We start from the raw sequence: 999,088 nt of genomic DNA, 5'->3' as shown, positions 1-999,088 counted from the left end.
TTGGTGTCTTGGTAGGGAGGATTATCATCATACTTCAATTTCTAGAGTAGCACAAACCAACTCCTACTTCCTTGAGGAATCCACACATACAACCTCATCGTCATAAGTGATCAAATAACGCCGATCACCGTTTTCTCTGCTCTTTGCTTCATCAAATCGCACAGCACTTTCAACGCACTTTCAACGCACGTACATACAGCACGCACACGATCGTGCTGCATTGGTGCATACAATACAAAACGAAACAAAACAGCAAGAGCAACAGGCTGACAGCAAAAACCTCTATGGAGAAGTAAACGCCAATACTGATACGGTTTCTATTCCTAAACTTTCGCTACGAGAATTGTTTCTCTTTCTCGAATTGGGCCTTGATAACAATGCGACTCCCGTATCATAGAATCCCATCATGAGACGTTCCAATGGTTCCTATCAGAGTCTCATACGCCTCAAAGTCCGTGGACCTTCAGCATTTCCTTTGCATCTAATCTGTGCACCCCTATCGTTCAGATATCGCCATATGTACGTTTTGATGCTTGAGCGAACCTCAAAACCACGCTGACAGCTTTCTTTCCAACGCTTACAAAAAGAAAAGAAGAAATAGGTTAAGGATCTGACCGTATGGAGCCACGGGACCCTACATAGATAGTACACTTCGTGGCACTAGATTAATTTTGTTACAAGGCTAACTCTAGTAGTGCTTGACCCCTGGATCATAGCATAGACCTTGGGGGGGGCGGGCTAAGCTGTATCCATGATAATCCATCTATTCACTCTCCTCCATCTTCCTCATTCTCACTCACACTCACTGGCTCCTTGACAAACAAATACGAACTCACGACTCACGAGTCACGGGATTCAGGAGAACAGACTCGACAGGCTTGATGGTTTGTCATGAGATCGTGAGAAATCAATTCGAATTGTCTGTGTGCTAATAAATGATGCCAATGGATATCTATTCTCCACAATCGCTATTAAATGGTGATCGTCTTTTATAATTGCGATAATCGATTTGCTCCTCACTAGTTCTCGACTAGACACCTTTACAGAGTTTTGTATTCCATACTAAAGGCAATAGAGTCAATTTTATCATTTTTCTTCCTTAATGCTGCGCAAACCGACTTCTCACACTCTACCCACGAATATCTACTTCGCACCACAGCAAAAGTCCACCGTGTTGTGTCCACGTTGGAGACTTGGAGCACCCACTTTGAAAATACATCCCGATACCATATCGGTACTCTACGCATTTACGACTTATCGCCTTGGCTTCGGCAATGTACTGTACTCAGGGCCTGCCTCAATACACTCACCAATCACATTATGGAGCGTTGGGACGTGGAAGCAGAGTTTAACCCTAACATAATCCATGCAAGATGACGGGCGAGTGCTTGATTGCTTGACTTTGAACCTGAACCTGAATTTGTTTCTGTATGTATCATTGGACATCAGCACCTGTGGATTTCATGGATACAACGTTTGCATTTCCTGAATATTTTTTTTTCACCTGCGGTATTACATATTTATCACCATAATCAGCCCACCTTGATGGGGAGGTACAAATTTACGAACAACAGGCTGAAAATCGGGGGATTTATGTAACTATACATAGATCTCGCATCCGAGACTTTCCAACAGTTTGAGGAAAATATGAAAGACATTGACGTGAAAAGCTCCGGTCTGACGTCAACGTGTCTGAGAATACATATGGGGGGGGCCTCGGAGGGGGTATTTTGGGCCCAACGCTCATCACAATTCAACAGAGACATTGTTAGTTCGTTTGTCACTCGTCGTTGTCATTATCTCCATAGACTCCAATTATTCTTATCAGTGTTATGAATATTTTGCGAGGGGAACAGTTTGTTTCCTTTCTGATCGTCGTATCTCCATGCATATCACTGCCTCCATGTCTTTCCTTACCAACACGAACCCCGTCCTTGTCGTCCAACGTAACATAATATAACATCTAATTTCACATGACGATCTTTCTATCTTTGACATCACCAACCTAACAACTCAAGTTCTCTTCCCTTCCTTCGGACCTCTCTCCATGTATCCTTACCCCATGCCACCGAGCTGAGGTGCACATGCAAAATCCTCTCTCAAAAACTACCCCTCCACACTCGATATGTTGTACATGAGACTACCTAGAACCAGACACTAAAATAAGATCTGGATAGCATCAGTCATCAGCGTCATTATTCCTATTCTTACCGTGTGTAAGCACACCTCGCCTATACGGCCGTCATCTCTCAGCCATAAGCGGAGTTTAAAAAAGACTCGAGACTCAAGAGTAAGAGGGCAAAATGATCTCCGTGAATGTAAAACATAAGCAGCCATTTCACGGGCATAAGTTTACATACATGTACCTGAACCACGGTACTGGGATGGTGGACTTGGGTCTTGATGTAAGATGCGCTTACTCGAATGAGGCACTGCGTAAGAAGTTGTTGGTAGCTTGAGTGAGATTTTGTAGGTTATACTTCTTTGGGATATATATCTTGTACGAAGGACACGGCGTCGAAGATGTCTGTGTAGAGTTTGCTGTGTATGTGTGTATGGTTTACAAGGAATGTTTAATGTTTCATTCAGCATAGAACATTATATGTTGTCACTAAACCCCAAGCCTCGAATCCCCAATCCCAAATCCTGGATCCCAACCCCAACCCCAACCCCAACTCTTCCCCTTCCCGCTTTCGCATTCCCCATACTATACACCCACATATCCGTACATCATCAAATCAGCCGCTCAACCACTGCAAATCATAACAAAAACAACGACAACAACAACAACAACAACAACCAATACCGCGTAAAGCGCTCTGTCCACGACCTCTCTATCCTCAAACTATCCATCCTCTACAATGCAAATTCCCACCCACCCCAATCTAGAAAATGTCCCCAATCGTTAATTTATTTCCCTCCAAAAATACATCTGTAGATACTCCCCTCAATCCCCTCCCACAACCACTTCCGAATACTTGCCCAGCCCAAAAGCAGCCTCTCTCCAAAGCAGTGTGCCTGGAGCATCATTTCGTGTTCTCTATTCTCTATTCTCTAGTCTCCATATACCTACCCACCCACCTATCCATATCAACATCCCCTCTACCTCTAGCACACGAGAATTTCCTAACAGACTAGAAACAGTTGCAACATCTGATCACGATATACCATATCTATGAAAGAATGCATACCTAGTATTTGAAGAATTGGATTTCCTCACATGTCTTAAATTTTGCATTTTGGTATTCGACTCTTCCCAATCATAATAAGATCATCAACTCATCAACGTACCAATCCATCCATCAGAACATCCAAATACATCTGATCTTCTCCCCCTCTCACATTCAAAATCCCACAATACTACTCATCCCCGTTCCCAACAACCCCCCCTTCCCAATCCGTATACATTATACAATTCCTATACAGCGTCCACTAGCCAGGACAAACTTCACTCAAGCTATGCATATGCATACCTCCTCGCTCACTCCCATCCATGATCCATCACCGTCTATATCTCAAGTGAAGACACACATCAGAAACACTGAGAAAACTCAAGCTGAACAAACACGTATCACATCATACCTAGAAAATAGGTGTTAAAACCTACAGCTAGCTCTGCAACCTCTCCACACCACGTACACACCATATGCTAACCTCCTCCAAGCCAAGTCAACTAACTACCTCGAGGCTGGAATCTCATGCCCTCCCCTCACTCTCACTGTGTTCCAATATTCACCACCTTCAATGACCATCAACAAATTCAAAATCACAAACTGCAAATGATAAGCACACCCATACACAAGTAAATGGTTCATGAAATTTTCGTCTGTCTATTATGCTATCGTTCACTTCATTTTCCCATATCACCACACCCACACGCCAATATCTTAACTCATTGAATGACAAACAACAACCATATTGCCCTACAACGTACAAGAAACGAATATTAAGAAGGAAGTACTAAGTTTTAAAATAGGGTTGTTGAAATCTCAATTGTTCTTTTTCTAGGTCCGCCCAAGCCACCCATCATTTCATTTGCTTGGCAATGGCATTCGTTACTTATGTGTATTTCTGTCCATAACACAGATAAAAAGTTGTAGAAGCGACGCCGCGTCTCACTCTGTGTCGTGCCACCCCTAAAAAAAACCAATATACAAGGAGAAATTTTTGTTTCTCAAAGAAGTTTGTGCACTCGCTTCGAAAGAGGCTGCGAGTTGACTATCCATTATCATTTATCGCATAATCGGATCGACTGCCGCGGTCGTACCGATTGTGTAGAGTCGTATCCCGAAGTGCAGATTTATGCCTTGCGGGAGCGGGTCGCTGGACGAGCTGGGCTTACGCCTGTTGCACGAGCATTTACAGGGCTTGCATTGATCTTTCCGTGTGTAAGTGTGGCGACATCAGGAACTTTGGCATCGACCAAGGAACGAGCAGCCTTGCGACCCGTGGGGCGCTTTCCATCTTTCTTGTAGGTTGCGAAGTAGAAGGAGATGAAGAGCAAAAGGTAAGAGCTGAGAATACCCATACCAGCGAAAGCTGCAAATTCTTCACCGGCACAGTGACCTGCGCTTGGCATGTTGGGGAAGTAGGTGGATGTGAAGTAGGTGTAGGATGCAAAGTAAACGAAGCCTGTAAAGTGAAGAGTCTGTTAGCAAGCTGAAAATTGTAATCTGTGGCTGATTGGGGATTTGTGCAGCCTTACCAAGATCGATGACAAACTGAATGATCTGGAGTCTGGTGATCCATTCCTTCCACCAAATGCGAATTCCACGCGCGCTTTGGAAATAGTACCAGTACATAACAACGTGAACCATGAGGTTGAGGGTAATTGGGACCCATGACACAGAAGTCAATCCAATAAGTTGAGTGTAACACAAGAGAGCGGTGGCACCATGGTGATAGCAATGGAGGAAAGCTTTGCACAAAATATTAGCATTTATACTAGCAATGGATCGCAAAGCTGCGGCTACGTACTCAATGGCTTTTTCTTCAAGACGAGGAAGACGGTGTCAATCAATTCGAGGTATTTTGTGAGGTAATTGAGCTAATCCGTGTTAGCCGCACAATAATTAATCCGATCTCGTCCCTGATAGAACTTACATAGTAGAGAATAACCAAGGGAGAAGTCCAACCACCTCTGACGTCGCAGATGGCATAGAAAAGACCGTGGTTGTAAACTGTGGGTACCAATTGCTCAACAAAGAGTGCCAAAAGGATGGCGCTGATAGCTGTAAGGTAAAAGTTGTGAATCATGAAAGGACCATTCAGTTTGAAGGCTGGTCGATTTCGCATTAACTCCCTTCCACCGAATATTATGACATAGTATGCCAGAATTGTGAAGCCACTCTCCTTCAATGTTGACATAGGTGTAACTCGTGGTTGGAAATCGAAGTCTTGAGGATGGTAGCCTTTCACCGCGGTGAATACTTTATCGAAGATTGGCCATAATTCCACACCGAATGGCTTGTCAATTGTTGGGAAGGGGAAAGCCTTCATATCTAATCCACTTGACGACATAACGACAAAACTGCGATTGTGATGGATGTATTGTTGACCTTGGTTGAATGTGCGACAATGCTCTTGAGATGTCGCGTGTTCTTTTCGAAGAAGTGGAAATTCGCTAGAGCGAGAAGTTATTTACAACGCGAAAAGGCAACTTATAAACAACAATCTTTCTTCAATTAAGATGATGACACTGAAAGATTGATCTCTCTGGATGAATTCAAGACATAAAAGTATTAAAAACCCCAATGAATGAATGAATGACGAATGAAGGGAATGAAGTGAATAAATTAATATCCTTTAGGAGAATCCCCGGTAGTCTAATGGGAAGAATAACGATGCACAAGAATTTGGGGGGGGGAAGGGTCAAAAGGATCTTGAGAAAACAATTCTAGAAAAAGAGCTTCTTGACGAGAAATGGGAACTTTCGTGAGATTGAAGTAAAGGGAAGTGAAGGGAAAGAAAAAGTTTCCTTTTTGATGTGTTCCTGCCAAAAAAGATGAAGAACTGTCAACTAGTTCACTTTTTTTCTTAAAGGGGTCGGGAACGGGGAGACATTACCGAGATTGGATTTGGAAGAATTTCACATGCTACATGCTTCTTCCTACGTATCATTTCATCACCGACTTTTCCAAGCATTTGGCTGTAACCAATGGTTCTTCTAGAATTGTCAAAAGCTATACGGGTGGGAATATATAATCACTTGTTACTGGCCGAGGAATTCCAATTCATGTTAACAACAACGTTTTGGTAATTTCATGCTTGGATATTCATCCGCGTATAAGAGCCGTTGAAACTTTGACAGTTGACCTGAGGATTCAAGGAACAAGGGTGGACACTTGATTGACTCCGTGGAAGCTTCCATCTGTCATATGGCATTTTGATGATATTGCGTGCCCGAGTGAGGATACATGGTTGCAGCTACAGATTAGACCAACAGACAGTAACATGTGGTGATATTAGTTGGCCGGCTAGAGAGTAGACGTATACATAGCGAGTAGCTAGAACAACAATTTATAGTAGACAGTTTAAAAATAGTACCATAACATGAATGCAATCACCTAGGTTACCCTGTGTTTAAAATCACCAAAAAAAGGGAATCTAATTGATTCTTCATTGTCTATTTATCTGTAATCTCGTCAACATCGCACATATGTGGCAGTTGATGCGGCTCAAGCAAACCTTGATATCCCCAACCCTTTCTCTAGCGAGTTAACACGCTCCTAGAAACCCTGAGAGGAGTTGAGCTAATAACATACAGCATTAGAAATTGAGATTAGTAGAAAGCCATCACGACTCACGAGTGTTTTGCTCTGAACCTGTTAGTCTCTATTACCTGGGAAGGACGAGGGCCGAGAAACTTTGTAGAAGCTGCTTCAGATAGTCCAAGAGCTCGAGAATCACCGATTACGAGTCACTACCTAGGTATTCAACACACACTTCAATTATTCACCGATACAGACTCCATGCTAATCGGTCTCGTCGGTCAAGCCGTCTTGTGTTCCGTTGTGTGGAGATGCTCGGAGTGCTATGGAGCTTGAGCTCGTAAACGATATTCGCACCCTTGGCACCAAAAAAACTATAGAGAGTATGTTGCTGTATGTTGACGGTGACCTCGGTCCGTCATGAAGCTAACTACTGTAGTTTATTTACTGTTCATCATAGTAGCCGGTTAAAGGTTTCAACATCTTGTCAATGGAGGAGACGAAGTAGTTTGTATTGAAAGATCACGTATTTATTTTATCCTAGATGGGAGACGCACCGGGATATTCGGGAATAGCCTCGATACTTGAGAATATGTTCCAAAAATACCATTGAAGTGAACACCGCGTACTGGTTGGAGAAAGCAAAAAAGCCGTACTGTCTCATGACAAAAACGAAGACGACGACCTTCATGCCGGCAATCCAGCCATAAACCCCAGGATATTGTCTGTCAAATCTGTCAAGACAGATAGTCATGAGTTGGTCGAATCTGTCACTCATGCGGTGAATTCCCGAGAAGTGCCATTAACTTGTATATTAAGCCTATGATGGTTCCTATGAATCCGAATCAATCACTTTGAAAACCGAATATCATGTAAGATGGGATATTAGAAAGAGCAACAATATACCATAAACAAACAGGTAAGCAGAGGTGGGATACTCGAAAGATGAAATGACCTGACATCAACATTATTCAAGGCCTCGGGTGCTGAGACTATGACTAAGCAACATTCATAACCAATCACAGCACATGGATTGACTTGGTCTGGAAATTGTCGAAACTGTGCAATTTTGACTTCAAACCCGTCGAAAGTCCACGAATTACCGAATAACTTCACCACAACAGCTTTTCCTAATGTCGTCAACTAGAATTCTGCGTATTGCTACGCGCGCGCAGCCATCGGCTATTTTCAGATCCAATGGACTCCGAAGCTTCACTCCCCGTGCTGCCCCAACAATGAGCGCAACTTCTGCCAGCTCTTTCAGCACCACCAGCCGTAGTTTGTCTGCCGATAAGGACGGGCAAGAAGCTGGTCACCACGAGGAGAGCTTCGAGGAATTCACAGCTAGGTATGTCGGGCTTCAATTGGAGGGGCATGTTGCTCGCGTTTGAGCATGTTTCCCACACAACCGAAACCAGCCGAAGGGAGATCAACATGCAGTACCAAGGTTGGCTAATGACCGGATAGATATGAGAAGGAATTCGAGCAAGTTCAAGATGTTTTCGAGCTCCAGGTATGTGCAGTCCTCATTACTTTCTTTCTTCCCCACGTTCTCTACACGTATATCTACAGAGTGCTAATTATCGTATGATCTTTGTTGTATAGAGAAACCTCAACAACGCTTTTGCCTACGATCTCGTACCTTCCCCATCCGTCGTCGTTGCCGCATTGAAAGCCGCAAGAAGAGTTAACGATTACCCTACAGCCGTACGAATCTTCGAGGGTATGTACTGTTTGTTTTGCATTTCGCAAGTGGGGTGGATACTAGGCATAGTTGAGGAGGGGTATAGGGCTGACATCATCATACATAGGTATCAAGGCAAAGGTCGAGAACCGTGGCCAATACGACCAATATTTGGAGGAACTTAAGCCTCTCCGTGAGGAATTAGGTGTGAGCTTGAAGGAGGACCTCTACCCAGAGTCTAAATAGATGATGATAATGGTGAACGAGGGAAGAGCTTTTGTAGATGGAGGGGAAATGATACTGAGGATAGATGGACAGAGTGCTTCATGACTCTGGATTGCGACTTTTCTTATCTGTACAGCTGTATTAAGAATCAAAATCCACCACCCACCAGTTTGGAGAAAACCTGTCAATTGCCATCGTATTCAGTGACAAGGAGGATTTTGATATTTCTTACTAACACCAGCCTACAGCCCTATGGAAATAACTCTGGATTAGACGGCGACTGAGGATTGGGGGTGGGGATTAGGGAGCTTCAACGTCAGGGCTGTCGAAAAATTTCAATTCACGCCATTGTGCAGATACCGTTTCGGCTCGGGTCATAAGTCTTAAGGTTAAGGCAGCCCTAAACTTATGGAAGGTTGGACTATAAGTTCAAGATGGTCTTGAACTCCTCGAAGATTGAAATATGCTAAGGTGACTTTCTTATTTGAAATAGTCAGACTTCAAAGATTCCTACGGATGTCCATGGGGGATTTGATTCAGGGTTGGTGTAGATACATTGTTAGCCAGGTCAAGTAAAACAATATCAAAGGCTCGATGCATAAATATTCTGATATATCATGACGTATTTTAGAATTCTCATTTTCAAGTTGGAGGATTCGATCTAAATGTGCTCTTGTTGGTTAGTAGTTATGTGTTAAGATCAACTAGTCTCTGCTGGCTAACTTGTATGCTTTCGATACACATTTCGTGAACTTGCATTGACCTATGGTGCGTTGTCTTTATATCTCTTCCCTTACGCGCAATGTGCATATGATACAAGAAGTGCAATTAGCCTCAGTTACAGTACTGCAAAACTCTTTAGTAGATTGTGCAGCTGGGTGATTTCTATTGATTACCAGGAACTGCGTTTGGTTGCGCTACGGTAGATTCTGTGTAAATACCTAGACAAAGCATCTTTTTTAAAGTGAATATCAGATTGAAGATAAGAAGTGCTCGATTCTGTTCCCATCTGGACTGTTTACTCAAAAGACGGTCGGTGGTTGGTCGAGTGACAGCAAGTATTCACTGTCAATATTCCATTACGCGAAGGGTTTGCTGCCATTCTCAATTGCTTGATCTCCAAATCTTCAAATTCACAATCCTCAGAAATATCGTAGTTTGCGACGAGTCAACATTTCCAGCCATTTTGCTTCTCGAGTACCTTTTGACGGTTCCAGAGAACTACGCATTCGCAAGCTATTCGGCTTCTAGAATAGAAGATCTTTTCAAGAAATTGCCTGTAAGATCTTCATTTCAACTTTCTGTCTATCTCGGGAAGTCGGTCCTTTGCGACAGCGTGTGTTGTTCTCACCTTCCTTTACCTTACAACCTTCCACTTCAAAGGTTTGCGAGAACGAAAACTGCACTTTTCCTCCCAAAGTCCCCAGAGAGACAACAAGCCATTAGAGAGAATATCATTGTCAGGTCAATACCTTGAGTGACGACCAATTTTATTTTTGCAATATATGCAGAAGGATAAGGTGCATCTCCTTCCAACTCCAAAGAGCATGGGCTCATCGCTAACAAATTTCCTTTAAGGAGAACAACTTGTCCAAGGAATCCAAGAGAAAATCAACAAATAGGAAGTGAACGACGGCTTTTGAGCAGCATGGATTCCATTCTCAGGCCGCTGATATGGAGGAAATTTCAGGATGGTAACAGATCAAGAAGTTCTGAAGAATCAAACAACAGCACCATCTTACCTCCAAACCCAGATGCGGATGAAATAGATGGTATTCTTGAACATTACGAAGCACCACCCTCGAAGAACAAGGCGTTAAATCTTGTGGTCATGGATGGTTCGGAATCTGATGACGCCGAAGTAACTTCAAAAACAAAACCAACCACTCAGAAGCGAGCCTTGATTATTACCAGAACCTCGATAAATCATGAGGATATTCAACCTCTCGAAACAAACGCAAAAGTCTTCACTACCAACAACACCCACCGGGCACGTCAGCAACATTGTATCTTTGAAAAGCGCAACAGTGAAGGAGCGCAAATATCACTTGCGAGACCATCATTCATCGATGCTATTGAATCTATCAGCTCGAAATCAACGGTTTCAAAAATCCATCACCCCCGAATGAATCTTCAACATATTTCCGAGACAGATGGACACTATGAAGTTAGGATAGACAAAGGGTTTCAGCAAAAAAGCTTGGAGTCAAAATTGGTATCAAATACTTCCATCTCCCATATAGATGACTTGGAAGAGCCAGAGACAATTGTACGTTTTTTTTTTCTTATGTCGTCTTCTTTTTGCCATGATCTTATCGCATTTCGGCCACAAGGCTGTGTGCTATCTATGTGCTCCAGCTATCTGACTATCATTGAAATCTCTCGGCTAGCCCCGCTGCTTTTAGCTAACATTTGATGCGCGCCCGCCTGCAGAACATCCACTTCCAAAAAGTTTCCAATCTTGCGAACATCGAAATATGTAATGTTAATAACGAGAAGCCGGTATTTCAACACATCAATGATTTTGATGGCCTAGACGATCACAGGTATGCTTACTTTGAAAATTTCATAAGTCACACACTTTTTTATTTTAGCGCATAACTAATCCTTGAAGTCCAATAACTTTGGTTGATGATGCGCCAAAGGAAGGAGATACGGACTCAAGCAAGATTGTGCAGCCGGTCAAGTGGTATGATGACTTTGGCAGACGAATGCACTTCAAATTGAGTATGTGCTAACCAAATATGTAGGGGGTTTGCAAATCGCTACTGGAAAAATACCAGCACCCGAATGTATAATACTTCCTCTGCAGTGCGTCTAGTGTTCGTCCTTTTACTAACGGGGGAAATCTGCAGTTCTCCAACGGCCCAATCTTCCAAAGCATTCAAAGAGACCGGTGCAAAGATGGTATGTTCTGGCACACTGCCAATACAATGCCCTCTAGCTGATATTCAAAAGGCCAGACCTGCTTTACATGGAGGCAAAAGACCTGTGAACAGGCTGGGAAATGCACAAAATACTCCTTCATATTCACACACCCGGCCGATCGAGCCCTTCAATCTTCAATCTGAACGACCAAACAAGAAGCAAAAAACAGAGCAAGCACTTCTAAGCAATGGGACAGGCGGCGGGCTAAATCAGTTTGAGCATGAAGCAAATCAGGGTCAGGGACCTGTGAGCCAGATACCTATACAGAGTCAGTACAATAGCTCGCCTCACCAAGAAAATGTCATTCGCTCAAAAGTGTCTTTTGAACCGTACACCGTAGCTGAATACCAAGCGGTCAATGACTTAGTGAAGCCGCGAAAGGAGAAGCGCAAGAGGCATAAAGTTAACTCTGACCACCATTCAGAAAGCCAGGGTCATAATCACGGAAATGCTGCTTTCAAAGCACAACAGACCACCAACGCTCAGAGACTTACAAACAATTCACATCTGGAGGACATCAGCGACCCTATATCGAATGAAGAAGATGAGCTGCAGGCTCCACACTCTGCCTCGAAATCCGTTCCTCGTGTTGTAATTCCGTCTAGTGGCAATTCACACCTCGCAACCGCACACCAAGCTCCACGTTCGAGAGCAAGCGAGCTCCAGAAATCGTCGTACGTCTCAAATTCGCAACTCGAAAGGCGCATTCCATCCAATTCTGTACAAAAGAGACGTGTATTGGGAGAGATGCAACTAGAGGACGGCAGTGAGGATGAGCTCTCGCAAGGAAACCCACCCGAGGTACCGCATGTAAAGCGGACCAATAAATCACGGCAGAACCCGGAAGTCAATTACAACGATGGTGAGGATGATATCGACATGGAATCGAGCCGTGATAGAAGGGGCGACATGACGAAATGGGGCAGTGATATATCTGACGATCAAAAGTTACAACAACGGGACCGCATGGAATCTTTCAGGGTGGAAAGCCTCTTCTCACCAACTTTTTATTGGCTTCGGCCAGGTAAAATACAGAAGCGGTGCTTGGTTCTGAATAAATCTGGAGTGATTGGACTTGTGAACGATAAGGAGATCATTTCAGATTTCTCTATCAAAGCAAGTACTATCAAATACCTAACGATTGGACGCGAGTCTTGTAAATTGGTCATCCGAAAACCTCAAGGATCTGGTCTCATGAAAGACGCCGATATGCACGTAGAATTTTCCGGAATTTCGGAGATTCGAAATTTCCTCGAGGCGATGAAGCTATTCCTAAAAGATGATGAATTTAAATGGTTGGAAAAGTTTGTAACCCTGATACTCATTGTTGATTTCCCAAGCTAATAAATTATTTAGCTCTGAAATCGATCAATGGTTTCATCGTGCCCGCGAGACCCTCGAAAAGAGGAATGACCAAGCAGCCAACAAACGAAGCAGAGCCGAAAGCCTGCCCGAAGACGTTCAACTTTTGTTGTCAAATCAAGACAGACGAACAGCACAGCGAACCCAATTGCTTGGGCATGACGATCAGCAAGTACAACATTACAATCTCTCAAGAGCAAAGAGGCAAAAAATTCATGAAAAGATGCAGATGCCGCCCTCGCAACAAAATAAGAATGATAGTTCCGATCCAATTGAACCCGCCGAGTTTTACGCATCATCGAGCAAAACCAATGGAACGCGTGCTTCATTACGAAGCGCTGAGAGACCCAAGTCATACAAACCGACCTCTGAGGCAAGAAGTCCCAGCCCAGAACGTTGGTCAGAGGTCAATAGGGACTGGGAAAAGAATTGGGAGAAATCTGTGGTGTATCCTAAGAGCGGTAAGAAGACCGCAACCGTTGATAAGCAAGATATCTACAGGCTTGACAATGGAGAGTTTTTGAACGATAATCTCATTATGTTCTATCTCCTCTGGCTCGAGCAGCAACATCCCGAGCTGGCTACTCGTGTTTATGTCCATAACACGTTTTTTTACGCAAGTTTAACCAAGGCTGCAAAGGGCAAGAAGGGGATCAATTATGAGGCTGTTGAGAGATGGACAGCGAAAGTGGATCTTCTGTCTTATGATTATATTATTGTTCCAGTCAACGAGAATACTCATTGGTATGTGGCGATCATATGCAATGCACCCAGACTTCTCAATATGGAGATCAAGCAGTCGCCTCAACCTATCGAGGATGGTGTGCAATCTGAACAGGATAGAGAAATAGAGTCTCGCAGCGCAAGCAAGCTTACTACACCCTCTAAATCACCACAGTCTACCCCCATGAGATCTGTGAGTGATAAGGATGAGACTGGTGTCGACAATAGCTTTGGAGAGTTGTCATTGGCACATGGTAAGGAAACCGAAACTCCGATCGATCTCGAAACTGCAAAAGAAACCCTACTAAGTAACTACGGATTGCCATCTGCTTCATTGGAAAAGGATCCGGACGATACCGCCGTAGACAAGTCTGCCACAAATGTGATTGATCTAGCACATTCGAGCTCGCCACCGGCAAAGTCAAACTCTGTGGCAAAGGGCAAAAGAATTCCTCCAATTCGCACATATGACCCAAAGCAGCCTAGAATTATCACTTTTGATTCACTCGCTTTGAAACACTCCAATACTTGTAGCAATCTAAAAGATTACATGGTCGCCGAAATTAAAGCGAAGAAAAGCATGTCAATCACACCCCCTAAACCCATTGGTATGGTGGCAAAAACACAGGACAAAGACAGTGCTACAGGAAGATATTTAGGCAAAGGTCTTCCTGTTCAAGGCAATTTTTGTGATTGTGGCGTGTACCTGCTAAGCTACATTGAGGAATTCTTCGAACGCCCTGATAGTTTCATAGAAGATATCATGGAGAACAAGTACGAAGTCGATGGCGATCGGAATGATGCACCTGCATTTCGTACTAAGATCCGCGACATTCTCCTTGAACTTCAGAAGGAGCAAGTTCAAGAAGCATATGCAGCCAAAATGATCAGAACGGCGAAAAAGGCTAAAAAGGGGAAAGATGTTCCATTCATGACTGCTAAGAAGACTGATCTGTCAAAGCCGCAAACAGCGTCTAGCTCTGAGTCAATCGTTGCTCAACAAAACTCCATTGCTAACACCTCTGCTCTCAATGAACGTCATGATTATGAAGATACCTCGACAGAGGCGAAGGATTCTCTAAAATCGTTGCCAAAAGCCAAGGAGGTTATCAATATCAGTGATAGCCAGGACACTCTTCAGGAAAACTCTCAAGAGGGCCCTGAATCAATTTATGCTAAAGTTATCGATAATAAGCCAATTGAAGAGCGTTCTAGATCGAGAGTTCGTGACAGAGAACCTCGCCAAACTGCTCATACTGTGGCCAATACTTCCAAGCCTCCTATACACCTTGAGATTCGCGATTCCCAAGAAGATGAAGAAACCACACAAGAAGGTGCGGGTCAACAGTTTTTAGCCCAATACCCACGAAGGAAGCCCTCTGTAATTGATCTCGAGAAAGACGAGTCTCATAAGGGCGAGGAACCGACTGAGCAAGAAGCTCGAAGTGGTACTAGTTTGATCGGAAATGCTGTTAATGCTGTTGGCAATTTTTGCAATTTGTTCAGCAAATCGACGGGCCAGGCAGCCTTACAAGGCGAAGTTTCAGGACCTTTACCAGCGCACGAATCCCGGGAGGATGACTGTGTGCAAGGTTTAGAAAGCCCATCGCGTTCTGGTATTAATTCACCTCGACAATTGGAAAGTGATATAAAACCGAGACGAAATGGAACAGTATTACGTTCTTCATCGCCAGAGCAGCGTGGCTCAAATTTGGCAAAATGGACAGGGTCAAAATTCAATGGGGACGTTATGGATCTGACTGGCGATGACCCAATGCTTTTGGATGAGACTGATGTTAGTTTCTCAAGGCTTCAACAATTTCCGCCTTCCCCGCCAGTAGCTAGTTCGCGAAAACATGATCGTTCAAAAATCAAAACACCTGACATGACACAATTCGGACGACGAAAGACTAGCTCTGGAACAAAGGAGCCCTCAGAGCGCTTTCAGGATTCTGTCATGGAAGGATTTGTAAACAATAAATCGTTGCTTAGGCGAGATCCTATGGAGGCGAAGATGATTTCTCAGAATAAGCACTGAAATATCATTGATTCCGCTGACACTAATAAAACGTTTCTTTTTTCTGGAGCCAACGGCGTTCAAGATTCTTTTTTTATGGCATACCCAATGAGTCTTTTTTGCATGTTAACTTTCGGCTCATCTCATACTACAATTGCTTAGGGTTGTATTGCTCCATCACTTTCGAATGTGATGGGTAGGCGTTTTCTGATGGCGATGTGAGTCAAGGATAGCATTAAGCTGGTCGGAGTTGGCACGGCGGATACATAGGGAAGGAAAAGAGCATTTTCAAAAGAAAATTAATAGGGATTGGGATAATTGGCTGGAGGGTTGGGTCTTCAGCACAGGATCAGAGGAAGAAAAAAATATCTCTGCAGCTTGCTGGGGCGAAACGAGCGTGGCTAGATAGACATTCGCGGCAAATAATAAAAATTTGCGATGGTAGATAGAAAGAATAAATAATGTATACGGAGTTTGTTTTAGTCTCAAAGCGTGCCATGTAGCTAATTGGGTTGGGAGCTCGCACATGCTGAAATTTCCCACGACAGCGCAGAATATTCCAAAGCCCTAGCAGATACTTCTCTCCTTTTCGAAAGATCAACTTGGGTATGTAAGTAATAGTATTGTGATTATGAAAGATGCTCATTATATCCAGTCCTCCCAACTATCTTATTGACCGACTAACCTAAAGATGTATTGACATACGTCTCTAGCTACCGATACATGCATCGCAAACGCATATGCGAAAACAATATTTACTCCCGCTCCATCATATCGCAAGCAAATAGAAGAAACAAAATAAAATGGAATCAAGTATCCCGAAAATGCAGAAGACGCCACGTATAAATATCTTTCAAACCTCCTCCCTACAGCCCATTTGTGTGTTCGGCTCGAAATTCAGAGTTCATCGCCGCGCTGCAAATCATCAACCCAACCTAGTATCCTCCATGTACAAAGCTTCGATTGAACAAATACCTAATATGCCCTTCTTATCAACAGTAGACCTCGTGCTTGAAATCTAAAATCGGACTTGAAGACCTATTCTCGAGCAGATCATCCATCCACATTACTGCAAATGAGCGCCAAATCTTCTTCCCGCATCACCGCCCTGAAAAAGATCACCAGCAAAAATACCGGGCGCTGGGCTATTTCCCCTGCTCGCTGTATTGCTCCCGGGTGCCATGCTGCCTATCACTCTCGGTCTCGGACTCATGTTATTCATTCTTGGACTTCTTGGAACACTTGTGCCGCGTGTTGTTCTGCGTCCGTTCTGGTATGATTCCAATTGCCTACTGACGCTTTCTAGCATTCGTTCTCGTTCGGCAAGTTCTCTCTTGAGCTCATTGATAGAATCAAGTTGTTGCTGTATGATTCCGTCGTGATTGACCTTTTGGATCTCGACACGGGCGGCAGAGGCCTCGCTTTGAAGGTCCTTGCGTTCGGATTGGAGGGCTTCAAGCTTGTTGCGCATTTCGTGGGTTTGTTGGGAGTGCTCTTGATAGAGAGACGCTGCATAATCCGCTCGTTTTTCTGCACTCGCGTGACTTTTCTTAAGACGTTCGATTTCAGCCTGTGCATCACGAAGTTCGTCTTTCGTTTTCTGAAGTTCAGCTACGGAGGGAACAGCAGAGGTAGCAAGAGAGGTTTGAGCAACGGCAAGCTCAATTTTCAACGATGCGTTTTCTTCACGAAGTTTTGCGGCTGCACTACCTTGTATTTCCAATTTCCTCTCGTACTCGGATAGACGTTTCACGGCTTGGGCGTTTTCGTGCTCGAATCGGGCTCTCTCGTCAAGGGCTCGCTGGAATTTTGGTTGAATTCGTTTGATACTTCCCTCATAATCTTCGCATCGACTACGCAATATTTTCAGTTCTTTGTTGAGCTCCACCAAGTTCCCGTTCGTAGTATTCAAATCAAGCTCTCTACCCTGTCTTGTGGGTGTAAGTCGCTGGCGCTTGAACGCAGTATCTTCGTCTATAACATCGAAATCCTGAAATAGTTAGTATCATGCTATGACATGAAATAAAACAAGAATGTACTTACAGACGGTCGCTTGAAACCGGATTGTATTCTTGGTTCAGTAGGCGAAAACAAAGATTGTGTCAATGAATCCGATCGACAGTTGAAAGCTCCATAGCCAGGCAAGGGAATGTCGATATCTGGCATGGGCACTATTGGCCAGGAAACTTCCATCGGATCCTCAAGAATGTACTCCGCAGCTGCTCTGGCGGACTGTTGTGGCTCAGGATAGACAGTTGTATCTAAACGACCGACAACCTTTCGAGTTTGGGTGATGTATTGGACTAACTTATCTTTACGTTTTGATGATCCTCTAGTGGGAATGCATAATTCGATGTGTTCAACAGAGTTTGTGGTGACGAGCCATAGTAAAGGTACGCGCTTTTCTGGATTTTTGGGGTCGAGAGGCAGAATCTGGTGATATTCATCTCTCACTTCGAAGGTCGGGAACGACGAATCAAATGCCAAGACCACGGAAGCAGGAGCGACAAGGCAATCACGAACATCGATCCACGTAGGAAGTAGAGTGATCTGCATCGAATCCTTTGTAGACTTTTCCGGTGCCCCAGATATATCGGGGCGACTGTAATTATACCCCCTATATCTGAAGAGTGCTTCAAGAATAGGTAGAATCATCTCTCGTGCTAATACCACCACATGAACCTTGGTTGATCGAAGTGAGTCCAGAAACTGTTGGACAAACAAGAACTTAGTGCTGATAGTTACAGCGTATCTAGCTTGGGTACTGTCATCTAGACTCTGAGTCGAAGACTCCTCCACTATCAAATCTTGATGATCACATATCAATTTCAGTTCCTCGATCATCAAATCCATGCTTTCTGAATCTGCTACTGTTGGCGACCCCCCTAAGAAAGATAGAATATCGTTTTTCCTATCCTTGATGGTAGTATCGTATACTTCACGAACTTGGTTCATCATTGGCAGCGGGATAATGAATTCATTTCGTCCCAGTTTGCGCACAGTCAAAACGTTGGGACTCGTGCTTGGAGATTCAATTGAAGCTCTTGGCATGGAAGTTGCCCTATTGCGCGGCTTCGATACATCAGCAATGTTATCCCGCATGGGCAATGGAAGATTGGATGAGGATGTTGGCGGTGCAGTTGCTACTCGTGGAGGCAAGGTCGATGGAGATCTGGACTTTGTTGACCTCGCTCTCCTCTCGCCAACGGCAAGATGAGAAGCAGCTGACATCTTAGTGAGAGACGACGCTATTGCCGGTAAGTCACCACTGCTAGGCCAAGCTAAGTCTGCCGGATCTTGAGAGAATAGCGGTTCTTGAGACTGTAATTGGGCGTTGTGGAGACCTGCTTCAAACTCGATACTCTCTATTACTTGCGCTCCTGCGGAAGGCTCGGAGCCGGAGGGCTGCGTTTCAGGATATTCAATGCGAGCAACGCGGTTAATATTATCACGCTGATCCTCTGGTACAGAGTTCAACTTTGCAAGATCGTGATGGTCAAGCTCCAGACTTGTGGGTGCAAGATTCGAGACTTGGGAATTTTCAACCTGCACGTGGTCTTTAGAGCCTTGTGACTGTGAATTTTCCCCAAAAGGATCTTGCGATAAAGTTCTAGGAACTTGAGTGACGATTTGTGCAGCTTGCCAAGTTTCTACTGAGCTTGAGTTATTGTTTGTGGCTGAGGGAAGTGATTGAGAACGTTGAGAATCGGAAAGCACAATTTCGGGTTGAGATTGACCAGTAGGCAAAGATGAAGCACGGTCTTGACTACTAATGTGCGCTTCCACGCCTTGGGTTTGAGAACTAAAAATGATGTTGTAAGTTTTGATCGCATGAAAGTGTCTTGAAGAATGATGCGAAACACCATTCCATAGAACAAGGAATTATAATCTAACCTTTTGGCAGGTGTATCGCTCACAAGATACGAATCAGGTATCTCCAATGACAATTGTGATTGTAATTGTAATTGGTTCTGAGTCTCAGATGGATCTGTCTCCCGATCTTCTTCTTCTTCTTCTTCCTCTTCCTCTTCTTCTAATGATTGATCAAGTATATTTTGAGAATTAGGAATCGAAGAATGTAACGCTGGAGAGAGATCCGTGACGGGGGGTTGTTGAGATGGTTCCTCACTGGCTGCAGGATCTAAGGGGGGTTGCAGTCTTAGATGCTGATGTGGTGTCAAGGATACCGGTGGGGCGGAAATCTGATCAATTGATGAGGATGAATTGTCAATTAGAAAACTGTCCGGAATTGAAGATTTTAAAGACGACTCGTTTGGATTTACTTTATTACTAGAACCCTTTTGTTGCTCCTTAACGTTATGTTGTGTGATTCCAAGAATACTACGGCTAATACCTTTCCGGGTTCGGTCCGAAGTCTCGGGTCGTACCGATTGAAGGTCTTCACTGTCACTTGCGCTCCTCGGAATGGACGGATGGTATGGAGTAGAACCAGATAGATATCGAGAATTTGGTTCAATATCCTCGTCCCAAATAAACGCCGGAGCTGATCTTCTACGTGGCAATACTTTGGGAGAACCTGGTGAATCTTGGGTTTGCAAAGGAGAGGACGCTTGTAGATGTTCCGGAGAGTTGGAGTAATCTGATAGTTGAGATGACCTGATGACAGTATATTCGTTGGGGTTTATATCTTTATTGAGAGTTATCACAATTGAAAGACCACTACCATTTCCAGGGCCCGAATCTTGATCCTCGTAACTATCCTTGATCTCCTGGATCTTGTTCTTCGTTCCGACTTTCTCTCCAGCGGCTCTATTGGAAATATGTCCCCGTCTCTTCTTTGATACGACGGAAGCTTCAGTATTGCTCGTTTTTCTTCGTTTCGCCGGCCGTATAGGTTCGCTATCTTGTGATTGAGAATTGTGATTTTGTATGGCTGATCGATTTTCCCATTCATAAATTGCAGCTTCGGTAACATTGGCATAGGGTTCCTAAGAGCATATTCACTGGTCAGTTGGGAGCGCTTTGATATGTGTTGGTATAAGTTTCATCAATCGTACCCAGGTCGGTTCGTAAGATTCCCCCGTTTCTGGATTGTCTTTCCAATCTATCAGAAATTTCGTAATTTTGCCAGATTTTCGCTCATCTAATATGCCATTTATTTCATATAAGGGAGGAGTATTCTCTTTCTTCTTTGACCGTTTATGAGGAGGCTTCGATGATCGTACTGGAGATTCTGCGAGGTTCTTACGCTTTAAGCGTCTTTGTCGTGGTATCTTTGGAGTTTCCGATTCACCTGCACGATCAGTGTTTGATAGATCCATTAGTACGCAGAGAAGCTCTTGAAATTTGCAGTTCCATTGTCAAGTAGAAGTGAAAGCATGCAAATTGAGGCTTGTCTCATGCGAAGGATAACAAGAAAAGACAGGAACGAATGACTTTATTTGCTCTGCTGTAGAACATAAGTCATCTTGTGTCTACAATGTGAATCTTGGAAAAGTCAGCCTTGCATGTGGATAATTTGTTACTTGTTATCCATTGGTTGACATGCGTTTGCTCAATTCCCATATGGATCGGCCAATCTAAGCTCCGAGGTATGATAAGAAGGATGGCACGTGGATGGTGCAGCCTCGCGTATTAGTAAGATCTCACGAGCAAGCAAAGGAGGACCCTCTCCTCTCTTCAGCCTCTATCAATTCAACCTCCTTGTAAGGATTTACTACATTCTTTGAACCTAGTTTAAATCCTCAATATCACACAATGGCATGTAAACATATATCTCCTCGAGCAAGATCAATTCCTACGGCACATTTATCTATCTTAAGGATTCCGGACTTTGCTTCCACATTTCCTCTTTACACACAAGAATCAAAGAATAGATAAGATTGACCCATGAGGCACTGAGCCGAATATAATGAAAATGCAGACTTCAATATAAAGTTGGTGAAGGAACTCAAATTTCGATACATCTTATGTCAAGCATTACCATTCCCACGCTTACAGCTATCTGTGTGTGATTACTCCTACGTCAAAGATATCAGGAATATCAGTATCCATGGCTTTAATCACGAGCAATGCGGTCTCTCCTTCTCCTATCTTCATCTTTCATCAAATGAACCTTTCCTCTTCCATAAAAGAAACCTAACACTTTTCTATTTCCGAGTCAATCTCGAATATTGAGACTAGGCAATATAGCAGAAAAGCGCTCTTACAATCTTGAATCTGGGGGGAAACACGTGGGATTGTCCATTCGGAGGTTTCCTCGACTCGACGGCGCTCTTTTGTATTGAGTGATGATTGGACTGTGTGTAGTGAGTGTGAGAATTGCTAGGTCGATTCAAAGCTGTTTCTTTTCGTTTATCTCCTTATACCTGTGAGAGTTCAACGAGTATGATAAGATTGAAGATGAAGAAGTGAAGTAAAATTGAAGTGAAGGTGCTCCGATATTGAAGAATGCTATTTCTGAGAAAGTCTTCAGTACATTTTTGTTCATTCCCCTCATCTATTGCACAGAGATACAGAACCACATGTTTATTGATAAGAAAACATTTACTTCATTATGAGAGAGTATTTGAAGGATTTCTTTGGTGATCCTGCATTTATAGATGTGCAACACAGCTCGCTGAAGGATAATGGGCTGTCGACAGAAGAAATGATATTGCTAGTGAATAAAGCGAAATTTAGTGAAGCGAACTTACCGAAGTGAAGTTCGGCATAATTCCAAAACAGTTACTTCTATATGCTTCAAAAAAGGGAAGAAGAAAGACAAAGATTTTGATTCTTGTTCTCCTCATCAAGTTCAAATTCAAATCCAAAATATGAAGCTTTTCATTTTGGTGCGAGAGGCCATTTTCAAGAGGTATCGTGAGATCTATATTTTGTAGATATGCAACAAAAGTTTTGATATCTGAGAGACGCGATTTGATTGGAAGACTAGTGAGTATAAGAGGAAGCGAGTTTGCAGTGAATTTGAAGTGAAGTTGACTTAGAGTGAAGTGAATTTAGAGTGAAGTCGCTAAAGTGAAACTTTGTACAGAAAAAAATATCAGTTTCATCATTCAGTTGAATGCACGTGTGGGTTCAATGCTCTCTATCTTTGTACCCTGTGGTAGTTCAAGGTGTGAATTATGAGAGAGGGGAAGAGTAGGAGATGGGACGGGATATGATGGGATGGGATGGGATAGTGAATATATGAGATTGGTATCAGATTTGGTTTGGTGGAATAAGATCGAAGATTCTCGGCTGAATATGTAGATGAAGTTGAATAGCTGCCTATGAGACTCTTCAAATGTGAAAGGATGTTGATTAGGGAAGCTTGTACAAGATATTTGAATTAGATGGGTCTAATCAGGTGAAGGCTTCCTAACATTGATGTTGGCAGGCAACTTCCCACCTGGATAATCCAGTAGGAAGGCATGATCACGCTCAGAGTGATGAGCCTCCCTCCTTCCATTTCAGCCATGGTAGTCATGTATCCTCCTCGTTCACAAATCTCTCGAAACATCTCCCATTCTCTGTACTCCTCAACCACCACTGAAATCTCTTTCTCGATTGCAAAACATAATTTCACACTACTATATAAAACTACACCCATCGTTAGATGAATCTGATCACTTCAACGTGATACTCATCACTAGGCAATTTCCGGTCACCCAGATTCCACACTGGTAATACGTACACCCACTAGGTTAAGTACAAAGCCATTATTTCGGGAGTTCAGCTTGACTCAAGGAAATGGGTATTGGAAGTTTTCATAATCCTGAGGAGGAGGGAAACATCGGGGCGCCTTCACAAGCTAGTCAAGAGTCAACTACTCCAATGAACTCGGTCCCTGATCAAAGCAATCAATGGCTCGACAACACGAACTCAGTTGTACTCAAGTCTGCTGGCGATTCTGATGCATTTTTGGAAAGTGTTGGATCCGTAAATAAACTGATTGCTCAATCTTCATTGAATATGGACAAAGTTATGCTCAATAGCTCTAGAGATGAGTCTCAGAATAAAACTTATAATGATGAGATACTACCCTCGTATTGAATCAGGTTTGGATATCTATTACAAGATGGATAAGATGAAAGACATCAGGAAGATCACAAGACTTTGGATTAAAGAGGTCCCTGGTACGCGTCTCTACTCAATTAGATCAGGATTCTAGAAAAAGAAATGTGACTCATGGTGGTTCTTCCTCTCTGAGCATAGCACCGAAAAGTTCAAGCTTGAGACATGGATAGAAGCTAGAATTCAAAGCGTGTTTATAATTCTGGAAAAGGACAGGGATCTAATTAGGTAGCTAAAAGACAAATGGCTGTATGGAAGAGAGACGTGCTCTCATTCAAGAAAATGGTTCTGATTACTTTATTACACTCAAAGTCTCCACAGTCCACAGTAAGTCGATAATGGAATTGTTGGGGATTTGATCTTGGATGCTTTTTGTATATCGAAAACGCTAAAATGTTGGATGGGCTTGTTACTAGTTCACTTGGCTGTTGATAATTCCACGTTATTCGATTCACCTCCACCTCTCTTCTCGTCCCAGTGCACTCAAAAAGATGTATTTTCCTTCAACTTTTGCGTCAGCGTCTCCTTATCGACCACTTACCCCCATGACCAATCGCTCTAGGTGATTGATAATATTAACTCTGACTTGTAACAACCCTAATGTAATTCATTCGAATTCAATAATTAATATTAGATCGAAGTTATCAAATAGTCCGGACTGCAGTTCAACAACCAAGAGATTTGAAACCTTCAACCCCTTTCAGATATTGATACTTTTCTGATAACTTGATAGCTGGAATGGGATGGAAAGAGGGAAAACAGGTCTACTTCGTGGCAATAACAACACTGGCCACGAAGTTTAGTTGTGCTCTTCCCCCGACCAGCTGCTTGAAGTCGTCTGTTTTCCTCAAGACCTCCTCGACGATTTCGATCGCCTCGTTCCAATTATCCTCATCTGACTTGATCCAGCAACCTTCTGTTGTGCCTCCAATAAAGCGCCAAAGCACTGTATCAGGCAGAGCCTACAAGTTCAGTAGTTGTGCACATGGTATCTTTTGGCTAAAGTATTCTTTTCCTTCTCTTTTCCCACCACATTGCATGCAAAAGTCTGCTCTTGGCCTTGCCATTTGCAGCGAATAACTAGCATCTTATTTGGTCAATGTCTTCAGTAGATCTGTATATAACCATGCATCCCTGTGGTCACCTTGATATCTAGCACGTTTTCGATATTATTCGGTTGAGTGAGCCCACGCGCTTAACTGTCCGACGGAGAGAGTCCATGTATGGCGATTGTTATGGGTAGCCCTGCTGCTGTCAGTCTAAGACGCCCAAGTACCATATCGAAACTATGATGTCGAGCTACTGGCCAAGAGCCATCGATGTCTTGGGCTTAGAATCCTGTTTTAGGTGATGAAGACGAGAGAAACTTGCTCAAGTCAATATCAGTATCTATAGAGGCAAGAACGGGGTCTGATCAAACAAAAGCCATGATGGTAATCTCTCATCGGAAAATCCCATGTGCAGTTCTAGATTCTAGGATCCCGCTTTGTCTGAACTATATAGATCGTATTTCATTTACAAAATATCGCAAAGAGCACCTAGGCCCAATTGTAAAGGACAACTATACTCGGAACGAGAATAATGACCGAACACTCTTATGATATATAACACTTCTGTAAAGATCAACGAAGCCTTAAGCGCATTAAGTTTCAGGCATCAAGAGAAATAGCCAATCCAATCACTGGACCATTTTGAAAATCAATAGTGTTCGTTAATTCACCTATTATTATAGATAAACTTGGTTATACCGGACTGAAATTTTCGACCAATCAAATCCGATATATCCATGATTCCGGTATAAAAAATAATGGTCCAAACTTCCTAACCAAAATTTATATCCAATTTCAACTCTAAACCCTAATATTTTCGAAAAAATATTATATAATAATAGTCAATTAAGTTTACTCATTCAAAATACAACTTATTCAGCTAAATCTATTACTAAAATTTATATCAGATTCGTGAAAAAAGTGTCCGGTATATTAGTTTTAATCGGAATTCCGGTATTCATATACAAATTTCAGAAAAATTACTAAAAAAGTCTAGTATATCCAAGATTCCGGTATATCCCAGTCCGGTATAGCCAAGTTTATCTGTAACCTTAGCCGGAAAATGGTATTTCCGATCCGATGGCGGGTTCCAGTAGCGTTGTTGAATCCCTCCATTTCATCATCACCTCTGTTTTCCTCCATCTCTTCATTTCCATCACACGATAATACCATCTTTCTGTCGCCATCCTTTTGTCGCTTTATCTCCATCGCAAAACATTTATTACGAATACACGACCACTATCGTCGTATCATTACTCACATCGCTTTTACTCTCCATCGCAAAACATTTATTACGAATACACGACCACTATCATCGTATCATTACCCTCAAATCGCTTTACCTCTATCATATAACATCTATTACAACTATACAAGCACAACTTCCAGTCAAATTGCTCCTATATTGTGTTGTGTACAAGAGTCTTACAGCCTCTGCTGCTTAGAACAACCCTGGTGGCGGTTACGTCCTTATAGCACCTACTGCTAGAACAACTCTGGCGGCGGTTACGTCCTTGCAGCATCTGCTGTTTAGAACAACCCTGGCGGCGGTTACGTCCTTATAGCACCTACTGTTAGAACAACTCTGGCGGCGGTTACGTCCTTGCAGCATCTGCTGTTTAGAACAACCCTGGCGGCGGTTACGTCCTTACAGCATCTGCTATCTAGAACAACCCTGGCGGCAGTTACGTCCTTACAGCATCTGCTATCTAGAACAACCCTGGCGGCGGTTACGTCCTTACAGCATCTGCTATCTAGAACAACCCTGGCGGCGGTTATGTCCTTACAGCACCTACTGTTTAGAAGAACTTCAACACAATTCATATAGTAGCTTTTCTTGATCACTTCTACGTCTCATTTTATTCGAAGAGTCAAGGCTGCTCTATAGCCTGGGTGGGTGGGAAGCACACAGAGTGTGGGCTAGCATTTTTTCAAATGCAAGTATTCTTTAACTACGTTTTATTGCTAATTATAATCATAGGACTCAATATGTCGATATCGGTTCCGATCGAAAAACTCCAGCTAGAAAAACTTCTTGATGAGAGGGTATTCGTGAAATGGGTTAATGAATCAGGAACAACATTGACACTAGGTTCTTGCTTGCATGACAACAAGCAGACACCTGGTTTCTTTATGACTGTATATCGTGGTATAGAAGGACGGATTCATATTCATTTCAAGCTTCAGGTGTTTATTAAGCTTGCTGGCAAGAAACAACAGATAGATTTATTATTAGTTGTTCCTCCAGATGCCGATTTTGCGAATGCCTCGACACCTTATCCAATATCGAGTATTGATTTATCTCACGACGTTTCTGCTATTCACGAAGCCGGTTTAAGCAATGCACAGCATGTTTTCCTTCTACAATTCAATCTCACCACGAAGGGATTTGTCGTTACAAAGAAGAAAACTACTACAATCAGACCTCACACCACGACTACAAACATGTTGATTCGTAGCCTTGAGTCTCTGTCTAATACTACAATTTTCAGTGTATATATCAGGCCAAGTACGTATGCGAAAGTGCACCTGGAACAACTTCGTATGCATGTTAGTGAAACTGCAACCAATACCTACAAAACTAACTTGAAGGAAATGTATTTTCAACAAGGGGCTATTTTACTAGAATGGGATAAATTCGTATATAAGGAGCAACAACGTCCAATACCACCACCATACGCTCAGCCATCTCCGGCACAGAGTCCTCGGTCACCGTCACCATACGCTCAGCCATGTCCAGAAGTACAAGTTCCTCGGTCACCACCACCATACGCTCAACCATCTCCGGCACAGAGTCCTCGGTCACCGTCACCATACGCTCAGCCATGTCCAGAAGTACAAGTTCCTCGGTCACCGCCACCATACGCTCAGCTATCTCCAGATGCGCAGGTTTCTCAGTCATCACTCGTCATTCTTAAAGAAATGATTGAAGAGACACCGCCTCGATTCCCAGCTAGTCCCAACTCTACATCGGTACATGGCATTTTTTCTGGCTGTGAAGAGTCATCAGATAGCGAAGTGAACTTGGACGATATCGAAAAGCCTATCAGTATAGACTTCGATGTGGATTCGGATGAAGAAGAGCTTGCCAAAGAACAGTTTGCCAACTTGAATCCCCGAGAACCAAATCATCAAGTCGATTATGATTTAGAAACGTCACAGATGCTTAAATCGAAGTTGGAGAACTGGATAGAAACAGTACTACCGATAAACTTCAATATTCACCATCACACACGTTTAAGTACTAAGTTATCAATTCTTGGTAATTGTATTCGTATATCAAATACTAATGTATTTGATGTTACTTTACTTTGGTGTTCTGCATTGTTTTTCTACGATCCATATGACTCTGATTCTGATAATGCTTTTGGATTATGGGGAAGGAGAAATTCATGGCTCATCCGAGATATAGTGGAACAGATTCAATGGACTAATAAAATGTGTAATAGTACTGAATTAAGCTCGGAATTATTAGAGCAGTTCATAAAGCTGGGTCAAGCTGCTCGTACTCTTGCTCTAGACATTTTGTACAATAAAGGCGTTTATTTCAAGCAGAAAAGTGTTTTTATCGCTTATGTATTAGCGGAGTTTAGCAAGCCGAGTAGGAAGCCTGTTTCTCGAAAAAGATTGGAGATTGATGGTAGTGCATCTAAGCGGGTGAAGATGTAATTAGCAATAAGTACTCGAGACAATGTTCTATATCAAGAGAATAAGCACTTGCAGGAAAATAGATCTATGTGAAAAAATGGCTTACCGTAATGGAGGCCCTCTCTATGGCGTTGCTCTTCGGTCAAGTTAGGGTAGTAGTAGTCCAGATACCTATGACGTCGAACACGTTTCTGGTCACCAAACAAGTCAGTAATGCCATCCACGTTATAGCTTGGAGGAATGGTGCGTATGTAACAATGAAGTTCATGATAAACTGAAGGCTCTGCAAGGTAACTCGAACCCTCTGCGAGTGCGATTGAGTCTTCGTCAACAAGTTCTAGTTCTTTCTTTGATATTTTGATGCTGATTGGAGTTATTAGTACCTATCATGTCTTGAATCATTGATGGGACGAGTTAATTGAACGGCCACTTACGCCATGGGAGGCGAGCCCAAGCAGCATCGTGTGCTAGATGGGGAGCTCCAGTGTAAGCATTGGCATCAGTCTCGCTCACCAGTCATTGTGTCTTGTAGTGATAGGCTCCGGCGGTTTTGGCGGGAGCTTTGATAGTATATCCTCGAATGAAGATGGGAACGGGAAAAGAAAATTGGTCTCACGGCATGCCGGGAGAGGACGAACGCAGTCAGTAAATGTCGGCTTTTTCTTTCACCATAGTGCTATGACTCCCAAGTTCGAAGTTAAAGGCAGAATTGAAAGTAGATATATGAGGGGGGACGCTTTGCTTCCAAACAAACGCTTCTCCTCTGGAATGGAAGCTATGTCCTCAAAAAAACTGCTAGTCTGCTACAGGAACATTGGTGATCGCCATCCTCTGAAGCTCCAAGGGTCGACTCTGAATTTTGTGGTAAAAGATTGGAATATTCTTTGGTATCCTTGCAAACGGATACTATATCGGAAGTTGAAGAAATGAATCTGACCGATTTGAACTGCTCCGGAGCTTACTCAACCTCAATTATTCGTGCACGTGAAAATAATCATTGAATTCTAGACCACTAGGTAAGCTCGGAGGACACCTGTTTGTTGCCCCGAGATCAACCCTGGAAGGATTACGAAGGCAATTGTTCGACAAGAGCGCTTAGGGTGTTTATCTTATTTGGGCTACAGGTGAGGGGGGTAATACCATGTCTAGTACCTCGCCTCGAGCTCGCATGAGGATAAAGCAGGGATCTATAGTGCATTTTCTCACCTAATCCGAGGAAACCAACACAGTCTCGTAATCGCAGCCGGTTCTGTGATATCAATGGTGTATAAACCTATTCTGAACGCAGTATGTTGTGAATTCTGAAAAACTGAGAATCAAGAACCAACCTCAAAATGGCCTCATCCCACCAAGAGCTCATTATTCCCCTTTTAATTGATGGAAAAGAAGATGTGGGCAGCGAGTTATTTGACGTTGTGAGTCCAAAAACTGGAAAAGTATGCTGGAGAGCAGTATCCTCGAGCTCTGAAGATGCAACTCGCGCGGTCGAAGCAGCACAGAGATCCTTCCCCTCCTGGTCGAAGACAAAGCCGCAACAGAAGCAAAAGATTCTTTTCAAAGCCGCGGATATTCTGGAGAGTCGGATCACAGAATATGGTGGTATTATGGAGACTGAAATGGGAGGAGATGTGGGTCCGGTACACTTTTGGGTGCTTCCAACTGCAGTGCGATTCCTCAGAGATATCGCCAGTCACATACCGTTGATAACAGGAGGTATACCCACCGTTGAAGACCAAGGGACCAGTGCTATGATTTGGAAAGAGCCCTATGGAGTTATCTTGGGAATATCGCCTTGGTAAGTTTCACATTGACTAAAGACAAGCATCTCAACTAAGTTAATACAGGAACGCTCCATTTGCACTAGGAATGCGAGCAGCAGCCACAGCCATTGCCACGGGAAACACAACAGTGATCAAAGGATCGGAATTAACACCTCGATGTTACTGGGCACTAGGACAAGTTTTCCAAGACGCAGGTCTGCCAGCAGGTGTCTTGAATATCATTTACTGCAAAACTTCCGACGGAGCAACAGTTACCAATACCATAATCAGACATCCAGCAGTGAAGAAAATTAATTTTACGGGAAGCACAGATGTTGGCCGAAAGATCGCTCGTACCTGTGGAGAAAACCTCAAGCCTTGTTTGATGGAGCTCGGAGGTAAGAACAATGCGATTGTATGCGCGGATGCCGACCTGCAGAAAGCGGCCAAGGAGTGCATAGTTGGAGCCGTATTGCATGTAAGGATCGATCCGTCTGAATCTTGACAAGCCTGCTAATATTTGCACTCATCACAGTCCGGGCAAATATGCATGTCAACAGACCGCATTATAATACACGCGGACATTGCCGAACAATTTTTAGAGATCTTAAAGGCTACTATTATCAACCTCGCATCATCAGTATCTGCTCCGCCATATCTTGTTAACGCCGCTGCAAAATCTCGGCTACAGGGGGTAGTCTCAAAAGCCCTATCTGAAGGAGCTTCCAGTTTTGTTGGAGACATTGAGCAACTCCATCCAAGAGAAGGCGACGGAGCTACTCCTGTCATTTTTGCACCCATGATAATTGGAGATATTCAGGATGAGATGGCGTTGTGGCAAGATGAAAATTTCGGACCTGTTGCCGCATACAGAATTGCCAAATCCGATGAAGAAGCTATAGCTATTGCAAACAATACTGAGTTTGGACTAGTTGCAGCTGTGTTTACTAAAGACCTTCGCAAGGGTTTTGCCATTGCAAAGCAGCTGGAGGCCGGGTGAGTTAGATCCGAGAAAACCTGCTTCTAGAAGGTGCACTAACGACCTTCTCTTTTTAGAGCTATTCACATCAATAGCATGAGCGTCCGCGATGAACCTGCATTACCAATGGGTGGGGTGAAGAATAGTGGCTGGGGTAGATTCAACACCATGCTCGGGATGGAGGAGTTCTTGGTCGCGAAATCAGTAACATGGGATGATTGAGCAAGAGGGTAGCAAACTGGAATGGGCGGATATTCGCCAACACTAGTTCGTAAGAAATCGAGAGCTCTATCTTCGACTTCAGATTTTCAATCTTACAATCGATAGTATCAGCTGCACTGTGCCTCTTACGTAGACAAACTGTTGCCCCTTTGCATGCATAATGCACATAGGGTTGTGCCTTATCATATACTATACCTGGATCTGCAGAAGAGTGTTAATTCAAATACATCCTCCGATATTAGGTAGAAGTAGGACGCACTGTCACGTTACGTCACGTCACCGCCCCTCCACCCGCAACTGTAGACTCAAACCAACTGTTTTCAATAGAAAATCGCGAATTGTAATTCATCAGGCTGGAATTCTGGATACCCTCGTTCAAAGTGCAACAATCGGTCAAACAAAGTCCCCACTGTACGTGGAGTGTGGAACTACCAACTGCTATCAGATAACACAAACCTCGCAAGCAACCCCAAAATTCAAAATCTGTGATCTAGAACATGGATGGCGGTATTGTACACTGTACCATTTCGGCTGCTCACTCGTACTGGAACAGCATAGTAAGTGTAGCCCCTGCCAATATGTAAACTTGCCAACCCCCACTACTGAGCGGGAAACGTTAGACGGACCGTGCCATATTCGTGCATAATAGCTAAGAGGGGGCACCTAGCTAGCTTCCTACCCCTGCTTGTTACCAACCATTTCCATGATACGAGGCTACGAATGTTCAAAATTGCAAGACATCGGACGCATTTCTGTATCTATTCAGGACGTAGAATCTATTTGTGTGGCACAGGAATTGGTCAGCAAGTTAGATTTTGCAGCAGTAATGTATTGGTAGTATTGATTGGATTGCGGTGCGTCAAAAGACTCCGAGAAAAATTCACATCGGTGTGAACGTGTCTCCATGTATGTAGAGCTAACATTTCAATCTTACATAAAATGTGTTGGAAATCTTGCAGATATCAATGTATGATGCAGAGATGCCTTCCAACAGTAGCACCGCGCAGTCTGTTATGTGACTGTTTTTAGACTTCAATTTTTTGATATTGTCCGCGAAACATATATCAGACGATTGCCCATAACTACCATTCTATCTAACCAGGAATTTTTCGGGAATACACTTCTCTCGCATCATCTATTTCACAACAATAAGGTGTACCATACATTATCTCGTATTTCAAAGATGCAAATTTCCAAGTAGCAATCGTTTATGGGGCTCGTCGCCTTGAGTTTAGGAGCAGCTCTATCATTTCTTGAAAGTGAGTAGCCAGCAAGTGGCAAAAAATTCGGCTAATCCACCGACCCTATCATACAGAGCGAGCAGACCCCGATGACTTGATCGGTAACAGCTGGAGTCAGATCTCCGAGGTGGAAATTTTGCCATCATCTGGTATCATTGAACCCTCCGACTAGACGGTCTTGCCCTCCATTTTCGGGATTTCATCTCGCTGCTACCAGCGCGACATGCATGATGGAGGCCGTTGTGAGTCATGGAAGCAGATCCAAATCTTGATGGAAGATTTGGTTCCAGGCGAAGAGGTAGACATTTGACTTTTGAGTTCGTCTTACATTGTCATTACCGGTATTTATTTCTGTGATCAGAACTTCAAAGATATGTGACTTTGAGGCTCAGTATCTATCTGTCAATTTTACCGAGATAGGGCTTTATTGTGTGGTAGCTTTGAAGATAGGCTATTACACGATAACCCCTCCGTATTGACCTTTCGGGAGCGATTGAAATGGCAACACGATGATTGTACTCCAAGCCTAATGGGGAACCACGGAAAATTCAAAAACTGTTGAAAACACTTAATTGAAAGCTATGGTTTATATCCAACGCAACACGTAGCAAGTAAATACTATAATAACTTTCTTTTCAATTAAATCAGTTATCTAGACTAATATAAGGGTTTCAAAATTTCTTATAACTTAATAATTAAAGGTCTTTAACTAGGCTCTATTCTAATATGCATAATTTAAAATATATTTTAAAACTAGAAGCCAATTAATCTAAAAAGTATACTAGTCGGAGAAAAAGAGTTTTCAGACTGCGGGTTCGTAGAATTTATTTTTTTCTTATTATTATGATAATTTTGAAATCCTACATAGTCTTGAGATTATTTTTTCCCTAACGACTAGTATTAACGTGAAAATCTAAGATGTGAAATGCAAAATTCCAATTCTAATTCTACTTCTAAGCCTGATTTAAAATTTAATAATATTAAATATACATGGGGGCCAACTCCTAATCCCCCGATCCTCGCTACGCTCGAGTTGAAACTACTACACTCAATTTTATAACTAGCTTCCAAAACGTAATTTTATGGTCTCACAATCTTTTTGATGAAAACAATTAATAATAAAATCCCAACTTTATTAATATAATTTCAAAATCAAAAATCTCTATACTAAATAAAAGCAATCAATTGATTCAATTATTATTCAAAATTTGAAGCGATTCAGATTTATATTGATTGATTGATAGGTGGTTTAAAATAATGTGATATTTCGAAGGTTTTAATAAACAAAATAGATTAATTATAACTAGCTTCCATTCAGTTTTTAGATTTTCGTTCTGAAATTTCAATTTCAATCAATATGATTTAGAATCAAACGAAATTTAGATAAATAATAGAGTCAATCATTCTCTATTATATGATACTATACTTATTCAAATCGAAGCCAGATTGATAAAGTTGTTGTGGATTGAAATATCGAAATGTAATATTGAGGTGTTTTTAACGAAGCACAGAAAAGTCACGTTTTGGAAGCTAGTTATGAAATTGGGTGTAACCGATGTGTAACAAAAACTATTAGGAATTATGAGGCTCTTTTCAAGAGTATCGCGAAAGAATTATTGAGGTGGCAATGAAGGAATTAGATGACTGGGATGATTGTTTCGAGCAGGAGAACTGAAATCTTAACTGTGGCGAGGCAAACAACTTTTGGAATTTGTCCTCTTGTTTCAACCTGTCTTAGCAATTGTCGTATTGTGCTTACGTATGTCTCAACAGTGGTAAGTCACAGACCAAAGATTGTTTGACTATCTTGAATCTTATATGAAATCTATTCCTCTTTTGATACTTAAAGGTTGCAAATAGTTTTGCCTAAATGCACGATCATTCCCTCATTCCATTGTTGTTGCATAATCGGGCGCAAGTTCACAGGGGTTAAATCGAATCGTGAGGATTGTCAAGGGCTGGCATAATGTGACCAGAACTTGCAGATTCAGCCTTCTCGTGCATAGAAAAGTTTAGAATTTATTCTTATAGTGAGACACATATCCCGTAATCTTCTTTGAACTATCTTTCTTCATAAATCGTTACCATGGCAAGTTTTTCACGAGCTTCTACTCTGATTGGCGAAGATAATTTAGCTAGCAAAAAGGGAGAAAATGAACTTGTAGGCGAAAATGTGTGTTTTTTAATATAATGCTGTGCAATCGGAAGCCAGGTGATTTTTTTATAGCTACTGATGATATTGCCTGCAGGACTCTGTACCAAATCTCTGGCATCAGGCATATGAACGACTGGGCGAAAACGAAAAAGAGGGACTCAAATTTACACAACACAATGGTCAATTGAACTTTACAGAGCAGTCCTCCACATTGGTGCAAATGGTTATAGAGAGGAAGGAAGAGTGTGAAAAACGACAATGGAAGCTTTATACCAAAAAGAATGGAGATAGAATCATGGTCCGAGATCTATTTGTGAAGATTAGCGAGTGGATCAATAAGTTTAAGGAGGTGGGAGACGCTGCTGTCCAGTACGATCCCGGACACGCAGCCTTACCTTGGGCGGCCGTTCGTTTCTTCCTCCAGGTGAGACTGAATATGCGCCATTGCAAATTGTACACTGACGAGTACTTGAGGTCGCGATAAACGATTCTCAGATATACTGCGGGATGATATCTAGTATAGAGGAAGTCTCGAGGATCATCGCATTATATACAGAGCTTGAGATGAGGGTTCTTGTCAGACAATCTGTCCAAACAAGATTGCTATCCGATGCCGTTGTTAGGCTGTACACTGCTATCCTGCGATTCCTCATCCAGGCATATAACTACTACGGAAAACGCACACTGAGTAAGTTTCAAACAGATCTAGTACTCTGGCGATTTGAAATTTATTGTTATACTAAATAAATTCATATAGCAAGGGTTTTGGAAAGCTCCCTTAAAGGCGCCAAGTCGGTTTTAGTTGAGCCGAATCTAGCCATAGAGGACCTCGAACACAAGGCTTATGAACTAGTCAGACTTGTTCAACACGAATGCTTAACTGCATCTCTCGATGGCATCATAGCAAACCTAGCGCAGAACAATAAAGGGCCCAAGCTATCAAACGAAGACAGACGCAGACGTATATCTGCCTGGATCAACGGTATCGAGACGTAGAATACTTATAAGATAGCGCTCCAGAATCGCCATGAGGGAACTTGCGAGTGGGTTCTAAAGTTGGAAGACTTCGAGGCTTGGGCAACCCCGCAAATACCTCAAGGAAAGCTTCTTTGGTTGCATGGACCCCCAGGTTTTGGCAAAACCTTCATGTCGGCAAGGATTATTGAACATCTAGTAGAAAGAGATCAAGGGCCGGTGGCATACTTCTTCTGTGTAGCTGAGAACCAACAAACTCGAGATCCTTATTATATCCTTAAGTCATGGTTGTCTCAGCTGCTGGAGCAGGACGAAACGATGATCTCGCTAATGGAGGCTGTTTTGGCGAACAGAACCGGCAAGGATTAATCATTGACACGAAATGAACTATGGCAACTTTTTGTTGCGGTTGGGGAAACCATAACTGGATGTAACTTTGTGGTGGATGGGTTTGACGAATGCACTGACATCAATTCTGGGGTTGGCTATCACACTAAAGATCCACGAAACGAGTTTCTGCGTGACCTAGTCGAAAATTTATCTGCAACAAATCTCGGGCTCTTGTAGTCAGCAGAGATGTTGCAGACATTAGAGAATTCGTAGGCAAAATTTCAGACTCCCCTGGCATCGAAAGATATGAATATCAGATCACTGCGCAAAATACATCAAGTGATGTAGAAGCATTCTCTTCAAGTGTAGTGAAGAAAAAATTTCCACGGAAACCTGAAAAGGATAGAGATGAGATTGCAAAAAAAAGCGGCAAAGCGTAGTGAGGGAATGTTTTTGTGGATAAAGCTATTAGAAAACGAAATCTCGAGAACAAAGAGTCAACAGCGACTCAGAGAGATCGTAGAAAAAATGCCACTTGGAATAGGCGATGCGTATGAAAGAGAAGTGGAGAAAATTATAAAAAACCCTAGAATTGAAGAAAGGAACGAGGCAATCATGATTTTGAGATGGGTCCTTTTTGCCGTGAGACCTCTTCAGGTCAAACAGCTGGCTGAAGCTCTGATCGTTTCCGATGATAAGGTGTCGGAGAGATACCCAGAGGAATATCTACCAGATAATTGGAAAGAATCTTTTGTTGATGTAGATTATGTGCAAGAGATAATTCTCAGACCGTGCGGATCTCTATTACAACTACGCTCCGGCAAAGAAGATGAAATACTAGCGAATAAAACAGTTCATTTTGTGCACTTTTCAGTCAAAGAGTATCTTTCTAGCCTAACGAACGAAAGTGTTATAGGTAGAGCTCTTGGATTACTTGATACTCGTACAGAGGAACTTCGATTGCCTAGAATATGCTTGCGCTATCTCACACTGAACGTGTTTGAAGAGATGTCTGCAAGTAGTGATAACACTACGTACCCATTCCTGGAATATGCGGCATGGGCTTGGTTCTTTCACGGGTTTGACCGAAACTTTGCACCTCCGAACAAATTTGGCCATTTAACCAAAAGGGTATTCAAGCCATCATCATCAAGCTGGAGGATATGTGGTACCTTTCTAGAAAATGAATTTGATGACTCGGCCGAATCGAAATCTGCACAGGAAAACCTTCATTTTGAAGACCACCCTGGAGAGTCTGGTGCGGGGTCAACAGAGGATAGCTGGATAGATGATGAGACAATAGACGATGGAAGCACTGGTGATTTATCAGTATCACAATCTAGCTTTCACGAAGTGCAAAACCCTGCGTACTACGCTTCACTTTTGGGCCTTCAAGATGTCATCACATGGCTCGAAGAACAAGGAATTGACTGCAGTTGTGAGGGAGGTCGTTTTGGTTACCCACTACAGGCAGCAGTTGTGAGAAAACAAAAAGAATTAATCATCCACTTTCTCAGCCGGGGAATCGATCCGTCCCAGAAAGGTGGGCTTTATGCATGTGCCATCATTGCAGCGGCTGCTGTGTCAACCTCAGAAATTCTGAATATCCTTCTTGATAAAGGCGCGAACGTAATGGCTAAAGATGCTCAAGGTTGGACGGCACTACACCATGCTGCACGCCGAGGCAATGTCGACATTGTACACATTTTGATCAATCATCCTGAGTGTGATAAAGATGCTGTAACGACGGGCAACACACCTAAGACCGCTCTGAGCTTGGCTTGTGAATATGGAAACGAAGACGTCGCGTCCGCTCTCCTGAATCAAGGCGCAACAGGCTTGCAAACCGCACTACCACAGAATGGTGATATGCCTCTTCACTATGCCATCACATACGGCCATCATAAGTTGGCTTGCAGATTACTAGACGCCGGAGCTCTATTTGAGACTAAAACAAGGACAGGAATGACTCCTCTGTTAATCGCAATCATTGAAAATGCTCCCAAGGTTGTCAAAAAGCTTCTCGAGAAAAATGCAAGAGTCGATTTGATTTACGAGGATTGGACAATGCTCCAATATGCGTCATCCGGGGCAGATCCTGAAATTGTAAAACTACTAATTGCCTCAGGTGCGGATGTTAATCAGTGTGGAGGCAATATCCAGTCCGAAGCTTCATCGCTGCTTATAGCAACCTCTCGTAATCGAACAGATGTTATTTCGATTTTACTTGAGCATGGTGCAGCAACAGAGCGAGCGGCATACTTCGCAGTTCTATATGGACACGAGTCGGCGATGAGCTTGCTGTTAGACCACGGCGCATCAATTACGTGCATTGAAGAAACATCGCAGGAAACACTGTTTGATTTATCCCTAAGGATGAAACGGGATAATATTTCACAAGACTTAGTGAGGCGCGGAAGCTTCCACCCTGTGGTAGCAAAGTTAATACCTATATACGAAAAAAATATCAGTATAAATCCCCATACTAATATTTAATACATACATTACAGAATTCAAACTTTTTTCGTCCTTGACGAAATATATATTTCATCAGCCACGAATCTTTCCTATTCAAAATGAGCACCGTTTATTATTGAATTTTAATAAATATGAAGAAAATAAAGGCCCTTCAGCTAAAGAACCTTAGAAAAGGTAAACAGAAGGGGAGCAAACATAAAAGCTAGAAAGAAGAGAGGAATGAGCAGGGGAACTAAAGGGTAGGAAGGGAAGCGAGCGGGGAGCTAAAGAAAAAGGGGAGCAAGCGGGAGAACTAAAGGATGGGAACTGGTATTAACCGAAAATCTAAAAAAGGGTCTATTCACAGATCACTCACTTCACTTTCGATTTATTCTTCAATCAAAAGCTTTACCACTATACTATACAATACAGAATGTACTGTTTAAACAAGAATGCTATTCAACTCTAATCTATATAGTTATAATTTAATAATTGATTATTAATCAATTATTAATCGAATTCAATACAAATAAACTTTTTTACTTGTAAATAGCTTCAAGCTAAAACTTTCGAAAATCAAGAAATTTTGAAAAATCGAAAAATTTCGAAAATTTCTCTAAGTCCCCTTAAAGTAAAATTTTCTAATCATATACATATATAAAAATCAATCACATTAATACTATATAACCTATTTTTTCAATATAATATTGATTATTGAAATTTTTGATACAATTGACGAAATGATTTATTCGTTAACCACGGATTCTGCCACCACAGGGCCGAAAGAGCTTGAGAACCACAGAAGAATACTTGAAGAGCATTGAAAAAGGCTGTGATCATGACCTAGCGATTTTGACTTTCCTTGGTGATGCCAGAAAAGTTGAAAGTCTCTTCAAAGAACCTGTCTTCATTAGTCAAGATGATCTAAACGAAGCATTTCATATTGCGGCCGCGCGTGGTTTTCTGGACATATTAAAGATGTGTATACAAAAAGGGGCCTCTGTCAATAGTAGGGAGCTTACAAGGAGAACCGCGCTCCACGCTGCCGCATTCCACAACTATGAGGAAATAACGGAAGCCCTTGTCGTCAATGGTGCGAGTTGGTTCCTAGAAGACAGCATTGGCTCTACACCAATAGACTTGGCTGTAAGACATGGGCTAAAGGCGCTGAACTTAGTACAACGATACATTTCCGACTACAGTTTCGTTATTCGAAAAAGACCATCACTCCTCGAGGACACAAGCAGGAATAAAAGTGCAGCTACCGCGCAGAAGATTAGAAAGGCTCTTTCTGGACGGTGGGAAGGTTCATATGAGTACTTGAGCTGGTTCAAGGGGAGAATTGATGAGTTCGCGATTGAGATCTCTGAACCGGAGCTGGTCTTGGCCTCATCAACTACGTTCGAAGAGGAAAACTATGATATCGCGGGAGCCTTTAAGATCATGGGGTTTGTCGATGAAAAAGGTATCGTTTGGTTTGTAAAGCTATACGAAAGACACGGATGGCTGTACCGCGGCCAATTGGATGAAAGCCTGAAAACTTTCAAAGGTACTTGGGGCAAGAATCGAAAGCTTTGGCAAGGAACTTTCGTCCTGCATCTTGTTTCATGATTTGAAGAATTGATAAGAATGAGTAATTATCAACAATAGAACCCTTATATATGAGAGAGAAAGTGGTCCCTTAATAATCTCTTTCCTCTGTAGCTTTCTAACTCTAGTTATTTCACCTCTGTTAATATACTCTAGTATATGATCGTGACAAAAATCTTGTACAACTTACGCTGCCCCTTTTAATCTTCAACCCGTCCCCAGCAATCATCTCATCCACTGTTCTGCCAATTGCCTGATATCTTTATGCTAACCTTCTGGCCTGTTATTCTTATTCTCGGTGCAGTAATGGTTACCTCGAGCATCATGTCAGCCTCCAATCTGTTTCCTTGCTCTAAGCACTTCGGTCTGCTGATTCGCAAGTCAATCTAGGACAAACCTACGAGTACAAAGGATGCTGGTCTTCTCGATAAATCAGGATCGGAATGGCTTGGAATCTTTGCAGGGCATGAACTGACGCTGGGATCAACCATCCTAACCTCAGGTATCTTAGCGAGGTTAAGGAACTCAGCATTCTGATCTCGGCGTTGGATCTCAATGAAGAGGGCGATGTTTTTGGCAATTTCGTATACGGGAAGTCGGAAACTTACAAGCCACAAATGTATATGAACATCTTCTCATTGTGTGTGGGATCAGCAGCTTTTCTATGATCATAAGAAAACCTTCATAAGAGAGACATGTACACAAATAAACCATTTTCTTGGTCTAGTTTTGTGTCACGTAAGGAGTACAAAATTTAAACTTTCCTCCGCATCCGATTGTGCCGACTTGATTTGAATTCAATAGCAGATAGGCTCTTAGTGGTGAATTTCAGATGCCCTTGAGTTCTCACTACTTCAAGGTAATGTTGCTGATTTCTTCGATGCCCTTCCAGTTCATTGTTCAAACATTTCCTTCGGTAGAACGGTCTGCGCAACAAAAGTTTAAAAATGAAGGCCCAATATTTAGCGAAAGATTTGCCCTACAGTTTGGATTCTTTGGGACGTGATGGCACAGGAGTGGGGATATCACCGATAGATCCGATGTACATATATTGGTGAAGGCAGGCTGTCAGCATTCTGCAGATGCTTCTCCACAGTTCTGCAGCTTGCAGACATCATAACGTTTTTCGGCCGAAGGATATCTTCCAAGTACTCTTGGAGCCAGTATCAAGATATTGATAAATGGTGCTAAGTTCTGGCAATTTTCTCAATTCTTTCCAAACAACAATTTACTTTTCTAAAAATGTAAGTGGAAGGCTTTTGGCATCTCATCTACATCTATCCCCTAGAGTGCCAGAGATGGGCTCCGTCGCTTAACAGGGATCTTATCAACCAATTAAACCATTAGGATTTCCTGAATTTGATTCAATATTCATATTTATTCTTTAATATAAAATTCAATTAATATTATTTCTATATCAAAATTTTGAATGTTATTATATATGATAACTCTCAATCTTTATTCTTTTTTCAAATTATAAAAAATCGAAATTTGAAATCAAGATTCTATATTATAAATAACGTGACTGAAAAACCATTAAAATATCCATTCTATCCAATCAGGCTTTATCATTCAAGGTATATCGCACAGACCACTTTCGGAGCCCATCTCTGGCACTCTAGGGGATAGAAATTGACTAATTTGTTGATAGCCAAACCAAACACAAAGATTTCCCTGCAAATTCCAAAATGTCTGCGCCAAAATCTATCATCATCTCAGGTGGCTCGAAAGAAGATGGAAGCACTGTCAAAGTCGGCGCTACTTTCACCGGAGACGTCTGGCTCGACTTGATCCACGCCGACGTCGATCTCGCTCTTGCCAATGTAACTTTCACGCCTTGCGCACGGACTCATTGGCACACGCACGAGAAAGGCCAGATGATTTCTGTCACTCAAGGAAATGGGTGGTTGTGTGACAAGGGAGATATAGCTAGACCTATTAAGAAGGGAGATGTAATCTGGGCGCCAGCTGGAACTACCCACTGGCACGGTGCTGACGACGGAACTCTGATGTCCCATTTTGTTGTTGGCTTGGGAGAGACAAGATGGCATGAGGCTGTTACTGATACAGAGTACAAGAATAGAGTGGCCTAGATTCTATATTTTTTCTGTCTTAGTAGTGGCCGAACGAGTACCAGTATATAATGAAGCACTGGTTCAATTTTTTGATAACAATTCATGATTGTGAAATTGTTCTGTTAGATTTCAACCATATTGCCCGAAATCACATTATATAACAGTTGCTTCGCCCCACTACACCCAATTTAATAACGTGTTTCCAGAAAAAAAAGCACTTTTTCGAATATCATCTAATCGAATTCCGAAAATCAAAAACTTCAACTTTATCAATATAACTTTAAATTGAAAAAACTTTGTATAGAAATATAAATCTCAATTGATAGAATTAAGAAATAAAATGTGAATAATATTGATTGAAAATTCATTGAATTAAAGGTGGTTAAATGAAATTATAATTTTTGGAGTAGTTTTTAGATTTTTGAATTTTCGAAATTCAATTTTCATTCAATCATTTTCAATTCAATGAATTTTTGATCAATTCAATTCAAATTTTTTTTATAGATTTTATTAATTGAAATATATATTATGATATAGAGTTTTTTCAATTTGAAATTGTATTGATTGAATTAAAAGTAATTGAATTATTTTAATATAGAATTTAACAAAAAGTTGATTAGATCAAAAAAGTCACATTTTGGAAATATGTTATTAAATCGAGTGTATAAGTTAGTTCTTGATGTATAATGCAAATTATTTCGTTTATCATGTTGGTACGATAGATGCTTCGCCGCACGATTCGAATCATGTCAGACCAACAGATAGCCAGCCAATCGAATTTATCGTATGAATCGTCTTCGCTCGCAATTTTGCAGGCAGAATTGCTGTGGAAACGGCAAATGGAGAGCGATGAGGCAAAGCAATAGACCCCGGGGACATTTTGAAAAGCGAAATGAACGTCGAAGAACCCCCTGAACTGTATCTTATCGAGTTAAATACATTATCAGATACTGCTTCCCTTCCCATTAAGGAAGGTTGCAATGACACATGTTACTCTATATACTTCTTATGGTACTAGTACTCTATGTTCCTGATCATGCTTCAATCTTTTCTATTATCCGCTAGTTTGACTTTTTTTTTAAGATTTCAAGTCGAAATGAGTAGCTCCAAAATGGCCAGCTCTTCAGAGGAAGATATCGGTATCACTGACCTGGGAACTGGCTCTGTTCATGAAACTGCATTGAAGATAGGATCTTTAAACGTAGAAAACTCTACCGAGCACAAACCAACCGCGCCGAGACAAGAGATCACGTATATCCAAGGATGGAGGTTCCATCTTCTAAGTTTTGCGTGAGTGAAGAGAACTATCTCCAAAGGAGAGAATGTTCTAATGAATGTGATACAACATAGGATTGGGTTGTGTGTATTTCTGGTAAATATGGAAGTCTCCATTGTGAGCACTTCACTCGTATCCATGACAAACGAGTTTCACGGTTTCGATGAATCCACTTGGGTTATAACGGCATATCTCGCCACTTACACAGGTGAGTCAACTTTCTTAGCACTTATTTAAGAGGATACAGCCTGGCATTCGTCATCGAACGGGTTCTAAAAAACAAGACAAGGAACATTCCCCTCCGTATACCATGAATAATAACATTTTGGATTCTAGGATTTCTGATCATATGGGGAAGACTCAGTGATGTGTTTGGTCGAAAATGGACCTATGTTGCAACAAACTTCATATTCCTTGCCTTTTCAGCTGGCTGTGGAGCGGCCCAATCTATGTTACAATTGTAGGCCTTCACTATCCCTTACCAGCAGTATCTGCGTACATCCATTTATACCAACTATCTCTGATTTAGGATTATCTGTCGTGCATTCCAAGGCTTGGGTGCCTCTGGTGCATTTTCTGTCTCCTTGACAATCTTCTACGAATTTATCCCACCACCAAAGTACCCATTGTACGGGAGCTTTATATCCTTGCTAAGTACTGTTGGTGCTCTTGTTGGTCCCTTAGTAGGTGGTGCAATTGATACCACTTCTACGTGGAGATGGGTATTCTTTTTGAAGTACGCATTTTATGACCACTTCATTTCACTTCACTAATATTAAGAACAGTGTCTTTGGAACAACGATCATACTTGGATTGGTTATCTTTTTGCTACCTGGAAAATTCCCATATCACGGATCATCTGCATCGTCAGCGAATGTCCCCTGGCAATCTTTGCTGAAAAGGGTTGATTTCGTAGGCGCTTTCTTACTTTTAAGTGCTTCAGTCCTTGTCATTACAGCATTACTCGAGGTCTCCACGGTCTTCACATGGTCTTCGGCTGCCACTGTATGTCTCTTGACAATATCCGGTTTGATTTGGGTAGGATTTATCGTGTGGGAGTGGTTTGTTGGAAGCAGCAAGGACATTCAAGAACCAATGTTCCCTCGAGTTTTACTTGAGAATCGAACGTGGATGGGAATAGCTTTGTAAGTCAAACAGATGATCACATGGTGACTTAAACTGGATTGGCATGTAAGATCCAGTGGCTGACAATTATCTGATCGTCAAGGACATCCTTCCTCGTCGGTATTCCATCTCAAATCATTACCATTGAAATTCCCCAGAAAGCACAAGCCGTGTACGGAGACTCCCCTTGGCAAGCCGGATATCGACTAATAGCTTACACCCTTGCTGTTCCTGTTGGCAGCATTGTTGCAAATACGATCATTGGCAAAACCAAAATACCTCCTATCTATCTCCTCTTCTGCGGTACTGCCATCCAAGTGCTTGGCGTTGGATTGTTACTGACAGCCCCGGCCTCTGGAATTGTTCCCGGGCAAATTCATTTTTTCGAGGCGCTTATTGCTTTTGGAGTTGGCAGCTCTTTCGCCATACTTCTGATATTAAATCCGCATTGCATTGAGAGACAATATATCGGTACGTTTGATCTTAACTCACTCATAATTTCTTCTCAAAAGAGATAAACCCATAACATATGCTGCATTATAGCCACTGCCTCTGGCGCAGTCGTCCAATTCCGTATGACAGGAAGTACACTCGGTCTAGCGTCCGTTACCACAGCCCTCAACAATCATCTATCAGGCCATCTCCCAAAGATCCTCAATGATACTCAACTCAAAAGTGTTCTATCATCTACTTCTGCAATATCTTCTCTGGAAGAACCTTTGAAAGCTCAGGTACAAGAGGTGTTTGGACAGGGGTACGATTTGCAATTAAAGATTCTGATTGGATTTACGGCGGCACAATTCTTGACTTTGTTATTGATTTGGAATTGGAAAAGGCCACAGATGAGTATACATAAGACTGAGGGGCATTAGGAAGTGAGTGAGGATTAGCTGGGCTAGTGATAAGTCGCCATATTCATGCTTCTCATGGTATGTGAGAAGGTATATCTTGTAAACATCAATGAGCAGCCTGGGAGGCACCTGGGGAATGAGGAATGAAGTTCATCTGAATTCCCGATGTATAAAATATGGGGCGTGATAAGGCTTATGAGAGAGTTATGTACTCCGTAAATAGCTGATATATTCAATAATAAGTGTCGAAGGAACGATGATCATGTCTCATGTGCCAGAAAGAGTCTTCTTACATGTTTGCCCAAAACCGTTCAAGTCGACCTGCAACGGATCACATACATATTAGCCATACTAGACTCTGGAGATCCTTATAAATTCATTTGAGTTCCTACCTACTAGATATATCTCTGCTCTCGATAAGTCTTTTCAAAGTCTATGCCGCATATTAGTATCGGTATGGATAAGATACAACTACTTACTTTGTATGTTTCCAAGTACTGCGTGCAGAGCCGGATCACCGCGTGAATAGAAACAGCTTGACCTCTTATTCGTCAACTTCAGGCTTCTCTCTCTACTTTGTACAGAGGTTGGAAGGGTAATTAATGTAAACCCCACTTTTACTAAAATCTTGCTGTTTTTATAGATTTTGCTGCTGCTTTAAGCAATTCGAATAGATATTGAACTATTTTCTTCAAAATTCAATCTTTGAAGCTTTTATTTGCTTTTTATCAATTCTAATAGTTTTTTAATATTTAAAGTATTTGAAGGTTTTTATAGATTCTAAATAGATTTAGGATAAGAATTCGAATTTGAAATTCAATCAAAATTATTGATTTCAATAAAAAATAAATAATTTTGAATAAAATATGACTTTTATAATACTTTTATTACCTAAAGTTTACTATATAAATTTTCAATTAATATAATATTATAATTAGCTAAAGTTTCTAAATATAGAGAAAAGCACAATCGGTTTTTGATGGGTTTTACATTACTTACCCATCCAACCTCTGTATAATATTATCATAAGAGTCTTTTCTTCTATTGTAGTCAACATCGATCAATAATGAATCCGTGCTCTCTCATTCAAATTCGTGGCCCCCCTTTCTTGATTTAAAATAGCCCTGTGTATTACCCCAATCGCATCATCAGTAACATTATCCACTTTTGTTAAAAGTGAGGATATATTATATTCTAGAGATGATGTATACAACAATACCAGGGCTTGTGGTTTAGTGGTATAATGTTCCCTTAGCATGGGAGAGGTCCGGCGTTCGATTCGCCGCTAGTCCAAGATCAACAATGATTTCGATCGTTTTCTTTTGCCATTTTTGAGGTTTGAGGTCGAAGACGGTGAGGTGTTGTGAGTTTTGGCGTTGGAGCACAGTTTTTTGTTTGAAGAGATGTGGAGTGGAGCGAGTGCTTACCTACAAGAAGAAAGACTCTTCGGCATGCAAGATTTTTCGCCGGATAGAGAGTTGTACAAATGTCCATGGGTACGGATGGTAAGTGGATAAAGAGAAGAGGGAGAGCGGGGTATTAGAAGAGACGAAGAATTTTACCCGAACTTGTTTGCACGTGATCTTTGAATCGGCTCTCCAAATTGACACTCAGGATGCAATTGTTTTCCTAGAAGAGATTACTAGAATTAGATATGGTAAATGTATATGAAATTGTACAGAATGGTTCTCAATCTCTTGAAATTGAAAATTCCCTTTTGCTCATTACATATGGATACTCATTACATATGGATACTCATTACATATGGATACTCATTACATATGGATAGGAGAAGAGAATAATGATGATCCATTCAAAACTGATACCTGGTCATATTGACCCCGCTTCCTCATTTGAGTGCCCCACTTTCTCACTCCCTTTTTCATTCTCTTGCTCCACCCATACACAGCAAAAGAGATTCTCCAAAGACGCAATGTAAAATATTTTCCTCTCTCTTTAACAAACGTAAACAAATGTAGAAAAAAAAATGCAAAAAGAAAGTCTCTCAGGCGTGAGTCGAACACGCGACATCCAGATCACGTGAGCAATTACAGTCTGACGTCATAAACCAACTAGACGACCGAGAGTTGTTCGAGTAGACTCGAATGGTCACATTTTGTTGTGTTTGTTGGGAGGGATGTCAAATTTAAATTATATATTGTCAACAAAATATAATGTGGGGGTGTGGCTAATTCGTTTGTGGCTTCTAGGCGGGGACTCCCGAGGTCACGCTACTTGTCAAATCCATCTACTCAAGGACCCATAACAACTCCCTCAAGCAAAGCAAAATTCCACAATCATAGGTACTTCTATGAGATGCGATAGACAGCAGAGTTAGAATGTTTCACCCTCAGTCATTCTCTCTGAGACTCGGGTAAAGTTCGGTATTTGGAAACCTATTGCCTTCTACCACAGACAAAGAACAGATCAAAACTCCATGGGATCGGAGTTCCGATATTGTAGTGGTAGTAAAAGGCTTGTCCCTTAGTTCACGGAATGATACATTATTGCTGATACATTATTGCTAAACTCAGGGTGGTCATAATTGGATATTGTAGTCAATACAAGTTATGAAGCAGGAAGCAGGTTGTTCAAATTATTGGGGTCAGGGTATTCAATATTCCGGACTGTAGTTCAATAATATAAGGATTTAAATATCTAAAAGCAATTGGAAATCCGAAAATAAATTAATACTCTAATCAATTTCAATATCTCAAATGATTTGAATATTCTGATTGATTTGGGAATTTGAATAATCTTTATCGTTGGACTGCAGTCTGGACTATTGAATATCCTGGTTGGGGCTGAAGAAAGAAGTTACATGGGATGGGCTATATTTCGAAATAATTGTCGAAGAGATTTCTCTCTCCCAAAATCAATGGAATCGGCTTCAAATCTGATCAAGAGTTTTTCTTTAAGAAGAAATGCGTGTCGGAAAAATAGCTATATTTGTTACTTTTCCGAAACTGACCCCAATACAACTGCTAGCAGTCTTTCTACAAACCAAAAACCTAACCGGAAGGAGGAACCAAGAAAACAAGAACAAAATCCAAAAGTCAAACTACCAAGCACTAAACATTCCTCCTCCTCAACATCCACGACCTCACACCTGCCATGATTGACATTCAATCATCATCACCTCTCCCAAGCAACTCATTTAATGCTGAACATCAATCGCAAAGAAGTGCACCTCAGACTTGCTATTTCCTTGGTTATAGTTACCAGCCTTGAAGTAGCTCTTTGGGCTATCCAATTGATAAGTGTCCAATGTCTTTGCTGCACCCCCATTAATAGCCACACTCAACTTGCCTCCCTCATAAGCAATTTCATAAGAAAACTTAGATCCAACAGCCACACTACCAACTTGGGTAACAATTTCATTACCACCATCTCTGGTTTGTTCAACACCCATCGAAATAACTCCCTTGGAGTTATAAAACAATTCACAAACAGGCTTGGAAGAAACACTATCATCGATATGGATTTGACCAATAACCGTTCCATGTGAAGAATCATCAGCGGCAATTACTTGAAGAGTAGCACTGAGTTTATTGCTTGCAGAACTTGGACTCCAGGAACTAGGACTAGCTTCGCGAAGCTCAGTGCGGCAATGCTTGGAGTTGGCGGTGGTGACACAACCGGTTGATACGCCGCCCGGTACCTTCATGACAATTGATCCGTCGGTGTTGGTGTAGAAATAATCTTTCGATGCGTATCCGCTGCACCCGGCGAGCTTGGAGCCGGTAACGGAATCAGGATGTCCTTGGGTACCGCTGGGGAGTTGGAGAGTCCATTTTGAGAGATCGATGTTCCCGCCCGGAGCGCAGGTCGGCTTCAAATTGCCGGAGGAGAGACCGGTGCCAAGAGCTGCAGAGGTAGAAGTGGCTGTTGCAGATGTTGCTTTGGTAGTAGACTTTTGAGCTGGGGCAGCAATGGCGAGGCCGAGGAAGGGGAGGAGAACGAGGAGTTGGGGAATGGTGAATTTGGAAGACATTTTGATGATAGGTTTTAGATGGTTTTTGATATAGAGAATGGTAAGATTAATCAAGAAATAGATACTAGATTTAATAAGAGTATGAAGGAAATAATGAAGTTAAAAGAGAGCGAATTGTTATTGAATGACGATATAGAAATTCTCCCTCAAAACTCATATATATAATCTCCAAAACATCAACTACACACATATATTTTCTGCACCCCAATAACTTCATACTTCCATAATCCACCAAAACCTACCACAAAATCCACCAAACCCCAACTATAGAAATCTTCTTAGTTAACTCCATCATGAAAAACAAGGGTTGAAAATCATCAGTACGAGAAGCAATTTATTCCACATAACCATACATGAAAAATTGCCCGTTAATACGAATACTCAAATCCCATAAGGATTTAAGGTTCTATCTCACCCCAGCAGATTTGCTGACATCACAACCACGCTCGCCTAATTTTTTAGTCACCGTTGTACGAAGGATCAGGAGCCGGGGATTATTTTGTTAGTAAGTGGGTGTGGGTAAGCGCTTTGTTTGGGGAGGGATGTTGGGAGATTGTGATTGGATGAGAGGATGGAGGAATGGAGTGTGGATGCGAGGAATGATTTCTTTGGGATTGAGGGAGGTTGAAATAGGGGAGATGAGAGATGTGGAATTGGATGGTCTATCTTTGGGTGGGTAAGCGATGCGGGAGGAACCGTGGATGGGGAGATGATGTATATGGGTGCGTTTGGTGCGAGGGCTACGAATTGCTACGAGTTGCTAGGTGAGTTCTTGATTGGGTTAGAGTTGAGTTGTGTTGAGTTGTACATGATTGATTGGGTAATCGGGGTAGGTTTTGTGTTGCTTTTATTGAGATCAGAAGTGGTGGGAGGTGGCGGAAGATGATCGATTGAACTTACTCATCTCAAGTACCTAGGTCTGCCAATTTGTTGAATGCAGAGTGTCTTTGAAGACATGAAGGACTGATCATACATGGTCGGATGTCCAAGTTTAATGTCATGATTCCAGAAAGTTTTGGAGAACTTATATCGCCGTCAATTAAGAATTTGGAAACCGGCATTGTTGTTGTGTAAATATAAATGGAATGGCGCTTTTTTGGATAAAAATCAGAGAATGTACTCCACATATAAGTGATGACATGAATTCATCCATGAATATATTAAATGAGAGCGAGGAAGCCTCACAACTTTCAGTCTCGCAATATAGATCAAACTGTGATGTTAGTCTAGATCAGGTAAGCAGCGCCCATTCCAAGGCGAACTCACTTAACTTTGGAATGGCCAAATCGCTGAATCCGGAGAGTTGAATTCCCAATAGAATTGGAAAGTAACAGAAGTATGCCATCATACCAGGGCAAGTTACAGTTACATGCGCTTTACCGTTTATCTGCCTACAAACAGGGTCTTTGGATGATGAGCTCAAATATCCAACTCTTACTCCGTAGGCAGTTGTTATACGTATTAACCAATCTACAATCGACCTCGAACTTCTCATTCGGCTTTGTGAAGTTTGAACGCGCTTATCTGAAAAACCAACTCGGTGACAATAGGTTGAAATTCAGCCGCGGCGTTTGATTTTTTTCTCATATGGCCCATTGGGTAGTCTAGACAAAGGTCATATGATTTCGCATACATATCGCGATACTGCGCCCCCGGTTGCCTGATATTCCAACACCAACGCGTCTCCCGATATCCGTTTTCTAGGTAGTATGCTGCAATCGCGAGTTTGTCATAGATATATAAGTTTGATGAAATTTCTCTATGGTTGGATCTTTTCATAGATATATAAGTTTGATGAAACTCCTCTATGGTTGGATCTTTTCATAGATAAAGGACATAAATCGACTTACTCGACATACCAACTTAATAATACTCCAAACACACTTCATCAATATGGGGTAAGTCATAATGTATCTTCCCTCACGGCTGCTCTCTCTCTATCGACTCTGCCCTGAATGTATCACTAACACATTGCACGGCTCAGCTACACACACTACTAGGAGATCAAAGAGCAAACCACATGGTCCAAAATCTGGCCTCACTAATTTCCGACGCCAACCTCATCATCAAGACCCTCAAAAAAAGCGCCCCTCTCCTCGACGAAACAGATGGCTACCACCTCCCCACCATCGAACACGGCATTTTCATAACGGACAAGACGAGCATGAAGATTTCAAATTGACCCAATACAAAAGCGTTGGCTTCAATTTTTGTAAAACCGCAAGGAAGGAATATGATGCTGTTGTCGCGACTATTCTTATGCGTGCGAAAGTGTTGGCAGGGGATGGGTTTAGTCTATTGTGCGTTTATTTTTCAGTGAGGGCTGTGTTGTGAAGAATGCTAACGTTTAGATAGCTCTGACGGTGATTGGGATGACGAGTGGCAACGCACTTTGAAGGATTATGTCAAATTATGGCCAATTGAGGAGAAGCCTACTGGAAATATTTTTGACCCCGAATAGGAGTATTGATGAGGAAATTTACGAAGAGAAAACTGAATGATCTTAATGAAATTTCTATTACATGCTGAGATTTTAATAACAAGAGAATAATGTTAATCTTACCACGAAACAATTTTCAGGTCAACCTCGATTGACACTGTCCCGCAAGTTGAAGAAAAATTCAGGGTATGCTAGAAAAGTGTCGTCCACGATAGCAAATTCATGCAGTGACATTACGTTTACTTAGAGATTTGAGGTGAATTAGGTTATGTTTATCGGTATGGCGGAATAGATCATATCTCACCAATCAACCTAAATCCTAGGTGAAAATGGAAATTTTGGAAAGCCGCCTAGAGCCGAGAAATTGCTATTTACCGATGCAGGCAAGAATGATCATTAATTTTAATCAAATCGATACATCTCTTACGAGCGCTCAAATTTGAGACTCAAATTTTCCCACGCTGGCTAAGTACAGATCATGTTACACTGGTTCAAATTGACTCGCTAAAAGACCATCGACTCAGTTCCATGAACACGATTTCCAAAAGAGTTGCATAAAGTTTATATATTGTACTATTCAAGCGACAATGGAAAGGAAGTCCAATGATTATTATTGAACAGCCGCAACGGAATCCACCGCCATACGTATTTGATCTTCGAGGTGACTCTGGTCAGTGGTTTTCTGTCATTTTATCGCAACTAGTAGACTTGCCTCGCATTCCCTTCAAAGCTTCATTAGCTGTAGAGTAATTCTCCAAGGCATCCAGAATCATTCTGATGCCCTCGTGTAATTGAAACAACAATTTATCGGTTCTCCTTCTGAGTCCATCTTCGAAAGAACTAGCTTGCTTAATTGCAAGAGTCTTGTGGCAAAGCATAATCATTGAGTAACTTGCTTGCATACTGCAGCAGGCAAATATTGGCATCATGCGGGGTAGTTTCGTTTTTCTAGTGCTGTTCCAATAGGAAGCATTTCTCGGATCGAAAGGCCGTGGCAATGGCAAAGCACGAAAAGATTGGGCGATGTTGAATGCGGATTGCATGCATACCTTTGAGGAAAATCGTACACTGAATGGTAGGATCGGAGAGTCGAAAACAGAAATATCATCAGGTATTGGGGAGTTTAGAATACCGGGGCTGAGCGTCAAAGTGGCTGTGGCCTGCTGTAGGTTATTGCTACAACCGCAGGCGGTACCTGGATTTTGCCCAACAGAAGGGGTGGAAGACAAATCACAATGCTTCTTCGTGAAGACTGGCATATCGGAGAATGCACAATATCGATGAATCTTAATCCTCGCGCTTCATGGATGATTAGCTATTACCTCACTGAAAAGAAAACACCCAAGGACGTACCTATTCAGCTTGATACGTGTCATCATCCGCAGACTTTTTGCAACGACGCTCTCTGATGGTTCCATATCATCCACGTTTCCATAGGTCCACTTTTCTGCATTCTGAACCAGCGGCTCAATGGTTCTTTCTAACCCTGCCATTGTCTCCCAGAGTTTCAGATCATGAGATTCTGATTTCAAAGATGATTCGAGATCAATCACGAATTGTGTTGCTGTGGCAATCACTCTTTGTGCCTCAAGAAAAACATCCCAAGCCTGGATTCTATGCGCTTAGTCTGCTGTAGTTTTGGAAATCAAAATGGGCATTTGCACTTACATCCGAATCAGATCCAAAGGTTGGAAGTGGCGTCGTGAATCTCGGATCGGTGAGGAGAATAGAGGGCGCCTATATAGCCTTGGTCAAAACATGAAGGAACAAGCGCTTGAAGAGTAATAAATACCATGCAACTAAGTATAGAACCTTGACAAACGCAGACGTACTTTCCAGAAGTTAGCGTTGGAGCTGAAGGTAGATGTAAACCGCAGCTTGTAATCATACCGTCATCCACCATACTCGTCTATCTGATTCAGCATATACATAATCCTCTTTATCCTTTGAATGCAATCCCAAGTCCATGGCAGATACCAAAGCCTGTCCACACCTCTTGCGCATCTTCGAGATATTCCCTCGTTGGGAATATTCATAAGTACATAGTAGCAGCAATGCGATTGTACTCTCCGCCTCCAACCTTACTCGCGGGTGGATTTGTGTGCGATATATCTGCATCTCTTGGGCGCTTAGAGCCTCCCCAGGGTCCACTATAGACTCTATCATCTCATTCTCAATCTCAACGCTATCAATCGCCAACTGAGCGAAGACTTGCGCTTGATTTCGACGTAGTAGAACAGATTCTGTAGATGTGGGGCTTGGATCATCAGGATGTGGAATTAGTGCAAGAAGTGCGGAGATCGCAAGGCTCATCGGGGAAGCAGATTGAAATTGTGGATTGCTTCTGCTATGAAAGAGGATATCGTTTGGTCCTTGTACCCCGGTTTCCAATTTATCAACTGCTTGGTTGATCGAAGGGGGTGGAAGAACAGGGAAATACGGATGGATGTAAACATAATATGCGCTCAAACTACAGTGTCAAAATTTGGTCAGTCATGTTACTCAATGTTTCTACCTAGTGACAGAACTTACATGTCCTCATCGTTAGCATATGTTCTTACTACAGGTATACCTGTCTCCATTTGAAAGGGACCTTCTAGCACATTTTGTGGTAAGAATTCGTCGTTTAATATTGAAGGTTCTTGATTCCCTTGTATGTTTGGGTCAAATGCGAAGTCCATATCAAAGTCCAGTTGTTCGTCTCTTTGGAGAAGACCGGCACCAGGGGTGGCCAATGAAACCACCGGGGCTGGACCAGTAACTAATGACAGGTCAGAACAATGTTTGGCAAATATTCGAATACTTACGGAGCTCATTTGGTGGCGATTGTTCTATACGACCTTCGCTATTGGTGTTCTTCTTGCGTCTTCTTGCACCACCTCTCTTGCTCGGTGTATAGACGCAATCACAACCTCGATTGGCACACTGATGACATTAAAACTAGTGTATTTTCAACATTATAAAGAATCACTTACATTTGCACATGGGGTTTTACCATTGCATCGAGTGCGTGCAGCACGACTGGCATTACGTTGGTAAACATCTTCCAAAGATACCAGTGAAAAATAACGTTACCATTCTAGACATGCCACTTTTACAGGAGGTGCCAAAAATTTCCTGGTGGCGGGTTTCCTGTGCTGTGGTGGGTTTGTGGTGGTGGGTATCATATTACATGTTAGTTTCCGCAAATGCTCGCTCAAACTGCAGGGGTCTTCGGGTACGGGAAAGAGTCTGAATACTGATGAATGAGATGGATGGTGTAGAAGTCCCGGCGTGGTGGTAGTCTTGTCGTACTCCCGTCCGTATAAATTGTTCAGATGGAGAAGAAGATCTTCAAACTTTGGATGAACACAATTTGTCGACGATGATAGTGATGAAGGGGGTTTCATAAAAATTGTATCATACGATACAAATCATGGTGGATCCGTGCGCGCGTGCTTACTCATCAACAAAAATATGGGATCTTGACTCGAGCTTGACTCGAGCTTGAGTATAATTTTGAGAAAGTGACAACCTTCCTTGCCTGCGTAATCTTACTCAAAACCTTATTTCGAACCAAACCACCACCCACTTCAATGATATAGATAACTACGATACATCCGTTGGAGTATCCTTATCATCCATGGCAACGACAAAATCTTCAATATCTCCAGAACAGGGCGACCCCAAGTATGAAAAGTTCAGTGTTACTTGATGGCTCGCTATCTATATGCTCCGTATACCGCCATGCTCACTGTGTTAACGTTACATTATTCACCGACAGATACCTTCAATGATTGATCCACAATTCCGGAATTCATGACCTGAACGGAATCTTGACTGCGCATCAATGATGTGAATTTCCCGGCCCCTTGGTTTACCCCGCGCCCACCGGGCATGATACCCCCATCTATGTGTCTTAATAATGATAAGATATCCAACGTATAAATATATGCAATGGATTCTCATCAAGAAGTACCACTGTTCATGATTGTCTTCAAAATGCGTCTTTCAAAAGTTGCTACATTGCTTTTCCTCGCCCGTTCGACTGCTCAGGCTCGATCGTATGTTAGTACCCTGCCACAAAATGCTCAAGGACTCTTCAATGAATCTATGGACTATCTGGATCGGGCATACGACGACAATGCTGGCTATCTTTATGAAATGAGTGGATCTGCTGCTTTGAGACACGATACTAGAAGCTCAGCATGGTACGCCATTGGACTTTTGGCAAGGAACCAAGGTTCGGATGTATCCGAAGCCGAGAAGATAATCTCCAATGTTATTGATGGTCAGTTCAAGGACCCTGAAGCGCAGTGGTGAGTTTAGTTGTATCCAGTGGTGTGAGGCAGCGACTGAAAACTCTAGGTATGGGGACTATCAGATAGAACCAGAGGAACCAGAAGTGGGAAGCTCGTATTATGAGCCAAATATATACAATTCATGGGATCCAAACTGGCGTGGCTTCATAGGAACAGCCTTTATTGTTGGTCTTGAGGAGTTTGGTTCCCTAATCTCGCCAAATGTGACTAGTCTGATGCTGGAATCATTGTACAATTCGACCATAGGTGACAGTTATCGTGTCGGTGGAGTAGATGGCGATAATTTGTATCCTGCTTATACCAATCCTGTAAGTGCATCGCCCAGCCTATGATGCATACTCTTTATTAATCAACTACTAGTCGATAATGAGAGCTTTTGTTTCCGGATGGACCGGTCGTCGGTTGAACGACAGTAATATGACAACCGCCGGCGAGAATTATGCCCAACAAATCGTTGACTTGTTTGATCGAGCCAACACACTTTCGGAATTCAACAGTGGCACTTACACTGGCGTATCTTTGTTCGCTATGAGTTTGTGGGCTAAGTACTTGCCTGAAGATTCTGTGATGAAACAAAGAGGTGCTTCGATGATTCAGTATACTTGGGAAGCAGTATCTAATCTGTGGCATCCTCAACTTCTGAATGTTGCTGGCCCTTGGGATCGTTCATACGGTTTTGATATGACGAGATATTTGAGCCTTCTGGCACTCCACATCTGGAACGCTGTAGGGAAGTCCAAGTCTTCAATCATCGACAAGCCTTATATTATGTCACATAATGCCGATTTTGCTTACGGTCCATTATTCGCAATATTGTCCGAGTTCCACAATAGCTTAATACCAGCAAATGTGACGGATGCCCTTGTAAATTTCAAAGGGGAGCACACATTTACTTCTTCAACCTATTCACCGCCGTTCGACTACTATCCTCGCAATATTACAGCTTGGCTTGCAAACAACATTAGCATTGGCGCTGAAACATTCAACGAAAATGTTGTTGGTGGACCTGCTAAGAATCAAGGCACCTTCAACCCCGCTCTTATGCAATGGAATACTGGCAATGGAATTGGCTGGCTCACGCTCTATGCAACAGAAATGCATGTGATTGCCGAAGCTGGTAGTGGTTCGTTGAATTTGACTTATCCGGAAGGAAATGAAACCTCGATATTTACCTTTTTGGTTTCACCATTTGCCGCGAAGAGGACTATTTCAAGCATCGAAGATATACAAGGACTGGGTTTGAACGTGTCTGGTACAATTGACATGAATTATACCTTGTCTTACGCAGGAGAGTATGGCGGCACAGATGCCACTATTAATGATTTTGAGTATTGGAATGTAACCTTCTCAATGCCAACTGGCTCGACCGAAGTACCCCACATTCTTCTCGAGGTTGATCTTTGGTAAGAGAAGCATTCGAGGTGTGTATATATGTATATAGTCAGACTCAATACTTCAAGATGCGCCATCTGATCCTATTCACGAACTTTGCTCATTATTGAACATCAAAGCATGAATAATGGGTTTAAATTAAGCACGTTGGCACTTGAAAGCATAAACGAGAGAATTATGATAAATAGGAAGTCGCATGGAATATCATCATACATTGTCATCGGTTCATTGTTATTATTGCTAATCACATAGCATAGATACACTGATTCGATGTCCTATGACGAACTTCCCAGCTCCATCAGCTGAAAAGAGATACCAGGATTGTTGATATTTCAGACCCCACGATCGGAACAATGGGAAAGTGAGTACGTTCCAAAAGTCGGCATATCACCATGCATTTTACTTCCAATTATTGAATAACATGTCAGCTTTTATGCATGTTTTGTTTCATTTTACTTAGCCGTGGTTGAAACTATTGGGTCAAGATTGCGCGAGTGCTTGTAGCGCTTACCTCCAGTGATTCTCTGATAGCGTATCATCATGTGCCAGGTGGATAGCATGCAACTATCGTTGCGCGCTCAGCTTTTATATACATTGGCAGACATGGTCTCTGTAAATAGAGCACAATATCCTTTCAATAATAACAAGACATTCAAAGAGAAAGACCATTGCTGCATCATTTCAACCTCATGGAAGCTATCGGTGGCATCGCAAGTGTTACAGGGGTGGTAGGATTCATCGGACAAATCGCAGGCGGCTGTAAAGTCGTCAAAGAAATCATCGGCGACATCAAAAACGCACCTAAAGACATCATAAGGCTTGCGGGGTGTATTAAAAGCATCGAAGAGAGCTCGAATGAAGTTCTACGCCAGCATAAACAACTAAAGACTCATTATGGAATACAAGATATACCTGCGGCTGGAGCACATTTGCTTGAAGCCATTAAATCTGTCGAAAACAAGCTCTCGTCATCCGCGAAAATCTTTGGCAATTCAACGACGGGCTCCAAGAATAAGCGGAAGCAGTTCTGGCATCGACTCAAATATGCTGCGAACAAAGAAGAGATTAAAGAATTGATGCAGTGGGTGGATAGCACCACACAACAAGTTACGCTGGTTCAACAAAATTTGTCAAGGTATGTAAAGAAATCCGCACTACCTAGTAGTTATATTTACTGACCTCTTAAGAATTATTCAACTCGAACAAAGTGACTTATTGAAGGAGATAGGTACCAACATTACAACGGTTCCGCATGTCATTCATGATTCGAGAGATGCAATCATAACAGCGCAGCAAAAGCAAACAGAAACACTTCGCTCGGAGATGCAGAAAAGTCAGAGTCACTTAGTACAGATGATGTCAACGACTATAGCTACCAAAGCATTGGAGGATGTTCGTGAGGATTTGTTACTGAGTTTAAAAGGAGCCATGGAGGAATGCATCCAAGCACAACGTTTAGATGTTGGACCCCAAGTCCAGTTTCTTGTTGGCAAGTGTTTGCAGCGCGATTTGCCAGTACATTCAGCCAAACTTGCAGAACAACGAGGGAGTGATGTGTCTCTGTCTCTTTCAAGTCCATCTCCACGCAGTGTCACGCCGACATCTTACCATGCTTCATCAACACCCGATAAGATGAAGCGGAGGAAGAAAGGAAAGAACCTCATTTTGTCAACATTCTACAATTACAGGTTCCTCGGAATTGATGTCTCCATCTCGGTCTCATCATATTCCAATGATCAATATCAATTCTCAAGGTCATCTTCGGGCTCACGCGATCTATCTTCGACTTCAGTATCTATTTTCCTCAAGATACCCTGGGCCAGAAGGGGTCTCGATCTGCGATATGAGATGCCTAGCGTACCTTATTCTCGCGAAAGTTTCATTTCCCTTAGACCGTATTACATACACGCAAAGGGTAGTGAATTTCATAAAGCAGCCATAGAATTTGACGTCGAGACAGCGCGAAGCTTGATTGAACAAGGAAGAGCTTCTCCGCTGGATGAAATTGAGGGACGACGCAATTTACTAAAATTAACTGGCATACCTATAATTTATTATCGCAGAACATCTTTTTTTCAATGGATAAAATTTATTCTTGGATACCAGGTTGATAGATATATCGATACTAGGGATCTCAAATGGTTCTTTTATCTAGCTTCTCGATATAAAATAAGTCGAATGTATGAGATATTGCCTCTAATTTTGGAATGTTCGCAGGATTGCTTTCTGCAGGATCCGGACATAACGTTTTCGCTATGGCATATAGATCGTCCGTCGCCAGAATATAGCAGGTTAATGATGCCTTTCAGGAATTATGACCAATTAATTGACTGGGATTGTCACGAGTTCCCAAGCCATCCCGGTCTCTATCTTGAAAACAGTCGTCAACTTTTTGAGAATCCTCAAGGAGATGGATTAGATGATGCACTAGATAGAGGATGTCGATACCGCTTAATATCTGACCGGGAACGTAGGGAAACAATTTTTGGAGGATTTCAAAATAAGTCATCTGTGGTATCGATTCTGGAATTCATAAACCATTACAGTGGGTCAAGAACCAGGGAAGAAGTTATCTTCTGCTGCAGCAATCGGCTTGAGATACTGATTAATAAAGGTCTTAACTTAAATAGAGACGAAACTTTTCAAACGCAGCCGAGTGCCCTAAATCTCAATGTGGTTCCATATCATTACTCTACAGTTGATTATGCAATTCAAACTGGAGCTTGGAGGCATCTATTCGAAATGCTCGTCCAGACAGGGTGGAATGAAAGAAAGATTCAAGAGCTTTATGATGAAGAGATATTCTTAGGGATTCCCGCCTTGATGGAAGGTTTACAATACCACACGATAGAGAACGCACGGGAAGAATTCCTGCAGCGGCTGCTTCACGGTTGTGCTTGCTCTTGCTTTGATATCGAAAGACTGTCGATAGAACTAGCTACAGATCGATACGGTATTTCTGAGGCTATCGCAAATGCCCGTCTCCAATATTCAGAGAAAATGAACATACCGGGGTCGTGGGCAGAAGAAGAGGTTGCCAGCGAATCGATTTCCGAGAAAGACCTTATTATGCCATGGTGCTTAAGTATCCTTTCTTTCACAGAAACGCATTCGCGTTATCACACGTGCATTCACTATGGCCAATACCACACAAAATGCCACGTTCCTCGAAAGGAATGGTTATCAAATTATGATGATATGCAGCTCGTCGATATGGTGGAAGATATGGAAAGCGACGAGGATATGGAAAGCAACGAGGATATGGAAAGCAACGAGGATATGGAAAACAACGAGGATGGTGACCAGCGCTAGTTGAGAGTAATAAGAGCCTTTTCCTTTAGCTTAGAATTGCACGAAGGCCCTGTTCACACTTTCGTTTATTTGACTTCGTCAATCAATTTAAAGTAGCATCACTAGGAGCGACCGCCAATACCTCGAGTATCATTTACAAACCATAGGTTGGAGGATAGTAGGAGTGTAAAATAGATTTTTGATTCTTTTCATAGTACTAAGATGTTAGAGAGTTGTTTGAGACCATACTCTCACGAGGTTCTAATAACATTGGCATCTAACCAATCTTATACCTGTAGCTGTTTTGATCCTACGCCTGCTGCTGCTCTCATGCAATCAGCAAACAAACTGTTTTAAAGCCTGAGCTGCAGTTTGATATTTATGGATTGAAATCATACTGAGTGGATTCACTTCCAAAAATAATTGCCATGCACATTCCAACACATCCTGTGGCAGTGTAAGGATCACGTGATTGTAATTCGGTGAATGCAGCAAGCCAAATCTCACTGCGTATGGTACCTACTTAGCGTAGGATTGCGGTGATAATAATAAATAGGTGGTCTCTTCTTACCAAGTCCTCTTCTCCTTCTTCTCGTTTTACAAGCCTTTGGTACCTTTTCGTTTTTTTACTCGAGATACACTCAACCTCGGTAGTGATCAACTCCATTTTCCTAAACTGCAACACTTCGCCATGCATCGCGCACTTCTCCTCCCCGAAATTGTGGCAACAATTCTGGAGACAAATAGGTCAATCCCTGGCTTCCTTCATACTTGCCTCTTTGTCTCCAAAATCTTCTCAGAAGAAGCATCTAGAATCCTGTGGTACTCATGCGGAGCTTACTGCTTTGCTGAACAGGGGACGCCAAATATTAAACATCTCGCTCAAATAGCTATTCAAAATACCGAGAGAGCGCAATACTACGCCGATTTTGTACACGTGCTTGAATTTTCGGAAGAAGAAAGTGATGAAGAAGATGGGAAGGATGAGGGTCGTAATGAGGCGTATCTCGATGAAGCAAGATGGCATAAGGAACTCACTTCCTTGCAATTTCCTCAATTGAAAGACTTCAGCCTTCACGAATCCAGTAACGCAACTGAATTGAATACGGGAGAGTTTATCAGTCACTACGCGCAACCAAACATAGAGAGTTTCACGGTGTACCAAGGAAGCCGCATTTCCGACGCTTTGTTTGACAAACTAACACAATCTTGCCCAAGACTAAAATCTCTCCATCTCAGCAAAATAAGCTCAAGTAATCTATCCAAAGATGGACTCGTTCGATTTTTGAACAGAGCGGATAAACTTACTGCCCTCGTCATCCAAACTGGGGTCTACGATAGTTGGTCCTACGAGGCATTTGAAGCCATAGCCAAGCTTCCAAATCTGACCTACATTGAGATTCCTGATATTCAGAACAATTGGATGGACTCCGTCAGTCGCGCCAGCCCTTCTACTCCTTTGTTTCCAAAATTGGACGTCCACTTGAGTACCGGCATTTCCGAGCGTGATTTAGAATGCTTGGCTCAACATGTCCCCAAATTAGAGGATCTATCTATAACTTTACAAAATCTGCCTCCGTCACTGAGTATCCTCGCATCTGCATCGAATTTCTCATATCTTACGAATCTGAAAGTCGAATTTGGACCACGGAATCGAATCAGCGGCAGCGATCTTCTAATTCTTGCAAGAAACTGCCCTTTACTCTCTTCTCTTTCGCTTGGAGTAGTTGACGATGACGTGTTCTCTCCACCAGGTCCTGCATACCGTCCTTCCACTACCGGTATTACTGATGATGTTATTGACGAGGTCGCTCAAGCATTAGGAGACAGTATCATCTCTTTGAGTATCATTTTTGACCGCTCCGATTTGCTTACGTGGAGCTCCATTCTTTCTCTCGCTCGATATTGTTACAATCTAGGAGATTTGACAATATCCTGCAACTTTGATTGGCAAGAGGCTATGAGTGGCACGGTCGAACACACTTTTCCTGCTCTCGAACATCTGGATTTTATTTTCGATTCCTATCTAAGGGCATCGCAGGTTCAATATTTCGACCAGGCAGCGGTCCAAAGCTGCGCACAGAAAATGTTTAAATTGGCGCCAAAACTATCGTTGTTCTGGATTGATGGTGCAAATGAAGTCGACAATAGCTGGGAGACTGCTGTTCAGAAGATTTATTACGATTTAAGTACATGGCAGTGATGTAAAAAGGATTCTTTGCACAGTACATTCCTGTGGATTGCAAAGAACCCTTGCGCCGCGCTCATGTCTACAGAGATATCCGGCTAGTCATTTGAAAGACTGGCAGCCAATAGTTGCGGCTGAGTAGTGGAACCAATTTGAACAGTCGATGAGGTGACTACTCAAGTGTTGTAATGCTTGATAGCAGAAATGTTAGATCGATCATGTCCGGAGAAGAAGAAATCGCGACAACTTATGTATATGTGGTCAGATCAGATGCCAACGTAGATTTTTCAGAGCTTAGCTAGTAATACTATGAACAAAGAGGCTGATATATTTCCATCTCTTACACTTTTCTACAGGAGTTTTTATGTCAGACATGCAACAGTGAGGGTGTAAATTCGTGAGATGATGAGAGGCTTGAATTTGAGTATAGCTTTTCAACCATCGTTTCAAACTCCTTGAGACTTTGCAAATATTCATTCTATACTAAGTATTCGATTGTATATTTTATCGAACATCAATCGTCGTTCGGATTAATCATGGTCTTCTGCACTTTGAAGATTCACGGCCGTTAGATTATTTTTTCAAATAGATATCTGTGAGAACCCAGCCCCAATGGATCCCCTTAGTTCCTGTTTATCAACAAATCTCTCCATACTCGCCGTTTATAGATAGTTAGCGCTTCAAAATTACATCGAAATACCGTTGATTAAACTGCTCGAAAACAGAAGACATAAATATGAGCTTTACCAGACCCGTGGCGTAATCCCACAAGAATTTTTCAAATCCGACCAAAAGCTTCCCACAGGCGTTGAACACTTGTGGAATAGATTTATAGCAACACTTCTACTTCATACTCAGCATGACAAGGATATTAAGGGTGCAAATGAGCTCCTTTAAGTATTGATGCTATCTGTAAAAACAATTTTCTAGTAAAACCAACCCTAGCCAACCAGTATGCAATTTCTCTCCATTTAAACGAAACAACCCTCCAATGCCAAAATTCTTCCGAAGAAGACACAACAGAAACGAAATCGAATAAGACACTCCGCGAACTTCATCCCCAGCTTTGAAAGACAATCTAACTGTCAAATATGACAAATTGAACCGTTATCTAAGGATTCTTTGCCTTCCAGGTGTCAAGCGATGATTGGCAAACAGTGACGGCAGTCAAGTGACCTTGGTCAACAGTTCCTCCAAGTTGAGTGCATGCGGTATTAGCTGCCTTGCGGTTCTTGACGCATCTATTCTCACTCGTTAGTCACAAAACTTATAACATCCCTCCTAGAACCCTCGAGAAGAAAACTCGGAAATACATACGCTTGATACCCGTTAACACACTTAGTCTTGATCTGGGTTCTCTTCGTCTTATCCTTCGATTTAGTGAAATCGGTAAGCGAAGTCGAGGGACAAGCAGTTTGTCCCTTGTGGGCGGCAGTAGTGGCGTCTGCCATCTTTTTCTTGAGATCATTGTATTTCTTTGTGGCGGCATCGTCTTTGGTCTTGTCGCCTGTCATGACGGGTCTTGGCTCGTTACATGTTTGGCCATCGCGACCGAAGAGTTGGGTAGGGTCTGATTCTATGGTAGAGATCTCAGCGGGAGATGAGGTAGGGGCCGCGGAGACGATGGCGGGGAGGAAAAGGAGAAGCGCGGAGGCGACGATTGGAGAGAGCTTCATTTTGATTGTAGTTTAAGGAACGAAAGATAAACTTGATGATAGTGTTTTGAATTGAGAGTAAAGACTGAAGCGAAGAGAATGCTGTGTATGAAAGTTATGTTATAGCAAAGATATTTGAGGGTATTTATATTATCTGTGTCATAAGGAGAGCCATGGAGATCTACAGCTTAGCACTTACAAACCTCACTTAGTTGTCAGTAGGAACTTCCTTCACGAATGTGCCTCAAAGCCAAGAATGAAGGACGTATGTATGTCAATAAGCATAAAATTCGAGTGTTACATTGTTCTCCCAAAGAAATGAATCTGACTGATCCTCCGAGGAATGCCCCGCATAGCCACCAAGCCGAGATAATCACTTACGGCACTTAATGGGAGTTTCAGACTTTAAGATACGAGGTATCTGCAGGACTTCCTTGCTTTATAGTGATGAATAGATGCACGTAGATTCTCAACGACCGTGAATATTAGCAAGGGAGAACTCAGTGAGCAGGATATCCAGAGCTTCCTCCCACCCGGATCTTAACACAACCTGATAGAACTACATCAATGACATTCAAATATTGGTACAGAGGCTCAAATTTAGAATAGATGGAATAGCTTCGACTTCAAGTTTAAATCTTACTGTCGGATTAGAGACAGACTATTCGATAATATTCCTATGGCAACTTGCGCAACAATTCCGTCTCCAGTTGACAGCGGGTCTCTTTGGCTGAGTAGACGGCGAGGTAGGAGATGATCCCAATTCTATTTAAAGGTTTGTTGTAAAGATCAAGATCAAATTGAGTCATTAATGCGTTGCGATGCTGTCAGTATCGATTGGAATATGTATGTCATCGAATGAATGCAGATCTCTGCACACGTGAGCTCAATGAACATCCGATCTTCCTTCCCCTTGCAGAAGAGACTTCAAAATTTCTGCCGAGTTCCGAAATCATACTGAGATTATAAATCCTGTGTGAGAAATTAAATTTCAGAAAGCTACAACTTCACTTATGACCGTCATACCATCTGTTTTCGTTAGGTGTACAATAACAGGCTTACCGGTGATGTAACGTTCGTGTGAGAGGACCCCATAAATACGATAAGCTTATATAAATAGCCCTACAGTACAGTCAGCCCGAGCCTCAACCCTGAATTAATAAGGATCCGAAGGATTTTCATAGAATGAAAGGAGGAATGAACAAAAAAGAAAGTTTATTTAAAGGTTAAAGGTTTAAAACAATTTACCGGTCGGAGTTAGGACGTGAATGAGGGTTTCGGTTGTGTATTGAGAACGTGAGGGGCACTTTTTTTCAATGATGAAAACCAACAGAAAGATTTCGAATTGAAAGTTTCATAGAAAATCCTAAAAATCATTGTTCTATTGCTGGAATTCCTCGAAGAAGTGCTTGAAGTTTATTCGGGCCTAAATTCTAGTGTGTGTATGACCTTTTCAAACGTGTCAAAAATTCTCAACTGCGTTCGTCATTCTTCAATTTACATTTCCCCAATTTTGAATCTCGGTGCCCAAAATTCGACATCTCGTCGGAGGAAATATTAGAGTTGTTAAAGAGTATACCTGAGAAAGTCGTGCAGATATTCAATGCATGGAAAAAACCAGGGCATAGGCTCGGAGACCTTTAATGCGTCAGTGAAGATCTCATAATATATGTAGATTAGCCATTGGGATACCTAGTACCAAGACGTGTGAGCGTATTCAAATTCTTACTAATCTTGAGCCTGCCTTATATAAATCTCTTTCAGGTGTCCCTTGAGCTCAAGTATCAGATGTAATCTCAGAAGTACCAATAAGGTAGACACAGTGAGAATCATAGTGAATGATCTTGTATCAGATTCTCTGCAGTGTATTCTAGCGAGGTCGCTAAGTTAGTAGCTTTCTTTGATTTGAGAATTTCTGAACATGATTTTACCTGTGTAGATTAGATACATATGATAACAAGAACCTTTGAACACAGAGGGTATAAAGTAAGTCCCTTCTATTTCTACTCTCGACTCAAGTAAATAAAGAATTTTCCGTTTCTCTTCTCAAACACCTCACAACGTTGGATTTTATCGCTCTCAGCTATCGCTGTTTATATTTGCGTGTTTTGGATAACAGAATTTGTACTGGTTTAAGTACAAATAGTAGAAATGAAATAGATCTTCACTTTTTACCCGATAATGAGTGAATGCGCATAGAAAACTGGAAGGAATGATCAGGCTCACAGGTTCTTTGGAGACTTGTCTGTCATATAGTAACCCTGCCAGATTTTCTTGTCTAGGTCGATGTTTCCCGAGCAGAACTTACATTAAATTACTATTGGCGTATCAATATGACAAGAATTCATGCAGTCGGCGATTGGCAAATAAATTGATGGTAATAAGCTTAGCTATTTGTATCTGTAAATTACCAAATTGTAAACATGACGCGTTCTTCTTTGAACACTTCTAGACTGTTGTAACATCAGCAATATATGAAATAGACATAGTGTCACATACAGATAGTACCGTTTAGATATTTGATATCCATACCTGACGAATGCTCAGCTTATAATATGCCTTGCATCATTGTCATATTTTTGCACGATTATCAGAACCCAGGTCGACATCCACCAGATAGTCATTATAGTTCTATTTTCAAGACCGAACACACTCTCAGTTTTAGCCTGTCGCCTGCGCCACTCCTCTGATTCATCAACGCTTGTGTTACTGGCATCCGGAACTTGAAACTGTGGGCGTCGGTTCTCGCTGTTCATCCTTTCTGTTCTAAAACTTGGACTCGGAGGATTAAATCTTTGATGACAGATTGGTGAGTATTATTTACTTGTTGTTGTGTGCGCAGTTTATCTTGTAACACAGAAATCGTACGTTCATGAGCGTTGTTTTCAAGTTCCAAGCCCTCGACACGCGACTCTAATTGTTTTATTCTGTGATAAGGTGACTCATATCGATTAGAGTCTTCGAAGACGAGTCGGGGAGTAGGTGGTGTGGTGCTGGGACTGTCTGATTCGAGTCTTTGCTGATTACTGAGTCGAACTTGGCCTGGCGTAGAAGACGGTTGATATTGGATTTTGGTTCGAGGTTGCTGTGAAATTTCTTGATTCAAGGATACATTCCAAGTAGAGCCTGGATGTTGTTGTGCCGAGTGTAGCTGGGTAACAGAAGGTCTAGGAACTACGGGTCTAGGTTGTGGTTTTCGGAATCTTTGTGGGGCAGTTCTTTTTGCAGCTTCGAGGGCTTCTCGTCTGTATTTGACGCCATCTGTGAGCCTTGCTTCAACTCCTGCTTCAGCCAACCTTTCTTCCACTCTATTGGCATGTATAGTCGACTTCGCATGCCACTCAATGTTCGAAACATCACAATTTTGATAATGCACCTTGTACAGTCGTCCTTTACAGTCGTGACATCTGACCTGGAGTAGATCGTTCTCGTAAACAAGCTCGTATTGATCATCGGGATATTTTCCCCTCAATTCTTGCAGACCTTGAGTAAGCCAAGGGAGATTGGCAACCTGAAAATGTTAGTAGTTGAATCAATGGCTCTATAAGTACATACCTCCTGTGCAATCTTTTCAGCATTTGACTGAGTCTCGTTCGAAACAACAGTCTGAAGGCTTCGCGAACCTGATTCTACTCGATGGCTAATAGATGATGGAACAGCAGCCAACAATCTTGAGCTGGCCTGGTTCTCTTCACCAACATCTGATCGCTCTATGCCACGAGAACTGTCCTTGTTATTGGATGTACGCCGCCGTTTGTTACTTTGTATTGCCGTGGAAGATTCAAGAATTTTGGTATTCGTTGGGAAGAAAAAGCGCGTGGCATCTGGTTCAACTTCACTCATGGAGACAAATTCACGACTTGTTATACTGTTTGGTGCCGCGACGCTCGTTTCAAACACTACTTGATTTGCCCCGGATATACCTGAGCTCAGTAGGTCATCACATGACTCGCCCGATCTACAGCTTTCCGTCTCATAGTCCGGGATCAAAATATAACTTTGCTCTACCGTTGCCGGCAAATTTCTTCCAGAAGGCGTATTCTTTGGAGGTATCTTCACCAGAATGTTGGCCTATTTTTTTCAGAAAATGTTCAGTAAGGATCACAAGATGTGATTTTGCTAACCTCAATCATATGATTCAAAATCCTTTTGACAAGTTCTTCCTTTTGTAATTGGGCAGATGATAGTGCTTTGGGAGACCATCGGTGTCGAAGACGATAACATGAAATGATGACTTGTGGACACAAACCTTCTTTAGAAGCATTGGCTCGATGAAAGCGTATCATACTTGCAATGCATCTTGATACTCTCTTGTATAATGGAGAGTCAGTGTCCAAAGGACTAGCCATGGCTTCGGCTCTCAAAAGAAATTTTCAATGCACAGCTTTTGCACTCTTTCTGAAGAAATTGAACAGTCAGAACTTAAGAAGTATGTTCACTCGCGTAAGTCTGACTGATAGGAGAGAGCGACGATATCCGGCATTGGCATCTATGCAGTTGTTCAGGTCGCAACACGTCTAATCAGGAACGTGTCGGAGTGCGGATATGTGGAGACCTCCAGGGCTTGTCTTGTTAGTGGAAAATGAGCCACATCACGAGATTATGTAATCAAGCCACGGGAGTGGCGCGTGCTTCGAGTGCAATTTCAGCACTTTCAACTGTCGACGTTGGTTAAAAGTTGGAATTTTGGAGCCATGTCAATGAAACTATGCGTATTCAAAGCTACAATGACGAGACGATATACTATTTGAATCTTACTCATTGCTACACTGATATGTTGCATAAGTCCATCGAGGCAAAAAAGATCATTTTTGTCCATCGACACGACAAGCAGATCTAAGGGTCTTTGAGATAGTGGTGGCTACTTCGCGTCCATTCATTGACTTTATTCAAATACGGCATAACTTCATTCCTCTTTCTATTTCATCACACTCTCCATCCATGGATATACTGCTGAATTGGCCATCGGGTAACCCATGTGTAAGGCACCAGGAAAGAAACTAACAGTGTTAACGAACAACCACCGGTCTTGCAGATGAATTTATAACTTACCGAGCTTCTTTTGGTGTTCCATGTTCAAACAGCAGTTGCGAATCCTCGATCGGCATCAGTCCGTCCAAAGTACCCTATCAGATGAGCTGTCAGTCACGACGTATATAACATATATACAATCAGAAGCCTACATTTATAAGCAACAGTCTTGTCGAAGGCTTATCAATTACTCCGCTTTCAAGTAGTGAGAATTTCTTTTGGACGTTTTTCCTGAATTCTTCTATAGAGTTATACCCGTGCTTTAATGCCATAGCTGGACCAAGTCTAGGAGATGTCAGACTGCACTTCTCCAAACTCCTGGAAATAGAAAACTTACTGGAAAGGATACTCATGTCCTTCGGCTTTTTCAAGCCAATCTTTACCGAAGAAGTAATGAACAGCAGCGCCTTGTGCAACAACTCCTCTCAATTGATCTTTATGCGTATGGGCCAGTCTGACGGCATAATACCCTCCAGCACTTAGACCCCATACCATCACTTGGCTCATATCAAATCTGTCTCCTGATTTCATCCACTCCAAAATACTTGTCCACAATCTATCGGGAGCTGAAGGATCACTTGGATCAGAGGGGCAGTCAGCTGTCCCTGGAATCTCAGCAATTACACATGCCCAACCGCGACTGATAAACTCATCGCTTCGAACTGTGTTGTCCGGTCGATATCCATCGAGTCCAGTCAAGAGAAGAACCACGGGCACTCTCGAATTTTCAGTAGCTGGCGGGTATCTCACATAAATTGGTATCGAGAGTTCATCTTGCTCTTCCGCATGCTTATGTTCAACTGAAACCTCTTCTACTGGGCAGTCCCATTTCGTGGCAGCTTTCATATACACCTCTTTTTGGGCTTCCCACGCTTTCCACTTGACTTGGGAACTTATCTTCGGAAATTTGCCGATGTATGGAAATCGTGCGATTCGATATACACAAGCGGCTCGCAAATAGAGCTCTGATGCTGAAGCTTGATCGCCAGAAGCCATTAACTTATCTCCTTGAGCAGTAAGCTTTTCAGCGATTGGAAAGAAAGCTTCAGTGAACGCATCACCATATCCATCATTTATATTGTTCTGAGAATTGTCAATCATCGAAAAGTGGAAACGAGTGGGGAAAGCTCACAGTAATTAGATGCTCAAAGATGGGTTCGAAATCTTCGAATTTTCCGTCATGGAAAGGATACACACTTTTTGTGCACTATGAAATGTAAGCATTCATGCCGCAACCATACCAATCTTAGGAAGTATCTACGGGGAATTTCCATTTTGTCTCCCACAATGCCTTGACACCCTCATGATGAGGGAGCTTCGCCTCAAATTTGTCACCCAACGTCCACGTTCTTCCATTGCCAAGTTCCGTTGCTTGAGGTGGCATCTTTATCGTTTTCGAGTTTGATGTTACTTGAGTTCAAGAGCTATCAAGATTTCAGTCTGTCTACCTTTTATGTTTCAAGCAACATCAAGCCCGAATCAGTAAAGTAGTCGGCCAATAATAGGGGGAACAGTGTTCGGACCCTGTGGGGAAGTCCGTGCTCTTGTTGGCCATTCAAAATCTCCCTTGATCTGCACAAGGTTTCAGCTGAGCTAGCTGAGCCAATACATCATAAAATCCGAGATGATTTGCATGAAGAGTGGAGATGGGCTCGAGATCTCTTGCAGTTCGACATTTGCCAGATCATGGTGAGGCTGAACAACACAACAATGATAGCCATAGATATGGTTCACCGAGTTTACTTTACAACACATTGTATGCCACAACGAAATGTTTCCATTTATCGAGCTCCCTGTCCTTGCATTTTGAACCTATCTTTGTTCGTATTTAGGGACATTAGAAGTTGAAGTGTTTAGAAAAGAAGCAAAAACTTTCCAAGAAGTTGGATTGAAAGACAAGATATTAGTTTAAACACGTGACCACGAGGACGTCATATCTCCCGCATCTATACCACATCGGTGAATTGAATCATGCAAATGTTTCCACCTCTGATTCTGATGCTAATAAACCGGTGGCCAACTGTGGGAGATTACCCTAACACTGGCTTCCACGCTTTTGTGCACCCCAAGCCCCATTCAGAGCGCCCCATTCAGAGCCAGTGACTTCACAGGAGAACCAACGTGAAGTAACAATGCCCTTAATATACGCCCGGATATTCGCCTTAGAAATTCTCTATTTGGCGATTTATCAGCAAAAGTCGAAAATTGGATCATTAAGATTCGCAATTTGAGATGGACGTAACCTAATGATGCGCTGGAGATTGTGACGGGATGGTGTAACCGTCATGTTGAGAGACTCCAGATTCATTGCTACGACTGCGATTGGCTTTTAAGGTTTGATATTGCATCAAAATCAAGTACAATACGGCATCTCGATAGCAATATTCATGCTCAAAATGTTGCAGACAGGGGAATGTCTCTTGCAGAGATGATGAGTCGCGATTCGCAGCGATATATTGTCTATTTCTAGAATTTGGGAGGACTCGCAAAGTCTTGGATGGCTAGAAGCTCAATAATTTTTAGTGAAATTTTCTCATTCGCACAGGTGAATGCTCAGGTTGAGACTCCTTTTCTATTGTCATGTTTGTGCATAAACTATTGCCCAGGTAATTCTCCAAGTACTAAACGACGAAAGGCGAGGCGTCGAGGCCAATATGTTCGCCCTGCAAATCCTTGCGTACATCTGTTAAATTCATCAAAATAGCCACGAATGTGGTCTCGACTTCTTACATTGACTCCTGCCATCTGTTATCATGCATATCTCTCAAGCCATCGCATCAAATGGCCCTTTCAGCATCTCAGCATAAGCCTTATAAAAGATATCAGGATTCTTCCACATCTGTCTCATGTACTCATTTCTCTCCTCCATCGTCTCCGGTGTCACAACTCTTCGTTCTCCTTGTGCTCGAGCACCCGCTACTAACAAGGCTGTTTTGGGTTGTCGAATTCCTGTGAATTCGGCGAAAATCTTCGTTAAGGCTTCTGTGGAGAGATCGCTGCCGGCGTCGGGGATGAGCCGTTGGAGATGGTAGCAATCCTCCCTATAAAATATTAGAAAGTCACCAAAAAGCTGGGGAGGTAGTATCAACATACATAGCTTGATTAGCACCTTGACCTAAATGGGGACTTGTGGGATGTGCAGCATCACCAATGAGAACACATCTTCCATCATACCATTGTTCGGCCTTCAAGCCTGGTCGATCGAAGATTCCATATTTAAGTAATCTTCCCGCAGTTTTGATCAGTTCTGGAATTGGCTCAGCCCAATCTTCGAATTGACTCAAGAGCTCTGCTCTTCGATTCTCAAGCTCTTCGGGTGTTGAAAGACGCCATGTTTCTTTTTCTTCTTCACTTTGTCGCTGCGTAAATGCCCATGATGAGTGAGTCGGAGAGATGGGGTAATGGATCAAATGAGCGGAGGGACCGAAGATATTCAGGAGAGTGTTTTGAAGAGATGGTGGCGTGGGAGAAAATCCATTGGTCTGGGCAATGTTAGTATCAACACTATTAAAGCACGGTGTAACAAACCTGTATTAATCCCGTATATGTAGCTTCGGGCTCATTATATCCTTTACGTTTAAGCAATATCTCTCTCGAGGCAGCTTTAATACCATCACACCCAATGAGAAACGACCCTTCAATCCTCTCACCAGCTTCTGAAATCGCTGCCACGCTGGTCTCACTCTCTTCAATCTTGGCCAGTTTCCATCCCGAGTGAAACTCGATACCCGCATCCACGACGGCCTTTTCAAGAGCTAGATTGAACGTGCTTCTTTTAGTTCCACAAGCCGGCTGACCATATATTTCCTTCAGCGATCTGAGCAAATCGCCGCCCCCAAGAACTTCACCGGTATGAGTCTTATCCCATGAGTATTCTCCCCATGGCGCATTATCAGTTACTGTCGTAGCAAGACCGACCAAGTTGAGTACTTTGAGACTATGATGTGATTAGCCCTCATTCGATATAGATTGTGTATGAAAAACATACCCGTTGGGCTGTAGAAACAGAGATCCCCCCGCATCTCCCAATACTTTAACTTTTTCCACGACAATCGGAGTATATCCTTTCTTCTGAAGTAGAATTGCGATCACTGGACCTGCAATGCCACAGCCAACGATGATGACTTTTTTCGAATTTTCTTGAGACATGTTGATGTATTAATGAACACTGGGAGTATGGTACAGAATGTGAACGAACGTCTACTTCAAATTGAATGCCAATAGTCATTTATATAAACATCTTTCATTTCGAAGCCCCCTCTTCCGTTCTAGGAAATTCCAGAAGATGGAGACCGGAATGTCCACGGACCAAGGAGCACAATTGCCTGATGACTGGACCGGTCGCAACCATGATACCTATAGCCGACCAGCCAAGTCTAATTGGTCAGTCTTCGAGGCATAAAGCTGTACCTCGCATTCGAAGGAATAGTATGTTTCTTGTTATGGTATGTAATACGTTGTGCCCGCAACACTATGTTATTCACAACACGTCATTGGAGCCACAAACGCAGTCTGACATGCGAAGACTCATATTTCCATTGGTTGTTGAAAGATTTCACGTGAATGCTTTGCAAGAGATTTTTAAGGGTCCAATAGACTATTGCATACAGCTGACGTGCAATACACGGGTTTTGGGTGGTCTTCAGATGGCAAAAGTTTCGTAGTCCGAACGAAAGCGAATGCAAAGATACTCCGGTCCGGATAATAGATAATCAAAGCTTACTTTTCTCCTTTATTTAATGGAGTAGATCCACTCATGCAACTCCACATACAAACAAAAGTTCGGACGAGAATATGAAGGAACAAAAATCCAGAAAGACAGTCTAAAGTATCAAAAGTATTCTAGATGATTGCCCAGGTGACTCTTGATCGCTTCCATTGCAGTAATGGATCAGGATGCAAAAGAACAAAAGATATCGACGTCGGCATGATTCGAACATGCGCCCCCGAAAGGAATTGATTTCTAGTCAATCACGTTAACCACTCCGTCACGACGCCTTATTGATATATCATTGAGGTCCACATTCTAAACTATATTCACATTGCAAAACACAAACGAAACCACATACTCCCAGCCCCTACAATTCTCACCCACATAACAACTAGGTATTTCAACTCATAAAATCATAAAATGAACGAACTTCACAAATAAATCATCACAGAGATCCAATATCTAAACAACATTGCTTCCAATTAATCGATCCTTATCACACACTCCGTATTCGGAATCTGTAGCATACCATTCCCCAACCCCTTCATCTCATCGCCTAATAACCATTCTATAAATGCCTAATCTGATTTAACCCAATGTACACTATCTAGATACCCTTCCCCTTGTTTTCGCGAGCATAATCTCCAGAACGTCATTCCGCGATTTGTTTATCGTGTACTCGGTGTCGTTTTGAATGAATGCCGACCTCAATTTAGCGAGTGTACATTATACCAAAAACCATTAAAAATCACTTATTTCAAAATTCTATATCAATTTAAATAGAAAGAATGAAAATATAAGATTTTACAATTAGCTAGATATTTAATCAAATTCTATATTCATTTTTTCAAAAATTAAATAATCTTATTTCAATTTTGAATTATTCAAGAAATAAAAGAATCAATAGTATAGAAATAAAACTTACTAATTTTCAGGCTTTAATTCCTTAAAATTAAAACCTAAAATATCGATTTTTGAATTTGATTTTTTTGGATTATTATTTCTTCAATATTATATTTGAAGATCTGAAATCTTGATATATAATATATTCATAGATTCTGATTTTATTAAAAAAGAAATGAAAAAAAAATTATATTTATTCTTTTGATATTGAATTTTGAAAATGCTGAATAACTACGAATTTGGTAGAAAAATTCGTTTAAATTTGAGGTCGGCATTCATTCAAAACAATACCGAGTATGTTGAGCTTCTATGTAATCTTCAATTATTTATTAAACATTCAGGATTTATTCGGAAATCGAGGTTTTCCGGGCTATTTGGAAATTTACTTGGTGGTGTAGTGTAGTGTAGTGTCAATCGGTATAGATGAAGTTGGTTGACCCAGATACTCGTGCACAATGAAGCGTTGTGTCTTGTTCGAGAGAGAAATCGAGATCGTAGAAAAGGATCTTTCAATGTAAGGCACTATCTTTATTATGAATGTAATGGAGATTACGCAATATTTCACATTCCTAATTGCGTCCCGGGACATTCATTAATAGTTTTACAAATTGGCATTCAGAAGTCAGACATCCTTTAGACCAGAAAACAAGCATCACAAAGCTAGGAATTATAATCTTTCTCCGAGGAAAATCGTGGAAGATTAATTAATTGAGGATTTACTTTCGATCGCCAAAATCATTTGTTAGGTATCTATATCCGAACACAAAAATTCCAATCCGGGGGTATCAATACATGTGCTCGCAGTCCAACGCCAAAACAAACCTCTCAAAATCTCTCCTGCTTCGGCGCTATAGTCAAAACGACCCATCCAACTCTACCCATCTCATCTTTACAAGGCGTAAAATGACAGATGTATTTTTCCTCGGCCTTCTTCCACCCTTTCTCTCTGTTTGCCGCTGTGCCGCCAAAAATGCCCTGTGACTTCTTGATTTCTTCAATTCCGGTCAAGAGTGCCGTTTCGACTGATACTGCTCGCCCGACTTTGATGCCTTCTTTGACTGCGGTTTTGAAAGTGCGGGGGACAGATGACGGGGAGTGTTCTGTGAGGACTTTGAAGATGTCTTTGTCGACGATAGGAGCCACGTGCCCGTTGGGAAAGTTTAGATTAAGCATATCTACTATACCCGGAGAGAAGTATTTGACAATCAAATTTTGTGATTGTGGCTGGTAAGATAGGACGAGATACTTATTTTGATGTCAGTGAATTCAAGCAATTTTTAGATCTCGAAACACACCTTTGAATAAGCCGTATAGAATTCCTCAACTTGTGTTTTGAATTGTAGCTTTCCGATTCGATCAATCAATTCGCCTTCCATCCCAGCTTCATCCCGGATTTCTACAGCGTTTGCCTTGTATTTTTTGAAGCTCTTGAAGAACGAAGTCTTTCCACAATTACTGGGGCTGTTGGACTCCTTGCTTCGAACACTTGGGGCCTTACTACTTCCCTCTATAAAACTCCCAGTATCCTCATCGTTTAGGCTCAAAATTCGAAGAACATCGGTACGACTGTGAATCGTCGTACTGCAATTTATTTGTCCGCCGAGAAAGAATCTGACGTCCCCATTACCGTCAAGTAAGGGAGATACGTAAAGGAGATTCCAAAATGGATCACCATTTTTGCGATAATTCAGAAGCAGTTCAACTGTTTCTTCACAGTTTTCTATGGAAGTTCGTAGACGCTTTGTTGCTTGACGATCAGTGAATGATCCTTGTAGGAATCGACAGTTTCGAGGTATGATATCTGATCGGGAATATCCCGTGACAGAGACGAACCCGTCTGAAGCAAACACAATTGGGTTATCGGCTCGCCTTGATTTGGTCAGTCTGGCATCTAGATGGACAGTATTCCTTGGGAAGAACATACCTTGGATCAGTCAAACAAAAGCAGTCGCCTAGTCCTGGGTATCTTTCCTTGTCGTTTGCCAAAGCCATAGTAGCGGAAGCAGTAACCTGATGTTTTACAAATCGCGGGTACAAATCGCTAGCTAGCAATTTCTCAATTTGCTCCTGTGACGCATTGAAAATGTCTTCCAGGCCGGGAAGAATATTGTTCGTCGCGCTCTTGATATCATGTGATAATCGTCGAGCATGAGAATCAGAGATATTGATTTGCTTTGGTGCCTCTGACGAAACAAAGGTCGAGTAAATCGTGGAAAGAAGACGTGTCGCTTCATCTATCAATCGATTATACTCATCAATCTAGTTTGGCACCTTTAGTACTCGACGCCATGCAAAAGGGCATTATTAGCATACCTTTTGCAAGAATTCAAGATTTTCCGCACAAGCACGACTTTGACAAAACTTCAAGAATCGATGCGCGGTCGTTGGATTATGAAGCACGATATAAAATACTTCCGAGCTAAAGAAATCTGCAAAGTTTCCCGCGCTACTCAGTCCCATACCATTCCCACTGCTACCATTCCTGCTGCTTACACTTCCTTTGTTACTAGGACTTGTTCCCGTCGAGCCTTTGGTGCTACTTCCGGCATCTCTAGAAAAGGTGATGCGACGTGGGCTCTCGGATGTAGATTTGGCGGAATTGGGAGGTATCGGGGCATTTTTTGAACTTGGAGTTCGGGCTCTTTCAGGAAATGTTGATAGTGGAGGCAAAGGAGCGGTTTTGTTGTATGAATCGGACTCATTACTGAAAGATCTCGATGGCGGTCCATCCCTGTTCTGATAGTAGTGGTCAATTGCGTCTGTCATTTTTACGCTAAGTCTAAGGTTAACTGAAGCACTTAGACCTATAGTCAAAAAACCCGTGGGAAAGAACGCATAGAAAATGCCAAAGCCATAACGAACCACAAAGTGGCGCTTCCTTAAGGTAAAGTAGTAAATACTGAAGGGGTGGGCCAATTTCCAGCGTAGCTCTGGAATCTCGACAGCTACTGGATTTGGCAGTGTGGAGCGACCCGTGCTCAGAGATTTCCTTCTTGGCCTGTACACAATAGATCGATACTCGTGCTGCCAGAAAGTATGCAATTCCGACGCTAGATGCACATACCACAAGATGGTAAACTACAAGACGACTAACCTGGTTTTCATAGCGCCGGAGTTGCATACTTTCTGGCCGCACGAGTATACAGGCTCTACGTAAGCAAAAAAACAGGCGGGAATTGACTACCATTCGAAAAACCTTCAACAACTAGGATCTCTTTTCGATATAATATTAAATAATAACAACACTTGATCTCAATACAAAGAAGACTCAAATTTTCTTTTTCTTTTTTCAAATTTCAATATTTAGTTTGAAATGAATTTATAATCTATTAAAAAGACTTTTGAAAGAGTACTCAATTTCCGCCTGTTTTTTCGCTTACGCAGAGACAGGATACGGAAAATCATGAGCGGCAGACCCGCCTATTTAGGAGGTGGACTCCGATCTCATCTAGATATGATTGGTAAAGCCATCTCATCCACTTTGGTAGAATACAGAGGGTAAAGGAAGGTGTTCACCATGTCTCAAATGAATATGACAATGTGTATACAGTAAAACCTCTTCATAAGGATACTGGTTTTTGTAGTCTTTTTTAAGGATATATAGAGGTATCCTTGTAGAGAGGTTCCGTTTAATTCCGATATAGTAGTAATTTTTTTCCGATTAGTTCTGATCGGGTTATATTCTGTGACCATTTCAGAACTTTTTCTATTTTAATAAAATGTGACTAAATTCTTTATATAATATTATATTATAGCTTAAATCCTAATAATTTTATTAGCTCAATAAGGATACACGTGATTCTGGGACCGGAAATTATAAGGATATTCTTATAAAAAGGTTTTAAGAATATAGGTCATTTTTAGCCCTAAAAATTCTTGGGATTGAAAAATATATCCTTATAGAGAGGTTATCCTTATAGGGGGGATTCTTATGGAGAGGTTTTACTGTACTACAAAAAACGGCACAGGCTTGCTTTCACAGAAGCCAACCGCGTAATTATCAGACGAACAGCAGGTCCATGTAGCAAGGAACCTCATTCTAAACCATAACCAACCAGAACCAAAATTTGCGTCGTGCCGTTCAAAATACGAATAAACTGTGCGGCACTAAAGGTGATTGATAATCCTTGATATGCAATTTCGATTTTCATATGTGGATCCGTTATCAAATTTCTGAGTCTTTTTCCAGTTCTTATCCGCCTTCGAGTGGCCGAGGATGAAATGCAAGAAGGGGTGCTGTGCCGCAATATATTATACACCATGTAGATGAGTACGGGCAGGGAATAGGCATCGGACATCGTATACCTGGTACTTGGGAAATCTTGATTGCATCCTTGATTCGATTCGTTAAATCTCAATATATATTGAGGGAGGTCCATACATACAGTACCTACTAGGTAGTGGAGTTAGACCTCGGGCTAAGATAGTTTCCGAACAAGCGAAAAATGAAGGAGGAGTGAACCTCAAAAACAAAGAAGCTTGATTATTAAATGTCAGTGATAGATCTTGAAAAGAGAAGGGCCAAAGAAAAAAGACGCTTGGGACAAAAAATTCATTAAGGTTCACCAGTTCCGAAAGACGAATCTACAAACTCAATTTTCATCTCATCGGCGCCGCAGGTGCTGGGGAAGCCATGTCGCTAGACCCTGGAATTGCATTTAACTTCCGCAAGGACAGCTCCCACCCGAGCCACCCCACTAATGATATACCTATCTCTCACTTATCCGTTCAAAACCCTCCACAGTATCGTTCATAGAAATCTCATTTCGTGATTTTTCCCTTAAGAGGAACAGACGCCAAGAGTTGATGATAATGAATTATTTCATTTGTGTATCTGGTCGAGATTGTTGCAATCACACGAGATCCAGAATTTGCATTCGGGCAATGTAAGGGAGAACGGATGTATATATCATTTGTCTCATAATTCGTATTTATTTGCCATTTCAAATGTCATCGCAAGTGCGCTCCTTGAAAAGGTCTAATCTATTTACGGGAAGTGTAAGTTGGTTTTATTTCCTCCATGCGTCACATCTATATCGATATTCAACATCAACATCGTTATGATTTCGCTTCTTGTCTAAACACCCAAACTCCTCATAACCCTACTGCTCTTCTTACTATGCGATTGAGCAGAAACACTTTTTGCTACACTAGAGGCAGCGCATCCATTTGCACCACACTTCTGATAGAGGGTAATTGCAGCATTACCACCACATTTCTCGACACTGTTTCCTGCGCATGGCATGATACAATCACCTAGCATACCAGCCACAGGTGCCCGGTCTGCAGAAAGAAAATTGCCGCAGTAACATTGACTTTCGAATTCCATTCCTGCATATGTATGTCCTTTGGAGGTACAGAAATTCACACAAGTCTCGATAGTCATTGTATTATTTCCTTCCCAATCGGCATTCAAGGTTCTGTTTGCAGCGTCGTCGGTTCCACATCCGAGATAGGTCCAGCCTTTGGAGACACTCAAATCGACGATGCCGATTGGGAGCGAGGGAGCCTTGGAGGCGGCGGGGTTGAAGCGGGAAGGGGCAGTCTGGAGTGACTTTGCTAAAGCTATATCTTGAGGACAAGCTGGTGGGTTGTATTCCGCCGGACCTGAAGAAGGTGCATTGCAACCGGGAAGTGCCGAGAGCGTACCGCTCACAGGTTCGTTAATCAGAGGAGCAAGTTTGCATTCTTGAGTGTCGGATTGTTCGTAAAAGGTAAAGGTCTCGCTTGGACAGTCGGGTTCACCGTCAAGGCAGTTGTTAATGCCTTTTGTGAGTGTTGGGATATCCCAGCCATTGACCTTGGCCTAGTTAGCTTCACGAAATATCATAGAAAGCAATCGGTAAATACTTACAAAGTCACCGTGAAATCCATAACCAGTGGTATCACCATTAGCAAGGATAAAAGGTTGAGAATTGCCGTACCACTCATTGGCGAAAAGATCAGTACGATACGTAACTTCGAAGAACAGAGTCATCATATGATGAGGATGCGAAGCTGGGCAGCGACCGCCGTCAAAATCACCATCCGCAGGATACGACATGTGAGATTTGTAATCGGAAGAGGTTACATTAACACCATCCCAACAACTCGGCATTGTGACCTGAAGTCGAAGACCATCTGGACAGTTTACGTTTGGGAATCCGTTCGTTTGAAGATCAGTTCCTGTGCATCGAAAACTAACAGCACGGTCTGCGAAGGAAGAGTCATTGTAGCTTCGTCGATTTGTATCTCCTGCTAGCATACGAAAATTCTCAGGAAATGGAACAAGTGGATCATTATCTGGACCTGGACGTTGGCTTGGGAAAGATTAGCAAACGTATGACATGACGGCGCGTCAAGACTTCAGCGTGTCCAAGACTCACAGATAATAAATAGCCATTCCCCCAAGATTTCCATATCCGTCGTCTCCATTAATGGGTACAGAAATGAAACTACCATTCTGAGCCTTGTAGTAAAGCTTCGGGGTCCAATAATTTGACAAATCCTCCTTCACATTGCAAGTCCCACATTTGGCAGCACGAGCATCAGCGTATGTCATATTGGCGCTGAAACCACTACCGCCAGCAATCGCATGCACATGAGATGCAGGGAGAATTCCAGGACTGACGACTGGATCAACACGCTCATCGACGAGACGACTGTAGCATTGAATGACGAATGTGGTGCTTGCGGGCGAGAAGAGCGATCCTAGGAAAGCGAGACCAATTGCTTTGGCTGATTTGAACAGCATCTTGACTTCTGTTCGTCGCGGTGGCTTTTGGAGTCAAAGATGGCAGTGATCAAGTCGACTTCACGCGATAGTTGGTGGCTTTCAAAGCCAAAAGAGTGTAGGTATTGTTTATTTAAGGAGCGTGGTTTCTATTGAAGGAACGTACGATCAGGTATCCAACCCGATCAATGTAAAGGTGAGATAAAACGAATGTGTGTGAAGAAAAAAAGTAGCAGCAACTTGCCTCTGTCCAGAAGATAGAAATGAAAAGGAAAAAAGGAAGCTAATCAAGAGAGGGGAGATGTGAGAAAATTATAACAATTCCCTACGAAAATAATTTTTAAAAATCTGATATCTCATTTGCCAAGATAATCCTATTTCTGTGATACAAACGGTGAACAAACATTACATCCACTTCCAGTGAATCATGTACACGGTGTTGATTCTACATTACCGTGAATGTCACCCTCTGATAGGAGAATTTGGACGATGAGCGACGAAATTCATATGACAGGATCGCAATTATTCTCCGAAACTTCTCGCATCTGCACAATTTAGGAGATGAGATAGAGAATTGGGAAGATGGGACGGCTTGATACTACTTGGATAGTGTGCTGAGCCGTAAGGCTGTACCCCTGATGCTCTTTTTAGCTACACTACCGCCCGTACAACTTCTTGGCGATGATCCGAAACATGGTGGCGGAAGCGATAGGTGGGGAGTTGAGGAGTGTTTGGGGGGTTTTCTAGACGGCGCGAAATATTGTATATCTATCTGCATGTCCAATCTCAGAACTTGAAGCTTTAGAAGTTCAAAAGGTATGAGAATATGTAGATTAATAGGGGTCATGGGCTATAAACGGTCTTGATGGATGCGCAAACAATCATTGTTCCAATTCATGAAGTGCAATTATGAACGTGAGCTCAATGCGAGTTCAAGCGACCTTTTACTCTGATGTCTGTCGGAATGAGTTATGAGGCATTTAGAGGGGTTCACGAGAATGAAAGTGGTGCGCTATTTAATAGCTCAGTAGATAATAAGATTGAAGAAAATGCGAATCATTTCCTCATCATTGATTTTACCCGTCTTCTTAATTAAACATTATCACAAGATAAATTTGTTCCGAAGGTCCCCAGTATATATCTTAATGACTCCCCCCCCTTTTATATCAATGGTTTCCCGTGATAGGCGATATTTTCGTCGGAGCTATGACAATGGCCAGCAAAGCAACTGTCACCACTACTAACCACAGAGGAATTCCCGATTTAAGGTATCTCCAGACTACCTTGATATGATTGCTTTCTTTCTTATCAACACAAACATTTCTCCCTAGTACCAGGCATCCTCTCCCTCCTGGCTTACTATCACATTCCTGATGTTCTCTTCTCCTCTTCATCAACAAGCTGTGGATATTGTTAGTCTTCACATCTTTAGACCACAAAAGTTGTGTTAAGACTCACGCAACACTCCCTCGACAAAATCTAACATCACTCCCCAATTCACATTTACTGTCACTTGGACAATCCAAATGTAGCCGCCGTCTCTGAATCAGCCACTCTATCTTCAAATGTAAACCGGTATATACAAAAGAGTAGAAATATCGATTGGTGTGCTTTAGGGAGAGCGCATCTGGATATATCAGATGAGAAGTTATCAACAATTGAATTTCTTGTGGTAAATCTAGAAGATTGAGTTTGGGAGTAGCATATTCCGTCTGAGCATGGTGCTTCTCCATGATGTGGTGGGCAGGCAAGATAGATAGATCCTGTAATCGCGAAAAACTTACAAACTGATCACTGCAAGAAGGACGAAAGATACTGATATATATTTCGTGCTGCCTATACCAGGTACAGGTTCAATTGAATGAGTGGATCATCGAGTCACTCTCATGTTGAATACGATTATTTGAAACGTGGTATCTTTGACCAGGCTGCCACTTTTGCGCTTTTGGAAAGATGTGATTCGTTCCAGAGTCATAACTAATGACGGGAATATATTGAAGTGACGAATACTTAAGACTTTCCCTGGGCGGAAGGCTGTGTTTCTGTGGTATGGGAGATCTTGAAGGGAAATGCTGATTCACTAAAGTCAGAACTTAAAAGGCTGGTAATACCTAGTAGGCTTCACAAGAAAGGCGACACAGTTGCTATGGCTGAAACATATGTGTGGAATTTGAATAATGACATTTGTCTGAATATCTATTCAAAATCCTTGAGACTGTAACGATATTCAAGAATCCCTCAGTCGATACAGTCTTCCAGAAATTGGCATTCTTGAGTGTAGCCAATCGTAAGAGATTGATTGCGAACTATCCCATAAAGAGGCTGCACGTGATCACGCCTCAATCGCGTCGATTGAGTGGCAACGACCGTGAACGTGTCATGGATTGTCCCCAAACTACCAGAACACACTGATGTATCGCACTAAGTACATATATCGGCATGGCTGGTTCTGCCGTAGAAGGGACAGGACTGCCTCCCAATTTCGCAGATAGTGAAAGTGATTATGGTTCCGATTTCTCACCCGAAGAAGTTGAGATAGTAGAGAAATTATTATCGCCGATCCACCAATTCAAGGAACCAACGGAGATCGAAGACAATCCCATTGTCACCGAAATCGAGCATCATGAGCCAGAACGTGCTCTTCGCCTCCCTCGAGTCGTTGGGAAGCAACAGATCTCACCTCTGCTCCAGGCTATTCGTGATGCAGAGAGGGTTGCTGATCAAATCAATGCTTCAGTCTCGAAACGCGAGTACTATCCAGACTGTGAGTAGACTTTTTAATCGCTCAAATCATGTCTCTGACTTACACGGCAGGACTTAGTGAAAGATCAGATACCTGAAGTTGTGCCAGCGGCGACTCCTGCCATACAAGTAAATGAAGTCTTTTCAGAGCCCAGAGAGTCTGCAACCTCCACCCTCCCAGACACACGATCGCCCCTCGAACGATTTCGTACCGCGCCGAAGAAACCTCTCTCAGTGACAGACCTTGTGTCTCCTGCATGGTGTGAGCTGCAATACTGGTACACATTGACGAAACTTGGGAGGAGGACGCGAACAACCGCCATGAAGCAGGGTAGTGCTGTACACAAAGTCTTGGAAGATCAGGTACATAGGTCTGTTCAGATTGAAATCCGAACGAAAGAAGACGCATGGGGCCTACGAATATGGAATGTGATACAAGGGTTACGAACATTACGAGAAACGGGACAAACGAGGGAACTGGAGATATGGGGTACTATTGATGGATTGGTTGTTAATGGGGTCATTGATGAGTTGAGCTACATATGTCCAGATGTTGAAATGGAGGTATCGCTTCTGGGAAAGACGGAGGAAAAGGGCCAGAAGAAGAGCAAGAAGAAGAAGAAGAAATCGCCAACCACGGACCAAGTTTCTATATCTAATTTTTTCAAAGGAATGGAAGGTTCGTCCATTTCAGAGGCGACACGGATAAAAATAAGGAAGCAGTCGAACAAAGTATATATTTGCGATGTCAAGACCAGGGGTGTTCGCACGCTACCAAACGATGCAGCGTTTCGTCCTACTCGAGTACAACTTATGTTATACCATCACTTACTTGGCAATCTTGCCACAAACTCAGTCGATTTTAGCGTTTTGGCAGTCCATTATGGGTTAGATACAAGGAAGGCATTTTCAGATACATTCATCGCTCAGGTCGGTAGCATGAATGAAGATGACGACGGGATATACCAAGATGCACTTGAGGAGCAGGATGATTTAGCGCCAAGTTCTAGTCAAGATTCTATGAGTGTTCTCCTTGCTCACAACAATCTTAATGCACTGTGGTCCGTGATGATATCTGAATTTCAAATCACTTTCCCCGATGGTGCCGGGTCATTAGGCAGGGTGTTAAAAACAGAATATCGATCGCGAGATGATGGAGAGATAGTTGGAATCAAGACCATCCCCATGGATAATGAAGGACTGAGTTCATACTTGGAGGAAGAACTGCGTTGGTGGAAAGGAGAAAGAGAGGCAAAGGGTGTTCAATTGGATGAGGCATTCAAATGCAGGAGTTGTGATTTTGCCGAAGAATGTGAATGGAGGTTACAGAAGGTTGTAGAAGCAACCGAAAAGGCTCGGATGAAGAAGAAGAAGGGGAAGAAAAGTGTTGTATAGTTATTTTTGGCGTCTTTAAGGCGTTGCGTTGCGACCATTTAGATCACATCCAACATCATATATGATATAGATCCATTCTTGATACCAGATAATGTTTATCGTTTTTTCGATTCGAAGCTTGCGCGAAATGACTTTCTTTGCTGTCAATTGGGGAATAAATCTTCATTTGATGATGGACTAAAGCTAGATCTATCGTTCTACTCTTCCCGGTCTACCATCGACGGCTAGGCTGTATCTCTGGAACCATGTTTGTGTATCTAGCAATCCGTTCATCTATCTGACTCATTGACATCGCTCAACAACATGAATTTGTACAACATTGATTACCAGCATGATGAGTCTGCAAAAACGGGCTCTTCCAGCGCATCACAGATATCGGCATCCAGCAGATCATTATTCACTGAATGGAATGTGAATGATGGGAGACATATAAACACCGAAGTTTTCCACAACCTTCCTTTAATCATTTCTTCACCTTTCCAAGGTCCTTCTTTTCTTCCACCCCATAATCCCATCAACAGCCTACTACACACCACCCACAATGTCCTCCCTACAACTGCAAGAGCCCACCCCAACAATAACCAGCTTTGCGCTGCACACCATGGGCCCCTCTCTACAAGGCTACCTCGACATAAAAGTGCACCACCTCGTGCCTTCCCAACCTTGGACCGAAATAGAAGTTGTAGGCCACCATACCCGTTCCGCGCCAGCCATCATCTACAACCTCGAAAAGACCGACAAATCTTTCAACTTTCAACGACCCACCGCCACGATCCTGGGAGAGGGAAAACTACGCATCAATTGTTTTCCAGGGAGAGACTATGTAAAACACTATGCCAATATCGTAGCGACGCATTTAGCAATCGAGGGGAAAGACCCGGGCATCGTAAAGATTACACTACCCCAAGAAAACGCAGGGTATGAAGAATTCATGAACTCGAATCTGAGGGGTTTAGCAGGGGACAAAACAAATCTGGTAATTGTAGGATCGATTCCGAGAGATACATTGAGATCAACAGAACCGTGGAAAGATGAAGAAGATGAGAATGAGTTATTTTCATGGCAGACGGTTACGAAGAAGAATGGATTCAAAGTCACGATATTGAAATGTCGAACGAGTTTCTGGGGGGATTTGGCGGGGAATCTCGTGAGATGTGTGAAGGAAATCTGTGGGGATTCTTTGCAATGCGTGATCTATGTTGGGAAACTAGGCGCGTTGGCGCAGGAATATACGCCTAATAGGACGTTGGCGACGGGCTCGAAGAGTTTCGTTAATGGGGAGTTGGTCGAGTGGGAAAATCCGATGAGTGGGGAGATTCTGGGGAAGGTGGCCAGAGGTGTGCATTATACGTCGGCTTCGGTGCTGGATGAAGATCATGCGTGGTTGGAAAAGGTGAGGAAGGAGTTTTGTTGGGTGGATCCGGAGATTGGTCATATGGCTGTGGCGGCGAGGGAAAAGGGGGTAGGGTTTGGGTTTTTGCATGTGGTGTCGAATAATTTGGCCGGGGGGTTTGAGTTTGATTTGGCGAATGAAAGGGAGAGGGTGGTGGTTGATGATAGGGTGGTAATGAATAAGTGGATTGAGAGAATTTTGAATGGCTTTGTGGAAGAGTTGGATGAGAAAGTAGGGGGAAAAGCCTAAGACTTGTGGTTATTGATGGTTCATGGAAGTTAGAGTATAATGTAATTCGAGCATCGGTCGTAACAGACTTGGGAAATGCAGTGCAGTGCCAAAAAGTCACCATGATACACCAGAGGTAGCTCATCTTCTCTAAACTGGAACCATGGCTTCATCTATGCATGTGATATTTATTGGTCTAAGAGATCATACGGTCCATGCTGATTGCTCGACTCCAAGTTCCAGCCCATAAAACCCATACACCCTATCTAAATTATCCCACGATTCATCTTGGTATAATATAATCAACGCCCACCCCACAATAACAAATACAGCCCATCCAGTACATCTCTCCAATTCCCACAAACAATCGCCAGAAGCAGTTCACCAAGGATGTCTCAACCCATTCCAAGTCCATAACGTCGCTGCTTCCAGATCTTCCATCACACCCATCGCCCAAGCAGACGCTTTCCCACCCTCATCAATTCCATATTTTCCCTTTTCCCTTATAACTTTCAAACATCCTCTCACGCTTATTTGCGTCTCCGTCAACTCCGCGGGATTAGGTCCCAGATCAGCGCCTATTTCAGCTGTATGAAGAGCCAATATAACCGGAGCTTCGGAGTCTAAATGTCTGTGTATTTCGACGGCTAGAAGCTATGTGAAAGAATGTGAGAAGAATGTGACAAGAATAGACATGACAATGAATTGCCAGGTGATGAGAAGTAGAAAAGTAACATACACGCAAACCCATATTAAGCGCGGCTTTAGAAGCAGAATATGCGGCTAGACCCCATATGCATGATTGAATGCCAGAGGACCCACAACTGTCGGAAATGAATGCAATGTTGGAGATTTGAACACTAGGTATACGAAGAAGGTATTTGGCGGCAAGAAGTGGTCCAAACGTATTGTTTTGGAAGTGGTGATAGTAAGACTGAGAGGTTCTATTGGAAAGAAAGGATTGATCGTTAGTATTACATGCTCGTCAGCGCAATGCAGAAGTGAAAAACAAATCATAATTTTTTGTCCAAAGTGTATCTGCCAAGCCATGAGCTCGCTATACAATCTTGTAGAGAATATCAAACTGGTACTGTGAAGCAGACCCAGCGAAAGCCTTCTCGATCCCGCTTACTAACAAGTGGCGGCACCCAGAAGCTCCTAAATAAAAAACACTATTCATCACGGCGACGACTCACCCTTCAATCACTGTACCTCAATCCATGCCCCCATCATTAATAACTACAGTTTCGATAGTCTGTCCCATCAACTGAGGTATATTACAGAGATCCTTGATAGTCTGCTCATTCGTAAAATCACACTTTAATATCCGCAACTTCGACGGATCCTTAAGTGCCTTGGCGAGATTGCACAAGGCCTGTGGCGTTTCACAAGATCTATAAGTTGCGAAAACGATAATCTGAGGATGAGCCAAGACTTAAATGCCGTGTGAATTCGTATCCAATCCCTGGACTGGCACCTATGACTACATAGTACTGTGGAAAACTAATCATGTTGAATTTATACTGTAGAGACTATAAAATGCGTGGAAAGTGGGAGTTTGAGAATATTCTTAGCTGTAATGAAGAGGGTTGGATCATAACCAGAGCCATAATATCAAAATTATACAGAATCATCGTCGCACTTGCTTCATTCGACGTTAGCGATTGTGCCTGATAAATGTGGGATGTGAATATAATTTGAGATGCTGCTTTAATGCGCAAGCGAACATCCTGTATTGCTGATTTCAAGTATAAGAAATATGAATAGTGTACCTCAGAATGCTCAATTTCTGTGGAATGATTTTTTTGTTCTTTTACCTTGTCAATATGCGTTTCAAATTTATAGCTCCCTAGAGGTCACAAGTCATGAGACCAAGAATTCAATTTATATATCTTACATTCTGCCTCTACGGGTTTGTCGGTCCGAGCAAGATATTACTATAAAATTGCTGAATATAAGAATCCGTTTTTCTATCGCTTTTTCTGCATGCATTACATGAAATTGAGATTGAAAATTTTCTTTTTATCAATATGTATTTAAATAGTCAGTTTCAAGCAACTCTGCTCATAATTGCAGGAATTCAAAATGTGTATGCACAGCAAGCTGCATGGGGCCAGTGTAAGTAAGAGTTTTGAAAGGAGAGATCTCCTAAACATCGCTAATAAATTCCGAATGGTAGGTGGAGGAACAGGCTGGACCGGCGCAACGACTTGTGCATCGGGCTATGTGTGTACTTATTCTAAGTAAGATTATACCCACTCTTCACTTTTCATACCCGCTATAGAGTTTTCAATCAAACCATTTCGCTTCTTGGCATTCACTAACTATGCAATCAGTCCATGTAATCCATCACCTTCCCGCCTAAGGTATAGCTACTGACCACCGTATTGAAAAGACTATTCCCAATGCCTTCCCGGCAGCGCATCATCATCAACAACGATTGCGACAACGCCGGCTACAACCACTTCCGGCACACCAACTACCACGTTCTCCACAGCTACCACACCTTCCACAACGACTACACCTTCCAAAACCACTACCACCGGTGTAGCCTCATACCCAGGAGCGACTCTCCAAAGTGGCTACTATTGGATTCGTGCCGTTGAAACCCCAAACTTTCAGTCAGTATTCTCGCTCTTACAACTTAGAGATAGGCTTGAAAGCGTTGGTCCCAGAAATCATCTCAACTCAGGAGATGGATAGAGAAATCAAAAATACCATCTGTGGGCAAGTTCTAATTCATCATCAACTTGTAGTTCCTACCTCCAAGCCTCACCAACTGCCAAGCCCGGCGCTGCTCTCCTAGCCGATAGATCCACCGCCGGCCAGTACCAAATCGTATCTGGTCAGCTAGTTGAGTTAATCGCACCCAACACGTTCCTCTACGCAAATGTCCAACCGCCCTCGAATTCATCTGCTGTTAGATTATCCGTGACATTCAACACCACCCAAAATACGTTTGGTACGTTTGCATTCAGTGGAGATGCGGTAACATGGAGTGTAGCTAGCATTAGTAGGCCAAATTTAAGTGCGTGGTTGGTTTGTGGCGCTCAGGAGTTGTGGATCAATCTGGGAAATTATGCGTATTTGACGCCAACGGGATGTGTAGATGAGACGATTCATTATTTCAATGGAGCAACTGTTGATTAGGAGATTGATGACGCACAAGCAAGAAACTAGGAAGGAGATGTCTATGAAACCTAGGCTCTTATTGTGATTGTACATACCTTGATAGGATATTGTAAATACAGACACCAAATTGAAATCCAAAACATAAACTTTTGATATATAAGAAATTTTATACAGAGCTGGCAACTGCCTTCTTTGGTGCTCGTTTTAATAAGCAGTGACTTCCCCAGTTCCTGCGAAATCTCTCTGGAATAAATGGTAAATCTGGTAACCATATGGTTCGTGCCAGAATGTGAGTTCTAGATGCATCGAGGAATGGTTCACATTTTACGGACTCCCAGTTCTCGGAATCCATGATGTAGTGAGGCTCAAGCTCGGAGGCCACAGAGCCAGGATAGTAGGTATCAACCAGAAAGTTACAGGTCTTGAGGTCAACCTGATTGAAATGTTAGATTCTTTTACAAAGTATGAGAAAGAATATTTGCGAAGAGAATTCCTTACATATTTGCTCATGTCTTCGATGTTTCGGTCATTCATACCCGACGGGATGAGCCATGTTGACCAGATTCCGAATCCCGTACTAGCTTCGGAAAACTCACCGGGAAGGAGACCATCGAATTCGCTCTTTACAAATTTTGCTTTCATGCCGTTCGGCAAATGATAAGAGCTGGGAAATCTGTACCACTCTTTGGAAAAGCAGACGGAATCCCCTCGTGTCCCAAGGGTACCATTTTGGAGAGGACTATAGATTTTCAAAGGCGCCGAGTACGCTGTATAGATCCCATAAATTCTTGCTACGCCAATATCCACGGATCCGATAATGAAGAAGCTTACAAACAATAGCTTCAATTTGGCTGGAATCTTACCTACTAAGGTCCTGGGATCCGAATGGCCGAAAGCTGCCAAGAGGATGTGAAGTGACATGGCCGCATTAAGTGCAAGGCATGGGTAGGCTGGATACATAAATCGTTCTTCCTTATGTGGCTGGAAGCTGAATATTGCAAGCCAGATGTAAAATGGTGCCATAAAAACAACGCTACGAAGAGCTGTTGTGGTACCGCCTTCTCGCGACCCAAAAAGCTTCTGGAGTATGAAAAGCGGGAGAGCTAAAATTGCAAGCACAAACCAGATGTTGAAGTTGAGAATCAAATTGCGAATGTAAAAATGCCATGGCTCAGTACCATAGATCTCAGGACCTCTTCCCTCGCCACTGAAGATGTTATAAAGAACAATGTTCAGAGGAACAATCACTAATTTTCTATAGAAAAAGCCAGAAACGACAAATTCAAAGAACTTGTCACGATGTTAGCGATTGTAGGAAGGCGAACCTGGGGAAAGCTTACCAAAACAATCAATCCTCCAACAATCCCCCTAACGAATCGCATTACGGTATCGACGACGGCATCTCTATCGCTTAAGCTAGCGAAAATTACCTCCTCGATTAAGAAAGGGGCAGACAAAGCCATAGAGAATGGCCAGCCGAGAATTCCACCGACAGCGAACCAAAAGATACCCTGCGCAGTCTTCAAGCCCCCTCTCCAGTTCATGAAAGCGGCCATTCCAAGCATAGTTGTGTACATAGCGAAGCTCGATGGTAAAAAGGAGGCCGAGGCATGAAAGAATCCAGGGCTGAAGATATTGGCCATCATGAAGAACATGGCGACTCGTGGGTTCAAGGTTCCGTTGATGACTCGAAACATTTGCGTCTGACACAGAGCGCATATGAATGCGAGACAATATCGAATGAAATAGAATTCGCCAACCTGTACCTCGATTAGAATATTACCCGTCTATAACTATTTGATTTGTCTTTACCTTCGTGGGGAATGGGAGTAGCCTTCTGAAATTCCCCATCAGGGCATGGACAGTAACATAGAGCCAACTCCGAATCGCAAATTCCGGAGAATATTCCCAAGTTTGTAATCCATAGCTATGACTGAGATAATGTGTAGGTTCCCAGTAATTAAAGGTCTCGTCACAATCCTGTATAGGAGCATACAAAGCTGCCAATATATTTGCTCCTAGAAAGACATAGAACGCGCTGATCGGTTGAACTGCGAAAGGAGTGGCAGGTCTATTGAAGCTTGGTTAGAATATCCTATACACAACTTTTCTGAAATACTGACTTTTTCTTTTTTGGATGTGAAGCTGTAGACGCATCTACTCCTTTAGGTGAGCCCAGATTTATTGGCTGCGGAGGGGCCATTGTTGCAATTGACTTGCTTTTTTGATCGATTTCCCAAATTCAAATCAATGCACGCAGACTTTAACGATGACATCGTGTTCTAGTGCACTTTAGCTCGAGCCGGCGTGGGTAGGTATTTACATAAAGCTTACATAAAATCGAGAGCTTGAATTGTGCATACTGATAAGAATCCATAAAAGCTTATCGCCATACGCTAAGATTACGAAGATTAGATGACCCCGGTCAATTTGGACCTTTAGCGTCGGGGAATATTTGGAAATTTTGAAGTTCAAAAACTTTCTGGTCAATAATTCGTAAAACATTGAAGTATTGCATTGCATCAAATTTTTGTTAGATTTTCTTTGGAATACCCATATTCATATTGTACTCTTATAATATTCTATTGGCACTGGTATCACGTATTTAAATTCGAGTCAATTGATAAAGTCTACCACGGAAATCACTCGGGCGCAATATACCGTCACCAAGTCCTTTCACAGATTGTTTTCGATTTCAACTGGAAGCATGAGTAATTCTGACTCCATTCCGTCAATTCCTCCGCAAGAGGAGAAGTTCCATCTCAAAGGGGAGAGTGAAGAATCTGCCTCATCTCCATCCACTCTCTCCAATATACCTGGGCTGGGACGACTTGGAAATGCGCCAAAGTCTGAGAATCCAACTCCAACAGCGGAGACCGACCTCGCAGAGATTCACTTAAAAGCATCGGTCACATCACAAGATAAATTGCCGGAGAGCAGTCATGATCAACCCCTGGAAGATTTCAAGATGGCGGATGCTGAACCTCTACTTCAAGAATCTGCGACTTCTGTGACCACTGATGCGACTTCAGAAAACCTTCCAGAAATCAAGAGTGAAATTTCACAGAAGACGGGGGTTATCATCGAGCAAAAAGAAGGTCAAAATAGTTTGGAGATTGAACAAGCGCCTCTAGAACAAGCCAAAATGAACACGCAAGACGCCAACAACGACGCGATGGACATTGCGCCGTCACAACCTACCGCAGACCTTCATGTTGAACAAGGGAAAGAGATGCCGCTGAAAGATTCATTAGGACAATCTAGCACTATTGATATTCAAGTACCGGAGACCCATGCCAATCAACCAGATTTGACCCATGCTTTGGAGGCGATGCTAGGAGGCCTGCTACAACCTGCGACTGTGACTGCAGATGTTGCAACGAACAATGCATCCGCAGCACTAGCGACAGAAGAGGAACACCCAGAATGGGAGGTTGACTCATCTCCATATGAGTCTTCGTCCGATTCCTCAAGTGATAGTTCATCCGAGGATGATAGCGAGGAGGAGGATGGAGAAAATGCCTACAAATTATTAAGTCCCGAAGAACAAGCAAGAATCTTAATGACGGAGAATGATGGGGGTTCAGATGATGAGGGAGTGGCACGTGGGGAAAAGCGCACCGGAGGCCACCTACGTACGAAGAACGAAGTTCCGGAAGAGGTGATACCCAAACCAGATGTCACGATAACGCCTGAGATGCCTATCACAAAATTGGGAGATGTGGAAGGAGTGGTGGACAATATCATTCTCATCAAAGCTTTCACAAGTGGAGAATATCAAGTACTGAGAGAAGAATCTGTGCTATGTTTACAGGATCGCAGCGTTATAGGTGTAGTGTCGGAAACGTTGGGCAGAGTGGAACAACCATTGTATTGTGTAAGATTCACGAATGCAGCTGCAATTGCCGAAGCAGGACTGTCTGTTGGAACTACGGTGTATTATTCTGAACAGCATTCAACGTACGTCTTTACACAAGCTTTGAAAGCATACAAAGGTACAGATGCTTCAAACTTGTTTGACGAAGAAGTTGGCGACGAGGAAATGGAATTCTCTGACGATGAAAAAGAGGCTGAGCATAAGCGAATGATAAGGCAAAAGAGGGCAGAGAAAAGAGGTATTAAGACTCAGCAGAATGGCAGTAATACACGTGGTGGGCATGCTTCGCAAAATACATATACCCCTGTTAACAACAACGCCGTGTTGAACTACGACGAAGCCGAGGATGGCCCTTACAAAACCCTTACTAGACCAGTTGGATTTACTGGGGGGGCAAGTGGTAGTGAAGCTCCTCAAGAGGGTTCGCATTACAACAGATCAAGTCAACGTGGCGATCATGGAGGTAGGGGCAGAGGAAGAGGTCGTGGAGACAGAGGCAGAGGAGATTGGGGAAGAGGCCGAGGAAGAGGGGGCGGACGTAATGATCGAAACACCAGTTCTCATGATAATTCATTGCAAGCAAGCCATGCATTGCCCCCTTCTATTCCAAGTCCGGGGGCATTCAACTCTCAATCAGCTTCATTACCCCCAAAGCCTAACTTTCCACCTCCGCCACCTTCGAATATTTACAGCAATCAAAATCAGCCACAGCAATATCAACCCCAGCCATCACCACAATACCCATCTCAACAACCTCCAGTATGGCCAATGTACCCGCAAGGTTATCAACAACCGTATCAGCAACCATACCAACAGCCTCAACAACCCCAACAACCTTTTGCTCAAGCACCGAACCCTTGGGCGGGTATGCCTCCTCCTCCTCCCTTGCCAGCAGGTGCATTCATAAATCCGGCATTCTTCGCTCAGCAGAATGGGGCAAACCAAAACGGAGCAAATCAATGGACTCATCCTGGCCAGCAAAATGGGAACGGAGGTGGTAGATAATTCATGAGGGGACTATGTATGATCATTGTAGCAAAGAATAAAATCATGACCAATAAACTTTTGGTCTTTCTCGACCTTGAACAAAACTCACATTGATGATACTTCAATTGACGACGCTCGTGGTTACAAAACTGGGTGTTCTCTCTCCTTCATTTCCAGATTCATTGGTTGAATGGTACGTAGCAAATGATTTTAGCAGGTTTGCATTGTTCTAATACCTCCAATACGACCAAGTGGTTCTGTACTGCGGGTATCATAAAGATTGTACCTAAATTCCCCCCCAGTTCGTGATCAAAGTCGTATCATTTCAATCAATTATCATCAAGTGATTCAAGATCAAAAATATTTTCTATGCCTGATGAGGTGTTCATACGCCGTCGTGATGTTTGACAGTGATAACCCATACCCGAAACGGAAAAAAAGTCCCTGGCGATAAGAACGAATTTGGCGGGGTTCTGCCGCGCGATAGATCTTATCATTCATCCCAATTCATGATACATACATAAATATATGATTGTATTGAAAGATCAATATGTTTGATTCCGAGTCAGTTCAAAAATTCACATCTAGATTCCCTTCGCTTTCATTTTCAAGACTGAATTATCGCGAAAATGGGTGAGACGAATTGGGATGGCTTCAAGCTATGGACCAAATCTACCTGCGAGCGACTCAGCACCTCAGAAGCCGCTCGAGTTGTCAACGACAAGTCTAAGATTTTGTTTTATGGTGCGGGATTAGTCTGCCTTGCAGTATGGTTATTGATACGAGCTGCAACGATGTTCAAGAAACCGAGATATGCCAGGCCGAGAACACCTGATCTGGAGAAGCCGACTTTCAAGAACGGTAAAGCACAGAGACCTTTAGGAGGTTAGTATGATGAAGTGGTTGATGAATAGCAGCTGATTTTTTGATAGTGTGGGAGCCTATGCAGTTCAAACGCCCAACAGCAGTTCCTTTTCCTGATTGGGATGTGCAGCAAACGAAGCCAAATCCATACCGTCCATTTCGCTATGGAGCATATCACATTACTATGGGTTTACGCAACATGGACTGGAATGAATGGATAGGTACATAAATCATACCTCAAATGATAGGCTGACTGGCTAATGTTTCAAAGAATTGGATAACCAATATATGAAATTCCATGACGACAAAGCTAAACGTATTATTGAACGTGGCGCTAGATCTTGCTATACCGATCCCTCAGCGTTTGATGGTGCTGTTGAGCTGCTTGAAGAGCTTTGCGCGTATCTTCCAGAACGTTACCCCACACTTTACAAACGCACTCCAGTTGGCATGGACAATCTTCTCACTAACGAATCATTCAATATTGTTGAAAGGCCACTTGCAGAGGATCCAATGCAGATGGCAGCCCGCTTCACGCAAGATGATTTGGCAATCATGTTTGAGAAGGAAGATGGACAGTACTATCTTCTTGCTGGCGCGATTTTACTCGCCGGATTTTGGCGTTTGGAGGATAAATTAGGCATGCCGTTGAGCGAAATACACACTTCTGGTGACGTTCCAGGGTACCAAGCGAAGTTAGAGAAGGGAATGATGAACTTTTTCCGCAGAGTTCAGCCCAATGGACCCGTGCAGCGTGTAAGCCTCTACTTGCGCGATTGTGCCTGCCCACATGTACTAACCGGTGTTTCAGAACAACTATTTCATTCAAGTAGATGATCAACTTGCATGGTCATCAAGCATTGGTCCGGAAACTGGAGCGCCCGGTACTGTAAGTTGGGACACTGCGGAGAAAAATAAAGCCGTTGAGCATCATTGGTTTCGTTCCGAACGGCAGTCATTAAGGAGACTACCGAGATCTGGCGGTGTGGTGTTTACTATCAGAACATACTTCCATCCAATTACGGAGATATGCGAAGAGCCGTATGTACCGGGCAGATTGGCAAGTGCTGTGAGGAGCTGGGGTGAAGATGTTAGTAAGTACAAGGGAAAGGAGAAGTATGGTGAGGTACTATTGGAGTATTTGGATAAGAAACATAAGGAGCAAGTCGAAGCGGGCCTTGATTTGGAGAAAGAGGAAGAAGTCAGAGCGTATCCTTATTAACGTACGTTTTTGGACACTAGATGCTTGAAATTATGCACGGTTTTGGAGGCTGCGTGTTGAGCCTTGCTTTCTCATTCTGTTGAGTCAGAGTCAGCCTAGTAGCGTTTGATATAATATTACGATTTTACGAATTTCACAAGAGAAAAGTTGTCACTACACCCGAAAACATGGCTGCTAGTACAAACGAATATACTTCACCACTGGATCATGCATATCTCACATATTCTCGCGCATATTCTTTTGCGACCTTCTTGTATGTCGAAACATGCAAGTAAAATTTGTCTCGGAAAGTAACGCACCGCTCATTGCTCAAGGCTGCACTGGTCATCAGTATCAACATCATGTGAATGTAGTAGAATGAGTCGGCAGAGAATTTGATATTCTGATATAGACTTTCCAACATTCTTCAAATATTCTTCTGTCTTTACTTCTTCACGCTGGTCGTGATTTCTCTTCTTATTTTGGTGCTGGTCGCCCTTTTCAACACTACATTTCGATGCCAACGTTGGTATAATTACATAGTTTTCGTTTTATCTTCCTTTCTCGTCATTATCTCGCATATTCTTTTTACACTGCTACCGGTCACATATCAAATTTGGGCTTCAATTGCATCGAGACCATCGCTATATGGTTCAACCTTACCACCCGAACTCCTTTCAAGATATAAGGAATGGTGCTTATCCCAGGTCTCTTCTAGTTTTACAGTCCGTGGTAAGGTGTCCTGTGTTTCTGGCATGTTCAATATCACGGCTCGTTGCGAAAGTCTTAAGATATAGTTGTTACAGCCTCTGCGAACTGTCAAGCCGCGCAATACGCCTAGCAGACCCAACTTCAACGCCGGCGCCATCAATCCCAACTTCAACACCGGCGCCATTAATTCCAACATCCGCTACAGCTCTTGCTGGAGAAATTTTAACGCCCTTGATATTTTCACACAAGAAGTGACATTGATGTAAGTCACTAGTCACATGTGTGTTTTGGGACTTGTCACTAACATTGACGCAGTTGGGGCGAAGAAAGAAAGGCGAGCAGCTCAAAGATGCATACTCTAGTGGGTTAAGTCATCAAGCTGGCGGAAGTTGATTGTTGATCTTCTCGAGTTGAATACGGTAGACTAAAAGCAACCTAAACCATGTTATATACTCCAGAAATCTTTAAACCTTCGACTGGTACCCCGCACATCTCCACACCATTCGTCAAAAGTTACTCTGCCCCATCAAACACAATTCTAAGTGCTATCTCGGTAACAGCGATCAAAGAAATGAACCAACCAAACGCTTTTCGGTCACACTTGCAGAGTCACAAGTCAAAAATAATATGTTCGGGATTGACTACAAATATTCTGTTTTCTATCTGAATGGACGGCGCGTTCTAAACAGACCACCGACTTCCTCCATGAGCTTATTAGTCACTACCTAGTCGCTACTACCCTCTCAACTTGACTATGTCTTCTAAATCTTATCAAAATGGTCAAGAAGTTTAAATCCCTGTGGAATTTATTCGCCAGCACAGAGGTCCAATCTTATACTAAGCGCCGACACGGTACAGAAAGGAGCAAAAGCAATGTTAAAAATCATGACCTGGTGGACATTCGAAATGAAAGAGTCTCAGCCCTTGATACCTGCTATTAAACAGGGTGTCGGTGGCTCAATGCGCAAAATCAAAGCATCCTAGAGGAAAGCAATGAGAGAAAAATGGGAAGAGAATGCCAAACATCGCTCAAATGCGTTCCAGAAGCAGCAGCCATGTCATCTGGATGGGCATTACCAACATACAACTGGCTGAGTCTTCCTGGAACGAAAACGAACGCCAAAAAGACCACGACAACGTTTGAAAAAATCCTAGGAGTGAAGTGTCATCCACTGTCACGTATCAATCAGGAACCACGAAGATTACAATACACTTTGCTGGCCTTGCTTGTCGACGGACATCCAGATTTCGAAGACCCTGACTAATCCAACTGAATTGTGGCGACACGCTTTAGATAGATGATAGGCAGGCCATCAATTGGTTCCAGACTAAGTTGCGACTTTATGCTGCGACCACTGGATTCAAGTTCTTCTCTTCAATGAATATCTACAGGGAGTCCTTAAATATCCAAATAATGGTAATACACATCTACAGATGGAGATGCCATTCATCTGCATAGGACAGTGGGTATCAAAGAAAATTATTCTTGATGTGCAAAACCATGGGTGTGGTCCTCAGTCTTCATCTTTCGCAGTATTGTCGCGAGAGTTTGTCGACTGATCATGCCACACCAGAGGAAAACAAACCAAACAATAGGTACTGTAATAGTTCCGCAGAATGTGGTCATCGACCAACCGATTCACGAGATCATGCAGAAATTGATTAACGAGGTCGCTAGAGAGCTCTACCATTCTGATACTCGGGCCAGCTTTCTCGGTCCCGTACAACGCCAGGAGATGTCAGAAAACAGGTTCCAAGAGCCTACATGCTTGTTGCTGCACTGGATTAACTGATTCTATTCGCAAATTCATGCAGGCAAACACTCTTCAGTTCCAGAAATTAGAAGAATGCCAGGACTGAAAGTTTGAATGTCGTTCCTGCTCTTCACGGAGGCTAGTGTATCATTGAAACAGGGCTTGAACACCGTCTATGCCGTTTTATCTAAGCTATCGATGCAATTTACACTAGAAACAGAGGTTTCAGGTGACATATCTCGGGAGATATCTCGCATCTGGGAGTACGACACCAGCGGATCTTCAACCAAGCAGAAGACCTGTGGTATTTGTGGCTGGTGGTAGCGTTGGTGCCAGGTGTGGAGGCATGCCAGGCTGTGAGCGAATGAATGTTAAATGTGATATATTCGAGAGTGAGAGGGGCATCTGGTCTGAAATGTTCACTTGAAGATGATGAATCGGTAGAGAAGGAATGGCATGGTTTCAATCGCCACTTTTTGGGTGAGAAGATAGTTGCCCGGTATGGGAAAATAGGTTGATTGCTTTGGAATTCCCAGCAACAGACTGACCTTCCACCCGAAATATAGCATCACATTGGTTAGTATCTACACGGAACATCATGCGGGGAACACGTGTTGCGCAGGCTATGTTGGAGTATAATAGGTCGATTGATGCAGGAATACCAGCCGGCATAATCCGCCATGTCCTCCTCATCCCCGAGGGCGTGGAAATAGAGAGAACAAGAATATCGCAACAATGCGAATCATCATCTCGCCGCAAGTTATCAATTCATGGATTTGCTGCGTGTTCATTATACGATCAATAGGTTTCTCAGTGAGAATTTTGCGTTCACACAATGACATTAACGTATAGAGATGTCTGGCTGGCAGAGTTTCCAAGTGATTGATAATCTCAGATTACCAAGGCTAGTAATCATTGCAAAGATTCCCGTCATCTCATTTATGAAACGGGTTCAACGGTGGTTATAGGTACGAGGTGCTCATTCGATATCTCCAACAATATCTCCAGTGATGGATTGTGTGTGTTAAATGTACCAGAATTATCACATGGGAAAGAGAGTAAAGGCGATTTCGCTTGTCGGGTGATCTGAGAGCAGGGATATGCCGAAAGAATGAGAATACATTCGAGCTGTCCAACAAGCGACGAACAACACTGGATATCTCGCCGTTCGGTCCTAAGAGCAGAATTGCAGCAAAGAAATGTCAAAGATTACCCTGCACATGCAAATTCGAAGAAAAAGAATTGGAAACGAATCATGTGCGATTATATGACTGTTTTACAACCCACCAGCCCGTCATACGAGCCTGGCTCTCTTACTGAGTCGACTATCCTATGAGGCTATCAGTCCGAGGAGTTTCTGGTTTGATCTTGGAAAGGATGATGGCTATAATCTTCGGTTGGCCATCTATCTAATCCCACTCGATATAGATAGAGACATTTGTCTCCAGTCATAAATTGACAGGTGATGCCTGTGGTTTGGAGCGGTATTTTGAAGATGAAAGAAACTCAATAATGAGTAAATCGGGGTGATGTGATGAAGCATGGAATTGCCTCAATCCACGGTTCTTTCCGCAAACTCGTCGTCTCGAAAGTACCTGATCAGACATTGAGATGACCGATGTATGGTCGATAATCATAACTATTTCAAACCGGAACATCCAGACCGATAGCCTACCCGGCACCCCATCCAGCAGCAGAGTAAAGACTTATGAACCGGACGATCAACGGTTCGGCGAGGCCATGGATCATCCTCGATTTACAATAACTAAACTAATAATCTCGGCTTCTGAATGAAAGAAAGCCGGATGCGACAAGCAGAAGCGTCTATAAAGATCCAACTCGAATCTTTCGCCATCCTTTTATCAGGCCAAGGTCTTGGAGAGCTAGTGCCGCTTAAAGCCTAGCAACATGTTTCTCGATAGGTTCGAGAGTTTCATCGCGCAGAATTATTGCAATCATCCAACATTCACTCAAAATGACGACATCTCGTTTGGGAGAAAGTGACTCGGGAACGTTCGATTGCGCTACCACCTCGGCAATGCAACATACAGGTTGCATAGTCTCAGCTTTTGATCCCTTAACAAATATCACAGCAGTATGAACCATAGTACTATATTGACTTCACCATCCTCATCGTGATAACAATACTACACCTAGCTAGAACAATCATGGATATAGGTGGAAGGTAGTGAGAAATGGATTCGTTGGAGGAAGACAAAGCACTGACGATTGCTTAAATCTGACCCCGAAAACCAAGACAAATCAACCCAATTTCTCACCCAAGATTGATACTAGACTGAAACTAGCACCCTCGATCAATCCGATGCGAAAAGTCTCACAGCAGATATAAGTGGCTCAAGCGACTCAGTAGCATCCATTGTGATGAATGGATGGCAGTGCGACTCATCTGGTTCATGAGCATAAAAGCCGACAATGAGTACTTGTGAGAAGACTGTTACCACAATTCTATGGAACAGATGCAGGGAAGGCAAAGATGTTGGAGCAATAGCTCACAAGATGTCAATATCCACTATGACGGACCGAGCAACTGCATCGTCTATCGATTCAAAGAACCAGGAGTTAATGTTCTCTCCGCGGCTTGGAAATATCCAGCTTGAAGATAGATCGGTGGAAAGCTATTAGGGTATCATACTGGGAAGCGAACTGCGCCAGCTATGAGAAGATCGAGAGACTCTTAAGTCCACGGCAAATGCTGGAACGAAAGTCAAGAAAATTCGGATCGAAGACCGAGACCCGGTTGGGAATGTAGCAGATGCTGAGCTACGAGCCCACGAGAAACCCAGTTATCCATGTGGATGGGAATGAAGTCAATGATGCTCACAAACTTGCATTGTCATTTATAAACGATGTTTAGAGGCATGTAAAGCATGAACAAAATATGTTCGACCCGAGCAATGATTGTTCGGGACAAGGTTAGGGGAAAGGATTCATTCGAATGAACCAGTCACTTTGTTTCGCCCGATACCTCCACAAGCATGAACGCACATGCTGGGTAGCTAGAGGTATCTTTCGAACTATCTTTCGAACTATCTTTCGAACTATCTTTCGAACTATCTTTCGAACTATCTTTCGAACTATCATCCACGAGCAAGCACACCATCAGAAAGCATCTCTAATTATCGGTCTCTATCTTCATCTTGTGCTGCATCCGGTGAATACCCCTCTCGCCGACGCAGAAATCGGATTCTGAAGTCAATAGCTTCTGAAACAATTTCGAAAATAAGATGAACTCATTCCCATACCATCCCACATTCCGCAAACTTTCTCAAATCATTGACAAACATCGTCTGAAGGATTCTGAAATTGAATAGTTCATTGTATGCTTTCAAAAGTTTAGAAATCTCGGAGAGTCGAGATATACCTACGTATCTGAGTATGTTTCAACAGATCTTTTCGAGTTCGAAAATACCAAGCACTTGATCATGTAAAAGAGACAAAATTAGCAATCAACACAATTTTCAAGAAGTGGTAATACAAATAAATGAAACTATTAATTCCCATGTAAATAATAATCCCAAATCTAGAATCTCTCGCTAAGGGGACATGCTCCCCAAGTCAAGTCTATAAGAACGCCGTGCCTTCTATTTTTATCCCTTTACCCAATGCCCATTGCGCCGGTGGCCCGCTGACCCAAAAATCTGGTATAATGTCTATACCATGCCCATATATGTCAATAAAATACACCGCGAATAAATAACAACACATTCTGATCAAGCCTCGGCCTTCTGCTCCTGGGCCTCTTTGGTGGACTCCTTTCTAATTGCGATATCCTTTGATAATTTCGACGTAGGAGCCTTGACAACTTCTTTCTGTGTATTTTCGATACCTCCGGCCATCTCACCCTCTACTCGTCTGTTCAAAAAACTTAAATAAGTTTGCCATCCAATCGCAATTACCCCAGCGAATATGCTTCTATGTTCTTGTGGAATCCATGCGAAACTGATTGCTGTGACCGCGGGCCATAGTTTAATACTGTTCATCATACTGGTTGGAACAGTCCTCTTCACACGCTCGACGACATCCGGTAAACTGTCTCCAGACAAAAGTGATTGCATGCCGAAGAAATACGTATTAAATATAGGAGTAAAGAACATTTGATTGACACCGACTTTCGTAGCGAGGGAAATGGCTTTCGAGGAGTAGTTAAAGTTGTTGGAGAGAAACATAAACCTTTGAATAGTTAGATACTTTCCTCACGCCTTCTCCATTGCAGAGGGATTGAACAAGGAGACAAACCATTTGTAAGACGGAATACTGCTTCCCATGCTGATAAACAATGCCCTCAACGTACGCTTCCAATCATAATCATCTCCGCAGATGCTTTGCGCCGACAGGTCCCCAAGGAAATATATTACCAACGAACTGCAGAATTGTGTAGTATAAGGACGCTTCCGTTGCGATCGACCGTATGCCTGAAATGATCGAGTCAAAGGACCAAGTCGTTGCCATATTGGCACATTCGCGATAGTCGCAGGAATAGGAATCGCAGTGCCATTCGGAGAGCTCTCTGGGGAGGGATTCGAATGAGGTACAGGGGTAGAGTTGTTGGAGTTGTGTCTCTTCGAAGTGAAGTTTATTTGTTTCCGATGACTTGGAAAATATGGACGTCGCAGCACAGCGCGACCAGTTGTTTGAATAGCAAAGAGTGTCATGATTAATATTAGTTTTTATCGCGTTAACATGTTTCGAATAAAATATGTTGTGCAAAGCAAGATTTTGGAGATTAGATGAATTGTTTTGTATCGTGAACGTCGGGAAATGACAACGGTAATAAAACGGAAACGGGTAAGGCTAGATTTTTTGTGCACGCGACGAATCATATCAATGAATGTTGCAGATCTCAGAGCACGCAATGACCAGGGGTCATTTCTATTTTAGGAAATGATCATTCTTGGCATTTTAAGGGAGACGAGACGAGACGACATCCATTTGATTTGATAAAGCAAGCAATTCACAATTTCACCTATAAACTCCATACAAATTCGTTTAGAAAGGGTCTTTGATAACTTAAGCGACTCTCTTTTAATCCGGTTTTGCTTCGTTAGATAAGACTTGAAATAGTCAAGTATTCGAAACAGTATAATGTGGTTATGTCCTCCTGATAAGGTCAGCTGGAAAGATTTTCGCTCATGATGATGGAATGATTCCTCAGTGTAAGCTCAATGCTCTAGCCAATGGCACTACTGGGCCTTGGCCACTTAGCACATGCCGATCTTGATGCAAGTCATTGGTCTCACAGAAGAATACATGTCTGTATTTCATGTCAAGCTGAATGGTCATTCTTTTCGATTGGCGAAAGACTGAACAAAATGCTACGCAGCTTTGGATTGTTCTTCATGTGAGTGATCTTGTGTATCCATTTTGGGTCTATACAGATTCTGGTAATGACGTATCCAACTATTCATTTATTGAGATATCTCCACAGATAGTGAACTAGGATATAAAGATAACATACTCCATGCTCATACTTCTCTAGACTCCAACCGAGATCGCTTACTACATAACGCTACTAGATGTAAGCGATTTATTAACGACTGTGCTCTTTATGGGGAGAATTCGTTCTACGATAGACGAACCCCGCAAATTAGTCTCAAAATTCTGAAAAGACTTTAAGCTATTTGTTTGAACAAACCCTAAGCCGGTTAGTCGTCGCATGTATTAATGTTCTTCATCATAAACTACTCTCAATCCTTCTTAGATCATGAAAGAAAAACTATCTGAATTATTAAAGTCCATCTGTTATCAAGCAATTTCTTCTTGCAGGTGAATTCGTCAGTCATGGAATCATTTCCTAAAAAAAAAAAAAAAAAAAAAAAAAAAGTGGCCGTGACACATACAAATGGAATAAGCATGTAGATTGGGGAAATCCTGATGGTTTGGTATTAACTAGGAAGGATTTCTTCAGTAATCTACGGGTTAAATCTTCTCCCCACAAAATTTGACGGTTAAAATGCATGATTGGAATTTGGAAAAATGTCGAAAGAAAATGTGCACACGGAGAAAGGAATTTACAGCCTGAAAAAATAATATTCAGTTAGCAAGATCACCCGTCGATATATGAATGTAAATGTACACATAACAATAATAAGAAAAGCTTCAAGTTAGATTATCGTTGTCGTATTGTTGCAATTGAAGGAAGGACTAATGCTATTGAGATGAGTCTTTGGGGTGACGAAGTTTGTCGAGTGAATGAGTAGTTATTGTATAAATCTATTGAGGGGAGGAATGGATCTTGCAAAGCTTATCATACTCAGGTTCATTTCTGGGTTCACTTGCATGTGAGGAGTCCCATGAATATGAACACAGATATCAATTAAGTCCATTTTAAATACCAGGATTACGAATTTGAATGTTGGGCGATAGACGTTTTGGTTCTATCATTTGAAGAGCTGAAAGCTCATTAATACACACTGTAATGCTAGAGATTGAGCTGAAGTAAGCGATATTCATACATCTGGAAAATATTTTACAGGTTCAGAAGAGATAAGACGTGAGAAATTTCGAGGAGGTGAAGAATCAACTAGTGGGATCACTCGCTCTTGCAAAAGGCTAACTTCATTTCAATCATTAAAAGAGGTTTCGCGAAGACTATTGGTCAATCGTTAACGAGACTAAGGGGGGATTTCCAGATCACCAAGCTAGCACTAGCGCATGCCAAAGTCTATAAGTATCTCCATTCCCCCCCCCTTTCAAAATTTTCTCAAGGTCCAAGGATAGAGGAGGAGAAGGAGATGGGAATGAAGATGAAGGACGACAATACCAACGATCGATCGGATATCTAGGTTGCAGGGCACAGCAGGTAGTCGTATCTGTGCAGGTCAAATGCAACTTGGTGGAGGGCGATACTACGAGCGACGAATGACGAACGACCGAAGAATAACGAACGATCGAAGAATAACGAACGACCGAAGAACGAGCGAACGATCGAGCATCTAGGTTGCAAGGCAGCAGGTAGTCGTACTTGTGCAGGTCAAATGCAATTTGGTGTAGGACGATACGAAGAATAGCGAGCGAACGAACGAACGAACGAACGGGCAAACGAACGAACGAAAGAACGAACAAACGAACGAGAAAACGAGCGAACAATCGAACGAACCGGATGTGGGGATCGTAGGCTATCGCCAGGGGGTTGACCTCCCCCGGCAAGTTTTATGAATGCCGAGCGTTTTAATTAACATCGGATGATGAAACTTGGAACCCCTCAGTATTACACTGTCTCTGAGGTGGGTCTCATTGTACTCCTGGGCTTGACCTGGGATATGAAGAGGCTATATTTAAACTTCTTGATCTAAAAAAAATTGTCTCGAGTTGTGATTTTGGTGATGCGATGTGTCTAAAGTGTGATTCGTTTCAATTCGAATAATTTCTAATCGCTTAGATCTCGCCTAGAAGATGATCATCATGTACTAGATATATCTAGGTATCAATAGTACAAACTTAAAATCGACCACTGAATTTGTCCTATCGCTTCTTATTCTCTCTTTAATGTTAAGCCATGTCATTTCACTAATCATTGACGTTGGAATTTTTAGTACCAGCTCTGCATCTCCACTAAACACTTGATCATTTTGACTTTCCAGTGAATCGATGGAATCGAAAATTCATAGATTCGAGATTTAGATCAGTCATGAAACTCTTCACAACGCAATTCTTGATGTGGAAACCCATAAAAGAAGGCCATCAGTTCTCTTCGCGCAATGATACTTTATGTGATCATTAATACATAATATTACTTGTTTAGTGATGGAGAGAAGAAGATATTTTTCCCGAATCACATCTGTCTTTTCATCTGGTCCCGAAAAGTCAATTTCCAAGTCTATCGCCACTTGCGTGTTCCGATTACCATGAGTATAACGCCGCTTTCTCCGCGATTTCCAATAGCTGTTCTTATCGAGAATGCTGTCTGCCAAGTATTAGCTCAAACTAAAAAAGCTTGTATGGGTGACGTGGATCGGCAATGCCACGCTAAATTAGGGATTCTCGCGTAAATCTTGTGGACTAGATTGGAACATCAGATTTGGGAAAGCGTAATCGAAAGAGCCTGTTGAATTATTTCATTAGTTCTGTCTGGGAATCAGGGTTTCTTTACTGAATGCTTCTCTGATATCTGTTCATGCTCTAAAATCAGCGATTGGACCAACAATAATGTTGGGGGTGAGGGGAAAAACTACAAACTAAGTTATCAAAACTGGCATCCCTCACTAACAGTTGGGTGACTTCTTTTAAACTTTCAAGACGGATCTCATCTTCCCTATTCGGATGAGGACACAAAGTTAGTTATTGGATAGAAAACCACACAGCGTCCGGAAAGCAAAGAACGACCTGTCCGTTTGCCCCGCGTCTTGAAAATACAATTGAACTGGGGCGCATAACATTGGTTACATCTTTCGTTGAAAGTCGACAGTCCAGATGCAATCTCCACTGAGATGAAGGCACTAGTCCAGATGCTTTTAGTGCACCACTGAAGCGATAAGTTCACCTGGAGATTCCATCATTTCCACGAACTGAAGTGGCAATAACTTCACACTACTATACTTGTATAATTAAAATCGGGCGCCTGCTTCTTCTTCGCAATCAATGAAGTTGGTCAGCTCAGGATAAAATGCCGATTTTTCAAGATCGGAGCTCTAGCTTAATTCTGTAATACACTGAAGTTCTTACATCCCACGCCATCGCAAGTTCGTCAAAGTTCTTCCGAGTCATGGAGTAACTTTTGTTTGTCATGTATCCATCTTTTTCCCAATTGCTCTTCTTAAACTGGAACTTTACGAAGATTTGTAAACAAGGATAATTATAAGGGCAGAGACTCTTGAAATATTTATCCAATATCGGGAGCATAGCTGAAGCAACAAAAAGGATGAAAGAGACAACTATAGCAGCAGACAGAGAAGTACGATGAGAGAGACTTTAATTCACGGAAGCTGTTTTAAAGTACTCCGGCGATTGCAATGTCTATCATTCTCATGAAATATGATCTTCAAGAATTCCAAAATAGGATCAGGGTGAAGATGCCACCTTTATTCTACACAGAGGTACGGCAAGATCTGTACTAGATTCACTAGACATAGTACCTCAAGATTCGAGGAACGGAGGGAGATTCTCAGAACACTAATGGGTAGAAAATACACAACGGATATAGTGATATGTAGTATGATATTTGACAAAATAGCCGGAGATGGAAGCCGTATGCGTCGGTAAGGTTAATGATTTTTATTGGCATAGAATTCAGGCTTGGAGTGAGCACGGGTACGACACAGGGGTGTGTGAACGCCTAAGCTCGTTTTAGCGCTGCTTACACAATTGATTTCACATCATTACCAATCTATCTCCACCCCGCATTGCGTTCCCAGTAATCAGATCGGGTCATTCACCAGATCCAAAAAAGACCCTGAACACATTATATATAATTTTTGCTGTATACCCTTTTGCTACCTACTAACATCTGCTGAGTCTAACTTTAAGAATTCTGTTGATCTGCTACTTTCTGGGTATTTCTTTCTGCACCTTATGCGCGTTCTTTATCGAGCTACAACTCTACTAAAAGTCTGCCACCAATATAGCAACATATTTCAACCTACCTGTCCAGCTTCAATCTCTTCAACCTCAAGTATGTCGACTTCAAGCTCCACTCTTGCACCGGTGATATCCGTTTGCCATGGTGGTGGTCCTATGCCCGTTATGAACGACCCTGGCCATGCCGAACTCATAAAGTCCATGAGCACTCGCGTTCCAGAAATACTTGGCATTTCACCCAACTCCTCTACTTCGAATCCTCCAAAGGCTATTGTATTAGTTACTGCGCATTGGACCGAGACACGTCCTCATATAAGCAGCGCTCAGCATCATGATTTATATTATGATTACTCTGGATTTCCATCGGAAACATATAAATTAAAGTACCCTGCACCCGGAAGTCCAGAAGTAGCGAAGGGGGTTTTTGAGCTATTGGATGGGGCAGGACTAAAACCAGTATTGGATGAGAAAAGAGGTTTGATTACTGAATGCCATCATTTTGATTCATGTTACTGACCACCAATCTCCAAAAAGGCTGGGACCACGGCGTATTCATTCCCCTCCTCCTGATTGCTCCCAAAGCGCAGATCCCCATCGTGCAAGTCTCCGTTCTACGATCGAATTCTCCTGCACAACACTATGCTATGGGCCAGGCTTTGGCACCTTTGCGCTCTCGCGGAATCGCCATTCTTGGTAGTGGCATGCCGACATTTCACAACCTTCGTCTCATGTTCTCTGGTGTCATGAATACTCCTGCATACAAAGCACGTAATGAAGAATGGTCATATCGGTTGACAGAAACACTGAAAATAGCCGATGCTGAAGAACGCGGTAAAAAGCTAGAAGATTGGAGGCAATGGACCGGTGCTGAGGATGCGCATCCTGAAAGAGGACAAGAACATTTTCTGCCATTGATTGTATGCGCGGGCGCTGGAGGCAATGAACCGGGAAAGGGATGGGCAGATCAAGCTATGGGTTCTCCGCAGTGGACATATTATTGGGATTGAGGATATCTGTCATGTAGCGTTCTTGTGAACATGACCGGGTAATTGAGGCGTGAGGCGATATTTTATACCATGTGGATAATTTAGGAGATTAATAGGATGAATGGCGCATGACATCCGCATATCATAACTTTCAAGACGATTCTGTCAACCCAAACTTTTAAGAACATATATTGTTTATGATGAACATCACAAAACTGGTATACCACACAAGTAACAGTCCCATCAGACTATTATCTCTTCAAGTTTATAACTCGCTTACCCTAAACGTTATCAAGCAGGCTTCAAAAAGGAATCACAGCACATGAGCTCCAGGAACCTTATGCTTGAAAAATGCTTTAATTCTAGCACTAAGAAAATAAAAAATTAAAGTGAGCAGAATGAGATAAGTTGGAAGTCGCACGGTACATGAGGCCAAGATCTGAAAGCAAGAAAGCAAGAACAGCGCTGCCGGAAATCAAGAGCATAAATATGGAATTGACGACAGTTCAAACGAGACTAAGACAGCTATGCAATCAGATCAAGGGATCATTCAAGCTCAATCCATCATCGGGTACTACTACACGACCCCGCAGGTGCGCCAGCAGAGACAATCGCATATTCAATACAGCCCTTTTGCCAAATTATCGTTTGTCGCGAAGCATGCCATTCATACGGATTACTCGCGTCCACTGTCATATTTTCAAACTTCCATTTGGAAATAGTCCCACATCCGCCAAGTTGGTTCAAGAGTCCGTTGGCGTGAAGATAATCACAGCCATTGTCAAGCTTGCTTGCATCCCATTATAGTCCCGGATGTTGAATTCGTCTAAGATTAACCTTGTATTGTGTGTAACAGGCGAAAGTCTCTGCCATTTCATCGCCAAAATAGAGATAGAAGTCCTAAAGCTAGGGAGAATAAAGTTCACTCTGAGTACGAGCGTATTGTTCAGCTAAAGAGTGTGAATAATTGATAGAATTGGAGAATTGTTTCAATTCGATAATGAAAGGCAAATCAATCAAGTTGAATACACGTACCTGATATCTAAACTATTCTGACACCGTGTCTATTCTCCATTTCAACTACGACGGCCAATACACAGTACTCATAGCTTTTGTCTCAGTACACGAGTGAGTATCATAGCTCTACCAATACGCTAGATTTCTCATCCTCATTCCTTGGCTGTTGAAGTATTGAAACAGACGACAACATATTAACATAACAATATGGAGAGATTTGGCAATGAGACATAATAGGCATTCATCGTCGACTCGAGAGCTCACAATAGCACTGGTACAGTGAATCTTCAGGTAGAATTTGTGTGAGCAGGAAGAAGTTCTGTTCGAGGAATGCCATTCCCGTAACAGTGAAAATGGGCGTACCCCGACAGTGGCGATGTAGAGCGTGTGAGATGAGTGAGATAAATGAAGAAAGGGATTTGAAGGAACGCAGACAGCATCATTATGGTATGATATTGAATTGTGTTATAAGTCACCTTTTATACTGCAAAAGTTTCCCTTCCCCTTGCTTTCAGTTTTGCTGTCACGATTTTTGAGAATCAAATGGCATGAAAATCAACGAATCTAACATTGGCAGGCTGGCTCAGTAGTTCGCCCCGGAGTTGCAATTTTTCACATCATCGTTTCGATCTAGTTGACTCAAATGCCTTACCGAAACGTGTGTATGCTATGCGTATGTAGTATCCTTACCATACGCCCCCCAAAACAACCATACAAGCTATATCAATACTAGCTTTTCATGTGATCGAGAAACTAACCCATATTTTCTCTTTTGCTTACGGCTCTGCATCACTCGAATCCCTCATAAGGAAAAGCCGAGACAAAAATTTCCTTTTCCCTCACCCCATAATAGTCGGCTCTCTGAGCGGCCGACTATTACTCCAATTCGATGCTAATCATCTTCATGGTCACATCCCACAGTAGCAGTCGCACCATCTCGAACGCAGGTCAAGCAAAGTCCAAATTTTTCACACAAAAATTTCAATTGCCGAACCGGCCCTGCTTTGTATGGCCATGAAGGTGTATGAAAGTTCGAATGACAACATCTACCGCTTGCCGTCTCATGGATTGGATCAGGCATACTCTCCACCAAATTTATCGCTTTGGAGAGGGAGACATCATGTAGCTTTTTTGGCCAAATTTTATATTTCTCCAGTGATTTCAGGTATGGATATGTATATCGGTAAGTGAAATCACAGCCGTGATCACATTTCCCTGAATCCATTTCTTCTAAGAGCACTTGACAAAATTCCGACCTTGCGTAGCTCCTCTGTGCTTCGAGTAGACCTTTACATTAAAGAATCAGTCAAGGACCCAAAATCATCGGTGAGATACTTACAAAATACCCTCCAGCTCATTGCAGATTCAACTTCATCGCACGCAAGATCGAGGTAAGAACCGTGATAGTTGAGTACCAAAGCTTTTGTAATTTCCTTGAACGCTCGTGTATCTCGAAAAAGATACGCCGCCGCAACAAGACGCATTTGATCACTCGGATCTTTGGCACCAATCCGGAGCAAAACCTCGCTGGCAAATTTCACGGCACCGAGAAAATCGTATTTGTCCGCTACAATAGCAACCTCCAGAACTTGACTCGCAGTAATGCTTCTAGCAATCTCATTATGTTGGTGATGAATAATGGCAAGTATGGTTTCCAAAGCAGCTGCATTATCTGCAGGAAGTTCTATCTCTTTGGGACCATCCCGATGGAGCAAATCTTGGCCTTCCTGCCATTCCCATTTGAACATGGCGTAGAAAGGCTTCGAAGCTACCTTGAGAAATAATGAATGAACGCGAAATCTCTTCATCTCTGGCCCAACAACTAAAATTATGTCGTCATCGGGAGCAAAGTTGACAATCGCGCTTGTAGTTCCGTCTCCTTGGTGCTCCATGATTGTTTCAATTCAGCTGTATCAATTTTGATTAAATCACAACCAGTTTTCTGCTTCGTCTTTGGTTGTTTCCGCACGATAACATGTGAAGAAGTTCAAGCTTGAAGTAAGGTTACTGTGTGAACAAGGATATTCACTTCAAAGGAATGACTTCACTTCAATGGCTGCTGTATTAAAGGGATTAAGCGAATGCAAAAGAGACTAGCTCTTTCAGTAGTGCCTATATAAGGCCTATTACTTTTCTACATAGCTAGTTCTTTAGATAGAATACAATTAGATGTTTAGGACCTACGAATACGTGGGTCGTCTTCCGTATCCTTCTCGAACCAACAGTTACAATGGATGTTATCTTTTGAATGTTTGATTAGATAGTATAATACATAATAGTCATTTATAGTAACAAATGAAAACCCGAGAAACAAATCTCCATGACTGTCTCTACTTGGGAGAAAAAAGAGGCCAAAACTAATCACCTTAATAAATTCTATAATAAATCTATTGATAATAAAAGTATACAAGTTATTGAGATTGAAAAAATTCTTGAATAATCTTCATTCTATGAAATTATTTAAAAGGCTTTGCTAGTGGTCAATTGTGGCCTGTTCTTTCTCCTACAAAGAGGCTGTCAGTCAGCATATTGGATTTTCAGATGTCTGGTATCACAGAATCACCTCCGCTAATTAACAAAAATAAGAGCAACATACTTTTACCTTCTCCTTTGGAAAAATCATAGTATCCCCAGTGCTCCCAATGGGTACATTTCATACTTTTCTTTTTTCAAGACTCATCCCAACTCGCTATTCCGGAAAGGTCATTAGATTCTCCATCATCTAGTCCATCAATAGACTGCAAAGTACCAATCAACACCAACGAAGCTTTGAAATTTAAAACCAATCCAAACTATCCCATCACAAATCTTTATTTTATATCACCCAATCTAATCAATCTACATTCTACTCAATCATATCTATATCACTCCACCCACCCATTAGAAGCACTGCCGAGATCACAGACCCATAACATATTTGCGATATCTAGCGAACTCAATGATATCTTCCTGAAAGCTAACCCTCGATATTCCACTGCAAAATGCATAGGCGGGTCCTCGAGCGCTCAAATGCGAATCACGCTGTGTCTTTTACAAATCGATACATGAATTCCTGATAGATTCGCTTCTGCGTATCCAGAGTACTCCTCGCACTGTTAAGTATTTCGCTTACCTACATATAACATCACTAGGACTTTCTCTTATTCTACTCAACCTAATCTAGTTTAACAATTTAAACATCACCATATCCTAGTCGAGCTCCGGTCATTGTGATTCTCCCAATCTCGCAGCATCTTCCTACCCCTTTTCACAATGCCACAATTTACACTACCGACAATCTTCGAATCTATCCACAAGCATCTTCATGTCTCCTAACCTTCTCCATCATCATCACAGCAAAAAGCGAATGTCAAGTTAATAACTCTTCTCTAGATACCTACTCGAGAATTATTATTCACTCACCACACCTTCTCCCCTCTCAATTCATACACCACCATCACACCATTCAAGTAAACAATATCAAAAACCCTCAAACATAAATGACCCCCAACCCCCAACAAACACCACGACACACATATCAACATCTAAAAGCATACCTTCCCCAACCCAACCCAACCCCAAACCCAAACCCAAACCCAAACCCAAACAACTCGTGAACCTAACAAATACCAGAAAAGCACAATATACAACCTATCCACACAAACGATAATCAAATCACACCTCATCTCATCTCATCTCATCTCATATCAACAAACCCTCTACATCCCATCCTAAAAACAATTATCAATACCTACCCAGTAATCTAGTAACCTAGATATATAAACAATCAACCCCAACAATCACAAACTATCAACCCCAACACTCACAAACAACCCCCTACAAACCCCTACAAACATCCGTGAAAATAACTCAACTCAGATATATACACCAATTCCATTTTTCACCAAGCTATAATACAATACAATACATTACAATACAAATAGCTAGATAGATAGGTAGGTAATGATGAATATTTTAGCACTACCCACCCTACTCAGCTTGAGCACTAAGCATCTTGTGCGGCTTGAGGAAATACGGTTGGTTTACTTTAGTTCAGTTTGCCATGCCATGCCATGCTATGCCATGCCATGCTGCTATGTAACCCATCTATCTCAAAGATGAAAATTTATGTCAAATCATTTGTTGATATTTCGCTTTTTTACCCCTCATTCTTTCGGGTAGTATCGTAGCATCGTATGAGCGGTTGAAGAAGAATACAAATATCAGTATCGACATATATCTTAGACCTCCGCACAACGCACTTGCGTTGATCAAATGACCTATCTCTTCTATTCACATCCCTCTAGTAGAAGCAAAATTAGCACATGAATATAATTTCATATCATATCGTATCATTCATCTAATCTGATCTAATCTAAACCATCCTATTTTTGTATCAGTAATGGTATGACCAGTTTGTCAGTATCCTCCCTATCTACCGTTCCTCCACCACAACTTGCAATATCATAGCACTTCTCTCCATCCTAAGCCCTCTCCCTCCACAACTATTAGTACATCCTCAAACACCCATCTAAGCACCGTAAACCTTGAATCTGTCCTCGATAGGCTTGAAGGTCTTCTCTCCAGCTTCGGCAACAGGAGTACCGAAAACAAGTTGGGCGTTGAGTTCCCAGTCAGCTGGAATGTTCCATCTAGAAGATTCAATGTTAGTCATGTATTCATTTCAATCCCTCTTTATAGCGTCTTCATCTTCATCTTCATCTCCATGTTACTCTTCCTCCACCCCCACACCCGAATTACCCCAGAGAGAAATAAAAGAAAAAACTTACTCAGAAGCAACCTTGGAATCAATCAATGGAGAATAATGTTGCAAGTTTGCGCCCAATCCCTCGGCTTCCAAAGCAACCCAGATGGCATATTGAGTCATAGCATCACTTTGACTAGCCCAAATGGGGAATTTGTCTGCGTAGGTAGCGAATGCGGATTGCATTTCAGAGACCACCTTTCTATCATCGAAGAAAAGGACCTATTGATTCTCGTATTAGTTTGTGTTTTCTTTCCTATACCAAGATGACAGATCAAAGATTCAAAGATGAAATTCTCCAATAATGGAATGACAGAATGACAAAAAAAAAACAAAAAAAAAAAAACATACAGTTCCATAACCAGCTCTAAATCCATCAATTCTCTTGGCCGTTCCCTCAAACTGATCCGCAGGAACAACACCCTTCAAAACCTCCTTGGTAATATCCCAAAGCTTCTCATGCTCAGCCTTGAGCAACAAAACAGCTCTCGTGCTTTGCGAGTTGAACGAGGAAGGAACGTGCAGGATTGATTGCTCGACGATCTCTTGGATCTTGCTATCTGGGATGGTAGATTTGTTGCTGAGAGCGTAGATGGTACGACGAGCCTTGAGGAGATTGAGGAATTGGGTTGATGGAGACATGGTTGGTGATTTGTGTGGTGTGGTGTAGGTAGTAGATACGTGTATGTGTATGTGTATGTGTATGTGTATAAAAATCGAGAACTGGTTGCGAGATACAAGTTGTCAAGTGCGAATAGAGAAAGTGAAAAACAAAAAGCCTCCAGAACGGAGAAATCAAGCCTCTTATACCTCCAACATTCGACCCAAACCGACGTTGCGAAAGTTAAAACCCGGCCCGCTCTGGGCCCCGCTCACTGAAAAGAGACACACTGACAGAACACCATTCACGCCCGCTCCACTCTTTCCCATCCCATCAAGAATCGCGATCCCCAATCTCATGTCGCCATTGCAAATCCCACATCCAGATCCAAAATCCCACCAATAAAACCCCCCCCAAAGGGAGATGTCTAATAACCATGTTTTATTTTCCAATGCTTATCTTAGCCAGTATCAATCAATCGATCAATCCCGTGATTCACCTATCTACCTAGTAGTTATTGCTTCTTCCACTGACACACACAGTAAACACGTACCTACCTAGCATCCCACCTAATAAACTCAATCCACATACCTGCTTCCCCCCTTCCTCTCGGCTCCCTTCCCCATCAAATTCGCATGATATCTAATCTCTCACCAAGCTTCGACCCTCCCGGCTCCACAAAATAGTCAAGATTTCTAAGGATTCCATAATTGATGAACCGCTGACATATCCATTATAAACTTTGTAGTGGGGCGGATCTGAGTGCGGCGCGCTTCTTTCTGCTATTGATGGAATTGCTGCGGATAAGCGGGGTACGGTACTGATTGCGGATGCTCGTACGTACAGGCGCATGGTGTCGATGAATGCACGAAAAATATTGAGACAATTGTTACATTCACGATTCATCACACTCGAAGAATATGATTATGATTATGATTTTTATATCTTTTCATTTATAAGCTATCTGTATGGCATAGTATCCCATACACTTCTTTTCACAGAAGTATCTACTTGCTGTCTTGCATTCACTATCCCATCATGTAGCTCCCAACAAGGTAATCCCAATTGCTTGGATTGTTCCTTTGCTGTTGTTCTCATTTCCCATTTCGCCATTCTGAACGCCGCTCAACACCCTATTGACAACCAAAATTTACCCAGTCAATATCCTATATGCAAAATGTGTAGCCAAAGAATCCCCCCATTCATTGCATAAAAGCAAGACAGCTCTCCACCCATTGAACATGCGTATAATACAGTCCAAATATGGCAAACGATATCGAAAGTCCACTGCGTATTTACAATCCTTGTTTCATTCGCATCGTAATCCCATCTTTGGTAATTGAAGACCCCAGACTCAAGGAAGAAAGGAAGGAACAATAAAGTGAAATCAATCACCAAGTCTCGGCAATATATTGCCCAGCTTCATTCTTCAACTTCCAGAAATTCTTTGCTTCTTCCCTATCCAAATTGCCCTTCTCCATGGCAACATCTACAAGAGCTTCTTCAACACCTTCACCCATTCCTTTACTGCTACCACAAACGAAAACTCGACCATCTAAAGCATTGATGATGAACCAGACCAAATCTCCTTGATGTCTAACTTCGTCTTGAACATATTTGCCCTTTTGCTTACTACCTGGTCTTCGACTCTGAACAACTTTCTTGACTTCTGATTCATGAACACCCCATTCACCCGAATACAGTTCATCCAGAAGAGAATCTCTGACTCCTTGAAGAACCCAAACTTTGTTGGCGCAATTAGCATTCTTGAGACGGCGTTGGACAAATCCTCGGAAAGGTGCAACTCCTACACCTGCACCAATCAAAAGCATAGGTCCGTCTGAAACGAATTCTCTAGCCAAAGGATTTGCCATTAATCCTTTGAACATTGGGATTCGGATGTTAACCTTTTCTCCTCTCTTTTCAGCTTCAATGAATTTTCTTGCTTGTCGCTCAAAGAATCCTGATCCCAGACCAATTCGATTTCCATCTTTCCAGTGATTAGTTTCGTGGACAGTGACTGCAATTTCGATGAGTCGGCTACATCCTTCAACTGGTACACAATTCTCTTGGGGATCATTGGACATTGAATAGAATCGAGGTCTCAATGTTTCGAGTTCCGAGAGAAGATGATCGAGAGGTGGTTTACTGGAAGGGAAAGCGTGAAGAAGTTGAGGGATGGTGATGTGTGGACCAGTTCTAAAATCGCAGAATGCACCTTGTCCTTCTCCAGAACACAAATATAACAAAACCTTCTTCTCTTCTGGATCGGTAGCATATTCGGCAAGGATTCGTAAGATCTTTTTGTTTGGAGGATATGATTGAATGTCAGAACACCAGGTCAATAAATCGCGTCTGGTTGTGATTAATTCTCTTGGCTTATCGTCTCCCCAAATTGTAGGCCATCTGCCAGAATGTGTCTTCAATAGAATCTTTCGGTCGCGAAGATGTCTTGGAATAGATAACAAATCCATCATTTCTTCCACCATTGATTCTTCATTTGGTGCCATGACACCAATTGCACCACCAACCTTGAAATCAACGCCACCTTCCTCAGGATAATCGGTAACATCCAAATCGAAGTGATATGTTCTCTTTTCAGCACCAGGCTTAGTCAATTCTCTAGCGTTGAAAATTCTCGCGGAATAGACCTCGTAAGGTGGATGTGGTTGAACGAACGAGGGTGGTTGAACTTTGGTGTCGACATCTAACTTGGCATGATGTGGTGTGAAGTCAATTGAATCATTTTCCATACCAATTCCTGAATTCTTGTGGGAGATAGCATTTTGGATGTATGCCGCATCTGCGACGTCCATAGAAGGCTCGACGGTAATTGCTCCTCTGTTCTCATTGACATCCAAGGATTGCATACCCTTGACAATATCCAAGGCCTTTTCCTTGTCCAAAGGGAGAATCTCCATGTTTTTCTTTGGCAGATCTGGCAGACTTGTCAATCGTGTAGGAATGGTTTCGATCTTCAATGCCAAACTCCTGTAGGCATCGTTGTCTGGTAATCTTGGTCTTTCGTAGGTAAGGCCATCAGTTTTGGTAATGGCCATACAGCAGCCTCCACCACAACATTTTTCCACCAATTTCGTACCCGCATTTCCGATAATTCTTTGCATATCGGTAGCATTTTGTGAAATAAGTACCGTCGAAGCCCGACGACGGCGGGGTTCAATTTCTTCGGGTTCGAGGTCTGAAGAGGAAGAGGACGAGTAGGTGAGAGCTGGAACCTGGGATACCTGGGAGCGGGGTGATTCAGGCTGTGGCTCTTGTGGTATACAATGAGATGTAGTGGCCATTCTGACAACTTGAGGACGCGACATTATTCGAAGTAGAATCGATGAACGACGGATCATATACTAATTGTACGAGTATGAGTGCCGAAAAATCGTTGAAAATCCGGAGGGGGAAGGCAAAGCCAAACTTGTTGATTGTGTGTCAATCCAACTTTTGAGTTTGATAAGTGATTCCACAATGGAATGGTATGATGTAAGAAGTGATCTAATAGATTGTTGATGTTCTTTAAATAATAAGTATTGGCGTAATGCTTGTGTGCTGAGAACTTGAGTGATTATATTATTGCTGCAGTAGATTTCCTGTTTATTCGACTTGATCAAATATTATGGTGAATATATCAAATGAAAGAATTATGGTGAATTCTGGGTGATGTGGATAGAATTCCCTTTTTAATAAAGTTTTTCTCCGAAGAGACAAATGGAATCTTTGGTGGCGGAATGACTTGGAACTTTATTTTGTATTCTTGACTTGAAGCCTCGGCCGACACCGGGATTGAGATGGAGATGGAGATTGATCAACCGTAACAAGCGTAATATAAACTATATAAATTATATAAATACGGAGTATTGAGATCAAGCTTTTGGATATATACCTAGTAGACTGTAGTATATAAATGTGGAGGAACAATATTTAACAGACAAGCACACCAGCACAAGGAATTTGATTGTGTAAGATTCGAAATGATGACGGATCTGATATCAAATGATTACTACAGTACTGACTAGGAGGTATGTATCATCATCATCATCATCATCATCATCATCAAGCATCAAGCATCAAGCATCAAAGCAATATATTACTATCCACGAGTAGGTCACGAGTAGGTCACGAGTAGGTCACGAGTAGCTACAACTCAATCTGGTTTGAATCTCCTTTTTATTGATTCTATCGTGTGCTCTGTACAATACATACATCATCATTGAACATGTCTGTCTCGCCAAGAAAACACACAAGCAATGGCCTCAGGATGATCAAACATTGAGCTCATCTTCCTTCCCTGGCCACATCTGTACGTCGATTTTCTGTTGTACTTTATCATCTTATATCCATATATAGTCAATATCTCCCTCACCCACTCCTACTCCCACTCTTCACATCAATACCTGCCTAGGTAGGTACTTGCATCAGATGTACTAGGTCTTTCCCTTCACAACGATACTCACTTGCTTTAGCATCACGAGAAACCCAACATCGTCAATCAATCATTCAGAGAAGAAGAAATAAACCATCTCTCAGCTGGCACATGCTTTGCCTACCTACATAACCGTTCTTCAATCCCGACAAACATCGTAAAGATCGACTCTCTTGTTACTAAAAACTATGATTCGGGTCCTGTTCAAACTCAATTGAAGTCAGGAACCAACCGTTTTAGGAACTGCTAGGATAAGAGAATACCCGCTTTTCGTAATCTACTTGCCATTCGAAGTTAGGATATCCAGACAAGGGAAATCGTCCCTGTCATAGACCTTGTCATAGACTTGTCATGGACCCCAGTCGATTCACTTATCTGATCCGAAAGGTCGAGGGCTACGAGGGCTAGAATGGTGAGACTCGGTAAATGCTCTGGGTAGATGGAAGAATGACCTGACGGTAAGGTGATACGGCAAGAAAGGAGGTAAAGAACAGTATTCAGCGCGGGTATAGAAGGGCTTGGACTACAGAGACTAGGAATTTAACGGTACTGATACTGATAATAGGGAAGTTATGAGACTGCCAACAAGCACGATGGCATCTCGATCCGAATAGCCTTTCGCCCTTCGTTTTCGCATTCGGGTTAGCCGGTTCCAAAGCCGGACTATTTCCACGGAGAAATACACTATCCCTTGACATTGTTTCCTGATTAACCCATGGTCTTCTTGTACAATCCACTTATCACATTCAGAATTTCACAAAATCACAAGCAAATCATTTTGAGGAGTCTGGTCTACTTCGATCTATCCCAAAGCCAAAAATGAAGTCGGCTTCACGTAACCCTACCTACAACTTGCAACGATTTCAACCCAACCATTCGGAACCCTAATACCCAGATCCGAGACATGCTCATCTAAATTTACACATATTTACTTTTAAGATACGGGGGACTTTCGATCTGATAACTTTAAATCATTTCGTTTAATTTATATGTACAACAAAAAGTAGAATAAATTACAAATGATTAATGAATCAAGGAATCAAGGAAATACGTGGAGACTCACGTATGGGTGACATTCCGGTGACATACCAATTCTCAACATTCCAGGATTCCTCCACCAGGTTCGACGGGGCATCAAAAGCAACAAGGAATAAAATCTGATTAGATGAATCTGATTAGATTATGTGAACCCCAGTTCGCCGAATCCGACATGATCCCTTTGTTGAGAAATTATCCCAAGACATGGAAGCGAATCTTTTTCCTGGTTCAAGCTTTGTACCATTGGGATTTACCTTTTTATCAGATCGTGTGGATCTCACGCCATCTGATAAGTGGACAACATTTTCCTCTGCATATCCACAGGCTTTCTACTCCGTACACGTATAAGGTGTGTACTAAGAGTTTCTTGCATTAGCTTTTTGCTTGTATTCTTCTATGGATCATGTACTGCATAGAGAAGGTAGTCAAAATGGCAAAAGGAAAGGCGACACGGAATATTCTTGTTTTCGTGTCCAGCTGCTTATACCCATTATCGCATGTGGATTTCATGATGCGCCCAAGCATTTGCATACCAGGATATGGCAATCGCGAACCAGAGTTTGAAAATTGCGACTTTGATGTACAGATGATGAATGTCAATACATAAATGGGGAATTGTGGGAAAGGATTCGGTAAGCTTATCAGATCGAATGATGGAAAGGGGTTGCGAGAACGGAGATTAGATTAATCTGATAAATTGTGGTGAGATGCGTGGATCTGATCTGATTAGACAAGAAGACAGCTAAGACAAAGAAATGTGGTTGATGGGATGAACAATGTGAGTGGACAACAAAAGAAGACACGTGATTTGTAAAGGGGTGGTTTTGGAGTTTTCATTCCATCCACGTTACTCTTTCCGTCGCACCGGAAATTGCGACATCTTGAATGCAAGGAGATGAACATTTTCAGAAAATCATTGGAAATAGTTTTACAAAGTGAATTCAATTCACCCTCGCTCTTCTTGCAGTCCAAAAGGACTCGACTCAAGGCGTTTGAAATCGGGACAGATCCTATTCTTCCAGACGTGTTCTATTCTTTTTGACAGCAGCAGCTAGTCTCTCCTCAACACCTTCACGGAAGTTACGGCTCAAATCTAGACGTGGATACCGCTATTTACCGAAGAATTGGCACGAAAATCTTCTTCGGAACTGCTGACATGGCTAGAGATACTCCACTGCCATTGTGCTCTGTAGATCTCCTGCAATATCCATATCCCCGGTGGTTTGGGAACCCTTTGTTTTACCTATTTTCTTCTCTGTTTTCCATCTCTATTCTCTTTCTTCTTTCATATTCTCCTCGATTCTTCTAGAAAAATTCGCGGATCTTTATGTTGATCGTGCTTGATATATCCATTTTCATGTGATCAACCCTGCTTAAGTGCAAAGTCCAAAGTGCTTGGTGTGGGAACTCTCCAGGCTCACAAACATTGGGGCTTGAATGGCATGAAAAGAAAGGTCTTTGAGTCTATGTTCTTCACACCGGAATGCTCAATTCATCCTACGAGTTCATTGATCTCAGTTCCTGTTGTGGGTGCGCTCTAATTTTCGAGATGTGATTTTTTGATTTACGTTCAGAATTATGGATTTGACACAACGAGGAATTGTGTTAATACCTAGATAACCTACAATCACCGCATCTTCAATTTATTTACAAACCTAGCGATATCCGACTTCTCTCAGAGTCTCCTGTTTTACATAATTGTATCATCTTTTCTTCGCTTCTCCTCTCATCGGTGCAGTCAAACACATAGTTATCACACAAACCCAGGGATGATAGGCAAGTGCCAAGTTCTACTTACAATATGAAATGAAGTACATTACGTTTTGAAATATGTAGAGTTTGGAATCCCACTTTAATATATCAACTCCTCGACCAAATCTGCTTTCTCTCTTGCTGTTGAGAATGCCTTTGGAGGAAAGTTCCTTCTGCGGAGATGTTCTATGGTATTAGATCCAAGTCTCTGTGGAGTGGCTTCTTGATGATAGTTCATAGCATTGTTTTTAGATGTCATGTTTGATGTTCAATGTGGAGTCTAGGCTATTTCCTCGAAGTGTTGAATGATTGTTTATTGTTATAAGACGAGATCTTCCGGAGACGGCGCAGAGATGGTGTATACCCATGGGATATTCGCGAGTGATCTTATATTCAGGTTATCCATCAGGACTAATACCCGCTGCCCAGCCTTTCTCTTGGGATTCTAAAAAGTTGGGATGGGTTGGTAATTGATACTGAAACTACCAGCGAGTGAGTATTTTTGCTGTCATTGATATCGTCATTACATATTGTCATAGATATCTTGACGCCGCCGAAATAGTGATAATGGCTTTTTTGGTACCTCATCTCGTGGAAAGTCACAGGGTGGATGGCTGAGGTTCATGAGTACCGATCGAAGAGTACCGCGGTTTGATCAACGATTAGGCAATCACGGGCTTGGCTTGAGATTTGCCTTTCTCATGCTTGAACATTTTGTGCAAGGAGGAAGTGGCTTTATGCGCTCGAAAATCGGGATTGAGAGATTAGATGAGGGGGAATGTGTGGAGATGGTATTTGAGAGATGGGGGTTGGTTCATGAGGGAATTTTACTGGTGGATAGTGGATGCGGGGAAGTGTCTACCCGGTGGATCTTTCCTGATAGAAAGCTGAGAAGAGAGATTGGGAAAGGAAAGGGGAAGGGGGTAGGAATTCTCCCAAGGCGAGGAGTATAAAAGTCAGGCGGGTGCATCTTGTTTAGTCCCTGGAGCAAAAGCAACCAGCTCATTATTTCTGCCATATGAATAACGTGATTGGCTAGTTTGGGGTTCAAGAGAGACTGCAGTTTCTACGAATAGAAGCAGATGGAATGAGACGAATTATACATCAAGTGGTAACCATTGTCTTTAGGAATCATCGCTGTCGAGAAATGGCGGATGATATACACTGTCAGTACTTATATTCACATCTCATTTTATCCCACTCCCATCTCATCTCCTAAGACAAATCTACCACCTATATCATTCTTCTGTGCCTGGGTATATCACACATTATATCACCTCCAATCCATCTTTCTCGCCAGAATCGCAAACAACAAGTTGCATCGCCCATTCTCGTACCCCGTCCTTACTTCTTCAAGTTTGTCATAGCTTCTCATATTAAATCAACTGAGATGGATGTCAAGGACACGGGACATCTATATAGGTACCTATTGAAACTTAAAAGTAAAGGGTCGTGAGAAAGCGGGGAAAGAGTTTGTGGGAATCTGAAATGATTCACCATGGGTGGTCAAGCGGTCAATTACTTGCATCTGAAAGTCTTGAAGAAATTAAATGCTGGTAGGGGATTAATAGGTATTTTGTGTTGTAGATGGATTGCGCGGTATATCTAGGTAAGCAAAGCATCTGAGTGTGTTTGGGAATGGGTGAGGAGAACTAGCGATGGATCTATTTAAGAAACTGGCGGAGTGATTCTATCCTGGGAGTAAATATGTGAAAGCCTGCTCAAAAGCTTGTGAAAGGAACTGCCTGTCCCTGGAGCAATTCTGGTTTGCCACCAGCTAGAAGTTCGAGATCACGCGTTTTTACAAAGAATTTCATCCTTAACTTCCATTCATGGATTTTAGTTGTCTTTCTAGCAAAATAAAAGTATCGTTGTTTTGGAAAATTTTCATCTCATCTCTTGATAAAAAGGTCGTCGGTTCTTTCACGGTGGGATTTCATCAAATCGATTGCGCAGAATGGAATTCGTCTGTGTGAGTACACCCGTATCCACGCTGTTACTTCACAATTGCACGATACTAATGTCTTTGTGGATTTTAGTGAATCGTGCTAGCATGGTCTCAAGAAACTTTCCTGTGACTATGAGAGGCCTTTTATTCTGTCCCTCAAGGAAAATTCCGGATGTTAGAGGGATGAAGCGGGTTGATCTGCGGGGAGTATGGAAGAAGCAAGAAGGCGCAAAGTGTGGATCTTGTGCTCCCGAGGTCTGCTTAATTCTCCTGGTGACGTAGGAGGACTTGGTTAGTCATGACCGCCTATTAAATTTTTCTCGCAGAATAGTGAATATTAGGTATTCAGAAAATTCGGTAGAGCAATATGTAAACCAGATAAATTCTGCGGGAGCTGACGATCATCACGTCTATACAAACGACATTTACGAAGTCATGAGGAGAACTTCGCGCCCGCTCGAACTATTCTCAGATTCACACATATGTGGATTACTGTAGTAGGACTTGGAAATATTTACTTCTGTCTTGTTGTATTACATACGTATGTCAGTTGTGAATGATTGATACACGGATCGGAATACGATGGGATTGTTATCTTTTACCTACTCTTACTGTCGCTTTCACTTTTGAATCTGAAGAATTGTACCGTATTTTTCTTCACACTGTCGTTTATATGAGATGCTGATTTATATTCCTTGAAAGCTGCTTTGCTGGAGATTTTTTTGGTGAATCGCATCTGGAATTACTTCTTATGTTGCCTGAGTTTAGTATAGATGCTTGTTTGCTTTTCATTCGCGAGGCGAAAGTTCCAAGAAATCTCATGTTGTTTCGGATTCTGGTTCAGGATGTGTTGTTGTGACTTGGGGTGCTTGGATGCTTATATATATCATTGTTGGAGAAATAGTGGGCGGGAGATCGCGCCAGTATTTTGAATTCTGGGGGTGAATTGGTATCATAGGATGAGGGGTGATTTAAATTCGATGGGTGATTTAGCATAGCTCCTCAAGAAAATTACCTAGTATTCACTTTGTCTACGGTTGTGGAAGAAGCAGGTGCCTCGGTAGTGGAGACGCTCCGCTTAGGAAAGATGATAGAGTCTAGGTATATAAAGATTACGGCTCAGCTCTCTATACCTCTCCATGGCCAACAACAAACGGTATATGAGCCGTTCATGTTTTGGAAGCGTGTAGCATTTATAAAACTATACTGCATTAAGCACCACTTATGAAAGATAGGAGCGCTTCCCTATGCAGAGAGATAGTCGTCATTCTCAGTTAAGACAAAAGTGCTTACGTGAATACTTCATTATCACTGTCGTTTTGAATCAATGACTTGTCATTGATTTCTCTGCTGTCATTATATCACATAACATACACGAAATGTTATTACAGAAGACTTAAAAATTTCATCATTGGAACACCTCGTCACTAATTTCACAAAATTATGCTTCCGCTCATCGCGGCCCATAGAATCCTGAAGTCCTTAGACTCACAACTTAAATCCAGATTAGGCCTTTACTTAACTAAACCTTGGAAGATTCAAGTCATCAGGCTTGTGCGGATAGAAGTGGATGTTGGTATTAAGCGAGGGGTAGCAAAGCGGAGGAAACGCACGGAATGTCAGAGTATTATTTAAAGAGCGCGATTCTTGCGTTCTTGTGGATCGATCAATAATAGATAACGCCACGAAGTAATTAAACTAGAAAAAGGGGTGTTGTAGATGATATCTGTATTTGGCAAGGAATCTGATGGAGTTGGGGGGCAAGATGGGGTTTCGATGTCTGTAAATTATGGTTTTATTCTTGTGTTTGGGAATAACAGATACTGTGTTGTTGTCATTGTCATTGTTGTTTTTGAACTTAATTGTTGTGATGTGATACTCGTTGTCGTCGCGGTCGATGAGAGACTATCGATTAGTGTGCCCAAAGGAAACTGCGAACGACAAAAATGAACTTGTTTATCATGAAAATCCTGAGACGGGAAGATTGTGACTAGGATAATGGCTCCCGCGGCATTGAGCCGCAATACAGTCGATTTTTCAATAATAAATAAAGACTTACCCACCGTTAACGCTAACAGTCTTTATATATTGTGGTTCAAGTCTGCTAAAAGGGTACTCCGCTTTGATTCAACTGTCTGCTGAGAAATGAAACAAGACCAGTTTTCAAAATCAGTGTCCATTTAGATCTTGAAGTGACTCCTTCACGGTAAGTCTTATCAATATTTTACCTTGTCTTATATACCTTGACATACCCGTCTCGACACTTCTGAGAACATAAAGTCAAGTAACAAGGACAACGATTGCCACAGCATACATCTTGCCCAGCTCCGCCTCAACACCATTTTGGTTTGATTTTGTCGGCGAGTTGGCTCACCTCGGGCGTAAAATGAGCCATTTCCGGCAGGTAAAATTAAGGGTTTGTGATATCACTCTATCAGCGTTTGATGCCGGCACCATCAGAGAATACTAGCAAAAACCGTACGAAAGGGCCAGCGGAAAATGGCATATTTGTTTCAAAGTCATCTTTTGCGCAGTACATCATCCATAATTCACTTTCAAACTACACCATTCAATCTTCCCCATCTCTGGCACTAAGGTTTCTCATGAAAAGCAAGATATAGAGAATAAAGAATTACAACACGTTGATTTTGCAAAATGGGAAACGTTTGAATGGATTGTTGAGTTGCGGTCGGTTTCCTCTGAGAACACGTGATGATGATCTACCTCTTTGTCATCGGTAAGCTCGGCTGATTAGGTCCATTGCAATGTGTGTTCACTGAGTTACGGGGCAGATTGCAATACTCACACCTCAAAAAAACCCAATAAATCACGAAGCGTCAAGAATATGTCTGAAGAAGTGCAGAGTGGTTAGGCTCACTTGACTTGAACCTTTTCATGACATCCTTCAATATGACCACGAGAGTTAATTACCGCGTCTATGTCATGCAACAGGATTTCGAAGGTTTCGCGGAATTGATTCGTCGCTCCCAATCACTTGCCAGGAAGACTAACCTTGCCATGAACTGTATTGATTAAGAAGTAACACGATGACGAGAGTGAACCTTCACCGTCAACTCGCCAGATTTGTATTTATCTAGCTGCCTTTTAATGCAGTTCTCCGAGCAAACGTATCGGAGTACGCAAATTCAACTCAATCGCACGCAGGCGTTGACTATTCCTCTCCATAAGCTATTAGCTTGACTAGCCGGGTATTGAAAGTAATGCTTGAACTGATCTTGAACATCCACGTCAAATTTCTGTGGAGGAACAAAAGTACATTGCAAAACCCGACCCCATGACGTCTTCTGCATGCTTCCTGTAAAGCTTTATCAATTGGTAGGTCTAGCTAAGAGCCCTGACTATAATGCAGTATCGTGTAGTCTGCCAGAGTTGAGTTTGTATGTCCTAGTCCACAACGAAGCTGGATCTCATCTTTACTGCTTCATCATGGATTTCGGGAAGGGTTTCTGCCTGCTCCAGCCATTTCAAAGCCTCCTCAGTTTGACCCTGAGATTTACATATTGAAGCCATGTTCAACATGCTTAAACCAAATCCGCTTTCAGCTGCGACTTGAAGCCACTCTTTGGCATAACCATAATCTCGCTCTGACGGCTTCTTGTCCGCTTGGTCACCGTTCTTAGATAATTCAATAGCACCAAGATTGTGGCATGCTTCAGGCATACCCGCACCAGCCGCTTTGAGTAAATAAACCATCCTATTATCCTCTTCCTCAGGACCTACATGTTTAGAAAGATAAAAGAACGCTGCTGGATGATCTAAGTCTAATGCTGCTGTGCTGAACAATTTCTTTGCAGTCGCTCTATCAGTCTTTTCTAAAATCAAGCCAAGCACGACGAGTGCCTCTGCAGCCCCTGGAAAATTTGGTGAATTTTCTCCACCAACAGCCTTTTGCAGCCAATCTCGAGCTTCCTTTTCTTTTCCTTGACTGTATAGAATTTGACCAAGAAGTCCCATTGCTTGAACATTGCCCTCTTTCTTGGCTAAAATACCTAAACGTTCAAGAAAAACTGTAAACCTTGCTGTGTAGAGCTTATTACTATGAAAAGCTTCTGACACAACCTCTAACGTGGCTGCTGAGTCTCCCATAGCTGAAGCTGAATCTAGCAACACTCTTGCTAGACGTTTTTGTGCTTGTTCCCGGCATCTCCCCATAGAAATAGATAATTGAGTCACGTCAGATGCCGTGATACCATGCTCTATAAAACATCAGTAAGCTATGTAAGCTGCGAAGAAGAAGAAAACACCTTACTATTGCAAATACCAGTCTCCCAACCTTGGTTCGGATTTCCATGTAAACTCTGGTAGTTCTTTAAGAATTCCATAGCTTTATTAGGTTCGACAGTTAGAACTCCAGCCTTATGGTCCGTTTCAAGAATAAACATCGGTGGAAGAGCTTCAGGAGCGTTGATTGGCACCCTCTTCCGTATAATCACTGGTTCGGTAGCATTTCTCTTTGCTAATATCTGCTTTCTTGAAGGTTTGATATTGACAGCGAATAACCTTGGAGTGGTATGAAGTGACCTTTGAGTTAATAGTCTGAGACTATATTTAAAAGGGAGCATTGCTCGAGGATTCGACATGTTAACGTTCATGTATAAAATGTCCAATATCAATCAATGAAAAGCCTGATATCAACATAAATCACAAGCTTGATAAAGCAAGAATGACCAACCGTCTGCGTTTCTCGATTATCGGAAAGGCGGTGAATCTGATAAAATATCAATGTCATAGCGCTCCCCGGCACTAAAGAGATCTCAAAGATTTTTTTACAGGTTTGTCCTACACCCAAGGCCCACTCACACCTTTAACCATTATTTAAAGTTCAATCCAATACAGGTTTTCTGTATGTTCGCCAGAATCTTTAAAACGTCTTCGAAAGAGGATCTTCAGGCGGACGATCCATTGACTCCTAGTCAGCAATTGCGCGACGAAAGTAGAAGAACTAGAAGTATGGTTACTACGCGGGGTAGAGCTCGAGAATTGGCAGATAGTCCCTCGGTGAACGGAGATGGAGATTCTATAATCATCGATGAGGGCACTCCAGTTCCAAAAAGGAGAGGGCGACCGCGCAAATCGCTTCCTCTTGAAGATGATGAGGTTGCTGCCACTCCACGACCTACGAGGAACTCGAAAAAGGTGTCGGCACAGGCAAGCGAAGAAGAAGCAACACCAATACAGTCACCGCAAGTAATTGAAGAAATACCCAATTCCGCAGAAGAATCAGAGGATGCGCAAATTATCGAGGCAGATGAGGAGGTAGTTAAGACATCAAAAGCGAATGGAGATGTCTCGACCCTTTCGAAAATCACTACCACTGTTACAACGCCAGTTGCGAAGAAGCATAAGCGATTCGATAGCGCAGAGCCTGAGCCTGAGCCTGAGCCGGTGAAAGAAGAAAAATCCGAAAGAATTGAAGCTGAAGAGGAGGAGGACGAGAGTAGCGATGACGATGCCCCAGAGGAAGTAACAACAAATGAGGCTGCGAAATCCGCCAAAGAAAAGGAAAGAGAAGCAACAAAAGCGGTTGAGGAGTATGTTGATTGTGATTTCTGCCTAAATGGCTTGCTAACGTGATTCCAGGCAAGAAGCTGTCTCGAAGAAGAAGCGCCAGGAGAAAGCCGCAAATCTCAAACGTCAAGCAGAGATCTCTAGTAAGAAGCGCAAGTTAGATGTTGCATCCGCAAAAGACGAAATGTTACCTCCCGCTCAGAAATCGAAGATTGAGGTCACTCCAACCACCGAAAAGGCGGATGTCGATATGGACGAGGAATCAAATACTTTAGAGGGAGAAGGAACGGCAGATGGACGACTGGACTCCGAGGACGACATTGAAGAAATTAACAGAACTTTCGCAATCCCCGGACAAGTTCCACTTCCAGATCTTCTGCCGGCCGAATTTCTAGAAGATGATGATGTTGATAGCCCAGAACCTGGCCGTCTCCATTCAAGCCTACCCACAAGATCTGTCAAGCCAGATAAATTACGTCGCCTTCTGGAGAAGAAGCCGAAGGATAAACGGGTTGGTTCAACTACATTCAGAGTTGCGGAAACCCGAAATCCACTTTTACCTCCTAAAGCATCAAATCAAGCACGCTCGCTAAAGGAATCGTGGTTACAAGGTCGGGCAGGAACCAAGATCAAGCCAAATCGTAAGCCCTTCAGCCAAGGTTTTATCAAGACCAAGAAATAGAGTGGAAACTATGCTGGCGATTGCGGCGGCAATATCAAGGGGACTGGCTTATGTGCGGCGTCATTTACTTTGTTCACTGTCGAGGTTTGAGTTTGAGAGGCTCTCAAAATGTCTATATGACAACCACCAAAATAGCAGAATATGAGAAAAAATAGAGGACGAGAACAATACGGAGGAAAGAGTGATGAGGAGATCATGCGGCGGAGGAGACACTACAAAAGAGAATGATCACTCCGAAGAGGTCAGGGTCTGAAGATACAATATTGGTGTTTGGCTAGGGTTGGCGCATCTGAACAAAGGATTATTGAATGATTCCCAACTTTGTTGAAGAAAAAATTAGTAGCATGGAAGTCTGGAGAAATAATTGAATTCGAAATGATCTTCCACAACCTATTGAATCTCACGATGCTACCTGCTTCTGAATTCATATGTCTTTGAAATTGTGATTATAGTTCCCGCAACGCTTCATGAAACTTGAGTGTTCTCTCAAGCCTCTTATTGTTCACGCCAATGCAAATTTGTTGAATGTCCCGAATGCAGAATTAACGCAGTGATTTAGTATTATTCATATCAGACTGGCAGCTAGTGGAAGAATGGTAAGTGGTGTGAGAAGGAGGATGGGAGGAGGAAGGGCAAGGAATGGAGGGAGGGAGGGAACAGGAAGGGAGGGAAGGAGGACATCGTCTTACTCACACTGAAGCCGTATAAGCCCGCGAGTTTTCGTGCGTGGCGATCGCATCGTCATTGAAAAGTCCCTATTTCTATCGAAGTCAGGTTGCTGAGAGATGAAATGATGCAAATTGTTTGAAGATGGTGGATTGATAGGTATTGAGATGGAAAAAGACCGGGAGAGGATGGGAACAGAGAGAACTAAATCGGTCTTCTTTCTTGAACTCGAGCGGGTCTCCTTTTGAGATTGGTTCATTGAGACATGCGTGCAGGATGAGATCATAAATCTTATATAAATTCGCGCATATAACGTTAACAAACGAAGTCAACTCATGAATGCTTTCCGCTGTGTAATGTAGGATAATGTAAGATTAGATCCATTTTCTCACTCTCAACAAATTCTCCTAGCTTTTTCATCTCAAAAGTAGACATCTTTCACCCACTGTTCATACTGAAGTTATTGTGGTTATAGTAATCAGTGCAAAGCACCCTTTTTTTGTTGTAAAAGAATGGATAGGGAAGGAAAAGTCAAGGGTTAGGGTTAGGGTTGATCATTCTACAATATTGTGTTTCTAAACATAGTAGTTTTGGTTCGTAATGCCTTCTCTCCCGACTGTTTCTATTTTCCAATTCTCTCCTACCTTCTCCCATTGTCACGAATAAGGTCAATCGGCAGTCATTCAGCTCCCGCTCGGGCACCGCACGCTTCCGCGGGTGGGCCGAACACATTCACCGAGTCCGAAGTGCTTCGGCGTAACTATAACTTCAATACACTCAAGCTCGCTTCCATATATTACAAGAACAAAAATTCATCCCTCTGGTAGAAGTATGTTCGGTCTTTGTTTTGGGTTCAGAAACAAATAAAACATTAGGCGCACTGTCTCGTGCGAGCGAATTCGTCACTTACCGGTTTTTGCATCATACAGGGGCTCGCCTATAACCAGCTAAACCTTAACTGTGTTAGCATTTCTATGATGTTGAGTCGTTACTATATCTGGCATTTGCTGCTATGGAAGAAAGAAACATAATTTCAAGTAAAATCGAGGAGAGTTCTTCCGGGAGGCTGACTTTTCAAAGTTTCATCCCGTATGCACGCGGGCCGAAGATTCCTTTCATGGATAGTCATCCTTTGGGTTTATATGGCTTGGTGGGGTGATCAGGTACAGCAGGCCGGGGAAATTTGAACTGCGGATGGCAGAGATTCAATATTTTTTTGATGAAGCAGACGTAGTTGAGAGACTATCATCGGACTGTTCACTAGGCATCAATATTTAATCTATAGTAATAACCTCACATAGTAACATTCCGTTTATTGATACTCGAATCAGCTATTTCGATCTAAACTACTAGTAATTTTTTGGACATTTTAGTCTCTAATTTTTTATAACTGTATTATTCTCGTCTTTTTGTAGATAGAAAATGATTTAAATCAAAGTTTCAATTTCTTTTAGAAAATCTAAAAAAGAATTAGAAATTTAAGAAAAATTCGAGGATTTGAAAATCTGAAAATTTCATAAACGTAAAAAACTGTTATTAATACTAAGACTAGAAGATCAGCATTTCATCTCTTTTAAAAAAGAAATGGCCTAAACTAACAAATACTAGACCCCAAATACCTAGCTTTTGCATCAGTTGTGGTGTCAATACATGGAATGTTCTATATGAGGTATTGTGCACAGGTTATCATCGTTAAATCTATTACGACTACTCAAATTGCATTACATTCACAATCATTGAGTTTCACATATCTTTCAATCATTCGTATTGCTCTCTAAGCGTGCTGTATAAACGTTCAACAATCTTCAAGTACAAAAGACTAATGCTTTCCCGATTGGTTGCGCTATCCAACAAATATTCGCAGTGGCTTGAGAAACTGGAAATCTTATAGGTCATCGAGGCGTTTCAACAAACGTTGACTCGCAATCTTGTAAAATGCTAACCTCATTTATGTAGCTTCTCACAAGCGGTATGTACAAACGGAAGAAAACGTAACGGCGATGCATCTTGGATGCATACAAATCACAAACACCCATTCGCAACCATGAGAATTCTCCACTGATTAGGTGTCTTATATTTGATTGGCCACGAGGTTACTCGGTCTATTCCCAGAAGAAACGTGCTGTTACTTACCACAGGGCTATTCATGAATACAACCAAACATCAAATTTATTTTTTCGTGGAATTTGTTGATATGGCTTATGATTTGGAAAAGGGGGCATCAATAGTAGAAAGCTGAGATAGTTCATTGTTGATGTTGGAGATGATGGGATAAGTTGCGAAGATATTTGTGATCTTGAGATGATGATCAAATTGAACAAAATGTAGATTATTGTGTACTTTTGTGAACAATGATGAAATTGGTAAAAGAAAATGTATTCATAATCTCACCAGAGTGAAATCACTATGAGACATCGTATTCGCCTGCATGGAGGGATTGGATAGGATCAATATATCAGCCATGGGTGTAACTCAAACTTACCATCAGCCAATTTGTTGAGCTTTTTTTGCTTGCTCGACAACTGACGTCAATCGAAAGATCAAATTTGCTACAGTATGATCCAGCGAATTCGTGATTATCGATCTTCAAACTTGTGATTGACATATCATCAACCTCGACAATAGTCAACAGTCAAAAGGAATGTCAATACTTGAAATGACTCTCAAAAGACTATTTCCTGCACGTGGCTCGGGGGCCGACTGTTGAAAGCTCCTGTGCGTTTTCCCTAGCAACAAGCAACATGGTTTTTACCATAAAGTCTGATTCTTGGCCTCGAAGCTTCCCGGAACAATACATGCACATGCTCTTTGGCATCGAACCGAATGCATTACGACAATGAATAGTCTCCTCTGATCACTGGAACCGCTTGGCAGCTACCGCACTGAGTGTTTCGGGGCGCGTTAGTCTTTGGAAAGAAAAAATGAGACGGAGGTGGCTATTAAGCTTCATCTTTATCTCTTCCCATTTTTCAGCTAATGAAGTGAGTATGTTCTCCCGTTGTTTTCTAGCAAGTTAATACTTTAAAGATTAACACTCGTTAACTTCATTAATATCTCTATAAACTTCACTTCCCTCCGGCCTCTGGGATCGACAAACGCCTGCCAGAAAACTCGGCACCTCATCTTTATTTGCTCAGCCCTAGCTTCAGCTCTATGGAATACGAGTTCAATATTACACGAAAGGTGTGAGAGCGCATAACAAATAGCATGGAGGAAAAGTAACTTAAGCTAAAGACTTCTCGCAGCTAGACCCGTCAGACAGATTCTTCTTCGATACTGAATCGAGTCGGATTCTGCCATAACCTCTAGCTAAGCTAGCTCCATCAGACAATGAAAGTTTGAGGCGCAGATGACAAGGTGACTTGTCATCTTCAACCTTCCATCTCAAATACATCTAGTTTATTTTGAGCTGCATGAGGAATGGGCTCACGTCTGCTAGATATGGATATGTTTGTGTTTACAACGTTGTTTCGAAACTATGAGGAGAGAAGTCACTCGATTGGCCTCGGGTAAGTTACAAAGAGTTCAGCAAGGAATGATACTTCATGATAAGTTTCCAATATCATTGAAAACACAATTATATCTCAAAGGTCAAGTCTTGCGATAAGATTTATCCTGCAACACGAAAGCGACTATCCACAGCTAGCGTACGCTTGAGCACGCTCCGAGACTCTAACGTAGGATAAACAGACGTGCGAGATTAATCAATCCATTGTTATTAGTTACCGAACTGCGGAAAATTGAAATGCTTGCTGAGCACTCGTACAAATATTCTCGAGAAGAAACGATACAAAGCCGGAAAACTTGAGGAGATATCAATGAATTTGATAATTGCCGGTAGCAAACAATAGTTACGTGAGATATGAACTACACAACTTCATCTCACGAATTATTTTGTTGAAAGGCAAGTCCGGAGAAAATCCAGGCCATCAGTTCTTCGCAATGAAAGTGAAGTCGGGATGAGATCTTCGCTAATGGACGACTTCAATACAGTAGACCGTGCATATGCATCTATCTACCTTTCGCAAGACAATCCTCGTCTCAAACAAAACTAGCATTTTATACCATGATGTTAAACTTTCCTAATTCTGGACATCCAAATTTTGGAGAAAATGATGGACTCGATCCTCGATAGAAGGCCACAGAAGGAAGGGAAATCACGGAAGATCATTCGTAATTGAGCACGTCAGACGTCACTGATTATATACGCATTCAGCAGGAAGAAAAGTTGGTCGATAAATAATCCCCTACAGTCCTGGCTACAAAATAATGTGCCTATTTTGAGCAACTTGAAACGCTATATTTGAGATGAATTGGGGGTGATCTATCAGTTCCAAGCTCGGTGTCGTGGTGCAATGTCTTGGCACTATGCCACGTTTCCCAAATTATAATGCAATGGACTCATGCCAGGTAAGATTATCAAATCTTTAAGTTTGATCTCCAGATTGATACTGAATAAAGCTAGAGCAAGGCGAGGAAACCGGATTCCGGTAGTAGTCTTAAATCTACAACCACGATTTATGGAAAGACTCCAGACTATTTCCTAGTAACATCACTGAATGATGGAGTTACACCTGTTCATCCAAGCTATATGTGCATCCATTCCTGCATCTTGCCTCGATTTATCAGATATCCTTTGCATTGGTTACACAAGATCCTTGCTTGATCACCTGTCTACGCGCATAATTCGCGTTCTTCCTACTAGGCAGCCACGCCACAAGTCTCTACAGACCCTATTTCTCACTTAGTGGTAACCGAATACAAGAATTTCGCCTTCTGAATCCTCCAATAACTTGAGAGCAATACATAAAATCATACTTGGAGACACAGGGCTGTGAAAGAAAGATTGACCCTGTTCGAGGATGCCGACATCCTCGCAAGGATGATGAATGTCGGAATACTTTATTTTAGACAACGTAGCATATTCATTGTAAGAGTAAATTTTGATAAAACCTTTATTGAATGACCGCAAGTGCGAAAGCATGTATGGTATTCATCGTTACATACATAAGGATTGGTTGAATGGTGCTTAGATACTAGGCTGTCTTGTTACACCGTATAACATCGTCCGGACATCGTAAAATACATAATATATCAGGATATACATGATACTCCATCTGGTTGTATTTCTAAACAATACTTAGATGATCAGTAATGGCCAATCAGGAAGGCAAGTGCTTCCGCATTACTTAACGGAGTTAGCAGGCCGGTAGTCCAAGCCTAGTAAGTGAGTGTCCAGTAAATTTCAAACACAGAGGCACTGGCCATCTGTTAAATGTTCATCTATATTCCATAAGCACTTGCATTCTTTGCACAAACGGCACTTATTATTTCTTCAACCATTCCAGAATACCTTTTCGCGGGTGAAGCTAGCTTGAAGTTTTTCATATTATACAAGAGATAAGAGCCTTTTGTCTATGGAATTGTTGAATGAAATACACATTTCCTTTTCCGCAGCATCATGTCGGTAAATCGTCGCTACTGCTAGTACTTAGAAGACCGACATGACTTTGATCAATTGACCAACTCGATGCACGAGGGCTTGTGCTTACTTTCTATATGGCAAATAATTTTGCCATGTTGAAGATAGAACACGGCGATAAGTTCTGCTACATCCTTTTGACTCAGCTATTTTCATCACTCATACTCAATACTCACCGAATCTGATTCTATCTCACGTCTACACCAGCTGTCCAAGTCGCAGATGATCTATCAACATCAAGCACAACGTGCTTCAATCCACACGGAACCATGGTCACTCTCCTCAATCACTCGCTACATTCCCATTCGAGGGAGTTTCCTTGATGCTTGGTTGCCAGATACGTCGGAAGACAAGTCGCCAGCTCGTGCTGGGCCCAATCACATTGCGGTTCCTTTCGAGGCTGAGGTGGAACTTGGAAGATATACACAATATAAGCTCCCGCAGAGGGAAAATAATAACCGATGAGACTTTCTCAATTGACGAAGTCGATGCTTTCAGTATCCTATCATCCAATGGAAGTAGTGATGACTTACGACAGAGAAAATGTCTCGGATTCGTCACCGTACAATGGCAATTCCCTCAAGTTATACAATCAACTAAGTTGGAGCCATGTCGATGATAGATACCATCTCAAAGGGATATCGAAAAAAATCTCGTTGTTATTCATCAAAAGCTTGATTAAATTTGGCATTAATCGGTGTCGGGATATCGATCATGTGGTCTAAAAGAGGGCACTGTATTGCACTAGCGTATGCACTAGCGCTAGCACTTCTACTATATTAAATACTAGCTTCCCATAGTTAATAATGATCAAGAACGAATACAACCATAATAGACTAAAGTACTTTACACTTTATCAACCAAGTTGATACCAACAATCGGACAGGGGATCCGTGACCCGTTTGCTACCTCTAATGCCTCCCCCTATCTTCACATATGTGTCCTATCTGTGTGACCGTCCACAATCACCACCCAACAGCCACTTAAACTCATTTCCAAATAGGGACCAACAGATTTTCAAGGAAACAAGGTTGATAGACAGCACCTGTGGTAACCTACCTAGTTAGTTTCGGGACTGAGTAAGCAGAGCATTGAGAAGTAGCATAACATCGCCACTACAAGATCATTTACTACTTGACAATTCAACTCGACTCAGAGACAGTAGAGTTAATGTAACCATGGGATTCAACTTCATTTTTCTGTAGAATTGACTGTTCCATCAAAGGGGTTGAATGAATATGATAATTTACTTTTTGGTATCGGTGTGTGGATCTATGCCCCACATTTTTCTGACAGACGAGTAACTACCGATATTTCTTCCTTCGAAGACAAACAATAATAATAAGCTTTGGAAGACTCCATCTAAATCTGTACTTTCTTCATCGAGTTGTAAGATGAAATCCATCTCATTTCATTACAGGAATTGACGAAGATACTTGTCCATTATCTCAACCATCATTCACGATCTCAATTGGTATGTTGCTGCACTCCTCTCGTTTCAGTTCTCCGATTTATCTTATCAGGCTTTTCTACGCCCTGAAACCCCTTGGAATTTGGCTCGAGGTATCTAATCTTGAATAAAACTTCACTACACAATCCATTCGACACCATTAAACACTCTTTCTATCTTTGTTTTTGCATCTACCAACGGAAAGAATCCAAGGTAGCAACGCTCCTTCAATCTTATTATGCGAAGCAAAAGAGCCAAACATTCTTATTTCATGATTGGTTTTACACGAGGCACTAGCTCGACGTTATGAGTGCTGACAACGAGCAAACTTGCGATAATGTTACCTCGAGGTAACATCATCGCAAGTTTGGTGCTTTTTGTCATACCACAGACCTAATGTGCTCTTCGGCTTGCTCTATGGTAGTTCTACACCTAAGCTTATGAATTCAATCAGTACTATTAATTCATTGGTCTGCAATAGCCCGTTTCTGTCTTACCCATCTGAAAAAATAATGTGATGATCGAAAGGCGCAGTTACTGGCATGGTAGGGCGCAGAGCAATTCATGCTAATTATGTAGATTTGACACAATCCGTCTAGAGCTACAGGCCAACATGCAAACAACGAGTATGACGAGTAAATAATTGACTATTACCTCATACCCAGGGCTGTCACATTTTATTCAAACCATTTCGTCGAGCTGGTCACGTATCATTCGGGCCAGGAACACGGGAGGGGTTTTCGGTATGGATTAGCTTTGGCAGAATTCCTCCGAACTTCCCACGATCCATCCGGACATGCTGAGCTTAGCAAATGCGTAAGTCCACAGTATTAATTTCAATGATAGGGTTCTCTGGATATGTCACAGCCATGACACACATGAATCCTGAGACAAGTAGCGAACTTGATGAAGAGTCAGAAATATTACTTGCCAGAAGCCTCTCATTTCATTGGCTTGATTACTGATCAGCCAAGCTGGAACTTCTTCCGTCCCGAATATGCAATCCAAAAGAATGGACTTGCAGCCACAAAATACTTAATCTCCGCCCACTCGTGCTTGCTACCGTTGTATGGACGCCTTTATCCAGTGCAAACCTCGCCGGGGGTCTTGGGGGGAAAAGCAAACGAATTTTCATCACAGCTTCCATCATATGCTTTGAGAATGGAAAGTAAATGGTTTGCATGTGTCTATATGCACTGGTCCTGGTGGCTACAAACAAACTCTACGTCGAATCCAATTGCTTATTACTGCTTCTGTGCTTCTGTACCTTTTACCCAACCCACCGTCGTTACAAAAGTGCCGGCTAGTGAGGTGATCTTTTCCCTGTCGCATAACAATTCTCTCTGAAAACGGCTATGTAGGCATGCATACCAAGCATACTAGTCTCCAATCCCTCACTGAGCGTGACCGCTTTGATTTCATTGACAACTTCTTGATGCTACATATCCATGATTTTGCTGGCTACCACCATCATCAAGTCACCAAGCTTCTCATGATCTTACGGGCGAACCCTGTTCTCAAGCCCGCAGTATTTTGATGAATTTAAATGCCGGTAATGCTGTGCTTCTTTCTTTCTAGATTTCAATCCTGATTTCGCGTTTACATAAATTGCCCCACTGGGTTTTCCCAGTCCTCCTTGAGAGAGTGCGGCACATAACTGCAGCATTCCTTCGGCAAGCCATGGTTCAAAATCTTAAATGGATATACAAACTTATCTTCTTGACATGGAAAACGGATGCTATTCTCTCTGCCAGTTAAATTGCTTGTGTTCGCATTTCAAATGTGAATTGGGACCTGAAGCAGCCATTGGCTCGACTGTTGCCAAGACTTTTGAAGGATAACGTCTTTGCCATGGAATCGATCCACGGACCGGGCACTTGCCGATTTGAGAATGCTTGGCACTATCATGCAGCAATGATAAAGGTATTGTTAGCTGGGGCCTGCGGAGAAAGAATGCACACATCCTTATGTCTAGGATGTTTAGTATCATGAGGCTGCAACCACAACTTACCAGAACTCTCGGAATGCTTATTCGATCACATTTTGAAGCAGTATTGAAGACACGCTAAGGCCAGAATTGATCGGTTTGTTCATTTTGCATCCGCTCAAGCGATGAGATCTTTCTGTCATGTCCCTCTGTCGTGATAGTAATCTTTGAGCAAACAAGCAAGTAAACAGTTTCATTTCCACTGTCTTCTCTATCATGCTCGTTTCCGTCGGGCTGGTCAGGACTCGTATCATTGAAGCTAGATTTGGATTCTCCGGGATCCCAGAAGTTAAGACAGCGAGATGGATACGTGCAGTAGATGGGCTAGAATCCACGAGCAATGGATAGGTTTCGGCTGTCGAGCAATGTCTGCTGGCTTAGACCTCGCTGTCTAATGGGATATCGGATGTTCGCAAATCATATAAGTGGTGATGAGTGCTCATTTCAGATCATAATGTTCAGATCAGCTACTCCACCGAGACTTCTGCTACACTACACTAAGATATCTCAACACTTTTACAACCTGTTTCACTTGCAACATTTCTGATTAAAAATCGTTATGGCGAGCCCCATTCAAAAAACCCCCCTACTTAACTGCAATAAATGTTTCAAGACATTTACAGCCAAGCACAACCTCAACACTCATACGCACATGGTACACAAGGAATTAGAAATGTGCTCTATTTGTGGCCGCGTGGTGAAGAATCTGGTGCAGCATGATACCAGATACCATGCATATGTCAGCAAAGGAAGACGCCAGTGCCAATACTGTTTGAGATGGTACATACGGATTTGCAGGCATAAATGCTCTCGGCAAAGCCGCCGGAGTTCATACGTACCAATAGCTTGTGCGCCGCTCCGTACCACGGAAGATCTTGAGCCATTGCAAGTTTTTTCATCAACGGTTCCCCAAAGTATGTATATACAAGCAAGCTTTAGCAACATTTCTCTTTGTCTAACATGGAATAGACCGTCTTCCGAGCACTTCCATCCTATCTCCACAGCATTCAACGAGCAGATCACTATCCCTGCTGCCTTTGAACAACACCGATTCCACAAATCAGACTTCCAATCCCGAATCATCTTGGAATGACGCCTCGTCACCATCTAAACGGGCACGCCTAGACTTTTTGATGGATATGATGATGCCATTGGACCCAACAATAGGTTCGCCTGAGCTGTTGTCGACGTATCCAGACGGTATTAATGATACCATCTCGATATCTTTAAGCTCGTTACTACACAACAGGGGGATCACGTCAACCTCTTCGACTCAAGAAACGTTAAGTGTTGATTTGCCAGATCATGACGTTCCAATTCCCAGTATAGAATCTTGCGATGCAGATCACCCATCTGCTGAAGAGACACCAATTGCTGAAGAGACAGCAATTGTTGAAGAGACACCAATTGTTGAAGAGACACCAATTGCTGAAGAGACACCAATTGCTGGGTATGGATTTGATTGGATGACGTGGGAGGAGTATACCAGTTGCGATTTTAATACGCTAGAGAAGTGGTTATGATTTGGGCATAGATGGAGTTAATTTGATTGTAGATATGTATCATCAATATATGAGGAGCAGATCGCGGGATCAGGTACTGGTCGTGTATCGCTAGCAAATCAATTGCTTCTAAGTTTACATCTGGCTAATTCCACCGCCAAATACTATCTTTGATTTTGATGTGACCCAAACATGTCAGTATTCAATCAAGCTTATCATTCCTCCACATTCACTCTTATCTTAACCACCATTCGAGTTTCAAACCTGAACATGCATCCACATCCACATTATTGCTTCTTTTCGGCGTGTGAGATCTAAAGCTCAAATGAACCAAGGAGACAAACACCTTGCCGCCCTCGGCTAATATGTGGGAGAGATAATTTTGCAAATGTCGGATTCTTTGCAAGACCCGGTGTGACACTCCTGGTCGCTACCTAAGTGCCGGTATGGTTAGCTTCTCGATTCAGCGTGTTTGTAGACCAGGGACAAGGAGTATTGTGAGACGGTAAGAAAACAACTTTATTTCAAGTCAAAATAAATGGTGGGAGGTTCCAGTATTGGGTTCAAAATTTATGCTGGCATTAATAAATATTGACAGCTTCATCAAACACGCGACAGATATGAGGAATTGATATATATATTTTAACGAGACAGATGGTTATATATGTACAAAAGAGACACAAGGATTAACAATGAAGTGAATGATTTTGTAATCGACCCTTTAAACATTCTGGAAATATCAATTTCCCAGCTTCAAGCCACACAACAGCCTCCTCGTAACCTTCCAGCCTTCCAAGGTTGTCCCCAATATTAACCTCCCATATACAGATTTTCCAGCAGATTTGCTGGCCAAGAGTCCAATTCTATCAGTATTCGGTCATAGAAGTAAAGGTTAGCAGAAGTGCGGCTTCGAAATTGAGAACAGTAGTCAGAGTAAAGACGTTGGATTAAGGTTGATGTCCGTGGAGCGCGGCTCATCCGCCATCAAACCACGGCATTGACTCGTTTAGGTCGCCTCGTGGAACTGAAAGACAGAGTTGGTTTCATCTGATCTCTCCTGTGTGCCATAATCGAGTGCCGAATGCAATCTTGTGGCCCTCCGGAATGTTGTGTCTGTACTTGTGTCTTGGATTCCGCATTCGCTTCGCGTCTGTGGCTTAGTCATGGCTTCGTCAGCATTGTGATCGAAGCAGCACGTGCGTGATCGTGTTTTACATTAATCTTGACCACACCACACCAAAGGCTCTCAACATGAAACATTGATTGTGCTTGAGATCTGCATGTGTGCAATTCTTCCCTATGTAACTGTTTCTTTTAAGCTTTCCATAGCCTAGCATGCATTTCTACACAGTGTGTAATCCCCCTCCACTTCCAAGGATCACTGTTTCGTGGAAGCCACCCTACATTCCCATATGTACCGACGTTGTCCCAAAATGACACGGGACCGATCAATCACTGTTCAAAAACCATTCTTCAGCTGGTCTTAGCGAAATATCCTTTGATTATCCTATCATGCACAAATAACACGATATATATCACCAAGTCACGCAGAATCATAGAGATTTGATCTTCAGTTGCAGCAGTCTGCGCAATTCGTGTTGTTTTCATCAATATGTATCCAGCGATATATCTTGGTTTCAATCTTGGATTCTTGTAATAGCGAAATCGCTAGAAATTATGACAGTTCACCTGTTTCTCCGGTGATTCCGCAAGTTCCGAACAGCGTTTACAAGGTTGACTGTCGATAAGATTTAAGCTTTTGCAGATCACTAAACGAGGCAGGTGCAAGCTGCGGGGTTTTGAATCACTTTAATCTACTCTACCCTGATTGGCTTTTGCGATATTGGTACATTACTTGAGCTCTATAACTTTCGTCCGTGAATTAGCTGGCAGGGAAGTTCATTTTTCAAATCTAGGTCATTGAATTTCATCTATCGAATCCTCTTCAACAACTATACAGCAAAACCTCTCCATAAGGATCCCCTTTATAAGGATAACCTCTCTATAAGGATATATTTTTCAATCCCAAAAATTTTCAGGGTTGAAAATGATCTATATCCTTAAAACCTTTTTATTAGGATATCCTTATATTTCTCAATTCTAGGATTATGTGTATCCTTATTGGATTAATAGAATTATCAGGATTAGTTATCACATAATAAATATATTGAAATTTTAGTTATATTTTTATAAAAGTGAAATTGTTACGGAAATGTAGCTTGATTGGGATTAATCGGAAGCGGATTACTACTATATCGGGATTAGTTGGATACCTCTATACAAGGATATTTTTATATATTCTTAAAAAAGTCTATAAAAATCGGTATCCTTATGGAGAGGTTTTACTGTATTAAATAGAACTGCCAGTGCCATTTTAAATTAGGATCCACTTTTCTGAATGTCCATTCGTATGTACACAGGCTAAATTCCCCTGCTCAACATTCTATTTGCGCTCCAACTACAGTGTTAGGATCAACATGCTTAATTAGTCTCGGAGAAGCAATGTAATGATACCTTAAATCTCGTAAAACTCCTTATAAGTTCAGATAAAGGCCTTTTGTTATTGGTATTGCCATAGGCTTCATTCCTACAAAGTTCATGCTGACGGTCTCAACTCATCGTTCAAGACATTGGCACAACTCAAATCATGTTTGTTCTACACAAGGTCATTGGATTGTCTAGTATTCTATTCACGACAGTCTCTAGCCAATATATTTCCCTCGACTCTGGTGATTTAAACGCCAGACTGAATTCATCGAGCCAGACACTTGCATCTTTGATCCCAAAGTCCTTGACAACATTCGATTTCTCCCCTTTTGATCTTCTCTCACAAAGAAACGAAAATGGCAATTATCATGTTGGCGATATTACACTCAGGTATCGACCTGTTGGATCTACTTCATGGATCAGTGTCAATTCCGCTGCAGCTAGAAATGCGGTGACTTCCACTGGTGCCACTTCCGCAAACCTCGCACCAACCCTACCATCAGGAATTCCTTTGAACATCACGAGAGTTTGGTCCGCTAGCGGGGCAGATATTGATCTCAACTTCACTATAACCAATAAGGGTAACACCAGTATTGAAATCGGAGCACTTGGATTCCCTATTGAGTTTAATAGCATCTTCACAGATAGAACAGCAGTAGATACTCAGCAAATGTGCTCCCTCGTGGATCCAAACATTGGCCTTGACGGTGGCTATCTACGCGTGACCCCATTATCTGGAACGGGTCCAGCGCTTGTAGTGACACCATTGGGACAAACACCCCTCGAAGGATGGCGATTTTTGGAAGAAGATCCCGACACCGCACTTTCCTATCAAAGCCAAACATTTGAAGGGTTCTATTCTTGGGAAACGTACACTCTAGCATATACTCAGAATGAATGGAATGGTACGAGCCCTTGGAATCCCGGTACATCTGTAGTGCTCGCGAAAGGCCAATCGATTACCAAGGGATTGAGATTTTCTAGTTCAAGTAGTATCAGCAATATCGAAACCACTGTAGCAAACACCGGAACTCCTGTTGCTATTGGTATACCGGGATATATCATTCCCCAGGTAAGTGATATGATTTCCACCTTCAACCTCCCATTCCCATGACCCAATCATTTTGCATCCCTCATCTTATGTGTATATTTAACAAATCCCTGATGAAATTCTGTTCCCTTCTTTTATATGCATTGATTTGTGGCCAGATATGTTTTGACACTTAACAGGATCTCACAGCTCAATTATTCTTGCAACACAATTCACCTGTCGCTTCCATTACATCAACTCCTGCTGGAGCCTTCACATTTACCGCTACAGCAACTAATAAGTACAATCTTACTCCCAGCTCCTCTGCATTTGGGAGAGTGCGAGTAACAATTACATATTCTGATGGTCTTGTACAAACGGTGAACTATGCCATCACCCTTTCTGCACCCTCTGCCATATCTACGCTGGGCACATTTCTAACAACAAAGCAATGGCTTTCCAATACCAGTGATCCCTTTGGTCGAGCACCATCCGTCATATCATATGACCGTTCAGTTGATGCTCAAGTCCTTCAGGACCCAAGGGTCTGGATAGCTGGATTGAGTGATGAAGCCGGAGCCGGATCTTGGCTCGCTGCAACAATGAAACAAGCAGTTTCACCCAATGCAGCTGAGGTGACTAAATTGGAACAATTCATCACAAAAACACTATGGGGTGTTCTTCAGAACTCTGACTATAGCGTCAAAAAAAGTGTCTTTTACTATCAACCTGGTGCTATTTCCTACAATTATCTATCCTCGATTGATTGGAGCAATTGGTGGAGTTGGGACAAACCAACTGCGTATGGTACCGAGAGAACCTACGATTATGTTCATGTTACTGCTGCTTATTGGGCTCTCTATCGCGTTGCTAGATCTTATCCAACGCTTGTCACTCAGCAGACATGGCAATGGTACTTGAATCAGGCTTATGAAACTATTATCTATGCTACCGGTCCAAATACGGATTATGTAGATGTAGGATTGATGGGCGAGACTGTTTGGGGATATGTTTTGCAGGATTTACAAAATGAAGGGAATACTACTGCGGCGAATGCGGTTGTAGCTGCGATGAAGACAAGAGCAGATTTGTGGGAAAGTGAGACTGTTCCTTTTGGAAGTGAGATGGCTTGGGATTCTACTGGGCAGGAGGGGGTTTACTATTGGTCCAAGTAAGTAATGTGACATCCACGCCTGATTTTCGCTAATCCATTTGGACTTCCAGCTATTTCGGCTTGACAGCTACAGTCGCGAAGACGATTAATACGATCTTGGGATACATGCCCACCGTAAGCCATTGGGCCTGGAATGGCAATGCAAGAAGGTATTGGGATTTCATGTAAGTCTAACCAGACCCTCCACAATCCCATTCCAAACTCTCAACACCACAGATGAGCTTGGCTAACAAACAAAAGCTACGGAGGTAAAATGATGCAATTCGAAAGAATGGGTCATCATTATGGATCCGGTCTAAATGCCCTCCCACTACTATCACACTTTGAACAAAATCCCTCTCAAACATATTTGCTTCGAGTTGGATACGGCGGAACAAACGGTCCATTATCTAATATCGACCATGAGGGCTTCGCCTCAGCTGCTTTTCACACATGGCCAGATACCATGGCTTGGGACGGATACAGCGGGGACTACGGACCGAATTTCGTGGGTTTGTCATTAGGATCTGGTGTCTATGTTGTGGATGATGCGGTATTGGGCCTTGTTGCTTTTGGGGGTACCCTCTCTGGCTCGAACACTTCATGGACTGTAGAGCCAAGAGATGCGGTGAGGAGGAAAGTGTATATTGCACAGCTGGGGTTTAAATTTGAGGTTGATGCGGCGGCTATTGAAAGTGTGAAATATGAGGATGGAAAGGTGCAGATTAGTATCGTGTCGAGTGTGGAGACCGTGAGTGGGATGGCAAAGGCGAGTGAGACGATTCTGAGAGTTACGAAGATGGCGCAGGTGGGAGGGACGGGGAAGGCGGTTGTGGATGGGTTGAGTGCGTTGAGGGGGGGTTGGAAGGTGGATCTTAGAGAGGGGAGGGTGGATGTTGCGGTGGGGTTTGAGTAGGGGGCCAGTGGGAGGTGGAATGGGAGGATGGAGGGTTGGTTAATCACTCTTCAATGTATGTTGACTGCATGGAAGAAAGTAAATGAGCATGGAGTTAGTGCCATTATGTAAAATCCTGAATAGAAGAGGAGATTCCATTATCATGGATCTATTCACAAATCGATTAGGCGAGAATTAATTGAGTGAGAGCGTAATATCTTCGGTGCTGAGTAATGGACTTGCTACTACCCAGGTGCTGAGAAATAATTTCAACCCCTATTTGCGCTTGGGAAACCATTCGCATGATACGCTGATGCATAGTTCGGGAGACGTCACTGACCTATATATATTCGACACACTGCTTTTATCGCATGCTTAACGTTATGATATTCTCTGATCAAACGCCCAATCAGATTCCTAGTCCTATATCTCCATATGTATTAACTGTTCTAATCTCCTCCACTCCATTCATTACATTCTCTAAGAAAACCAACGTGAGAAGATTTTAATAACCAACCCCCCCTCCCCCCAAACACATACCCAAGTACACAGTAAACCATCTAGACCCCCCTCTACTCTACAATAAATCACTTATCTCACCACATCACATTACAAATTCCATTTTCTACTCCCCATCTTTCACTGGTTACATACATCCACATCCACCAAACCTCTCTCACAATCCCACCACATATCCTCATCCTTCAAAAATACAACAACACAGACACGATTACTCATTCCCGCCCCAACATCTCAAGCTAATCTTCTCACTTGACTCCACTCCACTTCATCCCATCCCAATCAAATACATTCCATTCTTCTCTTCCAACCCAACCCAACCCAATCAATCTCTCCATTCTCAAAATACTTCCCCTCCTTCCTCCCTCCCATTTCCATTCCCATTTGCTCTCATGAATCTGTATATAAATAAAACACGCGAAACCAATCCTCACTCCAATTATACCTAGGTACCTACCTATCATCTACCACCACGCGATCTTCCCCCTCTCCTAATATCTGAATATATTATAAACTCCATCGTCACACTGCTAACTAATTCATTTCCTAGAAAATCGAGTGAGTGAGTGAGTCATCATCATCATTATGCAGCACAGCATACAACTATATAGACTATGTAGACTATATAGACTACACCCCTCTAATTCCCTTCCCTTTCTTTCATACTAGGAAAATTATCCCACCATGTAACCAACCTTATGCATCTCGCGCACATCCGATTCACGTTGTGAGTTATGTTATGTGTATGATGTACAATGCATAATGTACAATGTATAACAGATATATATATACTTATAAATCTCAAAATAATAAACAGTATTAAAGAAGCATACGAAGAAATATCGAGGAGGATTTCGGGAGTGTAATGCTCTACTTTATATTTCGTTTTCAGATTGCAGGGACATGTGTTGGGAAGGGATAGATGTGGATGAATAGGTATTGGTAAGAGTTGAGGCCCCGGCTTATCGCACACTACCCTTTTTCGTGACAAAATCCCTGCAAAAAAGTCGTTTTCCCATACAAATTTATTTCTTTTATAATTTATTTAATAATTGAAGAATTAATTTGAAAATCTCTTATATAAAAAATTACTATATTTGAAATCTTAAAAAATGAATGAATTATTTTTAGTATTTTTTTTGATATAATTATAGGTTTTCAAAGTTGAAATTTTTCGAAATTTATTACATGTAACGCTTTTTCCATATAAAAAAATCGATTTTTTTGGATTTTTTGGAAATTCTAACTTTGAAAACCTACAACTATATCAAAAAAAATACTAAAAATAATCCATTCATTTTTTTGAATAATTTTAATAATTAATTATAATATATATCAATTTCGATAATTTCATTTCTATATTTATTGAAATAATATATAATTCAAAAGTTGAAGAAATGAAGGTTTTTGGTGTGTTTTCGGCTAGTGTGCGATAAGCCGGGGCCTCAACTCTTACATATTTTCTGCACGTGCTGAATGCTAGTTATTTGTTCTTTTTTTGTTAATTATTAATTTATCTTGTGATTTGAATCCTGATGACGATGAATTCTCGAAAACGTAATATGATATGCGTTGAGTCTTTTAATATCCGGACAACATAGCACTCTCATCTCTCAGCCAAAACCTCCATCTCATCTCAACCCATCCCATGCCATCACACAACCCGCACATCTCCCCTCACAAAACTCACCCCCACAACCCTTTCCCACAGCCAATACTCGCTCTCAACTTATCCAAACTCGCCGTCGTCAACCTCAACCACTCGATATCCTTTCCTTGCCCCGTCCCCCTCCCCCTCGCATAGAACCCCAGCGTGCCAATCTGCACCCGCCACGACTCACGACAATTCACAAAACTGTATTTCCCCTTCATCCCCTTCCCCTCTTTGAATGTGATATCGACTTTTGCGCTTGGGAGCTGCGCGGTGCGTACGCGGAAGAGGAGGGATCGGTGGCCGAGCTTTTTCGTTTCGTGGAGAGTGCGCGAGCCGAGGGAGGTCATCTGTGGGAGGGGTGTTAGTATATCAATCTTCCAGAAAGAAGAGAAAAATTCAGCAATCGAGTACTAGAAATGCAAACACAAACGTAAACTCAAACTTACAATCGCAATCTCCACCACCGAAAACCCATTTGCCGGATTCGGCATACTCACAATCACCGCCGGGTGATCAAACGCATTCACATGCAGCTTCGGATCCACGTACGCATGATGCACAATATCTTCTTTCGACGGGAGCCACACGACGGTGCCCGGTGTGATATCGTTGATATGATGCGATTGGATGTAATATTCTGGAGGCTGGGTAGTGGTATTCTTCCGAGTTGAGATGTTGAATACATTTTCGGGAATAAGTGGTTTTGCGAGGGAGAGAGAGAGGGAACGGGTTATGGGAGAGTGGATACCGGGAGATCGTTCGCTTGTTGATAGGGAGGAGAGAGCGAGTTTGTGTTTTTGGTTTTGGTTTTGTTTCTGTGGTGTTGCGATGATTTTTGGGGGAGGTGGTGGAGGGACTTTCTTGATGAGGGGAGGAGGAGGTGAAGAAGATGTTAAATCTATAACGATTGGTTTTTTCGCGGCTCTATTCTTGATATTCGTAGGGACTGGAACTTTGACCCCGCGATGTACATCACCCTGCCGCGATACATTCGCTCGAACTTTGCTCTTCTCCTTAGCGGACTTTGGTTTAGCTTTTGCTTTCCCCTTTCCCTTTACTCCCGGTTTGAGTTTCGCCATCCCGATGTATAGAAATGTAATCAGCCCACCGAAATCGAATCTATATAGCGGCTAGAAAAACCGTTCCCAAACTTATCAGGACTTCTCTAGACGCGGTCCACGATGCAAATTCCTCAGCCAGAAATATCAAACTATGATACGGTGCCGTCGAACAATACAATGATACAAACACTCTCCCCAAAAAATGCTTTCCTCAAATTAGATGGAAATTATAATCCAAATGAACTCTTTTTTTTAAAAAAAAAAGAAAAACCCCCCTAAATAATCCACACAACGTACAAACTCAACCAGCAAACAAAGAGAAAGCAAAAAATAGATATCTTTCCTCCTAGAATGTTTCCGGTATTCTTTGTTCAGATACTTATCGAACAGAAGAATTACTTAGTCTAGCAAAGCAAATGTGCATTTATAGATTCAATTGAAATAGAATCAACAGATCAAGCGTGTGTGGTAGTTTTGATACGGGTATATTCAATTGGGTACGAGTCCAACCTTGGAACGGTATCAACACCACAAGTATGATATTGATTAGTCAGCATATTCTTATGTAGAGAAATCCCAAATATTATTCACGTCACAGGACAATCACAGAATGCATAAAATCACCATTCACAATTTTCAGGAGAAATTCTCCAATGGGTACGAATGGTAGAACATCAAGATCATATCTGCAAATTACTTCTCATTAACCTATTACACTACCTCGCCATCAATGCCCGGTCTCCTTATATATCCGAATAATGCAACATGAATACCGTATCTATCTTTATCCAACCTACCATCCAAGCCATGCAATTCATACAATTCTCAAACCCAGTAATATCCTGAAATTGGTATATACACATCCTCCTTCCTCGTATCTTCTATATCATACAATTCCATATGTATAATGAGATCCTCCCCAGATTCCCCAATTCCCATGATCCATTCTTAAACAATCTTATAAGCAATCTTCGCGATGTAGAAGCAAGCTAGTCCGAAAAATAGTAAACCGGCTGTGATGCACCAAAACCAAGTCAAATCTCCTTCATAGTCCTGACCAGGTACCCATACGTTCATACCCCAAAGACCAGTAATGATATTCATGGGTAAAACAATGGTACCAAGGACTGTAAGTTTACCAAGAACATCCGCGGTTTGTTCTTGACGTTCATTCATACGGATGTTGATTTGAGCAAGGTAATTACCATGAGAGCGAGCTAGGATTCTGTAAATGTGTTAGTAATGACTTTGATCATGCTTCAACCCGAGGAATCACATACTTTTCGTAATGGGATAAATTTCCAGTCATAGTAACGATATGATCTTGAATATCTCCCAGATATAATCCAATCTCACTTCGTGGAGCAATCTCCCATTGCTCATTGCATCTTTTAGCGAATCCCTTGATGACATCTGCTTTGTTGCCTAGCAGTCTGTAAAGACCCATAACTTTCTTTCGACAATCACCAACTCTTCGAAGCATATCTCCTCCACTTTCTCCCGAGGTACCATCTCCTGCTTCAGATTTCTTCTCGTTATCTCGGGTAGACTTTTCGTTCTCCGCTGGAGAGTGAAGTTTCAAAATCGCATCATCAATATCATCAACTTCATCTTCGATGGTTTGAATTAAAGGAGCAAAAACATCGGTAATATCATCAATGATAGCATATGATATCCAATCAGCTGTGAGTCTCAAGTAGTCTTTCAGTTGTCGAATTCGTCGTCGAACATTGGCCGGATGAGGTGTTTGAGAAAAGTGAAAACTGATAACCCCATCGCGGAAGACTACCACATACATATTGAGAGGCTCTAAGAAATTGTCGTTATTCATATCTTGCTCGAATGATCGATAATTCACAAAGTAATAATGTCGAAACAATTCAACCTTTTCTCGAGCTTCCTGCATTAAGATATCCTCAGCTGTCAAAGGATGTATACCAAAGGTCTTGGAAATGATCTTCATCTCCGCATCCGTTGGAGAAAGAACATCAAGCCACCAGGTAGGACGATCGCCATATCTTTTAGGCTTCTCTTCGAGCGGTGGAGTAGACTTTGGTGGCGACGACTTATTTGGGGACGCGTCATGGGAGGTTTGTCTAGAATGCGATTCTGAAGGGCGCCCTGCACGAGGAGATTCTGTACGTTTTGATTCTTGATTTGCCATATCAATTATGGACGATTGACGAGTTGCTGATTTCGAATCTTCGTTATTATGTCCCAGGGCATGATTGATGTATGCATTTTCTCGACGAATATCCGTATCATCACCCCCATCCTCGGTTTCAGAATCAGAACTATCATCAATTATGGGACGATCAGGAATAAATAGTTCTCTAAAACTTCCACCTGGTTGAACAAGTTCTGAAATTGTTTGACTGTGAATGGTGCTTGGAAATTCTTCGTTGAAATAGGTAAATCGATATGGTGCATCATCCTCTGCTCGATGCCAACCTTTGTGGATTGGTCGAAGCCGTCCATTAATCAATTGAGGTTCGGTGATTTTCTTAGCCCGTCTCTCTTCACTCCTGCCTTCTTTTTCAAATCTGCTCCAATCATCGAGGACAGATAAATTTGGAAATTTCCTTTTATGGCGTCGTGATCTGTATGCTTCATCTTCTTGTTGAGGAGCATCTTCTTCCGCCATTTCAGACATATCAACTGGAAAGCACACGTCTTCTTCAGCTTGTAATGCGATAGTGTGTCTACGTTCTCCGTAAGATGATCCTTTGCGCGGGGTGCCTGGAATTGAATCATCCTCACATGCATCTTCTGGGAGAGACCTGAAAGATCTCATAGATCCTGCCTGAATAGAATCTTGCTCTGGTGAATGATCGCGAACCATTACATCTCCAAAGCTCATATTCGGATTTGTGGCTCCGAGCACAGGAGACCCTGGAACCGAGGGTGGATAGTTGACATTGTATTCATCATTCTGCCTAGCCAAACCAGAGGTCGTCTTTTCGAAAATGGTCTTCTTTTTGCTATGATTTGATGACCTGCTAGAGCTTCGGCGACTACGTTTTCCTTGTTGAAGAAAATTATTAGAGCTTTTCGATTTCGAAGCGCTGGAAATAAGTGGAGTCCTCTCATCGGTTTCTTCCATTAGAGCTTCATCATCAGAATTGCTCTTCGATTTACTAGTGACAGGTCTTCGGGAAACGGTTTCCGACGATTTGAATGGATTATTGTACGAAGGTCGACTGAAAGAAGGACTATCATACATCTGACCGAAAGCGTTTTGACCCATTGTCGAAGGTCTTCGAGGTCGCATACTTTGATGATCTCTGTCGCAAGACGATGTTAGGAAATGCTATGTATTGTATGCCATTAAAAGACTCACCTGTGATCCAAAAGTTCTCCGCTCTCAATGCTAGTATTACTCAAGTTTCTTCCTCTATAGAAGCTTGACCTTGTTACACTTTGCGGAGCATTTCGTTGTGCCATTGGCGTTTCAACCATACCATTCCCATCCTCAGTTGATGCGGCGAAAGATTGTCTTCTTGGTCTCTTTCTCTTTCCACCACGATGATTATTTCTCTTCTTCTTAGAGTTGTTCTTCTCTTTCCCGGTATTGGGCGTTGAGGTCGCATTGGAATCATTGAAATGATCTTGTGGTGGCTGTAGAGCAGTAGGTTCCGGTCTTTGAGGTGGTGTGCCACGAGTATTTGAGCTTGTAGGCTCCGTCGCACGAGGTAGAGGTGGTGCAGACATTATGAGGGAAATCGTGTATTTCAGTCGAGAGACACCAAATGTTTCTTCGACCGGCTGATACTCGATGTGAGGTAAGATAAGTTAAGAGTCTGGGAACGGGACCAATTGAATGATGATCCAATCAAGGTAAGCTGCTTTAACCTGCAAGGAGATAGATAATAGCGATGGAATCGTTTATCGCAATACGATACATTTGTGATAGGTAAAACGAGGCGAAGTGCAGAATCTGATCTTCTTTTTGTTTTTCACCAGAGAAGAAGATGGAGATGAGAAATGAGAAATGAAATGTCGTGATGTTGTGTGAGTTTATGGAAGAAAAAGTTGGTTTTTGATTTTGGGTCGAGCAAAAGCGCTATCTAGGTAAGCAGCTAAAAGCCCGAGTAGGCTAGTTCTACGGTCATTTATCAATTATGACGCCTTGGAACTTGCGATATTCCGAACCAAGGAAGAATTCGACAGTAGACAGTCTTGGTTGGAAGCTTAACCTCACTCGGTCCTTGGCTTTACCGTGGACGATCAAAACAGTGAGAGATGGGAAAAGAAATATAATTACGAGAGAGTCAAGAGAGTCAAGAGAGTCGAGCGTCAAGAGTCGAGAGTCAAGTCACATCTATCAAATACATGGTCAGAACATCAAAAATTCAATTGATACCTCCCTCTCTACATTCCAATAGACAACACCACCTAGATTCCCGACTCTAGATACTAGATACACCGTGATACTTCCTTTGCGGGGTCGAGAACCGTTTCTATGCACATTCTATCTAGGTACATATCATTCTCAGCCATTTCGGTATAAAAGTATTTATATATGAATTCGTAAGGAACCAGGGACAATGTACGATCTAGCTCGTATAGAGTAATCATTACCATCATCTAATAAGTCACTGATGATTGGTTGAGAAAACATCATCGGATGTACCTACCTACCTAGGTATCTAGGACACTATTGATGTCGTGTGCTCAATTGCTTGTTTGGATTAAGATTCTGAAGCTTTTTACTCGCTCATTTATTTATCTGTATATTTACTATAAGTAAATGTTGCTTTTATATATATAGTACGTATATATAAGATAGATACTAGATATATACAAAGTATATGCAGAAACAAAATCGATAGAGACATCTCAAGAATTTATCCAATTAATATCCTAACAAGACCTTCCCTTCAAATCTGACGATCAAAGATTCAAAATGCTATTCGATACTATTATTAATAATATTGATAACGTTTAGCAACCAGCTAACATTACTCCACTCCTCAAGCTTCCTCACTGATTAATAAAACTCCACAACACTTGAAAGCTTCACGAAATATCATAATGGAACATACATTGCAGAGTATTGAACTCTGAAAAAAAAACTATCATTGAGAAACATCTCAGTTTGAAAACCCAATCAATCAATCATTCGATTAACCATCAAATCCACCAAGACCACATGCATCGTCGTTGTATCTACGATGATGAAATAAGAGATAGGAGGTAGGAATCGAGTACCCTTTCAAAGACCTTCTTTAATTAAATCATAAATTGATTTCAAGTGGAATACTAAAATCTGAGAAGAGTAAATGAAAATTTGAGTTTTCTTTCAATTTACAAATAGGATGGTATGTGTTTAATATAATATGGAAGAGAGATTTGAATAATTGAAGTCCTTTTAAATGGTACTCAATTTCCGCTTCTTAATTCGCTTATAAGGTTAGAGGTCGTCTACTTGATATCATCCACGCATCTCTTCCAACCATTAGACGATTCTGATGGAAAGAAAGAAAGAAAGAAAGATAAACCTCCTGCACGGTAGAGAAACTTATAACAATTGAACACCAGTACACAAACCCCAGAACATCCACCAAAGAATCCCACAACCAAAAGCCACATCCCCTCCCCACACCGTCAACCCCAACAACCTCACATCACAATTCCCAACACACTCACATCACAATCCCCAACACACTCACCAACCTCAGCGCAAGCACCTTCCGATTTCCCCTTACCAAAGAATCAAAGAATTCGCGATTCCACAATACGCCCATGACCACATGGAGGTATCGACCGCGTGCAGATTTCCCTGGATGTAGAAATGAGAGTCAGGAGTCCGAGGATACTGGTGCGCATGGTGTGACCGTAGTAGACGGTTTGCGTAGAGGAGAGGAGGCGATGGAGGGGGCATACCCAGGTGAGCAGCGCGGAGCGCGGCCGAGAGAGTCCGTGGAAGAACCCGTCGAGGAATATGGGAGGGAGGTGAGGAGGTAGGGGATGTGGAGGGGGAGATGTGGTTGAGCATTGTGGTAGGGAGGGGGTTGAGGGGTTGGGGTGGTGATGGTGATGGTGAGGAATGGTTTTAAGAGTGAGGGTTGAGGTTTGTAGGGCTTTAATAAATCAAGAACAGGAATTCGACTTCTCTTTATGACTAGGAAATGAGTAATCCCAACTGCTATACCCCGGTATCTCCTGAATGGATACGAGTGAATAGATATGTATATTACGCGAGAAACCAATCAAATATTGAGTTGGCTAGTCCTTACACATAGCCGAAAGATAATTATATAGAAACCGAATCGAGCATCATTAATATCACTTCTTCCCGTTCAAATCATGAATTCATTCCATACGAATAAGATAACAGCATCTAACCTAATCTTACAATCAAATAAGCGAATAAACACCTACCAATACTCACATTCTCTCCCTTGATAAAATTCCTACCTACTGTAACAACACACACACAAATATAATCCCAACATCCCTCATCCAAAATTCCCAGCTATCTACTCCCGAAACTCTATGCCTCTTCGCTTGATCCATACAAAGCCATGAGTAATCTCCAACTAAGCTAATTGTTCTCGAACAGATAGTGATACAATGTTGATACATGAGCATATCTCAAAATTTAGATTGAGAAAAATTAAAAAACAGGTCTACCGTGACCATGCAATCAACTGGTGGATAATATAACTTCGATAAAGCAATAAACTTTATACTCACAATTCGATTTCTCTTCTCATTAAAACCTCTGAAATTTCCTACCATAAATCTACATTCCCTTCATATACCTCACCAATCCTCATCAAACCCCCTTCTCCCTCAAACCATCCCTCACTCCACAAAACAGCACCCACAAATATGTCTCCCACCATCCCAATCGACAATCTCCCCCTCCAAATTTCCCACACCCCAGATCCATAGCCCCTAACCTCCAGCAACAAACAATGCAATGAACCCAGAAACAGAAAACATACCCCCACAAACACACATGGGACATGCTCTCCGTATTCCTCACCCCCCTCCTCCTACCCCTCCTATCCTCCATCAACACGCCCATCATCACAACCGCACACCCTACAACATCCCAAAAATTTGTTAACGGACAAGATTACATCTACAAGTTTCTTTCTCATCTTCACCTATCCATCATTCCCCTCTCCCAACCCAATCTTTCAAACCAACCCCCAAACCCCAGGAGTAATCACCACCTTCCTCTTCGCCTCCACAGCCCCCAATACCTCTTCACACAAACCTCCAACAACCTAGTCGACGCACCTCATCCTCATCTCTCTCTCTCCTCCTCCTCAGCAGCAATATCGTAGACGCTGCCACAATCCCATCCCTCATCGCAGCCCGCACAATCCAAGATCTAGATACAAGCGCCTCTGCATCCTCGCCAACATCATTCTCTGCGATATCATCCCCGTTCCATCGCGACCCCTATCTAAACGGCATTCTATCCATAGCAGCATTAGCTCGACCATCACACCAATAATCAGAGGGATCCTCGCACAGAGCAATTGAAGATGAGTATTTTAGATTAATCTCCCTATATGCACCACAGAAATTCTAATTCTTCCATCCCATCTCCGAGTTAGTTCGGGATCCTCAAAATCCAGAATGCAGAAACACGTTATCGTAAACGCGGTAGATTTTCTCAGGAATGCGATATTCATCCGAGTTTCATTTCTATACTTCTAGACTTCGTAATGAGCGTACGCGATATCCCTAGAAATCATGACAGATAATCGTTCGTTCGTTCCTCTCACTCTCAATTTCCTCGACTGATGCATCTCCCACCTCTGAATCTTCCACCCGGTGATGCACAAACCCCATACCCCTCGCCTCTCCAGCACCGCACATCCGCAAGTTTCCTCCTCATCTTCCTCGAATCATCATCATCACTCCTGCGAACTATTCCCCCCCCTGTCTACTTCCAAGCTCTGAAAAAAGTATCCCGCTCGATTCCGGTATCGACTGTACATATCTACCATCTCCCACTCGCACTAGCTATCATCCCCCTTAACAGACTCGACACAGCCTTTCTATCGAAACCAAATCTCTCCATCCCTCTCCACAGTATCAGATCCGCACTCTACGCATCAAAGCCGAACCTCCAACACTACCCGCAACCTCCAACCTCCAACCGCGGTGTCTGGATCAGATACCAAATCCTCACATCCAGCGCAAGTGTTTAATTTTCCACCTCAACTCTCATCTACACACTTGCGTCATCGCGAGAAGATGTAGCGATTGCCACCGATGCATATTCATCTATGCATTCTTTTGATTTTGTGGGGTTTGAAGAGACGAGTGCGTCGATGGTGGTTAATCCGATTGATGGATGATATTTGTAAATTGTGGATGCTGCGGGCTGCGGAGGCGTGGTTTGGATAATGGATAGACGTATGCATGCGTATTTGAATATAGGGGAATATAGGGACGATTAATGCATTGTCTGCTACAACTTAATCATGAGTAATAGCCGTCTACATAAAAGCTCTCCAGGTAATCTGGCTAATACTCGCCGCCATCTCTTGCTTTGGATTCTTTTGCGTATTTATTTTTAGAAAAGCATGTAGAATTAAGGAAAGAGAAAGGAAATGAATTCGGATTGGTGGAGAAGGGATCTAGAGACATCCGCTAGATCTCATGTATGATATTGATAATGCTCAAACTCCTCTAGCTTAGACATAAAATTTATCACAAAGGTAAAATACCAATCAAACCAAACACAACATGAATCAAAAAATTAGTAATCAAACTCCAAAACAAAACACACTATCCATCCTCCCACCCCCCTCAAAATGACCCAAACCTCAAGGCCACAACCCCCTCTCCCACTCTTGCCCCCTCAACGGATCCCCAAAAACTACACTCAACCCATACCCCCCCCTCCCCGGATTCCCCAACCCATCCTTCCCCGTCCCCGCCGCTCCATCTCTAAAACTCTGGAACCCACCCCCTCCATACCCCCCTACTGGTCCCCCTATCGCACCTGCATCCTTTTCATTTTGATTCTTGACCGCTTCCCCACGATCAAACACAAAATTTTCAGCTTGTGGTATCCATGTTCCGTTTCCCCATACTATATGTCTGCGAAGTGCTATATTCCAGGAATATGATGATTCGAGGGTACCGCCAAAGATGGAAGATTTGAGAAGGACCTCAAAGTCGATTAGAGAGCGTTGGGGTGAAGAGAGAGAGGTATAGATTGCTAGATCTTTGGGATGAAGAGTAAGCAGGTTGGCAGCCGTAGCGACGTGGATATGATATGTAGTGTAACTATGAGCGAGAGAGGTAAAGTGTTTGATATCGGTTTCAGAGGTGCAAGCGAGAAATATTACCCGAAACTTATTGTGCTTGCATGCTTGAAGATAATTTTGAGTTTGCTTCTCTACACTGGTCCAATTGGCTGCTTTTGCGTCTTCGCCTGTTCGAAGATGTGCGCCATAGTACATTTTATCTTGTATTCCTTCACTGGCATTGAATCGAAGATTGTACTTTTGAGACAGTGCGTAAAGGACTGTTGAGGCGAGAGTACGGATTTCTTGATTGGGACGAATTAGTCGTCCAAATTGAGAGACAAAGTCGGGATTATCATACTTCAATGGCCAATGTAGCAATGACTCCTTGATTGTCACACGCATTGGCAGCTTTTCCGAGAACTCAAAATTTATTTCATTGAGCCAGGTCGTAAAATCATTAGCCCATGTGCTAGGTTTGGCAAGGAGAGATTCGAATGGTTCTTCTAATTTCTCTGGGGATAACGAACCCGGATCAAGAGGATGTGGATTTTGAGTGCTAGGAGCCGTATATAAATCATTGATATGTGGAATAAACTTGATTCGAGGGCATGCTCCAGTCAAAGATTCTTTAAAGAAATCAAGGTCGAAAAGGTATGAGAATGGAACGTGCGCAGTATTATCCTTTTCTTTCCTACTTTGTAGGCCGGTATTCAGTTCTGGATCCGGTGTGTTTGGGCTATCATTATGAGGTATCCAAAGTTTAAGTTCTGGGATGACAATTGATGTTGCTTCACAGTTAGCAGACGAACGATTAAGGATGGGAGATCATACCTCCAGCTTCAATGGCATATCGAACACAGTTCAATAGTATATTTCGAATGTTCGCAACTCCTCCAGATGGTGCTTCACATTGGAAAATCAACCCTTCTCTCCATTCCGTGTTGTCGCAGACTTCAACTAAAGTCGAATCATCAAAAGGTCCATCAATATCTGCTCGAAGAGCCTTTTGGACGAAGATTCCTTTCTTCCCCGAGACAGCGATTTGAAGTGTCTCATGATAATCGTGATCTGAAAAGAGATAGAACCCGAATCCGATAGTAACAATGAATATTAAACCAAACTTGAAAAATTGAAATGATTGCTGCGACAGGACCATTTTTGATCATTCGTGATACTTGAAGATGAAATTATAGTAAAGAAAGTACAGAATGAAGTGGACAGAGTAATCGTTAATACGTTGCAATGATATTACCCCTTACGGTATGATAAGACTGAAAAGGAATTTGATGTCTCAAATCAGGTGGACGGTAGCCATGTAAGTGTGGCGCGTATATGAAGCTCGCTCAGCAAACTGATATGGCAATGATTGTCGTATCATTCTGTGATTCTCATAGAATACGACTTGATTCAGAAGAAAAGATATAACATTGAGGCAAAAAGTAAGGTGATGTGGAAGTATATCACGTGTATAATAAAGTCAGGAATTCTTCTCATTTTTTACAAGCTTGACAAGATGTATTGAGGTACTTTGCCAAGGTTTGAGAATGTGGGATAGACGCGATTGTGTGTACACATCACATCGTATACCAAAGTTATTGACCAAGCCCAATGGATCCGAGTCACTCGATTCAGAGAGAAATATGCAAACATGATAGGAAAAGAAGTGTCGACGATATCAGTATCGAGTGTCGCAAAATACCGCATTTTCATGATGCCATTCTCTTCCTCTTCACTCCACCTCGTAAGACTCTACCAGACACTTCTTGGCCCCAAATTCTGACAGGGATGGTATCAAAACCTGGAGCTCTGGAGTTTTGGCATTCCTTCCATCGTAAATCTCTATCTCATCCCGTGTTCTTATTCTTCTTCGAGATGCTTGTTTATTCTTCATGCATGAACCATGAAAACGAGCACACACCGTACAATCCAAAGGGCCGAGACGAATAGGTTTATTCTAGAATGTGATATCGCAATGTCGGTGTAGCTAGCTTCAGCCTTTTCGTTGTATTATTGTCATATCGTGAGAATATGAGGGTTGAAAAATGAAAATGGATGGATGAAATGAAGAGTTGGAGAGCAGAGCTAGAGTTCTCAACCAGAAAAGGAAGTTGGGCCGTAATTTCTCAAAGTAGAAGGAAAAGAAATATCGTAGGTATGCATAAAATTACCTAGCACTTATGCATGTTTGATGTAGTACAGCATATAAGAACAAGGAATGACTTTTCTGTCCAATCGAATTGTTTAAAAGATCCCCAAGAATCGAGAGAACGCGAAATATACGCGTGTGAATATCTGATGAGTAAGCGACGCGTCTTTTTGCACCACGAAAATAGAGAGAAATGAAAGAAAGTGGAATGAGAGGAAAGAAATGAAAAGACAAGGAAAAGAGAGTAAAGTGAAGTGAAATGAAGTGAAATGAAGTGAAGAAAGGAAAAGAAAAGAGTGGAAGAGAGGAAAGAAGTAAAAGAAGAATCATTCGATAGAGTATCTTTAATACTTGAACTCGACCTTGAAATAATCTTACCTAATTCTTACATCATCTCTTGTTAAATACTGGTGTACTCTGATTTCCATTTCTCTTTATATCTTTGATTTAATCCATTCCATTTGATTTCATCTCATCCCATCCCATCTCTACATTTGCGTCTAATCAAGTTGTCTTTAAAGTTCAAACTCAAAAGATTCTCCCGTCTTGTCGTTTTCCTGACATTTGACATTTGGCATTTGACATTTGACATTTGACATTTAACCACTCCATTTCCTTTTATCCCTCTTTATGTGGAGTTACTACCATCTTAGGTACAGTAGGATCATTCACAAATCACAATGTTGGTACGAGCCAAGTCGATAAAGTCCTACTCCGTACCGATCTAGGCAATTCAGATAGGACGATAAGTCACAACCCTTGAAACAAAGCGTTTCTCTTACCTAGATAGTACAAGTAGGTAGAGAAGACGGAAAACATCATATCCATCATATTCATCATATTCATCACATCACATCACATCAACAGTCTCGGAGCATTGGCCAACGCTGTCCCACTCCTTTTTTCAAGACCTGCAGGTCCAAGAACTCCACACGAGCTTTCACCAATTCCTACTGCATACCATACATGGCATCCATATTACATACAGCAAGTACCAGAACATGGTGTTCTTCCTGCGACTCGCTGGATCTCATGCAATGTAACTGCGTGCAGCGTGTCCTGTCCTGTACCTGCTGTAAGTCCTAACTGTCAAAATACCCACTCTTGATGGAGATGAACAACAGATGATGCTGCACCACGCACCATGCCATGAATCCTGGTCAGTGCAGACGAATGTGCTTTGCAGATGGAAGTGTGTGCACCGTGCCAGTATCCAATTCTAGTGATTCTCATCAATCTAGCCATGTCGCTACTGCAACATTGTGGACATTAGCTGCCAACTTCTAAGGACTTCCCCAAAAGAATACGAAAACCAGGGACTTTGCGTAACCTCCCTGGGTATTTCTTGTCGATTCATCTGGATTGGATGTTGGCTGAAGCTATCAAATACCAGAGATGTAGGGAATTGTCGACCGATGAGAGATCTACTTAGCGGTAACTACGAGTCTACGAACCGACGAGGAGAGAATACCTAGTATCTGGTAATAAGTACCGTTACCGTTACCGTGACCGTTACCGCATTCAAAATACATTACTTCTTTACTTATTTTCTATTGCGATACTTCATCACCCTTCACTGATCGCAACTAACACTTGGAGCTTATTTCTTTTCCAAGTATCCGAAAGTGCATTGATGAATTGATTTGTTTTGATCGTCAACTTTGGACCAATGAAAACTCAATATGGGACAAGATTCATTGAGAACCAATCATATTCCCCCATTCGTTGAAATTCTGACGCGCCAAACCTCATTTTGTTTGATCCACTCTCGAGCCACTATCGCCCAATATGGACGCCTGACCCACTTTCTCTCTCTTCGCTTCACTTTCACTTCCACATCGAACCTACACACCCTCACACCCTCACACCCACCATACCATACCATTCATCCATCCATCCATCCATCCATCCATCACCCACCCACCTTTAACTCCTTCCCGCCGCACTTGCCTGGCCTTGCATACCTAATCTTTCCTTACTATCCTATTCTATCCATCTTCACGACACGATCCGACCTCTGAATAGCTTCCTCATTCCTCTACCTTCCTCCCGCACGCCTATCGCCACTTCAATTCTAGTTGATCCGATCAGCAAGACTCTCGAGGAACAATCAACCTCCTTTCTTCGTCTTCGTCTTCGTCTTCGTCCTCATTAAATTCGCCCCTTCACCGAAGCAAGTATCATCGAAATCCCGAATCGCATCGCATTCTATCGCATCACCTCGCACCGTAGGAAATTGAAGAGGAATTAGACACCCGAATCAAGATACTCCCTTGTCTCGGTCTCGGTCTCAACCATCGATTTCGCTCAATTGTCTCTCTTGCGCCTTGAGTACGGTGATCACCATTTCCTATCCGGCAGACGTGCGCCATTTCACAAATACAACATTCATACAACAACACCACATTTGTCCTCCCTCGCGATCTGCGAATTTCACTACAGCACACATTCTTTTATTCCACTACTTCGCTTCTCGCTCGAATTTCTTTTCCTCGTTCTGCTGGTAGAGCAATCGATTATCTGGTACTAATATTTTCACAACGGAATTTCAATCGTGCGACCGCGATAAAATAATCATAATATTTGAAGGGTGAATATACCAGAAAGTCAGTCGCGACGATACGCGCGCAAAAGTCAACAGTCATCTATCGAAGCACGGCCGCAATCAATCAATCTCCACAAAGAATTAATCTCACGATACGCCGGGACCCTCTACAAATTGTCAATCAACTGGTTGAAAGAATCGCCCTACCCACGAATACCGAGTCATAGCTGGGGATTCAGTTCCTGATTCGTTCAAGCCTATCAATTAAATCACACCCTAATCATTGATTCGGTTCTTCAAGATCGTCAACATCAAATTGTTTATGCAGGGCCTCCTTCGCACCAGTCTGCATTCAGAACGAATTTTCCAAAACATCTATTGACAGGATCTGTTGAAGTTGGGAGGTAAATTCAAGCTTCACATTGGCTTGAATATATTCACTTCGCTCGTCCCGAATAAACGAACGATTTTCTTCATTTACCTTTGATCACCCACCAAAACGTTCGTTTCTGGATTCTTTTACAATCCGCCCTCTTTCTCGATCTATTCGACTTTTCCAGCCTTCTCATTACACTGCACATCTCCTGTAATTTGAAAAAGTGCATTGCAACGAGTGAGATTTGCTTCTGGCGTTCTGTACAAGATCGAATTCCCACTTTTTCCATTCTACAATTCAGTCAAATCTGAAAACGTTTCAACTAATTCATCAACACGATGTCACATCACCATGAAAATGGGTCAAATACCCTTCCTCGGGGTTTCCGCTTTCATCATCTTGAAGGAGATCAGCCAACTACACCCGAACCCTTCAATCTTGTTGGATCGGAGGGTCCACCTTCTCCACCCCGTCCAAATCGTTTAAAGGTCAGACGACGAAATGTGTCGAACTTGCAAGCACCAACTGAACATTTTCTCGCTTCTGTTGCAGCTGCAGATATCCCTATCCCTACAATCGAGGAGCCACAAATAGCTCCCCACGTATCGTCAGATTGCGATATGCCAGACCGAGACCCACTTTCCATCAGTACATCTTTCTTGGCCCCGCACACATACAATACAAGATTCTCATCTCCTCCGAAAACTCCAATACCTACTTTAGCCATGGAAGAAACAAACCTTCAACGTCCCGATTGGAGAATGGGACTCTCGTCGCCAAGTGAGCTTGATATTGAACGACCAACATCTGCCGCATCGTTACGCTCTGAAGATTCATTTTACAGCGAAGGCCATCTCTCAAGGTACTCGGAAGATGGTAGTTGTACAAGTCCCGAGTCCGATTGCGCCGATCCATTCTCATTTCCATCATATTCAAAAGCCAAGGGCAAGAAGCTACACAACGAAGCCACCAAACCCAATGATACCGTTCTCAACGCAAACCTCCGTCACAAAACTCGAAAGGATGCACCGTGGACTTCAGCAATGAGTTCTCATTTGTGGTCGGTCTATCTCCTCTATCTCCAAGATCCAGTCGTGACACCTTTTCGAATTGGAGCTTGCGCTGTGCCCCCGGAAGGTGTATGCCATCGTGTTGCTCGACAAGCAAAAAAGAGTTGGAAGGGACCTAGAGGAATTCACAGTGCCAAAACTTCCAATCATCCATCACGTGCGGCGCCTTCTGAACGCGACCAGCTTGCAACCCCAATTGGGGATCGACAACGAACATACACACAGTGGCCCCACACAAGCTCAGCTACTCGCGCACATCTTCGCGAACTTTGCAAGACAAAAGATACCAGCGCAGTTCAACGACATATGCACCTTCAATCTAGAAATTCTACTCCTTTTACACAACATAACCCTCGTTCACGATTCAGAACTCCCGAGCCGCAAGTTTCTGTTCCAAAGACTTTCAATACTAAAGATATCTCAATATCGTTAACGACAAGTACATCCGAAACCATGCAACCAAATGGACCTTTAGCTCAACTAGCCACTTCCCAAGAATCTTCCATTGCTAGACCGCGCAGATCAATGTGTCAACCTAGAGGCTGGGTTAGATCTCGTACCACAAATCTGAGCTTGGACGACTCGAGAACTCGAAGTCTCGGGTCACCATTCATGGCTCGGACGTATGGACCTAGCTCGACCATGGATGGGGCATTTGATGAACCTCGGCCTTCAGCTTTTCGCGTTCATTCTGATACGATCTCAGGTCCAGGACCTGCACCTCGTCTTAGGTCACCTCTTCACTTTGATCCTCCTCGTCCTTCAAACAACAAGGAGCACAAAAGGCGGGTTCAAAATCATTTTGAAAATTTAAATTCAGGTGGAGCTATTTTGAAGCCAAATAGCATGAATGAGCAGATATATGGTATGCCTCTCTCGGGAAACCAACAGCGACGAGTACGGACTCGAGCATTCACCATCGGTGATGATCTTTTCAGAACCCGCATGCCAGGATTGTTTCAACCTCTTCCAATAGGATCAGAAAAGACGGGTCTTGTTCCCGATATTAGTCCGTCGCCAAGATCCCAGCCAAGGTTACTTCCATCGGCCACATTCGATGCTCCACGTTTACGATCGCCTTTTATGGAGAAACCAAGTAATACATTTCCTAGAAGAGCTGCTCATCACCAAAAGACACCTGTTCGCCACTCTGGAATAGTGACCATGCATAAACCACGTCACTCGATAGATTCTTCTGATTTTGATGAAAGGCCTTCACTGCAATCAAGACTTACTCGACTTGATACCAGGCTTGCTGAAATTAGAGAAAAGGAAAATGGCAGTCGAAATTGAGATAGTCCATGTATTGCTGTATAATAGACGATCGATCATTGTTCCATCGCCATCTGGGATACATTTATTTCTTTGTCTTGCATATTTGCGCTTCTCTGGCCATGATATCCATGAATTATGCGCTGCTGCATAAGGCGCAATTTGGAGTTTCTTCAATTCAAATTCTCAGCTTTCGCTCATCGAGCCCCGCCTTGATGATGGCAATTATACTCTTCGTTGAGGCTATATAGCTTCTTGTTTTAATCGGCATTATTTCCTTGTATTATAACTTGCTCTACTTTCCGGGATTGAGATGAACGGCACGTTGGGAAATGATTGTAACGATTTTACGAAATATGGTTGGAAGGGGAATATGATATTTTATTTGCCTTTTATAATATTGAGCAAATGGTTTTTCTTTTTCTTTTTACAATCCTACTTATGGTGGATGTGTGGTACTTACTGGATATGGATATTGTATTCGGGAATCGATGCTGTGCATATGAGGAAAGGGAAATGGTATGGTTTTAAGGGGGTTTATGTAGATACGGGATGGGAACGGATGGATAGGATGGGAAAAAAAATCAATATCATACAATTACTTCTTTAAATTGGTCGTTTGAGTTGGTGTGACGTGATACTTATAGTGATTTCGATAGTAAGCAGAGCGGAGTAAAGTGTTGGGGACTTTGTGTGTATGGGAAGTGGCTGTTCAGATGGGTGATTTGGAGCTAAGCTGTTGGCGAGGGGGGAAGAGGGGGGGCTTTGTTATCGATTATTTCAAGGATTTGTTTATTCATTGTTCAAATTTCTTATATAAGCATTACTATTGATTTTCAAATTGGCGTCTCAATTGTTTTTTGTTTATGTAAAGAACGTTTTTCTTTTTCATCGTTTGAATTATCATGTGAATTATCATGTGAATAATCGTCCAAAATCGCAAGACATGAATCAATTAATCAGAGCATTAACTCCAGCGTCCATACCACTCTCCTTCTCATTCACATCCACATCCACATCCACATCCACATCTCAAAAACGCATCCCCTCAAAAAACTCCTCTCCTCTCCTCTCTACACCATCCTCCACAACCCCCACAACCCCATCCACACCCCCATCCACACCCCCATCCCCAAAACCACCAAAACAAAAATCTCTCGCACTCCTCTCCCCCATCTGCCAATCCTCGCCTGTTCTTCCCGCAGCGCGATAATCTCGCGTTGTTGTTCTGCGCTTGTGAATTCGAGATCTCGGAGTTGTGAAGAGAGGTGGGAGATTTGTTGATGTTGGATTTGGGTACGGAGGGTTTGTTGATGGGTTTGGTGCTGGATTTGTTGCTGGAGTGTGTCGATGCGAGGGGCGGCGATGAGGATCCAGGTTGTGAGGAGGGCGAGGATGGCGAGGGGGTGGTAGGTTGGTGGGGGGAGTTGGGGGGGAAGTTGGGGGGGAAGTTGAGGTTGTAGTTGGGGGGAGGGGGGTGGGGTGGGAGGGAGGTCGGACATCTTTGGGGTGTGAGTGTGTGTGGGGACTTACTTGATACTTGTATGGTTGAGGTAGTTACTCTCTTTTGTGTGTTGTTGTAGAGAATATCTTTGCAGCCAGGCAGGTAGGTAGGTAAGAAAGTAAAGCTCAATCTATGTCTATGTGTCCGTGGATATACTGAGAGAAGGAAGAAGAAAAATATTAAGAGAGCGGGGATGTATGGTATGGGTTATATATCTCCAGATTGGGATTGTTTACTGTATGTTTGGGGGTTTGATGATGGTACAAAAATATACTGTTGGGGAATTGGAATTGGAAGTGCGGCGGAATAGGGAGAGAATAGGGGGGTTGGATTGTAGTATTGTTTTTTTACAGTGTTGGATTCGGTTGTTTTGGATTTGGGGGTAAGTTATTACCTGGTACTTGGGCGTCATGCCAGAAGTGCTTAACTACAGTGGAATAGTATACAATCCAATCATGAAGTTACAGCTCGTTTGGGAAAAACATTAAGATCGTAAGAACCATTACCCTTCTGCAATCCTCGCTTCCAAGCAGGCCTATCATAAACTCTCTTCAACCACTCATCCAGTCTAGGAAATTCCCTTTCTAGATCGACCCAGTTCCTATGCTTTACGAAGCTCATTGGAAACTCCATCATAATATCAGCCCTACCAGGATTCTTCCCCATGAAATACCCACCTTCCGGTGCATTTTTTAGTTCTTCGTCCAAGATAGTTAGAATCTCCCTCAACTCGGGACCATCAAACCAATCTACAACTCCATTCCTAATGAAATCTAGATCAATAAAAAGGACGAAAGAAACCGATCGCACGAAAGTCGTAAGATTGAAACAAGTAAGAATCTCATCTCTAACCCAATCACCGCTAATTAAGCCAAACTTATCCTCGGTGTCAAACTTGCGAAGAAGATATGTGCATATAGCATCGCTTTCGGGAATATATCGGTTGCCATCCGCGGCACCAGTTGTCAGAACTGGGGCCTTTCCATATGGGCCGAGGGCTTTGAGGGATTCGGGAGCGCGGAAAGGGGCAATAGGATCATCGGCAGGTTTGCGGAAGTGGTAGATGACATTGTATTCAATACCCAGCTCTTCAAGAAGCCAGAGGATACGTTGAGATTGGGAGTGCTAGTTTCGTTGGTTATTTATCATCAGATTTGGAGGGGCGAACTTACATCTAAGTGATGGAGAGTTGGCTTATTGTCTGCCATCTTGTTTGACTGAGGGGGTAGGTAAATTAAGCTGAGGTTAATCGAAGATGCTGTTCACTAAGTATTGAAGAGATGAGGGATTCGACGAATATATCAGAAATCTACAGATTACTTTCTGCAACTTCTACGCCATCGAAGTATAGAAATGGAATGATTAACGCAATAAGAACGCCACGAGATGCTTTGCGCAAGCATATCCCGCTCGCGCCTCTTCAATAACAAGAACTTCTTACATTTCTTTTAGCTATGTGTCCACACGAATGCGTCCTGAAATTGTGTGAGAACTCAAGGAACTCGAATTCCAGAGTCACAACATAATCTTCATGTAACGTGAGCATTTATCGCATTCTTGTTCACTAATATGATTGTTGATTTATGGGGGCATGATTGTCGTGTACGGATGAAGGGGGAAGTCATGGATTTTGAAAATAGGCGGTGGTGGCCCAGGCTGAAGCACGTGGAACTTCACGGGCCTTCTCACCATCACATCCGGATTCTTGTTTCAAAATTTGTACTCTAACACACACAACATTCGTGGTCTATAAAACAGCGACACTCTTCATCTACCTACACAAGTTCGAAAAAGAGTATCGTTGATCAAAGCTCTAGAACACTTATTAGAACACCAGTACTACACTTGAGATTCCAGCTACACTGACGCCTTCCACAACACTTGGGTAGCTTGCGAACTTGCTTCGACATCCAACTCCAAAGACTTGCTTCTTCTCTGATGTCTGAAAAGATCGGAATTCTTATCACTTAAGGAAGCTTCATTACTCTTCGCCAGTATGCTAATTGGGTCAAACTCTGGGGCTATACCTGTCCTGCTGAAATTTTTCCCCGTCAGGCTTGATTAAGCTCTGATGAAATATCACCATCAAGTTTCTTCTTTCACGAGGCAAAGGATGGGGTATGTTAGTTGGCTGATACTTATTAGTCGTATCAAATTTAATGTCAGATGTCTCTAAAATCAATCGTGGTGTTTGTATCGGCGACGATATTCTTACCGGGTACTCAGATCTGCACGGCTTGTATCTTGGATGAAAATGATTTTAGCATTGATAGTATACTTCCGTCGGCACTCGACCAGATATTGTTTTGATCAGACCAGCTATATTCCTTGGCAATACCATCATTTCGCTACCTACCTAGTTCTGGCGGTCTAGCTAAGTCACGTATTGACCTGTATCCATTCTTGATTGACCTTTCAATATTCCGACAAGCACGATTTTACCTTGCTCGAGCGAGAATTAACACACACACACGCACAGTTCGTACAGAGACACGAATAGATCATTTCCGACTTTGCTTACAGCACAATAGACCAAGTCGTTTGTGCATATCGCCTGTCTCTCCAGTCCCCCACAGCTTTCGAACCTATCAACCGGCAGAATGCTCAATTTCGATCGGCACTCAATGAATCTTTCAAGGACGTCTTATACCTACTTCCCGGTCTTTCAAATGCTTTTGGTGGCAGATTCTTCCATCAAGGTGGTCATGAAAGTTGCATGGTGAGAAGCCCCATACGGGCGTTAAGGCTACTACTCCATCATGTAATGCTCTCCTGAGAGCAACAGAGTCGTCCTCCAAGCCATCGATGCGTTTTTTCATGTCCCAGTACCGTGGCCAAAGCTCTGGAGGACAACGATCTAGTTCATAATTGAAGCTATAGCATGCCAGCTTTCTCAAGCCACAATTCTTTGGGGTATGCTTATAGATGCCAGCGATGTCTTCCTTCGTCAATAAGGCTCGATTTAACTCCAGAGCTCTCACTACATAGTCTGCTATGAGATTCATCAAATCTTCCACACACAATCTGCTCGCCAGCAAATAGAGCCCTCCCCAATTGAACCCCGTTTCGATCCGAACGACTGGACGATCATGCTGCGTGCGTTCACCCATTTTTTTGCCATCAGGATAAATTGACCATGGAGGCAAGTGCCCATTAGACGCCCACCACATCAAATCGTGGAAAGCCTCGAAGTCACCACTGGGAAAAGTAACGGAATTCGATGCTGCTTCTTGGGATGTTCCATTAAAGAAGTTTTCGAAGTATTGAATTTTCTCGCAGAGAATCTTTCTGTAAACTCGGATCACTAATCTTTCCGGGCCGATATAGATCTTGACAATTTCTTTTTCTGGGCTCCCATCTTCCTCATCGTCACATGGGCAGTGAAGGGGTTTGAAATTGTCCCGCCGCTCGTCTTCCTTATGTTCAACAGGGCAGTGGAGAACTAAGCCAGCTTTTTCTGATGGCGTCTCGAAGTCGCAGATAACTGCAGCCATTTGCTTACTCTCCTTCGAGCGCTTTTGGTATTTCCAAGGTTCAGCACGTTCGTCCCATACAACACCCATCGAACCTTCATCTTGCAGATCGTCTCTCCATCGCTCAAGTTGAGACCGCCAATGTTCTAATCCTATGGTTACTGACTGCTTCTTGTAATTGAAAGTTACAAATTTTTTCAATATCGGCTCCTTTCGTGTCCGGTTTTTGTTGCTGCTTGTTGATTCCTTGTATGAATTTTTGACTTCCTCTTCTGTGATCACGTATTTAATTTGATGACTGGCTCCTGTACTTCTGTTTGTCGGTGTCTGCGTTTCTTCGACATCTTCATCTGTCTCTTCGCAATCTTCATTATACTTGAAGTGACTCCAATGCTGGCACATTGGATCTTTTTGGGTCCTGGGGATCTTCTCGGTTGCAGCGAGCTTATCATCTCCATGCGCTTCGATTGCAGATTCTTTCTCCGGATCTTTCGTCACAAAGCTGTCTGGACTATGACTGTTTGGCGCAACTCCTTCCTCATTTTTCTTCGATGGCGCCATTGTCAATATCTGATTGCGTCAGAATTTTTGAAAACCAGAGCATGACCTTGTCTCCAGAGAGGCGCATCCTCTCTAAGGCATAGAGAAACTTTGAAGTTCTTGGGGATTTGCTTTTGTATGATGATTAAAAAACGGTTGCCACATACCTGTTTAATGTCTCCTGACTATCTTGACAGCGCAGAAATCACGATAGACCTTAAGAAGTAGTTCTTTGCTGCAAAGACTAGTAGCTGCAGGTTTATTTTTTGGTAGAAAAGTTCAATTTGATATTGAAGATGAGTGCCAAATACTGTAGCTCTAGATTCTCTTCTTGAAAAGATTGATTCAAACTTGATCATGAGAGTTGAATGCCAAAGTTGCAATTTGTTTTTGATTCAAGTATTCAAATTGGTATCTGAAGTCGCATCGACTCTTTAATAAGGTTGGTAATGGATGGAAACAAAGTTCCTTGATCTTCGATAGTGAGTTGTGTAACAGGTTGAGTTGTGGGTCGGGCCTCGGACAGTAAAGGGACAGGCCACATTTGGCTAGTGTGATATATTGTTAGATTGTTAATGAGTCTTTTATCATGATTGATAAAGGTTCTTGAATGTATATTACAGCGTACCTAGACTTACACCCAGGGTCATTCACTGTCGACCGAATATGGTATAGTGATTATATAGTAATGATTAAAGTTCAGGCTCTACAGTAGGTAGGGCTCTCGCTTTATATAAACATTCAAGAGATTGTTAAATTAGCAAGTGGGATACGACCAATACAAATAGGTATGCATCATTGACCTTGTCTCTCTACACAGATAGCTTTCTAGCAACAGAGACAAACAGGGGTGATTTACCAGTGGACTACAACGTCTTGGATCGATCAAGTGTCAATATGCTTGTCTATCATTATTGTCATCTTGCTTTGCTTTGGTAATTGACAACTTGCCACAAACCAATGCAGAATTGACTGTTCTTTATTGTTTGTTGGCTTGCTAGAAAGAGATTGTAAAAACATTCATCAGACAACGATTGTATGTTCAAGTTTTTTGAACTTGGAAAAATGCTTATATTGACTAAAATCTAATGATGACTAGTAATTGATTGAGTGGCCTTGCAGGTATGGCTAATGACAACCTTTCGACTTGTCTTGACTACAACAAACATACTTTGAAACTTTCCAAGTTCTATTTTTTTTTTCTTTCTATTTTTGACTTCCCTTGCTTCTCTTCCTAAACCACCCAACACCTAAGTCTTAACACAAAGCGCCTGTCCCACACTCAAATTCGCACAACCAGCATCAATCTCGGTATTTAAACTCCTCAAGGTTTCCAACGTGATCCCATTCTTCGCATCAACAATATCGCATGTATCTCCCATTGAGACAATGAAGAATGTAGTGCAATTTGCAGCGGTTCCAGGGAACACGGTACCCGTGGTGTTGGTGGTTGGATCGGTCACAGTAGCGGTTATGGTGGTGGTGTTGGCAGAACTGGTGGTGTTTGCTTGGGGGGTATCCGTGATGGAAAAGGAGGTTAGATCGCGGGCCTCGGCAGCGGGCGCGGTGGTGTTTGTTGCGCTACCAGGGGCTGGAGGAGCTGGACCGCCAGCTGGGGGAGCGGGGGGAGCTGGCTTTGTGGTGTTGGCTGCATCAGCGGGCGGGGCTGGACCACCGGCAGGAGGAGTAGGCGGGGCTGGCATTGTGCCGTTGCCTTTTGCAGCTGGAGCTGGTGGAGCTGGACCACCGGCGGGAGGGGCTGGCGGGGCTGGCATTGTGCCGTTGCCTTTTGCAGCTGGAGCTGGTGGAGCTGGACCACCTGCTGGAGGAGCAGGGGGTGCAGGCATCGTAACATTGGCTGCATCAGCGGGTGCGAGGGGAGCAGGAGCACCGGATGGAGGCGCCGGAGGAGCAGCCATTGTAGTATTGGCAGCGTTAGGATCAGCGATTGCTATTATACTATTTACGATATTAATTCCATCGTCGATAAATACGAATTCAAGGTAAAGCTAGGTAATGAATGCTTACTCTCTCGTCTCCAACTGAATAGGAGAGGCGTGGATAGCCGTTGCCAAGACGGCGAGTGTAAGAGCGGTAAATGAATATTGCATTTTGAAGTTTTGGTTTGGATATCGTTGGGTATATGAGACGAACTAATCTTGTTTGATAATATGAAGAGAAGAAATACCAGTAAATCTAAGGAATGAGGATGAAATATCAAATTTCAATTTTAATATATTAAGGAGAGTAATTCAGCAGGACTAGCCGCGAAAAAGGGAGTAATTAGTAAAGAGTGTATTAGAAAGTTTGGTTCGAGTTTATATAAATATCGGATGTGGTTTGCGAGAAGCTTATATACATATGTAGGAGAGATGCTGTTTAAGTGTAGATTCTCAAACAGTGCCAGAGATAGAGATGTTTGAAGGTTTGAAGGTTTTATATAGGCTTCACGATCAGTGCTCAGCCACGCTAAATCATGCCGTGATTGTGTGAGATGGGATTTTTACCGGAGAATTAACAGAGTGGTATACTTCAGACGGTTCTGAAATCGGCCAAGGGATTTGCGCACAAGTCATGGTAGGGCGAATGAGGTAAATTGAGGTGAGGTGAGGTAGAGATAGTTTGGAGCAGTAGTCGCACTGCCTTCATTCTGAAATTGAGAGCTTTTATCTGGAAAGCTTGTTTTGGAAAGGGGGGTTAGCGGGTTCTTTGATGGATGCACAGACTGGAGGGGAAGCTACAGCTATGAAATAAATGTATCGAGGGAGATGTAGACGATTCGAAGGGAGAGCTGTGTATGGCACATAAGAGGAATTCTAAATTGGATATGAAAGACGCCCCTCTTGAATGATCATCAAAGTAAGTAAATGTTAGCACAATCTATCAGCATACCCAAGGATCCCGTTCGTGAACTTTCTTGTTGTCAGACCCTCTTTCTCTTCCTCCTCTGTTTCAACCCATCTTTCCAATTCGGAACATCGGCAAAAATACAAATATAATTCCATCAGAACATCAGGTCTACAATGTCCGAAGATCTGATGGCACATGATGGCATGTATCAAATCATGCTTAAATTGAGCACTGCTTCAAATCTCTCGCCAAGGCTCACCCAGAGTGTGGTTTCATCTTCTGGATAGAGATTATGCTATGTGAAACATGTGATAAGACTCATTCTCGCTGTGATTGTTTGAGATGGGAAAAGTTTGATAGGTTGGTATGATTCATTGATGAATCGAATAGCTTAGAGGAGATTGGAGGGGGACATTGTATGCTGATTGCTGTGTCTCAACTTCGTCGTCAGATTGAGGTGATGTTGTTGTGGTTGTTGGATCGTGATAGGTTGATTGGGTCATGTGATGAGATCTAGATTTTCGAGGTCTCAGAGCTATCCATGTACGGCGTGGCAACGAAAAAGAAATAAAACGATGTGTGGGGGATCTTCAAATGAATGCATCTAGAATGAATGCAAGAGAATCCGTTCCGGATTTCCCGTACAGAGTTTATACCAACGCCATGCAAACCAAAACCAATAATTAAATGTCACCATTCTCATCCCTCGTGCTGCCGAGTCTTCGCCGTTCAAAAATCGGCTGGAGGGTCTGATAGAAAGCTTAAAAATGCGCATGGTCGGATTCGTCTGGCTGCATCCGACAGTTGTTCAGATAATTTCTTGGAATGACATTCTTTTGATGATTGTTACGTGATAGGATACTATCTACATATGAATATGAGACAATTGATGCTCAGCGCCCTCGAACCATCAGCACCCTCAAGCCACCGGTTCGAAGTATAGGTTGAAACGTAGCATTCAGCGAGAAGTAACCGTTTCTTTTCATAAAGGGAAGCTTCCGAGCTTTACGAGGGTTCATGGCATGGGTAGACATGGATCAAAGAGGTACGCCCCCAAACAATCTATATCGTTGTCAATATACCAAAACATGTAGTGTAACCACCAGGCATGATTTCCCATTGCAGTTTCCTCCAGGCTTCGTGACGGTTTTGGTGTACTTGTACGTTCGGACGGCCAGTCCAGTGTCCTGACGGGCAATCGTACCATAGGTATGAATCAATAGGAAGCTCGAGATGTTGTGTTTCCAACAGAACCAAACTCGCGGGTCTAAACAGCCTTATTGACTCCTATCAGGGTTCAGGATGCTAGCACGGTAATTGTCCCTTGTAGAACGGGGCCTATAGAAAATGAGTTCTTCGGTAAGATAATATCTCCACCCTGAAAGAACCTTAAAGGGGCAGATCGATGGATACGGGATGAAACTTCGGGGAAACATTGAAAGAGGGGGTCCGTAAAAGGGAGCTTCACCGCCACTAACTTGATAATAAGTCGGTTACCCTACTTTCGGGCCAACAGGGTTTTGGGCCACCCTTTCACACCAAAAATCACTTTTTAGGCCTATTAATATCTCTATCAATATATAATATAATTCAATGAAAATTTGTATATATATAATTTAGATCGATTTAAGCTTATTCTGAAATTTTTAGATTTTTAGGATTTTTCTATATTGAAAGCTAAAGCTTCAAAATATCGATTTTCAAATTTGTATAGAAATCATATACAAATTTAGAATTTTTATAAAACCTTTAATAACTTTTTAACAATAATTATTAAAAGAAAACTATATATATTTCTGAGATATTTGAGCTTGAATCTATATAAAAATTCAAAAAAAAAATTCAAAAAATTAACAGATATAGAGATATAGTATATAGTAAGTTTAGAATAATATAAATAATCCCTATCATTTTGAGGGTATCCCTTTAAATATTTATTTATAAGAATTTTTTTATTTTTTCTGAATCTATTATATGAAATATATTATAAAGTGATAGTGAAATTTTACAATATATTTTTAGCAATTTTTATTCGAAAGTTATTAAAGATTTTATAAAAGTTTCAAATTTATATGTGATTCCCATACAAATTTAAAAATCGATATTTTGAAGCTTTAGATCTCAATACAGAAAAATCCTAAAAATCTGAAAATTTCAGAATAAGCTTAAATCGATCTAAATTATATATATATAAATTTTCATAAAATTCTATCCATAAATGAGAGAGTTAAAATTTCCATTTTTGGTGTAAAAAGTGGCCCAAAAGGGGGGTGGCCAGAAAGTGGGGTATCCGACTTATAGAACAGAGCTTTTCGAGGGTGGATAAACATCGCATTTGCGTTGCGTTCGAAGTTCGAATAATCTCATCACATTTTCGAGCGTATATCAAAATGTAAAGAAAGGCAATACGTCGTCTAAAATTATCTACAGATGCTAGTACAGATGAACCTGGATATATGGACCTAAAAATTTCGAGGCCTAAATGCCTGTATATAGGGATTTCCTGTATAGTAAGGTCAGGCAATAAGATATCAATTTTGAATAACTTCAATTTTTTTCATTAAAATATTCTAATAATAAATTCTATTACTGATCTATAATCGTTTTTAATATTAAATTCTATTCTCTTTGCTTTAATGATTTTTTGAGATATAGATTTTTAATATCTTGTTATTCCTAAAATGAAATTAAAACTCTAATAGTTTTAAGAGCTTTAATATCATTAATAACCTCTTTTTGAACAATTTTGTTTGTATCCTTTTCATCCTATTCTATTATCTTTCTTTTTGCTATAATTGTATTAATAAGTGAATCTAGATCGTTTTTCTATCAATTATATACTTTGAATATAGTAATATATATTTTTTGATATTAGGTATATTAGTAATAATACTTAGTATATATAATTATATTAAAATCGATTATAATACTTTCAATTCTTTCTTTGATTTTTTATATATATTATATAATGTTTTAGGATATAAGTCTAGATCGATATATTCTGATTTATTTTAGTAATTTGATATAGTGTTAGTTTTCATATTATTCTAAGCTTATATTCCCTATTGAATAAATTTCAGTATATCAAGTTTTCAGGAATAGTTAAAATCTTAATCAAAGTATTTAATTATATAGTGTATTAAACAATATTGTAAATAAAGTTTTCAATTGGTTATAATACTTTAATTAAAAGGTTGATATTTTGTTATAATATTAAGTAATAGAAATTCGATTTTAATATTAATAAGGTATTGAATAAAATTAGTCTTTTTTAATGTTAGTATATAAATTGAGAAATTATTTATTAATAAAAATGCTTTTTTTTTCAAGTTCTCATTAGATTGTCAAATTATATAAGATATTCAAAAAAGATTTCATTCCTTATTCAAATCTTTTTATTAAATCGATATTTAACTTTTAGATTATTAAAATTTGTAAATCTAATTATTCTAAATATATTAAACACTTTAATTATATCTATTATCTAAAAAAGGAATTTATTGATTCTGAAAATATTTGTAATAAGATTAAATATAATTCTAACTTTATCTTGCTTTTTATTTAATATATCGAAAATAATAAGGGTATATTCTGATCTGGATTTCCAAAAAGCAGTTATTTCGTTACAATTATAGATATTGTTTATATAATATTATATATATATATATTGAATTTTTTTTATTCTAATTTCTGATTTTATATTTATTTAAACTAATAAAACATTTTTAAATTAATATCTTTTCTATATATTTATATATATTTTGAAGCTATATAGAAATCCATTTGATTATATCTTATTTTTTTCAAAAGATAGAGATAATTCTTTATATTCAGAAAGCTTTTACTAAAACTCTATAGCTTTTATTTGTAATATATTACTTGTAATAGATTCTGTATTAAAGTAATAATTATATTATATTTGTTATTCAAATAGGGCTTTTTTGAGAATAGAATAAAAAGGTTTTCGATTCTTTAAAAAGATTAATTAATATTTCAAAAGATTTTGTAAATTAAATTATATATTTAGAGCTTAATATATAATTTAAGATTTGTTTTAAAAAATTATTATTATATATATTACGGTCAATCCGTATAAGGGCTGGCGAGGGTATATAAATAGCCCCTGCAGGACTACTTCAAACCAACACCAACCTATATACAATTATAAATTATAGAATTTTTATAATTTAAAAGAATTAATAAAAAATCTTTATACTATATTACACCTAATTGATTTATTATTATTATTTATTTTAACGATTCTTTTTATTCTATATATAAAGCAATCTATTAATTATTTCCTAATCGAGTAGATATTAGTATTATTATAGTTTTAATAAAAAGAATATTTGTTTTTGAGAAAAAACAGAATATTTATAATACAATTTAAAATCAATTTAATAAAACTATTAATTAACTTTTGTAGAGTATTAATAGTAATATCTATTTAATTCAATTATATTTCTATCACAGTTAATCCGTGTAAAGACTAGCAAAGGCACGTGAGTAGCCCCTGCAGGGCTACTTCGGGCCAACGCCAACCCGTGTATAATTATAAATTGTAGAATTTTTATAATTTAAAAGAATTAATGAAAAGTCTTTGTGCTATATTATACCTAATTAATTTATTACTATTATTTACTTTAACAATTCTTTTCATTCCCCTATATAAAGTAATCCATCAACTATTTCTTAATTAAGTAATTATTGATATTACTATAGTTTTAACAAAAAGAATATTTATTTCAAAAGGAAAATAGAATATTTATAATACAATTCAAGATTAATCTAATAAAACTATTAATTAATTTCTGTAAAATATCAATAATAATACTTATTCGGCCCAATTACACTCCTCTAATAACAACGAGAATGTATTGTTGGCCTAATAATTTAAAAAAATAAAAAAAGAAATAATAGCTATAAGAGAGGCTTATAGAATAACTATAGATTATATTTTATATACAATCACTCTAATTGAATATAATCAATCTATAACTATATCGAATACAATCTATTAAGATACTAATCTTGATTAAAGAAAATCATTAAAGTTGTAAAGATTAAAACAATACAAAAAAAAGAATATCGAAAAAACTAAAAACTTTTTTTTTTAAACAAAAATTATATTTCGAAGCAATAGTAGATACCATTTTTCTATTGATATTAAAAAAATAGAATATATTATTTAATACTTTGAATAGTAGCCTTTAGCAATTTAGTGTTGGTATATAAGCAAATCAAGTTATGAAAAGATAAATTGGAAAAACTTTAGAAAATATATGTATAATGTTATTATAAATAAAAGAATTAAATAGTAACAAGCAATTTAAAAGATTATGTATACAAAACAAAAAAAAGGAGAAATTATAAATATATTTATAATTTATTTAGAAGGCTTTAAGAAGGATATCAAATAAAAGGCAAAGAATATTCAGATCAAAAAGCTCTTAATAGATTTATTACTTAATATAACTAAAAAAATATCAAAATCTTTATAATAATCTAAATCATATAATAAGCTTATAAGATAAATCTATAAACTAAAAAATATAAAAAAATTATTTCAAGAAAGAGATGTAAAAGATTTATATTGATTCTATAAATATAATCAATTATTTTTTCAATATCGAAATCCATCTAAATATCTTTATTTGGAAAACAATCCAATTTTAATTATTAAAACAAAAATTCAAAAATCAAATCAATTCTTTTGAAAGGAATCTTTTAAGATATCAAAACATTTTGTTAATATATTATATATAAAGTATATATAAACCACTATATATTATAAATACTAATAAAAAAGGTATATCACTTTGAATTATCGGAATAACTTTATATATAAACATTATAGGGGAAGGTATAAAAAAAATGAGTGTCAAAATAACTCCCCTAAAGCTATCTATATAAAAAACACCTAAACCTAGTAATTATAATAAGTATCCCATTGATGCTGGGTTTATATAAAGAAGAGTAGATAATCTTTACAGTTATAGTAATCTTTAATAATAACAGTAAGCCAATAGCATTTCGATATCTTATTAATTCGAGAATGTAAACTAATATTATATAGCAAAGTAAGTATATCGAATAAAACTAAACTTCTATTAAGAAAAGCATTCTTTTTGTATCAGCAAATAATATTATAATTGTATTATACGGGGATTATAAATTCCCTATCAAAATGAAAAATGAAAAAAAGGAAAAGAGAATCTATACTCATAACTTCACATCAATAATACTAGATCTATTATAAATAAACGTTATTCTAGATTTTCTATAGTTATAAATAGTCAACCCCAATATTGATTGGAAATCAATATTACTTCAATACCACTCCATCTTAAGCAATCTCAAAATTATTTTTATAAAAGAATTTTATTAGGAAATAAAGAAAGGCAAAGCAATTTTTGTAATCTTTTTAAATAAAATAGCCTTACAATCAAAAATAAAAAGGGATTGTTTGGTATTTGTATTGACTTTATATAAAATATTAGAAAAATTCCAGAAATATAAAAAGACTTTTTTGAAAAACGAAAATAGCCTTCTGCTTGAATATTATTTAATAGAACATCATATTGACCTTAAATCTGGTTTGACCCCCCCTTAAAGCCCAATTTATTTTTTATTAAAGGAAAAATCAGTAATACTACAAGAATATTTAAATAAATACCAAAGAAAAAAATAAATAAGAAGATCTATTAGTTTAACAAAAGTATCTATCATATTCATTCCAAAAAAGGGAGGAGGTTATCAACTATATATCGATTATCAAAAACTTAACCGAATTACTAAAAAGAATTGAATTCCTTTATTTTTTATCAATAAATCTCTAAACCAACTCCAATAAAATATTATATTCACCAAGCTAAACTTACAGAACACTTATTATCGAATCCACATAAAAGCAAAAAATAAATGAAAAACTGCATTTCGTATACAATATAACCAATACAAATATAGAATAATGCCTTTCAGCCTCACCAATACCCCTACAATATTTTAGATATATATTAATTAAACCTTGTTTGGCTTAACAAATAACATCTATATAATATATCTTGATAATATTTTAATCTACTCAAGAAATAGAGTTATGTATATAACAAATATCTAAAAGATTTTTGTGTAACTCATCAAATACAAATTCTACACAAAGCTAAAGAAATGCGTTTTTTATATTAATAAAATAGAATTTTTGGGATATATCATTTTGCCCACAGACATTACTATAAAATCAGACCGCATTCAGATCATAATGAAATAACTAATACTTAATAATCTTAGAGATATACAAGTGTTTCTTAGTTTCACAAACTTTTACCAATAATTTATCAAAATCTACTCAACAATAGCTCACAATATAACCACATTATTAAAAAAAACAAAGAAAAAAGAAATAATAATCAAATTCAAATAAACTAACAAAACACAAAAAGCATTCGAAACATTAAAGAAAGTTTTTATATCGATATTTATTCTTCAGTATTTCAACTTCTTACTCTATATAATAATCAAAACCAATATATCAATCTTTATTTTGAATTACATATTATTACAACTCTTCTCAAAAAAAACCAAAGAGATATTGATTTAATAATAACACCTCATTATATTTTATTCAAAAAAGCTAAATCCAGCAAAATAATAATATTTCATTTATAATTAAGAATTATTAATAATATATATTGTTTTTATATAATAATATTACTATACAATAGGAAATCAATATACTATCATGATTAAATCAAACCATAATAATCTCCAGTATTTTATAACAAAGAAAAGTCTAAATAGCTAGTAAGCAAAATGAACGGAGGTTTTGATTACATATGATTTCGAGATAATATATAAAACCAAAAGATTAAATCCTATAAATAGGTCATCATACTACCCTGATTATACTATCAATACAAACAATATAAATAATATACTTCCAACCCTTTAGAATAAATTAAAGAATAGATCAATAATTATAAATTTATTTCAAAATTCCCCCATCAAAAAGATAAAGCCTCTACATAACATTATAAATCTTTTATAAAGAAAAGAATATAACCTACCATTTTGTAAACTCAAATATTTATTAATTAAAACTAATTATAAATAATTAATATTATATTGAATAATTTGTATTTTAATAGAAAACAAAATAGTATTCGAATTAATATCAAAAACAATAAGAAATACTTTATTATATCTTCAAGTAAATAATGATTTTATAAAAAATAAAAAATATCTAAATTAAAGATTATACTCTACTAAAGTTACTTTATCTTAATAAATAAGCACCAACAAACTTTTTAGATATAATAGAAATATTTATATACCACCAAATTCTACTTTAAGAGTAGAGATTTTAAAAACCTATTATAATAATCCTATAAATAAATATTAGAATATCTCTAAAACTTTAGAAATCTTAAAATCTAAATACTTTTAGTCTTTAATGAAAAAGGATATAAAAATGCATATTAAAATATATGTAATATATTAGCATACCATTATCAAAAGGTATAAGCCCTACAGCAAGTTATAGATTTTTCTTATTTCTTATAAACCTTGAAAAAAGATAATTATAGATTTTATTATAGATTTATTCTTATCGAAATTGAATAAGTATATATATAATACAGTTTTAATAATTATTGATAAATTCATAAAGCTTACCCAATACATATCCATTAATAAAACAATTACCTTATCGAAATTTATTTAAATACTGATGTAGAATGTATTTAAGAACTTCAGGATATTAGAAGATATTATATTAGATAGGGGATCACAGTTCGTAAGCAAATTTTGAAATAGTTTTCTTTTTTATCTGCAAATATAATATAAATTATTTATTGTATTCTACTCTCAAACCAATGGGCAAATGGAGTAATAAAACCAAAACCTGATTCACTATATCAGTTATTACTCTAATTACTAATAAAATAATTAGTTTTTATTATTATTATTCGCAGAGTTTACTTATAATACTATGTGGTATAGTATAATAAATACAAGCCTATTTCAAGTGATGTATGGATTCCTATTAATATTTTATTACATTAACGAGGATGTTGATACTATAGGGAGGGTATTAGTAATATACGAGTGAATTGTTTTTTTCAATAAAAAAAGGGAAAAATTAAAAGAATTGTGGTAAGTAGCTATAGACTGAAAATTAAAGGATATAGATGGCATAATAATCCAGTGATATAATATTGGAGATAAAATAATATTAAGCATTCAAAATATCAAACAATTTTGATTCAAAAAGAAGTTTTCGGATAGATTTATAGGTCCTTTTCAAGTAATAGGTATAAAAATTAGTGGTTAAGTATATGAACTCAAATTATTATCTACCTATAAAATTCATAATATTTTTTATATTTCCCTACTGGAATTATGGTATAAACAATAGGGTACCGCTAATCTATTGTTATCAAAGGAAATAGATAATTACTTGGAATATAAAGTGAAAAAGATTATAGTATATAAAAAGAGAGATAGAGGTATTCAATATCTAATCTAATAAAAAGGCTACCAACTAATAGAAGATATGTAGGAAGCCTTTTGCAATCTTGATAATGTGAAAGAAATATTGAAAGAATATAATAAAAAAAGAGAATTATTAATATATAGTTCAAAAAAAAAAAGGAAAAAAGTTATAAAATAATAGGGTTTTATTATATATCTATAAGCGAATCATTAGTAATATAAAATTGTTTGTGATGTTTTTTTCTTTATTTTTTTTTATTTTAATAAAAATAAGAATATAATTTTTTATTCACCGATATATTGTATACTATTACCAAATATATCAATTTATTCTGATATTTCTAAAATACTTTAGGCTTCAATTTATAAATATCAGGGTTGATATTATCTAAATCTTTATTAATATTTAACTAATAAGATTATTGTTATTTCTTTTATAAAGTCTTATTTTTAATAAAAATATACCTTTAATTAATACAAAAATATTATTATAAAGGTATTGTTATATTAATATATTGAAAAGGTTCTATAACAAGAATTAATTCTTTTATTCTATATATCAAAAAGATTTGGTGTAAAGAGAAGAATTTTAAAGATAGTATTACCTATATTACTATTACTTCGCTTATTTTTATTCGCTAAAAGTATATTCATTTTATTCTTATTTATATTTTCTTTCTTCTTTATTTTTATAAAAACTTTGCTGGACTTTCAAATCTCTATTGATAAATTATTGATAACCTATGGGTATTTATGGGATCAAACACTTTTAGGAGAATTTGCAACGGTATTAAATTTTTTAATATAAATAGAATGATTTATACAAAAAGCCTTAATCTTTAGCGGAATATTAATATCCCGATATTGAGAATTAGAGAGGGAATTAGTAGTAATCGATGCTGTCTTTTATTTCAAAACTGTACAAAAAGCTTTACAAAAAGGAAGGATAGCTTGGGTAGCCGAGTTTTTGGTAGTGGATTGATAAATAGAAGCTATTGAATCTCTGATAGTATATTTCTTCATCTGAAGAATAATAATACTAATATTATCTTTAGAAATATAGGGAATATTAAAATGTTGAGGGGCATTGATAACCTAATGAAGAAAAGAGTTATCCTTTTTATTGTTATTAAAATTAGAAAGGGATTTATTAGAATATTTAAAGCAATCCTTCTTGGATATAAAGAAATGAATACGGAAATAGGAACAAGATAATAATTGAATATTGATATAAAAAAAAATACAATTCTTTGAATTAGTTAATATATTCACAGCACCCGGAGCTTTATTTTCTAAAGAAATAGGGAGTAGGATAGGGGTATTGATAATGTGGGGGTGAATAATTGGAGCTATAAAATCGCTTTTATTATTTAAATTTATTACAGTTATTAGTTTTATAATAAAGTTTGGAATAATGGTATTTAGTGTAGATAAATTATTCTAGAATCTAAAGAAATTAGCTAAACATCACTATAAAGAGATAAAGAATGATTGATAATAGTTCGATAAAAATCTATAAGGTATTTTATGAGATTATCTATTCAATTCAATTTTTTTATAATAAATAAAAATAATACCTTGAATAATTTTAGCTTTTTAATATTATTCTACTTATTCTCTTTTTGCAAAAAGGTTTTTATATTTTTGATATAATATTTATTTCGATATACCATTACAATCTCGGCGTTTTTTTTCTCTTAACTATCAACAAAAGTAGCCTACCAAAAAGCTTAAATTTGATATAGTAAATTGATATTGGGAATGTATTAAGAAGATATCAACTAACAAACCTTTTTCTAAACACAATAGTAACTACACTTAGTATAAGGATTTTTATTATAATAATAGAAATCTTTAAGAATAGAGGATATAATACACTTAAAGTAATGAAAATATATAGGAATAATTAAATTAATAGAATTTATTACAAACCGAACCACAATCGCCTAAAAGCCGATAAATTGAAGAATAATTATAATAAAATAAGGATTAATAAAAAGATAATAAAAAATGATTTATTAAAAAAAAAACGAATTCAGAAAATTAAAGAAAACTTATAAAGCCTTTAATGATTTGTTAATAAAAATAATAAATATATTGGAATATTGTTTATTAATTATTTGTGACTTTATAATATTCTTATTTCTTTTTGGTATATAGTATGAACGTAATTATTCGGCGTTCTATTTTCTTATATTATACAAATCAAGTTTGGAAGATAAATATACATATTTTAAGACACAATATACAATATAAGAGGCTTTATTACAATCAATTTGTATAAAAACTGGTGAAGGTATATAAATAGCCCTTATGGGGTTACTTTGGGCTAACGCCAATCTGCATACAATTATAAATTGTAGAATTTTCATAGTTTAGAAGGATTAATGAAAAGTCTTTGTACTACATTACATCTAGTTGATTTATTGCTATTATCTACTCTAATAATTTCTTTAGTAATAACAAAAATATATTATTAAACCAATAATTTCGAAAAATAAAAGAAAAAATAATAGTTATAAAAGAAGCTTATAAAATAATTATAGATTATATTTTATATATAACTATTTTAATCAAATATAACCAATCTATAGTTATATTGAATATAATCTATTAAAATACTAATCTTGATTAAGGAAAATTATCAAAATTATAGAGATTGAAATAATACAAAAAAAAGAATATTAGAAAAACTAAAAACTTCTTTTTCAAGTAGAAATTGTATTTCGAAATAATAATAAATACTATTCCCTATTGATATAAAGAAAATAGAATATATTATTTAATATTTTTAAAAAATAGTTTTTAACAATTTAGTATTATTATAAATAAATCAAGTTATTAAAAAATAAATTAAAAAAAACTTTAAAAGTATATATGTAATATTATTATAAATAAAAAAAACTAGATAATAATAAGTAAGCTAGAAGTTTATGTAGGTAAAGTAAAAAAAAGAAAATATATAAATATATTTATATCACGAAGGTAATAGCTATATCTAATGGTTACTTTGATTAGGGAATAGGTATGTAGAGTGATAATAAATTAGATTAATTGAGGTATAATCCTAATAATCATATCTGTTTTATATATTCTGATTGGGTGAGGTATTTGTTTAATTAGGTATATAAGGTATATAAATGAAATAAATAAAATAGTATTAATAATTATAAAAATAAATATTCTAAAGAAATACTGAGATTAGTGCTTATAAGGTTATACTATATAGTAAATTCTGTGATATACCCCCCAGATCGTTAAATACTTTAATAATTATATTAAAAGATTTGTATAATAAACAAAAGAAAAATTTTAGGTAATGAGTAGTATAAATATTAATAAGTATTTTATTCGGATAATTATTACAAATTTATCTATTAGATAGATTTATTCATCAAACAAAAGAATGTGAGGTATATAAATATACAGAGTTTTTTATAAAAGAAAAGAGTAAATTATATTATTAATCCAGGTAATCTATAAAAAAATAATAATATTAGAATGAGGGAATTAATCTTTTGAATTGATATATATTAGAAGGCTTGAATTATGTTAATTATTATTAACTGAGTATTTTATATTAATTGATTTAATCGATTTGTATATATAATGCTTTTGTGGTAACAATAGAATTGAATAGAAATTGATGGATTTTGAGGGATATAGTAAATCGAGATAATTATAAGAAGGAGACAGTCCTTCTTTTTTAATCTTTATATTTGATAATTCAATATATTCTTTAAATATACTTTTTTCTATTAAAAAATTCTTTAATTCTATTGATATTTCTAATTAATATACAATCATCTTTTTGTATAATATATTGAAAGATAATATTCAATTTGGTGGATTTAATGTTTAGTATATTTTTATTTAGTTATTATTTTTAGCTAAGGTTAGATTGTTTTTTAATAAAAAGACTTTACAAATAAAATCTTTTTTTAATAAATTTTAATAAAATCCTAATAATAATTTTTTGAAAAAGATTAAAATTATTTGTAATTGTTGGGTTAAAATAAATAAATATTATATAATAATTGTTTCACAAAATGTAATAATTTCTTTATTGATAATATAAATAAATATTATCTTTCCGATCTTTCTCTCAATAATGAGAATTTCTTATCAAAAACCTTTCCTCCTTAAATGAATTTATCCCTATATTTAAATCAAATAAGCTCTGGGTATTTACTTACAAAGTTATAATAGACAAATAAAAGAGTAAATTAAGCGGAAAAATAAGGATAACAAAAACTCGATTATAAAAGATTTTATCTCTTTTCCAACATTATAAGAAGAATAAGTATGAAAAATGCTTTTTTGTTCAAAGGAAAATATACACAAATACTGTATATACCTTAAGATTGAAATCTCACCAAGTATTAGAACTGATAATCAAAGCAAAGACTGGGGAAAGATATCTGAATGCTATCATATAACATAATAGGTCTTAAAAACTATTCTAAAGAAAAAATCAATTATATTATATAACAATTGATTAACTATAATTAAAAAAAATAACAAATTCATTAATCTTAACTCTTCTTATTTTAATATAAATTATATCTCCCTCTCTTTACTCGATTATCACAATTATTCATTGATTCTTTTTTTTTTTTGAAATTATTATTTTTCCTCTCCAACTAAAAAACGAAATCCTTTTTTACCTTTAAATCTTTTATAATTAAATATATAAAAATCGAAATATATATTTCTATAATAAATCCAAAAATTTGATTACAATCTATTTATTCTATTTTAAAAGATAAAAATAAAATAATATTTGATATTAATAATAATAGTAATCTTAATAACAAATATAATATTATTAATAAAAATGATATAATTAATTTTAATAATGAACTAATTAACAAAAGAAAATAAATTGATTTAATAAATCTCGATTTTGAATATATTGAAAGGAAATATAAACTAGAGGGAAAAGTTTCTATTTGATTTTATTAATCCTAATATTTACATTTTATAGATTCAAAAAGAATATAAAATAATTAAACTTTTATTATAATAAATTCTTAATTAATCCATTTACTGTTATTTTTATTATAAGCAAATATATAAAATGAAAATTCCTCTTTAAATATTTTTGATATAGCCATATATTCTATATATCAATATATTTTAGTTTAATAGTAATCCTTTTGTTTTCTTCTATTATTAATCTAATTATTTATTAGTTATTACAAAAGATTATAATTGAATTACTTAATATAAAATTAATTTTTTTAAGAAATTATAATATAATTAGTATTTCTTTTGATATACACTTAATATTAATAATTTGGTTTAATAATAATATAATACTATATTTTGCTTTAAAGCTTTTATATTATTAATTTATTAAATCATAAAAGTACAAATCTTAAAATGATTTTTATAATTCCTTATTATTAATAAATAAATATTTAAAAAAAATAAAAACTATAGAATCTACTTCATTGTATCCAATTAATTATATTTTATATTCTCGAGATATTATATATAATAATCAATTATTTTTATATAATCCAAAACAGATTAATTAAAAAATAACTAAATTATAAAATTATAAATACAATATCTATTTTAACTATAATTACAATATATAGTATTAATCCTACCTTCTTTTGATAAATTTATATAAATATAATAATTACAATTTTATTATATTTTACAAATTTTATTATTAATAAAAATATATATATATTATTATTATTAAAATTAAACTTTTTTATAATCTTCTCAATATAAGTATTACATACTAATCAGAGTTTTCCTATTTTCCAATTACAAATAATCCGGATACCCAAAAACCATTTTATATTATTTAGATTTTTTAATTTATAGATAATCTTAATATTAAAAATAATATTATCAGTTATTAATATATTCTTATAATAATATATAATCTATATATCATCTATAAAGAATAATATTAAAATAATTTAATTTGGATTTATAAAAAGATAGAATTCCTTTTTATATTAATTTAAATCTAGATTTTTAAATATTTTATTAAAATCTTTAAATTATAATATAAGAAAATCTCAAAAATCATATAATATACAATCAAGAATTATATATTTATTTAGTTTCTTGAATTTATTTGATAAGTAGTAAACTATAAATATATTTAATAAATCCCTATAAATATTAATAAATATATTAATAATATCAAATTATTTTATTTCCAGGTTATATTTTACTATCAATATTATTATGATTTTGAATAATCTTCTGGTGAGTGTTATAGTATAAATTAATTTGATTATATTTTTTACTTGAAAATCATTATAAATAATTAATTTAATTCAATATTATATTAAGAATCCCTATTTATTATATTTGTATATAAATATTTATTATAATAATATCAAAATAATTAATATATTTTATATATTGATTTTATATTATATTTTATAATCTTTTAGATTATTGATTTTAATCTTATATTTATATTTAAATCATTTTTCCAAAAAGTAATTTTTGAATTGGTGGTAGTACTAAAATGGTTTGGATAACCCTGATGTCAAGGTACGGGTAAAGACTTATATTATATCATAAAGGTAGAAGAGCTATAGAAGAGTAAAACCCTCTTATAGAAAATAGGGTATGCTAATAATATATGCCTGAGGCATGAAGGCAATGTAATTAGTGTTATAATAATATTCCCCCCTCTTAAAGCTTATTTATCTTAAGCAAGCTAAAATACAATCTGGTTAATTTTATCAATTTTCAACGAAATTATAATAAAAAACTAATTTATAAAATCAATTTATTATTATATTTAAATTAAATAAACAACAAATTTAATCAAATAAAAATCTAAAATCTTTTAGAATAATACTAGAAAACTTTGATTTCTATTATAAAATTAAAGTAAACTTTTCTAAGATTTATAATCAGTTGGTTATTCTTTCTCAATTTGCCCCATTCTCGTTTTGAAATTACATTTAATATAGGACTATTTGAAATAATAGATCTTTTGAATTCTATTTATATAAATGGATTCAATTTATTTGAATTTGTTAGGTGAAATATAATAATTGTTAGAGTAGATAATAGTAATGAATCAACTAGGTGTAATGTAGTACAAAGACTTTTTATTAATTCTTCTAAACTATGAAAATTCTATAATTTATAATTGTATATGGGTTAGCATTGGCCTGAAGTAGTCTTACAGAGACTACTCATATATTCTTACTAATCCTTATACAGATTGATCATAACAGAGTCTCTTATATTGTATATTGTGTTCCAAGATATATATGTTTACCTTTTGAACTTGGTTTGTATAATATAAGAAAATGGGATACCAAATGATTGTATCTGTATTGCATATTAAAAGAAAATAAAAATATTATAAAGCTATAAATAATCAATAAACAATATTCTAATATGTTTATTATTCTTATTAATAAATTACCAAAAGCTTTATAAGTTCCTTTCAATTTTCTAAATTTGTTTTCCCTTTTAGTAGATTATTCTTTATTACCTTTTCACTAATCCTTATTTTATTATAACTACCCCTCAACCTATCAGCCCTTAGGCGATTATAGCTCGGTTTGCAATAAGTTCTGCTGGTTTGATTATCCCTATATATCTTTATTGCTCCAAATATATTGTATCCTCTATTCTCGAAGATTTCTGTTATTATAATAAGGGTTTTTATATTAAGTATAGCTATTATTGTATTTAAAAAAAGATCTGTTAATCAATGTTTTTTTGATATATTCCTAATATCAACTTATTATATCAAATCCAAGCTTTTTGGTAAGCTATTTTTGTTAATAATCAAAAAAAAGAAAACGCTGAAACTGTAATGATATATCGAAATGAATACTATATTAGGAATATAGAAGTCTTTTTATAAAAAGAGAATAAATAGAGTAATATTAAAAAGCTAAAGTTATTCAAGATATTATTTCTACTTATTATAAAAAAATTGGATTGAATAAACGATTTTATAAAATACTTTGTAGACTCTTATCGAATTATCATTAGTTATTCTTTGTTTTTTTATAATAATATTCAACTAACTTCTTTGGATTTTAGAATAATTTGTTTATACTAAATATTATTATTCCAGACTCCATTATGAGATTAATAGTTATAATAGATTTGGATAATAAAAGCAATTTTATAACTCCAATTGTTTACCCCCATATTATCAACACTCTCACCCTGCCCCCTACTCCCCTAGAAAGTAAGGCTTTAGATACTATAAACATACTAACTGATTTGAAGGGTTGTATCCCCTTTTATACCAACACTCAATTATCATCTCACCCCCATTCCTATACTTATTCCTTTATACCCAAAAAGAATTACCTTAGATATTCTGATAAATCTTTTTCTGATTTTAATAGTAATAAAAAAAATAACCCTTTTTTTTTACCAGATTATTAATATTTCTTAATATTCTAATATTCCCTATATTTCTAAAGATAATATTAATATTACTATCTTTTAAATAAAAAAGCATACTACCGGAAATTCAATAGTTTCTACCCATCAATCTATTACCAAAAGCTTAATCACTCAAACTATCCTTCCTTCTTATAAAGTTTCCTATATAATTTCAAAACAAAAAGCAGCATCGATTACTACTAATTCTCTTTCTAATTTTTAATATCAGAATACTAATATTCCACCAAAAGCTAAGACTTCTTATATAAATTGTCCTATCTATATTAGAAAATCTAATATTATTGCAAATTCTTTTAAAAATATTTAATTCTATAAATACCTACAGATTGTTGATAATCTATTAATAAAGATTCGAAAATCCAACAAAATCCTTATAAAAATAAAGGAAAAGAAAAATATAAATAAAAATAAAATAGATATACCTTTGGCAAATAAAGATAAATAAAATAATAATAATATAAATAATATTATCTTTAAAATTCTTTTCTTTATACCAAATCTTCTTAATATATAAAATAAAAGGATTAATTCTTATTATAGAATCTTTTTAATATATTAATATAGTAATGCTTTTATAATAATATCCTTATATTAATTAAAGATATACTCTTACTAGGAACGAGGCTTTATAAAAGGAATAATGATAATCTTATTAACCAAATATTAATAAAGATTCAGATAATATCGATTTTAATACTTATAAATTGAAGCCTAAAGTATTCTAGAAATATTAGAATAAATTGGTACGCTTAGTAATAGTATACAGTATACTAGCAAGTAAAGGGTTGTATCCTTGTTCTTATCAAAATAAAAAGAAATAGAAAAAAGAATATTACAAATAATTTTGTATTGCTAATAATTCGCTTGTGGGTATATAACGAAACCCTATTGTCTTATAGCTTTTTTCCTTTTTTTTTTTAAACTATATATTAATAATTCTCTTCTTTTATTATATTCTTCCAATACTTCTTTCGCATTATCAAGATTGTGAAAGGCTTTTTATATATCTTCCATTGATTAGTAGTTTTTTTATTAGATTAGATATTGAATACCTCTACCTTTCTTTTTATATACTATAATCTTCTCCATTTCGTATTCCAAGTAATCATCTATCTTCTCTAATAACAATGGGTTAGCAATACCCTGTTATTCATATTATAGTTTTAATAGAAAAATATGAAAAACATTATGAATTTTATAAATAAATGATAGTTTGAATTTATATACTTGATCATTGGTTTTTATATCTATTATTTGAAAAAAGCTTATAAATCTATTCAAAAACTTCTTTTTAGATTGAAATTATTTGATATTTCGAGTATTTAGTATTACTTTGTCTTCAATATTATATTGCTGGGTTATTGTACCATCTGTATCCTTTGACTTTTGGTTTATAGCTACTTATTATAATTCTTTTAATTTTTCCCTTTTTTTATTAAGAAAGGCGATTCGCTTATATACTGCTGATGCTCTCCCTATAGCATCAGTGTTCTTGCTGATATAATGGAATGTTAATAGGAATCTGTATATTACTTAGAATAGGCTTGTATTTATTGTATTATGCTATATAATATTATAAATAAACTCTATAAATGGTAATAGTAAAGATTAATCGTTTTATTAATAATTAGAATAATAATTGATATAATAAATCAGATTCTGGTTCTATTGTTTTGTTTATTTATTGATCTAAGAGTGAAATGTAATAGATAATTTATATCATATTCATAGATAAAAAAGAAAACTATTCCAAAACTTATTTATGAACTATGATTCTCTATCTAATACGATATTTTTTAATATCCCGAAATCCTTAAACATACTTTATATTAATATTTAAACGAATTTCGGTGAGGTAATTGTTTTATTAACGAATATATATCAAACAAGCTTCATAAATCTATCAATAACCATTAAAACTATATTATACATATACTTACTTAATTTCGATAAGGGTAGATTTGTAATAAAATCCATAATTATCTCTTTCCAAGGTTTATAGGAAATAGGAAGAGTTTATAATTTATTATAGGGCTTATACTTTTTGATAGCGGTATATTGGCATATCGTGTATGTTTTAATATGCATTTTTATATTCTTCCTTATTAAAGACTAGAAATATTTAGATCTCAAGATTTCTAAAGTTTTAGAAACACCCCAATATCCACCTATAGGGTTATTATAATAGGCTTCCAAAATCTCTGCTTTCAAAGTAGAGTTTAGCAATACATAGGTATTTCTATTATATCTAAAAAGCCCATCAACACCCACCTACCAAAGTGAGATAATTCCAATAGAGCATAGTCTTTGATTTAGGTACTCTTTATTCTTTATAAAATCGTTATTTATTTAAAGATATAATAAAGCATTTTTTATTATCTCTGATATTAGCTTGAATACTATTTCGTCTTTTGTTAAAATACAAGCTATCCGACATAATATCGACTATTTACAACCAATTTCAATTAATAAACACTTGAATTTATAAAATAATAGGCTATATCCTTCTCTTTGTAAGAGGCCTATAATATTATATAGAGACTCCATTTTCTTAACAGAAAAACTTTGAAACAGATTCATAATTATTAATCTATTTTTTAGTTTATTCTAAAGAATTAGAAGTATATCATTTATACTATCCATATTGATAGTATAATCAGGGCAGCGCAACAACCCATCTGTGGGATTCAATCTTTTGATTCTATATACTATTTCGAAATTATATATAACCAAAACCTCTATTCACTTTGTTTACCAGCCATTCAAGCTTTTTTTTGTTATAAAATATTGAAAGCTATTGTGATCTGATTTAACCATAACAATATATCAATTTCCTATTATATAGTAGTATTACTATATAAAAGCAATATATATTACTAATAATTCTTGATTATAAGTGAAATATTATTGCTCCACTAAATTCAGCTTCTTCAAATAGAATATAATAAAATGCCATCATTAAATCAATATCTTTTTGATTTTTTCTGAAAAAAGCTATAACAATATATAACTCAAAGCAAAAATCGATATATCAGTTTTGATTATTATATAAAATAAAGAATTGAAATATCAAAAAATAGATATTAATATAAAGGTTTTCTTTAATACTTCAAACGCCTTTTATATTTTATTAATTTACTTAAATTCGACCACCATTTCTCCTTTCTTTATTCCCTTCAATAATACGATTATATCATAAATCACCATCAAATAGATTCTAATAAACCATCAATAAAAGTTTGCGAAACTAAAAAACATTTATATATCTTTAAGACTATTAAATATTAATTATTCCATTATAGTCTAAATATAGCCTGGTTCCATAATAATGCCTGTAAACAAAACGACATATCCCAGGAATTCCACCTTATTAATATAAAAGACACACTTCTTTAGCTTTATATAAAACTTATATTCGATAAATTGCACAAGAACCTTTTGAATATTCATTATATATATAACTCTATTTCTTAAATAAATCAGAATATTATCAAGATATATCACACAAATACTATCCATTAAGTCGAATAAAGCTTAATTGATATATATCTGAAATATCACAAGAATATTGATAAGATTAAAAGGTATTACTCTATACTCGTATTAGTTATATTATATACGAAATATAGTTTTCCATTCATTTCCTACTCTTATACAGATTTAATAATAAATATCCTATAAGTCTAGCTTAATGAATATAATATCTTATCAAAATCGATCTAAAGATTTATTAATAAAAAATAAAGGAATTCGATTTTTTCTAATAATCCAATTAAACCCTCGATAGTCGATATATAATCAATGACTTCCTTTCTTCTTTAAAATAAATATAATAAACACTCCTATCAAACTGATAAACTTTTTTATTCATTTTTTTCTTTAATATTTATCTAAGTATTCTCATAATATTACTAACTCTTTTTCTAATAAAGAATAAATCGGACTCCAAGGGAGGATTAAATTGGATTCGAGATTAATACAATACTCTATCAAATAATATTCGAGCAAAAGGTTACTTTCGTTTTTCGAAAAAGCCTTTTTATACTCCTGAAATTCTTCTAATATCTTATATAAAATCAATACAAATACCAAATAGCCCCCTTTTATTTTTGATTATAAGATCATTTTATTTAAAAAGATTATAAAAACTACTTTGCCTTCCTTCATTTCCCAATAAAATTCTTTTACAGAAATAATCTCAAAATTGCTTAAAATAAAGCGATATCAGAATAATATCGATTTTCAATTGATATTAGGATTAACTATTTGTAACTATAAAAGACCTAGGATAATGTTTATCTATAATAAGTCTAGCATTGTTGATATAAAGTTATAAGTATAGATTCTTTTTTTCCCTTTTTTATCTTTTATTTCGATAAGGAATTTATAGTTCCTATACAATACAATTGTAATATTATTTACTGATATAAAGAGAATGCTTTTCTTGATAAAGGTCTAGTTTTATTTAATATACTTATTTTGCTATATAATATTAACTTGCGCTTCTAAATTGATAAGGTATTGGAGTGCTATCGGCTTGCTATTGTTATTAAAGATTGTTGTGATTATAAAGATTATCCACTCTTTTTTGTATGAATCTAGTATTAATGGAATACTTATTATAATTGCTGGGTTTAGGTGTTTCCTATATGGATAGCTTTAGGGGGGTTATTTTGGTATTTGTTTTCTTTATACCTTTCTTTACAATATTTATATACAAAGTCGTTCCGATAGTTCGAAGCGATGTGCTTTTTCTGTTGGTATTTATAGTATATAGCGATCTGTATATACTCTACATACAATACATTGATAGAATATCTTGATATCTTGAAGGATTTCTTTTGAAAAAGTTGATTTGATTTTTGGATCTTTATTTTAATAGTTAGGATTGAATTGTTTTCTAGATAGAAATGTTTAGATGGATTTCGATATCAAAAAGGTGATTGGTTATGCTTACAGAATTGATATAAGTTTTCTATATTTCTTTCTCGAAATAATTTCTTTATATTTTCCAGTTTACAGATTTGTCTTATAAACTTATTATACGATTTAGATTGTTGTAGGGATTTTAATATTTTCCTGATTATATTAGGTAATAGATTTGCTAAAAGCCTTTCGATCCAAACACTCTCTGTTTTCTGTTCGATATTCTCTTTAAAGCTTTTTAAATAGATTATAAATACATTTATAATTTTTTTTTTTTTTTGTTTTGTATATACGATCTTTTGGATTGCTCGTTGCTATCTAATCTTTTTGTTTATAATAACATTATATATATACTCCTTGAAGTTTTCCTAATTTATCTCTTTGTAATTTGATTTGTTTATATATTGATATTAAATTGCTAAAGACTGTTATTCAAAGTATTAAATAATATATTCTATTTTTTTAGTATCGGTAGGAAAATGGTATCCATTATTATTTCGAAATATGATTTTTGTTTAGAAAAAAAAGTTTTTAGTTTTCTTGATATTCTTTCTTTTATATTGTTTCAATCTTTACAATTTTGGTAGTTTTTTTTAATCAAGGTTAGTATTTTGATAGGTTATATTTGGTATAGTTGCGGATTGGTTATACTCGATTGAGGTAGTTGTATATAAAATACAATCCATAATTATCTTGTAAATCTTTCTTATAACTACTATTTCTTTTTTTATTTTTTTAAATTATTAAGCCAATAATATATTCTCATTATCATTAAAGGGGTATAATTGAGCTAAATAAGTATTGTTATTGATATTCTATAGGAATTGATTAATAATTTTATTGGATTGGTTTTGAGTTGTATTACAGATATTCTGCTTTCCCCTTAGAATAGGTATTCTTTTTGTTGAAATTATAATGATATCGATAATTGTTTGATTAAGAAATAGTTGATAGATTGTTTTATATAAGAAAATGAAAAGAATTATTAGAGTAAATAATAATAATAAATCAACTAGATATAATATAATATAAAGATTTTTTATTAATCCTTCTAAACTATGAAAATTCTATAATTTATAATTATGTGCGGGTTGGTATCGGCCTGAAGTAGTCCTGCAGGGGCTACTCACGTGCCCTCGCTAGCTCTTACACGGATTGACCGTGACAATAATTATTTCCTTCTAATTTTAAGATTTTTAATTAATTATTATAATAATAAATAATATTTTCATTTAATTTAATAATAAAATTCATTTTTATTATAATAATTAAATAATTTATTAAATTTTTATTATTTGGTTTTTTTATTTATATTATTATCCCTTTCTAGAATTCAATCTTAATTATAATAAAACTCTATTTTATTAATTATAGTTTAACCAATTAATCTAATTAAACTATAAAATAATTTAAATAATAAATTATGAAATATTAAAAAGATTTTGAAAATAATAGATAATTAGAGTAAATAGATATATTTATAAATTTTTAGAATTTTATAAAATCTGATTTATTTATTTTTTTTTTTTTATAAATCAATTAATCTTATATTCTTAATATTAATCTATACTATATTTCCTATTTTATATAGAAAGGTATTAATAAATATCTTATTTGTATAATCTTTATATTTCTAAATAACTTGAATAATTAAAATTTTCAATTTTATTAAAATAATATTAAACTAATCTATAATTTTATTAGTTTTTAGAAATTCATATTTCTATTAATATAAAAGATTCAATAGAATAAATAAAAAAAATTCAATTTCAAATAATAAATAAAAATTATAATTAATAAAAAATAAGGATATACTAATAATTTCTGAAATAATATTATTAAATGCAAACTTTATTAATAATAATTAGTTATATTAATTATTCTAATGGAAGTTTATAAAAACTTATAAATATTATTTTATTATAATATTAAATCTTTTTATTTAATTATTTGATTTGAAATGAAATAAGGAAGATTGTTTTAAAATAATTGATAAGTATTTAGAGAGATGTGTTTAAAATATTAATATAAATTACGAGTCTTTATTAGATATAATATTATTGGGTATACTGTATAAGTAATAGATTTTTTTAATAAAGCGATTAATGAGTTTTTTTGTAGATGATCTAATTATTAATATGAAATAACATATTTTTGTTAAGCAGTAAATAATAATAATTATATAATTATATTTATAATTATAATATTTATAGATTAGTAATAGTATAATATAATTAATAGAAATATTAAATTAAAATTGGAATAAAACTAATAAAAATTTGAGGAATCCAGAAACTATAAAATGAGAAGACTTTATATAAAAATATAATTAATAGATTTGTATATAAATTTCAATCTCTCTTATCATATTAAATCACCAATATATATAAAAAACAAAATTAATAATCTTGATATAATCCGAATACCCAACAGGTTTAATTAAGTATATTTAATAAATAATTTGTATATAAAGTTCGATAAATGGGGAAATGAATAGTTGATTTTGGTAGAATATTTATCTATTAATTAATTTATAATCTTAAAAAGTTATTTAAAGATTTTTTTTAATCATTAATAGTCAATAATAAGTAATAGGATTCTAAAATATTTTATATATACTAATAATTAATATGGATAAATTATATACTTTATTAATAAGATTATTAATTAGCTTTTTGATATTAGGGATGATAGTATTCATAGGGACTATAATGAGGTCTGTAGTATTATTTATTTATCTAATAAGATCTCTATATATAGTTATATCGAATATTTATTTTGGAAATATCATTTATAGATAATTCTTAATTCGATTATTATTAGAATTAATATATACAAAACAATCTTTTGCTTTTTAACTAAAAATATTAGAACAAATTGTCTTATAATTTAATCGATATATAATATAAAAATTAAATCTTAAAAGAAACTTTGCTTATCTTATTTATTTTTAATTTAATATTTTTATTGATATAAAGTATTCTAAGTTTTTATAATCAATAATAATCTCGAATAATTCCTGAGTTTTATGTAATTTGGATTTTTATTTTTTTAAAGATTTAATAATTACTAACAACTTTTTATTATAAATTTCATAATCATATTTAATTATATTATATTTTAATGAAAAATAAATGATTAATTGTAATTAGTTCTTATTATTATATTAAAAAATAACTTTTTCTATAGTTTAATTGGAAGTATCTATTTCAATAACTATATAATAATAATAATTGAATATAATAAGAATTAAAGTAAAGATAAATACCTATTTCAAATTATTAAAAACAATTTTATAATTAGTCATCTATTGTTATATAGACTCCTTTTTCAATAAACAATTAAATAGTTTTATAATTTTAGAAAAATTGTAAATAAAATATTAATAGAAATTAATAAATTTAAAAAAATATTAAAGATCTTTTAATTTTATCAATAACTTTTAATTAAGGATTGTTTTAATTTTATCTAAATTCATTTCAATCCTATCAGATATAATAATTAATCTGAAATACTTAATTTGTATAATTTCGAATTTGTATTTTTTAATATCAATTTATAAATCAATATTAATTAATTTCTATATGATCTTATAAATCTACTTTCGATAATCTATAGTATTAATAGAGTAAATCAAAATATCATTTAGGTATGCAGTATAGTTTTTATTCAAAAGATTGAAAAGGATATAATTAATATAATTTTGAAATAAAACAAAAGTATTATAAAAATCAAAAGGTATTATTAGGAATTCAAAAAGGTTAAAGTAAATTATAAAAACTATCTTCTATTTATATCTTTCCATAATCCTTAATTTATTAAATATAATAATAATATCTAATTTAATATAAACTTTTATATGATATAAAATATTAAAAGTCTCTTTGATTAATGGTAGGGAATATCAATTTTTAATAATAATATTATTCAATTTATGGTAGTTTTGGTAGATATAAATACTTTCATTAGATTTTATAATTAATAAAAATAAAGTAATTAATCTAAAATAAGATTTATGAATGAATTCTTTATTCAAATTATTATCAAGTTATTTATATATAATCTGGAGTTCAGTTAGGGATATCGGATATCCTTTATTATATAGCAATTTCTTATTTAATATGAATTTAATCTTATAATTCTAGAAGTATTTAGAAGAAAGCTTATTAGTAAGTAAGGGTAGAAATTCTATATATAAATTATACAGCCAAAATAATAATCTGCTTTGAATATCAGTTATAGATAATATTGGGTAATCAATCTTTTTTATAAATTTCTTAATATTATTTTCCATAATATTATAATATAGTTGGATAGAATTATTTATTAGTATTTGATATAACTTGTAAATAATATCCAGCTCGTTTCAGGTTAGTTTTATAATATATATATCCTAACCTTTATAAAACTAAATAAAACTAAATAAAACTAATAGTAATAAAGTATTTAATATTATCCAACTTTTATTAAATACTATACTTTTCATTAAACTTTTTTGGAGATATTAAAGCTAGTGAAATATTTCTCGAAATGAATTTGGGTATGTCTGATTTAAATGTTTCTGAGATTTCGATAATAAATTTAAAAATTATAAATTAATTTCGAAATAATAATAAAATGATTTTAAAGCTTTTATTAATAATTCCTTTTATAAAGACTGATTTTAGAATAAGTTTCTATAAAAAAAATTCAAAGATATCAAATATAACTTTACTATTTTTTAGCAAAATTACCTTTTGATTATTTATTATATCAAAAATAAAGGTTATCTTTGGAATAAGCTTTTATAAAGAAGGTTTAAGGGTATTCGATATAACTTTACTACTTTTTAGTAAAATTATTTTTTGATTATTTTCTATATTAGAAATAATAATTATTATAATATTAACAAAACAATAATACCTTAAGTAATATGTAGATGTAAATTTAAATATTATTATTAATCAATTGATAGTGGAATTGTAATATTAAAGCTATAAGAAACTAAGGATTATAGAGTCTGTAATTAATAAAATAATAATATAAAATAAACCTATTTTTCTATAATTATTAATTTATATATTCAGGAGTATATATTAAAAAAGGATATTGAAAAACTTACCATCAATTAAAAATAGATAATGAGTATAGAAAAAAGAATATATAGATATTCGGAATTTGAAAATGACTTTTCTATTAATAAAACTATAATCTATAATTTTATTATCTATAAGATTAACAAATAAAATAATTATATTAAATACAAAAAAGATTTCTATTAAGATTTTAAAAGATTTACTATTTATTGATTTAAAATACAAAGAATCCCTAAATATAATAGATTTTTTAATCCATAAAGATAAATTTTCTATAAAAAACCTTGATTTACGATTATAAGCTGAGATCAATCTTTTAATATATCTAATTGAAAAATCAAATTACTACTTTTCTTTGAATAAATAGAATTCTTAATATAATCTTTTAGATTAAATATTCAAATAAAACTAAAGAGAATCGGGAAGGTATAATATAATGGTATGACTAAGGAATAATTAATAGATAAAAACGAATTTTGGTATAAAGGGATAATAGTATTATAATAAGATCCCGGGTTCTTATATTAATTAATTATAGAGAAATAATTAGTATAAAGAATATATCTTGTATTAGTATTAATATTATATTTTGTATTATTAACTTATTTCTTCTTATAATTACTTTTAATATAATCTAACTTCTTGTAATAAAAACAAAAACCGAATTCGATATATTACTTTTAAATATAACAAATTGAAAAATATTAATCTGATTAAATAGTATTTAATTATATAAAATTACTAAAGAAATTAAATATAGAAAAAGATATAGTAATAGTTAGCTTTTTATTGTAAAATTTCGATTAATTATAATTAAAATTAATATCTTGATTTTTTTGTTGATTATTAAAATAATTATAATTGAAATTAATATTTTAATTCTTTTATTAATTATCAAAGTAAGCTTTTTCCTTTAAATTATTATAAATATCTTACTACCAAATTATTTATATTTCAATATTAGTAATAAAGAGTTTATTTAAGTAATTAATAAACACATTAATCAATTCTTATAAGATCTTAAGCTTAAGATCTGTAATCTATTATTCAATAATCTTCCTACATCTAATAGCAAACTATTTAAACTCAATAATGAAATTACTAAATAAAGTCTTCTTTATCCTATATTTATTATAATCTATAAAAATCTTACAAAAAAGATTAAGAGTTTAATATTGTTTATTCAATTTGTTTTAAATGCTTATAATAATATATTATCTAAAAAACCAAAGATCGGAATTATGCAGATTATTAGTAATTACATCAAAATATATTTAATTATTTATATAAATAAAACCAAAAAGCAGATTAGCAAGAAATATAATTTTCTAAAATTTCAATTCATTTTTATAATCTATAGTTAAATAATAATTAATAGTATTACAAAATATAATATATTGATTTTAATACTTTATAATATCCTATTTATCACCACTAAACTTTTTAGAAATAGCAAGGTATTTGTAGTGGTGTGGAGTCTGTGGGTTGTTTTGAATAGCGATTTTCAATATATTAATTATATCATTTAATTCATTGATTTTAATCTGGGTATTAATGATTTAGATTTGGAATATATTTATGTATAACTCAATCGATTCAAATATAGTTTAAATAATTACAAAATATATAGTATTTAAATTATTAAACAAATCTGTAAATAAAAAAATATCGATTTTAATAGAGTTGAGGATATGATTTAAGAATAGGAATTAAGAGAATAAACTAGGTACAAATGCTTAATCAGCTATAATTACAACTAAGGTTTAGAATAGCAATAACTAAAATATATAGCAAAATAGCAATAGATCTAATTGATTCAATTAAATCGAAACTTTAATAGATTTGAAATAAATATAAAGCTAAAATAGTTTTTAAAAAAATAATATAAATTGTTAAGATATAGGTAAAGACTTATATTGTACCATAAAGATAAAAAAGCTATAAAAAGGTAAGGCCTTTTTATAGGAAGTAGGGCATGCTAATGGTGTATGCCTGAGGCATAAAGGCAATGTAGTTGGCGCTGTAACACCTGATAGATATAAATTAAATAGCTTCTTTAGAATTTCTTTTTTAGATATATTAGGAGAATTTGGTTTTATTTATATAATAAAGGTAATTATATTATATATGATGATAAATGAATGGACTTTCTTTTGTATATCTATATTTAAATAACTAAACCAAAATATTAAATAGAAATCTTCAATATGAAAATTACTTTCCAATAACAAATTTATAATAAAAATATCTATAAATATATAATTATTTATAAACAAATTATTTTATGGTTTTTTTTTTTATTGAATTTAATGGTAATAATTTATAAATATATTAATATCAGAAGTTATATTATCAAAATCAAAGGATTGATATTTAAATAAATTGAAAATTAAATAAGAGATTTCAATCTTTATAATTCTTTATTTTTTAGATTTTTAATTAAAAAGAAATAGAATTTTATTTTTCTTGAATTGATTAATTATATATATTAAAGAAAATAATCTTTCTAATAATATTATTTTCTTTATAATATAGACATTCATAATATTAATAGGATGAGTATTTGAATTACTTTTATATTCTTTGTATATAACTTAAATAATATTATCAATATACTTATATTCTATATTTTCAGATTAATTATTATAATTACTTAATATCGGAATAGAACTTATAGATTTTTATAACTAATTAATAGTAGTTATTTGTTTTTGAATTCAGTTTTTTATTTTTAAAGCTTTTTTAGAGTATAGAACCTTATATATATTATTACTTTTAATATTCCTGTATAAGCTTCTATCCTTTAGAAATACTTTCAAGTTTTGCTTATATTGAAATATATTTAAAGTATATATAATAATATTAGTAAAACTAATAGTAATATATGAAGAAATTATTATATTATTCTTTTAATCAATAATTATATCATTAATATCGATTTTCTATTAAATATCAAGAGTTAATATAAATTACTATAGCTCTTAATCTATATATATATTAATAGTTTTATTTAATTGATTTATTTTGTATATTCTTTTCTTGAAGAAAGTAATATTTCGAGTAATAATAATCTGCTTAAACTTAGATATTCAGATATAATAGATTAGGAAATCTGATATATATTTAATAAGATATTCAATATTTGTTTTAAAATTAGTTTTATAAATTCTTTTGTTTATATCTAATTCTCTTTTCTTATTTAAAAGATATGCTCTATACCTATATCGATATATTCTATTCTAGTTTGAATGGAGATCAATAATTAAATAATCTGTAATTATTGAAGCAAATAATTATAAGTATTTCTAGAATCAAGTATTCAGTATTTCATTTAGGGATTTGAATAATTGAGCTTTAAGAAAACTGATATTATATAGATAGATAACAGTTTGCATTATTTCAATTTATAAAAGATTAGATATATTTGCAGAAATCTATATTTTAATTTGTTTAGTAATTATCTCTTATTCTATTTATTCTGATTTATTATTTGATTTGTATATATTTGATAAAGATAATTTAAGTTTTATATCTTTAGTTTTGATTCAATTTTTGAATATAATATTTTCTATAATATCAATAATTAAGGTATTATTATTCTATTTAATATAGATTATTAAAAGATTATACTTTCTAAGTATTCAAACAAGAAAGTTCTGGATTATATTAAACATTTCAAAATAAATCTTTTAATATAATGGAAAGCTAAAAATCTTTTTATTAAATATATTTTTAATAATTAGGAATTAGGATGTTTCTATATATATATATAGGAAGTTAAACAAATCTCATTATATTTTGTAAAAGGAATATAGTGATTAGGATTTACTAGGAGCTTATAATATTATTTGCTTTATATATATACATAAGTAATCAATATATTCAATTCTAGAGAGTTCTTTGATTTTTATTTTCTTTATTAAAAAAATAAGATGTTTAAGAGTTTTTTTACTTAAATATTCTGATTATTTATATTAAAATTATATAGAATCCTTTCGAGATTTAGGTAAATCTTTTAATTAGTAAAATAATCTTTTGATATTGGAATTGAGTATAAAATATATCAAAAGATTTGAATTTATAGATATTACATTTAGATTAATCAAATAAAAGAAAAATGATTTGTATTCTAGGAATAAAAGATTATCTTTATAAGTATAATAAGTAATAATATAATTGTTCTCAAGATTACCCTTTTATAATATAAAATCTATTTCTAAAAACTATATTCTAATATCTAAAAGCTTTATTTTTGAAATAATATTAATATGAAATTCAGGAATATATACAATATTAGAAAAAACTAGATTACCTTTTGAATCTTAAAGTTTTTAAAGAATATTCTTGATTATATAAATATTTTATTTAATAACCTGTATTTTTGATATTCCTACCTTAATATAATTTGATACTAATAAAGATATATATTTGTATTTATCAAGAAAATTGATGTTATTGATAAGGTATATTATATTCCCATTATCAAATATAATATTGTTAAAAAATTGATAGAGTGAATTAGAAATAATAATATAAATTTTATGGTTTATAGAATTTTGAATAAAACAAATAACTATTCTTGATTTAGGGTTTTATAAATTATAAGATTGAAAATCATTATTTTTTGAATTGATTTATTCTTTTTATTTCTAAACTTTATACATATTCAATTATTAATTATCCTTAATTCTTTTTTATATATCATTATATTCCTTTTTTATTAATAAGATTAGATTCTGGGAATTATATTTTTCAATAAATGTGAATTTTATTGATTAACATATCTTGAAATAGCAATTCCTATCTATTTTTCTATTTTTTTAATTAAATTCTAATCTATAAGAATATTTGTATTAATTATTTATTCTTTTAAAATCTCTTTTTCAAGTATTACTTTATTTTTCTTATAGATTATTAGGATTCTGTTTAGATTCAGAATTGATAATTAAGAATATGTTCTTGCTTTTAAAAGCTAAAAAGTTCTGATAGATTAAATTATTAAAGATATCCCTGAATTATTTCAAAAAGTAATTAAAAATTCTAAATTGATTATTGATTTCGATTTAAATAAATATAATATTTATTTAAGTAAAAAGTATATATATTCCTACAGTTTATAGAAAGTTGATAATTATTAAGTCATCTTCCACTTTGATATAATACAATTTTACAATTATATAAACTCTAATTCATTCATTATACCACTTGATTAGATTAATTCAATTTATAATTATTTATTAAAAACATTTTGATATTCTTAAATAATAATAGATTTTATAGTTGTTATAATAAATATAAGCTTATTCTGTAACTTTTGAATGATCGTCTTAAGTAATAAGGTTTTAATATTATTGTTTTTAAAAATAAATTCATAAGGTAGAATATATCTACTATTTTCATAATCCATTTATAAACATCCTGATATAATTATATATAATATTATATTTATTTTTCTAATATCAATATTCTCCTTAAAATATAAAATACTCAATTAAAATATTTTAGAAAATGATGTTTTAAATCTTATAGATTTAAGTATTGGCTTTTTAGAAAATAATAATAAAGTTATTTTAATATTTTTTTTTAAGTTTTTTTATTAAAATTATTATAAATATCAAAATCAAAAAATATTTTGTTTGATTATTTAAATTGTATTTTCTCATAAAATTAATAATTATAATAAATTTAGATAGATCCTTAATAAGCTAATCTTTATTATAAATAGAAATCAATTAGTAAAGAGTTTTCTATTTTCTAAGGATTTTTTGGAATTAATTGGAGTAATTAAAATAGATTTGGAATTAGATGATTTAATATCCTTTTAAATACCTTTCGATATATAAAGATATTATAAATTTAAAAACTATTTTAATTAGTATTTACGGGTAATAAGTTAAGTAATTTCTGAAGAATTGGATTTCGATATAATGAGATTGTAAAGAGATATAGGAAAGAATATATATAAATCAAAGTAATTAAAAGATATATATATATAATAAGAGTACAATATAAATGCTAATCAGATTTATAATTATTACAAAAATAATAACTATATCTAATAATCACTTTGATTAGAAAATAGATATATAAAATAATAATAAATTAAATTGATTTAAAATATAATTTTAATAATTATATCTGTTTTATATACTCTAATTGAATAAGGTACTCATTTAATTAGATATATAGAGCATACAAATAAAATGAATAAAATAGTATTAATAATTATAGGAATAAGTACTCTAAAGGAGTACCGGGATTAGTGCTTGTAAGATTACACTATACGGTGAATTCCGTGACAATTTATAATTTATCTAAAAGACTTTAAAAAGAATATTAAATAGGAGATAAAGAATATTTAAATTGAAAAATTCTTAATAAATCTATTATTCAATATAATCAAAAAAATATCAAAATCTTTATAATAATTTGAATTATATAATAAGTTTATAAAACAAATCTGTAAACTAAAAAGTGTAGAGAAATTATTTTAAAAAAAAGATATAAAGGAATTATATATTATTTTTATAAATATAATCAATCATTTCTTCAATATTAAAATCTATTTAAATATCTTTATTTAGAAAATAATTCTATTTAAATTATAAAACCAACAGCCTAAAAATTCAATTAATCTTTTTAAAAGAAATCTTTTAAGAATTTAAGATATCCTATTAAAATATTATATATAAATTATATTTGTAATATTATATACTAAAAATACTAATAGAGGGGGTATTATATTACAATCTATCAAAATAGTATTGTATATAGATATTATAAAGAAAAGTATAAAAAATACAATTATCTAAATAATCTATTTAAATCTATTTATATAAAAAACATTTAGATCTAATTATTATAATAAATATTCTATTAATATTAAATCTATACAAAAAAAGGGCGGACAATTTTTATAGTTATAGTAATCTTTAATAACAATAATAAGCTAATAATACTTTAATATTTTATTAATTTAGAAATGCAAGTCAATATTATATAATAAAGTAAATATATTAAATAAAATTGGATTTTTATTAAAAAAAGTATTCCTTTTATATTAGTAAATAATATTGTAATTGTGTTGTATGGGGATTATAAATTTTTTGTTAAAATAAAAAATAAAAAAGGGGAAAAGAGAATTTATATTTATAATTTTATATCAGTAATATTGAATTTATTATGGATAAATATTATTCTAGATTTTCTATAATTATAAATAATCAATCCCAATATCAATTAAAAATTGATATTATTCTAATATTATTTTATCTTAAATGATTTCGAGATTATTTTTATAAAAGAATTTTATTAAGAAATAAAAGAAGGCAAATTAGTTTTTGTAATCTTTTTAAATAAATTAGCTTTATAATTAAAAATAAAAGAGAATCGCTTGATATTTATATTAATTTTATTTAAGATATCAAAATAATTCTAAAAATATAAAAAAGTTTTTTTTAAAAGAAAAATAACCTTTTATCTAAATATTATTTAATAAAGTATTATATTAATCTCGAATCCAATTTGATTTTTTTTTAAAATCTAATTCATTTCTTATTAAAAAAAGAGTTAATAATATTATAAAAACATTTAAATAAAAAAATCTATTAATTCAATAAAAATCTTTGTTATATTTATTCTAAAGAAGAGAGGAGGTTATTAGTTATATATTGATTATTGAAGATTTAATCAGATTACAAAAAAAAATTAAACCTTTTTACTATTTATTAGTAAATCCTTAGATTAATTTTGATAAAATACTATATTTATTAAATTAGATTTTAGAGATATATACTATTATATTCACATAAAAGTAAATAACAAATAAAAAATAATGTTTTGAATATAATATGGCTAATATAAGTATAAAATAATGCCTTTTGGTTTTATTAATATTCCTGTAACATTTTAGATATATATTAATTAAATACTAATAGAGCTAATTAATAATATATATATAATATATCTAGACAATATTCTAATCTATTTTAAGAATAGAGTTATATATATAACAGATATTCGATAAATATTTATATATTTTATTAAATATAAACTCTTTATGAAATTAAAAAAATGTGTTTTTTATATTAAGAAAATTAAATTTTTAGAATTTATTATTTCAATTAAAAGAATTATAATGAAATCTGGGTATATTCAAATTATTATAAAATAATTAATATTTAGTAATCTAAGAAATATGCAAATATTTCTTGATTTTACAAACTTTTATTAATAATTTATTAGGGTTTATTTGGTAGTGATTTATGATATAATTGTATTAATAAAAGGAATATAAAAGGGAAAAATAGTAATCGAGTTTAAACAAATTAATAAAATATAAAAAGTATTCAAAATATTAAAGAAAGTTTTTATATTAATATCTATTCTCTAATATTTTGATTTTTTATTCTATATAATAATTAAAATCAATACTTCAATTTTTATATTAGATTATATATTATTATAGCTTTTCTTAAAAGGAATTAAAGATATATTAGTTTAATAATAATACCCTATTATATTCTATTTGAGAAAACTAAATTTAGTGAAACAATAATATTTTATTTATAATTAAGAATTATTAGTGATATATGTAGTTTTTATATAATAGTGTTATTATATAATAGAGAGTTGATATATTATTATAATTAAATCGAATTATAATAATTTTTAGTATTTTATAATAAAGAAAAGTCTAAATGGTTAATAAATAAAATAAATAGAGATTTTAGTTATATATAATTTCGAAATAATATATAAAATAGAAAAATTGAATTCTGTAAATAAACTATTATATTATTCTAACTATACTATTAATATAAAGGGTATTAATAATATATTTTTAATCTTTTAGAACAAATTAAGAAATAGATTAATAATTATAAAATTGTTTTAAAATTCTTTTATTAAGAAAATAGGATTTCTGTATAATATTATAAATCTTTTATAAAAAGAAGAATATGATTTATTATTTTGTGAATAATTAAATTTACTGATTGAAATTGATTATAAATAATTAATATTATATTAAATAACTTGTATTTTAATAAAAATAAAATAATATTTAAATTAGTATTAAAGATAATGAAAAATACTTTATTATAATTTCAAATAAATAACAATTTTATAAAGAATAAAAAATATTTGAATTAAAGATTATATTTTATTAAAATTATTTTATTTTGGTAAGTAGGTGTTAATAGATTTTTTAGATATAATGAGAATACCTATATATTACTAAATTCTGTTTTAAGAATAAAGATTTTAAAAACTTATTATAATGATTCTATAAATGGATATTAGAATATTTCTAAAATTCTAGAAATCTTGAGATCTAAATATTTCTAGTTTTTAATGAGAAAAGATATAAAAATGTATATTAAAATATATATAATATATTAATAAACTATTATCAAAAGGTATAAACCCTATAATGAGTTATAATCTCTTTTTATTCTTTGTGGATCTTAAAAAGAAATAATTATAGATTTTATTATAAATCTATTTTTATTGAAATTGGGTAAATATATATATAATATGATTTTAATAGTTATTGATAGATTTATAAAGCTTGCCTGATATGTATTTATTAATAAAACAATTATCTTATCAGAATTTATTTAAATATTGATATAAAGTATATTTAAGGATTTCGGGATATCAAAAATATTATTTTAAATAGAGGATTATAGTTTATAAATAAATTCTGGAATAGCTTTCTTTTTTATCTGTAAATATAATATAAATTATTTATTATATTTTATTTTTAAACTAATGGGTAAATAAAGTAATAAAACTAAAATCTAATTTATTATATTAATTATTACTTTAATTACTGATAAAATAATTAATCTTTACTATTACTATTTATAGAATTCATTTATAATATTATATAGTATAATATAATAAATACAAATCTATTTCAAATAATATACAGATTTCTATTAATATTTTATTATATCAATAAGGATATTAATATTATAGGGAGAATACTAGTAGTATATAAATAAATCGCTTTTCTTAATAAAGAAAAGAAAAAATTAAGAGAATTGTAGTAAGTAGTTATAGATTGAAAGTCAAAGGATATAGATAGTATAATAATCTAGTAATACAATATTAGAGATAAAGTAATATTAAATATTCAAAATATTAAGTAATTTTAATCTAAAAAAAAAATTTCGGATAGATTTATAAATCTTTTTTAAGTAATAGGTATAAAAACTAATAATTAAATATATAAACTTAAACTATTATTTATCTATAAGATTTATAATATCTTTTATATTTCCTTATTAAAACTATAGTATAAATAATAGAGTACTACTAATCTATTTCTATTAAAAAAGATAGATAATTATTTAGAATATAAAGTAAAGAAGATTATAGTATATAAAAAAAGAGATAAAGATATTCAATATTTAGTTTAATAAAAAGACTATCAATTAATAAAAAATATATAAAAAGCCTTTTATAATCTCAACAATATAAAAAAAGTATTAAAAGAATATAATAAAAAAGAAACTATCAATATACAATTCAAAAAAAAAAGAAAAAAAGCTATAAGATAATAGGATTTCACTGTATACTTATAAGCAAATTACTAGCAATATAAAACTATTTATAATATTCCTTTTTCTACTTCTTTTTACTTTAATAAAAACAAGAATATAATTCTTCATTTATTAGTATACTGTATATTATTATTAAATATATCAACTTATTTTAATATCTTTGAAATACTTTAGGCTTCAATTTATAAATATCAGAATTAATATTATTTAAATCTTTATTAATATTCAATTAATGAGATTATTATTATTCCTTTTATAAAATCTTATTCTTAATAAGAATATGCTTTTAATTAATATAAGAATGTTATTATAAAGGTATTACTATATTAGTATATTAAAAAAGTTTTATAATAAAAATTAATTCTTTTATTTTATATATCGAAAAGATTTGATGTAAAAAAAAGAATTTTAAAAATAATATTATTTATATCGCTATCACTTTACTCACCCTTATCCACCAAAAATATATCCACTTTATTTTTATTTATATTTTCCTTCTTCTCTATTTTCATAAAAACCTTATTAGATATTTAAACCTTTATTAACTAATTATCAACAATTTATAGGTATTTATAGAATTGAATACTTTCAAGAAAACTTATAATAATATTAGATTTTCTGATATAAATAGAACAATTTATACAAAAACCTTAACCTTTAGTGAAATACTAATATCCTAATATCGAAAATCAAAGAGGAAATTAGTAGTAATCAATACTACTTTTTATTTCAGAACTGTATAAAAAGTTTTATAAAAAGAAAAAATAATTTGGATAATTAAGATTCTAATAATAGATCGATAGGTAGAAGCTATTGAATCTCCAATAACATACTTTTTCGTCTAAGAGATAATAATACTAATATCATTTTTAGAAATATAGAAAATATTAGAATGTTAAGGAGTATCAATAATTTAATAAAAAAAAGAATTATTCTTTTTATTATTATTAAAATCAGAAAAGAATTTATTGGAATATTTAAAATAATCCTTTTTGGATATAAAGAAATAAATGTGGGAATAAAAGTAAAACAATAATTAAGTATCAATATAAGGGAATCTGTAACTCTTTAAATTAACTAATATATTTATAATATCCAGAGTTTTACCTTCTAAAAGAATAAAGAGTGGAATAGGGATATTAACAATACGGGGGTGAACAACCAAAGCTATAAAGTCGCTCTTATTATTCAAATCTATTACAACTACTAGTTTTATAATAAAATCTAGAATAATAATATCTAATATAAGCAAATTACTCTAAAATTCAAGAAATTAGTTAAATACTATTATAAGAAAATAAAGGGTAATTAATAATAATTTAATAAAAGTCTATAAAATGCTTTATAAGATTACCTATTCAATTCAATTTTTTTTATAATAAATAGAGATAATATTTTAAATAATTTTAGCTTTTTAGTATTATTCTATTTATCTTTTTTCTATAAAAAGACCTTTACACTCTTAACATAATACTCATTTTAATATATTATTACAATCTCAGCGTTTTCTTTCTTTTAATTATTAATAAAAATAATCTATCAAAAAACTTGAGTTTGATATAACAAATTAATATCAGAAATGTATTAGAGAAGTATTAACTAATAGATCTTTTTCTGAATACAATAATAGCTATATTTAATATAAGAACTCTTATTATAATAATAGAAATCTTTGGAAATAAAAGATATAATATATTTGAAGTAATAAAAGTATATAAGGATAATTAATTTAGTAGAATTTATTGTAAATCGAATTATAATTATCTAAAGACTGATAGATTAAGAAGCGATTATAATAAAATAAAAATAAATAAAGGAATAATAAGAAATAATTTATTAAAAGAAAAAAGAATTTGGGAAAGTAAAAGGAACTTATAGGACCTTTAGTAATTTGTTAATAAAAATAATAAATATATTAGAATATTGTTTATTAATTATTTATAGTTTTATAATATTTTTATTTTCTTTTAAAATATAATTTGAATATAATCACTCAATATCTTATTCTCTTATATTATACAAACCGAGTTTAGAAGATAAATATATATATTTCGGAATATAATATATAATATAAAAAGCTTTGTTACAATCAATCCGTATAAGAATTAATAAGAATATGTGAATAGTTTCTATAGAATTACTTCGGGTTAATGTCAACCCGCGTATAATTATAAATTATAGAATTTTTATAGTTTAAAAGAATTAATAAAAAGTCTTTATACTACATTACACTTAGTTGATTTATTGCTATTATCTACTCTAACAATATATAATTCTCTATTATATAATAGTATCTCTATAAGTCTTTTTATTATGTTTAGGGTTTTATTATCAAGCTTTTAAAGTTTTGTATTATTAATTTGTATAAGAGATTCGAGGAATAGTATAGTTGTAGTGCTTTATAGGCTTTTTAGATAATAATAATAATATTATAAAGATATTTTCAATACTCTTAGAAGGTTTTATTTTAGGTTAATAAAATTTTATGTAAGGGTATTACTATAAATAGGACTGTATAGATCGATTTTATTATATAAATTTTTTTGAGATTGAAAAATATGCCTGTATAAAGAGGATTCCTGTATAGCCTGTGCCCGTATATCCAGGTTCATCTGTAAATCCTCAACGGTCCACGGAAGTTGGCTTCCAGTCCCGGGCCGGGGCCGAAATATAATCCGAAAAAATGACTGGTCGCTCGGTACTACCTAGGTAATCATGTACATATCATATCAATATTTGGGTCTATAAAGCATCTACCTAGCTAGGTATTCCAATAATGTTATCTATCATAAGCACACAGCAAAACCTTGATATTATCGTCAATCAACACTCGACAGTCCAAGTTAGAACCCAGTAGTACTGGATCAGGACCGGATCAGGACTGCGGAATATCCCCATAGGACTAATAACGATACTACCAACCAAATAACTTGGTTTCAAAGCGGCACAGAACTATCATATCAGACCAAAATCTACTACTATCGGAGACCCCGCATTCGATTCGATAACTTCTCTTCTTCAACTCACACAATGGAAATGTTATCGATTCAGCGTGAGACAGCCATACCTGAAAAAGATTGGCCATTGCGATTGCGATTGCCGCACCCCACTTCTCACTGAATCCCTGTATGTATGTGTATATTTTTTCAGTCAGTCACTTAGCCTTCGTACACGTTGTTCCAATTTGCACGACATTATCTACATCATCTGAATTCTGACCCCATCTCATTTGCGTGTTCGTTCAGAAAGTTCCCACTATTGGGCTGAAACTAGCGACAATTGATAAACATACTTACGAACGATTTTGTTGGCATAAAGTTCATGCCCTAATGCAGGCCCAGGACGCATGAATTGGAAATAGAAGCAGGTCCTAGGTTTCCTGACCAGGCTTGTTGAAAGGCTTGTTGGTGGTGGCGGCACATTCTTTCGTTTACTTGCTCTCTCTGGAGGGTATATTTGACAGGGGAACAGGTAAGGTTATCCGGGGTCGAGTTTGGGGTGGGAAGACCCAACGTGCTTGTGGCCTTACCGCTTCTGTTGTGCGTCATATTTAGTCTTTGCGGCAAGAGATATTGCATTCTGTTTTCGTTCGGACTTAAAAGTAAGTTCGTTCCTTGCATCCTTTGCATCCGTTAGCCCATGCGCATGTGTATATATTCCATTGCGAACCCACATGAGTATGTGACTTTGCATAAGCTATTCAAATATCTGCATTCAACATTATACCTGAAATCTGTCCAGTATGGATCAGAAAAATGATCTTGGGGTCATTGAGACTTCCGTGACTGACACATCACAGAGTCTGAAAAAGAGTAGCAATATGGCTACCATCGAGAACGATGATGAGAGATTGCTGAACAGAATTGGTTATACTCAAGTCAGCCTTCTTCACTGCCCCCGCAATCAATGTGATGCCCACTAACAATAGCGAAGGACCTGCGTCGACATTTCTCCAAATGGTCTACATTGTCCTACGCGGTCTCCGTTCTTGGTGTCCTAGGATCCGTTCCTGCTACTTTTGGAAGCCCATTGAGTCTGGGTGGACCAGCTGCATCAGTATGGGCATGGTTTTTTGGTTCTGTAATGGCACAAATCATATCAAGTTCAGGTTAGAAATCTTCACTTTTGCATTGTAACTTGTACTGATATACTCAAAGTATCTGAATTGGTCTCTGCATATCCGACGGCAGGTGGCATGTACTTCGTTACGAAGAACGTTGTCCCACCTGAACATGCGGCGATATGGAGCTGGATTATTGGATGGTGTAATTTACTTGGTCAAACTGCAGGTGTTGCCAGTGTGGGGTATACCGTTTCTCAGCTTGTTCTAGCAGCTGCGAGTATGAACTCTGATTTTGATGAGGTCACCGGGACATATGCCTATTCACCGTAAGTTGTTGAACAATGTCTGAAGTTTTGTGTACTCATGTTCCGATAGAACTGCACTGCAAACCGCTCTACTCTCATGGTTGATCCTTATAATACTGGGAGTAATCTGTTCCTTAACAACAAGACGTCTTCATCAAATCGTAACTTGGTTCATGCCAATCAATGTCCTAGCTTCAATCGCTATATGCATCACTCTACTCATTCTAACTCCCAACAAACAATCTGCAACATGGGTCTTCACACATTTCACCAATGGATCTGGCTGGGGAACTCCATTTTCATTCTTTCTCTCATTCTTATCAGTAGCATGGACCATGACTGATTACGACGGCACGACCCACATGTCGGAAGAAACTCACGATGCAGCAGCTCGTGGGCCAATGGCTATTCGATGGGCCGTTACCATTTCTGGAGTCGTAGGCTGGATGCTCACCGTTACTTTGTGTTTTTGTGCAACAGATCTTGAGGCTATCATTCATTCGCCCACAGGAATGCCAGCCGCGCAAATCTTCTTAAATGCGGCGGGCAACAATGGTGCAACTGCAATGTGGTTTTTTGTCATTCTCGTTCAATTTTTTACAGGATGTTCGGCTATGCTTGCTGATACTAGAATGGCTTATGCTTTTGCGAGGGATGGAGCTCTTCCTTTTTCAAAGTAAGTTCCCAAGTCTCTGGATTTCCAAACATGCTATTTTTATCATTGCGCCATTCCTCTTCATACCGAAAAGTACTAACAACTTCATAGGTTCTGGTCCAAAGTAAATCCCTACACCCACACCCCTCTCCACTCTGTCTGGCTCATCGTCCTCCTAACTTGCTCGCTCAACACCATTGCCATCGGCAGCACCGCTACCATCGTCGCAATCTTCAACATCACAGCTCCTGCTCTTGACATGTCATATGCGGCAGTTATCCTAGCACGCAACATATACGCCTCGCGCGTGAAATTTATTCCCGGACCATACACACTTGGAATATGGCAAAAGCCACTCAATGCGATAGCATGTACCTGGGTTTTATTTATAAGTATAGTTCTTATGTTCCCAACGGTGCGACCGGTTACGATGGAGAATATGAATTATGCGGTGGCAGTAGGCGCGGCTATTGCGGTGTTTAGTTTGGGTTGGTGGTGGGCTGGAGCGAGAAGGTATGTTGTTCTTTCTCCTTCTTTTATCTGCACAGGATTTGAGATGATACTAATATGAACTCTAGGACATACACGGGACCGAAAACAAAAGATCTCATACAGTCCATCGCGTCGGAAGAAGGAAATTATGAATCGGATGAGAGACCTAACTATGGGAGTATTACCGATCGTTGAAATGGCATTGAGGATGAGATTTTGATACAGGCGTTTTTTGATTTCGGGTCAAGGAGTTGGTGGTTTACAAAAGCGTTTCTTTACTGGATTGAATTGAATGTAGAAGACATTTCCATCTTTACGCATTGAGAAAGAAGGTATATAGATCTAGATAGATAAATACATAGATATATATTTGCATCTTTTAGCCTTCATGGACACGGGATAACATGTTTGTATTGATTAGATAGACCAAGGCCGTAAAAATAAATAGCTCGTTCAATATATAATTATAATTAACACAATCGAAAGATTGATAAAAGCAGAACGAAAAGCTCACCGGCAAGTTACATTACATTACCAACAGAACATTTTCCGCGCGGTCAAATTCCGGCCTTTCTTTCACTAGGTACTCCAGGTACTCCCAAGTTCCAACTCTCAGACCTGACCCCCACGCAAGCTCCAACACAGAACAACCAATCACACGCTTCCTCTAACTGCATTACCATATCGTCTTTCAAGTCGCCCCACATACTATTTGTCATTCCAATATATGTTATAGTAAGTGACTCCACAATAACCAAATCATCACACAGCTCTTGTAACTCAGTGGTAGAGTGGGCGATTGCAGTAACACTCTGATAGAAGTCGTTATTACACGTTATCGCCAAGTCGCTTGTTCGAACCAGGCCGGGAGCTTCATTTTTTGGATTTTTGGATTTTTTTTGCTGGTGTGGATGGGAGGGAGGAGTGATGGATGTGCGGGGTGGATTTCTTTTTTGAAGTGTGTGTTTGTGGTTGAGAAACGTGGAGTATGTATGAATTACTACTTCTTACTTGCCACATATTCGCAGTGTAATTGATTCTTTTGAACGAGTAGTAAGTACCTAGTAATTTCTTGCTTTCCACCTGCGCCATGGAATTGCGATTGTTAACCGAAATCCGGATCACCATTGAGGTATACATTCTGCTATTATATTTCCTTGAAATCTATAGATAGCAATTAGAGACATACGTATATATATGTATATCTATCTATTACAACAAATTAGCTTTCCCACTCTCAATATTCAGCGTACATGTAGATGTTCTTCTTTCATCTATCTACTCATCTCTCTCTCTCTCTCTCTCTCTCTCTCTCTCTCTCTCTCTCTCTCTCTCTCTAACCTCAAAACTCAGCTATACCAACTACGTTTGCGATCTTTCCATTTTTTAATTTCTTAAAAAAAAACCTCTTCCTCTTTTGAATAGTATAGAAACAATAAGTATTCTTAATAAACTCTCTTCATAACAATTCTCTACACCTACTAATTATATATACTACAAATTCCTCCCATCGTCTTCGTCTTCCCTCGCATCCCTTCAACCCATTTCGCAGCGTCGAATTTAAATTTCCCATCGTAAACTCTATATCATATCGTACCCTTCCTAGATTTCTCATTCACTCATGATGTGGTGAAAATGTATTTCCCCCCGTCCCTTGTTTCGCTTTATCACTTTTATATTCCGGATCGATAATTTCTTTTCCTTGATTTTTCCCGCGTCCATCTGTACTTGTCTCCTTCGCTTCTTCGCTGGGACCGTGGGTTTCTTGATAAAGAGTACATGTAATCAGTAGAATCACATCTCAACAACCAAACCAATCATTTCTTCTCATCTTTCTATATATGTACCTAGTTGCACATCTCGCTATATAAACGGAACGGATTATTTACTTTTCTCGTCTGCGTCTTCGAACGTATCGAAAGTCATGGTAATGAAATCTTTTATGTGGGTGCTCGAATGCTTTCTCTGTTCATTGTAGATAGTTCGCGCTGGCGGGCTGAGTTATGGAGATGGTGTTTTGAAGGGTTGTGTGGGTGGGGATGTGAGTTGATGATTGCTTATTGGACCTTGGGAAGGTATGGTGAGAGAGAGATTCGTTGGACATCGGAGTAGGTAGGTAGGTAGCGTTGATCGTGATGACTTCGCTTGAAAGTTAGATTTACTTGGTGAGAAAATTTGAAGGTAGTTGCAATTGAAAGGCAGAAGCTTAATAGAAAGCTCTCTTGACTTGTCAAATCATGTCAATAGGTATGTATGTAATCAATCTATTCTGCCAAACCTAAGCATATTCTACGAGGGTGAGCAATCACATATCGGTATTTTGGTAATCTTTCATGTAGAATGAAGAAAAAGCGGAAACGTCAATTAAAATCAGGAAAATCAAAGGGATCATAAGATAGATTTTGCATTCCGGATTGAATCGATATATTTTGGGTTTCTACGTGAAGTCTACTGAACTTCCGAGCCGAGCATCGAAAACAGGAAACCCTTCTTCCATTTGCTGGCTTTCCATTTTGTCATATCTAGCCCGATAATATATGTGACAATCTCAGAAATCGAGCACGTTTGAAATCACTTGTCTAAGATCCCGAGTTCTGGGTCTGGCCACTAAAACGCGAATCTACATCCCCTCCTTTCTCCCCAGCAATTCTCAGAAAGTGAACCCAAACACCTCCAGAACCTAACGCACATGAGCATTCTGACGACAAAGACCCATAGCACAACTATTATCCGACCATCCCAAACGAAGATCATCCATCCACCAAAGTTTCGGTTCGCCCGCCACCGTCGCATTCATGAGAAAATGCGTTAAATCCCTAAAACTCGGTTCCAAGTCCACGGTTGTCAAAACGCAATTCGCAAGTTCGGGACACGCGGGAACATGGATGATTTGTTGGGTGACTTGAGAGGTCTTTTGAGAAGCCTCGTCGTACTTGTATCCCGTAAATGTGAAATCGCATGAAGGACCCGTGGAATCGCAACCGAGTGATGCTCCGTAGAGATTGAAATTGAAACATCCGGTGAGTCCTTCGTCGCCACTTCTTATTTGCCCTGAGAAGATATGGTCTGCGGTATTAGCGCCTGTTTTTCTATCTGAGGAGTTGGCTTGGAAGTTGGGTATGAATTCGAGGAGGAGTGGTTTTGAAGATGGGAAGAAGGGGAGACGTTTTGGTGGTGGAATGACTGTGAAACCATCGGAGAAGAGAAATTGGTGGTAGGGATTGAATAATGGTTCCGGCTGGACGTCAGTATCGCTTGCGTTAAAGACGGACGATGTTGGGACGTCATCGAACTGTTTGGATGTTTGATTAGTTGCTGGATATTACATTTAGTGAAGATAGACTTACAGTCAATACGAAGTCTCCACGCTCTCCGCAGTTTGTGGGTGTGGCTGAGGAAATGATGCTTGTGGATGTAGAGGATGTTGAGTTGGGGAAAGTGACGGAACTTGATCCTTCAATCACTGGAATGAAAGTGGATGTTGACGCGGTTGTAGACAATGAACTTGATTGGAATGTTGAAGTGGCATTGATTACCGGAATCAAGATTGAGCTTGAAGTAGACTTCGATAAGGAGGAGGCGTAAGATGTTACATTAAAGCCGGAGGTTAAGGTAAAGCTAGGCGTTGAATCTGAGCTAGAGGTTGGAGTATATGTAGAAAGTGAAGTATCCTTAGACAACGAATTCGAGCTGGAGATTGAAGTCGGCAACGAAAATGACGAGGTGTAAAATGTTGCATTGAAGCTGGGAATTGAGGTAAAGCCAGATGTTGAAGTCGAGCTAGAGGTTGGAGTATATGTAGAAGATACAGTATCCCTAGACAACGAAATCGAGCTGGAGATTGATGTCGGCATCGAAAATGAAGAGTCCGAAGTTGTCGAAGTGGCAAAAACAGAATTGAAAGTTTGAGTAGCGGCTTGTGATTCCCTAACTCCAGTCAAAGTAGTCAGAGACCCAGTTGTAACCAACGTAGATGTATTGAAGGTCGATTCCAATGCTGTTTGCGACGTTGAATTCCACCCCCCGGAGTTGGAGGCAATACCGGTAAATATTCTACCTGAAGCTGATTGAGAAACCACAGATATTGGAGAAAAGACGGTATGAGTGGCCAACGACGAAACTGAGTTGAAACTAGAGCTAGCAGTCAATGATGGCGAGGGCTCAATAAAAATTGGTAAAATGGTCGATGGAGCTGAGGCGACTGTCCAAATCCCCGTCGAATTGCCCCCACTACTCAAAACCTCCGAAGGGGAGCCCGAAGGCAAAGGTGTGGTTGTCCAACTCGCCGGTACGGGAGTTGTATATGGTAAAGGAGTGACTAGCTTAATACTGCTCTCAGAGACATCAGGTCTAGATATGGTTAGGCTTGGGACAGAAGACAAACTCGAAAGTGGGTTTGCAGTAGTAGAAAGATTGCTGGCCATAGACGAGAGATTGAAAGAAAGTGTCGAGGTAGAAATTACTGCAGTTGGAAGAGTTACCGATGCGAATGTGGAAGTACTGGAAATGATTGTTCCGTTGGGAGATGCGTAATTTGTACTGGACTGGGAAGAAATAATTGCGCTGGCTGATGTAAATGTAGATTTACTACTAGCGGTTGTGGTTGAAAGTAGAGTTGAGAGAGGAACAATGGTTATTTCTGTGGTGGTTAATGTAATTACCACATTACTGCTGGGTGCTGGCTGAATTGTAATCGGTGAAGATGATTGGGAAGTAGTTGGTAGAGGTGTAGACGCTTTTGTTGACAAAATGACAGGCTCATCGGTAGATGTTGATTTGGTTTCGGTTGTCATTGACGACGATGGAGTTAATGGTAGAGTTGACAGTGGAATCACCGTTTCTGTTGATATGATCACAGACTCACTGCTGGAGGATTTTGTCAAAGAGTACGAAGAGGAGGAAGCCGGAGATGAAGTAGTCGGAAGAGGTATAACAGTTTCTGTGGATATAACCACAACTTCACTGCTAGACGCGGATGTCGATGCAGGTGGAGGTGGAATCGATACAGGAACCACTGTTATAGCACTCGTAATGACGACGAAAGATTGACTTGGAGCGCTAGTTGGCGTTTGTCCATTCAACCAGCTAGTTGTACCTTCGACGACTATGAAGGAAAAGACGTCACTGGATGACTGAGGGATTTGTCTTACTCCAGCGGCGGTCTCAATTGATCCAGTAAATCTTGATGGTTGGGAAGCTTCGATAGTTCGAGTTGATTCCGAAAATCCAACTGACGAATAGGTGGAAAAGGTGGTTGCGAAAAAGGGAGGGAGAGATGTATCTGCGATGATTTGTGCCATGCGGTTGCTTGCTACGGCAGTTGGAAATGGAGCAGGAGTTTCAGAGCAGGGAGCGTAAACAGTGACGGTAGATTCGATGTGACCATACTGAGGAGCTGCAACAGCAGTTCCACATATGGCCCATATTGCGATGAGGAAGTTCAAAATCATGTTGTAACATTTATTGATTACACTGCGATTCTGATCGTCTGAGACTGAATGAGCGACGAAAAGAAGATTGTTGTTTTCGAAGAAAGGCTGAGGGGGTAGAAATTGAAACTAATTTGTTGATTTGTTGGCTCGTTGCCGCAGTGAATTTCAACCACGACGGTATATCCCGCTCGATAAATTTCTTTGGGCGAGCCAATGAGTCCTTTTGGACTCATCATTTTCATATCAATGTTCCTCAGCTTCTTGAATAATGAAAAGCTGAAATCGGCATCAATCCAACGAGACTGCAATGGTGATAACCCTAAGTACATACATAGCATCTTCGTCCTTTACTCCCCATTCATCACTTTAATGACCTCTCAAGATGCCTAATCACTTACAGACATCATTTTATTCTCAGCTCACAATATACAGTAAGCAGAAATAGACCCTCCAGATCCGACGCCAGCTTTCAGTCTCAGTCAGCCAGATATTTGACATTCAAAGCCCAAGATTCAAAACTCTGAATATTGCCTCATCGAATATTTACACACCATTAGACATGTATCGAAGTCAACACTCAAGCTTATCAAAAATCATAAGTCAGATATACAGCAGAGTGGTAAGACCAGTACCTGATGTGTATATCTTAGCACGCAGCACTGATGACTTTCAGTGAACAATGTCAGTAAGATGAGAACATATACTTTCCGTATGTAGCTTCTTCTGCTAGAATTTGAAGTTCTTAATAGATGAATGCGTATGAGAATTCATGGTTCCACTAGGTACTCAAACAACTTGTCCATAAGAGGAGCAGAAAGCAGCAGCTCTGAGAATATAGCCCGGTGGTTATGTTCAAAGGCAGGCCCTCCAACAACTTGAGGGGATCAAGCATTGCACATTGCAATCCAAGACTCCACACGACAAGAAGTCAAGAAGTCAAAAAGTCAAGAAGTCAAGACCAGAAGACTTTTCTTCATGTCGATGAACCCTCTCAAGCGAGACCAAGAGTACGTACGAGTACCTCGAACAACAGATCAACTTATCGAAAACTATCGAGAACGAAGTTCTACTCTAATAAGCATTCCATATCACATCAACACTCGAATCCAAGTTCCTACCTCAAGGAAATCTCATCAATGAATAATCCCCAAAAACCAAAAGATCACATCCTCAAACTCTCACCTTGAATATGCCCCACGGACTACATCCTCTCGCTGTCATGTATCGAATTAGCCCTAAACATTTACCTTACATACCTAGGTAGTATCTTCCTATAATTCCAAAGAGCCGCATCCTCCAATCTATAGTTTCCACAAACATGTGTTAGTACATCATCCACTACCAGATGTAAATGCTGCCTTGATTACTTTCCTACAAGATCACTAACTCAAACCCCAACCTCACAGAAATCAATTACCTATCCCATTACATCTCATTCCACTTACACATCCATCATCACTCATCACTCATCCCTCGTCCCTCAACCTCCCCTTCTCGACATTGCCCTCTTCCCTCCATACATCCCAATCCCCCCACGTCGTCCCAACCCACAACCCAGCCACACCGCCACACCGCCACACCTCTCCTCCCACCTGCACCTGCAACTCCAAACTCCAAACCCACACCAAACACCACCCGTTTCAGCTCATCCTATAAAAACCCCTCCCTCACCTCCCCCCTCCTTTTTAATATATACACATACCTATGCACAACATATGCAACGCAGCTAAGCGCCACCCGTCTGATCTACCGTCTGAGGTATGTGATACCGAAGCGTAGGATGTTTTATCTTACCCGGGTAGTAGTGTGTATTGTGAGATAGGATGACAGGTCGTTGATTTTGTGTGGAAGTTCAGATCATTTGTTCATTCGAAATATTCAGATGGGATGGAGGTGTGGGAAGTGATCGACAGTTGCTTGTGAATTTTCTTTTTAATATTACATTCGTGACATCCAGCGTCCAACTACTCTACACTACAATACAATATAATAAACAAATAGGATATCTATTATGTGTGACATTCGTAAACAATTCCTCAACTCATCGTATCGCATCAAATACATGATGCATATTTCCCATCAAGGTATAATAAGTCATTCATCCGCGCACTCATCCATCGCAGAGTACTAACACCCAATGCATCTGCCCCCATGAAGAAAATAATGTAAGAAAAGAGAAGAAGGAAATAAAACACCTTTCCTTTCCTTTCTACCCAATCCCCAAGCCCTTGCTTTGCCTTACCTATATTAATGATTTTGACTCGTACTCGAGTATCTTCAACCTCTTTTTCTCTGTCCATAAGACACCAAATATCTTGTACCTCCCGGATTCAACAAGAAATCTATGCAATAAATTCAAGTCTCGAGCGGCGTCTCTTTCCATTATTTCCTCCTTTACCTCCTTGTGCATTGGCACCGCTATTCTTTCCACCCTGTCCCTTATTCCCACCCTGTGCATTCGCCGTATTAGCTGCTTTTGCCGAAGTGCTCGCCGTACTAGTTGCTTTTGTAGCTTTGCTCGTAGCACTAGCTGCATTAGCATTTCCCTTGGCAGCTGAACCCTTCGAACTTGCAGCTGCAGCTGAGCTTGCCACCGAGTTGTTAGGCCCAGCAGCCACTGCACTTGCCGCTAAAGCAGCAGCAGCTTGACCACCAGATCCATCATTTGAAGCTGCATTTTCAGTGGTACCTGAACCGGTAACTACGAATTTAGTGCAGTCGTCCGCGGTACCGCGCTGGGCGACAGGCATGATGACTGGTTGATGATTGGATGAAGAAGCCATTGTGCATACACGGTAGTTTCCAGCCGGGAGACCACCGGTCACGACAGCGGAAAGAAGACCATTACCATTTCCTGCGTCGTTGATACCTTTAAAGAAGGCAAACTGGGTGGCGTCGAGAGCTTTCGTGGGGTTCAAAGAACTGCCGAGATCTTGGACAGTGACGTGGGTGTGGCCAATTACTTTACCGCCGGAGAGATCTTGGGGTGCAGCGAAGTAGGTAGAATCCGCGTTGGTGAAGGATCCGGCCACGAGATTTGACATTTGAACTGTGATGTTGAAGGTGGTGTCTGATGGGATGCCTTTTCCACCTGTTGGGGGATTAATGATGGTCGAAGAGACCATGGCGGTCTTGGCAGGAAGTTTTCCCATTGCTATTTGTGATTAGATGCGTGTCTACTAGATCTAGTCCACAGATAACTTACGAATACCGTTACATGATCCTGTAGTAACTTGTAGACCATTTGTCAAAGTTGAACCAGAGCAAAAGTTGATAAAGTTGTTCTTCGAGGTTGCTGATTTCGCTTGTCCAACCTCTGCTGCACCAATTTCTCCTGAACCATCCGCGAATGAACCGCTCTGAATAGCATTTGATGCTAATGTAAGGGATGCATCGTTTCCACTGGCAGCTGTAGCAGCGTCTTTTGTCCCCTTTTGCGGTGATGGAATTGCCGCTACAACACTTATCAATGCAGCTACACTTGCGATTTTGCTGATATGCATTGTTTTGATCTAAAGCTTGGAGTTATAAGTGGAAATAATATTGTGGTATAAATGAATGAAGACCGTCGAGGTGTGAGAGATCGTGAAAATTAGATGCACGGTCAACGTGATCTACTTGACTGGCAAGATAGAATAGAGGTAAATTAAAAGAGAGAAACAGTAAAAGAGAGGAACCCGCCAAAGAACTTTGAACAGAGAGAGAAGAAGAGATTGCTTGGGACGAGGTTGAAGGAAAAGAAGAAGACGAAGCGTCTATACTTATTCTTATTTCTTGGCATTGCGGCATCTGTGAATGTAGTGTAACTTCAAGTGGATCAAGAAAAGGATAGACGGAAGTGATCATAATTCTGCTGCGTATATTGGCAATGGAGATCCCGCTGTTGCATAAGAAGCTTTGAAACCAGACATGAGGTCGAAGTTGTCGCAGCGCGTGGAGTACCTGTCATCTGAAAAAAGAGAAGGAAGTATGTAGAAATATCAGACGAGGATTCTAATCTGGGTCTATACTGATCTCAACTAAGTCGTGAACATGGACTAGCTTGCTTGAAATGGGATGAAATGGGGGAAATGTCGATACGAAGGTTGGCTGTGTTTGGGTTGATTGGAAACCGTTGATGTCTGAAGTGCAAGGGTGGTAAAACTCGCCAACCTTCCGATAAGCATGAAAATAGTTGACGTCTAATCGGATGATCGAAATCATTAGGAATAACAGGAATTCACGATGTATTCAATTGATCAAGGGCAGGAGTATGTATGAGATATCAAATATGAACATCAAGACGTTTGGAATTATGGTGGTGATGATGTGATGATAGCAATGGTAGCAACGGTAGCAATGATTTGTCATCTGATGTCGTTGAAAGAAGAGTTGAAGAGTTGAAGAGTGAATACCTAGTAGTGAAGAGTGAAGAGTGAAGAGTGAAGATGGAGAGTGAGTGAAGAATGATTTTGGATTTTGGGGTCACGATAAGCTTGAAGTGAAGAGTGGATTTTTAATGTGAATACTGCCAAGGTAAGGTCACCGGTGGGTTCAATTGACCCTGAAATTGGTCCTTGCTTCACTACTACCACCACTAGGTACTATAATTAGAGTAATTAAAGTTTGGCTCACCAGCTCAAACAACAAATGCAAGTACACTTGAACACAACATCTACAGCATTTCTTTGGATATAACCTCTCAATCAACTGTACTCACACTCTCGAAGATTGTTCTGTATCTCTGGATGATAATCTAATCATCATGACCTTCACATCAATCACCAAAAGAAAACCTTCTCCATCTTGAACTAAGACTCCGCAAACTACGATATCAGATGAAGCTGCCAACCGAGCTATGCTGAGGGACTGAGTCTCCTTAGCAGCTTACCTACATCCGAGCATCTTGGGGTTTGAAGTTTCAGACACCGAGGATCATAATGATAAGATATCAGATTATTGATCGGAATTAGGGTTAAAGCTGTACTCTATGGCCGCTACGTTGTGTCAACAAGCCGAAATATTGCTTGCAAGACCTTGGATCTTAGCATCAGGATCTGACAGCATGGGGATCAGTCAAGTCATGTCAATCAATCACACACCATGCACCAAGTCAGAAAATATATCCCGCAGTCAAAGTCAATTCCGTGCAGGACATTATTATGAGATACTATATCGATCCAGATTTTAATGCTATTCGGAGCAAAGGCAACGTCGATTTTGCTACGAGCTTTTGTTGTTCATTACAAGCGTCACCCTCATGCTCATCTATACACCTTTTCCACTCTTCGAAAACCTACATTTGGCATCACCAGAGAACATTTTCAATGACATTTTGACGTCATGAAATGTTCCACTCTTCAATCATCATATCTATTGCATTGACTGTTACCGTTTTGAACGGTAGAATATTGGCAGCTGTCATCCGAGTTAGCAAATTTTCATTAGGTCCTCGTCTCAGGTCGTGTTACAGAGATCCGATAAGGCTCATTGATTCCAGGATGCTTATACACTGACCCCGAGCCAAGCATTTTCACCGTTGTTCCCCGTCGGGTTTCAAGCATTTTATGACAACCTAATCCTTAGCATCAGTTTGTCTTGGATCGATTCTTATCATATGTTCTGTGAGCGCAGATATGGTAGAATGATTTCGGATTAGGGAACCGTGTGCTTGAAATATCTTCAGACAAAAATTTATACTCGATGGCTAATCATGATTACCATCTGCTGAATATTGATTTTCAATCAGACCGATTTAAAGCTCCATCTCTCCACCCCTTACCCTCCTTTCAAACATCATCAGTGACAGTTGCACTTTTATCTTCAACGTTGGAAGCATTGACCGAATGCAATCATCAAGTTCACAAATCGTATTCTCAACATTCTCACAATGTTCTTCACAAAACAAAACGAACGATAGGCCAATAACTATAAATCTCTTGAAACTTTAACTTACAGTTCACTGCTCTTGGCATGGTTCTATCGAAAGTTGCAGAATTCAGGTTATTCAGTAGGTTGATGTCGATACAACAAGGATTGAAGCTTGGCTATATAAAACTCAGTTACTCCCATATTATGTATTGAACGAAGGGATGCTGTCAAAAGCAAGCCGTCATTCATTATATGTTTTTGATACAAAGCAGAGTCGAAAATGTACCACGGTGTACTCGATTGACCTGCGTGTCTTTAAACTTCCGCTGAGGCGTGGTTCCGCACAACAATTGCACAGCATACAGTTGCTATCGATTCAAAGAAGCAACATCAAATTGCGGTGAAGACCTAGGGAATAGCCTCAATCCTATGTTTCTTTATCGACGAACAAGACATGGGATGGCTGTTATGGTGGGGTCGGGCGGAAGTTCTACGGCAAATACTGAGGCCGATAACGCGCATTTGAACAATACTCCAAAAATAGATTTCTGCCTATCCAAAAAGTGTATTTAGTATATAATGGTGTATGAATAAAGATTTAAATTATCTATCATCGTATCGTTTATGTAATATAATGCTTTTCTCCTTTAGACTTTATGAAACTCACTATTCTATATCTTTATAAATTTTGGATTCTTCTCAATCCTTTCCTAATTATTATATTCATTTTTATTTATATAATCATTATAAATAAACTCTATACTCTATTAGAACTTTATAAAGAATCAATTCGAAAATGATTCTCCGATAGTTATAATATTGATACTATTCAATAGTTACTTTCTATTGAATTTAATATCAACATTATACTCACAATTATTAAAAGATATTATAGAAATTAAGACCTCAATCGAAAACCTAAAATTGATTATAATACTTTTATAATAAAAAGTAAAATTACAATATATTTCACTTTACTATTTAATAATCAAAAAATAAAAATAGTTTTCAAAGCAAATAGATATAATATATCTATATATTATATTATGAAGATATACAAATCACTTAATCTTTTTCAAAAACTTTTATTTGAAAAGTAATACAAATAGAATTAACAACTCTTCAATATTCTAAAAAATAATATCAAGTTGGGGTATATTCGAGGATATAATAAAAGATTATTATATACTTATTTTTGAAAAAAAGAAAAACTTATTTCAAAATATAATATTTTTTTTTTTTATTCAAAATTCAATTTATATTAATATTCTATATTTGTTTTAAAAACATATTGATTTATATACTTTGAATTATAAATTCTAAAAATATTCATAAATATACTAAAAAACTTCAATCCGTTTGTAAGAAATATCGAATCTCTAGTCCGAACTTTTTCTAATTTATCAATAAATATAATAAATTTATTATTATTAGAATCGAGATTTATATATATATTAATGTGTATTTACAATTTATTATATAGATATATATGAAAATAGCTAATAAATATTCTGGATTAGTTATATATTAATATTTGATATAATACTCTAAGAGTAATATCATATCAAGATTTTCTAGAGCAAATAAAGGAATAAAGCTTTTCCTTATAACTGAAGTTTATTTTACATTTTTTTATAAAGTTGATAAAAGTATAAAAAAAATTAAGGATTATTTTTAATTCAAAAAGAGTATTAAAAATCAATATATTGAAAATTGGTGGTAAGAATTTTAAATATTATTATTATATTAATAGCGAGTATATATCCTTATCCCTTATCTTTTTTATGGGGATAGTTGAAAATTTTTCTTGATCCATTATAACTAATCTAATTTTTTTAAACTTTTTTGTTTTTTTATTTATTATATAATCAATTATTAATATTATTTAAAATTATTTTAAAAAATTAATAAATCAAAAACAATTTTATAAAGATTAGTATAGAGATTGGATTGCAATTCTTATAATTCATATTAAATGAATAAGAGAAGAAGTAGATGGATATATAGATATTTAGAATAGTTATAATATTTGAAAGAATAAAAATCAACTTTATTATGTTACGGGTAAACCTTTTATATTATATTAATATCTTTAAGAAAAATACATAAATAAAGAAAAAGCAATATTATCTAAACTTTACAAAAAGCTTTTAAAAGATTGTAAAGTTTAGGATATATTGTTTATTATATTATGAATTATATATTTAATTAATTTTAAAGATATTAATGAATACCTTTTCTTAGCTACTATTAAGTTCTGTAAGGATTTTATTTAGAGTTTTGAATATAATTTGAATATTATAAAACCAAGCAATAAAATAAAGTAAGGAAAGCTTATATATATATTAGTGTATTATTTTTTATACAAATATCTTTAAAGATATATTGATTCGAATTAAGAATTATTTTTATACGAATTTTTAGTATCTGATAATGGCTATAATGAAATAATAGAGAAAGGAGGAGCTGTAAGTAAGATAATATATAATAATCTAGTTTTTATATAAACTCGAAAACGATATGAAAAAGAGATTGTTTTAAATAAGAATATAGATTATTTAATTAGAAATAAATCTAAAATTAAGATTGAGAATAATGGAATATCAGATTGAGGTTGAGTTAATCTGGGCTTAGAGATTTGATTTATTTATATATTTTATATTTCTCTTTTTATTATTACTTATATAATCGATTATTTTATTTATTTTTTATATATTTATAATAAATTAATTCTCGAATCAAGGTTTTGAATAAATACCTTTTTGTTTTATTAATAAAAAAAAATATTATATATCTATTAGTTTCTGTATTTATTATAGTATAAGCAATTCGAATATCGATATCGAGATTATATTAATCTCTTCTAATATTTTTTCTATATTGAATTCAATTTTTACTTTTCCTAAATTTTATATAAAAAGTGAAAACGATTAATAAAAAGCTACTTTATTATTGGAATATATAATAAATATATTTCGAAATAGTATATAGTTAGATAAATAAATAATTAAATATATGAATTAATGAAAAAGGGAGAAAGTAATAAAAGAGAAAGGGCTATATACTGAAAATATTATTATATACTTTAAAAATATAAGTTTAACGAAAAAATCAGATTTAAGATTTAAAAACAAAAAAAATATTCTTCAATTCACTAATACCAAATTCACTATTAATATATTCTAAACTAAGATTATATATCTTTATTCTAATCTTAATACTATAAAAAATAATTTCAAAATATTCCCAAAATATATATTAATAGATTAATTATACCTTTTTATTCTTTTTATAGTTTTCTTTCTTATTTGAATTAATTAAAAGAATTGAATTATACAAAAACTAATAAATATATAAGTAAATTCGTATCAATTTTCAATAATTGTTCGTTCAACAATTTATATATCTAATTACAAAACGAAATACTTTCTTTACTTATTAAAAATACTCACTAAACATAATCACAAAAATCTAATAAATATTAGTATTTTATTAATAATTCTGAAAAAATCCAATTCGATAATTTATCGATAATTCTAGCTGAGTATAAAATACTCGCAAATCATACTTTCCAAAATATTAATATACTATATAGATTCTTAGAAAATAGAAAGATTTTTAAAAAGAAAAGGAATTCTTATTCTATATTTCTTTTAATAAAACAAAATATTACTAATTATAACTTTTAAAAGATAGATAAAAGCTCTTATACAATTAAGCAATTTTCTAATCCAGATCCCCCAATCAAATTCAAATTAGATAATTTAAAAAGACTAATATCAAAATCCGAACACCTTTTCACCCCTCCAATCAAAAGAAAGCCTATTGATAATATCAAAATTAAGATTGAATTAATAGAAAAATATTTAAAGAAAAGAATTAAAACAATCTCTTTAAAGGGGAATATATCTGAAGTGGATAATGCTTAAATGATTTAGGATGTATCTGAAAATATATCTGGGTCTATACTTGATAATGATACCTCAAAAAGTACATTTTCAATTATATTATTCTTATTAATAAATTATATACTATTAATTGATTAATTAAATATATTAATTAATATAAAGAATATATAAATCATTAATACTTTACCTACTAATAACGAAAACCTTCCCTTTAATAAATTTGAACTTTCTTAATCTCTCTTTCAAAATAATCTAATTGATATTATAGATAACATCCCAATATCTCAAATATCACAATATATTAGATCTAAAAATAATTTATTTAGATGTAGTTTTTATAAAGATTTAATTAATAGGAAAACTAATAAAAAAAAACAGATATGAATAGAATAAAATTTAAATACTCTTTTTCTTTATTGATTCAAAGTTATTTGTTATAATTATCTGATTTCTTATTTTGTATAATCAATATTCTATATATTTAAATAATAATTGTAATCAAATTTTATTATTTCTTGAATAAATATAAGAAAAAAGGTTTATATTCCTTATGCTTTTGTTTGAACTGGTTTCAGTCTTTTCTTAAAAAATAAAATTTTAATTCCCATATCTGATATATATAATATATATATTAATAAGGTATTAGTAATAAATAATTCAAAACAAAAGATATTAATATTATCAATAAAAGCTTCTCTGTAAGTATATATTGATTATTTTTATTCTCAATATATTATATTATTTCTTATTATCGATCTCAATTACTTATTTTTTATAGCTATTAATAAATCGATATGATTTAGAGCAAGTTATATATCTTCTAGAATATATTATTATATTTACTTTAGGTATCTCTAGTGGTACTATAAATTCGTTGGGATTTGTATTACATATAGTATATACTCTGTTTTTGTTTTGTCTCTTGCAATTTGTATATACATTTCGAAATTATTCTTTTAGCTTTATACAATTCACAAAAATACCTTCTTGCTTAGTATACTTTTAATAAGGATATTGTTTTATAGTACTCTTAAAAAAGAGATTAATAAATAATAAATAAATACTATAGAATTATATACATATCAAGATTGGATAATTAATGCTTCAATAATACGAATATTATATAAAAACTTATTTAAGCTATCCTTATTCCAAAACTATACCTTATATTAAATCTTCTTCTCAAAAAGCTTTAAATAATTTATATATATAGAATAATACTTTAATTAAAAAATGATTAATAAATAGTATATCAAAGGTAAATAGAGGATATTGTATAAACTTAAGAGAGCAATCAATACATCGATTTCTATTAACAGGGATTGGTTTGAAGAATATAGGTTCTATTAAGTTATCTCTATTTCCCGAATCTGGGAATAAAGAAATAGATTAGTAGGGAGGAGGATTATTGACAAGAACAAAACCAGAGGCTATTTTATTAAATCGATCGTATAATTTAATACTAGTATTTCGGAATTGATTCGAAGATTTTTTATAAAATAATTGATAGATTTAATTGTTTATTTACATTAAGTATATTTATTTATTCTAAGATTATATATACTAAAAGGATTATATAAGCTCTATAGAAATAATAAAAAGAAAGATCTATTTTTATATTAAAGTCTAAAATATAATAATATTATTATTATTATTGTTATATTCAAAAAATAAAGATATACTATTGTTGATTGCTATGGTAATATACAAGAAAAACGCGATCTATACGATACAATTATTTTTTCCAAGATTTCTATAGATACACCATACAAATTTTAGAAAATAAAATTGTATTAGGCAGAAATCTATTTTTGGAGTATTGTTCAAATGCGCGTTATCGGCCTCAGTACAAAGGCAGGTAACACAGTAGGATATGGGAATTGAGAAAGATGCCATTGCCAAGTCCAAACCCACCATCTTATCGCGGATTCCACAGCGTAAGCACACGAGCTATACCTCTGACACCCGAAGGAGTTCCGGTGGTTGTACAACTGGCTGAGGATGACCCGAGACATTGGAATGATGAGTGAGCACTGACAAAGTCCCCGAAGTCGATTTTTTCGAGATCATCGTGGGGCGGAAGTGATGCAATTAGGGTTGGTGCCTTGCATATTAACGTGTGGTGCACTGGTGCGTGCTGTATTCGGTCTGTGCTAATACTGCTTTCACCATGGTAGTAATGGAAATCTACTCATAGAATCCAGAGTTAATAAGGCACCTTGAGTTCGGACAATCACGACTCCGGACATGGTGGAACTTGGTGAAAGACATCTATGATAAGAAAGTATCACTACGACTACGCCTTCGCCGAAATTTGCCCACAGTACAATCTCATCTCATCTTGCTGAGGCTCAACATGAGGGGCATGCCTGTCGTGTGCTACCGATTTTTCTATGGCGTTGCTCTACCAAGACTTGGCTCGTGCAACGATGACCCCTTCTTACCGGTCACCGCATGCAAGTCATGATAAAATGTAACATGAAAGAGTCTGAATGGAGTCTTGAGAACAATGTTAAGGGAATGTGAAGACTGTACAAAGGAGAGAACATTGTCCGATGTTCATGGTATTACATTGTTCGAAATTTTCTTTGGTTTAACAGGCTCAATAGGTGCATATGATATCAGCGCTAGGTCCCCCCATAACTTAGCTAGTAGCTACTCAGTGAACTTGTGGCACAGCACTGACTGATGTTTTCGAGATGATGGATGACTTTTTTCCATTCGTAACTTTTCCCTTCTATCCTTCGACCTTTTCCCTCAAAACTCACACTCATCCATCCATACGCACATCCACCCACACACACACACACATTCATCCCACTTTTGCAGTCAAAATATAAATTTATTTCTTAGGATTGATTCACGAACGAGCCAACCACCCTTCTGTATCACAACAACTGTACAATAAATTCGATTCTCGACTTCTCTTCTTAAGATTTTGTTGGCATATACATTTATTTCCTGTTACAACAAGCAATACATACATACATTGACAGCGTTCTTTCCATCCACCCGTTGTGAAGGATTCTCGACATCAAACCAATCGACTTTGAGACCACCAAATCAAAAGCACCCAATATTCGTATGCGAGCACCTCACAATTCCGTTACACCTGCATCGAAACCTTTATTAATGGAACCGCAAATAGGTACAATGTCTTCTCCAGAACCAAGAGTCGTAAAGCGACCAAGTAAGATTCTTTTTTGTTCCTTGAATTTTGTTCTCTTATCGTCAATCGCGTCCTCTTGAAATTTTACATGGGCAATTTCCTTCCCGCACCAATTCAGCGGGTCGCGCCGCTCTATAAAAGCAAAGGGAAAAAAATATTTTCAATCAATTGTTGAACTTTACCAACCACACTTATATTATTCCTGTCAACTCGCACAATTATTTGAATCATTCACCAATCCATCGGTACTGCGATAAAAGAATACATCTTTTTCTTTCAATCCAAACACTCTTTTGGAAGCATTCAACATTACTTCTGCCATCCCATCCACTGACATTTATTCGCAATGGCAGGAACTCAATCAGAACCCCCTCCAAGTCTTCCTCAAGTCATCGCAGAACAGCATGTTCCTATACCTTCAACCGATAAAGATTCGCAAAGATTGATTGTCGTTCTCTCCAATGCCAGTCTCGAAACTTATAAACAATCTTCGGGTGGTGGAAGACCTGGCGCCCGTCCCGCAGAGGAAAAATACTCTCTTCTCAACAGTGATGAGCACATTGGTATTATGCGCAAGATGAATCGAGACATCAGTGATGCCCGACCTGATATTACACATCAGGTTCGTATATAATCAAGAAAATGATCAGTCATTTCAATACTGACCTATCGCAGTGTCTTCTCACCCTCCTCGACTCGCCGATCAACAAAGCCGGCCGACTTCAAATCTACATTCATACCGCCAAGGGAGTTCTCATTGAGGTCAGCCCAACGGTCCGAATTCCACGTACCTTTAAGCGTTTTGCCGGTCTGATGGTTCAACTCTTACATCGCCTCTCTATCCGATCTGTCAACTCTCAAGAAAAACTCCTCAAGGTTATTACGAACCCGATCACCGACCACCTACCTCCCAATTGCCGAAAAGTTACATTGAGTTTCGAATCACAATTGGTCCGTGTTCGGGATTATGTGGAGACATTGGAGCCGAAGGAGAGCATTTGTGTATTTGTTGGTGCCATGGCAAAGGGAACAGATAACTTTGCAGATGATCTAGTGGATGAGAAGATCTCCATTAGTAATTACAGTCTTTCTGCAAGTGTGGCATGCAGCAAATTCTGCCACGCTGCGGAGGATGCATGGGATATTATTTAGACTATTCCGCTGTTTTTCTCATCCCACAAAAATTACCGACGAACACACTCGACAGTATACGAATGGAGGAACGGAGCACAAAAGACCGCAGGGTTGTGAATGGTATGAGATGATGGGCATTGGAGGTTTGGTCGATATGAAAAGGTGAAAGCGGGACCATTGAGCAGATTCAACGATAACAACATCGTTCGATATGCTTGTGGTCGCCGGGCTTGGGTATCTGTGTGCTCTGTCTCTGTTTTTACAACCAAAACATAAGGCGTTCAACATTAGATCCAAGACGCTTTAGTCGTCTTCGTGGAATACTTCAACTTGATCCACATCTCTTTTGTCTTTTCTAATATCAATTTGCATCCACTTTAGAGCTTAGTAGCTACTGCACGCCGGATGACGATAAGTATTTCCCTTTTTCAGCATACATACCTTTGGCGTATAATTTTGCATTCAGTTTCCTCCCTCGAGCTAGCTGAACTGCAAGCAGTCAAATTAGCATGGGAAATTGGTTCATGCTGCTAGGTGGCAGACACTACCGCGAGTCATTCGGTGACAGCGGATAGCTTCATGTACAAAAATACTATACTGGTCAATGAAAGGGAAATTCTCCAAAATTTGAACAAACCACAATGCGTGAAGTTAATCCATCTGTCGCATGCCCCATTCTTCTTGCTCATTAGCTTGCAACTTAACAAGAACGGTTTTCGCGTGATCAAGAATGGGATAACGGTTAACCCGCCTCGGGTTTTAAAGTACAACAAAAAAATTATACTTTTTCCATGCAGGTTCTAGATTCAGGTCTGCGCAATCGAGATGGAAATGGAAACGGAACTGAAAACTTATAGATCTTGAATCAATCTGCGTGTACTTCACTGGGTATTTTCCTGTCGCCTTGAATTGACATATCAGAAAATCGTAATAGCAAATCGAGTCTTTCAACCTCGGAAGTGAAGCAGCTGCTCGTTTCCAACAAATTATGGGGATGAAAGACTCGAGTGTGGTTCAGATTGTCCTATTTGCTAATCATTGCAGCATGGCATGATCTCGACACCAATCGCTTTTTTTTGAGGCGATGCAATACCGGTAATCCTGGTCTAGAGCGGTCGCATAAATTGGTAGGATGTTGGTAATACTTGGTACGAGACGAACAAGATTTCGTATGGATGGACGGGAGATCTTCGTAGGAGGCCGGAGACGTGGCATGCGGAGAGGGGAGAGGGGAGATGGATGATGCAGCGTGCAAGTCTTCTTTATGGTTACGATGCGGGTTATGAACGGTAGGAACGGAAGGCATGGTGTAGGTACAGGTACAGGCACAGGATCCTGCATCGGGATGATGATTACTTTTTAGTTAGTCTGGTAGATTATAGACTTGTAGAAGATGATGCAGTAGAAGAAGTGATATATGATGGAGACGGATTTTGACACCAGTCAATTGGGCAACTTTATAGTTCAATCAAATCACAGCCCTCTTTTTGAAATTCTATATCAATTCAATTGATTGAGATTTCGGAATTGAAAATTATATGAATCGTTTTTAACCTGCTCCTACATTTACTGATAGTTCAGATTCTCGACTACAACACTACACTACACCACACTACTTTTGATTGATGCTGTTTATCGCTTCGTGGTACCGAGAGACATGACATTGGGATATGTATGATATGTATGATATGGACGCTTTTCAATCGGGTTTGCCATTGGGTGTGTTTTGTCTTTTGTGTGCAGTTTTATCCGTCTACCCTAACATTACCAGCCAGGTATGATCTCTGGTTGGGCTCATTTCCTTGCCAGGCCAGGCACAAAGAATCGGCCACGATGACCCATAAGAATTTAGGTGAGTGAGTGGCTCAAAACTCGAGACTCGAGAGTGGTCAAGAGTGGTCAAGAGTGGTCAAGAGTGGTCAAGAGTGGTCAAGAGTGGTCAAGAGTGGTCAAGAGTGGTCAAGAGTGGTCAAGAGTGGTCAAGAGTGGTCAAGAGTGGTCAAGAGTGGTCAAGAGTGGTCAAGAGTGGTCAAAAATGCTTGGACCGTATTGATTGAATCGATGGAGTTCAAAGTTCTCGACATGATCAAATCACAGAAAAACTTGTTCGCTACGCCTGGCTCGCTGGCTGAAAAAGGAAAAAGTTGTGGGGATGTGCTGTAGTGTCGAACGAGTATACATGGGTTTGATTTGATTGATTTGTATCGGTCTCTTGATCCATTCAATCGAGGGATTAGTATGAGGCGACAACTGTCAAAACTAGATAATGTTCTCCATTCTCTTGCAGTATGCATATATACTATTTACTCCGGACTCGAAAGTTCAACACCACATACCGATGCATAAACTTAATGCTTCGACAAGACTTCTCTTTTGATTCCTCTTTTCTTCTTCCTCTTAATGTCTATTCATCAATTCAAAGTTTAAGATCCAGTTACAAACAATACTTATATACGTTCATATATATCAATTAAATTTTTGGTTTTCTGTGGAAAAGTTGGGGAGATCCTTTTATTAACGAGGAATTCGGTGCACAGTACGAATTTTGATATCTCGTTAAACAAGTCAGTTCACCCATTATATACATATCCATATACATGTGCATTTATTTACATTTACATATCTATCTCCATTTGCAGAATTCCTTATTAAATTCGTTTCATAATTCCAAGGACCCATTTTTTCATCTCATAATCCAATTCCTATCGCGGCAGATTTTCGTTTGGTACAGAGAAATACCTAGTACCTACCTACAGATATTACTTGTCAAGTGTTCCTACCTCCTGCCTGCTTCTTTACCGCATTTTCCCAACCTCCGAAACTTATCAAACGCCAACACTGCCTTCTTGCGAATCTTGCATCACCACGCAACCCATCTTCAGCTATTTTCATCAACAATCAACCCTTTTGTCTCACTCTCTAACCTCCGGAGAGCTTGTTTGTGCTTCCCGGCGTGGATCTTTTCTGCATCATCAGCGTAATACGACTTAATTCAACGATCGACCTTAATCTATCGATCTAACGACAAAAACGATTGACAAGTTAAATCGTTAACAATCATTACCTGTGTGTTTCATATTCTGGGACCTGCTGAATGAAGTAAATGTGCATGCACACACGACGAGTTCACCTCATCTCATCTGACCGCTGACCGCCTTTATATCCACAATCCACAGCTACATAGGTAGTTAGCAGATCAAGCGGAGCAACTAGGAACAACCAAGACCAAACCGGAGTCACATTTTTTTTTAGAACTTATCAGGGTCGTCATTCCATTTTCATCGGATGTTCCTTTTTCTCGGCATAATTTTGGGCATTATTTGAAATACATACATTCACCGTTCCCCTCTCACCGTCAACACGTTACACCGTTCACGCCACCTCGATTCGAGTCATTCATCTTTACTTCAGTTGGGGAATATACATACACACACACATACACAAGCATTCGTTCGCCTTTTCACAAGTATAAGAAAATACATTGCATATTAGATTTCGAAATAAGCACAATTATCCTGAACAACAAACAACACAAAGAACGGAACACAAATTCAAATTATTCACTAGACGCCATAACCGAACATGGCTTCCCGCGGTCGAGAATCCTCCCGTCCCCCAACTATAGTCACAGCTGCGACTGAAAAAGAAGCTCGTCGTGTTCTTCAATGGCAAGAAGAAGTTGCCAGAAGTACAGCTGGTAGTTCCACTTCCCCTACTTCAGACGAAGCATACCGTGCTGTAGCTCCAAGTCACGTTTCCAGAGCACCTGCCCGAACACAAGTTTCCCATGCTCCTCAATCTCAAGCTCCAGAACACCCACCTTTTCGAAGAGCAGAAACTTTCCCCAGAGTTATGAGGAGAGAAACTTATGCAGGTCATGGACATCCGGGTACACAAGTTAGTATCCGCCGAGACATGAGTCATGACGAGGAGCAAACCGTCTACGTAGACGAGGTAGAACGCGCCGAGCAAGAAAAAGAAAAAGAGAAGAATGGTGGGCTCTTCGGCATGACCAACAAAGCTCTCGTGGGTACTTTTCTTGGCGCGGCTGCAGGCGCTGCATTCGCATATGCAATGGTCAAAAGCGAAGATCCCGAATACGAATTAGAACCAGAGCGTAAACCGATGCCGGGTCTAAGAAGAAGCTACACCACCGGTCATGCGGAAACCATCGCAAGCAGCACGAAAGGTTCTTCGGTCGGAGGCCCAGCACACAGATATAGAGTTATTGAGGCGCCACATGCTCCTATGCCTCCCCCTGCCTCTAGCTACTCGCGCATTCAACGTGATCGCGAACGTGAGAGAGAGGGCGTGTTAAGCCCCATTGAAGAACGTAGTTACTACAGCTCCGTCGCGCCTTCAAACACAGGCACGAAAATCCGTCGTAACGCAGCGGATCAGGGCGAAGGTTCGAATGCCGGAACGGCAAGACCACCCACCGCAATCAACATCCGAGACAAAGCCCAGAGCATCGCACCCACCAAAGTCAGCGAGCGAACCAGCACCGTCAAAGCAGTCAGTCGTGCCCCCACCCAAGTCTCGCGCGCCCCCAAAAGTCAAGTCAGCGTGCGCGAATCCGAATACGAGTACGGACCTGCTCCAACGCAAGTTTCTGCAGCTCCAACCCGATATTCACAGGCGCCGAGAGGCGATGATGCAAAAAGTAAGATCAGTCATACACATACTACGATTAAATTCTCACCGTCAAAAGTAGGCGCGAGCTCGCGAGAACGCATTCCCCGATCCGAAGCGACGTGGGAGCGAGACGATGTGTCGGTTAGTGCGGTGAGCGAACGTAGTCGCGCGAGGGATGTCCCGCTTCCGGCGTCGACGGTGGTGAGTGCGAGGTATGGCGGTGGGTACAGGGAACAGGGAAGTGGGTATACGCATGCGGGCGATCGGGAGAGGGATGCGGAGAGGAGGGGCGAGAGGGATGGGAATGATAGGAAAAGTTGTCTTGATAGGGGGGTGGATGAGGATGGGAAGAGCTATTTTAATCCGCGGGGTGCGATGAGCGTCGCGCCTTCGGATAGTGTGAGTAGTGTGGGGAGTAAGAGGGAGAGGATTGAGAGGTTGAGAGGGAGATTGGAGAGGGATTTGAGGGTTTAGTTTGGGGGATGGTGCTGATGTCCTTCTCGTCTTTGAGACTCATCTATCTCTCTCTCTATCTCTCTATATCTATCTATCTCTCTACATGAAGATATACTCGGGTCCGGCTGTTTCAACACTTTTACCTTTTTACTTTTTACATTTCTTCACCTTGTTTATCTTGTCTATCTGTTTTTCTACACAAGTTGGTTCTTGGTCCTGTTCTGATATTTTGATCGCCGTGTCGTTGTTTTTCGCGTCGTCTTCGTTCGCTTGCTTTTGTTATGGTTGGATGGTATGTTTGGAGTGGGGATTTAATTGTTTGTGAATGAAAAAATTGGATGGTTGAATGGATGGATGGTGGATGGGATGAATGGTGGGATGATGGAATGGTGCGATGAATATATGCATATATGAATATATAAATGAATGAATGAAAAATTGATTACGGGATGTTTTTACTTTTTTATGTTTGGTTGGGTTTGTTTGTGATGATTTTCTGTGCGGCTCTGTGTGTGATGGATGGGTGTGGGTTTGGTGTGGTGTATTGATGGAGTAGCAGGTGGATGTGAAGACTCTTGGGGTTTGATGGGGTTTCTTGTGGGGGAGGTAGTTTGTCTCGGGATTGATCTGAGAAGGGAATATGTATGGTATGCTTGGGTATACATGGATACCATGGAAATGTTGGTAGGAGTGTGGTTATTTTTAGTCATGCGATTCTGATGTGTGGGAAGTGAAATGTGGAGGTATGTAATGATATATATATGTATATATAATCTGCGTGGTTTTATTTGTCTCTCGCTACCTAGGTACTGTACCTGTTCCTTGCACGTAGGATCTTTGTGGTGCTGGGGGAAGAAGGGGCGCGTGGGTGTGGTGCGAGAATGTGTATCTCACCTAACGACGACTTCTCAGGTGCCAGTCATGATGTGCTCTTTATTTGATGGACTGTCTACGATACATCGCTACCCTTTGGAGAATCGCACATCGTGATGTTGGGATTCAAATGCTTTGTGGATGTTCAATGGTATCGGGTTTGATTGACTGGAGATGCAGATTAGTCGTGCTAGTTCTGTATTCGATGTTCGCGTGAAGTGGTATTCAATAATCTTTGCGTGAACTTTCAAGGTCGGTGATTGTGGTCTTGGGGCAGTCAGATCCTCTTGTCCTTCAGAGCTACATCGTAAACGGGAGGTGAGCGAGCTCGAGGTTCAGAACGAAGCTGGTCTTGAGAGGATTTCTTTGATGGTATCGGTAAGGTAGTGGTGTTTTTCTTGTTTCTTATTGAATACTGTCTGCTTAAGAATGCTTGTGAAGAAAGTGGTACACATGTTTTATGGTGGTCAATGAATTGTTCAATTTCGAAGCTACTCAGACGTTGTAGTTGAATCTCCCTTAAGCTTCTGTCATTTTTGTATCGAGCTATTCGCTATTGAATGTAGTTTACCCCAGATACTATTCCATTTCAGGATTAGTGTACCCTACATCAGTCTGTCGAGTTTTGATGGTAGCTTGTCTTGTGTCCGACACAACTTTTCATCAGGAGCATACAGCTACATGATTCGTATACATCAATTCTTCATGTTCTCATCTCAATCTATCTTTACCTTTTCAGTTCCGAGTCTTATGTTCCAACGATTGACTCTATCCTTTGGGTATCCATTCCAAATCTTGATGCTATTGCCTGTATCTTTCGTAAAATGGAGACGTCGTTAATATTACCCCGCAGAGCTTACCCCCGTCTCGATTTTCATTGGACCTTGACATGCTTGCTTATCTTGTAAACATGAACGACTTTTCAAACCATCATCTGTCAAGAATAGATACATTACTTCACAACATTCCATCAGAAACCCCCAACCATCCTCGAAACGCTCAACATGCTCTGCACAGTGTGTGATCGCTTGAATGTAACCGACCTGCTCAAGCAGGCAAAGGCCAATAGTGGTAAGAGTCGGGATTCATATGACTACCTAGTTTTTGAGCATCACAAAAGATACGATGATCTCGTGACTGCAGCCTCGTCTGGGTGTGAGCTTTGTCTGCTTCTTCAACGGCAATGCGAGGAAGAAGAGGTTGAAATAGACTATGATGGTACATTATCTACACGGGAGCAAAGCTTTCGAAACATTGAGGCCGGGAATAAGCCCCTAGACTTGCGAGTAGAAATTGAGGCTTCGCATCTATATTCTCAAGAGTTCCAAAGAGCAAAGGTTTTTGATCATTTGACTTTCAAACAGCGGCACGATGATGGGTATTATAATAGCTACACTGTTATGATTTGCATTCTGCAGACGCCGAAAGGTATTGTGGATTTGAATATGCAGCCCTGTTGAGAAAGGTGCCTTGCCCTGTTACTGGCTACTGATTTTGAATAGACCAACCTAAATTTATCGACGATACTCGAATAGGTCAATTTATCATTGACGAGGATTTGGCATCAGACGCAAACTTCGATATTGCACGAGGCTGGATGAACACTTGCATTGCTGAACACTCTGAATCGAAATGTCCTTCGGTTGAAGACGAAGTATTACCTTCTAGGGTGATCGATGTTGGTTCGGAAGATGCGAATCCATCTCTTTTTGTGGCCAACGGTCTGAGGGGAAAATATACCGCACTGAGCCATTGTTGGGGAGGGGAAATTGAGACCATTTTAACAAAATCGAATCTGCAATCGCTCCAGAAAGAGATCAAAATGACAAGCTTACCAGCTAATTTCAGAGACGCAATTTTGATCACTCGCGGGCTCGGCTTTCAATATTTGTGGATCGATTCCTTATGTATCATTCAAGACTCCATACACGATTGGTCAACTGAATCAACAAAGATGGGAGACATATATCGAAACTCTGTCCTAACTATCGGAGCAGCAGCAGCACACAAAGCTGCCGATGGTATACTTCACACTCGATCACCAAAATCTCGCGACTTGAAGCCTAAACTTAAATTGTCAAAAGATAGTGGATCTGATGACATTGTGGAAATTGCTAGCTCCATCTTGCGGCGTGAAGATCTCGCCGGATTGATGCGATATGGACCTCTACAATCTCGAGCTTGGGCATTGCAAGAGAGAATACTCTCACCTCGAATATTGTGGTATGGTCGCAGACAAATCTATTGGCAATGCCAATGTGGATTTCAATCTGCGGACGGCACGCCATCAAGTGGTAGGGGTTTCCCCTCGAGTGAGAGCTACATTTATCCGATAATTACACAAAGTCTTATTTTTAACCAAAATTACAATGATAAGTTCACGATAATCTCCGAGGAAGAACTGCTAGAAATGAATCGCGAGTATCATTTTATGGTTGAGGATTACTGTAACCGAAATCTGAGTGACCCAAATGATAAACTCCCAGCCTTTGCCGGCATTGCAGCACTACTCCACAAAGGAGTTGGAGGACATTACTTAGCTGGAATATGGAGTAAATATTTCCGGGAAAACTTGCTATGGAAAACTCTGACGAGGAAATCACGTCGTACAATGCAGTACCGAGCACCCTCATGGTCCTGGGCTGTTATGAATGAAGGAGATATACATTACGACAAGCCACTTCGCTTAGCATCTACCCTTTATGATCCTATTCTCTCGTCACATCACATCGAACTTTCTAGCGCGAATCCTTATGGTGCTGTCAGATACGCCCATATCATTGTCGACGCGCTGACGCTGAAGTTGATTCACCTAGGTCAATATAGAAATCCTGCCAACGAAATCGAATTCTGTTTAAGAGTAGAGTCGTCTGGGGATGACGACTTCAGCTTCTACGTCCCTCGAACTATTCTCGAAGAGGGGGTCGAAATTAAAATACCAGGTGTGGGAGTTAAAGCATCTATAGATGCCAAACCCATTCATAAACATCCCAGGCTCGAGATCTTTCGTCATTACTACTGGGATGAGAAAGCCCCCGATTGGTCGGCTGTTTCTCCGCTCAAGTACAAAGTTATGCTCGTAGGGTTAAGGCCGTTGCCGAGTAATTCCAGAGGTCGCATTTCCATGCTGGGATCAATAACGACGTTAAAATGTCTGATCTTGCAAGAGGATCCCGAAGATGCAAAATTATGTAGACGTGTGGGACAAATGGCCCTATTTGACTTCTACACAGATACAACAAAGCCGGATTGGGATGCATGGCTGGCTTCAGATTGGTGGGAGAGAGAAACCCTAAAGTTAATTTGACCTGGAATCTGGCAGAGGAAGATATGTGGTGTTCTAGCAGTAGTCCTGAATTTTCATGCAAAGGTTTGTCTACCTATAGTAAAAGACCAGGCTTTCCTCAGCGAGTGCTAATATATCGTAGTACGACTTCGTTAATTTATGAGCTATGGGTGATCAGAGTGGAGGGAGGGTTGGGTTAGGATGGTCAGTCCACGGGAGTTTCAAACCTGGTGCAATATAACTGCATTGAAATTGCGAGATACTAGTTTTTGAGATCTTAAGAGCATTTGGATTTTCTATGAAATGTTCAAACACTAAATATTATTCAACAGAAACAAAAGCAACTTGCAGGAAACTATTGCCATCCACATGTCCAGCACACAACCTCCAAATTTAGATTACACCCCCACCGACAATCCCTCAGGAAACCCTAGATCTAAGCAGAATCTCAAAATCCACATCTTAGATGTGAATGGCAGCACTTCAACCAAACTTTCCATCAAGTCTACGCGTCCGCAAGCTCGAAATCCGAAGCAAGTAAGAAAGTAAATGCACCACCCCCAAACAAGCCCACCCATCTACCACTTCCCAAACAAGATACCCACAAGCAAACCACCCACACCCTCCAAAACACCCCCAATCAAAGCTCCCGCAAGCATAAGTACATCCCCCACAATCGCATCCAACGTACCCAACACCAAACCAAGAGCACCAACCAACCCACCGATCAGTCCACCGGTATATACTCCTCCAAACGTGTTTTGCACAAGACCCATGGTTCCAGCAATCGAAGTGATGGCGTTAGCGCAAGTACCGCTGATGATTTGTTGATCTTGAGTCGAGTACGTTCGAGCTTCGAGATCGCGTTTTTGGGTTTTGAGAGCGGTGTTCGTGGTGGTGGCGGCGGTGATGATGTTTGTTACTGCTTTGGAGATGGCGGCTTGGGCGGTGCTGTTTTGGGCGGAGCTGGAAGAGGAGGTGATGGTGTTGAGGGTTGAGTCTGGGGGGTGTTAGAGGGGATGTAAGGGGAGTGAATTGGAGAAGAGAGCTTACTGATGGTTCCGGTGTGGGTTTGCACTTGGGTGTAGAAGTTGTTCATGATATCGGTTGCGTTTGCGGGGGCACGAGACTCGACTCCAACGAGTGTTGGGGCGGCGAGAGAGGTTCCGAAAAGACCGGTGATGGCGAGGAGGGAGATGAATGAGGTTCTCATTGTGGATATTGGGAGGGTGGATGATACGAGATGATCAGCGAATGAATGGAAAATAAGTAAAAGAGGAAATCTTTGATGAAAATTTAACGAATGTTGTTGAAAGAAAGTTAAGTTAATCGAATGTATTATGATGAAGTAGAGAAAGAATGAATGAGCTGGATCAGTGAAGATTGATGTAGTTGTGGAGAGAATTCAACATCTTCATATACCCATCCTGTCGCCCTGAACACTCGTCCAGACTTCTCACGCAAGATAATTCTACACATAGGTATGCACACAGATTTTCCCTTGTGATTGATCCATCGTGAGTTAACTAAAACTACCGCGATATCTTTCCTGGCTAAAGCATCAGAATCAATGCGCATACGGGTGCATTGACCGACGAAACAATTTTCTTCAAATATCATCTTGCAGTTGATATCTGACAGCTGATTTCGATATCGTGCTAATATCATCCAACGAAACAAAGCACGGACAATAAACCATCGCAAGAATTCGGTACAAAGACAGCTTTGACATCCCACGTGGAAAGTGCCGATCAAATATAAGCTATCTCGGACGCTAAAGTGATGAGCTACATGGATATGTATATCTGTCTCGTACAATACGAGAGAATGGTACTATGAATAACTTCATTTTTTGGGGGCTTGGCCTGAGGTCCACGGTAGTGGGATTTTGGAGATTTGTTAAATTTTCAGGGGAGGAGGTGAAGCCTATACTTTCCGGATGGAAAGGATGATGCTGCGTAGGAGGAAGGAATACCCTGTCGAGCCTGTCTATCAGGACTAGATAACCTTTTAGTAGGTTCTGAGCAAACGGCAGTGAGAGCTTCATGTTCGCTTCGAGGAATTCAATGGGTCTCGTATAGGAGTGGTGAAACACGAACTCCGCTCTCTTCAATCTATTACCATTGTCGAGAAGGAAAAGAGATGGCCTTGTGCCGTGATAAGAGAGAATCACGCATGGCGATGGGGAGAAATGAACATTAGGATTCCGATTGGATGAGACTGTCAAAGGAGAATTTTCACATCTCGTAACGATGCGATGGGATAAACGATGAAGCAGAGTCTGAGGAGTTCAGTATTCTTCTGGTCAGCGGGAAATTAATGAATACGATGGAAAGATTGCAGGATGTCAAACCGCGACTCGCTATATGTTGATTTACTACAAATTACCTGGTGATGAGATGCAATTATTTTTGGAGGGAGTGGTGCTTCAGAATCCTTGCAGTATCGAAAGGCTAGGCAAAGCACTTGCGGTGCGTCTCAGTCTCTTAGAATTATTCCGAGTTATTGATATTTTGGCCATCCAGTGAAATGGTGCTAGCAGTGTACCATTTTCAAGCTCCTCACACATCAATCAAGAATGTCCTAAGCTTCTGGTTGATTGTCCAAACATATCTTGAAGGTATCGTTTGATCACCTGAATGGCTTCCGGGTAATTATTCGTCGAACAGGCTCAAGAAACTGATTGAGCCATATCTACTTCCCACTTTCAACCCAACTGAGAGAAAGTTCAGATCATATCCTGAAACCTCAAGAGAATGCAATACAATATCAAGGGGCTGGAATATCGATCCGAGATCGAGGGGCATCAAAAGAGACTAAGAGATAAAGCTATGATGAATGGTTTGAAAACAGGTAAGGATATCATCAACTTCTAACCCACTTCAGTCTTCAGGTTGTACTACAACCAATTATATTTCAAAGTATCACGTAACATCACATGTCAGAAATTTAGTAAGAGACCGCTATTTCATTGTAAGAACACTAGGGTTCCAGCCTAGGTATTTTCCTATCTGAAATTGGATCATCGCAAAACGCCAAGAGTAGCCGCTCTTTTCCCTGTCGTTCATTCATTTATTCATTCATGTATTCATCCATTCAATTCCTCTGCTCAGTACTAATCCCATTTCGCCTATCTCCTATTCCAGTCTGTGCTCGCTCAGAGACAACCAATCGCATACTTCGCACCCTCGAAAACACCCTTAAAATACTTCTCCGCAAACTGACCACCAACAGAAGTAGGATGACTAATAGCCATTTGGTTCTTCTCGACAATCAAACCCGGGATGAACTTCTCTCTTGCTTGGTTAGCAAGAGATGTAGCGATGCCCTTTCGGCGGTAATCGGAGTGGACCCAGAGTCGATCAATGCACATGTATGCTTCTTGTGAGACGGAATTGACAGAGGTGGCGAGAGTTGGGGATGCATTGGAGAGGGAGATCGAGAGCGAGGCATTCTCAGCAGTTTCGGCGGTGTTCATAATAGGGGTTGCTTTGCCGACTCGCTCGGCGAGGAGAATACCAATTGGACGGGCGCCGATAACGTAAAGGAAGACCTTGTAGCGGGGAACAGGAATAAGATCTTTAGAGTCGTTGGGGCTGGTGATCATGGACCAGAGTTGCGCGGGAGTTGGTAAGATGCCATCCATATCCATCAAAGTAGCCTCAAGGATACTCTCTACAAGACTCTTGACGGGACCGGATTCCTTGCAGCTAATGCACTGGACGGTGTGAAGTTCGCCATCAATTATCTTTTGCCATGCTTGAGTATTCACGTACTTTGGCTTGAAAACAGGTCCGCCCAATTTGAAGATCTTGTGGAATTGATCATGCATGCGCTGGTCCGAGGGGTCGTTAATCGCATACTGCATGCCGCAATTAGGGCATTTATTGGAGAACGATTGCCCTAGATCTAGAATTTGTTGATGAAGAGCAAACCCCATAGGGCGGGCGATCTCGGCTCTGAGCCTTGCACGTTCTGGAGCTTCAAGGGCCTGGTCAGCAAGAGGGATGAGAGTGCCACGATCGATGATGGCTTGGTCTCTCATGTCTTGAGCATCTTGATAACGTTCCATCAATTCAACTCGTGAATCATCGGTAAAATCTCCACATAGTTCTTGCAAATCGTCTTCATAAATTTCAGACATGGTGTCGATCTTTGGGAGGTTTGGTTTGGTGCTGATGCGACGTCGAACCGATTTCGTTCTTTTCAATATGGGATAACCCTGGGGTATTGGGGGAGGCGATGAAGGAGGAGATGATACTGGATGCTGAGATGAATCCGAAAGAGTAGAGGATTGTGATTTTGGTGGACTCGAAGATCGTTGTGGTTGTGGCTGTGGTAATGGTTTGAAGTAGCTTCGAATAGAAGATTTGTTAGCTTTCTCCACTGGATGGAACTTCGAAGTAATAGTGGTATCTTGTCTGGTTAATATCTCTGACGAGGGGGAAATTAGTCTTTTTTTCGAAGCCGAAGTAATATTTTTCCGTGGATTTTGCCTTGAGGGTTCTGAATCAATTCTAGTATGATTCGATGCAAGACTTTCTTTTGAAAAAATTGATTCTGAGACAGGAGAGGGAGATTTCGTCGTATTAGTGCCTGTCTTATGCTGCAGCCTTGAACTAGATCTCGAGACTGTCGTAGAATTCGAAGCCTCCGGGGTAGAAGTGAGTTTGGCGCCTTGAACCTTCGTTGAAGATTTGCGTTTCAAAGAGTCAGGGGAATAGGAAGAATTGATCTCATTATCGCGTCGATTTTGCTGATTTGATTTGAGTTCCGTGAGAGGAGAGATAGATCTGACGGATCCAGGAGATAAAACTCGAGAGTTTATGGTAGAGAAATTCTCGATCTCTCCCCGCGGCTGCTTCGAAGGAGAACGAATCAGAGGAGAACGTGGTTTCTCTTCAAATCTATCCCTAGGATAGTTTTTTGGAGAAGAAACCGATCCAGAAAGAACTGGAGAAGAAATTGGCACGAATTCCGAAGCATCAACGCGTTGTCTCTTGTTGGAGAGATTTTGATTGCTTCCTCTTGTGCGTTTAGAATAAGTTCTCATGGTAGCATTACTTTTGCTTAGGGTACATAATTAGCGGCTGTGCTTTTGCAAGTGAATATGTATGTGAGTTGATACCTTTTTGAATGATTCTCCATTGTTACTTCGGGTTGTGGTGTTGAATCTTTGTGACAATCTTTCTTGTGGTCATGATATATTGAAGATTTGGGGAGACGCGTTTCGGGTCATTTTGATAGAAGTTGTGAAAACACGCTAGTTAAAGTGGTGGTCCGTGCTCGAACTGATTAAGAAATATACTCCATCAAGTCATCCAACATACATCTCATGAACATTTCGACATCCGATGAACCAATGCATGAACCCTTCATTTTTGTACACCGAAAGGTGAAATAAAGAGTGAAACTGAAATATGAGTCTTATCATTTTTGATTGTTCTCTCAACTTTCAAAAGCCTTGTTCTCAGCCTTGCCTTATTAAATCAATAAGAATTCTGAAGGTCATTGCACGTGCATAGATATCATAAAGTTATCTCACTCCCCCAGAATCAGCTTTCTTCATGTCACAGAGTTCTTTTCCTCGTGTGAAGAAGGGTTGTCTAGGGCTGGTATCTAGGTATGAAGGTAATATGACTGAGTATACATCGATTGTAACATGAATACTCACAACACTATGATATCGCTATAGAGGTTCTCAAGTATTACCTCATTAAATCAAGAGTCGGCAAGGTACGGCAAGCTCGCAAGATCTTCTGCTCAGATACTAGAATGCCATGCGAGTGATGGCTGAGCTGCATCATTGGATTCCGGGAAAGTGCTATCCGTGAGAATGTTGGAATATTGACGGGTAAATACCCGTACCCGTCGGGTTCAAGCTGGATGGTTACTTTGAGATGGCATCCACCCACGGATAAGTTGCCCAGTACCAAATACTGTCACAGTGAGATTATGAACGCTTTCTGTCCGGAATGCAGAGATTTTTCACCGAATAGGCCTCGAGCATTTCGATGGTCTCATGTGAGGAACCTTGAAGTGATGATTAGAACGTCATTCTGTCCGTGCCAGTATGCCAGGGTTTCCAATAATTCCTATTGTATCATGTGATTCATTGGAGGGATACCGGTATAAGAAGTCGGGCAGAATGTGGTCAGCGCAGGGTACTGTTGTGCAAAGGACAGATGTGGTCGTGGTGCGTGTTGAGGTTGACATAGAAGCGAATGGTTTGGGTGCATTTGCTTCCATTGTGTAGGCGCCGCTCGAACAACAACACTTTCCATACGTTCTTAAAAGCTCACATCCAACCTAGGTAGCTATAGTTGGACTCCTAAGGGTATACATATACATTTGAAATAGGTTGTTGGGTTAATTCAAGATTGCTATGGAAGGTTATGTGACTACAGGCCGAAGAGATATACAAACTATCAGATAGTCAGAAACATGAAACGGGATTACAGAATCAAAGAGCTATTTGTGCAAACAAGCTTAATATTAATACCCAAATTGACCTATGATTCCTGGAGGTATTAAACGTCTATTTTGATTCTTGAGATCCTGTCTATATAATTCCCGCCAAGTTGAAAGCTTTTTGTATAATACAATAGTTTTGCATCCGATACAGAAGGCGTGATATCATTGGTACAAACCAAAAACTTCTGTTTGGTACATTTCATTCATTTCCTTCGTTTCAAGGTCTTATCCGCCATTTCTATCAGGCCATCCTTGGCCTCGCTGTCGGGGAATGCACTGATGGCAGAAATTGCCCGGCTCGCATATTCTTCAGCCAAGGCACGAGTTTGCTCTAAGCCATCGCTTTGTAGCACTAATTCCCTTGCCTGCAATTCTGTTAGTGCGAAGTCTTATATACTCATTGTAACATAACCTACCCGCAAAACATCTCCTTCCTGAGAGAACTTCCTTCCCACTAGGGAGCCCAACTCTTTGTTATTCTTCCATGCAAATATCAATGGGGCAGTCGCAAGACCCAATTCCAAGTCGGCTCCTGCAGGCTTTCCCAGTTCTTTCTCGCTGATTGTATAATCCAACATATCATCAACAAGCTGGAAAGCCAATCCCAGATTCTTACCATAATCATACGCTGCATCAACAGTAACACCATCTGATCCCCCGAGTAAAGCCGCGGCCCGGCATGACTTTGAGATCAAGCTTGCGCTTTTCAAGTATGTCTTTTGTAGGTAGTAAGAGATCGTCTCTTCTGTCCAAACAGGATTCTTTTCGTCTTGCGCGGTGTTCTTCAGTTGCATGAATTCTCCCTCGACGAGGTTCGCAATGACTGTCGCCAATAATTCGGTAACTTCCGCATCACGCAGACGTGCAAGAGCTACTGAAGCTCGGCTCAACAAAAAGTCTCCAGCCAATACTGCCATTTTGTTCCCAAATTCGAGATTGGCAGATGGGTTGCCTCGCCGCGAGACGGAATGATCGATGACATCATCATGTAAAAGGGACGCAGTATGAATAAGCTCCGTAATCTCAGCCAAACGTCTTTGAGAGGGGAGTATGTCACTTTCGGCTGCCGAATATGTTCTGGGCACATGTGCCAAAGGGTTTAATGTAGGTGCGGTAGGATTTACATCCGAAAGAATGGTAGTCGGCGATATTGGGTTGTCTATATCTGCAATTTCTTGATTGGGATTATATCGAGGAGATTTGGGCGCTAAGGCTGTAGCTCTAGACATTAGTAGTACAATCATAGGTCGTACATGTTTGCCTTCAGCTTGTGTATAGTATTTCGCAACAGTGTCGAGAGAGGGATGTCCAGATCCAAGGAGTTGCCGTATGTTGCCAGTCAGAAACTTCATCTCTTTCGCAACCATTCGTAAAGGGTCTATCGAATCGGTCCCTCCTGTCGCCCGGGTGGTAGCATTTGAAAATACATTGGACGCCACAGATACCGCCTGCGCCCAGGTTGATTGCTTCCGCCTTGTAGAGTTATAATGGTATGAAGGAGTAAGTATAGGACGTAGTGATGCCGTGCAAGCTAATTGACACCGAAAACACGCGCCATTGACCTGCGTTCTGGCTATGGAGGAGCTGGGGAAGAGCTTCGAAGCCCTCATTGAATAATTCCTCATGGCCTGTGAAACCCCCACTATGTCGAAATACCAATTTTTCTTTGTGGAAAGGACAGTTTTAATACTCAATTCCACGTATTAGTACCTCGAAGTCAAAAGCGGCCGTAGTAGTCCTTGTAAACCTAGTATTTATGGAAGAATGTAAGGAATATAAAAATTATTCCCCGCAAGATTCCGAGCATGAATATTTCGGTTGGACTAGACCACTGTCGGACAAGTTAATGCCGATAAGCAAGTTTTACCGATAAGCTTTGAAAGCGGGAAATGATACTTGGAGCTATCACAAACATCTGAGACTGTGGTGAACTACTTGATACATTCATAGAACGTGAAAATGGTTCTCCTTACCATGACTCCGACTATAGTCGAAGCATTAAAAATCCTCCATGAATTCGAAAATACCCATTCTCATGACGAGCCAACACAGCTGCCTAGTGAACAGCAACTGGAGAGAGAAATTGGAGAAGACAATCCGAAAACCTTCTCGGAAAACAAAGTCCAACTGAACACAGAAGACAACGAGACAGATGCAGATATAACTGAAGAGCATACACAGACTGGATTGCTGGTCCAGCAGGATGTGTCCACGGCGAGTTTGGAAGACGCAAACCTGGCAGAAAATGCAAAGGTGTCACAGGAACCGCTGTTAGAAAATCCTAAAATCGGTAATCCCATATCTCATGGTCAAGCCATTGATCTATCTCGAAATTTAAAGAAACATAACCTTTCACCGCTCACTTTGGAGCTCTTGCTTCGAGGCTCTCGTGTCTATGTTTCACCTCCTGTACCAAAGGCGGAGCCTGTAAGTTATGATTCAAATCTGCCGACGCCAATACAATTTGGTATATCTGAAATAAGCTCGATTAAGATATTCACTACATGTTTCAAATGGCACATGCTCGGAGTTGGGAGATAGGCATCTAAGCTAACGTTATATCATCTGCAGACGTCGGAATACAAAGCTCTAATGGCAAGACTTCGACGCGAAGAAGAAGCTCGAGCATATGATCGAATGACAAATCCTCCGCCTCCCATGGAAACATTTGCACAAAGATTCCCGTCTACATCTGCCGCTCATGCTTTCACTGCCAACTTTCCAGATGTAGGAAACACCGAGGATGACGACGTTACATATGCGGACATCGATCGACAAATTGCTGTTATATTTAATGTCATTGTATCTATTATTGCTTGTGCATTTGGGTTATGGATGGCTGCAAGATGGTGGAGCACACCTGCCCGATTAGCTTTGAGTATGAGTGGTAGTCTCCTGGTTGGCATTGCCGAGGTGGTAGTTTACATGGGCTACATCAGACGAGTTGGAGAAGCCAAAGGGCAAGCGAAGAAGCTGCAGGAGGTCAAGGAGGTAATGAAGACATGGGTAGTTGGTGGCGATGCAATGGATGAACGAACTGAGCCTGTCATAATTGGCGAAAAAGATGTCATCGAAGATGCAAAGCCACGCAGGAGAAAGAACGTTTGATACAAGCTCAGGAAGCTCCGTTTTGAAATTCTTGGAGGTGTGTCCTATTATGGCCTTTGAATTATTAACATCAGACGATGTTAACGGCTCTGTAACAATTATGGGAGTTTCGCGGCTTACGGCAGGTCGAAATCTGTTACGAGTTTTAAATTAGATATACAACAGTCTACCGTGTTTACTCAAATCATTTTAGGTACGCGTTGGTTCCGAAAAGTAGAATTATATGCGGCAAAGATTTTGAGACAGGCGGCTAATCGACGAAACAGAGGAGTGAGAGGATTGCTTCATCGCATCCCACGATAAATTGGCGCTAACATTACAGGAGATCTGCGAGACATGAACTTTGACCATCATGAGGATATATATTTAGTTGATAATATCCCTAGAAAGTTCTTAGAACATTCAGTCACATTCCTTCGAGTCAAGAACAATACACTTTTGCTTCCATCGCGAATCAGAAGACTTCGTTTCGAATCCATCCAACATCTATTTTTAGATACGGGATAATCCCATTCCAACAAATATATCAAGCACATTGCATGACCTTCAACATCCTCCTCCATTCAACTCTCCATCCATACCGAGCTCATAATTCATCCCAGCAATTAATTCAGAATTGTCAACTACCAAATTCCTACATTATACTTGATCTCACCGCAGCTTCTGAGAAGTACAAGATCAGGTCCTTCCAGCCACAATCAGTCACGCCCACAATTGCTTTCCGAAAGGATCACGAATTCTAATTTAATCTCCATTGTCAATATTATGGATTCTCTTACTGAATATCAACAACAATTGCAATCCTTGGAGCATGAAAACAAGCAGCGACAAGCTCGCGCACGAAAGGCCAAGACATCTCAAGATGGCTCCTACATGTGTGATTCTGCGGAATCCCCGTGTCTTCTGGACGTACAGTTAGAAATGCTACGTAGGAGCATGACTTCTGAATCGCATGGGGGAAAGACAGACTCGACGACATCGAGGTGACGCTTTTGCGCTTTTGCACGCAGTTGTTTCTTTGCCGGGCTGAATACTTATGGGGGTTATGGCAGGAATAGATTTGGGATAGGTTAACAAGGATTAGACGGAACTTGGTACGGCGGGATTGGATTCGAAAACAGAGGATACAGGCAAAATTCTCACTTCTGATATGTGCTGGCACATACAACGCTCAATGTTTAATAGAAGGATAGGGCATAGACTCGGGATAATTTAATACGCCCGATGTTGTTAGCCGTGTGGGTTCGTATGTTCAAGAGATTTCAAGGCGTTTTTGCGCCTTGCTGTGCAAAGGTTGGAGAAAAGTACACACGATTAATAGACATCATAATGCATTGGCTTTCACATCACGATACTAATGCCTTGTATTTATGTCGACGGGTGATGCATCTTTCCTCGATCCGGCTTGGCTAGATTACTGTGCCGCCGCCACAGTCAGGCACAGCCACTAGCCTTTCCCCAAACCACCTATCACATTGTCCCTCTTCTCACAATTCGCCTCTTCCAAATTCGAGGCTTCCATCATGATCTTCACACCCCCTTTTCCCTATTATCAAATGGCACTCGCCCGCCAGCCTCATCTTCTCCCGTCCCCACCCTGTATTCGTTGTTCTCACTTCTTGGTATCTCCCCTGCATCCTTCAGCCTCATGTATCAATTGGACCTTAGCAATGTTCTCTTACCAGCATCTTCGGTTTCATCTGAATTTCAGGTTTATTTAAACCCTTTTGTCTGCCTCTCTTATTCTGACTATTTACATGAGGGTTTATTTGTATGAGGGATTAAACTATCCAATCTCTGGTCAGAAGTTGCCGCTATACTACCATATACATGCAGTGGGTTTCGGATTTATATTGGGCTTGAATATGAGGTAAGTTGGGATGCGAAAGGGTGAGATGCACGAGGTTGAGATGGGAAAGATGAATCCCGAGATTGGGTTCTGAGTTTGAGTGCAGTAAGATTGGGTTCTGAGCTTACCCTACTACACTATTTCATGCAGTATACGATGACGTTGTGGTGAGGCACATTATCTTGGGTATATTTTGGGGTTGGGATGTTATTGATGTTGTACAGGGCATATTGAAGAATAGGCAGGAGAGCCTAAGAACACATGAGCCAGAGGTGTTAGTACTCTCTCTTTCACATCTCGTGGTTCAGAATGGAGTGTCAGTCGCAGCCTTGGGACTCTTGGACATGGTTGTATCTTGGGTACCTTGCATCCTTGCCCGGAAGGATTCCTTCTTTTTGTCTTCTAGAAGAAGGCTTGCCTCTTGGCTTATAACAAATCATCACGGCAGAACACATATTCACATGTGGATACTCGGTCATGGATCAATATAGATACAATATGTGTATAATTTCCCTTTCCGTCACCGAGTGCATCGTACGCCTCGCAGAAGAAATATCTTGTAGATACAAAACCACAAAAATCTATGAACTCATGCTCTCCTGGTAATTTTCCTCTTGACTTTCCCTCGCCCGATGCCCATGTCCCAAAACCTCCTTCTATAAAGTTCACTGCGTATCCCGTCTCACACTTTAATCGTTGCATTGTAAAACGCTCATTCTTCAACCCATATCCATGAATTATCAACAGATCAACTCCGTTTTCAGATAATGATACCCACTCAACTCATCTCCATGCTATAATGCCCTCAGGCAAACCCAATTCCTCTCCCAACACCAACAACCACAACCCATCAAGAACTTCCTCTAAAAACCACAACACCCCCTATCAAAACGACTGGGTAACAATGACCGAAACAACAATATCTGAAGAGGAAGATATCAAATGTACCCCCGTATCAAAAGAAACAAGAACGACTTCTTCACCAGCAAGAAATGTCTCGGCAGATAATGTGTACGTACCTATGAATCCATCCAACCTTACAAATTCAAGACACCACTACTGGGTTCTAACAGATCCCAGTAGCTCTTCGCTCAAAACGCCCAAGAGCGAAGCCTCACATGAAGCCTCGCGCCATATTGGGCCAGAGACAGAGACAGGGACAGGGCTCCCTCGCTACTCACCGGGCGCTGTAGAAAAGCCATCTCGTTTCTCTCCAAGAAATGAATATGGATATGAGATCGATATCGATAGCGACTTCGCTATAAACATGGATATGGAAAACAATCCAGAAGAAGAAGAAGATGATGATGATGCATATCATTACACATACAAACCCAACGCATCCCTACCTCATCCACCTCATCTACCTCACTCCCCTCCACCCTCCTTATCCTCCCACATACCCCGCACCCCGCACTCCCTCCCCACCCCCGACCTCGTTTCTTTTTTTCCGGCCCTAGAAAACCGCAATGAGCACTTCAACAACTATTTCCAAAGCATCAGGTTCTTCGAAAACGATATTACCATACCCGGAGATCCAGAACTCAACCCCTTATCTCGTGATACTTCAGATTCAGACGTTTCCAGACGCGACGAACAATCAGAAGAAGATGGCGATGATAGAAAACAGAACTCCACCCCTGAAAATGGAGGAAGCAAAACGACGGGTTCTTGCATACGCACTCACGTGGATGAGTCTTCCCAGCAGACTTGTTCTATTCTTCAAATTCCTGATTTAGATGAGGAGTACGAACAAGATCCCCACCTTGACCTGTATCCTGAGAGTGAATTTGATTCTTCTTCTGTATTGTCATCAGCGTCATCAGAAGAAAAAGTGGATTGATGTTAGATGATCTTGAGGATTTGATGAAATGGGGAACACCAGGGATTGGCTGGGAGGGGTTTATTATGATTTGGTATGATATATAACGACATGATGCACATCCCAAAAACCACACACAAGGAATATAAGTGCATATTTTAGCGATCAGACCACAATCTTCCTTCCAAAAGGATAGGAAGGTCAGGCGGGGGAGGACAAATTGCAAAAAGCCATGGTGTATCAGACACTCTATGATAAGGACCAACAGGACAGAGTCGGCTCGGTGTTATACATTTTGATACTTTACTTATACTACTACTTTAGTAAATTTCATCACCTTAAGAAATTAGAAATGGAAAATAATCACCACAGCGGCACTACCAGAGAGTTCTGGACTTTACCATCTGTATTCATGCTATCTATGGTTCGTATGTTCATTACTATGACTTGGTGATTAGTCTCCTAAGATTTCTACATCTGAGATGTGTATGCTCGCTTGCAGTCATTTGAATGGTGCTCACAAACTACCTAGGTTTTATGTTCCTTGAAACGCACTGACTTGTACAGATGAAAAACGTACAATACCATATCCCTTACACACCCTTAACTCCCACCAACTGCAAATTTCTTTTCCCCGGGTATCCTCCGCTCATAAGCTAACAAGCAACCAACCAATCCACTGTGATAGTGTGTGTACCTTTCTTCTCGCGTCTCTTATTTATTGATCGAGGTCAACGCTTGACTCTCTGCCAAAATATACGCCCCCCTCACCATTAATACCAGGTGCCCTCTTCTTGATGACTTTGGCTGGAATATCTGACATATCGTCCATGATACTATCTGCATCACTCTCGGCATCGCCTTGACCATTTGGATAAACTTGACCAGACTCATCGAGGTCTGCACTTTCTTCTCTCAGCTCGCTATATCCCTCTTGCAATTCATGTTCTGGTGTAGCAGGAACTTGTAATTCATCTGGGTCTTGCATTTCAGAATCTTCATCGGAGTCGACGGGAGAGTAGTTGTGAACGGAGTCATCGAGAGGTATATCTGGCTTACGGCTGATGGAATGCTTGTTCTTCTTGTTACCATTGGAGCCACTGCTGCCGAGGTGAAATTGAGTAGATTGAGAAGTTTCATTACTGGGATATTTATCGTTCAGGTCGTACTGTGCATCAGCCATTTCAACATCCTCAGAATCTGAGTTGGAATCAGATTCTGGCTGGCGCTCTGGCTCATCTTCACTGCTCTCTTCGACAATTTTTGTTCTGGTCGCCAGTTGACTCTTCTTATGGCTAGCCTTCTTTGTCTTCGATCGTGGTTTCTGAACATCTTCATCATCGTCTTCGTCTTCAGATCGAGGCTTCTGCGCACTGGTTGGTACTCCATCATCGTTGTCATTTTCGACGTCGCTATCTGCTACCCTTTCAGTGCTCAGTGCAAATGATTTAATTGGTTTCTTGACAAGAGCTGCACGTTTGGACTTCTTTGCCGAATCAGGAACTTGAACAGAATTATTGAATTGCTCGCTCTCCTGGCTGCCGGCAGAATTGCGATCTCCTTGTGATTCATCTGTCTTAAGCATGCGATGTCTCATCTTGGCCTTGGAGCCACTACCACCGACGTCGTAAAGCTCGGGATTGTCCTCAAATAGAGCACTGGTTTTCGACTTCCTGGTTCTCTTCTTGAGACCGGTCGATTCAAAAGGCAAGTCAACATAACCTTCGGGTTCATGAGGTGCTGATTGCTCATATGCTTCGATGAGTAGCTGAACATTCTCTTGAAGAGTCTTATTAGCATGGGTTGTAATATTATGTACCAAGCCGCGGAGACAGATTCTCATTTCCATTGCATCGTGGTTTCGATCGAGCTTTTCATCAATCGCTCTCCAATCAATCTTACTCTCTGCTCCTGCTTTACTATCGCGAATAGCTTTTAAAAACTGTAACTTCTCTCCAGCCAGAGTCTTGGTTGCTTCCTGATAACTTTTGAGGTTCTTCCAGCTGTTGCTGATTACAATACGTTCCGCGACAAGGTCATCTGTACTAGCTCGTTCTCGATTTTTGATCGACTTCCACTTTCGATAGCACTGAAGATGACTCCTGGAAAGATCCATGAGCTCACTGACTTTCATCCAGCTTATATCGTGTTCGTGATAAGTATCGTCCTTCTCCTCCTCAGGTGTGAGTAGTCCCTCTCGACGTCTATCTTCGCGAACGAGGTCGATACACCTTTTGACAGCATCCTTGAGCTGATTTTCCTCCTCAAGTTTCCAGGGACCAAGTTCTAAATTTGTGACAGATAAGTAATTTCTCCAACGATCACGACAATCATCAGGCAAACGATTGAGCTGAGCACCGATGAGAGACCACTTTTTGGGCATTGTCTTGAAGAGTTCCATCAATTCTTCATCTTGCTCGGGAGTCCAGATACCTCGTGCTGCATAGTTGTGAAAGTTTCTCCTACACCAACTTTGGAGGTTTCGCTTGGCAACATCAGGTACTTCCTCTGTCATGAAATCCCAAAATTTCTTTCCATCGATGAGAGCATTGTTCTGAATGATGGTATTGAGAGCATGCTGTTCCAGGCCATTGTCGACACGATACAACTCCACGGCGTCTGCGATCCTCCTTGTCTCGTCTTCGTTGAGTCTTCCATTCCCGTTCCTTGGTCTCGTAACAGATTGACTTTTGCTGCGTTTTGGCTTAGCTCCGCCCGAAGGATCTTTTTTGGCTTTGGCGGATTTTTTGTTGGTCGACTTTTCGGATGGTGCTTGTTTTTGCTTTGGTTTTTTGCCCGATTTTGGTGTTTCCATCGCCACTAGAGAAGGCTCATCGACAGGCAAATACCGCTTTCGACGAGTGGTTGATGTGTCCACTGACTGTTCCTCATACTCTGAACTATCATCCGAGGTGTCTTGAGCTTTCCCAGCAGATGATGATCTTTTATCAGAAGCAGTCCAGCCTGCCATCTCTTCATTCCCAGAACGGCTTGTTCTTACAGCAGGTGATGAAATAACCACCTCAAGATTCGATGCAGGTTGTCTTTTCTTTTGCTTGGTTTTTGATGCAGTCACCGTGGAACCTCCGTGTTGAGCATCGTCAGAAAACATGGAGCGAATGTCACCATTCCTGGGATCTGGATCAATTTGTTTTCTTTTCTTCGATTGGTGCTCAACTTGTTCATCAATAGCTGGTCTCTTCCCAAGAGCCTTTGCAGACGGAACAACTGGTTCTGATTCCAAGCGACGATTCTTGCCGGCAGAAATGAATTGATTCAGTAGGGCAGCCGAGTTTGCATCGCCAGCTTCCGTTCGGTTGACTTTCGGAGTCTTTGGTTTAGCGACAGATTTTTTGGCCTTTGACTTTGAGGGTATAGATTTGTCAGAAGTATGACTATTATTGCCCAGCACCTGAGTACCATTTTCCTCAATGTTTTCTTGTGATTGATCTCTCTTGCTCGACTTCAAAAGGTAAGATTCGTCTCCGAAATGCTTATTCAAAGCATCTTCTAGAGGGACATCGTCGATTAAAATTGGAAACCGGTTTCGATCGCGAGCTTCCTCATTCCCTTGAGCAACTTCTGATGCAACTGTCTTTTCCAACTTTGACTTTTTCTTTTTCTTCGATCTTTCGCTTGCATGGGTCAAGTCCTCTTCGGCCTTAGTTTCTACTTGTCGGAGAACTTCCTCTTCACCTAGTGGTGCCGAATGTGATGTACTGGATCTGTGGTTCTTGCGGCGGTTTTTCTTTTTCGACGCCGAATCGGTGGTTGTCATTTCGACTTCAGGTTCTTGATGTTCTGTATCTTCCAATTGTGCTGCGTCAACTGGCTCATTTGAGACATAGTCTTCGTAGCTATTCTGCGATTCTTCTTGGTGAGACTTTCGATGCTTGCGCTTTTGTTGCGATTTTAATTGTTTAGTGTTGCCCAACTCAGTCAATTCTTCTGTATCAAGCTCTGGCTGGTCAACTTGCCCAGATGGGTAAGCCTCTGAACTTGCCTCTTGTCTATCTGCATCCCCAGTATAAGCGTTCTGATTTGACTTTTGTCGTCTTCGCTTTTCCTTTTTCGCGCTCAATTCCGAGGGTGGTGTAGGTGAAGTAGTTGGATTTCGTTCCGACGCGCCGACATCTTCTGGGCTTTCTTGAATACCAGCAATCTGATATTCTCTCTGTAGAACACTTGCTGATCCACCCATACTCTTATTCTTCTTCTTCTTCTTCTTCTTATCTTTCTTGTGCTTTTTCGTACTGCTACCAATGTGGTCATCTATGCTACCAAATTGGTCACTTGCAGGTTCTCGAGAATTCTCCATGATTGGATCTCTATTCAGGAGAGATCGAGTTGTTTTGGATTCTAGATTAGGAAGTGACCGTCAGTTTCCTACCCAAAACAATTATGTCAAGTACGATTGGGAAGATGTGCAACAATCTCAGGTTTCTCAAAAGCAAATAATAAAAAAGTTTGATCTACCTTGAATTATCTTATCAGTTTGATCACTTATCGGATCCTCTTCCAGATTCTCGGGTTCCAGCTGTGAGGAGAATAATCCTTTGGCCCAACTTAACATGCTTTGCGATTCATGTTACTTTGAATCGTTTCTGTGAACTTTGTTGAGGGAATTGTCACTGACAGTTGGTAGAAAGGAGGGGTTGTGTCTGAAGAATTGACTTGAATCAACTTTGGCGCGTAGAGTTATTGATTTATTGATTCGATGATTTTAATTTTTGGGAACTCAGATCTAGCGGCCGCTAGAAGAGTAAGGATCTGGTATCTAAAGCTTCAGCTCGGACCCATTTGTATGTTTTTGTGTTTGTGCAGGTTTATTAGTCAGTCAGATCGGTTAAACCTCGGATCTCCTGGTATTGATCCCGAGACTGGACTGTATTACTGTACAGGACAGAATGAGACACTCAAGATTTCTCATATAAATATGTCATACAATATGTTGGTACTTTGAGAAGCATTATAGCTCTTGCCCATACCATTCATATGCAATCAAGAGATCAAATTCAAGATTTTGGTGCATTGAGCAGATAACAAGAGCAAACATATGTATCCATCCTATGTTCACTCAACTACACGCCAACTCCCAAGACAAACAAGATATCTTGATCAAAGAACCAAGACAAGAACACATTCCGCATGCTATTCGTGAGTTATGTGGAAGGTCAACAAAACACCAATCTTAAAGAATACCAGTTGGTAAAGCAATGTCCACTAGCACATGGAATGACTTTCTCAGAAACCACTTCTTATGTGCCTCTGTTGCTCATCAATTCCCTAGCTCAAATGCACACTCCATATTGTTTGGCTGGAGACGTATTTTGTTTTTATTGCCAAGTTGTGCAAGTATATTGATGTCATGTTCTTGCTGCGGGGTAGGTGACACTCTCACCAATATGTTTTGTTCATGCAGATTAGGCCAAATATAACACCTTTTCATCAAACATCGTCCCGTTTCTTTACACATCCACTTTCTTTCAGTTCACTCTCTTCATTCATTCATGCAATAAAGGATCTTTCAGGATGTCTTCCTCTTCTCGCTGGACAGATCTCTCAGATCAACTTCATTCAACTCTTCCAGCCTTTGACGAACTGATTAACAAAGATCCTCAGTATAATGCTTTTGTAAAGACTCCAGCCATTCTTCCCCAGATTACCTTTGGAATTGGTACATCGACCTCAAACAACATTATAGTTATTGCCATAGATAATGGTAAATGTCACGCGAGAGTTGGTACGGCCCAGGAGGCTTCATTCACACTGTTAGCATCACTTAGACATTGGGAGCAATTCTTTCAGCCAATTCCAGTTGCTCCCTTTCAAAGCTACTGGGGTATGTTTGGAATGAACATCAAGCAACAAGGTATCGAAATTCAAGGAGATCAAAGATCTTTCACTCAGCATACTCATATCTGGAGACGAGTTCTTGAAGTGCTCCATGACGCATATTGCGGGCCGATGAAATTAGATGAAGAGTCTGAAGTGGATGAGGATTATATCATTGGTCGTTATGTATATTTGAGCATCCCAACATGGGGAAAGTGCAAGGTTTTCTACGAACAAAGCGGATCTGGGAAGCAAGACATAGTTTTCCTCCATACCGCCGGAGCAGACGGTCGACAATATCATGGGGTTATGAATCATGTCGCCATGCGTGAGAAGTGCAATATGATAGCTTTCGATCTACCGGGTCATGGGAAGAGTTACCCTCCTCCAAATCACTGGTAAGTAAACATGGGAATTTGAAATATACTTTCGGTTGTTGGGAAGACTAGAGGTCCTAGTATAGATTCTTGACCTTCACACAGCGCCACAAGTTTGACGTTGCTCTACAGTCGAATGAGATGGAAAAAGTACTGACATAAAATTCTCTAGTCCCGGTGATTATACAAATACTGAAGACAGTTATGTCGGTGCTATCACCGCAATAGTCAAGAAACTGCAATTGAACAAACCCATAATATGCGGAGCATCCATGGCCGGTCAAGTGTGTTTAGCTGTAGCAATCAGAGCTGACGAAGTTGGTGCCGGCGGAACAATTCCACTACAAGGGTGAGTATGTATTCCATCCACACAATGACGTTATTGACAACTACAGCTGCGAGTATCTTAACATGGATCGTCAATTCAACGACCAGTCACCCTACGTCAATCAATCGCTCTTCAACCCAGAATGGGTATACGGCGTAATGACTCGCCTCGCAGCCCCCCAAGTCTAAAGCTAACGCCCACCACAGATGATGTCACCCACCACTCCTCTCGCCAACAAAAATCTCATATGGCACATGTACAGCGCATGCGCCTACGGAATCTTCCACGGCGACCTCGACTTCTACTTCGGCGGTTTCGACGGCCGCACCCGAGTCTCGAGCATCGACACCAAAAAATGTCCAGTATTCATGCTGACAGGCGAGTACGATTGGAGCAATACACCTGCCGTGTCTCAAGCAACGTGTGACAAGATCCCTGGCGCGAGACACAAGGCTATGCCCGACATTGGACATTTTCCGGTGACGGAAAAGCCGCAGAAATTCGTACCGCATCTGCTGGAAGCGATCGATTGGATTCGTCATGTAAGGATGCAGGATGGGGTGGGCAGTGTGGAGCGAAATGTGAGAGTGGGGAGTGCAGCGGAACGGGGGTGTTGAAATAGGAAGATTTTTATGCGCGGCTTCGAGTTGCTCATTCAACACGCGGAGAAAGTATTTGCTTATTTCAAAGTTCACTCTATTGAATTGGATCCACAACTTTCTAGCAATAGTGTTTGAGGTTTCATGTTTCTTTTCAACAACGTGCAGTACCTATCTACACCAAGAAAATCTGGATATGAAAAGGAAGCTCTTGCGCACCTCATCCGTAGATCCTATTAAGACCTATCTATGCAGATAATACTCTATACTGTCTCTCTTTTCTCCAAAGTCTCACACAGAATACAAATAGCCCTCTGAGAACTCTTGCGCCAACTCTTCCGCCAAATTATCCCACTCGATTCATTGAGTCTCAAAACCCCATTTCTATTCTACCACTCTATGTCCCATCAAAAGGCGAGGGCAGGTAAAGAACGTACCACGTTTTCAGTTGTACAAAAGAATATCATGGTCCATGCGTGAAGTTCAAAGTTCAAAACTAATAGTCCTCGCGGGAACTATTCAAATCGGATGTGAAAGAGAATAAAATTAGATCTATGCTATCCAGATACCTTCAATTAATATCAAAAGCCTATCCATTCCAATCCAACCCCACTCCCTCCCTCCCTGCTAAATATACACAAATCTCACAATCATACATAAATACACCCACCCACTAGCCCATCCCCCATCCCCACAATCTACTTATCCTCCCCATCAGCATCCTCCTCCTCCGGCTTCTCCTCCAACACCACCTCCGTAACCTTCGTACCCTTCTTCTCCCCATCACTCATCGTAATCTTATACTTCCCACCCAGCACCAAATCCTTCGCCACAATCTCTCTCGTTCTGCCCAAACTCTCAATATCATTAATCCTCTGCAACGTCGCTTCGAGATGTTTTTCGAAACCTTCTTCGGCGCAGATACTACGGAAAGCTTGTTGCATGGGCACGGAATCCGCGCGCACCATCGCTTTCGAGGTAATGGTAAAGAGATTCACGTGATCGTATTGCTGGATGAAATCTGCGCGCGTCATAATCTGGCGGGCTTTGTGGAGAGGGATTTCAGGGATATTGTGCGAGCCATCGTCGATGTAGGTGGGTGTATCTTTTTCGGCGGCGACGAGCGCTTGTGCTAGGACCATGGCTGCGGACTGGGGGATGTGAGTGTGAGTGTGAGTGTGAGAGATAGGAGGAGGGGGATAATACTTACGGCGTATTTTTGTTGGTCCATTACGTCGTCGTCCATTTCCATACCCAGGATCCAACATTGGTTTAGGAACCAGCGGCGTTCGGTGTCGATGATGTTGTTGCATGTTTCGAGCATATCCGAGGATTTGGCAACTCGGTTCAAGAATGTAAGACGGCCGCCTACGCGGTTGTAGACCTCATTTAGGATTTCAGTAGAAGGTGTTTCGGCATAGTATTTTTGACGATATCTTTGGAGAGCAGACACAGCCAGGCTACGTGGAAGATCGGGAATCGTGGTAACTTCCATACGGGTTGCTAGTAACTTTAGTCTTTCATAAACCCAATAGTCATCACTATTGAAAACCATAGTGACTAAGTTGGAAGCGGCCCATTGTTCGGCACGTTGTTGTAACAGTTCGAGTAGGTCCTTGCCGTTCTCGTCGTCTCGGAGAAGGTGTATCGCATTTATAATGACAATCTGAGATCGTAAGTATTGAGTCATCATTCAGAGCATATCTCAGCCGGCATTGTCAGATCAAAAAAGACGTAAAAGCTCACCAAAGGTCCACGACCAGTACTTCGTCTCTTCAATGCAACTTTCTCCAACTTGTTCATCGCTCTTTCAATATCCAACAAAGCTGTGCTATCTCTTGGTCCTCGTTCAGAGAAGTACGATCCGATGTAATCCTCATTAAATTCAAAATTGAGTGCCTTTCCTAAACGTACTCTGAAAATCTCAGGGTCCGCATGTGCTTCAAACATACTGACTCCTTCACCATCAATTTTCTGCATGGCCTCGAGCAACATACTGGATTTGCCTACGCCCTTTTCTCCGATCAATAGATGATAGTGTCCACGATCTTCTCCGTGCACTATTTTGTCAATTTTCTCTTGCTCTGCACGGTGAATCCTATGTTTAATGGGAGTCAGTGACGTCGACCAATTCGAACACAAATTTTGGAAGAAAAAGAAGAACAAAAGTTGAATTAAGGAGAAGATAAGAATTCTGAGAAAAGGAAAATTGGTGTTCCACCTAAGGAACAGGAGTGAGTGTTAAAAGCAGCAAAACTTGTGTACGAACCAATGTTCATCATCGTCAGCTTCATACCTCTTTGGCATCTGTTTCGTAGTTGCGGCAAGGTCTAGAACTGGATCACCCGGCTTGAAGGCAATTTCCATCTTGTGAATAACCATCCATTTGTAGAACCTATGATAGAGATAACCACCTAGGGCAAATCCTGTTCCAAGTACAATGATAGATGCAAAGGCTGTCAAGGCAGCGTCGAGCATTTTAGTCTTAGCATTGAAAGGTTCATCATGTGACGAGTAATCTTTTCGATCCTTCCAATATTGATTATGGGATGATTCATTCTCGGAATTACCTGTATATATTGTCAGATTAATATTCTTCGAGCATAATTGAAAATAAAAGCAAGAAGTAAACGTTGTTGGGAGCACGTGAAATTCACGTGTGAAGGGATGGTAATATGCAGTATAAGTGCTAGGTAGCTTTTAGATGTGCATGTCTGCCATCTATCTAGATCGGTATCATCCGATTAATCTATTTGAAGCATTCAACGTAGCTTATGCAATGTTGACAGCCATAGGTTGTAGATAAACTGAGACATCCCCATTGAAAACCCAGCTTCCGATGAAAAGGAGCGAGTCAGACAAGTAAGTGAATGCCAAGCAATACAGGGCAAGGACGGAGAATTGAAAAAAGGGACAAACTCACGCTTTCCTGAATTGAAACCATTTGAATTATGTTCTGAAGCGGCATCTTTCGAGAGACATCGTAGTTGTGATTGTGTGATGATGGGCTTTCGTGTTTGTAACCAATAGCGCGTTGTAGAGGCGCGAATGGTTCTCTGGACCACGGCTCTTTGAATGACTGAAGGTTGCATCGCTAACCTTTCCCTTTCCCCTTTTCTTTCTCTAGCTTAGGGCGGATGTATGTATGAGAGACCTGGAGTGGAAAAGAAGTGTCAAGGAAATTGTGTCGATTGGATATAATCATCCGAAATCATTTCCGTGTACTTTTGTTTTTGGTGGTTGTGTTTGTTGTTTAGTAGGGGTTTTGGGTTTTGGTGAATTCTGGTCAAAGTTTGATGTTCGTTCGTAATCTGCTTGGCGGCGTGAGAGCTTAAGCTATGGTAAATTACTCGTAAAGATTCCGACCAAAGTTGTGATTGAATTCTGAAACAAGTGATATTATGGCACGATAGATATTCACGGAAGCTCTAGGTAGGCAAGCACTTGGGATTCATCTCAACCCGAGATCTCTCAGGTTCATACCGAGACAATGGAACTGAACTTTGCTTGGGTTCTCCTGAATTCCTATAATTAGATCACCACAGTAAAAAGGTAACCTTCCCATGTGGTGGTGAGCGGATGATTACTACCTGTTAGCAGGCATAGCGAATTACCATCCAGCAACCATCTCCAGATTTGCTTCTTCTCACGGGACACCGTCGGATCACCGCAGCTGTCAATACAAGTTCGGATTCAATTGTGAGATACTGTTCGCTGCAAACATTCTAGTGTGACTTTACTGCCACCTACGCAGCATCCTCAAGACTTGTAACGTTCATCTGCTCCCAGGTCCTCGAGAGGTTTAACTCTGCAGAGTCTAAAAAGAGCTCAGAGTGCAGAAACACAATCAAATGGAGCTGGATGACGGCCGAGATCTAATAATACATGAACAATGATCTGACAATGAAATCCATGGGGATGCTGATCCTAGCCTGGTAATAGACACAACCAAGGTTAGGCCCAATTTTTCCTGTACGGTGACCCTTCATTACCGTCCTTACCACGACACACAATTGACCACTTACAACACCATGGTAAAATCTTCAGATCTTCAACCATATAACCATCGTTTCACATATACCTGTAAACATCAAGAGCACTTCACACTGCTTCCTTCTACATGCTTCTAGAGAAGGAACTTCGCATTACTAGTGACGGCAATTAACATTCTAGACATCATCTTTCCTGCACGTACCCTAAGGTCCTTTCCCCTTTCGTCTAAGATGATTTTTTGAGCTGCATCTACCTAGGTAGCTTTCCATTGTCGACTATTCAAAGCCATGTGGTATATTTATGGGTGAAGAAATTACGACATGAAAGCTAACATTTCCGATGCAAGATATGCGGGATACCCGTCATACTCGACCACTTCAATAACCAATATATTGCCTGCTTCTACCTTCAAACCATGCATGAACAATGTTGGGGAGTAAATAGTCTTCGTTGGGATACTTTTGGACGACTTGAAGCTGCACGTCAGAATGCATGATCATGTCAAATATGCAGCCAATGCCACATATGGATACGCTCTCGCTTTGTACAACCCAAAGTCCCTTGGAATGGATCGTTGTTCAGTTGCCGGAATACATAAAGCGATACTGTAAGAATTTCGAGCAGGAAATATTATTGAGCATGGATCTCTCAAAGCAGCGGATCATGGGCACATATATGATCCATTGCTTTTCGATCTAGTCAGACGAATGATGGGTAGGATGATATATCTCTCCCAGCCCTACCTATCAGTCAGAACTTTCCATCATATGTCAAATTCTCCGTCTCTGGATCATCTACTAGCTAGGATACCTTGCTGTTCCCCGTTTGCCATGCGGATGCCAACATCAAATGTGGATACCGAGTCAACGACGAGTGTCAATTTGAGGTATCAAGAAAAGCACACGATAGCTAGGTATCTAGTACAAGTCCTCTTCCATATAGTATCGTTAAGAGACTTCCCTCAAACATTTGCTACTTGCATCAATTCTTCCCAGGCTATAGTTGGTACACAATTGGAAGGATTCCAACAATACTGCTGTATCGTCTGATGTATAGTTGCTGGGTGACAATTTGGAGAGTTTATACAAATTACCCATGTATCAAGACCTCGGGAGTTGAAGAGAAGAAGAAAAGAAGAAAAGAAGATCTGTAACTCTCCTTCCAAAGTATATTCAGTAGAGCTTTTCAAATCTTCGTCTTGTCATTGGCGTTATCATTCCCGAAAATATTCAATGAGAAAATTCATTCATATTCAGTTGTACTGTTCATTGATTGGAGGAAACTTAAAGGCTTTTATCTCAATGATATGGCGAGAAAGTCTTTCTCGAGTGGTTCCTGGCAGGATGGGATCTCTTCCACTAGGTCTTCCTTATCTTCAACTTCAAGCGACCCGACCGATAACTTTCCCACAACCATCATTGATAAACACACAGATCGAGTTCCTTGGATCATCAACCATGTATTAGAGTGCCATCTATCCTCTGAACTTCCATTGAAAATAATGTTCTCCTTTAATGCAGGTATGTGAACGCTTATTCAAGCTTCTTCTCTCTTCCCATTGTTGGCCAAAGTCGGGTCGCATTCCGACCTGGTTTCTCAAAACAAAAGCTGACTTGATTAAATAATTAGGGCATCGGGTGCCAACATTAAAGGAAGCACACAAATGGTGGCAGTACGAACCAAAGGGAACAGCTATCATACACTTTTTAATCTCATTGGAAAAATCAACGCCAGAGAATAAGGAAGACTCAACCAGCAAACCTGGAAATGTTAAAGAGAATGAAATCAGTGAAGCTGAAGTTACTAAAGAGGACAAATCCAGAAAACCTGATGATGTTAAGGATGAAAACATTAAATCAACAATTCGAAACCATGCTGCTTATGACCCTTTCATGGATGCTTCAAACGAAGCCCTTCTTGATATCGACTTTGAATCAGAGCTTCCAGATGGCAGACGAGCAAATAGAGGGCTGCCACCTGATTTCATTAGGAAGTGGTGCTTGGATAGAGTATTTACAAAGGATGAAGATCAGGCGGATTTTGATCAAGCTCTCACTGGCATTGACTATCTCCAAGATCTTGAATGCCGAAGACGAGAAGCTCTTAGAGAAGTTGCTTTGCGTTTGAAAATTGACAAACACAATTGGAGAAGAGTTTTGAGTGCTGATCCTGATGCCAAAAAATGGGTAGAAGATATTCAAGCTCAAGAGACGATCATCGAAGGCTTCTATGCTACTTGCTTTGTTGATCTACGAATCTGGGTATGCGAATATGCCTCTTCAAGATCATTGGTCATGCTGACCCTTCATTTGATAGACAATGCTCCATGAACTTAAAGCTCATCCATTTTATAAGCCGAATGCTCTCGCCATGCTCAATACATTATATCCACCATGTATTCGAGATCTCCCAAATGATCGCATTGATCGCGACAAATTACGAAAGCATCGAGCCAAGTTCTATAATCTCATCATCCAGGTGACGCACGAAGGTATCGAAGCTTTGAAAGAGTTTGAAACCCTCTTAAAGAACCCTGCATGCAAGCATAATTGGGTTGATACTCGAGAGAACTTGAGAGATTACATTGAGCTAGCCAGTAAGATGATCGAGCAATCTAACGCTATACACGACATTATGTTCTTCAAGAGAAGCGCTGCAATAGCATACAGTATACGATCTGCACACTCTAGAAACACAACCGCATCCTCATCCACATCAGCTCGTACTGAACTCCAAAGCGATCAAAAAGAAAAATCAGTCACGGTAAAGAATACCGCTTTCGATTCAGAAAAGCCAGCTCCTCGGCATCATTCACAGAGCACAACGGGGAGCAGAAACAGCAAGGAAGATACATCACACCCGGCCACCTCAAACTCAATGAATGAGCCTCAAAAATCTGACAGGGCTGAGGCAAAAGTACACAGCCGAAAAAGGTTGGCATCTCCAAAACGTCAACACGAATATCGTGAAGAATATCACACCATACCAATGAATGCGCCAAGAACGCCCTGTTCAGTGGTGACAACCCCTAAAATTCCCGATGCTCAAAGCTTCTCAAGCTCAAGGTCATCAAATGGAGATGGGAGAGGATCGGTGCACAGCCAGCAAAGGATACTTCAATTAAACACACCGTTCATGGAACAATTCTCCGAAGCGGCACATCATAGCAGTTTCCAAACTTGGGTTCCATTGAAAGATCAACAGAAGATGTCGCCGTTCCGTCTAAAATCATTTCCTGATCCGTGGTCGAGAGGTCCTCCTAAACCAAAGTATCAGCTTCGTCCACAAAAGTTATCTGAAGATGAGAAACTTCTGAGAGTTCTGTGCCGGCCAGAAGCCCCAGTGGAAAGAAGGGCGTCTTTCCCGAATGGAGTTCCAAGTTCATCCTCACGAGCAAGGACTTCCAGTTTTGCTTCCAAAAAAGTAAAGTCTCGCAGAATGTACAAAGACGGCGGTGCGACTTCAGTTGATACTTTGCGGGCTGGCTCTTCAACACACGTTTCGCAACACGGCTCTTCGACTGGACTCGGTCCAATGAAGCAAGTTGAGCATGTCTTGAAAGATAATTCAGATGCAATCAAAGCTTACCAAGCCTTGGATTTACGAGAGTTGCCTGGGTATCCTTCGACCCCGAAGGCTATTATTCCAGAAAACACCCATAGACCTCCACTCCATACACAGAAATCGTGCGGCACTTTCGGTGGCCTTAGGAGCCGGGCTTTGAGTGGCGCATCTTCAATGGCTGTTTCTCCACTGATCTCGCAGCAGGTTACCCCAGTCATTGGCGCTTCTCGAAAACTTCAACTACGTAAAACACCATTGCGGGATTTTACTACAGATTTGGAGTCAGAATCGCACCCTGCCAGCCGCGAGCATACATTTCCTCTACCTCAAGCTACTTCAGCAATCTCGACTCCCAGAATCAAGCTTCGTAAAACGCCGCTACATGATGCTGCCGATGCGGAGATGCAAACCCCAAGTCCACTCCCATCAATCTCACAGTCGCCTCTATCAATGAGACAAGGAAGTCCTATCACACCAACTCCTGGAACTCAACTTCATAGAACTGCTTTGCACAATTCTTCTATTGAAGACCAAACACCAAAGACATCGCTGTCTACTTCAAAAGCACCTATACCCTCACCATTGAATCTTGATACACTATCTCCGCGTACGGAAACTCGACAAAAACCAAAGAAACTCATGAAGTCGAGGCCTTATAATGATCTTCAATGCGAGGCCATGGCAGATCGTGCGACCAAGAACATAACTTCCGTTGCGAGGGAAAATCCGATAGATGCGGTTGCTGGAGACACCTTTCTACCACAAATTTCTCCAAGTGCCAATCTTTCATTCTTGGCTAGTCCATATGAGCCTTCTGCAGTGTTTCAACCCAGATTAAGGAAGAAGAGTAGTATGGCGACCGTAGTCTGTAGGAAATCTATTGAGAGTTTAAAGTCTGTCAGATTTGAGGACACCGAAACATGCCAAGAGAACACAACTCCGAAAACTCCTAGACAATCATCCGAACGTTCAAAGACCCCAAGGAAATCTTCTGAAAGTTCCAAGTCCACTGGTATCAAGAGTGGTGATAATGCACTTGGCATTTCGATACCGAACGCAAATTCAACCACTACTTTTTCTCGTTTATCCCCTATTACTCCGACAGATTCTTGCGTGAATTTTCCACCACCGCCATTGCCTAAGCAGATACTGAAGAAGCAGAAGAGTCTGGGCTTATTTCCTCGTAGAGGAAGCGAACCAGCAAATGATACTGTGGATCTTCCCGAACGAGCAATTTTGAAGAAGCAAAAGAGCTTGGGTCTATTTCCTCGCAGAGATTGTGGAAAAGAGAAAGATAAATCTACACAATCGGCTCTGACATCTAAATCTCAAGATATGGGAGGCATATTTGATGGTTCACAGCAAAACTGCACGGCATATTCGGCCCATACAGCCACTGCTTGTAGAGAGCCATACAGATTTCCAGTCCCGTCTAATAGAATTCCAATCAACCAGGATGACGCCTCTCAATCATTCTACTCTCCTGCCGAAGCTGCCAAAACCCCAATTATAAAAGAGTCTTCTATAATATCGAAACCGGTGATCCGAGTCAACACAGCTAGAAAATCTTCAGCAATATCAAACCCAAGTCCTATATCTCCCGCAAACAAAGTATACGGATTTATCCCTCCACCCCTCAAAAAGCAAATAAGTTTTGGCGGCTGGGAAACTGATCTCGATATTGCATTAGAACATGAACATCGTCTCAAGCTCGAACATGCAAAGGCTCAAATCCCATCTCAACAATTAATGAAACACAGAGTTTCTATCGACAAGATTTCTTCTAAAGAGTCTAATGAGTCAAATCCTTTGCAACTCAAGAAAACGGCATCAAAGCTTTCAAAGACAGCATCGTTTGCGGATGATGAGGAACAGATGTTACAAGCTCCAACGACACCGAGCTCTGGGAAATTCGGAAAGCTTTTTATGAATGCGGGAGCAAATATTAGTGCGATATTTGTAGGGAAGAGTGCCACGACTCCTAATTTGCTCGATCTGCAGGGAAAATCGCAGAAAGTACCTGTTTCTATACTTTCTAAGAAAGAGGGAAAGGAGAAATCTGTATCTGAAAAGGACGGGACAGTTGGGAGGCAACATAAAACTGGTAGTAAGTATTTTCATTTTTTTATTCATTGATTATGAAGTATATGTACTGACAATTCTCCTCTTAAAATAGCTTTAGCCACCCTCCTCAACAGTTTTAATCCTTCCCGCATCTTTAGCAAACGCTCCCACCACAACAAATCTTCTCTATCTCATAAACACAAATTAGTTAGCTATCGTCGTCGCGAACAAATTCTTCGAAAACACTTTAGGCTTCAAGCGCACACATTGCAGCGATACAAAAAGCAAATGGTACTAGAAGATGGTCAGGGAATACTGTACGCGGAGGGAATTAAATGGTTAGATAGATATAAACCATTTGTGCGAGAAAGCCCAGAGGTTTATAGGAGGAAAGAATGGATGAGGTCTTGGTTACTGGAAGGTGCGAGGGCGGAGAAAGAGGGATTGAGGAAGGTGTCCGGAGCGCCATTTTTGAAGGATGCGAGTGTGAGGGTGGGGGTTAAGAAGGGAGGGAGAGATACGAGGAGAAGAGTCTTTGAGGGGTTTGTGGCGAGGGATGTGAGAGGTGTGAGGGGGAGAAGGGATCGGGAGAGCGGGGTGGAGAGGATATTGGAGAAGATTGATTGGAGGAAGGAAGGGTGGTTTGAGGAACCGAGGGCTAAGAGAGCGAGGGCTGGGAAGAAGGGGGAGAATGGAGAGGGGGGGAAGAAAGGGGAGAGAAAAAAGCATATCATGATTAGTACGGAGAAATACGATCGGTATTAATGGGATGGGTTGGAATGGGATGGGAATTAGGATAAGGAATGGAATTGGAGATTAGAATTCTCTATGAGATATTTCTAGATATCAGGGATTGGGAATAGTGTTCATTGGTTTGTATGTACTAGATTCTAGCATTGGGGTTTACATTAATCAGATGATAGTCATGATTGTTACAGGAAGGGAGGGATTATGAGGGATTGGAGGATGGTCAGGCATGAGATATGAGAGGAGGATGATGTGTTGATTAGTGTATCTTAAGGTGTAATTTTAATGGAATTGAATGAATACCAGATGATAGTATATCGTAGTGAAAGATGAGAGGGTTTCAGAGTAGGGGATATTAGAGATCTGAGACGGAGTTCCATATTGGTGAGCTCACATTTAACTGCAGAGGAATTAGGGAGAGCAGGATAGTGATAAGTTGATGAACACGCATGGTTCAGAAGGCCGAGAAAGATGAAACGGTATGGAATATACGTGTAAAATTACGATTATAATGTATATACTTGGTATGTATACTCAGAAGAGGTGTAGTTGTTCTGATAACTTTGACTAGGTATTCACATTGAATGGAAGCTCATTCAATATCTGATAGCGACTCCCACACTCCTACTGCTCTTCTCACGGTATTTACGACTACACATTCTGCTAATGCCATAAAATTGTTGCTCAATAGAATTGTGGAGATGCTGAAGATATCATTTCGAAGAAAACGGGATCTCCCTTCTAACTTTACATCTATGAGACCTGATATCTAATGCGAAAGAAAATAATTCTGATTACACAATACCCCTCCGAGAACCACGGAATCTGTAATCAAGATTCCCTCATCTAGATACAAGGGTCTATACAAAATATTACAACCCGTATGTATCATCCAATTCCTGCATTCCAGCCCCATCATCCCTTTCCTTATAGTAAATCTCAAGAACCTCATCCAACCCCTCCTCCACCTTCTTCGCCCTCGGTACCCATCCCAATACCTCCTTCGCCCTCGTACATCTCACTTGCATATTTATCCCGAACAAATACGCTGTCAGGGTCCCCACCACTTTTACCGCTTCCGAGAATGGGAGTTCCTTGATCTGTGTCTCGTGCACCAACTTATATGGTGGGTTTGACAGCTTTGAGATAAGAAATGTCATGTATTCTCCGAAAGAAAGGTCTTCTGATGCGGCGAAATAGAAAGCTTCAGGACCCCATTTTTGAGGATCGGGAAATGGGTCGTTGAGCGCGGAGGAGAGGAGAGATAGGTAGATTTGAGCGAGATCGAGAACGTGGATGTGGGATTGGAGATTTGTGGTGGGGGAGATGGTGAAACCGGAGTGGGTGGTTGTGATGGCGGAGAGGAGGGGAGGGAGAGAAATGGGGGTGGGGTGGAGGGGAGAGGGGGAGAGACCGTGGACGACGGTGGGGGAGATGATGGCTATGTTTGTAGAAGGGCATGCGGCGAATACGAGCTGGGGGTTTGTTAGTATTGTGGGGAAAGGAGGGGAAAGTAAGGGGAGCATACGGCGTTGGAAGTAGCGTGGAGCGCGGTGGGTGGGAAAGATTTCAACGCTTGGATATCGAGTACGTCGTCAAAGATCTTTGGTTCGATTTGAGAGGTGCCGGGTGATTCCCAGATGAGCGATGTGCCGGCAGTATGGATGTAATATGCTTTTGGGGAGTGGTTGGCCGATCCTTCAAGGATAGCTGAGATAGCTACATCTTGTTTGACGTCGGGTCCTGTATCTATAATGAAGTTTAGTGAACTATTTTGGGTAATTTTGGATGGGAGATGTAGATATGGATGAAGCTTTGGAAGTGTATCCATATTAAACAGTCAGAGATTGACCCAGTCCAAAGACTAACTTTGATCTTAGCTCTCACTACAAGAGACAAGGTTTATCATTTTCAACATCACTGGATATCATGGTACTCTTTTCCCGATGTAAATCAGAGGGGGGTTGGATCCAGGTACCCGTTCATCTTCTCGCCATAAGCGACAATAGGAGGGGGAGTCTCACTCCAACAAATCCGGTAGACCAAGTACACGGTCACTCACTGATAACAATATCCGCTTCTTTCGCCTCTCTAGTCAAGAGATCCAAAGATGTCAAATCTCCAACAACAAAAGTTACTCGCGGGTACTTGCCCACAAGCATTTTGCCTTTCTCCTCTTCTCGTACCAATGCTTTGATATGGACATCTGTATACTTCGGATAGACGAGATCCAACACAGCACCACCAATATGACCTGTTGCACCGATACTACAGTGAATGAATTAGCAAACTGACTCGACAAAACCAAGTTCCATTCGTACAACACATTCCGGATAAACTATGAGAGAGAACCAAGAATCAATAGAACGTACATGAATATCTTCGACATGTTTAATTTTTTCGGTAATGGTATAACCCCGGGTTATTTTCTCAACGGGTGATACAAAGGACAAATAGTATCCGATTTCAATATATTTTCCGATCAAAAGATGCTGTGGAATCAAAAGTGGTATACAGAATATTATTAACACGTCTCTATAAGGCAGTTGGAAGTAATTTTGCCCCTCAATTGACGATAACAAATTGGTAATCGTGGTACGCAAACATGTGAATAGAGCGGGGTGCTTAGTCGTGCATGCATTTGAAGAGGCGTGACTTTGTATGAGAATGAATGAATGGAGTCTTGATTTGCAATCAAGGTATCATATTTGAAGACTGAGGTGACAGAACATCATCAGCGTCAGCGTCAACCATTGATTACTTTGTTTGGGTATAGGAAACTTCCTTCACCAAGGTCTCGGCGTGGTAAGATTGGACGCATGATGAGAGAGCAATTGCGAAATCATACATGAATACGGATGGTTGTTGCCATCGATTAGATGAGAAATAGAAAGTAACTGAACATAAGCATGTTTTGACAGTCATCAAGATATTTGATGATAGTGAGCTCACTCAAAGTTGCGATTATACTTGCGCAATGGACTTTTAGAACCTCATAGACTTGATAGACTTGATAGACTTCAAGTTAGATGGCTAAATTGCGAAATGTATTGATGATGATCATTTTCTTCAATCACTAGGTAAGCGTTAGGAATTAGGCTATCGGCCGCTAAAACTTTAGTGTCTACTCACGCACTAAAGCCACTACTCACGCCACCTCAACTTCTATCCATCCATGATCTATTATCCCAACAAGATTTTATTCAGCCTCCATCATCATCCTCCATCATCATCCTCCCTCGCGACCTCGAGGAAAAGCCGTTCACCAAAATTCTACATCTTAATTAAAATTCAATATCAAAATAACAGATTTAATTTTTTGATTGAAATTATATATATTAATAATTTATTAAAGAAAAATTTTAAAGCTTCAGTTTTCAGAATATTATAAAATATAGAGAAATTTATATTAAATTTTGAAAAAGATTATTTCTAGATTTTCTTTTATTTTTGCAGGGTTGGTGTCCGGCTTTTTCTCGAGGTCGCGAGCCTCCTTCACCATCCTCCTTCACCATCCTCAACAATGCAATATATATCCTCAAGATACACAACATATCTCATTAATACAAAGCTTACAAACGTTATCATGACACACTTTCGTACATAACGGAATACTTCCGCTTACAGTTAATCATTAGATAGCTGGCATATTATCGGATATTTGTAGCCTCGTATCATCACCGTACTCTGTACAAAACGAGAATCCATGCTCCTTCTTTCGATAAACACCCATGGAACAATGGTAGGTTCAGCTGACGATCGGCTTTCCGAAATCGATATGGTGCTACCGATACAATGGTCCAAAGGAATGAAAGCCTGGTAAATCATCCTTCACCAGGGAGCAAACGGTGAGATGCGGGTTATGCAAGTGGTTTTTATGGATTGGCACCCTTGGCTAGTCGAATGCAAGCCCTAGTTACAATCATGGAAATAGTATCCGAATGCAGAAGGGCCAAGAAGAAGTTTAAGCGGAATTACACAAGTACTGTAACATGCTTTCTCGTGCCTCAGTTGTACACCGGCTAAAGCATCCCGAAGTAGATCAGCCTGGAAGTCTGACAGGTACAATTTTATTTCAGAGTTGACTTCCAGGTGGGTATCGTTGGAGACGAGTATACTCCGGAGATTCATTACGATCCGAGAAACACGTCAATGAATTCAGGGACTTGATGAGTCCCTGTCAGTGCAAATCTCTCGCCTTTACTTTAGGCAATTCCCGAAGTGCATCCAGCCGAATTCTAACACTCATTTCTCGATTGGGTATTGTTGAAGTCATACAAGACTATTCGGAATGGCACCGTCGTGACCCACAAGGTGGATCTCATAAGGATGAGCATGTTCATGGCTCAAATTTGGGCTCAACCGCAGAGAAGCCGTTAGAGAAGAGTGGATTGATCTTGACAACACCAATAGGAAATTTTAGTATTTCCTGAAACATCAATTAGAGTTTGAGATATCATCATTGTCATTCAAACATGACCTCATTTGTCTCTGAATAGCTTCAGCGTTCCACTGTTCTCGAAAGCTTGTGTGCTGCTGAACTCAAATGTCGCCTAATTACGCAATACGGTCGTTAAAAACGATGCAACAAATCGTTTTTGTCAAGATCTCTTGCTATTATATTTCCAATGTTCGTAGAAATGTTCGTAGAAATTTACATTGAGTTTTTCAATCTTCTAAAAAATCTAACTGTAATTTCGGCTCAAGAACCTCCGCTGCAGATAAGATTTATGCACGTGGGCGTTTTAACATCTAATACTACATTTACCAATCAACCTATTAAAGATTATTCATTATATTCACATTTCGGGAGTTCTCACTAAACAAGTAATTTCTCCATACGCAATGTGATTGATTCTGCACCTGTTGAAGTAACACTGCATCATGCAAGACTAATCTAAGCCCCTGTTGACCCTGTTCGCTAGCAATCTTCAATGCCACAACTTACAAAAGTCACTCGATACTCCACATCTCGTACGACCTCAGATGATATGGTGAATCTATAGAGAAAAAATCATTCGTTCCTCATTATCTCGAACCAAGTTTCGGCAGTTCAGTTACGGAGTGACACGATGTGATCGTGCTTACCGAAAGGAGATTCTTGATCATCGAAACGCGATTACTGAACGGGCCGATCCTTCATACAGGCTGCTGGCTATCATTACCTAGGTAACTTTTGTTGCATTACATACTCTGTACGTACTCGAGCACTTCTCCATTAAAATCACTTTGGGTGAACCATGTGAGGTTCCCTGAATTGGTCGCATCTGGAATCAACTGCAGATACCTTCGCCTCTGGCTTGCATTTGTTTCGAACATGTGTAATTTCAGAGAAATTCAAGCATGCATTTGTTGTTTTCGCAGTGCTTCAAACCGGGATACCAGAAACTGCAGCTCACCTTGTACGAATACAAACTGTGACCAAATACCTCAACACTCTCTTATCTCTCAATAGAATTCAATCCGCCACTCAGCAAAGATGAAGCTCAACGCGGACAGATAGCCTCGCGCATGGGAATAATTGATGTAGGCTAGCGGCGAACGTATATCTTCCCGCGCGCGAACGAACTTCCGATTCGCGATCGATCCTACATTCCCATGCTCTCCGACTCCCCGAACTCTTCTTTTCCGGCTCCTTCTCGACCGGGGGAAGGTACACTTACGAGAACTGTCATATTTACCATTGAGCGATGTACCGTTACTTCACATGTGTACCATGGAAACATCGACTCGGAACGTTCATGTATTTCCCCGTCGCAGCTAACAAAGTTAATTTAAAAAGTAGCTTGGTTATGCACAACATTGTGTGGAAGAACCATCTCCTACATCCGGATTCGTGGCATGGATGGAGAGGAACTCGATTTGAGAGGCTGTGAGTACATAGGTAGGTAGGTGAACTTTAGATTTAGGTTACTCCCGCGGTGGGGCGGTGAGATCTTAACCAGTGTTTTTGTTTCAATTCTACAGAATACACCAAACGCACCTGAATAATTGAGTTGAGACAAGTTACAAGACATTACACTGGCGTAGGATAACAAAGGGAGTATATAAGTCGGGTACCCTACTTTCGGGCTACCCCCCTTTTGGGCTACTTTTTATATCTAAAATATATTAAAAATGGAATTTATAACTTTTTTATTTATGAATAGAATTTAATGAAAATTTGTGTATATATAATTTAGATCGATTGAAGTTTAATTTGAAATTTTCAGATTTTTAGGATTTTTTTGTATTGAGATATAGAGCTTCAAAATATCGATTTTCAAATTTGTATGGGAATCATATACAAATTTGAAAATTTTATAAAATCTTTAATAACTTTTTGACAAAAATTGTTAAAAATAAACTATAAAATTTTATTATAAATTTATAATATACTTTATCTAAGAGATTCGGAAAAAATAAAAAATCTTTTATAAATAAATATTTATAGGGGTACCCTCAAAATGATAAGGATTATTTATACTACTCTAAATTTACTGTATATTATATCTTTATATCTGTTAATTTTTTCGAATTTTTTTTGAATCTCTATATAGATTCAAGTTTAAATATCTCAAAAATATATATGGTTTTCTTTTAATAATTGTTGTTAAAAAGTTATTAAAGATTTTATAAAATTTCTAAATTTGTATATAATTCCTATACAAATTAAAAAATCGATATTTTGAAGCTCTAGATCTCGATACAGAAAAATCCTAAAAATCTGAAAGTTTCAGAATAGGCTTAAATCGATCTAAATTATATATATATGAATTTTCAATAAATTACATTGTATATTAATAGAGATATTAATAGGCCTAAAAAGTGATTTTTGGTGTAAAAGGGTGGCCCAAAACAGGGGTGGCCCGAAAGTAGGGTACCCGACTTATCCGTTTTCTCCATCGGTTAGATATCAACTCTGTACCGAATGCTCCAAGTATGTCTCTCTAGTACTGCACGTGCGGATCGTGAAGTCTTGTCTGCAGATCTTTGATTCACTCGACGACATCTCTTCCTCTTCCGTGTATTGATATGTCGAATGTGTATCGTACTTCTTTCGTACTTACTTACTTGCTTAGCCACCCACTTGCTACTTGCACACATTACATCATCCAATCAAATCATAAGTGCGGTCCGCTCCGGGAAATTTTCCTACCGTTTCTCCTTCCGCCAGGGCCAACCAGCTAGCCAGCCCTCAAACGGGTGTCACACTACTTTCATCCAGTCAGATGGAGATATGCCACACGAAATAAATACGGATATAATCGGTTATGAGCGCTCGATATGATAGATAATTTTTTCGGGTGGGGAAGGGGTTATTATTACTTGATCCTTCGGCTGTGCTTGCTGTGCTTGATATTTGTGTGAGGGGTGTGAAAGGAAGGAGGCTTGGAGAGATCACCTTCTTCGTGATGCTATGTATACGAGTATACGAGTTTTTATTCCTATGCATATCGTATAAATGCATGTGATGTTTCTAGAGAAGTTTATGTGTGTGTATGTGTGTTTCGTGACTCTAATATCTAATATCTATATTGCTTAACTACTACTAATATCTATTTCATTTCTTGCATATCGCTGCTAATACTCTACACCAATCCAATCCACCATTTCCTCCCGTCTACTCTGTATCCATCCCATTCCATTTAAATTTACATTTATTCACATGTCCACCTCCAAATCCCTCCATCTCCCCTCCCCATAAAAACCGCCTCAGATTCCCACCCCCCCGTTCCATCCAACAACCCTCCCCCATCGTACCAGAGAAACCCAAATCCAAATTCCAAGCCTCCTCAAACCAGAACCTCTCAACCGTCCATCCATCCATCATCCACTGTTCATCCGTCCATCCCTTCTTCATCTCCTAGAATCGATACCCATTTCCCCTCTACATATCAACTACCACCTAGATAGATACCTACACTTCCTTCACACAAACCTCTAACCCACCCTTAACACAAACCTTCCTACGTAGTACCCTCCCTCCTCCCCCGCAAAATCCACCAATGAAGTGGAGAATTCTCCACTCGTGATTGTGAATTCATTCATTCGCTCGCTCGCATCCTCGCTTGGCTTACATTCCCTTTTTCTTTTTCTCTTGTATTTCCATTTGCATTTCCATTTCTTGATATCTACATACCTACCCACTAACTACCTATCTATCTTTATCTCTATCTTTATACCCAACCATCCAACCATCCAACCAACCAACCAACTCCATCAATTTACCTCGAGTCATATCTAAATATAGACTTCGCTACCTAGGTATTTAACATTCCATATATCGTAAAGTCTAAATAATCATTACCTGAGAGTTTACGACGTATAACTTTATATCGTAGAATAATAAAATAAACACACATATATCAATATCTCACGAGTACATTATATTGTATAGTTCCTCTCATCTCGACCTACCTATCTATCTAATACTTGCATGTAAATATTTCTCTTTCTCTATACATCCTATCCTATCCCATCCCATTCATCCCATCACAACACATTTCCATCTCCATCTCCATTTTTACTAGAGTCATACCTATTCACATAAAAATCATCTCCCCTCCTATTTCCACCTTTTCCCTTTCCAGTTCTACCTTTTCCCTTCATATATCCCTCTCTAAACTTTAAATTTCAATTTTAATCTTCATTTATCTATCTAGCTAGATATCTATCAATTTATTCCTCTACTACAACATAATTTACATCATTCTGTTCTATCTATTCTATTTAAATTCGATACGATTCTTATAAATTATTTTAATTTTAAAACATAGATATAATATATAGAAATAAAAAATAATAAATAATAAAGAATAAAAATAAAATAAATAAAAAATAATAATAAAATAAAATAAAATAATAAAATAAAATAACTAAAAATAATAAATAATAAATAATAAATAATAATAATAAATAATAATATAAATAATAATAATAAATAACAAAATAATACTCAATACTCCAATACTCCATACTCCAAACGCTTCAATACTCAATACGCAACATACTCAAATACTCAAATACTCAATACTCAAATACTCAATACTCAAATACTCAAATACTCAAATACTCAAATACTCAAATACTCAAATACTAAATACTCCAATATTCCAATAGTCCAATATTCAATACTCCATACTCCAATACTCATATATAGTATATATATATATATATCAACATATAACCCCAACCCCAGCCCCTGATTTATTCATTCATTTTTCACCTAATCACTTACGATTAATAATCACTCATTATTACTCCCCTCCCCTCTCCTCTCCTCTCCTCTCCCCTCTCCTCTCCTCTCCTCTCCCTCTCCTCTCCTCTCCTCTCCCCTCTCCTCTCCCCTCTCTCATTTCTCATCTCTTATCTAATCCCATCATCCCTCATCTCTCACCCCCTCATCCCCTCCCTCCCCATCAACCTCTCACACGCCACTTAAATCCAAATACTCATTTGATTAAATCCCATCTAACCCCCCATCTCTCATCTAACCCCCCCATCTAACCCCCTCCCCCCATCTCTCATCTAACCCCCCCATCTAACCCCCCCCCCCCATCTAACCCCCCCCCCATCCAATCCTCCCCATCCAATCCCATCCCCTCCCCATTTCCATCCCCTCAACCTGGCTACCATTCTTCTACCTTTCTTCTATTTTTCTTCTACCTTTCTTCTACCTTTCTACACAACATCATATACATCACATACATCACACAGCACAACACACAGCACAACATACAGCACAACATACAGCACACAGCACAACATATATACAACATCCATACCGCACAACATACCGCACAACATACACACAGCACACAGCACAACATCCATACCGCACAACATACACACAGCACACAGCACACAGCACAACATAACCTACCTACCCAGTACACAGCATACACCCACCCAATCCCCAAGGGAACTAACACTACCTAGACACTAGCTAACTATAGACCATATAAATAAAACACACACACACATACAGACAGACATCACATGATACTATAAATACCTGCCCTTGTTGATCAGTATCATTCATATACTTACTTCGTATATTCATGCTTTACATCTGTGATTGTATTTGTTTGTACGTATTTGTATTTGTATCCATAGCTAGTCAATCCAATCCAATCCAATCCGATCCAATCACATCACATGAAATCCATTGCAATCAAACTACCTCCCGGACTGCCGTGTCTCCATATCTCCACTCGACTCCATTTCATGTCCACCTACACACACCCATTCCCCACCACCTCTATACAACATCATGACATCAAGACACTAAAGACCAAAGACCAAAGATCAAATATCAAATACTCAAACATCAAATTCCAAGAAGTCCATAAAATAATCACTCGCCAACCAATTCCAATATCCATTCCATAATCCAATCCGATCCAATCCAATCCATAGATCCAAATGCATCCATCCGCATTATCCCATCCATGGAAGTTTCTTCCACCCATCCACCCACCCACCAGAATCGGTCCAATTCCATTCCATCCTATCCCATCCCAACCATTCCATACCATTCCTTCCATATCCTTCATCCCACCAGGCCGGAGAATGTTTTTTTTCCCACTTAGAGACGACAGAGAAAAAAAATAAGATAAAAGCCACCCAAAATTTTAACCAGTTCGAGTGAAGATGGTTTTCTTCGACTCTGCATCCCTAAACCTAAAAATGCCAAAATGATGAACCGCCCACAAGATCGACATAACAGTATCGATTGAAAAAGGATAAAACTATAATACCATGCGATGCGACAAAAAACTCCAAAAGACATAATGTGCCAATATCAAACATATGTATGATAGGCCAATAAGAAACAAGGACCTGAGAAATATGTTCGCGAATAAAAAGTGTTGAGATCACCGACGTGGTATCCCAAATTGTGAGTAGCAGATGTAGATCAGGGTGTGTGTGTGTGGATACCTAGTCACAAAGGTGACATATGTAATCACACAGGATTGTATAACGCAATCCAATCCCATTCCGAAGTTATGCCTCGTGTGGATAAACTCGCAGAAACTCATGACGCGCGTCATAAAATAACTGGATGAACACTGACGATATGATGATCGACAAAGCAAGCCTTGACGTCAGGTACGAAAATCATGGGACATGAGGCGGTAAGTCATTATCGATCCGAATAATTTCGGTCCGCATCTGCAGGTTTTTTGTCCATGCCGAGTTTCCTTTGTGGAATATAGGCTGTTGGATAATCCTAGATGTGATGTGAGATCCATGTCTTTATCGGTGCTACCGTCGCACAACATATAGGTTCTAGACTTCATAGAACCTTGGCCGGAGGTATCTCCGTAGCCATGTTGCGGTGAACCAATTTGGATTCGGTTTGATGAAGATGAGTAATTGATCATATTCTTGTGATTAGGGCGTTGTGAGTATGATGACGAAAATTCAAGTAGCCAAAAAATCCATGCCCATTTCATGTGCCAAACTTTGCCAATCCCAACTTCTCTCATCTTGAGCATCCATTAATCTCCAAACTTCTTCGAGTACCTTTAAGGCAGCATCTGAATTTCGGAATTCCATATAGGCTTTCACTACACTAATGGCTTTTCTGATAGGTTCTCGCTGTCTTTCCTCAAAAGCAGCGCAACCAATGATGAAAGCTGGGGCCAGAACGAGAGTTTGAGCTGGATCACGAGGTGGTACTTGCTCAAGTAAAGCAATTCCATCGTCAACAGCTTGTGTAATTCTAGGATCAGGCTTCCAAAATGTAGTCTTGGGAGGGTAAATAGTTCTCCATAAATAAACCCACATCATTTGTTTGTAGAGTAAACCCGCAAGATCTCTCGAGTCTCCAGCTGGCCACGCGGGAGTCCAATCCCGAATTCCTGCATCGATTTCGGCGGCTCTATAAAGGGCATTGTAGTTTACCACAGGATCAATGTGATTCTGCATATTTTCACGAATAGTGTTGCGGATATTCGTTATTTTAGACATGTAGAGAAAAAGACCATCATTGACACCTAAGAGGCGGACGGCATCAGGTTCAATGATATTGGAAGGAAGATTCCAATCATCAGATACAGTGCCCAAACGGCTACGTTCTGGCATTGTGTTCGGTAGAGAGATTATCTCGTCGAGAATGATGTGGAATTGGAAGAATTCCTCAATGAAATTCGAGAAAGGCCCCTCCTTGAGTGGAGCTGATTTGATCATGTTTTGGTAGGTGTTGAGATGAAGGCGGTGTTGCCCACTTGGATTTGGGTCTGCGAGGGTTTGAAGAACGAGACACAACATTTGACCAAGGCATGCAGAGACGACTGTGGTGTCGTGTTCATCTCTGATCTGGGTATTTACATCAATACTCAAAATCTCCTTTATGGCTTCCGAGTGATGATATTGAGATCTTTCCTCTAAAGATTCTTTATTGATATCGGGGTGTTGTTGAAGCAATTTTTGTCCATATTCCGAGTCGTAATCAATATGTTTACTCGAAAGTGCAAGAATCGAATGCATGAGACCAGCATGTTGTACAGCCATGGGTAGTAATTGATCCTTGAAAGCATTTTTGTCTGCACCCTCGACGGTGAAAATGTGACTCAATCTGTAGATGTAATGTTCGAAAAAGACTTTGTCGCCAGATGTTTCCACTCCATGAATGACAGGCTGAAGTGTGATATTGGGCAAGCTAATTCTTCGCAGACGGGCTGTCGATTTAATCAGTACTTCCGTTTTTGATTGCTGGCATTTCCACAAGGTCGTACCTTCTTCAGCCTTTTCCTTTCCGCTCTTCCAGACCTGTCTTTCTGGGTACCCTTCACAGACGACGGCATTCTTTTCGCAATTGAGACCTGTGGAATGAAAAATGATTAGTATTATTTTCGAAGAAGAAACGACAGCACCATGCGAGTGATTTAGGACGTACACCTAGGTTTCGCTTCGTCACACTTCTTCTTTCTTCTCCTGCAGGTTACACAACCAGTCTTTGATCTTCCTTTTGTAACCTTGTGCGACGGTTCGATAGTTTGTACAGGATTTTTACGCGGGCGGCCTCTAGGTCGTTTCGGCTGTGTAGGCGAGGGTAACGATGAAGATGTGCGGGGAGCGACCGATTCAAGGATCGAATCTTCCTCTAACGGTTCCAATTTCGGTTCCAACAACATATCGACGTCTTGATCTTGATCATGTTCATGTTCATGTGTATGTTCACCATCCCAACTACCTTCAACCGATCCATCATGTTCGTGCCCATCCTCGATTTCTTCCTCGACAAATCCTCCTGAGCTCCACGGATCACCACATGATGAACCTGCCGAAGTAATGACGGTAATTGCGGAGGAATTCGAGCCATCTGAGCCATCCATACTTCCGGCTCTCATTTCAATTCTCCCAAATTTATAATGTTGAAAATTAATGGAATAGTCGGCACACGATTCGTCAATTCGAACTCGTCGACGGGTTGGTGCACGTATAACTCTTGGTTGCCTGGGACTGTATCGCACGCCTTGGGTTTGTCGTATAATTTCTTCGACGTCGTCTCGATCTGGGCTAGTTGAATTATCTGACCATTCGAAGATCGCCTCCTCTGATGACACAGGTGTAAGTTGCATGTCCATATCCACCTTTCCTACCGATGAAGCTCCGACCAAAGAAAGTGATGAATGTCAATTTATTTTTGGCATTCATCAAAATATCCAAGGAAACGACTCGTATATTAGAGACAAATTTAAAATCAAAGTATCATTCGACGATGCTTGACGGGAAGAAAATAAAAGGATAATAAATAAGTCAAGAAGAGTCAATGTGGTAACAAATAGGTGTGATAAATATAGGTTTCTTCTTTTTCTTTTTCTTCTGCTGGGGGGGACGATGTGGGTAGAAGTATGAAGTATGAAAGTGTAATAAAGTACTCTTTTGATGAAAAAAATGTACGTATGGATGGGTCGGTAGGTATAAAGATGGATGAGTGAGGTGAGTGAGGATGTTTGTTGGTCGTAGTCGTGAGGGCTGTCGTGGTGATGATGAAGGTAAGGCAAGGCGAGGCAAGGCAAGGTAAGGTAAGGTATAAGAGAAGCTTTGACTTTGGATGGGAAATCAAAAGTATAATCGAGTATTCGAGAGAGCGAGGAGGTTCACGATAGTATATTACTGGCAACGCCAATGCACCCAACGTCCGTCCACTCTCTTCTTTTGCCGATTGAATGGGAAGAATAATATAATGTTCGAGTTTCGGGGTAAAGAGTAAAGATTCGATTTAGCGGGTCTAGTATCCAGGATAATTAATAATGAGCGACGGGGGGTATTTTGAATTGCGAGCGAATAAACTCGGATGATTATGAAGGGGAGGTGGAAGACTTGAGTGTGCTGATTGGTGAAGGGGGGTGTGGGAAGGGGAAGGGAAGGGAAGGGAAGGGAAGGGAAGGGAAGGATGTGAGAGGGAGAGGGAGAGGAGGGCAGGGAAGGGAAGGGAAGGGTAGGGAGGAAGGGGAGAAGAGAGGATAAAGGGCATAAAGCATAAAGGGTAAAGGGTAAATAGCAACAAGAGGAGGGATGTTGATATCAGGATGTTAATAAGATGGTGAAGGGGTAGTGGGTATGGGTGTGGGTGTGGATGTGGATGCAGATGTGGATATGGATGGATGTGGGTATGGATGGATATGGATATGGATAGGTATGGCTATGGCTATGGATCTGGATGTGGGTGTGGGTGTGTAGGTACGGGAGATGGACGTGCACAAATGGAAATCTGAACAAGGGGCCCTTACTTGTATAATCTTCGAATGAATGGAGATTCAATTCCGTTTCGTTCCAAATTTCCAATTAACCCAAAGCTAAAGTGAGTGGAGTCTTGGTATGGTGTGAGAGGAGGACTCAGAGGAGAGATTTCCGTATGGGTGGATGGAGACCTGATACCTGTGTACTTCCGTATGCGTGTATGTATGTATGTATGTAGGTAGGACGTAGGTATGTATGTAATAGGTATATATGTATGGTGGTTGCTATCTGGTTAATGTTGATATCCCCTCAAGTAGCTTGTCCGCGTTCGATCCCTCAAAGGACTCAAGTCGTCTTCCACAGACGATGCTGAGAGAGAGTATCTATCGTCTGGAGAAATAAAAGTAAAACGGGTTGAAATTATCCCATCGATGCATATATAAACCGGGAACTTTTTCTTCCCCTCTTTATGGTATAACGTAGGACCGTCACACAATTCTCCCACAAAGTTGGGGAAAGATAAATAAAAAGATGTTTCGTTTGTTGTACAATGTGCAAATGAAATTGTACATGTACGAGTGTGTGTCCCGGTATGTATGTATATGTATATGTAGATGTATCGATGTATCGCTCGGTATGTATGTATGTAGCTGTGTACAAGAGGAGTGAACTGACACAAAGACAAGAGAAGATCGATAGATGTATACGAATATGTATTTATTCACGAATCAGCCAAGGGAGAAGAGTCCAAGATCCGGAAAAGAAGGACCACCACCCCCAGAATTGGGATTTGCAGTTTAAAACGGGTAACAAACTGCAATTAGTCAAGTTGGCCTCTGCTATGAATTGTTTATTCGATCTCTTGGACCTATTTGTGCAAGGTTGAGAAAAGGAAGCGTGCTTGCTTGCTTGCTTTGCGTTGCTCTGCTTCCAGTCGTCTTCGTCCTGCGTGCAGATGGCTAGGTCGAACTACTGTACGAAGTAATAATGGATGGGTAATAGATGAACGGGCCTAGGCGAGAACCACTTTAGAGGACAGGGTCGCAATTTGTTCCGTGATGCAGAAATAAAAGCTTAGGTATAGGGTACGGCACGTAGCTTGCTTGCTTGCTTGAATTTGAGAAGGTAAGACAGGTATGCGAATCATGCGATACTCTTCTGGGTCGAGAATCCTCCTTCGTTTCCCTTCCACCTCGACTTCTCCAGACGATGACAAGTCAAGCCAATGTGAGACCCGTTTGATTGTTTTGTTAAGATGGCGTGGTCCGTGATGCGTGGTCCAGGAGGATGTGGTATTGCGGCTTGGTAAGGGATTCGGGATGGACGGGGAAGGATAATAAACGAGACAGAGGTAATGTGAAGGGAAGGGGGAAAGTTTCGTGATATCTACTGATCTGTTGAGAGGGAAGAGAGAGAATGGTCTGTTGTGATGTTTTATCTCTGGTTGATACGAATACGTATAGATGTACAGATATGTGTATAATTTTATATATGTATATATGTATATACTACGTAGGTATCTACAAATAATGGTATGGCCACCATGAAGTAATATATAGAACTATTACTTAAAACAGATAGCTCTCAGCATCCAGGGAAACATAAATTAGTTCACCAAGTATGATACGAGTAACAAAAAAAAGATCATTTTGATTCCAGAACCATGCTACTCCATTCAGAAGAATTCTCTGGGCAAAAACCAGTGACATTCAATGTGTCCCTGAATCGTGCATCACAGATCGAAAAAGCTCTAAAAATCATTAGACTTGTAAAATCCAGTTAGATCATTTGGTTACCATCACATATCATGCTCGCTCGCCATGCTCCTCACGGGATGGCTACTCTCCGGTTCATTAGAGAAAACCCGTAGTTGGTAGGCTCAGCTCAGAAGCGTCACATCCCGAAGAATGCAACCGGCAGGATATGGCCTGGAGAGTTGTGACGAAACCCTCATATATTGTTTATCATTCATGGGTTTCAATGGAGATATTGACATATCTCATGCTCAATAGGTTTGGTGGTTGTCTTGAAGATATCATTGCTGGGACGAATGATCGGTTCTCAAGCTGAAGTTTTGAAGCGGTAGAAAAGGGTTTCAGCTCAGGGATATTTTAACTTTTCCATGGGCGATCCTCGATTCTCCGGGGTGAGGGAGAAATTCGGGGGACAGACTTTGATTTGGATATGTTTTGCCCTGGTTATGGAATAGGCATACCGAGAAACCTGTTGAAGTTGGAAGTTTGAAGTTTGGATCGATCGTTGAGCAAGTGTCATGAAGTTTCCACATTCCACATTCCATGGTCAAGGGATTGAGGAATTGGAGAGAGAGTGAGGCGTGAGGCGAGTGAGGGAATGAGGCTAGGGAGTTGTGGGAAGAAAGGTTCCCACTTTTTCATCTCACAGGGTTGTAGGAAGTTTTCTTCCGTTAGACATCCATAGAATGAGGGTTTTACGGGATATTCTGGATATTCTGGAAATAATGATCAAAAGATGTCGTCGAGATCTAAAGAGGGAATGATATGAAGGCAGTGCCGCAGTAGGGAAGCTATCTTCTACCGAATCGCCATGTAAATAATGTGATGAATATGTGATACCATGAATTTCGGATTGATGTATCGTATTCGTCTTTTTATTAATGTTACTATTGTCTCTTCTCACTATCTATTCTTAAAATTCTTATTGAAATCACATTTCTTTTGAATTCTCAAACGAAAGGTTCCAACTTCCAACCCCGCCTTAACCTTACAGAGAAATGTCACACAAGTCAAAAAGTCACCAAGCTTTCTCTAATAATGGTTTACCCGTGCTCGTGCTCACTCACATTCACACCACCCATACCTGCTGCTGAATAAAATCCAGGCTAGAACTTCCTTTATACTAATGTAGGTCTAACGTAGGTTTAATGATCTAACGAGGATCGCAACTAGGAATATCCTTGATGAATTCTTGCATATCTATCTGCAGTATCTGTGGTGTCTACCAAGGTATCTGGGTATGGGTCAGTTCCTAGTTACCTGGGTATGTTAGACTATTTCATAACTCGGAAGATTTTCTGAAGATTCTTTCATAAAAATACTCTGTTACTCATGTTACACCAAGTCATCCGTACGGATTAGGGGGGGAACAGTGAACATCTAAATGAATATCTAAATGAACATCTAACGGAACATCCAACTGAGCATCTAATTGGACATCTAATTGATCATGTTAAAAACAAGGACCCCTTACAGAACAATCTTTTTTTTCCCTTGGATTAATTATAATCTATAAAAACTACATCAAAAACAATATCCGTCAATCTCTCCCATCTCTCGCTAAATCTCACCTCTTTTCGCCATGAATCAACCCCTGTGTAACTCTTTCACATCAGGCGTACATGCATTCACTCTTGTATAATCCTAACAAATCTACTAACCTACTCACTAACAACTTGGCCTTTCTTGTCTCCTCATCCACACAACACCAACATCATCGGCATCAAAGACATTTCATCATCGTGACCTTTTTTGGATCCTCGGACGGACAGAATAAAAAAAAGCACACTTAACTAGATACATATCCATTGCGCATACATACATACATAGTACATACGCTACTGGGAATACTTGCAGAAGTGGAAATATTGATCGTCGTCGGCCCTTTCGCTATCAAAATTGGGGGATAGCACTTTTTTTTTTTTTTTTTTCATTACCCGTCCATACGTGTGTACATCTCTCTCTTCCCCTTCCCCTTCCCCTCCCCCGTTATGGTCTGTACTCAACTTGGAGATTGAGATTCAACGTGTGAATCATGTTGGGGGAGAAATCAAACGTTTGAATCATGTTGAAGGGGAATGGCACATTTGATTCATGTTGGGGGATACAGAGAGAGGTAAGGATATGGTGTAGATGTCACTAGATGACGATTCGATTTCGATGTCCTAGATACAGTATGGTAGATGGTATGTACATATGGACACTTTATAAATAAATTGGGATCAAATTGACGAATTAGACTCTCAAGTTGACAATGTCAGTAAATCATTCGAGTACTAGGCAGGCAACTCAATACCAATGAAGTAAATCATCTCTAATAACCCCTCTTTCGACCCTTCGACCCTTTCTCACAACTAATCCACAGCACAGTGAACCAACCATCTAGGGGCACGGAAGATGTCCAAAAACTACTTTGTACAGAAAAGTCCGGTAAGAATTGAACTGATCCCAGCCGAAATTCTTCAATAACCCTTACCCCATATGTCGTAGCGCCAGACTGACAGGTTCCTGTTCAGGGTGCTGTTGCGAATGTTGATGCTTTTTAATATGGAGAGGGAGATCAACAAACCAGTCAAGTTAATATAAATCTGTCTAGTCTACGACATGGACATTTCGGCATCTTCCATTCTCGAGACGATCTTAGACATTCTTTCATGTAGGTACTGTAGATATTTCGGTACATACTTATCTACAACCGGACGAGGACGATTATCATGATACCGATTCCTTAGAAGAGCAACCTCTTCAATTTCTCTGGAGATGAGACGGGTACACGGAGTATAGGAGTCGTAGACTCGATGAATGAGGGATCCAGAAATTGAATGATAAAGTACCGAGGTTATGACCCAAGCTCCCCCTCTCTCCGACCCAGGTCCTCCCTAGGTACTTTAGCTCATGAAGGCATTGTCTGAGCGAGAACTTCGCATCGGACCGTCTCCATCTAGGCTGATTCTAGATGTATCTGCTACCAAGTACCAGTTTCGAGCCAGTCTACCACGGACACCACGGAGCGGCCCTCAATCCTTAATGAGGCCTTTCCGCGCGCGCACCAACATCAACGTCCACATCTTGATTCTGGAGATCGAAAATAGACAGCGGAAACTAGATCGGATATAATATTAATCTCATGGTGGATGGATCAAATGGGACTCAAATCAAAGCTCACCCTGTCCATCCGTTTAAATGACCAATCCTTTTGAGTCGCACTTTAGTCGTACAATGATGACTACACGGTGCAGAATGATTGATGTCAAATTGTCAAATTGTCAAATTGTTAACTTTCGAGTCATTAGTTTTGTGTAACCCTTCATTTTTGTGTAACCTTTCACGCCTTCGTGTAACAGTTATCGTCTACACTTTATCATGTGATATGAATTGCTTCTTCGAGGAAATAACACCAGTCAGTAATTCTTTCGTCTACAGATATTCTTGACTCAGACCATTTAATTACTACCAACCCAATTTAGTAATTCACAATGCTTACTTTTCCAATACAATACAATAATACAACACTTCTTGAATCCTTCGCCCTATGATTCTAATTCCACGATAAAATTATATAAATATAAAAATATCCAAATACAAAAACAAAAATAAACTCAATAAACAACGAAAAATAACCATCAGGCTCACAATACCTACCTACCTACCATCAAAACCCAAAGTCTAATCCTCATCCCCTTCTCTACCCCACACCAAAGAACAGATCATCTATTCCTCCAGCCATGATCCCTCCCACGAACAAACATTCCCTACGGAGTAGACAAACCCCATCCACCCCGTCACAACCCTCCCATCACTGAAAATCAGACACCGAATAGACCGAGCCCCCAAGCTCCAATCCTGACCCGCTCCGCAGCCATGAAAGCCAAGCAATGCCACTCCGTCACTCCGTGCTCCTACTCTGCCCTGCGTACCTCGTACCTACCATAACCTTACGTCGTACTATTCGTAGATATCGAACCCAAATATTTTAACTTTCGCCTCCAGAATCCTGCGTATCTGATCCCCATCATGTCATTTGCCCCAGGGCCATGGCCCATATACTCCGTAGAAGATAAAGAAGGCATGGAATGGAATTCTTGGCATAGCATAGAACATCGTGATTGCACGTGTGTCCTTGAAGTTAAATTCATGAAGAGGGTATCTACCGCAAAGTTGATCGCGGCCGGTACTTCCGAACGAACATGTTCGTCTCGGTTAGAAGGTTTGAGTGCCGTGTTTGGGGGAGGGATGAGTCTAGGTCTAGCCTTGCTTGTGTTTTTGATATACTAATTTACTGGATATATGGGATGGATAGGTAGGTATGAACCGTATGATGATGTCCTTCACTGTGAATGATTTCACGCTGGTCTGTATGAATGCATCTCTCTATCTCTCTGTAGATCCATCAATATAATAAATAGTATTCAAAGTGCGAATTCCCAATTCCCAATACCCTATACATCAGCATCCGTTCCATCCCTCTCTGCCAACCCATCTCTTCCTCCCCCTTCCCTTCCTCAATCTTCCCCTTCTCACCTAACCCATCTAAAATATAAAATCTAGACCCCAAGACGTCAACTACGCAACCTCCATCCGTTCCTCCCCTCCCCAACCCAACTCTAAATCCATCAATCTCCACCTCCATCTCCATCTCATCCTCCTCCTTACCGTAAACATCCAATCACACCCACTTCCCCGTATCCCATAAACTTTATCCATCAACCATCAATCATCTCCCCAGAAACTCATTTCAATACACATACATACCCATACCCCGTCAAGCAGAGCAACGAGAAGGAACGAGACGAAACGAGACAAGACAAGACAAGAAGCCAGAAGGCCAAGCAGTTTTTAACTCACATTCGTACGTACCAACTATCAACTATCAATTTTAACCTCCGACCTGTAAGTTCCGAAATATTAACTTTGAGCCCCCAACCCATCCCAAACCCAACCAGTCCAGTAAATCAGCAAACTAGTACATCAGCAAACCAGCAGACCAGTAAACTTTATTCCATCACTACCGAACCCCCTAGAAAACACATCAACATCAACACCAACACCCTTCCCAAACAAACATACAAGCCACCTCTCTACCTCCCTAAATAGTAATCATCACCCTCGCTCCCAGCATCCAAACAACCCGCTGCAAATCTCAGCCACGGAGCCACGGAACCACAGGACAAGAATAGAGAAGAACAGAACTTTAAATGGGTAAATCGTTGAAAGGGGTCTTGTGATTTGCGTTCTCGGGGCTGGTTACGTAGTTAGGTATGCATTATATATGTATGTATCTATCTATGTATATATATATGCACTAAAGAAGGAGGCATACAAGGAGAGAAAGTTAGATTTAAGTTTGGAGAGAGGCGAATGCAATTTTAGCTTGGGTTAGGTGACTATAGGATCGGTGACTGGGATCGGTAGATGTGCTGAGTTTGTTTTGTGTAACATGTGGTTGTTTTTTTAAGGTTTGATGGGTGTTGGGGAGGTAGGTACCTGAACACCTGAATGAAAGGGTTACTTGTTCATCTGATCTGGATTCGGGGAGGATGATGAGGTTTGATTTGTTGATGAATGGGGCTGGAGATGGAGATGTGTGTTATATTCGTATATTGTATTTTAAATAGCTGGATATGAATTAACCGTTATATCATGAATGATTATGAAATACAAGACCTATTCCTGTCATCACATTTTATACAATACATTAGTTAATATCTCTTGCATTCTCTTATTCATCTCGTCGCTTCATCTATTCCTTTGTACAGTCCAAAATACCTAACTCCCCTGGGGCCTGTACCCAATCCCTGCAAACCCATCACTCCAAACTTCAAACTCCAAACTCAAAAAGTAAAACATTCCATTCTCTCAGCAGCACCCCAAACTCAAAACCCCCAAGATTTCAGCTCTCGAATCCCATCGAACTTTCACATCCGCAAATACAACATTCCCATCTCCTATCGCATGGACCTCTTCCGGATGAACGGAGATTACGTCAAATTCCCGACACGGAGTTTGGGGAAACTTAATGTCAGTCTGTCTTGGAGAATATCATGCCACTGCGAGACCTGGATGAACGGACTTCAGCTACGAAGGATGTCAGGGTTATGGACATGCATTATGATAGCGTATAGTGTGCGAAGAAAGTACATTTTTATTCTCAAGGCTCCGTTTCGTAGAGCCCTGGGTTCTATGAGTTCCCCTGGGTTTCTTTGAAGACAGGGACTTCCTCGTACGAGACAGTCTATTGTGCATTTTTCCTTATGTCAAGATGACCGTTAAGGCCCATCTCATTATGTCAAGATAGAAGTCACCATGCAGCGTTTGTTTCAATGTGACACAACCTACCGCCGCTGGTTTGGCGCCCAGATGTAATCTTACCCAGTCTGTAAACCTCCCCAATCCATGTTTACACGAGGGACACCGGGGCTGCTTCAGGGCTGGGTTCGCTCTCCGACGGAGTTATACACCGGATATAGTAACATATCATATCATGGTGCCCGATCATCTCGCGACTCGGACACTTCAACGTTTCCTTGGCGGAGAGTTGTCATCATCGTCAACATCACGGTGAACGGAGATAGCTCCGTCTATCAAACACGTTACGGGTACAATAGGTACTCACAAAACAAATGCTGACAAATTGTCAGCATCAGCCGCTCCACTGTAAGCAGTGAACCAAACTTTGGGGATGGAATGCGCATGGGTTTTTGCATTCTTGGGTCCAGTGGGAAATTGTCTAGTGAGGTAAGCTTACGCCTCGGTGTTCCCAAGAAATAATGTTTATTGAAGATATAATTGTTGGGTTTCTGGATATGGTATGATATGAGATGTGACGATATGTCACTCACTTGCTGAGTTAGGTTCCAATGTTTCGCACAGACCTTCCGCAGCATTGATGCCAATCCTCGCATTCTGTAAGTGGAATGATGTATGGGGCTGGGTCCCTTGACGGGATTCATCATTTGATGAACACAAGAAACAAACGGCTGGCTCTAGCTTTTGGGACTAACTAGGCTCTGGATAGCTTGTGAGCGGGTAGAAAGGGAAGGGATAGATACGATGGATCCAATGATCTCTTCCAATTGGGATTTGGATGGAGAACGATGATGATGCGTTGCGGAATCATTCCCCCATTCTTCAACATGCTGGATGCTTCGCAAGTTAAGTTACGAGCATCCGGATATAAAGTCCCCAATGTAGAAATTCTGGTCTGGTACTTGGGCAGCCGGGGAGATAACAAGCAGGTACGTACGTGTACTTCCGTGACATTCGTCTCGATAGTTCAATATAGAACCAATGAGATGAAACAAGGGGAACTCTAATCTCGAATGATTGGTGGATATCCACTATCGGTGCGAAATTGAGAAAAGGAGGTGGAGTAGCGAGACTGTGACTTTTTGTGTAACCATTGGCTTTTTCATGGAGATAATGGCTGATAAGGAAAGAATGGGGATGATCACGGGAAGAGAGATAGGAATTGACTAGTTGCAATTGATGAACCACAGGTTCATGGACGGCTGGTTGGTTGGATGAAATGATTCCTGATCGAGTGAAGAAAATAGAATGGCAAAAGTTCGGGTAATGCTTTGGACGGGTTAGATGAATGGATATCAATGGATATTCATGCTTACTGACGCTTATTGATTTTCAGCTTATTCTAGAACAAGGCAGAGAGATGGATCAGAAAATGGAAATGGTATGTAGTGATAGTTGAAAGGGTGCGAATACACGGGAGAGTAAGGGGGTCATTGAAAATCATCAATATCAATATCATCATTATCATTATCATAATTTCATATTGATTATCCTCATTAATTACATCCTCCTCTCACACACCCATGTCCTCCTGTCTATAAGCCCACCGTTAGAATCCCCAATCCTACCCTCCACAACATCCTACCTACCCTTCATCCCTATCCAAATGTCAGCACCTCATTCCCAATCCTTCCCTCAGCACCCTCCAGCCCGAAGCTAACACCCCCAATCCGGACCGACCAATATCAATATCGGCCCGTGCAGCTGAGAAATAATCTTACAGAAGTTCGTTCGTCAGCTTCTATCCCGTTGCCATGCATTTATTTACCTTCGGTTCCATGGGATCGGGTTCAGCTCCAGGGTGATATTACTGGTGGTACGAAAAGCTTGGGATGGATGGATAGGATGAAAGGATGGATAAAGTGAACGGGAGACGGTAGGGCCGTAGGCCGTGTATGTGTGATTTCGGGTTGTTTTCTACATGCTGATGCTTTATGCAGGAGTAGTGGTTGCATCGTGCTTGTGAATGGTTGATGATCTCTTAGAGGCATGGCATTCATTTACTGGGCGAGAGAAATGCAGGACTCACCCTTTTGGTTCACAGATTGCATACAGCCGATCTTTCTCACTAACTCCTTTTCTCCCACGCAGACTGTAACAAATGCATCCGCGTCGACATTCACATTGACATCTGCATGGCGCCCTTCACTAGGGAGGAGATCTCGTGTTGTACGAGACTTGTTCGTCGGTTTCCTGTTTATCCTGTTTCCTGGTGATTCCAATTACTTTTGCCCTGTCATTTCCATTTGCTTCCATGGTTCGTTTGTATACAAGTGCTGACTGTATTTTGTACCAGTACTTTGTTTCGTATGATGAAATACAGTAAATGTACGTAGTATGGGGATGAGACCAGCAGGAATGGGGGATCGCCTTCGCTAATTCGGTCTTAAGTTCCGACGCCGATGAGAGGTGGTCGGTTTCGAGACGAGGAGAGTGGGATTTGGGGAGGGGGCATGTTCGATGGAGGAGCTAGTGGTGAGCTGGAAATTGCCTTATGCTGCTGCGTTGTCACTGTAAGTCTTTGAGCTTTGCAACGCTCATTGGTACATGCAATGAAATTGTAATATGGACGCAGAAAATGAGGAGCTGGGTAATGGAGTAAAGTGGAGGGCTGGAATGTGTCTACCCGTGTCCACGCCACAACCCCGCATTGTATTGGTGTATATCTCAGGAGAGGTTGAATCTATGAGGCAAGGATGTCGCATTATTCTTACCAAACAGTTGAGAATACTGAGAAGTTGGTGACAGGGCAGAGAGGATGTAACGGATGAAATATCACATGAAGAATAGATTCTAATACCTGGGTAATCTGAATTGAAGCTCTAGGTTAGAATATCAATCCATCTACGATAACCTCTTGAAGACTCATGAAAAGTAGTACCCCTTAAATCAATGCAATCAATGCAATAAATGTACATATAATATAGAACAACAAGCTACGAGGGCGTGTCTTTGATGAATACCGGGCTGAAATTTAAGCGAATTTCCTTATCAAAATCATACTTTATTCTATATCTTTATAAATAAATAATAATTCAAATATTTATTATAAAATTTTAAAATTTGAATTATGAAAAAAAAATTTAATTAATAATTAATTTAATATCAAAATTACTAATTTTTGAACCAAATTAATAATAAAATTCTATATAGAAATTTGATTCTTAAAATAAACATTATTTCTTATAAAAATTTTAAATATAAAAATTTAATATAAATTTTAACTTAATTGAAAACTTCAATAAAAAAACTAAAATTATATTATTAAATTTTTAATGAAAATTATTACTTTTATAAAATTTCAAATATATAATAATATTGATTGATTTAATATTGAATTTTAAAATGAATAAATTTGAATGAGTTTTGGTATGAAAAAGTACTTGTGCACAAACCCGGCATTTATCAAAAACACGCCCTCGTAAGCAACAAACTAATCAGTGACATCTTTCCCATCCCTTGATCAAGAATCTTCAAGTGAACCCCGAAATCATCGCTTACTTACTCACTCACTCATCCATCCATCAATCAACACCAACCAACCACCTCCCACCCGAACATCTTGGCAAGCTATATCACCCCAATGACTAAGACCAAGAACTGCATCCCTATCACCGTAACACATGGCCACGGGATCACTACACATACCATCTGCACGCTATCCACGAGTCACTAGCATGGCAATTCTCAACCCTCTCCTAAGGCTAATCATTGGCGAAACCGTATTCATGAGATGAAACTAAAACATGACCATTTGGATGATCGAAGGCAGGTGTCAATGCACAAAAAGTTTATCGGATGAGAAAAGTAGGTTGGAGGAAAGGAATTCCCCGAATTTACGATAGGATCGGTGGAATGTAGAGAAATGTGATGCGTCAACTTTCTGATTCAGTATTCCAGCTAACGATGCTATATCCCGATGATTAATATACCTCTTTGAGAAATACATCAAAGAGATAATAATACATTATTATTCCATCATCCCATCCCATCAAATCATCCATCATCATCATCATCATCATCATCATCACCACCATTCCCTCCCCTCCACCCTAGCAGAAACTCTAAAACCAAGCCACAAAATCGTGACGAACAACCCAGTCCAGCACTCCATAGTAAATAGGTAACATCGTTAGCCCCGCGCGCATGTCTCAGCATCCCGAATCCAATATAGCAGGTAAGTGCGAGCAATCAATGACACCCCCAACTCCAGATCGCTCACTCCTCGTATCTCCAACGAATCCGGCCCCCAATTCTTCACCCCAGAATCTCACCCCTTCGGTCGCGGCATGCGTGGCGGCGCACCCGTGCATCCCGATGTAGCACCAGCGCGATTTCGCGTACATGTACCACGACCGTTTTGGTGAAACGGCATACGGGTGCTGGAGTGTGAGACTTGATGGGCGTTGTGTATGGGGAGGTATGTGAGGGGTTCGGGGATTTTGAGAGGTCGTTCGGGATTTAAATTCGGAGGTTCAGCTGGGGTGTGGGAATGCTATCTTTCAATATCCTATTCGGGAGGGATGGGTGGATGGATGGTTCAGGAATCAATAATGCAATGGTATGGGTGCAATTGTCCGGTGCATTGCATGGACTGTAGACTGGAGAATTTTATTGCATCATATGCTACGATCAGCATACACCCAAAGTCTTTTGTTTCCGATACTGGCTCCACCAGCTCTAGAACCTTTCGTGTTCGTTTCACACACACACACACACACATATTTCATTTTGTATCACGGCATAGTAAAGCCTCGTAATCATCCTTACACAAGGAAAGACAGCGGCGGAGGCGAAGAGATATCTCGTCTCGATTCACACTCCCTACATAATGAATATCGGATACGAAAACATCGTATACAGACGGGATGTGAGGAATTCAAGTATACGGATAAATTTATCTATTGATCGAGGCATCATCATATTCCAACTAATCTCGGCTTACTTCCCCCCCCCCATCCATTTCTTCCCTCCTCTCACCCATCAGCTTACTCACCACCCAATCCAACATCCTCGCCGTTTCTCTCCCCCTTGCCGATCGACTCACCATTCGCTTCGGACTCGGCATCTCTCATGCAAATCGATCGGAAGGTAAATTACTCACATGCTGTATACGCCTACCAATACTACCTTTACCCTACGTTAATTCTTTATTCTAATATTTCCTTTCTCATGTCATCTCTTCCCGTTTCGTCCACCCAATATTTTACAATGCACCAGCCAAGTAGATATCCGAGACATCACACTTAGAAATCCAACCTATCTAGATTACCACACCACCACCACACCACCTCATCACTTCACCACAATACCTCCCCTATAACAAACCAATCCAACCCTAAGTCTTACCCACATCTCACAGAGGCTCAAATCCACACAACACGCCTCTTGAATAGCAAAAAACATCCAAAATCAACATCAGCCAACCAACCAACTTTCTCACGTCACACAGAATATGAGAGATCAAAAACCAGACATCACAGACCCATCTAGTTCTTTCCCAACTCATCACTCTATCTAATTCCCATCCCTCTCATCCACACTTTCACACCCAGATATAAACTAAAAAAAAGCCCTCAGCCCTAAACACACATCTCCCACATTTTCCCAAAAACACCATCCAATAATGATCCAGAAACCCGAACGAAATCTCACACATTTGGCTATGCATTATCGTGCATGAATGCGTATGCCATTAGTCCACGCCCGGAGCTTTAGGTTTCAGATCGGTTCAAGGAGGCGAGGACTTTCCGGTTTTAGTGAGTGTAGAGAATCTCGTGATGTTTCCCCTATCGTATCGAGCATGAGTATTCCAAATACTCCAAAGCGCACACGTAAACAGGTTATGAGGGTATCCACCATCATGAATATTGTCTCACTATGACTCTCCAACTTATCATCCGTGACCAACTCTCCCTCCAACAAACCATGAAGAATACGACCTTGCAATGCCGAACAGTCCGGAAAATAACACGATCAAGAAATCTAAACCCCATCCTTCCATACTCCCATCTCAAACTCCCAATCAAGCTCCAGACAAACCTCAAAGTGAAAAAAAAAACCCACACCCGCTAACCTAATTCCAACACTCAGCTGCGCACCCAGATCGACAAACCCTGCCGCCAAACCCGCTATGGTAATCCGGTACTCGAAACTCCACATTCTACATCTCTATACGCCTTAGAGGCTTCTCGATCGGATAGATGTACCCATGTAGATATCGATTCAATATAACTTTATATTAGCGATCAATAAAATGAACAGGACCACGAATCATAGAAACAAAATTAGTCCAACACATCATCAAGTTCAGGCCACTAGCAAATCTATTTTCCGTCTTAGTCACTTACTGACAGAGACACCAAACCCTACACCATAAAATCCGCTCAGGCTCCCGTCTCAAAAACCCTCAGACTCCCGCTCCCGCCCATAATTAATTAATTGCTCGTGCACTAACCTCCCCTTCCCTCTCGCTCATCCTCCCACTAAAACAAACAAGATTCCATCATCTCCCAAGAACGCGGATACCATCGGGAAAATCACATATCGACGCACGCATCTAACTCCATTATGATTACTCAAAGAAAACCTGAATCCCAGATGTAGAACTAGAAATAAAGCTGAAGCTAAAATGTAAACCCAAATCCCAAGTGACAGAAGTCAAGACACTAGCCTCAACCCTGATCCCCAGACAAACCCACCTCTTCACATCAACTTCCCCCACTTTTCCCACTAGAACATCATGCGTGTGAGCGCCAATGTCCTTTCTTATGAGAACAAAACTCAATTCCCGCCTCTTACACAATACGTGTTTTTCTGGAGATGTGAACTTGTTCTTTGAAAGATAGATAGATACTAGCTCCATCATGTCAAATAGAAAAAATGAATAGAAGGAAAGAAAAGACCAAGAAGCAAGACACACTGCCACTACCACGAATCACTAACCACTAGCCCATTCCCAATTTTCATCTCGCATCTTCCTACATGCAACGCATTACATTCCAAGCTTTTCCTCCCAAGGAACTACACTATGTTCTCGAGCTCAACCTAGCTCTCCCAATAAAAACAACCACCAGAACTCACCGGCCTCCCAGCTCCCAATCTCTCAGGCTACTCAGCCCAACCTACCTATGCAGCATTCTCCCCTTCGATATCCAAGTCTCAAGTCTCCAATCTCAAGCTCCCAGATACTCACCGCACTAGAATTCGCCAAGTGCAAAATTCCATTCATTCTATTCTCCACTTGTACTAAGCAAATGCAAGTCAGTACAAATGCAAATGTAAATGCAATGCACATGACTATTCTCCTCTCTCCTCCCTAAAACTTACGGCCTTGTAAACCCATTCTATCACAACCCCTCCCTCCATGCACCGAAGAATTCCGAAGCTTCCGCCTACATCTGAACGAAAAACAGAGCTCCAAAAATGAGACAAAATGACGCTACGTAATAACAATACCTACCTATCCACCTATCTTCCTAGTCAACAAAGGTGAGCTGAGAAATCTGAATCTAAATCTAAATCTGAATCTAAACCCACCTCTAATACCATCTCCATCTGCATCTCCATCCAACTCAGCCCACCAAAAACCCGTACGAACTGCAAACATACGTATTCGTAAAGCTCCCCCCTCAAAAATCGAGGCTGAGTATCCCCCATCTCAACCAATAACACCCAGAAAATCCATGATGAACTGTCCTTTTCCTTTTCCCACCCATTCCCCGATTCTCGAACGAGACTCCTTACCCAACCAAAATCACAATGCTGCAAAAATCAGCACACTTCATTCAAAGCTTCCCAGTTTCCACCTTCAAAATCTGCTGATCACTGAATCCCTCCCCTCCAACCCCTCTCTCCCAAAGTCCCAAACCAGAGAATGATCTGTGACCAACTTCCGAGATCAGCAGTACCCGAAGTCTTAGAAACCCACTCTAGAAAGATCCGCACTAGAAAGATGGTAAAAATTTCTTGAAATATTCAATATTAAACCATGATATACTTAGCGCACTACAATATACAATGTTTTTTCTTATTATCCAGTTTCCCTATGTGCAAAGTGGAGTATGCAACTTCTCTTTTTTCCATTTATTCAAGGTGCACTTTGTCCAGCATGATCCTTCTAATCAACGCATCTTGAATACCCCCCAAAGTCCCAACAAAGATCACCATTGCACAAAGTAGGTAGGTGTACATATGCATGTACTTTTAGTTCCAGTATCTTCACAACTCCACCCAACTTTTCTCAGCCTGGAAAGTCTTCAAGCACTATCCCAGGACTCTCAATCCTTCAACCAGCCTTCAAAACAATACCCGAAGAAACTCCGTACCCCTCACTCACCGCCCCTCTCCCGCCCCATTAGACACTCCGTAGCTCCAAACCTACGATATCTCATCAATGCACTTCGCACGATCCAGTCCCAGTCCACTTTACCAACCTCCACTCAACTCCACCGCCTGCACGAAACAATAAATTCCCGCCCGTCACACGGTCGATCCGATCGATCAAGAAACCTACTCAGCTTTTTTCAGGGTTATTCGAGGTTCTGTGCTTCTTGCGCGCTTCACCCTCTCGAAGCTTTAGATAGCTTCGTGGAAGGATAATTAGAACATGGACTATCCTTCGAGCAATCCCTTTCACTCCAACAATAAATCTCCAATAGCCATCAATAATTCACTCTGCATTTCCCAACTACTGCAAGTAGTAACTGTGTCCACAACCTAGATCCTTTGAGTTCTCGCCCCTCGTATCGTACCCATCGCCTTATTGTTTTGTTTCGATAGCTCCAAGAATGGAGAAATCAAATGCCATATTCCTGAAAGGTCGAGTCCAGACTTGGAAACCCAACCTCGAGTCAAGAGGTCCGAGTGTAAAGTATTTATCCATCATGCCTAACTTCAAATCCCCCATACCGCTCTGAAACTAGACGTGAAAAACATGGAATTGTTGTTGCAAGTTCCAAGGAATCCCAAGTTTCTGAACCGGCTTTCTCTTGTTTCAACATGTAACCATTCAAATTCCAAATATTTGCCCAAAAGCGCTACAACCGCACTCGCAATTAAAGGGCACTGATGCTCCTTCCATGTGCCAATGTAGACTATAATGTGTAATTACTACAAGATTAAACAACAGATATTGCTGGCCCAAGGTTGGCTGCCTAAACTTCAGGATAATCATTTTACCCAAGACATATCTTTCAAGTGACACTTCGCTGCCGTTGCTGTGACTGATTTCTTAGCGCATCAATTTCTTCTTGTAATGCACTGAGATCTGCTAGGATATTGGTATGACCACTAGTGGAATTGACGGTATTATTTTCTTCGTATCGTGAAGTTTGCGACATGGAAGAAGAGTTAGAGCTTCGCCGATATTCGCCACTGACACGAGTTGAAGAAGAAGCTGTGATTTGAGATACATCAAGACTGTTCCGTGCTTGACGAGGACGTGGCGGTGGTGGTGGTCCTTGTAAAGAGGTGCGTTTGGAAATATGTGGACTTGGAGATTCAATGCTGTGTACAGACGGTGCTCTACCGTGTTTTGAGGAGCCTCGTGTTGGTGGCGGTACAGGCAAGGACGTCGCAGATGGCGAGGAAGATGCGTGCTGCGATTGGGATCGAGATATACCATGTTTTCGTGTGGGAGGTGGAGGTGGAACTTTCCCACTGTTAGATCGAGGTCGTCCAGACTCAATTGAGTATACAGATGTATTGTCTTCTTCCAATCTTGGCGAAAGTCTTGCGGAACTACTTCGACTCAGTTTTGAATCGCTAAGGAGCTGGCTGTGTCTTCGGGTAACGGGTGGCGGAGGAGCTGCCTTTCTTCTTATTGATGAAGACGGAGATGGTGGTTCTGGTGTTTTCCCCGCAGACTCTCTATCAAATGGAGATTCTCGTTCGGATTCACCGCTTTCACGAGGTGGTGCTGGAGGTAAGGGTTTGTTGAGATCTGTCAAGGAGCGATTCGGCGTTGAAGTCATAATAGGAAAGTATTGAGGGGTTGCAGATATTGACTGTGGTGGAGATAAGGGAGAAACGGCTGTAGTCTCATCCTTCAATTCCATCTTAATCAATCTACCATGATGTCTCGAACTCGGTGGAGGTGGTCTCTTCTTCACATGTAATGATGAAGAGTCAGACACTGCCATTCGTACTTCATCCGGCTCTGATATTTCATGTGATGATCTAGGTGATTCTGGATGCGGATCTTGTATTGGTTCGAATATCGATTGCCGTGATAGAGAAGATGTTTCTGTACTACTACTTCCCTCGTCGCGTAATGCATGAACAGGAGGGGGTTGCAGCGGGGTAGAAGATCCCAACCCCGCATTTCCGGTCATCAATAGCCTTTTGAATGCATCTACATCCATAGAAGCTCTTCCGGGATTTGTGAGTTTTGTAGGTGCTATGCTTGATGCATCTCGGCCTGAATTCTCCAATGTCTCCAAGGTCTTTGAAAAGGGATTCAGGATGCGAGTCTTCGAAGTTTTATTCTCTTCCTCGTCCTCTGAAACATCAGATGTAATAGTGTCAAAAGGGTCTTGCTCGTCCTCCTGAGATATTTGTAGTGGGTTCTCGAAAGGTACCGAGTCGTCCCCTATAGTAGATGTAGAGTCGGGGATCGAGGGAGATGGAGGTGGTGGAGACTGGACCCGAACTCTTTTGGGTATTTTCTTTGGCGCATCTTGTCGTTCTGGATATGAATATTCGGGAATCGAATTCGCAGATGGATCCAATTGCGTGAAATGATTGACGGCAGGTATTGAAGAGGATGATGTAGTCGCAGGTGCGAAGGGTCCTTTTCTTCTGAAAGGATTAGAAGATGAGAACTCGGCGGACATTTTGTTGTGATCTACTATGAGACATTCAGTATCACACTGAAGTGGAGCTTGCAGGTCATACAAGTCGTCTTTCCATTCTATTTTGAGGTTCTCGTGAAGTTTGTATTACTCCTACGACCGGATTTCTCGGTCGTGTGTTGTTTGATTCTAGATGATGCTTAAGGCTCTTATCGTTTTATTGGTCCGTGCTAACCCTGTCGGATTGAAAGCAGCAGTTCAAGTTCAAAGGACGAAGCTGCGTTGGATTAATGATTATATTGAGACAATGTTAAGAAGACATACCATCAATTGCATCAATGAAATAGTTGAATGTCGTCAGCTATGTGATGATTGTGGAGATGGCTCAAGTTCAGACGAACTACTAATTGCGGAGGGCGGAATTGTCCATAGTCCGAGGGTTCGGGTTCATGACTGTAACCTGCCAAGCTTCCTTTGTTCTTCTTTTGACTATCAGAACGCACAAAGGAACAGCTACTGAAAACAATCCATTGTATTGCATGGTTGAAGCAGAGGATGCAACAAGGAAGGCAGGCTTTCATTGACGTGTGAGGCGAGAAACAGCCCCTGAGTATTTCAATCTGCTGGGAAGAAGTCTTCGCTAACCTTACGAGAGAGGAAGACATAATTTCATCTTGATATCACAGACCTTTCATTTGCCTATCCGACGGATCGTAACAATGTGCAGACCTAAATTCTTTGTGTATAATCAGTTAAAGCGTATTCTGTCTTTGTATTCTGTTTGCGGACCAATTCCTAAGCCGTCTCACATCAATTTTGAAGTTGATGATACCTAAAGAGGTAATCTTATGAGTATTGTGAATACGTGACTACTTAACAAGCTAGTCACCATAATTGGTCATGCGATCTATGAATTGCAGAGACAATGGTATTAGTATATCAAGTCGGACTTGCCAGGCTAATCCATTCAGAATACGAGGAGTCTCGAGTGCGTGGATGAAAAGTGTTTCTGTCAGTATTATTAATAGCTGAAACTCGCAACTAAAGGGAGTTTGACCTACAGATAGTCTCGAATAAGTTATGCAACTGCAACGTTTTCTCCAACTAAGCGACTTTCACTATCCGCTGCCAGCTAATTCTTATGAAAGTATACCCACACAATTGCGAGGGGGGGGAGGGCGTCACTTGAGTAGTCACTTGAGTGAGGTTCCGGTGAAGGAACGTCTTTTGCATTATTAAGAACAAAATAGAAATGGGCTAGGAAACATTAAGAGAGAATTCGTCAAGGGCTCAAAGATAGATTCATATGCCTAGAGAATGTAGTGCCTTAATGGGTGGACTGTCGATGAGACAGGAACTACACCAAGCAATTTACCTTTCTAATGAGAGGGGCGTGTGGATTCGATACTTAAAGTAGAAGGCTATGCTAGTCTTGCAGTTTCTTATAAAGTTGCGCTTGATCAGATAAAATATAAGGGCCGCCTGTGATTGTTGCTTGAAAGCTCTTCTAGCAATCTTGCTGATTTTGGGCTTGAAAAACATTGTTTCACAAAAACAATAGGATTTAGAAATGGTTTTTGACTTTGACAAATGGGGATCATTACTAATGATTTCAACACTTCCACATCTCGAAGTCTCATTTAAGCGTACTATAAACTTTGTTTATACACTAGCTATGATCGCTCAAAAGAAAATGCACAAATCGAAAAAAAAGACAGCCCATAACAGCGTTGGAGAGCATATACCCAACTCCCCGACCCATTTTCTGACTATCCATTATGGAACCAATAGCACCGCTACCTAAATCAAAACTGCTATCGCAAGTCAAAGCCCTCCCTGTGTACCCAACAAACCATGTCCCAAAATATTCTACAAAATTATATCACCCACTCCAGAAGTACAATGGCCTCAAGTGACACCAGCAGAGGGGTGGAGGGAGCTCAGTACTTAGAGGACCTAGCCAACTTCCCAACCAAGACTTACAATTCAACTCGAGATGGAAAAGCGTTCAATGTGGCGAACCGCCATGTTGGATATATTCCCAAAACTCGCAAACAACCGATATCACAGCCAACATCAGATCTTTCCAGACTGGCACCGAATCCGATATTGACGCTCAAAACTCAAGATGCCAGCTCAAAACCCAATCCATAACCAGAAACAAGATTATGGCAATCACAACTCCCTTTTAACAAACACCACCTCAGAAGGAAGCACAATAGATATATATGCTCAACTGGAAGTGGAACGCCCTCCCTCCTCCCATAAGAAAATTTCATTCTTCGGCGAAATAATCATCCAAAGTTGGAAGGCGAGGTCCGGTTTGCCCGAGTGTCCTTGTTACTACTTGCGGACCTCTTACTGGAGCTCTCGATTGCAATTGAAGAGCAGCTTCCCGATTGGCCACACTCGAATTGTGTGGGAATGGAGCGAGAAACATCTGGTTCGGACCTCCTGCAATTGAATATTGTTGGTCTCGATGTTGATGATCTTCGTCTTGGTCTTCATCGTCTTCTTGCCCTTGATCTTGCAGTTTAGGTCTCTTAGATTGGACTTGTTGGTTATTGTTGTCCATATCAGCAGCGCCATCATCCCTTGCTCTCTTCTTGCTCTTTGAAGTTGGAGCTGTCTGTGGTGAGCCATGTTGAGCAGGCAAGCGTGGTCCATTGGGAAGGAGGTGACGCTGTGGTGCGTCAATGTTGAGTGGACGCCGAGGTTTGGAGCGATGACGAATACCTTGTTCATCTACGAGTGGATGTCGAACAGTGGGAAGTGGATGACGAGCCTGTGAATACACAGACGGAAAGTGAGCCTCTCTAGGAAGGCGTTGATTCACATTGGCCTTTTTTGACCGTGATGTGCCTTCATCGTCACTATCATCATCATAGTTCTCCTCAATTTCCCTCGAGCCCTGCCTACTTCTAGATAGAGAGGTAGACTGAGCGATGATGGGTTGGTTGTTGACGCCATGTACTGTTCTGCCTTGACCCAAGACACGTTGAGCATTGGAAAAGGCTCGTGCAGTTTGAGAGGGGGAGCTTTGTCGAAAGGGAGAATCGGAACGTAACTCACGACCCTGGTAGTGAGTTGGTGGTGCAGCATCCTCGCTGTAATCGAAGTTCGACTCGTAGCCTTCCCAGATGTCACCGCTGCCCCCACGGAGATGAGAAGGCGCACTCATCTTTGTCTTCTTGTTCGGTGGCCACATCTCTTCATCTGCACGGTCTTCAGTGTTCGCTCTCTTCTTGTCTTCGAGAGTCACCTTGCTGCCGTTCCCAAGCTTAAAGATTAGCTTTTTGAGCGTTCCATTGGAACTGGGGGAAGATCTTTCACTGGGCGAGACTGAGGGAATATTCTCAGCCTCTGCCTGTGATTCATCCCACGGTCTTGCACCTCTCGAGTTTTTGACAAGGTCGACTGCTCGTCGGTCTCTGAAATGATAGATCTGATTCTTCAAGGCAATCTCAGATCTAAACGGGGCATCACGGTCATCCTTCATTGGTTGACCGGCGGCAGATGTCTTTCTGCCATCATCGCCCGTGTAGGAGGCGCTGGCATATAATTCGCCAGCGCGTTGCCTCTTTCCTTGGAAAAAGTTGTTGTAGTTGGTTGTGACCCATGTCCAATCAACATTGATCATCAAGCCATCGACTCCAGGTGCAGCAAGCTGGATATCCAGGAAGTGGCACAACGTGTTCATCTCACTGAGTGTGTACTTCCATCTTCGTACATGCTTTGCCTTGAAGGCTCGAACTAGAATCTGGCTTCGCCACTTGTTGAGACTCTTCACGTCTCTTGCGTCGGACCAGTCTATTCCTCTTGTATATTTATGGGTAACTAAAGCTCGAGCAGTTACCACATCGTGTTCATCGCGCTTTTCGGTTCGAATCTTTATTGTCAAAGCGTCTGGCTGTGGAGCTCCAACCAGGATTTGGTCTCGGCTGTGAGTTACTTCGCCGATGGCAACGTGACCGGGAGGCATCTTCTTGGATTCTCTTTCGATGGGCCCATGGCTGCTCGAAGCCATAGTAGACTGACCATTGGTGGGGCTCGAATCCTGATAATGATCTGCGATATCATGATCATCATCGCTGGTAGGATCCTCAGCTGGCTCTTCGGAAGACTCATCTTCATCCATAGCCACAGCCTGTAAGAAATAACAATTAGCATGCCAGGCCTTCATGATAAATATATTAGTAGATGATAGACTTACTTTTCCTTTACCATTCCCTAAGCTTCCCGCTGCTGGGAGTGAATGGGGCCTTGGTGATGTGACCGACTCGGCAGCAGCACTCATGACTGAGTCATCGGAGTCGACTGGTGCATCACCATGTTCCGATGGAGGCTTGGAAGTCAAACGGGGATGTGCGGGGGAATGTGCAGCCTCAACAGGCCTAGAAGCAGGGGCCACAGTAGGCTCACTGGTTTGGACGAGAGAATCACCAGACATGGTTGATTCAGAATCAGTTTCAGACTGTGACGAAAAGACTGGGCTACTGGTGGGGGTTACAGCATCCTTTTCAGAACGTCCGCCACGAAGACCTACTTCTTGGTAGTCTTCAATGTTCCAACCTCCACCACTGTGTTCCTTTATGTATTTGAGCTTGGCCGCCAATTCTTCTTCCTTGAATTTGGCCTTTTCAGCAGCCAAAGAAGCCATAACAGCCGCAGATAGTGGTTGTGGACCGGTAATATTTGGTCTCGGTTGCCTAGAAGCGTGCGCCCTGTCTTGTCTTTTTTCTTGAATGATGCTGGGAGTACCTTCGACTGGCTCTGGGTGAGGATGAGTAGCGATCCGACGCCGACTATTTTCTTCCTCCCTCAGTGTTTTGGCACGATAGGCTTTGGAAGCTTTGTGTTGTCGTTGCTCTGTGGGTGTCAAGTCGCGTCCACCGTTGAGGTCCCGCTCTCTCATGCGAAGATGTTGAGCTAGTGGTGAATATTCGGTGGATCTGGTCAGCTGAGAAGATTTAATGTAATCCTCTTCGTTTGAGTGGACGGGGGGTGGGATTGGCTGTCGCGCGGCAGTGCGTGGAATTGAGGTTTGCGTAGAAGACTCATCTTCGACGCTATCGTCTTGTGATATCTCAGACGAAGGACATTTGGAAAGTCTCGAAGACTTGGCACGTGGGGCAGGAGTTGTGTTCGACTTCGAGTTTCTTGGTCCAGATGCCTAGAAGTGACGGTTAGCTTCTGTACATTGTACTTTTACTTCATTTATTTCTTTTGGGAAAGCATACCATTCGACCTGATGCTCTTATATTTCGTGTCGAGGGCTTGGTTACCCTGTCAGCATCCTTGTTTCTAATGCTAGCGCCCTTTATATTTGACGACTTATCCTGGTCATCCACGGTTTCTGAAGCATGAGGAGGAGCCATTGTGATAGATTATTTATAAATTTTTGAAATGACGAATGTAAATGTAGATGCGACGTAAAGGTGATGTGGGGATTCTACTCAAGAGAAGGTAATTTTATTACAAGATGGTGTACTGGTTTTGCCTTTTTAAAAGTTCGATATTTCTCAGGAAAAATTGTTGTGAGAATTAAGAACCTCTCTGTAATGAAGGAGAAGAAGAAGAAGAAGAGGAAGTTCTCGTAGAAAGATCAAGTTCTTAAGAACTAATTTAAAATATCAAGTACCGTAAGTATTAAGCCTCGCTTGTTGTATTGTATATGGGTTTGAAGATTGATATCAATCTAACTGGGTAACGCCTTGATGAATTCCATTTCGTGGAACGTGCAAAATAACCTTAACTCGATAGAGGTCCCGTAGCATCGCCGATCGAGCCTATAGCGTCGCAGTTTATATGCAATAGAAACCCTTACGATGAAACCCGGTCGCCTAGTACCTGCCCCCCGCATTACTGATGGAGTGTTTCGGAGCATAGTGAAGGTGTATTGATAGTAGCCTGGAGCTCTTTATACCCACATTTTTATAATCCACTAGCCACTCGTAGGTGATCGTTCCATTGCAATATCAAGCCTCATACGGTCTTGAGCAATAAAATGACAGCTTTGTAATCTTCGTTAGACATAGATATCAATTACTTGCCTTCAATGGCAGATTCTGGAACAAACAATTTTTAAGATTCATTAAAATGTTTTGATACAGATGCGACTTCTTTCACGTGTCAAATATCTGGCATGGACAACCTTCGAGAACATGACTAACTTCTAAACTATTCGGGAAAGTCTTTGACTGTCAGAAATCCATGAAATTTTTCCTGTTCTTCAAAATCTTGAAATGAAGAAACTGAGCAAAATGATTCTATTCTGCCATAGCGTAGTACACCAATACCCCTTCCGTATGCTGTTTGAGATTAGAATATAACTGCAGGCCTGGAACTCATGATTTAACGGCATTTTCAAATTATCCATCTCTCCAGATCTATCTCCCGGTCCATACTAAAGATGTTCGTTGATCGAATTAGCAGCTTGTCGTTGAGCAGCGATATCTAGAAGTATTACCGACTAACTTCTCTTCTTACCCTACCGCAGATCATTGCATGAAGCATGTTAACTTTTGAACTTTAGAATAGGCATTTGACCTCGACTTATTACTCAACCCCTTTTGTCTCGAAATTAACTCGACTGTTTCGGGTCCCCCCTAAAACGCAAAGCGAGATCCGAACTGCTTCAATAAATACGAGACAAGGGGAGGAGTCATGCAAAGAACAATGGCTGGTATACATTAATTAGGACGGGAAAGAATCTAGATCTGCAAGGGAGGAAGAACAATGACTTTCTAGACATGGCAAAAAGGAGACGAATCTCCTATATTAGTACCTGGATTTCCTCACATAGATGAGACCAGGGAACCAAAATAGCCGGTTATGCGACAGGACTAGGTGTGCCACCAAATATTGAAGAATGAAGGGAAGTGCAAGTTAACATCACCTGCAACATTTCGGGAAGATTCGTGTGGGAGTAGTATCTGCGCTTGGTAGTTAGTTAGAGAGTGATTAGTTTACTTTCAATTGAAGGATTGGGATGTCGTCTAATAAGTTTTGAAGCAAGTGTGTAGAAGATGGCATGAAGGCTTGTTTGACAGTTAGCAAGAGGGAAGACGACACTACTTGATCAAAGTGAAGTTGATACACTTCTCAATATCTGAAAAAGATCGCCCCCGAGAGTTTGCAATGAGATAACGGGCGAGGAACATTGAATTGGCCGCAGGAAGAGAATAGATGTGACATTAAATACTCAAGCTCATCATATAATCATGAGCAATATGTTAGACTGTTTTGACGAACAGCATAAAATGATTCAAGAATAATGGTCATGCAAACATACCGCGAGTTTAGGTGACAATTAAAGAACAGGACATATACAAGCGTAAATAATTGAGCAAGCTAGACTTGGGATCTAATTAACATCTAATTAACGTATAATTTCCTTCTCATCCTTTATCTTATTTGTGTGAATGTATAGTATAAAATTAAAATGCTAAAGAGTTTTTTTCGCCATGAGTTATTCGACTTGGTTTCACTACTATCTTATGCTAAGGGTAAAGTCTTGACTCAAATAAGTCTCTCAACCTCTTGTAATTCTGCCACTTCTGGCAATTTAAGGCAACTTGAAGGACTCTTTTCTTCTTTGCAGAATGAAAATAATGTTATACTGAACGATGCCACGGGAACGACGACGTCTTAAGAACCCAGAGTCAGAAGCTAGGTATATCTTTTTATCATTTGCAACCCTGCTTAAGTTAAAAAATTCATGGTTTACTTAACCCGAAGATACCCTTCAGAATGAGATAGTCCAGGTAGGATTAGAATCTGCTTGTAATGAGTATTCATTATTCTTTATCTAAAACTATTCTTTAATAGATCAAGTATTAATTTTACAATGTAACCAGTGGGCAATGAATGATTACATTCAATAGCCTTTTGTCCTACACTCAAAATTCTTCTGGGCTCTAAGGAATAGTACAAATCTTGGCTCGCCAAGTTCTTGACCTGTATATTCATTGAAAGAAGGTGATTTTGAATAAAGTGGATAGCGTTTCCAGACGTGTTGCATTGCAGTTTTCAGATGGTTCATCACATAAACAGATATGTCACTGACGGTCTCCTCATCAGCTTGACTTCTGTTACCAACTACTCAATGGATGGTAGATTGAGCATTGATGATTGAAGTCAGGCTAATAATGTTTATGTAAGGTCATATTGAAGAGTCATGAAATCAGCTGAAGTCTTGTGAAACTTTAGTTTTTGAGAACAGGAGATGAACTAGAAGTTTGGAATTTTGAAACTTAAATCATATTAATAAAAGCTATAAACTTATTATTGCTTCTTTTACCCAGAGATATCCGCAAGGCTTTGAATTTGATACCTATCAAGTGAAAAGTATGGTCCCGTCATATAGCCTTGTTTAAGTACAAGGCTACTGCCTCTCAGCTTAATTATTCTCGTCTCAAACATGTATAACTATATATTAGATGAGATCAAATGAACTTACTACTATTCTAGCAATAATTAAAGAAATCTAATTAGCCGAAGTATGCCCAGTTTGTTATAAAACAACACGAACAATAGCAAACTCGGACTTATCATAATATAATATTGCAGCCTCAACAACAACAACGGCATCAACAATAAAAACTGCTCTCATGAATCAACAAGAACATATAGCTTGAAGTTTGTTTCAATTCTGAGTGCTTCTCATATAATCACAACTATTTGCTAGGGAAGAAAATCAATATCAAGACTTGTGCGAAAGTGATCTAAGATAAGTATGTTGAGATTCCTTTCTTCCTTTGCTGACTCGCAGTGTTTTCTATGACATACGTCAATTTTATTGTCCACAAATACTATGTTTTTTAATTTTCCCATCAACATGTTAGACACAAAGCTGAGGAGTCATCTGATGAAGCATCCTCCTGCCAGTAGCAGCGACAGAAGCAGACGATAGCACGTATCCATCACAACACACCTCAACACGCAAGACTTGACCATTGACTGGTCCACATTAGATTCAGTTTCTGAAGCGTTTCACTTCTTCAATCTTATCGATCTTTTCAAAACACTCTTCTCTAAAACTCTACAAAAAGTTGATCCCACAAAGAAAGTCTGCCTACAAGAATGCTGACACCCCTCTTTATCACTTGCACTCGATCGCACATTTGATTCCATCAATTCAAGCCAATTTCCTTCTTTTCATGATAGAAAAATTATCTAACAGAACCTGACTGCTTAGTTCTATGAGAAGCATCCTCAAGCATAAGTCGATCTTCATAAGGATTACAGATGTTTGATCCTTTGGAAAAGTGCAATTAGTGTTTTCCTCTCCTATACTAGTGAGTCTTTCAATCCACTCTCATATTGCTTCTTTCATCTTCTTTCATCCCATTATCTACTTTTAGTCAAAGAAATCATTTGATTGGCGTTTTGGATTCTCTCAGTTCAATTCTCAAAAAAACGATGGTGGAAATCTATGGAAACATTGCAGGAAAAAGCATGCTAACAAGTAAAAGCCAACAGGAATCTTCGTGATGTCTCTTCACAAAAATACCCCGAAGCCTCATAAGTCCGACAAGCTTACAGAGCATCTCCAAGAAACACCTAATTCACTGCGAGTAAGCGCTACCAAGAGGCCCAGACTCGCCCCCCAGCCTTCTGGAAATGTCGACGAACCTCTCATCATCACTACAACTCTTGAATATACTGATACAGAAACATCATTCAGCCCTGGTCATGCGCCAGGCTATTTGCAATGGAGAAGAGCTCTTGTCCCCGATCTAGCTAGTGAAACCGAGGAGGAGAAAAAACACCGAGTAAGTTTATATTCTTCACTTCTTTTTTCTTATCTCAAACTAAGGCATAATAGCTAAACAAAAGACACGCCCCGAAGGGTAAAAGAGGCACACGCTGTATTGACGATGGAACCATTGACCGAAGCCCTGCGATTCTTGGCAAACCAGACCCCTCTAAGCTTGTACTTAGGTTCAGGACCGAAGAAATAGACGAGTGTTCAAATATGCTGATTCAAGGCGATGTCGAATTCCAATACGAGGATGATTCAAATGGCGTTCGAGTGGATTGGAATGATATCAAATCTTTACATGCACTTAATAATTGGCGAAATCAAGTTATTCGACGAAACATTGGTAAAGCCTATGATAACAAGGATTTTTGGACTGTACAAGAACAAAAGATTCTCACTGAATTGGTTCAGGATTATCTTAATGCCAAAAAAGATATCGATTGGACGGAGATTGCTAAAGATTACAACTCCTCAATTGAAAACATTGAACAGGATAAAGGAATACCTGGTGCTCCCCGGCGCTATCGTTGCAAAAATAGCGAGCAGAATCCCCGAGAAGCTGTCTGTATCTCTGTACCACTTCGCGAGAATCGTCAGATACCCAAAAGAGATGACTGGGTCTTACGCCAAGAGATGGGTTTCTTTCTCGCTCCCGATGCTATCTCAGTGATGGAGATGCTGAGAAACAGTGCCCTTCCCCAGAAAAATGGTCATCCGCCAGCGAGGACTTGCCGCGAGCAAAGCCAATTGGGAAAGCGAAGCAAGGATAAGGTAACTACTCAAGATTCTTTGGATGAGCAAGAATGCTCTTTTGCTTCTTCTACATATGAGACCGATCGCTCTATGGTCGAAGCAGCTCCAGAATTGGCTCCAACTCCTCCACTTCGTCCTCTTACCCAACCTCGACCACTTCAACCTCGCCAGAAGACCATCGTTCAATATAAAGAAGAGCCACCTCGTAGTCGATACAAGAAGCGCAATGTTTACAACGAAGAGATTGTTTATGACAAGCCATCAACTGATTTTCACCGTTACTCAACCAATTTTAACACGAGTCAAGGATTTGGTGATAGACGACATGCTCTTGATCTTTTGGCTGAACAGGCTGCAATCTTGCATGATCACTTGCCTGAAGAGTCGAAGTGGTCTGCCCCCAGACCTGTTTTACCCACTACCAAACCTGCTCCTAATGCACCTACTCCTACTGCACCTGCACCTGCGCCAATCAGATTTAGACCTGTGACTTTTGGTACTATCGCGTCTACTCGCAATGGGACTGTTCCAATGCCGACTGCTCGCATGGTACCTGTTTCCAAATCGATTATTCCCATGAAACCTGCTACAATGGCATCTAATCCTTCTGCAACGAGAGAAAAGTTCGCAAAACCCGTCTTGAACCAAATGACTTTTACGCAGACACCAGATCCTTCAGAAACGCCTCTTAATCGAAGTTTCAATCCGCCACGACCATTTGTTCCTCGCATGCCTGATTGGAAAACCAATCGTCGAATGAGAGAAACGGTTGGGGAAGAAATTACTGAAGCCAAGGCCAAGAAGCGCAGCACTTCGGAGCCAGCTCCTGAGATTTGAACTAGTCATGCATCTGGTTTTACTCCGCTTCAATTCTTCTGTTCTCAAGGTTTGCTGCATTAGGATTCTTTCTAATCAATTCAAGCCTTCATCTGACTCAGTCTTTTGCAATTTTGACTAAGTCTCTGATTGGTTGGTTGTTCATTCACTTCTGATTTTCTGTTTCGGAAGCATTACAGATACTTTCTTGCTTTAATTATAGGGTGCTTCTTAGATCTCTGGTGTATGGAAGTGATGATTGTTACACATTACTTAAATTAAGAGAAATTTTATGAAGGACTCAATGGCATTTTGTATGATCACAAATCGGTGGTTTAATTTTAACGTAGAGAACAATTGAAATTGTATAACATACATGGACCCACCTGGACTTGTGATCTAATATTCTCCTGTCAAGTGCATCATGAAATTCATAGCAGAGTCGAGACTTTGACTGATTTCTATACAATTATGGACAGTTTATAAAAGTTTCCCGTGCAATGCGTAGCTCCTGCTACCAAAAACACCACGGCCAATAGTTGTGGAAAGGGCAGTGGCGAACAATTACTTCCTTCCTCATTCTCTTACACGACTACCTTTGATATATCGCAATCTTTCTAACAACTCACAGTATAGTTCATACAAAACTTGTTGCAAGTCATACATTAATATCGGGTAAGTCGCTCATCTAGCTGTCTGAACATGATATATGTAGCTGTGGATGGATCACTGATTTTGATAGATCAGTATGAACTTTTTTCGAGTACAAATTGTATATTACTCTACAGTTTCTTAGTTTGTAGTCCGTTGTCCATTAAATCGTCTTACCACAGTGAGCTAGCCTTTACATCGTAAAGGTACGGATATCTATCCAACGGCGTTCATTAGCCTTCTGCATGAAGTGTCCCTACCTATGAGACTATTACCACATCACATATCTGGAAGTTGTCCAATTTCCACCATCAAAAGGAATCTGTTTTACTCTTAGGAAATAAGTAAGCTTTCTTCTCCTCTGCCATATCTGGACAGTCCACGGCAGACACAACGCTCGAGGATAGAGAGTCATTGCAAATAGCTATCGTCCTTCGCACTACTTAAATTAAGTTCATAGGACCAAATGAATAGCTGGCAAGATGTCAAAGATATACGATACTCATAGTTAATTCTCTTTAGATTGAACACTGGTGTCAAGTCTCACATAAAGTTCGCACGTAGCCAGCAAGATGAGAGGCATTGTGATGATCCGAGGCCATACATACGTACAACTTCTGGATGAGATCAATATCAAAGATCCAGAAGCGATCCGCCGTGTTATCAGGCAAGCTGTTACGCTTCCACCAATTGATGAAGTTACGAGACAAGGAATTAAGGGATGCGTATCTGGGCCTATATCGAGCTTACTTGGTACTTCGACTCTGAGCCTCACTTGGGTTGAGCAACAAGCCGCGAACGACATTCAGAAGCTATGGAAACGTGGAGAAAGATATCAAGTTCATATTAAACGCTTAATCCAGGATTGCGATGTGACAAAGGCAGATTTCTTGGTTGTGAAAGGGGTAGAAAGTGCACGGAAGCTTTGTTTACAAGCTCAGGATGAAGAAAGGCAAAACGAGGAACATCGGAAGCGTGTGCGGCCTGAATCCAACGAGTACCAAGATCTTCCTGACGAGGAGTATGATCAAAACTTACCTCAAACACCAAACGATGCATTTGAAGGAGAGAAAAGAAATGTCACTGGTCATCTCAGAGAAAGAACTACTCCGAACAAAAAGCAAAAGAGAAAACAAAGTGTTATTGAGCATTCTCCTACAAGAAGTACTTCAAGTGAATCGCAAGACTTTGAGAATCAGGAGAACCAAAATGAATTCACGCATATCAACAAACCGGGCAGTGATGGAATAAGCTACAGTAAAAAGCAGGCTGGTCAGTACAAATTGATTGTTCAACCCAACGGAACTTATCTAATTGACTTACTCATTGAATCAGGCAAGCCTAATAATACCCCTGGAACTCGAATGGTGAATAGTCTGAGAGATCACAACGCACCTGCAGTTGATGTCACCAAATCACCAGATAAATCGCCAGTTCGCCGAACAAGAAATTCAACTCAGATGAGAGGAGAGAACAGCTGGGATGGCTCAAATGAAATCGTTCCGTCCCCTCAAGTTGATTCCCCACGAATTAATATTCGTGGGAGTCAGAATCCAAGTAACGCTTCATTAAGAGAATTAGCTGATTACAATGAACGTGGGGCAAAAGAAAAGAAAAGGCGTGGTAGACCGAGAAGACATCAACCTGTTGAGCAGCAGCCTGAACTGATCAATGATGGCGAAAATGATATTTATACTCCTGAACCACAGATCCCACCTGCCCCGTATAAAAAGAAGGTAGGGCGTGGAGGCGCAAGACGCGGGCCAGCCTGGGAGAAAAGAAAGGCCGAGAGAGAGAACGACGCGCGTTCTTCCAATCACAAGAGTCAGGATGATCAGCCGGGCAGTGAGAGCAACCCGATCGGAATAGAAGACGGCTCAGATAATGAAACTGTGGTGTATGGGCAATTAGACAACCAGGAAGAAGATGTTAAGATGGAAGATGTGCAATAAATTACTTGCGATACGCAATGGAGAACCGAGTAATAGATCATTTGTTCGATGATGAGATGATTCATACCTCATTCCCTTTCATCCCAATGAAACTTTGTGGATGGTTTCTGAGTTTTAAGTTTCCTCAGCTAGAATTATAGAATGGATGGTTGGTTGGTGATGGTAGGATGTTAAAGCCAGATGTCGGCTCTCTGTAGGTATTGAGACTGAAGTATGAATTGAAGCATGAATATATTATTTTCTAACATTGAGTGAAATAGGATATGAATCAATCTTCTACGCTCGTGTCCGAAATTGAGTTTATAACACCTTAGAATGACACGCTGTGAAATACCCTGCACACGGTGCTCAAAGAACACTTATTTATCAATGTATTTCAGACAGTGTAGGCAATAGTATACTACAACAAAACAGTGGTATATATAAAGCTTTTAATATGGTAATTAGTATATATTAGATAATTGAAAACTTATTATTATAGATATTATTCAAAACTAATATCTACGAAAATATATAGGAAAACTGAAATATAAAAACCTAAAAATATATAAAAGATAATTCTAAAAATCAAAACTAATCCCAAAAAAGTTTGAATAATAAAAAAATATTATTCAAAAGAATAAATCCTATCTTTTATTTATTCAAATTCTCGAATTCTATATTATCTTTTATTCATAAATCCAAATTTAATTATAATTTTAAATATTCTATTTTTTTAATAATTACAATTTGAAGCTTATTTCATTTTGTTGTAATAATAATTTTTATTGAAAAAAATAAGTATTTAATAGAAGCAAATATGTTAGGAATATTAAGTAAATCAAATACTATTTTGTTTAAATTAGGATATACTTGTTGTTATATAAAATCAAATTATTATTTATAAGAATCTTGAATATATTCAAAAGAGGGAATAATAAGATATTTTGTATATTTGTCTATTATATAACAAAATATCTTTTTAATTTGTAGATATATAATCAGTATATTAAAAAAGGTTTTTTCAAATATTAATTAAAATAAATCTTCGAAATCTGATTTATATTAATTTTTCCAAAATCTTTCAATATTATTCTTTTATTTTTCAATTTATAATAAATAAGATTCCTTTTAAGATTTTTCGAAATATAATCATTTTTATATAGAATTTAATATAATAATAGCAATATAATATAATAATCTATTAATAAAAAAGTAATATTTTTCGAGTTTTATTTACTCATTATTAATATAGAAACCTAAAAATAGATTGTTTATATAAATAATGTAAATAAAATTAAATATAAATAGAATAAGCAAATAAAAAGATATAGAATAAAGAATATATAAACAAAAAATATATAAATAAAGAATATAGATTATACCTTTTTATTTTCAAAATATTATAACAAAAACTTTATTGTAAAAAGAACTTTTTTAAAAATAATATTATTATCCTTTATAAATTTTATTATATTTTTTAAAATATCTGAAAAGTAATAAATATTTTATAATTAATCAAAATTATTATTTGTTAGTTCAAACTTTATAAAAAGCTTATTTGGATATTAAATTCATTATTTTTTATATATATGATATATTTGAGGTATAAAAAATATTAAAAAAAGATTATTAATAAAATTCTATCAAATTGAATTATCTTTTATAAATTGTTTTTTTATTAATTTATCCCATTATTATAATAAATAAGGGAAATTGCTGATTTTAAAGGTAAAATTATAACATTTATTTATTATACCTTTCTTTTTTCAATATTTATAATTGAATTTTGAAATCAAATCAGTTTTATATATAAAAACTTCAAGATTATAATCTGAATCAAAAGCTTAATCTTTAAATATAAAATCTTTGAATAAAAATACTTTTACAAAAAGATTGATATTATATACATTATATCGAATTCGATTCTATACAGTATTCTATTCAATATTGTTTTTATTAATAAGATTTAAGGAATATTCAAAAATATTAATAAAATCAAAAAAAGAATAAAAAAGGAAAAAAGAAAAATTTACAATTTGAAAGATAAATATATAAAATATTATTATTCGATATATTATCTATTACTAAATATTCTAATTTGCTTATAATCCCCTATTTATTAATTTTATTATATAAAAGTTTTACAAAGTTTTCATTAATATAATGATTTTCAATTTCTTTTAACATAAAAATAATAATTTGCAATTTGCTTATCTCATTAATAAATTGAATTTTAATATCAAAAATATTATATTTATTAAAAAAAATCCAGATATTATAAATAATATGAATTTTGCTATAAAAAGAATATATTTCTTGTTTCATTTTGAGCTTGTTTTTATTAAAATTATGAATAATCCATCCTGAAATAATATAATAAAAACTAGAAATCTAGATATTTGATTATTTATTAAAATAAATAAGGAGAATTCAAAATTTATTATATTCAAAAAGATTCAGTAATAAAAAATATCAAATAAAGAATCGAACCATAAGGATTTCGAGAGTTTGAGAATTAATAATATAAGATTCAGGCAAATAACTGAAATCCTTTTTCTCATTAATCATTCTTTTATATTTAAAAGCAATAGTTTTATATATATTAATAAAAATTTGCTTAATAGTAATCTATATATACTAAAAATACTCTTTTCGAATTGAAATATCAGTTATTTAATATATATTTCGAAAATACATTAATATAATCCGAATACTATTAGTTTCAAGATATCTAATTTTGTAATAATTGTATCTCCATTCTACTTTATCCTTTTTAATAAAATATATTATTTAGAAATCCTTATCTGATATATATTTCCAAATCTATACCTATCAATAACAAGCTATTAATATTATAAAATTCATAGATATATTAGAACCCTCGATATTGAATAAGAATATAAATATTGATATAAATAATAAAGGAATTAAAGAATTAAAATCAAAAAAATCATTTTACAAAAATTCAGTAGATTCGATTAAAATAAAAGAATTACAAGAAAATAGAAATTAATTAGATTGAAAGTTATCTTTATAAAAAATAAAATCAATAAAACTTAGAATATTAGATATGTAAATAAAAAACATTTTGAAAAATTAAAAATAAAATAAAATAGAATAATAAAAAGAATAATTATTTAGAGATTTTATCTTATTAAATAATAAAAGATTCAACAAAATCACCATTCTATTAATTATCTCTAGATCTCTCAAAATAATCAAATTTATAAAAATAATATTCTGATATTGATATTCACATTCAAAAATATCAAAAAGATTAAAATATTTAATAATATTAATAATTTATTATTAATTAATAATAATTCAATTGAATATATAATTTGATATTATTGAAATCTAAAAATAACCTTAAATTCGTATATATCAATTTATTCCGTACCAATCAGAGATTCGTATTCCCATATCTTATTAATAATATTCAATATTAGAATGATATTGAATATCTTTAATGATATTGAATTCTATACTATGTATGTATATATTTCGAAGAAAAATCGATACATATCATTATCTAGCCCGTATACGGATTACGGGAAATACTATTGCCTACACTGATTTCAGATTCATAAAAGACTTTTAGCCAAGTAGTAGTCAAGTAAAGAATCAATATACCTGATACCCTTTCACATTCTGTGGGCAATTTCACGCTGCTAATTATCATGTATTCGGAAAGCCGAAGGAGACAGGGGAAATTCAGCTGCAACATCACTCTCTATATGACAGCCTATTATACCATATCGTAGTATAGCTCTCAGGAGCTGCAACTTGCAAATTTCCATCCACAGAAAGTCTCCATAGCTCTGACGAGTAGAAAAGATCGAAAAGCTGCCCTGTTTTGATCCGCATATAGGTTCTTGGCAAGTACGCATCTAAATGTGAAAAATACCAACATGTCAACTCATATGAAATGTAAGACCATGCTGCTAGCGGATGTGACTTGCTATAATAGGCTAACCCCTCGCTTCTCTCTAGAGGTCGGCGACAATTTGCAATAGAAATAGAGACACTAACTTTTAGAGATAGTGGAAGGTAAATAGTTGATAATTCAAAAGTGAGAAGTTACAGCTGAAGTTGCTTTATTTGTTGAATTGAGGAAGGAAAAACTCCACATCTCTGCTCTAAGGAGAGACAAAGATGATAAAAAGCCGATTGGATAGCAATATACAATTCTTGTGTAGAAGTGCAATTCGAGCTTGTAGTCAACTAGTACATGCCAGATGGAAGTTGAGATAATAAATCTCTAAGGATTCAATTGCATAGATGTGTTTCACTGTTCATCTAACATAGAACAGGTGAAATCTAGAGCTGGTACGATCAGGGGATATAGACACGGCAAATCCATCTAGCCTGAGGAATAGGGTATCCATGTAAATAGTCACAAGCTCCTTCACACAGTTCAATAAGGCATTTATCTCCATGAAAATTGCATAAAAGATCGTTGAGTTTAAATTGTCCTGGTACGGCACGTTCTACTGTACATCCACGTGACATGACACTGCTCACCAGATCAATACTGTGACCTTTATGGCCCGGGTTCTATTCTAAATTTACTTCCTGACAACACTTTTGATTTCTTATAGATTATAAGCCACGGCTTTTCCTTTCAACATCAAAACGACAAACAACACTTCGGTCACTGATAATTAAAAACTATTGGAAGTTTCGTTTGATTTCGCTTCTTGCAAATCTAAGCAATCTTGGACCAGGCTACCAAAAAATCGAACTTTGGATACTTTGTTTTTTGCATTTGTTTTGAACTTCTGGATTTGAAGTTAAAAGAGGAGAAGGTTCGTACTTTAAAAAACTATTCACCTCACTCCTACCTCATCATCTCAAGCCCCATCCTTGCGGTTCCAGTTATATGTCATGATACATACACTAATTTATTGAAGAAGTAATTCGGATCTTCCATAATCTGAGACGCTTGTATAACATGGCACCACCTTCTCTTGACCTAGATTATCCTCGCTGGAACAATTCAGTACTAGACCAGAAATACTTTCGTTGGAACAAACTGTTCGATACGATGAACTTTGATGACGACGAATCTCTGGGCAAGATACTCCAAGCTGCTGGTGCAGCAGAAAGATTTCATCCTTTCAACCTCAAGTTGATTGAAGGTACCAACTTGAACGAATTTGAAATGGTTGCAGTTCGCGACCTTTCGTATGCGTTCAATCGCAATTTTTTCTGCCGTGATATAGTGCGCCACCTCATATTGTTCTCCAGATACGAGGATAAGGTCTTCACTCTCGGGAAAGCAACAAAGCTTTGCACGGATATACTCAAAATCACCAAATTAAGTCCTGTACGTCAGCCAGATATGTATCTCAAGATTCGAAGAGAATTCTGTCGATTAGCGCCAGACCTGGAAAATCTTGATGAAGATGAAGCGGAGGCAGAATTAGATCGATGGGCAAGATGGAGGCATCATGAAACACGGGTCGTCACGGGACTTGGGATAAGACAATCTGCTCAGGGACAGGACGATGATCCAGCATCTCCTGGAAGCATGAACGCCAATGTTGAGAATAGCCGGGAAGTAACATCTGTGAGAAACACAACAGAAGCCGAGTTACTTGAGGTATTTTTTCTTATTCCAATCGATTGACATCATGCTAATTCAATTTTCAAAGGCGGCTAAGGTTCTCGTTTCGATGAGCTCACAGGGAATTGCAGATGGCCTGGTTGTGACTCCTGTTCCAACTCCACAGACTCAAATTTCCAATAAAAGAAAGCGCAAAGAGACATCTAGTGGCCCAGATAATGAATAAACTCCATCTCGGAACGAAAAAAGTCTTCAACAAGTTATCACTACAGAAGACGAAGCTTATCACAGATTCATCCCATTTTGATAAGATCATTATTTTTATCACGGAGTAAAGATCCAAATCGTTTCAGATGTCCAAACAAGCGGGCGAGCTACCAATTTCTCGAGGGCTTTCTGGCGGAATCGAACCACAACAGATAAAAGACATGCCAGAGAAGTCAAAGCAGAAATAGATACGTTATACGAAATCTTGAAGAGCCTCACAAGAGAATCTCGCACAGGGAGAGGTGCGAATTCAATTGTTTGGAAGTCAGTTACTGATGAGTTCAATCGTCGCTTTCAGGGTCGCTTACAAAAAAAAGGCGCTCTTGAGAAAGACGGGAAAGATTTACTAACAGAAGATCGTTATACACCAAAAAGAAATATCGGTAGTATCCAAAAGATTTGTCAGGCTGATTTCCGCTTGAAGAGTATCCAAGAAGCGTGCAAGAATGTGAAGAAGGAACTGGACATTGTGATGGATAAGAAATTAATTCAAGTGAAAGTTTCTGCGGAAGATCAATTATGGTTCCAAAGATCTACTTCAATAGTCGCAAATATTCTCATCACCTATAGAGTCCCCCACAAATGTTCAAATGGAAAGGAATCAGATACGTTGACAACAACGACCGTACAGAGGCAAAACTCCACACACCGGACAGGAGCAAGACTATCATTGAGTACATAAGTTTACTCAACGAGCCGAAACAAGATAACCCTGAACACTTTAAATTGGGCCGAGTTCTATTTGAATACAGACTGAAAATGAGCTGGAGCTCACGAAGTGCTGTTGTGATGCTTAATCAATGGCGTCAAATACTGTTGCATAGGACATCAGGGGTTTCTTTAAAAGGAAAGAAAACGGGGGTCGATCTTACGTGCCCTTGGTTTTTGGATGAAAAATACAGACTTGGGAACACAGTGATCTAACAAATGGATGAAATTAGTCTTCGCGATAGAAATGTGTCAGGGGTGGATTCTTCGTCGGTCACTATAGAGTTTAACGACAGTCTCGGAGTGTATCGGACCGAAACCCAAATCAAAAAATTGGTTTCCGGTAAAGACTACAGGGAATTGAAAGATAACTACATGATAGAACAGAAAGAGAGAAAGAGAGAGATAGAGGATGCGAATGCGGCGGCTGCATTTGCGTTTTTGGCGAAGAAGTCAAGAATTTCCTCTTTCGGCGATGATCAATAACACCCATTACAACTCTGCGAGTTCCATTCTTAAGATATCTGGAGTCGCGTCTGCTTGTCACGCGAATTTATCATCGAGAGGTCATCTTTCAGTCAATAATATAGTTGGGGCTCGATTGTTTTGGATTTCTTATGAGGCGGCAAGAGTCTGTAACGTTAACGTGAGGCTAGTAGTGGATTCTTTGGGACAAGAATTGACGGTCTTGTATTCTCGTCGATGGGTTCCGGGAAAGTTGAGTTGAGATTGAAGAGTAATCAGAATTATTCAGTCCTCCTTCAGCGTTAATAATAAAGCTTCTACATCATGTGCCATGATTTCATCATCCAATCTTGACTAGATAGAGTCGTGATGCACTGTCAGTGACTTCATCGTATTATGAAAACATCATTGAGAATTGAAACCACAAATTCTCATTGCCATGAAGTAGAACCTGATTTATTTTGAATCTGAGAGGTTCCGAGAGGTCCCGTTAATTATGAATCACTTTTCACCATCTTTGATTTCAGTTTACCGGTCACAAATATTTCGATCATCTCTCTGCCCCCCCTCACGAGCTCTAAGCTCCAAGCTCATACCAATTATGGATTTTTTCTGCTACTACTCAACCATAGCATTATCCAGTATAGGCAATAGTATACTATAATAAAATGGTGGTGTGTATAAAGTTTTTGATATGGTAAATAATATATATTGGATAATTGAATACCTATTACTATAAATATCATTTAAAACAAATATTTATAAAGATATATAGAAAAACTGGAATATAAAGATTTAATTTTAATAAAGTTTAGATAATTAGAAAATATAATATATATAATAATTAATTAAATATATAATAATTTATTAGAGCTTTCTTTTTTATTTCAATTAATTAATTAATTCAATAAACTCTTTTTTTTAGTAATTCAATAATTTTATATTAAATAATATTAAAAAGATTAAAATATTTAATAATATTAATAAAATCTGGGGATAATCTCAAATTTGTATATTTTGATTTATTCTGTAATTAATCAAAAATCTATATTTCTGTATCTTATTAATGGTATTTAATATTAGAATAATATTGAATATTTTTAGTGGTATTGAAGTCTATATTATGTATATATATATTTTGAAGAAAAATCAATATATATTACTATCTAACCTATATACAGATTATGGGAAATACTATTACCTATACTGACATTATCATTCTCCACTCCTATACATGTAATCACTTCAATGCCAGAAGAAAGTCCTGTAGGCCATGACAAATGGCCATCTTTCACCTATTCTTGGTTGACCATCCGTTAAAATCTGGACCCAGCGATCCCTAAGCTGGCGTTTTTCTTGAGCTACAGATTCAAACTCCGAGATCTAAATTTCTCTGAATGTAAACCTGTATTTGTATCTACCCGTCTCCAAAAACTGTCAAGCGCATCGTGATAACTCCCCAAACCTCGAGTTAACGCATGTGAAGTAGAGTTTTGTCAGATTGAAGAAATCTAGGCGTAATATTGAATGGGGGTATAGATTGAATAGTTGATCGCAAGACACAGATCAACATTTCTCAGGTCTTCTGGGGATGAGGCATAGTTACTTGGATCTGCAATAAGAGTGCAGATCTGAATCCGCAGCTCAGAAGGTGCATATAATAAACTTCCTGAGATACTTAGAGACCGAGAGCTAGAGTCACATCTATGTTACCTATGGTTGATGAATTACAAAAGTTCCAATGAAGTTTTGCTCACATGAGCTAGAGTTCTACATATTTTAGAAGGTTGAGACTTTGGGCTTGGGTATGGGGCAAGAGTCAAGAGTCAAAAGTCTGGAGACGGGAGATGTCTGTGAAAAAGTCACACGAAGGAAGGAACTCCAAAAACTGACTGTTATGATTTTTTGTATTGCAAATTGAGCCCCTTAAAGTAAATCCTGTTGATACAACTGGAGTGCCAAAAACGCAAACCACGGTGAGAAATATGTAATATTTTACGATCATCTTCCTCATAGTCCCTACTTTTCTGCAAATTTGTAGACTGGTTTCCTGATATGGGGATACTATCGATTCAATTCCAGTAGCTTAGAAAATGCGTGGCAAATTTTCTGTTGAAACCAATTCGATACCTTACAGAAATTGCCAAAAACGCCAGAGATTATCATCAAGAGATGTACCTCAAACGTCAGACCAAGCTGAGAAACTCAAAAATTATACTCGACTCCAATCTCGCGGCTCGGCAAGTCGAAAGATTTCTCAATCATCTCGAAAATAACAAACCAGTTCTTGACGTGCGTGTTCTGATCGCGTCGCTGTTGCTTTGGTGTCAAGTTTCTGAGTCTATCAAGATCGACTGGAAGAAATTCTATGGGTCCTTGGCGACTGGATGGATGCTGGCGACGGCCATTTGCAAGTCTTGGTGTTACGTGACGTGCAGCTCTGCGTTTCTGAGCACGGAACTTCTCCATCTCTTTGCTGCTGGCGACCATTGTGATGAATTCATCATCAATATTTCTGTTGGAGTCTACAGGCTCTCGGATTCTCGTCGAAGTTTCTTTTTGAGCGATTTGTGGCTTTTGTGGCTGCTCTACCGTCATCTTGGGAGCACTTGGCTTCTTGACAATTTTATTCTCGATACCCTGATTTCTGACATCCATTGTGCGCTCTATTTGTCCCAAGTCTCTAGGTGTGTACTTGCGAATCTTCTCTCGTCTCCAGTCGTTCAGGAGAAAAATGTCGCTCTCGTCGTTCCAGTCGAATGGCTCACCATTGCCATAACCCCGATCGTAATAGACCTCTCGACCCAAGCCAGCTTCTGTCACACTGAGCAGTGCAATTCGCATTTTGTTGGGTTCTTGTGATCCAATCACTGCTGGTGTGAGGTCTTGTCTGGGTTTGAGTGTCCAGTCGCGCTTGCCGCCAAGCTTGCTTCGAAGAGGAGGTGGGAGTGATGTATTCATCTTGTAAGGGAGTCTTGGGGAGTACGTCTTCTCCTGTTGCTGGATTGTCCAGACAAGTTTTTGAGGGGTATGCTGGTGGAAGGCTAGTTTGAGTGTAATTGTTAGTCTATGATGCAGAAGAGAACATAGATAATCTTATGCTAAAAGGGAATTTACCTTGATTATATGCGGATAGTGATTTCTACCTTTGACAATCTTTGAAGTAGTAAAAACAAAAAAAGATCTCGGAGCTCTCTAGAATTAAGTAGAGAGGCTGTACAAACTAGTTCGACTTCGAATCGATTGATTAGTTAGTGAATATGAGGCTAATATCGTGTATCACGTGCACGTGTGGCATGATTCGGCTCTCATTAGACGAGTACCCCTGATTGACCAAAGCGGCATCATTGATATTGACAATTTAGAATATGCATCATCAGACTTTAGTAGTAGTAAAGACTGTGCCTCGGTGATAGATGAGATCAGACAAAAGTTTGAACTCCAAATATGGTATAATGTACATTTACTGAACTTTTAGTACTCGCTTAAATTGTGGTGAAAATTTATACAAGTTCACGAAATCGATCACATTTTAGGAAAGAAAAAGGTTTCCCTTTGAAAGTAAGCTTTCAAGAATAACTGCCATGAGGTTGTAGAGAATTCTGGATTTTGAGAAGATCATGAGTAACTCACATCAAACCTCACTGATGATAAATCGATAGAACTCTTTGATTTTGCGCGGCTTGTGATGATTTTGTGAGGTCAAATCAAGAATTCAACGGGAAAAAACTTGAGGAAATAATTTCACAAAGACTTCCAGAGGATTTTAGTGTCCTATAGCTTGCTTTCTGACTGGTACGATTGTTCGAGTGTTGCCAACCACAAGGCTTATTATAATCAACATCTTCTACTTCAATATCACTCTTGACTCTATAAAGTATATGCATTCTTCAGGCGAAAATTTGAATGGCATTTAAGGCTGTGGGGCTCACGATGAGCTCACGTTGTGCTCGTTTGACGAGTGGGATATATAAAGTTGATTCAAGGCTTGTGGATGTCATGATATAGATGCCGCTCTGAGCAATACGAATTAATTGGGTTGCTAGATGAATGGAGCTGTTGATTTGCAATGCCAAACTTCTCGTGCTTACGTGACACAATGCTGTGCTTTGAAAAGCATAATAATAGCCCTAGTTACCAAGAAGAAGCATCATATATTCTTCAACGAGAACTTGTAGCTAGAATCAACCGAACACGGCGATGTCTCAAAAGAAAAGTAGCATCTCGACAAAAGATGTTCATCTTATTAAGCCCCACCCATTGTTCAATGAGAGAACTTTTCCACATTCTTCAAAACGCTGCAGACTCTTTCCATGCTTGGGTGAAATCTACAAGTAGTCAAGAACATTAAATCTTCCAGAATTACTCTTCCAAGTTCCTATTTTCGTGAAACCACTAGTCGTGCAGCTTTAAATTCTATAGTAAATTTTGCTCACATCGACTGTTTTGTGAAACGGCGTTAAAAGATATGTATGCCTGTAAGCACAACCACGAATTGCATGAATGGATCTTAAGGTTAGTAAATTGCGATCAATTTGTCGTTCAGTAATTAAAAGATTGGCATCCATGCATCCGTGACTCGGTATTTGGGCATAGGACTCAGACATTCAATTCGCAAGGACCATAAGCAGAGTGCATTAGCTCGGACTTGGCATATCCCTAATGGTGCTAAGTGCAGCGCTAAGCAATGGCCCTGGGAAGAGAACCCGCTGGATATCGAGCAGTCTGCTTAATAAGAAAAAAGGTATTAGCTAAGAAGATTTTGAGTGTGCATGGAAACCGCCAGTAAATGGAAATGCAGTGATACATATGCGTGTGTTACTAGTATGATATCATGGAGCAGATGTCTTGGCATTTTCTATTTCGTTGGGGAAATTTTCTAGATCACGTGGATTGCATCATCGTAAGCAAGCTGCAGAGTCGGAAGTAGTATATTAATCGCGGATGTAAGTAAACTAGTGGTCGGTATGGTAGGGATGCACACTTCATAAGTGGTATATATGCATCGACATCTGCCCCGATCTTTCGCTGACTTTTACAAAAATCTCAAGTCTGAGTTCTCCTTCTTCGACGTCACAGTTTTTTGAAAATAAGTCCACTTCAACGTGTCTCCACGCTGCCCGCTTTCATCAGACATGGAAGGCTACAAACTTTCTGCCCCGGTAGATTGCACGAGAACACTTGACACAGGAAGTTTGAAAGGAAAGACTGCTGTCATTACTGGAGGTGAGAGGGAATATCGTTTATAAGTAGAATGTGCTGACTAAGTGCAGGTGCAAATGGAATCGGAGAAGCATATACAAGGGCACTCTCTGCTGCAGGGTAGGTGGCTATTCGTAAAGTGACATAAAGTTTTTAACATGATCAAAATAGCGTCAACGTATGCATCGGGGACATGGACTCCAAAGGTGGTTCGAAGTTGACATCGGAGCTTGAGAAGTAAGATTGTGTACCCTATCTTTTATTTTGGATCTTATGCTAATTTCACTAAAGCGCCAAATTTGTGAAGTGTGATGTGACCATTTGGGAAGATCAGCGCCGTCTTTTCACTGAAGCTGCATCTTTCACGGGAAAGGTGGATTATGTTATCGCCAACGCAGGCATCTGTGCTCCTGATGAAGTCTTTACTTTCGCAGGTAATCAATGGATTATCTTCGCCGCCAACACTCAGCTAACTAAAATGTGAAGGCAAAGGCCAGGAACCCACAGAACCAAATCTGAAAACAATCGATGTCAACTTGAAAGGGACATTGTACACCACAAAACTGGCTCTTCACTACTTTATAGAACAAAATGGAGAGAAGCCATCGCCTCAGCAAGAGGATAAATGCTTAGTGCTGATCGGATCTGGGGCAGCATTTCTGGACTGTCTTAGAGGACCTGTATATCCGAGCACAAAATGGCCTGCGCGAGGTATTATGCATTCTCTGCGAAGAACAGCATTCTACCATGGCAGCAGAGTTAATGTCATCTCTCCCTGGTACTCAAATCTCCAATGAACTCGGACTTCCTGTTGCTAATCTGATGATAGGTACGTCAAGACATCGATATTATCTGCAGAAGCTTTCGCGCACGTGGAGAAGTGCGGGGTACAATTCGCGGAAGCAGAAGATGCAGCAAATGCTCTTTTGCGAATCCTCTCTGATCGAACAATTAATGGCAAATCACTGTTCGTCTCGGCGAGAAAGTGGGCACCAGCAGGGTATCTAGACTTGGACGTTGATGATTACCCTGGGAATGAGCTGATCCAGGAAATTCAGGTGGATCAGATGAAAGCAGCTCCTGTGGACAAAGGCTTGTTTCTGCCGTAGGGTAGATTGTGAATCTCGAGATTGCCGGCGTACTGTAACTTTAAATTTCTCTGATTTGATGACTGGCCTTGGAGCGGTACAAATGATGTAAATATTCCCCACCCATATTTTGTACTAAAGGGGCTTCTGGTAGGTCTGTATTCAATGCTTGAAGTGCGTTGATGGAGGGAGAATTGCAATTGAACCGTCGCGTTTTGCCTTTTCCCAAATTTGAGGGAGACATAGCCCACAATTAATGCTCTACGCCAAAGTTAAGAATGCACTCTTTCAGAAACCGTGATATCAAAATACAGCTCCTCTTCGCCGCGTTGACCCCTCCAGAAATTTGTTGAGTATAAGAGCTCTCGGCAACCTCTCAACATCCAAGGCCACTTTTCAGCAAACTCTGTGGTCACCTCCCAACTGGATGGATCCCAAGGACTGCCCCAAACGATAAGACCACTCCTCTCAGACGGAGCATGACACACTTCAACCAGATCATGGCAAAGATCGTCGTCATCAAAATCTTCACCTTTGCTTAACATGTTATCACGTAATTCCGGAAAAGGAAACAGATCCAAATAAGGATGATGGGAGACTTGACGTTGAAGTGCGGTTGGGCAAAGACTGGTTGGGTGACTCGTGTCCCAAACGAGTGGGGTGTTTTGGTAAAATGGTGAAATTGCATCTGCCGTCAACCAGTCAAGATTGAACCCCAGAGAAATCATGTTGCTAAACAAAGCACGAAAGACGTTGAACTGAACCAGAGTAAGGAGGAGGTCAGCGCGGGGAGAGCTGGTCATGCGCTGACGAGAAATGAAATGCTCAACTTGTCTAATAATACATTGAACCTGTGGGGGCGTCAGGTCTGATGAAAGTAAATTTTGTTTGTAATTGTATTCAGTAAATGGCCCCGGGGAAGTGGCGTCTGCAGGATCCTCGGGTTGCTTCCGTTGTTTGATGGCTTCGAGGAGAGCACTCAAGTGTGGGTCAATTTCCGGTTCCAATGGTTCCTTCTCTTCCATAACCAGGCTTGCAGGGGCTGATTGCATGCTCAATAATTTTTGTCGTCTCCCTAAGAAACATAAGAATATAAACATGATTTAGAGCCACTCATTCGATGTTATTCGGCCGAGGTCAGGATGTTAATGCACAAGGAAATCTGTTTGGCTATCGAGCTTACTATAAAGTCTTTGATGCAGCCGATTCTGACGTTTCCTTCGCTCAGCAGCATTTGTACTGCCTGTCCAGTCATCTTCCGCGAAACGGACTTCTGCTTGCTGTGGCATCCGTCCCAACAGCACGCTTCCGACCAGTTCTCCACCTTCTTCTGGACGACTCGCATTGTTTTCCATGTTGAGCAGGCAAAATACTTGATAGTCAGCGAGATTGAGATTGTTGAAATTAAGCAATATAGATTTTGTTGAGGAGTTTTATTGAACTTAATGGAAAACTTGCATGAGCGAACAACTCGTTTTTAATTTTGGTAACTGCAATCGATGGTTTTGTGATTGGGATCATGAATCACTACTGCTCCCATTCCCCGCTCTTTAGCTCCTTGACAGCCGAAAGTTAAAAAGGTGCTAGTCGCTGCGACACGTGCCCGGTAATATCACGGTTGATTACTAATCAGTTCAACTTCAATCGGAATGATAGTTTTAAGAGCTACCTACTCGAGCCACTGTCATCATTATTATCATCATTACTGCCGTCATTCTAATAATTTGCTTATAATAACTCAATCCTGGTGTTTTATCTCCCAATTCTTGATTGGTTATTTGATTGAATAACAGCCTTTACAGAGGCTCGTGTTGTTGAAGTCAAGGTAAGGTTTTGTTTGCCTATCTATCATGCCGAGCGTGCCAAGTATAATTTAGCAGCACTAATGCAGACTGCTTACGCCCCACCGGAGAGTCTACCGACAGAGGTTCTATATATGGTAAGCGAGCCGGCAAGTGAGCTTCCAGATGTACGACGCAATCATCAAGTACCTCCAGCAGTACCGAAATCTCGATTTGTCATATTGCATGCCGTGGGTAGCACAGCCTTAGACTCGGCGTGACTGTTAATATCCCCTCTCAGGGGATGTGTGATCGGGGCTTCTACGGAATAAATTAGTTAGGGGGGGATAATACTAGTTTTTTACCCTCGGGTACGCTGAGATTTGGGATAATATCATCTGCTATTGAACGAACCCGGTTTCAGTACGGTAAAACAGCTGAGATCTATTGCCTCTCCGCCCGATCGGTGTGAACAATGTTTGAATTATGCACAGTATGAGGTCGTCGCTAGTCCAGGTGAGTTCGTCCTGATCTTCAGATGAGCATACACATGTTTCAGAAGCTTTAGCTACAGCAGCTACTAGGAAAATGTTTATACTATTCCCTAAGTAGCTCATGGATCGATCGAGATCATTAGTTTTGGGGTGAACTGACAGGTGTACTAGATATGATTATTCTCGAAGCTCGTCATAATTTAAACGTTTCTTGGCAAGCAAGCAATACCAGCGGATCTAGGGACTATTAACCCACAAATAAAGGCTTGCAACCAATTGCAGTTGTTTCTTAGATGGCTGAAGGTCAATAGGAACACGCGTCCTGCAGCACCTTGAAGAGGCAGTGTATCTTTAATTCCTTGAAGAAAACTTATAGCATTGCATGAAATTACTCATGACGTAGCATACGTCAAGCAAGTTATGGCAATGAAAGGATTTGTTACTGGGCTCATCAACTATAAGAACAGCGACATGTCGCTTCGTCACAGTCTATCTTGTCACTCACATCCACAGGAAGCTTCATTTTCAGACATAATTCGAAGAAAACAGTGTCATCATGAAGACAGGCGTCAGTATTGCCTCACTCAGCGTCACTGTTGCGAATATTTCGCTCACAATGGCACAGAACATGTCTTACGGGGCCGACAACTGGTACCGCAGCGATCAGGTGACTGTTCAGCCGATCAACTTCCTGACCCAATTTCGAACTTCCGTCGCGGGGAACATCTTCATTCGCAACGATCTTGCTCGCAACAACCAGACCGCCAGTACGCCTGCAATTGTCGTCGGTCACCCAATGGGTGCGGTAAAGGAACAGAGTTCCAACCTCTATGCCACGAAGATGGCTGAGCAGGGCTTTGTGACCATCTCTCTCGATCTCCCATTCTGGGGCTCTAGCGAGGGCGAGCCAATGAACACCGTGTCGCCAGACTTCTACGCCGAGGCTTTCAGCGCGGCAGTGGACTATCTAGGCACACAGGCATTTGTTGATCGCGAGCGGATCGGCGCGATTGGTGTTTGTGGCAGCGGTTCATTTGTTATCAGCGCCGCCAAAATCGATTCCCGCATCAAGGCCATCGCCACATCGAGTATGTACGACATGGGATCAGTATCCCGCAACGGACTTCGTCATGCCCAGACTGTTGAGCAGCGCAAAGAAATGATTTCACGTGCATCAGAGCAGCGTTGGGCCGAGGTTGACGGGGCAGAGGTCGCAGTCACTGGCGGCACACCTAACGTGCTCACCAATGAGTCAACCCCCATTGACCGCGAGTTTTATGACTACTATCGCACCTCGCGTGGTGAGTTCACGCCACCCACAACAACGCCAAACCTCACCACCCATCCTACCGTCGCAAGTCAAACTAAGTTCTTGAATTTCTATCCCTTCAACGATATCGAAACCATCTCCCCACGCGCGATGCTCTTCATCTCGGGTGACCAGGCACACTCTCGCGAGTTCAGCGAGGATGCCTATGCGCGTGCTGGCTTGCCAAAGGAGTTAGTCTGGATTCCAGGCGCAGGACACGTCGATCTTTACGACCGCGTCGAGCTAATTCCCTTCCCCAAGCTCACCGAATTTTTCCAGCAAAATCTTGCCGCGAACTAAGCGGTCAGGGAGTGATTCTTTTGTTCTCTTCTCCCATGAGATAAAAAAACGCATCAGGATAGATTATACGGGGAGTTCGAGTATCGTCATGGAAGCAGAAGTGAGTCAATCGGAGGTGTATTGCTGGGATGCGTATTGGGGCTGGGTTGTGGTATAGTGGAGATTTCTAGATTTAAAATATTCATTTCTTTTTTGACGGCAAAAATGAGCCCTTACATAATCTTAGTTGCTTTAAAATAGACAGATATAGTCTCAAGAATTGCGCTTTTGTGACATGCCGTGATAATCTTCTCTATCCACAGGTTTCTCCTCTTCTCTTGTCACGGAGTTTTGATCATGACCCCATACGATGTCATTAATATCTGCGCTTTCGGCAACAACAGAGCCTCAGCATTTTAAATGAATTCTTGGCATGATAGGTGCGGATAAAGCTCAAATAGGACTAAAAGAATCCCGTAGGACCAAAACTTCAGAACTTGTGGAAATTTCTTCTTAGGCCATTTCAAGGTCAACTCACGCTCACACAGATTTAACCAGAACTTACAATAAAATCTCGATTTTCCCACCAACTTACGTTCAGTCATTCACTCGATCAATACAAACACATTTCCAATAATCGAATTCTCTTATATTAATCAGATATCATAATCAGTATTCTGGTGATACTAGAATTCGTTGGTGACTAAAAATGTGAAAAATATTATTTTTCGGGTAATTGAGCATCATCGTATTCAAGCCCAGGGAAGTTCAAAAAACAACACGAAGCGAGTTTGAATAGAGGTAAGCAAACTAGAATACGTTAGTTCATCTTACTCTGCTACATTTCCCACCACAGGCGCTGTTGTAGACGCTCATAAGTCAAGCAAATCCAATGCATAAATCATGTATCGAAAACATTCACTCCATTCAAACAAGAATTTTTTGTGTAGATAGGTATATATGAACTACCCATCGCGTTCATGGCTGCTTGTGTGTCTATCGAAGTAAAATGGAGACAAGATTCCTATTTGCGAGAGCGAGTGTCTTTGGACAAAGGGAAGATTAAGCAGTGGATAGTACGGGGTCTGTAAGAGTTCTTGGTCATTTAATTTTAGGGCAAAAAAATTGAGTCGACAAGTTTAAAGTTGGGTATGTCGTTGCCGTTGCTGTTGCTGTTTGTGGGATGAAAAATGGAGGATAAGATGGTGGTTTGGTGGATCGCTGAATGGATTTTGATAAATCATCTTTTGATCAATTGTGGACTGGGTAATGAGTTACCCAATGGCTCTTTTAGAACCAGTGGGTTTTATTGCGTTCCGAAAAAGAAAGTTTGAAAACCACTCATTGTGAGCACTGGCTGTAGAAGCGAGGAGCTTGTAATACTTTGCCGTAGAAGGACTGAGTTAACGGAGTACAGATCATTCTCATAACCTTTAATTGAAGGGTGAGCTCAGCTGTTATAGAGTGCATGTAGAAACTAACAGACATGCATGCGCATACGAGAGTTCGCACCGTGATTGATGTGTCTGATCCGTGACAGGGCCAAAATTATCACGTGATTCATTAAGCGACAAATAACACAATCATAGATAGTTCAACTCTCTATTATTTACAAGAATATGGCGTGGTCAATGCATACAGGACTTGAGACTCAAAGAGGGCTGACTCAGGGGTGACAGAACGCACTGTGTGCTCCTTCTCTTCCATCCAGTGCTCGCAACCGGTGGGTTTCGTACCTTCCTTCACTATACTCAGCTTAAACCATTAGTCCAAAACAAGCGGTTGGTTCATTTGTAATCCAAACTATTGATTAATTACAATCACATTCTAGATCTTATTGATAGAGGTCAAATAAATTACAATGAGAAAGCTAAGAACAAATCAGAGCCTTATAGATGTCTCCATCTCTTTCACAATAAAAGGTCGCTTACCTAGTTCAAGCTAGTCTTAGACCAAGGTTAGCATGATGAGTAATCACATATGTATTTGATGTATGTTACAACTAATGATATGGTGACCCATTCCACTAACGAAGCTTTCAGCCAAAAATCGACCCAAACAATCAGTCATGGGTCACCATTCTCTACCGCTCGACTCAAACCAACTCAAGATTCACCCAATCTAACCTCATCACTCTACCCACCCATTACGAGCACTACTCACATCCTCACTTTCGATCATTTGAATCTCGATTACACGATTCAGATTTACATGATTGATAATCATATAATTAGATATATAGCCAATCAGAATCATTGTAATGCATAATCAGCTTGCTGAAGCTTGAGTCGTTTCATGTGATTTTAGAGTTTGCTGTAGATGTATGAAGGCTCGCATTATAATGACTACTGTTTTCAGACTATTGAATCAAGAAAGGTATGTCTCTTGATGACTAATGCTAAGCCAGCGTACATGGAGACAGTGAATCCATTCAACCGATCTCAATCAAGTTATTGGAAATATAGAATGGTTATATATCATGCTGTGAAACTATTCCTAGTCTAATCATCGCTTTTCGACAAGCATAGCAACTTTTACAGCAGACTCCATAAAGATATATACAGGATACGTTTGAATGAACATGATAATCATATGTCAATAATCAATCTTAACGAAAATGTAATAAAATAAATGTATCAAAATCTCAAATTTGTGTGTCAGGGTTGCATTTGACCAGAGGCTAAGGAGGAGGGTGTGATTACAGTCTCTCTTTGTAGATTAGCTCTTCTTTCTTCATAGTTTACAAAAATCAATGAACTTGTTCGATCCCTACGATTTTTCGATACCTCACCTTGTGACAGAGTAAAACTATCACACATTGTATTGTCACTCGTCGAATAGGTTTCTCGAAAAGCCTGTGTTTACAGCATAGTCCTTGCTTCTTCCCAACAAAAGTGATTTCAATTCCGACCCCGTTTTTTCTTGGCGAAGGTGATTCTGATTCACGAGGATACGAAGTCAAAAAGAGGGAAGAGTATCAAGGGGTCATGTGACCAAAAACTAAGAAGGAGAATATATAGTTTCTCTTCGCAGATTAGCTCTTCTAATCTTATAGTTTACAGCAATCAATGAAACTGTTTGAACCATATGGTTCTTTAATACCTCACTCCATGACATTGTACATGCGTATGTACTCCAAACCCAACTCATTTCAACCTAAACTTGATTCAAGTTTTTTCTATTCTTCCTGATACATATCTTCAAGCTTTTCATATCATATATTGATTATCAACGATGGACACATGGATAGTTTAGTACAAACACTTTTACGGACTTTCATAGGAATCTGCAGTTCAAGTCTCTAAAGAGACGAAGAAACCTCAGAGTACCCGGAAAAGTTTTTACTACTACTAATACCAGGGATGAGCACCCGGTCAGACTTACCCGAATAGATCCGAGTATGCTTTTTGGGTATTTTTATGGATATCTATTTTGCTACATATTATAGGGTGGGGTGAAACCTCTATGAACTGCTTTTGAATGTGAGTATACCTCCGAGTATAATTGTATGATATTCATGTGATCTTTTGAGCTTGACTCAATCAATTATTGGATTACAGAATCATATGATTTGCTTGTATGACATTTTCTGGATTGTTGATATGATTGAGAATGATTTAATCCTAGACATTAATGAGACGAATATATGGTAAATCAAATGATATATGTTCTAAATAGTCTAGACAATCAGTTTTTCTTCTTCTTTCGTATTCTCCGGGTTCTCGTCCAGCTAGCTATATGCCTTTCTTTAGGGTAGAATGAATAGAACTTCGTACTAATTTTATTGCTTTAAGATGAGCATAGATGACGTATTACCTATGAACCTGGGTCCTAATTGTCAATATTATTGTCAATATTGTACTCTGTGCCAAGAGCTAGATGTGCACGGAAAGAACCAATCTTTATATTTGAGTCTAGCCCTCTCCCTAAGTATACTACAGTAGTCTACTGACTTAAGGTGTCAAGGTGTGCGGGGAACTAGGGCAAGTAATGAAATATAGAATTCTGTGAGGACTAAAAGAAATCCTTCGGATTCCTGAACTGATATAGCTACACTCAATTTCATAACTAGCTTTCAAAGAAAAAAGCACTTTTTCAATATCATTTAATTGAACTTTTGAAATTGAAAATTCAATTCGATCAATACAATTCCAAATTGAAAAAACTTTGTATTATAATATAGATCTTAATTGATGAAATTTATAAATAAAATTTGAATAAAATTGATCAAAAATTTATTGAATTAAAAATAATTGAATGAAATAATGATTTTTGTATAGTTTTTAGACTTTTGAACTTTCGAAAATTGAATTTTCATTCAACTACTTTCAATTCAATAAATTTTGAATCGAAATTATTTATATTTTATTTATCAATTCTATTAATTAAGATCTATATTATAATATAAAGTTTTTTTTAATTTAGAATTGTATTAATCGAATTGAAAACAATTAAATTATTTTCATATAGGATTTAGTATAAAATTAATTAGATTAAAAAAAGTTATATTTTGAAAGCTAGTTATAAAATTAAACATAGTAGTTAGCTAGTATTATATAATCTAAAGAGCGTTGCTCCTTTACATAAGGTTATTTATCTACTTTAATTTAAATATAGTTATTTCAGATATATCTTAAAAAATATAATTCTTATAATTAATAAAGGAAGCTAGCTTAATGAGTATTAGTAAGAGCTTTATTTAGCGTTAGAATTCTTATTATTATCGTTATCTAACTAGAATATATAATTCTATTAATATTTAAATAAGTAGTAAAATAAAAAAAATATATCTAAAAAAATAAAAAAAATAAAATGAAAAAATGAAAAAATGAAAAAATGAAAAAATGAAAAAATCAAAAAATCAAAAAATCAAAAAATCAAAAAATCAAAAAATCAAAAAATCAAAAAATCAAATTAAAAACATTAGATAATATATCAGACTGATTCTAAAATGAGATAATAAGATATTAAATAAAAGAAATCGTTTTAAGTAAAATTATTCATATGATATACTATACTATACTTTATACTATACTACTCTATAGAGTATTATATTAAAAATAGAATACTCTAATTCTCTATTTAAAGTATAATAAATGAAGTATATAATTTGAATTGAACTTTACTCTCTAACAATATACTTATATTTAAAATCAAATTATTATAGAAATCAAATAATATAAACTAATATTTTCTAGATGATTACTATTAGTAATTTATAATATATTAATCTTAATATAAGTTAACGTCTAGAGTACTAGAATAGGTACTAGAATAGATATCAATATTATATCGAATTATCAATTTAGATGTAATTATATTTTCGACTATTATTTATAGATGAGAACTATAATTCAGATGTATGTTATCAACTATATATCTATATTATATTATTTTCTTTAAGAGAAATTGAGCTATATATAATATGTAAGACTTATAACAATTATATACTATAAGCTAGTAAACCTTAAAGAATAAAATATATATTAAATGATACTTTTTTAATCATAGACTATAGTCTAAGAAGTTAATAAAAATATTTTTATATATCGATCTTAATACAATATCTTAGTTATAGTTAGATGAGAGTAATCTAATTGTACAATTTAAGTATATATAATAAACAAAGAAGAATAGATTAATTTTAGCTTAAAGTAAAGGAAGAGATTGTAAATCTAAAGCGATTATAAGAATTAAATACTATAGACTAATTTCATTAAGACAATAGCTATTGTTTTAGAGTCTGATCTGATTAATATTGGTTCTCAGCTTTAGAAATAAGATGAGTAACGATCAAAACATCTCGAAATGAATGTGAATTTTGATTTTTTATAAGACGAGATCAATGTCATTATACAACTGGAGTATATACAATGATGTTCATCCTCTAATTAGGAATTACGAATAACTCTTCTCGGAGAGAAAGAACAGGAAAACCCCGGAAAAGACAGGACTAGTTCCGGAAAAGTACCGGAAAAAATGATTCACCTTAATGTACTTTATAGATAATTGTAGTTTCGGAGAGTGTCTAATGAAGAATAGAACTATTCTATAAGTGCTTTACATCTGTATCTTCATTGAAATCTCTCATTCTAGCTAATTAATTACATCAGTAAGTCAACAATAAAATCAGTATTTAGTCTATATTAGTTGTTTTTCCCACCTTAAAGTGTGAATATTTAGGGTTATATCGATACTAAAGAGAAGCTACGAGACATCTTAACGATCATTTGATAGTTTTCTTAAGCATCGCATGTTATTTTTTAGTACTAATGTGCATATTCTCCATTCTAATCCTCTAAAAATCATAAATGACCCCCGAGAATGCTAAAATTATTGATAAAAATGGCTATCAACCCTCAGAAATAGGCTTTGAAGCACCAATCTCAGCTGCATCTGCTTCCTTATCTCCATTCTCATCATCCGACGTACGCTCCGAGTCACTGATATCGGTGTCACAATCGACATAAATCGGAATCTTTCCACGGTATCTCCTAATTAACTGCTTAATTTCCTCATGAATATCAGGCCAATGGTAAAGAATGTTCTGAATCTCGGAGCTTGAGCGCTCTGGAAAATGTCCCTCGGTCTTAGTATAGCCTCCACCTCTAATGACCGGAACATCATCAATGGTGAGACTACGCGAGGTTAATAGTGCCATAGGCAATCCAGGAAGTCTCTTATGGCCAGAAAACTCCTCATTCTGAGCGTCTGCGATAAGCTGCCAATCTTCTTCATCTAGATTGGCCTTCTTTGCCTTCACTGCATCCAGAATATGTGCCTCTAGGAATGCTCTTTCCCACTCTGTCCACTTATCATTCTTTGGCTTAGGTGGAGGAGGAGCAGAATAGACTCTTTTCTTCGCAGCAGGAGGAAAACTTCCAGGGAGTCTGCGACGTAAGATAGCGTTTGCCCATTCGTTGAGCTTTGCGACAGTGACCTTTCCCCCTTGGCCTTTCTTCCAGTTTCGTCTAGTCCCCGCGTATTTGTACTCCCATACTTGATTGTTATCCGCTACTAGCTTGACGGTAGCTGGAACTATCTTGGTGAAGGGGTCAAGCATCGCAGCCGCGTTCTTGACTAGGCTGAACGTGGCTTCAAGATTTGAGCGTGTTGTAGCGATTTGTTCATTGAGAGCGACCGGGATCTAAAGAGAAAGAAGTTAGATATTGAGAGGTAAGAGAATTGACCAACCGATACTTACGGCAAATGGCGGAACAGGACTTCTAACTGGAGGGCTAAAAGCAATTGAGCGCGGGGGTGGGGGTTGCATAGTTCCAGCGTCTGTATTCTTGCTCTTCGAGCCTATTGTACGTCCTCTCTTTCTCGCGGGCTGCTTCTACAAGTTAGCATATGGTTAATTGAAGAGTAAACTTAATACATACAGGAATTAAAACACCCCAAGGGCCTTGGGTAGCATTTCTTGATCCAACAGCTACGCTTCCCAATGCTTGCAAGTCTACTGATGGTTCCATGCCTCCCATATATGAATCTCGTTGAGAGGACCATTGATTCGCGGGGGCAGATTGCTGAGCAGAGGAGTGATGAGCAGCGTTAGATTGCATTTGACGACGTTTTCTTGGGTTGGGGGACATCGGTGTTGGGTAGAATGGAGCGTTTTGGGGATTCAGTGCCTCGGTGAGTGGATTGTAGCTTATGGGGCCTGAATAGTGGAAGTTTCCAGAACGAGGTTGAACACGGTCTGTCATAGCCTGATCAGCTACTTGACCAGAAGATACATCCTGTCTTGGTTGCAATTGTGCCCTTTTCGGGTGATCAGCGCCTGGTGCGTTATCATTGCGAGCCCGAGACAATGACTGCGTGTTTTCAGTGTTGTTTGTTCGCAAGTAAGACTCTGGTATCTGGACTCGATTCGGCAACATGGCAGGTACAGGATTGTTAGACAGTCTTTGATGTCCTCGAGGATTAATAGGGCCAAGGTAAGGAGCGAGAGCTGCCGCATACGCGGGACTGGTGCCTCTTCTTGCTCTCAGAAGGTGTGGTGGAACTTGGGAAGAACTTGGGACTCTTTGAAGACGCTGACTTCCGATTGACCCACCTCTTTGCGGTCTTCTTTCTCTAGCACGAAAAATTGGAGCTGGAATATCCTGTTTGGAGCTTGCATCATTGCTTTCGATGGATGGGAGTGGATCGTCTGGGTTTAGACCCAATATTGGGGCCATCGAGTCGTCATTTTTTTGATTTGTGCCCTCCATTACGCCAACAGTTATATTATTTGTAGTCGCAAGAGATGGTGACGAGGTAGAGGTGATCTTAATGGGCAGTCTTCAGGTCAAAAACTATGTATTATAGCAAAACAAATGTGTCTGATAGAAAATCGTTGTTAAATGCTGTTAATATAGAGGTGGAAAGAATTCATTAAGAACAAATTCGGCGAACGTTCGATTATTCGACGCAAAATAAACACTTAAAAGTATTAATCACAAATTTTCAAGACTACGGCAGAGATTTCTACCACTTTTTTACATTTTGTGGCGTGATTCATTCCATTTACCAATCATACAAGGCTGCTTGGTAAGGCTAATCAGTCATATAATACAGTACAAGGCTTTGCCGCTTTGAGAAGCGGTCGAAGAGGGGGCATCTAGCGTTCTGTTGTATTCTTATATAAGTATGGTGTCATATAGAAGCCTCTGTTTTGCCCTATTTGAACGTCTTGCTTTGGCGTATTCTTTTGCTTGCCTGCTGTATTGCATCTAATCCTACTCCAACACTTTTAACCAGGACTAGAGATCAGTGTGGCTCATCAGAAGCTTCTCTACGGTTATGAAGCTCTGTGAATCAGGCCATACTCCCTGCGGTTTATGTTCAGCTCAGAGCTGTGCCAGTTAGAAGCTAAACTTCCTCTTCTACATTGAATTGATTCATTACTTTGACTCTCATTATGCTTCTTACCTCTCCTATTTGCTCTCATTCTGTGTATCTGAGTCCTCTCTTGCTCCTCATGCTCCTCTGGCAACATACTTTCTCTGAATGATTGTTGATCTTGTATATCCTAGCTAAAGTATGTTCTAACCTCTCCTGCGTCTCCCCCTCAGTATGCTCTCCTCATCTGCTAATTTTCCCTAATTTCCCGAGCCCAATTCTCCTTCCTCTCGCTAGAAGCCTAGACACTAGATCACACAATCTTAAGTATGTCAGTCTAGCATCCAAATCTCTAATGTAATAAGAAGGTCCTTCAAGAGCTAAGTTTGCTAATCGTGGCTACACTACCCAACAGTTTCTGTCGCAGATCAAGCATCAGACACACCTGTTGGCTCTAAATTATGGTTCTTTTGCTGGAACTATTTCCTACTACCATTTCCCTATCGACCTTTCAGCACCTAGACGTGATCCTTAAGCACTCCACGTTCTTTTGATTCCACGCGCCCATATATAAAAAACTGTCTGTTGTAGTTGTTCGTACTGCGAAGCTTCTAATATGCTATGTTAGCTTTTAATTCTGCCGCATGTGCAACCAGCAGCTTGATGTGTAAAACATTCGAAACACTGTGATCGATTTGCTGCTTACTTTTGATATCTCGAATTTGTGTGCTGCTTCATCCTGTCGGCTGCCTGCTTTTGTAACGCTGTGCAATTCCTTTCTCACAGCGAGTTACTTCGTTTGCTCTTTTAAGACTATATGTTGGTAGTAACACGATGTTTGATCAATTTCTGCACGCGAGGCTCTGATGATTGTAAATCAGGAACATAGCGCTTTAGTTTGTCTGCAAATTTCAATATTAGCTTAAAATGCTGTAGCGACGACTTGTCTTGTCGAGTCTCTAATCAAAACATCATACTTAGCCTTCTGTCTTGAGAAATATCTTTCGCACTAATAATTGATCTCTATCTTGACTGTAGTTGTGAATATTTCATTGATGATTTTACTTCGTCTAATACTATTTTTGCATGAACCGAAAAATCTCATCTCGTTCTCTTATCTAGCGAAGAGCATTTTCTCCTCTGGCTCTAATTTGCTTCTTCTTACTCCGACTCAATATAAACCATGACTCTCTGCAAGAGCTACTATCTAGGTCACTTCTCTCCTCTTCCTATACAACTTTTACTCGCATCCCCACAATCTTACTGTCTAGATGGCTCTTCAAATCGAAAATCTATCACTTACTTAGCACTATCACCTTGAGCCTCCTCTTCTACTTGAAACTTTATACTACTACTCGCTGTACCTCTCTCGTTGAAACTGTAAGTAAACTAGCCCGCATTCTTCATTTTGTATTCTCTGCGCTCTCTAGTATTGCCTCTGTTTGCTCTAGCTCTTTGTCTTCTCTGCTAACCTACCCCATCTAGATCGCTCTTTCTACTTACAGAATCTACTTCGACTAGAACTCCCACCACTTTCGTACTCTTGCCCAACACATTCGCCATATTCACCAATCTTTCAGAAAAGAAGCTGCACCAAGTTCGTCTCGGGCGCTTGAATTCTACGTTCTCGGAAAAGGCGACCATAAAAAATGAATAGCGCGTTGTTTTCCTGGCTGAAATACAAGCTCTCCGATCTGTGTGATTACTCCTATGGAAACAGCGGTCAATGATGATTGGGAAGTTGTTCGATAAACGGATACAATGTACTGTCATGCTGTTTTTTGTCTGGAGCAGAAGCACTCGATTAATTATAAACATCTAGATGTTGAGATTTGCAGCTGTCTTGAGCTGAAACCGGCAAGCACTTTCGAATAGATCTATTTGGATGCAGGAATAGTGGGATACAGATCTATTCTATTGTTCTTTTGGTTCCTTCATATATCTTTCTGCTATTAAATGATGCTCTGCACTATTCACGAACTATCAAGCTGATTTGAGAGTCACCGTGATATTCAGTAGGCACGTCCTCTTATGAACCACCTCGAACGATGTCGAACCAAGATAGAAGATTCAAAGCGACATATAACACTAGAGACCTCAGTAATGGCATATCAATATCCAGAGAGACCATATATTCAATTCTGTCTATAACTAGAGTGGGATCTGAAGGAAAGCCCTAACGAGGAGATGGTCGGGGTGAGCTGGAATAAAGTTGCGTTCTTGAATTCGACATACAGATTCATATCAAGTAGAACCGGATCACATAGCGCAGCCTAACTGAATCTTTATTCATTGAAGATTCCCAATATAGAAAGGCGTAACAGTCAATTCGACGTCCACGAATTCCTCACTGCTTACTTCCCCTGCGTAAGAACACCTTGACCCACAACCACAACTCGTATATAACACTGGAATACACTGATTTCTATATGGACATAAACCATCTAACTTTGTATCTCTGGAGTCTTAAGGCCATTCCCAGGGTTGTTGGGGTCTTTCTGAGGTTTGGCCAACTCAGTAATTCTTGCAATGTAAGTTCATTTTCCCGGGGCCTACAGGGTAGGTGCGGGGTCAAATGCCCCTCATCAAGCCTGAGAGACGCTATAATACAGCAGGACACACTGAAGCAATAAGCAATTTTGAAATCGCCTTGGACTTGAAAACCATCACTACTGGGCACTGCATAATCTCGATTTGGCATATTAATATACAAATTTATACTTCTATCTTCAATAGTGCAGTTCTCTAGATCTAATGTACCTATTCTCCAAGACGTATTCTGCTCGATTATATGTAAATTATTAAGAGCATAATTTTTAGCTATCTTTTCTGATGACATGTCACCAGTAAGACTTTCTTGAATGAAATCCACATCCTGCTCAAGAATCTTGAACACCGCAGAGACTTTCCCTGCATTCTCAATTCGCAACGGACTTTTCAGTCTCACCTACCCCCTAACTATCTCATTTGCCTGCATTCCCGAGTCTGATATGGTTGTAGCTTTCAAAATCCGCAAATTGCGTTACGAGGGCAGAAGATAATGTTCAACTACATCGTGCCTTCCTTTTCCTGCCGTCTCGCTTGTATTTGCTCAATTGGCTTCCCCCTTTCTTGCCTAGTCGCTATGAGATATGAGACACTTTTATTGGTTCGGTCTTCCAGATAGAGCCGTCTATTGCAGTTATAATGTTCAAGTTGGGTATGCTTCCTCCCAGATTCCTCCTAGTGTATATCATTATAGAGCTACTGCTTCAGTTTGCTTCTCCCCCTTATCTAGCGACGCTCGATGTGCAACTATCCCCAAGGGAAATACATGTATGTATCAGATTCCATCGCTCCTACCGTTTCCCGATCTAATCCTCTCCTCTCGCCTCTTGCCTGACCTACTTGAACATGTGTTGTGAATTTCAGTCGTCATTCATCAAGGTCTCCCTCTCCTTGTACATTCTTTTCTGTCTAATAGAAGGTTATAGTCGTGTAAAATGTGAAGATTCACAGATGGAGGATTTATTATGTGGAATGTAGATATCTTCGGATAAAGGAGCTATCGTGTGAAGGAGTTCGACTAGTCAGGGGGTTTCGGGTCCGGGGCAGTTGAGTGTGTGGTTTGAATTGGTTCCTGTTCAAGAATCAAGACGCCGATTAGTATTAAACACCATGCAGATAGCTCAAATGTTCAAGGACTTATAAAGAGATGGAGAACAAAGAGTGATACTGACAGAATATGACAAACCATAAGATCACCTGCAAGTTTCCCATCAAGATAGCAGCTTGTGTTAGACTTTGTTTGCATAAACAAACATTACATGCATATTGAACATGTCTGCAGAGGAGTCTTTTCAACAATTATATTCTGCCAAGCATTTTATCAAGAAAGAAAGAACATCCATGCTTCGTCAATGTACCTATCTTAAAGTCTTTCTAATTTTAGGAGCTGAAGACGGCATAAGAATTTCGGTCAATAAACAATGATGAAGAAGATAAAGATGGAAATGGAGAGATAGATTGAATACCATAGATGGATGAGAAACAAATGGCTGGTAGATTGCGGTCAAAGAGATGACCAGATTGATGGATGTAAGATCTTCCTATAAAATAATCTAAAAACAGCACAACGGAGAAATGAAAACAACTATCTACTAGATATCAACATCTTGTTAAACCATCTCCGCCTTGTAGACAAGGCTATCTATCTAAAAATCTATGCAAAAATCTTCTATTCAATAGTAAGCAGAAACCTGCTTGAAGTTCAACAATTCAAATTGAATAAAATGAGATTTGGCCCTAACCTCGGCTAAACCCGAGCTGTACCAAAGTTTGAGATTGATCTTAATATTCACAAGACAATAGTGAAGCCTTTCGATGAAGGACCATATGTATTCTATCTTTTGAGAGAGCTTCTTGTACAGAAACTGGCAACTTGGGTGATATTTCTGTCATTCCGCCAACGCCAAATTCGACCAAAAAATATTCACATGCTGAATTCTTCGTCTCTGGGACAACAACAATCACTTTCTGTTACGGCAATCTTCACTTTCTTGATTCACACCTCAGATACACAGGAGCCTTTGTTATTTCTTTTCTGTATCTTGATTATCAGTTTTACTCTATACCTTTTGCCTCTTGCTGCCAAAAAATCTCAACTTTTGGAGCGAGATACAGGAATCATATGAGACCTCGCAGGTTGCTTCTATTAATTGATCACTACAACTTGTTTTGTCGCTCTCGCTCCTGAAAAAGCCTGCTGTCCTATCATTCAGCACTCTAAAAGAAGAAATTGTGGTCTTTTCCTAGCTTGTTTGTCCGACTCATTTGCATTCAGCAGCTTCAAAGATTCCTTCCAATCCCACAAACATACACCCCTCCGTAAGTTGCACACTTTGTTTGGTTCTTTCAGCATATTAACCGCGATTGTTTGATCTAGAAAACCGCAAAAGACTGCAAAGAGTATATTATCTTGCCACTCTCTTCCTCTTTTCTTGGCGAAAGATTCATTGTGCCCGGCTGCACTTTTGGTCGCTTCCTTGTCACATCGATACACCTTTATGGTTTCTCAGGAAACTAACCAAACAACAGAATGGTATGTTTATCTTTCATATTCATATACAGTGTGATCTTTGAGTCTATAAATTTCTACTGTCTTCCATGTGCATGTCCATTTATAGCGGACTCATCAATTGGGGTGCTTCCGCCCTCGGATTTAGCCACGCCCTGTGCCTTATTTCCTCGTGACATGAGCTATCACAGCCATACCTCAGCATCACCTCTGCACTGGTACTGGATCCTCAATCGTCGAACTATCAGCCAACAACACTCTCATCATTCCAACTAGAACCATAAATAGCCCGCCCCTTTCCACACAATCAATGTCTACTGGGTGTTTCGGTTATTACCTCAATTTTCGAAAAGCCATATATCTCGGCGTATTCATAGCCTAGTTAGCGGATGCGTTGAGACTGATATTGCCACAATCACTGCTTCCAACTGAAGGGCTCTCCCCCAAGCTATCATTGAGTTCAGAAATTGGTCTTTTCTATGATAGGAATGATTTACAACAGCATTTCCACTTACCCTATCACCATATCCTCATATTCTCACTAATAGATGCTGACCAATAAATACAGGCAGGAAATCAGCCGAGACAGCTCACGACGCAATATCCAGAAGTTGGCCCACCATGCATCTCTGGAGACATAACAAGCCACGCGATTGGACAGTATTGCACTATCTGCAAAGGAATGAAGATGCCCTGGGGCAGTTTTATGCCAATTTCCCGATATAATAAAATGCCAGTTTCCGTGGGGCGAAAAGGCACAATCTTACAAGCCGTTCAAGTCGATAGTGCTCATGAGATGAGTTTGGTCGCCATGGCCACATGGGCAGTTTTGGAAAACAAGTGGAAGGAGGCTGTCGAAATTAATCCTACGATAGAAAAAGGACGAATAAAGGCTGCTGCCCATGCTATTGCAGATATCTCTTTTGCAGCCATGGCGTCACCCGACTCTCTAGATAGAGGCTTAGTAAGATGGTGGAACATATTGCACGAAGCTCTATTGAATCCTGATTGGACATTAGCCAGATTCAAAGCACGATATCGCAGACCTAAAGTAGTGCCAGCAGCATCTAAAAATGATTCGAGAGGCAATGAACTAGTTACCTTACCCATTGCAGATGACGATCCGGAGCAGGAAGATGATGACCTTGGTTACGATAACATTGAGAACATACCTAAAGGTAAAAAGCTTTTGTTCCTTAGTCGCGATGGAGCCGATGGAGACGATGTAGACGACGATAATGATGATGAATACGAGGATGAAGTTGGGAGTTCCAAAACCAAACGCCAAATGTCTCCTTGGCAGTTTGTCCCAGGACAGGACTTGAGGCCTGCTTGTTTGGCTACACCGGACACGTCAAAGTTTTTCATGGTTCGTCAGCTTCGCAAGGACCCAGGCGTCATAAACGTCAGAGAGTATCCAAATATCGCTGGTTTTGATTGGAGTGATAAGCAAGCTATCCATGCCTTGAACAGAGGAAGGAATCAAATCATCCTGCGAACCAATGGGCCAAAGACCGCGCCTCGATTAGCTTGGTCGCAAGTTGAGAAGGATCTCTTGAGACATCAAGTAATCAAGGGTCTCATAAACGGAGTGAGTGTTCTCACTCATACTAAGTAGTATGTAGCATTGCTATGTTGCACAAATTTGCTAACATTGACCTTCAGTACACAAAGCATAATATGCCATGGGAGCAAGTTGCTCACAACATCAACGTCGACCTGGAAAAAGTCACACAAAAACAAGGCTCCGCACTTGCCATACCAAGTAAATGGAACGCCGGGACTCAACGAATAGATTATAAAACCAAAAGATGCTGCGAGATGAGAAAAGATCGAACCGGTTCCGATCGGAATGCATCTGGCTGTATGAACCAGGCTGCCAAGTTTGGTGATATTGACTTATTACTTCGAAACAGCATAGAACACCCCAGCAAACGCAAGTCTGTAGACGAGGTGCTTAAGATAATCCACGGTGCCCATCAAGATCCTCCTTCAAACATCAGGGCCGGCACGACTGCTTGCGCCGCGCCCGATACTGAAATGCAAATGGTGGATAAGGGAGAGCATTCAGGTGTTGAATCTTCTTCCACACGAACCGATAAGATGCAGGTGGATGGTTCTGATGACTCTTCGGATAATGAGCCTCTCATGAAGCGAAGAAAATCAGGCCAAGCTGATGGCAAGAAACCCTCGGGTAATGTCCATCCTATGACACGTAGGAACTCGGAGAAGAGTCAATGAGTATTTCAAATCAGTACGATACATAAAGTTTCTCATTCGATGGCCATTGACGTTTGTATTGAAACTTTCACTACTCTTTCTCTTCTAAATATACTCCTGGACATCTTCAATAATGGGACTGCCACACTAAGGATCTTAAGCAAGTTTAACACAAGAGCTTCCGTTGCACCATTCAAGGCTTAATTCTTAGGGTCTATGGGGTTTTGCTACTTTGAAGGACTCAATTCGGTATGGCGAGATTGGTCTGACGATAAGAGGGTGCAGATATGTACAAAGATGGGTTTAGATAATGGTAGTTGAGCGCGATTGGGTTCTTTATTGGTATATGGTTGAATTTTCTCGTTAGAACTTGCATATTTATGACGCAGCATTTGAGCAGCTGAATCACTAGTATTCATCGCGAAGGATTAATTTAGTAGTTTGCACTCGGAAACGAAAACGTGGTCCAGTCGGTCTCGAAATCAAAAGACAAAGTTCATTCATTGTCCGGATTGAAGTGAGCTAGAATGAAAGCCCATGCACCTCGTTCCGAATCTCAGCCGAAACGTGACATCTTCAGATTCTCCTGCCTGAAGCTCGTTCCTTGACAAACTAGCGTCTTTACTCAGTTATCTTTATTTCCATTCGGAGCTTTCTTCCTTCATTAAGCTTAAAAATAAAATTTTCAACACGACCCATACATTTACATCGAGGGGATGTAGTCACATGATCATTAAATGTGGGAGTATCACCTCTTACAACAAGCCAATCAAAGCCTCAAGATACAAAGATCGACGAATCACGGCGATCCCAGCGCTTTGATCACCCAACGAATCGTGGAGAGGAGATTCAGGGGAAAACAAACGAAAAATCTAGACGCGGGACAAAAGTATTGCAATTTTAAAAATTTCTCCTACTCCCACCAAAACGGACTAAGGAGCAATGAATGAGCAAGCCACAATCAGCCCCAGATCCACAGATATCCCATTCCGGTGAACATTCACGAATTAACCCACTTCTCCTATGGTATTCTTTCTTCGGATCATTGAGAATGGATAGAAGCTAGCGACGGATTGGGAAATAATGAAGGTTTTGACATTGTAAGCGATTATGTCGGCGCTTCAAATGGGATTGTTCATCCGTTGTTTGGAGGCTAAGAAAATAGAGAAGAGCTTCAAAGCGGGATACAGGTAACTAGTCAGGGGTCGCGTTGTCTGTTGGGTCCGCCATATGTTCCCTACATGCTCTAGTAACTTCTAGGAGGCAGTGAAAGAATCGAAAACGCAACGAATTGATGTCCAGAGAAGGTATCCTCTCGAGTGTTATCCTGGCCAGAACAACAAATAACTCACGATATCGCAGGAGACTTTATGTGGTGTGTACAAACATACAAATGCTATGCTTACCTCGTGGCAAGAAAACACGGCTCGCCCCGCAAACAATCTTACCCTGCTCTCCAAGGGACCAGAACGTGCTCGCATACTAGTAGTATCGCACTATCTTTACTTAGCGCAAATCTTATTGTTTCCCTTGGGACTATAGAGCTGAACTTGGTTCCCCACAATCATTTTTATACAAAGATGTAGATCATCTCTCTTTAGATATCTCATATCCATTTCTCTCTCTGAATTCAACCACTCATTTATCTTTGTTTATATCTGTCTTTCCTTAAACTGTTCTTAGCCATTCAATATGAGAGTTTTAATCGTTCTTTCTGCCTTAACCGGCTTGAGTCAAGCTCTTGTCGTCGCCCCACGACAAGCTGTCAGTCCTTCGGAATTTGCTGTCACATCGACCACCCTCAGTACATTCACAAACACCATTACCACTGCCTATCCGGTTATCACTACAGCGACGACCTGTAATGTAGATAGTGTAATCCCAAAAGGCACTTGCTCGGCCGGCGCAGTTTGGTCCTTGACCGGAGGCAATTATTATTCTCAGCAATGCGGCGCATCACTCGTTGGTGGAAGCGTTATTCGTGCCTATGTCGAACCTGTTGGGGCTGCGGCCACTTCAATCTGTGTATCCTTCTGCAATGCTCTCAACAATCTGAAAACATCTGCCAGTTCATGTAACGGAATTGTGTTCACCACTATTGGTGCCATCAATGAATGTTTCTTGAAAAATGGACCAGTTACTCAAGCACCAGCTGCTTCAAGCGTTTTCAACATTGTGCAATATACATCCAATCCTTGTGTTGTCACGAGCACTGCGTTACAAACAGACATTTCTTACGAGACAATTACGTCTACGATTGAAGTCGTTTATACTTCGACTGTAACTCCATCTGCCAGTACTTCAGTCGTCACCATTCCTTCAACACAAACAACCACCAGTACGAGTACTTCAGAAATCCCTTCAGTCGCGGCAACCACCAGTACTTCAGAGATTCCTTCAGCCGCTGCCAGTAGTTCCGTCGTCATCATTTCCTCGACCGACGCGACCGTCAGTACTTCCGAAATCCCCTCCGCGGTATCCACAACTTTAATCCCCATCCTCAATACAACCATAATTACTTCCCAAACCTCCGCACCAACCACAACCCTAATCCCCACCATCTCCTCAACCAATACAACCAATATAACCACCAGTACTTCCGAAATCCTCTCCACACCAACCACAACCACAACCTTAACCCCCACCCTCTCTCCAACCAACACAACCATAATAACTTCCCAAACCCTCTCCTCCGCAGCCCCAACCATAGTCTACACCAACTCCTCCATATCTATCTCCACAATTACTTCCCAACCCCTCTCCTCCGCAGTCCCAACCTTAATATTCACCAACTCCTCCATCCCCATCTCCACAACCACTACTTCCGCCGCCGCCGCATCTTCTAGTACTGCTGGCGATGACGATAATGACGATGATGACGATGATGATGTCTGTTATTACGACGACGAGGAAGATGAGGAAGAGGATGATTATTAGGAGATTATGATGGTGTTTGTATGTTTAGATGTGAGTATATATGTGAAGGAAGAGATGGAAGCATAAACTCACATAAACTCCAAGAAGAAAGAGAAAGAGAAATAGGAATGGGAATAGGAATGGGAATAGGAATGGGAATAGGAATAGGAATAGGAATAGACTTTACCGCGCAGAGCCCACCTCACGCATAATCATTACATTCTTGTATATAGATTCTGAAAATATAATACAAATTTCCAAATCCCCCTATTACAACTCACCGTGAACGAACTGCAAATTATCGATCTCGCTATCATCCATTTAGGGGTAGTATGAGAATTGCATGCATATATCTCCCCAATGAGTAATCACGGTATGTATACCATACTTCCTCCCCCTCTTTCCCAAGTCCTCTTCCCTCAATCTTATATTCTTGCGATGAAATTCAACATCCCTCACACCTCACACCTCCCATCCAGCCTCCCAATCTCCACTAACAATTTCTCTCCCCTCTAGAATCCGATACTTTTAACCCCAAATTCTCCTAACAGGTGGTACTTTATCTCCCGCTGCTATTTCCACAACCGCCTCTTCCAAGTTTCAGCTGCCGTCGCAATATCTCGTAACCCCAAGTAAATATGTAATAAATCATCTACATAACATTCCATGCTCTGGAAACTTTTCTCAAATTCTCAGCCTGCATATTGAAATGTAATTACATATCTTTACCACTCTACTTTTTATTACGGGTCTCGATCATTATCGTTCTTTCCTCGTGGATATATAGAGTGGGGTCTATAGGATTTTCCCAATTTGATAGAAACGCACACCTCTTATTACAAAAGATGGAAGTGACAAGTAACTGCGTGGAAGGAATTCCAGCAAAGTGGAAGGACTGAATAGGTACTTGACGTTACACAAAAGCGGGGTGCATAAGCGGACGAAAAGGGGTGGTGTTTATAAAATGTATATACATCATCACTTCTCTAGAACGTTACAGGTAAAAACACATCGAACATATCTCACATCACGCACATCACAAATTTGGATCAAAAGATTTCTCTTATCGATTTGATTATCCTACGCTATCAAAAGATAAAGCACAACCTAAACCTAAACCTAAACCTAAATAAACAAAAGAAAATTACATCATGTTCGTAAAAGCGCTCTATAATCTCTTGGTATCATACATATCCCAACCCTATTGCATCAAAAGAGATCATAAGAGCTGTATGTACACCATCGAAATTATCGGTTTGTGTAATGCTTACCATATCCATATCACTATGTACCATACCGTATCGCTATGCCCTTAAAGAAAAGAAATTTTGTGCCGTGTAGAGCTGCCGAGTGCCGAATGTGTGGGTTTGGTGTCATCATTTTTCATGAGAAGTGTCCCCCGTTAGGCGGAAATAGCTGGCGGAAGTGTTCGCGCGTGTTTTTCGTAAACTGAATCGCTGAGAAAATTGTGCTGAATTCATATCATCGAGGTAAAGTAGTCGTACATATTGAAAGTCTGCAGTGGAAGTCTTGTATTTCTCAATATCTCAATTGGAAACTGGAAATTATTGAAACGCAAGACAAAATATCGAGAACATTGTTTGGTGCCCCTATGCTTGAAGAAGGAGCGCGAGAAAGCATGTCCGACACCAAGACGGAGTAGAAGGTCCACTGGTATGAATTTGGAAACAGACTATTTCCTGCTTAAAGTGGTGTCAAACTGCTTTGCACTACTCTTGGGAAGCCTTGACCCAAACGCACCGTTCAATGCAGATGGTCGGGATGGCGAAGGTGGTGGTCCGTTACCCTCGTCATCATCGTAGTGCTTCTTCAGCATACGTGGGGGCGGGCTGCTTGAATAGCGACGGTGGATAGTCTTTGGCTTCTTCCATGGACGATCGTTTCTATCATCGAATACGTCATCAAACATGGGCAAGAAGCTTTGGCTGGGAATGTTAAGAGCTCGCTTTGCCAGCGGATTGGGTTGTTTGGTCTGCGCATTATACATAATTCCAGAAGCCATACCACTCTTTTGTTTCTTTGCTGTTGGATCGCCATCCTCATCTTGTTCGTCATCGATAGCCTGTGAAAAGCTGCGATGGGGGCTGTCCGTAGCTTGCTTTGTTGGTCGACTGTTTGATTCTTTCTTCTCGTCATCAGTAGCCTGCGAGAGTCGACGAGGACCTCTAAGCACGCCACGTCCTCCCTTTCCACCAAGTCCAGTGGCATCGTTAATTAACTTGAGAATGTCGGGGTATTTTAAGGCTTGTGTTTCGGTTGCAGAGCCTGTGCGGTTGTAACCTACGCGGTCGCTGCGACTGGTCTTGAGAGCTGTAAAATAGGTGATCAGCTATCTTCTTTCAAGAATAAAGTGAATCCATAATGGTTGCCCGGAACTTCCGAGTCTAGATTCTTTAATCATACAACAACATCAGAGAAATTTTGACTTACTTCTGTCTTTCTTGCCATTCTTTGGTTCTCTCTCGACTCCTGGTGCCAACTTGGATCCCTTCTTCTGCACAAAACCATCGAATCTCTGTCTGAGACGATCTGCAATCTCATCCCAGTCAATCGTATGTCTGGTTTCCCCTACCCTAATCGCATCTTGTACCTCCTCTTGGAGCTTATCTTTCTCTAACTGTGTCCATGGAATTCGTGTTTCGGCGATATTACCATGGGTACGCTTACGATTCTGAGCCCTAGCCTTATTGAGCTTCTTGATATCGGCAGGATTATTCCAATCAAATCCGGCAATTTGTGCATATTGGCGGAGATCAACCTCTTCGGGATCATTGACATTTTGACGAGTCAAGTAGAACTTGCTAGGATCAGGGTTGCCGAGCTGTGCATTTGTGATGTCTGTTCCTTCGACAAATCGCCACGTAACATTGGCACGACCTGGCGTATTCTTCTTGACTTCTGGAAGCTTACGGAAGTAAGCTCCTTCAAGCTCTTCTTCGTCATCATTGCTATCGTAAAGCTCAACTTCAGAGGCTTCTTCGCTACAACGTGGTGTTTTGGGCGTCGGGTTACGACGACTCGAGAAATCCAATCGACTACGCGATCGTGCGCCATTGTTTTTGGTTCTGGGAGTCATTGCAGGAGCGGGATACACATGCATGTAGTATTCTTGAGCATAACGAGGACTCCATTGTGGCGCGCATTTACCAGTGCTATGCGCTCCTTCCCTTAACCAACTTACGAAGTCGAACGTGAATTGAACATATCCTGGACCTCTGCTCTCGTTCCTATTGAGATAATCCATAAGTTCACGAGCCTCAGCTTCGCTACGCCCGTCGCGATTGTTATCATAGTTGATCGCATCTTCTCTGGTGAGCATTACTGGAATACCGGTGAATACTCGTGATGAGGTTCGAGCTTCTCGGATGAGTGGTGCTGAATTCTTTGCTTGGAAGTTCCAGTCTCCAGTTATCTGTGCGAAGTATTGGTCGTGGGTTAAATTGGGATTTCTCAATAACTCATGGAGTGTATCGAACCATTGTGGTACTCGTTCACTCTCGCTTTCATCGGCCAATGTTCGAAGTTCTTTGACCATATTTGCAATTCTATGAGCAACATCATGCAAATGTGGAAAAAATTTGAAAGTTGCGACAAGGCCAGGAACTGTAGCAAGCTCTTGTTCTATGATGCGAAATTCGACAAGCAAAGCAAGCTGGGCAATCTCATAGGGTTCGGTCAAGTCTCTTACACCCTCTAGCAATGCACCTTGTGGGGGAACTTGGATTTTGTTGCCGTTCGTATCGAGAGCCACTGGAAGTCTGTCTCCCCATGGCATTTCCATACATCGACAATTAAAACAGAATCTACCGATCAAGTGATTATGCTGGAAAGGACAAGTCTGGTTGAGCTGCTCCTTGGTAATCCGCGGTACATGTGGAGAATGCAAGGGACTGAGTGTTGTATCGAGAGACATTTCTGATCCGTCTCTATGGTCGCTCGGCAGGGGAGTCTTGTGTGCAATTTTCATACCGGCCGCGAGAGCGTCTTTGGACTTACTACCACTAGTGCTCTCAGCATCACGGCCCGAGCTCTGCTCTAGGCGTTCCAAAAGAGTCGCAGATCTTTGCTGTTCATCTTCGACTTTTTTGAGGTGAATTATAGAAGCTCGATCTTCTTCCTGGGAAGCAGCAGCGGCACTGAGGACATCCAAGCCTCTGTAAAGAGGTAAATTCGGACGATCCGACATGCTTTCTCCTCCGTTTTGTTCCATCTCTCGTATACTCTGCATTGTGTGTTCTCGTCTGCGTTCGGATTTCGATTTTCGCTAATTGTTCAAATGAATTAGTATGAATACTTGAGATCTTCAATCAATTAATTCAGGTGAATGCCTATTTCTTGGAACTGATGCAAATAATAAACGAGACCTCTAGAAGACTGTTCACTGATGTGAACCAGATAATCTTGAGTTGGGAAAGTGCGAAGAGTGATGTCACTGACAGGAAAATGTCAAGTGCGCTCGTACAAAATTGAGTCAAGGATGAAAATTGAAAGTGTTTGTGCAAATTTGCTATGCCAGAGGAGCAGGGTAGCAGATCTCAATGAAGAAATGCAGATATGCAACGAAGGGTATTGGAGATTGAATGCACAAGCGCAGGAAGAATTCGAAATGATGATATGCCAGAATTATTGGGAAGAAGATAGTCCAGAAAGAGTGCACTGAACGACGAGACGAGGCTCTACGTGCAAAAGTGAAGAGTGATTGAGCTAAGTGCAATGCAGGAGAGTGATCTATCTGCGCAAGCGCGAGGGTAGAGAGAGTGGAGGAAGTGTATTCTGCAGGAAGAGAAGTGCTTTTATGAGAAGTGCTTCAATTTACATGAGTAAAGAATGAGGATAGGCAAAGGACACAGGAAAGAGATAGCATATAAAGAGCTGGAAAGTAATCGATGCGCTTACTGAAGGATAAATTTACTTTGGAAACTTCGAGGATATTCTCAATCGTGTGAAAGAGGTTGCTGCTGACGAAAGAAATTTGAAATCCAATATCAGGAAAAGATTGAATTGTTGTTGAGAAAGAGTTGAAAAGAGGTCGAAGTGTTGGTGTTGTGAGGGTGGAAGAAGTTATTCTGAGGAAGGAACAATTTGAAAAAGATGAATATTTTGGATTCTTTTGTATCAATGTTGAACTTGATAGAAGATCTTTTTCTTCGGTAGAATCAGTCATCACCCTTTACCCCGCCATTGGTACGGTGGTTGCTATGTGAATATTATATGTAGAAACAATTGTATTCTTAGAGAAAGTGAAGAGTGAATATTGTAGATTGTTGGGATGGTAGAGTTGTTTCTGTTTTGAGTGAATTTGAAAGAAGTATTCAGTTTGCTTTTGTTATTCTCACTAATTATACATGATCCAGCCAACATAATTGGTTGAATACCTTGATATCTCTATTCTCGTTCCACCTCAATGTATGGATATTGTCAGCACGAGGATGAATTCAGATTTTATCTTTTTCATTCACCATTTTCGAGTGTATGTGGGATGTACACAGACACTCATGTTGGGTCTTCAGGTTCTTTAAGATGTTGAGATCAATGAAATGATCTATGTGAGCCTCGCCTTGTCTCATGTCAAAATCTTGACTAATCAGTGCAATGTATCTTTTGGAGCTCAAAGCATTTCAGACAGAATTGGTTCTAGATTTTGGCATATCCTAGATCCTAACTCACAGAGATGGAGCTGGGTACATCACTATTCCAAAGTACAAGATGCGTTTCAAGAGGAGGCTACGACCTACTCGTATTTTATGTATGGAGGCAATGAGAAGGAAGGGGGCCACAATTCCAAGCCAGTATCAATAACCGCCAGCTTATTTGATTCTGGGCTCATATCACTCATGTTTACGCATGCTTGAATGTTCATACCTCCGGGCTGGTAGAGACAAAAGGAGGTACAGGAGGAGAAGCACATATTCTGCCAAGCTTCTATGCTAAAGAAAACCCCCCTATAAACCAGATCCACCGTTAAAGGGGGCTTGATTGTCTAAAATTATGTTAGAAGGAGAAGCTTCACGGAGATTTGGCTCAAGTTCTCGCAGTGTATCTATTGCATTTGTCTTATTCTGAAATCTAGTATTCAGTGTTGCCCACTTCTTCTATCTCCCCATCTTTATATACACCTCTTCATTCTTTCTCTGATTCATCTCTGTTTATATACCCAGCCGTCCTTTGTAAAGTTCTTCACAGCCACCTCATCGCGAATTCTCTCTTTTATCGTCCCATTTTTTACACTCCTACTGCGTGTCCCGCCAATTTGTATGGACAACAGATTTATGTCGAGTCGAACTCAGACTCAGAAAGCAATATCTAGCACCTAGCGAGAGATCATTCTCGTTTCTGAAATCATTATTGGGGTGGAAAATAGGAAGCTTTCTTGGCATGAGCAGCTTGTCTATACACTGAGATTTCGCATCTGGCAGTCCTTCATCTCACCATCAAGCTAACTTTGATCGTTTTGAGCTTTATCTGTCGGCAATGTATGCGAGGTTCTAAGAGATTTATTAAGGCACATCATTACTAGCAGTCATATCACAGAATAAGTCACATGTCAATTTAGACACAAATGGCATGCACTGAAGCTCAATTTCTATCTGTATAAAACCCGCTCTGTAAACAGTCCAAACGCCGTAAAATGCCGTGGTATCAAATGAGTCAAACATGTCCTGTAGCCCCATGACCCTGTGCTTATAATATTAGAATAGACTGTCCTGTTCATGTCTTCCATCATAATTCGACGCGTCTAACACTCAACCACAGCCCGCAACCCATCTCCCACGAAATCCTGGCATTCTAAAGGTCAATCAAGTCTCCATCCCCCTCCTCGTCGCCAGGCGACCAGCTTCCGACGGAAGTGTCGACCGGAGATCGTCTGCCATCAACGGTGACGCTGTAAGTGGTTATCGTCAGTAATTTGAAATTTCTCATTACTCAGGTTATGCGAAGCTTACCGAGACTTTCCACTGGTCTGTGGGTTGGACTCCAGGGTATTGATCTCCCAGTGACGACGAGCCTTGTTCAGTCTGTCGACATGCTCCTTGTTATTCCAGTCAAATTCATCGATATTCAAGTCGATGCGCTTCTTCTCGATCTTGGTTGGATCCCGAATATCGTATCGGCGAAGAACGAACTTGGAATTGTCGGGCTGACCAAGCACGGCAGGAGTCAGATCGGTATCACCCGTGATAGCCCAGGCAACAAATGCATCCTGGATCGATCTCGCATTGAGCTTAGCCTCGCTAAAACCTGGACTCATCGGTGGAGACTTGCTCATGCTAGGACTGCGACGACGCTCTTCAGAATTCACATCACGAGGTGTAATTTGCAGAGGACCAGATTTGACAGTCTTATCTATCAAGTTAACCCAGTCATCCTCCTCATCATGAGCCTCTACATCGGCCTTCTTGAAGTCCCCCGCCCTATATGCGCTATCTCGGCGATGTCTCTTATGATCACTGAAAAGACCAGTAGGAACTATCGCATCTGCAAGGTTGCAGAGAAAGTTCTCGCGAAGGAGAGCGGATTTTCCTTGGTGCCCTGGTTGACCGAATGGGGGCAGGGGTGCCTTGGTTGGTGGAAGCTCTTGGTTCTTTTTCTGGGACATGCTGATCTAGATTAACTCTTTATTACCGTTAGTGAATATAAAAAGTATGGAGCAGTTGAGAGCAGTGCCTCGATACTGAACTCTGGGTAGATCCTCAAGTCTTTGTTTGATAGTAGGATATGCTTACAAGTTGATGTCCCGAATTAACTTATTGATGATAGATGAATTAACTTATTGATGATAGATGTCTTGAAAGACAGTATGTTGCAAGTACAAAAATACGACAGGATTGTATGAACTAGGCAGTGTGGTGCAAAGATTCGTTCTCGGAAGCCTTTTTTGAAAGTAATATTTCTCAGGTACTTGATGTAAAAGTTTCTGATGAAATAAAGAAGTTCTCAGGATGTAAGGTCTTTTGTTTATATAGATAAATAAAGGTACGGCCATTTTATTCTGAAACGGCATACAGCTGGTCGGCAGGTCGACGACAGTATGCTCAGGGATTCATTATTCACAGCTGCTGTAGGAAACTAACTCGAGCTAAATGTTATCAAATACAAACGTTTTCTTCTTAAAATGAGTCAGGAAAGGAATTAGATAGAGTTATTTGTGGTGATTGTGGTTTCTAACATTATTAAATATTAAATGTAGGTAGGAGGAGGTTGTTCTGGTTGATTGAGATGACATCAGATAAAATTGATTTGTCCAATAGTTAACAAAGCTGGCCAGCTTCTACAAACAGCACTCTGGGTGAATATCAAAAAGATTTCTATAAGAATACCTAGGCAATCATCATTTATATTCATTTATTTCACTTGTAGATTCATAATCTGCCTTTCATAGCATCCAAAGTAAATAATTTGCAGAGCTATGTCAAATCTATCTTATTTCATCTTTGTTATGTATTTGCCGAATTACGATCAGGAATCCCCCTTTCAAGTACAAAGCTGCAATGCAATAAAACCCAACGAGTAGGTATTGAATTCTGAGTCCATGACTTCACTTTTCAAATCTTTGGGTACAAGACGGATATATATTATTATTGAATCCCGGAGTTTGCACACGAACCATGATTGAATACACCGAAAGGATCGAAATAAAGAAAGTACGGAGAAAACAAGACAGGAACCACAGCCTTCACAAGAAAGATCTTTATCAAATAGCGTTATCCTCCAAATACTTCCTCTTATCTCTGGAGAACCGGAGATGGTGACACAAGATATAAATGAGCTACTTTGCTCTTCACAATCAACGATTTCTTATTTATCTCCTTGAAAATCAGGATGCTAAAGACTGTTTCGTCTGACTACCCAGATTCTTTACATTCTTAGCATTGTCCACTTCGAACAGCAGATCCCTCAACTCAGTATCCACCGAATTTAATTCGTGAGCTTCACGTGTTCGGCAGCCAGTACCGAACAGCAATTCCACTATTCTCGATCCTGAGATCCAGGTACCTGTGATCGAATGGCCTCTCGTCAATTCCTTTTTATGGGCAATATCCGAGAATTCTGATCTTTGGAAATCTAAGCAATCAGGGGATTGAGGAAGGGGGTTGCTTAGGCAATCTTGGGCCACTAGAAGCTTGAATCAGGTGCTCCATTATATGAGAAAACAAGATGTTGAGGCTTAGTTAAACCAAAACTGCGAAAATGTTTCTCTGCTTCCGGGAGTGGTTCCCAATCACGGAGTATTAACACTTTGCACGTCTATGACATAACGATATAATTGACATGAAATGTTGGGAAAAGAGCAGATATTGAGTGCCATGAAAAAGGGGTCGCAGCTAATAATTAGCTCTATTAGTCTACAGCATCCACTTGGCGCAGCCTATGCCCTCTTTGAGCTTCGTAGAAATTCCAAGTAAGCAAACCTTATCTTACTCAGAAGATAACCTCCGAAACATATGACAGTTCTTTCAAAAAACACGCGGGTTCACTTAATATATACAATATCGCAGAAAGTTTGCCAATCCCTTGGGACCAAAAATTTTCTCTCCAATTTATCTATCAAGGTGTTTGGAGATCCACCCCAAGTAAACCGCTTCGTCCACCTGATTAATTTGAGCGTATTCCACAATATCATGCGCCAAGTGGCCGTGGAGGGTTCGCCGGCGCCTCTAAATAAATTGTGGAATACGCCAAGCGAGTGCCAAGTTCCGAATATCATCATCACCAACCTTAAATCGGAATGCCGAAGTTTTTCAGTGCCGCAGTATTGCCATAACTGTAGGCGCAGCCATATCCAAATATTCAAATAAATACATACATCCCGTCTAATCACGTTGAATTCGGATCTTAGACCGTGTGTTTTCTTGTGCTTCTTTGTCCTTCTTTTTTTTGCTCATACGCGACCATTCTAGAACCGTGAGCATGTTACTCCTTCTAGCTGCCTTTGCAGCAACAGCAGCCGCTCAAACCATCAATGGCACCTGTCCAATTCCATTATCACAACAGCGTACCGATCTCACCACCATTGGAGCATGTTCCGCCGATTTGGATGTCATCGGGCCAGGATTGGAAGCCGTTCATGAATACGTACGAGCTCCCACGGGATTAGGTTTGGATCCAGATGGCAATATCTTCTTCACCTATGCACGCAATATGGAGCCACAAAACTGGACTCTTACAAAAGCTACCGGCTTCAATAGTGAAGCTCCTTGGCCATCAGCTGAATGGCAAAATTGTGCTGCGGGCCAAAATGCTTCAGAGTGCTTTGTCAACGTGCAGAATGTAGTTTTGGATGCGGAAGGCACGTTTTGGGTTATTGATAGTGGAGTTCCTAATGGAGCGTATGTTCATGTTTATATTTCTTCGTCTATGAATTCAAGGGGTTTCAATGCTTTTTTTGGAGTTTGAAACATCAGCTGACTTTCACTCAGTTCCCACCCCACAACCTATGGAGCTAAGATTATGGCATTCAACTACACCACCGGAGAGCTAATCCGTAACTACATCTATCCACCTGAGCTTTACTATGCCAAGATCCAATTGAACGATATCAAAGTCAACAATACTCTCGGTACCGCCGGATATGCATTCGTTACCGAGGATTCGGCATACGGTTCTATCACAACGATAGACCTCGATACTGGAGCTACCGTTAGACATCTCTTCAACAGTACCTTCACCACTCCTGACCCACATTTCATCTCCATGTACAATGGAGAAGTCATCAGAAACTGGGCCGGCACTACCTCTTCAAATCTCAACTCTGGAACTAACGGTATTGCATTGACCGGGGGTAATGTCTATTGGGGTGTTAAGGCTTCTAACCACTGGTACTTTGCGTCTCAAGAAGCTTTCATCTCTAACTTGACAGACGCAGAGATCGAAGCTGTGGTCCAAAATCCTGGAAACTTCCCATCTGAGCAAGCTGGATTTACGGCTGATGACCGTGGAAGAGTATACATTTGTGCTTCTGCTGTAAGTTCCTCACACTCTATGATTCCGCACCATTACTAATTCAACCCGCAGCAAAACGCTATTCTCTACGCCGACACTCTTCAATCCGAGGTCACCGATGAGGTGAACGGGGTTCCAGCCGGTGGCGAAGGCATGGTAGCAGCTGCGAACTATAACCTCAAGACCCTCGTCCGTGGTGGTCAAGTACAGGCTGCTGATACAATGGCCATCTTGGATGGATGGCTATACTTTACTACTAACCAACAAGGACTCGCTCCTGGTAGACAGTATAAGAATATTGATAAACGAAGAGGTCCTTTCAGAAGTTATCGTACCTGGATTGGAAGAGGACCTGCTGTTTAAATTCTTAGCCCTCGCTACACACCTCAGAGTTTAATGATAATAATTACTTACTTATGTAAATATATATTAGAATAGAATTACTGTTTATATCTTGGTTTAGTATGCTGAAAAACAAGCCCCGATTTGAGGTGCTCCGTTCTGGAGCTCACAGGACAGAAAAGATGGCTGCTCATCAATCCTACCTAGAGGTGATCAGTCTTAGAGTCAGTTATTCTTTTCTTGGTATACAGCTTTTATCACTTCTAGCAGAATCACATAAAATTCATGTCATGTGTTATCAGCGAGTGAGCTGAAAACCCGTGCAAGCCTGTTTGATTCAAGAAGTTTTTTATTCCATAAACTACCTAGCTAAGATGACTTCCCGGAAGGATTACGAACAAGTGCAATCTAGTCAAGGGCGTGTTGATCCAGCATCGTCACGAGGACGCAATATTGACACAGGAGCAGCACCTTTGATAGAAGGTCTGAACGAAGCCATGTCTGTGTCCAATAGTTTTTCCGGAACGAAATCCACCAAATCTATTATTATCAAGGAAATTAAAGAAACCGACAAAAAAGGAAAACAACATTCAAAAGCCAACCCGGAGTGAACTCGCTGTGCCAACACTAGTGTTTTCTCTGACTTTGCCATGGACTGTTATCAAGAAAAGGTGCTATCCTAGACATCATATTGCCAAAAACAAATGTCGTAGGAACGAGGGCTTATGGAACGGAGGCTGTTGTAGGAAAGCTTTTTGAGGAGGGAATTTGCTGAAACTGGACGGATATCGCTGTTGAGTTCGCAGAATATTTGAGGCTGATCCGTGTAAATGTTACGGCCGATGGTGAGACCTTGGTAGTTGAGCAACACGTAGGTTTGGTTGAGAGGATTGAATCGCACAAAGACCGAGGATGTTTCTCGAACTTTGTTGGAGATTTACTGAGATCCCAGTACATCCAACTTTCTCAACGCAAGCTTCTGTTATTCTGGAAATTGACATTAGCTTGAATCAGAAGTTGGGTTCTGGGTAAATTTACACACACGAATCTTGTCTTCACCCACAGCTATCTTGCTCTCTATTTCAATGAACACCCTCCATGGCCCTCATTGTTGACAGAATTAAGGAGCTCAAACTCCATTGCATCAGGGTCGTCATTGAGATTCAACGATTCAACTTCTGCAGGTATACTCAATACTCGAGGATCAACCACTGGGGGGGCAATGAATGGGGAGTGTAGGATTGTCGAACCGCTATGTGTGGAAACAGAGCTTAATTCTGGGTTCAGAATTGGTGATCCAACAGGGATGTTAGAGGAAGATGCGAGAGCAGTTTGAGTTGCGTTGTGAACTGGAGTATTAGAGTGATTCTGAACTTCAGGAATGTCAGCTACGATCTCAAATTCTTCGGAATGTCCTGAAAAAATACCCTCATCTCCATTCTCTCCATCATCTTCATCCTCTTCTTCATCTTCATCATCGTCCTCATCGTCATCATCGATGGTCCCCTGAGTCAAAAGTCTGATAGCTTCAGCTCTGCGTTCTTCAACAAATTCTATCAAATTTGGGAACCACATTCTTTTCAATGATAAGGATACCTCGCTCCAACATTTCTCTCCAACTGAAACATCAGTGTCAGTAATCGCTAATGTGATGGCAGCAAATCTAAACACATTAAGCTTATCGATATCATCCTGATTATCCCAATCGTGGTGGCGAGCATTGGGGTATCTATGCATGATAATTTGGTTGGTTCTTACTGAGTCGTCGACCTTTCTGAAATGAAAGTAAATGAATTTATGAGGCTCTGCATTTCCCAATACAGCGGGGGTGACGTCCTTTCTTTGCTCTATTGTCAAGTATCTTGGATCAGGGATCGAATTTCTGTAGCCGATGAGAAAATCAATATCGCCATTCCTCTAGAAATCAGTTAGTATGTAATTCTTTCGACGATACATTTTATATCATAGCCAACATACAATTAAGGTCATGGCAATATCCACGGATATCTGAGGTGGAGACATAATGAATTTGAAGTAATTTAAAGTTTTAAAAGAGGATGTTAAAATTGTTTCTGGTGAAGGCGCTCAAAACGTTCTGAAGCCATATTAGCATGATGAAAGGTAAAGTAACTTATTGGACTCACTTGATAATGAGTCTGTTGATTATAAATTCAGTAGGACTACTTGCTTGTGAGGGTTGTATGTTGAATTCTGTGCAACTCAAATTGCTTGGTTTGAACAAGTATTTGAAACGTGAAGGGCAACCCAATTTCTGACAATGGCCAACAACGATGTAGTTTGTGTAAAACTTGAGTTGCTTTTTATTTGCGCGCTAAATAGCTGAAGCCTTCGTGATGCGCCAGTTCTCGAGTTTGTTTTGGATAGTTTTGATTTGCTCTGCCTTGATGACAATCGGTTCCTGCCAGAATGGGCTGCTATTTTTCAGGCATCATTAGCAAATCTAGCCGACTACAATAGAGACAGAAGATTATCATCATAGGATGCCCTACTAGTGCTATGAAAGTCTATTGTGCTCAAACTTGCGTGAAATTTTCGGTGGAGAGGGGAGAGACCAGGTTCTCAGTAAGTAAAAAAGTGCAAGTAATGGCAACGCTGACCACAATTATTAAAAGTTGTATTGCGAAATAGAGATGTACAAGAGAGAGAAACTCGTCTTGATTTTGCAATTCGAAGGACTGTGGTTGTAAAACCGACATTAAAAGACTGGTTGCCGTGGCAGAGGGGAGGAGGGAGAAACTCAATTGTGCAATGCTTTGCCAAAAGTCACGGGATTTCGCTTCGAGTCAGATATGGCTGGGACAGCAAATTCACTCAATTTTGTCTTGGTGATTTCTGAAAGACCCGAAATAATCATGAAGCTCACTATAATTGTGGTCACTGGGAGATATGTGAACGACGTGGAGTTCTCGAAGTTATGAAACTTTTGCATAACACGACACGATAAAGTCACCACCTTTGTAAGTAAAGACCTTGTCATGCGGCTGATCTGAGTAATTCTATGTATATTCTGATCCAGTAATCTTCTCTGGCCCTGTTGAGAAGTTTCCCATCACTGGTATCCTGCTGCAACCACCTCAAAGTCTATTTGACACCTGATATCGAGGGAAAACGCAACACTAATTGGGTAGAAGCAAACAAGAAAATTGGAATTTCTTGCGCCAAGAGTAGCAGGTCTATTTAGATCCATTTCTTTGCCTCCCCCTTCTGGCTACCATGAAAGCTCACATCACTAACATCCGCTTTTTTTTTAGTATGATCACCTCCTCCCACGCTATACATATCCTTCAAAGGACCAATAAATCGCCAGCAGCCATTATATAACAGCAGCCACACATTCTAAGACTCTTCGACACTCATAAGAATATCGACGGAGTCATTCGACAGATCCCATTCAAATATGGAGATTAAAGCACTTTGATGACCCACCTCTGCGCCTGCACTATTATCTGGACCCAAGTGTTTTTGTATTGCTCCGAGAAGTCCGTGTCTCGCATTCAGTACTCGGACTCAGAAAGAGGGTCCAGATTATTTTGTTCAGGTGCAGATTGAACTTTCTGTGGTCTTAATCTTGGCTATTATCACTGTCTTGTTCATACTGTTGAAAGTCTGCAGCGGTTAGGTTCTCAAACTGATATTGAACTTGCCGTGCTTGCTGGGGTCTCCAGTATCTTTCGGCCTGGAGATTGGCAGAGTTTTGTTGGGCATTTAGCTGAGGGCTCACAAGATTCTGGAAGTCATTGTTATCTCGTTGAACATGTTGGCGAGGTGCGTAAGGCCCATGAAGTTGATGCTGTTCAAAGTTTTGTTGTCCTTGACCATATTTTTGATACATTCCACAGACTTGATTTTTGAATTGTAATGGGATTTTCTGGTTATACCGCTGATCCATCACATCACTTTGGGCATGAGACTGGTTGAAGCCTTGCTGATAATGCTGCTGCTGCAAATTGTATCTTTGGTCCTGTGGTGGAGTGTAGTTTTGTGTTGTTGTATATTGGGGCATATGTCCGTAGGTTTGTTGTGTCTGTTGTGTTGACGTTCCGAGCCCTAGAGAATGGAAAGTATTATTTCCTTGATACATAGCCAATTTTCGCATCCCAGATGCCTGTCTTTGAGATCGGGTCATATTCTCCTGCTGAGAATAATAAGGAGACGCAACTTTACCATGTTGTTGCTTCATTCCAGATCCTGGATATTGGCCTTGGTTGCTGACCTGCCGCTGGTTAGACTGATGTGATGTTTTATGACTGCGATCTGATTGAACGGGTGGTTGCGGCACATGTCCTCCGGGGTGTATAAGACTCTGCAGCCCTTGCCCAACGCGCTGTGCTCCCCGAACTCGGTTCCTTTCAAGTGGTCCGGCATAAAACTGGGACTGCCTGTCATTGACCCGAAACATGGAAGTAGCTGGTTGAAATGGCGGTACAGTTGGTCGAAACTGGAACTTTGGTGCCGACGGATGTGCTTGCAAATTTTGCGCTGCCACAGGCACAGGTATGGAAGCTATAACATGACTTTGTGCCTCAGAGCTGTTTGAGACGCGGGTATCACTTTGCATGTCATTAGTTGAAGACTCTACAATAGTAGACACCTTTAGCTTCTTTGAACTTTGCTCTTCAGGTGTTACCTCAATCGTCGATTTCCACTCAGAGGGAGGGAGGTTTTTGCCGCCTTCAGAAAAAGCAAAGACGCCACAACCCTCCGCAATAGCTGCCATCCGAAAGAGATTGAGATTATCAATCTGCGACTGGTTATTCCAATCGAAGTTCCTAAACTTGGCATACGTGCGAACAATAATATGCTCTGGGTCATGATAGTCGCAGCTGACGAAGAAGAACTTGGTCGAATCGCGAATGCCTCGTATTGCAGCTGTGATATCTGCATGTTCTGAAGGATGAGAACTATGTTTGATCTCGAAAAACAACTCCGTGAGGAGCTTAGGGTTCATATTTTCGACAAGACAAAAGTCCTTTGATCCGTGACGGAAAAATCCAGAAAAAGCTTCGCGGCATCCTTTTTCGAAGATAAAGCTATGATCCATCCGATCATCTTGGAGAATGGGTGTAGCCCCTCTTGCCGCATTCCTTGACGAGAAGTTTTTCTGATGGGTGCGCAATTCAGCAGGAAAGGCTGGATGGTCCTGATTGAACGGCTACGAACAAATTAGTCAAGAGACCTGAAAGATGACAAGATTTGAAATTGCTTCTGAAGGAAAAGGAGATACTCACGAAAAATGGCCTGAAAGGCATATTGAATTATGTTTGACCTTTCACTCAACGTTCTGTGTAAGCTCTTTGTGAAATTCAGGAGTGGTAACAGTAAGTTGTGATGGTCCTCTGGATTGAGCCAAAATAATTTGTATCCTTTATCAAAGTTCAGTAGCACAATTCTACTCTTGTTGATGAAATTTGAAACTTGTATAATCTCAAAGAGTGATAGTGCTACCCATAACTTTGGTTTGCAGATGTCCAAGTTTTAGTAGAATTTTGGAGTTGTAGGTTCTTGAATTGGATACAGCTCTTTTAAACCAGCCAAAAATCCAGAGGAATGTGCTCGGACCTCCAACCTCTATTGAATACTCAGGCACTCAGCAGAGGTGAATTCGAACTATGACTGACATATATCATGCTGAGGAGAAACACGTAAACTTGATTTGGTTTCTATTGGTCATAATGCACAATGTTTGGAAAAAAAAAAACTTGTTCATGACAAGGAGTGACTAAAGTACTTTCAATATAGAGAGCTAAAATTGGCCTGCTCAATACTCCATATGAACTTCAAAGGCATACTAATGGAGGGACAAGGGTCCAGGAAGTATCAGAGCTAGGTAATGTCAGACTGAATGAATATATATCATATACTTATTGTTGTTGAGTGTTTACTATTTAAGTGTGACTTCTCTTCCTTCTCTATTTTTATAAATCACTAGATGCTTCTACACTTTGCTTTGCAGATATAATCTGCTTTGCTTTCTCCTCTTGATTTTTGATCCTATAGCCAACGCTTCGATCTATGTATAAAAGCAGAGATATAGTGTTCACTCAAAGCGACTAAAGCTCTGAGTCTTTCATAGAGCTGAAGCGGTATACAATTCTTTAGCTTACTGGCTATGGATTGGGATATAACGGATGCATATCTGGAACAAGATGTTTGTAATGAACAATTGCTCCAGAACTCATACAAATCATACTTATTTCTTACTTCATTCTTGTACTGCAGTCAGGCAATGCGGGATGAAAACACGGGGATCAGTTACAATAAAGCATAGGTATAATATACAAAGGCTTGAGTCAATGATACTTGTGTAACTATTAACACTCCTCATTTAATACTGCAATGATGAAGCTTGAAATATCAAGAAAACGAAGCAAACAAGCACGCAAACAAAGGGATCAAGACAAATAGAGTAATATTTCACATCATACGAAGACTAATTCTCTATTCCAGCTCATCTACAACTCATCTTTCTTAGTTTTTGTATCCGCCGTCTCCTCCAATGTTCTACTTTTCGTATTTCTACCCTCCGCACTCTCGTTTCCATTTACATTAATTCCCTTTCTCTTCTTGTCAACAGCGGCAATCTCATCGTCATACAATGTCCACTCCGGTACCTGTCTCCTTGCTCTATCCAGCTTCGGTTCCTTGGTCAACGGATTGTTACACAGATCAATCGTTCTCGCTTCTTTAAGACTCTCGTCACTGCACCAGGTTTCACACCAAAGCCATTCTTGCGGTAGACTATGGATAGGAAGAACCTGTTGCATATGGTTTGGTAGATCTTGATCCAAGTTTGACAAACTATTTGGGTCTGCAGAGAGAGATTGATATTGTTGGCGAAGACGATCTCCTGCAGCAATCTGGCGGAATCGGCGGAGATCCACGACGTAAAGGGCACTGATATGGTATGGTAAGCCGCGAAGGAACTTCTCCCAGTAGCCTTGTTTCCAGAAACGGAAACCCTCCATTTCGGTTCTGCTATCGCACATAGGAGTGAAGCCGTATGGTGCACCTTGGAGATCATGATTTACGAGCTCGATCATATCTGTACGAACGATTTGATCGGCGTCCACGAAGATAACCTTGTCGAGGGATAATGGGAAAAGAACATCTAAGAAGAGGATTTTATAGCCCCAAATCTCACGTTGCTTCTCGGTTTGTCCTCGAAGCCAATGAGGCCATTTATACGTTACCATTTCGTACTTGAAGCCATATTCTGCGGCAAGATGAGGAATGAAATCCTTGAAAGATGGGGACAGAAATTGCTCAATAAACCAGAATTTTACCGTGTGCTTCGTGTTCTTCATGACACTGACCATCATGATATTCAGCATACGCTCATAAAGATGACCGCTAGCAACAGAAAAGATATTGATCTCGGCCTGTTCTTCCACCGCAGCAGCAGCTTTTGTTTTGCTACCTAAGATGCCTTGCGCAAAGTTTAATCCTCGGGAGACGTAATCCATTGCAGATTCAACCTTAGCTTCAAGGACATCTTCTCCTTCCATACCAGGCTTGCGAGAAAGACGAGGATATAAAGTGGCTCCTTGAAAGCTCATGAGAACAACTTCTGTAGTATTATCACCAGGAACAGGCGCCCATCCTTTTGAGCCTATGCTATCAATTTTAAATATTTCGGATGTTCTTCCACTCTGTAGATCAATCTTGTAAAATCCAGGATTGGCTTTGAATTGGAAGTACCCTAGGTTAGACATAATTATGGTGTCGGCAAAGTGTGGGTCTCTCTCAGTTCCTAGAATGAGCTGTGCTCCGCGAGGAGGACTCCCAGATGGCATGTCCCTCGAGTGACCTTCAATGAGAATATGTTCAAGCTCATATAATGCATCTACATCAGCCTTGATAGAGCTGAGTTTGATGTTATCTGGATCGTGGATAGAAACTTTAGGGGCAACTAGCCATGCTGGTGGTATGTCCAACTTGACAGTCAACAATGCCTCCTGTGGCACACCAGTGAACGAGGCACCAGGCTCGATCAAAGCACCTTCGTCGTCAAAATTAGGCTTCGAATCTAGAACATGTCTATAAAATCTCTTGACGGGAAGCTCTTGGAGACGTTCTTTGGGGTTTAAGAACATCTTAAGATAGACTCCTTCAAGTTCAGATATAGCCTTCACGATTGGAACCCACTTCTGTCCTTGTTCGCTAGCTGGATCGATAGTAACAGTCATATGTATGGTTGCAGTTGACGAATCTCCTCTTTCGATGGATGTATAAGAAGAGTTCCAAACGTCGAATGCACTGATTCTATTAGTTGGTGCTTGCTCAAATATGCCATCGGGTGTATCTGATACAGATGACAATGCAACCATCGAGGAAATTTTAGCACCAGCTAAAGGATCAGCAATCTTATCTGACAATCCGAGACTTTGCATAGCAGCATAAACAGGAGTTATGCGTTTGGCACGTTCGTATGAGATCAACTGCTCAAAGTCTTCTTGGTTAAGTTCGGAACCAGCAGGTATTGGCCCAACAAGCCGTCCATTAAGCAAGATTGCATTTTCACCTGGAGATAGGCCTGCAGCTCGGACCAATGGACCAGCTTCCTTCCAATAATTCCTTGCGGAATTTTGAGTCGTAAGATCCAATTCAGGTCCTTCGGGGCTCACTATACTAGGCAAAATTTGGGTGTCCACAAGTGGTTTGTCTGACCTCTTCTGGATATGTGAAAACAAATAGGTGCTGAAATCCGATGTTTCCATTTCACCGGGGGAATTATGGACGATGATAATCTCGAGAGCTGGAACAGATTCTCGAAATGAAGCCGCGGATAAAAGGAGGTCTAAACCAGAAGCGGATGATAAATCTGCTACCAAAATCATGTGAGCCCAATCCTCGTTAGGCGATGCCGAATCTGATCCAATCTTAGGCAATTTGGAAAGAAGATCTTCATGTTGCTTCGAAAGAGTGGTAACATCAATTATCTTCAGATTCTTGTCGCTTTCTGGGACTATAAGGGAGTTTCGTCGTGGCGTTGCTTCAGAGAGGAAGAAGTCTGGGATGTAAGATTCTTGGGTGAATATCTCGTTGAAAACTCCTTGCTGAATCACTTGCAAGTCTGCGGTGAGTCGCTGAACCATTGCTTGCAACCAATTTTCGTCTCTGGGGAGCGCAACTCCATCTACAAAGATTGGTGGAAAGTCGCCATTCGCAGATAGTCTTGTGGTCCAGCGGCTTGCAGCATCAATTTGATCATTGTAATGATCTGACTTCAGCAAGTCTACAAGAGGAATTGCTATCTTCTCTGCTCGAACCTCCCGACCCTCGATAGCGGCTTGGAAAGACTTTTCAGTAGGGCTAGCTGCCCCATGCACGACGGAAGCCTCGAGATAAGCAATAGCTCCAGAGAGTCCATAAACATCCAAAAGATGATACAAGACTCTTGTTTGCTCTACAGCAGCTGGAGAAGTGGTGATTGGAACAAGCCCGATATGGAGGACTAACTTCCTTTTGACGAAGCTTGCAAGTGTTTCAGCGACGAGTGCGACATCTTCTATCGTGCTGAAATCCACTGGTATAACCAAGTTGAAAATTTCCTTGCGGACTGAAGGTAGCTGGCCAGGATATGTTCTTTGGAGTAAAGCGCCAAGAGTCTGGGGAAATTCTTGGTAGCGTTTATCCTTTTCGATATCATTCAACCACATGATAACATTACCTCCCTCAATCTCATCCCTCCAATCAAATCTTTGGACGTCTCCATCACTCTTAGCTTCGGAAATGCTAGAATGGGAAAGCAACTGAACAGCTTCAGGTCCTGTCAATCCAAGATCACGAACACCATTGATCAGTCTTCTTTCCTTTCGTAAGATATCCAGGATACTTATAGCATCAATCTGACGATCAATCATCTGTACACCGTTCACCCACCATACGTTGATACCAGCGGGGACCAATTTGCCGCGGTTGTAATTGTGCTCCGCAAAGAAGTCGGAAGAGACGTTGTGTGAAGCTATAGCACTGGAATGTTTTGGAAAGTCTTGTGAAAGCTTGATGAGGGAATCAAATGGCTTGTCACTCTGCATAATAAAACTAGATGCTTTGAGCCCCAGTGAAGAAAGCTCTGATGTGGAGAGGGGCTTGAGATCAGCTACCTCCTCGTCTTCAAACTTGACCTTGGCCTCGGTCTTGGATTTAGTTGTTTCCTCGTCATCTTTGCGGTCATCAATAACTATATAGTCAGTTCTTTTAAGGGCGAGTTCTACACCATAGCCCGAAATCATGAGAGGCTTATTCGAGCCAGCATCGATCGCTCGCCTATGACGGAGACGATAAGATGTTTTGCCTTCACGGGCAGTTTTAACCAAGGTTTTGTGGAATAAACCAAATGTTGAGGATGTTATATCAGCATATAATATGGAATGGGGTCCCGTAGGATTCCCGAGAACATAGTCAAATGGTAGTTCTTGTGTTTGTCTATAAGCTAACTATTAGCCGCCTGATGATATTACTTGATCACTCAAAACTCACGAATCGTCGGTCACGGTTCCATGAGGCTCATCCAATGTGGGAGAACAATACTGATGCCCATCGAAGAGCACCCATGTTGGACAGGATGAATCTTGCTCTGTTTGTATAGATGCCTCTGCGGCAGTGTGGTAATATTGGAATTGTGCTTCAATGCGCGGTGCAGCCACTCTCATTGACAATGCAAGCTTGTATGATGAAAGTGCCTCCGGATCCAGATGACCGTCTTCTGTCAGAACTTTTATAAACTTGTCATATAGGTCTTTGTCGGTGGATGCTTTTGCAAAATAGCCGTCTGCAATCCGGTCAAGGAGAGGGAAGTACGATGATGCATTTTCCGTTGCTGCAGTTTCCCTACACGAATATCAGTATAGCTAGAAAGACACTCCAAGGAGATCTAAACATACAGCAGCTCAAGGAGATATGGGGCTGAGGGAAAGGATGTTTGCAAGCCAACATTGATGGATGGGCTAGCAGAAACACAGATGGAATGAAGATATGTAGATGCCAATAGAGCTCCCGAGAGTCCCGATGGCAAAGTGAAGCCTCCCATCTTGACTGTGGAGTTCTAAAACCTTCGGCTGGGTGTTGAAAGACGCTCCTCTATGCGGTCTTTCATAGGGAGCTTCCCCAAGCAAGAGATAAGGCTAATAAGGCTAACGATGGCAGAAACTCTTTGAAGCTATTGTCCGCCTGAAGATCAAGACAAAAAGAAAGTTTACGATGTATTATCAAGTTTGAGACATGAGCAGCATAAATATCATAAACAAAATTCACTTGAAAAGTTCCTTACTCGTAAAATATGAAGATGTTATAGACAAGGCTGACCAGAATTGAGGTCTTATCGCATTCCCCTCAAGGGACAGATTTCCATAATCTAGAGCTCCAACCAAAAGTGGTTCAGGGATTGTTTCGAGCTCCTGTGGCTGGTGAAGCTTTTGGTGCTAATTGGGTGGCAGCCTTGTCAATTGAGTGCGTTGATGCCTTATTTGCGGGAAACAGCAACGTCGCATTTCACACGCTTCGATGTTTAATACCATATCCTCCTGTACTTTACCTTAATTTCAAACAACCCGCCGGATATCTTTTCTTCTTACGTCTTTCTCCAGAATACTGTGCACTGTACTTGAGAAAGTGTCATATTAGGAGAAGATTAATTTAATTCGCCCAGTTACTTGATGCGCAACGTATAGGGCTGTTCGTCATTCAGAGCATCGGTCAACATGGCATCTAATTCCAATTCCTCCCCTACGATGCTGACGAAGGTATGTCGCGACCTCTTGCCCTTAAACTGAGAAGCTCATCCAATGGGGTTATAATACTGACACGCATATAAGTTCGAGTCGAAATCTTCCAGAGCAAAGGGCATTGCTTTCCATCCTAAACGGTTCGTTCACAAATTAAATGCGCAACACCTATACCTAACTATATTCACAGGCCATGGATTCTAGTTTCTTTACACTCTTCGACCATTCAGCTATGGGATTATCGCATGGGAACATTGATTGATAGATTTGAAGAGCATGATGGGCCAGTTCGAGGAATTGACTTCCACAAAACACAACCCCTCTTTGTCTCCGGTGGTGATGATTACAAGATTAAGGTCTGGTCATTGCAGACTCGTAGATGTCTATTTACCTTGAATGGTCATTTAGATTATGTTCGTACAGTTTTCTTTCATCATGAGCTTCCTTGGATCATTTCCAGTTCGGACGATCAAACTATTAGGATATGGAACTGGCAGAATCGCTCTCTAAGTAAGCTGGGAATGGCTCAACATTGTATTCGCATACGATACTAATCTTCTTCTCAGTTTGCACAATGACCGGTCACAATCATTACACAATGTGCGCTCAATTCCATCCCAAAGACGATTTGGTAGTTTCTGCATCCCTTGATCAATCGGTTCGAGTTTGGGATATTTCAGGCTTGCGAAAGAAGCACTCGGCGCCAACTTCGATGACCTTCGAAGACCAGATGTCAAGAGGGAACCAGGCCCAAGCAGATATGTTTGGAAATACCGATGCTGTAGTCAAATTCGTACTTGAAGGACACGATAGAGGTGTGAATTGGGTAGCTTTCCATCCAACCTTACCTTTGATCGTATCTGCTGGTGATGATCGACTTGTGAAGTTATGGCGAATGAGCGAAACAAAGGCATGGGAAGTCGATACCTGCCGGGGGCATTTCCAAAACGCATCTGGATGCTTATTCCACCCTCATCAGGATTTGATCTTGTCAGTTGGCGAAGATAAAACTATCCGAGTTTGGGATCTCAATAAACGTACATCGGTACAGTCATTCAAGCGAGAGAATGATAGATTTTGGGTCATTGCAGCTCATCCTGAGATAAACCTTTTTGCTGCTGGACACGATAATGGTGTCATGGTATTCAAACTTGAGCGAGAACGCCCTGCATCTGCCTTCTATCAGAACAACCTCTTTTACATCACCAAGGATAAGCATGTCAAATCTTATGATTTCCAAAAGAATATTGAAAGTCCAACACTATTGACCTTGAAGAAACTTGGAAGCCCTTGGGTCCCACCTAGATCACTTTCCTACAACCCAGCCGAAAGAGCTGTCTTGGTCACTTCTCCTGCAGATGGCGGTTCATATGAACTCATCAATCTTCCTAGAGATGGAGCCGGTTCAATGGATTCAAATGACACAAAGCGAGGCCAAGGTACTTCTGCTGTTTTTGTAGCACGAAACAGATTCGCCGTTTTTAATGCTACAACTCAACAAATCGATATTAAAGATCTTTCCAACTCCACAACCAAGACCATCAAGCCTCCAAATGGAACTACCGATATTTACTTTGGTGGAACTGGTAATCTTTTGTTGATTACCCCCACTGCTGTTCATTTATATGATATCCAGCAAAAGAAAGCAACTGCTGAACTTGCTGTATCAGGTGTCAAGTATGTTGTCTGGTCTAACGATGGTTTATACGCAGCTCTCTTGAGCAAGCATAATGTCACGATTGTCACAAAATCCTTAGAACAAGTCAGCACCCTTCACGAAACCATCCGCATCAAGAGTGCAACCTGGGATGATGCAGGCGTTCTTCTTTACTCAACTTTGAATCACATTAAATACACTTTATTGAACGGAGACAATGGTATCGTTCGCACCCTCGATCAAACCGTCTATCTTGTCAGGGTTAAAGCACGTACTATGTACTGTTTGGACCGAAGTGCTAAGCCAAAGATTCTGAATATTGATCCTACTGAGTATCGTTTCAAGCTTGCCCTTGTGAAGCGAAACTATGAGGAGATGTTGCAAATCATCAAGAATTCCAGTCTGGTTGGTCAAAGTATCATCTCTTATTTGCAAAAGAAGGGTTACCCAGAGATTGCCTTACAATTCGTACAAGATCCACAAACTCGATTTGAATTGGCAATCGAGTGTGGTAACTTGGAAGTCGCAGTTGAAATGGCCAAGCAATTGGACCGACCAAAGTTGTGGTCCAGATTAACAGCGGAAGCTCTGGCTCACGGTAATCACCAAATTGTTGAGATGACGTATCAGAAGTTGCGACAATTTGACAAATTGTCGTTCCTGTATCTGGCCACTGGAGACGAAGCAAAATTAACGAGAATGGCCAAAATTGCGGAACATCGTGGCGACTTCACTGCCCGTTTCCAGAACGCTTTATACCTCGGAGATGTCCAGGATAGGATACAGATGTTCAAGGAGATTGACCTTTGTAAGTTTCCATTAAATACGTCGCTACTCACATACAAAATACTAATCCAGATCAGATCCACTTGCTTACATGACCGCGAAATCGCACGGCTTTACAGAAGAATGCGAGTCAATTCTCGAGGCCACTGGCCTCACCGAAGATCAAATCACATTGCCTGCCCTCGGATCGCCACTTACCCCTCCCAAACCTGTCATCCCCACCTTCAAGGCAAATTGGCCAACAAAGGCAACTTCGCAATCGTTCTTCGAGAAAGCCCTTCTTGGTCAAGTCGAGGGTCTCTCCCTAGAGGATGAACCTTCCGCTGCTGCAAATGGATTCGGTTTTGACGAAGCTGGAAATGATGAAGCCAAGACTGGTGCTCTCATTGAGGCCGATGATGATGATGAAGATGCTGCAGGATGGGATATGGGCGATGATATCGTCCCCGAGGTTGAGAATGATTTTGTCAATGTTGATAGTGCAGAGGCTGGCGCTGGTAGCAGTGAGGCTGATCTATGGGCTCGCAACTCTCCTATCGCTGCTGATCACGTTGCTGGCGGTTCTTTCGAAACTGCAATGCAATTGCTCAATCGTCAACTTGGCGCCGTCAACTTCGAGCCTTTGAAACCTAGATTCATAGAAATTTACCAAGCATCAAAGACTTACCTCCCGGCGTCCGCAAGTCTTTCGCCTTTGGTCAATTATGTTCGACGAACAGTTGATGAGACAGATCCTCGTAAGGTTCTTCCTATCATTCCACGAGATATCGAATCATTAGCAACCATCGACTTACAGAAAGGATACGATGCCATGCGACAAAACAAACTTGAAGATGGCGCTACTATATTCAAGGGTATCCTTCATGCTCTGCTTGTGAATGCTGTCTCAACCGCTTCCGAGGTATCAGAGGCAAAGAAACTCATCACGACAGCATCAGAATATAGTATAGCAATGGCTATCGAAATCTCGAGGCGGAAGATTGGAACTGCTGATGAAATTTCAAAATCACCAGAGAAACTCAAGCGCAGTTTGGAATTGTCAGCTTATTTCACTATTCCCAAGTTGGAGGTTGTTCATAGACAATTAGCTTTAACGAGTGCGATGAAATTGGCTTTCACCAGCAAGAACTATAACTCCGCGTTGAGCTTCGCCAACAGGATGTTGGCAAACGGTGGAAGTGCCAAAGTTCTTGAGAATGTAAGCAGCCTCCCACCACTATTTAATAATATCAACTGACAAAAGTTTTAGGCTCGTAAGATTAAGGCTAATTGTGAACGCAATCCCAACGATACCCATGAGATTGAGTTTGATCAATTTGCTGAATTCGATGTCTGTGCTGCCTCTCACACACCTATTTACTCTGGCTCTCCATTCGAAGTCTGCGCATTCGATGGTAGCAAATATCAAGCTAAATACAAGGGCACTGTCTGTGCAGTATGTGGTGTCTGTGAGGTTGGTAAGAATGGAAGTGGATTGAAACTTGTTGCATAAGTGCAATGGTGGCATGAATTTAGGGTGGTGTAGGATGATTGAGATATCTTTTGGTTGAGGTGATAAAATTCATATTGGAGTTTGAGGAAAAATTATGCCATTAAATTAGTTGATGAATGTAGAACGTTGTTCTTAACTGCTCATTTATTAAATGAAGATTATGTAGTTGCACTCCAGGTTTAGATGATGATTGCTGACATACAGAATTGTGCTTGTCAAGTGGCATGACTCTGACTGAGTAGTGAACACAACCTCAGAGAAATCTCGCGATCCAATGATTGGTTGGATCATTTGGAATACTTCTTAGAAAATTAGATTAGAGCAAGTCCTGCATAGGAGCAACACTCAAGCTCGCAACAATCGAACCATCGAATCTGAGTTAGAGGTTAACGGATTTAATGGCAGCACTGGCGATATTGAAATGTTATAGCCAACATGGTCCCCTTTTCAAACTTCTAATCTCACTTTGTTGCCTCTCCTTTTCCACATGATGCCGCTGTCACAAACCTTGCAATGCTCTCCATATCACATTTCTTCAGTATTTTGATGCTCATTATCTTCTCCTCCCTCATCTCTCTTCCTTTTCACAATTTCACTTTCTCCAGTCCATCTATACAACCATCCCGCAAACCCAAATTGTCAAACACACTCAACATTCTGTATTAGAGAATTACTCCCTACTCAACAGAGGCGATCTCTCTCCCGCAGCAGCTTCTTCATTTACATTCACTTCTGTCCCTGCTGGCCCTGCATTCACATTCAGTTCGGATTTCCGACTTGTTTTGAGATCGTAAATAGCGAAGGCGAGAGTAGAGTAGAAGAGAAAACTATTTTGGGGGTGAGGGGGGTTAGATTAGTTTTGAATGGGGAGTGTGTTCTGCTATTAGGATTCTATGAGATATTACAGAAGAAACCCCCAAGAAGGGTGATAAGGTAAACGAATGGAACAGAAAGAGGGGGAAACACATACGGCAAACCAAGAAAACTAATAATTGCCTGTGCGATTCGGGGAGTTCGCGATTGCAGTTGATTATAGGAGTTATGGACGGGACCAAAAATGCTATCCTATTATTTTATGAAGTTTGATTAGCTCATGATTCTTACCACCTAGTACGAATTTACACAAAGTCCTTTCCTCTCCTCTCTCTTTCGCTCTTTCTATCCACATACAAACTCTCAAAAACAAAAAAAAAGTAAAACTTACGAAAAGTAACCAAAGCCAAACGGCACTCGCAAAACCGCTCTTTGCCACTTCTAACCAGACCATAAATTCTTTACTGATATCTCCACTATTCCCCCCTCGTTGAGTGATGATAATGAACAATATCGAAGCGGAGAAGAAGGCATTTGAAAGGGAGTTTCTGGGGTGTTTTATGAGTTATCACGAGTGAGGGAGAAACGCAGGGGCGAGGGGAGGGATCAAAAGATGTGAAACGAGATTTTCATAGAGAAGGAGTACAAGTAGACATACACAAATTCATAGATTGTAAAATTGGCATCCAGCGTTAAACACCAAAATGTAAATACGCCCGCGTGTATCATCACGGGGAACGCAATGAGTGCTTGGAAGACTCCGATTGTGTGAGCCATGTTTTGGCCGAGGGAGCGGGGTGCGGGACGGGGGGGAGGAGGGCGGGGAGGAAGATGGATGGTGGGTACTGCGTCCATGGTGGGAGAGGGCTTTGTATAGGGGACGTGTAGGGTGTATTGATAATTTGTATCAAACGAGAGACGGTACAAATCTAGATGACAGAAACACACAAAATGGTATCTCAAAACCGCACGAAAAGAAATTGATAATTTTCGTCTACCCGAGTATAATATACATATTCCCCAACCCCTCATTTATAATCTCACGCCTTGCCAAGTAAGGAAGCATGGTGTACATGAAGAAGAACAGGGGGAAACGGCGTAGCCGATAATATGGTAAAACGTGGTGGCCTGGTGCTCGGTTAATACGATTGGTGCTTATGAAGGAGCCTGATGTCGAGAGTGTGTGATTGGTTTATATGGTGAAGCCTAGAATATACGTACGAGATGGATAGATTGGTGAAACGGATTGTATGTATTATTTTTGGTGGTATTGTAATTATTGTATCGAGGAGATTTTGGGTTCAGAAGGAATTGTGTGCTAAGTGAGTAGGATTCATTTGACATGAAACTTTCTCGTCAAGCACATTGCATTGCTATACATAATATAATTCGAGTATTTTTCGGGTCAGAATATTTAGCTAAATACAGATGTTCCTTTTTTAAGGTCGATTCCCAAAGATTTTATGCCTGTCGGCATGCGATGTACCCATTTTGATGCTGGTGATATTATCGGCAATATCCACCAACGAGCTTTCATCCGATGGCTCATTAACCGCAGAGTTTGGACAATGTGAGTACTAAGAATATCATGTTCCAATTTTTCCATCATTCAAAGATTGTCATGCTCAAAGAGCCTCAACTCCAGCTGCAATCTCGTCAATCTCATCATTACCCCCCTCCACAAATTTATAAACACCCAACTGTCGCTTGTTAAAACACGTGCTAACAAAAATCATATCTTCATTCGTGATAGTAGGTCGTACTTTTTTCGGGGTGCCACTCAGTCGTCTCTTATTGAAATAGGAGCTTAGGAATACCAGACCTCCATCTCTTCTACCAGGCTGAACTGCGCTGGCATAACATAATTGAGATTTGTTGGTTGGGTTTGGCCATTTGGGAATTTCAATGTTAATGGATGCGAGGACTCTAACGCTCCAGATGCTATCCTTTCGTTCTACTTTTAGGATCTTTGCGCCAACTTCCATGCATGACGCTAGTACTTGGAAGGAAATGTCATCGCCGGACTCAGTTCTGGATTCGTCTTCGGTTGGTCTGGGATATTCGTGGAGGAATTCAAGTCGGTATGCTCCACCTCCAACATCCAAATCTGCTGCAACATCGATTGGTGTTTCTTCTGCAAGCTGATCATACGTTACTGGGCCGTGGGACCATTCCATGACAATGACTCTGACTTTATTGTCATAACTACCAGTTAAGAGAATCCATCTTTTACCCCCACATGGTAATGGTAAAATAGAGATAACCGCAGCATCATGCCCCGAGTATGACGTTTGCAAATTCAAATCAACATGGTTGTCCCTATTACGGGGATTTCCTAGAATGCAAGTTCGGAGTTTCGAATCATCGCCTCCTGAAAAGATCCCGTGGAAGTTTTCTGAAGATGTGTAAGGATGACAAGTCCAATAGCAACAATATGCATATTGAGGCTCCTCGCCAGAATATGGGATTTTCAAGGAATGCAATGATACTGGCGGTTCTTCCTTCCTCATGTGTAAGTCCGAACCGTGTATCTTGCCATATATAGCGCCAGTAATGTTAAGTATCTGAACGACTCCGGTTGAAGCCGTTACAGCTAAAGATAGGTAGCCATCTGTGGACGTTGAAGGACACCATGCAAAATAGGTGATCAGAACGGAATCATCAAATACTTTCCATGTATTGACGTGTTCGATATTGGGAGAAGTATCCTCATTAGTCGTTATTTTGAAGAGGGATATTCTGCCCGTGCTGGAGGAAACTGCAAAATAATCTTGGTCTGTGGGACAGAAGTGAAGATCATAAATCGCGCCATATGGATATGGACGTGATTGGCAAAGGGTTCTAATCATATCAGAGGTGACAAGAAGGACATACGCTCGTGAATGATGCTTACAAGGAACCATCCTCAAGATGATATAGCATTACACTTCCATTTCTTTTTTGGAGAGTCGATGGAGGTTCTGACTGGTCTTTCGATTCTTCCGAAACAACATCGCTATCTTCGACAAAAACAAGTGGTTCGTGAGAATAATCGACTAAACTCAAAGGAGCTGAAGAGATTATTCCTTCTTTATTGGGAAAAGGGTCTGTATTCACAACGACTTCACTCGAAGCCTTCTCAACATTTACCCATGAGTCTTCATCTTCCTTATCTAACTCATAGGTACCAATGACGAACCATGAAGGGTTATTTGGCCAGAACTCTATGCAACTTGGAGGGAGGTCCAAGAGATCAGAATCAAGAACTTCGATCTTTGAGGCCATCTTTGATTGATTGATGGGGTTTTGGCATGGAGAACTTGTTTCTCATAAAGATTTCCCTAGCAATATAGTAAATGCAATGAGAGAAAGAGAGAGAAGTCTGTTCTAGACGTTTCGTTTTTTTTTATGTTGATCTTGTCTTGAGGTTTAAACGGTTCCAAGGAAAAGGATTGTGAATTCAAGCCACATTGCACCGCCACCACATGCGATGAAGTCACCAGAACTGGAAGGGCTCAATGGTTAATTGCGAGATCTAGAACAAGAAGTTACAAAGTCACCAAGGCTTATTACTAGGAAGGTACACCAGGCAGTACCCAATGGATTCTCTCTTGTGCATCAATCTTCATCATCAATCTTCATCCTTCCTATATATCCCGCTCGCCGCCTCCAATATATCGAGGGGCAGCGGCGGATCGAGGTAAAATAAGTACCACACAATGTCCGCTTCGTTTCCACTTCTTTCATAACCATATCTCCATATATACTCCGTACTGCTTCTTCACCAAACATCTGCAAACATCTACGATCCCCTGTGGTTTGCTATGCATTCGGGTGTTTGCTTCCTCCATCCCCGGAGGAAAACGTATGCAGGTCATGTTTGCTGTTGAAAGGTCAAGGGGAAGGGGATGATTACTTCCAGGTGGAAATATCATTCCAATATGGAATTCAACAATATCATTGACTATCCTCAAACTCCAAAGCATCAGAATCAAACACTCATCAGCAAACATCCGAACGTTCTACAAGCTCAATATCTTGATTGACTCAAAACATCTCTGCTTCTCGTCATAGAAAGCAAGATTTGGATGCCCATCAAAAGACAACATTCTATGGTCCGTGCATACCCTTCCTTGAAGTGAATTCCCCTCAACACTTCCAAAGTTGAAATCTTCCGTCCAATTTGTTAATTGATACATCTCTTTCCATACATATCTTGATACTATTACTTTTATCTATTCAATATTCATTGATCCAGTGGTCATATAATATCCTTTTTACGTGTACATATCAATAATTCATCTACGTGTTTCTCCAATTTCCAACTTCGACTTCACTCACTTGTCACCCGAAAGTTCGTGTGAGAAAGTCTCTTCCAAAAACATCATGGCGAATGGAAAAGAAACCAAAGCATCAGACAACGAGGGTTATCTATCAGATGAATCGGACTTCTATGGTAATTCAACCATGACGCCACATTCATCTCACTACTAACCCTCACATTAGGTGATTCCCAGACCAAAGCTTCCTTCGAAGGTCGCGCTGCCGACTTCGACGCTACAGCATATTGGAAAAGTCATCGACCAACTTTGACCGAAAAGGCAGATGCCAATGTTGCCCAAGCCCTTGCAAATCCAGAGTCCAAAGCGACTCTGTATAATCCGTATGCAGGTCAGGCATGTGCATGGCAACTTGATGAGAGTATTGACGATTTCTTGCGACGAATGCCACCAAGAACTACTGAAGTTACTCCATCAACTCCGTGGATATTTGTCACCAATCCTTTTCGAAAGGCTCCAAAAGGCATTGCGGTAAACGATGAGGCCCCTCCTGGTGAACATTCCAAGTGAGTGATACTGGATAGCAAGACCAAGAGAATTTGGAGAAGCATATTTCACATACTAATCTTGTAAATAGCTGGGCGAGATGTGTAACCGAGGGGAATCGTTTACTTGATGAGCTGATCACTATTCGGAATACTATCGAGAAAGAAAACTCAAAGAAGTCCACAGTTGCAATCGATCGGATGATAAATAAAGAGAAAGAGATCATTGTCCAGAAAATTCTAGATACAGCTATTGATTGTGGATGTACTAGTGGGAAGGCATGTATTGTATCTCGCTTATGTTGTTGCACCGGGTATCTTAGCTTCTTGCCCCTCTGTTAGTGTCCAAGTAGTTCTCGGATAGCCCTCAATACATATCGGATATATACATCCGAATCGCCAGATATTCCCGATCTTCCCTCCCTACCATATCCATGTTTTAACTCTAATACTAACTCTTCCTCAGTGGATGATATTTTCTCCTCCCTCCGAAGTAGACGAAATCTGGGCCGCAATTGCCAAGGCCACCTCGACCAATTCTCTCGGTATATCCGCTAAAGTAGCACCCAAAGATGGAGCCGACCTACTCCAAAAATCAAGACTCATATGTATCTACACCGAAGATTTCTCCGACAAGATGGATGTGTATCGAGTCTTGAAAGCCATCCGAGAATTAGGGTTGGTTGACCGGACTCTAAAGGGCGCGATTTATTACAAAGCCGGTAAGTAAACCCCATTTATCTCTCCAGATTCTATCGAGGAGCTAGGCGAAGTTGCGTTGGAGAAACGAGATTAATGATTGGGATATTAGATGTGTACACCAACCTAGAACTCTCCTCCAACAATCCCTACGATATCAAAGCCTCTCTCTACAAATCCTTTGAATTTTTCAAAAATCCTCCTCTTCCTCCATCCACAGCCCCTGGATTGAGATCCCGCACTGTCAAAAAGGAAAATGGGAAGGTGGATTCGTTCTTTCGAAAAATTAAGAAGGAACCAAGTGATTTGGCTATGCATCAGGTTAATTATGAATGAGATGCTGGGTTTTTTGAGAAATCGAGAGGCTTGAATTACAGTCTGGCGTGAGGATAAATGTGAATCTGAAGATTCTTGAAAAGAGAATGCTCAAGGAGTGTCAGCGCGTTTTGTTTCTTCCCGACGCTCTGAGGGCTAACAATCTCATTACCATGAATGTTTTCCCGCCACGACATTTGTGGAGCTAGGTAGCTACAACGAATTGATTCGGGATTCAAAATATCTTCTTCTAGAGAAGCTCTAATTCAGAGATCTAGCTATAGCTAGGATTGTAGGATGGCTTTAGAAAGTAAATACCTAGTAACATGTGCGTTTCATCAAAACCACACTTTCGATATAATCTAAGCGAATGGCAATTTCCTCTTCACTTCGCGATCGTGGATAAACTGGCCGGATTCGGGGAGGGATAAAAATTTGCGTACCTATGTAAATGACGATCTCTGTGGAAATGGATAGATAGCTAGCTATTTGCCAGACACGAGTTATTCGCTAGACATCTCATACTCGAGTATACAAATACAAATACAAATACAAAATTTTCCAGATCAGAACTATCTATTATGTGACTACCTAGGTAGTTTGTATTTTTCGTTTGTGATATACAGGGACGTAGAATGGAAGAGGATAGATTAGATTCGATTCGATCGGATGTAGAGAGAAGGCAGTGAGTTGGGGGTTTGTAGCGAGGTATATATATTTCTTTTAAAGTTTCTATTGGGTACCTAGGTATCTATCATTCTTGGGAGATGGTGAGGAGAGTGATATGAAACGAGCTGCTACCTGCCGTCTTGGAAGTAGGCATCGTCCTGAAATTCCCCGAGTTTGATTTCAAGAGTGGAGGTTGACGAATGGAGTGTTGGGATTTGGAATTTACAGATAATTACTTTGGGTACAAGCAGGTAAGATTGGAGTTGTCTACTATCTTACTGTATCAACTGCTACAGAGATTCCTTGCGTATAGTGGGCAGCTTTTACTTACTCTTTTGGTCGATTACTACCCTTCGTTATTCACAGATGAGAGTGGCGGGCCCGTATCTGAACTGACTAGCTTCTTCTTCCTTGTCCTCGCCGTCTCGGAAACTTTTCTTGACTGACAAGTTGTCCAGACATCCTCTTTTATTAATTGGCCGGCGTGTTGGTGCAGATATGGTGAGATGGGGGTATGAAAATTCAATACAAAATCCCATTGTATATCCTCAGCGTTTCTCCCGTTGTCACCGGGACCCCAATCGCTACCTCTATTTCGTTCGCATCCTTACCTCCAGGCCTCTCTTACTCTGCGATAGTACTAGACGTTCGAAGATTGGTCTTTCACCATCACTAGTCGTTTCATATTCCCTCACGAATAGACCTTAAACATAATCCTCATCCCTTCCCTCCACCATCCCACTCATGTCGCCCACCCTCTTCAAATGCAGCACCAATCTATATGCACAACTCCCATTCAAATAATATCTATTCAACTTCTTACTCCTCACAAATCCCAGTCGTTCATATAATCTCATTGCGGCCACATTCCCCTCTTCGGTTTCTAGAACTATTTCATCTGCTCCTCTGGCAGCCATCGCATCAATTGCCAGTTTTACCAATTTGGTTGCGATGCCCTGACCGCGAAATGATGATGAGACTGCGAGCATGGCTATGTATCCGCGAAGGGTGGGTGGGGAGTGTGAGGAATGAGTTTCGAGTTTGGCGATAAGGATGCCGTGGAGAGGGGGGGTAGTTGTGGGGGTTAGAGGGAGAGAGGGGTCGAGTGCCTGGGGAATGTTAGTTTGATTTGGAAGTGAATTGAATTATTGATTGTTTGTCTATTTGGGGGGACAAGGAAAAAGGGAAAATACCATAAAACATAAATCTCCCCATTGGTATAGAAAATATCGATACACATAGATGCTGTAAGGTTCGCTCAAATCTTTAGATATCAGGGCTCGAATTGAGGGTAAATATTGTTTCTCGAGTGAATGCTCGTATTGTATATATCGTAGTTCGGCTGGTAAATCTTTATTGCTTGTAGATATAGGTGTTGTGGAGCTGGTCTCTGAAGCCATGTTTGCGGAAATTATCGAAGTGGTTGTTTGTGAGGTCTCTACTTATTATTATGTTGTGTGTTCTGGGTATCTTTAAGAGGTATGTATGAGTATGTAAGAGTTGAGGCCCCGGCTTATTGTATACTAACCGAAAATATATCAAAAACCTTTATTTCTTCAACTTTTGAATTATATATTATTTCAATAAATATAAAAATGAAATTATTAAAATTGATATATATTATAATTAATTATTAAAATTATTCAAAAAAATAAATGGATTATTTTTAATATTTTTTTTTGATATAATTATAGATTTTCAAAATTAGAATTTCTAAAAAAACCAAAAAAATCGATTTTTTTATATAGAAAAAATGTTATATGTGATAAATTTCAAAAAATTTCAATTTTAAAAATCTATAATTATATCAAAAAAATGCTAAAAATAATTTATTTATTTTTTAAGATTTTGAATATAGTAATTTTTTATATAAAAGATTTTCAAATTAACTTTTTAATTATTAAATAAATTATAAAAAAAATAAATTTATATAAAAAAAACAACTTTTTTGTAGAGATTTTATTACAAAAAAGAATAGTATGCGATAAGCTGGGGCCTCAACTCTTACGTATAGGATGAATCTTGATGGAGGGGACGACGGGACAAATGATGATGATGATCCGATAAGTTGGACTGGACTGGATTGGCTACTGGATAAACTTCGGTAAAATTTGATTGAATTTCTGAATTTCTGATATGTCACGTGGATGTTTTGGGGAAACTTTTCGTTTCTTTCTTCACATGTAAAAATACCTCTTGCACCCCTGTCAATCTTTATTTTTAACCAATCAAAAAAGGCAAAAAGGTTAACATGAGAACGGAAAACAAAAAGTTCCGAGCAAGCCGCTAAGCTGCCAATCCCGAAGCAAGCGCAAACAATTGGGATCAATGCGATTACGTAGCTTGGCAGGTTCAAGTTAGAAGGATCGATGTAAGGTTAATCGATCCCAAATTTGTATTTGTGAACAGAAAAGTTTCCTTTCTTCATATTTTGAACTTTCCATTTTCTGACAATGAAGAGATGAGTTGATATTCATTTTTATTACTTCTTCTCATTCTCACTCTCTCCCCCATAAATTCTCAACTTGGCTCTCTCATCATGTCCCTCATCCGCCGCCTATTCCTCGGAACTCCGACGCCATCCCCCTCCCCCTCTATTCCAGCAACCCGTTCTTCCTCCCCCTCCAAAGGCGAAGAAGTGCGTCTCGCGCCCGTAGTTCGAGTCCTCACGCATAAAGAACGAAAACATAGAAAACGACGCAACACATTTATATTTTTCCTCGGTGGACTGTTTGGCTTGGTGATAGCGGGGTTTTTCGCGGGCAAGAATGATCTACTCGAGTTACCGGAAATGTTGGAGGGGATTACTATGGATAGTCTGATGGACGTGTTGCCGGCGGGATTTGTGAAGGATGCAAGGGATCTGGCTGTAGGTGCTGGCCTTTCTGTATTGTATCCCTCTTTCGGTTATGGGGGAAAGTTGGGCATGGGAAGGTTTTGAGTTACATGTGAGGCTAATGAATCTTTGTCTGTAGAAGGGAGAACGGGAAGCCGTGAATTATGATTCGTTCTCTGTGGGTTTACATCTCAAGTCGCAGGGAATTCTTGCGCATCATCCAGTCATTATGGTTCCAGGTGTTATCTCGACGGGGTTGGAATCTTGGGGTACGACTAATGCTTCACGGCCTTATTTTCGCAAAAGATTGTGGGGAAGTTGGAGTATGATGAGAGCTTTGGTTGCCGACAAAGAAGGGTGGAAAAGACATATCATGTTAGACAAACGTACTGGACTGGATCCTCCCGGAATCAAATTGAGAGCTGCGCAAGGATTTGACGCTGCCGATTTCTTCATAACAGGATATTGGATTTGGAGTAAAATACTGGAGAACTTGGCGACGATTGGCTACGATCCTACGAATAGTTACACGGCGGCTTATGATTGGAGATTGTCGTACGCGAATTTGGAGGTGAGAGATCAATACTTCACAAGATTGAAGACGCATATCGAATTGGCGAGTAAGATTTCAAATAAAAAGGTGGTCTTGGTTTCGCATTCTATGGGTGGTCAAGTGCTGTTCTATTTTATGCATTGGGTAGCATCTTCGAGTGGCGGAAACGGTGGAGATGATTGGGTTGACAAATATGTTGATTCTTGGATCAACATTAGTGGATGCATGCTTGGAGCTCTCAAGGGATTGCCTGCTGTGCTATCAGGAGAGATGAAAGATACCGCACAACTAAATGCATTTGCAGTTTATGGCCTCGAAAAATTCCTCAATAAAGAAGAACGAGCTGAGCTCTTTCGAGCCATGCCAGGAATCTCTTCCATGCTCCCAATTGGAGGCGATGCTGTTTGGGGTAATGCAACCTGGGCACCAGATGATACCCCAGGTCAGGAAGTCAGCTATGGACAATTTTTGAATTTCAAAAACCAAAACACATCAACGGGGTATCGAAATCTTACGGTATCGCAATCTCTAGACTATCTATTTAATACCACAGAAGATTGGTATCGTAAGGCAGTCAAGGGTAGCTATTCGCATGGTGTGGCTCATACTACAGCTGAAGTGGAAGCAAATGAAAAGGATCCAAAGAAATGGATCAACCCACTTGAAACGAGATTACCTCTTGCGCCAAATCTGAAGATTTATTGTTTCTATGGTATGTTCTTCCATCTCCAAAACTTTTCTTTTACCAATGCTAATATTCAACAGGTATCGGTAAACCAACCGAACGTGCTTATTTCTATCGCCACTCGGATAATCCCCTTTCGTCCCTCAATATCACAATCGACACCGGTCTATCCCAAGCTAACATAGACCACGGCGTGATTCTTGGCGAAGGTGATGGAACCGTCAATTTACTCAGTGTCGGTTACATGTGTAATCGTGGTTGGAAATACCATCGCTATAATCCAGCAGGTATAAAAATTAAGACCTACGAAATGCCTCACGAACCAGATCGTTTTAGTCCTCGTGGAGGTCCAAATACTGGAGATCATGTGGATATTCTGGGGAGACAAAGCTTGAATGATTTGATTTTGAGGGTAGCAGCAGGTAGGGGCGAGGAAATTGAGGAAATGGTTGTCAGTAGGATTGCGGAGTATGCGGCGAATGTAGAAATTGGGGAAGAGGAGGCGTATAAAGTTAAAGGGGAAGAAGATGATGGTAAAGAGGAGGAGAAGAGGAGAGGGAGAGTCAGGGACAAGGTTGAAGAGAAAGCGGAAGAGGTGTTTGAGACATTGGAGAGGATTGTGGCGGGGAAGGATGGGGATAAGAAGGGAAATAAAGATGAATTGTGATAGAAGGGGTACTTGTGTTTATCTTCCTTTGGGGCTTGGTCGGGATTGGGAAAGGGCTAGGGTTGACGATTGTACATACAAATGATACAACACACGATATCATACGAAACGACTTAGAATATGGAGTCTGATTAGGGAAGGGTCGGAGTTGGGATCGGAATCCAGGCGTTTTAGACGGAAGAGGGAAGAAAGTGCGTTTTTCATGTGTTGTACATAGCCGCACCTCATATTTGAACACAAAAGTATTGCGAACATCGCAATTCTTCTAATGCGCGTTTATCATTAGATGAGCAAGGAAGTCAGAGGGGATAGATGCATGTAGTAGTGATGAATCTGTATCAACAACCAATTGTTTAGCGAGCAGAAAGAAGAGATTTTTCTCCATTCCAGGTCGGTGGTGATTGTTAATCATGAGTATGTGTTCTTTGGCATTTCAGTCCTGCTGTTGTTCTTGATCGTTGGTATTCGGCACTTGGAGTCTTGAACGAACGTGGTTTCCAGATACAACTCGATAGTTCGACGTCACGAAGGAGAGAGGGAAAGTGTATTGACTTGATCGAAATTGCTGAACTTTCTCAAATACTCAGGCTCTGGATCTCTGCATACCTACGTACCTAAATGTACGACCTAGTTGTATCTAGTACTGTACTTAAACTCCTCCTAGTCAAATCCTCTTTCTTCTCTTTCCGTTTCTCATAGAATCGATCTCGAATTCGGCTTCATCGCGGTTTCCCGATGTGTTTTGGACAGATTGAGGAGGAAAGAACAGAAGGGGATAGTGATGTGCTTGCTATTTCTATATTAAATGGAGTAAGAGCGATTTGGTTTGTTTAGTTACTCAATTCATCGTATTTAAACCCGAAAGGACGTTGATTTTTTTCTTTTTCTTCTCTTTTCTTTTCTTTCTTCTCATCATCAACACACGTACTTCTTCTTATTCATAGCTTACAGATTTACAACAACGCTAACAATAACATTCGTTTTCTCACACGATTCTTGCTTCTGGCTTATTGCTAGGGTGGTTCTGTTCTCATTGACATTCGTTTTGGGGATATAGATTTATTGTCTTATTCTTTACATCGTTGCCTCATTTGTTGAGAGTTTCTGATCACTTAAACCCTCAGTGCTTCTCATTTCATCTCGAGTTGTCAATTTAGTCCATTCATAAGTACAGTAGGGCTGAAGGACAATTTTCCCTCAATTATATGCCTGGTCATTATTAACACCACACTCTTTCCTACGGATCAAACTCCGGAAGCAGCATACGCCTAATCTCCATCAACAAGGACTATTCTCTCGCCTGTTTTACGCATTCCTGCAATTACAACTGTAGTAACGTCAACAGGGGTGATAGTACATATAATTCCTATCACAATATATGGCTTTTAATTTGCTAGTTATTTTGTGACAGACTATTGTGTCTGCAGGGTGACGAACGAGACGGTCGATGGATTCACGGCAGACTCAAGATCATCAGGAGAACCAGGAAGTCAGACGAACGTTATCTCAAGCGTCTAACTCGGCTGAGGAAAAGAAAACTCTAGAGACAGCGGTGCAGTCAACATCGAGAGAACACTCGCGACACGCATCGCCAGTACAGTCGCCACCACAAGCATCACTCTCGCCTAAGCGGCGTACATGTCAACGCAAGCCATCTCCCCCATTCGTCAGTGCCGTGGAGAGAACGATAAGAGAGACATTGGCGCCAAAGAAGAGGAAAAGGAAGTGGTGCCAAAAACAGGTGAAGACAGCAAAGAAGTGGCTTCAAAGATTGATCAAGAAGTTTCAAAAGACAGCCCCAGCGCAATCGCCACTGCTAGAACCACTTTCGTCGTCGGCGCTAGCTCCAGCTCCAGCTCCAGCTCCCGCTTAAATTCTAACTCCAGGTCCAACTCCAAGTCTAACCCCAGGTCCAGCTCCAGATCCAGCCTCAGGTCCGACTCCAGGTACAGCCCCAACCCCAGGTTCAGCGTCAGCTCTAGTGAAAGCCCCAGAGCAAGCCTCGGAGCAAGCATCGGAGCACCTCCCAAGAAACGAAAGTATAGAAAAATACGATCCGTTCTAAAAGCAGTCAAAGAATATTGGAAGCCAACACCCAACCCACCACGTAATCCATTACAGTCACAATCACTATGGCAAACAGAAAACCCTCCAGCAGCATTGCGACCAGCTCCAGTGCAAAAACGGCAGAGAAAGAGGACACGCATTCTGAGAGCGATCAAAGAATATTGGAAGCCATCAGACAACCCAGTACCACCACGCGACCCATTACAATCGTGGGCACGGCCATCAGCAGTGCCACCACCTCCAACACGAGCCTCAGTGCGACCCCCAGTGCGACCCCCAGTGCAAAGAAAGCAGAAGAAAAAGAAAACAGTTCTAAAAGCGATCCACGACTATTGGAGGCCTCCTCCACCTTAATTGCTCGGGAATCTGAAGGTCAGGACCAGAATCAGTCTGGGGGCAGTGGGGATGAATACATGCAGATGCAAGTGGTTGAGAGCGCAAGAAACGCTACACATGTTGCTCCTGAAGTGGGAAACTTTGCAAGTGAAAACCTCTTGTCAAGTTCGTCAAGTTCTACCATGATGGTGGCGACTGCGTCGTTTACTAGTGCATCGATATCTCATAACGACTTACCTTCGACGTCAAGGACAACGATGACTACTATACTATCAGCCTCAATCTCTGCACTTGATATTCGAAACAGTGAGAGTGATTCTGATCGATCCTCACAAACTGGTCTTTTGACTGCAGGCTCTGTACCTCCTGCTCAATTTCTCCCAAATGAATCCAATTTATCCACTCGAGGTGGCCGTGTAGCTGGAGGTTCTCTTGGTATGATGTTCGCAGTAATCGACCGGCCCCGCATTAGTCAATTTTCTAACACATCGAATCGATTACCCTTCATAGTTGATAGAATCATAACTTTCGCTGATGGGCGCTCCCAAGCAAACTTGAGAGAAGCAGTATTAGGTCCTCCCCAAGAGCCGAGAGAGGGATACTCCGATACGGAAGAGGAAGATAATATGGATTCAACTTCAGATTCAAGTTCAAGTTCGGAAACTGATGAGGAAGACGATGAGAAAAGCGAGACATCTTCAAGTGATTATGATTGTCCTGGATCAGGGACCAGCCATCGTCGTCAACGGACAACACAAGATCGACAAGATGAAAAAGATTCGGGATCTGGGGGAAATCATGGTTCAAACACAGGTAATGGGAATGGAAATGAAGATAAAGAATCACCCGATCAATCAGATATTGTTACACGATCCGCGCAAGAGGCCAATAGTAAAAGCAAGGACATACTGTCAATATTGGAGGCGGATAACAATGTCAAAGAACTTCATGCCGATCGCTGGGGCTTGAATCTCCTTGGAGGAAAAGGACAGGAAAAGAGACAAAGACGTGGTAATACTACTTCGGATTTCTTTGGAGGCGGTTTTAGGAGTTTGGGTTTCGGTATTGCTGCTCAAACATCCAATGGAAAGAGAAGAAAAATTGGCGAGAAGGGCGAAAAGAAGGCGAAAGATGTGGACATGGACGATAATGATGATGTCGATGATGAAGATTCTGGGTTTGACATGGATGATGAGGGATCTGTCAGTAATGTTCTATTTTACAGCTTCAAGGGACTAGTGAAGAATTGGGATAGATTGGAGTGTTCGAGGAGATATCGAGTTTGATGCGTATCAATGCAGTGGAACCTGTACAGCAAACGGGAGGCTAGTAGATGTTGACGTTGAGGAAGTGGGATCGGTAGTTGTCTTTTCGATTGAGATAGTAGATGGACGATCGTATGGGTTGTCGTGGAAGGGGTAGGGAGGAGGAATTGTGTGAAATGTATTTTAGATGTTGATCAGGGAGATACATACATCAGCGACTAAAGTCAGCACCACATCATTAGCGAAATAGATCAGCTTTATACATCAAGCCTATACTCTTTCTTGGTGTAGTCATGAGAAGAGAATTCTTCGTTAATTCATATACAGTTTTCGAGTCGAGATCACCCCCTTCCATGCATAACCTTCTTGATTTTGTCCCGAAACGCCGAACTATGCTGGGCTGGCCATTATGTCATACACCTCATCTTGTCTCATCTCATCATATATCATATCGTACACCCTCTACCCATTCATATAATACATCCTCCCATCCCATTCCACAAGACCATCTCCTTCTATATTTTTCATATTCGAACCTCTGCTCACTCCACAAGATCACAATATATCTTGCCACTACCCAAACCCCAACAATCTTCTTTTAGACTCCCGTACTCATTTTTAAGTCCCTCAACTCATTGTGATCTTTCCCTCTCCTACCCGCATCTCCCATCCCTCCAGCCCGTCCTCCACCTCTCTTCCCAGCGCTCGCAATCAAACTCCCTCTTCCCCAACTTCCGATTCACATCATTGTGGGCCTCGCACATCCACTTTCCAAACTCAGCGCGACTTTCCGTGCGCACCTTGTTCTCGGCCATGTAGGTTTGGAAATCGGAGGCGCAGGTCCAGCAGGGGTAGAGTTGGGAGAAGAGGCTCATGAAGGTGGAGATGTTGGTGCGGTCGGTGGGGGTGGGGTTGCTGGGGTAGGAAGCGGAGAGCGTGTGCAGGAAGGTCCAGGAGGCGCGGCCGAGGGCTTCGATGTCGGGGGGGCAGTCGGTTGGGGGGGAGGTGGTGGGTTGAGAGGTTTGGAGAGATTTGGTGGTGGTGGTGAAGGAGGCGAAGGAGTTGCAGGAGCGGCAGCTGAGGGGGGGGGAGGGTTAGTTTTTGGGGTTGGGTGGATGTGATGTGATGTGATGTGATGTGGTAGGATGTGATTGGGAGGAGAGGAGAATCAGTATGTATGACTTACGGTTTCCCATCTTTTCCCAATATTACACCTTTGGGATATTTTTTTGGAGGGATGGCCGCGCTCGCGGTAGGTGTATTTGTGGTTTCATCCTGTGTATCGTCTGCCATTTTGGCCTTTGTTATTCGAAGGAAGGAGAAGGATTAGATGAAATATGCATGAAGTTTTACAAAAATGTACGAAAATGTCTAGATGTATTAATAAGTGAAGCTCTGGTTTGTAAGAAAAGGAAGATGATCGGCCTTTTCCGCATTTTCCGCATGGGTACAGGGGTATGATTTAAGCTTAAAAGATTGACGTGTCATTGGCGAATAGAAAGAGGCGTAGTGCTGATAGCTTGAAGCAGAGGCTAATCGTCATTTCTCCAACATGTGCCCCGCAAGTGGGATGGATGGATAAAGTTTCATGTGCTTTTTACGATAGTGAGATTTTGACGTTGGGATCTAGGGAAATTACAATCACAATACGAGTGAGAATTTGAAAGATTGGAGAGAAGGAATTTGAGGAATGGAAAGAATGGGGAGAATACCGACGTTTTTGTTGAAGACGAAGAGTGTGCCGAATGATGGGTACGAGGAGAGGTTTGAGGAAGTGAGTTTTAATGCGATGAGGCATGGGGGAGGGGTGGAGGGGAGTGATAGGGGGTTTGAACCGATTTTCGTGCCGGTATTGGAACATAGGTTTGTGGATGAAGGAGTGGATGAGGTTAAGCGGTTACTTAAGGAGAGGGGCATTGGGAAAGAAGAGGGGAAGAAATACGGAGGCTTGATTTTTACCAGTCAGAGGGCTGTGGAATTATTTGCTAAGTTGGTGGAGGAGGGTAAAAATGAAGATGGTATGCGATGAATTTGATTCGATTGAGTGTTATAGATCATTTACTAATAATTTTCTAGATAGCGATGAATGGCCACATCTACAAGATATACCAGTCTATACCGTCGGCCCAGCTACTTCACGAGCATTACGATCGATACCTCAAACCCCCGCCTTGAATATCTTTGGTGCCGAATCAGGAAATGGAGAAGCATTGGCACATTACATGTTAGAACACTATGGGGATTGGTATAAGGATCGCTCCATAAAACCATCTCTACTTTTCATGGTTGGAGAACAGAGAAGAGATATTATTCCTAAAACATTGATGAATCCAGAACTATCAGTCGAGAAGCGAATTCAAGTCGATGAATTGGTGGTTTATGGTACGGGAGTAATGGAATCTTTTGAGGAAGATTTCAAAGCTTTATTGAAGGAGACGGAGAATAGAGATACGAGATGGGTGGTCGTTTTCTCACCGACAGGATGCGATGCTATGTTACGATCACTCGGGATGTTAGATTCCCACACTGGGAAAATACAACGAGCGGATGAACAGGAGGATGGAAAGAGAAAGACTTTCATAGCGACGATTGGACCTACCACGAGGGATTATCTCAAGAATACTTTTGATTATGAACCGGATGTTTGTGCTGAGAAGCCAAGTCCTGAAGGTGTAATTGAGGGGATTAAGAGATTCTTGGATAATTGGTAGCTATAGATATCTCGTTAACGATTGAAAGATTCTCGACACATGATCTGCTCATTTGGGTTTCAAGTGCAGGTTTGTATGTAATTTGTGGATTGGTGATACAGCATGTTGAATTTGATGCAATGTCGATGGGAATTCATTCCGAAGGTTGTTATGCATAAAATCGTCCGATCATTCATTTTGATAACGTACAAAAACGGCTATAGATGTCGTTGGTCCGTCGACTTGGAATCTTATATATAATTGGAGATATATTTTGAGTATCGGACGGAACAATCAAATCTCGCTGAGAGACATACAACGAGAATCCAAGGACGAGATATAAACATCAAACATCAAACATCAAAACATTGAAATCTACCACTCAAACAAACATTTCTTGGCTCCCGCACACCTTTCAGCCTTATCCGTATCTCACCTAATCTAACCAATTGAAACTTAGTGGCGCCCCCCTTCAATAATCAGCACTGGCAATTGGAAATCGACAATCGACATCTTTCATTTCATCAGACCACGAATGGGTGAATTCACTCCAACCAATTGCTCAAGTACGACAGCTTTTAAAGTATATAATTCTTGCTCTCACAGGTTACTACAATTACCATCTCGAGATTCATTCCACGAAGCTAGCTAGCTCTACCTCTCACATTCGCATCTTATCAAGGTTCCAAGCTATCCTCGGAACAAAACCACAAAACATTCCAGTAGCCCTCGCGCATATCAAACACGACATATACCTACCAGTGGATCCATCAATGCAGTAAAACCATTCCAACACCGCATTCACAATCGCATCCATCCACAATGCCAAATAATCGCTATCACGACGAAACCCCCATGTCCTCCTCGGGCAACTCTACCCCCGCCCTCTCAAACTCCACAAGTTGGGCTGTCCCGACCATTTCCACCGCAGTCACTGGATTACTGCGACGTTTTTCCACCGAACCTTCTACTCATTCGGGTAACGGCAATGGGAATCATCACCACAATACTTCCAATCACGCAAAATCCCAATCTCCATCATTCTCCCCAGCACAAAATGGTATTCAAGGCGTCTACACACCTCCTCATCGAACAGCATCGCCTTTTCAACCACCGCCTTTGTATCCGGTGACGTTGAAGGGGTGGAGAGAAAATACAGATCCCTCTGCGCAGTTGTTGAGCCGCGCATTGGCGGAGGAAATTAGATTACTGGTTCCCCCACGCTTACAGTTGTGCGAGGAATGGAATTTGGTTTATAGTTTGGAACAGGATGGGGTTAGCTTGGGCACGCTTTATAAGAAGTGTGATGACTTGAGGGGTTTGAGGAATGGCTTTGTATTGGTCGTTAAGGATGGAGAGGGTGGGGTATGTATCTTTATTTATCTCTTGTCTGGTCGTTATCTTGGTGGTCTTGGGGCTACGTTTGAGATTGGGCATGTGGCTAATGAGATTGTTCACTATAGTTATTCGGCGCATACCTGACAGAAGCACCGCACCCCGCACCTCACTATTTCGGCACAGGAGAATGTTTCCTCTGGCGCGCGACCATCCTTTCCTCCTCCCTCCTAGCAAATCTTCCCCCTCCCCCTTCCTCCGACACAACAAACTTGCAACGCTCAACCACCATCGGCGCTCCTCGAAATCAAAACCATAACCCCGCCCATCCCTCTTCACTCCTCTCTCCCACCTTCTCCCAACACCCTCCCAAATCCCCCTCCTCCATTAAATCAGGCGCCAGCACGCCCGAACGAATCCGCTTCAAAGCCTTCCCCTACTCTGGAATAAACGACTACATGATGCTCTGCGAAACGGGCTTTCTATCAATAGGAGGTGGAGATGGGCATTATGGACTCTGGTTAGATGATACCTTTGAGAAGGGCGTAAGTAGCAGTTGTCCAACATTTGGAAACGAACCATTGAGTGATGAAGGGGAGAAATTTGATATCATCGGGGTGGAAGTGTGGAGTATTGGGAATTAAGCGGTAGTGATATACGGGAGGGAGAGGTCCTCGGCAAGGAGAAAGGAAAAAGATGCAGGAGATGCAAAGGGCCTGGAAGAAAGTGAAGAGGAGGTTACAGGACGATTCGGATCGATTAACATATGCATGATACCCTTATTGCGAAATTTGTAGGCAGCAGTTTGAAGCAACTTTTTCTCTCTCTCATTACAGTCCATTAATAAGAAAATGGATGGCGCGAGTAATATAGCAGGAGTGCACGGCGAGAAAGAACCATTCTATAGTCACATTATCAAACTTTTCTTCAAAAGTTGAAATGGAATTCTGGTGCAAAAAGTAACTGACGTTTAAAACTTCACATTATAGAGAAATAGTACAGTGTGAGTAACATGATGTGATTGAGATTCTACACTACAACCCTCTATTCCGTTCCTGACACTTCAATTCTTTCACTCTCAGCCAGATATCACAAGATCACAGTATCACGATACATGAGAGGAAATACCAAACTGCCGTTCTCATCTAATCTCATATCTGGTAGAAGAAAATAAAAAATGAATGCCAAAAGCTCACCGGGAAAATGAACATTTCCCGGTGAGCTAGGCAATTTTTTCTTGGATGCTTCTAGTTTTCGTCGAGAAATGAATGTTGAGAGTAAATAGTGCCTACCTAGTATTCTCTCGGTACTATTTCAAGAGCACTAATAAATGATATACCTAACTGCGTGATCCAAGTGTAGAGTAGCTAGCTGAGGAAATGCACATTTCGATAGAAAAGAAGTGTAGACATGACACCGAGATCACTTCAAATTTGTATTTGCACTTGGAAAATTCTTGGATATTGTATGTGGAAAACCTTATATTCATCAAGATCGTTAATACATCATACAACCTAACGCCAGGTATCAAGTATCATTTCTCGATGATCATAGCCCTAACACCGTAATCATCAATATCATCAACCATCCAATACAAGAAAGCCCATTCCCAGTTTTCATCTCCTGCCTAATACACACCTTCGACGTAAAATCAAGCACTAGCCTGTACAACTCTGAACCCTCCCTGTACCAACTTGGTAATCTCTTCATTCTTGTGTTGTAATAAACTCAAAGCATATGCGACATCATTCCACTGTCTTTCGCTTTCACATCTAGCTAATCGAGCTGCCAATTTATCGGCAAGTTGGCGGGCATGTTTATCCTATTTATCAGATCAGTATCAATTCCTGTGATGTAAACATATACAAAAAATGTAGCAACATACCTTTTCAATAAATCCAGCCAAGAACTTAATGATTCTCCTGAGAGCATCCTCTTCAAGCTCCTTCTCGGCACTCAGCAAGCTGAACATATCAACAAAGTGATTATATACAGCGTTGTCCTTCGTGCTCAGTTCAGTAAAGAACATTCTGCTCAAATCTGCGATACGTTTGTCATCATCTTCGAGACATTTAGCCATCTCTCCTAGTTGTCCCTTGACCTTCACTTGACCGGCAAGAATGAGGAAAGTGAGAGTCATCAAACAAGTTCTCTTCACACTTGCATCCTTATCGTTCAATCTTCTATAAAGGAAGTCTGTATTTTCATCAATAAGATGGTTAAAGCAGACAGCCATATCACCAAGAGCGATTACCACATTCGAACGGATAATCGGGTCCTTCGATCGCTCCATAATAGTGATGAGAAGAGGAAGATTAGTTTCACAATATTCGGAGCTGACGCACATGAGCTTTGCCAAGCAAAGGGTAGCAGCTGCTTGAAGGTTGCGATCCTTGTAGGTTGTGTTATTGGAACAAATTTCAGCCACAAGTGGTCCAAAGTTAGCGAGTAGGGAATTTTGTCCAAATAACAGTTCACGTTCTCTGATGTGTGCCATGGCGTCCGTGAAATCATCTTCTGTTGTTCCTCCTATCATATCGAGATCATCGGCAGCTTCTTTCGCGGCCTTATCTGCTGGTGTCTCCGCTGCTTTGTTCTTTTCAGCGTCTACCTTCCGTCTTTTGAAATCCATTTCGCAAAGCTCAAGATGCACAATCTGCTTGATAGCAACATGTCCGACTATAAATAGAAGTTGCGATAATGCAACAGAACCCTTCTGCTTGTTTTCGGATGGTGCTGGAGTTTCAGTCTCCGCTGGTGGCGCTTCTTCTTCCCGTCCCTGTTCTTCGGCGTCTGCATCCGGCATATCTACGTCCATCATGTCTGTATCATTGTCCTCATCCAATTTGGGTTGAGGCGATGCCGCAGCTCGCCGCTGGAATACGTCTTTTGTCTTTCTTCGGAGGATCTCTGAACAAAGGCTGTCTGGATGTTTCGAAAGGGCATAAATGGCACTAATCGCCTGTTCGGCTACACCATACCACTCTTTATTATCAGACTCCACTTCGATAATAGCAGCCAACTTTCCGAGGACGGCATGATCGTTACTAAGCTTCGAAGTTTGCTGCGTCGCTTGCCTTCCAGTAGGGTTAATTCGTCGCAGGGCTAAGCATGTGTATTTGGCCAACTGCAAGTCTGATCTACCAAGACTCCCCAAACCAATCCTTAACATTGTTTCCATTTCTCCAACCACAATCTCCGGCTTTGCGGTAGCAAGCATACCCAACACAATGATTGCACCTCGTCTCTGACTCTTCGAAATTTCTCTCTTCTGGACTCCATAGACTTGCCAAAGTTTTGAGATGACGAGATCCGGAATATGGTTCGCCTTCATCATGGTGCTCAATAGTTGCTCAAGGGAGGTTAATTCTGCCGGTGTCGCTCCAAACGTCAAACTAATCATATTACGTGCAACGTAATTCGCAGCATCGTTTCCACTGTATGTATCAGGGGCTTCAAAAAAGAGACGTTTGTAACAATCAATAAGATGATTTTGAACACCCTTTCCTTCGTCACTATTACCCTTGGTCCAGATTAGACGTAACATTCTTCTGATGCCAAGCTTATTTTGTTCAATATTGTAAGCATCTCCAACTTCGAAGTAGTCCATAGCCTCAATAACCTCGCTCTTATTCTTCGATCCAAGCAGTTGACAGATAATGGTAGTAGCTCCATGTAAAACTTCAATAAATTTAAGAGCCTCAACATAGTATCGTCTGGTCAAAGTTAACTTATTGATAGCCTCTGAAGTAGCAGCTTCTTCTTGTGCTTTTTTGATTGCCGCAATCTTTTCCTCGTCGCTCATAGGTGCTTGAGCCTTCTTAGGAGAATCCGATTCCAGAACAGTAGCATCGTCTAGTAGTTGGGGATCTGCTTCAGCTGTGGTAGTATCAGCTAATCCAGCTGCTTCGGCTGGAGGCTTTAGTGCATTCAGCTCCGCATCAACGGCTTCTAATCGAGAATTCCACTCCTTGAAATTCAACTGTGATCCGTGCATTAGACTAAATGGATGGGTTTTGATCAAGGTTCCCAAGAGTTTGACGGCATTTCGGCGGACATTACTACTCTTATCCTCTAAACTTCGCGCGGCTAATTCGGCGACTCTCTGTCGACGCTTTGGAAACTTTTGTTCGAGTTCACAAAGCTTGATGTAAACCTGGATTGCTCGACATCTACAGTAAGGGTTGATATCCAAGAATCGTTCTTCCAATACGTCAAAGAATGCATTGAGTTGTGATTTGTGGTTATCGCCACGTTCTTCCTGCTTACTCAGGTCTGCTATGAGATTTCCACAGATTTCGATGAGGGCACATCGTACTGCGTAGTTTTCGCTATCCAGTTGTTTTGCCAGCATAGTCATTTGCTTGATAACCAGCCTAGGAGCGAGCTCGGAGAGTTTGACGATAAATGCCGAGACCGACTTCGGTCCCTTGGTATCGTTACTATTGAATTCTTTGTTGCTAAGCTCTCGAATTATTTCGTCCGATAATTGAGGATAATCATATTGCTCGGATAGAATATGCAAAAATTCGGCCATAGGTTCGGCTAAATGCTCGAAGTAGGTCAAATTCTGCACGATAGATATTTGTGCAGCTATCATCTAGTCAGTTCAAACCCATTCATACAACTGAAATTAACCTACCATAACCGTGGCCGTGATGCTTGACAGCAATGCAGAGCACTTTGAAAGCGTGCATCCGGATTGCTGTATTCTTAACTCTTTGCTCACTTTCTAGTACCATATACACAGGTCTCGTAAATAGACTAATGAATGTATCCCTCTCGGATGTTGTTAGAAATATCTTTGAGAGCTTTAACTTTAGGACCTTGCACATAGTGTCAAGTGCTGTTTGTAATTGAGCAGATGAGTCCCAGTTCTCGTTTTTCGCACTTGCTTTAGCTTTTGAGGCCTTGCCTCTTCCACGAGCCACCGGAGCAGTTGTCGACTTCTCGGCCGCCTTGGTTTCCACCGCTGCGATCGTCCATTGTAATAGGAATCCAAGGATCTCCAGTAATTGTTTATGGTGAGCGACTAATTCCTGTTCATCCGTTTCGAGATCGTTATGGATGGTATCCGCTTCGGCAGAAAGACCGGAGACTATGAGGTCAAATGTTTTGCTCAAGGCATGTGTAGGTAGGGCGGAAGAGGATCTAGAAAGTTTGAAGAGTTCAGAATCTGGTTCGGTGGGGTAATTTTGAGTAGATTGAGGACAAACTGGTACACACTTTAGCAGGAATTGCAAGGAATCAAATGATGAACTTCTTGTAATAGCATCTGGATTCTCTGCAACTGAATCCACGATGGGATTAAGGACACTGTTGACCAGGGCATTTGTGAGTGATTCGGGGTCATTTTCGCAATCGACAAGGTTGGAATCTGCCTCTGGTGTCGGAACAGTCGCGGGGTCGCTCATATAATGCTTAAGAGCATCATTGATATCGAAATCTATTGTATCCATATTGTCGACAATGACGACCTATCCAGAATCGCAGTAGAATACATAAACCGAGTTTGTGTATTGTCGTTGATTTATTTGTTTGTACGGGTGAAGTTTGCGACAATAGTTGCTAGGGGTTTTGTGTTTATTGATGTTGACTTTCTACCACTTCAAGACTAGCGCCTAGAATCTGCACCGCGATTTGACCGCGACTTGAAGACCCCGCCAATAATCACATACAGCGAGCAATAAATTACTACTGCGTCGATTGTACTAAGCAACCCGATCGAGATCTCGACTCCATTCAGTGATGGGTCTTTGAGAATCTCAATTTACTCAAAATTCTATTCAATAGCAATATGTCAACAGCACGTCAACGTCAAGGGAATACCAAAAATTCTTTCCAAATTCACAATGACGAGACAAATCAAGAAGAGGCAATGAATGAAGAGGGCCTCGAGAATGACGAATCAAGAATTGAAGATAACGAGAGGCTGCAAGATGAAGGGTATTCGGAAGAGTCTGACGAAAGCGATGATGCTGTTGATGCTGCTACTGCAGAGGATATCGCCAAGTTTGAAGCAACTTTCAAGGGCATAAAGGATCGATTTCGGCTGATAAATCGTATTGGAGAGGGTAAATCAAGCAATTGTATGTTATGGCGCGGTTACTAACGCGATCTAGGTACATTCTCTACCGTTTACAAAGCAGAGGATCTCTTATATGAGCATTACGATAATGATTGGGATATTGAAGAGAAAGAGCATTCCGCATGGACGTCACCGCCCGTGAAAAAAAGGAAGACAGGTGGAATTCGAGAAGTCTTGGACCAATATAATCAACAACGCCGTGGGAAAAAATATGTTGCTATAAAGAAAATTTATGTTACAAGCAGTCCAACTCGAATCCTCAATGAGCTAGACCTCCTAAACGACCTCCGAGGCTGCGATTCAGTCTGCCCCCTCATTACAGCATTCAGGCATACCGATCAAGTAGTTGCAGTTTTACCATATTTCAGACATACGGATTTCAGAGAATATTTCAGGAAGATGAAAGTCTCTGATATGCAGGTGTATTTCCGGTCGTTGTTCACCGCCCTGAAGGCCGTTCATGCCCAGGGTATCCTTCACCGGGACATCAAACCGACGAATTTCCTCTACGAGCCGGATAAGAAAAGGGGCGTACTTGTGGACTTTGGATTGGCAGAGCGGGAAGAAGAGGATTGCAAATCTTGTCTGTGTACAAGAGATTATGATACACGCAAAAGGAAGCTAGAGAATAGTGTAGCCGTTCAAAATTTGCCATCGGCTGGCTACCCAAAACATGATAGTCGACCATCGCGGCGTGCAAACCGAGCTGGAACTCGTGGCTTTCGGGCTCCTGAGGTGCTTTTCAAATGTCAAGAGCAACGGACGAAAATTGACATCTGGTCTGCAGGAGTAATACTTTTGACTATACTTTCAAAACGTTTCCCGTTCTTTAATTCGGCTGATGATGTTGAGGCAATGATTGAGATTGCTACCATATTTGGAGTCAAGAGAATGAAGAACTGTGCTTATCTTCACGGGACTGTTTTTGAAACCAATATTCCTACGATTGGCCAGGCTGGGTTCGCGTTGGAGAAAATCATCCTATGGTCAACATGTAGAAACGATGGAGGACCAGATGGGGCGGAACAGCCCTTGACTAAGGAAGAGAAATTGGCCGTCGAATTTTTGGAGCGCTGCTTGGAGCTCAATCCGCACAAACGTATCAGCGCGGAAGATGCCTTGAATCATCCATTCCTTCTGGAACCAACGCAAGATGACATCAAGAACGAAGATTATGATGAGGACGAATTAAGTATGATTCCAGCGTAATGAATGGTTGTATTGGCGCTTTGTGGATTATGGGGAGTATGGTACATGTGTGTTTTGGGACTTTATTGTATATATATATATTAGGATTGTGAGGACATTGATATCTTGCATGTCAGTTCTTAAGATACTGTTTTACACAGCACGCAATCTAGATGTAGAGGTTACTTCAAAAAGTGAAGCCTCGCTCAGATTGCACAGCACCCATAATAATGAAAATCAATTCACCAACGAAAAAAATGGTTTCATAATTCCTTTCATTTTCATCAAGAACTCCAATAGCCATTTGTTCAGAAGCCATTTATGGTATTTTGAGAAAACCTATAATCCATTCGCTATGAATTTTCCCATTTATGCAACCAATTCAACAACTCCTCCAGCCTCTGTAATCTTTCTCTCTGCCTCCTTGCTGAACCATCTTGCGCGTACAACCAATGGTATTTCTGGGATTCTACCCTTTCCGAGAACTTTTGAGTAGCCGAGTGGGAGGAGGTCGAGGACTGGGACGGTGTCTTTCTTTTCGCCGGAGAGATATTCATCACGCTTCTCGGCTGGGACGAGGGACCAAAGCTAGGGAACAATATTAGTAAATGTATTTTTGTGCCATATTCGTCGCATCTCGAAAGTTCTCAACTTCCCCGCGATCCAAATCGTTGTAGAACTGAACGTACCTTGTCAAGGTTGACAACTGGCTTCCAGAAGTGGTTGCCTTGCTTGTGGAAGTATCTCATACCGACCTTTCCGAAGTAACCTGGATGGTACTTATCCATGTTGGTTCGGTGGTGATGTTGACCACCAGCAAGACCACGACCACCTGGATGCTTGCGGTGCTTTCCTACACGACCTTTACCGGCGGAAACATGACCGCGGCTATACAGAAGAAATCTCGTCAGCTTCAATTCTTTTTCAGTCCTCCATCCAATGCACTAGCAACAAGTTCGAGGGGAATTGATCTGGGCGCGCGCGCTCAATCGGTTTGTGATTTTGTCGATAGGAAATTGCGATTTCGAGGGATAGAACGTACTGCTTGCGGGTTTTGCTCAAATGGGTAGGCATCTTGTCGTTGAAAGAGTGCCGTGTGGTTGTCGATGTCTTTGGTGAGACTTTGAAAGTTCGAAAAATGTTAATAGGAATTCAAACAATTGTGTGGGCGCACGTGGACGCTAGTAAGCGAACAAATAAAATAGTTTTTGCCTCAGGTCCCACAGTTCCATTTCTTCTCACGAACCCTCGCCGTGCTTTCTATCTTGTTAATCTCGAAATTGATCTTCTGTTCATTTTTCAAACCTTACTGTGTTGTATAAAGTTGATGAATATTTATCATTTTGTCAGAATTTCAAATGCTCAATATAACCCAAATCTTCTATAGAAAATTTACAATATTTCATGATCCAGCTGATATATTCAGACAAATCCCCAGATTATCTGGTCTATAATCATCATAAATCTACCTTCGTGGTATGCGTTCTCTAGAAATCAAGTATTGCACTACCAGTGTGGAACAATCTTTGTACTCTATTGGCCTATTTCTGTATGTTGTACGAATGCAATGTAGGATACTTCCGCAAAAAAACCTCGTGGGCGAAGTCTCTCTTGATGCGAAATGCTCACAAAACAAATTTCCATAAGCCAACCAATTTTCTGAAATCAACCCGTTTCTTGTCATTGCGAGTTCTAAAATGCCTTTTCCCAAGACTTGTGGATTGGAATCATTCGGCACCTCCTAGGCATTTCGCAGTCATCTTGACTCGACATCTAGTTTGAGGATTGCAATTTTTTGCGCGGATTTTTTGACCAAAGCATCCGGTTTTGATTCGGTCGCTCCATGTTCTCAGACTGTTCTCTTGTATACACGGCTGAATATCCATATCAAACATACCATGGCAATTAGTTAGGCAATCAGCCTAGCATGGTCCAAGGACACGAAAACGGTAGCATATTTTCACAAAGCAATCCTGAATGTAACAATTTGAAATCGCAAAATTCGATTGACATCCAAGGCTCACACCCATCCATTTCTCTTGATGCTCTTGATGCGGATGCACCTTTTCATTCGCCAGATTCCTACAAGATCCATAGATCACGACACTACGTGAAATGGGGAATTGAATGGCAAACCCTCTGCTTTGTGATATTGCTCGCTTCGTGTGAGTATGCTCTAGCCACTGGCCATCACCTTTGTTTCTCCTCCCTTAATAAGACTGCGGCTGGGTCACCATTACGCCAGCAATGAGCTATCAGGTTTGTTACTATATTTGCTTATGCCACTTCTTCACTATTTGCAGCCGCAATAGGAGCAGCTTACGATCAGCACTTGTGGACGTTATTCAAACAGGATTCTTTCTCGCTCAATGGACTTGACGATCTTCTTGCCTTGAAGTCAACGCCTTCGGGTTCCTTCAATGTCGAAGTACTTGCACCTGCCAAATTGGCCGTACTATCAGCATCTGCTCCTGGTAGGTAATTCCCCCCTCCTACAAAGTAAGTCACCATTATTGCTTATTTTTTTCGTACAGGTTGATAGCGCTAGCAGCCATTGCACCGCCTGCTACTTTATCTGTGGTTCTAGGAATTTCTATTGAAAGCCAGCCGGCGGAAGTTCCAGCTCTCGACTAGAGCTCGGAAGGATTTTACTATCCAAGGTTCGATACAATCGCTCGGCCGACAGGCGAACTTTCCGCACTCACACCATCTGCAGCCGAAAGGATGGATGTTCTTCCGTATTATATACTGGCTGACAATTCGTCTTACTACTTACAGTTTTGGGGGCCGACTATAAAATGTTCACCATCAACAGATGTCCAAAAGCAAATCTTCAACAAATTTTCCGCCTCACTTCCTGTTGATACAACAACGCCTTATTCACTTCCGTTCGCAGACACTATTTTTACTCCTAATTTAACCCTGTTTTTCTCTTTTGAACCTGGCTTTCCAATATTTATATTTTCTGCATTCACGTCGCTCTTCGCGGATTTCGGCTCCTTCGATTTCGATAATCAGAACCTCTGGTCACTACTGTCTAATTCAAGTATTCATTCGAAATCAAAGATACAATTATGGCTGCAGACCTCGTGAGACAATTTCGTATGCTCGCTAGGCAACACATTTTACAAAGTAGGTTTTGATGTCGAAAATGGCGATCAAACAAGCACCAGTCTTCAAACGATAGGGTTTAAGCCTGTACTAATAGACTTCACGCTGACGGCTTCGATTACTCCAACCTTCATCCCTATACTGAACATGACTCTTACATTGCATCGTTTGTACGTGAAGAGTTTTCTAAAGCTAGTGGGAAACTTCTGATTCGCAAATCTTCCAACTTGATACTAAGAAGTAGGCTCGACACATGTGAGGATTTTACTAACAGTCTGTGGAAAGACGAATTTGTGAAAGGCATCGCTAGTGAGTGTCGCTGGATAGAGGACTACGGCTGCGATACAACCCGCTCCATTGTGTGGTCTAACTCGTCGATGCTTGACCAGTATAGTCGACCAATCAATGTCACTACGAAACCCAAAGCATGCTCAGCGCAACTCAACTGACGTGAGTAACTTTCAAATACTTGAAGTTTTCGCAGAATTCAAGTTCCTCTAGCGTTATCATTACTACAGTATCTTGGATATCAGTGTGGTGGCAATGAGCAACACCACAAAGTAAAAGTGCAGTTTCATCCAGGTATAGACGGCCATACTTATAGTCATTTCACAGGAAGCTAAAATACGTCAATGTGACATCTAGAAGATCAACAAACGTCTACTCGTATAATTCGCGCAGCCTTATACTATCCTACTGCATCGCAGCTTTCATAGCTTTCATAAGGATTATGATAGGCATATTATCATGCATCAGCAATGGCGTCGCCCGTAGCACCGCTTCCTCAGCTCTCGTCGCCACGACGCGCAACCCCGAGCTCCATGCTCCATCCAAGGGTCATTGCATCCAAGGGACATGCATGGGCTCACTAACTCTTGGCAAAGAAATGGCAAAGACGAGATTAGTTTAGAGAGCCAGGAAAGGGCGCTACGAAGGAAATAGCTAGGACGGATAGAAGTGTTGAAGTTAAACATTTGGCATTTGGTTTTGAGGATGATGAGGAAGGGTGGGGGTTAAATTTGAAGTAAAATATGCTTATTTGGAGTATGAAAAGATTGTGTCTTGGAAATGGGTATTCCATGCGACTGGATACATGGAGGAGGGTCTCGGATATACGGGGCATACGGGGTGTTCCAATGTTTGGGTGTGTTCCAATTTGTCGATGGACACGAGGCGACATGAATATTCGAGATAGGAGTTCAAACATACTGATGTATTGCAAGAAATCTACCTAGGACGACGCGTGCTTTAACTTTATAGCAAATTCGCTACATTTATTCATCTCGTCTCACTTCATAAAGCAATCTACAGACTCGCATCCATCCTTTTCTATTCAAGTTACTGTAACCCAGTCGACCATTGTTATATCTGTCGAGGCAACTCGGTCTGGCCTGCTCTCTGTTACACTTTCGAGACAAGAGATATTTCACACACCATCAAATCAACCTCCCGTTGCTTTCTCTTATTTCCTCGCTCTACAAACTCTCCCAAGATACCAAACCTACCACACTCATTAAATGGCCAACTGATCCGCACTCTCAGCCCCTTCAATCCATTGCATTATACCCCAAACCCCGAAATTGGTGAACCTTAAGGAACTATCCCCGATAGAAAATGGGAGCTTGTAGTTGATTCGGTACTTCCTTCATGGTAAGTTTTATTGCATATCTGAATTTGGAAAGGTTCGAAAAGACTTGAAAAGATCAGTAATCTCAATATTCAATGCAGAGTATTCGATGCAACGATCCGGAGAGTTTGAGTTCGTTTCGGAATGATTTTATGTAAAATCTCTAATTTGTTTAGGCACAGTAGTGGATTCAAACCTTTCTATAAGGAATCCTTTAATCCAGGATCACTCATGCAAAACCAAGAAGTATATTCAAAAACTGACAGCCAAAAATAAACTTACTCCCGGTGAGCCCGCAGACAAACCTTTCCATCCCCAGTCCGCTCGGAAAACTTATCCTTCAGCGCCTCCGGATAACATCAAGTCAAACCCACACCTTCTTACCGCCATTTCACACATCCGTATCCGTGTGCCCTCATCCGCATCCGTCCGTGTCTCATCCATGATCCATCCCTCCCTCCCTCCATACCCAAAAGTCAGGCCGGCTCGCCAGGGCCCATTCATGCCATGCACGGCTCCCACCTGCAATGAAAAGCTACCTACACACAGACATCGACACAAACTCAATTATTCATCTTGGATTCTTGGCATGCATCCCTACCCGCTCACACTCGGCAAAGTTGCTTTTTCTGCTCGCGGCGCAGGGCTCACTTACCCTGGAGTTATGGACGGTTTACGGTTTGGGTTACCTAAGAAATCTTTCAGTCCACCGGGGTCGCGAAATATGCTTTCGATAGCGACATCGGCATTACTTCATCCTCTCTCCTTCTCATTCGTCCTGTGATATCACCCCGGCAGTCTGCTCCCGTCTTGGCTTCTGTCAGTGTCAGTCTATTGCATAAAATCCATCAACGGTAGCGAGGGAGCCTTTATTTCGATATACTCTCGGTAGCTACTCGTACACTGTGCATTAGGCTTCGAGTACCAAACTAGTAGCATGGATTCGCTGTACACAGTGTGATAGTAAGTATCCTTTCAAATATCCAAGCTATAATTGCCTCCGTAGGAATCAAAGTCTCCGATAGGAGTGAGATAAGAATAGATTACGGTACCGGTAATAGAATGGAGTTCTGTACTTGAGTAAGATATTGATTGCAATTGTAAGCAGACAGCGGGGTTGCAACCCCGCGTTTTTGCTTTTGATTTCGCCGTCGATTTGTTTGTTTGTCATCAGAGGTGATCTTCTGTCTATTTGGGTTTGTATGTATGTATGTGTGTATGCATCTGTCTATCTATTTGTCTACGAAGTATGATCGTCCCAACATTCTTCATTCTTCCCGGCGCATCAATTCTATCCTCTCGATAGCAAAACAGTCAGTCAAGTCAGTTCGTCGAAAGAAATACAACTACAAGCCCGAGTATATACTAGGTAGATATACATAAGAACAGGAATAACCATCCAATCACTCATCTCCATGTATCATATATCTACCTATTATCTTCAACTATCCAACTCCATTATTCCATATTGCGTAAAAATTCGTATCAGGTACCTACCTACCTATATCAATACCAACCTTGGAATATCGTACATCGATTTCTACAACCAAAGATTTCGGATACTGTACTCGGGTTTCGATGAATGTCTGTATATCTGTATATGCTCTCCTCGCCTACCAATATACATACCCAAGTACTCAGGACTCCCAACATCCATCCATCACCTCGCTCACCATTCCATTCTCTCATCCTCATCCCCATCCTCATACAAACATACAAATCCATCTACCTGCATCCCCTCACCCCCACCCTCGGCCCCAACATCCGAACCGGGAATAAAATCTCCCATCACCATTAATTACCATTAATCACCATTACCATTACCATTACCATAACCTACCTACTCACACCCTCTCCATTCCCATCTACCCGTCAATCAAATCAGTACATACACCAGGTAGTAATGTAATACACTACACTACTCAGTCAAGACCTACCTACTTCCTTACTCAGTACCTACCCCGTACCTACATATACCTACATACCTAGTAACCACACCACACACCACATCCTCCCTCAAATCTACATGTGAAGATTGCAAATCAAAATTCTATATAAAAATCTGTCTGCTTTTCCATTCTTGAAAAAATCGACCATTGCTCAAAGATTCCAATATCTTCACATATATCTTCACATATACATTCACAAATACATTCACATATACATTCACACATCTACATACATACCTACCTACATATACATCCATATACCCCTTCATATCATCCGAGCTCCAACTCCATCCATTCCCATACAATATTTTCTTCCAGACTTGCTCGGTGTGTGGGGGATGATCCACTTTATCAATCCATCTACCCATCTACCTATCTGTCAATCAAACCATCATTTTTTATCTATGACTCCTTCAAGTGAATGATTCAGAGGAAGGATTTTTTTTCCTCTCTCGGAGGATTCCAGTTTCTAGATAGATTCTTTTATATAAATCAGGGTTGCCCTTTAAACCGCTGGTTGGATTTCAACATATTACATTATATTATATTATACCATACCATACCATATACATAATCTCTAATTGGAGTCTCCATCCAAAATGGCGAACCCCAACCCCAATCCCAATTCCAATTCTATAAATCCAGAAACCTCCACCGAAGAAACCTCCACCACCTATCCATACCTCCCATCATCCAATCCAACCCACACCTCCAATCCCGACAAAGAAATTGCCAGCTCACCCCATCATCCCAATCACTCCGATCCCGAGCTAACCACCGGCTCCGAGGAAAAAGACACAGCATTTGCAGAAACGCTAGCGCGGAGAACTCGAACCAATGGAACCCAAGTGACGACCGCGAGTTGGAGAGCTCTGGGGCCGCCGCCGGATGGAGGAATGAAAGCTTGGGTGCAAGGTGTGTGTTTTGTTATTTCTTTTTTTTATTTTGCGGGTAAGAGGCGGGAGGGGGGAGGTTGGAGGAGGGATGAAAGAATGAATATTTGTGAGGAAGGTTGTGGTTTGAGAAGGAGAAGAGAGAAACAAGAATGGTGAAACGGCAAGGAAATGTAGGGACAGCATTGAGAGATCAGACGCCGATATATCTCGCGTGATAGCAGTCTTCGTCTGAAATAGCAGTGTAAAGCCCTTGCAAGTGCAGGTACAAGTCCAAGGAAAACTGCGAACATAGATGCGAGAAGAAGGAAATAAGACAGATGAGGAAAGCCGCGCTGAAATACGCCCAAATTATATATTAAATTGAATTGCAGAAAATTGCTAGGGAGATATCAGTGGTTTAATAGTAGACCTTACCGAACCATGCACTGACTTCATTGGTTTCCGCAGTTATACTCAGTCATCTTGTCATCATGAACACATGGTTAGTATTCCCCAACCATTCCCAATACCTCGCACCCAATCTGACACCACCACAGGGGGTTCATAAACTCTTTCGGCGTCTTCCAAACCTACTACGTCACCAGCCTCAACCGCCCCGCCTCCGATATCTCCTGGATTGGCTCCGTGCAAATCTTCCTCCTCTTTTTCGTCGGTACCTTTACCGGACGTCTCACCGACGCTGGACATTTCCGCTCCGTATTCCTCATCGGCACCATTATCGGTCTCCTCGGAATCTTCATGACCTCCATCTCCACGACCTATTGGCAAGTATTCCTGGCGCAAGGAATCTGCATGGGTCTCGGTAATGGCTGTTTATTTTGTCCTGCTCTTGCAACTCTCAGTACGTATTTTAGTACCAAGAAGAGTTTAGTGATAGGGATTGCGGCTGCGGGAAGTGCAACTGGTGGTGTGATTTTCCCAATTATGGTGCAACAGTTGTTGCCCAAAATTGGATATGGGTGGACGATGAGGTCGCTGGGTCTTATTCAATTAGTGTGTCTTGGAATTTGTAATATTGGGATTAAGCAGAGAGTCCCCCCGAGGAAGAGTGGTGCTTTGATTGACTATCCATCATTCAAAGATGCTCCATATGTGTTATTTGCAATTGGAATGTTTTTCGTAAGTTGTGGCCATCATGTGTTAATTGACAACCACTGACGATAGCAAACAGAACTTTTGGGGCTTATACTTTGGTTTCTATTACCTTGGAACATACGCAAGATCAATCATCGGATTGCCACTTGCAGAATCGATAAATATAATAATCATCCTGAATGCCGTTGGGGTAGTAGGTCGCGTCCTACCAAACCACCTGGCAGATCGAGTATTTGGACCCCTGAATACACTTATTCCAATAGCAATCATAGACAGCCTTCTTTGCTTCTGCTGGATTGCCGTATCATCAAGAGGTGGTTTGTATGCATGGTCGGTTATGTATGGAATCTGTGCGGCAGGTATTCAAGGACTATTTCCAGCCGTTTTGAGTAGTCTTACCACAGACCTGAGAAAAGCTGGCGTTAGAATGGGAATGGTATTTACCGTTGTAAGTTTTGCTGTATTGACGGGACCTCCTATCGGAGGAGTGTTAATTCAAAAGAAAAATGGGGGATATGAGTACGCGCAAATCTTTGCCGCTGCTGACTTGTTCATTGGGACTGCATTCTTGATAATGGCAAGGTTAGCGAAATCCAAGAAGTTGTTTACTAAGATGTGAGAAGGGTTGAGGTCCAAGCTAGACTGCACTGCTCTTATGATTGCGGCTATTAGTCTGTCTCATTGTACCATTAGATTAGATAAATACGAGTACCGGGGCGTTTGTAGTCGGATGTTTCCGGTAGTTTAATGATACCCGCGCTGCGCTCGTTGAACACGCAAGCTAAGATTAAACCTTCTGGGGTAAACAAGACATGACTACCTGCAAGCCCCATCAAACCCAGCCACAAGAGATGATTAGGGTTTTCATAACATCCATTGTACAAGCAGTACCTATTTAGAATTCCCGAGGTCACCGATAGTGTCACCGATAGTGAAAGATAGATGCAGGTGAAAAAGCTTTCAACCTTTCCTGACATCACCTGCGGCATACTAATCCAGATGCGTGAGTATGGAAGCCATTCACATTTCCAGATCGGCTTCCTTACCGCATCTGCTCAAAATTGGTAAAGCGGAGAATTCCTTTGTGTCCATTTGTGGGATACCCGCTATCCGTAGATAATTCGGTACAATTTGAAGAGCAGAGCCCCATAATATGACCGAAGCAACACGTGAATTGTGGTACTGTAAGGGTGCAACCACACTCTACGTAAGCAAAAAAACAGGCGGAATTGACCACCATTCGAAAGAACTTCAATAACTAAGATTTCTTCTTGATGTAATATTAAATAATAAAAAGATCATATATCAGTACAAAGAAGACTCAAATTTTCATTTGATTATTTCAAATTTTAATATTTAATTTGAAAATAATTTATAATCTATTAAAAAAGACCTTTGAAAGAGTACTCAATTTCCGCCTGTTTTTTCGCTTACGTAGAGCCACAATGAAATCATGAAAGTTAAAAGGCTGAGCGTTCAAGGTTGACCTCTAGAGAGTGGGCCCTGTGAAGGGGTATTGACACATCGACCGCATTGTAGGCATGCACGCGTAGCTACCATGCCCAGTTAGCCACGCACAAGCATGGTACTGATGGGTCCAGGGTTCATTCAATGTTTCCGCAAATTTGTCCCTAACCAGTAAGCTGCAACTCACTACTGTAGTTATGGGTATTACCCTTTGACAACCAAGTCGACGACAGTTGGGGAAAGTGAAGGCAGAAAATAAACCTTAAGCAAATGAAGCAACCCGCTACCGGAATTCAGGAACGTGCTATTCCAAGATCTAGGCCAAGAAAACACATTGGCACCAGATTGAAATAGCCAAAAGCTAAGTGGAAGACCTCAAATTGCGATAAAACAAAACAGCATTTCGTTGCTTTTGAAAACTCAACAGTGATATTTGAGATCCCAAGGGTAGCTTGAGCCTTGTCGACAACCATCAGTGTTTGCAGGCATTTGCCGGCAAGTTGCATTCACTAAAATCTCTAATAAATGTTCCACCTTGCCAAGGTTGATGGTAAGCTTCAACCCAAGAAGGCCATGGCCATACTTAGAAAGTACCTAGTAAGTAAGGCTTAGCTTGCCTGTGTGCACACTGGGAGGCTACAAACGTCGAAGTCTTGTATAGTCGGTCGTAGTCTTGAGTGTTGGCAATTTTGTGCTCCAAACATCCCGACTTTTAGGAGAATACCGGCAAGCTTAAATTGATACTAGTTAGTCTAATGCTGGAAAATAAGTCAGTCTGGTTTGCTCTCGCTCGTGATGTTGCATCTCGAAGACAGATGAGATGGGACAATGCAGTCTCTCCGCAGCCCTATCTGACCTTTTTCTTTGTCTAGAAAGAGGTATCTTATGCATGGATTGCAAAGCTGTAAGACAGCAATGACCTTGTTGGCTTTGTTGTTGTTCCAAGTACTCTCATAAGCCTATAGCCTTATGAGTACGTACAGCATCAACCGATGTTGCCGCATAATTCCTCACCCGAGTTTTCCCTATAAATATCATGCTTTCCGTTATATCTCGTATACGCACGGTATTGGCGGTAGCTGAAAGTGGTGATTTGACGCATGCATGCATGGCCTCTAGAAAGAAGGATGACAGCGGGGCGACGGGTGACGTTTGAAGTTGAGACTTGTCATTGGGAATGATTCACCAATAGAGGTTGGTGGACGGACGGTACGACCCATCATACGATCTTGCTACCCTTCTTTTTGGTCGTAACGTATGCTCAACGAACCTTGAAAGATCGATGGTAGGACCCCTCTCACGGAAAAGCTTATGCAGCTGTAGATAGTAAATTTTGTGATTGACTCCCTTGTGTAAGAATGGAATCCAATCAAATCTTGAGTATAAATATTACCCAAAACTCTAAAAAATGAAGCGTGTGAGGAGGAAACATTCGTTTTCGTAATTACCTCGAGTTGCCTCGATGATCCTGCTTCATTTAGCGGTCAAGAGATCAAACGCAATCTCATAGAGATGATGATACTTTCGTACGGATGGCATGGTATGATGGCCCGACTCCCAGGAAGTAGTTGGAGTAAGGTGTTGAACCTTATGTAGTGATATCCCCAGCCCAGCGTCTGCAGCTTGTTACAGATCACATTAGTGAAAAAAGTCTGTCAAAATGAGGATGGAGCATTTGAGACCTGTCAACGGGAGAGCATCATGCTAGGTGTGGCTATTGGTGGATGAAATCGCAAGAGCAATGGGTCCATGCTAAGATTGGTAAGATGGGCAAGATTGGTAAGATGGGGAAAGACTCAGCATTCGGATCCAAATGAAGTTGTTGATGAAGTTTCGGTATGTGCGGCGTGCGGCATGCGCACTGCATTCAATGTGTGACGAGAAAACATGACTCGCAGCTAATAAAGTTTATTGTGATGTGATTCATGTGAAGAATCAAGATTGATGATTGAAGTCTGGAAGAAGCTTAGGAGATTTGTGTATCTCGTGTATTTGCATCAGTTGCGTGATTTGCTCAATCGGCCTCACCGTAAAGATTACACTTTCCCTGGCGAGCCCGGGTAGGTGCATGTAGAGGAAAACTCTAAATTGTATCAGATGCTGCATACAAAGCTCTACACTGCAACCTTCCGGACTTGACCTAACGGGCCACGATATCACTGCTGCTGCTTGCTGCTGCCGATGATGGTGACGATCATGATGATGACGATGACGATGATGACGCCGATGACGCCAGTGAAGCAGTGGGATGAAAGAGGTCAGAAGATGGCTCTTATCGAGATACTTCCTTTGAGACGTAAGTGCTTGGGTTGGGGGAAAACTGCAGCCAGGAGAAGGGGGTAGGGAATTTATCAAGAATTTCTCTCTCTCTCTCTCTCTCTCTCTCTCTCCCTCTGCCTCTCTCTCGGTCCTTTTTACCACGAACAATACGAGAAATGTGACATTGTGAATTTGTGAATTTGTGGCTTTCAAGCATGCGCGTGTCAGGGTCCAGAGCAACTTGCGTCCTTGTTCTTCTTCTGCTTCTTCTTCTGCTCCTTCTTCTTCATTCCATGCACGATGTTTGGGCTCGGGAAGCAGAACTCTGGAATCTGCAGTCTGTACCCAATATCTGGTCAACGTTCCCGCGTTCTATTGGAGAAAGAATGCATAAGCTTATAATATAAATTCAGGATTTAGAAACCAACTCAATCTAACGGTTTTCTAGAAGCCGCCATCCCCGCCTAAAATGTTCGAAATGGCGGTGCATCAATGCATAAGTCAGGTCCCCAGAGATCATTTACTGGAAGAGGATTGGGTTTGCGATAGGTGTTTAAAGAATTCTCCATGATGCATTTAAAAGACGTTTAGTCTGTATGAGAAAGAGATAGCGGGAGAGAGATAGACAGTAAGATGTTGACAATTCATTAGATAATCCAAACCATGCAGGTGTGTAGCTAGCTGCACTTTGACGGTTCAATGCTCATATGAGAGGAAGTATCTTTTAGTCCGTAGATCTGGATGGATCTGGATGGATCCTGTTGATGATACTAGGCATTCGTAGATACTCGTCGACATCACGGCCACAGGGAGAGTCTGGGAGATATCTTGGAACGTCAGGAATGTCTAACTGCTTTGATCTGCTGCATGTCTCCTGGCGCTCGACTCTTGAGCGGACTATCGTGTCAACCCATTCTTCATACCTTGGCCCATCGTTCGCGATATCCATAGTTTCCTATATCCGTAGTTCCCTTCATCAAAGTTCAAACTATATTGCAAATGTAATCAAGCAATCACACATACCTGGCCGGCCGGATCTGTCTGGCTGCTGGCTTCTGGCTTCTGGCTTCTGGATTCTGGATACTGGATACTGGATACTTGCCCCAAATTAGGTTCATCTGGTCAAACTCATTTTAGCTACTCTGCCACCGAGATCCCATCCCATCCAATATCTACGCATCTGCGCTCCCGTTTCATCACGCAGAGATTATTACAGCCTCACCAAGAAATTCACCAAGCAATCCAACGTCTAATATCCAATATCCAATATCCAGTCGCCAGTCGCCAGTCTCCAGTATCCAATATCTAATATCCAATATCGCAGTAATATCCCACATCTCAGAAAGTATAATAGAGTTCTATCAGAAACCACAGATCATCAGTGGTACCCAACTGCCCTTGTATCACACTACCGTCAGGGATTCCTCTCATTCCTCTTATTTCTCACAATTATCACTGCCATCGACATCCACAAATACATAGGTGATCATTCCCACTTGAGCCACTGTCCTCCTGAAGAACCATTCACGAATCACCACCCCCTCCAAAACGTCCCATCCATGAGTCTACATACGACAAATCCCAACTTGTCCGAATTGATTATCTCAAGGATTTCCACCTTTCATTAAGTAAATGCTCTTTTACTTTCTGTCCCTCCTAGTCTCTCCCCGAAAACGTCAAGCTCTCCCTCTCACTCAAATTTACAAGGGTTTACATCGATAGCAACCCTGTAGACGTGTAAATATTTGTCCCTTATCCCCCCAATATTCAACATTCAAAAAGCAGTTGGATTGTAGGACGAAGAAGAAGAAAAGCAGAAGAAAAAGTTGGTTGAATCAATCTTATACATACTTACACACCTACATATACTCATACTCGAGGACAACGTTACACACTCGCCCGCCGGCTTCCTCTTCAATTGATTCTTGCATCTGATAGCGCAGACAGTGAAGAGTCTTAATATATTCCAATTCTCTTTTCTAGACTTCTGTGCGAAAGGGGCCGAACCTACCTATTAATCGTTTATTTCTTCATTTGTTTGTCTGTCGTGGGTTGTTTGTTGAAATCATTCATTCATCCATCCATCCATCCATCCATTCACTTCTCGATTCTCTCCAGTACCCGTGTTATATATGTATAACTGCTGGTGTACCACTTCCCACGTCTAAACTTCGATCCGAAAACTCAACCAACTCCATACCTCCCAACTACAAGTTCCGATAAAAAAATTAAAAAAAATTCGTATCAGAACACCAAGGGAAAACGAAAATCCACTCCCCCTCCCACTTCTTCCCCAATTCTACCGGATTTGCACCGGTATACAACCCTCGCCGACCAAAAAAATAAAATATCTTCAGGGATTTCTATTGGCAAGATGTCCAGCTACCCAGTTCCGAATGGTCACAATAACAATAACAATGGCTACAATTCCTTGCCATTGCACGGCCCAACATCAATCCCATCGCCAAATGATTCCATGATTTCTCACAATCAGCAGCTTCAACACCAGCATCAACAACAACTCGGCATACCTGTCTCACCCTCTTTTCAATATGATCCTCAGATGGGAGCTCCACAGGGTCAGCCATCACCCCAAATGCCCCCACCAATGCAACAGTACAACGATGGAATGACGAATGGTCATGATGGTCTACCCATTCAAACTGGAACACCATCATCCATGAATGGAACCGGAGAAGCACCAAAAGGAAATAGATTACGGAAAGCATGCGATTCATGCAGTATCAGAAAAGTCAAGGTGAGTTCTCAAAAATTCAAAAGCATCCATAGTTTATCTTTACATATTGCGGGGTAAATTCTAAACATTTGTTTTTCTGAATAGTGCGACGAGTCTGGTCCTCCATGTCGAGCATGCGCTGCACTAGATATTCCATGTACATTCGACAGACCAAGTCGTCGCAGAGGTCCACCAAATCGACATGCGGAAGCAGTAAAAAAGAGAAGACTCGAGATGGAATCTTCGGGTGGCGCATCTTATTCCTCTCCGACATCACCAAATAATGTTGCGGCAACGTTGGCATCGTTCTCTTCACATGCAGTTCTATCTGCCGAATCGATATTGCCACTGGCTACTCTTGAGCTCTTCGTCGATGATTTCTTCACATACATACATCCGCTCGCCCCATTTCCACATGAACCTTCATTTCGAGTGGCACTCAAGAACCGAGAAGATTTAACAAATTCATCATTTCTTGCATTGTTGGCATCTATGGTTGGAATATTAGTAGCCTCATTTCCTAGAAAGCCTAGGCTACATCTCAAAGCTCAACATCGAGAACATCTGTTCCCGCATTCGCTCAATTTGGTCGAAAGATGTCATAAAGTGGCAGTTGAAGCTAGGGGTGCCGGATACCTCGATAAGGATCTCTCAGTCTATGATGCAGCTACAAGTTATTTTTTGGGATTGTCAGGCGCATATACATTCAATTGGAGACAATGTAGATTGTATTTTGGAGAAACATTAAACATTTTAAGAATGTTGGGAGCACACAGAACCAAGAACACTGGTGGGATGACTACTTTAGGCCATCTTCCTGCAACGTTTGGTGCTGAAAGCCCTCAATATGTCGATCAGCCTGAACCTGTAGATTATATTCGTCAAGAGATCGGTAGAAGATTATTCTGGGTTATGTTTGTTGGTATTCGGTACGTAATTATACCCCCCCTGATGAAGTATCTTACTGATGAACAAGATCAATGCAACAAATAGGTGCAACGTTTGGTGAACTTCTGATCCCGCCACCAACCCCAAACGAACCATATCCTCCACTACCTGTGGAAGTTGACGATGAATACATTTTTGTAGACCACATCCAGTCGCAGCCCGAAGGTATCTTATCAGGCATTGTTGGATTTAATATGGGTGTTAAGACCTACATGACATGTACACCCCTGTCAACGATGGAAGTTGCATATGGAATTGATCAAGTCTTCGACTATCAACGTCAACGAAGGGTGCTCTCACAATGTCTTAACGCTGCCAAACACGTTCTGGACCAATTACCAAATGAGCTGATGCTTCTCCAAAATTCCGAATCAGGAGAGTTTGGTCAACGAAACGAAGCCTACTATCCACCTTTGGAAGGGTTTCCGGGTGCTCGTGCAGGTGGAATCGAAGGACAATCTTGGAATGGAGTCACCGGAGATGAGAAGAGAAGGAGACAGTATGAAATCATGAAATCTAATATTTACGCTAGCCAACTGGCCACCAGGTCATATCTTGTTGAGAAGTATTGGAACCTTCAAGATGCCTACGAACAGCTTAAAGCTAAAACAGGCGGCTCGGGTGATCTCAAATTAGGATCTCCAGGTCTGATCGCAAGTGGTTTGGATGAAATGCTGCCACGATCGGCAACAGAAGATTCAATTGAGTCTATCGTCATGAATGAAAGGGAGAGCATTGTGAAGGATTTGCTGAAGGCGCTAAGTTGTCTTCAACAAGTAAACATGGAACCTAATGGTGGCAGCTTTGTTCGTTAACCCTTCCCTTTTAATTCCTCAAGCATTTTTTATTTCGGGCTTTACTAATAATTTCTGCTCTAGGTTAATAAAATCCGCCAAATAGCGTCAACTTTAGTCGACACCCCGCAAAATCGCAAAGGACCTTTCGCATTACAAACCGAAGAGTACCTAGGTAAATTCCTGGATATCTTGATGAAGCTTGAGAGAGCTAGTCCGGCCGGTGCTAGGAGTGAGAGTGCTGATGGTGTGGTTGATGAGGAAGAAGAATTAAGTAGTTGGGCCGATCTCAGAGAATATCAGACGAGATTCGCTCAATCTGGAGGATTTTTGAACGAATTGTAAGATCATAATTAAGGTTTGGGGCTGGGTGACGAGAGATGGAGAGAGAGATAGAGAGAGAGAAATGATTAATGCGTTTGCAATGGAATGGCAAGGAAAATTTGGGCAAATGGGGTTCGGGCGCAGATCTTCTTATTGTAAAATGGATGGACGGATGGATGGATCGTGTGGGATGGGCAGATGATTGGGTCTGTGGCATGGGATATGCGTGTATGATGGTGAACGAGATTGGGATTCGAGTGAAGCAGATGGAGTGGTTGGATCCACAATGTTCATATGGGAATTCAATCAATGGCAGGATGGCAAACAAACAAAAAAAAGATTTGCACAAATGGTTTTTGGGGACTGGACCGGGGGAATGGATGGGCTTGGTAGCTGGGTCGGCTACAATGTTTACTTTGGTATTTTGTGGTACTCTGTACTAGACCATCGGTACATTTCTGCAAACGCACATCGCTCATGGGGTATTCACCAGGGCAATCAATGCAATTTGCACATGCAGTATAACAGTTCATGTAGAATAAGAAACAGGAAATAAATAATACCCACATCAGCATGTCCAAGACAATAAATGTATGTGAAGTTCAGCATCGGTAACTCGTCAGCAAGAATACATAGAGTAATCTATCTATTCCTCCCACGAATTCACACCCCTTACACCCACCTCTTCCACTCATACATTACAAATGAAAATGAAAATGAAAATGAAAATCAAACGCAACAGCAGAAAATTTGGAGTACAATATATATTTCTACATGACTTTCAGCTAAAAAAGGTCCCCTTCCCTGGGGTTGGTAGGTAGCTAGCCATTCTCCTGGTATATCCGTGTTTCCCAACGCCTTCTATATACATCTCAAGCAATCCCAAACGCCGTACATGTAGAATACGTCTCGCCCATATAAAACTTCATCGTCATCGTAACAACTTCGTAGCTGGCAATTATATTTGACAAGCTCGCTTCCTCGCATCTTACTTACAACTTGCTCCCCTCCTTCACACAACACACATTTCCGCTGGAACCAATTACCGCCTCGCCAGCCTCCTGCTTGTGCTGTGCCGCGCTATCCTTTGCCAATACACTCTTGTTGAAGCTTTGCTCCGAGGGTGGCACATCCAACGCGGGGTTCTTGGTGAAGAAATTAACTGGTTTCAATCCAACCTTGATGATCTCCACCGGCATGACGGGGAAATCTTCAATCCGTGGGACGTGGTTGATACCAAATTGAACCCAGACGACAATATCATCATCTTGCACGTTATCTTGACGATCAGCGAAGGAACGCACACCGGTACCGCCGCGCGATTGGTTGGTGTATTTTCCTCCGGCGTAGAGCTCGCCGTCCCGGTAGGATGTGACGTAGATGTTGTGGTCTGCGAATTCGGCACGTTTGTGGTGGAAAGATTCCTTGTCCGCGAGCATCTTTTGGAAGGGAGGAACGTGAATTTTGTAGGCGACGGGTTTTCCGTTGATTGGGTTCTTGACAGAGGAGTTCTGGATCTTGAAGGTGCGGTTGACGTCGTAGTTGAGGTCGTAGCCGCCGGAGACGGTGATAGGCTTGGTTTCGACGGTGTAACCGACACCGTGGGGGTTGAAGTCGCTGCGTGGCATGGGGTGCGCTTCGTCGTAGACAACGGTGTTGAGAGGGCCGTCGAGCATAGGGTCCACACGGAGAGAAAAGATGTGTTGATGGTGGGCGGCGAGGACACCGGGGTGCACGACTGTGCCCCATGGGACGGTGAGACCTTCATCGATAGGTTGGGTGGAGAGGATACCGGTGGCGCGGACCTCGTACATAAGTTCTCCGGCTTGGTTGAATTGGAAGGCGAGAATATACTCGTAGTTTGCGACGGTGAGAATGGATTGGAGGACGAGTTCTCTGTTGCGGACGACGGCTGCACGACCGGTTCTGTAGTTGGTGTGTTTCCATCCGATACCATTGTCTTGTTCGTGAATACAGACTACGTTTGGCATTTCAAGTACTCCTCCTTTGTTATCATTGAGAACGGCGGAGAGGTAGTGGATTGAACCAAGACAATCACATCCAAGTTGAAGGTTGTTTGCAGTGATCCCTGCACCAACATCACCGAGATCGAAAGCAGCCTTTCTGTGGAATGGGTTTCGAGGATCGGCATATGGAATGTTCATATCCGAAAGAGACAATCTGTAGAAGAGAGGGCGTCCATCATAGTGAACATCGTAGAGAACCATACCTTCTCTCAAGTTGAAACCAACCTTGAAACTCCATTTTTGCCACTCGATAGTATGCCCCTGTTCACTGAACTTGGTAACTTCGAATGAAGCACCTTCTGGCTGGATGACGTTCAATGGCTTGAGATCTTTTCGGAGATCTTGTGCTTCTGGGATATATTCGTTTGGAGGTTGAACTTTGTATGGTGAGAGTTCCTTGATTGTGTTGTCGGCTCCAGTTGGCATGATGTCGATACGTGTAACTTTCATGGTCTCGGCACTGACGACTGGGGAAATGGTAAGAGGCATAGCATAATGGTTACCATCGACCTCATTAGGGTTCTTTGGGTCTCGAATGTAAAGGAAACATTGGAAATAGCGTTTATCGTCAGTGAAAAGTCCCTCGTTAACTCCATCGGAGCCTAAGAATTGTCAGTACAACTTTCATTCGAAATGACTGAGGTAAATCTACCATAAATCCATGGGTCGCAAACAACTACAGTGCCTTCTGGCAGTTGGAGCTTTGCAATTGCGGCTTTTACTCCCTCATCTTCCAGGGCAATTAACTCGACTGCTACCAGTTCTTCCGAATCGGCACCACTGTGAACATTGGGGCCAAGTCTGACATTGCTCTCTACCTGTCCAGCAGACAAGTTGACGATAGCTTCGTGTAATTTATCCTACAGAGGGTATATCAGTAACAGTTCCCGAGCGATTTAAAATAACTGCCACTCGAAAAAAATAGACATGAAGGAACTCGAGTAACTAGACTTACAGTATTCTTGATATAGTAAACCACAAAACTCCTTCTATCGATCTTTGGGAGAGCAGATCCGGAATGCTCAGCAGCGAGAAATGGGACTAATTCGGCCTTTTTTGGTTCCTCGAGGGTAATACTCTTGAATTGAAGCGTAACCTCAGCAGGCCATGAACTCTTAATGATCTGCGAACTCTGCAAGATCTCAGCAGCAGTCAATGGACCGAGAGGATGTTCCAAGGTAGTTTTCTTGCCTCCCACAAAAGGGAGGGAAGTTGAAACTTCGGCTGTAGACATTGTATGCGTTGTGGAAGCGAGTATCCAAAAGCTGCTCAGAAAAAATACAATGTGAAGATGCAAGATGGAAAGAAGAAGAAAACGAGGGGTCCCTCAACATATATACGGCTTCTAGCTACCGGAGTAATGAGCCAAGATCTTCGTATTTCAATTATGAATGAATATTGTACGATAACTTTCCATTACAATCTATTGGACCCCTCTTTCGAATCATAGCATTCGCATAATCTTATCGTTGTCCTGTTAGATGTTGCATATATTTTTCAAGTTACTCGTGCGGCCAGAAAGTATGCAACTCCGGCGCTATGAAAACCAGGTTAGTCCTCTTGTAGTTTACCATCTTGTGGTATGTGCATCTAGCGTCGGAATTGCATACTTTCTGGCAGCACGAGTATGTGTCTGTAGTAACCCCACTTCACTTCATCCACCTATCTTTTATCATTCGCATGGACATTCCAAAAGGAGCAACGCGGGGTCGGAATAGTGATGATAGATCACTGAGAGATCCATGATTCAAGAATTTGCTGCGTTTAAAGATAGGTTGATTAGCAAATGTTTACTTAATGTTTGCTTGTCATATGTATTATCATTGTTTGTGAAACAGATAGGGTTTGGAATCTTAAACTTTAGATGCATTTCGATGTGTCGACGGCGATGTGGATTGTGTGCATCGAGTTCATGATATCGGAAATGCTGAAGTGTAATCCGATATTTTGTGGAATTTCTGACTCCGTGTTTCGCATGGACTTTCCTAAAAGAGCGTTCGGTTATCCCGGTTATCTCATTCTTATCTACGCTTGCATACCCGTAGAGTGATAGCCGATTGTTTCCGTAATGTTTCTTATTCATTGTCGCACATTCATCCATGGATAGCAGACGAGGTGCAGACGAGGTGCAAGCGACGGGCAAAGCGCATAAGAGCAGTGGCAAAATTCATCTTCTCGTTATTTCTTCGCAACTGGAATACACCATCTTGAACATTACCCTACATCTTGTCTTCAAAACCTACACGAACAGCGGTTGCTGCGGCCGATATCATGGGTTACGGTGCAATTTGAAGCGGTCCTGCTGTGCTACTCTTGTCTATTCTAGGGGTTGGAGGGACTAACTAATTCCTCGATCAAACAATGTCAACATGACCAAACTTCTGACAAGATCGTCAACTTGAATGAAATACGACTTTTATGAGTCTGTTGCGCGTCTCGCATCCATGCGTGCCACCGCATCATCCAAAAATATAGCGCACTGCCCGCGTAAAGATGTCCGTCCGTCAAAAGTTTGATTGGTTTCATGATTATTAAATTTCGGATCACTTGTTGTCATTCACAAGAGGGAAGCGAATCACAAACAGAAAATAAACTACTCATTCGAATAGTATAGGCATCTTTGTTTGCATGCGAGTTATCGAATTCCTGCGATTGATGAAGCGAGGTCTTTTCATACATATGTATCTCTATACCCGAAAAACATGATCCCCATGATTAATATTGTGCTTTTTTCGTTCCTTATAAAAACAAAACAATACAGTCCATTTATCTCAAAGTCACCTGAGTAAATCTGCCAACTATGTATGTATATCCGGAACATTTCTGAATCACTCTAACTATGGCCACAATGATCCATTCACAGAACACAGGCGAGTTGCAAGCGAAAATCGAAAGGGGCGAAGCGACAGTGAATACACTGCAACATGTTTCGGTTATGAATCACGAATAGGTATGGAAGGAGAATTTCAAAACACAACCATGTAAGATCACGATTGCGCGCACTCATTTAATTAAGTAACCTATTGTTATATTGCTAGAATGTGTAAACTACTCGATTAATAATACTATAGAAACCTCGCATTCCTCTGCGATTCCTGTTTGATGAACATATCCTATACGACGAAACCATTATGCAAAAGCCCAAATAGACCTGAATAGATTCTCGTGAAACACCATGGAGCGGAAAGCCACACTTTGTCGTGAAAAAGAAATCCTTCGAAGCGACGACCCTTATCTCAACCCCAATTACAGCATTCCACCCACATCTCCAAACCCCAAACTCCTCCCATCCACTTCCATCTAATCCCCAGTAAGATAGACCCAGATTAACGGACCTTGCCCCGGCAACCCGGTTCTTTTTCTTCCCATATCCCACCCCAAACTTGCAAGCGTCATTTTCATCCTCTGACCATTCCCTCCCTTAAAAACCATTCCCTTAGTCCACTTTCCATTCCCCACTTCCTGGACCTCCGTCATCACATTCTTATCCGCATCCTTATTGCTACAACCCAGTTGCTGCATCATATCCTTGATCGTCATGGTAGACGGAACAAAAAACTTACGATGATTAGCCACATCATGTGGATAGAGCGGGGAGTTTGCGAGCCAGGGGGGTGTGGAGCCGGTTATGAAGACATGCACAAGGCAGTGAGAAGGGGGAAAGAGGTAATTGTAGCCTGGGGGAAGACCGATGCCGTCGAATTGATTCTTGACGTTGATACCGGGCATACCGCTTTTGTCGGCAGAAGGGGGCGCGGGGTGAGTGCTGGAAAAAGGATACGGAGGAGCTGCAAAACCTGGTGGGCCGTAGCCCGTAGAGTAATGATCGGGGTAGCCATAAGGCGATGGCGCGTAGCCCATGGGGAATGGGGAGTTTGGGAATGCCATACCGACGCCTGGGGGAAGAGGACCCGAATCTGGACCGTGGTAGGAGTTGAATGGTATGCCAGCCATTTATTGTTGCAGACTAGAAGAATATGCGACGGGGTTGTGTGAGATTGGCAGTTGATATATTTGTTGTCTAGGTGGAAAAGGTTGTTGAGGTGGAAATGGTGGAGGCGGTGGTCCCGGGTCTCGACCGTAGTATCTGTTCCAACCACTTAAGGGATCGGATTTTGCTACGAGTTCTTGATAGTAGAAGATTTCGTAACCTGTGATGTCGAAAATCTGTATGCGGAGAAGCTGGACCTGCTGGATCTTGTCGAAAGGATCACAAAGGGTTTTGTACGAAACGACAACTTGCACGTCTTCGTATGAAGGTAAAGTTACAAGGTTTGGTTCTTGAGAGGACGCCACGATGGCGAGTCGAACCTAAAAATGCCGAAGCTTATGTTCTGGTAGTTGACTAAAAAGATGTATGAAAGTTGTAGATATATGAGCGACAAGAGGCATAAACGGAGATTGTAGATGAATAGAGTGTTGATGCATTGTTTGGAGTTGTAAGAAAGAAGAGCCTTGATTAAATAGACGATGAAAAAAGGTCAGATTCGGACCAGAAAAAATAGTGGTCGTGAATGGGGAAAATGTTTGTGAATCATGAGGCATTTTCGATCAAGAAACTTCCCTCCAATGATTCAAAAAAAATTCTGCAAAAGAATCAGAAACATACTAAAGCATTACTTGGCAATCAAAGGATGAATCACCAACAAGTAATTTTAGGTATATCGTTAGATTTTGTGAATGCAGGACTAAACCTAACCTTGAGGCCTCCTATGTATGATACTAGTACAAAAAGATGCAGTTTTCACCTATCCTTAATTTTTGAAAAGACCAATGAAGTTTGATTGCAATAGTTGGTTCTTCCAGTTGGCCCCTTTCAAGAGCCGACTATCAATGTTTTATCCACCTGCCACTACCGCAAGACCTTCATAGATTTTCCCTTTAACAGCGTAAAAGGAACTTGTTGTGACGCCAACACTTTCTACCTCGATTCTCCCGGTGCCAGTCTTACGGACAATCACAGATCCGTCGATTAAAAGAGTACCTTCTCCTCTGAGTTCAGCAGTAAGACCAGAAGATTGCATGATTTTTCGCAGATCGGTTAACCTTAAATCGCCCACATGCAATGGCTGAGCAACCGATCTTGTTGCCGACGCCATATTCGAAGGTAGGACATCCAAAATTGGCATCTCAACAACGGCTTTTGCTGAATCAAGAGCTGCCTGTGTTGGAATTTCTTCTGACTCCTCTTTTATCATCTTTTGCTTCTTATTGGCACCTTCTGAGTTGTGTGAATCGCTGTCAATATGTGTAGTTTCTAGGCGGCCAGTAAGAGTAACAATTCCTAGTCCCTTGACGTTCTGCCAGCGTAGTTGTTTTACCAAAGAATCAGTGAGTTTAACAGCCCACGCATTGGTGTCTACACTTGCGTCAATAATGACACCAATCTCTGGAGTGTACACATCGATGAGTTTTTCTTTCGTGCTACCAAGAAGCTTTCTACAATCGCTTGCGAGTGCTAATGTCTCTTCTTTCATACCGCCAACTAATATCAACTTCCGAGGTTGGATTAGAGGTATCAACATTTGAAGACTGCGTTTGTCGTGAAGTCCGGAGAAGTCGACAAATGCAATTCGAAGATTAATTTTGAGCGTCTTAATCGAGATTTCTAGTCTGGATGGTCCAGGAATCTCTTCTTCTATAATATCCATTAGGTCATCTTCTTCTGGAACATCTGCAACTGAGCCATCCTCGTTATTGCCGATCTGCTGCCACTTTCCTTCATTCGACGCTCCACGTTTACCAGAAGCTGCAACATCATCCCATTTTCTTTTCTTGCCAAGTGTATCTTTCGTATCATATTTTCCAGGTCGCTGTGGCTCCTGTCCATCCACCTCGTCTCGTTCTTCAGCCCGTAGAAATTCACCTGGTCTAATAAGTTCTCCGAAATCATCATTGCGCTTCCTCCTAATCGCCATGGGAAACATCTTATCACGGCCTTTCTTCCCTCTCACATCGAAATCGTGAACGCCTTTCTTCCGAAGAAGAATATTAACGCCAAGATCTTCATCACTCAAGCCAATCTTCTTCCGATTTGCTTGGCCCATGGTTGCGGATATGTTAAGAGCCTTTCCTTGCTGCTCATTCTCAGAGTCATCAGAATCTGACGATGAATCCGATGAAGCATCATCAACAATATCAGCAGAAGCCTCAAGAGCTGTAGCGCCACCCGGTTGAAGAGTGGTCTGCAATTGACGTTGTGTTGCCAACCACTGTTGATAAACAGTCAGATCATTACCCTCTAATGGTATGCGTTTGGGTTCTCTGATTTCGAGATCTCTTCCTCCTCCGTATACCTGTTCCAGAATTCCTCCACTTGAGCTTGGTTCCGAAGTGACTCCATCGCGTCGTTCTTCCCACCATGACCATAAAGTTCTTCCTAGACCTGGAGCTCCACTTATCGGATTCAGTCGCTCTGTTAAAATCAAAAGATTCTTATCATCGTCCGCGATTTTGCATAGGACCTCCTTCGAAAATCCCCATTCAATGGAAGTGTCACTGGCAAGGATAACCTTCCCTACTGATCGTCCTAAATTGTCCGTCTCATTCAACATTCGGTCGATTTGACCCTTTCGCCCAAGTAATCGAAGGTGTTTAAATTCGAATGGGCCAATGTGTTGTTTTGCTTCCTCCGTATTTCTCCTTTGTTGTCCAGTCCGTTGTTCCTCATGGCCAGGCTGCGCTTCAAACTCCCGAATGATAGCTTCGTCCATCCATTCAAACATACTTCTTGTATATCTCATCGTCATTTCGCTCGTACTCACTGCTAGATAAGGTTTCGCGGATTTGAATGCGCTTTCTTCCTCCTGGTTTTCTGTTCTCCAAGCATGCTCTAGAAGATATGCAAGTTCCATCATTCGCGCTCCAGAATCTGTCGGTATAAGGACAATTCCTCCTCTGCTGATTGATGATCTAATCATATCCAGTAGAAGTTCATCTCTCTTGGCCCGACCTCCAGGTAAAGCAACGCGTTCTCCTCCCTTACTGCTGCATATCAACGCAGTTGGTTTCCGTAATTGTTCAATAACCTCAGCTCCTCCAGCCCCCGCCCCACCCAACCAAGCTGCACCAGCCAAAACATTCTCGCGAGCTTGATTCCAGTCAACTGCGTATACTATAGACTCAAGTCCGTGTTGAATATGCCATATCGTGCCTCCTAAACTATGTCCAGCATTGTAGGCCGTAATTGTTACCCCATTCAGTGGTTGATGAGGCTGTGAATATTTTAGAGGACGAACAAGCGAGAAGTAGTAGTTAATTTCTTCTTTCGTTGGGGATTGGAGGAGGAAAGAGGACGTTGTGGGTATAACAGTTGATGCTAATGGTGTTGAGCAATACAAGTCTTGTAATAGAGTTCTCCCAAGCGCGATGACAGGATGTGTCGCATAGACAGGTATTCGAGTGAAGAGAGGGAAGTGCTTGCAACAATGAGCGTAGGCTGCGATATGAGGAACGGTCGCATGAGTAAGTAAAATAAGGGAAAGCGTAGGGATTTGTTTCTCCAGCTCCCTCAACTTTTCCACGTCGAAAGTTTCATCCCATCCTACATCAATCAGCACCTTGATCCCTCCATCAAGCTCAAGTAAAGATTGCGACGCCGATGATTCGGATTGCGCTCCCTGTAAGGAACAAAAAGTAAACATTGTTATCGCATTCTGTGATGGATACAAAAGAGAGAGGGAATGCGATGTATTTGTCTCAAGGTTGACAATAATAAAGAGCAATGCAAGGCTATCTTGAAAGGCTGTAGCCGCGACCTAGTGCCCAATAATGTGATAACACGCTAAAAATTTAAGGTTTAGGCCTGGTCCTAAATTACTGGGTACATAAGGCAAGGTAGCCTTAAGGAAGTATTGGGCGGAATTTATATCCTCAATTCCATCCAGTTAATACCTTGGCTTATATTTCAATGTTTTTTGCCAGTTTTTCCTGTTAATGACATCTGTCGTCGCTGACTCTCTACTATTGCAAATTCATATAATATTATAATATCTTGCAGCTATCTGAATCTTCGACAGACAAATGGCGCAACCTCCTTTTGTAAGGCAATCTGTTCTATTTACAAGTCTTCCAAGGATCTTTTCCTGCCTCTGTCCATGAGCTGATCATGATTTATAGCAACAGCAGCCTTCTTATGGGGGCCAGCCTCTCTACCAAGGTCAGGGAAATCCTATGATGCATCCCACAGACCCAAACGATCTCGGCATGGAGAATTTACAGATATCGAATCAACAACCAGCTCCGAGGAAAAAGAAGAAGGATAGGCACGCATATCATGTTGTCGAAGCTCAAGGCTCTTCGCAAGCATTTAATGGAATGCCACAGGGCGGTGTTCCCCCTTCAGCTTATCTCAATGCCGACCCTTCATCAATGCCGTCTCCAGGCGGCCAGTTCCTAAATTCGCCTATTACACCTCAAATGTCACAGTTTCCTGCCCCTGTGAATGCGCCGTTTAATCCTGCGAATCCCGCCACACTTAATGAATATGCTGCTGCGACTGGACCCGGGGACAGTCTCTCTGCTAATGTGCAGACTTCGGCGCAAGGCCGAGTAGATCCAGATCAAATTCCTAGTGTACCTCGATCGAGAGATGCGATAGCGCAGTATTACCTGAAGAACGTATACCCAACATTTGAGCATCATCTTCCTCCAACAGCCACAGTGCCGTTCGTTGCTTATGACCAAGGAAACGCTTCGCCAAAGTTTGCACGTTTGACAATGAACAACATCCCATCCACGGCAGATGCGTTACATTCAACTGGGCTGCCACTTGGACTTCTCTTACAACCATTAGCCCCATTACAGCCAGGGGAGCTCGAAATACCAGTTTTGGACTTTGGAGAAACAGGCCCCCCTAGATGTCATAGATGCCGTGCATACATCAACCCATTTATGGTATTCAGATCTGGGGGCAACAAGTTTGTGTGCAATATGTGCAACTATGCAAATGATGTACCTTCGGATTACTTTAGTGCGATTACACCACAGGGGGCTAGAGTTGATAGGGAACAGAGGCCCGAGTTGATGCGAGGTACCGTGGAGTTCTTGGTTCCGAAAGAATACTGGTCGCAAGAGCCGGTGGGTTTAAGATGGATTTTCTTGATTGATGTAGGCCAAGAAGCGCTAAACAAGGGATTCTTGGAAGCATTCTGTGAAGGCATTCTGGCAGCTTTGTATGGAGGTGATGATTCAACTGAAGAGGATGGATCTTCGAAACGCAGAATTCCCCTAGGATCAAAGGTCGGATTCGTAACCTTTGACAAGGACATTCACTTTTATAACATGAATCCTGCACTAGATCAAGCTCAGATGTTGATCATGCCGGATATTGAGGACCCATTTGTTCCCCTTAATGATGGATTTTTCGTGGATCCGTATGACGCGAAGTCCAACATTACATCTTTACTGAGTCAACTCCCACAAATATTCTCTCAAGTTAAAAATCCTGAGCCGGCATTACTTCCTACTATCAATGCAGCCATGGCAGCTCTTGAGAAGACTGGAGGAAAGATTGTGTGTTCTCTGTCGGCTCTTCCAACCTGGGGACCTGGTAGGTTGTTCCTCCGTGATGATGGGAAACAACATGGCGGAGAACAAGACAAAAAGCTCTTTACAACTGAACACCCTGGCTGGAGGAAAGCAGCGGATAAGATGGTCGCAACTGGAGTTGGCATTGACTTATTCCTTGCTGCTCCTGGTGGTGGTTATCTTGATATTGCAACAATCGGTAAATACCTCCAAACTTATATCCTAATTACTGGGATTACTAATCGCATTCTTAGGTCATGTTGCTGCTGCCACTGGAGGAGAAACATTCTACTACCCCAACTTCGTCTCTCCAAGAGACAATGAGAAATTGTCGCATGAAGTTGTGCGCTCCGTTACACGTGAGACTGGATATCAAGCGCTGATGAAGGTCCGATGTTCCAATGGCTTACAGATCTCTTCATATCATGGCAATTTCATCCAACATACCTTTGGAGCTGACATTGAGTTTGGCGTTATTGATGCAGATAAAGCTATGGGGGTCTTATTCAGCTATGACGGAAAGCTAGATTCCAAGTTGGATGCACACTTTCAAAGTGCTCTACTCTACACTACAGCTGGTGGTCAGCGAAGAGTTAGGTGCTCAAATGTTATCGCTAGCGTGAGCGATCAAGCTAAGGATTGTATGAACTTTGTGGATCAAGATGCTATTTATGCGTTGATTGCCAAAGAGGCAGCATCGAAAATGCTTGCACACTCATTAAAGGAAATTCGAGGTGCCCTGTCAGAGAAAAATGTCGATATCTTGGCAGGATATCGTAAGAATTTTTCGGGATCTCATCCTCCAGGTCAATTAGTTCTACCAGAGCACCTCAAGGAATTCAGTATGTACATTCTGGGTCTTGTCAAATCTCGCGCTTTCAAAGGCGGACAAGAACCTTCCGACCGCCGTGTTCACGACGCGCGTATGATCAAAAGTATGGGTGCTCTAGAGCTTTCTTTATACCTTTATCCTCGCATGATCCCAATTCACAACCTTGCCCCCGAAGATGGGTTTGCAAATGAAGACGGTCACCTTAGGATGCCACCCTCAGTACGGGCTTCTTTCGCCAGAGTTGAAGAGGGTGGGGTATACCTTGTGGACAATGGACAGAATTGTTACTTATGGATGCACGGTCAAACTTCACCTAATCTTATCATTGATTTATTCGGCGAAGATAAAGATAACCTCAAGGCATTGGACCCATATCTCTCATCTCTACCTGTGCTTCAGACTCATCTCAGCGCCCAAGTACGAAACATACTAGAATATCTGAAGACAATGCGTGGAGCGAAAGCTCTGACAATTCAACTTGCAAGACAAGGTCTTGACGGTGCAGAATATGAATTTGCCAGACTATTGGTGGAAGATAGAAACAATGAGGCCCAGAGCTATGTGGATTGGTTGGTGCACCTGCATCGGCACGTGCAGTTGGAGGTAAGCCATCTCTTTTCCAACCAAGACTGAAACATTAATGCTAACATTATCTGCGGAAATAGTTAACCGGCCAAAGAAAAAAGGATGATAGCGGGGACAATTCCTCAATAACATCGAATTTTACAGGTTTGAGACCTCCCTACTGGTAAATTCATGATGTTTGATGGATGAAGAAAATTGTACGGCGTAGTTCAAGCCCGAAAAGAAAATAGGGAATTTTGGAGTCGGATTTTGGTAGGGGGAGGAAATGGAACTGTGGTGTGACAGTATATGTGGTTAGCGTGCATAAAAAATCAGTCAACATTTAACATCCAAATCTCGGTCCCGACTCAAATCATTATTTCTTCAAACGATCTCGGCTTCGCTTTGCTGAACTCGGTCACCGCTTAGTATGGATACAGTCCCTTTCATGATTAGCCAGACCAAGGGTTCATCCATTGATTTTGTTAATCACTACTTCGTAGGAAGTCGAGAAATTTGCCAAGGTAATCCTGCAAACATGCGTGTCGTCCCGAGCCTTATTTATCCCTCGTTTTCGTAAATAGACGCTGACCCGCCGGGTACTATTTACCCAGTGTGCCGAGCCCCGGGTTTTGTTAGTGTTTGAAAAATAAAATAATATAAAAATGTTTTCCCTCGTCAATTCCTAATTTACATGTCCTGTTTTCCGCTCGTATATCCTTTTCCATCTCCAAGGGAGTATTTGGATGGTACCATGGTCGATACAAGTGTGGTAGAGACTACCTAGGGAATGCAACTCTATTTATGCTTATGTACGGCGTCGGCACTTTACACCATACGGCTAAAGTGATGCTTGCTAAAACGCACGAATCCATGTCCTTTTAACCTCGCTTGCTAAACTCTGGACGTAAATGGTAGAGAATTGGCTCAAAAGAGTATATGATGTGGATGGCACAGGGAAGAAGGACCGAAGTGACGAACTGTCGGGAAGGAGATGGTGGTAGTCATGCAGGGCGTATATGCGCGGAAAACGGTTTTGAGAGAGGCATTTACATGGAGTTGAGACTAGGCGGGCGGAAGATTTCATTTCAAATACTATTATTGTTGGCAAAGCGTTTATTTTGAAAGTCATGCGTTTGAGTGAGCGCGGATGAGTGTTCCGGTGGCGATTTTGATGTTAGGGTTTTATATAGGTTCTTGTGGTATGCATTGGCGAGAAGCCGAGGAGTCTTCGGATGGTAGGATATACAGGGTTAGGAGATTCCTCGTTGTCTAATCCTAGATTCAAAATATTTTCACGTCTTGGGAAGAATAAATTTGAAATAATTGAAGAGAATTCCTGATTTTTTTCATTCGTCCACTGAATATGTGGGGTGTGGAGAAATGCTGTGCGACCGATATCTGTCTCTATGAGAAGGTAGAATATTTTTATTGGTGGATTTTTTCAAGCACATCTGGGGTTCTTTTTTATGTAACATCTCGCTTGAATATGCAGTGAAGCTGATGGTCTCTATTTAGTTGCAGCGTATTTTCTCTACGTCATTTTCGCAGAAAATTTTCCACGGGAAGAAGGTGTCTCTGATGAGACTTCGTCATTGCTCTTATGTGGCGTCGTTCATTTAATGTCTGATATTCTAGCTCCTCACATGTTTCATTTTCATTTGGTCACAGGTTTTGCATGTGTATCATTTGGTGAAACAGTTTTATTCCTTTGTTCTCGCTACAAGCTCTTGCTCTAGGGAAGTTAATATTGAAATCATTTTAAGAATATGCTCAGCAATAGCTAGTGTTTATTGTAGGAGCAGGAAATCAGTAGCTTCTCATCTGACATTAACACATAATGTGATGTTTCGAATACTCAAAATACTCACACTCGACCGAGACTAGCACAATTCTTGCATCTGAACCCAAACAGACGTTCAACGGCTGGCTTTGGGGCTTCTACTTTCATGAAACAGCACCAAGTGGTCCTGAGTTTTTCGAGTATCGGACGCTCATCCTCTATTCTACATCCGCAGGCAAAGATAGAAATTCCGTGCGGGATTACCTCGTCTTTGGCTGGTGCTTTTTCTGGCTTAGGCTTGATGAGCTTGGTCGTCATGTAGAAATATTGTATGATGTTGGTCTTATTAGTTGTGCGGAAGGATACGTGGGGTTAAAAAGTGATTAGGGGGGGGGGTATAAGTGAGCGATACGTGTCGTTGTTTGAGGATTGTTCAAAAATAATCTTAGAAGAGAAGATGGGGGCGTGTTTCTGCCATCTGGGTGTGAGGCAAGGGTATCCATCTTTCATATCCTTGATAGCTATCATTCTTGTTCCATTTCTATCCCGTAGATAGCGAGCCGGAGAACTCGCTTCTCTGGTGTCCAATAGCTTCTTCGAAATGCAGTCACTGTCTATATCGAGAGACCACCTGAGACCAATACAAAATCTCTTTGTTTCAGCATGTAGTGAGTGGGTAAGACATGATTCCCCCACCCAATCTGAGCGACGGTGAAAATAAGAATGAACTGTGCAGTTCTCCAGCATTCTCCAGCTACCTCGCTTCAACTGTCGGCCCAACCAAAATGAAGTTTTACAAAAAGGTGATCCACCAGACCAAAATGTTTTGCAAAAAGACATACAACAGTGGGGATTCGCTGGTGGTCACCCACCCAACTACTAATCCACCGATCTGAAGCTTGTGTATGGCAGAGCGGACGGGATGCCCAATTCTCTTCAGTCTATGGTCGTATGTGCCAGGGTATGCTTTGTCTGAAAATATATCCATTGTCACACACAGTGAGAGACGAGTGTTAAGTCAAACACCCCACGAAATTTGAGAAACTAACTAGCTCACAAGTCTGGAATTGGAGGATTGTTTGAATTGAGATCTTGAATAATTTTGAAGAGCGCGAGTATTAAAAGGTATCGCAGGAAAATATACAATTTTGACATTCGCCTTATCTTTTTCAATTGCAAGGTCTATTTCTCTTCTCGCGAAATTAAGCGATACGTGGTGCATCACATGAGAGGCAATATTCACTGTGTAGATTTGATGATGAGTTGCTGTTGAATTTCTGATGGCTAATTTGATATCGATATATTTGCATATAGTTTATTGGACGGTTTTTGTAATGGAGTAATCAAATTTTATTTAAGGGGTGAAGTTTTTTTAGTGAAATGACTGGTATTTTAGGTGTTGACAATGACGGAACAAAAGGAAATAAATCATCAATTCTCAGCTCCACTCAACCGCACCTCATTTTGTCGCCAAAAGAAAAGAGTCGTCATTGCTTGGCCTCACCTCGTGTATCCACTGCTTCCACCTTCAAAACATCGCATGAAATATCCGCTTGAGCTTGTCCGTGAAGCCATTCCCGATGAGTCTTCAAACATGCCACCTCCATGGCAATCCGCTCCTCTCCTTGAGGAACATACGAATGTAAAATTGTGAAAGGTTGAAGAATTGTCGGTCGAATCATGCGTCCATTGCGAAAGGTCGGGACTCCTTTGGATTGGAAATGGATTTGGAAATCGACGGGGTTGTTGTCGGACTCGTGTACTCGTCTAGTGCTTTCGAGAGCACAAGAGAGTTTGATTGTGGTTGGGTGTGAGGTGGCTACGACGTGGCAATTGAGGTCGAGAATGAAGTGGTGGGGCTTCAATTCGGCACCGACGTCGTGGTGGTAGAAGGTGAAGATGTCGTGGGTTCGGTCGTGTCGCTCTTGAGCGGTGATCGCTGCTGTGAGGCTGTCGATTGCGAGGAAGAGGAAGATCATCATGAAAAAGTAATTCATGATTGTGATCTTTGGGTTGGGGCTTCTGAAATTCGCTTTGATGATTCGGGATGCGTTTCTGATTTCTGTGAATTTAGGAATGCTGATAAGAAAATAGAAAGGATAGGAACAGAAGGAATGAGGGGTTTATATAGATTGAAGAAGGGGTTTGTTTTGAACTTGTTCATTAATTCGTATGTGATCTAGGTGCACTAAGCAGAGAGCTTAAAGTGTTGATGAATTTTAAAGCAGTCTCTACTTCACTGCTTGAAATTTAATTTCCAGGCGTGTATGCGCATCCCTTGCTAACGATGGAGAGCCGTGTTCTTCGAGAGTCGAGAGGCTGTTCCTGCACAATTGCCCCCCTTGCCATTCATAATGACTCCATGACCACATGAGTTGGAGTACTGATCATTTTCCAAGGGCTACTCATATCATGATCGATAGTGTGATTTCGTGATCCCTTCCTATTCATTCTTTGCAACTGGAACCATCAATCGCCAGCTATTCATAGAATCTCATGCTATATATCCTATCATCGTCTCATGAATGGATCTTCGTTCGTTGGCATTCGATTTTTCGTCGGGAGACTGGTGCATTTGGAACAGCATACCGGTATCTGTTTGACTTCCGGTACGAATACTTTTAAGGCCGGATTCGGAGGAACGAAGCGCACGCTGGTCCGACTTTTGCATGTGATGCAATATCTGATTTCGAGAAGGCACATATCTTATGCGATGACCGAGATTTCAAGACGGAGGAGGAAATATGCAAGTTACTTGTGAATCGACAAAGTTCTGGGAAGAATCTGAAGGCTATGGGAAAGCATGCTAAGAATCGTGTTCCTTTTCTAGTCATTAGATTACAAAAAAATATCACACGTTCTCAAGGAAAGGGGGTTCTAGAATCTAACGAAGGCAATGGAGTTATCTCCGTTACACGTGTCTCTGATGTTCATTGTTTGGAGATAATGCAGAAACCGGCATGCTCACCCGGAGATCGATAACTCTTTCTTCGCTTGCAAGTGGGCTTATTTTTAGAAATAGAGAACAATGAAAAAGCTTTTTTATCAAAGAAAACAAGTCTCAGACAATAACATAGTATGAATCACGAACAAAGAACATTGTCAAAGCAGTTGCGTGAAGAATCATTTGGACACGGCTTGTGCTCTACAAATGATAAGAAGTTCCAGATGGTACAACCTTTCTCTTTAAAACAATCCAAGCATTACATTACAAGATATCTCACAACTTTCAGAACTAAGAAAAGCAAAAAGAGAGCAACAGCAAATGTGTATCTACGTGCAAACTGTCTGCCCACGATTTAGCCACATTAACCGGCTACTTTTGGGAGAAGAAATGTCCGCAGCACAATCAACATCATATGCAAGAGTACAAAGAGGTCAAACATCCAGGTTACTGTGATCGGGAAGATTTTGTACCACCAAAGTCGCCCGAAAGATTAAGCCCGAGTCGGCACCAGCATGGCCATGACTGGCATTTGAGGCTGGCATGAGAACTCGGGCCGAGCCTTTGTGACATCGGAAAACGAACGTTTGGGCTATAGATTAGATCAGTTAGATCAGTAGTCGAATTTGGAGCTGAATCTGGAATGTTAATCCTGAGGTTAAAGCTTTCATGAAGTGGCTCGACGGACTGAGAAAACAATATTGGGTGTTCGACTGAAAGCCCACAATCAAATGAATTTTTTTTCCAGACTTCTAAGAAATAGCCAACGTCATATGTGGTTACAAATTGTGACATGTTTCTCCTTGATTCAAGTTTCCAGGAACGGTAATATTGGGGGCCGAATGGATGTACCCCCTCGTTTACTGTGTCAGTCAGTCCTTCTCGAGATCATGCCACAACAATATTCTCTCACGCTGCACAACATTTCCGATCCGTCATATTATGCAGCTGTGATAGAAAACTCCTAATTCAAGACCCGGAAAAGATTCATCGTGATACCAATACCAATAAATATTCTCCTAGCGGCGTACCAACGAGACCAATCATTTCACATGATCATATTCGTCCCACGGTCCCACCTCAACGCATTTTCCCAAATCTATCTGTGACGTCGAATCTCCATCAATCTCACCTCTCCACATTTTCTCAACCTTTAGTGGTACAGGTACAGAGATTTCGATTGCCGATATCTCGCGTGTAACACTGCACTTGCGGCCCGCAGCCTTGACATCTCTTTTCAGATCCGATCAAATCCCCTCCACGATTCGAGCGTTCTTCTTCCAGAACAGTGCCGTGTAACGTAGGGAACATGCATACCAATTGACTAAAGCAATACGGATAATAGTTACGCAATGCAGGATCCGCAGATTTGGTCGAACGTCGTTGCACATTGCAAGGAGAGACAAAGTAGAGGGCCCGAGAAGTAGGCTCGGCCGTGTCTGGACGTCGTACTAGATCTGGAGAGTTGTATTGTTGGGGGCGGAATCGTGCGGGATGTTGCATATTTGGTTGGGGTCGGAGCCACATATGTCATATTGATGTGAAACTATAATTGCGTTGGGTGCCGCAAAACAATGTACTTGAGCTTTCTGATGGGTGGATGTCTTCTTTTAAGGAAGGCGCAGGAAAATCTCCGTTTGACGCATGCTGTGACCACGATGTGATATCTGGGAACGGAGATTTATCAGGTCTTGGGAATTAGGAGCTGATAAAAAAAGACTGAAATTGGATATCCCGCATAAACAAATGATTGATTCAAAGAATGATTAAAGACAGACCGGAGATATTCCCGTATCCGTCAACTCAACATTAGGCGAAGTTGTCCAACGATGATCAGTCTGGTCTCTCCAAGGGAGTTACATTTCAAGCCATGGGATTTGGTTGGTCCTCCTTGGAGGAAGTAATCGGCGTATAATATTCCATATAGTCCATCACTAAAGGAGCTTTCCTCAGCTGTTTGTCTCACCTTCCAATTTATCCATGTATAGTAATCAGGTATTCTCAGGAACAGGTAACAAGAATCATTCGTATGTATAATGTCTCGCAATTGAATAGCTGACTACAGAAAAAATGATAAAGTAGTCCCAACATTTTCCCACCGCTCTTAAGCCAGGCCTGAATTCTGTATTCCCTGTCGCGTCACAAACGCCACCATGTAATACACCCATGCCTGCATCGTGACAGCTATTACCCTTTGCACCACCTAGAACGCCAAGCAAAGATCACCGTTGAAAAATTTCAAGCCTTGAACGCGCCATGGAGATTTGCTGGCTTGAACGTCTGCCTGAAAATTTCGAGTTCGTGAGTGAAACAAGTTTTGCTACTTGAGCTTGATGACTTTGAACTTTTTGATGAAGAACTTGGACTGCTGGAGCTGGAGCCTCCGGGACCTTCACATGGCTCAAAGGCAAAGATGATGGCTGAAAACTGCTGATTGAACTCGTTGTCACGAACGAGAAGCTCACGCCAGATATTTGCAACTTCTTCTGGTGGATTCTTGAAACCTGGGCCAAGCCCATACGTTCCGATTACAATCTTATCATAACCGTAGAAAATTGCAATCCGCAAGGCGGTCTTAATGGAAGCTTTCATCAATTCCCGTTCCGTTTTAAAAGAGTACTTTTTGCCTGAGCTATCAAGCTTAGGACGCTTGACGGTAGGGACAGAAATTATGGGCAGTGCTGAGATATTTGTTAACAAGAAGTTCGTAGTTAATGCTTTGAAAACTCACATTTGTATTCTGACCACGGCTCATACTTTTCTGGTCCATTGCGGAAAACAACTTGGGCTTGTTAGGCAAAATATCACATTTGAGTCTAGTCAACTTACCAACGTTCTGAGAGATAATACCAGCTCGTTCGGGAATAGGGTAATTATTCGAGGTGATGTTGTCTGATGCTGGTGTCGTTAAGCAAGTATATAGAGTGCTTCGTCTGGCTAAGCATTCTTCCGGTTGCATAACACCTGAGGAAATGAGTTAGAGTGAGATAGGCACCCGATTAGAAAGAGCATACCAGCTTCCCAATCACCACCTGGTCGCCTTTCATGTGCCGGCATGATGACTGGAATGGGTCGATCATTCTCGCTGGCCGTCCATTCAAGAGCTAGATCCACGGGATCTCGTTCCATAAAAGCTTTGAAACGTTAGCCAATAAATCCAAATCTAAGATTTTCCCAAGGCCCTAGAATACCTACCAAATGTATACTGTCTTGATTCCCTAATTGGCTGATCTCGGAGAGAATCCGAATGGCATAAGTACGAAGTAGCTGGCCACTGCGGGCATGCACTGCGTATATAAGGGACGTAAGTTTTCTTCGCCTCAGCGGCGATCTCTGAAGGCTTTGGCTTTGAGGGGGGCATGTTGAGTTTGTAGGTGAAATAAAAAGATAAGGATCTAGACGGAATGAGAAATTGATGAATGCAAAGCGGCGGAATAAAAAAACGATGGGTATATATCGAAGCAAGGTCTTAAATTAAAAGCTATAGTAGATGCGATTCACCGCGATAATCGACAGCAAGACGAGGGGCATGGCTCAAGTATATATAAACGAAGGGATACAAGAGATGTGGTTCAAAAAAAAAGTAAATGCTGCGAGCGCGATCTAGTCCACATTCCTGATGCACGATCTCGATCACAGACCTGGAGCTGATAGATTCCCGGAACTTTTGTCAGTCAAGAAAAGGCATATTGATGATTGATTTTTTAGGTCCAGACTCTTTGAGTCAAGATCATTTCCACCGAGCTGAAGACATATCGACAGTGAATTGGAGGCGGATGATATGGGTTGCAGCTTCCGAGTCCTTGCTACCAAGTGACAAAAAGTATGCATGTTACCGGAGACCGACCCAGAGATCTTTTGATCAAATCCTGTAGGTTACATAAGATTCGCGAGAAATAGATCTGTCAACTATCGTCATTCTCCATTGAGACTAGGTCAGGGCAGATGAGAAACAAGATTAGTCCATGCATGTTCGAACTGGTTCAAAATGATAACGGGTATAGACAGTAATAATGGGATACCGGTACTGTACAACGTTATACAGATAGGGGTACATTCCAGAAATCGTTGTGTAAGGCAGGCTTTCGTCACTTAGTATACTGTGGCAGAGGAATCATTGATGTAGAAGCCTGTTTATACAATTCATTTGGGAGAAATTGAGGGATGATAAAAACGAATAAACAAGTGGTGTGAGAAAGCAATATGAAAAATTTGCTCCAATTTTGAATTGCTTTTGGCGACGCCCAGACTCGTAATCCTATGAACCCCTGACGAGGATTCGAAGGTTAAAGTTTCCAGATCTCGACATATAGATATACTTAGATCACGGCCCATAATCTGTCTAGTTAGAACTGACAATGTGGACATTTTTAACGATTTAGTTTGTTGATTGATCATGAATCAGATCTGATGGAAAGTTGGGAATGCTTAGCCAACGGCTCGGGTCGTTTCGGTTCGGCAATGCTTTATCTAATTCCTTGGAACCGCATTTAGCGCGCGTCTACGGCGACCCTCATTTACCACTATGTCTTCTAATATCAGATGCGATACTCGAAGAAAAGCATGAACATCAAAAAGAATGTATGATTGACACGACATCAAAGTCACCAAAGGCAACCACAATTACTCCGCTTGGAGAGTTTTAAGATTAATCTTGTCGATCTTGTCAAGTCGCCTGCTCCTCTGGAATATCGAATAAGAAACAATGGTACAACCCCGCTTTTTGTCAAAATCAAAATATGTCGCACGATCTTTTGTTCAATTAAGGAGCTTCAGTATTTCTTATCCTATTAGATCTTCCCAATTATCTGTTGCGAAATTACTTGGAACATCTCCCGAAAATGTAGATGAGGTTCAAGTCAATGTCAATGGCTTTATTCGTTCAATTAGGAACCAAAAAAAGATATCGTTTGCTTCAATTGGCGATGGCTCAAGTGTGCAACCGTTACAAGCTCTTCTTACTCCGCAACAAGCTGAAAGGTCTGATAACCATACAAACAAGTTCTCTTCCACTCCTAATCGTACGATAGACTTTCAACGGGTACAGCTGTACGCCTCACCGGATACTGGAAACCTTCCCCGAACCAGAAGGCACAAAGCAATGAATTACATGTGCTTGAAGTAGATGTTTTAGGTGCCGCGGATCCCGCCGTATGTAAGGCTTGGATGCAATACGTCGTTATTGATGATCACTACTGATTGGATTGGCAGACATTTCCGCTACAGAACAAATACCATACGCCTGAATACCTCCGCACCATTCCTCATTTGCGGACGCGGACGCCCTTCAATTCAGCATTACTTCGATTCCGATCGCAAAGTATAGCCTCTCTGACACAATTCTTTGCTGAACAGGATTACGTTCAAACACATCCTCCTATAATTACATCTTCGGATTGTGAAGGCGCGGGGGAAGTTTTTGAGGTCGGTAGCGCGCATAAAGGACCAGTCGGGAAAGGTGATGATGGAACATTCTTCAGATCGCCAAAATACTTGACTGTTTCGAGTCAACTACACTTGGAGGCTTTGGCCCAATCAGTAGGAAGAGTATGGACACTATCCCCTACATTTCGAGCCGAGAAAAGTGATACGCCACGACACTTGAGCGAGTTCTACATGTTGGAAGCAGAGTGCAGTTTCGTTGAAAAAATGGATGAAATTATGGATCTTGTGGAAAATATGCTCAGACATTTGACAACGAAACTATATTCTACTCAAGTCGGTAGAGAAATATTGGAATCGAAGCGAAGCGGAGATGAGGAGAAAGATACAATAAGCAGAAGACATGAATTGACTCGAAGATGGGAAGGTATGATGAAGGGGCCCTGGCCGCGGATCACTTATGCGCAAGCAATCGAAGAACTTGAAAATAGTGGCCAAACTTTTGAACATCCTCCTGCTTGGGGTTCAGGTCTTCAAGCTGAACACGAGCGATATATCGCCAATAAGGTCGGACTTGGATCGCCTGTTTTCGTAACAGACTATCCAAAAAGCATCAAACCGTTTTATATGCTATCTTCAGAAAATTTGCGTGCAGGAGGAACGCAGGAGACTGTCCAGTGCTTTGATCTTCTAGTTCCAGAAGCATGTGAAGTTGTAGGTGGATCTATGCGTGAGTATAGATTGCCAGAACTCATCTCTGCAATGCGAGCGAATGGTATGTTACGAGGTGATGCAGGGGAAGAAGAATTCGGTTCCTTGAAATGGTACGCAGAACTGAGGCGATGGGGAAGCGTACCTCATGGAGGGTTCGGCTTGGGATTCGATAGATTGCTAGGGTATCTTTCTGGTGTCCATAATATCAGAGAGATAGTCGCATTTCCAAGGTGGGTTGGGAGATGCGATTGCTGAAATGAATCAACATGGCGCAAAGTGGTTTCAAGGCGAGGATCAGCAACCTCGAGATAGCTTTGCCACGAGGCTTTCTTAGGGAAGCCCGATCGACACGATTATAGTGGGTATCATGGGAATAGAAAGATTCATGACATGAGATCACTAATTCATGCAGCGACAATCTCTTGACAACAGGAAAATGCCTCGCTGTAGGCGACCTGAGAGGCAAGAAGTATTACAATTCAGTGCATCTTTTCACTCTACGAATACACTCTAGTGATGATGTCATCTTCGGATGATGCTTGTCTACATCAACTTCAGCATAATCGCTACAAAGTCAGCTTCGCCTCCTTGCGAAATGTCATATGACGTTGTTTGCTCGCCGCCATCCTCTCCACTACTTAGCTTTCAACCAACTAATCAACAAACCCTCAACCGCTCTTTTCCCTTAAATGATACAAATTGAAAGCGCTTGACTAAGATGTCAAGTTAGAATCCTCCCCACATAACTGAAAACTTACCGCAAATCTTCACCGAAACCATAATTGCGAACGTGTGCCCCCAAACTACAACAGTGTATTTAACTCCAGGTGTTGCACATCCGAATCTTCAACAAGATTCATTCTGATTCCAGCCTCATTCGCATGTGCATGCCCCTGGCCCCCAGCTCGAGCTTTCGGCGGGCCACGGAAATGATGTATGATTATCTATTCACAGGTCATTTGAATTTGAATTTGACAAATCGATTGTAAAAGGTCGCGTTCTCATTTCAGAGGTACAGTAGATGCCCGCATAAAGTTTGCGGGCTATGTATAGAAGTTTGTGTCAAGTTAAAGTTCATACCTAGTTAACGGAACGAGTGGATCAATTTGGCCGGGTTCTCTATACCTGGTTGTTTACAGAGCCCAGAAGTAAAGATTCGTTTCAATACCTATCTGAGTTTCATTACTGAACTTTAGTGTCGCCGGTTTTTTTCTTTCTTTTTTTTTCGCATTAAATACTCTCCATTATTTTCATAACAACAATAGAAGCACTTAAATGGTTTGGAAATTGAAAAGGGCGTGAATATTCTGGTTGAAGTGTGTAGCACTGCATTCATATCAGTTGGTGATTGTGCACTGCAAGAGTAGCATCTAACATATCGTCACATCGAAGAAAAAGCCCTCACGCAAAGTCACCGATACCCCTCGAATTCAAGATATCGATTCACCAGATTCTGAATCCCCTTGCTTCAGTGACCAACGAATATCACGCCGGTGTATGAGATGAAGCCTACTTTCCAATGGTCAAGACTACCTAGGTCGATGTCGAAATAATGGAATTTCGGAAATCCAACCGAATGCCAACAACACAGGGAATAGGGTAACTTCCTATAGGCTGCCAAGATCTGAGATGTGAGAGGATCCATCGATAGATATATCAGATGTGATGGAGATACGGAAGAGCCAGGGAATTCACCCATTTTGGGTTGCTAGACTACCTATGTGATTAACAACTTCCGATACGTCGTTAAAGCATAGCCTCGATAGTTTTGAAAGTATAAAAATCGAAAGAGCATATTATTTTAATTTATCCGCCAGCCTTAGACAAGCGCCGAAGCGCAATCTGGAACATGAACTGACGATCCCGGATGGCTAGTTTGGGTAATTTCGACCGACACGCAACACGTTGTGTTTTGCAGTGCCTCTTGGGTAGCTATGTAACTCGGCGTGGGTTTAAGGTGGGCAGGCAGGCGCTGCGCTTTGTAGGCTGAGAATTAAGCGCCACGACCCCGCATGCACACGTTTGTCTCGACTTCAAGTCAAGTTTGACGTTGAAGGAAAGTTACATTTATTATATTCTTGTTTTACGCGAGCTTATTTTGATAAGAAATCCTCCTTTGTGTTTCTCCCAAAATCCGCAAATTGAGTGATAGTTTCGAAATAAAATTCCTATTCGTCACCTCGTCCAATGTTACTATCCATCCTTATTCCCTGCCTGCTCTTCCCAAAGAACTTCCCAATACTACCTCGAACTCTCCACCCACACCTTATGCACCACCCCCTGTCTTTACTCAGCACCCCAAAGTTGGGGTCTCAGTTTACCATATCATTACGCCTTTCTTACCTCGCTTCCGTGCTCGCATGCTCACATCTGCACAGTTGGCGTATGTTGCAGGCTTTGAAGCACACCCTCTTTCTTACCATTACAGCCACCATGCCACCACAGCCGTTGAAGAAGTTTAGCGTGTGGAAATTTTCACGGGGAATCTATCTTCAAATGGAAAAATAGAGAAAACCTTGTTTTCTCTCCTCACTATCTGAAATTGCGTATCCGGATGATGTTCCTAGGCTCAAATTTAAACGCGCCTCATTGTTGCATATCTGTACAACCGCCACCATCCATTCACTCCGCTTTTTCTTTATGAAAATCCTTTTCTCGCTTACTCACTTGACTGCTTGCTTCTTCTCGTCTGCATTTGCAGTACCTTGGCTTGTCTGCCCTTCTTTTTCGAGATGTAGCTCGGTTAGATTTGTCATTTTTGCCAATTGTTGGTCATGGTAAGATTTTTAGATGAGCCAGATATGTCACTCAAACATTCTGTATTCTAATCATTTCTTCTCCAACCTGAGAAATCAAATCGGTTCATGCCCCTGCCAAGTGCCAAGTTTACATACGGTGTGCATATACTGCATGCATACCACCCTCCCAAAATATATCCACGAGTAGGTTATTGTTAATTTCAATCTCATGGGACTGTTGGGGCGGAATAAAAAAAGCAGACTTAATCGGATATGCGTGCAGAATATCATGCGGATCGGATTCCTATCTATCCGTCCCTGACATCTAGGATCTGCAGACAAGAGATGGAGTGTGGCCTAGATTCATCTTTCTACGGAGTAGAGAGATGCAGGGTATGTGCTATGTCGAGAGTCTTAGAATGGAGCGAGATACCTCGTTTATGGAACATAAGTGTGTGTACGAGTATGCTTGTTTATGTTTGTGTTTACGTACATACGCACCCGGTTTTAGGCTCTTTAGATACCACGGATGCAAGTGACGCTCACCGAAGGGTGAGATTCGGTGACGAAATGCTGATTTGATTGATAGACCTTGGTAGGTACTCGGCCAGGACCAAGTAGCCGTCCGAAAATTTGGGGGGAGAATAGAGGAGGTCAGATGAGATGGAATGAGATGAGATGAGACAAGATCAGAATTGACTTAATTTCTTGAGGCTCTTGTCTCATCCCATCCCATTCCATCTCACGTTTCATTATGTTATATCTATATGTGCTATTCCTACAACTTGATGAATTATCAAACCATCTCATCTCATCTCATACACAATCGAATCGTTGATTACCAGAGTCTTGGGTAGAGAGGTAGAGTAATAGAATAATAATTAAAACACAAATTTAAAAATAACTCCTCTCCACTTTCTTTCGTCTTCTCCTCTTTTCAGTTCTCTTCCTATCTAGTACATTATGTAAGATACAATTCCACGTTACATACAAGTACCTACCTATACATACCCACCTACACCAGCAACCACGCCGCAAATCTCTGCATTACAATCCATATCCACACATTCGCTACCCTACCATTCCATCCATCCAAAACAGAAACCATCCATCTGCACATACCATTAGAGACCCCTCCCCCTCCCTCCATTATCCATCCTTCTTCTCTTCCCCTCTCATCCCCAAAGAAAAACATGCACACACAACCTTAAAATATCCAACCTACCAATATCCCCCTCCCCTCCCATCTCATCCCACCACACCTTCCTCTGCATCTGCATCTACATCTACACACACCACCAATCCACCAATCCATCATCCGCAATCATCCCCAGCTCATCCCCAAACTCCAGTTCACACCTTAGGTAACTCTCCTCATTCATCCCATCTCCCCAACCACACAACCACACACCCTCCAAACATCGCCAAGCAAGCAAGCAAGCAAGCAAACCCACAGTAGCACCATTATAAAATGTGCGTATACTATAATCATACATGACATGGTGTATACATGTACCTATATATATCTAGATGTCCACGGGTGTATGCAGAAGATATGGAATATGAGTGAACCACTGTGTCGGGACCGGATCAAATCAAATCAAATTACCCAGATACCTATCGTAGAATAAATTGTATCATCCCTTCCCATCCCATCCCTTCTCATTCTTTCGCATCTCGTCATATTACATTTTGTTACTTCGAGTATAATAATTTATTTATTTATTTATTCATTTGTTAATTTATTTTAATTCTTATATATATATATATATATATATACATTTCTACTTTATATTCATATTCATATTCATATTCATATTCATATTCATATTCATATTCATATTCATATTCATATTCAAATCTGCAGCACAGTATACATCCCACCCTACCCCTGCCCCCTCCCCTCCCCTCTCATTCTACAACCCCCACCACCCCCATCACCCCCAACCCAAGTACTAGGCTCCCTCCCTCTCTTCCCTCTTCCCCCACTCCATTCCGCACACTCAACTCACTCGAGTTCTAGTATCTTTTGCATGTCTACAAACGCACACACGTATGAATTTGGGGGTCCTCTTCTTTTGTTTCATCTCATCTCACTACATCTGCTCATCTCATCTCATCCCATCCCATCTCAATTAAGCTATCACAGACACAAGACCAAATTGTTCAAAATGGTTTCTTCTTTTCCCTCTGAATTTATGTGAATCTAGCTAAGTAATGTAATGTAATGTAAAGTAGAATGAGTCGATGATATCCCATCTAATCATCTCGTCTCATCTCCTTCCCTCTCCTCTTCAGAAACCACGGAAGAGAAGTAGCCAAAGTAAACTCCATAGCAATGCAATGTAATGGAACTTTAAACCATCCACAGACAAAATAACCACCGAGCCATACCCCTTTGCTTATTCCATCCATTATGAAGAAAGCCTGAATGTTCATCTAAATTTGTACAGAGAAGAAGAAATGTATGAAAACTATGTATGCTGCAATAAAACGAAACCAAAAAAAACGAAAGTATGGGATATCATTCCTGAAACGCAAAACTCCGCTCATCATACCTAACGCCATTATTGCCTGACCCTCCAAATCTCTCCTTTCCTATAATTTTGCACGCCAAATATTCATGCCCCTAATGCCATCCATACCCCTCTCCCTCTAGATCATAAATTTTCGATCCAAGACACTTATGGCTCTTCGATCTTCCCTTTCATTACATCCAAGTCCTGCGGCAGAAATTCCAGCGTTTAATTTTCCGATTTCTGATGCCCCACTCGCAACACCCGAAGCCTTCTTTTCCTCATCTATCTTTGATTCAACCTTTTCATTTTGCCTTGGACTAGTTGATCCGGGTCTGGAAGTATTGCCACTGTTCGATTTGTTATCCTCTAGGACACAAGCTGAATCGGTGTTATGAACAAGACTCGAGATAGATGGCTTTGTTTGAGCCTCTGATTTACTAATTCCATTTGGTGTTCCATTTGGAGAATTGGCTGATTGTTCATGGAGACTCTTTGGTGTGTGAGCCGGGGAAATTGTTGCCTGCCTTGGTGGAGTAGTTGTTCTTTGAACCCCGTTGGGTCCGATATTAACTGGGGGAAGTGGCGGCGCCTGGGCCAATCTTGGATCAATCATTCCACTTGTTTGTAACGCTCTTTGAGCCATCAGTGCATGCTGTTCAGCTTGTATTCTGGCATGTTCAGCTTGAGGACTGGGACGATAGGCTGGGCGATGTGGCTGAGGAGCACCGTTTTGATAGTTGTGTGGGGGAGGTGGTGGCAAAGAGGTGTTTGAGAGAGGTGGTGGAGGTCGATCATATACTGTTGGTTGTGGTGGACCATGCGCCATCATGCCAGGAGCGTGACTAGGATGGTGATGAGGACTATACTGGTGAGATTGGTAAGGAGATGTATGTGGAGGTCCCGGTGCCATGTGATAAGGGGAAGGATGCATCGACCCAGGTGGTGGCGGAGGAAGCTGTGATGAATACATCTGTTGAGGATGATATGGAGGAGTAGAAACCGGCGATGGTGGCCATGGACCATATCCCGAAGGATACCCATATGAAACTCGATGTTGAGATTGATGCATATGTGGATGTGGTTGTTGCATATAAGGACCTTGTTGCATTGGCGCTCTGGTGATAGCTGGACCCTGAGCTTCATGAACTGTGGATTCTGGATACATGCCCTTTTCAGGGACAATTCGCTGAAGTTGTGGGTCACTTGTAGGCTGTGGAAGCTCGGGAGCATTTGGATGATGTCGCGAGAAGTAGTAGCTGATTAAATGAAGATGATGTCCAGTAGAAGTCGTGATACTGAAGGATTGTTTCATCAACCCATCAGGTTTATACCGGTACCCGTCTGGTCCATCTCCGTCCATATCTTGATCGTCGTCGCTACCCTTTCCACTGTCCGGTGTCTTTCCTGCCATTCTCCGTGCTGGCGGTGGTACGAATTGACCACCTCCTCTCTTTCCTTCCATCTCCCGATATGTTAAAAAGCTCCCCGAGACTCTGCTTGCGCTCCATGATTTCCCGTCAGTCCATCTTCGCATTCCAGCTTCCCTTTCATCCCAAACAAATACTGATCCAGCCTTTATGGATTGTCTCTCCTTCTCCGATAGTCTTCTTTGTACTCGAGGTAATAGACCAAGTCGGCAGGCTTCGAATAACTTAATCGCATCCGCAGGAGTGCGTACATGTCCGTGGTAGGTCTCCATGGAGGAGTATGGATTAAGTAATTGATTATCGATTGTGTTTGTAGATGAAGTAAATTATGGCAGATAAAGTCTGCTCAATGTCAGATCGTAATCGGGCTATCCAAATCAATTGACTCGTGAATTCAAGATATATCCTCTCGTGTTTCTGTTCTTGATGAAGTTACGCGGCTTAATTTCTTGGCAGATTCTCGGACGTCAGATATGGAAGCTGGTGCGGGTTAGGAAAGTCGGCACATTAACGTTCTTGACGTTTTAAAATCGAGGTGGATAGGTTATTTATTGATTGATTGAATCTTGACCCTTGACGTGAATCTCAAAAAAGTGAAGTTATTGTCGAGTGTATTGTTGATGGTGAGACGTTTGATGAAAGAGGTTCTTCTACCGATCTTCTTTTCGCTTCAGATGAATTGTTAGTCAAATATTCGAAATCTTTCCTGTCCCACTCCAAAATGAAATACAAGACGGAAGTCGACGCGAACTTGAGACAAGTTGACGCACAAGGTGACAGAAGCTTAAACTAAAGCTTCACAGACTTTACGCTTGTTCTTACTCCGAAAAAGAAAAAAGTAAGGAAATAAATAGATTTTGACTTGGGGACTTGTGGAACTTGTGGAGAAGAGTTTCTAGTCGTCGAGTTTTGAACACGGCTCGAGCTTGAACTTGAGCTTAATCTTGGTTGCTTCTTTCAAGATCAATTCTGATACAAAACGGTCCACGACCAAAATAGAATGACAATCGTATGAGAAACATTGAATGTGTGGATATGCGAAGATTTTGGATGTGTCCGCAATTATCCTTTCCTCGCGCGTTGAATTGATGCGAGTGTTTGAATATGTTGAGATGACATATCTTTTACTCTTTCAAATACTTTGAGAAATGAAGAGGATTTGAAGACAAATCGTCTGGTTCAAATATATTTGGTGTGTGTAATGAATGAATGTGAAGGTTGGGGTTGGGGTTGGGGTTGGTATGGATGGGATGGGATTGAATGGGATTGGAAATGTTTCTCAATTTCGATGACGATAGAGACAATGATGTAACTGATGTGTGTTTGTCTCTCCTACCGAAGAACGAGGAACGAATAACGGGAGAGCGAGTTGGAAGATATGAAGGTATCTGGGTACACAACAGCAAAAGTAGGTACACCACCTGCAATATTCGAATACCCGGATGCTTTCTTTTCTTCTTTTCTCTTTTCTCCTCCTCTCGTCTCGTCTCTTCTCGTCCTGTCTTTTGAAAAAAGGGGAAGATGATTGAACAATATGAAAGGTGTGTGTGTGTGTGTGTGTATGTATACGTCTGTATATGTCTGTGTTCAAGAAAAGATTATGGTACATACCTGATGTAATGAAGAGAGAGGTGTTTTGAACGTGCCGAGCAGCTGACTTATATCTTGACAATTTCGACTTGAAGAATGATACAGTGTGAGGGTTTGACGTTGACGGATCGAAGTTGAGATAACTATAGCTCACTAAAGTATTAAAGTACAGCTAGCGGATGTGGAGGTGAAGGTTTATCGAACTTTGATTCTCTCGTTTGTCGGTCGGAAAGTTATTCAAGGAGGGAGGACGAGGTGAAGATGTGAAAAGGTGAAAAGGAGGAAAAGGAAGGAGAATTAAGCTTTCTTTCTATCTTTCTATCTTTCGCTCTGTGCCGTACCAATCCCTTGGTTTTGTTCGTCAAAAGTGCCGCGCGATATGAAAATGGATGAGCACGTCGGCATAAATTGATAAACCGTTTTCGGGTGGAGAAGATAGGCAGGTTCAAGGGTTTGGGGTTTTGGGGCCTTTCAGGAGTTTATGTATGATCCAATTGATCGAGATGGTGAATGGGACGGTGCAGCGTAAGCCCTCAAAGATTGGTTCGGATACTAAGGACTCAAAGAAGATGTCCGATAGATCGATATAAAGTAGTCGCAGTCGTAGTCGTGCGTGGACGTATGCTTAGTCTTGGTTTTAGTCTTGGGCTACCAGGTAATGCATACTCCTGTAACTTGTAAGAAGATCAGATGGGGGTGGACGGAATTTGGACAAGACAAGCATGCCAGTAACTCGTAATATAAACGCCCGTCTCTTTTAGAGTAAAGAAGGCAAAAGACTACTCCGTCCTGTCCATGGTATGGCACATATAAAGGCAGGAGGACCCAGTCACCAACAATGCTCAACATCTTGTAGCAAATGAGAATCCCCGAAATCCCAGCAACAGCTATAAGTGTAAAAGAAGGTTCGCCGGTTGGTTGGTGAAAATCTTACTCTGTAGATTGAGTTTGGAATGGGTATCCATTCAGTCTGAAGCTCAAAGCTGTAATGTTCATTTGGATCTTCCAAACTAAACTCGATGGAGCAATATGGAATTACGAGCCTGCTAATTGAACGAGTACCTATGTGGACTTTCTTGGTTTCCCAGGGGTATGAATGCTTTGTCCTGAAGTGGGTTACATTTCGATGTGGTTGGTCACTTCACAATTAGAAAATGTCCTGACTAGGAAGTATCAGACAGGTTATGCTACTTCTTAGAGTAAGATCAGTATCGAATTCCAGGAGTTAGACGTTTTCAAGATATTCTTGCTATTCAGTCTGTCTCTCGCGTGGGTATGTGTCTAAAGCTTGTTGATACCTCAAAGTCATCTATTTTCTGCTACTCGTATTGGAATGCCTTGGTCTTTCTTGTTGGCTGAACCTTGGCAATACCAAGTCAAGCAGCAGAGATGAATATACAAATAGACTGCACGGAGGAGTAGCTGAGGCGATATCTAACAAATACCAGGTATAGAAATGTGTCTAACCTGGATTGCAAACAACTGCCGATATTCGATCTTCCTGCCCCGAAGCTCCCCCTTCATTTGCTTCTAGATGTATACACAACGTAAGATACATACATAATTGAATGCAACATGTATGATCTCCCCAAGCAATCGCAATTTACAAGAGAAAGAATTTTGATCTTGGAAGTGCGAATAGAATTTCTTGGCTTTCTAGCCCAATGTCTGATTAGGACTCGTGGGCAACAAAATGGATGTGGAGATCTGATCTGCCTTAAGCTTTCCTTGTTCCTTGCAAACAAACAAGCAATAGGTAAAAGTCTTGTCTACGGGATATTACCTTAGTTGGGTCTAAAGGCATTCGTAACCTCTTTAAACTAATCTTTATTCTGAATAAACTTACTTGGCTTCCATGAAAACCTAATGAGCTTCTATGATAGAACGCCGATGCACTAAACTTTGTTTCGATATCATTCACAGTTCTGGATTTTGACGATTCACACTCGTATACGTATCTGTAAGTATTTAGTCATCTTGCTAGAACAGATTCCCATACTTCTTGAGAACACCATCACCCGTTATCCTCCAATACCTATATATCATCAACAAACACTCATCCGTCATCTAAATCTTGACCGGGACCGACAACACAATACATCCTCTCTCTCCCCATCTTCTTTGTGTCATTTTTTACAAATTTAACCGTGGTAACAAGGATAAATGATGAGGGTCCTGGATTCGTAAGCTTAGTGGATTCAAGGAAAGCATTTCGGATTAGGATTGACGGGCAAACCCCCTGCTTTCAAATGGACTATAACTACCTATGTACATATGAGTTTATTTCATCGCCTACAGATTTGCAGAAGGGGCCATTAGTCTCCATCAGCCACACCAGAGCATGATTAGCTGACTACGACTGTTGGTCCAACTGTTATGTATCATACGGAGGATAATGTGAATATCATCAAACCTGAAGGATCAAGAAGGTAACTGTAGGAGCGTAAATGCAAAAGCTTATGTTTCTTCAAGGCTCTCCAGATTCGGCAATTGAAAAGGGGGCGGAAGCCTGGCCGAGTATATGAATCGTGAACATCATTGCTTTACAGCCAGTCATTTGTTGGGGGTGAAGTTTCGAAAATCATCACATCACCAACTTCAAGACTTTTTTATCCCACATCCCCACAATCATCCACCACACTGCTACACTGATCATCGAATCCCATAATTTTGGCTTACCATTTCCACCAAACAACCAACAATAGGCCAGATCACAAGACCACCTACCAAATGTTTGCTCTAATATCCTGTACTCCGTACACCTCGGGGCCAAGTCCATCGGTCTCATCACCATGCACATCACTGCCCGGCGCAGTCAGCACATCAAACAGTAATATACCGGCCGCATAAGAACACAACAATCCACAAAAGCAAGCAGCGCCTCATCAAATTATGGTTTTGCTCACCGGCATCTCTTCCCTTTCTTTGGCCCCCAGATTCTTGTTTGAAATACTCCAAACGCCTGTAACCTATGTCAGCATTCTAAAAGTATCTTATTTTATACCCCTCCAATCTTCTCGCGTGAGAGGCCAAGGCAAGGTAAGGACAGCACAAATTTGATCCAGACAGTCGGTAACATTCTTACGACACGATACGATGCGCATAGCTAGCATCGTATTGCATATAGCCTTACCGTGCAGACACGAGAAACAGCCGCGAGCACGAGTGGGCAGGCGAGGAACGGGATGGCTCATTTTTCATTTCCGGATGAGATTTCGGGAGTGACATTGAGAAGTAATGTAACTGTTTGAGATCTTTTCTTGACTTGGGGGTTCTTTCAATTTTCCTCTCACGGTAGCACATCTTCACTCTCAATGTACATTCCGATAGTTCCTAGGTAACACACCCTCGTGAGGGAGCACAAACACAACATCGACCAGGATCAACACAGCCGCCATCACGAAATCCTACGAACGGAGTCCTCACGGGAGTGTAGACGCAATCTGGTTCATTGTAATCAGGCCACTTTATGCTATCCTAATTCCCAACCTCATTTTACACACATGATCTTGGAAAATGAACGGCATGCCTTATCCGTTCCTTCGCGCCATTCAACGAGAAGATTCGCACGCGGCTCCAGGCTAAAAAATTCTGCCCCCCTCATCTATGATCTATTTCATAACCTTATTGCGTACTCTGTATCTACTCAACTCCCAATCAGAAATTAAATCAACCCATCGGTCCCGAAATGCCTTTCTAAACCGGACACATCGGACTTTATACACAAGACTGGAATATATTTATATACATACGATACATAGAAACCTATTCCCTTCTCCCTCCTCCAAAGTCTAACTGACTGACGAATACAGTGGATCTCCCCCAAGCCTTCTTCCCAATCCTCAAATTCCCAATTCGTTTCACGCCGCGAAAGATTGCGAGGCAAGCGTAGGCAAGTAGGTAATTAAATCTCCGCTTTAATATATAATTATGGAGTACATACAGATTAAAAAAATACACATCGTAATGAAGCTTAAAAGCTTACGCTTACTCTTAAGTTGACTGTTTAACCCTATTTTTTTTGTTTCTTATCTTTACCTAGCTTTGGGTGTCTGTCATGTTGTTGGCGTCAGTCGGCTTTGACGCGGACTGCATGGGATTGGTCGCTTCGGTACGGGGAGGATTGGATGGATGGCGTTTGTATATATGTATATATGTATATGTATGTACAGTAAGCTGGTAGGCAAGCATACAAGTAGGTAGGAAATGAGAGGGAATGGATTCGACAAATAGATAGATGGATAGATTTATTTGAGTCCCATCTATCTCTTACATCATGCTCTACTCGTCGATCTTCTGGGTAGTACAGAGTATAAATTTCCATTCAAAGACACTTCCTACGATCATATCAATGGATCTATAGATAGCAGCAGCTTTCTGCAAATCCAGATGCAGATCCAACATGCTTCGGATCCCTTATCTACCCATCTATTTTCAGTTCGATGAATCCCGAAGTTTTTGCATCGGGATGAACTTCGGTGTATTGCATTTTGCTGTATTATGCAATATCATATCTCACCTACCTGCTTTCCTCCACAACATCAAGTGACAGACAGCATTATGGCACATCGGAGATCAAATCCTGTGATGTGAAAACTTATCTTACTACGGAGCATACCTGTCCACCTCAAGCAAGAAACGACCTATCTCCGATGGAGTAATAGCTCCGAATATAAATGAAAACGAGAGCAATATACCGATCACTTATCCCCTAGACTGCCAACTAGCGGCGCCGTCGCTTAATATGCACTTACTGACCAATTAGAACATCAGGATTTTGAGGATTCTTATTATTTTGATACGTTTTTCTATAATAATAGTTCAACACTTACAATTTTAATAAAAACAAATAATACACTTTGAAAATCTTTATATAATCTTTTATTTACTCTTTCTTTTTTTAATAAAAATTAAATTTTTGATTTAATATATATTTTTAAATATAAATCATATAGAAATTGCCTACAAATATCTTCTATTCCTAAAAATAAAATATAATAATATTTATAAAATCTTAGAATCATTATTTCACAATAAAAAAAACCTTGGAGATATAATTAATATATTTATTATCATTTTTTCAATAAATTCTAAACTTCAAATATAATATTAAAACTTTTATATATAATACTATTTATAAGGTTATTGATGTTCTTGCTCAGTGCACGGACCACACACGGCGCCGCTAGTTGGCAGTCTAGGGGATACCCTCCACCCACGCCCTCATCATCAACATCACACACGACAAAGCATACCCGTCCACCAACCCAAGTCACTTCATATCAAGCCAGGATCTGTTCATCCGAAGCATAAGGCGAAGGAAACAGACGGCATAAGTCCGGGTATATTCATAACTTTACCTAGGTAGTTACTGTTTGAGAGCGTCCTGACTCCTGACTACCTAGTAACCAGGAAGGAAGTGTAATCATGACCTCGAAGTTCAACACATGATACATCATACATCACATCATCTGATAACCTTATACTGACTAGTGCCCTCCCCTTCCCCATCTCCCATAAATACCTACCTAGGTAATCAGAGGGATACCGACAATATAATGCTCGACCAAAACGAATGCACGCATGATGAAACAAATCGGAAGTATTATTTTCATCGGTCCCGAGGGCCGAAACTCTATGTTGGAAATAGGGTTTGGAGTGCGGAATGAATGAATGAATGAATGAATGCTACGTACGAGATATTGGACGTGCGTATGTAGAATGATGATGATGATGATGATGATGATGATGGATGGATTGACGCATGAGCTAACTAAAAGTATAAAGAGACGTAATCGTACCTACGGAGGTAATCGTTGTGATTTTAGGGTTTGGAGTATTAGATTGTTTGTTGTACCGTAAAAACTCGACAAACTGAGATCCTACTTAACCGCATTTAGCCTAGCATATTGCCGATCTCCCCAGCCGGACTTATTGAAATCCGACATTTTTTCCACTTTTTCTAATTATTCACGTGTCTAAAGCACGTGAATTATTTTTTGAAATTGAAAATTAGAAAAAAAAATGATTTTGATTTCTTTCTATTATTAACTATTAATCAGATCTTCAATTTGAAAGCAAAATATTGATTGTTTATTTAATAATAATTTATTGAAGTTTTTCAAGAAAATATTTCTTGCTTACAAATTAATTTAGTTTGTGGGGTGAGGCGTTTATACTAGGCTAAATGCGGTTAAGTAGGATCTCAGTTTGTCGAGTTTTTACGGTATCTGATTGATTGATTGATGGTTGAATTATCTATTGATTTATTGATTTATTTGACCTATTGATTTCTTTCTTTCTTTCTTTCTTTCTCTCCAAGTAAATGCGATATTGCTAGATATCTTATGAACAGAGAGAGAGAGAGAACTCGTGTCTACCCGTTTTCAACTGTGTAACCACACTATTGAATTTAAGTTGAGGCTCAAGAGCAACGGGTTACGGGTGAGGTAATTTTTAAGCTTAGTACGTGTCGAGCGTGTGCACTACGGTTGGAGGAGATGATGCTTACTACACATTTTCTTACTAATTGGGGTATGGAGACCGATGAGATTTTCTCGTTCTCTTTATCAATACATACATATTAGACATTAATTAACTGTCTAAACAATACAATCCATCCGTTCGGGTTCTTTTTTCGAAAATTCTTTTTCTGGAATGTCACTCTCACTCACGCAATTTCCATTTTTCCATTTTCTCTCCCTCTCCCTCGCCCAAATCCCGAGTCTCCCTCCCGGGCCTCCCCCCCCTTCCCCCCCAAAGAAAAAACCAGCATGGAATTATGATCAAAATTCAAAGAAAAAAAAATGAAGGGGCCCATCCACACCCCCCATCCATATTCCAAACCTTCCACGCAAGCCTCTCCACTCTCCCCATCAAAGGCGTTTTCTTACTTCTCTTACTTTTCTTGGTTTGCGCTTGGCGCCGTCTTCTTCGTATTGTGAGTGGACGTGTCCAGCCGTCAAAGTTTAAGCATGTTTTTTAGTCAAGGGAAATAAAGTGCTCAGGGTGTCGATCCGGGTCGGCTATGATGATTCATAAAGCCAATGAGATTGGGTGGGAGGATGGATGAATCATGATGGATGATGGGAGGTAAGCAACGGAATCTTCCTTTGCAGTGAGTAGTACTAGCACGAGATGGGCTCTAGGCTGCTTTGGGAGTGGTGGGATTGGGGAGCGATGTTGGTATGTATGATGTGCTCGTATCATGGATATGGATATGGATATTGGTGTCAGTGGTGGTGATTAGATGAGGCCCATGAGGGTAAATAGCGAACGAACGGATGGATTGATGCTTAGTTTTGCGCACACACACATCTCTCTGTATTCATTCGTATATCGTACATCCCTCGGTATCCTTCGTCCATGCATACCTACACACATGCTGCTATGCTCACCAAGCAAGCCAACTTTCACAGTGGCAATCAGTCCAAGATCTAGAATCTCCTCATTCCATCACCCATCAACCCATCTTGCCTCCGCACCAAGCAAACCCAAGAACCACCTCTCGTACAGCATCCATAGCATGACACCAAACTCGTCCCCAAAACTGACTTCCCATGCGATCATCACAAATCACCGTTCAGTAATCAACGCCCGTCCTACACAGCCTCGCGACCTCGAGAAAAAGCCGTCCACCAAAATTCTATACCTTAATCAAAATTTAATATCAAAACAATAGATTTAACTTTTTGATTGAAATTATATATATTAATAATTTATCAAAGAAAGATTCTAAAGCTTTAGTTTTTAGAATATTATAAAATATAGAGAAATTTATATTGAATTTTGAAAAAGATTATTTCTAGATTCTCTTTTATTTTTGCGGGGTTGGTGTCCGGCTTTTTCTCGAGGTCGCGAGACAGCCTCCTCTGCCAATATTAAACCCTCTTTGATCACATTAACCCTTATGAATGCGCCAAGCATATTTTGATTTCCTTCTCCATGCTTCGTATACCTCCATCCACATCCGAAGAGAACAATAATATAAATTTCTCTCCCAATTTCACATGAGAACTTTCCACGGCCAAGCAAATGCCAAGGCACGCTGTGGCACATGAGAAGATTTAAGGTTAATTTTACTTGGATGAAGGGGAGGGGCTAGTAAACTCTAATAAACTTTAAATGATTATTATTATATTATTATTATTATTAAATTCCAATCCTTTCTTCCTTTCTTCCTTTCTTCCTTTCTTTTTTGCTTGGGACGGTCGGGCAGCTTATGTATGTTTGGATGTATGTAGACATGTACTCCGAATGGAGGAATGCAAGAATGCAAGAATGCAAGAATGAAAGACCGACTGGCTTTTTCCGTGGTGATCCCAACCCAGAACTTGGTAAATTGTTGGTTATTCGATAAGGTTAACGGTGAAAAACCCTTTCTCCGAAGATGCCGCGCACCATCTCATTTGGGCACGCTTTATGCATCGAGATCTCCCCTCGAGACACGGAAAAATAGGTCGATGTCTGGTATAGGTAGGTAGGTAGATAGGTAGGTAGGTAGACTCATAGGTAGATAAGTGTACTCCGTAAAGCAACCGGAAAGTTTGGATTGCGAGAGGGGAGTCTGTTCTAGATTTGATGAATGAGACGGTGAGGAGCAGGATACGATACCTAGATAGTATGTAGATGGTAGGTAGCAACTGTTGGTTCTTGGACAGGATGGACAGGATGAATGCTACCTACCTACTACCTAGGTCTGTACCCAGGTGGACAAATCACTCCATCCAATTCGTATAAACAATCCGAACCCGATGTCCGGTTCCCCGGCCGCACGAGCGACGGTGTCGCATCAAACTTTCATTGAGGATGCATGATGGATGCTTGATTGTCGACTAGGTCGTGTACCTAGCTCAGGTCGTAATGGATACTCGAATAGGAAAGATCTTGCGATAGCCGGGAACCTTAAGCTTACTCTTAAATTCTTATTTTCATGTACGTACGAGACGGACAGAGATGTATGTATGTGTGTGAGTGGTGTTACGGTACGGGGGCTCGGGTAGTTGCATTCGTGTATACGAAGTGGGAGAAACAGTTCCGGTGAGAAGGGAATGGAATGGGGGGAGGAAATGGGATAAGGCTGTGAGTGAGACGATGAGCTTATTTGGTTCTGGATGGCGGTCGAGATCCGTTTGTTGTTGCTTGTTTGTTGGGTGGTGTGAGTGCCAAGATTACACAGATCAGTGTGGCGTGAAATGAAGTGATTTTGGTGCTTCTTGTTTGAGTAATGATGGGTGTTCAGCCGCCAATATATACGCAATGGATGCGCAATCGAGAAGTTGCTTTGCGGCAGCGTGGCATATGGGTTTACTATCTTAGCTGTGATTCAGATACGGGATTGGGATATGGGGCTAATGGCTCGATATGTTGGGGTTGCTTGATCATCTCGTCACTCTCATCGGTTTATCATCATCATCGCTAACCACAATCATAATCTCACAATACAACCCTCAGAAACATCATCTCCTCGGTCTCATACTCTCACCACGCAAAAGGCAACATGTAAACCCACCTCTAGCTTACAACACAAACAACTAGTCGAACGTTCAGGCTCAGTAAGCAATCCCAAACTCCCCACTCATAATTCCATGGAGACCCTCACAAATTCACAATCACAAGCAAGCAAGCATCAAAAGAGCGTAAACCCCATCTCATCTCCTAAAACCGATTCGGTTATTCGCTCGCTCTTCCACCCTTCATTCGTTCACTGGCCTCCCTCGTCGCAATTTGCAAATCCCAAGAATCAGGGTCGCGGTGGAGAATTGTCAGCAACATATCTGCATCTGACGTCCTCGACACGACACCCATCGTACCGAGCGCACGAATCGCATTTGTTGGTCCGAAAGGGTACCTATCGTACATGATGCATGGGCATGTGTATAAGCTCACATTGCGATGCTTGGCGTCAGCGTGATACTTGGGCCCTTGTTTGAGGAAGAGCACGAGGCTAGGCTACGAGAGATGGAATTTCTTGCGGCTTAGAGATGCTTCTGCTCGTGGGGATGAGATATGGAGATGCAGATGGAGATGGGATGTCGAGATGGGAAATTTACGATATGTTTGATATCTTTGTAGAATCCATCCTATGACTCTCATCTCGCGCTATCGTTTAGGAGGAAAGAAGGTTGGGTTAATAGACGAGAGATCAAATGAATGCTTATTTGCTTATTATCTTCGTGATTCCTTCAATACATCCATCCGGCATCCATACATTTTCGATGAGATCTCCGATCCTTTCCCAAAGAGTGAATTGCATACATAGGTAGGTACATACATACATGTATACGTTGATCAAATAGATAGATACCCAGATAGATATACATCTTTCTTCTTCTTCTTCGCCATCCTTCAAACATGACTAATGACCACCTCACCAAATAACCAATAACTACCATTTCCATAATCGCCCAGATTCATTCTCATTCTCATTCTCACACCTCACTCTCATAAGACAGACAGACAAACATGACATGACATGACATGACATGACAAGCCATATCACCACATCATCCAGCACCAAAAAATAACCTTAAACTTAAACCTAAAAATCTTCCCTTCTCCCTGTCGTCTTGGCATTTCGTCTGTACGTCGTACAGCACAGCGTCCATCTTTTCCACATTTTCTGATCACCGGTGGATATTACGATATTACGTAGATACCTAGGTACTCGTATGCATCAATAAAACTATCTGCTTGAAAAGTTACTCAAATTTTGTGATGGGAGAATTATTTCAGAGATGTATACTCGTATGTATATGGTGAGTAGGGACGAAGGGAGAAAGCACAGGGCTCGGAGAGGAGAGTGTGAAAAAAATGCAAGGGAAGAGAGGAGAGGCAGGGAGAGGCGGGCGGGGGGGAGGGACCGAGGAGGGAGGCAGGGACAGGACGCAGCAGGAGAGAGCAGCCATGCCGAGCCGCGAAAACGCAACGCGCAACACGTCAACGCGCAACACGAACGCGTACAACACGCAAACGCGCAAGACCGACCAGGGGCACCGCCCAAAGCCCGACGGAAAGAACTCAAGCTCCAACAAAAAGAATAACCTCAAACCCGTTAGGGATATTTCGAAAACACGATGTGATATGCCCCTGACCAAACCCTATTGCTAGTTAGTCCATTCGATCCCATCCCAATCCCATTCTATCATCCAAAAAAATACTTCACTCAATCCCCCTATCCCCCATCACCCATCATTTATCACCCATCCCCCCAAATCTCCCAACCCCATTAACCCAACCATCCACTCATCCCATCCAATATAACCCCCAAACCCTCAAACAACACCCTATCATTCCATACACACATTATACATTATACATTATCATATCATATCACTTATACAGAGAGAAAAACAAAACAAAAAGCAAAGCAAAGCAAAGCAAAGCAAAGCACAGAAAAGAGGGATCTAATCCGGGGGTTCGACTTGTTCACGTCGGATCCTGGTAAGGATGCGTCATCTTTCTTGTTCGCTTTTTTTAATTTCTGTTTTTGGGTTTGTTTTTGTTTTTGGGGGATAATTGGAGAGGAGAGGATGGGAGAGGATGGGAGAGGATGGGATGGGATGGGATAGATAGAATAGGATAGATAGAATAGAATAGATAGAATAGATAGAATAGGATAGATAGAATAGGATAGATAGAATAGGATAGATAGAATAGGATAGATAGAATAGGATAGATAGAATAGGATAGATAGAATAGGATAGATAGAATAGGATAGATAGAATAGGATAGATAGAATAGGATAGATAGAATAGGATAGATAGTAGGAAATTGTGATTCGTAGATTGAGGGGCTGAGTGAGTGGGTGAATGAGTGGTTGGTATTGGTAGTGGAGGTAGATGGTGAGGATATGAAAAGTAGAGAGGTGTTGGGGAGATATTAAAGTCTGGAATCTGGATAGAGAGGGAGGAGGGGAAAGGATAAGACGGAATGAGTATATTTTGGAACAACAGAGATAAGGGAAATTGGTCTGGGGCGGTAGCCTGTAGGAGAACGTTGTATGATAGGAGATTGGTCGGTCGGGAATGGATTGGATTGGATTTCGACGGGATCTCGATGTTTGAGAGGGGAAAGGGAGAGGATAAGAGGAGATTCGTATGTCTTTTGTAGATAGGTAGGTGATGTATATTTATGTATATATACACGGTCCACTATACTATATGTAGGTTGCGGGTGTGTTCAATTCAATGGGTTGTATATATTCTCAAAACCCGAGGGGGACTTGTCTTTCAGTATACAGGAAAATATCAGATCACACAAATCTATTTATCTCATCCCATCACATCGCATCCCATCCCAAAGAGGAACATTGATTGCGAATGTTAATACTTCATAAGGTTCATTCAACCCGGATTCATCCAGTCATCACATTACATTTCAAATACGTAACAAAAAGGGAATGGTCCAAGTCGGATTTATTCATCTTCTCATCTTCTCATCTTCTCATCTTCTCATCTTTCCTCCCTATTCTACATCTCAGCCTCTAACGGGTCCTTCCATAGCCTAAGTACTAGCTCATATCGAAACACTACATCTTGCCACTGCATCCTATTGTCTTCATATCCCGTAGTCCTTCGAAAAATCTCTAACATGGCAAAATTGCCTGCTTCCTGTAGACCATTGATGTTGACCGTTACCAAGTGATTTGGATTTTGAATATGAAAGCAAAGTAGGTAATGTAGATGAGCTGTGCGAAAGAGCAACAGCTCAGAATTCGATGGATTGTTTGCTATGGCACGAGTTTGGGCAGTTTCATCTGATGATCTGACCTAATAATGGGGCCGTGGTGAAAGATTCATCCTTTGAATATTAGATTTGCAGATACCTCTCCGTCGACTTGCTCTTTTTCTTTGTGGAGGTTGTGATTGTACTGTGATTTGGCGTGCCTCTCATTCATTTTCTGCTCTGCTCTTAGAATTCAAACCGAGGAAGACTCGGCATCTTGATAACACCAAAATTCCACTCATGTGGTTGTTCCTGTGGCTTCAAAGATTTATCCTCTTGAATCCCCTCACTTGCTGGATCTTCCTATGAGGTTGACCCACACTATTCGATCAATACCTAGGCCCATGGTCTTGGACTTCTTGCCAAAGAACCGCTGATCAAGGACGGCATCTTTTCGAAAATTCAGACAAGTGTTATATTTTCGAACTTGATATCTTTAAACCATTCCCATTCCGTAGGAGCAATTACCCCTACTCGACTGTATTCCTTGCTACTTTGTTCAAATACCTGTAGAACTAGCCCTACATTTGTTCGCCCTAGGCTCATCAAATAAAGGTCTACCGGTGGTTGAGGTAAATGATCAAATATAATTGGTAATGATTCGACATCTATAGAATAGTCACCAGTTTTAGACCGTTGCAATCGAAGCAATTGGCCGCGAAGATATATTCTCCCGGAGATAAGAGTTCCACGAGGGTCTTCCCCTTCGGGAACAATACTAACGTGTAAAATTTCCGGATCAGCAATTCGTGAATCTACTGGTACATGAACAAATTGTCCTCTGTTAGCCCTCGATTCGAAGACCCGGTCTTCTCTTAGGAGGCCATATGTTATCGGGACATTCATCTTAGCCCAAGACCATGAAGGTCCATAATTATGCGTACTTTGTTGCCTCGCACGATTTGACAACCATTTCCAACACAAGCCTCTGACAATGTCCTTTTTCCATAACCCGGCTACATATTCATCATTCAGAAGATACGCGAATTCGAGAGCGAGACCAGAAAGCGCCGGGAACTTGTCGGAACGATGCGTGAGTTTACGGTTGTTATAATCCTGCACCATCTTTCGCCACAGTTCATAATACTTTTCAGTCACCATATCGTGGTGCGGGCTACCCTCGTGGATCTTGTCGAGGCACCTCACACTTGAGTTCAAGAAATATCGTGAAAGACTAGATTTCAAAGCCCATTTATTGCTATTCATTCCATGGTTATGATCGGATATTCGAGCCTCTCGGCACTCAAAAAGCAAGGTGTGTTTAGTGAAGTGTAAAATTCTGGGTGAAAGTTCACGCTCCTGTAGGGTCCAGCTTCTTTGGATCAGTGCACTTTTGCTATAAAGATTGTCCCATCCGGGATAAGGAGTCTTGAAAAGAATTCCAGGTTGATTAGGAGCTTGAGGAAGCAATGGTAGCTCGCTATGTAATGCAAAGAGGCCCCCTTCACAGTTGGTTGCTGCCGCTGCTGCAATTGTGCAATATGCATGGGAATAATAGATTTTCCCCATCTTAGCTGATTCTTGTTGCCAATCCTGCAGAGAGTTTTGAACAATACACAAAGAATCAATCCATAGATATTGTAGTCCGAGACGTCTAGTAATAGTGATCGCATCGCGAAACGTTCGAGGTAGCGTCTTGAAAGGGATGGAGAGCAAGCGCCGCTCAAGTGTTTTGGTTTTTGTTGTTGCAGCCTCTGGCATTTCCTTTCCCCAACAATGTGTCAACGCAAGGTACTTTGTATAACGATCATCGCTTTGCTGCGTCTCCACTAGTCGAGGTGGTGTGCCATATCTTCCAACATCAATGAGCCGACGAGGCCGAAATCCTGTCTCGTAATGTATATTGCAGTTTACATGCTCATTAATGCAGGTTTTAATCCATGATGATATGATAGAGGTAATGTTCTGATTTCTGGGGAACAAAATGCTGGAATTCAAGTCGTCTGAGAGATGTGAGATTTGTGCGCGAGGAACCCCTAATAGAGAACGAGATCGACTGATATTAAAAAGAATTCCTCGTACCCGTAGTTTCTACATCAAACAAATAAGACTGCCCATCCCTTCCCACTTGGTAGGAAATAGGATTTCTAAGAGGGGCAGAAGCCCCTTGCTTTCGGTCGATCTTCAAATAAGTCTTCTGCCCTTCGTTACGAGATGGAGTGGAAGCAATAGCACTATGGAATAGGGCACATATGTGACAGTTTGTTGCGGATATCTCGAGGCCTTTCACTGAAAGATGATGAACATGTGAAAATTCCTCAAAGCCTCTATTGAGAATCGGCTCTACAGGAATGGCAAGACACAATGCACAAATACCCATGGTGGGAGGTCGGTGACGAATAGTGTCACTTTAAGCTTCTTCGGTTGTAATATGTTGCATGTGCAAACAAGATTGATCATGGAAACAAGCATGGAAGATTAACAAGTGTGTGCATGGTAAGTGGGGTAAATTTCACACGTGATATCGCAGTGAGCTTCATGCGAGATGAATGCTTTGATGTGAAGGAGCAACTTTTGTCAGTCGCATGTGAATGTTGATGAAACATGTAGGTAGGTGGTGCTAGAGACACGGCAACTATCATAAACGGAAGTGGTGTAGTTGGGGCTATAGTTTAGCCTGCCAGCTCGAAATACAAACTTACCAGTCTGGGATAAAGAAGGTGCATTCGTGCCAACGCTATACATCCGCAGCTCTTTCCATTTCTTATAGATGTTGACGCGTTATTTCTCGGGGTTGCCGAACGGTATGATTCCCTACCCGAAAATCCGTTTTCTCAAATTCATAATCCGTATCATCGGATCCAATACCTAGAAATATCATAACCTACACACACCTATCTTTTCACGCCCCTTCTTGTATTCTTATAATAACATTAAAATGAGCTGGCAAAATGATTCTCCTTACTCCCGGCATGAGTTTTCCAGCAAGGCCGCCGCACCCTCCAGCTCATCCTTTGCTTCTAACTTCTTCCGACGAGCCCGCCGAGCATCTCTCACAAGAAACTTTAGAAAGTCCGTATCCTTCGCAGATCCTCTTGAGGCAGAACCCCCCCAAGACAATAGCTCCGAGAATAGTGAGGTACTATATATGGCAGATTCGAAGCGACCCCAACGACCAAAACCACAACGTCGAACTTTGTCGACCATGAGCAATAGCTCTCTTGCAACTCTCGGTCAAAATTGGGATAGCGAGATTGATTCTGATCTCGACAGCGAGGCAGAGGAAGTTTCTTGGGATATCATCAACAAAGAAATACATGAATGGCAATATGTTTGTCGTACTGGTAGACCGTTCTGGTGGTCACCTGAGTTCAAAAGTACCCGTATGTGTCGTATCTCCACACTATCTCCAAAGAATCATGAAGAGCGCAGTACACGAGCTTGGATGAGAGATATTACAGACACCTCCAGACCGCACCTAAAGAAACGTTACGCCACTATGGACGATACCAATTTCGCAGATTCCAGCGATGTACAAGAACTTGCAAAAGTGATTGCTGTTCAACTTCTCGCAGCTTGTTTCACTTTAGCGCCAGATTATCTTGTACCTCTTCCGTCGACTCCAACATCATACAACAGGAAAGGAGACTCGAAACTACCAGATTCTAGGATGATAAGTTCTTTGCGTATGCACACCCAATTTCGATATTCACCTTGCTTTGGACATCAAGCACGAAGTACATCTCCGATCCACCCATGGGATTGCGGAGGGTATGATGGGTCATCGACTTATTCGTCGTCACCGCCATGCAGTGGCGATGCTACGCCGTTGAGTATCACGTCAGAACCTGCAAGAAGACGAAGTAGATTACAGAAAGTCCACAGAGCATTGAATATCTCAAAACAATCGGCATGTGATTGCACTGTTGGGAGCCATAGAAACAATCATTCTTCGAGCGTCAATTCCACATTCAGTGGCAAAGTTGGAACGTCGATGGGCCAGAAATTGAGGGACGGGCATACAATCGAATGTGGGAAGATGTCGACAACAATGCACGTGCCCGGAGCTGATAACCGAAGACACAATCCTATGGATTCAATGGTCAAAGATCTACCAGAAGTAATGCCACCAATACCGGCTGATGATACGAATATCGATACCTCGAAGATATATCGAGGAGTACGGCCAACTCTGCCACAAAGGACCAATTATCGTTTACAGCCAGTCCTCAGGTCAGAGCCCCATTCGGTATACGTGCAGCCCGTGAGGGAGCTCGTGGTAAAGAGATGGAAATCAATAAGGCGCCAATTTGGGGGTAGCTTGCAGGCTTCCTTACCAAGAAGAGGATCTAGAAATGACGAATCAGAGTCAGGAAGTGATGCAACAAGTCCCGCACTCAGCACGGATGCAAGGGCACGGAGGCGCCGGGCCCAAGAGAGGGGTGACATTCATAGTGCTGGTGGTGATGATAGCCCGCACTACAACACTCCAAGAAGCGGTGCGATGACACCACTGACGCCACTGAGCCCAATGGATCCAATGACTCCCTTGACACCTTTTACGATCCCCACAACGCCTCCTGCGACACCTATGGCCCCTTCACTACCAGGTTTAAGGCCAATGTCTCCTTTCTTTAAGGGAGAAGATACTATGGCAGCCATCACGTCTTTTCTAGCTGATGCGCGTCAACCAGAACATGTCATGATTCCACCCGATTCATTCAAGGACACAGGTGGCTATGTTTCACCAAATATGATAAGGACAGAACTCGCTGCAGGAGCAATGTTTATTCAATCGAGATCAAGCTCTCAGCCACCTTTAGAGCCAATAGCCGGTTCATGTCGGAGAAGACGAACAAGTCTATTATCAGAAGTATGCACTCCAGAGGACTTCAATGACGACGGAACCTTGAAATGTGATGAAGGGAACGAAATTCAAGGAATTCATTTGGCAAGGGCGAACTCCAGTGGAACTCAGATATTTAGACCTGGTAGCGACGGCATCGAACTTGATGGAAGGCCGGTGGGTCCTGGAAAGGAATTTTGGGATGGCCCAGTCGACAATATGGGAAAACGAAGGGAAAGGACATACTTGTAAGATTCAAAGACAGTTGGTGATTCCTAAATCGTGATCAATAATCAAATTGAACAAAAAAATCGTGGGGCAAAAGGAAAAAAGTACAAAGTTGGAATAATAAACCATTGAACCTGCCTGGGGTATCTTTATATTCTTTTGTTACAATGCAGTACCTATTCTGCCGCTGTGCACCAATAACAGTAAATCTTTAATGCCGAGTTCCAAAACGCCTCCGTATATCTGCTTCCTGTCTATGCGCCCAAGTCCAGATCCAAACGACAAACCGATAGCACGCTCTTCTTTATTCTTCAACCAGGGTTGATATTCTCATCTGCCTTTGCTCCCATACCAACCATCTCATAATCTCCAGCCCCATCTCTTCCTCTGCCCCTTCCTCTCCCTCTTCCATATCCTTGTTCTATATCCTTTGTAGCGTCGTCTTCTCCTTCCATTCCGGCACTAATATCTCTCTCCATACCAGTGCTATCTGTAACAGTATTTGTATTATTCTGAGCCGTATTCGAATTCGTACCAAAATTTATAGGGCGCAATTCTCGCCATTGACAACTCCATATGCCTAAAAAGGTCATGAGAGACGCAGATGCGAATTGTAAAGCCCACCAAAGCCAATTGCGGGGGACGGAGTGCGAATAGAAGGACGTGATTAGGAGATGCAGGAAATGAATGGTTATAGCGAAATCAGGGATAAGTTTGGAGCGCGAAACAAGAAGGAGGAGGGAGATAACTCTGTTCTTTGTGTCAGTTCCATGGAAGAAGAATCAATGCAAGACGACAACAAACCCTATAAAACTATTCAACATCCAAACGAATCCTAACATCCAGCCAACAGTTGTATCACCCCTTAAGCTTCTCCAACTCAGTACCATATCGAAAGAAAAGGCTCTTCCAGCAACCAGTGCGGTAAAGAGTATCAGCGCCGTCCCGATAACATACCAAAGCACTTGGAGGATTATAATCTGGCTGAGGATCTTTAAGGGAGGTAACTCGGAAATGGCGCCAGCGCGCGGCGGTCTTCTTCGTCGTGCCATATGTATGGATAAAGCAGTTGGGTATGCGCACTTGCTACCTTGATGGGGAAAAATGTTTGAGCATTTCTATATTGATATTGTAGCATCTGTTTTCGAGGCTGAGCTCATGCATGCACTGGACATCATATCTAGTGGCCAGAATATAGAAGGGGGTAGGCTTAGTAATTTTCGCTATCCGTTTATCAATGATTACTAAGGATTCTAATTTGGGATCACAATTTTCGGTATCTTCGCCTTGAGAAGTCTTACCCAGGACTTGATTATCAAGTTATCGCAGAACCGTCCATCTAACTGACAATATCTTGTTAAGAAGACCTATGAAGGACATACTAGGTAGATATGCTCAAGTACTACTACTATTGATGTCATACACATACTAGCTTTGGAGCTATTTGCGGTAACTGGGAAGCTCGCCTGACTCAGCACGCGGATCTACCGGCGCGACCACATCGCGTCCCGTCCCTTGTGCTAACGTTTTTTATTATTCTATTTATCTTTGTACATTTTTTTGATAGCAAATTTACCAATTCTAGTATCACTGTAATCTCAAGGGTCTCAGATATCCACATCACGCCAAGTATCATGGTCTTCGGTAAACTCTTTAACTCTTTACGCCCAAAAGCTTCTCGAAATAGATTGAAGACAGAGTCCGATGAAGGGGAGTCGGCTTACTTGAAAGCCGAGTCAGATGCAGGGAGTACCGTCAATACTTTAAGATTTAAACCATCTCGGAATAAATTGAGAAAGGAGCAGCCCACTCGTCCGAAGACCGCCAATCCGAAAGGAAAAGGGGCTTCACAGGCCACTCAATATCTTCGCCCCAATGGCCGATCATTCGATGGTGCAGTCGATGAGCAAACTGGAGAGAGGGTCGATCATACCGCACTGCTCCACGGTTTAGCCCACGTCGGATCGTTTGATTCTATGCATGAAGCTTACGGTATGGATAATCCAGATCGGCCCCCCGGAGAGCTCGCGGTAGCCAGTTTACCTTCAAAAATTTGGAGGATTATTGTGGGATATCTTTCACCTAGTGATGGGGCGAGTCTTGCCTTCTCAAGCAAAACACTTCTCCATCGAGTTGGACGTAAACCATGGCATGATTTGGATCTTCCAGAAAACCATCGATGCAGGATTGAGTTTTTGGTTCACATGGACCGTGATCTTCCTAATCATCTTCTTTGTTTCCCCTGTGCAATCTATCATGTTCGCATAATACCAGGCGAGGAACGTCTGAAAGCCACACATATTATAAATCATCTTTTCGAATGTCCAAATGCTTTAACACAAGTCGCTCCAAGGACTCGACTAACTGTCGGTCACACTCTCCCGTTTTCTTTTGTGCAGCTTGTGTTACGATCAAATCGCTACTCCCCAAGCCACGGAATTCCAGTAGAATCGATATCCAAACGCTGGAAAGATCCTCAACTTGGAGCTCAAGGCACAGGAACCTGGTCACATCAAAGTCGATATTATGTTGACAAAGGCCATCTTCTCTTACGTGTGATCAGTCAATGCTTTCCAGAACCAGATCTCCCTATAAGTGCGCAGCGGAACCTTTTGTATTCCCGCGAGGATTACTTTCCATACTTTTCGGTCTGCGCTCATTGGAGAGATGGCGATCTCATGGATGTATGTAAATGTGCGTTGGGGCACATACCCAAACGTAGAGAAACAACGTCTTCAGCACTGAAAAGCAGTCCGAATGCTCTTTTTTCACTTGCAAATCAAAGGAGTCAAATGTCCTCGCAATGCTCTGTGTGTCAGCCATTGCGTCGATGCCCACGATGTCCAACAGAGTACTTGGTTGAACTTAAATTTGCTGAGGATAAAACCGACCAAGTCAACAGATTCAAGCAAGCTATGACTGTGACGAGGTGGAGCGATTTAGGCAATGGAACTTCTCCGTTATCGCCAGAATGGGCTGCAATTAACGGCGAATTCGAGGGCTATGATTCATTTGATACCGTTAAAGGGCGTGCGATTTCTGGAATCTTTGAATCACAATTTGGTATTACACTTCCTGCGCAGAGGATCTTGTCGCTCAATCCTAAGAATGAAGAGAAAGGAGAAGATGGTCATAATTGGTATTAAGAATTATAGAAATATTAAAGCAATGTTGATTTTTCTCACATCACGCCCGAGACCCAGTTGCATTCCAATAAAATTCAAGAAAGAAGAGCGGTGGCACAACTTCATTACCCGAAAATCCTGTTTTTTTTGGATTCGGATATTAGAAATATTATTTCAAATATATGGACCGTATATTTGACACCAGAGCACCTAGTTACTTTTGTACCTTATGCTTTCCGTCATACAGTTCTTGTACAATTCGCACCAGCATCTGGTCAACTATATTTGGGGGCTAAATGTTGCAGGAATATAATCCTTGCACAGATCTCAGCTGTCTTACGCACAACTTGACATAAGCGCCCGCTATCAGCAGCTGCTACAAGTCGAGTTGGATGAACAGCTCTTCTGCGCTTGTATGATTTCCTGGAGGAACAATTTTTATTGTTATCATGCCACCGAATCTTTGTGAGATATGTCAGAAGTTCGATCTTCGAAAGCTCTTCCTTGATTCCGCCGCTCAAAATGCGACATCAGCCAAGGGAGCAATAAGTGGATATCAAAGTGCTGATCTGCAGGTACGGCCTGGTTTACCGGAGTTTTACAAGCACCATATAAGCACCGCCGCTCTAAAAGCTTCTTCAGAAGCTGGATGTGAATTTTGTGTTCTGATATGGACGACTCGATCAAAGAAGGAGGAAGATATAACTGTAGATAAGTGGCTTGATGAGACTGGTCAAGGTCAGATTTTCATTGGAACAGGAAGCTCTAGTTTCGCAAAACGTGAGAGTCCTTACGTTTTGGTGTCCCAACGACCTGCAAATAGTTCTCCGCGGGATCTGTGCAATCTCGAAGTATTTGCAATTCCAGGTAGGTCTGATTTCATTTTATAGCCTTCTTTCCCATGGTTTCAAATTTACTGAACTATTGGGATCAGATAGTACGGTACATCAGGAGAGCCCTTTCATCGGAAGGCCGATATTCGCGCAATCAAATTCTCCAGAGTGCTACAAACTGGCCAAACAATGGTTGAGAGTTTGCTCAAGAGATCATAAGGATTGCGGACCCATCAAAACTCGATGTCCTACGCGCCTCATTGATGTAGGCTCTCCAGACACCAATCCATTTTTGGATGAAAACCCCGATCGTGGTGACGTCGAATGGGTAGCCCTCAGTTATTTATGGGGTGGCAATGGTTACCTGAAATTGGAACAGTCAACATATCAAAGTCTTAAAAGCGGTATTCCGGTGAATGATTTTCCGGCTACTCTACGAGATGCAGTTTTGACAACGAGGGAACTCGGTTTGAAATATGTGTGGATTGATGCTCTGTGCATCCGTCAAGATAGCACCGATGATTGGAAGGCTGAAGCCGGCCGAATGAGAGATGTCTACGCAGGTGCGACAATCACAATTGTCGCAGCAAATTCTACTTCGACTAGCGCTGGAATGCATTTTCCTCGGCCAGAAAATGTACAGGCCGTTGCACGATGTGAATTGCCTTGGGACTCCAATACCAGCGTCTCACTTCGCTTAGTATCTCACATATCTCGTCAGGCTGCTAAGTCTAGTTCTTGGTTTACTCGTGGCTGGACGTTCCAGGAAGGGCTTTTGTCACCGCGGGCATTATCATATGGCAGAGATCAGATGATATGGGAATGTGCCTATCATACGGAGGATGAGAGTGGCCATATCGGACTTCTGGATCAAAATTACGACAGTAAAGATCTTTTACACAAACTGCGGAAGAAACAAACCAATAGAATGAGTCGCGCCATACAAAGTTTGTCATTACAGACTTATGCTCTTTTTTCGGAACTTGATAATCGTAGAGCCAAACTAGGCTATCCTTCTAAGAAACTTGCGGCCACAGGGATTAATATGCAAGAAAACTGGGGAATGGATCCGTATTTGAGATGGTCTGAAATGGTGCAACAGTTCTCAGTTAGGAATCTGACATATATGACGGATGTTTTACCGGCTCTATCCGGTATTGCTCGGGAGTTCTCGATGATTACCAAAGATACCTACATTTCCGGGATGTGGAAATCTTACCTAATTCCCAGTCTACTTTGGAACAGGAGAGCATTGAGAAAGATTAACAAAGTATCGGAGTCTGAAATTGACACCCAGTTCTTTACACATATTGATTGGAAGAAGCGTGAATCTTATTTAGCTCCTTCGTGGTCCTGGGCAAGCATCAATGCCGGAAGCGCACAACTGGAACCATACCCATTTGCGGATGCTACCGTACATCAAATAGCAGCCTTAGTCGATCTTCAACTTCACCATTCAGGAACAGATATATTTGGCCCCCTTGAGCCAGATAGCGCGTTGATCATGAAAGGAGTTCTATTTCCAGTCCACAACCTGGCGGATCATTACTGGAGATTTTCTGACCCGCCTGAGCCACTCCCAAAATTTCAAGAAAGGCTCGGCAATGATGGCATGGAGAAGATCTATTCTGGATCATGGCCTGAACTTCAAGAGTACATTCACGAATGGATAAATGACGCTGATCATGCAAGTTTTGAGTTCGAACAGCAACATATTCCACATCCAAACCAAAAATTTGGCGCCTTTCTCCTTGTGCATATCGAAGGCGTTTCTGAAGATAACAATGGTTTCAATTTAGACGGCAGTTTAGCATTTCTTCTCGTCGAATCAACTGGAAATGTTGACAATGAATATCGGAGGGTCGGTGCAATTATGATTCAAAGATCTAAAGGATATCCTACGGGCAAACCGATCATGACACTTTCCGAGGCGAAAAAGGCAGAAAAAAGGGGTGAGTATTCTTGGACAGTACAGCCTGTTTCTCCAACGGAAAAACTTATTGCAAAGGTATGGCAAGGGAGACCAAAAGAATTCCCAAACCGAAGCACGATCCGTTTAGTGTAAGGAACTATCTTTCCAGAGCGTCTTTGCAGATCGTCTAAGGCTAAACGCTTTATGGATCACTCGAACAGTCTGCTAGGATATTAATTAAGTGTGGCGATACCACGGCACGAGGGTCCAGTAATATTATGGAAACTTCTCTCCATGTACGAGTAGAAATATGAATAATATAAACCGCACCCCAAAATGAATTTTTTTAAACACATAATTGAGTATCTTTAAATTGATTTGAAGAATCCAATGTATTTGAATACACAAACCGATTTACGTATAACACTGACAATATTTGATTATCAAACTTGAATTACTCGAGTAGAACATCGATTATAAGGTTTGCTTGGTGTGCAGCTCATTTCGACCATCGCCCCCCGGATAGATATAACCCCAGTCGGAATAAGAGACAATTAAGACCCACGGGAGTTAGTTCCTATCATGGTTCCAACATCCAGGGCCTTGGATGTCAAAAAGTCAAATACGGTGATTTTTTGAGCCTTGACTATGAAACGCCCCTGTAAAATAAATGAAATTGGTTAAAATGCCTTGGTATCCATGGGATCCTCTATTAGACGAGATTTCTGGAGCCAAGAAGTGGTTACGCCTCTTTCTCTCGGGACACTAGCTTTTTGTTCTTTTGAAGCCCCGTCTTAAGCCCGTTAGATGTCAACTTACATCTCATCTTTATCCCATACACGGTTTGAATAGCTTAATCTAGCACCAGCATCGATACACCCGTGGACATGATACCTTTCCCGTTGTAGACATTACCAAACTGGCGGCTCCAGCAGAATTCTCGGATTCCGTTCCGTCTCTAATATCTATCATTGATCTCATTGGCTAGTCGATCAATAATCAGGGGGCCGTGCTTAATTCAAGACACCCCATCGTCTGGTCTAAGGCTGAATATCATCAGACTACTCGAGTAGATCTGGAGACAATTCCTAGAGACAATTGGATACTTACTACAAGTCAAGCAATTCACAGAAAAATCATTGTATGCAATGGCGCCTAATACTCCCATCGGGTACATCGTCCAATTTCAAGCCTCAGATGGAAGCCCAATTGATGGCAACACAATTATCACTCCCTACAACAATAAAGCTCAGATGAACCCCTCGGCCCAGCTTAATGGTACTTCCGGAAGACAAGCCAAGAAGCGGCCTAACCTCCCCAAGGTTCGGTCCGGATGCGTAACTTGCAAGTAAGTCGATGCTTCGTCGACACTGTGAGGCTCGATGACACTAATACATCTGCATTTAAAGACGAAGGCGAATCAAATGTGACGAGCGAAAACCCGAATGCAATCGATGTCAGGTGTTTGGCGTGGCATGTGAAGGATATGGCGTTCGTATCTCTATAAATCGACGTAAACCCGACCCCAAACCGCTTCTCCCTCGCACTGATGAGGTATCGCCAATATCATTATCGCCTCAATCATCTCATTCACAGCAACTATCGCCACATTCCTCGCCGTCGATGAGATTGCCCTTCCAAGATGAATCTGAAGAACGATACTTTCGAACATATTTGACTAAGACAAGCATATCCGTGACTTGGAGTCGAAGTCGCGTCTTTTCTTCGTCGTTATGGGATCGCATCATTATGCAAGCTGCACACGATGAATCTTATCTTCGGGAGATGCTAGTTGCAATTGGTTCATTTGCTGAGTCCAAAGACGTCCAATCGAGGGGATACGTGGATGAAGCAGTGCAAATGCGAGTCTTTGCTGTCAAGAGATATGGGCTTGCCCTTCGTTCAATGAGTGTTGGATTGTCCAAACTAGAAACCAGTGAAGGTCCAAGGAAGGCCTTGATCGGTTGCCTTTTAGTCTGCTGTTTTGAATGGCTGTTAGGAAATGACTTTACTGCTCTTACACATGCTAGAAGTGGCGTTAAAATACTGCGTCAGTGGCTAAGAAATTATAGAGGTAAAAATTACAAAGCAGGTCTCTGTTCTCCGGACTCTGGGATGATTGAGGACGAATTAGTTCAAGCCTTCCTCAGGCTTGACAAACAAGTTGCAACATTTGGAGACCCTGGGACAAGTGAAGAGCACAAGGAGACAATATACGAATCAATCGGAACAATACAAGACATGCCTAGCATTTTTCCTGACTTACAGGAAGCCCGGTTATATCTCGAGCTAATCGAGAGACGATCAATACATTTTGGATACCTAGCAGCTGAATGTGCCGCTGCCGCCGCCAAAAAGACCGATCCTTCCACTGCAATCATACCAACGAAAGGCTTCAAAGAGGAAAATAGCCTGCCTGAAGTAGTAGACATAAGAGCCCTTAAATACGAAATCACACAATCACTTATCAGATGGACATCGGCCTTCGATTTATTCTGTTCTAATATCCCACCGCTAGATACCGATCAACTTGCCGGAGCCAATCTATTAAGAGCGCAGAGCATCGCGATGGATATAATTATGAAGATTGCGCCAGGCGGTCCGCCGCCAGATCACCAGGCAATCATTCCGGAGTATCAAAGTATTTTGGCTATCACTGAGGAAATTCTTGCCGAAACAAAAGATCAACGTCAACTTGGGAATTTCAAATTCGAACAAGGTGTCATAATGCCTCTACATATTGCTGCAAAATGGTGTCATGACCGTACGATCCGGAACAGGGCAATAGAACTTTTGAGATCGTACAAAGATAGTGATGGGGAACCGATGAGGGAGGGAGTGTGGGATAGCGAAATGTTTGCAGAATGGGATGAATGTGCATCAGATAAGAGAGAAGGCTCGGTATGGGGAGATGGTTCGGAAAGGATTGGGGATGGTCATATGCGGCATGCGGCGAAGGATAAAAATCAAATTTTTAGGTTGATTGGATCTGTGAACTGGGAGAGGAGGTCCAGTAGTGGAAGTTCGAGGAGTGATTTGGGACGGGGAATGAGCGGTAGTCCTAAGAGTGATATGGGACGAGGAACGAGTGGTAGTCCTAGGAGTGAGCAGGGGCAGGGAAGGACGGGAAGTTGTGTGGAATTGGGGGATGCGGAGGGCTGGGTCGAGGAACTACCTGTTAGAGCGTCCCCTTGAGAGTTTATATGGATGATATCAATGTAATTTAAAAGCAACATACTGTAGGACTAATATGTATAAGCAGAACAGCTAAATGACAGAATAATGAAAATGTGTAAGTATCTTGTCTGGGTACATCCAGAAGTGCACGCTCTGTTGTGTTGCCTGAGATAGACGATTAAGATGAATCCTACGTCATGAAAAAACTGCCCCACGATCTTAGGGTTATATATTCTCTGACGGGTGTTTCAGTTAGTTGACTATGTACATGATGCGTAACCAAAAGGAGTCATAAGCTATGCATGAGCGGGGTTGTTCGATGATTCATCTCTCCGTTCCAGAAAGCATCAAAATAGTATCAAAAACACGAGAAGTATGGATTTCTGTCATGGCAGCTTTTCTGGGTGGATCTCTGAAGATTGTTGCGCGATGAGAAAGAGGGGTTGTGGAATTGGATGTTGACATGGGGAATGGCAATGAGAATGTGCGTGCATACCTCAAGTATAATTTGTCAAGTGTATTTATAAATTCTGGGATATAATGAGAGGGTAAAGTTTCAAGACTTTGATACTTGGAGATTTATAAGATAACTCAAGCATTGGGATTCTGCGACAGTTGAACGTGGTGTAAGATAAATACAGCTGCTAGTGCGAGTGAGCACTCCCAAAACTTCAATAGTCAATCGTATGATCCGAGAGGAAAAACGTAACTTAAATTGTTGCGAAATATATTCTTCTTTCTATAATGATTCTAGGTTTGCAATACTTCGCTCGCCGATTGCATCTGCGTTGTGATTTGTAGGAGAGCTTTCTCCAACTTGGCTTCCTGGATCTCGTTCAGACAAAAAAATCCTCCACTTACTGTCAGGTCGGCTGTATGAAAATTTATCGCATGAGGGTTACAAGATCTTCCTGGTCTTAGAAGGTCTGAAGAAGAGGTTGTTGAGGAAAATCACGTGATAATGTGACCTCCTTGGTGGGTGCAAACGCACGGCTTCTACTCGTGTTGCTTGCGGTTTTCGGATCTACTGAGGCCGATTTGAATTATTTGGCCAAAACCTCAAAAATAGATTTCTGCCTAATGGAAAAAGAAATTTTAGAATCTATATAGTGTATTTATAGAAATCTTATAAAGAAAGATAGAATTCAATCTTATTAAAAAAAATTTATAAAATAAATTATATCATTAAATAGCTCTTAGGGTTAGCTTTATTTATTTGTTTTTAGAATTCATTTCAAAATTTTCTATAAGAAATATACTAATATTTAAAATCTATTTTCAAATAGTTTTCGTTTTTGTATATAAACCACTCTAGAATAAGCAAAACAAGCTTAATATGAGGAATCTGGGAAAACGAAAGAAGAGTATTAATTGTATGATGTAGTTATTGATGAAAAGCTAGAAGAAAGTTAGAAGCAAAGCTTTTAATTTATATTTAAGAAACTAGTTAAAATGGCTAGTGTAATTGGTTACGTGCCCTCTGGGTATGTGTACCCTTACAATTACTTTTGTTTTGTAAATGAGTTTTTAATCATTTCATTAGGAAAAAGAAAAACTAAAACTAAAAAAGAAAAATCTCGCGAAAACCTCATTAAAATTTCTTTCAATCTGATCAATGTTTCTCCTACCCTTTCCATATAAATAAAGCTCATATCTGTAATACTTTATATCTCAAATTACCCCTATAATCATAATGCTTTATATTCCAAAGTATATTTATAATTATAATACTTATAAATTGCTATTATTATAAAAATATTATATGATATCGATATCATTGTATTAATGATTATTCAATAAAAACCCAAAATTCAGCTATAAAAATAAAAACAAAAAAAATTCATTAAATGGTTGGAAAAGAATTCTGTGTAATGCTTGGGTTTCCTCTAGTTGCTGTTTAGGTATAGCTTTGGTTGTATACTTTAAAGAAATTCACCTAATATTAAACTTTGTAATATATTCTTTTGTTGTTGATAATGGTAAGCTTTTTCTTTTATTGGGTGGTGTTTATTGTTTTTATTGATATTATTCAGAGCTTGATTTTTTAATTGGATAATTAATGTATTAGTGTTATGGTTATTGTTTTTTAGTGATAAGCTGAATATTATGGAATAAGTTTGGAGTGGTTTGATTGGTTCGAAACTCTTCTCCTCTTTTAACAAATGATATATAACCTTCTTGTTAAATGGTACTGTATCTTGTAGCTGGTATCAATTATACAAATGATTTCGGATTAGTTAAATAATAATTTCTATATTAATTATTTTGTAAGTATTTATGTTTTTTGTATTATAGTTTATTAATACTTTTTGTATATAATCTCTGTAAGTGAGTGGGTTATTTATAATAATTAGATTGTTTTATACAAATTTCTGTAATTTATTGATAAAATTTATATAAAGAGTTACTTTGTCTAGACAGATCTTGATGTAAACCAAAACTTCTTGTTATAAATCTTTATAGTGTAATTTGAAATTTATAGTCTTTGGGACTTTTTTTGTTTATTTAACTAATTTTTTTTCATTTTGTGTATAAGAATTCACTTACAAATAACTGTAGATTATATTTATATCACTACTAACCCTTTTTAGTTTACTTGATTTAGAATCTAGTTTACATGTAGTGTTTCATTAATAGAAAATCTATTAAAAGAAATCCTATTCTGTAAAATTGGTGCATTGTTACACAAACTGATACAAATTGTTAATTTTGCTACAAAAATAATTGATATTGTTTTGAATTAACTCTTTAGTAGATCTTAATACGAATCGATTAAATTCATTGTTCAAATATTAATATTCAAGGTTTTGTTTTCTTATAGTTACACCTTAATCCTTTAGTGTATTGTTTTGGTTTTTTATGATATTATAAATATAATTATTATTAGTTTTATAAAATAATTCTAGATTGTTTTTAAATTCTGTTTTGGTAGTGCTTTTATTTAATAATTAATCTTATTATTATTAAATATAAACAATTCCTACAAAACCATTTAGTTTATTAGAGACTAATAAAACAGATTCTCGATATTGAATAAATACCTTATAAACTACATAAATTATTGTCTAAATAAATTCTAGGAATACTTTTATTGTTATATTCTGATTCTTTTGGTTTTATTAATCAAGTTCCTTATATCCGGATCTAAATAAGTCAAGAAATATTGTATTTATCTATACCTACCTATAATTAAGTAATAAAGAATCTAACTTGAATCAAATCTAAGTTTTTTTATATATTTTAAAAATCGCCTACTTTATTATTCTTTAATGTTTTTTATTATTTCTATTGAAATCTTTATTAAATAATTACTCGATTTCATTACCCCATACTTCGATTTAAACCCAAAATATATATAATAGAGTTGCTTTTACTTTCAATTTCAAAATAATACCCAGTTTATTCGAATTAATTATTTCCTTTATTTTGTTTCTATATTAAATATTATTTAAAAAGAATAAATAATAAAGATAATAAAAATTAAAATCGAAAATTACTTATATTATATTGATATTTGTAATTCGTTTTGTTATACTATTAGCTGAAATTATAATTTTAATTAGAACTCAAAATTCTCAGGTTGATAATGATAATCGAAATCCATTAATCTATTTGATTGTATTAGAAAGATTACAATTTTTTATTTGAAAATGAAATTTATTCTGTATATTCTTATCTATATTGTAAATTCTGTCTTAGTGCTTTTTAGTTACTATATATTTTTTATTTCGGAATCATACAATCAATATTCACTTTCGATTTAAATAAGTTTAAAGAGTTTTCTGATAAGCAATTATATTATTATTCTAAATTATAACTATTAACTAATAAATAATTATAATCTAATATATATAAATATATTTCTAAAAAACAAGAACTAATTATAGTTCTTTTAGATTTAATTGGATTTCTTTTCTTTTTTTTTAAAAAAAAATCAATATAATCATTTTTCTATAATCTTGCTTAGGGTAAAAGGGTATTTTTTGTGGAATTCTATAATCCTTTTTTTAAAATTCTCTAGATCTTTTAATGATTATCAATTATTCTTATCCTGAAAATAGTCTTTTCAATACATTTGATATTACAGTTTTCTCTAACACCTATATATTCTTAAATTTAGAATTCTCTTTACTTCCTATTTCAATACTTCATTTTTATAAACCTTATTTATAATTATTTTTGTTGTAGGTGGCTTTGTTATATCTTTAGATTTATTTATTTTCTTTATTGTTTTGTATGGTGTTAATAGGTTTATATAAAAGACATTGTAGTATTTGTAGGATATTAAAAGTTTGATTCAATAACTCTACAAACCGATACTTTCGAATATTTTGAATAATCCTAATTTTTTGAAACCTAATTTTTCACATTTTCAACTCATTATCAGGTTTTTGTAAGAAAGCTATATTTGATCTCTAATTTTAAACAATAATAAGTAATGTTTTGTGTTGTAGTATTTTGCTTATACGTTTTGTGTGTGTATCAAATTTTCTATAAATTATTAATACAATTCTTTCAATTTCTTTATTAATTGTTAAACATTTTTAGATTTTTTGTTTGTAATTATCTAAATCTGAAATAGTGGGATATTTTTCCCATTTGTCTCAAAAAGAGATAATTTGATATCTAAAACAAAAATCGAATTGTGTGTATATTCTATCAAATATAATAAATCTATTTAATTGTTTTGTTTATAATTAATATATATTTTAAGGTATACTTTTATAATTTGGTTTAACTTTTCAATTGAATTATTTATTTGTGAATAGAATACTGTAAACAATTTCTAGATTGTGTTTAGGTGCTTTGTAAGTGTTACCTAGAATGCATTTGTAAACAAACTCGTTTTGTTTATAATAATGAAATCTGGTATTTTATGTTTTACAAAAACCTTCTTTAAAAAAAGGTGAGCAAATTGGATTGATATTATATCCTTTCTGTATAACAGGAACTTTACCTCTTTCGTTATTTTATAAGTTATATTTAATATGGTGTTGTAAGTAGAATATAATTGTATATTTTTTTTGGCTTTGTTATTGAAATCTACTTTGAATCTCGATATTAATAAATCTATGATTAGATTTAGTACTATGCTTTCTTACGGTTTGTTTGGGATAGGTATCAAAACTAATTCTTTAGTAATCATTATGTGTGATAGTTTATTACACTAGCAAACCAGACATAAACATATATAATCTTTAATATCCGCATCCATTTTTTGCTAGTATAGAATTCTTTTCATTACTCTAATTATTCTATTTTTCCCGAAATATCCCGCGGTTGGGGAGTTATGGAATTCCTTTATTAAATCTTTTTGTAATATTTTATTTATTAGAATAAATAGTTTTATTCTTTTGTAATATTATAGTTTATTTTTTAAATTGAAATGAATTTCTATTGAATCGGAATATAACTACTAACAATATTTAATTGAGTCAATAAAACCTAGTTATTACTTTGGGTTTTTTTGAGCATTGCCTAGGTTTTCCCTAAATGTTTTTCTAATCTGAAATATAACAAGTATTTCGGTTTTTTCTATATTGATATAATTCTTATTTATTTCTTGTAATTCTTTAAATATATACGATATACTTTTCTTGATTACCCTTTTTGTAATATCTTCAATTAGGTGTAGTATATCAAATTAGTCATCTAATAACAGTAATAAATCTATAATTTGTTTTTGTAGTTTCAGAAGAGGCATTGGTTTCACTGTCTTGTATTAATAATCCATTTTCCTTAAAAAGCTATCAACAGGATTTCTTTTTCCTGGTTTATATACAATAACATAATCGATTATCGATAATACCACTACCTATTTAACTTGTCTTTTTGTGAAAATTCTAGAGGTTATAAAATACTTCAGATTGTTATAATCAAAAATGATTGTTATTTGATATTAAACTCTTTCCAAAAAGTGATGCTAGTGTTTGATGGATTCTATTATTGCAAGCAATTCTTAATCAAATATTGTGTAGTTTACCTCTACTGGTATTAGCTTTTGGGAGTAAAATGCGATTAGATGTTTGTGTGTGTTTTTTTGAATTTGTAATAGTATTCTGTATAGTACTCTGATAAATACATTTATTTCTAAAAAACAAGTTAATATTATAATAAAATAGTATAGTAATGAGGCTTTGGTAAAAGTGTTTTTGAATATAGTAAAAGCTTTTTCGCAAGCTTTAATCTATTCAAACTTTTTTCCTCCTTTTGTATTATTTGTTATTAATAATATAATATTGCTATAGCTGAATATAAAACGTTTATAGAAATTATAAAACTCTAAAAATGATAGTATCTTCTATATTGAATTTAATATTAACTATTTTGTAATTGAATTGATTCTAGTTTGATTTATAGCAATTCTTTAATCTGAGATAATATAGTCTAGAAATTCTATTTCTTTTATGCTGAATTAGCATTTTTCGAGTTTACAGAATAGCCTTTATTCTAATAGTTTCTTTAGGATTTGCTTTATGTGAGACTTGTAATCTTCTTTATTTTCTAAATAGATTAAAATGTTGTTTAAATATACAATAATCGATTTGTTGATAAATTCTTGTAAATATTGGTTGATATATATTTGAAAAGTAATTGAAATGTTATACAAACCAAATAATAATATTAAATATTCGAATAATCCGAAATATATACAAAAAGTTATTTTTTATTTGTCCCCTAAATAAATTCTTATCAAATTATAGGTTCTATATAGGTCAAGTTTCGTAAAAACCTTTACCTTTTTAAGGCAATTCAATATCTCTAAGATAAATGGAATAGGGTATCGATTTAGTATCATATTATTATTTATATTTCTAAAATCTATATATAGATATAACTTGTCGATATCTTTTTTATATACAAATAAAAATAATATTTCTACTTTTGATTTTGAAGATTTTATAAAACCTAATATAAGTATCTTTATAATATACTTTCTAAATACTTCAAATTCATACTCAAATAAGTTATACAACAATTCGAACTTTAATTAATAACTTTCTCGGAAAACGATTTTATAATCAATTTTAAATCTATAAGATAATAATTTCTCTACTTCTTCTTTATTAAATAATAAAATATACTTCAAATATACATCTGGGATTTTCCTAAACACTACCTAAATAATTACATAACCTATCCTGCTATTATTTATAAGTACTAAAAATAATAATACTACAACAATCGATTTTTTTTTTGGTATATTTTCCACTTTCTCCGCCACATCATATATAAGGTTTAAGAAATTAAATATATCTAATATAGTTTATAATTTTGAATTGTTATTATTAGACACCTTACCTAACCTCTAATCTATTTTCAGATTATACTATTAAAGTTATAAAAGTTCCAAAATAATATTACCTGTTTTTAATAATATAATTCTGAATTTTAATATTACACTATCCTTAACTAACAAACATTCAAAATCGATTTTCTTATAAACTGAAATAAATACTGATTCTAGAATATTTATATTCACATCCCTAATTAATAAGCAATATACATCTAACTCCTTATATTGGATTTGTTTGATTATATTTAAGAAAATGAAATTTACTATTACAATAGAATTGATAATTACTATAAATAATACTTTATTTCTATTTATATCCAGATAAGTAATACTTGTTATTTGAAAAAGATTTTTTATATTTAATATCTAAAAGAAATCTGCGGTATTTTCATAACTATAATATTAATAAAATTAATTCTTTATTTTTGTTAATAATTCTATATCATATAATCCTAATACTATTAATTGCTATAATTCCCTTTTTTATATTAAGATTAATATTAATAATATCTTTTCAGTTTGATTTGAGTATATTAACTGTATAACACTGGATATTTGATATTGGATTATTGTTTTCTATATTGGGTTTGATAATCGATAATTATATAAATTCTTATTCTTTCTTACGGTAACAACCAAAAACCTTTCTAGGTTTTTTTTTAATTCAGTATAACTTTTTTTGGAGTGATTATTCCTTTTGTATTTCAATACTTTTATTATTGAGGAAAGCTATTGTTTTTTGATTATTTATTTTCTTTTTTTCTGATTGACTGGTTTTTATAATTACTAGTTTAATAATCTACTTCTCTGTATTTAAAGTACATCTTATTTTCTTTATATTTCTTTTTTTGTTTCATTAAGATTTTGGGAAATCTTATTTCTTTTCTCTTTTTTTTATACAAATTATTATTGGATTTAATTAAATTGGAAATATTGCTTTGTGTATTCTTATCTAATTTTTTTTTTTTTTAAATCTTACTTGCTTATTATTAATTGGGAATAATCATTTTTATATTTATAAAAAGTTTTCTATATTTTGTACTGTTGTTTTTAGTTTTCTAAATATTGTAGATAGTACCCTATTATAATCTGTATAGATATGTGAAAGAATAGGTTTAATTAATTTTATAGAGTAATATACAACTATTGTTTAGTTTTTATATATTTATAAAATATTTTAAAGAATTAATTCGAAATAATTATTGAAATCTTGTACCATTTGCTTTTCAAATATAATAACTTTTGTTATATGGAGATTGGCTTTTAATTCTATATCAGTAGAATTATATTAATTAAATAATCAATTTTTTAAAAGATTTCAATTCTCGAATTTTATAATGATTAAAGGATTACTGTATAATTATACTAATATGATTTATTTTTTGATATCTCTACCAATATAATTTTTTATTAGTACTATCTGTTGTGTAGCATTTAAAATACCCTTTAATATAAAATAATCTTTTAATTCTATAATTTATAATTTAATATCAATTTTCCCTTTTTCAAAGGATAAAGATATTTTGATTCTAAATCTATCCCAAAAGGATCCTGTAAACAACATAAAAGAAACACTAACACCAATAATAATTAATACATTTTAGATACCTGATAATAGTTATCTACTTAATCTAATATCTATAAAAGCTTTTTCATTTACAAAGAATTATAAATTATCAAATCTTATAATATTATCAATCGATATATTATACATGGATGTTGCTAATTGATATTTTATTATTAATATTTTTATCTCTCTTTCTCTATCCTTTTCAGTTTATACTTTCAATTATCTCTTTTACTGAGCTATAATTCTTTATAATTCTTTTGATATATTTGAGTGAAGCGAGGAATCCCCTTATCTTGTAACAGCTTGACTGTTTATATCTTTTTGTGGGATATTTTGGTAATAACGATTAGCAGTAATTGATTATGATAAATAAGAATATGTTGGGGTGGGAATATCGTTTAATCTGGATAACAAGGAACTTTTATTTTGATTATCTGTTCGAGGGCTTATACTAGCTCTTTCCTCAAATCGATTTCAAAAATTCGGGTGGTTCATTCCTTTTTCGTTTTGATTTGTATTTAATTCTGATTATTTATCTCATCTAATAACTCCTTTCGTATGCAATTTTTCGGTTATTATTTATTTTGGTTGAGGGGTTTTATATCGTTTAGGGGATAATGGACTGAATGGTGCTTCTGGTTCTAGCAATTCTTGCAATCTTGTGTATCTGGTAGTTATCTTATCAACTTTTCCTTCTTTTGTAGTATATGGAGCTTGTGAATGATCCAGAATATACCTAGGTAATATTGTGAATCGTTGTGGTATTGTTTCGAAGAATGGTTTAATTTGTGTATTTGATAGTTTCTGTTTGATTCAAAAGTGAATCAATAACTTTGTGAGGAATCTGGGAAAACAAAAGAAGAGTATCAATTGTATGATGTAGTTATTGATGAAAAGCTAGAAGGAAGTTGAAAGCAAAGCTTCCAACTTATACTTGAGAAGCTAGCTAAAATGGCTAGTGTAGCCGGTCACATGCCCTCTGAGCACGTGCGCCCTCACACTTAATAAGAATTCCTTAGTTTTCCTTTTTGTATATAGACTACTATAAAATAAGTAAAATAAGCTTAATAAGAATTCCTTATAAACTTATCTCAAGCTCGAGCTCGAGCTTATCTCATTTAAACTATATAACTAATACAACTCCTAATTAATATATCTAATATCAATACAAGTATTTAATTCAGTATACAACCTTAAAAAGATTTATAAAATGAAATAAAAAGTAATGAAATTGTTAATTAGAATTCAGGAAATCGATTGCTATAATTCTTTTTAGATTATTTCAAAAACTGAAATTTATATTCAATATCAAAATACTTTAAGAAATTTCAAAAACGATTAAATTTCAATATTTAATTTTTTATTTTTTAAAATTATTAAATTGAATATAAATTTCAATTTTTGAAATAATTCAAAAAAAATTATATCAGTCGATTCTCTGAATTCTAATTAATAAATATATTTATTTTCCTTCTATTTTATATATCCTTTTAAGGTTGTATACTGAATTGATTTTCTTATATAAAAGTATACTACTAAATTCTAAATACAATTTAAGCTTAGGCAAAAATCTATTTTTGGGGTTTTGACCAAATGATTCAAATCGGCCTCAGTAGATCGCAACGCAATGTCTCATTTGCATCCTTCTATTCAAGTCTCAGAATTTTAATGCTGCTATTTTTCATTCGAGGCAATGTGGCTCTGTTCTCAACAAAGGGATGTTTGTTATGTCAAAGGCCTATTTTAAGAGACACTGTACGCTCTGCCAGTCTGGATTGCAGTCAATTACGAATTTTGAAGATACTATATCAAAAAAAGGCCCAAAAACCTAACAAATTTTAATTCCTGATTTTACGGCTGTCAGCACAGTTTGAAGAACTAGTTGTTCGTCCTGCCAGCAACAAAAATGGAGGGGTGGTACAAAATGCGAAATGAAAATGTGACGACTTGGCATCCAAAACCACCAAGATAATATTAGCAGCTCGTTAGATAATTGGCTGATTGAGGATATTGATAGGCTCTGGTCATCCAAAATATAGGAAGTGCGCAGATATTGTGTGCGCCTGCATATATCTCGGGCAATGATTCGCCACAAGATACCAGGAAGTTGAAGTGTGTCCGAAGCTGACATATATCATTGTCTTGTTTCTGTTGCACATATCATCTTGAATCCACAGCCTCATCATAGAATCGTTGAATCAGCTCATGAACTTCAATATATAAATATCTAAATTACCATAAAGTATTGCTGTCGACAATCAACGCTATTTATTAGAATATTCCTCTCGGGGAAACATGGACCCAATTACAGCCTTGGGAGTTGCGGCAGCTGTGATACAGTTCATTGATTACAGCACAGGAATAGCTTTGAAAGGAAGAGAGATTTATAAGTCTGGAGAGCTTGGGGCCAATGTTAAACTTGGGGAGGCGACGAATCGCTTGCAAAACTTAGTTGAGCCGTTAAGGAGCTCTCTTCACTCAGGAATTCAAAACGCACCTTCACCTTCACCAGCGGATGCCGATCGAGCCCTCAAAGATATCTGCACTAAATGCATCGACTTGTCCGAGGAACTTAGGGGTCTTCTTGGCTCCCTAAAGCTCAATCTAAGTGTTAAGCATCCCAGGCTAGCAAGCTTCCAGCAAGCAGTCAGGGCTGTTTGGAATGAAGAAAAGATACAAGGATTGAAAAGTCGTTTGGGTGATTTGCGTAGCAATCTCGAGACACATGTTCTTGTTGACTTGAGGTAAGTCCATGATCTTCTGAGCTAGTGAGATTAGAGGTGACTCGCGTACTCTTTACCAGCCCCTTCGTCCATACAATCGAATCAAACTTATTTAGTACTAACAGGGCCATTTAGATATCGAATGATCGAAGTCAAGCTCGAACAGGAAAACAATTTCAAAACGCTCGATAAAGCATTGCAAGCAATAATGCAAGAAGTCCTAGACAATCACCAGAGTAGTTTAACTAAGTTTGAGCAAAACTTCAATCACTTGAGGTTGTCGCAGGAGAAAGAGCATTCACACACTCGCAGTGTGCTTGTCGATCAACAAGCATCGAGGCATCGGCGTCAGGCGGAATTAAGTATTCTTGAAAGTCTCAAATTTTCATCGATGAATCTTCGGCATGAGACGATTACTGAAGCACATCAGCAAACTTTTGAGTGGATATTTTGCGATCCCGAAATTGAACATAAACCATGGAGCAATTTCAGCGAATGGCTGAAAAACGAGAATGGCATCTACTGGATTCATGGCAAACCTGGATGTGGAAAGTCAACCTTAATGAGATTTATTGTCGATGATTCTCGATCTCGTAGATACGCAGAAACATGGGCACATAATACTCCCCTGGAGACACCATCTTTTTTCTTCTGGAACAGTGGTGATGAAGCTCAAAGATCGCAATCTGGCTTACTTCGAAGTCTACTTTACGAGATTCTTGAGAAACATTGCACTCTCATACCCGAAGTATTTCCCAAGGAATGGAAGACCGCATTCGAGAATACCCTGCATAATGTCCCGATTCTGGCAACAAACTGGTCACTACCTGCTCTGAAAAAGTCATTCCGGAAATTGGTTGAGGAAACGTCTGAAAAACTGTCGTTTTGCTTCTTCATTGATGGTCTGGACGAATATGAAGGAGACTATTGGGAGATCGCAGAGTACTTTATCGAACTATGTGAATCGAAACACGCAAAATTTTGCTTATCCAGCCGGCCTGAGATTGCATTCTTGGATATATTCAGATGCATGCCACAACTAAAGCTCCATGACCTAACGGAATCCGACATCACAAACTACGTTCGAGATAGATTGGAGAATAACTTACAAATGCGAATTTTGATGAAGAATACTCCGTCGGATGCGTCGGCGCTGATAACCGAAGTCGTGGGTGACGGGGATGGGGTGTTCTTATGGGTTAGGCTGGTCGTAAATTCTTTACTTAATGGCCTCCGAAAAAGGGATGATATTTCAACGCTCAGAGCTCGCCTACGAGAAACTCCAAAGGAGATTGATGACCTCTATGACCGTATTTTATCGTCCATTGATCGAATACACATGATAGAGGCCTCGAAGATATTTCAACTGGAACTAGGTGCGAACGTAATCTTGTCAAAATCCACTTTTCTAAATTTGTATGCTGCCTACAAATTGAGCTTTAAGTCTTTCAATCAAGCTGTAATTGGAGACGAAACGTCCTGCTTTCGCCAAATGTCCCTCGAGGATTGCGGGGAGGATCTCGCCCATGTGTTACGTACCCGGTGTGGAGGGCTTTTGGAATTGGCCAAGAGCACAGGCAAAGTGAATTATATTCATAGAACCGCTCGGGAATACATGCACAAGCCCAAGACGTGGGAAATGCTCCTTACTCATACATCAGACCTGGAATTCGATCCATGGTTTACTTGGTCAATTGTGTTTTTAAACTTAGTCAAGGCGGGTACGAAGAATAATTCGCTTCTTTTGACAAGTATAATAGAAAAGGGAAAAAAATGGAGAGTTATGTGGAGTCACTTCACCTGGAACCTACGCAGAGTTACCTCAGCCAAAGCCAAAAGCCATATCCCCCAGTTGGTTGAGGAATTTGATAGAGCCGCTCAGCGGTATTCGGATTTTTGTAACCCATCTACCAACCAGCTGGAATATTGGAATAAGTCTCTCTATAAATCAACTCTAACTATTGATCATACTAATGTTAATTGTACCACCTATTATGGAAGTTGTCCTGGTCAAGATGTCTCCAAGGGCGACAGGGCGGATTTATGGAGTACGATGAACTTACTTTCGGCATGTATTGAAGATGATATATTTTCTTATGTTGAGATGAAGATAATATCAGACCCGTCTCTGATGCGACTGAAATATTATCCTCCTCTGATGGTACTCTGCTTTGGTCGACTTTTACTTGAATTTGAACAAGGCTTCCCCAGTTCGAGATTACTGGTGTTTCTGTTGGAAAACAACGCTAATTTTAATGAGATATATCACGGTCACAGTTTGTGGAAAATATTTCTTCACGTTGTGCATACTAGATTCATTCATGTTTTGCATACTAAATCCATTATTCATTTTCATTCTGAGCACCCTGACGATCTTAATAATATTTTTTGGGCAATGGAAATCATGCTCCAGCGCGGAGCCGATGTTGAAGCGTGTTGTATTGGAGAAAATATGACATGGTATGAAGTGTTTCCCGATCGACCAATTCATTGTAGAGCTTTAGAACAACACTGCAAACAGCCGCTTGAATGCCAGGGTGTTGTTGACATCGGTTCGAGCAATCCGAGCGACGACAGCGCAAGCCATATCAGCGAAAACTATAACGAGCCGTGTGAAGTACGACATTCCTTAGAACGGATCATTAAGGATGGATTTGAAAAAAAGCGACCGGACCTTTCGGCGAACCTACTAAGCCTAGTTGCGCAAAAGAAGGCTGAGAAACTAGCCATTGAGAAGCAGAGTCGAAATCAACCACCTGGCTCATCTGGCGGGAATAAAGGACGGAAACAAAAGCATAGAAACAGGAAGAAAGGCAAAGGAAAGCGTGGTCAGATTGCTTTGGCAGACGATTCTGATTACTGAAGGGCTCGAAAGAAAGGGTTATTTTGATGGGTCGGCCTGAAATACTTCGAAGGGATTGGATGAATATGTATATTGTGGAAAACAAGGAACATTCACTTCAACAAAGTGCTGTGCTTCTTAGTTCATGGAGATGTTACAAAGCATCCTTCTTGAAATTCAATCCGAAACTTGAGGGACTTCTACTTGTGGATAAAGGGGTATTGGTTTGATATGTTGAAGATTTTATGTTTTAATGTTGTAAAAGCTCGGGGTTTTATTGTTCTTCTGCGGCGTAATGATCGATGTTATTTTGTGGGCGTGTCGAGACCGTTAATTAATCATTTCATCCTCGAACATATTGCCTTGATCAAGATGTTGATGAGATGATCTAGTGATCCAGTCTAACGTCGCTCGGGCTGCGAGAATATTACTTCACGTGACTCTACGTGTATCAAAAAAACGTTTCCTCTTTCTCACTGTGACTATAGAAGACTTGTATGTAACCTCTTCGTAATTGCAGAGTAATAATTTATCAGGAAAATAGTATCCTCAGAATTGCTGGGAAGAAATCATGGATGTCATGTGGTTACATGCACTTGGCGGGGTCGATCGTGATCGGATTCGTCTTCGTCTATGCAAAACTGTTGGTAAAAAGTTATATCTATCAAAGCAGAAAGCTGTCCAACATCTAATTTTTATTTATTATATTCCTACAAACTCTTACTCCACAAACTAAAGTTAATTCGATTCGAACATTCCTTGTTGATTTTCTACAGTTTTCCTGTTCCGTCTACAGCTTCAGGTCCATCCGTTCAGATGATTCGAGCTCCTCATAATCTACATTATTCTCGATCAACAAAAAACACCACATCATCCAACATCCACAATTTACCATCTCTTTCTCCTCATACCACCACCACCACCCCGTCCCACCTTCATAATCTCATCCAACGCGATCCAAAACCAGAATTTCTTCAAATATTCCCACCCCTGCCTCTTCGTTCGCTCTGGCGTAACACTCCAACCCACTATCCACAATGCCGCGATGACCAGACTGACCACACCCCTCCTGATAAGTTCTACTCCTGCCCATTCAACCGCTATCAATCCCAACCCTTCCATCAACACATATTCCCAATATTTCGAAGGCTCGTATATCCAGATCACATCCCCAGTCGATTGTACGATATTTCCGTTTGAGATCATGGTACGATTACCAGTCGGGAGAATTATGGCAATGGGATAAGCTTGCACCGCAACTTGCCATTGAAAAAACATGGCTGCAAAGAGGAGGGCGCCGGCGAGAATTCGATCGAGGAACAACGAGCCTTCGATTGAGGAGGTGAGCCATGCTATTGGACTGAACGGAGTTGCAGTAGTGTAAAGAAGAACAATCATAGCCACAGCAGAAAACTTTCGAAAGCCGGTCGATTTCAGGATTTGGCTGGAGGCACCTGTAGGCATGCTAGGCATGGGGCTACTTTGAGGTTCTGCTTGTTTGACCATCTTGTCTTCGTTTGAACAATTGTCGCTCTGTCTGTTTGTTTCTTGAAGCTATTGCTACTCATATTGCACACCAGCGTGCGCAACCTTTCTTTTAAACTCATGATTTTGGATATCCATCGTGGTGTGGGTCGCATTGCTGCCTTGAAGATATTCCGTATTTGGTCGAAATTGCGGCACAGCTGCCTACAGGAACATTTTTTACGGCGTAGTCCCCGAGTGCACCAATAGATGGTATTGAACTATCGTAAAAATCATAACCTTCTGGCAATTCACTGCTTACTGCAAGGCAGAAATCGCACTTATGGAGCGAATGCTGTAAGGCAATTGGAAGATATTCGTATCCATGAAATTAGACGACTACCTCATATATAATCGACGATTCGCAGTGCTCCTCGTGTATTGTGGTCGTAATCACTCACAATTCCAGTTAGCTTTGCAATGCTTTCGGATTCGTTGCCTTTGAATATCGGTATGGTGGTATTCAAGTCAGATTGTGCCCAATATGGTGGTGCCGAACTTTATGCTTATTACCTACTTAGGTAGGTATGTAAGATTATCGATCGCCAATAGATACCGAATCATACATGGGATTATGACGATGGCGTCAATCTTTTCAGACATTCAGAGTTTATCGACAGAATTTGTACTTACTTGTTTCTACGTCTATACATACAATCAATCCCTAGACCGATCATCATTTTTCATCACGTACCACGTCTGTTCATGAAGCGCTGAATGCTCAGTTTTTGGTACCTTGTTGTCTATCAAACTGAATACCTTGGTAATATCCAATACTGCGTTAGTAAAGGCGGATACTTACACACTGCCGCGTCAAGTATCTTATAGAACGGTAAAATGAAGAATTTGGTGTAGCAGATAGTTGGTCGATCCGGAAAAGTTGTACGATTAGCGCATTTTATATGTCTCCTTTATCTGAACCCTACAAGTTGAATCTTAGCATTAGAGAGTTCTTCGGGTCTCTGATACCCCTCTAAATTCTCAGTAGATTTTTAAATGTCATAATTTGAACATGTTGTGTTCTCATCATACAATTCATATCGCATCAACTAAACTCTACAAAACACCAGTTCTCCATTAATAACTTAATTTTATTAATCTTCTATTTGCCCTGAGACTCCGATGCCATCTGATATGTACGACTTACCTGTGAATTAATTTACCTTTTGGGGGAGGGGACTTACCTATATAATAATATCTTACCTTTCCTTTTCCTCCATCGGAGAATCTGCCTTGTTATCCTTTAAACTTACCGATTCCCTCCTCTTCTTTCTTACCTACCAACATAATTTATACTCCAGTTCATCCTTCTATTCCTCCCCACCTAACCAACATGTCTCCCATGCAAAAGCACATCCTCCCAGCCATCCTTCCTCATCCTCTCCCTACTCCTCTCCCTCATCCTCCCCGCCATCTCAATCGCCTCCCTCTCCCTCATCTGCCTCACCCTTTCCCGCTCCAAATCCCCCCTCTCCCTCTCCAACTCCTTCCTCTCCTTCCTCTTCCGCATACTCTTACAAATACAACACCTAATCACACAATACGCCACAAAAACCGCTACGATAATCACCGTGATGATCGCAGTAAGACTCCCAGAAGGACGAGTAAATACTCCTTTATCAGCGGTAGATGTTGCTGATGCGGTAGCGCTGCTAGAGATGGTAGAACTGGGTTTGGATATGATGGAGGTGGAGAGTGTGGAGGTGGGGATGCCTTTGGGGGCGGAAGTGGATTTTGGAGGGAGGATCTCGATAGAGGGGATTCTGGTGGCGGAGGCGGTTTCGATGGCTTTGGCGATGGTGAGGGGGAGGAGTGTTGTGATGGATGCAGGTGGGTTGAGGAGGCTTGAGGCGCTTGTTTGTGGGGGTGGTGCGGGTGCCATGTTGTTGTTGTTGTTGTTGTTTTGAGTTTGGTTTGTTCTTGAGTGTGTTTTGGATCTTTATATTTTTATACTTTTGTTTCTTCGTTTGCTGGAGAAGTATATATATAGGAGCGAGTGTATAGGTATAGTGATCGACTTTATATTTTATTTATCAATTTGTATATTTATTTGTTGTGTTTTATAGTATCACAAATCAAGAATGGACACATAAAACCGCAAGGACGGGAAGGTATATATAAGATAACTCAAGACGATGATTAAGAATCGCACAATAGGAATAAAGACTCTTTATTACCTTCCTCTCGAGTGTACGCAACAGAAAAAGAAAAGAAGTTTTCCATTACAAGAGCTCTTTGATAGAGATGCTCTAGAAAGCAGCGATGGGAGTCTTTGTAGGCTGACAATAGAGAATATGTTTATATTGCAAAGGGCTTTGTGAGAGGATAGGAGAGAAAAAGTAATATCGAAGATTACTTTGTTGAGAAATATATCTCGAGGATAGGAGAGATATTCTTAGAAATGATTGTACCGGGTGAAAGAAAATGATATGTGTACTGGATAGGATAGGGATATTTGTTCGCCTGGGTATTCTATATTTGATCTCACCAGTACATACATCTATTTCGATTCCTCATGACTCGCATCTATAAATACTTACTTATTATTAGGTATGAAAAAAAACGTGAAGGCTACCTAACCAAGTACCCGACACCAGAAGGAAAAATCAAACATACAAAGAAAATTCATATTCCAAGCTATTTTCCCCTCACCAAGTGCATCGCTCACAACTCGGTACTTACTTCGAACCTCACTTGGTTTTGTTTCTCTATGTTGTAGGTATGATTATAAATTAATATATGTATGTGTAGATGTATAGAGATAAGTAAGGATGCGTGCATCGCACCATCACTGTTGCTTAAAAAAATTAAGCACTATCAAGCTAGTTATGCAAATACCGCTATCAAATTCCAAACGTATCCTATGGTATCATTTCCTGCGTTCCCGTTCCCGTTCCCATTCTATCCCATTCTATCCCTTCCCTTCTGCACCAAACCATCAAACAGTCCATCAAAAATTCTATCCAAAACAGAAATGAGGGGTAGCTCAATTCAGGACACATGACATCTCGTCAGTATATGGATGAATCATCCAGTGAATTCCAATCTGACTCGAAAGTACCCTGTAATGAATAACACCACTCATCCTACACAAATTTGATCTCTTTATCTTCCAAATATGCTGAATCACCTCTTTCTCGCCCCATATACACCGTTCCATTAACCTCAATCCTGTGCCATGCATTTCCTGCATTCGCGTTTCCATTCACATTCGTGGAAGTTGTATTTCCACTTCCGATGGTATTGCCCCCTCTCAAACTCTCCGTCCTCCACTCACTCCTCTCCTCATCCCCACTCCTCTCCCTCGAATGATACGACGGAACCGGGCTCTCCGTCCCCAGCATCTCTTCTTTCCATGCCGCCCTCTCAGACCAGTGATTATCCCTCTCACTCTGCCTCTCATACTCCATCTCCAACTCCCTCTTCTCATCCATCGAATCCACACTCCCCGAACTCCCGGACCTCGCTGGAAATGGTCTGCTAATCTCACTTTTCCTCACCGTCCCATTTCTTCCCACACCCAATTTACTCCCGTTTCTCGCAACTCCATTTGCGTCGCCTCCCAGAACCTTCCCCATCATTTCATTCTTGGCTCTCTCTTCCTCTTCACGTTCCTTTTCCTTGGCTTTGGCAAGTTTCTTCTGTATCCGCTTGCCGCGACATACTAGACACCATGTCAAAATTCCGGTGATAATAGCAATAGCGGCGATGAACGCGAGGATGGTACCCCAGAAATTAAATTGCACCTGCCAGAATCCTTCACTGGAGCCGGAAGTAGGAGGGGATTCCGCGCGGGTAGTGAGGGTTGGGGCGTTGAGAGTGGAGGAAAGGCGTGGAATATACATGGTGGTTTGATCTGATGTTTATGACGTTTCCGATGTAACGAGTGGGTAGGATATGTATCTTGTTCTCCGCCAGTAAATTTGTACAAAGTCGATCGGACCGATTGATCAACCTGAAAGGTAAATGATATTCTATCCAGCAATGCGAAAGTAATCTCTTGTAAGTTCGAAAATCAAATGTTGATCCAGCAATACTGAATAGGTAAAATGTAAAGTGTCCAAAAAAATATTGAAAGAAGTTCCAATCAGTTCCAAAGTTCAAACTAAGTTCCAAGCCCCGGGGTGGTATCAATAACTTTATGATTGGGTTCCCAGGCTGAGTCAAAGAAATCTATTTCGCAGTGGGCGAAGATTCACACAAAGACTTTGTGTTGTGATCTTGTGATGATGATGTTCGTGATAGGTGTAGTTGAGATGATATATTCTTGACCCCCTCTCTGAAAGGAAATATTTTTCTCAAAGAAACCGAAACGGGTGTTGAAAGAAGGTGGCTTTGTTGGAGTGATGGTTGAAAGACTGGATAAAGAGATATCTATCAGATAATCTCCCTTGTGTAGTGTTATGCTGTAATGTCTTGAGCTCGAGCCTGTCGAGTCGATAAAGAAGTTGTACAAGTTGTATTGTATGCGTTGTAAATGTTGTACAAAGAATATCTCAAGGAAGAAATTCCCTTTCCAATTCCCAGAAGACTAATCTCGTCAAGAGACACAGTAATGATATCTGTAATGAATCCCCTCTTCAAATCTTTTTCTAAAATTTCCCACTCATAAAATAATCTCTCCTTGGAATAAAAAGAAAATGTTCCACAAAACCAGTAATATCAGAACAGGACAAGAAGATCAGACGAACTAACCAAGGGGAAATTGAAACGAAACAGGAATTCACCCATCTTCATATATCGTCAATCACCCTCTCAAAATTCAATTATTGCATATCCACCTAACGCATTGTCTCATCCAACTGCACTTAGTACGGCTTGCCACTTGCTAAGCCCACCCAATCACAATCTTCCCTCCTCATCAAGAAGGAAAACAAAAGGTATAGAAAAAGTTAATCAATATGCCACGACGCCGTTAAGCTTACTCGCCATTCTCGGGCTGGCTCCGTCGTGTTTACGGAGTCGTCGTTCGCGATATACAGTATTCATCCTGGCAGTCTTTCGAGAAGAGAGGATACCAAGACCGGCGTTCGATATCTGAACGGATATACGCCGAGACGTGCAGACTTTGTGAGACTGAGATATGTAAGTTCTCCGTACCGGGTTCTGTATATCTCCACCAACATCCAAGCTCTCCTGGGTCCTCTATAACCCTTTTGTGTTTTATGCACCCATTCTTGCTCCAAACCTTTTCCATAAGTAGTCACCACCTCCATTTATCCCTCCGACAATCCCCCAATGCAGTAACACATCTCCATAAACCAATGATCTCCCATACACGGAGACAAGCGCACGACACTTCAACTCTCCACCACTTCTTCAAATATATGATCATCACCCCCTGACGCCGTTTCCCCTCCAAGCCACCATTGTCTCCCGTCCCATCTCTCATTTTAAAATCATCCACCCATACTTACGATTTCGAAACCTCAATGTAAGCTTGGCATCGCGCTTGGCGTCCCCAATTGGCTCTCATCCAATCTTACACCGAGACCATCCCGGCCAATCTTCACTTGCGCACTCTACCGATGCCAAGATAGATCCATGTGCTTGGACTTCCAACTCCACCCCGAAATATGAAACGGGTGATTCGGAACAACACAAGTTACACAACTGATCTTGATTCTTGACATTCACGAGAAAGAACGAGATTCGAAAAAAAGTATTCTCAAAAGAAACTGGAAGGAAATCAGAAGAGTCAAAAGAGCAAGAAATCCGAACATCGAACCACGTACACAAATTCACAATACATACTTGGACTCTGTATTACACGCCCGCAAATGACAAAAAGTCAAATAAGATAGTCTCCCATTTGCACCCCACCCATCCTAGGATCAAAATAAATGATATTAACCAGAACGACAACCAATTTCCAAAGAATCATTTAAGATTCTTTTTCGAATCAATATACATAGGTAACTAAAACCCTAGAAGCGATCTAAAGGAAAATGGTTGTAGAATTGTAGAATTATATATTACAGAATCTCAGAATCTCAGAATCTCAGAATCTCAGAATCTCAGAATCTCAGAATCTCACCTACCTACGAGCCTACCTACCACACAAAGGGGAGAAAATCCAATTGGCCACCACTCAAGGGTAAGGTTACAGGATCCTTTTCAAACTTCATTCATTCATACAATTAATTCAACAGGTAATTAGTAGCAAAATAAATATAAATACCGATCCTTAGCAACTCCCCCTTTGTATCATTTTCTCAGTACAAACTACCAGGTACAAACTACAAACTACAAAATATCCAACTCCTCACATTATCACGTATAATATCATTCATTATCTGATCTCAATGATTCCTTACGAGCTCACACAGCCCAAAAGTAATAAGATTACATACATACACTCAACTCAGTACATCTCATCTCTACCACTGCGAGAACCAATTGTAGTTCACCATCTTGATTCTTGCAATCCATACATACATACATACATACATACCTACATATCTAGGTATATCCAGCTTCGAACTTTCATGAATACTTTCTAGCTGCACCAGTACCACGAGTCCCTCTACATACCTACCTACAGGAAAGATAGATACGTTATTTTCCCTCGAGAAATCTAGAAACTCACACCCAATCTTCCCAATATTCAGATCGCCATCCACAGTCAACCACATATATAACAACCAACGTACTCGAGAATAACTAACAAACCACAAAACCCCCTTCCTCAAAATCTCAAAATTCACGTCTCAAATTTCAAAATCTCAAATTCCAACTCCCAATTCTTCATCTATAAAAAAGCATTCATAATTTTTTTAACTATTAATACAAATAAATCTTTTGCAATCTCTAATACCTGGTACTATGCATAAAAATCACAACCACAACCACAACCACAACCATAATAATAATCAAAATATATAACAACATATTTTTAATATATTGATTGATATCTTTGCGCCCTGCGCACTCATCGTCCATTCATCCATCCATGTTTCTCATGAACCAACCAATCTAATAAATATCTCTTCTCCCTCTTCTCCCTCCTCTTTTCCTCCATCTCCGATCCAAATCAAAACCCAAACCCCCATCACATACAACCCATAAAGGAAACAATATAGTTCAAAAAGGAGGGTATTTCAGAAATGAATGAAAAATGGCATATGTATGCATCTATGGATATAAGATGGATGTCAAATAAAGGAAGCCAAGCTGCTTCGTAACGCATGCAGATGCCCTTTGAATCGTACCCAGTGGCACGTGAAGTTGTCGTAACGATTAGAAATTTTCTTTACCCCAGCAGAAATTGAATCCTATTTCAGTGTTAGTACATTGTATCAATGTGAAAAAGGAGATAAATGGAAAGTACTAACCAGGCTCACTGTACATATTACACTTGATATGCAACTGACTACCCAACACCTTTGGACCACAGAAAAACACACCCGCTTCACTAGGACTATGAATCTTCCTCACACTCTTGAAAATCATATCCCAATTAGGTCTTCCAAAATTGGTTGGTGCTCTCAAACCTGTAATCGCATCACGATCTGCATTTGCATCATTAATCATGATATTCGTCGCATCATCCACCTTAATCTTAGCCGTCAAATACGTATGAATCTCAATCCTGTTATCCATATCCTGAGCTTCGATTGCCAATAAAAGAGAACGGAACCATTCGAAAGAACCGAAGTCACGACAAATCCAGAAGAAATAGACTTTTCCGAGACGCGTCTTCTTTTGAGGATAGTTCATGCGGTACCAGATGGATTTGAGAATCGAGGCGAAAGGAGTAACACCAATACCGGCACCACAAAGCATAGCGACTTCGAATTTAAAAACATCCTCAGAGGCCGAACCGAATGGACCATCGACATAGACACGGGGTAAGATGCGACGAATAGCCGAATCAGCTCCATCAGATCCTGGTGAGCCTTGATTAACACCAACAACTTGAGATCCTCCCTTTCCATCCTTTGGCTTATCGAATTCACACCCAAGGGCTTTGCCAACAGCTCTAGTAAAATCTCCTACCATTCTAATATGAATGGAAATATAATCTTCTTCGGGAGCCGATGTGAGAGTGAAAGGATGGTATTGATAAATCGAGACCTCGGGACAACAGAAGAAGATATATTGACCAGCTCTTGTCTTTGTATTCTCTTTCTTGATCTGAATTTCGCAAACGTTGGAAGGATGTTGAACAACCTTCGAAACATAGGTCTTATGCTTCCCGCGGATTTCACGTGCAATACGTTCAGCGAGGTAAATATAACCACCATACATCCAGTATTGCCAGAAGACACCAATAGCCGATGTACCAACACTAACACAGTAAGGCGCGGTATCTGGTTGAATCATGCAGAAAGCTCCGTGGACGGACCAGAATACAAAGAAGATGACGAAAAAGTGATGGGTATACCAGAAACGTTCAAAGTTTGCCCGACGATACTTTTCGTATGAAGTAATAGCCATGGCCATAAGAGCGACCAACATAACATATCCAGTCCATCCAGGTCCACTAACAAAGTTGGCAAGGAGGAAACCACCAATGCCGAGATTATTCTTTGCTGAAATTTGAGCAAAGTTGTTCCAATGCGCAATAGTGTGTACCCAAGAGAAGAATACAATAGACCAAGCTGTAAGCATATGGAAAGTAATATTCTTATCGAATTGTACAATGCCATTCAAAGGAGTTTGACGTGCCAAAGAGATCAAAGTACGACAAACCGGAAACAAAATCATAGCAACATCGAAATGTAGCGTCAGAGCGGCGGATCTAGCAATCGCATAGGTGACGGTAAATGTGCTTCGAGCAATACCAAAACTATCCTTGAGCTGATAATTCAAGAAACCGAATGTGAAAACCATGACATGGAGTAAAGCGAAAACGAAGACGAAACTGAAATGATGTTAGTAACTCGATGCTTCCCATGATCCTAGCCACAACCTACAATCGTCGATATCCCTCGTTAACCATCCATCTGTCGAATTTCTCCCTCATCGTCAATTCCCTCGGCATTTCCGCCGTCATCTCACCAGACATCAACATTCTCGTCAATGGTGGCCATCTTGATCTCTCCGAAACCCTCACCGATCCCGTACTCATTCTATCATAAGCCTTTTCAGACATCTTAAACTTTGCGACCTAGAATCGTAATTTTTGAAGGTTTTTTTTTTATATAGAAAATTTCTTCCGACTTCCTTCTCGTCCAAATTATACGTGGGTATCGTGGTAGTATTAAAGGGTAATATGATTCAGGACCTGCTGAATGGACAGAAGTTCCCAAAAGAAAGTAATCGTAAAAACGAAAGAAAATTATTTGAATGAACGTAAAAACGATAAAAGCCTATTGAAAACCCCCCCCAAAAACTGTCAGTAACTGAGTTCATTCCAACTTGCGACATTATTGCCAGAGAAGTAATACAACAATCAACAAGACACTCGGCGTCCAAATTCAAAACGTACCTGTAATCAATGCCTGCACCGATGGCTGTCCCAAAATCAGCGAATTAATATCGAAAGTTGTATGACTTCACTTTGCAGAGATCCCGAAAAGAAAAGACAAGAGAAATCCAAGAGAAGAGGTGTTCAGAGCAGAGAGGAAGAAACGAGGAAACTTTCTGCCAAGCAGAAGGAGGGAGGAAGGTAAGGTCACAAAACAGTCAGAACATCACGTTTATGCATGGGGAACAGGATGTGATGGCCTGACAATTAGATTCGTATGGAAGTGTCTGAGCATAACGTATAGAACAAATCCAGTCTCATGGGCTCGAGAGTCGAGAAACCAGCGTCTCTGAGTTGCAATGGGTGGTCAGAGAGAGGGGCTTCGAAACAGTGATGGTGGTGGCCATCGTTGACTAGGGAGTTTAAGGACTAGTCGCATCAGCTTTTTGGACGTGTGAGAGATGAAAATTCTTCGAGCAGGATTGCCGAAAGGTACGTGGGAGAGAAAATGGTCGACGGGAGGATTGGGGATTGATGTTACATGGGTTCAGAGGGGCCGTGGTTGGTCTGTTTGATATGGGGTTCTAAATTGGTTACGGATAACCTTAATAAGCGCGAATCTGAGCAACAGTTATTATTATCCTATACATCAAGGATACGAAGTTCACCCGTTCACGCGTTCACTCGGTTATTGCTTGGGTTGACCAATTAACTGACGGTATTAAGGATTACGAGAATGTTGCTGTGTTATTCTGGTGTTGAATTTTAATCTCATCTCATGATAAGTCATAGGTATCCTATCTCACCCTCACGAAAACAGACCCCCTACAATGGAAACCACCCAAATCCCACTCGCCACACCTCTCACCATCCCATACACAAGTTACAACCCCGTTTGCGAAACCTCCAGGGCTCCCAAGTGTAACCTCCAAGCCTCCTAATCCTATCTTCGTTCCAGAAATCCCCGCCCGAAACCTGCCCAGAGCGTTGCACGAGCGTGCGAGCCTAGCATGCATTGCGAAAAACTGAAACCAGAATCATCTAAGCCATCATCAGTAGCCAATCAGAATATACATACATCTGACATGATCGTACAACGACCACCCTTAAAATATCCAAGATGTTTGATGCACTTTTGAGGCTCAGAGAATTAACAAGAAGAAAAATTGGCGGCGGCAAGCCTTGTCCTATCGAATTTGTGAGTTTGAATATGGGAGCACCAGGAGTGTGGCTGGCAAGTGTAGCTGATGATGAAGGGGTACCTACCATTCGAGTCTCCTCAAAGCTTATTTGCGCCCTGTGGATAACCAAATATCAAAGTATTCAACATTGGCAACGGCGCGCATGATGATGATACCAATTAATCAGATACAAATACCTATAACAGCGTGCGATATCCCAACACCAATTGTATGATCCCCCCAGCCTTGCTACACTATTTCTTCTCCCATCAGCTCACATTTCCATTTGCATTACGCCATCTCTGACCCCCAAGAAAAATCCCTTGAATCGGTCAATCAATATGTATCTTCAATGATCGGCTGCAATGAGAATATTCTCAGTAATCGCTCGACTAGGTATCTATACGATCTATAGATAGATAGATAGATAGACAGATACCACTCAGCAATCCGTACCGAGAACTCCCCCTCATCGACCATCCTTCCGTCGATCCCCTACCCTACCTACGCAACACAAAGAACACAAACAAAAACCACTCCAAAGACAAATCCACCCTGCCACACATACCCCTCCAATCCCAAGCATCTCGACAAATCTCTTCCTACACCCACTCCGCTTCACACATATCTCCACGTAAACCGATTCGTAGTACACACCATACATAGTACATCAAAATCAGCCCACGTCACCATCACCATCTCAAACTCACACTCACACCTCTGTAAACCCCAAGAATCAAAACGCGAAGAATCGGTAAAATTCCCGTTTGATACCTATTGATGAAGTACCAGAAACCCATATACACATACTCGTACAGTATCCGGCATTCAGTGCCGAGCTTAGGTTAAAACTAGCTAGGTAGCTAGCTATGAATTTTACATCGACTTCGTGCATGTATGATTACAAACCCATAAAGAGTACCAGTATCTCCTATCAAGAAATTATAATAAAAAGCGCCGACTCTAGATACATACATACAGAGACACAGCATTCGCACCGGGAGAGAAAAAGGCATGAGAGTTTCAAGATGTATCTTGCAACCTAGTACCTATACATAGGTATTCCAATTCCATTCTTTCCCCTAACCTTTCCTCCATTGCACCCCTCTCTCACATCCGTATCCCTTCCCTCCGCCTTGAGAATCTCTACAAATCTCATCACCCACACACTCACCCACCATAACACAACCTTTCCAACCCCTCCCCCTCGGTCCCGAATCCTCAACACACATACCCTCACCACCCTCCAATTCCTCACGAGTCACCACTCCCTCCCTCCCCACAAACCTCAAACCCCAAACGTACCATCCATCTTCCCTCCTAACATCTTTCCTCATCCCTCATCCCTCCCTCTCTTATTTCTTATCTCTCTATCCACCTCCTTCCCTCCCACCCCCCCCCCCGAAACATTTCCAAATTCCCACACCATCAAACCCAACCCCAAACCCAAATCTCAAATCTCAAATCTCAAACATCCGCCATCAAACATCAAACATCTTCACAACACTCACTCAGTCAGTCAGTCAGTCCCACTCAGCATCTCAGAATCAACCCAAGCGCTTACACCTTACACAATCGCAACTTACACAACTTACACACCTACCTCACTTTCCCCATCCACACATCCATCACACAGTGCACACACACAACAACAACAAGAAGAAGAAAAGATCATCACCATCACCATCACCATCACCATCTCCGTCGTCAATCACCCCTCTCCCTCCCCATCCCAACAACTCTCCAACAACACGCATCACCCCAATCCTCCTCCCTACTCAAATCCAAATCCAAATCCAAATCCAAATCCAAATCCCAACCCCAACAACTCCCCAGCAACACGCATCACCCCATATACCCAATACCCCAGCCACAAATCCCCCTCTCTCCCCCTCTCCCCCCTCCACCCCTCCCCTCACACCCACACCAAACAGAAAAAACTCCCATCCTAAGCCCCTATAATAAGAACGTTGACCAAAAACAAACAAACAAACACACCAAACCAGACCAAACCAAACCAAACCAAAGAACCATATAAATAAATCCAAAAGTAAAAACAATGAAAGAAAGAACTTAGTTCATATTATCCTTACCATAAATGCCATAGACAGATGGATCACTCAGTTACCTTTCTTACCCAGTATTGTGTTACGGAAGGGCAGATGGATAATACTAAATATCCATCAAATTCCACATTCTTTCACCTACATCACATTTCACACCCAATACCATGTCTCAAATTTCACATCTTCACTCGTTCACAACTACCCCCTCCCCAAGCGTTGCATCACGAAACGAGAAGGAACAGCAAATCACAAAGTAAGAAAAGCTCCGAGTAATGCTATGGACCTGAATATCAAAGAATAGGAGGAATAGTAAGAAAAAGGCGGTGACGACGACGACAACCCGTTCATCATGCAACATGATCATCTAATTCCCCAAGCACATCCCTTATTTATCATCCATCACCACCCATCCATTCATTCATCATATTGCATTCTTCCGATATCTATCCACGACAAATCTTTCTCGCCTCTCCCACAATTTCTGCCCCAATCCATCGCAAAATATTCCCCCCAAGCAGTAGCGCTCACAAGTCTGCCATGTAATGTATTTCGTGTGTAAAAGAGTAAAGTACCTAAGTAAACCCAGACCAAAAAGTTGTCCATTCATCGAGTTTCGTTGACGCCAGCAAATCCTTTACGCAATAGGATAGAATAGAAGAGATAGAAAGAACACAGAGGAAATTCATCAACCCATCCATTATTCCGATCCGTCATGCTTTGTCATATGTAATTTGAAGGTTATAGTAGGTAATTTAGATGGCGTATTTTCGGGTCCATTCTCTGGCTGTGGCCTCATATCTAGATCGGTCGGTCTTGTAAACGTGTGCGATCTCTGGAACAAGTGGGTCATCGGGGTTGGGGTCGGTGAGCATGGAGCAGATGGACAAAAGGACTAAAATCAACGATTAGTGGTAATTTAACAAAGTGTAATGAAAGTGACAATATACCTTTAGAGATAGTCAAAGCTGGGGACCATTGATCTCTCAAGATGTCTAAACAGATGCTTCCGTTCGAGTTGATGTTTGGGTGATAGATTCTGGTTGTGAAGCTGACCTTGGGAGGCTTGAATGGGTAGTCGGTAGGGAAATGGATGGCGAGGAAGAAGACACCTCCGGTATATGGTGAGTCAGACTGGCAAAGAAGTTAGTAAATTGAAAGATGATCGTGATAACTCATGAAATTCGAGATTTCAAAGATCGTTGGCCAAAGGGCGTCGGATCAAAGAGACTTGAAGATAAGATCAAACTTACAGGACCCATGATAGTAGCTTGCCAGTGAAACTAAATGAAACAAATAAATGTTAGTATCCTCTCTTCGATACATCTTACTTGTCATGACATGATATCCATCTTGAGCGCATTCCGAGGTATTCTGTGCCTCGAAGGGGCATCAAATCTTGAAGGAGGAACAACATACCAAATCGTCTCCTATAGGACCAGCAGAGCATGATGAGGGAGGGTCACTATTCAAACATCGTATTAGCATACTATTCCCAATACCATCCATACGAGATATCATCGCCGTCATGAAGTTTTGGATAATCCTGCACCAGACCCCGCTCACGAAGTAGCCCCACCAAGATCTTTCCAACGTCGTGGCGGTGACCAAAAGGACAAGAGATATAACATACCGGCCCAAGTCTGTGAGTTCCTTGTTGATTCTCTTCAAAGCCATTTTGAAGTATGTATTATTGTGTGGAGGGTGTTGTGTAGTGTGAAGGGTTGTCGAGTATGTTGATGAATTTCTCGAGGTTGCAGTAGTTTAATGGACTGGTGAGTAAGTGGGCTGGGATTTCTGGTAGACACGATTTTGTTGTTAGCGACCGACCACCCATAAAAAAAAACACGCGAGCGGCTATGCCGAAGATGACGGAAGGGGATAGAGATTGTGGGTACGAGATGGTCACGAAGAGAGAAGCGGTAAATCTTTATATCAATCAATGTATTTGGGAGAGTCGTGTAGATATTGTAGCCAAATACATGGAGAAATAAAGAGTGCGGGAGATTTTAAATGGAATAACAAGTAAGATAGATCATGGAGTACATACCAAAAGGTTCTTGACTTTTTGTTGTCCTTGGGTAGATAGAGGAGAGAGGAGAGAGGAGAGAGGAGACAGGAGACGGTTGAGGGTATTCTTTCTTTTGAATACTAGGTGGGTAGTTGGTAGGTTACTTTGGGGAAAGATGGGAAGAAGAGGAAGAGAAAGAAGAGGAAGAAGAGTTCTTTTAAAGACGGAGTATCTTTCCTTGAATTCAGTTACCAGGTATTTATTATCAAGAAGAAGTCGCAAGTCTGAGTCTGAGTCCGGAGTGAGTCTGTGTTAGATCATAACTGTACGGTGAATGTGAATGTTCTTGGGCAGCCAGCCGTCGTTTTGCCTTTGCTTTTGGTTTGCCTCGTGCCTTGGCCTATTCGCTTCGATTTTGGGCGGCGAAGGAGCGGCAAAAGTGCAGTATGATTCTGTATGAATGCGCAGTACCACCATACCTACCTATTCAAATATCATTCCAACCTATGATACCTATGATATACTCCCATACAATTATTCAGCTACGATATAAATAAATTTATTCACTCCTCTTCTTTTATTAACAAATCATACAACTACCTACCAGTCCACGGGTACCACAGAAATTAAAGGATTCACTTCGAACTTACTTGAAGCTTACTAATTTCTTGTCAACTCTTCACAATTCATGAGCAATCACGCAGTGGATGGTGGCTATGACAGCCATGACAATTCACATGTGCATGGCATGGAAGAGAAGGCCATCAACCACATTTACTTGAGTACTAGGTAGGTACCTCCAGCTACCTAGGTAATGTATCTTCAACCCCATTCACGAAACATAATAATAAGCTTTACCAATCCATTCAAATATCTACCTTTCATTCAGCATACATGAATTCTCTTCTTTTTCTTTCACTGTTCCCGAAAATATCCGAATCGTGGCAAAATTTCAAAGCCTTTTCTCCTCGAGAAGTCAAATGTATTCGACTACCTAGGTATTTCATATTCTCACATTTTTCATGTTAGACAAGATATAATGAGTAAGATAGATATACGAGGTCCATTTCACCAAAGCTCAAGACATTGTTGACATTGATTTTCTGCTTTACATTTCTTTGTTCAATCAAGGTATCTCCTGAATAATTCCTACACATCTATTCCTCCTATTCACCCCTTTTCCAAAAAAAAAAAAAAAAAAAGCCTCCTTTTCAAGAGTCAAGAACCGACACCTTGATGGCCATCCTCCTCCCAGTTCTATATGGCCCAACCAATATCTCATAGCTTCATTTCTCATTTCCATTTGCTAACTCGTTGAACTCAACCCAATTCAATCAACAAAATGCTTGAATGCCAGTAATTGCTCTTCCCAGAATCAAACCTAATGCATTTGTCAGCATCAATCTGAATCACATCATCAACTAATAAGCAAAGATCAAGGCAAAACTTACAATGAATATCACTTTGTCCTTCATAAGTTTGGGTGACAAACAAATTCGAAACGTGTCTTCCAATACCATACTCATCACTCGCAGCATTACCACCAAATATCTCCTGTAATGTTCTCGCATTTCGAAGTGCAGCATCGCAATTCTGTCTCTTAATCATACTGATCATCTCCGGTGCTGCTTCTCCCTTGTCCTTGAGTCTTCCAACCTGAACACAAGCCAGTGTACCAAAAGCCGCGTCTGAGACGGCATCTGCTAGCTTCTTCTGGACGAGTTGATATTTGGCTAATGGATTGCCTTTGAATTGTTTTCGTTCAAGGGCATATGTTCTCGCTCGATCAATACAATCTTCGAGCGCGCCTGTCATACCCCAAGCAATACCATATCTTGCACTATTCAAGCAAGTAAATGGTCCTCGAAGACCCTCTACTGTCTGGAACATATTTGCTTCAGGCACTGGACACTCATCGAGTTGAATCATACCAGTTAAAGAAGCTCGGAGTCCATTTTTATCTTTCAAAGCAGGTGTTTCCAACGTCCCCGGTGGACAATCTGCTCGATCGATGATGAAACCTCTAATCTTGCCAGTCTCTTGTAACTTGGCCCATACCAAGAATACATCTGCGATTGGAGAATTTGTGATCCATGTCTTAGCTCCGGATATCGAATAATAGCCCTTCTTTGTTGGATGAGGTTTCGCAGTTGTCTCCATGGACCCAGGATCACTACCATGATTCGGCTCTGTCAAACCAAAACAGCCCAGCAATTTCCCCTTTGCCAATTTTGGCAAGTACTTCTCCTTTTGTTCTTGTGTGCCGAATTCGTCGATACCTCCCATTACCAGCGAAGACTGTACTGACATGCCAGATCGATATCCACTATCCACTCGTTCAACTGCCTTGGTAATAAGTCCCGAAGCAACATTTGATACACCAGCACAGTCGTAACCATTGATCGTAGCTCCTAATAGCCCTAGCTCTCCCATTTCTTCGAGTATCTTTCGGTCATAATGTTCGTCTCGATATGCCTCTATTCAACCCCTCCTTTAGCTTGCGCCCCCAACATGCAATTAACAAACTTACGCAAAACTCGAGGTAACATCCGTTCCTGACAATATTGCTCCGCAGTTTCTGAAATCGCTATTTCTTCCTCTGTAAAAAGATTCTGTGCGTTTAAAGGATCTTTCCAATTAAATGGTTGCGGGGTAGCATGAGCAGCAAGACCTCTAGTAGTGATAGCTACAGGTCTCGCATTTGCCAATTGCCTACTGGCATTTCGTAATATAGGTCTATACATCTTTGGATTCGACAAGTAAATTGTATTGTCACTTGAAGATGAAGGAAACGTGAGAGAGACTGTTGGGTATGAACACTTCCCCAGATGTACTAAAGTTATAAACTAATCCGGGCCATCATTTAATTGAATTTGGAGCTCCGAGGCATGTTCGGATACAAACGGTTGTCGATCCGTGTGTACATGTTGCATTGTAAGTATCGCAGACAGGCATGTAAGGATTCAACCATGCGGTAAATCCATAATTCCGTATGAAGATGGAGAAAATCAGCCACAGAGGTGTAAAGTATGAGCTAAAGAGGTTGACAAATCTTTACAACCACCGGTGATCATATATCGTTAGTTGACTTTGTGGTCACGGGTAGTAAAGGTCTTTCAAGCGGCGCCTAGATGTGAATACCCGGTAGTCTCATCTCATAGTTTCCCCCGCAAACCGATCGGATGCCTGAAATTATAGCGGCTTCTGCTGCCTAAGGCTTGAACCACTTAACGCGTAAAGGTCGCGCGTCATGCACTTCATTCGCGTCAACTCCAAAATCTATCCAAAATCCAAAGTCTTCTCTCTTCCTTGACATTTTGTGATTCAAACCGTACATCAACACCACCGCAATCATGGGTATTAAACAATTGATGTCCATCATCAAGGATGAAGCTCCTGATGCAGTTAAAGAAGGAGAAATCAAAAATCAATTTGGTAGAAAAGTTGCGATTGTAAGTACCTTGCTGCTATTCATTCTATACTTACATTTGCGCAATTAACTGACTTTGATCTAGGATGCGTATGTACTTCCTACAGTGTCATCTACACCTTTTAGAAACTAACATCTTTCAGATCCATGTCCATCTATAGTTTCCTCATTGCCGTCCGCTCTGGAGGTGAGATGCTCACAAACGAAGATGGCGAAACTACCTCTCACTTAATGGGCATGTTTTACCGCACCCTCCGTATTGTCGATAATGGGATCAAACCAGTCTACGTATTCGATGGTGCACCACCAAAACTCAAGTCCGGCGAATTAGCAAAACGTTTCCAGCGCAAAGCAACTGCAACAGAAGGACTTGAAGAAGCAAAGGAAACTGGTACTGCAGAAGATATTGAGAAGTTTTCAAGGAGAACCGTTCGAGTTACCAGGGAACATAATGCAGAGTGTCAGAGATTGCTGAAGTTGATGGGTATTCCATATATCATTGCGCCAACAGAGGCAGAGGCACAATGTGCTGCGTTGGCTCGAGCAGGAAAGGTTTATGCTGCAGCAAGTGAGGATATGGATACTTTGTGTTTCGATTCTCCTATTCTTCTTCGACATCTCACATTTAGTGAACAGCGCAAAGAACCTATTCAAGAAGTGAGTTTGGAGAAAGTTCTCACAGGATTAAATATGGATCGCAAGCAAGTAAGAAACCTTTACACTTATCCCAGACTATGGCGCAATACTAACATGATCCAAAGTTCGTAGATCTTTGCATCCTCCTCGGCTGCGATTACCTCGACCCTATACCCAAAATCGGTCCCCATACCGCCCTTAAACTCATTCGCGAACACGGCGATCTCGAAACCCTAGTCGCATGGATCACTGCGGACAAGAAAGAACGTTATGCCCTTCCCGAAGATTGGCCATACCAAGACGCCCGTGAACTATTCTTCAAACCCGATGTTCGTCCCGCCGACCACGAGGATTGCGATTTCAAATGGGAAGCTCCCGACATTGAAGGACTCGTCAAATTTCTCGTTGTCGAAAAAGGTTTCTCGGAAGATCGTGTTCGCAGCGCTGCTCAAAAACTCACCAAGAATTTGAAATCATCTCAACAAGCTAGACTGGAGGGATTCTTCAAACCAATCCCAAAGACAGACGAAGAGAGAGCAAATCTGAAGCGTAAAAATGATGAGAAGAACGAGGCAAAGAAGAAGAAGGTCAAGGATGAGAAGAAGGAAAAGGCAAAGGCGAAAGCAAAGCCTAGAGGAACTGCTTAATAAGCCTTTCAACTTATTAATTCATAGCTACACTTTGGCATGGATGAGAGAAACGTGTATTATTTGCTACATCAGGGTTTGCTTTACTTTCACAGGCGCACAGGCGTACATGCATTAAATGAATGAATGTTAGGAATACAGGGAACGGAGTTCAAGACGGTAGGTAGGTAGGGAGGGAGGTAGCATAATATATTCCTGCTTTTGGCGGTATATTGAGATATACCTAGCATCCATGAATACCTACCATAGTAAATCGATTCGCTACCAATAAATCCAATGCACTATACTACAATAAATCCAATAAATTGCTCAAATACATTATTGACCTCATTACAGATATCGGGTTAGTTTAGTTTTATCTCCACTGATATATAAATACATATATCTATCTATCTAGGTATCTATCTATCGATCTATTTATCTAATTCTTACCCTCCCTATTCATCCGTTCATTCAAACTTGAAAACTCGATTAGCAAATAATATAAGATTTTTTTATTTCTATTCTATCCTATCCCATTCATCCTATCCCATCTCATCCTATCCCATTCTATCCCATTCATCCTATCCCATTCATCTCATCCCATCTCATCCTATCCCATCTCATTCATTCATCCTATCCTATCCCATTCATCTTATCCCATCCTATCCCATCTCACCTCTCACCTCTCATCCCATCTCACCTCTTAGCTCTCATCCCCTCTTACTCCTCCCCTTACCCCCCTCGCTTAATCCACCATCTCTCTCTCTCTCTCTCTCTCTCTCTTCAAAATTAAAAAAAAAGTATTCCAATCTATACTTCTATACCCCTATTACTCATTCATTCATTCAAGTATTATTCATTCATTATCCCTTCTCCATTTATTCATGTATTATTCACTCAAGTATAATTCATTCAAGTGTTATTCGATTCTATTCTATTTCAATCAACACTAACAATCCATCTGATCCATCTAATCCATCTACTCTACTCTAATCTCTACTTTTCATTTCTCCCCACTTCAACTCTCCTCTAATGAGTAGAAATAACAATACCAATAATAATTAATCCCCTCCCCCTCTTTACCCAGTCTCGTAAACCATTTAATACCATCTCATCTTATGCTTTATTCGTTCATTCTCTCTCCATCCACCCACTCATCCATCACATTAAACATATCGAATATTAAACAAACAGACAAACACACCCTCCCCCAAAAGTGATTTCCACTTGATCATCCCATACTATTCATACAAATCCCAATCCCAATCACACCCCTAATAAGACACCGCAAAAAACGATGAAACCCCAATGACCAACCCATACACATCTTCCTCCCCTCCCCCCTTTTCTCCATCTTCCTCATCCCTCAATCCATCCCTCAATCCTGTCTCCACAAAATCCCTCCACCAACCCAATCCCAAAAGCCCTTCCCATTTCCATTTCCATTTCCCACTCCCCTTTCTTCAGAATTCCACTCTCCATCTCCATCTTCATCTTCATCCCCATCCCCATAAACATCCCTCGCCCTCATATTCGCCACATTACTCGCCCCACATTCATGTTTCTTTCCACCTTTCCTTCCGCTTCCACTTCCACTTCCGCTCGGTTGACACCAACAACCCGGTTTATCACAATCGTGCATTTCATCTTCATCCTCATCCTCACATTCATCCTCATCCTCATCCAGCATCTTCCTCTCACCACCATAAACTCCTCCCCCCTCCTTCTCCTTCCCCTTCTCCATCCCACTCAAAACCAACTGCCTCAATTCGTCCACAACACCCCCAAGTCTCCGAATCTCCTTCTTATCCCCCTCCCGTTCCCTCTCCCACCATTCCTCCCTCTTTAGTCTTTCTCCTTCCTGTTTCGTCAATAGATCTTTAACCAAATATTCCACTCTCTTTTCTTCCGCCTCTACCCCTCTTTCTACTCCTACCCCCTTGCCATTTCCTTTCGCCGATACATCGAAATCACTCTTCTCCATTCCTGTATCCTTTCCCCCAAGAATTTCAGCATCAAGCAACCCCTCCATTTCCATATCATCCAATCTCCGTCCCCCAATAATCTTACACCCGTGTTCACATCCCATCACACCAACTCCCTCTCCCACAATTCCAGTCAATTTCTCACCCTCCTTCCCCTTTCCTTTCTCACTTCTTTTACCACCTCCCTTGCTCTTAAACTGACTCGATAAAAGTCGAAAAGCGTCTCGTTGATCCATAAAATTCCCCTCGCTATCAACATACCTCACCTCCACCTTCCGATTTGCTTTATACTCCTTATTAAAGCCCTCATCAGGTGCTCTCAATCCCATTTCATTATCACCACCCCTTTTTCCGCACTTTTCATTCCGAGTCACTCTTCCACAAACCGTCTCGTTTTTTCTGCTCTCCTCCACTTTCTTCATCCTCTCTCTCTCAATGTCTTCACTACTTTCAAGACTTGGCAGGTCTGAAAACTTTTGTATATTTAAAGGACACTGAGTCCTACTTTCAGATTGACCCCCAATCCAACCCGCACACAAAGGTACCTCAGATACCAACTCACAATCCCTCACTTCTAAAACCAATACCTTCGAGCCCCTCCCAATCATCCAACCTTGCGTTCCAATATCACCAAGCATCCCCCTATCGCACTCCTCACTCTTCTCATCCTTCAAATCCCATCTTTCTCCCTTCATCCCCGCAATCTCCCCCTCCCGCCCCACCTCATTCGCGGAAAAGTCTCCCATATTTCGCTGCGGTATCGTAGTACAAGACTCATCTATTCCCAACCCCCCACTCCCGAGATTTTCCATCGAAATTTTCGAAATAGAAATATCCTCATCCCCAAGCTCAGGATTTATCGAACTCGGTACCATCAGATCTTTCTCAAACGATTTGCTTTGCTTTTTCTTCAAGATCTCATCCACCGCACGCATAATCCCCTCCACATCTTTCTCCTTCTTCATCCTTCCCACGATCTTCAATAATCCCATATCCCTAACCTCTCTCATCCACTCTACCTCCTCCAAATTGATCCAATTCCCTCCTTCCTCGCCAATCCTCTCTCTCTCCCAATCTTTCCCATAAACCACACTCCAAACATCCTTCAATTTATCTCCTAACCGCCCCCCCATCTTACCCCCAAAATCAACATCCCCTTCAAATTCCCTCTCCAACCTCCCAATTATATTTTTCAACTCCTCAACTTCCCTCCTCAAATCCCTTATATCCCCTTCCATCCCCTCTACCCTCGAATTCTGGAAAATCTTCCCCAGCGAAGAACTGGACGACTTCATTAAACTAGGCGATTTCGACCGATTGACTTTCTGCAGTCTCTTACGAGGAGATGGAGAGCGAGAACTTCCAACCGGAGACTCCACCGCTAGTAATGGTGGCGAATTAGGACCATCTAATTGAGGCATCGAACGACGTATAATCGTAGGAGCTACACCATTTATCAACACCATTCATTCCAACCCCCAAACACAATTAAAGAGACTCACCATCACTAAACTTAACCTGTGAACTACCCATCGAAACCCTTCCATTCTCATCCGCCGTGAAGTCCCACGATCCCAAATCCCCCATCTTCCTCTTCATCTTTCGATCCATCACCGGGAATGTCTTTCTCTCTTCCCTCTCAATCTCAATCTCACTCTCCTTATCCATCCCCTCCATCACCTCCCTAAATCGAGCCATCGCTCCCTCCGAATTCACCTTCCAGAATTTTGCCATCTCCTCTTCAATCCCACTACATCCTTCCTTTCCCAACAACCATTCCTCCTCTCCACCTCCACTCGAATCCTTCGACTGATCAGCTCTCAATAAACCAGGCTGCGAGAAAGCTCTCTCTTTCGCCGGATATCGCGAAGCCTGTCTCTCCATCGCAACACTCCCCAGTTCCGACGCATTCTTCCCCTTTACCCGCGAACCAAACATCCGATAGCTCGCTAGGTTTTTCCCACCTTTCTCCCTCACCGTGTGATACCGACCATGCTTAGGCGTCATCAATTGTATCACCCTCTGATGCACAGGCGAAAAGCGCTCTGAATCCTCAATCTCGCGTTCATTCTCGCGTTCAACAGAGTCTCCACGAATTTCTTTAGAATCTGACAAGTGCCCATCATTCTCATCCCCAGGAACACGTATCTTAACTTGTCGACATGGAGAATCCGACAATGTGCAGGTTTCATCATCCAAACCAATATTCTCAAACGAACCACCCTTATCTTTCGTCAACCCAGTCTCAGGAGAATCTCTCCCTCCCCTCCCCATAACAGACAACGAGATCGGACTTCCAATGTTACTCGAAATCCCCTCTAGACTCGTAGTCGCATGATCACCTTTTCTTCGCATTTGAGCCGAGTAATCCCCATCAAATCCCTCAATACAAGTTGTTACCAAATCACCATCCCCCACACCACAATCTTTAAGTCCACTCGCACAAAACTCCGTCTCTCTCAGCGAACTCACCTCCCCCACCATCTCATTACTCTTGCTAGAACGAGCAGGAGAAGGCGAGCGATAAAGACCCTGCTTAGCCTCATGAACCAAACGAGGTACTTTGAGAGAAAATCCCCGGATACTCTCTTTGCGTCTATTTTCTTGCGATGCATCGAGTGCTTTATCTACAGATTTCGATATCTCATCCCAGAGTTGTTCATGTAGATTTTTGACGATTTTTTCCGGCTCTTTTTCTTCCTCTTCTTCTTCGAGATTCAAATCAATATCGATTTCATGAGTAAACTTTATATCAGGATATTTATCCTTTTGCTCGGTTTCAGAATCTGATACGCATTCCACATTAGAGTAACATGCCGGATCATTTTCATTTTCGGAATCGAAAACAAATTCTTTAACTTTGATAGGAGTGGAAGTTTCGGGAGATAGATATCCATCTGAAACCTCAGGTTCTGAAGTATGCACCGAGTCCGTCCTGAAAAGTCTTTCCAGCTCATTTTCACTCTCAGAGCTATTCTTATTGGTGCAGCTAGCAATTGATGTGATATGAGAATCTGACTCATTTTTGCTTCCAGAAAACGCGTATTCATGCCAAACAGCTTGTGTATCTTCAGCAGGTGTGCCGAGGATGTCTGATGGTAGTGGTAAACCCACTGGAATACTATGTTTAGTACCCACTGATTTGTTCTTCGCGAAAATATTATTATCCGAATCTTTGATTCGATCTTCCTCCTCCCTACTTGCTCGAAACATCCTATCATTACTCGCCATGATACGACTGAGACCTTTCAATGACGAAGAAAAGGCATCTGTATCTTCTCCGTTTGAACATTCCATATTCATCGACGCAATGTCTTTCCCCTTTAACTTACTAAGAGTCGATGCATGTCCCAACTCATCATGAAGATTCCTATCCATCTCCTCTCCCCGCACCATCTTTGCACCCCTTTCCATCTTCCCAATCGCAATGGGATTTCCCTCACCATCCAGCGACCCAACATTCAAAGGCCTAACCATATCTTCCTCAACATCATAAGTTAGAACACTAATAACCGTAATAATCGACTCATCGGAATCGGCTTCAGATGCCATAACAGAGTCTATCCCCGAGTCTCTTCTAGGACTTGGACCTGGACTCGATTTCCCAATATCTTCAGTGGAAGCCAAACCATCCATGCCCAATCCAAGTTTAGCACTACTCTTTCTCTTCCTGAGAACTGTGCCAGTCTTAATAGGTGTTCTCTCTTTTCGTCTAACAGTCTCCTTCCCACTGGCCGAGCCCGAGCCAGCCCAAATATGCATTTTGAATATTTTGTCAAACAAACAACGAATAATGAATGGGTAATACAGTGCGTGGTAACTAATTTACCACGAGAAATTCCACTTAACTGATACAGTCCTGGCTTTGCTCACAGGGAAAAATTGTTCTAAGAGTCAATCAGTATGTCAATATAAATATCGATCCAGCATGTCCATTTTCAGGGCCCAGGACAATCAGTACCATCCACTTACCCAGATCCTTATCCTTCGCTACTGGGTTCTCCAAACGTACAGCGTCTGGACTCAATGGAGGATCAAAACAAAAAAAGTACGATAATCTCTCTATAACACGAGCGAAGCTCCGAACCGCAATCTTCACCCCTTCTCTGGTAGTAGGCAAAAATCTATTATAGACGGGAAGACCAATAGAATAGTACTCGGTTTCAGTGCAAACTTTTTCAAATTGGTATTCTTGTAGTTCGTGAACTGATGCTACGTCAATGCTGTGTTCGTATTCCTGTTCGGTAATTTTGCAGACACACAAACTACCTTCGAGGATCGTGTAGACTTTGACCACAATCTTGATTTGAATCTTGAATAGTTTCGGTGCCCTGTTCAAATATATAGGACCGCCAGGTGGAAATCGGGGTAGAGGACGTTTTCCACCGCGTATTGGCTTCCAATTACGCCTCAAATACCTCTGTTCTATTGTTGGTAACACGTGTGTCAATTGTCTTGCAACCAACTTTTCGAATTGATCTCCGATATCTGCGCCGAACAAGAGCTTGATTTGGAGTTGTTGATTTCGTTGGCATGTGTTAAACAGACTCTGTTCAAGTACAGCGATGTACTCTTTGAGATTATCGAGGTTAACTTTTCTGCCGTGTCGTATCGAGCGATGATAGCAAAATTCTTTATACTCTTGTTCAACCTGTTCCTCAAGCTCGAGAATTTCTTTTTGTATATCCTCAACTGGCTCGCGCCTTTCTCCTACTATCGGAGATCCAACGGTAAGTGGCAAGCCGTTGAAGTTTCTCGCCAGAAATGCAGAAGGAGGGAGGTATCCCAGTGGCTGTGCTGGCTGTGCCCAATTGTAGGATGTTTGGCTCTGATTATAGTTTCCTTGAAAGGTAGCCTGTGCTGGAATTGATGACGGTAGCTGAGAGGAATTTAATAGTTGTAGCTGAGCTCCCTGCACCGACTGCCCCCACTGCAAGCTCAACCCACGCCGTTCCGACCCCGTCCGCGTCTCTCCTCCCAAACCCAACTGTTGCAATCTACCTTGCAATCTACCCAACAACGAGTTCTTTGCACCCTCTTCACTCAATCCGTCCTCTTCCCTCAGTATGCGATCTAGTCCCAGCTCAAAAGACCCAGCGTTTGGATCCATTCACATTCATTCATATACATTCATGTACATCAACAGAGACGCAAAACAACAGACGCAAAACAAGTATAATGAATATGAATAGGTAAGAGTTCGAGTTTACGTTTCGTGTATGTGAATCAGAGTATGCTGGGAGGAAGCAGTGTGATGAATGGATGGAGTGTTGTGAGTGAAGTGTTGTGAGTGAAGTGTTGTGAGTGAAGTGTTGTGAGTGAAGTGTTGTGAGTGAAGTGTTGTGAGTGAAGTATTGTGAATGAAGTGTTGTGAGTAAAGTGTTGTGAGTAAAGAAGAAAAAAAGAAGCAAACAACAAGAAGTTAAAATAAAGTAAAAATAAAAATAAAATAAAAAATAAATAAAAAACATTAACAAACGCCCTAATCGGGAAACCACATCACCATATCATCATCTTCATCTCCTTCTCCTTCTCCTTCTCCTTCTCCTTCTCCTTCTCCTTCTCCTTCTCCTTCTCCTTCTCCTTCTCCTTCTCCTTCTCCTTCTCCTTCTCCTTCTCCTTTTCCTTCTCCCCCCACCCCAAAAAAGCAAGCACAACCACCTTCCTCTCCCACCCTCCTCTCCCTCCCTCCCATCTCCCTCCCAGCTACCAGCTCCCAGCTACCAGCTCCCAGCTACCAGCTCCCAGCTACCAGCTCCCAGCTACCAGCTCCCAGCTACCAGCTCCCAGCTACCAGCTCCCAGCTACCAGCTCCCAGCTACCAGCTCCCAGCTACCAGCTACCAACTACCTAGTATATAAAATTCTAAACAACATCACCACCACCAAGGAAGACAGAAAGAAAGAGTACAACAAATATAAATATAAATATAACAAATCCATCCATTCATCCATCCATCCATTCATCCATTCATCCATCATCCATCCATCCATCCATCCATCCATCCATCCATCCATCCACCCACCTTCCATAACTTTATATATCTATTACCTAATAATATCCAATACCTATACCTAGATAAAAATAACTTACTACTTACTACTTACTACTTACTACTACTTACTTACTACTACTTACTACCTACTTACTTACTACTTACTTACTACTTACTTACTACTTACTTACTACTTACTTACTACTTACTTACTACTTACTTACTACTTACTTACTACTTACTACTACTTACTTACTACTACTTACTACTTACTTACTACTTACTTACTACTTACTTACTACTCATTAATACTTAATACCCAAACCACACACTTACAATTCTAACAATTCTAATACATACCCTCCCTCTCACTCTCACTCTCACAAAATACAAAACCCAAGACACAACACAACACAACACAACCTTACCCCCCAAAAACACAAAAAAGTTAAAAATATAATTCTTTTCCATTTCTCATTCAACTTCCTATCCTATCCTGTGCTATGCTATGCTATGCTATGCTATGCTATCCTATTCCATCCAATCCTATCTACACTCTCCCTTCTTCCCTCCTTCCTTCCCTCCCTTCCTACTCTCTCCCTTTCCCCCCCTTCCCTTCCTCAACCCCCTATATACACTCATCCATCCATCCATCCATCCATCCAATTTACACAATTTACACCACAGCCACAACCACAACCACAAACACAATCAATCTCATCAACACCACCTGGGCAACACCAACAGCAATATTCAACTATTGTTTTAATTCCTTATCCACTCTCTCAACGATCTATCATCCATCCATCCATCCATCCAACAAAAACACCACCACCAACACCAACACCAACACCACCAACAACATCAACAACAGCATAACCAAATCTATCTACAAAACTTTTTTTCCGCCTATCTCATCTCCTCCCTCCTCTCCTCCCTGCTCTCCCTCCTCTCCTCCCTCCTCTCGCCCTACCCTCAACTCTCACTTCACCTCATCTCACCAAACTCAAACTCAAACTCAAACTCAAACTCAAAGAAACAAACAATAGTAGAGATTGTGTCATGCATCCATCCATCTTTCCTTCCTACTCCATCCCCCCATCTTCCCCCTTCCTCATTCATCGAACCCCCCTCTCCTTTCTCCTCTTTCCCTTCCCCTCAACCCACCTCCACAATAAACAAACACAAAAGAAACTCAACTACGAATACGATGATGATCCTCCAAATCAACCAAGCCAGTCAATTGCAGTCCCAGAAAAATTCAAAGCAAGCAGAGGAAAAGAAAAAAAAAGTGATTAAGATTCAATGAAAGTTTCCCATCCCACCAAAACCTCCCAGAGAGAAAGAAAGTAAAAGGAAAGTAAAAAAGGCGATTCGCTAGATGGTATCATGGTATCTTATCTTATCCTCCACTTACTGCGCTGCGCCTACTGACTATTGTCCCAACTCTACTCCTTATCAACTTGCTATGTATTATTTCACTCCTCGTGTATCCATCCCTAAACAATCCCTGCCTATACAAATCATCTCCCTATCCCAATCCCAGAATCTTTCTCTTCCACCCCTCTTCCATTTGGCGGCAAAGGCGGTAATTGTTTTTCCAAGCTACTTCTACTAATCATCCTCCTTAGACTTTGCGGTCTTCCTTGATTGTCATTCAAACTGGGAGGATAATCTTTGGCAGGCGTAGCTGGCCTTCTCTCATCATCATCATCATGTGTACTCCTTATACTCCTTCCACTTCTTCCTCCTGTACTACTCGCTTCTCCCATTTCCTCAACAACTGGAAGGATCTGTCCCTGTAGTCCATTTGTCCTTTCCGCACTTGGGCTTCTAACTGTCGATACGGTTCTAGGTTCGATATGCTCTCGTCTTCCATCATGCTCAGTTCTCAAGGCTTCATTTTCAGCACGTTGAATGGTAGTGTTGTTTGTGACGGTACGATGCATATGTGCACTATTTGAACGTCGACGTGTAGAACCCATGGTAAGGTTGGAGTCTGTGTGGGGTACGGGTGGGAGAGGACACTCTTCTTCTCGAGCGGCTTCTTCTTGAGATTTTGTAATTCCCTCAATAAATTCGATAAAACGGTCGCCATAAGGTTGAGGGTTAATTGGAGAAATCAATTTCTTATCATGCTTGAGACCCTCTGTTTTTGTATTAGCTCAGATTACTACCACAAAATCAAGGTGACTTACTGAAAAGATGTTCGAGTTTCTTAAGAGTGCCATAATGAGTCAGACAATCAATAATCGACAAGAAGAAAATTTCCTCTCCAGGAGTATTATCTTCATGTGTAGCTCGAAATCCGCCATCATCACTATAGAACGTGAAATCCTTCTTGTTTTCTTCTTCAATTTCATCCGGCATTCGTGAACTGCTTTGACCCATTGGAATTGGCTTTTCCTGCTTGATGATCTGGCGTAATTCTCTAGCTTTCCTAGCACTCTCCAATTTACTCGGCGTTCTCATTAAAGGTCCAGGTGGTCCAGAATCATCTACTGGGCTATCCCCCCCGGGTTGGAAGACTTGTAACGTTTTGTCCCGTAGATTTTCTTCGTTCCCCTTGGTCAAATCATGTATTCCGACCAACATACTATAATCCATAATCTTCAGTTTTTGCAATAATGCTACATCCTTCTCCATTTGTTCGAAGAAGACTCGTCTCTTTTCCGGCCCAAATTCCAGGTGAAGGTTTCGTCGAAGCCAATTCAAGTCCTTGAGCGTCGCACGGGGGTTTTGCTCTAGGTTCTCCTCTTTAAAATCTCGACCAATGGTTGACCCTTTCAAATCGAAGGTTTGATGGACATCGCGGTGTGGTGGGAACAGGTTGTTCATGACCACAAAATGAATCTTTCTTCCATAAGGAATCTTCACTCGATGAAGTCCATAAAATTGAGATAGAAGTGTGTTGGGATTATCCTCCACATGGTGATAGTAATCCTTCAAAATCTTTCTCAAGAACTTATGCTCGGAATGATGAATCGTTTTGATGATATATTTATAATCTCTCGAGAAGTAAAAGAAACTTCCACTCTTTCCGGGTGACCCTAATTCAGAAAGAATGTATTTACTCGTCAAGGACATGAGATAATCCGCAGGATCCAACTTGAACCTTGCCCGAAGACTTCGAAATACCCATGGCGCATAGTCCTTGAATTTGAAATCATACTTTGCAGATGGGGTCAACTCATTCCCGGTACTGTGTAAAGTATTAGCTAAGTCGTTTCACACATGTTGATTGTAACCTACATATCAAACGAGAATTTGTGCTTGGCCTCGAAATCTGCGTCAGTTAATGGTCTATCAAGCTTCGCGTTCGTTCTCGAAACGGTAAAACGAATGCCTGTCAACATATTATATGCCGTAACCCAATTGACATGGTTTTGATCAACTTTCGTTCCCACCACCACTCTATCATCATCTTCCTCATCCTTCTTTCTTCTCTTACTCGCACGCTTCTGTCGTACAGCTTCTGCCCATCTAAGTGCATCTTCGTCCGGAGGAACCTCCTCGTGAGGCATATTAGAATGTATCGATTGTGTATTGCGTCTATTGATACTCGAGGATCCACGTCTAGCACCTGCTGTAGCTACCGACGTTGGAGAGAATCTTCCACTCGTAAAGACCGCGTCACTACCATCCCTTGAATTTCTACCCGAACTAACTTTAGGTACTTCTAGTGTATGTCGATGCTTCAACTGAGTAGAACCAGGGTGCTGAAGGGAGTTTTGTGAGGGTGAAGAGGGCGGTGGATATGTTGGAGGTGAGGAAAGAGAAGAAAATCTTTGTGGTTGTTGTGGTTGTAGTTGTGGCTGTGGTGAAGTACTTGTAGAACGACCTGGCGTTTCGGGTATAGGTAATGAATTATTAGTAGGGACTGGAGTCGAAGGTAATAAAGGTGATTGATAAGTTAATGGACCTGTGCTGTGAGGATGTGGCTGTGATTGGGGACTCGAAATTCGATTCTGGTGTTCACTATCACTCGTCGTGATTGGTCGTGGTGAGTCGACGGTAGCGTTGGATATGGTTCCATTCGTTGATGCAAAAGAGTTTCTATCTGCGGCACCATTCGATAACCTATTAAAGCCATTTGCAGGACCTGGACTCCTCCTTCCATTCTGGGATGAAGCAATGGGTTGTTCATTTACCGAATATGTACTGCCATTCATGGACGAACGAGATCTGTAATCCCAACTACCTGCGCTGGATCGACCATTTGGTAAGGAGTGTAAGGTTGATTCATGATGCGAATCTCCATTCATTTGGTGCCTGCCCGCCGTCCCGTTACCATTTGAGTGAGGATTGGAGTGACCATTTGAAGCGGCAGCACCATCGATATATAGATCGGATCCGTTCTCCAAGCCATTCCTTGATGAATTATGTGTTGAGGTTCTGCCATTTATGCCATTTATGCCATTCGCACCATTGAGGGATAGCTTTTCGTGTGAGTTTCGAAGATGGCTGGGGAGATCCAATGGGGGTCGGGATGACGAAGAATACATAGAGCCTCCTGTGTCGTCATTTAAGAACGATGGCATCTCTTCGAAGTGTGGCATTCGTGAAGCTGTTTAATGGGTATCGAGACTAAGTCGCGTTTGTTGTTGATGTGAATCGAGAGGGTTTGGTGGTAGTACGGTACGGGTAGTGGATGTTTAAAAAGGAGATTACGGGTTTTGCGGATGCGGGTGGTGGTGCCAATTGATAGTGCGTGGGTTATTGAGTGAGTAAGTCAGTCAGTCAGGAATTGACTAGTGGTAATGAGGGTTAGAATTAGAAGCAGATGGGCATTTGAAGTGAAGAGGAATAATAATTGGATGGAATAGATGAGCATATGAACATTATCAGCATATCATGATTTCTTAGGGAGCGGTGGTGCAAGAGAAGATGGAATTGAGGTGAGGGCATGTGAAGGAGTGAGCGAGTGAGTGAGTGAGTGAGTGAGTGAGTGAAGACTAAAAGTAGTGAGGGAGAGAGAAGTTAAAGAATTGCAAGGTTATTACGAGTAGTACGAGTAGGTATCGGGATTATTACTTTGCAATCAGGGATCCAAGCAAGTGTAAGTGTAAGCAAGCAAAGGACCAGGTAGGAGGTAGTAATTAATAAGAATTGAAGAGGTTCTTTTATTTTTTCATGAATGGCTTGGTGGATGAGGGTTTTGTTAGCCATTGAGCTTTGGTGAGGGAGGACTGAATGAAATGGATGATGGATGATGGAGTGATGATTGATTATTACTATCTCAAATGACTGGAACTGGAATTGAGTATAAAAGTGGTATATGTACCTACTAGTATATATGAGATGTTGATATTCCAAGCTAAATACATGTGAGGTACTCGTAACTAATTCTTATTATTTCTGACTATTTGTTATTTCTAGCTACTTGATCTTTTACTCTTTACTCTTATATATACAATAACCTTTCGATCTAATATCTACAACTCACCACAAGACAAATATCCCCCAAGAGCCAAGTCCCTCAATAGGCAAGAGCCAAGTTGACCCAAAAAGAAGAACAAAGAAAGGGCCTCAGATTCAAGACGAACGAACGAACTATGAACAAGACTTACTATTATAGACCAAAGTATATCGCCATGACCATTAATTTACCTCGTACTACGTATTTCTCTTTCTCTTTTGATGAAAGATGAAAAGCTTCAATTTGTTATAAGTACCGGTATCTACTAGGTGCTTATATAGTATTCAATGTTGATATGTTATTATTGTTACTGTGATATTTATTACTGATTTCATTATATCATGTTTAATACATGTTCAACATCGAATGAACATTAAACATATGAATGAATATCTTTCCACCTGGACATCCATCATCCATCATCCATCAGCCACAGCCACAATCATTAATATCCATGAATAAATCACTTACCTATTATTATCAACCCCAATCTCAATTCCAATCCCTCCAAACAAAAGAAAGAAAAGAAAGAAAGAAAAAAAAATCTATTTTCAGTAACATAACATCCAGCTGTTCGATTCTGTACCTATTGCATACACCTATGCATGTCCCTCCCACGTGTGGACCTATCTGTGGACCTATCTGTGGACCTACCTCTACTCCGTACATAGAAAGAAACCCCCGATTACGGTCTTCTCATTAAAACTAATCTTCATTGGGATCACCAGATCCATTTCTCAATTTCTTATGGAGATACTTTTCCAGGGTCTTCCTCTTTGTTTCTTGTAAATGAGGAGGGAGATGTATACGAAGTTTGTAAAAATATTATTCATTTTTTGTAGGTGTTATAAAGCAAACCAGAGTATAGAGAGAGCAAGATAATTCATTCTCAAGTACTTTATATGTATATCCTCGAAAGTTATCAGAGGAGATGAGATGGGATTGATAATCAAGAGGGGAATGAGATTATAATTGATTATACTCTATTTGAAAGTTATACCGTACATACATATATTACATCCATTCATCTATTCATATACACATACATATATACATACATACATACATACATACATACATACAAACATACCTACCTAGTACTCAAATACAATCAATCAACTCCAAAAGAATCCAACAGATGAGATATCCCTCCCAAGTCCCTCCCTATCTATTATATATCCACGAGTATCCATATTCATGATGCAATCACTAACAACCTTCCACCTTCCGATCAACCATTACTCACTCACTCAACCCATCGATCTGATATACTCCATATTCCATCCAGTACTCCGTATATTTTTATATCTTTACATTTACATAACCCGTCGGCCTCTATGATCTCTGAAACAACGATTTCGCATTCATCCATCACTTACTTATTCATAGCCTTAAAAAAGAAACAACAAAACAACAAATCTCATCTCTTCATATCCCAATACCATATCTCTATTCATACATTCATACATTCAATTACAACCTTAGGTCAAGGTACCAACTCCAACACCAAAACTTCACATCACTTCACTTCCAATTCCACCTACCTACCCATCCAAGAATAGCAACCAGTAGGTACGGAAATTTAACCCCCACCACGTCCACATCTACATTCATATCCACACTCATACAATTTATTACTCTATTCTATTCTATCTCCAGCTATAAATTATAATAGATACCTACTCGTACTGATACGAAATACTCTAATAATACTAAGATAGTAGGTAGTACTACTACTACCAAGATACTCCACCCCATTCAAATAAATCCTTCCACATAACACGCATCATAACACGCATCAATCAGCACTTTATTTATTCAGCCCTCGGGCCTCTAGTTAGAGCTTTCCTTCTCTTCCGCTTCCCTTCCGTGCCTTTCTTCCGGGTGGGAAGATGGGAATGAGAAGGGGAATGGGAATGGGAATGAGGAGGGGAGGGGAAGAGGAGGGGAGGGGAGTAGAAGTAGAAAGAGGAATAATAACAAGAATAAGAATAATATATCAAAATCAACTCATTCTTCTATAATTCACCTCGTATATATCTAATACATCATTCTATCTTTCTTCTCTCTTAAAGTCAGGTCTTTAGTTATTATATATATATACCCTTTTTCTTATATCATCATCTCTTTAGTTTTACTTTTTTATATATATACATATATACATATAGATCACATATATATATATATATATAGTATTAACTCTATCATTTTCATCTCCATTACATCATCTTTATATACTATTATCTCTTTGGTTTTACTTTTTTATATATATATATATATATATATATATAGATTACATAGATCACATATATATATAGTATTAACTCTATTATCTTCATCTCCATCACATCCTCATCATCACCATCTCCATCTCCATCTCCCCCCCTTCATAACCCGAAGTACATCGTACAAGAAATATAAAACATACAAACACGCACGCCATCCCACTCTCCATCCATTCATCCATCCATCCATCCATCCACCCTAAGAAATAACTCAAATCCAATATCAAATATCCAATATCCAATATCCTACATACTCCGAAATTTCACATAAGAGTTGAGGCCCCGGCTTATCGCACACTAGCCGAAAACACACCAAAAACCTTCATTTCTTCAACTTTTGAATTATATATTATTTCAATAAATATAGAAATGAAATTATCGAAATTGATATATATTATAATTAATTATTAAAATTATTCAAAAAAATGAATGGATTATTTTTAGTATTTTTTTTGATATAGTTGTAGGTTTTCAAAGTTAGAATTTCCAAAAAATCCAAAAAAATCGATTTTTTTATATGGAAAAAGCGTTACATGTAATAAATTTCGAAAAATTTCAACTTTGAAAACCTATAATTATATCAAAAAAAATACTAAAAATAATTCATTCATTTTTTAAGATTTCAAATATAGTAATTTTTTATATAAGAGATTTTCAAATTAATTCTTCAATTATTAAATAAATTATAAAAGAAATAAATTTGTATGGGAAAACGACTTTTTTGCAGGGATTTTGTCACGAAAAAGGGTAGTGTGCGATAAGCCGGGGCCTCAACTCTTACATATACAACATCAGACTGACTGGCTAGCTAACTGGCTGACTTATCCTATCTAGTAAATATCTACTCGTACCTATCTAGAAGTCTAGCTTAGTCGTACCTAGTTAGTACTTATTTGTTAAGTTAGCTGGCGGGCTGGCTTGGTTGGGAAACTCGGGAGGTGGAAGCTCGAGGGTGAAGAATAAGAGATGATTATTATACTATATATATATATGTATTATATTATTAAAAGATATAATAAAAGAAGAAAGAAAACCCAAAGAAATCCTAAATCTAGAGAAAAATATATTACTACTATCTTATATCTATCTACCTACTAGTAGTACTAATAGTTATAAATCGATCGATTTATTCTTATTCTAGATATTCGATTTTCTTAATACTATCTATATATAGATATTAGTATAGATGAATGAGTAGGTAGATAAATGATTAGATAGAAGATATATATATTAGATAGTTAATGTTAATAGATATTATAATTATAGATAGGTACTAATCGGAATACCTATTAGGTATCTATTTATGTTTATATAGGTGGTTGGTTATAGATATTATGAATAGCTGATAAGTATCTACTACTATTTAATAGATATCTAAAGATTTACATCCCTTCTTCAAACTCTCAATTCTACTAATTACCCCTCACTCTCTCCCGCTCTCCCTCTCTCCCTCTCTCCCCCTCTCTCCCTCTCTCCCCTCTCTCCTCTCTCCCTCTCTCCTCTCTCCCTCTCTCCCTCTCTCCCTCTCTCCCTCTCTCCCCTCTCCCTCTCTCCCTCTCTCCCTCTCTCCTCTCTACCGATCCTAGCGATTACACCATCATACCATCACATCCTCCCCATCCTCCCAAATATCACTCATTACATCACAAAGTACATCACTCGTGACATTTCTCCAAATACCCGGTAAAAGTAAAACAAACTCTCATTCGGGTCTTTTGTCTATAAGTCTACAAGACTACCTATCTACCTACCTACCTCATATATATAAAACTACTTAGTAAATAATACTACTCACCCCCCTCCCCTCATCTCAACCCATAACTCATCTCTCCGCCTTCTCATTTATATAGGTATATATATATATATATATAGAAATACGGTTTTGCTCACTACTCACTACTTCCTCCATCTTCTTCTCACTCATCCTCTTCCTCTCCCTCGTTTTCTCAATCTAATTTCTTCTATCTCAACCTTATGGAGAAGAGTAGAATAGAATAACCAGTTCTACACATTTCTTTTCTTCCTTCCCCTCCCTTCCCTCCCTTCCTTTCCATAAATACATATAAACAACTCCCTCCCCCCTCTCTTCCTCCCCACATTCCTCTCTTCCTCCTCACATCCTCCTCACATCCCTCTCCCTCTCCCCCCCAAAAACAATCTCAAAACCCCCTCTCCTCCCCCCCCTTTCCCCCTTTTCCCCCTTCCCTTAACACACACCAAAAAAAAAAGCAAATCAAAACATCCCCACAAAAACCCCCTCTAACCTCTGATCTCTGATCTCTGATCTACCACTAGGATCCTTGGAGAGAGGATAATATTCCCTTTCCATACCCATTCCATTCCTTTCCCCCCTTCCCCAACCAATTCATAACCATCAAACCAAACCAAACCAAACCACCTCCCTCATCAGATCCAAATCAAAATTCAAACCCAACTCAAATCCAACCCAACCCAACCCAAAACAAAACAAAACAACCGACGCGTCGCGTGTACTCTTTTTCACACTTTCACTTGCATCAGCTTTTCATTCTCTCCAATCTCTGGTATATATCAATGATGTGCGAGAATTTGGAGATAAACGTCTGTTTATTAACACTCGAGTAAAAGGAAATTGTACATATTTATTACTCATAGTAAAAAGGACAAGAAGAAAAAGATGTTCTCTCAAAACCCTTAATTCTCAAATCTTCGAGTAACAATCAACCCACCAATCCACCACATAGAATCAAGTTGTCAAGAATAAAATAGAACATAATGCAGACATGAACAAGGCAAGGATAACTTGGAAAATATTACAGCGACACAAAAATAAATGAACTGAAAAAATCTTTATATTCCGCTACCATCAGGTTGTCGTTGATCTTTTGTACAAGTACAACATAATCTGATATCCATCACTAATCGCTATCACAAAATCCCAAATATCTAGCAACCCTACCCTCCCAACGCCCATCCGTTCCATTCCGTCAGTCCAATACATAGTTTCCTAGTACCTGTAATTGTCAAAAATGTAATCTTGAACAATTACGCTTTTAACATATTCCCAGAACCATAGCAGAGCAGAGCACAAAAAATATGGAAGCCACAAATAACAAACAAACGCGGTCCAGTCACGCGTGATATCCGGTTCCTTCCCAAACGCCTTATGAACAGTTCATTAGAAAGAAAGATGCTTGCAAATGTTTCTCAAAAGAGATATATTTATGCAGTAGCAGCGGCCTTCTTAGGGGCAGCCTTCTTGGTAGCGGTCTTCTTAACAGCGGCCTTCTTTGGTGCGTCGGTCTTGGTCTTGGTGACGCGTCCAGAAGCGGTCTTCTTGAGGACGGTATCTTTCTCAACTACTGCTGGTGCCTATAGTCAATTATTAGTCATGTTTATATTTGAGTGTATAGAAACATAATTGACTCACGTCTTTAGGAGTGGTAGGCTTCTTTGCCTTGGTGACTGTGGCCTTCTTCTCCTTTGGCTTAGCAGCAGCCTTTGGCTTAGCGACGGCCTTCTTTGGTGCAACCTTCTTCTCCTTGGTGGCGGTAGCATCGACGGGCTTCTTCTCCTTGGTGGCAGTTGTCTTCTTGACGGCAGTCTTCTTAACAGCGGCCTTCTTCTCGGTGGCTTTCTTTGGGGCCTTCTCAGCTGGGGCCTTCTTGGCTTTTGGTGCGAGCTTTACTGTGCCGGAGGAACCTGTAAAAGAGGGATTAGATACTGAAAGGTTTGGTATGTGGCGATGCAAGGAGAAGCTTACCCTTTGGCATAATGAAGACCTCCTTAGCGACACCGTTCTTCAAGGCGCGGTTGAAAAGAGAATCGAACATGCTGTCACCGGCATTGATCTTGTTGTTGGCCTTGAGGTACTTCTTGAGTTGGATACGGCTGTGTTGATATTAGTATGAGATTCGAGTACGAGTGGCGGTTACAAGACGCGTCGAGTATTGATTATAGGGAATTGTGCGAAATATAAATAGGGAATCATACCTAGATCCATTGCGCTACAGAAGAAAGTTAGTACATGTATGAAACGTAGAAGTGGATGGAGGAATCCAAACATACCTCTTTCAAGTTGATGATAGCATCAATGATCATGTCTGTTATGACGCGTCAGTAATTGATACATGGGAAAATGAAGCTCCACGTTCGATGCATAAGAAGCATGCGATCATAACCATGTATACATAATGTGTATGCGACGTGGTGGTGTGGATTCGGAAGCTATTCCTTACCTTGGTAGCTGGCATGGTCGGATGGAGCAGCCTTTGCCTTTGGGGCAGCAGCGGCGGTAGTGGCGGCCTTTGGTGGCATTTTGATTGATATTTGGTAGAAGGGGTTTAAAAGTAATTAAATGGATTTCGAAGTTGAGATAATGAACAAGAAAGTCCAAAAGGTAATGATTTGAATTGATTGTACGTGGAAAGTTGTTGGTATGTTGAAAGGCAAAAGAGGTTCCGAAAGTTCGTGTTTGGGAAGCGGGGGGGGGTTTGTTTATGTAGATGCGAGAAATGGTCTTGGTGATCTTTCCACAGTTTTAACGGAATTGTCATTACTAGTCCGAATTAAGCAATTAATTATAAAAAATGCAAACGAAAGGCATTCTGAATTCCAATTTCACGGAAGCTGATTGGTTTAAAGGAGGGAAATGGATGCTTAGTTCAACCGTCTAATACCCCCTCAAAGCTTTCGCATTGATCATGCGACCCCAACTCGACTTACTCGGTTTTTTTCGCACTTTTCCACATCCCCCTCTCAACTTTTGGGAATCTGCCACACTTTCCTTTCTCTTTTATCTGGGGAGAGGGGATCTTTTGTATTTCCTCTTGATACTGGTGAATCTTTGTTTTTCATCAAAACTATTTTGCTCTTTCAATTCAGCGAATTGATGACAATAGTCCACAATGCTTTTGATAGATGATTGATATAAAATTCAAGTCGTCGAGTTTGATGAAGTTGACATATCTTACTGTTTTGCTATTAGACAGAAGGAACGCGTTCTATATTACAATATTTAATGTTATTAGTGATTTCATCAATTAAATAGTTACATCAATGATACTTTGGTTCCAAAATTGGAGTTGTGGTTGCGAGTGCATCAGATTGAATTTTGTGTCGAGATATTTGTTGTTTTTTGAAGCATCACGATCTTTTCTACGTATCTTCAACATACGCCCAACAATCAACGAAACTGCGTTCAATCGTTACAAATTTTATATGAGGGGATGCGTATTTGACATATTATCAAGTGTATATGAAAAGAATGTTATTCTGACTTGTTGCTGCTTCAATTATAAGTATCAACGAAAGTTGGCCAATTTTTGACTCGCGATGATTTCAGATTGCGACCGAGACCCCAACTACATTTTTGAATAACTCCCTCAAATTGGCATCAATGCCGATGAAAAGACACACAAATTATTGATCGTTTCTTTACATTGTGAGCCATATATAATTATCTGCATCTATTTACTGGGCTTGCTTTGCTAGGTTACGGAGTTTGGCAGGCATACGGAAGGCGACAGCCATAGCATAGGGCATGAGACGAAGAACACTCTCAACATCATTTCGAGATCTCAAGAATTTCCGAAGAGACTATCATTTTCACGGCATTCCTCTCCAGAGAATTTCCATAGCATTTAGACATAGCGAGTACTCCGGTGCAACTTTGTCCGGGTGTTCCGAAAGAGTGCGACCGAAAAATGACTCAACTTGGCAAAATCAAAATAGGATTGTGCCACAAAAGTTTAACAGAAGTCTAATATAACACAGCCTCAACTAATTTGAAATAAATTTCTATCTACAAAAATATTTATTATTTCTCTATCGATCTGAACAATTTCAACAGTTTTCATCGCAATGTGCGGTTGATTGAACTGGTGTGGTTTTCACCATGCCACATACCATTCAGCCAACTCATCGCCCAATTCCGACGCTACTCCGATCATACCACTCCCGATACCAATTCCTAACCCGAATCTCTCGACTTTGTTCAGTGGCATCTATACTCGCATATGCATTTTCGGAAACTATCGTGTCGATGCCACGTGTATTGTTTCAACTTTTGTCAGCCCCAGATATATTCTCTTACAGTACCTAACAACATATATCGGCAATTGGACGAGTGAGGCTGATCATGCTAACCTTTAATATTCCTACCAATGTCGGCGATAGATAATGATATGATTGACTTTATCTAAAGTGCTGTCTACTTTCACTGACATCGTCCTTTCGCACAATCTGGCCAAGATGCAGATCGATATGCAAATGGCTATGGCTGCTACCTAATTCCTTGGAGTTCGAGATTCGATCGTCTTTGACATCAAGAAAGGCAACCAATTCTATACTTCGATCTTTACTTCGGTTTGGGAGATAATCAACAAGTTTGCCACACGAGGATGGATGAGCTTCTGGAAGTTGAGATTGGCAATACCTATCTACTTTTTTGGGGAATGCATCTCAAACTAGCTTTCAAGGAACGTTACTGCGGGATGCACCTTTCATATTCACTCTATTTGACGCATTGCGCCTGCGTTCCTGTGGTTAACCAACTGTGAATGAGATGTCAATTCTCATATCATGCTCTTATTGGCAGACACAAACCAAAGCGGCAGGGGTCAAAGCGCCATAGCATGTGATTCGCTCCCTCCCTCTTGGCTTATGCCTCGTCATCAATGCAGGGGTCACTGGCAGCAATTAGAGCCTAACAACGTTATTGCAGCAATCCGAAACGATTCAATGCACGAGATTTCTGAGCATGATATACATCTTAGGGCAACGGATCATTACCATATGGAAACAAATAAGATGATCAATAAATACAACGGATAGATGCTTCTGTCTTGGCATTTACGCTTCGCCATCTATCAAGCAAGCACACATCAACCATTCCTTCTTCACTCGGTGTAATCATGGAGAGAAGGAACGATAGCATCGATATAGGACCGCCATTTCTTCAAAAACAAAAATAAACGTCAAAAGCAATGTCATCAATCCAGACCACCAACACAAGGAAAGACAGTGCCTTCCATCTCTCCAGAATGCGACTTTAACCCATCCATACTTCATATTTTGAGATTATCTTCGTGCTTCAAAGCTTCCACAGGCAAGATGAAATTCTTTTCGACAAAGAAATACCCGAGCATGAACATCGTTCTGCCCCAATGTGCCGTACGATTGAACTGTTGAAAGTTAATTTGAAAGTTAGTAAGTTGTACCTGATACTTAAACTTGAGGTCTGTTTACTGTTTCTCCTTCATTTCTCTTCGCTATATTTCTATACTCTACAATATCAATTAAGCAGCAGAGTCATCAGTCTGTAGCTATAACTTCTAGTAACAACGCTCTCGAGATGGATCCTTTTCCTGCTCCCCGAAACCCGGATTCTGTCCTAAGCGCCATTCCACACTTTCGTGAATTTGATCTCACGGGGAATAGAGAATGCCATTATGTGAGATTTGAACTTTTCTGCGATTTGTCCGATTATAGTGGTAACATCGGTATCATGAATGGCCACCTAGTCAATCGTGCACATGCAGAAGAAGCAGACTTTGGAAGAGCAATGGCACTTATAGATACTGAATGCAGCCTAGAATTGGCGAGCCAGATATTTGATGAATATGGTCAACTGCAACAAAAGTGGTTCCTAGGGTCTCGCAAGGGCTCGGGCATTTGGGATGCTCGTGTAAACATTGGCAATTTTCTTATGATTGATTTACTGAAAGTTGAAGAACAGTATCGTCGCAAAGGCTTTGCAAAGTTTTTGGTGTCTGGATTGCTATTCAAGATGAGAGCCTACAGACTCGACTACTCATACGTTTTCACATATGTAGGAGAACTGGAAGGGGCAGCGAGAACAGATGCGATTGCATTTTGGAGAGCAATGGGTTTCAAAAGAATTGGACTGTCACACGTATTCTGTTTTGCAATGTCAATGAACGACAGATCGAAGATACCCGACGCGGAAATAGAGGACGCAGAAAGAGATACATATGATTCCGAAGCTTCATATTCCACAGAAGACGAGTTTTCTTCGGCAGAGCACAGTCATGAAGATGAATCATCGCCCCGGTCGCTTGCATCTGGGGAATTGAACGAGCTGGACGAGCCCCAACTGCCACCCTCTAATCAAGATAATGCATCGGAACAGTCCAACAGTCCAAGTCCAGCCATCAACGAAGAAGCTCTAGCGGTGGAGTTGTTCAGCCCAAATGTTCAAAGTTCACACACTAGTGTCGAAGAGCCAAATATGAGCATGGAAAATTCAATGAGAAATCCTCGTCAGGGGGGTGATAATGAAGATAGTGAGGAAATGCCCCTCCTCTCGCCGTCAGAGGATTTGAGTTCTCGTTTCAAGTGTTGCTGTGGATTATCGGTATGGTTTAATGGAACATAGCGGGGTGGCAGGACTTGGGAACCAGGAGATAGCATTAATCATTGACCTGTAAGGTTAGGACAGCGATCAAATTATAAATTCTTTCTAAAAAAAATTTGAGGCATGGCTTGACTGGAATTTTTGATGGATAAATTGATAATCAAAGAATTTCGAATCAATTGGGGATCCGGGGCACGTTTGTCTTCGGGAAGCATATACCTCGAAATCGAGGTTGAAACACTATGTAATCACTGATAAGTTTGAGCATTGAATAAAATCTGTCGCCAAGTGAAGGCAACGAAGAACTGTAGGGATTGAATAGTTTCAATTGATGTTGGTAAATTGAAAGAGGAAAGCCAAGCTACGAAGAGAAGCTGACTTATACCCTCCTCGCCCTCCTCTGAAGCCGCATAATCACGTGACATGCACTTATGCATCCATAGTACGTGCACCCTGCTCCCCAGGAACTCAATTTTGGCCAGGGGATTATCAATCAACTTTTAGTATGATGCAATCTACATGTACAGATTTTTATGAGAAGCTCTGATACCTCACTCAGTCTGAATACAAGAGAGATTTATATAGGTCATATTTAAGAACCGAGCAAAGTGAGATTAGCTCAGGAAATGCTCGATAGACGACTCAATTTTCTGCTCTTGAGAAAGTTTTAAGATAAGCCCACCAGTGGGTGCATGAAGTGATGGGACACTGCAAGTATGAGCTTGGAAATATCTCCTAATATATTGATTTTAATATTTTAGGAATTGTTGTAATTATTTATTAGAGATTGAACAATGAGAAGATAGATTCTGGTATCAAACGATTGAGGAATGAATTAGTTGAAAATTTCGAAGTGTCCCGTCAGTTCATGTGCCCACTGATGGCTTGTACCAATAGGAGGAGAATAGACAAGTTGATACTGCTGCTCATATTGATAGTAGAAAAAGCAATGTTCGAATTATGCTTGAAAATACCTTTTTATAGCTGAGCCAGTCAGTAAAGATTATATGACTAAATATTTCATTTCCACTTGGAAATGAAGGGACTATTGTACGATTGTAAGTACCTTACAGAACGTTCATTTAAACTACGAATTGAGCGCACGAGGGGTTTAAGCAAGACTTCGATTCAAGCTTGTCCATGCTTCAACGAACCGGTAAACCTTAGCGCAACATTCGAATTCCCCACAGAGTATCTGCTTGACAATCGAGAAAGTTAGCTGGACTCTCGCGCGAAGTGTTCCTAATCTTACTATATGTATGAGGCATCTGTTCAGTACTCTAATTGAAATGATACCAAACTCACTATTTGCATGCATATGATCCCGCTTTGGATCCTGCTGCATCCATTCTCCAGTACAGATCTTCTTAGCTTGATCCCTTCGATCTCACATCTGACAACAGTGCATCATGACTTCTACAATCCTCGTTATTGTGCTGGCAAGAGTGTCGTCCGTCATCTCCCTAAGCTGCTCAAACACAGCAACACCAGCTACCGCATTCTTGGCTTGACGCGTTCTCTTGACAGCCCTGCCTCCAAGATACTTGCTAAGCTGTCTCATGTGGAGATGCAGGAGAAGGATTGGACCACTATTGACGCTGCATGGCTTCGAAGCCAAGATGTCCCGGGTCTATATTGCCCTGCACAACTTGCCGCAGCAATTTGCGGAAGAGTCTGCTCTTTATGTCGCCTTGCTGCAAGCCGGTGTCGAGTACGTCGTTAGAGTATCAACCAATGTGGAGTACATTAGCCCAATTAGCCCTGTGTACTACGGTTGCTCTCACTGGGCCATCGAGAACTTGTTGGGCCAGCCAGAATTCAAAAGTATGCAGTGAACATCGCTGCAGCCGAACTTCTTTAGTACAACCTATCTCGCGTCTACTGCAGACTGGATCAAATCGTATCGTAAAACTGGCAAGCAGGAGACATTGAATATAGTCCCTGATGCTGATATGGCTGTGGCAATGATTGATCCTGACGACTTCGGTACTATTGGGGCACATCTACTGGCTCTTGAGGACCCGAATCCTCATAATCATGCCAAGTATATTCTTAGTGGTCCCGAGGATGTAACTGAGAGAGACATTTTCAGAATAGTCGAGCAGTATCTAGGAACCAAAGTCGAGAAGACAGAGTTCAAAGTAACTAGCTGGCTTGATGACTTGATTAAGGAGGGTGTGTATCCGGAAAAGGTTTTGCCATCGATAATGGCTGGATTTGAGCCATTGTGGCATGGCAATTGCTCGCTCGCTGGCACACCGACTAGTAAGGAAATCATAGATCTCGCACCCCCGAAGGGTACAGCTATGAATGTATTGAAAGTTCTATTAGAAGATTAAAATGCGTTTGCAGCGATCTACGTTTCAGGGGTTCATAGCGTAGTTATGTATATTAGGCATACACATCCTACATAATTGGCGTCCCTCCGCCTCGTTCTACCCTCTTTTTGAAGAATCTCATACATCTTACCCAATGCCTATCCCTTGCACCGTGATACTACGAATTGTGACGCCGCGGATCACTTATTGACCTGAGTCAGTAGCCACGCTGTATGGAGACGGGGAGACCAGTAAAAAATTAGAAGATGATAATTGATACTATCACTACTTCTCCCAAATCAATATGACAGAATACATCTCTATATCGAAACAGTAGAAAGTAATAGAAACAGAACTAAATCCCAACAGATAAGTTTAAATTCCATTGACCGAATGTAAATACCAAAAGTCATCAAATACAACCCATACTTACATGGAACAATTGCGGTGAAACTCGAAAGCGGTGGATAATTCTCCCCGCGATAGGCGACGGGAGAACGCGTGAACATAAGGAATGTTCTTTCAGTTGCTTCTTTTAGTTAACGACTTCATTTTTCTCTCCAGACCATGTCTACCTAGTCATCATTATGCGGAATCACAGTGTATAGATGCCAGGTTTGTCCGATGATACCTCCATAGAGCAGCTTAGAGAATGAGCGTATGTCTATCATGAAGATTCACTGAATCAAGAGATATGGAGTAGTCTAGATCTCACCTTGTGCCTTTTCTGTCGCGTGTACTTTGATTTGATAAGATATGCAATTTTTTGAAAGGATATTGTCTCGAGCTACTATGCCCAGTCATGCAGGTTCGAAAATGTTGATGTTGATTGTTCGATGTAGGGGCTGGTTCAAATGGCATTGTTGAGGAATGCCCTTCAAAATGATTGACTCAAGGGAGAGATAAAGATACTAAATTATCTCAAATTACTCGAAAAACCATAAAGCAACCGGCAATCACCACTCTGCTAGTATTTGTTAGAAGGAAATAGGGAGACATCTTTGCTGGTCTCGTAATGATAAAGCGCCCACGAACCCCCTGAAATCGCCACCAAAACATAATATACTTGCTTGAACGTGGACTGTGAATTGTGGACACGACATACATCGACCTAAACTTTTCTGAGAGACGGTGATACATCTTCATGACGTACAAGCGGTTTCAGATGGTATCGACCTTTTGAGAAGCATTAGTCGTAGGGGGTTGAGAATAAGCTCTAAGCTTGTGGTATGAAATGATATGCAAATTTGAGTAATGTGATACACAGTTTGCGGATTGTAAGCAAACTTTACAAGAGATGGAAAATTGGTAAGCAGAGGGTACATTGCGGAACTTAAAATTACTCTGTATAGTTTTGGAATAGACATCAAAGAAAATAGAGTTATGTCAACCTCGAACTCAAGCATTCAAGTCATCTCGAACACCTATCCAAGTATTAGCAAGTCACCAAAATTATATCATACATTCATGCATCCGAGTCTACATTTTCAACCCATGAATGATGTGCAATACACATCATGTTATCCATTTCACTCCCAATTTCATATCGTCGTCGCATGCGACTGCATCTTGAATCTCGCATGCCTCTCTTTATCATACTGTTCTTTGAACTTCCCTATTGCTTCATGGTATTTTTCACTTAATTCCATGCTCTCGGTGCTAACTGGCTTTAATATCGTATACCTACTCTCTACAGGATTCTCTCCCTAGATTATGGGTGAATGAATATATGATCTTCTTTTCTCAGTGCTCCTCCATTAACCTTTCAGCGTTTCATGGGTCTCAAATGTTCTCCCATCACTCGAGGTAGAAGAACTATGAGATGTATGAACTATAGTACAAACTCGTTGAACAGCAGTATTGTTTACTAACAACAAGGGGATATAAACAAGTACTAAATCGACTGAGATGAAGTCATAACACTCGCTCTGTTTAATTGTTTGGATCGTTTAATCTAGAGAAAGACTTCTTTCTACCATGTTACTTAACACACTGCTTTCGCCAAGATCAAGCTAATCCATCGCACCTTTTTTTTGGGGGGGGGGGGTTTCCTGGATGAAAATTGGAAGGTTCTCATTTTAAATTTCACAAGTTCTAATAAATTACTACATCACATCAGCGTAACTAATTGGTTTTTTATGTTTTGTTATTATTCGTTTTGTTCACGATTCCAGTAGAATCTATAAAATATTTTTTTTGGGTGGGCGCCAGCGCTCTTGAGGTTATAGTAAAGAAATGAGAAATAATCACTAACTCACCTTTCAGCCTTGAAACTTCTTCATCAAGTTTTGTACCTTGGTACTGATTTTTCTGCCGATCTTTTTGGGAGCAGGAGCAGGAACAGGAGTAGGAGCGGGAGCGGTAGCTGGAGGATCTTCGCCCGCTAATTCAAAAACCAACATTGGACACCCGAACTGGGGCATGGATAACCAAGCATGAATTTTTACAACTCGTTTCGCACCTAAGCTCTTTACATGATCAGTAAGCATTCTAGCGACTGGTCTTGCGTTGGTAGTTCCCATCAACATCGCAAACTCAGCACTCGCTGTGGAGATGTCGTTGCATGAGAAAGTAACCCCATTGAATTCGTTCTCCTCGATTGAAAGTCCTTTGATTTCGAGTGCATCACAAATCGTTGTATAGGTTCCGTTATTGGAGATCGGGGCAATGATGACATACTTGAGTTTTTGCATCTGTAAAGGGTGCAGAATTTCTACATCCCCCCCAGTCGGGGCAACATACGTATAGCATGTATCGCGCCACGTTTGAAATAAGAGCTCGCTATTCCAGAGACGGGGCGTATACACATCTGGAATGTCAAAATCTGCATCTGCCCACTGGTTCGTAGTGAAAATAGTCCCAAATTTCGGAGATGCATAGATTTCAGCTACATTGTTAGTACGAAGATCTTGATACTTTTCCCTATTCGCCGGATTCCCAACTTCTTTGGAAGAGAGACTGTATCTAGACCAGTAATCACCTTCATGCTCAATTCCAAGCTCCGTGAAAGCCGTTGTCATGCCATATCTAGAAAAAAACTCAGAGATTCCCAGATCGTGACCTCCGTCGACGTTCACATACCGGATGTTCCAGTCGGGATATGCAACATCTTGGTGAGGAGTATTATTGATAGCGACTCTGTTAGCTTCAAGAACGGCGTGACCGCGTTCGAGATATTCTATGGGTGTGAAAAGTTCTGTCTCTCCAGTAGTGTAATTGTCGGGATCTTCATATGGATCGTATCTCCGTCTAAGTCGTTCGGGATCATTCAAAACTTTTGCGAGATTCGCGTCGTAATCGAAGGCTGTGGACATATTTGCAGAAAGTTATGCTTGCCTTTGATTGAGTCTTGTAATTTTCTTGACAAAGAAGTATTTTAGATTTCTCTTTGTGGAATGTAAGGAACTCGTGAGTAGATGAAGAATATGATACTAATTGACAAAGGAATTTCAGGTGGCTTTATATAGCCAAGATTGTACCGTTGTTCAATCCATATTTGGGGATCGTTTTGTAGTTGTAACAAAGGCATTGCACCTGCATTATGGGAGACGACAAAGAAGGTTTGTATTCTTGAAGATGTGTGCATAGCATAGTGTAGAAAATGAGAGTAGAAGTGGTTGGGAACAGTCAGAAATCTCGTAAAATCCAACCGTCTGGGGAAGCAGAATCAATGGAAACTTCCAACCATCTGACAATAATTGAACATCTGAGGTTATGAGAAATTCCACCCCATGTGAGGTTTCCAATTGGAGTTGATACGGTGGATGCAAGTAGCTTGTTTCGAAGTCTCGTTCGAATGTTATATGATTGAGGGAGTGATGGAGCGCACCATTTTTGGCGAGGAAGAGCTTCATGTCGAGATGATTGAACAAGAAGGAGTATTTGTCGATCAATAGAAAGTAAAATTGGGTACTGGCAGCATCCGCCACTATTCACATCCACCATTCAACTATCATGCCATGCTTTTTGTAGAGTTTGGTGCCTGGCTAGAAGGGCATCTGACATCTCCTATTTTTGAGCTTACCCTGTGAGATTGTGTAGAAGTTTCTAGGCAAATCGAGATCAGAGACATTTTCGTCAATTCAAGCCTTTCGTCAGATTCTTGTGTTTCCGTTTGACACGTGTGGCCGAGGAAACTCAAGAATTTTCTTTTCCAGTGGGAGGCGTCGATAAGATACCGGAAAGTCGATAAGTTAGATAAGATTGTACACTTTACCTGGTATATTGAATTATTTCGTGCCTGTGAAACTCATTAGTCTGTTGGTGGCTGTCGGGCCAGAACTCCAAGGTTGGGTTAGCGTACTCAAGGCGTTTTTAGTTCTGATCTCCGCTGAATCTTCGAGCACGTTGTTATTTCCCCAACTTTCATTGGATATCCACAACTTCAGCCAAGAACATGTCAATTATTGCCAACAACTTCTGTTGAATCTTCGCATTACAAGCAAAAAAGCTTCACTGGAACAAGATCTTTAGCCACTCAATATTGGCTAAATGAAAGGCACGTACCTGTTATCTTTGAGCCATGTCGCGTGCAATATTGCAGTAAGGGGATGTTGATGTACAGGAAAGGTTTGTTTCGTGCCACGAGGATAGCAATACTCCCCGCTGGTGCCCTATTATACGAAGCTATAGACTGCAGCTTGCAGACTGCAGACCCCAGGAAAGCAATATGTTATGGAGGGTTTCTAATTCTGGTTGATTCATCGCTCCACGTGTTTGCACTTTCCAAATTTGGAGCCCTTGGGATGTGAATTTGAAATGATTTTGGAGAGCATATCATCTTAAAGCAGGCAGGCATCAAAGTCTGAACTTTTGGAAACGATACTCGACCAATGAATTCAGCACATTCAGAAGCTGCGTGGTACATCTGGGGAAGTTGATTGGTTTCAACGAATGAACGGGCTTGGCGTCAACATAAGGTTGCAAATGGATCCTGCACTAAATTCGGACATCACCTAAAGGGTCCCGGGTCTCTTTGACTTCCCCGTCTGCCCGTCTAGAATCGCCAAAAGGTCATCGACCATTTACAGCCTTCAGAGGCTGAACTCTATTGCTTGAATAGATCGTCAACGGCGCCAAAAATCTCAAAAGTCAGACATCTACATGCTACATAATGGCAAAATCTGAAGCCACAAAGTTGGTTCTGCGCTTCGCTCGGGGTCGCCAGCCCAATAACCCCAATTGAGTAGCCTGGATATTTATTCACTGCTGAAAATACAATCTTGGCGACCCGGGAACTGGGACTTTTACTAGAATCAGTCAATGTCATTTTGGGATGCCCAGACTTTGGACTCGGAGCTCCTTGCCTAATAGAATCCACCATGGATTTCATGTTAAAATTCAATTTTCGGAAGTAAGCAACAATTGGAATCCCACCTTGCAAGAAGGAATATAAGGATACCTCGTTTCCTTTTTGCCAAAGTCTTTCTTTCCTCAGTCAAGCACTCGCACCAAACCCTCACCTCAAACTTCGTTGCAAAGGTACTATTCCTTCAATTCGTCGCAATGGTTGCCCCTGCCCCTGCCATACATACCACCGTAGGCGGAAATTCTGCCTTCCACAACTTCAACAATGACTTCGCCCATATTACAGACGCCAATGAGCGAAGACGTCTTGCTCTTGCCGAGATCGATAGAGCTCCATTCGGATGGTATCACGTCCGTGCCTGTGTTGTCGCAGGCATTGGTTTCTTTACCGATTCCTACGATGTAAGTACATGTAATCACTACACTGGAGAAAGACATCGCTGATGATTGTCACAGATCTTTGCCATCAATTTGGTCACCTCTATGTTGGGTATAGCATTTTTCCAGAACAGTGTCTCAAAGGGTTCGATTCCAACAACCAGTGATACTGCTATCAAGGTTGCCACTTCCGGTGGAACTGTTATTGGTCAACTTGGTTTCGGATGGCTTGCAGATGTTGTCGGTCGTAAGAAGATGTATGGTCTTGAGTTGATGATTATCATCTTTGCTACTCTCGCTCAAGCTCTTTCTTCTCCGTCCCACGCTGTATCTATTGTCGGTCTATTCATCTTCTGGCGTGTATTGATGGTAAGCTAGCACCTGTTTTAATTTTCTTTGCTTTCACATACTTACATATTCTAGGGTATCGGTATTGGTGGAGACTATCCTTTGTCAAGTGTTATCACTTCCGAATTCGCAACCACTAAATGGAGAGGAGCTATGATGAACGCGGTATTCGCCATGCAAGGTATTGGACAATTTACTGCTGCCATCATTGCTTTGATTGTCACCGTAGGTTTCAAAGAGTCCCTTTTGACTGGATCAAAGGCCTCAACTTGCACTGGCGTTTGTCAACTTGCCGTTGACAAGATGTGGCGTGTTATCATGTAAGTTTATCTGCTCTTTTTGGTATAATACAATGCTAATGGATACTAGCGGTTTCGGTGCCGTCCCAGGTTGCATTGCTCTCTACTATCGTTTGACCATTCCCGAAACACCTCGATACACCTTTGATGTTGCCCGTGATGTTGAACAAGCTACCGAGGATGTACAAGCCTACAAGCATGGAAAGAGCCATGGTGAACCAGATGAGATCACTCGCGCTACCACCAACAATCAAGCTGCTCAAGAACTCGAGATCCCCAAGGCCAGCTGGTCAGACTTTATCGCCCATTACAAACAATGGAGATTCGGCAAGGTCCTCCTCGGTACAGCAGGTTCATGGTTTTTTCTTGATGTCGCCTACTATGGTCTCGGTCTCAACAACTCCGTCATTCTCTCCGCTATTGGCTGGTCTGGTGGTCATAACATGTATGAAGTTTTCTACAAAACTGCCGTTGGTAACCTTATTCTCGTCTGTGCCGGTGCTATTCCTGGATACTGGGTCTCTGTCGCTACAATCGATACTCTCGGCCGCAAGCCGATCCAATTTATGGGCTTCACCATTCTTACCATTCTCTTCATCATCATCGGGTTCGCTTATAACAAACTTTCCGGTCATGCCCTTCTAGCCCTTTACGTCATCGCCCAATTCTTCTTCAACTTCGGTCCTAACTCTACCACTTTCATCGTACCAGGTGAATGTTTCCCTACACGCTACAGATCTACATCTCACGGTATCTCTGCTGCTTCCGGAAAGATAGGAGCTATTATTGCACAAGTTGTTTTCGGACCACTCCGAACAAAAGGTGCTGCTCCAGGCGCTACTGGCGCTGCAGCCAGCCCATGGTTAAATCATGTTATGCAAATTTTTGCATTGTTCATGTTATTGGGATTGTTTACCACTTTCCTCATTCCCGAGACCAAGAGAAAGACTCTCGAAGAGTTGGCTGGTGAAGTTCCAGGAACTCCTAATTATGACCCTGCTTTGGCTAGATACACTGCTGGAGCCCAAAAGAGTGGTCACTCGAGTCATGAGGGCATTGCGCATGAGACTCAACCTGAAAAGATTGTTTAAGTTTGTTTGGATATGGACTAGGGATATAATGCGATGTGATACCTGGTGTTTTTGATTGGTTGTTTAGTTTCAGGGGTTTACATAGATAATATAAAAAGCATGATGGGTTGTTCTTCTAGTATTGTCTTCATATGCACAAAATTGTCAGAAATAGTGAGTGAGCTTTGATGCAAAATTCTAACTTGATATGGTATGCTAATTAGGTAGTTTGTGTAGCCTTCCCGCATGGCTTCACTAATAATATCAACTGGTGCCTTTCATACTCTGCAACTCTTGATAAAACGTACCAGGTGAACCCAAACTTTACTTTGGCTTCTTGCTGGCATGCAAAAATCGTCGGCATGTCATTCACGCCCTTAAGCTTCTTTTAAAATCACGTGCTCTGCAGCACCGACTACCCCGCCTTGATTCTGATCAACTTCAAAGGCTATCTATCGTCCATCTTGACGTTATACTGACATTCATAAATTTCATTGGAATAGATTAGAAATCAGAACGCGTAAAGCGTACAATATTAGCTTTATCCAAATCCGGACTCGGAGTCGAGCATCTTACAAGCGGAGATATATGAGTCAGAATTGATATCTCAGGTGGGAACAGTCATAACGTGCTTCTACATCCAGCTCACTATAAGTACCTGGAATCTTGCGATTCAAGGTCTGGTCATACAATCACTTTATTGCTTTCTGTTGAAACTCCTCATCTTGCTGAAATTTTTTCTGACTTTTACAAAGTCTCGGATCGGAGCATACCCACGTTGCATTTGATTCAGCCCAATCTTTATAGTCTCTATCCCGAAGCAAAAACCTCATCACTTCGAGATGCATATTCCATTCACCAACCTCGATGTCTTCACTCAAACCCGTTATCTGGGTAACGCTCTTGCCGTCATCCGTCCCCAGTCACCCAGCACCCTTTCACAAACCCAAAAATTGCAAATCGCCAAAGAATTCAATCTTTCCGAAGTCGTTTTTCTCCATCTCCCCGAATCGAAAGATTCAAATCCAAAGGAACTCGTAGTCGATATTTTCACGACTTCTGCCGAGATTCCTTTTGCTGGTCATCCTACTATTGGAACCACATTCTTCGTACTCAATTATTTGGGACTGAAGAGTGTAGAGGCTTTAATCACCAAGGCTGGGAGAATCCCAATCACGCTTGATGGGGATGGAAAAGTGGCCAGGGCGGAAATACCGCATAATGTGCATCTACATGAGAAAACATATCCGTTTAGAGACTTTGATACAGGAGAAGAAACGCAATCTCCTATTGTCTCGATCGTCAACGGAATGACGTTCGTGCTCGTGAATCTTCCTTCCCTGGAACATCTAGCACGAGCGGTGGAAACCAAAAATCTAAACCCCAGTTCGTATAATACGGAAAACTTAGATGATGGGTGGAGAAATGGTTTGTGTTCGACTATGTATTACGTGCATGTTGGGGATGAGCAGGGGAGGAAAAGATATCGAACGAGAATGTTTGAATCGGAAGAAGATTCGGGGACGGGAAGTGCTAGTTGTGCGTTGGCTTGTTATTTGACGAGGAACGAGGAGGTGAAGGGAGCGAAGGAAATGAAATTTAAGTTTGAGCAGGGAGTGGAGATGGGGAGGAGGAATGAAATTTTTGTAGATGTGAAGACGAAGGAGGATGGGCAGGAGATCGAAAAGGTGGTATTGAGTGGAGAGGCGGTTAAGGTTATGGAGGGGACCTTGGAGGTTTAAGGGGAGGATTGCATGTTTTTACCTAGGTCTGAGGATATGGGGGATAGATATTGATATTCAACTTGCTCATCGCCTCATCCTCGCAAACCACCCCACTTTGACGATTTGATTGGCCTGATTTTGTTTTTGAGAGTTTTGTTGCACATCTTATTCCGAAAGTGAGATTATCTCAAACACTCAAGCGATTAACAATATGTACTAGTTACTTTATTAGCTTTGCTATCAGTGGTTGTCATTGGCTACTTCTGAAGAGTGAATAAAATATACTTTTCAAACACTTCCCGCTCCACTTTTCCAGGCGAGCAAGAACATTGGATTAACTCTCTCATGAAGTATAAATGCCTCTCAACACTCTATTAAATCATTGAATCCCAAAAGTGATGCGATATTCTGTCCATGCATTTGATCGAGGCTTTTGCCAACACCGATTCAATCACAGCTACACAGAACTTCACGTGAGCATGAATTTTGATTCGCTCGCATACAAATACGAGTTATCTTCCATTGTCAAATATCTCACTTATTAGAGTTATCGATCCTTCTTCATAGTCTATCAATATCACTAATCACTAATCACCGCATGATTAAACATAAGAATAAGATTTTCGACAACGAAACCAGGAAGTATGATTCAATAACATACCTAGGAACCTATACAAGCATGATACTACCAGGCATATCCACAATTTACTCGCCCAGAAGAAGAAAGTAACCTACCTACCTATAGGTATCCCCCAAACACCGACAACCTTGCATTCGCTCCATACTGGATCACGCGGCGTATTGGTTCTTGAATATACCATACGCATGGGGGATTTTATACTCCTGAAATTGCAGAAAGTCTCAAGAGGGGTAAGATAAGATTACTAGGTATTCACTGTAGTTCCAATCCATATCAAGAGTGCATGTAGAAACTCTGCATAAGGTTGATCACGATACCCCCATTGAATCAATCGAATAAGGTACCTTAGGTACCTATCTATATAAATACCGCCCTCATCCCCCTCTCCATCCTCTCCACAAACAACCAGAGATCAATAGCGATGATCAACCATGGCGAGTGCGTGCCTGTCCAAAATTTGAAGAGGAAAAACGCGGTCACCTAGCTGGATAATTCGGTCTACAGTTTTACGGTATGAATCGTCAGTTCTAACTTCTGAGTAACAAAACGAAGAGATTGTGAATTTTTTGATAACGGAAATGTATTTTGATTGTCGATTGTCGACCATCTGTCGTATTGTCATCTGTCAAATTTCATTACCAAGATGAGGAATTATATTCCGGAGATCTATATCCCAGTTTTTATTACACCTGTAATCTCATCAACCACGAATGGTATCTCCGGGTTGTGGTGCTTTTTTCGCTGTACCTTTCTACCTTTCTACCTTTCTACCCCATGTATTTGAATTTTATCGGTCGTCGAGTGTTCATGATGGTAATTTGCTTGTTGAAGCTCACTATTATATGGATAGCTCTTTGTTTCTTGTCTGAGGCTAGGAGAAATTTTCGGGCGTGGAATTGAGAGATTATAATTTTCCAGATGCATTTAGATACGGAGATCGAGACGGACAATAGATATTTTTTTTATTGTCGTAGCCTGGATTGCCGATAGTGGACTTGTTTCATCGTCGAATAACATTTTCGTGCTAGCAACATCTGATATCTATCACTTGATCATTTTGCTATTCACGATAGTTTGTTTTTGTAGTAAAAACTCAACTTGCATGAACATTGAGTACAGGTAACTGCCATTCAAAACTTTAAATAACCAAAACCGCAATTTATACCATTTTACTTCCCCTCCTCTTGATTTTACCCCTCTCCCGGTCGTTAGCATCGCCCAACTCTTCATTTCCTACATCACCTTCAGCTACTCCACCTCCCTCGACCTTCTCCTCAGTCTTCCTCTTATTCCCAGCTGAACTCTTCCTCCTTCCTAAAAGTACTTTTAGAGGCTGCACCTTATACACCGGCTGCTTATTCCTCGTCTCTCTCGTACTCCTCCTCGTTGGGGTTGCCCCCTCACTTCCAGCTTCCGACAACTCCTCAGCTTGAACTTTCTTTTTCTTAGCCTTACCCTTCTTCTCCTTTGGATCAATATACTCATGATCGTCCTTCATCAAAATATCCGGACTCTCCAAAGGACTTTCGAGCGGTGTGATCGGAGGACTTTCAAGCTCTTCATCATCTGGCACTTTGGTTTTAGGTTTCAGTGCTCCGGGCGCAGCTTTTCTGCCTTTCCCTGTTAGGTTCCCCTCCCCCACCACCGCATCCAACAGCCCCTCCCTCTCCAACCTCCGGATCTCGCCTTCAACTCGCCTCTGCAACCTCTCTTCCGCAATCCTCAATTTCTCCTCGATCCTCTCCTTTTCCGTAACCTCCTCCTTCGCATTATTCTCAAGAGTATTAATTTTCCTCTCAAATTCCTCCTTCATATCCTTGTGTGCACGATCTGCAAATCCGAGCTTAAGTTTAAGTTCTTCTACTTCTTCAAGCGTGTTATAGAGATCCGTCTTTGCAATTTTGAGCTCCTCGGATGCAGATTCTTCTTCCTCTGAGAGAGTATGACTTGAGGTTGAGAGAGTGCGATGTGAGGATGTGCTTTCAGGGCCTTCGGGGGGCGCAGTAACAGCTATACCTGGACCTGAGCCGCTACCGACCGCGTCCCTCTCAGTGAGTTGGCTTCGCAACCTTGCGACTTCATTTTCTAATTGGGCGATGACACCATGCGCTCCATTTAATCTTCCCTGTAATGTCTCTGCTTCCTCGACCAAACCAGCTGCATGCTTATCCGCGCCCGCGACTTCCTTATCAAACTTCTGCTTCCAGACATCCTCGTGCTCATCCGAAAGTGCCTTTCCTCTCTCGTACAGCTGTACAAAATGATTCCCCCTTTCGTATGCCATTTCGAGATCCCTTTGCAATTTTTTAATTTCATCATTTTCCTCCCAAGCTTTCTTCCCTTTTTCGTATAAGCCTTTGAAAAGATTTTTCTGCTCATATGAGTTCTTGAGACTCCTGTTCAATTGTTCTATCTCATCTTCAAATTGACCCGTTATTCCGTCTATCTCCTGCTCCTTATCCGCGATTTTCTTGTTGGCTGCTTCAAGTTCCTGTTCGAGTGCCAGCTTAGTGGCATTCAGAAATTGAGTATGACCAACTGCTTCATCTCTATCCGCCTCGCCTCTTTCGAGCTCTTCGATTCGGGCTCTAGCTTCTTTGATCTCGGCGTTGAGCTGATATTCTTTAAGAGTACGTGGATGCTCCGAGTGGGAAGGTAATTGGGTAGCAAATGCAATGAGTTGACGAATCCATTCTGCGCCTGCTAATTGTTGTCCTTCTCCAGCCAACCGATACAATACAGATATCTCAGGAGGTACATTTAAAACAAAATCATTTACTTCATTTGCCCATTCTCTCCAAGTGCTTTCTTCAACTAATGAAGCGACTGGTCGATGACAAACCAAGTCAATCAATTCTTTGACCCAAGTTACACCTGGGAATTGTTGACTTGAACTCTCTGCCCCCGGGTTTACATCTGGTAGTGCACCCCCGGGTCGATACAAATTTGCTGCAGCTAGACGAAAGAGACCTTCTACTGCTTGGGGCTTGGCTTGAATGTGATTCCATAGCCTCTCCGACCATTGTCTCCAGACAGCATCTCCGAGGATCTCCGATCCTGATGAGCGTACCGATTCATTGTCGCCTACATCAGACATTTCTACATCAGACGATTTCTGAGCCTCTGAAGCAGCCAACATATCCTCCAGGGTCCGTATTGTTAGCGATAATTCCGCAGCGCGACCCTCCAACATCCTTCGGTCTTCTTCCCACGCAATCTTCTCTTCTTGTAGTCGTAAAACTTCTCGCTTTGACGCCTCAACGCGGTAAGAATCCTCTATTTCCTTTACTCCCCGTAGTCGCTCAATCTCCTTGTTGGCTTCCTGCAAAGCAACCGAACTATCTTGTAGATTTGTCAACTCTTCATTTTGCTTCCTTAGTTTTTCAACATCGTCCATTGAAGCATTCCAATTAAGTTTTAGCTCTTCCGCCCATGCTCCCAGCCTACGTGCCTCGTGATCAAATTCATCCCTCTCTTTCTTTGCATGCGCTAATTGTCTGATAAGTTCCACAACATCGGGAGGTTGAGGATCATTCGCCAATTCGAGCGCAACATGCGCACTTTCCAGTCGGTCTCTGTATCCATTTTGTCCAAATGTTTTTTGATACAGCTCATCGTACTGATGCTGTAGCTCAGTCTTTTCTCGCTGCGCTCTCTGGATTTCATAAGACTGCGTAGCTTCGACTTCAACGATGGCGCCTTCGAGAGATATCACCCGCTCAAGATATTTATTTTTTTGCGTAACAAATACCTCAGCCAAATTTGTGCCATTCACATCGAAGCGAGGCAGCACTTGTTCCTCAAGCTCACTAACATATTGTCTTAGGTCATCCCTCTCTTGAACAACTATCTTATAGGATTCTCGGACTTGTTCATCATCATGATCTGATTGTTCGGAATGTCTTCTTTCAAATCTTGTGGCGTTTTCTGGCTCCATGATTCCCGCATCGCAATTGTATAAATGTTGAAAAGAAATCAAATACCTCGAAGCTGTAGATTTTACTATTGGAGAACAAAGAGGTGTTTGGGTTTGAAAATAGACACTAGCCGCCAATTGTTGCCGTCCTACTGCACCCGAACAAAGAGGAAAGGAAACACAAAGTTACCACTTTTGCACGTTTTTGGCATAGGGTCATTGTACTGATGCATAGTGGCATCCAAATGAGAGAAATAGTCACCTAGCCACAGCAGTTCTGGGAGAAGAATGTCCATCGTGGATGTATCAGCACGATAGAACTATGGACTAGTTCAATATTCTTATTCATATGGGTGATACCTTTTTCTTGTGCTGGGACAATTTTCTGCTGGTCATCATCTATACCTTAAACCTATACCTTTTCAATCTTTTATGAGATATAAATTTTTGAAAAGAAATCCCGAATCCAAGATCACAATCCCATATCTCTGTCTAGCTTTAAATCAGGATTTTACATTGCCATGAATGTCCAAGATTCAGCGTAAATCATGGTCTCGATTAACCCGAGCGTTTTTGAAATCCTATTGAATGCTAGCGCTAGGCGAGTAACGTTAATTTCGATAGAATTCAAGACAAATGCATCTCATCGCGGGGATATCAATTCATTACTTCAATGTTAGAACAAGATTTCATTCCAGTGGTCTTCTGCTAGGCGCCGTCTTGTAAAACTTACTTGACTTGCTGGCCTTGAAGAATATGGTATCAATGTGTGACATCAAGCGATTCCACAAGATTTTGATTTCTGTGTGCTCATTGGCGTCGTGAGATAATTGATCCGACCCTACACCCATCAAGGGAAATTCCGGAGATTGAGTGACGGTTGTGCGAACTTTGCTATAACTGAAAATCGTATGAACCAAAACACACCGCGTGATCATACCTAGGTCAATCCCATCTGGATGTGCTATGTTGATTGAATCCACAACTTCTCGTGCTTGAGTTCGACTGAGACCTCGAGCGAGTACGGCTCTCGCTTCCCAAAGAGCGTCAGGGGCAAAGTTGTAATGTGGAAGATCGTCCTCTAATACCCGACGGAAAGTTTGACGGATGGTTGAGATTTCGGGAATATCCTCTATTTGCCAGTAAACTTCCCAGTAGCGCCCCAAGCGTGTCATGGCAGGCTTTACTCGTCCCACGTTAAAAGGAGGCCTCCAAAATTGTAGAAATCGCATGAAGACTTGGTATTGCCTCCAATTTTGCACTGGCAGGCCCTTTATAACTGCAACGTTCGCCCGACCATTGTTCATGATTGGAGTGTACTGAGAGTATTTAGCCACCGTTCTGTCCAACTCTTTCGTGACTTTTTCGTCTAGATGTAGACAAATGGTGATGGTTTGATCGATTCTGCGTGGCATCTCCATATCTTGACTGGCCGTCGGACTGGTATTGGCTGTCTCGTGTCCTTGGTAGCCGTTGGCCTTTTCGGCAGCCGGCTTCTGGGGTTCCCCGAGAAAATCTTTATTGCGTGGCAGACTGTTTGCGAAAACCTGGACTTGTTCCTCGCCTATGGCGTCAACTTCGGGCACAATCTGTGTGGAGATGGGATTGGGTTTTGTTTCCAATGTAGTGATCAGTTGCGTCGCGGCATTGTAGGGTGAAGGTTCTTTAAATGCCGTATATCCATCACCCTCAAGTCGATTTAAGAACTTTGTGAACATTCCGAGGTGTGCGTCAGATTCCTGCTGTATGCCCCCGCTAGTATCCTCCATCCTCTTCTCAGTTACTATATCGGGACTCGAATCCTTGACTACTCGGTAGATTCCCATGTTCGTTTCAGTTTCCGCAGTATTCTGAGGATGCGACGCATGAGCGGAATCAAAGTTGTTCAGACTCTGAGTATTATTCTCGACTCTAGTTGGCTCAGCTCTTATTGGCGATTCACTGCTGGACATTGCTTTGCAGGTCTGTGAGAACTTCCTGGTAATGCCTCGACGTAAGGAAATTGACACATTGTTAGGACGAAAGTGTCTGGCAGTCAGGGTAGATGGCACCACACATCTCGGCATATGAGCTTTGCGTAGCCACATGTTCAACAAGTAAGAAGGGAGAAATCCACCCGAGTTCTTTGCCGCAGATTCGAGAATGAGTCCAAGGACTTTATGTGAGCTTAATAGGTAGATCAACGCTTTCACCTGATGATCTGATACTACAAAAGAAAAGATTGACTATACAAATGTTAAGATATGAACATATTGACAGAAGTTTGTTGAATATATCGTACACCCTACGATATCTTCAAAATGCGTTGAACTTGTAATTATTTGGGTCTGCACTGGATCTGAAAGCCAATTGATTATTTTTGCAACGAACTCTCAGCCACAGATACGTCAGATGACAACAACCAATGAGATCAATTGTACTATCAGCAGCCACAAAGAATTATCATACCTCAGGCATCCATAAAGGTACCATTGCACCGAGACCGTGGTATGCACTTTTTCAGACGATTCAATTAAAACGGATTCACAGTAAAGCATAAAATTACTCAAAAATATTCTTGATTCTTATTCACGCCGCCTTTACCATGCTTTTTTCCTCATTTAAGGACAATGAAATTCTTCCCTGTTGTTCAGATCGCAATTGGAAGTTTTGACTGGTGGACTTTCATGTCATATTGATCAACAAAGATCTTACTCCAGCATATGCCTCGATGACACTGGGTGTGATTTGGGTAGCGGGCAGAACGAAACCATAAGTACCAGTGTCTCTCAGTTCAGTGGTGAAAGAGAAATCAGCACCAACGGTTGCATCATGATAATCTACGCTGTTTCCAGTGGCTGCATAAATTGTGGAACAGATAGGACCATATGTGAAGACTGTTCCATAAACTGCTTTCACGGCAGCAACATAGCCTGCTGCAAGAGATTGATGCTTGGCATTGTTCTCTGGTAATGCAGTGCAAGAGTATCCGTAGGCTGTGAATATTGAGTCAGAAAATTTGTACAATGTTCTTTGAGGTTGATTCGACTTACGAGACATCATGAGTTGAGAGTACGAGTGGAAATCAATGAAGAGTTTTAAACCTTGTGCTGCCTTGATCTTGTTGGAGTATGCAGCAAGTGCTTTAGTTTCTTGGGCATCAGCTGCAGCAACTCCTATATTGTATTTAGCACATTTTTGTCAGATAACCTGGGGCCAATTGACAGTACATACCCCTATAATCTTCAGCGCAAGGGTCCGTGGAAGCTCCACCAGCAGTTGACCACTTGTACTCCCAATTTCGATTGATATCCCTACCATAACAAGTTGAAGAGGATGGCGGTGTCTGACGATTCTTACGCCACAATCGATTTGTACTTTGTGTGTATAAGAAGCCTAAGGTCGAAATTAGTTATGCCGGAATAAGGAAGTCCATCCAACTTACCATCAGGATTTACAACTGGGAAAATATAGTAGTCATATTTGTCAACAAATCCTTTGATCTCCGTGCTGCTGGCATAATTCGAGAGCAGGTTGTATGCCATGTATTCAACAGTCTATAAATGTTAGTGCTGCCACATTGTTGAAACTTTGACTGTTGACTTACCAAAGTTGTGATCCACTCTCTAGCATGCACAGTACCGTGGAAAAGCACGGCTGGCTTAACTCCCTTGCCGGAACTACCATAAATATGAATACCAGTGATAGGATTGCCTTGAATGGAAGTTCCAGCAGTCACAATCTCAGCGTTTGATGGATGTGCAGTGACAAGATCCTTAAGGAATTGTATGTGGTCCGCATAGGCATGGTATGCTGTGAACCACGTAGCATTTGGTGCAAGGGCTATTATCTGTTAATTATAGCTCTAGGTTCCAGAAATGACACTTACCAGCCTCTATGGAATATGTATCAGCGTGCTCCTCTTCCGCAATAGATTCTCCAAGGTTGTTGTGCATGACCTGTTTTGAGAAATCTTCAGTAATTCTCAAGAAGTTGTCGACCTGCTCGGGTGGTACAACCACATCAGCTGTTCCTAATTTGGCAGATTTTTTCCATGTTTGAAGGTTTAACGAAGAGACGATGTCATCGATTTTCTCGATGTTGTTTTTTTGAGCTTTGAGACGGAAAACTTTGTAGCCATCATAGTTGACCTTTTCTGCAATAGCTACACCTGCAGCAGCCGCTGCAGTAGCAAGAGTGAATATTTGGGAAAGCTTCATCTTTGCAGAAGTTGATGAATAAAATTAGCTAGGTACTAGGAGAGGGAGAATGTTGTTTGATATAGAACTCTGTACGGCCAACTTGCGGTTACCAACGGAAACTTTTTTGGAGGAGTTCCTGAACAAGAAGCTCATAACTTCATCAATACAACTCATCAAAGTTACACATATTGAAGATACACATTAAACAAATCATAAGATCAGACTGAAGAAAAATCTGTAGTGACCGGCCTCGGTAGATCCAAATAGGAAGCTGCGATACTTTGCCGAGCATGTTATCTCTCGTGCCAAGGGGGCCAAGACGTTTAAAATAAGGTTAAATTGACATTGCCTTCCGCACTGTGCGGGGAATCTGCATCTAGATTCAAATTCACCATTTTGTTCTAGAATTCCATTATCGAACTTTTGAAGATATTTATGACTTCGCATTGTAGCTTGGCTGACTGAAATACAGGTGAAGTTCGGCCAGTGCAGGGGTGTTGAGGCGCCCACGAAGGTCGTGTTGAAGTATGTGAGATTTGCCTGAATTGATTACGCTATGAAATTGCGTTATTATTGGTTTACAACACTGATATCTTAGCTTCTAAGCACACAATGCTTTCTTCAATAGCGCTGATAGCGCTGCATGCAACGCATCCGCCTTCCAAATCAAGCATCTTCTAAGCACTGCTTTTACATACCAGATTGCTCGATTTCCAAAAGCATTGCAGCCATTTTTACGACTGAATTAAGGCAAAGAATCAACGAGGAAGGTGATAGCATTTAGAAACTTTAATTCTTGATATCCAATATCTGGCCCATCTCTTGGACTAACATAACTGTACCTGGTTCCATGTCCATCTATTTTCCAATACCACATTCCAACATACCCAGTCACGTCAAAGCTAGTGTATAGCTGTGAGCTGAATATCCCATGAAGAAAAGCTCTATAACTTTAATTCTCAAGACGCGAATCACATCTTGTGGGGCAGTATAATTTCAATTGTACGCACAGCTCAAGCATCGAAGGTATAATTTTCGGATGACGACAAATTTGGCGGCAGTGCTCTCGACAACCACAGACTATCATCAATGTTTATCAGACAAGAAATTTCTGCCTGATATACTGTCTATGAACAAGTCTGCGTCATCTACGAGGGTTGTCACAAGGTCTGTCTTTGTTTGGCCATTCGATGATTAGTCCAATGCTATCACGTCAAGCTTCATGCTTATGTGCTCAAATGCAAAGTACCTTGAATTGATATGACACCGCAAAGATCCACATGAGATAAGCCCAGAATTTTTGCAAGATGGGATTTATGTGAATGTTTGCACTGATAGCTAATCCACAAAATGATCAGATTTGCCCCTATCCAAAGTACGTGGACTGTGATGAAGAGGTGAGAGGACCGTTAGGTAATATTTTGACCCTAAGAATCTAACTACTCATGTCTCCATCTTTCACCTCACTAGGCCACTCCCTGAATGCCGCCTCCATCGATAACGCTATATGTCTCGACGCCGTAGCCCTAGGCTTTGGCGTGTTTGGAGGTAATACGAATACATACCTCACCATGAATTTGTCGGCATCGGCCTGTAAATGAGTAACAATTGTAGGAACTGGCGGGTCGGCCACTTCCAGACCTAGTAATATGCCGTAGTCATATAATGGATGACGAACAGCTTTGAGTGCGTCGCGAGCCCCCTGTTTGAAAGCATATCGCCATGATACGCCCGGTTTTCCAGCAGTCCAGATTTTTTCGGTCTGGAAACCGTTTTGAAGGATGGAGTGAAGTGTATTGATTGCAGTGCCGTGCCATCGTACCGACGTCTGCCCGTTGTTTTGAATAACAGCTGCGTTAAACCGATCTCGGATTCGTGCTGGTGGATTGAGGACGGCAAATTGCCATATATCGTCTGAAAAGCCAGAGACTTTCAAAAAGTCAGGTGGAGGAAAGTAGTTTTGCCCAAAATTCATCTGCATCCACTTGACCAATCGAAAAACTGGTTCAGGATGATTTTCCTGAAGATATGATACCAGAGCTTCAGAGGTTAACGTCTTGGATTCGGGGAGGCCTCGAAGAAAAGGCTGTAATATCTGAACATCAGAGATAGAATAATCGGAGAGTTTGAGAAGCCGACGTTGATGATCGATTTGATGATAAAATGACATGAGGAGCAGATAGAGCCCACGATGGTTGACCTCGCAGACTTTGGCCATGGCCTTGCCCCATTTTATGGCAAGCTCTGATTCTTCCCCATGATCTGACATATCCGAATCTTCTGTCCTAATTTTGTCTGCTAGATCGAAGGGAATGGCGAGGGTTCGCAAACGATTGCGGATTGTACCGGTGTTTTCGTGTTTTACATGAGGAGGATTTGAATTTTCGAAGTGTTCGTTTCTACACATGATGGTCTCTTTGGGACTCCTAGCGGCTGACTTAAGGAAGCGATGAAATGTATGGGAAGCATACAGGTCGAGACAATGGTAACCAGGATGTGCAGCGGGCATTGCGAAGTATGATTATTGGAGAGAGTGCAATGATTTATAACGGAGAACCATGCTGTCTTAGGATATTGGCAGGTAGGAACATCTGACTGAAACCACTCGTACCTAGCCATCCATCTATCCATCGACCAAAAGGGCTGCCTGGGAAAAGAAAGGAGATTTTCTAGAATCTTCCCACATTCGATGGTTATCCAAGTTCGAAGTCTCTTGTTGAAGTTATCGTCGTCTTTGACGTTCCCGCATAGAAAATACGCCATACAAAAGCACTCGAGCTGATAGAACTTGTAAGAATGTGACTACATACTCTTAATCTGCTACAATTCAAAACAATAGTCGTTGTTGAAAGAATTAGAATTTTCCTCGACAATCCAGAACGAACCTTTTGGGCAATCAACTGTCGAAATGAAAGATGAGATCAAGAACAAGCTAGACTGATACATTGTTATTTACCCCCAAAAGAAGAATGCCGAATACGCCATCATCTCGGGCTATATGAAGTTCGAATGTTCCACGGTGCCACTCGGGATCGATCCTTACAGAAGGTAGATTGCACCCCAGCATTGGGGGCCCAAGTCTCCTGTTGAGAAGCCAAATCGAAAACTACTCCGAGTGGATTCCTGTGATGAAAAACCACCTAAGGTTTCAATGTTACCCATTTTTTCACATCAGGTCTGTCGAAACACATCCTAATATCTGGTAATATCCACTCGGTATGTCGACGCGCAAAATCGTCCAGTCTCAAATTCAAACCTGGAATTTCGTAATCGTCTATGAAATCTTCATATACTCTAAAGGTCAATTTTCTTAATCCAGTAAATTGCATGACATCTTCCCAACAAAAATCGCTCGAATCCCAGAAATGTGGCTGCGCCCTGCACTCCAGATTTCGGACCTTTTCTACATCATTTATACCCTCCAAACGACCCCCAACCAACATGAAAAGGCAGTTGGAACCCGCCCGAATCAGATTCAAGTTGTCTCTTTCAAAATCAACGTATGCTGTTCCTGCTCTGCGGTAAGAGCCAAAAGCTAACTCATATCTTGTCAATCCGACCTCTCGTGCCTCGCTATTGACATGAAGTATTGTCGGGATAGCGCTTGTATCATCACCACCATCGATTAAGCTAGCGCTGTCAACAAACCAACCCCGGAATGAAAATCGCCCTAAAATGCCTCGATGATTTCTGGATTTGATGTGTAGATCCCGAGGACCGGGTATGCAATGATGCCAAATTTTGAGACGGAGTTCCGTTGGAAGCTCCGAAAAACGAGAGAACGTAGTGAGCTGTGCCGGAGACGGACCTGACGGCTGCGATATGCGTTCCATTGCAAATAGCTTTTATAGTTTAGCAGAGCACAAGGGAAGAAACTGGAGGCAATCTGGATAATGTTGATATCGAGATGCGTCGTTTATGGAACAATCGTTCACCTGGCGCAAGGGCGGCACCACGAAGTTAATGAGGACGAATATGACAAAATCTTCAATTGAAGGAAATTAAATTCTGAGCAAGGAGCATTGATAACATGGAGAAATCAGACAGGCCAGAGAATTTTATTTATATTCAAAATTGTTAGATGACGCGTGGTAATCTTGGCTAGGCACCTAGCTTTAGGTATACCGTATTCTTTTGGAAAATTCGAACGAGGCTAACAATTTAAGTTTATTGTGGGTTAGGGTTGTAATATCTGTTGAAATTGTTTGATTCGTTTTCTTATTAGATTATTTATCAAATATTTTAAAATTCTATTCAATATTTCTATTTTGAGGTGTTTTACTTTATTTAAAATCAAGTCAATTGGCTTTAAAGTTAAATATCTTTATTAGCTCTATTCGAATTTTCCAAAAGAATACGATATAATAATAAGCAGTTCGTTCCTTCACCGTTGCTCTCCAATGATATTATTAAAGCGGCAGCACAGTGGAGATGGTATTCTTGAACGATGTAGTGGGGGAATGCGGGGTCGCATCTGGGAATACAAGTGCCACCTCCCAATATGTTAATTCATTGATCTCCAAAATTTCAGTAGCCCATCCATCTTGATTCAGTCATAGAAATCTATGAGTATCATGATTTTAACTGAACCCTGTTTTGTATTGTCTAAGGCTACCTAACGACTTACAGAAGAGCAAATGGCTTTGCAGCCATAATGTTATTCTACGGATTGTCACTCAGGTATTGATCAAATGAATACCGTATTCTTTTGGAAAATTTAAGGAATGCTAGGAAGGGTTATTACTTTTAGAGCTAATTGGGTTTCTTTTAAATGGAGTAAAACACTTCAAATTAGAACAATTCGACTAAAATTCAAGGCATTTGATAAATAATCTATCAAATGAACGAATCAACTCTTTTTGGTGGTTGCTACAACTCCCGAGGTCTAACCTACAAAAAGTTTAAACTCTGAATCCTTCCTAGTGTTCCTTGAATTTTCCAAAAGAATACGGTAGATGGGAGAAACATCATTATCTCTTGACCCCGATATGATAAACAAGACTCCCAAAAAACCTACAAGAGTATCTCAAACTTATAATCTTCAACCCCTTCATCAGTTCGCTTACGCACAATTTGTAAAAAATTCTTCACCATTTGACCCACACCACCCAGTTGCGGATTATGTACCCACATTGCAAACGCTCTTTCATGAAGTTCTCTCAGAGCAAAAGATGAAGTAAAAAGGCTATTCATCTGTACAGGTAATGATGAATAGTACAAAAGGAATTGGCAGCAAAGCCAAAAAGTAATGACCAGACTGGGGCACGATCCCAGGACCTTGTCCGTATTTAACAGGTGTTAAGTGTTAAGGACACGTGATAACCAACTACACCATCCGGCCGTTTGTGATATTTGTTGAGAATGCAATTTAATTTAAGAATATATTCAAGTGCAGAGGGGCTATGTGGACAAAATGTTAGCAAGGAGGAAAGCGGGGTCGAATTCCGACATGGGTAACGGATTAACTAGCACCATTCTCATAATTGGACCTCACAGACAAGGTGCTACTGAGTGTTGGAAAGATCCGATATGTCAAAATGTCATGAGAAATAATATTACTAGAAATTATATTCTACAATCATACGTGATTGTACAAATCTCCATTCCATTCGGCTTAAGCTTCACCAGGCCAGATGTCATCCGCAATACTTCTAACCAAAAGTAACTTGTTTTTCATATCTTCCCACCCTAATGAATTGCCCTCCTCGTGACTAGCAAACCCACATTGAGGGCTTACTCCCAATCTCTTTAATGCTTCTTCTCTCGTTTGGCCTGCTCCTTTTGCTACGATATCGGCAGCTTCCATGACTCTGGCCTTCATCTTCTCTTTATCTTCGAGTTCTGGAAACTTTGAGGTGATGACTCCAAGAGTAACGTTCTTGTGAGATGGGAGGTAGAGCAGTGGCTCAAAGCCTCCGGCCCGTGGTGTATCATATTCGAGGTAGTATGTTGCTACATTCAGGTTCTGAAAGAGCTTAGTAGCAATACGATCATAACCTCCTTCGGAAAAGTGACGTGATCCCATAAAGTTACCCCTGCAAATGTGTAGACCAAAATGCATCTTTGAGGCATGTTTCTCGATGCTGTCGTTATAACACTTAATATAGGCATCAAGCAACTCTTCAGCAGTTTTAGTATTAGATTTGTCTTCCTCCCAACCCTTCAACATTTTCTCGGAACAGAAATCTTTCAAATAGTTAGCTCTTGCTTGTGTTTGCGTCGCGTCGGAATACCTACATGCGAAATTTGGGTCATCAAACTGCACATTTCTGAGTCCAGCTTTGTACAAGATATCCAACTCTGCACTGACAGCTTTCGAGATATCTGAAAAATATTCCTCATCGTTTGCATATACTTCTTTGGGGAAAGCCTTTCCATCCTTATATCTGAGATGATACCACGGTGGGGCGATCATTGTCAGTTTGATGTCACCCCATCTCTCTTCAGGTACAAGAGTTTTCAAATATTCGAATTGACCAATAAGCGTCGACTTTCCAGTGTGCTTTATTTTGCCGGTGCAGAGGCAAGATTGACCTGGCTTGTGACCTTTCTCGATAAATCCAGCGATATCAGGAACATATGGACGGAAAATATCCATAGAAGGGTTGCGAATTTCGGTCATACCGTCGAGCTCCTCGAAAAACGTTCCCCAGAATACAGCGCGTCTGCCATCCGATTTAAGTAAGCATATGTGCCACAGTTGACCATTTAATGAAATTATGCGAGACGACGAACCGATATTCCCCATCACTAACGGCCCTAAATCCGCACTCCTTTTGCAGCTCTACTACCTGCTTGATAGAATCATTCTCAATTTGTGTAAGTTCTTCCTGACTTAGATTATTCTTCTCGAAAGCACCACGTTTCGTGAGAAGCTCTGTTGGGCGGAGAAGAGAACCTAAATGTTCGGCACGAAAAGGGGGATTATGATGAATGTTCGCCATTTTGATGTGTCTTACAATGAAGAGGCAAATATTCAAGAAGCAGAAGAAGTTTGGGTACCTAACCTTCAATAGTGGAAAGAGCAATACATATACTTCACACCCCCCGCCCGACTCCGCACCAGCCGCTATCACATCCGCAATACCTACATGAGTGCTACATCGGCAGATGATATATATGATCCTATTGGGAACGGAGGCAGTGGTATACGATATATGTACCACATCATAACCGAAAACTTCCCTCAAAAATTGAGGTTTCTGAATACCAAGACGCTTGGTGCTTGCGAGGTTGTTGATAAACGATTTACGTTGTCCGATAGCCTCAAGCTTTCATTGGATTGAGGCAATACTGCGGAGATAACAACGGATAAACGTTTGCCGATAAAAAGCTAAGCTCTATCTATTATCCTGCGCGTATTCGTGATACAAACTATTAATACACCACCCACCCTGATTGCAATCAATCTACATGAAGCAACGGTTATCTATCTGCTTGTCCTATTGAGGGCGGCGTGAGAAATTGAACCCCGCATGGATCATCCGGAAAATGTATCAAATGTGATCAAATAGACGGCATACCGCCAAAACGGCTCACATACATTATGCATCTCGCAGGTGTGCGTTCTTATCACTGATTCGCTCCATGAACCATGGATGATATAGGATGTCTTGTGCGTTGATTGTATCGTATTCCGCAACAAACGGATGTCAATGAAGGAGTTGGTTGGGCGACACGCACAATCTTTATGTCAACCCTGCGGAAGCTTTCAATTGACAGCTATAGCGGGGCTCATTGATGCATCTACTGCGTCTCTTACATGACATGGTCACCGCCAATTTGGCAGCCCAGCGCCGCGCTTGTATATGCTTCCTACATTCACTGAGCTTCAGTATCCATCATTCGTTCTCGTTTCATGTCGAAAGTAGGTAGTGAGCTACTGAACAGCAACCGTATGAGGCCTAGACCTAACATAATGCCTTTACCAGTGGGCCTGCGGGATCGCGGGTAGTAAAGCGTGGTGGGGGTTGAGAGGCTTAGGGTTGGGTTAATCCTGCAAACATTTCGATCATCCATCAACCCTTTTATCTGTTTTGCCACACATCTGACTGCATGAGTCGTCGATAATTCACTATCGCAATCATGCGAGATACCAACCACTACCCTGGGAAGCGCGTATTTCCTACTCAAAATTCGCGCAGCTCCTTATCAATCCTAAATGACTATAAAATTTCTCTTATCAGCACCTTTTCTCAATTGTCTTTGTATGCCTTTTTTCGCAAAATTTCAAAAATAATCCAGCGAGGATGCAAGTTCAAAGCATCGTTGCAGAAGTCATTGGACTGGCTGCTATCGGAGGGTTTACAGTTCCATCGATTGTAACGATCTCGCGTACTCCATACCGACGAAAGGGTACTTCAAGCTGGGGTGATAATAAGGATGGAAACACAACCACCGCCAGTGAAAACAGTTTCAACTCCAAGGCCCCGAAGATATGCTTGTCTATATTTATTATCTTGGGTGTCTTAACGTTTGTTCTGAAAACCCTTCAATTCGGTAGTACTACTTATTTCCTTGAGCAATTTGCAACTAATAGTGTGGGTTGGGTGAGTGTTTGATCTAAAATATTTCACAGCAGTGATGCTAATTATGGTAGATCTTGTTGACGATACAAGTGTTCGCTGTATGCTATACGAAAGATACTCTCGTGAGCTACACACAAGGCACATACACTGCAGCTTCTTGCTTTGCTTTCCTTTGTATGGTCATCATTGAGGACCAAGAAACTCTGAGAAGCTCATGGTCGATTTCTACTGCCCTATCTATTACCCAGATGACTACTCTGCTTGCTGTTGGGACCGCGAGTATATCGATACCACGACGACCGCAGGTTTTCTATCATGGGAGGCTGGTTCTAAATGAATTCAACGTTTCTTTCCTCAGTCGATTCTCATTCTCGTCAATAGGGTATTTGCTCACAAAGGCGAAGCGGCAAAACAATTTAGATATGGAAGAACTCCCAACAATGCACTACGCAAAAAGATCAAAGACTCTCAGTCGTGCATGGATGGCTAACAGTAGCACTGGTCGATTGTGGGTGAGGTTGTTGAAGGTGTATAAATGGTCACTTATTTTACAAATTGTTCTCGGGTTAATCCATGCTTTTCTTGCCATTGGCCCACAACTAGCAATCTTCAAAATACTAAACGCAATGGAGTCAGGGCAAACTGGAAAGCAGCTAGGATTCTATATACTGGCTTTTGGGCTTGCCACCATTTTAGCTTCTTGGGTTGAAGGTATGTGTCAATCACTAAAACCTATCTCTATTATTATTGACCTAACATTGCATAATAGCCATGCAAGATATTACAAGCACGAGCCTAGTTTCTGTTCCAATGCGAGCTCAACTATCAGCTTTGATATTTGAGAAAACTATGCGGCGCAAAGATGCAAAAGGCAGGCCTGCAATGGCGGGACCCGAGAATGGCATTTCTTCTGATGAGATCGACCCTGATAAAACATCCCAGAAAATTCTCAATTTGATTGGAGTGGACACTGGAAGAATTTGTGATTGTGCCAGGCAAACGTTCGAAATCGTTCAAGCCCCCGGCCGGATCATCATATCTGTAGCGTTTCTGGTTACGTTATTGAGCTGGCAGGGAATTCTACTTGGCTTCTGGTGCGTTTACCTACGTCCCCATCCTCTCTTAATGATTTTCATTTATAACCCTGAGACTAACTTACTAGTTTCATTATCATAACTTTTCCCATTACACGTCGCTACGCAAAGAAATTTACAGTGTCGCAGGGGTTTCTGATGCAGACTAGAGATAAGAAAGCTGCAATTATTGGCGAAGCTCTTCAAGGGTTCCGCCAGATCAAATTCTCCGCCCTTGAGGATCGATGGGAAAGATCAATCATGGCAATGCGAGACATTGAGCTTACAGCAACGTGGGATGTTCTGATGTCCAGAATAATGTTGATTTCATGTTGGATTTTAAATCCGCTCATGACCGCCGCCATTGCACTGGGAGTCCACTCATATATTTACCAACAACTAACACCCGCACAAGCGTTCACTGCCATTGGAGTATTTCTACAATTGGATCATTGTATGCAATGTCTCCCCAACATAATAACACAGATGATTGCTGCCAACGTATCGCTGCAACGTGTTGAGAGTTTTCTTAATTCGCCAGAACTCGGGAACATTCTTTCTAGCCCAATAGAACCACTCGTACCCACAGACTCCGATTTGCCCGTGATAGTTTTCGAAAATGCGAGAATAAGCTGGCCCACCGACACCGAGTACTTAGATAACGAAAGTGATCGGTTTATTCTTCGAGATATCAATGTCTCATTCCCAGTTAACAAATTGACAATCATCTGCGGGAAAACTGGTTCCGGAAAAAGTTTGTTGTTGAGTTCAATGCTTGGCGAAGCAGAGCTTATCTCTGGCAAAATTAGGGTACCGGAAAGGCCACTTGATTGTTATGACCAGCACGCGAATAAAGACAACTGGATTGTTCCGAACTCGATTGCTTTTGTTGCACAGATCCCCTGGATAGAAAATTGTACAGTCAGAGAGAACGTTTTATTTGGCCTTCCGCTAGATTTGGATCGTTATGAACAAGTCATTGAAGCTTGTGCTCTGACCAAAGATCTTCAACTCCTGTCAGACGGGCATGAAACTGAGATTGGGACTGGTGGAATCAATTTAAGTGGTGGCCAAAGAGTAAGTAATACATACCCGTACTATTCTCGTCGCATCTCGAGTTTTCTATTGCCATCAAACTCAACTTTATGATACAAAACTAACCTATTGGTGATGTAGTGGCGGTTAACTTTGGCAAGAGCCTTGTATTCACGTGCTGGAATTGTTTTGCTAGACGATATATTTAGTGCTGTTGATGTTCATGTTGGCCAGTTCATCCTTAATAATGCTCTAGTCGGCAAGCTGAGCGCTGGCCGTACTATCATATTAGCAACACACCATTTATCTTTGTGCAAAGCGCATGTCAAGTCTATCGTAGAGCTTGAGGATGGTATTGTCAAGCAATTTTCTAGCGTTCAGGAATTGGAAGAATATCTTGGTGCACCCGTCGAAAGCCTGGATGATACTGACGAGACTCTAATTGCTATGGAAGACGATTTAAAGGAAGATACCATCGTAGGTACATCAGGTTGCAATTCTCCGACGACGAAAAAGACAGATCCTCTCAAGTTTGTTTTAGACGAATTTCGCAAGGAAGGAAATATTGGATCTTCAGTTTATTCAAAATGGCTCAAGTCTTGTGGTGGATGGACTATCGGGATTATGTTCCTTCTGATTTATACCATGACCACCTTATTTAATCTTGGTAAGATATTTTCTTCTTCACAGTGATTTATGAGGATAAACACTGACACTCATCTTTAGGCCGAACATATTGGCTTCGATTCTGGACTAGTACCGATGGTGAGAACGAGCGCAATCTACATGCAAGATTTGATCAACCGCAAATTTTCATGACTTCTTCGACGTTCGATAGAAACGGTACCGTGCCATCATCTGATGTGTCAGGAAAACACAGCACAACCTTTTATCTCGGAATCTATTTTGCCCTATGCATCGCCATGAGCATCTTCCGTATCTACGGTTATATCTATGCATACAAGCAGTGCATTCGGGGTTCCAAAAAGCTCTTTAAGACAATGTTATTCAAAGTTCTAAGAGCTCCTCTACGTTGGATAGACACTGTCCCATTTGGAAGGGTTATGAATAGATTTACCACTGACTTCAACACAGTCGACTTTGAGATTGTTGTAAGTATGACTATTTCCATCTATATTCCCCTTGATTGATTGATTGGTCTATTCTATGGAATTTTTCACGCTGGAATGCTCCTATTTCTGACATTTTTGCCTCAGGATACACTCACATGGGGAGTCGGTGATGTTTTCAGGTTATTCGGCATAGCAATTGCAGGGTAAGTAGTAGACCCTCGTTGAACACACCTCTGCTAATGAGATAAAAAGGATGTTCTTATCACCATACGTAATATTTCTAACAGTTGCTGTATCTACATTCTCCGCATATTTAGCGCTCCAAGCTATTACAGCGGCGAGAGCAATTAGACGCCTGGATTCGACCAACAGATCACTCATATTCGAACAATTTCGAACAATTTTGATTGGCATAACTACAATACGAGCTTTCGAAAAGAGAGATGTTTACCTTGAAAAGGTGTATCGTAGGATCGATGATGCAAGCTCAACACTTTGGAATACCACTTTATGTCATAACTGGCTCGTTTGGAGGATAGGCGGCATGGCTTCGGCGGCATACACAATGTCAATCGCGGCGATTGTAGCCGCTACTGTGACTGATGCAGGGCTTGCAGGTTTTGTCCTTGCTATATCTTTGGAATTTTCAAGTGCCCTATTTTGGTCACTTTTTCATGCAGGTTTCCTGGAATTACGAATGAACGCAGCGGAGCGTGTGATTGAATATACAGAAATGCCTACAGAGACGTTAGATGGCGAAGAGCCTCCCGCAAGCTGGCCAACAGCTGGGTGTTTGGAAGTGAAAGACCTAGCCGTTGCATACAATCACGATCTGGAGCCTGTCTTGAAAGGACTGAACTTCAGCATTGATCGACAAATGAGGTGAATATCCGGAATCTGTCCCTCCACTAAACTTCAAGTCTAACATGATATTAGGGTTGGGATTGTTGGTCGCACTGGATCCGGAAAATCTACGCTAACCTTGGCACTCTTTCGTTTTCTGGAAGCGAGAGAAGGCAGCATTGTTATCGACGGCTATGATATCTCGAAGCTAAAGCTACAATCTTTGCGCCGTAATCTAGCCATCATTCCTCAAGATCCAGTGTTGTTTTCAGGTTAGAGCTCTCCGGATTCTCGAAAAGGAAAAAGAAAAAGCACTGACAGAATCTTAGGCACACTTCGGAGCAATTTAGATGCAGATAATGAATACGATGACACAGCGCTCTTCGACGCCCTTCGCCGAGTCCACCTCATCAATGAATCTGACTCCGGTATATCAACACCATCATCGAACACATCTCAAAATCAAAACATCTTCCTCTCCCTAAACAGCTCCATCGCCGAAGGTGGTCTTAATCTTTCCCAAGGCCAACGCCAACTCCTATGCCTCGCACGTGCTATTATTCGCCGCCCCAAAATTCTTATTCTCGATGAGGCGACGTCTTCTGTAGACGTTCAAACGGATGCGCTTATTCAGCAAAGCATTCGCGAAGAATTTGTAGATAGCACGCTGTTGGTTATTGCACATAGACTTAGTACAGTAGGGGATTTTGATAAGATTCTAGTGATGAATGATGGGCAAGTAGCCGAGATGGGAAGTCCAAAGGAGTTAATTGACAAGAAGGGAATGTTTTGGGGTATGGTGAAAGAGAGTGGAGAGGTGGATAAATTGGTTGGTATGAGTAAGGATTCATAGAGGATTTTGGTCAGATGCTCTCGTGCATGTTGACTAGATTGGAACTAATGTATGCAAGAATGTCAAAATTATATTTCCTCACTGTAACAGGTTCTATCCTTTCGTTGTGAAGCATTCCTTTGATGTTTTATTGGAAACAAGTACATTTCACGAGATTTCGAAAAACTTAATATCACGGGAAAATTATGTTTGAACTTGGCAGAACAAGATCTTTCCGAAAATCATTTTCATTTCATTTAACATACTGTTCTCTCCACCCTACATCTTGACAATATTTACTGGAACTTATCCTCACCTCCCCACAACAAAGACCCAAAATCTGGCTCCTTTATCGTCTACTGTTCGAGAATCAGGTCACAGGAATAGCACGATGACTAAAAACACTAGTCCGACCAAGAGCTGCTCTCCAGACCGGCTTACTTTCACTAAGAAGCACTTTCTCTCTCAAAGCACTCGCGTTGCGGCATTGATGCTCATGGCCCATACCATCTATCCCATCCACCACTTTGCCCATGGCATTCGTCGTAGGTTTAGGAACTTCAAGAGTATCATCAGCCGTGCATATAATTCCCTGATAGACAGCACAAAATTAGTTTAATAATACTTTCATGCACAAACCCAAAAAGATGAATAACCCACCTGCGCAATATAATCCAAACAATGCAAAAAATGCAACGGATTCTTCGACCACTCTGCCCCCTGAACCTCATGATCATGATTCATCGGCCCCCCAAATAACATCGTTCTAATCATGCCCAAACAATGCAATTGATGAAACATGGTTACTCCGTACCCCTTCGTAACCCCCTCTCCTTCATCTACCATGATGAACCCGCCGTTGGGAGTGAGAAGATATTCATCCCAGTCTACATCCTCCGGGTCTCCGAGCGCGGCTTCGAGCGCGGGGATCGGGGTGAAGATTTTCGGGTGGAATTCGCTTTGGGGGATTGAGTTCGCTCCGCTGGTGTGGTCGTGGGCTTCGGGACAGATTTGATAGACGATGAGGTTTTGGACGGGGGCGAGGAAGGGGAGGATTTGTTTGTGGGCTAGGAGAAGGAATGTTGATATTATTGCTGTGGAGAGGAAGATGGTGGATAAGATGAAGCGAAGAGGTGAGCGAGTGCTGGGTTTGAATTTATTTTCCATACTTGCTGTGGATGTGTGAGTTTTGTGATCGAATCTTCAAACCTAAAAGTCAGGAGCTATATTCTCTTGACTATAGAATAAAAGTAATGCGGCTTACATATACTGAGCCTTATGCTATAACGGCCGGAACACACCTGGATCTTCAATCTGCAAGCAGGGATATAGGACAAAATGAAAGCCACAGAGTTTTTATACTTGGAGAAACGCAAAATGGCTGTTTACTGGTCATGCCTTTGGATGCTATAACAATGATATGAGCTGTGATTTACTCGCTCGGAGCAGATACTCGAACCCAACTCTGATATTCAAGAAATCCCGAGTATTACATAAACTGTATACTTAACACTAGAGCATACATCGGGATCCGAACGAACATTAGTTGGCTCCAACATCAACAACCCGAAACACTCTCCCAAAGATCATCAATCGCACAACGAAACAGACAAAACACCGATTCGGAAACCGTATCGTTATCTTCGTCAAGTACCTACCTATCGAAACTTGCTTTCAATCCTAAAGATCCCCCTCGTTACGATAACTATCCTTGCTGCAACGGCCATCTAATCTCTAGCGTATGTCGCACACGTATATCCACGTGTAGTTTCCATCAAAAACATACCTAGATAATCGAAACAACTACCGGTTGTGCAAAGCTGATAAGAAGATCATGCTGTGTAGCCAACAAGCGAGGATTCGAGTCCAATAAAGTTCAACATGACGATAATATCAGATCAACCCTCTTATCGACACGTCATATAAATCTTTACTGTGTTATTTTGATGAGTTGATTGCTGCAAGGAAGTGATCATGAAGGGGCGGGGTTTACAGAAATTATAAATAAAGATAAGGAAATTTTGTGTGCTGGCGGAAGCTGTGTTGGTTTCTCTGCAGATGCGGTTGCAATGAAGAATATGTGATATGACATCTATGAGGGAAATAATCTTGAAGGAAAATCAAGATTTTTGGCAAGTACTGTAGTACTACAATTGATTGAAGCCGAAAACTCTATCTCTTATAGAATTCCGGGATTGGGCCGTTCCCCATATTCTTTGGTTGCTTGACAAGCCATATTTCAAAGACGAATGCTTATGTTTGTTTTCGTGAAATCTGAGTGTGAGATTTCTCAATTTTTCAATCTTCGAACCGTTTTTTCCCTTTTTCCACAGAAGTCCAAAAATCATGTCAGCTTTATACAGTCCCGAAGCCACACACTACGAAAGTCTCGAGGACCAAAAACTTCCCAAATCAGAGAGAGAAGATAATGATGACTTCTCTAAAGCAGACGAGGGAGAGTTGTTTCTCGAGCGTCATGACTTCCCCTCTCATCAAAAGCAACACAGTCATAAGCGAAAAATCTACATCGTGGCCGCCGTCGCTATATTCATTGCTCTCGCATCAATCACATTCGGAACATACTCGACGTTGCGTTTTCAGGCCTTGAAGCATAGTTACAACAGCGAATCTACTCAGCAGCCATCACCATCAGAAGCTCACTCTCATGAAAGCCATGGAGGAGGCCACGAGCACAAGCATGAGCACTCTCCCGTCTCATCCACTCAAACCAGCTATTCCTCACGCCCGGACCTAGATTGCGGTGACAGTGAAGCCACTGCAAAAGCCACAGGCTGCACTTTTAACGTAATGGCATTTTCCTACGTTCCAGCCGCATGTAACGGCAGTGAAATTATGAGCTCTTTTGTCGACAAACATGCCAATCTACCTCTGGACGGAGCCGGAATCTTCCCCTGGTACCGCTGGGCCAACCGGACCGAGCCTGTCCCGCAAGATGCAGACGAGCTTAGTAAATATACATTTATTTGGACGACCCATGAATGGCACATTGCGAATTGCTTATATAATTGGGCTTTAACTACCGATGCGATTTCGAGGGTTCTCGACAACGAGAAAAATGTTTGGATCTTGCAGGATGCGGTTCAAGGGGGTCATATCGCGCACTGTAATGGCTTGGTTTCTGATAGAGTGACAAGTGGTCTGACGCCTTTGAGAGCATTCAGGGCAATTGGACGTTGTGTAAAATTAGACACTGACGGTATTGCTTCTTTGAGCAATGATCCCTATAGAAGCCATGTGGATTGAGATGTTTGCGGGTTTTGCTCGGCGCAGAAATTTCCAGATTTATGTAAAGGAATATAAGAAAATTAGTATATAAGACAGAATCTGAGCCTACCTTATAGGCTACCAGCAGACTTTGCAGGGTTTACGTGATATAGAGCCATGCATTTGCGCAGTATTCTGACTTGCTATTTACCAAATGTGAAAAATGGCCCAACTCTGAAGCCCAAACGGCCATCGTGATATTTGAAAGATAGACGTTATACATTTCAAGCATTTAATAGTGAAAGACAAACAATTTGATAAGAGGCAGCCATGAATGAAAAGCTTGGATTTCGCACAAATGCGTTGAGAAACTGCCTTGAGCCACCAAACATGTATGCTTGTAAGTTTCCCAGTCCTTCACTTGATGGCCTAGGTGAAACCACTTTCATATGCTACATAGATGAAGTTCAATAAATGAAAATGTTTAATGACAATCTCATTTCACCGAAAATAAAATGAAGCTCATGGATGAACGCTGGGCCACTATCGTAAACAGCCACTTTAGAGATAAGTTCACCGTCCATAGATAGTTTCGTTTAGTATATCTGCTGTGCCAAGTCACTCTTCAAACTCCACACTCAATTCAATATCCTTCCATCCTTCCCGCAAAAGTGCATAAGAAAACTCTGCCACTATGCCACGACCTTCGATTTCTATGATTTTCTCCTCTTCCACAAACCCTAGATTTCTCAACGTCGAGCGCATCGGTTCATTATCCCTCATTGTTCCAGCGACAGCTTGGAGACCAAATTTAAGAGTTAACTGAGTCAAAACACTAGCCGTCAATTTCCCCAATCCCTTGCCCCTCACCTCCTTATTCAGAACCACGCCGATGTTTGCGACTCCTGGCTTGACCACAAAAATATCACCAAACCCCACAACCTTCCCATCAACTTCAACGAGGACCTTCAAGCAATGAAAGTCCGTATTAGACTTTAAATATTGATCCTTCATATTGTCTTTCCATTTCGAGATGGCAACCTCATCCCAGACTTGGTCTTTGCTGTCTTGCAATTTATTGTTATCGGCGTTTGTCGCAAGGGGGAGCCAGACATCAAAGTGAGATGGTGTTGCGCGAAAGAATTTGACAGTTGGGTGTGAGGGAATAGTAATTGTCCATTTCTTGGTAAAGAAACTTGAGCGGTATTCTGAGGGTGGGGGTGAGGGTGAAGAGGAAGACATTGAAATAGATGCTATATATCGGCTTAATAACTGAACTTCTATCATTGGGTGAAGTATGAACTCTAGACAAGTCTTTAAAGACTTACTTTTTGAATATCCGATTGATATTTAAGTTGTTAATACTGCCCCGAAATGAAAAAAAAAGACTGATAAATGAAATCACGATCAATCAAATTGTAGTAAAGGGAGATAGGATCAAATCGACGGAGGATGATTTGAAAGTCATCAGTAGCGAAGATTGCTCTGCGTTAACAAAAGCTGTACCACGTGTTTTCAAAGATCGAGTGGAGAGTTCTATTGAAAAGTTTGATAGGGAATACAGAATCAGTATCTGATGCATGTAATATGATCTGTTGTGGTGGACTTCGTGAATCATAACTTCCATTCTTCTCACCACCTTCCCAATTGGGCGACGAACGATATCCGTCGCTGCTGTTTTCGATCACATCAGTGACATGAACGAGAACATCAGGAGATTATGCGTAGTAGGTAGGTATGATGGCTTCTCTCAGTATCGTACTCTGAAGATAGGTCAAACTACTCGTGGTAGATTGTTTCACACCTCCCTTTGTATCGGTTCTTGTTTGACTCCCATTCCGAGTATGTGCATCCCCTTCTCACATCTCACAGTAAGGTTGGTAGCAGTTGAAGTATAATGAACAGGACTTTGATCAAGCACTGCATTTATTCAAGACAATGAGATTTGATTAGGTAGATAAGATAAGATATAAAGTTTTTCACATCATCGAGCTAGCCACTTTGAATCTCCTGAATCACACCTAGTCTATTCCGACTGTCATCATCTCATCACTCATGATGAGTTAAAGAGATGTTTGAGAGTAAAACCTTTATCACATCGGTTTCACAATCTAAATAGTCAATTCCTCCGCAGTGTTCAAAAGCTTTGATCTCCTAACAAAAAGAATGACTGTTCCCTCACCAATACATCATCATACTCTATTTCCCATTCTCTATGCTAATTGGCCAATTTAATATCAATATCAATTAACTTCGATGACTCTTTCCCGCTCAGACAATACTGGAGCAGATGCAACTTATAAGAAAGCTTCGATAGTGGAGCGAGCGGAGAAACTACACGGTACAAGCCCAAGTATAGTCAATCATCTCGATTAGAATCCGAGAAGACATACAAGTCTAGATCACAATGAGTCTGACTATGACATATCACACGAAATTTTTATATCAAAATTTTCATCACCAATCTCGTTCTGGGGAACTCGGTCCAGAAATCAGTTATTCCGACCCAGCGGGCCGGGTTGGGAGTTTAAGCCTTTTCTTATACCGACATGTGAATCTAGTTTCGGAGTTCAGTGCGAGATGTGGCTGGGATCTGGGTACTCATTCATAGGGCCAAGTGGTGAAGCACGGAGTAGTAAGATGTTAGTTTTACGGCGTAGGAACTATTGTTCCTGCTTACATAGTAATGTTTGAAGTATTGTTAGATTCCAATGGAGCTATGTGATGAGAGTTTTTCCGTTTGGATGGCTGGATGCATAGATCAATTTACAAATACAATGTTGCCTTGGCTACCTAGCTGGCGATCACGATATGACACCAGGACCACAACACCAACACCCACCATGTCAACACCGGAATTTCCCACAAAACAGTCAAAAGAAGACAGGAGATAGATTGGAAATCAGGCAGCAGATCATTAGCCACAAGAAGCCACGGAATACCTGCATATCAGACACATTCATCCGCAATCCATTCGTGTATCTTTCGTAATGGAATTACTCATACATAGTTCGATATGGTTGATACCTGCACATACCGATTTCCAGTCGATCAGTTGTCGCGGCACAGTGAAATACATACATATCTATATTTGTTTGTTTGTTTGTTTGCTTTTGAGCTGATGGTATACGTGTACTCGAAACATCACCTGTCAACTTGCAGGACAATCGGGATCTCGAACAGGAATGCTTGAGTATAGGAAATGGATATCCTGATATCTGGGACTTAGAAAGTATCAAGCACAGAGCCATATGAAGAGAGAATGCTCAATAATCTCACTTTGAATAAAAATATATGATCACCCAATGAATGACGCATCTCCATGCCCCATACCCTAAGAACCCCATCCAAATTCTTCTCGCCATCCTATCCCATCCCATCCCATCCCATCCCATCCCAAACAAGCTCCCCGAGTACACCCCCTCCTCAACTTCACCTCACCAATCCACCACCAAATCCTGAGTCATCCGGCCTCGCTCCCACATTTTTTCCATCACCGCTACAGCAAGCAAAAGCTTACCTACTCAACCACCAATAACCTAACCTAACCCACGGAATACAGCATCAACAAGTGGAATAAGCGAACTCCGACCCCTTCATCACCCTATCCACACATCCACACATCCACACATCCACCCTCACCTTCAGCCTTATCCCAAACCCCTTCAAGCATAGCTCCACCACTCCTCCCTCTCCAGCATCCAACACATGCAAAGCGTGTACGCGGCCGGCCTTCCAATTGTTCTAAAAAAAAATTCACACATCAATTTTTTCTTGGATATGCATCGCTTGCATGGTTTGTTGGTTGGTAAGCATACAGACTCCATAGGTACCTATACCGTAGCTATTTTCTTTTCTCGACCGGGGCGGGCGAAAATGAGGCAAGCATGGGACGAGAAAGTTTTTCTAGTTTTTTCTTCTGATATCTTGCTCAGAATTGCTTAGTTGCTGGATTGCGTAGCGGGCGGAGTTTGCATGAGATGAGATGGGTTGGGGTTGGGATTCTGGATTCTCGGTTTGTTGTGACTGTTTTGCTTTTTCTGGGTTCGGTTTGTTGGAGTGGAGGTACATGGACGGGTGTCATAATTTTTTGGAGTCTGGGGTTGTGATGGATTTGAGTTGGATATATATAGAGGGAGAGATGCCTCGATTGCGAAGGCTTTCCATCATCACCATCATCATTATCATCATTATCATCAATCAGATATAAGAAGATATTAATTCACATAAAAGTAACACAACTATCTCAACATCAAATTCATTTTTCAAAGTCACAATCCTACCATCACCAACATCTCAAACATCATCAACAGTACATTTAAAAAAATGCCTGCCGGATTCCCCGCCTACCCAGCTTCGCGTATGTTTCCTCCCCCTTCTCTATCCCATAAACCCATCTAACAAACCATAGGTTTTCCAAACGAAAAACCCCCAACGCTCTTCCATCCCTCCTCTCCCAAATCCCCAAAAGCAACACCCGTCTCCTACTCCACCTCTAGATCCTATACTGCTACATCTTCCTCCTCTCCAAAAGATTCAATGGATACCATTACCACATACACTCCCGCAAACGATACCTCTTCACTCTACAGCACCACTTCCACCATTTCTCTTTTGAAGCATCCGCTTAGTACACTCAAAGCAAAGTTCTCGCATAAGGAGCATTCGAAGAGGGAAGCAGCCAAGTCGAACGAGAAAACCTTGATTGATCCCTCGACGCCAAGTGAGAAGACACGTACGTTCGACCCCAAAGCCTGATGTGATAGATATGAATGAAAGGATAGGAGGAGGCTGACTTGATTGGATTGGCAGCGAGACAATCACTCACGGAGACATACATGATCATGGCTATGAAGTAATCATAGCCAGCGTTCAATTTGTATGTTTGTTTGAATGGTGTTGTTACCGCAGATCCTTGGAATTTGAGGATTCTACGATATTGCTGCGAAATTATATATCTTTCGGTATGGGGTTCGGTGGAGTCTTTTTTTGGATCATTGGTGAAATACTGGTAGTGTCTGGATCAAAGCCAGATACTTATGAAACAATCCTATTCTAACTGGGAGCGGATGTCTTGGGAAACGGCGTTTTGGGAGCTCTAGTCTAGTGTTGGAAATTGACTTCTTGATTTTCATATCTGGTTAGGCTTTTAATAGATAAATTTAAGTTTCTCAAAAACTATCATCAAAATCATCTTTCATCGCAACTATACTTGGACTATTGTCAAGTTCGTCGGTATTGTCAAATCCAGCTCCTGCGGTGGTCAGAAGATCTTCAACGATTCTTTTACTTGCTTCTCGTGCTATAAGCAAGTTAGCTTGCATTGTCAACGGGTCAAAAAAGGGCAATAACATACCAGGAGTCTGTAATAATCTTGATTGCGGTAGGGAAAATTGAATGGTCTTTGGAGGACTCATTCCAAGTTCCTTGTAGATATCCTCCGCATCTTCATCACTATCGCTTTCCCACGTAATCTCATCTTTCTCTTTCTTCACAGATCTGGCAAAGATATCCTTTGACTTGCCTTTCGCAGGGGTTTGAACGCTTACACCGGGAGTGCGCGGTGCATTTTGTCTATATGGTTGTCTAATCGGCGAGCTGAATATATCAGCGTGTAATTGAGGTGCTGCAGCTGGCGGTGAAGACAATGGTGAATGGTTATCTCGCCATGAGGGTTTGTTGGCAGGTGTTTTCTTTTCTTTCCGATTTGTAAGTGGCGTAGCTTGGATTCGATAATTCTTCTCTAGCATTTTAAGGTATTGAGGATCTTTTGACTTTTGAGCCGTTGATGGTATGTAAGTTTGAGCATTTGACGGTAAATCATATAAAGTCGGGTCCATTCGATATGAGGCTGGGTCAAATGGGGATGAATCTGGTAACATTGACATATCCGGCGCCCTTTGCTTTGCTCCAGGTGTACTTGGTAGTTGTGTGTCATCTTCATCATCCTGTAATGTCGCTCCATTAAGTTCCCTCCTCAAGTCCTCGTATGGTGATGAGAAGTCTGCAAATTGTGCTTCTTTATCCTTTCTGGGAGGAGGAGCTCGAGGTGTGCTACCACTTATGTCATTATCTTCTAACATTGAATCATCCTGATCATAAGAATGATGTCCATCATCTTCCGTTCGGACAGTTTCATCATCAACGTGCGATGCAGTATATTGACTTGGTTCTTCGTGGGACTGGGCATATGAGACATCCTCCTCCTCGTCCTGTTGCTCTACTTGTAATAATGAGACATTGGCACTGGCTTCGAAAAATTGTTTCCAAAACTACCCCGCTATTAGTTACCTTTCAGGTATTCTCTAGATGTGCACCAACCTTTGACCCTTCCCAAACCGCATTTGAATGGTTGGCATATTGTTCGACGACCGGTAGGATACTTGTAGTAACGATGCGATGTGCTCGACTAAAGTTGTGATCAATTTCTGAGGTTGCGTTAGTAAACAAACAATGTTTTAGGAGAGAGGTGGAATCTTGCCTTGGAGAGTCAAAGTGATAGATTGCTCTAGCTTCTCAAGCTCTTCCGTAAGAGAAAGTGGTCTTGCAGACGACACACTAGCTCGAGACATACTTTTTACTGGAATTCGGTATCTCGTTCAGAGACTGGAATTTTTCGGGTTGCTGAGGGGTTGAAGCGACCGGCGCGTCACTGATTTGATTTTACCACGCAAAAGCAAAATGATTAAATGGCGTAGCACGTGATCATGGAGTTCTCAAGATTTGTTTACTTTAACTCTATTATATCTTTACTGCCCCCAGCATTTTATACTTTCAAGATAACATGGAAATCAATGCAAATCAAGTCTACCAGTATCAATATTATATTACGATCGTTGGTGATTCCCTCCTTTTGAGGTTTTGCAAAGTTTGTTTCTCTATCACAGTACCTAGTATCCTATCTACCAATGTGTTTGTTAACTGTCTAATCAGTGGTAATCAGCACTATCGATTCTGGTATAGTATACGGAGAACAGACTCCGCACTGTCCAGTATTTCCTTTCAACCTTAAGCTTAAAGGTAGAGAGATAGAGAGATAGAGAGATAGAGAGATCGAGAGATAGAGAGATAGATAGATATGGGCGATATGGATGGTATGGATGGATGGTATGGATGACATGGGGAAATTGGGTGTTCCGCGTTCAGACTCCCGTCAGTTCCCGCCAGTTCGCATCAATTCTTCCCGCTCATGCAACTGTTTTGCGCTGCAACTTCTGTGCCGTCTTCTCCTTTTTCTTATTCCAAGATTTCTTGTTTCTTATGGTACGCATTTACGATACAATATTGGTGTTTGATTGCACAGACACAGATACGAATTCTGGCTAAGCCTGTCATCTGATCAACATCAACCCCATCGGACCTACGAGTAGGCATCAACTGATTCAACTCGAATCAGAAGCACAGACAAGAACCCCCTGGGAATTTGGATCATATCCCTTGAGGATTATCACAAATCCACTCCATCCAGAAGAAGCCTTACAGCATCAGCATCAGCATCAGCATCACCGTTTGGATGTCTGCACTATTACTGGTGAATTCCGCAATTCTCTCCTTTTATTGACGTTATCTTTTTCGCATCGTTTATTTTGACACCCCGCTTCCCCCTCCCCCTCTCCCTCAGAGTCTCAGATTTTTACAGCCCTTTGCCTCCAATTGCTCAATAGGGAGGGAGCAAAGCAATCTGTTCTTGCGAGCACTTAGAAATATTGCAAGTCGATAAGTGGGCGAATTCGTTTTCCTTGTATCAAGAGAAATTCCAGACCTTCAGATCGCGATCTCTAACAGCCTAAAACATATCTTGACAATAGTCTTCAACTGCCATGGCCCATGACGACCATTGCCTCAAACTAGCAAAATTCTCCTCAAGAAACATGGACTGATAGGTAATATTTCACAAGCACGACAAGCATTCTATGGCTTATACTCCGTACACTACTCAGAGCAGAGAGCAAGTGGTGTGCATAAGGATTTCAACAATAGGATCACCCTTGCAGGAGCATCGACAGCTTTTATGCAGGAACTTTCGGTTTAGGTTCCACATTGCCGAGGCTCCATCTTTACCTACGATGTAACCGCCGTCTTTTAGAGATCAGCAGACAAATCATTGGGTAGACAATTTGGATATGTCTGTTACCTGCATCGTACGTACTGATATTGACGAATTTTCAAGGATAAGATGGTCGAATTGGGACACTCTACCAGTAATATAGGGGCTTCATGTACCCCTTAAAAGATCGATAATCGTTCTGCACAAGACGATTTACACTATTTTAATTCCGCATCGTACAACTCTCAACCACTCAAGTACTGATTGTTAAGATTCACACAAGTGTGCCGGTGCGGGGCTTTCCCGTTGCAGAATCACCAAGCCAACATAGAACTTACTCGCTTGATGTTTTGCAATTAAAAAAAGTCAGATTTCAGAGTTCGAACACATCCAAACAATATCGAGAGATAACAAAAAACAAAACAAAAAGACTTCATCCATCCATCTCAAACTACCTCCAAGTCTCAAACTGGGGCAATCCGTGCGTCACAAGCCAAGGGACCCTATTCATTTATCTTCGGTTCGAGTTCACAGATGAAAATCAAAGCTAACTTCTAATTTCTAAGTTCTGAGTTCTCACGCTTTTATAGTTCCAAGATTATTTAAGCGGCATCCAGTAAGATTTTGGGAAATTAATTTCAAGCGGTCTAAACCATACCTTGTCTGCTATGTTTAGACTGTAGACTACGGAATTGACATGGGAGAAACCCTCTTCTCCAAAACTATTCAGCCAGTTTGGTCTCTGAGCGCTATGGGGAACGTGAAGTCTATTTATCCATGTCGCGGCCTTGTCAAGACCTTGTCACCGCGTGGACCTGGGTACTCTGTAAGAGAGAAGTTTTGTTTTTCTTATACAGCACGATGTACTTTCCTTCACTTTATCCAGTGACACTCCTTCACTACGTTTGTGTGCTCTCACATTTTCTTATGCTGTTTCATTTCTATCGTCATTCCTTGCATTCCTTCCTTTAAATGCTTTCCTCAGATATATCGAATCCTATCGTGTGTTGAGTTTTCTCGCATATAGGAGCTCGGTTGACATATTGTTAATTGCTTACAACGTCCTCCCCATCTCATCCGAGGAATCTCACTCGATATCAGGTCCACCCCTCTTATGATGCCTGTTCCGATCATAACAATTTGCGAAATTCACTGTCACTCACTGAATCAATCGTGATTTGCTGACTCGACTTTTCACCTTTGGATTTGTTTACATTGACCAAAAGCTCATTTTTCCACGACCACCACGACATATCACGAACACCACCAACGTACTTGCGAATCGAATTCACTTCAACGTTATCTGCTCAAGAACTTGCAGTGCTACTCTTCGATCCAGGATATCGAGACAATTGCGAGAATTCGAAGCTTGGCTCAATTGAGCTCTCCGAGCCACGATCTAGGGATCTGGTTTCTAGAATCATATAAATTACATAGGAAGCTTGGATAATCTTGACAATGTCAGTAGTTCTGGGAATGAGTTCTATGGGAGAGAGCATTAGCAATGATGAATCGTCATCGTCGTCCAACGCGCTCAGTCGCCGCGTTCGTCCGCCACCAATAAACACAAGTAACTCGGAGGAAGGCAGAGTTCCTCTGGGCAGTCGAAAAGTTAATCGTAAGGAGTCGAAAGGCGGTCTCCGAGGAATTTTCACCCGCAATAAATCTGAAAAGAATGTCGTATCGCCAGTGTTTGAAGAACACAAGCCAACTCCATCAGTCACATCACCAATGCCACTTTCACCAAAGCTGATGAGTCCAATCACAAGTCCTGTGGGAGATGGATTTTTTCGAAAGTTTGCTACGGGCAATGCGACTGAATCGTCGTCTCCAACTACACCAGCAACACCAGGGAGAGCTACTAGGACCCCATCTCGTTTGAATCTCAGAGCCAAATCGATCATGGACGGCAAAACTGCCGCCAAACCTGCATCGAAACCCACCCCAAAAACCTCGGTATTTGATCCACCGCCATTATTTCAAAGTTATCCTCAATCTGTAAAGCATGCTCGTCTTTCTGCTTTAACTTTATCAGCCGATGCCATTATCCGCATGTCGAATCACAAAAGGAATACCAGCCTACGAGATGAAATAGCACAAACAACCGAAATTGGGCCGGATGGGAAGAACACAACAATCAAACACAAAAGGCAAAGGTCAGGTTCAATATCCAAAGGTGAATGGACTCAAAAGATTTTTGTTTTGGTAACTTCCGGTTATCTTCTACAATATTCAGGCGAGGGAAATTTCGATCGATTGCCAGAAAAGATGATTCAATTGGGCAAGGAGTCTGTAGCTTTTGCATCAGACGTTATTCCTGGTAAACATTGGGTATTACAAGTATCTCAATCAATGAGTGCAGATGGAGTTCCAACGTCAGACTCTAGGTCTTTATTATCAAGACTTGCATTCAGAAGTGCAGATTACCGGAGAAATGCTACCAGTCTTCTGCTTGTCTTGGATAGTGCCGAAGAAATGGATGCTTGGATTGCTGTACTGAGGAAAGAAATTGAAACACTTGGAGGCAAAAAGCAGATTACGGAAATCGGAACTGTGAAGACAGAGGAGAACCCACCGGAATTGAAGAGTCAACCAAGTCATCGATATCTTGCTCAAAGAAGAGGCTCGGATCAAATTTCTATTCCATGCTCACCACATCGAGCTTCTAGTGATCGCCGCCCCTCGTGGCAGCAACCAGAGGGGCAAAATATAGAATTGGCTTTACCATGGTCAACTCCCCGTGAACGTCGTCCCTCTTGGCAGCCAGAAGAACAGAATATCGAGGAGATATCCTTACCTGAGCCCCTTCCACGTTGGTCACTACACGAAGCCCAAAGTGAAGCAGCTAACAGACCAACGACCGGGTGGGCATCAGTTACAAATAGTTCTAGTTCATATGAACAGAATTCAGAGGGTTTACGGGATAGTTTCAATAGATTATCATATTGCTCATCCGATCAACGAACTTACATCTCGTCTCCAGCAACGTCACCAACTAGGGATAGTACCTCTACCATGGAAGACTTGCCTCCTTTATCTCTGGATGCAGTACGAGAAAGGCCGAATGCAGCAGAGATCGTTGAACGCAGAAGATCATTACAAACACTTCAAGGGGTACGGGATCCTCTATCTCAAGTATCATCTCACCTTCAAAGTCCCCAGCAAACCTTGCGACAATCAAATTACGGTGTAACTTCCCGAACTATGAGAAGCCCATCGCCTGCAACACCAAATTTTAGCGTACCTGTCTCTTCAAGTAAGAGATTTTCAACTAGGACTCCGGCTGCGGAAAGACGACCATCGCTTCCTGCAATGAATCTAACCATGGAGACTCAGAAGAGAAACAAAAAGGGACCTCCAACGGCACTGTCCGTGGCTAGACCCTTGTCTCCTGTTATGGATACAACATCACCGAAACGAGTTCCGATACCTGTTACCTCTACCGAAACTTCACAGCAACCTTTTCAACGAACTAGATCATCGACAGTGGATACCAAATCACGCTCTCCAGCACGGTCTCCAATTGGAAAGCGATCAAGCAAAGAATTAAGGTCCGCTCGACGTGTCTCTAGTTTTACGCCATCAAACAATACATTAGAAGTTCGCGACCCAGATTTACGACGACACTCTAGTATGCAGGCAGTTCGTCAAACTACACCACCCATCGAATCTAATGGATCATGTGTATTCAAATTTCCCGAACCACTTTCACCAAAGGTTACTCCAGATAAAGAGTCATTGCCAATCCTTCAAGAATCTTTATTTCCGACCCAACCATTACCAACACTTCCAGAAATACCTGTCAAGCAAAGTCTACAGCGTCGTCCAAGAAGTATGCTTGCTTCTTCGGGGTATCAGCCACCAATCGCTGAAGAACCATCAAATCCTCCACGTCGCAAGCGACATTCTTCATCTTTCGCTCCTACAACCTTCTCTTCCCCTCTCAATCAAAAATCAAGTTATTCCTCTGGTTTAGTTTCGCCAGGCAGTGGATCCAGAAGACCTATTTCAAATAGAAGAAGCTTGCCAGCTCTTATGCACGGTGCTCCTCCAGCTCCTCCTCCAGATTGTGCTTTACCTCCTTTGCCTCCTGGAAGTGCTATAAGCACTATTGGAAGAACTAGGGGTACCTCTTTCGTGAATTCGAGAAGGGAAATTGGAGTGAAGGTTTGAACCTTCACTTTTCTGAGGAACTCTCAATCATCAATGAGATGAACTTAGAACTCTCATTCTTATTACGGCGTTCATGATACCAATTTTCTTATTTCCCATATTGTACATTCAAGTCTTTTTTTTTCTTTTCCTCAAACAATTTCATTTCTTCTTCCATTCTTTCTCCACTGTATTCTATTTCAAACATAATGTTCACCTTCACGAAACAAACATGACGCAGCACGGCAGGCGGTTTTTGCGTCTTTTCTTTTCTCGATAACCAGTACATACATTCATGATCTAATATTTAGAAAAGACTTTCCCATACGAAACGAAGGCGAGAACTTTTACGCTTTGTACTTATATGTATTTTAGGCTTGGGTGGGCAATTATGGGGTTGATATTCCATTTTAGTCTTGATGATTGAAATGGTCATACAAAAGTGTCGAAGAAAGAGAGTGCTGTGGGGCGAGATAATTCAATGGGTATGGAGATGAGGGCTGAGAATTGAATTGGTGGGAGAGGCTTATGGAATTCTGGTCACGTATTATGAATTGAGATGCGATGAAATAGGATATAACAAAGATATCAAAATTTACTCAAAATTGGGCTTCTTCTTGTGATACTTGGTGATGGTTATGACATGCATGCTGATTTTATCACCAATCTCATGTATATTAGTATAGTATAGTAGCCCTCATACTTGGCCAAGATATAATTATAGTGTTGTTTCGATAATCGATATTCGAACTCCTTCTCTCCCTTGAATATCACGGGAATATGAAAACTGCCGAATTCAGTGGTGGCTGCTGCGGGGGGAAATTACATGAGATTGTTCGGGATATGCATGTGCCTGTGTTGGTTACACAAATGGGGTCTTGGTCATGTATGTATGTATGTATGTATGTATGTATGTATGGGATGATAATATCGATGTTGGCTTGTTTTTTCCTATATCTTCGGGATATACTTAGAGGTGTATTGTTAGCTGAGATCTGTGATAATGCAATATTAATATAAAATGTCGGGGAGCGGAAAGGGATGTCCAAGCTTGTTTGAGCTTTGAGTTGGTTGATTGGTTGGTTGGTTAGTTTATCCGGAATTCGAGGATGTTCGGACTTGGAAATGGGTGATTGATAGGATGTATGTATATATATGATTATGATTATGATAGTCTCCGTGCCGGTAATGATGAGTCGAGTCTTATCTCACGCCCGTCTAATCGTCTAATCGTCGAATACAATTCGAAGCCCAACAGACGGGAAGTGGAGGGTCGTCGAAGCTTGAGATTTCGCGTGATTTGTGTCTTTTCAGGGCAGGGGAAAGAAAGAGGGTTTTGATGGGAGTGAACTAACACCCGTTGTCTGAACCCAAAAGCCTTCAAATCTTCTTCCTTCTTCATCGTTCTAGGTATATCGTTAGTCTACCGCGAAATTTAGATTTCTGACGAGCTGGTGATATTGCTAAGTTCTTGAAATCTGACAATGACATGAGCTTGCGAATTAATTGGATGCATTAGGGGTTCGTTTTCATTTCTATAATTTCATCCCGAGCTCGCGATACCATTGATCGACTTCTAACTTTCTGACATCTTCTAATATGATACCATTGTTTTCCAACACCATCATCGGAAGGAGTCTGGACATGTGATATCTCGGCTTCTCATTTCTGTCTCTTATCAAGATAGCTTCTTTGTAACGTCGCGACTCGATAGATCGCTCCTAGTTCAAAGAGTCAAATCTCTTGTTGTATTCTATATGTAGCCTCATTCACTCAACATATCACCTGTGAACAGGCACCTAGACTCTATACGTGCTCTTCGGAATAGCAAACAAGGCAAGCCAGCCATAGCCCCACTAATAGTGCCCGGCTCGGTGCGGAATACACCGTCTACCGTCCTGTCCCTAGACTCCACCACCGATCATCCTACCACAACCACACATACTCCACTCTTCTCTATCCCACATTCACAACCATGTGAATATATATCATTAAAAAGCATCTTCCTCCATCAAATAACCACAATCGGTCGCTTAGCTCAGTTGGTTAGAGCGTGGTGCTAATAGATTCTGATAAACATCGGAGCCCGAAAACGCCAAGGTCGCGAGTTCGACCCTCGTAGTGATCAATTTATCTTTTTGTAGTTCTTTTGCATCAAGAATCATCAAAAAAAATCAAGTATTGATGGAGATATAATGTTTTGAAGTTGTAGTGTTGTGAGTGGTGAAAATTTTGCGTGGGGACGGAGCGAGCAGTAAGAGAGGGGCGCTGCTTTTATTTATAGGGAATTGACAATTCCTTTTCCGAGTTTATGCAATGAATGGATAGACAGATGATAGCTGGGTAAGTCAGAAATGGAAGCGATATTTGAGCATGGAGATTGTGGTAAAAGGTTGAGAAATGATATCAGTGGTATGGAGGACGACTTCAGACGACTTTCAATCATGGTCTTGTTATTTTCCCACAGTATGGCTCGTAAAAGTGGCAAGACGACTCAGTCGCTTTTCGTACGGAAGGAAGAGATAAGATAAGAAGAATACAATTGTTTGGGAGGAATGGGTTTGTTGTTCCCACTTCACAAACAGATTCAAGATGAACGAACGTCTGCTGGACAGGTATATTTGAAGATATTTACTTACTTCGCTCTCTGTTGATCTGTGCAAAATCAAATACAGCTCAAAAGTATTTCATACTTTGATAAAGCACAGGATTTGATGTCTCGTTTTTTGACGGCGAACCTTTCGAAATCCGTCGATACGGAGGGCTTTTGGGGGCTATAGTTCGCCTCCTCGGGCTAAGAATTGAGGCATTTGATGGATTCTATTTGATTGCATCCATTATATGCTTTCCGTTATGCTGAACTGACAAGTGTCAAGTTGAAGAGAGCGGTGACTGTTGAGGAATATCTACAACAAATACCAATATTGACGGTCTTGGGTCCACATTATCAGTCTGATATTACGATTCCATCATGCTCAAATCTCAAATCCATATTTTACCCTTAAGACAGCAGCTACTGATGCTCTCGATATACAAATGTTAGTGCTATGCAACAACCGGCTGGTACTTTCTTTTCAAGGAAACCCCAATGTCTCTTCTACATCTTTACAATATCCACAAAATCGATACTGTTTTATGAATGCTCTTCCTTCTGATATACGCGAAACGGTTTTCTATACTTATTTTGCATTGTCTCAGGAAAGAGTCCACGCCTGTGAATACTTATGAATTGGTTTATCATGCCGAAACGGGCGACCCAGGACTATCAGACACACTGCATTAACAAGATGTGCTGCAAGTTCGGCACAGCTTTAACCTCTTCCTCTTCTTGAGAAGGTCATCATCAATGGAAAATTCTTTGTGGTACGAAATATTTTCCCGCAAATCCGAGACGAATCGACCAAGACAGACCGCGCTATTTCCCATGCGGTTACACTCGGCCATAAATTGTTATCACGACAAGTGTGCCAACGTCTCAATATCTTTCATCCTCTTCATGCTATATATCCAACCTACGAGTTTGATTCGCATTCAAAGCTGCATACTGCGATGTATCAAGAATAGATTATTAGCTAATTGACCTCACAATATGGCTGTGCTCTGTATGGAACACAAAACAACCTCATGTTACCTAAATTGTTGGTCTAGAATCTGTCAGAATACCACAGACTCTTAAAGATACGAAGCGGCGTCCGCTAAGAACAGTTGTATCGTTTGAGAAAGTCTTGGGTGGTTTAAGAGGGGTAGAATATTGAGACGTTTGATATGACAGACGCACTGTACAGCAAGCTCTAACGAGCGGCAGTGAAAATCTGAAGTTTAGAGAGATCATTCTTCTACATCTAGATGAATGGGGGTCGTCAGCAAAGTGACAGATTTTCGCGCATTACGTTGCACACAAATTCCCGGTGTCGGCACCCCCACAGTGCTACTGCATGACTGCAGTTCCACCGCTGTCAGCTACACAACATAACATTTTCAACGCATGTTTGACGATTAGTTGAGGCTTCTACGACCCAGCCTGCCGCAGTATGCTCTCTGCATATAAAAATGATCAGAATTATCTCTTGGCCTCGGCACAATCTGAACGGTTACTTGTGTTGGTCTTTGATTTGTCTTCTTCGATGACTCTATCTGTTCTTTCTATGGGCAAATTCATCTGAAAATACGAGAATGAGGCGCAATTGGGCAAACGCATGAAAGGCGTGATTTGAGATGGGTATTTTCAGCTTCATTCTACCCCACGGTGATAAAGTGTTCACAAGCTCTATGTAACCGAAAAAAGCGGCGGAAATTGACCACCATTCAAAAGAACTTCAACACTAAGATCTCTTTTCGATATAATATCAAATAATAAAAACATTTATTATCAATACAAAAAATACTCAAATTTTCGTTTGCTTTTTTCAAATTTCAATATTTAATTTGAAATGAATTTATCATCTATTAAAAAAGACCTTTGAAAGGTACTCAACTTCCGCCGCTTTTTTCGGTTACGTAGAGACAAGCTCGTAGCGAACGCGCATATAATCCAAGCACAGCAATTTGTTATCGCGATTGACACCTATCACGGATCTTTAAACGACCCCACCAATTCAAGATGATTCAGATGAAATTTCCAGCTACGCCTTTTCAAATACCCCGCACCCATGTAACGTCGCTAAACGCCGGATATCAAAATACCCCTCTGCCAAGGACCATGATCTTGGAGAATTGATTTTATCGCTGGAATCTGGCTGTTATACTGAGCTGAATTCGTTGATGTGATATGGCATCACGATTGGGTGATTTTGCGCAAAGGAGCATGAATGTATTTTCACAACAACCTTGGCTATGCTAGAAACCCGTTCGAGCATGTCATCCCTTTTTTGATTGCAGCAATATGTGATAGATTATGACACAACTGTCAAGCCGTTCCAATGAAGAATCTATTGATGTATCACTCAATAGTTTGCGTCCTTCACGATGGCAACCATCAGCCATAGCACAGCCAGCCACCAAAACACAGAAACTGAAGGACTCCGCACTATTATAACCGTCAAAGATCGAGGAGATGAATATTTAAGTTGAGCATATCCAGACCAAAATCTGATTTACATTCCTCACTGCTTATCTACTTCTCACAGCAACAATCATTACTCAAATCAACTTTCTCTCATATCATCATTCAATATGGTTTTCAACGGCGTCGGTACCTACGAGATTGTGCCATACCAGGCTCCGACTCTCAATCTCAATGCATGGGAAGGCTTGCTCACACCTGGAGCAGTTGTCAGAACATAGTAAGTTAAATTGCAAACCGTCCTGACATATTGCAGTTGACAATAACTAATGCTACTGGGAATTTCAGCGCTCGTGGCGATGCACCAAGCGACAACGCCAAGTGGCAGGTTGCACTCGTTTCTGGCTCAGGGGAAAGCGCCGAGTATTTGATCATCAATGTTCGCAGCGGTTTCTTCCTCGCCGCAACCGGTAAGTGTTATACCAACAAGCCTTAGGAGATGATTCACATGCTAATATGATACTGATAGGCGACAACAAGATTGTCTCTACTCCTCAAATTTCCCCAACTGATCAGTCTGCCCGCTGGACTATCAAGGCCGCAACAACCAATGGCTACCAAGTCTTCACGTGAGTATCATTCTGTCCACTCCACCTTGATCAATTCAATAGTCTAGATGATTGACATCAAAATCACAGTATCAACAACAAGATTTCTAGCCGTGGCCAACTCTCCGTAAAAGACTTTGGCACCCAAAGTGGGGCTGACATTCTCTCCGCATCTTCAAAGAGTGAGGATAACCAGAAATGGTATTTTGATCCCAGTAAATAAGAATGGAGACATCTGGTAGCGGGTAGCAGGGTTTCGAATTGATGGACATTCAGTACACTCTTTTTTGGTATCTGTATACAGATTTAAATAGCAAATGAAAATACAATAGTCTTTTCACGTGGGATATGAAGATGGTTACTTTTCTTGGTGATTCGAACATGGAGGTGATTTTACGACCATTATTGGGTTTTCTTTTTGCGGCGTCAAGTAAAACCGCCAAACCCATAGCAACTAGATTTGACATGTGGAAATTTGACGTCTGTTAATGAATAAAGGGTTTCTGGGGATATAATTATGATAGACTATTCAAAGAATGATATAAACAACCCATCTGTTGATACAAATATACCCCCGATTTCATCATTCAATTTCGATTAGGGGATCATGCACAAAAATATATAAAACGAAATTATCATTATTGTTTGCTTAACTACACCTACCTACCTATTCAAAACTATTAATGTCGCAGGGAATACAAGAGGGAAAAACTGCAATACTTGAATCATAACCGAGCACTGCCTTACACTGTGAAAGGTAGTTAATCGTCTCCATCTCCGTCATTTCCATCAGCGCCATTGTTTTCACCATTATTTCCATCGTCGTTCCCACCATCATCGTTTCCACCATCGTTATTCCCACCACCATTGCCGTTCCCACCATCGTCGTTCCCACCATCGTCGTTCCCTCCTTCATCATTTTCGCCACTAGCATCTTCTCCATCTCCTCCATTTCCGTTTCCACCTTCTTCATTTCCATCTTGGTTATCCCCTCCTCGGTCATCTCCTTGGTCATCTCCTCCTTGGTCATCTCCTCCTTGGTCATCTCCTCCTTGGTCATCTCCTCCTTGGTCGTCTCCTTCTTGGCCGCCCTCTTGGTCTTTTGTATCATCTTCTCCCTCGTCTCCCACTTCAGTATCACCAGTATCATTTCCTTCCTGGTTTTCTTCCGCTTCATCTCCATCTGCGTTGTTCTCTTCTTTATTATTCTCGTTCGCTTCATCCCCATCTTGATTATTTCCACTTCCATCGTCATCCTGGCTGCCCTCTTCTTGGTTCTCTTGAGTATTTTCACTCTCCTTTCCGTCTTCCCTTCCTTCTTGATCATCTCCATCATCACCCTCTTGGCCCTGTTCATCAGCTGCCTCTTGATTTTCATTTTCGCTCCTCTCTCCTTCATCTTTTTGATCGCTTTCATTCCCTCCTTCCGAATCATTTACCAAATTATTGTCCTGTGTTTGATCGTGTTCACCTGCATCATCTGACTCTGGGATCAATTCTCCTAGATCGTCTCCCTCTACATCGCTGTCTTTTGAAGCATTTCCTTTTGGATTATCTCCTTCTGGATTATCTCCTTCTGGATTATCTCCTTCTGGATTATCTCTTTCACCACTTCCCTCGCTGTCCCCATCTATTTGATCGGCTTCGTCGTTTCTCCCTTCAGTGCCTTCTTCTTGACTCTGATTATCGTCCTCCTCTTGATCACTCTTCTGTGCAGTACCTGCTTGTTGATTCTCTTGATCACTTCCCTCCACATCGTTGTTGTCTCCTGAATCTCTTTCCTGAGTATCACTTCCATCTTTGTCATCTTGATCGACATTCTTCGTTTCTGAGTCGTTCTCTTCACCATCTCTGTCACTTCCATCATCCCCGCTTTCTAACTTGCCTTGTTCCCCTTCGCTTTTATCGCCATCTTCCACCTCTTGATTCTCCTGATTGTCGACAGCATCGGAAACCCCTTCTTTGATTACTTGATCAGCATCTCCACTCGCCTCATCCTTTCCATTGTTCTCGCTATCCGAGCCATTTTCAACTTCGCTCGCTTCCCCTGTTCCATCTACACCATTTCCACCATCCCCACCATCATCATCGTCCTCTTCGTTCTGACCGTTCTCGCTTTTTGTGTCATCAGACTCCCCAACTGCCCCGTTATCTTCGTTATCAGAATTGTTTTGATCTTCATTTCCTCCATCTTCAGCTTCCTGATTTTGTCCCTCGACCTCTTCTTCATTATTATCATCTCTTTTTTCACCATCATCCTCACTTCCAAGCTCTTCCTCAGAAGCCTCGCTCTTAGGAGTTTTATCTCCCTCCTGAACATCTTTGCCGTTTGCGTCATCTTGACCCACAGCGGCACCCGCTCCACTCCCACTCTCATCCTGACTTTCCTCATTGTCTCCATTATCCGAACCTACCTGAGCCTCACTCCCTTCAGCATCTCCCTCCCCAGTACTCCCTGTTCCCTCTTCTCCCTCATTATTCTCGCCGCTCTCTTCTGCCTCGTTTTCTGGGTCATCCTTGGCCCCATTCTCAGAAGTATTATCTCCATCAATTCCACTCCCCTTCTTCCCATCGGTTTTCTCCCCCTCGCCTTCCTCTTTCCCCGTTTCACCACTATCACTTTTGCTTTCTGGATTATCCAGATCCTCACTCTGCTCAGGGTCATCGTTGAAAATCTCAAAAGTTTCCTCGTTGATCAACGTATCAACCTTTTTATCACTTTGACCACTTGTTCCGTCTCTATCACTAGCATCAGGTCCAACCTGAATTGACCTTCCCTGCTTATCGTCACTCTCCAAAGGTAGAACATGTCGACCTCCTGATTTCCCAGTTTTCATTTCAGCGAGGAAACCTTTCGTGTTTTGTCCAGTTGCAACGAAGGCTGTAGTAATATTTGGTATTTTGGCAACAAGTCCTTGTGCAGTTGTGAAAGACTCCGGGTCTAGAATAGCATCTGTGATCAATTGAGACCCTAAGGCAACTAAGGGTCCAATCATCGGAATACAACTGAGACCCACAGCCACAATACCCATGAGGCACTTGACAATCCAATCTTTGTCGTACCAATTTTCTTGGTAAGTAACACTGATGCCATATTGGCTACTGATCAATCTGTCAAGTTGAATGAGACCTGCTTTATTCATCCATCGAATTTGAGTTGGTTGTTTTGCAACGACGGATTTGGAATCAAAAAGGACGATGAATTGATAAGGGTCTTGAAACTCCTCTTTTCGTAACTGAGCGGAAATTGCAAGCATACTTGCAAGAGATCTAATATCAAACCGGGCCGTGTATTAAGGTAGGAATTTCCACCCAAAGGTATCATTTCGTTGCAAAACTTTGCTACCTACCACCTCAAAGTCATCACCAAAGATTCCTTGTTCTCTCCTTTTCTCGGGGCCAAAGACACCAGGTTCCTTTGTAATTGGGAGCTTTGTTGTCGGATTTCTTTGCTGAAGCTGGTGTGCCAAGTTTGTCGACTCCGATTTAAGCGTGTGACGATCTCTTTCTCTCATTTTCTGGCCAACAATACCCCTGTTAAGAGTATCGATCTGTTTGGCGTAGTCCTTTTCGCGGTTAACAAGATTATAAGTCCCTCTGATAAGTTCTTCCTCGTCGAGCTTGATATATCTGTAGATCTTCAGGGTCGGACTACTAAGACGTATTTCCACCCGGGTGTACGTGCACCGATCAGGGTATCTTTTATGCGCTTCTTGACATAGCGGGATATAGATACATCTCAGTGGATAAGACAAATCTACCCAGAGAAACTGTTCGTCGAGCGTAGGAATGAGGCATGGCCAAAGCCCAACCTCATTCTTTCCGCTCTGATCACTAATTTCAAAGTAAGCATCGGTACCCCCGACAGAATCTTGTCGTTTGGTACCCATGCAAGTGCTGCCGGCCACTACACAATGGTTAGTTATGCCTATTGACGACAAATTTTGGAGAGAAGTAAGGACTTGATTTTGTATTGGGGAGCAAGAATAGTAAAGGTAGAACCGGGGAACAGAATTATGCAGTAGAAGAGTAAAAGAGAGTGAAACATTTGTACTCACTGGCGTTCATGTATTGGTAACGGGCATAAGTTTTTCGGAACAAGTTACTGAGAACCTGCTTTCCTAAGCGGTTGATGTCCTGACAAGGAATTTTTGGGGCATTGAAGCCTTCATCAACATAACAGTTGGAAACTATCTCGAGTAGAATATGTCGATAGAACTGTTTGGCATCATCTGGGTCAAATTCCCAGCATTTCAAGGCTGCTCGAGGGAACCAAGCAACACCTTCAGGGTTTGCTCCTGCCATGCTGCTATTTCTTGAGCTAGAATTTGCTAAATTGAAGGGTATACTATAGGTAAGAGGCTTAATGCTGAGGAGGGTAATGAGAATAAGGAAGTGGAATAGCTGGTAGCTTGGATTGCGCTTGATTTGCTCAGTTTGAATTGGCGAGTTAATATGTGCTATGTTCTCCTTGTGGAAACACAACTATTCATGGAGGATTTCGGTAAAATAATAGACCCCAAGTAATTCGTTGATTAATCAATATCTCTATGGCAAAGGAAGAGGACAGGACTACATATATGTCAAAAATGATTGTTACCAGCCAACACCTGCCAAACCCGAGTTGTTCATGGTATCAGATATCAGCGTTCGGGCATCTCACGCTTCCCGAAACTGTAACTAACAATTACTTAGATATTCAATTGATGTGTCAATATCCTACTGGTTTGTAACGTGACTGGACTTCGCGGCTGTGTTCATATCCTGTGCTACTAGGCGAAAGATCTCCCATTTCATCGCCAGGAATGTATCTACAAATGCAATAAATCTGCTATGTTCTTCAAACTCTGTCTCAACTTTCACGACAAATAAAAGATTATCAGCCAGCCATTTCCAAAATTCATGGGTATTATAACCAACCGATGACCAAATGCAACTCGTTGTAAACCGCAGCAGACTAGAAAAGCAACCGTTTCACCAGTAATTCGCTCCTAGCTTGACAACAAATAGTAGAAAAATCTTGTTCTTCTTCACTGTTGTGTTATATAGTGTAGCAAGTAGGGTTTCAAACTCAAATGTTGGGTGGAAATGGCCTAAGCTGGCCATGGGCAGCACTCAAACCCAACATAAATGGTGATACATGTAGAGAGTACTTCTCAGCATGCACAAGGAGCTACTTGTCCTTATAAAACAAATGATGAGGAGGTTGAAATAACGAAACAATCCCTGAATAGCCATATATCAACCAATCAGGGAGATGCACGCTTGATCAGTGAGTGAGCTCAGCAAGCTGATCTGCTTGTGGTGGCTGTCTTTCGACTGCTTTGAACATATCTCATATTGTAAAGTAACCATACCCCGCACCCTGTGTCTTGGTGGTATGTTGGTACCTTGTTACATACCGAAATACCACCATTGTGTTGACGGTATTACCATTCAGGCGAAGAAGTGAAGGGGGTTTCGGATCAGATCTCGTCATGATTTGAAGCACAAGAGCCGAGTGCCCGGTCTTTGGGTTACTTTCATGTTAGGACCTGTTTTGACGAGACAATCTCTATCTCGACACCTGATAATCCATTGCGATGTGCTTCCCCGTTCTTGTAAAGGCATATCATTTTTCATGCAAAGAACGTGCTTGGTGGTTCTTCAGGAGGAGCCTCGTATGGATGGTACTGGCTTATTGCACACTTGATTGAGAGCGTTTAAGTGCTGCCAACAACTGTCTCAACAGATTCTTGATAGAAGTTCTTTCTTGAACTGGCTCAAAACGGGTTTCCGTCTGGGATTGTGCCTGGAACACTCTTTTAATACTGATATGCAAAGTATCATAGGCAACAAACGCGAAGATCTTAGGGCACGATCTACACACATCGAAGATTTGATTGAGATCAAAACATGCAATTATAACAAATGATATGCAGAATAAAATCCTTTCAAGCTCAAGCTTCTTGAGCAATAACAATCAGAACAATTGTGATTAATCAAAAGATTTTGCATACCTAGCATTAGTCAGATCCCGCGGTCATTGGAAGGGGGGGATGCTCACCGGTACGCCCTCTCCAGCCTCCAAACTGGGCATCTGCATGTTTTAAGTGGGACCCGTGGACGTTAGACATCACCACCAGCCACACACGTGCTACGAGAAGAAATTTCTTACAATTTGGCGACAACGTCATGAATCTGAGAATTCCCATCAACAGCCATCAGTGTTATCTTTCTCTTTTATTGCAGAAATATGACTTCCCGTGTCGAATTGTCACACACCACAACTGGTCCCTCGAACACTTCCAAGTCCTTACAGGACTATGTCGATTAGATCAGTCTCCATTCTCATCCTTTAATCCGCACATTTGTAACAAGCACGCCGCCCTTCCGGTGACTGAAAGGGCGTTGGCTCGATACTGTTGATAGCGAATCAATTGCCTGTCTCGGCCTCTACGCTAGTCAGACAGGACTCCACTGTGTATGAGCAACTTTACTTTGTGGGCCTCAACCCGCAAACCTCAGCCCGGTACCTGAAAACGGTCAATTGAATCCTAGGGTTACTTCACTGAATCCACTCTTATCTATCTACTAGTCAAGGCGGGACAGACGACGCTACTCTGGTTGAAGAAGGTGCTCGGGTGGGTTCTCGTCGCGATTGATCATTGATAATTGTAACCAGATGAACCTTCTCCTATCGTAGCGGTTAAGGTATCCTCAGGCGAACCTGGAGATATTACTGTATGAATTGCCTAGACGTCTAATATGTGCAGATTTTCACAGTATGTAAGAACTCATGTTGCATTCTTTCCCTTCTAAATAACATCAGGCAACGCATTTTACAACATGACTTCTTTTTCATTCTATTATCATATATAGATCTATATTACTTTTGAACCTCGGCTCGCTCCGAAGCAAATTTTTTTCTCACCCGACTCAATTTCGGGCTTGCACTGGAAGTGGAAATATAGCACGGACTGGCCCCTCATTTATGGCCAGTTCCGATTCTTAACGATTGCCAAAAAATGACTCGCCTGAGAAGGAATCGAATCAAAACAATTCCCAGATTGATGGAATCGTCAAGTGACGACTGTCTTGGCAAATGCTTGAAGAGCTTTCCGTCTTTCCGCAGACGCCCCAAAGCTTGTGTTAACGACCCTACATACAATAAGCAAGTGTTGCGAATGAAAATTGTGCTACGTATTCGTATTACAATTCCCAGGTGATGCGTTTGATTTCGACCACCTTCCTCTTTCATCGACGTTCCCCAATTTTGATACGTCGTTAGCACAATTTCATATCGAACTATATCTGATAGGATCAATGTGGAGGGTCAACGGTTCCATCGGGTCAGAGATACGGTGATGTGGGTTGTTGATCTTGATTTTATCCAGTGATGCTGCTTCCTCTGCTTCAATACTTAAGGTTTTTGGTGGGGCGTCTATACGCGTCTCCACCACCCTTTAACGACTTCTACATTAAGGACCTCGAATTACACGGGTAACCATGCTGAAGCCATGTGATGAATCCACCAGAGGAAATTGACAATCCTTCATATATCTCTTTGATTCCCAAAATGTTTTGACGTGGTACCTTCAGTCAGTCTCCTACAGATTTCAGTCATGGCCAACAATTTAGGAAATCTTGCCCTCGATGGCGGCGATCCTCGCATTGACGGAGTAGGCGAGGTGAACGTACCAACCACTGTTCGTCGCAACTTGCATGATCCAAACGTCTCCTTTGAGGAATACTTGTACTATGCAAAGATTCAGCGAGAACAAGAGAAGAATGGACTTGGTCCAGAGGAACGGGAGCGAATGTACCAGGAGTATCTTGCCGGAGTAGACCATGTTGCCGGAAAGGAAATCGGTAATGAGAAACACGCTCTTCCAGAAATTGAGGATGAGAAGACCGGACCTCAGCCAGTCGACGAATCAAAACCTAGTTCCATTACCAAAGCCCCCCATCCTTCGCTTGTCGGAGCTGGCGAATGGGAAACTGCATCCCGAGCAGCAAGAAACGCTACGTGGGGAGCTGTGTAAGTTATTCTTTTGGATGAAGCTACGATGTATCTGACGGTCAAACAGTGTATACCTTATCACCACCGATATTTTAGGGCCATCCAACGCACCATACGCTGTTTCACAATTCGGATATGTTGGAGGTGTAATGATGTATTTCTTCATGGGTGTTATGGCTTTCTTCGCTGGATGGCAAATTTGGCGCATGTTTTTGAAGCTCGACAGTGACAGATATCCAATGAGGACATTTGGTGACTTGGGATTCAGAATGTAAGGATACCACGCCCACAACGAAATCTACGGGTACACAGCTAACTTTGATAGTTTCGGAACTTATCCTCGCCATGGTATTAATCTTCTGCAAAGTATCCAACTTCTGTTCAATGTTGGTGTTATTGTCATCTCTAACGGTCAAGCACTGTCGCAAATGTCCAAATACAAGCTCTGCTTTTCCATCTGCATCTTGGTCTGGGCACTCGCTGGTATGATTTTAGGTCAAATCCGTTCTCTGCAGAAGTTTGGATATCTTGCCAATTTCGCCATTTGGTTGAACATTCTTGTCATTTTCATGACCATGGGCGTGGCAGCACACAGTCCCCCAAATTATGACGCCGTGTTGGCATCTTTTGGTATCCCGAAAGCTCCCATCAAGCATACTGTTTGGATTCCTTCTGGCTCAACTTTCGATTCGCAATTGAGCTCTGCTATGCAAATCGTCTATGCTTACGGTGGCGCAATGTTGTATTGTGAATTCATGGCTGAAATGAAACGACCACTCGATTTCATCAAGGCGCAATTCCTAGCTGAAATATTCATCTTCGTTTGCTACCTCATCTTCGGTCTCGTTGTTTACTCGCAGCAAGGTCAATTCACCTACAATCCAGCCAATCAAGGGCTCTCACCCTACTCGTGGCAAACCGTCACCAATGCAATTAACCTGGTTTCCGGTCTCATCGCTGCAGTTCTATACGGTAACATCGGTATCAAGGTCATCTACCAAAATATTGTTGAAGACCTCTTCGGTGGCCCAGAGCTCACTACCAAGAAAGGAAAACTCATTTGGATTGCCATCGTACCTTTGTACTGGGCATTTGCATTTGTTCTCGGATCCGCAGTTCCTCAATTCACCAACATCTCTTCGCTCGTTGCTGCAGTCTGTATCATGCAATTCACATATACCTTCCCCACCCTTCTCTACTTTGGTATGACCATCAAGGAAGATGCCATGCATCCAGATGAAAAATTCGACCCTGCCACCGGAACCATAAACAGAATCGATACCTGGAAAGACATGAGCAGATGGAAGAGAGGTCTTATCCCAAGATGGTGGTTGAAGGTCTTCTGCTTCTTGTTCTTTTTGGCAAGCGCTGCTACTGCCATTTTGGGTATGTATACCAGTATCAAAAGTATCATTGCCAGTTTCGGATTGGGTCATGCAACCAGTTTTGGATGCACAAGTCCGGTTGGATATGCTTAGATGATGGGGACTTGGAGATCAGGTAATTGGGGACTAGGGAACCAAGGGCATATTGGATGATGATAATGATGGGGTAATGACGGGGAATGAAGATATGAATAATCTACTGAAGTGGAGATCTTAAATGAGAATAAATGATTATATTTCACTTGGCAAGAATGCATTATAACGTGCGAGAGCCTGTGCCAAAATTCTCAATGCTTGAACAAACACTCATCTGTGCTGCCGCTGTTAACAAAGTAATCCGAGGTCATTTATCACTGCGAGTTCGTCGCCCCTTCATCGGATTATAATACGCGAGTCGAGAATTAGAAACCTTCGAAGCACACTCTGCTCAACAATGTCTGATTGGAATATCGCAGTGAACAATTAATGATTAGTTGGAGCCTTTTTTCAGATGTTGTATTTCTCTTTTCTTATTCTTGAAAATAATTCTTGTGTCCTCAAAGGTCCTAACGCTGTTATAATGCCATGCTCTTAAAACTACAGATGCTACCAATACTACCAAAAATGTTATTCCCATGATGTCCATCCTGCCTAATATGTTTACCAATTCCACTTTACTAAGTCAGGTATATGCAATTTCACCTGTCAAATAATTAAAGTATTCACAGATCCACTTTCTCTTCTGTGGTATTAATATCGTCCCCAGTATTGGCTTGAGCTTTGAGATCACATTCAACCATTGCCCGAATTAGCTCGGTTGTAATTTCAACACCCTTCCGTACAGACTCGGGATCGGAGTCGACGGGTACATGTAAGAACATGGCTTTATTTGGTTTTTGATGCTTGTAACGGTGTGCGAGAGAGGTATAGTATATAAAATCGCAGAGGTAGTTACCGGCATCTTCGGAAATGCGTGTATCGACTTCCTATATGAATGTATTCAGTAACGGAATGGGAAATATGGACCAGACAAAGGCAATGTCATCGATCAAAAGGGATAGAAAAGTCAATACGAACAGGACAAGCTTCCTTCCATTGACGAAACATTTTGTCGAATGGCAAACTCGTCAAAAGTTCCCCAGGACAATCATGCCATACCCAGTCATCGCCCTCCTTGATCTTGTTGTATTCGTCGTTCAAAACACTCCCATCGACATCTTTCATGAAATATCCATCTCGATGACCCCGTCGCTCACAACTGTAAAAAGATCGACCAGATGCCATTCCAATATGTAGTATATAATCAGGCTTTGTGTCATCAAGAAGTACAGGCACAAGTTCCCGAACAGCCTTGTATCCTACATGAACTGGCGCTCCATAAGTCTCGATCTTAATGCGTGGAGTGTGCTTGTTTATTGGTGGTCGTGCATGCGGATGGTGCCCCTCATCTTTTACATCCGTAGGAACGTAAGATGGTAGACGAGATGCTATTTCCCATGATGGATTTATAGGAAACTGCGCGCGAAAAGGCTGTTTGAAGTCATAGTCAGCATTTAGGAACTTTGAGACTTGGAGCAGTTCAACATATGGATTGAACAAGTCCACGATTGAGGGGTAAAGCGGGGTGTAATGTCAGAATAACCCACACCAAAACCTGTAACCAAGACTCGGATTTCCTTTGCATCAGGACGTGTATTCTCATTACCGCTGATTGATCCCATGATTGCCAAAGCGAGTGATATAAGATGTTTATGATAATAGGTACAGTAATCAATCCTATCCAAGGATCCAAGGAGTGAATGATGATATGAAAGTGGTCGCTCGGACGCCGGTGATAATGCGGAATGTCCCGCAATTTAGCGTGGATCGGACGCTAAAACCCCGGATTCGAGAGACTCCCAAAACTACCTCGGTTGATTGAACAACTTCATTCACCAAAAGCGTTGACCTCACGTCTTCTTCATTGTACGCATACCTTGGAAGCTAGCCAGGTAAAATTGGGTTAACATATAGGTATTTGGAAGTTTGAGCAGTTTGCTACATTTCTAACACGTCTAATCCCTCGTCGACATGTGATATTTACCCAGATGCGAGCTTATCAGCTTCTCAATGGGTTTCAACGATCGAGTGGTCTTTGAATAGTGCAACAACGCGAGAGGACTGATCGGTGTTAAGGCTTACAATGCTGTGTTGGTATTATTCAATGGTTTCACTTATGAAAATATTGGCTGTGTTGGCAGTCGTTGGATGATGGCGCAGGCGGCGTAGTCTTCGCGAGCAAAGTTCTGGTATGTTGTACCGGGGAGATATGGACCCCACTCACCATAAACATCTTCACGAGTCACAGACTTCGAAAGATGCTATTTCGGAGATGCTTCTTCCAACAGTTGTTCTGAAAAAAGAAGAGTGTTGTCGGTAGACTATTGCATGCAAATATAGAGGCGTGGATTCAACCCGGATGCAATCAAAATCCATCGATGTAAGCCCTAGCCAAGCAGAATACCCTAGAGTTTTCCGAAGCTCTGAAGTTTTGGCATAATAGACAAGCAACTATTCGAAGTCTTACTATGTTTCTACTGCATGTTACAATACATATTCTCTAGGAGACACTGCTCTGTAATGCACAGCCTCACGTGAGATTTGATCTCTGTTGAAGTGGTTGACGGTGTATGATTTGTTGAAAAGGTGTCAGTCGCGCCTCAAAGTGTGGCATGGATTGTTGGATTCTATTGGTTCCATTTTCTCAAGCCTCTCATCTCCCCATATTTGATTCTTGAAATAGATTTCCTATACTCGGGCGTTCATCATATTGAAAAAGCTTTTTGGTAGTATTATTCACTGCCATGGCTATCCTCCTAGCCACACAAGCAAGCATCGCACAGCAAACAATGAATACGATCACAACTTTTTGTTTGTCTTCCACTTGCAGATACGGTAAATATTTCCAACAAAGCTGTGGGCTGAGTAAGAATCTACTGAAAGTGAATCCATTTTCTGTGCTGCGCTGCATTGGACTCGAGGTATATATACTTTGAGATGACCACCTTAGTTTCCATTTTCATCATCAACATCAAACATTCCAATACAACTCCTCAACTTCAAAGATCGCAATCTAATACCACTTCTATTTTCTCTTCTTTTATCACATACCTGAATAACTTTACTACACAAAGAATACCCACCATCACAATGTTTTTCAAAGCTTCCACAATCGCTTTCATTGCTGCCATCGGCTTTACATCCGCTGCACCTACACCTACCAGTGACTCTTCCTCCGCGGCAACATCAACTGTCTCTTCCGATGATTGCACAATCGTATGGCCAGGGGTTCTAGAATCCATATGGGAAAACACTCCTCAGCATGTCGCTTACAACACAATATCCCAGGACCCTTCAGATCTAGACCAAGGTTATTTTGGAATGGGTACAACTTGGAATGGAACAGCATGGACCTCGCGCCAATACACTTATGCATCATTTGACCTTCCAGCTGATGCACAAAACTGTGAACTCTGGTCTTCATTCCCTTCGAGCAGAGATGACTATGAGGTCATTACTGGTCCATTGGACCCACAAGTCGAAGTTTTTGGCCCATCTATCCCTCTCGACTCCAGTGATCTTACATTCTGGGATGTCTTCCCTGTCAACGGCGAGCCTACTGTGAAATTTTTTACACCTAACACCTTAAATCCTGGTCAGGATACTCTCATCGGCACCTTTGACTGCTCTTCGCAAGCCCAATTCTTGATGGGCATTTCCACTGGATCCGGCCCAGGTGACTTCAGCTATGATATCTATCAATTCCGTGTTAATAACACCGTTGCTAGAAACTACGGCTTGTACGTAGCATACGGCTCTGACACTTGCCAGCTACAATTGCCATAGAAGACATGGTATTTGGCATGTGATCAACGCGGAGAGACAGACGGGGAAGGGGGGTTTAATGTTTCGTTTTAGTCTTAATGGTTTCATGGTTTTGAGCATGGTGGATCTGGAGTAAAATTTCACATTCCTTTTGTTGGATGCATATGCATAGCGCCAGTTGGTTTTAGTCACTCTTTTTGTACTTTGGACTTTGGGCATAGCGAGAGCAGCATTGGCGGGACATCGAAGACTTACATTCATTACGATCATGATGGGACGAAAGACTGCATGGTTATGGCATTTAGATAGATGATAGACATGGAGCTCCTTCTACAGGATAACATCTAAATAATAATAGAGATTCATATCACAATGACTTTACTCTAGAATGCCCTGGTGAACCGTGAAGGAATCGATAATTTGTAGAATGGGAATTTTGTGATTTCTCTTTCTTTGCTAAAATGACAATGCTTGTGGTAGTCTTATGTACAATGTAAATGGGCCATCACAAAGTAATTCGCATATGAGTAGGTACGAAACCCTAAGAGCTCGTTCGAATCGACTTCTCTTTCGACATTAGACCTAGTATATCAGAGACATTAGATCTAATGTTGCGTTCATAGAAGGTAGTATTGAATCTAAAATATATTGAATCTAAAGTATCGTTGAAATATTTTCAAGTAGATGTGGCATCAAACGTAACAAGATACTGTAAACAATATGTCAAAATAATGAATGCTTTAAATATTATTCTTTATAATAATCGATAGTAGGTAGCCTTTGAGGTGCTATTAACCAATATATTTAGAGAAATTGACGTCTCCTTCATTTTCCATTTAACTGTACACATCCCAATATTAATTTTGATTATTATTAGTTTCATCCAAATTCTATGAAACACACCCCGATATGTATTGGCCTCAGTGTCATGATACTCTTGCGGTTTGAAATATTGATCAAATATAGAAAGATGATCCGAATAAGCCCTGCGCATAAAAGTATTTATACTATTCATTGAATGGTAGAAAATCACTGATATAGAGAGCCAGAAATCATTCAGTACCTTGCGGCCAATTTTGGGTTCACCTTCAACGAAACAATCTTTAAAAATTGGCCTAGCGCCTTACCTCTCAATAAATCGCCCTAATTTCATTCCAACTTTAAGATAAAGTTCTTTTTGTTTCTACAACAGAAGAGACGTTTGTGGTTGACGTTGATATCCATCTTCAAGACTCTGCCACTGGGTCTTAAAGCGAAAGACTTTACAAGAAATACCGAGGGCCAGCCAACACAACTCCTTAATCGTCAAAAACATACAGATTCTTGTCACGAAGCAAATTTACGTCGATTCTCGACTCACTGGACCTGCCTTGAATACTTCCATCCATCAATTGTTACTTGAAACAGACCCTAGACAATCATGGAGGGACGACTAGAGTAAGCTCTCCTCGCCGATATCTCAGCATACTCATGGATATGAACATTGACTAATGATATTTATAGTGAGCTTGGCGATGAGCTTGTCCATATCTTTGTTGGACCCGAAAGAAAGAAGTTCTCGGTCCACAAGAACCTCATCTGCAGATGTGGAGATTTCTTCAAGGCAGCTTTTCAAGACAATGGATTTAAAGAGGGAGCGGAGAATAAGATGGATCTACCTGAAGATAAGCCGTATATTTTTCAGGGATTTATCCTAGCTTTGTATATCAGATCTCGAGAATAGACTAGCGGTGGAAATTCAAACTCAGCTTGTGCTCATTGGAGGGGATGAGAATGAAAAGTTTGCATCTATAATCGGCAACAGGAGTGTACTTTGCTTTCGGCAGAAGATTGCATCTTAGGGTCGGTCGGCTTCATAGAGCAAAACCCAAGTAGATAGAAAATATGAGCACATTATAGGTACGCATTGTATAGGTATTCCCACGTGAAACAATCCACATTGAACCATTTTCTTTCTACTCCAGACACCCAGTTTTTATGATACCCACTGACGACAACGGCTTCATTATCAAAATAAACATGAGCATTGGCTTATCAACACTGGCGGTAATGTGAGGGCGAAGTGATTTGAGCATAACCAGACTTAACCGTTGTCACCGTAATGAAGGCGACTAGAGGGAATTGATAATTCTTCGCTGCATTATTTGAGGTTTTATCACCAATTCACTTCTCAAATCTTCATACGGCCCATCGTGATACGACAGAGTTCCAATACCATGTTAAAAAAGGTTTCGCATTCGCAAACCCTCGTGTTTTTCGATACATCCAAATTTTCGACGTAATAACTTCAGATCCGCGATTCTCCTAATCAAATTTGTACAAAATCATCAAAATTAGCAACGAAAAACGCTGCGATCAGGTCAAAGAAATACCCAAGTAGCATCTTCCGTGATGGCACATCTGACTGCTAGGTAAGAACCAATATTGTGTACTAAACCGACCAAAGCTAACTCGAAGATTCATAGTCGTCTTGGCAATGAATTGGTCCAAATCATTGTCGGTCCCGAGCTCAAAGAATTCTCTGTCCATAAAACTCTCATCAGATCAACTTGCGACTTCTTTGACAAAGCCTTCAATGGAAGATTCAAGGAGGGTATTGAGAACAAGATACTTCTTCCCGAGGATGATGCAGAAGTTTTCGAAATCTTCATCAACTGGATGTATTCCGGGCATCTTAAAGGAGGGTTAAGAGAGCCTATGGTGATCATTAATATCTGGATTTTTGCCCAAAAGTGTCAAGCTATCACCCTGAAAAATTGCGCCATGAATGCTCTACAAGATGCACTGGGCGATGAAAGAATAGGTCGATTTGCATTGTCTAATTCTGAAGTTGCACATATATACGAGCATACAACATGGGGTGATGAGCTGCGAGTATTTGCGATCGCGATGTTAGCGTGGGAGATTCCGTTTGGAGATCCAGAAGATGTCGCTAATTTGGAGGATACATTCAACGACGTGAACGGCTCATTGGAAGACGTTTTAGAATTTACACGCGATTTTGGAGAGATGCCTGTTGCTGATCCAAGAGTTCGAGGCGGTCGGTATGATAAATGTGCGTTTCATGAGCATAACGATAACGATGAATATGTTTGCGTCGCGGCATTGAATTCTCATCAGTATAGAAATATACACTAGTACACCTTGAATGTACAGTAGATCTTCAACTCCTAAACCTAAGCGTCTTGCATTTTTCTCACCTAGCCGAGGATTCTAACGTGGATCCGTGTATTGGCAGATGGAATCAAGTGATCTGAGATAACGAAAGTTGACTTGATCGTAGAGGGGGCTGAGCAGACTCGGTATCTCATCAATTTGATTTAGAGATGGCCGAAATTGTTGGTGAGACTCAAATTTCAGAAATTATTACACACAAATTAGTTATCACAATATGGAGAGCTGTTAATATTTTACTCCCGACGTGGAACTTATGTTATGTAAAGGGTTTAACAAGTAGTAGAGAGATAGATTCATGTATCTTTACGTCTGATACATTGCTATCGAAAAGAATTTGAACTCGATTATCCATGCCTTAGTTTCACCGTTCAAAGAACTAGCGTTGTGAATCTTTCAAATTGATCAAACCCCAAACTAAAATTTTTAATGGTATTACGAATTGAAATCGCTTCAGACGCCAAAAATAATGTGGGCTAAGACAGGCCAAAAAGTATTAATACTGCCAACTGATAAATCTGCAGAGAAAGGCGGTACGCAGCAACGAAAAGTCCTTGGGCAATGTTGTTTGTATTCAGCCTTTGGGCACATCACGATTCCACTAAAATAAAAACATACATCGTGCCTCTACCCACTAGTAAACGAGCCCCACGAGAACTTCTCTTGGCACCGCAATAGAAAATCGTCAAATGTCTCGCTTACCGAGAGGCTGAGAGAAAGGGGGTTCAGATTATTATCGGACCACCAGCCTTCATACTCGGGACAGCAAATAGAAAGCCCCCAAACCTCACTACACCGACAGCAGGTTGTTTGCTGTTTGCTTACCCTTTTCCAAAAATAGCTCACATCAGCCTCATCACCCAAACCGTTGTAAAAGTTCCCCAAAATCTCACTCCTTGCAGCTGCCAAGCATTTACCCCGCGACTCTCACTGGTGGTCCAACCCGACTTTAGTTACACAGCTACATACATCAATCATTAGATTTGTCACAAAAACTCTCTCTACAAAGAAACCAGAAACATTGCCTCTCACCAGTTTGCTAATAACATCATGTAAAGATGACAATCATGATCATCATATGATATTTTCAGCTTGATGAAGAATCCGTATTGCGTCAGCCTTGTGTAAATCAGCACTTGTAGCAAGCCTCTTCGTATCCGTCCGCAAAGTCATGAGATCATCATATGATTTTTCTCGGCAGTTGATGACAGTGGCATCAGGCTACTTCTTGATGGTTGGGTATATAATGATGCTGCTGGATCGATGGAGATGTTGTTTTCTCTCCACAATCATCATCATTACTCAGAGTCCAAGAACTTTAAAAACAATCATACTCTCATTCTTCACTTGAAATTAATCTTTGAATCAACATGCTTTCCAAGACTATTCTTTCTCTTCTCATCGGAGCGACAAGCTTCGTACAAGCTTCTCCCGTTCCAGAAGCCTTGAACGAAAAACGTACTTGCGGAACACAACTATTCCCAAATCAAATCTTCCAACTTTCCAAGGCAAACCCGAACACCGCCTATCCAAACACATGGAACACAGATAAATCTATCAAGATTAGCCAGGACGCTGATGCCAATGGTATGTATACCTTTCCCGAATATCATCATGAATCCAACTGAACACATTCTCTAGGCAACCCTTCCAATCAATTCTGGGAACTGATCTCATTCCCTCCTCTCCCAGCCGGATCCTACGGCTGTTCCCTTACTCTCACTTTCCCCTCAGACTACGCACCATCTATCACCGGTATCTCTCCAGCTCTCGACGTCTTCACCGTTTCTACACCTCTTCCCAACGGCCCAACACTCAACAACATCAGTCCTAAAATCAATTCTGGTATTTTCGGCTCTGTTACTCCTGCAAGTGGACAGAGTGTTGTTATTAATACCCAGGCTTGCAATGGGGGTAGTGGGCAGGGATTGGCTTTTGTGTTCAGATATGCGGATTGGGTTCGTGGACAGGGTAGTGTGAGCTGGACTGAGTATGTTAATGCTTTGAATGGGGCGGGTGCTCGGGGTGTGTATTTGAATTATAATTGTTAGAAGAGGGATATGAGAATGGGAATTTTTCGAGCTATAGATGTTGATTTCAGGAATGGAAGGGATGAGAGAGACTAGTGGAGAGCTGATGAGAGAGCGGTGTGGTGTTGGATGCTGAGGATGGACTGGAACTTCTACACATTTGACACTTCGTACTTGAGATACTAGTTCTAATAATCTGATACTGTTTTTATTTTCTTCCGTTTCTGCCATATGCACTGGAGTCCGAGTTTTCAATGAGGCAGTTCGTGTGTGCAGTCGTATCGCTCACTCTGTAACAATCTGTTATTCGATGAGAGTGAAATTCCCATGATGCCCAGTATCTCCTGAGTCTACCAAGCTGACAACATCCCAAAGAACGCCATAGTTCAGAATAAGCAAAAAGCTCTCTCTGAATCGCAATGAAAGGGATTACCGCACAGTCGTTTGAATTCAAGCTAGGTGACATCTAACTTGGGTCGTCGTCATCATTGGGTTTCATTGCACAGTCTTTCTCGTTTCCTTGATCGTGAATATGAAAAGTGCACCAGCGACCTTCACGGGGACCTCGGTACTTAGGATTGTAGTCGACTATATCGGATAAGTTGTCACACTCAAGCCTCAGGTATGAGCCAAGAACAGCAGGGACTTCTAAGAGTATGTCTCGAACGCTGGCATACTCTTTGTCTTGAGTGGCTTGATAGTGAAGCTGAGCAACACAGAAGATTTGTAAAACGTTTTCAGACCTCAAAGCTGGTGCTTCCCGAAAAATGTATTTAACCTCTGCCACCTCCATAAGCTCCCTATGGAATATATAATAGTCTTGAATATAATTCATAACGCAATTTTAGAGTTTGTTGCAAGAGATCCTGTGGCCAAAAGTCCATAATTTGAGAGCGACTTCGATACTCGGGTCTTTGACAACATGTCGCGCATAAAGCCATTGGACAAAGGCGTCGAACACATCAGGTTCTTCATCCACGAAAATTGAACCGTGAGCCTGAAAGGTGCCGAAGAAATCCATATCTTTCATCAACAAGTTCTCGTGGATGTGATAGGATTCGTCATCGATATTAACGGTAACCGTGTTCCTGTATATTGTGAGATTGAAACCCTTAACAATAGCCCTACTAAAGAGCATGAACTTACCCAGTGGGCTGCGTAAGATCCATCTTCTTTTTGCTTGAAAGTTCTTCTTTGAAAGATCGAGATACAATATAAAGCTGCGTGTTTCTTTTGAAATTGTAAAGCGAAGAAGATTCTTTTTGGGTACAAGTTTACCTTTGTGAAGTGCGATTAACAAGTATTTAGTTTGGATCACTATAGTGAATAAAACTAGTCCCAATCGAAAGTGAGGCATAAGCTGATATAAATCTGAGTGTTTATTTCACTACGACTATTCGATATTGGTGAAGGAAACGGTTTCTTTGCATCGAAATCAATCTTTCTGTCAAGCTTTGGTGTGAAGTTAAAGGGACAGGAAGGATGGTTATCACATATTGGCGCTTCAGAGTCATTCCATTTATTTTAGAGAACTTGATAATATTTTTCATTATCATATCATACTGAGGATGATATGATTAATCTCATAGGATCTTTTGAAGGCCACAAGAGGGAATTTCTGGGTGCGCTGCCACAGTGCAGCGTTCCATGACCGTCACCGAGCTTCATCTCTGACTGCCGCTTTCTTTTGAGACGCATGATAGAATTAAACCAAATCCGCGTGGTACTGTCGATTTTGTGCAAGAAACCAAATTGTGTTGACGAGTATTGACTTCCTTAAAGTCTAGAAAAACGGGGAATGATAAGTCAGCAAACTTTCTCTGCGGAAGACGGGTAGCAAAGGGGCACACCGAGAGACTAACTGATTCAACGCAATCTGGAAAATATTGAAGCTATTCGAGCTTCAATTGGCAGTCCTCGCGATCTTTATTGCTATAGTGGACATGGAATCGGCAAGGAGACGTAATAATGCGACATCTGGGGTCAGATTCGGTGTCCAAACAGTACACGGCTTCATATTCGAGATATAGAACAATTATATCCGAGGAATGAAGGAGAGCCTCGCGAACAAAATCGTCATCTCCTTTAACGTTTTGGTAGTGAAGTTGTAAAGCACAGAATTCCCGTAAAATATTGAGTTCGCCGTGCTCGTGCTTAGTGGTGCCCGCAACGTATTCCAGGTCAACAAGACCCATGAACTCATCATTCTGACTGTAGTACTTTTGAATAAAATTCATGCTATAGTTCTGGAGCTTTGTGCACTTGATTTTTTCGGCAAACAACCATAATTCCAGCACTGTCTTGATTTCTGGTACCTTGAAGAATCGTCCTGGGGTATAGAGCCATTGGACAAAAAAATCGATCGCCTCAGCTCCCTCAGTGACGTCGATAGTTTCTTTGTATGGAAAAGCTTCGAAGAATTTCATGTCTTTAAGCAATAATTCCACTTTGACCTGGTAGGAGTTTCCGATAACTTGGATCCAGATTGTGTCGCTGGCGATTCATTGTGAGTTTGGACCTCGTGGATTGGAGCTGGTTGAGGGGGGGAAGGGGGGTGTGCACTTACTTGTGAACCTCCATTTCCTCGCCTTCTTGAGGTTAATTGCCCAAAGATCACTGATTGCCACGAAACAGAAAATCCCTATGAAGTTGAAAAACGAAAGAAGGTTTGTGTGAAAAAAACTGAGATCGCTTAAAGAATAGAACGCTAGCGTAGATTAATAAAGTGAACATAAGCCATTATCAAAGGTGAGCGCACTGGGTCAGTATTCGTTTCGAGTGTTTTCCAGACTGCGAGAAAATTGTCATACCGGGACCTTTGCATTGCCAGGCTATAAGAGTGCTTTTCTGTTACACTAGGTCAGATTATATGGTTGTATGGCTTACATGTTTCATTAGTAGCAGACGACGAGCTATTTGGCGCTGGGGGGGGCTTACCGCCTATTCCCTCCAGCAACTCAAAGATTACAAACGGAGTAGGATTCTGCAGCACAGGCTCTAGAACAACATGTGCAAAGCACGACCCTATCGAAGCCGGTATAGAACCTTTATCTATACTATAAATGTTCGATGCAAAATGCGCAGTGAGGCGGTTTTGTGAGTCACTATTATTATCATGAGAAGATGCAGCCAAAAAGAGGCTGCCAGAGGGGAATGTTTTCACAGATTTGATGCAAGAAACTTGATGAATTCTAGAGACTTGATGATGAATTTCATTGCTTTTTGTATCTACCAGATGAATGAACGCCTCTCCCTAGCTGTATGAATAGATGGAACGAGCTGCTTGGAGTCGGTCATCGAACTTGTAGCGAATCCCAAGACTTTTGACGGTTTCTCAAGCCTATCAAGAGACTCTAAGGATGGGTCAGCAAAGAGAGTTAAGAGAAGCAAGCAGCAGGAGAAAAACTTACCAAAGATATCCACCAACGAAATATAAGCCCAGATTCTACTAAGCATTTGGTTTAGATTCGCAGATCTTGTCATCGTCGTTGTGAATGTGGAATCTGCAAAGATGATTCTTGTCTCGGCATGTGGGGTCGAAGCGCAGCTGGTCAATGTCACAAATACTTTCATAATGAAGATATGGGCCAAGGGCGACTGGAACTGCTTGAATAAAATCACGAACCGTTTCGAAGCACCCAGCGTTTTTCTGACGAAGTGTAGCAACACAGAAGTCCTCTAAAGCATTATGCCCACCATCATCCTTTGCCGTCTCAAAAACGTATATTAAATTCGATTCCTGCATCCAATCGTCTTGGTGGTAATCCTGAATCCAATCCATGGCGTAGTTCTGAAGCTCTGGGCAGGAAATCTTAGCAGCAAAGAACCATAATTCTAGAATTACCCGGACGCCACCAGTTGGATGTTTGAAGAGATTTCGAATATAGAGCCACTGAATAAAGGAGTCAAACATTTCAGAACTTATATCTATGTGCATTATTCTTCTGCGTTCGTAGATGTCGAAAAATTTCGTGTTTTTGCGCAACAGCTCTTCGTGGACATGGTATTCAGAGTTGCCGACATTGATCTGGATACGTCTTCTAATCAAAATGTCAATTTAGGCTGGAAATATCACAAATTTATTGAAGTATCCGTTGACTCACCCAAGAGGCTGATTGAGCTCCATGTTTGTCCGTTGTCGAGTTGAGTTTTGGTGAGATCTGATGTGAAATCGGGATCAAATGGGAAGCCAAACCATACTCCTTTGGAGTTGTAAAGTTTGAGAATGGTTGTGAAGAGAGTTTGATGGGGCGCGGAAGTATGTGTAAAGAAACGGGCTAGTGGAAATTGATACAGTGAATGTTCTCAATGATTCTTTTTGAAAGTGAGCGGTTCAAGAATTGGGAGTATGCATAGGTATGTGACCTCTGTTGCCTCACTCGAAGCTCATAAGGAGACGATGATAGGGAAGAAGTTACAGACGGTGCGCATCGTTCGATTTCCAAGGCATTCTCTCCTCAATGTACGAAACGAAAATTCCCAATTCTCTAGAAACACTTGTAATTAAAAATGGGATTGAAATTCGGCGCGCTTTAATGAAGACATATATGCCAAAACGCATTCAGGAGGCGCGAGCATACATGTCACATGTATTGTGATTGAGAAGCGTTTAGATTAAACGCCTGGAGGTCATTTGTCCTGAAATATACCCAACTCGCCAGTTCCTACATACCAGCATCGACTACACCCTGCTTTGGCAACTCACAAAGATTAACGCCAAACGTCAACACCACCCATCCTAATGTTCCCTAGGTTTTTATGACCACCAAATCCAAACTATAGCCCCCAAGCCGACTGGTACAAGTATCTTTAGCAGATCGGCTAGTCATGTACCGCGCTTCAAATCGTGTATAACAACATCCCCCTCCTCTCCGGCATCCTGTGCCGTGCCGGTACCAGCTTTCGGTGGATATTGGACCCCGTCCTTCTCAAACTTTGGTATGCAGGTACATTCTTGATCGGCAGGGATCGAAGAGAAGACGGAAGGTAAATGTAGACCGCAGCCGAACCAAGTTTCCTTCTCTGCCACCCGCCAGTATTAGTATGATGTAAGATGAGAAGAGGGCGGGGTGAGAAACATACGACAGGTCGGGCAGCTTGCTTGTCTACACATTGTAAGATAGTTTTGGTTTTGCGGACTGAAGTGGCAGGTATTGATCTGGGTTTGCTATAGATTGAAATCTTTTTCCATAACGTTGCGACTGTTCTTGGTTATTCTTATATGCCTGGTAGCTCATTAAACTTTTGCTCGGGCTTCATTTTGTGGAATGATGTTCTTTGGGGTCGGCGACGTTCATGTTGCAAGGGTGTTTAGCGTTGCTTAATATTTTTAGAGTCGCCGAAGGAGCCTGAGGAATTGCTGACTGTACGCCAATTCTTATCTTGACATCCATCTGATACCTTCTGCACAAGTGACACCACGACACCTGTGGCTTGACCAAAAAATAAATGTTTCCAAGACACATGGTCGTCCTCGAAAGCTATCTTTTCTTGATCGGAAAGGAAACTATTGATGACATGCCGCTATTGAAGCCTTTGACATTTGACATTTGAAGGGTTTACCTACCAACTGAACGCCCTAGCCGATTGAACGATCTATAGTTCACCGCTCTTAGCCTTTGGGAGGAGAGTTCTACAAGATCTTCACTGAAATGGATTCAGTGGCTTACTTGGTCAAAATACTCAATTGGTAGATGAACCATTCTGTGTTTGTTAAGGTGGCATGGAAACGATACCCTCAGATCTATTACTTCAAAGACTACTGTAAAGTGAGGCAGTAAACAATATGGATAGCGCTTTCTAAACAGGCAATGACTCTCACAGATATGCAGGGGGATCAATATCGCTCATCAGACTACAAGCTTCGGGTATAGTACAAGTCGCATTGTGAGACACACCTTCTGTTTACCATATCTAACTTCTTGTCACAAAGGAATTGTTACATCTATCGTCGCTGTGGTAGAGCGAGAATAAAGTATGTGGTAGTTGATGTTAAACATAACAGTTCTCTAGTTAATGGCTGCACTCGTAGTTATTGTCTAACGGTCACTCGAAGTTCACTGTGTAGTGTGTATGTGCTCCTTACTCTGTGTTCATTCGCGAATCGACAATATGTATGGTTACAACGAAAAGAGATGTGCATGCATTACCGAGGTCGGGAATGAAACTTTCCCGTCCCGTTTCGAAAACCTGTTTGAATCATGATGGTTGATCAATACTATGTTGTCGAGAGTATGTACTTATACCTGGGCATCCTCTGTATTTCCTTTCTATCATAATTCGCAGCATCATCATCCAACATGGCCTCAGCAACACAAATCATAACAAATCTGAGAAATGAACACCAAGTCTCGTATAAAATTGAGAGACATCCTTCCGATGCAGAATTCAAACGTGCCAACAGGCTCATTCCTCATATTCTCGAGGAAGAGGCACGTGAAAATCCTCAAAGAATCATGGCAATGGTGGCCAAGACATCTGACATATCCGAGGGATTCAACGAAGTCAATGCTGGGCAGTTCTTGTGTGGCGTGGACTTCCTAGCTCATTGGATTGATTCTTATAAGTCGAAATCTTCATTGACTGAGACTTTCGCGTTTATTGGATCTCAAGATTTTCGCTATCCGATCATTGAGATTGCTTGTATGAAAACTGGAAACCCTCTGCTATTACCAAGGGCTGGAAATGCATTAGCAAACACAGTTTCATTGCTCAAGGCGACTAAAAGCACAAAGCTTTTCTACACATCGCAATATTCAGATCTTGCTGCACGAATTTTGGAGGTGATCCCAACTTTAGACAAGCACGAGATACCGACGCTACAGGAGATAATAAACACAAAAAGCAAGCCTTACCCTTACACGAAAAACTGGGATACACATCATAATGAGCTCGCACTCATTATTCATACCTCGGGTTCTACAGGTGCACCAAAGCCAAAGAATTGCAGCCATGGGTACATCAGTGGTTTCATCAACAACAGTATATTGTTACCTGATGTACCCGGACGAGCAATTGCAGGCTTCAAGTTTGTAGAAAAAGAAAAACTGCTCTTGAGTGGATGTAGCTTCTCGCATGCATCTGGACTTGGCCTGGCATTCTCAACGATCATCTTAGGTTCAACCTTGGTTCGTGGCCCACCGAACGAACCGTCTAGTGGGAGAATACTCCATGATATCATGAAGACTCTTCCAATTCATGGACTCATAGAGGTTCCAAGTGTTACAGAGCAATTGTTCTTGAATCATAGCGAGGGCCTCGAAGAAGAAATCGCAGCTTTGAAACATATTTCCTGGCTTGGGGGTAAGCATAAATTCTTCAATTCGCTCTTGGATTCAGTTTTAATCGAGAAATAGGTCCACTTTCACAGAAAACAGGAGACTTCATTATCCGCAACACCGACGCAGTACTGTGGCAAATTTTTGGGTCGACTGAATCCGCCCAATTGCCACTTCTTGTACCACCCAAATCACATTGGTCATATCTCGAATTTCACCCCCAATTCTTACCGGAATTCGAGCCAGTGAATGATGACTCTACGCTTTGCGAACTGATTTTAAACAAGTATGATGATCCAGCTCTTGCTTGGGCTCAACCTGTCTTTCATATGGCACCTGATCAGACCCAGTGGAGGACCAGGGATATTCTGCGTCGCTACGAAGGTTCACTTCCCAATGGGGTTGGTCCACTTTGGAAATTCGAAAACCGAATCGATGATCTTATCATCCTTTCTAATGCAGCTAAAGTTAACCCTGTACATATTGAGACTCTACTACAATCGCACCCGCTACTTAACGGCTGTCTTGTGTTTGGAACAGGTAGAACTCGGTGTGGAATCTTGTTGGAACCGAAAGAAGATTCGAAATTGACGGAGGAAGATTTAATTGAAAAAGTATGGCCGGACGTACAAAAAGCTAATGATACGGTACCAGCACATGCTCGAGTTGAGCGACATTTGGTTTTCGTGGCGAAGAAGGATAAGAGGTTTGAGAGAGCTGCTAAGGGGACTCTTGTTAGATCCATTTGTACAAACATGTATAAAGCTGAGATTGATAGTGTATACGCAGCGTTTGAGGCAAAGAACTACGGATACAGTAAAGCTGATCTCAAGTTGCGAGTTTAGACCACATTGGTTCTATCGTTTTTCTACATTCAGCTTTAGGATATTGAAATGCATGTTTAGTTATTAGTATCATATATCACATACAAACAGGGCCCTTGCTTGGCATTTTGGAGGGATGACATTAATGAAAATCAGAATAGTTTGGTAATTTTGCACATGTTCGGGGGGATTTTTTTTTCATTATCAATCTATTCAGAAGGCGGCAAATCGAACGGAAAATTAAGAAACGGAATGAACATCGCTTCTAGCGAATTACCACATCCACAAACCTTTCTTTTCTCCTCCCCTCCTCACAAAATCACACATCCCGAGGCTCCATCCCTTCCATCCCCCTCCGTTCGTCGTCTCATAAATCTAGTCACTCGAATCCATCGAATTTTTCTACAAATAGCACAACAATTACGCTTCTCAACGATAGAAAGCCAATAGAATGAACATCTGCTTGGGTCAGGAGTGCTGTCGGATGGATTGATAGGGGCTTGACGACAGTGCTGCACGTGTGTGGAAGAATGCATGCAGGAGAGGTGGATAGTGTGTTGATCTTCGCACATTTTGACTTTTGGTTTTGGGTTGTTATTGGGTCGATTTGGGATCTGGGCTGAAGTGGTTTGGAAAGATGATGCTGGGGTATGTTTGATGAGTCTTGATTGATTCTTGGAGAATTAGATATAAGTCGAGACAAGTCGTGGGTATTTTATATTTGAGATGGGGAGTTGTTCTGGCATTTTTTTGAGCCTATTTGAAGATGATGAAAGTTCTTATGTTAGTATTGATTCTTGGATTTTTACTTGCCTGTCATAGAAACAAGATTGGAATTATTGAAGAACAAGTTCAAAACAACGTCTTTTTTTTTTTGAGGGTTTTTTTGATATCCCGCATCTCTCGGTCTTCGATCACCTAATTAATCTCAGGTTAGCTATTTCATGATTAATTATTGATATCACATTTATCACACCAAACTTTATCGTAGGTCATTTGTTTATATTCAAAGTGTTCTTAAAAAAAGTGTTTTTCATTGGGGGTTTTTTAAGACCGCTACGTAGTAGATACTTCTTACCTACCTACCTCTTCTTCGCTTACAACCTCCTCAAACGTGCGCTCGTCTCCTACCACTCTCATCTCAACTTGCAAAAGAAAATAAAGAAAGAAAGAAAAAGACCAAAAAAACAGCTCAATCAATTTTGCGCGGTAATATGTTCGCAATTATAGCACTTACCCGGCTTGCGACGGAATATAGTACGGTAGGCAATACATTCTAGGATTGGGCAGTTGTGTACGTATCGATAAAAGCAGTGTTCGATGCGGACTTCGCGGCAGCCGCATTCAACGTATTGAGTGCAGATTTCGGTACACATGGCGGCTTTTTTGCTTTGCGTTGGGGTTTGGGTTGGCTCTTGGGTGTTCGGTCTGCGTTTAGTTTTGCAGTTTGAGGTGAGAGTCAAGAGGCTGTGGGATAGATAATGATTTGAAGGAAAAGAAGCTTATCATCTTATATACTAGATGTGTCGGATTGTCCTGGACTTATTCTACATCTGTTCTTGCATGTTGAGCTAGTTTTGCGTGTAATAAATTCTGGAATGATAATTAATAACAATGCAATATCCATTATACTGCAGACATGAGCAAATATTGCTGATGGATGGCACTGGAAATTTAATTGCGCACTGGTGCTCCAAGCTGTGTATCGACAGGATGAATATGATTGTTAACACTGGTTGTTCTCTCTTAAAGTACTGTTCTGGGGAGGATAATCTAAATATCAGAGTATTCACGATTCAAAAAGAAACTCATGTGATCTCATGTCTTCTCTGGGACTTTTCGGTTTGGTATTGTGTTCTTGATGCCACCAATTGGCATGCAGTGTAATACTCATCATAGGAAACCAAAAGGATTTCATTTTTTCACAATCCATTTCATCTTTCTTCACCGTCTCAAATTTCCGTGCTCAGAACCTTTAATTCTATCTCTTACAAAAATCCGATACTCTATTCTGTTTCAATTCGAAATCCCAAAATTTGACTTCTAAACTCTCTCCGTTAGTAGCCTCAGCTTTAGCAGGTCTACAAGCCATCGCTCCGACTGCAATGTGCCAATCTTCATCAGCAAAAAACCAGGCCACCTCTCTAAGTGGTATTCTCTCTTCGCCCTTGATCCAATAAACCCAAAGACTTTTTCCATTCTCATCCTCCTCTCTCCTCGCTTCGACCGTAACCTCCACGTCTTCACTCGGATCAAGACCTGTCGGATAGATGCTCCAATCCGCAAAATTGTCACATCCAACAGTGCTCACAAATGGTTTGTCATTATAAAATTCAACTCCAGTCTTCAGCCAGCGATCTTTGGAACCGGCTTTGGTGAGATGGAGAAGAAGGCCACCTTGGTCGTAGCGATATTTGCAAGGGAGGGAAAATGTGATCTTGGAAGAAAAGAATGAGGTGAGAGGTATTGCCGAAGCCATGTTGGTGGCTGCATTAAAGGCATCTGTGGTAGGAGGCTTGCGCCAGATGTCGGTTGATGGAGACGCAGTTATGGAGAAGGGTTCTTTGGTGGGAGACATATTGTTTTGTATGGGTTGTATTTCGTGAGTGTGTAATAATCTTGATCTTGAATAGCACCACAGGTCGGGAGAATTAAACTTCTGTTACTTCAGACAATAGAGATTCTCTCCCTCTCCATCCATTTATAGTAGTCATGATGTAGGACAAGGAAGGAACAGATCATGCGTTTAGCTACCCCCACTTTTGCGGGCCGCATATGCCGGTACATACACGATGTAAGCCGGATTTCGAAAATCGTACCAGAATCGTAGTTTCTTGGTGTTTCGTAATGAAATTATACACCTACCGTATTCTTTTGGAATATAGGCAATGCGCTAGTAAGGATTAGTATTTTTAGGGCCAATTAGAGGGCTTTTGTGGGCTTGTGGGTTAGGGTTGTTGAGTGATTACTAATCAATATTTTCAATTTTATTTTTGCTTTCTCTTTTTTTTAATTGTATTGTTAATATTAATAAAATCGAATTTTATTAATAAAAGCTTTACAAATTTATTAATATAAATTATCCAGAGGAATCTCTTTTTAATGGTTGGTGTAATCTGATTTGTAAGTATTAAAATCTGAAATATATAATTATTCGATTTAATATATATAATAGATGTTGATATGGATTTTGCTATAGCAAATAAGCTCTTTTCGGAAACTGAGGTTTATAAACTATTAATACAAATTCCCGAATTATCGAATATCAGGTTTGAAGTAGTTTTACATTTTAAGAATAATCAATATCATTATGGTTGGGTTTGTATACGCTTTCTTTTGTATATTAGATACTGGTTAAAGCGTAGAACCGATATTTATATATATGATATCGATTTAGGTTATAAATGGGAAGGTAAAAATAGTTTTGGATGATTTGTTAAATGGATAAAAGAACATAGATCCTGGAATACTAGATACCCTTTTACACATCTACCTAATCGTCTATCACTATTATTAGAGCACTTTACCCGTGTATACTGTATTCAGGAGTGCAATCGCAATATTAGCCTACTACTTCTACGACGATCTTATCGACAAGCCAATCAATATATAAAGAACCCTGAGTGGATAATACATTGTACTGCAAATGAAGTCGAGGCATACAAGAAGTATAGCATTAAAGGATTAGAGAAGGAATAGGAAATAGAATACGATTTAAATGATTATATCAAAAAGAGGCCTAATTTCAACCCTAATCCTAATAAAGAGTATTGAATTAAGGGGTTAAATTATATATTTCAGGTTTAAATTTTTATCTATAACTCTTAATCTTTTAAAAGCTCTATTTCTAGTATTTGTACTACATTTTTTTTTAATAATAAAACTAAAAGTTCTGGTTTTCTTTTATTATTTAAATTCTTGATTCCCAATTGATTTAATATACTTTTAAGCTCAGATATAGTGCACCTGCTACAATCAGAGGTAACTACTACCTCGCCATCGCTTTGATATATTGATATATTATCGTCGGGCATTAATGCATACTAATATATATCAATATCTTGATTTCGTATATTCCAATCCCCTACCTTTAAATTAGTAATAGAATACCCTTTGATCTTCAATAAATAATCCTCTATACCATCACATACTAAATTCAGGCTTATATCCCGAAAAGAATATTTCACCACCTCGATTTTAGCCTTTTCGATATATAAACAATTCTATATTGTTTTTACTACCCATATAACCATAATATGCTTTTTAGAAACATTCTAATTAGTTTTATCCCCCCACTCTTGCACTATACGTTCCACATATACCTCAATTACTTCTTGCAAAAGCTCTTTAAAGGGTTTATTTATATGTATATCAAGAAATTGCAATATACCTATACAACCTAATGGTATCATAATAATATAAATACTATGCTTTTTTAAAAAGCTAGAATAATAAGTGTTTTATAAAAAGTAGTATAATTGAAAGCTAAAAGAAGTAGGTTTTCCGGTTTAGTGCTAGTAAAGGGTATTAGTTTATTTTCGATAAAAAATAGTAATAATTCTTTATTATTATATATAGATTTATTGAAATGTATAATAATTCCTGGTGTATACTTTTTTTTTTCAAGCTCTTCGATTCTACCCCCCTTTTCCATAGATATCCCATAGAATATAAGCTTAAAAGGAATTCTATTCATTTTATTGGTAAATATATATAATATTAGGGTAACTTAACGTTTATTTCACCCACTACAATCTGATTTGCCTAATACCTTTTTTGCCTTTTTAGTATTATAGGTTCTACCCGCAATATATTCAAAAGGAATAAGCGTTTTGTCGAAATTTATGATCATACTCTCTTTGAATTGATTCTTTCTTGCTTTATTATATACTAATTGATAGATCAAATAAAGATCGATACATAAAGGATAGAGATATTGAATATCCTCGACTTTCATTAGTTCTTGTAGCTCTTTTTGAGTAAATACTATAGAAATAGGAGAAGAAGGAAGAGGAGAATCGATATTTTGGGATTTTCTTCAAATAAAGCATAGAAAATTGAGTACATATCGAGTATATTCTATAAATAATTTTGATGCCTATTAGAAAGTATATAAATTAGTATATTATATAATGTTTTGGAATTATATTAATCAAATTAGGAAAATAATACCATATAAATGATATATTAAAGAGATATCTCTTTTTTTTTAAAAAGCCTTTAAACCATTTTTTAGAAAAGGTAAATAAGTTTTTGCATTCAGAATTAGCTTTTTTTCAGAATCTTTTAGAATAATATTTAAATCATACCTATCGAATAAGCTTGTCTAAAGCTTTAGCTTCTAAAAAGCATATATATAGTTGATCTTCAAACTCAGGCCAATAAGGTTTATAATGATACTATATATCTTTAGTATTTCTTTTAAAACCCATTATAGTATCTTTATTTCGAATCCAATTGTATATAGTCCTTAAAGGAATATTAAAATATATCCCTATCTCTTTATATATAGAATAACGATATCGATTAATTTGAAGTATTTCTAAATCGAATACAGAAATCTGATGATAATAGTAAAATATAATAATCTTTTATTTAGTTCTTATAGATTTATAATATATAAAATACAATATAAAAAATAGTAGAACCCATATTGACACTTTTTGTTCGAAGGTTTTATTGTATTTGCCTCTTTTCGTAGGTTTTATTGAATTTGAAAATGGTATAATAATATTTGTATCGATTTTATTTAATATATATTTATTAGATAATAAGGATATACTGAATAATAATTTTTATAATTAATTAATAAAATATAGTTGATTTATTAATATAAATTGAATATACCAAACAGGACTAGGAAAATGGTTTAAATAAAGAGTTGATATTACGTGCGATTAAAATTAGAAAAGAGCCTCAAGCTAATTGGTTTTAAATTAACCTTAAAGTATTAATCCTTACTAGCGCATTGTCTATATTCCAAAAGAATACGGTAGGTACTAACCTGGGTAGGTATTGTATGACACGATGTTAGATATAATCCTAGGAGCATATTAAAACGACGTCATCGTGAATCGGTTAAACACCGGATAAACCACGGCAACTTCTTATTCTTTTACCTCTCAATTGATATGCAAGCTCCAGTGATATTCCGTATATGTGCTTGGGTTGGAAGGTGATCTTGCTGAGCTGTTTGATACATCATCAGGAATAGTCCAGGGGCAGTTCGCTTAATCACGAGGACCTCTCGATCCAGTTACAATGCAATCTTCTGTCAGTTCTTCATATGATTGAGTCTCACAGCACATTCTGGTCAAAGTGGTTTCTTCTTTCGTGGAAATAGTTGTATTGAAGTCATGACTAGTGGGGCGGTTTCGTTACTTCTTTCTGATGAGTGGGTTCATAGGTGTATTAGTTTCCACCCCTCCTGATCACGTTATTTTCAAACTCATCACCCTCACATAATCACACACTTGCGCGTCTTATCAACCTTCTCCGTGTGTCTTCTTCTTATCATATTTTGCCTCTTTTCTTCTTTCACAAACTCTTCAGCTTGTTCTAATCTCTTAAGAGTAAGAATTGTACCTTCTCTAATTGCGGCCGCTTCACTCAGTCTTCTTGTCTTTGCTTTCTGAAGCGATTCTTTTTTGATATAGATTCCGTCTTCCTTCAAACAGCGAACACATTTCCTTTCCAAGTGTTTTATTTCCTCTTTGCGGAACGGACAAGTTGGAGGGTAGGCATTAGGTTCGCAAAGATGATTAATGTACGACAAATGTGGACAAGTATGGGCGTGGCAGATTGAGAGACACATCTTTGTGGATGGAGTTTTTGGTTAGCGTGAGTGTTCCTGTGAGTATCTAAGCTGATATGATATTTCTAATAGCTAGTGAAGGATTATTTGAAGTTCGAACAAAGGGTATTGGGGTTTAATAATGAATTTCGAGGGAATTGTTCGTTTATTGTTCTCGATTCCATCATCTCATATCTCTAGAATCAATGATATTCTTTACCCTTTCTCAGTTCTTATATGAAACTGCAGATGAGATCGAATTCGTTGAACAGTTGAAGGGGTAGTTCTCGATCCAGCTGTCTCCGCTCTGTACTAAGTTGGTCCAATTAATTCCACGCATACGATATCTAACAGTATCACTTTGAAACATTCTTTGTATCGTAATTGACCGACTAGATTTTATTAATCATGACTATTCCATCTCAATAGGAAATATGGGTCGCAAGAAAGATAGAAGCAGTTTCGCGCCGTCTCCAGTCTTCAACATTATAGAAGCGATAACCAAAAGGGGTTGATATAACGGGAGGAAGTTATAAAGTCTTTCATTAATCAAATTTGAATTATAAGAGTTCTGGAATCTACTCATTATATATATAATACTTTTCTGATTAAAATATACGATTATTTAGCTTTTTATATTCTGGTTTATTTATAATTATATGAGACAAAATTGGATATAGTATAATAGAAAGATTGAAAATTATTTAAATTATTTAAAAAAATCTATTATTTATTTTTAGATATTTTTATAATAGTATTTTTGAAAGATTAAAGTTGAAAATTCGAAAAATTTTGAAAAATTTATTTATTTTATATAGGAAAAGTGTTATAAGTTAAAAATTCTGAATTTTTTTAATTAAAAGCTTATATAATTTTTCAATAAAAATATTTAAAAATAAAATCGAAATTTTTATATATAAATAACGATTCAAATTATTTATTACAAAATTTTTATAGATTAATATTTATAATTGTATAAATTATATAAGAATTTGATTTATATAAAAAAATATGAATTTTGTAGGGATTATATTACAAAACATTATGCTATATAGTGAGTATGTTCGATAACTCTTACAACTGAGTTTGTTGTTTGGGTTTGGATTGTAAATTCGAGTCTTATAATTTATTTTACATCAAATAAAATCCCTTTGTTCTTTATCTCGAATTAGGGATTTCTCTTTATCGATAGGATAATCTCAACAACAGGTACTCGTTCTTCATCCACAAATAAATAATTTACATCTCCTAAGCTCAAAATAGTCAGCTTCTTTGTGATGTCGCCAGACAGAGACATTCTCTTACACTCTCAACATCATTCAAAACAAGAACATTGGATTTATTTTAAGCAACTTCACAAAGGCCTTTATTGTTTATTGTATAGCTCAATATGAGTAAGAAGTTTCTGGAAATATAAATACTTCTCAATACTTTTCGGGGATTCCTAAAAAGAGAAAGAACAATCGCTGAACAAAACCGCGATCATGAACGCTGAAGCTCAATACTTCCAATATCTTGCACAATCTGCTGGAACAGATAGCCGAGCACGAAGAAGACCAACTCCAGAATTCACCGACTGGAACTTTCTCACTGAATGGGAGAGGTCAATGCAACCCAAAAAGAAATTCCCTAAATCCCAGAACGAACCTTTGGAAGAAAATTTAAGCAATCCACAGGAGCCTATCCCGAAATATGATACACCTCCACAATCACAAGATGAATCCCCAGAAACAACACATGAAATAGACGAACAACACAAGCAATCAAGAAAAGACAATGGAATGTTCCAGAGATACATTATTCCAGTTTCTGTACTCATCGGGGCTCTTATATTTTCCATTCTCAGCCACTCTTTCTTTTCGGCAGCCGGAAACTTCGTTAAGAATGTATTAGAAGCTTTTCTTGTGCTTTTTGTTTTTCGTCCCGATCAACTACGCGCTTTGATTGAGATACTCTGGGGATGTTTCAAATGTTTGGAGAATTTCCCTCAATTTTATTAATATCAATACATTCAAGATAGATAACCACATTACTCTTTGTGCCGAGTGTTAATGCTAAATGACTAATAAACTTGCTTTGACATGAATAGGTGTTACCTTGAAGAGGATGGTAATGTGGAATTAATTGAAAACTTTGAGAATTTTGGACGATCAGCCAACATGAGCCAGAGATGTACTCAGCTCATTTAATAGAGTCTATGATCGAAATTCCCTAGATGTTCTCATGTGTTACAACTCGGCTCCTGGAAACATACTGTTATTCAATACTGAGGTTTCCTAACATCTACACAAACAACAAACAACTTGCATGGAATAACACGAGGATTATCTCAACCTCTATATCCCTAGCTTACCCTTCTGCAATCATTCAATCAGTGATCAGCCCCGCAATCAGGAAAATGATACAAATAAGCTCAAAGACACAAGTTGAAGCTGCTTAATATGGATATTCACATCATCAAATCCACAAAAACTAGGTTTCCGAGCTCTCACGCAAAATCCCATTGTGAAAACTTGCAAAGATCCTGCTTATAGGTAAGGTGTATTGTTTTCTGGAATACTGCTGTACAATCTATATCACGTTCTTATTTTGGAAATCATTTGGAGCTAATTAACACAGGTGATCTCAGCAAACAGGAAGTCCCTAATATGAGTGGAAAACATCATATCACATAGAACAAGAAACTAACAAGAAATTTCCCGTAAAATCCTATTATTCAACCCTTATCAACTTGATACTACAAACGACTCGAAGCACTAAACATTATCGATTCGACATTCACATCTGGAGATACATCAACTTTCATACGTTACATTGAAGCGGTTGCTGTGCAATAAGAGGGGATATAAACATAAGCGAGATAACGAAGGAAAGATGCTGTGAACGAGACATTTTTTTGAGGCGATCAATCATATTTTACAATCGATTTTAGGAGCTAGACAGTACGATATCGTACTTCGAACTCTCAAAAAATACCTCGAGTGAACAAATCAGTAACAATGTCCAAACAATAAAAATTCACGACTATAAATTCTTTGAATCCTCATTTTCCTCACCGCATCATAGAGAAATATACTCACTCACCATACCCATCCCCCAGCATTGAACTAAACAAAATCCAGTATTAAACCACTCCGTAAACATAGTTCAACAAGCAATTCCCCCATCCCCAACCTCAAACCATGGACTCCAACCCCCCAACCCCACCCCCCTACACCCGTACCCCCTCCCCCACCTCCCCCCCCATAACCCAAGCCCAAGCCACCAGCGCCGAGCTTACCGAGCTCCTCCTCCTGCGCACCCAAGCGCGGGAATTTCACAACCCCATCTCATCGCACGCACGCCAACTCACTCATCAAGCCGAGCGCATCGAGCTTCTGGAGATGAAGAACCAGCAACTGCAGACGCAGATGCAGATGTTTTGGGCCGAGTTTGATAGGAGGCGTGATGAAGGGGTAAGGGAGGGAGTGGTTCAGGGGGCTTTGGAATCGTGGGAGGAGTTTGTGAGGTTGTTGAAGATGGCTTTGGTGGTCGTGATGGCGGTGCTGATGCATTGTTTCCTTTGTCTTTTGTTGAAGATTTTGAGAGTGGAGGGATTTTGAGGGGTGACGACTGCTGGGGATTTGGAGGGGAGATATGACAGGTATGTAATGTACTGTTATATAATTCCGTAGATTGAAATTTCTTAGATATAATAGAATAGATTTTTTTTTAAAAAAAAAACGAATATGAATCATTAAGTGATGATTAGCTTATGTAAATAACATCTCTGATACGAGTACCGTGACCAATAGCCGAAAATTCTGAAGTTGATATAGCCTTACGTGACTTAATTAAAGATCCGATCTACTCTTAGTCTAATCGTCGCTTTTTTCGACAAGTAGAGCGACTCTTATAGTAAAGCTTTATGAAGATCTAATTATATATAAGATAGTTAATAGCTTATATTATAAACTTAAATTCTAGGAATTTCTGAAACTCTTGAGTATCCGAGAACTCGATTATCTTATTACTTTAATTATTACTAAATGATACCTATCTAAAACAAATCCTTCTTTGAGAATTATATTCGAAATAATAAAAAACAAGCTAAAATATCTATTCGAGATATAATATAAGTCTTCATATGAACATTAATAGTAGATTGTAATCTAAGTCTCTAAAGAGACAAGGAAACCTTTAAATGGATCTGATCGACTGAATAGTAATATAAATCATTAGAACATGCGTGACATCACAAGAGGAAAAAATTATAATTATTCCCAGCGGAGATGACTTCTGAACACACATATATATATATATACCATTTCAATCTTCCGACAAAATAAATCCCCAAATCCCCAAACTTAAACTCATAGCAATAAATAAATCAACATCACCACCACATCACCATCACATCACAACCCGAATCAACAATCTCCATCCCTCCCCATCACAATAACCTACCAAAACCTCAAAAATATACATTCAACTCCAGATTTTTTATCCATCCATCCATCCATCAATTTTCCAACATACCATACCACATGCCCCAGACAGAACCATCCCAAAATCTTCTCTTCGCCCTCCTCTCACTCTAAACCTAAACCTCAATAAATCAATAAATCAAAATTATCCATCTTCTCTCCTCTCCTCCCGCTTCCTCGCGAACGAGTATACCACAATCTCCATACCCGAACAACTAATCATTCATTCATTCATATCCCTAAAAACGTCAAAGAAAAAAAACCTACCATTGCACCTGGTTGGCGTCTCACAGGGGTAGGATATCCGTTGTTCCGATACTATTCTTCCTGCATATATTAGGCTTGCTGGTACTTTGGTTTGTGGAATCAATCTGCATTCAACATTGCCACTTTAGCTCTGATGTCGCTAGCTAATACGTAGAATCTATATCTATGTCCCCAGCTTGCAGGCTTTTGGTTGATACTCTGATCCATTACCGGTATACGAGAGAGATTATCCCAATTATCTTGAGTATCCATGAATCAAGTCATTTGATATCATTTTCACGTATCACCTGGGCATGCTTCTCAAGGTACCTAGGGAATCCTCTGTGGCGCAGCATTCAAGCCACCCCCCATTTATGAGCACCTCCAGCTGCATTCTCAACTTGGAAATATCAGAAAACCGGTACACATACCTAGTAGCTTTCTGAACAATCTCAGATATAGATGCAGTTGCTGTCTTGCTGTCACAATGAGAGTTAAGTCCAAAATTCAATCCACCAGACTATATGGCTACTCAACTCAGTCAAATCTATGAAACTCTTCACACTCTCATCGGGCCATTCACACCCTTTCTAGTACCCATCAACTTCTACATCAACCTACGGTTCTTATCTCACCAAATATGAAAAACAAGTGCGGCTAGCAATGTCGTAAATATAGCAAATATCATACAACTTCTGAGCCGATCACTACCGCGGGTATTACTGACATTATGGAGCATGAACGGGGACTTTGTCGGGCAATGGACGGTTTGGACGGAGACTGGACCAATTATTTTGGCTCTTCTGATATGGGGCACAGAATGGGACATTGATGAAGGATCGATTGATGGGATGCTAGATGATTGGTGGGCTACATCCGACGACGGAAACGAGCAAAGAAAGGTTGAGGAACAACGAGAGAAGGAGTCTAATAAGGGAGGAATTGCTGTTGAGTGCCAATGACATCATTCGAAAGGTCGCTAATTGAGGTGGAGACAATTAAGTACGAAAAGCTTCGAGAGATTTGATTGCTTGAACTCTCAACTGCGCGATGACCAGGAGATTAAAATGCTTCGAAAGTTTGCGGTTACCGTTGACGATGACGATGAAGGTGTGCATCAATGGAACCGGAGTAACATACAAGTTGAATCAAGAAACTCTGTTGTATGCAGGAGCTGTAAAATGTTTTCCTTGGAGGGAGCGAAAAGGTAGTGGTGGAGCCAGCGTCAAGCCTACAGAAATATATGGGATTATCATATCACCCGCAAGTCATGATCAGGACTAAGGGATCTACCCGCTCAATTGTTCGAATTTTGATACGAGAGGAGGAGAGATCCATTTAAATTGAAGCTTAATGGCCTTGAATCTCACAGCATAACACTAGGTCCACTGAATCACACGCTATTATAAGCTAAGAATCGCCAAGGTTGCATTTGACGTAATCGTGCCGTTACTCCCGTGATAGATACTCAACCACGACGACACCCAGAATTATCTTCTCTTTTTCTCAACTCTTCTCAACATAACAACATTTTTGGCTATCCTCCACAGACTGAATATGTCTGAATCATCCATCCACAAACGTGCCATGGTAATTTCCGCTTCGGCGATTGCATTTCTTTTCGCTTTCATTTTAATCGTTGTCTTCATCGCGACGGATATCATTCATATTCCATACGTTTCTCATGGTTTGGGTTCACTTTTTTCCTGGATGACTGTGATACTATCACCAATCTACCCATTCTGGGCTCCTCTAACGCTTGGTGTCTCTATCAAGCTATGTCGACACAAGGCATTTCCAAAGCAAACAGAATGGATCACTTCATCTATTCTGATTTGTACATCACATCTTGGACGAGTGATTGTGGATACGATGCAGGTGTTGGGGTTTTTTGACAAAGTCTGCAGCTTGAGAAATTGCTGGCATGAATATATTCAAATGTGCTTGATTGCAGTTGTAATAATGGGCGAAGTCGTTGGGATTCCATGGGATGCAAATATTGTTCAGACTTGGGTCGACAAATTGGCGGTCGAATCTGAGGACCAGGCAGCAAAAGAGACAGCTATAAATGACGAGGATGGGATGGAAAAGGGTCTTGCTGATCAAGCCCCCGAGGAGGTTACGTACTCGGATAGTGGAAATGCGGGACTACATGAGAAGCAGATGTCTGTTGAGACTATTGAGCTTCATGGAACTGAGGACGTTGAGTTGCCCGTGGATGAGGCATCAACACAGAGTGATGAAGGCACGAAATAGACACACGATGCGAGATCTATTCTTGTTTGATTACAACACAGGCCATTGGAAATCGAAGTGGAAGTGGAATACGTAAATCGGGAAACAGCTGGCGTTGAGGGTTGTTCAAGGGAAGTAGATAATTGTAGCATCAAGCAATGATTTATCAACTTGGGCCTGGTGGGCTTCCTATTACCTTGTTTCCGATTTATATATCACTCGTTGATCACAAGTAAAATACAAGAGCATTCTGTGCTATCCATGGAATTTCACAATGCATACAGGGTCAACTGAAATCGTCAATTCCGACTAAATTAAAATTCTGTTTATTAGCAAAAGAAATATTCCCGAGGTCGCTGAACCTACTCTACAATAGTACTAGTCCCGTTTGCGGACTCGCTAAATTATTTACATTCACATATATATTCCGAGTTCCATACAACAAAGACTGAGGGCGAATCACCAATATTTTTCCTTAACAGGAGCTATGCTCTTTGTTGCTTGGCCAATGTCAACAAAGACTCCTTAATCCAAAACCGTAAGATATCTCCTTATCTCAATGAAAATGTATGGACGTAGTTTTTGGCATCTCACCAACTTCAACATATCGGTCTTCATCGAAGGCCCGTCCGTCGCAAATCACCAAAATTTGATTTGATTGGGTGCAAGGGCAAGAGGAAAATGGCAAGAGGTGAATTCATACAGCAAGCCAAGGTCATTGTCGCTTTCCCCAATATTGGAGTGGGCGCCCTTGGCGAAATTAAGGATCAAATACTTCCCGACACAAATGTCACTTTCTTTCGATCCAGCTTTTATTTCAATGATCCCCCATCAGCTGAGGGAATAGCAGAAAGAGATTTGATAGTTGCTCCTGCTCCTCCGCCCATACCATGGGAAAAGTTAAGAGAGATTCGAGAACGAGTGTTGAAAGATATAGAACAGACTATGGTGGAACCAGGAATCATCATCCTAGATGATAATTGTAAGCCTAGACTCAACCTTATCGATGCTATGGAGATTGAAGACTGGGATTATAAGCTCGTTTCCCCTGCACGTAGTCAAATCACTCGGGATCTCATGCCGATGCACTATGGAATTCAAATGAAGGAGCAGTGGCTGGGTGCGCTGAAGCATCTGAAAGACGATTGGGATGAATATGTCATTCCCGCCAGGAAGAAATTTGAAATTCCCCCGGGCCAATCGCTATCAGATGTCATTGTGCAGATTATGCAAGAACCGATTCCGATACCAAGACCTGCCGATGATCCTAGAGATTATTCAGAGGAGGATGATGATGGAGAGGTAATCGACAATAAGCTTCTCCGAACAGCTCACAATACGGACAACAGGCTTGGATCCAATGCTCAAATTCGAGCTTTGCCACTATCATTTTCCAACGTCATTGTTAATTCGCCCTACAGTCAAAACAGAAACACAAACAACGCCAAAACAAAAACCTTTTTCACATGGTTCTTCTTCCTCGCTAATGCCATACTTACTGTTGGACTTGCGTACATACTTTACAACATGGCATTAGACTACGAAGAATTTATCGAGAGCGACAAACTGGAAAAGCGAGAGATTCTGAAAGAACCATCCGAGTGGGTGGAAGAAAGTCCATTTTTCATCTGGACGACATGGCCAAAGAAACTTGTGAGAATGGCATTGCCTTACGCTGCAAAGAGGAGACAAGTAAGCGAGGAACTATTAGAGACGGTTGAGAAATGGATACAAACGGAAAGATTTTTGAGGGGAAGCGATCCGGGATGGCAGTTTTCGGATGTGCTTGAAAAATTGAGGCATGTGGGGCTTATCACTTCGGATACTATAAAGAAAGAAGCATCTGGGGTAGTCTCTAAAGTGGCTTCTACAGCAGCTTCTACGCTTTCCGCACCAACGACTATACCGACGATTGATTTAATAGGGGCTGAGTATGATTAAGGTTAGCATTTAAAATGCATGAGATATAATAGTAATGCCATGATTTGAACTGGAGGCTTATGAATTATGCATGAACATGTTTGGCACAGCTGGGCGTGAATAGGATGAAGCACTTTCTGAAACTGATATGGCTCTCGCATCAACCACATTTTAGCCTCGTCAAAATGTCACGTCCTCCACGACCCCAAACACCAATTATGTTTCTACTTCGAACACGTGATAATTTTTTACTGTCAACCAATCATAGTTTTTCTAGCAGCGGATATTAGTCAGCCCCGCTTATCCCCGAAACGATCACCATCCCACCACCAGCACCATCATCCCACTTCCTCCTGACTCAAACCCCTCTTTATCAAACTCCCGACTCCCAACTACTCACCGTGCGAAACCTTATGATCCATCGTGATCGACCTCAATTAAAAACTCTTTCAACTTCCCATCACGCGGAAACCCCTTCTTTATCTTCTTGGAACACAATAACATCCTGTCAATTCCGAAACAATCTCGATGAAGCCCATTTCTCCGCACGGTACATGCTTCCAAGGCTTCGAACAGGAAGACTTTGCTTGTGCATGAATCAAAATGGAATGAAAGAGATGAGAAGAAACAAAAATGAATCGAAAACAGCTACCAGTTCATTCTATTCCTGTTCTTATTCGGTGGCATGTGGGAGGATCATCTGATTCTTTCTCCACATGCAAATAAACGTGCTTGACGTGCTTTTTAACGGGCCCCTTGCTTTCTTTTGGCGGGGTATTGGACCCTGGACCCCTTGTTTTTACCCTCTTTTTATGCGGTGAGATTCAGTTGCGACAAGATATTCATGATTCGGGCATGAATTGCTGGGAATCATGTACAATGAAATCTTTACACATAAAATGTATAAATATTAGCGATCATTTCACGTTTATGCGGTGTTACTTGTCAGGTTACTTGTGTATCTTTGAACAACACATAAACTCTGTTGCTCTTGCATACATCTCATTCATATAAGACTGTCTCTTTCTCAATCAATTTTTATAGAAGGATTCTGGGAATCTATTTACCTGCCTTTTTGCCAATTATACCAATTTCTTGGATTTCTTTTCGATACCCAGTATATTACGTCGTTCAGAGGACACTTTTGAAACTCGGTTTGAAGATACCGAATAGTATATACCCAAACAGTTGCAATACCTATCTGTCTATCGTATCACTCCACCCCCCACACACAAACTCAACATGGGATCAATAGCCAGAAGAACCATTGGTTCGACCCATCAATGGTGGAAAGAAGCTGTTGTATATCAAATTTATCCCGCATCCTATCTCGATACTACCGGATCTGGAGATGGTGATCTCAATGGTATCACCTCGAAATTACCATATATCAGATCTCTCGGTGTAGATGTAGTATGGATTTCACCTATCTATGCATCCCCCATGAATGACATGGGCTATGACATTTCAGATTATCGAGCTATCAACCCTATGTTTGGTACCATGGAAGACTGGGAACGTAGGTCACCCCCTCTTCACTCCTTTCTCAAGAATCTCAGAAATACTAACAACACATAGGTCTCTGCGCCAGAGCCCACGAACTAGGGCTAAAACTCGTGATGGATCTCGTGGTAAATCACACCAGTTCCGAACATCCCTGGTTCAAAGAATCCGTCTCGGGCGGTCCTAACGGTCCCAAAAGAGACTTCTACTACTGGCAACCACCCAAGAATGGCAAAGAGCCCAATAACTGGGGTGCCATGTTTGGTGGTTCATCATGGGAGAAAGATCCTTCTCATCAAACAGACGAATACTATCTCCACGTCTATGATGTCAGCCAACCTGATCTTAACTGGACAAATCCAGCTGTTCGCAACGAGGTCTGGGATATTATGCGTTTTTGGCTCGATAAAGGATGTGATGGATTTCGCATGGATGTTATCAACTGTATTTCAAAGGAACCTGGATTTCCCGATTTTGAAGTCACCGATCCGAGACTTGAATTCCAGATTGGCGTGAGGGGCAATTTCAATGGACCTCATGTCAAGGAATATTTGGAAGAAATGCATCGCGAAGTCCTCTGTCATTATCCCGAAGCATTTACCGTGGGAGAGACCCCAGGACTCAAGAGACCTGAGAGTGCATTGGGCCTCGTACAAGGAGGAAAACCTCTCCAAATGATCTTCCAATTCGAACACATGTACTTTGATATCCAACCCGGAAAGAAACCCTTCTTTCCTCGCCCTTCATGGGATCTTACCGATATCAAGAAAAATCTCGGGGAGTGGATGTCCTTCAATGCCGCGAATGACGGCTGGGACTCTCTCTACCTAGAAAATCACGATCAGCCGCGTATTCTTGGGCGCTGGGCAAAAGATACTCCGGAATGGAGAGTGCAAGCTGCGAAAATGTTAGCGCTATTCCATGCAACCGGTAGAGGAACCTTGTTTGTCTATCAAGGACAAGAAATCGGAACGGCAAACAGCAAGTGGTGGACAAATGAAGAGTTTAGGGATGTCGAAGAGATTAATTTCTTCGCGGCAGAGAAGGCGCGTCGGGAGAAAGAATCGAATGGGAAAGAAGTAGACATGACAGATGTTTCGCGCGGTATCCAAGACTACGGAAGAGATAACTCGAGAATGGGTATGCAATGGGATGACTCTCCAAATGGCGGATTTACGGAGGGTAAACCATGGATCAAGACGAATGAGGAATACAAGGAAATCAACGTCGCGGCGCAAGAGGGAGTTAAGGGGAGTACGTTGGAGTTCTGGAAACAGATGATTAAACTTAGGAAAGACAATCCCGTGTTATGTAAAGGTGGATTTGAAATGGTGGATCAGGAGAATCAGGAGGTTTATGCATATCTGAGGAAGGGAGAGGAGAAGGAGTATTTGGTTGCGTGCAATTTCAAGGAGTGGGATGTTAAATGGAAGGTTCCAGTTGAGATGGGAAAGCTGTTGTTCGGAAGTTATGAGGAAGGTGTGCAGAGTGGAGAGAAGGAGGGTGAATTGAATTTGAGGCCGTTTGAGGGAAGAATATATGTGAGAGATATTTGATAGGGAGAAGTATGGTTTAAATGTTTATTGGAGCTCAATGCAAAATTCTTTTCTTATGCAAACTTTTGCTTTCTCTTCGTGTGGTATGTGTGAATTGGTGAGATACATGGAATGCTTTTCGTATCATCTAACCACGGGTACAGCAGACATGAGAGATCCTTCCACGAAGCATTGTTCCGACTGTGGATCTAAGTGAGCGATTCGATGACTCGAAATAGCTAACAACTACCGCGTGGTAGCTGATATCAAATAATGCAACCAATAGCTTGGAGAATAGTTTTAGGAATGTTGTGAGGAGAAGCAAGTATCATGCTATTAAGTCACTCAATGATGAGAATGGGTGAGCAAATATGACGTAATATCGGTTGCTCAATCAATGTGACGTTCATTAAAGATTATAGAATCGTTCAAGGCGCGTAGAAAGACCTTATATATGTACCTAGTAATTCGTTGTCGAATTCTCCTAATTATAACTGAGGGTGTTACTTCAAACCTCTCAGGTACTTTCCACACACGGGTTCACCCAAAAGCTTCACAAACTCTGATCATATTTGTCAAATCATAGCTAGACATCCAGCATACTTCTAATCTGCTGTGGGGGAGCCGATACAGAAACAGTACTATTAGTGCTTGCACCTTGTTCGGAATCAACTTGTGTCACCGAGCTAGCTTCAGAACTTCTTGTCCTCCCTGGATTATCTCTAAATCTTCCTTCGGTATCCAGATGCGGAGGATATAATATACCACCGGTCGTTCTCAATACCTCATTACTTCTCGTAGGAGTTTCGATATCTCTTTCATACCTAGTAGGTGACGAAAGATCTTCCATCTCCACCTCTCTTCCTGAATCCCTTGTTCTTGGGGCTCCACCTCCGACTTCAGCGACGTTGGCAGTTATCCTCTCTTGCATAGTGGCAATTTTGTTATCACCATGTAGCCTACTCCACCATCTCGGCTTCTTCGTGTATCCAATCTCTTCATCCGCTGCTACATCGCGAATCCGTCGCTGTCGAAGTAAATCACGATCCTCGTTCGGATTCACGTAGCCACCGATCTCGTAGACGAGCAGTATGAGAGCTATTGGTCCCCAACCTAAGGGATACATAACTTCCAATTTCGTTTGAATGTTGAGAGGAGATATTGGAAAACAAAATGAAATTGCAGCGATATATCCGATCATGATTAGAGAAAGCAAAAGAGTAAAGACAAATTTGGCTGGAGTGTGTTTAAAGACTGCAATGAAGCGGTTCCCAAACCCCTGTTCGTGGGATATATAGTGATATATCGAGTGTTGTAAGGAGTATATTGTCGTTAGCCATCCTCCAAAAAGAAGAAAGGCTGCGAGCTTGAACCGGACATCTGTTGCGGCCGGTGCAGCAATATCATTGCTCTGATCCAAATCTCGTTGCTTTTCGAACGAACCCCATGATCTCGGTATGACCAACAAGAAGTTCAACCAGAAGAAAAAATAGAAGACCAGAGGAATCACTAGTTCGATCTTCGTCCGCCTATCATCCTCCCTCAATGCGCGTCGGTTTTCAGGGATATCAAGCATTTGTCTCTCTTGCCAGCTACCCCAATGTCTTACACTCTCCCACACGGCTGCCATCGTTGCAGGTATCATCAAGAACCAGAAGAAGTTCGTTAAAGCGAACGGTAATTCTGGTAAAAAGTATCTGTCAACGTCGACAGTACTTATGCCGCTAATACCTCCACAAGTTCCAATTATAAGCATCCAATACCATTGCCATCTTCTACTTACTGCGCGGAATCGTTTTCGAGGAGATAAACTTGTTCGGCCGTGTTTTCGTAGGTTAATCAATGTGAACATAATACTGATCAGGAACAAGATTCCCATTGCGAGACCAATTTTGGACCGCGCTCCCATGGGTTCGATTGGTGAATAACATGATGTGCTGTTAAGAAATGTGCCATTTTGGAGTAAATGAGGGGTATATGGGTCGAAGAGAATGAAGCAGAGGGATCCATTGGAAAAAGTGCCATTGGAGTAAAAGGTATAGTTCCAATGTCTCAAGGTTGTAAGATTGAAATGCACTCCTTCGATGAAGGTGTCGCTGGCATTATCACCAGGTGGAAATGGTACAAGATCGCGACTATCCAAGGACGCCATCACGAAGGAACATTCAGTCTTTGGCAGATTGCTTCGAATAAGTATTCATGGGCCCGGGAGGTTCCTCTGGACGGTGGAACAGGAGAATCATTAGAAGCACATGGTATTAATAGACAATATCCAGAGGGTGTGAATTGTATTGTATTTAATAAGATAACAACAGTGTGGAATGTTGAAAAGTTATCAAGCAGACAATGCTTCTGGAAATGCCGAACATTCCGTCAATAAGCTTTCTAGCGGTAATCGCAGCTTCGTATTGTAGTTATAACGTTAATTCAAACCTTGAACAAATCGTGAAGACCTCGCCGGCTCGTTAGTAAGGTATTAAATTTGCATCGACTATATTTCCTCTGGTGAAGAGGGGAGTGAAGGGAGGAAGTTGATAAGAAGTATCGAAGCTCAAGCTTCACCAGAATAAGTTCTTCATGTGATCCGTGCATTCAAAAGTCTCCACAACGGCACCAAAAGCTCCACGACAGCTACTCACACTATGTACTGTAAATCATAGGTGTTCAGGGTCCTAGAGGTATCAGAGATATCAGATTGTTCAATGCACCAGCAGATGTGCAAAGGGAAAGAACCCAATTGAACAGTCAAGATGACATCCGCAGATGAAGAAAACTCCTATATCGATTACGAAACTTTCCTCTCGCCCACATTTTCCCCTTCAGCATTCGCAAACTCTCTTGTTCTGGGGACAAACAACCCTACCGATACACCCCTCGATCTCTCCACACCTCTCTCCCGTGTGCTATTCGATGCGCAAGAAATAAATACACATATTGATACCCTTACAACCAAAAGCGCCCTTCCCCTCCTATCACATACCCAAGATCAGACTGAATCGAGTCAGAGGATAGTACAAGAGATAGATTCGCAGGTCGCAAGTCTCAATGATGGATATAAACGACTTGAGAAGGAAGTTTTAGTACGATATGAAACTGCAGAGGAAGTCCAAACTGTCGCCAGTAGATTGTGGGAAACCGTAAGACTGGGGCGGGTAGTCACACGATGCTTGCAATTGGGGAGACAACTTGAGATTCAGCTGTCTGAAATCGGAAATACGGGTGCGCCTGTCAAGGTTCCGGGTGCAAAGGAGGACCATAAAGCTTTGGTGAGGTGTTCGAATACACTACTGGATATACGAGAATTTTTCCAGAAAAGTGGCCCTGGGGAAGAAGGTCACGGTTTAGAGAGAATAGAGGTTGTGCGGACGCTTCAGACATCGATTATCAACCCTGCAGAACGAGTCGTACTTTCCAGATCACAGCAACTTATTCGCGAATTTTCGATGAGCAATTTATCATCTAGCAGCAACAACACATCGACATATGCGCAGACCAGGGATACCAAAGAGCGCACAGATTCGGCTTTGAAAACTTTATACCTTCTATCCTCAACATCAGGACTTAACAGCAAGAACGCGAAGAAACTAAAATGGGAACCAGATCTCCTCGTTCAATCGCTTCAGGATTATCTCCGGACTGCTCTCACTAGCTCATTGGCATCTCTTTCTCGTGCTCTTGCTACGCTTCCTACACTCGATCGAACTCTTCTCGAGGTATCTGCTCGATGCCAAAATGTTTTGGCGCTGGAATCACTACTTGCATCTATACAGCCACCGGCGCACCCATACTTGCCCTCGGATGATATAGCTCCAGCCAATTTTCTCCAGCCTTTACTCACATCTTTAGAAACTGGTTCATTACCAAGTTATTTCTGGAGGACTTTAGCTGGTGGGCTGACCACAAAGGTACAAGAAATTATCAATAAAGGTGGTGTTAGCGCTAGAACATTAAGAAGCAATCGTAACAGTGTTAGGGATGCTATTCGGGAATGTGTCGTGAAAGGAAGCCGTGCACCAGCTGGAATAACTGCTTTGAAAGGCGAGAAAAAAGCAGATGCTAGCTGGGAACGAGAAGTAGCGGTAATGGTTGGAAGTGTTATGGGTCCATTAGGCCGCTGAAGCATATCATGTGTTCCACGGAATGATAATTGGTGCAGGTCAAGAGCCAAGGCGAATCTCTAGATCTCAAGATATCTGAGAAATACCCAGTATGCGTGTGGCTCTCAGAGCCCATGAACACCCGCAATGCTACTCGCCGTGCCTGTATTTTTAGGAGTACAGATGCCGTCGAGAAATGTCTGTCTGTGCCAGCCGAAGGTATGATGTGAGAGAAGGGGAAGAAATGTGCAGACTAGTGATATATACCATCAACATATGATTGAATGGGAACTACGCTGAAAAGCATTCACCCCTTGCATTATGACATAATCGCATCTTTCTGTGTTTCCCTAAGTAGTTCATATTCGCTTCTCTTTGTACAAAGTCAGATATATTCTAGTGAATGTTCCATACTGTCCCATTTCATGAGCTTTCTCCTAAGTGTGCAGAGCAATCGGTTGATTTGATAACATTGAGACACCGATCGCTAAAGCTCTTAGTATTCAGTTGACGTCTATACATTTTTAAAAAAAATTGATGCATTTTTAGGATCTGCCATCTAGTCTCATTCGCAGAGTTCACGGTCACTTTGATTGGCATGATAATCAGATTCATCAGTACTCAAAGATAAAACTTGTGCATTGAACTTAAAATGCGTATAATCACCATCGAAAACCGAGTGTAATCACAACTTTAAAGAATGAGCGAATTGAGTAGCTCAAGTGAGCAACTGGGAGAGACTCACATATGATCCGTAATGTAAGAATGTTCATATAAGAAGTAGAATATTGTCACGGAACCGACATGCCATCCACGCCTATTCTTACGATCATCTATATGATGGCCATGGCTTTCTGGAGTTTGAGAAATTTTTGAAAGGCATGTAAAGGCTGGACATTGACAAATGCTTAGTACATAATTCCCCCTCAATTTGATTCACTACTATCGGAGGCCCCATTTTTCCTTATTTAGTCTTGTACAGGAAACATATATAGACTCCTTCGGATTCTGTTGTCAGGCCCAGAGGGGCGCCCGCATCCGGTGACCGTGAGCAGTTGACAATGACAGACATCGTCGAGAAGTCAACGACGCACCTGCTCCTGTTTACTGCCACGCTTGAGGTAATTTAAGCTCTAGCTAAGGTACTGTTGTTGTTTGATGTATGTCACACATATTACTTCACTGTCATTTAATCTGTCGACATAAGTGTTGTCATTCGTTTGACTGATCCCGCTTCTCGACTACAGATCATTCATTGCCAATGACATGAGGCCGCGCCAAAGAGAACAACCCCATCTCACAGCATGTCATATCTTGATATTCCCAGGATTTTGACCAATCGACGGAATCCTTGTTTATGCATGCAGCTACAAAGAGGTAGAATGATAGAGTATCACAATATTTGATTGGATTGTAAGCGAACTGTGGGACGCAGCCAAAACCGGGTATATTTCGCAGTGTGGAGCGTTTAGGACACTTCCTCTAAACGTCGTGTTCTTGAAGAAGTGTGCCATTCCAGAAGTCTCCCACTCGCATCTTGACCTCTTTCTCAATTGCACTGCCCAAAACTTGAGCATAATATCCCATTCAATATGGATGACTCAACGTCCGCTGATAGCCAAATGACCGCTATTCAGCACATGCAAAGCTGGCTATCGGCTTGCGATGAACAACACACATGCAATGCTCTCACATCAGACCGGCCTTCTTGGCTTGTCGATACAGTGGAGTATTGTATCGTACCTGGAAGTAATCCAAATAATTATGTCGCACTCAGCTACACCTGGCAAGACAGTGCATCATCGGAAAACGAGGAGCCCTTTCGACTACTCGAGGATAACCTAAAGATCTTGACCCAGCCTGGTGCGTTGCGCAACGCCAGTCAATCACTACCAAAAGTTATTCTCGACGCCATGGAACTGACAACCCGTCTTGGTCAGAGATATCTTTGGGTGGATCGACTCTGCATCATCCAGGATCAAGAGATTGCAACAATATCTGAAGTTATGCGTATGGATCAGGTATATGCGGGGGCGTACGTGACTATAGTTGCTGCAGCGAAGTTTGGCCTTTTTGACAAACTGACTGCGACCCTGAGCGATCCCGGATTTAAAAATAAAAGGAAATTCAACGGACAGTCGTGGGAAATTCGTGCTCATTATTCATCAGTCGCCGATTCAAAATGGGCAGAGAGAGCTTGGACATATCAAGAAGCAATTCTCAGCAACCGTGTTATCTTTTTCTGCAATAGAACAGCTTTCTGGCAGTGCGAATGTGCAACATGGGATATGGGGTTTCTTTCTCCAGGAAAGGTTCTTGACGAGTCTACGTCAACCATGTCAGAATTTTCGCTCATGAGAAGTTTCTCAGTGCCATCATATCCTGATTTCGGTCTGTACATGGATCTCATTTGTCCATACAATGGACGCAAACTCACGGATGACAAAGATGGTCTCTCCGCATGCCTGGGTATCCTGAACCGTCTTGCTCCAAGCTTTCCAGGTGGATTTATGCACGGTCTACCAGCCCTTTTCCTTGACTACGCGCTTCTATGGCAGCCATTGAAAGACTGCTATAGAAGAACTAGCACATCTAAAAACGCTCGATACCTTCCATCCTGGGCATGGTGTGGATGGGAATGTTTCGTGGATCCTTGGAGTTTCCAAGCTAGCTTCTGTCTTGATAGCAACGATAGTTTACGGAAGGATAAAGCAGGCTCTTGGAAATTACAAAATCTTGTCACTTGGGAGGCCAGCTCCTCTGTAAGCGGATCTGATTGGCTCAAAGAGACAACTGATCAACTTTCAACGAATATTCCTCAATTATCAATCCCGGACGTACAACGAAAAGAGAAAAATATCACCGATCCCGACCGCAAACTCACCACACATAGTAGTATTTATAATGACATAGAATCAACATTTTTATCCTGCTTAACAGAACATGCATTTTTTCTTCCCTCGGCGACTTTAAGAATCGAGGACAATCAACCGCCTCTCAAACGCGGCATCATGCACGTATTCACGGAACCCATTCTGAATGAAAAGCCCCTGTCAAGTTTACCAAGCGTAATCGTTCTGCAAAATCAGAAAGGTGTGTTCTGTGGTTTGTTACGCATCACAGGAGATGCGGAGTATGAGCGAGGTACGCCCATGGAACTGGTTGCTATCTCGGAGGGTAGTGCCAGCCTCAAAGACATGGCGATGTGCTTTGAGGAGAAGGTTTTTCAAAATAGTCAATATTGCCACCCTGGTCCATTCAATGCCGAATATGATTCCGAAGGATGGTGGACTGGTGTATCGGGTGGCTCGTCTATATGGGGCAAGGAAAACTACGAGGTTATTATTGAAGGGGAGTACGAAGAGAACCTCATCCTCCCTGATGGCTGTTTATGTAAGGATTGCTTGTGCGAGGCGCATCTAGAAGGTAACGCAATTCGTGAGTTTTATAATGTTCTCTGGGTACGAAGAGAAAACGGAATTGCGCATAGAGTAGGCTGCGGGCGAATAATTAAAGACCGTTGGAGGCAAAATGATCCGGAAAAGACGAGAATTATTCTCAACTGAATACTACGAGCTGCTCGTCCGAAATTCTGGTGTTGAATAAATGATCTTGTTGCACAATGTAACGACGAGAACATTTATAAATGAGCAAAGATGAAGTAGAATCTAAAGATGTAAAAAGTCATAGCCCTTGGCTAATTTCCACTTCTCTAAAACAAGAACTATATAGGTTCACACCTCCTATATATCCCAATTCCGGTAATCTATATTAAAACTCACAACACAATAGTAATCCCTTTAAGGGGCGTAGACTCGATAAGACTCTATGATTTTGAGACAGATTGTATAGTATAGATTCTATAGTTGATAGACTAGAATCCTAGGAATATAAGAGTACAAAGCCTACGAATTCTAGGACATCGAAATAATTAAATGAAGTTCGAGCAACATGAGAGTGATTTGTCGAATAAAAAATGATATTGCAACTTTATAAAACAATCTTTTCACATCCCAAGTCCCCTCATTCTCGTCCGGAATTTACACTTATATATCCCATCCCATTCTAACCTCGCTTAATCATCATATTTTTATCATTGAGATTATCACCAAAATCGTTGCTATCATTGTTATCATTACTGTTACTCTTATCATTAATGTTATTTATGGCGTGTCATGCGGACATTTTTGTCCAAAACGATTTTAGATGATAATGATCAGATTATTTATATATCTGATAAAAAATTTCATCTAATAAAAATACTATTATCATCTGATTATTATTCTATTATTTTATTATTCTATTATTCTATTATTCTATTATTCTATTATTCTATATTCTATTATTCTATTATTCTATTATTCTATTATTCTATTATTCTATTATTCTATTATTCCTATTATTCTATTATTCTATTATTCTATTATTCTATTATTCTATTATTCTATTATTCTATTATTCTATTATTCTATTATTCTATTATTCTATTATTCTATTATTCTATTATTCTATTATTCTATTATTCTATTATTCTATAAAAAAAGGATTAGGGATTAAAGATAATAATAAGAATAATATAAATTTACTATAATTTAAAATTAGTATTAAAATTAGTATTAAAATTAGTAATTAGAATTAGTATTAGAATTAGTATTAGAATTAGTATTAGAATTAGTATTAGTATTAGAATTAGTATTAGAATTAGTATTAAATTAGAATTAAAATTAATATTAAAGTCAATATTAAAATAAAATTTAAATTTTTGATCTTCTTTTTATAAAGGATCTTAATAGAAATAATTATTCTAAAAAGATTTTTTAATTTTTTAATTTAAATGTATTTTATGATAGTTTAGTTTTTTTATAAAATAAAATATTAATTATTAAAATAAGATCTTTTATTTAATTTTAATATTTTTATGAAATTGAAAACTTTATTTAAGTTTTGTATTACTAAATCAAAAACTGTCATTTATTTAATTGTATTATTATTAAATTAAATTAAATTAAATTTTATTATAGATTAGATGATAGTAGGGTATTTTTATCAGATAATAGTAAAGTATTATATAATCATTTTAAATATCAGATAATAGCTTTCAAGATCGATTTATAGTATATCAGATGAATAAATCGTTTTGGACAAAAATGTCCGTATGACACGCCATAGTTATTGTTATCATCACTTTATCTCAACTCTCCCATCCCAACTCTCTACGCAACTGCTAATCATCTCCAAACCAAAACCTTACCAGTTCTAATCCTACAACAATAACATTTCCAGCCTCACTAAACCTCAAAAACGACACACTCGTCAAAATCCCAAAGAACCGCGCTCCGCATCCCTCAGAGCGTTGTTAATGGGTAAATGTGAAGTGACAATTTCGATGTCTATACAGTTATAGAGTCCTTTTATAAAGAGCTATCAATCTCATATTTTCCATTCCGCAACAAGGGGCTATAAAACAGAGAATATGGAATGAATCAGAAATGTGCAAGTACCTACCTAGGTAGATATAGTGAATACAGTGCAAGTATCTCCACCTCTCGAGATCAATATCGGAAACTCGAGTCGGAAGGTTTTGGTTATGAATCATGCTCTATTCCGAATTCCAAATTCCGTGCATATAAATTCTAACCCTACCCAACCTAGAGTACCAATCAAATACTCAAAACACAAAAACTTGTCACAGAATCCAGAATTTCCTTGCTATTATAAGGATATCAAGAATAGAATCGTAAAAGTATCCCGCCCTATCTTCGCCACCTCTCTGCTTATATCTAATAACACAGTAGGTTGAAGAATCACTGTCAATTTCTCCGCTTTTCTATGTATTATTATTCATTATTTTCTCCGTTAAGGACCCGGCGACAAGAGGTGTTAGCATCGATATGATCAGCACAGCACAGTATCATTAGAGCAGCAGGATATATTCATCAGCAGTAGAGTATGAGTCAGCAGCATCAGCAGCAGCAGCAGGATTATATTATCATCATTAGCATTATTAGCAGTATCATTAGCTATCAGCATTAGTATTATCATCATTCTTAGTATCATTATCATCATCATATTATCATCATATCATCAAATTATCATTGATTATCATTATCATCATTATCATTATCATTATCATCATCATTATTATCATTATCATTATCATCATCATCATCGTTATTCCCATTTTACCATCCCACTCTATCCCACCCCCCAAAAAGTTCACAACCTTTCCATCTTCACCTTAACTCTGAACTAACTTTCCAAACTCATTCTTGCTACCTACCTACCTAACAATCGTAACATTCATTCTCCTACCACACACACACACAAAATCTCAAATCCCAAATCCCAAATCTCAATCTTACCGCTAGAACAATATCCATCAAGATTGATTTCAACAAAAAACCCAAAAAGATAAAATTAGATGTATGGATATATATATAATACATATTATACATGATATAGGGTTAACTAAATAGATAACAAACAACGAATAATAAATACCCTAAAACATACTCGCCCAAATATAAATAGAAATTCTATTACAGAAAAAGAGCCCTACACAAAGAAGAAAACAAGAGGAAGGAAGGGGGATATGAGGGAGAGGAAAAGGGAAGAGGGAAGGGGAGAAGGGAAGAGGGAAGGGGAGAAGGGAAGCGGAAAGGGAGAATAGGGTGCAATATATTTCGTATATCTAAATACCTAGGTACTCATTGATTGATCAATTGCTATCGAATTGATTCGAAAATAATATATTAGTGAATACCTAGGAGGTAGCTTAAGATGTGTCGGTTAGTGCCTACGTGCCTAAGTAGGTATATAAACCCCCCTCTCCTTCCCCCCTTTCTACTCATCAACACTGAGAACCACGCGATCGAAAATTGGAACAGGAAGATCTCACACACTAACCCCATGATGCTCCCAAGATCTTGAACTCAAGCATCTTGCCTAGATAGATATACACCACTCCCCCCTTCACTAAAAAAGTAATAGAACCCCCATATTCCCCTACTCAACCCTTTACTTATTTTCCATTTTTTACTGTCAAAATTCTCTTCCTTCCTTCCTTCCTTCCTTCCTTCCACCTACCCACTATCCGCCGAGAAATATTCACCGTCATCGTCTTCTCATCGTTATCATCGCCATAATATTGAAACCCCATCGCCATCTAAAATCCCACCATACATTTACAAACCCCATACGAATATCGTACAATTTCTAAGCTCTGTAGAAAATGAATTTAGTTGTTGAACAGGAGCGCTAGGTTGCAGACCTTTGTATCTCTGGTTTGATTTTTTTTCAAGTTGTTGCAGTAGAAACAAGGCGATTGCGATGAATTTATAGCTGTCAAGATATTGATACCAGCGAGAACCATGCAGAAGATACTTGTTTGAAAGTGAATTCCTCGTTTTCCATAATCTGATTCAGGCTGGAAGAGCAATAATAAGTTACTCTGCTTCTGTGTGAATCATCTCGTACAAGATGACTCTATATCAACCCCTCAAAATCTATCCATCTCTATCCATCTCCACGCCAGCAAGGCGATAACAAAAGCCCTTCCCTAATATAATTCCAAACAACCAACTTCAACTTCAAATCCCACCAAGAATCTGGGACTTCAAAAACTATTTATGAGCCCGCACTGCCATATCGCATACCTCAACATCACACCTCACCACCATCCTCCCCTTATCTCTCCACCTGGTAGCCTGCTCATACACATACGCCGCTCCGATCAACTTCTCATCATCCCATCTTCTTCCTACGAAAGATATTCCAAGTCTATCACCAACCGTTAGTTTCATTTTCTCATTTTCAAACCATACCATCATACCCTCAGAGAGAGCAAAACACAAAAAAAAACATCAAAAACTCACGGAATCCCTGGTCCCACCTCCACCATCCCATTCTGTCTCACAACCTCCGTTTCCGGGGGATAAAATCCCATAGGTACACTCACCACCGGACAACCTCCCACATCCGCCGGTTCAACCGCCACATTTGTGGGTAGGACTATCATATCGCAATCGAATTTATCTAGTAATTTAGGTATTTGTCTTCCCATATGATTTCTTTCCACCATAGAATTTATATATTCTTCGCTATCTCTGGCATACTTTTTGCCGACTTCGAGAGCTGATTCGAAATGCCCGAGACCACGTTTCGTAGCTTCTTCAGCGGGAGTAGCGATTGAGTAGGTGATTACATCGGAGAGGGTGTATAGAGAATGAGGATTGGTAGAGAAGTAAGAGAGGATCTTTTTGATATCTTTAGGGGATGATTAGCATACATGGTTGTATGGATGGGGAATCGTAGATGTACTGTGGTATATATCTACTTTCAAAGCCATATCATATTCGTCACCCGTACATGAAGATCTATCGGTATCGAATGTTGAATATGAAGTTGGATCCACAAGGGTGGCTCCTAAGAATCTCATTGCATCGAGTGCGTTTTCGAAAAGATGGATGGTGGTGGGATCAACGTGCTTGAGAATATGGCGGGGTATCTTGTAGTGTTAGCATTCAAGCTGCAAAACACTCGCCGGCATATCTCACTGCGATTCGCACACCGTCCAACCTTCGAGAATTACAAGCTCCTGTGAAATCTGGGAATTTATTTGGCTTCCGGCAAAATATCGAATCTCGAGGATCGGAAATGGTGATAGGATCCTGCTCATCCTCACCTCTTTTATCTCAGCTAAGCAAAAGGACTTGGTCCGAACACTTACCTGCAATCACAGTCAACATAAGTGCTGCATCCTTGACGCTCCTTGCCAATATTCCTACAGTATCCTGACTTTCACTCGAAATATACATTCCATATCTCGAAGTCATTCCTACCGTCGGCTTTATTCCTACAACAGCAGATCTCTGCGCAGGTAATATGACGCTACCAGAAGTCTATAGTTTCAAGGTTCAGTTTACGCGTTCACATCTGATTTGCGTCTTTCAAACTTAAATGGGAAATGACAAACCTCAGTCCCTAGAGCAGCAGCGCAAAGTCCCAAAGCAGTTCCAACAGCACTGCCGGATGATGAACCTTTAGGATGTTGATCTTTATGATAGACACCTAAACACTGACCACCTACAGAAGACCAACCAGGAGTACATCGATTATTGGCCCATTGGGAGCCATTTGCAACTCCTAATATGATCGCACCTTGTTCACGAAGTTTAATAATTGTTGTTGCTTCAATACTTGGGATAGCTTCGAGGAATCCGGTGCAGCCAACTTCATGAGGTGAGAATTTGCTTAACCTCAACAAATTTAAACTTACAGGTAGTCTTGAGGCCATCGGTCGTGAATAACAAATTCTTTATCAAGACTGGTACTCCATGGAGACTTCCTTGAGCCAAGCCGCGAGACCGTTCTTCATCCTTTTCTCTAGCAACGTCAATGGCTTTTCGATTGATCTCACTGACAACATGGACAATTGAATTGATTTGCTCGATACGCTTGATGTAAGTCTTCATTATCGTTAGTGATACGACAAAGAAGTCATTATGGGCATCAACGAGCCCTAATAAGCTGTTCACTTGAGAAACTTCCTTTTTTTAAACCATCCAATATCTCGGTGATTGATATTTGATCAAGCTTCATGGTGGGTATTTTTTGACGACGGGAAACCAAACAGAATCGGAAAGGGTCAAAAATAGACTTGAAATCACACATAATGAGAATATCAACAAATTTAGAAGAACAACTCGAGATTTTTGATTTCGTCGACTTGGTGTAATGTATCACGAGAGTGAGTCGTTTGTAATTGGTGGTATTGGCAATGATATCATCATTTCTCGCAGTTCAGTCGTCAAATGGCGTTCAATTTTCACGCGGCAAGAACGCATTTTGGCTGGCGATTGCCCCCGGCTATTATACGTGATCGAAGTGGTATATGGCGACTCCTACATCTTCTTGAAAATAACATCTCTTTCTCTACAATTCATTCTCCCTCATTGTTTTCAATTAGCTCTTCACCTACTTGGATTGTGACGGCTGCGGTGAACAATGTTGATTGAAAAAGTCCACATGAGGATACTCGTGTGTAATTTCGACAATTCTTCACAATTATTGGTACGCTATAGTGAGCGGATCCAATCTTCGAGACTGTCCAAGTATTCCATTCAGCCGAGGCAGTACCCATGGGACAATCAATTCTGAGTTCACGATGATTATTTCAAACGCGACTTATTACGTCCTGTCCCTTCCCATCTCATCTCGATGCTTTGCATCCTCCTCGGTTCAAAGACAAAGTCGATTTCTGCTTGAGACGTACGTTTTTGGCGTTGTCATCGCATAGAAATGCGTGAGAAGATTCCCAACAATGTGTCAAGCCAATGATTCGTACGGCATTGATGGATGCTCAAAGCCACATACGCATATATATTGGACTTGGTATTACTCGTCAGCGATTATGAGTTTTCATGGAGTAATTATCGAGTAATGATCGAGTAATGATCGAGTAAGAAAATGGGATGGATTGAGTTCGTGCGGTTTGTTATGTATCAGCTAACAACCTCAACGATAGGCTAAACTTAAGTCCGATCCGGCATCGGGATTCGCCTTGGCTTTTTAGTGCTTCAGACGATGCAACGGACAAGCCAACCCATGCAGGTGTAGTAGGTAGATGCGTGGATGTTACATAATCAATCAATTTTCAAATTCCAGCAAAATATCACGAGAACCCGACACACATAAATCAAATTGATTGTGGCTTACATTATCATGGTCGTACAGCACACATGACTGATAATGAACATCAAAATTGTTGGATGAAATTGATATCTAGGTATCCTTTTCACTGCCGTGTTCGTATTGAAATTTCCACACATCCACCACATCCACATTGAATGAATGAATGCTCACAGCTTCTTCTCATGCAACATCTTCACATGCCGAGATGTCCCGAATTAAAACTTCGATTACCCTAACATAGAAGGTCTAGCAGCTCTCGTTCTTTCGAGCCTTCCTGACTAGGGAGCTGCTAGAAGAAAGGCTTTACTCGATCAAAACACATCATAGGTCATTTTAAGGGTTCAAAGCATGTCCCGACCGCTTGTTCCTAACGCCAGGGGAAAAGAAAATCTTTATTTATGGAGCTCTAGACGGAGCTAGTGGCTTTTTCATCTGGATCCAGGATTGGAGTCATTGGTCAGATACGAATTAAGCTTGGTCGTATTAGGATCAAGTCTATCAACCCTTCGGATTGGTGGTTGAGCAGAAAGATAAGGGATTCTCGATGGATTCTCGATGTTCATGATAACGATTTTGGCGTGGGGACATCTACATCTTCGGATTCTTCCACCGTGGCATAGCTACGGACAGTCATGGTACGGTATCATACGGAAATGCACTCCACATTACAGTAAGCCTATCGTAGTTGGGTTCTTTCTATTTATGTTAATCAAATGTCCTTATATCTCCATCTTCCCTTTCCCCAGATTTGAAAAAGTTCTTCAAATTCTAGAAATTCACTTGAACAAAGAAAGTTCCCCCCTTCATTTCCCTTATCAGTCATTCCAATCATTCTCGAATCTTTCTTATCTATCCCACCTCTTATCCCCCACGATAAGAGTCATTCCAGTGGATATTCTCTCGAATCATACCTCAATATATCTTCAATTCGTTCTAAAGAACATCTTCATCCTTTATTTTCCATTATCACATTACAAAGGTCTTCAATATGACGACTACATACCCATATCCAACCCCTTCCGCCACCCCACCCCACGATTCTCCATTACAACCTACAGTCCTCGTCTCCTCGAGAGCAGTCATCTTTGACGAGAATGACAATCTCATTGTCTCGCCTGCAACCATCACAATCTCACCCTCGACCGGCAAGATTATATCCATCTTACCTACCGTTCTCCCACCCTCTAGTTTTCCACCAAACACAATTTATGTCGACCACACTCCTCATCTGATCCTTCCGGGATTAGTCGATGCACATGTTCATCTTAATGAGCCGGGTCGAACCGAGTGGGAAGGTTTCAATACCGGTACCAAAGCTGCTGCATCAGGTGGTGTCACAACAGTCATTGATATGCCATTGAATGCAATCCCACCAACTACAACCATTAATGGATTACAAGAAAAGATTAAGGCTGCACAAGGTCAATGCTGGGTTGACGTTGGATTCTATGGTGGAATTATACCTGGTAATGCTGAGGAGTTGCTTCCGCTTGTTGAAGCGGGTGTCAGGGGCTTCAAGGGCTTCCTCATAGAGAGTGGCGTATGTATCTCCTCACCAATCATAGTTGCAGTAACTAACAAAAGTAATAGGTCGATGAATTCCCTGCCGTCTCTTCCGATGATATAGCCCTCGTTCTCAAGACACTCAAAGATGCTTCTACAACTCTCATGTTCCATGCGGAAATGATTCCACCAATAACAGCCTCCGTAGGTGATGACGTCCAAATATCCCTCCCACCTCTCCAACCATCAGGACCTCTGACAGCATACGATACATTCCTATCCTCCCGCCCTCCATCTTTCGAAACATACGCGATTGATCAAATCCTCTCGCTTGCCCATCTCGCTCCTTCTCTTCATCTTCACATCGTACACCTTTCCGCCATTGAAGCTATCCCTCTCCTCCGCGCCGCTCGTTCATCTGGCATAAACATTACCGCGGAGACTTGTTTCCACTACCTCGCTCTTGCATCTGAAGATGTATCCGAAGGTGACACCCGTCATAAATGCTGCCCACCTATTCGTTCTTCAGCCAACCGTGATGGCCTCTGGAACGAACTCTCACACCCGGAATCCGTCATCAAAACTATCGTTAGCGATCACAGCCCATGTACTCCTGAACTCAAACTCCTACCCGAGCATTTATCCCATGGCTGTGGCGCCATGCGCGACGATGCTAAAGGAGTGAATGGTGCATTATTGAAAGATCAAGAAGCCAAAGAAAAGGGTGATTTTTTCGCCTCTTGGGGAGGTATCTCTTCGGTTGGACTCGGTCTTCCAATTCTCTGGACAGAAGCCACATCTCCTTCTCGCGCTGCATCTTCTTCTTCGATCGATATCCTTGATATCGTGAGGCTATGCGCTGTGAATACGGCCAAGCAAGTCGGACTTCAACATCGCAAAGGAGCGCTGAGACCAGGGTTAGATGCGGATATTTGTATCTTTGAAGATAATCACGAGTGGCTTGTAGGCAGAGAAGAATTGCTTTTTAGAAACAAAGTCAGTCCGTATACCGGAAAGACTATGAAGGGGAGAGTAAAGGAAACATGGGTTAGGGGAACTAAGGTTTATGAAAGGGGGGTCGGAGATATGAATGGAATGGTAGTTAGGAAGGAAGGTCCTGTTGGAAGGTTGCTTTTGGAAAAGAGAACTGTTTAACTTAAGTTTTAGATGAAGGAGTACTTGGAATTGGTAGGTGCTCAAGGTGTAACGATTTATGATATAATTTGGAAGTTGTTGGTATGGCATGGCATGGTATTGGTATGGGATATAATTGCATGTATGGATGAATGGTATGAAGGAAAACTTGCATGTCGATTTAGCTTAAGTTGGTTGCATATATTTTATGATTATGAAATAGATTTTATGGCATGGATAATTAGCATGTGTATTGGGCCATTTTTCCCATTCATACGTTCAATTTCTCTTCGTGGGTTGGAAATGTACTGTGTAGGCCCGGGGGACCTTTGATTGTGGCTGGGCTCAAATGTGGCGTAAGGACGAAGCTAAGCCTAACATAGTTTGGCTTCAAACGGGACTCCGGAAGAGAAGGGGACAACATAATTCATCATTCTTCAATTATTCTTCATCCACCAACTTACTTAAACTTTTAAACTTCCAATTCTACATACCTATATATACTTAATCTATTACTCGAAATATATCATTTTTAATCCGAATCCAATTTCATTCTCAATCATAAGACAACGTACTCAAGGTTCTGCTACGAAAATCAAGCCAAGTCAATAACCCCTATCATCACATAAGCCTCCAACCATCCACGTGCATCACAATGTCAGACTTTCTACCAACCGTACCGATCTTTCAACCTCCTACCACATCAGCTACAGAATACAAAATTACCACGCCTGCTACCACTGACCCCTCTCTTGCCCACGCATCCATATCCGAGAATCCGATTCTGCACCCCCGAAAATTCGATCTAGAAAGTGACACCGAACTATACCTCCATGAAAACCGCGTGATTCCTCGTCTATTCTTCTACGAGCCTGAAGGAGAATTGCAAATCTCGAGGTTGAAGATGTTGAAAGAGGGTTATTTTGTGGGACATCCGAGGACATTGGTTTTTAGTGTTGCTGGGGCCGTGGCTCCCGTAAAACGTGATGCTCTTCAGAATTTGGATCTCGCGTTTGGATTCCCTTCTGCTTCTTCTTCTTCGGGGTCCAGAGATACGGAGGAAAAGTATAGAGCAGCGTATTCGGTGCATTTTGGACCGAAATCAAGGTATAATACTACGGGTAAAGTGAAAGAGGCGGGGAGCAAAATAGAGATGCAGAAGATTGCCGAGTTGGCGGCTGCGTGTGAGGCATTGGAATTTGTGGAGCTGGAGTGTAAGATGAGGGTTAAGGGGTTTGAGGATGTTAGTGGAGAGATTGCTGCTGGAGGATTGGTGGTAGGTGTTACGAGTAGTACGAATTTGTGGTATGGCATTACGGAACATATTGTAGGTTTATTTTTCTTCCGTCTTGTGTGAAGATACGGGATGCGGAGGGTAAATAGAGGTTGTCATATCCGGTTAGGCACTTTGGTTACATTGATCAAGACCATACGTCAAGCCTTCCCTTCCCCACATATCCTCCCTCTCCCACCCCTTCAAAACCAACCCATCGAACACTTGACAGGTCAAAACTAACAACCCCACAGTACAAATGGAAACGTAACAACTTCCACAACTCAAAAGGCGACAAAGTAGTAGGCGAAGACCTATGGAGAAGAATCGATGAATGCATGAATCGATTCGAATTCAATCAGACGAGAGTCGCTTGGTTGTTATGTGAAAAGGAGGATAATGAAGCCGAGGAGGCTGCTCAGAAAAAGGTTGACGAAACTCTGTGAGGGACGGACAGTGGGTGCTGAGTGAGGACTTTTGTTTGAGCGAGGATAGAAAGGGGGATAGATGAATAGGGGAACCGGGAGGAAACGGGTTGTAGTGACGCAGATCATTGTGTATGTATGATGTATATATAGGTACCTAGGTATGTATTTATCACGGGACTTCAAAGATTTCCTCGCGTAAAGTCCTGAATTTGGAAATTTTCAGATAGAATGATGTAGCGTTTAGGAAAATTCAATAAGTCATCGCAATCGTACAAGCGACCAAGTCACAAATAATATAAGCTATAAGAGACTTTCCTCCTAGATTACCCATCACCTAATTCCATATCTCGAAATCGTTTCCTTCAAATGCAGAGTCGCCTTATACCCGCCATCATCATTTCCGGCCAATCTTCCATTCCCCCATGCTATATATCATAAAGTAGGTAGGTAATCAATCTATTCCATCCACCAAAGTCAACAATTGAAATGCGGCTTTCTGGTAGGTATGAAGATTTGCATTTCAGTATTCAAGAGAAATTTCCGCGTCAAGCATGATAACGTTAGCCGTGGCGTTTGGGGAACTTGTTGTTGGTATACGACGGCTATTGTGAGTGTTTTCGATGAAATTTTGGGATTTGGGGATGCGGAATGTTGTGGCTGAGAATAGGGATGTGAGTAAGATGGGAAGGAGGGGTAGTACATGCTGTGCTGTAGTGCTGTGGAGGTCTTAAGGTAGGAAGTACTTGGGAGAATGAAAACGAATTGAGAAGGTGGTATAGGTAACAAATTTGGTCAACGAGAATAAGGAGGGTATAATGATGAGGGATTCAGGAAGAGCTAAGCGGTGATTTGGTAGGAGCACATCAAGTGATTTAATCCAAAAGCGGTATTGAGAATGGGATTTATGAGAACTTCAAAACTCCGACTGCTTGTTTGGAATGCCTCAGTATTTGATGAAGTTTTTATAATAATCGTTTCATCTATCATTGTGAGTGATAATTCGTTTCTTGAGAAAATATGAATTTGGATAGAAAGGGCAAGTGCTGATGAAGGTACTTCCTACCTCTTGAACGCTACTGCGCTCCTGCTGTCTTCTTTTTTTGCTGAAAAGCTCAGCAGCAACCGACGGGCGTAAACAAAATGATGCGTAGAGATTTTGAGACAAGTTTCTTTACACAATCAACGATATCAAACACGATTTTGGATCCCCATCATTCAGTATCTCGAATTGACTTAACGCAACGCAATCAAGAAAACGATTAATTCTACCTCATCAGCAGCCACAAAAAACTATGACCACTAGTGTACATGTCAACGGGACAGCCCCCGTCAGCCGCCGAGAAAAACTCTACCAAGAGCTCATTCACCGCAAAGCCGTTCTAACCGATTTTCAACACTTGCCCACTGTAGTATACGACTGGCAAACTGCCGAGGGGCCCTATCTTCCACACATATATCAAAGACTTGGCGATCGCGAGGGAAGATCCAACGGGGTTCCCAAGAACCTCATGGAGATGAGAATTACACGGCAAAGACATCTCATGGCGTCGAACTCGGCCATGCCGCTGATCGCCCCATATGAAGTATTCTATCCCGGCGATCTCGTCTACAATGTGCGCTATACCATATCCGCCGCTCTGGAATATTTGAATCCCGACGGAACACAGATTGAACCGCTACTGGTTCATGGTCCGGATGCACATAGTGTTGTTATTAGGACTACGTATTCGACGCCTCCACGCACGGCGATTCATAATATTCCGCATACGGCACCCGGAGGGTTGTATTCGTGGGATAATATTAGTACTAAAGCGGTGCAGACTATGTTGTATGCGCATGGGATGATTTTGTTTGGGGCTGATGGGAAGAGGAGAGAAGTGCCGTTGGAGGATGAGGTTGTGAGGGAGTTGATGGGGGATGTTGAGGCGTGTGTGAGGGAGAGTGTTGGGGATACGTGGAGGCTTGGAGATAATACTATTGGGTGTGCGTCGGAGGAAGATAAGTTAGATACGGAAATTGGTTTTCGATCGAGATGATGGAGAGGGATTGTTGTTGGTGGGGAATGTGATGGATATGTTTATGAGGGTTGAGAGAGGAGGTAGCTGAAGTTTTGATATGGTTATATCGCTTTGCTGGTAGTCAAGGAGATGGAGAGGAAGAAAGAGAATTTCCTGATACAGGTTTGATATGATAATCAATGACGAGGGAGCTTGGAAGTTGACGACAGACACTCTTTAATTATTATTGAATTGCATTAATTCATTCGTGGAGGAAGGTCTACAATAGCTAGAAGTAGGCATACAATATAACTAATGCTATTCCTTGGCAGCTATAGTGTTTCCCTACAAATGTTCTTTTTGACACCTGGTTCTCTTTTCTTGCCAGAATTTCCGCTCCATAGCAAACCCGTACATTTTAAGAGTCGCCAGAAACCAGGTCATTCTTTAACACTTCATCCAGATTCTTTCTCAAATATTTCTAAGTGAATGCAAATCGAAAACACAGATTTGTGCTAGATAGTAGCTCTCTTTGCCAATCTGATAAAAGGACATCCAAAATCAGGCGACATGGTCGTCAAAACCTCCTGTGCATCTTCATAAAATTCATCCGAATCTTCCTCGTCGAGTTCTCCATGTACTAATAATCCCGATTCCATGGCACTCTCTAGACTTCTGTGCTCTGCTGCACCCTCATTAATAACGTTTAGTAGATCTTCGAAAGCACTCAGTAATTTATCTGTAACCCCAGATCTCTTTCGTAACCTGGTGACGAAATCCCCAAACACGTAACTTTTGTCAAATTTGATCCTCAGGTGGTTGGTAGAAGCAAGAATGGATATAGTATCCAAATCTGCATATTGAGCCACGAGTTCAAGAAGGTGGGGTCCCTTTAAGCGAGGACATTCGCTATATTCATACCAGCGATCGAGGAGTAATTGGAGGACATTGTGGTTGTTATGTATTATGGCGGTGGTAAGTGGTTTACGACCAGCTTTTGATGTTACGTTGATGTTAGCTCCATATTCCAAGAGTAGCATCGCGTGACTGGCGCTGTTACCACGGGCAACTTGTAGTAGTGGCGTAACGCCATCGACATTGCCAGCTTCAATGTCTGCGTTGAAATCGAGTAGAGTTTTAAGTAATAAAGGATCTGAAGCATTTCGCGCCGCGCGATTCAAAGGACTGCCGAATTTGATACCGTTTGGAAGGACAGGATCCGGATAAGCTCCAGCTTCGAGAAGTAGTCTAACACACACGGTATGATTCTGGTTCGATGCTAATGTAATGGGTGTGTTTAGTTTGTGGTCTATGTTGTTGGGATCGGCGCCATAACTCAATAATGTTATCAATGAGCGTTCATCTCCTCGAGCTGCTGCCCATTCAAGCGCAGTACGGCCCGTTGCATCATGAACATCAATTTGACTGGGATTTCGTAGGATCTCTTCTTCCAAATCTTTCATTGACAATCTCAGAACTATCTTGTGAATGGCGGCGAAATTTTGGTTCTCCACAAAATCACTACTGGCACCCAGCAGTCTCAGAATCTCAATGATCCTCTCGGATATTCCACCACGAAGAATAACATCACAAGCCTTGTCACTAGGGCATTCATCATTGAGAGATATTGGTCTAGAATAGAAGATTAGTCGGAACTCTTTGGGACTTTCTCCGCCTAAAGAATGAAACGGCATACTTATAATCAGCGTCGGCACCAGCGGACAATGAAAACCGGCAAGTCTCATACTGTTGACCATACAATGCCCACTGTGTTTGAGAATTAGTAAAAACAGGTTGTCAAGCGTAGTTTCAACTCACGCGAAGTAAAGAATATCCCCGAGTAGTACTAACATCACGAGGTGATGCCATTCCGCTCATGAACAAAATTTTCAGTCCTTCAATGTTACCTTCCAGAGCAAAACTGACACACTGGGCGGAATCGGGAACTCGCCTTAGGGTGGTTAGAGACATTTGTGGTCCAGCATTCGATTGGTATCCCAACTGGAGACGAATTATCTGAGACCAACAAAAGCCCAAGGGAAACCAGTATTAGAAGCTCATATGAGGGGATTGTGATTTCTTGCATGTGGCAGTATCACATTTCTGACTAAGAAGAGGCATTCCAGCATATCTGACGAAGAGTTGACCGAGGATGCGATCCATGAATCCAGGTGTGCTAGATTTTGTTTGGGAGTGACATGCACATAGACAGCCCGCACGACAAATGCTCGCGTATTGGGTGAGCCGAACGCCCACGGCTTCGGGACGGCTGGGCATCTTTGGCGGTCTCTCTTTACTGACTGATCTAGATAAGCGTCTTCGAGACGCTGGGGGACCCATATTGTAAGAAGGGCCAACTTGAAGAAATTGACTGTTTTGGATCTGAGTTGACTGAGTCTTCAGCATTTCCTCAACTCGACTAATCCTCTCGTCAACCTGTTGATATGTGTGATTGAGTGTCTCCTCAACATTTTCATGGTGGGAGGTTATGTCACGAAGAAACTCCTCCCAGGAAGTGCTTTGTGCTTGGGCAGTTTGTTTAGTGACTGTAGACAATGTCTCGAGATCGAGACGGACATGCATCATCTCCCGCCTGGGATCCAGATTAGCTTGTGTGTCTATCTGCTCATTGCGGCTTCAAGATGCCACGAAGGAATTTATGCATACGAGTTAGAAGCCCCGAGAATAACATTGAAACTAGATTTGATTTCTCTTATCTCTTCCTGTAGACTTTGTATCTTGGATTGTTCTTTTTGCCAAAGGCGTATTTGGAAAATGATGACTCCATTCTTGGTTGTTAATGCGGTGAGACGGTCGATGATTGTCTTTAACTCCTTCAATTTTAGCTCCGCCCTCTGCAAAATCTTCGGAATAGATATCGTGTCTGTTCGTGAGATCTGAACAGAGGATTTTGATCGTTCTTCAACGACTCTACCTACCTGATAAAGAACTACTTCAATGTCGGATATTTCGTTGCTCAGTGCGTGGAGCCTACCAGGCAATTGCTTGCAAAGCGCTCGCAGTTCTGATAAGGCTGAACCAATCTGTCCTGCGAGCGCAGCAACAGCTATCACGCTCGCAGTTACTGACAGTGGATCCATATCGAAATCCCGTTTGACTTGTCCTTTGAATCATGTCAAGAAAGAAGGGATTTCAAGTGAGGCAGACCAATTCCATTGCAACCATTATCTCTTCACGGATAACAAGGTACAGTATTTTACGGTCACACCGGTTTAATAGGGTTGCAATGTGGTCTGAATCGGGGTTTGGGCTATCTATGCGACGACCAGATGGCGAGGCTTTGATTTGAGGGCCATGATATGCATCTTTTAGAAATCGCCTCGGTATTTATGCAAGTTTACCGGTATCTTAATCCAGATTGAGAAAGAAAGCTACCTCCTATATAAACCATACCCAATAATAATCAATTTGGAAACCTCCATTATATCCGGGGCGCCTGCAGAACCAATAAGCATTCAACTCATTATCCTGGACGTCTCATATAAACCGATCGCGGACCAGCCAATAACCATTACCGAGACCTACGTATAGTTTGCATCTACCTTCTGGATAAATCAAATAATGATTAAAATGCATCCAATTTCAAAAATGAGTGCAACAGAAGAATTCGGGAGAAAAATACGAGAGAAGCACTTTAGCTTCAACAAACAATATCACCCACTGAACCATGGCTCGTTCGGAGCATTTCCAAAAAGTGTGCGCGACCATCAGCGCATGTTGCAAGACGAGATAGAATCATACCCAGATACATTTTTACGATACACCTATCCTGAACTTCTAGGCGAGTCTCGCCGCGCCATTGCGCCTCTTCTTGGGGTGGAAGCAGACGAAGTTGTGTTCGTGCCAAACGCTACTACGGGCATCAATACCGTTTTAAGAAATCTCGTGTATGAGACGGGTGATGCAGTTGTTTATTTCAGCACTATCTATGGGGCATGTGAGAAGACCCTTCAATCTATCTGTGACACCTCACATGTCGGATTGGAGATGTTTCGTGTTGAAATTGATTATCCCATCGAAGATGAGGATATTATCTCCAAATTCTCAGGTGCTGTTGAACAGTTGCGCAGCAATGGGAGGAATATCAAGGTAGCCATTTTTGATACGGTGGTAACTTTACCAGGCGTAACATTCCCCTGGGAAGGGATGGTGAAAGTATGTAAAGATCTAGGTGTATTAAGTCTCATCGATGGTGCTCACGGAATCGGGCACATTGATCTCTCGCACTTAGGACAGGTTGGACCAGACTTTTTCGTCAGTAATTGTTACAAGTATGACTCAAACTCCAGCAAAGTATCATTTACCTATAATTGACCCTGAACAGGTGGCTTTATGTTCCTCGTGGATGCGCTGTATTACATGTACCGATCCGAAACCAGGAACTCATACGAACCACGCTACCTACATCTAAATCTTTTCAGTTGGCTAAAGATTCTCCCAAACCAAACTACTTTGTTGAAATATTTCAAAAAGTTTCAACGATTGACCCCACCCCATACATCTGTATCCCTGAAGCATTGAGATTCCGACAAGGAGTCTGTGGTGGAGAAGAAAAAGTCCGCTCTTATTGTCGTACCATCGCGTTGACAGGAGGTCAAAGAATGGCGGAAATTCTCCACACGGAAATTTTGGAGAATCATTCAGGTTCCATAAACAAGTCTTGTTTCGTCAATGTCCGTTTGCCTTTACGGATTGTGCAGACTTCCATCAAAGTTTCTGCTGAATCCGAGACTGAGCACTTCTCAATAAGTTCCTCAGATGCCCCTCACATTGCTAAGTGGATCGAAGAAACTTTCATCAAGGAATATGATACGATGATTATTACCAAGTATTATTCAGGGGGCTTACGGGCGAGAATTAGTGGTCAAATATATCTTGAAATGGCAGACTTCGAATGGGCAGCACAAAGACTGAAGGATCTCTGCTCAAGGGTCGAGCGAGATGATTGGAAGCGGGTTTGATTAAATGGAAAGCAGCATGGCAAGAGTAAGCGGTGAACCGCAGCTTTGGATCTCTGGTTAATATCTTTCAATTGCATGACTGCTGCACATGAGAATATATTGATAGCTACTCCTTAAGAACCAAAGCTGTGGTTCACATATAATCATTGCGTGGCAGCCAGAACAACAATTTCCTCGTTATTCCATACTAAAGAATCAGCCAAACAATATTGCATGACATGTTTTTTATGACTTGCAAACATCGCCATTGCACGCCCTACAGTAATATCCCAATCAGGGAACCACACTCTACCAATAGATGCATGGCCACCTTCACAAACTCTGTTGATTTCCAATCCCCCATCCCTCTTGCGATCTTCCAGTTGCTGGTATTGTGATTTTTCCCATTTCTACAACCACAGGAATAACCGTGGAAAGTAGTCTGGCCTGCCGGTCTGACATCTGATACATAGTTGTGATAAATATGTACAGTTGCAAATTTGTATTGTATTAATAGGTAAGGAGAACTATTACATGAATATCGCAAGCCACAAACAAATCCCGGTACTAGAACATGCAAATTTCATTAAGCAGTCCCCGTTTCCCCACTCATTTCACTTTCTTTCAAAGTGACTTGCTCTTCTTTTTTTCCGCATCCGCCTCTGCTAGAGCTTTCTCGATAGTCGTCCACTTCAGATCCGGATACCTATCATTATCAATAGGATCCAATTTTCCTTTTCCAGAGACCATATTTTCCACATACTGCATCCCCTGCCAAGGAGGGAATACCTGCGTTTCCTCTCCCCCGATCACGAACTTTAGGATCGAAATAAAAACCCGAAGGAATCCAACACTTCCTGTCCACATCGGTTTATACTCCTCACCACGAACCTTAGTGACAACAGCAGCCAAATCTTTTGCATTGACCGAGCTACCCGCAATACGTAAGAATTTTGGTGTTGGATTTGGATCCGCAGCTACAGCAGCTGTATAAGCAGCTACGTCTGGAATCATCGTGTAATCTAGTTTCTGATCCACGCTTCCAAAATAGAAAATTCGGTGCCATTTGTCGTTGATAACTGGCATTTGACCAGTTGTGAGAAGTTCCATGAAGCCACCATTCAGCACACTCGTCCAGCGAATTCCCGATGCATCAAGCTTGGTGTGAAATTCACGACGAAGATCGAGATTTCTGTTGGATCCCGGCGTGCACTTGGTGAAATCCAAAGCGAAATCAGACGGAATAAATCGCTGTACATCCGCAGCAACAGAAGCCTCGAGGAGTCTTCCCTGAACGCCTAGCATAACTTCTCTGAGACCCTGAAGTGCTGAAACGACTGTTGTGGCACCTGAGACGGCTTTTAAGATAGCTGGACCATCGTTCATGTCGACTTCTACTATATCGACGCCAGCGTCTTGTAATTTTTGGGTGCGGGATGCTGCGGTGCCGGGACGTACAAGAGCTTTGACAGCTACATTTCTCCTGCGTAGATCAAGGGCAATTTGAGAGCCCAGATTACCTGCTGCACCTGCAACGGCGACGAAGCTTGACATCTTGTCGTGATGACTTCGGTAAAATAAAGTTATTCAATTGGGAAAACTTGTGAATGTTGCAATGATTGAAGCTAGCACACAATGAAAATGAAAACCGTTTCGAATCCGATCAAGAAAGATGAATTGAATATTAACTTGCCAGTAAATCGAGAAATCGCAGAGCTTTTGAACACTTCAACCAGCAGCTTGAAAGTTAACTCCTAGTGGTTGGGTATCACCACAAATGCGATGAAATACATGTTGATGAGCCCAGGATTACCAATCTCCAAACTCGCAAGTAACTAGAGAGCGAAGGCGCGAGATGGCAATATGCTACCGGATAAACTCCTGCGATCGATCCTACGCTAAACCCTTTTGAATTAAGGTTATATCTTATCTCTCGATTCCAGATGGAAAGATCAACAGAAATGTTCAATGTTTTATGCACTTTCGCGATTCACCCAATCACACATTCATACCTTATTCCAAAATGGGAAGAGTATGCTTCGGATCTAGTAGGTTTGTACAGTAGCATTGCGTGGTAGCAAACAAACCATTGATGGAAGATAAAAAGAAAAAAGAAAAGAAAAAAAGAATTAGATTTTGAAATAGAATCTTAAATCCACCATCTCCTCATGATCTGCATGCGCACAGTGCGTCAAAGACTCGGGATTCAAAGCAAGACGAAGCGAACACGTTTTGTTTTTGGCTAGCGTATATATAAGATAAAACTAAGCCATATGCAGAATGTATTCGATTGCTCTATTGTTCTCCTTGGCACAGCAAAACGGGATCTTATATCATCATCATCTCCACACCTGTGGCACCACACTCTGTAAGATCACGCTATTGCGGATGCGGAACGTATTCGAACTCGGTCGGTCATGCTTTGCTGACGTCTATCGTCATGTTGTTCATGATGTTTGAAGGCAATGGCTATTATATTGATATTTTATTCGTTGATATGCCTGTATGATGAATTCTCCTCGTACAGAGAGATCGTTCTTACTGTCTAGAATCCCTTCTAGAGTACCATATGTGAATCTATATAAAGATGGGCTACAACTAGATGTATGAACTTAGTCCAATCGTCCTATTTTACCATTTGAAAAGACCATCTCCCAGACTTCCACTTCATTTTCTTCCTCACAAAATGTCTTCCCCTACAATGATAGCGATTGCTGGCTTCACAGGCAGAATGGCTCGCTTGATCGCCAAATTTATCCTTCAAGACCACCCGGATGCGATAATCCATGGTATTTGCCGCTCAGCTAGTAAGGTCGACGAAAACATACGTTTGAATCCTCTGGTTAGACTCTTCGAGGCCAGTTCCATAGACATCTCTACCATTCGCACTGCTCTAACGGGTATATCTGTGTGCATATGTTGTTATCTCGGTGACAGCAAGCTTATGATCGATGGTCAAAAGATTCTTATCGATGCATGTATTGCAGAGAACGTTTCTCGCTACATCGCCTCTGATTATACTTTTGACTATCGACCTCTCAAACTCGGGGATTATCCCGCCAAGGATCCATCGAAACACATTCATCAGTATCTTCAGGAGAAAGAGCAAACGGAAAATATCAGGGGTGTTCATGTCCTTAACGGAGCATTCATGGAATTCGTATGGAGTCCTCTGCTTGGTTTTGTAAATGCTGAGGAGGGCAAGTTTCGATATTATGGTACAGGTGATGAACAGTTGGAGATGACTGCCATAAAAGATACTGCAAAATTTGTAGCTGCAGTTTCTATGGATCCAAAAGCTGTTGGGGCTGTAAAATGTAAGGCCATGGAATATTTGTTTCATCATTTTGAGTTCAAAGTCTTACTAATATTCTTTTCCAGATCGAGGAGACTCAAAGAGCATTAAGAAATTAGCTCATCTATACCGAGAAGCTTTTGGAGTTGAGCCAAATAGCCAGCGACTTGGCTCACTCCAAGATCTTCATGACAATATGACTTCTGCCTTCAAAGAAAATCCAAGGAACGGATTTGCTTGGATTGGCTTGTATGGCCAATACTGGATGTCTAACGGACAGACATTATTGGGTGATACAGATAATAGTCGTTACCCGGAAGTGGTGCCTACTACCGTGGAGGAGTTTCTAAAGGGGCACACGAAAGAAAGTCTGGGTAAAAGTACAAAAATCTGAAAATGAATCATATGAATTTAGAAAATTAAGTGCTGTTCTACACCGCTTTGCCTAATCTCTTTCATCTCTATTGCACCAACAGTTTCTTTCTTTTAAATAAGTAAATTTCTTGCACTTCGACGCGGGATCGACCCTCTGAGGGGAGACTTGGGAGTTTCCCTTTTCTAATTCTGAATAACGCCGGTTTTTCAGTATTCGTAAAGGGGTGGGTCTCTGGAGAATGGGTTGGTTGTTTCGGTAGATTCGGGAATGTAGATATAATACTTCGATCAAATTCGTTACAATAGAAGAATGTAAGAGATCAGAAGCCCTTCTTCCCCGATGGTTTTCTAGTAATTCGGAATGTTGGAAACACAGATTCCATATTGAAGGTGACAAACTTTTTATAAACTGATATTGTGGCAATCCATTTGTAGAGGTGCGTCGACGATGTTTAGAAGTGCACTATCCATCATATAGCCACACTGATTGGCTGGATAATGTAGTAGGCTACGTATCCTCTCATCGTGAATCCCATCCAAGTATGCACAAAGCCTACTACACACAGCAGTTGCAGGGTCCATAACCCACCAGTAGTATATTTGGCTCAATAGGGCACTCCAATAACATAAAATCAACAAAGCTCTGGGGTCTTTCTGATCCAGTAACTGCACAAAGGAATCGGGGAGTTCACCCACGAACGACATAAACGTGCAGATCGTATCTTGGCCAGTTCCGAGTCGTATCAGTTGACATAAGTGCCTCAAGGGCCCCTCATAAGAATCCTTGAACATCTTTGAATCCTGTTCCCCTTCAAATAGCCTATGAAGCGCTCTAGATATTTCTAGTGCCCACGGATTTACGTCGTTCGGCTTGTCATGATTGCAAGGACCTTCGTTTAAGAATTTGGGATCGTGTTTCATATCTAGCAAAATACTGTCTTGGAGGTGGCAATTCATATCGCTCGTATCCCACAAGATTGATACCCCTCTCATAGCACGTAGCCAAGTAAGTCGACCGCTTTCATCAGTGTCAATATTTAGATCTGGCTGAATATTTCTAAAAGTCAGCATCGTGTGAAGGTAAGACGATGCGATGATTGCATCTGCATTTCTGGCATTCAAGCTCGTTCGAAGCTCTGATGAGTAGGACGATAAAGATTTAGAGTAGTGTAACGTGAAAGCAATGCCATATTTTTTCTCTTTTGGGTGTAAATAATGAAGATGGCTTGCCGAAAAAGCAAGAATGGCATGCATTAGGTAAGGGGCTTTGAGAGAAATACTTAGCCCATGCTGCTGGATGATATGCTGAAACGATTGAGATCCAACCCAAGGAGTAGTGACTTCAGTGAAGTGGTCCAGTAATTCAGAAGCATCACCTGGCTTGTAGATGGGGTCTTTAAAGTGCGAGCACGGAACCTCTGACTTTTCCAGGTACGAAATGATTTGGTCTCTGACCGATGGGCTACAGATCCGTCCGGTCGATATCTGTTGTTTCGACGGTAATTGGTCTCTCATGAGTGGCTTTTGTAGGACAAGATATTCACACTGAACTGCCCCGAGTAGTCGGTCTGAACATTGTCCACAGCTTGGTTTTGCTTCATCACACTATGTCTTCTATCAGGCAAGATACAGACGATTTAGCAGGTAACTACACACCTTTATTCTGCGTTTCCTGCAGTTATTGCAGCCGTTCCTAGACTTAGTATGCGATTTTCGAGGGCGATAATTTGAGTGGGGCTTCTGATTCGGAGTGATCGGGTGTGATACATGAGGTCGTTCACTGATCCATGAGAAAGTTCCCGTTTGCGCCATTATAAAAGCCTTTAGTACTCGAGTATCTCGGTTTTGATAACACTACGCGAGAAAGTGTATCACGACTGTTAAGGTTTGAGTCTTGGTTGAATGATATTTTTGAGGGAAGCCTGAGATTGGGACCAGAATGTAATGCCGCCAAGTATCTTTCTGTAATAGTTCCCATTGACTGACTTGTTTGTATCAAATATTACCTCGATTGAGTGTTCGTCTTTGGTGGTCCGAGGTTGGTCTTGTATCCTCTTAATATCTTACATACATCGCATACATACCTAGTTCGTAGGTGCATAATACACTAGACCCCCTTTATATTGGTCCGTGCTCATCACATACTACTGCGCCGCATGCTTCAATGACCCACCGGTAATCTATTCATCATAGTAACTTCATCAGTTTCTTTTTGTTCATTGCTTTTCATGGCATCTTAACATTCAATATTCCCTCCATAACCATGTAGTGCTCATTTTTTAAGTACACAAATATGTTATCGAGAGGGAAACCAAACCAGCGATCAAGGAAACACGGCGTGCACCCAGGCTTACACAGTTCCAGTGTCATGATTGGTGAGATGACATTGATACCCATGAGATGCTAAGCCTTTAATGCTCCTTTACGTATGGATCCAGAAAGAGCAGGGGAAACAAGGCAGCAGCAGTGAATCTAAGATTTTCATCTTATTTTCGCAGTTCAATCTTAAGGGGAGAAGATTTTAAAAAATCACTATGTTACCGTCTACAGCAACCATAATGTCTGCACCGTCGCAGGCTGAATCACCAAGAGAACGGATCGCTGCTGTACCTAGATCAAGGGCAGGCTGCGAACCATGTCTGTTCAACAATCTAATCAGATGTTCTCTTATGCATAGCTGACCAGTCATTCTGTGCAAGTAAGTCCCACTTCTATAACTTCATGTTCACGTTATTCCACAATTTTGCAGACTTGTTGATGTTATAGTCTTGGATAGATCCCGTCATGTTAAATGCGACGAGTCAAACCCTATATGTCAAAAATGCCTAGTGGGCGGATTAGTTTGTATTTATCAATCGCTTGTCGGTCCAAGAAAAGGAACACTTCACAGAAAGATAGCGCCAAAAAGAAAAATTGTAGCTAACTCGAGAATAGCTCGTGAGTTTTGAATTCAACAACTTGTCCCTGAAATCTAATGAGTTAATAGCGAAATATTATTCTTTTACAACATCTCTAACGTTAACAAACGTTATCATTCGACCATGAGGCTCAATATCAATACTTTGAGTTCTTCAAGAATAAAAATGCATCGCTTCTTTCAGGCTACTTCGATACGGATTTCTGGGAGCGACTTGTACTTCAATTGTGCCACCAAAAGGAATTTGTCAAACATGCTGTCGTCGCTTTAGGATCACTTGCGAGAAACATGGAAGTGGATTTCGATTCTCCGTTATCCAACAACACTCGACATACAGCTCCCTCTGAGCATTATCTGTTCGCTTTGAGAGAGTATTCAAAATTTCTACGTCTGGCAAGACGGAACACAAATAAAGTTGTGGAATTAGATAGGTTACAAAGTATACTTGTCTCATGTGTCTTGACCAGTATTTTCGAGTTGTATCAAGGTCGTCAAGAAGCTTCTATCAAAATCGTCGTATCAGGCCTCAAAATTGTATCTAGTGTTAGAGAATAACATGTGCTCAAAAATACACATTCAATATGGTCACTTGGAATCGATATCGATCTTCTTGCACTGTTCATCCGTTGGGAGCAAGGCTTTTTATTATTCATGCCATCTCAACCACCCTTCGCATCTCATGAATCACTGCAGGATCTCGAGGATACTTTGTTCCTCGAAAACATGCCTGTAGAGTTCAGCTCCCTCAAACAAGCGCGCCTCTACTTTGATATTCTCAATCGACATGGCTTAAACTGGTACGCAGATTGCAATTACCAATGTCCAGGAGAACGAGATCATCCAACCGAAGTTGATCGTCTATGTCCAAATTCAAAGCCAAAGATATACTCAGAAGATGTCTTGGCCTATGGAGCAGCTATCGATAGATGGTCGAGGGCATTCACTTGCATTTTTAAATCTAGTCGTTCACGTTCTCGATCATCATCACCTTACCAAATTGCAACAGCGTTGATGATCAAACAAATCTGCGTGCGTCTTGGTCTCCCACAGATCACAATTAGTGAGCATCAGATCACAGCTTTATGCGCTGCGCTACTTGAGTTTGGAGTCGAGATTCTGGAGCCGAATAACAAGAACCAAGCTTTCAAGTGGGTAAATGACGGTTTAGTAACAAGTCTGTTTCTCGTAACCCAAAGATGTCCCGATGAGAAGATGAAAAGCAGAGCATTGGAGCTGCTGTGGAACCTTGCAAGGCGCGGGAATCTTTACGAAAATTCTATTCTAGTGGAGACAATTCCTCGCTCGAAGTTGGGCCTGGAAAAGAATCCTTCGGAAGACACACGATGGGAGCTTCGCAATATAATCACTGGCCACTTGAGTTGCTGGAGTGGTCGGTAAGGCGACGACGAAAGCATTTCAGGCCGATTGGTGAATGGATCTGTGCCGGGATTCCATACAAATACAACATACCAAAATGATAGTCACAAGGATCACGAATCGTGGCACAAATAATACAATCTATCTCAGGATATATTGAATATTTTTCGTTTCCCAGATTTGTAAAACTTTCCAGAACAATAATAAACCTTTCAAGAGATATAAGCGACCGTCTGACGTGGAATATAATCCAGCTTCTGCTTTGAAATTTATTCTTTCATTTCAAGGACAGCGAAATGCTTCGACTCGGTTGAAATGGTCTCTTCACCACATTCTCGGTGGCTCAATTAAGCAAGCATTAAACAATCTTTACAAGCAAAACATTCCTCTAGTTATACTTCATATTCATACAATCAACTTCGGTATAGAACAAACCATAAAATAAAATAAACTAGGCCCATAACGCCGTCCTTCACTTGCTTGAATACCTCTGTGGTCTTTCAAAGGCCGCACCTTGACACGATAAGCGCCATAACAATTGGCGAATCTCCAAACTTGCCATGCAATACAACTGTCCCGAGAGAGACTCGAGACTATTCATTTCCGGTTTCATCACCTTCAATTCCAAGCCTCTTCCAATTTATCATCAGTAATTATCTCTGCACTCTTATGATTAATATACTCCGTTGGTCTGAACACGTAACCCGGATGAACAACCGACAATGCGTAACCCGCAATCGCCACAGTTCTACGAAGTAGTCAGTACAATCCTCACACCACAAAAATCAGAATAACAAACTTACATTCCCTCCAAACAAATAAATCCAATCTCATTCTTCATAAAGCTCATTCCCCATCCTTGCCCCAAAACAGCCATTCTGTAGATAGCACTGATGCCGACTGCCAAAAATGTTGTTGGAAGTGCAATATAGAAATACATAAACCGTCTCGAGGCGCGTGTGTTTTCTGCATACGCATTTAGTTGTTCGGGGTAGGCACGAACTTGGATTTTATAATCTGCATGCAAAATACCAAAACAAATCATCGAAAGCAATTGGAAGCTCAAGCCTGCGATGACGATGTTGGAGCCGGTAGAAAGATAGAAGGGCGGGGTAAAGCCGACTGCAGAAGTGCTTTGGAGGAGAGATCCGGAGGTGAGGAGAATAAAGGGGAGAAGTGTGACGGAGGTGGAGATGAGAGGGTAGGTGACGGGATTGATGCGGGAGAGAGTGATGCTGTAGGTTTCGATTATGTTTGTGTAGCAGAGGAATACTCCGTTGAGGAAGAATAGGGGGCCAACTGTGAGAAAGAGATTTTGGAGAGTGAGCCTGGATAACTGTTAGTCTCATCTAGATAGATTGAACGAATATCTTACCCGACATGACTCCAGGGACTAGATGTCATCATTACTCTCCCAGCATACCCAATTACTTCGCACAAACTCCCCAGTATGAACGTAGCTGTAAATCCCCATGACTGATATCTGAAACCTTGTATCAACTGTGCGATCGTAATGATGCAGAAAATGGCCAACAAAGTAGCGTTAGCTGAAAGAGATGGTGCGTATCCAAATGGTGTTGCTGAGACAGGGCATTCATCTGAAACTTTTAGACAATTTGCGTAATAAGACATGACTTCAGACGTTTTTCCACAAATTCAAATAGAATTCTTTTTGAAAAAAGTAAATATGGAATAATGAAAGAATGTTACTTCAAAATGAAGGGTCAAAGATGACTTGTATTCATTCATAACTTGGCGGCACAGGACTTTTTACTCCATCCCAACATTTTGGCGGGAGCGAAATTATGTACACATTCAACTTATAGGTCGGATTGAAGCCTCAATCAACTGGTGCTTCGACCCTTGGTTGATGAGGAGAAAGGTTACTGGGCCCTTCCCGCCTACGAATCATCATTCCGTCGACCGAATCGTGTTATAGGAGCGGTGATTGATTGCACAGCATTTGCGATTGATATGAAGCGATGGCCGAAAGGAATGCAAAGGCTACCTATGCAAGGTATAAATGTTCTAAATTGTATAACTGGAGGCTTCAATCGACACAAAAGCAACTCTTCAGAGATTTTCAAGAATATAAAGCTCGATGGAAGCGGATTATGTCTGTTTGTGGCCCTAAAACGATTCCTGCGAGAAATTTCCCAGGTCTGAATCGGAGCGCAACCCAAAGAATTGAAAGTCTGGTATGCATCTCCTATGAAGACGACTTGGATGAGAATGTATTGAGCAAGGACCATATGTTGGATATTTTACCGCGCAAGACGACGATCTATGTGGTCGGCGGTTCGCATCCTTCGGCTCGACCCCATTCTTCAAGAACGCAAGGACGCTAATTTGGTATGCATACTCCTAAGCTCACTGAAGAGTAACCCGAAGATTCCACTTAGTTATAGAAGTATAACACTTTGGTAATAACTTTCCATGTTCGTATTTATAGAACAATAAATAAATAAAATCAATTGAATGATGCATATACAAACAACTATTCGTATGAGCACGTAGTCTGTTTAGACGAGGTTTCTTGCCTCTCGAGCGCTTATTGATGAGATTTGGGATACTCCTACCGCTAGGAATTCATGAGGTCAAAAGGAATGTGTCCTAGAGTAACATCTAAGCGCCTCATGCAACCTGCTCTGGGTGAGCAACATAACATGTTACAAAGGTATCATATTGAGATTAGTAAAATTGATTCAACTACCAGTGATCATCTACGCCAGAGTTCTGCTCAAAATTGCGTGTAAAAATTCAAGCATCTCTAAAAGTGAAGATGAGTGGTGAATTGAGTCGGAATATGGGCGAAAGACAGCCCGAAGAAGCGTCGAAATTGTTGAAAGATAGGATCATTTATCATTACGACGTCTGCGCTGAATACTATTATTCCCTTTGGTAAGTCCTTGTGTCACCTTTGATGTTTATACCTTTGTAATTCTTCCAAGATTCACTCAGACTTACAGAAACAGGGGCGAACATATCCACCACGGATACTTCCTCACTCCCACTGATACAAAAGAAATTGCTCAAATACAACAAATAGAACTCTTAGTTCGCCAATCGAAGCTCGAACCGGGAAGCAAAGTGCTGGATGTTGGATGTGGACTCGGTGGTACATCTCGATATCTAGCACGAGAATTGGGTTGTGAGGTGATAGGAATCGCATTAAGTGACGCAGAGATAAGGATTGCGAGGCGAGTGAGTATAGGGGAGGCAGATGGCGGAGACGAGGATGAAGATGGCTCCATTAGGCTAGGGAAAGGAAAAGTAAAATTCATGGCTTTAGACGCTGAGATGATTGAAGAAACTTTTGGGAATAAAACCACGAAAACGTTTGACTGTGTATGGATTTCGGATGCAATAAGCCATCTTCCAGACAAGAGAAAGTTCGTCAGTGACGTAGCAAGGCTTTTGGATATTGGAGGAAAGCTGGTGCTTGCGGATTGGTTTGCAGTTGATTCTTGTATGAACGATGGTTTGAAGTCTAAGCAGCAAAATGATGACTTGACAGCTATTGAAAGTAAGATATCTTTAGACATTACGAATGAATTTGATGCTAATCTTGGTGATTTCAAGATGGCATGATGCTTCCTCCACTCATCAGTCAAGAAGTATTCGTACGCTTAGCTGGGATGAAGGGGTTAAGTCTTTTGGTCGAACCACTCGAGATTAGTGAAAAGGTGTCGAGAACATGGTAAGCAATATTCTGAGTTTTATTCGTGAATTGGCTGATAAGGATGTTAGGGATATATCGTGGTCCTTAATTACAAAGCCAAAATTATGGCTCTTTGCTCTTTCGCAAGGAAGAGAAGGGCTAGCATTTGTAGGCGCGCTGAGGGCGACGAGAAGGGCATATTCGAACCAGACTTTTCAATATGCTGTTTTAATTTTTGGGAAGTAATAAAACAGAATAGTGTATATCTTGTTGTAAAGTGTTCTTGGTCAAATGAGTGGTGTGTACTATCTTCATAGACGTTATCTATCCCAAAGCCCACGTCGGTCATTGAATTCAGGCGGGTTCCCTGCATTCGCAAAACTGCAGTATAACCAACTGGGATGAAGATTTGCCAGCTACAAATCCCCTCATCTGGTACACCATCAACATCATTTTGATGGATGTTACGATCGTGATTTGGGAACATTGACATAAACAACATAGAATGTTAATGCCTGAGCCGGGTTTCGTAAGCGTTCTGGAAAAATGCAAGCATCTTCATCTGAACTATGGTTCAAAATATTTCTCTCACTTGGCCCCTTGAGTCAATCACAAACACGCATTACACGGAGCTTCGGCTTGCTGCTCTGAGCATTCTCCGTAAGTAGCAGTTTTCATCTATCGTCAAAGATATGCGAGGAAGGATAATAGATCGAGTTATCAAATAGAAATAAGACTAAATCAAAGAGAGATAACGAGAAAGTGCTGAAGTGGAAAATTAAACTAAGAACGGGTATGGCAAGAATGTGGGGATCGGTATTTTCTTCACTAGCAATGTTAGAACAGAACTTAGTCGCAGTGGAGAAGAACGCGGACTGTGGAACGAACTTCAAGCTTAAGCTTAAACTTTAATGGCAAATATGCATTTTCGAAAGACAGACATTCAATCCAATGTAAGAGTGCAAAGATCTTGAATTTGTACCCAAATTCTATATAAAAATCGTCCAACTAAATAGAAGGCCCTAGTGCTTTCTGTGAATGAAGTGAATAAAAGAGCAATATGTGACAAAATCATTTCTTTGTCCCCGTTCTTAAATAACAGCTGCCAACAGTCTCAAATGCCTATCTCATGAACACGGCATTCATAACCACATTAACATCATTGCGCCGGCAGTACTCCCTAATGAACATCCAAAGGCAAAATCATAAACAAAGGCTTTCCCAAACCAATCCACCGGCCAAATGATGGTCTTTCGCATCCTTCCTTTTATATAAATCATCACTTAAATTTTGCACCTACTCGCCAGCTATTTTCTTGCCTTTCTTTTGTATGGCCGGATGAGTTGTAGGATCTGACATGTTGAGGCCGATCTGCTCATGACGTTCGGGGGTTTCCACCCAAGTGTCGAGAGGTGTAGAGCCATTGGTATTGGTGGGGAAAATCGAATGTGCAAATTGGTGCTGCAACCCGACCGAGTCGTTTTGGCTTGTGAGGATGTTGCTATCCCCATTATAATCAACGGAGGTAGTTGGAGTCGGGATAAAGATCGAGGACTGTGACATCGATTCGGAGGATGGGTCGATATAGTGCGGTCTCATGAAGGTTTCCGCATCTGCATACGAGCTAACAACACAAGTACTGTCGGGTAGATGATGGTCAAAAGAATACCGTGCCGACGTATTCACAAATTTGTTGTGTTTGTCGCTCTTCGCTGCCGCAAAGTTGCAACTGGTAGAGAGTTCATCGACCAAGTCTGAAGCAAGGTCTTCGGCGATGTCACCAGAGTATTGGTTCAAGGAAATTGTATCGCCTTGGAAAATCCACTCGCACGAATTGTTCGACGGCACGTTGATGCCTGTGAGGTCAGAAATCGATGTTTGGAAAGAGTCTGACATTCTGATTGAGGAAACTAGGCAGCGAAGTTAGTCTCTGAGAGTCATTGGCAAATGAATGAAGTGGTTGATGAGGAACATACACTTTTGATGATTGGAAAGGAGGTCAGTAAATCTATAGTAATGATAAGAATGGTGAGTCTGCTTTTTATAACAATCAATCCTGCAAGCTACTTTCGATTGAATAGTAGAGCTTGTTAAAGGTATGTCAAATGATTGTCAGTTTAAGAGGGGTGGGTGGTGATTCTCGGACAACGGGGAAAGACACTAGGAGTCTACAATTTACCTACCCAACCTACCTCATTCATTTCGTTACTTACCTCACGCTCTCAGTACAGCACACCAATCAATCACCGGTAGCGTCTGTCGCTTGCCAAAAATATCATTGTAAACGCGTCCCAATCCTTGATAGTATCAAGTCACGGGGAGTGACTTTGAAAAGGGCGACTTCGGTGGCATTGTATAAATTCTCTTAATCAATCCGCTTGGCACGCCCTGGACAGGTTCTTCTTTGATCCATTAGAGTATTGTAGAGTGCCCTGGCCTAGAGCCAATCAGACCATTTGGTTCGTCTGAATCCTTCGTCGCGATCGATTGTTGCATATGATTGGTCGTGGCTGCATGAACAGCTCAATGCCTCAGAAGCGGTCATCATTGAGCGGAACAAGCACAAGACAAGAATGAAAAGGGTGATTTTTCACAGAGAGCGGTCGCCCCTAAGAGAAAACAGAAAGTTCAGAGAGAGCGAGCCCTTATATCAATTACTCTCAAACCTTGCTTTCCAACAGTGGGTAGGATGCGACATAGCCATCATGCAAGGATTCAGCGCGAATTTGCATGGAGGACAGTAACCCTTGCGACCGACATGATGATAACATTTGATTCGATATCAGAAATGATAAGACGGATCGTATGACCATTTTTGCAGAAGCACCCGAAGATGGGCGCAAACAATGGAGGTAAGATCATTGAGGCAGAACGAGGGACCCGTATAGCACTCGTTCCTGATGGCCAATTGAAAAAATCATGTTGCAATTCGACTTGCTTTTAATGCATGGCTGCCATCCTGCATGTGATGGATGTTACTTTTTCGTGCAATCGCCCTTTAGCCCCCAACTGTCAGACCACATTTTGACAAGGAACATTGGTGAGTCAAATAAATGATACCCTGGATATGCCGTAGAACTTCGAGCGTTTGATGTGAAAAAGAGCGTCATCCTATTCAACTTATTCTTCTTATGACTGGATCGAGAATGCTGCAATCTTACAAGCACATATTGGTGATCATTACACATGTGCTCTGTATGTCAATGTAGCTCGGAAAGGCTCATGATCATACCCGTCTCGCGCCATTGCAAGGTAGCAATGCTCTTTGCTTTACCAACCATTGCCAAATGCCGCATTCCTTCATATGATATAACAGATCCTTTGCAGAGAGAAATCTCTTTGCTGGACATCGTCGATATTGTGGCGGAAGTTCGGGAGCTTCTACCATGCACGTGATCTGAGGTTAAACCCTTCGGATATTATTTAATCTCCTTAGTCCCGATAGCCAAGAATTCTTTTGCCCCTTTTCTCGTCGCTGCCAAGATAATACATCTTCTTTTTACTTTCTCTATGCTATAAGAAGCTTTTACCGTCGGTCGGTCAAATGATAAGTTCGGATCATGACAAATTCTCCGTCTGTTTGTCCAGTCCGAATCAATTGGGCTAGGCATAGGTGATTGTAGCGCATCCAGCGCTTCGAGAAGCTTGCTCTTCGAGGATCATCATTATGACGAAAATCGAACATTGAACCATACAACGTGTAAGTCTTTCATTGTGAAGTCACATAATCTGGCACGAGACTCAGTACCTTCTATATCGCGTTGCAGCTTTTCAGTCACCTTCCCAATCAACAAACTGACTAGTATGTCGATTCCTCCGCCTTGGCGAGTGGCTTGCAAGACTTTATATGAAATTCCACAAGAATGGTGGTGGATAAGTAGGTTTTAGTGTGGTTTCATACACGTGATGATCATCGCGGACAAATCTTGGCCTCCAACCAGAAAGCATATAGATATGTTCTAGATTCATCCTAAATGGAAGATTTAAGGGACTGATTCAAACCTACTTTAAATTAATGGTTCAAAAAAAGCTTCTCTAGCAAAATTCACCATTCGTGGAAAATTCAAACTTGTCAATATGAGGGAAGTGCCGACCCGCTGCCAAGCTGAAATCTGGGGATATGGAGTTGAAACATAGGGGAATCCCCATCACTGCAGATTAATCTTCATCTGAAGATTGTGGAGATAATATCTAGTGCCGGTGTGTTGAACATCTGGGGCCTATGAGCTGCTGCTTTCTGGTAAATTATGGATGATCCTCCCAGCGTTCCTGCCTGAGTTTATATTGATTCGTGGAGAACCAATGTACATAGTTATTCCGGCCCATGACAAATTCATTTCGCTCATTATTCGCCCATTGTTCGCATGACGAAAATGTGATTTGGGAGATTGCTATACTTGGCCTCGAGGACTTTATAAAGACGGATATCCTCAAGGCCTCACCTTGCCAAGTTTGACATCCATCCATTTCACTTGATCGTCTCATCATGCATAAGAACTCTCAGATCTCTGGGCTTTTAGCCCTCACCTTGGCAGGTGCTTGCACTGCCCAGACAGCTTGTACTGCTTCGGTGTATTCCCAAATCGCTCCTTGTGTTGCGTCTTCTACCGCCATTGTTTTGAACAACGTGTTTGCGCCATCAGGTAGCAGTATTGACCTTACCAAAGTTAAGGCCGGTACAACAATCACCTTCGCTGGAAAAACCACATTTGGATTTACCAATGACAGTAGCTTCGAACCAATAAAGTTGGGGGGTTCTGGAATCACCGTTACCGCCGAGCCTGATGCAATTATCGATGGTAATGGCCAAGCTTACTGGGATGGTCTTGGTTCAAACGGTGGTGTGCCAAAGTAAGTTTCCACAGCAATTCAATGGCTATGCAGCTAACAATGAATTAGGCCAAACCATTTCATTGCAGCCTCGAAATTGATCGGGGGTTCCATCATTGAGAATCTTTACATTCAAAACTGGCCCGTCCATCTTTTCACTATCACCGGTGCTGTTGGACTGACCATTCAAAATCTGGTCCTCAACAACACAGCAGGAGACGCACCAAATGCAGCAAGTGGTACATTGGCCGCAGCACATAATTCAGATGGATTTGACGTCAGCTCATCCAGCAACACAATAATCAAGAATACACAAGTTTTCAATCAGGATGATTGTGTAGCAGTCACGAGCGGAAACAACATCACCATTGATGGATTATATTGCTCAGGTGGTCATGGTCTCTCCATCGGATCTGTTGGTGGAAAGAGTAACAACAATGTTACAAATATCACCGTAAGTTATGTTTACTTCTTTGTTGAAGAACTTACTTACTCATTCACTTTCAGTTCAAAAACAGCGAATTAGTCAATTCCAGCAACGGAGCTCGCATCAAGTCAAACTCCGGAACCACCGGTTTCATCTCCAACATCACATACAGCAACATCAAGCTCACCAATATTGATACTTATGGAATCGATGTACAACAAGATTATCTTAACGGAGGCCCAACGGGAGTGCCAACTAACGGTGTCAAAATTGAGAACATTCTATTTGAAAATGTGGTTGGAACAGCTGCAGCCAGTGCTAGAAACTACTATGTGCTTTGCGGCGAGGGAAGCTGTAGTAATATCAAGTTCTCTGGTGTTAAGATCACAGGAGGTGCAAAAAACAGCACCTGTAACTACCCAGCAACTGGCTGCCCCGCATAAATATACATGAAGAGCGAGGAGAAGTGAGAGAATAAGGGTCGTCTGAAACAGGAGGAAAGAGAGGATAAAAGATGTATATACTTGAGCACCGTTGTTTGTATATAAAATTAAAATATTCGCAGAAATTCTATTCAATAATCACAGATATGTATAATTGATGTACTAACATATTGTGAATCGGCCGCTCTAAGGCTCACGAACCAAGGGATCATCAAGTCAGGTATCTGTCAATCCTCAGTGTATATCGTAATCTAAGGCCAAGTCATACTTTCAATCATATCCACTATACACCGTGTATATTCGTGTGTACCGAGCAATCGACATGACAACGGCACTTAATAACCCACTCGAAGATATCAGACGACCCATTTTTCGACTCTAAAGCGACAAAGGGTGGCAGGCTATGGTTTCAGGATATGGGGTTTTAGTCAAGGAGTAAGGTGAACGTCACTTTGAACCGAACGTCGTCCGTTGACACAAACACGATAAGGGTCAAAAGACCCTGAAATAGTAGAACAAAATGAGCTGATTGAGCGGTGAAATTGTCAGAATACCTGAATCCTGCGGCCCTAAATGAGGGGCCATCCCATCCTCATAGTGTAGCGGGGCTCGGACACCCATAACTCCACAAGATTCCATGGGGAAATATCCCCGCGCCGACTGCCATCTTCCGCATAAACGTTGCTTGTCGTGACATCGCATCCCGCATGTAATGTCATGCAAAAAACTACACGTTTTTATATGCAACACGCAGGAGAATCGTAATAATGAGCGGCACGGCGTTGACTACCCCTTTCCGTAAACGATCTGTGACTTGCGTCCGAAACTTATGTCGGTCGACCTGGTCGGTCATGCCCGACTCGTGTGTCTCAAAATGAACAAAAAGGTACTGTAAAATCTTTCCTCTGCTGAAGAATTTTCGGGCATAGCATACCTTAAAAAGTAATATGCCCGTACGGAAACGAAAACTTCAAGAGCCACTTTACCTGTGCAGAGAAAAGCCCCGAGATCAACAAATTCCAAAATAGCTCAAGCCCGTCTCAAACCGAGCCCTACAAATCACAATGCCTATGAACTTGCTTCGTTTACGAGCTTCGATTTTGATACCTAGAAAAAGAGTTCTCAACAACGCGATTGCGACCGTATACGGTTGCTCGCGCCGAAGTGCCTTTGCTTCATAGTCCACTCGGTTGTCTCAACATTGGCTGTCTCCGTGCATCTTGATCCTAATAGAATATCCTTTTTCGATAAGATTCTCCGATGTCAATGCACGCATCTAGCAATCGCGCATCTGCATCTTCTTTCGGTTCGTCTCCGATGACATACAGCAAAACCTCCTGTAAGGATACCGGTTTTTGCAGTCTTATTTCGAGACACTCGATCAATTCTGACCCAACCGTAATTTGATTCCGATTGGTCCCAAGCAGATCACATTTTCGTGATATCTTTGGTGAAAATCAATCAAAATATCAATATACTGTCAGGTGATGACCCAAATCCTGATGATTCTCCTGGTCTAATAAGGATGCAAGTAATCCAGAGATCTCAAAATATAAGGATACAGATCATTCTCAAGTACCCAATGTCCGTACAGAAAGGTTTTGCTGTAGTTCATGCTGGACCTCGATGCTGACTCCTGAGCCTTCTAAGAATAGGGATAAGCCTTTGCTTTCGGGAAAATCCTAGAACGGCATGTCGGTACTTTCGGCATGGTAACCCAAATAGGAAGCAAGGCCATCTCGGTGAGGCAAGAAGATCGTCCGCGAGCCTGCCTCGGCTCACGGTTATTGGTGAACCTTGAGTATTTGAACCATTTTGTCATCAAACACAGCAACGTTTGGAGGTTTAAGCAAAACTGCATCGGAAGACATACGCAAGTTTGGAAAAAGCGCCTTGAGATTTTTGTGGATTTGAGTGAATATTGCAACGCGATTGCTTCGGAGAAATCTATTGATACGGGAGAAGAAGCATCGAAATACGACGTGAGACAGTACCTGGATGCCCTTGGTTGCGGTGTAGTGTTTGTTATAGATTTGGATTGCATTGGATCGGTCCGCATTGCAGTAAGCCCACATCACGTCAAGCGTTTGATCTAGAAACGAAAAGAGACACAATCTTGCTCGGAGGGATATCTCGGACGAAAAAGAAACGATTCGCGCATATATAAGAGACCGGCTGCAGACGGATTATCAATATGGACGGTCAAAAGATCAAACGCTCAAAGAACATAATGGCTCAATCAACATATCAATCAGTGGTTTTAGCAAAGCGTCCTACTGGACAAATCGTTCCAGGAGAGACTTTCGAGAAGAAGGAGAATCCAATGGTAACGGAGGCAGATCTCAAGGATGATCAAGTCTTGGTTGAAGTGTTATATCTTTCATTGGATCCGGCCATGAGAGGTTGGTTAAACGGTACGTACCAACTGTTATATCATTCCTCTATTGCCCTATTAGCCAGTGATGAATGATGTGGAGGGGACCATTATTGACACACCCCGCTACCGCACGTGATGATTGCTGACTTTGAATGCTGGGATAGACAGAAGATCATATGTTCCACCTGTACAAATTGGTGAGGTCATGCGTGGTGTTTCCATTGGAAAGGTTATCGCCAGCAAATCATCGAAATTCAATGTCGGTGACTACGCATCCGGCATTACAGGATGGAAAGAAGTAGCTATCATGGCTTCCAAAGACCTTACACCTATTGATCTTCCACCCAACGGCAAGCTCACCGATGCCCTTGGTGTTCTCGGAATGACTGGTCTTACCGCCTACTTCGGAATTCTCGAAGTTGGAAAAATCAAGGCTGGAGATTTCGTTGTAGTATCTGGTGCCGCTGGTGCTACTGGAAGTGTTGTTTGTCAAATTGCTAAGCTTAAGGGAGCCAAGGTTTTGGGTCTTGCTGGAAGTGATGACAAAGTACAATGGTTGAAGGAATTGGGTTGTGATGATGCTTTGAACTATAAGGATAAGGATTTCCCATCTAAGTTCAAGGCTTCTACACCAAACTTCATTGATGTATTCTTTGACAATGTCGGAGGAGAGATTTTGGAGCTTGCTCTCAGCAGAGCTAAGCCATTCTCAACTTTCGTTATGTGTGGTGCTATCAGTCAATATAACTCTGATACTCCAGTTGGACCAAAGGTATATTATACTCTCTTCAAACATTGCTTGCCGCACTTGCTAACCAAAGTTAGAACTTCTCAATGATCATCGCAATGAGAATTCGTCTTCAAGGTTTCATCGTCTTCGATTATGCATCCAAGTATGCTGAAGCCCGTAAAGAGATGTCTCAATGGTTGGCAGAAGGCAAACTCCAAAGAAAGGAGACTATTATCAAGGGTGGACTTGGTGTTGCCGAAAAGGCTTTAATGGAGTTGTATCAAGGTGTTAATACTGGTAAGCTCCCGTCCTATCTCAGTGCTTGTAAAACTTTTTACTGACAATGCATAGGTAAATTATTGGTCGAGATTAAGGAAGATAGTTCTATTGGTTCCCGTTTGTAAGAGATACCTAGATAGATTAATGCATGAATGATGAAATATACACACTTTATATCCCACGAGTTCCCTTCAAGGTGTTGTTTAAGACTTCCTATTCTGTTTCATGGTCAGTGTTGATTCTGCGAAAAATACATTACATAGTTGCAATGAACTCTCAAATGCGCAACTAGATTTGCAATGTGCATTCATAAACTTCGTGCTCTAACATTGATCAGACGCTTAAGAAACCATGCAAATTTCCACAACCCAAACTTACAATTCATCAGAGGCTCAAACGTCCTCCTGAGTCTCGTCACCCTCCGCCTCAGTCCATGATCTCCACCAATTCTATTAGCCATACTCTTAAACTCAAGGCCCACCACTCCGCCCCACCATCCCTCCGCTACCCACTATCCACTCCGTCCTTACGCCCGCGCACAAGCCCTAGCCCTGTCTCATCATTCGTCTCCGCTATCGCTACACCCCCACTAAGCACATCCACAAAAACCCCTCCATCCACTCATATTCTCCTCCCACTACTGCTCCGTACTCCCTCCATCCATCGTCATTCCTCTATCCCCACTGCAATAATTTTGAATATATACCTTCTTCCATCATTACTCTCCATCTAATAACCCAATCAGGTCCCTTAGCTCAGTTGGTTAGAGCGTGGTGCTAATATCAGTTCTGTTCAATCAGCTGGTATGGCACGCCAAGGTCGGCGGTTCGAAACCGCCAGGGATCAATCATTTTGCTGTGTTGGACTGCTGAAGAGCTTCTCTCTGCGTCGACAAAGTGGTGCTATTCGTCCTTTTTGTTTTTCAGGAAAGAGTGAGGCTCAGCGTTGTCAGAATGACACCAGGCTAACTCAATACATATGTTTGTAAATCTTAAAACGCTTCAGCTATGATTCTATTTCAATAGTTTTTTGAAGAAGAAAGTTACTACATGGTAGAGGTATTTATTGTCTAAACGAGGTCCTCTAACCTACATGCGAAAGGAGAAATAGTTTTCAAGAGTAATTATTGAAGAGAACAAACCCCAAAGTGAAGGCATAATCATTATTCGAGGAAACTTCAGAAAAAGGGGGGAAGTTGCCATTAGCTACAAGTTCAAACGAAGACTCACGTGATGACAATCCAACAGCTGTATTGACCATTGATTATCGGAGAATTCAACTTCTCATTTGGAATGCGATTATGATATGGAATGTATTCTCTACACACAGTGCGTGGAACCTAGAGATCTAGAATCTTTGTTGGATCTTTATGTATGGGATTTCGAGGTAACGGAGGCATATAATTACTTGCATATGCAAAATCACTTTTTGAGAGAGCTTAGTTCTCTTTCTGGTCATTGCGAGAATAGTATCTTATTCTTGGTTTGATATGGTTTAATAAGGTTACGAAACGATACTTACTGAGTGATCATGATTCATGAGTATATCATATCATGAGATGATATCTAGGAATGTATGTATAAAGTAGGATCAGCTCGAATACGAATCCTTGAAGTAGGAGCTTAAGGATAGATAGATCTCTAGTAGATATACACGGAATAGAAATAACTCCAGAGAAGAATAACTCAAGGAGGAAAGAAATGCTATAGTCACTCGTATAAGAACGACACTAGTCGTGCTACTAGGAATGAGTTTAAAAAGGCATATCAGTTATTCAAGTAGCTAGTTCACGGAGTAATCGTTCCCAACTTCTACATAGGGAAAGAACGAAATGGCATTGTAGGAAAGAATGTAGTTTGGTGATGATTCAAAAGTATGGGGGATTTTTCACCAGGAAAATTATGCTGCCGCTCTAATGCACATTTCTGATCAAAAGCAAAAAAAGAATCCAACGCAAAAAAGGTCCCCTCCACCCAGGCACAACAACCTCTTTCCCAAGAAACCTTGGAACGTCCCATCACAAAAAAAATCACCAAAAAAGTCAAAAAGCAAACGACATGTGCAGGATTTGAACCTACGAGGCCGAAACCATAAGATAACCGAATTATTCATTCAAGTCTTACCCATTAACCACTCTGGCAACATGCCCATCATACAAGTTTGCGTGATTTGTTGATGATGTAATCTTTTTTTTAATATTTATATCTCGCGCGACAAAAGTGGACGAGTGGATTGAACAAGTCGGGTAATATTCGGAAACCTAGGTATGAGATGACAGCTCAATGGAGCTTCAGGAATGTGAGAACGACCCCGCGTTCAAAAGTAGGTAATGAAGACCTGAATTGCGATTTCATTATTCCACTTCACTACACTACACTACTTCAATCACAATTACAAGTACAATCCCAAACCTCACATTCAAAAACCTATCATCCTATAACCAAAATGGCATCTCAAGCAGCATGTATCTTCTGCAAGATAATCAAAGGCAAGTTTCTCATCTCTGTAACGTTAACCTTGACATCACATCCCGGCGCAATTCCAAAGCTCGATGCAAAAGCTAACATGGTTATCCGTCCGTAGGAGATATCCCCTCTTTCAAACTCTACGAATCGGAAAAGGTGCTTGCGTTTTTGGATATCAATCCTTTGTCGAAGGGTCATGCGGTTAGTATTTTCTTGTATTCTTGTGATCGTATAGAAAGAAGCTTGGATACTTGTGTTTCTGCGGGTGAAGCTATTCCGAAGTTTCCAGATTATGAATGAATGGATGGATGGATGGACGATGGATGAGATATACAAATAAAACAAAACTAACACATCCATCACTATCTAGCTCGTAATCCCCAAACATCACGGCGAGAAATTGGTCGATATTCCTGATGATCAGTTGGAGGAGATTTTGGTACCTATCTCTTTTCCTTTCACCCTCATCCTCTCTTCGCATTTCCTCGACATCATACTCGGATAAATGAATATCACATCCACGCACATAGATTACATTGAAACCGTAACGGATGAGAAATATCCAGAGCTCACGAAATACTAACACAATACTCCTACCCAGCCCGTAGTAAAGAAACTCGTCGTAGCAACCGGTGCAGAAAATTACAACGTCCTGCAGAACAATGGACGTATTGCGCACCAGGAAGTTGATCACGTATGTTTCTCGTCTCATTCCCTCATACCCCCTATATCTCTCTCTTCTATCATCCCCATCATAGATTACAATAACTAACATCCCCTCTAGGTACATTTCCACATGGTTCGTCCCCCTCCCCTCTCATCCTCACAATCCCCGATTCCCCATCCCATCCCAAACTAACCTCCTCCTCCCCCTTTACAGATTCCTAAACCCTCCACCGAAGAAGGCATGTCCATCGGCTGGCCGCAACAAAAAACCGACATGGACAAACTAAAAGCTCTCTTTGCAGAGATAAAATCAAAGATGTAAACAACTCTATAAATATCCGTTGTATTTAGAAGCAATCAATCAATTAAGCAAGCAAGGAAGCGAAGCGAAGCAGGCGTTGAGAATCAATACTTTGTTCCAATGATTTATCCGAGAGAGGAAGAACAATTTCATTCCACCGGCGTTTTTTTGCTACGAATCTCAGGGTGTATTGTATGTAAAGTGCAGGAAGATGATATTTTTAGTTTGGCTGGGTGATTTATTGATTTATCAATGAGGAATGATAAATGAATACGATGAGAAGAGACGGAAAAGATACATGATATGTATGATAAACCAACAACTCTCGAAAAGCAACTTCCATTCCCTCACCATCTATCCAGTATACCTACCTCATCTCAACCGCAAAATCCTAGTCTAGTCTACCACAGCCCAGCCCAGAGCAAAATCCATAAAGTATAACTTATCCAAATGCAAGATTACTACCTACCTACTTAGTATACACACATCTCATCTACATCTACATCTACATCTACATCTACATCTACATCTACATCTACATCTACATCTACATCTACATCTACATCTACATCTAATCCAATCTAATCTCGAAAATCAAAAAGAGATACTAATAATTCAAAACACACATACACATACACATACACATACACATACACATACACAGAACCAAGCTTATAAAAGGAAATTTGTAAACCTACCTACCTACCTACCTACACTCCTTCCTCCTTCCTCCTTCTTTCCATTATATACATATATATAGGTATACATACATAAACACATACACGCACATATACACATATCCATTAAATCCCAATACATTCCTCACCAATCTCGCACTTGCTGATCGCTCTACCAATCAATCGAAGAACAAAAAATCTATCATATACTCGATATCAAGATATCTATCTCTCTCTTGTTTGATTCTTCTACTCTTAGTCTGATTCTCGCTCTTATTCTCATTATATATCTTCCTATTCCTATATCCTTTCCTATACCCTTTCTTGTTCCTCTCCCTCTCCTTCTCCTTCTCCTTCACAACCCCAATCTAATCAATATCATCCGCCGAAGTTTCCACCGCCGGAGCAGCCGCAGCCGCCGCAACCGCAGGAGCCGTTTCCCCCTTAGCCTTTGGGTAAAAATCCAATTTCCCTCCTGGATTAATGACGCCCGTTCGATCATACAGACTCTTTGCCCTAACATAGGGATCCAATTTCCAATAATCGTCTCTGAGCTCCTTTGCCAATTCGGTCCTCCTAGTCTTAATTTCGGGTGTCTTTCCTTCCGAGTTGATCCACTCCAGTGTAGCTTTCTCATACGCATCCACGATATTCTCTCTTTCTTTCAGGAGCTTATCTCGGGTTGCTGTATCTTTCATCAAGTCATTCTCGCCGGGGACTGGTTCTACGAATTTGTATTCCCAATTCTCGTCGCCGCCGAGTTCGGCGAGGATTTGAGAACGAGGAACGAATTCAGACATCTCTTCGACGTTGTTTGTGAATTGAACTTTAGAGGCGACGACGGGGTCTAGCCAGCCACGTATTATTTTCCAGATACCTGGGGAAGTTAGTCAAAGGGTTTTTGTAGAGGGGGAAATGGAAGTGTACCTTGGAAGACCCATGGTGCTCTGTGGACTAAGACCACGCCTAAACTTTCAGGGTAGTTGGCTTCGAAGCATTTAATCATGAATTTGACAGGTCCATAATCCTATAATGAAATTAGTAAGTTCCTGTGGAAAAGGGATGATTTTCACTTACCATATTTGCCAGAGAAAATCCAGTCATATCGAATACTACACACTATCATGTTGTCAGTACTTATTATACCGAGTAAACTCAACGTGGAAAGTGTATTCTTACAGCAGTGTCTACTGGTGGTTCCAATAACATCCTAGCCGATTCTATAATGAAAACTGTGTATCTTTCCAAACTCTCTTCCGACTGCTCTCCTTGTTTGTGTAAGCGAGCTCTCACAAAGCACATTGGTCTTCCGGCTCTGTAAGATTTCATATTAGCAATGATCTAAATATGCGGATATCGATGAGGGATAAGATCTTATTCGAATTAATAAGTGAACAGTAAACCCAGGATACATACTTGTCTAGCCCATGCAAGAAACTCTTTCCCGAGCGCATCTGCATCAGGAATCCTTCTGCGTGTCTCTTCTTATCAGCATTAGTCGACTTCTCATCTTCAAGAGCAGCCAATTCTCCATTTTTCATGATATCATCATCAACATGCATATCCGAAGCTCTCCATCTCATGGTAGAAATCATCATGACCAATGCCTTATCCACATCCCATTTTCTAGCTCTCAAGAACCTCAATAGAAGCGCATCCGGATGATCATATTTCACCATACTCCAGAATGTCGCACGAATCGAAGCCGGGGGCAGACTAGCCAAAGCATCGTGAAATTCCTTGGTTTGCCCATATTTATCATCCGCATCCGAAGCATTCGAGATACGCGAAGCAGCGCTTGCAGATTTCGTAGATGCCGCATCATCATCCTTATTTTTCCTGCGCAGAGCAGAGAATCTCTTCTTCTTAGGTTTCTCGGGAGCCGAGGTATCCGATTTTGCAACACCATTGCTCACTTCCGAATCGCCACTGGTACCGTTGGTATCTGCTTGGGGATCAAGTACGCCAAAGACTTGTAGGGTGGCAACCCAGAATTCTCGTAATTTCTCTTCTTCATGTGCTGTCAATGTGCCAGGTCGACCTGGAAGTGTTTCGCCCGTCATCTCGTAATATTCGTAATATTCTTGCTCGGGATCAATTTGTACCTGTTGTGGGTTGTGTGTATGTGTCTTTGGCTGACTGTATGTTGAAGTATAGAGAAATGCGCTGCTAATGAATGTAAGGAGTAAGACGGTAGCCCAATTTCCTAAGCTGCTTTGCACAAGCCTTCGCAAAGATGTTTCACACGAAGTATTGCGCTTTTCAAGGCAGTCGAGTGACAATGAGGATGTGCTTCGATTATAGATGGAAGTTGCAGCGCTCGACCTTTTCCAAGCGGAGTTAGGAAGTAAAGTTGCGCGCTTTTCCGTATTCAATCCCTTGATCTTCAAAGTGTTTGAATGGAATTCCGAATAGTTGCGACGAAGGGGCGCAAATGCTTGTATCCTACCGAAAGATGGAATCAGACCCCCGCGGGTATGATTTCGACGTATTAATGTAGCAGGTATAGAGAAAGAATACTGAGTATATTGATGCACAAAACCACCGGTTACTCCAGCTGGTATTTTCATGGAAAAAATGTTGAGTCGATGATTTTCAATTCTTGGATGAGAGTCAAGATGAAGGAGGGGTTGAGATGGGAAGTGAGGGGACTCAAGCCTTGATATATGGGCCTCTCGAACCAATGTCACCAGAAAAGCAAACTTGTTATGAGGTCAAGGTATGGGCTTATATTGTATACAACCACAAAATGAGTACGATACCTCTTACAATATTATATTATAATGCTACGCAAAGAATTCCCGTACCCAATTCTTTTTAGGATCCAAACTCAAAACCACAGGAAATTAAAATAAAATACGATCCATCAACGAGCAGCGGAAACATCTTCTAATCCGAAGAAGCCGCGGATCATCAGAAGTGCTTCAATCCAATTTCCTTTTTTGCCATACGATACCCGTTCTGCAGTTCATAAATCAAAAGTTCGTCATTATGCGGCGCTCTGTTCAAAATGTTGTGTGTGCCAAAACTCGTGCACACGACATAAAATTGTAGGTACCAGGTAGGTGCGTGGACGGAGTAGTGGTAGCGGGGTAAAAATGTAATAAGTATCTCTCACATTTGTGGTTGGTGCAGGTGATCCACGGGTGGGTGGTGGTCCTTTGAATGCAAGAATGATATTTACGCTGCATACTCGTACGAGTAGATAAGTTGAAAGGTTTCTGGCATTATAAGTTTCACCGCCATCAGATAAAAGATATCGATCCTGGATTGTGTTGTATGTTGTACAGATACATACAGACCGACATACATACATACATACCTACATACTACATACCTAGTATTGAATATCTAGTACCTGCGCGATAACATTGGGTTGCGCATTGATTGGGTATTGACGATAAGGTCGTTGACCCAGAAATTGTACAAAGATTTCCACCAGTGCCCCTCGTAACAAAACAACAATACCGGTACATTCACAATCATCATCACAACCACCATCACAACCACAACCACAACCACAACCACAATGACCTCCACCACCCCCCTCAACGACGGCCACAGCAGCGTCAAAAGATCCCACTCCGCCTCTCGAAACCCGCTGTCTCGTCCAACCACTCCTCTCCGTCCCTCTTCCCGTTCGTCTCTTCGCGATTCGGCGAGAAAAAGCACAGGCGGTTATTCGAGTGCACCGTTGGAAGCATTTGAACCTGCGTTTGCGGAATTGTCGGATTCCATGGCAGATTTAGAAGCCAATTTTATGCATTTACAATTGATGCATGAGAGCTTGGCGAGGTTTAGTGAGAACTTTGCCAGTTTTCTCTATGGGTTGAATATGAATGCGTTTTGCGTCGATTTTCCCGAGGTTTGTTTACTTGGATTGGTCTATTTTTGGGCATTGGTTGATCAGGTTACTAGGCACCTATTCCAGATTCATTTCGTCGAGCACAAGAACAAGAGGAGCAATTGGGTCAGTATGATAGGTCAATAGGCAATGAAAAAGCTACTGATACATGCAATAGGCAAATCAACAAATTCAGAAAGATTTCGTGGTGAAATTGATGGAGAAACAACATTTTTGTAAGCAACATATTATTCGCTGCTATGGTTCATGGTTCGTGGCTCATTGATTTCTCTAGGACCACGGATACCTCCTTCGTTGATAATCCTCCTCCAACCTCCTCGAGAGGAACCCCGAAATTCACAACCCCAGCACCATCAAGAACAGCAGGCTCTTCTGGCCGAGGTGGATCTTCGGGTGGCTCTGGCTCATCTGGTAGAGGTATTCCTGTTCCGCGTGGTGGACGTGGCGGTAGAGCAAGTGGTCTTGCAAGAGGTCGAGGTCGGGGTGTAAGATGAGACGGAAATACACATTACAAAGTTCCTTCTCCACCATGATACCCCGCCATAGATTTTGTAGTAGCCACGATAAACTAAGCTTTGATAAACCCCTCGTGTGATGACTCCATGTCGAGGGACAACGATAGCTGTGCTCAGGTTTCCTGGTCGTCGATAAATCCGGAGTTTTCCATCTCTACCTCTACATCTAGAGCCTTGTTTCTCTTGCCATTGTCTGCAGGTCCTTGGCCAATAGCTGCTTCAGCATCTCTTTGTGTATATGGTCCTTCCTTCAATGCCTTGACTCTATTACATCATATTAACATCTTGCTATACAAACATTTTCCCGTGATTCACAGAACCTACCTTCTCTTGTGAGGTTTGCCCTTGAGATGCGATAGCATACTATTCTCCGATTCATACCATTTTGCGCACTCAATGCAATACCATTTTCCTAAGCCTGGCAAATCCTCTGCGGCTTTTGAACCTTTATGTTGGGCAAGATGTTTTGGAGAACGAATATCGGCAGAAATTTGATCGAGATCTCTGTTGTGAGAAATATTAGTTTTGCGCACAAATTTTTTCAACATCTAACAACTGAAAATTGAAAATTGAAAATTGAAAATAGAACTTGCCTCAATCTTCTTCTGGTCTTGGTCTTTGTTGATTTTTGAGGAATACCCATTTTGATTTATTAGTAGTAGTATTGTATTGATATCGTGATGTCTTATTTCATGGATCGACTTGATTGGAGTTTTACTGCAAATGGAAATTTCAATGTATCGGACAATGGTTGACAGTCGCAAACTCCGCAATCGAGAATTACTAAAAAATTTGCTCTAGGCTTTCACATTTTTTTGAAATTACGGGGAAACTTTTACCCTTGATGCTCATCCCACTTGTCTGAGGATCCACTTTGGAAGACCAATCCAACGTGGTGCATCTGTCCGAGCCTCCGAGGCTTCACGGTTAGATCGGGAAGAGAGTGCGGAAGTTTGGATCGGTTTTGGAAAGCTCCGCTCCATCTGTCCCGGCGGAAGTTGGGATTTGTCTTGGATGCAGAAGCAGATGCAGATGCCATCGAGATGGTTTTCAATGGTCCATGATATTTACGGAGTGTATGCGTTGGTATTGGTACGATTTGATCGATGGAAAGTCTCAAAGAGTCAAAGTATTGAGAATATTCAAGATTTCAAGATAGCTGAAAATGTACAAGTGATGTGATCTGACTGAGTACCTAGTGTTATAGATACTATCAAGTCAACACCATGGATAGAAGTGTATATATATAGGTATGTATATGTATATATAATATACAAAAATGATCAATATCAAAATTCCCAACTTTGGAAGAACCAACCGAGCCAACTCAGCCTCGGGGAGGTCCTATATTCATCGCACATGATCGGAGTCAAAGTCCGCCTTCGCATCGCACCGGACCCGTTAGACGGACCATAATGGTGAAGCCAGATTCACACGCAAATGAGAATGTGGATAAATGGATGCGGGCACTGCAATCTGATTGGTTGCTAATCTGAAAATTTTATCCACTTATCGACCTGCAGACCTACGAAAAATTCGCATTGGAAATATAGCCGCAAACAAAGGCTTCATTGCCGCTTCAATTTCCAACCCAACCCTTGACGAGCGAGAGGGGAGGAGAGGAAACGAGAGGGACGAGAGCAGAGTAACACAAAGTACGTACGAAGTAGAGTAGGTCATGAGAAATAAATTTAAAGTCTGTTCTCTCCTGTTTTTGCTATGGATGTTCTTGATATGATTATTTCCATTCAATCTTTTTAATTCATACAATACAATATCATACAACACGATATCATACAATTCCGTACAATACCATCCATCCATCCATCCATCCATCCATCCACCCATCCCACCTGATTGATTATCTAACTGTTATATTTATATCTAATTGGACAAAACTTGACACAGATTACATCTTTGTGCATTCACTTCAACTCCATTCCTGTCTCGCCTTAATCCCATTTTATATAAAAATCATAATACCTCATCTCTCATTGGTCCGCTCTCCCTGGTCCAAGCTTGAAGATAACCCGCGGCCCCAAGCTTCGGTTGTCCAAGTTTCTTCCTCCCACTATTTTACAACTTCGAGTGGTATAATAATCTTTCCAACCTACAACCTTCCTCCCTCCCCTCCTCTTTTACCTTACCAACTTCTCTCATAATGTTGGCAACAAGACAGGTTCTCGCTGCTGCGCAGCGGCGAGCATTCACCGGCATGGGCATTCGCACAATGGCCACTGTTGGTGATTCCCCGCTTGATAAACAAGTCAGACAAAACATCCACGAAAAGAACAACTTCATCAATTACAAGAAGATGTCCGAGAACCTCTCCATTGTTCGTCAAAGGTTAAACCGTCCTTTGGCCTACGCTGAGAAGATTCTCTACTCGCATTTGGATGATCCTCACGGTCAAGAAATTGAGCGTGGTGTATCATACCTCAAACTCAGACCCGACAGAGTGGCTTGTCAAGATGCCACTGCTCAAATGGCCATCTTGCAATTCATGTCCGCTGGCATGCCTTCCGTCGCAAACCCTACCACCGTCCACTGTGATCATTTGATCGAGGCACAAGTAGGAGGTGCTAAGGATCTTACTCGGGCTATTGATATCAACAAGGAAGTTTACGACTTCCTTTCTACTTCTTGCGCAAAATACAACATCGGTTTCTGGAAGCCAGGTTCTGGTATTATTCACCAAATTCTCCTCGAGAACTACGCTTTCCCAGGTGGTCTCCTCATCGGTACCGATTCCCACACACCAAATGCTGGTGGTCTCGGAATGTGCGCTATTGGTGTTGGTGGAGCTGATGCTGTCGATGTCATGGCCAACCTTCCTTGGGAGTTGAAGGCACCAAAGGTTATTGGTGTTAAGCTCACTGGTCAACTCTCCGGCTGGGCTACTCCAAAGGATATTATCCTTAAGGTTGCTGGTATCTTGACTGTTAAGGGTGGAACTGGTGCTATTGTCGAATACTTCGGTCCAGGTACTGAGACTATCTCTGCTACTGGTATGGGTACGATCTGTAACATGGTATGTGTATTTTCTCATCTCTTCCTTTCGCATATTTTCATTGTCTCAATTCCTTTTGAAAATTCACATGTCATCTTTCTGGCTTGTCACTAACTATATTTACAGGGTGCTGAAATTGGTGCAACCACTTCTCTCTTCCCATTCAACGACCGTATGTACGATTACCTCGCTGCTACCAAGCGTACCGAAATTGGAGACTTTGCTCGCACATACGCCAAGGAACTCAGAGAGGATGAAGGTGCACAATACGATCAATTGATTGAGATCAACCTTTCTGAGCTCGAGCCACACATCAACGGACCATTCACCCCAGATCTTGCTACCCCAATCTCCAAGTTCAGTGAGGCCGTCAAGGCCAACAACTGGCCTGAGGAATTAAAGGTTGGACTTATTGGTTCTTGCACAAACTCCTCTTATGAGGATATGTCTCGTGCTGCTTCTATCGCTGAAGATGCCATGGCTCATGGTGTTAAGGCAAAGGCTCTCTTCACTGTTACTCCTGGTTCCGAACAAATCCGTGCTACTATTGAGCGTGATGGTCAATTGAAGACCTTCGAGGTTAGTAATTCTGTATAGAACCATCAAAGTAACATTATTCTAACTATTTCATTAGGATTTCGGAGGTATGGTCTTGGCCAACGCATGTGGTCCATGTATCGGTTAGTACCCCTTTTTTGCCTAAACGATCCGACCATTCAATTCTCAACCACAATTTGAACATTGAAATGCTTTGCTGAGAGAGTGATTGCCATTTCTCGCTCAGGTGGCTTTTCAATTGTTGAAATTGATTGGTGCATTTGAAAAGCTTCAATTGTTGAGATTGGTTCGGACATTGAAATACTTCATCAGGGTCACCCTTCCAGATCTATTTCACTTCGCCCTTACTTACCCCTTCTATCCTTCAACGTTACTTACATTTTTCCTTAGGGCAATGGGACAGGCGTGACGTACCCAAAGGAACTGCTAACTCCATTATTTCGTCCTACAACCGTAACTTCACTGGACGTAACGATGCCAACCCAGCTACTCACTCCTTCGTCGCATCCCCAGATCTCGTAGTCGCTATGACTATCGCTGGTTCCCTTCACTTCAACCCTCTTACCGATACCTTGAAGGGTAAGGATGGAAAGGAATTCAAATTGTCCCCACCTACTGGTGATGGATTGCCATCAAGAGGATATGACCCAGGACAAGATACCTACCAAGCACCACCCGCTGAGCGTGCTTCAGTCAATGTTGCCGTTTCCCCAACCAGTGACCGTCTTCAACTCCTCGAGCCATTCAACGCATGGGATGGAAAGGATGCTTTGGACATGCCAATCTTGATCAAGGCTAAGGGAAAGACCACCACTGATCACATCTCTATGGCTGGTCCTTGGCTGAAGTACCGTGGACATTTGGACAACATCTCCAACAACATGTTGATTGGTGCCATCAACAGTGCTAACGGTGAGGCCAACAAGGTCAAGAACTTCACCACTGGTGAATTCGATGCCGTCCCAGCTACTGCCAGAGATTACAAGAAGAAGGGTATCCGATGGGTCGTTATTGGTGACTGGAACTACGGTGAGGGAAGTTCAAGAGAACACGCTGCTCTTGAGCCAAGACATCTTGGAGGTCTTGCCATCATTACCAAGTCTTTCGCCCGTATTCACGAGACCAACTTGAAGAAGCAAGGAATGCTTCCTTTGACTTTCATCAACCCAGATGACTATGAGAAGATCGATCCATATGACAAGGTATGAAACTCGAACAAGTATCCTAATTATGAACCATTATACTGACAATTTTTCTCTTCAGGTCGACCTTTTGTGCACTGAGATCGCAGTTGGCAAGCCAATGACCCTCAGAGTTCACCCTAAATCCGGCGAGTCATTCGACATCAAGCTCGCACACACTTTCAACGCTCCACAAATTGAATGGTTCAAGAACGGAAGCGCCTTGAACACAATGGCAAAGATGAATGCATAAATTATTAAAATAACATTGGGTGCGGTTGTGGTGTTGGGCGGTGGTTTACGAGAATTAAATTTTTCTGGGCTTTCGGAGCTAATGGGTTGCTCTGGTCTGCTACTGTATTTTGTTCATCACAGTGGGCCACTTTTTTTAGTTTCTGCTTTTACAGTTTATTCTCGTACATTAGGCCTCCTTTTTTATGTTAAAATGTATGAAATTCCCAGATGGGAAAATGCTATGATAATTAACGTTTTGTGCTATATATTTTTTGCGAATGATTGTGTGAAACTGAAAAGTCAAGATTTCCTTTTGAATGTCTGAAGTTGTGAGAAGAATGTGAGGTGTTGGCATGGGAGCATGGCTAAGCTAGCCATGCGGATTAAACGCCGTATACTAGGAATGCATTCTCTATCTCTAGATATTGAACCTCTACTACCGTAGCTTCGGTCGTCCTTTCACTATTGGTTAGTTAGTCTTTGAACTACCTACTTATCAATACTCGACATCTCATCTCTGGTCTATGGGGCATAGGTGATGCTAAAGTTGGATGCATACGTAGCGTAGCATTTTCATACAGTCGAGAAGAGTTGTGGATGTGTAGTTGACTCTTAGGATGTGAATTGAGATGAGAGGATGGGGATTGGGAGTTTGAGTTTGATGGGTGCTGGGTGTGAAGAATATGCATTTGTAGGAAAGTCATGTGTGTATAGATCAATAGTGAGATTTGGATTTGGTTGTAATAAATCGACTGTATGGGTTTTTGAATGGAGATAGACTGTGGTTACCTACTGGTATTGTTGTTGTGTAGTGTAGATTTCGCAACTATATGTAGGTATCTAACTTAGTCCTTCATTTTATAAATCATGAGATCTTGGGGTTTCATTCGGGTGTTTCTGCAAATCGCAATCGTGATGACGGCTCTGGCGCATGGAAGTGTAGAAGTTGGAGGTTTCTTTCTTTCGATTTGCCTATCTGTTTGTTCATTCCTAGCTGTGTAAGAATCACATATATTATACTTCAAGCTCGGTATACGGTTACGCCTCGGTAAGGAGCGCTGTATACAGTTCGGTTTGTACTTTGATACTCTATGTAGTAGCCGAGCCTCTTTTATGGTCTAGCCAGTAGTCAAGATTGACAATTGAAGATTGGGTTTCTATATCAGTAGTCTTTGCAGCTGGTCGTGAGTGTATTTCAACAACTATCTAACTCCATCTTCATATATCTAGCACTGGTGAATGAATTTCGACTCCTTGGAAGAGTCTATTCAATCAATATCCAAATAGTAAAACATGCTTTCGTGATTAATCCAATCTACTTTAAATGCATCACCTCCTTCTCATAGGCATTGATATCTTCTGACACCAAAGCCCACGGGTTAGCATTCTCCTTTGCGAAAATTGCTTGCTATATGAATATTTTTTGTTTCGTGTTCTATATTACTTTCCAACGTCTTCTACGCATGGAAGGAAAGGGTCTCCAGATCTCACTTTGTTGTATCATTATCCTATTCTTTGGGATTGATGTCAACGCATTTGTGGTTCAACTTTTAGAGTTGCCTATTTTTGTTTCGGAGCATAGCGAAAGAAACTTATACATCGGATTTTACAGAATTTTTGTATAGCATATATTGATTATATCTAGTATTTTCTATACCTAGGAATTCAGTTTGTATATAGTTATATGATTTGTATATAGATAGTTAATTATATTATAAGTTTAGTTATATAAAGAATTAAAAACAAAACTCTAAAAACAGAGAATAAGCTTTATTTTCAGTCTTTAACTCATTTTTCCCTATCAAACGCTCCGAAACACGAGCGAGCTGCCTCGCCCCGAATGTAATGTTTATATAGGGGAGTAACAATAGAGGGTTAGGAATATGAAGATGGCTATTTTTAACGGGGAGATGATTTTGCGATTCTAATTAGTGATCTAATTACTTTGTTTTGTGGGGCTGACGGCTGTAGGCTCTATATTTCCTTCTGTTAGAAGATAGTAGACTATATGAGATGGAGAGAAGTGGAGGGGCTGGTGCGAGGAAAGTGTAGTTGTTTGATAGATGCGATTTTGTGAACACATTTCATGATTTCTTGGTTAGTATCTTTATCACTTGGTATTCCAGTACTAGTTGTGATGGAGTAAAGATGAAATGGTACCTCGCTTCTTGTAGGACAGCTCTAACTTATGCTTCTGGAAATCATGCACATGTGCTAGCAATTAAATCATGGAGAAATTGTTTGATGATGGTAAGAGCGGACAATCATGATCAAAGCAGTAGTCTCTTCAATCTTTTGACTCGCATCAGAATCAAGAATGTAATGTGTGATAAATGTGGTGATGTAGCCGTAATATATAGTCCAGTTCCAACGTTAGGTTAATGCCAATAGCTAGGAAGTGATTAGTTTCAAGATTCGGCCTTAGCTTTTGTGTGTGAACTCTCTCAGAACGTCGATCTGGATCATAAGAACATTCGGCGTTGCATGTGTATATAGTATTGGATGATGGGTTAAGTAAATGCCAGATAAGTTTGTGGTTAGCAATTCTAGCTACTGTCTGAGGTTCTTGATGAGATTCGCTAGTCATGTTGAAGATGTGTAATGGGGAGTGGACTGTGAGAGTATTAGCGCAAGGATCGTGTTCTGCAGTACGTGCTTTAACAATACCACTGGGCATTATAGAGTAGACTGTTGCTATACCATGAGATGTAGATTCTCTGGGGGCTTGGCCCGACCTGAAAATTCTCAAGACTCATGCGCTGTGATCCGTAGGAGTCCTGGATTGGTTATTGATATTTTTTGAGGCGATCAGATGTTCATTGACAAGAAGAGACATCGAGCAATGTATTCTATATGTTTGAATGTTATAGTTCTCGAAAGAATCTACGAAGAACGAAGCCATTGGGCTAATGACTACATAAGCGTACTGATTAAAGCTTCTATAGTAGCAGATGATCTTGTTTCAACTGACGAGTACGAAGAAGGGGTACATACATAGACACAGAGATGAAGCCTTGTATTTTGTACAGTCTACAAAAAATGCTCAATCAACAACTAACGCGTATCCCGAACGACTTGGAGAGGAGTTGCTGAGGACAAATGAACAATACTTCCGGTGAGCCCATACATGAGCATCCACAGCTCACCGGGGAACAAATCCAATCTCACAATGAACCTTTGAACATCTGAATTAACTTAAATTGCAATACACTTGGGCCAATGTAGTATTGAAAAACGCCCAATCAACCAAGAAAGATTACTATTACTTCTAGGTTCGTTCATTATAATTGAAGACTTCTTCAAAGTCGGCTCTTTCTAATAGAAATTCGTTCTCCTGGTTGTATGGATTTCTAACAGCCTTGTCTCTCCCCTATATCCTCGAAAAGAATACATTAAGTCTAATACAGTGCTCAAGATTGAAAGAATCTCCTATAAAATTGCGTGAAAAAATAGTAATAGTAGTATGACTCTGCGTAAGAAGCATTCAGACCTCTTGTTCAAGCAAGTAAAAGTCCATGCTCTGACAAGTACTGAGGCCGATAACGCGCATTTGGCATAAACCCTAAAAATAGATTTCTGCCTAATACAATTTTAATTTCTAAAATTTGTATAGTGTATACATAGAAATCTTGGAAAAAATAATTGTATTATATAGATTGCATTTTCCTTATATATTATTATAACAATCAATAATAATATATCTTTATTTTTTGAATACAACAACAATAACAATAATATTATTATATTCTAGACTTTAGTATAAGAATAGACCTTTCTTTTTATTACTCCTATAGAGTTTATATAATCCCCTTAGTATATATAACCTTAGAATAAACAAATACATTCAATATAAACAAATAATTAAATCTATCAATTATTTCATAAAAAATCTTCAAATCAATTCCGAAATATTAGTATTAAGTTGTACAATCGATTTAATAAAATAACTTCTGGTTTTATTCCTGTCAATAATCCTTTTTTCTATCAATCTGCTCTTTTATCCCTAGATTTGGGGAATAAAAATAATTCAATAAAGCTTATATTCTTCAAATCAATTCTTATTAATAAAAATCAATATATTAATTATTCTTTTAGATTTATATAATATTTTTTTATTTATTTTTAATATATTACTTATTAATCTTTTTTTAATTAAAATATTATTTTATATATATAGATTATCTAAAGCTTTTTGAAAAAAAGATTCAGTATAAGATATAACTTTGAAACAAAGATAATCTAAGTAAGTTTTTATATAATATTTATATTATTAAAGTATTGATTATTCAATCTCAATATATATACAATTCTATAGCATTTATTTATTATTTATTAATCTTTTTTTTAAGAATACTATAAAACAATATTTCTATCAAAAATATATCAAATAGAAGAGTATTTTTATAGATTGTATAAAGCTAAAAGAATGATTTCAAGGTATATATGCGAATTATAAGAGATAAGATAAAAGTAGAGTATATATTATATATAACACGGATTCCAATAAATTTATAATATTATTAAAGATATCTAAAATAAATATAATAATATATTTTGGGAGATGTACAATTTGTCCTAAATCATATCGATTTATTGATGGCTACAAAAGATAAATAATTGAGATTAATAATAAAGAATAATATAATATATTAAGAATAGAAGTAATCAATATATATTTATAAAAAAACTTTTATTTATAATATTAATATCTTTTGTTTTGAATTATTTATTATTAATACCTTATTAATATATATATTATATATATTAAATATAAGAATTAAAATTTTATTTTCTAAAAAAAGATTAAAACCAGTTCAAATAAAAGTATAAAGAATATAGATCTTTTTCCTTATATTTATTCAAAAAACAATAGAATTTGATTACAATTATTATTTAAATATATAGAATATTGATTATATAAAATAAGAAATTAAATAATTATAACAAATAACTTTAAATCAATAAAAAAAAAGGATATTCAAATTTCGTTCTGTTTATACCTGTTTTTCTTTATCAACTTTTTTATCAATCAAATCTTTATAAAAATTATATTTAAGTGGATTGTTTTTAGATTTAGTATATTGTAATATTTGAAATATTAGGATATCATTTATAGTATCAATTAGATTACTTTGAGAGGGGGATTGAGAAAATTTAAATTTATCAAAAAAGGGGTTTTTGTTATTAATAGATAAAGTATTAATAGTTTATATATTTTTTATATCAATTAATATATTTAATTAATTAATTAATAATATATAATTCATTAATAGAAATAATATAATTAAAGATATACTTTTTGAGGTATTATTATTAAATATAGATTCAGATATATCTTCAGATATATTTTAAATTACTTGAGTATTATTTACTTTAGGAATATTTTTTCTTAAAGGGATTACTTTAATTCTTTTCTTTGAATACTTTTCTAATCAATTCAATTTTAATTTTGATATTATCGATAGGTTTTCTTTTGATTGGAGGGGTAAAAAGGTATTTGGATTTCGATATTAGTCTTTTTAGATTATTTAATTCAAATTTGATTGGTGGATTTAAATTAAAAGATTATCTAATTGTATAAAAGCTTTTATTTATCTTTTAAAAACTATAATCAATAATATCCTATTTTATTAAAAGGAATATAGAATAAAAATCCTTTTTTTCTTTAAAAATCTTTCTATTTTCCAAGAATCTATATAATGTATTAATATTTTAGAAAATATGATTTGCGAGTATCTTATACCCAGCTAGAGTTATTGATAAACTATTAAATTGGATCTTTTCAATATTATTAATAAAATACTAATATTTATTAAATCCTTATAATTATATCTAGTAAATATTTCTAATAAATAAAGAAAACATCTCCTTTTGTAACCAGATATATGGATTATTAAATAAACAATTATCGAAAATTGATATAAATTTACTTATATATTTATTAGTTTTTGTATAATCCAATTCTTTTAATCAATTTAAATAAAAAAAAAATTGTAAAAAAAATAAAAAGGTATAATTAATCTATTAATATATATTTTAAAAATATTTTGAGATTATTTTCTATAATATTAAAATTAGAATAAAGGTATATAATCTTAGTCTAGGATATATTGATAGTGAATTTGATGCTAACGAGTTGAGGAATACCCTTTTTGTTTTTAAATCTCAAATCTAATTTTTTTGTTGAACTTATATCTTTAAGATATATAGTACTATTTTCAGTATATAATCCTTTTTCTTTAATTACTTTCTTTCTTTTTTATTAATTTGTATAATTAATTATCTATTTATCTAACTATATATTATTCCCAAATATATTTATTATATATTATAATGATAAAGTAGCTTCTTATTAATCGTTTTTGCTTTTTATAAAGAATTTAAAGAAAATAGAAATCGAATTTAATATAGAGAAAATACTAAAAAAGATTGATATAACCTCAATATCAATGTTCGAATTACTTGTATTATAGCAAATACAAAAACTAATGAATGTATAGTATTTTTTCTTATTGATAAAACAAAAAGATGTTTATTCAGAACCTTGATTTGAAAATCGATTTATTGTAAATATAAAAAAGATAAATAAAACAATCAATTGTATAAATAAAAATGAGAAAAGAGATACGAAATATGTAAATAAATCAAATCTTTAAATCCAAATTAGTCTAACCTCAATCTGATATTTTATTATTCTTAATCTCAATTTTAGATTCATTTCTAATTAAATAATCTATATCCTCATTTAAAGCAATCTCTTTTTCATATTATCTTTAAGCTTATACAAAAACTAAATTATTGTATACTATCTTACTTATAGTTCTCTTTTTTTTCATTATTCTATTATAATTATTATTGAGTATTAAAGATTTATATAAAAATAATTTTTGATTTAAATCAATATACCTTTAAAGATATTTATATAAAAAGTGATATATTAATATATATATAAGCTTTTCTTGCTTTATTTTGTTATTTAATTTTATAATATTCAAATTATATCCAATACTCTAAATAAAATTCTTACAGAATTTAATAATAACTAGAGAAAGATATTTATTAATATCTTCAAAATTAATTAAATATATAATTTATAATATAATAGATAATATATTCCAAACTTTATAATTTTCTAAAAGCTTTTCGCAAAGTTTAGATAATATTATTTTCCTTTTATTCATATACTTCTTTTAAAGGTATTAATATAATATAAAAGGTTTACTTATAATATAGTAAGGCCGATTTTTATTCTTTTAAATATTGTAATTATTTCAAATATTCGTATATCCACCAACTTCTTTTTTTATCCATTTGATATAAATTATAAGGATTACAATTCAATCCCTATACTAATCTTTATAAAATTATTTTTGATTTATTAATTCTTTAAAATAGTTTTAAATAATATTAGTAATTGATTGTATAATAAATAAAAAAACGGAAAAGTTTAAAAAAAATTAGATTAGTTATAATGGATTAAGAAAAATTTTCAACTATCCCCATAAAAAAGATAAGGGGTAAGGATACATACTCGCTATTGGTATTATAATGATATTTAAAATTCTTATTATTAGCTCTCAATATATTGATTTTTAATACTCTTTCTAAACCAAAAACAATCTCTAATCTTTTTTATATTCTCATCAATTTTACAAGAAAATATAAAGTAAACTTCGATTATAAAAAAAAGCTCTATCCTTTTATTTACTTTAAAAAACCTTAATATAATACTACTCTTAAAGCATTATATCAGATATTAATATATAACTAATCCAGAATACTTATTAGCTATCCCTACATATACCTATATAATAAATTATAAATATATATCTATATATATATAAATCTCGATCCCAATAAAGATTAATTTATTATATTCATCAATAAACCAAAAGAAGTTCGAACCGAAAACTCGATACTTTCTACAAACAAATTGAAGTTTTTTAGTATATCTATAAATACCTTTAGGATTTATAATTCAAAGTATATAAACCAATATATCCCTAAAACAAATATAGAATATTAATATAAATTAAATTTTGAATAAAAAAAAATAATATTATATTTCAAAATAAACTTCCCTTTTCTTCGAAAATAAATATACAATAACCTTCTACTATACCCTCAAATATACCCCAACTCGATATCATTTTTTAGAATATTGAAAAGTTATTAATCCTACTTATATTACTCTTTAAATAAAAATCTTTGAAAAAAACCAAATGATTTGTATATCTTCATAATATAATATATAAATATATTATACCCATCTACTTTGAAAACTATTTCCATCTCTTGATTATTAAATAATAAAATAAAATATATTACAATTTTACTTCTTACTATAAATACATTATAATCGATTCTAGACTTCCAATTCAAGCCCTATTCCTTACAATACTTCCCAATAATTCTAAATACAACATCAACATTAAACTTAATAAAAAATAATTATTAAATAACATCAATATTATATCCATCAAAATACCATTTCTCAATTGAAACTTGATATTGAATTAAGAAAACTTGAAATCAACTCATTATAATTATACAAATAAAAATGAATATAGAAATCGAGAAAAAATTAAATAAAATCGAAAATTTATAAAAATATTAAATAATAGGTTTTACAAAGTCTAAAAGGGGAAAGTATTATATCACATAAACAATACAATAACAAATAATCTAAATTCTTATTCACACACCACTATATACTAAATACAATTTTTGAAAAAACAGAAATCTATTTTTAGGGTTTATGCCAAATGCGCGTTATCGGCCTCAGTACAAGGCGCATGGAAGCTCAGCCTCGCGATAAGGTTAGCGAAAAGTACAAGACAATTTCGAAAGATACCGGATTTCTCAACATAACACTCAGCGCATCGACTTTCGAACGATGCCGCAAGACCCTTTCAAGCCTTCAAGAACTGATACCTAATTCGTTGAATATTCAAAACCTGCCATAATTCTTTCCTAAAGGCGACGAAACCGGAATCCCGCAACATCCACGATGGCGATTACTTTACCCCAATTTGGCGCAACTCGTCTACGATCATATATTCTCCGTTTACCTTTATTCACGAGATGCATAATAGCAATCATATTCATATTATGGCTTGTCAGTCTGCAGTCAGCTTGGGACCTCCAGAAATGGGGTGGCTTGTACCCGAATGAAATTGGGTTACAGTCAAGTAAATCTACCATCTCTAGACAGCACGCAAATGATTCCCATGGAACCGAAAAGCTAACATGGCGTTATCACTATAGTGTATCGCACGAATACCTTCCCATTGATACATATGGGGTTCATACATATGATAATGAACACTATTGCTCTAACCCCATTGTTGGAGAGATTTGAGGCGGAATATGGGACATTGACTACGTTGGCATTATTCATGGGTCGTAGGTGTACCTCGATACTCTAGGCGGGAGAGAACTAGAGCTAATGGATGTTATAGCTTTGTCGACGATTCCTGCGTTAATATATACATTCGTGGAAAGGGGAATCTTCCACATGAACACAGGAGTGATGGGTGCCAGGTGAGAAAAACATCCTTTCTGTTCAGCTCACAAAGTCTTGCTAACAAAGAATCTAGCATTTGGGTTTTTACTCTACTTGCAATGGAGGCGATCAAGACATATAAAACAAACCCAAACTTTGTATTGGGAACAGTACATATTCCAACATGGACTACACCAATTATCCTTACACTATTCATATCATTCTTGATACCACATACTAGCTTTCTTGGACATCTTTGCGGGCTTGTTTTTGGTTATGGATGTTAGTGCTCTTCTATCTAATGGTTCGGTCCGCTGGCTAACTTTTATAGGGGGACTGGGCTATCTCAAATTCTTAGCTCCACCAGAGAAGATTCTTAGATGGATTGAGGGCAAAATGAATCTCTTGGGACGATTACCACATTACGTTTCGGTTGACCAAAAAACCTATGGAAGATATGGATTATTACCTACTACCAACAATCCTATTATCTCACCGGAAACAAATATTGCGCTAGGATTTCCTGGCCAGGCACAGCGATTGGGACCTTAGAATATTGTACTCATCAGTCAATGATTTCCCTTCTCTCTGTACAAAGACTACGCATGATACGGAGTTTGGATGTTCTGGGAGCGATCATGCTTTGAATTAAAAACGGTGGAAATGGCATATGACACACGACTTCGGTTTCTACTTTAACATCAGTGGTAGACAAACCGCTGGTAGCTTAAGGAAGCATGGATAAATTTATAATTGTAAGCTTTTTAATGACAACTATATAACTAGATGAAGCTATTTGATGTCCGCCACGTTGTGGCTATCTTTATTCATTTGGTACATAATTTGTGTGAACTCTAATGACCGCGAATAAAAGTAACTTAATTTAATTGCTTTATGCTATTGTGAACATTCAAGTATGGCAAATCCATGATCTGTCGCGTAGGCTCCTGATCTCGCGTCTTCGGAACCTCGCCTCAATTCCGGGCATTCAGACAAGGCTGACAACCCACCCAAGCTTCAAGCTCCCAATGTGAGCGAAACAAACGCTCCTGATTTTGTGAGGACTTCTTCTAGCCATGGGGCTACTATGTAAGTGTTCCAGTTCATTGTAACCAATTATTCTAACAACAAAAAGCATCTACCGTCTTGCGACATGCGCCGGTTCGAAAATTACCACCATATCTATCCTTTCTTTGCATAGCCGTTGGTGTTGCATGGCTGTTACTTCTGCCATTAAATGATTATTCGAGAAACACTTATGTTTCGGAGAATGCGCTGTTGCCAGGCCAGGTCCATACATATTTTGCGGGAAGTGATCAGAACATTTTTCGTGGCTACAAGAGGGAGGTTGATGCTTTGGGGGAGAGCAGTAATGTTGAGTATGCGCGAAATTGTGGAAGAGATTGGAGGTTATAGCTGACTTTGCTATGCAGGGTTAATGATAAGCTTGAGGAATTCTTCAAGGCTACAGGACTCAAGGTTGCCAGACAAAAGTATGAATACAAATCCGCGGGTGAAGTTTACAGAGGAGAGAATGTGTATGCGATCTTACATGCACCACGAGGTGATGCCACGGAAGCAATTGTGTTGGTAGGGGCTTGGAGAAATATTGACGGGGAATTGAATCGAAGTGGTGTTGCTTTGGTTCTTACTCTGGCGAGATATTTCAATCGGTGGTCTTTGTGGTCAAAGGATATCATATTCCTGATTACTGCAGATAGTAAAGCTGGTCCTCAGGCTTGGGTTGATGCCTATCACGATACACATGAGTCTCCCGCTATTGATTCGCTGCCTGTCAAAAGCGGAGCTCTTCAAGGAGCTGTTGTCATCGACTATCCTTTTGATCACCGCTTTGAATCGATTCATATTGTCTACGATGGAATCAACGGACAACTTCCTAATCTCGATCTCTTCAATACCGTAGTCTCAATTGCTAGCGGCCAAATGGGCATTAGAGTCTCACTCCAGAAAATGTGGCAGCACAGCGATAGCTACCAAGATCGACTCAAGACTATGTTACGTGGTATGATAAATCAAGGATTAGGTCATGCTTCTGGACCCCATAGTAGTTTTATTCCATATCATGTGGATGCGATCACACTTCAACCATTTGGAAACGGCTGGCAAGATGAAATGGCCATGGGGAGGGTAATCGAAAGTACTTTTCGAAGTTTGAATAATTTATTGGAGCATCTCCATCAGAGTTTCTTCTTCTATCTACTCATGCAAGCTAATCGCTTCGTGAGTATTGGTACGTATCTTCCAAGTGCCATGTTAGTGGCTACAAATTTCACTATTATGGCAATTTTCCTATGGGTGAAGAGTGGTTGGCCTAGTCCCACCAAGACAGAATCTGTGCTGTCGCCAGAAAAAGGAGAGGAGAAGGAGAAAGCTCCATTGGTGATTGTGGAAGCCGGTGGATCGAAAGCCCTTGTCCCACAAAAGGATCTTCAAACGCGCGAACGCAAGCTTGCGCTTCCTCTTGCTGTTGTAGCTGGATGCCAGTTCTTGGGGCTCGTTCCTCTCTATATATTTAACCATACTTCTAAAGCCGTATGTCCCTCTCTAAACACAAATCGAAAAGAAACCAAGGCTAATATACGATCTAGAATCTTCCCGTAGTCTTCTTCATCTTCCTAATCCTCAACACCTTCCTCCCCCTAGCCCTCTCCACCCTCCTTCACTCCCCCTATTGCACAACTCCTACCCCCCACCAACTATCCCTCATCCAATCCTTCTCTCTCCTTCTCCTAGGCATGTACCTCTCATCCCTCGCTACCCTCAATTTTTCACTCTCAATCCTCATCGGTATCCTATCTTCCCCCTTGTCATACATTCGTCCACTGGGCCACAGACCTATTATCGCTGCTATACTTGTTGTTCTCTTAGGTGTTCTTGCGCCTTCAACCGTATTGTTTGCTGGTGCGAGATATTGGGGTTTAGATGTGGGAGATGTTTTGGTGGAAGCGGCGTTCGGATGGAATGTCGGAGGTATGACGACACAGGTTGTGGTTTGGTGCGTTTGGTGGCCCGCGTGGGTCGTGGGTGGGATGTTGCTTTGGGGGAAGCCCGGAGCGGAGGAAGAGATGGAGAGTTTGGATAAGGTTGCGAATGGGGTAGGAGGAAAAGTAGAAGTAGCCAATGGAGCGGAAAAGATATAAGGTGGCTTGCTGATTGCACAATTTCTAGATAGAATGGATGCAGCCACGCATAACCATCAGTAAACATGCAATTATAAAACAGAAGGGTATTGTTCTCATATCATTTCATTCTTTCGCAATGCAAATACAACTAACCCCAGGCATGCATGCAAGAGAGGGAATATCTATTTTACAGTCCGATGTGAAGCCAAAGACGCCATTCTTGCCTTTTCATTCACGATTATGATGCTGAGCCTCATGCTGCCCACACGTCCTGACCCTTCGACTCGATCCAGTTGCCCAGTGAGTTGACACTGGAATCCCATTCTTCTAGTCGTGTACGCATACCCTCGATTTGACCCATATCCAACACCTTAGGCTGTACCCAGTTGATACGTGCGATTTCATCAACTTGATCGATGCTTCCTCGCAACAAACCTAAACTCAAGGCCTTCATGATTAGATGCTCAATTTCGTCCGGGCGAACTTTAGTCTCCTCGGAGATTGTACGGAAGGTCATGGCACGGTCATGAGGAGGGCGACGGAAAACGGCTTCGGTGAGGGCGGCGAGGTAAATCTTTTGTTTGAGTCCGTCGCGGTGTTGTGCAAGTAGGGGGTTAGAGGAGATGTGACCGGAGAGAACATCGTAGGCAGCGAGATCACCACGGTTGAAAGCGAAAAGAAGATCTCGGAGCCAGGCGTCGTCCTTAACGAGGGTATCGAGGATGGGGTGGAGGAGGAGTTCACCAAAGTTATAGATGGTATCGGATACAAGAGCTGCGATGCTCAGATCGTAGGCTCGGCTTTTGCGCTCAGAGGGGGTGAGGTCGTTAAGGTCGATACAAGCTAGATATAGCAGGGCGTTTTTGTAATATGATGCGAACTCCAATTTGGATTGATAGTACTCTGCATTAACCCGGTAGAATGCAGCATGTACGATCGTCTCCACAGAGTCGAATCCATCTAAAATCTTCTCCGATTTATCCAAATCTTTTCTGGCCCCATCCTGATCTTGTAATTCTAATTTGACGGTGGCTACAGCCACTGTTGCGTAGACGTATGCATCTTGGGAATTGGGATTATCGACTTTCTTTGCTACTGCCTCTAGGAATGACAGGCGCTCTGAACCATCTAGTAATGAGTTAGCAGTTGCTTTAGTCTCTTCAATAGTATTTTATTACCTTTACACTGTGAAGCAGCGCTTAAAGCAAGAGTAACAAGCTTCAACTGATTGATCTTATCGGCGAATGTGAGGATGAATGTCTTATATATTGGTAATCGTTGGGAAGCGCTTTCTTTGTGATTGAAAAACTCAACGAGGGTATCTGTCAGTTGATGCCACAGCTTTTTCTCCCAGAGATCTTCGAAGGATAAGAAAAGGTGTTGAAGGTCTGCTGGCGCAGCATCACGTTGCTCTCCGAGAAAGTCTGGAATCGTGTCGACGTTCATGATGATTGAATGAGGTGGATTGAATTATAATTGGTTTTATCCGGATGCCCTGTATCCACTTGTACGCCGTTCAAAATCAATAAAAGTCGGATTCTTTGGGTATCTTGTTGTGTTTGTAAATGTTAGAAATTGAAGCTGTTTGGTTGGGCTTTTGATATTAAGGCGAGGCAACGAGAGAGCTGCGCAAGGTCGGGCCTAACCAGATTTAGACTAGTGTACTCCACGGCTGGACTCCCGCGAGGTCAATCTACAACTTCAACATCAAGTCAAATTGAACCCTGCCAACTGCCTTTGCGTCTGCGATTCAATTGATTTGTACCCCAGTCGCAAAAATGCAGAAATCCTGCAGTCCATCGACTCTTAACAGTCTGCGGACTGCTGTACGATCGAAAAGAGGAATTGAAAATGTACCTTTGAGCAGGAAGTTATCTGATGTCACTATCACAAGGACCGGAAAGCCCATTATTCGTACCCAGGGTGGCAGGTAAGCACTCTGAGATTGATTCTGCACTTTTACAGACCTTCTTGCTAATGTGTTGTAATACAGATCATCTCTCGGAGGTATATCTGCTCCCAAAATTGCAAATCCACCATCAACATAAGCCTAATTTGATACTATAGGGCATACCGCAACCGTTTTTGGTGCGACTGGTTTCCTCGGACGTTATATTGTGAATAGACTCGGTACGCGAATCTTTGTTATAATGCAAGGAACTTGGGCTGATGTGAGAGTGGTTTAGCAAGACAAGGATGTACAGTTATTGTCCCTTTCCGGGAGGAAATGGCCAAACGCCATTTGAAGGTTTCCGGTGATTTGGGTAGAGTCATTTTCATGGTATGGCAGAAAACCTGTGGGCAGTATTTGGGTCACCTTGACTTACTTCGGGTAGGAATACGATTTGAGAAACACACAATCTTTGGAGGAGAGTGTTAGGCACTCTGATGTTGTCTACAATCTTGTTGGACGCAATTATCCCACTAAGTATGTTCCAAAGATCATCTAGAGAGAAATACTCATTAGCATCAGGAACTTTGATCTCGAGGATGTACATGTTGAAGGAGCGGAGCGAATTGCCGATGCTGTTGCCAAATACGACGTGGATAGATTCATCCATGTCTCTTCCTACAACGCAGACCCTAATTCGCCCTCTGAGTTCTACAGAACCAAGGTATATAACCCAGCTCTTTCGAACATCGGTTCATATAATTGACAAGCATCTTTATTAGGCAAGAGGTGAGGAAGTTGTACGCAGTATATTCCCAGAAACTACAATTGTGAGACCTGCTCCATTGTTTGGTTTTGAGGATCGTCTTCTCCACAAGCTTGCTGGATTTACCAACGTCCTCACATCCAACCACATGCAAGAGCGCTACTGGCCAGTTCATGTATGTTTTAAATTCTTCAATCGCATGACTTCCTATTGACGATCTCTTCTAGGCACCCGACGTAGGCCAAGCACTTGAAAAAATGCTTCAAGATGATACTACTGCATCGCAAACATATGAACTTTATGGCCCCAAGAATTACTCAACAGCAGAAATTGCTGCTTTGGTAGACAAAGAAATCAATAACCATCGTCGACACATCAATTTACCAAAGAAAATCCTTAAGCCAGTCGCTGGGGTTTTGAACAAAGCTCTCTGGTGGCCTGTCATCTCTGCTGATGAGATTGAGCGAGAATTCATTGATCAAAAGATCGATCCTTCTGCAAAAACATTCCAAGACCTTGGAATCGAGCCAGCAGAGCTCAGTAGTCTTACCTTCCATTACCTGGTATGCATAATCTTCTACCAAAGTTTCGAGCCAGCGATGCTAATTTTAAATAGTTGGGGTATCGAAGTGCAGCATTCTACGACCTACCACCATCAACAGAACGCGAGAAGAGGGAAGAGAAGAAATATTTGCATGTCCTTGATGACCAGTAGAAGGCTGGTTCTGGATATGGAATGTATTCATAATAGCATGCGAATTGTACATATGCCTAGAATATTTGAAACCTTTTCTTGTGTGTGATATTCCAATTCTAAACCACCGTCGAGGATTATGATTTTGCTTGAAAATTAGACGACATAAGAGCACCCCCTTTCTAGACCTAACAAATTTCGCACACTTATTTGAGTGAAATTCAAGATCTCACTCCAGCCCCACATTTTTACCCCTCCAAACCCCGTCCACAATTTTCCACCATCACGTTTCTTGAAAATAATTTCAAGTATCAGCCATGGAGAACACAGAAGATGATGATATGCCGTGAGCTTACTGCAACTGAAAAACACTCGAAAGTTCACTAATGATATAAAATAGCGTTTTGTCGGGCTCTGCGCTTGATGCCTTGAAAGAGTTTTACAAAGACCGAGATGCGCATCAACAGAAATTTGAAGACTTGAAGCAGCGGGCTGAAGATCAGGCTGATGGCGTGCCTTTGACCATGGATGCTTTCGCCGAGGACTGGAATGAATCGCAATTTTGGGTCAGTTTTCTTGGATCTGATTTAGGTGTTTTGGAAGCTTATAGGTGGTAGTATTCCAATGAGACAGCCACAATCCTTGCCCAGGAACTCCTGAGAGATGCTGTTGCTGAAACGGTTATTGCTGTTGTATCGGCTCCAAGTGTGTTCATACAGTTGAAAAACATAGTTGTGAGTTAAGTTTGTAGCAGAGGAAAATGTATGGTCATGAAGTTAATATCTGGAAGGCAGGGTGGGCGGCGGACAAGAGGCCGACGCTTCATTTATTGGAGTTTGATGAGAGGTTCGGCGTATTTCCGGAGTTCAGCTTCTATGATTTCAATAATCCGTTAAAACTTCCTTGTGAGTTTTGAAATACCTGGCCATGTTGGGGATGGAATCATTGCTAATGATGGTCCTGTAGCGCATTTGAAAGGATGTGCCGATCGTGTTATTTGTGACCCGCCATTTTTGAGCGAGGAGTGTCAAACTAAAGGTATACAATCACTCAGCTTCTGGTTATAATAGTCAGGATATGACACTGACTTTTCTAGCATCTCTAACTGTTCGATGGCTGTCAAAATCATGGGGTCAAAACGAATCGTTAATGTCGTGGGGACAAGAAGAAGCTCCGCCATCGAAGCTTATCGTTTGTACAGGTGAACGGGTAGGAGAAATTGTGAATAAGCTTTATCGACCGTGAGTAGTATCCGTTCTTTTTCTGGTGGCATGTTAGCTCACATAAAACAGACAAGGTATTGCAACTACGACTTTCCTTCCGGTGCACGCGAAGGGGTTGAGTAACGAGTTCTTTTGCTTCGCTAATTTTGAATGCGAACATTGGACGTGGAGAAAGTCAGATGGTGAGAAATAGTGTATTCATAACTAAAGGGTATCTATTCCCCATCATAAAAGGATCAAATACATATCAAAGAGCGGCTCGCGCCTTCAACTTCCATCTATCTTGCTCCTTGGCCACTTTGTCATCCGAGTGCAACTTATTCAGAATCTGCACAATGCCACCATTCGCTGGTATATGAAGGTTCTCTGGTACATTCTTGTATATTATCTTCACAATCTCCATCGAGGTCCACTCATCCGCTTCCTCATCACTGGCAACAGTAACTCCAGGCTTGTTCTTTGCGGACTTCAGCACTTGCATAACCTGGGACTCTCTTTCTTTTCGGTGCCGGATGTACTCTCCAATTCTGCTAGGTCCATCTTCTAATACTGCACCGTGTCCCGGATATGCTTTACCGCTAAAAAGTCCCTTCATTCTTTCAAGACTGTTCAAGTAAGTCACCAAGTCCTCAAACACTGCCGTTCCATGCCCCAACACGTTATCCCCGGTGAACATGACATTCTCTTCTTCCAATATCAGTGCCATGTGATCGTGTGTGTGGCCTGGGGAATGAACTGCACGGAGAGTTGCACCCTCTGTTGCGAAGATCTGGCCATCCTTGATATCTGTTTGTCCCTTGTCTGGACTGTTCTTGTAAATGACAGTTTTTGGCGAATATTCTAATAAGTGACCGACTCCTCCCACATGGTCAGGATGCCTAAATTTTTGAATCAGTGACTGTAGATACGGTCTTTGAAGTGAACAAATTCCCACCAATGTGTGAGAATACAAGACGTAACCATAGCTTGTTCTTTCTCTAAAGTCTCTTTCAGATTCTGAATCCAACTTTCCTTCCCGTCGCCCGTATCAATCAGCAATCTATTTCTTCCTTTTCCAACAAGATATGTATTCGTCCCTAAAACCTCGTCAGAACAATCAAACTCTCTACCGCATACTATTGTAGTAACCTTGCAATGTAAACTATTCGACATCAGCTGACATTGCACAATCCAGCTCTTTCGTTCAAACTCCTCACCTTTCCCGGATTCCCACCAAGGATCCGAATGACCGTAGGACTCAATCGCTCCACTTCTTGCAGTGACACTAGTTGTGTTGCCATTTTCTTGATAGTATTCTTGAGGGATATCATGAATGTAGATAAAGGTTCATTCTTTGATGTTAGAGTAGATGACTCTGGGAATGATGCAATGCCGATAAGCCTCGGTTCATTGATGGCTGTTTGATAAGCATGACTTGGTGTTAATAACGTTAACTTTGAGCAAAGGACTCGGAGATAGATGAGACGACTTGATGGCATTCGATACACTTGTACCAAGATCTAATAGAAAGAAAGTATATATATATATATAATAGATGCATTTTTAAATTTGGTCCTGTATGTAATTCCGTGGCTTTACGTTGTGACTTCACACAAAGTACAATAGACAAGGGCAAATGTACCTTTTCTACTCGTAGACGAGTTACCTATTTAGCTGAGGAAATGGATGTATGAAATTGGAAGATATAGTAATTTTTGCCCTCTAGGTCCTATCATGTTATCTCGTATTATATGCAGCTAGAAGAAGAGACAGTTTGAGGATACCTGAGTACGTTGTAACACAACATACCCATCTAATACCCATTCGAGTACAAGATATTCATATAGGGGACCATAACCCAGTCCCCGAAAATAGCCTTTCAATATATTGCCACTTAGTGTCTCACCGCCCGGCCGATTTTCCGCAAGGCTTACCATTTAAGCTTCACATTAATCCGTTAATAAATGTTCAGAAATCAGAAATCCATCAACGAATTTACGATTTTGTCGCAATTGCAGGAGATCTGCACATAGAAAAATGTCGACATCTAGACCAGTAACTCCAGCTTCCCCTCGATTTATAAAGATTAAATCGCCGCAACCTGGAGTTCCCAAATATGGCTGTCGTATGTTTCTCAATCCATTCGTGTCGTATTCTCAGCCTTCCCATCCATTGCTAATATAGCATCATAGAGCATATTCAACAACTATTGAATCCGGCTCATGATGAACGTATGAGAAACACAATTACATATTATAAGAATTGTTTGAGGGTGGTTCTAGATAATACACCAATTGTACCTCAGACGTCTAAGACGCCGAAAGGCCCGCCCCTCACTTCTCTGACGCCAAATTACCTCTGTTTGCAATGTGAACGAACAGCTACGGCTCAGGATCATGTAAAGCATGGCCAGGAGACTTCGCATAGATTTTGTATGTTGGTTCGCAATGTCGATGTTCAAGACCTCGCTAATCAGTGACATACTCAGATGTTGAATCAAGGACGGGAGCTTTGTTTTGCCAAATGTGCAGTGATTTTGTATGGGATCCTACACTAGAGGAGTTGAGAGTGCGCAAAATTGGGACCGGAACTTTTGGTAGTAAGTCAAACATGAGTTTCATACCACCATTGAGTTTTGTTGTTGCAAGCTTCGATGAGGAGATCTTTAGCACTAGCTGCAGCTCTACAGTGTCTGCATCACAAATACTCAGATACTTTCGTTCTATCATGCATTACATTATCTATCATTCAGCTTTGCCAGCGGCGTTCATAAGTCTTTTCACGCAACATGCTGATTTTGCCTGTCACTTTAGGTCGGAAGCGAAAACATGACGAACTTTTTACAGACGCCACCAAAGAGGACCCAAGATTCATATCCACAAATACAATGTCAGCTCCTTGTAGAGCAAGTGGTGTTAGGGGTATCTACAATATGGGAGCTACCTGTTACATGAACGTCATTCTCCAATCTTTCGTTCATAATCCTCTGCTTCGAAATTTTTACCTCGGGGATGGTCACCAAGCAAGCGAATGCGAACAAAAGAATTGTATGAGTTGCGCTATGGATGATATGTTCCAAGATTTCTATTCGCAAGAGATTACAACAGGATATTCAGCTTCAAACATACTTGCTAGCTTTTGGCTTTCGAAGAGAAAAGCATACGAAGAATTGGCAAGTAACAAAGAGCAAGACGCTCATGAGTTCTTCCAGTTTCTTACTGAAGAGTTGCACGAAATTAATGGGGGATCACGAGCAAGCGATCCAGAAGATAGTAGCCCAAATCCTAAGCGATCGAAAATGGATCAAGGCTGTAAATGCATTGTCCACCAGACATTTTATGGAAAATTGCAAAGCACCATCACATGTCAGAATTGCGGAGACGTAAACACATCGGTCGAATCCTTCCTAGATCTAAGTTTAGGTCTTGATGTTATTCAGAAAAAGAGCAAGCTAAAGGCAGCTACTGGCACGATAAGTCTCCAACGTTGTTTAGACGAAGAATATATTCGACCTGAACGTTGCGAGTATTCATGTAATCAATGCGATACTTCAGAGGCAAAGAAGCAACTCAGTATCAAAAGCCTACCCAACGTATTGTGTATTCAACTTAAGGTAAATATCTCTCCCTTGTCAATGAACTACAACAATCAACGCAAAACTAATACGAGAATAGCGCTTCAAACAAGACCCCAGAGGTCTGGCTTCAAAGATCGATACTACTGTTACCTTTCCTCTTCAATTACATATGCTTCCTTACACCAATCGTGCTCGTGGTGTAGACACGAAGAATAATTTCGAGCTGGCCAGATCATGTACTTATGATTTGCAGAGTGTTGTGGTTCATGTTGGCAATTTGGAAACTGGTGAGAAAGCACTACATTCCCTCTCTCAATATTTCATTTGAGACGCTGGTGAAGAGTTCGCTAATGAGAAATTCGAAAATAGGTCACTATGTATCCTACTCTAGAGTCGGAAACCAGTGGTTTAAGTTCAATGACCATAATGTTACGTTGGCGAGTAAGAGTCAAGTGTTGAATGAACAAGCTTTTCTGCTATTCTACGTAATTCAAAGTCTTGCTTGAAGATGTGGCTGGGAGTGAGGATGGCACAAGTAGAATGCACATCATATACATAATAATAAGAACGAAAGGACCGGTCATTATGCAAGAGAAGATAGGGGAAGTTCAGAGAGCAGAGCGGAACGCAGGAATGTGGTATACACATAAAACACTTTGGGTTGGAGCTCGGGACATGGGGTTTTGCATTCAAGGCGTTAACGTTGCGGGTATTGCTTGATGGGATACGGAGCAGGATTTGGCTGGGGGTGCATAATTGGTGATTCATGGATGATAGAGATTTGGAGGGAGACGGAAAAGAGGGGAGAAATGGGGGTTATAAAAGGTGTTTCTTTATTTTTCAAAGGGAAATACTTGTTTATATTACTTACATATACCCATTATACAATACAGAAATTGTATTTTTCTTTTAAGAGAGAAAGAATCTGGATGAGTTAGGATGTGTCTGAGAGAAGAAAGGAGAGCAGTGATAGATGGTGATGTGGTGTGTAGTGTTCTTGATTGCTGTCTATTGATCATTCAACGCAATGCATTTCGATGTTTGCTACTTTACAAAGTGCTTTGAGAGGAGTGGATGAATGGACTTGAGCTTGGCTTGAGGTTGGATACAAGAACGAGGTTAAGCGATAAAGAAGGGGATCAAAATGTATCGTGACTCTCCAGGGCTATATCCGGAGATCTGAATCAGACCGGGAACTATCGTGGGCGACGAGGTGGTATGGGATGTGAGTGGGGTGATTGTGAGTGGGATAGGATAGGGTTTTGTGATATAATATAGTATAGTATAATATAATATGAGATGAGATGAGATGATGTGAAATAAGTTTATCACATCTGCTGTCTGCTGTCTGCGGGATGAGATGTAATGAGAAGTATATGATGTGATGTCATGTGATGGAATGGGATGGGAGGGGAGGGGAGAAGTAGAAATAGATTATCAAAGTTGATATTTACTTATAGCTGGGGTATGAGATACAGTGAGTGGGTGGATTTTTTTGTGTGGTTCCTGGGATGGAGGGGTAGGTGTGTATGACTGAGTGCGCGATGTGCGGGAGTTTGGATGGGAGGTATTTAGGGTATTTGGTGTGGAGAAGGAGTGGAAGAATTGGAAGAATTGGAAGAATTGGATATGTTTTTGGTGGTGTGTATGTTTGTTTGTATGTCCACGGGTATGTATGTATGTATGTGGTTGCGATTTAAGCGCCTCGGAATCGGGAGAGGTGGGTTGCCGGTGGGAGGATGGAGGATGGGAGGGAGGGCTATTGATGATACATAGGTAGGTATACCTACTGCTGGGTAGGATAGGGTGAGGTTTCTGCTATTGCAAGGTTATCTTGGATTGGGGAAGATGGGGAGAGAAGATGAATGATCTGGACTTTGGGTGGATGAAGATTTGTTAGGTGTTTTACACGTCTGCGATGGATTATATGTTAGAGGGGGAAGGGAAGGTCGAGCGATAGTAAGTTGTGTCTTTCTCGGATTCCGAATTATGCCGGGGATGTATTAGCGAGATCTATTATGATCTGATGGATCACAGATGAACTGAGGTACAGTATTGAACAGGTGATGTAATCAGATCGAAGATGGGATTATGGAGAATACAATGCTACAACGGATAATAAAGAATGAGTGAATGTAGTTTTAAAAAGCCGTAGCCAATGACGTGAGGATGTGGAGTTTAGGTTAGGAGCGGTGTTTAATATCCGAGATATATCCCGGTTTGCGTGTGCAGCGTGTAGGTAGTGAGAGCGAGAGGAGTGGAAGCTAGGGCCCCCTCATTTGAAGGATGGGAGAAGCGAGCTGCAGCCTGCACGGTGTGTTGAGAAGGTTTTAGTGGCGGTCTCGGCGTGGAACGGGATGGTCGATGGCGTCAATCTTGATGAGAAGTGGTTCGTTGTGTTTTTTGTTTGGGGTTTGGGAGGCGTGAAAGATTGGAAGTCGATGTCCAGAGTAATCTTTGGACGTTGGCCGAGAAGCATGTATACTATGTGAAAGGCTGACGAGTAAGAAACGTGGTGACCGAGTGTGATTTCTTCGGAGAAGTTTGGTCTGTAAGCCCGAATATGTTTTGATAATCAGATGATTATTTTCCAAGGTAGTTAATACAACATGTCAACATGACATGTGTAAGTTAGGGAAAAAAACGCCCTGTGAGTTGTTCTGTAGTCACGATGAATGATGATTCCGATGTTTCCGTTACCACTTGCATGGACTGAGGATTCATTCTGTTCCTCGTGCCACGATGGGCGCATGCAAGAAGTCGAAATCGTGATGAGAATTGTCCCACCATGAATAGGTATTGAAGAATTTTCACAGCCTGCCGGGTATTTATTCCTACCTTACTGAAAGAGAAATGGGTGAGGATATTGATGAATCACGAATGAGTCTTCGGAAATGTCGGAGTTGAGTGTCGTTGAAATGGCTCGATTGCTGAAGTAATAAATGTGGAGGTAAGGAACGAAAGAAAACGTGGTGGTTGGATGATCTTCAATGATAGAGCATGGATAGTAAGCATAAGGGTGCTATGTAGTGTAGTAGAGGCTCGAGAGAGGTTACTACTAGTCAAGTAATAAGCTCGTACGTACATGCATGCATGGGTGGAACGGATGGTATTATCCTCGAGCTATCATAATGATCTCAGTCACGAGCGGGGACATGATGTTGGGTTGGAAATGCATCTTATTGGTGAAGGCTTTTCATGTGAGGAGCTTTTTTTTTCTTTCCTTTCTCTTTTTGGTGCAGCCTTGTCGTTGACTTGGTGTTTTAATGCAAGGTGCTGGTGGAAAGTGTATTATTAATTATTAAGTATCTATTAGTAATTGTGAGTCTAAGGACCGGAGTATGGTAAGGTCGGTATGTCAGCTGCGTTGTCAGATGTATGATATACTAGGTAATTGAGATGGTTGATGAGTCAATGTGTGTTTGGATTGAAGTCCTTGCAGGGAAAGAAATGCTGTGCTGAGTCTCATTTATGAGTTTCATGTTAGCCAAGATGATATGTTTGGAATCCCAAGTAGAGACAAGAAGAGACAGTATCTATATGTGCATGTATATCTTGTCGCGCGGTTGTTTCGTTGCGCGGATGTTGTTCATTTTGAGTGTTGATGTTCTGCTGTGGATACAATTAATACTGTACTTTGATCACCTTGCACGCTACTTGTACAGAGCTTAATAAACACTCAATGTTCAGTCTAACGCCCCACGTCATATTCATGCACGCCAAGCCCTATAGCTTTTCTCATGGCTTTCTCACCTAGCTTCAATCACCCACCTGAGCTACTAGGTAGATACCGAGAATTCTGAATGAAAACAAAGAAAAAGAAGACAACGCAATGATGTGAGAATTTAGAGAGAATTCATTACACGCAGCTGACGTCATATATTCAATAATTAACTACTTACTCTACTATATCACATCATGTATAGTCCTTTTGAAGGAAAGAGACGAAAACATCAAATGCAATGGAAAAGTCGGATGAGGATGATATCACCCATTTCAAATGCCGCCGCTTGCGGTAGTTATAAGTTAGCTTGTAAGTTGTTGCTTCCAAATGTTAGCTTATTAGTCATCTATCAAATCAAATTACATTTGTATCCCAAGCAAGCCAAGGTACCTAGCTCATCGAAAAAAATCATATGCAATCTAGAATTCATTTGGAAGCAACAAGACTCAACTCAAGAGCACCCAAGGCAGGTAAGGTCAGATAAGGTAGTAAACCCACCAAAATCCCAATCTCGATCGTTCGCACAGACAATGCCGAATATCCAATCCCTAGTCATTTGGAACCTCGTACTAGCTGGCTGACGCCTATGTATATGCACATTTGCATTTCAATCCATAGGGCGCGAACTTGGTCAGTGGAGTAAGAAATTCTTGATATCGGAACATACGGAGTCATCACCGTTGGCAAAAATCCTTTCTTTCCGTTGCTTTTACCTCATTCCCATGATTCATTCCATCACGGGAAACCTATTTATTTGTCGTCATTCTGCGGCCAATGTTGCTACCTCCTTCCGACTTCTTTACCCACACATTTTCCTTTTCGGCGTAAAGACAAGACAAGACAAGACCATTCTTCTAGAACATCTCTTTCTTTTGTTCCACTATTTTGTTTTCATCATCAGTATACATATTTGGTGAACGCCGCACTTGTGATTTCTTTTTACCTCATCCTTCACTGTTCCATACCCCTTGAGATACGATACCCAGATACCCTAGATTCTTTACATTGTGCTCTTTTTCACACTCGATACTTTTCTTACCATCATCGCATCTTCCACTACTACCACAGTACGAAATTAAATCAGATGCCTTCACATCTGCGAAACCTCGCATTATGTAGCAGTCTTATATTGCTCGGACTTGCACCTCTAATAGCCGCACACGGCGACGAAGAACCGGAAATGGATATGAGCATGCCAATGAGTCCGGTAGCCACAGCTATTTCTACAGCCACAGTTTCGCCCGGCATGGACACCGTGGTGGCTGAACCTTCTAGTTATTTTCGATATCCTGAACATGGCAGTCTGATGGTAGCTCACATTATACTCATGACCATAGGATGGGTGTTCGTTCTGCCAATATGTGAGTAGTTCGGGAACAGTGAAATGTCTCCAAAATCTAATACATTTTAGGTGTGATGCTCTCCATCTCTCGATCTCGACTAAGTCTCCCTACACAATTCGCGTTTCTAGCTTTGAACGGTGGCGGTCTCCTCTGCAGCATAATATACAATGCTTCCACTCCAGACCTTTATCCGAATAATTTTCATCATAAATTGGGGTGGATTTTGATATGCGTAGTCACTGCACAAGCGCTATTAGGGGTCATCAGTGCCTACGCGGGGCGCAGAGGCGAGAAGGGACAGGAGAACTCCGGGTATATTCCAGTTTCGAGAGAAGCGATAGCAGAGCATACCCGCATGCACGAACGACCTAAACCTATCCCCAGATTATCGGATGATAGTGGTCAAGGTACTGAGCCAGGTACCGAATCTCTACGAAGCCAATCGATGTCTCTGTCTGGAGATGATGAAAATACATTAAATGAATCGGAAAATGACGAGTTTGAAAAAGTGGGGTTGATGAAAGGTACCCAGGTGGATCAATATTTGTCGAAACGACTTCCGGGATTACTTTCTGCTCGTCTCTTGAGAGTAATTCAATTTTCATGTGACGTTGTGGATCGAATAATCCTTCTCCTTGGTTTTGCTATTCTCACATCTGGATTCGTCACATATGGTGGTTTATTTGTAAGTTTTGCCAGCTCCATGAATTCATACATCTTCAGAAACTAAATGACAACGCAGAAAGGAGCAGAAATTTACAGTGGTCTTGCGCACTTCATAAAGGGTTCGGTTTTCTTCTGGTATGGAATCTTGACTCTTGGTCGATGGGCAGGTTGCTTCGCCGAAATTGGTTGGTCCTGGAACATTAAATCTGACAATGAGCGACGATTTACTCCAACCGCCGAGTTCGTAGAAAGTTTCCTCATCTTCTTTTATGGCTCCACGAATGTTTTCTTAGAACATCTGGCTGCTTGGGGGAGTGCATGGAGCGCACAAGATCTCGAGCATATTTCAATCACCATTATGTTTATTGGTGGTGGATTGGTGAGTCTTTAAGATAATAATTCCTAAACACTACTAACTCGTACAGTGCGGTATGCTCATTGAGTCGAACAAAATTCGCAACCTTTTGAATACCACACTTCAACAATCATCATCTCAAATGTCACCCTATCATCCAGAAGCTCAAGAACCGAAATCCTATAGGTTTTCGATGAACCCAATTCCGGCCTTAGTCGTTATGCTATTAGGAATGATGATGAGTTCTCACCATCAACATTCAATGGTCTCAACTATGATTCATGGACAATGGGGAACTTTACTTGTGGGTGCAGCATTTGCACGTGCTGCTACTTATGTTGTATTCTACCTTTCACCACCAACTTCGATTCTTCCTGGTAGACCCCCTACGGAAATCATTACAGCTTTCTGTTTGATGGCTGGAGGTTTAATTTTCATGGCTAGCGTATGTCATTCCTTCTCTCGCTTGGATGTGCCAACACTAACAGAATTGTAGAGCAAAGATACTGTCAAGGCAATTGAAATAAATGATCTCGATGCGATGTTTGTTTTTACAGTTTCCATGGGTCTCATCACATTTTTGATGGCTTGGATTATCTTGGTGATTGCAATTAAAGGGTGGGCAATAAGGAGAGAAAAGAGATGGGGTAAGAGTGTTGGTTATGAAGTCGATGGGACTGCATAGAAATAATGCTAGCGGATAATGATGGTTGTGGGACAAGGGAAGATGGGAAAGTGGAATAATATATAGATGGGTCATGATACTACGAATGGATGGATGAGAAGATGGAAATGGTAATGTTTATGAGGTGGGAATGGAGTTATGGAGTCAAGATACCATGGATTGTTTGATCTTTTGGGTTCGGGTTTGAAATTGGAATTGGAATTGGAAGTCTTAATTATGAGCGGTGGAAGGTGAGGAGAGATGAATTAATTGAATAATGGGTTTGAAGGTTGAGGAGTAGAATGTCTTGTCACTCGCGCAATCGATGTGAATATAATAATCGCAATTGTAGACAGTGTTATTAATTTTCTATTTTCTCCTCTACTCTAAGTAGGTAGGTATTAAATATAATAAGCTCCTCACGCACATGGCTCTGTTTAGTTGTAGACAGAAGGAGATGTTAGAAGAAGGAATTATTGAATAAAAGACTAATTTCAGTGTAATTAATATCTTTTATTTCTTTTACGAACAGCAAACAAATCCATCAAGATCCCTCTTGTTCATAACATCTATCAAACCTGACATATCCTAACACATCCCCTTCCCAATATCCATATTCCTACGATATCGTGAATAGTAGCATTGTGTTATGTTCAACCCACTCCACTCCACTCCCACCCCCGAACATTCCCCGACACCTGGTCCAAGCGCCCTACCCAGCCAGCCTCGCGAGTGACACGAAAAATGGCACACGTGTCCTTTTAACCTCAATTCACGTCAATTACCACAACTTCAAAATTAATTATTAAATCACAACATAATGGTATCAACTCGCCGCGATCGCTATGAGGATAAAACGTATCCCCAACAGCATAATAGAACCCCTGTTAAAGCTAAAACCCAGGCTATGCTTGATGGAATAGCTGATGGAATTGTCACTACTTTCAAAGCTCGAGTATTCAGGGCCTACAATGTCGCACCTCGCACCGGATATCGACATTGGCATGATCGCGATCCAAGGCGTCTACATGATTCTACAGTACGTAAAGAGACTAGAGGAGCAAAAAAAACCCTTACTCCTCGCGATATACGTGCTATGGAGATCATGATCCAAACGGAGGGTTTTGAGGCTAGATCCCTCAATTGGAAGCAATTGGGAGAGGCATGTGGATTAGACCAATCCGGAAGGACTATTGCACGAGCTATGGGATCTATGGGATATCGAAAATGTATAGCTTGTTGCAAGGGATGGGTTACACAGAGAACAGCTGCCGCTAGACTCCAATTTGCCCGCGATATGCTAGCTAAATACCCTAATCCGGAGGATTGGAGAAGAGTTAGGTTCTCTGATGAGTGTCATTGGGGTTTCGGGCCTGAGGGAAAGTATAGGATCATTAGAAAGCTAGGCCAGAGGCTCTGTCCTGAGTGTATTCAGCTCAGAGGGGTAGAAAAGGAGGAACACCGCAATAAGCAACACTGCTGGGCGGCAGTGGGCTACAACTTTAAGAGCAATCTTATATATTACGATGTTCCTGGGAACCGGAATGGCAAGTTGTCCCATAAGGTTTATGTCGATACTATATTGGATGGGGAGGTAAAGCGATGGTTAGCTGTATCGAAGGATTTCGTACTCGAGGAAGATGGTGATTCAGGACACGGCTATGGGGGCAAGAAGGACAATATAGTGAAGAAATGGAAGAGAGATCATAGTTTAGAAACCTATCAAAACTGTCATGATAGTCCTGATCTCTCAATCATCGAAAATATCTGGCAAATCCCAAAACAAGTCGTTCGGAGGCATGCCCATTGGGACGATACAACCATGCGGGAGCTTATAAATGAGGGTTGGGAGCAAGTTACTATTGAACATATCAATAAACTAGTAGATACTATGCCTCAGAGGCTTAGGGATGTTATTAAAATGAAAGGACAGCTCACTGGGTGGTGAAAAGGTGGTCAAAAGGGTGGTTTTTAGAGTGGTTTCCCCCTCGAAACAACTCACTTTCAGAGGGAATTGAACCACAACACTACCTTATATCAATTATATAATTATATCACTCAAAACAGTACCCTATATAGCATCGATATTAATTTTTTTATCTTATACTGAATCTTAAAGCTCTGAATATAGCGAATTTAAAAGTCTCTGTCAATGGAAGCGAGTCGATCTTCCGTAATGAATTATTCTACGAATATTGCACTTAGAATCATAAAACTTATATAGAATTAATCTCTGATATCGAATTAATAAAACTACCATATTATTCTTATTATAAATATAAAAAGTGGTGGTGTTGAATCAATTGAAAGAGAGGTGTTGTTCCATTGAATGAGAATTACGAATTTGTGTGTGCCATTTTTCCTGTCACCCGCGAGCCAGCCCAGCCATCACCACAACTTTTTTTTACTCATATATATATTCCCAAACGACAGTTTACAAGTCGGAGTGGGACAAGCTAGCTCAGAATTCATTTCTTGCCTTTTACCAGAGATGACCGTGGCTCATGCCCATGATACTCCATTCTTCAAATCTTTGTAACACACCTTCTGATTATTCAGAGAACTTTATTTTTGCATTTTTGAAAGGGGGGGGGAAGGGTGGTGTGAGGAGGGGGATTTTTTTGGAGGCGGGTGGGTTTTTTTTATGGGGCTGTGGAGATAGGTTTGGTGATGGTTTTGGTGAGGGAAGGGGTGGGGGGTTGTTATTGTATGTATGTGTGTATAGTATGGGGTTTACAGTGTGATTTACGATTTTGTTTTGATGAAAGAGTTTGTTTTTGCGATTTCCTATTACTCTAGAGATGAGATGAATTTTTTCTATTTTTTTTTGCATGATAAGGTTAAGGATGTAGGTATTATCACTTATTTAAGGAGTTTGCAGATGCCAAACATTGCTCGATTTTCATTCACGGGGAAAGAGTGCTGATGGATTCAGTTTTTGTTGATTCCAACTAGTATTTGAATGAAGAGTGTGAAAGCTTGAATATTTTGAGCTATCTTGGATTCAATATATCAATTGCTTTGGTTAGATACAGCAGCCAGAATGATTGTTATTCGAGATTCCTCAAAGCTAAACTGCAATCCCAAACATATGCTATTGAATACGATTTCATTGAAGTCGGGTTGTGAGCTGAATATATGAATTGACTGTCACACCGTTGATAATTTCATATTGCTAAAACTGACGCTGAACGATGGAAAGGAAAAATACCTCAAACCAGTACGATAGTACGCATTTCCCATGGCAATGAACTGCCATATTTGAGGTCTGAAATCTGTGCCAAGCCTACCCTCTTAAAAGTTCCCTCTTCTGTACCGGGGTGGACAAGGAGACACATTGTACTGCCAATATTAGGTTTCTTTTGGTACATCCGTCCGCAAGATCTGACTGTCGATTCGCTGATGCTTGCAATCCGTACTATGATGAGGTTATTGGAATTGCGCTGCGTAGTAGAGAGCTGCTCAGTTACAGCCTTTGTCCCGCGTAACACAACATGACGATTCGTGTATGTTAAGTTCGGTGATGGAGCTTGAGCTGGTTTTTGGGAGAATAGTACAGCACGAGTTCTCGATTTTGCCACAAGACTATAGAAAAAATGGATGCAAGAAGATACTCAGTGAAGAACACCTTTTACCCTTGGCTGCAAAGCACTTGTGGAGGTGGTGAAACAACGGTTCTGAACGCATGAGTTCCGACGGTTCGACATCAAACTTTAGGAGAATTTCCCTTCTCGCACCCATTGATGGTAACAAAACGGCGGGGGTCGCTATAGCCACATCACTTAACAATCCCCGCTGATTTAAACGAAGACAATGGGTATGGAGTGTGAGCTTCGCAGTTAGAAGGTGTCCGTTGGGAATTCCATCAACAGTCGCGATCTCACAGCTAGATATATTGGCTTAAATTTTGAGCTGTCCATTTTCCAACCGCCGAATGGATAAAAACCATGGTCATAAGAATCATTGTAGGGGCTGATGTCGAGGCTGGCCCAGCTCCATGAAGGTGCAATATACGCTGCTGGGATGTTCACTCGCCCAGTTACTCTCCAGAGAAGACCAGCATGGGCGTCTTCGGCCCATATACCTACCCAATAAGTAAATCCGGACTGTGCTTCAATTTCTTGTATTAATCCAGCCAACGCAATGGGTCTATCAGTCTCAAAAGTAAGAGCACGAGTCGCATACTCATTGACTAAGCTGTACCACCGCCTCTTTATGTTGAGTAACCGAGCATATAAGGGGCCAAAGTTGTCATATATATACTCTTCCCCATGGATTGGAGTTAAGGAAAATCTTTTGGCGTCCATACCATGCCACGGTCTATCGCTTGACGACAAGATTTCCGGATTCACATTCGATTCTGAGAGTTTCTGAAACTGGCAATTCCAGACAAGTTGTTCATGATTGAAGTGTAGAGCGCGTGGAGAGAGAACGTGTTCTTGAAGCGTCCATCCTCTAGTAGCGAGAATGGGTCGACGCCGACCGGGGTATGGGGGTTAACATCTGCTTGAAGATATATTGTACAAGACCCTGCGCGTCGCCAGTGAGCTAACGGCATGGAAATAGAAACATTTGCCCTTTGTGTACGTAAAATGCGCTGAAACCCAATTTGGTCAGAAGATGCGTCATCGGCAGCAATACAAAAATCACAATGTTTGTAGTAATCTCGCCTGCGGCTTGCCTCGGATAGCCAATCTGCCTGGGCAGCAACATCGGAACCTTGGAGAATGCAAATCGAATCAATCCATAGATACTTTAATCCCATACACTTCGTGACTTTGATGGCATCTTTCAGTGTGGCCTGAAGCTCTTGCATAGATATAGAACGTGTTCTGCAATCCAAATTTGCGACATTAGTTACATAGCCACCAACCTGACCCCAGCAATAGCTTAAGGTAGCCCAGTTGCCCATCTCGCCTTCTTTACTAATATGTAAGTGTGATGTCTTGCGTACATATTCCGTGATATGTTAACAACGGAGGAGATAGATATAATGCTTTAGAGAGGAAGTTGCGTGTTGAGGATCTGCTACCACCCGAATTGGCACTCATTCGACTCCAAGTTTTAAAAGATAGCATTGTTTTGAACTCTTTGGCTGGATTCTGTGAATGTTGCAAAAGATGCAATGAAAATTGGAAGGAAAGCCAACTCAGCCGCTAAAAGTTGCCCAGGTGGAGGATGGGGCAAGTGTACCCGATCGTCAAGACTATCAAAATTTACTCACACTTCTCTCCTTTCATCTCATATTCACACTTTACAACTTAATTACACTTCACCCCATTCCTCTCACTCAAAACAATAAAACGAAAATTAATACCCAAGAGAAGTATTGGGCAGACATTGGTGGTTTCTTCAATCTTCCATCTTCCCTGTTCCTCATCAAGCGAATCATCAAACAAGTGACGTCCTCCCCTGCCATCCCATACTGCAGCCCTACCAACACAACATATCAAAAGCAACAACCCCATCATATCACCACACTCTCATACGATACGATACCAAATAAATATCTACAATCATGACTACATATTCTTCCACTCCACTCTTCGGCGGCGCCCTCATAGTCGACCTTCCATCTACATTCGCCGACGTCAGGTAAGCTCTTTCTCGAAAAAAACCAACCAACATCAAAACACATGCAGAGCCCCACATCCACTCCTGACGAAAACTCAAAACCATCACGATCAGCACCAAACTAACAATTCCACAGTACAATAAGACAAGTTCCCGACCATCAAGAAGTCTATTTGGATAAAGATGGTTTCACCAGTATCATATTCGATATCACCGAGCGAGTCGGTACTGCGGGCTCTAGCCCCGCGACCGATGGAGCGGCTATGACGACTCATTTGGAGGATATTGTTGATTCCGATTTGGATACTGTGAAAGTGTGGTCGATTACTGATACCAAGTTTTCTAAATTGCCGTATGTACCTTACCTCACATTCTTTTGTTCTTTTCACATTCCTCTATCCTCTATCCCCCATCATCCCATCCCCGCTACGTCACATGACCAAGCCTCATCTACTCAACCCAAATCTGACAACTCCCAGCGAAAACACTCCCGCCTACACACTCATCGCCACTCAAACACCCCCTCATGATCCCAACTCCCGCGCCTCAGCTCCAGATTTCACGGCCATAGTGCTCAATCTTATCCGTTTAGAAAGAGAGAGTACAGATATCTTGGTAACAATTAACGTGCCTCATATTAAAGGCGAATATTCAGCCGACGATGTGGATTTGCAATTGGGGAAACAGGGAAAATTGATTGAGAATGCTGTCGAACATGCAGCAAAGATTTGGGAAACTTTCAAGATTAAGGATTGGGGCCTTTTTGATGAGGTTTAGATGATGAAAGGGGGAAGAGGAATGAGAGAGGAACGGATGGAAGGGGATTGGGAGATGGGCGAGATCGAAATGGAATGGAGATCGATTTAGTATGGATTTGGCTGGATGCTGAGGATTTGCTATGTTTCACAGGTTGTTTTTCAAATTTCCATTCCCTTTGTCAGGACAGAGCAATGCGTATTTACAGAATTAGCTGTCATTATGATGATCATTATTCTGAATAGTCTGAATTTCATTAGTTATTCAACAAATCTCAAATTCCAATTTGATTTTTCTCTCACTCTCACTCTCACGGACTCGTCAAATCCAAGAAATCGAGTTTCCTCGCAACAATCTCCACATCCCCATCATCAGGCGTACTCTCCTTCTCCCCTGCTTGTGCAGCTTTAATAGCCTTCTGCTCCTGATACTTCTTCGCTACCAACCCCATAATATCTTTCTGCGGACTCCCCGGATTCTCGTCTCTGATCCTCTTCATATTCTCCTTTACAAAAATCTGATACTCATTCTCCTTTCCATTCTTTGCCGCTCCCCTAGGCACCGGTTTGATCTGTGCCAAAACCCCCTTACAAGCACCACACCTATGTCTTTGCGTATCGATACTTTTCGAATGTCTCTTAAACAGTGTTTTGCAACCTGCTTCCGTACATTCCCACACATATTTATACTCTATCTCATAAGAATGTTTCGTCGTAACCTCAATCCCGCGATCCCCAAATTCATTCGAACACTTCGCAGCCCATTCTTTGAATTCTTTTCCGTGCGGATTAGTTTTGATATTCGAGATCATGAAATTGGCCAGATGACAGAATTCGTGCGCGAGAACATTCAAGAGACGGTTTTCGTCGTCGATGACTTTTTCGGCGAGCTCGATGGATGCGTAGTGACGGAATGTGGTGGGGGCTTTGCCATCGGTATTGGTGGTTAGGGGAGATTTGATGGTCTCGCGTTTCCAATTTGCGCGACCGGCGGTTGTGATGAGTTTTTTGGACCAGATGATTTGGACGCCGCCGGTAGAGGCGGAGAGTTCGGCAATGCGGCCGGATGTGATTTTGGTGTCGAGTTCGAGGAGGAAATCGGAGGCGATAATGTGTTTGGAGATTGAGAAGGCTTTTTTGGAATCTTTGTCTATGCGAGGAGCTTTGAACGAAGGGGGTTTCTTGAAGAGAGATGTACCTCCTGAAGTTGAGGGTGGTTGAAGTTTGGGTTTGGAGATGGGTTGGAGGGTTTTCATGGGAGAGTATTGATCGTTCCAATCGTTGACAAGATCTTGAGACCAGAAACTATCCATACTGGGACGGTGCGGTGTAGATGGTATGCGGGATAACTTTTTAGGCGATGCCAGGCCTCGAGGTTTTAATTCCGGGCTTCCTGGGGGTGTTGATAGTTTGACTCCTTTGGATACTTTTCTGGGTGAGGGGGAGCTTGAATATGTTAGCATATCTCTAATACCATGAGATCGACTTCCTTACAATCGTAAAACAGCTCCATTGTCATCAAAACTAGAAGAAGTCCCTGGTCGTATCTCAACTTTCTCGTCTCTCTTTGGTGGCTGTAAGACAGGTGGGTTGAATGCAGGTGGTGTATCTTTGTCGTCGAGTGTAGTTTTATCTAGTAGTTGTCGTAGAATCTCCTCCTCTGTATCAGTATCACTCGAATCTTCAACCACTGTTCTACGACCCCTGACCAGTCTTCGAGTCGATTTTGGTGGTGTTTTGAACACGTCAGAATCGTCATCGTCGTCTACTATGAAATCTGATAGATCATCTGAATCATCATCTTCGTCTTCATCTTCTGAATCGGCTATCGTAGATTTCTTAGCCGTTGGTCTTCGTTTCTCATCAAGATCTGGTACCCTAGGCTTTGGAGCCATTGGTTTCCTTTTTGGTTCATCCTTCAACACTTTTGGCATCGGTACAAAATCTGATAAATCGCCCGAATCATCTTCATCCTTTTCCTCTTCCGAGTCTGTTACCCTATAGTTCCGAGCTACAACTTTGCGCTCCTCTTCAAAATCCGGTATCCTAGGTTTCACAACCGTTGCCTTCCGCCTTGGTTCTTCCTTCGCCACTCGCGTCATCGGAACCGCTGAATTTGAAGCCGATATCTTTCTAGGTTCCGTACTCGATCGCTTCGTACCCATACTCAACGGTTTCAAAAGCGGATTATCTGAGTTCTGCTTCAAAACGCGCTTCCTAGCTTTAGGCTTTGCATTCTTAGAGCTTTCTATTTCATCACTCCCTAATTCCTCCACATTTGAGACCATCGATCCTTTCTCTTTCTTCAGGTCACTTTTCGGTTCACTTCGCTCGACCTTCCTATTTGTTTCTCCAGATACTTTTTTTGATGTTTTTGTTCCTGCCTTTCCTCGAATAACTTCATTCACGTCCGGGAATTCCTCATCACTACTATATAATACAAGCCTCGCCATAATAGATATTGGTGCAGAGAAATTGGCTGCAGTAAACTTTAAATTAATATCAATGAGTTGTGAATGTATCGATTATCGTCTGTTTTTTCCCGGGTTGTGACTTCTTTGTTGGCTCGGCAACGAGATGCTGATAAAGTGGGTTTTGTAAATTTAGCACCAGGACAATTGTTTCACCCCTTTCTTCACGATTAAGGAATATGATTTGATGGAATAAGTCTATGTTTTCAGATACCATCTTTCATTTAGTTGGTGTACAGTTGAAGTATGAAAGCAACATTATAGATGTATGGTCTGCAGGCATTACTGGAAGCAGCTTCTGCTACATACGGGTAAACATTGAGGTTACAATACATTTCCAATATAGATAATATCCTCTCGATGGCACTCTATCATCTAGCTGGAACAACTTGCGTGAAGTGATGGATCATTCCTCGTTCTCCTCCGGATCTACCTCCTGTGCTTCATTATTTCCACCGTCAACCTTTTGTTCCTGCTTCCTCCACAAGGTAGCCAGGAATTCACCTGTGCTAGCCTCTTCTATAGATTTATCTTCTCTCTTTTTCAGGAACCTGGGAAATCTCAAACTTAATCCCTTTTCATCGCTCACGAGCCCAATTGCCGCTCTATAAACTGGACTAATTGTGACATCCGCAAAAGCCATCTCCCAGACCTCTTGCGGTTCAAACCATACATCGGGGTTCCCTCCTCGATAATCGACGTAATTCGGTTTGCCTCCAAGAACATGCTCGCCACCTTCTTCGTAAAATTCTTTGTTGGCCTTGTAAAATGTATCACTAAATCCCGAGATACACTTACACACGGCTTCCAGAGTGCCTGTCTCTTCGTTGCGAACCGCGAGGAGGATTGGTGACCAAAATTTTGCTTTGCGTCCTTGGCCGTGCCAAGCAGCAACAGGTATCAAATCGAGTGTATCATATGAAGCACTGTAGTCTTTCTTCACTTTCAGCCAAGAATCCAGTCGTTTGTCAGGCTCGTAGGTAGACAATAAAGCTTTTCTTCGAGTTTTCTTCTCGGGCTCTTTATCTATAGGCTTTCCTCTCTCTTTTGCATGCTTCTGGGCCGTCTGGAGAATAGAGGATACTGGTTCATCTGAAAATTTCTCTGACTCAGGTAACGTGGGGTTTGGTAGATTATCTAGAATCTTCACCATGATTCCTTCGCACTTTCGCTCTGTTGCACCTTTGAAGAATTCCAAAACAACCTCTGAGTCTTGAGAAGTAGCATCGATACTCTTCACCCAGGTGAACTGATTCGGTACCTCGACGAACAAACCCCGTAGAAGTTCTCGTCTTTCCCGGAATGTTCGATTCAGAAGTGATTCGCCATTCAAATACATCAAATCAAAAGAAAACAAGCACACGTTAATAGTAACACTTCCGATCGCTACGTCTTTCCTCGCTCTATTTGCTAATGATTGAAAAGGTTTCAGATCACCAGTTTCCCGATCGACAGAAACGACCTCTCCTTCCATGATGAAACTATCAACTCCTTCTCCGCGAATCTTGGGAATTAATGCCACAAGATCGGGATATTTGTCAGTCATGAGTTCTAGATGCCGGGAGAATATTGACACTTTGCCATTCTCATCGCAATGAACTTGTGCTCGTTGTCCATCATACTTATACTCGCAACTGAAATCTCTACCTTGAAGCTTCGTAAGCATTTCTGCAAGATCCCTAGTAATACTTCCTAACATGGGGCGCAACGGAATGTGTAAGGCTAGTCCGCATCTAATTAGTAGTTCCTCACAGACTCCAATCTCAAGTAAAACGGGTACCAGGTCGTTATAATTGGGTCTCTTTGCAAAACATGCTTTCACGATTTCTTCACCTTTGGACCACACCTCAGTCAAGCCTTCTTTTTTAAGTTTTGCCAACTCTTGTGGTGATTTAAGAGGAAAGTCTGCTCCCGGTGGTTTAGATAGTTGGAAAGCTCGAGATAAAGCAATCAACATTGTAGTTTTCACTGCACCAATACGGAGCTAATAGACAGGATCAGTGAGAGATCGACATGGTGCTCCATAAATCAACCGTACAGAGTGTATTGGGAAGACAGTATGATTACTTACATGTTGGCACAAAGTTCTAACAACATATCGACTCTCCTCTGCTCCTCTGGCATCTTGCAGCAAACGATCAACAACTCGTTGCTTGATCTCACTACTGCCTGTTCCTTGCGTCTTGGCTATTTTGACTAGGGATTGGTAAACTCCTTTTATTGTGAGTGGCTTTGGCTTTCTCAGTGTGAAACTTTGTCTCTTCTTCGCCTCAAAAGCGACATCACCAGCATCACCATGTTTGTCGTATAAGGTCTTCAATGACCTAGAGTCTAGCCCACACACATTTTTCAATGCTTTTGAAATGGCTGAGCCTCCTAAACCTAGTTCAAGGGATATGTATGGCGGTGAAATCGCATTCGTTGCCAGCCAGACCTTTATTGAGAATCAGTACAAGTATACAACGGAACCCATTATGTGACTTATGATACGAAAATGTTGTATCTGCCTATGAAAGACTTGTAGGCACGGAATGAACGTACAGTAGGTAGGAGAGCATCCGGATCACCCTCGATAATGATCCTTAGTAAATTGACTAAAGTATCTACAATTTTTATGCGACTCTGGGTGCTATTCGCGAGTACAAAACATCTTGTCAAGAGAGCATAAGACGCACCCCCTCCTTCTGCAGCCCAGTGTTTTTGCAGATCAAACACATACTTGGAAGGTTCGAAAGTCAAAGGGCTTTCATCCAGTGGTATGTTTGATGAAATGGTATCTTCTGCTGTGCCAGCGGATTGTAGAGAAAGAGTATTTTTATTGATATTCGGCTTGGCCAACTTCACATTAGGCTGGTCGTGAATGCTATTAATCAAGGTCTCTTCGTCTGTATGGCTTGTAATAGCTACCGCAGGAATTGGAGCCTCTGAAACTTTCTCATCGATCTTCACCGAAGGATTCTCGGCCACATCCCTTGCGCCAATCGATTCCCGATTCCATTCCTCTTGTAATTTTCTAGCCAGTTGCTCATCGGTCAATTCCGAAGGACCCGCGCTACCTGGGCTGCTCAGGATTGGACTGCCGACTGATCGAGACGACAACCCTTCTTCATCTTTCTTTTGCTTTCCGAAAAAGAAGTCGAGATTTCGAGAACCATTGGATTTTGTATCATTGTTGAGCTTCCTCCGCTTCGTAGGTGTCCCCATGGTCTATATGCCTTTCGCCACTTGCACCTGAAATGGTAGAGTCAATGGTTGCGAATATGCTTCGTATTATCATCTACGCGCCATTGTAAGAACTGTTGCTAAGCGCAATGCACGTTTTGATTAATTATTGGGTTTGAAACATCTCGAAAAGCCCAAAGTGAGCTGTAGGATTAAAGAAAAAGTTTATTGACAGCTACCTAGTAGATACAGCCCGCGCATATTTCGGTGACGTCGTCGTCTTTCAAAAGGGACCCCGGAAAATGGTAGGTGCTCTCCACAATGCATGAGATGGAACCAAACATCAAAAATAAATAGAATTGCTCTTTTCAATATTCGAAATTAAATCTGGTAACTAAGATTCAGATTTGAAAATTAAATTGAAATATTTGGGAGCTTCAAATTGACTTGGTGTCCGGCTTTTCTATCATCTGGTACATATTTTGATATTATTATAGGAAATCGAAATGTAAGTGTGTGTTTTTAACGTTTGGTTGAGTGAACGTAGATGTCCATATAAATTCTGTAAGTGCTTTTTGGCGACGCTAAAATTTAATTGTTACATAACCATCCCTACCTTACATTAATTTACCTTCACTTCACTAAGGACAACTTCAATTATTGCAACTGTCAATCGAAAAGGACCACCCGATCAATAAACATGTCGCTCCATATAGAGCAGGAGCGTAGCCCGAGGGCTTATTTGTGCAATCCTAGCGACGATATACCAGTTGGAGAAAGAAATATTAGAGTTGAAGACTGGTTGAACGACAAAATCCAAACCACCACAGATATGACAGATCTATCGAGCTTATTGGAGAACGTAGAAGCAAAGCAAAGACAGCTGGAAGAGCAAGTAAGTTGCAGTATATATGTTGATTTCATTCTACTAGCTAACTAGAACTTCTTCTAGTTGAAAGATGCCAAAACCAAGCTCGCTGAGGCCAAAAAATCCGCCGCAAATCATACTTCGTCGATGACCCAAAAGACTCAAACTTTTGAGCAACACCAAGAGGACTTACGAGCACGGATGATGATTCTTACATCTTCAGATACTCCAGAGGAAGCAGTGCGACGTTTGAAAGGGCCGATGGAGAAACTACAACAGGTCGAATTGGCACAAGCATATGTTGAACTATTGAAGGATGTCGATGATCTGACCAAGGAAGCTCATCAAAATTTACCTGAAAACCCTACTGAGGCTCTAAAGCCATATGTGCGATTAAAACAACTTGCGATGACTTTACAAGCGACTCAGAATTCCACAGAAATTGCTGCCCCTCATCTCGTTTCTTACGTCGAAGAGACTTCCAATCATTTATGGGACCAGATGGTTCAAATCATGGTCAAAGAATTCCGGGATGTACTCAAAGCCTTGAACTGGCCAGATCTCACTGTTGAAGTTTCCAAGGAATGGCAAATATGCTTTGGAAGACTTTTAGACCTGCAAGCTCCAGAAATTAGAGAAGCTCGAGAGCCCCTTGTCCTTCTTCCTTTCGAAGTTCTAGTGAAGGAGAGTGAACTGAAATTTCGCTATCACTTCATGGGAACCACGCCTACGAGTGCGAGCAGTCTTGTAAGTTTCTATCTTCCGTTTATGAAATCACTCTGACAAAATTAGCTCGGGGAATATTACCTAAACTGGATCATTGATGTTATAGATGCGCATGAGACTTATCTTCGAGACAATGCTGGACCTGTTCTGGCTGCACACTTCTTAGGTAGTCCTTTAGCGGGGAACTCACTTTACATAGACCCTGTATCTGCCTTTATCACAGCACTCTTGCCATTAGTCAAAGAGAAGACCGATTTTGTTCTTAACGAAATTCAGCACAACTCCGCGCACTTGAGTAAATTTATAGGCCAATTAATGGTCTGGGACGATGCTATCCGAATCAAGCACAAGTATGATGGTGGCAATTCTGAAGTTGGATGGGTTGGTGTGACTTGGCATGTTCTAGATAAATGGTTCCTTCCCTGGCTAGAAGCTGAGGAAAGATTTGCCTTCCAAAGATATGAAGAAATAATGGAATCGCCAGACAATGGAGATATTGACTACGACAGCAACGAGTCTAAGAAGACTAAAGGTACCTTTGGTGCTACCAAGGTCACTGATCTCCTGAAGGCAATTACAACACAATATAAAGACCTCAGAAAAGTCTCACATAAACTTCGTTTCTTCCTCAATACTCAAATCGCGGTTCTTGATAGGTACCAAATTCGCCTGTCCGAATCTCTGGATGCTTATACCTCACTTACCTCAACTGTTGGCCGTATAGCTACAGGCGCCACTAAAGAACAACAACGATCTGTCGAGGGAATGGCTGGGCTCGTCAGTCTTTGCAAAGTCTTTGGTAGCGCAGATCATATTATCTCAACTCTGGAATTCCTTAGCAACGAAGCGGTCAGCATCTTCTCTCAATACACTATGATGACGACAAGTACTGATTTTTGGTTAGTTTTTCGTGGAATTATATTTTCAATTGGACGAGAGGGCACAAGGTGTACATCCGGATAGCGCCATCGCTGGCCCGATTACCTGTTCGCAACTGAAACTATCTACTTCGCTCAAGCTAGGCACTGGTGAAGGAACCATCTTCGATACAACCATCCAAGGCTTCAAGAAGATACGAAGCAACGCGGGAGATCTTCTACAGAGAGCGATTAAATATCCATTTCCAACTGCTTTCAGAGCTTATCTCACTCAAGCGCAATGGACAACAGTTGGTCAAGACTCTCAATCTTGTAAGTTATTTTCTTTCATCCTAAACCCCCTAATCATCTAACTCCTTGATACCCTTTGAATTGTCCAGTATCCATGAAGGATTCGGACTGTTTCGATGATTAATTAGCATTTTTACAATATTTGAATTGTTCAACTTGCCTGAATTTCCACGAGCTTTTCACTGATCATGTTTAGTACCACATTACACGTCCTCTTTAACAATATCAGCCGAGCTTGACCAACCTCTTCAGGTAATGAAAGAGAAAATGGCTTATCTCGAGAAAACCATTTCTTATCCTGCATTCATGCGAATTTGGCGTCAAGCAATCTCAGCCCTTGAAGACTTGCTTTTTAACGAAGTCCTCCTCAGGCAGGATTTCACAACGTTAGGCGCAGCTCGCTTTTCCCAGGACTTAAAAGGTATTCAAAGCATCATTGGCAACTATCTACCGTTGGAGGGCACGGCATTCATGATGCCACGACTTACGCAGGGCATTGCTTTGCTAAATTTGCCTATAGAGGCATCGGATGAAGAAGGGATGTCTTTGTCAGAGGCAGCAGAGAAGATTTATGCTGGTAGACAAGCATGCGAAGGGGTTCTGAAAAAGTTGCATATGGATCTATTAGACAATCCTACCGCGAGACAGATTATCCTACGAAGAGTTGAGGCAAACGATTAAAGTAAGAGGTGGAAAATGTGGATGGGCTGTGGTTAACATTGGATTAGATCATGACAAAATCATAAATCTTTGACCAGATATTCAATATTTAGAAATGGCAAAAAATGTAACTTTTGAATGTTGAGAGATCTTTCGATTTTTTACCATCTCTTAAGGTTTAGCACAGCAAGCTTTGAATATCAAGAAGTTCCCGACATGTCAAACACTTCAATCACATTTATAACTAACTACAAAAACATGTATCGTCGAAATTCAGCTCAAATCATTGAAATTCTAGATTTTGAAAGGTTCCTAATATATAGAGTAAAGCGAATATCTCCATTTCCCCCTCAGCCACTCCTCTCAAACTACCTTTTGCTTCTCCATCGTTAACTTCGTGCAGCCAATTTCCTGGGGAGGCTCGTCCTCGTTCTACTCCTCTTCGGTGTACCATGTAAAGAATGAAATAACAATCTTACCCCCCCCGTCTCAGGATCATCACTTCATCGTCACTCCCTCGTTCCGCCCTGGTTTGTGAATTTTACTGTATCGAAAACGCCATAATTTCTTGTAAAAACCTCTAGTACACCACTTCTCATTTCCTGACTGTTGAATGGGAGTATAATCGCTCTGTCTCTTGGAAGTGCAGACTGTTTGAGTTCATCTCGGTACATTTCTTGTGTCGTCGAGTTGGATATGTTGGATATGTTGGATATGTTGGATGATAGATGTTGGATTTCCGACGCGATGCCCAAGCTGTGCTGTGTGCTGCATGTAGGGTTGTGTAGAGAACAGGGAGATGTCAAGAATTCACAAACCACATTGCTAAGGTTGATATGCATAAATCTGTTAATGCTTCGGAGTTGTATATGAATACCTATGTTGAGAAAGACCGCTCACTGAGGTGAAAGCGATGTTAGCAATATCAAAAGGAAAGCGATGTATTTCTAAGAGTGACTGAAAAGATGTAGTCAAAACTGATTCTAGAAAGGTCTTGACACGTACATGCACGAAACGCGAGCAAGCACTTGCAATGATCAACTAGCATCACGATCATGGTTGATGTCCACTCAAAGGCAACTAATCATCCAATCGACCATGCTCTGAGCAGGCCATCAGGCGAAGAACAAAACAGCTGCTGTCCAGGATCTGAGCACGGAAATTCTCATGTAGAAGTTGGGCACATACGGAGTACTTAAGAGGGCCTGCGCATATTGTCTACTACCATAGGAATTTTGAATGCACAATGAAGATCCGACCAAAGCAGTTTCCAGTAAAATATCACATGTTTGAAAGATTGAGAAGATTAATTGAAGATTTATCATCAGTCAATGAGGTCATATTTGTCTAAGCAATGCTTTTTGCATTAGAAATTGGTTAAGACAAAATGCATCCCGAAAAACCCAGTCGATAACTCCTCCGTTCCCAACCTAAAGCACTCTAAGCCTTAGCGGCAGCTTGGTTTGGGTTGACCTTCTTTCCGTCCTTGTTGTATCTAACACGGGGAGGTGGGGCACGGTTACGTCTTCCAACACGGGATCGGACACTGTAGAAAAGGGAATCAGCCCAAGTGTTCTTGTAGGGTCAAACTTACTGGCAGTTCAACCAAGGATTCATCTCATAGCATTAACATACCGGACAATCTTGCCGTGGATGGCGCAAGAGACGCAGTATTGCAATTTGAGGTACATCTTGGGAACTGTGTACTCAGAGAAGACAGATGCCTCTGAGATATCACCTGTAATGAATTCGTGTTAGCATCTGTTGCAAAAGTCCAAAGTCTCTCATCCGCCAAATCTCTCGATGTTCCATATTTTCTGCGAAATTGATGAAAGGGAATTATCTGGGATAATCAGAACGTACGGATGGCAGCGGACTCAACCATGTTACGGATGGTAAATCTCTTGATCGCCTTGTCCTTTGGTGTGCATCGGGAGCAGTTGGAGCATCTGATGGGCTTGACGTGACCACGACCCTTCTTGTTACGTCCGCTATAAAATCAATCAGCCTCCTGATTTGCTAAGTATTTCATGCTTTTCGACGTTGATATAATCATGATAACTGTATCATTTCTCGAAGAGCTCGTCGTAAATTATGGATGGAGTGGGAAATCGTACTTGGACGCGCGCTTCTTGACCATTTTTGCGGATTCTAAAATAATTTGTTAAATTTTTCCGGAGATCAACTTTGAAGATATCTGCAAACTTACTGAATTGGCGGATTATTCAAATCTTTGGTTGTTGGTTGGCGATTGTCGTTCGTAGGATTGAAATCTTGTAAGTCAACATCTATCAATATTCAATTGTGTGATCTGGTAAGCGAGACCTAGCTTGGCGCTAACGCATTTTAGCGCACAACCAAACTTTCGAAATTCCCTATCAATTGTGTTCAACTTTTCTTTTCGAACTCTACAAGACCTTTGAGGAAGACAATCTAAACCGTTGTCCAGGTATGTCATTGCTATCTGAATGCGAAATCGCATAATTTGAATATGATTGAATTCTAACACCTCTTTGAAGATAGTCATGCAGATCTTCGTCAAGACCCTCACGGGCAAAACCATCACCCTCGAGGTTGAGTCTTCGGACACCATCGACAATGTCAAGGCCAAGATCCAAGACAAGGAGGGAATCCCACCCGACCAACAGCGATTGATCTTCGCCGGAAAGCAACTCGAAGATGGCCGCACCCTCTCCGACTACAACATCCAAAAGGAGTCCACTCTTCACTTGGTGTTACGTCTCCGTGGTGGTGGCAAGAAGCGCAAGAAGAAGGTCTACACTACCCCAAAGAAGATCAAGCACAAGCGCAAGAAGACCAAGCTCGCTGTATTGAAGTACTACAAGGTTGATGGTGATGGAAAGATCGAGCGTCTCCGCAGAGAGTGCCCAACTCCAGACGTAAGTTACCCTACAATGACTGGCAATTTTGGAACGCTACTAACTTATCTTCAGTGTGGTGCCGGTGTCTTCATGGCTGCCATGCACGACCGACAATACTGTGGACGCTGCCACTTGACCTACATCTTCGATGATGCCAACAAATAAATTATCATCAATGGATAGTCGAATGTGAAGGAATAGATTTTCGCACGCTATGGTGTAGTTCAGATATTACTCAATGCTACGCAGAATCTATGGCAGACATGCTTGATTTATCAATTATTGGCTTTGAAACGTGAAAGTGATTCTTGTGAATATGTTGAACAAAATCGGCTTAAGGCCTTGGAATGACTGAAGAATGAAACCATAATTTTCTATTGAAGAGATGACGAGAGCCAGCAGAAATCTACCACCGGAATTGGCTACCCCGCTGCATTACCATGACCCAGGCCTAGCCATTGTTCCTCTATGCCCCAGCTTTAGCACTCGTCACCTTTACCTAATCCGCGGCCCATCCATACTCACATAATCATCTTCATGCGCGCAAGCATTACTATACATGTTCAAGATCCCCAGCTACCTCCTATCCACCTAGTCAGTATCCCCTTACCCTTCTTCAGAGAATACAAGGCGCCCAAAGACATCCAAGTATTGCTAGAATTCAGGGACTGTTCTATCTTTGTGATGTTCTTCCTAATTTTGGCAACATAAATGCCTTAAAGGTCTTTACAGTAGAACATTCCAACGATTGACAGGATAACTAAAGGAAGCTCGAGAAGTGACATTTCCCACATTGCTGTTTGTGCGTTTTGATCCAGGAACTTCGTGCGCGACAGTGACCACTACATACTCGTGATCTCAAGACTACATGGACATCATACATAGGCTCATAACAAACCGACATCAAAAATATGAGACTTTGGCCAGAAAAAAGACACATCACCGCCTTGCCGACTAGGCATTTTATACATCACGTGGTGCTCGCTCAAATTTATCTTTTGTTGCACGTCTGAGTTTTTCACCCGTTTCTCTAACTTACACCAACAGATTCCGAGCCAAAAATTTAAAAAGTTACATCGACTGGGAATAAGAACGGTTCTCGGATTTTATTCCCGGGATTTGGGAGATGGTGTTTTTCTTTGACTTTGCGCTTATCTGACCGAAGTCAAATAATATTGGAGGTTCACATTTTAGAAATTTTGTTATGATCACTACTGGGGATGTCAATATCTGATGTATGAACTGCTTGCGGAAATGTGATTTATGATCCGCAGATACCTAAAAGTACATGTATAAGATCCGACGTCCGAAAAGAAATATGATTATGGTACTTTTGACTTCCTTTCGAAACCGTAACGCCATCAATGGTCTGTCTGTACATATCCACTCGCCTCGTCTATATCTCTTGGGACTACCATCCAATTTTCCCATTTTTTGCGGTCGATTCAAACGCTTCGAAGCGCACTGTTTTCATATTTCACGACCTTTGCTGCCCCATTTCCGTTGCTCTCATCATCAGGATGGGTATCGTCTTCCAACAACGTATCCACGCTGGTCTTTTACCAACTCGGTCATCGTCACATAATTTTCCATATTTAGACTTCTCCTTAATCTCCATATCCACTCGCAACCTATCCAACAATTCTTCTCATCTCTTCCTCCCCCCAAACTTCCGTACCTTGCTTTAACGCATGTACCAATATTTGCAACGCATTCTCATTGAAATCATCCGCTTCACGGATCTTATCCAGATCTTCAGAGAATTCAGTAGTGATACGTTGAAGATAATGAGATGTGAACTTTTCAGCGAGAGCCGAGTCTTTCACTAACGTTGGTTTCTGGAAATAGGTTAACAAAATCCCGAGAAAATTTGGAAAGGGAGTGTAAATTACAGATGGGGCTTTGACTGATGCAGTTGGCGTAGTTTGAGAGATTGATTTGACAGCTGCTGATTGAGCTTTTGGCTTGAGAGATTGAGATTTAGGAGCAGTGTCACTTTCACTGTCGGATATGTTTGTTACTATTTTGATATTAGTACATGTATGTGTGGTTTTCATCAAACATGATAATACACATACCTTCAGTTCTCGACTGGCTCTTCTTGCGACGCTTAGGTTTCACGGCTTTGGGCATTTTGGCATCCATCTTCACCAGCACGATATCTTATGTTTACTCGGAAAAGGTTGTTACTTCGACATTTAAGATTTAAGACGACGACTAAAAACGATATGTTTCACGCACGTGAAAAGCTCGTGAGAAGAAAATATTTAAGTGGGGAATGGGGTGGGGAAAGCATGATGGCGCTTTGCCCTCCCGAGCCTCCCCTCCCTCCCTACGAATCAATAGCAACCTAGCCAAACACTACATACATTACATGTACATTTGTTTTACGGAATCATGTTATGTCAGAATCTGGTGTAAACATTACACACTAGGAACTCTCTTGTGATTGTATTTATTAGCAATTTCATGGTTTAGGGTTGGAAAGGGAGCACAAATGAAGGAATTTGCAAGTCGCCAACAAAATTCTTTAAAATCATTTTTATATTGAACTATAATTCGATAACTAACTTCCAGGCATAGAATGCCGTTTCAGCTGCAGGTAGCCGGCCTGTTTTAACATCTTTCCCGTGCGAATCAAGTGTAGCTATGTTCGTATGTATGACAACAACGTTCATAGATCAGATTTACTTTGCAACAGCCACGATGTTCAGACAACAGCAGTCATTTGAAACAAGAGATATCCAAAAAACAAGATACAGCTGGAAGATTTATGCAATCACCTTTGCCAATTTAGGGTTGTGTGTTTGAGAATCTATTGACTCAACCAGCAAGAGTGAAGCAACATAGTTTCTGAGGAACATCGCTACGATAGATCGGAGAGCGAGTTGATCTGACTCCTTTAAATGGGAATAGATCTCTTCCGCTGCCAAAAACAAGAACAAACTGGTGGCGAGATAAGTTTCCACACCCTCACATCTTACCATGGCCTCTCCTAGATCCATCATCAGGCGCGTGAGAGACTTGTAGATCTTTTGAGGGCCCACACATTCGGCTTCAATCTCAGGCATCTCCATGTTATTTGCAACTGCGGCCACCGCATCACACATTATTCTCAACGTCCTTGGATCAATCAAGTCATTCTCCGTGAACGAACTAGAAAAAAGTTGAGGAACCCAAGGCATGAGTAGTTCAATCAAGGGCTTAAGTTTTCTCTCGCCCACAATCTTGCGTGCTGGTTTTCGAATCTCTTCGCGGCCATCTTGGTAAAGAACCATTTGCAGTAAGCCACATTTGTCATACATCATGATAGTGGCTAGAGCTGCGGTACATTCCTCTATGCTGCTAAATTCCGCGCCGGAAAGATTGACATTGCGATCGTACTTGCATTTCAAAGGGGTTGGTACGTCCACAAAAGTGTCGTGCCATGCGGATAATCTTTCGTCCTTAAGCTCAAGGGGCTCCAGATCGAGAATAGTGCTCGGATGAGTTGCTTTGATAAAGTAGTCCACATTCATAAGCGAGCATTGAAATCACCTCAAATAGCCTGAAAAATGACAAGATCACCTACGATAGCAGGACCTTCGTCATGGTAATGCTATGACATTTTCATCGAGTAACTTGCCAAGTAAGCGTCAATTCGTGTCGCCGTTCTGAGGCAACTATTCCTGGAACGCTGGACGGAGATTGAAATGCTCAATGAACGTAGGATTCAGCTCTTCTCTAGCTTTCCTGCGCTGTTTTCTTGCAAATTAAAAGACATCACATTGTGTGACAGATCTGTGACATGATTACCATTAGTACTAAGACCTTGAGATATTCCTCCATTGGCGGCCTCGGCATTCACACGGCCAATATCTCCTTGTGGCCTCTTCTCTTCATCAACTAATGATATAATTGTGAATTTTCTGTGCTTTCTCTATTTCTGAACTTTGTCAGTGCAATGTGGCGGGCTGAGACTAAATTTAATGGATGACGTGCGCAAGTAATCATAAATGTGGCAATATGGAAGATAGCTCCCGCTTGAAATCAAGTGGGTTTTGATAATCATGTATTTCCTACGGATAAAGACCCGTAAGTTATGCACTGGCGAGCCAATACGACAGGCTCATTTATCGAACAAAATCTACCCTCCTTTTCATCCACGCGTAGGAATGAGACAAAGATGAACTTTCATCACTGAACTTACGGTGCCACTTTCTTACCCTCATAAATTTATTTTACCTAGTAAATATCGGCGAAATCGTCAAGCAGCTCAACTTTGACCTCTCTGATTCCAAGGCACTACCATCTCAAATCGTTACGGTGTAAGGCATTTTCGGACGATTATCTGAAAGCAAGAAGTGGAAAAGAATGAACGCATTTTATGGAAAAATGATGCATTCGTGATCTTTACGCCTTGGTGGGCAGTCTGATCATTTGAGGATCTTGTTATTCCAAAGCTCGTGCAAGAGCTCTGGTAGGCCTCACACAGATCGAAAAGCTCCATCGGTAGCTGTATTGTACTTGGCCCGAAGTAGTGATGAGCTTTTTGGATATTTATTTCCAAATGGTATGTGTTCATAGGTGTTATTTCGATGAAGGGCCTGAAGCTAATGCATATCATCCGCTGTTTCGGGTCCCCACCAAGCGCCTTTAGATGTCACGGAACAAAAATCAAAACCCAATTACTTTCGTTTGCACTTCTACTCTCCCTTATTGCGCTCCTCGATCCGAAAACTCTTCGGTGGTTACGATTTACTTGCCGAGCCATCACGAGAAAATCACTCCGGAAACTGCTTCTGACATGTTGAGACGCGCTGAGGTTGAGCTGTTAAAGTCTGAGTCTGAATAGAGTTCTCGATGCATACCCACCATATCATAAGCTGATATTAAAATAGATTTTAAAAAGCTTAAAAGTCATTGACTCAGTTCAAAACTGATTGGATAATTCATGTTTTAATACCAAAAATACAAGTGTCTTGTCGTGATAAGTGACTTCCTTCCCCAGCAGAAGTGCTTGTTTCTTCCCCAGACTAACAAATAATCGACCACTAACGGGAGCCGACAATTACATATGATTCCATCGGCATCAAGAGATTAGATATGGACTAATAATTGCCGTGACCTTCAGTCCTTCAGCCGCTGTAGCTAGTTTAATCATCGACACCAGAACAACAAGGAGCACCGGTCTAGCCACTTTAGCGATTTTCACCTTCGGCAAACAACAGCAACAAAGCCATCACCACTTTTACTCTACTTCTGAAAAAAATTAGAACTTATGTGAGCTCTTGGGAGGTTGCATATCACCTATAAGCTCCCAAGGAGCGAAGTTCATCTGGAAAGCGATCATCGATTGTTAAAAGGCCGATGGACTTAATCCAGTTAGACTAAAGTAGTAACGAGAACAGGTATACAGATCTTAATAGAGTAGTCTAGGCTCGTGTAAGGCTGATTTAACTGATCATGAATAAGAGAATAGAAACTGAAGGAAGAGTTGGGGAACGAATCAAATAGTGTTTAATGTAATTTAAGTTACAATAGATCTACTCAAGGGTTACCAGGGCATATGATTAGCTCCTATGAATCATCGAGATTCATTATTAACTTTAAACTTCGTGTCGAATCATCATACCCCGAAGAATTAATATTTTTGTTTTCGATCTATATTGACATTGGGTTATTTACTGTTTGTATGATCAGACTACAGATAATGTAGAGCCTGCTATGTAAGTTCTAATTACCAAGGCTGTATCCTATTTAGGGAGCAGGATTGGTTACAGGAAGAAGCAATCCTTACCTACATACCTGTACAACCGGCTACGAGCCTAGCGCACTCGCTAGATCTTAGTAGGCGTGACCTAACGTCACTACACTGACCACCTACCTTGGTATTCTTTATACACTTATTTCATTATTACCTGACATATCTGATATTAATCATTTATTAATTAAGAATATAGTTCGAAATTGAATTTTGTTTCAACTTCTGATAGGCGACGACGAGAGCTAAAATGTGACAACGAGGACTATGCGCAGGTATATGCTCTAATTCTGATCTCGCAGCCTTTGGTCTGTGTGGGACCAACCAGGTCGTTTTACTCACACAATTCAATCTTATGCTGTAGTGTAGGGAAACAAATACTAGAGATAGAGGAGGACGCCTTCAAATGGAATGATCTCCAGATTCGGGTCGTCCATACAATTCAAATGTCTGCATGTTTACACACACATCTGAAACACATAGTCTCCGATTCGCATCTGGTTACCGAGCCGTAAGCTGCCAGGGGATGTGCATGAAATAAGTGGGCCCGGGCTGCACGATTACTCTAATAGCATTTATTGAGGGTTCACAGCTTATCTTGGAGAGGAGAGACCACTCTGCAGCTGCAGCATTGAGGCGGATTCCGAGAAGCCTTGCCTAATGTGGTATACCCAAATAAGCAGATTGATATTCATACATCAACATGACAACTTGGTATCTGGAATCATTCATCCCTTCTCCAGCCGTAGCTACTCTGGCGCGCTTTAAACATAATATTTTTGACCTCCTCATTACCATCAGGTCACAAGTCTATTGAGTACATGGAACAGCTTCCCGTCATGAATTTATTCTGGCACAAGAATGCCTTGAATTTCGAACCTACTCTCATGAGGCATTTCTCGCAAGACAATCTCGTGAAGTCTTCAGACGTTGTCAATGTCATGTCTGCAATATGTGCCGTAGTATTTATCTTGTTTTTGCCTGCCAAAATTTGGCAGCTGCGTTCTTCTCGCGCAAAAAATGTCTTGAGATGGCAAGGACGCTTAAAAGCAGTCAGTACTCGTCTCCTTTCTATAGCCTAACTCACAATACCAATAACGACCATAGACCCTTGCGATAATGTTGTCTTTTCTTCTACTGGCTTATGTTGTTGCCGTACATGCGAAGCGTGAAATTCTTCTCGTTATCTCTCTACTAGCTTCATCAGGTGCTGCATTTGGGTTGAGTCTGCTTTTGGTGCTTGAGATCAAGCGATCTCTGAAGCCGTCAGATTTAGCTATTCTTTATTTTGTGCCATCAATCATATGCGATGTTCTTTTTCTTACAATGCCCCCGAAAGTTTGGGCATTTTCTAGAGCCTCACAGCCAGTACTTGCTCGGTGTGTCATACACTCAGCTCTTTTAATACTCGAGAGCTGTGATAAACGCCCTTCACTTAGCAACTCTAGCAATCTTCAATCCCCAGAAGAATCATATGGCGTGCTGAATAGGGTGCTATACACTTGGATCAACCCCATCTTGTTTCAAGGATACACAAATCTTCTCATTGACCAAGATTTGCCACCTCTCAGTCAAGATATGAAGCCAGAGTTTACAAGGAAGGAAATGCTTCAAACATGGTCCCGTCGAGGTTAGTCGAGATACTCAAAGTAATTGTTTTCTTTCTTCTCACAAAACTAGCCAAGCCCGAGACAAAGTATAGCCTAGCTTTGGCGTTGATGAGATGCTTGAAGCACCCATTTTTGGCTGCCGTCGTACCGCGACTATCCTTGATCGCCTTCCGGTATTCTCAACCCCTTTTAATAAAAGAGTCCATCGAATATGTCGTGGCCCATTCTATCGAAGAAGAAAGTAGCCGTGGTTTTTGGCTTATTGTATCGGCCGTGGCTATTTACGTTGGCCTTGCTGTAAGTGCCAGTCTCTGTTCTCCTTTCACACGCTAATACGCTCAGTTATCAACAGCTGTGTACCAGCACCGCATAAATAGATTGAAGCTCATTACCAGAGGGGCTCTTGTGGGGTTAATCCATGCAAAGACTATGGAGTCTCCCAGCATTGCTTATGACAATGGCGAGGCGACCACACTTATGAGTACAGATGCAGATAGTCTGGACGGAATCGCTGAAATGGTTCACGAGACCTGGGCTCAAGTCATTGAAGTTTTCATAGGTGTAGGGCTTCTCGCTATCCAAGTTGGCTGGATCTGGCCTCTTCCACTTTTCCTTATTTATTGTCAGTACTTTAATCCAATCTCTTGACATGATGCTAAGTTTGCTAGTATGTTCACACATGAGTCGATTTGTTGCGAAGCATTTACAACCTCGTCAAAAAGCTTGGAATACTGCAACGCAAAGTCGTATAGGAGCTACCAGTTCATTGATAAGTTCCATGAAGGTCGTTAAGATGATTGGACTCCAACATAATCTTACCTACCGAGTGCAGCAACTTCGAAAAGAAGAACTATGGGTGGCCTCGAAGCTTCGATGGGTCATGGTATATTACAACGCATCCGGTTAGTCAACAGTGATGTATAAGTCCTGATACTTACATTGTACTAACGAGAATGTAGCCAATGCACTGGGAATATTTTCTCCAGCGATTACACTGGCTCTATTTGCCGCTATATCACAGGCCAATGGAATTAAGCTGGATCCCACGACTGCATTCCCAACCATGGCAATCTTGAGTATGATTACCCACCCAGCAAATATGGTCATGACAATTGTACCGCGTGTAGTGGCGGCTTTTGCTGGTTTTGAAAGAATTCAATCGTTCTTGCTCCGCCCATCTTTGCAAAACAATCGTGGAGTAGTGCCAAGAATTACTCAAAATGAAGTAGCATCTAACCATGCCACAAAACCCAGTCTCGCAATTCAAATTCAACAGTTGAGAATGGGTGATAAACAGACAATTCTTGACAATATCAACATTGAAGTGCGCGCAAAATCTTTCGTTATAATCTCGGGTCCCACCGGTTGCGGTAAATCAACTTTATTGCGCACTATAATTGGAGAAGTAATACCTGCCCGGGGATCAATTTCTTTATCAACAAAAAAGATAGCATACTGTGCTCAAAGACCCTGGCTACCAAGCGGTAGTATCAAAGAAGTTATTTACGGTGCTAATGATATAGATGGAGCTATTAATCAAGAAAATGAGGAATGGTACAATACTGTTACAGAAATGTGTTGTCTCACTCATGATTTCGATACCTTGCCAGATGGGGATAAGACACAAATTGGTAGCAGAGGACTCAATTTGTCTGGAGGTCAAAGACAGCGTGTGGTATGTTCCCAAAAATGACAAGGTAGGTATGCACTAAACTAACAACTGTAGACACTAGCACGCGCATTATTCTCAAGGTCGGACATATTATTACTAGATGACACTTTTAGCGGGTTAGATGGTGATACTGAGCGAACCATATTTGATAACTTATTCGGATCCAGTGGTCTAGTAAAGCGGTTGAAGATTACTGTCATACTAGTTTCTAATTCTAGTGAGTTTCCTTTGGCTTTCCATCAGCTCAAGTTCTTACCGTAGAATAGCTCAGTACTTTCAATCAGCAGATCATGTTGTTGTTCTGGGGGACCATGGAATCACAGACCAAGGTAGTTGGCAAAGTATCAAAATCAAAGCTGGCTCTATAGCAAAGTTCTCTTCTGGAAACCACGTCAAAGATAACGCCGCAGTGGCGGCAGCTTTTGCAAGACTTAGCGCCCAGGTTCGAGCAAAAGACGAAGCTGAAATTGACCTTTCAAGACGGAGCGGAGACTCGGCTCTGTATGGTAAGCCTCTTCCTTCTTTAACAGCGTTGAAAATGAAATTGATATAAGCGTAGGATACTATCTAAACTTTGTCGGCTCAAAGAATCTTTTTCTCATTATCGCCTGCACAGCAGCATATGCCTTCTTCATTACCATCCCCCAATACTATTTACAGTTTTGGACCGAGTCAGATGGTGGAAATACACTATTTTGGGTCCTTGGATTTTTGTTTCTGTCATTCATGTCATGGATCACGACAAGCATTCAGATGTGGTAAGTTCCTCGCAAACTTCTATGAGCTTGTAGTCATTGAACACGTTCTAGGATCGTTCTCATACAATTGGCATCGCAATCTGGATTCCGAATACACGAACGACTGTTACATATCGTAACGAGGTCAGTGCCCCTTCTCTACAGAAGATGATCGGATATTATAGGAGAGACTGATGATTATTAGCGCATCTTTATCATTTTTCTCCCAAACCGGCAATGGTTCCATCTTGAATAGGTTCAGTCAAGATATCCAGCTAGTGGACAAGCAGTTGCCACCAGCCCTTCAAACCATTATAACTCGTAAGACTATCATCGAACTTTCTATTCTCAAATTGTCTGAAGCTTTCTAACAAATGCAGAGATTTTCAAGCTCCAGATGCAAGTCATACTACTTTTCGTTGCCCAGAAGTGGCTCACAGTATCCCTACCAGCTTGTGTACTTGTTGTCTACGTCGTCCAAAAAGTCTATCTCCGAACATCTAGGCAACTTCGTTTCCTAGAGCTAGAGGCTAGGGCAGGAGTTTTCTCAAGTTTCTTAGAATCTGTATGTATGATCTTCGCACAACTGATATTCCTCTTTCTGACGATTGTAGGTCGAGGGTCTCGAAACAATACGCTCATTTGGCTGGTCAAATGCAGTAATCGAAGATAATATCACAAGTGTGGACAACGCTCAGCGTCCCGAATTTCTCCTTCTGTGTCTTCAGAGATGGCTCAATGTCGTCCTGGATCTTCTAGCAGCTGCTGTCGCGACCAGTGTTATCGCTTTAGCAGTAGCATATCGCGATCGTGTTAGTGGTGCACAAGTTGGAATCGCGCTCAATATTATGCTTGTGGCAAACACAACCTTATTGAAACTCGTAGAGAGCTGGACGACATTAGAAATTTCTCTTGGGGCGATTGCTCGCTTGAAGACACTTGAACATATGACACCTCTTGAGGGTGGAATGGCTCAGACCTTGGAGCCTGTGGAATCCTGGCCGTCGAAAGGGAATGTTGAGTTCAAGAATATCACTGCATCTTACCTGTATGTAGTCCCAGTGAGTTCTTGAATCTGCTAGCTAACTAGAGCAATACTTAGATCCAACTCAGCAGCTCTCAAAAACCTAAGTCTGAGTATCACCTCAGGCCAGAAGATTATCGTCTGTGGACGTACAGGCAGGTTCGTGATTCCACTTCACCAAATTCACCACAAACTAACTTTCAAATTAGTGGCAAAAGCACTCTTCTCTTGACGCTCCTACGAATTCTTGAGTTACAATCTGGCCAGATCATGCTAGACGACGTTGACATCAAGAAAGTTGGGCTTGATATTCTTCGGCAACGTTGTTTCATCACCGTCTCGCAAGATCCATTACTTCTATCAAACGAAACCTTACGGTCCAATTTAGATCCAGATACCTCATTATCCAACGAAACTTTAATCGCCTCGTTAAAAAGAACAGAGCTCTGGTCCTTTTTGCAAGGAGCAGCTGGAACAGACGATATCTCGGGAACAGCATCAGACAGCACACCATACAACTACCACCCGATTCTCGACAAACCCCTCTCATTATTCCCCGAGCTATCGGTCGGCCAAGGCCAACTCCTTGCACTCTGTCGCGCTTTTGTCAAAGCCCAGACAGCTCAACATCTTGGTCGCAAACCCGTCGTGTTATTAGATGAAGTGACTTCTTCTCTAGACTCCGTTACCGAATCAATCATCCACGGTATTATCGACGATGAGTTCACCCAAAAAGGACATACGGTTATATGTGTAGCGCATCGAATTGAAGTATTAGCGAAGCATACAGAGTCTGGAAGAGTAGTGGTGGTATTATTGAGCAATGGGAGATTGCAGGAAGTTATTACGGATCTGAATCCGGGGACATTAGAAAGACTTGGGAGATTAGACTGAACGGGCTTTCTTGCCATGATGCTTGAGATTGGAGGGAAAAGTTTTTGTTGCTATTTTTAAAAGTAGATGAGCGATGTTAGTTTGGATACTACTCAAGTAGTGGAATCTAAATTTAGAACTTCAGAGTCTCTTTAGTCTAACCGATCAGGAAGATATTTTTGACCTTAAGATTGTTGTTATCCTATCACTTCCATCAACATATCTCAATACAAAAACCCGTCTAAACCATATCAAAAGTTCTCTCTTATACCATATATTTATACATCTATACTCCTCCAATCAAAGATCCAAGATATAATATACATCAGCTCAAAAAAGAGCACACTAACTACAACAACCTTTGTATTTATAAGTATTAAAGATCATCTTTCATATATCCAAATTATAAATATATACAATCCATCTCATCTCCTTTCCCCTCATCTCCCCTCTCCTCTCCTCCTCTCCATCAATATATCTCAATATAAAAACTTGTCTAGATTGTATTATAAATTCTCTCTTATGCCATATATTTATAAATCTATAATCCTCTAATCTAAGATCCAAGATTCAAAATCTAAGATCCAATATACACTAGTTCAAAAAAGAGCAAACTGACTATAACAAGCTTTGTATTTATATTTAAATAGATATTGAAAGATTATTTTTCATATATACAAAATGTAAATACTTATATATACTCATTTTCCTAATTTAAATAATCATTTTCTTTCCCTTCTCTTCCTATTTCCCTTCCCATCTCCCCTCCCCTCCCTCCATCACCAAAAACTCAAAACCCTCAAAACTCAAAACTCAAAACCACTCACCACCCACCTAATCATCAAACCACCCACAGCACATCCCCCATCCCCCTACCCATCCACACCAACAAATCCACACCAACAAACCACCTCTCCCTCCCCCCAAGATCCTCAAACCCATCCACCCACCCATCCATCCATTCACGCACAATTCACAAAATTTCCCCACAACACAGGAATCAATCACAATACAGGAATCAACCACAAACATCATAAGAAACAACTCCAATCTCTCCCCCTTCTCTCCCCCTTCCATCTCCTCTCACAACACCAACCCCCCTCCTCCAAAACCCCATCACACAACCAACAAACACAAGTGTCATACTTCAGCTCTGCAAATAATCGAGTGAGATTATATCATATGATCTACATAAATAATGTGTTTCACGATCAATTCTGTTCTGTCCCTTAGCTACACCCAAATTTTCGTCAAAACCATCTTTATCTACTTTCACTGCAACTGAAACTCCCCCTTGCAAAAAAGCGAGAGAAAAAAGGTATCACAATCACTAAACAAAAACACCAAAACATTCAAAACACTCCTAATTTCTTAATAACAAAATATGATTCTGGTATAGTATGTGTATGTGTGTATTGTATACCCCAACTGTATATTCAAATTCTTCCTTTACTCTCCGCTCTCCACTCTCTACTCCGTGCTCACTTCTACCCCACTCCCACTCCCACTCCTAGTTCACCCCGCCCTCTCCGCTTCTTCCCCTTGCTCTCTATCCCCAACCACACAATTTCCACAACCAACCAGAAGGAATCGTCTATGTTATGTGCTCAAAATATAAGCTCCCCGAACCCCGTATCCGACAAAGTAACGAACTAAAGCAACGAATCCCACATCGCCATCTCCTTTCCCTTCTTCTCCTATTCATGTATGTGATGTAATAATGTATGTGTATACGTATCAAGTATCGAGAGTATCAACAAAGAGCTATCTCGTTTCCTTTCGTATCATCCAAGACCAATCCAGTTATCAGAAAGAAAGAAAAATGCTATCTCATCCGGAGCATGAATTCTAAGCACCTGTGACTTCATTCTCCTTCAAATCCCATTCTCCCTGCTGTAACATGTGTAGAACCTCTTTTCCATCGGCCGTCAAATCCGGTTTACCTAAAGGTGTAACCGAACCTGTGAAGAATCTCGGTTGCCAATCAACGCCTTGTTCTTGTCGTTGTTTAGCTTTCTCTCTTTGCCTTTCTTCTAATTCTTGTTTGAGGGCTGTTGCCCGGGCAAATTGTCGACCGTGAATGGCTTCTGTGACGCCTGACCAGAACTTGAGAGATTCATTTGGTAGCTGTTTTTCTGTTGGCGGGATGATCTTTGGTGCTACTTGAAGAGGCGCGAGATCTATCAGGAGAATTTGATTGTCCTAATAACGTCCAGTCAGTAGCTGTCTGATTTTATGAAATGGAATACTTACGCCCTTCGGCCCCAAACTGAAGTATAGCTTGTCCTTCCAATTTCCAGATACTCTTGCTAATACATCTTTATCAGGAACATCTTTGATCCTAGTCTTATTATCATTGTCTGGATCGTAGCGGAAAACAACTCCCTCCACTTTGTTCTGCGTTTTCCCTAACCATCCTTCTTCAACATAATGTAAGATTGTCTTGATCTTCGTCTGAGCGCAACTGATGTAGCACTGGTCTCCTACGGTAACACTTAAAGTTCCACGCAAAAGCCCCCCAAGATGGGCGGCTGGATGTGTGAGCTGGTATTGCTCGTTGTCTCTCCTCTCAATATTAATGAAGATACCCAAATTGTGCTCCCCTGGTGTAACCTTGATACTCGTTCCAGTGAACTTTGCCGATATTTGATCGAAACCCCGGGCCGAGATACCCTTTTCCGGACAATCGACATAAAATGCGGAGACGGGTGGATGATGCGAAGTTTGTTCCGTCAGATACGATACTCGAACTTTTTTGCCCGATTTCGGCTTGGGAATTGTGACATTCGACGCATTGGTCGATGACATAGGAGTAGCCTTCTTCGAAGACGAAGCACTCGTCGTGCTTAATTTTCCCGTCTCTATAGCCGGTTGCGAATCCTCGACTTCCCAATTACACTGTTCGAGAGATCAGTATTCCCCACTTTGACCTTTCCATTTAGCTGCAGCTGCTTACCCTAAAAAATTCCCCAAGAGTAGAATTGTATGGCTTGCAAGGTTTGCCTTTCACATATTTCAGATCCTTCGTAAACCAAAATCGCATGACTTCCAACATTCTATCTAATGGATCATCCGAGTCTCCTATTGCCACAAATGTATTCGGTTGATCGAGGTAATTCCAATACTCGAGATTAGGCGTTGGTTCTAATAGCTGGGCCGGCAAACTAAATCGAACGGAAGCAATATCTGCCACTCCAATAAACCTATGAGAAAAGAGAAAGAAATGTCAGTCATGACCATCCGAAACGTATAGATATCTGCGAAATGTCCACAGGTTGCTTGAGAGGCTGAAGCCACATTTTGTTGCATTGATAGCGGTGTGGTTTTTGTGAACATCTCCTAGCAAAGATGCGCAGAAATATATCAACTTACTTTCGCAGAATGCCCAAGAACATCTTAAGTTTTGAGCCATCATCTGGTGGTTTCTCCGCTACCGCGGAGGATGTAGGTAACGACTCGGAGGCAGTTGAGGGGGCCGTCGATGCAGCAGGTGAAGGATTAAATGCGGAGGAACCCGAGGATGTAGATGCCATATTTGAAGATGCGGATTAAATAACAATTAGAGAATCTTATATTATTCTGGTATGTCGAGCAGAGACTTGAAGGGAGGAAACGATTTTCAAATTTGGTGATTGAAGGTTGGTTGGTTGTACAGCAGGTGGATGCTTAAGATGGAGAAATCCTTGGTACGGGAGTGACGTTTATTTTAGGGGCCTTACGATAAGGAGCCGATAGGGTGAAATGATCACAACAGGTGCAACATCTAAAAGGAAAGATTGGTGCGTTTAAATCTCGCAAATTCGAGGATATAAACTTCTGAAGTAACTGAATATTTGAAGAAACAACAAGAAGACAGATTGATATGACACTGTCGTGTTTATCATCTACACGATTAACCGTGCGAAATTGAAACCAAATTATCGAATATATCAAACCAAACTTTTTTCTTCCTGTACGCCATGACTCCCGCTCGGTTATTACCTTCTAGTCATAATTCGAGAACAACATCTTGACATCTAATTCAATTTCAATACATTAATCATGTTCAGTTTTTGGATAATTCACAACATCTACATTATATGAGTTTTCTCCGTAGAAAAAAGCGTTAAGCGGAACTGTCCCTGTTCCATCTAGATGAGGTCTTCATTGCTCACAGTTCCCAAACCATCGTAATGAGCCCTGGTGACCTCCCCAAAACTGTGCCGCCTGGAGTCCAAATGACTTCATAACGAGACTTACATGTTTTAGACTGCTTTCGAGATCTGTATCGAGGATTTGAGCTTCCTAGTATCAGCAGCCATAGATGATTTGTACCACATTCTTGAAATTGCCATTTACTGTCACCGTTCTCGAAACTTATAGAGTCCCTTACCTATTTAGTATTTGCTGGACATCTTTCTTACGTATTTCCCCGGTTCTGGAAGTTCTTGAATTTAACCGTGAGCGGATTTGTAAAGAACTCCCGTGATGAGGTTGACCTACCCCATCGTTCTCTTCCTATAGTAGATTATTATGCATGTTAGTTCACGTTGACTAGACTGTATCAAGCGGCCAACTCCAAGATTTAATTTGCAAGTGGACCTCCAAGCTCCGGGTATTTCGACTTGGGTTAAGTATGCAGCCCAGTTGAATCAAGGGTCACTATATTGTAACCGGCCGCAAAGCCGTTCCTAGATGTGACCACCTGGCTCTTTGCGCGTGACTGTCATTGAGTAGGCCCGTTAGTTGGACAGGGAAAATAGTCGGCTCAAGGGAGAGATATATTCTGTCACTTCCACGTATATAGAAGGAGGGCTCGAATGAAAGAATCAAGCTGTTGCTGCTTGATAATATCCTCGACTTTCATGACCGTCTGAGAAATTGCAAGTGAGGAAGTTGCGACATTAATTCATCACCCGGCAGTCAATGAAAACGATGTAGATAGTTCAACAGAAGAAGAAAGAAAGGATATAACACCTCTATATCTAGTGATGATGGGGAGATGAAGGCTTCTCAGCCTTCTAGACTGTAGTTAGAGAGCGAAATATTCTTGATGCCATGAAAAACGAAAAACGTGTGTTAAATTCCTATGTATAATTTGGAGCGTTTGGAATTTTGGATTCTTGAAAGTTGAAAGTCCATTCATAATTATCAACAGTATTTCCAGTACTCGCAGCTCTTATTTGGACTGCACTCCGGACTATTGACACCTTGACAAAAAGTAAAGTAACTCAGTCTGAAACAAAGTGGTTCTGAAACGCCAGCTTGCCAAATGCCAAGCAAATTCATAAAAACAGGTAGTTGCGGATATACTAAACTCGCTCGCGGGCCGTCCCTCTTTGTAGCTACTCGATCAAACTAACAACGGCAATAGAACATTGTAATGAATGCATTCTTAAGTCTTGTCAAGAGACCAATGTTTTCGTTTCATTCTCTTCTCAGATTTCTCATAGATGAAACCCAGACAGCTTCCTGAGGAAATCCCATTCGAGGATGGCCCGAGCACATGTTCGAGGCCCAGTGTCTGACTATAATGGTACCAGGGCTGGGAAAGGGGAAGAGTTCTTGTGTTCCGAGTCCTATCATCGAAAAAGATAACAGATCTCGTACGATGTTTGAAGCTTGGACTCTGACTGTAATCAAAGAAAAGATAATTCCCAGTCTTGGAGAGTAATACTGTACATTGCTTTCTTCTGAGTATCTTGACTCAGATGAGATGTAATGCGAACATAGAGGAAGTTCCTCCACCCTCCCGCCACCGGATTCCACCCACGCAAGAGACTTCCTGTTCCGAGTCCCGATTCCCAAGCAAACAACATGGACTCGTATGATCCTAAAGCCTGGGCTGTTACCTCTATTCAAGATGATTCGACAAGACTTCCTATGCAAACTATTGCCAAGAATCAAAATTCGGGGTCTAAAGACATGCAACCCAACCGACTTGTGCCGATTTTCCGTCCATACATCGTGACTGTCTGCAGTGTCACCAAATGACAACAGCGATGTTCATCATGTACTTTGATCTGGGCTGATTAACTACTAAGGCCACACATAGAATGTCAATGATGTATGCAAAGTCCCTTTCTCGGTGAAGCCGAAAGTCGTGTTGATCAAATTCAGGTATTACGGATGATGGAAAAGATTGATAACGGCGCTGGTAAGAGCAAGAGTAAGACCGCAGGGTCCTCCACAGTCTTACAAGAGAACACATTGGGAGTTATTAGCATTGCAGTAGAAGGCTCGTGGAATTCATCCGCATCGTAACTTGGAACCAATTTTCTACGGATAAGCAACAACAATCTTCCCAAACACTTTTGAAGGGTATGCACATCCGAGGTGCTCCATTAGACAAGCATTGTTGACGTCATTTATATGGGTCACCACTTCAGAAAGTTAAATGGGCGGAACAGCGAGCGGATAAGACGAGGTGAAAATCCTCTCTTATTCAGGAATTAGATATCGATGACATCGAAGATCCGTAATACATAAATAAACAAATCTCCAAAAATAAGATGAAAGGATGAAAAAATCTTCGGTTCAGGTGGGATTTGTAGTAATAGGAATCCATTTTGATCAATCTATGTGCCATTTGTACTCCGTACTGTGCTTTGTTTTATATTGTTATATATTGTTGTGAGCGATGATCTCATGGCTGATAAGTAATAGGTGCCGAGAGACTGTTGACGGGAGCACTTTTGCCTTGTATATCGGTGACAATGTGATTATTGGCGATAATGCTCTCTCTCGAATCTTGACGTGGCAATTTGACTGCTGAAAAGAGTTTGTTACGAAAATGACAGCGGAACGTTCCTTCTCTGGAGCACATCCTCGAGGCTTGAGTATTCTAGATGTCGAGAATTGTTCAAGTACCCACTGCTATAGGGCAAATGTCTTGAAAACCTACCCTGGTCATAATTAAAGGCGGCTTGTGGCTGAAATCTTTCTATCCACCGCCACCAGCGGTGTAGTGGTAAAGCGTGCCCGTGGAAAAGATTGATGGCTTGAAAATTCAAATCGGCAGATGCATCGCACTCAGGAATCACTTGATATCAGTACCTTCGGTACCTTTGATCGACTAGATGCAGTATCGACAATTTGACGCTACCTACTTTGGGAGTGAACAACTCATATCGCAGGAAGGAGATAAGATGGGGACGGATATTCTTCGCGAAGCTTCCACAGCTCGACGTCTTAAGCGAAAGCTGCATCTAGATCTAGATTGTGGTAGATGTTGCGCGCTGTATTTGACTTTCTCTTAGACAATAAAATACATCTGGTCGGAAAACCCCGGATCACCATGCTGCCCGTGCATATCCGTGTGAACTTGCTTGCAAGAGTGTATATAGCATATATGCCTACCGGTATATCGTAAAGTCAACAATCCACGATTATAGGATGGCCAGATGTCGCGCATAGAGAATTGGCAAAGTGAAGAGGCTGAAAAGGATAAGGGCGGGATGTACCGATTAGACAGACGCTTACGTAGTCTAATCAAGCCGTAGCTGCGAGATGTATCACGTTGGCGTTTCTGAGGTAGGTTAGATGCGGATTCCGTTTCATGCAAGTGCAGCACTTATTAGGCCGTTCACTTTTTGTGCTCGGCTCCATGCTTGACACCAAGCCAGCGGTGCACGGGAATCGAACTAAAATTTAGTGGTATCGTATGGAGATTGAAGAGAAAACGGTAATTATGGTTTGGATGAGGGCACAACAAGGAGGGGTTCGGAGGTTCCGAGGTAAAAAAAAAAAGAAATGTATGAAGAGCATCAAGGATAGAAGGAAGAGCAGCCAAAGAAACTCGAGAGTCGAACGTAATCTCAATGAAGGGTATTCATTTGTGGATGCGGGTGAAAGCTGCTAGGAAGATATTATTACAATATCCCGGAGAAAGATTACTGATCAGTTACGCCACAGCTCTACGCCACATAGCTCGATAATGGTGCCATCCATACCTCCCGTCTGATTCGTACATATGGATGCCTTTGTCCGAGAGCGTCATGGAGCTAATGTGATAGCTGTGGCTGTGCGCACGAGAACGAAGGTCACATTTCCCCCTCGATTGTCATAATCCAATGAGAAGCAGTAAAATTCATTCAACTGCAGTAGACTAGGCTTTTGCCAGTAGAACTTGTAGACGCTTGAATAGCCTATGAGAGCTCGTATCTAAGGATGATCGAAACACCCCCCATTATCCCATCATCCCATCATCCCATTATCTCATTATCTCATTATCTCACTAGCAGATTGTAGCTAGGTTGATGCTGTATGCAGTCAAGTCTGGGCTCTGGAGCATATGAACGTATGGAGAAAATGAATTCTGAGCCGCGGCAGGTGACACGACAGAGGATGCAAGCATCTGTTAACAGCTAGGTAAAAATTTCTTCACACTGAGCAATCAAGCCAGCACACCCTGAAAATCCTCCCAGCACCGAAAACGATACCTGACCTATATCAGCGTCAGCCTATGATGTATTACGCGAATTATGATTAATGTGTTGTGGTGCCGTTGAGCCATGTTTCTCTGGAGATCATAATGTCTAAAGCGTCTAAGATGATAAGGCATGAAGCTTGCACCTCATCTCCGGTGCGATAGGTTGATGGATCTGCCACAACGCCACTAAGGAGAAGTCTTTTGGCCCTAGAGTTTCGGCTCTGTAAACTTCCCGTTGATCGACTTGTGGCTCGTACGGCTCGCTAGAGGAGTTTGAGTTCCTTTGGTTTCCTCTTCTATGCAGGAGAGATCGTGGCTGTGGCTATGCAAAAACTCTATGGAAAGATTATCTGGAACAGTCCAGACTGAAAAGATGATTAAAACCAATGGGGTGGATGCAAGAAGACAAAGAGATTGACAGAATGATTTGTTTGGCTGAAGCGCCTGCAAGTCCCAGAAGTGGAAACAGCGTAGGTAGAAGGAAAAATTCCCCGCGCGGCCTGGAAATGAACAAAGTGGCACCCAAATCTGGCAAGCAACACACTAGAACTTTAGAGCCCCGGGCTCGAACTTTCTTTCCCCAATTCTTGAGATTAAGGACTGTTGAAAGGGTTAAATTTGTCCAATCCATCTACGGTGATAGGATCGCAATAGTTAGATGCTCCGAAAGCACGTATACGTATGATCTAACGAGAGAACCAAGACGAAGCAAATGCCTTATTATGATTATGGTGATAGAGTATAAAATGTAATAAGATGCGAGGATGCAAGTAAGCAATATAAAAGACATTGGCTAGGTTTGAACCAATCTGATGGTCGCGGACTAATGGTACGAGCGAGCTCACTTGGGGTAGAGAATCAAAAGGTAAAAAGGGGCCGATCTCCGAAAGCAGAAATCTCTCCAGATTTTCGATATGTAGACGCTCTTTGCAGGTGGGATCAGGATCGGAAAATAATGTCACGTTCCGTTGCGACACAATTTACACGGATATGAAGCTGAATTGGGCTTAGCCTTGATTCTCCATTGGGACCGAGAAGAATAATGATACCCAGCATCCGGTGCTGGTGTGCCCAGGTAAGATATTTTTCGTTGACCGTAATGATTGTGATCTCAGCAGAGTGCGAGAATGCCCGTTCGTCGCAAGCACAAGCCAATGTGGCTTGATACTTTACAAACGAAAGAAAAAGATGGCGACCATCTCAAAGAACGGAGAAATTGTGATGGGTCGATGATACTTTTCGCCACATTTGAGATTCCATCGATCAAGTGCTGATCCTTTCTTGATTGGATGAGCGACTGTGGCTGATGAGATAGATCGGTGATGGTGAGGATGTTGATGGATGCCGCTTTGACACCATGAAAATACGTCGTCTCTCCACGTCCGAGGACCTCATTAAGGCAAAAGCTCCGCCAAATGTACCCAGGTACTCTGTGGATAGAACTTTCTTTAGCCACCCCCAGCAACAAACGACTGACCCAAGGAGTCCAAGTAAAATATAATTTGCATGAAAGATCCCAGCAAAGAAAGAGAAAAAAGAGGATGAGTGAGATGATTGGGGAGGATGTCAATGAGAAAATGACCAGGGACAATAAGGGAAATCAATTTGCTGTATGGAGTAATACATTCATTCATTGATTGATTGATGTATTGATCTATTCATTCATTCATTCATTCACTCTCATATTGTCGTGGATCTCGAGGCCAACTGATGATGTGACCACATTAAGCATGCACATTTCATTCGCGGTACCGTTTACATGGCTTTCGGCTATGGTGCTTCGTAAAGACACTGGGTTGAGAGGGAGAACGGAGGACGGCCACGGGAGATGGAAAGACACGCTACACGCTACACCGGCTCTTTGTTATTTGCTTTATTGGCACGCCTGAATGTGAATGTGAGAATGCGTTTGATGCGAAGTCGATGTGAGGAGAGATGTACCGTTTAGGTAAAAATGGTGCTTGGGTCGAAGTAGTTTTGATATGGTTCGGTAGGAAGGAAGGAACTAAGGTGGTAGTAGTGGTGGATCTAGAACTATTGGAGTAGTAATCAGCTGAGGTGCTTTGGCTTGCGATCCTCATTCATTCAAATAGTCTCTGTTCTAATACTCGATCCAGGTCTAGGCACTCTTGCTACTATATTGGAAGGAGCCACCGTGAGTGTGATCCGAGAGGCGCTTAGATGTCGATTGCAAAGAAGTTCATCAGTTATACGACGGTGAAGTCTTCTCGTGGCCACGGATACAAGATGGTTGTGACAATGTCCTCGATAGACGTAGATGGTACAAAGTATACCCTACCTAGGTCGGTACATACAGACCGGTGGACGTACTAGTGAGTTGAATGATGAGCTGTGTATATTGTATTGTGTATTGTGTATTGTATATTGTATTGTATATTTTATATTATATATTGTGTATATTATTTGTATTATTGATATGATTTCTCTTGATATTACCATGACTGATATCTTTCCTTTTCGCGTGCCAGTCGGACCCATAGCAAAAGGCGTACCAAAATTAATCCATGCAGTCCCATGTCTCCAGTCTCTTCTAGGTTTCTATCAAAAAAGAAAAGCAAAGGTTCGAATCCAAGTAGCCTCAAGGAACCTTCCGTTATGCGAATTTTCATAAAATGATAAACCCCATCACATATAAACCCAGATCCCATAAACCCAGAACCTATAATTCCCCTCTTCCCCTTCCCTTCCACTCCCTTCCCCTTCCCCTTCCCCCCTTCCCACCTTCCCACCTTCCTACCTACCTCCAGCTGCCTCCTACCGAAAACCGACATATGATTCTGCTCATTTTAGATAAAGCCAATATCATCATTTGATAATATTAAGTAATCAATTACGGTCGGTAGTATGCGATATTAAATACTGTACCATCCCTCCCACACAAGACTTCGCACCCTTATCCTCGAAAAGATTATCGTCGTCGCTCTTCCATACAAGATCATATTATCATATCAGATCATATCAGATCATATCACCTCACCTCATCTCATCTCATCTATCTCATCCCTCTCATATTATACATAGTTTCACTTCAAGAGTCACAAAGTCAATCAATACCTAATAGGTGATAGGCGATTCCCACTAGGTAAACGAGTGAATTCCCATTACGCTCGCTATCCGAACTTCAGCAAATCCCATATGCTTACCCCTCCACTTCTTCCTCAGCTCAATTCTCGACACAACAGTCCACGTATTTAATCATTTGCATTCGACTCTCTTCACAAAGGGAGGGAACTCCTTTACTCTCTCAAATACTCAATAAAAAGAGCTTTGAACAGCTCAACCATCATGACCTCGATGTTTCGCAATAGGTAAGCTGATTCTTCTCTCATTTGCATGTTGCTCTTCGGCTCGGCGCATCGTCTTGCGCTTGGTACATACAGCCACAGCCAACTTGCCTTGAATACTTCGTGGACCAAGCTCACCATATTGAACCAGAAAATCAACTCAAAAACCCGGCGATGAATTCATCACCGACTTTCGAAAACACTTTCCAGAGCTCGTCTCTTCAAATAACCCTTCTGGGAAGCAGATCGATAAGGTAACTGCGCCTACATTTGGGCCTGCGGATGGATCAGGCAGGCAAGTCACCCCAATTTTTCATCACAATCCTACACAACTTGCATTGCCTCTGAGTTGTTTTTTTTAATACAGTTTTTTTTTTTCTTTTCATTAAAGCTAAAAAAAATTAATACCTGTCATTTCCCTCATTGTTCGTGTCTCTGTTCATCGTGTATGTAAACTAATGCATTTGTCAATGTAGACACCACAGCGTAGGAGCTGAAGATACGGGTAAAGAGATACATGATCCGGATCCAACACCTAGAGCCCGAGATGATGCTGCCGCATGGCGATGGACGCCCGGTTTATTGGGATCCTCGTCCTCCAACTTTGACTCCAACTCATTCGGATTCCCGTCATCATCCTTTCTCAATGCAGCACCAGGCCCTTATACTTTGACACCGGGAGGAACAAACACTGTATATCATCCTCAAGCTGGAGATCTTCATATGGGTATGGGCATGGGTATGAACATGGGAATGGGCATGGGGATGGGACCTCCTCTTTCAATTCCCACTACTACAGACGGTCTCCATACCGAAACAATGATGGGCATGCCTAGTTTTCCTACCCACGATTTTCATGATTTCAACCCTTTCGCACATTCTCATCATCATCAACCGCAACCGCAGCCAACCTCATACGCGCCATCTTCCTTCATCCATCAGGACACAGGTTACGAAACAATGGACCATGACGGATCTCCCATGGATGATGACGAAGGACCACTTGGTTCAATGGAACGGGTGATGCACCAATCTCCCTTGACATTCCAGCCACACTCGTACGACATGGCTATACCTGGATCAGCTTCTCCATTTGCCGAGAAATTTCGTTTCCAGGCTGTATTGAACGCGCCAACGGCTATGGTTAAAAACTCGCAAGAGATTCCAGTCACATATCTCAATAAAGGACAGGCATATTCGGTCTCTATTTTGGATACTGAAGCGGGCCATGCACTTCAGCCAGGAACTCGTTACCGAACATTTGTACGTATCTCATTCGAAGATGAACAGCAGAGACAACGACCTGCTTCATGTTGGCAGTTATGGAAAGAAGGAAGAGGTACTAACGAGGCTCATCAACGTGGTGGAAAGCTCCAAGCGGTCGAATACGTTGAGTCCACGCAAATTGGCGAAAGTGACGATAAGCGAACGCGCATGGAGCTGGATACGGCTTCTTTTGATGGATTCTCTGTAATCTGGACTCCAGCGGCCAATTGTGTCCCAGAATGCAACATCGCTGTCCGCTTCAACTTTCTTTCCACGGACTTCAGCCACTCAAAGGGAGTCAAGGGTATTCCCGTTCGATTTTGCGCCAAAACTGAAACCCTGTCTTCTGGTTCTCCACATGTCAAGGAGGCTTCTGAGGTAGCTTTCTGCAAAGTAAAGCTCTTCAGAGATCACGGAGCCGAGCGGAAATTATCCAACGATGTTGCGCACATCAAAAAGACGATTGAGAAGTTGAAACAACAAATAAATCAGGCAGAGACTGGCATGAAAGATTTTGGAAAGCGAAAGAGAGGCTCAACCGCAAAGGCACAAATGAGTGAGCGACCTGGCAAGGTTCAAAAGCACAAACGTACTTGGTCCATGTCTTCTGCTTCTTCTGCGGGTGGACGAGCTCCGGTCGAAGAGGATCTTCAGGAAAGACTTTTGCAGTACCAAGATATGTTTCAAAGTACACGACCAACCAGCGTACTTTTCTTGCGTGGTTCGGAACAGGACGACCCCGATCTTTTCCCGGTGGCTTTGGCAGGTGAGCCACTCGACTTGACTAAAGTAAATTCTCGAGACAACGCCACTTGGGCGGCGAGGAGCAGCGCACGTAGCTCGACTACCGGTACCTCTTCTATCATCTCCCCATCGCCAAGCTCAATCTCATTGCACTCCCAAGCTGCTCCGCCCGCGTCTAATCTTTCCACTTGGAATGATTTCCACAACCTTCCACCGGGAGACTTCCAAAATCAAAATCCACAGCATTTAGCGAGCCCGCCAGATCAGCTAACCAAGGTTCCCAAGTCAGACGATACTGGTAGCTTAAGTGGTTGGATTGAGGCTTTGGGAGTTGATCCTTCTTATAATCCACCCGTTGAACAACCTATTAAGCCTGTCGCTTGCTTCTATGTACTCCGTAGAGACCCAGCCCAATCAGCTAAACTCGAGTATCACCGAGCTATCTACTTGATGCAACGTTCACTCAAAGATTTCACTAGCGCCATAGCCACGAAATGGAACTTGGAACCTACGAAAATTTCGCGCACTATTCATGTGCTTGAAAACGGTTTACAGGTCGAGATGGATGACGATGTTATACGCGAGCTGTCTGAAGGACAAGACTTTATCCTAGAGGTTCACAACATTCAAGCACCAGTCAAACGCGAATGGGAGATGGAACTCACTGTGGACAGCGACAGTGCTGGCGCGACACAAAGCGTTGTCCACAGCGAAGGATACGAATTGAAGCTATTTTTCTAATCAACCTACTTAATTAACCTTTCCTTTATCACTTGTTTTATTATACCCATTGACCAGGAGGAAATGGTCGTGTAATTGTTATGGATCTAAAGATCTAGGATTGGGTCGGGACTGGGCTTGAAGGGCGTCATTGTCGTTTTCTGAGATACCAATTTCCTACATGAAATGTTTTGCTCCAAATCACCTCCAAGACGATCGTGTTTAGGAAAGAAGCATATACATCAATGGAAGATGTTGAGAGACAGATTCGAGATCTGATCTCAAACGGATTGGGAAGGGGTAGAGCGCGGGAGAGCTTTCGTATTTTGTCACATTTGTTTCTATCGGGAGGATCTTTTAAGCGTTTCATTATTCTCTTCACGGCCCCAAAAGCCATACGAACACAATATTTGACGCAGTTATATTTGTACATGGATTTTCACGATGCGAACGAACCATTTCTTTTTCACAGGGTTTGGGGTTAATATTCAGAATTGGTACACAGATGGGCCTCGATGGCAATGGTGGCATGGGCGCACTTTTGTTTAGGACTACCAGCAAACTTTGAGTATACAGTCGCCGTAGTTTCGCAGTATAAAAATGAAAATTCAATTATTGTTTTACTTTCTTGTGTTCCCAATAGGTAGTGATCTGCTATGTGGTGACCCGCGAATATGGAATTTTTTCCCGATAATAATCCGAGTCATGACGACGCCAAGAAACGTTGGCACTAATGAATTACGAATGCTTTGGCTGGGTAGCTAGGTAGGTAATAAGGTAGGGTAGGCATGCATAGGTATGGATAATTAAAGTAACACACTAGGGAGGTTTATTAATAAATGTATGTGCCTATCTTCCGGTATCTAGTTGCAAGTGTGGTTACTAGCCACACTGTACTTAGCCACAGACAGCACTTTGTAGCACATGGAAGGTTTGTAGCACTTTGCTTTGCTTTGCTTGTGGGTATTTGTTGAGTTGGGTAGGTTGGGTGGGTTGATGTCTGGTTGGAAGATGGGAAATGGGAAATGGGGTTTAGAAAAGGTTTGGATGAATGGTTTGGATGAATGGTTTGAGGAAGATGGATGGGATGGATGAGACGGGGAGGAGATTTAGAGAATTTAGAGAATTTAGAGATTTAGAAAGGGGTTTATTTTCTTCTTCTTTTGGTTGGGGGAGATGAAATGAAATGAAATGATGATATGCGGATGGAGGTGATGCGGATGGAGGCGATGGAGGTGAAGGGGAGCAGATATTGGATGGGAGATGTAGGTGTAGGGGTGGGATTGTGTATCTATTGTGTTTATTGTATTTATATATTTTGTGTAGGAGCGAGTGTTAGATTCTGGATTCTGGGTTCTGGGTTCTGGGGATAGTTAAGGGGGAGGGGGGTTAGGGCTGGGTTAGGGGTGGAGATGGGATAAAGATTGGAAGAGAAGGGCTACTGATTTGGAATGGGTGAGATGGAGTGGTAGATGGGGTGATGGTTTTGGGAATAGTGAGAGTGACAGTGAGAGTGAAATAATGAGATGTGTGTGCTTAATCGTATGTATGGATGTGAGGGGTGGAAGAGTGGGTGCTTGGGAATTTGCACGCCAGAGAGATATTATGTTGAGGAGATGAGATGGGATCTTGGGGGGAAGGTATGGATTAAGAATTTGAGAATGATCCTGAGATATTAGACTGGCTAGATGGGAGATTTGATTGGGGATGTGGAGTTTTTCTTTTTCTTGTCATGTTCATTATTATAATGTGGTATTTATTCGGTATGGGTAGGTAGGTAGGTATTGTTATTACTATTGCGTGTTGAACCGGGGCTGGGGAAAGGATTTACGATTTTCTGGTGCATGGTTGGAGGTGTAGCTTTTAGCTACCTAAGTATATGAAAGTTGATGCCTATTTTTTTTTGAGAAGCTTGGATCGAAACCTAACTATGGTTGATAGGTAGGGTGTCCTTTCTCTGCTTTGAATAGATATAAGTGTCATGGTTTGTTGATACTCAGATGGAACTTGAGCATATTTACATTTGAGGTTTATAATCCATAGAGTTGATGTTGGCTTGATTGATGACTGCCACGCAATACTGGCAGTTGTCGGCTGGTACTCTGTATCCCTAACTCTCAAGATGGAGCTGATTACTCAAGCGAGATTACTCCCACTTAGAAATTTGAGCCTCATCGTGAGGTGATAAATGGATGAAGCATGATAGGAACTGATGATCATCGCCCTTGCTTGAGGTATACTATCTAGAGGTATTTGGAGACGATCATAAGAACATGGATTCCTCTATCTTGCGAATAGGATCGATGATATATTGATGTTCCATACGGTTGATAACTATCTCTAGGAACGACTTGGCCACGTTTGACAGTTCACTACTCTTCTCTTTAGGTAGATATTGTGTTTTTAAGCTTTCGAGCTCTTAAACTTAATTGTAGGTCTGAAATAAGCATTTGCTCTCAACATCTAATCCTGTGTCAAAGCTCAAAAAGATAACTTGAGGGATATCCAAATCTAAACCTAGATGCAAGTAGATGCTCGGTATGGGATAGACTAGTTTTCCCTCCACTTGATTACATCCAACTGAAAAATCTCAAATTTACAAGCGCGGTTGAGGGATTTTGAATTTGAATCTTGTCAACATAATAAGATTTAGCACTAACAATACTAATCAAGTGATCAAGCGGTAAATTTAGCAGGTACTGATCCTGCCATACTAACCTATGGCTTGCATATCAAAGCGAACCAGACTAACACACCAAGCTACAATCGTGCAATGCCAATCATGAACTATCGATTGAGTCTATGTTAATTGTGCATTGCGGCTACAGAAGGAAGGACACGTATATCGAATTCCAAGACGAGGTAAACTTTAATGAGCGCCGGCGATGAGTGATCTACCAGAAGCTGGGTACTTTGGCTTCGCAGAATTTCAATTTACTATTTGTGTTGTTGATAATGTGAGCTAAGGAATCCGGATAGCTAGTGTGCGTTCGATCAACTCGTGTAAGCCTACTTTGAGGAATTCGATAATCACCTACCTAGTCGATATTCTTCGATTAGTGTGTATACAATTTAAGGTTCAGAACAAGAAACACGAGACGCAAAAAGAGAGGACGTAAAGCCATCCCACGCAAGCCTCAGACACAAGCCGCAGACACAAGCCTCAGATATGTGATTGGATAACAAGGTAGCCTCAATATGCAGCTCATCCATACTATAGCACCATGTACGCTACCTAGTACGTATATGTAAATGTATATGTATCCTGCAGATCGGTTTGGTCCCCATGTATAGTTAGCCTGCATGTACCCCAGAAAACCCATAGCAGCCTGATTAGGCCGCCATGGGAAAATTTCTCCCAATTCGCCACCCATCCTCCTTCAAAAACAGCACTGTGTCCACGTATAAATTGTGGCTGTGAAGGTGGTACAAGCCTTACTTTCATGGATAAAATACTGATGACGATACCTAGGTAACCGGTCTAGAATCTAGATGTGGCACATTTTCATCGGCTCCGACGATCAGTGAAGAATGTGCAATACCGCCTCGTACGGATATTGAGCCGATAAGCCTCAGCTGAGCTGGTGCCACGATCTTGGTACCCCTCACCATTGCCATTTTTACACGGCCCTAGACTTGTACTTTTGACATGTGAGATCGCCGTGCGATGTGATAGAACATGCATAAGGCGGGGATGTTTGTTTGCTCGGGTCTTGTAAAAGCGAACTGTGGCTCAAATTTAGAGTTTCCTTTTGACATTTGAGATAAATTTAATAAATGAATATTAGAAAATAATAAAATAACAAACTTGACGCCGATTTGTTGCGCGATAAAATTCGAAATCAAAATTCAGCATGCCGATCATGACCCCTATTGTACTTATCCGAGATCAACCATGTTGATCACTACCGAACTCTTTCCTCTCCACGGAGTATGGATATCCCAAGCATTATTCTCAAGCCACAGTTCGGTTCCACTGGTTCCAGGTACCTCCAGCTACCTACTATCAGCTAGTTTGTGATGAGCCACATATGGCTGTTCCATGCAAACTTCAAAGACGCTTGTCTTCTTCGGCTATATATGCCGGCGCCATAGTACAAATTCATTTTTTTTTTGATCTGCACTTCTTCGTATGAAAGTGTGGCTCAAATTCTCGGTTGCGAGATACACTACTTGTGCAAGCAGATCCTTTCTATGTATGCGCCTTGTCGGCACTCAGTGGCGTTGTAGACGACAGTAGGTCTGTGGAGGTAATCACGTGAATAATTGATGCGGAATGGGTTTTCTGTTCCTCATTCTCTCCTGAATATCACGAGAATGGGAAATACTTATCAAAATTTCTGTTTTATCCTAATCATGATCACTGGATTGAGAGGAGTCAACTTCGGCGTTATTTTGATAAAAGGTTTTATATCAAATCTCCGCGGAGAGTATCCACGAAATGTTCGGCAGTTAACATGGCACTTGACATTTATATAATTGATATGATCGATTGGCGAGGACAGACCGCAGAAAATAAAGTCATGTTTAATAATCCTTATCATAAAATATCCAATAAACAGTACTCCGTTCCAAAGATGCCCGCTAATTCTCACGACCTATCCACAAAAACTCCCACCAACGCCGCTCCAAAAGGGCCGTTTATGCAAGGACAATCCCAATCTTAAAATGCAAATTGACTCGAATAGTTCAAACCAGCAACGCAATCCCCTCATACGCCCGTTCTACGGTTTTGCTTCCTAGTCCAGGGACAGCTCTGAGCTGCTGTAGAGTTTTGATCTGACCGCCATCATCCTCATTCTGTAGCTCTAGAAACTCGACCACATCTCTAGCCTTCTTGGGACCTACTCCGCAAAGACCTCTGATCATTCCTACATCTCTAGAGTTGACAATATCCAACAGATGTCTTGTTCGAGGTGTGGGGGGATCCAGCAGGCTAAGAGAAGCTTCGTCGTTGAAGACACGCAATTTGGTTGTCGTTTTGGACTTTGTCTTTTTTGACTTAGCGGCTCTGTGTGAAAAGCTATCATCGTCCTCATAATTCTCCTCCTGATTTACAAAGGATGCATCGTACTCGGCATCAGGTTCTGAACTCTTCCTTGATACGGGTCGTACTTCCTCACCCTCTTGCTGAAATGAATTGGCGGGTGTTCGCAGCTGTATAAATGGAGCAGTAGGCTTTCGCATTTCTGAATCTACCGGCACTGGATGCTTGGTTACACCAGTATTCTTTGCTTGAATTTTGCTTTTGAGATGCTCAATCTTCTTGAGCAGTTTCTCTTGGCCTGGGAAGAAAGGAAGTGCCATCCTGATAAGAGTTAGTCAATGTTACTTAGAAGAGATAGATTAGCTGGGCAAACCTACTCATACATCTTAAGAGCGCTGGTCTCTTCACCACGCTCTTTGTGTTGTCTCGCCATAAGCAGAAACCTCAGACCTTCAGATCTCGCATCTTCCGCCGAGTTCTCATCAATCTTCTTCTCCAGTGCCTCGAGTCTTTTCTGAACTGCTTCACTAATCTCAGTGGGTGCGGTTTTCGATGACTGTTCTAAGGCGCGGTTTGCAAGAATTTCCGAGACTTTGCGCTCAACCATTTCCTCAATCTTCGCGGCTGAGATATCAGCTGTGGATGATTTGAACCCTGATGGCACAGGTCTGGCGAGTTTGGTAACCCGTGAGCCGATGACTCCATCTGATGGCCCCTTTTTATTCGAATTCGATCTTCGGAGTGCTGGAGTGCTGCTCGACGGCCGGGCTGTAGTTGCCTTGCTTTTATCTGTATATACAGAGAAAGCTTTTGCAGGCTTGTCAGCCTTTTGTGCTGGGTTGACCACAGTGTTATGCGAATTCGTGATGGGTCTCAACGGCTGTCGTTGCATACTAGCTCCGGCCGGTTTCCTGGGTGGCTGCGTGAATACAACTTCATTCTCAATTTCCCTGACCTCTATTCTCTTTGCTCTTGAACTTACGTTCAAGGAAGACAAAGTATCCAAATGGTAAGAACGCAATGGTGCAAGGTTCAAAACCATTATAGTGATACCATTGTTCTGACCCAGACTGAGAATTCGTGTCATTTTAGATTCTCGATATGGAATTCTCTTGTCGCCTCTACCAATAGCATCAATACATTGACTGAGCACGAACAAACTTTTGTTGATGCTTGCAGATTCAATCATTCTCTCCTTGCCATTATCTGTTCTCCGGTTGTCCTCTGATCCTGCTAGATCAATTGCTGATGCAGTACTGATCAAGGTCGCATCGCCAGTAGTCTGTGTTACCTTGACCATCAAGATGGCATGGCTTCGACTACTTTGCGCATTGAGTTTGGTCCCTGCTGTGCTCCGGTTGTTGTTGGCTTCTATATATAACTTTTCGAAATCCTTGAGATCATTGCAAGACCTTTCCGAGAGCCCAACGACTATTGTTTTCCCATCCTTCTCTCGAAGTGGCAAGCCAGCAAGAGATCGCTTATCTGGAGACTCGAATAGGTCGAAGACTTTATCGTTATATATTTCGTAGTAGGACAATGTAACAGTAACAGAGGTGTTCTCTCCAGAATCCTTCGCAACCTTACGTCCACGTCGATAAATTCCGCTCAATAATCGAGGAATAATCCCGCGGTCTGCCAACTTTGTTCCACCACGCATTGTATGTGTTTTCCCCGTTCCAGTAACTCCATATGCAAAGAGTGTAACATCGAGTCCTTGGAACAATGATTTCAGTGTGGGCGCAACCTCGTTCGTGAAAAGTTCCTCTTGGGTTGTTCCCATATCGTAGACCCCGTTGAATGTGAAACTAAATTCCTCCGACTCATTTTTAGGATTCGGTATCCGGACGACATTGGGTGTTTTGCTGTCTTGACTACTTTCGGCGCGCACGATGGTATCTTTATCCAATTCCTTTGGTAGAAGAGGACGTATCCTTGCAACGACTTGTTCAGAAGGTCAGCTTAGAATGAGACTCGATTGATTTCTGCAGAAAATACTAACCTCGTACAGACATGATCACAATCGAAGGATATCCAAGTAAAGAATATATATCAACAAACAGGAAAGAAGAAAGAATGGAATTAACGATTATGCAAGATAGTATCAGACAAGCAAAGAACTGTATTAACAGAATTAAGACCTTTGCCCGCTCCCTCAAGGAGTGTTCTATACCAATTCAAGCGAGCGTTGGTTGAGTTGATGTATTTCGAAACCTTAAAACCATGTCAAAGTTTTGGTTGATGTTGAAGCTCTACCCGCAAAAACGCAAACATCACGTTGCCCCAGCAACAAACGCTTCACCGAAACTCTGCCGCAGCAGGCAAGACAAATAAGTAACGGATGATTATAGGATAACCATACTGAAATACAAAAGTTGATTGTAACTCAAGACAATTAAGACATCATGATCCAAATCTAATAAGTAGGTGAGTACCTACCTAGGTATGCTTTCTTTTAGAGCGAGCCGTCAATCTATAGGAGCAGATATGAATGCCCCCTCGGTTAACATCTGTTCAATCTTGGACGGGAGGACGGGAAATCAGCATCTAATTCACCTATGAATGGTTAGATTTGATATTTTTTTGTTGTTATATTTCTCAATAAATGAAGAATAACTGTTGGTACAGTCAACAGTATGGTATCGTGTAATCTTAGATTTCTCTATATTTATACCAACCTTTAATACCCTTCGTTTCAGCGGCCAGGGTTGAATATTTAAATCTCATTTATTAATTGAAGTCACAAGTCAAACACAAAACAACAAAACAAGTCACATCATTCTGAAAAGATACAATAAGAATTTAGCTTCTATTTATTCCAAAGTTTATAATTGAATAGGTCTCGTTCACATCTAAGCCTTAAATGATATATTGAGCTGTAAAGACTATTCAAAGGTGCTTGTTTCGGCCATTGATTTCGCTTGCATAGAGAACGATCACTATCTACTTATTCTTATGTTATTGAACTGGTGTACTGGTATAATACAGTGCACTGTAGAAAAACATGCAATCAACATCTCTCATGTTCATAATATATCGTCTAACGAAAACACCAAGTCTCAAGTCCATTTCACAAACCCCGATTTCCAAAATAACTCTCTGAAATTTGAGTCCACATCAAACCGCCGAGCTATCTTCGGCACTGACCTTCTTCACCTCTTATAGCTATGTTTCCAAAATGCCATCTAATTACCTGCTTAAAATCCCACATACGTTATATCAAATAGGATTTTCAGCGGCTTTTATTAATTTTTCAGCCAGCCATTCCGGTTGGCTTATAAATGAGCTATGGCCGACGTTTGTACGTTCGATCGTGCCGAAGCCTGACGTAGATCTGTGATTAGTTTTTTGGGAGTGCTAGGGGAATTGAATGATCGAAGAATATAATGATATTTGAGTATGTAAGAGGTTGCGCAGGGAGAAACAGGAATGATGAGGAGAATAGGACAGGAAGATGATACATAGTTAGAGGAGTGTGACCCTGGGAAAATATTTTGACTCTGCTGTCTGGAGCTCTACTGCATGCCCTTCTTTTCATGATATGAAGGTTCATGGTTATCATTATCACCACAAAGTAACAAAGTGGCCCAAGAGGAAGCAATAAAAAAGAAATAAGCGAAACTTACTCCCCTCAGCAATCTCCTGTGCTCCCCTAATCATCCCCAACTGCGCTTCCAAAGGAATCGCCTTATCTTCTTCACAAACAACATACGTACTCGGGATGTATCTCCACGGCTCCGTAGTCACCGGCGAATCAAAAGTCTTGTAGCTGTGTTCCTTCAGCACCTCCACATATTTTTGTGCTTCATTTCTGGAGATATCGTTATAGAAGATTTCATAAGGATCTGAACAAGTGACAGCTCTGGAATCTGGGGAAATGGAAAACCAGGGAAGGGGACTATGATTCAGAGCACCCATTAAAGACACGGATTTGGGAAGGCAGAAGGCCGCGATGTAAACCAAACGGCGGATCAGGCCAGTAGGAGAGAAGGGGGTGGTTGAGGGGGAGAGGGTGGCGATGTAGGTGTCTAAGGCCGACGAGCCGACTACTCCGCCGTAAGAGTGGTAAACAAGAATCAGGGGAGTGGACGTGGAGAGGAGAGAGTCGATTTTGTTCCTGAGGTGGGTTATTATGGTACGTTGGAAATTGAGAGAAAGTTATAAGGGATGGGAGTACACGAAGAGGAATTACCTGATTGTTTCGACATCTGGCTGAGAATTTTCGAGATGAGGAGATGCACCCACAGATTTTAGGGAAATGCCGTGAACTTTATAACCCTTCGCTGCAAGGATATCTGTGGTGGGTTTAAACTTTTGTGGCAGAAAATGTCAGACGGAAACGCCAAATAGGGTTGCATAATGCGGAAGAGCTCCTTCAAATTATCGACAGAGCAGCTGCAACAGCTGCAATTTTGCATACCAACACGCAGATCATTGGACTGGTCTGAAAACAGGAGATCTTACGGATTCTGGGCTATGCCATGCTCCAGGCACGAAAACAAACTCTGGCTTCTTCGATATATCTCCCATATTGACACTAAGGCGAAGTAGAGATAAAATCAGTACTTCTGTATATGAATGAATGAATGAATGAAACTTGGAGAATAATGAGGTACTTTCAAACGACATTGCAGAGCACTATTTGTAATAACTCAAGGACCCTTGAAGTTAAAGGCTTATCTCCCCGGACCCCATTTTCCACATCCAGCTTAACATATAACTGTTGTCAACCTGATATGTTAATCATACCCAGATTGGTCTTAGCAAAAAGTATAATTGTACTGGAGAAACCCGCGGGCTCGAGGCGGGGCACTGAGCTTAACATCAACTCGGTGCGGTCAGACTTTTGGGCTTGCCCCTACACAGGCCATCTCATCCGAAATTGTTGGCACAAGAGATTTCGGGATTTGGTAGCTACAACATACGTAGGTAGGCAGATGATGGCCAGCATATTGCATTACAGGCTTATTATTTAGAAGAAGATAATTTTCATGATCTCATTAATAGTCATAATACATCCGATACATCCCATATGGTTATCCAACGCCCGCACAAAAACAACAACACACGACGATATTGCATCTCATCATGCTCGACCTGTGATGTAATCCTTATTTTCTATCGTCACGCTCTTCGTCATGTGATTGACCTTGTATACTCCGACCAGCCTACTCGCGAGTTCAAACATGTTGTTTCGCAGCGAGATAACGATGAATTGTGCATTTTTTGTTCGTTCCTTGATGTAAGACGCTACAATGGAAACCTAGATATGTCAGTAACGTATACTCGATAAGGCAGTGGGATTGCACTTACATTTCTAAAATCAAGAGCAGCGTCAATCTCGTCCATTACATATAAAGGTGTGGGTTTATAGTGATGCAAAGCAAACACCAGTGCCAAACTACTCAATGTCTTTTCACCACCACTCAAATTGGAGATGTTTTTCCAGGATTTCTTTGGTGGCATCACACTGAACAAAATTCCCTCCGAGAATGGATCCAGCGAGTCCACTAGTTCCAGCTCGGCATTCCCTCCCATGGTGATCATTTGGTACATCTCTTTAAGTCTAAGGGAGATTGTACTAAAACCTTCCATGAAGCCTTCAAGACGAAGGCGTCGCAAATCATCGCAGCGTTTCTTGGCTGTGTCTCTTTGAGTTACAGCACTTTGTAAGTCTTGGTTCCTTGCAGCATGTTCTTCAACTCTTCGACGATATTCTGCAAGAACACCTAGCTCGACATTGACACTCTGAGTTTTCTCTTCCAGAATTGCAATCTCTCCCTTCAATGCCTCCTTGCTCATATCGGCTAGTTCGTCTCTGGTAAAAGTAGGAAGTTCCTCTTGCTCAACTTCTTCGCCTAAGTCACTAACACTCTGCAGAGTAAGCTTACCCAACTTTTCTTGCCAATATCTTAGTCGCTTCTGATTTTCAGTCAATACTTTATGGTTTTCTTCAAGCTTGTTGCGCATTTCAATCTCAACTGCACGGGTCTCATTGAGTTCGGTAGTTTTCTCATCAAGGTCAGCTTTGAGAGCACTAAGCTCTTTTTTCTTCTCTCTCAAAGTCTCTTGGGCTTCATCAACTCGAGCTTGCGATCCTTCAGAGCTTGATCCTTGATTCTGAATCTCCTGCTCTAGTGCTTCTAGATCCGCAATAGAAGCCTGTATTTCCTTAGTAGCCTTAGCATGATCTTTCTCGTGTTTAAGGATTTGTTTTTCAGCCTTGGTTTTGGTCACTTCTGCTGTTGACATGGCTTGGCTGAGGGTATCGATCTCCTCTTTCAAAGAATCCACCATAGCACGCTGAGCACGAAGCTTCTCACCACCAACTTGCATAATTCTGTCCTGGAGAGCTTTGATTTCGTCCTCAACACTCGCTGTCTCCGCATGAAGTTTCTCGATTTCTTTTTGAAGCTTTGCGATGTCCTTCTTCAGTGCAGATACTCGACTATCATCTGTCTGAGATGGCTGATGCTCCTTGCTCAACTCTTTGATTCGTCTCTGTGCGTCTGCTAGGTTTCGCTCAGAACTGTCTACCTCTAGACCGAGTTTTTGCATTTTCGTATCGAGTTGCGGTATTTGATGATTTATATCTTTAAGTCTCGTCTCTAAGTCTCTTTGGCGATCCTGAAACTTCTGGAAAGTTTTTTCAAGCTCATCTCTATTTACTTCCAATTTTGAAACTTGCTCTTTTGAGACTTCGGCCACCAGCTTTGAAGACATTAATCCCTTCTTCACCGTGTTTCCACCACCAGACATAGTACCCGATTTGTCAATCAGTTGGCCATCCAAGGTCACGACACGCCATCTTTTAGCTCCGTAAGCGATGCGATTCGCTTGTGCTAAATCTTTAGCTACAAGTGTATTTTGTAATGAGTGGAAGAATGCTGGTCTAAACTTGTCATCTTTTGGCTTGATAAGATCAAAGAGACGAGGAACGTTTTCTGGTGTTTGGATGGGTGAGAGATCACGATTTCCTAACTTATCCAAACACATAAAGTTACCTCGTCCGAGATTAGTCTTTCGAAGATATTCGATACACTGCTGACCAGCCTCGACTGTGTCCGTTACAAAATTATCAAGGGCTCCACAGGCAGTAGAAATTGCAATGTCGAATTGTTGGTCAATTGTGCCTAGATTTCCCAGTCGGCCATGGAAACCGTCAATTCGCCCAGATTCCTTAAGTCTCATCAGACCAGTCAGGACGTTTCCTTGGGTTTGAGTGTTTGAAAGACTAGCACGAGCTTCGTCGGCTTTTTGGCGAGCCCCAGAAAGTTTAGCGCGAAATTCCGGCTCCTTCTGAGACAATTGCGTGAGTTCGGCTTGTAATCGAGCACCATCCTTTTCCAGCTTAGCTCTTTGCCCTCTGCATTGCTCGAGCTCTTCGAGTTTAGCCTCCCTGCTTTCTTCTATGGCCTGCACCTTTGATTGAATTTCCCGAAGTGCTACATCACCGGCATTCGCCTTCTCGTCTAAGATTGCAAGCTCACTCTCCGCTACAGCAATAGCAGACTGTTTTTGATTGATCTTTTCATTCCAGGGTTCCAATGACTTCTGCTTGGCCGCGATTTGGTCAGAGAATGCTTGGGTTTTACCTTTGAGACTATCCCTAATATTAGCGAGCTCCGACTCCTCTTCTGCCATTCTCTGTTCGGTTGCAGCTATCTCGGCAGCAGCTTCCTGAATTTCTTCTGCGCACTTCTCGATTGTGGCTTGAGCTTCAGAAATGGCAGAGTCGGATGTGTTAATTGTCTTTTCCAGCTTCTTCTGTTTCGTTGTCAAGAATTTCTTCTTTTCTTCAAGCTTTACTCGCTCTTGATCGAGGTTTGCCATTTCCTTGAGAATTGCTTGCGTGTACTTTTCGACCGATTCATACTCCTTTTGACCTTTTTTGTACTCCTTTTCAAGCTGCTTAATACCTGCTTCGTTGCCCTGATGTTTTTCCATTTCCGCGTCTAGCTGTGTCTGCATTTGGCCAATAGCCTCTTCCGTGACGGCTAGATTATCACCGCACTCATTGATATAAACTTGATACAATGCTGATTGCTTCATGGACAACTCATTTTCGTCCCTGATATAAGCAAGAGCCTTATCTTTCTTATCTTCAAGTGCATTTTTTTCCTTTTCAACATGCTGAACCCGCCCACTCTTCTCAACACACACTTCGTTTAGAGTCTCTACTTCGGTAGCAGATTCTTCGATGGGGGTCTTATATTTGGATGTGCCAATGATATCCTCCAGATACTCCAGAAGACCGTCATCATGCTCATTTGCAGCTTTTGGCTTCATTTGTGCAATTGACTCGACTTCACCTTGAAGGATCAAAAATCTCTTATGATCTAAATCGACGCCCCTATCACGAAGGAGTGTCGTGACAATGGTGAAATTTGACTCTTTTCCGTTGATATAATATTTACTTGCGTTATTTTTGAACGCCCTTCGAGATATGACCAAATCAGAATTGGGAACAATTTGGTGGGTGCCATCTGGCTGATCCATCACTTCTTGGAAATGTACAGCAACTTCACAATGATCCAAGTCCGGAAAAGCTGCTGAATTGTGAATCAATGCGGAAATTTTGCCCTGTCTCATTTTGCTAGCTCTGAAGCCGAACACAAAAAGAAGAGAATCAATGACGTTAGATTTTCCGGAGCCGTTGGGACCAACGACAGAAGAAAAAGAAGAGTGAAATGGGCCAACCTCCTGACGACCAGCATAACTCTTGAAGTTCGTAAGAATCAGGTAAGTGATAACTATTCGAGATTTTGGACCAGTATCCTCGACCACTGGAGCTGCTGCCGCAGTCCTTGATTTCAGCACAATATCCATGGGCTTTTCCATGATTGTATCCATTGCTCGAATGGGTTTGACAGCCGACGCTTGACTGTCCGATGTCCCAGGCCTCTCCGTGATATCTGCAAGAATTGTGCTATTATGTATTTCGGATGGTTCAGGAGACTGCGAGGTATTTGGTGTTGGTAGAGTAGGATTTGACTCAGGTGCCACTGAGCTGCGTGCACTTCTGGTAGGTAGTACACTCTTTCTTTTCCGTGGGGCTGCCTTTTTTGTAGGTGACTCAGGCGCTGGGGTTGCTGTCTGGTCAGGATCGAAGATTTCCGAAGGTTCAGCATTCTCTGCTCCTAAGCTCTTCTTTGCTCGACCGCCTGCGCGAGGTGTAGCTGCCATTGAATTCGCCGTCTTCCTCCTTGACTGGGGGGCTGTCCGGGTACTACGCTTCGGTGCGGGGGTGAACTCTTCCTCGTCATCTTCCTCTTCGACTTTTACTTCCATGCTTTCATCCTCATCTGATGATTCTACTACCACTTTCCGGCGAGAAGCGACCCTTCTCGAGGACCGCACTGGGGATTCTGACATGATGAGGTCCAGCAAATGTGTTGTTTTTTTCACTCGCGGGGAAAAAATTGGTTATTGCTGTGGATTAAGGAGCTATATTAAATCAGTAATGCATAATGAGTACCAAAATGTCACAGAGAGTAAGGTACCTGTTAGCAACGCGTCCTATATTCAATCAATAATAAATAGGGTGTTAAATGTGTTGTGTTGTTGAAGTTTGTTGTTTTTCTTGTTTGCATATTGCGGAGGGTCATTGTTTACTTCAAAACAGTCAAACAACGCTAAGATAAGGTTCTTATCTACTATCAATACTATCGTCGCAACAATTGCAAAAGAACTCCTTAAACATAAACAACGGTACAGAAATAATACGGCGATACAGAATGTTTACCTTTCAGAATTTCGACGAAGTCTTCGACTTTGATCCAGGCTGCTCATATGATGAAATCGCTCTGCGAAAAATCGAGAGCAATCGTAAGAAGCTTGAAGGTTTATTCATGGACACTTTACTGAAGAATTTTGAAATTCGTCGACGTGAGCTCCTACAAATCGTTGCGGCAACATATCTCTTACTAACTTGTGCGCAAGCCGTTAAATATTATCCACCGAAATCAAATAGTGACCTTCGAAATCTACACAAAGTCATCATTGACTCAGCGGGCCAAGATCATCATAAACTATCAGCTCTGTATTATATACTGCTCGACTTTGACGCCCCAACCGGACGAAGAGACTACTCCACTACATTTGAGCAAAAGTCGTTTTTACCTCAAAGCTACCAAATCTACATGAAAGGTCTTTGGCATCTGGATAACCTTGATTTTGAGGTTCGTGATTCTCTGTCTCTAAGATCCGTAGACGCTTAACATGAACTGATCATTGCTAGTTGGCTCTTCAATATCTGACCCATCCATCTTTGATACCAAGCTTTGCGGATGAAATTCTGGAAGCCCTCGTGTTACATTCCTCAGACGATCTCGCAATTCCATTAGCATACTATCATACTGTACAGCCAGCCTTGACTTCATCTCGAGCAACAGAGAGTTTGTTTTCTGCCATCGCAAGAACAAGTGTCACAGAAGCCTTCTACTTCTCGCGAGGACAGTCGCAATACATGCAACGACACATGTTCGAACAATTGATCGTGGCCGTCTTAAAAAACTCTCCTCCAGAAACTATCGCAGATCGCAGTGTCGAGCTGGTCAATCTACCATTGTCACCAGAAGAAGAAGCTTGGTTCGAGGACTACTTACTTCGCGGAGAAGGAAGAGCAATAAGAAAGGCTCGGGATACGATAATGATGCGACGAATTGGCACTGGGAAATTTTCGGAAACTTTATCACTCAAAGGCATTGGTAGCAGATCAATTGGTGGATTGGATTGGGAACGCCTGTCTGCAGCTGTGAAAGAAGGACTTGGGCCAAGAATTGACGTATGAAAGGGAAGGGCGAAGCATGTACATCTACATTTCAAAGATACCAACATAGCGTTATGGAGTTAACTGGGGATTTGCGATAGGCTCTGATTTGCTGAATATGTAATTATTTTGTTTTGATGTAGATTTTTACTCATTCCACTTGTGACAATCAATTTTCAAATTAACCGTACCGACGCGTTTAGCTACCAGACCGCGTTCCGACCAACATCCTCAAAAATTCATTCGCATCAATCAAACAAAGCCGTATACACACTTTTATGAATATGAATTTTCTCAACCCCCGCGAATCTCGAATGAATATCTTATAAGTGTAGCCGTTTAGGCTCTGGCCATCCAACCAAGAATTCCCTAACTACCATCTTGATTCTCCAGGCAGATTAAACAATGGCCGTGTGTAGATTTTGGCAGCAGGGGAATTGCAGAAACGGAGGTATGGCTATTTCTCAAATTTAAGGACGAAGGTGTGCTAACTATTGAAAGCTGATTGCAGATTCGAACACTCCGATCAAAATGCCAACTCCAATAGGAACGGCTTCAACAATCGATATGCGCCTCTTCAAAATCAACCTTCCAACCAATCCAACTCCAAAAATTTCAATACACAACGAGGAGGTGAGTATTTTGAGCATACATAAGTATATACGGTGGCTTACGGCGTTGTAAAGGATCTGAGGCGCATATACCTTTCAGTCTCGATAAAGCGACTATAAAGCAAGACCTCACGACCGACAGACCTCAATGGATTCTTTCGGCATACGGACCTGGGCGCCATGCGCCAGAGCAGTTGTTCGGTGGACCAGCGCGGGAACAAAGTTTTGAGGAAATGCGCCTTCTTCATTACATTGCGGTAGCTTCTGGCAATGCTCAACCAGCCGTATGTGAATCATCCTGGGGCTATGAACTATTGGAGGCTAATATTTTCTAGATACAAGATGCAGAGAGGCTATGGCAAGAAGCAGATCAGCAAATTCAGACTGCGCTGAATGATATAGATGGCGCCATAAATTACATTGTCGCCTCCGACAGTAAGCATCCAAATCGGAATGATATTTGTCAACAGGGCACCTCCCCAGACCAAACACCATGGGTCCAGAGGAGCGACCATCCTCCTGTAAACAATGCTTTTGGTGCAGCCAGTCAAACGACTACATCAGCATTTGGGCAACCGTCTGCTCAAAATGGCTCAGCCTTTGGACAGCCTTCAAGTCAGAACCCAGGTGCGTTTGGTGGGCCTTCTCAAGGCTTTGGAGTTGCATCGCAAGTTGGGGCATCTGGTGGTTTTGGTCAGCCGTCCGCTTTGGGCCAAAAGCCAAGTGCCTTTGGTAGTACGTTTGGACAGCCTTCACAACTAGAGCAAAGGGCTGGGGCTTTTGGAAACCCTTCAGTTCTGGGACAGACACCAAGTCCGTTCGGTGCACCCTCGAATGGTGCCATGAATTCTGGACAGGCAGGCTTCTCCAATTTCGGCGGTACAAGTAATGCTTTTGCTCAACCAAATTCAAATCCCCTGGTAAACCCCGTGGGAGGTGCTTTTGGTTCCAATCCTCTTCTTCCTGGGATCCAGCAATCGCAAGTCAATCTGATAACGCAAAACAACAACCCATTAGCGCCCGTTAACTCTTTTAGTCAGCCTACTCCACCAAATCCATTTGGCTCAAATTCCGGAACTACCCAAGCATTCGGTGCTCCTTCTCCAGCACCAAATAACCCCTTTGGAGCTCCAAGTTCTCAATCTATGAATGCGATGCAGAACCAATTTACAACTCCTGCTACACAAACACAGCAGTTTGGTAATCAGCAAGGTGCTAGTAATCTAAATATGATCTCTGGCGCTCCCCCTGCGAGACTTGGCTCCAATATGAACACTTTCAGTCCAAATTTTCGACCACCACCAAATGATAACATAGTACCGCATCCTCCAGCTGAAAGTTACATAAGGACTCGGGGTGACAAGTTAGAGTCTTTCAATGGACTCCCAGTCGTGTATCAGGACGGAGAGCCAGGGACATCCGTAAATGGTAAGTGGCACAAGATATGGTGCGCAAAGGGGTATGCAGGGCCAAACAAAACTACCGAAATTGAAAACGTGGCTTTTGATGAGCCGACAACAGCTGCATATCTACAGGCCAGACGAACAGGAGCTTTTCCAGGTGGTGTTATGCCTATGATGCCACCCAAGAGGGAATGGTGCTTGTTCAACTTTTAATCTACTGAGTTAGATTTGGGCGGTTATGCATTGGGATGGCGTTGTGGGTTTATTGCCGTGTGGCTTCAGAAGAAGAGTATATAACATACGGTCTTGGAAAATACATTGTAGGAAATAGTGGAGCATTGCATTGTTCACGAGTATGCTGCTAGGACTCGCTAGCATCTAATTGAGGGAGAAAAATGACGGGAAATCAAAAAGATGCTTTAGAATCCCTTTCAAATTTACCCTCCTTAACGCACTGTGCATGCATTGTACTTCGCGTCTGATATAAGTGCAAACTAACTTACAAGAGCCATTTCATTTCATCTCTTGTCTTTCCAAGCACGGTAGAAATTTCAAGTGAACGTTGTGTCTCGTTACTATTAAGTATTTCGTGGATCTGATGTATACCTCTCAAGAAGTAAACTTAACATTGAATGATTCGAAGATCAAAAGACTTTGAAAGTCCACTCAAGTCATCTCATCCCCTTTTGTCAAATACACATATCTCATCTTCACGTCTCCCATCTTGCTTCCTGCGATAATCAACTTATTCCTCTGTTCTCTAATGTCCGCCTCTATCTGGCTCGCCATCATTCTCCAGTCCTGCCTCCATTCTGGTATATCCAGAAGCCCCAACTCGCCCTTAAAGTCCCTTCCATACTCAATAACCTTCAATACCTCTCGCAAATGGGGCATACCTGCTAGAATCGAAATAAGATTATGCAATTCGCACATCCTACCCCAACACACCGCCGTGAAACCCAAAGAGGTGATGGGAAAATAGGAAACAAGAGACAGAACAGCGGCAATGTGATTGTCATCCTGAGATTCACGATGAGAGCGGACCTGCGCCACGGTTATGTAGACGGTATCTTTGGTTCTGGAGACGGGGATGCGCATGTGCGGGATGGGAAGGAAGCTGTAGGTTGAGAGGGCGAGAGTGCGCGTTTCGTGGTTGATGGAGAAGAGGATGGGTGGTTTGGTGAGGGAGACGAGGGGCGCGTTGTCTCGGTTTGGGAGGGTGGCTAGTTGGACGATTCGAGGGGGTGGAATGAGATGAGTCCATATTTTGAGACGGATTTCTATGGGGAGGTCCCAGAAAACCCAGAATTGGGGGAAGCTGGATGGGTTTTGAGGCATGCTGGGTTTGAGGATGGTGGGTATTGGAATAAATGGAGGTAGAAAATGGAGATATAAACAAAGAGGGTGTAGAACTTTCAGCACAGTTTTAAGCTTATAATCAAATGATCCTGAAGAAGACAAAGAACTTCTCTCTCGTGGTGGCCATGCATGCCCGAGAAGGTCATCCCTTGACTAGACTTTAATTTGATTCTTATTGAGAATCAGATTTCGAATGGAAAGCAAGTGTAAAGGTGGTATTGGAAAAGAATAGCTCCCGTTCATTCCTTTCGATCAGCTTTGTAGCGCTGTCATATATACCATTCTATCGTCGCCGCGCTTTCGTCTGACATAACCTTATAGAGGCAGTCACTTCTTGATCTATCACCCCAATACACACAATTGTTTTCTTTTGGAGAAATTAAGCCTTATTTTAATTCCAGGCTCTTGCCTCATCTCTATATTCTCATTCTCACATAATTTTAGAACTTCCAAAGTTCTTTCATTCCATTTCCATCTCCATCCTATTATCAACCTTTCCCTATTCGCCACCCCTAACAATGCTACGTCACCCCACCATCTCCAACCCCGCACTTCACTTTTTATCAAAGCTCAAGCTTCACTTCACTTGATGGTTCCTTTCAACTCGATATTATATTAACATCAACTCAAACTCCACATACTGCTCTCTAAAACGCTTCGCTCGGATCGGTGAATAGATAAACATCTGGATGTTAGTTATATTTTGTGTTTACTCATTAGTAAACAAAGCGAAGCCGCTCGGAAAAGGAGTAGGAATCAAACGAGCTACCCCTCCTCATCATCTCATTTTGAACCGAGTTGGTGGTCCTCCTCAAATATAGGATCGAAACTTCCTAGCTACTAGTAAATTTCAAGAGAAGAAAAAATACCAGCGCATGCAGATATCCTGGCTCAACATCCAACAACTAGTAATCCTCTTCCTGGTCATTATATTCGTGAAGGAACCCCCTCCAAACACAGCGCTCTCTCTAGCACTTCCAACAAACTTCACACTGTCACCTTTGCACCTCCGCCCATATTTTCAGCGCTTTGTGCACACACATGGTACGCAAGCGAGACGAGGAATAACATCCAATAACAAGATGGCGTGGACATGTTCGGGTCGTACTAATACGGAGTTGATAAATAATATGTGGAATTCGGGTTTGATCCATAGTGAGAAGATTAGAGAGGCTATGATTTCTGTATGTTTGGTTTTGATTCCCCTGCTTACATTGTCTTCGACTCCTCCGATTTCCCTTTGAACTTTTTCAAAGGGCCTTGGGGATGAAAGCTAATCCAATCTCTCAAGGTAGATCGCGCGCACTACACGCCCTCTGCGTACCTGGCCTACGAAGATTCTCCACAATCCATTGGTCATGAAGCCACTATATCCGCTCCCCATATGCACGCCTCTGCTCTCGAATATTTACTCCCATATCTTGGAGAGGGAAAGAGAGTTTTGGACGTAGGAAGTGGAAGTGGATACCTAACGGCCGTTATGGCCGAACTTGTACTTCCCTCATCATACTCACATTCCTCATGTCGAAATCGAGCAGGGGCTGAAGCTGAAGGGGAAAAGTGGAAAGTGGTGGGATTGGAACATATAAGAGCATTGCGGGATATGGGCGAGACCAATGTGATGAAAAGTGAGAGAGGAAGAAAATGGCTAGCGGAGAAGAATGTAGAATTTGTGGTTGGGGATGGGAGAGAGGGATGGAAAGATCCGGATGGGGAGGAGGGGTGGGACGCCATACATGTTGGAGCCGCGGCGACAGAGATTCATGAGGCATTGATTGAGCAGTTGAGAAGTCCTGGTCGGTAAGTTCGACATGTCGATGTTGATTCTCCTTTGTAGATCTTTGTATAATGAAACTAATCGCACTGTAGAATGTTCATACCAGTTGAAGATTCTCGGAGAGGATTCGGCGGTCAACATATCTGGGTCGTGGACAAAGATGAAGAGGGGAAGGTATCGAGGGAAAAGTTATATGGGGTGAGATACGTTCCGTTAACCGATGCCCCGAAGACGGCTTTTGAATCATGATAGGATTATGAAATCGACTTTCTGTAACGGGGCAGGACATTTGAGTACCTAGGTAGTAAATAATTGGTTTGGCGGGGGAGCGGATAAGGAGACGGGAAAGCGAGATGTTTCTGATGGTGAGAGAAGCTTTGATATGGACCAATGCCTCTTCTGAATCACAGCTAGAGCTATTTTAAAAGCGTGTGGAAAGTTATTGGGGGAAATTGGAGGTGACCCATGCATGGATGGGCAGTGGGCGTCAGGGTGTGTTCTGAAGTTTTTAAACTTAGCTTTGGAGGAATGTATTGATTTGAATACCAAAACTCGGATCTATTTTGGCCAAATGCACAGATAGCAGTTGTTCGTTACATGGGAGTATAATTGGATATGATCATGTTCATGATCAAGTTCATTTCGAAGAGAGAGAGGAGGGAGGGAGAGAGAGAGAGACAAGACGAAGAGACACACGATGAATGCTAGGGTGGATAATCATAGTATTTGGAAGAGAAGTGCATTAATAAGCCAAGCTAACTAGTTAATGGTTTCAATGATTGACCCAGTGATCCGGTAAGGTTCACAGACGGTATGGGTAGTGAAAAGGGGAAAGAGGCGCGATCTAACAAAGATACTATTGAGTCTTGACAATGAGGCTTGAGTTGCTACGTCAACGTTGACGTCTTTTAGAGAGACGACCCGAGCTGAGACAGTCGGTTAATGAAAGCGATGCGATTGATTAAGCTTAATTTCATGGGTTATTCCGTAGAAAGTAATAAAGATGATACCTGTGGATGCTATGTATGTGCGTGTACGTGGGTGGGCGTGGGTGTGTATGTAATCGATGAATGAGTTAAGCCCGATCAAACAATAATGTGCAAGTGTTTGCGACATCGAACGTGGGGAATGCAACTAGGGAGGTAGGTAGGTAGCTATTCGTAGTCTGTATGCATTTCTCAGATCAAGTTATGTGTGACCCAGGGGCATGAAGATCGCGAGTTGAGAAAAATGAGAAATTTCGATGCTGGCATGTGTGATATATCACGGCTTCCATCGTACGTTCCTCGGAGCAATAATAAAGTCGATACCTAGGTAGGTACCTACCTCCTCCCTCCCTAGTAGCTACCTACCTAGCCTAGGTACTTTGTTTAGGAACCCCGTCGCGGGGTTTGAATAAGTCCGGTTGTGTGTGCTGATTGATCATGAACTCTCCATATCAGACCACTAATACGGATCGAGGTAGAACCTAGGCGGAATGGAGTGGTAAGTTTGGTACAGCCACGATGCGGGCGATGGCAGGAAGATTTGGGAGGGCTCTTGTCTCAACAAGAACATCCATGGGAGGGAGAGGTGGAAACTTGAAAGAAAGAGGAAAAAGACGTCCAAAAGAAAGACACGTGGGGAAAGATCAAACACGAATACGAATCATGTGATTCACGATTGTGGGTGTGGAAACGGGGAAGAAGTGGTAGGTAAGGTTAAAGGAAAGGAAAGGAAAGGAAAGGACATGGAGCAAGCTCAGCCCTGGTTGGCACGGAGGATTAAAAGGTACATGGGCCGGGGGGTTTTACAAATTACAATCCATCACAAAGTGACATTCATTTTTGGACTGCATTTGGATGGATGCTTTATAACAGGGCTTACCAAGAAAACGGTTATCCGCCTCCCCGATAACAGAAGCAGAAGTAGGTAGGTCACCTAGGTACGATAGAAGTCGCTGGGTCGATACTTCATATTCGGTAGCCCTGTCGTCATATTGTGATAGCGACGAGACCGAGTACCGATGTGATAGTCGAGGTCTGGAACCCTGGCACCGATCTGAAGTTTTGGGCGTTGAGGATTGCGCCAATGAGGAGAGAGGGAAGGGTCGGGATGGAGAATATCCAGCCGTGGTATTTCGAGGGCCAGCCGTATGGGGAACTCGGCAATCTGGATAGAAGAAGGGAATGGGGAGATGGACCAATGAGAGGGTGGGAGGGACCCCTCTCTTCGATCTCTCCGGGAGGAGTGAGAGGGACCGAGATCTGCGTGATTCTTACTATTACTCACCTTTTCTGTCTTCTCTCTCGGTACGATATCGTAAATGCATAGGTGATCACTGATGAATAATATTTGGATGCTTTTCCTGCTCACTTTTCTCTTATTCGTATTCGAATTTTTGAGATGACATACCTACTAGTATGCCATGTTACAAGTTACAACTTACATGCGATAATTCACGAGGGGGATTTTAATTATGATGTTTTTAATTACCACAAATTTGCGCAAGGCATGCCGTAATGCCGTAATACCGTAATACCATTATACCGTAATACCATTATACCGTAATACCATTATACCGTAATACCATTATACCGTAATACCGTAATATCTAGGTAAGTAGGTAATTGTCAGTAGGCAATTGTCAGTAGGTAATTGTCAGTAGGTAATTGTCAGTAGGTAATTGTCAGTAGGTAATTGTCAGTAGGTAATTGTTCCCGATCATCGAAATCTTTTCTCCATCGCTCTTTTCTTCCTTCCATTTGTTCTACGCAGCTTACGTGGGTAGACACTAGATCTCGTAAATCGACATGGAGGGAGATGTCTGCATAGGTAACCTTATCTAAATAAGAATTTGATCAATTAACCCTCTGGTCCATACACACTCAACCCAGTCAGGCCAACAGCAAAAGAGCAACAGCAAAGAGCAAATGCAAATGCAAATGCAAATGCAAATGAAACCTGATAACCTCTGTGTCTCTTCCCTCGAGCTCCGAAACTTGAAAGAGACTCGACCAGATGCTCGATATCCCGATGGCTCCCTAGCCCTGCTAGTCCTGCTAGCCCCAGCAGATCTTGACCATCACAGGCTTAAATCGCACCGTGATGATTCACCAGTACATCTGGCTAGGACGCAAAGAAACCGGATCTCATTGATCCATGGCCTATGATGCCGAAGGTTAAGGCCTCGTTGGGTTTAGATCGACTGCATCGAATTCTGAAAGAATACGGTAGACTTGATTATCGAAAAGTTTAAAGTCCCATCTGAATTGCTTACCTAGATACTTGGTTTTTCCCTTGTGTTTCTCTATTCTTCACCTGCTTTTTGATCGATTTCTACTCGACTCTTCCTTGCTCTTCCTTTACTCTGACCTACTCTGACCTACTCTGACCTACTCTGACCTACTCTGACCTACTTTTCCCTCCTCTTCCCTCCTCTTCCCCCCTCTTCGCCTACTTTTTCCCTACTTTTTCCCTACTTTCTCTCTATTCTTACTCCCTCCTGACTATCCTCACCTCCTCTTACCTCTTCTCACCTCTCTCACCTCTCTCACCTCCTCTTACCCTCCTTCTACATACTTCTACTAACCCTCAACCTTACCATCTTTCATTACCCAGTATTTAATCACCCTTTCCCCCCCTCAGATGTACATCGGAGCTTGGAATCATTTATAATCCTTTCTCAACTTGCTCATTCCAAACCTTTCCCCATATTCTTATTCTTATTCTTATTCAGATCCGTATCCATATCCACATCCGTATCCATATCCATATCGTTATCCACACTCACACCCATACCTCCCTGCCTTACCTACCACCATTGTACATTCCTTCACACAATTCCACACGAATTAACCCTTTTTCCTTTTTCCTTTTTATTTATTTAATTATTTATTTATTTAAAAACAGAGTAACATTCGTTACTCTTACTGTATATGATACCTAATTCTTACTATCTACACGGCTTTAATCCACTTCATTCACGTCTTCACCCCACTACACCCACTTCAACTCTAGATCGATCGTCTAACCTCTCTCGACGCTACTCTACTTTATTCTATCCACCTACTCGAGCTACTCGACCGGTACTTCTCTTCTACAAACTACAAAAGATTGGTGTACAACCCATATTCGCTTGAAGAATTAAAAACTACATCGCATCATCGCTCATCTCTTCTTTTTATTTCATTTCAAAATCAGAAGAACAATCAATTCCTTTCTTTTTAACATCGATTGTCATCTGGAATATCACACTCCATCCATCCATCATCTTTATCGAGCTTATTCCTCCCACGCTTTCAACAAGGTTCGCTTACCGATCTACGACCCCCTCATCCCGGTATCCGCAATCGTCCTCGAAATCGACCTGATAATCGACTTCACAATCGATCTGGGAATCTTAGTCAAGTCAACCTTAAAATCGAACATTTTCTAAAAGGAAAGACGAACCGACTCAATCAATTCCTCCTCTATACATATCACTTGTTCATTACCAGTATCTCATCCACCATCTCGATTACTCCCACCCAATTCGACACGAGGAAGCACCAAATATTCTCGATCCCAGATTTCTGTATTCTATAGAACAACATAGACGCCCCATCACAATTAGCCAAGATGACTAAAGATAAGAAGATGAAGCCCGGAAAGGTCGAGAAGTCCTATTCCAACAAAGTATGCACACTCATCCTCGTCCGCTCATCCTCTGGCGAAATTGTCACATTAGCTAACATGCTCCCAAGACCCCCAAGACCAATTTGGAAAAGATGTCTCACAAAGAGCGTGCATTTATTGCTGCCGCCAATAGAAATGACCGTCCAGATGTCAAGGGTCGAATGAAGTCCGCTAGAGAGGCTTCAAATCTACACCGAGAGAGAACCGGTCGCGGACTCAAACTTTCAGAGGACATTGTCATGTCTGGAAATTTGGGTGAGGAGGAAGAAAGTCCAATGCGAGTCTTTCAGAGACGTCATTGGAATCCCATGTATAATCCAGTCCCAGTTCCCATCACCCAAACTGAGCTCATGCAACATTTACGCGACAATCCGGCAATCGCAAACAACATTCTAGCTTTGATTGAAGGTGCCCAAGGCCTTCGTCCCACGGAGCAGGTCGAGCAGGTTGAGCCTCAAATGGCAATGGAGTTGTCACTATTCGTACAAGTCAACCATCAATTAGCATCACAAAATGCCAATCAGCCCGGGAGAATGCCTCAAGACATACCAACACCCCCAGGAACGTTGAGTCGAAAAACTAGTTATGGCCCAACTATGCCAACGCCACCACAAGACCAAAGTCTATCATCACCATTAGAGGGCCCAATGATGGCATCGTCACCAATGTTAAATAATGAGTCAAATATGGCTGCTCCACAGATGGAACGACAGCCCAGAAGGCGACACACAAGCTTTGGACAAGATCCAACATTGTACGACATGCCTGGCTACAATCGCAATCCCGGATCTCAATTCATGGGCCGAAGTTCCAGCACTCCCGGAAACATCACACCTGGTACACCTTTTGAACACGAATCGATGATTCAAAACGGAGGACCACAAACTCAGATGGATCCAATGCATCAAAATTCTGGACTTCGAAGCCCAGAGCCCCAAACTCACATGAATCAAGTACATCAGAGCCCCCTGGATTGGTATGCCAAAAATCAAGCGCTTCCTCAGGCAAGTCAAATGCCTCCTCAGCAGACGAATCAATTTCCCACGCAGTGGAATCAGGAAAGACCAACGCTCGACATGTCTTATGCGTCTCATTTCCTTCCAAGTCAAGCAGCGCCAACCAACGCAGTTGAGAATCACTCGTATAATCAGTTTGCGCAACCGAGCACGGATGAAAAGTTTTTCGCCGACTTGATCGATTTCAACGGCGGCGGACGTTAAATTTGTATATCGACTTGAGAGGATTGGGGTTGTATGTGAGATGATGTAATTATTTAATGAATGGAAGGTGTTTTTGTCGATATTTGAATTTGGGAGGGGAGGCATAGCACGGCACGGCATGGCATGACGGTATTGCTTGCTTGGTTGCTTGGTTTGGGTGTTTATATTATTATTATTATCATGGGAAATGTACACGATTATGGCGAAAAAATGGGAATACACGGATTAAAGGGGTTTGTTCACCACAGGAGCGAGGTGTTCAAAATTATCATATACATATATACCCATGATACACGGAGTTGGGGATAATTTACTTATTACTTGTTGGTCAGTCGGTATAGACTGGGTCGGGGGAGGGGAGGGGAGAGGGGAAGAAGGGGGGGTAATCGAATTGATCGGTTGATCGGTTGGTCGGGTTCATGAATGTGGATATGACGATGACTACCTATGACATTGATTCCTGAGTTTCTTCGAGTTTATATTTTTGTTTCTATTATTATCTTTATCTTTATTTTTATAGTACACATGTATACACCTTTTTTTTTCACCATATTTTAATATTGTATTATTAAATTATTATATTATCATATTATTATATTTTATATCAGGATGATTAATTCGTTTGACTAGTGAATGGGTTTTAGGTCTTGAATTTGAATTTGATTTTGGGGTTGATTTTATTTTCGAGCTGTACTTGTACGGGTAGTCCTGGAGAGCTTTATTTTATTATATATATGTGTATATGTGTCTGTATATTTACTCTATGTATATGAAATTGAAATTTATGTTATGTTTTGTAAGTTTGATTGATGTGTTTTGTGTCTTGTATGGTGAAACTTGGTTCTTGGTTCTTGATTCTTGTTTTTTTCTTGTGTTTTGATGTTTGAAGCTTGGATTTAGAGGCTTGGATTTGGATTTGGAAGTTTGGAATTTGAAAGTTTGGATTTGGAAGTTTGGATTTGGAAGTTTGGATTTGGAAGTTTGGATTTGGAAGTTTGGATTTTGGAAGCTTGGATTTGGAAGTTTGGATTTGGAAGTTTGGATTTGGAAGTTTGGAATTTGGAAGCTTGGATTTGGAAGTTTGGATTTGGAAGTTTGGATTTGGAAGTTTGGATTTGGAAGTTTGGATTTGGAAGTTTGGATTTGGATTTGGAAGTTTGGAATTGAATTTGAAAGTTTGGAGCTTGAAAGTTTGGATTTGAAAGCTTGGATTTGGAAGTTTGGAATTTGAAAGTTTGGAATTTGGAATTTGAAGTTTGAAAGCTTGGATTTTGAAGTTTGGAATTTGGAAGCTTGGAATTTGAAAGTTTGGAATTTGGAATTTGAAGTTTGAAAGCTTGGATTTTGAAGTTTGAAGTTTGAAGCTTGGATTTGGAAGTTTGGATTTGGAGCTTGAATAATGTATAATGTATTTTGTTATAATAAATAGGGAAGTAGATAGGGAGGTGGGGAGGTAGGGATTTAGAGGTCTGCATGGTCTTGATAGTTTGTTTGGAGGAGTTGTTTGGAGGAGTTGTTTGAAGGAGTTGTTTGGAGTAGTTGTTTGGAGTGATTATGGTTAAATGATTATCCCTCAGTAATTGCCTGTTTAGAATCGTTGTATCGTTGTATCGTTGTATCGTTGTATCGTTGTATCGTTGTATCGTTGTATCGTTGTATCGTTGTATCGTTGTATCGTTGTATCGTTGTATCGTTGTATCGTTGTATCGTTGTATCGTTGTATCGTTGTATCGTTGAGTTGTTGAGTCGTTATCGAAAACAGTTGTTGTCTGCGGTCATTATGTCGTTGAGTATCGGATTAAAGATGCGAGTAGTTGTTGTTGGGAGTAGACAATGATGTTTCGAATACCTAGTATTTGAGAAATTATACTTGTATTTTGGAGTTGAATAGCTATGTGGAAATTGGAAATTTGATGGGATGACTGGATAGTGGAATGAATGTATGAGTAAATGATAGGGTATCTAATTGTTGTCTGGAATAGTCATCTGGTGTAATTGTTGTGGAGTAGGTAGTTATTATTTATAATATCTAGCTGTGTTTAGTTGAAGTAGGTACCTATTGGTGTTAAGTAGTCACCGGGAGTGTGTTCGGAGTGGTTGTCGTCTATATTAGTAGTTAGTAGAAGTACCTGGGTATTTTTTGCAATTTGCGTGGAGCAGTTGTTTAGAGCAGTCGTTTAGAGCAGGTTTCTGGCGTGGTTGTTGATTGAATCTTCTTGTATGGGTATATAGGTATATTGATGTAAGTGGTTGGATGTTTTTGATTGGTTAGGAGGATTGGTTGATGGGCTAGTTGATGGGCTGGTTGATATTTGATATTTTATGGGATGGATGGAGTGGGATGGAATGGTGGGATAATGAGGTGGTAGGATGATGAGTGTGAGATGGTGGGTGTGGGGAGTAGGCAATATGTTTGCATTTCTATATGAGGAGAGAGAAGAGAGGAGACGGCAGAGGAAGAAAAAGGAGCAGGAGGAGGGAGGAGGGAAGAAAGAAGAAATGCGATTTATGGAGGTGTGATATATGTGTCAGGGAGATGGGAGAATGGAGAAGACTTCCTTTTGAAGTGAAGTTAGAGGGTTGATTATGGATGATAAAGGAGAGAGGGAGACAAAATACGAAAACAAAAAAAATAGAGTAAGAACATAAGAATAGAAAGAGAAATAAAAGGCAAATGATATACTACAACACAATAGCATATCACATGTACACAATAACATTAAGAAGATAATTACATTCGGAAAAGAACATTTTTGAATATCATATCATATCATATCATATCATATTAAAGAACAAGAACAAGAACAAGAACAAGAAGAAGAACAAGAAGAAGAAGAAGAGGAAGAGGAAGAGGAAGAGGAAGAGGAAGAGGAAGAGGAAGAGGAAGAGGAAGAGGAAGAGGAAGAGGAAGAGGAAGAGGAAGAGGAAGAGGAAGAGGAAGAGGAAGAGGAAGAGGAAGAGGAAGAGGAAGAGGAAGAGGAAGACAAAAAGAAGAATCGAGATGACTCAGATGGGAGAAGAGAGTGATTTGGAGATTCTTATATATGAACTTGTATGCCGTGTGTTGTGTATTGTGTATATACATCATACCATATAATGTTGTATCATACAACACATATCTAGAGAAAATATAAAAATTTTCGATATACAGTACCTTTGAATAAGCGCGGATGTGAAACTTGAAAGTGGAATGTAGATATGGATATAAATATGGATGTGGAAATAGAATTGAAATATATCTAGAGAGAAGAGAAGGGAAGGAGAGGCAGGGGTAAAGGGGAGGGATTTAAGCGATTCCTTCATGTCAAAGAGTATACATCTTCATCTCCAATCCATATTCAATTATTCAAACATCTCTTTCTCCTAGTGAGGAGACCAGAGTTCTCAAAACTCAAAAAGAGTCCCTAAAATTGAAAAGAGTCCCTAAAAATGACAAGGAAAACATTCATCTTTCAATTACGAGAGGGAAAAGGTGAAAGATAATTCAGCGGGTCTTCAAACAAAATAACCGAAACGAAGTGATGATCGGCGAGGAGAATAAAGGCGGAAGAAGTGAAGAGGACTTATGGTATGGAGAGAAAAAGAAGAGTCGTCACTACACCCAGGTACCCATATTGTAAACGTGATTTCTACTTCTGTTCACGTAATATAAATAACTTTGCTCCTTATATATATGTATATCTTGATATCATAAATGGTTGTATGAAATGGCGTGATTGTGAACGAAGCACTCAGGTACACATCTTCATGATTTACATACCAAAGCTACATAATGTCTCTTCTCCCGAGTAAAGTATCAAAATACGACATGAGGAAGATAATAAAGATGGAGAGAAGAAAGAAATGAGAGAAAAGATTAAAGAAAATACTTGAGAAATTCTAAGCCCTGACTACAGACTAGAGCCACTCACTCCATCCCGTTCATCTGACATCCATTCGTTCGTTTCGCTTACATGTAAGATTCCATTAGTTCTTCATTTTCGCCATTCAGTCTCATTTCAAAACTATGTTGCAATTCGATTTTTTTTTGTATTCATATTCTTATTGTCTCTATAACATCAAGCAATGCTCGTTGCGCCGTGCTCATACAAACAGAACATGTATCAAAAAGAGCATACGTAGATAGCATCATGATGCATCTACATGCATGCAATGCATAAAAATCAAGGATAAACGAGCAAGCTGCATACATACGCAAGCATTGGATATCATGCTATTCCATCCCATCCCAATCCATTCATCAATCATATCATATCATATCATATCATACCTACCCAAAGGCAAATTTTCCAATATCAAAAATTTGCCTCTGCTATTTTCCATGCATGCTCCCTTTCCCAGGCTATCTGACATTATCTCATAGCCCCAATTCAACCATCCATCTGCCCATTCAATCCCCTGCCCACATTTCTGAAAAATTTACCAAGCATTTCCGTGACTATCATAGGATAGCTGCGAAGCGGCACCCGTCTTGTCCCCTACGTCTTGTTTCGGCATAATCTTATGCATATGTTTCGGATTCATGAACCCTGCGTTGTTTAATTCCCCCATTTCCACGTCCTCTTTATGATGCACCTCAATGCCATCCTCTAAACCATTTGCCCACGACTTTGCAGGTGCAGAAGTAGGTACTTCGATTTCTGTCAATTCTCTATGCACTGCCCCCACCAAATCTATCACATCCGAACTTCGTACGTAGCCGAGATAATAAGGAGTGCCACTTGCACCAGCAGCTTCATGTTCGAAGATTCTTCGACGATCACGCACCTCCGTCACATATTCGTCATTATACTCTCTCCAAATATCATTCTCGAAATCGTAGATGTAGATCCAATAATGACCACCACCAGCTTCACCACGATGAATAAATACAGTTTGAAGCTTATATTCGTACTTGGTCATATTCGTGAATTGTTCATTTTTTCTTTGCTTGAGAAGTTGGATTTCTTCGTTGTTTCTTTCAATTTCCTGGTTCAATTCAGCTTGGCGTTCTTCAAGCAACGTGACCAAGTTTGCGTCAACTTCGATGTCATCCATCTCCTGCAGCCCTCTAGTAAAGTTCTGTGCTGCAGATAGTGCATCACAAACAGATATTTCTTCTGTTCCTTTGTCCTGGCCGAGGACTCTTTGCCGCTCTTCCAAAGTATTAATACGTGCTTTCCATTTCCATGCTTCTTGACGACGACGCATCAAAGTAGAGTCAGGATCTTCGGAATCCATGTATCTATCAAGATATATCGTTTCTGGAAATATTACCGCGTTTCGATTTTTATAAGCAGTATGCTTGATATTGTCGTAACGTGTACGTTGGATTTGTACTTGTAAGATTGGGGGTAGTTTGGTGATGGATGCGTATTGCGGTTGAATAGTACCATCGATATGTACCTGTTGTTCGTCGAAGACCACATCCAATGCTTCATAAATGTCTCGAGATTTGTTTTCATCCGGAAAAATAATGAGATTAGCCCATGGTTCAACTTTCTTCTCTAACTTTTCCGACTTTCGAAGATAAGAGGCATTTGCACCATAAAAAGTGTCTCTGATTTTATCGATTTGCTCACCAGACACAGGATCGATGCTTGTCGGCTTTATGGCACACTGTAAACGAAACATCACGTTTCCGATAACCTCGGTAACATCTTGCTGAGATCCAAATTTCCATAGATCGTCGTCAGTAATGACTTCTTTCTGGTCATTTGTCTCTATAGAAAGGCCAGCTTTGTTTCTCGGAGGAATCGGAGGCGGCTTGTCTGGCGCGGCTGTTATGACATCTGGAGTTTGAACTACTGAATCGCCATTGACCATGACAGCATCATCGAAGGTACTATCGGCATCCTCTGATTTGTCCCAGGCCTTGTCTGCTGCGGGACTCGGTCTACCTACAACATCAGAATACGGAGGTAAACCATCCATGTCTGGTGCCTCTACCAATGTACCTTCACTACTATCATCACGCTGATTTGAGTCTTTATCTTCAGGTCGGTCAACCATCTCAATATCCTCGTCGGCTGAAGTTGGAGGAGGAAAAGTAGTTGTCGGAGGACCTTCCGGCCCCAACATAGGGCTCATCATGGAAGCAATATTTGATGGACCACTTGGACTACTAATAGAAACTCGACGGAAATTTGCTTCGGCTGCTGAGCTGAATATAGTCAATTCGGCCAACTCTCTAGTAGGCTTGATGGATCTTGTTGAAGCAGTCTTCAAATTTTCGAACAGGTCGTGTAATTCCGTCACAACTAAATACAATTAGCCGAGCTATTTGTCCAAGGAATTTGACACTCACATTTCTGGGCTTTGATAATTTCCGCCTTACTGACAGCACGTCCTCCAACACGCTTCTTCTTGATATCCTCTTCATTCAGAGGCATGCGAATCTGTTCAAAGTTCATGGCTACCTCTCGAACAGCTTTTACTGTATAGTAATACTGCAAAAGACTGTTTAGATAGCATGTATTGCCAATATTATCTAGACCAATTGGTTGATTAACGGTTGACTTTTCTGCTTGAATGTCGGCGTTTGGATCATCAAGTTTCCTCAATAAGTAACTGCTCTGACGATCATGAGCTATTACCCGGAATGCTTCCTTGTAACTGTCAGATGAACCAGTAGGAGCACCAGATCTGAGACTTTCGTAATAAGCCAGCACAGTATCATCTGGGGCCCCCCTATCGGTGATTTGAAGCCGATTATAAGCTTCACCAACGTCAAGGTTTGAATCTTCAATTCCAGACTCCATGGACGTAGCCGCACGCTGCAAGGTGTAGTCGTCTCCCCGGTTATTAGCAATCGCTCTTAAAGCTTTTGCGACTTTATCCTTATCGCCCTCAAAAGACTACCTCGGAGTTAGTTGAAAATCTTTAAATAATCGTCAATTCATGACTATACACATACCATAGCAACGGCAGCAGCTTCAATGCTATCAGATGCAGTATCTGAAGTCACGCTTAGGAACTCGAGAGCTTCTTCAAATGTCATTGTGCTATCATTCGCTACGGCTTCAATGGCAATGCTCTGCCTATCCTTTGCTATCACGCGCAGACATTCGCGTGCCTCATCTTTTTGGCGCGGTCCAGATTCGATACGAGACTTGTAAACACCGATGATAAAGTCATCGCCCTCAGATCTGGTGGTATTTCTCTGCAGCGCGAAGAACGAGTAAGCTTTTTCGATATCTTTTAGGCTGACTTCTCCGGTAGACATGATCATCGTAGCCTTCGTTTGTAGATCGGAACTGCGACGTCCGTTTCCGAGCTCCCGCAAGCAGTCCAAATAGTATGGCTTATTCACCGGATCGCATTGACATTGACGATCATAGCTCCAGGCTAACAAATCATCTGTAAATAGCTCGATTGCGCCTAAACTGGCATAATAAGGGTGCTCCAACGAATCTACGACTTGGACAGCATCTCGCTTTGGATAGTCATCGCAAGAAAGTAATCGTCTGATATCATCCAGAGCATAGGGGGGAGAGAATGCTTTTTCATTTGAAGACTTGAGCTCCTTAAGCTCCATATCTGGTCGATCAAGCATGAGCTGGTTGAGCTCAAACCTGACATCGTCTATGAATTCGCGATTCCCATCATTGACGACAGGCAAAGTCCAAAACCCTTCATATTCCTCCTGAAACGAAAGTTAGTCATGCGAATGAATTGTAGAGGGGATTTGGTAAGCTGAATCCTGAACCATAATTTGTATTATGTCGGTGGAGATACATACCTGAGGATTAGACGATGCCCTCAGCTCGGATTTGAATCCTAGATAACCTAGTAGAGCGTCGCAATCGTCTCCGAATGCTAGTCTGAACCTTTTGTTTCTGGCTGCAATAGCCTTTCTATCCGCACCTCCTGCGTCTCTTAAATACTGACAAAGGTTACTAAGAACCTGAAATGGGTATATGGGCCTGTGTCCTGTGAATCTTAGGGGTTCTTTTTCAATTATTCTCTGCCCACGACTCAGAGTATCTTGGACATTTATTAAGGGAGCTATCATGGCAGCGGAGAGCCGTGGTGGTGTTATTTTGATAAAAACTTTGACTGGACAGGTAGCCGCAGTGCAAGCAAATTCATGCGCCGCGAATTCAAAGATCTTTTTTGAGTTCTGCGACGATCTGGTCTCAACTACTCGAAAATGATGGAGTGGATTTTCGAGGTCCTTAGGACTACAAGGAGTTTGTCCATCTTTCCAGCCTCGGAAATCTACAGTTATCCGAAAATGATATCGGCAAAGGGAACAGTACGCGGCTATCTTGCGGATCGTTGTGGGATCTGCTTCCTCATGTGGGCGTAGAGCATCTGTTTGAGAATCCTTTCTAAAAAGCAGATGGCGACAATTGTTGGCATGAAGCCTTGGGTCAACATTGGATTCGTTGTATATTGGCGCTGGTTCTATGAGAGTGTGCTTGCCGGACTTTGCGCTTTTTCTTAAATCGTAGTCAAGTAGATCTTCCACTAACCTAGGGGCCGTTTTCCCTACATTGGCAGAATCATTAGCTCAGTTCTAGTATATTCGAGAGCTTTGAACTATCTCAAGTTCGAAAGAAAATAAGTCGCAGAACTTGCCTGGTCCTGGTTTCTTCTCGTAGTCAAACATAGCACCTCTCAATAATTATCTATCGCTCACTCTGTCTGCCGATACTTTGTGATTTATGGCCAGCTGAAATATTCTGGACTTGCTTAGCTACCCCGCCTCTCGAAAGGTTGTAAAAGGTGAATTGATATTGAGGCTGGAAGGATCAATATATTGGCTTGCATGCGAAACGATTTCTTGAGAGAAACAATTGAAGATGAGTAGAAACTTTGTGCCAACCCAGGTACTAAATGTAAGTTTGGTTGTTTGGTTGTTTGATTGTGTAATGGTGAGTGATTGATTCTCCAAATTTGGCTAGGAGGAACACAAGCAACAAAAGAATAGGAACGCGAGCATCGACAAGTTTTATGATTTTAAAGGAAAACAGAAATATTTGTACAATTTCTCATCAACTGTGTTGGTTCAATATGTATTTATTTGTAAGTATCTCTCATCTAAACAGGCACGGGTGAAGGTTGATGGGATTATCTGCCGCCTTGCATTTTTGTTGCTGGAGAGCTTAGATGATGGCGATGACGGAAATAATTGGATGGCGGCTAGTAAGCACAAGCAGCGTTTATGGCGGCATGTTCCGTCCAAATTCCCCGAATCTATCAACCTCATACCGACGCCATAGCAACTTCTTAGATTTTTAAGTTCCATCATTGACGTTCCGTATTGTCTCAACATGGCACCGAATAGTGAAGCATACCACCCCCAAGATGCCCTCAAAGCAGGCATCAACGGCGCACTGATTACAGGAACCGCTGGTGCTTTTGCTTCCGCGATTCAAAATAGTTTGCACAAGAAGAATATCGGCATGATGGGTGTCTTCACCAGGACAGGAGGCACAGCTTTCGTATTCAGTAAGCCCATTAAATCGAATCCTCTGATCATCATCATGTTGACGTTCTTCAGCTGCGATGGGAGGAACATATGAATTCACAAAATACGCATCTGCCAATTTGCGAGAGAAGAACGATACTTACAACACTGCAATTGGAGGATTTTTGGCCGGCTCAGTTCTGGGATTAAGATGTGGGCTCTGAAATAATTTTTGAGCGGTAAATTGATGCTAATTCATCAATAGTCGGAACAACTCCTGCGGTTCTTGGATTTGGTACATTGGCGGCGGTTGTGCTCAGTGCATTCGATTATACCGGCGGTGCCATAACAGGATATAAGAGAGATCCTAATGTCGATGAATTTGAGCGCAAGGAATTCTTGAGGAAGAATCGAAGGATACCTGTTGAACAGACTGTAGCGGAATTGGGAGAGGGAAGAGGTATGTTTTTCTACTTATCTGGAAGGGCATCCAACTAATCACTTGAAGGCATATACGGACCAGGTTATGATGAGAGAAGAAGGGAGAGAATCAAGGAGAGATATGGTATTGAAGTACCAGCTAGATCCTAAAGGGCCTTGTATTCATAATCCGGAGGCCTCGAACAACGATGTACATAGGTCTAGGGCTTGCAAATCACGTTTAGAGTTACAGCTCTTTGAAACATGAAGACCTGCCTTCCAGGCTTACGGGCTGATGGCGACTTCATGATACTGTCCAGCTCAACATCATAACTACTGAGAGGGGATTCACAATACCCCAATGCATGAGCGAGCAGTTTCAAGGGTTCACTTTTTGCAGGAGGCAGCACAATCGGCACAGATAAAAAAAAAATCATCGACGACGAGAAGCTTTATCAACACCCGAGTGCACAAAAATTCATTATAATTCTTAAATTAGGTAGCCACAATTTGAAACTTGACCATCATAAGCTCTAGGTTACCTTCTGATCTGTAATCACGTGTGTGATGAATTATTGAACTACTGCCGGCAAATATTAACTGCTGATTTAACCCCGCAATAATATGCTGTGGCCCTCAACCATCCCCTCATTGATCGACCTTTTGAGAAGCAAAGCATACTTATAGACTCAGTATTTCCTACAAATTTGCAGACCTTCTTCTATCTTTACCAAAAAATCAAAGCACGATTCGCAACCTCTCATATACCTTCACTACAAATTTTGAGATCACTGTAAGGTTCTACGGCTTCGGTACCATAAGTGGTGTGCTAGAAATATCAAGTCATCTGCTTCCACCCCTTCAAACAACTGGTGAAATCAGTTGACCCAATTACGGTGGCAAAGCAAAACATTAGAAACAACAAATCTTGTTTGCTTGCGGCGAGAAGACCTGTCATATAGCATTACAGTAGTTTCCTCTATACAATAAAGCTTTTAATACAATGGAGAAGACAATGCCCGCTGTTCGTGCTCCGTTCAATCAACCAACAGAATCGTCTCAGGATGTGAAAGAACGATTCTATCGACACTTTCAAGAAGAGGTGACAGGGAAGTCAATTACCACTCGACTAATTGAATTGAAAATACTAACATTTTGACAGACCTTCAACAGCGTATTAGCCAGCTTGGGAATCTCTCTTTAGTTGGAGGAGAAAGGCAAGATGCTACAGACCACTGCCTTGCCAGTATTACAAGGCTATCTAACGAAGTTGCCGATGCTACGGAATACCTTCCAGCATATGACCAGAGAACTTATTCGCAGGCAAGCATTTTCTGGAAGCGTGACGATGCATATCCTGTACTAATGATGACCAGGCAATCAAAGGTCTCTCGGAGAACCTTCAAGAAGTAAAAGCCAAGGCTGCACCAAGAACTAGATTCCGGTTCACTTCAAGCAAGAACAGTTCCGCTGTTTCTATCAATGATGCCGCTCAGCTAGCTCAGGAAAGTCTCAGCGCTACTTTGAAGGCTTCTATATTGTCGTCTACTGAATCATCACTGGCCACGACGCCAGCTAATTTGATGACACCACCCGGCGAGGAAAGTGCTAGAGATACTGTTGGAGATTTGCCTTCATTCTCAAAAAATTACAATACCGAAATGGCCACTGCCTCTGGTCCAATTCGAAAGCCTAGTTTCTCAGAAGCAAGCACCATCAATATTACAGGTCACACTGGTCTTCACATCATCCTACCCTCCTCAGCATCCCGTGCAACTTCATCTGGTGCCATAACAAAACTCAATGGGTGCATTGTTGACATGTCAGTCCCAACGGCTAATGGTGCTCCTTTTGCTGGGCTTTCCTTGAAGAATATTAAGCATTCTTTGGTCATAGCTGGGCATGTTGCGGGGGCAGCACATATTACCGGCATCGAGGATAGTATAATCGTCGTCACGTCAAGACAAGTCAGAATGCATGATTGCAAAAATGTTGACATATACCTGCATTGTGCTAGCCGACCCATCATTGAAGACTGTAGCAATGTGAGGTTCTCACCTATCCCGAATTCTCAGGTAAGTTTGGTCATAGGGTTTAGTCATTACAGCACACTGACACTATATGTAGAACGTTACAGATGAATCGGTCAAGAATCAATGGGATCAGGTTGACGACTTCAAATGGCTTAAAGCAGAGCATAGTCCGAACTGGAGCATCTTACCAGAAGAGGAGAGATTGAAAGAGGAAATTTGGACAGGTGTCGTACCCGGAGGACCCGGAGTTGGACTTGATGATATCCTGAAGAAGATTGGGCTCACTGGACGATAATTACCATTAATTACCTCGAAGTACGTAGTCTTTTGATGCAGATTGGCCAGTGACGGAGATGCAATGAACATTCAGGTAATGGGATAGCTGAGCAATAACAAGTTTCTTTTTTGATTTCATAATTTTGATATTGTATGTAATCCATGATAGCATTGCACCTCAATAACGAGATGTGCATTTTGCTCTACACGAGCCTCAACTCATTGCAAGACTCTTGGACGAATGAAGCGCCATTCAAAGTCCTCGGCCCACGATAATGCTCCAAAATAACCTCTTCAATCTTGAAGGGGCTTAATCTAGCGTACCTCACAAGGTGTTCTATGATCCATTGAGCTGAGCACCCGATTGGGCTCTTTATGTCTCATTCTTCATGATACATGTTCCTCGACATAAGGGTCACGTTCGCGTATGTTTTGTCTCTTTTCCTCTTTCATGCTATCCATTCCTTCAAGTTTCCATTTTATCTCCTGATCCTCTCTCTTCTCGCTCTTTCTTCATATTCAATCCTACTTTCATCAACAGATTCAACACCTCTTTCTGCTGTGCAATCTTCTCCTCGCACTCTCTTATCTCCTCCTCCTGGTCTTCAATAGTCCTATGCATATCTGGCATGCTCTTTACACCCACTCTTGCCTTTTGTAATTTATGTTTGATGCCATCGGTCGCAGCATAAATATCTTTGATGTTCAATGGCCCCGTGCTGTTTGCATTGAATGAAGGAGTCGCGGCCGGCGGAGAAACTGCGGACGGATTGCTTGGAGAGAAGTTTTGAAGACGAGAAATTGTTTCGCAAAGAACGGGGATTGTGTCGATATAATCTGCGGTGAGGCCCTCAGGGAGAATCATCGTCGGTGGGATTTGAGATGGTGTGGCTTGCGATGGAGTAGTCGTCATCTTTACTAAATCCACGAACGTAGAGCTGACAGGCTATCGAATCGTTGACGAAAGTTAAAAATGTCTGGACCCGAGTCAAAGATTCTCCAGTATCTTCAAAGCTTCAAAGCTTCAAGTGTATCCCGACGTGTGTGTATGTGTTATTGATTGGATGTGAAGAGGTCCGATTAGTCCTTGTGCTAGCTAAGAAGAGCAAGGCAGGTTCGCTCTTATCGCGGCGGTTTCACAAATACGGCGAGACGGCTTTGCACTGGAGGGGCCTAAAATCCATCACCCCACCACAAGCGCAAAAAAGCTTCTTGGAGTTATCTCTCAACAATTCACTTGTTTACTTCTGAAGCCATTCAAAATCTTCATTGTACATACCTAGGTACCTGAGATTTATCAATACATCGATCGATTTCAATTTGTCTTTTCTCTTGTAAGTTGATATCAAGTCCTCAATATCCATTTCTTTCTCTTGGAAGGAGATTCGGTCATCAAGGCTCTTTGTTTGGTGGTACCGAAGCTGGAGCTGATATAGCCTGTATTTACTAGATTCGAAACATTTCATTTCGCCAAAATGGTCCAAGTCGAAAACAAAGCTGTCCTGAGTATGTCAAAAGATTCCACGTATCCTCAATCTATCGATATATCTATCCATTGCCCGAAAGGACTCTGTTGATTCACTCTATCCATTTGGCATGTACATATTGCGACTTGCCCGCAATGCCTCGAACCTCTATTCCAACAGTTCAGCTCAATACTGAGAAATTGTTACCCCCTTTACCTCGTACAAAGAAAAGACCAGATTACATTCTTGCACTATTTTATATACTTGTATATCTTGAAGTCTCATGGCTAATTGTAATGATTTGGCGCAGTTGTCATTGATGGATGGGGAGTTCCAGGTGAAAATTCACCCAAAGATGGAGATGCGATTACAAACGCCGAAACTCCAGTAATGGATGCTTTCGCCAACAATGCAGATGGATATACCAAGCTTGAGGCATCCTCCTTGGCAGTTGGACTTCCAGAGGGCCTCATGGGCAACTCGGAGGTCGGACATTTAAATATTGGTGCCGGAAGAGTTGTATGGCAGGATGTTGTCAGAATCGACCAAACAATCAAGAAGGGAGAGCTGAACAAGAATGAGGTTGTCATGAAGGCATTCAAGGCAGCCAAGGATGGCAATGGCCGCCTTCACCTTTGTGGTTTGATTTCGGATGGTGGCGTTGTAGGTACTCCCCTATCCAATCGACAGGCAAATACAGTACTTACTCGAGTAACAATAGCACGCCAAGCAAGATCACTTATACGCCCTCCTCAAAGTCGCAAAGGAGCTCGAAATTCCACATGTTTATATTCATTTCTTTGGTGATGGACGTGACACCGACCCAAAATCCGGCGCTGGATACATGGAGGCCCTTCTTGAGAAGATCAAGGAGATTGGAATCGGTGAGGTCGCGACAGTGGTGGGCAGATTCTACGCCATGGACCGTGACAAGAGATGGGACAGAGTCGAAGTCGCATTGAGCGGTCTTTGCAACGGTGAAGGAGAGGAGAGCAGTGACCCAGTCAAGACAATTAAGGAAAGGTACGAGAAAGGCGAGAATGATGAGTTCTTGAAGCCTATTATTCTCGGAGGGAAGGAGGCTCGTATCCAAGGTAAATGGATCAAGATTCCTAAAAACCCCATCAACCAAACTAATGACCCCAGATAACGACCAAGTTTTCTTCTTCAACTACCGATCCGATCGTGTACGAGAAATCACTCAACTTCTTGGTGACGTTGACCGTTCGCCAAAACCAGACTTCGCCTACCCAAAGGACATCACTCTTACTACCATGACCCAGTACAAGCTCGATTACCCATTCGAAATCGCATTCAAGCCCCAACACATGGGTAATGTTTTGGCCGAGACTCTCGGTGCTCAAGGTGTTAACCAGGTTCATGTTGCCGAGACAGAGAAATACGCTCACGTTACATTCTTCTTCAACGGAGGTGTCGAGAAGGTATTCCCTCTTGAGGTCAGAGATGAATCACAAGATCTCGTACCATCAAACAAGAGCGTTGCTACTTACGATAAAGCCCCAGAAATGAGTGCTGCAGGTGTCGCCAAGCAAATGAGCAAGCGTATTTCCGAAGGAAAATTCGAGTTCGTTATGAACAACTTTGCACCTCCCGATATGGTTGGCCACACTGGTGTTTATGAAGCTGCAGTTATTGGTGTTGCTGCTACTGATAAGGCCATTGGCGAGATTTACGAGACATGCAAAAAGGAGGGTTATGTTCTTTTCATCACCTCTGATCACGGGTAGGTCTTCTGTTTCGTGTTATAATGCTCTGTTCCTACGAATCACACTGACAAAGTCGTGTCTTAGTAATGCCGAAGAAATGAAGTTTGCCGACGGTAAACCAAAGACTTCCCACACAACCAACAAAGTACCATTCATCATGGCCAACGCTCCTCAAGGCTGGTCTCTCAAGCAAACAGATGAAGGCGTCCTAGGTGATGTTGCACCTACGATCTTGGAAGTTATGGGCTTAAAGCAACCCGAGGAGATGACTGGATCCAGTCTTTTGGTTAAGAGTTAGATTACCCACCCAGCGTTGAAACAAATTTGCGAATTATTCTGGTGTTCTGAGTTACCTTTGAATTTTTATGATTGAATGAAGTTTGCGTTTGAGTTTCCGTTGTTTTTGGCACAACAAGCATTGTTCAGAAGAGAATAGAAAGCTAAGATTTTCATACTTCACAGGCAAAGGTACAAAGAGAACACATGATGAGACTAAATAGAGGGCGGGAAAAAACTAGACTGAGGAGATGTATGTATAGATACCCTGAATACATATCGATAAAGTTTTTGGGTAGTTGATGCAGTGAATCGTGCAGCAGCTCTACAACCTAGTGATTTTACTTTCAAGTTCTCGCATCCACCTTGTTTGCGTGATTTCTTTCCCACCACTCGGCTATTTTTTCCTTTTCCATAAACGCACATAACGCATCATACAAATCCTTATACACCTCCCTACTTCGATGAAATCTGCCGGCTTGCCTATGTCACAGTTAAAGAATGACATGTAACCTTTGTTCTTGGCGACGATTGCTTGTTGTCTCAGTGACCATATTGTCGTGACTCCAAAGTCTCAACCGAGAAGTACCTTCGTTATGCGATGAGCTAGGAGGAGCTACACTTAAATCATAGGTCATGATTCTGGTGAGGCTGATAAGTATACTTACTAAATCCGGAAACCTAATATTTAGGCCTCTTCCAGTTCCAAGTCAATGATTAAACTACGCATCCAATGCATCTCACATTCATAAAATCGACAAAACATTCCTTGCGCAATGATTTCTCAAACTACAATACCACACACATGTTGTAGGCTGTCATGTTGCAGGCTGTCATGTGTTACATGTATCCATGGTGTTTTCAACTCTCAATCTGTCTCGGAAGATCGTGAAGCATATGATGAAGAAACTGGGAAATCAGATCGTTCCAATTGGGAACTTACTGAGGATACACCACTAAGGAGCGCACTTGAGCTCTTGACTCAAGAGCTTTGTGATTGGCCCTCCTATCTGATGACGAGTTTATGGTGGAGTGAGGGTTACCAAAACAGGGCAGATGGGCGCCATGTCGGGAAATACAATGAATGTAGCCGCGGGCGTTCTGGAGAGTACGTGGCTAAATATGAGATGGTTCCAGTGAGTAGCGCCGCGCGAGGGAGCTGTGGGAGACCGACGGGCAGTTTGGTTCTAGCGAGCTCGAATCTTTTAGGGTCCCTTCTTCGGTAATCACAGCAACGAGTGGATGAGTGTCTCAGCAACCTCTTTTAAAATAGGCTGCCTTCACGTTTACTTGGGGTAACCAGTCTACTTCGGTACACGATATACAAGGAAAGATAACCAGGTTTGATAATATGCGTAAATAGTACGTGGTAACTCTTCCTAACTTTCTAGAATTGACTTTGTTACAAATGACCCAGGAAGCTTTGTCTTCGTTTGTAAATTTCGCTTGGGAATTTTGCTTATCGTTCCTACTTTTACACTTGTGTTTCTAATTCTTTGCAACCTTTACAAACTATGAGATGATTCCCCACCGCAGACTTGTGTATTTTAATCCGACAACGCAATTCTCTCATCTGTATTTTCATAGTTCTCACAGAACCGTCGGTATGTTCAACGGAGCAGCCAACTGTTGGTGAAGAGATATGCACGCGAGTGCATCCGACATGGGTAGTTTCGGATACGAAAGCATGTTCGAAATCCACTGGTTAGATGAAATATAAAGATAGGTTGGAAATGTGTTGGAAAGCCCTAAAGATATCCCATCAGCTTTACGCGCTGTCGTGAATGTCTACAGTTCATTACTCCGTAGGACACGTGGCAAAGAGAAGTGACTGAGCACAGATCAGTCGCATTTTTGGCAACCTACTAGGTACCTAGATATACTATTCAAGTCAGTGAGAAGTCTAGTGATATTATTACACAATATACACTGGTAAGACCATTCGTAAATTGCGTACACGGTATCAATCCCGAAGAAAATGGGATATGCAGCATCACAAGTCGGCTTCTGAAAAGCTCGTTGAGTTGGAGAACAATGATGTTAGTAGAGAGTCCCTCCTGAGAGCCTCCTTGAACATCTTTTTCATGAATACAAATAACCACAACTCATATCCAAGGCCTCAGGCCGTCCATCTAAACATCTATAGTGGGAGTGAGCCAAATCGCATCTACTAGTGTCTTGCTGAAAAGTGTGACCCTGACAGACAGTGGAAAACTACACGACAAAATTGCTCGTATACCAGGCAAGATAGTGTTACGCAAACTCTGGAACAATATTGGCCAGGAGTTTCTAACGTTTGGGTAAGCAAGACAGGACTTCTAAAGCTGTTACATACTGATATTTTCATGCATGGTGCTAGCAACCAAATATTCCACGTCCTTGTCAATATCGCTCAGAAATTGCTCATCTTGGGACTGATCGAGGCACTGACAAAACTCTCAGAGATAAGTGGCTGAAAAAGATTGTAGACGTTGGAATAAGACTAATGTATTTCATGTTGAGAAGATGGTCACAGCTCGTGGCTTTATACTAGGGGTGATCTAGCCCTTCAATGACGAGGGAACTGTATTTGAGAGCAGATGGTGATTACAATGTAGAGAGAAACCATGAAAACAGAAAACAACGCATCATATTATACCCATTGTATCAAAATATCAAACTTTCCGGTATAAGTATGTGTATGTTCTTCGCCTGATCATCTATCCTATAGTCACTTCCTTGGTCTACCCCCTGCAACCGCTCCTCCCAACCTGCCAAACTTTCCCAGGCTACTCCTCGATTTCGTATGTTGTGGTCCGGATGGAATTCCACTTGGCGCATCTTTAGATACTGGAGACGGTCCAGATAACCTCGTCGAATCTTTGAAACCCCTACTCTCTCCACTCTCCATTCTCGACTCAAAACCGCTCAATCCATCATCCATATCCCCACCAGGCCTTCTCGCCCGTCTCGCCCTCTCTTGTACAATTCTAAATTTGTCAAGTAATTCTCCCCACCTGATGCCACTTTCCTCCCTGCCTTTCAATCTGCTACTCCTGTCATAATTTGACGGTCCTGCAGTCGTCTGAACGCTAAATGAAGGAGAAGAACTATGAGTTTCTGTGCCACTCTTTTGACGTTGATGGAGAGCAAAGGTAGAAAACGCGTCCACTACACTGTTATTACGAGATGAAGAAGGTACGTACGCTCGAGGTGCTATGTGTAGGTAGCCTATTGCGCTCACACTATTCAACCTATTCTTCAATGCTGCAAAAGCCGAGGATTGTGGAAGCAGCATAAGAAGGCCGTAAAGACACTTGTAAAGATGAGGATATTTTTCGGGCTCAAGTAGTTGGAGGCGAAGATCTACAAAGGGTGATTAGCAATATTTGTGGTTTGAGATAGTCACCTTACATGTAAAGACAGGTGATTCTAGCAATTGCACAAGTTTATCGATTTGGATAAGCATGTTAACTGTCATCTCGAGTTCGGCACTATTGATGTCAGTATTATTTCGATTACGGAATTCTCATGCATACAATATCTGAAGAAGATTATATGCTTGCTCATAAGCTTGGCCTAAAAGACAAAGTGAGAAGGTAGCTACAGCATTGTAGCACCATGACCTAAAGAGAGCGACGAAGAAAGCTTGTCCGTCCTATGCAGCCATTAGTAGATGATTTTTCATTGTTCTATGGATATTACGGACCTTGTTCTCAATATTTCGAAGCCTTTTCCTGAGATCTGCTAATTCCGGTGCAGTGATGAGATTATTATTAAGGTTCTGTACCATAATGCTTGCAAATTCAACATCTTCTTCCTTTTCTATGCAATCCGCAAGTGTTCTGTAAATTCGCTCTGCGCTAAGATTAATACATAATTGTCGAATGATCAAGTTTCCTCGAGTCTCGAGGAGCTTCCTGTCAGTAGAAAATAGTTGAAGTAAGTTTACCATGAAAGAAGTAAAATAGTCATCATCGCTGTTTCTCGAAATCTGAGATAAAAGTTGGAGATCCTTAGTCACCACGGCTTCCGATGGATCAGAGAGTGTTTTAAGAAGAGCAGGAAATATTCCATCGTTAAATGCGAGCAGCTTCTTAGGTGCTTTCCTGTGTAGCATGAGTAACCAATTTAGAGCTTCAACTCTAGTTACTTCGTGATCATTAAGAAATAGTAACGTCAATGAGCTGACCGCTGCAGCATAATCGAGATCTACATGTGCCTGGTATGGCGGTGTAGGTGTTTGCGCTTTGCTAGAGGGAGGTGGGGGTGTCTGTACTTCTATATCTCTCTTGTCAAGCTCACGAGATCCGGACAAGGAGCCACGATTTGTAGCGGAAGAGTCTCTTCGATCAGTGGGATTTGATTCTTTCATGGCGAGAAATCTCGAAGGGGCTGAGGAAGGTGCCTCTGAAGTAGCACCGCCTTCGTCCGATAGTGACACAACATAAGCCATCAAGGATGTGTTGACACGGGCAGCAGCTTGTCGAATGGTATCGACTCCACTAGCCATAGCTGGAAGTAGATGTGCCAGTATCTTTGGGGCAAATGGAAGGACTTCTTCAGGGCAGATGTCTAGGAATTCAACAATCCATCTTAGCGATTCAAGTAAGCTATCCTCTTCTATCTGATGTCAGCTGGTTGAATCAGAGATTTCAATACGTTGTCCTTACCCAATGGAGTGTCCAGATTCGCAGTAAGGATGACAAGAATTTCTTTATGATTTACGTGAACATCTTGACCGGGAACCCAGTCGTCATCACTACTGATCTCTTTGTCATCTACATCCATACCTGAGTCGTCATCTCCACCTAGATCTGGTGCCGTCGATCCTTCGCTGTCCATAGAACCCGACCGTTTTCGTTTCGTGTCGCTGCGCGATTTTCGGCTTTCTTCTATACCTTTCTTGATGCGTGAAATTCGCTTTATTTCACTAAGAAATCTCTCAATTGCACCTTGAGTAGCCACGTGAACATCACGATTTGGATCACTCAAGAACTTAAACAGCCCACCGAGAAATTCAGGGAGGAAAGAAACAAGTTCTAAATCTGGAATAGAATCTAATAAAGTTATCCATCCCACGAGAAAGGTGCGCGTGAATGGATTTATCACGTAAATTCGTTCTTTTAATAAAGGTATGAAGCGAGCCAGGGAGAAGGCTGTAGGTAGATCATCGGAATCCTCGAGGGTTTCCTTATTAGAATCGGACATAGAATCGTCAGAAGTATGAAGAATCGATACGTAGGTAGCTGCAGATTCAGACACTATGTCCTTTATCAGACGATCCAGAAGCTCTGCACCATTTTTGACTGAGAGTTCTGAGTCCGCTCCTAGCTGTTCGGCCATTAGTCCGAAAATACTTTTGACGGATTCTGGGTCTGACTTGCCTTACATAAAGCGTCGAATATGTCATTAAAGTAAGGTAAAACTTCACCCTTTGCCACTTTGGCAATGTTGTACATACTTTCGCACGCATAATACCTTACTCGAGCATCTTGATCTGTGAAGCAGGCGAGGACTGGTGGAACAATTTCGTCAAGGTATCTTGCGAGGTCCTATCAAAAACATCAGCTTGATACATGTAACTCCAACACACCTCTGTATCATACCGGGCCTAATGCAATAGCAGCCGCAGCGAGACCAATGAGACCGCCATTCCTGGCATGCGGCTGGTGGACAGCGTAAGCATAATCGTTACACAGTTGCTGGATGATCTTTTTGATTTTATCAAACTCCTTGGCTGCTGTAAGATCACGAATGACCCGTTCAAGACTGTAGATATCCGTTAATACATTGTTACAGGTAGGGTTCTCATCGCACTTACTCTAAGGCGCCGACCTTCCGTTTGTCGTAAAGCTTATCATTCAGAGCACGCTGTATACTTTGATCCATCTTGAGTTACTGGTGAGGTCAAAAGTTCATGTTACCTGAGAAGAATTTGCTCCGATGACACCCTCTCTCAATATCTCTTTCTCATATCGCAAAGCAAAAGCAAAGCAGAATGGCGAAGAAAGTGGGTAGATCTGTGGATAGCTAGCTGTAACGGGGATATCACATGAGTGAATGGTGGGTGCACCGTGAGTTGTATTCACGAAGGAGATGAATGCTGAACAGAACACTGAATTTATTTCAAGGCGGTGAGGTATCCTAATCTATTATTGTCGGTAGTGGTGAATGATGAGAGTATGTTTGAAGTGTATTGCAAGTGAAGGATTTGTGGTGTGAAGAGATTCGTTGTTTGCATGAGAGGCTGTGGATGTGGATCTCAAGTTATCGACGAGGCAGGAAAGCTTGATGACGGAGGAGTCTGTGATCTTCAATAGAATAGAAGGCTCTACCCAATCAGAAGGTGTGCCTTTAAATAAAGGACAAACAGTATTAGAAATTAATAAGAGCAATAAGATTTAATCAGGGTATTTCTACAAAATGCATTATACATATGTAATATACACATATATACAGCTTTTCACTTAAAAGTTGAGTACCTACCTAGTACCTACATAGATAGACATTCATGGAGACTTGGGAGAACCATCGACTCAACATTTGAATTGCTTCTTCACAATTCATGGTATGATTGTTATCGGATTACGTAATTATCAGGTAGGTACCCGGTACCAGTAGTATATTATACCAAATCAGGGCCCAAGTCAAGACGGCCCGAAGCGCATATATAAATGGCCAAAGCTTACACGTGAGTGCCTAGTGGTAATAAGTCAATGAGAATTGCAGCTTGTCAACCGCCACGATGTATCGTAGAAGGATTCAGAATATATGCAAGAATGAATAGCTTTAGTATCTGATTGGATATCTAATTTTGATCGGTCCATAGTCTCAATTGAGAGCTCATATGGAATTGTCCATCTTGATCTGTTGCCTTGTTGCGGAGGACTCAACTTCATCACAGCCTCGACCGTCAGATTCTTCAGTTTAGTTGAGCTTAGAAAGTGCTGTGGTACATCGGCAAGGATACTCTTTGTTATAGGAAGATTGTTGACTTCATTAGGCAGCCTGTGCATGTATGATCATCACAAATATCAAGAGTTGATATGAACTTGAAGGGGCCAGGTTATGTTGTTTGCCTCTGAATTCCCCATTGTGCTCAACATTGCGAATCACAACAGCTGAGATACTTTTGCATGGATATTGCAATGCCAATTCCCATAGATCCTATCGATTACACATTCAGCAGCGAATCTAGGATCCCAGCAACGAAACGTGTTTTGAGATGAGGACGATCCGTCGTACAAACAGAAAACAACCATAGCACCATAGGCAAACAATCCGATTCAAAGCATTCAACGTAATCCTGAAGTGAACCGGACAGTATTCACATTCGCCTCCTAACACCAGCCCCACTCGCTTGCATGACGGGCGCAAAGGGCTTCTGAGGTGCAATATGGGCATCGTTCCCCCCCAGTACCTTGCTCTTGTTCGTCTTGTACAGAGATTTGATCTGTCTTCGTATTTTGATTACCGCTCGATGCTTCACCTCCCCCGTTCTGAGCTTGCATCTCGCCGTCCCGTGCAGATTGAGATCTAGTGTCGTGTTCACTATTACTATGACCTGCTCGAGCAGATCTTCTCGCAAATCCTGACTGGGCTAACGTTTAGTATTGTGGTTCTAGCGTGGTTCATGAAAGTAAACTCACTCCAGGGTGTGACTTTGCAATACGTGCAGCAGCCTCGGGGGTCATATGGCGGTTTCCCATCCTTGTGTTTAGGTGAGGTGATGGACTTCGTCGATATGCAGTTGGCAATGGGCTGATTTGAAGAGGTGTTCCACAGTTTAATGTAGGTTCAAATGATTGAGAGGTTTGGTCTTAACGAAAGGATGGGACATCGCAGTTATATGTAGAATTCGCTCGACATTGTAGATAGAGTCTTAAAGATTGAATTGGGAGCTTCGCATGAATTTTAAATCCCAATGCAGCACGTCTCAAGACTTCTCATCTGCTTGTCCGTCTACTCTTTGTCGCAGCCTTTAATCACATAAACATGTCACAACTGGCAACTCTTGCGCGAGCCTGATGCTGCAACATATCAGCGACAATTCCATTCGTTCGCTTCCTCTGATAACTTGCACTTGGCATACAACACTTCAGCGGGTGTGTGCGCAGGAAGCAGCTTCACCGTCCCCAATTGTTGCGAATGTGGGCAAGAGATTATCAACCATGAGGTTAGGTTCCAGTCCATCATGTCGGGCTCATTCCCGCCTGCACCCTCATGTACCTTTCCGTATACTGGAAGAATTCTCAAATGACCCGAGTCAATTGTCACTGCATAATCCTGTATTAAGAATTCGGGCCGAGTGTCTGAAGTTTGAATATGACGATAATTAATCATAAAAATGGCCTAATGTAAATGTTCTGGAGGAAAGTGATATCCCGGAAGATTATAATGGAATGGTATTGGACGCTGCGTCTTCAATCGCTTGCAGTATGCAGGGTCCTTCGCGAAACGTTAGACAATGACTGGTTGAAGTCAGAGACGGGATTCTACAGTTTCAGACGATATATCAATGCATAGAAAAGCGGTGTCAACCCATAGCTCCGTGTGATCAGACGAGTCATATATTGAAGTGAAAAATAATGTATTGCAGCCGTTCTGCGACTTATCTAGTGCCCATGAAGAATATCACCCTTCTCTACTATGCTCTTCTGACATTTAGCCAGGATTGCAGCTTGCCTACCAACTTCTTCCAGCCTACCAATGACATCCTTATTGCCGTCTACAAACCCATAGAGCGCATAGGGAATGCCTACTTCATTGCAAAATTCTAACACAAGCTTCTGGGCGCGGCGAAGATTGTGTCTAGGCATCCTGGGAAAAAGGTGATGAATAGCCTGAAACTGAAGACCTCCGTGAAAGAAGTCGAGCCATTGTGGGCAGTCGATATCCATAGTCGTGCGTAGCATCTTCTGTGGAAAGGACTCGTGGGGCCCAAGTTCAGACGTGCTCATGGAGAAATGTGAAAGAGTTATCTGAGCATGGACTGGCATAGTGACCACATGGCTGATCAAGACAAATGCAACTCGGGCACCATTTGTAGGAATGCTTCTGTAAACTACTCCATAGCCAAACCAAGTCCAAAAGAAAACCTGGCCCGCAATTTCTAGCCATCGTTGCCACCATGCAGGACCTTTCTTTGGCCCAAGACCCCGGAGAAGATACTCCCAGGACAAGCGGTAGAGATTGAATCGACCAAAGCAGAGTACTACATAATAATAGTATGATTGGTACGGAAGGAGAAATTTCGCGAATGCGTCATATTCTAAGCATTTTTCATAGTAAGTTGAGGTCAGAGAGCTCAAAAATCTATGGGTAACGGCGAAGAAGGGGATATGCTGAATGTCTGGATCATGCTCGGGAGAGTTTGTCACAATGTGATGAACGTTGTGGTTACGTTTCCACCATCCAATTGATAGACCACCAATGAAGTCTGCAAGCCCAATGCCGATCAGCGAGTCAATCGTGAAGTTGTGGGTGATTCCCATATGGCCTGCATCATGCACCGTAAATACTAATTGATGCCATAGACAACCAAGAAACAGCCCACTTGTCCCATACCAGCCCCACTTCAAGCACATGAATGCCATAGTGGCAAAGAAAGTATATCGGCAGCATTCAATTGCGTATGCAGTGTAATTGCAGTCATACAGGCCTTCTGCACGCATCCGTTGATCCAACAGACGGTACTTCTGAACAATTTCTTCTTGAGTATCCGGATCTAAAGAAGGATATTTTGCATGGTCTAGGACGATTTGTTCTCGAGTCAATGCATCAAAGTGAGACATGCCGTCGTTCAGGTCAGGCGCAGATGAAATGGAAGAGGCAGAGGACACCGGGCGATCTTCTTTAGCCAACCCTCTTCTGCGCACTTCTGTGAAATCTTCATCGAATGTAGGTGAGGGGAGTCTTGAAGTTTCAGAGCTCGATTTTTCATCGCAAGTATTGTCGTCTTCTACGGAATCGTCGGACGTGCCTTCGACATAGCTTCGAAACTTTCCGTATTGTATTGGAGGGACAAAGTTCTTCCAACGACCTTCTACTTTACCGATTTGATACCTTCCCATAAGGGCTCTGGTTTCTGCCGAGTGTAGACTACAGAGAATCTATTAGTTTGGGTGATCTCGGAAGAGTGATTGTTACTTTACGGACGCGTTCACTTCATCTGTTGCATCCCTTCCTACCATATGCTTAATGGCCTTGTCTCCTCCGGGATGGTATTTCATCCAAGCATCTACTTTGAGTACGGCCTGGTCAACAATAATGATGGACCTGCCATCTGCAATGAGACCTTCGACTTGTCTGCGAGATATAATCTTCTCCTTAGAAGCGGCCGCCACGGCCTTCAAGGAAGACATTGTAAAATGATCGTTTCGTAGGACAGATAAGCTGAAGCTGATAGTGTAAAATAACAGGAAAAGTGTGAAAAGCAACCAATCAATTGACGCTCACAAGAGTTTGTGTCGAATAAACATTCGATGATGTTGATTGATTATACTTTGTGAAGAAAGTTAATTGTACGAAGTCTAAGAGTCTAGTATTTTTATTAGTAGTAATCGTTAAGAACTTGCGGTGTCTAGTCACAACTTACTAGTGGTGCCAATCCCTTGAACCAGTGGCGGGGCTTGGATTTTTGACCCCTAATTTTGTGGGACAGGCTAAATGTCGTTGCTCAAGCCCGTTTCGCACTTCTTACCAATTGATGAAGGTTCAACATCAATATCAACTAAATCAACAATCTGACCCTTCCACCTACACACTGGACCTGATCTTTGTGGCATTCTCTCTACTTCAAGATGATCTTGATACTGTCCCTGCTGGTCATTCACGAATATGATTGTACATGAATGATATCGTCAAGGGTCCAAAACTACTCTATAAAAAGGCAGTTCGATGAGCAGATACCTGGTCACCCCATTTACCCATATATCTGCAAAAAAGTGGGTTGGAGAAGCTCTCACCTGTGGGTCAATTGCGAATAAACATATGGCATGAGAATTGATGCAAACAATTTCAATCTTCTCCATAGGCCAAGCTCATAGCGTGAGAGAGCCGGTTCACAAAAAGGCTCGGCGGAATGTTGGCAATAGTGACGGCAACGGCGACGGCGATGGTCTTGAATGGGATTCTTCGTTTCCCTCAAGTCTAACGCAGATGCCTTGTCTGCGATAATGGGTTGGTCCCTTGTGCAGTTTTTCTCTTACTGGGGTTTGAGTCTCCTGCTTGCGTGTGCAACCCTACCGTTAGTGACACTGAGAGCGACTTCATTGTGACCTTCTGCAGTGAGCTGAATACCTTCATGCTACATCGAATGATTTTAGAAGTTTCTAGAAATACTACACGTTCGGCTGTACTCTAGTGTATCAGCTAGTACAATTTACATGTCGATATTGTCACTTTTCCGGGTGTAATGTCTTTTGGATGTACATGTTATCTACTGCTTAAGCAATCGCTATTCGTTGGAAACATGCAGCAGTCACCATGATCATCTCAGTAATATCCAGGTCCAAACACTGCCCCTCGGGATTGTGCTGGTGGGTTGGGGTTCAACTCTTCCCACATTCGTACACCGAGGTGAAGTTTTGCATTCTAAGGCGACCAGCAGCCATTTCTATCTCCCATTGAGCCTAAGACCGCTACTATCCTCCTCTCCAGCGACTCTTCTAGACAAATCCAGTAATTACTACTTCACCGAAGGCCAATCGCTGTTTTACTCGGAAGTGACATTGCATACGGCGATGGGACAAACTATGTTTGCTTGATATCCTCACCTCTGTGTAACTTCAGATATACCTATCAGAAATCTCCTATTGCCCCAGAAGAGCAGATCCAAAAGTCACATAAGCTACAATATGGAATTTTCTTCGTTGTTATCTCCTAATATTCCCGGTTGTACATGAGTGTAAGCCTCATTCTGTTGGGCAAAACCCATCGTTTCACAGCGAGGGGGTATTTCTTCCCCCCAGGTATAAAATACTCGCTGGATGTCCATCTCATTCTCTCGAATCCAGCAACATTTCAATGAACGTTATTACAGCCCTACAAACCTCACAACCCTTTAAAATTTTACAACCTAATCTTTCAAAACATACTTTTGTCTTCAACCATTATCACGATGAATCTTACTTGCCTCCGCAAACACAATCCCAATGTTTTCCGCCAATTAGATCCTCACGTCGACCCAATCTACCTTCAAGCACCACACCGACCCCAAACTGCGCTCGCACATTCCCTGATTATCCCACGCACCCATCCTTCCCACAATTCTACTCATATCTATAACGACTGCCAGTCCTGTGAAGACGACCCACGAACTGGTGCTCATTACTGCCGTACTTGTATCGAAGCTCAATATTATTCACTTCAATCTCAATCTTATTCACAATCTCAGATCCAAGATATGTACTATACCACGTGCGAATGTCCGCATTGCGACAGTGGTTTGAACTCCTATACGAATAGCGCGAGAGGGTACACGAGGGGTGATGGAAGATGTTCAAGTATAAATATAGAGCCTGTTACCCAGCAATTGTAAGTTTGATTATTCACTGATAAACGGAAGGCCACAACAACAATTGTGCTAACGAACGACCCACAGACATAATGCAGGAATATACGCCTATCTGTCTCCCAGTAGACTCGGACGAAGTCCTTATAGAGATGTCGGATTACTTGGTTCAGGTACATGTTTAGGCGCGGCAGGTGGATTGAGTGGCTTGGGAAATGTAGGTAGTCTCGGAAGTCTGGGTGCTCTTAGTGGTTTTGGGGGAGTGAGAGATATGAGAGATGCAAGGCATCACGGCGGAAGATGTGGGCTACAAAATAATCGGCTTGCATATCGGATTTAGGATTTACCTCCTAGCTTGTTGTCGTTTGCGGGTTATACCATTGTTAAGTTTCATTTTGTTCAAGTCTGTAATAGAGACCATGGGAGGAAGCAGGGGTCACAAATAGGAAGGAGTTAGTCGAGGATTATTCAGAAGTTCTAGGGTTTCATAAGTTATCAATGAGTACCGCATACGATTTATGTAACCATATCTTACACGAATCACAAATTTCAGTCTCATGCTCATGCTCATGCTTATGATCGCGCCATTCATTTTCAAATCACGCCCCCGCCACCTTTAACCTTCTTCTAATAATGGACAGCCTTGCCATAGGTAGCCATAGCAGCCTCTTTAAATGCCTCTGCCAAAGTTGGATGTGCGTGACACGTGCGTCCAATATCCTCACTTGACGCGCCATATTCAATAGCCAATGTAGCTTCTGCAATCATCTCTCCGGCATTTGGTCCGATAATGTGAACACCAAGGATTCTATCAGTCTCAGCATCGGCAAGCATCTTTACCATACCTTCGGTGTCCAAGTTGGTCTTCGCTCTTGAGTTTGCTGAAAATGGGAATGTGCCGGTCTTGTACTTGGTGCCAGCAGCCTTGAGCTCCTGTTCATTTTGGCCAACCCATGCGACTTCTGGATGTGTGTACATAACAGATGGGATGGCTGCGTAGTTGACGTGTCCGTAACCCTTCTTGATGTACTCAACGACCGCGACGGCCTCTTCCTCGGCCTTGTGGGCAAGCATAGGTCCGAAGGTGCAGTCACCTACAACTCGGATGTGAGGCAGCTTAGTTCGGTATTCCGAGTCGATGACCAATCTTCCCTTATCGTCAGTCTCGAGACCGATGTTCTCTAATCCGAGACCTGCGGTGTATGGTCTTCGTCCAATAGCAACGAGTACGACATCTGCGTCAATCTATGGAAATTGTTAGCGTGTATATGCAATATTTAGTAGATTTAGCGTACGGTTTCTTCCTTGCCACCCTTGGCAGCCTCAAGGCTAAGCTTGACCTTCTCACCAGTAACATCACCACCCATAACCTTAGTGTTGAGCTTGAAGTCAATGCCTTGCTTCTTGAGTATCTTTTGCGATGATTTTGCGATTTCAGCATCCATTCCTGGTCCACCAATTTGAGGTAAGAACTCAACAACAGTAACCTTCGTACCAAGTCTTGACCAGACAGAGCTCATCTCAAGACCGATAATACCTCCACCAATAACAACCATGCTCTCTGGAACCTTCTCCAGCGCGATAGCTCCTGTGCTGGTGATGATTCTCTTCTCGTCAACCTCGAGTCCTGGGAATGGTGTGGCCTCGCTACCAGTAGCGATAAGGATGTTCTTTCCAATAATAGTCTCTTCTCCACCCTCTGAAAGGTTGACCTTGACCTCGTGCTCGCCAGTAAATGTAGCAGTACCCTTGACGTATTTAACATTGTTCTTCTTGAACAAAAATTCAACACCCTTTGTGAGTCCAGCGACCGCAGTGTCTTTCGACTTCATCATTTGTTGCAAGTTGAGCTTGACATCTCCGACTTCGATACCGCGAGCTTTGGTGTCATGTAAAATTTGGTGGTAAAGATGCGAATTGTTGAGTAGAGCTTTCGAGGGAATACAGCCGACATTCAAACATGTTCCTCCAAGAGTTCCACGCTTTTCTATACATGTTACCTGCGAACAATGTTAAAAGTCTGCAAAAAATTTCCTCCTATTAGGCAAACCATACTTTCATGCCCTCTTGACCAGCTTTGATAGCGGCAACATATCCTGCAACACCTCCTCCGATGATAACCAAATCTTGCTCCTCTTCTACATGTCAGTTGTTTTCACCCCGTGACATCGATTGGGATTACTGACCAGCTTCAGTGGCGTATCCTCGTCGCGATAAGTTTGCAATTCCTGAAGGGGCAACTATCTTGGGAAGACTGCTAAAAGAGAAAAAAGTTAGTACAGAAAACTTTCAACAGGAATTGAAGTCTGGTCATTGCACTTACGAGGATTGTTGTCTGAAAGCAGACCTGACGGTCGCTCTGGGCACTAATAAACTGCGAAGCATTTTGTATGAAGGGTATTGTTGTGTTATTCAACAAGTTTTAGGGTCGCCGCCGTTTGTTTAGTTACCGGACGGGCGAAGCGGATTGATCCGATAATCACGTGGAGATCTTTTAGAACCCTTTTTAGAACCGCGAGTTCCCGGCGCCGCTTGATTGTGTAAGCTAGAAGTCTCCAGGAAGCCCAAAAAGACAATCAATTTGGCACTTGTAAGGGTTGCTTCGGCTTAGAAAAGGACTAATTAATCACTACTGATAATACGATATACATCAGGCAAAGCCAAAATAATTAAGGGAACAATCTTTATAGGTTCCAGCCCGTGTCTTCACTCACTACTAGTAGTTATATGAAAGCACGAGCAAAGTAATTCATAAGGGATGCCATCTTCTAGCTACTAATCCCACATCGCTATCCACTATCTACCTGGGGGTATCTGCATTAAGCAATGCCTGAAGTGTATCTCCAGCAACCTTACAACCCCATTTGACGATATCCTTTTCAGCCTTTCCTCCTGCTATATCCGTCTTGCCTACTACCTTCTTTAAGAAATATTGCAGCCCAGTTATCATCTGAGGCGTTTCCTTCACCCTCGAGAACAGATTTGCCATTGCTTTCGTATCTCGACTCTCTTTCGATGCTTTCTGAGTTTGAAGAATAATAGTGATAAAGAGAACCTCACAGAAAGTTTTCGTCTTAGCTTGTAGATAGCTGAGATTTAGATTCTTGAGAACGTTAAGTCCAAGTCCACCTTCTGCCATCAACGTACCAAACATCTTGGCCAGATTGACAATGTGCCTCGTGTCCAGCTCAGTATCCTCTTCAAAATCTTCATCATCGTCGTCATTTGTTTCGCCCATTTTCTTGAAAAGATCCCACAAACTGAATTGGAAGGCCATCTTGAGCTTTCTATCACCACATAATCTCTTTGCTATCAATGTGTAGTACGGGTTGTACATTTTTTCTGCGCCGGAACATTGTATCAAGACTTTCGGTATCTCGAGTTCCTGTACCTTTTTTAATTTCAATTTCATCAATCGTAGATATGCGTCTTGGTAGTCTGAGGCGGACATAATGGTGATGAATACAGCTCGGCGAATGTCCGTGTTCATACGTTGCTCTCTGGCAAGTTGAACGAGATCAGAGGTCCCTGCATCTACATCTTTAACTTCTCTGGTGCTTTTAACTTTTGATGTGGAATCTTCCTCGTCATCGGCATTACCTGCCCAACTCGCACCAACCAACCACCATTTCCCCTTTTTATCCGAATCTCTAATGTCTTTTAGACCAATGCGCAGGGGTTCGCTAGCTTTTATACTTCGAGTATTCAGCGTTCCTAGTGTTTTTTTCATTCGAATTGTATGCTCTGAGGTGACAGCAGAAGCAACAGCCCCAGTTTTCATTTTGTTGTTTTTGAGATCGTTGATGGTTTCAATCATGAACTTTGTCCTCACGGACAATTTATCTTCGCCACCAGCTTTTTGGACGGCAGGCCGAAGCATAGTAACAATATCTTTTAGTGCTGAAGGGTCGTCTTGTCGTAATTGAGGACCTGAGATGCGCACAATTTTTAAAAGAAGCTCGGCATTCTGTTCCGATAGTGTATCTAAAAAGAGCTTGATGTAATCGAAAATGAGGCTGCTACCCACTACTTGAAAGTTATACAATTCTGAAAGTAGAGCTATCAGGTTGGTAGTTTCCTTGCTGTCGGGAACGGATGTCGAGGATTCTTGATTTAGTGATAGTATACGCGCATAGTGTTCGTCAAACAGTTCAACTATTCTTTGAACTACCTGAGCACCGAAATCGGTACCAATAATCTTGTATACTGCGGCAATGAATCCCGCGGGGAGGATTATAAGAGTGTCGGGTAAAGTCGTTGGTTCGCAAACAGATGTCAGGAGCAGATCGATGAGGGTGGAAGTCATGTGTTGACGGGGATTGGTCCGATACAATTTTTCTATGTCTCCAAGGAGGGATAATAGATTGGCTTCTGTCAACCTATTGACCAGACCTTGAGTTTGTCGCCGCAGACGCACTAAATCTTCAGAATCTGAAGAAGATGCTTTTCGTAATGAAGGTGGGATATATTTTCCAGTGGATGCTGCAGTTGCAGACACAGGTGCCACGTACGGGTTTTCGCGGACTTTTGGCTTCGGGGGGGCGTCTTCATCACTCCCCGAACCAAAACCTTCGAAGTCGTCCTCAGCTGTACCCTCATCGTCGTCACCTGAATCGCCGTCCGAGAAATCACCTTCCTCCATTGACATATCAGACGCTTCGTCGTCATCATCATCCATCATCTCGTCGTCTTCGTCCTCTTCTTCGTCCTCGGAACTTTCATTGCCCCTTGCTCGCTTTCGGGCTTCTGCTCTTTTGCGCTGAAGCCAGTCATTTGCCTCCGCTTTTCCTTTTTTCTTGTCTTGTACTTCCTCATCTTCGCTCTCGTCTAAGGCATCCAGATCACCCAGAAGATCATCTAACCCATCCTCTTGGAATGATTTTGGTAGACCTTTCTTCTTCCCTTTCAATCCCAATTTCTTCTCCAGAGCGGCGATCTCGTCATCGTCTTCCGCCAATTTATCCTTGACAGCCCTCGAAATGTTCTTTCCTATCCTTGATTCGGTGTTCACATCGTCCTTAAGGGGTGCCTTCGCTGGTTTGGGGTCTGCTTTCTTCGTCGTTTTCAATATGGATTTCGGTTTTGGGCTATCGTCTTGTTTTGATTCTGGGACAACCTTCGCGTCAAGCGGTTCAATATCTTCATCTTCCTCGTCATCACTGTCGACATGATTATACTTAGGATGTTGTGACTTCAATCGTTTTTGCGGAGGAGGCCTAGAGGACTGGGATCTACTCTGCTTCTTCTCTTGTCTTTCCGCTTTGCGCATTTCTTTACGTCCGAGACGTTTACGCCCTCGACCTCCATTTCCACCACCATCTACAGAAAATTGTAAGCATATGAGAATGAGTTGTCAATGGCTAGTATTCACCTTCGATTCCCAATTGCTGAAGAAGACTACTGGGTAGCTTTGGAGCTGTAGATTTTGGCGGTGCCATATTTGTGAAATACTGTAACAAACAACAGACTCTATTTGAATCACTAATCAATGCTACAACTCTCAAGTAAACAGCTGCAGCTTAGTTATTAAATACAATAAGTTTTGTTTTAAAAGGCAAAAAAATCCGATCATCCTCAGATACCGATAAGAAATTTTGAGGTTTATCCAGACTTTTTTTCCTACCGTAGCCTTGACGAAAACCTTCAGCCTTGCTTTAGCCTGGTCCAGAACCCCACACATTTCATCACCCCCACAATCATTAATCGCAGCTTAAAAACAGCATCATAACAGCAGTTTACACTATGGTGTCGCATTTAAGTAATGATGAGGTATGTTTCTATTACTACTCATATAGCCTTGGGCAAGTAGTAATTCTTTTGCGCAAGTAGTTCTTCTCGAAACTCGCTCCTCTTTTTGATTCCCGACGGGAAAAAGATCATGGTTCTGTTTTCTTAACACAGAAATGTTGTAAGTATTTCAATACCCATATGCTCCTGCAACGGAGAAGCCTTTCCGGACTTCTATGGACAGGTTCTAACTGCCATAATAGATAACTATGACTCGGCCTCCGATGCTTCCACAACCGCGGCGCTACCTCCCGGCAACGATGTCGAGATGAATGCTCTCAACGATGTCCTCACTGCTCAGTTCCCGGACCTTTCACGCGACGCCCCCATGCCACTTCTCATTCGCGCCACAAATGGCAAAGGCAAATCTAAACGTTCAGAAAAGACAAAACTGTCCACCGTCGTCCAGCCAGATCAATTAGATTCGTTCTTCGCTAGATATGCAGAAATATGTAAAGGTGGCATGAGTGCGCTGAAAAAGAGAGATAGGAGCAAAGCGAAGGAAAAGCTTAAGGCAAAGAAAAGAAAGATAGGCACCACTTCTGCTGTTGCTCCAGGAGACGAGAAGAAGTGAAAGAATCGAAGTTGTTTTATGGTGGACGAATTAAGTGTCCTGAACTGCCCAGGTGGACGTGGATATCCCCGGAGAAGTAGCCGAACAGCATGATTAAGGGGGTGGATATTTTGATGATGACATCACAGCATAGCGTCGCATATATGGGATTGCTACTTTGGCCTTCGTGGTGGATTGGTACATAAGAGTACATACTAATCTAATACCAAAAGGGCATGTGAGGCGTTTGCCAAGTTGTCGAGCCTCTATTCTCAAGGATTAAATTCAACCGTTGATTTAATATTTGGCCATCTTCTTACATACACCTTTATGCTGGAAGTCACGACTACTTATCACATCTACTTATCACATCTTGTCTTCTGGAACTGTCTTTTACGTGTTAAATGTTCATTGATGAATATACAGGTAATGATATCCCTTCCTCGGCCTGTGAATATTTACAAATCAGACCACCAGCACATATCCCATTCCTACTGACTTCTCAGCCGCCCCTTGCCACGCCTACCACTTTCAACTCATGAACACACCATCTACTAATCCATTCGTATAAGAAATCTTCTTATAGTACAAATCCATCCCAATCTATGTCAACGTCACAAAGTCCATGTCTATGTGAGACCACTCACTCGCTACCAAATTCTAGGAACGAGAGAAAAAGAAACACTTGGAAACCTCCATGCCTAGGAAAAACAAAGGAGAAAAGAAAGAAAAGAAAAAAAGAAAGAAAAGAAAAAGATGGTAACAGGCAGAAGAAAAGAAGGGTATCTAGATCAGGTTATAAATGTAGCACAGACACAGAAGTTGCCCTGAACTCTGGAACGTATAGATATAGGTCTATTTGTAAGTATGTCGTAAGTACATATTGTCGGTTGATAATAGTAATCCTCTAAGGAGGAGTAGCGATACGTGAAATAGGAAGAGAAGCACTGGCAGATGTGTTGCCTGCTACAGCGGAAGTCGAAGCCGGAGTTGAGGTTGAGGTTGCCATGAAATTGTTAGGAGGAGCATGCTGAGCAATATGAGCTTCTGAGAGAGTGGGACTAGGCAAATAACGTGGTTGGGGAGTGAACCGGTCGACCGTCATTTGCGCAACCTGTGCGTCCGGGCCTGCGGATTGCATATCCGTATCATGAGTTGGTGCGGACTCATTGTTTGTCTCCTTTGAAGGAGAATGTGTCAAACTATCCGCATATTCGGGCCAGTCATTATGAGTCAAAAAGGAAGCATCATGACTGTGATGCAAGCCAGTTGAAAAGGCAAACTGATTCTATTCAGAGGTTGTTAGTTCATTTCTCTTCATATACGGGTCATGTTAACGTACCTCAGGAGTGTCTAAATTATCGGACCTTACTCCTTCACCGCCGTCGTCAGTATTGAACTCACCATGTGATCCCTCATGATCAAATTCAATGGAGGACTGGGGATGATCTTGATATCCCATTGTGTAGCGCTCTGCTTGTTGCGGATTCACTTCGTAATCTGCCATGGTACCGTATTGGTGAAGGGGTGCCCGATCTGTGAATACAGGCATGCCGTGGGATTGTCCCGCATAGGGGTCGTCGTCAACATCCATGCCGTAACTAGGTAAGCTAGGGTCTCCATTCTGTTCAGCGGATTGCCAAGAATAGTTGTTGTATGAGGATTCTGGAATGTCGGGACGGAATTGTCCTTGCTGATATGGGTTATTGCCTTCCATGAAAGACGAGATTTGATTCATTTGGCCCTCTTCTTTGATTGCTGCCAGTTTCTTCTTCTTGCCGCCTCCAGGTGGTCTACCTCTTCTAGGCTTGGAAATACCTCCTCCAGCAACAGTAGCAGTTGTGCGACGCTTCTTCTTAACGGGGCATTCAGGTACATCTTCGACAGCTTTATTCTTGCCCTTGCTTGCACATCCCGTTCCGTCACATGATTCACAGTCCCTAACTCCATCACTGCTTGCACCACAAAACCAACAGTTTCCAGCATGCTCAGTTCTTCTTCGTCGTCCTTCTGGAGTACAGTTCTCTAGACCCTCAACCACAAACGCGTTATCGATAGGTGGTCTTCTAGCTTCGTAATCGTCTCCTTCAAGTCCTTCACTCATGGCTTGACATCTCCAACATGTACCCTGAAGCAACCACCGTTGATCTCTAACTCTGGAACCATGTACAAGACATAGATCTTCGGGACATTTTTCTAGCGGCCATCCGTCGGGACAGCTGCTATCAAGTTTAGAGACTTCGACGTAGGTTCGGTCGCAGCAGGTGTATCGAAAAGGGCGTATGAGACACATAATTATGTGTGAGCTGTAGCGATGCAGTATAATATCGGAAGTTGTATGAGTGTGATCGTGGTCGTGAGTCTCGTTATGTCTCTATTATTAATGCTTTATTGTTCTTGAAGGAGAATAAAAAGTTAATTTCGGGATTTGGTATTAGTTGTACATTCACGATTAAAAGAGATCAAGGGGGGAGACTTCAAGAACTATATAATATGACCAAGAACAAAGTCATTTTTGATAGAGTGAATATTCAGATATGATTCAGGAGATGATTAATGATTCACGACCATCTTCAAATATGACTTTGAAAGACTCATGTGATTGTATTATTCCCGAGTATTTGTGATTGTTTATTAAGAACAACAAGGTGACAATCTTGTCCTTTTAGCATTGCTTGGTTGGCATACACTCTATGACGTTATTTTATGGCAATTCACGCTCGCTCATCCATGGAAAGAGGATTATCTCCAAAATAGACTTGTATTGCTATGAGTATCAGGCATTGTACTTGCTATTAGATCCATTCTGTGAGAAGACTTTTGAATGAAAGAAAACATAGAAAGCAAATGCGCATGAATATTCACCCCTCCAGACTCGCAAAGAAATAGTAGAGCAATTCCATGCTAGATGAATTCAAAAATTCATCCATGCAGAGAGAATTCTCAGCCTCTGATGACTTTTTGGGTGTTAGATCTTTGAGTACACATAAGAAAATCGAGCTTGATAAAAGAAAAGTGTGTTGTAACATGGGCGAAAGGTGTCGTAAGGTGTGGGACCAGTTCGTGTGCTTAGATCCGAGCTCACATGATTTGATCTTGTGTGAGGTGAGTGACTTCTGTCTCCATAGCATCACCGGCACCACCAGGGATTTGGTACTTGACAAAGCTCAAGCCGAGAGGACGACCTCCGTATTGGTAGCCAGAGAATTTTTCAATGGCGGTATCTGCATTCTCGGCCGAGTCAAACCTAACAACACCAGTACCACGGGATCGGCCATTAGGCTCATATTGGATCTCAGCCTGTTCGACCTTGCCAATGGTGGTGAAAAGCTCGACAAGATCTTCGTTGCTAGTGGACCATGGAAGCTAGATTTACATTAGTTTGTAAAACGATGAGGAGTCAAATAATACTTACGTTGCGAACATAGATAATTTCACTTCTCTCAGTTCCAGCGGTAGCGTGGTCGGTGAAAGGGTTAGGTGCAGCTGCGGGAGCTCCAGCACCACCATCGAATCCACCAGCACCTCCGGCGTAACCTCCACTAAATGCACCACGACCTCCACCAAATCCTCCGCCAAATCCGCCACGGCCACCTCCGAAGCCTCCACGGCCTCCAAATCCGCCACCGAAGCCTCCACGACCGCCAAATCCTCCACGAGCACCACCAAATCCTTGAGCACCTGCGAAGCGATCTTCGCGGACCTCAAGAGGGCGACCTTGCCAGTCATAACCATTAAACTGCTGAATGGCATTGCGAGCGTCATCGGGAGATTCGAAAGCAACAATACCAGAGCCTTTTGGACGTCCGTCAGGACCAACATGGACATCGGCGCGAACAACGGCACCATTTCGGGCTATATAATATTGATCAACATCTTGATCACATTTGTGTTAGTGCATGAGGGAAACATACCAGCGCCGCGGAATAGATCCTTCAGATCTTGCCATCCAACGGTGTAGGGAAGCTAAATCGCTAAGTTAATATTCTCGGCACTAGAGTCATAAAAAGGGTAAAGATAGATGGGGACAAACGTTGGAGACGTAAATTTGACGGCCTCCACCTCCAGCTCCACCTCCAGGGGCCATGCCACCTCCGAAACCACCTTGGAAACCACCACGACCTCCTGGTGGACCGCCGCCTTCGTAACCGCCACGGCCTCCAGATGGAGTACCAGTGAATCGGGGTTCGGCCTCACGATCCTTTTACAAAAATTAGTAAACGTTGAAAGCACAATTGAAACGGCATGGAATGCATGCTTACCTCTCGAACGTAAACGAGTCTTCCCATAAGGTTCTGGTTGGACAGAGTGTTGACTGCCTGTTGAGCTTGCTCCCTCGTAGCATATTCTACAATGCTATTTCAACTTAGCATTTGAGATCAACCAAGTTAAGAAGACTGTTACTTACCCGCATCCCTACAATACCCGCGGAACAACGTCCCAATCCGTCAATCCAACATTCCATCAAAATCCAAGAGAAAAAGAAAAGATTCAAAGCCAAATCACGTATAGGCGCCCACCTTCGACATTCCATTAGGAAGCAATAACACATCAGCAAAGAGGACCTCTCCAGCTAAAGAAATCGAACCCCTGGTTAGCCCATATCCCCAACTCCAACCTCCATTATCGAACACTGACCAGATCTCATAAAGTCTTTAAGATGATGCCACTTAACATCGTATGATAAGTTGCCGACGTAGACACGACGGTCTTGTTGCGATGATTCACGTAGAGTGCTCATCATTTGCTCTCTGGCCGCAGCTCTCTCTTCGTATGTCCTATGTGGTTGTCCACCGTAAGCTGATCCCCCAGAACCACCTACACCTGCAGCACCCGACATTGGGGATCGAGATCTGCGATCGTTTCTGCGATGTTCGTCACGGCTGCGTGAGCGACTGCGAGGAGAATATGAACGACGACGTTGGGTGCGTCCTGGACTGCGAGAGCGTTGTCGACGAGGTGAACGAGATCTCTCTCTCTGTGAAACGTAAGCTTCTTTGACCATTAGATAGACAAAAGACAATGAAGGAATCGAGTTGTGCGAGAATATTTGTATGTGTGGGTTAGACCATCAAGGTTCTTACGCCATCAATTAGGAAAGGTTCCCACAGAAGCGCACTGGCGCGTTGCGATCAACGGGATCTCACAACTAGTTTGCGCCTGGAAATGAGATGCCATAAGCCGAAGACTCATAAGGCTTTCGGGAGTGCCTTATATTGCCGACGCTCAGGTTTGCGCAATGTGATACTGGAAAGATTATGGAGGAAGCAGAAGAAATTGAACATACTTGTGGTCGATAAGAGTCGTCCGCTAGATCAAATAATAGATTGTTAATAAAATGTTCTCAAGGAAGCAAGATTGAGGTGGGGTGGTTTGTGTAAAGGTTGAGGAAGAATCGAAGGTAAGAAGGTTTCAATGACGTGAATAAAACAAGACCAGATAAAGTGAATCAGAAAGAAGGTGAATGGACTAATTGGGAATGGAGGGGAGGGTATTGGGGAACATACCCATTGTATCTATTGTGAGTGAAGTATTAAGGTGATAAGTAGAATCAGGAGGCTGCTGCTGCTTAATGCTCTAACCTGCAGGTTGGAGACGAAATGGACTCCCAAGTGACTGCGCACAAGGATTCTATGGACCAAGTAAGGGCGAATTAAACGTTGCGTTTAATTGATCGAAATCGGCAAATAAGTTGAACCAGTGAAGCTCCGTGAAGAATATTCGATGCGGCTTATAGGGACCCGTAAGGAAGAAGAACTTCAACAAGGGCAGTATGACACAGCGTCTGTTTTTTTATCCTGCGGCAATGTTCGTCAACAAGGGCGTTACCAAAAAAAGATCGTGGATGAATGTCAAGGGTTGGATCTGCCTATTTGGAACGCGTCCTGGCTGCGGTGACAAAGCTCGAAGAAGAGCTGATGAATGGATTGGGAGGACAAGACTTGAGGATGTCTTGGGGGGTGGGTTGGGAGTAAATGACATCTGAGCCATAAGTGAGAGCTTACCTGGTTGTTGCTTTGACCAATGGTTGGGTTAGAAAGGATGAGATACAGAAAATTTGATTTAAATTTCTATATTTTCCTTACCCGACTAGATGGCTCACAAGGGTGTGCTACTCCTTGAGGTAATACAGATGAAAGATGGTGTGGTTCAAATCTGTATGGATGGGGGTGTGTTGGGTGGTGGGTGGTGGGTGGTGGATGTTTTGATGATGGGTGGAAGGTGTAAGGTGTGAGTGCCTATTGAAGACGCGATGTAATGAGGAGTTGGAGAAAAATAGCTAGGTCGCGCGCAGGAACTGTTACCTTTTCGGCTGATAACCGGCAGTGGTCTCTCTATCAATCTTTGGCTTCAGCTGAGACATAATCTATTAATCATCACTCTCAATTAAGAAATAATAGCCCAATGCGGTAATTGGCAGGTGCGTTATTAGTAACTAAACATTGACGATTATCACAAATGATTATATGTATCCATCTCTATTTCTAAACCTACCTCGAGCCTACCATCTAACGTGAACCAAATCGTTCACCGAAGCATTTTCTTACATCGTACCGTACATTCCCTCACTCATCCCTCCATACATACATAATGTTGTTGACTAAACCTCATACTCATCTTCACCCTCTGTTGGTCAATTCTTTCCAGATATGGCAGCATACGAAGACATATTGATATTGGCACACGCTCATGCATTGATTGCACTTGGGCATGTTTTTATAGTACGGCGGACTTTCAGGTACGATACCATTGGATTTGCTGTTTTGCAAGTTCAAAAAGAGAGAGGTCGACGTATGGAGTATAATCATGCGAACCACTTGTTCTCCACGCCTTCAATATCTATCTTTGGTTATGGATCGTATCATGATGGGCCCCTCCACTCCTCCAGCGTCTAGCGAAATTTCCGGACTACAACGCGGGACCATGGGCTCCATCATAGTATAATCAATGGATGACCCTAGAGTCAACATGAATTATGTGTGCTTTTTGGTCACTCTCATTGTACGGCGCGAGTAGTCGTGTATATATATGATACAACGGACCCATAACTTACTCCTCTCAACTCACCGTCTCAATTGGACATATTAGTTATTTCTATTATTCAGACTGATATTCATTGCATGCTACTCAATTTGGTTCAGGTTAAAGAATCTCTAGGATCACCTCGCCTGGATTCATTTTACCTAATGGCCATTACAGATCTTGAAGTTCAACAATCTTCTACGAACCTCACATTTCTCTAATAGGCACCGTACATACAGACCCCCGCACAAGTCACAAAAATAGTTTAGTCTACGAACTCCGGAGAAGATTGGCTCGATCAAGTCTGGTTCAGATTTATCGAATAAGGAAGCTCAAACCTCCTTTCAGATCGAGCAAACCAATGAAGTCTTTTGAACTGGGAGTAGGTATCCACCAATAGTTCCCTTTCATTCGATCTACACCTGGGATCTCTCACACATTATGTGCGATCTCAGTCCTTCTTATCCAATTGAACATAGCCAAAGAGATGGAAACGCAAATGCAATATTGCCACGAGCTATGACTCGCGGCGAACTTCTTCATGAAACACGCTTGAATATATCAATTAACGTATGAGCAAGGTGAAGGAAAACATGTCCTACCCACTTGTTGGGGGTTTGAGCAATCCCATGCATGCTTATTACCACTATGGAAGAAACGTTGAATCGGAGGGCCTAAACGCCAATGATATGGTGATTCCCAAAAATTGATGACCTGCAGCTGAAATCTGCAACAATACCTGAGCTTAACTGGCTTGCCGGACGGAAGCTCTTCCCCGTAGCACGACAGAATCAAGTTGATATGTCCACGAGACGATGCCTCAACCACGAAGTGTCATATCCAAGCCCGATTTCAGCTCCTCTGGCCTGAAAGAACAAAATCAGAATATAGAGATAGGTCCATTTGCCCTGATATGTACAATTATATGTACACATGTGCCCCTTCGTATCTTGCAGAATAAGACCAAAAATTTCATGCAATACGATGTTGCCGTTGCATCCCTAGGGGAAGGCCCACATTGCATGCTGCAATGTGTTTTCGACCGAGTCTATCCACATCGAATGGGACGTCGCGCAGATAATAAACATTTCATACCAGGGGTAACGAAAAGTGTGACGAGAAAGACACCAACAAAAACATGACATACATGCTGTGAGAGGTAAGTAACATTTCTTACTGCATATAGAAAAGTGGATCAAAGGTAACCGTACAAGGGCATTTGCACCAAAGAAAGAGACCAATACGAAAGGAACGGCGAACTTAACCAACAATTGCTTCATCCGCTTATGGATGACGGCCAAAGTTCTTCATAAACGAGGCTCTGCGGTTGACATAGCAAAAGGGAAGCTTACCTCGAGCTGACTCCAAGTAGAGCTCGCAAAAAATAAACTAGCCTATCGGGATATCCCGCGGGACGGGCAACTATTGGCCCAAGCTGAACCTTGAATTGGAAAATCTTCTGCTATTAACACCACCAAAATTTATCCTCCCAAACCACCTCCCAAACATGTCGTCCTCAACAACTAGACTACTACCCCGCCACCTACGGCCTCTCATCAAACAATACAATCTCGCAATTCCAAATTCTCTCTCCGCCAAATCCTATCATTCATACGACCGCCCCTCTCCCTTAGATTCTCCTTTTCCACCTACCGAAACAAGCATTCTCCGCGCCTCCGTTCCGCACATCCCTACTCACGGCTTCACTCTTAATACCCTTTCACTCGGCGCCCAAGATGTCGGTTATGTAGCTGCCGCCACAAATCTTTTTCCAAAAGGGGCGTTTAGTCTAGCACATTACCATTTGTACACCCAAAGAATAGCTTTGAAGAATCACACAGAACTCATTGTTCCACCTCTAGAAAATGAAGGGAGGGAAGCACCCAAGGGAGTGGGAAGGAGAGTAAAGGCATTGACGTGGGAGAGATTAATGGGAAACAAGGATGTAATTCACAAATGGCAGGAGGTTCGTAAATTCTAGCTTGGATTTTTATTGTTACATTCCATAAGAAACTAAACATCACCCCCAAAATACCTTCACAATTCCCCTCTTCTAAATCAGATTCAAAACTCCACATATGTTGACGCCCCAACTAACAACCCTCTCAGGCTCAAAGTCTCCTCACTCTACCAACCAATCTCCCCACCTCTCTCCGCGAACTACATTCCCTATCCGACGAGATCTGGTTTCTGTCCGGCGACATCTCAGTCGACAGTTCCTGGTATACCAAGCGAGCCAGTCTTTCCACTATTTACGCTGCTACCGAATTATACATGACGACAGATAAATCCGAGGGCTTTAAAGATACCCGCGAGTTCCTGGAGAGGAGATTTAGGGATTCACAGGTGCTTGGAGGAATTGTTGGGGGACTTGGTCAATGGGTGGGTTTCACGGCGATGGCGGGTGTTAATGTTTTGAGGAGTAAGGGGGTGAGGATTTAGTGGATGATTTATATAAAATAGAGGAATGTATTTTGCTGTTCACGTGGCATGAAAGGGAATGGCAGGAGGGAACAAACAGATCAATAAAAGGTCATGTATTCAGATTCATGTTATCTTAACATCAAAATTGCCACCAATAGCAACCACATGGGCAATACCATACCTGGACTCAAAGGACCAGTGAACACCATAACGCCATATCTTCGAAAGACACAGCACCAAATATTCCCCCAATGTGATTCTACAAGTCCCCAACGCCCCTTAGAAGTTAAGTAAATTACAGTAAAATTCGATTAAGCGGGATTTATCGTCTCGGGAATAGATTTCTGTGATCTTTCTCTCGGGGCTGCAAGTCTGTTATATGTTAGTAGGAAGATATGGGCATTAGACTAGCAATTGAGGGACTTACTTGTGGATTGACACATCAGGATTTTGGTCAATGCCAGCTCCCAAGGCCTTGGGTGTGATCAAGATGAATTGTCTGCCAACGGCGCGTCGAGCAGCGCTGATCTATCGACTCATTAGCATATGAGAAATTTGTGAGTAGAGCTTATTGTAACTTACAATCATCTTAGTGCTCACATCCCGATTGACATCATCCATGAAAACGTCGAACTCATCCAGACAGCGGAGAGGGGCACCCATAGCTTCCCAGAGAGAGAGAAGTAGACAGATAGACGAAAATGATTTTTCTCCTCCCGAAAGTGTCTTGGTTTGTCGACCCTTCTTATTATTACTTGTCTCGTCAGGTTCGACATGGACATCCAGTAATCTGTTCTTGTGATCAATCTCAAGTTTTCCCCTGAAAGCTCTCTCACTCAGCAGATAGTTGAAGTTGATACGAGATCTGGCAGAGATATGTCTCTGGAAACTGCGATATTGCTTCATGCGCAGAGAGAAAGAATACTTAAGTAGTCTTAGCAATTCTTCCATGTGTTTACGGCGGGATTTGAAGCTCCTCAAAAGCTCATGAGCCTTTGCGTAGCCATCTATAATTTCTTGCTCTGTGACCCCAAGCTTTCTGCTATACTGACTCAATTGATCCGTAATACTCTTGTACTTCGCTTCAAGACTAGCTCTGGTCTCATGTGGTGGTACTGGAATTCTGGCACATATCTGCGTTGCCGCTTCAATGTATTCTTCCACTCGAGTTTCCGTATCTGCGAGCTTGGTTTCGGCTTCTCGTTTGTAATCCTTATAGACCTCAACTTGCGCAATAGCAGCATTCTTTTCCCCAAGTGCTATAGCGCGTGCCTGCTCTTTAGCTTTGACCTTCTGATTTGCGTCGGCAATCAACTTCTCATGACTTTCTACACGTTTCTTGGCGGCTCTATAGGCATTTTTACAGCCAAGAGACGTCGTGTTATACTCAGTCCTTGCAAGAGTAGTAGCGCCATAAGCATTTTCGTAATGCGTAACATTGTCATTCGCCTCCTCCAGTTGTGCTTTGAGGGAATCCAGATAGCCATCCTCAATGTTAAGGTTGTTGTATTCGTTTTCTAATGATTCAACACGTTCTTCGGCCTTTTGTAACCTAATCTTTAATCTGCCTTGGGCAACCTTGTGCTGTTGGATCGCCCTGTCTGCCTCTTGAACACGCTGTTGAGCTGCACGGCAACTGTTTGCAAGCCTCGACTCTTCAGCTTGGCAGTGTTTCAATGTTTCCTGTTGCAAGACAATACGGCGCTCACCATCTGTATTCATGCGAGCTTTGAACCGGTAGGGTGACACATAGTCCTGTGCACTATTTTGATAGTTGGGGCCATTGCAATACAGGCGAATACCCCAGCCTCTTCTCTGTGGATTGAGAGTGAAGCAATGTCTGACATGCGCAGGCATAGACCTAGGCTCCATGATACGCATTGCTTCTTCTAAGTCATCTATCAGTAATACCTGATCTATTGCTTGGTTTATGATCAATGTGTTCCTCACAATCTCACTATCAATATCCAGCATTCTTAAAATGGTCATGAAGTGCTGATCAGGCTCGTTGTTTGTGGTGTCAATGGGTTTGGGATGCGTGATGTAAATTTGAGTTCGAAGTATGCCCATGGAGGAGATGATTTTCTGCAGCCTGGCCTGGTCTGCTTTGTTGGTAACAGCAAAACTATTCAAGGTGTTACCAAAAGTCACCTCGAGAATGTCAGACCATTTAGGATCGCGAAGTTTCACGTGGAGACCAATAGGACCAACAGGTTTCTGAATGAATCCTCGATCTTGCTCTATTCTCCGAAGTAGCTCGGGGATTTTCTGGTCAAAACTGCGCATTGGATCCGGGCGTTCGTTCTGCATTTCTCTTAGTCTGTTCCTACAGTTCTCCACTTCTTTTCTCTTCGCGGCCAAGGGCCCTTGCTCTTTTTCAAGTGCAGATTTAGCAGATTGACTCCTTTCTACCAATCCTTGCATTTCTCCATGGCTCCTCTCAAATTCGGCTCTCGCCTGCAAAGCTTCCGTCTTAGCAGATTCGATCTCTGTGAATTTTCGATTGAGAGATCCACCATTGGCATCCTCAATACGCTTCTGCTCGGCATCGATTTCCCCTTGAATGGTTCGAGCTTTTTGCTTTGCTGTTTCGAGTTCCAGCTTACTCTCCTTGTGTTCCTGGTGGAGCTTTTTAACCTCCGAGTCTGCCTCTTCAGCCTTCGACTTGGCTTCTTGCTCTTCGTCTTTGATAGGGACAAGCTCCTCTCCAAGAATTCTGGCCTTTTCGGAAGCTCGCTCAACAGAAGCATCAAGTGTCTGATATGCTCGGTCTTTCTCATCTACAACCTTCTCCTTTTCCTCAATCTTTCGTTGTGTTTCCACAACTGTCCTTTTGCGCTCCTCCAGTTCGCTTTCTTGCTCGTCAACCTGAAACCATGTCAACTGGTTTCTGAGAACTCTCTTCTCAACTCTCATGTCTTGATGCTGATCATAAATCTTCTTTTTTGCCTCTGCATCCTCGGCCTGTTTTTCCAGTGCCTCGAGATCACCCATGCTTTCATCAAGAAGAACTTCGATCTGATCACAACTCTCGGAAACAAGCTTGTAGTCATTGTCAAGTTGTTCGAGTTGTACGCCCTTCCTAAAAAAGTCGAACTTCTGGGCTGGAGTAGAAGATGTAATGAAGGTTTTCGCCTCATCTTGAGTAAGAACATTCATTGGGTTGTCAACTTGAAGTTGGAAATACTCCACTATATCATCCATATCACCCTTCTTGTCTTTTACAACCCCACCGGCTGCGTTCTTCACTTTATAAGTGCTACCACTGCCCGAAAAATGACGTTCAATGATAATCGACTTTCCGTATACTTCTGGCCGATAGGCGTCGGAACCCTCATTTTTCAATTTGACAAGAAGCATTCCCCGATCAGTTCCTGTCTTGATTAAGCTTTTCATACTGCTTCCACGATTCGTCGCACTAGGCTTTCCTCCTAGACAGAGTGTGATGCCCGTCAAAACTGCACTCTTCCCAGCTCCATTTTCCCCGACGACAAAATTGATAAGTGGGCCTAAGGGAACTTTAAGATTTGTATGGTTCATGAAATTCACACACTGAATTTCTTGAATGATGGAATTCTCGGCAGCGCGATTGGTACGAGGGGTCTGATTTTTGGCTAGAAGTTGCTGAGTAGCCATGTAATCATCGTGTTCGGTGTGTTCCAAATGTTTGAATCCAGCATCGCGAAGTAATTCGTACTGAGTTCCAGGGGGCACAGTCATTTCTTCATCGTCATCATCGTCATTATTATTGTCGTCATCATCGCTGGCGTTGTCGGAAGAACTGGAGGGGCTATCGTCGCGGACTTGTAATGATCTCGAAGAAGGTCCACCATTAGAGATTTTGGCGCGTTTGCGTTGCTAAGATAAAATGTCAGCATCTGTGGGTATGGATAGTTATTCTGGAAGTATGGCAGAAGGCGGAGGACATCTGCCAATATCCCAGGGCGCAAAAGTGTAGTGGTGGGTGTTCAAGAGTTACGCACAGTATCATGACGTAAGGCTGAGCTTGCACTCTCAGTTGCAATAACACCCCCCTCATCGTGTCTTGCACGCTTTAGAGGAGCCATGTGGTGATTTAGTTACTCTGATAAAAGTCAGAGTCGAGTTGTGAAATAAAATTATTAAGTTCGGCCATTCGACGCGTTGAAGATAAGTTACAAACACGCGAGAGCACCTGATAAGCCTCCAATCGCGGCAGCGAATTAAACTTTCCAATCAGCGTCCCTTGCTTGAATTGCCGTGAAATGAACAATCCGGCCAAATTCAATGTAAAAACTCCATCAATTCTTTCATCAAACCTTTCATTGTCTGATTATCTGATTATCTGATGTTTTGAAGCTTAATTTGATTCAATTTGGATATATCTAACCAGGTATTCCATGGTTCTATAAGTAAGAAATATTTGGAATTTAATTGGTCCTCGAGTCAAGCAAGGTAGGTTACTGAATTGATTACTTTGAAGCATTCCACTTACTTACTCATGGATACGTAGGTAGGTACTTATTATACGGTAATGCACATTTCGAATTCTACAACTCTTCCAGAATGATCGACTTGAGACTACTTACAATTATGCTTAAAAAAATTGGTGTTGTGTCAAGCTCTTATAGTTTTAGGCTGTTCTATCTACCTACATCTCTTGAATAAAGTGGCCGATACTGTTGAAACGTATGGACCGAACGCTATCTATCACACGCAGGCTAAACTATAACATTACATACAAGTTCAAGTCATCAAGCAGTCGCATCTTCTGCTGCTTTCAATGCCATCGCAAACCTCGCTTTCAGATCGCTAGCATCCTCAAGACCAACACTGATCCGAATGAGTTCCGCAGGTACACCAAATTGCGCCGCCCAATCTAGTTCCAGGTAATGAGCTAGGATCACATAAGGTGAAGTTAATGTGAAGTTGGTTCCCAGACTTGGGCCTTTCGCAGTTTCAATCTTGTCATAGAATGCGACTGCTTGAGGCATCTCTTTAAAGGTAAATGAAAGAAGCCCACCATATCCTCCGTTCGGTGTACGACAATCATCGTAGAAAGTTCTCGAGGCGTTGTATTTGGGGTAGTAAACCGACTTTACCAATGGATGGTTTCGAAGTATATCACAGATAACTTCAGCGTTATCGTTGATTTTTTCAATACGAGATACAAAGTGACGACTGTTTCGTTCCATGAACATAACATCTTCGGCCCAGTAGTTATCTTCATATTCTGTTTTAGCTACAGACTTCAAGGATTGATAGTACTTTCCACCAGTGTTAAAGATGGCACTTCCGCCCATGACGTTGCATTCTCCCGAGAAGATTTTCGTGAGACTGCTGACGACTATGTCTGCAAATGGTAGAACGTGAACATTGATTAAATTTCCAATGGTCTCATCAACCACCACAGCAAAGTCGTATTCATCTGCCAATGCCCGGATTCGCTTTAGATCCGGACAATTTAGCATTGGGTTTCCTGGAAATTCACAAAATAGTGCGAGATATTTCTCGCCTGCTTTGAGTCTTCTCTCCAAATCATCTAAATCTTCTGAAGAGCCGTTGCCGTAAAAGTTGCAGCCGGGACCAAATTTTTCCAGAATTTTGAGAGTATCGACATATGGGAACCCGAAAGATATGCTTTTCAAAGAACCTCTGGTTTTCAATAGCATCTGGTGGGCATTATAAATCGAGTTCATGCCGCAAGGATAAAGGTAAACATCGTCCTCGGAAAGCTCGGCAACTCCACGCATATTAGAAGCCATATCTGTGCTCGGAGTCTCAGACAAATCAACTTCACCAATCAATGAACCTGCGATCCGACGGCGAATTGCTGATCTTGCATTGTCCACGAAAGAAACGTCAAGATTTCGACCAAAACGTTCCTCTAGGAACTGCGAGCTTTCCCGGGCCTCAGAGGTTATCGGCGAGATAGGGGAGTGATGGCTGTCGCCACCACCTGAGCCGTTATAGCTTCTAGATGTCTTGTCTATAGAGCCTTTCTGGTATCTTCTGGGACCTTTACATAGCTTACCACCATCTTGAGGACTTGGCGGACTTGTCTTTTTCACTAGCAATCCTTCCTGGAAGAGAGTGTGGCAAAATTCAGCTCTTCTGCTAGAAACACCGTCTCCAGAATGCTGCCAGTATTGCTTCGCAATCGGAAACAATTCTTTGGCGAACAAAACAGCGGAAATGGAAGGCGAAATCTTGGTGAGGACTTCTGATGAGGTTTGATTACGCTCAAGGACTAAGTCGATTACACTAAGCTGATTTGGAGATATCGACTTGTCTCTTGAAAGCATAAACGCCACACAACTCCTAGCAGTCTTAGGCGACGGAAAGAGCATTGCCTGCTCGTTTTGACTGCCATATGCTTTGACAATATCATCGGCGAATGCAACGATTAGTTTGTGAATGAAGAATCTGAGTCACGAGACCAGCCAGCGTCAGTTAAACGGAAAAGGTTGACGAGAGTTAAAGTAAACTGACCGAGGATATCCAGTGGTCATCTTCCCCAAAACCCTTTGGTCGCCCTCTTCGTAACCAACATTGTCCTTCCACGTTGGTAATGAAACACTTGTGGCCTAGAAAAGTATTAGATATATGAATCATATGAATTGCCTCACGAAAAAGGTTTTTTTCGCTATTGCTATTTCCTTGCTACATTAAAAAGAAAGGTCGAATACTAACATGTGGTGTCAAGGCAGGTACGGACTCTCCAAGTTCGATTACAGACATTTTGAGTTTGTAATGTAAAGACGGAGGGTTATGGTTGAAATATATTAATAAATGTAGAAGTCCGTTTTTTTGTAAATTTAAACTTGGGGATCCCACTTGTAACGATGCTAAACAATTGTGCAATCAAAGATATTATCCGCTATCGGAGTTTCAGGATAAGAGGACTCTAAAATTTAAGCTTAAATTTAGTGGATGGGGGGCTAAGACATTTCGCATCTTTTTTTGAAAAATATAATTTTAGTACTCGTAGAGAGAGAGAAGAGAGAAAATCGTCAACATTCGTGCATCAACAATATCACCATAATGGCACCTCTTACCACAAAACGACGCAAATTAGAACATACAAGTGACGATGAAGCTCCGCAAACCCAAAAGCCAAAGGTAGAGAATGTCGACGCGGAGGATGCTGCGGCAGATGAAGCCTCTTCATCTGATGATGCGGATGCAATCCAATCGAAATCCAAACATGCGCCTGCAAAACGACGACACGACGACCAGGATGCTGCGCTATATTCTGGCGGTCTTTATAAGTCGAGTATGTTCAAACTTCAAGTAGATGAGCTGTTGAATGAAGTGCGACCAAATTATGAGAAGCGCGCTGCCGGAATAAAATCCGCATTACACCAGCTCAAGAATGCAATTGAAGGCATTGAAGATCATGAACCCCTTCTTGTAAGTCTTATCCCGAGTAATTGACCAATGCTAGTTACTTATATATGATTCATAGATTCCCGATGCTATTAAATTGCTCTCCAAAACTCACAAAATTGCGATCCCCTTCCCCGATCCTAAACCCGACCATAACGCGGCCTATAAACTTATATATTCGAAACCATCTGGTATAAATGTTGTTGGGAGTTATGCTCTGGGGACTATGGTGAAGTCCGAAAAGCCTTTGTGTGTCGATATGATTGTGAACATGCCGAAGTCACTTTTCCAAGAGAAAGACTATCTTAATTATAGATACTTCTACAAGAGGGCGTACTATTTGGCAACGATAGCAGCTGGACTTCATACTGCAATGCCAGACTTGACATTGGAATATGGCTTCTTAAATGGAAACAGCCTACATCCGATTCTAGTAGCTCGATGGAAAGCTAGCGCAAAAGGGGACCCAAATTCGCGATTTGAGGTACATATCATACCTGCTGCTGCTCGTGGCTGCTTTGCAGAGGCCAAGCTACGCCCCACAAAGAACTCGATTCGCCCTAAAGAAGGAGCAGATAACGACGCCACCACACCCGAACCTTCACCATTTTACAATTCGTCCTTGAGTGCGGACTGTAACTTCGAATCATATCTCCAACTGCTTCATAATGCATCCAAGACATCGGAAGGCTTCAAAGATGCGTGTCTGCTTGGCAGAATTTGGCTTCGACAAAGAGGGTTTGGCAGTGCTATATCTCAGGGAGGGTTAGGGCACTTTGAGTGGGCCGCCTTGACAGCTTTGTTGCTGAAAGGAGGGGGCCCCAGAGGACATAGCCTTTTATCTCCCGGATATAGCAGCTATCAAATGTTCAAGGCAGTAGTTCAATATCTATCGACCACTGATCTGGTCAAAAAGCCAGTGCTTTACGAGGCACCAGATCTCCAGATCGCGAAATCTGACACCCCAGTATTCTATGATGGCCCAAGAGGCGTCAATATTCTGTACAAAATGACGCCATTTTCATACGAATCACTGCGTGATGAAGCAAAAACTTCATTGACAATGCTTAATGACTCTACATTTGATCAGTTTGAGGCAACATTCATCACAAAGGCCGATCAGATCCTGCAGAAATATGACTGCATAGTAAATATTCCTATCGCCGCCCAAAAAGATGGTGTGTCTAGTTGTGATCATAAGATTCATGCCACCGCCTTTGCAAACCATGTATTCGCTACCTTGAAGGAGGGCTTGTCCGATAGGGTCAAGCTCTTAGATATTAAGGCCATTGAAACAACCTCTTGGTCAATTAAGAGCTCAGGGCCGTCAACAAGTAATCACCAGACGTTGAATCTTGCGGTTCTCTTTGATCCAGCGAATATAAGTCGCCTTGTTGACCATGGTCCGCCTGCAGAAGATAAGAAGAAAGCATTAAAGTTTCAGAAGTTCTGGGGTGAGAAGGCCGAGTTGAGACGTTTCAAAGATGGAAGTATTCTTGAAAGTTTAGTCTGGTCGCCTGGTTCAACTTATTCCATTTTTGAAGATATTGTCACTTATCTTATAAAACGACACTTTGGAGCCGAGATAAGCAAAGGACTGAGCTTCATTGGCGAGGGTTTTGAGAAATTATTACCCTCGTACGGAAATAGCTCTAAGACTTTTGAGGTCCTCAGACAGGCATACAATAATTTTGAGAAGGATATCAGAGATATGGAGAGTCTGCCGTTGCAACTGAAACAACTTTCCGCGGTAGATCCTCAATTACGATCTTCGTCGATTGACCTTCCCTTGTTTGCACCTAGACAACCTTTGAATGTCCCAGCAGATGTGCTGATCCAGTTTGAGGGATCTGGTAGATGGCCAGATGATGTTGTTGCCATCCAAAGAACTAAGATTGCTTTTCTTCTCAAGATTGGCGAGCTTTTGGTCGAGTCCAACGATGCCATAATCACGAGACTTGGCATAGAGAATGAGGATCAACCACTACAGAACTGTGCTTTCTTGGATGTATTTTATCCATCGGGCGCCACGTTTCGCCTTCGAATTCACAACGAGCGAGAGCAACAACTTCTTGAGCGCCAAGTCAAAGATAAGACCAGTGACAATCGATCGCGAGAAGATGCAGCTTCAGCACTATCTATCTATAAAAGGTTTAATATCCAGCTCCCATTGCATACGCAATCGATATCAACGCATTGTACTCGATTCCCTCTTCTATCACCAACCATTCGTCTTGTTAAGAAATGGTTTGATCGCCACATGCTTTCTGATCATGTCAGTGGTGAGCTTATCGAGCTTTTGGCAGCTCGAGCTTTTCTACAACCTTATCCGTGGAAGGCGCCATCGAGTGCTATGTCTGGATTTTTACGCACTTTGCTCTTCATCTCGAAATGGGATTGGCGTTCCACTCCACTAATAGTAGACTTCACCGGTACGATGACAGATAAAGATGTTTCCACCTTAAATACCAGGATGGAGGCATGGCGAAAGATTGATCCAGGCATGAATCGCACTGTTGTGTTTGCAGCATCGAATCATGACACAACTGGAACCGCTTTTACTGACAAGGGGCCCTCGAAAATGGTAGCCGCAAGAATGACCGCTCTTGCGCGATCAGCTTGCAAAGCCGTCAAAGACCAAGGCTTGAACTTGGATACCAGATCACTGTTTGCAACATCTACAAATGACTACAATTTTGTCATCCATCTAAATCCTAAGGCTGCCGGTACCTCGAAAGCAAAGGATTCACATCGCTTCAAGAATCTTGAGGTGCAATCAGAATTGAACATTGAAAAAGTCGACTATCAACCCCTGCGAATGTTCAGCGAAGAATTAGAGAGTCTATACAGTGGGAGCATTGTCTTTTTCCGTAGTGCAACTGATATCTCTCGAATTGGAGGACTTTGGAATCCGCAAACGAATGTATCTAGAGCCTTCAAAGTGAACTTGGCATATGCCGTAAAACCTGAAGAGAACGATGGGGATGATGAAGAAGCGAAGAATGTTAAAATCAACCAGTCAGCGATGTTGGCGGAGATCGCTCGTTTGGGAGGTGATCTGGTGTCGAGGATAGAAGTTCATTAAGGAAGACGCTTTTAATACTATAAGGACATGTACCGCAAGAAGATGAGAATTCTTAGATGATACCCAGGTATAGAATGATAGTCATGTTGTAAGGGATTACATGGTCTTGAGAAATAGCCTTTGAGGCTGATTTGATAGTTGAGCCTCTCAGTTACAGTACAATTAAAGAATGATCGTCTTGAAAACCATTTTCCATCGAGCAATGTAACTTGCAAATAAGAAGAACTTGAGAAACCGAGGCCACTAGTGGAGAATTTCTTTCTATGAGAAATGCCAAATCGAGTGATCGCAAGAAAAGCAGCCTACTTTACCTACGTAGTATTTACATTCTACGTTTCAATCACCGCAAATTAAAGACTTATACTAGAGAAGCTTTGAAGCTTCATTTTTGAATTTTAGACTAAGACAAAATCAAATAACGTCAACATCCGAACCTGATTGGACTCAATGAACCATTCGGGTCAATCCAAATATGGAAAAGTGAAGTTCACCGGAGATCACCAGTCAACTACAGAGCTCACCGGTAGCTGATATGGCCCAAGCATTTTCTAATCCACACCTTCAGCCTTACACTCACTCGCTTAAAAAAAGTTTAGGTGGGGGTAGAAAAGTTATCGCGGGGCAATCTATCGGTGGAAGATTTTACACATCATTTATCAACCAACTCTTTACTCAAGCGGTTCATACTTTAATTATTCCTCCTTGAATTTTTCTTGCGCATTGGTGATAACTCGTGTCACAATGCCACCATATGATAGCGAATCATCTGGAGGTGAGGAAGAAGACTACACAGAAACCAATGTTTTACTTGGTTATGCCGGGAAAGAACCTCAAGATGATACAATCAGTTATTTAGGTGGTGAGCCTGTAAGTTCTCCCTTGAATGATTCTTCGAAATTCACAAAACCTACGATTTCTTCCACTTCAATTGCCATCTGAAAAACAACTAACACTTACTTCAGTCTTGGATTGACCCTTCCACGCCTCCATCCGCCACTCTCGCAAAATGCAAAATCTGCAACGACCTCATGGTTCTAATCCTCCAACTGAACGCCGATCTTCCCTCTCACTTCCCCGACCACGAACGTCGTTTATACATTTTAACATGTCGCCGAAAAACATGTCGGAGGAAGGAAGGAAGTGTTCGCGCATTGCGCGGTACACGAATCGCTGAATCTGCAAGCAAGCCAAAATCAAGAGAACCGGAGAAAGAGAAACCAAAGCCAGAGCCCGCAAAGCCAGCAGCTAGGATAGGAGAAAGTTTATTTGGAGCCAAGCCATCAACATCCGGGAATCCATTCGCAACAGGCTCGAATCCCTTCTCTACACCGTCAGGCGGAAGCACACCTTCAAATCCTTTTGCAGCCGCCGGTCTAGCTACCTCTGAACTTGCTGCGAAACCCCCTCAAAATCCAGAACCTACATCTTCAGAAGCCACAAAGGACACTCTTCCGAAAACCTTTGCATCTACCCTCTCCCTCAACAATCCACAATCTCAGCCAGCGACTCAAACCCCTCCACCCAACGAACCATGGCCTACAACAGATCTCCCAGCACCCTATCCCCTTTACTACCTCGTAGATGCCGACTACGAGACCCTCGATAAAGAGCCCTTACCCCCGCCACCTCAAGCTACAATCGTAGACGACACACCTGATTCATCGTCTGGTGGAAAGGAAGACAAGGAAATCTTTGAATCGACGCACGACACGACCTTCCAGAAATTTGCCGATCGTCTTTCACAAAATCCTGAACAAGTAATCCGTTATGAATTCCGTGGTTCCCCTCTTCTCTACTCTAAAACAGATTCTGTGGGAAAGATCTTTGCGGATGCTGGAAAGGGGAATGAGAAGGTTAAAGTTAGTAATGGCAGTGGAAACTGGAAGATACCGCGCTGTGCGAATTGTGGAGCCGGGCGAGTATTTGAAGTGCAGGTAACACCCCATGCGATCATGGAGTTGGAAAGGGAGGAAAAGGGCCTGGATGGGATGGATTGGGGGACAGTAATTCTAGGGGTTTGTGAAAAGGATTGTGTGCCTAGCTGGGTGGAAGGTGGAAAGACGGGATACGTAGAAGAATGGGCGGGTGTGCAATGGGAAGAGTTAGGCGGGAAGAAATAGGAGACGAGTTGAGGGTTTTCAGACGTCATGAATACATAGTCATTATTGCGAATACCATATGAGAAATGAAGCATTGTTTGGGGCTTTGACTTTTTTTATTTCATTCGGCTACTTGCAACAGATTTCGCGTGCATCTTATAGTGAAGCAAAATTTCACACTGCAGCTACTATCTATGCGACGTCTAGAAGCCAGCCACTCATCTCGAGATCCTCGTCATCGAGGGAGATGCAAAACAGATAAAGAGTTTGCATCTTTTCCCGTTCCTCAAGGACACCCTGATATAACGCCAACCTCCAACCCATTATCCCTTTGCATACAAGCATATCTCATAATTACTAACCCGTGCACACCTAAGCAGGTTGTTCATAAGCTCTCTTGATTACCCTCGAGAATTGCTCCATCTTGACATTTTCCCTGACCACGGTTCCCTTGGCCTCATTCTCCTTGTTTAATGGTACAATGACAGCGCCATTTTCTATGGTCCATCCGCATACCTCCTTGATAAATTTCTCAAAGGCTTCGCCATTCATTCCGAGCCAATTCTCGAGCTCTGAACTAGCTACTTCGCGCACGGATTGGGAAATTGTCGAGGCAATGCGGATGCGCACTAACTCTTCGAAACCACTTACGTCGGCGATGAGATCGGCGTATAAATCATCGGAATCAAGGGTTGACCAAAATTGGCTGTAGTTTGCGGAGGAGAGGAGGGTGTTGAGAACGGCGAGCTTTTGTACGGCTTCGGAGAGAGGAGCGTCTCCTGCTGCGGGGAGAGATGATGAGGCTGAGATAGGTGTGAGGATGTGGGGTGGAAGGAGGTGGAGAGCGAGGCTGAAGTCTGGGGAGGGGAAGACGGTGAGGGACTTGACGAGAATGTTGGTTATGGTCTCGTCTTTGGTGAGGTGGGGGTTGAATTGGTAACTGAGGTTTTGATATGATACATTAGTTATGTATTCCAATTGATATTTTGCGACGGTTTAAAAAATGACGTGTATCGTGTCTTTCAGATAGAGCTAATAATAAACTTCATGAAATGGAGGGATTCATTCTCCAAAGTTTCAGGTAATAGGGAACGTTGAACGTTCATTCATCATTTAGACATAGTAAATCTTCTCTTTCTCGAGCATGGGATTCATTGAGCGTATGTGTCAAGAGCTTTGAGCTCCTACTCTTCCCCTCATTCTTCTTCCACCCAACAAAAAAAGAGAAGCAATGGTAGACAAAACAAAAAGAAAGATTCCCAACTCACAGTTTCAGAAGCGCCAAATTAGCATAGCAATCATAAGTTTTCTCCTCACACTGCAGCGTTACATATTCTTGGAAAATATTTGTTGTTTCGGGGTTATAACGATCGAGTCCGTTGAGGATAGCATCGATATGTTCAGGCCTGTCTGGCGCATAATCAAAAGGGACACCCATATTTATCGTATCGTGGGTATGTGTGAAGAATGAAAACAGGAGGTGGGGTGTTGGTGGAGAGACGGTGAGGTGGGAGAAAAAATTGGCTTGGTCGTCCAAAGAAAGAAGAAGGAAGTTGAAAGAAAATTGAGGTTTTGGGATATTGCTGTTGCTCGTTAGGGCTGCTGTGTGAAGATTTTGCCGACGCTAGTGGGGTGTTGGTGCCTTAGGCTGTCGGATGGAAATTGAGGAACTCAATGGTTTCCCATCTCGTCTCCTCAGTCTAGATCTTCAATCATCTTTTGTTTCCAATGTGCAAGTATAGTTTCAAATGACAAAAGGAACGATTTGTCACGGAAACGACTAAATGTATTCATACACTCATTCGGATAGGATTGAGTCTATCTATCTATCTACACAAAACAAGATACGAAGAATATACATGAAATCTCCTCGGAACTATTCAACTATAAATAACTAATATCGTATGTGGTGATCTTTACTCCATGAATCAATAAGTATGTTGTGGTGGTTGCCTTTCTTTCTTTCTCTCCCTCGCCTGGGATAGCAACCCCAATTCCCATATTGAGATAGTTATCTCCTATTGTACAAGTCTTCTCCCGTCTTCTCATCCTACATCCCCTGAATATAACACATAATCGCAGATTCGCTACATCGCTCAAGATTGCAAATGCCAATTAACTCCAGTTCCAGTCCATACTAAACGAATGGTACGTGGACCCCCAATGGTATATTTTGCTTACACTCCCAAGGTCCATCCCATAAAAGAAAGTCATATTCATCTTCATCTTCATCGCCATCGTCATCTAGCTTTTCCAACCCCTCCTTTACTACTTGTAGCACTCATTGGACTAACATTATCTGCGTTTCTCCTCACATCCCACTGTTGGTTCATATTTCCATTCATACCATAAAACCCTTGGCCAGCCAAACTGCTCGGTCCACTCCCTATATCTGGACCTGGATCTCCCCAGTCGCCCATTGATGTTCTACTGCTGTATTTGCTTTCATAAGTACCTTGACTTGCTACTCTCGAGTCGCTGCTCACAAAGTTTTGGATTGGCACTACTGGCGCCTGACCTGGTTTAAATGTGGGCATCGTTAATGGATCTGGATACAAATCGGAGCCACGTTCAAACACCGCAGGGCTATTTGATTTCTGGTCGCTGTTTGCCAACATTGGCAACCATAGTTCTGGTCGCTCGAGGTCGAAGGGGTCAGATCGCCCAGCCATTCTACGTGTATTGTTGATGTTGGAAGCTGTAGAGTATAATGTATCACGAAAGCTTTCCGTACTGGGTGCTATACTTGAGGGATACCGTGATACATTACTGATGCTTGGAGTGCGATATGCAGCCGGCCCATAGACACTGCTTGGTGCATTCTTATGACCTCGAGTAGTACTGTCCAATGACTCGCCACGAGAACGACGGACGTCGCTGATATATGTACTGGTCCTCGGAATGGCAGGGCCAGGCCGAGAAATAGAATCCCATTTGTTCGGGTCCGCAAATGGATTGGTATTCAAGTTTCTTGAAGCAGGATCCGCAAACGGATCTTGTGGAATACCGAAGTCTAACCCCAAACTACCGAACATTTGTCCGGATCCTGAGTTTGAAGAAAGAGAAAGACGGCGACGCTCAGCTTTCATTAATAAATTACGATCATCCATGTCCATCAGATTGCCAAAGTCCTGCCTTTCCGATATTCCACGTGCCATTGCAAAAGGATCCTGTTCTTCTTTCGGAGTTTTTCGAAATACACCTTTAACTTTATTCGTGAAGTCATCTGCTCGATCTTTTGCGGCGTAGTGCAATGCATGTGCGGATGCCGAAGAGTTGTTCCTGCTATGATATGGAATTGGACCTTCAAAGAATTGTGAGTTCCCTCTATCAAGATTCACGGTTGGCTTATTTCCTGGCTGAACATGATTCTTAAGAGTAGAACCTATACCGGCTAAACCTGCGCCGAAATTTGTCGCGGCACCCCCTATTTGTGCTTTAAAGTTTGTACCTCGACCCGCTGATCCTACGGAATCATCATAGATATCGTAATACTGGCCTTGTGCCTTCTTATCAATATCATAGAACTGGTCTTGTGTTCCGTTTGTCAGAGGTGTGAGGAGAGAATTCCTCTTTGACTTTCTTCTTCTCCTACAGCAGAATATGATCAATCCTATTAATGCAAGAAAGCCGATTCCGCCCAGTATTCCTCCAATTACAGGTGCAGTCATGAGACGACCCAACGAAGAAATTCCACCTGCAGCTGTTGACTCAACCGATTGTGTTGAAGATGCTGTTGCGCTCACGACTGAAGTTGCATGACCGACACTGGGATCGTGGGTTGCGGGATCATGGCTTGCGGGATCATGACCGGATGTAGCTGTAGTACTTATCTGACTTTGAACAATTGCTATTGAAGTACTTGATGACTCAGTTGGCGTCGTGCCTTTAGACGCTGGGCTAGGTGATGTTGTCGTACTGATGTTTGTTGAAGTTGTTTGAGTTTGGGATGCACTTGAGGTGGTAGCTACTGGGGTTGGTGCAGGTGGAGGTGGAGGTGGAGGTGGAGGTGGGGTTGGTGGAGTTGGTTTTGGTTCAACTGCACTCGTAGTCGTACTTGACGATTGTACCACGGGTCCTCCCACCGCAACAGCCACTGGTGAACTCGCAACTGCTGGGACCACACTAACCGGTGTTGAGGTTGGTTGCGGAGTTTGAGTGGCACTCTCCGGAGTTGAAGTTGAAGTCGAAGTTGAACTTGAGGAGATAGACGTAGACGAAGAAGAAGAAGAAGATGATGATGTAGATGTAGAAACTGGAACTGGAACTGCAGTTGTGATTGCTGATGATACTGTATTGGCCGTCCTTGGAACAGCAGTACATCTCACACCATTTATTGAAGTAATTGAAAATCCTGCCGGCAGGTTTGCGCTCGTCGACATATTGTCAAATAAAAAAGCGACACCCAGTCGCGACAAATGAATGTATTGAATCAGCCTTCAAGGAGATTGGTTTGAATATTGGCTCCTCGGCCCTTCAGGTTAATTTCATAATGGTACTCTATATCTTGTCGACGACCAAAGAACGGCAATCAACGATGAAAATGCAAAGTAAAAAATAACAAGAACAAATTGAAAATCCACGAAAGCTTCAGGCACAATAGCATAATGAGTAACAATTTCTCACTCACCAGAAAAAAACGGTTGAAAGACTACCATTTTCTTTTGTTACACTGGAGAGGGGAGGGGTTAGATGTTGCAAATCTGATACACGGTTTGTTTTACGCTCTGGCCTTCTTGAGCACTCGCTTCCCAATCGATCGAACATTTCACACTAAAGCGGTAAGAACACCCCGTAAGCACAATAAGTAAAGGCCTTGCCGCTGCTAATCGGGACAAGTGGTTGAGTAAAATGATGTAGATGAATGGAAGGTCGAATTGGAAATCAATGGAAATGATTGAAAAGGCTTCGATTCAATCTAATTCTCCGGGTGTCATTGGACAATCAAGAAAGATTTAAATGAATTTATGCCTCCCCTCGTTTCCCTCCCCCTGTGTGGGGTGACAATAGAGTTATAGAAAAGGCTAAATTAGTTGATAGGGATAGGTATAGGATAGGATAGGATAGGAAAGGATAGGCTAGGCTGCCAAATCTGTTCGTTCTTCAAGGGCCAAGGCGTACGAGTGAGGTTGTCTAATGTCAAATCAAGTTGTCTGCTGGCAATTGTGCTGCCAATTGTAGGACTCAAGCCTCTAGCAGTCGACTAGCCCTGACTACTTACCCGAGTTAGTCTTGTTTCCGGAAAAAAATCTAGATTAAATAGCGAGAATTGTCACATTTCTGTTGATGGTGTGGTGTCATCACGATCCAAGGGGAGGGGGAGGGGAGGGGGAGGGGGATGGAAAGCTACTTCCTGTAAGCGAGAGGGTTATTGTAGTACTGACGATCCCAACGATTTCATAATCGACTCCTTTGAGATAATATTCCTACAAAAAGAGACAAACGCCCCCACTTGGCGGTGAATGTTAATATATCTTCATTTCGATTTAATCTAATTTGTTTCTTTTTGAAAACTGACAAAACATGAATCACCAACTATGCCATTATCCGGTGTTGGGCAGTTGAGGGAGAGTTGATGAGAGTTGGAATTTCAAATATGGGTTCTACAGAATAGACATCTCTCCGAGTGCTATCCGCACTCTCACTATCAGAAGCTTCTCAATACACTTTTGAATTATAATGTTATACAAATTGCATGTGTGTTTTATCATACTCTACCACCCGGTATATGAGCATGCCAAGCCTAAAGAGTTCGTTCCTTTTACAGTACCTGCATGCAATGATTCCCACAAGCTTCCACCACCAAGAATGTGACAAGAGGATACAAGAGTCTTTCGCTTCACTTCATCCCAAAAAATGGAGCAAGATGAATAGATCCGGAAGTTCGCATTACCAGCCTTTACGTTTGGCTTACCACGTTTTCTTGTTTGAGCCTCAGTGATCCTCTCTTGGCAACTCCCTTCTATGGAGGTATGACCTTAGCGGTTTTCTTTCACATGTGTGATATATCCACTATTTCCTCATCCTGAACCTAATTCTCTCCAACTTGTTTCTGTTCCAGTTATGCTTATTGACCTCCGTTGTGGAATCGACTGCTATGACCCTACACTATACCTACAAGAGCATTAGTCGAGAAACCAACACAGGGTAGGTAGGCAGTATCAAATTAATTGAAGCACCGCAGGAGCGCAGTAAACAAAACTGTCACAATGGAAACTAAGCATTTTAAAGTTGGATGCTAGGTCATACTCGTTTTGTGCCATAACAGGCTTTATTATGGTGCAACGTCTAGAAGGGCCACTTTTCACTCCACACGGCAATCTTCTGGTCCGCGTATGAGGATCGTGTACGGAGTAGTGCCAGTCCAGTATCTAGGTACAGTACTGAACGACATTGTTCTATGTGTTCAATGGAATGTTACAAGACATGGTCGCTTGGAATCCAATATTGTCAGAAGCTAATTCCTACAATGGTCGGGGTTGATATGAGGTTGGTCGGAATCGACCATCAAGAGTATAAGACGACCAATCGGCAGGTCATGATGTAGAAATATTCAACGCGTTGCGTCTAGCCGTAAGATGTTGTTGATCTAGACCAAATGATATATGATATGCAGCACAAAGGAACCCCGCAGAATATATATGAACAGAACAGATTTCCGGTGTCATTGCCAATGGCATTATTTCATTACCTTGTTGTATATGAATGTCCACGGGTACTGGTGCAAAGTCAACAAGCGGAATATCCGGAGCTTGAACGGTGATGCGATGCTTTGCCAGATATGGTGATAGTTTGAATGAAGAAGATTGGCATACTTGAGTAAGGAGAAGTAACCAGATTGACTCGTGACTTCTGTGAGATGGATGATCTGGGGTCAAATCTACCAAATGGCACCATCTTATTAAATCCAAAATGTGAATGACTAGGGAGCAGATTAGCTACAAATTACAATTGATGTGTAAGATTCACTACCTAGGCATGAAAGAAGAGGTTTTCAAACTCAAGTCTTGAACTCAGGTATCCATGGATCTATCCGGTTGTACGTATATGATCTATGCCTTTCCAGTATCGTTGACTCCCATCAATATCATATCATATCATATCATATCACATTACATCACATCACATCACATACATCCATAGGAACTGGTACTCGTTATTCGTGCTAGTCCTTCCATCTGAGTAAATCACTCTTCCAGCTTTGCCCTTGTCTTACATGTTCCGCAGAGGCAAAGGCCAATAACGGCACACTCATATTATTGGTTTACAATTACAAGTCCTCGAGTGCATCATCCACTATAATCAAGCAATTGATTGGAAGAGAAGCAAATTGAGAAACGACAACATATGGCATATGCATAATTCACGCGACTTTGCCCCAGCATCGACCGAGGAGCGAGGGTAACTTTCTCCATAACAATCAATCAAGCAACATCGCAGCGAAAGAGACTTCGCACCAGAAGTATCTCCCTCAATTGTCAGTCATCTTCACGCCAAATACATCAATCAACGATTTGGTATCGAATATATTAATAACACATCTTTGGGATATACCAATTCTTCCACACTCGGATTCTACGAGGGGTTTGCATTGACTGATTAATTAATTGTTCTTAAATTCTTAAAGGGTGGGTGAGAATCAAAGCTCCAGGCAATAAGGTTAACCCCTCAGAATATCAAAAGAAACGATCCGGGGGAAAGGAAGACCGTCGCTGTCATCATCATCACCGTCATCATCATCATGTTCGGTAATTTTGCAAGTTTTGGTAAGCATTGAAATATGTTCCTACTACTCGACTACACTTTTTATAATTCTGAAACGCGCCTTTCCTCGTGCCTGCCAACCTCCTTGAGCTTTCCATACTGAGCTCAAGATTACACCAAAATCTCTATGAGATCTGGATGGGAGTCTCAATTCCAAATCTATAATCTGCAGCCTTAATCATGTGGCCCTCCCATGCATGATCATAATGAGATCTTCATTATACCCCCGACCGAAGCTACGGTCATCCCGTTTGATACCTCTCCTCCGGGGGTTTGGTAATCACTGCGTGTCTGAAAGTCTTCAGAGTTTCACGAATCACTACTACGTCAATAATGAGCATTCACATTATTGATCATCTCATGAAACCGTTGCAAACCCATACAAGCTGTTTTCGTCCGTTTTCTTTTCGTTTCATCTTTTCATTTTATCCTACACCCATCCTATTTAGCCGTCTAGGCATTTCACAACGTCCATACCATCATCCAAATTTCCCATGAAATAGGACGCAAAAGGATCCATGTTCAGAAAAGCTCAATATTCTGACTCTTTTACAGCACCGCAACCTACCACCGCTGATGGTAAGCCTCGGACTATCCCACCACCAACTCCACTCACGTTCCCTTCAAGTACACCCCAATCGCCTGAGCATGTTTCTCCGGACGATGTACCCCTAGTCACGTTTCTTCAGTCTATTCATCGGCCAACGGATATTAAATTGTCCCATTTCGAAAGACTAGGTATTCACGTCGTCCCAAATGTATCCCCTGAGGAGTTCTTACCCGATCCTACCTTTCTTCCCCCAGATGAAGAATGGACAAACATCTCCGAGGAAGATTTAGAAGATGCAACTACAGCAAGTAAAAAGCCTTTAAGTAATGGCAATAAAGGTCCTGGAGCGAAAGCTTATCTGGACCGCCGAAGGGAACTTTCGATTGACAATACAGCTGCTTTTCGCACTGTCCGGAGAATTCCCCAAATAAAGGGCACACCAGCAGCTCGTTTAGGCAATGCGTATGAATTCTACAAGAATTTGGAAGTCTTTTCGGGCTACTGGGTTGACACTTCTCTTCCAAAAATCACCACCCCTCCTTCTGACGCCGCCGAAAATGGTACCGAGAATCAAATCGGAGAAACCAAAGAAGGTGAAGCTCCAATTCCGCTCCATCAACAAACCCACGTTCGGACTGGCACTGGTTCCCAGCTCCCTCACGAATTCCGTCAAGGTCTTGCGACTTCCTTCATAAAACTTGTCGCCTATGACTTCGGCTGTAACGTCTCTTTTCCACGTGTCGAACCTCGTCTCCATATTCATCCACCAAAGTCACAATCCACATTCCCTCCATCTCAGTTCTCCGCTATGGGCATTACTATGATCTACCGTTCCCCTACCGACCGAAACTCCTCTCGCGCAGGAATCCTTGAAGGACCCTTAGCAGCTCTCTCATGTCGGTCGTCAACATCCTTCAGCACTCCCCTCGATTCCAATTTAGATCTTGCTCGTGAAGTAATCACGATTCTGCTCACGGCTCAGCAACGGAATCGTGAAGGAAAAATCGAAAAGCCCTTTGGTGAGGGGAAATGGTGGACTACTGTTCCTCGCTGGGGTGGTGGGAAAGGTGGTCCTATTGGCAAAGAAATCGAAGCAACCTCTTCTAGTTCTTCATCCGCTTCTTCATCTTCAGGAGATAAATCTATCATGTCTGAAATCAAATCCAAAATCACATCTTCCTCTTCGGAAGAGAAATCCCTCATGTCCGATATCAAATCCAAAATTGGCGGTATAAATTCCCTCCCATATCTTCAATCCATCACTTCGGAAAGACGTCCCCCGCAGAAGAAACTCCGCACAACGCGTCAAGGCGGCCAATCTCAGATGTACGAAAATTACCGCAAAATGATGCCCCCGAACAGCACGTGGGATAAAAAGGTACGTTACATGGCGATTGGCAAACCGGGTGGTGTACAGGGGGATTGGGATGAGGTGTTCTTGGTTAGCTGTTTGAATCATCATGTCAGTTTTCTGAGGGGAAGGGTTGGGAAGGAGATTCTAGAGGTTCTAGATGGAGAGAGAGATGGAAAAGGGGAGTATGAGAGAACGGTGATTTGGAGGACGAAGTGGTATGATTTGTTCAAGAAGGAGGATAGGGTGGAGGCTATGCGTGTCATCTGGGGAATAATGGCTTGGGGGATGAGGGGGGAGGAAGTCGGAGAGGGGAAGATGGACGGAGAAAGGGAAGAGAAAATGGACGTGGATAAGTAAGTGAATGGGGATTTGGGAAGAGGATGCCATGCGCGTGGAATCTTTTAGTAGATAGATTTGGATTTGTGTTTAGTGAGCTATTTTGCATATTCTGAAGCGTGCTTGAATGCGGATGAATGAAATGAAATGAAATGGAATGAATAGCGAAAGCGAGCCAGCGAGGGACGATTGAAAATTGGAGAGATACAAGGACGAGTGATCCAACGGATGAATAGATGAAGAGTACATACATAGGTACATACATACCATAGATAGACGAGCATGAAAATCAAAGCGAGCTAGCTTATTTATGAGCATGATTACATTCTGTCACAAATTGATCACAGATGCTTGCTGAATAACGAGATGGATGAGAGCAGGACGTATCCGATCCGGCTTGGAGTTTTGACGATTGGAACTAGACAAGGTAGACAGGTAGGTAGGTAGGTAGGTAGGTAGGTAGGTAGAAGTATATGTCTCCATCAACACGCTATGATACGAAATGTATTTTTAACTTCTATACAAAACCAACTGAATGTTCAATATGGTTCTCGAGAGCGGAGATTTGAATGCAGGAAGCTGGAGGAGGATATATGCATGCATACATACATGCATGCATGTAATGTATTAAGACCTCTTGATCAGATCATCAATACACATATAAACTAGCGAGAGAAAATAGGATAGACACTTCATACGCGCGCCCAGTTGCTTGTATTTCTCGAGGACCCGGTGCTGTGCGGATGGAAAGCAGGTAGGTGGAGGGTGGTATGGATAATGCGATTTCAATTTATCTGTTTATTTGTTTTCTAGTCTATATCTATAAAACCTTTCTGGCGATCCTGGGCCTGGAATATAATTACTGTTCGCTGTTCGCTAACACTACTCTGAGCACATTCTAATGTTTTGAGCTGAAAACCCCTCGAATGTGGCGAGAGGAATCTCGCGAGGGTGCTTCGTTTTTGTTCATTCATGTCGATGTTGTTGTGCTGGGCCTGAAGAGATAGATAGTGTTCGTTTTTGTATAACTTGTTATTGTGTATCGGATGAGAGATCAATCGCATTGGACATTCTTGATCTTGTTGGGTTTAAGCGCAAACATCCCTTCCTGTGCGTTGAAACAAAAGAACTTGCTGTTGCAACGCTATGGCTTTTATTCATCAACGGTTGAATGCATTGAATTGCGTTGTCTCGATATTGTGTTTGTTTGTGTGAAGTGACAATGCGTCCTGAATGGGTGAAAGCTAAGTCGCTGGAAGATATAAGAATCAGCAAGTGAACATTAGCCTTAATATTTATATGATAAAAAGAGAGCTTACTGACATTGTGTTGTAATTGTTAGATTCTCGATAGGACTTGAGAATTTGAGGTCCAGCATTCGATATTTCGGAACTCGTCAGACGAAATCAGACGAAATGACCATTCAAGCGCTGCACATGATACACTATTATTCGAACTCGTTGGAATTAGTGTAGATAAAAGTATCCAAGTACTAGGTAGTGATAAAGCAAATATTTTTTTCCGGTATTATATGTTGCTTGTAAAATCCGCACCTGGCTTTGAATCATGCAGGTATCTGAGCGTTGAGAAAATAACTGTACCGAGAAGACTAGACTAGACGTTTCAACGAGAGCTAGATTTGTTTAATTCACTCAACTGTCATCATTCATAAACGAGTCAGTATAAGTCATCTTAGGAATTCACCTAAGTCCTATTGCTGCAGATTCTTTATGAAAAGAGTGGACAACGCCGCAAACGACCCGAAGCGCCTATACTCCATAACTCACTCTTGAGTTTTAGTTTATCTTCCTACCAAGCCGGTACGCAACTTTTTGCGGGTATCAAGTTTGCCCGGAATTATGGAAGTTATCACTCTGTGGCGTGTTGTTGAGAACAATATCCTGCAACTCGTATGGATGTGACTTGAGGAGCTTTGTTACATCGATGCTCTGGAGCCTTGTTGTACTTCAAGCGGCCCTATCAGCTGCTACTAACGCGTTAATGTTGTGAGTTCTTTTAGAACACTCGTACTGCATTAGAAAGGGGGATGGGTAACGCCCAATTGGAGTCCAATCAACTAGTATACTTGACAAGAAGTATGTTGCAGTCCAATAGGCAAGAATTCGTGGCCACTGAGTGGAGATATCCAGAGTTACATTGCGGTTTATTGGTCAGGGGAAGCCTCCCGCCGGTCGTGATCTCGGGGTAAGTACTATGATCAACGGTGATGCTACTGCATTCAGTCTGGAAAGAACGACGGGACTCGCACATGCTCGTACTTCTTTGTGCCCCCTGCATTCAAGTACCCGAGTGTTTCTCTGATGTTTGGGTGGAGGTATTGTCTTGAATGATCCATGAACAACTTGCATCGAATTGGTTGATGTATGCAACGTTATTATTTGATATGGTGACAAATTGTGCCACGCTAGTGTTTGGCTCGATGCCCTCGATACGGGCTGTCAGTAACAGGCGTCAATGTTACAATGATTTAGCCCTGGAAGCTTGTACGTGAAAGTTCAGATGCCGTGGAACGTTCTCAATCGAGTGAAATTTGTCTGCGATATAACTTATTATCACGTACAAGTTGATACAAAACAGTTTATTCGAGGAATTCGAACCACGTTGGAAGCATAGGATAAGAATCGAAGCTTGGGGTAAAGCATGCACCACCCTAGTCATCACCAGCTCCCTATGCTTGCTTGCTGGCACCTGGCAGTATACATTTATCAATATTTGCATGTCTCCCTCCCTATTCAGTATGTACCATATAGATTTGCTTAGAATATGATAATTCTATTAGCACTCTGTGATTGGTCACAACGAGTGCAGGGTGGCAAATCAGTTAACCTGTAAAGTCCCAGTACGTCCTCGGGACCCCGCAGTGTGAAACTTCACAGCAGCATAGGGGCACCGGAAATTGTTATCTGGTAATGTGTTCGGCGACCTGAGCTTGCTCAAACATTCTGGGGACCCGCTGTCAAGATTAGAATTGTGGCGGCGAAATCTCATCTTCCCACAGAATCTAAATGTGATAATGTCTGGAAGTATGGAATGTGAATACCCATTTTGTGATAAAAGTTGTTGGAAAACAAGACACAAATGGGGATGATTAATATTGATGTGTGTCTTAAATTTCGAGAAGTACATTGATCAAGCAGAGGTAGGTCCATGCTTAATCAGAAGAACCTTGTCCTGCGCATCACCCCTACTCTGCACAATCGACTGGCGGGAGCCTCAACCTCAATTTGATCAAAGAGCCGGCTCGTAGGGCTGGGGCTGGTGAGCAATATTACACAAGAACCCACACATCAATGTCACGTAGCAACGTTTGATAAAGTGAGTTGGCGCCAAGATTCTAGCTGACGTGATAGATGAAGAATAAGAACACAAGAGCTACCAAAGTAAGTTCAACGCCTGTACATAGCCACATGCCGCAGGCTTGCATACTCGGCAACAGATCTGGAGTCAACATTGAAACGTGGGAAACAAGATTCTGACAGCAGATAATGCAGGCATGGCTTAATATCCACTGTTTCTAGCTTCTACGTAGATATTATTTTCGGTGATTTGGACTTTGACACCAGCCAATTCTGCTGGCTACAAGGAATTCTCGGAATGACTAGCTCTCGAGGTCTCAAAGGCAGACTTCTTGCTCTGAAAGTATAGGTAAAGGGTACGAATCTGAACATTGGTAAGTTATGGGGAAGATAGAAAAAACTGTTGTAGATTGACGTGGGTGACTTGGGATAACAGTGAACTTCAAAGCTTTCAAGCAAGTTTTGCCGGTTTCTTGTAAGACAATTGGACAATTGAGTTAAGGAATTTCTCAAACTGTATGAGATGAGGATCTGATTTGTGAAGGGAAAGAACCGGTACCCGTCAATGTGTATGGTATCTTGTACGATGGATGTTGTTGCTGTTCTGCAAAAGGTTAGACATCCTTCAGGGGAGGGGAGCACCACGTCGCTGCTTTTCGTGAAACTCTGTGGATTGCTCTTGAACCTCGCTCCCTCGGTAGACCTCGGCGCAAGGCAAAAATTTGCAAGCAATAAAGCAGCACGTCAAGTGAACCTATGTGGCTGACATTAGACGAGATATCTTGGCCAATTATATGGATATATGCACGACCACGCCAGCCATGAAAATGGTACTTCGGACGCTCCGTCCGAAATCATCCACATTAACCACCATGTTCGTTCAAAGGATATGAGAGTTCTGGGCTTCCATCTTCCTCATCCGTCATTGTGCCGATATTGGATTATCTGCAGAGAAATTCTTCTTCCGAAAAACACCGGACCGATATGCAAGATCGAGCTTAGATCTGATTAATTTTGCACATACAAGGGACCTAAGCCATGGATGGCTTGCAGCTGCGTTGATACCCTCTTCAGCAGGACATGATATGCTATCTCCATATGCGTTCGAATTCTGGATCCATTGGGTACGTGACACCAGATTAACATACCCAAACTGTCACCCGGTATAATTTTAACATGCACGAGATTTTAATCTCGTGTGTCGGCTTTCCTGACTCTTGGTCGCGCGTTGCCCCGTGAAAAGGTATACCCTTAGAAACACGGTCTCTCCGATTAGATGCAGTGACCTTCAAGAATATGCAGCGCCTCAAAAGAATGTGAATTAATACTGGATAAGTTGCCTTAATCTGGTAAGGGGGAATAAGTTATGGAAGCAACGTTGAAAGACAACATAGTGGAAGATGAAGATAGATGAAGAGGAAGACGAAGAACGCGAGACGTGAGATGTGAGAATAAGGTGATACAGAATGGTGCTGTTCTGACTAAATAATCAATGCCTAGGATAATACGTACGAGGTTTAACGAGGTTTAACGAGGTTCAAAACGAAGAAGATACTGAAGTTAGGTAATAATAGTGTCAATGAACGATTGTGAAAGCCTCTCAAGCCAAGCCAATTGTTCATGTCAGCAAGACAGCCATAGAGATGGATATGTAGGTATGAAAGCATGCATGAAGATAGATTTGAGTGGCTTTTCCCAAATCTTTCCTTGACATGGGGGAAATATGATGGATAGATGTACTGTAACCTGCAAATGCAAATGCACCAATGCGATGTATTAGGACCCTCAACTTTCAATGATGAGGTGGATGTAAGGTTGATGGTGTGATTTCCCACTACTTGATCATACTTTGAATGAAAAGATGTTGTATACATATCAATGTAGTTGAACAATATGGATGATTGGAATGGGTGTATTGTAGTATGTATGTAGGTATGTAGGTATGTATATCTACCTACCTAGATATATCAAGAGTTGTAGTTCGAGTGTTTGCGGTAGGTAAGTACCTACTAGTACCTAGGTATGTAGCGAATGGATTGATTGATGAATTGGTGAGCCACTTGCTTACTCATTGACTATATTATATACCTACCTACCTATCTACCTAGAGGAGTACCTCTTCATATTTATATCAAGAGATCGGGATATCAGAATATCAGAATGTCAGAATATCAGAGACACCAGAGATATCAGATGTAGTACATTCGAGAATTTCATACATCTGGAGGATCATACCTAGGTATAGATAATATAATCAAAATCATGTAGAGATACATAATACGACATTTAAACGGTCAACTCCTACATACTCCTTCCTTCCGGTTCCTACTCCTACCGTCAAATTGTGAATGTTACCTTTCTCCCTTTCTACTTTACTCGTTTTAGTTAATTTGATTCGAATCATAATCTCGGTAGAGTATGAATTCTCAATAGAGATATAATAAGTCTTATTTAATTTATTCATATCTAATGATTGGCTTTGTCTGTTTATTTGTTTGATTTCCTACTGCCCACATACATACACATATTTACCTACTTACATATTGTCTATTGTCTATTATCTATTATTACAATCCATTCTCCTCCCCCTTTCAATCTTGCTGGCATCTCTACACCTCTCTCTCTCTGCATCTGCATCTATCTGCATCCGCATCGGAAGCAGAAAAAGAAGGAGAGAAAAAAGAAGACAATCTTCAGCCCTGCTATTGCTACGAGTACTCATTCAGATCTTTCCCCTGTTCGCTGACGGAACGTACACTGCCCAGCGCGCCTCGCCTTTTCCAGAGCACAACACCACTTAATCCATCAATCAGCAAACCTCACTATCACCATTGCACATTAGTGTACCCGCCCATCACGACCTTGTGCATCGCATCTTCCGACCGATTCTCCCCTCCCGTCTGTTCCTAAACACACCAAACCCAACCTCCATGCAATTCTGCCCCACGTTGGAACATCGACGTATTCAATTAATTACCAGGAACCTACTGGTAGCTAAGAATATCTTCCTCTACCGGCTATAAAGATATCTGCCGAATCCACCTTCAAAACTCAATCAATCAATCGATCTCGTCTCTCGACATCATATCACTTCGATCCGGTTCATTCTGGTCGCGCTTCCGCAAGCTATCACCCCCCTCGTCACGGCTTTGTGCCGACAAAAAGCAATTAATAATCAACAATCTTGCGTGGCTCGCAACATTCCATCACGTCGACGTCCATAATCAATATGTCTGGGTATCCGGGATACAATAATGGAGGCTATGGAGCACCAAACCAGCAGTACCCGCCCCAACCCTACTACCCGTAGGATCAATTTCCTCCTCTCTATGCAGTTCTCTTAGAATTCTCACTTACTTTCGTCAGCCCTCAACCAACATATGGAGCTCCTCCTCCCCAAGGCGGAGGCTACGGATATCACCAACCTCCGCCTCCACAACAACCTTATGGATATTCTCAAGTAAGAGGTTCACACACGCAGAAGTTCGTTCCTAATACTAATTATCTCTCTCCAACAGCCCCCTCCTCAGCAATACGGCGGATACAATGGTGTGCCATCTAACGCGCCACAATATGGCAGCCCAGGTTCGCAAAAATAATCTCGGAGTTGTAGCGGAAATACTGATTATTTTACCCAGGAATGCCCTCGGTCAGCTCAAACGCATATACAAATGGCAATCAGAATGCTCCACCACCACCACCACAGGGAATGCATTCATTCGGACAAGGTGCCCCTCAAGGATATGCCTTTCAATATTCCAACTGCACAGGAAAACGCAAAGCACTCCTAATAGGTATCAATTATTTCGGTCAGCGTGGTCAATTGCGTGGATGTATCAACGACGTCAAGAATATGTCATCATATTTGCATGAAAACTTTGGGTATCAGCGGGACGATATGGTTCTTCTTACGGACGATCAACAAAATCCAATGAGTCAGCCTACCAAACAAAATATATTACGAGCCATGCATTGGTTGGTAAAGGATGCTCGACCCAATGATTCGTTATTCTTCCATTATTCTGGTAAGTGATTCAACATGTACAAATATACTTACTTGTATTGACGTCTACAGGACATGGTGGCCAAACCAAGGATTTGGATGGGGATGAAGAAGATGGTTACGATGAAGTTATTTACCCAGTCGATTTCAGACAAGTTGGTCACATTGTCGACGACGAGATGCATAGAATCATGGTCCAGCCTCTGCAACCTGGTGTTCGATTGACAGCAATTTTTGACTCGTGTCATTCCGGAACTGCCCTCGACTTGCCATATGTTTACTCCACTCAAGGAGTTCTCAAAGAACCAAATCTTGCGAAAGAAGCGGGCCAAGGTCTTCTTGGTGTTATTTCTTCTTACAGTCAAGGTGATATGAGCGGTGTTGCAAGCAATTTGATGGGATTCTTCAAGAAAGCAACGACTGGAGATGATGCTTATAACAAGACACTGGCTACCAAAACATCGCCCGCTGATGTGATTATGTGGTCTGGAAGCAAGGATGATCAAACATCGTCAGTATATTTTTTACCGTGTCATTGTTATGGATGAGCATTTTGAAGAACAGGAGAACCCCTTGTCACAATGTGTTGCAAGGGCGTCTTGTGGCATTATTAGCGTCGGAGTTTATGCTATCTTCCGGATACTGAACCTCATTTTGGTCATACATGTACATAAAAATAGTCACGTTTAATTTATAAAGCCCGAGGTCTGTACCAGTAGCCAAGTCTGGCGAAGATACAGACCAAGGGCCGCGAGTTACGTTGGGTCGAGTGACCTAGCTGACCTCCATCCATATGCCTTCTTACATTTCTGGTCATGAATAGGTACTGACGATTTCTATACAGAGCCGATGCTACCATCGCTGCACAAGCAACTGGTGCCATGTCATGGGCTTTCATTACCGCCATGAAGAAAAATCCACAACAGAGTTACGTTCAACTTTTGAACAGTATTAGAGACGAACTCGCTACTAAGTACACCCAGAAACCGCAACTCAGTTGTAGTCATCCGTTGAGTATGTTCCCCCCCTTGCCTTTATAGTCCGTCTAGTGATGCTAATGACAGCAGACACCAATCTTCTCTTTGTCATGTAAAAAGTCGCACAAATGTATTAAAGGGTTTATGATGCAAGGGACAACATTTTAAGGCATGCATATGGACGGGAATTGGGAAGGCATGCAGCTATGAGGTCTATGAAGAACGATTTTCTCGATGGGAACGAACAATGACGGGCTGCGGGTTTATGATCTTTTTTTTTTTTTTGATTTGATGGATCGAGGACTTGACGGCTGGCTCTGGCATATTTCTTTCCTTGACAAAATGAATGATAGTAAGGACTGGGATGGACGGATAATGAATACTATGCCACTGAGACGTTTTTCTCAAGATTGTTTACCCGAGATGCTCTCTAAGACTGTATTATTTATATGGTAATAATTTATTTCTCCACGCCATAGACCAACTACTATAAGTTATTTCCATCCTAATCCACGGTATACCATGAAACATAACTATGATCCCCAATTGATTCAACCTCAACTCCAAAAAGATACAGTAAGTATTTTGCTAACTCGACCTTCCCATACCCAATTCAGTACAATTCCAATGCATATTGCATATAATCATTTCTGCATTCATACTCCCGCTATCCTAACATTGACAAATTTCATTACTCGACAAAGGAATTTTGAGGAGAGAAATGATTTGGAAAGAACGCCTAAGATAGGGAATGAAAAATAAAAGAGAGTACCCAAACATTACTGCAATCCCTCCACTCAATCCCTCACCCCCTCATTCCTCTCCTTCAAGATGTCCCTCACAGCACTCTTAAGACTACTCTTCCTCGCGACACTGAAAGCCGGATTGACGATCGGTTGTGCTTGATTTGCCTTAACGGGCGATGCATTCCGCGATACATCTCTGGATCCAGCACGAGATACAGAGCGCGATCCCGAGCTTTCTTTCCTTGCCGATAACGAACCTGGAATCTCTTCTCTTGCTGCATTTTCCTGAGACGAAATTCTCTTTGCTCGATTAGCTCTCATGACCTCTAATTTTCCGAGTATCTTCTGGTGGATTTTCTTATTTTGATCCCATGCTTCTGCACCTTTGCGCATGCGGAGACCGGCTATGATTAAGAAAGCTACAGTGCGGATCGTGGCCTTGGGTTTAGGGGCGGGAGCTGGTTCGGGTATCAAACTTGTTTGGCGGAGGAGGCGGAGATCAGCTTTGTTGCTAGTGGGATATTAGTGAATGTAGTATTAAGCGGACTTGAAAAGGGGGAACTTACCATGCATCATACATGCTGATTTTGGCGGTCAGATATTTCTTCGCGTATGCCAAATCAGCGCGCTTGCTTTCTTCTCGAGCACAACGGGCTTTCATCCATTCGATTTGCATGCACAGACCCTTCAACTCCTTTCCGTGTTTGTCATCTCTCTTTTCAATTTCTTTCGAAAATCGCTTCTCTAGTTCATCTCGGTCCTTCTTTAATGCTTGAATTTCGTCTTCGGTGTACGAAATCGACATATTTGGGAATCTAACACCGCTGCTAAGAGTGCGCTTTTCGGCTTCCCATTCACTCTTCGCCTTGATGTAGTCTTCTTTCGACTTGACGTATTCCTCCTCGAGAAGTTCCAATTGCTCTTTGGCGCTAAGGGCCCTGGCACGTTCTCGGTTACGTTCATCGCGGACTCGGCGGAGACTGCTGCGAAGCTCAACTTCCTTGGCGCTTACACTTTGGATTGCAGTTTCACGTTCCTTGATAAGTAGTTGTAAAGATTCGCGTTGAATCTGAGCTTCCTGAAGCATTTCGTGGAGGTCTCTGCGTTCAAGAGCAATAGTGTGGTTTTCTCCACTATTTGCACGTTCAGCCATGAGAGCTTTCTGGAGACGATCGATTTTGTCACTGAGTCTGTTGATAGCTGCCTCAAAGGAGGCATTCCTCGTTGAGAGCTCATCTTTGGTAAGGCGTAGCTCATCCAATTGACGCTCCAATTGGTCTTTCTCGGCTTCCCAACTTTGCTCTTGATGTTGGAAGTTGATGGTCAAGGCGTTGATTTTTCGTGCTGCTTCTCTGTCTGACTCCTTCATTCGGGAACGAAGATCTTTGAGAGACTGATGTGCCTCTGAAAGCTGATGACGAAGTAGACCGATTTCCTTATGAGTAGAGCCACCAACCGAAGCTGGCGAAGAGGCGACGTTAAAACGTGCCAAATCAGTCTCGTGAACTTTACGCTCGAGCTCAGCAATTTGTCGTTTGAGACCCTTAACCTTATCCTTATGGGCGGTTTCACGTTGAATGTATTCATTCTCTTTTTGACGCAATGCTGTGAGATCTTGTTTAATTTCAGATAATTCGTGAGAATTCTCGTTATGCTGATCACCCGATGCTGGCTGACTTGCCAATTCCAGGATTCGCTCTTCTAGCTTGCTGATAGTCTTTCTGGCTGTAGCTAACTCCCGCTTTTCGGATGAGCCGCGGAGTATACGATGTAGGTCCTGAATCTCAGCGTTGAGGCGAGCTTCTTCGGTACTGGCTCTCTCAATTTCTTCATTCAGCTCCTTTTCGATAGCCTTTTGCTCTGCCACGGCAATCTTGTGGTCCTCACGAAGTCGGCGAACTTCGTTATCAAGCTTCATCTTGGCTGTTCGAAGCTCAACTCTCTCCTCTTCGAGACGGAATGTTTCGTCTTCTTGTTGCTTCAAAGCCCTCAGTTGACTCGAGATCTCATCTTTCTCAGCCTTGAGTTCAGCATTCGATGATCGGAGGGAGTGAAGTTCGAGGTTGACTTTGCCAATTTGGTCTTGCAAGTTCTGTTTCTCCAATCGCACCTTTGACAGCTGGGCCTCGTGATTCTGTAACAGCTTGTTCAAACTCTCTTTCGATCCTTGATCAGCTTGGAAGTCGCTATGGAATACCTCCAGTTCTGCTCTTGCACTGGTGGCTGCGGCTTCTGCTTTCGCAAGATCTTGCTTAAGAGTCTGTAACTGTCTTCGAAGACTGTCAGATTCGTGTCTGGCAGCACTAATATCTTGATTGGCTTGATCGGTTTCCTCGTCAAGACTGGTCTGCAGAATCTCAACTTCATCCTCCAGACCCTCAATCTTTTCAGCCAAGGATCTTTGATCACGCTGGCTGAGTCTAAGCTCTTCTCGAACACTAGCCAGTTCGGATCTTGACTCTTCCAATGCTTTGCGACGAGCTTGAACATCTTCGTTCAACTCATTTATCTGGCGTGTAAGAAGAGCTTCTTGACTCTCGTGCCTCTCTTTCTCGCTGCGCATAGCCTCTCGAAGTTTCGACTCTCTCCCAGATAAAGAACCTTCGGTCTGTTGAAGTCGATCGATGGTTTTCTGGAGGCTTGCCGCGTGTTCTTCGGCACGGGCTCGTTGGGTTTCAAGATTGCGTTTTTCGGTCTCCCAGTTATCAACGTCTTCATCGTATAGGCGTTCTTTCTCCCGGATTTCTGCTTTGAGGTCCTCAACTTCATGACCAAGGCGTCCTATCTCTTCTGTGTATTGATCCCGTACGTCACGTTCGTTACCAAGTGCCAAACTCTTCTCATGTGACAATTTATCTTCCAGATCCTCGATTGAAGCTTTAGCCTGAGCCAAATCTGCTTGTAGACTAGCAGATTCAGCTGTCAGAGCGTCATGTCGGCCCTGGAGGAGATTCTTCTCATCATTCCTCTGTTGGAAATCTCTCTGTAATCCTTGCAGACTTTCGAGCCGAGTAGCAAGAGCTTTTCGCTCACGAATAGTCTGATCCAAGTCATTTTCAATCAAGTCAATTTTATCATGAAGACTCTGCTCCTTCGCTTCACTGTCACGTTTCAAGTCCTCCAGTTTCTCTTGCCATTTTTTGACTTCACGTGTTTTTTCAGCATGCTGCTGCTCCAAGTTTTGGTGTCGTTCTCGAAGATCTTCCAGTTCGTCTTGTAAACGGTTGGCCTTCTCCTCAATTTGGCGACTCAAGCCTTTAGTTGTGATGGACTTGTTGGCTAGCTCATCCTGAAGTTCTTCTAGATTGGCTTCGGCACGTTTTTTATCTCGAATGGCTTCTTGGTGATCCTCTTTAGCTTCTTCGGCTTCGATTCTCAGGCGTTCTACATCACGCTCTAATTCCTTAATCAATGACTCGGCCTCTTTGAGCTCTTCATTGGATTGTCCCGTTGCTTTCTCTTCCAACTCTATCGCTCGGCGTTGCGATTTCTTCAGGGCTGTTTCCAAGTTAGAGATAGTTCCAACATGTTTCTGAACATCATCCTTCAAATTGTCAATATCGTCTTCCCTGTCATTAATGAGCTGATCCTTTTCGCGTAGGTCTGCTTCCAAATCGTCGATTTTGTTCTCCATATCGGCGTACTTGTCTTCCTGGCTTCGCACTCGGTTTAGTTCATCTTCCTTCTCCTCCAAAACTTGCCGCAAATTATCTAGCTCTTCCTGTTGCCCGGCACTCACATGCCTCCTCTTAAACTTCTCCTGCATATCCAGAATCTGTTGTCGATATTGCTCGACATCCTTTTCGGCTGCAGTCAATGTCTTTCGGAATTTTTGTAACTCCCTTTGCATGGTAACTTTGTCAACTTTAAGCTCAGTGTTTTCTTTTAGTGCAGCTTCACTGAATCCCGGCCCTGCCTTTCTCAAGGCCTCTTCCAGGAAATGGATCTTAAGTTTTAGTCCGAAGTTTTCCTTCTCAATTCTGTCAATGACGTTTTCTTGCTCGCGTAGTGACAATTGGTTTCCATCTTGTAGAACCCCAGGCCCCTCGTTTCGCCGGGGCAGTAAAGCTGCGGGTGTCGAGGCTGTACTACTGTCGATATGCGGCATGGGAGTACCAGCCATAAAGGAACCCGTTCTTGTTGAATCGTCCCCGTATGCTGATCCAGCGGGCAATGGGCTGAAACCTTCCTGGATTTTGTCCAATCCACCTGCCCGAAGAAATGCTGGTGTTGCCTGAACGTTCTCTTTGTTATTTCGACGAGTGCTATTCATCGTCGCATTCTTCAGTAGAGGTGTGAACTCTCCTCCCCCAAGCCCCGCTGGCAAATTTCGCCTGTCCCCAAGGGTAGTGCGACTTCTGGGAGTGCGAATGTTGACACCACGGCGGCCATTTTGCATCTGCGAAACTAGGTTGTTGTCTTTTGACGGCGATTGGAAAGACTGCTCTTGTGAAATATCAAAATCGAGGGCATGACTACCTAGATAAGTAGCATCCCCAAGAGCCGTTCGTGGTGTATCAAGCCCTGCTATTCCGGCTTGCACCATTATGAAAATTGTTGTGAGCTTTGAAGCTCAAATTAATGTAAGAAAACCCTTTATAATTTACTGTGAAAAACATGTAAGAATAGCGACCATAGCGATTGACCCCAAACCAAAGGCAATGTCTTTACTCAAAGTGCATTTGTAAAAGAATAAGCTGAAATTGTGGTTTTTGGGGACGCGTGGGAAGAATTGAAGTTTTCTGAAATGATATCAATAGATACGCGATGGTCTCGATTGTTTACGTTCTTTCCATTAGAGGTTAGCGTCGGGTTGCCAAAACAAACACCACCTCGCACGGCTCTTTTTTTGTGCCAATGATATTAAACGATCATACCGAATGTTCAGCCTCATCAAACTTCGAAAGTCTCTGGTCAACACCGTCGGCTTTCTGAAATATCGAAGCTTCTGTAATTACGAATATTGCTAATATGGATGGGCTCGATGATGATTTTAAGGGGTTCGATGGAGATTTCAAGGGATTCCCTAAAAGACTTCCCGATGATTGTGTGGAATACTCACTTTACATCATTGACTCCAAGTTAAAATCACAAAAGGATTTACTCAGCAAGTTAGAGGATGTGCGGAAAGAGTCTTTGAACCTTCTGAAGGATCTTACTAAAGACTATATATGGCAACGGGATGGCTTTAAGCTGGAAACGAAGAATGAGAAGGGTACGATATCCACAACATATTGGCATGCGTCAAATGATTAACGATGTGACAGGCTCAATGTATCTTAACGGGATTACAAATTATGGAGATTCGGTCGAAGACGAATGGCTTATTGTGTATATACTTAAAGAATTGAGCAGTCGATTTCCCACATTATGGATCAAAGTTGTGGACTCCGATGGCGAGTTTCTACTGATTGAAGCTGCAAATGCTCTACCAAGATGGTTGAATCCTGAAATCGCAGATAACAGGGTGGGTATTCTCGTTCACATAAAGTAGGGAGCAAGTTCTGACACCTAGCAGGTATGGATTCATAATAATGCTCTTCACATTATACCATTGCGTGCAATCACTGATTCCTCAACCAAAACCCCAACTGCCCCAATATCTCGATCACTTACCTTAGAAGAAGCCCACAAAACCATATCCTCAACTCCAGAAATACTCATACACTCACCCATGATCGAAGAAGAGGCATTCTATCGTTTGCGAGATTATCCGGCCCAAATCACAGCATCCCTTCATCATGCTCGCATCACAGTACCGCGGAAAGTTGCTTACATACTACATCTTCGCCCAACCGCTATAGCCCCGGCAGTCGAAGCGTTTTATCTTCGCGATCCAATTGCACTCAAACCTCTTCAGTCCCTCTCATCTAAACTTGCATTTCCTCCAAAGGATTTAGTCACCGTCTCAACCCGATTTACAAAAGTTCTCTATGCACAGCTGAAATCGCAACAATTTTCTGCCCCTATTGCATGGAAGGATGTTTTAACACCGCCAAAGAACGGCGCAGGATTGGATGACTTTACACGACTGGAAATGGGAATGAAGATCACCTCAGGATTAGAAATGCTAGTCACAGATCCGAAAAATGCCGATCATCGATCCGTTAGAGAGATTAATATACTTCTAGAAGATCTCGAGGAAGATGCTTCCAATCTTCCTAACGATGGCGAGATTCTGACGTGGAAGGACAATATGAGAGAAGACGATGAGAAATGGCTCGACATCAATTTCGAGGACTTCGAGAGAGAGCTAGATGGAAAGAACAAGGACAAGAAGTCGGCTGGGATACCTGGAGCTTTTGGACCGGAACCCCCGTCAGGATTTGGCGATGCAAAGACTGAAGCTGATTTAAAGAAAATGGTGGAACGATTCGAAGCTTTCCTAAACGACGATGATGCCGGTCCTGACGGTGCTGAAATGGATGAGATGGATGTCGATGACGACGAAGACGACGAAGACGACGATGATGATGATGAAGACAGCGAGGAGGATAAAGATGTTAGCTTTGATGAAGTGGAATTTGCAAAGATGATGAGAGAGATGATGGGTATGCCAACGGATGACATAGATCAGCCTGCATCTCGATCTAGGCCAGGAAATTCCCGCAGGGTTGAAGAAATCGATAGTGATGATGAGGATGAAGAGGGCGATGAAATGGAGGAGATACAAAAAGTGATGAAGAGGATGGAAGCAGAGTTGAACGAAGCTGGAGCGCTCAATTTAGATCCAACCCCGAGCAAGATTGCTACCCTCGCCGGAAAGGGGGTGGGCACTGGAAAGGGGAAGCAAGGAGCAAAAGTGGATGAGGACGAGGAAGAGGAAGAAAGCGATGAGGAATTGGATATCGATTTTAATCTGGCGAAAAATCTATTAGAGAGTTTCAAGAGTCAAGGAGGCATGGCTGGGCCCGGGGGCAATCTACTAGGTATGATGGGTATGAAACTACCTCGCGACGAAGATGACGAAGGGAGAAGTCGTGGAAAGAGACCTGAATAAAGATCGAACAAAAATTATAAGATATTTGACTATTGCTTGGGTATCACTAACTACATCAAAAATTCGCTGGTATGCCTCAATTTTCATCCACCAAATCCTCGATGCCAATTTTTTGCCTCTTGGAACTCTCCGCCTCCGGGGCTACAGACGAACTCAGGCTTCGCGCTCTCTTGAGCATATCATTGACTGCAACATCCACTTTTTCCAGTTCTGATAAAGCAGCGGTTAAATTTCTCCGGTTTTCTAACTCGCGTCTACTGCTGTCGTTTTGGGGTCGGTAGTATTCTGTCACTATTCCCAGTACAGCTCTGTAGCAGCGGTAGAGCAACAATCGTACTTCTGCATTTCCTGTGTCCTCGATGAGATCATCTTCGTCACCTGCCTTCCAGCCTTCCATGAATCCTTCACTAGGATTTTCGAAAACATTTGAGAGTAATGGATCTCCGAAGACACCCTGACTCCAGTTTCGTAGCCCTGTCAATTTGAGACTTTCAGTCGGGATGTGCGAACTGCCTTCTTTGATTCCATTCTCGATCATTACGTTCCGTTCGCCCAGATCCAGTAGTACCAATCTAGGAAGTTTGACGGCGTCCATGCGCCAAGATAGACGTTGGTAGTGTGATCGCACTACATCGTATGGAAGTAAGACGGCCATATCTTCTCCATCGCGTAGAATTGATTCAAGTAAGGTATTGAAAGCTTCTGACCATGTTGGGGAGCCTGAGCCTAACGGGGCTGAAGGGGGCGATTGTTTGAAGGGATCCGGGAGGACTCGAGCTGCTGTACCAAATGTGCCGTTGGGTGATGTGAGGGAAGCTAAGCTTCGAGTTAGAGATCCGACTTGTTTGTCGATGAGGCGCCGGTCGGGTAGACTGAGGTATACTGAGAGTGCAGAAAGTGTTTTACCGGCCGTCGGTTCGAATATTGTGTATGGTAATGCCATCTCTCGGTTATTGGATGAATGCTTGAGCATTTTCGGTATCACGTCTTCTAGTTTGATGGATGCTAAATCATGTTCTACGTCTTCCATGCCATTGGCTTTTTGACATGATGTATCGAGGAAATGTACGAGAGTTGCTTCAGAGTACTGAAGCGTGGTCTCGTGTCTCAAGAGACGAACTGCTAAACTGGGCGCAAAGGATAGGAGAAGCTTGTTGTCATTCGACATGTTGAGAGTGTATAGTCTGGGTAGTTGGGTAGAGGGTAATTCTTCGACACTTCCTAGTTTCATATCCGGTACCACATGGCTAAGTATCTCCTTAAGACGTCGTACTGGGACCGAGTACATAAGCGACGTCTTGAAGGACTTGCCAGGGACGGCAGTCTTGTACGAAGCCATTATGAGCAGTGAGGTTGTATTCAGATATGAGGGTGAGATGTGGATATGTATGGTTTTGGGATAAAGTGGAGTCAGTGGGTTCGATCAGCCTGAGGATGAGGGTGAGCAAATTGATAGGGATATGATGTGTATGCCGTGTTGCTGTAATCTGGCAGTAGCTGTTCTCGGTTGCTTACTGACTCGGATAATAGCCTTGCCGGGCTTTTACCTTAATATGATATGTATAAGGTTGGCCAGGAATATTTGGCGGCACTCTGATCTCGTCAATTCGCTTATAGTGTGTTTCGATTGGTCCAATTGCAGTGATGGAGTCCGTGGCAACTGGCTCCTTTGAGCTCCACAATACTGGAAATTAGATCTTTGGAAGATCGGCGGTGGAAGGGACGCACAACACCCAAACTGTGTGATTAGGTAGAAATATTGTTCTGCATCGAAGTATTGATGTACAGTTGTAAAAGTAATGCTCGTGCTCTTTGGTGTTTGGGTATTGGTTGCCTTGAGGTGGTACTCAACAAAATATTGGTGCCTGCGAAGAGATGCAAGGCAGCCACCTCCTTGAGAACCCTGAAGTGTTCTGCGGATAAGAGAACGTGAATTGGGTAATTTCCTAATAATTGATAGTTCTTTGAAATGGGTAAGTGGAATAAAACACGAAGTTCTTGGAATCTTATCGGCGACAGGATTGGTTGTGGATAACTGTGGATGATTGATAGACTTGAGCTGTATCGGGTATCTGTTTTGTCGTTGTATAGCTAGTACTCTGTAGGTCTATCGACGAAGAAGTAGATATAAAGTAATTCTCGAAGCGAAAGATGGATATCACTTTTCTAACGAGAAACGGAGATTTGGACGAAAAAGGTTTAGACAACCGCTTGGAGGTGAGATTAAGGCGTTGTTTTGAACGATTCTGGATTCTGGAATATTGGGGGAGAACTTCTCCGGGACATGGAACTTGTACTAGAAAGGCAATTTTTGAGAATCATTCATGTATGGTGACAAGATGAAATGGAATCTAGAAAATTAGTGGAGTGCGCTTGAGGCGTGTATAGGAGGTCTTTTCTTAGATAGCTCCCGCCATGGAATAACAATCGTGTCTAGTGTTGGAATTTGGAAGCTTGGTTGGCAAGATGTGGAGACTTCAGGTACGGGGCGTTCGATGTAGGTAAAAGTTAGAGAACTAGATCATAATGGGTAACAGGATCTTCAATATCCCGGTCTATGTATTATCATCGATCCAATTACGGGATTGTCGAGAGTCGAGATTATGTTGATGTTGAGAACTTTGGTCCCCGAGACATTGGCATTGATGCAAGAAGATACCGAAGGCTGTAGATGTAGATGTAGATGTAGATGCGGAAGTAAAGATGGTAAATGCAGTTCGGGCATGAACGAAGGAATACACATATCAAACTACACACAAGAACGGATTAGATGTCGTATTTTTCTTGAGTGATTGATATTGATTGGTATTTGTGGTTGTAAGTGTAGTGGCTGGAAGTGGAATTTGAATTGATTAGATTGGTGGGGGTATGTTAAGCCTGAGGTAACATCAAAAGGTACATCCACACTATCCACACTATCCATGGTAATCCATCCCTTTCCCTTGGGTTGTGTTATAGACAAGGGGGGGAAGTACGATTTAAATTCTACGATTGGTTGGGAATAAGCGAGCTTTTACATCGGGAAGGTGTAGGTTGTATGGGATTATTTGGTCAGCCATCCCATCCATACATATCTTTTACCTGTTCATCAGTTCTTGATATCGACTTTGTATCGGTTACGAGTGCGATTGCGAGTTACATCTACTACTGATGCACATACTCATACCTACTACACCTATACACTACATACATACCACTGAGTGATGCTGCAAAAGTGTTAAGACGTTTCCAATACGGACTCATGCATTGAACGCATAAATCTGAAATCCCGACAATTCTGAGAGCTGCACTCAACACATGCTGCAGCACAGGAACGAAATGGGGGATCGGCGAAGGAAATTGGAGAAGGAGAAAAAATCTCATGAGCATGAAATCATTCGATGGAGCTGAAGTGGATATGGGTTCCAACACTAGAAACAGATCTTTCCGTGTTGAAATATGGACTTAGGACATATCGTCCTAACACTCCACCTCTAACCATCCGTTCCGACGAGAAGGAAGAATATATTAAACACGTGTGGCACTGGGAAAGAATATGCACGTTGATTTACGAGAGAACTGTAACCATATGAATCTGGTGACATACCCAGGTACGTACTTTCGAACGGAGCATGATGCATGCTGAGAAGAAAGAAAGCCACCACCTCGTTGGAGGAGCCCCAGGTATTTTCGTCTGATGTTCGAGTATTCATTCTATTCCTATTCCCATCAATATAACCATCTCAACTTTCTCAGGTCACTAATCTAATACCACACCCCAAATCTCAATCCCAAATACTAATAACTAACTCAATTCACCGTTCTCATCCCAAAAAAATTCCTCGGATCAATCAGTTCCACCCTCGTTTAATTTCAGCCGATCAGGTTAGCCGCTCCCATTTCAGTACTGGCCCGAGTGCGAAACCATGTAACCCCGATGGAGCGCCCAGTAGCGAGGTTGCATACACCATGTACGCGTGTTTAGTACAAACACTTCTGAAGTTTTGGGAAAACTTGCAAAATATTTCACACGTGTAGGCATTGTTTGTCTCATTAAAGATGGAAAGGTACAGTTGGTCTCGAGCTATCTGCATATCATCACACAAAGAATTCTAGTTGTAGATAAGGTGCCGTTGTATTTTATGCGGGAGAGAGAACTCAGTTCAGCTGGGCCTTGGTGACATATTAGATAATGCAATATTGTGATCACTATGTACTTTACATCGACTTGTAATATGCATTATGCACATGCAGTATGGAGTGACGCTTGAAGTATGTCGATGATTCGGAAGAATACAGAGCAACTTTTGATCAAGATCATGGATATTAGTTTTCCAGATGCAAAGTTCCCCACAGTCCACGTTTTTTCACTCTTCTAGGCTTCAAGGGTAATATCTAGGTACATTCACATGGATCAAAGTCTTGAGAAGCTGTAAATGTAGCGGTCAAACTTGTGCCTCGAGAAGCCCTAGAAGCCGGATATGCACCATTGTCCCCTGCAATGAAAGGGTGGGATTTTAGATACGGGTTTGTTGAGGAACTTGAATGCGACATGACATGAAATGATATAATATGATTTATGAGTAAGGTAAGCTGATCTAAGCGCCTGTGCAGATCGATTGGTATGAGATATGCGCAAGTATTCAAATGCCCGATTTTGATATATTGCATCCTTCCCGTCACGAGGAACATTTCCACATCTCATCTCTGGAAAATGGTAACTGGCATAGGTGATACAAGGTCATGCTAGTAATCTAAAACAATTAACTGCCGTTTGATTCCTCGGGTAGAGCCCGAGTCTCGTCTGTAATTACGTTTTCGAGCGTAGCTCTTGCTTTGGCATCTGCTAGTCCCCCAGATTTTAAACTCGCTGAAGGTGACTGGAGCTCGTAAAGGTTATAGCGCTTAAGCTTTTCCCAGTCATCTCCAACGACACTCATACCACAGATAGTCTAGCCAATGCAAGTTAGCATGTTGATCTCTGCATTTGTGGGTTTACATTTGTTACCTGGTAAATCTCGATTATTATCACTTTGTCTGGCTTAGTGAGATTGACTTTATGATTGTCATCCACCAGAGATGCGACCTGTTTGATCACGGCATCCCGCTTTAATGTGCTATGGTTGCGTATCGTGGGTCGAATAGCATACTGCAATGCGGTTAACGAATGTTGACCCAAAAGTCAAACAATCTAATCAAACTTCGAGGCTAGAACTTCAATGTCGTGGCAGCACTATACGCAAAATAGGAATACGTACCGAGTATGCAGCAACTTCTTCTGATTTTGCGGTTTGTCCAGAAAGTCGGAAATGAGCACCTAGCACGGCTTGTCCGACTTCTTCGATGCCTTTTTCTGTTGCTTTCCCAATAATTGACATTGGAGTTAGACGATTTACAAACCTCAATTTTCTCACCCCGCCCGATGCTGCATCTTCACACATCCTGTGGACGAGATCGGCTGGGTCTATTGGCGATCGTGTTTTGAAAAACAGCACGCACTGAATATCTAGGTAAATTGCTGAGAAAAGCTTCTCTGCAGGATCTTTGTGCGCTGCAACTTCTTTTCGAATGGATGCTTCGATATCATCGACTGATTCGATAGCGTCTTTATCTTCCTCGTCCCCCTTTTCGTTGCTTGACTTCACGGATATACCATAGTACTTCTCAGCAGACTAATTGCAATTTAGCATAAACCGGTAGAAGTCTGGGACTAAAACTTGATAACCAACCTCCTCGAGTAGACTCCTCAGCTCCTCTGTCGCCTTTCCTTCTTTGCCCTTCACGCACGTTGCCCAAATCCCTTGGTCACCTGGTTCTATCTTCCCACCATTCTTAGACGCCATTTTGGTTTGCTGATGTGGAGTTTGCCATTTGCCATTTGAACCACCCTGCATAAGAAGTCAGGAATTTTGGAGAAGCAAATGAGGTCAAATTGAAGCATATATTGTCGAGCGCGAAAACCATTTTGAAGGACTACAGCAATCCTGAATCAAAAACTGACAGCCTTCCCAAGCCCTCTTCCACTTAGTTGCAACATCTCATTGATGATGAAAACAGAAAATATGCTCTGGTCTGCATGTCTTGGAGCCATCACGAAATTTGAAAATTTCTTTCAAGTAAATCTGATAGAATAGATCCCTTGGCAGTCAATCTCGCCGAGGGACCACTCTTAATCCGAAGACTTCAATTGATATCAAGACTTGTTTCCTTTCTCGACTGCCGCCAAAACAATCACCAATTCACATCCAATTGCTTCAGTTCCCTCCTCTTCTGCGTTCGCCCCAAACATAAATCCACCATGAATCTAGAAAGAGAAAAAAAGGAAAGCCACATACCTTAGCTCTCTTCCCCCCTCTATTATCCCCATCCCTCGCATCTCTCGCATCTCTTCCGCCGCCCCCAGATCTTTCTTTCCTCTTATTATTTGAATCCGCCATATGCTCAACTCGCGTCTACCAAACTGTACTCTCAGACTCAATCTTGAATCCAATCCCACCTGACCTCTGTGATTTATTAGAAGATGTGAATTGGTTGTGGTTTTTAAAACTTGTCCGGCATTGAAGATCACGCCGCCCAAACAAAATGGAAAACATCGCTTAGTCAGACAGTCTAAAATACCCCACTTCGCCGCATTGGGGTAAGCAATAACTTGTGAATTGGTGGGAAATTTGAAGATGGAAAAGCAAGATTTCCATTGGAATCTCGAAGTTGAAAGTTTCAAATATTCTGTAGTTAATCACATTCCATGGTATTCTTTTTATTTCAATCCAGTATACCAAACCTCTAAGTCAATTCCAAGATTACCTTGATGTATTCATTCGACGGAATCACAGCAATCAAAGCATTACAATTCCTTGTTCTGACAGATACAGCAGAGAAGAATTTCATTATTTCATTATTTTCATTGTCCTAACCTGATACCTGATCCATACGCCTCCAATGCGCCAATAATTTTGATTTCGAAGCTCGAAATATTGTTTACTCCTTTGCGTTGTTCTTAGCACTCGCCTCAGCCGTCAAGACCAACGCTCTTGGAGCATCCTCCTTTGGAATATACAATTCCACAAATTGCAGACAGTCCGCAGAATTGAACTCTTTATTCGTGAAAAGCTCATTGACTTGGTCTTTGGTCTTAATCTGGTGAAGCTTGTATTTGCCTTCTTTGGCACCAAATGCTGGGACCAGATCTTTGTTGTTCCAGGTCGCAATATCGTTGTATTCTGCTTCCATACCGTGAATGAATCTCTCAATGGTGTAGCCATCATTGCAGATCACAAAACTTCATTGATTATTAGCCATAAAATCTGTTGAAAGGGGAAGCAACGTAACTTACATGATAGGTTTCAATCCAAGGCGGATCATTGTGCTTACTTCTTGAGCCGTGAGCTGGAAACTACCATCACCAACAAACAAAATGGTTCTCCTGTCATTTCCAGCATCTCTGGCGGCCAGTGCAGCACCTTGACAAGCACCAACGGAGTACCCAATACTGCCCCACAACACCTGGCTGAGAGCTGTAACTCCCTTTGGAAATTTCGTCTCCCAAATACCGAAATTGGCTGTTCCAGTCTCGGTAATGACAATATCATTCTCCTTCAAGAACTCGCCAGCCCTGGGCCAAAACCATGCTTGAGTGATGGTATCTGAGCTATCTTCGTTTGCGGTAACCTTGTTTTCCATCTTGGGCCCTGGAACGGCGGAAAGCTTTTGAAGGTCGATTTTCTTGATAATCTTCTGCAAAACCCCGCGCATATGAACGCCTGGGTATTCAGAATAACGAACGACAATTGTCGTGCTGTGGAAGTCGATTGTGTTAAGTTGAGAAGTCTTATAGGAGAATCCAGCGGTGTTGAAGTCACTCTTGATGGCTCCAATCGTCAAAATGAGGTCCGAAGACTCGACTCGTTCTTTAACATCTGGCTGACTACCACTTCCCGCGTAGACACCTCCATAGTTTTCGTAGGTCTCGTCGACGGCACCCTTGCCCATTGGAGTGACAAAGACAGGCAAGCCAGTCTTTTCTATCAATCCGTGCACCTCTGGGATGACTCTGTGTCTAATAGCGCATGCATCAACAAGGATGATAGGGCTTTTGGCGGCCTCAAGATACTTGAGAACTACATCAACGACGTAATCCTCTTTGTCCGGGTTATTTGAGGGTAGAGACAAGTCAATAGGTGTCTTCAAGCGTTCTCCTTCTACCTTCTTCTGAACCATATCTGTTGGTAGTGTAATGTAGACCGGCTGGCTATGGATCCAGCATTGCTGCAGCGTATGGTCGATTAAGGCAGCCGCTTCGTTAGGATCATTAATCTTGGCCATTGCGCAAGAGATCTCCTTTGACATATCTGCGAAAACATTAAAGTTTCCGTTTCCGAGTGTATGATGCAAAAGCATGCCATCCTTTTGCGAAATTGTTGAAGGGGTGCCGACTATGTGGACAATAGGGACTCGTTCGGAGTATGCACCAGCCATGGCATTGATCGCTGAGAGCTCTCCCACGCCAAAGGTAGTCATGATTGCTGAAATTCCTTTCACACGAGCATAGCCATCGGCAGCATATCCTTTATAAAGTTAACGTTAGGTATGAAACATTGGCTGATAGAGGAAAACTAACCTGCATTCAACTCGTTGCAATTGCCAACCCATTTCAATCCAAGCTTAGGAATGTAGTCAAGAGCAACCAAATTGTAATCTCCTGGCAAGCCATGAATAGAATCGATTCCAACTTGCTTCAATCTCGTGAATAGATACTCAGCAATATCCACTGGGGATTTGAGAGATTCAGTCCTGAGATCCACCATGGTGATTGATAATGGCGGGGTTGTTAGAAGTAGTACTTGTGAGATGTATGGAGGTTTAAATGTTTAACTTGTTCTCGTTGAATGGTGGATGAAGAAATGTTAAATAGATGAGAAAGCAATGAGATCCATAAATTAAATACGAAACCGGAAAGAAACTCCTCAGTCTTTATAATAGTTTGTCTCTGGCTTTGGACAGCCGTTTCTGCCGTCGATACCGATATCACCCATCATCCATCAAATCACCCCACCAAAAATGACGTTTTGCTTGGTTGAGCTCTTTCGAGACTGGAAGCTACAACGGCAAAGCATGATTTTAACTCCCCGGGCCATCATGGGCTTATTAAGTAAGCCACACATTTATTGCATCCATACAGATCTCCTCATAGAACATTGAGATCCGTATCTTGAATGTTGGTTGTCAACGACTGGATGATTCCGATGTCAATGGAATAAGGTTGTTGAAAAGTGGTCTGATGGAAGATACGAGTATCAAGGTAAAGAAGTTAAGAAATTCAATTTGTCGGTTTATATAGAAAGAGGTTTGGTATGACAGAGTATGATCACCTAGGTGGTATGTGAGGAACAAATGATACGACGTATTGACTGCATGAGAGTGGAAACTCAATTACGATGTACAGGAGAAAAGTGGATAGATAGCTCGAGGCTCGAGATGGTCATCATGGACTAGATGGTATACTTCATACTAAAGATTTTAGTGTGCCGTTAATGGCATCAACTGCATCCTGCTATTTCATACCTTGATTTGAAAACCGATCGTTCCATGAGGATTTCGCAAGTTCCGCCGTCGGTTAGTTCGCCGTCTCTATCTCTCTCCATGCTTGATATTGTAGAGTATCAATGGATCGGGAGCTTGTAAACGTTTTAATGTAACATCAAATATAAATAACGATTGTCTAATTTGATATTGAATACTAAAGAATGTATTTTCATGGTGTCCTGAGGGTTTCGTCTTGCTGCAGACTGTCTACTCCGTATATAAATCACCCAGTTGCTATTTCGTACCGGTAACATCATGCTGTTGAAGAATAGAGATGCGAATGGGATAGATGACCGTAATCCGGCAACACTTTGAAGTTTGTAGTTTGTCCTTTGCTTAATAATGATCAGTGTACGAAGTATGAACGAACTCCTTTAACCAGGTCCTCGTAAGTTGATGTGCGAATAGGAAGTAAGCTGCGCCTTCTGTGCCTTTTGTGGTCCCACACACATTTTCGTTGGTGAATAGGAGGTAGAGTCGGAAACGAGCCTACAGCTCACCTATGGATAGTTATACTACCTAGTATTTGATGGAAACCCATGCATACTTAATTTTGATCAATTGATTGACGCTCCGCTGGCCCTCCGGGAGCCACTGCCGTGGAGGCAGGCTATCCGGATGGGAAATAGTACATCGTACCCAATGTGTAAGAAAGGCTGAGAAGGGACATCGCTTCACAATGGAATCTTAAGTGTTACTCATATCTTTTGTTGATACTCTCGAGTATATGAGTACTGGGTAGATCAGATGCCGTACGTGCTGGTAGCTATGTTCTAGATATATGGAGTGACTTGCTCAATGTACTTTACCCACCTCGATGCCTCTCACAATACAAAGGTGCCCTGCTCTGTTGCCCTGTTGCCCTGTTGCCCCGTTGCCCTGCAATTTTGAAACATAGGGAAAACCAAGATGTGGCTGAAGCAAATCAAATTTTGCTGATAATTGATAAAAAAACATAAGCGGGGGTGAATGGAATGATTGTCCGGTACTTTACGAGTAATCCTTCCTTTCGTTCTATTCCCTACGAGCAGACTAGGGAGTTCGAAATCTTTAGCCTTGTTTACAAATTTCCCCCCATGTTATGTTATGCCATGCCATGCCATGCCATGTACAATACTACTACTACCTAGTAGGTAAAGAGAGGTATTGATAATATGCCTTTGCTCCTAAAACCCTTGAAAAATAATTATTCAACCCATCTACACACAACATTTACTTGAAATTTAATCTTTTCTTTTGGCTTCAATTTGATCTACTTCTACCCTTTCTTTCATAAGTTTACACATACACAGTATAACAAATCTAGTCCTCGGATTTGCGACAATCTCTCGGCGCCTATACCCGTCATACCTTGGTTGGTTATCTTTGCGAGATTTCTACATTCCAAACAAAGGCCAGCATTGCGATTTTCCAATATTCTTTGGACTCGCCCAAATTGATCTAAATATGCGCAGGCGACCATGAACCAGCGCCCCCAAAGCTCTTCCACAAGATCAAATCCAAGCTTTTTAGACTCAAGTCGTGCTGTGCAGGCCTCACCTCGAAACAAACCTTCGAATAACGAGCTTACAATCCCTGAAAGTAATTTACTTCTCAACAACGTTCCAACTTACGCAGTGAGTAGCTCTGCAAGTCTACTTATTCCTACCGCCTACGGAACAGGTTCATCATATCCTACAATTGTTGCATCGAGCTCCCCATCGCGACCCAGAGCTCATTCTGCGGCGACCAACCCGCAACCCCCTTCTCTGTATTCGCCTGCTACCCATTCTCGACATTCTACGCGATCTGGCTCGGAAATTTCAATGTCGTATCAGCCAGGAAGATATCAGTCGGCCGGCGACCAAAGGCAATATGGACTCCCTCCACCACCTCCCATGTCCCCGCCATCTCAACCGCATATGAACCAGCTGAACTTGAACAATATACCTCCACCACCGCCTCGAAATAACATACCTCCACCTCCACCTATAGTCTCGAATAACTGGCAGCAGCCACAGCAAACTTGGCTGGTCAACAATAATAGACCATTCCCTGGGCCACCGGCTAATCCTCCAAACACAAGTCAATACCACGCCTACAATCCTGGCCAGCACCATCAACCTGCGCCGTTATCGATAGGTCAGTCTCAATCGAATAGTGAGCAGATGTCAGCAACATATATACCGCGCGGGGAATCATTTGGACCTGGTGTTGGGATACCTGGCTTAGGATGGAGCAGTCAAGAGAACTATAGGGATAGTGCGGACTTTTCTGCTATATCGGACAGCTCAAGAGGAACACCGTTAGATGACAGTAATTATTACAAGGATCGATCATATCCATCTCAGACACCTCAACGGTTCAATAACATTCATCTCCCAGAGTATGATTCCCCAGGCCCCCCTACAGCAACTATAACGAATCCACAATTGTCTTCGGCCACCAATAGAGGCTTGACAGCAACGTCAAACAATTCACATCAACATGCGTCCGGCAATAATTCGAACACGCCAATCTCACCGAACGATGCGGGTTCTCAATGGTCCATGAATCGCGTTTTGTTGTGGCTGGCTAATAATCACTTTTCTAATGATTGGCAGGAAACTTTTAGAGCGTTGAATATATATGGCTCCGTATTCCTCGAACTTGGCAGTGTTCATGGTGGTAGAGGTAACTTTGGGATGATGCACCAGCAAGTATATCCACGGCTAGCAAAAGAGTGCTCCAGTAGTGGAACTGGCTGGGATCAAGCTAGGGAGCGCGAAGAAGGGAAAAGAATGCGACGTCTGATTAAGGCTATTGTGACTGGGAAAAGTCTAGAAAGCACCAAGTCGTCACAAATTCGGCGGCAGTCATCCGCTGCTAACCTTATCACAAGGCCCAGTACAGAGAGCAGTCTGGATAGTTTTTCTTATCATAGCCGTGGAAACGGAGCTTCCATATCTACGCCAAACACAGCCAACGACGATGATAATAGTCCTGGAAAACAAATGTCGACAAGCTCTGGGCAAGTTGTTGGAACGAGAAGGCATTCAGGAAGAAGTACTACTATGCCTATTTTGAGCAACATTAATACCGCAGAAGAAAGCGATTTCAATAATATCCGAAATTCTCATCGAAGTGTTTTGAAAAATATTGATAGTGATGGCGCCCGGCGTCATAGTCCAAGCGCCAGTAATGAAGTCAACGAAGGAAGTTTCAAGCCGCAACCTCTGCGCCTGGATGGGAGTCCGAAGAGCGGTAGTCCTGCTGGGACATTCGCAACGCTTCACACACCGGTAGGGCAAAATCTATCAGCTTCGCCTCGTAGTGCTGTATTTGGCCACCGATCAAGCAATAGCACCGACTCCATATCTTCTAGCCAGGCAATTTACGGATCTGGAGTGCCACCAGGTGCTAGCCAAGCACTTAGAGGTGGAATGGGAGGGGCTGTAGGTGAAGTCAGCCTCGTAAGAAACCAAGAAACTCGAAGACATGGTGTTGATGTATCACGTCCTTCTCCCTTGGATGGCGAGCGTTCCGCAAGCTCGGAACAACCCACATCCGCAAGAGAATCGAGAGGGTTTCTCAGTCACTTTAAAGGGAAAAAGCGACGAGGAAAAGAAGACGGCCTAGCCCCATCGCCCGACGACCAGAATCTTGATTCCCCTACTAGCCCATCTCTTGGCTTTAAAGCTGCACCTTTCTTGGGCAATGGCAGGATTAGCAACTCTAGCGAAACTTCATTGGACCGACCTTTGTCCACATTCTCCGCGTCGGAATATGATAAATTCGCGCATGGAAAGGGATATCGCGGTGTGCGAGCTACAGGGAGGAGCTTTGTCTTGGCTACTACCGACGGGTGGAATTTTCGTCTGTGTGATGTCACTGAAATCGATAATGCGCAAGATCTTAAGGCTACGATATGTTCTAATTTAGGCGTTCTTGACTCAGAATTCACACATTTTTATCTTACGGAGCTAGGTAAGATGGAGCACGAAGAAGCATTGGATGATAATAAACTTCTCTTTTGCAAAAGGCACAAAGCCGATCAGTCTGGTAACCTCAAATTCTTCGTTAGAGGAGCAACAAACTCTGCAATATCACTGCCTGCCTCGCAATCCGCAGGTCACGGCATGAACTTTACTACGAAACTGAGTGGACTTTCTCCTGTTTTACCCCCAACTGCGCCTCTTGATGAAGAGGCTTATGCCCTTCTAAATGGAAGCAGAAGACGATCCAGCTCATCACCACCTACATCACGCCAAAATACGATCAAGGGGGATACTGCACCTCAAAAAGACAAGCCTGCACCTACAACTGAAACACCAGATGCACTCCGTGAGCGCCTAATGGCGTACAGAGCATCGCATTTAGGAGAGAGAGAAATACCAGAAGCAGATAGACAAGCGTTTATAGCAATGGCATCAGCAGAACATAAAGCTGAGATGGACCGAAGACAAAAAGAATATCTGGCAAAAAAGAAAGCAAACAAAGGTACACCAACCTCCGCGGATGGTGCTTTGGGTATTGTTGGTCGCAATGTTGATTTCGATCAACCGAGACTCTCGCCTTTTGAAGATAAGAAGCCGGATAATCTCTTCCCTCAAAGAAAAGCTCCGCCAATCCCTGGAGAGTCAGCTACTTTGATCAAAGCCAACTCCTTGAGCAAAAAGTCTGGTAACCAAGCTCGTCTATCATATGAAAGCGTCGAAAGCGAAGGCAAACGTTCGTCTAAAGACGACTCAAGTGAAGGTTCTAGCACTAAACGGAAGCCAGTCCCCGCCTCACCTGTCAATCCAGGAGGTATTGGCGCTGCCCTGTTCGTTATGGGTAAAGGCTTTTCATCAATAGGGCATCCAACAAGTACCGTGTCACCGGCCAAAAAATCGCCTCCAATCAATACGTCTGAGAATTATGGCAAAAATGCTATGTCGACAGTGGATCATGGAAACACTGGATCTGGCAGAAGCAGTCCCAAATCGAGTGGGACTCCAGGTAGCGTTACTTGGGGCAGAGGTGATACATCATTCATCATTCCCGATTATGCTGGTGAAGAAGAAAGCTTATCGGCGAGCATCGCTACGTCTTTGAAAGATTCCAGCGACGCTGCGATAGCCAGAATGAAGGAGGAAGAAATTCGAAGAGGTCCTTCCCCCCGTGCCATTAGTCCGAATAGTGCTCATATGTCGGAGCTTACCACGCCTGGAAATCGGAAATCTTACGGTCCAAACCTTGATTTCACCGAAGCAAGCGTGGTGTTCGATAAACCTCCCCAGCAAGTAGAGCAAGAAGATTCAGACTCGGATTCAGATTCTGGTCTATTTAGTATACCAATACAAAAGACGCAGAAAGCCAAGGAGGGAGTTAGTGGAGATGACTCTTCTGGCATTTCCAAGCGGCCAAGTTTAACTGTCAAAACCTCAAGGGCCAAAAAGGGCCTTTCCGTGTCTTGGGGCTCACCTCAACAGGACAGCTCATCCTCATCCAGCCTTCCAAAACTCCCTGATTTTGACAATCAGCGTAGAGATGAAAACGAGCGGACCATTGAAGAAACCGAAGAAGAGAAACAAGCAAAAGTACTCCGGAGACGATCTTTTGCTCGAACCGATACCTGGGCTCCCAGACCTCCTGAAGAGAACATTCTCCTCAATCTAGAAGACTTCTTTCCCAATCTCAATGTAGATGAACCAGTGATGGACGAAGGTGTTGGTGGGTCCCCGCCAGTTTCTCCTATTGCAGAACAAGATACAGTGGATTCAGCTACAACTACGACTCCTTCAATGTCTTCTCTATCAGTTGCCGGATCTTCTATGCTTTCTACGCCTAGAACGAGCATGTATGGTGACGGAGACACGCTCGGATCAGACGAATCGACCCTAAAAGCACTCGAAAGACCGGGCTCTATGCAGAGTGTTGCGCAGCGCAACATTCGTCGCTCTGGCGGCTTGGGCCGAATGAAGTCGATTCGTGAAGTGGCTAGAGGAGCCCACGAAGCAAACAAGCGTTACACTTCGGCAACTGTTGCTCCACAGAAGGGCGACAAGACTTCAAGCATGATCCAGCGTCGTAAAAGTACTAAGATGTTTGGTGCTAATATTGTTCAAATTAAACCTCAGCGTGGTAGCCTACTGATCCCTCAGATCCCACAAGACACAATACCCAAACGACAAGCCACCTTCAGGTGGTTTAAAGGTCAACTAATTGGAAAGGGTACTTACGGGCGTGTTTACCTGGGTATGAATGCTACAACTGGAGAGTTTTTGGCTGTGAAACAGGTTGAAGTCAACTCCAAAGCGGCTGGAAATGACAAGGAAAAAATTCGTGAGATGGTAGCAGCACTAGACCAAGAGATTGATACCATGCAGCATCTTGATCATGCGAATATTGTGCAATATCTTGGTTGTGAAAGAGGCGAGATGTCTATCAGTATCTTTTTGGAATATATTTCTGGTGGTAGTGTAGGAGGTTGTCTTCGAAAGCACGGCAGATTTGAAGAGACGGTCGTCAGTTCGCTAACTCGTCAAACTCTCGATGGGTTAGCATATCTTCATCGAGAAGGTATTCTTCATCGTGATCTCAAAGCCGATAACATCTTACTCGATGTTGATGGAACGTGCAAGATTTCTGATTTTGGTATCTCGAAGAAATCGGACAACATCTATGGCAACGATGCATCCAATAATATGCAGGGATCCGTGTTTTGGATGGCCCCTGAAGTCGTTCGGTCACAAGGTGAGGGATATTCGGCGAAGGTGGACATTTGGTCACTTGGCTGCGTTGTCCTAGAAATGTTGGGTGGCAAACGACCTTGGGCCAAAGAGGAAACTGTAGGCGCTATTTACAAACTGGGAAGTTTGAGTGAGGCACCGCCGATTCCAGACGATGTTGCCCAAGCCATTAGCCCTGGAACTTTAGGTTTCATGATGGACTGTTGGACTATGTATGTTTTTTTCATCTGTAGCAGTTTAAGCTTTTACTAACACCATGACGCAGTATTCCAAGCGAACGACCAACAGCCGAAACTCTCCTTACTCAGCATCCTTTCTGTGAATTGGATACTCACTACAACTTTCTGGACACAGAACTTTATGCTAAGATTCGCGGCACATATTGATTGGACACACGGCTTTTCCGCAACACCTGACCTTTCACAAACTACCTCTCAAAATATATATCACCTTCAGGATTTCAGTTAACATTAATTAGACTGAAGTCTAGATCTATTCTATGCTTCCTCAGCCTCTATATTTGCATGATTTGGTACTATTTACAAAGCAAGCGGTAAGATTTTGCGGGTGCCACACTGGCTGTTGGAAATAATGCTGTATTTGATACCATCTCCTTTGTTTGTATTGTTTATTTTTTCGGTCCCCTGGTGCGTATGCGAGGGATGTACGCGAGATTCTTGGATAAATGAATCGGTCTATTTACGGTCTGTATGATTGGTCAGCATTTGCACACTATGGAAACAAGTAACATGATGCGAAGAGGGTCCTGTATGTATAGTACGATTCTAGTGAAATGATGAGGTCTACATGATATTCTCAGAGGCGTTATGTTGAAGCAAACGGCATACGTTTGGATATGTTGAATGTTGCAAAACGGTGAATAATCTAATGAGAAACATCAAATGCAATCGAACTCCTTTACAGGAGCTTCCATCCCTGGAAGCTTGCAGAGTCATCACGTAATTCATCACTAAATTTGCGCCTATGCGTCAGTGATTAGAAACAGCGATTCACCATCCTATCTCCCCCTCTTCTTTGGACTTTCCCTCTCCACAAGCCCTTCAAATAGCCCGTCCCTCTCCCTGGTAAGATCCCTCAACTCCATTCTCAAGCTCTCCAGTTCTAGTCTCGCCAAATCGATATCTTGTGGTAAACCATGGAATGCTTTAACCTGAATTTCCAAATCCTTCACTGTGGCTAACCACTCTTTAAATTTCTCTTCTTCGGCTTTGATAGTTTCTACTGTTATCTTAGACGTAGAAGAATTAGGCGAGGAGGACAGGGCGGCTATGCGCTCGCGGATTTCTGGAAGTTTGCTGGTGAGAATTTTAATTTTGCGTTGGAGGTCGAGAGTTTGCTTTGGTAGGTCGGTTGGGGCTTGGTAGGAGGGCGATTGGAGGGAAGCGATGAGTGTAGTCAGATTGGTCAGTTCCGTGGTGAGGGAACGTTGGAGAGTAGCCACGCGTGAGGTGGCTTGAGAAAGTGTGTAGGATGTAGTTTGCAGAGAGAGTAGTTTGCGGCCGATAATTTCAGTGGACGGAGTGGATGAATTGAGGGTTGTGGATAAAGATGAGAGACTCTCGAGAGCAGTTTGGCCCTCAGGAGTAAGGGAATCTTCGAGGGTGTGCAAGAGCTCTGTATTTGGGTCATTATCGAGGGAGGTTTGGATGGCGGTGAGAGCATTCTCTCGAGATCGAGCCAGGAGTTCTTGTTCTTCGTCTGCGGTCTCATTAAGTGAGGCGAGAGAGAGGAGGGCTTTGAGTGTAGAGGCATTTCGTTCGAAGGCTGGAATGGGTTGATTGGCGAATTTAATCAAAAGCCAGCTATCTATATATGACCAATCTTTAGCAGCTGCAAGTTGTTGACGAGCAACTGTAGGTGAGAATATCGTTGCGGGCGAAAGGTGAGACATATTGGATGTAAGTCGATTTGCAGATCCAGGAATCGAAATATGAACCCCAGTGGGGGAGGTATTATCAGTAGGAGAATTTAACTTTGGAGCTATTGGAAACAGTATAATATTTGTTGTAAATTCGAACGAGTGAGACTTTACGATCTTAGAGATAATTATCCCCGAGATTTTGGAGGAGGATTTGAGCGAACAAAGTCCTGGGGCGTTGTGATAAAGGCAGGTGTGAGATGAAGATATATCTTTGTAGAAAGTGTTCATGAACGATGCCAGCAGGGTGAACAAGGCTGATGATACGCTAAGCAAGGATTTGACGGAGATATTACCTAATCAAGATTAGACTGTAAACAATTGAACATCAGATAATGAACTTAATGCAGACGCCTCATCGGCCCCAATTAAGCAGGCCTCAAAGACCTCCCGAAATGAGTCGAAAAGGCCACCTAATTCTGCCGATATCATCGAATATCTTCCACGTGTAATTAATTTGTTCATATTGTTCAACTGTTGTCGCCTTTTCTTAAAGACCAGCGCTCAATCCTTTTTTTCCCTCATTCTTCTTCACTCTTTATCCCATGCTTTAAACCCTCTACATTTAGATTCGTCACAGACGTAAATACATACACTCACAATGATTGTGAAAGTAAAGTTGTCGGTCCTTGCCTTTGCCGCAACTCTCTTATCCACAAACTCATTGGTTTCGGCACTTTCTGCGAATGATATTCCCTCTGATACTCCCATTTCTTCTTTATTGGCATCTGCCAACGCGCATCTAGCAAAGGGCGAAACGAATGATGCCTTAACTTATTACGACATTGCTATCGCCCGCGATCCATCGAATTATCTCAGTCATTTTCGTCGCGGGGCTGCCTACCTTTCCCTTGGTCGAATGGCTCAGGCTGCCCAAGACTTCGATAAAGTATTAACAATCAAACCAGGCCATGAACCGGCATTATCACAAAGGGCGAAGATCAGAGCAAAGAACGGAGATTGGGAAAACGCCAAACAAGATTACCTCTCCCTCGGCGCATCTCATGGAGCCGAAGAGGAACTCGCGAATCTAGTAGAGGCCCAAGGCGCAGCTAGTTTGGCAATGGATGCAGAGAAAAATCAGAATTGGGAAGAATGTGTAACACAAGCCGGAGCTGCAATAATGGTTGCCTCCAAGGTAGTATCACTTCGCAAAACTAGAGCTCATTGTCGATTCGAACGCGGCGAAGTCCAAGAAGGAATGAGTGATCTCAAACACGTTCTCCAAATGCAACCAGGACTTACGGATCCCCATCTCCGGATTTCCACAATCAACTTTTACAGCTTGGGGGAAATGGAGCAGGGTATGGACCAATTGAGGAAGTGCTTGCATTCAGATCCAGATTCGAAGAGTTGTAAAAAACTATACAGAAGAGAGAAGACTATCGACAAAGCCTTAGCCCAGGTTCGGAAATATTTTGAAAAGCATCAATATGCGAGCGGAGTGAAACTTCTTGTTCCATCCGGGGACGAAGTTGGGTTGGCTCAAGAGATAAAGGATGATGTCAAGGAACACCGAGAGGCTGGCTTAATCCCTGAGCATGCGCCAAATCACCTGCTCACTCAAGTTGTCGAAATGGTTTGCCAGGCTTATCACGAGGTATTTTCAAAGCTCTGGAGTCATTTTCTCTTTAACTAACGTGATATAGACCAAAAATACTAAGAAGGCCACTACTTACTGTGACGAAGCTCTTTCACTCAACGAAAACTCCCTTTATGGACTCCTTCATAAAGCCCAGAAACATATGGAAGCAGAGAACTACGAAGCTGCTATATCCACCCTCAACACTGCAAAGGAAAACCACCCTGAAGCGCAGCAGATTGGAGGACTCTTACAAAAAGCTCAAGTAGAATTAAAGCGAAGCAAGACAAAAGATTACTACAAAGTTCTAGGGGTTCCTAAGGATGCGGACGAGCTTCAGATCAAATCCGCATACAGAAAATCAGTCAGAATAAATCATCCAGATAAGGCCCATAAACAAGGAATTAGTAAGGAAGAGGCTGAAAAGAAGATGGCAGCGATTAATGAAGCATACGAAGTACTGAGTGATCCTGAATTGAAGGCTCGCTTCGACCAAGGAGATGATCCAAATGACCACGAGCAACAAAGAGGACATCCATTCCAACAGGGTAGCCCATTTGGTGGCGGTGGATTCCCTTTCCAACATGGCGGTGGACATCATGGTGGTGGACAACAATTTAATTTCAAGTTCGGGCAAGGGGGATTCAATTTCGGTTGAGAAGATATCTTTGATTCTGAATCCAGGCGTTGGTTAGGCTTTGCAAGTTGACGGTGATTCAACCATTTAGTATACTCTGTAAAAGGTACACATCATGGCTTCAAGAAGCTTGTGCGATGACATTCAAGAAGATAGAAAAAAGAGAAAAGAGAAAAGAGAAAAATCATTCACAAATCCTTAATGAGAGATTCAGTTTCTGTGATTGCATTGTACTTACCTATGATTGTGAATGTGATGGCAATGTCAAACAAATCTTGTGAATTAATCAATCACGAAGCCTCGTCATCAGCCTTGTCAAATTTCGGGCGCTACTGTATAAATCCCGACGGCATAATGGCACTGACCTTGAATGCGGATCAATACAAACTTCAAACTTATCAAACTTACCACTTCCTTTCTACGAACAGTGCAACGGTGTTCAGTGTTCAGTGTCTGTCTGTGTTGATCGCGACAAACTGAGACTCGATTTACAAGTTGTCTTAATTGTACGGTCCATTCTATTCCTCGATTATAATTATAGTTTTGCACATAAAAACTTCGGGATGCTCTTACGATAGCATAAATACCCTTTCTCTGTAAACTCTCCTTCTAGTTGGACAAACCAATATGGACGGATTCGAGGTTGCATACACTTTAGATAATGAACAACAATTCTGGGATGGTATGTACACATATATGGCTCCCTTGGGTTCTGTGTTACTTGGGATACTTACTAAAGATTCCCTTTAGAGATCGATGACATCGTTTCTTCGAAATGTGCGTCGCATCAATTAATTGATAATGCGCTGCGATCCTACTTAAAATTTACAACCAACTTCAAAGACGAATATCTGCAATCAGAGTTTGAAGTTGCAAAATGTTTGCACAAATTGATGCAGAGCGAGCTGTTCGCAGCGAATAAGGACTATGTGAGGACCCAGATCGTCTATAGCCTCATGCAGGAGGACGTACCTGCTACGCTACATGTGATAGCGAGCTTTCTACTATTCGATGGGCGCAATAATGAGACAACTTTCGAAATGATGAATAAGGAGGGATGTTTCCCAAGGTTATTGGAGTTGGTCAAGAAAGGGAATAGGGAAGATCCAACTTTACATAGACTACTACTGGAACTTTTGTATGAGATGTCAAGGATGCAAAGGCTTAGTTTCGAGGACTTGGGTCAGGTAGATGACGAGTTCATCATATGTCTCTTTGAGATCATTGAAGAGCTATCGGATGATGTTAATGATCCTTACCATTATCCTGTCATTCGAGTTTTAGTAAGTCTCTCCCGCAGGTTTAAATCTAACACCCCAATTGCTAACACCTTCTCTAGTTAGTTTTGAATGAACAGTATATGGTTGCTTCCACATCAACATCGGATCCTTCACATACTCTAACGAATCGAGTTGTTAAAATTCTCAGCCACAAAGGGTCATCATACATGACCTTTGGAGAGAATATCATTCTTCTACTAAACCGCGAGACTGAAACCTCTCTACAACTCCTAATCCTCAAGCTTTTATATTTATTGTTCACTACAAAAGCCACCTACGAATACTTTTACACTAATGATCTTCGCGTCCTACTGGATGTCATAATTCGTAACCTTCTCGATCTCCCTAATGAGTTTGTCTCCCTCCGTCACACATATCTTCGAGTCCTTTACCCATTACTTGCACATACACAATTGCAGCAACCACCACATTACAAGAAACACGAAGTAGTGAAAGTTTTAAGCATACTCGGTGGGTCGGGTAATGCACATTGGGAACCAGCAGACGAAACCACCATACGACTCGTCGAGCGAGTAGCCAAAGTTCCCTGGCTCCGGGATGACGACATCAGCGAAGGAGAAGTAGCGCGGAAACTCCTCGGTATAAGCCTCTCGCCTTCACATACCGGTAGCTCGATAAGTGTTTCGGATGTAGCTGCCGTCACAGAAAAACCTGGTGTTCAAACACCTAGTCGCAAAGCAGAAAGTGAAAACGCTGCACATGATCACGATACGCCTGTGATGGCGCCCTCTGATGAAATTCCAAAGAAAAAACGCGCGCTGCCACCGCTTCCACCGGCTGTTAGAGCAATTGCTGCTCAAAAGAAAGTGCCACCGATGACGCCACCGAGGAGGAGAACGAGACTTAAGGCTATGACCACGCAGCCACCTGAGGCGGCGGGGGTGGAGTGATGGAACGTGGAACTATGTGTATTGTTGGCGAATTTGGAGTTATCGTGGGGGCATTGGTATTAGGAAGGGAAGGGAAGGTCTTTGTTCCTCCGCAAATAATACAACGGCGTCGGAGTGAGGAGTGCAGGGTCGGATGAGTATACACTTCTACTCAAAAATTCGGATTGAATAGTAGTTATCAAAAAGTCACAAGTTGCTAGGTAAGACTACCAACTTCCATTTGAATATTGAGAGTCTGTATACATCCTTCAGGAAGACGATAAAATACAATCGGGTCTGACCCCATACATTATTACTTCGTTGATAAGCTGTGTTCCTTGAACCTCTCATCCATATATGTGCGGCGTCGCAGGTGGTAGTGAATCTAAATTCCCTCCCTTAGGGTAGCCCCACTATTCAAGTAAATAAAATAGCAAAAGAGTTCACGCGCCCGATGCACCAGGCGCGCTACATCTCTGTTGACCTATTCGCGGTATCAATGACTCCGAAGGGATCGAATGCTCCCTACAAAGATACCGCGCGCACCTCGAGTTGTTGTGTCTAACCGTTAAGCTAGATTGTCGATTCTGTCAATACCACCATTTGACAAGGGAACTGGCGGGATTGAAGATTATATTGGTTAGGCGAGGGTGGTTGTAGTGAATGTTGAATGGTGGGAAACAGAGAGCGGATGGTGAGGGATGGAGGGAAGGTGAATAAGTATTCACTTGACAATACTTGGATTGAAGTGGAGCCTTTGGCAGGTGTTTCTCTACGGAGAGATGATGTTCTTTTTGTTTTATCTCATCTTGCTTCCGCTTGTTGCCCTTTTCGCAAGCCGAGACTCGTATCGAGGTGGTGAATTGGGAGAACACACGTTTCTAGTGGTATCTACAATTACTACAAGCCGGGATGTATGGAACGCCTACTCAGAAGCTCGGTAGTCAAATGCTACCACATTTCCATCTATGCACAAATTTTGTAGCGCTAGCTTATTCGTTGAGATACTAGGTGGATTTTGGGATTTCTGGCAATTCTCCCTTTCGTCCTTTGGTCCATCATCAGCTTTCTATCCTCCCTCGTTCTCTGGATCCCATCAGTCATTATGCTTTGAGATGTTGAAGAGTCGCGTGTAGTAATTAGTGAGTCTGGGGATGCAAAAGCGCCAATGGAAGCTACGCAGAGCAAGAATAACAGAATGCTGGAGTCAGGAATAACGCTGGCCCTTGTCCACTTCTTAAGTGTCTCAAAATGAACATTGTTAGCAAATGTAGATTGAAAATCGAGGGACTATATAAATGCTAAACTCAAATGAAGCGATCTGATGTATTACTATCGATCGTATTCTCGAATCCTGTTGATGCGCTCTATGTAAGCGAAAAGGAAAAGGGCGGCTGGAACGGTGGTTTGGGATTTGGGATTTTCTATTTTCGATTACAGTATAAGATTACAATGTTAGTATTTTACTGGAATGGCCAGTCATTTAATGTTCCAATCTGGGCAAAATATTAATTAGAACTGCTATTGTTGTAAAATTTAAGTTTGAATCTATGTCATCTTCAACCATCCGAATCGCTTCCTCGCCAATTGATGCCAGCAGCCAATATCTTACATCAATCAATAGGAGTCATACAGTAATAGCTGTGTGTTAAAAGTCTAGATCTACTCAAAAGACCATTTCTGTCCCCCTGATCCCTCCCTGGGTACTATACTGACCATCACTTTCCTCCCGGGCGGAGCAACCTGAAGAGACATGTTATTGAGATCTTGGCCGGGCTCAACCCAATTTCCCCCTACTGGTACCAAGTCGAACCTCATTGCTAACATTGCTACAAGCGCCGCCACCTCTGCCATAGCAAACCCTCGTCCGGGACACAAATTTATCCCTCCGCCGAAGCCTCGGAAAGCATGTCCAGGAACCTTGCCGCAAAAACGATGCGCGCGAAATACATCGGCCGTCTCTCCCCAGGTCTTCTTATCATAGTGTAATGCTCTATTGGCTATGATCACCATTGAGTCCTTCCTCAGGAGATACTCATCATCTCCAACGATCATATCTTCCATAACCATACGCGGTTGTGTGCCTGTAGCTCGGAACCGTAAGGTTTCTTGTTGAGCAGAGAAGAGTATTGGTGCGTCTTTTAGCCTGCGAAGGTTGATCTTGAGTTCCAAAATACCCGTCTCCTGCGATTGCGTGGTGGTTGTTATTTCTCGCACTTGATCCCGAACTTGCTTAAGAAGCTCGGGATCAGAAAATATTTGAAAGACTGTCCAGAAAGCGGCAGGAACCGTGTTGGTCATTATTGCAATGCCATCGACACACTCGAATCTGGCAAGGTCGTCGTGGCTCATCTCGGGCGATAGACTTGCGTATCTTGCTTTGACCAGCGATGAACCATTCTTTTGGGCGCCTTTAGTAAAGTAACGACTCATTGCCTCTACCACTATGGCTCGACCTCTGATGGCTTTGGAGGCAACAAAATTCGGGAGAAGCTTTGTCAACAAGAGCGTGACATTGTCGTTGGCAAAGTCCCTATATCAAGCTTAGCTTAGTGTGGTAAATATAAGCTGTTCAAGCACAACATACCAGAACCCAGTTTCCACCTTTGAATCTCGATACGGATTTTCGGGGCCGTAGACGCTTTCCGTCGTGGCAACCGTGATTTCATGCTGAACCCATGCCCAAAGATCAGTAGTTAACTTGATGTCACCTGTTTCACTTGCTAAATTGTCAAGACGGGCCTGGATATTTTCTGCCGCGACACGGATCATGTCGTCAACTCCGCCCAGAGGGGAGATTGCCTGCTGTGTGGCTTTCAATCCCTCTATCAAGAGACTAGGTTTCTCAGACGCTGGCTCTAGATTGGCAACCAATTTCTTCATCCCATTTCTGCTCAGCCCTCCCAGCTCAGCTGTGAACCGGGCCTCCAGGTACCAGAAAGAAGCGGTCTTGCCCTGTCTCTGAAGAGAGCTTATCAGTTCTGGAGAGCCGACAATGTGCACTTTTCCGCCAAACATAGGGATCGAAATGATTGGTGCTTTCCATGTTTGGCTATACATCCAATGGGGCGCGAGTCAGCACTCGTGTACTGCTTTACGGGACGTTGGGCTCTCTGCGGGAAGGAGTAGGACCTACCAAATTTTGGTATAGTATGCACTTCTGTACCAGAAGAGACCGAGGGCGTGACCGATGTATGGAATGGTTGGTTTGATTTCTGGGGGCTCTCGAGAGTTACTGCTAGAGCCGCGGCAGAAAGCCCGGGTTAGGAGAGTGAAAGATACTCCTATGATAGCGAAGAGTAAATAGATTTCTACAGTTGCCATTGTCTGCGTTCCTGAAAGTTTCTGTTAGGAGTTAGGTGGTTGATATCACGTTTGATACATTCAACTTGTTGGGCGTGGAGAAGTTGGAGGTTGTGGTTATATGAAGAAAATGTGTTGGCATGTAAAATATCATGGCATCTAATTTATGATTCGCTTGAGATTGTTACACGCTCTACGACTTCCATTGGTAGTTAATAAAGTGAATCTGCCGACTGATTGTTGGCTGTTGGTATCTTGTTGCTTTAGACTAGCCATTGGACCCTGAGACATGTGCCTCATTACGCCGCACGGTTCTGATAGGGAAGCAAGCATGGTAAAATAATATTTCTCTTGGTCGGTTGGTGTCTAGTGTATTGTAAACCTCCATCAATTATATTGCAGAAGCTAATACTATCAAAAGTCCTCCCTGCACAATTGTGATATGTAGATATTGAGGATTCGATGTCTGTTCGATTAGAAAAAGACTCCGATTTCGAATGCTGCCATTGTATTGAGAGTAGCTCCGCGAGCGAGAAAGACAAATCTTCAGGTAAACCACCAAATCTGTTTTTGAGTTCATAAAAAACCGCCCCATGTACAAAACCTAGAATTCTGATAGAAACATATCATCCTCCATTTACTACCCCCCTCCTCAAAATCTTGAATCGGCTCATACCCCAACACCTTCCTCGCTTTCTCAATACAATACGTATGCTCAAACAGCGCATACTCCACCTGCTGTTTCCCCAACTGATACGGTCGTTTCCTCCCATATGTAAAGATCCAAAACACAAATTCCAATACCGACGAAAGAGCCAACGCAAACCACGTTGGCAAATGGTAAATCCGCTCATCGTTCGATGTGTAGCCCGCGAATTGCCAAATCATCCTTGCGAACCCCCAGAACTTCCGTGCTTCGCCATCGTGGATATGGAATGCTTCTCCGTCTGCCGATGTGAGATTGGAGGATTTTCGCTGGCGCGTGTCAAGGAGAGCTCGCGCAAGTAGAACATGTGAAGATGCTGCATTTTGGACACTGCAGAAACTCCAGAGATTGTTGGCATCGCCCAGAACCACGTTTGTTCTGCGCTTTTCCAGGGCGTTCAACGCACCGGGTATACATATCGGATCATGCGTTCCGTAGATAATTGGGAATCGCAGAGCGCCTGTGCAAAGATAACCTTCGCATGAGAAGGCTTTGTCTTTAGAGTCGTCTAGTGGCAAGGGGTTGTTTGCACTCAAGATTAATTTCTCTGCCTGTGCTTTAGTTCTTGCATATGCAGGCGCTCTGGGATCGCTGTCGGCGAGAGGAGATTCTTCGGTAAGATTTACGTGTTTTGATCCGCTGCAAAGAAGTGAAGATGAGGTGTAAATAAGCACTTGTACATTCTTCGACTTTTTCGCGATGCGGAGAAGATCTTTCGTGCCTTGGATCGCTACCCTGTCGTAATCATTCGCTGTCCCTGTCACGGGAGATGGAGATGCAACGTGCATAATGACTGTAGGTTTGAGATTATCGATTAATTTCTCGATCGAAGAGGCATCGGTAAGATCAACATTGTGGTAAGTCGCTCCACTCACTTGATTTTTGCTTTGTTTGGCAGAACGACTGGCGACGGCTACAGGAGAAAGATTCGAATTCGAAACAAAATGACACACAAGGTGGTAACCCACAAAGCCGCAGCCTCCGATTATAAGGACGCCGAGTGGTTCATTTCCATCGTTCGAACTCTGAATTGACGTCTTCATACTTATTGAGAACAATACTGCGTGAAAACGATCGGCGAATAATTCGAGTATGTAATCTTAAAATTTGAAAGCTAGCTTGGTATGACACTTCAGACTTCAGGCTATAAGCTATCCAAAATACAACAATATATAATGTTGGTTGCAACTGTTGCTATGGACCTGCTTTTTGCCGGCGTACAAATATAGCCTGCCACCTCATACTAGTGAATTTTCCAGTGTAAAAGCCACACATCTGTGCATTATACTTATCGAATGGTCTAAGAATCTCATATCATTGGGCCTGAATGGGATCACTTGCATGGTCGTACAGAATCAAGCAGCAACTGAAGTTTCAGGGGCCTAGGTCATACTACACAACTTACAGAGTTGTACAGATAGGTTTAAATGTAGGCGAAATGAAGGGAATGGCGGTGAAATGCCTGGTGGCACACTATAATTAAACTCTTTTACGTCACCAATATTGGCGATTAAGTATTGAAGCGAGCGAACTTTTTAGAAGCTGGTATGTATTATGATGTGAACTAGATACCTCCATCTTGTAACCTTCCAAGAAAATGTATAGCCAGAATAGCGCTCAAGTAACTAAAGTAAACTCTACAGCGGAAGGAATTGACTAAATCGACTAAATGGGTCATAAACTGTCTTCTGAATCTGCAATTTTTGAATACCGGACCCATAAACGGTTTGAACAGGATCATTTGATGCAAGATTCATATGCCTAAAATAACCAGCCATTCTACTTCCACGCCAGTATTAGATAACATGACAGACTTACGTGCTGTTGAGCGCCAGCTCATCAGTGCTTTGCCAAAGATCCCCAACCGTCGGTGCAAAAGCCACAGCGTCGGTATATAAGCTAGAATCATCATGCCCAAAAGGAACCACCGCTTGAGAGAGCGGTTTGAAGTACCACTCGACAGTTATCTCATGTTGTGTCGTTAACATCTGATCCTAGTACGTGGTAAAGGCAACACCGTTTGTATTGTTCTATTCTGCCTCGGAGGTGATATTAGTATTTGGACTAGTACAACGGATTTCGGGTGCAATCAAATACTAGCGGCAAAATAATCCGGCCGATAGTACTCTTATACACGCGAGTACAGATGTTGGGCCCGAACTCCTATGGGCGATCAAAGGCGCAGGCTAGATGTTTGGTGTCATGGTAGAGTTGACTCTAAAGACATATCCACAGTCAATCTTTGGGTCGCCATCAAGGGCACACTGGATCGGCAATCTTTGTATTGTTCAAATAGTACGGAGGAAGTATGCAGGGTGATGGAACGATTGATAGTCACCACGAAGTATGACGCCGCTGGGGTCATGATGGCAATGGCACCCCCCGGCATTTCAGCCAATGATCGCTGTTGCACCCTATTTATGTGATTCTTCATCCGACCTGGATCTTCTCCCGCCCTTTATACGCATGTGCACTAGCTATGTGTGTAAAAGAACACCGGCGAAATGTGCATATGTACAGGCCTACTAGAACGCTCAATAACAGTCTCGACTTTAGCGGAGATCCGACGGAAGAACCTCTCACATTCCAACCTCTTACAGGTCTCAATCCGACTATGCCATTGGCATCGACCCTTACTACCCTAGTTCGAGCGACCACTTGGACTTCGCCTGTGCTAAGGGATATCTCAAACAGTTCAACTTGACAGGGTTTCCTGATTTCAGAAGCCCAAATTTCATGAAAGTTATCGAAATTTACAAAGAGTTGTTGGCCACCTGCCCCGACGCTGGGGCTGCTGGTCATGTGTTCGAGTGGCATACCGGAATATCAGAATTGTCACCAGCCAATTGGGCATTTGGTAATGAGCACGTTCATTTGTGGCTGACTGTAAGTGATATCCATCCTCATACATGTCACGACACAAGTTTGGATCTTTTCTTTTTTTGGTTATTAGCAACTGTTTCTCTGGTGCCATGGAGCAAAAAACCACGACATGTTCTTGACTTCGAGAACAAAGCGATTTCAGCTATGAGCGATGGACATGCTGAGGAAGACTGGGGTTGTTGTGCAAATTGCAATCGCACAGATCCTATCCAGCGATAATATTGAGTAGAGGAAAGTTTAAAGAGATTGAAATCATTGAAGCAGAAGTGGGATCCGCAAGGTGTTTCCACACGGCAGTTGTTGTGACATCCAAGCGGTTTAGCTAATGAGGCACTGAGTACGTAGTGATGGATGGAACTTGGACGACGATGAAAATTAAAGTTATGTAACCCGATTCCCGAGGTCAAGCCGTTGCGAATGGTTTAAAGCATCTTGAAAAGATCAAGGGTTCCAATTCCAATACGATGGATGTACTTTCGTGGCGTGGGTCAACTGCTGTAATAAGTAGGTGGGTATTGGGTAATTTGTAAGGATGACACGGACATGAAATTATTGGAAAATAAATGATTAATCTATGGTTGCTTCTCTTGTGAAGATTTGATATCCGACGGATCCTAGAAGGAATTGTTAGCGATATTCAATCCGCTCCAGCAGCTTGTAGATGTAGAGTACCTCGAGTACGCCAACCAACCAGCCTCAAGCCTTTGACTCTCGAGTCTCGAGTCTCGAGTGACTTTTCCCAAAGAAAGGGGTCTTCATGAAGTGTCTCTGATGATTTGATACTCCTATCTTGAACACCCTGACGCCGTTATCCCGTTAGATATGGTGAGTGATATTTCGAGACTTTGTCTTAACATGGTCCACCAGTCCCTTCTCTCGACCTTCTCCCAGCTTCTCCCGTAATTCCGATGTGGTTCAAGGAAAAGAAAGTGGAACAATGAAATGTGAAATATCGATCCATTTGCGGGGAAGCCAAAAATGAGTAGGGATGATTTATCGGGAGATCATCTGTGCTAGACTCAATATAGTAAAGCACATGATCGCACGAGACCTTTTGATGATGGCACGCAAATTGGTATGGGGCCAGTCACTCCATTCTTCATTTCTCACGTTGGTGCTCGAGTGATGATTTGTTATTATATTTGCCTGGTCTTCTAGGTATGGAGGGACAGGTAGTAGTACTCGAACGTTTATGATACGATGATTTGAATGAAGGAATGAAGGAATGATCAAGAAGATAGACCATGGTATATAATCGAACATGATAAAATGAGATGAGAAGGATCTGAACTTGGTCACCGTGTGATGTCAAATTTGTATGAAGAAGGAAGAGATAGGTATCCCGTGACCAAGCATGTAGTTAGTACTCGAGTAGGGACCGAGGGATATGTCGACAGTATACTCTGGATAGGTTAATAAGTACTAGGTAGATGAGAAAGGAAGGAAATGGAATATCTGTGGAAGCATTTTGAATGACTATCAATCAGTAGATGTCAGTAGATGATGTACAGTACAGTCAGGCAGTCAGTAGTAGTGATGCACCTCACATGATGAGATCTCTTATATTAATTGTTATCATGTAGCCGTTGCAGTAGCTCCAAGTTGTCGGCTGGTAGCAGGCTGGTATGCAACTTGCAACTTGCAACTTGCAAGCTTGACTAGATTCTCGTACCCTGGTACCCAATGAGTAATCAGTGACCAATGAGAAATGTCTAGTCTCTATGTAGGTAGTCTCTCTCTAGTCTCTCTCTAGTCTCTCTCTAGTCTCTACTCCCTCAGCGATGCAAATGTCTCAAAAGTGATATACGATGTGATGTATGTCCCTGTGTCGCACTAGTACCAATGAATGATAATGTTATCATTTTCTAGGGAGGGATCTTCACAAATGATTTGTCTGCGATCGAAGCTGGATGGGGAAATCAAGGACAAGAGCAAAAAGGAGGAGAGCAAGAGCGAGAGCAAGAACAAGAACAAGATTCTTTCCGATTTCCCTAGATACGATTGATTGATTGATTGATTGATTGATGATTGGCGTATTGGGTATTAATTTGACCCTTCGATGAACCCTCTGATTGGTCCTATCTGTTAAATTGAGATTGGCCTATTTAGTACGTATCTACGTGTGTAATCTTACCCTCCCTCGAGCCTACCTCCTACCACACCTAGTATCTACTTACGGAGGACGGGGACTGACGAATGAAGGTCATGCCTTTTCCACTTTCTTTCTTCTTTCCTTTCTGTCCTCTCTATCATTATAAAATTCACGTCATAGGGAAAAATGAATCCTGGTTATGTAGGTATGATTCTCGACTGTAAACTTTTGTAATATAACTATCGATGTATAATTTCCGGATTTTGATCATAAAACAATATACCTAGGTAGGTAGTATTCAGTATCTACCTATTACATACTCGTAGATAAGCGTCTTGAATAATTGATCAACTACTCCTCAGTATCCATCTCCATCTCCATCTCCGTCCACATCCCCGTCCTTCTCTTTCGTGGATTCATATTACACGCCTAATACCTGTGCAAGATTTTAGAGATATACCTAGTAGGTATATGCCTAGTACTCCGTACACTCGTACTTTTCATGATAAGTATAAGATAAACATATATAGATATATATATATAATCATTTATTATTCTACTTTACATAGAAGCCTTACAGCCGTATCTATTGATGAGTATTTCTCTTTATCCTACTAACCCAGGTATTATTCGCTTTCATACCTAGATCCCCAGTAGACTGATCGCTAAATCCCATGAAGGAGTGACCACCTGCTTGTCATACCTACATTAATTACCTGGTAGTAATATATCCTTTCACCCCTCCCCTCCTCAATTCTAGATCATCTTCCACAATACCTCATGCCTGCGACGATATATCAGCCATCATGGTGATCTATTCTCGTTGAAAACCAAAAAGAATGGAACAACATTCAGAGATATAAGAAACGTATCAATACAACCCAAATCGCTAACTCAATTGATTTGATTCGTAAATCTGAAATCCGAAATCTGAAATCTCGAGGAATTTGGAATTTGGAATTTCCGGTTTCTTTCCCTTGACTAGTAAATTTCCGTCCATTGTTTGTGCTACTCTACTGAGTATCTGATGTCTTGGGTCCCTTATTAGTCCACAACCCACCCATTTTAGCTTGATCTCCCCCTACGTCACGTCAACGATCAAATCCCCCATACCATTATTACCATTACCATTACCATTACCACTACCACCAATCTTCCTTACCACCTTCAATTACTACTACTTTCCCTGCCGTCCCTTCCCTTCCTCTCTCTCTCTCTCTTCCTTCCCGTCCCGTCCCTTCCCTTCCCTTTCCTTTCACGACTCGTCCTTTGCCCTAATCTATTCATCATGTCTACCATCGGCACAAATTCTGCAATTCCTGCCCCCGCGCAATCATACAACGATCGAGGTTACGGCGCTGCAAGTACCCCACGAGCACATCCACAATCTCAAATCATCAACGGAGGAGGTCCTGCAGTATTAGACTACGCTTCAAACGATCACGATCCTCATACGAGTATTCAAAATTCACACGGAAGATTCAACGAGGAGTGGGATGCGAGTCAACGAGGAAGCTCAATAGTAGACGGCAATATGCATCGATCACATTCAGTCATGTCGCAAGGCGATACCTTGATTCCTTCCAGAGGGGGAACTCTTAAAAAGAAAGCTTCATTAAAAAGAAGCGGGAGTAAACGAAGTTCCAGGGCGGGGAGTGTTCGCAGTTTGGTGGTTCATCCACAAGGTGATATCGACGAGGCACATAGTGCTTTCTATTCTCCAGTACCCACAACCGGAAATCCCACGGATATTTTGGCAAACCGATTTCAAGGTATTTCACCATAGCTTTGGATCGGCGACAATATGCTAATCATTATCTTCTACTTTCAGCTTGGCGTAAAGTCCTTAAGGATCTTATCGTTTATTTCAAAGAAATCCAAAGCCAATATGAGCACAGATCAAAGAGTCTTTTGAAGGTCTCGAATGTTATTAACAATACCACGGCGCCCGCCGTCTTTTTACCTACAGGTGGAATTGACGACGCCCTCCAGATTCTTCGCAATTATCATAAATCCGCAATCGCAGAGGCAAACAAGTCCAGAGATATCGAGCAAGATGTTATTCTTGCCTTGACTGGCTTGCGTAGCGATTTGCAACAGAAGATCAAGGAGATCAAGGGCTTATCGGGCGACTTTAAAAATTCCGTGGATAAGGAGATGGAAGCGACTCGAAAGGCTGTGGCCGCATTGCAAGATGGTTTAGGTCAATCAGACATTGATCCTTCTCAAATGACGGGCAAGCATGATCCATACTTACTCAGGCTTGCTGTGGATCGTCAGGTCGAAAAGCAGATTGATGAGGAGAATTACCTTCACCAGGTATGTTTCAAAATCCAAAAAAATATCAGAGGCTCAGGAGCTGACATAACCAGGCATATCTCAATTTGGAAGCCTCTGGGCGTGAACTCGAAGCTATTGTAGTGGGCGAGATCCAAAAGTCTTATAACGCGCTCGCAGGTATATTGAAGCGCGAGGCAGACAGTGCCTATAGCGCAGTAGACGAATTACGCGCGGGTCCAATTGCCATGCCAAAAGATCATGAATGGACTGCATTTGTCGAAAATGATGAACATTTTGTTGATCCAAAGCTTCCTATTCGAACACCAGAGATTATAAGATATCCTGGACAGGACAACGAGCTTGCTGGGTGCATTAGAGAGGGTCTCCTTGAGAGAAAGTCCAAGTTCCTAAAGGTAATTCCCACTATGCCCAAGTTCCACGATCTTCTGCTAACTCTAATTTAGTCTTACACGTAAGAAATTGATTCAAAGTGATACCCATAATATGTATTGTACTAATCTCAATTCTAGTGCTGGCTGGTACGTCCTTTCTCCTACTCACTTGCATGAGTTTCGCTCTGCGGATAAAATCGGAGCGCCAATCATGTCTCTCTATCTCCCCGAGCAAAAACTCGGCTCTCACTCGAATGAGGGAGGATCCTCAAACAAATTCATACTCAAAGGTCGTCAAACTGGAGCATTACATCGCGGACACTCTTGGGTTTTCAGAGCGGAAACACGTGATACTCTACTCGCTTGGTACGAAGACATCAAGACTTTGACGGAAAAGTCTCCACAAGAACGTAATGCGTTTGTGCGTCAGCATGCCCGCAGCGTTAGTGGTACATCACAACGAGCTGGTTCCATCAGCAGCGACGGTGTTATGGACGAGGAGGACGAAGAACCATTTTCGGCACATACATCAGCCATTGTAGGCACTCAAGGACTCAAACAAGAACAAAAGCGTCCTGAACCAGGTGGGAGATTTCCATCAGATCTAAAAATTAATGCGACGCGTGGCTTACAGGCTCCTCTTTCGCCTTCTAGCGGAAGTTCCATTTTTGGAGGTGAAGCAGATGATGCAGTGATTACCGCTGCAGCTCTACCCGCAAGTGGTGTTGGCCATCACTATGGAGAGAGCCCTGGCCACGCGTCGCCGACACACGCACAGATGATAAATCAAGCTGCTGAAGAAGATGGTGTGAACCCTTATACTTACGAACCCATTCAGAATATGAACACTACGCGTGATAGTCAAAAACATGAGCTACCTACCACTGCCGCTACCGCAGGCTTAGGCGGCGCCGCTTTGGGCATAGCAGGCACAGCCGCATACCACGATCACCAGCTCCAGAAACAACGCGAGCAAGCAGACATGGAAGCGACGATGATAGCCTCCCCTGACACGGACCGACTCCGAGAACAAGCGGATATGGAAGCAGCTATGATTGCAGCACCCGACGATCATATATATGACGACGACAAGGCACAGCAACAAACAGATATTGAAGCCACGGCCATTGCTGCACCTGACACACACATGTCCGGAGGACGTAGCCAGGGCGATATTAGCGCGGTCCCTTGGTTCAATGAAGCAGGGGAGACTGCGGCTATATCGACAGTAGCGGCTACTACGGCTGTCCCAACTACCTCACCTGTCACAGATACTACTGAGCCAAGGTCAATGGAGGCACTTCTCGATCCCCTCGCCAAGGATCTCGAACGTCCAACTTTGGCCGCTGGGCAAAATCATCAAAGCGTCCAGAGTATCAGCCAATTGCATGTCCCCGGTGAATTCCCCAGGACTAGAACAGAAACAGGAAGTTCTTTGAGTAACGAAACTGTCTAAAGTGGGTCTCATTTTTATTTTTATTTTGGTAGGACAGAACTCAAGGGAGAGAAAAATCTGGAAGTATTCTATATTTTGTGCGTATGGATTGTGTGCGTTAGCGGACTCTACGGTAAAGGGGGTGGAATGGAATGGTTGGGATTGGATGGTTAAGGAAGAGGGAAACTAGGTTATAAGACTTGGGAATGAGGATTTGGCATGGTGGAGAAGGTATGGATGGATGGGCTCGATAAGATTTCCGCGATACTTTTGCTTGAGGAACTTGGGATTGAATGCAATGCAATGCGATGAAATGATCTCCTTTGTGGATTTACTATTGGCTACCTAGGTATTGCCGAGTAGATATGTCCTGAATATGAAAATATTAGTTTTATGTTCATGTTCATGTTTGTGTTCATATTCATTTTGATATGGTGACTTCGTCTGGGCGGGGAGGGGTAGGATATTTAAAGAGATGTTGCCAATAAGAGAGGAACAGGAAGAAATGCAATATTGCTAGTGAGGCAATATCTGGGGGTAGAGACCCTTTCATGTCAAGACTGGAAGAAACAAGATACCTCGATCATAATGTTTTCGTTCACTCTTAAATTTATGTAGCACTGTACTCTCCACCTAATCGGTCATCCTCAGACCCTAATCTATACACAAACATACTGGTGAGTAAAATATCGTATGATCTTCTTTCTATTATGATGTGCTCCTTCTCTCTTCGTTATTGAAGGGTTTGGTAACGAGGAGGGGAGGAAAAGGGATACTTTCACTTTACTTTGTCAAAGATGGAGATAGTGACAAGGGTGGGGAGTGGATGTTTTATTTGGGGGATGAGGGGAGGGGAGGTGAGGGCAATCATGGTAGAGAGTAGAAGGGGGGGGGTAATAGCTGAGTTGAGATGGGATGGGAAAGGAAGGAAACGAGAACGATTTTGGGAGTTTTCTTGTGGCTTGTGGTTTGGATGAATATCTATATCCGTCTCCCATGTTGCATCTTCAGACAACAAAGTAAAGCACGTTAGTTACTAAAATGTTGAAAGATCACTTGATGGGTAAAAAAGTGAAAGTGTTGGGAAATCTCATAGGGTGCCTGGGTGGATATGATTCGAGTGGTCTTGAGGAAGGTATGTAGCCATAGCCGTATTACAAGACCACAGACAGATGAAGAAGGAACAATTTTCTGCTTAATGGTTTCTGAAAATGATACTGGCGGTGTCTGTAATTGGGGCGCGAAGTTACCATGGTCGACGTCGATCAGTTTGACATCTCTACGAGAGATGCGGTCGCCACTAGGTGAGTATAACAAATTTGTGGGAATAAGACTATAAAGATGAGAACTGAACTCGAGAATATTTCATCCTCTGATTGAGAAAGTAAGCTAGTCCCGGGTGTTAAAATCTTATTTGAGCTCATCCTACCGGCGCAAGTCCGCAACCTTAACAACAACTTTTCAAAATGTTTTCAGATTCTACGGATGTTTTAAGTGATCTGTTGTTACATCGACCATTCGTCCATCTCATTGTACGTACTTGAAGAGCTCGTTCACTCAATTTCTCGTCAATTCAGTAGAACCTCGTTGACAGTATGGTATGCACATGAAGCCAGATCCTCTTCCTAGGGTTTGATCTTATGAATTGTAACCAGAATCACGTTGTGAGGTCTTCAGAGTTTGAAATGCCGTGGTATTTCATTCGATTGGGTAAGATCGGAGAGAGCCAGGTCCCCAGGCAGATTCAAGAATTGAGATCTTCTCACTCAATCTACACTTCAGAATATTCCAGCCTGCCTTTAGAGATGATTCATTTCGTCCAACAGAATCAATTCGGATGACAAAATACAGAACAAGAAGAGAGAGGCAACTGCTAAAAATCGATATCTCAATATCTCATCCAATGCGGAACTTCATTCGTGGTAAGATTTTTTCATGGAACTGTTAGCATGATTTTGGTTTGTCCATCTAATCTCATAATTTACTGTACCATCTCTATTTTTTCTTTTACCATTCTCCTTTATCGGTATATACAACTCCCCCTTCCCTCTAGGTCCATCAAGCAAACCTATCAATACAGACTAAGCTGCGCGCGCAACCACCGCCCTCAAACCGGGAAGAAACATCCCAATGTCTCATTTCGCTGGTTCGGCATACCTACAGATAGCAAGGTAATAATAGCCAGAAAAGATACTAGCGAGTAACCGGAAACGCGTTCACTAAACTAGATTCCTTCTCCCTCGCCCATCGCAGTATCTCTTCCGCCACCCTCGAGACATCCTCGAGATTCTCGATAAACATTCGTTCGTTCCTCGTGCCTCAGCCAGACAAACACAACGATTTACGTGGGATTATTCAATAATTCTTCTCTTATGTGTGTCTTACAGCGAAAACACCAAAGATAAGCAGAATCTTACAACCATGTACCTTTCAATAGACCCCGCCGACCACGTGGTATGTTTCACGAGCATGCGCCTTCGCTAGACTACTGACCTCCGCAGTTTTATCAATACTTCTACTCGCGTATAGTCTCTCCATATGTACGACACAGCTCTGACCAGTCCACAGATTAGAGCGAGGTGCCCTAACGGGATTCCCGATGATCTATCTATCATTAAATCTTACCAATTCAATGGCACATTTCTAGAACCTAGTAATGGGAACTACCGTGAGAGAAATTCCAATCCAACATTTTGAAGTATAATCTGGTCGAATAGGACATAAGCCTCGCCTGCGGACTAACCTGCCGAGGATTTCCGCGATTCTTGATGAAAATTCATTTTTGAAGTTGTTCTTCTGCTCAGATACGAGTGGGTCTCTTGCTGCGGTCGGTCATGATCACGTTCGAACTTTAACGCGACTCTTCGTCATCAGTGTCGCGACGCACTGAGTCTTCCTCGCGCCGATATACGGTCGGAAATCCCTTGGGAGTGTGGATGTTGGGAATGGGTTAAGATCTTTAGTTGGGTTGAGATTTTCTGATGAATTTGGACCTTTAAAAGAGTCGGAGCTTTCAACTGGATCAGGAATTGAGAAGGTGTTGGGCACTCAAATCGGATTGGAGCTTGCAGATGAATTGGAACGTTCATGTGGATTGAATATTTTAAATGGGCAGGCAATACAAACAAACAAGCTTAACGTTCAAGCCAAAAGATTTTATCCCTTTCCGCATTTTGAAATATTCGCTAATCGAAAGCTTGGTAACCTTAAAGTGAACTTAGCTCCCTGCCCTCCACGTAGGATGATAAATATGAGCTTGCGTTTTGTGTAATGGACCGGCACTACAAACCACGAAACCAATATGAAATTGTAATTCTCTTTTCATTCTTCTCATCTCCTTATCCCTCATATGACGCTAAATCTAGTAACTAACAGCAAGGAAAACGCATTGCATCTCACGCCCTTTCTTATGCAGTGGTCATATATCTCATGCTCGTATTTCACATATTCTTATTTCATCATCTTTGTACTTATCTTCTCATCTTATCATGCTCCTAAAATTCCTTCCTCCAACATCTCAGTTTTAAGCAGCAGGCGCAACAGGAGCCGCAGCTGCCTCGACAGGCTTCGCTTCACCTGGGAAAGGGTTATCCGACCTTCGCTCATCACGAAGTGCTGTGAGTTTCTCAATTGCTTCTTGCAATGAAACAGGCTTTCCTCGATCTTGACTCGAGGTATCGTCACGATTTCTAACATTGACTTCACGTCCCTTCATTTCTGTGTCGCCGACAACTTTCAAGGGTATTAGTATTAATCTATGACAAAAGGCATATGTGACCACTTACCAAAAATAAAGTTGTATTGTGCCAATTGGCCTGTACGGATCTTCTTTTGAAGAGTGTTGCCACTGAGGTCAACATCAATGAACATTTGTTGTTTGTGGAAGATGGATTGCACTTCCTTGGCATATTCAAAGTAACCAACTCCGACTGGGATAACAAGAATTTGTCGAGGACTTAACCAGAAAGGCCATTTACCAGCGAAATGCTCAATCAAGATAGCAGTGAAACGTTCGATACTACCTGCCATAGCTCGGTGAATCATGACTGGTCTGGCACATCCAGGGGTAAGTGGCTTGTACACTCTTTCCTTTGGTGGAGCATTTGGATCCTCTGGTTCGGCATTCTTCTTTGGCTTGACGATGGGCTCCTTGGCGGCGTCTTCATCCTTCTTAGTTGGTACATCACCGGTATTGTATTCAAGTCCAAAGTTTTGAGGTAACTGGAAATCAAGTTGGATTGTAGCGCATTGCCATTCTCTCTTGAGGACATCGCAAATAGTGATATCAATCTTTGGGCCATAGAAAGCACCGTCACCCTCGTTGAGTACCCATGGTACTCCACCATCAGTTGCCGCAAATTCGTCCAAAGCAGATCGGAGTTTCTCCTCTGCCATATCCCAAGTCTCGAGTTTACCCAAGTACTTTTCTGGGCGAGTAGAGAGGTTCAGCTTGAAGGTGAAACCCAAAAGGCCGTAAATAGCCTTGAGAAAGTCGAATAAACCAGTGATTTCATCCTTGATCTGGTCTTCCCTACAGAAGATGTGGGCGTCATCTTGTTGGAATCTTCTTACTCTAGTCAAACCGGTCAACGCACCCGAAGCTTCATTACGATGAAGAACACCGAAATCTGCAACTCGCCAAGGCAATTCTCTGTGACTGCGCTCACGGTGACCAAACATCAAGCAATGGCCAGGACAGTTCATGGGCTTCAAAGCAAAAGTATCCTTCTCGACAGGGAATGTGAACATGTCATCCTTGTAATACGCCCAATGACCAGAGGTCTTCCAAAGTTCGGAATTGTACATATTTGGCGTAATAACTTCTTCGTAGCCACGGGTCCAGTATTGCTCTCTCAAAAATGACATGATTGTGTTATAGATACGAGCACCGTGTGGCAACCACATGGCAGATCCAGGTGACATTTCGTGGAAGAAGAATAATTCTTGATCCTTACCAAGTTTTCGGTGATCACGCTTTGCAGCCTCTTCCAGAAATTTCTTGTGCTCAGCCATTTGCTTCTTATCTGGGAATGAGACACCATAAATTCTTTGCAAAGAGTCGTTTTCCTTATTTCCAAGGAAGTAAGATGCTGAGTTCTTCATGATAGCAAATGTCTCGATTCTGCCAGTGTTAGGGACGTGAGGACCTCGACATAAATCGATAAGAGGTCCGTTACGATAAACAGTGGTGTTGGTTCCATCAGCGATCTTGTCCTTGATGATGTGTTGCTTGTACTTGTTGTCCTTGAACATCTCCAGAAGATCATCCTTAGAAAGGACCAGTCGCTCGAACTTTTGCTTCTCCTTGACAATTTGACCGACCAATGTCTCCAAGGGCTTCCAGTCTGCGTCAGTGACTGTTCCTTGATTTGGCAGACCCATCTCGTAGTAGAAACCATTGTCGATTGGGGGGCCGATACACAAACTACAACCGAATCGTCTTTCTGAGGCTTCGCCCAAGATATGAGCACTAGAATGCCAGAAGACTCTTCTGCCCTCTTCGTTCTCGAAAGGGAGCAGCTCAAGTGTGCAATCCTTCTCTAAGGGTCGCTCCAAATCCCATAGTTGCTCAGAATCCCCATTCAATTTCGCAACAACGGTGCGCTTGAGAAGACTCTTCGAGATTCCCTCTGCGATTTGGGCGGGTGTGGTCTCCCAAGCAATACCCTCCTTAACAGATCCGTCCGCAAGAGTAATGGTGATGGGATCTCTTGGTTTTGCAGCGATTTCCGCGTCATATTTTGCCTTCAGTTTGTCGAAAACTGCTATGCGATGAGCGATAAATTCTGGCGCTGGGTTGAGTTCTAAAGGTCCGGCATCGACCCCACTATCCCCTCCCTTCTCCTTCTTAGGCTTTGGTGCTTTGGGTGCTTTTGGTTTCTTCTCTCCAATGGCAACATTTTTGACACCCTCTGCCACCTTCTCAACTGCCTCCTTTGCCTGTTCCATGGTGTTTCGAGAGGTTGTTATTCGAAGTTTGCTGTACTTGGGAGGAGTCAAGTACAACTAGACGGTGAACTCTTTTGAATATTTTTATGACTCCAATTATTGTAACGTTTGTCCCTTCTCACATGGACCGTGCACTCTGCAGATGACTAAGTATGTCTGACCAATGAAAATCGTTCTCATCTTTGGCTCCACGCTACCCAGTTTTCGCTTCGAATAATTTTTTGGAGAGCTTTAATTTTTGTACCTCTCCAACGATAACGCCAAAACACCCTCGAACAATCGCCAACATCAAACAATGTCTTTCCGAGGCGGATCAAGAGGCGGTCGCGGTACCGGCGCAAATGCTGGTTTCAGTGGTGGTAGAGGAGGATTCGGTGGTCGTGGTGGAGGTACGTTAATACTCTTTTGCGATTTTGAGCAGATCAATTTGTGCGCAATTGCTAACGATTTACACCAGGACGCGGTGGTTTCCAGCAAAGAGACAATGGTCCTCCAGCAGATGTATTTGGTATGATAGTTTCTTTTCGCATTGTTAGAGCCAATTGCTAATTAAAGACAGCTATGGGATCTTTCCTTCATGCCAGTGAAGGAGAAATTGTCTGCGAATCCATCAATACTAAAATTCCTTACTTCAATGCGCCAATCTACCTAGAGAACAAGGTATGTAATTCTCAATTCAAACCCCTTTTATAAAAAATAGACTAACAACCAATTGATAGACCTCAATTGGTAAAGTCGACGAGATTCTCGGCCCCATCAACCAAGTTTACTTCACCATCAAGCCAACCGAAGGTATCCAAGCTACTTCATTCAAGACTGGCGACAAATTTTACATCGGCGGCGACAAACTTCTTCCTTTGGAGAAATTCCTTCCAAAGCCAAAGCCACCTCCAGGAGCACCAAAACCAAAGAGAGCCGGTGGTGCCAGAGGAGGTAGAGGAGGACCAATGAGAGGTGGACGAGGTGGTGGAAGAGGTGCGCCACGTGGAGGAAGAGGTGGTTTCACACCAAGAGGTGGCAGCGGAGGATTCTCCAGAGGTGGTGGTAGTGGTGGTTTCTCTCGAGGAGGTGGTGGTTTCACTCCTCGAGGTGGCGCGAGAGGTGGATCGAGAGGAGGATTCTCCAGAGGTGGACGTTAAAAACGGTAGGATAAAGAACTGAAGTAGACCAAATCTGGGTATATGGCGTTTAGGGATATGTTTGTTGGTACGGCTTGGGCTGCTGCGAACTTCTGTGCAAAAATTGTACTTTCTTAGTCAATAGTCGGTGGACGATAGGAAAATCATGAAGCTTCGGGCAACATATTACACATACTTTACCAAAGAGAACCTGATCTAAATTGAGATCAATCACCCGCCCAAAGATTACAGATCGAAAAGCCTCCAGTCACATTACCTTCTCTATATATTTGGCCTTCATCTACTCTTAGAGAGACAATACTCTTATCCAAAGAACGTCCCCTAAGAGAAACTCGAATATCTAGCCAGGTCTTCGATCCTATACACATTTCATGTGCCTATCTAATTCGCTGATTACCAACGCAAAAATGCATATAATCTTTCTCGCTCTCCATCTCATAGAAGTTAGCAATTCAATACTTCTTCTCAATTTGATCACAAGATGAAAACTGCAGGTGCTGGAAAAATTTGTTCACTGTTGATATTATGTGCAGAAATGACTTAATGTTTATTTATATTATTGGTTACTGAATTCCTTATTCGAATGATGGCTGATTGAAGTTTCAACCATCGAGTATAAGAGAGAAACCCTGTAAGAACCATATCACAGTCTCATGGCGAAACAAATCAACGACTTCTTCACTTGCATATGGCCGTTGAACATAACTTGAGAAGAGGATTGCATTTAATAGGTATATTTGCGCCAGTTCATAAACTTCAAGGTATCATAATACATGCTTCATCTCCACCTCACCACCAAGCCGGATATGTCTATTGCCATCCCTTCTTCCCACCACATTCCTCCCTTCGTAATCCACAATCGATCCCAAGTATGATGTTTTAATCATGGCTTAGGAATATGAATGGTCTTACTAGTCATCATGCAGCCCCAAAGAACAAAAAGTCCCACAACAGGATGAAATTCAAAAATAGTACCAGTGCCAACCGTCCCTAATGGTATATTGTCCAAGATCCAGCCCTTGGATACCCAGTATGCCATTAATGCGGCAATGGAAAGGGAAGTAGGGATCGGCGTGCCCTCAAAATATTTACTCTTTCCAGTGGCATCCTTAGGAACATTGGCTACGGTGATATTGAAACGGGCTAGACGGGTGAGACCGCAGAGGACGAAGAAAGTAAGGAAGAGGTGGTCGAGAGGAGTGCGGATACCGATAGCAAAAGCTGCAGCGGCGGGAGAAACACCAAAGGAGACCTATGGAGGAAATCGTTAGAACCAAAATTCCGACACGCATGAAACTGCCAGGAAGAACTGTACCAAATCCGCCAAAGAATCCAATTCTTGACCCATCATACTACTCTTCTTTCTCCATCTGGCAACCTTCCCATCCATGAAATCGAAGAACAATCCAAAAGGCATAAAAGCTAAAGCCGCCCAGAGATTTCCGTGCGCATCTGATGGACCTAGACAATATCGCATCGAGGCGAATACAGACATAACACCACAGAACCCTGATTTGTAGCAGTTAGTCAATTTGTGCGAGAGACTTTTAGAAAAGTAGAATTACCATTGAGTTCGGTAATCAAATCCGCAAGATGCAACATCTTGATCATGGAGAAATGCCCCGTATCTTTCTCTAACAACCTCTTTTGTTTGTCCATAGCTAGAGCATCCGTTAGCACACGATACAATAGTATGAAATCCATCTATTGACCCAAGAGGGGGAGGGGTAATCAAAGGAGCAATCATAAACATACCTGGCCCACCGGTTGTTGAATCCTTTGTTGCGCCATTTGCGGCATTGCCGCTATTTCTTTTCGACATCTGAGATATATCAACTCAAACTGAGTATTCAAGGTGTAAAAAAGATGTGAGGGTATCGTGAGGTTGTTGGTTTTGAGCCTTTTTGGGGAAGAGTGATTTTCTAGGTTTGTTTTCTTTTCGTTTGAAGAGCTTGGTTTTACCAGCCATGACGTTGAGGGATCGCCAAGCCACAGCTGAACAAGGGGCTTGAGCAAACCTTAAACACCAACAGCACTTGTTATTATTGCCTTGGAAGGAATCTGAATGGATTGCACAGCCTTTTAACCCCAAGGACAAAGATCGAATTCGAACTGGTCATTTATTACATACATATTTTTGGGGGTAACCAATCATGTACTTGGTGATACAATCATTCTTGCCGAGAACTTTGAGTGGGACTCGGAAAACATGCACAGCTCACAGATATATTCCACAGATGTGTTTCACAGATATATTCCGCAATCACTTCAGTCAAGACTGTCAGAAACTGGAAAATCTGTCATTTATTCTAAAACGCCTCTATAGATATGCCCAAGTCACGCCATTCGCACTGAAGCTTTTACCTAGGTATTGTTACTAACCACCCCGAAAAATAAATATCATAGGATAAACGGTAATCTGTAGAACCGTTCGAACCACGTCTTCCCAAACCAAATTATACAATATTAATGCGTACTGTTCGCTTCCCCGGCGATTATCTGCATGTTTTTACCGAGTAAGAATGATACCAAACCCATCAATCCATGATGCACATGATCCTGAAACGCCTGCGATAGTGTATCCTCTCGGGGGTATCAAAGTATGCCTGGAAGTGTTAGCGAGATCTTATGCGAATAGCCGGATGTAATAATATGAACTATTGTAAGTCATAGCAACTAATGTGATATAGCACCGGCGCAGGATGGGAATATACTAACCCAGAACCACCAGCAGGGTTTCCAAAAACCTGGGACTTCCTGCCTAAACTAGTCATGATTGCAATTCCGTCCAACCACAACCCACTTCTGACGTAGAATCCAGTAATGTACTCTCCACGACGTGTATCTAACAAGATATTAGTAATTCAGGCGGAAACTTTGGGAATTCTGGTCACATACCAAGATTGAAATCTGCGGAAGATCCACCCCTCTTGCCAAAAAGTTGAGAGGTCGCATCTTCATAAATAAACTCTATACCGTCGAGAGCGAAGCCCGCCCAGCTAAAATGCAAGTCAGTGGTCGTACTTAGGTGGAGTTTCTTAAGAATTTGAGAAGGACGACCCAATGTGATCCTTCCAACCGGGTTGAAACAAGTTTTTAACTTACACTCTCACTTGTATCATCAGTTTCGTTTGATGAATTGAACTGTCAAAGACGACTTCTTGTGGCTGGGTTCCGTCCATCTGTGATGCACCCAGCTTACTGCTCCTGAAGGCCATCTGTCCATTCTTCAATTTTAGCTTACTGGCTTTTGAGACGAGTTGGGCAAAGTCATCAACATCATGGCTACCACCAGCGAACGACTTTACGGATATCTTCAGTTTCGATTTTCGACGGTCTTCGGGTAGTTGATTTCTTAGATCTTGCTCTGTAAGAGTAATTTGTCGTTGAATGGGTCCATTGCCATTCCCATCTCCAAACTCTTGCCAATTGTGACAAAGATCCTCGCCATCCGTGAATATCTCGAGGAAAGCTACACCAGATGCCGCTGTAATTATCACACTGCCATTATCCACAGGCCATACTTGTATGGATTCATCGTTAGCTCGCGGAGGATCTGTGGGGAGTGCGAAAGATGGGTGACTTCGAAAGCGTAGAGTGTCTAGCCTATGCCATGTGCATTCGTCTCTTGGTAAAACCAGCCCTCCCTTCGATCTGGTGCGTGTTGAATAAGGCTCTCTGGTGGTGAATGATCGGTTCAACGTGACGTAGTCCCGAAGCATTACCCCGTGCTCTTGATGGGGGCATCCAAACAAATGGCCTACTTCATGTAAGTGTGCACCTATTCCAATGTTGGCGGCCTCCCAGTTGCTGCCGGATTCATTACAGTCATTGGCTACAAAATTAGTATCGGTAATTGTACAATCGGAGAATGCTGGCACAACTTCTTCGAGGGTAGATGGATAACTTTGTAATGCCTGACTTCCAAAAATGGCTAGTTGAAGCTCGCCGCCTCCACCTCCGAGGGCCGCATGACCAGTGATCATATTGTGCTGTTTCTCCCAATGAGCGTCTAGGAGGAGAACTGTCACATACTGTTTTTGACCTGGCTGGGGCTTAAAATAATTTTTGACATCTTCACTGGCAAAGGAAAACAGATCGCCTCGGCGGGCACCATTTTCATTCTGCTGGGCGACATCAAGATGCCGAAGTTCGGCAACAGTCTTAGAGCTTCGAATGACATGGATTTTGGCTTCACTTCGCATTGTCCCAGCTTCCCGGTCTCTATAGTTCGAGGTGCCCGTAATCCACTCTTCTTCGAATCTAAATGTCCTCCTGCCAAGCTTGTTTCGGTACATCTGCTCAGCGGTAAATGCTTGCCACCTGCTGACCGTTAGCTCGTTCTATTTAGGTAGAGAAGATAGATGTTGAGACTGATAGAAAAACAAGAATCAAACTGATAGGATGTGGTGTCGCCCTCTTTCCCCCTTCAAAAAAGTTCGTCCCCGGAGCCACTGATTCCACAGGAAGATGCTCATTGCCAGTTCTAGCAATGACAACTTGCCTACTCACCACTAGGATAGTAGAAATTTATACAGATGAGAAATTATACGTACAGATAAGCGGCCATTCTGAATTTTCGTATAGCAGTATCCAGGCCATTGCCTTCTCTCTCGATGCGCGAAGGAACAGCATCGAATGTGCCGGGTGAATCTTTTCCAAGCAATATAACCAATTGAAGTGGAGGATTTGTAAGAGTAGGTAGCATGTGAAGAGTGAGGAAAGAGGAGTGTACAGGATTAGGAGAGTTGCTATTCGCGAGTTTTGGAGATGTGAAATCGAATCTCAATCTATTAGGTCCCGGGGTAAGGTAAACAAGTGCCTTAAAATGAGACTCGGAGACTGGCCAGTATGTCGGAGGAAATCCATCGTCTAGACGAGTGACTGTGAGCGTCCCATCTATTTGGACTTCTGATGGATCAGATATCGTGCCATATATCGATAAGACCTTTTGATATACCTGTTTGATGTATGTTAGCTTCACCAATCCTGGAGCTTGGATAGGAAAGCTTACCCATGTGTTATCAGTGATAGATAGAATTCGCGGCGAATATGGCGAGACGGGCAAAGCCGACTTTGAAGAAGGGGATCCTACGCCCGACATCCCAGATACACTATGTCTATTTGATCCAGTGGTAGAAACAGTTGGTCGAGTTGCTCCCATACCGTTGAGGTTCGATGAGGACTGTGAATTTGTCATTGTTGGTGGGGTTGTAGCGCCATAAGAAGAATTCAAGGATATTTGCGATTTACTCGAAGTGAATGTGTTGCTTCGAGGAGCGCTCCCACCACTCGCATTACTACCAGTAGATTCACCTGTGCTGGAGTCGGTTGTTTTTGCGCCGGACTTGGAGCGCATCTTAAAGTCCTTCAAAAAGGAAGGGGCCATGATATAGCTAGAGCAAGGAGTGCAGCTGAAGACAAGGTCTCCCGATGAGTTAGCTTGCGATGTTTTGAGATCAAAGCGAAGAGGACATTGAAACAATCCTTCGGGATTGATGACAGCGGAGATGATGGCAGACCTTTGGTGGTGTTTTGTTCAAGGGAGTGCTTCCCTCGACTGGCAGTAGCTGAGAAAGAGAAGTGCTAGTTCTGGGACTAAAATGATAAAGCTTCTTGCTTGATGGTCCTGATGGGGGGCTAAGAGGAAAGAGGTTCTCCAGGGATATTTATTAATCAATGGGGAATCAAAGAAGGCAGATCCTTTTTCAGAAAGGCAAAACGAAGGTGTGGATGGTGGTTGTGAATGTTTTTAAAAATATTAATGGATTTAACGTTTTCCAATCAATCCAGCATAACTGAGCGCTCGTATCAAAAGCAGATGGACAATAACAACAAAGAGAAGGGGTGTAGTGATGGATGACCTCGGAAATGATATCAAGGAGGATTCTTTGAGAAGATTCGATTATTTTATCATTATTATTATTACTACGTGTAGATTGTAAGAGGGGATTGGATTAGCTAGGTAGGTAGATATTGTTCAATTGAGTTGAAATTGGAAGAGAAAATAGGAAAGTAGGTAGATGATCTTCAATTCATTATAAAATACGTAGTGAGGGACGTAGGTAGGAGGTGGTAGATGAGTGGAACGGGTTGGAGATGAAGTTGGTTACTAGGTAATAAGTAATAAGTTCCTGGTAGTAGTTTAGTCGATGCAGGTGGTACGTGATAGTACAAAAGTAAGTGGCAGATAAGAAATGCCATTATATACCTAGGTAGGCATATATATAGCCACCACCTATTTGTAAATATAAATACCAACACAAACATGAATATGAACATGAATGTGAATACAGACAGTAACATCATGATAAAAACTAACCCATCCATCTACATATCACATCCTACCTAGCAACTCCGTACTACGCTGGAAAATCGAAAACATTGAAACTTGAAAGACAACCTTGGAACTTTTATTACTAACTAGACAAGACAAGACGGCAACGGCAACAAGTTTGGCGGGGAGCATGCTTTCAAGGATATCTATAGTTCCTACCGCCCTAGTAGCATCTATCGCCGGGGGCCCTTGCAACTAATGACATCCATGAGCTCCAGCTACCTATGTTATCCATAATCCATCCACTTTATGTTGAACGGAACTGAAAAAGAGGACTAGGTATGATCACACAGACAGTGCATCGTGCGTCGTATCGTATCGCATCGTAGCGTAAGCCAATGGATGAAACCAATCATTTCAAGATTCTTTTTTTGGATCATTCCCAATGCTGCTGCAATGGGGGCTGCAATGGGGGCTGCATTTCAACTGCATTTCAACTGCATTTCAACTGCATTTCAACTGATACTGATACTGCAGCCAATATATATCACCCGTTGCAACACAATACAACAATACAACAATCCAACAATACATGTCATGACATGACATAACATGTCATGATTATCCAACCAGCCAACGAAATACAGTTCAACAAGAGACACATGTTTGATGAATGATCGTCAATACCTTCCATTGATGTTCCGAAAGCATCTCTTTGACACAGGGAGATTTTAGCAGTGGTGTAACCCAATTCACTTCATCTACCTACACTGCTGCAATCACATGAGAATCATGATTCAATTGTACCTACGATACCTAGCATGCTGTCTTATGTGCTGCGGCCAATTAATTCCTACACAACATATCTGCCGTGTTGACTGCGCATTCCAGACTCCAGACTCCAGACTTCAGACTCCAGACTGCAGACTTCAGAGGAGACATGGTAAAAGATGACGTTGTAATGGCACAGGTACGGACTAAAGGAAGCAAAGACTTCTTTCTCGCTATCCTCGCTACTGTCCTAGCTACTGGTGAGTACGGTACGGATAGCTAAAGGAAGAGAAGACGCTCATATTTGGGGGGCCTGGTGGACTCGTGGGCTCGAAAAACAAACAAGACTGTGTGTAGCTACTACTCGCTCCAGCAAGTAGTAACTACACATTCCGTACAGTATATTGTAGGTACATAGGTAGGTAGGGAGGTAGACTCGTAGCAACGTGCGAGATGGTCTAATAATGCATGATTCTCGTGGAGTGAGTACAGCTATATCATACCATCCTCTCTCTGTACGTACCTTCTAGACGCGCCCTCCATACAATGATTCAATAAACTACGACGGATAGTCTTATTATATAACACAATTCGAGATGTAATAGGTAAGTGTCCCATCTCGTATATGGACAATCTACTCCGGCCTAAACTTCATTAATCTGAACCCAATCGGATTCTGATACAATTCAACAGACTGTTTGATATTTAGAATTCGAGTCTTACTCTCAAAAACACCATCTATCATTGGTCAATGCTGAAAAGTCCGATTTCCTTTTTTCCAACTGCAATATGTCTTCCTTTCTCTCTCTGTTGCTTTCTTTCGTCCTTTTACCCAGAGGCTCTCGAGAAGCTGTCAATGTCCCTGAGCCCTATAATTCGTTTGTCTTGAGCACATTACAGAACCTGAAGACCTAAAAAATTACCGCTAGACCGCTAGACCAATAGCCCCTTAGCAGCTCAGTCTGATCACTTCCCCTTGTAAGCGATAGTAGCAGTGCAGTCCACCAGGTCCCAGGAATGAGCAACGGAATTCTGACCTCTTCATCCTCAACCCGTACCATTCAATCATCATACAATTAATTCACTTTTTGGAAAAACTATACCATAAATTCGAATTTGGGGGGGAGATAATTTTATAAAAACTTCTGCACAATCATTCATTTATTTTGCTGTTGACCCGCAACGGAAAACTCGTCCAAGAAAAAAAAAACAGGTGGAAGAAGCTAAGGCTAATTTCGACCTTTGGCGCCGACCTTACACTTCTACCTTTAACACTGTCCATAATATTTGCCTCTGGTATATACTTCTTTCGCAGCCTCATCAACAAGCAGATCAATATTATCGGCATACTAGATATTGATTAATATGTCTTCCCCATGGAAGAAGCAGCCAGAGGAGGTAGCGGGAGCGGTATTGAAAAGAGCTGAGTTGAGCAAGGTAGACACCTTCTTGTGCTATTCGAATCAAGTCCATTGCCCCAACACTATACTAATATCAAATCATCTAGATGGCTCGGAAACTGCAGAATCGATTGGCGCTCGCACAATTCAAAGCCGAAAGGGGTTGGGAAGATCTTACACTGGATACAATAGAACCAAGGATGGAAGAAGAACTAAGAAGAAGACGGCCAACCTCAAGTGGAGATATGTTATCGGACTCATCCTCCAGTGTTGCGTCTGAACTACCTTACTCGAACCGAAGAACCTTACTGAGTTCCCCTTTGAAAGCCACCGCCATATTTTCCGATCGAATTGTATCGAGTGGTAGCAGCACTGGGCCTAGGAAGAGGTCGTACCACACTACTTTCCAACAACCAAGCTCAACAGCTGGATCTCGAAAAAGAGTTCGCTCTTCCCCCACACCAAGTAGATTATTACGTCAACCAAATAGCTCCTGGAAAAGTCACCGTCAACTAGCCCAGTCGTCTCCTATCAAGCCACGCAAACCTCACTTCACCACCTCGGCGGGACCGGATCTCTCGTTCTACCGGGGATCTTCACATATGCCAGATGACCTTACCTCCCCCAACTTCGCAGCCCCATCTGACGATGAAGACAGCTACCTGCCTCTACACTCTTTTAATATCCGACCTTCGTCTCCGCGAACCCCGTCTCCCATTAGGAACAGAGGCAACCCACACCGTCGAATCAAAGAAGGTAATGGCAGGTCAGCAGAAGAAGAAGCGGATCTTTTACTGTACCTCAGTAGCCCCGCAAATCCAATTTCACGAACGAGCATGATGCAGCCACCATCTACACCACCGTCCAGGAAGCTTGATTTGCCATCATCTATGATGACCACTCCTAGTTATAGCGGTGGTCTTTCGATATTTGGTGCGCCGGCCACACCTTCACAAGGATTCGACTTTGCCGATTTTGTCAACATAACACCGAGTCCAGCTCAAACGACTTGGACCCCAAGAGCTGCAAAGACCCCATTGACTGTTGCACGTAGGCACTTGACTTTTGAGAACTTCCATCCACAAAATGCAAGCCCATCAAGGCGTGACAGTCCTGCTTCTAAGCATACCGGACTTGGCATGCAATTGGGTGGTGATCTTCTACCCTGATCTTCTACCCTGATTTATACTTATTTTACGTTTACGATTCACATTGATGTTTACGAGCATCAACTCCTATTCTCACGATTATGTTACTTTGTATATGAATTTGACGGCTCTTATAATGTTCTTTCTGCATGTGGTACGAGCAGAAGCTTGGTGTTTTGGTGGGAAGCTAATATCCAGGAAGTGAATCCCTGGTAGGGATATGAAAGATGTGATAAGTTTGGTTAGTTTTATTGTATTCTATGTTATGGCGGTAAGAAAATATATGATGGGAAGAGACGGCGAGATGTAAGTAGCGGGGTCGTGTGGGATAGGGAAAGGGAAAGGAGTGGAGAAGAAGGGAAGGAAATCCTTGAGAGCGCGTCTTTTTGTCTTTTGCTCACTACCTCTCTAGATAGAATGGCGAATTTTCGTGTCCAATTCGCGATATGGGATTTCAACAACCAATGAACTTCAAGTTATCAGGAATCAATTGTTCTAGAATTTATGATTGGTGGATTGACAAAGTGGCTTACAAAATATGGGGCATGACGATGTGATAGGGTCACATCTAGATTCTGTGCAAAGTACCTAGGTAGTGGGTGTGCTCCGTATGAGACTACATTTACAGTGAATACCTACTATTGCACATTGGCTATCAGATCAATAAGACTTTTATTAGAAAAAACCTCGGGACCCTCGGTATTTTCCTTTGGCGGACCTAATATAGTGTGTATACGCCGCCAACTGTTGGGACTTGGACGCGATGTTGACTTAGCTACTCGATCACCAATGTGACCATATTTGCTTCGTTCGTTATCGTTCACATTCCAGTGTTTGCCGCTTCTTCTCAAGTATTGGAGGAACACGTTGTATAATTTATTCGAAACTGTGCCTTTCTTTGCTGCACGTTGGAGATATGGCTTCTATAAGTATTTGGGTAGCTTTCTCCCTCTTCTTCTATTTCATTGTGAACAGGATATACAAATCACACATATGTTCTTCCAAACTGCGCAAATTCGAGTGTCAAGAGCCAGTACCGAAAGACACTATCAGCCGTTGGCCTTTCGGTCTTGATATGCTCAAGATAGCTCTGGAGGCCGATCGTGGAAAATTCTTCCCCCCCAAATATTCCGGGGGCGGTATTGCAATAATCTTTGATGCTGTACAATGATACCTAAGCTAACAACGGTTTTAGGTCTGCTGATACCCAGCTTCTCGATCTGCCAGAAAATCAAACTAAAGCCCAGGGTACCAGAATAGATTTTGCGGCTGAGTTTGACAACGCTTTATCTTGGCTTTCTATCCGTGGCCGTTTTGCTGATATGTACTGGCTGGTCTCCAGCAAAGACTTCAGGAATTCTTGCAACAAATGCAACGAATATGTCGATCATTTTGTTCAACTTGCTCTCAACAGAAACTCACTGGCCAGAGATCAAGACAAAGATGACTCAACCGCCATCAAGAAGAGATACATTTACCTGGACGCCCTTGCAAAGGAAACACAAGATCCCATTGAGCTTCGTTCTCAGTGCTTACATTTGATGCTAGCAGGTAGAGACACGACGGCCTCATTACTAGGATGGTTGTTTCTTTTATTCGCTCAAAATCCCAATCACTATCAAAAGCTGCGTAATATCGTCATCGAAAACTTTGGAACATACCAAAATCCTTTGGAAATAAACTTCTTGGACCTCAAAAATTGCCGATTTCTCCAACATTGTTTGAATGAAGCTTTGCGACTTTATCCACTTGTACCATTCAACGTCAGACAAGCAAACAAGGACACAACCCTACCACATGGCGGTGGAAAGGATGGAAAATCGAAAGTCTTTATTCCAAAAGGGTCAATAGTTGAATACAGTGTTTTCGCCATGCATCGTAGAAAGGATATATGGGGTGATGACGCCGAGGAGTTTCGACCTGAGAGATGGGAAGGAAAGAAAGTGGGATGGGAATTTTTACCTGTAAGTTTGGGTTCAGCTCTTTTCCCGTCCGAGGCTTCTTACTGACGTTGAAAAGTTTAATGGCGGTGCAAGGATTTGTATCGGGCAGCAATTTGCCTTGAATGAAGCCGGTTACGTTACTGTAAGACCCCCCCAGAGGTTTGATATAATTCGAGATATGGCAACGGACTCAGTTGTGAAACATGAACTCAAACTCACGAATTCCTCTGCCAACGGTGTTAAAGTTAAGCTACATACTTCCACTGTTTGAGAGCAGATGTGTCCAGTATCATGTGCCATATCTTTTATTTCTCATTCTCCTTAATTGGTCTTGGAAAATTGGAAATTTTGCATAAGTTGGTGGTATGAGACTAGAAAGTAATGATTGTATTTGGATTAGCATTGATGCACGAGTACAAATGGCAGGCGAAAAGTAGCAGCTCGGCGGTCAGACATCTCGTGTAGTAGCCAGTCTTGTTCATTCATTTAACTCCAATTTAAATACTCACTCATGCCAAGCCCAGTTTTTTGAGAATAACCTTAATTTCTTCAGCGACGAGATCTGGATCACCAGTTTGTATAAAGTGACCACAGCCACTGGCAATCTTCACACCCTCACATCGATCTTTATCTGTGATACTCACTAGACCGGCATTATATTTGGCCCAATATCTTCACAGCGTTGATTAGTCAAACATTCCCGCCAAGAGCACTGCAACGATACAAACTTACGGATTTGTAAACCTCATACTCATGCTCTTGGGTGTCCCCATTCTTTCTAAACTCGCATCCGCAAACGTAACCGGATCGTGCCCTACAACCGTAAGCCACGGACCTTTTCCATTCGTACCAATAAGTTTAGGTTTATCGGCACAGGGGAGTAATCTTGGACCAGGTCGTCGATCCATGGATTCAGAGTTTGGGACTGATAAATCAAATACATTTGTCAACCGCGTGCGTGCTTCAATATATTGGGGAAGTGAGCAGTCTGGTGCGAGTACGGTAGAGGGGTCGAAGGTGGGGGATAAAGGATCCGGGAGGAAATCGCTATAATCTACATTGGCGATGTTGGAGTCAAGTGCGATGAGCGCGGCGCAAATGAATGGATGGGATTGTACATAGAGACGGGCTATGGGGACCTGGCAGAATGTTATTTTGAGGTTACACAATTGAAGAAAAGAGGCAGGGCTCATCGATTATCGTAGGCAGGGTGAAAAAAATGTCACAAAGTACTTACTCCAACTGAGGCAGCCACGAATATCACACTCAGTCTCCCATTTTCGGCATCGGTTTTCTCAAGGCCAAGTTCTTTACTAGCGATAACTAGAATAATTTCGTGAAGATCATTTGCAGCGTCCATGAAATCATGTCCATAACCATTTCCATCATCTAGAGGATCTCTTGCAGTAGTCAACCCCTGTCCATAACGATCAAATGTCAAGAGTGATGGGGCTTCCTTGACACGAGATCGAAGAACTGATATACATGACTCCCATGAGGAAGCGGGAAGACCAAGTCCATTTACAAAGACAACCAGGGTGTGGTGTAGCGTGACATTCGATTCTGAGAGGGTCGAATAAGATGCGCGTGGAAAGAAGGTGTAAGATATCGGAGCTCGTGGCTTTGAAGGAATAGTAAGGAAAGATGGACATGGGTCGATCGGAGAAGTATCAGAGGATTGTTCCATTTCGGGAATTATGGAAGTTGACCAATTTATCATATCTGAACCTATGCGATATTCATGAAGTGGATCAATGATGTATTCAGCCTTATGGTAAGGCGGGGACACAAGACTAAAAACAAGGGCGCCGCTCTGGCCGGTGCTCTGAGATACTTATCTTATCTTATCTCGATCAGTAAGCGAGCTATCTATCCATGTAACGTAACCTTCCGAGCATACCAACCAATCTTTGTGCTTCGGTAAGACAATAACAACATATCATCCCGACGCAGATCACGATTTGAGAATGGCATCTCCAGCTGTCCCACTGAAGCGAACCTACAATCACAAATCACACTCTTCCGAAGATTCGAAAACTAAACGTATCTGCACAGCGGCAAGTCTAGCTGCTGCAAAGATATCACAACGGGCACCTACAATCGAACGAGTTCTCACCATCTCAGAAGATGCTGTTTGGTCGCTCCGCAAATCTGACCTCCGTACCCACTTTCTTACTCTGCAACAATACACTCAATCACTTTCCAATGCACTGCCAAGAGTCGACTCTGGTGCGGAAATCCATGATGATTTCAATGAGATCCCTTTGCCCGAGATCCTTCCCCCACTCCTACGTATGCCAGTCGAAATCCGCCAACTAATCTATCGTCATTTGCTGACACCTCCCTCCAATGACCCCCGCCTTGGCCCCCATCCTCGCCAACTCCAATCCCACATTTATCTTTCTCGCGCCTTCGAAGTCGCCGTTCTACATCTGAATCGCCAAATATATCACGAAGCGCTCCCAATATTTTACGGCGACTCCCTTCAAACTATCTCTGTAACCGTCGACTACAATCTCTGGACACACAAAACGCAACGCTCCGATTTAGTTCTCTCCTCATTCCTCACCTCGTCAATTCGGAATTTATCCCTTTCCGTCCAGCTTGGTAGCGAGAAACGAAAACAGAAACCCGATGACTTCGAAGCGGAGGCGAGACTAATAGAAGTAACTAAAGGGATTAAGAAATTGAGGAAATGGTTAGCAGGAGCTGACATCCAAATTTTGAGGATTGGATGGCAAGAGCCCCCGCAGACCTACACATTGGAACAGAAAAAAGAGATCTTGGATGGACTGAGAGCTTTGAGGGCGGTTAAAGTGGAGGCCGGGAATATTAATTGGGGGCTAGATTGGAACAAGGGAAAGAAGTTTAGGTTTGACGTTGATTATTTAAAAGAATTGGAAAGAGAGCGATCCTGACAATGGCATGTCAGAATTTGTACACGTGAAAAGTTCGAAGTAAGACAAAAGTTGGGATACTGGAGCTTCAACTTATTAAGCTGATCTATCTATTGCCATTCATGACATTACAACATTTCCCCATTAAATACAATTTACCCAAACGCCGCGCTATGCATCATCAAGTCCACCCCATTTTAATATTGAAGCAACTTCTGCCCACTCTTTCCATCCGCTTTCTGTGTTGAGAAGGAGCAGAACTGATCCTTAATGGCCACTACTTCATAAGTACCTTCCTGCGAAGACTGTATCGTCTTGCTGTGTTCATATGAAATCTCATGTCTGGTCTCCAGCACATGAGACTTCTGGCCCTTCTTCGCGTTCGTACTTCTTGTGTACGTGAACTCAAAAGGTGGTACGCCCCAGAATTCGAATAGCAGTTCAGCTTGTCCACCCTCGTGAATATCAACTTCCACCTGCCTTCCTTTACTGATCTTAACGCTAGGCATTTGGTGGATAATCTTTGTGATCTCAGTCTTTGCTTTACATTCGCTGGCTTTATCCGATATAGCAGTTATTGTGAAGTTGCCTGGCTTCTCGGCAATACGTCTGAAACTAGTGTTTGGTGATTTAGCTTTCCTTTGTACGTTCTCAAAGGTATAGTAAATTTCAAAAGGCGCTGTGCCCGATAATGTGTACCCGATTCGTTCTCCCACACAGTAGTCTGTACGGGACTCCAAGGGATGAATAGTAGGAACATCGTAAACTTGCACTTGTACGTGAGGAGCACCATGTTCTGTTTTTTGCTGACACCCTCTGGAGTCGCGAATCTTCCGTACACTGACTTGATGGATGCCTAGCGACAACACTCGGTGAGGTATCCGGAAATCATAATGGTTGGAATCGATGTTGGCAATTTTGACAGTTTCTGGTCTTGCACTACTCTGATGTTTAATGTCGATCTCAAGGTAGAAGGGAGGAATGCCTTCGAGTTTAATAGGAATAACCTCATCTCCGGCGAGCTCTTCCTTGCAATATTTATATGACTGTCCTGGTTTAATGAAATTCGCAGCTGGCTTCCTGTTAACCTTTTGCTCAATGATGAGCGGCGAAAACTTCTTCGAGTCATGGTCATAAAGGTTGTCGGAAAGCTCCGAGAATTTGTATTCATAAAGGCCAGGCTTGATTGTGTCCATGGAAACAGTTGAAAGTCCAAGACCTGCGTCAAACTCTTTGTTACTGATAGATGCAGAGCCATGTTCTGGCTTATGACGAATCTCATATTTGACATGGTAAGGGGGGGAACCTGTAAGTTGTTAGCCGAGTCAGATATGACCCTGAGCAATTAGCTTGACTTACCAATAAGATTGACCTCGACTGCATCTATATCACCTTCGCATACTTCATGCTTTACATATTTCTGACCCTCCAGCACAAGAGCCGAATTATCAGCAACCTTTATTTTCGGTCTTGGAAGCCAATCAACCTCAAATAAGGATGCCTTGGGATCGACTGTCCCGGGACACTGATTATCGTTTACATCAAGTAATTCGTATGTACCACGAGCATCCACCTTAACCGCATCATTGGTTGACATAGCAGTCTTCTCCAAAATCTTACCGGGGTCGTCATTTACATTTCGGTATTTGATGCTCCAAGGAGGCTGACCAGTCAAGCGAAGAGGTAGCGGGATGTTGGTGCCCTCGATGGTCATAATCTTATGCTTGCCATCCAAGTGACCAAAAGCAACTCGAGGTCTTTGGTGCCTCACCATAAATTTGACCTCGCCGTTTAGGAATATCTTGCAGCCTGTCTTGTCCTGGACGCTTGCAAGAGCGAGAGAATATTCTCCACCAGTAATCAAAGGATCCGTCTTTATCTTGTAGATATCGCTTTCGATTCCAGTGACCTTTTGCTTTCGACGTCTTCCGTCATGAACAATCTCGTATTCCAAGGTAAAAGGTGGTTCGCCAGAGAGCTCAACATTCATCTCCACAGGCTCTTCGATGCATGCGTCAATATCACCTGCAGGTCGTCTAAGATAGGCTGAAGCCGGTGGCTTCACATCTTGTTCCAGAACTAAATCATTGCTATTCAATTTGTGGTTCTTGTAAACAGCATCATCCACGGAGGTAAACTGATACTTGAAATGACCTGCATCGCGAGGCTTAAGCTCCAGTTGGTGTCGTAATCCAGATACTTTCACTGATTCATGCTTGAGACCACTCTTTGTAATTATGTTGTACCTTACAACGAACGGTGGAGTGCCTATTAGATCAAGGTCAACAAGTAAGCCAATGGAATTGCCAGCACACTTGTCGTTGATATTCTCGGCGCTTATAGACAGCTGCGGCTCGGGTGGGTTCAGCAGTAAGCAAGAAGCAGGCTCCCTGACTTCACCTTCACAGAATTTGCTCTTAACACCCACCAGGGTGTAAAGACCTGGTTCGCGGATATTTGGCGATTGGTGGGCATTGCGGGCAGAGTATTCCTCAAAAATCACCTCGCTGCCATGATCACCCGCGGCGGTCAGGGTGTCAAGGGGAGAGAACTTGTATGTCAGAGTATGAGAAGTGTCGTCTGGTGTTCGGCCAGGCGATGCATATTTTACCGGAAGTTGTGTGGATTGGCCGATAGCAACCATAAGTGGACTCCTAGAATCACAACCTGAGAGCCTTGCAAGGGGCCTCTCATGTACTGTAAGACTCTGTTCCATGTGTGTGTTCTTGGGATAGATGAGCTCTCCGTCTTCACCAATAAGCGTGAAATTTGCGACATTTCCAGTAGCGTCATGAATCTCATTGATCGAGTATAACCACAAACCGCTGGGGGTCATAGATTCATTCAATGGAATGACAACCTTTCTAGCTTGTCCCCATGAAACATCCTGGTTTCCTAGGGTAAGCAATGTGCTAGGCCTAGTTGAACCCAGGAGCGGCGAGACGAAGTTCTCCGGTTGATTACTCTGGAAGTGGAAACTGCGATCTTTGTCGTTGATGGTACGTCCATACACAATCTTCAACGGGGCTGTTCCCTCAAGCTCGATAGAGAGGTCGGAAAGATCTCCCAGACACTTGTCCGAGCTTGTGGACCTGATGATGGCTTTAGGGCATTTTACAACAAGCGTATCAGACATTCTCCGCTGTACTTCGAGCTTCGACTGATCTATAATCTTGTGAAGCCTGTATAATCCCGGTTTCTTCACAATGTAATCAAGCGTATAAACGTTTGGCTCATCATCCAGCTTTCGAAAGTTCTTCATGTCTCTTTTCTTCAGCTCTATCGTTTCGTTTGCATTTGTATCGAAGTCGAAGCGCAATAATTCAATGTGTACAGGTTTGGTCTGGTTAAAATACATCGGGAGCTTGACAGAAGGTCGACTACTGTCTAAACAGAATGGAAGACCATCCGGATTCAATGTCGCGGATCTGTTATATATTAGTATTATATAGCAAGTTGTAAAGTATATGACCTTGGTCAAGACGTACCCCTCTGGCAATATGTTGATAATTTGCCTACCCATAATCAAAGATGAGTTGTGTAAAATGGTGGCAGGCCGAACACTGTTCTCTGAAATAGCGAGTTCGCTGTCGAAAAAGGTCTTCGTAAGAAGTAGAACCCATCCTTGGAGTGGAAGCTTTGCAATTTAGCTTTATCGTCACCAAAACAGAATCAGGGACCACTTACGCCAATTCTGAACATGAGCACGAAATCAAAAATAGCATGCAGCCCAAAAGCTACATGAGATGTCCATTGTGACCACTCCAACCACGGTATTCGTAGTTTTGGTACCCAGTATAAAAAGAGTGCGTCCAGCATTACCCATTTCATGAATAATGGGAAAGACTCTGATTCATCCTCTACCAACTGCCACCAATCATATAAACGCCAAACAAGTAGCAAGCCATACAATCCCGTAACATACATGCGCTGGCTAGGAGCATCAATGAGCTCTACCGGTATCAATGGCGCATCGGATTCTATCGCAGCAGGCGAAGCCGTTGGAAGATCCCGCAGTGGGGATGTTACTCGTCCTGTCGGATTCCTTTGGCCACTGCCAGGAGTAGGCGGAAAGCCAGAACGCATTCTAGGAGTCCCATTCATTGTATAGAAGCTTTATAATCATTGCATTCTCTATATCTTGACGAAAGTCGTTGAAGGGCAAAATTGAGAGGGGAGGTTTGTTCGTTGAAATCGTGTCAAACAACAAGCTGTATTGGTGAGTGGGCAAGCTATTCGCGAAAGTTAACAAGAGAAGAAGAAGAAGATAAAGAGGGAGATGAAGCCGAAAGAGCTAGATTATTGTAGTTATGTGTGTAAAGGAATAGGTACCGTACATTCGAGAAATGAAGATCCCAAGTTTCCTCTCAAAGCACAGAATTTGCCTAAGTCGCGAGTGAAGTTCCTTGTGGGACGCGTTTTTTGAATTTTGTGAATTTTTGTTGTTTCCAGCGCCAGCATTTCCAAAGCTTTGACCACTTTCATGGTAATGGTAACTTGACCTCAGGTACGAGTAGATCTGATATGTATCTTGTGATATTGGTTTGGGTAGAAATTGAATATGGTAAATACTTCCATTTCAAAATAATGATAATTGATTGATATCATGTGAAACTCCATTTTGTCCATGATTGCCGTCCATACAGTTCTAGTATCCTCCTCCAAGCCCATGCCAGCTTGGGTGTAGGTGTGCATGTGTTCTTCTTGTAGCATCCAGAACGTCTATCTACATATACCTATAGCAATCTACCTCTCTCAACATTATTGGAATTGCAAAGAACATAAAGTCAATTGACCCGAGCAAATGCAATCAACAATTCACACATGAGAAATTCAAAGGTTTCAAAGGGCTTCTCTATGTAAAATCTAGCATTGATAACCAGAAGAGAAATCCTTTCTTTCCTGACAATCTGCTTGTGCCTAGTAATCATTTACACCTGATTACTTACCCAGATCAAGTACTACCCAGGTCATGGTACACAACACAAATTTGTCCATCTACCTTATATTTGTCGACCTATCTAGGTACCTTTCTTCACCCACTTGGTACTTGTACATCACTACCTAGGTACTGATCATCTTGGGCCCCATAATTTGGTATCCCGATACTTTCAACCCACTCCTTCCTCCCTTCAGCTTTCTGCATTACAAAAATTCAGCACTTCACTCTGAGGCTCAAAGTTTGGTCATTTCTTCAATCACTTTGCCGTCTCAAGGTTGCGCAATTAGAGCAAGCAAATGATGCAAGGCTCTCCGGCATCAGAGGACTGTTCAATACAATCTACAGCTCCTGATGTTGGCCCTAGAAGACGCTCCTCGAGGAATCAAAAGAGGTCCAAGTCTCCAAGTGGAGACTCTACGGATAGATGTGGGAATGGCACGGGAACACAAAAGATACAAAGTGAATCAATGGGTCTTGCGACAAGTCGCCTCGGACGTGTTGGCCAAAACATCAAGAGATCAGATTCTGAGATTCTCGATGATGCATTAAAGCCCTTAACGGATGACGAACGTAAGTCTTGGAAGGGATGGTGTGAATTAGAGAGTGATCCAGTAAGTTGCTTTTCGGGTCGTGGGATTCTTTAAGTTGACATATGTTGTTTGCTAGGCACTTTTTAACTACATATTACGAGAGTATGGTGTCAAGGATGTCAAAATCCAGGAGGTTCTTGGCCTGGAGGACGAGATGCTACAGTATCTACGGTATGAAAATATCCGCTTCTGCCAATACTTGAAACGCAAATTGACGTTATGCAAGGAAACCAGTGTATGGATTGGTCTTCCTATTCAAATATATAGAGGATGACTCGGAGGATGAAGAGACACCTCTAAAATGTCCGAACCACATTTGGTTTGCCAATCAAGTTAGGCAAACCCAAGACCTTGATGAGAAATTGACTAACAGAATGTAGACTACACATAACGCCTGTGCTACTATTGCCCTTCTGAACATTGTTATGAACGTCCCGAATCTTGATCTAGGGGACGGCATTCGTGGTTTCAAGGAAGATACTCAATTTCTAAAACCAGCATACCGAGGTCAGAAACTTAGTCAGAACGAGTTTATCCGCAACATTCATAATTCGTTTGCTCGAAGAATGGACATTTTGAATGCAGACTTAGGTCTTTCAAATGAGGTTTCAGCTTGGAAGAAAAAGAGGAAAACGAAAAAGAAATCTGGGAGAGGCAAGTCCAGGTCAGACGTGGAGTCAGGTTTTCATTTTATTGCATTCGTTCCAGTAGAGGGCGTTGTGTGGAGACTCGATGGCTTGCAACGTCAACCAGTCACTTTAGGTAGGTGAAAAAAGCAATCGATCGAATAATACTGACAATTTTAAGGGCCGTGTAATGATGACTGGATTTCCGTAGCTCGTGCCAGTATCTACGAGCAGATTGTCAAGTACGGCGATGATTTGCAGTTTAACCTTTTGTCTTTGTGTAGAAGTCCTCTTCGGATAATTCCACTAGAACTCGCCCAGAATATACACGCCATAAAGCGTGTTGAAGCTTTGCTGGCACAACAGATGTCTGATTGGAACGACTTCAATCAGGTTGATGATTCCGGACTGATGAGAGGGCCCTCGGAGGAATTTGGTGTTACAGACAAACTACTTCACGATACAGCACTTCCAGAGAGCACATGCAATATACTCGAGCGAGAGAGTACTAATGCAAGCGCCCTTCTTCGCCTACAGCAGCAGTGGGTTTCCGACCAAAAGGCACTACGCATCGCATATAGAGAGGAATTGGCATTGATTAACGACGAGAATGAGCAGGCAGCGAGACGGAAGAAAGACCATACGCCAATAGTCTATCGTACATTAAAAAGCCTAGCTGATAAGGGAATTCTAAAAGAGATCATAGACGAAGTTCAAGCGGTGTAAATTGAGTATTAGAACCTGTTGGCTGTTCAATCTTACCGAAAATTCAACTGTAGTAATACATGTACATACCAACCCTAGTCATCAGGATATTCGTTCCTGAAATTCGCAATAAACTGACATTTTTCCTGATCATATCGCTTGAAGTATTGTCCCGCCACTATCATCAACGACGTCAAGTCCGGCTGAGCAACAATCTCTATGTTGTCTTCAGCCACATAACGTAAGCTAGCATCTTCTACGCTGTTGAATTCGTAAGCGCTTCCACTCTTCACGGCACATCCTAGGGCTACTTACAGTACATGATAGAAGCTTTGGTTCCTACCTCCTGGGTAAGAATCGATCTGGTGCTGCGCTATCCAATTGGAGCCCATGTGACATCCAACATCCCAGCCAATTATCGCACCTGTATAACCGTATCTTTGGTGGCGAAATACTTGCCCAATCCTGAATTTTACCCGATCCGTTCTATTAGATTTGTTGCGAGTCCGTACTTGCCTCGGAGTCGAGTCTACCGTGCGAATTACTCTCAGTTCCTCGACTAGTTGGGAGTACTCGTTACTTGAACTATTGTATGATGAAAGGATATACTTTTCGATAAGGCCGACGTCCTCCGGGAAGGATTTCTCGAATTTAGCCATCAGCATGGGTACTAATTGATGCTGGTTATGACCAGGAGGTATTGGGATTGGGTTCAAAAGAAAGCTTGCCCAGGTGACTGAGTATATTGCATGATCCATTTCCAATAATGGCACACTTTGTAATCTAGTAGTCACGAGGGATGGGTCTTGTGCGGGACGACTTCGTATATAGGGAAACTCTCGAATGGTTGTAACTATATTTCTAGTCGTGCGGAGTACAATATTGTTGGTAGCAGAAGATTCCGCGACGAATTCGGAGAATGATACTCCTCGGACACCCCAAGCCGTCCACAATCGCTGAAGATTTTCCAAAGGGATTTCTGATGCTGATCGGAATGGATCTAAATACATGGGTTCCACGGCGCTGTCCTTCTGTTTGAGTGGCTTGTCATCGAGGTCTATAGAAGGCTTCGGGAAAACCATAGCATATACGTGACTCGGCATACCGCAGACCCTAGCATCGAGTCCAGTTCTTCGAGCTACCGCACAAAATATTGCGACAGACACCAGTGGTAACGAAGGATGCTCTGGCTCCTGCAGTGCTAGACTAATATAGTTATTTTGTAAATTGCGATAGTTGAGTTCATTGTTGAGACCTAAAAGGTTACGGTCGCGCAGAAACGTAACGACTGCGAGGGCTTGTTGTCGAGTAGACATGCAATCGAATTTTGGGTAGTCAGTTCGAACCCGAGTGGCAAGGTTGTCAAGAATATCGGAAACCTATGCCAATTCATCAGTTAAAATTCACACGCATACAGCAATATTGAAGGAAATGCATACCTCCTGAAAATCCCCAATGTTGTCATGTAGAACAAACATATCGTAAGCTCCCAGTGCTGCTTCCAGGGATACCTCCTCGCCCCTGGCAAGCTTCGACCATACTGCGAGAGCTTTTGAGCGATGAATGAAGTCAAGCACTGCACAAGCATAGTACCTATATATGTATATATTAGAAAAGAAACCATCTGCGCGTTGAATAGCTTACTTTCTAGCAAGATAATCATCGCCACGCATGCGACTGTGTCGCAAAAGTGCATCTTTTGCATCATATCCAAAACGTCCAATCTCTTCGAAGTTCACAATACGATTAGCTCGACTCTCGAGAAGACCATTCAACGCGGCTGTCGTTCTTGTATCTACGTTTTCCCGATGGATATATAAGCCTTTCCAATTCACATCTCCTACAATACCGGCAAACTTATCAAGAACGGCATGTCTCGCATCCCAGTACTTGAAGTGTACGCGACAGTGGTATCGCCAAAGTAATGGCTCATTCCCCAAGCGATTGAATCGCTTTGAAACCAGTTGGATATTCGAGAGAGTATCGTGCGGAGAACTGAAGTAGAGTATTTGTTGCACAATCTCATCGGGAAGAATTTCAAAAGTAAAACCTCGGCTTGCAGAATCGTTAGGAGTCATCGCAAAAAATGAAATGCCAATTTGGCAGTCGTAGTTGTGCTCTGGAATTCACCTCTCGAATGTAATTGCTGCGTCACTTCAAATAAAATGAAATAATTGTGTTTCTGAAGTCGAGGGTCGTGAAACTTGAGAATGCTTAGGACTGGCGCGGAGTCGTTCAAATAGTTCAGATAGTTCAGACGGCAAGTCACTAAAGGATGAGTATTTCCCTATTCACTACCACCAGTACCTAGGGAAAGAAATGTATGACGGAGATCAAAACAAACATCATTTTGTATGACCCTATCTGAGCCAAAGAAATCCGGCCATACTTGGAGAAAATCGCTGGAATAATGATAAGCATTCAAACAATTGAATCGGGCGTCCATAAGGATTTGTTTTGGAGAATTCACAGCACAGTATTGTATGAGGATATCGAGAATTCCATTTTATTGTTGTGGTATCGCCTATCAAATGCACCTTGGCTGAAGTAAGTACATCATACCAGCTCCACCCGCACAATGCGCATACTGTCATACTGTCTAGATGCAAACCACAGGACCTACCCCGCTTCAAAGCAGAATAGATAACCCCTCCCTTCACAATGACATGCTACGATGTTCCAGAGACAGCATTTACCACTGCAAATACATCTACAACTGAAACCACAACTAAAAACCACAACTACAATCGGGATCTTCTTTATTTTCGTAGTGGAAAATGTGATAAAATGATTGTGCTGTTGTATGTATCATATCTTTATCTAATAAACATCCCGATTGATAATTTCCATTGTCATCGCCTTTGAACGCCGTAAAGTGCTGTCTGGGCCACTCCTACTCCCGCTGAAGATGATGAATGCTAAAAGTGCTTTCCAACGGCTCCATTTACATGATAGTACAATATCTTTGTAAGGGAGTTTGCTCCGAAGGATGGGTATAGTAAATGCCAAACCTCTCCCTGCCATCTATCGTTTCATGCTCAATCTGTTTTTCCTTTGTTTCTTTGGGAAAATTCCGTAAGAGAAACTTGGAGAGTTTTTCATCGATGTTATCTATAAGCATCAGTTGGGGACTCTTCCACTTTGTTCAGATCTGTGTGTTGGAAATTACCTTGATCAGCCTTTAAAATCACTTCGTCTCGGCATAAGGGGCAGGCATTGGTCCCACGCCGCTGCATGAACACCGTGCATCGAACACATAGAACATGATTGCATTCCATTCTTATTGGTCGCCACACTATCGCCAGACAGACAGGGCAAGTATAATCACTCAACTGAGGTACTATCTGAACAAGATCCTGTGTCACCTGTGCGCATACAGATCTGGCCATCGTTTCCGTCATGATAACGTCGGATTGGATCAGTCTGGGGAATGTCTGCCTAGCACCAAGCGTTGTCCTCTTATCAAATTCTAATTACCATTAGCTGTGATTCCGTAAGAGAAATGATACGTCATTGTGGTGCCCAGATATTAACCATGAGAATTGAACAAGTGTAGAACGTACTTTTCAATATCTTAGCAATAGCTTTTTGGTTGATCTCCTGAAATTGGAGATTTCGGAGTAGCGTAACATTAATGCTGATAAACTGGTTCACTATTGAGGTCAGTATCTTCACTCGAGAAAGACTAGAATTTACAATACGTACATGCTTTACGGCTAGGGGATAGTTTGAATGTATCTACGATGCCTCTTTTAACTACTTCACTCTGGAACCATCTGCGAAAAGTATCATTAGTCAAATACCGGCGTGCCTACTAAAATGTGCTTACTTACTGTAAACGCTTCAATGCAGCTACACTATCACGCTTACCATGATCCTTTTCGAGATCCGAAAAGAATATTCCAGCCTGTACGTAAACATCAAACAATTCTCTCCACCGATACTGGTCGGTCTTTTTGAACCTTGAAGGCTCGCTGAGCTTCACGAGCTCTTTTGAAAGATCGCCAACCTCAGCGACGAGAGCCCTTTGTTCTTCGTCTTGGAGTGCATCAAGATTTTCAACATCTCCCTGCAGAAGACCGAAGAATTCTGCATCGAAAGTCAGAGGCACTTCGACTTCCCGAACAAGAGGTCGTTCCACCTCGATCTCTGACGATGAATCTCTACAAGTCATGTCAACAACTGGTTTACACATACCCTAAGAATCAACAGAACACACTCACGTAGGAACAATTTGGCCACCTTCATCACCAGCGGGATCGGATAGTGACACGTCTGAAAGGTCCCGATGGTGATTTACCAGATCCTCTAGATATCTTCTCGTGTCAGCTGACAGCCTAGCATCAACGGTGACACCTTGTTCAAGCCGTAAGATGAGGGTGGGCCGAAATTTCGAGCCTTCTTCAATTAGTTTCTTTACGCAGATCAACATAAACGTAGAAGGTGATTCATACCCTTGAAATCATACAAGTACGCAGGACCAGTACTGGAAATCTCTCTCAACTTTGCAAGCGCGGCAGGATCCAGACCGCATTGTGCTAACTCGGTCGCAATCTGGCTTACATTAGCTTTTGTTGATCGGTGCGAAATTCTGACCGACCTTTTTAAGAGATTTCTTGAGCAGACCATAAGGAATGGCAGAATCTACCCAGCGTGGCGGAAAGCCTTCTCTGGCAAGGGCATCTTTGAATTCTTTGGCAAATTTCATAATAAAGGCATGCAGTACAATAAAATGTAATTAGTCGACTAATGCTGTAAATCTGTCGCTCTGTCTGCTATAACGCTATTGGGAAGAAAGATTTATGTGGCATTGTTTGAAAAGAGCAAAAGGGGTGGGTGGGATGGCGATGAGAATATTTACAATTTTTCGCGCAGGGCAAGGACTATCTTGACTGTTAGTTGGGATTCTTAAGGATGCAGATAGCGAATAGGTATAGAGCTTTAAGCTTAGGTATCGAATTATTGACGAAGAAGTTTGATAGGTAAGAGCAAGATGGAGATATTCTGGAGGAAGAAGATTTCTCAAAAGCTATGTATTCGTAATATGTAATATGTAATATGTAGGTAGAATTATTGACAATGAGTAGGAGTGCGCGGGAGTGAGTGGGAGTGAGTAAAGAAAATCAGTATGAGCTTACCTGGTAGACTGTGTGAAGGTGTGACTGGACTGGGTTCAAGATACCTAGTAGCTTATCAGATATCCAGACCAGACTCCAGACAGGGACAAGTGCTTAATGCAGGCCTTGTCCGCTTCAATATGAATCTATCCAAAAACGTGCAAAGACTTTACTTCAAGATCAAGATTCTCACTCCATAGGGAGTTCTGACTTCTAATAAGTCCTGGGTACCGGTTCGCGCGTTCTTGACTCCTTGGGAATGGGGATGGAGTATCTACCTACCTACCTAGTACCTGGTAGTACCTGGTAGCACATAGGAGTACCTACCTAGCAATGCTACCGGCTAACTCATGGACCGACTCGAGACCGGTGATGGAGTCAGTAGTCTGCTCTCTCGCGTCTCTGTAGAGTCTGAACGGTGCAAATGCTAATGGCTATCCCAACTACCTCGAGCTTTCTAGTCATGCACGTGCTGTCTAATACTATATCTACTGGGTGCAGCAAAACTAGCTTATCTAAGTTATCTCCTAATCACAAAACTCCTCCATACCTCCATGTGCCATCCTCCATCTTGAGAAAAAATCAGATTTTATATCTACCTAGTCCCTGCCTGGTCTAGCATTGCACCTCCCACCATCAAGATGCTTATGTAATAAGATTCATACACTTATTACCATTCTCGCCATTCTTGCAAATTTGAGTAGCTCGGGTACGGTACCTACATACCTGGTAGTAAGTACATCGCGGGATCCAAGAGCCAGGTACCTATCATTCGGTTTACTCTTTTTTTTTCTCCTTATCTGATTGTTTTTGGTACCTATTTCATACATTCATCGTACATTCATACACAAACCATTCGGGAAGTTCTTTATTGTACTAAAATATAATAAATCCAATATCGCCCACCTACCTACGTGCAAGGTTCCGTTGCTTGCCTATACTTTGAACACCATCTAGAAAGCGATTTCAATCCTCTATTCTATGGGCGCAGAACAATCTTCGTCGCGTGGTGGGGATGCACAAAATAATGGCGGGGTAGTCATGAAAACATGTTACTACGAATTGTTGGGCGTCGAACGACAAGCTTCAGATGATGAGTAAGAACTTGAATATTACTTTTTAACTCATTATTCTAAGATTGATTGAATGTACCTAGGATCAAAAAGGCTTATAGGAAAAAAGCGCTGGAACTTCATCCCGATCGAAATTATGGCAATGTTGAAACTGCCACCGCGAAGTTTGCCGAAGTTCAATCTGCCTACGAGGTCTTGTCAGATCCACAAGAAAGAGCCTGGTATGACTCTCATCGATTATCAATCCTAGGAGGCGGTGATCCTGCGGAAGACGACTTTGCAGACAATGTTCGAATAACGAGCGCAGCGCATATCATAAGCTTGATTGGAAAATTCGATTCCAGTGTCCCCTTCACGGATGCTCCGAATGGGTTCTTTGGTATACTTCGAGAGACATTCGCAACTCTTGCAAGAGAGGAGAAAGCAGCATGCGATTGGGATGGCCTTGAATTAGTCGATTATCCTGATTTTGGGAGCGCTGAGGATGACTATGAGGACGTAGTCAAATCCTTTTATAGAGCCTGGGTGAACTTCACAACTCAGAAGTCATTTTCATGGAAAGACCTCTACCGGACCTCCGATGCGCCGGATAGGGCAACCCGCCGATTGATAGAGAAAGAAAATAAAAGGTCCCGGGATGAGGCCAAAGCAGAGTTTAATGATGCCGTCAGACATCTCGTTCTATTTGCGCGAAAGAGGGATCCCCGCTTTACTCCGAATTCACAAACCCAGGAGGAGAGACAGAAAATATTGCGGGATGCTGCATCGGCCCAGGCAGCTCGTAAACGAGCGGCAAATCAAGCCAAGTTGAACAGCTATGTAGTTCCGGACTGGGCGAAATCCGATGAATCTGAAGGTGCAATCGAAGAATCATCTGAAGAGTCTGAGGTTGAAGTAATAGAGTGCGTTGTTTGCAACAAGACATTCAAAAGCGAGAACCAATTTGAGGCGCACACGAAAAGTAAAAAACATACCAAGGCCGTACAGGCTATCCAGAAACAAATGCGCAAAGAGAACAAGTCTCTACACTTGGATACACCACCGGAACCAAAGGGTAGTGACCTTGATGATGGTTTCGAAAGACTTGAAGTTACGTCAGAAAATGGGAACCCTGAGTCTGCTTTCGATGGTGCAACTGAAGCTGAAGAAGCGAGACGCTTGCCATATGATCACGACTTGAATGCCGGCAAATTAGACGGTCCGGTCAAAGACGATTCCGATATCGACAGCCTAAATGATGATTACGCACCCAGGGCAGCAGTTGAGGAAAGACTAGCGGCAGCAGTATCGGGAGATACACTCTCTCCTGAACCCGAGGATCTGGACCCTGGTCAAGATTCAACCAAAGATATAGAGCAAGATGCTTCTAGCGATCCTACTCCAAAGAAACCTCTTGGAAAAGCGAAAATGAAACGTGCCAAGAAAGCTGCTCAAAAAGAACCTGCAGGGTTGCAGGGCGAAAATGTAAGTGATCCTCTCTTCACTTATATCACTTGGTGCTCATGAGATTCCAGTTTAAATGTGCCAATGTGACATGTCATGAGTCGTTCTCCTCAAAGAGCAAACTCTTCAATCATATCAAAGAATTTGGCCATGCCTCGCCCGTACAAAAAGCTGGCAATTCAAAAAAGAGGAAATAAAAAAATGGGAGCTAAATTATGAAGTTTAGAGCATTGAATGTGGTTTACTATAGCTTTATACCCTTATTTGTATGTAGAGGCGTTCCAAAGAATGGCAGGCATGCTCCCCCGCTGAGCACAAATCTAATGAGTTTCCTTGTCATAATAACCGCCCATTCAAATGCTTGTGATCTGACCTTGAAAGCAGACATTGAAGATTAACTAATCAGCCCATTCATCATTTCTAAACCGATCTATTCGACGATATGTAAAGGTTACAATCCACTGGTATAAGTCCATGGTGGTTTTGGTAAATTCTTTTTACATTGCTATGGCCCCTTGGACATGCACGTCTGGACCAAAGTGGTTGTTTTTGAAACATGTCCTAACAATTTTGAATCTCTATAGCCTGCGAGAACTTGATTGTTTTTCGATCAAAATGGGACACTTGAATAGACTCGAGTAGCACAAACGGGTTGGGATTGGAGGTATATTTCGATGTTCACATGAGGTCTTAAACATTAAAAACCAATCAAAGTTGTAATTTGCGATAAGAAAGGATTAAGACTAATCTCTATAAAATCACCTACCCCGAACGCCCTAAATACCTGAATTCCTTTGGTGGATCATTTCCCAGCGCCTTAAGCGTCTAATATGGTATCGTCATCGTCGTCGTCGAATGTTTCAACCTCGTCAATAGCTCCATCTCGCTCTCCGCCTAAGCCATACGATGCCGGATCCGTGTCTGCAACGTGGATAACTCCCTTACCCTGTACTTCCTTTACGGCCCGTCGCCACTCATTCCAATCGTTCTCGTCACGTATCAAGAATGCAATAAGCATGCTGGGATCCATCTCCTTTATGTGGAGTCTTCGAAGTCGACGAGTGTGGCACGAGTCAACATCCTCTGTAGTATAGTCATCCATATTATCTTTGTACGGAAGTGCTGGTCGTGTTTGATGAGGATCCAGATAGAAGAAATCTGACTCTTGCACACCAATGAAGTAGTGCGAGGAGGATGGGCGACCCCTATACTGGATTATTATATGATCATGTTAATGAAACTCAGAGTGACTCACCCAGCTATCCCCACAGATTGTGGCATCTGTAAGGAGTACTTCAGTGCCTCCCAGTAGACAGGAGTTATCTTGTCAAGGCCCAGCCTCGTACCGACTAGAATGAGAGTCGGGGTGAAGTCTGAGTGGTTTGGCTTTGCGATACTCATAAAGGTGTCTTCGTATACGTCCGATCCATCACCCGTGATGTATACACGCAGTTCTGATTTGGCTTGGTTATTGGACAAAGCCCTGTAGATTATCAGCCATTATTCAAATTCCACTCGAATAGTCTTCTTACTGGATACAGCGCGCAGTAGCAGATGGTCCGAACCACTCTCCAGGATGTTTCCCACAAGCACTTGCACCGTGCTCGACAAATTTGTGAATAGAGTAAGGAGCTCTCGGGTCATCTGCGAATAAAGATAGGATTTTACGTTCTTCGTGGCTAGATATCCCGCGGCGCCATTCTATGTCATGGTCAGCTAAGGCATCGAAGAAAGTGATGGTAAGGGAACGAACCTCTGCCCATCCTCAGAGTAAGCAATGCATTTGCCAAAAGGCTTTGTCCAGACCTTATCATACAACCCCACCCCGTGTCAGATGTAAAGCCTCCTTGGTCGACAAGTTGGCTCCTCAATCGTACTGATAGTGACATCGCAGAAAAGGCTTTTGGATCCTGCGACTTAGCTATCGCTGGAAAGTTTGATCGGTATGTAAGCCATATCTTGGCTTCAAAATCATCAAGGAATGCGGATGGCCATCCTCCATCTGCATTGGCTGCGTCGCAAGTTTGGTAGCCTGAACTTGATTCAAGACTGCCAACGGTACTATCAGGTGGAGTTGTAACATTGGTAGGTAAAGACTGTGCGGGTAGATGTTTTCCTTCCTGGGGAGGGGAGTCTGTAATAACTGAAGTGGGCGACTTTTCCAGAATAGGGTATTCTTTTCCCAAGCACCAAATAGGTGACTGCGAGGCAGTGTCGTTTGTAGGCTCGGGGTCCCAGAAATACTGGACGAAGCGTTTGTAACGACCTATATCAGCCGCCGTCATGGTTGAATGCGACTATGATTCGTATTCAAGTCGTATCGGATGCACATAAGACTTGTAGAGCGCTATGGGAGAGAATGGCGGGGACGGTGAGCTGAGGGGAAATTGATTAGGATTATTGACGGATGCTGTAGTGGAAGTATAGCGCTGATGGAAGAAGTGTAGTTGAAGTAGAAGTATTATAAATAAGTAAACATTTGATAAGTCGAGAAATGTTGCAGATTGTTTAAAGTATGAGATGAGGTGAGTGCTGCAAGGCGAAGGCAGCTGATGTTCTGATTGATGTTATCACGTAGTAGTCAAATATGATACTTTGTTTGGCCTAGTGCGTTCTTCTGTGAATGTTTTAGACATGACAACACGACAACTGTAGCCTAGCTCGGCAGGAACTTGGTTGATGATGTAATGAATTATTAATTGGATGAGAAGTTAAGAAGATACTACCTAGTAGGTACTAGACAGGCATTAAAGTATTGGTACTCGAGAGCCTTACTTATTAGTAGTATCTCCGAGTAGGTATCTTCTGGACACCTGTGAACAAGGTATTTATTGTTTCTCCATATCTCCTCTCCTCCTGTACGGAGTACTACAGACCCACCTTTTGATGGTTTCTTATCGATAAGAAGCTCTCCAAGTCCTCATCACCTGGGCATCCATATTTATTCAAAAGCTGACTGGCGAAGGCGAAGTGCCCACAAATTGCCAGCATCTTATTGGATTAAAAAAGCTACTAGTACACATCTTCGTGCAGCGCAGTAATCTATCATAATAATTGATTTTGTTACACACAACACCGACCAGTACCTGAGTTGCCTACCCTGTAGCCTAACACACTCATCACTACGAGTAGGTTATTCACCTACCACTCGAATTATTCTCATTGATGGCAAAACATTCTTCATCTTTTCCTGATCGAAGTTAAAATTCGTCGTAAGGATCTTTACGCCAGTTTACCATCCGTAAACTTCGATTCTATTGACAGTTTCATTGTGCCGTGATAACACAAGCTATGCCACGAAACAAACGGGGTGGCGCTCGTGGGAGGGGCAATTTCAGTTCACCTAGAGGTGGTCGCGGAACTCCTACTCCTGGAACCTCCTTTATACCATTCGCTGGCACATATGTTCCGCAAAGGCCTCAGACTGGTAATGTTTATATATTTTCCATACCAATAATCTCTGGCGAATGCGAATGCAATTGCCATTGTGCTACCAGACATGTTGGTCAATGCTAACAAAATTGGTATATTGTAGGTTTCACACTTCAAGAAGAAGCTCGCAATACTGAACGTCATCATTCATTTTGGAACTCTGATCAAAGATTGAGGGATACAAAAGTGAGCTTTGTCAGCGCCGGGGAGTTCAATCCACCAGATCTTATCAAGGATTCTGAGGAGGCACTGGCTGGAATGAGCTTGGAATCTGCAGAATTACCTGCAGGAAACTTGACCCAAGATGTGAAAACAGCGAATCGCGAAATGAGGGCGGCTTCACCCTCTTTTTCGTTCATGATAGATACCGATGGTGGTAACCGTGTTGAGACAGGCCTTGCACCACCGCGTTTGCGCTCAATCTCTCCAGCTAGGTCAGACTCAAGCGAAGAAGTTATTCTCTTTCACGGACGTGGTCAAGTAAGGAACGAAGATGCCAGGATAGAACATGACCCCCCAACAAGCGTAGATCCTATAGATGCCAGGATCAAGTTCTTAGATGATAAACTTCTTGAGCAAGAAAAGCTATTGGAAGAAGCTTTAGATGAGAAGGAGGCATCTCTAGAGTCTATTCCACCCGAGCTGGCAGAAGCATTGAACAAGGAGATATTTTTGGGCGCGACGTCACATAAGGTAGCAAATTCACCTTCTCCAGATTTCGAGGCAATATTACCCAAGCGTCAAAATAAAGGTCGAGGTCAAGGTCGTGCTAGACGAAGTAGACGAGTGACCGACAGAATCGATGATAGTGACGAAGAGGATGCTATGATTGCAGACTACATTGCGAACATGGATCAGGAACAGACTATGGCTGATGTCGACCATACATTCAACAAACGTGAGTTGGGAGGCGATGACGACGCTGCTTGGGAAGATGATTCTTCTGTTAAAGGAACTCATGATTCTGATGGACGTCACGGATGGGGTCGGACAGAATTGCAGGATTTTGACGATCTCAGCACGTCGGATGAGGCCAGGGGCAAAGTCGAAACGATTTTATCAAAAAGGCACCGTGTTAGTGGCGTGCAGTACTTGATCGTCTGGGAACATCAGGACGTAGACGAAGCCAGATGGGTTCCGCTGGATGTTCTACAGGATTCCGGGGCACTGCCTCTCATTGAGGTTTTTGAAGCTGAAGAGAAGTTGGTTGCCGAATTCGAAAGTAATGGAGACGAAGACAGTGATGATTCCGACGATATTGCCGATGGAGACGATGACGACCATGATGACGAGCAGGATCTAGTTCAAAGGAGGATCGCAAAAATGAATGATGAACAAATTGCAAGACTGATAAATAAGCAAGAGGAGCTTGGTATGGGCGGTGATGAAATTCTACTCTTTGACGATGAAGTCGATGATGAGGATGACGACATGGAAGCATCTACGATTGATCTCAGTAATTTCATACTTTCAGGCAGAAGAGGCAGGAAGGAAAGACAGCGGCGCCAGGGCGAATTTCTACCTGCAGCTTCATTGGCCGATGCTTACGATGGATTTGATGTAATGGATTTCGATCGACCGAGTCTCAAAAAGAAACCTAAAGGTCGCAAGGGCAAGTTGATACTAGACGATATCTCGGATTCAGAGCTTGAGGCCTCAATGCAATCAGCTTGGGACAATGATCGTGTTAAGAAAAAGGAGAGAAAGCAGGAACGTGAAGTATTACGTGCACGAGGTTTACTGACTGGCAAGCATGGCAAGCCCGATATGAAGGCAAGGTACAAGGAAGGAATGAGTATTGATGATGTCAAGGAAGAAATCAAGGAGTTTTTGAAGGGTGACAATACCACGTCAGTATCATTTCTGATCTTCTTAATCCACACTAACATATTACAGCCTTTCTCTTCCTGCGATGGACAAAGCCGACCGCAAATTTGTTCACGAGATCGCCAATGCATTCAAATTGAAGTCCAAATCAGCTGGTTTAGGCAATAAACGTTATCCTATCTTGTACCGTACTTCAAGAACGACTGTTTATGGAGAGCGCGCCTATGAAGCTGCAGCGTCGAAACTTTCACGCCGTTTCCTTCCGCGTAATGACGTAGGTGGGAGAAAAACAGGCGCTGCGCCCAAACGTGGCGGCCGAACTGGTGGTGGTGGTTTTGGAGGCGGTTTCGGTGCTGCTAGTTATCGTGATGGTGATGTTGTCGGTGCATCGGCTCCCGAACTGGGTATTGAGAACAAAGGAAGAGCGATGCTAGAAAAGATGGGCTGGAGTGCCGGCACAGCTCTTGGTGCGCTCGATAATAAGGGCATTCTTCAGCCAGTTTCACACGTTGTAAAGACCACAAAAGCCGGTCTAGGATAAGAAGCCGCAAATATGGACGAGATGTCGCGAGCCGACTAGTCGCCCATGCGTTCAATTCGAGTCGATACGATCTCGAACACGTACTCGGCGGTGGTCGCTAAATAGGGGTTAGTGTAGAATGCTTGTGTTTGACAACACGAGTCCAAACTCGAATCGCGGCGCGATCTAACTCTGTTAATGACATCTCTCTATATAATAGAGGATAAAAACCATGCGCCACATTGTATGGAACCTAATAAGTGACAGTGAATTAAGTTGATGTTTGAATTTCGTCTTCTAATTCCCTATTCTGATGAAGACGTTTGTTTATTGTACAGCCACGTACCCCGAAAACAGACCGTGAAGACATTTGCCCCCATAAAAAGCAGACCATCCATAACGCATTAAAAAGAAAACCCCAAGGTCCTCGAACAACAACAGCCATCATCTATGAGATGACCCCAGAGCTCAAGCATATCCGATATCCCCCCTAAACCCCAAAGAAAAGACAACTTATTTCGTGGATGAAGAGTACTTGGTAACAGCCTTGGTACCCTCAGAGACGGCGTGCTTGGCGAGTTCACCGGGGAGAATAAGACGAACACTGCAGGATAGTTAGAAATGAGATATGCGGATGTAATTGGGTTGGCACATACGAGGTTTGAATTTCTCTTGATGAGATGGTGCTCTTCTTGTTGTAAGCAGCGAGCTTGGATGCCTCAGTGGCGACGCGCTCAAAGATATCGTTGACAAAGGAGTTCAAGATGGACATGGCGCGGTTGGAGATACCAGTATCTGGGTGAACTTGCTTGAGAACTATGGATTCAAAATGTTAGTGGTTGTTGTTTGGTAAATGCGACGCGTCATGATTGGAAGCGCGACCGGAAATCGCGAGTGGGTTTGTACCTTTGTAAATGTATGAAGAGTAGGTCTCCTTGCGTCCCTTCTTCTTGCGTGGCTTTCCTTCGCTGGTGGTGGTCTTCTTGCCAGCGTCTTGCTTGCTAGCTGGGGCCTTTGATGCGGATGCAGGTGCCTGTTTTGAAAAGTGTTAGAAGATGATATTTGGAGCGCGCCGCGAGAGTAAACACGTACCTTGGCGGCAGCTGGTGCCTTGCTTGCAACTCCCTTTGGTGGCATTTTGAATTTAAGATTTATTTGGATTGAAAAATGTGAGGTTGGAGATTGATGTTGATGTTAATAAGTGTGAAGATGGAAGATGGACGTGGGTGTGGTTTGTTGTTAAAGTTATCAAAGATGAAGGGGATTGAAATTGGGAGATGAAGAGTTTAAATGAATAATAAAGTCGGCCAAAATCACTTTCGTGCCCTTTTGCTAACCGTGCTGCTGGGGACTCTCTAAAATCGATGATTGGATACCCGATTAATGTGGAACCGCCGTCGGGACCAATCACATAATTCGTTCAATCTGCGGGTCGTGCCTTCTGCTTATAAAATACCCTAAAACGCTCTAGCTCATGGAAGGAGCTCTTTACGGTGTTTTTTTATGGGCAGAGGAGATCAGATCACGACTTTTGACGGCTCTTGTTGATAAATGTTCGTCCCCATTCCCATCTTCTTTTAATTCAAAACATCTCTTCTCCATCCACGCAAAACTTTCGAAAAAACACTTTCCAGAATCCTTCCTTGAATTAAATTCATCTACCAACTTAACAACTTCCCACATTAATTTTACCTTTTAAACACTTTCAAAATGACTGGAGGAAAATCTGCTGGAGGAAAGGCGGGAACTACCAAGAACGCTCAATCGTAAGTTGCATTTCCCTTGTCTTCACATCATACCTCGCGACTTTTCGATTCAACTTGCAATTCGCGTTTGTATCTGGATACCATGGTCACTTTTCCATCTTGAATCTTCAATGCTAATTCATTTGCCTTTTTAGCCGTTCATCCAAGGCCGGTCTCGCATTCCCAGTTGGTCGTGTTCACCGTCTTCTCCGAAAGGGCAACTACGCCCAACGTGTTGGTGCTGGTAAGTCATGTTCATCGAACCCATTCTAATTTGCTATTCCTAACGCGTATCCATCAGGTGCCCCTGTCTACCTCGCTGCTGTTCTTGAGTACCTCGCGGCTGAAATCCTTGAGTTGGCCGGTAACGCTGCTCGCGACAACAAGAAGACCCGTATCATCCCACGTCATCTCCAACTCGCCATCAGAAACGATGAGGAATTGAACAAGCTTTTGGGACATGTTACAATCGCACAAGGTGGTGTCTTGCCAAACATTCATCAAAGTAAGTTACTTCAATCTAGTATTTTATATCACACTTTCTAACGCGTTTTTAGACCTTCTTCCAAAGAAGACTGCCAAGACTGCTGGTGGAAAGCCTGCCAGTCAAGAGCTATAGATTTTCGTTTCTGGGTTGTTGGCTTGAGATGGTCTGCTTTTATGATAATGGGGTGTCGTATGGGTATGGGTTTATGGTTATTTTTTCGCGTTCCGGTTGTACATTAAAATCCATGGCAATGGATTAGGATTGCTTTCTGAATCAATCTTATGAATGAAAAATCCGAATGATCATTCTTCATTATTTTCCAGAATACTTCACTTCCTTACTCGATCAGTGCAATGAAACATGAATATTAAGCGTGGGGTTGGGAATTGGACGCGAAACGCGTTTGTTTTGGATTTGTTCGAATGTGGGATGAAGAATCTTCTATGTTGCGATCGTTTGTTGGAAGCTTTCTTAATGCTTGTCTCCTAGCTTCCAACTTTGGTTTTATATTGATATTTCTTGATTCTTGTATATCGCCGGCAACGTTCGCATCACTTGAATTTGTGCACATTCTTCCAATCATATCGGCCTCCACAAAAGTCACTCGAGAGAGGTGCGTTCAGATTCTCTGAGAGGTCGAGAGGGCGTATCTGTAAACATTGTCGAATTTCTTGTGCTATGTACAATTCATCATTTTTTCCACTGATCGTAACTCCGCACTGTAGCCTTCTGCCCTCCTCCCCACGAAACCCCCAGGTACTTACAAAGCCATCTTTGGAGGAGCTATGAATAGTTAATGCGGCGATCTCAGCAGTCGATATGTTGTATAACTTACGGTCGAGAATTGGTGATGGAAGATTGCGCTCGTATTTCGATCCTGGAAAGAGAACATTGTAAGCATATGATATGGAAATAACCAGCCGAGGAAAAACTGACCTCCAGGGGCAGTAGGTGGGCGGTATGGATCTGGGTGCTTCCACTTCTCAAGTAGATCCTCCGTCTCTTTAAACAATGCCTGCGAGTCACATTATTAGTCTACACTTCCTCCTTTATATCAATTGGGCTACTTGCCCTCTGCAATCTTGGGTCGTGGACATTTTTTTGCGCCTCGAATAACGATCTGATATACAATGCTTGCCCTCTCCAGAGATGCCTGTGTACACACCAGTCCAGGGAAAGCTTGAGGGAGCGCTTGTAAAGCGACCTGAACGGAAGAATGTTAGAACCGGCAGTCTGTATGATATGGGATGTAGATGCTCACGATACTGTAGATCTGGTAGACATTATGAATCAAATCTAATCTTTTTTTCTCCACTGGGTGCTCAAGATCGATGGCAATGCCAAAACACGGCAATTCTTGTACCTGGCCACTAAAGGACTATTGATCTTTCAATAAACGCTATTGATGGGAAACGTCTAAACTGTGGTTGGTGGTTGGTAGTGGGTGGTCGCGGAATGAATATTCAGTAGGTGGAAAGTGGAGTGGAGGTTGATTGTTGGAGTGCTACTAGGTAGATGTGGGAATATTATACGGGCGTCTGCGGGTACGAATGTCGGGAAAACGCTTCAAAATTCGCGAGCCCGGAAAAGACATCATACAGGAAATAATTAACCAATCTTATTATCCTTTACCTGTTTCTTTTTCGCATGCGCGTTTATTGACCTGCAAAATAGGTTCTCTATTTCTTTACCTACAACTCAGGTCTTCCTCTTCTTCAAACTTCTCTCTCATCCTCGCCATCTGGCTCCCGGAACATAATCACTTCGCCTTTTCTCTCCCTTCAAAATGCTTACCAGGAGGGTTTTAACAGCTTCGCGATTTTTGCTGGCTCAACGTTCCGCCGCACCGCAATTGAGATACCCACTCCCAGTTATCCAGCAATTTCGCAGCTATGCCGACAAAGTTGTCAAAGTACCAGAAATGGCCGAATCCATCTCTGAGGGTACTTTGAAGCAGTGGTCAAAACAAATCGGTGATTACGTTGAACAGGATGAGGAAATTGCTACAATTGAAACAGACAAGGTCAGTATATTCCAGCATGTGCTCAGGGGTACATGATTAACGAGAGAAAAACTTAGATCGATGTTGCCGTTAATGCTCCCGAAGCTGGCACAATAAAGGAATTCTTGGCCAATGAAGAAGATACTGTTACCGTTGGTCAAGATCTTGTCCGTCTCGAACTTGGGGGTGCTCCAGAGGGTGGTGATAAAGAGAAGGCCTCTTCGGAACCGAAAGAAGCAGCATCAAAAGATCAATCAACATCTTCGGATCCTGAGCCATCTAAGAAGGAGGATTCGAAACCCAAGGGGGATTCTAGCTCTCCTCCACCTACAGAGAAGAAATCGGAACCAAAAGAGACACCAAAGCCCAAACCATCGGAATCTAAGAAGCAAGAGTCATCATCTAGTAGTTCTGGACCTTCTTTGGGCAACCGTGAGGAGCGTCGTGTATGACTTTTACCCTGTACTTGTCACAATTCGTACGACTAACAACATTATTAGGTCAAGATGAACCGAATGCGACTACGTATCGCTGAGCGTTTGAAGCAATCGCAAAACACCGCCGCATCTCTAACCACTTTTAATGAGGTTGACATGTCATCTTTGATGGAGTTCAGAAAACTCTACAAAGATGAGGTGCTCAAGAAGACTGGTGTCAAGCTGGGATTTATGAGTGCCTTTTCTCGTGCATCTGTGCTTGCCCTACGAGACATCCCTGCAGTAAACGCATCCATTGAGGGTCCAAACGGGGGTGACACCATTGTCTACAGAGATTATGTTGATATCAGCGTCGCCGTCGCCACCGAGAAGGGCTTGGTAACTCCCGTTGTTCGCAACACTGAGAGCATGGATCTTGTTGGTATTGAGAAGACTATTGCTGATCTAGGCAAAAAGGTATGGCTGTTCTGTAGCATGTTTGACTCGATCCTTACTTACTGATTCATAGGCTCGTGACAACAAACTTACAATCGAAGATATGGCTGGTGGAACCTTTACCATTAGCAATGGCGGTGTGTTTGGTTCATTGATGGGTACACCTATCATCAATCTCCCACAAACTGCTGTTTTGGGTCTACATGCTATCAAAGACAAGCCCGTTGTCGTCAATGGCCAAATTGTCATTCGTCCAATGATGTATCTGGCCTTGACCTATGATCATCGTCTACTTGATGGAAGAGAGGCTGTCCAGTTTCTGGTTAAGGTTAAGGAGTACATAGAGGATCCGAGAAGAATGCTTTTGTAGACAAGCAGCGTCATAATCTTGGCTGTAAAATTATACCTCCAGTGCACAAATGTAATACAAGACGAAGCATCAGTAAGCCCTCGGGCATCCGAGCTTTAATGCTATCTCGTTGATTCCGACAGCAGGATTTGTTGATATGCATTGTATGATCACATTCTGTCGCAATTGTTTCAAAGATATCCAGTAACATACGACAACCGATGTCCAAAATCACGATGCGGTATGGCTTGTGGTTGACATGAAGTTCGTCATCACGAACAAGAAGTCCGCTGACCATGTTTTCTTTTGGACCACATCCGGTTGCTGCCATCCATATATGTGATTATATCATGAATGTGTGCCTGTGGGTTTCAACAACTGTCAGAATATGTATCACATACTTATTGTTTTACTATACACTACCTAGGTATTCCCTCCTAGTCTAATTGAAGCCACTGTATACAACGCCTGCTCGTCAATAAGACATTGCGTACATTGCCATCAATACTAATTCTATGCTATGAACTCCTCCTGATATCTACAAGTTACAATCCTTACAATTACCACGGTCATCTAGTTCGAGTAGTTTGCTCACGGTTGGACGTACTTTAGATTTCAAACTTGAACTATGATCGTGTAATTTCCAAGCTTGAACTTGTTCAAAATGAGAACGCAGTCCTATGCGTTGGTCTTGAGCTTTCCTTCTCCTCCAGATGACTACGAGTACATCTATCTACTCACCGATGAGTCGCCACAATAAAGATCGCAACGTTTGGTCAATAATCACTTGAGACAGCTCTTGTTAACTTGGAACATGGCTCTGGGTCGTCTTTCGTAGGTTGACCCTCAGCCTGTTAAATCAGAAGATAATCCATGTAGTATAGGTTAACAGGTATATATTTTGTTCGTAGTCGATTGGGGTTACAACTCATCCTACCTGTTTGCCGCCAAACGTTTCTGGACAGCTGCAGTTGAATTTCAGCCTGCCAGTAGGCTAGATAAAAAGAAATTGTGGTCTCTAAATCTTTACTTGGAGTGATTGAACGAAAATAAGACACGAACGCCAGAGAAGACTAATGAGTATAAAGATGGCACTAGCAGCAATGCCCTTGACAGAAATGCAAACACCAGTGTTTAGTCTGGTGAACTGTACTAAATAGTACTACGAGGATATGTATTGCCATTATAAGAGTGTGGATGGCGCAAACGAGCTACGGTAGTGTATCTCCGCTGGGGTCAGATCAAGATATTCTGGAAATGCTGTTCACCGAGTCGGGGTCAAAGGTAACATTCCAAAACTTGAAACCACTGTTCTGATTGTTTGAAAGTGCAAGTCTTAAGTCTAGGCCTAGACTTAAGTCATCAAGCTTTGGGCTCCTCGGTGGATTAGAATGTTTATGTAACTATTATTCAAATGATCAAGATAATGTCAAGTGTGAGAGTGACTACATGATGGTTGATACGGATGAGGCGCGCATTGAGCTTATTCTATCTCTATGGTAGCTCAGCAATTTCTGGCTTCATTCTCCTCAGATTAGTATAGAGAATGTCGAATATTATGTACTATCGAAATAAGATAGCTTCTAGACCATTCTGAAGTCTTATTGATAGAAGTAATACATTTTGCATTATGATTCCACCATTTTTTAGTATGAATCTAGAATGACTTTCTTCTTTTAGAAATATTAAATCTGGGAAATGATTAGAGACTGGAGATTAATCTATAAATAATTGAAACTACTTTATATTAGATCAGAAAATATATAATACGAGCTTTTTCTCGGCTCTTTGTGGTTAAAAATAATAACAACCTTGTTAATACTTTTTGTAATTATTTTTAATACTATTCAGGATTTATATCTATACTTGTATTATATGGCTTTTAGAATTCTAATTAAAATATGAATTTTAAAGCTTTTAAAACTATTCAAAGATTATAAGCTTTTTGGAATAGTGGTCTGTACACAGGCTTAAGTGGGGTATATCCAACCCTGAACTACGAATAATAATAATAATAATAATAATAATAATAATAATAATAATAATAATAATAATAATAATAATAATAATAATACTACTACTACTACTAAATTTATTTTTCATTTTCATTTTCATTTTCATTTTCATTTTCATTTTCATTTAATATAATTTAATATAATTTAATATAATTTAATATAATTTAATATAATTTAATATAATTTAATATAATTTAATATAATTTAATATAATTTAATATAATTTAATATAATTTAATATAATTTAATATAATTTAATATAATTTAATATAATTTAATATAATTTAATATAATATATATGAGGGCGAGCCCCTAAGCCTTTAATCTTCGCTACGCTCGAGTTTAAATTTTTATATTAAATTCGTATTAGCTTTTTGGTTTTCTTTTTGGTTTTCTTTTTGGTTTTCTTTTTGGTTTTCTTTTTGGTTTTCTTTTTGGTTTTCTTTTGTTTTCTTTTTGGTTTTCTTTTTGGTTTTATTTTTCTCTTATTTTTCTCTTATTTTTCTCTTTTATTCGATTTATTCGATTTATTCGATTTATTCGATTTATTCGATTTATTCGATTTATTCGATTTATTCGATTTATTCGATTTATTCGATTTATTCGATTTATTCGATTTATTCGATTTATTCGATTTATTCGATTTATTCGATTTATTCGATTTATTCGATTTATTCGATTTATTCGATTTATTCGATTTATTCGATTTATTCGATTTATTCGATTTATTCGATTTATTCGATTTATTAGATTTATAGATTTATTTGATTTATTTGATTTATTTAATTTATTTAATTTATTAGATTTATTAAATTTGTTAGATTTATTAGATTTATTAAATTTGTTAGATTGTTTAAATTTATTAGATTTGTTAAATTTAATAAATCTAATAAATCTGATAAATCTGATAATCTAATCCCCCCCTCTTTCTAAATCCTCTTCTCTTTCTAATTCCCCTCCCCCTTTCCTTTCTCATCCCCCCCCCTCCCCTTTCTAATCCCCTTCCCTTTCTAATCCTCTTCTCTTTCTAACCCCCTTCCCTTTCTAATCCTCTTCTCTTTCTAATCTCTTTTTTTCCTTTTTCTTTTTTTAATTCTTTAGCTCTCATCACAAATCCCAAATCTCCAAACTAATCAGAAACATTTATTCAACTCTTCAAAATCTTTAAATCTTCAATCTCTTCAATTCATTTTTTAATCTATTTATTTATTATTAATTATAACTTATCAATATAAAAATTGTATTATTAAACAACTCTTAATTCAAAGAATATAAAAATATCAATGAATTATATTTCATATATCATTTATAACTATTATACCTATTAATAATACCTACCTAATCTATTCCAATCTATTTCCTAATTTTTGATATTCGTTATACAAAGAATCAATATTTTTTCTCAACCAATTAGCTTCCAGTTATAAAACATGTTTTAAATCCTGTATGTTAGGGATAATAGTATAATAATTTCTCAAAAAGTAAGGGGTCCAGGGGCTCGCAGGCCTCTGGTTTTGATTATTAGTTATTATAAGTATTATATTAGAGATCTTCGAATATCTATTCTATTTGTTTATAAATTTATAAATCTAAAACTCATTATATAGATTTAATAAAATAAAATAAAATAAATTTAATAAGATCATTTTTATAAGATTATATAAGCTTATAGTATATAATTATAAAAATAATACTTATATATTAAATATAAAACTTATATATAATTTCTTAAATATAAATATATAATGTTATGATACACACTCTATAAATATTTTAATAAACTTATTCCTTTTGAAATAAATATCTAATAAATCAATTATGAAATAAGTCATCAGTTCTTTCAAAGAAGAAACTTTCTATTATATTTTTCTATTCCTTTTTATTTTTATTATTACGAAATTAAAATCAAATATCAATAACAAAAACAAACAATAAATAAACAAAATATTATAATAATAAAGAGAAAAAACAAGATTCATTTTCCGGTATTTATATAGATAATTCAAACTCGAATTTTTCTAGAAACTTATTATAAAGTTTGATCCCTTTTAATATCTTTCTTAGAATAATTATATACATTATTAAATTACCTACTTTATTAGAATTAAATTAAAATAATAGAACAAAGTATATAATTCTTTACTTTCAAATATTATGTATTTTTCTATTACTCAAGCAATATTTATATTAATAGCTATATCGATAAGAAATCTTATTCTAAATAATTAGATTTATCTTTAACATTTTGATAATGTAAAATATTATAAGGATTATATTAATTATATTAATTATATTAATTATATTAATTATAATAGTATACAATTTATAGATTATAATTAATATTAATATTCTTGATATAGTCATAATACTATTATTTTATAATAGTTATTAAAAAAATAGATATTAAAGACTTAATATAAAAAGAATATTTAATTTTTTTTATAATAATCAATTATATGATAAAACTCCTTCTTGTTTTCAAATAAATATTAATACCTTAACGGAACAAGCCAGGAGATAATACGGTGGAAATACGGTGCTAGTATGGTTCTAGTAGTATTTCTACGGTTCTCGAATCCCTGAATGGTATTCGAACCACTGAATGGTATTCGAATCCCTGAACAGTACCTGAACGGTACTAGTACTGTATTCGAACCCCTGTACTGTACTCGAATCCCTGAACGGTACTAGCACTGTACCCAATCAGGAACTTAGAGAAAAAAAGCCTTCAATCAAATTATATTAAAATTAATCTTAAATTCATTATATAATATAATAATATTATTAGAACTCTAATACAATAATAATATAATAAATTTTATAATACTAATAAAAAAATAATAAAAAATCCTATTTTAATAAATACTAGTTTTATATCCCTGAAATTCGATTTATAATATTATTTCAGGGATTAATATATATAATTTCAATTATTCGAATTCAATAAATTATATATTTATAAAACCATATTTATATAATAATTTCGAATTTATAAAATTTATTATATTTAAAATAAAGCTTTGATATATTAAATAATAAAACTATTGAAAAGTTGATTAGTAATCAAGCTATATCAGGTTTATTAATTATATTTTTTGTGTTTTTTCAAATAATAGTTTTTTTTTACTTAAATCTATTTTAAAGGATTACTAAGCATTTAATATTAAAGGTTTAATAGGAATTTTTTTAGATTTATATTACAAGTTTTAAAAGAGCTATTTATAAGGGTTTGAGTTTATAATTTCAGGGCTTATAGGGATTAGCTATAAAGATATTACAGGGATTAGCGAGTAGTAATTTGATAGTATGTGAATTGTACTTCTATTGTACCAGAATCTATACAATACTCAATCAGAGTACAGTTTAGACACCGTATCCCGTAGGGGTACGGTGGGAGTACTGTTTCATATTCCCACTTGGGCCATTAAGGTAGCTACAGTACTAGGGCACAGATAGTAGTAGATCACCCAAATCACACTAAAACTCATCATCAAAACTAAAAAATTTTAATATAATTAAATGAAAATTTGTAATTTTTGTTTATATAAATTTATTTATTTCTAATTATAAATTTCCAAGAAATTTATAATTCATTTTTGAAATTTTAGATGATGATTTTGTATAGATTTGAAATATAAATATTTGAAAATTCTAGAATTTATTAATAAAAAATAAGCAAAATTTGAGGAACTTTTATAAACTATTATTTTAATACTAAATTTCTTATTTTTAAATTTATTGCAAAATTCCAAAAACTAAAAATAAAAATTATTATTATGTAAATGATATATATAAAATAATTTCATCGAAAAAAATCATTACAAGTATTAATAAATGATTATATAAAATATAGTAGATTATTATTTTTTGGTGTAATCTAGATGATCGGCCACTATCTATACATGATGACTGTATTATATAATAAACTTAATTATATATTTTGTTTATATTATTATTAGATATGTAAAATACTTTATAGGTAATTACCTTTTCAATCTTTATTAAAAAATAAAAAAGATAAGCTATTTCGATTATTGAGGATTAGATTTTTAGAATAATAGTATAATAATTATAAGATAATCGTTAATATATATATATAATTATACTTATTTTTTGATTAAAATATTTGGTTTTGATAAATAATTATATAATAATTATTAGAAGAAAATTAATTTTTAGGAGAAATAGATTATACCTAATGTATTATGGAGATTACGAATATAGATATATACTTATTATAATAGTTATAATAATGCTATTATATAAAACTCTAGAAAAACTATTTAGAATATATTTAGAAATTGTAATATAAAATCTTTTTAAAGATAGATATAAAATAGAAAATCTATAAGATAACTAGTCACATAGTATAAAGTTTTATTAATATAGTTGATTCGTAGAAGCAAACTCAATTTTTTTACATTTCTATATTATGTAATCATATATTTATATGTATATGTTAAATTCGTCAATCGATATATTCAAGCCTCTTTTGATAGATTATAAGTAATATACGAAACTTTCAACCGGTTGGAGTTAGTTTTTCCGATTGAGCAGGGGAAGAAAAGCTTATAAAAAGTTTTTTAATTCAGTATATAATCTTAAATTAATTAAGAAAATAATTGAGAAAGAAAAAATTAGATTGAAGCAAGCAAAAGCTTTCGAATATTATTATTCGTTTTAGAGTAGCCCCTATAATAGTAATAGAATCAAGTAATTAAATTGAAAAGATTAATTAAGGTATATTTAAAGTTGTATTTAAAGATGTAAGCATGTATGTCTAAGATAAAATTACTTTAAATGTTTTTCGAGATTAAAATTTAAAGTTGCATTTACTTGACAGCTATTAGAAAAATTCTGCCGACCACCCTAAGGTGATCGGTAGCACTAACCCTGACCTAGAGTAACCCTAATATAATGAAATATATTTTATAAATCAATAGTAAATCAACTATATAATATATAATATTAAATTTTAGTATAGATTATAGCTTTAATTAATCTTTTGATTAAATATTCAATTTCTAATAATATATAATTTATTAAAAATTGTTGTTGTAATTATTAATAATTTATAATATTATAAAATATAATATTTTTCTATAGAGTTCAATTTATAAGATAAACTATTACAGAAGTATTATTTCTTCAATCCTAAAATACTAAACATATTTGAATAAAATCTAACTTTATATTTACACTTTTATTATTATTATTAAAATAATTATTTTTTATAATTATATTAAGGCTATTCTAATAATTATTTTTATATTTTCATTTCTTTAATTAAATGTATAGTTGATTTATTATTGATTTATAAAATAATTTTATTATATTAGGGTCGCTATCTGGTACTATGCCGTAAATCGCTAGCTCAATTTGGGAAATGGTCTAAACAACTACTTTTACTCTCACCTTTATCGATAGCGAAAAGCTTTAGCTACTTTTTATTTTTAATGTTACAATTGTTAATATTAATCGAATTCTTTGAAATCATTTAGTTTTATATTAATATCTGTTCTTGTTAAGAATATCTGTTCTCCTTTTTTTCTTTTTTCTTTTCTTTTTCTTTTTTAATCGAATTCTATTCTTTTTTTATTTAATTTAAATAGTACCTTAACGGAACAAGCTGGGATATAATACGGTGGAAGTACGGTGCTAGTACTAATGAAGTGGTATTTCTACTGTACTAGTAGTATTTCTATGGTTCCCGAACCCTGAACGGTACTCGAAAAGCTGAACGGTACTCGAACCCCTGAACGGTGCTAGTACTAATGGAGTGGTACTTCCACTGTATTCGAAACCCTGTACTGTACCTAAACCCCTGTATAGTACTCGATTAGGGACTTAGAGAAAAAAAAGTTTTAATGAAATTATATTAAAATTGATATTAAATTAATTATATAATATATTAATAATATTAAAACTCTAATATAATAATAATATAATAAATTTAATAATACTAATAAAAAATTTACAAAAAATCGTATTTTAATTAATACTAATTTCAAACCCCTGAAATTCGATTTATACTATTATTTCAGGGATTGATATATATAATTTAAATTATTTAAATTTAATAAATTATATGTTTATAAGACTATATTCATATAATGATTTCAAATATATAAAATTTATTATAATTGAATTAAAGCTCTAATATAATAATTAGTTATATAATAAAAAAGTTGATTAGTAATCAAGCTATATTATATTTTTTAAATATAATTTCTTTTTTTTTTGAAATCATAACTTTTTTAGCCTAGACCCACTTCGGATTACTAAGCAATTAATACTAAAGGACCTATATTATAAGTCCTATAAGAACTAGCTTTAAAGTCTACAGGAGCTAGCTACAGGGGTTTGAATCTATAGTTTCAGGGCCTACAGGGGCTAGCTATAGGGTTTATAAAGGCTAGCTATAGGGGTATGCGAGTGGTACTTTGACAGTGTGTGAACTGTATTTCCATTATATTAGGATTGTATATAGTATTTAATTAGAGTACAGTTCAGATACTGTATCCTGTAGGGGTACGGTGGGGGTATTGTTTCATATTCCCACTTGGGCTATTAAGGTAATTAGGGATACAATAAAAATCCTTTTTGGTATTAATATATCTTATAGATATATGTTTTTATAGTATTATATTTGTTTATTTTTAAAGAATTATATCTGGCTTTTCAGAGTCTTGAAATATTATTAGTCTTATTTCAATTGGTAAAGGAGGAGTTATTCAAATAGGTTTTGATTTTTGTATATATGAATTGCTTTTTGAGGTATTAGATAAATCTATAGCTTAGTATATCCCTATATCCTTCGAGAGATTTCTAGGGTTAGTCTTATGTTGACTCGATGGATGTTAATAAATACTACTAATATTACTATTACTATAGGTTAGAGTTGGTACTACCAACTACTTACGGGTGGTTGGCTATATTATGAATAGCCGACAAGTATATATAAGAATTTGTAAAAAGAAATTACTATTTTACTGAATAGAAGACTAAAAAACTAAAGAGATTAAAAAATGAAAAATGAAAAAATGAAAAAATGAAAAAATGAAAAAATGAAAAAATGAAAAAATGAAAAAATGAAAAAATGAAAAAATGAAAAAATGAAAAAATGAAAAAATGAAAAAATGAAAAAATGAAAAAATGAAAAAATGAAAAAATGAAAAAATGAAAAAATGAAAAAATGAAAAAATCAAAAAATGAAAAAAATGAAAAAATGAAAAAATGAAAAAAAATTTAAGATTTTAAAAATCTGACAAATCCAATAAATCGGATAGATTTAAAAATTTGACAAATCCAATAAATCGGATAGATCTAATAAATCCAATAAATCTAATAAATCCAATAGATCCAATAGATCTAATAAATCGAATAAATCTAATAAATCGAATAAATCGAATAAATCTAATAAATCTAATAAATCTAATAAATCTAATAAATCTAATAAATCTAATAAATCTAATAAATCTAATAAATCGAATAAATCGAATAAATCGAATAAATCGAATAAATCTAATAAATCTAATAAATCGAATAAATCGAATAAATCTAATAAATCTAATAAATCTAATAAATCTAATAAATCTAATAAATCTAATAAATCTAATAAATCTAATAAATCTAATAAATCTAAAAAGAAAATAAGAAAACAAGAAACTAATATAAATTTAATATAAAAATTGAAATTTGAACATAACAAGAATTAAGGATTTATAACAAAAGAGTTTAAAATATATGAATTTGTAAAATCTTAGAATTATTATAATATGTAGATAATTAATAATAAAAAATAAATTCTAGAAATTCGAAATCTGAAATCTAAAAAATTCTTTCTTGTTAATGACTAGTATTATAAAATATAAAAACAATCAATATGATTTCCGAATATAATTAATTTCTAATTATTTAAAGTACTTTACTTTGAATTTCTGATTGTATATTAAACGTTTATAATTTGAAATATAATAGGTATTCAGAACTGTTCAAATAAATTAATGATTTAAAATTAATTTTTGAAGTGATAATACTGTGATTATTTTTAAAAAAAAATCGATATCAGAATTATAATAACAATTGTAATAAGAATAAGGTTAAAATTATTACAATAATGATCATTAAAATGGAGAATAATATTTATGAAATTTATATCAATTGAGATAATGATAATTTAGATAGTAATATATTTATTAAATTTTTATTTGATAATAATAATAATTAAATTAGTAAAATAATATAGAAAGTAAATCTTTAATTAGGTTAGGGCTGTATGAACTATTATATAAAAAGTATATGATATCATTTCAAATAAATTATAAATAATAAGACTTATATTAGATATATAAGTTTAAGGGATTCATAAATAATTAATTATAAAAATAATGATTTTAATTTTAATAATGTAAATAAATTGTTTTCTCAATAATATTGTGATCAATAAATATAAAATAGAAATTGATTTTTTTTTTTAAAAAAAAATTTGTATTCTAAAACATAATTATGAAGAGTAATTACGATTATAGTTTTAAAAAAATAATAATAATAAATATATTTAGAATAGATTTTCTATATTTATATTTATTTGGATTCTGGAAAATTTAAAATGAATGTATTGATAAATCTAAAAAATATTTTATAATAATGATATTTTGAATAATTCAATCAATCTAATTAATAAACTATAAATATCATAAAAGATTTTTTAGTTTTTATTATAAAATATTGAAACATCTATAATTCAATAATATAATTTATAATAAAAATTAACTAAGTAATGATTTAACAGTGAATAAAAGTATAATAAAATAATAATATAGAGTAGAAAGTTTCATTGATTTGATTATAAATATTAGAAAATATATAGATATAGGATATAGATTCTAAAGATAATATTTCATAAGTATTGATATAGAATTTAATATACATATAAATTTCATTTAAATCTATTTGAATATAAGTCTATAAATATCGTAGGTCATGAGCTAGTATATGGGTATATAGTATATATATAGAATATAAGAGGGAATAGACTAGTATTAGTCTATTATAGGAAGCTGGCTCGTATTAACAACCAAATAGCTATGAAACACGTGATTTCCATGAAACAGTATATGATATTCCTATTTTCTTATTCTATATTCGAGGGGAAAAGGCCTTATTTTATGCTTTTTCCTACCAATCTAGCTTTCCACCTTCGTAGATCTCTTCCTAATCCGGCCATTCCATTAAATAAAGCTCTTCTTTCTTATTTCTTATTCGATTTCACTAGTACTATGTCGATCTTACTACATATGAATTGAAAGAACTAATAAAGAATCGACTTTCAGGCCGTTCTGGGCTAAGAGCTTTAAGCGACGATCACGTGATATGGTCATGTGATTCGGCCATGTGACCATATGATTTGCTCTTAGTATACTATATGAAAATAGAACTATATTATATATATATACATATAAAAAGACATATTATTATATTATTTTTATATATAAATAATAATAAATAATAATAATAATAATAAAAGAGTAGCTTTTTATAGTAAATGTCAACTATTATTAGCCAAAATATATTTCTATATCAAAACTTATCATTTATATTTATAAATTTCTGTATAATAAATTACATAATATAAGGATTACCTTATATCAATTGATTTATTTTTATAAAAAATTTAATAAAAATAAAAAGAATTTTTTTATAAATACTTTATTAATTAGATTATATAAACAGAAAGATATAATTTTTTGAAAATAATTAGATATACTAATAAAATAAACAACAATCAAATAAATTTTTCAATAATTTAATCTAATTCTATAAATTTCTGAAAATATTTAAATATTAAAAATATCGATTATTATTATAGAAGTTTTATAAAAATCAATTTTGAAATAATTCTATCTATAAATTATAAAGATTTTTTAATTCTAAAAATATGGCAAAATATTAATTTTCGATATAAAAATAAAATCGATTAATAACAATTGATTAATACTTTATTTAATATAAAATCTAGAGATATATATTTTTATAAAACTACCTTAGTGGAAAAAGCTGGGATATAATACGGTGGAATTACAGTGCTAGTATGGTTTTAGTAGTAATTCTAGAATTCCTGAACCTTTGAATAGTATTCAAAAAGCTGAATGGTATTAGTATTAATGGAGTGGTATTCAAATCTTTGAATGGTATCCGAATAGTACTAATATTATATTCAAAATCTTATATGATATTTATCGTATAGAACAAATAGCATATCACGATGGAGGGGAATGATTGAGCAAATAATGATATAAGTATGAAAATGTATATATACTGAACTACACCTTTAATTAAAATTTATCTCTTTTTATAAAAAAAAGATAGGTTTATGTACTAAGTGATCTTTAGATATTGATTACCTAGGTATAGGAATAATAATTAAATCAATATTCAATTCGATTATTATTATTACACTTTAGAGTATTTTATATATTGTATTTCTGATTATTATATGATTTGATCCATGTGGTTTATAACATCATTTCCGTTATAATATTCGAATCTGTAAATAATATTCAAACAATATTAGTATTATACTCAAAACCCTATACGGTACTAGTATTATATCCAATTAGGGACTTGGAGAAAAAAACCTTCTCATCAAATTATATTAATTATATTATAATTAATATTAAATCAATTATATAATATGATAATATCATTATAACTATAATATAATAGTCATAGAATGAATTTTATAATATTAATAATGAAAATTCAAAAATCGTATTATAATTAATACTAGTTTCATACCTCTGAAATTCGATTTTTAATATTAGTTCAGGGATCAATATATATAATTTAAATTATTCGAATTTAATAGATTATATATTTATAAGACTATATTCACATATTTATTTCGAACATGTAGAGTTTATTATATTCAAAATAAAGCCCTAATGTAATAAATACTAGAACTATATAAAAGTCGATTAGTAATCAAATTTTATTAGATTTTTGAAATATATTTTTCGTATTTTTTCGAATAATAGCTTTTTTTTCTAAACCTATTTTAAAAGATTACTAAGCATTCAATACTAGAGGCCTAATTGGAAATTTCTTTTTATAGATCTATATTGTAAGCCCTATAAGAGCTAGCTTTAAGGCTTACAAGGGCTAGCTAAAAAGGTTTGAACCTATATTTTCAGAGTCTATAGAGATTAGCTATAAAAGTTAATAAATAGTACTTTGATGATATACTGAGTCCAAATAATATTTCCATCATATTAGAATCATATATAATATTCAATCAAAGTATAATTCAAATATTGTATCCCATAGGGGTGTAGTGGGGGTACTGTTCCATATTCCCACTTGAGCTATTATAATAATAAAAATAAAAGATTTAAAAATTAAATATATTATTATAATTTACATATTCCTGAAAATCTATAATAATACATTAATCATAATTTATTTTAAATATAAAGTATACTTTGTAAATAAATTTAAAGCAAAAATAAATATAAAAAATAATATTTTACTCTTTTGAAAAACTGATATTTTAATCTAAAAGAAATAAGTTTTGAATTATATAGAATTATAATATTAAGTATGTTATCAATTATAATACTAATTATAATATTAGTTACACTATTAATTATAAAGTCAATGAGAAATCTGAATTAATCTTTTTCATAATAAAATTTAAAAATAATATTAAATCGATTTTAAGCTGAAGAATATTGTTGGTAATATAGGTTATGATATTTGAAAAGCTGAATAGTATTCAAATTTCTGAATAGTATTTAAATAGTATTTAAATTGAATTTAATTAGAGATTTAGAAAAAAAGCTATTAATTAAATTATATTAAAATTAAATTATTTTTAAATTATATTATACGAAATCAATATTAAAACTCTAATATAATAATAATATAATGAATTTCATAATATTCATGAAAGAGTTAGTGAATTCGAGTTTTATTTAATACTAATAATTGATTTTTATAAATAACCAATTAATTCTTAATTAGAAATAATAAATATTTCTGAAAAACGAATTATCTCTATAAGAGTTTGATAATAGATTTATAATTTTTATTAAAAATTTTCCAAATTTCATAAATAATATTATAAACTTGAAAATAATTTAAAAGAATTTGATGTTATTAAAAAAATTATAATTTTATTAAATATAATTATACAAAAAGTTCAAAAATTATTCAAAAAGTAAAGATTATATATTAAAAACAAATTAGATTTTTGCTAAAATTAAATAATTTTAATATAGTTTATATTCAAAATCTTATAAAAATAATCTGCTTTTTGAGAATATTCGTTTTTTTTAATCCAGAATTAATTGGTTATTTATAAAAGTTAATTATTGTTTTTATGTTTTCAAAATCAATTTATAGTATAATTTTAGAGATTAATGTATATAATTTAAATTGTTTAATTTATATCAATAATATTATAATAATAATATTATATTTATATATTAATTTTGAAATCATAAATTCGTTTTATTAAAAATAAAATCTTATTATAATAAAGAGTTACATTATATAAAAATCAATTAATAGTCAAACTATATTACATTTTGAAATATATATTTTTGTTTATTTGAATAATAATCTTTTTTAAGATTTATTTTGAAATATTATTAATTATTTAGTATTATAGATTTGTTAAAGATTTTTCATTTTTCATTTGAGACTTATATTATAGATTTTATAAAAATTAGCTTTAGGTTTTATAAAAGCTAATTATAAAGATCTGAATCTACTTGTCGGCTATTCATAATATATCTAACCACCTATAAGTAATTGATAGTACCGACTCTGATCTATAGTAATTCTAATATAATGAAATTATTTCATAAATTTATAATAACTTGACTACTCATTCAATTAAAAAAAAACCTAAATGGCCCAAGTGAGAATATGGAACGGTGCCCCCACCATACCCCCACAGAATACAGTATCTGAACTATACTCTAATTGAATATTATATATAATCCTGATATAATAGAAATATTATTTATACAATTTGTATATTATTAGAATACTATTTATTAATCCTTATAACATGCCTATAGCTAATTTCTATAAACTCTGTAACTATAAACTCAAATCCTTATAATTAGTCTTTATAGATAATAAAGTTAGTTCTTATAAAGCTTATAATATAAATTTAAGAAAAAGGATTCCTATTAAATCGTTAATATTGAATACGTAGTAATCTTTTAAAGTAAATCTAATCAAAAAAAGCTATTTTTTAAAAAAAATACGAAAAACATGATTAAAAAATCTAATACAGTTTGATTACTAATCAGCTTTTATAAAATCTTATTATTTATTATATTAAAACTTTATTATAAATATAATGTATTTTATAAATTCGAAATCGTTATATAAATACAGTTTTATAAAAACATAATTTATTAAATTCGAATAATTTAAATTATATATATTAATCCCCAAAATAATATTATAAATCGAATTCCAGAGGTATAAAATTAATATTAAATAAACCTTGATTTTTCTCTCCTTTTTTTTAATGTTATAAAATTTATTATATTATTATTATATTGAAGTTTCAATATTATTATTATATTATATAATTCATTTAATATTAATTTTAATATAATTTGATTGAAAGCTTTTTTCTCTAAGTCCCTAATTGGGTACGATACAGAGATTCGAGTACAGTACTAGGACCGTTCAAGTACCGTTCAAGGGTTCGAGTACCATTCAGGGTTCGGGAACCGTAGAAATACTACTCCATTAGTACTAGTACCGTACTTCCACCGTATTATCTCCCAGCTTGTTCCATTGAGGAATGTTTATTAGAATAGTTTCAATATAATTATAAAAAATAATTATTTTAATAATAATAATAAAGGAGTAGATATAAGGTTAGATTTCATTCGGATATATCCAACACTTTAGAATCAAAAAAATAATACTTTCATAATTAAATCGAACTTGATAACAAAAATTATATTTTAATATATTATAAATTATTAAGAATTATAATAATAATCTTCAATCAATCATATATAATTAGAAATTTAATTCTTAATGAAGAAATTAATTAGAGTTATAATTTTTTTGAAAATTTAATATTATATATTGTATAATTGATTTATTATCAATTTATAAAAAGAATTTTATAATATCAGAATTACTATCAATCAGAATTGATGCTATCAGTTATTTTAGGGTGATTGATAGAATTTTTCTAATAGTTAGTAAGTATAGCTTCAGGATTTATAGCAATTAGTTATAAGGATTAATAAATAATATTTTGATAATATATTAAACAATTAATAATATAACTATTATATTAAGAATACATATATTATATCTAAATATTCAGTCAAAAGTATAATCTCAATATTATATTCTAATTGAATATCATATAATATAAAAACCAAATGAAAATATCATTTTATATTCCTATTTAGTGTATGGACAAGGGAATTCACTTTAAAGAATTCACTTCAATATAATGGCAACTGTATTAAGGGTATTAGGCGAAAGCAAAGGAGACTAGCTCTTTCAGTAATACTTATATAAGGTCTACTATTTCCCTTATTTAGCTAGTTTTTTAAATTAAATATAAATAGATATTTAGGGGTCTATATATAATGGGAACTATGTCTTTTGTATTTCTTTTAAATCAATATTAATTAGTGATATTATAAATTATTTATTTTATTTATTCGAAATATTTTTTTATTCTTATTTTCTGTTATTAGTACTATAATATCCTGGGTAAGCACTAGTGTTAATTTTAAGTAAGCTGGTAAGAAATCCGATATTAATAAGAAACCCAATATTAGCAAAAAACTGGTTTTATTCGATTAATTTATTAATATAAAAGAATATATTGATATAATAACTAATAATACTGATTTTTTATAAATAGATTTCAATACTTCTCTCTATAAAGATCTAAATCTAATCAATACTCCTCCCTATCCTCAACTCACTGCTCCCCTTAATCCTTATATTCCTTTTAACAAAATATCAATTGAAGAAAAAAAAGCTTAGGAAATTAAGGATTTGGAATTCAAAAGAGAACTTCAGAATTATTCTTTTTTAAAAGATCTTAATAAAGTAAGGTAATTCTATAAAGAATATATATTCAGATTAGAAATAAAATATTAAATTAATAAATACTTTCTTTTTACAATAGTTATATATTTGAATATAAAGATTATTAATATATCTTTTTAGGATATAGTTATATCTTTTTAGGATATAGTTATATCTGATTTTGAATATATTTATAAAAATATGTTAAGGAATATTAATAAGTTAATATTATATAGTTTTATAATATTATAGAATTTATATTAATATTAATATAAATATTGAGGATACTTTTATAAAAGTATTTATTTGTAACAAATATTATAATTAAATTATAAATCAACTTTTAGAATATTAGATTAATAAAATATAATTATTTATGTTAATGAAATGGGCTTATTTTTTTATTAGATTTAGTTTGAGATTACAAGCTGAACCTTTCAAATCTCAGGATAATGATATGGCTAGTTAATTAACTTTATTGAAATCTGGTAAAGTTATAGGTAGCTTAATGATAGGAAAACCAACTCTATTCTAATCTCTATTCTAATCTAAGGATGTATGAAATACACCTTTATCAAATTCTAGGATTCCATCGATTAATATTCCTGCAGGATTATCTAATAACAATAATGATTCAGATAATGATAATAATAATAATTGGGATGGTAATTGAGATAATAAAGATAATAGAAATAATAATAAAGATAATAATAAAGATAATAACAAAAATAATAAAAATAGGAATTATTTTGATTATTCTAATTACTAAAATAATAATTAATATAATTAAAGTTATTATCTTATTGATTTTTTTAAAATTTATAGAGATAATAATAGATATAAGAATATTGATAATTTCTTTTAATTGAAGATCTTTATATTTATAGAATATTACTATAGGATATTTATATTAATCAAAATGATTTTGATAATCTTTTCGATTATACTTTTAAATACTATTAGAGACTTTTATTAAGTTAATTTCAATATTTTTTTAAGATATATAATAATATATACAAAATAATAATTAATAATTTTAAAGAATTTAAATATCAATAGAATATATTTTTTAAATGAAATAAAATTACTTTTAAGAATTATATTAAAAAGAATCTAATTATAGAATTTTAGAAAGTATTTAATATAATAATTATAGATTTATATTTTATTCAATATATTATTTCTAGAAATATATATAGTTTCTAATTATATTATATTAGGATTTTGTTTATATATAATAATATTTCGAAATACTATTCTATAATATATAATTCTTATTTGATTATTATAAAGTTTATTAGTCAAATTAAGTAGGTAAACTATCGATTTTTATTAAAAAATATTTTTGAAATAGAATATATTACCTGAAATATTTTTTGTAAATCGATATTTCTATAATAATAGATCTTCGGATTTCTTTTTTCGAAAATTTTATAATAAATATACTGAATAATAATCTTTCTTTGTATTAATTAATAAGGATAAAGATAATTGTTATTTTCCTAATTATGAAAAAAAAGGCTATAGATATTATAAGCATATACAGAAAAAGAAAGATTAATTTAAGATAGATTATTATATCAAATATAGTAATTTTAATAATAAGAGTTTTATAAAGTAATATAAATAATTTATTATTAATATTGAATAAAAAAATAATTAAGATAATAATAATAATAATAATAATAATTATTTTATTAATTAATATTTTATGAATATAAGTGGTTTTAAAGGAGTCTTTAGGATATTTTTTATCTCTATAAATATTTGTAATAGTTTTTTAATGGTAATTAATTTCAATAATATTATAAATGCTTATAAATTAATAATTAAGATATTCATTATAAGTAATAAGTAATATAATATTAATATATTCTTTAGTATTATAATTGATATAGGTATAGCTAAAAGATTATTTATTAAATATAATCAATATTTGATATAAAAGAAGATTAAGGATATTAAATATAATATAATTATTACTAAATAAATAATAGTTTAATATAATATTGGAATAACGATTTCTATTAATTCGTTTTATATTAAACTTTTATTTAAAAAAATAAAATAAAATATAATAAAAATTGATCTTCTATTCTTACTTTCTTTAATCAATATAAATAGATTTAAATTCAAATATAATAATCTTAATAATATTATTATTATATTTAAAGATATTGATTTTATATATTAATAATTTGGCTATACATTTTTGCTATAAAATATTAATATTAAGAAATTGATTAATTATTCTATTAATAATAATGATTATTATTTTATTAAAATTGAATTATAATAAATTCATTATTGATTTGATTATTTATTTATATACAAATTCTATAAAATGCTTAAATATTCTAAATATAATAAGGATTTTAAAATAATCAAATAATTTACTAAGTTTTATTATTATTATTAAGTTTATAATAAATCACCTAACAGATTCAAATTCTCTTTATTTAATAAGGATTTTGAATTCAATTATATTATACTTATTGATATACTTTATATTAACAATAATCCAATTTATATATTATTAATAAAACTATATATTTTCAAATCATTTAATAGCTAAATAATATATCTATAAAATATATATAAAATAAACTTTATAAATATTGAATCAATATATATATTAATCTATTAGAATATGTTATTTATAATATTAATACTAATTTTATTAAAAAGAAATTTCAACAATATATTATATCAATATCTATTTAGATAAAGATAGTCCCTATAAAAACATATCATTCAATTGATATTATTAAAAGATTTTATATATTATTATACAGATTTTATAAAATTATTTACAAAGAAGTTTATAAACTTAATATTTACAAAGCAATTATATTCCAAATAATTATAAAGATAATTAATAATATTACTGAATTTAATAATTTAATATCTATTTTACTCATTTTTAGAGTATTTCCCTATATAATCAATACCAGCCCTTCAATATCTACTATTCAATAGTATATTATTATAATCTCTAAAACTATAATAAAAGTTTATAGATTATATAATTCTATATAAATATAAAAAATCTTAAATATACACAATAAACCCTCTACAACTATACTTTATAATTTATTACTAAATAATAAGATTTTAATCTAAAAAAAAAACAATAAAATAGCTATTAATAAATAAAAAAAACCTTTTTTATTTATTAATATAAAAAGAAAGATATATACTCTTAATCTACTTTATGGATTTATAAGATTTAGATTTATATTAATAAAATTATATTATAAACAATCAAAAACTAAACATATTAAGAAAATTAAAAAAATTAATTATAATATTGATTTTGAAATAACTTTACCAAAATCCAATAAAATTATATTATCTCTTTAAGTAATTATATATACAATAAATTAAAGAAATTTCTCTTGAATTTATTTAAAAACAATCAAATTTCTACTCCAACATCTTTCCCATAAATAATCATATCTCAAATTCAAGTTTATATACAAAACTACCATCTCAAATATTTTATTACTAATCTCAAGGATTTTATTATATATAAAGAATTTAGAAAAAGGAAATTGATAAATTAATAATTAAAAATATATTCAAAATTATACCATTTTCAAATATTCCTTTTAATATATATATTTTTAAATTACAATTTATTAATAAGATTAAAAATAAAAAAACGAACATTGAATTCTATAAATCAAAACTAATTATTTAAATATATAATAATACTAATAAAATATCTATATTAATATAATCCCTAATAATCCAACAATTATATTAATATATTTTAATTTTATTAATTATAAATACTTGAAAAA

At 40.9% G+C, this 999,088-nt stretch overlaps 287 protein-coding genes across 287 annotated transcripts; 144 read left to right on the top strand and 143 right to left on the bottom strand.

The window, feature by feature from the left end:
• Positions 1-3,720: 3,720 nt before the first annotated feature.
• EAE98_000287 (uncharacterized protein) lies at positions 3,721-6,103 on the bottom strand. Its single transcript, XM_038947905.1, has 4 exons — positions 5,104-6,103; positions 4,978-5,047; positions 4,706-4,918; positions 3,721-4,632 (listed from the first exon to the last, which is right to left on the bottom strand). Exons 1-4 carry the CDS (start codon positions 5,518-5,520, stop codon positions 4,301-4,303), a joined length of 1,032 nt encoding a protein of 343 aa, XP_038815582.1. The 5' UTR covers positions 5,521-6,103; the 3' UTR covers positions 3,721-4,300.
• A 1,740-nt stretch (positions 6,104-7,843) lies between these two features.
• EAE98_000286 (uncharacterized protein) lies at positions 7,844-8,640 on the top strand (the record flags this gene model as incomplete). The annotated part of the gene is made up of 4 exons (XM_038947904.1): positions 7,844-8,058; positions 8,178-8,223; positions 8,316-8,433; positions 8,522-8,640. 4 exons carry the CDS (start codon positions 7,844-7,846, stop codon positions 8,638-8,640), a joined length of 498 nt encoding a protein of 165 aa, XP_038815581.1.
• A 1,627-nt stretch (positions 8,641-10,267) lies between these two features.
• Positions 10,268-15,670, top strand: EAE98_000285 (uncharacterized protein; the record flags this gene model as incomplete). Its single annotated transcript, XM_038947903.1, has 7 exons — positions 10,268-10,888; positions 11,119-11,165; positions 11,234-11,308; positions 11,370-11,411; positions 11,475-11,526; positions 11,578-12,851; positions 12,904-15,670. 7 exons carry the CDS (start codon positions 10,268-10,270, stop codon positions 15,668-15,670), a joined length of 4,878 nt encoding a protein of 1,625 aa, XP_038815580.1.
• A 1,045-nt stretch (positions 15,671-16,715) lies between these two features.
• Positions 16,716-20,931, bottom strand: EAE98_000284 (uncharacterized protein; the record flags this gene model as incomplete). The annotated part of the gene is made up of 4 exons (XM_038947902.1): positions 16,716-17,639; positions 17,693-19,451; positions 19,544-20,598; positions 20,668-20,931. The coding sequence occupies 4 exons, from the start codon at positions 20,929-20,931 to the stop codon at positions 16,716-16,718; spliced, it is 4,002 nt and encodes a 1,333-aa protein (XP_038815579.1).
• A 5,772-nt stretch (positions 20,932-26,703) lies between these two features.
• On the top strand, positions 26,704-28,383 carry EAE98_000283 (uncharacterized protein; the record flags this gene model as incomplete). Its single annotated transcript, XM_038947901.1, has 1 exon — positions 26,704-28,383. The coding sequence occupies one exon, from the start codon at positions 26,704-26,706 to the stop codon at positions 28,381-28,383; it is 1,680 nt and encodes a 559-aa protein (XP_038815578.1).
• A 1,313-nt stretch (positions 28,384-29,696) lies between these two features.
• EAE98_000282 (uncharacterized protein) lies at positions 29,697-31,781 on the top strand (the record flags this gene model as incomplete). Its single annotated transcript, XM_038947900.1, has 4 exons — positions 29,697-30,157; positions 30,207-30,600; positions 30,658-31,118; positions 31,179-31,781. 4 exons carry the CDS (start codon positions 29,697-29,699, stop codon positions 31,321-31,323), a joined length of 1,461 nt encoding a protein of 486 aa, XP_038815577.1. The 3' UTR covers positions 31,324-31,781.
• A 2,869-nt stretch (positions 31,782-34,650) lies between these two features.
• EAE98_000281 (uncharacterized protein) lies at positions 34,651-36,063 on the top strand (the record flags this gene model as incomplete). The annotated part of the gene is made up of 5 exons (XM_038947899.1): positions 34,651-34,737; positions 34,814-35,143; positions 35,194-35,407; positions 35,477-35,680; positions 35,732-36,063. The coding sequence occupies 5 exons, from the start codon at positions 34,651-34,653 to the stop codon at positions 36,061-36,063; spliced, it is 1,167 nt and encodes a 388-aa protein (XP_038815576.1).
• Positions 36,064-36,552: 489 nt separating this feature from the next.
• Positions 36,553-38,398, top strand: EAE98_000280 (uncharacterized protein; the record flags this gene model as incomplete). Its single annotated transcript, XM_038947898.1, has 2 exons — positions 36,553-38,327; positions 38,374-38,398. 2 exons carry the CDS (start codon positions 36,553-36,555, stop codon positions 38,396-38,398), a joined length of 1,800 nt encoding a protein of 599 aa, XP_038815575.1.
• Positions 38,399-39,459: 1,061 nt separating this feature from the next.
• EAE98_000279 (uncharacterized protein) lies at positions 39,460-40,092 on the top strand (the record flags this gene model as incomplete). The annotated part of the gene is made up of 1 exon (XM_038947897.1): positions 39,460-40,092. One exon carries the CDS (start codon positions 39,460-39,462, stop codon positions 40,090-40,092), a length of 633 nt encoding a protein of 210 aa, XP_038815574.1.
• Positions 40,093-41,759: 1,667 nt separating this feature from the next.
• Positions 41,760-42,164, top strand: EAE98_000278 (uncharacterized protein; the record flags this gene model as incomplete). The annotated part of the gene is made up of 1 exon (XM_038947896.1): positions 41,760-42,164. One exon carries the CDS (start codon positions 41,760-41,762, stop codon positions 42,162-42,164), a length of 405 nt encoding a protein of 134 aa, XP_038815573.1.
• Positions 42,165-43,242: 1,078 nt separating this feature from the next.
• Positions 43,243-45,419, top strand: EAE98_000277 (uncharacterized protein; the record flags this gene model as incomplete). The annotated part of the gene is made up of 7 exons (XM_038947895.1): positions 43,243-43,436; positions 43,497-43,630; positions 43,759-43,882; positions 43,952-44,158; positions 44,208-44,567; positions 44,651-45,018; positions 45,091-45,419. 7 exons carry the CDS (start codon positions 43,243-43,245, stop codon positions 45,417-45,419), a joined length of 1,716 nt encoding a protein of 571 aa, XP_038815572.1.
• Positions 45,420-48,555: 3,136 nt separating this feature from the next.
• EAE98_000276 (uncharacterized protein) lies at positions 48,556-49,392 on the bottom strand (the record flags this gene model as incomplete). Its single annotated transcript, XM_038947894.1, has 1 exon — positions 48,556-49,392. The coding sequence occupies one exon, from the start codon at positions 49,390-49,392 to the stop codon at positions 48,556-48,558; it is 837 nt and encodes a 278-aa protein (XP_038815571.1).
• A 1,893-nt stretch (positions 49,393-51,285) lies between these two features.
• Positions 51,286-51,853, top strand: EAE98_000275 (uncharacterized protein; the record flags this gene model as incomplete). Its single annotated transcript, XM_038947893.1, has 3 exons — positions 51,286-51,290; positions 51,393-51,692; positions 51,748-51,853. The coding sequence occupies 3 exons, from the start codon at positions 51,286-51,288 to the stop codon at positions 51,851-51,853; spliced, it is 411 nt and encodes a 136-aa protein (XP_038815570.1).
• Positions 51,854-52,442: 589 nt separating this feature from the next.
• EAE98_000274 (uncharacterized protein) lies at positions 52,443-54,999 on the bottom strand (the record flags this gene model as incomplete). Its single annotated transcript, XM_038947892.1, has 10 exons — positions 52,443-52,486; positions 52,545-53,131; positions 53,186-53,439; positions 53,501-53,569; positions 53,625-53,663; positions 53,723-54,302; positions 54,365-54,593; positions 54,640-54,757; positions 54,808-54,853; positions 54,908-54,999. The coding sequence occupies 10 exons, from the start codon at positions 54,997-54,999 to the stop codon at positions 52,443-52,445; spliced, it is 2,058 nt and encodes a 685-aa protein (XP_038815569.1).
• A 517-nt stretch (positions 55,000-55,516) lies between these two features.
• On the top strand, positions 55,517-57,540 carry EAE98_000273 (uncharacterized protein; the record flags this gene model as incomplete). Its single annotated transcript, XM_038947891.1, has 3 exons — positions 55,517-56,130; positions 56,180-56,441; positions 56,494-57,540. Exons 1-3 carry the CDS (start codon positions 55,769-55,771, stop codon positions 57,538-57,540), a joined length of 1,671 nt encoding a protein of 556 aa, XP_038815568.1. The 5' UTR covers positions 55,517-55,768.
• A 674-nt stretch (positions 57,541-58,214) lies between these two features.
• On the top strand, positions 58,215-60,837 carry EAE98_000272 (uncharacterized protein; the record flags this gene model as incomplete). The annotated part of the gene is made up of 2 exons (XM_038947890.1): positions 58,215-58,660; positions 58,713-60,837. The coding sequence occupies 2 exons, from the start codon at positions 58,215-58,217 to the stop codon at positions 60,835-60,837; spliced, it is 2,571 nt and encodes an 856-aa protein (XP_038815567.1).
• Positions 60,838-61,507: 670 nt separating this feature from the next.
• EAE98_000271 (uncharacterized protein) lies at positions 61,508-63,019 on the top strand (the record flags this gene model as incomplete). Its single annotated transcript, XM_038947889.1, has 1 exon — positions 61,508-63,019. One exon carries the CDS (start codon positions 61,508-61,510, stop codon positions 63,017-63,019), a length of 1,512 nt encoding a protein of 503 aa, XP_038815566.1.
• Positions 63,020-64,115: 1,096 nt separating this feature from the next.
• Positions 64,116-64,680, bottom strand: EAE98_000270 (uncharacterized protein; the record flags this gene model as incomplete). The annotated part of the gene is made up of 2 exons (XM_038947888.1): positions 64,116-64,245; positions 64,322-64,680. The coding sequence occupies 2 exons, from the start codon at positions 64,678-64,680 to the stop codon at positions 64,116-64,118; spliced, it is 489 nt and encodes a 162-aa protein (XP_038815565.1).
• Positions 64,681-67,411: 2,731 nt separating this feature from the next.
• EAE98_000269 (uncharacterized protein) lies at positions 67,412-69,008 on the bottom strand (the record flags this gene model as incomplete). The annotated part of the gene is made up of 3 exons (XM_038947887.1): positions 67,412-68,170; positions 68,215-68,730; positions 68,784-69,008. 3 exons carry the CDS (start codon positions 69,006-69,008, stop codon positions 67,412-67,414), a joined length of 1,500 nt encoding a protein of 499 aa, XP_038815564.1.
• Positions 69,009-69,577: 569 nt separating this feature from the next.
• Positions 69,578-71,074, bottom strand: EAE98_000268 (uncharacterized protein; the record flags this gene model as incomplete). Its single annotated transcript, XM_038947886.1, has 6 exons — positions 69,578-69,659; positions 69,712-69,785; positions 69,843-69,975; positions 70,028-70,773; positions 70,823-70,897; positions 70,952-71,074. The coding sequence occupies 6 exons, from the start codon at positions 71,072-71,074 to the stop codon at positions 69,578-69,580; spliced, it is 1,233 nt and encodes a 410-aa protein (XP_038815563.1).
• Positions 71,075-72,246: 1,172 nt separating this feature from the next.
• On the bottom strand, positions 72,247-73,965 carry EAE98_000267 (uncharacterized protein). The gene is made up of 4 exons (XM_038947885.1): positions 73,679-73,965; positions 73,219-73,627; positions 72,784-73,172; positions 72,247-72,731 (listed from the first exon to the last, which is right to left on the bottom strand). The coding sequence occupies exons 1-4, from the start codon at positions 73,837-73,839 to the stop codon at positions 72,455-72,457; spliced, it is 1,236 nt and encodes a 411-aa protein (XP_038815562.1). The 5' UTR covers positions 73,840-73,965; the 3' UTR covers positions 72,247-72,454.
• Positions 73,966-76,006: 2,041 nt separating this feature from the next.
• EAE98_000266 (uncharacterized protein) lies at positions 76,007-78,070 on the bottom strand (the record flags this gene model as incomplete). The annotated part of the gene is made up of 4 exons (XM_038947884.1): positions 76,007-76,549; positions 76,600-77,173; positions 77,229-77,563; positions 77,618-78,070. The coding sequence occupies 4 exons, from the start codon at positions 78,068-78,070 to the stop codon at positions 76,130-76,132; spliced, it is 1,782 nt and encodes a 593-aa protein (XP_038815561.1). The 3' UTR covers positions 76,007-76,129.
• Positions 78,071-80,215: 2,145 nt separating this feature from the next.
• Positions 80,216-82,270, bottom strand: EAE98_000265 (uncharacterized protein). The gene is made up of 3 exons (XM_038947883.1): positions 81,670-82,270; positions 81,159-81,603; positions 80,216-81,104 (listed from the first exon to the last, which is right to left on the bottom strand). The coding sequence occupies exons 1-3, from the start codon at positions 82,035-82,037 to the stop codon at positions 80,382-80,384; spliced, it is 1,536 nt and encodes a 511-aa protein (XP_038815560.1). The 5' UTR covers positions 82,038-82,270; the 3' UTR covers positions 80,216-80,381.
• Positions 82,271-83,064: 794 nt separating this feature from the next.
• Positions 83,065-83,919, bottom strand: EAE98_000264 (uncharacterized protein). Its single transcript, XM_038947882.1, has 2 exons — positions 83,475-83,919; positions 83,065-83,417 (listed from the first exon to the last, which is right to left on the bottom strand). Exons 1-2 carry the CDS (start codon positions 83,747-83,749, stop codon positions 83,183-83,185), a joined length of 510 nt encoding a protein of 169 aa, XP_038815559.1. The 5' UTR covers positions 83,750-83,919; the 3' UTR covers positions 83,065-83,182.
• A 536-nt stretch (positions 83,920-84,455) lies between these two features.
• EAE98_000263 (uncharacterized protein) lies at positions 84,456-86,153 on the top strand (the record flags this gene model as incomplete). Its single annotated transcript, XM_038947881.1, has 2 exons — positions 84,456-84,780; positions 84,838-86,153. The coding sequence occupies 2 exons, from the start codon at positions 84,456-84,458 to the stop codon at positions 86,151-86,153; spliced, it is 1,641 nt and encodes a 546-aa protein (XP_038815558.1).
• A 541-nt stretch (positions 86,154-86,694) lies between these two features.
• EAE98_000262 (uncharacterized protein) lies at positions 86,695-87,795 on the top strand (the record flags this gene model as incomplete). Its single annotated transcript, XM_038947880.1, has 1 exon — positions 86,695-87,795. One exon carries the CDS (start codon positions 86,695-86,697, stop codon positions 87,793-87,795), a length of 1,101 nt encoding a protein of 366 aa, XP_038815557.1.
• A 153-nt stretch (positions 87,796-87,948) lies between these two features.
• On the bottom strand, positions 87,949-89,172 carry EAE98_000261 (uncharacterized protein). Its single transcript, XM_038947879.1, has 3 exons — positions 88,971-89,172; positions 88,514-88,718; positions 87,949-88,428 (listed from the first exon to the last, which is right to left on the bottom strand). The coding sequence occupies exons 2-3, from the start codon at positions 88,523-88,525 to the stop codon at positions 88,156-88,158; spliced, it is 285 nt and encodes a 94-aa protein (XP_038815556.1). The 5' UTR covers positions 88,526-88,718; positions 88,971-89,172; the 3' UTR covers positions 87,949-88,155.
• A 632-nt stretch (positions 89,173-89,804) lies between these two features.
• EAE98_000260 (uncharacterized protein) lies at positions 89,805-90,924 on the top strand (the record flags this gene model as incomplete). Its single annotated transcript, XM_038947878.1, has 5 exons — positions 89,805-89,892; positions 89,954-90,017; positions 90,111-90,115; positions 90,170-90,395; positions 90,531-90,924. 5 exons carry the CDS (start codon positions 89,805-89,807, stop codon positions 90,922-90,924), a joined length of 777 nt encoding a protein of 258 aa, XP_038815555.1.
• A 148-nt stretch (positions 90,925-91,072) lies between these two features.
• Positions 91,073-93,109, bottom strand: EAE98_000259 (uncharacterized protein; the record flags this gene model as incomplete). The annotated part of the gene is made up of 5 exons (XM_038947877.1): positions 91,073-91,339; positions 91,405-92,196; positions 92,247-92,666; positions 92,719-92,977; positions 93,030-93,109. The coding sequence occupies 5 exons, from the start codon at positions 93,107-93,109 to the stop codon at positions 91,073-91,075; spliced, it is 1,818 nt and encodes a 605-aa protein (XP_038815554.1).
• Positions 93,110-93,613: 504 nt separating this feature from the next.
• EAE98_000258 (uncharacterized protein) lies at positions 93,614-95,788 on the top strand (the record flags this gene model as incomplete). Its single annotated transcript, XM_038947876.1, has 1 exon — positions 93,614-95,788. One exon carries the CDS (start codon positions 93,614-93,616, stop codon positions 95,786-95,788), a length of 2,175 nt encoding a protein of 724 aa, XP_038815553.1.
• A 402-nt stretch (positions 95,789-96,190) lies between these two features.
• Positions 96,191-98,087, top strand: EAE98_000257 (uncharacterized protein). Its single transcript, XM_038947875.1, has 4 exons — positions 96,191-96,655; positions 96,703-96,855; positions 96,906-97,390; positions 97,446-98,087. Exons 1-4 carry the CDS (start codon positions 96,400-96,402, stop codon positions 97,854-97,856), a joined length of 1,305 nt encoding a protein of 434 aa, XP_038815552.1. The 5' UTR covers positions 96,191-96,399; the 3' UTR covers positions 97,857-98,087.
• Positions 98,088-98,445: 358 nt separating this feature from the next.
• Positions 98,446-98,730, bottom strand: EAE98_000256 (uncharacterized protein; the record flags this gene model as incomplete). The annotated part of the gene is made up of 1 exon (XM_038947874.1): positions 98,446-98,730. One exon carries the CDS (start codon positions 98,728-98,730, stop codon positions 98,446-98,448), a length of 285 nt encoding a protein of 94 aa, XP_038815551.1.
• Positions 98,731-104,031: 5,301 nt separating this feature from the next.
• On the bottom strand, positions 104,032-104,973 carry EAE98_000255 (uncharacterized protein; the record flags this gene model as incomplete). The annotated part of the gene is made up of 2 exons (XM_038947873.1): positions 104,032-104,491; positions 104,558-104,973. 2 exons carry the CDS (start codon positions 104,971-104,973, stop codon positions 104,032-104,034), a joined length of 876 nt encoding a protein of 291 aa, XP_038815550.1.
• Positions 104,974-109,828: 4,855 nt separating this feature from the next.
• Positions 109,829-111,768, top strand: EAE98_000254 (uncharacterized protein; the record flags this gene model as incomplete). The annotated part of the gene is made up of 2 exons (XM_038947872.1): positions 109,829-110,309; positions 110,369-111,768. 2 exons carry the CDS (start codon positions 109,829-109,831, stop codon positions 110,839-110,841), a joined length of 954 nt encoding a protein of 317 aa, XP_038815549.1. The 3' UTR covers positions 110,842-111,768.
• Positions 111,769-112,729: 961 nt separating this feature from the next.
• EAE98_000253 (uncharacterized protein) lies at positions 112,730-113,729 on the bottom strand (the record flags this gene model as incomplete). The annotated part of the gene is made up of 2 exons (XM_038947871.1): positions 112,730-113,124; positions 113,177-113,729. 2 exons carry the CDS (start codon positions 113,727-113,729, stop codon positions 112,730-112,732), a joined length of 948 nt encoding a protein of 315 aa, XP_038815548.1.
• A 2,417-nt stretch (positions 113,730-116,146) lies between these two features.
• EAE98_000252 (uncharacterized protein) lies at positions 116,147-117,435 on the bottom strand. Its single transcript, XM_038947870.1, has 3 exons — positions 116,933-117,435; positions 116,607-116,803; positions 116,147-116,468 (listed from the first exon to the last, which is right to left on the bottom strand). Exons 1-3 carry the CDS (start codon positions 117,221-117,223, stop codon positions 116,348-116,350), a joined length of 609 nt encoding a protein of 202 aa, XP_038815547.1. The 5' UTR covers positions 117,224-117,435; the 3' UTR covers positions 116,147-116,347.
• Positions 117,436-118,573: 1,138 nt separating this feature from the next.
• On the bottom strand, positions 118,574-120,511 carry EAE98_000251 (uncharacterized protein; the record flags this gene model as incomplete). Its single annotated transcript, XM_038947869.1, has 1 exon — positions 118,574-120,511. The coding sequence occupies one exon, from the start codon at positions 120,509-120,511 to the stop codon at positions 118,574-118,576; it is 1,938 nt and encodes a 645-aa protein (XP_038815546.1).
• Positions 120,512-129,760: 9,249 nt separating this feature from the next.
• Positions 129,761-130,956, bottom strand: EAE98_000250 (uncharacterized protein; the record flags this gene model as incomplete). Its single annotated transcript, XM_038947868.1, has 2 exons — positions 129,761-130,572; positions 130,626-130,956. The coding sequence occupies 2 exons, from the start codon at positions 130,954-130,956 to the stop codon at positions 129,761-129,763; spliced, it is 1,143 nt and encodes a 380-aa protein (XP_038815545.1).
• Positions 130,957-131,221: 265 nt separating this feature from the next.
• Positions 131,222-132,566, top strand: EAE98_000249 (uncharacterized protein; the record flags this gene model as incomplete). Its single annotated transcript, XM_038947867.1, has 2 exons — positions 131,222-131,907; positions 131,957-132,566. 2 exons carry the CDS (start codon positions 131,222-131,224, stop codon positions 132,564-132,566), a joined length of 1,296 nt encoding a protein of 431 aa, XP_038815544.1.
• Positions 132,567-142,754: 10,188 nt separating this feature from the next.
• EAE98_000248 (uncharacterized protein) lies at positions 142,755-143,674 on the top strand (the record flags this gene model as incomplete). The annotated part of the gene is made up of 3 exons (XM_038947866.1): positions 142,755-142,806; positions 142,997-143,065; positions 143,121-143,674. The coding sequence occupies 3 exons, from the start codon at positions 142,755-142,757 to the stop codon at positions 143,672-143,674; spliced, it is 675 nt and encodes a 224-aa protein (XP_038815543.1).
• Positions 143,675-146,300: 2,626 nt separating this feature from the next.
• On the top strand, positions 146,301-149,239 carry EAE98_000247 (uncharacterized protein; the record flags this gene model as incomplete). Its single annotated transcript, XM_038947865.1, has 4 exons — positions 146,301-147,212; positions 147,371-148,341; positions 148,395-148,508; positions 148,585-149,239. 4 exons carry the CDS (start codon positions 146,301-146,303, stop codon positions 149,237-149,239), a joined length of 2,652 nt encoding a protein of 883 aa, XP_038815542.1.
• A 2,184-nt stretch (positions 149,240-151,423) lies between these two features.
• On the bottom strand, positions 151,424-152,470 carry EAE98_000246 (uncharacterized protein; the record flags this gene model as incomplete). Its single annotated transcript, XM_038947864.1, has 2 exons — positions 151,424-151,738; positions 151,838-152,470. 2 exons carry the CDS (start codon positions 152,468-152,470, stop codon positions 151,424-151,426), a joined length of 948 nt encoding a protein of 315 aa, XP_038815541.1.
• A 930-nt stretch (positions 152,471-153,400) lies between these two features.
• EAE98_000245 (uncharacterized protein) lies at positions 153,401-156,163 on the bottom strand (the record flags this gene model as incomplete). Its single annotated transcript, XM_038947863.1, has 3 exons — positions 153,401-153,677; positions 153,733-155,736; positions 155,793-156,163. The coding sequence occupies 3 exons, from the start codon at positions 156,161-156,163 to the stop codon at positions 153,401-153,403; spliced, it is 2,652 nt and encodes an 883-aa protein (XP_038815540.1).
• A 5,087-nt stretch (positions 156,164-161,250) lies between these two features.
• On the bottom strand, positions 161,251-164,095 carry EAE98_000244 (uncharacterized protein; the record flags this gene model as incomplete). Its single annotated transcript, XM_038947862.1, has 2 exons — positions 162,511-164,095; positions 161,251-162,467 (listed from the first exon to the last, which is right to left on the bottom strand). The coding sequence occupies exons 1-2, from the start codon at positions 162,833-162,835 to the stop codon at positions 161,251-161,253; spliced, it is 1,542 nt and encodes a 513-aa protein (XP_038815539.1). The 5' UTR covers positions 162,836-164,095.
• Positions 164,096-167,084: 2,989 nt separating this feature from the next.
• Positions 167,085-169,109, top strand: EAE98_000243 (uncharacterized protein; the record flags this gene model as incomplete). Its single annotated transcript, XM_038947861.1, has 1 exon — positions 167,085-169,109. One exon carries the CDS (start codon positions 167,085-167,087, stop codon positions 169,107-169,109), a length of 2,025 nt encoding a protein of 674 aa, XP_038815538.1.
• A 1,052-nt stretch (positions 169,110-170,161) lies between these two features.
• EAE98_000242 (uncharacterized protein) lies at positions 170,162-170,590 on the bottom strand (the record flags this gene model as incomplete). The annotated part of the gene is made up of 1 exon (XM_038947860.1): positions 170,162-170,590. One exon carries the CDS (start codon positions 170,588-170,590, stop codon positions 170,162-170,164), a length of 429 nt encoding a protein of 142 aa, XP_038815537.1.
• A 455-nt stretch (positions 170,591-171,045) lies between these two features.
• Positions 171,046-171,800, bottom strand: EAE98_000241 (uncharacterized protein; the record flags this gene model as incomplete). Its single annotated transcript, XM_038947859.1, has 2 exons — positions 171,046-171,717; positions 171,765-171,800. 2 exons carry the CDS (start codon positions 171,798-171,800, stop codon positions 171,046-171,048), a joined length of 708 nt encoding a protein of 235 aa, XP_038815536.1.
• Positions 171,801-173,225: 1,425 nt separating this feature from the next.
• On the bottom strand, positions 173,226-174,626 carry EAE98_000240 (uncharacterized protein; the record flags this gene model as incomplete). The annotated part of the gene is made up of 1 exon (XM_038947858.1): positions 173,226-174,626. One exon carries the CDS (start codon positions 174,624-174,626, stop codon positions 173,226-173,228), a length of 1,401 nt encoding a protein of 466 aa, XP_038815535.1.
• Positions 174,627-175,667: 1,041 nt separating this feature from the next.
• Positions 175,668-176,716, bottom strand: EAE98_000239 (uncharacterized protein; the record flags this gene model as incomplete). Its single annotated transcript, XM_038947857.1, has 2 exons — positions 175,668-176,564; positions 176,634-176,716. The coding sequence occupies 2 exons, from the start codon at positions 176,714-176,716 to the stop codon at positions 175,856-175,858; spliced, it is 792 nt and encodes a 263-aa protein (XP_038815534.1). The 3' UTR covers positions 175,668-175,855.
• A 421-nt stretch (positions 176,717-177,137) lies between these two features.
• EAE98_000238 (uncharacterized protein) lies at positions 177,138-178,010 on the bottom strand (the record flags this gene model as incomplete). Its single annotated transcript, XM_038947856.1, has 2 exons — positions 177,498-178,010; positions 177,138-177,255 (listed from the first exon to the last, which is right to left on the bottom strand). The coding sequence occupies exons 1-2, from the start codon at positions 177,650-177,652 to the stop codon at positions 177,138-177,140; spliced, it is 273 nt and encodes a 90-aa protein (XP_038815533.1). The 5' UTR covers positions 177,653-178,010.
• A 41,678-nt stretch (positions 178,011-219,688) lies between these two features.
• Positions 219,689-221,656, top strand: EAE98_000237 (uncharacterized protein; the record flags this gene model as incomplete). Its single annotated transcript, XM_038947855.1, has 6 exons — positions 219,689-219,823; positions 219,880-220,054; positions 220,104-220,335; positions 220,385-220,990; positions 221,081-221,482; positions 221,548-221,656. The coding sequence occupies 6 exons, from the start codon at positions 219,689-219,691 to the stop codon at positions 221,654-221,656; spliced, it is 1,659 nt and encodes a 552-aa protein (XP_038815532.1).
• Positions 221,657-224,141: 2,485 nt separating this feature from the next.
• Positions 224,142-226,911, bottom strand: EAE98_000236 (uncharacterized protein; the record flags this gene model as incomplete). Its single annotated transcript, XM_038947854.1, has 2 exons — positions 224,142-224,753; positions 224,809-226,911. The coding sequence occupies 2 exons, from the start codon at positions 226,909-226,911 to the stop codon at positions 224,142-224,144; spliced, it is 2,715 nt and encodes a 904-aa protein (XP_038815531.1).
• A 2,324-nt stretch (positions 226,912-229,235) lies between these two features.
• On the bottom strand, positions 229,236-230,396 carry EAE98_000235 (uncharacterized protein; the record flags this gene model as incomplete). The annotated part of the gene is made up of 2 exons (XM_038947853.1): positions 229,236-230,047; positions 230,099-230,396. 2 exons carry the CDS (start codon positions 230,394-230,396, stop codon positions 229,236-229,238), a joined length of 1,110 nt encoding a protein of 369 aa, XP_038815530.1.
• Positions 230,397-239,804: 9,408 nt separating this feature from the next.
• On the top strand, positions 239,805-240,972 carry EAE98_000234 (uncharacterized protein; the record flags this gene model as incomplete). The annotated part of the gene is made up of 3 exons (XM_038947852.1): positions 239,805-239,841; positions 240,174-240,442; positions 240,496-240,972. 3 exons carry the CDS (start codon positions 239,805-239,807, stop codon positions 240,970-240,972), a joined length of 783 nt encoding a protein of 260 aa, XP_038815529.1.
• Positions 240,973-244,536: 3,564 nt separating this feature from the next.
• On the top strand, positions 244,537-246,063 carry EAE98_000233 (uncharacterized protein; the record flags this gene model as incomplete). The annotated part of the gene is made up of 1 exon (XM_038947851.1): positions 244,537-246,063. One exon carries the CDS (start codon positions 244,537-244,539, stop codon positions 246,061-246,063), a length of 1,527 nt encoding a protein of 508 aa, XP_038815528.1.
• Positions 246,064-247,791: 1,728 nt separating this feature from the next.
• On the top strand, positions 247,792-250,553 carry EAE98_000232 (uncharacterized protein). Its single transcript, XM_038947850.1, has 3 exons — positions 247,792-248,346; positions 248,421-250,288; positions 250,347-250,553. Exons 1-2 carry the CDS (start codon positions 247,923-247,925, stop codon positions 250,223-250,225), a joined length of 2,229 nt encoding a protein of 742 aa, XP_038815527.1. The 5' UTR covers positions 247,792-247,922; the 3' UTR covers positions 250,226-250,288; positions 250,347-250,553.
• Positions 250,554-250,782: 229 nt separating this feature from the next.
• On the bottom strand, positions 250,783-251,806 carry EAE98_000231 (uncharacterized protein; the record flags this gene model as incomplete). Its single annotated transcript, XM_038947849.1, has 2 exons — positions 251,258-251,806; positions 250,783-251,204 (listed from the first exon to the last, which is right to left on the bottom strand). The coding sequence occupies exons 1-2, from the start codon at positions 251,415-251,417 to the stop codon at positions 250,783-250,785; spliced, it is 582 nt and encodes a 193-aa protein (XP_038815526.1). The 5' UTR covers positions 251,418-251,806.
• A 1,356-nt stretch (positions 251,807-253,162) lies between these two features.
• Positions 253,163-255,352, bottom strand: EAE98_000230 (uncharacterized protein; the record flags this gene model as incomplete). The annotated part of the gene is made up of 2 exons (XM_038947848.1): positions 253,163-255,273; positions 255,333-255,352. The coding sequence occupies 2 exons, from the start codon at positions 255,350-255,352 to the stop codon at positions 253,362-253,364; spliced, it is 1,932 nt and encodes a 643-aa protein (XP_038815525.1). The 3' UTR covers positions 253,163-253,361.
• Positions 255,353-256,881: 1,529 nt separating this feature from the next.
• EAE98_000229 (uncharacterized protein) lies at positions 256,882-258,303 on the bottom strand (the record flags this gene model as incomplete). Its single annotated transcript, XM_038947847.1, has 2 exons — positions 256,882-257,043; positions 257,095-258,303. 2 exons carry the CDS (start codon positions 258,301-258,303, stop codon positions 256,882-256,884), a joined length of 1,371 nt encoding a protein of 456 aa, XP_038815524.1.
• A 334-nt stretch (positions 258,304-258,637) lies between these two features.
• Positions 258,638-259,786, top strand: EAE98_000228 (uncharacterized protein; the record flags this gene model as incomplete). Its single annotated transcript, XM_038947846.1, has 2 exons — positions 258,638-259,105; positions 259,250-259,786. The coding sequence occupies 2 exons, from the start codon at positions 258,638-258,640 to the stop codon at positions 259,784-259,786; spliced, it is 1,005 nt and encodes a 334-aa protein (XP_038815523.1).
• Positions 259,787-262,279: 2,493 nt separating this feature from the next.
• On the top strand, positions 262,280-263,824 carry EAE98_000227 (uncharacterized protein). Its single transcript, XM_038947845.1, has 2 exons — positions 262,280-262,646; positions 262,716-263,824. Exons 1-2 carry the CDS (start codon positions 262,435-262,437, stop codon positions 263,476-263,478), a joined length of 975 nt encoding a protein of 324 aa, XP_038815522.1. The 5' UTR covers positions 262,280-262,434; the 3' UTR covers positions 263,479-263,824.
• A 351-nt stretch (positions 263,825-264,175) lies between these two features.
• EAE98_000226 (uncharacterized protein) lies at positions 264,176-267,775 on the bottom strand (the record flags this gene model as incomplete). The annotated part of the gene is made up of 1 exon (XM_038947844.1): positions 264,176-267,775. The coding sequence occupies one exon, from the start codon at positions 267,773-267,775 to the stop codon at positions 264,176-264,178; it is 3,600 nt and encodes a 1,199-aa protein (XP_038815521.1).
• Positions 267,776-268,989: 1,214 nt separating this feature from the next.
• On the top strand, positions 268,990-270,614 carry EAE98_000225 (uncharacterized protein; the record flags this gene model as incomplete). The annotated part of the gene is made up of 4 exons (XM_038947843.1): positions 268,990-269,690; positions 269,842-270,018; positions 270,065-270,152; positions 270,204-270,614. The coding sequence occupies 4 exons, from the start codon at positions 268,990-268,992 to the stop codon at positions 270,612-270,614; spliced, it is 1,377 nt and encodes a 458-aa protein (XP_038815520.1).
• A 680-nt stretch (positions 270,615-271,294) lies between these two features.
• EAE98_000224 (uncharacterized protein) lies at positions 271,295-273,688 on the bottom strand (the record flags this gene model as incomplete). The annotated part of the gene is made up of 5 exons (XM_038947842.1): positions 271,295-271,747; positions 271,807-272,262; positions 272,343-272,694; positions 272,866-273,166; positions 273,520-273,688. The coding sequence occupies 5 exons, from the start codon at positions 273,686-273,688 to the stop codon at positions 271,295-271,297; spliced, it is 1,731 nt and encodes a 576-aa protein (XP_038815519.1).
• A 2,207-nt stretch (positions 273,689-275,895) lies between these two features.
• EAE98_000223 (uncharacterized protein) lies at positions 275,896-280,982 on the top strand (the record flags this gene model as incomplete). Its single annotated transcript, XM_038947841.1, has 4 exons — positions 275,896-276,109; positions 276,219-276,850; positions 276,906-280,260; positions 280,330-280,982. The coding sequence occupies 4 exons, from the start codon at positions 275,896-275,898 to the stop codon at positions 280,980-280,982; spliced, it is 4,854 nt and encodes a 1,617-aa protein (XP_038815518.1).
• Positions 280,983-281,836: 854 nt separating this feature from the next.
• On the bottom strand, positions 281,837-283,353 carry EAE98_000222 (uncharacterized protein; the record flags this gene model as incomplete). Its single annotated transcript, XM_038947840.1, has 4 exons — positions 281,837-282,439; positions 282,493-282,713; positions 283,027-283,232; positions 283,337-283,353. The coding sequence occupies 4 exons, from the start codon at positions 283,351-283,353 to the stop codon at positions 281,837-281,839; spliced, it is 1,047 nt and encodes a 348-aa protein (XP_038815517.1).
• Positions 283,354-292,373: 9,020 nt separating this feature from the next.
• Positions 292,374-294,541, bottom strand: EAE98_000221 (uncharacterized protein; the record flags this gene model as incomplete). Its single annotated transcript, XM_038947839.1, has 3 exons — positions 292,374-293,632; positions 293,690-293,776; positions 293,851-294,541. The coding sequence occupies 3 exons, from the start codon at positions 294,539-294,541 to the stop codon at positions 292,374-292,376; spliced, it is 2,037 nt and encodes a 678-aa protein (XP_038815516.1).
• Positions 294,542-301,408: 6,867 nt separating this feature from the next.
• On the top strand, positions 301,409-302,488 carry EAE98_000220 (uncharacterized protein; the record flags this gene model as incomplete). The annotated part of the gene is made up of 4 exons (XM_038947838.1): positions 301,409-301,583; positions 301,943-302,048; positions 302,121-302,243; positions 302,290-302,488. 4 exons carry the CDS (start codon positions 301,409-301,411, stop codon positions 302,486-302,488), a joined length of 603 nt encoding a protein of 200 aa, XP_038815515.1.
• Positions 302,489-312,894: 10,406 nt separating this feature from the next.
• On the bottom strand, positions 312,895-314,535 carry EAE98_000219 (uncharacterized protein; the record flags this gene model as incomplete). The annotated part of the gene is made up of 1 exon (XM_038947837.1): positions 312,895-314,535. The coding sequence occupies one exon, from the start codon at positions 314,533-314,535 to the stop codon at positions 312,895-312,897; it is 1,641 nt and encodes a 546-aa protein (XP_038815514.1).
• A 2,233-nt stretch (positions 314,536-316,768) lies between these two features.
• EAE98_000218 (uncharacterized protein) lies at positions 316,769-319,871 on the bottom strand (the record flags this gene model as incomplete). The annotated part of the gene is made up of 3 exons (XM_038947836.1): positions 316,769-318,640; positions 318,707-319,666; positions 319,734-319,871. 3 exons carry the CDS (start codon positions 319,869-319,871, stop codon positions 316,769-316,771), a joined length of 2,970 nt encoding a protein of 989 aa, XP_038815513.1.
• A 4,116-nt stretch (positions 319,872-323,987) lies between these two features.
• Positions 323,988-325,849, top strand: EAE98_000217 (uncharacterized protein; the record flags this gene model as incomplete). Its single annotated transcript, XM_038947835.1, has 2 exons — positions 323,988-324,269; positions 324,323-325,849. The coding sequence occupies 2 exons, from the start codon at positions 323,988-323,990 to the stop codon at positions 325,847-325,849; spliced, it is 1,809 nt and encodes a 602-aa protein (XP_038815512.1).
• Positions 325,850-327,051: 1,202 nt separating this feature from the next.
• Positions 327,052-328,431, top strand: EAE98_000216 (uncharacterized protein; the record flags this gene model as incomplete). Its single annotated transcript, XM_038947834.1, has 1 exon — positions 327,052-328,431. The coding sequence occupies one exon, from the start codon at positions 327,052-327,054 to the stop codon at positions 328,429-328,431; it is 1,380 nt and encodes a 459-aa protein (XP_038815511.1).
• A 4,936-nt stretch (positions 328,432-333,367) lies between these two features.
• Positions 333,368-334,208, top strand: EAE98_000215 (uncharacterized protein; the record flags this gene model as incomplete). The annotated part of the gene is made up of 3 exons (XM_038947833.1): positions 333,368-333,600; positions 333,664-334,018; positions 334,071-334,208. The coding sequence occupies 3 exons, from the start codon at positions 333,368-333,370 to the stop codon at positions 334,206-334,208; spliced, it is 726 nt and encodes a 241-aa protein (XP_038815510.1).
• A 968-nt stretch (positions 334,209-335,176) lies between these two features.
• EAE98_000214 (uncharacterized protein) lies at positions 335,177-335,443 on the top strand (the record flags this gene model as incomplete). The annotated part of the gene is made up of 1 exon (XM_038947832.1): positions 335,177-335,443. One exon carries the CDS (start codon positions 335,177-335,179, stop codon positions 335,441-335,443), a length of 267 nt encoding a protein of 88 aa, XP_038815509.1.
• Positions 335,444-337,627: 2,184 nt separating this feature from the next.
• EAE98_000213 (uncharacterized protein) lies at positions 337,628-338,383 on the bottom strand (the record flags this gene model as incomplete). The annotated part of the gene is made up of 1 exon (XM_038947831.1): positions 337,628-338,383. One exon carries the CDS (start codon positions 338,381-338,383, stop codon positions 337,628-337,630), a length of 756 nt encoding a protein of 251 aa, XP_038815508.1.
• Positions 338,384-340,557: 2,174 nt separating this feature from the next.
• EAE98_000212 (uncharacterized protein) lies at positions 340,558-341,733 on the top strand (the record flags this gene model as incomplete). The annotated part of the gene is made up of 6 exons (XM_038947830.1): positions 340,558-340,648; positions 340,696-340,744; positions 340,796-340,861; positions 340,916-341,058; positions 341,111-341,402; positions 341,454-341,733. The coding sequence occupies 6 exons, from the start codon at positions 340,558-340,560 to the stop codon at positions 341,731-341,733; spliced, it is 921 nt and encodes a 306-aa protein (XP_038815507.1).
• A 251-nt stretch (positions 341,734-341,984) lies between these two features.
• Positions 341,985-343,067, bottom strand: EAE98_000211 (uncharacterized protein; the record flags this gene model as incomplete). Its single annotated transcript, XM_038947829.1, has 2 exons — positions 341,985-342,787; positions 342,896-343,067. The coding sequence occupies 2 exons, from the start codon at positions 343,065-343,067 to the stop codon at positions 341,985-341,987; spliced, it is 975 nt and encodes a 324-aa protein (XP_038815506.1).
• A 1,476-nt stretch (positions 343,068-344,543) lies between these two features.
• Positions 344,544-345,596, top strand: EAE98_000210 (uncharacterized protein; the record flags this gene model as incomplete). The annotated part of the gene is made up of 1 exon (XM_038947828.1): positions 344,544-345,596. The coding sequence occupies one exon, from the start codon at positions 344,544-344,546 to the stop codon at positions 345,594-345,596; it is 1,053 nt and encodes a 350-aa protein (XP_038815505.1).
• Positions 345,597-351,927: 6,331 nt separating this feature from the next.
• Positions 351,928-353,791, bottom strand: EAE98_000209 (uncharacterized protein; the record flags this gene model as incomplete). Its single annotated transcript, XM_038947827.1, has 3 exons — positions 351,928-352,722; positions 352,780-352,914; positions 352,961-353,791. 3 exons carry the CDS (start codon positions 353,789-353,791, stop codon positions 351,928-351,930), a joined length of 1,761 nt encoding a protein of 586 aa, XP_038815504.1.
• Positions 353,792-360,016: 6,225 nt separating this feature from the next.
• Positions 360,017-361,698, top strand: EAE98_000208 (uncharacterized protein; the record flags this gene model as incomplete). The annotated part of the gene is made up of 2 exons (XM_038947826.1): positions 360,017-361,048; positions 361,123-361,698. Exons 1-2 carry the CDS (start codon positions 360,140-360,142, stop codon positions 361,696-361,698), a joined length of 1,485 nt encoding a protein of 494 aa, XP_038815503.1. The 5' UTR covers positions 360,017-360,139.
• Positions 361,699-363,369: 1,671 nt separating this feature from the next.
• EAE98_000207 (uncharacterized protein) lies at positions 363,370-364,614 on the top strand (the record flags this gene model as incomplete). Its single annotated transcript, XM_038947825.1, has 1 exon — positions 363,370-364,614. The coding sequence occupies one exon, from the start codon at positions 363,370-363,372 to the stop codon at positions 364,612-364,614; it is 1,245 nt and encodes a 414-aa protein (XP_038815502.1).
• Positions 364,615-366,286: 1,672 nt separating this feature from the next.
• On the bottom strand, positions 366,287-368,842 carry EAE98_000206 (uncharacterized protein; the record flags this gene model as incomplete). The annotated part of the gene is made up of 2 exons (XM_038947824.1): positions 366,287-366,924; positions 367,045-368,842. The coding sequence occupies 2 exons, from the start codon at positions 368,840-368,842 to the stop codon at positions 366,287-366,289; spliced, it is 2,436 nt and encodes an 811-aa protein (XP_038815501.1).
• A 2,558-nt stretch (positions 368,843-371,400) lies between these two features.
• Positions 371,401-372,211, bottom strand: EAE98_000205 (uncharacterized protein; the record flags this gene model as incomplete). Its single annotated transcript, XM_038947823.1, has 2 exons — positions 371,401-371,497; positions 371,559-372,211. The coding sequence occupies 2 exons, from the start codon at positions 372,209-372,211 to the stop codon at positions 371,401-371,403; spliced, it is 750 nt and encodes a 249-aa protein (XP_038815500.1).
• A 2,312-nt stretch (positions 372,212-374,523) lies between these two features.
• EAE98_000204 (uncharacterized protein) lies at positions 374,524-375,918 on the top strand (the record flags this gene model as incomplete). The annotated part of the gene is made up of 3 exons (XM_038947822.1): positions 374,524-374,942; positions 375,033-375,576; positions 375,628-375,918. 3 exons carry the CDS (start codon positions 374,524-374,526, stop codon positions 375,916-375,918), a joined length of 1,254 nt encoding a protein of 417 aa, XP_038815499.1.
• Positions 375,919-376,974: 1,056 nt separating this feature from the next.
• On the bottom strand, positions 376,975-377,919 carry EAE98_000203 (uncharacterized protein; the record flags this gene model as incomplete). The annotated part of the gene is made up of 2 exons (XM_038947821.1): positions 376,975-377,814; positions 377,875-377,919. 2 exons carry the CDS (start codon positions 377,917-377,919, stop codon positions 376,975-376,977), a joined length of 885 nt encoding a protein of 294 aa, XP_038815498.1.
• A 1,561-nt stretch (positions 377,920-379,480) lies between these two features.
• EAE98_000202 (uncharacterized protein) lies at positions 379,481-381,167 on the bottom strand (the record flags this gene model as incomplete). The annotated part of the gene is made up of 2 exons (XM_038947820.1): positions 379,481-381,070; positions 381,147-381,167. The coding sequence occupies 2 exons, from the start codon at positions 381,165-381,167 to the stop codon at positions 379,481-379,483; spliced, it is 1,611 nt and encodes a 536-aa protein (XP_038815497.1).
• Positions 381,168-382,370: 1,203 nt separating this feature from the next.
• On the bottom strand, positions 382,371-386,950 carry EAE98_000201 (uncharacterized protein; the record flags this gene model as incomplete). Its single annotated transcript, XM_038947819.1, has 3 exons — positions 382,371-386,346; positions 386,401-386,751; positions 386,805-386,950. The coding sequence occupies 3 exons, from the start codon at positions 386,948-386,950 to the stop codon at positions 382,371-382,373; spliced, it is 4,473 nt and encodes a 1,490-aa protein (XP_038815496.1).
• Positions 386,951-387,416: 466 nt separating this feature from the next.
• Positions 387,417-391,762, top strand: EAE98_000200 (uncharacterized protein). Its single transcript, XM_038947818.1, has 6 exons — positions 387,417-387,662; positions 387,735-387,784; positions 387,835-388,154; positions 388,211-390,109; positions 390,165-391,285; positions 391,337-391,762. The coding sequence occupies exons 1-6, from the start codon at positions 387,621-387,623 to the stop codon at positions 391,577-391,579; spliced, it is 3,675 nt and encodes a 1,224-aa protein (XP_038815495.1). The 5' UTR covers positions 387,417-387,620; the 3' UTR covers positions 391,580-391,762.
• Positions 391,763-393,247, bottom strand: EAE98_000199 (uncharacterized protein; the record flags this gene model as incomplete). The annotated part of the gene is made up of 4 exons (XM_038947817.1): positions 391,763-392,406; positions 392,550-392,644; positions 392,784-392,940; positions 393,051-393,247. The coding sequence occupies 4 exons, from the start codon at positions 393,245-393,247 to the stop codon at positions 392,250-392,252; spliced, it is 606 nt and encodes a 201-aa protein (XP_038815494.1). The 3' UTR covers positions 391,763-392,249.
• A 770-nt stretch (positions 393,248-394,017) lies between these two features.
• On the bottom strand, positions 394,018-395,656 carry EAE98_000198 (uncharacterized protein; the record flags this gene model as incomplete). The annotated part of the gene is made up of 2 exons (XM_038947816.1): positions 394,018-395,233; positions 395,286-395,656. The coding sequence occupies 2 exons, from the start codon at positions 395,654-395,656 to the stop codon at positions 394,018-394,020; spliced, it is 1,587 nt and encodes a 528-aa protein (XP_038815493.1).
• A 1,101-nt stretch (positions 395,657-396,757) lies between these two features.
• Positions 396,758-398,231, top strand: EAE98_000197 (uncharacterized protein; the record flags this gene model as incomplete). The annotated part of the gene is made up of 5 exons (XM_038947815.1): positions 396,758-396,827; positions 396,878-397,217; positions 397,289-397,475; positions 397,663-397,918; positions 398,008-398,231. 5 exons carry the CDS (start codon positions 396,758-396,760, stop codon positions 398,229-398,231), a joined length of 1,077 nt encoding a protein of 358 aa, XP_038815492.1.
• Positions 398,232-398,906: 675 nt separating this feature from the next.
• On the bottom strand, positions 398,907-400,332 carry EAE98_000196 (uncharacterized protein). The gene is made up of 2 exons (XM_038947814.1): positions 400,073-400,332; positions 398,907-399,988 (listed from the first exon to the last, which is right to left on the bottom strand). The coding sequence occupies exons 1-2, from the start codon at positions 400,277-400,279 to the stop codon at positions 399,584-399,586; spliced, it is 612 nt and encodes a 203-aa protein (XP_038815491.1). The 5' UTR covers positions 400,280-400,332; the 3' UTR covers positions 398,907-399,583.
• Positions 400,333-401,418: 1,086 nt separating this feature from the next.
• Positions 401,419-403,620, top strand: EAE98_000195 (uncharacterized protein; the record flags this gene model as incomplete). The annotated part of the gene is made up of 3 exons (XM_038947813.1): positions 401,419-401,748; positions 401,855-402,980; positions 403,034-403,620. 3 exons carry the CDS (start codon positions 401,419-401,421, stop codon positions 403,618-403,620), a joined length of 2,043 nt encoding a protein of 680 aa, XP_038815490.1.
• A 2,132-nt stretch (positions 403,621-405,752) lies between these two features.
• Positions 405,753-407,309, top strand: EAE98_000194 (uncharacterized protein; the record flags this gene model as incomplete). Its single annotated transcript, XM_038947812.1, has 1 exon — positions 405,753-407,309. One exon carries the CDS (start codon positions 405,753-405,755, stop codon positions 407,307-407,309), a length of 1,557 nt encoding a protein of 518 aa, XP_038815489.1.
• Positions 407,310-407,941: 632 nt separating this feature from the next.
• Positions 407,942-408,581, bottom strand: EAE98_000193 (uncharacterized protein; the record flags this gene model as incomplete). The annotated part of the gene is made up of 2 exons (XM_038947811.1): positions 407,942-408,365; positions 408,475-408,581. The coding sequence occupies 2 exons, from the start codon at positions 408,579-408,581 to the stop codon at positions 407,942-407,944; spliced, it is 531 nt and encodes a 176-aa protein (XP_038815488.1).
• Positions 408,582-408,987: 406 nt separating this feature from the next.
• Positions 408,988-409,999, top strand: EAE98_000192 (uncharacterized protein; the record flags this gene model as incomplete). The annotated part of the gene is made up of 2 exons (XM_038947810.1): positions 408,988-409,306; positions 409,365-409,999. 2 exons carry the CDS (start codon positions 408,988-408,990, stop codon positions 409,997-409,999), a joined length of 954 nt encoding a protein of 317 aa, XP_038815487.1.
• Positions 410,000-410,800: 801 nt separating this feature from the next.
• Positions 410,801-411,957, top strand: EAE98_000191 (uncharacterized protein; the record flags this gene model as incomplete). The annotated part of the gene is made up of 2 exons (XM_038947809.1): positions 410,801-411,343; positions 411,442-411,957. The coding sequence occupies 2 exons, from the start codon at positions 410,801-410,803 to the stop codon at positions 411,955-411,957; spliced, it is 1,059 nt and encodes a 352-aa protein (XP_038815486.1).
• An 819-nt stretch (positions 411,958-412,776) lies between these two features.
• Positions 412,777-416,772, bottom strand: EAE98_000190 (uncharacterized protein; the record flags this gene model as incomplete). Its single annotated transcript, XM_038947808.1, has 3 exons — positions 412,777-413,135; positions 413,199-415,906; positions 415,956-416,772. The coding sequence occupies 3 exons, from the start codon at positions 416,770-416,772 to the stop codon at positions 412,965-412,967; spliced, it is 3,696 nt and encodes a 1,231-aa protein (XP_038815485.1). The 3' UTR covers positions 412,777-412,964.
• Positions 416,773-417,110: 338 nt separating this feature from the next.
• On the top strand, positions 417,111-418,610 carry EAE98_000189 (uncharacterized protein; the record flags this gene model as incomplete). The annotated part of the gene is made up of 2 exons (XM_038947807.1): positions 417,111-417,387; positions 417,436-418,610. 2 exons carry the CDS (start codon positions 417,111-417,113, stop codon positions 418,608-418,610), a joined length of 1,452 nt encoding a protein of 483 aa, XP_038815484.1.
• Positions 418,611-418,958: 348 nt separating this feature from the next.
• EAE98_000188 (uncharacterized protein) lies at positions 418,959-419,663 on the bottom strand (the record flags this gene model as incomplete). Its single annotated transcript, XM_038947806.1, has 3 exons — positions 418,959-419,177; positions 419,279-419,477; positions 419,632-419,663. The coding sequence occupies 3 exons, from the start codon at positions 419,661-419,663 to the stop codon at positions 418,959-418,961; spliced, it is 450 nt and encodes a 149-aa protein (XP_038815483.1).
• An 853-nt stretch (positions 419,664-420,516) lies between these two features.
• Positions 420,517-421,682, top strand: EAE98_000187 (uncharacterized protein; the record flags this gene model as incomplete). The annotated part of the gene is given in 4 exon segments (XM_038947805.1): positions 420,517-420,818; positions 420,849-421,067; positions 421,124-421,205; positions 421,224-421,682. The coding sequence occupies 4 exon segments, from the start codon at positions 420,517-420,519 to the stop codon at positions 421,680-421,682; spliced, it is 1,062 nt and encodes a 353-aa protein (XP_038815482.1).
• A 12-nt stretch (positions 421,683-421,694) lies between these two features.
• Positions 421,695-422,695, top strand: EAE98_000186 (uncharacterized protein). Its single transcript, XM_038947804.1, has 2 exons — positions 421,695-422,150; positions 422,316-422,695. The coding sequence occupies exons 1-2, from the start codon at positions 422,128-422,130 to the stop codon at positions 422,608-422,610; spliced, it is 318 nt and encodes a 105-aa protein (XP_038815481.1). The 5' UTR covers positions 421,695-422,127; the 3' UTR covers positions 422,611-422,695.
• A 1,908-nt stretch (positions 422,696-424,603) lies between these two features.
• Positions 424,604-428,129, top strand: EAE98_000185 (uncharacterized protein). The gene is made up of 4 exons (XM_038947803.1): positions 424,604-426,191; positions 426,620-426,653; positions 426,709-427,291; positions 427,344-428,129. Exons 1-4 carry the CDS (start codon positions 425,876-425,878, stop codon positions 427,884-427,886), a joined length of 1,476 nt encoding a protein of 491 aa, XP_038815480.1. The 5' UTR covers positions 424,604-425,875; the 3' UTR covers positions 427,887-428,129.
• Positions 428,130-431,281: 3,152 nt separating this feature from the next.
• On the top strand, positions 431,282-436,365 carry EAE98_000184 (uncharacterized protein). Its single transcript, XM_038947802.1, has 4 exons — positions 431,282-433,751; positions 433,836-434,659; positions 434,707-435,484; positions 435,557-436,365. Exons 1-4 carry the CDS (start codon positions 433,368-433,370, stop codon positions 435,815-435,817), a joined length of 2,247 nt encoding a protein of 748 aa, XP_038815479.1. The 5' UTR covers positions 431,282-433,367; the 3' UTR covers positions 435,818-436,365.
• Positions 436,366-436,788: 423 nt separating this feature from the next.
• On the bottom strand, positions 436,789-439,057 carry EAE98_000183 (uncharacterized protein; the record flags this gene model as incomplete). Its single annotated transcript, XM_038947801.1, has 3 exons — positions 436,789-438,425; positions 438,476-438,683; positions 438,779-439,057. The coding sequence occupies 3 exons, from the start codon at positions 439,055-439,057 to the stop codon at positions 436,789-436,791; spliced, it is 2,124 nt and encodes a 707-aa protein (XP_038815478.1).
• Positions 439,058-441,123: 2,066 nt separating this feature from the next.
• Positions 441,124-441,777, bottom strand: EAE98_000182 (uncharacterized protein; the record flags this gene model as incomplete). The annotated part of the gene is made up of 1 exon (XM_038947800.1): positions 441,124-441,777. The coding sequence occupies one exon, from the start codon at positions 441,775-441,777 to the stop codon at positions 441,124-441,126; it is 654 nt and encodes a 217-aa protein (XP_038815477.1).
• An 884-nt stretch (positions 441,778-442,661) lies between these two features.
• EAE98_000181 (uncharacterized protein) lies at positions 442,662-445,466 on the bottom strand (the record flags this gene model as incomplete). The annotated part of the gene is made up of 1 exon (XM_038947799.1): positions 442,662-445,466. One exon carries the CDS (start codon positions 445,464-445,466, stop codon positions 442,662-442,664), a length of 2,805 nt encoding a protein of 934 aa, XP_038815476.1.
• A 237-nt stretch (positions 445,467-445,703) lies between these two features.
• EAE98_000180 (uncharacterized protein) lies at positions 445,704-449,412 on the top strand. Its single transcript, XM_038947798.1, has 4 exons — positions 445,704-445,863; positions 445,942-447,550; positions 447,606-448,786; positions 448,849-449,412. The coding sequence occupies exons 1-4, from the start codon at positions 445,846-445,848 to the stop codon at positions 448,933-448,935; spliced, it is 2,895 nt and encodes a 964-aa protein (XP_038815475.1). The 5' UTR covers positions 445,704-445,845; the 3' UTR covers positions 448,936-449,412.
• A 2,605-nt stretch (positions 449,413-452,017) lies between these two features.
• Positions 452,018-452,527, bottom strand: EAE98_000179 (uncharacterized protein; the record flags this gene model as incomplete). The annotated part of the gene is made up of 1 exon (XM_038947797.1): positions 452,018-452,527. One exon carries the CDS (start codon positions 452,525-452,527, stop codon positions 452,018-452,020), a length of 510 nt encoding a protein of 169 aa, XP_038815474.1.
• Positions 452,528-455,517: 2,990 nt separating this feature from the next.
• Positions 455,518-457,869, bottom strand: EAE98_000178 (uncharacterized protein). The gene is made up of 5 exons (XM_038947796.1): positions 456,670-457,869; positions 456,489-456,608; positions 456,304-456,438; positions 456,206-456,256; positions 455,518-456,155 (listed from the first exon to the last, which is right to left on the bottom strand). The coding sequence occupies exons 1-5, from the start codon at positions 456,833-456,835 to the stop codon at positions 455,713-455,715; spliced, it is 915 nt and encodes a 304-aa protein (XP_038815473.1). The 5' UTR covers positions 456,836-457,869; the 3' UTR covers positions 455,518-455,712.
• A 179-nt stretch (positions 457,870-458,048) lies between these two features.
• Positions 458,049-459,825, top strand: EAE98_000177 (uncharacterized protein; the record flags this gene model as incomplete). The annotated part of the gene is made up of 3 exons (XM_038947795.1): positions 458,049-458,454; positions 458,505-458,625; positions 458,686-459,825. The coding sequence occupies exons 1-3, from the start codon at positions 458,180-458,182 to the stop codon at positions 459,823-459,825; spliced, it is 1,536 nt and encodes a 511-aa protein (XP_038815472.1). The 5' UTR covers positions 458,049-458,179.
• Positions 459,826-459,836: 11 nt separating this feature from the next.
• EAE98_000176 (uncharacterized protein) lies at positions 459,837-460,851 on the top strand (the record flags this gene model as incomplete). Its single annotated transcript, XM_038947794.1, has 2 exons — positions 459,837-459,928; positions 459,983-460,851. The coding sequence occupies 2 exons, from the start codon at positions 459,837-459,839 to the stop codon at positions 460,104-460,106; spliced, it is 216 nt and encodes a 71-aa protein (XP_038815471.1). The 3' UTR covers positions 460,107-460,851.
• A 4,112-nt stretch (positions 460,852-464,963) lies between these two features.
• On the bottom strand, positions 464,964-466,526 carry EAE98_000175 (uncharacterized protein; the record flags this gene model as incomplete). Its single annotated transcript, XM_038947793.1, has 1 exon — positions 464,964-466,526. The coding sequence occupies one exon, from the start codon at positions 466,524-466,526 to the stop codon at positions 464,964-464,966; it is 1,563 nt and encodes a 520-aa protein (XP_038815470.1).
• A 12,054-nt stretch (positions 466,527-478,580) lies between these two features.
• EAE98_000174 (uncharacterized protein) lies at positions 478,581-478,886 on the top strand (the record flags this gene model as incomplete). The annotated part of the gene is made up of 1 exon (XM_038947792.1): positions 478,581-478,886. The coding sequence occupies one exon, from the start codon at positions 478,581-478,583 to the stop codon at positions 478,884-478,886; it is 306 nt and encodes a 101-aa protein (XP_038815469.1).
• A 2,086-nt stretch (positions 478,887-480,972) lies between these two features.
• EAE98_000173 (uncharacterized protein) lies at positions 480,973-482,890 on the bottom strand (the record flags this gene model as incomplete). Its single annotated transcript, XM_038947791.1, has 2 exons — positions 480,973-482,396; positions 482,593-482,890. 2 exons carry the CDS (start codon positions 482,888-482,890, stop codon positions 480,973-480,975), a joined length of 1,722 nt encoding a protein of 573 aa, XP_038815468.1.
• A 558-nt stretch (positions 482,891-483,448) lies between these two features.
• EAE98_000172 (uncharacterized protein) lies at positions 483,449-485,608 on the top strand (the record flags this gene model as incomplete). Its single annotated transcript, XM_038947790.1, has 1 exon — positions 483,449-485,608. The coding sequence occupies one exon, from the start codon at positions 483,449-483,451 to the stop codon at positions 485,606-485,608; it is 2,160 nt and encodes a 719-aa protein (XP_038815467.1).
• A 25-nt stretch (positions 485,609-485,633) lies between these two features.
• Positions 485,634-486,744, bottom strand: EAE98_000171 (uncharacterized protein). Its single transcript, XM_038947789.1, has 2 exons — positions 486,389-486,744; positions 485,634-486,334 (listed from the first exon to the last, which is right to left on the bottom strand). Exons 1-2 carry the CDS (start codon positions 486,634-486,636, stop codon positions 485,896-485,898), a joined length of 687 nt encoding a protein of 228 aa, XP_038815466.1. The 5' UTR covers positions 486,637-486,744; the 3' UTR covers positions 485,634-485,895.
• Positions 486,745-487,218: 474 nt separating this feature from the next.
• On the top strand, positions 487,219-488,730 carry EAE98_000170 (uncharacterized protein; the record flags this gene model as incomplete). Its single annotated transcript, XM_038947788.1, has 1 exon — positions 487,219-488,730. One exon carries the CDS (start codon positions 487,219-487,221, stop codon positions 488,728-488,730), a length of 1,512 nt encoding a protein of 503 aa, XP_038815465.1.
• A 428-nt stretch (positions 488,731-489,158) lies between these two features.
• On the top strand, positions 489,159-491,607 carry EAE98_000169 (uncharacterized protein; the record flags this gene model as incomplete). The annotated part of the gene is made up of 2 exons (XM_038947787.1): positions 489,159-489,576; positions 489,644-491,607. 2 exons carry the CDS (start codon positions 489,159-489,161, stop codon positions 491,605-491,607), a joined length of 2,382 nt encoding a protein of 793 aa, XP_038815464.1.
• A 995-nt stretch (positions 491,608-492,602) lies between these two features.
• EAE98_000168 (uncharacterized protein) lies at positions 492,603-494,649 on the top strand (the record flags this gene model as incomplete). The annotated part of the gene is made up of 2 exons (XM_038947786.1): positions 492,603-492,802; positions 492,864-494,649. 2 exons carry the CDS (start codon positions 492,603-492,605, stop codon positions 494,647-494,649), a joined length of 1,986 nt encoding a protein of 661 aa, XP_038815463.1.
• Positions 494,650-505,793: 11,144 nt separating this feature from the next.
• EAE98_000167 (uncharacterized protein) lies at positions 505,794-509,084 on the top strand (the record flags this gene model as incomplete). The annotated part of the gene is made up of 2 exons (XM_038947785.1): positions 505,794-506,242; positions 506,357-509,084. The coding sequence occupies 2 exons, from the start codon at positions 505,794-505,796 to the stop codon at positions 509,082-509,084; spliced, it is 3,177 nt and encodes a 1,058-aa protein (XP_038815462.1).
• Positions 509,085-509,951: 867 nt separating this feature from the next.
• Positions 509,952-510,569, bottom strand: EAE98_000166 (uncharacterized protein; the record flags this gene model as incomplete). The annotated part of the gene is made up of 1 exon (XM_038947784.1): positions 509,952-510,569. The coding sequence occupies one exon, from the start codon at positions 510,567-510,569 to the stop codon at positions 509,952-509,954; it is 618 nt and encodes a 205-aa protein (XP_038815461.1).
• Positions 510,570-511,911: 1,342 nt separating this feature from the next.
• EAE98_000165 (uncharacterized protein) lies at positions 511,912-512,469 on the bottom strand (the record flags this gene model as incomplete). The annotated part of the gene is made up of 1 exon (XM_038947783.1): positions 511,912-512,469. One exon carries the CDS (start codon positions 512,467-512,469, stop codon positions 511,912-511,914), a length of 558 nt encoding a protein of 185 aa, XP_038815460.1.
• Positions 512,470-513,673: 1,204 nt separating this feature from the next.
• On the bottom strand, positions 513,674-514,432 carry EAE98_000164 (uncharacterized protein; the record flags this gene model as incomplete). The annotated part of the gene is made up of 1 exon (XM_038947782.1): positions 513,674-514,432. One exon carries the CDS (start codon positions 514,430-514,432, stop codon positions 513,674-513,676), a length of 759 nt encoding a protein of 252 aa, XP_038815459.1.
• A 3,394-nt stretch (positions 514,433-517,826) lies between these two features.
• On the bottom strand, positions 517,827-519,684 carry EAE98_000163 (uncharacterized protein; the record flags this gene model as incomplete). Its single annotated transcript, XM_038947781.1, has 3 exons — positions 517,827-517,861; positions 517,922-519,453; positions 519,506-519,684. 3 exons carry the CDS (start codon positions 519,682-519,684, stop codon positions 517,827-517,829), a joined length of 1,746 nt encoding a protein of 581 aa, XP_038815458.1.
• A 3,451-nt stretch (positions 519,685-523,135) lies between these two features.
• EAE98_000162 (uncharacterized protein) lies at positions 523,136-525,814 on the bottom strand. The gene is made up of 6 exons (XM_038947780.1): positions 525,294-525,814; positions 524,877-525,040; positions 524,663-524,708; positions 524,497-524,526; positions 524,194-524,377; positions 523,136-524,138 (listed from the first exon to the last, which is right to left on the bottom strand). Exons 2-6 carry the CDS (start codon positions 524,918-524,920, stop codon positions 523,999-524,001), a joined length of 444 nt encoding a protein of 147 aa, XP_038815457.1. The 5' UTR covers positions 524,921-525,040; positions 525,294-525,814; the 3' UTR covers positions 523,136-523,998.
• Positions 525,815-526,588: 774 nt separating this feature from the next.
• Positions 526,589-527,998, bottom strand: EAE98_000161 (uncharacterized protein; the record flags this gene model as incomplete). Its single annotated transcript, XM_038947779.1, has 3 exons — positions 526,589-526,635; positions 526,706-527,731; positions 527,785-527,998. 3 exons carry the CDS (start codon positions 527,996-527,998, stop codon positions 526,589-526,591), a joined length of 1,287 nt encoding a protein of 428 aa, XP_038815456.1.
• Positions 527,999-528,607: 609 nt separating this feature from the next.
• On the top strand, positions 528,608-529,967 carry EAE98_000160 (uncharacterized protein; the record flags this gene model as incomplete). The annotated part of the gene is made up of 4 exons (XM_038947778.1): positions 528,608-528,706; positions 528,770-528,774; positions 528,828-529,389; positions 529,446-529,967. 4 exons carry the CDS (start codon positions 528,608-528,610, stop codon positions 529,965-529,967), a joined length of 1,188 nt encoding a protein of 395 aa, XP_038815455.1.
• A 1,360-nt stretch (positions 529,968-531,327) lies between these two features.
• EAE98_000159 (uncharacterized protein) lies at positions 531,328-535,696 on the bottom strand (the record flags this gene model as incomplete). Its single annotated transcript, XM_038947777.1, has 2 exons — positions 531,328-533,378; positions 533,437-535,696. The coding sequence occupies 2 exons, from the start codon at positions 535,694-535,696 to the stop codon at positions 531,328-531,330; spliced, it is 4,311 nt and encodes a 1,436-aa protein (XP_038815454.1).
• A 136-nt stretch (positions 535,697-535,832) lies between these two features.
• On the bottom strand, positions 535,833-537,044 carry EAE98_000158 (uncharacterized protein; the record flags this gene model as incomplete). The annotated part of the gene is made up of 1 exon (XM_038947776.1): positions 535,833-537,044. One exon carries the CDS (start codon positions 537,042-537,044, stop codon positions 535,833-535,835), a length of 1,212 nt encoding a protein of 403 aa, XP_038815453.1.
• A 2,046-nt stretch (positions 537,045-539,090) lies between these two features.
• On the bottom strand, positions 539,091-542,881 carry EAE98_000157 (uncharacterized protein). The gene is made up of 3 exons (XM_038947775.1): positions 541,182-542,881; positions 540,128-541,131; positions 539,091-540,078 (listed from the first exon to the last, which is right to left on the bottom strand). Exons 1-3 carry the CDS (start codon positions 542,486-542,488, stop codon positions 539,453-539,455), a joined length of 2,937 nt encoding a protein of 978 aa, XP_038815452.1. The 5' UTR covers positions 542,489-542,881; the 3' UTR covers positions 539,091-539,452.
• Positions 542,882-548,834: 5,953 nt separating this feature from the next.
• Positions 548,835-549,929, bottom strand: EAE98_000156 (uncharacterized protein; the record flags this gene model as incomplete). The annotated part of the gene is made up of 6 exons (XM_038947774.1): positions 548,835-548,984; positions 549,043-549,314; positions 549,376-549,503; positions 549,606-549,619; positions 549,681-549,715; positions 549,851-549,929. The coding sequence occupies 6 exons, from the start codon at positions 549,927-549,929 to the stop codon at positions 548,835-548,837; spliced, it is 678 nt and encodes a 225-aa protein (XP_038815451.1).
• A 3,037-nt stretch (positions 549,930-552,966) lies between these two features.
• EAE98_000155 (uncharacterized protein) lies at positions 552,967-554,010 on the top strand (the record flags this gene model as incomplete). The annotated part of the gene is made up of 1 exon (XM_038947773.1): positions 552,967-554,010. The coding sequence occupies one exon, from the start codon at positions 552,967-552,969 to the stop codon at positions 554,008-554,010; it is 1,044 nt and encodes a 347-aa protein (XP_038815450.1).
• Positions 554,011-555,608: 1,598 nt separating this feature from the next.
• On the top strand, positions 555,609-556,328 carry EAE98_000154 (uncharacterized protein; the record flags this gene model as incomplete). The annotated part of the gene is made up of 2 exons (XM_038947772.1): positions 555,609-555,813; positions 555,877-556,328. The coding sequence occupies 2 exons, from the start codon at positions 555,609-555,611 to the stop codon at positions 556,326-556,328; spliced, it is 657 nt and encodes a 218-aa protein (XP_038815449.1).
• A 2,240-nt stretch (positions 556,329-558,568) lies between these two features.
• On the bottom strand, positions 558,569-559,621 carry EAE98_000153 (uncharacterized protein; the record flags this gene model as incomplete). The annotated part of the gene is made up of 2 exons (XM_038947771.1): positions 558,569-559,334; positions 559,389-559,621. The coding sequence occupies 2 exons, from the start codon at positions 559,619-559,621 to the stop codon at positions 558,569-558,571; spliced, it is 999 nt and encodes a 332-aa protein (XP_038815448.1).
• Positions 559,622-561,812: 2,191 nt separating this feature from the next.
• On the top strand, positions 561,813-563,730 carry EAE98_000152 (uncharacterized protein; the record flags this gene model as incomplete). The annotated part of the gene is made up of 4 exons (XM_038947770.1): positions 561,813-562,016; positions 562,071-562,361; positions 562,416-562,660; positions 562,710-563,730. 4 exons carry the CDS (start codon positions 561,813-561,815, stop codon positions 563,728-563,730), a joined length of 1,761 nt encoding a protein of 586 aa, XP_038815447.1.
• Positions 563,731-564,551: 821 nt separating this feature from the next.
• On the top strand, positions 564,552-565,451 carry EAE98_000151 (uncharacterized protein; the record flags this gene model as incomplete). Its single annotated transcript, XM_038947769.1, has 1 exon — positions 564,552-565,451. The coding sequence occupies one exon, from the start codon at positions 564,552-564,554 to the stop codon at positions 565,449-565,451; it is 900 nt and encodes a 299-aa protein (XP_038815446.1).
• A 1,781-nt stretch (positions 565,452-567,232) lies between these two features.
• EAE98_000150 (uncharacterized protein) lies at positions 567,233-570,010 on the bottom strand (the record flags this gene model as incomplete). The annotated part of the gene is made up of 1 exon (XM_038947768.1): positions 567,233-570,010. The coding sequence occupies one exon, from the start codon at positions 570,008-570,010 to the stop codon at positions 567,233-567,235; it is 2,778 nt and encodes a 925-aa protein (XP_038815445.1).
• A 646-nt stretch (positions 570,011-570,656) lies between these two features.
• On the bottom strand, positions 570,657-572,076 carry EAE98_000149 (uncharacterized protein; the record flags this gene model as incomplete). The annotated part of the gene is made up of 1 exon (XM_038947767.1): positions 570,657-572,076. One exon carries the CDS (start codon positions 572,074-572,076, stop codon positions 570,679-570,681), a length of 1,398 nt encoding a protein of 465 aa, XP_038815444.1. The 3' UTR covers positions 570,657-570,678.
• Positions 572,077-572,588: 512 nt separating this feature from the next.
• On the bottom strand, positions 572,589-574,296 carry EAE98_000148 (uncharacterized protein). Its single transcript, XM_038947766.1, has 6 exons — positions 573,858-574,296; positions 573,576-573,811; positions 573,414-573,525; positions 573,203-573,364; positions 573,022-573,144; positions 572,589-572,964 (listed from the first exon to the last, which is right to left on the bottom strand). The coding sequence occupies exons 1-6, from the start codon at positions 574,186-574,188 to the stop codon at positions 572,654-572,656; spliced, it is 1,275 nt and encodes a 424-aa protein (XP_038815443.1). The 5' UTR covers positions 574,189-574,296; the 3' UTR covers positions 572,589-572,653.
• Positions 574,297-575,605: 1,309 nt separating this feature from the next.
• On the bottom strand, positions 575,606-576,679 carry EAE98_000147 (uncharacterized protein; the record flags this gene model as incomplete). Its single annotated transcript, XM_038947765.1, has 1 exon — positions 575,606-576,679. The coding sequence occupies one exon, from the start codon at positions 576,677-576,679 to the stop codon at positions 575,606-575,608; it is 1,074 nt and encodes a 357-aa protein (XP_038815442.1).
• A 631-nt stretch (positions 576,680-577,310) lies between these two features.
• EAE98_000146 (uncharacterized protein) lies at positions 577,311-578,003 on the bottom strand (the record flags this gene model as incomplete). Its single annotated transcript, XM_038947764.1, has 1 exon — positions 577,311-578,003. The coding sequence occupies one exon, from the start codon at positions 578,001-578,003 to the stop codon at positions 577,311-577,313; it is 693 nt and encodes a 230-aa protein (XP_038815441.1).
• A 1,781-nt stretch (positions 578,004-579,784) lies between these two features.
• EAE98_000145 (uncharacterized protein) lies at positions 579,785-581,114 on the bottom strand (the record flags this gene model as incomplete). Its single annotated transcript, XM_038947763.1, has 3 exons — positions 579,785-580,356; positions 580,408-580,835; positions 580,906-581,114. 3 exons carry the CDS (start codon positions 581,112-581,114, stop codon positions 579,785-579,787), a joined length of 1,209 nt encoding a protein of 402 aa, XP_038815440.1.
• Positions 581,115-582,419: 1,305 nt separating this feature from the next.
• EAE98_000144 (uncharacterized protein) lies at positions 582,420-587,575 on the top strand (the record flags this gene model as incomplete). The annotated part of the gene is made up of 10 exons (XM_038947762.1): positions 582,420-582,719; positions 582,770-583,409; positions 583,468-583,792; positions 583,861-584,848; positions 584,948-585,473; positions 585,533-585,918; positions 586,024-586,082; positions 586,132-586,761; positions 586,816-586,994; positions 587,052-587,575. The coding sequence occupies 10 exons, from the start codon at positions 582,420-582,422 to the stop codon at positions 587,573-587,575; spliced, it is 4,557 nt and encodes a 1,518-aa protein (XP_038815439.1).
• Positions 587,576-587,890: 315 nt separating this feature from the next.
• On the bottom strand, positions 587,891-588,721 carry EAE98_000143 (uncharacterized protein; the record flags this gene model as incomplete). Its single annotated transcript, XM_038947761.1, has 2 exons — positions 587,891-588,146; positions 588,215-588,721. The coding sequence occupies 2 exons, from the start codon at positions 588,719-588,721 to the stop codon at positions 587,925-587,927; spliced, it is 729 nt and encodes a 242-aa protein (XP_038815438.1). The 3' UTR covers positions 587,891-587,924.
• Positions 588,722-589,900: 1,179 nt separating this feature from the next.
• On the top strand, positions 589,901-590,818 carry EAE98_000142 (uncharacterized protein; the record flags this gene model as incomplete). The annotated part of the gene is made up of 1 exon (XM_038947760.1): positions 589,901-590,818. One exon carries the CDS (start codon positions 589,901-589,903, stop codon positions 590,816-590,818), a length of 918 nt encoding a protein of 305 aa, XP_038815437.1.
• A 579-nt stretch (positions 590,819-591,397) lies between these two features.
• On the bottom strand, positions 591,398-592,021 carry EAE98_000141 (uncharacterized protein; the record flags this gene model as incomplete). Its single annotated transcript, XM_038947759.1, has 1 exon — positions 591,398-592,021. The coding sequence occupies one exon, from the start codon at positions 592,019-592,021 to the stop codon at positions 591,398-591,400; it is 624 nt and encodes a 207-aa protein (XP_038815436.1).
• Positions 592,022-595,105: 3,084 nt separating this feature from the next.
• EAE98_000140 (uncharacterized protein) lies at positions 595,106-595,638 on the top strand (the record flags this gene model as incomplete). Its single annotated transcript, XM_038947758.1, has 3 exons — positions 595,106-595,139; positions 595,191-595,514; positions 595,592-595,638. 3 exons carry the CDS (start codon positions 595,106-595,108, stop codon positions 595,636-595,638), a joined length of 405 nt encoding a protein of 134 aa, XP_038815435.1.
• Positions 595,639-595,950: 312 nt separating this feature from the next.
• Positions 595,951-597,351, bottom strand: EAE98_000139 (uncharacterized protein; the record flags this gene model as incomplete). The annotated part of the gene is made up of 4 exons (XM_038947757.1): positions 595,951-596,081; positions 596,136-597,051; positions 597,101-597,207; positions 597,261-597,351. The coding sequence occupies 4 exons, from the start codon at positions 597,349-597,351 to the stop codon at positions 595,951-595,953; spliced, it is 1,245 nt and encodes a 414-aa protein (XP_038815434.1).
• Positions 597,352-600,284: 2,933 nt separating this feature from the next.
• EAE98_000138 (uncharacterized protein) lies at positions 600,285-602,999 on the top strand (the record flags this gene model as incomplete). Its single annotated transcript, XM_038947756.1, has 1 exon — positions 600,285-602,999. The coding sequence occupies one exon, from the start codon at positions 600,285-600,287 to the stop codon at positions 602,997-602,999; it is 2,715 nt and encodes a 904-aa protein (XP_038815433.1).
• A 5,151-nt stretch (positions 603,000-608,150) lies between these two features.
• On the top strand, positions 608,151-608,811 carry EAE98_000137 (uncharacterized protein; the record flags this gene model as incomplete). The annotated part of the gene is made up of 4 exons (XM_038947755.1): positions 608,151-608,260; positions 608,329-608,450; positions 608,510-608,609; positions 608,679-608,811. 4 exons carry the CDS (start codon positions 608,151-608,153, stop codon positions 608,809-608,811), a joined length of 465 nt encoding a protein of 154 aa, XP_038815432.1.
• A 538-nt stretch (positions 608,812-609,349) lies between these two features.
• On the bottom strand, positions 609,350-612,893 carry EAE98_000136 (uncharacterized protein; the record flags this gene model as incomplete). The annotated part of the gene is made up of 3 exons (XM_038947754.1): positions 609,350-611,824; positions 611,939-612,495; positions 612,647-612,893. 3 exons carry the CDS (start codon positions 612,891-612,893, stop codon positions 609,350-609,352), a joined length of 3,279 nt encoding a protein of 1,092 aa, XP_038815431.1.
• A 3,299-nt stretch (positions 612,894-616,192) lies between these two features.
• Positions 616,193-618,068, top strand: EAE98_000135 (uncharacterized protein; the record flags this gene model as incomplete). Its single annotated transcript, XM_038947753.1, has 3 exons — positions 616,193-616,608; positions 616,658-616,861; positions 616,916-618,068. The coding sequence occupies 3 exons, from the start codon at positions 616,193-616,195 to the stop codon at positions 618,066-618,068; spliced, it is 1,773 nt and encodes a 590-aa protein (XP_038815430.1).
• Positions 618,069-618,379: 311 nt separating this feature from the next.
• Positions 618,380-619,952, bottom strand: EAE98_000134 (uncharacterized protein). The gene is made up of 3 exons (XM_038947752.1): positions 619,601-619,952; positions 619,032-619,484; positions 618,380-618,940 (listed from the first exon to the last, which is right to left on the bottom strand). Exons 1-3 carry the CDS (start codon positions 619,673-619,675, stop codon positions 618,677-618,679), a joined length of 792 nt encoding a protein of 263 aa, XP_038815429.1. The 5' UTR covers positions 619,676-619,952; the 3' UTR covers positions 618,380-618,676.
• Positions 619,953-621,143: 1,191 nt separating this feature from the next.
• Positions 621,144-621,839, top strand: EAE98_000133 (uncharacterized protein; the record flags this gene model as incomplete). Its single annotated transcript, XM_038947751.1, has 1 exon — positions 621,144-621,839. The coding sequence occupies one exon, from the start codon at positions 621,144-621,146 to the stop codon at positions 621,837-621,839; it is 696 nt and encodes a 231-aa protein (XP_038815428.1).
• A 1,399-nt stretch (positions 621,840-623,238) lies between these two features.
• On the top strand, positions 623,239-623,541 carry EAE98_000132 (uncharacterized protein; the record flags this gene model as incomplete). Its single annotated transcript, XM_038947750.1, has 2 exons — positions 623,239-623,255; positions 623,322-623,541. 2 exons carry the CDS (start codon positions 623,239-623,241, stop codon positions 623,539-623,541), a joined length of 237 nt encoding a protein of 78 aa, XP_038815427.1.
• Positions 623,542-624,209: 668 nt separating this feature from the next.
• On the top strand, positions 624,210-624,956 carry EAE98_000131 (uncharacterized protein; the record flags this gene model as incomplete). Its single annotated transcript, XM_038947749.1, has 2 exons — positions 624,210-624,229; positions 624,284-624,956. 2 exons carry the CDS (start codon positions 624,210-624,212, stop codon positions 624,954-624,956), a joined length of 693 nt encoding a protein of 230 aa, XP_038815426.1.
• A 1,406-nt stretch (positions 624,957-626,362) lies between these two features.
• EAE98_000130 (uncharacterized protein) lies at positions 626,363-627,043 on the top strand (the record flags this gene model as incomplete). Its single annotated transcript, XM_038947748.1, has 2 exons — positions 626,363-626,579; positions 626,634-627,043. The coding sequence occupies 2 exons, from the start codon at positions 626,363-626,365 to the stop codon at positions 627,041-627,043; spliced, it is 627 nt and encodes a 208-aa protein (XP_038815425.1).
• Positions 627,044-627,488: 445 nt separating this feature from the next.
• On the bottom strand, positions 627,489-628,191 carry EAE98_000129 (uncharacterized protein; the record flags this gene model as incomplete). Its single annotated transcript, XM_038947747.1, has 3 exons — positions 627,489-627,822; positions 627,982-628,110; positions 628,169-628,191. The coding sequence occupies 3 exons, from the start codon at positions 628,189-628,191 to the stop codon at positions 627,489-627,491; spliced, it is 486 nt and encodes a 161-aa protein (XP_038815424.1).
• A 723-nt stretch (positions 628,192-628,914) lies between these two features.
• EAE98_000128 (uncharacterized protein) lies at positions 628,915-629,448 on the bottom strand (the record flags this gene model as incomplete). Its single annotated transcript, XM_038947746.1, has 1 exon — positions 628,915-629,448. One exon carries the CDS (start codon positions 629,446-629,448, stop codon positions 628,915-628,917), a length of 534 nt encoding a protein of 177 aa, XP_038815423.1.
• An 802-nt stretch (positions 629,449-630,250) lies between these two features.
• On the bottom strand, positions 630,251-631,148 carry EAE98_000127 (uncharacterized protein; the record flags this gene model as incomplete). The annotated part of the gene is made up of 4 exons (XM_038947745.1): positions 630,251-630,375; positions 630,433-630,525; positions 630,590-631,062; positions 631,126-631,148. The coding sequence occupies 4 exons, from the start codon at positions 631,146-631,148 to the stop codon at positions 630,251-630,253; spliced, it is 714 nt and encodes a 237-aa protein (XP_038815422.1).
• A 699-nt stretch (positions 631,149-631,847) lies between these two features.
• Positions 631,848-632,135, bottom strand: EAE98_000126 (uncharacterized protein; the record flags this gene model as incomplete). Its single annotated transcript, XM_038947744.1, has 2 exons — positions 631,848-632,044; positions 632,105-632,135. 2 exons carry the CDS (start codon positions 632,133-632,135, stop codon positions 631,848-631,850), a joined length of 228 nt encoding a protein of 75 aa, XP_038815421.1.
• Positions 632,136-633,321: 1,186 nt separating this feature from the next.
• Positions 633,322-635,920, top strand: EAE98_000125 (uncharacterized protein; the record flags this gene model as incomplete). Its single annotated transcript, XM_038947743.1, has 2 exons — positions 633,322-634,324; positions 634,378-635,920. 2 exons carry the CDS (start codon positions 633,322-633,324, stop codon positions 635,142-635,144), a joined length of 1,770 nt encoding a protein of 589 aa, XP_038815420.1. The 3' UTR covers positions 635,145-635,920.
• A 1,184-nt stretch (positions 635,921-637,104) lies between these two features.
• On the bottom strand, positions 637,105-637,701 carry EAE98_000124 (uncharacterized protein; the record flags this gene model as incomplete). The annotated part of the gene is made up of 1 exon (XM_038947742.1): positions 637,105-637,701. The coding sequence occupies one exon, from the start codon at positions 637,699-637,701 to the stop codon at positions 637,105-637,107; it is 597 nt and encodes a 198-aa protein (XP_038815419.1).
• A 3,879-nt stretch (positions 637,702-641,580) lies between these two features.
• On the bottom strand, positions 641,581-641,937 carry EAE98_000123 (uncharacterized protein; the record flags this gene model as incomplete). The annotated part of the gene is made up of 1 exon (XM_038947741.1): positions 641,581-641,937. One exon carries the CDS (start codon positions 641,935-641,937, stop codon positions 641,581-641,583), a length of 357 nt encoding a protein of 118 aa, XP_038815418.1.
• Positions 641,938-643,400: 1,463 nt separating this feature from the next.
• Positions 643,401-643,916, top strand: EAE98_000122 (uncharacterized protein; the record flags this gene model as incomplete). The annotated part of the gene is made up of 1 exon (XM_038947740.1): positions 643,401-643,916. The coding sequence occupies one exon, from the start codon at positions 643,401-643,403 to the stop codon at positions 643,914-643,916; it is 516 nt and encodes a 171-aa protein (XP_038815417.1).
• Positions 643,917-645,098: 1,182 nt separating this feature from the next.
• EAE98_000121 (uncharacterized protein) lies at positions 645,099-645,518 on the top strand (the record flags this gene model as incomplete). The annotated part of the gene is made up of 1 exon (XM_038947739.1): positions 645,099-645,518. One exon carries the CDS (start codon positions 645,099-645,101, stop codon positions 645,516-645,518), a length of 420 nt encoding a protein of 139 aa, XP_038815416.1.
• A 1,847-nt stretch (positions 645,519-647,365) lies between these two features.
• EAE98_000120 (uncharacterized protein) lies at positions 647,366-647,590 on the top strand (the record flags this gene model as incomplete). The annotated part of the gene is made up of 1 exon (XM_038947738.1): positions 647,366-647,590. One exon carries the CDS (start codon positions 647,366-647,368, stop codon positions 647,588-647,590), a length of 225 nt encoding a protein of 74 aa, XP_038815415.1.
• A 595-nt stretch (positions 647,591-648,185) lies between these two features.
• Positions 648,186-648,884, top strand: EAE98_000119 (uncharacterized protein; the record flags this gene model as incomplete). Its single annotated transcript, XM_038947737.1, has 1 exon — positions 648,186-648,884. The coding sequence occupies one exon, from the start codon at positions 648,186-648,188 to the stop codon at positions 648,882-648,884; it is 699 nt and encodes a 232-aa protein (XP_038815414.1).
• A 660-nt stretch (positions 648,885-649,544) lies between these two features.
• EAE98_000118 (uncharacterized protein) lies at positions 649,545-650,804 on the top strand (the record flags this gene model as incomplete). The annotated part of the gene is made up of 1 exon (XM_038947736.1): positions 649,545-650,804. The coding sequence occupies one exon, from the start codon at positions 649,545-649,547 to the stop codon at positions 650,802-650,804; it is 1,260 nt and encodes a 419-aa protein (XP_038815413.1).
• Positions 650,805-651,486: 682 nt separating this feature from the next.
• On the top strand, positions 651,487-653,904 carry EAE98_000117 (uncharacterized protein). The gene is made up of 2 exons (XM_038947735.1): positions 651,487-652,302; positions 652,362-653,904. Exons 1-2 carry the CDS (start codon positions 652,026-652,028, stop codon positions 653,840-653,842), a joined length of 1,758 nt encoding a protein of 585 aa, XP_038815412.1. The 5' UTR covers positions 651,487-652,025; the 3' UTR covers positions 653,843-653,904.
• A 503-nt stretch (positions 653,905-654,407) lies between these two features.
• Positions 654,408-655,973, bottom strand: EAE98_000116 (uncharacterized protein; the record flags this gene model as incomplete). Its single annotated transcript, XM_038947734.1, has 1 exon — positions 654,408-655,973. The coding sequence occupies one exon, from the start codon at positions 655,971-655,973 to the stop codon at positions 654,408-654,410; it is 1,566 nt and encodes a 521-aa protein (XP_038815411.1).
• A 598-nt stretch (positions 655,974-656,571) lies between these two features.
• EAE98_000115 (uncharacterized protein) lies at positions 656,572-657,939 on the top strand (the record flags this gene model as incomplete). The annotated part of the gene is made up of 1 exon (XM_038947733.1): positions 656,572-657,939. One exon carries the CDS (start codon positions 656,572-656,574, stop codon positions 657,937-657,939), a length of 1,368 nt encoding a protein of 455 aa, XP_038815410.1.
• A 1,571-nt stretch (positions 657,940-659,510) lies between these two features.
• On the top strand, positions 659,511-661,484 carry EAE98_000114 (uncharacterized protein; the record flags this gene model as incomplete). The annotated part of the gene is made up of 1 exon (XM_038947732.1): positions 659,511-661,484. The coding sequence occupies one exon, from the start codon at positions 659,511-659,513 to the stop codon at positions 661,482-661,484; it is 1,974 nt and encodes a 657-aa protein (XP_038815409.1).
• A 3,874-nt stretch (positions 661,485-665,358) lies between these two features.
• EAE98_000113 (uncharacterized protein) lies at positions 665,359-667,590 on the bottom strand (the record flags this gene model as incomplete). Its single annotated transcript, XM_038947731.1, is given in 8 exon segments — positions 665,359-665,697; positions 665,793-666,183; positions 666,238-666,424; positions 666,474-666,601; positions 666,647-666,818; positions 666,893-667,149; positions 667,196-667,438; positions 667,455-667,590. The coding sequence occupies 8 exon segments, from the start codon at positions 667,588-667,590 to the stop codon at positions 665,541-665,543; spliced, it is 1,671 nt and encodes a 556-aa protein (XP_038815408.1). The 3' UTR covers positions 665,359-665,540.
• Positions 667,591-669,598: 2,008 nt separating this feature from the next.
• EAE98_000112 (uncharacterized protein) lies at positions 669,599-671,268 on the top strand (the record flags this gene model as incomplete). The annotated part of the gene is made up of 2 exons (XM_038947730.1): positions 669,599-670,150; positions 670,201-671,268. The coding sequence occupies 2 exons, from the start codon at positions 669,599-669,601 to the stop codon at positions 671,266-671,268; spliced, it is 1,620 nt and encodes a 539-aa protein (XP_038815407.1).
• Positions 671,269-671,902: 634 nt separating this feature from the next.
• On the top strand, positions 671,903-672,966 carry EAE98_000111 (uncharacterized protein; the record flags this gene model as incomplete). Its single annotated transcript, XM_038947729.1, has 2 exons — positions 671,903-672,574; positions 672,775-672,966. The coding sequence occupies 2 exons, from the start codon at positions 671,903-671,905 to the stop codon at positions 672,964-672,966; spliced, it is 864 nt and encodes a 287-aa protein (XP_038815406.1).
• A 1,274-nt stretch (positions 672,967-674,240) lies between these two features.
• Positions 674,241-674,984, top strand: EAE98_000110 (uncharacterized protein; the record flags this gene model as incomplete). The annotated part of the gene is made up of 1 exon (XM_038947728.1): positions 674,241-674,984. The coding sequence occupies one exon, from the start codon at positions 674,241-674,243 to the stop codon at positions 674,982-674,984; it is 744 nt and encodes a 247-aa protein (XP_038815405.1).
• Positions 674,985-675,460: 476 nt separating this feature from the next.
• On the bottom strand, positions 675,461-678,046 carry EAE98_000109 (uncharacterized protein; the record flags this gene model as incomplete). Its single annotated transcript, XM_038947727.1, has 5 exons — positions 675,461-676,577; positions 676,642-676,712; positions 676,764-676,946; positions 677,082-677,538; positions 677,613-678,046. The coding sequence occupies 5 exons, from the start codon at positions 678,044-678,046 to the stop codon at positions 675,461-675,463; spliced, it is 2,262 nt and encodes a 753-aa protein (XP_038815404.1).
• A 508-nt stretch (positions 678,047-678,554) lies between these two features.
• EAE98_000108 (uncharacterized protein) lies at positions 678,555-679,927 on the top strand (the record flags this gene model as incomplete). Its single annotated transcript, XM_038947726.1, has 2 exons — positions 678,555-679,237; positions 679,291-679,927. 2 exons carry the CDS (start codon positions 678,555-678,557, stop codon positions 679,925-679,927), a joined length of 1,320 nt encoding a protein of 439 aa, XP_038815403.1.
• A 603-nt stretch (positions 679,928-680,530) lies between these two features.
• On the bottom strand, positions 680,531-681,460 carry EAE98_000107 (uncharacterized protein; the record flags this gene model as incomplete). Its single annotated transcript, XM_038947725.1, has 1 exon — positions 680,531-681,460. One exon carries the CDS (start codon positions 681,458-681,460, stop codon positions 680,531-680,533), a length of 930 nt encoding a protein of 309 aa, XP_038815402.1.
• A 1,132-nt stretch (positions 681,461-682,592) lies between these two features.
• On the top strand, positions 682,593-683,595 carry EAE98_000106 (uncharacterized protein; the record flags this gene model as incomplete). Its single annotated transcript, XM_038947724.1, has 2 exons — positions 682,593-683,223; positions 683,288-683,595. The coding sequence occupies 2 exons, from the start codon at positions 682,593-682,595 to the stop codon at positions 683,593-683,595; spliced, it is 939 nt and encodes a 312-aa protein (XP_038815401.1).
• Positions 683,596-683,978: 383 nt separating this feature from the next.
• On the bottom strand, positions 683,979-685,388 carry EAE98_000105 (uncharacterized protein; the record flags this gene model as incomplete). Its single annotated transcript, XM_038947723.1, has 2 exons — positions 683,979-685,181; positions 685,233-685,388. The coding sequence occupies 2 exons, from the start codon at positions 685,386-685,388 to the stop codon at positions 683,979-683,981; spliced, it is 1,359 nt and encodes a 452-aa protein (XP_038815400.1).
• A 722-nt stretch (positions 685,389-686,110) lies between these two features.
• EAE98_000104 (uncharacterized protein) lies at positions 686,111-687,048 on the top strand (the record flags this gene model as incomplete). Its single annotated transcript, XM_038947722.1, has 4 exons — positions 686,111-686,213; positions 686,236-686,305; positions 686,326-686,491; positions 686,623-687,048. The coding sequence occupies 4 exons, from the start codon at positions 686,111-686,113 to the stop codon at positions 687,046-687,048; spliced, it is 765 nt and encodes a 254-aa protein (XP_038815399.1).
• Positions 687,049-687,144: 96 nt separating this feature from the next.
• On the top strand, positions 687,145-687,891 carry EAE98_000103 (uncharacterized protein; the record flags this gene model as incomplete). Its single annotated transcript, XM_038947721.1, has 1 exon — positions 687,145-687,891. One exon carries the CDS (start codon positions 687,145-687,147, stop codon positions 687,889-687,891), a length of 747 nt encoding a protein of 248 aa, XP_038815398.1.
• Positions 687,892-688,488: 597 nt separating this feature from the next.
• Positions 688,489-689,502, bottom strand: EAE98_000102 (uncharacterized protein; the record flags this gene model as incomplete). Its single annotated transcript, XM_038947720.1, has 3 exons — positions 688,489-688,618; positions 688,674-689,198; positions 689,246-689,502. The coding sequence occupies 3 exons, from the start codon at positions 689,500-689,502 to the stop codon at positions 688,489-688,491; spliced, it is 912 nt and encodes a 303-aa protein (XP_038815397.1).
• Positions 689,503-690,121: 619 nt separating this feature from the next.
• Positions 690,122-691,777, top strand: EAE98_000101 (uncharacterized protein; the record flags this gene model as incomplete). Its single annotated transcript, XM_038947719.1, has 4 exons — positions 690,122-690,771; positions 690,846-691,396; positions 691,453-691,570; positions 691,621-691,777. The coding sequence occupies exons 1-4, from the start codon at positions 690,653-690,655 to the stop codon at positions 691,775-691,777; spliced, it is 945 nt and encodes a 314-aa protein (XP_038815396.1). The 5' UTR covers positions 690,122-690,652.
• A 1,050-nt stretch (positions 691,778-692,827) lies between these two features.
• Positions 692,828-693,427, bottom strand: EAE98_000100 (uncharacterized protein; the record flags this gene model as incomplete). The annotated part of the gene is made up of 1 exon (XM_038947718.1): positions 692,828-693,427. The coding sequence occupies one exon, from the start codon at positions 693,425-693,427 to the stop codon at positions 692,828-692,830; it is 600 nt and encodes a 199-aa protein (XP_038815395.1).
• A 2,590-nt stretch (positions 693,428-696,017) lies between these two features.
• Positions 696,018-697,231, top strand: EAE98_000099 (uncharacterized protein; the record flags this gene model as incomplete). The annotated part of the gene is made up of 3 exons (XM_038947717.1): positions 696,018-696,382; positions 696,431-696,815; positions 696,869-697,231. The coding sequence occupies 3 exons, from the start codon at positions 696,018-696,020 to the stop codon at positions 697,229-697,231; spliced, it is 1,113 nt and encodes a 370-aa protein (XP_038815394.1).
• A 2,194-nt stretch (positions 697,232-699,425) lies between these two features.
• Positions 699,426-700,742, top strand: EAE98_000098 (uncharacterized protein; the record flags this gene model as incomplete). The annotated part of the gene is made up of 4 exons (XM_038947716.1): positions 699,426-699,645; positions 699,773-700,380; positions 700,434-700,635; positions 700,690-700,742. The coding sequence occupies 4 exons, from the start codon at positions 699,426-699,428 to the stop codon at positions 700,740-700,742; spliced, it is 1,083 nt and encodes a 360-aa protein (XP_038815393.1).
• A 2,320-nt stretch (positions 700,743-703,062) lies between these two features.
• On the top strand, positions 703,063-704,070 carry EAE98_000097 (uncharacterized protein; the record flags this gene model as incomplete). Its single annotated transcript, XM_038947715.1, has 6 exons — positions 703,063-703,105; positions 703,201-703,283; positions 703,453-703,521; positions 703,684-703,776; positions 703,867-703,881; positions 703,963-704,070. 6 exons carry the CDS (start codon positions 703,063-703,065, stop codon positions 704,068-704,070), a joined length of 411 nt encoding a protein of 136 aa, XP_038815392.1.
• A 1,024-nt stretch (positions 704,071-705,094) lies between these two features.
• EAE98_000096 (uncharacterized protein) lies at positions 705,095-707,296 on the bottom strand (the record flags this gene model as incomplete). Its single annotated transcript, XM_038947714.1, has 5 exons — positions 705,095-705,603; positions 705,654-705,753; positions 705,804-705,845; positions 705,906-706,041; positions 706,143-707,296. The coding sequence occupies 5 exons, from the start codon at positions 707,294-707,296 to the stop codon at positions 705,095-705,097; spliced, it is 1,941 nt and encodes a 646-aa protein (XP_038815391.1).
• A 959-nt stretch (positions 707,297-708,255) lies between these two features.
• EAE98_000095 (uncharacterized protein) lies at positions 708,256-709,085 on the top strand (the record flags this gene model as incomplete). The annotated part of the gene is made up of 4 exons (XM_038947713.1): positions 708,256-708,591; positions 708,645-708,696; positions 708,749-708,806; positions 708,866-709,085. The coding sequence occupies 4 exons, from the start codon at positions 708,256-708,258 to the stop codon at positions 709,083-709,085; spliced, it is 666 nt and encodes a 221-aa protein (XP_038815390.1).
• A 134-nt stretch (positions 709,086-709,219) lies between these two features.
• Positions 709,220-709,749, bottom strand: EAE98_000094 (uncharacterized protein; the record flags this gene model as incomplete). Its single annotated transcript, XM_038947712.1, has 3 exons — positions 709,220-709,370; positions 709,431-709,610; positions 709,700-709,749. 3 exons carry the CDS (start codon positions 709,747-709,749, stop codon positions 709,220-709,222), a joined length of 381 nt encoding a protein of 126 aa, XP_038815389.1.
• Positions 709,750-709,941: 192 nt separating this feature from the next.
• Positions 709,942-710,145, bottom strand: EAE98_000093 (uncharacterized protein; the record flags this gene model as incomplete). The annotated part of the gene is made up of 1 exon (XM_038947711.1): positions 709,942-710,145. One exon carries the CDS (start codon positions 710,143-710,145, stop codon positions 709,942-709,944), a length of 204 nt encoding a protein of 67 aa, XP_038815388.1.
• Positions 710,146-710,918: 773 nt separating this feature from the next.
• On the top strand, positions 710,919-714,357 carry EAE98_000092 (uncharacterized protein). The gene is made up of 5 exons (XM_038947710.1): positions 710,919-712,137; positions 712,243-712,695; positions 712,751-712,796; positions 713,065-713,876; positions 713,938-714,357. Exons 1-5 carry the CDS (start codon positions 711,268-711,270, stop codon positions 714,106-714,108), a joined length of 2,352 nt encoding a protein of 783 aa, XP_038815387.1. The 5' UTR covers positions 710,919-711,267; the 3' UTR covers positions 714,109-714,357.
• Positions 714,358-723,099: 8,742 nt separating this feature from the next.
• EAE98_000091 (uncharacterized protein) lies at positions 723,100-724,146 on the top strand (the record flags this gene model as incomplete). Its single annotated transcript, XM_038947709.1, has 5 exons — positions 723,100-723,280; positions 723,357-723,494; positions 723,551-723,632; positions 723,689-723,876; positions 723,926-724,146. 5 exons carry the CDS (start codon positions 723,100-723,102, stop codon positions 724,144-724,146), a joined length of 810 nt encoding a protein of 269 aa, XP_038815386.1.
• Positions 724,147-724,670: 524 nt separating this feature from the next.
• Positions 724,671-726,755, top strand: EAE98_000090 (uncharacterized protein; the record flags this gene model as incomplete). Its single annotated transcript, XM_038947708.1, has 4 exons — positions 724,671-724,683; positions 724,730-724,973; positions 725,028-726,147; positions 726,204-726,755. 4 exons carry the CDS (start codon positions 724,671-724,673, stop codon positions 726,753-726,755), a joined length of 1,929 nt encoding a protein of 642 aa, XP_038815385.1.
• An 86-nt stretch (positions 726,756-726,841) lies between these two features.
• Positions 726,842-728,303, bottom strand: EAE98_000089 (uncharacterized protein). The gene is made up of 2 exons (XM_038947707.1): positions 727,916-728,303; positions 726,842-727,865 (listed from the first exon to the last, which is right to left on the bottom strand). The coding sequence occupies exons 1-2, from the start codon at positions 728,181-728,183 to the stop codon at positions 726,991-726,993; spliced, it is 1,143 nt and encodes a 380-aa protein (XP_038815384.1). The 5' UTR covers positions 728,184-728,303; the 3' UTR covers positions 726,842-726,990.
• Positions 728,304-728,515: 212 nt separating this feature from the next.
• EAE98_000088 (uncharacterized protein) lies at positions 728,516-730,109 on the top strand (the record flags this gene model as incomplete). The annotated part of the gene is made up of 9 exons (XM_038947706.1): positions 728,516-728,667; positions 728,731-728,744; positions 728,805-728,867; positions 728,924-729,018; positions 729,074-729,165; positions 729,211-729,352; positions 729,411-729,569; positions 729,622-729,957; positions 730,011-730,109. The coding sequence occupies 9 exons, from the start codon at positions 728,516-728,518 to the stop codon at positions 730,107-730,109; spliced, it is 1,152 nt and encodes a 383-aa protein (XP_038815383.1).
• Positions 730,110-730,369: 260 nt separating this feature from the next.
• EAE98_000087 (uncharacterized protein) lies at positions 730,370-731,529 on the top strand. The gene is made up of 7 exons (XM_038947705.1): positions 730,370-730,434; positions 730,489-730,654; positions 730,706-730,822; positions 730,879-730,993; positions 731,055-731,126; positions 731,185-731,329; positions 731,381-731,529. The coding sequence occupies exons 1-7, from the start codon at positions 730,406-730,408 to the stop codon at positions 731,502-731,504; spliced, it is 768 nt and encodes a 255-aa protein (XP_038815382.1). The 5' UTR covers positions 730,370-730,405; the 3' UTR covers positions 731,505-731,529.
• A 29-nt stretch (positions 731,530-731,558) lies between these two features.
• EAE98_000086 (uncharacterized protein) lies at positions 731,559-732,621 on the bottom strand (the record flags this gene model as incomplete). The annotated part of the gene is made up of 4 exons (XM_038947704.1): positions 731,559-732,189; positions 732,246-732,387; positions 732,440-732,452; positions 732,508-732,621. 4 exons carry the CDS (start codon positions 732,619-732,621, stop codon positions 731,559-731,561), a joined length of 900 nt encoding a protein of 299 aa, XP_038815381.1.
• A 706-nt stretch (positions 732,622-733,327) lies between these two features.
• EAE98_000085 (uncharacterized protein) lies at positions 733,328-735,725 on the top strand (the record flags this gene model as incomplete). Its single annotated transcript, XM_038947703.1, has 6 exons — positions 733,328-733,415; positions 733,483-733,722; positions 733,779-733,889; positions 734,104-734,903; positions 734,965-735,154; positions 735,237-735,725. 6 exons carry the CDS (start codon positions 733,328-733,330, stop codon positions 735,371-735,373), a joined length of 1,566 nt encoding a protein of 521 aa, XP_038815380.1. The 3' UTR covers positions 735,374-735,725.
• Positions 735,726-739,675: 3,950 nt separating this feature from the next.
• EAE98_000084 (uncharacterized protein) lies at positions 739,676-741,640 on the top strand (the record flags this gene model as incomplete). Its single annotated transcript, XM_038947702.1, has 5 exons — positions 739,676-739,952; positions 740,003-740,619; positions 740,677-740,979; positions 741,026-741,400; positions 741,452-741,640. 5 exons carry the CDS (start codon positions 739,676-739,678, stop codon positions 741,638-741,640), a joined length of 1,761 nt encoding a protein of 586 aa, XP_038815379.1.
• Positions 741,641-742,439: 799 nt separating this feature from the next.
• On the top strand, positions 742,440-743,567 carry EAE98_000083 (uncharacterized protein; the record flags this gene model as incomplete). The annotated part of the gene is made up of 1 exon (XM_038947701.1): positions 742,440-743,567. One exon carries the CDS (start codon positions 742,440-742,442, stop codon positions 743,565-743,567), a length of 1,128 nt encoding a protein of 375 aa, XP_038815378.1.
• A 2,400-nt stretch (positions 743,568-745,967) lies between these two features.
• EAE98_000082 (uncharacterized protein) lies at positions 745,968-746,531 on the bottom strand (the record flags this gene model as incomplete). Its single annotated transcript, XM_038947700.1, has 1 exon — positions 745,968-746,531. The coding sequence occupies one exon, from the start codon at positions 746,529-746,531 to the stop codon at positions 745,968-745,970; it is 564 nt and encodes a 187-aa protein (XP_038815377.1).
• A 467-nt stretch (positions 746,532-746,998) lies between these two features.
• EAE98_000081 (uncharacterized protein) lies at positions 746,999-748,255 on the top strand. Its single transcript, XM_038947699.1, has 3 exons — positions 746,999-747,214; positions 747,330-747,545; positions 747,673-748,255. Exons 1-3 carry the CDS (start codon positions 747,138-747,140, stop codon positions 747,968-747,970), a joined length of 591 nt encoding a protein of 196 aa, XP_038815376.1. The 5' UTR covers positions 746,999-747,137; the 3' UTR covers positions 747,971-748,255.
• A 4-nt stretch (positions 748,256-748,259) lies between these two features.
• EAE98_000080 (uncharacterized protein) lies at positions 748,260-750,401 on the bottom strand (the record flags this gene model as incomplete). The annotated part of the gene is made up of 2 exons (XM_038947698.1): positions 748,260-749,394; positions 749,443-750,401. 2 exons carry the CDS (start codon positions 750,399-750,401, stop codon positions 748,260-748,262), a joined length of 2,094 nt encoding a protein of 697 aa, XP_038815375.1.
• Positions 750,402-750,825: 424 nt separating this feature from the next.
• On the bottom strand, positions 750,826-753,623 carry EAE98_000079 (uncharacterized protein; the record flags this gene model as incomplete). The annotated part of the gene is made up of 3 exons (XM_038947697.1): positions 750,826-752,403; positions 752,491-752,853; positions 752,961-753,623. 3 exons carry the CDS (start codon positions 753,621-753,623, stop codon positions 750,826-750,828), a joined length of 2,604 nt encoding a protein of 867 aa, XP_038815374.1.
• A 658-nt stretch (positions 753,624-754,281) lies between these two features.
• EAE98_000078 (uncharacterized protein) lies at positions 754,282-757,025 on the top strand (the record flags this gene model as incomplete). Its single annotated transcript, XM_038947696.1, has 5 exons — positions 754,282-754,476; positions 754,534-755,196; positions 755,242-756,024; positions 756,080-756,365; positions 756,541-757,025. 5 exons carry the CDS (start codon positions 754,282-754,284, stop codon positions 757,023-757,025), a joined length of 2,412 nt encoding a protein of 803 aa, XP_038815373.1.
• Positions 757,026-758,209: 1,184 nt separating this feature from the next.
• EAE98_000077 (uncharacterized protein) lies at positions 758,210-759,269 on the bottom strand. Its single transcript, XM_038947695.1, has 5 exons — positions 759,214-759,269; positions 759,122-759,155; positions 758,868-758,995; positions 758,640-758,742; positions 758,210-758,550 (listed from the first exon to the last, which is right to left on the bottom strand). Exons 2-5 carry the CDS (start codon positions 759,142-759,144, stop codon positions 758,445-758,447), a joined length of 360 nt encoding a protein of 119 aa, XP_038815372.1. The 5' UTR covers positions 759,145-759,155; positions 759,214-759,269; the 3' UTR covers positions 758,210-758,444.
• A 134-nt stretch (positions 759,270-759,403) lies between these two features.
• On the top strand, positions 759,404-760,165 carry EAE98_000076 (uncharacterized protein). Its single transcript, XM_038947694.1, has 3 exons — positions 759,404-759,453; positions 759,524-759,904; positions 759,959-760,165. Exons 2-3 carry the CDS (start codon positions 759,530-759,532, stop codon positions 760,049-760,051), a joined length of 468 nt encoding a protein of 155 aa, XP_038815371.1. The 5' UTR covers positions 759,404-759,453; positions 759,524-759,529; the 3' UTR covers positions 760,052-760,165.
• Positions 760,166-761,103: 938 nt separating this feature from the next.
• Positions 761,104-762,109, bottom strand: EAE98_000075 (uncharacterized protein). The gene is made up of 3 exons (XM_038947693.1): positions 761,965-762,109; positions 761,779-761,906; positions 761,104-761,724 (listed from the first exon to the last, which is right to left on the bottom strand). Exons 1-3 carry the CDS (start codon positions 762,029-762,031, stop codon positions 761,518-761,520), a joined length of 402 nt encoding a protein of 133 aa, XP_038815370.1. The 5' UTR covers positions 762,032-762,109; the 3' UTR covers positions 761,104-761,517.
• Positions 762,110-762,657: 548 nt separating this feature from the next.
• EAE98_000074 (uncharacterized protein) lies at positions 762,658-763,404 on the bottom strand (the record flags this gene model as incomplete). The annotated part of the gene is made up of 1 exon (XM_038947692.1): positions 762,658-763,404. The coding sequence occupies one exon, from the start codon at positions 763,402-763,404 to the stop codon at positions 762,658-762,660; it is 747 nt and encodes a 248-aa protein (XP_038815369.1).
• A 3,344-nt stretch (positions 763,405-766,748) lies between these two features.
• Positions 766,749-771,566, top strand: EAE98_000073 (uncharacterized protein; the record flags this gene model as incomplete). The annotated part of the gene is made up of 14 exons (XM_038947691.1): positions 766,749-767,259; positions 767,310-767,536; positions 767,582-767,861; positions 767,908-768,141; positions 768,199-768,914; positions 768,966-769,128; positions 769,196-769,417; positions 769,471-769,669; positions 769,721-769,792; positions 769,854-769,969; positions 770,029-770,213; positions 770,263-770,696; positions 770,751-770,831; positions 770,882-771,566. 14 exons carry the CDS (start codon positions 766,749-766,751, stop codon positions 771,564-771,566), a joined length of 4,125 nt encoding a protein of 1,374 aa, XP_038815368.1.
• A 1,827-nt stretch (positions 771,567-773,393) lies between these two features.
• Positions 773,394-775,078, bottom strand: EAE98_000072 (uncharacterized protein; the record flags this gene model as incomplete). Its single annotated transcript, XM_038947690.1, has 4 exons — positions 773,394-773,747; positions 773,799-774,443; positions 774,502-774,748; positions 774,918-775,078. 4 exons carry the CDS (start codon positions 775,076-775,078, stop codon positions 773,394-773,396), a joined length of 1,407 nt encoding a protein of 468 aa, XP_038815367.1.
• A 2,263-nt stretch (positions 775,079-777,341) lies between these two features.
• EAE98_000071 (uncharacterized protein) lies at positions 777,342-777,788 on the top strand (the record flags this gene model as incomplete). Its single annotated transcript, XM_038947689.1, has 3 exons — positions 777,342-777,491; positions 777,580-777,591; positions 777,645-777,788. 3 exons carry the CDS (start codon positions 777,342-777,344, stop codon positions 777,786-777,788), a joined length of 306 nt encoding a protein of 101 aa, XP_038815366.1.
• A 382-nt stretch (positions 777,789-778,170) lies between these two features.
• Positions 778,171-778,437, bottom strand: EAE98_000070 (uncharacterized protein; the record flags this gene model as incomplete). The annotated part of the gene is made up of 2 exons (XM_038947688.1): positions 778,171-778,368; positions 778,429-778,437. The coding sequence occupies 2 exons, from the start codon at positions 778,435-778,437 to the stop codon at positions 778,171-778,173; spliced, it is 207 nt and encodes a 68-aa protein (XP_038815365.1).
• A 4,824-nt stretch (positions 778,438-783,261) lies between these two features.
• On the top strand, positions 783,262-786,011 carry EAE98_000069 (uncharacterized protein; the record flags this gene model as incomplete). Its single annotated transcript, XM_038947687.1, has 3 exons — positions 783,262-783,284; positions 783,412-783,555; positions 783,737-786,011. The coding sequence occupies 3 exons, from the start codon at positions 783,262-783,264 to the stop codon at positions 786,009-786,011; spliced, it is 2,442 nt and encodes an 813-aa protein (XP_038815364.1).
• Positions 786,012-790,486: 4,475 nt separating this feature from the next.
• On the bottom strand, positions 790,487-793,692 carry EAE98_000068 (uncharacterized protein). Its single transcript, XM_038947686.1, has 3 exons — positions 792,980-793,692; positions 791,355-792,921; positions 790,487-791,298 (listed from the first exon to the last, which is right to left on the bottom strand). Exons 1-3 carry the CDS (start codon positions 792,990-792,992, stop codon positions 790,680-790,682), a joined length of 2,199 nt encoding a protein of 732 aa, XP_038815363.1. The 5' UTR covers positions 792,993-793,692; the 3' UTR covers positions 790,487-790,679.
• Positions 793,693-793,892: 200 nt separating this feature from the next.
• Positions 793,893-795,507, bottom strand: EAE98_000067 (uncharacterized protein; the record flags this gene model as incomplete). Its single annotated transcript, XM_038947685.1, has 4 exons — positions 793,893-794,300; positions 794,604-795,094; positions 795,170-795,288; positions 795,442-795,507. 4 exons carry the CDS (start codon positions 795,505-795,507, stop codon positions 794,197-794,199), a joined length of 780 nt encoding a protein of 259 aa, XP_038815362.1. The 3' UTR covers positions 793,893-794,196.
• A 425-nt stretch (positions 795,508-795,932) lies between these two features.
• EAE98_000066 (uncharacterized protein) lies at positions 795,933-800,352 on the bottom strand (the record flags this gene model as incomplete). Its single annotated transcript, XM_038947684.1, has 2 exons — positions 795,933-796,240; positions 796,291-800,352. The coding sequence occupies 2 exons, from the start codon at positions 800,350-800,352 to the stop codon at positions 796,064-796,066; spliced, it is 4,239 nt and encodes a 1,412-aa protein (XP_038815361.1). The 3' UTR covers positions 795,933-796,063.
• A 362-nt stretch (positions 800,353-800,714) lies between these two features.
• On the top strand, positions 800,715-801,769 carry EAE98_000065 (uncharacterized protein; the record flags this gene model as incomplete). Its single annotated transcript, XM_038947683.1, has 3 exons — positions 800,715-800,865; positions 800,920-801,158; positions 801,218-801,769. The coding sequence occupies 3 exons, from the start codon at positions 800,715-800,717 to the stop codon at positions 801,767-801,769; spliced, it is 942 nt and encodes a 313-aa protein (XP_038815360.1).
• Positions 801,770-802,153: 384 nt separating this feature from the next.
• Positions 802,154-803,975, top strand: EAE98_000064 (uncharacterized protein; the record flags this gene model as incomplete). The annotated part of the gene is made up of 4 exons (XM_038947682.1): positions 802,154-802,199; positions 802,250-802,381; positions 802,435-802,643; positions 802,695-803,975. The coding sequence occupies 4 exons, from the start codon at positions 802,154-802,156 to the stop codon at positions 803,973-803,975; spliced, it is 1,668 nt and encodes a 555-aa protein (XP_038815359.1).
• A 453-nt stretch (positions 803,976-804,428) lies between these two features.
• Positions 804,429-805,100, bottom strand: EAE98_000063 (uncharacterized protein; the record flags this gene model as incomplete). The annotated part of the gene is made up of 1 exon (XM_038947681.1): positions 804,429-805,100. One exon carries the CDS (start codon positions 805,098-805,100, stop codon positions 804,429-804,431), a length of 672 nt encoding a protein of 223 aa, XP_038815358.1.
• Positions 805,101-806,251: 1,151 nt separating this feature from the next.
• On the top strand, positions 806,252-807,147 carry EAE98_000062 (uncharacterized protein; the record flags this gene model as incomplete). The annotated part of the gene is made up of 3 exons (XM_038947680.1): positions 806,252-806,305; positions 806,413-806,921; positions 806,991-807,147. The coding sequence occupies 3 exons, from the start codon at positions 806,252-806,254 to the stop codon at positions 807,145-807,147; spliced, it is 720 nt and encodes a 239-aa protein (XP_038815357.1).
• A 2,663-nt stretch (positions 807,148-809,810) lies between these two features.
• Positions 809,811-810,555, top strand: EAE98_000061 (uncharacterized protein; the record flags this gene model as incomplete). The annotated part of the gene is given in 3 exon segments (XM_038947679.1): positions 809,811-809,996; positions 810,011-810,130; positions 810,526-810,555. 3 exon segments carry the CDS (start codon positions 809,811-809,813, stop codon positions 810,553-810,555), a joined length of 336 nt encoding a protein of 111 aa, XP_038815356.1.
• A 942-nt stretch (positions 810,556-811,497) lies between these two features.
• EAE98_000060 (uncharacterized protein) lies at positions 811,498-812,774 on the top strand (the record flags this gene model as incomplete). The annotated part of the gene is made up of 2 exons (XM_038947678.1): positions 811,498-811,554; positions 811,623-812,774. The coding sequence occupies 2 exons, from the start codon at positions 811,498-811,500 to the stop codon at positions 812,772-812,774; spliced, it is 1,209 nt and encodes a 402-aa protein (XP_038815355.1).
• Positions 812,775-815,199: 2,425 nt separating this feature from the next.
• On the top strand, positions 815,200-815,801 carry EAE98_000059 (uncharacterized protein; the record flags this gene model as incomplete). The annotated part of the gene is made up of 2 exons (XM_038947677.1): positions 815,200-815,353; positions 815,566-815,801. 2 exons carry the CDS (start codon positions 815,200-815,202, stop codon positions 815,799-815,801), a joined length of 390 nt encoding a protein of 129 aa, XP_038815354.1.
• A 1,392-nt stretch (positions 815,802-817,193) lies between these two features.
• On the bottom strand, positions 817,194-821,367 carry EAE98_000058 (uncharacterized protein; the record flags this gene model as incomplete). The annotated part of the gene is made up of 5 exons (XM_038947676.1): positions 817,194-819,013; positions 819,061-819,610; positions 819,670-820,398; positions 820,495-821,246; positions 821,337-821,367. The coding sequence occupies 5 exons, from the start codon at positions 821,365-821,367 to the stop codon at positions 817,194-817,196; spliced, it is 3,882 nt and encodes a 1,293-aa protein (XP_038815353.1).
• A 537-nt stretch (positions 821,368-821,904) lies between these two features.
• Positions 821,905-823,123, top strand: EAE98_000057 (uncharacterized protein). The gene is made up of 4 exons (XM_038947675.1): positions 821,905-822,209; positions 822,262-822,381; positions 822,434-822,628; positions 822,677-823,123. Exons 1-4 carry the CDS (start codon positions 822,032-822,034, stop codon positions 822,757-822,759), a joined length of 576 nt encoding a protein of 191 aa, XP_038815352.1. The 5' UTR covers positions 821,905-822,031; the 3' UTR covers positions 822,760-823,123.
• Positions 823,124-823,591: 468 nt separating this feature from the next.
• EAE98_000056 (uncharacterized protein) lies at positions 823,592-824,916 on the top strand (the record flags this gene model as incomplete). The annotated part of the gene is made up of 4 exons (XM_038947674.1): positions 823,592-823,690; positions 823,762-823,911; positions 823,965-824,663; positions 824,716-824,916. The coding sequence occupies 4 exons, from the start codon at positions 823,592-823,594 to the stop codon at positions 824,914-824,916; spliced, it is 1,149 nt and encodes a 382-aa protein (XP_038815351.1).
• Positions 824,917-825,363: 447 nt separating this feature from the next.
• On the bottom strand, positions 825,364-825,810 carry EAE98_000055 (uncharacterized protein; the record flags this gene model as incomplete). Its single annotated transcript, XM_038947673.1, has 1 exon — positions 825,364-825,810. One exon carries the CDS (start codon positions 825,808-825,810, stop codon positions 825,364-825,366), a length of 447 nt encoding a protein of 148 aa, XP_038815350.1.
• Positions 825,811-826,372: 562 nt separating this feature from the next.
• Positions 826,373-828,590, top strand: EAE98_000054 (uncharacterized protein; the record flags this gene model as incomplete). The annotated part of the gene is made up of 6 exons (XM_038947672.1): positions 826,373-826,403; positions 826,674-827,026; positions 827,085-827,457; positions 827,510-828,107; positions 828,175-828,383; positions 828,553-828,590. 6 exons carry the CDS (start codon positions 826,373-826,375, stop codon positions 828,588-828,590), a joined length of 1,602 nt encoding a protein of 533 aa, XP_038815349.1.
• Positions 828,591-831,076: 2,486 nt separating this feature from the next.
• Positions 831,077-834,237, bottom strand: EAE98_000053 (uncharacterized protein; the record flags this gene model as incomplete). Its single annotated transcript, XM_038947671.1, has 8 exons — positions 831,077-831,711; positions 831,760-831,839; positions 831,885-832,003; positions 832,055-832,968; positions 833,019-833,679; positions 833,733-833,900; positions 833,955-834,117; positions 834,170-834,237. 8 exons carry the CDS (start codon positions 834,235-834,237, stop codon positions 831,077-831,079), a joined length of 2,808 nt encoding a protein of 935 aa, XP_038815348.1.
• A 1,451-nt stretch (positions 834,238-835,688) lies between these two features.
• On the bottom strand, positions 835,689-836,057 carry EAE98_000052 (uncharacterized protein; the record flags this gene model as incomplete). The annotated part of the gene is made up of 2 exons (XM_038947670.1): positions 835,689-835,943; positions 835,998-836,057. 2 exons carry the CDS (start codon positions 836,055-836,057, stop codon positions 835,689-835,691), a joined length of 315 nt encoding a protein of 104 aa, XP_038815347.1.
• Positions 836,058-836,963: 906 nt separating this feature from the next.
• Positions 836,964-838,712, bottom strand: EAE98_000051 (uncharacterized protein; the record flags this gene model as incomplete). Its single annotated transcript, XM_038947669.1, has 2 exons — positions 836,964-838,449; positions 838,507-838,712. The coding sequence occupies 2 exons, from the start codon at positions 838,710-838,712 to the stop codon at positions 836,964-836,966; spliced, it is 1,692 nt and encodes a 563-aa protein (XP_038815346.1).
• Positions 838,713-840,469: 1,757 nt separating this feature from the next.
• EAE98_000050 (uncharacterized protein) lies at positions 840,470-841,202 on the top strand (the record flags this gene model as incomplete). Its single annotated transcript, XM_038947668.1, has 2 exons — positions 840,470-840,885; positions 840,953-841,202. The coding sequence occupies 2 exons, from the start codon at positions 840,470-840,472 to the stop codon at positions 841,200-841,202; spliced, it is 666 nt and encodes a 221-aa protein (XP_038815345.1).
• A 287-nt stretch (positions 841,203-841,489) lies between these two features.
• On the bottom strand, positions 841,490-843,247 carry EAE98_000049 (uncharacterized protein; the record flags this gene model as incomplete). The annotated part of the gene is made up of 5 exons (XM_038947667.1): positions 841,490-842,107; positions 842,158-842,862; positions 842,918-842,997; positions 843,049-843,116; positions 843,186-843,247. 5 exons carry the CDS (start codon positions 843,245-843,247, stop codon positions 841,490-841,492), a joined length of 1,533 nt encoding a protein of 510 aa, XP_038815344.1.
• Positions 843,248-843,662: 415 nt separating this feature from the next.
• EAE98_000048 (uncharacterized protein) lies at positions 843,663-846,300 on the bottom strand (the record flags this gene model as incomplete). Its single annotated transcript, XM_038947666.1, has 2 exons — positions 843,663-846,181; positions 846,234-846,300. 2 exons carry the CDS (start codon positions 846,298-846,300, stop codon positions 843,663-843,665), a joined length of 2,586 nt encoding a protein of 861 aa, XP_038815343.1.
• Positions 846,301-846,604: 304 nt separating this feature from the next.
• EAE98_000047 (uncharacterized protein) lies at positions 846,605-847,223 on the top strand (the record flags this gene model as incomplete). Its single annotated transcript, XM_038947665.1, has 3 exons — positions 846,605-846,631; positions 846,692-846,770; positions 846,853-847,223. The coding sequence occupies 3 exons, from the start codon at positions 846,605-846,607 to the stop codon at positions 847,221-847,223; spliced, it is 477 nt and encodes a 158-aa protein (XP_038815342.1).
• An 886-nt stretch (positions 847,224-848,109) lies between these two features.
• On the bottom strand, positions 848,110-849,495 carry EAE98_000046 (uncharacterized protein; the record flags this gene model as incomplete). Its single annotated transcript, XM_038947664.1, has 2 exons — positions 848,110-848,490; positions 848,545-849,495. 2 exons carry the CDS (start codon positions 849,493-849,495, stop codon positions 848,110-848,112), a joined length of 1,332 nt encoding a protein of 443 aa, XP_038815341.1.
• Positions 849,496-850,283: 788 nt separating this feature from the next.
• On the bottom strand, positions 850,284-852,713 carry EAE98_000045 (uncharacterized protein; the record flags this gene model as incomplete). Its single annotated transcript, XM_038947663.1, has 10 exons — positions 850,284-850,568; positions 850,618-851,057; positions 851,117-851,168; positions 851,236-851,403; positions 851,465-851,558; positions 851,611-851,618; positions 851,723-851,775; positions 851,841-852,180; positions 852,490-852,512; positions 852,710-852,713. 10 exons carry the CDS (start codon positions 852,711-852,713, stop codon positions 850,284-850,286), a joined length of 1,467 nt encoding a protein of 488 aa, XP_038815340.1.
• A 3,019-nt stretch (positions 852,714-855,732) lies between these two features.
• Positions 855,733-856,667, top strand: EAE98_000044 (uncharacterized protein; the record flags this gene model as incomplete). The annotated part of the gene is made up of 2 exons (XM_038947662.1): positions 855,733-856,191; positions 856,335-856,667. 2 exons carry the CDS (start codon positions 855,733-855,735, stop codon positions 856,665-856,667), a joined length of 792 nt encoding a protein of 263 aa, XP_038815339.1.
• A 293-nt stretch (positions 856,668-856,960) lies between these two features.
• Positions 856,961-860,716, bottom strand: EAE98_000043 (uncharacterized protein; the record flags this gene model as incomplete). The annotated part of the gene is made up of 4 exons (XM_038947661.1): positions 856,961-857,021; positions 857,077-857,177; positions 857,232-860,507; positions 860,633-860,716. The coding sequence occupies 4 exons, from the start codon at positions 860,714-860,716 to the stop codon at positions 856,961-856,963; spliced, it is 3,522 nt and encodes a 1,173-aa protein (XP_038815338.1).
• A 437-nt stretch (positions 860,717-861,153) lies between these two features.
• On the bottom strand, positions 861,154-863,513 carry EAE98_000042 (uncharacterized protein). Its single transcript, XM_038947660.1, has 3 exons — positions 863,322-863,513; positions 863,121-863,215; positions 861,154-863,054 (listed from the first exon to the last, which is right to left on the bottom strand). Exons 1-3 carry the CDS (start codon positions 863,367-863,369, stop codon positions 861,383-861,385), a joined length of 1,815 nt encoding a protein of 604 aa, XP_038815337.1. The 5' UTR covers positions 863,370-863,513; the 3' UTR covers positions 861,154-861,382.
• A 159-nt stretch (positions 863,514-863,672) lies between these two features.
• On the top strand, positions 863,673-867,328 carry EAE98_000041 (uncharacterized protein; the record flags this gene model as incomplete). Its single annotated transcript, XM_038947659.1, has 2 exons — positions 863,673-864,041; positions 864,097-867,328. The coding sequence occupies 2 exons, from the start codon at positions 863,673-863,675 to the stop codon at positions 867,100-867,102; spliced, it is 3,375 nt and encodes a 1,124-aa protein (XP_038815336.1). The 3' UTR covers positions 867,103-867,328.
• Positions 867,329-867,843: 515 nt separating this feature from the next.
• EAE98_000040 (uncharacterized protein) lies at positions 867,844-869,222 on the top strand (the record flags this gene model as incomplete). Its single annotated transcript, XM_038947658.1, has 2 exons — positions 867,844-867,969; positions 868,065-869,222. 2 exons carry the CDS (start codon positions 867,844-867,846, stop codon positions 869,220-869,222), a joined length of 1,284 nt encoding a protein of 427 aa, XP_038815335.1.
• Positions 869,223-869,573: 351 nt separating this feature from the next.
• On the bottom strand, positions 869,574-870,639 carry EAE98_000039 (uncharacterized protein; the record flags this gene model as incomplete). The annotated part of the gene is made up of 2 exons (XM_038947657.1): positions 869,574-870,141; positions 870,470-870,639. 2 exons carry the CDS (start codon positions 870,637-870,639, stop codon positions 869,574-869,576), a joined length of 738 nt encoding a protein of 245 aa, XP_038815334.1.
• Positions 870,640-871,441: 802 nt separating this feature from the next.
• EAE98_000038 (uncharacterized protein) lies at positions 871,442-873,583 on the bottom strand (the record flags this gene model as incomplete). The annotated part of the gene is made up of 1 exon (XM_038947656.1): positions 871,442-873,583. The coding sequence occupies one exon, from the start codon at positions 873,581-873,583 to the stop codon at positions 871,442-871,444; it is 2,142 nt and encodes a 713-aa protein (XP_038815333.1).
• A 3,359-nt stretch (positions 873,584-876,942) lies between these two features.
• EAE98_000037 (uncharacterized protein) lies at positions 876,943-879,226 on the top strand (the record flags this gene model as incomplete). Its single annotated transcript, XM_038947655.1, has 2 exons — positions 876,943-876,967; positions 877,521-879,226. The coding sequence occupies 2 exons, from the start codon at positions 876,943-876,945 to the stop codon at positions 879,224-879,226; spliced, it is 1,731 nt and encodes a 576-aa protein (XP_038815332.1).
• A 6,525-nt stretch (positions 879,227-885,751) lies between these two features.
• EAE98_000036 (uncharacterized protein) lies at positions 885,752-887,618 on the top strand (the record flags this gene model as incomplete). The annotated part of the gene is made up of 7 exons (XM_038947654.1): positions 885,752-885,828; positions 885,889-885,982; positions 886,041-886,107; positions 886,161-886,547; positions 886,598-887,036; positions 887,370-887,539; positions 887,593-887,618. 7 exons carry the CDS (start codon positions 885,752-885,754, stop codon positions 887,616-887,618), a joined length of 1,260 nt encoding a protein of 419 aa, XP_038815331.1.
• Positions 887,619-888,299: 681 nt separating this feature from the next.
• On the bottom strand, positions 888,300-892,794 carry EAE98_000035 (uncharacterized protein; the record flags this gene model as incomplete). Its single annotated transcript, XM_038947653.1, has 2 exons — positions 888,300-888,759; positions 888,815-892,794. 2 exons carry the CDS (start codon positions 892,792-892,794, stop codon positions 888,300-888,302), a joined length of 4,440 nt encoding a protein of 1,479 aa, XP_038815330.1.
• Positions 892,795-893,146: 352 nt separating this feature from the next.
• Positions 893,147-895,302, top strand: EAE98_000034 (uncharacterized protein). The gene is made up of 3 exons (XM_038947652.1): positions 893,147-893,463; positions 893,516-893,715; positions 893,767-895,302. The coding sequence occupies exons 1-3, from the start codon at positions 893,220-893,222 to the stop codon at positions 895,246-895,248; spliced, it is 1,926 nt and encodes a 641-aa protein (XP_038815329.1). The 5' UTR covers positions 893,147-893,219; the 3' UTR covers positions 895,249-895,302.
• A 22-nt stretch (positions 895,303-895,324) lies between these two features.
• Positions 895,325-896,587, bottom strand: EAE98_000033 (uncharacterized protein; the record flags this gene model as incomplete). Its single annotated transcript, XM_038947651.1, has 1 exon — positions 895,325-896,587. One exon carries the CDS (start codon positions 896,585-896,587, stop codon positions 895,325-895,327), a length of 1,263 nt encoding a protein of 420 aa, XP_038815328.1.
• A 2,275-nt stretch (positions 896,588-898,862) lies between these two features.
• Positions 898,863-899,265, top strand: EAE98_000032 (uncharacterized protein; the record flags this gene model as incomplete). Its single annotated transcript, XM_038947650.1, has 2 exons — positions 898,863-898,911; positions 899,105-899,265. 2 exons carry the CDS (start codon positions 898,863-898,865, stop codon positions 899,263-899,265), a joined length of 210 nt encoding a protein of 69 aa, XP_038815327.1.
• A 725-nt stretch (positions 899,266-899,990) lies between these two features.
• EAE98_000031 (uncharacterized protein) lies at positions 899,991-901,664 on the bottom strand (the record flags this gene model as incomplete). The annotated part of the gene is made up of 5 exons (XM_038947649.1): positions 899,991-900,179; positions 900,236-900,376; positions 900,486-900,899; positions 900,957-901,115; positions 901,563-901,664. The coding sequence occupies 5 exons, from the start codon at positions 901,662-901,664 to the stop codon at positions 899,991-899,993; spliced, it is 1,005 nt and encodes a 334-aa protein (XP_038815326.1).
• A 541-nt stretch (positions 901,665-902,205) lies between these two features.
• Positions 902,206-904,031, bottom strand: EAE98_000030 (uncharacterized protein; the record flags this gene model as incomplete). The annotated part of the gene is made up of 3 exons (XM_038947648.1): positions 902,206-902,506; positions 902,561-903,791; positions 903,845-904,031. 3 exons carry the CDS (start codon positions 904,029-904,031, stop codon positions 902,206-902,208), a joined length of 1,719 nt encoding a protein of 572 aa, XP_038815325.1.
• A 2,238-nt stretch (positions 904,032-906,269) lies between these two features.
• On the top strand, positions 906,270-911,887 carry EAE98_000029 (uncharacterized protein; the record flags this gene model as incomplete). Its single annotated transcript, XM_038947647.1, has 2 exons — positions 906,270-911,713; positions 911,767-911,887. The coding sequence occupies 2 exons, from the start codon at positions 906,270-906,272 to the stop codon at positions 911,885-911,887; spliced, it is 5,565 nt and encodes a 1,854-aa protein (XP_038815324.1).
• A 632-nt stretch (positions 911,888-912,519) lies between these two features.
• On the bottom strand, positions 912,520-913,413 carry EAE98_000028 (uncharacterized protein; the record flags this gene model as incomplete). Its single annotated transcript, XM_038947646.1, has 1 exon — positions 912,520-913,413. One exon carries the CDS (start codon positions 913,411-913,413, stop codon positions 912,520-912,522), a length of 894 nt encoding a protein of 297 aa, XP_038815323.1.
• Positions 913,414-914,041: 628 nt separating this feature from the next.
• Positions 914,042-915,680, top strand: EAE98_000027 (uncharacterized protein; the record flags this gene model as incomplete). The annotated part of the gene is made up of 2 exons (XM_038947645.1): positions 914,042-915,040; positions 915,090-915,680. The coding sequence occupies 2 exons, from the start codon at positions 914,042-914,044 to the stop codon at positions 915,678-915,680; spliced, it is 1,590 nt and encodes a 529-aa protein (XP_038815322.1).
• Positions 915,681-916,286: 606 nt separating this feature from the next.
• On the top strand, positions 916,287-917,850 carry EAE98_000026 (uncharacterized protein; the record flags this gene model as incomplete). Its single annotated transcript, XM_038947644.1, has 3 exons — positions 916,287-916,341; positions 916,410-916,942; positions 916,999-917,850. 3 exons carry the CDS (start codon positions 916,287-916,289, stop codon positions 917,848-917,850), a joined length of 1,440 nt encoding a protein of 479 aa, XP_038815321.1.
• Positions 917,851-919,491: 1,641 nt separating this feature from the next.
• Positions 919,492-921,153, bottom strand: EAE98_000025 (uncharacterized protein; the record flags this gene model as incomplete). The annotated part of the gene is made up of 3 exons (XM_038947643.1): positions 919,492-920,362; positions 920,417-920,881; positions 920,966-921,153. 3 exons carry the CDS (start codon positions 921,151-921,153, stop codon positions 919,492-919,494), a joined length of 1,524 nt encoding a protein of 507 aa, XP_038815320.1.
• A 456-nt stretch (positions 921,154-921,609) lies between these two features.
• Positions 921,610-922,881, bottom strand: EAE98_000024 (uncharacterized protein; the record flags this gene model as incomplete). The annotated part of the gene is made up of 1 exon (XM_038947642.1): positions 921,610-922,881. One exon carries the CDS (start codon positions 922,879-922,881, stop codon positions 921,709-921,711), a length of 1,173 nt encoding a protein of 390 aa, XP_038815319.1. The 3' UTR covers positions 921,610-921,708.
• Positions 922,882-923,475: 594 nt separating this feature from the next.
• EAE98_000023 (uncharacterized protein) lies at positions 923,476-923,826 on the bottom strand (the record flags this gene model as incomplete). Its single annotated transcript, XM_038947641.1, has 2 exons — positions 923,476-923,599; positions 923,657-923,826. The coding sequence occupies 2 exons, from the start codon at positions 923,824-923,826 to the stop codon at positions 923,476-923,478; spliced, it is 294 nt and encodes a 97-aa protein (XP_038815318.1).
• A 378-nt stretch (positions 923,827-924,204) lies between these two features.
• EAE98_000022 (uncharacterized protein) lies at positions 924,205-924,940 on the top strand (the record flags this gene model as incomplete). The annotated part of the gene is made up of 2 exons (XM_038947640.1): positions 924,205-924,260; positions 924,439-924,940. 2 exons carry the CDS (start codon positions 924,205-924,207, stop codon positions 924,938-924,940), a joined length of 558 nt encoding a protein of 185 aa, XP_038815317.1.
• Positions 924,941-928,101: 3,161 nt separating this feature from the next.
• On the top strand, positions 928,102-930,941 carry EAE98_000021 (uncharacterized protein; the record flags this gene model as incomplete). The annotated part of the gene is made up of 5 exons (XM_038947639.1): positions 928,102-928,585; positions 928,645-929,132; positions 929,186-929,506; positions 929,558-929,565; positions 929,624-930,941. The coding sequence occupies 5 exons, from the start codon at positions 928,102-928,104 to the stop codon at positions 930,939-930,941; spliced, it is 2,619 nt and encodes an 872-aa protein (XP_038815316.1).
• A 2,400-nt stretch (positions 930,942-933,341) lies between these two features.
• On the top strand, positions 933,342-933,617 carry EAE98_000020 (uncharacterized protein; the record flags this gene model as incomplete). Its single annotated transcript, XM_038947638.1, has 2 exons — positions 933,342-933,374; positions 933,450-933,617. 2 exons carry the CDS (start codon positions 933,342-933,344, stop codon positions 933,615-933,617), a joined length of 201 nt encoding a protein of 66 aa, XP_038815315.1.
• Positions 933,618-934,443: 826 nt separating this feature from the next.
• EAE98_000019 (uncharacterized protein) lies at positions 934,444-936,869 on the bottom strand (the record flags this gene model as incomplete). Its single annotated transcript, XM_038947637.1, has 2 exons — positions 934,444-934,652; positions 934,706-936,869. The coding sequence occupies 2 exons, from the start codon at positions 936,867-936,869 to the stop codon at positions 934,444-934,446; spliced, it is 2,373 nt and encodes a 790-aa protein (XP_038815314.1).
• A 295-nt stretch (positions 936,870-937,164) lies between these two features.
• Positions 937,165-938,008, top strand: EAE98_000018 (uncharacterized protein; the record flags this gene model as incomplete). Its single annotated transcript, XM_038947636.1, has 4 exons — positions 937,165-937,258; positions 937,327-937,377; positions 937,429-937,529; positions 937,589-938,008. The coding sequence occupies 4 exons, from the start codon at positions 937,165-937,167 to the stop codon at positions 938,006-938,008; spliced, it is 666 nt and encodes a 221-aa protein (XP_038815313.1).
• An 883-nt stretch (positions 938,009-938,891) lies between these two features.
• Positions 938,892-939,830, bottom strand: EAE98_000017 (uncharacterized protein; the record flags this gene model as incomplete). The annotated part of the gene is made up of 4 exons (XM_038947635.1): positions 938,892-939,260; positions 939,324-939,517; positions 939,574-939,669; positions 939,764-939,830. 4 exons carry the CDS (start codon positions 939,828-939,830, stop codon positions 938,892-938,894), a joined length of 726 nt encoding a protein of 241 aa, XP_038815312.1.
• A 687-nt stretch (positions 939,831-940,517) lies between these two features.
• Positions 940,518-943,397, bottom strand: EAE98_000016 (uncharacterized protein; the record flags this gene model as incomplete). Its single annotated transcript, XM_038947634.1, has 6 exons — positions 940,518-940,614; positions 940,727-940,853; positions 940,907-941,007; positions 941,114-942,331; positions 942,565-942,968; positions 943,023-943,397. 6 exons carry the CDS (start codon positions 943,395-943,397, stop codon positions 940,518-940,520), a joined length of 2,322 nt encoding a protein of 773 aa, XP_038815311.1.
• Positions 943,398-946,092: 2,695 nt separating this feature from the next.
• Positions 946,093-948,406, top strand: EAE98_000015 (uncharacterized protein). The gene is made up of 2 exons (XM_038947633.1): positions 946,093-946,493; positions 946,564-948,406. The coding sequence occupies exons 1-2, from the start codon at positions 946,422-946,424 to the stop codon at positions 947,623-947,625; spliced, it is 1,134 nt and encodes a 377-aa protein (XP_038815310.1). The 5' UTR covers positions 946,093-946,421; the 3' UTR covers positions 947,626-948,406.
• Positions 948,407-948,597: 191 nt separating this feature from the next.
• EAE98_000014 (uncharacterized protein) lies at positions 948,598-949,818 on the top strand (the record flags this gene model as incomplete). The annotated part of the gene is made up of 3 exons (XM_038947632.1): positions 948,598-948,671; positions 948,800-949,568; positions 949,624-949,818. The coding sequence occupies 3 exons, from the start codon at positions 948,598-948,600 to the stop codon at positions 949,816-949,818; spliced, it is 1,038 nt and encodes a 345-aa protein (XP_038815309.1).
• A 238-nt stretch (positions 949,819-950,056) lies between these two features.
• EAE98_000013 (uncharacterized protein) lies at positions 950,057-951,234 on the bottom strand (the record flags this gene model as incomplete). The annotated part of the gene is made up of 3 exons (XM_038947631.1): positions 950,057-950,219; positions 950,280-950,686; positions 950,785-951,234. 3 exons carry the CDS (start codon positions 951,232-951,234, stop codon positions 950,057-950,059), a joined length of 1,020 nt encoding a protein of 339 aa, XP_038815308.1.
• Positions 951,235-951,514: 280 nt separating this feature from the next.
• On the top strand, positions 951,515-952,465 carry EAE98_000012 (uncharacterized protein; the record flags this gene model as incomplete). Its single annotated transcript, XM_038947630.1, has 1 exon — positions 951,515-952,465. The coding sequence occupies one exon, from the start codon at positions 951,515-951,517 to the stop codon at positions 952,463-952,465; it is 951 nt and encodes a 316-aa protein (XP_038815307.1).
• A 176-nt stretch (positions 952,466-952,641) lies between these two features.
• Positions 952,642-956,548, bottom strand: EAE98_000011 (uncharacterized protein; the record flags this gene model as incomplete). Its single annotated transcript, XM_038947629.1, has 4 exons — positions 952,642-953,750; positions 953,804-955,872; positions 955,933-956,081; positions 956,132-956,548. 4 exons carry the CDS (start codon positions 956,546-956,548, stop codon positions 952,642-952,644), a joined length of 3,744 nt encoding a protein of 1,247 aa, XP_038815306.1.
• Positions 956,549-957,685: 1,137 nt separating this feature from the next.
• Positions 957,686-959,328, top strand: EAE98_000010 (uncharacterized protein; the record flags this gene model as incomplete). The annotated part of the gene is made up of 5 exons (XM_038947628.1): positions 957,686-957,997; positions 958,053-958,147; positions 958,203-958,308; positions 958,357-958,738; positions 958,784-959,328. 5 exons carry the CDS (start codon positions 957,686-957,688, stop codon positions 959,326-959,328), a joined length of 1,440 nt encoding a protein of 479 aa, XP_038815305.1.
• Positions 959,329-959,402: 74 nt separating this feature from the next.
• EAE98_000009 (uncharacterized protein) lies at positions 959,403-961,385 on the bottom strand (the record flags this gene model as incomplete). Its single annotated transcript, XM_038947627.1, has 4 exons — positions 959,403-959,568; positions 959,623-960,686; positions 960,747-960,900; positions 960,952-961,385. 4 exons carry the CDS (start codon positions 961,383-961,385, stop codon positions 959,403-959,405), a joined length of 1,818 nt encoding a protein of 605 aa, XP_038815304.1.
• An 866-nt stretch (positions 961,386-962,251) lies between these two features.
• EAE98_000008 (uncharacterized protein) lies at positions 962,252-964,015 on the bottom strand (the record flags this gene model as incomplete). The annotated part of the gene is made up of 8 exons (XM_038947626.1): positions 962,252-962,418; positions 962,477-962,776; positions 962,871-962,960; positions 963,013-963,083; positions 963,141-963,470; positions 963,531-963,705; positions 963,762-963,861; positions 963,908-964,015. 8 exons carry the CDS (start codon positions 964,013-964,015, stop codon positions 962,252-962,254), a joined length of 1,341 nt encoding a protein of 446 aa, XP_038815303.1.
• A 951-nt stretch (positions 964,016-964,966) lies between these two features.
• On the top strand, positions 964,967-967,382 carry EAE98_000007 (uncharacterized protein). The gene is made up of 4 exons (XM_038947625.1): positions 964,967-965,521; positions 965,581-966,961; positions 967,012-967,206; positions 967,325-967,382. The coding sequence occupies exons 1-3, from the start codon at positions 965,406-965,408 to the stop codon at positions 967,135-967,137; spliced, it is 1,623 nt and encodes a 540-aa protein (XP_038815302.1). The 5' UTR covers positions 964,967-965,405; the 3' UTR covers positions 967,138-967,206; positions 967,325-967,382.
• Positions 967,383-967,757: 375 nt separating this feature from the next.
• EAE98_000006 (uncharacterized protein) lies at positions 967,758-969,225 on the bottom strand (the record flags this gene model as incomplete). Its single annotated transcript, XM_038947624.1, has 4 exons — positions 967,758-968,145; positions 968,196-968,423; positions 968,473-968,641; positions 968,694-969,225. 4 exons carry the CDS (start codon positions 969,223-969,225, stop codon positions 967,758-967,760), a joined length of 1,317 nt encoding a protein of 438 aa, XP_038815301.1.
• A 1,006-nt stretch (positions 969,226-970,231) lies between these two features.
• On the top strand, positions 970,232-972,740 carry EAE98_000005 (uncharacterized protein; the record flags this gene model as incomplete). Its single annotated transcript, XM_038947623.1, has 3 exons — positions 970,232-970,367; positions 970,476-972,222; positions 972,269-972,740. The coding sequence occupies 3 exons, from the start codon at positions 970,232-970,234 to the stop codon at positions 972,738-972,740; spliced, it is 2,355 nt and encodes a 784-aa protein (XP_038815300.1).
• A 492-nt stretch (positions 972,741-973,232) lies between these two features.
• EAE98_000004 (uncharacterized protein) lies at positions 973,233-973,856 on the bottom strand (the record flags this gene model as incomplete). Its single annotated transcript, XM_038947622.1, has 4 exons — positions 973,233-973,323; positions 973,376-973,535; positions 973,626-973,752; positions 973,812-973,856. 4 exons carry the CDS (start codon positions 973,854-973,856, stop codon positions 973,233-973,235), a joined length of 423 nt encoding a protein of 140 aa, XP_038815299.1.
• Positions 973,857-974,429: 573 nt separating this feature from the next.
• On the top strand, positions 974,430-975,083 carry EAE98_000003 (uncharacterized protein; the record flags this gene model as incomplete). Its single annotated transcript, XM_038947621.1, has 4 exons — positions 974,430-974,485; positions 974,620-974,708; positions 974,766-974,969; positions 975,022-975,083. The coding sequence occupies 4 exons, from the start codon at positions 974,430-974,432 to the stop codon at positions 975,081-975,083; spliced, it is 411 nt and encodes a 136-aa protein (XP_038815298.1).
• Positions 975,084-975,711: 628 nt separating this feature from the next.
• On the bottom strand, positions 975,712-976,235 carry EAE98_000002 (uncharacterized protein; the record flags this gene model as incomplete). The annotated part of the gene is made up of 5 exons (XM_038947620.1): positions 975,712-975,734; positions 975,787-975,828; positions 975,888-975,966; positions 976,023-976,155; positions 976,213-976,235. The coding sequence occupies 5 exons, from the start codon at positions 976,233-976,235 to the stop codon at positions 975,712-975,714; spliced, it is 300 nt and encodes a 99-aa protein (XP_038815297.1).
• A 502-nt stretch (positions 976,236-976,737) lies between these two features.
• Positions 976,738-979,647, top strand: EAE98_000001 (uncharacterized protein; the record flags this gene model as incomplete). Its single annotated transcript, XM_038947619.1, has 4 exons — positions 976,738-976,974; positions 977,031-977,399; positions 977,454-977,846; positions 977,899-979,647. The coding sequence occupies 4 exons, from the start codon at positions 976,738-976,740 to the stop codon at positions 978,193-978,195; spliced, it is 1,296 nt and encodes a 431-aa protein (XP_038815296.1). The 3' UTR covers positions 978,196-979,647.
• Positions 979,648-999,088: the final 19,441 nt, after the last annotated feature.

The sequence above is a fragment of the Botrytis deweyae genome, assembly GCF_014898535.1.
Source record: "Botrytis deweyae strain B1 chromosome Unknown BDEW_001, whole genome shotgun sequence".
Classification (NCBI taxonomy): domain Eukaryota; kingdom Fungi; phylum Ascomycota; class Leotiomycetes; order Helotiales; family Sclerotiniaceae; genus Botrytis; species Botrytis deweyae.
The sequence above is the reverse complement of the archived record's forward strand: the minus strand, read 5'-3'. Positions and strand labels throughout refer to the sequence as shown.

Excerpts from the sequence above, each read along its gene's own strand:
- EAE98_000287 (XM_038947905.1), bottom strand. The coding sequence starts at position 5,520 with ATGTCGTCAAGTGGATTAGATATGAAGGCTTTCCCCTTCCCAACAATT. Across the intron at positions 5,048-5,103 it reads CCTTGGTTATTCTCTACTAT|CTCAATTACCTCACAAAATA; the intron begins GTAAGTTCTATC and ends AACACGGATTAG. Across the intron at positions 4,633-4,705 it reads TCAGTTTGTCATCGATCTTG|GCTTCGTTTACTTTGCATCC; the intron begins GTAAGGCTGCAC and ends TTCACTTTACAG.
- EAE98_000267 (XM_038947885.1), bottom strand. The coding sequence starts at position 73,839 with ATGTCTCAAGAAAATTCGAAAAAAGTCATCATCGTTGGCTGTGGCATT. Across the intron at positions 73,628-73,678 it reads CTGTTTCTACAGCCCAACGG|TCTCAAAGTACTCAACTTGG; the intron begins GTATGTTTTTCA and ends ATCACATCATAG. Across the intron at positions 73,173-73,218 it reads CATATACGGGATTAATACAG|ACCAATGGATTTTCTCCCAC; the intron begins GTTTGTTACACC and ends AACATTGCCCAG.
- EAE98_000265 (XM_038947883.1), bottom strand. The coding sequence starts at position 82,037 with ATGCTGTTCAAATCAGCCAAAGCAATTGGTCTCGCTTTCCTAGGATCG. Across the intron at positions 81,604-81,669 it reads GGAATGGCTATTTATTATCT|CCAACGTCCAGGTCCAGATA; the intron begins GTGAGTCTTGGA and ends ATCTTTCCCAAG. Across the intron at positions 81,105-81,158 it reads ATGGATTTCACGGTGACTTT|GTCAATGGCTGGGATATCCC; the intron begins GTAAGTATTTAC and ends AACTAGGCCAAG.
- EAE98_000264 (XM_038947882.1), bottom strand. The coding sequence starts at position 83,749 with ATGGAGAAGCACCATGCTCAGACGGAATATGCTACTCCCAAACTCAAT. Across the intron at positions 83,418-83,474 it reads TTTTGTCGAGGGAGTGTTGC|CTTGTTGATGAAGAGGAGAA; the intron begins GTGAGTCTTAAC and ends CAATATCCACAG.
- EAE98_000257 (XM_038947875.1), top strand. The coding sequence starts at position 96,400 with ATGGGTGAGACGAATTGGGATGGCTTCAAGCTATGGACCAAATCTACC. Across the intron at positions 96,656-96,702 it reads AGCACAGAGACCTTTAGGAG|TGTGGGAGCCTATGCAGTTC; the intron begins GTTAGTATGATG and ends ATTTTTTGATAG. Across the intron at positions 97,391-97,445 it reads CCAATGGACCCGTGCAGCGT|AACAACTATTTCATTCAAGT; the intron begins GTAAGCCTCTAC and ends CCGGTGTTTCAG.
- EAE98_000252 (XM_038947870.1), bottom strand. The coding sequence starts at position 117,223 with ATGTCTCCATCAACCCAATTCCTCAATCTCCTCAAGGCTCGTCGTACC. Across the intron at positions 116,804-116,932 it reads TTAGAGCTGGTTATGGAACT|GTCCTTTTCTTCGATGATAG; the intron begins GTATGTTTTTTT and ends GAGAATCAATAG. Across the intron at positions 116,469-116,606 it reads GATTCCAAGGTTGCTTCTGA|ATGGAACATTCCAGCTGACT; the intron begins GTAAGTTTTTTC and ends TGAATCTTCTAG.
- EAE98_000232 (XM_038947850.1), top strand. The coding sequence starts at position 247,923 with ATGCTCTGCACAGTGTGTGATCGCTTGAATGTAACCGACCTGCTCAAG. Across the intron at positions 248,347-248,420 it reads CATTCTGCAGACGCCGAAAG|ACCAACCTAAATTTATCGAC; the intron begins GTATTGTGGATT and ends GATTTTGAATAG.
- EAE98_000227 (XM_038947845.1), top strand. The coding sequence starts at position 262,435 with ATGCCCTCAGGCAAACCCAATTCCTCTCCCAACACCAACAACCACAAC. Across the intron at positions 262,647-262,715 it reads AATGTCTCGGCAGATAATGT|TAGCTCTTCGCTCAAAACGC; the intron begins GTACGTACCTAT and ends AACAGATCCCAG.
- EAE98_000200 (XM_038947818.1), top strand. The coding sequence starts at position 387,621 with ATGGCATCTAATTCCAATTCCTCCCCTACGATGCTGACGAAG. Across the intron at positions 387,663-387,734 it reads CCCCTACGATGCTGACGAAG|TTCGAGTCGAAATCTTCCAG; the intron begins GTATGTCGCGAC and ends CACGCATATAAG. Across the intron at positions 391,286-391,336 it reads GTGCCAAAGTTCTTGAGAAT|GCTCGTAAGATTAAGGCTAA; the intron begins GTAAGCAGCCTC and ends CAAAAGTTTTAG.
- EAE98_000196 (XM_038947814.1), bottom strand. The coding sequence starts at position 400,279 with ATGGCTTCAGAGACCAGCTCCACAACACCTATATCTACAAGCAATAAA. Across the intron at positions 399,989-400,072 it reads GGGGAGATTTATGTTTTATG|GCACTCGACCCCTCTCTCCC; the intron begins GTATTTTCCCTT and ends AACATTCCCCAG.
- EAE98_000186 (XM_038947804.1), top strand. The coding sequence starts at position 422,128 with ATGCTCAGCGCAACTCAACTGAC. Across the intron at positions 422,151-422,315 it reads CTCAGCGCAACTCAACTGAC|GAAGCTAAAATACGTCAATG; the intron begins GTGAGTAACTTT and ends GTCATTTCACAG.
- EAE98_000185 (XM_038947803.1), top strand. The coding sequence starts at position 425,876 with ATGGCGAACCCCAACCCCAATCCCAATTCCAATTCTATAAATCCAGAA. Across the intron at positions 426,654-426,708 it reads CTTGTCATCATGAACACATG|GGGGTTCATAAACTCTTTCG; the intron begins GTTAGTATTCCC and ends ACACCACCACAG. Across the intron at positions 427,292-427,343 it reads TTGCAATTGGAATGTTTTTC|AACTTTTGGGGCTTATACTT; the intron begins GTAAGTTGTGGC and ends GATAGCAAACAG.
- EAE98_000184 (XM_038947802.1), top strand. The coding sequence starts at position 433,368 with ATGTCCAGCTACCCAGTTCCGAATGGTCACAATAACAATAACAATGGC. Across the intron at positions 433,752-433,835 it reads GCAGTATCAGAAAAGTCAAG|TGCGACGAGTCTGGTCCTCC; the intron begins GTGAGTTCTCAA and ends TTTTCTGAATAG. Across the intron at positions 435,485-435,556 it reads AACCTAATGGTGGCAGCTTT|GTTAATAAAATCCGCCAAAT; the intron begins GTTCGTTAACCC and ends TTTCTGCTCTAG.
- EAE98_000180 (XM_038947798.1), top strand. Across the intron at positions 447,551-447,605 it reads TCTTGATATTGCAACAATCG|GTCATGTTGCTGCTGCCACT; the intron begins GTAAATACCTCC and ends TCGCATTCTTAG. Across the intron at positions 448,787-448,848 it reads ATCGGCACGTGCAGTTGGAG|TTAACCGGCCAAAGAAAAAA; the intron begins GTAAGCCATCTC and ends CTGCGGAAATAG.
- EAE98_000178 (XM_038947796.1), bottom strand. The coding sequence starts at position 456,835 with ATGCCCCCCTCAAAGCCAAAGCCTTCAGAGATCGCCGCTGAGGCGAAG. Across the intron at positions 456,609-456,669 it reads ATCAAGACAGTATACATTTG|CTTTTATGGAACGAGATCCC; the intron begins GTAGGTATTCTA and ends AACGTTTCAAAG. Across the intron at positions 456,156-456,205 it reads GCCGTGGTCAGAATACAAAT|CACTGCCCATAATTTCTGTC; the intron begins GTGAGTTTTCAA and ends CAAATATCTCAG.
- EAE98_000171 (XM_038947789.1), bottom strand. The coding sequence starts at position 486,636 with ATGGCACGACGAAGAAGACCGCCGCGCGCTGGCGCCATTTCCGAGTTA. Across the intron at positions 486,335-486,388 it reads ATGTTGAATAGTTTTATAGG|AGTTATCTCCCTCCTCCTTC; the intron begins GTTTGTTGTCGT and ends CACAAAGAACAG.
- EAE98_000162 (XM_038947780.1), bottom strand. The coding sequence starts at position 524,920 with ATGGCTTTGAAGAGAATCAACAAGGAACTCACAGACTTGGGCCG. Across the intron at positions 524,709-524,876 it reads GAACTCACAGACTTGGGCCG|TGACCCTCCCTCATCATGCT; the intron begins GTATGTTATATC and ends ATGTTTGAATAG. Across the intron at positions 524,527-524,662 it reads GTCCTATAGGAGACGATTTG|TTTCACTGGCAAGCTACTAT; the intron begins GTATGTTGTTCC and ends TGTTTCATTTAG.
- EAE98_000157 (XM_038947775.1), bottom strand. The coding sequence starts at position 542,488 with ATGCCACACTTCGAAGAGATGCCATCGTTCTTAAATGACGACACAGGA. Across the intron at positions 541,132-541,181 it reads CACAAATTCTCGTTTGATAT|TACCGGGAATGAGTTGACCC; the intron begins GTAGGTTACAAT and ends TACTTTACACAG. Across the intron at positions 540,079-540,127 it reads GAAACTCGAACATCTTTTCA|AGGGTCTCAAGCATGATAAG; the intron begins GTAAGTCACCTT and ends ATACAAAAACAG.
- EAE98_000148 (XM_038947766.1), bottom strand. The coding sequence starts at position 574,188 with ATGAAGCTTTCCCAAATATTCACTCTTGCTACTGCAGCGGCTGCTGCA. Across the intron at positions 573,365-573,413 it reads CCCAGTTGTAAATCCTGATG|GCTTCTTATACACACAAAGT; the intron begins GTAAGTTGGATG and ends TTTCGACCTTAG. Across the intron at positions 573,145-573,202 it reads TTGCGCTGAAGATTATAGGG|GAGTTGCTGCAGCTGATGCC; the intron begins GTATGTACTGTC and ends AATACAATATAG.
- EAE98_000134 (XM_038947752.1), bottom strand. The coding sequence starts at position 619,675 with ATGGGATCAATCAGCGGTAATGAGAATACACGTCCTGATGCAAAGGAA. Across the intron at positions 619,485-619,600 it reads TCTTGGTTACAGGTTTTGGT|CCTTTTCGCGCGCAGTTTCC; the intron begins GTGGGTTATTCT and ends GACTTCAAACAG. Across the intron at positions 618,941-619,031 it reads AATGGAAGGAAGCTTGTCCT|GAAGTCGATACACGCATTTC; the intron begins GTTCGTATTGAC and ends ACATTCATATAG.
- EAE98_000117 (XM_038947735.1), top strand. The coding sequence starts at position 652,026 with ATGGGATCAATAGCCAGAAGAACCATTGGTTCGACCCATCAATGGTGG. Across the intron at positions 652,303-652,361 it reads TACCATGGAAGACTGGGAAC|GTCTCTGCGCCAGAGCCCAC; the intron begins GTAGGTCACCCC and ends AACAACACATAG.
- EAE98_000092 (XM_038947710.1), top strand. The coding sequence starts at position 711,268 with ATGTTGGCAACAAGACAGGTTCTCGCTGCTGCGCAGCGGCGAGCATTC. Across the intron at positions 712,138-712,242 it reads TGGGTACGATCTGTAACATG|GGTGCTGAAATTGGTGCAAC; the intron begins GTATGTGTATTT and ends CTATATTTACAG. Across the intron at positions 712,696-712,750 it reads GTCAATTGAAGACCTTCGAG|GATTTCGGAGGTATGGTCTT; the intron begins GTTAGTAATTCT and ends CTATTTCATTAG.
- EAE98_000089 (XM_038947707.1), bottom strand. The coding sequence starts at position 728,183 with ATGAACGTCGACACGATTCCAGACTTTCTCGGAGAGCAACGTGATGCT. Across the intron at positions 727,866-727,915 it reads CGCTGCTTCACAGTGTAAAG|ATGGTTCAGAGCGCCTGTCA; the intron begins GTAATAAAATAC and ends ACTCATTACTAG.
- EAE98_000087 (XM_038947705.1), top strand. The coding sequence starts at position 730,406 with ATGGAGAACACAGAAGATGATGATATGCC. Across the intron at positions 730,655-730,705 it reads GGAATGAATCGCAATTTTGG|TATTCCAATGAGACAGCCAC; the intron begins GTCAGTTTTCTT and ends TATAGGTGGTAG. Across the intron at positions 731,330-731,380 it reads GTGAATAAGCTTTATCGACC|ACAAGGTATTGCAACTACGA; the intron begins GTGAGTAGTATC and ends CACATAAAACAG.
- EAE98_000081 (XM_038947699.1), top strand. The coding sequence starts at position 747,138 with ATGACTACATATTCTTCCACTCCACTCTTCGGCGGCGCCCTCATAGTC. Across the intron at positions 747,215-747,329 it reads TCTACATTCGCCGACGTCAG|TACAATAAGACAAGTTCCCG; the intron begins GTAAGCTCTTTC and ends ACAATTCCACAG. Across the intron at positions 747,546-747,672 it reads ACCAAGTTTTCTAAATTGCC|CGAAAACACTCCCGCCTACA; the intron begins GTATGTACCTTA and ends GACAACTCCCAG.
- EAE98_000077 (XM_038947695.1), bottom strand. The coding sequence starts at position 759,144 with ATGGTCAAGAAGCGCGCGTCCAA. Across the intron at positions 758,743-758,867 it reads GGTTGAGTCCGCTGCCATCC|GTGATATCTCAGAGGCATCT; the intron begins GTACGTTCTGAT and ends AATTCATTACAG. Across the intron at positions 758,551-758,639 it reads ATCCACGGCAAGATTGTCCG|TGTCCGATCCCGTGTTGGAA; the intron begins GTATGTTAATGC and ends CCTTTTCTACAG.
- EAE98_000076 (XM_038947694.1), top strand. The coding sequence starts at position 759,530 with ATGCAGATCTTCGTCAAGACCCTCACGGGCAAAACCATCACCCTCGAG. Across the intron at positions 759,905-759,958 it reads GAGAGTGCCCAACTCCAGAC|TGTGGTGCCGGTGTCTTCAT; the intron begins GTAAGTTACCCT and ends ACTTATCTTCAG.
- EAE98_000075 (XM_038947693.1), bottom strand. The coding sequence starts at position 762,031 with ATGGATGCCAAAATGCCCAAAGCCGTGAAACCTAAGCGTCGCAAGAAG. Across the intron at positions 761,907-761,964 it reads GAGCCAGTCGAGAACTGAAG|TAACAAACATATCCGACAGT; the intron begins GTATGTGTATTA and ends ATATCAAAATAG. Across the intron at positions 761,725-761,778 it reads CATCAGTCAAAGCCCCATCT|AAACCAACGTTAGTGAAAGA; the intron begins GTAATTTACACT and ends ACCTATTTCCAG.
- EAE98_000068 (XM_038947686.1), bottom strand. Across the intron at positions 791,299-791,354 it reads AGCGCTCTTAAGATGTATGA|GATGGCACTTCCTTTCTTCC; the intron begins GTAGGTTTGCCC and ends AACTCTTATCAG.
- EAE98_000057 (XM_038947675.1), top strand. The coding sequence starts at position 822,032 with ATGGCACCGAATAGTGAAGCATACCACCCCCAAGATGCCCTCAAAGCA. Across the intron at positions 822,382-822,433 it reads CTCAGTTCTGGGATTAAGAT|TCGGAACAACTCCTGCGGTT; the intron begins GTGGGCTCTGAA and ends ATTCATCAATAG. Across the intron at positions 822,629-822,676 it reads GGAATTGGGAGAGGGAAGAG|GCATATACGGACCAGGTTAT; the intron begins GTATGTTTTTCT and ends AATCACTTGAAG.
- EAE98_000042 (XM_038947660.1), bottom strand. The coding sequence starts at position 863,369 with ATGTCTGTAATCGAACTTGGAGAGTCCGTACCTGCCTTGACACCACAT. Across the intron at positions 863,216-863,321 it reads TACCTGCCTTGACACCACAT|GCCACAAGTGTTTCATTACC; the intron begins GTTAGTATTCGA and ends ATACTTTTCTAG. Across the intron at positions 863,055-863,120 it reads ATGACCACTGGATATCCTCG|ATTCTTCATTCACAAACTAA; the intron begins GTCAGTTTACTT and ends CTCGTGACTCAG.
- EAE98_000034 (XM_038947652.1), top strand. The coding sequence starts at position 893,220 with ATGGATGGGCTCGATGATGATTTTAAGGGGTTCGATGGAGATTTCAAG. Across the intron at positions 893,464-893,515 it reads GGAAACGAAGAATGAGAAGG|GCTCAATGTATCTTAACGGG; the intron begins GTACGATATCCA and ends ACGATGTGACAG. Across the intron at positions 893,716-893,766 it reads CTGAAATCGCAGATAACAGG|GTATGGATTCATAATAATGC; the intron begins GTGGGTATTCTC and ends GACACCTAGCAG.
- EAE98_000015 (XM_038947633.1), top strand. The coding sequence starts at position 946,422 with ATGTCTTCCCCATGGAAGAAGCAGCCAGAGGAGGTAGCGGGAGCGGTA. Across the intron at positions 946,494-946,563 it reads AAAGAGCTGAGTTGAGCAAG|ATGGCTCGGAAACTGCAGAA; the intron begins GTAGACACCTTC and ends CAAATCATCTAG.
- EAE98_000007 (XM_038947625.1), top strand. The coding sequence starts at position 965,406 with ATGGGCGCAGAACAATCTTCGTCGCGTGGTGGGGATGCACAAAATAAT. Across the intron at positions 965,522-965,580 it reads CGACAAGCTTCAGATGATGA|GATCAAAAAGGCTTATAGGA; the intron begins GTAAGAACTTGA and ends GAATGTACCTAG. Across the intron at positions 966,962-967,011 it reads CAGGGTTGCAGGGCGAAAAT|TTTAAATGTGCCAATGTGAC; the intron begins GTAAGTGATCCT and ends ATGAGATTCCAG.